The 1153433-nt window shown below is 38.2% G+C and overlaps 2 protein-coding genes and 1 pseudogene across 2 annotated transcripts; all 3 read right to left on the minus strand.

The window, feature by feature from the left end:
- Window positions 1-253538: 253538 nt before the first annotated feature.
- On the minus strand, window positions 253539-253623 carry LOC122901393 (annotated as a pseudogene).
- Window positions 253624-300539: 46916 nt separating this feature from the next.
- On the minus strand, window positions 300540-302494 carry LOC122898894 (neurofilament light polypeptide-like). The gene is given in 2 exon segments (XM_044236559.1): window positions 300540-302256; window positions 302259-302494. Coding segments are annotated over 2 exon segments (1632 nt in total). The 5' UTR covers window positions 302280-302494; the 3' UTR covers window positions 300540-300645.
- A 98930-nt stretch (window positions 302495-401424) lies between these two features.
- On the minus strand, window positions 401425-947732 carry PCDH15 (protocadherin related 15). The gene is made up of 32 exons (XM_044236821.1): window positions 947690-947732; window positions 947099-947259; window positions 933421-933576; window positions 910352-910471; window positions 898868-898978; window positions 887909-888079; window positions 816272-816380; window positions 789301-789413; window positions 774343-774549; window positions 765219-765353; window positions 763575-763724; window positions 739871-740064; window positions 726761-726893; window positions 695554-695633; window positions 686157-686250; window positions 676099-676227; window positions 635254-635559; window positions 632412-632636; window positions 621514-621630; window positions 592463-592603; window positions 590612-590724; window positions 557906-558015; window positions 556267-556407; window positions 518771-518898; window positions 476227-476442; window positions 468912-469000; window positions 434762-434938; window positions 422703-422921; window positions 420843-420851; window positions 419894-420046; window positions 403452-403560; window positions 401425-402606 (listed from the first exon to the last, which is right to left on the minus strand). Exons 1-32 carry the CDS (start codon window positions 947730-947732, stop codon window positions 401755-401757), a joined length of 5211 nt encoding a protein of 1736 aa, XP_044092756.1. The 3' UTR covers window positions 401425-401754.
- Window positions 947733-1153433: the final 205701 nt, after the last annotated feature.

A 1153433-nucleotide genomic window follows, 5' to 3' on the forward strand; every position in this document is an offset into this window, starting at 1 on the left:
TTGGGAACAAAGAAATGGCCTCTGATTGACAGCTGTGATATTTATGAGTTTTCATCCTGTCCCAGTTTCATTTTTGAAATATAGGGGAAAGTAAGAGAAAAGGCAATTTGATGGTTACTCCAATTAGCTTTGAAAGATAAGTTCTTAAGGTTCCTGGGTGGCTCGGTGGATTAAGCCTCTGACTTTGGCTCAGGTCATGATCTCAGGGTCCTGGGATCAAACCCCACATCAGGCTCTCTGCTCAGTGGGGAACCTGCTTCCCCCTCTATCTCTGCCTGCTGTTCTGCCTACTTGTGATCTCTCTCTCTCTCTCTGTGTCAAATAAACAAATAAATAATAAATAAAATCTTTGTTTTTTGTTTTTTGTTTTTAAAGATAAGCTACTCATCAGAGGTATTGGAATGTAGAATACAACTCAGTTACACGAAGGGTACTCAACAGGCCTCACTTAGGGCACAGATCCATCCTCAGCCACTGGCCTTCCTGGTCTCTGTATTTAGAACACAACAAGTACTAGTATCTTCACACTAAAAAAAAAAAAAAAAAAAAAAAAAAAATCAGTAAATGTTCATTGGATGTCGTATTGTCCAAATGGTTTCCATTTTAGATTGGAGTCAGATGGGCAGAAACGTTTATTTACTTATCGAATTCTAGGATAGGGTGACAGTGGGTTAAGCAGCATCACGTCTCTAGTCTCAATGTAAGCCAATGAGCTGCGGAAACCTAAGTGCTAAAACACATGTGAACAGGAAGAAAAGGCAAGTGGTAGATCTGCTCACCATGCGTGTACTTAAGTCAGTTCCCTAGGTTCTGGACACACTGATTCTTCTTGTGGTTTACACATGCACTGTCCACTGTGGTAGACACTTGCCCCCTGGAGCTATGAGCACTGGAAATGTTCTCAGTGCAACTGAGAAGCAATATTTAACTTTATTTAATTTTAATTAATTTCAAATAAAATATGGATACACATTGAGTCACTGGAAAACTTCTGAGTATATTTAGCATGAGTTGGGTATAAGCATCTACTCTTGGAATGTAAATTTTATGAAATCAAAACAGATCAAATATTTACAAGAAAATTTAGTTTTTTAATTGAGATGTGCTGATTAGTATAAAATACACACCAGATTTTTAAAAATAATATGGAAAAAGAAAAACATATCTCATCATTAATGTTTTATGTTGTATATGTATTAAAGTGATATTTTGGTAATGGGTTATATAAAAGATATTTTTAAACTAAACTTTCTTATCCTCACTTTTTAAATATGTGGTACTAACTATTTACAGTACCTATGGGGCTCACGCTGTGATTCTATCAGCAGCTGTGGTTTACAGCTTGTATACCTCTTCCCTGAGCTGTCCACCAGGACTCCTGAAACTTCAATCTGTTCTTGATGGCCCTCCTCCAAATTCAGGACCTTTATCCAGTCCCGCTGAACTGTCCATAGCAAGTCAAACAGCACTGCTGTCAAACCATACACTCACCAAAGTGAAATCCATGGTCCCGTATCAAGGGAACTGTAGAGAGTTCCTTTACATCATACATTTATTCTTTTGTAGTGCTAAAGCCATGGGTTAAAGATAATTTACTGCTTGTATGAAGTTTATTAAGCTGTCCCAAGTTAAAGTTTGTTCTATGTTAGTTGATGGGGAGAGATGGAAAGTGAAATCTTCCAATAACTGTAATAATGGTTATATTTTTTTCCAAAATAATATCCCAGTTAACATTCAGCAAATATGCCAGTGTCTGCTGTTTCACCAGGCAGAGTGTGAAGTATTGGGGTACATGTACAGACCAAGTCCCAGGGGTCAAAGTGGGACATGGGTGGGTGGTCCTGATCGGGCGTGAGTACTGTCATAGGAAGAAGCGTGAGTGCTAGCAGGTGCCCATGGGGATTTGAGTGTCAGGGAAGACTTCCCAGAGCAAATGTCACTAGGGTTAGTCATGAACAACTGGATTTGTCATATGGAGTTTCAGCAAACATCTATTGAATGCCTGTTATGAACCGAGACACAATAACATATCCCGAGGATGAAAAATGAAACATGAATAAGACAGTATCCCTGCCTTCACTGAGTTTATCTTCAGAGCTAGGGAAGGCAAATATGAATAAATAAATGACTTTAACATTAGATTATAAATATTACAACTATAAATACAAATTGCCATTATTTTTAAGGGCTAAGGAACAGAAAGCTTTGAAGGCACCAAGGACACTTTCTTCTTGGGCAGAAGGAGCATGGTTAGTGGAGTTTGCAAAGTGAGAAATCCTTCTGATTTCGGGTCTACAGGAAGCCCAGGAGAGCTGCAGACAGAGAGGCTGAGGGAGGATTGGAGAACAGAGCTTTTGTAGGAAATTGTGTTTTTTTTTTTCCCTGATGGTTATGAGGAGCCAGACTTATTCTAGAAGCCATAAAAGCGACTGAAATGTAGTAATAGAAATGAGAGAATCTCAGGATTCCTTCTTACTCTGTCAATAGACCGCCTCAGGTACATTTATCTACTGAAACCATCAGAAAAGTCAGATCATTGGTGAGTGTGTTTATGACTTCTTGGCAGAACTCCTTTAGAAATTAGAGCAAAATGCTTTTATTCTCCCGAGGTAAACACATCTCCCTAACTAATCATTGCTTATTATTGGAATTTACAATAATGACAGCAACTAAAATGCTGAACTCCATTTAGTCAATTAGATATTATATTAAGGCAACATTCTGAAATAGAGTTTCCATTTTGATGCCACTCCAGATCCTCTTAAAAATGAGATTACACTGATAGTAACTATAAAAGGCTTCAAGTTAGACCCTCCTAAATGATCTAGAAAGAGTTCAGTGTCCTTATCATTCCTGCATGGTGACAGTTGCCAATCAGACAATCTGCAACCCCCTGGAAACCATGACTACCATCATCTGTGCTCACAACTCTACCTTCTTCATAATATTTTAGCCACCAGAGGCTCATGAATTGACTTTTTGAAGACAGAAGTTGGGAAGCATTTTTAGCAGTGCAGAATCACCAACTGTGTCCATGGAACATTCTACTTCTTAGGGCTTAGGAGACTAAAAAAAAAAAAAAAAGAAAAGAAGATATTAAAAACTTTATCTCTAACAATATTTGCATTAATAATTAATGGCATTCTTGTGCATATCAGTCAGTAGGGGTGTGGGCTATGGTTTTTAAACAATACCTTACAACTTGATATTTGTTTTTAATCAAGTATAACAATATTTGGAGAGTAGAGGAACTTAACATGGAGAGAATCTCTATTTGTAGGTACTTATATCACCTGTGGCAAAAACAACAGATTTCCTTAATTCTTGGAGTCAGACAGCCAAAACAATCTTTAATTTCGTCAAAAACTGGTCATTCATAATGTAGGAAGACATCTGTTCTCCTGCCACTCCCTACTTCATCTCCAACTTGGGAATTTTAGGTACAAATTCACTAAGAAAATTCCATTCTTGTGGTTGAGGTGGTAGAGGCTCTGGTCTAAGAAGGAATGGTTAGGGAAGGGGAGACATCAAGATGACAATAGTAAAAATACACTGATCTTTATGTTTGATTAGATCATTATATTTAATCTGACTAAAAGGAGTCTCGGATAAATTTGCATATGTTGACAAAGGTAAACATTGCAGAAAGTGCCAGAATCAAAATACATTTTTGGCTCTTATTTTATGCTTTTATAGATCCGTGTAGAACTAGTTCCAAATTAACAAAGGATCCCTCTTTTTTTTAAAAAGAGGGATTTATGAATACTCATATGTTCTGGAAGACATATTATGATGATAAATTAGGGGCACCTGGGTGGCTCAGTGGGTTAAGCCGCTGCCTTCCGCTCGGGTCATGATCTCAAGGTCCTGGGATCGAGTCCCGCATCGGGCTCTCTGCTCAGCAGGGAGCCTGCTTCCTCCTCTCTCTCTGCCTGCCTCTCTTCCTACTTGTGATCTCTCTCTGTCAAATAAATAAATAAAATCTTTAAAAAAAATGATGATAAATTAGTCATCACATCTATAAAGTTAGATAAAACTATTTAATGCTGACTTGTAAACTTCAAAACTACTTCCTCCGAGTATCCAAAATGGGTAATACTCACATATATTGTAAATTGAGTGCCCATTGCTCTCTTCACAATTTAATTTCCTTTCTTTTATGTCCTATTTATTTTTTTAGGAAGAAACATCCATTTCAGTCATGAAAAGACCTGCGAGCATTTTAACTCTGTCACAGTGCTGATCACTGGCTTTTACTTTGTCTTGCTATTCACTTCTGATGAAATGATTTGAAATCCTGGGTCATTTTGAAGCTCGGTTTCAGGAGCAGCTCTCCCATTTAGGCTTCTTGGAATTCAAAGCCATTTTCCATATGAGTTCTTGTCTTAGTGAGACAATGTCAGGGATTTGTGAGGAAGATGATGAATCTGTTGTTTGTTCTTAAACTGAAGTCTGCTGAAGCCTGCCCAGTTTTATCTTCATTTTAAGTGGCTGGCCATCAGGGTGAAGTGAAGAAAAGACAATCATAAAGAAAACCTAAAAACAAAATTATCACTAACTGCCATGCTATACCTTGTTCTCCCAAGAAGCATGTACCTGTGGCAGGAAGACCACAGAAGAATTTCCCAGTCTTCCAGTGAACCCTCCAGTGCTTTTTATCTCTGGTTCTCCTTGTGTGCTCTCTACTCCCAGTGTTACACTTTTCTAGCTACGCATATACCACGCCGATCAGTCACCATGTCTGTCCATCTCACTACAGTATTGGACCGTTTTTTTTTTTTCCAATTTATTTATTTTCAGAAAAACAGTATTCATTATTTTTTCACCACACCCAGTGCTCCATGCAAGCCGTGCCCTCTATAATACCCACCAACTGGTACCCCGACCTCCCACCTCCCCACCACTTCAAACCCCTCAGATTGTTTTTCAGAGTCCATAGTCTCTCATGGTTCACCTCCCCTTCCAATTTACCTAAAAGCACATACCCTCCCCAATGTCCATAACCCTACCCCCCTTCTCCCAACCCCCCTCCCCCCAGCAACCCACAGTATTGGACCTTTTTAAGGAAAGAAAACACGGGGACAACTTTTCTCATACTGTGTTGGAGCACTGGTAAATTCCTTCATGATGATTGGTCTGACTAGTACATAGATCTAGTGACTCCGAGTGAAAACATGCTCATTTTCCTCTGCCTTTTGCAAGCATTGGAATGTTTTTATTTGGTTACTTCCCCTTTTTGGTTATGATGTGTTGTTGTAGGTTCTGCCTTAGTACTAACTGCCCCATCTGGTGAGTGATGTTGATGTTGGAGGAGGCAGTGGGTGTGTGCGTCTGTCGAGATATGCAGAAAAGCTTTGTATTGCCCTCTAGATTTTGTTACAAAACTAAAACTATTAAAAAAAAAAGTCTAAAAAAAGAAAAAGAAAGGCTGTCAAGTTTTGTTTTTTTTTTAAATTCCAGTGTGGTTCTCATAGTGTTGTGTTAGTTTCAAGTACACAATATAGTGATTCACAATTCTCTACCTTACTCAGTGCTCATCATGATAAATGTACACTTACTCCCCATCACCTGTTTCACCCATCCCCCCCCCTCCATTCTGGTGACCATCAGATTTGTTTTCTATAGTTAAGAGTCTGTTTCTTGGTTTGTATCCTTTTTTCTGGGTTCATTTGTTTTGTTTTGTAAATTCCACATATGAGTGAAATCATATGGTACTTGTCATCCATAGGCTGATATTTTACATGGCATTGTACTCTCTAGCTCCATCTGTGTTGTTGCAAAGGGCAAGATTTCATTCTTTTTTATGGCTGAGTAATATTCCATTATATGTATACCATATCTTCTTTATCCGTTCATTTGTGGATGGATACTTGGGCTGCTTCCATAATTTGGCTATTATACGTAATGATGCAATAAACATAGGGACTCATATATCTTTTTTAATTAGTATTTTCATATTCTTGGGGTAAAAACCCAGTAGTGGAATAACTGGATCATAGGGTAGTTCTATTTTTAATTTTTGAGGAAACTCCACACTGTCTTCCAGAGTGACTGTCCCAGTTTGCAGTCACACCAGCAGTGCAATAGGGTTCTTTTTTGTGTACATCCTCACCAAAACTTGTTTCTTGTGTTTTTATTTTAGCTATTCTGACAGGTATAAAGTGATAACTTACTGTAGTTTTGATTTGTCTTTCCTTATTTTGGCCATCCAAATATCGTCTTTGGAAAAATGTCTACCCATGTCTTCACCCCATTTTGTAATTGGATCATTTGGGGATTTTCTGGTATTGAGTTGTATCAGTGCTTTATGTATTTTGGACACTAACCCTTTATTAGATGTGTCATCTGCAAATATCTTCTCCCATTTGGTAGGTTGTCTTTTAGTTTTGTTGGTGGTTTCTCTTGCTGTGTAGAAGCTTTTTATGTTGATGTAGTCTCCATAGTTTATTTTTGCTGTTGTTTTCTTTGCCTCAAGGACATTTCTAGAAAAATGTTGATACAGCCAATATCAGAGAATATTGTTTGTGCTGTTTTCTAAGATTTTTATGGTATCAGGTCTCATATTCAGGTCCTTAAACCATTTTGAGCTTATTTTTGTGTATGGTATAAGAAAGTGGTCCAGGGGGTGCCTGGGTTGCTCAGTGGGTTAAAGCATCTGCCTTCAGCTCAGGTCATGATCTCCGGGTCCTGGGATCGAGCCCCATGTCAGGCTCTCTGCTCAGCGGGGAGCCTGCTTCCCACCTCTCCATCTCTGCCCGCTGCTCTGCCTACTTTGCGATCTCTCCCTCTGTCAAATAAATAAAAAAATCTTAAAAAAAAAAAAAAGAAAAAGAAAAAAGAAAGTTGTCCAGTTTCATTCTTTTGCTTATAGCTGTCCAGTTTTCCCAACACTATTTGTTGGAGACAACCATCTTTTTTCAATTGCATATTCTTGCCTTTTTTGTCAAAGATAAACCATATAATTGTGAGTTTGGTTTGGGACTTTCTCTCCTGTCCCATTGATTTGTGTGTCTGTCTTATGCCTGTACCATACTGTTTTGATCACTACAGCTTTGTGGTATAACTTGAAATCTGGAATTGTGATACCTCCCACTTTTTGTTTTTCAAGATTGTTCTAAGGGTCTTACGTGGCTCCACACAAATTTTAGGATTGTTTGCTCTAGTTCTGTGAAAGATAATGTTGGTATTTTTATATGGATAGTATTAAATCTGTAGATAGCTTTTGTATGGGCATTTTAATAATACATATTCTTCCAACCCATGAATTATTATTATTTGTATATTATTTTGGGTACAACTGTAAATGGGTTTGTTTTCTTAATTTCTTTTTCTGTTTCTTCATTATTAGTGTATAGGAATGCAGTGGATTTCTGTACATTGATTTTGTATCCTACAACATTACTGAATTCATTTATCAGTTCTTATATTTTCTTGGTGGAGTTTTTAGGGTTTTCTGTATAGAGTATCATGCCATCTGCAAATAATGAAAGGTTTTTACTTCTTCCATACCAATTTGTATGCCATTTTTTCCTTTTTCATGTCTGGTTCCTGTAGCTAGGATTTCCAGTACTATGTTGATCAACAGTGGTGAGAGTAAGCATCCCTGTCTTGTTCTTTTACTTTGTTGATGATCTTTATTATGAATGGATGTTATACTTTGTCAAATGCTTTTTCTAAATCTATTGAAATGATCATATGGTCCTTCCCCTTTTTCTTCTTGATATGATGTATCACAATTATTGTTTTGCAAATATTGAATCATCCTTACAACCCAGGAATAACTCCCACTAGATTGTGGTGAATGATTTTTTAATATATTGTTGGATTCAGTTTCCTGATATTTTGTTGAAGATCTTTACATCTATGTTCATCAGGGATATTGGCCTGTGGTTCCCTTTTTTATAATGTCTCTATCAGGTTTTGGTATCAGGGTAATGCTCTCTTCACAGAATGAATCTGAAAGTTTTCTTTCCTCTTCTGTAGTTTTGAATAATTTGAGAGGATAGGTATTAACTTTTCTTTAAATATTTGGTAAAATTCACCTGTGAAGCTGTCTGTCCTGGAGTTTTGTTTGTTGAGAGTTTTTTTGGTAACTGAGTCAATTCCTTTTATGGTATTTAGTCTGTTCAAGTTTTCTATTTCTTCTTGCTTAAGTTTTGTGTGGTTATGTTTATAGGAATTTATCCATTTCTTCTATATTGTTCAATTTGTTAGCATATAATTTTTCATAATATTCTCTTAGGTTCCTTTATATTTCTGTGGTATTGATTGTTACTCTCATCTTTCATTTCTGATTTTGTTTATTGAGTTCTCTATTTCCCTCCCTCTCCTTCATTTTTGAAGAACCTGGCTGAAAGTGTTATCAATTTGTTGATCTTTTCAGAGAACCAACTCTTGGTTCCATTCATCTGTTCCCTTCATATATTTTTTTAAGGTTTTATTTATTTATTTGACAGAGAAATCACAAGTTGGCAGAGAGCCGGGGGTGGGAGGTGGGGAAGCAGGCTTCTTGCTGAGCAGAGAGCCTGAAGCAGGGCTCGATCCTGGGACCATGGGATCATGACCTGAAGGCAGAGGCTTAGCCCACTGTGCCACCCAGGCACCCCTCCCTTGACTTTTTAGTTTCCATTTTGTTTATTTCTGCTCTAATCTTTATTTTCTGCTAATTTTTGGCTTTTGTCCTTTTTCTAGCTTCTTTAAGTGTAAGGTTAGATTGTTTAAGATTTTTTCTTACATCTTGAGGCCTGTGTTGCTATAAACCTCTCTCTTAGAAGCACATTTGCTGTATCTGAAAGATTTGTGACCATTGTGATTTTATTTTCATTTATCTCCATATATTTTTTTTATTTGCTCTGTGATTTCTTGGTTGACCCATTCATTGTTTAGTAACATGTTATTTAACCACCATGTATTTGTGCTCTGTCGAGATTTTTTTGTTGTAGTAGTTGATTTCTAGTTTCATAGCATTTTGGTCAGAAATGATGCATGGTGTGATTTCAATCTATTTGAATTTACTGAGGCTCATTTTGTGACCTAATATGTGATCTCTTCTGGAGAACATTCCATGGGCACTTGGAAAGAATGTGTATTCTGTTCTTTTAGGATGGAATGTTCTGAACATATCTGTTAAATTCATATGGTCCAATGTGTTGTTGAAAGCCACTGTTTCCTTGTTGATTTTTTGATTGGATGATCTGTTTATTGATATAAGTGGGTTTAAAGTCACCTACTGTTTTTAAATTATGATCAGTTACTTCTTTTATGTTTGTTATTAATTACTTTAAATATGTGTGTGTTCCCATATTGGATACATAAATATTTACAATTACTACATCTTGTTTTTAATTTTTCCCTTTACAATTTTATAATGGTATTTTTTTGTCTCTTTTTTTTGTTTTTGTTTGTCTCTTGTTACCTTCTTTGTTTTAAAGTCTTTTTCTAATATTAAGTATTATTATCCAGGCTTTCTTTTGACATCCATTTGCATGATAAGTATTTTCCCATTCCTTCACTTTCAATGTGTAGTATCTTTAGGTCTGAAGTGAGTCTCATTTAGGTAGCATATAGGTGGTTCTCATTTTTTTTTTTAATGCATTCCATCACTCTTTGTCTTTGGATTGGAGCATTTATTCCATTTATATTCAAAGTAATTGTTGATAGGTATGCATTGATTGCCATTTTCTTGTTTTGTAGTTGTTTTGCAGTTTTTCTGTGATCCTTTCTTCTCTTGATCTTTCTCTCATGATTAGTTGGCTTTCTCTAGTGATGTACATGTATTTCTTCTCTTTATTTTTTGCATATCTATTACTGGTTTTGATTTGTGGTTACCATTAGGTTCATATGTAACATCCTTTGCATATAGCCATGTATATTAAGTTGATGGTCGTTTAAGTTTGAACCCATTCTTCACTCCTTTTACCCCACAGTTTAGAACCATGGTGTTATATTTTACATCCATTTATTTTATGAGTTCCACCACTGATTTTTGCAGATATACTTATTTTTACTGCTTTTATGCTTCCTACTTTCCTTACTCTTGCTTATAATCTTCCTTTTCACATACAGAGTCCCCATTATTATTTCTTTTTTTTTTTTTAGATTTTATTTATTTATTTGACAGAGAGAAATCACAAGTAGATGGAGAGGCAGGCAGAGAGAGGGAGGGAAGCAGGCTCCCCGCTGAGCAGAGAGCTTGACGCGGGACTCGATCCCAGGACCCTGAGATCATGACCCAAGCGGAAGGCAGCGGCTTAACCCACTGAGCCACCCAGGCGCCCCCCCATTATTATTTCTTATAGGGCTGATTTTAGTGGTCTTGAATTCCTTTCACTTTTGTTTGTTGGAAACCATCTCTCTCTTTATTGTGAATGGTAGCCTTGCTGGATAGAGTATTCTTTGCTACAGATTTTCTTTTTCAGCAATGTAAATATATCATGCCACCCTTTCTGGCCTGCAAAGGTTCTATTGAAAAATTAGCTGATAGCTTCATGGGGTTTCCCTTGTATGTTAACTATTTTATACTCTTGCTGCTTTTAAATTCTCTTTATTTCTACTTTTAGGCATCTTAATTACTATCCGTTTTGGTGTGTAACTCCTTGAGTTGATTTTGCTGGCAATCTCTGTGCTTCCTGCATCTAAATTTCTGTTTCTTTACCTAGATTTGGGAAGTTTTCAGCAATTATTTCTTCAAATATATTTTCTGCCCCCCTTTTTCTTTTCTCCTTCTGTGATTCCTAGAATGTGAATGTTTATTATGTTTGATGGTGTTGCTGAGTTCCAGGTGTATTCTTGTCTTGCATATTTTTTTTTCTCATCTGTTCAGTTCAATTGCTTTCCGTTAGTCTGTCCTCCACAAGAGTCATTTGTTCTTCTGGTTCTTTTAGTCTACTATTTATTCCATCTAGTGTATTTTTAGTTTCTCTTGTGTTCTTCATCTCTGATTGATTCTTTTTGTTTGTTTGTTTGTTTGTTTGTGTTCTATCTGTTTAAGTGTCTCAATGAGCTCCCCCATTCTTTTTTCAAGTCCAGTTAGGATCTTTATGGCCATTTACTTTAAATTTTCTATCAGGCATATTCCTTATCTCCATTTGATGGCAAGTTCTCTTGCTCTGGTTTTTGTCCTGTTCTTTCATTTAGGACATATTTCTCTGTCTTCTCATTTTATCTAACTCTCTGTGTCTGTTTCTGCATGTTAGGAAAGTCAGCTATGCCTTCTGCTCTTGCAGATAGTGGCTTTATGAGGAAGATGTAGAGTAGTACCCTGCAGTGGGGAGTCCCCTGTTCCCTGGAACTTGACACATCAGGGGTATATCCTGTGTGTATTGTGGTGTGCCCTTCTGTTGTGGCTCAGTCACTTTTGACTTCAGTCCAATCATCTGTGCTCTCTTTGTCTGTTGTGCATAGTGTTTGTTTGTTCCCTATGTTATTAGTGGACCAGTCTGGGGCTGCCTTGGGCTGGAATTGAGTCAAACTAGTTGTTTGTCAGAGCTGCAGTAGCACCTAACTACAGGGCCCTCTCCCTGTGTTGTCCCCTGAGAAGCTTTAGTTGGTGGGCGGGGCCTGCATCCAGACCAGATATCTGTTCACAGCCCACTGCTGGGGTCATAGTTGGTCTGGTATGTGTAGTGCTCTTTTCCTCTCCCTGGTGAGACTCTGTAATCTAACAAAATGGTTAGGGTTTAGAGGTCTACATTTAGAGGCATCAGAATATAGACTGAAGGACACAGGACTGTCTTTATATTGTCATTGTAGTAAAAACAGGGAAGACCAGAAGGCCCCATACCCACCTAGAATATTGCCACATTTCCAAGTTAAGTGGAGAAAAAGAAGAAACAAAAGGAGAAGAGAGGAGATATCAAGAAGCAACAACAGAGAGTACTGAGAAAGAGGGAATGATTACATGGGAGCAAAGTATGTTTTGGCCAGCTGGCAGGTATGTAAGGCCACCTTAGACCAGTCTGTTCCAGCTAACCATCAGCTTACCCCAGATGTGTGAGCTCAGGCAGACTCAATGCAGACCAGCAGAGACATCAAGCTGACTGTAGAGCAATGGCATACGCTTTGTTTCCAGCCACTAAATTTTGGAATAGCTTGATGTGCAGTAAAGCCTTACTAATCTAAATGCGGATCTGAATCCTTATGATCATATACATTCTACCTACCATGCTGTGTCACTTCTCATTCACTGGGATGTGAGGCAATGTTAGGATGCCCATTTTGTTTGCCTTCCACCACCCCTCTTTCTCCACATGTTATAAAACCATTATTAGCGGTCTGCAGCTGCTAAGTGTATCCATCCAAATTATGCCCTTGCCAGGCCAGGGAAATGACCATAAGGCAGGGCTGCAGACCTCTTGTTTTCAACATGAGTTGAAATAGGACCAGAACTCCATTAATCATCTGGTCTCCATATGCCACTGGTTGAGGGCTGCTCCCAGAGCCATGAATTTCCCACAAACTCCACAGAGAGCATATTCCCTTAGCCAGAGAATATAGCCATGCAGAGAATATTCATAAAAGGCTATAGTAAGAAATTGTTTGACATACATGGGAAGAGTAAATTCTGAAAGCTTAATGGTAGGCTACTGACATTGTCTTGTATAATGGCATTTCACAAATTCTTCAGAATTTGTGAAAATTGACATGGAAAAAATTTTATTTAAGATATAACTGAAAAGGGGCACCTGGGTAGCTCAGTGGGTTAAAGCCTCTGCCTTTGGCTCAGGTCATGATCCTAGGGTCCTGGGATCCAGCCAGGATCCAGCTCAGCAGGGAGCCTGCTTTCCCCTCTCTCTGTCTCTGCCTGCCTCTCTGCCTGCTTGTGATCTCTGTCTGTCAAATAAATAAATAAATAATCAATAAAATAAAATAAAATATAACTGAAAAGAAAAAAATATAACTGAAAAGAAAAAAAATCATTATTGTATACTGATTATCTAGGAAAATACCTAAATAACATTAAATCTACTGATGATAGGCTGAATTATCTACTATCAGACAGTTTCTCTGCCTAGGCTCATAGAGGAAGTAACCAACCAACCAGAGATTTTAGCCCAGGTTTGTGTGACTGTACATGCCAGAGTGTCTCTGGTGAAAAGCATGCCTAACCATTTCCATTATGTTAAGTATCGTATGTGTCATATAGTAACTAGGAAATAAATAGTTTTTGCCTTGGTTTCCAATGATAAATTAATTTCCAACAATTTGCTTAAGCTGGTGGCTGACAATTCAAGAAAAATTGGATATCAAGGTAAAAGATATAGAAATTGCAACTCAGATTCCTATCCGTTTATCACTTAAACCACATTATTTTGCCAAAGACATTTCCCTTAGGAAATGTCTGATATAAACAGAGATTAGTGGGTGCGTTTGAAATATTTTGTTGAGAGAGAATGAAAGTAAACAAAATTCTCTTATTCGGACAACATTGCTTTAAATTATGGACAATGAATCTCCAGAATATAGAAAGATACATGATGATAGACACTTAGATAGTGAGATAGATGGATGGTTGAGAGACAGGGAGAGAGTTGGAAAGAGAGGGAAGGGAGGGAAAGAGAGGAAGAGATAGAAGGACAGAGGGAAAGAGAGAGAAAGAGAGAGACAGGGTGACAGAGGGAGGACTGAGGGAAAGAGAGAGAGGGAGGTGGAAAGGCACATACATTTCCATGCACAGAGGCCAGACATGGCTATCAGAAGAACACTTAATCAAGTGATAAGAAAGAGAGAAGTCAGCAAAATTAATGAATTCTGCAGTTGGACAGTGTCTGTGCTCTTCCAAACTCAGTTCCTTAAATATTCAGTTTGCTTCTTCAAAGTTAGTGAAAATTTCTATGAGTCTACTTGGCTAAGAAAGGATAAGAAATACAGAAAGGCAATTATTCTAAAGAAAAAAACATTTAGGGGCACTGGGTGGCTCGTTCAGTTGAGGATCTGACTTCAGCTCAGGTCATGATCTCAGGTCCTAGGATTGAGCCCCATATCAGGCTTCCTGCTCAGTGAGGAGTCTGCTACTCCCTCTGCCCTCCACCTCTGCTTGTATGCTCAACCTCTCTCTCTCAAATAAGTAAATACAATCTTTTTTTTTTTAATTTAATAATCAAAGACCAGTATTTATGATTTGGGCCAATGAACCATATCCTTAAGTTTCTACTTGTGATTTCCTTAAATTTATGAAAGATGCAAATAATAGATTAATTCTTTTAGTGTCTAAATCACGACAGACACTTCCAGCTGTTGAGAGTCCAGACACAATAAATAAATAAATAAATAAAATAACTAAGTTCTTGCTTTTAGGAGACTTACATTCTAATGGGAGGAACATAACAGTGAAGAAAAATACCTAGAATATATTTTCAGGAGGCTATATAAGGGAGAAAAGCAAGTTAGGATTGAAATCATATGACGCTGGTGATCAGAGAACACAACGAAGACAGTGCGACAGTGTGACAGTTGAACAAAAACTTGAATACAGGAAAGCAGAAAACCAAGAGAATGTGTGGGAGGGTCATGAGCTGGTAAGGACAAAGACCTGAGAAATGGAGTAATTCTTAGGATTTTTGTGAAATGACTAATTTTGCTGACAGCAGAAAGAGTAAGGGGAGAAAAGTATGGAATATATCCCAAAGGAAGTCAGGACCAAGTCATGCAGGGCTCCATGCTGAAAGGAGGATTCCATGGTGAGAAGTGGGGGTTCTATTCAGAGTGTGACAGGAGCCATGCTAGTATTTTTAGCAAAAGAGTGAAATGACCTAACTCATATTTTATAAAGATCACTCTGGTCTCTATGCAGGGACTAGATGGATGAGAGCAAGAGTGGAAACATGAAGAGTAGTTAGGAGCCTGTTGCAGTATCAAGGTAGAAGATGATGGAGCCTTAGGGTAGGGTGGAACAGTTATGGGCTATGAAATGGTCTGATGGTGGATGCATTTTTTAAAATAGGGCAGATGATATACATATATATTTTCAGATTCCTATCGCATGCACAGCCATATTGCCATTTTCTGGGAAAGTGATAGCCCCCCGTGGCCCTGGATGATCTGCCAAATTTACGATTATTATCTTCATACACTTTGAATATATATTTTTTTATGGTACCAGGTGGTATAGCCTAAATAATAAACAGAATGTATAAAAGAGCTGTCAGGAAGAACGGGAAACAAAACATTCCCTGACTTGAACATTTTGACAAAGCAGAGATGGGTGAGCTGACAGCCCCGTGGAGAATGCTGGGCAGAGGTGGTCTGTTTCCCTCTCTCATCCTGGGTGGTCATTCCCTTGTCTCTCCAGGCAGGTAGATCAGTTCCTGGCAGTAGGACCTGCTGGGTCTGTGATCTGGAGCACACTTCCCTGAACTTGATAGTCAGTGCTTGCTGAGGGGATTGGGAGAAATGCGAATTGACAGCCATTTAGAGGTGCCTCCACTGTGGACAGAAAACACTCCCTCCTGCAGCTACACAGAGCAGTCTGGTGACAACTGCTCTCCCATGCATCCAGGGTCATGCGGATCTGATGAAAGGCATTTCCAATTTGCATTAGCCCAGAATCCCAGAAGCTGTGTGATAGATGTTGCCTTGAGGATCATTGTATCCATGAAAAGGAAAAAAGAAAAAAAAAAAAGATAGTGAAAGAAGATGGACTTGCTCATTTCAGAGTTGATTGGAGGCAGAGCCATAGCATTAGTGAAAAGTGAATTTTAATGCATGAAAATTTAACAGGGCAGCAGTTGGGAATGGTGGGTCATTGGGAATGATTTCTCTCTGTAAGTGAAAAAGTTTTTCTAGAAAGTTAATAGTTAAAACATTAATTATAACAAGTATCTATTTTTGAGGAAAATGGGAAGAGGATGTGGGTCATTGGGTAGCACATTGTAGCTAGCTAAATTTCTTGCAAGTCAAAATCATGATAAATAAAAGAAATAATTACATTCCTGTAATGTGAATGGTTGTTTTCATGTGGTTGCCGGGATGCTCCTGACTGTTGGAAACTGCACAGAAGATAGTTTTTCACTTATTTTTTTGTATAATTCCCTGTATCAATTCAAGTTCAGTCAGGTTTGTCAGAGCCCCTATGTACCTTCAAGATTCTTGAAGGAATCTTGTCACAGGAATATCAAGATGGGCCTATAAGGTATACTAATTTTTCCCTACCTCACATTGATATAAATGATTTGCTTTGTTTTATAAGCTTATAAATGTTTTAATATTATGATTTTTCCTCTGAATAAGGTTGCTAGATTCAGCAGAAAAAAATCCAGGGTGATATATAAATTCTGAACTTCAGATAAAAAAATGAGTAACTTTTTACTAGGAGTATATCTCAGATACCGCATGGGGCATACTTATACTAAAATAATTGTTGTTTATATCAAATTCAAATGTAACCAGACATATTCATTTTAGATATGGCAGTTGTAGTTCTGAGGCAAAATAATTGTGAAGAAATCATTCTTGCAAATCAGATAAATATTTGTTACTGTAAGGTGGTGGCTGTCGGTTATCTCGGTCATGAGGAAGAATAAGGACTAAGTAAGTTCATTTCTATTGATATTATTTTTAATTATTGTATACATCTTCTTCACCTTCTCTGCCAAAGCCTCAACATTGAACTATTTCACTCTCCATGATTCAAAATATAAGAAGTCTGCATGTAATTTTATAGCATCCCTGTGTAAATGAAGTTATCTAATATTTTTGCCAATGCTTATAATATTGAAAACTACAATGTGACAACATACTGATATTAATTCATTATAATAGCTAACTACTGCTTTTCTACTTGCAGATGTCACGAACTACATTAAGTACATAATATATCACTTAACATGCACTCTGACATTTTAATGTGTTTCAGTCATATTAAGATAATGAGTGCAACAAGGATTCAACACCCTGTCAAGGATCTCGGTGACCAGGAGTGTGGAATTACACTGAACATTCTTTGATACTCATACCCAAGTTGATCTCCTATACTGTGGTTCCACTGGCATCTAATATTGAAGGGAAAATGCAAATGCATAGAAGCCTCTTTTGGAATATGCATTTTGGAAGGCCAAATGTTCGGTACTTGTTCGAAAACTTCAATTGGGTTGCTAACAGAAAAAAAAAATTACTACTTTCCTAACACCTTCCATGAAACCTGTTTTTGTGAAGGAGAGTGCATTTTTGGATTGCATTAAAACTGAATTCACTTATCTCCTTCATTGCTGGGAGAACTAAAGGGTTTGCACTCAGATTTTCCTTCTGGAATTTTCCCCCTGGGCAAGGGAATCATTTGGATTTTCTTGAAACCATTGAAAATAAGTAAGTTGGCTAAATGAGGGTTTATTCTTTTGTATACTATCCTGAGATGGATTACAGAATTTAAGGCCTATCATATTTGTTTTCTGAAGCTGCATAACACATGACCAAACGTAATGGCTTGAAACAGCACCTACTTTGTATAGGTCAGAAGTCGGGGTACAACCATGCTGGGTTCTGCGGCCAGGGTCTCACATTCAGGTTTCCTTACACCAGAGTTTCCAAGGTCATTCAGGTAATTGGCACACTGTGTAGGACTGAAAGCCCCATGCTGTTGCTGACAACCAGCTGGGGACTGCCCTCTGCAATTACGTGATCTGTAACAGTTCAGGAGAGATGGAACTGAAACCAGTCAGAAAGACAAATGGGAAGCTTGCCAAGGGCATGTAGGTTTGTGCACTCCTGAACCCATTAATTTGAACTTCCCATGTTTCCTCTGTCCCATTTGGAAGATGGGCATAATAATATTGTCTGCTTGCAAGGGTGTTTGTGAGGATTCATATGGATAAAGCAGTTAGAAAAGCACCTGGTGCGTAAGTAGTGTTAATCTCCATGCTTGCTATTAGAAGGCCCAGGTGTATCATTAATTCTAGTTATGTAAGCGCAGTAAATGACAGAGTAGCAGAGTACACTAGAATAAATGATACGAGGTTAAGAGAGGAACCATCCTGCATGTGCTAAATATACATATGCTTTCACTGAGTGTAGGTAAATGAGACAAAATACAGGTAAAGGTACACTAATTACTGTTCCTGTAGCAACTGCATCGTGGGACACTTCCCATTATTTAAAAGTATAATAATTTAGCACTGATCCCAACCAGGAGCAGAGAGTAGTTTTGTTCCCTAGCTACATGGTGGTATCAATGTAAATGCAGCTTACAGTGTACTCATCCAGGCTGCTTTGTAATTAATTGTAAGGTACGTGATCATTGTATTTTGGGATGTGGTATTGGTGGAAATTTTAATTTAATTTAATTTTAATTAAATTTAATTTTTAATTTTAATTAATTTAAATTTAATTTAAATTACTTTAAATTTAAACTTACTTTAAATTTAATTTAATTTTAAGTTGTATCAAAATTGGTACATAAAGTAAAACTGTATCAATATATTCCATCAGGCCATTTCAAAATAATGGGTTGCTTAGGCATGAAAGCCAGCCATTCTGATGAACTGGTTCAATCCAAATGGTTTTTATTCTAGGCCAACCTCATTATAGGTGGTATTTACTAAGTACAGATATTATGTATAGCGTAATTAGAAGCCTTGGTAAGTTAAGCAATGGCACATAATTCTTAATACAATCCTAGTTATTTGGTAGTAACTATGAATTATTGCTTAATTCTGGAACTTACATAAACTTGCTAAAGACCCAATTCATCCAGCTATGAAAAGATCTGACAATGGTAGCATTAGGCATTTGGCTTGATTATTTTTAAAAAAACATATACATTTAAATGTAATTACTCTTTCATTTCCCACTTGCAACCACTATCTGACAAATAGCTTAGACCTTCAAGGAAGAGTGGGAGAGCTGTGCCCAGGCATTTACTCCCCAAATCTCTGCGGTCACTAACTTAGGGGGAAATGATCTGGCTCTCGATAACAATGCTCTCTGACAGTCATCCTTGGAAAGAACGGGGAAAAGACTCAAGGGTACCTTCCTTTACCTCAGGTGCAGACCTTTCTGGGACTGACTCTAAAAGAAGGCTGATGTTTACCACAAGCCCAATCATAGACCAACCCAGCAGGTTGGCTATTCTTTCTTTCCTGAACTTTATTGAGATGAGCTTTTCTCAGGATTCAGTTTCAAACACCTGTAGAAGACTGACAAATTGGCGTATACCGAACAGTGAAACTGTTAGTACAGGACGAAATATTCTAGGTTCTTTATGGAACTGAAACTTAAAGGATGTTGATTAGCAGTGGAGAATTTAAGGCAAAGCATGCAGGGGAAAGACTTAAGAGGATACTCAGGCTGGCTTAGGCTAGGATAAAATTTCCATGTAGACAGCATTAGGCTCTCAGGTACGATCACTGTGTCAACGCCAAGGGAAGCCACACTGTTAAAATCTGGGTTTACCAGAATATATATACTGAGTTGATCAAATATGTCAGGAGTATGAGGGGAAACCAAGTGAAATCAGAGCTGAAGAGAGTACTGTCACGTGGGGTTAGATTATTTGTGGAAGCAATCTCAGTTAGGGCCAAAGTCCAGGTGGCTCTGTAAAGCTGAGATTGCGGAGATTAGTCTAGAAAAAGGACAGTATCCATCCACAGTCAGTGGGGATGATGATATTAATGTTAATAGCAGCTATCTTTAAATAAATGCTTACTATATGTGAGGCATTTTGTCAATGTCTTTAGCTCAGATCAGGAGCTCTGTGATAAGTGCTTACCTTTAGTTCAGACCTGTTACTGTTTCCAGTAAGGGAAAGGTAGAAGAATTATGGGACCAACTTGCCTATATGCACTGAGCCAGTAAATGTGATCCTCGTAGATAGAACATGCTAGAAGCCAGTCAGGAACTATGAAAGAAATCTCAGTTAGTTTTGGTTTGTGATGAAAATAGTTAAGTCTTATCTTCCGTCTTTATTTCCATCATGTACACACTAAAGAGTTTCCACTGTGATTTTTACTGAAGAAATGTAAGGAATGAGAAAGAACAATGGATATTTCATGAGTTTAAGAGTCATGAATTTATTTTTATGTTCTGTCACTACTGATACAATATTGGGCAAGAAACAAATTCTGAGCCCCAGTTTGTTTGTTTTTTTAATTAACATATAATGTATTATTTGTCCCAGAGGTACAGGTCTGTGAATCGTCAGGCTTACACATTTCACAGCACTCACCATAGCACATGGCCTCCCCAATGTCCATAACCCAGCCACCCCATCCCTCCCCCACCCCCATAACCCCCAGCAACCCTCAGTTTGTTTCCTGAGATTAAGAGTCTCTGATGGTTTGTCTCCCTCCTGATCCCATCTTGTTTCATTTTTTCCTTCCCTACTCCCCACAACCTCCACCCTGCTCTCAAATTCCTCATATCAGAGAGATCATATGATAATTGTCTTTATCTGATTAGCTTATTTCGTTCAGCATCTAGTTCCATCCACCTTGTTGCAAATGGGAAGATTTCATTTTTCAATGACTGCATAGTATTCGATTATATATATATGTATATATATATATATATATATATATATATATATATATATAGATACACCCCATCTTCTTTATCCATTCATCTGTTGATGGACATCTAGGTTCTTTCCATAGTTTGGCTATTGTGGACATTGCTGCTATAAACATTTGGGTGCACATGCCCCTTTGGATCACTACATTTGTATCTTTATGGTAAATACCCAGTAGTGCAATTGCTGGGTCATAGGGCAGTTCTATTTTCAACTTTTTGAGGAAATTCCATGCTGTTTTCCGGAGTGGCTGCACCAGATTGTGCTCCCACCAACTGAGCCCCAGTTTTATCATGTCTCAAAGGATGTAACACATTTGCATTATTCATGTAAATATCTAATTTGGCCACCACCACCATCATCGTCATTATCATCATCATCATCATCATCATTTCTTTCTGACTTTATCGCCTTTCCTCTTCCTTTCATTATATCATATTGTCTTTCAAATTAGGTTAAATCCTATGGTCTCTCTTAACCTCTTCTGAGTATTTAGGTCCTCATTGATCATGGACAAAAAAAAGGCCTCAGTTTTTCACATTAGCACTTACTGAGCATGTGACTTGATTTATCCATAATAAGAGTTTCCTGAGGGGCACCTGAAGCCTCTGCCTTCAGCTCAGGTCATGATCCCAGGGTCCTGGACTGGAGCCCCACATCGGGCTCTCTGCTTGGCGGGGAGCCTACCCCCCACCCCCCACCTCTCTGCCTACTTGTGATCCCTGTCAAATAAATAAATTTGTTAAAAATTAAAAAAAAAAAGTTTCCTGAGAACAAAAATACTAACATCCTGACACCCAAATTAAATACTGATTACTTTTAAATTGTTACAGTGGGATCAACATATTATTAAATATAACAACTGAGAGGCTGTAAAGATCTTGTAGTCGTCATCTTTTCTGTTCTCTGCAACCACTGATGGTCTGCCTTCCAGCATCCAGGGCAGAGTAAAGAAAGAGCATTACTGCTCTGATGACCAGGTGAGGGGTTATATGAGCTCATGATTTATAGAGTTTTTTTGGTTGGGGAAATTTTTGTGGTTTTGGCAGAGCAGGAAGGCATCTACTCAAATTGCCAGCTGGCTACTTGTCTATCAGTCATTCTATAACTCTGACACAATGGTGAGTAAGTGAGAAAGAAGATACCATCAATCACTTGGCTGGACTTCATGGAACAGGGGATGTTCTAGAATAATGGGCCATGACAGCTTTGATTCACACAACTAGCAGCATGATGAGAAATTGGGAGATGGCATTAAAGTTTTGTCCGTGAGACAGAAAAGGTCTAGAGCAACCCATGGACTCCTGTGTTTTTTATCTTTGTGGAGGCTTCTCCTATATTTCTCTATTTTCTGTGTGAGAACATATTTTAAAAGCCTAATTTTTAGGCTATCATAGAGAAACTGTGCCTTCTCTTAAATTCAGAATCCAGCATATAATCTTCACTACAAATTTTTATCTTCTATTATGCATCACTGTTGCAGTAGAAAGAATCGTGGTAACCCCAAAATGCCCACATCTTAGCCCCGCCAGAACCTGTGAATGTTACTTTATATAGGAAAAGGGATTGTGCCAGTAGGATTAAATTAAGGATCTTAGGGTGGGGACATAATCCAGATCTCCCCAACAAAATCTCAGAGTCCTTGTAAGGGAAAGAAAGGGAGACAAGGAAGTCAGCCTGAGAAGACAGAATGATGGAACTAAAGTCAGAGTGATGAAGGGCTTTGAGTCCAGGAATGAAGGCAGTGTCTGGGAGCCAGAGACAACAAGGAAAATAATTTTCCTCTAGAGTCTCCAGAAGGAAAAGCAACCGATTTTAGATTTCTGATTCCTGGAACTGATTGATGGTAGATTTTTCTTTTTAAAATCTTCTTTATTTACTGATTGATGGTAGGTTTATGTTGTATTGAAACACTAAGGGGTGAGACACCTGGGTGACTCTGTAGCTTAAGCGTCTGCTTTGGTTCAGGTCATGATCTCAGGGTCCTAGGGTTCAATACCCATGGGGCTCCCTGCTCAGAGGGGAGCCTGCTTCCTCCTCTCCCTCTGCATCTCCCCTTAACTCCACTTAAGCATCCCGTTAACTACTTTTCTCACACACAAACATTATGAGTTTTAAAAATTCTGGAAAATAGATAGTTGAAGTAGCAACACCTTTGATGTTGTCTTGTGGCAATGTCAGTCCTCTAGACCATGACTCTGGACCCTGGAAAGTGGTTGTGAGCACAAACTGCTCTCCACAGTTTTAACTTTTCCACCATTGATAAGTGTGAGCCCAGGAACCACTGTTATATAATTATTTGCTTTACTTGAATTATATTATATACAGAAATAATGCTATGTTAATTGCTTATTCTATTGAAGATGGTAATTATTTATCAGAGAGAAAGCACATAATATTAGTAGCAATTCTAATATATAGTTCCTGAGAACCTCAAGGCTCTCCTATAATACATTTTCAGTAAGAATAGTTTAATAAAATAGTTAATATTTTTAACACTTAATATCCTATCAGAGGAATAAATTCTTATCTAGAGAACAATAAGAGTCAATGATGTATATGTTTTGATAGTCATTTGACAAATGGGGTGTATCTTTGGATAGTCATTTATATAAGTATAATTATAAGTGTATTACCAATAACTGACCTAAAAACTTATGGATTACAAAATTCAAATTTCAGGGGCACCTATGTGGCTCCATCAGTTAAATGTATGCCTTCAGCTCAGGTCATAATCTCAGGGTGCTGGGATTGAGCCTGGTGTGGGCTCCCTGATAGTGGTGAGTCTCCTTCTTCCTCTTCCTCTCTTTCTGCCCCTCCACCCATACTTGTGTGCTCTCTCTCTTTCTCTCTCAAATAAATAAATAAAATATCTAAAAAAAAAAAAGAAAATTTCATATTTTATGAAACCAAAATTTGGAGGCATAAGAAAACCTGACAAGCTTGAAATAAACATATATACAGTTGAAGTCATTTTACAGTGAAATTATACTTTTTTTTTTCTAGAGGGGTTGCAGGATGTCTGTGAGTGCCACAAGAAATCTGGGGTTCAGGGCCATGGTTCTTACTGTTAATTGAGAAACTCCCCTTGGCGGCAGCTGACAGCAAACCATCCAAGAGAGCTGATAATGGTGATGAGGTAACTTAGTATGGAAATCTCTTGACAGCTGCCACTTTCCATGCTCCTAGCATCGTCTCTTACCCCCTGGGTTCTAACCAGAACAGAAAAAATTACTTCAGGGAGAGTCTTTTTTCCTGAATTCAAACTAAATATCATATAAACAGTCAGAATTTCCCTCCAGGACATCAGTCTCTCAGCCAGGTGATGTGTTGAAATTTACCTCTGAGAGGAAACCAGCTCATTACTCTGAGCACCTGAGCCCTTTCTGATCTCTGCTTTTCACGAGCAGTAGCATTCCTGATGTCTTTCAGTGTAGACTCTCATTGTGCTGCTTCTTGAGCAAGTTCAAGTCTCAATGCTATCCTGTTTAATGACCCAAGAAATGCGTCTTTGTGTTTGAGTTATGTGTGTGCCAGATGGGTTTGTGAGGCTTCCAGACCCTCTCTGAAAATGTCTTTTTATCACCTCAAGCCTGAGAGGCATGTGATAAAGGAAGAATGCAACAAGAGAGTGAGAAGACCTCCACTCTAGGCGAGGCTCAGCGTACAGCACCTCCATCCTTCCCCTCCATGCACTCCCTATCAGCCAGAGGCTTTGTCTTAATCTGTAAAGATTCCTAACCAGATGCAATGGAGGTCCATTCTAGGTCAAGCAACATGTGCGTTACATCAGCAAAGGCACCTGGAGGACAAGGATGTCGTATGTTCTCTTACGTGTCCTCCAGCACATGAGTTCCTGCCATGCACATCCTCTGCGGGTGTGATACATGCTGGGATCTGTAGTGTTGGGGACCCTGTGGATAAACAGACACTATTTAAATTAGTCTGTGTCTTTTATCATGTTGCATCTCCTACAAAAGAGGCTGAACTCTGTCACTGCTCCTCCATACTGTGACTCAAGGCAAATCCTTAAAAAAGAAAATTACTCATAGATGTAAATACTTCTTCCTGAGTTTAAGATGATCCTTGATTTTAGCTGCTGATTATAAGAATGACAAGTTACTACAAAGCTGTGTCTCTCTTTTTTCTACTTCTTCAAAAGCTTATCTTGCCGCATTGCCAGGGAGAGTACTTTGCATGTAATTGTTACTCAATAAGTCTTTGCTGACTTGGTTTTTTTGCATTGATTGGTTGATAATGTTGGAGAAACATTATGATAATGATTGGAGAAAAATGATAAAGTAAGGCTTATTAGTGGGGGCGTTCTAAATCTTTCAGTAGAGAACTATTTGATAGATAGAGGGTTAATCTACAAGTATAACACGAGCAGAATGGATCTTGTCATTTGTTGGCTCTGCCAGTTTCTTTACTCTGCTAGCACGCTGGGTACAGCACAGTTAAGAGAGCAAAAGGTTGGAAATCCCAGCAAAACGTACATTTACTATAAAACACAACAGCCAACTTCCCTGCACACTCTTGAAGTACCAACTTTCCATCATTCAAGCCTCGTAACCGACAAAACAATTTCACACAAGTGAAGCAAGTACAGTTGCTTATAAGGATGGCAGAACGTAGAACAGAAAAATACATAAACTATGAACTGAGTATAAATAAACTCTTGCATTTAACAAAATTGTGGTATAACCTAGTCTAGAATGCTTATAGACATATAAAATATCTTAAATACATGGAATACTGATTATCAAAAATCTAAAAAAATACCAAATCTTATATAAACTGATTTTTTTTCTTTCATGAACTAGGCAGCTAAGAATTCTATCTCTGTAGTGATTTTCTAGAAGTCTGCAAGATCTTTAAGTGCACTGGGAGATAATAAATGTGAAATATACTTGTTTTCTTTTTTTCCTCAAATGAAGTTTCATTGAATGCTAAAGTTTTTGTGACTATCAAATCATAAATTATGTTTAATCAGATACTATCTTCCATGAAAAAATAAAAAAATAAAAAGTAAAAAAAATAATAAAAAATAAAAAAATAAATAATAAAAAAGTAAAAAAAAAAATAAAAAATGAAAAAATAAAAAGTAAAGTGCAAGTTTTCCTGGGAATACAAAAATAAAGATAATTTCCCTTTTCAAATTACTTTTAGTAAAACAATGAAGTGAATGCACAAATATTTCATAATATTATTCTCAAATAAAATTAACATGTCAAATCATAATAAATCTCACTATGTGATGTGAAAGGGACCTGCAAATACTCTTCCTAAAGGAGAACTTATAAAATGTCTTCAGTAGATTAAAAAAAATCTTTAAAATATTAAGTATTTCTAGTGGTACTTATTGTTTTCTGAATTAAGGCCATCTGTATTTGCTGTGAATGGCCCTTCATACCAGAATCCCAACCTACTCACATTTCTTCCATTATGTCCCAAGATATAATGCCATGGTAAATGTAATTTTTAAAAAAATTTTCTAAGCACATTCTTTGGGTTCCAAACTCAGTGCCTTCGTTTCTGCTGTTTACTCCACCTAGGACATCACGACTTACCAATCAGTCAAAATCTCAAAATCCTATTGATCTTGAAATGTTCATATCCATGTTCACCACCTTCATATACATTTCTTAATCTCTTTGCTGTTCCTTTTCCAGAATTATTATGGGGCTTTGTTTGAATCTCTCTCTCAAGATGTCTTCTTCAGAGTGAAAACACTTTGTATATACAGCACTATGTAAATACTAATTTATGGCTTATTAGCGAAATTACCTTGAAATGCATTGGGAAAGAAATTAATTTTATATATATATATATATTTATAGATATAAATGTGTATGTGTGTGTATACACATTATATGTACTCGAGTTTTACAGAGAGAATTACACATATAAAGACTTGAGTATAGGGGGCACCTACATGGCTCAGTCGGTTGAGCATCCAACTCTTGGTTTCGGCTCATAACGTGATCTCAGGGTTGTGAGATGTAGCCCCAAGTCAGGCTCTGTGCGGGGGGTCTACTTGAGATTATCTCTCCTTTCCCTCTGCCCCTACCCTTTCTCTAATAAATAACTGAATCTTAAGAAAGAAAGAAAGAAAGAGAGGAAAAGTGTATAAGACTCAAGGGTTCTTTTCTACTTAAGATCCCATAGTGTTTCTCCATAACTTCTCATCAGTCTGTGTTTGTCTTCTTTAAGCAGAGAGGAGATATCTTTCAGTATTTGATGACACCCATAAGCATGCAAACATACTACTCAGTTTTCTCTTCAAATTTCCGAGTTGAATCTTTGCAATTTCTTCAACATCCTAGCCATTTCATGGCTGTCCGGATCATAGACCATCCTGAATTCATTTCCTCATATGATTTATTAACTTCAAAGTTAGGAGCCAGACAAGAAGGTCCCCTTCAGCAATGATCTGACCAGTGAAGGGTTGAGAAAGACTCTGACCCTCCCTTGTTTAGCAGAATGCACCTCTGTTAGTGCTGTCTTTGATGCAATTATTGGCTGGGCCAGGGAGTGGGGTGGATTCAGTCATGGTGTTCATGTTCAAGTCAGGGAGCTTTGCCCTGAGAGGGATCCCAGAGCATCTGGAGGCCCGGACCATTTGCAGTTATTTTGACTCCAGAACAATGGAGGTTCACTTTGGTGCCAGAAGACAAAGCACATCATTAATAAGTAAAGCATGTATATATGAGGCAGACAAGTTCCTGTCTACCAGCTACTCCCTCAGAGACCTACCTTGCTGTCTGTCATCACCATTCTAAGAGATCATGAATCTATGTATCTGCTATTTGTATGACACTTCATTGTTTATAGACATATCCAGTATACCATTTTCTTTGATCATTATGATAAATAAGCCTATGAATTTGACAATGAAAGAATTATCCCATTTTGTAGAAAAGAAAATTGAGGTTCAGAAAGTTTCATTAAATTACCCAAGAATGGACAGTGAATAGCTGTCAGAACCACATGCTGACTTCTTCCTAAATCATTTCTCAAATTAACAGAGTAATGTACATATTTACTTATCATGAAGTGTTAAGTAACTTCAATTAATACATTAGATGTCACTGGTGGGCAGGACATGGAGAATATTGAGTCTCGACTAGGGGAATGTTAAAATATTGATTGGATCAGAGAATGAGAAGAATAGAAATTCTGTGTACTAATCCTATGATCATGACTTCAAATCATCATTGTCTAACTCAACAGGGGTAACCTAATGTTAGCAACTTTAATATAAGCAAATGTTGTTCAGCAAATTCAATATATATTGACTTCCCTACTAGCTTTTCCAAAACACAAGGTGGCTTTGAGAAACCACATCTGGAACTGCTTTAAATGCTAAGCTGATTGACCTTGTGGGGTTTGGGCAGTACATAATTGACTTCATAATTGTGTTAAATGTATTGTCAAAATTTTAGGGAAGGTTTTTTATACTTGTTTTATGGAACTAGAGTTTGATTTAATTTTTCTCAATTACTTTGAATCCACAACAGCATTGATTCATTTTGGAACCACAAGACAGCATATGTCATTAATAAGAAAAGTATACACATACAAGGCAGACAAATTTGTATCTACCTACTTTTACATCCCTAAGGGGACCCTTTGTATTATTATTATTATTTTTTTTTACTTAAAGATTTTATTTATTTCTTTGATAGAGATCACAAGTAGGCAGAGAGAGAGAGAGGGAAGCAGACTCCCTGCTGAGCAGAAAGCCAGACCCAGGATCCCAGGACCTTAGGATCATGACCTGAGCCTAAGGCAGAGGCTTAACCCAATAAGCTACCCAGGTGCCCCCCGCTTTGTTTAATTATTGAAAGGACAAAGGAACTTGAGAATTTCTTCTCAAAAGAAATACTAAAGCCAAACAGTCCTGAGAAGGCAAAATAGAACCAGCAGTTAGACCAACTAAGAAAAATGGCCTAGTTCGCATATTTTTGTGAGGCCTGGGGATGTGTGTGTGTGTGTTTTAACTTATTTTGAATTTAGGCTTTGGTTTTGTTTCTTTATGGTTTTTTTGCTCTTACACTGAGTCAACAAAACATAAGGGATGCTCCCTTTTTATCTAGAGGAAATATGCTTGCTCTTTCCACTAGAGTTAAAAGAAGGGAAAAGGAAAAAAAAATGCATACCCTTGTACTGATAGACAGCTGGGATTTATCCTAGTGGTCCATCTTGAGGCTATAGCTGGCGTTTTAATTGGATGGTTCTGCTCTGAGCAATAAAAGGCAATTCTGCTGTATTACTCAGAGACTCTCTCACTTATTACATTTTAATTAACCCAGAGATGCTGGAGAAAAGGTAGGACTTGATAATCAACTGATTTACTTTCCAAATAAAATTTATTTTGGAGAAATTATATTTTCAGTCTTTAGTTTTTCCCTGCTGGACAGGGAATTTTAGATATTCATATTGAAAATGAAGGGAATTTCTTTGGCTTAAGTAACCTTTCAAAGTCTTTTTAAACTTAAATTTAATTTAAAATTTGCATTATTGATGATCACAGTCTTTAATATACTTTAATATTTTAGCAGTTGTTTAGCAGTTGTTGGCAGAAGTGAGAGAATGCTGTTTTGTTTTGTTCTTTGTTTTTGTGATTTTGATGGGAATTGGCAACAATCACACTGATGTAGTGGAGGAAAAATAATTTTTCCTCCATCCTTCTAGGTTATCTGAGTCTACTTTGTAATAAAAATAAAGATTCACAAGAGAAAAACAAACAGAAGTTTATTAAACAGGAATTTAATGACAAGTATACATGAGACATACTCAGGGAAGCTTGAATGACTCCCAGAAATGGCTCAAGCCACCACCTTAAATATCATCTCCAGCTGAAGACCAAAGGTGTGTGTTGGGGTGGGGTGGGGGAGTTATGGGAGGTGACTAGGAGAAGCACAATGAGCAGGATATGGCAGATTTGTCAGCTGATTTCACCATTGATAAGAGTTTCCAGAGATAGAGCCATTTTCCTGTTCCTTACAAATGGCGATTTCTGGGGCTCCTGGGTGGCTCAGTTATTAGTTATCTGCCTTTGGCTCAGGCTCCTTGCTCAGTGGGAAGCCTGCTTTTCCCTCTCACACTCCCCTGCTTATGTTCTCTCTTGCTGTTGGTCTTTCTGTCAAACAAACAAATAAAAATCTAAACAAAAACAAAACACACAACATACCAAAAAAAAAAAGCAAACGGTTTCTTTTATAAGCATAAATGTCCCTTAAAAAAGGATACCTTCTTCTCGGGTTTCAGAGCCTCTCCTACCTCTGATGTTTCTTAAAGATAACCACCTCAAGATAATCTTTATGCTAAAGAGACATATTTTGGGATGGCAAATTCTTCTCCCATTTAATAATGACAACAGACCCTAAGGTAAAATTTTATATTCAGGTAAATCTAAATTTAATGTAAATGGGGGATGAACTTGACGGAGGGGTGGTGGTGGAGGGGTGAGTTGGTATTTTAAGAACTTTAAGTTACTGCCTGCATCGTATCTCTCTGATGGTGCATAGCAGGGAAGTGGGAATTTTGTTGGAAGGCAGGGAAGTGGGAATCTTGTATTAGCATTTTTTTTTTAAATTTTGACCAAGGACTTACTTCCTGTTTTAGGAAAATCTATTTTCATGGAACACAGTTATGAAATCTTTTCCATGAGGAGGTGATGTGCTGTAGTAAAGGGGACACGGACATTAGCGTCAGAATAAGGCAGTTCCCAACATACATCCCTTCCTAGTCATGAATCAGATCTTCCTCCAGTGATCAGCTAACATTCCTGTAAACACATTGCAAGTTGAAAATATCATGAATACATTTAATACCTTATTAACACCAAGAACATCTTATCTTAGCTGAGCTGAACTTAAACATATTCAGAACACATACATGAGTCAAAGTTGGGCAAAATCACCTAACACAAAGCCTATTTGATTTAAAAAAAAAAAAAAAGTGTTGACTATCTCCTGTTGGTTATTGTATACTGCATTGACGTATAAAACAGGATAGTTGTTATCGGTACAGGATGGTGGGAAGTATGCTGGTAACTTATGGTCCTGATTGTGTGACTGTCTCAGAGTTGTGGCTCCAGCATCACAAGAGACATAGGGGGTTGTCCTATATGGCAGATCTCTAGCTCAGTGGGAAGGGATGAGGGGGATCCAAACTCAAAATTCCAAGAACGGTTTCTACTGAATGAGTATTGCTTTTACACCATCATGAGGATAAAGAATCATAAGTGAAACCGTGGTTAAGTTGGAGACTGTAGATGGAAGTTAGGAATGTGAGGCTCTTATGTCATATCTATGGACCGTGTGCTTATGAAGGCATTTGAGCCAAAAGCTTCTGGCACTTAGTATAGGGGTACAAATGTTTACAGGGGATTTATGAGATAACTTTTAAGTAAAAACTTTTAAAGTAATAAGTATTATCTCTGTTGATAATATTATTTGTAAATATAATTTCTGACTTAAAAAGAAACAACGTGCCCCAAATGGAGTCACTTATGTTGAGCCCCAGGGAGACTTAATGCCCAACCTCATGATTAGAGGCAGTCAGTCAGGTTCTAACCGGAGGCCTGTGTCCACCCATGAGGAAGTCCCAGCCAGCTATCAGGAAAGTCCCTGGCCTTTCCTGGGAGCACTCCAAAACAAGGCCACAAGAAGCGGGATCAAACCAGACAGACCCTAGGTGGCAGGTGCCATGACAGGAACCACTCCCACCCCCAGCAAAGAAGGAGGGAAAAAACCTTGCTTCCAAGGATTAATGAATATTCCACCCCCTAGTTAACAACTGTCCATAGAAGAAACCCAACCCCCGGCTGTACAGCTGCAGAACTCCTGCCATCTCTCTCTCTCTCTCTCTGTCCTTCTTGCCTCCTCTCTTCCTCTCTGTCTTCCTCCTTCCTTTCTCCCTCTCTCCCTCTCCCTCTCTTTCTCTCTCCTTCTCAGTTCCCTCCATCCCTCTACTTCCCCCTCCCTCTCACTCTCTTCTTCTCCCTTTCCTCTATCCCTTTCCCTCTATCCCTCCATCCCTCTCCCTCCCTTGCCTCCATCCCTCTCCCTCTTTCTCTCCCCACCTCTCCTTCTGTCCCTCTCTTCCCTTCCATCCTGCTCCCTCTGTCTTCCGCCCTCCCCGCCCACTCTATCTCAAGAGTATACTTCCACTTTCGTGAACTTGCCTGCTTGTGTTGCCTATCCGTTTTGCTGCGCATCTATACTTGAATTCTCTTCTCATGGCATGGCCAAGAGCCTTGGGTGCCATCTTCAAGACTTGCTGTGTGGAGGCCCCAGGGTGCAGTCTCCCCAGTCCTCCTACAACACTAATAACAGTTTGAAACTCTCCCGGGAGTGGAATTTTAAACCAGTAATTGTGGAAATGCCTGATCAGCTGCAGGGAGGTAATCTGGCTGACAGACCCTTTTGTCCCTTTTTTCCTTGGTGTCTTCCAAGTCCTATCCTTGTCTCTGCCCTTGAAAGCCTTCCATTTTGTGCAGTTCCTTGGAGCTTTCTTCTTTTTGCTTGACGGGATTTTGCCTGATTCATGAACAGGTGAATAAAGCCAATTAGATCTTTAAATTTACTCAGGTGGATTTTGTTTTTTATAACATGTAAAATTAGATAACGTTAATTATTCATAAACTTGAACAAATAATACCAAAATATTGTATAAAACTTATTTTCCTTTTAAGGAAAGTCTTATAGAAAAGTCTTCGTAGTTTTGGTGTCATCATAGCATAGATATATCATGATCTTGGTCATGAGTAAGAAAGCAACGACTATCATTAATTATAGTAATGCCAATTTAATTTAATGTAATTCTAATATTCATAGTACATTTATGAAGTGTGTGTTTTGTTTCTGATTAATCTTTAATTCTTAGAGTTATTTTTTCTCAGAAAGAGACACAGTTTTAAGTTCATAATTAGGAAGAAAGTTTTCAGAACTAAAGAGTTTGGATTTCTGGTGTGCTACACAGACAGAAGCAGATTCTTCCCCAGGTTACCCATTCTAATCATTGCTGTGAAATTTGCTTAGCCTCGGGTCTAGAAGGTGAAATGGAAAATCAAGCTTTTAGTCCTCTTATCATATCCCTACTCTCAGACAGAATAGTTTTCCTCATAGGTATTTTCTTCCATCATTAAACATTTCTAAACATCTTTGACTCAAGACATGTCTTACTGCTCTTGCCTATAAAGGGAAAGTGGCAGGCTCTAATTCCAGTGAAAGTTGACATTTTCCTAAAGCCCAGTGTACATTTTGCCCTTTGTTTTTGTTGAATCTGTGATTTAGCCTAATCTTCTAGCAGATGATATAGATGAGAGAAACAGGGTTGTTTCCTTTTTGGAATGGAAAAATAATTTTGCCGTAATCATTTGGTGTGTTGTTTCAGATGATAAAATATTGTAATGTCTTTCTGAGATCATGAATATATAGTCCCAGTCAGATGCAGTAGTGAAACTACTCAGTCAGTACACCCTGAAAAAAGATACCCCTTCACCTGTTTAAATCTAAATGTAGAAGCAAAGTCTCAGGAAATAATCAGTTTTGGTAAAACTTTAGGATCTATAACCCTAATAGACATTTTAAAATATAGATGTACACATTATTTTCCTGATTCTTGTTCTTCCAATATTATAATTTATAAGAAAAATGTATATTTGGTTGTTCAGATGACCAGACTGTATTTCTCATGTGTATTTGGTCTTCTGGCTCACAACTCCAAAATCCTCTGAAATTACTAAGTGTGAAGAGTGATTAAGGTGTCTTATGTTAATGAGATGACTTTTGGAAAGCTTCTGGAGATGGGAGTGGTTGCCAGTAGAGCCAGCCCTGTGATTAGAGGAAATTTCAGCCACACCCCCTGACCTTCAAGGAGGGGAGAGGGGCTAGAGATGAAGTTCATTAGCCAATGACTAATGATTTCATTAATCATGCCATGTAATGAAGCTTCCATAAAATCCCAAAAGAGCAAGTTCAAAGAGCCTCTGGGTTGGTGAACTCATGGAGGTGCTAGGATAGGGGTGAGCCTTCAGAGGTCTTGGAAGTACCCCCAGGACCTTCCCCTATATTTTGCCACATGCATCTCTTCCATCTGGCTGTTCCTGAGTTATATCCTTTTATAACAAACTGGTGATCTAGTAAGTAAAATGTTCTTAGAGTCCTATGAGCCACTCTGGCAATTCACTGAACCCATAGACAGGGCTGTGGGAACCTCTGCTTTCTAGCCAGTTGGTCAGGAGTACAGGTAACAACTCGAGCATGCAACTAGCATCTTAAGGTAGGGGGCAGTCTTGTAGGACTGAACGCATAACCTGAGGAATGTGATGCTGGTTCGGGGTAGACACCATCAGAGCTGACCTGCATTGTAGGCTACCCAGCTAGAGTGTAGAGAATTTCTTGTTGGTGGTGTGGGAAACCCACCCCCATACATACCACCACCACCACATTGGACCTGGGTGCAGAACCAAAAGAGTTCTAGAAATAAGATGTCTTAAAAATGAGGGTATGATGGTATGATGGGTATGCAATTAAAATATTTTATTCAGGTTATAACTCCAATTGAACTAGGACAGTAATGATTTTTTAGTATAATCATACATTATTATTTCCTTTATACAGTTTTATAGACTTTTATCAGAGCCGTGGTGATGTGTGCAGATAGAAATGGAAACAGAGAATGTGTACCTTTCTGGACTGTTTTCGACCCAATACATACGTATTTTTATGGCATGATAGCAAGATAGTACTTGGGAACATTTTGTTAATTAAATAAAGCAGCTGAATAATTTATGACATCCTAAATGCTCGTTACAAGGTTGATTTTATGAAAGTACTCTGGGGCTTTGCATCCAGACTGCCACACTGACCTTGCAGGGAACTTAAGGTCTCAAATCCTACCCCCTGTACCTCCCTCCACCAGCACTGTCATTCCTCTGGGCTGAAGACCTCAAGAGAGAAAGAACTATAAATTCTGGTTGCTCGTGAGTGGTTCCCCCCCGGAGATGACAGCGACAGTGATAATGTTGCCCATCATGTCTCACGCACCGAGCTCTATGCCAGGCTGTCCGTGTTCTAAAGCAGCCGTTCTCAGGGCTCGCGTGTGTCAGAACCACCTTGAGAGTTTCAGCTTCAGGGCTGAAACTCCATTCCAGAGAGGTTCGGGCTCACTTCCAACAGGTTTCTGGGTGATGCTTAGGGCCACATCAGGGATTTTTAGGCTTTGAAGACTGCTAACCCCCAGGCACATGCAACGTTATGAGGCCCATTAACATTACTCTTACTTTCCAGATGAAGAATCTGTGCCCCAGAGTCATCTGTGAACAGGCCCCCATGGCTCTGTGATTCGTTTGGGGACCCCTGTTACTGTCATCTCTGAAACTACACCCTTGATTTCAAACAGACCAATGATGTCAAAGTAGTTTAAAGTCAGTAGAAATCTTGGCCTGGAGAGAAACAGGGTCATTTGATATATCTTGTTCCTCCGTCCTGTAATGAAATCTCATTATCTATTTAATTTGGCCAGTGTGGATAATTCCTTGGCCCTTTAAGTGGAAAATGACCTCATTCTTAATACCTTGTGGATGTGAATTAGCCAAGTGATTTCATTTTGTAGTTTCACTGTGAGCACTACTTTGCAGAAAGGTTGGGAGTAAGCATTGGTTCTAAAAGGAAGGTACTTCTGGCAGGACTTTGAATAGCTGGACTGCTGCGATTCACTTCCAGGTTGGAGAACAGTGACCATTTCAGTTGGGGTCACGATGGTTCAGCACACCTTCGGCAAGCTAATCACCTGGAGATATGAAAGATGTTGAGACACATTTATTTCTGAGTTAAGAGAAAGATATACTTTGGTTACATTTAAATATCGTGCATTTTAACTCCCACATGGAAAATGAATTCCAATCAATCATATGGATTCTGATTGAAAAAAAAACATCTCAGTGTAATTACATTTAGGTTTGTGCAGTTACAGTCTTCTATGTGATGATGGTTGAGTTGAATTGAGTAATTCAATTACTTGATAAAGAACTTCTTTTTTTCCCTACATAACCTGGCATATGAAAAATCACAGTTTAGCTCTTAACAAAAGCCTTTATAACATAAATTAAGTAGAAACAAATTAATTAAAATTACAACATTCCACTTGTTCTAAGAATTGTTCAGGCACAAAACTTTTTACCAAATTAATGATGGCCTTTAATAAATTAAAAAAAAACTATTATTCTTGACATCATACACAAAAATATGTATATAAAGAATATACCTGTACAGTTAAACATTCAGTGCAAGGTGGAGACAGGTGTGACATGTCCATGAAACCTTCATTTTGTAGACACATGATAATGTGAAAATCTGTCAGGTTTTAAGGTTAAAAATTTTAACTGTTATATACCTAGTGAGTCTGTTTTTAAAAATTTTATTTATTTATTTGACACATTGAGAGAAAGCATGCACAAGCAGGGGGAGTGGCAGAGGGAGAGAGGGAAGCAGACTCCCCACTGAGCAAGGAACCCAATTCAGGACTCAATTCCAGGACCCCGACATCATGACCTGAGCCAAAGGCAGACACTTAACCCACTGAACCACCCAGGTGCCCCTAACTAGTGAGTCTTAATCACATAATTGCACAAAGTTCAACTCTGGGTTCCTCAGCTATAAATTTACGATTTGTCAGTGAATCACAAAGTCTTAGCTATTTTGTAACCCAGCTGGTTATTTTTACCTTGTAGTCATCCCTGAAATCTGTAAATTCCCATATAAATAGATTTGGACCTGAGCTCCATGCTACCCAGACCTCTTGTTAGAGGTGCACAGTCTTTGCTCTTTTCAAACAGATTTCCCAACGTACTGGCATTAGTAAGGTTGAAATTTTTGCTGGAAGGTGAATAAATGCCCTTCAGAAAAGCATGCTCAAGTGTGTTCTCAGTCCCACATTGCATATAATGCTTCAGTGAAGTCTGAGAAAATTTTCTTCACAAAACACCTCAGGAGAAAAATGGTGGTATGGGCAGCTTCGAACTCCCATCCCTCCACAGAAGCATCACAAAGCAAGCAGAAGCTGTCAAAACCAATTTGTCAGAACTGGAAATAAGCAGAGGTTTACAGCAACCAAGTGAACAATAAATTAAGAAAGAGGCACTAACAATTTGTGGGAAAGCTTTGTGGCATTTTTACTTACCCCATCTCACCCCTCCTGGCACAGTGGTGGTGCTGAACACAGCAGCCCCCGTTCCCCGGTTCTGGAGGGAGCAGAACAGACTTGATTTATAATTATTTGTGTTTGTCCGTTCTGTTCAAACCTGTCTGGAGGACAGCCTGAGGACTGACACAAGCTGATTGTCTCTGTCTTACCTATCTTGGAACTTGCACAAATAGGGAAGGCTGTGGGCATTGCCAGAAAACATCATTAAGGCAAATGAAAACTGTGCAGCTGCCTGGGTGAACGACTATAGTTGAGACCTACAAGAGGCAGCCTAGGGCTTGGGAGGAAAAGGTAAGGACAGAGTTTCTTTGGGAAATTGGGTCACTCAAAATCACCTGTATCCTGAGGCATTTATAACACAGGTCCAAGGCATAGTAGATGGCTAGAAAAGAAGGAAGAAGCCCCTAAGCTTTCACAAAAATAAAGTTAAAATAAATATTTACTCCTGTATTTTCTCTAAAGTTTTATGTTTTAAAATCCTGTAGCTAAGTCTGTGGTTAATTTTTTTTAAGTAGGCACCATACCCAGCATGGAGCCTACCACCAGGCTTGAACTCACAGTCCTGAGATCAACATCTGCCCTGAGATCAAGAGTCGGAGGCTTCACCGACTAGAGCCAGCCAGGTTCCCCAAGTCTGTGATTAATTTAAACTTTATTTCTGTGTATGCTCTGAGGTAGGGATCCAGTATTGGATTTAGAATTTTCTCAAACTTTCTAACCTTGAGGTATGTGCATCATATCTTCAGGTCAGTATCTGTACCATCAAAATAATCATATCTGTATCACCCTGCAATTATATTTTTCTCCAATGCACATTTTCTTTATTAAATATATCAACTTTCCTCATCCTGAGGATGATTATGTGGTGGAGTGGCAATGGTCTCCTTTCTCATTCTAATCCAGTTTGTTGCCAAATTATAAGGACTCTATAGTATCATGGGGGCTCTTCTTTCCTCTGAATTCAGACCATTCAACTCAGAACTCCAAAAGTGCTTCCATGAATCACTGCTGTAGTTCTGTTCCTGCCAGATTCACTGCAACCGCTCAAATTCCTATCTTTAAACTTTTCACTGTCTGTAGGATAAAAGCATGTTTCCCTGGTATTCCATGTTCTCATTTTCTGATTTCAGCTCACTTCTCCGTCTTTCTCTCCTGTACGCTAAGCTAAATACTCCCCAGTTTTCAGATGTTTTAACTGACCTACCACTAGAATTTAGGTTTTTTCATTTACATGAATTACTTCCTGTTTTGGTTAACTACTTTTTATTATCCTACTCTTTCCCCTAATTTCCAACACAGATGACACCTCATCTTTGAAAATTTTCCAGATCAGTTTGGCTGAAATGTCTCAATATTGTTGTTGTTTTTAATTTTTATCTGCTTATTATTCATTTAGTCCATTCCTCTGACCTTTATTATCTGGATATTCTGTGGCATTACCTGTGGACCTTGGGTTGTGCTTGGCCATATAAAGTAACTGTTTGTATGTGTGTTGTGCTACTGACTACACCACGAAGTCCTTCAGAGGTGAATCTATATACAAGTTACCATTTCCACCCCCATTTCCAAAGATAATATTTTAAAATGATATGCCAATCGCACATGATGCATTAAGCAAAGAATAATTCTGTGCTCAGCAAATGTATCTCCTAAGGCCGTCAAAGGACCAGAGACATACCTTCATCATTTCAATGACATCAGAGAAACAGCCCAGCTGAAAGGGTTGTCCTGCGATCATTATGATCATTATTGCTGCTCAGACAGTAAAAGTCCTCTTCAGTCATTTGTCCACTCTGGTCACATTTGTCAGATGTAACATCTGCATGTGGGGGGTGGGCGCAGAAAGCTGTCTTTAAGCTCGTGTGGATTTTCAAACATGGAAAATGGCAGAATGTGAGCTGGATATCCAAGAGGAGACAAGTGCATATTCTTGGCTATAAGCCAGTCACAAGAATGCCTTTCTTGCTCTAACTATGAAGTCAGCTTCCTTCAGATCCAAAATCTGCATCTCTGATTTAGTCCTACAAGACTGCACAGGGTCTATCTCGCCCCCCCCCACCCCCACCTGGGTCCTGTCAGTCTCATCCAGCACCAGTCACACTGGCCTCCACGCAATTTCTTCAGGATGCCTAGAAAGCTCCTGCCTCAGGGGCTTTGCCTGTCATGGTTCTTCTATGCATGCCCAGGTTCTTCCTCCAAATAGTCTGTGGCTTACTTCCTCAGTCCTTCTGTGCATTTACATCGACAGGACTCCTTCATCCTCTTCTCTCTTCTGTTTTCTTCAGAGTTCTTATATTTAACTGGCATTCCATTGCTTATTTGTTTATCTTAAAACTTGTAGTGTTTTAATTGAGTTATAATTGACATCTGACGTTAGAGCAGTTGGGAATGTACATGATTCCATATTTGTATCTATTGTGTAATGGTGACCACAGTAAATCTAATTAGTACCCATCACACAGTTAAAATAGTTTTTCTTTTTCTCTCCTCGAGGATCCTCAAGATCTACCCTCTCAGCAACTTTCAAATATGCAGTAGAATACCCTTAACTGTAGTCCCCATGTTGTATGTTATAGCCCAGTGACCAGTGTGTTATGACTGGAGGTCTGCATCCTGGACCCCCTTCACCTGTTTCACTCACCCCAAGCCCGCCTCTGTCAACCACCAACCTGATCTCTGTATCTGTGAGCATGGGGTTTTGTTTCATTTGTTTTGTTTTTTGTCCTTTATCCTCTTCTCTGTTATATTTTCTTCATAGTTCTTATACTTAACTGGCATCATATTGCACTTTACTTTTAAGTTGTTAGCCTCTCTCTCTACAACAGAAGCTCCACGAAGGAAAGGACGCTTCCCATGCCCGGTTCCTGGGAGTGGCCCTGGCAGTGTGTGCTAGAGTAACTTTAGCTCGTTCCAATCCAGCAGAGCATCCATTGAGGAAACGAGTGATTACTGAGGAGCAGAAAAGGATCCCTTACAATATTTTGCAGATAACGCGATACTAATATGGGAAATAGTCTTCAAGGCACAAGCCCTCTGGAAGGAAATAACCATAAAACTTTGTCAAAGATAATGAAGTATCCAAAAACCTAGTACTGGGGCTCTTGTTAAGAGAAGTTAAACAAAAAATTTAGGTAAAAGAACTCCTCTCACCGTAGTCTCCACAAGACAAAATAAGAGAAGCAACGTAAATCAGAACACTGTGCTGTCCCTCCTCAGAGGCCCTTCACGTTGGAAGGGACAATGCAGAGAAGGATGGGGTGGGCCTTGCCCACGTATCGCTCACAGCTATCAGATCCTTCCCATATCCTGAGGTAACTTACCTTCTTTTCTTGAAATCTGAGTCTCTCTTCTCTAAAAGACCTCAAGACCAAATTTTATATTTTTATTTTCTATTTTAGCCAGGTCAGTAGTGTTCAAAGGAAGAGGCAGATTTGGGGCCTCGCAGAGTCATGCAACCCCTGCCTCCCTTCAGGTCACCCTAGGCCCCTTGGGCGACACCCTCCCTCTTTGGAGTCCAGGGATTAAGTCTGGCAAGGAGGATGGGGTCCAGCCCAGTCTCTGAATGGGCAGTTGGGGCTGGATCACCAGGAGTGAGCTGGCAATTGCAGCCAGGGAGTTGGGCAGGCCATCAAGCAGCAGCCTGGGGAACAAAGCCAATGAACAAAATGAGCGCTGGGGGGCGTGAGCAAGGAATAATTAGGGTGGAACTGGCAATGAAGGACACCTTATCCATCAGCCAGTACTCGGATGCGCCCCAGTGCAGATCGCATGGCTAGGAGCCCAGGTATAATGGCTATTTCAGACCACCGATAATAAGCTCTAATCAACCACTTGGGATGGAGCATAAACACTAAACTGCCTGTTAGCGTGGGAATGCAAGCACGCAAGGTGCTATAAAATGGAGTTGGTGAAAATCTACTGTGATACAGGAGATGCAATGGCTTGGCTGGCGGTTATTGGTGCCACATTTCTCTTATGTGCAAACCCATTTCCAAATACTCTGCTGATTGCATGTGCCAGATTTCTGCTTGTGTTATATGTGAAAATGTGTACTAGGGGAAGATTATAAATTAATAGGACGTGTTTTCTGCATAGTCTCAAGGACTTCATTATCATTTAAAATGAATATTTGGATAATATTTGGGAGGAGTTACTTAGAAAGGGTTGGAAACTTTCAGAGCAAGAAATAACCATACATCTCTTTACTTCAGTATAAAAAGCAAATATCTAAATAATGACAAACTGTTTAGCCAATCCCAAGGCTCCAAAAAATGTGCAATAATGAGTTAAGTTGGATGTTTTTTCTCTCTTTGGCTTTCGAGTTCATCCTTCTTTTTCATTATGTGATATTGACAACATTTTTGAAATTATTGGAAGTATAAGTAGTAATCAAATTATTGAAACCGAAAGTATAAGTAGTAATCAAATTTTAAAAAAGAAAACTAAAAATATCTGATGAGCCTGGGCCATAACTTAACAATATAAGATCTAAACTATAATAACTAGGACAAGGGATGTCAGCTGGAAACAACTTTGCCATCTCAACATATCAGGTTTATGTGACTTACTTTTTTTAAAGTAGGTCTTGGAAAAGAACACAAGATATGCTAAAATGACATATAACATGAAAATCTGATTTATTTTAAAAATGTAGAATGTCATGGGAATAAAAGAAAAGAGGCACATCTCTACAGTAGCACCCCACCTACCCATCAGAGCTGAACTCTTAATTTAAGGAACATAGAAGCAGCTGAGCGAGTTTATTTCTACATATCACAATTGCATGGAGATAAATCAAATGTGATCAAATGACACTTAACCAAATATAGCAAATTAGTGTTTTGTCTGGGACATTTCTGCAAGAGAAGAAACAGGGGATGGCATCATTTAAAAAGATACAAAAGTCAATCCCAAAAGTCAGGCTAAAATAATACTATTTCAATAAATGGGCTTTCTGTTTTTGTGATGACTACATGAGGCTCTAAGAACCGATGGATGGGGTGCCTGGGTGACTCGGTGGGTTAAGCCTCTGCCTTCGGATCAAGTCATGATCTCAGGGTCCTGGGATCAAGCCCCTGCATCAGGTTCTGTGCTCAGCAGGGAGCCTGCTTCCCCCTCTCTCTCTTTCTGCTGCTCTGCCTACTTGTAATCTCTCTGTCAAATAAATAAATAAAATCTTAAAAAAAAAAAAAAAGAAGAAGAAGAAGAACCAATGGATGATATGGTACAGGGAATATACATGTAAGCAGAGTTCATTTCAGCGTAAATATACACATTGGATTCAGAAAAAAGAACCGTTAGCTTCCTGGCTCAGCTCATGTAGTATGGCTTCTAATGGTGCTAATTTAGCTAAAACTAGAGAAGACAAAACAGTTTTGAAACTTCATTGTGCACAGGGATGTCCAAGGATGGATCATTTTCAGAATCTGGTCCAGGAAGAGCCTGGATTAGCAACACCACGTTTTCCAGGTGATGAAGAATGATGGGCAACATCCATGGCCCACACTCCCAAGAAGGTGGGGCTGAGGGACACTGGTTTTTCAGGCAGAACCAAGAGCAGAGCATGTTTATTGGGCAGCTGTGGAATATACTTGATAATTTTAGCCATTAAAATCCAGGTGGTAGCCCAGAGAGGGGTGCGGAAAAGAACCAATGAAAGTAAGTGGAGGAAGATTCATAATTTTAAAGAGGAGGCAAAGGAAGGAAAATCTGTACAAAGTATCCAGAAACTAGATCGTTAAGAGGAGGGCACCTGGTGACTCAGTTGGTTAAGTGACTGCCTTCGGCTTCGGTCATGATCCTGGAGTCCTGGGATCGAGTCCCGCATCAGGCTCCCTGCTCGGCAGGAAGTCTGCTTCTTCCTCTGACTCTCCCCCTTCTCATGCTCTTTCTGTCTCTCATTCTCTCTCTGCTCTCTCTGAAATAAATATTTAAAATCTTTTAAAAAATAATTTAGAAAAAGATAGTTAAGAGGAGAAGCAATAATAGCACTTTTATGGAAGTAAAGAGAGGATTTACAGAGTACCAGGAATGTCCACATATGTACAGTTGATAGCAATACTTCAAGTAAGATAAAGGCTATACAGATTACTGGACAAAAATTACTGTACTGTGTTCAGATGGTAATTAATATGCATGGATTCCTAAAACTTCTAATGTGTGTTGCTCTTACCTTTCCTCATTCTTCTCTGGGATAACAATTACACGAAACACAGGTAGACATACATATATATCAAGGAAATTTGAGAAATACTGAATAGCCTATCCTACATTGCACAGCATGGCAGCCAATAACATCTGTGACTATTTAAATTTATACTAATGTTAATTAAAGACTCTTAAAATTCAGTCCCTCAGTTGCATTAACCATTCAAGTATTAGCCACTAGTGGCTACTGGTAATCCTTTTATTTAAAAAAATTTTGTATTTATATATTTGAGAGAAAGAGACAGATATTGAGAGAGAGCACAAGCAGGGAGGAGAGGGAGAAGCAGGTCCCCCTGAGCAGGGATGTGGGACTCAATCCCAGGACCCTGGGACAACCTGAGCTGAAGGCAGACATTTAACCAGCTGAGCCACCCTGGAGCCCCTCTCCTAATAATCATCCTACTGAAGAGGGCAGATAGAGACTGTGTCCAGCCTTGCAGGAAGTATCCTTGAACAATGCTGAGGAGTTGGCAATGTCTTTTATCATGTTAACCATTCTGTGCATCTAAGAAGTCCAAGCCAAACAACCAAATGATGAAATGTTATTCAGCCAAAAAAACAAAGGAGCTGTCAATACAACCACATGCATAAGTCCTCTCCAGATAATGACTCTGTGAAAGGAGTCACACTAAAGAGTAAATTCTGAATGATTCTGTTCCTATAAAACTCTAGAGAATATAGATCAATCAACTGATCGATAGTGACCACAGATGGGGTAGCGGCCCCCTCTGGAGAGAGGACATGGAGAGACAGCAGGGGTCTTGGATGGGCTGGGGATGTTCCCTTTCTTGATTCAAGTGATGATTTTATGGGGCACATGGATGTTACCGTTCGTAAAATGACACATTTTAAATCCCCTGTTTCTTGTCTGGCTGTCATAACTAAATAAGGTGATTTTTAAGATATGCATGGAAATTTGGGAGATCAGTCTTGCAAATTGTGTGAAGAAAGCCAGGAAGAGAGGCGTTCCTCCAGGGCAGGGCTCAGAGGTGTTTACTTGGAGGTGGGATGGGGATGAGAATATAGAGTAGGGTACTACTTTGCATAAGGGGTCCCAAGGAATGTTTGATGAAAATGTTCTGGTCTTGATCTGGGTCTTGGCTGGGCTGCTAGAGATGGGTAAAAAGGCATTGAACTGTACATTCAAGATTTTCTTCTTTTATTTTTTTTTATTTTTTTTTTAAGATTTTATTTATTTATTTGACAGAGATCACAAGTAGGCAGAGAGGCAGGCAGAGAGAGGAGGAAGCAGGCTCCCTGCCGAGCAGAGAGCCCGATGCGGGACTCGATCCCAGGACCCTGAGATCATGACCTGAGCCGAAGGCAGAGGCTTTAACCCACTGAGCCACCCAGGCGCCCCCAAGATTTGCTTCTTTTAATATTGATAAGATGCATCACCATGAACATCCATACTGGCGAATAAAAGACCATCCCATGTGTTGCAGAGAATGTGTGGTAGCCAGAATTTTTAGAAAATAATGGTGAGGCTATAAATTGATATCGTTGAAAGTGAGTGTTAGCATCTACCAGCCATATGACCAGACTATTCCATTTGCAAGTGTATTCCCAAGAGAAGTGTTTTCACGAGTGCCCCAGGACACATGGGGGAGAAGATTCAAAACAGTCTGCTCTCTAATGGCCAAACAAGGAAACAACCCAAACGTTCATTAACTGCAGATTAGAGAATATCAATTGTGATATATTCCTATCATTGAATCCCACCCAGCAATAAAAGTGGGTGAATGAGAGCTGAGTGCTTACTGGGAGGAAATTCATAAATGTAAGAGTGCCTGAAAGAATTCAGATAGAGTAGAGTATCATGTGATTAAATGTACATAATGCTCAAACATTATCACACCTTACATAAGGTAACAGAATTTAGAAAATTAAGTTGGGCATGCGTCGGGTAATGAGTGGATATGAAGGGCAGCCTCTAGAATCTTAGTCATGTCCTGTTTCTTAATCTGAGTGAGAATGGTACAGATATGTGTGTGCATTTTTTGAGAAACTATATTGCACTGCACATTGATAGATCATGCACCATTTTAAAGCATATGTTTTAAGTTGTTGCGTTTTAAACTATTTTGAATTAGTTATACAATTCAGTATTTTTCCCACACAATACAGTTTGGTCAGACTCATAATGCGTATAAGAAATTGAATTAAATGCTTATTATATTGCAAGACACTACAATGAAATTGATCAACAGCTCTGTTAAGGACTGGAAGTTCGTGTCCCTATAAAACTTACACCTAATACCCAGTGACAGTTTTGGGAAGTAGGGCCTTCAGGAGGTGATTAGGTCAAAAAGGGAGAGCCCTGGTGAATGGGATAGGTCCTTCAAAAAGAAAATAAAAAACCCCAGGAAGCCATCTAGTCCTTTCTTGGCCATGAGGCGAGAGTTGAACAGATGACGGTGACCTCCTGTAAGCCAGGAAGGGAGCCCTCACCAGACAGCAAATTGAGCAGCAGTTGCCTTAATCTTGGGCTTAACCTCAGGAGCTGAGAGGAACAAATGTCTGCTTCTTAAGCCCCCCGTTGCTTTTTATATTTTCTTGGTTATAGCAGCCTGAGAAGGCTAAAGCCTGGTCTGATCTCAGAGACGTTTGGAGATGGAAGAGGCTTTTAATACAACTTACGGGAACTAATCCCCTTACTTTTTAAAAATATGATTTGTTGCTGCCCAGGCAGGCCAAGTCGCAGGTGATTAGCTGCAAACTGGGGCTAGACGCAACTCCTGACCTGTATTCCAGTGCCCTGTGTACATCACTGAGCATCGCCTAGAGCTCTCTGGAGGCTGGTGTCAACTTACAGGACTAATGGGAAGCAGTCTTGACCTCCTGTGTTTTTTAAACGGATTTTTAAAAGCTTAACCAGTAATGAATTGATTTCAGGATTTAACTCAGGACTTATACAGTATAGGCTTAAGAATATTCAGAAAGAGGGGTGCCTGGGTGGCTCAGTGGTTAAGCCTCTGCCTTAGCTCAGATCATGATCTCAGGGTCCTGGGATCCAGCTCCGCATTGGGCTCTCTGCTCAGTGGGGAGCCTGCTTCCCACCCCGCCCCCTGCGCCTCTTTCTCTGCCTGCCTTTCTGCCTACTTGTGATCTCTATCAAATAAGTAAGTAAAATTAAAAGAAAAAAAGAATATTCAGAAAGAACTATAGCAAATATATCTGCATCCATTAGTCATCAAAATGTATTCTAGTTTTATACAAATACCATCTTCAAATACTAAAAAAAAAAAAAAAAAAAAAAAGTACACATTTGTATAGTTTTCCATGGCTGGAAACCATATAGTAAATAAATTTGTATTTCAAAAAAACTGTGAGTACTCATTATATAACAAAGCACCATACCCTGTGTCTGTGGGTTGCATGATGAGTGAATCAGACACGGCACTGCCACCCCCCACCCCTTTGAGCTGGCAGAGTAGCCGTCAATTCATGGATTCAACACAATCTTTCACACACAACAACACAGACAAGAAAGTACTAGAAAGGGGTACCTGGGTGGCTCAGTCGGTGAAGAGACTGTCTTCAGCTCAGGTCAAGATCCCGGGGTACTGGGATGGAGAACCCCCTCAGGCTCTCTTCTCAGCATGGACTTAGCTTCTCTTTCTCCCTCTGCTGTTCCCATTGCTTATGCTCTTTCTCTCTCAAATAAATAAATAAGTCTTAAAAGGGGGAAGAAAGAAAATGCTATAAATGACAATTGGAGGATTATGATAGGAGCAACAAGAAACAGGAATTTAAAAATTTTATGAAGGTAACAATTTGTTTCCCGAAAGAACTTACGCCATCTAGAATTAAAATATATACAAATATTCACTTCATTTTTGTCACGTGATCACATAGAGACCATAGTGACAAAGACCATTGCTTCTTTGAACCAGCTCTTCAAAAATCAGTGAGGACCTTATTAACACTGTCAACATGAGAACATGACTAGTTTTCAGACTATTACATCTGATGCTTACAAAATTCTCTTCAAAATCAGCACCGTTTACAAGCATGGTTTCAGTTACTATCCTTAACATTTCCTCTTTTCTGCCAGGACTGAACTGCTTCATAGTGGGTCTGATTTAATTTCCCTGGTGCAAAAATTGTGCCTTATCTTTTAATTAATGCACAAAATGTTTACTGTCTCATTAATCAAAACATGGAGAACCACATGTTATTAACTAATGAAAGAAAATTGCAATTGCCCTCAAATAGGTGTCCTAGACATTTAGAGTTTCCTTTAAATCAAGGTTTTGGGAGTATAAATGGAATGTCTCTCATCACAGCTTCATGTTTCTTTTCAGATGCCAGAATGAGACTCTCATTTAGTTTTTAATACTTCCAAGGACAAATATGATTCCAAATACCTATTCAAATTGAATGCTTAGGGAATTCGTGTAAAACATGTCTCCTTCATTGAATGCGTGTGTGTGTGTGTGTGTATGTACAGAGAGAGACAGAGACATGAGGTGGGGAGGGAGGCAGAGAAGGTGGTCCATTGCAAAAGAAAAGAAATAAAAACCTGTTTCCCATGATGTTTATATCCTAGAGCCTCAGAGATTAAAAATGAAATATACAATAGAATTCAAAATTTCTCAGTTACTTTGAAAATAGCTCAATAGGATAAGGACTTCAGACGTTACTGGATGGAAAGCAGACAGATAAGACAAAGGACAGAAAATCAAGAGGGGGAGCATTATGTGAAAATGTGGAGGAAGAAGTGCTCTAGGCAGAGGGTATAGTAAATTCAGCAACTCTGAAGCGAGCAAAGCTGCCCTATTTATGATAGGAAAATCAAGGTTTCCTACAGGGAAGTATCTGGGTAGAATGGTAGAAGCTAAGTTTGAAATAATGAAGACATACATAGGTTCTCATTAGGGTGGTAAGAACTTTGGGTTTTATAGTAAGTGGAGAGAATACCAGGGAAAGAGTTTGAGGAAAGGAGAGTGATAGGATCTTATTTATATTTACAAAAAATGGAGGCGGCTGTGTGGGGAAGAGGCCGAGGAAGAAGAATCACATTGACCAAAGCCAGTCAGAAAATCATGCATTTTCCCAAGGTGTAGTGTGACTTGGACCACGTCAGTGAGAATGTTGACAAGTGGTCAGACATGGGTGCATTTGGAAGTTAACCTCAACAGGACTTGCTGATGGATTACCTGTGGGATGTGGAAAAACAGAAACCCAGAAAGGGTCTTCTGGATGTGAGGCAGGAGGAGCTAAGGGAAAGGCAGTTTTGGTTCCTGAAATGGGGACATCCATGAACATTGATGCAGTGGTTACACATCTGAATAAAGTGCCGTGCTCACAGCTGGTATTTAAGTCAGACATCCAGGGGTGGTATTATCGCACAGCTGAACCATGGTCTCCATTTTCACCGGTGGTTTTTAGTTTGTTTGCATTACTTTTTCTTTTTCTTTCTTTTTTTTTTTTTTGTGGTGCTTTGCTGGACAGAAGAAACGAGAATATATATATTTCCTCTCTGGTGACTTCTGTGCTATCTAACTTCTTCCCAAGGAGAGGAAAACAAAAAAAATTTTTTAAAAATTTCACAGAAGACCTTTTTATTTGATTTGAAGAAAGGGAAAAATCAAGAGTCATGTATGTGAATTTAGGAGAGACCCATAAAGTGCTATATTTTATCTTTGAAGAGCAATCCTTATGGTTAGCACTGATGGATGGGTAATAACAGCTCTTGAAACATATACACAGCAAATGATCTAATCTGTCATGCTTCCTGTTTTAAAGCTGTTGAAATACACTGAATCTACGTACTCTTGAATCATTACCCTTTCTTGAAAAAAAAAAAAAAGTATAGTGATACCAAAACAACCCATCAACTTAGTTATATCAAAATGATCTTTTGGTTCCAGGACTGTTAGTTAGGCATTTTTCTTTTTAAGGGGACAGACCATGCCTTTTCCTCTGTGTTTCCAGTGCCCAGCACGAAGTAAACAGTTATTGACCACTTCCTGTGTTCTAGGTGCTTTATACGCAATATGATCTTTAAAATCCTCACAAGTTTTAGGTGGGGGTACTTCTTTTCTCTTTTCATCCTTAGTGTGTAACACACAGAGAGACCTGACACTTGTCCACAATCAGTTTGTGACTAGCTGTTGAATGACAGACTGTTTTGACAAGACATATCTACCATCAGGCTAGACACAATTTAAGTAATTAAGAATGACTGACAAGAGGCATGATTTTTCTAGCATCAGCCAGATGAAGCTGGAAATAGTGATTCCCAGAAACCCTTTCCCATTGCAGTTCTGGGTTCAAGCCGACCCAACAGCAACTTTTCCAAAAGATTTGGAAGGTAGAATTCAAACAAATCATTGTCCTCTGAAAGTTGTCATGCTTGGATTTCATGACCGAGAGAAGAAGCACTGTCTTTGGGTTCCATATTGTTCTCATTCTTTCAGGCTCCCTCTGTGCCCAGTTCTTTCACCCCATAGGAGCCTAGGAACCCCCACTTGGCTGCAGCCCCAAAGGCTTCCCTGCCCAGGTCCCTGAACTGGCCAGGAATGCTGGCCTTGTCAGCTGATTGGCTGGGATGCCTCTTTATTCAGCTTCTTTCACGTGCTCACTTCTCCAGCTCTTCCTGTAACTGAATAGGACTTAATTCCTATAATAAATCTCTTATCCTTTTATTCATAGTGGTTATCCTCCTCTGATTTAACTCTGAGTAATATACCTGTCAACATATATTTATCTAAGAAAAAGTGAAGGTCTTAGTCTTGTCCTCAAAGAAAATACTTTTCATTTTGAAAACCTATTTATTAAGTGAAGCAATCATTTTGGGAAAAAATCAAAATGCAGAAAAATACATTTCTATATTTATGTCATGGCTGCCGCTCGGAAAGTTTGTCAGACATTTTTCACATTCTGTGAATATTTCTGCATAAGTGCTTTTAAGTACTCCTGTTACTCAGTGGTAAAGGCAAAGGTCACAGTGAATAAGAGAAATGACTCTTACTGAAAAGCCCCCAGATTGTCCTCTCCTGGAAGCTCGAAATACAAGACTGTTGTAAGAGTCAGTAATCATGCCACCTGGTGACCATAGCTGCACCTGCTGGGAGCATAACGTGATGTACAGATTCGCAAAAACCACCATGTCCTCCTCCTGGAACTAACATAACACTGGGTGCCAGCCACACTCAGACTGAAAAAAAAAAAGAAAGAAAGAAAGAAGGAAATAACACTCAGCTTGTCTAAGAAAGAGTCAAGTTAGAAAACACATGTCTGCATCTTCATTTAGGTTTATATGTATTTACTTACTAGGAGGACTTGGTCAAATGCTCTTATACAATACTATGTATAGCAATATAACACCGTGTTTGAAATGATATATGTTAAAAATAATAAAACCAAATAATCATTAATGATACTTTAAAATCCTTTCTTACAGGGACAAAATAATACAAATTGGAATCACAATAGTAACTAATTAATAATAATAAATAATTATGGTAAGTATAAACAGATATATGCCAGTGCTACGTACATATATATATGTGTGTTTATATATATGTTAAATATTTGTAAACTTCTACATACATGCTTACACTATTTTAAATATTTATGGTGAAAATTATTTTGTATTTGTGTTAATTTTCATATTTTTGGCTAAGAGGCAAGAAGAGGACACACACCCAAACTGATGAACAAAAATATGTCAGTTACATGGTTGCTTTGATATGTGTGAGCAGAGTTCTCAAGTGTGTTTTGTGAACATGGGGAATGTCAACAGACTGTGCTTATAGTTGAATACACTTGGAAAAGCCAGGGGAGGAAAGCTACCTCAACACGTGTCGTTACCAACACAGGGCTACCCTGCATTTGGGTTTCCAAGGTAAAGAAGGAGGAACACAGCGCTTCCCAAGTTCTTAGAAGACAGCTTTCCTTTCATACACATGTTCCATGCAATGTGGGTTGGTTCTTCTTGGAATAAGAAGTGAATGATTTGTCCTCTGCTATAGTACTCTCCATTGCCAACCCAAGGAGGATGTTTTCATCTTCAGCCGATAAGAATAACTAAACCGAAATTATATATTCTTATTTTTTACAACTCTAAAAATAGCCTCCATTCTGCAGTTCACTTTCTGGTTTCGATCTAAAAGCAGTGGTTTGGCACAGTGAGAGAAAGCTCCAAAGGTGTTTTTAAGTGTTCGAGTAATTAACATGAAGCCCTGGACTGAAGTGGAGGAGCTTGCTCAGGTCAGTAAAGCCTCTATAAAATAGGACAGCTTAGCCATTACCTGGCCCCATCCTCCTGCGCATTTACAGAACATTTCACCTCGGTGCCCTGTCCCCCAGGGCCCTTTTCTCCTCTAGGGCATGACAGATGAGAAACTTAGCGGCAGACTGAGATGCGGACTCTGCTCCTAAGGTACCATTCTCCTTTCTAGAACTGAATCTTGTCTTCTTTTTAAAGATTTATTTATTTAAAAGTTTAGATGGGGGAGGCGAAGAGCTGAGGAAGAAGGGGAGAGAGACTCCCCACTGAGTGCAGGTTCCCCAGGCAGGGCTCAATTCCTGAGCTGAAATCCAGAGCCTGCCTCTTGACTCACTGAGCCCCCTGGGTACCCCCAGGACTGAATTTTACAATTGCTGACCAGGAGGCTTTCTCCTTGTGCGTATGCAGTTCAGTTACACTGAAGTACAGGGAAGTATTCTAGCAGCCTAGTACCACCATTTCCAAATAGAGTCCTTGCTTAGTAGAAACGGGAATCAGCCATCCCTAAGCCACTGTGGATGTGTCCTTTCTAAACCAGACTGGCCGTGCTTGCATCTAGCACAGAAAGCCTCAGCACCACACTGTTTCGTTTTCAGTGGGGAAAAAAGATTGCAGGTAGAGCCCGTTTTGCAGCATTAACTCTTTCCCATTTTCTCTGAGCCTCGATATACTTGTGTTTACTTTTTTAAAATATAAATGACTCTTTGTACAACATGGCCTCTGGACATGTCTGTGTCATGTAAAATAAATAAATCTGTTTTTCCTACCTCTCATTTTCCTTATAAAAAAGATACACATACTCCTTTGATAAAATAATTCTGTACGGCATTGTCGTGTGAAGTGTCTGACCATGTTTGCAAGTTGACAAGTGGGTTTGGGGTTTGTAACAGAGAAAAAAGTCTCTGCCTTGCTTGCCCATTAGTTCTTCTCTTCTCTCTGATTTTATATTTAGTTGAAACCCTATGGAGCCTTTCAATTGCTTTGAGAAGTGATGAAGTTGATTCCATAAATCTTACTGAACTTAAAATTGCCCAAAAATGTAATTAAAGCAGTCTGAAAATGGCTGTCTCCAAAAGGCGCCTTTGTATAATGAGAACAGTAGTAAGTGGTCTATTCTCTGGTCTTGAACGCTCCCCAAAAGATAAATTACAGTATTTTGTGGAAGCCATCTTTTAATTACAGGGTCTTCATTAATCACCCAGCAAACAATAGCTACTGACAACTTAATAAAAATGCCTAATAGGAATTATTAAATCACTCTTATGATCCTTTGTTATGTGAACTGTTGTGGTTTCCTGACACAGCTGAATGTCCATGAAAAAAAAGAAAAAAAAATTACTATTTGAAATTCTTATAACTTTATTAATTATGACCCACTTATCAGTGACCCATATATGCACATTACCAGGACCAGTGGTTTTCCAGAATCTGAGACTGCTGAGTGTTGCATAGCGTCTACCACGAGAAAGTGTATCTTTACTTGCTGCCTGCACTTCTCTGTTTACTCTGGAAACCTTGCCAACCCACTCAGTGTGCCCAGAAAGTAGGATAAAAGATCTCCTGTAGGATCTTTGTGCACTTGATCCTTTTCTCTGAAAATCGCTTGCATTTCTGTCTCCTTAAGTCAAATTTGAGTTGCCTGATAGCACTTACATTACTCTGTCTTGGTATCTGTGCAGTGTGATTTGAGGCTTCTATGAGCTTCCAACTGTGTAGGGACAGGACCGCTGAACTGCACTGTGCTCTGGGAGGTTCCTCAAGGGTTTTACTCTGTCCTGAAAACCTGAAATTGCAAGGGGAAAGCTTTCAGTGAGTTTTTTGAGTCCTTCCGGTGCATTGAACCTGAGCGCGGGTTTGTGAACCTGCCAAACATAGAATTGGGGTCGTAAGCAAAGGTGGTCTGGTGGGGTTGCTCCTTTCAACTCCAGCTGACTAACTCCTCTAATAGTGAATTTCATGTTTTACTTTGTTGTTGCACTCCTTTGCACCTTAACAGAGTATCTGGCAATAATTCTGCACTCACTATTTAGCTTTTGTTTTCCTGACCTTGAATGCTTCCTGATGAAGGGATGGACGTATGTAGACAGCACATTAGGGAGCCGTGTGGCAACCGTGTTGCCTGCTGAGGACTAAGGACAGGGCAGAGAAACAAAAGAGGCTAATAAGTCATTTTTCACAAACTAGATGATGGGGGAAAAAAAAACAGGGAATATGTAATGCAGAAACTGAAACTGCACAAGAATGAATATTTTCTTTGATTCCTGAGAAAAGAAATGATTTGAATTCAAAACACTACCATTCTGTTTGGTAAGCATGAAATTAGAGACCTGTTGGGATGTGCTTCCAGGAAGAGCTGGTCCACAGGGATTTAGACAAAGCACACAACCAATCCCATGGTCCAGCTTCCGAAATAATAAGATCATAGATCATCAGTGAATAAAGAGTTTATAAAAGGGCAGAAAATGTCCAATAAGGAGGATGCAAGAATTCCTAAAGAAGGGGATAGCAAAGATAAAATTAGTATTAGAAAGTGGAGGAAAACATCTCTGGGGAAAAAAGAAATCTTTAAGTCTAGAACATAGGAACCCTCAACCACTCTTCCTTATTCCACTTATTTTATGGGATTCCTTTGCCAAGGACTGACTAGTATTTCCTGCATCCCTTAGAAGTCTTGTCCTTACGTGGCTATGGCGTCAGGGTGTGTCGAGAAGCCTGGATGCTTTTGGACATTATAAGGACATAATCTGTTCCCAGTCAGACATAATCTCTCACCAACTCTAATTGTTGACAAGCCATCATTTCAGGGGCATATCTTGTTGTCCCACAAGGAAAATGGAGGGTCCCATGTTTCTTGGACATGGTAGTTCCATTCCGTCCTGCAGGCTTGTTCTCTCATAGTAAATGGATTTTACTGTAAGCTCCTATCATTTTCATTCCTCCTAGCAAACATAGAACAAACCTGAGAAGAACTGGACTCATTATGCTGGTGTGTCTGAGGTGAAAAGAACAGCAGGACCACTTGGGCAGAAGCTGATTCTGTACCTCAAAACGCTTCTTTTCCTATTTCTCTCTATTTCCCCTGGAATCCTAGTATATGAATTTGCCCCAATTGTCCCAGTCTAAACCAGCTCCCTGTTAAACTTGCAAGAAGCTCTGATCATACCTGTGAAAATTCTCCCAGAAACGAGGATTATATGCTTGGCATTGACATTCTGACTACTTTCTGTTGTGAGGTGTACCTTAAATGTTGCTCCTCACCAGCTTCGCTACTGAGGGCTTCTACAGAGGCTGTTCTCATTGCAAAACCAACTATAATTGCCTCCTTGAAAAATGACTCTTTCCTGATTTGTTTGTGTGTAGGAAAGGAAATAGGTAGTTCACACTTAGATTACGTTCATCTAAAATCTAATTGAACCAGTTCTCGTTGTGTCTAAGCAATTCCCTCAGGTGAAAGCAGGAACTTTTGATAGAGTACATTGTTTATTTTCCCAGCTTTATTGAGGTGTAAGTGACAAATGCAATTGGAAGATTTTTCAAGTGTACAACATGGTGATTTGATGTACATGCACGTCATGAAAGGGCTTCTTACGATCAAATGAGTTCATTCTTTCTTGAAAATTGCATTATGAGGTGCTTGGGACCAAAGTTTGAGGATCAGTATAAGATGACAAGGTTTGGACTAACTTTAGGGCATTTGATGCTAAGACTCAAGAAATAGTAATCATTTTAAAACACAAAGGTTTATAGAGGTATGGAATTATTAGATAAAACCCTATGTACTCATTTTATTGTCATGAAGTAAAATCAATACTCCTAGAGCTGATCTAGCATCAGGAAAGTAATATTACTTGATAAATACTTAGTAAGTATCTCCTGGAAGGAGTGATGAAAAATTTATAAATTATGTGAGATACTGTCTCTGCTCCCAAGGAAAATAAAACATGATTGAGATTAGATCTAAAAACAATACCTAAAACCAAGTGGTAAGTAAGTAATGGTGATCATGTTCCCACAGCACTAGTGTGCACCAGGAACTAGTCCTGGGGCTTCATTTACATTGATCGGTTGATTAACTGATGATCACAACCAGTTTAAGGACTGGTGTTATCCATAGTTAAAGATGAGCACAGGGGCGCCTGGGTGGCTCAGTGGGTTGAGCCGCTGCCTTCGGCTCAGGTCATGATCTCGGGGTCCTGGGATCGAGTCCCGCATCAGGCTCTCTGCTCAGCAGGGAGCCTGCTTCCCTCTCTCTCTCTGCCTGCCTCTCCATCTACTTGTGATTTCTCTCTGTCAAATAAATACATAAAATCTTTAAAAAAAAAAAAAAAAAAAGATGAGCACAGAAGGTAGAAAGAGGTTAACTTTCTTAAAGTTGCACAGCTGGTAGATAGCAGACTGAGATTTAAGCCAGCAGGCTGGCTCATGACTCTAGTCATTGTCTGAAAATTACAAGACAGTAAAATCATTGGCAGTGGCGAGCTAAAACAAAATAGAAGAAAGAGCATGATTTTAGTGCCAAGAAATCCTCATTCTGAGCCATGGTTTCACTATTTTTAACTGTGTGCCTTAAACTCACTGCACCTTTGTTCCATCACTCATAAAATTTTAACAGCTAACATTTCCTAAACACTCACTGGCACTGTTTGAAGCAATTTATATGTATTATCACATCTCATACTTTTAATGAGACCATGAGATAAAAGCTATTATTTCTTTTCCATTTTATAGCCGGTAAGGAAACTGAGGTCTTTAAAGATTAAATAATTTGCCTGACATAATAGACATGGTTGCCCCTCCACCCCAGGAAACTGTGTCTCCATATTATATTCTTTTCACTAATATAGTATTAAGCCCCTTCGCAATGTAGATGCTCAAAACAGTAGTGGTTATTATCTTTATTGTTATATTATACATGATTATATATTTATATACAAAAATGTGGCATATCAATGTTGGCAGGCAAACTGCACGAGAGAAATGAGACATGAGTTGGCCCTACATCAACCCATAATCCTTGTAATGTTGTGATGCAGTCTTTGATTAACTTCAAAACACTTAGGAGTTCCACATTCACCCCAGCTGCATACGGTGACCACTGTAGCCACCACTGATCAGGGATCTTACATTCAGAGATGAAAGGGTTGTGCCCGAGTAGCAAGAATAGCTATAGTCGATAGTCAAGCCATGCCAGAGAAGATGACAAAACGTTAATAACAAACTTGGTGAGTTCCACATATATGTAATCCTGAAAATCTCAAAGACACAGGTTGCTTGCTGGTTGTAAAATGTAGTGTTTTGCAGAACTCAACCCGTGTTAATTAAACAACAGGAAAAGAACATTCTTTATCAATTTATAGGCCTTCTTAAGCCTTTTCCAATTATAGACTATTCAAATTACAGACAGATACTCTTTGGGGAGATAAAGCCATTGAAACATTCTTTCAGTTAAAATGAAAGTAAGACATGCATCTTTCCATATTCATGGCATTAGAGTTGTTAGGTATAAAGTATTGAATTCAGTGCCTTCTGTACATAGAACTCAGCTTCTGCTTAGAAAATTAAATTAAACTCTTGAACTAAGATGTTTGTACTTTCTTTTTTTTTAAAGATTTTATTTATTTATTTGAGAGAGAGAGTGTGTGAGAGAGAGCATGAGCGAGGAGAAGGTCAGAGAGCGAAGCAGACTCCCCATGGAGCTGGGAGCCTGATGTGGGACTCGATCCCGGGACTCCAGGATCACGCCCTGAGCCGAAGGCAGTCGTCCAACCAACTGCGCCACCCAGGCGTCCCAAGATGTTTGTACTTTCAATCACAACTTAGCTATTGTAACAGTATCCTAAGATTTGATCAAGCATTTATCTGATTCTTACTTATCTGACCACAATGTTAATAAAATGATGGGTTTCTACTATTACCTTTAAAGAGGTAACACTTTTCTAATTGAAATTTTAAGCTGATTTCTATTATTTCCTGAATTCAGAGTTCAAGATTACATGGTTTACCTCTGGAGAACTAACTATTGAACCTTTGCAAAGTCAAAACAAGTTGACACATTTCTCCCTAAATCAATACAGGAAAATCCAGGTGCTGTGTAAATAGACCAATTTAAGAACCGCCTTCCATCTATGAAATGAGTAGTAGTAACAGAAGATAAAGGTTTACTGATCCTTCTCTGTTAAAATAAATCATAATTAGTGTCCATTTAAGTTTGTTCCTAAACAAAAAGAACAGTTGCACTAAGGAGCTACGTTCAGTTGTGAAAGACAGCAGATTATTTTATTTTCCATTTTGCCTCTTTCGGGTGGTTGAAGTTTCATATGGAGACCCGAGAACTTGAAGTTGGTAGGCCTCTGTAGGCCCCCACACTGCTGAAAACCTCACAAAATATAGGAGATATGAGAACTCTGAGCTTCTGTGGTCTCATCTGTATATGAGGATAAACAAAACTGTCTTCCGTTCTCATGTAGGTTAAATAAGAATGTTTGACATTACATCATGTCTGGCCATTGGGAAGAACTAAAAACAAAAGACTGCAATTAATTTCTTACCATGAAATGTAAATCTGACTGCAGACAGAAACTTTGGGAGAGCATCCTCTGGACTATTGGATTCTAGTGAGTTCACTGTGCTGTGGATGCCAGCTGGGAAAGGATGTGGGGTTTGAAATCCAACTCACACACCCCTCACTGGCCTTGTCCTTTGACTGGAGCCACTTCTGCTGAAGGAGTTCACACTTTCTACTAGTTTCTTGAAAAGCAACACAAAGACCAGCAGTGACAGGAGTCCTGTGTTTCACAAGCTAATATCCCAATGACAGATTCAGAGTGTTTCTCCATGAAAAATTTCTTCAGCTTAAAATAATTTCATGTACAAAATAATTTGTTTTGTTTTTGTTAGTTTTTTTTCCAAAATAATTTATTTTAAAACAATTGAGCATATGCTCCCCAAGAGTAAAGTCAGAATCTCCTTCTCTACCATTGCCTTAAAAGAACTAATTTTAAAAAATGCTATCCCACTTGATACATGCAGTAATTTTAAAATATAAGGTAAACTTAGAAATCATTTTTAGAACAGAAATAGTACTTTAAGAACTCCCACTCTAAATGTTATGAAATTAATGATTTCATCTTTGCTATTCTGTGATTGATACTAACTCAGATATTTATAAACTATCCTTTTTTTCCCTTGCCTGAACCTATTCTGATTCCCCACATGTGGCCTCTTTAGCAATCAAGTATTATCTATGTTTGACGGTGCACTTTGATATTAATAATAGTTTTTTCCTACTTTTGAACCTTTGAATCATGTTCCAACTCCATGTGTTGCTTACCTCTTCATACTTCTTGATCCTTTTTTTTTTTTTCTTTTGTTCTGAGCGTCTCTGAAATGATTATACTTTTTATCCACCCCTGGAACTGTTACATGCTGAGCAATGACTTTCATTCCTTCATAAATGAAGCAATAAATATGATTTTACAGGATCCTTATCCTTAGAAACAAAGGATTTATATTTTAAAACATAGATAAAAATAGAATTAAATGAAATTATTGTACAGAATTGTGAGTTGGCTCATGGAAACTTGACACCACTTGAAATATTACTAAAAACTTTATTTAGTGGCAATATTTGTCTATCCACTTTGCTTTCTTAGTTTTAATCTTATCTGGGGGATATCACAGCTTCCTTCATGCCTCTGTTGGCATGACAGAATTAATACATATGCAATCCAAATTTGGGCTCCAGTTCCTTTATAAATCATGAGAGATTCATGAAAGCTCACTGAGACCGTGAAGCCAGACTTACATGGTAATGATAACAGTAATTTCTATTTATGTAGTAGCACTTCATGGAAAAAAACTCTGAAATGTTATCAAATATGTTTATAATAATGAATTCACCTGCTTGTAAAAGAAGTTTCCCTTTTGGTCAAGTAATATATCATTTCAGATGTTGCTTTCTCTAATCCTATGATTTATCTTTTAGTATATGTGTGTGTTTAGACAACTTTTAGGTGGGGTTTACATCTATTCACACAATCTTTGCCTTTTTTTGTGGAATATTAGGGTCATTTACATTTAATGTAGGTCTGTTTTTTCCCCATCATCTATTCCTCCTTTATAACTGCTACCTTTTCCCCTGCTTCCTATCTTGTTAGAATCAATTGAATATTTTAATATTCTGTTTCAGTTCCTCTTTTAGTTTGTTGTGTGTGTTTTTATGGTTTCCTTATGATTTAAAATACACATCTTTATCCTATGGTAATCTTCATTAAAAAATTATAACACCTCATATAGTCCACAAAGAAGGAAATGAAAATTGTGCCTTCTGTTTTCCTCCTGTCATACACTATGGTATTTTGTCATAACTTGGACTTCAACAAGTTACCAACTCCAAAATTATAATGTGTGCTTATAAGAAATTAAAAGCAAGAAATCCTTTCTAGTATATTACACTTATATGTACTACATCTATCTGTTCTTCTTTATAGATCAGACTTTATTTTGTATCATTTTCTATAGCCTATAAAACTTCAGTTCATTATAGTGAAATACCTTATAGTGAATATATATTCCTTATACATTCCTTATAGTGAAAACTGCTGGTGATAAATTCTCTCAGCTTTGGGTTGAAATTTGTGTTTGTTTTGCTTTCATTGTTAAATATTTTTAAAATAGATACAACCTTCTAGTTTTCTGTTTTTCCCTAGCTCCTTAAAGACATTGTTCTATTGCTTTCTGATTCCCACATTTTTTATGAGACTTGGGTAATTCTCATCTATGTTCCTTTCTATATAAGATGTGTTACTTCTTTTCCTTAGTCTGCTTTTGCATTTTTCTTCATTTTTAAAAAGATTTAATTTATTTATTTGAGAGAGATGCAGCAAGAGAGGGAACACAGTAGGGGTAATTGGGGGAAGGAGAAGCAGGCTTCTCGCTGAACAGGGCGCCCTATGGGGATGTGGGGCTTGATCCCAGGACCCTGGGAATCATAACCTGAACTGAATGGAGACACTGAACAACTGAGCTACCCAGACACCCCTAAAGATTTTATTCTTAAGTAATATCTATGCCCAGAGTGGGGCTCAGACTCACAACCCCAAGACAAGAGTTGCACTCCTTACCACCTGAGCCAGCCAGGTGCCACATTCATCATTGGTTTTTAACAATTTAATAATGAAGTACTTTTGTGTGGTTTTCTTTTTGTTTACCGTGCTTTAATTTTTTTGACTTCCTTACAAACTGGGACTTTAGAGTTTTCCTCAGATTTTTATAATTTCAGTCATTTTTTTCCTTCTGGTGTTATTTCTGCCCTTAATTTCTACCCTGTTCTTTTTCTGTCACTGCATTTATATGTATGTTAAACCACTTGATGTCCCACAGGTAACTTCTGATATTTGATCCTACGTAAATTGATCTGTCATTCTCTGTTCATGCTTCCCCGAATCTTTTCATTGTCCCATTGTCTACAGTAGAAAAATTTGAACCAAGTATAAGCTGATACTGTAGGTTGAAGAGGTCAAATAAAACATTTATTAAATAGTGAACGTACTAGAAATGTAATGTACAAGGAATACATGAATCAAGAGTCAGGTATAGGAATACCAATCCTTAGAAGGTAGAAAGCAGGAAAAAGAAATGGAACAAGTCTGAGTCTCGAAAGAAATGGAACAAGTCTGAGTCTCGGGAAAATAGAAACAAAAGCAATTTTTTTTTTAAAGATTTTATTTATTTATTTGACAGAGATCGCAAGTAGGCAGAGAGGCAGGCAGAGAGAGAGAGAGAGAGGGGAAAGCAGGCTCCCCACTGAGCAGAAAGCCCAATGCAGGGCTACATCCCAGGACCCTGGGATCATGACCTGAGCTGAAGGCAGAGGCTTTAACCCAATGAGCCACCCAGGCGCCCCTGAAAGCAATTTTTTAAGACTGGATGAAATTCGGGCACCTCTGTAGTTCAGTGGGTTGGGCCTCTGCCTTTGGCTCAGGTCATGATCTCAGGGTCCTGGGATGGAGCCCCACATCAGGCTCTCTGCTTAGTGGGGAGCCTGCTTCCCCCCTCCTCTTTCTCTGCCTGCCTCTCTGCCTACTTGTGATCTCTCTCTGTCAAATAAATAAGTAAAATCTTAAAAGAAAAAAAAAGAATATTCAGAAAGAACTATGGCAAATATATCTGTATCCATTAGTCCCTCAAATGTATTCTAGTTTTATTCAAATACCATCTTCAAATATTACAATAAATTGTGTACACATTTGTGCAGTTTTCCATGGCTGGAAACCATATAGTAAATAAATTTGTGTTTCAGCAAAACTATGAGTACTTGTTATATAGCAAAGCACCACACCCTGTCTCTGTGGGTTGCATGATGAGTGAATCAGACACAGCACCTGCCCCCCTGCCACCCTGTCAAGCTGGCAGAGCAGCCGTCAATTCATAGATTCAACACAATCTTTCACAATAGCAACAGAGACAAGAAAGTGCTATAAAGGGGTACCTGGGTGGCTCAGTCAGTGAAGAGACTGCCTTTAGCTCAGGTCATAATCCCGGGGTACTGGGATTGAGTCCCCCCTCAGGCTTCCTTCTCAGCATGGACTTTGCTTCTCTCTCTCCTTCTGCCTGCCTCTCTGTCTGCTTGTGATCTCTCTGTCTCTGTGTCAAAAAAATAAATGAATAAATCTTTAAAAAAAAAAAACTAAACTAAAAAAAGACTGGATGAAAGAAATGTAGTTATTCCTCTGTAACTGTTCTTTCATACAAAACATACCCCTCATCCTTTATGCTATCTTATGCACAAGTTGCAAGCCTCCAAGTTATGTGATTATTTTTTTAATTGTCATTTTATAAAGTCCTTTATTTTGTAAAATAAGCTGATGTTTCTTCAGTCTTCCTGTCATATGTCACACATTCTTACTTTTACCATTTCCAAAACTTATCCTTGAAGCACTGGTGAGACTTCCTTAAAGAATCCAACAAATACTTAACAGACCCTTCAGCTCTCTCTTCCCTTGAAAATTCTCTGTAGAGGTTTCTGTAGTAATTATTTGGAAACCAATCATCTACCTTGCTCCATTGCCATTACCTGTTAGTATCAGCACTTAATAACCCCCTTCTTTCTCGACTCATATTTGTAAGCACTTTGACACCACCTGCATTCCTTTCCCTCTCTCAAATTCTGAGAATTCTTAAGCTTCTGTCTTCACTGTCAACTTTCTTTGTTTTCTAGGAATTTTCAGTTTATTTCTAATTTTCTAATATTTAAAATTAAATATTCCTAATATTTAAATTTTAAATAAAAACTTTATACTTAAGGTATATAGCATGATGATTTGACATACATATACGTAGTGGAAAGTATTACTACAGCCAAGTTCATTAGCACATCTATCTCCTCGAATAGGTACCATTTGTATGCCTGTGTGTGTGTGTTTGTGTGTGTGTGTTGAGAGCACCTGTAATCTACTCTCTTAGCAAATTTCCAGTATTCAGTGCAACACTATTAAGTATAGTCATCAGACTGTACACTAGAGCCTTGCACTTATTCATCTTACCTAATTGCAACTTTGTGCCTTGGACCACATCTCCCCATTTTCCCCACTCCCAGCCCCTGGCAACCACCCCTCTACTCTGTGTTACAACAAGTTTGACTTCTTTAGATTCTGCACATAAATGAGATCCTGTAGTATTTCTCTTTTTCTTTCTGACTTATTTCACTTAGTATAATGTTCCCCAAGTTCATACATGTTGTTACATATGACAAGTTTTCCCTTTTGAATAATATTCCATTGTCTTTATTTACCACATTTCTTTATCCATTCCTGCATCAGCAGGCATATAAGTTGTTTCCATATTTGGCTTGTGAATAATGCTACAATGAACATGGGAGCACATGTATCACCAAGGTATGTATGTATGTATGTGTGTGTGTGTATGTATGTATGATACATGTATCACCATGAATCAAGGTACTAATTTCATTTACCAATTTCATTTCCTCTGGGTATATACCCAGAATTGGGATTGCTGGATCATATAGCAGTTCTGGTTTTAGTTTTTTGTGGAAACTTTATACTGTTTTTCATAGTGGCTATACCAATTTATGTTCCCACCAAAAATAGGCAAAAATTCCCGTTTCTCCACATCCTTGTCAACATTCATCGTGTCTTAACATCTGATAATAGCCATCTTAACAATTGTGAGATGATCTTTCATTGTGGTTTTGATTTGCATTTCCCTGATGATGAGTGATACTGAGCAGCTTTTTATATACCTGTTGGCCATTCATTCATACATTGTCTTTAGAAAAATGCTTATTCAGGTGCTTTCCTCACTTTGTAATCAGGTCACTTATTATTTGTTATTGAATTATATGCACTCCTTATATGTTTTGGATATTAACTCATCCAATATATGGTTTGTAACTATTTTTTTCCCAGTCTGTAGGTTGCCTTTTAATTTTTTTGATTATTTCCATTACTGTCCAGAAGGTTTTCAGTTTGATGTCATCCCACTTTTTTTTGTTTGTTTGCCACAGCTTTTGGTGTCACAAACTCCCACCAAGAAAAAAAAAATTGCCAAGGCCAACATCCAGGAGTTTTTTCCACATGTTTCCCTCTAAGACTTACATGGCTTTGAAAGACCCTTCCCCCAGTTGTTAACTAATTAACTGCTCTTTTGCCTTTCTGTAACCGCTTGGCTTTTAGGGTGTGACACTGGTCTCCTGTTTGAACAAGATACCTTCTGCTAATAGCCGAGGCATAGGCAGGAGGCAGGGGCCACATAGTCACGTAGGCAGGATGCATCTCTGCTGAGTAATAAGGTCCAACTCCCCCTCCTCACTCCCCCTTCCCGCCTTTTTCTTCACGCGCGCAGGTCCTCCAAAGCCAATCCGCAAACACCAAGTTTGCCTTTTTCAAATGTTCAAATTGTCAGCCAATCAGCTCCGCCCCATCCAAAACTTGTTTGTATCTGTCTATAAAAATCCTGCAGCACCCCAGCCTGGTGTGCTCAGCTAGCAGGAGCTGCTGACCACCCGCAGGCGCCTGCGCTACAATAAAGAACCTCTTGCTGCTTGCATCCTGTGGCAGTGTTGAATTCTTGGGTAAGGGGATCCGCGGGTCTTACAGCTTCAGGTCTTAAATTGAAGTCTTTAATTCATTTTGAGTTCATTTTTCTGCATGTTGTTAGGTAAGGGTCCAGTTTCATTCTTGTGCTGGGTAGACTGGGAAACCCCAGGCCCTGGGACCTCGACCCTGCTTGTCCCACAGATGTTGCCAAAGGCTCTTGGTGTCATCAGGAGCAAGAATTCAAGGACAAACAACACAGCAGGCAAATGACAAGTAAGAAAATTTGTTAAAGCAAAAGTACACTCTCAAGATTTGAGAGCAGGCGAGAGAGATGCACACCCTGGGGTTTGGGTTTCTATCTTTTATAGACAGTTGTTAACCAGGGGGTAGAATATTCATTACTTGAGGCAGGATTCCTGGGAAGCAGGTTTCCCTCTTCTTCCTTCTTTGCTCGGGGGTTTCCTATCCTGGCACCTGCCATTTTGGGTCTGTCTGGCTTGATCGGCTTCTTGTGGCTTTGTTTAGGAGTGCTCCTAGCTCAGGCCTCTGACTTCATTGCTGGCCTCCAGGTATCCTGTTACAGCCTAACTCACTGCCTCTAACAGACACCCAGCTTTGAATATAATTTGAAATCAGGAAATAGGATGCCTTCAACTCTGTTCTTTTTTCTCAGTATTACTTTGGCCATTGAGGTCTTTTGTGGTTCTGATTAAGTTCTAGAATATAGGTGAGGTTCGGTGGGGTGAGGTCCAGAGCCAATGACCAAGAAGGAATTCTTGAGACATCTTTGGTTCAGAATGGTGGTTTATTAAAGCATGGGGACAGGACCCATGGGCAGGAAGAGCTGCTGCCCCTGGGATGTGAAGTGTGGTCTATTATATACTTATAAATTGGAGAGGAGATTAGGGATGATGTAAGTCTCTAAGGAATTTTGGAAGCAAGGTTTCTAGGACCTTGAGTGGCTAGCTATTGTCTGGAGAAAAGGTTATTCATTAACAGTAATAAAACCTTCTCCTGAGACCCTTTAGATGTATATCAGTGGGCCATATGCTTGGGAATGATTGTCGACACTGTCTTGGAGGTTTAGAGATAAAGTTTTTTTAAAGGAATTGTTAAAGTAGACTTACAGAATCCTGGTTGGGGGTAGGGGTCAGTCAGGCTAGGATTGCCCTTCGCCCTTAGCAAAGCCTTAAGGTGGGGGTAATTGAGTCCCTAGAGGAGAGTCACTCTGCCTATTTTAAGGGCTTGTCAGTAGGTAAGGAAATTTAATAATTTTTCTTCTGCCTTTGTTTCCCACATCAGTTCCATGCAAATTTTAGTATTAATTTTTCTATTTCTGTGTAAAGTACCATTGGAATTTTGATAGGGATTGCATTGAATTGATCTGTTTATTGCTTTAGGTAGTATGAATATTTTAATAATATTAATTCTTCCAGTTCATGAACATGGGATAATTTTATGTTCATTTGTATCTTCTTTAATTTTATCATCAACTTTCAGCCCTCTCCTTTTCATTTTGTAGCCAGTGTGCTTACTCAGTTCTGTTTCATAAAAGGAAGTTCCTCCAAAAATCATACTTAACTTTGATAGGGAAAAACTGCACTCTAAGGTGGCTGACCAAACCAACAAGGGAATTCCAGTCCCTGTCTCAAAGTCCTTCTGGGTTCTTCTTTCCTACCCTGTTTCCTGCACGCTCCAAAAGTACCAAGTATGTGGAAGTAGAAGGGTATAAATTCCCCTCCCTGCTTGTGCTCAGGGCTCAGATCTTTGGTGAATAACCTCGTCTGAGCCCACTGGTGTTAAAAATAAACCTCTGATCCTCTAAAGTCTTTGAGTGCCTCTTGGTCCTTCTGCCAGGATTCAGTCCAGGTTTTGCAACAACTTTATTGTATAAATGCAAACTAAATACCCTCCACCAAAAAGAGGGAAGAAAAGGGAGGGGGAAGAAAAGGAAAATCAGAGAAATACAATAGTGTGTCAGTTACATGCATCATGGTGACCAGCGGGTATTTTCATAGGGTGTGTGGCATCTATTCGCATTTCCCTCTCATTCTATGTATTTCACTAATGAGGGAGCAGAAGGTAAGCTGAGGACAGGCAAAAGCTGACAACTCACACCCCAACCCCCCAGATGGGATATATGTGACATTCCCCAGACGCTCCTGGCTGCCCTAAAGGAAAAGCAAGTGGTTAATTTATAGAGATCACAATCCTGCAAGACAGGGATCTCCCTCAGTTTACAAATGTCTTAGCAATTTACAGGAACAAAGCATTTCTATCAATAACCTAGCTTCCAGAAGGGAATGTAAAGACATTTAAATGTTCTTATAATCTGCAGCCCATTGACAAATACTTGAAGTGGGTAGAGTGTAAAGTTCCTCCAGGAAGCTCCCAACAATCTTAATGTTAATGCCTTACTAGAGGGGTAAACAACGTTAACTTGACAATGGCAAGGCCTCCAGTATTCTATCAGTCTTCTTTAACATACAAAAATCTCTTTGAAACCTCACTTTTCCTTACCTCCCCCAATTCCCAAGTATATAATCAGCCACACCTCACAAACCCAGGGCAGCTTTTTCTGCCCATGGGTCCTGTCCCCATGCTTTTATAAAACCACCTTTTTGCACCAGAGGCATCTCAAGAATCTTTCATGGCCATTGCCTCACCCCATCAAACTTCACCTATATTCCAAAACCCCGTCATTACCATACTGAGTTATAATCTATTTCTAGCTCTAGCACAGCAAATAAGCATCACCGAACAACTTTACTTGCTGCTCAATTGAAGAAAGTTCCATTGGACCAATGCTGGAAGAAGGGGGAAAGCAAACAAACAAGCCTGGCCCTGAATTATTGAGTGTATTGCCTTACAAGTTGGTAATTCTAAGGGATTTAAAAATAAATTTGGAATACACAATTCTGTCTGTTATTGTCTTTACAAAATGAATTCAGAACTATAAAAAATAGTCTCTTACTAACATACCTGGGTTTACCAGCTTAATCACTAAGTCTCAGACCCTCTGTGGAAACTGCATTTATTCTACCCCCATCTGTTACTTTTAATGAAAATAAGTGACCCCTGCAGGTGTCCACATGATTCACAGGGATGTAGTTCTCCCTCCCCGTCTAGGCTTATTGTCAAGGATTTAGAGCATACCCTTACAAAAGAAGCTCTTATTTGTGTAGGTAAAATGTAAGCTTTGGGCAATTTATGCCGGTATTTTGCATTTCTTTTGGCACTAAGTGAATCAATAGGTATTTAATCTGGAGCTGTTACCTGTTGGCCCTTTCTTTTGTGCTTAGGACATTATACAGTCCAATAGATGAAATAAGTCATTGAATGAATCATATATTCATTACTCCAGTGCTACAGGGAAAACCAATTATGGTATGCAGTAGTCAATGGATAGTTTATTTGAAAGAGAAAGAACATGTTAATGAAAACTTTCTTTGAGGGTCAGAGAGGGAAAGAGTGTTTGTAGTTAACATACTGGGCCCTGTTCTGAGTTAGTAACTATTTTCTGGGATCATCCACAGTTCTCTAACTCCAACACATGTCTACAAACTTTCTGAATGAATGAAGCTCACAGTCATAAGGTAGAAAATAAACATTAAATTGTGATAAAATATTTTTATCACAGTGACATAGAGTGACCAAAATTTAATTTAATATTTTTATTACAGTGACATAGAGTGACCAAAATTTAATTCTTCTTGATATATCACCTATTTAAAACTTTTGAACATTGGGTAGTTCTGGCATAGTATTTAAAATAAGTTTTAAAGACCAAAACAGAGTGAATATCTGTGACCAAGAATACATTTTATGTACATTAGTATAATACAATTCCTGTACCTTGGCTGTTTTTTTTTTTTTTTTTGTAAAAAAATTAACATGATTTCCAAGAGAATATTTATTTAGAATAGGACTATATTTAAAAACTCAGGACTTATTTGAATGAGTTTTGGAGCCCTCATGATGAAGTTTTAGAATATAGGTGAGGTTCAATGGGGTGGAGTCTGGAGCCGATGACCAAGAAGGAATTCTTGAGACATCTTTGGTGCAAAATGGTGGTTTTATTAAAGCACGGGGACAGGACCCATGGGCAGAAAGAGCTGCTGGCTTGGGGTTGTGAGGGGTTACGGAGGTTGGTTGGAAAAAGGGAGGTTTCAAAGAATTTTCTTATGCTAAAGATGCACAGGATACGGGGTACCAGAGGCCTTGCCATTGTCAAGGTCATTTTTCTTCTTAGCAAGGTATCAACATTAAGATAGTTGAGAGATTCCTAAAGAATGTCACATATGTCCTACCCAGGAGTGGGGGTGGGGGAAGGTTTCAGGATGTCTGCTTCTGCTTTGTCCTCAGACAGCCTTCTGTACCCTCATCACTCAAGACAGTTACTAACAAATAGGAAAAGAGTGGAGAAACCGTTTTTCCAGGAAGCCCTGTTTGGATTGAACTCTAGTGAAGAAGTCACTCTCTCTCACAGGTATCTATGTCTACGGTATGCTCAGAGCAGCCAGTCATCTCTTGGGAAGGAAGTTTAAACTAAAAGTCTGCCGTGAGGCTTATAACCTTCCTAATCTCACGGAGTGAAACATTTGTTGAGACTGCATGAATGCTGAAGTCTGTAATGTCAGATCCAGTGGCTGGTATCCAGGTGCAACATTATTATTGCAACAGCAAGAAAAACCTTACCTCCTGAATGGTTTTCAGTCTGAAATATGCAAATGACCTTTTTTTCTATAAGGAAACTGAAGGGTTGGTAAGAATTTTACCTGTGCGGAGCTATTTGTCCATAATTCCAGGCGGAATGTGATTTTCTGATACTCGATAAAGACTTCAGTTAAAGGTGAAACACCCGTTAGCTAGAATTGGTTGAGGTCACCTTGGATTTTGATTCTCTATCACAAGAATATGGTTCTATTTCACATGTTTTGAAAGGCACAAGCTGAAGTAAGTCAAAACAAAAACTCCTCTCTGACCTCCAGTCTCACGAAGATGACAGGCTGTTCCTGTTCCTGTAGTCTGAGGGTATACTGAACCTGAGTTCACTTTCCAGGGCACAGACTGAGCCATTGTCCTGATCACAAATACCGGGGCAATGCTGTGCTGAGCTACCAGATCCCATCAATTTTAATACATCCAGCATCCCAGAGTAGATGAAAACAGACTCCATTTTTTTAATGCTTTTGAAATTCAAGTTACCACTGTGGGTGGCAGACAAGGCTATTATCCCCTTAGTTCCTCCAGAATTGGAACTGGCTCAGGATGAATTCCTGGTCTCTTGCACTCCAGTTTTAACTCGTTCTCTAGATCTATTGCAGTCAAATCCTACAACTTGCGTGAATATATCTTCTAGTTATCAAATTATTCCTCATTTCTCTATAAACATATATGGGAAAGTGAATAAACGGAAATTATTTTTGAAGGCCAATATCATGATAGAGGGGACATTAGACAGGATACTAGTAGTTGTTTTTTTTTTTTTTTAATTTTCCAATTTGGTTTAGATTCCTAATTCTGGAAATACTGTTCAGCAGTTTAACTTAAAAGTTAAAAAAAAAAAAAAAAAAAAAGAAGATGAAAGATGTTTTTTGAATTTGATATCAGCAAATAATTTAAATCCCTCCTCCTGCTAAGAGTCAATTTCAAAACATGTTAATCTCATTTGTGGTTCTTCTAACATGTTCTACCCAGTGGATGGTGCCAGTCACAGTGTTAGTTCTCCCAACCAGCTCCTGGGATGAGCCCAGTCAAATCTGTCACTTAAGATTATTTAGAAGCAGACAAATCTAGACCCACCTGTAATGTAGTTAAAGCTTTCCTTCCAGCACCATCCTAAGTCCCTTTCAGCTCTCTTCTCCCTGCTTCTGGTGCATTACTCTCTCCTGCTAGGCACATGGTGGTGCCACATGCCAGCTTGGCCCCTGCCCATGGAAGACATGTAGCCATTGCCTGGGAAACATACCTTCCTGCACTCTTTTCCAATGGGTAAATCACTGTCTTAAGACAAATTTTCAGGGGCACCTGGGTGGTTCAGTTGATTAAGCTTCTCCCTTTATCTCAGGTCATGATCCTGGGGTCCTGGGATTAAGTCCCATGTCAGGCTCCCAGTTTAGTGGAGAGTCTGCTTCTCCCGCTGCCTCTCCTTCTGCCCCTCCATCTGGCTTGTGTGTTTGCTCTCTCTCTCAAATAAATAATTTTTTTAAGACATGTTTTCAGGAACATATTTTCTAAGAGGTCAACTTATAGGATAATTTTTTTTTTAATCTTTGTTCTAACAAGTGATTCATCCAATAGCTGTGCCTTCAATGAAAGGAATGATCATCAACACTAGGCTTTCAGCAGAACAACCTATGGGTGATTGCCACAAATCGTATAACTTTGGCAGTAACCAACTCTGTCTATACTTTTGAGTGATTCTCTTAAAGTTGTTCAAGACCAAATCAAGCCCTATGATTCTGCTAATTACCGTCCTATTTCCTAGGAAATCAAATTCATGGCATACTAGTTTGTCTAATAAATGATTGATTTGTTTCTGCTGGATAGTGTGCTTTTCTGTGATGAAATTTTGCAGAGAAAACTGAGCAGGTATCATGCAACTTCCTATATTACCAGGCTAAATTTATTTTACTTCCAGTGAAAGGGGCTTTTTTAGTCCATGGGACTATAGTGGAAAATAAATGGAGTGATAAGGCCAAGAATAGAGGTCACGCTCAGAAATTTTAAAAACTAAAAGAAGACAGTTGGGACCAGACCACTAGGACTTCCCAGACCACTAGGACTGGTTCTGCACAGATAGCACAGAGGTGCATGTGCGATTGCTGAGGGTGTGATGTGTAAATCTAACAATATTTAAGGACCTGGTTCTGAGAAAATACACAATACATTGAGCCCATCAACATTTCCACCAGAAAAATGTGAGACTCATGATCTGAGAACATGATCAGACACTCAGCATGGGAATGGTGGCTTGTCCTGGACCTGGGGCTGGACAGGAGTCACCAGTGGACACTCTGCAGCCACTCTCACAGCTCTCCCTGTCATTTGTAATAGAGGACTTGTATGGACAGCATTACCATGTTAGAGTTCCAACTCCATTTCACTTATATATCATAACATTAATGTATACAGTCTTGGTATGTGACAGCCATTGTGCTAAATAATTTGCATTTATCAAGGATTCTCAAAATGCCTTCTGGTTACTTATATTAATGTCACTATGGCTCTTGCTAAAAATTCATTTTCCCATAGGCGTCCCAGATACCTTGCATGAGAACATATGGGCTAAATATCAATTCTGCATTTTTTAAAAGATTTTATTTATTTATTTGACAGAGAGAAAGATCTTAAGTAGGCAGAGAGACAGGCAGAGAGAGGGCTGGGGAAGCAGGCTCCCTGCTGAGCAGAGAGCCTGTAGGGCTCCATTCCAGGACCCTGAGATCACGACCTGAGCCGAAAGCCGAGGCTTAACCCACTGAGCCACCCAGGTGCCCCTCAGTTCTGCATTTTAACGCGTGCACCAGGTGATTCTCATGCAGACTAACCTTTGAGAACCTTGGGAACATAATTCATTAAATTAGTACAACAACAAAATGACAGAGGTAACCTATGAAGAGATAATATAACTACATTCAAATGATAAACACAAATATATTTGGTTATTTGTATATAAAAATTAGAACCATAAACTAAAAAGGCTAATATTTAAAATTTCTTAAATTTGTTTGTTTTGGTTTCTTTGACTTTCCTTGTGTGTTTTGCCCTATACTGTGACTTAAATCCTCGTACTTTTATTGAACTGATAGTATGTATTAGGCTATTATAAAAGGGATGTTGAATTAAAGATATACAAGATACACTGCATTTTCCACTGATAGGTCACACATTTCTTCTTACCTTACTGAGGGAGATCTAGAGTTGGTCCTCACATGTGGGTAATCCACCTATTTTTACCAGTCTAGAAACTAACCAAGTTAGGAAGGAAGACCTGTCATGGGAATGGAAAGGCTTGGACTAGGTCATAGAGCCAGCGCTCAAACAAAGGAGATAAAGCAGTGTTGGAAGCAACAGATAGCTCTTGCACTTGGTGTGGTAGGATTCCCAGCAAGATGGCAGCTAGAGTGGTAATTGCATTTGTTGGGCTAGGAAGCAAAAAGATCTTGCCATTACTGATCTGTATCAATCAACGCTGGGCAAGAGGCCGTACTGGAGATGCGTCTGTCCAGGCAATTGAAATGATGAAAGAGCAAGTGAGCCACCAGCTCTAAACACAGGTGGATTTACTCAAGTCTGCACAAATGCAGGCTTCATGGGCACTTCTGAGACAGTCAGCTGGGAGGTCTGAACAAAGAGAATTCATCAACAGTAGCCCTTCCCTGGCAGAGGCTTCAGACCAGGGACTGAATTCTTTCAGGCATGGCATTGTGACCAGTTCATAGATACAGAGTAATTACTGAAGACTCCAGTTATCAGAGTCTGGTGGCTGCTGAAACTGACCGAGCTTGAATGGAATAGTAAATCAAGTCATATTTGATAATGTCTGTTTGATGGCTTACACCTCTTTTACCTGCTTTGTTCCCAGTTGTAGGATGTTGCCAACCCCTTCGTATCTGGAAGCAGAACAGCTTCTGCTGACATGCAGTGGCATCTCTTTGCTGACAAGAGACAAGGAATTAAATAGAGAGAAAAGAATACCTTTGTCAAACCTTTGACTGTAGTGTAAATGTAAATTAGACCTGGCAGAAAGTCCAAGCTCTTTCACTGTTGGGGCACCTCTGATATGAAGGGTTTGCTCATCTGCATGTAGGTGAGAGTAGAGCGATTCTCTTCAGCATGAAACATGTCTGACTGAGTCACCTTAAGGCAGTTCAAGCTTTGGAAACATGACAATTTCCCCATTTATAATAACTGCATATTTTAGAATGGAAATGTGAAATACAGATGATGCTTAATCTGTGTTTCATTAAATGAATTTCTCAAAAACCATGCATCGCAGTTTGGTAAATTAGTGTTAATGTTTAAAGAATTACCCCCTGCATTTGCCCAAATGCATAGCAGTGATAGAAAATACAGTAGCAGAGAAAATTAAAAATACAGACATGAACACAAATAAGAATACCTTCACCAAGGATAAGAATCGAAAACAGCCTTTTTGTACTTTCAGCCCAAAGTGCCAGATATTCAAGCTTATTATAAACCTGTAATATCAAAATGTAGTATAAATAAGCCAATGTGCTATTGGAATGATATAGGTGCATAAAATAAAAAATTCAGTTTCAGACTCAAACATATGGGAGGCTTTGCATATTGTACAAGAGACATGTTGCTGTCAGTAATCTTCACCAATATCTGCTTGTCTTTCTGTTGAAGTCACAGCAAAGTCTATTATTTCTCTGCACTTCTGATGTTGGGATTGGTTATGACCAAGGACATATCAAGTGAGAAGTCCACGGAAAATTCTCCATTTCCTATCTTCCATGGCCGCTGCAATCATGGGTGGGCCTGTCCATCAATTTCTGGGGAACCTCCACCATGGAAAGCTACATGAAATCACAGAAATATTTATGTGGGTGGGGAATACAATTTTCATTGTGTGAAAGCACAGAGATTGAGGAATTCTTTGCTGCCACAACATAATAGAGCCCATCCTGCTAATATGAAAATGCATGTTATTCCAATAATCAGTTTTATTCATGGTTAAAATTGAGTGAGATTGATTAATAAATCACCTACAGATACATACATTCATAAACGTATAGAGTTTAAGGAGGGGGCAGGTCTGATACAGGAAGCACCAGGGCTCAACAGAACGCTGTGATGATTGTCCAGCTGAAGGTTTTAGGAAAGGTGATGCCTACTGTCCTGAGAGGCTTGCTTTAGGAAACATCTCCTGTTGTTCCTCCAGAACATCAGTAAAGTCTCCCAAGTTTATGAGTGATTTGGCCTGAAATCATAGGAAGGGCTTCCTATTATGGGTTCCAAAATAATAAATATAAAAAGTATATTTTGAAGCAGGAGTCTATCATTTGAAGCAGTTTAAGAGGATTGAAATCCTCTGGGAATTCGCAAAACACAGTGGTCATTGGATTTCTTCAGGCCGCATGTGGTAATGAGAGTTAAGGGAGAACTTTCGAACCATTTTTTCAGACCTTGAGGGATGGTCAGATTGTACTGGCTATTAAGTTATTGAACTAAAACTTCAGAGAAGGAAGAGATCAGTTGTGCTCTTAAATGATTGATTCTGTAGCAACATAGAGACTTGTTGTTGGTTGCATCACCTGGCCAGGGAGAGCAGAAAGGCAAGAATAAGCCGAGCCAAAGCAGAATTGGTTTTCTTTTGCTAAGTGAACAGTCATCCTAAACTCACCATCTGTTCAACTCAAAGATTGCGGTGGGGGAGTCAAGAGATCGTGGTAGAAAATGGCTCTGCCAGTTCCTTTCATGCATAATGATATCTTTTTACAAACAATCCGCCTGTCTCTGCTGACTATCCTTCTTTAGATATGTCTCTGAGTTATTCATGTTTATATTGGTATTTCCCAGTCTGACTCTTTAATACCTACATTTCTATTGGACATAAATTATCAGACTGATTTTTCAGGGAATAAGTAAAATAACATGTCATTTCCAGTAACTTTTTGACAGTCTCAGATGAAAATGATCCTGAATCCAAGGGACTGTCTAAAAAAAAAAAAAAAATCAAGAGCAAAATGGTCTGGTGATGTTGCTTTGAATTGAGCTCTCTAGAAAAACACATTTATCAGTCTTTGAAGTATAATTAATCATGGTTAGGAAAAACCATTTAGGTTACCTGGTTCTTGTCTTAGTTTCAATTTGTTAAAAAAAAAAAGCACACATATTTAATGATTTCTATTCATTTTTCACCTCAGTCATGTGATTTTCAAAGGAGGCTCCCATAGCCATAAAAAGCTTTAGTCCTCACACACTGAATCATCAGTGTGCAATAAAAACTTCCTCTTTAACTGCTTTTGCTAGAGGAAAACTTATATTGATCAGTGCCTATCGGTTTTCTTTGACGTGGAGGAGGCTCTGTGCATGGATAAATAAAACATTGATGTCTCTCACCTGTGCGTGTATAGGATTGTTTTTCCCTTTGTGTTCTGTCATGACCTGGTTTTGAAATGTGATTTGTCTCATTGAGGTGTGCCATGAATTTTCCAGCATCATTCAGAAGTTCCTGATTTCAGAGAAACCCTGTCTGGACACACTGGAAATCTTTAAATAATTGCTTAACTCTAGTGTTTGCCTGTGACAGATAAGAAGTTACTTGTCAAATTGACCTATCTCTCTGCTTTCTTATTTTAATACCATGGAAGGCAGAGAGTTATGTACTGTTAAAATGTTTTTTGTAAGAGATAAATTAGCAAGTATTTTTGTAATCTCAGTAATATATGTAGAAATCTTTTTCCACCCCAAATTTTTTTAAATACTTGTTTTTAAAAATTTTTTTAAAATTAACTTATTTATTTGATAGAGAGAGACACAGCGAGAGAGGGAACACAAGCAGGGTGTGTGGGAAAGGGAGAAGCAGGCTTCCCACTGAGCAGGGTGCCTGATGCTGGCCCGATCCCAGGACCCTGGGATCATGAGCTGAGCTGAAGGCAGACACTTAATGTCTGAGCCACCCAGGCGCCCCTCGTTCTCCAATTTTTTTTTAAGACCCAGTAACATCCTGTCACCAACTGAAAAAAAAAATTCATTTACTTTCATTTAAGAATCAAGCTTGTGAGGGGCACCTCAATGGCTCAGTAGGTTAAAGCTTCTGCTTTCAGCTCAGGTCATGATTCCAGGACCAAGGGATTTAGACCCTGGTCACCTATGGCTCTCTGCTCAGCAGGGAGTCTGCTTCCCCCTCCTCTCTCTGTCTCTGCCTGCCTCTCTGCCTACTTGTGATCTCTGTCTGTCAAATAAATAAGTAAAATCTTTGGAAAAAAAAATCAAGCTCGAGGATCACTCCATTTGGGGACACAAGTAATGCCCAGCCTTATCATCACTCACCCTCTCCTCCAGATGGTATAGGACTAAAAGCTTTGAACTAACTTTACATTGGTTTGTATCTACCAGTAACTGTGGCCTATGCTTTTCATTTATGATGTTTCCCTGTTTGCAAAATTCCAAATTTGTGTCCTTTTTTTTCTTATATCCTCCCAATATTCACTCCACTAATAATTACAAGATTACTAATCATCTGTTGCTCTATGAATTAATCACTCATTTTTTATTTATCTCTTTATTTAGAAACATCATTAAAGTTAATTTAATATAAATGTAGTTGAAAAGCAAACTTTTCTGGGACATATGCATTTACCTGATTATTCCACAACCCCCTTTTTCTTGTTTAGAAGAACAACATATCATAGGTTAATATTCTAATAAATCACTTTATAGTCATTCAGATCATGAACATAAAGTTTCTACAAGGCCAAATGTCTGTGTCCCTTTAGCTGTGACACTTGTCAAGTGAGTTAACTCTAGTGTGGTGGTAGGGAGTGTGGGCTCAGGAGTCAGATTGCTGACATTTGAAGACTGGATCTACCACCTGTTGTGTCCCTGTCCCACACTGAGGCAGTTGATTGGCACTCTGGTTTCTTCCTTTGTGATTATTATAATACAGACTATTTGTTCTCTTTACTGAATTAAGAAAGAAGAATCCCCCCCCAAAGATTTTAATAGTATAAATGTAGTGACAATAAAATTTAGCAGTGAGGCCCTTCAAAGTGACCATCCAGATGCAAAAATTTAAATCATTTTGGGGCACCTGGGTAGCTCAGTGGGTTGAGCATCTATTGGTTTTTGCTCAGGTCACGATCTCAGGGTCATGAGATGGAGCCCTGATCGGGCTCTCTGCTCGGCAGAAAGTCTCTTTCTCCCTCTTCCTCTCCCTGTGCCCTTCCTCCCCACTCTTGCTTTCTCTTTCTCTTTCAAATAAATAAATAAGTCTTTAAAAAAATAGATAATATTTTTCTACTTGGTTCAGCTGTTTACAAGTATTGTACCAATGTGCAAAAAAAAAAAAAAAAGTTGTGAGGTTTCAAATTTGTAGATTAAATGCATGGACGGTGAATCCCCAAATGTTCAGGTCTTCAACAAAATTATTTTATATGGATCCATAACTTAATGTTTAAAACTAAATATTCATAAGGCTATCTCAGTGTTAAAACTCTACTAAGTTGAGCTGAATACAAATTAGCCAACAAATAAAGTTTGAGGACTAGGAGGTAGAGGCTCTTTTTAGAAACTAAGATGGCTAGAAGAGTCACATGACAAGATAGATCTGTAAATAGCATTCAAACTAAATGGGGAGATAAGCCATATTAAAACAAGTAGTTAATGAAAGCAGCAAATACTTACCAAACTAATGGTTAAAGAAAAAAAAAGAAATCTAGCCACAATGTCCATGTATTTTAAACATGAGTTTTTATTTTATCTATATATTACCTTATATTACTTTCTGTATTTATATATTGCTTTATAGTATTTTACTTTATATTCTTTATAGTATATTACTTTCTGTATTTATATATTCTTTATAGTATTTTACTTTATATTTACTTTATATTCTATCATAGGTTTATATTATTAGTATATATTATAGATAATGTTTACATAATTACGTATTATGTATATCATGTAATTATAGTAATTATAGTAATACAGAATATGTGCAAGTATATCATATAATATACTTTTATTATAATGTAAGTAGATTATAAGTATGTATTTATATAACTTTATATTATACTTCTATATTTATAAATATATATTTATATATTACTTTATATGGTATATGTGCATATATTTTTGTGTGTGTGCATATTTTTTTAACTCACTCAAAATTCTATTTTTGAAACTCAGAAGATTCATTGTGTTGTCTTCAAAAAAACCATAAAGTTAGACAGACCTGGATTCAAATTCCTGTTCTGCAGCTTGGTAACTGTCTTATAGGGAAAGGCCTGCATGTCACTTGAGCTCAGTTTCCTTATCTGGAAGGAGCCAATAATAATAAAAGCCCAGAACTGATTAGACACCTGAAATAGGACACTGGTTAGCCCATCAGTGGCTAACTTAACTTAACTCTACAACGTGGCTGGTTCTGTGCTAGACCATGACTGTCTCAGCATGAATGGCCCATTGTGGAACAGTTTACTTATGTTAGAAATACTGAAGCATTAGTAAAAACGGGCCAGCTTTCCCTGTGTTGCTCAGTAGAATGATGAACGTTTGTGGGATGTGGAAATCTTGCTGCGGTTTCCTTGGAGCCGCATCACATTGTCCACGAGTGGAGCCCCTGCTCTGTACACGTGCACCTTCTGCGGAACTGATCACCTCTTGAAGTCCCTTGTGTGGGTCTCAAAGTGGATGCACGAATGTGCTCATGCTTTAAGCGGTCTCTCCCAGATGCGAAGGAAATGTCACCAGTAGCTTTTGAAGGATACTGCAGTAGACAGACTAAATACATCTGTCTTAGTAGTAATGAACGTAACTTAGGATCTATCCTGGGAAATGTGGCATTCTTGGTTTCTGTTTTCAACTGTCTTAGAGGAGATCCTTGAACTGGGGCTGGAGTGAAGAAGTATGAATTTAGGCTTGCCAGTAAGGAGGAGTGGAAATAATGGAGTTGGTAGAAATCTTTCTTTTACTTCAGATTAAAAGTACAATGTTGAATGATCAATGAATGTCACATATAGCAGTTAAAAAAAAAAAACACACAAAACAAACAAACAAAAATCATGTACCTTAAGCTAATTTACTTGAGTGAAAATGAGAGCTAAATCAGTAATCACAATACCAAGTACACAGTGCTTTTAGAGATTGACAACAGAGAACGGTGTATTTGGTGTATTGTTATGTGATTAGGCAAGAGTGCCTCGAACTGGGGCGCAGGGAGATTTCCAAGAGACGCAGGTGTGAGGACACGCGTGTATGCTTAGTGATGAGACAACTGGCGAGTGAACCACAGGTTTAGCAGGGCCAGGCTTCTCTCTGTACATGGGAATGAGTAATGGGCCACCTACAATTGTCATTTTTCTAACATATTGACTCTTTAAGAGAGCAGAGCCCCCCCCTTTTTTAACTTGCATTAGTCTTCTTTAATGATTTTCTCAATTATGAAATTACCTCCATAATTACCACCTCCCCCTTATAAAATAATAGGAAATACTGATATAGATAAAAATGCCTTCAGTTCCTGGCACAGAGCTCATAAGAAGTTTGTAATTTCGTAAATAATTGGGGCATCTGATATAGAGCTTCTAAACTCTTTGGGATTTTCTGAGGGGTAGGAACATCTTTTGTTCTAATGCGGAAACTCTTGGCAGGCTACCGGGGGAGTAGGGACTGGTCCCGAAGCTTGGAGGCTTCAGCCCACTGCCCATCTTCCAGAGAGGGGAGAGGGCTGGACTTTGAGTAAACGATCAATCATGCATACATGATAAGCCCTCCATGAAAGTCCCAGAAATGCAGGGTTCAGAGAACTTCTGGGATGGTGAACACACAGGCATACCAGGAGGGTGGGGCTTTCCAGCTCCGTGGGAACAGGAGCTCCTGAGATTGGGATACTGCCGTATCTCACCCAACATGTCTTCTCATCTGGCTATTCATCTGTATACTTTACTATATTGTTTATAATATAAGTGAGTGCTTCCCTGAGCTTTGTGAGTCATTCTAACAAATTGTTGAACCCAGAGAGGGAGTCATGATTTATAGCTGGTTGGTCAGAAGTCCAGGTAGCAACTTGGATTTGGAGTCTGAAATGGGGGAGGCTTGCGGGTCTGAGCCTTTAGTATGTGGGACCTGGTGCACATTCCAGGTAGATAGTGTCAGAACTGAACTGAATTGTGGGACACTCAGCTGGTGTCACAGAACCACTAGGTAGGTGGGAATCAACACATCTGGTATCAGAAGGGAAGTGCAGTCACAGTGGGAACACAGAGGAGAAACAGGGAGTTTTTGCATACAGCCCCCAACTTCACCCCCAGGGTCCAGTCTTCTGCTCCCTCTGTAACACCAAGTTTTTCAACTAGCTGGACTGACTGAGTGTATGAAGCCACTGTGTAATTATCATCTTGATTTCTTCTGGGCCTCCTATTAGCGTTCTATTTTTAAGCATCATTTCATTCTCTTTTATAGCTTCCCTTAATGCATCCAACAAGGAACCTTTGATTTACCATGGCACTGTGCATATGTGAATGTTCTGAAACACAGGTCAGATGCGGAGCATTATTTAAAAGGGTTCTCTTGTGCACTAATGTACAGGCGTTAAGCAAGAGGTAGCAGCAGAGATGCTACTCAGTGAAGAGAAATTGCTCTTACATGAATCAGAGCAGTAAATTCTTAAAATCCTCTACTCCTAAAATAATTAAATAAATGAGTTTTTCAAATGTAGTATAAAACATCTTAACGCAGACCATTGCAACAAACTCTAACAAAATAAATTATTGTAAAAATCCAAAAAGTTAGTGAAGGAAATGGAAATGTTCGACCAAATGGCCTAAAGCCTAACTATTATTTTTGTTTTACTTAAATGTTCCTCATATTTGAAAAAGCTATTATATTACTAATACACATGTTCTAGTAATATCAGAGGTGTTTTATGGAGCATGGGGTATTCCGTACCGCTACTTAAATTTCCACTCAGTTTAACATAGTCTTTAACTCACACACAGGCTGGCCTCCTGCCGGGTGTAAAGGACTTGTTTCTGGCACTCTAGCAACCCAGAGACCACTGAGTCCTGCCAGTTCTACCTCCTAAACCATTCCTGTCATCCACCTCCTTTTCCTCTCCCAGGCCCTGGTCCGTGCTGTACTTGTTTGTCACTTGGATCATGGGAATAATTTCCAGACTGATGGCTACCAGAGCACAGGGCAGAGCTGTGACTCAGTTTGCCAAAGTTTTCTTTGTTTTGGCAATGCTTACCTTCCAGGTGAGGAATATATGTGAAATATTTCACTGGAAACTGTGTTTTCCCCCACCATTTATGTGGTTTCAGTGAGGCTGATTGCACTATAGAGTTCAAAAGTTTGAAAATGAAGTGATAAAAGTATATTTAAAATTTGAATACCTACAATTTTCCAAGCCTGGGCGCTTTACATATATCCTTTGTTCCTGGGGGGTTTACATATATCATCTTATTTAATCTATCCTACAGCTGTCTCATATGAGCACCTATTACTAACCTTGGTTCACATATGAGAAAGTAAAGTTCTAAGTCATACCATCAAGTAGTGGAACTCTTCTCCACTTTGTTTTCCAGAGAGACGCTCTACCATGAGCATGGGATTTAAAGTCTTGCAGACCTGTGTTAAATCCTGCTCCAGCATTTAGCACAGAGACTGCTGCTGATTCACATACTCGGTAAATGTCCAAAAGACAAACAAGCAAACACACAGAACAAAACAGAGTGTATCATTACTGCTTTTGGAAGAAAAAGCAGGCCTTAATCAACTCGGGCAGTCATTTCAGGATAAGGGTAGTTGACTAGTAGAAAGGTGTAGGATGGACACAGGGATGCATGGCAAATGCATGAATAAATGACTTTCTTAATAAACATTGACCTTGACATGTTTCTCTTTAATGTAACACATGTAAACCACATAAGTACTTCTTAGAAGTGATTCCAGGGAGGCACAAAGTCATTGCAAGTAATATATAACCATGAGCATTTAATCCCTATTATCAGAAATCAGTCAGTGATTTTACCTGTTGAATAAGAAGTTGAGTCCAAACTGGTATTTCTTCCCCTTAATTGCCCAACCTCTCCCCTCCCTGGCTGCTTTTGTAGAGAACTCACTTTCCTTTCACTTACGTACATTTCCATCAAATACTATTTTAACTTGCTCATTATATTTTACTTTTAAAAAGTTCCTCAAAATTTCTTTCTTACTCCTTCAAAGCATGGGTTAAATTGGTTTTATATGCCTAACTCAGATAAATATAAATGCTTAGAAGTACAATGTTGCTTACAACTCTAGGGATTGAAAGCAAGTGAAAGCCTGAGATGCATATAGTGTTTGTATTTGTGTCTCTGTGCCCACAGGGACCTGGCCATAGAGATGTTATCAATTTTCATTTGCTTGGTGTAGAATACATGTGAACCATTGACTAGAGAATGCAAGATAATCTATTTGCAAGTCTGGAAAAATACAAAACAGGATACAGATGTTTCTTATGATTATTTTTTCAGGTTAAAATATTCAATTTCCCCAAAAAAGATTTATTTTAGAGAGAGAGAGAGATATGGGGGAGGGACAAAGAAAGAGGGAGAGAGAGACTCTCAAACAGACTTCCCACTGAGCGTGGAGCCTAACACAGGGCTTGATTTCACAACCATGAGATCATGACTTCTGCCAAATTCAAGAGTCAGCTGCCCTATCAACTAAGCCACTCAGGGGCCCCAAAAACATTTTTTTTTTTTTTAAACAAAATCAAGTCTAGAGGTGGAAATTGTGCTTAACCCTTTGGAAAAGATTGTATTTTCTCCAAAAGCACAGATTCCATTTTTCTATATGTATCACAACAATTTTTAAGAAACTTGAGGGTAGATTTTTGTATATATTATTCATGTATTTTTTAATGTTCAGATAGATATTATTCTGTATGCAGTAAATCAGCTAATTTTGAATTTCTAAACTGATTTTGCAGTACTTCTAAGGATTCCTGTGTATTTTCTTCAAAAATGAATTTTACATGTAAGTAGAAAATGCTTTATAGTAACAACTTATTCCTAAGGAATAGTATGGAGGACAATAGGAAAGGAGGTAGGATATGCCAACTGGAATTCAGTTTTTCTTCCTGAAACAGTAAGAGTTTATGGAATTTTTAAGTATGAGATGGTAACCTCAAACTGCATATTCACGTGTAGGAGTTATTTCCCTTGTCTTTTCTTCAATTTCTTTACTGAAAATTATTCCTAAACTTAAAATGTTATTTTTCAAAACTTAGGAAAGTTTCCTTGGTGCCTGATATTTAAATACTAGAATTATTGAAACAGAAATTTCAAAAATATCACAGAAAATTTGAATACCTAAGACAAAAAAATTATAGGGTCATAAAATATAACTATCTCTCACTGGTGAGGATTTTTTTAAAAAAAAAACAACTTTACTCCAAAGTAGCAAATTAACATTCACAGTTATAGTCTCAAAATATTGTACAGAAAATGCTATTGACAATAATAAGACAAAAGAAGTTTGGGGAAGCACCATTAATTTTAACTATACAGACAGGTGATTAGGCAGCCTGTAATTGGTGAGTACCCAAGGGAACTTCTCCAAGAGTGTATAATATGAAATTTATCTGATTTATAACATGCCCACTTTCAAAGGAATTCTTTTAAATTAATGATTTTTCTAGGGAAGGACCCTTCCTTGGGAGGCAATTTATTCATATTCCTTGGGAGATTTAATATAAATTATATTCCATTAATTTAATAAACTTCTCAGTTTTTACAAAAGTACCTTTTGGGAATAGAACATGGATCTTGGTATAGAGAGGAAGAGTACAAATAGAAAATACTATCTGAATTATCATCAGGAAGGCATAAGTACGGTGAGGCAAGCCCTGAATGTCAGAGATAGTGCAATGATGTCTAATAATGTGACAAAGTTGGGAAATGGGGGAAGACATAAAGTAAGAAACATTAACTACATTTTTCATTTGGGAGTAGCAGAAGGCAGTTTTTCACTGTTATGGAAATAGCTGTGTGTGTGTGCGCACAAGTGTGTGTTTGTGTTTTGTGCACATGTGTGTGCACACACATGCATGCCCATGTATGTGCACGTGTTTGATAAACAGGCCATATGGTATTTTTCATGTTCTACTATTTGAGTCATGCTTGCCTTTGGGCTATACGACACATGGAGAGGCTGTCATAAGGTGAAGTTTAAGAAGGAGTCTGTAGCTTTTATACTTGCTGCGATCTCTACCCTAAGTCTCCTTGGCTCTGCTTCTTTAAGAGTTGAACCCAGGACCAAAGGAATATGCTGTGTTATACATAAACACATAAAAAGCACGCTCAGATAGACACTTATGTAAAATAACCATGGAAGGAAACAACAAAATGCTGCATGTTACCTGTTTGAATCTTGTTGCATCTCTTGACTTTTTTGTTTGCCCAATTCCACTGGCTGTTCTTGCTGTCAATTGACTCATTGTAATCCTATTTGTATTATTCTTAAGGCTGATAAAGTACCACTGACGAGGTGGCTTAAACAATAAAAATTTATTTTTTCCACAGTTGTGAGGGTAGAAGTTGAAGCTCAGGATGTTGGCACGGCTGCTTTCATTCTGTAGTTTCCCTCCTGGCTTGTAGGTGGCTGTCTTCTCATCGTGCCCTCGTGGGATCTTTCCTGTGTGCATGCGCACTGTCTGTCCTAATCTCATATTGATTTCTATGAATGTGGTATGGATTCAAGATATTTGCTTCTGTCGGGGGGACAGTGATCTACAAGATGTAGACCCCATTGTAAAATATGTCCTCACACCCTGGCCTCCTTTTCCATTGTATTCCCACTGTCTCCTCGTGGAACTGAGGCAGAAACTATTTGTTCAGTAAGATTTTAGGCAATGTGATCAGCTTCTTAGTGTCATTCGTGCTGTAGATATCAAGCAGGATCTGAAGCACATCTTTTGGATTCCTCATGTGCAAAGTCAGCCACCACGTGATGAAAAGACTCCAGTACCTGCAGCGGGGTTTATGTGCAGGGGAGCTAAGGACTCCTGATGTCCTCCAGTCTCAGCTTCCCAGCTTTGGAGTAAACCAGCTTGGTCATGGATACTGCCTCCCCCGTCAAACCTTCCAATGATCGTAGCCCCCTCTGACAGCTTCACTGTAGGCACATAAGAGACCTCCTCTTAGAAAGATCCAGCTAAGACATTTCTGATTTCTGGACCCAGGAAACTGTGACAGAATTGTTTCATTCATGTATTTTTATGTGTATTTTTATGCTTTGTGTGCATGCTTTTCCCTAATTGACATCTGAACCAGTTTGAAATAACAAAATTTGATAGATTTTCTCTTATCTTACCATTTTTAAATGATAGAAAATTCCCCAAGTATGTACTTCAAGTCATTACTAGTCATTCTTGTTTTCCATTTCCACTGATATTGTGATTTTTACAAATTTCTTAAGTTTTGTTATTGGCATATTTATCCATGAGAAAATTCTGAGCAAATCAGAGAGAAGGAGGAAGATGGGGGTGGTAGAATGAAATATGGCACAGAGAACAAGAGATGGGGTGGCAGGGAGAAGAGAGGCAGGTCAGAAGAAAAGCAAGGGATGGGGACAGAGATCCTTGAAAAATGGAGAAGATGAAGCAGAGAGACAAACAAGCAAACATTCTCAATCGGGAAAACTGGATCAACACATCCTGTCTTGATCTGTGTTTGAATTACCTAAAATGAGCCATTATAAAAATTTACATGGAGTTTAAAAAATTATTACTTCCCAAAGGGACTGTTTACAATTTGGATCTCATCTATAATTTTACAAAGGATGCAACAAAACAATTATTAATTTTAATTTTTTATTTTTTTTTCTATTTTTAAGAAAGAGATTGAGAGATGAAGAAAGGAAATCTGATAAACTATTGATTTGTTCCGTGCATGAGTTTGGTAGAGTATTATAAGTAGCAACTCCCTCAAGACTCATTGGATGAAAATCTTCACCTCAGTGTTATCATTATCCTCTCGTGTTAGAAGGAAGGACTGACTACACCATTAAACACCCCGTTTGCTGACTGAATCAATACATGTGCACCGAACTTGTACATAGTAAACGTGAAATAAATGCTGATTTCTATTCTTACTAACAGTTACATTTTTCTATTGAAGATACCAGTAACTAAATTCACAGGCAGAATATATTATAGAATGTGTGGTTTAGAGGCTCCTTAGTGGCTCAGTCTGTTGATTCTTGGTTTGCCTCAAGTGCCCACATTGGGCTCCATGCTCAGCAGGGAGTCTGTCTGAGATTCTCTCTGCCTCTGCATGCTCCCCTAAAATAAATAAGTAAATCTCTTAAAAAAGAAAAAAGAATGTATGGTTTAAATGAGGTTGGAAGGTATTACATAAATTAAGTCTGTAGAGGGAAAATGTACCGTAAAATATATGTCTGGGATGGGTGAATGCTGATTGTTTTAGTTAATTAACCATGGAATAAAGTAGTAGGTAATATGACTGTGACATTCAAAAAACAATTACCTTTCTTTACTCATTTATTTCCCAGCAAAAGAACCTGGGAATGTGCCTGCTGTATGTAAGGTATTCACCAAATGGTCGCTGAATGAGGAATATGTGTTATGTGTGTATGTGTGTGCTTGTGTTTGTGTGTGTGTGTGTGTGTGTGTGTGTATGCACATGTGTGTCTAACTACCACGGAGGACAAAGTGCCTCAGCTGGAGTAAAGGTGTTAAAAATTTTCTAAGTGCCTCTGGTTGCAACCATTTCACTAAAGGAAGTAAGCTCTCTTCATGGCAGGTGTCTTTCATGGCCGCCTCCCAGCCCTCCCCTTTTCTGTCCCTAAGGACACTCCATTGGTGTCCTTAATCATAATACATGGGCCCATGGGAATTTGAGGAGGTTAATTTCTGTAATTGTCTCATAATTTGAATGATCTACAACAAATAACAGCAGTGGTACTAAGGTGCTCACATCAGCCAACCAGGTGCCTCCTGGTTGAGTCTCCTAGTTTTGGGATCTCCTGCTGCTTGATACCTGGCGTTGATGAGGCAGTGCTGTTATTAATTTCCTGCTGGGGTTCATGACATGATCATCACTAGTGCTGGACCTACACAGCTGAGCTCTGTGCCCACTGGTGGGCTCAGAGGGACTCCATTCAGAGCCCTATGTCTCCTGTTGAGTGTTTGGGCTGAATTGGAGGCAGGAGAGGAGAGAAGACCCTGAGAATGAGTCCATATGATCATATGGTGGAGAGAGCTATTTTCATATAATTACTTATTTATTTTTCAATCATTCAAATTTGCCCAATCTGAACTAGATCGGGATAGATACAGCGAGTACAATGCTAACAGTAATAAAGATAACACAAATATTGTATTTACACTAGTTTCTGCTTGGATTGTGTCAGAAGAGCCATGTTGAAAGGGACGTGGTGACGGCCTCCCTTCCTGTTTCCGTGGGAAGATTGCAGAAATGTTTTTGCAGAAATGGAAGAATTACATTGGGTTAACTCTTGCATTCTCAAGCACAGAGACTTCTAGCTGCATTATTTATAACTAGGAACAATTGCTGTTTTGGGAGACTCTGCCCACTCATAAAAAGGTCTTCTTCAGCTGGTAGCTGTGAGGTACCTTAGAAAAAGTAATTTGGTTTTGATATAAAATATTAATTCTGATAAAATTGTCTTTCAGCTTCTCAATCTTCCAGCTATTAGCACCAAAATTTGAAAAATCTCAGCCCCTTTGCTCCATATTCATTTGATTTGCATGATGTTGTGCAAATTAAGAAATCTCCTTCCAGCACAGAGCAATTTTGTGTAGAAGTCGCAGGCTGGTGTGCTTTTTTCTCCTTTGAGAACAATTTCTTGTACCTCATTTTTGTTATTTTTTTTTTCTATAGAATGGAAGTGCTTTTACATATAGCCTGTCACTTCATGCTGATATTGAATGAATAACTAAGACACATCTGAATGTTTTTTCTTCTTCTTAAGGAAAAGACATTGAAAAGGTTGGAATGTGTTGTTGCTGACATTATTACAGTGATAGTGCAATCTTTAAGGTTGTTGTTATTTAAATCTCTGATTGGATTTTTTTCTACATTTGACTCATTATTCTAATCCAAGTTCTCCTATTTGAATAATAAAAATCCTAATTGGCTCTTCTTTTTCTGCCTTTATGAGATCCTTCTAGGTACAAATCACACATCTTTTAAAAAGAGGAAAGCCTGTCATTCATACAGTTAGGATGGGAGGGAAATTTTTATATGACTGGCCAGACTATTTCACTGAGTCCAATTTCACAAGCCATTAACACTTTGAAAAGGAAAATTAATTTGAATGTCTATCATACTCTAGAAATGGGGTCAAAATTATTGGGAAACATTATCCAGTTGACCTCTTAGAAAGGACAGACAGATGGAAGATGAACTCATATTTTTAATAAATAAGGTAGGGGGATTTTATCACTTAATTATTCATTCAGAATTTTAACAATTTCCTCATTGTCCCTGGAGCAGCTCTAGAACAGATCCTGGGAACTAGTAAGCCCACTCAGACAGCTCTGTCATGACCCAGAGATAAATAAGAATATGCAGGGAACATGGAATGGGATGCAAGTGCCTAGAAAGAAACTCAGAGAGCTGTGGTGTTGTGAACTCAGTGTCCAGAGTGCCAACAGACAGATGTGACTGCTCGTGTGCACATTGTAGATGGCCCCAAATTCAGTGTATTAGGCAAATAAGAATAGCACCAGGTCAGGAGGGGAGGTTCTGCTCCTGCTGGAGGCTGTGACTCCATAGATATTAAAACCACATGTGGAGCACGTGCGTGGCTCAGGTCCTGATCCCAGGTTCCTGGGATCGAGCACCACATTGGGCTCCCTGCTCTGCGGGGAGTCTGCCTTGCTCTCTCCCTCTGCCCTTTCTTTTGCTCGTGCGCTCTCTCTCTCTCTCTCATTCTCGTTAAAATAAATAAATAAATCTTAAAAAAAAAAAACTAAACTAAATTTTGAGACTCTATGGAGGACCCTGAAAAAAGAGATATTTCAGGGGATTTATGGTTCAATACTTGAAATTTCTTGCCTAAATATAACTAAGACCATTTCTTGCCCTTAAGGGTGAAAGAAAAGTGCGGCTTGAAGAAGGCTCCGTGGTGTGCGTGAGCGCTGTATTCTCCTCTGCATTTTTCACTTTTATTTGCCTCCTGTTCCTTCAGGAGAGAGTGTTTATGCAACACTTATCACCAGTCACTGGGCCTGAATGGACAGGAGAGCTCTACCCAGTGCCCATGGTGTGATCCACACCTGGGATAAAGTTCTGTCCTCGTATTAATGATTTACGTGAACAACACCAATGGCACAGAATTTCAGGGAATGTGAAGCCAGCAGGAATAGATAGTAGTTAATAAATCAGATCATCAAATATCTAAACAGAGCTGCTTTATGGACAGTGTATACCAAGATTGAAAATAGAATAATATAGCTGAAGTAAATGTTAAGTTCTTCATTTGTGTCTAAGCAGATAGCCATAAAAACACAAAATAATGTGGCAAGGCTTAGCAGGTGCTTGCATGAAAATTTAGAGGTTTTATAGGATATAACTAGAGAAATTTTACCAGAAGAGACCATTTATTATAGATGTATACATTTCCTGGGATAGAGCCATCATTTAAAAAAAAAAAACCTCTGACTTATGTGACTCTTTATTAGACTGATGACACTTAGGCAAAGTGGGCCTGCATTAGAAGTCAAATGCTAAGTACAGGGCAGTCACAATCCTTCTTCTTCTTCTTCTTTTTTTTTTTTGATTATTTATTTATTTATTTGACAGAGATCACAAGTAGGCAGAGAGACAGGCAGAGAGAGAGAAAGGGAAGCAGGCCCCCCACCGGGCAGAGAGCCCAATGTGGGACTCTGATCCCAGCACCCTGGGATCATGACCCGAGCTGAAGGCAGAGGCTTTAACCCAGTGAGCCACCCAGGCACCCCATACAATCCTTCTTTCTTCAGAGGCTGAAGCAAGCAAGAATGACTTCTGAAGGGGCTAATCTAGTTGATAAGACTCTCAGAATCATGCCACACAGCAAGCAGGGGGAGGACGAGTATGTTAAGAAGATGGAAATTGTGTACATCGAGTGAAATTCAACCCAAACTTTGTGTTGTACAGAATACACGATTGAAACCTGGTCTTTTCTTCATAAGGAAAAAAAATTTTCTCTTGACCATACTCATCGGTGAACTGGGAACTCATTTTGAAGGTTTAGGTTGGTGTTTCAGAAATATGGGTCCAACAGCAGTTGGTGGTAGATTGGATGAACCCAGTAAGATACTATGATTGATCCTTGGAATGGATGGCACTGGGAGGGTCAGAATCCGGCACATGTGAGAGGACCAACTATTGGCCCTTGTCTTGTTGAACACTCGGTGCAAGTGTTCACCCTTCCACCCTCTCTGTGTCTCTCTACCTGGTGGACTACAAATTCTTCTCTTTGAACTCTTTCAAAGTAAACAATCTGGAGCAGCAGAAGTGCTGAAAGCTTGGCATGAAACCTACACTGACCACGGAAGGGATTCCATGGATTTGCGTCTTGCTGGGGGAGACACTCATATGTTTCCCCTGATCCATCTTGGTTGGGCCTGTAGATGAGGACCAGTGTGGTGTATCCTCCATCTGCTCTCAGGCAGGGCAGAGGGGTGTGATAGAAGGGAGTCTGTAGCGTGCAAATGGAAGCACCACTACTATGTGTGAAAAGCCTGCACTTCTGTGCTGAAAATTCCTCTATCAAAAATGTTCATGTTTACACACTTGCAAGTTATTGCTAACCTTCAATATATGAGATAATTGGAAGCAGAGTTTTCATGATAAGAACAAAAACACAAAAATGAATGAAGTATTTTGGTGTGTTATTAGCAAACGTGTTTTTTGTTAAAAAAATAAAAAAAGAAACTAGCAAACTTTCAAAGAACAGAAGCATCTTAATATGAGTAGTTGACCCATCTGACAGGCAGTTGGGTTCATTTCAGTTAGGAGAGAAGTCCTCATCTGAACAGCACTTAGAGCATGGACTGAATGAACACAGAGGCTGTGTTCATTGGAAGCAGCAAGTGCTCTTAAACACAACAGATGATCTAATAGGCCAGCTCTGTGTGTGTGATACAGAAAAGAGACCATCTGTCTACTTCAGTTTCGACACGCAATTCAATTTACATAAAATACTTTCATAGACATACAGGTATGGCACTTCCTGAGAAAAAAAGGAAGGATTTACTTTAATATAGAGGCTCTTATTTCTTTTAGCCTGTTGAACAGATTATTATAGTTCAGTGTATGGCTGGGCTTTCTTTCCAATGCTTCCTTCCCACGGGTTGTAACCCACAGCAAACAGAGTCTTCCTTAATTACAAAGCATAATTCACAACAGGTCATTACAAGGATAATATGGAAGGTCATAATTCGTTTGCTTTTTTTATTTTTTGGTATGGCCACTATCTCCAGGGTGATATAAACTACAGGATTTTGATTGGATTCTTGTCCTAAAATATTGTAATCAGTGAAATATTGTTCATACTTTCTGGGAAATTGTCTATTTGCCATTATATGCAAATGAAATCTATTTAAATTCTTCAGTTTCCTTTTTGTGGAATTTTATTGCCCTATTACTAACAGTCAAAATGAAAAGTTTACATTAACATTAATAGCTTGGATGATAGTTAGTACAACATACAATAACTTCTCTAGGTAAATTGTATTTTTTTTCCTATTACATTAAAAAAAAAAATCTGTGCCTGGGAGGGAAGTGTGTTCTGCCAAATAAGTTTTGGAATCAGAAAATGTTTTCTTGCTAGTTTGTTTTCAAAGTCAGCAGTGTTTTGTTAACCTTTTAAAAATGAGTTATTTTTATAATTTTTTTCATGTCAAGAAAACTGTCAGAAGAATTTCTGATTAAGTATTTGCTTATACAAGAGAAATGGGCACAGGCACAGAGACACACAGAGGGACAGACAGACAGTGGTAACATAGCTATTTGCCTCTCTGAAAGGTCTGGGCAAGTCTGAGATGTGTTTGGGTTGCCTGTAGATTTCCGTTAACTGAAGTGACTTTCTTGGACAGATGGTGCCTGTGCACCGAGCATAGCTGGTGGGACATGTAGTCCCTGTGGGCTGATCAGAGCAGCAGCATCTCTGTGGCCTCAGGAATTCATGTCTGAACCTTAGGAAGGATGCAGTTCTGTGTGCAGCCGGAAGGACTGCTTTCTAGGGTGCTTCTTCAGGGAGATACTGCATGCCTTTCTATAGCTCTGCTGCATGGTCGGATAACTGGAACACAGGAAGTGTTCAGTAAGCATGTGTTAAAGGAGTACATTATTGAACGGGAGTTAATTAAATTAACGGGGTGCATCCATAGTGACTGCCTTCATACTTATTAATGTTTCAAATGCTAGCTCAGTGACATTGGAATATTATCCGGCCACTAGCATTGGCTGGATGCAGCAGCAAGTAATTTGCAGTCTTATGTGCTGCCCCGGGAAGGAGTTATAAACCACTGCAGAGTAGTAACACTGACGTATGACCTCATGGTCTAGGTCTCATGAGCTCGTCTGGTGTCAACAAGGTGGGACTCTGGGGTTCCCTACACCACTCTCTCAGGGGGGACCCATGAGCATGAGCACCTGTGGATATGGTGAGACACTAGGTCTGCCATCCTTGCCGAAGCTAAAAAGCAGCGAAAGTGGAACCACCATAAGGGGCAACACTGAGACTTGCAGTGTGGTCTAGAAGGTGCAGAGCTGTACCCTGAGGGCGACCCAGACAGCCTGATGTGCAAGGCCCAGGACACAGGCAAACAGTCTGTGGAGTGGTCAGGCTTCACAATAAATAGATAGGGATCTAGGGGCCAAGAAAGTCTACTCCCATTTTTCTCAAAGAATGTAGAAGAAATGGTAATTTACTTCATCTGCAGGTAAACCAAGCTGTGGGCTAGGAATCAGGGTCATCTGCCCAATTAGTTCTGCTTCCCTCTCTTGGAGAGACAAGTCTGTGCTATTTGCTAACTGATTAAGGCATGCCTACTGTTCAGTCCCGAGAAGTCTTGCTCTGGAGTGTTCTCCTGTTGTGCCCTGTGCAGAATGTGGTCAAGTAATTGACCCAGCAGCTTCTTCCAACACCTGCCTCTTCCCACCTTCAAAGACTATCCCTCTGCAGAAAAGCTGGTGTAAATGAGCAGAACTGACTTCATTATTATAGCCCATTGATCATTGGACTATAATTCAAGCCCTATTTAGGTCTCAGGAATAAGAACAATAGAAGCAGCAGATCTTTAACAAGTTCCTGGGTGTGGTTTGTGGCAACAGTTTTTTCTTCCAATCCAGGCAAAAATGCTGAGAATTACCTTCCTTCTACGTGTTGCTCCTAGAATCAATTTTAATGTTTACTGGCAGAGTAGAAATATCTTAGATCAGAAATAAAATAAATTATGAGATTTAAAGTATAGCAAATATGAACATTAGGTGTCAATTACCGTCCAGTGTTCCATAAAACTAGAAAAGATGACTCTATTAACAGTAAGAAATCACCGTGATTGCAGAGGATTAAGTGTAACTAACCGTATTGTGGTATATCCAGTGCCCCGAGAAAGGCAGGTTTAAAAGAAACTGTTAACTGTGGGGTTTGGGGATTGAAGAGAAGGTTTAGGGGATGAGACACAAAGTACGTGCTATTTGAAAGATTCAGAAGGAGTTCTTCATTTGACAGAAATGATAGGCAAGACTTTCTTTGCTGGATATTTATTTGACAGATTCAAAACAAAAAATGAGAGGATCAGGTATTACCCTGTATTGGCTAGCTTTGAAAGGCTTATTACCAAGCCCAATTCCCTTCAAAACACCAGTGCCATGACACACGCTGACATTTCCTCCCAGTGCTTGTTTGGAGGGCTACACCAGCACAGTGGAAACGTTTTGATACAATAGAAACACATCTGCCTGGAGGTGTTTACTAAGCCATTTCGAGGCTATGGAATGCTTTCCGAGGTAGTCTTTAAATGCTGCCAGGAAAACGAGTTTCAGGATGCCGTCCAGAATTTTCTATAAATCCTGTTTTCTCACACCTGTTTCTGTTTGTTTGTTTCGGTAAACCTGAACACAAGAGCTGATAGTCCATTATTTGGACATGTGATCCTAAGTAAATATGTCTTCCAGAGGATGTGGAAGGTTAATAGAGGAAAGTTGGGTTTTTTTGGGTTTTTTTTTTGTTTGTTTGTTGTTTTTGGTTTTTCCCTAGAGTTTCAAGCTGTTACTCATTCAGGGTTCTCCAATTGTGGGAACGATGTGACCTTAGCTCTCCCAGGCTTTTGCAACTTGTGAGCTTAGGAAAGAAGTCACACTCACAGGAGTAATCTATTGGTCTTCTTCCCCCATGTCTTGGCGATGGACTCCACTGGGCTCTCTTGCTGGTGAGGATGCAGCCATAGATCACTGTGAGGTCCCCAATACATCCGGGTCTCCCATGCTGCAGCAGATACACGTGTATGTATCTGTTGGCAGGCACTTAATGCTCTGGCCTCTGGGAAATATATGGCTTACATACCTCACAGCCATTCCTCCCGGAATTTGAGGTATCGTTTACATCTGATGAAAATCACCCTTTCTAGGCATATAGTTCTATAAGTGTTAACAAACATTTACAGCTGTAAATACCACCCCAATCAAGATAGTATTTCCAATACACCAGAATTGTCTAATGCCCCCTTTTAGAACAACTGTTGTTCTATCCCTTGACTATTGCCTCTTTCCTCAGAACGTCACATAAATTGGAGAGCACCTGGGTGGCTCAGTGGGTTAAAGCCTCTGCCTTCGGCTCAGGTCATGATCCCAGTCTCCTGGGATCAAGCCCCACTTCGGGCTCTCTGCTCAGCGGGGAGCCTGCTTCCCTCTCTCTCCACCTGCCTCTCTGCCGATTTGTGATCTCTGTCTGTCAAATAAATAAATAAAGTCTTTAAAAAAAAAAAAGTCACATAAATTGAACCACACAGTACAAATCCTCCTGTTTTTGGCTTCTTGAACCTAGAGTAAGGCTTTTGAGATATACTCATTTTGTTGATTATATCAGTTTTATTTGTTCATTTATTCATTTGCTTATTTATTTATTTATTTATTTACCGAATGGTATTCCGTTTAAGAATATTCTACATTTGGTTATCCATCCAGAAGTTGATGAACTTTTTTTTCTTTTTCCAACACAAGTCTTTCTATAGACATATATTGTCACTTTTCTTAAATAATAGCCAGCAGTGGAGTTGTTGGGTTGTATTGTAAGTATTTTTTTTAAGATTTTATTTATTCATTACAGGGAAGGAGAGAGAGAGAGAACAAATGGGGGTGGGGATAGGGGCAAAGGAAGAGGGAGAAACAAACATCCCGCTGAGCAGGGAGCCCAATGAATGACTAAATCCCACAGATCCAAAGATCATAACTGATCCAAAGGCAGATGCTTATCTGACTGAGCCACCCAGCTGCCCCTGTATCTTCATCTAAAAAGCTGTCCAATTATTTTCCAAAATGGCTTTAGCATTTTGCCTGAAATGAGAATGTTAGGTGCTCTATAGCCTCTCCAGTACTTGCTCTTGTTAGCTAGACTTTAGTTGTTTGTTGTTTGGTTTTGGTGTGGTTTGGTTTGATTAGTTTATTTGGCCATTCTGATAGGTATGAATGGTATCTAATAGTGACTTCAATTTCCTTTACCTTAATCATTAATTATTTTCAATATATTTTCACCTCATTATCTGTTACTTGTTTCTTTTTGGTTAAAGTGTCATCACATTTTATTTTAAAGATTTTATTTATTTATTTGACAGAGAGAGATCACAAGTAGGCAGAGAGGCATGCAGAGAGAGAGAGGAGGAAGCAGGCTCCCTGCTGAGCAGAGAGCCCGATGCGGGACTCGATCCCAGGATGCTGAGATCATGACCTGAGCCGAAGGCAGCGGCTTACCCCACTGAGCCACCCAGGCGCCCTTAAAATATATAATTTTTAATGGTTTATGCTTTCTGTTTGACCCAAAGTTAAAACATTTTTTTCTCAATTTCCCTATAGACATAATAGGTTTTACACTCAGACTTTGATCTCATTTTTACATGTCATAGTGTATATATATATATTTCATATATATGTATATATTTATACATAGTGTATATATATACTTTTTTAGTGAATGTGTTATCTTTTGATTTGGAACAATTACAAATTGATGAGGAGCAACTGTTTTGTACAGAGATGCTCCTTGTCCCTCCAGTTTATCCACCATTAACATCTCCGATAACTATTGTATAATATTAAAAACCGGAAACTGACATCGAGGTTATTCATATTTCACTGACTTTACATATATTCTTATTTGCATGGTGTGTGAACACACATGAAATGTAGTTATGTGTGTACATTCAGGATGCAGAATAGATCCCCTCACAGCTCCCTATACTTTGCCTTCATTTCCCCACACACTGCCCCGCTCCTTCCCTAAGCCCTGGCAATTGCTATTCTGTTCTCCATTTCTGTGATTTTGTTATTTCAAGAATTTTGCAGAAGGACAGTCCTACAGTATGTAAACTTGTAGGATTTCTTGTTTCTTTTTTGTTGTTTTTTTTTTTAAGATTTTTACTTTACTTTTAATTTTTAGAGAGAGGGCATATGTGAATGGAAGGAGGGGCAAAGGGAAAGGAGACAGAGAATCTCAAGCAGGTTCTGCGCTGAGTGTGGACCCTAATGCAGGGTGCCATATCATGACCCTGAGATCGTATCTGAGCCAAAATCAAGAGTTGGTCACCTAACCAAGTCAGCCACCCAGGTGCCCCAATTTTTGCTTTTTTAAAAAGTTAAGTGTTAAATAGATTTGCAATCTGTCCAGGTCATTTCACTTATCTATGTTCTGTTCCATGGTTTGGATGTATCACAGTTTAACTGCTCACTCATTAAAGGATGCCTGAGTTGTTTCTAGGTTGGGACTATCACAAAGGAAACTATTAACATTCATGTAGAGACTTATGTCAGATCAGTTTTCATTTCTCTGGAATAAACATTTCAGTAGAGCAATTGCTGAGTCGTATGGGTGGTTGCATGTTCAGATTTGCTAGGAAAGTGCTAAGCTGTAGCCAAGAGTTCCATTTTACCTTCTCACTAGGAATGAATGGTGATCACATTTCCCCACATCCTCACCAGCATATGGTGTTCTCATTACCTTTAATTTAGCCTTTCTGATAGGAGTGTAGTTATTTCTAATTGCACTCTGAATTTCCATTTGCATAGTGATATTGGACATTTTTTATATGTTTGTCTGCCATTTGATAAAATATTGTTCATATCTGTTATACATTTTCTAATTAGATCTTCCTTCTGTTACATTGTGGGAGATCTGTATAGATTCTGGACACAAGTCCTATGTTAAATAAGTGGCACGATAATATTATCCCCCAGTCTGTACCTTGTCATTTCTCCCTCTTAACAGAGTTTTTCACAGACCAAATAATAGTAACAACAACAATAATAATGTCTACAACCAATTCACTTGCCCTAGATTTGAGGAATTTCTCCTGTTTTTTTTACTTAAGTGTTCTTTTTTTAGTTTTACATCTTTGGAAAAAAATTATTTATTTTAGAGAGAGAGAGCGTGCATACAGAAGGAAGGGGCAGAGGCAGAGGTAGAGAGAATCTCAAGCAGACTCCCACTGAATGTGGAGCCTGATGGGCTCAGTCTCACAACCCTGAGATCATGACCTGAACTGAAACCCACAGTCAAATGCTTAACTGACTGCAAAACCCAGCACCCCTAGTTTTGCATCTTAAATATAAATATAAATCTGAGACCAACTGTGAGTTAATTTTTCTATAAGATGTGAGGATTAGGTAAGGTTATTTACTTTCTCTTTAACCTGCAGATGTTAAATTTTTTTGTTGAAAGCTCTGTCTTTCCTCTTCTGGATGCCTGTTTCACCTTAATGAAAAATCAGTTGGGTGTATTTGAGTGGCTCTCCTTCTAGGTTCTCTGATCGATGCCAATGATCTGTGTGTCTTGTTGCCACCATACCACACTGTATTGATTATGGTAGATGGTAGTTAAAGAAGTAGTAAGCTTAACATGGGGAATATTTTTAATTTTCAAATTTATGAGTATAAACATATTCATATTATTTTATATTTATTCTTTTGATATCTGTAGGCCCTATGGTAATATCTTTTATTTCTGTCCTTATATTGGTGAGTAACATCTTTTTTTTCCTATTTGTCAGTTTTGCTAGAGTTTTATCAAGTAATAACTTTATTGAAGAACCAACTTCTTATTGATTTTCTCTATTTTTATCAATGTTCTACATTTCTGCTTTGCTTGTTGTATGTTTATTTTGCTCTTTGTTTCCTTTGAGTAGGAACTTAAATTATTGACTTGAGACTGTTCCTCTTTTCTTTCTTTTTTTTTTTTTTTTTAAGATTTTAGTTATTTATTTGACAGAGAGAGATTACAAGTAAGCAGAGAGGAATGCAGAGAGAGAGAGGGAGAAGCAGGCTCCCTGCTGAGCAGAGAGCCCGATGTGGGGCTTGATCCCAGAACCCTGGGATCATGACCTGAGCCAAAGACAGAGGCTTAACCCACTGAGCCACCCAGGTGCCCCACCTTTCCTCTTTTCTAAAGTGAATGGTTAATGCTATAAAACTTTTGCTTAGTATTACCTTAACTATAACCCATAAATTTTGTTATATTGTAGTTCTGTTTTCATCAGTGTATTTTTTAATGTCCTGTAAGGCTTTATATTTGACCCATGCATTATTTAGAAATGTGTTGTTTATTTTCAGTGTGTTTCCACATTTTCCTGTTCTCTTTCTGGTTTTGGTTTCTAGTTATATTTTATTATGGCTAGAGGATATGCTCTGTATAATTTGAAATGTGTAAAGTTTGTTGAAGTGTGTCTTATGACTGAGGATAATGTCTATTTTGGTGAATTTTCCATGGATGCTTGAGGAAATGTGTTTTCTGCTTTTGTTGGGGGGAGAGTTCTCTATGTCACATTTTGTTGTTGCCAGTGTTGGCACTTCTTCTATAAATTTACTGACATTCTGTCTGCTGGTCCTAGTCTTCCCTGAAAGTGAAGTCTCCAATTATAATTATAGATTTGTCTGTTCCTCCTTTCAAATGTACCTGGTTTTGTTCCAAATATTTTGTAGTTCTGGGTTTAAATTGCTATGCCACTATTTCTTCTTGCTGGATTGATCCTTTTGTTATTATATTATATCACCCTTTGTCCCTTGTAATTTTACTTTGAAGTCTACTAGATCGATATTCAAATACCCACTCTTGGTTTTTTTTCCCCATTACTTTTCCCATGGTATATCTTTTTCCATTCTTATACTTCCAGCCTTACCTGTATCATCATGTTGAACTAAGTGTATTGTGTGTATTTTTACACATCCCACTGTTTCCTATCCTATCAGAAATTCCAAGCTGTCTCGTGTTAACATTTCCTTCCCATTTTGAGTATTTCCTTTAACTTTTCTTTAGTGCTATGTTTGCTAGTGGAAAATTCTCTTAGCTTTCTGTTACCCAAGAATGTCTGTATCTCTGTATTCATTCCTGAATAGTATTTCCTCTAGATAAAAATCTGCAGGAATCATTTCATTTTTTTTTTCCAGCACAACAAAATGTTGTTTTCAGCACAACAAAAATGTTTCAGACAACAAAAACATTGTCTCTTTTGGATCTAAGATTTTAGATTAGAAATCTATTGACATTAGTATGGGTATTTCCCTGTAAGTAATGTGTTGCTTTTCTTTGGCTGCTTTCATGATTTTAATTTTGCTATCAGTTTTCAGAAGTTTTAACTGTTGTATCTCTTATTGCAGATTTCTTTAGGTTTGTGTTCTGTTGGGGATTCTGTCAATTAATATATATGTGTGTGTGTGTCTTCTGTCAAGTTTTGGAAAAACTCAACCCATATTTCCTGAAACTTTCTCAACCCCTTCCCTCTGGGATGTCGACAATACAATATCAGTTGTCTTGTCATTATCCCACAGGCCACCACCCCTCTGTTCCTTTCTGCTCTCATGGTTGGCTCCTGTTTTCAGACTGAATGATTGGTCTTGTTCCATGTCCAGCTCACCAGTTCGTTCCTGTCATATTTATTCTGTCATCAGCCTCATCTGGTGAGATTTTTATTTCTGTAATTTTATTTCCAGTTATCTAATTTCTATTCAGTTCTTTTTCATGTCTTCTGTTTCTTTTAAATGGTTGTCAGTTGTGTATTTCTTTTGAGACCAGTTATTGATCAGCAAAGCCCTTTTTTTATGACCATGTTTTAAAATCCTTCAAGATAAGTCACACATGTGATTCATCTCAGTGTTGTCTTCTGTTGGCTGGTTTTTCTAATTTGTGTTATTGTTTTCCTCATCTTTGGTGTGACAGATGATTTTTTTACTATATCCTGGGTATTTTTGATATTAGGTTAGGAGACTCTAGATCCTACCAAATCCCCATTTCAGGAGGTAGTCACTCTGATTAGATTGGCCTGTAGGTCTTGGGCTCATTTTATGGGCTACTTCCAGTGAAAATTTCATTTTCAAAACCCTTCAGGTGCTCCTCTTATCTCTTTCATCTTTAGGCTGCTGCTAGGGTTCCCACAGGGTCCCTACTGGCTCTGCCCACAGGAGCAAAGTAACCTTTCCTGCACCTGGTGCTATCAGAAGGGGTTGAGGGGCAAGAAACTAGGCCTGTGGACACCTAAATTTCATCAACTGGCCCCCTGGGGCCAGAGGAGCTCTTGCTGTCTGTACTGGAGCTACCTGCAGGGGTAGGAAGTCACTTCTGGGCAGTCCAATGCTGCTAGCTGGATTGGAAGATGCCACATCCATAGTATAGAGAGTTTTCCTCCTGATCCCCTGTCCACTGTGTCCCGTGTCAGCATGATTGTTGTTTAATCCACAGTGGTGCTGTTCACAGGGGCAGAATATTTAGTGGGATGATCAAAATAAGACTAGCATCATCATGAAAACCAATAACACTCTATAGTCAAAATGTTAATCAAGGAAAAATCCTAAGTCTCTTTAACTTCAGTAATATGCCTTCTTATTGAAGCACATGGTCTTCCAGGTATGGACAGTACAGTCCTAACATATGTCAACTCTTAGCAGTAAGTTTCAGATGTTTGAGGTATAGTTATATAGAATTTCATCTCCTAAGTAAAAATAAAGATAACTATGGGTGAACTGAAAGAGCATCTAAAGAAATACCTATAAGTTCAATGACTTTTAAAACATCTTAAGATTTTAGTTCCTTGATATCTGCAGTGAATTCAGAAAGGAATCAGAGGCTTACCAGGAGCTTACAAATAGAATGTGAAAAATGTTCCTTTAAATTTATTTTTTATTTTATTTTTATTAATTTTACATTATTTTTATTTTGTTATTTTTATTTTTTTATTTGTAAACATACTTTAAAAAATATTTTATTTATTTATTATTTGAGAGAGAGAGAAAGAGTGGGGTGAAGGTGGGGCAAAGGGAGAGGGGCAAGTAGACTCTCAGCTCAATAGGGAACCCAATGTGGGGTCTGATCCCAGTACCCCAAAACCATGATCTGAGCCAAAGTCAGACACTTAACTGACTGAGCCACCTAGGTGTCCCTGTAAATGTACATTTTTATTTTATTTTCAAAGAGAAGGTAGTCGTGTACCTGAACCTACAATAGTTCCTTTTCTAAAACCTACTTTTAAATTTTTCACACTTAAAAATCAAGCAAATAACTCATAGTAGTATACGGAAAATCATGACATAACATAAAGCACATGGATCAATAAATGACTAGAAACAAAAATAATGGTAACATATTAAAAAAGGGACTTTTTTTTTCCTACATCCTGGGCTCTGATGCTGGAATCGACATAATAACCCTTCCATTGCCTTAAATTTAGTTCATTTGTCCTTAGTTGCAGATAGCTCATAACCTGGGAGCTAAGTATTTGACAGTGATGTTTGTCCTCCTAAATTTTTCATGTTTTATGGAAACTGCCTTGACTTTCACCTTTAGTGAAATGCATGATTATAACAAGTCTCTGTTATTTCCTTTCCTCGGAAAAGGAAAGTGTCTTCCTGAAATAATTTATGGATAGGTACTAAACAGTAAAATAAACGAACAAATACAACCTCAAGAGTTTGCCTCAGGAAAGACCCAGGCTCAGTTGAGTGTTTGGTGGTAAGGGTCATAAAATAAAAACACCAAGAAAGATACGCATGTATATAATTACAAATTGTGGTAAATTTTATGAATTACATTGGAACATTCTGCCTCTATGATTGACCAAGGGGACCTGGTCAGAAAAACTTCTTGAAAAAAGGTGGTACCTAATCTGTGAGCTAAAGAATAAGGTTGCCTCAGCGTGGAGAGTCCAGAAACAATATTCCTGGTAGGGAATGTGAGTGTTGGAAGGTCTTTGCACTGGGCTCAACTTGACATTTGACATTCTAAACTCAGAAAAGAACTGGCACTGGGGTGCCTGGGTGGCTCAGTGGGTTAAAGCCTCTGCCTTCGGCTCAGGTCATTGTCCTGGGGTCCTGGGATCGAGCCCCACATCAGGCTTTCTGCTCTGCAGGGAGCCTGCTTCCTCCTCTCTCTCTCTGCCTGCCTTTCTGCCTACTTGTGATCTCTGTCTGTCAAATAAATAAATAAAATCTTAAAAAAAAAAAAAAAGAACTGGCACAAACAGGTGAACCAGGGAGGTTACCCAAGATTAGGATGGAGATAAAACCAGAATGAGATCACATGGTACTCTGACCTGAATAATATGCAGTGTGTGCATATTGTTACTACTAATACAGCTGTGAGCCTCTCAAATTACGTGTGCTTATGCATGATGTGACCAAAATTATATTTTTAAAGATAATCCTACTGGTTGTGGGAGAATGGATTTGTACCTGAAAGTCTGAAAAGTTTTACTTATGTATATGTATAAACTACATATTAATATATGTTATATAAAACATCATTAACAATGTATGTTCTGTATTAATACCTAATTTGTGCACTCAGGTACCATAATTCTCCATTGGAGAAGCAATGATTCTTTGGGTGGTAACAGTTGAGATGAAGAGAAGAGAGTGAATTCATGGTATGCTTTGAAGGTAGATCTCAGGTACGCAGATCAAAGAGATTATAATAACAAGTGAAATAATTTTTCCCTCTGTATTCCCAGTAAATTTGAAATTCATTAAATGCCTATTTGTGCAAGACTACAAAATCAAATAAAATATGTGAAACTGTATAAAGTGGTAGCAGTGACTTCATGTATAAGAGGTCAGGGGTGGATCTGCACATACCGGAAAGCTCAGATGAAAGATGATAATGTAGGACTTTCCTTTATGTTGTTGGGAGACACATTGACTTCTAATGCTCTGAAGGTCAACTGGTTTCAGGTTTATTCATTTTACATACAACTATTTTTAAAATAAATTCAAACTTCATCCTTGAACCTCTTTTGTTGTCTCTCATTTCCTTTCAGTCCACTACTTCTTTGTATTTTTAATAACTAACTGAAGAACGTTTCCTATTTTAGGTTGTCTAATAGACACTGTACAGTATAATATTATTCGAAGAGAGCAATGCTTCATGTGCCCTGGTGAATCTAATATTCCATAAAAGGCACAGAGGACAGTAGGAGAGGGATGGTGCCTTCACCTAAAACACTGAGTTGGCTTCCCTGCAAGCTTAGCTTGTGTTCCTTCTATGCTCTTCCTCTAGTTATGTCTTCATCTAAGTAAGACGCACCAGGAAGAAAGATGATTGCAGAGTCAAAATGTATTTTGGGTGTTACCCAGCCCTGCATTGGGTTAATGATAGTTTTTGTTCCCTCGAAAGTAGATACCAAAAAAAAGAAAGTTGGCTACTTTTTATTACCTCACTCTATGGATGATGAAGTATCTTCTCAGGGTTTTATTTGGAATCCAAGCTAACCCGTTTGTGGATACACTAAGAAATGACAATGTTGTGAGAAAATTGATGTTGTTCTTACATCAGTCCCTGGGCTGAAAGGAATTATCTTATGTTCTCTTATTATTATAATCGACATGAATGGTCTGGACAATTAAGACTCTGTCCTTGGAAAGCAGGACTGCTTTGAAATAAATACTATATTAAGCTTACAAAGAAGTGTGGGAAAGCATGCATTATCATAATTAGCCACTTGGCCATCTATATCTAGCAGTGGTGTTTCATATAATTGTTGAATTATATCCATTGACATTGTCTGAAAACCTTCTTTTCTTAAAAACCTTGACAAAAATCAAGTAAAAAGACAAAAAAGAAAAGGAAGAAAAAATAATGCCCAGCCAACAGAAAATTGTTTTAAATGATTCTCTTTCATAGAGGAAACAAAATGTTCTGGCAGTGCAATGTCAACATAAATTTTGTTCCCGCGACATCAGCATCTAGACCGAATACTTTCTGACCTTGACATTGTCAGAGATATGAAAGAAGGGAAGTCATTTGTCACTCAGGAACCTCTGTTCATTAAATCTGAATGAAAATAAAATTTAAAAAAAGCCAACACTTATTAAAATGGACATACAGAGTATGGATAACTTTAAGTCTGAAAACATTTAGTATAGCATTAAAGGGACAATTTCAACTGTGGAATATTCTGTTAATGTAAAAATAAATTAAAGCATAAAATATACATTGAATGTGTTATTCGGCCTATCCTAGAGGTTTATAAGAAAAATAATCTGCATATAACTATATACAACTATATACATATAGTTCCTTTCTACTCTACATAACACCATAAAAAAGTCCCTATGTGTTTTGTGGCATATTTAGTTCATTTTATAAAACTCAGCTGTGTCCTATTCCTAAATTGTTTTTAAAGATTCTAGTCAGATTTTTGTTATAATTTAAACTCTCTAAATGCATTTTTTTCTCACAAGAGACTTGATTTGTTGCAACTTAAAACAAATTTTAATTTCAAAAAGTTAGAACGGTATTGTTAATGATTTATGAAGGAAAAAAGTAATGTATTCTACAGTACAGTTTTGAATTATATTGCTTTCCAGTACTATCCAGAAATACAAAGAAAAATGAAAGAGAAAAGATTAAGTTTCATGCCTGTTTGAAATTCAGGAAGTTTTATTCAACTTGGAGATGTATTAATGTTCTTAGAACTTACATACTTGAAAGAAAGAGCCCTTTGCCTGCCTTTGTCCCCAAGTAAGAAGTTAGTTGATCCTGGGACACTAGACCTTCTGGGACACTCACTTGTGAAAGGATGTGGATCACCTCTTGAGGGCTTCTTCAGGCCAAGTGAGCAGTGGAATAGACAATGAATGGAAGAGTTTGCCTTCTGAAAGCAATTCTTTCTGCAGACCAGAGTCTTGCATGCTGTGGACATAAACAGAAGAGTTCAACGTGTTTATGCAGGCAAAGAGTGTAAAACCTTCAGAGCGGAAAATGTATCTTTACCATTCGCCATGGGAGAAGATTCTATGATCCATGCTTGTAAATTATATATCTGAACAATGCATTCTGTGCAACAGATGGCCAGATTTTGCTGAGATGATTCGTTAAAACCATTTAGTCAAACCTCCTCATTCTGTACTCATATTTACCAACCAGACTTCCAATTTCAACTTGAAATTAGACTTTGACCTTGAAATTTGACTCCAAATATTTAAGTGTTTTCATAATTATATTAAACATATATAATTTATATTGTAATATAATTATATCATGTATAATACAATTATATATTATAATTATTAATTATTATGATATGTATTAATATAATCATATTAAATGAGTTCATATTTACCAACCAAACTTCTAATTTAACCTTGAAATTAGATTGTGACCTTGGAATTTGACTCCAAATATTTAAATGTATATTAATATTTATCAACTTGGAATTAGTCGAAATACTAAGTTTTTAATAAGGATGATTAATATATCAGCATTTGGAGTGGCTGCGTTCCAATGTCTGTGTGTCTGTGGGTGTTGCGTACGTGTGTCTTTGCAGTATGTGTGTAACTCACAGCAGTGTGGGTATTGGTGAAAACAAAAATAAATTGACAAACATGGTGGCTGTTCCTTTCCTCTCCTTGGTAGAGAATGAAGATGCAACTTCTATTCTCTCTCAAGTTTTGTGGCTGATTTGGAACCTCCTGCCATGAGCAAAACAGTGAATGTTGTGTGGGTTCTAGGTGTCTTATGCCACCTGAATGCTCCACAGATTGTAGGAGAGCTTTTGTCTTCCACACTCTCACTGGCATGTGGTATTGTCATTGTTTTAAATATTGCTTTTACTAATTGGTATTTAGCGGCATCTCCTTGTTTACATTTATATTACCTAATGCCTTGTAACTTGGAGCATCTTTTCATATGCTTCCTTGCCACCTGGTGAGGTCAACATTTAGATCTTTTTTATTTGTTTTTCAATTATTTACTTCTTGTTGTTTTTAAAGAGTTCTTTGTATATTTGGGGTATCTTCCTTTATGATAGATGCATTGCAAGCATTTTCTCCTACACTGTAGTTTGCCTTCTCATCCTCTTACCTGTCTTCCATAGAGTTTTTCACTTTAATGCAATCCAACTTACTGACTTGTTTCCTGTAGATGTTGCCTTGGTGTTATATCTAGAAAGTCATCCCCAAACCCAAGGCCACCTAGATTTTTCTCTTGTGTTATCTTTTAGGAGTTTTATAGTTTTGTATTTTACTTTTGGATCTATAATCCCGTTTGTATTAATTTTTGTTAAATGTGTAAGATCTGGTTTAGATTCTTCTTTTTTTTGAAAGTAGGTATCAATATTTCCAGGACCATCTAGTTGAAAAGACAAGGCTTTAGTGTAATGACTTTGCTTGTTTGTTCTAGATCAGTTGTCTATAATTGTTTGAGTCTCTTTCTGGCTTTTTATTCTTTTCTTTTGATCTGTTTGTCTGTTTGTTCATCAGTGCCATGCTATTTGGATTACTGTACTTTTGCAGTAAACCTTGAAGTTGAATAGTGTCATTTTGCTAACTTTGTTCTTCTCCTTCAATATCCTGCTGGTCACTTTGGGTCCTTCCTCTATATAAAACTTTTGAATCAGTTTATTAATATTGATGATAAAATTTACTGGGATTTTTGATTCTCATTGCATTGGGTATAGATCAAATTGGAAAGAATTGACAATATCAAGTCTTTTTACCCATAAATGTGGCATATTTCTCCAGTTATTTATATATTCTTTGATTTCATTCATCATAGTTTTATAATTTTCCTCACCTTGCATGTTTACACTTCTGTATTTCTTTTTTACTGCTGTTGGTGCTCATGTACTGAATTTTAATATAAAATTTTAATCATTCATTATTCTATAAGATAACAGCTAACATTTGTATATTAATTTCTGTTAACTACTCCAGCATCCCTCTATAATCAACATTCTAAGAGTATCTTTTTTTTTTTTTTTTAATAAATCACTTTTTTGGTGTGGTCAATGAATCTTGCCCAATCCACAGTCACAAAAAATTTTTTTTTCCTGTGTGCACTTGCCTGTTCATTTTTGTGTTCTAGGTGAATGGATACTCTTATCATGGTATAGTGTTTCTATATCCTCTGTTAAAATATTTCTTATCCAGAACTAAACTAAACTGATAATAACATAGCTATCCCATTCTCCTTTTGATTAGAATTTATATTGTGTATCTTTTTTCTTTTAGTCTATAGATTCCCATATATTAAATGAGAGTTTTTCAGACTACTCAGTGGTAACAAAATAAGTGCTCCAAAAACATATCCAAAATACTGTAATATACTTCACAAATGAAGACATCTAAATGGTTAAGAAACACACAAAGCAGTGCCTCAGCTTTTCTAGTCATAAGAGAAATGTGATTAAAAACACCAAGAGGTGGGGCGCCTGGGTGGCTCAGTGGGTTAAGCCGCTGCCTTCGGCTCAGGTCATGATCTCAGGGTCCTGGGATCGAGTCCCGCATCGGGCTCTCTGCTCAGCAGGGAGCCTGCTTCCCTCTCTCTCTCTCTCTCTGCCTGCCTCTCCATCTACTTGTGATTTCTCTCTGTCAAATAAATAAATAAAGTCTTTAAAAAAAAAACCACCAAGAGGTAAAGATACACAACCACTAAAAGAGTTAACATTTAAATGACTGGTAGTAATAACAAATGTTGCCAGATGTTGAAAAGGATGAGGAATGTCTCTGTGGAATGGGTTGTTAGAAGGGTTAAAACCTTTTAGGGAAAAAAAGTCAGTAATTTCTCTTAAAACTAACCGTAAACCTCTTCTTATATCCACTTACTCCTTTTAAAAACATTCAAATAAAATTTACCAGAATGTTTGTAACAGACTTACTCATAAAAGTCAAAAATTAGACAGTCTAGATATCCATCAATAAATAGAATGGTTACATGAACCTCGGTATATTTATTTAATGGATTACTAGTCAATAAAAATGAACCAACTCTTCATATGCACAATGTGAAGTAGTCTCAAAGATATTATGCTAGATGAGTAAGCTGTGTTAATGACATATGATTTACATAAAGTTCTGTAATAGGCAAAGCTAATTTAAGTTGAAAAATCATCAGAGCTGTGCTTGTTCTTGTGACAGTGAGAACAATTGCCTGAGAAAAAGCATCTGTTGAATTTCTTATGTCCTCGTACACACTGCTTACTTGTGAAACTGATGATAGAAATGGTGACAGTGGCTTGAGTCCACTTTAGGATCATGTTTCAAGTTCTTGGAAATCCCAGTGGAACAAGGACAGTGTATAAAAGGAGCTAAAAGACTGTTAAGATAATTAACTCCTGAAGAGAGTTTTACAGCTTTGAACACTGTAAGGACCAGAACACTGTTTTAGTCCCACATGTGATGGGCTGAGTAATGGCTCCCCAGTCTAGTCCATGACCCAATCTCTGCAATCTGTGAATATGACACATTGCGTAGGAAAAGAAAAACTTCACAAATATGCTGAAGTTAAGGATTTGGAAGTGAGAATAGGACATATGTTCACCGGGATTACCCAGGTGTGAGGAGTGTCATGACAAGGATCCTATATCATCAGGAGATAGGAAAAAGCTTTCACAGTAGGAGAAAGGGCAATGCCAGCCAGAGGGTGGAGTGATAGAGGAAGTTTCCATAAACCCAGCAAGGCAGGTGGCCCCCAACAGCTGAATAAAACAGTGAAATGGACTCAACCCCTCCATCTCCAAAAGGAACCAGCCCAACAGACACCCTGACTTTAGCTTAGGATGACTAACTTTGAATTTCAGATGTCCTGAACTACAAGGTAATAAATTTGTCTTGAGGTAAGCCACCTAAATTTGTCTTAATTAGTTATAAAAACAATAGAAAGTGAATCCATTTACCATATTTGTGATTTATGCTGATTAAACTCTAGCTATAATGATGATGTGGGTATGCAGGCTAGGAGGAAAAACAATGCCATATTGAACATCCGGGTTCTTTTAGTTTTTGTGATTCAAATAGATTCCTCCAAGCCAGTCAGCTAGCTACCTTAGAATAATTAAAGCATAGAATTTTAGAATGGAAGAAACAGTCAGGCTACTTAATTCAAATTTTCATTTTGACATTGAGGACGTTGAAATCCAGAGAGGTAAATTCACTTTTCAAAAACCGCATAGGATCACCATAATTCAACAATCAGTGTTCTGAATATTACAAATGCCCGGTTGTTGGGATCCCCCAAGGAAAAAACAAAGACTGATAGGCAACTTATTTGTGTTCTGCTTGAAAATCTCACATTGTTTTCCTAGTTTAGCCTAATAAATACATCCAAAAATTGAGAAGATTGAATCAAATGGGGATTTTATTTTATTTTATTTTATTTTTTTTAAAGATTTTATTTATTTATTTGACAGAGAGAGATCACAAGTAGGCAGAGAGGCAGGCAGAGAGAGAGAGAGGAGGAAGCAGGCTCCCTGCTGAGCAGAGAGCCTGATGCGGGACTCGATCCCAGGACCCTGAGATCATGACCTGAGCCGAAGGCAGCGGCTTAACCCACTGAGCCACCCAGGCGCCCTCAAATGGGGATTTTAAATGAAAGTATTAGATAGATTGTAAAACAGATGGCAGATCCGGTGTTTTGATTTGTAAATGAAAAGAATTTTCCTTTGGAAACAAACTGCCAGATTAAATTAGATCAGTTTTGCTTGGGATTAGCTGGATCTTTATTGATCTAATCATTACATCCCAACTAGTAGAGCGGATACCTTTTGGACTCTGAGCCCCCTTCTCATTCCACTATGAAATAAATGACAGCTGTTTCTTCACATTATGATACTAATTTTCAGTATTAAAGTTGCGGGAAGGGGTATTTGTCACAAATAGGCCTCTTTTGTTGGTACCTTTCTGTTAATAAAGATGGTTATCATTTTCTGCCATGCATTTTAATTTACATACAACTGTGAAAGGCCATCACTTGGTTGACATTCTGGGGTTTAATCCTTTGCATTTTGAATGACGGTTTCTTTAATTTGCTAAAAATACTATGAAAAGCCCCTACATTTGTTCTTGGGCTGGCACGTTTGGAGAAATTGAAATGAGTGAGCCTAAAGGAACGTCAACTTCAGATCAAACCAAAAAAGATATTCCAATTTACTTTTGACAAACTGTATCTAAAACCCTTTGAGAAACTCTGTCAGCTCTCTTCAAATGCCAAACTTATTATTGGTATTTCCTCACAAATGAAGAGTAGGTCTCATAAAATTGTAAACAAGCACACAAAATTCTATTTTTCCCAGAGTCCTTATCCTTCTTCTTCAGAGACTTTATTTTTATTTGCATCTCTATAAACCATCAGAAATACATATACATATACGTAAGTGTGTGATAATGACACTTAGTTTGTGATTCCAGCAATTACAGGGTGTGTGTGTGTGTGTGTGTGTGTGTGTGTATCTATTTCTAGCCGTATTACAGGAGTCACAAGCTAAATGTCTACAAAGTCCAAGCACAACATAATGAGGGAAATAGCTACAACATATACATGTTTGTGTGCTTTATGAGTAACAAATTATGGGAAAATATTTTTTAAAATATCAATGCCTGTGCCATCTGAAACAGGAAAATGTTCCCCAGTTACTTCCGTATTTGTGGGTAATGAGTTACCGTATATTATACACGGTCAAGAGATGCTACAATTAGTATTTTGGGGTAAAATCTGGTTTTTAAATGCTGACCTAATTTTTTACGAGATACTATTGTGGATGCATAAAATGTTTCTGACTATGAAACTATGCCAGAAGCAGCCACCTTGACACCTGTAAAAATAAAATCATATTCTTACCAAATTAGTTTTATAAACTGGGTGTTATACGACTAAGGCATAAAGTACTCTCTTATTATCCTTTAATAGAGCTAGCTAAATTATCTAATTTCTCCAGACCTGAAGGAATTAGTAATGTTGAAATTAAATGGCTGTTTGTACAAAAAAATGTTCTACACCCTTCCAAATCATTCAACAAGAATAACTAATTGTTACACTATTTTTAAGGCTGGTGCACAGTCTCTAACATAGCAATCTACTGTAGACTAATCTAATACAAGGAAATAGGATTCTTGCCCTGGGCTAATATGTTTAATGGTATGCCATAATGACTTACGAAGATAGAGAACTTTAAACCACTTTATTCCCTAAACATAATAAACTCATAAGAACTAGACTGTAGATAGATTCGTGGCTTACTGATATAAGGAAATAATTGCTTAGTTAAATCTTGATAAGATTATCTCAAGCTCATTGCTTCTTGTTGTATGTCCATAATTTGTAGCAGTGAAATAATACTCTTAATGAAACTTGGCAAGATTGTAAACTTTAGCAGTTCAGTCAATATGACATAGCTATTGCCATTCTAATTACTCCTAATTAGCAAAATAGAGTTTTTGAAAGTGGTAGTTAACAGTTTTCAAAATTCTTACATAAATCATGAGGCTTTCATAAATGTTATAATTAACACATATTAAATCCCTTTATTAGTAGGACAAGTCACTATAATACACTATTATTTAAATATTTTTGTTTAAATGAGTCATTTTCCAGCAAAGATTTTCCTAAATGCTAACATACTAAAATGATTTTCTCTCTGAGTTTTTTTGTTCTCTGTGACAAACAGCTTTGTAAAACCGTCATTCTAATAGATATATTTCATAGATTTTGAAAGAGTAATACTTCCCAAAGTTTCAAATTAAATCCTTCATTTTAACTGTGATTATTTAATTTTTATTTTTCTTGGTCATAATTTCTTTTAGAAAACTGCACTTGTCCTAGAGAAGTACTTATTTTTGTTTTTATTAATCAGTAGCAAAATTCAGTGTTATTTAGTTATTGGGAGAGTAAGGATAGACATATGATGCAAAGTAAAATAATCGTCATGGACATGCATTCAAATATAGGACAAAAACCTGTATATCATTACTGAGAATGTAGGTTAAAAAAAAGGAAGTTAATTTTTTCTAATTATCACCAAAATCTGCTTTTTCCTGTTTGTAATTTATGTATTTATTTACTATTTCACAAGTCTCATCCCAAAAATGCATGCTTCAAGTAGTTAGAGGTTTTTCCTACATACTTACTATACCTAATAGTACAAAGGATCAAAATAGTTTAGCTGAAATGCCCAATTTGAGCTCCAAGAATTCAAACTTTTTTTTTCCCCAACTATTTATTTATTTGTAAAAGAGTGTGTGTGAGCCTGAGTGGGAGGGGAGAAGCAGACTCCCGCTGAGCTGGGAGCTTGACTTGGGACTTGGTCCCAGGATCCCGGGATCATCACCTGAGCTGAAAGCAAACACTTAAACACTGAGCCACGCAGGTGCCCCAGAATCCAAACTTTGTATAAGTGAGTATTTCCATGAATTTGTCAAGATCATAGGCACAAAAGAAGCGGTGCACCTTTTCTCCCCCTTTAATTGACAAGTGTAGTTTTAGAACTTTGAGACAATATAACTGGGCTTTGAATCGGACTGAACTTTTTTCATTAGTTACTTTAAAATGGCAAGAATGCTATACTTTCAGAATGGACAGATATTGTTAAAGCAGACATTCTTCTGTGAGCTTGGTACCAATGAAGAACACATTTCAGCCGCAAACAAAATTACTAGGTGAATGCCAGGAGAGATCAATGCCACTGCCTAGAGTGTTCTTGCCAGGAACTGAGTTCACATGATCTTCCACCTGTTCCTCCTAGTTCCTTCCCATTCTGTATTAAAACTTTGCCAGCATCTACCTTTTACTTTGGAACTGCACCTTTGGACATTGACAACAAAGTCTTCAGCAGTCCTCAGACTTTCTGTCTCTAGTGGGCACCTGCTCCATCGACAGCTAGGTTCATTGCATTCTAGGCCATGACAGATATTGCAAGGACCCTATCGATTTTAATCACATCACTCGGCTGGGATACCCAATAGAGATTCCTTAACCAGCTGCCTGTCACAAAAGGTAGCCAGTTAGGACTGGATCTGAGGCTGCCTCAGGGACTGGAAGAGATTAGTATCCTAAGATGAAATTGAAATCCTCTTGCTGGACATCTGATCTAGATGCAGTCTGAATTTAAACATATGGGTTGTTTCCTCTGAGCCGTCTTAATCTGTGTGGGCTGCCGTAATAAAGTAACATAAACTGGGTGGCTTGAACAAGATAAATTATTTCCCATAGCTCTGAAGTCTGGGACATCTGAGGTCAAGGTACCAGCTGATTGGATTACTGGCAAAGACTTCCTTTCCATCTTGCAGATGGCTCTTTTTTCACTGGGTCTTCACATGACAGAGTGAGAGAACCATAGACTCTCCACTTCAAAGGTACCAGTCCCATCATGAGGCTCAGTTTCCTGACCAATCACATCCCAAAGGCTCTCCTTCCAAATATTGTGACTTTTGGGGTTAAGGCTTCAAGATAAACAATTTGGACAAATACACTCTATCCATAGCACCATCTTTAACCATTCAAAAAATTCCAAGAAAAAAGTTACAATTCTATAAAAATATAGGTTCCTTCGAGTTTGTATTTTTTCTTTGCTATTTAAATTTGTTTTCTTTCTCTGTTTTTTTTTTTTTTTTTTTTGTCTTCTGAGTTGGTAGTTAAGAACATGAAGCTTAAATGTGAAAGATTAATTATTTTCTCTTGTTAGTTTCCTAGAAATGCATTCGCTTCAGCTTATATGCAATATTTTGGCTATCTTCTCTGTTTCGAAGCATTGAATTTTATGTTTGTGTGTATGTATTTATGTGTTTGTGTGCTCGTGTTTGTGGGGAGGAGGAGGACCTTTCTAACAGGAATAACTGAAGCTAAGTTTGTAAAACTCGGATGAGTCCATTTTTATCTATTCATTTCCATGAGATCAGCTTAAAAATGCCTACTTTTACTACATATAAGAGATTAATTCAGTAATCTACTAACCCATTTATGTGCAGAGCATAACTCTTTTCTTTCAGCAGGAAACATAGAAAATTGGTTCCTCTGTCTGAAAATGTTCTGTGCTTATTTTTAAATTAACATTTCAAAAAGGTAATACATTATTAACCTTCTGTTTGGATGTAATATTTCCAAGTATTGCTATCTGGAGTGCTGAATTCTTCTTTTAAATTGAGTGACGAATTTCCCAACATTGAGACATTTTAATAAATAGTGCGGAATTTCAAGTCAGGAAATAGGCATTTGTTTCCCTAATACTTAATTATGAAAATGACTATGTAAAACAGTTATAGAGTCTTAAATTGAGAGAATTACATCTCTGTAATAAAGCTTTAATAACATTAGTTACCTACCTTCTTTTTGATACTATTTTATCCATACAAGTAATTTTTTAGAGTATTTCTTTGAAAAGGATTAAACTTTTAGATCTCAGTTTTACAATGTTATTTTTAACCTGATTAACTAAAACTGTTCTCAATAATATAGTCATAATTACTATAATTAGGGTAATGTCCCTGATGCATTAGTATAAAGGATTTTCTGAATCCAAGAGAATAGTATAATACCCAACAAGTGTTTTGTTTTGTTTTTGCATATTCTTTAACCATGGCCTATCATTAAGATTTTAGTGACTTCAAACACTTCAACTCTCAAATTAAGCAGTCAACTAGGATGATATCCAGTTCTTAAGTTTAGCCATTGTGCTACATTGTCTTATTATCAAATAGGTTAAACTGGGAATTGTTTTCTAGAACCTTCTTATACATTTCTGGCTGACTGGGAAAGGGATTTGTGCAAGATTTGAGATTTGGAAAGAAAGCAGAGGTCTTTATGCACAAGAGGTCTTTATGATCAGGTGCAGTGATAGACAAATGCAGAAGTGACTGTCCTCGTCCTGACCTCTGGCTTTGCTGACCAACACAACCCCAGAAACCAAGGCACAAACCACCTGGTCTAGTAAAGCAAGTTGAACAAAAAGGAAAGCACTTGCCAAATCTTTGCAAAACCAACTTTCACTTTGACAATTCAACAGTTTCTCTGTGATTATCAGTTTCTTTAGCTATAAAATAAGGATAGTACTACTACCTTATAATTACTTGGGGATTCATTTGAGAAAGCAGTTTATAGAGTACATCACAATAAAAATGCATGTAATTTAAATCCTCCAGTATAATATATGCTCCTAGCTCTAATAAAATCTTGCCTAAGCTGGGACTGTTTTTATGCAAGTTTTCTGACTTGTATTATTTGTGTTAAGTTCTCCTCATTATTGAAGCTTATTCTTGGCTGGAGACATTTCGTTTGACTGACAACGTAAGGTTGTGTGCTGACATGATTCCTACTATGCCAGTTTCCAAAAGATAAAAGTAGAAAGCAGAATTATTAACTAAAGGCAAGGAATTGTTGGAGGAGATGTTGACAAAGAAAGTAATACTGATTTTTAAACATGGCGATGGGACATGATAAGTTTAGGCCACCGAGGTGTCCCTGCTAAGCCGTGTGGAAGCCCTCACCCCCACCAGCTGTGTATGTGACTGTAGCTGGAGTTGGGTCATTGTAGATGTCATTTGGAATGAAGTCATACTGCACGAGGGGGAGGCCCTCATCCAGTGACCCAAGTCTTCGTGGGAGAAGGACGAGGGATATTGACACACAGAGACACAGATGGACGTGGGAATGGGAACTGAGATTGTAATTATGTTACCACAAGCCGGGGAGCTTGCTGCCAGGAGTTACTGGCAGCCACCAGAAACTGGGAAGAAGCCAGGAAGGGCTCCTCCACGGAGCTTCCAGAGGAAGCATCACCCACTGACACTTGATTTCAAACTTCCAGCTTCCGGAACTACTTGAGAATTAGTTTTTGTTGTTTTAAGACACCAGCTTTCAGGTAATTTTTTTACCGCAGCCTTAGGAAACCAATTTTTGGAAAAGAGTGCTCATTAAAGCACCTGATCAGCAGTGTTTTCATAAATTATTTCAGAGGGAAAAAAGACCTTGTAGTCAAACAAGTTTCCCATAAGCTGAGTTTTATTTATAAAACTGAATGGATTTAATTTTGTAATGCAATACATGTATACATCAATAATTACATAGTATTTCTTATAATTAGATATCTTTTAAATGGTAAACTTTGGAATACACTGCTATAAACCAATCTGAATTCTGAAAATAGAAGTTTCATCAAAAAATAGTCAAGGAGGGGGCGCCTGGGTGGCTCAGTGGGTTGGGGCCTCTGCCTTCGGCTAGGGTCATGATCTCAGAGTCCTGGGATCGAGCCCTGCGTCGGGCTCTCTGCTCAGCGGGGAGCCTGCTTCCTCCTCTCTCTCTCTCTGCCTGCCTCTCTGCCTACTTGTGATCTCTCTCTGTCAAATAAATAAATAAAATATTTTAAAAAATAGTCAAGTAGGACTTATTAATTGCAATTATTAATTGCAAAAATCTGCCAAAAAATTAGGCAATATATTCCTGATATAAATCAAATACTTTAATAAAATAAGTATCACCATCTTAATCATAAATACAGTAAAGAAATTTTGCAAAATGCAATGCAAATTCATGCCATAAATTCAGGAGTAAGAGAATACTAATGGTAAAACTCAAGAACCATTACAGTAATATCAGGAATATAGCAAGCTTCCTATCAATAATTATATATGTTGCTAAATGTTGATTTGAAAATCCTAGGGGCACCTGGGTGGCTCAGCGGGTTAGGCCGCTGCCTTCGGTTTGGGTCATGATCTCAGGGTCCTGGGATTGAGTCCCGCATCGGGTTCTCTGCTCAGCGGGGAGCCTGCTTCCTCCTCTCTCTCTCTCTGCGTGCCTCTCTGCCTACTTGTGATCTCTCTCTGTCAAATAAATAAATAAAATATTTAAAAAAAAAAAGAAAGAAAGAAAATCCTAGTCAATACAATCACCAAAAACATACTAAAGAGCTGTAATTACTCAAAATGAGGAGGTGAAGCCACATTGTGTACAGAAAGTACTGTCTCATATACCTTAGAGAACCAGCTGAAAAATAATGCAGTGGAATGTAGTCATTAAAATATTTGATAAATTTTAGTGATACATTAAATTTCTCTTTATATAATAAATGAAAAATCATTTTAAGTTCTTGTGGTATGTAAGCAAATATGTAACATAGTGTATGTAATGCCAGTTTTATATTAATGATCTCTTTGACGGAAAAGTAGGGAAAAAAAACAAATATTTACTATTGATCTTTTTTGTTGTTGAGTACTGGTAATTTTAATTTTCTTCATTATACAAAGTAAAGAATTTTTCAAATTCTTTATTTGGAATATTCACTATTCTATGTATAGGAGTTATAAGAAATGAAAAAAAAAAATTGGGGCACCTAGGTGGCTCAGTGGGTTAAGCCTCTGCCTTCAGCTCAGGTCATGATTCCAGGGTCCTAGGATCGAGCCCCACATCAGGCTCCCTGGGAGCCTGCCTCCCCGTACCTCTCTCTCTGCCTGCCTCTCTGTGTACTTGTGATCTCTGTCAAATAAATAAATAAAATGTTAAAAAAAAAAAAAACCCAATTGTAGAAGTTACGTTAGTTTTCCATCTAAATGACACATATAAATGGAATTTCTTTTCATTTTGTCAAAATGAAGGGTAACAGTTTTGTCTCATTGGAGCCCTAGGACTCTTCTTTTGTCCTTCCTCTTACCCCTCCTGCTCCTGTCCCTCTTCCTCTTCCTCCTGCTTTGTCTTCTTCCCTGAGAAATATTAATGTGGAAAAAAGTTGTCATTTGACTATTCTTTGAGTAATGTCAGTTATTCACAGTATCATTCAAATGTAGATTTTCAGATTTTATTAAATTTATCCTCCAGTGCATTCTGCTGATTAGTGGTACCTGTGCTATTCAAAGGCAAGATAAAATTCTGCAGAAGCCTTATGGGAGCTCTCTTTCCACTTTTCATTCAACTTTCCCCTCTCTTTTGAGCTGTTTTCAGAGTTAGGAAGGAATATTCACTTACAAGCAAATCTGGGCTCAGTCTCACTCCATAAGGACTGAGCGGGGGCTCTCCTGATTGGCAGTGGTGGTGGCTGAGGGGAGACATCCTTAGGACTCAGGAAAGCACAGACTGGGGGGACAGGGATTCCCTGGAACCAGAATGACCACTCAGGAAGACAGAAGTTTCAAAAACACTGTAGAATGCAGTCCACGCACTGGTTCAAGGAACTAACACACAGTGTTTCAATTCATGCAGAGAACTGCTTTAGGGTTTCTCCAGCTACCAACCGCTTCTCCCCTGGGCTGGTCACCTGAATGGGGTAAGGCAGTTTTTATGGCTACAGAGACCTTACAGTGTTGTACTCAAGGCCTGTGATCAAGTAGACGGGTACATGTGTGGCTGACCAAGACCCGAGCGGGTTCTGCTTTTTAAGCTTGGAGTAGGGAAATGCTTATGCCTCATCAGGTAGACCTCTCTGACATTCTAGATCCAAAACAATCACACATACTTGTAGTCATGATACAATTAAGTTTCATTTATTAAGTTGTTAAGATTTAGACAGCTTTAAAAAAAGAAGTCGTTACTGAAAAGCAGAATAAACCTAAAGAAAGCAGAGGTCAGCCCTTAATAAAGATAAAAACTGACAGTAATAAGAGGGAAAAACAGTGGACATGTTCTACAAATCCAAAAGTTCTTAGAAAAAAACAGCAGAATAGTTCAACTAGTAATTAACCTCATCAGATACTTAAATTAGACATGAAAAGGGGTGAAAAAATTAGAGAACAAATTTTAATTGTACCCCATTTGTACAACTTTATGCAAATTTGAAAATCTAGATCAAAGGAATTTTTTTCTAAGGAAAGTGAAGCTTCCCCAAATGGAATTTTTTTTTTAAGGTTTTATTTATTTATTTGACAGAGAAGGGGAGAGAGCACAAGAAGGGGGACCAGCATAGGGAGAGGCAGAACAGGCTCCCCTCTGAGCAGGGAGCCGGACCTGGGGCTGGATCCCAGGACCCTAGGATATGACCTGAGTTGAAGGTAGATGCTTAATGGACCTAGCCACCCAGATGCCCCTTGTGGAATCTTGTAGAGAAAATAAGTAAACAAATTAATTATGGTAAAATAAATAGACAAAATTGTCAAATGTCATGTAAGTCTTCACCAAGAAAGGACTAGGCTCAATTTGTTTCTTTCGTTCTTTTTTTTTTAAAGATTAGATAATGCCAGTGCTACTTAACTATTCCAAACATAAATGACAGTTTCCATTTTAAAAGACTGGTATTTTTCTTCAACACTGATAAAGATTACACAAAAAATACAAAACTACTGCCAAGTTTTACTCATGAATATTGATATAAATTAACAAATGTGATATTACCAATGAAAAATCAAACCAACAGAACATTAAAAAATAATGAACCATGAAAAAATTGCATTTATTTCATGAATGCCAAGGTGGCTCAGTAGTAAAAAATACATTCACATAATCCACTTATTAGGAGAGCTAAGCAGAAAAATCTTGTAATTATCTCCTTTGATGACAAAAGGTATTTGACAGAATTTAACATCCACTCATGTTAAATGTACTCAGTGGAATGGAAATTGTAGATTGCATTTGCAACATAGTTTATTTTCCTCCAACAAAAAAAATCAAAGTTTTGAGGAACAAGACACAAAGTGCCACTCTTTTTACTGTTGTGTAACTTTGTGTTGGATATATGAACGAATTCAATTAGACAAGTGAAAGCAGTTAGTTGTAAGACACAGAAAGAAAAAAGTACAACCATATATTTTTTGCAGATCATATAATATTTTATATTTAGAAAGCTGAAAATAATCTATGGAAATACTTCTGCACACAAAGTAACTTCACAGTGTTATTTAATTTATAAAAACAAAAACTATTCAGCAGTAGGAGGAATAGTGTCAAAGAAGATACCTCCCCCACCACCATGTAAACAAATACAAATAACAGCACACATTTAAAAAAAAAAATTAAAAAGACAAGAAAAAGACAACTGTTCTGCAGCACATCAAAGTGGATGCAAGCCCATATTATGGTCTTGCCTAGGAAGATTCATATCATAAAGATGTCATTGTTTTCCTAAAATAGTTTAATTGAATTCAATCCCCACACAATAGAACCATCTTTTCCCGCCTAGAATTAGATAAGAGAATTGACATGTTGATTTGGAAGAAAAATAGAAACAAGCCTGAGAAAACCCTAACCCTATCAGTAATAGAGTTAGACATCAGTATTTCATAATTAAAACCAATTTTTGTTGCTTGAAATAGGTAAGCCAGTTAGAATAAAATGTTTTTAAAAAATGGGGAAAAACACATTGGAAATTTAGTTCCTGATAACAACATATTTCAAACCAGTGAGAAAAGATGAGTCTTTGAATAAATGGTATAGAAATAATTGAATAGCTATACACAAAAAGACAAGATCTTTTCTGCTTTAATTGGTGCTCCTCCTCAGCCTGGGACTGTTTCATTCTCCAGCCTTTTATTTGATCTCCCTTTTTTTTAATGTCAACTCAGTACCCAGCTCTGCTACAAAAATCCCGGTTTTATTAAATCACTTGTCTAAGTGCATCCCTGCTCTCAGCTGGGGCTGTTACTATGTGAGAGAGTACACCGGAGTACACCTCGTCTTTCTCAGACATTTTTTGTTTGCAAACCAAGATAACGTGGTTTATTAACAAGGAACTTTGGGCTTGGATGAAGCGTCTGCGTTTCTGGATACTGTCTTCATGTGCTATGCTCTTTAATTTTACATGATGTTTTATTAAAATAGGCCTGGTTGTCTTTGGTTGAAGAACCAAGAATATTGGGACTTGTAAAATTTGAATATAATTACATAATTTTTAATGTTTTAGATTTTCTCCTACTGTTTAGGGCTCCAGGAAGCACAGGAAGCACATCTATTCGCTAACAGATCTTTACCCATCTTTTGGTTGATTTCAGTTGAAAAGAAGCCTCCTCTCTCAAGACTAGCATTTACCAATGTTCACTTCCCTCTGTTCTTCATCCGAAATTCAATTTACTCGGCAGGCAGTTTTCTGTATGGTTCTCAGACCCGCAGGAGGCATCATTATGTTGCATTGAGTGAGACCTTAGCTCTGTGCGAGAAAGTCATCGAACCCCAGTGTTACTAAAATAAAGTACAAAAGGGACTTTAAAATTCCTCTCCTGAACTCAATATAACGAGCTTAATAGGTGATACCAAAAGTACTTGTGATGGCAGAGGCCCAGAGGGTCTTGTTCAGTGTAGTTAAATTTCATGAATAGACGATTACTTCATAAATTATAATGCTACACCGACATTGAGTATTTGGCTTTATTCTAACTTTGTCTGTGTCTTCTTGTTTAAAATATTTACAAAAACATAAATACTTTCAGCAGTTTTATAAAGACATAGTAATGCTGCCAAAACCAAAATATACCGACCCTTGAATATGGTGCATTTTCTTAAATAACAGTAGCACACAGCTCTAACACATACTCACACGGAACCTTGTTTCACCTTGTATCACTGAAACTAGAAAGAATGTAAAGTAGTAAAATAAATGATCAATTGTAGAGAGAAAATGAATTTTAAGGAGTAATGTGTGACTCTGATAGGTTTATCTTTAAAAAACAGAATGTTACTGGGACCCCCTGGGTGGCTCAGTGGGTTAAACATCAGCCTGTGGCTCAGGTCATGATCTCAGGGTCCTGGGATGAAACCCTGTGTTGGGCTCCCTGCCCAGTAGAGAGTCTCTTTCTTCCTCTCCCTCTTCTCCAGCCCCTGGTCCTGGTCTTTCTCTCTCGCAGGCAAATAAATAAAATCTTAAAAAAAAAAAAAATAGAATGTTATATTAAATAACTTTGTAGAAATCAACAAATAGATGACTCAAAACCAACGCTGCTGAATAGCAAAAATCCAACTGAGTAAATTTGAAGATCGAATTAGCTTCATTCAAGAATTCATATATTGAACATCATCCCCTCTAGCAAATAGGAGTTCTGAATAGTAGTACAAAATGGAAGGTTTTTAGAGGGAGAGAAGCGGCAAGGGCAAGGAAGTCATAAATGAAAGAAAAAAAAAAGGATTATTTCAGGCAAGGTCACCTTCCTTTGGGGGACAAAATGATCTAGCAGGCAGATTCCTTCAGTGGGGCTGACCAGGAATTCCAGACTGACCACTTAAGATTATATCCCTGGGGAAGTTGGCTCAGTTAAGCCTTTGCCCTCAGCTCAGGTATGATCTCGGGCTCCTGGGATCTAGGCCCGAAGGTATCATGCTCCCTGCTGAGCAGAAAGTCTGCTTCTCCCTCTGCCTGCTGCTTCCCCTGCTTGTTCTCTCTCTCTCTCTTTGTTAAATAAATAAAATCTTAAATAAATAAATAAGCAATTAAGTAAATAAAATGTTTAAAAAAAATAAAAGATCAGGTCTGGTGACATGGGCTTAGCACTAGTAACTCTTTTTCATACATGTTATTTCTTTTCAATAACATTCATGTGCTAATTTGGACATATGTATAAACTTCATGTCATTTTAACAAACTTTAAGCCCCAATCCAGAATATCTGTACTATTTCTCTTGTTTCATTGGATCACATGTAGAATTTTAACAGCTTCAATGTAGAAATCTTTTTTTTTTAAATTAGCATTGTGCATCAGTTCTGAACTTTGTCCAAGACTAAATATACCTCTCATCAAAAACCTGTTTTCACTACACCACCGCCAGCACCCCTGGAGTCTCACTGATGGGTGTTGTCTTTTGTAATCCCAAATGAAAACTTGTGGTGTTTTTTTTTCTTTCTTTTTTTTTTAATGTATGTTTTTGTCATCCTGATTTCAGGCTCTGTTTCAATACTTCTCTTTCAATTTTTGATATGACAATTAGATATTAGGGAATGCAGGAGACTGGGACAGTCCTGTCAAATAACTTCACCTATTTGACCTAACCACAAAATAAAAAATAAATATAAAAATATAAAATAACTAACCAAAAAAGAAAAAAAAAATCATTCTTCTTCAGTGCACATGAACTATGTACCCAAATACTTCTAAATTATATCCTAAATTTAAAAGTATCAGACAAGAGAAGTTAGGGATATCACATCTCATAACAAAATGAGAGAGCACATGGTCTATAAGCACAAGGACTTGCCGCAATTAGTCAAGGAGAGAGAGGTGCAAATCAAAGATACAGGGAAATACTACTTCACACCTGTTAGAATCATTATCATTAAAAAGCCTGAAAACTCAAAATTGGGATTGGAATAGGAATTAATTAGCACTCTCCTTGCTTCCTGGTGAGAGCATAAAGTGGTAATAGCACTTTGGAGAATGGTTGGGCATTTATTATAAACATGCGTCTCCCTTGTGACTTAGCAATGCTGCTTCTACTTATTTACCTCCCAGGAATGATTACATGGGTCCATTAAAGAGCTAGTAAAAGAATATTTACAGGAGCTTTATTCATGATAGTAAAAACCTTGAAGTAAAACATCAATAGAATTAATGAACATTTTAGCACAGTCCTACATTGAACACCACTCGACTATAGTATGGCAAAATTGATACATACAACCAGAATTAATGTCAAAAACATTACACTGAACAGTTGAAGACAGACATAAAGGAATACACAAGTCATAATTCCATGTATGTGGAATCTATGTTTGTTTATATATTTGTGTATTTATTTAGTGGAATCTATGTTTAAAGAAATAGGATTTTTTTTTCTACTTCATGGAAGATACAGATTGACTGGAAAGGTACAAGAAAGAATTTGCTGAGTTGATAAAAAATATTTTATCTTGGGGCGCCTGGGTGGCACAGGGAGTTAAAGCCTCTGCCTCCCGCTCAGGTCATGGTCCCAGAGTCCTGGGATCAAGCCCCTTATTGGGCTTCCTACCCAGCAGGGAGCCTGCTTCCCCCTCTGTCACTCTACCTGCCTCTCTGCCTACTTGTGATCTCTGTGTCTGTCAAATAAATAAATAAAAATCTTAAAAAAAAATTTATCTTGAAAAGGGTACAGGGTATGCAGAAATGTACATTTGTCCATAACTTATAAAATTGTGCATTGAAGATGTATTTTTTTCTTCATGTAAAATTTTCCTCAATTTAAATGATTAAAAATGATTTTTAAAAAAGATACCACTGATGTTACATTATCCACCCAATGTGATGGGGTTTGAGGGAGAAGAGAGCCAGTCCTGCAGAAAATTATAAACTCAATAATACATGAAAAATGCCATATTGTTTTACCTCCTCTTTTCATTTAATTTTTATGAAAATCAGCCCCATATATTAAAATTATACAATGTAAGGATTGCTTTCCTTTTTCTCAACTTTCAATATAAATATGTTTGCATTCTGAAATTGTCAAAGACTAAGAAACAGGTTAAGTGTTAAGAAGATGAGAAAAATGAGTCTTAATAATCAATATAACTAATATCTGGCTGCCATTGCTGGTAATGAAGCCAGTATTTTTCATGTTAAAGATTCATATCTTCCCATATTCATGAAGCATCTATCTGGTCTAAAAGTTTTATGACCTGTGTTGCTTAGAATTAAATTTTCTTTAGGAAGTTTTTCATAATAAAATTAATTTAAAAATATTAATTCATCCCCAATCAATAACTTTATAACTATTACCCATGTGTTTCCAACCTGTAAAATGGACTGAATCCCTATATGACAAGTGAAAGTGCATTCTTTCTCTCTTTTTTTTTCTCTCTCACTTAGATAAATATGTGATGAAAACAGGTGGCATAATCTACTTATCAGCATTTGGCACACTAGGTAAGAAATGAGAACTTTTGAGGGCTTTTGAACAGTATGGGGCAATTTCCATTCTGGCACTTAGGGAATTAGCCATGTGACTCCCATTAATTTTAATAGGAGGAGTGTGGGTAAACCATAAACCATTAATGGATCCTGGGAAGTTTCACCATGGATCAGCACAAAGTTGCACAGCACAGGTGTTTAATTGGTGATGGATATAATATCAGAGCTAAATGTGTTAAGACCGAAGAATAAAAAATCAATTACTTGCAAAGGTAGTAAGGTCTGAAAAATAAAATGGTCGGGTTAAATGTGGCACAGATTTGAAATCTGTTACTAACTGAACTAGAGATGACTATCAAGTGAAACTAATCTGCATATCATTTGGTGGGTTTGGGTCTCGGTATGTCTCCTTTTTGCTTAGCAGTGACTCTAGGAAACACTTTTTAAGTATCTATTGTCAGTGTTTTGCCATATGTGTAGTTCAATTTAATATGTGTAGTTCAATTTACATAATAATTAATTTTCACTTCAATAAATCTTATAGAGAAAAAAAAAACAACCCTCCCAAATCTCAGCTTCAGATATTTGGCTTCAAAACTTCCGTCATTATTATGTCAACAATAAAATATTCCCAATACACAAAGGAACATTCTTCAGGCTTAAAGTTACTTTTTTGGTGTTCGGCGAGGTAGCAGGGCCATTATCTTGATACGCTGGGCCCAGAAGCCAGAGCTGCCAGACATCTTCAGGTTACCTTTCCCTAGTCACATTTGTCCAGTGATCTTTCTCCTGTATAGTCAAATTAATTATTCAGAAATCAGCAAGACATGTGAAAATACATTGTAACTATGCCAGATAGAAACTTTGACTCAGTTGTGATTTTATGGCAGTGATAAGGTATATTATAGTGAATTTACTAATTCTGAATTTATTGCCTGTATTGGCATATGATGAACAGAGCAGAAACTTTTCTTTTCAATTGAAGTATATTTGGCACACAGTGTTGTAGTAGTTTTCAGTATACAACGCAGTGATTCAACAAGACTGCATGCTATTCTATGCTCGGCTCAAATGTGGCTCTAGTATGTCATCATACAACAGGATTACAATAACATTGACTGTCTTCCCTTTGCTGCATCTTTTTACCCCTGTGACTTTCTCATTCCATAAATGGAAGCCTGTTCACACTGCCCTTTGCCCATTTTGCACACTCCACCACATCCTCCCCATTGACAACCATCAGTTTGATCTCTGTATTTATAGATCTGGTTTTACTGTTTGTTTGCTTTGTTCTTTAGATTCCACATATAAGTGAAATCATGGTATTTGTCTTTCTCCATCTGACTCATTTCAGTTAGCACAGTACCCTCTAAGTCCATTCATTTTGTCAAAACGGCAAGATCTCATTCTTTTTTATGGACATCATTATATTTTCATTGTGTATACACACACACACACACACACACACACACACACACACATATATATATATGTATATATCCATCAATCTATTGATGAACACTTAGGTTGCCTCCATATCTTGGCTCTTGTAAATAACACTGCAGTGAACATAGGGGTATATCTTTTTGGATTAGTGTTTTCATTTTCTTTGGGTAAATACATCACACATCCTTGCCAATACTTATTATTTATTATCTTTGATTCTAGCCATTCTAACAAGTGTATCTCATTATGGTTTTATTTGCACTTTTCTGATGATTACTGATGTTGGACATCTTTTCATGTGTCTGTTGGTCATCTATATGTCTTCTTTGGAAAAATGTCTACTTAGGTCCTCAGCCAATTTTTAAACAAATTATTTGGGGTTTTTGATGTTGAGTTGTATAAGTTCTATATACATTTTGGATATTAAATTTTTATTTGACATACCATTTACAAATATCTTCTCCCATTTAATAGGTTGCCTTTTTGTTTCATTGATGAACAAAGTGGGTTTAGAGGAAATATACTAAAGGCGAAATATGAAAAGCCCACAACTAACATCATACTCAGTGGTGAAAAACAGAACTTTTCCCTTAAGATCAGGAAGAAGACAAGGATGTGCTCTTGACTCTTTTATTCAACTTAGTACTAGAAGTCCTAGCCACGACAATAAGACAAGAAAAGGAAATAAAATGCATCTAAGTTGGTAAGGGAAGAAGTGAAACTCTCACTGTTTGCAGATGACATGATACTATACATAAAGGAACCTAAAGACTTCACTAAAGAAACCCAATATTAAAATCAATGAATTCAGGAAAGTTGCAGACTACAAAATTAATATACAAAAATTGGCAGAATTTCTGTACAATAATAATGAAATAGCAGAGTGGAAAATTAATGAAATAGTTCCATTTACAGTTATAGCAAAAGTAATAAAATATCTAGAAATAAACTTAACCAAGGAAGTGAAAAAGACCCATACTATGAAAACCACAAAACATTGATGAATGCTATTGAAGATGATGCAAATATATGAAAAGATATTCTCTACTCATGGATTAACAGAATTAATATTGTTAAAATTTCCACACTACCCAAAACATTCTACAGATTAATTGCAATTCCTAACAAAATACCAATAGCATTTTTCACAGAATTAGAACAAATAATGTTAAAATTTATATGGAACCACAAGAGACCCTGAAGAGCCAAAACAATCTTGAGAAAGAAGAAAAAGATGGAGGTATTACAATTCCAGATTTCAAGAATTACTACAAACCTGGAGTAATCAAAATAGTATGTTACTGGCATGGAAATGGACACGTAGATCAATAAAACAGAATAGGAGCTCAGAATAAACCCACAATTATACAGCAATTAATCTGTAACAAAGCAGGCAACAATATACAGTGGGGGAAATATATGCAATCTCTTCAACAAATGATTTTGGGAAAACTGGACAGCTGCACACAATAAAATGAAACAGAACCATTTTCAAACACCATAAAAATAAACTCAAAATGGAGGAAGGACCTGAATGTGAGACCTAATGCCATAAAAATCCTAGAGGAGAGCACAAGCAGTAATTTCTCTAACATCAGCTGAGGAAATATTTTTCTAGATAGATCACCTAAGGCAGGGAAACAAAAGCAAAAAAAACCCTATTGGGACTACATCAAAATAAAAAACATTTGCTCAACACAGAAACATTATTTTCAGAATTCAAACGTTATATGCATTGTTTATTTTCCTCATTTGTCTAGGTAGTCATATTCATATATGATTTAATAATAATCATGAACATAAGCATTTAAAAAATTTTTGGATATGCACCATATGCTTTGGAAACTTGGGATTTTAATTTCTGGAACAAAGCTAACCTGATTATTCATTCAAATACTTGTTTTTCCACTTGGAAACTTTTTTATGGTTATGCTTTGTGTGGTTAAATAATATCTGTAGTCCTGCAAACATGATTTTAACATGTATATTAAAGATTATGCAGTATAAGAAAATATATGTTATATATGAGCATTTATTTTATGACCAAAGATGGTGATAATGTATGTTATTTTAAACATTGTGAGAGATAGAAGATACACAGTCAGTGGCATGTCGGTACTCAGTCCTTACTGGGCCCTCTTCTCTTTGTCACACATTCTCGAGCATGCCAGTCACCTGGGAGGGACTATGTCATAGAAATGGTAGTGTCCCAACCCCAAACATTCTGATTCAGTAGGTCTGAAGTGGGAGCTGGGAAACTACAAGTTTAATATGTAGCTCCCAATGTTATCTTGATGAGGTGGTCTCTGGATCAGAGTTTGAAAAATGTTATTCTGGGATAGGGATGGTGCATTTATTTGGAGGCAAAATAAAAATCTATTTTACTATAGACTCGAAGAAAGTTGAGAAAAGTCCAATAGTTTGGAATGCAGAAGGAAAAATAGGCCTTTTAAAAGGTCCATTTAAAACCCATTTTTATAGCTAAAGCTGTGCTCACTTTTTTTTAATAATTTTTTAATTTATTTTTTATTTTCAGCATAACAGTATTCATTATTTTTGCACCACACCCAGTGCTCCATGCAATCTGTGCCCTCTATAATACCCACCACCTGTACCCCAACCTCCCACCCCCTGCCCCTTCAAAACCCTCAGACCGTTTTTCAGAGTCCATAGTCTCTCATGGTTCACCTCCCCTTCCAATTTCGCCCAACTCCCTTCTCCTCTCCAACTCCCCATGTCCTCCATGTTATTTGTTATGCTCCACAAATAAGTGAAGCCATATGATAATTGACTCTCTCTGCTTGACTTATTTCACTCAGCATAATCTCTTCCAGTCCCATCCATGTTGCTACAAAAGCTGGGTATTCGTTCATTCTGATGGAGGCATAATACTCCATAGTGTATATGGACCACATCTTCCTTATCCATTCGTCCGTTGAAGGGCATCTTGGTTTTTCCACAGTTTGGCAACCGTGCCCATTGCTGCTATAAACATTGGGGTGCAGATGACCCTTCTTTTCACGACATCTGTATCTTTGGGGTAAATACCCAGGAGTGCAATGGCAGGGTCATAGGGAAGTTCTATTTTTAATTTCTTGAGGAATCTCCACACTGTTCTCCAAAGAGGCTGCAACAACTTGCATTCCCACCAACAGTGTAAGAGGGTTCCCCTTTCTCCACATCCTCTCCAACACATGTTGTTTCCTGTCTTGCTAATTTTGGCCATTCTAACTGGGGTAAGGTGATATCTCAATGTAGTTTTAATTTGAATCTCCCTGATGGCTAGTGATGATGAACATTTTTTCATGTGTCTGATAGCCATTTGTATGTCTTGATTGGAGAAGTGTCTGTCCATATCTTCTGCCCATTTTTTGATATGATTGTCTGTTTTGTGTGTGTTGAGTTTGAGGAGTTCATAATAGATCCTGGATATCAACCTTTTGTCTGTACTGCCATTTGCAAATATCTTCTCTTTGTTTTCTTGACTGTTTCCTTGGCTGTGCAGAAGCTTTTGCGATGAGGTCCCAAAAGTTCATCTTTGCTTTTGTTTCCTTTGCCTTTGGAGACATATCTTGAAAGAAGTTGCTGTGGCTGATATCGAAGAGATTACTGCCTATGTTCTCCTCTAGGATTCTGATGGATTCCTGTCTCACATTGAGGTCTTTAATTCATTTTGAGTTTATCTTTGTGTATGGTGTAAGAGAATGGTCGAGTTTCATTCTTCTACATATAGCTGCCCAGTTTTCCCAGCACCATTTATTGAAGAGACTGTCTTTTTTCCACTGTGTATTCTTTCCTGTTTTGTCGAAGATAATTTGACCATAGAGTTGAGGATCCATATCTGGGCTCTCTACTCTGTTCCACTGGTCTATGTGTCTGTTTTTATGCCAGTACCATGCTGTCTTGGTGATCACAACTTTGTAGTAAAGCTTGAAATCAGGTAACGTGATGCTCCCCATTTTATTTTTGTTTTTCAACATTTCCTTAGCGATTCAGGGTCTCTTCTGATTCCACACAAATTTTAGGATTATTTGCTCCAGCTCTTTGAAGAATACTGGTGGAATTTTGATAGGAATGGCATTAAAAGTATAGATTGCTCTAGGCAGTATAGACATTTTAACAATGTTTATTCTTCCGATCCAAGAGCATGGAATGGTCTTCCATCTTTTTGTGTCTTCTTCAATTTCTTTCATGAGTGTTCTGTAGTTCCTCGATTACAGATCCTTTACCTCTTTGGTTAGGTTTATTCCCAAGTACCTTATGGTTCTTGGTGCTATAGTAAGTGGAATTGATTCTCTAATTTCCCTTTCTGTATTTTCATTATTAGTGTATAAGAAAGCCACTGATTTCTGTACATTGACTTTGTATCCTGCCACATTGCTGAATTGTTGTATGAGTTCTAGTAGTTTGGGGGTGGAGTCTTTTGGGTTTTCCATATAAAGAATCATGTCATCTGCAAAGAGAGAGAGTTTGACTTCTTCATTACCAACTTGGATACATTTTATTTCCCTTTGTTGTCTGATTGCTGTTGCTAGGACTTCTAATACTATGTTGAACAAGAGTGGTGAGAGTGGGCATCCTTGTCGTGTTCCTGATCTCAACGGGAAGGACGCAAGCTTTTTCCCATTGAGGATGATATTTTCTGTGGGTCTTTCATAGATAGATTTGATGACGTTCAGGAATGTTCCCTCTATCCCTATACTTTGAAGCATTTTAATCAGGAACAGATGCTTGATTTTGTCAAATGTTTTTTCTGCATCAATTGAGAGGACCATATGGTTCTTCTCTCTTCTCTTATTAATTTGTTCTATCACATTGATTGATTTGCGAATGTTGAACCATCCTTGTAGCCCAGGGATGAATCCCACCTGGTCATGGTGGATAATCTTTTTAATGTGCTGTTGGATCCTGTTTGCTAGGATCTTGTTGAAAATCTTAGCATCCATATTCATCAGTGATATTGGTCTGAAATTCTCCATTTTAGTAGGGTCTTTGCCTGGTTTGGGGATCAGGGTAATGCTGGCTTCATAGAAAGAGTCGGAAAGTTTTCCTTCTGCTTCAATTTTTTGAAACTGCTTCAGGAGAATAGGTGTTATTTCTTCTTTGAAAGTTTGGTAGAATTCCCCAGGGAAACCATCAGGTCCTGGGCTCTTGTTTTTTGGGAGGTTTTTGATCACTGCTTCAATCTCGTTACTAGATATTGGTCTATTCAGGTTGTCAATTTCTTCCTGATTCAATTTTGGGGGTTTATAGTTTTCCAGGAATGCATCCATTTCATCTAGGTTGCTTAACTTATTGGCATATAACTGTTGATAATAACTTCTGATTATTGTTTCTACTTCCTTGGTGTTCATTGTGATCTCTCCCTTTTCATTCATAATTTTATGTATTTGAGCTTTCTCTCTTTTCTTTTGGATTAGTTTCACCAATGGTTTATCGATCTTATTGATTCTTTCAAAAACCCAGCTTCTAGGTTCATTGATACATTCTACTGTATCTCTGGTTTCTACCTCATCAATCTCAGCTCTAATCTTGATGATTTCCCTTCTTATGTGTTGAGTTGGTTTGATTTGTTGTTGATTCTCCAGTTCTTTAAGGTGTAGAGACAGCTTCTGTGTTCTGGATTTTCCAATTTTTTTGAGGGAGGCTTGGATGGCTATGTATTTCCCCCTTAGGACCGCCTTTGCTGTATCCCATATGTTTTGGATCGAAGTATCTTCATTGTCATTAGTTTCCATGAATTGTTTCAGTTCTTCCTTGATCTCCTGGTTGATCCAAGCATTCTTAAGCAAGGTGGTCTTTAGCTTCCAGGTGTTTGAGTTCTTTTGGAACTTTTCCTTGTGATTGAGCTCCAGTTTCAAAGCATTGTGATCTGAGAATGTGCAGGGAATAATCTCAGTCTTTTGGTATCGGTTGAGTCCTGATTTGTGACCCAGTATGTGGTCTGTTCTTGAGAAGGTTCCATATGCACTTGAGAAGAATAAGTATTCTGTTGTTTTAGGGTGGAATGTTCTGTATATATCTATGAGGTCCATCTAGTCCAATGTGTCATTCAATGCTCTTGTTTCTTTATTGATTTTCTGCTTCAATGATCTATTTCTGAGAGAGGCGTGTTAAGATCTCCAACGAATAGTGTATTCATATCAATATGACTCTTTATCTTGATTAACAGTTTTCTTATGTAATTGGCTGCTCCCATATTGGGGGCATAGATATTTAAAATTTTAGATCATCTTGGTGGATAGCCCCTTTTAAGAATGATGTAGTGTCCTTCTGTATCTCTGAGTACAGTCTTTAGCTTTAAAATCTAATTTGTCTGATATGAGAATCGCTACCCCAGCCTTTTTTTTGAGGCTCATTGGCATGAAAGATGCTTCTCCATCCCTTCACTTTCAGTCTGGGTGTATCTTTAGGTTCAAAATGGGTCTCTTATAGACAACATATGGATAGGTCCTATCGTTTTATCCAGTCTGCAACCCTGTGCCATTTTATGGGCACACTTAGGCCATTCACATTGAGGGTGATTATTGATAGATACGTTTTTATTGATATCGTGGTACCTTTGAAGTCTTTCTTTCTGTAGATTGTCTCTATATTTCTGTTCAATGCTATTCTTGGGCTTTTTCCTCCTTTAAAGAAGCCCCCTTAATATTTCCTGCAGTATCGGCTTGGTGGTTGCATAGTCTTTTAAGCCTTGCCGGTCCTGGAAACTCTTTATCTCTCCATCCATTTTGAATGTCAGTCTTGCTGGATAAAGTATTCTTGGCTGCATGTTCTTCTCATTCAGTGCCCTGAATATATCTTGCCAGCCCTTTCTGGCTTGCCAGGTCTCTGTGGACAGGTCTGACGTTATTCTGATGGGCTTTCCTCTGTACGTAAGGATCTTCTTTGTCCTAGCTGCTTTCAAGAGGTTCTGCCTACAATTATAATTCTTCATTCTTACTATTAGGTGTCTCGAGCACTTTCGAGAATCTGTAATCTTGTGGGGAAACCTTTCGGCCTCTAGTACATGAACGCTGGTTTCATTCATGAGATTTGGAAAATTTTCATGAAGATCTTGTTCCACTATATCTTCTAGACTTCTTTCTTTCTCCTCCCCTTCAGGGATTCCAATAATTCTGACGTTGGAACGTTTCATGGCATCATTTATTTCCCTGATTCTGTTTTCGTGGCTTCTAAGCTGTTTGTTCCAGGCTTCCTCCTGATCCTTTCTCTCTATCTGTTTGTCCTCCAGATCACTAATTCTATCTTCTATCTCAGTTACTCTAGCGTTGAGAGAATTTAGATTAGATTGGAACTCATTGAGAGCATTGTAAAGCTCATCCCTGGTAGCTTTCAGCTCTTCCCTAATATTGAAAACATGATCTCTGGTCATTTTCAGTTCAGCCCTAATCAATTCCATTTGGTCACCCATGGCTTTCTCCAACCTAGCTATTGCTTGGATAATTGTGCCTGAATTCTCTTTCTAAAATATTGTCTATGTTGATAGCCATTAGCTCTGTTGCAGAAGGTCCATCCTCTGTATTTTTCTTCTGTTGGGCATTCCTCCTCCTAGTCATTTTGGTGAGAGATAGCTGAACGGGTGTAGCTGGGTGTATCGTCTGTGGTACAGTCAAGGTGCACCCTGGAATGCTTCTGAGCAGTCAGGTTTCCCCACCCAAATGAGAGGAAAAAGAAAAGGAAAAGAAAAAAAGAGAGAGGGAGAGAGACAGGAAAGAAAGGTGAGATAAAAGAGAAGGTTTAGCCCAAATGGGCCCCAAGGTAAGATTTATGAAGTATACAAACAGACACAGACAAACAAAAAGACTGACAAAAGTATATGACAAGAGAAAAAAAATAATATATATATATATTTGCGTATATATATATGCAAATAAAGGAAGAACCTCGTCAAAAAGATCCCTGAGTGTAAGACTTATATACTATCAGGACAAACACAAAAACACAGAAATACTGGTGGAAGAAAAAGATGGGAGAGTGGATGTAAATTCTCAGTGTGGGTGAGGAAGGTTGTTTTGATTCTTCCTGGATGTATCTTGATATCTTTGTTAAAGGACTCAACTTTCCTAAGATGGGGGGGATTAGGAATGTTTTACCTATAGGGGTGGCATTTATTGGGGAAAGGGGATTACCTTGAAGTTTAACTCTATATGAATATTAGAAAACAAAAATTAAAAAAAGGAATAAACTAGACTAAACTAAACTAAAATTAAAAAAAAGAAATTTAAAAAATAGAAATGCAAAAGGAAAACAGAGGTGTATGTATCAAAAAGTTCAGGTTAGAAGATTATTATGGAATTTGATGTACGGGACATTTCACTGTGACGGTAAATAGGTTAAAAAATTATCTATACAATAATAAAAAATTAACTATATAAAAAAAATGAGCCAGAATAGTGGGATCGAATTAATAATAAAAATTGTCCTATGAAGTAGTGGTGGTTGTTCTCTTGTTGTCTTTTTTTTTTTTTTTCCTTTCCTGGTTGGTTTTCTGGGGGAGGGGCCTGTCATGTGGGTTTTCAGTCAATGATGTTCTCTCAGTTAAGTCCTCCTGCCCCCCTCAGGGGGATGGGCTCTGAGGAAACTATTTTTTTCAGGCTTTTGTTCTCTGGAAGTTTTTATATTCACTTTTTTTTCTCTCTCTCTCCTTGACCGCTTTTGATGGTTTTTATAGGTTTAGAGGAAAGCAAACTGCACCCTGACCTCCCTCTCAGAGAGAAGCCTCAGTCTGGCTGCAGAGCCCAAATAAATCCCCCCTTGGCCGCTGGCAGAGCAGGTTCCCAGTCGCCATCCCTGGGGACTCAGGATTTTTTGCTTGTACCCAAAACCACGGCAGCGGCGGCTGTCTGGGCAGCTCCAGACTGCCAGAGAAGTTCCAAGCAGCGATCGCACACTGAGATTTTCCTGCTGGCCCTGGCTGGGGAGTGCCTGGTCTTTCTGGTCCAAGAGCACCCTGCTGGCATTTTTGTGCACCTCTCTCAAGGGAGGGCGCGGGCACGACTCGGACTCTGATGGTACGGCAGGGCACTTGTGTGGGGACTGCAAAAAGGCTGTGCTTCTTTTGGCTGGCGAGGCTCCCAGCTCCTCAAGGGAGCCGGGCGCCACGTGCTCTCAGGGGTGCTGGTGGTTCAGGGACCAAGACCTGGTTTCTCCGCCGCACTCTCTCTGGTTCTGCGCCAGGGATGGCTCTCCTGGGTCTGGGGACTTAAGTCCCGACCCTAACACCCTGATTCCTGCAATTTCCCCCCGGTGATCCTTTGCTCTTTTGAGTGCTTTCTACCAGACTCCTGAGTTAATGCTGGTCCCCAGATGCAGGGCACTCTCGTATTGGGATATTACTTTCCAACGGGTCGCCTCTGGTGGCTCCCTCCCCCTTTTGTTTATCTTCCAATATCAGTCCGACTTTCCCATTCCGCTTTACCTGCCCACTGGCGTCTATTGCTCCAGTAGAGATCCAGACGTGTATAATTCTGATCTCAGGCTGATTTCGTGGGTGATTGGAGTTCTTTGGAAGGTAATCAGCTCACTTTAGGGTATAGGTTGAAAGGGCACCTCCTCCTTCTTCCCTGCCATCTTGTCTCTCCTTTTTATAATTCTTGAGCACTGAGTAATGTATACAATTGTTGAATAATTATAGTCCAAACCTAAAACTGCCGGTCTCCTCAGCCGTCCGCTGCGCCAGCATGTTCCTCTCCTGACCTGCAGAAGTAACCTTGGTTTTCAGCGCTCCTTTCGCTCTCTGGCCTCACCTTAGTCGCATTTCTCCCCTTGACTATTACTTTCGCTCTCCTTCTTTCTTGCGGGAGGTGCTCTTTCAGAGCAGTGACTGCGGGCCTTCACAACTCCCAGCTAGTCGAAGGCTCCGCCTCCTCTCTCCAGCCTCAGGGAGAAAGAGCAGGAAAGCCAGGAACACATGCTCTCACTGGCTGACGTTTGCTCTCCTCTGGCGCGGGGCCTCCTGGGAGGAGAGTTTGAGGGGTGTTTGTTCTGTTTTCTGTTTTTCTTTTTGCAGCAAAGGACCGCCCTAATTACTGCGCCTTGCTTGTGCTCACTTTTCATTAATACAAGCAGTATTTTGCATCCTTCTTGTAGTCACCAATTCTGCAATTAATTAATGAAACAATTACTTTATATCAGTATGAGAACCTTTTGTCTTTTATTTTTTAGTATTATATCATACTATAGTACACTGTGATAGTATATTATATTATAAGGACATAATTATTTTCTAATTAAATGAAAACCAATTTATGTTTTGTGATTTTTGTGACATATAGTGAGAACTGATAATTTTGTTTTTAAATACCTACTTAAATGAAACTTCAATACCCTTGGTCCTAATGATGCCTTTTCAAGTAAAAATTTTATATCACAGCAGTGTTCTTTGTTAAAGATTACTAATTTTGTACAAACCAAAAACAAATCAAATACAAATAAATCACATACAAATAAATTGTGTGCAACTAAGTTTATTCACATACACACACACTTATACAAACACATACTACAAAAGCATACCATGTAATGATGGAGAATTTTTAAATTATCCAAAACATATTTCATAAAAGTATTTCCCTAGATTATTAGTGTTTATAAAAGTATAAAATTCGAATCTTTCCCCTTTTTTCACTCTTATATACCTCTTTGTGAGTGAACATATTTATTAGGAAAATAAAAGTCATAAAACCTTTGTGATGTCTTTAGTTTCCTTACAATTAGCTTATCCAAGATAAGAATTTCACTATGCAGTATATGGTCTCTTGATAGAAAGGCAAACAAACATACTAATGTTTGTATTAAATGTTCTGATTTTTTTTCTAATAAACTGAACAATCTGATTATAGAAACTTTAAGTTATCTTCACTTTTTAGAATATTTTAACACTGTCAGTAATTCAAATCTCTTGGCTCTTACCACTCAAGTTCTGCTTCATCTTCAGGAGGAATTTTGTAGACAACTAACATGTACCCAGGTTGGAAAAGTATTCGTAGTAGTTATACTAAATGAAAATGAGGAGGTTTAAATTATCTTGCTACTTTGACATGAGGAATTGGGAAGTTTTACATTTATCAAGAAAAAGAAAACTCCCATTCTTTTTAAAAAAAAAAAAACCACTTCTGTCTATATTTAAGAAAATGTAGCACCTTTTTTTACTACCATTTATGTTATCATTCTATATCTAAATTGTAATGTCTTGATGCAGTACTGATTAATCTATATCTCTGTAGGGCACAGGGACTTATTCTCTGCCCATTCCCACTTTGTGTAAAATCCCCTGTATGACTTGACTTAGGATAGAACTTCTAAAGTGGCTATTCAAGGATCTTGGCAAGTCTTTTCACTGAAGCTTCAATAAAAATGTAAGGAAATTTGATCAAAACAACCATTTAAAGTTTCTGAAAATTTACCAGAGGTCATATATTAAATAAAGAAGAATTTATCCCCCCAATATCTATTCAATACTGATAAGGACAGTGGGGTCTGTGATTTGAGAACCAGATGCTCCCCTCCCCCATGCTGTGGGAGCTCTGTATTCGTGCTCTCCTGACTGCTCCCAGGCTCCCCATCGCTCCAGTCCCATGTGGTCGCATTCTGGCCAGGGCCGATGGACGGCCTTGGCTGACCACAAAGACTTGGTATTTGTCACCTTGCCAGAGGGAGCCACCTTTATCGAGGACAGTGAGAAAAACTGCAAGTACGGGAGTGTAGTTGGAAACAATAGAGATCACAGTGGTGAGAAGCCCGGGAAGGCCACCTTCTCTTTGATATTAGCAGAGGCACACAAGATGGCAGTTCAATGAGAAATTTAACACAGAGATCTGAAGAGCGAGATAGCTAAAGAAGAAACCTTTACGATCTCACTCAGGTCTGGCATGTGCAAGATTCCTCCTGTTCAGGAACAAAGAGGGGCTGCAAGCTGCTGGATGTGCAGCCAATTTAAAAACTCCCTGAACTGAACCAACATAAAATTCACTGCTTATTAAGACAGCTTTGAATTTTTAAGGAAGAGTGGGTTACATTTTTGATAGAAGAGTTAAGGTGAAAGAATATATTACGTTTGGTGTTCTCATTGTGTATTGCTGACGATTTATCTGAATCAGGAGACCAGTGTGTTTTGTTAGCAAAGAGTCTTGGAAACCATCATAGTCTGAGATGAGACCCACACTTCTTGAGGCAATGAGATCACGTTACTCAAAGAGCTTTCAGTTTCTAACAAGACATGAAAATAAAGTTCGGCTCTTGGATTTCACAAAAATAATATAATAATATTTTTTTCACAAATAAAAATTATTTTTTCACACAAAAATATAATAATAATAATAGTTCTTCCAGTCCATGGGCAGAACAGCTTTCCATTTATCTGTATCATTTTCAACTTCTTTCATCAGTGTTTTATAATTTTTAGAGTACGGGTCTTTCACCAACTTTGTTAACTTTATTCCTAGGTATTTTTTATTTTTTATTTTTGGGGCAATGGTAAGTGGGACTGTTTTCTTAGTTTTTCTTTCTGCTACTTAATTATCTAGAGATGCAATGACCTCATGTGCATTGATCTTTGTATCCTATAGCCTTACAGAATTCATGTATCAGTTCAAGTAGGGTTTTTTGTTTTGGTTTTGTTTTGTTTTGTTTTTGGTGCAGTCTTTAGGGTTTTCTATAGTACTGTGTCATTTGCAAATATGGAAAGTTTTACTTCTTCCCTACCAATGTGGTTGACTTTTTTTTCTTGTCTGAATTTCTTATCTTTCTTTCTTGTCTATTTCTGTTTATTTCTTTCTGCTGCAGCTAGGACTTCTAGTACTGTGCTGCATAAAAGTGGTGAGAGTGGACATTCTTGCCTTGTTCCCAATCTTAAGGGGAAAGCTCTTAGTTTTTCCCTATTGAGTATGATGTTGGGTGTGGGCTTTTACATAAGGCCTTTATTCTGTTGTGATATGTTCCCTCTAAACCTACTTTTCTGAGGGTTTTTGTCATGAATGGATGTTGTAATTGGTTACATGCTTTTTCTGTGTCTATTGAAATGATCATATGGTTTTATCCTTTCTCTTATTGATGTGATGTATCACATTGATTGGTTTTTGCATATTGAGCTAGTTACATCCCAGGAATAAATAGCACTGGATTGTGGTAAATGATTTTTTAATGTATTAAATTTAATGTATTTTTGGATTCAGTTTGCCAATGTTGAGGATTTTTGCATCTCTGTTTATCAGAAATATTGGCCTGCGTAGTTCTCTTTTTTTTGTAGCATTTTGTTTTGTGATTCAGTTGAATGATTTTTATAAATACACTTAAATTTACTGCTTTTGTGCTCTTTTCTTTTTCATAAGGTTTTATCTCCTTTGGTATCAAGATAATGCTGGTCTCATAGAATGAAGCTTTCCTTCCTCTTCTATTCTTTTTGGAATTGTTTGAGAAGAATAGGCATTAACTCTTCTTTAAATGTTTGGTTGAATTCGTCTGTAAAACCTTCTCTCCTGGACTTATGTTTGTTAGGAGTTAGGATTACTGATTGAATTTCCTTGCTGGAAATCAGTCTGTTCAAATTTTGTATTTCTTCCTAATTCAGTTTTGTTAGGTTATATATTTCTAGGAATTTATCCATTTCTTCTGATCTGTCCAGTTTGTTGGCATATAACTTTTTATAGTATTTTCTCATAATCCTTTGTATTTCTTGATGTTGATTGTTTTTTTCTTCTCTTTCATTTCTGATTTTGTTTATTTAAGACCTCTCCCCCGCCCTCCCCCTTTTTTTGGATAATACTGAGTAAAAAGTTTCATCAATTTTATTGATATTTCCAAGGAACTAGCTCCTGGTTTCATTGATCTGTTATGTTGTGTTTTTTTTGTTTTGTTTTGTTTTGGAGTGTTTTGTTTTGTTTTGTTTTGAGTTTCCATTTCCATTATTTCTACTCTAATCTTCATTATCTCTTTCCTTTGTTTTTCTAGCTCCTGTATGTGTAAATGTGGGTTGTTTATTCGAGATTTTGCTTGCTTCTTGAGATAAGCTTATATTGCTATAAACTTCTTGCAACAGCTTTACTGCATTTGAAAGATTTTAGACTATTGTGCTTTCATTTTCATTTCTCTCCACATAATTTTTTATTTCTTTTTTCTTTTTTTAAGATTTTATTTATTTATTTGACAGAGAGAGACAGTGAGAGAGGGAAAACAAGTAGGGGGAGTGGAAGAGGGAGAAGCAGGCTTTCTGCTGAGCAGGGAGCCCAATGCAGGGCTTGATCCCAGGACCTGGGATGGAGCCCAATGCAGGGCTTGATCCCAGGACCTGGGATGGAGCCCAGTGCAGGGCTCGATCCCAGGACCTGGGATCATGACCTGAGCTGAAAGCAGACCCTCAACAACTGAGCCACTCAGGCGCCCCTAATTTTTTATTTCTTCTTTGGTTTCTTGGTGACTCATTCATTGTTTTGTAGCTCGTTATTTAATCTTCATGTATTTGTGCTCTGTCCTCATTTTTTCTTATGATTCATTTCTAGTTTCAATAGTGTTTTGCTCAGAAAATATTCATGGTATGTCTTCAATCCTTTTGATTTTTGTTGAGACTTGTTTTTAAGCCTAATATGTGATCTGTTCTGGAGAATGTTCCATATCACTTGAAAAGAATGCATATTCTGATGTTTTGGATGAAATGTTTTGAATATATCTGTTATATCTGTCTGGTCCAGTGTGTCATTCAAAGCCATTTCCTTATTGATTTTTTGTTTGAATGATCTGTCCATGGATGTAAGTGATGTGTTAAAGTCTCCTACTATTATTGTATTATTATTGATTACTTCTTTTTTGTTTGTTTTTAGCTGCTTTATGTATTTGGGTGAGTCAGTGGTGGATGCATAAATATTTAAAATTGCTGTATCTTCTGGTTGTATTGTTCCTTTTATGATTATGTAGTGTCCTTTTTTGTCTCTTCTTATAGCCTTTTTGGTAGTCTATTTTTCCAATATTGCTACCCAGGCTTTCTTTTCACTTTCACTTGCTTGATAAATGCTTTTCAATCCCTTCATTTTCAATCTGCAGTTGTCTTTAGATCTCAGATGAGTTTCTTATGGGCAACATATAGATGGGTCTTGCTATTTCTCTCCATTCTCTCATCCTGTTTCTTTTGATTGGAGCATTTAGTCCATTTACATTCAAAGTAATTATTGTTAGGTATGTACTTACTGCTGTTTTGTTACTTGTTTTATGGTTGTTTTTGTAATTTTTCAATATCTCTTTCTTCTCTTGCTCTCTTTTCTCACAATTACTTGGCTTTCCTTAGTGATTTTTTTTATTCCTTTTCTGTTTATTCTTTGCATATCTATTTCTGGTTTTTGATTTGTGGTTACCATTAGATTTATATATAACATGTTCTGCATATAGAAGACTATATTGAGTTGATGGTCACTTAACTTTAAACCTCTTCTTTACTCCTCTCCCCATCCCCCCCATATTTTAATGTATGGTTTTGTACTTAGAGCATTTTGTTTTGTGATTCAGTTGAATGATTTTTATAAATACACTTAAATTTACTGCTTTTGTGCTCTTTTCTTACTCCTACTTATTGTCTTTCCTTTTCATTCTTGCTTTTCTTAATCCTACTTATTGTTTTTTCCTTTCCACTCAAAGAATCCTCTTTAACATTTTTCTAGGTCTGGTTTAGTGATGATGAATTCCTTTAACTTGACTATCTGAGAAACTCTTAACCTTTCCTTCTATTCTCAATGATATGATAGCCTTGCTGGTTAGATTATTCTTGGCTCAGGGTTTTTTGTTTTTTGTTTTTGTTTTTTTCTTTTATGCCATTCTTTTCTGACCTGCAGAGTTTCTGCTAAAAAAATCAGTTGATAGCCTTATGAGATTATCCTTGTGTGCAACTGTTTTCTTGCTGCTTTTAAACTTCTCTCTTTATCACTACTTCTTCCCACTCTGGTTCCTATGGTTCTGTGAAATTGGCATCGTGGGTTGATTTTGCTAGGGTTTCTCTGTGCATCCTGGATCTGGATTTCTGTTCTCTTCTTCAGATTCTGGAAGTTTCCAGCTATTAGTTCTTAGCTAAATCTTCTACCCCCTTTCCTCTCTCTTCTCCTTCTGGGATTCCTGTAATGCAGATGTTATTATGCTCGATGCTGTAGCTGAGTTCTCAAACTATTTTCATTTTTTATTATGTTTTTGTCTCTATTCTTTTTAACTTGATTGCTTTCCAATACTCTGTCCCCTGGGTCACTGATCTGTCCTTCTGCTTCCTTTAGTCTACTACTTATTCCCTATAGTGTATTTTTAATATCAGTTATTGAGTTTGTCACCACTAATTGTTTCTTTTTTAAGTGTTCTGTCTCTTCGTTAAAGGTCCCACTGAGGTCCTCCACTGTTTTTTCAAGCCCAGTAACTATCTTTATCACCATTACTTTAAATTTTCTATCAGGTATGTTATGTATTTCTATCCCAGTTAGGTCTCCTACTGTTGTTTTGTCCTGTTTTTTTTTGTTTGTTTGTTTTTGGTTTTGGTTTTTTTTTTCCATCTGGGCATATTCTTTTGGCTCTTCATTTTGTCTAACTCTCCATGTCTGTTTCTATGATAGGAGAGTTAGCTATGTCTCCTACTCTTGAAAATAGTGGCATTATGAAGAAGAGGTCCTGTAGTGCCCTGCAGTACACTGTCCCTTGTTCAGCAGAACCTGGCAGTTTAGGAGTTTCTCCTCTATGTGTTGTCTGTGCCCTGCTTTTGTGACTGAGCTGCTTTTGCCTTCAGGCCAGTCATCTTCAGTGGCTCCCTTTGCCTGTTGTGGGGAGGTTTGGTGTTGGTGGACTGGTCTGGGTCACCTGGTCTTGAATTAAGTCAGACCATGTTTTCCAGAGATGGAGTAGCTTCAAGCTATAGGGTGCTTTACTTGGGTAGTCCCCAGAGAATGGGGACTTGTGTGGGTGGGCAAGACCTATAGTCTGCAGCCCGTTGCTGGAACCCCGGTCAGAATGGTGTGTGGTTATCTGCCCCTGTCCCCAGGGCAGGAGTCACTTGGAGTGCTGCTGGCCCCTGTGATGGCTGCTTGCACACTGCCAGGCTTGGGCCACAATTTTGGGTTGGCTCCTGCCAAGGGCATATTAAAGGGAACAGGTCAACAGGGGAACCATGTAGGTGGTAGAGTCATGGTTTTAGTATGTGAGGTAGCAACTGTTAGCACTGTGCTCGTTCCTACAGGTGTGTACCTGTCTAGTCTAGGTGGAGGGAGGAAGGAAAATGGTGTCCTCCAACTCCTCTGTTCCTGGAGGAGTCTTCCAGAGATTCCTGGCCCTCCAATACATGCTCTGCGATTAGTAAACACATCTCTCTCCTGTACAACCCAGGCATTTCTCAAACTGCTTCTTCTATGCTCTATCTCTGTGGGCTATTTGTTGTGTTGTCTCTTTAAAGGTAAGTACTCAGTTTCTTCTGCCCTCCTGGCTCTCTCAGAGCCAAGCCTGCTGAGTATTAAAATTCAAAGTGTTAAGCCTTATGGATTGTAAGAACTCTTGAAATTCAGCTCTTCTGGTTTTCAAAGCACATTTTATGGGGATTTGTCTTCCCTGTGGTGGTCCCCATGCTTGGGGTGCTTTGTGTGAGTGTCTGCTCCTTCCCCCTCTTCATGCCAAATGTGTCCCTCCCTCTTGCAGACAGTCCCATTGACAGTTTAATGCTGACCTCGTCTCTGCCCTTCCTATCTCTTCATTGTGGCCTCCTCTCTACATTTAGCTGTAGAGAGTCTGTTCTGCCAGTCTTCAGGTCATTTTCTGGGTTATATGCTGATGTACATGTTATCTAGTTGTATCCATGGGAAAACATGAGTTTTGGGTCTTCCTACTCCACCATCCTCCCTGAAGTCTTCTCATTACAATCTTTTTTTTTTTTTTTCTTCTCATTACAATCTTAATACTGTAATTCAATCTGTGGTGATACTCAGTTGCTTAAAACTAAAGAACATCACAGGACCACATCCTTTAATGGTTTTGTAGAATTTCTGCTTTTCTTTTTGGCTCTGGACTTGAAAAAAGCAATGACCAACCTACAACATCAAATATAGGTTCTAAAATTTAGATATATATCATATCCTCTTTCTGACAATTTATGAAAGTAGTGGAGGATGAGAAGAATATCAGGCTAATCACTTGGCTTTAAACAAAGATTTGTATTTTGATTACAATGTATTGGCCAAGAATTCACATAATTAAATAGACATGATGCTAGAACAAAGTTGGAAGATGTTGGAAAGTGATAAGTTGTAAATTAAGAATTCTCTAAAGAAAGGTACATTTTCTTCTCTGTCTGCTTTGCTTTTAATAAAGATAGGTTATATGGGATGCCTAATTGGGTGGCTTAATGTTTAAGCATCGGCCTTTGGCTCAGGTCATGACCCTAAGGTCCTTGGATCAAGTCCTGCATCAGGCTCCTTGATCAGTGGGGAGCCTGCTTCTTCCTCTGCCTGCTGCTACCCTTGCTTGTGCTCTAGCTCTCTCTGACAAATAAATTTTAAAACAATCTTTAAAACAAATAAAAAAAATTCAGACTAGTGATTTACTAATGACTGACACATTTTTGACTGATGAAAACATATCTGTAATTTACTTTAACTTCTGAAAATCAGAAGTTTTAACTTTGCAAAGACCTGTCCTCTTGGTATCACACAAAATTCTTTCAGTTATTATGCATATATTTTTTACTTTTCTGGCTCTGCTATTAGCTCTATGCTAACATAGAAAATGTGACTTTACTTTTACTTTTGTGATTTTTGTGATGACATTTTACTTGTGATCCATGGCAAGTGTAATTTCTGGCAGATAGTAGATACCTAATGATTTAATACGTATTTACTAACATTACTTAATATTGTGTGTTGGTTGTCAATGTTTCTGAATATCATATGTGCTTTGCTTTTGCTGCATCAAAGTGATTCCATCAGATACATGAATTCTATGAAAATGTTTGAAGTTTTAGAAGGAATAACCCAAGTCAAAGTCTTTTTCCTTTAGTAGAGTTTTTTTTTTTTCCTACTATTTTTCAAATAACAAAGCATTAAAATATTTGCTGGTAAGTGAAGATATTTTCAACAAAATAATTTTTGTGTTATTAGGTTTTTTAAAATGTTTTATTTCTTTATTTGAGAGAGAGATAGTGAGAGAGCACAAGCAGGGGCAGAGGGGGAGAGAGAGATATGGAACAGCAGACTGAAGGCAGAGGATTTAACTGACTGAGCCACCCAGGTGCCCCTAATTATTGTATTATGATCCCTGTTTTTGTTTTTTGTTTTGTTAGAAGTCATAGATATTTTGGAATAACCTTTATGATTTTAATTCCAAATACATTTGAGAGAGTCTTGTTTTGTCAGATGATCTGTATAAGAACAATTTTTTCATATACAGATATTTAAAATTAACACCATCTTTATGTAATCTGCATGAAATCTTGGATGTCAAATCTACAACTCCTTTTAAACATTGGCAAGTCACTTATTGTAGAAATTTTGGTTGTTGTTATAATAATACACCTTCACTTTGAACAACAGATTTATTCACGGAATGCTATGAACTTTGAAATGAAAATGTGATTTTGGAACATGGATTTATAAGTTATTAAGCGAACAATTCATGGAAATATGATCTATTCTTAATGTACTTTATCCTGCCACAATAGGCAGTCGTGTAAGAATGTGCATCTGTTATGACATATGAATGTATTATGTATGGATGTGCATCTATTAAGCAATGACAGAGGTCTCATTGGCTCACATCTGTTTATCTTGTAATCATATCCTCCACTCTATTTACCTTCACTCTTGTGCGGCCAAATTTCTGATGATGAATTTAAATGCCATGTTTATCTGACACGTGTAAAAATTATTCTTTAGCTTGTATCCTAGAAATATGTTTAGGGGTAGGAATAGAAATTGGATAGAAACGTACAAAATTACTCTTTCTTCAAAATAACTCATAAACATTTGAGGAGAGAACATTATTTATCTAGAGTTAGTAATAAACAATAATATAAAACATTATTTCATATTTCATGAAGTGTTAATTTAACAATTATAACTTGGATTGGCGGAGGCAAATGATAACCTACACAGGGAGAATTTGGATATTTTCAACGCATGTTTTTCTACTGATAACACATTGTTTACTATTGACTTACATTCTTGTTTCTGTCCAGTTATAAGAGTCCTCACAAGTAGTGTGGTAGACAGCATATAATGATCTGGGAGGAAACTAGGGTCTTTGGCATGAAATCTTCCTCTCAGTAATGTGGACACATAAATCTCTAAGAAAATTTTAATGACAATTGCTGTTGAGCTGAAATGACTCTCTAGTAAATGTTTATTCCCTTCTGCCTTATGTGTTTATTATTAATAGTCATCTTAAGATTTGTGATGTTTAATATGCTAATAGATTTGGCCCAAGTCAATAAATGCAGATGTTTTAACTCGTATTGAACATAAATCTCTTTGGGGCAATCTAGGGTAAAAAGAAATCATGTAGCAGAGAAACAGAATTTGAATACTCAAGTGAAAACACAATATATGGAAAACTACATTTATTTTCTTATCTTTGATAATGACTTTCTTTAAAAATTTATTTTACTTACATCATTGTCAAATTTTGTTATGATTTAGGATTTTTCCACTTTGTCAAATTTAAAAGCAATTGACATTTATTAAAAAGATTTATTTATTTCAGAGAGAGAGGGAGAATGTGGAGGGGAGGGGGCAGAAGGAGAGGAATAGGAAGTCTCAAACAGACTCCACTAAAGAACATCACAGGACCACATCCTTTAATCTGTGTGTATAACCAATGCGGGGCTCAATCTCACAACCCTGGAGTTAGGACCAGAGCCAAAACCAAAAGTCAGTTGCTCAGCCAACTAGCCATCTGCTAGTGGAGTTAGTGACCCAGCAACTGGCATTATTCATTGTAATAATTGTTCTTTTATTCAATATGAAAGGAAAATTGCTAATAGAACCAGAAGAAAAATAAATGCTTTTGTTAATTAAGTAAAAACAAAAACAAAAACAAACACCAGTAGAACCAGAAGGAAAGTAAATACTAAAATATCTGTGTTTCTCTTTTTTCTAATTTTTGTCCATTAATTCAACATAGGCAAGCATTCCAAATAACATTTTAACAAATATCCCATTTTGGTTGTAGAAAGATAAATTAACAATCTGAATTGGATAAACAATGGTCATTTTATCCACAAATATATCTTAGAGTATAATTAGTATGCAATAAATTATTATCATCTTAATATATGAGATAGAAAATTTAGGCCATCCCCAAATTTTTTAACAGCTCTGATTTGGTAATACCCCTTCAAAATATGTCTCATACATTTCATTATAAGGTACTCTAATTTTGGCTTTTCAAAATTCAAAAAAAAAAAAAAAAAACAAAAATATATACAATCATGTTCTAATGCTGTCATATTATTTAACAGGAACACATGTTATAAATGCTTTAAGTGGTATGGGTATCACTTTAGAAACTATAATTTCATCCTAGATAATTTGCTTCCATATGGATAATTTATCACCAAATAAAACCTACCTGTGTCTTCATGTCACTAATGCTTAGACTTCCCAAGGGTGTATTTAATTGTAAACTTAAACAATCATCAGTTTCACTTAATAATGCTCTTTACTTAATATTCTTTTGAAACCAAGAGTGAAAAAATAGCCAGTTATTGGATTACATGTTGTCTTAGTCTCTTGAGGTTGCTCTAACAAAGTAACCTAGACTGATAGCTTCAACAACAGGCAGTTATTCTGTCCTACTTATGAAGGCTGGGAAGTCCAAGATCAGGGCTCCAGAGTGGTTGGGTTCTGGTGAAGGTCCTTTTCCTGAATGGCTGATGACGACTTTTCATTCACATAGTGAAAGAGAGAGAGAGAGAGATCTTTATTTCTTCTTTTTAAAAGATCATTGATCTTATCATGAGGATAACCATCTTCATGACCTTATCTAAATCTAATTACCACCCAAAAGTTTTATCCCCAAATACCATCACATTGGGTGTTGAGTCTTCATCATCCTCATTTTGGAGATATGTAAGTGTTCCCTCCATAATGCATATTTTAAAGAGATGACATGTTTCTGAACAATATTAAATATACATTCAATTTATGTTTATTTAAAGTATCACCTATTAGAGTCAGATGGGTGTGTCTGTTAAATGGAGTTCCTTTAATCTCAGGCCTCACAGTATAGTAAGGGCAGAAGATGACTAAAAAATAATAATATGAGATATATAATAATTAGCAAGCACTAATCCATTTTCTGTCTCTCTATATAAAATAAGCAGTTTGATATCAAAGTTCATACCTCATAGTGGAGTGCATGACTGGTTATGCAAGACTGGTAGATACAGACAGTGTTGAAAGTGATAGAGAGTTTAGACCAGGGGTTGGCAAACTTCCTATAAAAGGGCCAGGTAGTAAATCTTCTAGATTTGAAAACCATATGGTCTCTATCACAAGTACTCAAGTTGGTCCTTGCAGCATAATAACAGTGAAATATGACATAAATTAGTAGGTATGGCTGTGTTCCAACAGAATTACATTTATAAAAACAGAGGGCCAAATTTGGCCCATGGGACATAGTTTGCTGATACATGCTTTAGACCAAAACTATCTCCGTAAATGCAATGACTGGCTCTTACTACTCATCACATGAACAATTACCTAATTTAACTGTGACTCATCTGTCTGCCTTCAATTACTTGTCTTTAAAATAACCCTTGTGTCCATCAAACTGTGGTTCATGCTCCAAATGTGCTCAACACCTCTCTGTATCTTGGCTGGGGTAAAAGAGAATTTTAGGATAGGGTAAAGTTGATTTTGTTTTTAGACAGAAGAGAAAAATAAATGTAGAGGGGGAAAAAACAGAAATGTAAAATAAAAATTATATGATTGCTAGATTAAACCAGTAAGTATATTAGTCAGGAAATTGTATCTTATAAGAAGGTATCCAAATTAAATTAATGAAAGCCAAATCTAAAAAAAAAAAAAAAAAAAAAAGTTAAGAAACATTTTGACTCACAATTTATAGCCATGAAAGGAATTGAGATTTTGCCAATTAAGAAAATGAAAGAACAGTGCTAATAAAGAATCAGGAATGTCAGCCAGGAAATGGGACTGCACTAGAATGAGAATAAGGATCGAGTAAAGAAGAACCAACACACACCCATATTTGGCTGATATACTGCCCATATGTGCTGTGGTAGTTGCCAACATATTTAAATGCTTTTATACTCTTGGCAAAAGAAAAAAAAGTAGTGCTTTTTCTCAGTGCATCAAGGTCCCTTTGTTGCTAAAACCTCCCTTCGTTCTCTGTGAGAAGCCCCTGACTCTCCATGACTGTCCGTTCAGGCTCACTAGGAAACGGGGCTTAGGGCCACCAGCTCCAGCTCCACATCCTATGCCATCAGCACAAACCTGTGTGGTGTACTGAAGAATGCCAGCCCTGAGTCCCCCGAGGCAAGAAGCTCTGTGTAGAGTTTAAGTGTGGCTATAGCCTTAGGAACATTCACTCACTCACCTGGCTAGTGCTAGGGGAGGGGGGCCATGGCTTGTCAAGCAAAGGCCAGGTATTAAGTAGAAAGCTGAATTTAGGAAAACAAGCTGTGTAGACAGTTCCCAGAAATGGAATCATGGGGAATGGGGATTAGGGTAAAGCTAGATGAGAACTAGTAATGTGTGTGTGTGTGTGTGTGTGTGTATGTTTTTGGGGGGGTGGATAGAGACAACTTTTATGGCTATAGCCTGGGATCACCGATTCCTTCCTGGCTCCTGTGAGGTTGCTGATCAGTTGGACCCTGTTTAAAGGGGTGTGAAACTATGTCTATCAAACCCACTGAGGGATGCCTGGGTGGTTCAGTGGGTCAAGCCTCTGCCCTCGGCTCAGGTCATGATCTCAGGATCCTGGGATGGAGCCCCTAGTTGGGCTCTCTGCTCAGCAGGGAGCCTGCTTCCCCCCCACCCTCCTCTGCCTGCTTCTCTGCCTACTTGTGATCTCTATCAAATAAGTAAATAAAATCTTAAAAAAAAAACCAAAAACCCACTGAGATACGTTGGATATTTCCTAGGGAATATTAAAGGACCAGTATGTTTTTCCCTTATCCATGAACTTCTCTCCCCCAGGGAGATCCAACTTCTCCCCAGGGAGTTAGAGCAGTTTTGTTAAAATTATAAAAAGGCGCTGCTTCTCAGGGAACCAAAGACCAAAGTTCATCCTTGTCCGGAAAGCCTACAAAGTAGACCCGTGCTGTCAGCTGGACCCAGAAGCCAAGGATTTGTAAACTGCAGTACTGTTCAAATTGAAGGGCTCGCCCGCCATCACTGTCTGCCCCATTCCAAGACCTTGTGCAGGCATTTCTGTGCAGGACACAACCTGCACCTTTATCCACAGTGACTCTGATGAGCCACATTTTATTCATAGCCTTCAGCGTTGGCTGTGTTGATTACAGTAATTGGTTATCTTGGTGTAGAATAATCCAGTGCCCGCAGTAGTTTATATCTGAGTGACAGGGGAGCAGCCAGGGCAGAATTCACAATCTTTGCTTAGTTCAAAAGCAAAAAATTAGAGCGCACAAAATTACTCATCTTGTCCTCATTTGTTTTGTGGTGTTCTTAGTTTCACCCTCAAAATAAGCTTTGGGCAGAGAGGTTTCACACGTTAAAGCTGAAAACTTCTCACTCTGTCATCTGTTCCTTGTGGTCGTTTGCTGTCTTCTGGAGCCCAGCTTCCTGTGCTCATAGGTGCTGCTTTCATAAATCTCCTGGACCATCATCACACTTCATCTTGTTCCCTTGTGTCTGCCCTTCACTGTAAGCTTCTTTCCTCCAGAAGTTAACTCAATTTTCATACATATACACAATACAAGCAAAATGAATTATTTATGAGTTTAGATTGCCCAAGATTATAGCTATCATAGGCAGTCATTGCAATCTTAAAATTATTAGGGAAAAAAATTGATTTTATTCTTTAAATAGGCCCAGGGCCTGACTTTGGAAATGCATTCTCAGATCTCCAAGACCCGGCAAAGGTTCAGTACATCACCAAGGAAATGACTCTCTGGTGTCTTATTTCAATACATCACTGGTACCATGATTCTTTAATAATATATTGCCAGGTGTCACATATCAGAAGAACACTGCAGAGCAGAGAAGTTACTTTATTTATTAGTGCTGTGTTTTGCCGGAGAGTCACCAACTGATGCTCAAGGTCATGAACCCAGATAGGGTATTGTGCATCATTGTCATGATGATAAGTAATATCCTTTATGCCAGGTTCAATATAACGAAATGTGCCTAGAGTATTCTTAAAGAGTAATTGTGAGAGTTTTGAATGTGAGGTAATGTTGTTTATGTTGTCAAGTGCCAAGTAGAAATTTTAACATAAATTTCATTTTAGCTATTTGTTCCTCTTATTTAAAACCCTATTCGTAATGTTGTAATTTATTATATTTTTTATGGTATATTTGATTATGAATTATGAGTTGCTTATTTCTTCATATCAGTTGCTATGTTTATTTTTTTGACTAAGGAAATTTTAGGTGCTGTGTAAATGACACGTTTTTGTTCAGTTGCTACTCTTCTCTTTTCTACGGGAAAATATCACATATCTTTTATCCTTAGTTTCAAAATGCAATCCTACATTGTGAGATTTTCCTTGGGGAAAATACTCATTTAATTGATTTATACTATTCACACAATACCTTTTCTCTATTTAGTTATTTATTTACATTATTTCTATATCACTTTTTCCAAAATACCAGTTTTCATCTTATGTAGTCCTGTAAAAACCTTCGTTAAGAGGGTAAAGATGAAGGTATCATATTTCAATCTTCCACTGAGAAGCTATTTTATGATATTTTTGTGACCTCCTCCTGAGACCAATATAATTATTCCTATTTTATCAAAAGAATGCTTAGAGAAGATACATACTTTCAAAAAATGATTGAAAGAAAAAAAATCCTTCAAGTAAGGAATATTGATTTTTTTTTTTTTTGAAAAGCAGGAGACATTCATTATTCCAAGAATAGAAGTCTCCTTGGTACTATTCCCACCCTGACATTAAATGAGTACATATTAAAATGATGAAGACAGTAATAATCTATATTAGAAACCATCTTCTAATTGCTTCATATTAATATCAATGAAACAATAGCTTTTTCCATCGAGATTCAGTATGGCTCTGAACAGTACTTTGCACACTGAGGTCCGTCTGTTTGCTGTGGTGAGGTATCCTGTGGAAAGGGCCTTCTTTTCCTTTTTCCCTGACCCAGTAGGTATGTGCTTGGGCTGGGGGCTCCATGAAGTTTCTCTTTTTAAAAGATTGTATGTATAAATGATAAATACCCTTTTTAATTTTTAATATGACATTACAGAACCATATTATATATCGCATTGCCCAAATTTGTGTGCTTATGATCAAGCCTCTGTCCAGTAAGAGCCAGAAAACATCACCCACTGTGCAAATAAAGCCTTTAAGTAGCTCACATAGCAAACACAGATGTGCAAGCAGACAATTTAAGACAACAGAATGAGATCATGTCACAGGGCTTGTACTTATTCCCCTACCTCAAAAAGCTAGGCAAACACTCACAAAATGGGACACTGGTTTTCAGACAGGGTGGTGGCAGGTGGCCAAGCAATGTGATTCCTGAGACCAGGGGAACAGGTAAGCCTACAGAAAGCACCTGCTTTGGGGGTGGTTTCTGGCATAAGCACCCCCCGGAAACTAATACCCAGAGAACCCGATGTTCATGATGAATTGAGGAGACTGATTTCCAACATCCCAAAGAGCACAGCAGCTGGAATGTATGAAGAATCCTAGAGGTCAGTGGGCAACATAGAAAGAGAGTTCCAGAGATCTGCATGACGTTATCAGGAATATTTGGCTAAACACTGAAGTATGTACTGGTCAGAGGTACCTGACCACTCCAGGCAGGAAAATCCACAGAAGGGGATAGGTAGATCCTTTTCTGGATTGCAGAGGACTGGCAATGTTTTCTTTCCAAAAGCCTGTGGGGGGAAAGAGCTTATAACATGAGAAGGCATCAAATAAAGTCCTCAGAAGCATGTTGCCTAAATAGGTTACAAGGTGGGCACCCTCACAGAGCTTAATAAAAGAAGCCTCACAGACATCCAACTAATTCCAAGTTGCTTAGCTCTGTGCCAGAATAAATGTAACACTCTGCAAAGGAACACAACAAAATTAAGTAAACAATAACATATAATTCACAATGTTGGCATCTAAACACATATAATCATTCATGCAAAAAAAAACCACAGAAAAATAAGACCAATAATTGGGAGACCATTGATAGAAAGAGATACAAAACATCATAAAAAAGATGGCACCAGGAAACAAAGGTATTCAAAGAGCTAGTCATTATAAATGACTTTGTATGTTCAAGAATATAGAGAGAAACATGAACACTATATGGATAATTCTTTCCAAAAAAATGATAATGCTAGAAATGAAAAATACAACACCTGAAAAAAATTCACTGGATAGAGATGAGAAGAATACTCCAAAAGTAACTGTTTCTGAACTTGAAACAGAGCAAATGTCTTATCCAGAATAAAGAACAGAGAAATAAGTCTCTAAACAATCAAAAGAGTATCAGTACCCTGTATCTAACACAGAAGAAGGAGGGCATTACAAATATATTTGAAGAAATAATAGATGGTTTTTTCCCAATTTGATGAAAATGAGAAACTCACAAGTAAAAGATGCTCAATGAATCAGTAGCAACATAAAACTCCAGTAAGGAATATCAAAATCAAATGGCTGAAAAGAAGTGATAAGTACAAAACAGTAGGAAGAAAAGACATCCATATACAAGGAGGAACAATAAGAATGATAATAAAAATTTTCTTGTAGATATCCTGTGAATCAGGAGACAGTGGAGTGATGTCTTTAAAGTTCTGGAGAAAAAGTTGACTTACAATTTTTTTACCCAGCAAAATTATCTTGAAAAGTTAAGATTGGAAGTAAAGACTTTGTCAGACAACAAAAGCAATACAAAACTTAGATAATATAGCAGACTCATGTTGTAAGCAGATGCAGTGTTACTAAGATGTCATTTGTTTCCAAATAAATCCAGGGCAAACCTAACCAAAATCCCAGAAGTCTGCTATAGTTAGAATTTTGCAGGTTGAATCTAAAGTCTCTATAGATCCCAAGGAACTCCAGCAGCTAAAACAATATTGAAAAGGTGAAGCCAAATGTAGTCTGAATTAAAAAAAGCTACAGAAGTCCAGATGGTTTGGTTTGGGCAGATGTTTAAATATGTAGAGCAGCAGAACAGAAAAGAGAGTCCATAAATAGTCCCCAATATATATTGCCATGTGAATGGCACATTGCCACGTGAATGTCTAAGATATTGTTTGGAATTTGGAAAACAACACACCTCATTTTACTCCATGTAAAACCTAACTAGAAATGGATCACAAATCTAAATGTAAGGAGCTGAAAATATAATACTTAAAAAAAGAAAAAGGATTTTTTTTTTCCTCATTGGGATAGGAATAGTTTTCTTAGGTAAGACACAGAATGAAGAAGTACCCATACAATGTATTTCATTAAAATTTTAAAATTTATGGGTTGCCTGGGTGGCTCAGTCGGTTAAGCATCTGCCTTCAGCTCAGGTCATGATCGCAGGGTCCTGGGTTCAAGCCCCACATCAGGCTCCCAGCTCAGCAGAGAGTCTGCTTCTCCCTCTCCCTCTGCTTGTGCTCTCTTTCTCTCTTGCTCTCTCTCAAATTAATAAATAAAAACTTTAAAAAAATAAATTATAAAATTTAAAAATTTATTCTTAAAATGATATACACTTGTAAAGTACAAGTCACAATGTAGATTATATTTGCCAAATATATATCCAGTAAAGAATTGCTTCTAGAATATATAAAAAAACCCACATCCCAATATTAAGAAGGCACAAACCCAATAATATTAAAAAAATGAGTAAATATTTGTTTTCATTTTACCAAAGGCTATTTTTAAATGACCAGGAGAACACAGGAAAATTTGCACAACGCAATTAGTCACTAAAGAAACAAACTGAAAGGGGCACCTGGGTGGCTCAGTGGGTTAAAGCCTCTGCCTTTGGCTCAGGTCATGATCCCAGGGTCCTGGGATCAAGCCCCACATCAGGCTCTCTCCTTGGCAGGGAGCCTGCTTCCCGCCACCCCACCGCCCTGCCTCTGCCTACTTGTGATCTCTGTCTGTCAAATAAATAAATAAAATCTTTAAAAAAAAAAAAAAGGAACCAAATGAAAATCACAGTGTACTTTTCTATGCTTCTGCCAGAACGTCTAAAATAAAAAAAAATTGCCCTGAGAGTTGTGACCATGGGACAAGAAGAAGGCTCAGATGCTGTTGTTGGGAATACAAACCACTCTAACCACTTTGACAATAGTGTGTAGTTTCTCCTAAGTTAGGATATTGTATGATATGGAGAAATAAAAAGAAATAAGTCCACAGAGAGACATTTACTCATAGGTGCATAAAAGGTTTCTTCCTTGGGACCTAGAGAAGAAGAAACTGGGAAAAAAAGCAACAGACCAGTGATACATGCAATAAAATGGAAGAATCTCAAAAACAGCTAGATGAACAAAGACGCATACAAACCAGGACACCTGCTCTGATTCCATTTGTATTAACTCTAGCAAAGTCACACTATAATAACAGAGAGCTAGGAGTGGGAGCAAGGTGTGGACTTGACTGTAGAAGGGCACAGAGAACTTGCTTTGTGCATGACAACTGAAATATTACAGGGTTGTTTGGTGGTAAAAACAAATAACAAATAACTAGAGACATTATGCAAATTATACTCTTCAAGTTGGTGAATTGTACTCTATGCATATTATACCTCCATAAATCTTAAATAAATCTTACTTTTCAAATAGCAGCATTGACTTACATTCTGAATTGTTATAGGTCTTGAATCCATCACCTACTGAGATGTATCTATTTGCCATATTTTCTTACAAAGTGGTATTATATATGTATTAGGTCTTTCACTCCCAAAACAAAGTTTGGATTAGGTACTCATTTAATATACTTTACACTGACACTAAAGTTTAACGGTCTATTGATGGAAAATACAGTTTAATGTTAATAAAAGGCAGGTCCCCAAAGTGGCAATTTTTTCTTAATGTGGCTTTGATAAGTTCAAACCCTAAATTTTATTTTTCCCTAGCAAAGACTTAACATTAATTTTACGTGGTATGGTAGAGAAATGTAAAAAAAAAAAAAAAAAAAGATAAAGTATAATATTACTGAAGTTAGAGAAAAGAAAAAAGGTCAAACATAACAAAACATGCTACAAGATTTTTCTAATTTATGTCTTAAATTGGTGATTTATTTCCAATTAAAATAGTCATCCATCATGCTAAAATATTGTTCTTAATTATTTTACATGCTTTGGTAGCTTTGTGTATGATTAATTTGTGAAATTTATTTTGTCTTGTAGCTGAATAAGCACTATCTATGAACTGTTGAAACTTAACTTATACATTTGACATTAACACTAAAATAACTATAATTTCAGGCACTATTTAGGGAACAATATAATTACACATTGTTGAAATCACCATGCACTATTCAAGTTTGAGGACACTGATTAAAAGAAGGATTAAAAATGTATTATACAGGGGTGTCTGGGTGGCTCAGTGGGTTGGGCCACTGCCTTCAGCTCAGGTCATGATCTCAGGGTCCTGGGATCGAGTCCCGCATCGGGCTCTGTGCTCAGCAGGGAGCCTGCTTCTTCCTCTCTCTCTCTCTGCCTGCCTCTCTGCCTACTTGTGATCTCTCTCTGTCAAATAAATAAATAAAATCTTTAAAAAAATGTATTATACATATACATGTAGAATTGATACACAAAATATATATAAATAAATAATGGATTTCAATTGAAAAAAATAGTACCTTACATTATTTTGTTCTCAAAATTCACTTTGTAAGGGGCCCTTTTCTGGGCACTGTCCTGAAATAGATGCTGTGACCTTGAGCAAAAACAATGTGCCGAACTTTATTCATTGGTAAAATAGAAATTGTTATACTTTTCCCTTATGCACACTGGTTTGTTATAGCAACACACAGCTCAAAGTGGTCCATTCCTGCATAATATCTGTAGAAAATGTGTTCATTTCATGGATTAGATAGGTTATTCAGTTAGAAATATGTAATCAGTCAATCCAGGGACAAAGAATTCCTGCTACCTGATGCTTTTTAAAATTTCTGTTTTATTTTTTCATTATTGCATTTTTGGCTATCTGACACGGTGAAGATTACCATCAGCTTGCTAATAGGCATGCTTTGAAAAGAAGGAACTAATCTGTTTGTTTTTATATATTATTTTTATTAACATATAATGTATTATTATTATACATGTAATGTATACATTATATAACATATAATGTATTTACCCCAGGGGTACAAGTCTGTGAATCATCAGGCTTACATATTTCACAGCACTCCCATATCACATACTCTCCCCAGTGTCCATAACCCAACCATCCTCTCCACACACCCTCTTCCCCACAGCAACCCTCAGTTTGTTTTGTGAGATTAAGGGTCTCTTATGGTTTGTCTCCCTCCTGATCCCATCTTGTTTCTTTTTTCCCTTCCCTATCCCCAAATCCCCATTCTGCCTTTCAAATTCCTCATATCAGGGTGATCATATGATAATTATCTTCCTCTGATTGACTTATTTCACTCAGTATGATACCCTCTAGTTCTATCCACATTGTTGCAAATGGCAAGATTCCATTTCTCTTGATGGCTGCACAGTGTTCCATTGTATATATACATCACATCTTCTTTATCCATTCATCTGTTGATGGACATCTAGGTTCTTTCCATAGTTTGGCTATTGTGGACATTGCTGTTATAAATATTTGGATGCATGTGCCCCTTCAGAACACTACATTTGTATCTTTATAGTAAATACCCAGTAGTCCTATTGCTGGGTTGTAGGGTAGCTCTATTTACAGTTTTTTGAGGAAACTCCATGCTGTTTTCCAGAGTGGCTGCTTGCATTCCCACCAACAGTGTAGGAGGGTTCCCCTTTCTCTGAATCCTCTCTAACATCTGTCATTTCCTAACTGGTTAATATTACCCATTCTGACAGGTGTGAGGTTGTATCTCACTGTGGTTTTGATTTGTATTTCCCTGATGCCAGGTGATGTTGAGCACTGTTTCATGTGTCTTTTGGCCATCTGGATGTCTTCTTTGAAGAAATGCCTGTTCATGTCCTCTGCCCATTTCTTGATTGGATTATTTGCTCCTTGGGTGTTGAGTTTGATAAGCTACTTGTAGATTTTGGATACTAACCCTTTATCTGATATGTCATTTGCAAGTATCTTCTCCCATTCTGTCAGTTGTCTTTTGGTTTTGTTGACTATTTCCTTTGCTGTGCAAAAGCTTTTGATCTTGATGAAATCCCAATAGTTGATTTTTGCCTTTGCTTCCCTTGCCTTTTGCAATGTTTCTAGGAAGAAGTTGCCGTGGCTGAGGTCGAAGAGGTTGCTCCCTGTGTTCTCCTCAAGGATCTGGATGGATTCCTATCTCACATTGAGGTCTTTCATCCACTTTGAGTCTATTTTTGTGTGTGGTGTAAGGAAATGGTCCAGTTTTGTTTTTCTGCATGTGGCTGTCCAATTTTACCAACACCAGTTGTTGAAGAGGATAACTTTTTTCCATTGGACTTTCTTTCCTGCTTTGTCAAAGATAAGTTGACCATAGAGTTGAGGGTCCATTTCTGGGCTCTCTATTCTGTTCCATTGTTCTGTGTGTCTGTTTTTGTGCCAGTACCATGATGTATTGATGATTACAGCTTTGTAATAGAGCTTGAAGTCTGGAATTGTGATGACATGAACTTTGGTTTTCTTTTTCAGTATTACTCTGGCTATTCGGGGTCTTTTCTGGTTCCATATAAATTTTAGGATTATTTGTTCCATTTCTTTGAAAAAAAATGCATGGTGTATTGATAGGGATTGCATTAAATGTGTAGATTGCTTTAGGTAGCATAGAAATATTCACAATATTTGTTCTTCCAATCCATGAACATGGAACATTTTTCCATTTCTTTGTGTCTTGGGAGGAAGGAATCTTACACAGATATGCAGCATTTACAAATTATTTAAGTGGTCACTTCTCTGAAAAAAAAACAAGTCAGTTAGCTGTTGGACAGGACTGGTTCTCCTTATCTTTGACATTAGTTATTTTTCCCTCTTTGAGAGGATCTCCTATGCATCAAAATTTCATAATATTAAACGACTACATGGGGCACCTGGGTGGCTCTTTGGCTAAGCCTCCAACTCTTGGTTTCAGCTCAGGTCATGATCTTGCAGTCCTGGGATCAAACCCATATCAGGCTCTGCGCTCAGTGTGGAGTCTGCTTTGGACTTTCTCTCCCTCTCCCTTCTGCTCACTCTTTCTCTCTCTCTCAAATAAATAAGTAAAATCTTTAAAAGTAATAAAGTAAATGGCTATGTCAATGTAAAAGCTCACATACAATGAACACACATGCACATGCATGCACTGCTTTATTTCAAAGTGTTCTTCAAAGAAAAAATACATTTTTTAAAAAAGATTGTATTTATTTATTTGACAGAGATCACAAGTAGGCAGAGAGAGGTGGGGGGTGGAGAAGCAGGCTCCCTGCCGAGCAGAGAGCCCGATGTGGGGCTCGATCCCAGGACCATGAGATTATGACCTGAGCTGAAGGCAGAGGCTTTAACCCACTGAGCTACCCAGGTGCCCCGAAAAAATACATTTTTTAAATGATTTTAGTTTCCACATGCTCCTGACAACCTATCATTGAGTGCAATTCATTTTCATAGTTTGTTTTCTGGATAAATGTTGCCTTTCTATATAACTGTAGTTAGCAAACAGAATTTCTTCTTCATATTTATCAGTTGTTAATGGAACTAACAGTTGTGTGTCAGCCATTGCTTGACTGAAAGATGCAATATTTTCAGCTCTTCATGGCCCTTACTTATGAAATACCAAACAACATGGCATATAACCAAATAATCATAGACCATGATGACTTAGCTTTTCTGAGCTGTAACAAAAGTAACAACAAAATTTACTTTTATAGCTCTTGCTCGAATGATAGGGTTACCTTACGTATTTCTGGATTGATGGTAATGACAAATGGATGCCTTCCCTTAAAATATATTTTTCCAAAGACTTCCCTCACATTTCATCTTTAACTGATAAGTAGGAAATTGTACTATTTTCAAATAATTTTGAGGAGAGGTTATAGATACTCTTGTATGAATAAATCACTTGCCTTTAGCATGATAGATGGTGGTCAAATAATATTGACGACGCATCCGCGGGTGGAAGTGTTGAAAAGTCGGTGTACAATTTAGATTTGTGTGAACAAAAGAAAGGGAGGAGTTGCTGTTTCCTTGAGGTCAGGATAGCAACACCATAAGGGTTGGGGCAGAAAAACACCTCTAAGACTCGAGCAGGTTTGTTCTGGGTTTTTAAAGGCAAAAATAAAAACTAATCATATAGAATGATCAATTGTGTGCTGGGGATTATGGAAACTAATATGCACACGTTTATCCACTATTCTTTAACCTTTGTAAGGTCTGTTGTTAATGCCTGTATTTTAACCCTTTTATAATGACATATACAAACAAAATCCCAAAGCTATGATGAGTAAAAAGAGAATAATGAACATAAAATCTTTCTAAAGATAATGGAGGCACACAAAACTCACCCACAAAATTTATCTTAATTTTAGGCAAATACTATATTTTAAACAAGCTAAAACAGCTTACAAAAGGATAGATGCTATGAGAACAATATAAATCAAAACTAAAAACTCATAAATCAGATGGAGAAGTGTGATTGGAAAAGAGAACTGTCAGAATTCAGACAAAAGTGAGAAAAAGAAATAATATATTTTAAATTTGAAAATGAAATCATAAAAGTGCATGCACACAAACATCAAATAAACACCACATATAATTCCTTATAAAAAATGCAAGTTGAAAGAAGGAAAATAAAAGTAAATTCAAAAGATATAAAGAAAGAGATAAGAAGTGCTTGAGAAAAATCCATATGTTTTAGTGTCTTGTCTTGGAGAGAGCTGTTATGCAGGCTATAAATGAGAAAGGCGGGAACAGCATTCCTGTTCTGAAAACTTCCAGGGGCTGGCACACTTGGGTTTGAGAAAATGCCAGCCTAATTTTTCCCAGCCACCTGGGACTGAAGAAAGTAGAGATGAATAAAGGGAATTTAGAATTTACTTTTCCCAAGTGGGGAAAATAATGTATTCAAAATGTTGTGAACAGTAAATGCTAATTCTGCAGTCATTCTTTTTTTTTTTTTTTTAAGATTTTATTTATTTATTTGACAGACAGAGATCACGAATAGGCAGAGAGGCAAGCAGAGAGAGAGGAGGGGAATAGGCTCCCCACTGAGCAGAGAGCCCAACATGGGGCTCCATCCCAGGACCCCGGGATCATGACCTGAGCCAAAGGCAGAGGCTTTAACCCACTGAGCCACCCAGGTACCCCTGAAATCATTCTTAGTGAGTGAACAGTGTTTGGGATTTCCTCTGGGCTTTCGTCGGCATTAATGTCATTACACTGAGTCTGAGCTTTACGTACCCAAAAGCGAACTTTGGATTCATAATGGGTCTGGTTATTCAGCATACTATCTCTTACTTCTTCCCACCAGGTTGTTCGTTTCTGTCCTGCTTTATCATTGCTGTTCATGGTCATTTAAGCTTATGTCCTAGCTTCCCTTCTTTCCCCTCTTTGTGGTTCCTCTCTCACCCTGTCTCCTTGTTTTTTTCATCCAATTCCAGCTCCAGTTCGGTCTCTTTCCTTGCTTCCACTGGTTTCTCTCTGAACTTTTGTGCTTGTTCCCTCCCCCCACCAAAAAAAAAAAAAAAAAAAAAATCTTTTTTTTTTTTTTTTTTACATTTAAATAGGCTCCAGAGACATCCTAGACATTTATTTATTTTATTTCTTACCTCTTCCTATGTCTAAATTTGAAGGCTGTCTCTATCCCAAGCTAGCAATGAGACCTTGGTCAGGTTTTATAAAAATTATTTAGTAAATTGACAAATGCTTACCTTAAAGGTGTGTTCTCGGGATGTCTTGAAATGCTGTAAGGAACAGTATCTAACCCGTTTTTCTCACATGATAGGGATTCAGTACATCTAACTTCTAATGTTGGGGTTAAGTTTTGCACCCAGTTCTGGCTGCAGGGGGATCTCTTTTGTCCACGCAGCTCTACTAGCTAAGCAGTAACACTGAAGAATGTTCTCCAACATCAAGCCATTGAAGGTACCCTTGAACCACCTAGTAGAGCTTTCCATAAAATGGGGCAGTGACAAGTGAGAGTGAATACATCTGCAAGAGCATGAGCCACTTCAGTAGTGAGAAGAATTTTGAGTACCGGGGGAACAGCAGCCATATAAATGTGTCTGGGGTACCTGGAGAAGAAGACTGATAATTCTGGGTAAACATGCCAGAATTAGTGTGTCCTACACTAGTAAGCCCCCCATAGACACCTTCATCTTTGCTGATGCCCCCCTTCACCTACCATCTTCTGCCCTCTAACTCATGGATTGGTTTCCCAGTCTTCCTTCCTTTGGCCAATTTCTAGTGCTCCTTAATAGATTTCTCTTTCCACTGGTTCATTTCAGAAAATCACGTTATCTTTTCTCTAACTTCCCAGTGGAAGCATGAGTTCCCTTTGGACCTTTCTCAGGTTATATTTAGCCATAGTGAATGATCACAATTATACTTGTACCGTGCACCTAGGATATATAATTTTTTTTTAGATGACTCAGAAGTCAAAGACTACCCAACTATGCTAATGAATAAGAGGCCTATCTAAATAATAATAATAATAGATGTCTCATTTGAGATTCAGTTGCAGTGGATCCTCCTTTTGCATACTCTATGTCAGGTTCCAGAGGGAGAGTTGTGTAGTCAGAAGAACTGGCCCTAGGCTGTGCGAGGGAGCTTTGTGTGAGGATGTAGACAGGACCATGTGTTGGAAAAGTGGTTCTGTCTCTGCCACAACAATGTCACATCCTGGCAGGGTAGCTGTCATGGGACCATCCAGTCTCAAGTGAAGTGGAATGCAGGTTCAGGTCCCAAGAGCAATGAGAAAAAAGTTTTGGAAGGTACAGCTTAATTTAGTCTAGATAAAAATGGCTTTTATATTTCCCTGAATATTTAGTTTCATGACTCTCTTAAGCAGAGCCTGAGTCAAGGATTTGGGTTAAGTAGTTTATTTGAGACTTTATCCAAAAGAACAGTAAAGAGGGAGTGGAAAGGATGTACATTATTGAGGACATCATGGTAGGCAACCCATAAAAATTATACCAGGACCTCTTAAGAAAATTCCAGAATATCTCCTTGAATGATTCATGCAGTTGATGGGAAGTTGAGAATTATGCCTAATTAGCTTCTCCCCAATTCAACCTTGCTTTTTCACATGCTGAGCATCTCCATGGCTTCAGAAGAAGATACAAGATGGAAAAACGGGCCCCCAGATTCAGAACCATGGAGAAGCAGGCCCCTGTCTGTAGGACCCTTATCCTTCCAGACCATAGCTTAGAAAAGACAGCATCCAAGGGGATACGTCATCTCCTCTGGGCTGCCCTAAATTAGAAATTGTTTGTAATCTGAATGCCCAAGAATAAAGAGATAGTAGAAATGTGGCCCAACTTGTTGATGTATTTAACCTTCATTACCTATTCTCCATTATTGTTTGGAAATAGTACAAGCCCTTGCTTTCTTGGTGCTCTCCTTGGACACAAAGGAGAAGGTTGAGTCATTTAAACCACAAATGTAGGCCAAATAGGGTGTAAATGTAGCAAAGGTGGAATTGATGGGCACTTCAATGATTGACATGATGGTTGCTTGGAGGAGTGATTTCTAAGCTAAGCATGAAGATTCAGAAGGAATTACATAGACAATGAAAGGAGAGAATACTTCCCAGTTAAGGAAAAAAAAAACCTTTTTAATTCCACATGACCATTGGTAAGACTGCTTTCATATTTTGTAGGTGACTCTGAAAGGGATCAGAACCTATTTACAACATGTGTTAAGTCTTCAATAAATATCCCATCATTATCATCATCATTGATATATTACGTACCCTAACTCGACCTAGGTAACACCAGCATTTCAGAGTCCCTTTGCTAGTGTGATGTCCCAAGAATGCAGAGCTGAAAACTGACAGTCATAAAGAGTGGCAGGGCCTGGGACCTGTAGGAAATTAATGCAGTGGGAAGCATCTGGTGGCTTGTAAGAAGTTCTTGGAATAACTTGAATACCGAGAAATATACTGTAAAAGAATGGTTAAGAATCCAGGGTTCATTATCAGAGAGATTTTGTTTTGGCTGAGTCTCCATTGATCAGCTTTGTGATTCTGACAATAATAAATTCTCTGCATGATTTGATTTTTGGAACTGTGAAATGGGTGTACAAATTACATCTAGCTCATGAAGTCATTATGAAGGTTTAAAGTATCTTTCATGCCCTGCATTTAACATAGTGTCTGAACCATCTTCACTTGTAAAGAAATATTCATTATTACTGTTTCCTCCTTGTTTTTAAATACTCAAGTGAAGTGACCATTTAGTCAAACTACCAACAATATTTTCTATAATGGCATCCAATAGGACCACCTGCTATACTAGTCGTTATGGGATCACATTGCCTTCTCAAGAATTCATATTCTCTCCATGTTGTTTCAAGTTACAAGCATTTTAGGTATCAGTAAAATTGGTTTAGAAATGAGCTTCTCACACTGAAACAATACACAAAGTGACAGAAACGGGTACCTGTGGTTAGATCTGACCAAGTTAAGAAGCCAGGGCTAAGACGAGTCCCCCACTCCCAGCACAGTGAGAACAACCTTCCCCAGGTCAAAGATGGTGCACCATGTGTCCCTCAGTGCTGAGTGAATGGATAGAAACCAGGCAGCAGTGCCCCAAAACAATGCTGCTTAGCTCTCTGCTACCATTTAGGAGGAGCTGATTTTGTTGTTAGGGTTCACATGCTAGTGAATGAAGGGCACAAAGTGTGCTTCTCAGGCAGCATCGGTTCTGTGTGGCCCCAAGGTCATGTCCCTCCAATGCTGCTCTGATTGAAGAGGAAACACTTCTATCTCTTCAGTTGATTATATGCCAACATCACCCTGAGTATTCATCTTCTAGTAAAATTCCCCCTTGTATCAGATGTCTTAGCTTTTTCTTCTGCTGCTCTCTCCTCAATAGTCTCACCGCAGTGTTTAGATGAGTTTATACAGTTCTCTCTTGTTCAAACTGCTTGTAGACTTCCGGAAGGGAAATGCAGGTGTTTTGGGCTGGTATCCACAGTCCTACGCAATCTGCCCAAACCCAACCTCCCACTCTTCTTTCGTTTCTTTTAGAGATTTTATTTATTTATTTGACAGAGAAAGAAAGAGAAAGTACGAAAGGAGGAAGCAGACTCCCCACTGAATAGGGAGGCCAACATGGGACTCAATCCCAAGACCCTGGAATCAGACCTGAGCTGAAGGCAGACACTTAACTGACTGAGCCACCGAGGTGTCCCAGCCTGCCATACTTCTGTCCTTGTCTGGAAGTGACAAGGATTGCACACTCGTGATTATTCTCAAATACACCACTTAAGTGCATACCTTTACAGCTTTCCACATGCAATTTTTGGCTTCCCAGAACTCTGCACCTTGATTTCCTCTACCAGCGAAGCCACCTGAAGGGTCACTTTCTTCATCAAGGCAAAAGCGTCTCTGACCCCTCAGTACTGTGCTGCATCGTATAATACAGCACCAGACAGCTATCCCATGTCAGCAAAACTGGTCTGTTTCAGCCTCAATAACCCATTTGCTTAGAAGTCATTAATGTCAGAAACCACATGTGATTCTTGTTCTTACTCAGTTCTGCAGCCCAGCATGCTCCTTTGCATGTAGTAGGCATTCTGAGAGCAAAATGCTACAAAGCACAGATCAGCTTGCGGTATAATTGTACTGTGGTGAATTCTGTGCTCAAAGAGATGAGTAGCTCCTCCCTGTTCACGCAGAGCACATCTCAGGCCCAAGGACTCTGCCCAGGGATTTTAACCAACAGAGGATTCCTGGTTATATTATCCTGAAATATCTTTAAAAAAGATATTTATGCTTCTATGGAAAAGAAAAGTGTTCTTAAAAAAAAATGTTTATTGGCACTGTGTCTAATTGACCTCTTGCTAATTACATGAATTGTGAAAAATGCATTTTATTCCCTGAGTTTGATTTCCTATCTCTCACATTTACCTTAGTCAAAAGAAGTTTCTCTCACAGAGGGGCACCTGGGTGGCTCAGTGGGTCAAACCTCTGCCTTCAGCTCAGATCATGGTCTCAGGGTCCTGGGATCAAGCCCCACATCAGGATCTCTGCTTAGCAGGGAGCCTGCTTCCCCCTCTCTCTCTGCCTGCTGCTCTGCCTACTTGTGATCTCTCTCTCTCTCTCTCTGTGTCAAACAAATAAATAAAATCTTTTTTTTTTTTAAATTTCTCTCACACAAAAAAATGTCTTGTTAATGAGATTTCAGTAAGATCAACACTGTGGCACTCAGAATAACAAGAGAATATTCTTAAGGCACCTGGATGGCTCAGTTGGTTGAACATCGGACTCCTGATTTCAGCTCAGGTCATGATCTCAAGGTCATGGGATCCAGCCCTGCACCAGGCTCCCCCCTCCTTAGTACGGAGTCTGCTTGGGATTCTCTCTTCCTCTTTTAACAACCCCCCTCCCCCGCCAGTCATGTACTCTCACACTCTCCTTCCTTCTCTAAAATAAATAAAAATAAAATATTTTTTAAAAAGAGAGAGAGAATATTCTTTAATTTCCTAGGGAAAGATCTTAGGAAATTTAGGCATGTGAATTTTACTAAAATGTAGGAAGGAAGAAAATGCTTCCTGCTTAGATTATAAGGTCCTGTGATGCCTTCTATCATTTGTTTAATGTGTCATGTATTTGGTAGTAATGTGTTTATATATATATATATATATATATATATATATAATTTTATAATTTGTGAACTTCAATATATGTGCATATACACATATATATGTGTGTGTACACATATGGTATATATATGATATATATGTATGTGGTATATATTATATGTGTGTGTGTGTGTCCTTAAACAAGAATCAACATCATCACTAAAATCATCTGTTTTGAATTTCAAGAGGAAAAATGGTGGTTGTGTATATACACAAAGAATTACAAAAATTCTTCACTTCTGCATAAAAGCTATGGAGAAATACAGCTCTTTTAAAATTGTTTACCTCCTTCCAGGAGACTACTAATTTATGCACAGTCAAATTACTAGAAAATTGCTGAGGATATGCTTTGTAGAGAGAATTATTTATTTCATGGAGAATTGAGAGAATTGAAAATATCTTCCCCTTCTTACATGGTTTATATAGATTTGGAAAAATAGAAAATCTTACAAAATAATATAATATAAATAAGTTGAAAGTATTATATACATCATATGTAACTATAAAATTATATTTATGTATATGCATGTGTAAAGTAAATGTCATACCCAAGTAATCTGAGCTGCCCTAGCCAGTGCCTACCCATGGTCAGCAGTGAACAAACAACAACAAATCAAAAGAAAAACAAGCAGGGAAAAGAAATGCACAGTGTTTAAAACCCAATATATTTTTTCTAAAGAAATCATGGCTGCTTTTGGAACATTTTTAAAATGCCTTCTTCTAAAATGAGAGCTTTTTTATGATTAGGATGAAAACTTAACTTCCTTTATGTGGCTAAGACCAGACATAACAGTAGATCATCAAGAAATCAGGGCTGAATGAGTAATTTAATTAATAAAGAATTCCATTTATTGGCCTTTCCTATGCATTTAGGGTTAACCATTCCTCTTGCATTGATTGTGCTATACCTGGCCTGGTCAGCACATAAATGTTGAGTTGGGATTCTGTTCTACCCAATTCTTTTTTTCTTTACAGTTATGTAATAGATGAGATCCAGTATGCATGTGGCAGGTTTGCACTGAGACTGGAGAGCAGACAGATCTTTCTATTCCTTTCCTGTAACTGGCCCATTCACCAGCAAATATGGTGGGCGATTGCCTCAGCAATACTATTTGGCTTCCCTCTAGTACTTAGATTCTAGTCTAAACTGAAAATCTATATTTAATCATCAATTTGTTGCTAATCCTGGGACATAATTTCACTAGTGGTTTATATTTTCCATCACTATAGCTGTTCTTGTGTGATCGAATTAAGTGATAATTTATCAAAGCTTTCATGTAGGAGAAATCCAAGAGACATGCTGTGACAGGTAGAAATATACAAATACTTGCCATAGTGCATTCTCTGTATTTATATTGTGTGTTAATATAGTTTTTCTTATTATTCTAAGCATTTCAAAGCTATGACTCCAACTCATTATCTTCTAAAATGATGCTTTAAATAAAATACTGATTTTTCATACAGACCAATCACTCTGCTCTAAGCAAGATAGAAGTTGCTATAGAAAAACCAAGGAAATATTTTAAAAAAGCTTTACTTTCAAGTGTCTTAGAGTAAATTGGATACATAGACTAATTTAGGTGGCACAATAAACAAACAACACAAAACAACACATTGTATAATGATAAAAATTGTGAAAATTTTCATATTTTTTAAAAGATTTTATTTATTTGAGATAGAGAGTGAAAGAGAGAGAGCATGAGTAGAAGGCAGAGAGAGGAAGAAGCAGGATCTCCACGGAGCAGGGAGCCCAACATGGGGCCTGATCCCACCTAAATCAAAGGCAAATGTTTAACCAACTGAACCACGCAGGTGCCCAATTTTCATTATTTTTTAAAATTCTTACTTAAATTCTGATTAACATATAGTGTACAATATAGTGCTTCAACACTTCTATACATCGCCCTGTTTTTATTAGGACAAGTGCCCTCATTAATCCCCATCACCTATTACTCCCCCATCCCCCCACCCTTTCCCCTCTGGTAGCCATCAGTATGTTCTCTATCATTAAGAGTCTGTTTCTTGGTTTGCCTCTCTACTCTCTCTTTTTCCCCCACTGCTCATTGTTCTGTTCTGAATTTCCACATATGAGTGAAATCATATAGATTTGTCTTTCTCTGACTGACTTATTTCATTTAGCATTATACTGACTAGTTCTATCCATGTCATTGCAAATGGCAAGATTTCATTGTTTTTTATTGTTGATTAATATTCCATTTTTTTGTGTGTGGAGATATATATATATATATTCACATGGATACCACCACTTCTTTATTCATTCAACATCTGGTCTCTTTCCATATTTTGGCTATTGTAAATAATGGTGCTTTAAACTTCGGGTGCATATGTCCTTATGACTTAATATTTCTGTATTCTTCGAGTAAATACCTTCTAGTATAATTGTTGGTTATAGGGTAGTTTTATTTTTAACTTTTTGAGGAAACTCCATATTGTTTTCCAAAGTGGCTGCACCAGTTTGCATTCCCACCAATAGTGGAAGAGGGTTCGCCTTTCTCCATATCCTCACCAACACCTGTTGTTTCTTGGGTTGTTGCTCTTAGCCATTCCGACAGGTATGAGGCAGTATTTCATTGTGGTTTTGATGTGCATTTCTCTGATGATGAGTAATGTTGAACATCTTTTCATGTGTCTGTTAGCCATCTGGATGTCTTCTTTAGAAAAATGTCTACTCACGTCTTCTGCCCATTTTTAAATTAGATTATTAATTTTGGGGGTGTTGAGTTTTATAAGTTTTTTAATATGTTTTGGATACTAACATTTTATCAGGTATATCACTTGCAATATCTTTTCCCATTAATAGGAGACAGATTTTAAGAAAACAGCATATAAATAAAGCTAATTTATAATGGTATCATATGCCAACAAGGACAGTGACCTTTGCTTTTCCAGCATATCATGGGAGTCTGACATGGTAAATGTCAAGTAAGTCTCCATAAAAAGTAATTGTGTCAGATGCTGTTAGCTGATGCGCATTGTTTTCTAACTCACCTTCCTTGTCTTTACCTCTACTATGAAACTTTCTTTTGAAGTTATTCCCTTGAAACTATACTGTCCAACTGATAGTTCTAGTTAGTGAACTGAGAAGTGGCATAATTATAGAATTAAGCAGAAATCAGACTGACATAACCCATTCTTTGCTTCTGTCATCTGGGACACAAGTGTGATTCTGGGGGCTGCAACACGTGTTTTGTCTCTCTGAGTTAAACAAACACACACACACACACACACACACGCACACACACACGCACACATGCATCCATGCCAGTGATGACAGGATGGGAAGACCTTGGATTTGATTACATTGGTTATCTCCTGCATCAGTCCTAGATTGCCTACTTCCATATTTCTTCTTTGTGAGTTTTTTTTGATATTTTATTGCAAAAAGCACTACAGTTTAAAACCTCAATTCACTGATACGGTATGGATGAGCTGTGGTCAAAGGGTGAGTGGGAAGTCATCGGAACTAATAGGAAAGTATTCCCAGGATAGAATATTTCTACTTAAGAGAGGTTTTTTTCTGATATTTTTCTGGCCTTCCTAAAGCTTTTCCTGTCTTGCTTATAGAACCATAATCAATATATGTGAAAAATAAACATCTTATTATTAAGTGTATCATTTGGGGAATAAAACAAAGTGGAAAGACGTCTCTGTCAGGCTTCTATTTTAGTAAGCCAACTAAAATAAAACAAAACAAGTACACAGTAAAAGTTTACATGGAATTTTTCTTCCATATTGCAGGGAAAGTGAAATCATTTTGAAAAAAATCCAAGTTAATTGCCTGCTAGTTTTTGTCTTATATTTTATAAAATTACAACATACTTTCCTAGGAAACAGCCTAGATAATTTCATAGTGAGATTTATAAGTGAGAATAGACGACATGGAGAATGTTTATTGATTACGGTTTCTGGTTAACACTCACTGTTGGGGACCTCCTGCTGTGTTGCAAGTAATAGAAGAAACTTTCAACTATTCAAGCTGTTCATGTTATAGAAGCTGTCTAAGCTCACTCATACCCATGAACAGAGTCCTTAAATGCTGCTTTTAAACATTTTGCCTGACTGAATGTTTTTATTATTTTGTTTATTTTTGCTAGCACACATAGTAGGAAAAAGAGATCTATGATTATATAAAAGAGAAAATTAAAAATACAAGTAAGGAATACAATAAACCTCATCATCTTCCAGTTCTAGACCATTAAAAAGGAGGCTTGAAAATAATAAAGAACCCAAATGTGGTATAATGTACAGGACATCTTTGACTTCAGATAGAATTTGAGGAAAATTCCTTCTCTTCCGCTTTTATTTCTATGCTTCCTTGGAACCTGCAAAGAAAGGGAAAATCAAAATCAGTATCCTAGGGGTGCCTGAGTGGCTCAGTGGGTTAAGCCACTGCCTTCGGCTCAGGTCATGATCTCAGGGTCCTGGGATCGAGTCCCGCATTGGGCTCTCTGCTCAGTGGGGAGCCTGCTTCCTCCTCTCTCTCTGCCTGCCTCTCTGTCTACTTGTGATCTCTCTCTGTCAAATAAATAAATAAAATATTTTTAAAAATCAGTATCTTATAAATACATATACCTTAGCTAGTGTCCATAATGATTCTACAGAGTGGATATTTTGAAAATTATCTTCATATAAGTTAAGTCTTTATTATAGTGACCTGTACGTAGTGGGCTTAACAAAAGTTCCTTTACTAAGCCCCTACCAAGACATTCTTACCTTTTCTTTAGACCCAAGACTAAAGCATACAGCAATAGGGTTAAGCTGAAGATGAAGAGATAAAGTAGATGCACAATATGGGAATGTAAATACTAATTACTCCAGTCAACTAAAACTACTATTGATACAGCTATTATCAAAAAGGCAAAGCATAAATGCTTACAAGATTGTGGCGAGAGAGGAGACTGTGTGCATTGTTGGTACATCTGTCAAGTGGTACAGCCACTATGGAAAACATTAGAGATTCCTCAGTAAATTAAAAATAGAACTAATATGTGATCCAGCAATTCTACTTCTGGGTATACATCCAAGGATAATGAAACTAGTGTCTTGAAGAGATATCTGTACTCTTGTGATCATTGCAGCATTATTTATAATAGTCAAGCTATGTTTCCATCAATAGATGAATGGATCAAGAAAGTATGCTGTATATTTGCAACAATATGCATGGATTTTGAAAGCATTATGCTAAGTGAAATAATCCATATGGGGGAAGACCAGTACCTATGAGTTTGTTGACAGCAGACGGGTTTAAGATGTTAACAAGTAAGACGTGAGTAATTTTAAAGAAGACAAAAAGATACTATTTCAGAACATGTTAAAGAGTAAGACATAAGAGATAAAGAAGAGATACCATATAGATGTTAAAGAAAGTTTCCAGGCAGAGGGAATATAGTACTATATGGAAATTTGAATGTACACAAAGGAATGAAGGGAACTTAAAAGATAAAAAATGAAAATGAATGCAAAAAGCCTTTTTCATTATTTTTAATTATTTAAAATAAATAATTGACTGTCTAAAGCAGTGTTTACCAGTCAGCCCATTCCCAAAATCAGACTTATGGCCCTAGAAGCTAAGATTGTTTCCTTGTTTTGTTATGTTTTGTTTTTTTTATATTTTAAATGATTGTAGAGATGAATATAAAAAGCAGCAGCAGCAGCAACAAACATCATATGTGACCCACAAAGTCTTAAATATTTACTGTCTAGCCATTTGAGAAAAAAAATTTCATACCTTTGATCTAAATCTAAAGTAAAAATTGTGGCAATATACTGTAAGGGTTATAACAAGTAAAGCATGCAAGAGATGCATGTGGCAGTTATAATACAATGAATAGGAGAGAGGAAATGGACATATAATGTTGTGATGTTCCCACACTGTACAGAAAATTGTATATTATTTCAACATAGATTGAGATGAGTTACAGATGTATATTTTTAAAATGGGAATAAGCCAATAAATTAATTAATTAACTAATGAGCCAATAGTGGAATTGAATTGGAATCATAAATACCCAGTCATAAAAAAGATAGGAAAGAATGATGAGAACAAAGTATAGACGGGAAAGATAAAAGATAGCTATCAAATGATAGATTTAAATCCAACCGTATCAGTAATTTCATTACTACAGATGGTCTGAACACTGTGGTTATAAGTCAGAAATTTTCAAATAAGATAAAATATATACTATGTACAAGATACCTACTTTAACTATAAAGACATAGATAATTTAAAATTAAAAGGTTAGGGGCACCTGGGTGGTTTAGTGGGTTAAGCCTCTGCCTTAGGCTTAGGTCACGGTCTCAGGTCCTGGGAGGGAGTCCCACATCAGGCTCTTGGCTCAGTGGGGAACCTGCTTCTCCCCTCTCTCTGCATGCCTCTCTACCTACTTGTGATCTCTCTCTGTCAAATAAATAAATAAAATCTTTAAAAATTTAAATTAAATTAAAAGGTTAGAAAAAGATATCTCATGCTAACACTGTATTGGTATATTTGGATTTCCTGTATTAATATAGCACAAATTCGACTTCAGAATTAGGAGTATCATCAGGAATAAATACAAGCTACACATTGGTAAAGAAGTCAGTTCACCAAGAAACTATACCAGTTTTAAATGCTTATGTACTTTATAAATAATGTATCTTAAAAATAAAACTGATAAAACTTAAAAGAAAAATAGAAATAGAGGAAGAATATAAACTCCCTCATTATTTCGTACTTTAACTGAATTTGAAAGATAATATATTGGATATATGGTATTAAATAACAGTATTATTAAAATAATTTTATCTGCTTCTATTCATTTGTCTTAATGCAGCTATAGAAAACTTGAAGTTGTGTCTATGGCTAATAATATATTTCTGTTTGACAATGCTGCATTATAATAACTAGATAGTAGTACATTAGAACACATTTGGATTATTATAAACAATAATCTGGTTCTGGGGTAGTCCCTTCACTGGGTACTCATTGCCGTATATTGTACTCTATTTATTTACTATCAAAGAGATTATAGTTCCAAAGTACAGAAAACTGCTTTTCCTGAGTTACCACAGTGCTCTCTTAAGTCATTTCTGTGACTGTCATAGTTTTACATGTTTCTGTATAAACAAGTTCAAATGAGAGTAAGAGAATGATATGAAACTCTTCCAGATGTGATATGAAATTACTGGAATCAGGTGTTTTTATTGATTGGTTTATTTTTAAAAAGCTAAACGAGTGCAATAAATGTTTGCTTATCTTTTAACTTCTTCCTTATTTAAAAAACAAAACAAAACAAAACAAAAACTTCCATGAGTTTTAAAGAAGAAAAAACAAGAGACAAAAAAATGTATTTGTAGCTGAGATATAAGAGAAACAAAGAAAACATAGGTGGGAAAATCAGATGAAGATAGTTATAGAATTTAGCCCTTAGGGCACATGTCAGGAGATCCTGTAACTTTCACCATCTCTAGGTCAGAATTGGGCTTTGTGTTTCCTAGCTGCCCTAGAAAAAAGAAAAACATATTGATTTATAAGATCTACCGTGTAAAAACAAAACCCAAAATAAATAAGTGAAAATAAAACCTGCTCAGCAGAAGCAAAACTTACTTTTACTAGAAACTAAAGTATGTTTCTTTATTTCTTACAGGATGCAGTGTAATTAGGAAACCTAAGAAAGGCATTGTAATCTAGTTAGGAAACCCAAGAAAGGCATTCTAGTCATAAATACATAAAACCAAAATCAAAAGGGTGTTTGCCATTACATTCTTCAACGCATATCTTTAATATAGCAACAAAGCACAATTTCATAAATCCCATGAACGGGAATGCTAAATAATTTTTTTTTTCTGAACATGAACATCATGATCTAGTATAACGCAAGGATATAAGGCAAACTACGAGAACGATGGATTTTGTGTCATATGGATAATCCTTACCTTTATCTAAGACCAAAGATTTTGATTAGTATTATCCACTACAGAATTTGTAGTGAAGAGTTGCTAACAGATCACAGGGAGCAACACTATTTCAGTTTGCCAGTTCTTTAAAATGAACGTGGCATTAACATTTCCTAACGGAAATTGGAGATATCTTCCAGAAAAAAGAGTTTATCCCACCTCCACTAAAGAGAGAAAGGAGAATGAATTGGGAATAAAATGCTTATTTTCCTTTGCAAAAGCATATTTATTCTCAGCTAAATATTTTCACCTTTATATAGGAATTATCTTTAAAAAAAAATACTGTTGTTCTGAATTAAAGGAAAGAGAATGCACACCGGCAACTTGGTTTTTAATTTCTATTGACAAACACAATTAAAAATTGCCATACATTTGAAACACATGGTTTTCCTGTCCAGAACGAGTATTGGCTCATAATTGCAATGTGGGAAGATGAAAGAGGTAAACAAAAAACTCGAGAAGGAAAGAACCCTTCTGGAGGCATTCTGTCTAATAGCTAGTTATAGTACTTGAAACGTACATAGGTTTAATGTGCCAATACAAATTATAGTGGAAGGCGACACTATTGGAAAGGTTATACATGTGTGAGTCAAGGAGTACATGGGAAATCTCTGTACTTTCCTTCCAGTATTGCTGAGAACGTCAACTTCTCTTAAAAAATAAAGTCTTCATAAAAAATTAATAAAATAAACCATCAAAGAACAAACAATAGAGCATTGCTCCTAGACAAGATATGATTGCTAATCCTACACAAGTGTGATTTTTACTAACTGAATCTGTGTTAGAATGAATATGATTCCATTTTTAAAAAATTCTTTGTGTTGCTCCTCTTTTTCTCCTTTCGATACAGGTCTCAAAGTAGCTAGTTGCTATGGTAAGGCTAATTACTTTTAATGACTCAGAAAACCTGTGACCAACCTTGATCTTAAGTGTGACAAAGAGAAGAGCAGCTTCGCTTCACTCCTTGCTCATTATGTATACTCTGAATACATTGTCTTTTCTCATCTACAGCTTGAGCGCTGAGCTAGAGACAGGTAGAAAGACATCCAGTAATCAGTGCAGAACTCTGAAGCAATGGAAACGTAACCAGTTCAAGCAAAAGTACAGGGAGGGAGGCCTTCTTCTCTGAACAGAACATAATTCATCATCACAAACCATCACGAGCAATTTGTTCATGGGAAATCAATGCGGTCCTTAACCTTTCCTCTACGCTGTCTCTCCCAGAAAACAAATTACTTGGGACCATCTGAAACTCAAGTGATGAAAATAAAGGAAATTTCACACTAGAGAAGACTTTAGTTCATTTAATTCAGGATCCCATTCTTCTAATACTGTTCATGGTGAGTTTTGAGAAGTGTGTGATGATTTTTTTTTAATGTCTACATAAAAATAGCAATTCTTATAGTAATTGAATTGGATTACGTGTTCTTTTGTGGCATGGACAAGAATTTGAGGACTCCCATGTCCCTGGTCCCTAGAAAAATGCCTTATAAACTGTCACTCAAATATTTTCTATGACTGGAAGTTGAAACTCTAGATATATTTTTATTCCTTTTTTTAAAAAGACTTTATTTATTTATTTGACAGACAGAGATCACAAGTAGGCAGAGAGGCAGGTAGAGAGAGAGGAAGGAGTCTCCCTGCTGAGCAGAGAGACCGATGTGGTCTGGCTCCCAGGATGCTGGGTTCATTACCTGAGCCGAAGGCAGAGGCTTTAACCCACTGAGCCAGCCAGGCGCCCCACATTTTTACTCTTATTTTGGTTTTCTCTTTTTGATAATTTTGCCTCTAGAAAGCCCAACTGTGGATTGATGCATTCTGAGAATTGTAATTTTTACTTTATTTATTTTTTTGAAGATTTTATATGTTTATTTGAGGAAGAGAGTGGAGTGGAGGGCCAGAAGGAGAGGGAAAAGCAGACTTCCTGCTGAACAAGGAGCCTGATGCGGGGCTCAATCCCAGGACCCTGGCATCATGACGTGAGCCAGGTGATGAAGTTCTAGAACATAGGTGAGGTTTGGTGGGGTGAAGTCTGGAGCGGATGACCAACAAAGAATTCTTGAGACATCTTTGGTGCAAAATGGTGGTTTATTAAAGGAAGAGCTACTGCCCCAGGGATGTGAAGAGTGGTCTATTAAATACTTTTAAGTGGGGGAGGTGATTAGGGATGATGTAAGTCTCTAAGGAATTTTGGAAGCAAGGTTTCTAGGACCTTGAGGGGCTAGCTATTGTCTGGGGAAAAGGTTATTCATTACCAGTAATAAAACCTTCTCCTGAGACCCTTCAGATGTATATCAGCAGGCCATATGCTTGGGAATGATTGTTGACACTATCTTGGAGGTTTAGAGATAAAGTTTTTTTAAAGGAATTGTTAAAGTAGACTTACAGGATCCTGGTTGGGGGTAGGGGTCGGTCAGGCTAGGATTGCCCTTCGCCCTTAGCAAAGCCTTAAGGTGGGGGTAATTGAGTCCCTAGAGGAGAGTCACTCTGTCCGTTTCAGGGTGGTCAGTAGGTAAGGAAATGTAATAATTTTTCTTCTGCCTCTGTGTCCCACAGCACTGGTGCCCTGAGAATTGTAATTTAAAAAGGTAAACAGCAAGTAGATAAACACTTCCCTGTTTACACAATGGAATCCTATGCAGCCATAAGAATGAACAAATGATGGCTACAATTGAAGATATGGATGAAACACATAGGCCTAATTTGAATAAATGTACCCATAAACAAATAAGAAATGATTCCATTTACATCATTCGTACAATTGGTGTCATTCAAAATGGTGTAAAATGATTACATTCTGATTCCATTCATACAGCACTCAGAAGCAGCACAGATAATGTGCAAGTCAAGGTAGCAGTTAATCTGGGTGGAGGGAGAGGAGGGAAGGGTTCTATGCAGCCAGTAATCTGGAGGTGGGGGCATAGGAGTGCAGCCAAGATACACAATTACAATTGTTCCCTTTTGGATGTATACATCAATAAATTATTTTAAGTACATAAGCAATTAAAATATGTTTAAAATGGGCCATTTACTTTTGCTTGGAAACAACTGTTTTCCTAATACAATTTTTTTTTTTTTTGCACAAAAAACCCTAGGAGAAACAATACAGTCATGTCATCTGATTAAATTTACTATGTTCATATTAGAGTTTAACTCTATGTGAATTTGGAAATGCTCTGGTTTTGCCCATTATCTTCTGTGTTTATGCCAGCTAAACACCCTATAAATGTCAGATTAACAAGCGGCAGCGCCCAGGTTGCAGAGAACTCACTGTTTTCCCCGACAACTTGACTGTGAATGTCATTCTCTGGAGTAGCCATGTCCCATTATCTCATCCCATTTAGGGAGCTGAGTACTGGAGTTGTGGGTGATGAATTGTGTAACATCGGTGCATCACAGCCTCAACAGTTGTGCTCACAATATCACACACTTGTTTGTTGAGCACACTGGAATGGCCTTTGTTAAGAGGTAGTGTGACTTATTTCCTGTCATTTGTTTTCCACACCAAAGACTGAAAATTGTTGCCCCAGGGGCTCTCTGTGATGCAAATATGTATTTTGCTTGATCTTCAAAGTGTCTTACAGTAAGTGGAGAGAGTATTTTTAACATCTAGATAATTCACACTTTAAAAAAATTCGTATTTTTTAATCTTTCTTGAAATAGCAGACCTTTTGGGCTCACTAGGCTTACATTCCCAGGAAGCCAAAAGATGCTTAATGAATAAACACTGCCCCCTTGAGAGAGGGCATTCATTGTGCAGGTCAGTTCAGAACATTCCTCAGCTTTCCTTTAACTTCCCAGCAGGGGTGCCCAAATCTGCTGTCATTTGAAATTTTTCTTGAATGGTGTTTTTTGTAGAAGAAAAAGATGGCTTATGACAAACTCCCTCTCACAAGCAGGAAAATAATACTTAGACTTAGAGGCTGTGTACTTCAGGGAGGTTTGGTGAGCACACTCTGTTTTGTTTCAAGTGAAGGCGATTTTTAGAATGTAATATGCAGAAAAAGATGTCATTTATCTTATATTCAGACTTTTTCACTCATTTGCAACATGCACGGCCCCTAGAGAGATCCAAATTTTAGAATTTTATTTCTTAAAAAAAAAAACAAAAACAAAAAAACCTCATCTACCTTGCAAGCAGGGCCCAAGTGAGTTACAGAAAAGATACATGCAGGGGAGAAAGAACAATCACAAAAAATGTGAATGGGGGCGCCTGGGTGGCTCAGTGGATTAAAGCCTCTGCTTTGGGCTCAGGTCATGATCCCAGGGTCCTGGGATCAAGCCGAGCACCAGGGTCTCTGCACAGCAGGGAGCCTGTTCCCCACCCCCTCGGCCCGCCTGCCAAATTAATAAATAAAATCTTAAAAAAAAAAAAGTGAATGGTGCCCTGGTTAAAAAAAAAAGAAAGAAAGAAAGAAAAAGAAACATAAAGAAGGATCCAGAACAGCCCAGAGAGACACTGAAAAGAAATAGAAGCATATCCACAAGTAACTAGAAAGAAGAGTTTCTCCCTACATTTCTCTTTAATTTAAAAAAACAAAAAATCAAATGAAAAGATTGGTATGCGTCGGTAGGATAAAGTCACAAAACCCCCTGTAGGTGGATCATGAAGAGAAAAGGTATGTCTTGGAAATAGCAGTGCAGTCTACGGCCATACCACCCTGAACGCGCCCGATCTCGTCTGATCTCGGAAGCTAAGCAGGGTCGGGCCTGGTTAGTACTTGGATGGGAAATAGCAGTGCGGTTTTTGTGTGCATGTAGGTGTGTGGAAAGTATATCTCCTCAAACATTTACTTTGACCTTGAATTCCCACCTAGATCAGCTGACTATGAAAATGGGCTCTGATCACCAGACACCCGTCAGAGCCCCACACTCCCAGGCTCCATGTTGATTTTAATTAAAGCAGTCTCAGACCTGCCCTAAATAGATTCTTGGACCCTGGGGACAAACTTAGTATATATCAGGACCCATTGTTTAGGAACATGCCAGAAGAAAAAAATACATGTTTTCGGTACAGCGGCACCCCAAAGCCAGGCTGCAAACTGCATTTCCACTTACGTTTAAATAGAAGTATGAGTCGAAAAGGAAAAAAAAAAAAAATCTTCTCTTGTTTCTGATGAATAATTTAAGTTAAAGTAATGCAAATGTGTATATCATAGTTTTCTGACAGTTGATTATTTTGCATGCTTTATAAGCTGGTACAAAACTAAACCTTGCCCAGAATTACAAAGCAAACACCCAGTAAAAACTTTTCTTCTCTCGTGTAGGACTTCAAATCTTCACTAATACCATTTTCAGCTCTTTTGCTTGATCAAGAATGGGGGTTCCCAGAGGCAGTGAAATGCAGAGGAATTTTGTCTTCTGGGCACTTCTTCATCTCAATTCCAATGAAGGTGGAAACAGTGACTTACCAAGGGCAAAGCTCAACTGCTTGATTAAAGCTTTCCATGCCCCTCACAAAAGAGAGGTAGTAGAGCCTAGGAAATAGTAACTTGCTTGTTTTGATGGAAAGTGTAAGGAAAATTACTTCTTAGACCAGTGGGAGAAGTGAATTTAGATTTAAATTGGATCAAAACAGAGCAAAGCCAGCATTCAGAAGTGATTCTATGCTCATGAACATTGACAGAATCCTTTTGAATGAGCAGAAATCCCATTTGATTCCAAGAACCTTATTTGCACTTACCTCCGAAAGCATATCTGAATGTAGAGTTAGGAATTGAGACTTGACTTGTCAAAGCAAAGGTGGCACTGGACAAATTTAAACAGACAAGGAAGACTTTATTCAAGACTATTGCAACAGGGAGAGAGGCCAGAACTGAGTCTAAATTCAACTCCACTGGAGCAAAAGACAGTGGAGTTTTTTTTCTAAATTAAATTTATTATTATTATTATTTTTTAATAGACATATACTGTATTTTTATCCCCAGGGGTACAGGTCTGTGAATCACCAGGTTTACACATTTCACAGCACTCATCATACCACATACCCTCCCCAATGTCCATATCCCCACCACCCTCTCCCATTCCCCCTTCCCCCAGCAACCCTCAGTCTGTTTTTTGAAATTGAGTCTTTTATGGTTTGTCTCCCTCCCAATCCCACCTTCTTTCATTTTTTCTTTTCCTACCGCCCAACCCCTCCACATTGCATCTCCACTCTTCATATCAGGGAGATCATATGATAGTTGTCTTTCTCCGATTGACTTATTTCGCTAAGCATGATACCCTCTAGTTCCATCCACGTCGTTGCAAATGGCAAGATTTCATTTCTTTTGATGGCTGCATAGTATTCCATTGTGTATATATACCACCTCTTCTTTATCCATTCATCTGTTGAAGAACATCTAGGTTCTTTCCATAGTTTAGCTATTGTGGACATTGCTGCTATAAACATTCAGGTACATGTGCCCCTTCGGAGCACCACGTTTGTATCTTTAGTATATATATCCAGTAGTGCAATCACTGGGTCATAGGGTAGCTCTATCGGAGCACCACGTTTGTATCTTTAGTATATATATCCAGTAGTGCAATCACTGGGTCATAGGGTAGCTCTATTTTCATAGGGTAGCTCTATTTTTTGAGGAACCTCTACACAGTTTTCCAGAGTGGTTGCACCAGCTTGCATTTCCACCAACAGTGTAGGAGGGTTCCCCTCTCTCTCTGCATCCTCACCAGCATCTGTCATTTCTTGACTTGTTAATTTTAGCCAATCTGACTGATTTGAGGTAGTATCTCATTGTGGTTTTGATCTGTATTTCCCTGATGCTGAGTGATATGGAGCACTTTTTCATGTGTCTGTTGGCCATCTGGATGTCTTCTTTGCAGAAATGTCTGCTCATGTCCTCTGCCCATTTCTTGATTGGATTATTTTTTCTTTGTGTGTTGAGTTTGCTAAGTTCTTTATAGATTTTGGACACTAGTTCTTTATCTGATATGTCATTTGCAAATATTTTCTCCCATTCTGTCAGTTGTCTTTTGGTTTTGTTAACTGTTTCCTTTGCTGTGCAAAAGCTTTTGATCTTGATGAAATCCCAATAGTTCATTTTTGCCCTTGCTTCTGTTGTCTTTGGCAATGTTCCTAGGAAGAAGTTGCTGCAGTTGAGGTGAAGAGGTTGCTGCCTGTGTTCTCCTCAAGGATTTTGATGGATTCCTTTCTCACATTGAGGTCCTTCATCCATTTTGATTCTATTTTCGTGTATAGTGTAAGGAAATACTCCAATTTCATTTTTCTGCAAGTTGCTGTCCAATTTTCCCAGCACCGTTTGTTGAAGACGCTGTCTTTTTTTCCACTGGACATTCCTTCCTGCTTTGTCAAAAATTAGTTGACCATAGAGCTGAGGGCCTATTTCTGGGCTCTCTATTCTGTTCCATGGATCTATGTGTCTGTTTTTGTGCCAGTACCATGCTGTCTTGATGATGACAGCTTTGTAATAGAGCTTGAAGTCCGGAATTGTGATGCTACCAACTTTGGCTTTCTTTTTCAATATTCCTTTGGCTATTTGAGGTCTTTTCTGGTTCCATATAAATTTTAGGATTGTTTTTTCTATTTCTTTGAAAAAGAATGGATGGGATTTTGATAGAGATTGCATTAAATGTGTAGATTGCTTTAGGTAGAATAAACATTTTCACAATATTTGTTCTTCCAATCCATGAGCATGGAACATTTTTCCATTTCTTTGTGTCTTCCTCAATTTCTTTCATGAGTACTTTATAGTTTTCTGAGTATAGATTCTTTGCCTCTTTGGTTAGGTTTATTCCTAGGTACCTTATGATTTTGGGTGCAATTGTAAATGGGACTGACTCCTTAATTTCTCTTTCTTCTGTCTTGTTGTTAGTGTAAAGAAATGCAACTGATTTCTGTGCATTGACTTTATATCCTGACACTTTACTGAATTCCTATACAAGTTCTAGCCGTTATGGAGTGGAGCCTTTTGGGTTTTCCACAGATAGTATCATATCATCTGCGAAGAGTGATAGTTTGACTTCATTTTGCCAATTTGGATGCCTTTAATTTCTTTTTGTTGTCTGATTGCTGAGGCTGGGACTTCTAGTACTAGGTTGAACAGCAGTGGTGATAATGGAATCCTTGCCATGTTCCTGACCTTAGCAGAAAAGCTTTCAGTTTTTCTCTATTGAGAATGATATTTGCAGTGGGTTTTCCATAGATGGCTTTGATAATATTGAGGTATGTGCCCTCTATCCCTACACTTTGAAGAGTTTTGATCAGGAAGGGATGCTGTACTTTGTCAAATGCTTTTTCAGCATCTATTGAGAGTATCATATGGTTCTTTTTCTTTCTTTTATTAATGTGTTGTTTCACATTGATTGATTTGCAGATGTTGAACCAACCTTGCAGCCCTGGAATAAATCCCACTTGGTTGTGGTGAATAATCCTTTTAGTGTACTGTTGGATCCTATTGGCCAGTATTTTGGTGAGAATTTTCGCATCTGTGTTCATCAAGGATATTGGTCTGTAATTCTCTTTTTTGATGGGACCCTTGTCTGGTTTTGGGATCAAGATAATGCTGGCCTCATAAAATGAGTTTGGAAGTTTTCCTTCCATTTCTATTTTTTGGAATAGTTTCAGGAGAATAGGAATTAATCTTCTTTAAATGTTTGGTAGAATTCCCCTGGGAAGCTGTCTGGCCCTGTACTTTTGTTTGTTTGGAGATTTTTGATGACTGCTTCAATCTCCTTATTGGTTATGGGTCTGTTCAGGTTTTCTATTTCTTCCTCGTTCAGTTGTGGTAGTTTATATGTCTCTAGAAATGTATCCATTTCTTCCAGATTGTCGAATTTGTTGGCGTAGAGTTGCTTATAGTATGTTCTTATAATTGTTTGTATTTCTTTGGTGTTGGTTGTGACCTCTCCTCTTTCATTCATGATTTTACTTATTTGGGTCCTTTCTCTTTTCTTTTTCATAAGTCTGGCCAGGGGTTTGTCAATCTTATTAATTCTTTCAAAGAACCAGCTCCTAGTTTCATTGATTTGTTCTATTGTTTTTTTGGTTTCTATTTCATTGATTTCTGCTCTGATATTTATGATTTCTCTTCTCCTGCTGGGTATAGGCTTCCTTTGTTGTTCTTTCTCCTTTACATGTAGGGTTAGGTTGTGTATTTGAGACCTTTCTTGTTTCTTGAGGAAGGCTTGTACCACTATATATTTTCCTCTCAGGACTGCCTTTGTTGTGTCCCACAGATTTTGAAACATTTTCATTATCATTTGTTTCCATGAATTTTTTCAATTCTTCTTTAATTTCCTGGTTGACCCATTCATTCTTTAGAAGGATGCTGTTTAGTCTCCATGTATTTGGGTTCTTTCCAAATTTCCTCTTGTGATTGAGTTCTAGCTTCAGAGCATTGTGGTCTGAAAATATGCAGGGAATGATCCCAATCTTTTGATACCAGGTGAGAACTGATTTATATTCCAGGATGTGATCTATTCTGGAGAATGTTCCATGTGCACTATAGAAGAATGTATATTCTGTTGCTTTGGAATGAAATGGTCTGAATATATCTGTGATGTCCACAGACTCCAGTGTGTCATTTAAGGCCTTTATTTCCTTGTTGATCTTTTGCTTAGATGATCTGTCCGTTTCAGTGAGTGGAGTATTAAAGTCCCCTACTATTATTGTATTATTGTCGATGTATTTCTTTGATTTTGTTATTAATTGGTTTATATATTTGGCTGTTCCCATGTTAGGGGCATAGATATTTAAAATTGTTAGGTCTTCTTGTTGGACAGATCCTTTGAGTATGATATAGTGTCCTTTGTCATCTCTTAGTATAGTCTTTGGCTTAAAATCTAATTGATCTGATATAAGGTTGCCACCCCAGCTTTCTTCTGATGTCCATTAGCATGGTACATTGTTTTCCACCCCCTCACTTTAAATCTGGAGGTGTCTTTGGGTCTAAAATGAGTTTCTTGGAGGCAACATATAGATGGGTTTTGTTTTTTTATCCATTCTGATATCCTGTCTTTTGATTGGGGCATTTAGCCCATTAACATTCAGGGTAACTATTGAGAGATATGAATTTAGTGCCATTGTATTGCCTGTAAGGTGACTGTTACTGTATATTGTCTCTGTTTCTTTCTGATCTACTACTTTTAGGGTTTCTCTTTGCTTAGAGGACCTCTTTCAATATTTCCTATAGAGCTGGTTTGGTGTTTGCAAATTCAGTTTTTGTTTGTCCTATAAGCTTTTTATCTTTCCTTCTATTTTCAATGATAACCTAGCTGGATATAGTATCCTTGGCTGCATGTTTTTCTCGTTTAGTGCTCTGAATATATCATGCCAGTTCTTTCTGGCCTGCCAGGTCCCTGTAGATAGGTCCACTGCCAATCTAATGTTTTTACCCTTGTATGTTACAGACTTCTTTTCCCAGGCTGCTTTCAGGATTTTCTCTTTGTCGCTAAGACTTGTAAATTTTACTATCAGGTGAGGTATGGACCTATTTTTATTGATTTTGAGGGACGTTCTTAGCATCTCCTGGATTTTGATGTTTGTTCCCTTTGCCATATTAAGGAAATTCTCTACAATAATTCTCTCCAGTATACCTTCTGCTCCCCTCTCTCTTTCTTCTTCTTCTGGAATCCCAATTTTTCTAATGTTGTGTCATCTTATGGTGTTACTTATCTCTTGAATTCTCTCCTCATGGTCCAGTATTTGTTTGTCTCTCTTTTGCTCAGCCTCTTTATTCTCTGTCATTTGGCCTTTTATATCACTAATTCTTTCTTCTGCCTCATTTATCCTAGCAGTAAGAGCCTCCATTTTTTATTGCACCTAATTAATAGCCTTTTTGATTTCAACTTGGTTAAATTTTAGTTCTTTTATCTCTACAGAAAGGGCTTTTATGTCTCTGGAGAGGGTTTCTCTAGTATCTTCTATTCCTTTTTCAAGCCCGGCTAGAACCTTGAGAATCGTCATTTTGAACTCTAGATCTGTCATATTAGCAATGTCTGTATTGATTAGGTCCCCAGCCTTTGGTACTGCCTCTTGTTTTTTTTTTCTGAGGTGAGTTTTTCCACCTTGTCATTTTGTCCAGATAAGATTTGCTTTCTCCTCCTCTGGAATTCTGCTGTTCTCCTTAGTGAGTGAAGTTGGTCTTGGCTGGATTTCTTGTTGATCTTCTGGGGGAGGGGCCTGTTATAGTGATTCTCAAGTGTCTTTGCCCCAGGCGGAATTGCACTGCACTTACCAGGGGCCGGGGGTCATATGTAGTAGTAGCTGATGCATGTGTGCTGGGAGCAATGGCTGTAAGGGGACCTCTGTTGTTCCTTCTCAATTTTGCTGTGCATCTAAAACTGTTATAAAAAGTAAAATCTATTTTACTTTATTTTAAAAGATTTATTTATCTATTTGAGAGACAGAGAGAGAGAGAGAGAGAAAGTGGAGGAGGGGCAGAGGGATAGAATCTTCAAACAGATTCCCTGCTTAGCTCAGGACTCCATGTGGGCACAGGGCTCGATCTCATGACCCTGAGATCAAGATGCTTAACTGACTGAGCCACCCAGGTGCCCCAATAAGATATACTTGAAAAATTAATAGGACCCTACCCTCCTGGAAGCAGCTTAAAAGCTATTTAGAATACATTACCCAGAGGGAAAACATTTACTTGGAGCTCTTTGCTACGTTTTTGGTTTCTTTTTGTTCTTTTTATTCTTTGCTAGGAGTTGGTTAAATAAGGACTATCTTGTCTCTGAGGAAAGACAAAAATCAGACAAGAAGCTTTGACATTATGATGCAGATAGAATGGAAAAGAAGGGGTTTGAGACATGGGAAGTATGGACAGGGGATCGGTAATGCTGGTCCACAGGATTAAGCACATTTTCTTAAAATGTAATCCTGTCTTCTCATTTTCTGAAGTAATCACAAAGCCTTAGAACTGTGAATCCAACCTCTCAATGTACTCTTGTAGTCATTGTTTTAACTACCATTCAAACTTAACTCGGTGCCTTTTTTTTTTTTTAAGATTTATTTATTTGAGAGAAAAACAGAGCTTGCACGCACACTCACAGAGCCGGAGGGGCAGAGGGGAGATAGGATCTCGAGCAGACTCTATAATGAGTGTGGAGTCCAGTGCTGGGCTTGATTTCACAGCCCTGAGATCCTGATTGGAGTCAATACCAAGAGTCTGATGCTTAACCAGCTGAGCCATCCAGGTGCCCCTTAATTGATACTTATTAAAAGCCTATGAATTGCCAAGTTCTGCACTGGTAGATGGAGATAAGAGGATGAGAAAGAGACTATTGCAATCTTCGGAAAGCTCACAAGTGTTTGTTTTTTCTCCGCCTGCACGCCGTAGGGGAAAATCCATACAAAGACCTCATGCCTCGTCTTTTTTCATTTGTTGGGACACTCTGGATGGGAATGCAGTCAGTTCCACGTCGATCACCACCCCACTTAACATTCATGCAGTTGGTCCCAGCCACACACACCCTCGTTCAGGCCGGGACATCAGGAGACGGTGTCTTTATGGAGTTGTCTTTTTCCTTGAAACCACTGTACTGGAGATCTGATGGACACCAAAACCTACACATGAGTACTGCATACAACTCCGTGAGTTTGCCCGTGGGGACACACCCATGAAACCATCACCCTATCAAGGCCATAGACTTACTATCATCTCCCAAAGGTTTCCTCCTGTCTCTTTCAATGTTTTTAATTTATTCTTCAAAATACTGTGTGTGTGCGTGGTAATGGTTCTGTACCGTATCATTAATTTGCTAGGATGGCAGATCATATGCTAACTGCTCTTACCACAAAAGAAAATAAACAAACGGTGTGGGACTCTCTTAGAAGGCTCCTCCAGGAAGCTGTCAGCACCCCTGCCCGTTGGCCTGGTTTGGATCCCAGATCTGTAACGTGTCTGTTTACTTGCAAAGTAATACCTAGTATCCATTGCTTTATCACAGCAATCCTGCCACCTGAGTGATACAGTAGTCACCCTTCCTGCTTTACCCAAGAAGACTCTGAGGCAGAGGAATTAGAGGGATGGTCTGAGATCTCTGATGTTGGGCTATGTAGGCATCTAAGTGGAGACCTATGGATTTTCACTTTGGTATTTACCGCATTCACCCTGCCATTTCTGAGGGGTTGTAATGATTTTTCACCTTTGTTCTTGTCCGAGAACATCTGCTGTGCGGTCATCTTTGACGTTAAATCCAGGATCCAACAATGGTTGAGAACTCTAACTTTCAAGGAGTTAGTTTTTAATCAGCCTGCTCCAAATGGTGGGATGGGGTCTGAGACTTTTACTTACAGCCTTCTAGTTTATGCCTTCCAGTAGCTTCTTATTTTTAATTTCTTCTTTGCAATATAAAATTATATATATTTCCACATATATTGATGTCTCTTATGTTCATAATACCCTCACATAGCATTTAGTTTTGAAATTCCCGTCTGTCTTAATGTTTCTACAGCTTTTGTCTTTATAATCCATTGTAAATCAGTTTTTGGTTTTCATAAAAAAAACTCCTTTCATGCATCTAAAATGTCATCTTTCTTCTTAGTCCACCTATTCTTTCTGAATTCTGTTTTCCACCTAAAATGATTTGTATTTACTTATCATGTAAAAGAGGGAATGAATGGTGTGTGTGAATGGCAGGAAGTGGAAGGTGCAGGTGTATAGACATTTGAAATTTGATCCAAGTCTCAATACTACATAGACTTGTGGTGTAGGGTAACTGTAATTTTAAAGGTTAAGTTTAGGGAAAAGGGACCTGCTTGTAATTTTTCACAGAAATTCATTCAGATTACTTTGCAGATCACTGCCTTGAACTCTCTGGTTCACACCCCAGCCTTATTGTCCCAGGCCTGCGTGTGCACTTTGCAGTAGAAAGTCTCCATCAGCAAACATTACGAGGATGAAATTTATAACAACCAGTATGCTGTTAAAATCACACTAAGCTGGATCATCCAGCATATTTATTTAATAATAAAGAGCCCATGCATATCCTTTCCTGTGGAATTGGAAATTAAGCTCGTGTGATGATTTTTTGATACTCATAAAATAGTTTTACGCTGGGATTTAAAAAATGTTTTACAAATACTAATCCTTGTAACACTTCAACAGATAAGGATTATAAATTGTACTTTCTGAGAGGAGCTAAAAGATCATCCATCGGTGCCCCAAATTGCCAAATGTGAAGCCAGCATAAGAAATAGATTTTCTCTGCTCGCTACTCTCTGGTACTCCTTCTAATCAATGGATGCTCTGCTCCCAGTAAAAGCCAGCCACCAGCCTGATTCTAATTACAAAACGATCCTTAAGAAATTCAACATTTCCTAGAAGAAAGGAAGATAATATATGAGAGATAAGCAAGGAACTATCTTCCCAAAGACACCGGAGTCCACGCTTATAGATTATTATTATTATTATTTGAAGATTTTATTTATTTATTTATTTGACCAAGAGAAAGAGGGAGAGAGCACAAGCAAGGGAAGCAGCAGACAGAGGGAAAGGCAGAAGCAGGCTCCCTGCTGAGCAAGGAGCCTAATGTAGGACTTGATCCCAGCATCCTGATATCATGACCTGATATCAGAGCAGAAGGCAGATGCTTAACCAGCTGAGCCACCCAGGAGCCCCTGTTGTAGATTATTTTGAGAAATGTTTATTCTGTGGAATTTTAACAAATCACTTAACAAAACAGTGTCTTCAAATTCATGGTTGTTAGTAACATGGATTATCTTAGTTTGTCTTGTAATTATCATAACAGGGCAGTGAGCTCTATCCTTTGCTCTTCCACAGGAAGGAGGTCAAGACTCAAAGACATAAAATATGTCTCAGTTAATGTCTCAGTAGTTGTGACCCCAAGGTTTGGGCTCTTCACTTGATCATTTTGCCTTTTTAGGGGAATATCTGTCATTTATTAATTTTGTAAAAATCCCCGAGCACTCAGTATTTGTATGTTCTTTACACTCTCAAACTTGATACCTTACCGGTGGATGGGCAAAAGGAATCACAAACTCACACACCATTCTCAGAAGCATTCCAGAATTCAAAATGGAAAGCATGGAATCGAATAGCAGCACACCGCGCTTCTGGGAACTCATCTCCAGTGTCTCGTCACAGAGCAGAGTGAGTGAGTGTTGGCAGCTGAAGCACCTCTGTGTAAAAAAGCTCATGTCATCAGACACGGGAACTAATAATCCATTAATTGTGCATACTCATGGGGTCTCTATTATACCAAAGGCATATTTGGATTTTAAGGCAGATCAGAAATAAAATTTGGGGAAAAGGCAAGAAAACTACTGGAGGTAGTGAAAGTGGTGAAAATGAGAGTTCATTGCAAAACAGGAAGAGTTTATTGGAAAAGTGAAATGAATGAGTTACATTTAGGAACAGTATTCCATATTTGGAAGCATTCTGACAAAAAGACAAACATATTCATCTGAATAGGATTTGTGGGCATCACTGTGCTGTAACATAAGTTCACTGTGAATGTTCCTGGGGCATGCCGAATCCTAAGGCCTGTGATGTTCTCCTCCATCCTGCTGTAGGTGCCCGGCATAATCACAGGGTCTGTAGAGATGATGGTTCTATCCCCACAGTTAGGTTACGTTGTACGGTCCAGTTGACTTAGAGTAGGGAGATTATCCAGGCACAGTGTAATCACATAAAATAGAAAGTTGTTCACTGCTGGTGGAAAAATAGAAAGTCACTGTGGCCTGGAAGAAAGCAAACATCCATGCCTACTGGGTCAAAAGAAAAAAGCCCTGAACATGGCCCTGGCGCAGAAAGCAGCTGCTGGCAGACAGGCCATAGGGGAGCCTCAATCCTACAACGCAACCTAGGGAATTATTTCCACCACAACAAGAACCTTGGAGGTGGATTTCTTCCCGAGGAGAGCCCAGACCAGTTGAGATGGGAGTGTCAACCCAGGAGGAATACCCAAGCAGACAATGCAACCATGCCTTTCCAACCTCTGACCTCTGACCTGAAAGCCCTGAGCTCAGAACCCCTGAAGTTTGAAGCTCTGATGCTTGTGCGGATTTGTTATACAGCAACAGAAAAGTAAGATAATTCCTACAAATAAAACACTAAATTGCTTATAAAAAGTAGGTGTTTTAGGGGTGCCTGGGTGGCTCAGTCAGTTGAACATCTGATTGCTTTTGGCTCAGGTCCTGATCTCGGGTCTTGGGGCTCTGCACTCAGTGGAGATTCTGGTCAAGATTCTCTCTTTCTCTCCCTCTGCCACTCCCCCTCCCCCCTTTAAAAGATGTGTTTTAAATTTTTGTACCTAAACCCCCTTTTGGCATCTAGAATGATTCATACCCTGGAAGATGTGGATCCCTAAGGAGGTGACATCTGAAGTTTCTCAGGGACAGAAGCATATGATACACGTGTTCAAATCTGATCACCTCTTCATTGCTAAAGATCTAGCCGAGTAGTCCAATTAGAGTCAATGTATAGTTTCCTGTTTAACTGATTACATAAATATTTATATTGGATTTGATGAACAAATACAAAAGTGTAATTTATGTACATGAAACTTCAGTGATTACCACAATGAATAATATTTATAATGCACAATTCATTCTTAAAAAAAAAAAAAAGAGTGTGATTTACTCTCATTTAGACTGCAACAAATGCATTAGTTGAAATTTCTGAGTAACTTTCAGCAATTTTTTTCATTGTTATAAATCGATTTCAAAGACGTTTGTCAACTGCAGTGAAGATAACTTAGCATTTTTTAATTACTAAAGACTTTGCACTTACTACCAGAGGCAGAAAAGAACTAAGAGTTTGCAACTTAATGTTTACTCTTCCAAATGGTCCAGGGATTGGGAAGACTTCCAAAAATAAATACCAATGGAGAGGTAGACCAGGAGTCAATATTTCTCAATGGGGATGATGCAGGACCTCAGTGTGGGAACAGTAAACACAGAGGTAGCCTGGAAAACATGTGACCCATCTGAGTGGGGGCAGCTCTGCTCACACTGACTATTGACATCCAGGAATTCTCATCTTAAGATTTTTCCAGGTGAGACCAGAAACCTGGATCTTTAGGTAAAACTTGATAAGCCAAAATTATATGAAAGGAAAAAAAAAGGCAAACTTGTCTTCAGTTACACAGAGTATAGTTTATAAGTTGTAAATATACCCTCTAATTTTCTATTATTTATTTTAAGAATGTATTGCAAAGAAATCCAGGTAATTGAGAACAATGAATAACTGACTTCGGCTAAAAAATAATTATCCCATATAAAGGTGACTTTTTGTCACTCTGCATTTATGTGGAAAACTGCCTGAATTATTCTTTTGGAAGCAGCTATTTTGAGTTAAATTTGTGTGATTTTTACATGTTAACTGTAACACTGAGCTGTCTTATACTGCAATTTATCATATTTCTAAAATATCTCAATTTCCCCCAAGTGCATTATTATGTTCCCATTTTTCAGAATTAAAGCGTTTGCTGTTTTTTGGGATATGGTGCAGATACTTTTGGAATATAAAGTCCTTTTCTTTTCTGTGAAGGTCTTAGACATTTAGAGGGAAAAACAAATATTGATGTGATCAGCCAACCCATAGATTATTTATGGATAATAAAATTATTATTAGCAAATATTTATGAATTGGGGGAAATAAGCATTCATAGGGCAAAGAAGTTTGTTTAGGTTATCAAGGATGAGATATGATAAAAACGGAATTGTATCATATTGTGTTATATGCATTATGTTACAGTGGAAATAATAGGAGCATGTGGATATACTCACATAGCAATGTACTTTAAAATTTGGCAACTTTATTTGCTAAAAAGTTAAAGACAAGAGGGAAATCTAGGGCACAAAGGATATGTGACAATTTTAAGGGCTAGGCTGAGTTGCTCTGCTGAATAAGATAAAGAGAAAGATAAAAGGAAGAATCTTGGGGCGCCTGGGTGGCTCAGTGGGTTAAGCCGCTGCCTTCGGCTCAGGTCATGATCCCAGGGTCCTGGGATCAAGTCCCGCATCGGGCTCTCTGCTGAGCGGAGAGCCTGCTTTCCTCTCTCTCTCTGCCTGCCTCTCTGCCTACTTGTGATCTCTGTCTGTCAAATAAATAAAAATAAAACCTTTAAAAAAAAAAAAAAAGGAAGAATCTTCAGAATTTGAAGGAAATAAGAAGTGGAAAAAGGAAGACCATGAATGTTGATGTGGTTGTACCACAGAAGTGAAAGAAGCCAGGAAGAGCATGGTAGAACCTCTCCAATCATGGAAACAATTTTGGCCATCAGGAGCCCATAAGACATCTTGACCAATACTGGGTTTTATAAGAGTCATGATAATACATTCTCTTCCAAACTGACTAATGCAGTTTTAGCTTGGAAGAAAGGCCAAGAAGTTGTTTGGGAAAGGTTTGGCAGTAGACAAACAAAGAATGAGCTCAGAGTCAAGAGCTTGTGTTGTCAGTGTAAGAGGTAGTCCTGGACTCACATGATGAAACCCTTTTTGAGAATTATAAATGTTGTTACTCCTCCATGTGATCTTGTGTCATTTAGTGTAAGTAAAATAAATGCTTTCATGGACCCAATTAATCACACTGAGTACAGGGAAGGGATTCTGCAGGAGTTAATCTGGTAGGGGGCACTGGGGATAGGGTGTGGAGAGAGGGTTGGAGATAGACTTCTCACTAATTGATTTTAAGTCTTACAAAAAGTAAAAGGTCACTTTACAATGGTAAGTCTCAGTTTTTACATAATAGATAGGCATTATGTTAAATGGGACAAGAGCATCATGGATTGTGGTTTTAGCAATCAATAGGCAAATCAATGGAAATAAAATAGCTCTCTTGACATTTACCTCAGCATCATTAAAATTTACCAATGAAATGGTTATTTCAATAGGTATTGGTTGCAAATTAAATTTTAATCTAATTTAAGAGACACTAGATTTATATTGATAGTAGGCTAAATAGGTTTAGAAAATCAATAAAATAACTACAAAACCTTCACTATGGGACAGAGTGGCAAACAGAGATAAAGTGTTGGGGGGATTTGGAGACAGGAATTAAAACTCAGATCTCAGTGAGTTTATTTAGCTCATTAGCACGTCTTTGAAACTGAAATTGAGGTCTTTATTTTCCTCATCCACAGACTCCAGGGGTTTTGTTTGCTGGCATGTTTCCTTGTTTCCTTTTGCTTTGTTTCACTGAATGTGTTTACTTGGAATGCAGGGGGATGAAGAAAGAGCCCAGTGGAAGATTCTGTGACAGCCTGTGTAGGCTCTTAGTCCTAATTGCAGTCAGAGTGGTCTCAGAGGAGGCTCATGCATCTCCTACACAATTCCATTAAAAATTGATAAGATATTCTGCCCAAACACAAGGCTTTAGTTCTGTCAGAAAACACACAGCTGCCAGTTGTTGCTCGGAACCCACCTACCATCTCATGTAGAATGATGGCTATACTTTTTTTTTTTTTTTTAACTTTATTTATTTGGGGCGCCAGGGTGGCTCAGGTCATGATCCCAGGGTCCTGGGATGGAGTCCCACATTGGGCTCCCTGTTTGGCAGGGAGGCTTGCTTCTCCCTCTGCTCCCCTGCTGATGCTCTCTCTTGCTATCTCTGTCTCTCTCTCTCTCAAAGAAAAAAATACATATATTTATTTATTTCAGAGCGAGAGCATGAGCATGGGCAGGGACAGAAGGAGAGTGAGAAGCAGACTCTTGGCTGAGTGTGGAGCCCAATACAGGGCTCGATCCTACGACTTTTCCAAAGACTTATAATCAATTAGCTATTCTAAGTGTTCATTCATTTACATAATTACAACAGATATCACTAGTGCAGAATTTATCCAAAATCCAAATGACTGAATGGCTGAAATACAATTGTTGAGTGCATAATCTATCTCCAACTTCCCCCTCCCCACACACCCACCACCTGAGCCGAAACCAAGAGTTGGATGCTCAGAGGACCGCAGCACCCAGGTGCCCATCCCAGTGACGGCTGTTCTTTAAAAAAAAATGTCAAAATTAAGTGGCCTGAGCAGAAATTTCTGATTTGAGGAAAAGAAGGCACTGCTTTATTTTTGTTTTTCAATATTTCCTTAGCGATTCGGGGTCTCTTCTGATTCCATACAAATTTTAGGATTATTTGCTCCAGCTCTTTGAAGAATGCCGGTGGAATTTTGATCGGAATGGCATTAAAAGTATAGATTGCTCTAGGCAGTATAGACATTTTAACAATGTTTATTCTTCCGATCCAAGAGCATGGAGTGGTCTTCCATCTATTTGTGTCTTCTTCAATTTCTTTCATGAGTGTTCTGTAGTTCCTCAAGTACAGATCCTTTACATCTTTAGTTAGGTTTATTCCCAGGTATCTTATGGTTCTTGGTGCTATAGTAAATGGAATCGATTCTCTAATTTCCCTTTCTGTATTTTCATTGTTAGTGTATAAGAAAGCCACTGATTTCTGCACATTGACTTTGGTGCAGCCTCTCTGGAGAACAGTGTGGAGATTCCTCAAGAAATTAAAAATAGAGCTTCCCTATGACCCTGCAATTGCACTCCTGGGTATTTACCCCAAAGACACAGATGTCGTGAAAAGAAGGGCCATCTGTACCCCAATGTTTATAGCAGCAATGGCCACAGTCGCCAAACTGTGGAAAGAACCAAGATGCCCTTCAACGGACGAATGGATAAGGAAGATGTGGTCCATATACACTATGGAGTATTATGCCTCCATCAGAAAGGATGAATACCCAACTTTTGTAGCAACATGGACGGGACTGGAAGAGATTATGCTGAGGGAAATAAGTTAAGCAGAGAGAGTCAATTATCATATGGTTTCACTTATTTGTGGAGCATAACAAATAGCATGGAGGACAAGGGGCGTTAGAGAGGAGTAGGGAATTTGGGTAAATTGGAAGGGGAGGTGAACCATGAGAGACTATGGACTCTGAAAAACAGTCTGAGGGGTTTGAAGTGGCGGGGGGGTGGGAGGTTGGGGTACCAGGTGGTGGGTATTATAGAGGGCACGGCTTGCATGGAGCACTGGGTGTGGTGAAAAAATAATGAATAATGTTTTTCTGAAAATAAATAAATTGGAAAAAAAAAAGAAGGCACTGCTATATACTCAATTGTTGAAGCACTTAGTAAAGTTAAACAAATATGTTGAAACTGCAAATAGAAATCCATTAATTGCTGGCAGGCTCTAACAAGATACTTGGTGTAGCTTCTGAATGCCATTTGTCTTTTCTTAAATATTAAATATTTAAATTTGAGACAGGAGAACAGGAAGACTTCTACTAATTTTCCTCTAAATGTTATTCTTTCAAAATGGTTTTCAGTTCCCACAAGATAAAACTGTAATTACCTAAATACATTGCTTTAATATGAATTATAAGCCTGTGAATGTATGTGAACATTTGACCATAATTAACATGTAGCTATAGCTTTCTCATGTTTTTCACAGAAGCAGCAAAATGTGTGTCAGTTTTTAATATCCTCTTATGTGAACCAAAAAAAAAGCTGAGTCTTTATTGATATGCTCTGTTTTCTCAGGGATAAAATAATATTCCACAGTATGGGAATTCATGTGTTCCTTCACACACATATGGCATCCATGTAAATTTCCGAGAAAAAAGAAAAACCGTAGTGTATGGATATAATCTCGAAAGTTAATAGCATACAAAAGTTTTTATGTCAGTAAAATTTAAAATTTCAGTAACTCCATTATGTTTATGTTTTAAGAATATTACAGTATTTAGGGTGCCTGGGTGACCTAGTCGGTTAAGTTTTTGACTCTTGGTTTCAGCTTAGGTCAGGATCTCAGGGCACTGGGATTGAGCCCTGTGTCAGGCTCTGCACTCAGTGTGGAATCTGCTTGAGTTTCTCTCTCTCCTCCTTCTGCCCTCTCCCCACTCACATGTGCTCTCTCTCTTTCTCTCTGTCAGATAAATAAATAAATCTTTTTTTAAAAAGAATACTACAGAATTTGTTTATCTAAAATCATTATCATTGGGTATTAAGATTTCCCTCCCCATTTATATTTAATTAATTGAAATAAGCATATTTTATTTAAATAACTATGCCCACTCATAATTGTCCTTAGAACACTCAAGGGTAGAGTTAGATAAAATTTCCTGAGATCTTGAAAGCCTCTCATTAAAACTTTTCTTTTTTTTTTTTCTCTTATAAATTCCCTTCTGGCTTTCTGTAAAGTCTTACTACCTTGCATCCGGCTGTGTGTATAATAACATTCTTCCCCACTCTTTCTTCCATTGAAGGAAAAAAAAAAGTAATTTCAGTTGTAAGTAGAGATTAGAAATCTATGGTCTCTGCTAATTTGATAGGTGAAAATGTTACATTACAGCATTTTGCTATCCACCTTTCTGACTATATTTTGTGTTTGGATTAGAATATATGTGTTTGAAGCCAGGATTTTTGTCATGTTGTGCTGAAGGCTATATTCCAGATCCTCGAGTGAGGCCTGGCATGGAATGTAGATATCACCCTTGTAATGATGCTTGAGAAGCAGGTGTGGGAAGCCCACAGATGCCTTATCCTCTTGGAGGGGTCAGAATGCAGGTGTGAGAAGAAGGGGCATCTGGTTGTTGGGGCACGGGACAGGTATATGGGACAGCTGACTGGGCAAAGTCCCGTGATTGAACAGACTCTGCTGAGCAGGGAACAAAGCAGACTGGGGGAGCCAGGGATGCTCCAGGGGCCTGTCACGCGTCAGTGGGTCTTAGTCATGGTGACTGGTCCTCTGTAATGAAGAGGTCCTCTGCAGGTGCTCTGCAACATGCCACAGTCATGGAAGGATCTAGAAACGAGGCACTACACAAGGTACATGGCTCGACGGGAACAGGAGGGACACCTAAGATCAACATAAGATCAGTTAGGAGATAGGTTACAAAATATGGCGGTATTCCCTACAAAGACCTTGAGCTGACTAGGATTTTGAGAAAGGCAGCTTTCGGGATAGGCTTTGCTAATACTGGTTTCAACAACAACAATCTTAAAAAAAAAAATTAATGTGATCTTTCTTTGAAGTAACATTATGAGCGCAGCACTGTCTTTAGATCAAGACTAGTGGTAACACCGTTGGCCACACTATTTCTGGTCAGGGAGAAGAGCAGTACAAGACGGCGCACAAAGTTCTGGGACCAACAGAAACAGGATTCCTCCCCGTTTTTATTTTTTGATTCCATGCCATGCCTATACTTAGAGTTAGTAGGATTCTCTTCGTCTACCTGTATCTGCTTTAACATGCTGAGTACTTGCTTTCCTAAAGTCATTTGAGCTAATTTCTGTCGTGTTCATACATTGGTGCATATCAAATACGTCAAAACTTAGAGGCATACAGCAGCCATGTCCCTTCTATTGCTTGCACATCTGTGGGTCAGCTGGCGTGGCTCTCCTCACTGCATTTCTCATTCTTCTGGAAGGAGCAGCCACACTGGGTCATTCTCCCTGAGATGACAGAAAGGCAAGAGAGCAGGTGTATTTCAAGCCCATGCTGAATTCACATCCAATAACGGCCACTGACCAAATCAAGTCACCCAGCCAAGGCCAACATCAGTGAGACATGGGATCATTCTCTGCCCACAGGAGGAAGGAGAGGTAAGCAAATATTCAGTGATTAATGTTCAGACGATCCTAGTCACGCAGCCAGTTGTACAAGCTATTTGGAATTACACAATTTAATTAAGATTGTGCAAACCAAGCACATAGAACACCAGAAAGAGAGTTGTTTTAAAAAACCCATTGCTTTGGGTTAACACAATAAAAAAAGATGCCAAAAAAACAAATTTTGTTGAATCAGATATAGATGAGTTTATTGTAAAAATATATTGGGGAAATGGGGACAAGGGGAAATGAAAGTCTAGATGATTCTGCCCTCAGAGGATTTTGGAATGATCTTTAACTTCTCACTGCACTTCAAAAAAACTAATTCCTAATTGGTGAATGACTCTAGTTGATATGAAATCATGTAGCCCTCCAGCTGGGAATTTACAGCACTAGAATGGTCTCTACTGGACATCAGATGGGGTATGGGTGGGTGGATGTGTTTAATTTAAAATAAAATATTTAAAATATTTATGCATAGAGAGTTGTGATTTTCTAGAAAACGTGCTTTTTAATTAACTAAAAAAATACTGGCCTTGATCATATCAGAAATAAGGGCCTCCTGGTACCAAAAATGTAGATTTAATCATTTAAAGGGGAAAAAAAAAGATTTTTAGTGTGTTTACACCTTTAGCTAAGTACCAAATCTTCAGAAACTCACTTGACCCTTCTCTTCTTGAGGGCAAGATGATTAAATTAGAAAAGCAGTTTCAAGTGAATAGAATTCCCAGTGAGATTTGTAGCACCTTGATCTCTTTATTACTCTGAGAACATTAGCAAAACGGCCTTTTATAAATGTCTCCTTCCACCAGATCACCTTCTGATCAGTATGTTCAAACAAAGGTGCTATTCAGAGAAATTAACCAAATCATATCCTGGCTCAGGAGACCCTCATTTCCACCTGAAACTTAGGAGGATGTGCTCGCTGCTGGAGAGGCTCTTTCTTACCTGTTCATGGACAGGCTAGGGCTTTCACCCTGGGAAAATCACCCAAGAGAAGTGCATGTGGCTTATGTTTCAAATTGAATTTAAGCTTTAAAAATCAGTCTACATATATTTTCTTGGGTTTATTTTTATTATTTTTCCCCCATAAAGCATAATGCAATTCCTTCATTTTTTGTTTTCTCTGTACTAATTAATACCTGACAGGTTTGGTTAAGATCACCTTCTATAGGTTTTCAGCAGCTTCCTGGGTTTTTTTCTTTCTTTCTTTCTTCTTCTTTTTCTTTTTTAAGAGGTGGCCTCTTTAATTCTTGTATCAAACTGCTTTAGTAGAACTCATTCTTTACAACAAAAAAGCTACTACTCTTTTTTTTTTACAAGTTTCCATTCCATTATTTAATATTTAAATAAAGATATGATTGCTGTATTTTTCTAGTGGTTTCCAAGCTAGTCTCTTTCAAGCAAATCAAGTATTGTGGATCCATTCAGGGTCTTCAGTTTCTTTTCTTTGCTGATAGACGATATAAGATAATTCCAGAATCCCCAAATCACTCCTTTCCTATATACTGTGGCTTCATCTCCTTAAATACAGTCACATTCTTTAAAGATTTTATTTATTTGACACAGAGAGATCACAAGTAGACAGAGAGGCAGGCAAGAGGGGGGGGGGAAGCAGGCCCCGTGCTGAGCAGAGAGCCCGATGCGGGGCTCGATCCCAGGACTGAGCCGAAGGCAGAGGCTTAACCCACTGAGCCACCCAGGTGCCCCCAGTCACACTCTTTAAAGTGCAGGTTTCATCTAGAAATCTTTTATTGCATTTCCTTGACACTTCTGTTTAAATGCTCTGTAAACATACATACATACAGTACCACAAGCTGGCTAAAAATAGATCAGCCATAATAAAGGAAGCCTTTCACAGACTTGATATCATGGTGAACTTAAACACATCCATGTGCAGTTTACCCTCTTCTGTTGCCATAGAGTCCGAGGTAAGGAAAAGATATTTACAATGAAACATTTGTTGACTGTTCACATACACACATATATTCTTTGTCCTAAAAGGAGTCTTCCTTAATGATCTTAAAATAGTTACCACAATACAAAAGAAAAAACAAAAGATTTTTAAAAGTCTTTGAGGTGTTTTTATTATCTTCCTGTAGTGAGTTGTACCAGCTTCTTACTGCCTAGAATTGGTGAGGCATTCAAAATATGTCAGGAAAGAATTGTGCTGCTGCTTCTGCCCTGTAGCAAGCCACTTCTGTTTATTTTTCTGTAAGATGTTTTTCAGAAATCAGCATGTACAACTAACATTATTGTAGAAATTCGTGGCAATTCCCTTTTGAAATTGAATTCCTTAGAAGATTGTCAGGGAAGTAGAAAAATGAAGTAGAATGGTTCTTATGGTTGGGATGTTCTAAATTTAGTTGATTATTGCTTCTTGCATGTGGCCTCCAGACGGGGTGACTGCTTACCCAGAAATACCCAGGCAGGGAAAAAGAACATTCAGCCTGACCCAAGTCAAAGCAGTGGATTTTATTTTGTAAACTAATGATTATGGCCATTATATTAAAAATTAGAATGAATATATTCTTTTTTAAATAAGAAGACCCACAATATTTGAACTTAATAAATGAGGTTTGTTTGTCACATGAATTGTAAGATAAACTTTATAAGAAATTTGTTTTGTAATTTTTTTTTTGAATTGTAAGAAAAACTCTGATATTTGACTCTCTTTAACTGTTGGAGAATGAACAGTCTTTTGTTCAACATACTCAACTAATTTATTCTAATGAGTAGTGAACAGCAGAACAACCAGTGGGCCAGGCATCCACGCCGTCCTAACTGAACCCCGTACAGTCTGGCTGCATGAACGCTAGCAAATGTCTTCTCTGATTTTTCATTGGGGGATAAACTTTTGAAACAGTTGAAATCCCAGATCTCTTCCAGAGCAGTTTCAGGATTCTACTTTATGGTAAACAATCTCAAGCATTCTTCTCAGAAAAAAAGGAAGAAGGTCATCTTAAAAAAATTCAAATGCTACAGCAAAATAGCTGCCTTTTTTTTTTTTTTTTTGTAAACAGTGTCAAGAAAAAGGCCTCCTATTTAGTGTTTTACAGAATTAACCAATTACCTATGATCGGCTGAAAAAGAAGCATTTATAAAAACTAAAATATAGAACTGTTGTAATAACTCAAGGCATGAATCTCAAGGTTCAAGAACCACTTGGCCACGTAAAATGGTGGTTGCACCTGTTAGCTGCGGCGGCCGTGTGTCAGCAGGGGGCGCTCTAATTCTGGTTTGTGTTAGGTATGCTTGCCACGGATTTAGGGGAAAGCAGTTTCATTTTGGTTGTGAATAATATTTAAACCTGGTAAACCTCCAAATACGCAGTACCACCAGGGTGAGCCTGCTTGTTCAAATGTCACTACAACATTAAAATCTATAGTGAAACTTGTCAACTATCTTCACCAAGTTCATCTTTGGGAAAGTATGTTTCCATTGATTATTCAGAACCTCCATGAATTACAGGAATATGAGGTGTGTGTGTGTGTGTGTGTGTGTGTGTGTGTGTGTGTGTGTGTTTCCAATCTAAACATAAAGAAATTGAATTGCCAACATGTTCATATTCTTTCAGAGTGGTCACAAAAGCAAATTTACTTGCTCCAGTTGGAATAATTTTTCACCATTTTTGACAGAATAATTTTCATAATTCTGTGTACAACTTGTCCAATATAATTAAGAATATTGTTTTTCCAGAATAGTATTATCTAAATGTGAGCACAGAGAGATTAAATGAGGTTATCTCCACGAGCTAAATTCTTATATATCCAGCTATACTCCAGATTAATCCATCATCAGGGATCCAGATGAACACTAAGATGGCAAACCAGTAATTCCTGGTGCTTTTAAAACAAAACTTGTGTGTGAAAAATATGACATGTCCATTGAATCAGAAATATTGGAAATAATTTGAGCTCTTCATATCCTCTCCCTACCCTAATCCCTAAAGGTAATAAGTAATTTTTGGAGTGTAACAGCCCTGTTTGGCTGACAGTATTGCCTCTCCCTTGTCTAAAGCATTGCTTCTCACATGTTAATATGAGTATCATTCACCTGGGGATCATATTAAAATAAAGTTTCTGGGGGGCGCCTGGGTGGCTCAGTAGGTTAAGCCTTCAGCTCAAGTCATGATCCCAGGGTCGTGGCATTGAGCCCCACATCCTCTCTGCTCTGCAGGGATCCTGCTTCCTCCTCTCTGCCTAGTGCTCTGCCTACTTGTGATCTCTGTCTGTCAAATAAATAAATAAATAAAAATCTTTTAAAAAGTTAAAAAAAAAATACAGATTCTGACTCATTGGTCTGAAAGGAGACCTGCACAGTTGGACCCATAGCTCTCTCGGAGGGCTGCTGCTGCTCCTGTCCCTGGGCCATTCTTGGGTGCAGCAAGGAAGTACTTTAGGAATCTCCCACGCTCCAGATCCTCACTGTCCTTTCTTTGTCTTTCTTTTTCTTTCAGCTGAAAATGACCATGGCAGGCATGGGCTGAAGGGGGTGAAGTCTTTCTTCCTCAGTCTAAGTTTCTGACTCCAAGGGCACCTTCCTTTCTTTCTGTCTTTTTCTGTCTTTCTTTCCCTTTGAGTATAGTTGACCCACAGTATTATATTAGTTTCAGGCATACGACACAGTGATTCACATATCTACATATTATCCTGTGCTCACCACACGTGTAGCTATTGTACAACACTATTTTAATAAAGTTCACTATATTCCCTATGCTGTACCTCTAATTCCCGTGACTTATTTATGGAACACATTATTTTGAATAATTCAACATTGAATGTTGGGTTTACTGAGTGCTTCAATATTGACTTAAATCGTTATTATGAATGATTTATTCCTTCCATAACTGGAAGCCTATGGGCTTTAATGCTAATTGGGAATAACTAGTTGGATTTACGTTTGAGAAGTAAACTTTTATTGTATTAAGCACTGAGGTTAGTGATTTATCTGATACATCAGCGAACCTTATTTTTTTTTAAGATTTTATTTATTTATTTGACACTCAGATCACAAGTAGGCAGAGAGGCAGGCAGAGAGAGAGGAGGAAGCAGGCTCCCCGCTGAGCGGAGAGCGCAATGCAGGGCTCGATCCCAGGACCCTGGGATCATGACCCGAGCTGAAGGCAGAGGCTTTAACCTACTGAGCCACTCAGGCGCCCCCAGCGAACCTTATTTTGTTGATAAACGTATATCGACAGTATCTTATTAAAACTCCTTTCTACAAATGATGGTTTATGCTTGTTTGCTCTTGTAAGAAAGGACACATGATAAATTCTAAAAGAATCTTTACTCAAAATGAAATACAAATTTTAAATGATAAATATTAACAAATTGACATTTTAAAATATTATATCAAGTAATACCCCTAAAAAACTACTTTCTAAAAATCACCTCCATTAGATAATTTTAATAATTTGTGTGTGTGATTTTTAAAAGCCTTTTAATTATGATAAAAACACATGAAATATATCTTCTTAACCATTTTTAAGCATATAGTTCACTAAAGTTATGTATGTTCATTGTTGAACAATGTATCTCCCTATTTTCTTGTGAAACTCTGTGCCCATTAAATAACACCACATTTCCTCTCTTCCCAGCCCTTAGCAACCACCACTCTACTTTATCTATCAATATGACAATTTTAGATACCTTGAATAAGTAAAATCATACAGTATTCGTCTTCTTTGTTACTGGCTTACTTTACGAGTAGTAGAAGGTCTTCAAAGTTCATGCAGGTTGTAGAATGTGACAGGATTTCTTTCCTTTGAAAGGCTAAACAATATTCTATTCCATATCATATCTGGTAAATATATACATGTGTATATATTTATCTTTTTAAGAGAGAAAGAAAGCAACTGGGGAAGGAGCAGAGGGAGAGGGACTCCCAGGCAGGCTCCACACCCGGTGCAGGAGCTGGACACAGGGTTCAGTCTCAGAACTCTGAGATCAGGACCTGAGCTGAGATCAAGAGTCAGACACTCAACTGACTGAGCCGCCCAGGTGCCCCTAGGGTATATTTTTCAAATCGTCTAGGAATTTACCCATTTTTCTGGTAATTTACGAATTTCTGGTTTTGTTCTCATTTTTACCAGTTTTTCTATTGGACATTTTGTGTTGATTTGCATAAGCTCATTACACACCATTGATCCTTGCTCTTTAGATGTCACATATTTATGTTCTTTGACAGTTTAAAATATGGGGCACCTGGGTGGCTCAGTCATTAAGCATCTGCCTTCTGCTCAGGTCATGGTCCCAGGGTCCCAGGATCAAGGCCCGCATGAGGCTCCCCACTCAGCGGGAGGCCTGCTTCTCCCTCTCCCACTCCCCCTGCTTGTGTTCCCTCTCTCACTGTGTCTCTGTCAAATAAATAAATAAAATCTTAAAAAAAAACAAACAAATGAAATAAATATTCAGTCAGATCTGGTGTAATTTTCCCACCTGACTTCTGGACAACAGTTATTTTGGTTTCATATGTAGAAGAGAATTGGGCTCCATGATTTGATTTTTAAATGGACCCTGAAATTAAACATTACATTGCAGAAGAAATCCTAAGAGGTTATATTGTCCCTCTTCATTCCCCTAGCATAAATTTCAGTATACAGGAACTCAGTAAATACCTGATGCATTAATGTATCATGAATTATATTTAGAAATTTCCAGTAACCATTTTTTTGAACAACCCACACATGTTTTCCTAAACACTAACTCTTTTTTACTTTGTCTCATGTTGATTGTAGAATCTCCTTTAAATGAGGATTAAACAAAGGGTTGGTCACTCTCTTAGTGAATTGTAAATGCAGTCATCTTCGAGAATAGCCTTTCTGCTTGGAGACTTTCTGGTGTGATTTCTGAATCTCCTGTGTTAAACTTAAGCCTACTTATCCTTGTTCTGTGCCGAAGGGAAAGAAAAGACATCTGGCCATCAGCCTCCATGTAATTAGCCCTCATATTAGAAGATTAGAAGACTGGGCCTTCTGCTTACGTCAAACTATTAAAATCCATTCTATAACTTCTTATCACAAAATTTTAAAAATGGTTAAGAAAGATTTTTCTTCCTATAGTGATTTGATATATGCAATAGTGGGAATAAGTGGTTAAGAATCAGGGAAGATCAGACCACAGGGAATTTTTTTTTAAGTAGCTGAACATAAATTCGGAAGCAAGAAATAAATTTCAGCGTCTGCCAAACGGCTCAAATTTCCATCTGATAGAAATTCCAGATAAAAAGAAATGTAAACTAAATTGGATTTGCAATGTCTGAATATTGTTATGGGGATAGGAGATGTGAATATCGTCATTTCCAAATCTCTCTACTACACAACCTCAAGAAAGATTTATTTCAAAACTCTGTTTTAAGGATGACTGAGATCCAGAATTAGAAATTATTAAAAAAAAAATACGGAGAATCAGATTGTCTGCCATTTGCAAAAATTAGAAGCAGAAGCAGACTTCAGGGTACCAAAAAGTTTAATGTTGCATTAGGCAACCAATTAAGGCAGTTTGACATGTTAAAACAGACACACACACACACATACACACACAACTGAAAATCAAAATGGAATGAAAAATGTATTTCAGTAAAATGCTGAGTTTTTAAGGAAGTAACACACAGAACAGGCAGTCAAATGTCTAGTAGCAGTGTAAATAATCGTTGGCTATTCCCATAGGTGAGCAGAGTGGACACCATAGAGCAACAGGTGATAATAGTGGCACTTTTTAAGACCAAATAACAGATATGGTGTACATCTTTCAGAGTGTATGTTGACGTTTTCTGTCTAGAAAGGCTTAACATTTTCTTGGAGGGGAACCAATCCTATGACATATTTTTAAAGTCAAAGATAATGCCCCACAACTTTCTTAAAAAAATGCATAACATATTTAAGTCTCATGATAGCTCTGTGAGACAGTTATTCTTACCCCTGTTGTATATATCAGAAAATGAGAGACATAAAGTTTACACAATTCTTCAACATTCACATTGTTTGTTAGCAGTGGGGAGGGAATCCAGCCCAAGAAGTTGGTGCCAGGTGCATGTCTTCAACCACGATACCATTTCATCTCTCCCATAATAAATTCCCCCCATCACTCAGGAGTTGTGATTGATGACAGTCACTTACTTTGCATAAAATCTTATAATTAGGCTAAAAAATAAGTGTGCATGTATACAAAAAGGGTAACATCGACTTGATCATTCTTAATATGAAAAAAGTATGATTACAAGTATTGCTTTGCCATAATACTAAACAGCAGCATAACCCACTTTATTATTTTTATTCTTTTTTAAAAGTTCTTCACCACTTTATAACAAGAATAATCTTTCCTCTGGTTTTCAATAATATGTTTCTCATTTTTATTGGGGACTTCATCAGAAGCATTAAATATCCATGTTTCTATCAACTGTCTCTCCAAGGTATGGGGGCAGACCCAGTTTCTTCATGATCAGTGGCTCCTGTAGGCTTTCTGGAATCCAGCCCTCAAACTCCCCCAAATCACAGAGTAGAATTGAGGGGCAGAAAGATCATGGTGTGGCATGGGTCTCAGGGCATAGCGGAGGATACAGCCATGGAGGTAGAAAGATGATCCTGAGCTCTGAACAGGATGCCAAGATATTATCTGCTTGGGTGTGATGGTGAAATAGTAGAGCCTGATGGCTTGGAACATAACCCACTTTGTAACAAGGAAAGAATTGCCTCAGAAGGTATTAATATGGTTGAGATCCATATCAAAATTATAGTCATATCATGCTTTGTGCCAATCTTGTTATGTAAGATAATTGTGTTTCGTATAATGTTAAAAAAAAATCAATAGCAACAAACGTATGTCCAAAATATAAGGACCAAGAAAAGGAGGATTCCTGAAGCCAGGTCCTTTAAGGACGTCTAAAAGAAAGCAGGGGAGTAATCCCATTTGTGAATAACCGAAATATAGAAGAATGAAGAGATCTCCAAGATGATTTCAGTCTATTATAAGACATTTTTGAACTAATGAAATTTGGCATGGTTTCCTGAAAGTCAGACCCCCGTGTTTATGGCTTGTTCAAGTTGAGGGAAGATCATCTTTATTCAGAAATAGTATATGAGGGGTGCCTGGGTGGCTCAGTGGGTTAAAGCCTCTGCCTTCGGCTCAGGTCATAATCCCAGTGTCCTGGGACCAAGCCCCGCATCGGGCTCTCTGCTCAGCAGGGAGCCTGCTTCCTCCTCTCTCTCTGCCTGCCTCTCTGCCTACTTGTGATCTCTGTCTGTCAAGTAAATAAATAAAATCTTTAAAAAAAAAAAAAAAGAAATAGTATATGAAGGAGAAAAGTTAAAATTTCATAAAGGCTCCCAACTGACGCTTAAATCATTGTCACCTGATCTGTTAACTAGACAGCTGAAGTCTAATTTCCTCTTGACTGTATGATTAAATAATACTGAGATTCTAAGATAATTATAAGACTAAAGAAGTCCCTCTCTGGGGAGCCTGGATGGCACAGTCAGTTGGGTATCTGACTCTTGTTTCGCCTCAGGTTGTGATCTTGGGGTCATGGGATGGAGCCCCACATAGGGCTCTATGCTCAGCGCAGAGTTGGCTTGGGACCCTGTCTTCCTCTCCCTCACGTCCGTCCCCACCCTGTGCTCTCACTCTCTTTCTCTCTCAAATAAATAAATAAATAAATCTTCAAAAAGAAAAGAAAGAAAAAGAAAGGTCTCAGTCATTGTCTTCCAGGCACTGTGCTAATGAATAGGTATCTGCTTGGGCAGTTATTAGCTGTAATCATGAACTAATAACTGCTCTCAACCATTAGTTCTTTATTTGTTTTGCTGTTGTTGTTGTTTTCCTTTTTGATTTTATTTATTTATCTGACAGACAGAGATCACAAGTAGGCAGAGTACCTGGGAGAGAGAGGGGGAAGCAGGCTCCCTGCTGAGCAGAGAGCCCGATGTGGGGCTCGATCCCAAGACCCCGGGATCATGACCTGAGCTGAAGGCAGAGGCTTTAACCCACTGAGCCAGCCAGGTGCCCCTAGTTCTTTATCTGTAAAATGGGAACAATCATAACGCCCGCAACCTCACACACAATTTATATTCCTGCCAAAGTTCATTCACCCTGTCTACCTGAAGGGCCCTCAGGTAAATGCAAATACCTCATCCCTCAACACCATCAGTTTATTCTGCTTCTCGGATGAGCAGAAGCAGAGAGCAGAATGCAGCCATTCCTTCTAAAGATATCCTTTTCTCTCAGGTCTCCTTAAATATTTACTAGGGACCGCCCAGCCAGCATCAACCAGGAAAGCATGGTGCAGGGGTTAAGTGATTTTTCCCAAACTAGCATGCAGTTTGGCTCTGGTGACTAGTTATGTCCTTTATTCAGTCTCCAGTGATATAATGAGATACTGCCAATGTCACATGCTGGACTATAGTTTGTGGTATTGAGCCCTAGATGCTTGAAGCATGTTTCTACTTCTAAAAGATGTCATGAAATACATGAATTAAGATGGAAGCATTCTCCATTTCATAGGGAGGAAAGGTTTTCCTCTTTTAGTTTCAGACTTCATTGGGAATTTAATGTGATGTCACAATTTTATAAACAAATGATACAAGTAGCAAGCAGGGAATATCCAGAATTTCTCTATGGAAATATCTCAGGAGCACCAAATGGTTTGGAACAAGACTTGAAGCTGAACTCACCTGATTCTCCTTGGGAAACAGTAATAGTGATGCTGATTAACCCTGGGAATCCTTTGGAATAATGCATTTTTAGGAGTCATAAGCAGAATAATTTCAATAAAAGAGAATAAGATTGAGGAATAAATACATCACACATTTTAAGGGCAAGTACTTGTTCTTTGGAAACATTTATTTTTGTTTACATTTTAACATACATATATTGTGTGCAAATGGTTATCTATTTTTTCATAATAAATTGTACTCCAAAAAAGTAACTTATAATAATAAAAATGTATTAACTCACAGTGGATCATTCAGTCAGGAATTCAGGAATACCTCAGAGGCTCTCATGAGGTTGCCATCAAGATGCTAGCCAGGATTAGAGTCATCCTGTGGCTTGATTGGGGTTGAATGGTCTACTTCTAAGATGGCACACTCAAGTGACTTTCCACAGGAGGCCTCAGTTCTGTATGACATGGCAGCTGGCTTGGCCCAGAGCGAGTGTTCAAAATAAAGAGCAAGACAGAAGCTGTGATGCCTTTTATGGGTCAGCTTTGGATGGTGCATTCCATCAACTGTACCATTTTCTTTTGGTAACAAGAGTCATTTTTATGTAATGTGGGAAGAGACCATGGGATGGTGAAAATACCAGGATGCAGTGGTCAGCACAAGCCTTGCTGCAGGCTGGCTGCCACGGATGATTACAAGGTAAGTATTTCCCTTACTAATAAGTCACAATCAGTTGGTTTGAAAAACAAAATATGAGGCTTATATAATCAGAAGACTTCACTTTGAAAACTAATTCTTTAATCATGAGTAAATTATTTCATCTTTGAGCCTAATTTTCTTATCTGAAAAGTGAGATAAAAATATTTCCCTTTCTTTTTCTACATTGATAATGGTACTGTTATTAATCAAGACTATGAATAAATGTTTTGTCATAGATTAAAATTAGTTTGTTCCCTTATACTCTTTAGAATATTATTAATACTATTAATCCTTAAGTGGAACCTTAAGTAAAGCTATCACAAAAGACAAATGTTGGTTTCATTATTGCAAAGAGATTTCAATTAAAAAACAGAAAATTTCTAATTTTAAGGATTGACAACATGTGAAAACTAATGCTGTTCTTTCAATATGCATATCTCATCATCCTTCTTCTTTATACTACTGGATTTCTCAAATTTTTACTCTATTTGATTTTAGGGGCACCTGGTGGCACAGTCAATTAGGCACCCTTGGCTTTGGCTCAGGTTGTGATCTCAGGGTCATGCGATCGAGCTCCACATCGGGCTCCACACTCAGTGCAGAGTCTGCTTGAGATTCTCTCCTTCTGCCCCTCCCCACTGCACTCTTTCTTTCTCTAGATTAATAAAATATAAATCCTTGAAGTATGTATATATATATGATTTTTTGTTCCAGATAAAAAAAATCTGTTACTGAATTTGAAAATATAGTTTATGTGGACTGTGATTAACACAATAGCATCTGTAGGGACAATAACTATTTCCTTTTGCCCAGGTCATAGGTAAAATGGTATATCATCATATAGACATTTATTTAACTAACTAAAATTTATCTATACTTTGTGGCAAGAAGAGGTATATAAGTATAAAAAGAGAAAGACACAATCATAAAGAATTTATTTGCGTGGATAATCACACCTGCCTTTCCCATCATCAGATCTCTAACATGGCATCTATTATATTTTGTACAATTTACCTTATAATTTACTAGAGCCAGAGTATGTCAGTTAACCTTAATTAATCCCTAGGGAAAGATATTTAACAGTATCTGAAATTCTCTAGGAAGAAATCCACAGTAAAGAGATGACTGACTACAGCAAGCATCATAGGGGTCTTTGATCCATAGAAGGAATATCAGAAATTACTTTTCTTCTGTGAAACGGGTAATATTAAAGAAAATGTGATTGTCTGCAAAGAATGCATAACCCGTTTGCATGGATTATTTCCTCTACTTAGACTGTTCCCATTACTAATTTCCTCACTTCCTTCAAATCTTTGTTCCAAAGGCTATTTGTCAATATGGTTGACTTTGACCACCCTGTTTTAAATTCGACCACCACTCCTCCCTGGCAATCTTGGTCCCTTCTACCCAGTTGTTTTTTCCTCTTTTCCATTCTAATTGTCTTTTAACTTACTTTCTGGTTCACTGTGTTTTAGTGTCTGACTTTTTCCTGTAAGCTTCATAAGGGCCTACATTCTTGTGTGTTTCTTTTTTTTCTTTTTTCTTTTTTTTTTCAATGGGCACCAGGGGCATCTGGGTGGCTCAGTCGGTTAAGCATCTGACTCTAGCCTCAGGTCATGATCTTAGGGTTGTGAGATTGAGCCCCTTGTGGGTCTTTATGCTGGATGTGGAGCCTGCTTGGGATTCTCTCTCTCCCTCTCCCTCTGCCCTCCTCCCCCCCCCCCACCTCCTGCCTCCTGTTCACATGTGCATAGGCATGCACACTCTCAAAAAAATTAAAAATAAATAAGTTAAATTAAATTAAATTAAAAAAATAAAATGCTAGGCATCCACCAGTTTCTAGACCATTGCCACTCAATGGCTGGTTTTGTATCTAAAGATACAGACATAGGGTATCTCTAATTTATAGAGGTTTTTTTCCTTCTACTTTAAAACTGTCTTCCTTCTACTTTAAAACTACTTTAAAACTTTATTATCACTTCTGTGATGACTCTTCCTGGTTTCAAATATGCTTGAAGGTGGTAGACATTTTCTATCCTATAAAACAGTAATGCTCAAACCTTCATGTGATATGAAAAAGAGAAGTTTACTAAAATTGCAAAATTTCAGTTGCAGTCCCCCAAATTCCAATTCAATAAGTCTGGGAAGGGACCCAGACATCAACACCATAAACAACTAGTCCAGGTGGTTTGGACACAGGTGGTCATCTGATAACACTTGAGAGATACTTTGGACTGTTCCCATATTGAACATGGAAAGCACCGTCTCTGAGTGATAAACATTCCTATAGATTTTTAACTAGTAAAACTGCAATGCATTTTCAGTTTGTTTTACATGGGTTGGATTAAAATAGTAAAAGACAAATAACTTCTTTGTTTTCTGGCGCATTTATTGACCTCTTATATTGATTTATGTTAAATAGCTATGTGATAATTAACAAAATAATTTCCACTTCAGCGAGAAGTTTCTCTCTGCCTTGGCTGATTTTCATGTATAAGTAAAATTTAAGTTCTTTTTCTAAGAGCAAAACTTGTAATTACCCCCAAATCTTGTTGTTTTAGAATTGGTAATTAAAATGCAGTCATTTATTTTCCAGAGAATTCCAATGATTGGTATAACTTAAACATACTCCTGTCAAGGATGCTGTAGCTATATTACCATACAGACTCTCATCTCAATTTATGGAACTCTTTGTAAAGTTATTATGTTCTGTTTTTTAGGCTAAATTTCATTGTATTTGCCACAGTAATTATTGTAACTGATCTTGACGGGAAGATGTAGATGAATCTCTCTGTTGCAAAAGACAATTTGTCACTCTTGACATACACAGAATCTGCCTACCTGCCCCAAATCTATTCATCTGTACAAAAAAATTTGAACTGCCATAGAAAGATAAAATAAATAACAGTGTGACATAACATAAAAGCAAGTTAGAGTAGAAGTGAGGTAGTGTTCTGGCCACTTTCCATTTTTATGTCAAACTCCCTATTACTAATTTTTGACTACTTCTTCAATAGAGCTTCTTTAAAAAAACATGAGCACTACTGAGTTCACTGTGGCACTACTGAAGTTTAAGTAAGGAGCAAAGAATTTATGTCTAAAAATTGCATTAAAAATGTGAATTTTTTCCTTCTGGCTATAGACGTGAAGATATGTTCTGCGAAGAGAAATGAAGAGCTGAAGTGCTTCCCTCTTTAAACACAGAAAAATGTCACTTTTAACTGAGATACCATTGCAAGTATATTTGAATTACTCAGATTTTCTCAGAAATATCTCACTTAGCTCTGGTTTAGACCCACCTACTTGAGCTCATCCAGGGATTACAGTCATTTTAGGTTTGGTTCCTCTATCCCTCGGATGAGGGGCCACCGCACTGGTTTGGAAATCAATTTTATTAGCATCTGTTAAACACGTATCATACAGAAAGTGGTGCTTAATGCTCGTGGGGAAGAGGAAAGTGCAGATAAATGAACAGTAAACTGTGTCAAACTATGTAATACAACCAGAATCAACAGTGAGTTCGTAGACTGCTGACTCCACATAGATGATTATCATTATAAACAGTTTCAGCAGACTGTACCTCCTACCGTTGTAATGAGAATCAGCTGAGTAGGCAAAAAAACAAAACAAAACTGACTCATCAGAGATCTGAGGACATGAAGACATAAAGTCTCCATTATTCTGCTACTGTCATCTCTTGCTATTTGTCAGATTTCACGTACAGAACTTGATAGATAATTACCCAGGTTGTTTCTAATTGTTTCATTCCCCAGTGACTTTTAAAATTTCACCTGTATAGAAGGGGAGGAATCTGGGAACCAGAGTGCTCCAATGGAAAAGAAAGATGTGAAAGGTGAAAGAGCAGCAGAAACTATTAGTCTCCTCCCACTACCCAGGGAATATATGACAGGGTTTGGCAAATCCGTTGCTTCTTTGTTTGTTCTATTTATCCAGATTCAAAGTTAGTTAACATACACTGTATTATTAGTTTCAGAGGTAAATTTAGGAATTCACCTTCCCTCCAGCAGATCTCAGTTTGCTTCCTAGACTTCAAAGTCTCTTATCGTTTGTCTCCCTCTATGATTTCATCTTATTTTTCCTCCCTTTCCCTGTGTTCATCTGTTTTGTTTCTTAAATTCCACATATGAATGAAATCATATGGTGTTTATCTTTCTCTGACATATTTCTCTTTGCATAACACCCTCTAGTTGCAAATGGCAGGATATAATTCCTTTTGATGTCTGAGTAATATTCCATTGTGTATATAGATATATACCACATCTTTATTATCCATTCATCCATCAGTGGACATCTGGGCTCTTTCCATAATTTGGCTATTATGGACATTGCTGCTAAAAACATTGGGGTATGTGTGCCCCTTTGAATATCTATATTTGTATCCCTTAGATACATTCCTAGAGGTGCAATTGCTGGGTCATAAGGTAGTTCTATTTTCAACTTTTTGAGGAACCTCCATACTGTTTTCCAGAGTGACTGCACCAGCTTGCGTTCCCACCTATAGTATAGGAGGGTTCCCCTTTCTCCACATCCTCGCCAATACCTGTCATTTCCTGACTGGTTAATTTTAGCCGTTCTGGCAGGTGTGAGGTGGTATCCCATTGTGGTTTTGACTTGTATTTCCCTGATGATGAGTGATGTTCAGGATTTTTTCGTGTGTCTCTTACCCATCTGGATGTCTTCTTTGAAGAACTGTCTGTTCATGTCTTCTGCCCATTTCTTGACTGGATTTTTTTTTTTTTTTAGGTGCTGAGTTTCACAGGTTCTTTATAGATTCTGGATACTAGCTATTTATCCAGTATGTCATTTGCAAATATCTTCTCCCATTCCATAGGTTGTCTTTTAGTTTTGTCTATTGTTTCCTTCCCTGTGCAGAAACTTTTGATCTTGATGAAGCCCCAGTTGTTCAGTTTTGATTTTGTTCCCCTTACCTCAGGGGACATGTCCAGCAAGAAGTTGCTGCAGCCAAGGTCAAAGTGGTTGTTGCCTGTGTTCTTTTCTAGGATTTTGATGGATTCTTACCTCATATTTGGGTCTTTCATCCAGCAGGTGTTGTTTTGTGATGGCCAGTGGTTTGGGTGGTAACAACCCTCTCAGGGAAGGACGTATATATAGTTTTCCTTTTTTTCTAGACAGTTCAGAGTTATCTCAGACCCAAAAGGAACATGGTAAATATTCATAGTAAATGTTTAAGTGACCCTTTATATAGATAAAATATGCTGAAAATGTCACTGAGTCAAAATAGAGAACAGTATTCAAATCAATACCTTTATATTGAGGAAACAGTATAAACAGACTTGCTTTATTTGCAAAGTTTATAGAAAGCTTGAAAGAAAAAATATCTAAAATAATAAGTAAATAGGTTTATGTTTAGGTAAATTAAAACAATTCTTTTCAGTAGTAGGTGTGCTGAATTTTACTGGCCTTTAGCTGTTATAACCATAGGTCCTTTTGATCTCTTCTGCCAACAAAATGCTGTGATGATACTGTGTAAATTGTATTTGAGTAGAGATGACAGAGAAGAATCACAAAGGGTAGCATATGCATGTGTCCTCAAGGAGAATCTGGAATTACATTTGATAGAGATGTACGTTAAACTTTAACACTGATCATGTATTTTAGATGGTCTTGCTTTTATTTATTCTAACATGAATGTGTACAACAGACAGTATTGTCTAAACCCTTGAGGAACTCAGAGATTATTTTCAAATTGCCCTTTTCTTATTCTGTGGCCTAACTCAGAAAAGCTCCAACAAGCACATTTGCTCAAATGTTGTAATGGTTAGGATACAAATTACTTGACAACTTGGTCATATAGCCATAGTAACACGGGTAGGCTCTGTGTGAGCTCATATCCTGGGATGTATAGCTCCATCAAACTAAGAAATGGCAGTAATATAAGAACATGTGTTGTCAATGGGGCAGTTTAGCAAAGCATTTAATGAGAATTTTGCTGGAGATTGCAGTAAAGGGAACAAGAAGTTCACATTTCAGCACTGCAATGCTCTTTCTTGTAAACATTTACAATGAGGTGATTAAAGGACCATTTTCTCTTTATGTCTATCATTTCAGTATGTGAGGCTTTGTACACCAACTTTTAGCAGCAAATGATTATGGTTCAGAAGACAGCTACCTTTTATTTCTCCTGATGTATTTTTAAGGGAAGTGCAGAAGGTAATTTATCTAGAGTGAATGCAATAGTTGAGATTATTTGTTGGCTGGAAAATCAGATTATAGCAGCTAATCTAATATGTGCATAACAAATCAAAATGCAGAAGATCTTAATGCAAAAGAGCTTTCACCAAGTACACTAGAAACTGTGTGTTGCTTTCTTTAATGTTCAGAGAAACAACTTCGTTTTCTGAGTTAAAGGTATAGTTTGCGATTATAATATAAGGCAAGAGAAAATTTAAGTATAAAACACAAAAAGCACATATATAATGGTGTATTCATCATAATTTTAAAATCATTCTCTCTGTAGATGAGGTGCACAATATAAATTGTAATAGGTAGCTAAGTCTATAGGATTCCAAAACTTTAAGTGGTCTCTGCGGATGATGAACACTTCCTTTCTTTTAGCAAAACACTGACATTCACAGTTGAACTCTAAGGTGTGTGTCTGTGGCTAACCACTCGAGATTAGAAGGCAAGCCCTTTACTCAGGGTGAGGGCCTCAATGAGGCCTCTTGAAAAAAGTTCTGCACTGGAATCAGAAGAGGAGGAAGGGGAGAGGGTGGCGCAAAATCCTGTAGTTGAGAGTGTAGTCCAGATTAATCACATGGGGAGTGCCAGTGTTCTGGGGGAAAGTAATAACAGGCATGTGTGCAAGGTCTGAGGTTTGGGGTGTCGGTGTAATGCACACCATGTTTCAGAGTGAAGGAGACGCTGGAGCTGCTCCAGGTCCCAAATTCAAGGTGGGTCTGCTGCTGCATCAGATGGTGGCCAGTGGTTTTAAATACAGAACCATGTTTGTCATTTAAGAAGAAACTAAAAAAAAAAAAAAAAAAAAAAAATTCAGGGTGGTCTGTCAGTGATGGATGGCAGAAAAAAACATGAAGCTCTCTTGTCTTAGAGTTCCTTTCTCTGAAAATATTTGATAAATATATCTTTTAGGAGCTCACCTTTGAAGCAGAACCATATTTTCACTTACTTGTCTTCTGATGTATCTCCAGGTTGACAGCTGGTTGTCTCTCTTCAGAAAGAGTTCTTTCTGAACCACAAGAAGTCATTATGTAGCCATGGGCTCTTCTTAAAATATGAGAATTTTATGAAGTATTAACTGGTTGGTTGGCTTGTTTTTAGTTAATTTTTTTTGAGTTCTTGGATTCTATATTATTGTATTTCAACTTCTAAGATTTTCTGCTCTTTCTCTCCAAATTCTCTTCAAGAATCTGTTTCTACAGAACAGCTCTGCCAATCTCCTTCTTGGGTTTCAGGGTTAAACAGATCACATACTTGTGCTTTTCTGCCCTTGGGTTATTTAGCATATGACTCTTTCCCCTTGAGAGTTCAATAATCCTCCATAGAACTTACCATAGTTCCATCAAAATGCACCTTTCAATTATTTTCAGACTCTTTTCTTTATTCCCAAAATGACTTGGAGATTTTTCACTCAAATGTTTTCAAGCCCCCTTAGTGTTTGCTTAAGGAGAGACACTTACTTAGAGCGGATATTTTATCTGGTTTCTCTAGAAACCATCCTTACTCTCTAAACTCACGCCATGAAGGTGTGAATAGTGTGATTTTTTAAAAAAGATTTTATTTATTTATTTGACAGAGAAAGATCACAAGTACGCAGAGAGGCAGGCAGAGAGAGAGAAGCAGGCTCCTTGCTGAGCAAAGAGCCCGATGTGGGGCTAGATCCCAAGACGCTGAGATCATGACCAGAGCTGAAGGCAGCAGCTTAACCCACTGAGCCACCCAGGCTCCCCAGTGTGATTTTTTTTTTTTTTTACATGATTTCAAGCATTTCCCAATTTATTGTTCATGAAATGATAAATTTTCTTTATCATCAGGAGAAATTCAGAAAACAATAACAAAATACTAATAATTATAGGCTCTCAGAAAATTCTGGAACCCCAGGCCCAGCCTTTGGTGCTTTGGATTATATTTAAACCCATCACATATTTCATTATACATCTTTTAATTAGAAAGAACGACATTTAAATGTGTTATGAGGCTTTGATCTCTCTTGGCCAACATTATCTCAAATGGTCACCTTCCTCCAATATATATAAACCCTTTCTAGATATTTCCACCCAAGATTATTATTCAGCTCTCCTGTAGCCTTGTTTTCTGCCAAGTGGTGTGCCCTCATTCATTAACACTGGATTTCAGTAGTGCCTTTTGGGTTATTTTTCTTGTTGGCTACAGCTGGCCAGTGGGTAGCTTTCTTCCTGTGAAATCTGCTTCTAACTGAACTGTGGCTCTTTACCTGGGACACAAAAGTTTTGTGCTTCTCATTTCTATGGTGGATTTCAACTCTGGCCCCATGGCTGATGCAGGTGTCCTTCTAGCCCTCATATAAAATCAAATCAGGCTGTGAACAGCTAAAAACTAGGCTAGAAAGATGGCTGAGACACATTAACAATTCCGGGGAAGCACCACAGTAGCCTGTGTGACAAAGGCTGGCCTGAAGACTGAGACCATGACTTTCTTAAACTCACTATAAGCACCCTAAGAGATACAACCAAAACACAGAAGACACATCAATGCTTCAAGAACTCAAAAGAAGGCTGGAAGGGAAAATAAACTAATTTTTAAAATAATGGAATAAACAGAAAACAAGGACCTAAATCCAAATATATAAATAATCACTTTGAATGCAAATTATCTGAAGATGCTGGTTAAAAAACAGGTATAAAGTTATACCTGACTATAGGTAGTCTACAAGAAACTTAATGTGTAATGAAGAATGGGGTAAAATAGGCCATCCAAACTCAAAGAGCTGGAAGGGCTCTATTATCTGACAAATTAGATTTCAGAACAAAGAGAATTTTCACTTATAACAAGTCATATTGCATTGTCATAAAAGGATCAGTTTTCCAGAGAGACATAATAATCCTAAAAAATCATGCATATATAAACAGAGCTTTAAAATGCATTTTAAAAATGGACAGAAATGAAAACAGCAATAGGATAATTTTTGTTGGAGACTTTAACAGTCCTTTGTCAATAACAGACCTAATAGACATAAAACCAGCAAGGATATACAAGAACTAAAACCACTATCAACCAACTGGATCTATTAGACATTTATAGAACCCTACACACACCAACAGAAATATATTTTCTTGGAGTGTTTCTGGAACATTTACCAAGTTGGATCATATCCTAGGCTATAAAACAAACCTTGAAAAATTTAGAAGAATTGAAGTCATACAAAGTATGCTCTCTGACTACAATGGAAATAAACTAGAAGTAAATAACAGAAAATCTCCAAACAGTTTAATATTAGACTGCACACTCATATACAATACATTGGTCAAAGACAAGGTCTCAGAGGAAGTTAAAAAATACTTTTAACTGCACAAAAATGAAAATATGCCATATCAGACTTTGTGGGATATAGCTAAAGCAGTAATTAGCAAGAAATTCATTGCATTAAAATGCTTTTATTAGAAAAAAATCAAGAGCAAATATCTGAGCTTAAGAAACTAGTTTAAAAAAGAGCAAAATAAAGCCAAAAAAAGCTGATGAAAGGAAATAAAAATAGGAGCAAAATGAATAACCCTGAAAACAGGAAAGCAATCAGGAAAATCGATGAAATGAAAAAGATGATTCTTTAAAAGATCAATAAAATTGATAAACCTCTAGCAAGACTGACAAAGATAAAAGGAGAGAAGACACACATTTCAGGAATTAAACCAATATACCAAAGATAAAAAGTTATACTGTAAAAAAACTGTGCACATGAATATAATTTACATGAAATAGACTTAGTGTTTGATAACCACAAACTAACAAAATTCAATTATGTGAAATAGATATTCTGAATAGCCTTATAATTACTGAAGAAATTAAATCTGTAATTAAAGAGAGGGTGGGAAACAGATCATCAGTACTGAAAGGAGATAGGAGAGAAAAATCAAACATGACTGTTCAGGACTTCATAGCCAATCCTTTTATTGCTATATAAAATTAGTACAAAAGTAAAGTCTAAATATGTTTTTATTATGTGTATGATAGTTTTTACTTTACATTGAAAAAATGTTCGTGAAGATGAATACATTTAGAATAAAAATGAATACATTTAGAGCCAAAGCAAGTTAGTGTAAGATTGTTAACATAGGCTGAAATACAGGATGGCCAGTTAAATGTGAATTTCTAATAACAAATACTTTTTTTTGAGGTTAAATATGTCTTGTGAGACATTTGGGACATATTCCAAATAAAACCAGACACGCAACACAAAGTACCCTGGAAATCACAAAGCATCTGATGAAGAACAAAGCACTTCATATAGTATTTCTCTTAGGAAGTCCACAACTTATTAAACCATCTATTTAGAAAATTTTTTAATAGATGAAATATAGGAGAGAAGAAAAAAAAGTACCTCCCAAACAGTTATTAGCTAATCTTCTTAACATTGACATACTGCCACCAAGCATAAATCAGATAATGAAGAATAAACTATCTTTAAGAAGCTGAAGAAAGCATTACTAAGTAATAAAAATCACAAAGCAGCCAAGAAACAGCTATAAATCATTCTGTAGTATCTGAAAACACATGACAATATCTGAAATCTTTGGGTAATGTACAGATATGGCAGAAGATACAGCCAAGACAAGGTTTCCTCCTGTGGTGCTGTCCCCTTCTCCACGGTTCCCTTTCTGTGGTTTAAGTTACCTGATATCACTTGGTCAACGGAGGCCCAAAGCAGATGTCCACTAGTGGTCTAATGCTATGTCACACTGTCTAGTCATTCACCTCTTTGCACCTCATTTCGTAGGCATTTTTTATCATCTCATATTATCACAAGAAGGGCGAAGACAGCACAATATTTAGAGAGACCACACTTCTGTACCTTTATTAAGTACATTATTATAATTGTTCTAGTTTATTATGCATTATTGTCAACTTATTACCATGCCTAATTTATGAATTAAATTTTATCATAATAAACTTTATCATAAACTTTTATCATACGTGTGTGTGTGTATACTATATAATCCTATATACATATATAGTACAAAGTCATATATATATGGTATCTGTGATTTTGGGCATCTGCTAGGGGTCTTGGAATGTAGACCTCCTAGATAATGGAGGCTACTGTTCTTTTTCACTTTTAACTGAATAATAAATCAGCTCTTGCAGTTTCTAGTACTTTGTGGTCACTGTATTTCCTACCATCCATACTACAGAATAAACGATTCTACAGCATTGCTAGATAGCATGAAAATCAAAGACTCTAAAGCTCTTTACTTGTTCCTGATTTGCTACCTGATTGAAAACAATCAATAGCTGATGAACTCTGTTTCTTTTACATGGTGGCGTCATTGAATAGGTGAGTTGTCGTGTCATTGGCTCACTCTGTTTCTCTGTAAAATAACTGGGATCTGGTTTATTCCATACTTCTTAAATTGAAACATAAATGTTGATGGGGGTAAGATACCACTTTCAGAGTATCCAAAAAGTCATAGTAGCAAATAGGAGCACCCTGTTAAAACACAGAATGAATGAAGAATGATCGCTGGCCAAGTTCCTGCCATGCTCTTTATAGGGTGGTTGAAGTATTACCAGAAGTATGATGGAATTGGGTAATGTTATTCAGAAAAAGCATTATTCAGGTGTTAAAATAATGCCAAAGGACATGCTTGTATAAGAGGTAAGTTTGTGTTCTAATATGGCGAGTCTCCATTTGTTGATAATGTAATTTTCATTTTGCCTAATGGGGAGGTTAAAAGTTTGGATCTAGAGCCTAACACTCTGGACACAGGAAAGTAACTGTCACTCTGAGCACTATAGCCAGATTCCCTCTTTCTCAACTTTTGCCCGAAGCAGAACTCAGTGTCTCCTCCAAATATGTGCTGAATGGGATTATTGCCTGTCAATTTTAAGGAATGCAGATTTATCCACGTGTTCAGTGTAACTTATGTTTAGCCTACTTGATCTTTCATCTATGTTGATCATTCCAGAGGTCTCGATAGATTTATGTGATAAAGTACAAACTAGGGATACTGTTCTTAGTTTTAGAAAAAGTATGTGTAGCAAAAGAGAGCTCTCCTGCAGCTGTTTTAAGCTCAGAGACTCAGGCATGGGTTCATTTTCTTTGGTGCTTAGAGGCACGCAGTGTAGGAGTCGGCAATACTGAGTTCCCCTTCAGCTGGATGGCTTTACATACACTTACTGGGTTTTCTCTTATCCTGGCATGCTACCTTTGGGGGACAGAACTCAAAATTAGAAGCTATAAGTGTAAGGAGAGGAAGAGGAAGTTTAAGGAGTTTAGTGCCACTATATAATAGCAGTGAACCTTAGAGTTCATTGTCCTGTAGCTCCAGATTCATCATACCCATGTGTCTTGTTGTGTTTTTTTTTTGTTGTTGTTGTTATTTTTTAAGATTTTATTTATTTATTTGAAAGAGAAATCACAAGTAGGCAGAGAGGCATGCAGAGGGAGAGAAGGAAGCATGCTCCCTGCTGAGCAGGGAGCCTGATGCGGGGCTCGATCCCAGGACCCTGAGATCATGACCTGAGCTGAAGGCAGAAGCTTAACCCACTGAGCCACCAGGCCCCCATACCCATGTGTCTTAACAGGTTTACCTCCCAACCATACATGTAGAGGAGGACCACTAAGGATCTGTTAGTAATTCCCAAGTTTTAAGTGTTCGCTGTCATAGAAACATTCTCTCTTAAATGTGTATTTCTCTCAGTCAGAGGATGGAACCTGGGAAATACAAAAATGAAGTCCCATTTGAGGATTTAGAAAAGTATTTTATTAATTTTTTAATTTTTTTATAAACATATATTTTTATCCCCAAGGGTATAGGTCTGTGAATCGCCAGGTTTATACACTTCACAGCACTCACCCTCCCAAATGTCCATAACCAAACCACCCTCTCCCCATCCCCCTCCCCCCAGCAACCCTCAGTTTGTTTTGTGAGATTAAGAGTCACTTATGGTTTGTCTCCCTCCCAATCCCATCTTGTTTCATTTATTCTTCTCCTACCCCCTTAACCCCCCATGTTGCATCTCCACTTCCTCATATCAGGGAGATCATATGACAGTTGTCTTTCTTCGATTGACTTATTTCGCTAAGCATAATACCCTCTAGTTCCATCCACGTCTTTGCAAATGGCAAGATTTCATTTCTTTTGATGGCTGCATAGTATTCCATTGTGTATATATACCACCTCTTCTTTATCCATTCATCTGTTGATGGACATCTAGGTTCTTTCCATAGTTTGGCTATTGTAGACATTGCTGCTATAAACATTTGGATGCACATGCCCCTTCGGATCACTACGTTTGTATCTTTAGGGTAAATACCCAGTAGTGCAATCGCTGGGTCATAGGGTAGTTCTATTTTCAGCATTTTGAGGAACCTCTGTGCTGTTTTCCAGAGTGGTTGCACCACTCTGGTGGTTGCATTCCCACCAACAGTGTAGGAGGGTTCCCCTTTCTCTGCATCCTCGCCAGCATCTGTCATTTCCCGACTTGTTAATTTTAGCCATTCTGATTGGTGTGAGGCGATATCTCATTGTGGTTTTGATTTGTATTTCCCTGATGCCTAGTGATGTGGAGCACTTTTTCATGTGTCTGTTGGCCATCTGGATGTCTTCTTTGCAAAAATGTCTATTTAGGTCTTCTGCCCATTTCTTGATTGGATTATTTGTTCTTTGGGTGTTGAGTTTGCTAAGTTCTTTATAGATTATTGGACACTAGCCCTTTATCTGATATGTCATTTGCAAATATCTTCTCCCATTCTGTCAGTTGTCTTTTGGTTTTGTTGACTGTTTCCTTTGCTGTGCAAAAGCTTTTGATCTTGATAAAATCCCAATAGTTCATTTTTGCCCTTGCTTCCCTTGCCTTTGGCGATGTTCCTAGGAAGATGTTGCTGCGGCTGAGGTCGAAGAGGTTGCTGCCTGTGTTCTCTTCAAGGATTTTGATGGATTCCTTTCTCACATTGAGGTCCTTCATCCATTTTGAGTCTATTTTCGTGTGTGGTGCAAGGAAATGGTCTAATTTCATTTCTCTGCATGTGGATGTCCAATTTTCCCAACACCATTTATTGAAGAGGCTGTCTTTTTTCCATTGGAAATTCTTTCCTGCTTTGTCGAAGATTAGTTGACCATAGAGTTGAGAGTCTATTTCTGGGCTCTCTATTCTGTTCCATGGATCTATGTGTCTGTTTTTGTGCCAGTACCATGCTGTCTTGATGATGACAGCTTTGTAATAGAGCTTGAAGTCCGGAATTGTGATGCCACCAACTTTGGCTTTCTTTTTCAATATCCCTTTGGCTATTTGAGGTCTTTTCTGGTTCCATATAAATTTTAGGATTATTTGTTCCACTTCTTTGAAAAAAATGGATGGTATTTTGATAGGAATTGCATTAAATGTGTAGATTGCTTTAGGTAGCGTAGACATTTTCACAGTATTTATTCTTCTAATCCAGGAGCATGGAACATTTTTCCATTTCTTTGTGTCTTCCTCAATTTCTTTCATGAGAACTTTATAGTTTTCTGAGTATAGATTCTTTGTCTTTTTGGTTAGGTTTATTCCTAGGTATCTTATAGTTTTGGGTGCAATTGTAAATGGAATTGACTCCTTAATTTCTCTTTCTTCTGTCTTGTTGGTGTAGAGAAATGTAACTGGTTTCTGTGCTTTGATTTTATATCCTCACACTTTACTGAATTCCTGTACAAGTTCTAGCAGTTTTGGAGTGGAGTCTTTTGTGTTTTCCACATAGAGTATCATATCTGTGAAGAGTGATAGTTTGACTTCTTCTTTGCCAATTTGGATGCCTTTAATTTCCTTTTGTTGTCTGATTGCTGAGGCTAGGACTTCTAGTACTATATTGAATAGCAGTGGTGATAATGGACATCCCTGCCGTGTTCTTGACCTTAGTGGAAAAGCTTTCAGTTTTTCTCCATTGAGAATGATATTTGCGGTGGGTTTTTCATAGATGGCTTTGATAATATTGAGGTATGTGCCCTCTATCCCTACACTTTGAAGAGTTTTGATCAGAAAGGGATGCTGTACTTTGTCAAATGCTTTTTCAGCATCTATTGAGAGTATCATATGGTTCTTTTTCTTTCTTTTATTAATGTGTTGTATCACATTGATTGATTTGCGGATGTTGAACCAAGCTTGCAGCCCTGGAATAAATCCCACTTGGTCGTGGTGAATAATCCTTTTAATGTATTGTTGAATCCTATTGGCTAGTATTTTGGTGAGAATTTTTGCATCTGTGTTCATCAAGGATATTGGTCTGTAGTTCTCTTTTATGATAGGATCCTTGTCTGGCTTTGGGATCAAGGTGATGTTGGCCTCATAAAATGAGTTTGGAAGTTTTCCTTCCATTTCTATGTTTTGGAACAGTTTCAGGAGAATAGGAATTAGTTCTTCTTTAAATGTTTGGTAGAGTTCCCCTGAGAAGCCGTCTGGCCCTGGGCTTTTGTTTGTTTGGAGATTTTTGATGACTGTTTCAATCTCCTTACTGCTTATGGGTCTGTTCAGGTTTTCTATTTCTTCCTGGTTCAGTTGTGTCTCTAGGAATGCATCTATTTCTTCCAGATTTTCAAATTTGTTGGTGTAGAGTTGCTTATAGTATCTTATAATTGTCTGTATTTCTTTGGTGTCAGTTGTGATCTCTCCTCTTTCATTCATAATTTTATTGATTTGGGTCCTTTCTCTTTTATTTTTGATAAATCTGGCCAGGGGTTTATCAATCTTATTAATTCTTTCAAAGAACCAGCTCCTAGTTTCATTGATTTGTTCTATTCTTTCTTTGGTTTCTATTTCATTGATTTCTGCTCTGATCTTTATGATTTCTCTTCTCCTTCTGGATTTAGGGTTTCTTTCTTGTTCTTTCTCTAGCTCCCTTAGGTGTAGGGTTAGGTTGTGTACCTGAGACCTTTCTTGTTTCTTGAGAAAGGCTTGTACTGCTATATATTTTCCTCTCAGGACTGCCTTTGTTGTGTCCCACAGATCTGGAACCGTTGTATTTTCATTATCATTTGTTTCCATGAATTTGTTCATTTAATTTTTATTTCCTGGTTATTGCATTCATTCTTTAGAAGGATGCTGTTTAGTCTCCATGTGTTTGGGTTCTTTCTAAATTTGCTCTTGTGATTGAGTTCTAGCTTTAGAGCATTGTGGTCTGAAAATATGCAGGGAATGATCCCAATCTTTCGATACTGGTTGAGACCTGATTTAGGACCAAGGATGTGATTTATTCTGGAGAATGTTTCATGTGCACTAGAGAAGAATTTGTATTCTGTTGCTTTGGGATGAAATGTTCTGAATATATCTGTGACGTCCATCTGGTCCAGTGTGTCATTTAAGGCCTTTATTTCCTTTCAATCTTTTGCTTGGATGATCTGTCCATTTCAGTGAGGGGACTGTTAAAGTCTTCTACTATTATTGTATTATTGTTGATGTGTTTCTTTGATTTTGTTATTAATTGGTTTATATAGTTGGCTGCTCCCACGTTAGGGGCATAGATATTTAAAATTGTTAGATCTTCTTGTTGGACAGATCCTTTGAATGTGATATAGTATCCTTCCTCATCTCTTAGTATAGTCTTTGGCTTAAAATCTAATTGATCTGATATAAGGATTGCCACTCCTGCTTTCTTCTGATGTCCATTAGCATGGTAAATTGTTTTCTACCCCCTCACGTTAAATCTGGAAGTGTCTTCGGGTTTAAAATAAGTTTCTTGTAGGCAATATAGAGATGGGTTTTGTTTTTTATCCATTCTGATACCCTGTGTCTTTTGATTGGGGCATTTAGCCCATTAACATTCAGGGTAACTACTGAGAGATAGGAATTTAGTGCCATTGTATTGCCTGTAAGGTGACTGTTACTGTATATTGTTTCTGTTCCTTTCTGATCTACTACTTTTAGGCTCTCTCTTTGCTTAGAGGACCTCTTTCAGTATTTCCTGAAGTGCTGGTTTGGTGTTTGCAAATTCCTTCAGTTTTTGTTTGTCCTGGAAGCTTTTAATCTCTCCTTCTATTTTCAATGATAGCCTAGCTGGATATAGTATTCTTGGCTGCATGTTTTTCTCGTTTAGTGCTCTGAATATATCATGCCACCTCTTTCTGGCCTGCCAGGTCTCTGTGGATAAGTCTGCTGCCAATCTAATATTTTTACCATTGTATGTTACAGACTTCTTTTCACGGGCTGCTTTCAGGATTTTTCTCTTTGTCCCTAAGTCTTGTAAATTTTACTATTAGGTGACGGGGTGTGGACCTCTTCTTGTTGATTTTGAGGGGGGTTCTCTGCACCTCCCAGATTTTGATGCTTGTTCCCTTTGCCATATTGGGGAAACTCTCCAATAATTCTCTCCAGTATACCTTCTGCTCCCCTCTCTCTTTCTTCTTTTTCTGGAATCCCTATTATTCTAATGTTGTTTTATCTCTTGGTGTCACTTATCTCTTGAATTCTGCCCTCGTGGTCCAGTAACTGTTTGTCCCTCTTTCGCTCAGCTTCTTTATTCTCTGTCATTTGGTCTTCTATATCGCTAATTCCTTCTTCTGCCTCATTTATCCTAGCAGTGAGAGCCTCCATTTTTGATTGCACCTCATTAATAGCTTTTTTGATTTCAACTTGGTTAGATTTTAGTTCTTTTATTTCTCCAGAAAGGGCTTTTATATCTCCCAAGAGGGTTTCACTAATATCTTCCATGCCTTTTTCGAGCCCAGCTAGAACCTTGAGAATCGTCATTCTGAACTCTAGATCTGACATATTACCAATGTCTCTATTGATTTGGTCCCTAGCCTTTGGTACTGCCTCTTGTTTTTGTTTTTTTTTTTTTTTTTTGTGGTGAATTTTCCGCCTTGTCATTTTGTCCAGATAAGAGTATATGAAGGAGCAAGTAAAATACTAAAAGGGTGGCAAAGACCCCAGGAAAATATCCTTTAACAAAATCAGAAGAGATCACAAATCGTGATGGGGGAGAAAGGGGATAATAAGAGGTTCAGAAAGAAAAAAAAAAGAAACTATTAAATAATGAAAATGAATAAAGAAAAAATATAAAAAGAAAATATATATATTAAAGAAACTAGTTAAAAAACGTTAAAAAAAGAAAAGGGTAAATGTTAAAAAAATTTAGCAGCAGAAGAGAGGGAAAAAAATTGAAAAATAAAAAAATAAAATAATAAAATTGAAAAAGAGAAAAAAATTAATTAACTGCAAGACTAAAGAATCATGGGGAGAAAGCCATGAATTCTGTGCTTTGCTTTCTTCTCCTCTGGAATTCCGTTGCTCTCCTTGGTATTGAAACTGCACTCCTTGGTAGGTGAACTTGGTTCTGACTGGATTTCTTGTTGATCTTCTGGGGGAGGGGCCTGTTGTAGTGATTCTCAAGTGTCTTTGCCCCAGGCAGAATTGCACTGCCCTTACCAGGGGCCAGGCTGTGTAATCCGCTCAGGTTTGCTTTCGGGAGCTTTTGTTCCCCGAGCGCTTTCCGTAGAGTTCCGTAGGACGGGAATGAAAATGGCGGCCTCCCGGTTTCCGGCCTGAAGGAGCCAAGACTCGGGGCCCCACTCCTCAGTGCGCCCTCAGAGAACAGTGCCCATTTACTCCCGGCTCCCTGGCCTCCAGCCACGCTCTGAGCTCACCAAGCCTGCAACCGGTTCAAGGTAACCCCGAGCTGTGAGCTCACTCCTCCACTCTGTCTCTGTAGTCAGCTTCCCCACTCTAATACCTGCAAGCTCTGTGACACTCAGACATCCCCGATCCTTCTGTGACCCAGCGGGACCTGAGGCCATGCTGACCCCACATGGGCTTCACCCCGGTGTAGCCTCTGGAGCAATGTCCCTCAGCAGAACAGACTTTTAAAAGTCCTGATTTTGTGCTCCGTTGCTCTGCCGCTTGCTGGGAGCTGGCCCCTCCCCCCGCAGTCTATGTTCCCATTGCTTTGGATTCACTTCTCCGCCAGTCCTACCTTTCAAAAAGTGGTTGATTTTCTGTTTCTTGAATTGCTGTTCTTCTTCTCTTCAATCTCCTGTTGGATTTGTAGGTGTTTGCAATCTTTAGGTAACCTATCTAGCTGATCTCCTGCTAGCTGGAGTAGTCTCAGCCTGCTACTTCTCCACCATCTTGACTCCTCTGAGGATTTAGAAAAGTTTTCCCTGAATGTAGATATACTTCCCTTGCCAAGGGGTTATAATCTGAGTTTTGGTGTAAACCAGCTGTCAAATATAGGGGTTGGGGTGATGCCAGCTAATTGGGTTTTGCTGGTAAACCATAATTACCATTAGCACCTTTCTCTGAGCTTGTAGACACATTTTACAATTTGCATTATTGACACAGTATTATTGACACGGTTCTTATTGACACAGTACAGACATGCTTTCTGTTAGAACTTTGATGGTCCATTAAGCAGGGAAATGTTTTACCTTAGAGTCCTCACCAGGGATTGTTCTAATAGGGTCAAGGTATGGATCTAAGGTATTTGGTCTATGACAGAAGCTTAAAATGTCCTCGGCTGAAGGTTGTCCTCACCTTTCTGAATGGACAGACTCAGCTCATTACATGACACAGACTAAGGAGGTCTGTCAATGCTCCGAAATTGTAAGCAGAGTGCCATGTGAATGCCCATTTTTATGGAATTCACGAATTAATTCTCAAAGGAGTTTGTAAAATTATTTAAAGTGTTAGAGTTCTCAAGAATCCTTTTAAAAAAGCAATTACTTCAAGATTCAGCTCTTGTAATTCTAGGAAGCCCTGAGTGACAAAAACTTAGAAATATAAATGAAACTACTTAAAATCTTTCTGTACTAGCAATGTCTTGTTACTGTGTTTCAACATTTCAGTGACAGCCCATCCTGTTAATGTCATAGACCCAGAATGCAAAAAACCCAGTGGTTTCAAGTTTGTGTCTTTTAAATGTTTTTGAATATGTCAGTTGTTAAATAACCAGGTATTTTTTTCATTAGTGTAACAGAGATTCTGATTGTTTTACCAGACTGACAGCAGTCTTCGTATTTATTCATTTGCTCATTTTTTTAAAAAGAAAATATCAACAAAACATGATGCAAGGCCCAGAGTGTCTGTTGATCAAGATAAACAGACTCTCTTCCCTTGCTCGGGCTATTGCTAAAGAAATGATGATTATACAAGCAATGACCATTGGCTGGAATAAATGCTACAATGGAAACATTACATTGTGTTATAGGAGTATTTTGCTGCATCAGATAACTGCATCCAGGAGTGAATCAAGACTATTTGAGGAGGACGGTACTTCAGTTGATACCTGAGGGATGTTGGACCACGGGGCAGGGTTAAGAAGAGGAAAAGAATATTCCAAGTGGAGGAAACAGAAATGTGTTCATAGCATCTATGATTTGACAAATCTATATTTAGTCCTTTTTTATTTTGTACTCCATAAGATGGAAGAAATTTAATTTTCTAATAATAATTTTTTTTAAAGATTTTATGTACGTATGTATGTATGTATGTATGTATTTGACTGGTGTGGTAGGGGCAGAGGGAGAGGGCGAATCTCAAGGAGACTGACTCCATGCCCAGCACAAAGCCGGATGTGAGGCTCGATCTCAGGACCCTGAGAACATGACCTGAACTGAAACCAAGAGTCGGTTGTTTAGGCAACTGAGCCAGCCCCCCCAGTGCCCCTATTTTTCTAATAATATTTAGAAGAAAATGTCATGCTTGTATTGTCTTAAAGCAATTCCCAGATAAGATCAAATAGTATGGGATTAGAGCAGAGGCACTTAATAACTGGTAGAAAACGGTATGTTAATCCCTGTATCTATCCTCTATCTATGTGCCTGTTATCTGTTTATCTTTGTCTGTCCGTCTACTCTACCATCGGTCTACAATACCATCCATCTATATGTATCTTCGATCTGTCATCTATTAAGACATAGAAGACCAGAGAAAAACAGAGTGGAGACTTAAAGAGATTACTGAAACCAATGAACTTGATTCTAAACCAAGGGAAAAAGTTGTGAGGCTGGTAAACTTCACCTACACAAGATAGGAGAGAAAACAAGCATGTGAAAGAACTGGATCCCACAGGCTTAAGTTTGCATTGGGGCAAATATCTCCTATGTAATTCTGAGTTGTGAACTTTGAAAAGTGACAGATCTAGAGGAAAAGAATAGGCCTGTTGCACAAAGTACCATTCAAATGAATTTAGATAATTGGTTCTTTTTTGTTTTTCAAGTAAAGTTTTCATATTTTTCTTTGTTAATTTAATTTAATTAATTTTTTAAAAAATTTATTTGACAGACAGAGATCTCAAGTAGGCAGAGAAGCAGACAGAGAGAGAGGAGGAAGCAGGCTCCCTGCTGAGCAGAGAGCCGATGCGGGGCTTGATCCCAGGACCCTGAGATCATGACCTGAGCCAAAGGCAGAGGCTTTAACCTACTGAGCCACCCAGGTGCCCCTTCTTTGTTAATTTTAAACCAAGATATAATCAAAACCTATTAAGAGACATACCAGAATGACAACTGAAAAGGGAAGATTGTATGCATTTAGTCTATAAGATAAAGCAACAAATTTATAAGATAAAGCAACTTATAAAATTAGATATATTTTATATTTTGGTATGAGGGGAATAGAGGGATGTTAAATTTCATTTAAAGTCTTCACACATTTTATTCATATGGTTTCTCTGATTCTTCTCCTTCTTTATGATAAGGGAATAACAAAGACTAGATATGAATTCTTTATTTTTGATCTTCTAAACTGAATGTGTTGTTCTGATTCATTCCATGTGTGCAGTTTTGGCTCAAAAAGAAAAAAAAAAGCTACTTTGCAACTTACCAGATTCACTGAAGAAATCATTGAGGTCAAAATGGCCTGGATGAATGCTTTTTTTATGGAGAGCCAAACTACTCAGAACTTCCCGAGATTTTTACTGCCATTTTCAACTCCTGGAGCCATTGTTCAAAGCAAAGGAATCTCAATGTTACTCACTTTCAAATGCTTTTTCCTCTCAACCTCAATCTTGTAATGATGTGTGTTATTCTCGGTGTCAAAATGGCTGGCTGCCAATGCTTTCTTTAATTTAGGTATTTCTTTAATTTAGGGTACAATTTTGTACATTTTGGCCTTTGCCTTTATAGCTATCTGGAATGCGAATGTATATTCTCAGTAATTTCATTCTAGAATGATAAAACCTTGATAAACACGAGTAGCTACAGGGCAAGGGGGCAAGCTGACAGCAATGAATCAGAGACTCTCAGGATGGAAGGGCCCTTTGGCTCTCAGCTGGGCCAGCTTCTATACACTAAGCCATTGAAAGCCCCAAACAGTGGAATCAGGTAGCTGTCTATTGCAAGTATCATACGGAGCCATCGTACAAAAGGCATGTTTCTGTGACTCTTTGGAATCCAGAATTTCACCTCTTCGTCAGGAAGCCTGTCACTGAAAAGAGCAATTTTGTCTGTACTCCTATCTTTGTTTGAAGATGATACATCTCTGCATAATATGGAAGGCATTGGGCCAGCAGAACTGTGTCTGCTAATTCATTATACCATTAAGTGGCTGACATGCTAATGGTGACAGGACCTACCTGTTTATTTAAGTAATAACTGATGGTGCCGCAAAGGTATGGGAACTGTAAGGGAATTACTCCTGCTTCTTTATGGGACGCCATAGGTTAAATTCATTATCTAGCTGACAAATTCTGTCAGTCAAGAGAAATTATCCTTCCTCCTCATGGCAGTAGTTATTTTCACACATTACTTTAGGATTTTGTTTTATGTTAATGACTGCTTCAAGGAGGAGAATCCAACCCAAGAAAGCCAAGAGGCTTATGGGAAATATGGGACTGGACTGCTGATCTTTGGCCACTTACAATGACATATGGCAATCTTTGTGACTCCTCTCTTGTCGTGGGCTGCAGAGCTAACTGGTAAAGGGAAGAAGCAGAATGATGATGCAGTAAAATTATAGAACAGGGAAAAGGTCAGAGTTAGACAGTTAAGTGTTATCTTTCAGGGGGCAGGTGAGGCCATAAAATTCTAACATTTAATTCCTGTAACAAAGCTTGTAAAAAGAAGAAAAAAAGTGCATCATAAATCCAACTCTCTGCTACTGACCAGAGCAGAAGAGAACTTGGTACAATTTTATCTGTTTGGGTTACAGGGTTAATAATGTAATCTTGTAAAAAACAAACAAACAAACAAACAGTTCTATAATCATGACTAAGCTTCAGGGTCCTCCAGATAAAGGGCTTTGGGATAGAAAATTATAGAGCAGTTACAGAGCAGTGTTCTTACACAGTCTTTATTTCCACTGTATTTCTTTTAAGGATTGGGTTACGGTTTTGAAAGAAGCTCTGGATATAAACCATATCAATTTGCATAATTTAAAATTTCTAATTATATCAAAAGATGTCACAGATATAACTAGCAATATAGGGGCACCTGGATGGCTCAGTTGGTTAAGTGGCCAACTCTTGATTTTGGCTCAGGTCATGATCTCAGGGGTGTGGGATCAAGCCCTACTTTGGCCCCATGCTGAGCATGGAACCCGCTCAGTATTATCTCTCCTCTCTCTGTCCGCCCCTCCACCTCTGCTCACAGGTGCTCTTTTTCTCTCTCTTAAAAAAAAAAAAAAAAAAAAAAAAAAACTAATATAAAAATTTTAAAAAAATGTATATATAACTACCAATTTGAAAAAAGTAATTTTTGCCTAATCTAGGTCACTGTTTAGGTCTTTGTAATTGCAAATATTTTGAGAGAAAACATATCAACTTATGTAGACATAAATTTGAATTATCTTTATGATTAAATCAGGATTGCCTGAAGCATTTTGATCGTGTAGATTTGTTTGTTTTTATATTTTTGCTTCCAGCCTGAAAACATTGCCAGTCAAAGTTCTGGAAAAGTTATTCCTATTTCAAAATGTTAAAATCTCTTAATGTTCTTTAAATTCTTAGACTGCTTACTCGATCTCTAAAGGAAATCTCCTACTAATTTCATCCATTTCCATGACTTTCCTTGCCATTTAAAAACTCCCAAGTATATACCTTCAACTCATACATTAATTTACTCCTAGGCTTGCATTAAAAAGATAAGAAACTCCTGAAACACTGACCTTACTGCATTCTCCCTATGTAATTTAATGTTCACGAACTTCATATGAGTGAAGGACACTGCCACCCACCCAGATGTACCAGAAGGGAAACCTGGAGCCATGTTTCATCCACTCCTCTAACTAACTTCCCCTGTTGCATAGATTGCTAAATTCTCTATACATAACTTCCAAATTTTGTGAATCGGTATATTGCTTTCCATCACTATCACTCTGCCATACTTCAGACTGCCATTTTGTCCTGCAGAAAATACCACAAAAGCTTCTTCACTGGTCTTCCCTTCATATAGTCCAGTTTCTATGCTGAAACAATTATTTGTTCATATCTGAACCTGATAAACTGGTCAACATGTTCCATCTCTCTCTCTCTCTCACTCCCAAATCTACATTTCAAACACACTATTTTTTTTTTTAATTTCCTGAAATAAGCTTCTCTCTTGGCTCTAGGAACAGCCTGACACAAAGCTGTACCTTATGCTTAGAATCTTCTCTTCTCTCCCTGTTTACTAATTTACCTACCAGTTTGACATGTCTTTTCCCCCACCCCAATTCTGGACTAGTACCCTTCCATTATTCATTTTCTGGCACCTTCTTAGCAACTTGTCATTTCTCTTCCATAATATTTAGCGGTCTCTTGTAATTGTGTGATTACTTGCCTGTGTTCTGCAGTAGGATCCTTTCAAGGGAACATGTCTACCTAACTGTAGCATACTCAGTCACTAACACACAGTATCTAAAACATTTAGCACTCAGTAGGTGTTCAGTAAATATCAGTAGAATGAATACATGGGTGAATAAATGAAAAATAGTCAAACCAAAATGACATTTGATTTTACTACAGAATAACATGGTTGTGTTCTGAGTTTTAAGGCATAGAATTTCTTTTCATTAAATCTCTAGGGGTATGAGCCATCCAATTCTTCAGTCCTTTGTTTGTCTCTTTCTTTTTGTCTATTTTTGCTTTCAAGAAGACGTAGGAAATTGGTTCATCACTTCTCATGTATAGTTGCTGCCAAGTATTTCTCCACTAAAAATCAAAGCCAGTTCTAAATCAGGTAACATCCAATCTTCTTCCTTGCCTGCTGTCTCTGCACAAACCTATATACCTTTTTGAAATTGGTGGACTTTATCTTTAAAGTAGTTTTAGGTTTACAGAAAAATTTAATAGGAAGTATACAGAGTTCACATTACTTCTGCCTCCTCATAGAGTTTTCCCTATTATGAACATATTGCATGAGTGTGATATATTGGTTTTATAATTGATGAACCAATATTGATACATTATTATTAATTAAAGTCAATAGTTTACATTAGGGCTTACTCTCTGGGCTGTGCATTTCTTGGGGTTTTGACAAGTGTATAAGCACATGTATCCACCATAAGTTATTATACAGAGTAGTTTCATTATCCTGAAAGTCCCCTGGGCTTCATTCTTCTCTCCTTCCCTCTGAGCCCTGGCAACCACTGATCTTTTTCACAGTTTTCAGTCTTGCCTTTTATGTGATTTCATATAATGGGACTAATACAGTACATAGCTTTTTCAGGTTGGCTTTTTTCCTCTTAGCAGTATGCAATTTTATTTCCTCCATGTCTTTTCAAGACCTTATGGCCTTTAATGGCTGAATAACATTGCATTGTATGGATGTAGGTTAATTTTTTTATTCATGTGTATATTGAAGGACATCTTGGTTGCTTCCAGATTTTGGCCATTATGAATAATGTTGTTATAAACTGTGCTCATGTTTTTGTGCAGACATAAATTTTCAGCCTACCTGAATAAATACCACGGACTGTGACTGCTGGATCTTATGACAAGCGTGTATTTAGCTTTGTAAGGAACTGTCTTTAAAAATAGCTACACTGGGATGCGTGGTGGCTCAGTCAGTTGGGCATCTGGCTTCAGCTCAGGTCATGATCTTGGGGTCCTGGGATTGAGTTCTGCTTCTGGTTCCTTGCTCAGTGGGGAGCCTGCTTCTCCCTCTGCCTGCCATTCCCTCTGCTTGTGCATGCTCTCTCTCTCTCACAAATGAATAAATAAAATCTTAAAAAAAGAAATGTGGCTGTACCATTTTGCTTTTCTACCATGAATGAATGAGAGATCCTGTTGCTTCATAGCTTCCTCAGCATTTGGTGCCAGCAGTGTTTTCAGTATTGGCCATTCTGAAAGGTGTGTGGTAATATCTTGTGGTTTTTTTTTTTTTTAGTTTAATTCATATGTTAAACATCTTTTCATATGCTTACTTGCTATCTTTATATCTTCTTTGGTTAAGTGATTGTCATATATTTTGTCCATTTTTAAATGAAATTTCTTTCTTATTGTTGAGTTTTAAGACTTCTTTGTGTATTTTGGACACAAGTGTTTAATTAGATATATGCTTTGCAAATATTTTCTCCCAGTCTTTGGCTTATTCTGTCATCCTCTTATCAGTGTCTTTCACAGAGCAGAAGTTGTTGGTCATAATGAAGTCTAATATTCATTTTTGTTTCATGGATTATACCTTTGGTGTCATATCTAAAAGGGCATTGCAGGGGCACCTGGGTGGCTCAGTGGGTTAAGCCTCTGCCTTCAGCTCAGGTCAGGATCTCAGGGTCCTGGGATCAAACCCTGCATCCGGCTCACTGCTCAGCAGGGAGCCTGCTTCCCCCTCTCTCTCTGCCTACATGTGATCTCTCTCTCTCTCTCTCTGTCAAATAAATAAATAAAATATTTAAAATAAATAAATAAAAGGGCATTGCCAAACCCAGAGTCACCTAAATTTTCTCGCATGTTAATCTTCTAGGAGTTTTACAGTTTTGGATTCTACATTGAGGCTTATGACCCGTTTTGTTTTATTTTTTGTGGCAGGTGTAAGATCTCTATCTAGGTTCACTTGTTTACATGTGGATGTGTAGTTGTTTTAACACCGTCCGTTGAAAAGACTGACTCTTTTCCATCCAATTGTGTTCATTCCTTTGATAAAGATCAATTGACTATATTTGTGTGAGTCTATCTCTGGCTCTCTACTCTGTGCATTTATCTGTTTTTCTACTCTTTCACCAATACCACAGTGTTTTGATTTCTGTAGCTTTATAGTAAGTCTTGAAGTTAGGTAGTGTCAGCCCTTTGACTTTGTTCTTCTTTAATGGTATGTTGGCTATTCTAGGTCTTTTCACCTTTTCATATCAACTTTATTTTTTTTAAGATTTTATTTATTTTAGGAGAGAAAGAGAGAGAGCACGAGTTGGGGCAGGGGCAGAGGGAGAGGAAAAAGCAGGGACACCGACCCGTCCATTTCCCCCCCAACATAGAGGTCAATCCCAGGACCCTGAGATCATGACCTGAGTCAAAGACAGAAGCTTAATGGATTGAGCAACCAGATGCCCCTCATAACAACTTTAGAATCAGTTTGTTGATATCCACAAATCCATGACATGGATTTTGATTGGAATTGTAGTCTATAGATCAAGTTGAAAAGAACTGACATCTTTACATGGAGTTGGTCTTATATATCTTGAATTCAATCTTTTATTATATACCCTTTCAGGAATGGAGTCATGTATGAAGGAACTGTAGTATCTAGTAGGAAGGACCTTTTAATGGTTTAGTAGACTTAAATGTTTAGCATAATTTTATTTGTAGAAAACTTTGAATATAGCACAGGAAGGTTTTCATAGTGAAATGTGGATTTTAATATAATGATAAAAGGAACATGCTATATGCTAAATACATGTAATTATATGAGATCAATTTCTCTCTACTTGATTCAGCAGTTTTAAAGTACTTGTTGACCTTTTAAATTATATTTGTGATAGTATTAATTATTCTAAGAGGAAACTTCATATTTTTCCCCATATTTATTTCTTTGATTAGCTCCTTTAATGATAGGAAATATTTTTTATAAAATTAAAGACAGAAATCTAACTAGATTATATACAAAAGACTTCTAATACTTCTATGTTGTGAAGCACAAACTGAGAATAAAAGATCAAATGGGAACATTCTCTTCTAATGAGAAATCCTTATAGTCAAATGTTCTTTAAAAAGAAGTCTATAAAGTTTCAGCTTCCTAGATATAAAAGAAAATTCCCCTTTCAACAAATCTATACCTAGCTTTCTTCTCAAAATTTTGCTGCCACTGGAGGTGAACCAAATTAAAATTATCTTTGGAAAGATTTCTTTCAAACTAATGCAATATATTACACTGAAATGAGTGGCAAATAAGGAAAAAAAGATTTATTTTCTTATAGCTTGAAATAAATAAAATTTTAATTTTCAATTCCAATTTTGTAAAATTTAGTAATTATCTTCGGTGATTTTCTATCCTGAGGCTTTGATGCATTTCAGTATTTTCCCTTCTTTGTAATTAAACTTCCTGTGCATAAAAAAAATTACTTCTATTTTATGGATGAAGTTTGCCATGCATTTAAATGACATAGTACTTTAATTCTCTGCAAATGTGGCTTGATTTTATGGCAGATAATTTCCATGTTGTGTCCTTATCTAGGATTTCATCTTGCCATATTATAGATTGTTGTAACAAGCAAATATTTTTTTGATAAGTAATTTTTTTTTCTCACACCATATGTGGCTTTTGGATCCTGGGTCTTTTATTGCATACCTCTTCGTCAACACCAAACAGGTGTCAGCCCAGTACACCAACTTGAGTTCAGTACTTCAAGAGAGGGTCATGTAAAGAAGCCCTTTGCAACTTGATGTCCAATTGACTTCCTTATACTGCAGATAAATCATAGGCTCCTGAGCTGAATGGGGGAGCAGGAGGACAGCAGTGGTTGTAAAAGGGGTTGTAGATGGGACCCAGTCTAGACAATGTACATGACCATGAGAGTGTGGACAGATGTCTCTGAAGACCCTTCACTTCCCCTTATTCTTTAATGACATGGTATACTCCAAGCCCCCTTTGGATCTTACTTAGAAACATAGGGAATGGGTGAGAATGCAAAATGGACTGAATTCATTTATTTATTCTACTCGTGAACTAAGAGTTACAAAAATTGTAAAATAGTTATTATAGAAATAAATTGAGTAAAATGATCATGTATAAATACAGCTCCCTTCTAAACACACCCAATCACAAGACTGAATATCATCTATTTAATGTGATGTTTGACATTTCCTCCTTTCTCTGATACACCTGCATCTTCATCACCTTATTCCATATATGAGGTTCCTGCCTTTATAGTCATGTCCCTCGACTACTGTGTGTGGAACAACTCAGTTAGGTGTGCTCTTGACGTTTCATGTGGCACACTGATCCAAAGAAGTTAACCAACCCTATGAAAAACTCAGGGAAACCAAGTGCCGAAGTGAACTTGGTACCCACTCTTTCACTTATATTATTAGTGGGTATTTCAGAAACACACACAAACTTACAGATGCAAATGATTAAACTCAGAAATATGGAATGCATTCAACAGATAAGGATTTCAGAGATGAATATGCTATATGATTCTAAATATAATTCTGACCATACCCTTTATACATACCTCTCTCATCCTCGTTGGCATAACCTTGCATGATCTGGCCTGTGCCTCCCCGTACACCTGCACACCTGTAACTCACTGGCCTGAAAACATCCGTATCTGCCTTCTCGTCTCCTACCTCAGACATACAAGTAGTTTCTGCCTTACAGTCTTTGTACAAATATTCTTCTTGTGGTGTTGCTCCCCATGATCTTTAAGGAGATGTCTCCCTCCTGTCATTCAAATTGAGCTGCTGTGACACTTTCTTACATGTACTTCCTATTTATGATACACCATGTAGCAATTCTCTGCATGGCCCTAGGAATCCTACCCCAATCTGACACATAATTCCTTTACTCTGATCAATTGATTTCCATAGGACTTATACGCTTTTTTTTCTCTTTTATATTTTTTTTAAGATTTTATTAGTTATTTGAAAGAGGGTGAGGGAGAAGCAGACTCCCCACTGAGAAGGGAGCCCGACATGGGACTTATTCTTGGACTTTGGGATCATGACCGGAGTGGAAGGCAGATGCTTAACCTACTGAGCCACCCAGGTGCCCCTACTTATATGCTTTTAAAGTTTACTTACATTTTTGTAACTATTACTAGAGTGCAAGATCCATAGGGTAGAGATTTTTGTCTGCTTTGTTCAGGGTTTTATCTCTAAGAAGGACTCAATACATATTTCTAGAGCTGTAATAAATGACCTATTATTTTTGTTATTATTAATCTGTGTATTAGCTTATATACATCCCACTATTAGAATTTAAGATCTACAAGGAGAGCTATACCTCCCATCATAAATTTTGGGCCTCTGGGACTTTGGCTGCCTTTTCTACTATATAGGCCCAGTGTTTATTTCACACTTAACAAAGTAAGGACCCCATGGGTATTTGTAAAATGAAGTATTTTATTTTGATTGTAGTGAGCAATTTTTTTTTCAGTTCAATTTCAGAATTTATATTTTTTGTCCCTTCCTCCCAAGAGGGACAAGACATAGGGGCGCCTGGGTGGCTCAGTGGGTTGAGGGATAACCCATAAATACTGACAATTTATCTGAAAAATTGAAGTTCATTTTGTTGGCTTCTTCTGAAATGCATCAATAAACTATAGTCAGAGATTTAAACCATGATAGCACTTAGGGCTGGCGAGGATGTGAGGAGGTGGTTCCTATCATGCATCAGAAAGAGAATGTAGTTGGCACAGTTTTTAAGGAGGGTATTTAAAGTTATGCACCTGAACTTACAGTGTTAATACCCACAGTGTATGGTGGGTTTTTCAATATCAAAATAATTCTGTGTCTTTTAGTAACAGAGACCGTTTAAACCAGTGCCCAAAGATTGTCTCAAAAGGAGCATACCTGGCTTCCACCTTAGGAAATTTCCTTATTGAAAACCCCAACTGAGAGCAAAGAACAAAGAAAACAGAGAAAAAACAATGTACAATTTGTGGGGTTAAGTAGTCATAAACACTTCAGTGTTACTAATGAATCATAGCCCTAAATAGTAGCCTGATAATATAATTGTACTGATTTATCAAAACAAATAGCTAAAATAAGATCTATAGATTTTTTTTTAAATGTGTTAAAACAACTCTGACATTAGTGCCTAGAGAGAAAATTGGCATTTAAATTGTGAATTTCAGTTATCTGCATAATTCAGTTATGTGGAAAAATAAACTTACTAATGATCCTACTTAATTATTATATGACTATAAATAATCATGCCAGACTTCCATGCCCTTTCTCAAAGCAAGATATAGAAATAATAAACTTTTTATTGAAATTCCTCTGGCATTTTAACACTGGGCTTAAATCATCTATCACATTTTTTTATTGAAATAATAATGCTAAAAAAAATAAACATACCTCATACTGACTCATTCCACTGTCTTTTGTACTCGTTCAAGAAGTACATCCTTATAAGGTACCATTAAAAATAGTTCCTGCTGCTTTCAGCAACAGCCAGCCAGAAAAGAGACAGTGAAGCCAACTTCCCATTGAGAGGAGAAGCTATCTTCCCTGGGAGGAGCAGGGTAGCCCTGTCTTGAAGGTGACAGCTGCTAGAACTGAACTGTACAGAATTAACGACGATGCTCTCTCCCCCCTCAAGGCAACTCTTCATTTATTCCTTTACATCATAATTCTCACTGCTCTCTACTACTGAGAAAAATGTCCAGTTGAAATAATTGACTCTCATTTATCCCACCATGTGCCTGCCATCCTAGTAATGATAACAACACTTACCATTAGGCCTTTGAGGGGAAGGTTGTGTCATGAAGGCAAACTTCTCTGTACTTCACCTTCTGGAAAAAACGTGAACGCTCCAGTACATTTTTTTCTAAATCTACATGCCATAAGTTTTATCAGTAGAGCAGTTAGCATCCAAGCTATCTCTCTGTCTGTAAGCATGACATATGTCTGTGTATATGCATATGCATCCATACAGACTTTGATAGATGTGTTAAGCTCTCAGTATGTTAATCTAGATAAAGTTATTTAATGCATGGTCTCTAAACTCCATTGGTAAAATAGCCCTGCCCATCACACATCCTTCTGGGGCTTTCTAAAGACTGTGTTTTGGGGGTGCCTGGGTGGTTCAGTCAGTTAAGCATCAGCTCAGTCAGGATCTCAGGGTCCTGAGATCAAGCCCCGCATTGGCCTCCCTGCTCAGCTGGGATCCTTCTTCTCTCTCTGCCTGTCACTTTCCCTGCTTGTGCTCGCTCTTTCCCTCTCTTTGTCTGAAATAAGTTTGTGAAATCTTTAAAAAAAAAAAAAAGTGTATTTTGTGGGTAAGAGTAAGCTTGGGAGTGGAGGCGGGGCCATGCATCTCACATAAAACCAAGGTCATTGCTCCACCTTGCCCTCCCATGCCCTGCTTAGCTGTTGATATAGTGTATCACTTTCCTTTCCCCTCATCAGAGTTCAGCCCTTCATTAGAGGCTCCCTGCAAGAAGGAGAGTGTGAATTCTACCTCCCTGCTCTCTCATGCCCTGAACAGATGTGCAAACCAGGATCCAAACACACGGAGTTCATAAAGCAATGTCCCACCAACTCAGGACCACTAAGTCCTTTGGATATCTAGGCTTTTGGGCTGACTTTATTTTGCACCAGGTTTCTGTTTTTCCATGGGAATTTTTTCCCCTCCCGAACCTTGCTTTTTCTTCCTCTGGTCAGGCTTTTTCCAGGGCCCCACTAAAATCCTGGAGCCCAGATACTTGCACCTTAGCTCTGACTTGTCTCCTCTTACCCATGCTCCAAAGTAAAGCACTCTGTAAACAGCAGAGTTTAACCAGCTTTTCAGAGTACATTTCATTATATTATTTATAATGTAAGGTGATTTGGCTGCAAGGAAACTCTCCATTGATTAAATCTCCTGCAGTCAAATGCTCTTGTGGTGTGAATTTCTGAGGGATCATTTTCTTTTAAATTATGTATGATTATCTGTAAGATTATATGTCATTCTGAAAAGCTATAATCTAGTACTGATATTAATACTAGGAACTCTTCATTTTTACTGTGTTTTTTTTTTTCTTTAAGTTTTCAGTTTCTCAAGGGTTTTCAGTTTCAGTTGACTTTTCCGAGTGGGATTATGTCACGATGACATCGCCTCGTAAGCAGTGGAAATGATCTTCCAACCTAGTCTCTGTGAAGTCACAAGGAGCTGTTCCCAGCACAGCACCCCTCTCTGTGACAGTGAGGGGCTTCCAGAACATTCCTTGCGCCCACACAGCACACAAGGTGCACCAGCCATGGGGACTCAGAGCTGTCCCTTTGCTCGATGCTTGACACCTAGTGGGAGCTGAATGTGGGCCAGACAGCGTGGAGTGGACACACGTTAACTATCTCCCCCTTTTGGAGTGCACATGAGCCATCAAGCTGATGTAACTGGGTGATGGGGCACAGATCAGCATCAAGGGGTCTGATGGCAAAAGCTCAACCCCCACTCCCCCACCCTGCTCTGCCCCTCCCCAGTGAGGGAAACCAAACACATATGTGGATGTACAAATTGACTGGGTTTTACTTTTTTAATCTGCTTTCCTGCAGGTTAAAACCAGAAAATACAGTGGGTTTTAAAGTTGAACCATTGTTTTTAGCGAATATTAAGGATTAGAATTTGAGAATATGTTCATATTTGCATCAGTTTGCACCAGTTAGGAATTTTATCAAAAAAACTTTCTTTAGCTTTAACTCAGAGAACTTTTTTGCTCAAACTTGTCAGAGGACCTTAACATCATTATCTGCGTGGCCCCATTTGGGGTCCGTGAAGACTTCTTTAGGACGCTGGACTGAGGAAGGGGTTGTTTGGAGTAAGGGCTTGATTCCAGCAGCCCGAAGCTACTTAAATTCACCTATCTTCGTATTCTTTCTAGACATTCATAATATGAAAATGTTTTCCATGTAGGCAAAGACAGCCACATGGGTTAGAGATTATTTTCCTTAGAAAAACACAGACCAAATTATTTGTGCATTTTAATTACTTCTTAATATTTCACTGAAACAATTGTGCAGGACTCGAAGGGTTTTGGAGGCCAAAGGGGAAGCCAAAGGATTCCGTCATGGTTTCTCAGTTCTGGCATGATGGACGTCTGGGGCTGAAAAGCACTGTGTTACCGAGACCCTCCTATGCGTTAGAGGGTGTGTAAAGAACTCTTGGCTTACCCACACTGGATACCAGTAGCATTTCTCTCTGTGTTGTGCAACAGCAACATCTCTAGACATTACTGAAAGTCTCCTAGGGAAAAAAAAATCACTCCTTGTCAAGAACCATTGATTTAAATGTTCACATTTCTGCAGTCATTCAACAAACTATAAGTAAAATTAATTATCCCATTAAAAAAAAAGTAACAGGTTTGTGTGAGAAATTCTCTCTGAAACTATTTAGTGCTCAAAAAAACCAGTTACTTAAAGTAATTTTATATGCAATATGCTGTTATTAAAAATATAAAAAATTAAAATATATAAAATACACAATGTTAATAATGAAATTAATACAAATGTAATTTTTCTTTGCATCAATTAGAACTTTTCTATCAAACACATCATTTGTTTATTTTATACTTATATATATATTATAATTCTAATAATTCAGATTTCAATTTTGCTTCAATTTGCAAATGAGTGTATATCGCACTTAGGTCATATACTTCTTAGTGAAGACATATCTATTTTAAGGAAGGTATACGTCAAAGGACTCATTAGTTTATTTAACTATAAGAGAGATAAATTGTCTGCAGGAAGTCTTTAAAGCTAGCTGAATGGATTTAAATGCAAACTATTTAATGTCCCATAGGTAAGATGAACTCTCATCCCAAATGAGAGACTTGATAAAGATTTGCTGGAAATTTAGCTATGAATATTTCAATATCCTTTTTCTCTACTGATTTTCTCCCCCTTGTGATTGACATAAATGATACATTAACAATCCCAGGACTCTGGTCGACTTGATTCTCTGGTAAAAGACACTTTATTTGCCTTTATTATCATGCTTGCTTTTATAATCCAGTAGCCCTGAATCAGATCTTGTCCTGACCCTCACCTCAAAGGACAAACTCGTTTTCCTAATGTCCCTTCACGTCTTGCCGGCACAATTTATGACCCTCGCTGGGTACTCTCTATCTTTAAATGTGAGATATTTCAAGTAATGGATGTATTGAAAGCTCAGTATTGTAAGCAGGTAGAACAGAATGTTTGTGGGGTTTGCAGAGTCATGTCAGAAATGAAGGTGGGATGCCTGGGTTGAGGAAGCGTCTGCCTTCAACTCAGGTCATGATCTCAGGGTACTGGGATGGAGCCCTGCGTCCGGCTCACTGCTCAGCGGGAGTCTGCTTCTCTCTCTCCTTCTGCTGCTCCCCCTGCTTGTACTCTCTTTCTTTCTAATAAATAAATAAAATCTTAAAAAAAAAAAAAGAAAGTAAGTAAGTAAAGAAATGAAGATTCCTCTGTTTCCACTGCAGATCCAGCGTTAACCCTTAAGCCACTGATACTACCATCTACAGGAGGTTACATCAGAGGTCCTTAAGAAGTGCTGCCTTGGTAGAAAATTTACTCTTGTTGTTTACTCCTGTGTTTGTTTCCTTAAATCAATGGATAATGGTAAGTTTCTCAGAGGTAGAAGAACCATATATTTACAAACAGAAATGGTCAGTACATTTTTGTCATTTATCCACCACTGAAAGGTATTTTTTTCACCTTCCTCCTTCTCTTCTACTTTATGGTATTAAAAGTCATTACTTTCTTAATCAATCCAGTGATCACTAGCTTTCCCAGAATACACCATGGGGCATGCCCTACCATGTCTTATCATAGTACCGTGAAAATATTGGTAATGAGCATATTTTATAGAAATGAATGGAGCAGATGGAAGCTCACAAGAAGTCATACACTTACACAGACATGGGTTTTAAAAACTGTGCTGGTTTACCAACCACAGGACATAGCTTAGAAATAGGAGGAAGAGGCCAGCTTTTCAGATCTTACTGTTTTCCAGCAAATTAATGTTTAGCCTGTAAAGGATTGCTGCCCACATTGCTAAGTTTCTTGAAATCCCTAAGATTCCTTTCTATTGTTGAAAGTCAGTTCATAATATTCTGTTATAATGGTTGTTTCCATAATTGATGAACTATGAGTAAAACAGTATAGTATGTTATTTTATCTTTGATGGAATGCTTTCTCCATTATAGTGGCCAAATTTATACATGACTTTTTGAAACCTCAGCACTGATTTAAGTGAGTACTTTGCTAGTCTTATAATTTTTTTTTTTTTTACTGGAAACAAATTAGTGTGATACTAGGCTTCACGACTCATATAGGAAATTATATTAAAACTTTTAATTATTTAAAAACTCTATTACATAATAAGCTGACCCTTGACAGAAGCAAAAATATAAAGGGCCATCAGTACTCATGGGGAAGGCATCTCTCAGGCTAAACATGGGAAGGACCTCCACATGCATATTGTTACAGTCAATAAGGAAATGAAGATAATCGAAGAGGGAAATTATGCACATGCAGTATAGCTTCTATTTAATGCAAGAAACAGCAAAAACTAAATTCCTTGCAAATCTGCTGCATTAAATGATAATTTAGTAAAAGCAGTGAAGTAGGGCCTGACAATACATTCCATCAGACTTTGGCAACCAGGAGCACAGAACTGAGTCAAATGGCCTCATCATGGAGAAGTAAGAGAAAAGAGCAATGCTGTCCTTTGGTAGGTTGAGGGGGATGAGGCCTGGAGTGTGGTGTGGACACGTAGAATACCACATGGCTTGCGGCTGACCCGGAAGTAGATCCTGACTCTTACAACTCTTGGTCCATGGACGTCTGCACGTGCCCGTATGGGAATGGTGGCTGGTGATGCTGACCTTCTTGCACCAGCTTCAGGATGTAGGACAATTAAAGAGCTCAGACTAAGTTGTATACATTTTCACTGCTTCCTTATAAAAGGCTCTGTTTCAAGATACTTTATTTTTTCCAATGATAAAAAAGAATAAGACCCCAATTTAACCTGGAATCACACTTGGCCCTGTAACTTATTTGCCATAATGTAAGGGGGGAGGGTGTTTAAGAAAAATAGTTTTCTGATCTGAAACTATCTCCCCATTCGCTGATAAATTCAATTAGAAATGTTTTTCCTTAGCATAAAGTATATGTATGTGCTATACCTGCTCTTATTCCCTGCCCACTCAGCTTTGCAAGTCATTTTGTCTGTGGTATCAATGTGGTATAGTATGTTGTTGTTGTTCTTGTTTTTAAGATTTATTATTTATTTTAGAAAAGTGGGCGAGGGGCGAGAATCTCAAGCAGCCCTTATGCTAAGCTCAGAGCCTGACGTGTGGAGCTTGATCTCATGACCCTGAGATCATGACCTGAGCTGACCCCAAGAGTCGAGCACTCAACTGACTGAGCCACTCAGGTGCCCCATGTGGTGTAGTGTGTTAGGTATATGGGCAGTGGAGTCCATCAGACCTGTGTATAATCAGCATCTCCCCTATTTCATGTGATACTTTAAGAAGGTTCCTTCACTTTCCTTAGCTTAGATTCTTCCACATTAAATTGGAGACCCTTAATCCTACTTCTGGCATTCTTGTAAGAATCAAATGAGTCTTTATGTAAAGCACTCAGCACCCTACCTCAGTGAGTGGCTGTGATTATATTTTATTGCCACTATCATTATTACTCATTACTACATGTTTAGTAGGACAATATTTTTAAAATGAAGGGCAAGGAAACAGGATATCCTTTTAAAGTTGGATGAAACATTTTGACTCTACCCCTAGTTCCCCGAATTAACATAGACATATGCAAAATTTTAGGAAGTATTTAATTATACCAAATTCCACTAGGTATTTGCAGTTAGGTCCATGGTGCTAAGAAGCACCATCCAAGAGCAGATTTCACCTAGAAAATAAGTAGAAGAGACATGGAAAACTGTCTTTGACATGAGGATGGAAACTAGGCCACTATGTAGATGCATTATGGATTCCAAATCAAATTTACGTGGGCTCTGACCAAAGGAAGGCAATATGAACATATATTAGATGAAATTTCATAAGAACATTCTGGCCAGTGAACCACAGAAAACCAAATTCTGGTCGTGATCCTTCGTTGCTTCCCCCACAGATCCAGAGGAGAGTATGTGCATAGAACCACAACGGGGAAAGCAAGTCACCCATCTGTTGTTACCCAAGATGCTGTCCTCAAGAACCTGTAGTTCTATTTAGTGGGTGAAACTGGATTAGATTCCTTTATCCATCCTTAGTTAGGCCTGTGCTGCCTGGTACTACTGTATCTCCAAACATACAGGAAGGAACTAAGAGGGAGGGAGAGATGGAGGGCAGAAGATGGGAGAGAAGGAGAGAGAATATTGGCCAACATATCTTTTTTTTTTTTTTTTTTAAAGATTTTATTTATTTATTTGAGAGAGAGACAGTGAGAGAGAGCATGAGTGAGGAGAAGGTCAGAGAGAGAAGCAGACTCCCCATGGAGCTGGGAGCCAGATGTGGGACTCGATCCCAGGACTCCAGGATCATGACCTGAGCTGAAGGCAGTCGTCCAACCAACTGAGCCACCCAGGCATCCCTGGCCAACATATCTTGATGCTAGCTGTTTTAGGATGGAGATTGAAGGTTTTCTCAAATCAGGGAAAAAACCCGGGCACCACTATTTCTGCTTGTAGAATAGCTCTAATTTTAAAATTTTTGTTGAGGTCATTAAATTTGTATTTTTATTTAAGGGGGAGTATTAAGGTGGGTTTACATATACGTGTGTGAATGTGGAAAGAAGGGAGAGAGGCAGAACTAAGTGTGGAATCTTCTCTTACCTGTAGAATGGGCTCCACTTGGTAGATAAAGGTGCAAGAATGGGGCAATGTGGGAGATAGAGAAACACATGCAATACATGCCAGTTTTTGAAATCATATAAAATTTCCACTGTCAGATACTTAGACCCATCAGAGTCTTCAAATCTTACAATATCTCCTCCTTTGAGCTTCAGCATTTTGCTCTGGATGACTCATTCATTTGAAGCAGTGGTGGGGGAGGGGTAGAATTTGAGCAAGAGAAGAAAGGTGGCATGGATCCCCCCAAAGGGAAGTTTATGTCATCTAATTATTAGCTAGTAGAGATTGTGGAGGATCTTAGCTTCGTGCATCAAAGACTAGATATACGACCACGTACACTATGAAAATATAGCACGACATAAATTCATTATAACTTTAGTAATAAATTCCAGAACATCTATTACAAGACTTACACATGGCAGGTACTCGGCAACTCTATCTTTTTGTAGTTTACATTTTGCCATTACATTGGCTTTTTCTGCATGTTTTCAGTATGAGAACCAAATGAAGATTGGTGGTCTGTATACACCATTGCGCACACTTCCAAAAAAAAGACAAAAATCACTGTAAAAGTTCATATTAAATAGACCATGTTGGGCACCTGGGAGACTCAGTCATTAAGCATCTACCTTCGGCTAGGTCTTGATTTCCAGAGTCCTGGAAAGACTTTTATTTTGGACTCTGTGTGCTGCCTTAGGGTTAGGAATGTGGTGCTCTTGTTGGGGGGGAAGTGAGCTCCAAGAGTAGCTTTTTTTCATCTCTTAGTGATTTTTCTGTTTATCAGTTGATAAACAGCCCCACAATGGGCTCCCTGCTCAGTGGGGAGCCTGCTTCTCCCTCTGCGCCTCCCCCCACTTGTGCTCCCTCTTGCTAGCAAAAATAAATAAATAACCTCTTTAAAAATTTTTTTAAATAAAAAGAGCTTTTTGGCTGTTGTCTAAAATCCCTATTCATTGCATTTCCTTTGACATCATTTGTGTGTTTTTATGAGACACATGGACTGACTATGGGGAGTTCACCAGAGTAGATTATTCTGAGAACAGTAACTATAACATGTAGCAGCATCCTTCATGCCTCTGATGGAAGATAATGTGGTAACCTCAGCTCTTTCGGAAAACCATTTGCTCCACTAATTGATGTTAATATATGACACAATTTCATTTCCAGGAATCTATTATAAAAATTAGTTCATGAAATTCTTATACAAATGCATCACTATATGTCACATGAAAATTCTCAAAGGTCAGAGGATGTTAATCATACCTGAATTCCCATCATTGGTCTTGATTACAATGTCATCACTTGGGGTGCTTATCTCAGAGGTCAGAAAACAACAGACTATTTTTCAAGGACTTCTTACGCCTCCAGTGTTCCTTAAACTCTCCATAGTAAAAAGAATTTCTTTCAGGTCATCTAACAGAAAACCCAAATAATAGTGGCTTATGTATAAGATATTGTTCTTAACATAAGTTCACAAGCCAACAGTAAAAGGAATATTGGCTCCATGATGTCACAAAGGGCACTGTTCCTGTCTTGCCATTTTTCTTTAAAAATTATTTATTTATTTGATAGAGAAAGAGACAGCAAGAGAGGGAACACAAGCAGTGGGAGTGGGAGTGGGAGAGGGAGAAGCAGGCTTCCCACCAAGCAGGAAGCCTGATGTGGGGCTCGATCCCAGGACTTGGAATCGTGACCTGAGCCGAAGGCAGATGCTTAATGACTGAGCCACCCAGTTGCCCTCCCCCTTTTTTTTCAGGATAGGTTCTAGATTTCTACCTATCATATTCATAATGTACAATTTGTTTTACTGTTATAAGAGAATGCTTACAACAAAGAGTCTGATAAAGTCCTTTTGACATTCTCCATTATTCAGGATAAAATCTCAGAAGTGTAATTATTAGCTCAAAGAATTGGGTCCCCTAGTAAATAAAACTATCCACCTTTCATTAACTTTTAACATATTTGAGAGTTAGCAATCTATTTAATTGATGACATTCAGACAGGGAGATAAAAAATGACATTTAATTATTGCTGTACTCTGAATTAATTTATTACTGAGTTTTGCAGGAGAAACTATTTTAATTCTAGCAGATCGTGTATAAGGATCCTGAATAATATAAAACTTGTCACCCCACTGCATTGTTTTTTTGTTTTGTTTTGTTTTGTTTTTAAAGATTTTTTTTATTTATTTGAGAGAGAGAATGAGAGAGAGAAAGTAAGCGAGGAGAGAGGTCAGTGGGAGAAGCAGACTCCCTGCTGAGCAGGGAGCCTGATGTGGAACTTGATCCCGGGACTCCAAGATGGTGACCTGAGCCAAAGGCAGTCGCACAACAAACTGAACCACCCAGATGCCGGCCCCACTGCATTGTTAATATGAGGGTAGTTCATACTTATTATGAACTGCTGCATTAAAAATTATAATATCTTATTTTTTTTTAAGATTTTTATTTATTTGACAGAGAGAGAGAGAGAGAGATCACAAGTAGGCAGAGAGACAGGCAGAGAGAGAGGGGAAGCAGGCTCCCCGCCAAGCAGACAGCCCAATGTGGGACTCGATCCCAGGACCCTGAGATCATGACCTGAGCTGAAGGCAGAGGCTTAACCCAGTGAGCCACTCAGGTGCCCCTATAATATCTTATTTTTCAACACAAATGAAGGCAAAACAGTTTTGAATTCCCCAATTACATAAAATATTTGAGAGGTTAGTGAACTTATGAGACTATATTAAAGAAATATAAAAAATAACAAATATTTATGGAGCATCTCTGTCAAAATCATTATAAGGCTACTGCAACAATGTGAAATCTAAATAAAAATGTTACATCTTCCTTAAAAAAGCAAAAAATACATTTCAGTGCATTGAGAATGAATACAATCAACATGAAACAGTATAGGTCTGATAAAAACAAACAAACAAACAAACAAACAACAACAAAAAACCAGAGCACTCCCAGGGTAATCAAAAACAACTTGATTAGTATATGAAGAACGAACTTCAAAAATTTCTCAGGTACTGGGGCACCTGGGTGGCTCAGTGGGTTAAAGCCTCTCCCTTCAGCTCAGGTCATGATCCCAGGGTCCTGGGATCAAGCCCCGCATCGGGCTCTCTGCTCAGCAGGGAGCCTGCTTCCTCCTCTCTCTCTCCCAGCCTCTCTGCCTGCTTGTGATCTCTGTCTGTCAAATAAATAAATAAAATCTTTAAAAAAAAAAATTTCTCAGGTACTGACTAAAAATTCTCCCCTCTTCTGTTCCCTGCACTCTTTTGCAACATGGGAATTATGAGAGGAAGTATGAGAAAATCACTCACTCATCCGCCCCCCCCATTTTTTACCTTAAATTATGAATGAGAAGTTCTTCCTTTGCTCTTTTATGAGATTTTACGTTATCAATTCAAAGGTCTTCATAGTACTATTTAAATTTAAAATGCAATTTAAATTCTAAGAGCTATGGTTGTCTAAACAATAGAATTTTATTGGGTAACTCTGTATCAGCCACAGTGGTTTCATTAAAATGCTGCTATCTCCTATTATTTTTTTATCCGATCTGCTTTTCTCTCTAGTAACCCAAACTGAAATTCTGTGAAAATTAATCTGATTTAAAAGAAATAGTAAATACCCAACTTTTGTAGCAACATGGATGGGACTGGAAGAGATTATGCCGAGTGAAATAAGTCAAGCAGAGAGAGTCAATTATCATATGGTTTCACTTATTTGTGGAGCATAACAAATAGCGTGGAGGACAAGGGGCGTTAGAGAGGAGAAGGGAATTTGGGTAAATTGGAAGGGGAGGTGAACCATGAGAGACTATGGACTCTGAAAAACAATCTGAGGGTTTTGAAGGGGCGGGGGGGGGTGGGAGGTCGGGGTACCAGGTGGTGGGTATTATAGAGGGCACGAGTTGCATGGAGCACTGGGTGTGGTGCAAAAATAATGAATACTGTTATGCTGAAAATAAAAAAATTAAAAAAAAAAAGAAATAGTAAATACATAGTGACAAGACATTAAAAAAAAAAAAAAGAAAAGAAAGACTTCCAGATAAGTCTTTCTACACTTGATCTTAGCCAAAAGGCCGAGAAGCGATAAGTCTTTCTATCTTAACAGAAACTTTTAATTTTTTTTTAGCAGGGAGGGGACAGAAGGAGAAGGAGATAGAATCTTAAGCAGGCTCCACGGCCAGCGCATAGCCCCATACAGGGCTCCATCTCATGACCCAGAAATCATGACCTGAGCCAAAATCATGAATCAGAAGCTTAACTGACTGAGCCACCCAGGTATCCTATTTGTTAACAAAAATCTTAAAAGTATGCTGGGGCTGACATGGAATTTTAGTAGTACAATTAAAATTTCAAGCAATAATGTACAAATCATTTCCTGCCTTTTAGATTTATTATGACTATTTTTTTTTAAGATTCTGTTTATTTATTTGACAGACAGAGATCATAAGTAGGCAGAGAGGCAGGCAGAGAGAGAGAGGAAGAAGCAGGTTCCCTGCTGAGCAGAGAGCCCCATGCGGGACTCAATCCCAGGACCCTGAGATCATGACCTGAGTCAAAGGCAGAGGTTTAACCCACTGAGCCACCCAGGCGCCCTATTATGACTATTTTTAACAAACCCTAGAACTAATGAGATTTTTTCCATAATTTACCATGATAACTATTGTAACTATTAAAGCATTAACCTAAAAATATTTTTCAAATTTACTTAAGAAAACTCATTTGATTCTGAAGACCATGAGCATTTCTATGGTTTTTTTTCTTGTTTTTATTTTTTTGTTTGTTTTTGCTTTGGTATTAGCGAAAGCTTATCAGAGCCCATCATGCTTTTGTAGAAAGTTTTGGTTAGTAATTTTAAAGCCTACATGTGTGACAAACACGTTAAATGCATGGTAGTTTCCCCAGAAAGAACATTGACAAAGGCAACAGTGAAGTTGATAAAAATATTTCAATACATCCAGCAGTGAGTGGTGACGTAATTATAAAGTACAAACTGTTTAAAAATGGTTCTTAGGAATAAATACAGAAAAAATAAATCAGATCCCCTCAGGCCGACTCCATGTACCAATAGCATCGATTTCCATCCAAAAGCACAAGGGCCGAGAGCCTGGGCATCAGGCCAAGTGAGTTGTATGAAGTAAGGGATATTACTCTGGGAAGCGAGGGCCCCCCTCCAGCAGCAAAGCTGAGGATGACATCCCTCCAGGCTCTATCAGAGGAGATTGGGACGAGTCAGCCTCCCTGACTGCAGTTTAAGTAAAATGATTTCAGATTACCTCCCAAAGTTAAAATTGGAAGGTGGCAAGGGTTTATTTTAGAAACAGAGAAATTGGACTATGTTACAATTAAAAAAAATTATGTTGCGGTAAAGCTAAGTCTTACGGGGTAAGGGTATCACATTTGTGGTTTATGCACTCTTAGATATTATTCTAAATGTCTTCACTGCATTTTGCCCATATGAACGGATCTACCTTGCTTTGTGGAATATTTTTTGTTTTAAAGTGTGTGTGTGTGTGTGTGTGTGTGTGTGTGTGTATGTGTTTTGCAGGGTGTTATCTTGCAGGACTTGCCATTTACTAGATGCTGACTTTATGTGAGGCTTTCACACCCACAAGCAGATGGGAACTACTGAAAGGTAAACTGAACATATGAAAATGTTTAAGAGTATATTCGAGCAAAGATGGATTTGAATCAGTCCACACCAGAAGTGCTCAGGAGCTAGGGGGAGACTTTTATAGAGAGAGGGCAGAAAAGCAAGGATATTACCACTTGGATGTTCCTTAAAGCCAAGTTGGCTGTTTGTGATTGGTTGTCACCAAGTTTCAATTGTGTGACCTTGAAGCATTTATAGGATTAGATTGGGATTTGCCTATGTAGATCACTGGAGCAGGAGAGCCACCTCAGTCTGACCGCCTCCTTATGTAATTGTTAACAGTATCTTTATCTCCATTTAACAGGATTAAGAAGACATAGAGGCTTAGAAACACTAGTACACGGCAGAGTCATTACCTGTCAAACTGGAAATTCACGTTTTTCCAAACAATACAAAGACAGTTAATGCCTTGCCCAAGTCACCTCAAAAGTGATTGACAGGCCGGATTAGAATTCTGGGCTTTGGCTGTAGGTTTAACATGCAGAACCAAGACTCAGTGATCTGAAAGGTTTGTGTAGCAATAAGCCATTTTCTGCAGTGGGACAGGAAGAGGCCTATCTGTTCAACTAGTATCCCCACATTGAACTATCAGTATCAAAATATCAGTATTTAAAAATTTGTGTTTCAATATGTGTACATGTGTGTGCATGCATATGTTTGCAGAGTTTGAATGGGATCACATTTTTACAACCCAGTTTATCTATCTGTAGGGCAATCTCTCTACAGAAGAAAATAAATCTGGGCTCTGTGCATGGGAAAGTTCACCAGGTTGGAAAGCAAACAAACAAAAATCAATGCTTTCCACTGCTAAGGCCTGTCACTCTTTCATTTGCCACTTACTGGGGGAGTAAAGGGTGCCATTAAACATCCATCCATCACTAGCCTTGGAATGGATTGATTAATGCTGGGGCAGTGTGAAATTGCCACACATCCATATGACTGTGGATTTATGTTGGAAGTATTGAAAAAGTAAGAAAGTTATTATAGAATATGACCTGGTTGATATGATTTCTGGGCATGGAGATTACTTTAGGCATAGAGATCATCATAAAAACTCATGCCTTTGATGTGGTCTTGGAAGTATCAGAAAAATTCTCTTAAGGTTCATCAAAGATGTGGACAGACATGCAAAAATAACTTATACAAAATAAGGTGGGGGAAATATGATGTAAAAACAAGAGAGAGGTTTATTTGGCAAGAGAAAAAAGTTGAAGAAAACAGAAACAAAGCCTCTAATCATGTATAAGATAGTTCATAAAGTCAGTTAGAAAGTGAAATTTTGATAACATTAAATCTTCAAAGAGCTATTGCACCCGTGGAATGATAGTTCAGTGACATTGAGTGCTCCCTGCCCCCCCCCCCGGGGTAGAAAGTTGTCCCAAGGCACCAGAAAATATGTATGAAGTTGCTCATGTCAGAACTGATGTGCTCTTAATATGGAATAGATAAAGACGGTGTTAAAAACAAGCAAACAAAACAGTCTTCAAACACACAAATAACAGCTTGTGAGTCTGAACCCAGTCTCAAGAGAAAGTACCTTGGGAATTCCTTCCTGAGAGAGGGGAAGACTTCATTCCCACCTCCGATGTGCTGAAGGGAAAACACGGTGATGGCCAGAACCCCCATCCATCTAGACAAACCTATCACTCTGGAAAAACACCATGAGAATAACTCTAGTCCTGCTTTAGAAATCTATTCTCAGTTTTCTATTTCACCCCTTAAGGACCTATACTTCCCCCTCCTCCTCCCTGTTTTTTTATCCATAGTGATTTTTTTAAAAGATTATTTATTTATTCATTTATTCATGACAGAGAGAGAGAAGCAGAGGCAGAGGGAGAAGCAGGCTCTCTGCTGCTGGGATCTCAATGTGGGGCTTGATCCTAGGATCCTGGGATCGTGACCTGAGGCACCCTGGTGCCCCCCATAGTGATTTCTCCATTTTCGTTCTCCTCCTATGGGTAAATAAGCCACTCAGTGGAACTGAGAAAAGACCCCGCTGTTACTGTGTGTGTGGCTTTTGCAGAAACATGAAGGGGACATCAAGATACCACAGGGTCCTAATGCTTCCACAGTGTTCCAATGGAATCACACCTGAATTTAATTATACCGAGAACTAGAGCCAGCCTTTCTTTAGGATAAGGTAGATATGCCTGTCTTTCTAATATTTTATACAGTTTTACATACTTGAAATAAAAAATTTAGTCAAGGGAAAGGAAAATAGATACATCTATAAGCAAATAAGATATTATTTTAATGTGAATGACATGCCTAATGTGATATAAAGAAGACTATGTTGTTTTTTTTCTTTCTTTTTTTTTTAAATTAACATATAATGTATTATTAGCCCCAGGGGTACAGGTCTGTGAATCGCCAGGTTTACACACTTCACAGCACTCACCATAGCACATACCCTCCCCAATGTCCATAACCCAACCACCCTCTCCCTACCCCCCTATGCCCCTACCCCTGGCAAACCTCAGTTTCTTTTGTGAGATTAAGAGTCTCTTATGGTTTGTCTCCCTCCTGATCCCATCTTGTTTCATTTATTCTTTTCCTACCCCTTAACCCTCCATGTTGCTTCTCAACTTCCTCATATCAGGGAGGTCATATGACAGTTGTCTTTCTCCGATTGACTTATTTTGCTAAGCATAATACCCTCTAGTTCCATCCATGTCATTGCAAATGGCAAGATTTCATTTCTTTTGATGGCTGCATAGTATTCCATTGTATATATATACCACCTCTTCTTTATCCATTCATCTGTTGATGGACATCTAGGTTCTTTCCATAGTTTGGCTGTTGTGGACATTGCTGCTATAAACATTCGGGTGCACATGCCCCTTTGGTTCACTACATTTATATCTTTAGGGTAAATACCCTGTAGTCCTATTGCTGGGTCATAGGGTAGCTCTATTTTCAACTTTTTGAGGAACCTCCATGCTGTTTTCCAGAGTGGTTGCACCAGCTTGCATTCCCAAGAAGAGTGTAGGAGGGTTCCCCTTTAAAGAAGACTATGTTAAGGGAAAATCTTTGTAGGAATTACAAGAGAGAAATATTTATTACCTTCTATTTTTATTTCAAACTAAGTGATTAAAATATAAATAAATTAGACACTTGACTTTATTTTTCTTAATTTTTAAATTAAAAAAAAATTTGGCATATGATTTTAAATGACTATTTCCACAAAGGAGATACAAGTACTATCAAACACAGCAAAGTGTATTTAACAAGGAGAGTTTAAATTAAGAAGATATGAGAGAAAAGAAAAACAAAACACCCATTAAACAAAGAAAAACGTGAAATAATTAATAATACTATTTGCCTACCTGTATTAACAATATTTACCTGCTTTTCTAGAATTTACTGAAATTCTTGTATTCAGATATCACGTGGGTAGTATAAATAATACTTCTTTCTGGGAGTTGTTAATGCAACAAAGTATAAATTGCTTAGACCAGTAACTGGGAACATGTTATAAGAATATGAGGGGAGCCTGATGGCTCAGTCAGTTAAATCTCTGACTCCTGGTTTTGGCTCAGGTCAGGATCTCAGGGTCATGATATAGAGCCCTGTGCTGGGCTCTGGGCTCACTGCGGAGTCTGCTTCAGGATTCTCTCTCTCCTTCTGCCCCTCTCCAGCTCACTCACACTCTCTCTCTCTTTTTCTCTCTCTAAAATAAGTAAGTAAATAAATAAAGTAAAATAAATAAATCTTTTTTAAAAAGAATGGGAAAAATATTAATCGTTTTGATTATTATAGATATGAACATTTATAGTAAGGGGAAATCCTAAAACAATTGAAAAAACTTTATTTATAAATATGTTTATTGCACTATTATTTACGAGATAAAAATCTGAATGTCTAATAATAACAAGAAGAGCTTGTGAACACCATGCAATTCTCTGCAGCCTCCCCGGTACTGAATTTGTTGGTGGTATAACAGGTGGCCTCCTCAGTTCCCGCCTCAGTGGGAACTGGGCCAGCTACTTCCTCCGCTGACTATGCAAATCCTTGAAAAGGCTGCAGGGCATGAATTGTAACAAATAACAGGGCAGAAAATTTGCCAAATATTTTGTCACCTCATTCACACTTCCGTTCCCTAAATGATCTCTTCCTTGCCTGTCTCTGATCTTCCTCCCCCACCCAACTATTCAACTCTACTATTATTCTTTTCCTCTACTTCTTCCTGGCACATCTCCAAATACAGTCTGTGTAAATGATGACAGTGAGAAGCATGGAGGACATTCATGTGGGCACAGAAAGGAGTAGGAATTGTCGGTATTTACCTTTTAATATTTTTATTTCCATCACGTAGTCATGAATAATCTTGATCTAAAGCTGAAAACCAGGTTAACCACCTAAAGGTGCACTATGGTCCTGTCTCTCTACAAAGGAATAAATTAAAAGCATTGTTTCACCTCTAGCATTAGAACAAAAAGAATGATATGGAGAGGAAAGTGCAGATTACATGTAAACTTTCACAGAATGCCAGGATGTTTGGTTTTCAAAACAAAAAAATAATTTAAAAAATATATAATATATATAAATATATAAAAAAATAATAAATGGAACAAATGATTTTTTTCCCTTTTGAACTATATATGAAATCTAGGGGTGCCTGGGTGTTGCAGTCAGTTGACTGTCTGACTTTTGGTCTCAGCCTAGGTCTTGATCTTGGGCTCCTGAGTTCAAGCCCTGCAATGAGCTACACACTGGGCCTGGTGCCTACTTTAAGTAAGTAAGTAAGCAAATAAATAAATAAACTATAAATAAATAAATAAATGCCTAAAAATCTAAGGTTATGGAGTCAATTTTTCTACACATGACCTTGGAAAAAAGTAGCAGTTTATAAATAATATAAATCAACTTTGTTCTTAATAGCATATACACAAGCATTTAAAATATATAAAAACAAAGAAGATATTTTAAAAAGTGGAACAAAAAAAGGGAGAACAGCACTGATATACAAAGGAGAAAACTTCTTAAACATGAAAAGGACTATTACCAGTGATGGGTATTTAGAGTAATAAGATAATAAATATTGGCATAATTACTAAAGCAAGTATCAGTCCGAAAACATTCTTTGGGCTATTATCACAGATAAAGGCTACACATGTGAAAATTCTTACAGATTAATAAGAAACATCCTACCACTCCATGCATAACAGACAATTCTTAAGAAAAAGTGAAAATTACAATATAGGTATAAATTGTTCATTCTCATGGATTTTTTTTAAAGATTTATTTATTTATTTATTTATTTGGCAGCGTGAGACACAGTAAGAGAGGGAACACAAGCAAGGAAGAGTGGGAGAGGGAAAAGCAGACTTCCCTTTGAGCAGGGAACCCAATGCAGGGCTCTATTCCAGGACCCTGAGACCATGACCTCAGCCGAAGTCAGTCAATCAACTGACTAAGCTACCCAGGTGCTTCTGTTCATTCTCATGAATTAAAATAATGTTTACAACATGCTGCCAATTGCCTAGAATAGTTGGTGAACATAATAAATAAATGAATATAATTCAATAATGAATAAGGAATGAGTAATGGATATTCTATATGTTCTTGAGATATTAAAAATAGAGATGCCGCCTGCTTTAATGACTGCAGTTTAAATGTTTCTCATAGATAGAAACATTTACATGAAGGCAGTATTTGGACCTATAGTGTTAACATTTAATAAACATATGGGTCAAGAACCAGGATATCCTCAAATTCCTCTAGAGATTTTTCCTGTAACAAATTTCTCAGAACCTTACTTCTAGCTTAAATTTTAAGGTTCAGCTATTTCCCTCTCATATAAACACAATGAATAATATTTTGATTCAGCTGTATCCATAGGAAACCCACCAACTACATGATATATGAAATCTTTGGCCATCTTTATAAATCTCCTCAACCTGCTGCGTGTGTAATTTTAGATTTATCAGGTTATTAAAATGATCCATTAGCTAATTTCACTGTCTGCACCCCATACTACTAGAATTAAACACATGACTTGCTCCTGTGCATACCTAGCCCTAAGCCCATCTGCCTGCACCTGACACAGGCACAGAGTGTCCATGGGCACATACCCACGTAGCAAACTGTGTTCTTCTTGTCAAAGAAACAAACTAACAGAAATTTATAGAGCACACCATAACCCAGGAAAGAGCCAAGCACCAAGCTGCTAGCACAGGATCTCTAATTCCTCTCTGCTTTGATCTGGGCACCGGGCTCTGTCGACACAGAGAGAATTTTCCATCATGGAAGGTTTTCCTGAATGCCCTAACAATTTCCGGTTTCAAGTGAGCTGCTGAGTCACGAGAGTCTAAGTTGGGAGGAGACAGTAGTGGGGAACAGGGTCCACACTCAAATGATTTAGATGTAGTTCAGGAAAGAAATGAGAATGGCATTAAGCTTAATAATGGCTGATACATAAAACTGTACGATAGAAAAATGTGAGTATTGTGTTCTTCCCACACAGAAGATAAGTAAGATCCATTCTGAAAGTGAAGAATCCAGATGTTCCTATATAAATACTAGGAAGGGAGTCAGGGAAGAAGCTGCAAGAGCAATACCAAAAAAATCAAGTAAAACCATTTATATTAAAACATGAGACTAACCAGTGCCTGTACCTTTAAGAGGACTTGAGACTAAGTCATCATTTGCTCTTGCTATTAACTGGTTTGTTGTTAACTGGTTTGTTGTTTTATCATTACTAGTGACAAGTAAACTTTGGGAAAAGATGTGTAGTTTGAAGAACACCTGTTGAAATAATTTGAATTGGGAAACTGCAAAACAAATGTGTGGATACAAAGAAAATCATATTAAAAATTATATTAGCAGCAGAACACAGTGCACTAAATTTGATAACTGAGTTCGGTAGGATGAGATAAAGAACTTAATTAAAACCAGATCTGGGAGGGAAGAGCAAAGAGCCCCATGTGTTGTGCATATCAGGACGTCCCTGTGGAGCCACACTATCCTTCTCTCTTTTCTTTCTGTAAAATAGGGATTTTCCTCTCTGTAGAAATAGAGATATATTTGTTTGTTATATAACTGCCATAGCCTTACAGAACCATGGTATATAGTTGGGATTTTGTGAAGGTTAATTTATACTTCTTTCTATTTCCACTTTTTATAGCCAAAAAAAAATAAATAAATAAACATGTCTCACCATGTTTTCTGCAGGAAAAATTTTGTATTCTTAATTATTTCCCCTTGACTTCGACTTTGAGTTTGGGGATACATATTTTGAAACGCTTGCTCTTTGAGAGAGAGAGAGAGTGTGTGTGTGTGTGTGTGTTTTCTAATCACAAACTAATTTCTTTCCTCCTTGGTCCTCCCTAAATGAAATTCTCCAAACTCAGTTTGATTGAACACAAACAACACCTCTTTAAATTCAATATAGTCTCTATCACTGTTAAAGCCCTACTTGCCCCACAATTTGATTTTAAGTTTATTACAATATTGATCCTACATTCACCAGAATTCTCTTTTCCCTTCTGTTTTTGTGAGATTTTTGTTAACTTTTTAATGCTTCCTTTGAACTCATTTTCCAATGGCTTCTGTTTGCTTCTTCAAAGATGAACTGCTGCTGTATTGCATTTATATGATGACTTCTTGGCTATTTTAGGGGATGTAAATCCTGTTCATCTCAGTTTAGTTTCTAAAGTTTGTCTCTTTTCACTCTTGCCCTATTTATGACAGTTTTTGAACCCATGTGATTTGAGGCAAGAGTTGTCTGTGATTGTCGGTTTTTATCCCAACATCGTGACCACTTCCTTCTAAGCACCCCTTCAACAAGAGGAAAAGCCATAGTTGTAGTTTCCAAGACCGTTTGATTGTACGGTTGTGGTCTTGAGTTTGTCAATGACACGTCTTTGTAGAGTTTGGAGGGCACAGGAGAGGGTGAAGCTCTTAGTCTGTAGAGGTCCTGCGGCCATACATAAGGCTCAAGTCATCTCTTCCCTAGAGATCTAGAATCCTCCAGATTCTAGTTCTGTAGGATATGATTTCAATCACCTTTCCCCCATGCCTTGAAGTATATTTGACATATCCCTTTCCCCAATATATTTGTCCTCATATAATGTTTCTTCTTATTTGATAAAGGGAATGCTTTCCTTTATTGCTTTTGTAGGAATTCACCTCCCCCATGTCTCATTTTATTCTGGTCTGTCTGTGCTGATTGTACTTGTAGTTTGATATGGTTAACCCACACTTTTTAAAATACTCTTTATGTTACTGGGTGTAATATTTAAAGAAGGAAGAAAGAAGTTTCTAACTTGATATATGTGTTAGTGAAGATAGAGTGCACACAAAATTTTAATTATGATATTATACACTAACAATTAAAATAGAGCAGAGAGGTGAGGCACAGATCATTCTGTTAGGAACAGGGAGACTCCAGAGAGAAAGAAAGATCTGAAGGTTTGCATGTGATGAGTAGAGGATCTCGAACTATTCAGGCCATCTTACCCTTGAGCATGACATGAAATGTCTCTTTAGAAAACTCAGAAAATCCATACATTCCATACAGGGCTCTGTGGTTGGTGCACTGAGCTGAGATGTCAGGCATTGGTGAAAACTTGTTTCCCCATTATGTGTGGTTACAACTGTGCAGCTGGAAAGAAAATTTGAATGAAAAATGATACTGTTATCCAGAGAAATTATGTCCGCTTGACTATTTCTGATTATTCGAAAAGGGAAAAGTTTCTATCTTTATGGATGTGATACATTAGAAGGTAAGTAAGGGGTTGGTTTACGCAAGTTAGACTTCGTCTTTGTATTTCTCAGATTACTTGCCATAACTATCCCATGTAATTCAGATCTTTTATATTTCTGTCTGGGGTTCTAATGGCATTTGTGTATAACTAAAAATACATGGAATGCTTTCTCTGTAAAGAACAACTTGTTCTTTGGTTCTTTTGCCTAAATTGTATAACTATCATCAAGGTAATCCACAATAATTGTCCATTTAACTTGGCATTTTCTGGAACATTGGTTTCTAAAACAAAGCCTCTTCCAATTAAGTTCGGTTGGCATTTTTGTGCAACACATTTTCCTAGGGGATTGGTTTTCTGCCATGGGTCCGGGTCTTGGAATACATCCATTAGAGATGCAGGCCACCCACGGCAGACCTCCCAGTCACTCTCCATACTCAGCACCACTCCCTTCGGCGGTACTGTTGTTCCCTACCACACCTTTTCACACAGAAAACAGTAGCTAGAAAAGAATCTTAGATTATCAATAGAGTAGAATTAAAGTCCATGTACACACATACACACAATTTTATATGTGTATAAATAAGCCAAAGGAAATAGTGAATGTCTTAAAGAAATGGTCTTCTTTTGAACACATTAAGGAAAATACCTGTACATCATTTTTTAAATAAATTTGAGTGACATAACTTATTTGATGAATGAGTTAAAAGCCTGATTTCTGTTTGGGTAGGTTTAATTCATTTCTAGCTTATTTTTTAATCATATAATAATGAAAGCCCAATTTACCCCTGGCATCATTATGGGTTATACAAAATAATCATAGTTACTTTTTTAATTGGGGAAATCAATGTAACAAACAGAGGGAGACTTATTAAAAACGAAATCAGTAACTAAGACTCTGCCAGCCCCATCCCAGCCTAGCACCAAGGCCTCTGCTTGGTCTGACCAAAACAGTAGTGTTATAAAAACACTAATTCATAGGGATCCGTGCACCCCTGTGTTTATAGCAGCATTATTTACAATAGTCAAATTATAGAAATTGGCCAAGTCTCCACTGACTAATGAATGAATAAAGATGATATGGTGTATATATACAATAGAATATTACTCAACTGTAAAAAGGAATGAAATCTTCCCATTCACAATGACATGCCTGAATCTGGAGGGTATTTTGCTAATTGTAATAAGCCAGTCAGAGAAAGATAAATACCATATGATTTCACTTTTATGTAGGATTTAAAAACAAAGCAAATAAGCAAAGAAAAGAGAGAGAAATGAAGAAATAGACTCTTAACTCTTATTATAAATAGTCACATTATTGGATCTGGTGACTCTACTCTCAGGAAATAATCTTAAGAAATTAACTGGAGGGACACTTGGATTGATTCTACCAGCTAGAGTACTGCAATATTATTTGTAACGGACAAACTTTAAAACAAAGTTTGCATGGCATCTGGGTTGCTTAGTCAGTTAAGCATCTGGTTTGGCTCAGGTCGTGATCCCAAGGTTCTTGGATGGAGACCTGCATGGGGCTCCCTGCTCTTCAGGGAGCCTGCTTCTCCCACTCCCTCTCCCTCTATCCCTCCATAGTGTTCATGCTGTCTCTGTCAAATAAATAAATAAACCCTTTAAAACAAAGTTTATAGGGACTCCTGGGTGGCTCAGTCGGTTAAGCGTCTGCCTTCAGCCCAGGTCATGATTCCAGACTACAAGTCCGGAATCTGGCTCCCTGCTCAGTGGGAAGCCTGCTTCTCCATCTGCCTGCTGTTCCCTGTGCTTATGCTCTCTCTCTCTATCTCTGATAAATAAATAAAACCTTAAAAAATGTTTAAAAAAATAAAGCAAAGTTTATATATTTACAAGATGATCATGTACTTATTGGGAGGCTAATACACAAAAGAAGAATAACACTTAAAATTATATCTATCTCTCTATCTGTAATGATGTAGAATGTTATGATATTACACAAAAAGAAAGTTACATAATTGTACATGGAGTAGGAACACATTCTATAATTATGGAAAAAGGTAAAATTGGTTTTATTGGCTGGACAATCTCCACTTTGAAAGTAAATACTAGAGAAGGGTCGTAAATTTCATGTCTTTTTGGTTACCATTCTATACTAATTAAGACTAGTTTAAAAATAACAAATGAAGTTTCAGTTACTGACCTTGCCCACATTTTCCCCTAGATAGCTGTTGTTAGTTTGTTGCATGCGGAAATAAATGACAAAAAATGAGAAACATTAGGAGATCTGCCCCCCACACTGTTCAGCATCATCTTTTGGCAGCTTAAGTCCTCTGATCTCCTCTGTTAGCAGCAGGGAATCCGTGCGACCTGACCCTGTCCCAGCCAGTTCTCAGGACACTGTGGATTGCATGGAGTCGTGGAGATGAGAATCTGCTAGGCAGTCCTCAATTTACTAGTCCTGTTCTCTCTCTTTCTTTTCTCTGTACATCTTCATTATTCTCTTCATTCCCTTTCCTTCATGATGCCAAACAGATTAAATAAAATACCTCTGTCCTTCCTCCTCTGGAAAACCGAGACAAAACCAGATTTTCAATTCCCTGCTAGGAAAAGAAAAAAAAAAATCCCTCCACTTCTACTCTAACTCCTTATCTAAACTTCAATATAAAGGAGTAAACTAGGAGATTATTAATTTAAAGTACGATACCCATCAGTACCCAGGTGCAAGGGAGGTTATGTAAACATCTGCATATCGGTGTGCATTTCCAACCTAACTTTGAAGAAAAAGAAGCCCATCGCATGTGTCAAAATTTGCCCAGTCAAATAACAGTTTTGTGTCATCTACATAGTTATGTAGTCAGCACATTATGATTATTGGCAGAGTTGGACTTTGAAGTGCTCCTTTCCAAATACATTTTTTATTTAGGGAAGAAACCTGCAGTTTCCTAAAACTGAATTGTTTGTACTTCTGCTGACATGTTTCAGGAGCCCAGACTTTTGCTAACCATTCAGATTGAGTTTGCTCTTTTGTTTGTATGACTCTAAAAATTGGAAGAGTGTTTGATGTTACTCCAGAAGCATAGAATGACAAAACCTGTAGAGATAAAACACTTTATTTATTTAAAACAAAAGAATTTGTCTTTTTTAAAAGAATTTCTAGAAATCTCTATAAATCCCATTATAAGAAAACTATATCTCAACAAAAGCCAGAGCAATTATATTTGGTTGTGAAATTATATTGATATTTCCCTTACTTTTCTTGCCTGATTTTCTATTTTACTTATAACTTCTCTTGAGTCAGATTTTTCTTTTTCCTTTTTTTCTTCTTAAGAAAAAAATGTTTGCAGCTAAAATAAATATACTGACCAGGGAGTCTCAAACCAATTAACTGCCCTACTTAAGAAAAATCCAGCTTAGTTCTTGCAGCTGATACAACAATGGAAATGATCTTATGATAAAACAAAATACGAATGGATAGAGTGTATGACCACACGTAACTATATTAATTTTTCGTGATTTCTTGTGAGAATAGAGCACAGCAAGATTATAGTTAATTAGACTAAAAGGTAGCACAACCCAGTGGGTTATATATGCATTAACCAAATCAGATATTACTCTAAGTGTTCTCTAGACTGGTTTTAAAGCTAGGATTTTGGTTATGCATCCGTGTATATTCAATATCCACTATACGCCAGCAAACTGCGGTCTTCACACTTCATTACTGACAAGATAAAGTACCGTGTCCAGATATGTTGTAGCAGGTCTAAAGAAAAGGCACATATTAAGCCTAAACCTCAGCTTTGATTATCAAGTAAATGCAGCCAACAGCCCTCATTTACTAGGTAATTGTGACATTCTCAACTTAGTCCTCTTAGGAAGGCCCAATTCAGTTTTATTTCTTCTTTCTAGAATTCTAAAGCCACAGACTTACAATTCTACATATATCTATCTGTGATTTTAACTATAAAAGACAATTTCTCTTTATATTTAGGTATGTTTTACAGATTCAGGTGAGGTTTTCATAAATCACATGAAACTTTTCTGACTCTCCACTGTGTCAGGTACAAAGGAGGCAAAGGGTTGAATTCACGGTTCCCATTCTTCATCTAGCAAATTTTCGGGAGACACAGGACAGCTGGGTCCTCTAGCTAAACAGTGGCCTGATTCCGCCCTCACTTCCTGGGTAATGGCTGGCTACCAAAAGATATAGGAAAATCTTGGATGATCCAGGATCTTTGCACATGGTTCAGAAATCTCAAAGACCATTGTTACGAGCACATGTTCTTTTTCCTGTTCTTACTGTTTTAAACCATTGATCTGAAACCCACATCCTTTACCAAGATCACACTAAAACTGGAGACCTGGTCTCCTGAACCTTTTTGAGAGCTGTGAGCATAAAAGGACAGAGTCTCTTTATCAAATGCGTTAATTAAATTTTAAATTGCTTACATTTCCAATCAGTTTAATCCAGGATATCTTCCTTTGGTGTGCAAACCATTCATTATCTTCATTTATGAAACTGTGTCACTTAAAGAACGATTGGAAACATGAGAGTTTATCCCAGGTAATTTCTTTCATGAAAGACCCATTTTCATGGATTTTAAAATCTGGCCTTGATTTTGCACCTTTCCAGGGTTTTGCACATTAAACGTGTTAGATAACATTTAATCCACAACATTGTATCACTGGCAGAGTGAAAGACCCCTTCACTCTCTGAAGAGTAGGAGATCTATGGAACGGCAGACGTTGTGTTTCAGTCTAGTATAGAGCTAATATGTATAGTTGAAGTGGGAGCCATTTTTAGATCTAATGGATTTGTCACCTGTTTCATGCTTTCAGTGAAGTAACAGCTGCCCACGACCCTTCCAGAAATTTGTTTTATGCTTTTGCTTCAATTACAGTTAATTCTGAACTGTAAAGAATAACTTGATGTTGATCACAAAGAAAACATGTGACCATGTGACCGTGCAACATAGGAATGCCCCCTGAGGAGAACAATCACAGCTACGGTAGAATCTACCCTTGCGGCGTGTCAACCTCCTGAGAAAGTAGGAGTAGCTTCTTCCCTAGAATGTGGTCAATGAAAGTGTACATACTGCTTATTGCTAGGTTGGCAAACATGTTGAAACTACGTTTGGACTCAGTATCAGTTTGATGACTCTGAGGCCGTGGCTTTTGAATATCTGACTTGGACAGATCAAGGGCCACGTTTCTGAGAGAAGGACACGGTAATCTAGCCAACTATGACAGCTCCTCTCAGTGGCCAGTTACCCTCTATGTCTTTCCCCTACAGTCTGGCAGAGTTGTCCCAGTACCATTCTTCTCAAAAATAAGTCAATGGCTTGTAGTTATCAAAAGTTTTCCTCCAGTTTTGAACTGCCTTGTTTATCTAATATGGTGTCATACAGTTAGTAGATGGAAGCATATAATCTGGATGATCTCTCTGTTCAGTCTCCTAATTAAATGTTTTCCTTCTTTTCGTAATGACTGCTATCTTGCCACATGAGCATATTAAGACTGCTTCTGTGATTTCACTATTCTACCATAGAAGATAAAAATCAGAAACCCTTGAGACACGGGATCCTCAGATGTCAAGCTCTGCATGTGAAAATAAGATATTAGAGGCTGGTATCCATATCCACAGACCCTCTTAAGATTATGTCTTTAGAAGAATTCAGGGAGTTGATTTTCTGACATGCATCCTCTCTGAGAAACACAACCTTCTTTTACACACCTCCAAGAGCTGCCCACGGATAGCTCAGTCTTCAAACAAGAAAGTCAGGTTGATTCTGCCCTGGAGCAAAAGTCTCTATGAACTTGACAAGCACATAGTAGATCTTGAGTTCAAAGGATGACCCTAAAGCAAATTCTCAGGAACCTATTCAAGAGGTATTTTCATTCTATGTGTTACCATATGAGAAGCCTGGATTCAATCAGCTACTACTTGGTTCAGAAGGCAACACGGCCCAGCCTCCGGCTTGTGCATGTGGAAGCGTGCATTGCCCCTCACTTTTCCACTGCAGTGTACCCGAGACCTCATGGCCGCCATGGAAGATTCTTTTGGGAATGCCCATTTGCGGTTCTCTCCAAACAGTTTTTTCTGCTGCAGATTTTATGTCTCCATTTTTGCCATAAAAAGCCCCAGTAAGGTTTGTAAATTCAAAGCGAATGCTGCGTGTAAGGCTGTGAGCATGTTTGTTTGAATCTCTGCATGAAATATCTTGTAGGAAATAAAAATTTGCCATCAGCGTAGTTCCTATTCTGTCTTCCCTTCATAATGAAAACTAAAGTGTTTAAAGCCTTTTAAAGTAGTCTGGGAAGAAAGGACATTACAGACACTTTAATGGCTCTTTAAAAAAAAGTAGAGTAAACAACATATGTAATTATTTTGCAGGGAAGTGCTGCTAATTAAAACCAAAATCATTCTATTAGTATACACACCTGCTACTGCATAAACAGTCCATTTCTTACGAAAGAATTTAATTCCCACAGCTGAATTCCCAGTTAGTCACCTTAAGGAATGTCCGCTTTATTGTTACTATTGTTATTATTATTATTATTATTTTATTACTATTATTATTTTAGAGAGAAAAAGAAAGCATGAGTGGTGGAGAAGGGCAGAGGAGAGGGAAAGAGAGAATCCCAAGCACACTCTACACACAATGCAGAGCCCAACGTAGGACTCAATGCAGGACTCAGTCTCAGAACCCCAAGGTCTTGACCCTGAGATCATGACCTGAGCCAAACTCAGATGCTCAATTGAATGAGCCATGAGGCACCCCAAGACATGTCCATTTGAAAATCCTGCTGTAGATGTACTTTGCCTATGTTGATTACTGATCTCTCTCAGAATCATCAGTACAGGGCACCAAAGGAAAATCATGCTTTTATCATGATAGTTGTCTCTGCAGTGTTACAGTCCTGGATGGGAGAAAAGAAAGAATCAGTCTCTCCTTAACATACCCAGAACTCAGTTATCTCTGCTCTCAGGTCACAGATTTTTCTTAAAAGCCTCAAAGCACAGACTTAGTATTTTACGTCAACATAGGAGGAGAAGAAATCACTTAGTATTTACATCAACATAGGAGGAGAAGAAATCACAAGTGCCTTTCCTTTCCCGAAGCAATAGTCTCCTGGCATTGCATTTAGAAATATTTTAAAGATCACCGGTGTTCTTGAAATCATTACCTTGTTAAATGAGTTTAATTTCTCACCCTTGTCCAGTGCTGTATTTAAAACACTGAAGTAGGCTGTGGCTTAATGTTCATAGCAGCAATAAGAGAACAAAGTAACAAGAGTAAAGACTTATAAAACATGTATTCTACACTGGTCACGATGCCAAGTAATTTAATTGCATGCATATGCACTTTCTTATTTTTTGTTTGTTTTTTGGCAATACCATCACTTTCATTTTCAGTCATTCCTATAAATGTCAAAAACTCACAAGAACAGTTTTCAATTTATAGCCAATCCTTGGCATCGGTACTATTAATAATTTATTCTCCTTCATAATATATAACTAGAACATATATTGGATTTTTTATTATGTAGTAAACCACAAATAAAATAAAAATTACCCATAATTTCACTGCCCATATATCCCTTGGTCACTTAAACAATAATGCCATATTATGTGGTTGGAAAACCTGAACAGTATGAAAAGGTACAAAATAAAAATGAAAACTTGTACCCAGTTCCTTAATGTTAAGTAATCAAATTTCTAGTGGTTCTTCCCGGATTTAAATATATATATATATATATATATATATATATATATATATATATTTAATATATATTTAAAATATTTTATACATAATCAATGTATATTCATACATAGTTTATATTAAATACTAAGTATATGGAGAAGGTTCTTTTCCTTAATCATATCTTTGCTACAATCAGCAAACAAAAATATGTGTCATTCATGCCATGACTGCAGAGTATTATATAATTTTCATGGAGTTATTTAGTTAAAGATTTGCTTACTGATGGCCACCTTGTTTGTCTCCGGGTTCCTTACCATAAATGTGCTGTGATGGCCTGTGTGAATGACCACGAATTAGGTACCATCGTAATTGTCATTAAACGCTGGAAGAAAAGAAGGCACAGGACATTCAGGTAGCTTGAAAGAATAGAGGAATATAGACAGTTACAGGAAGGTTTAGTGTTGAAATAGGATTTCTTCCCACAGGGGAAGTCGGTGTTTTCAGAAGGGATAATGAGATACCTCCCCCACCACGAGAACTTGAAGACATCTTATGGGCAGTATTAGATTTCCTGTAGAACCTGAGAAAGGTGAACTCTTGACTTTTCTTTAATTACCTTAAGGCAAATTGGCCTCTTCTAATGTTGGAATTATAAAATGACTTAAGGGGCAGTCTAAGGAAAAGAGAGCCATAAAAGAGACAGAAATACAGCCAAGTAGGAGGAGCATTTGGAAGGAACAGGACAGAGCAAAGAGGGCAGCTAAGCACTTCCTCCTTCATTTTCTTTCCTTTGTCAATATTTTTGATACAGTTTCAGAACTATACAAATTTTCAAAAACAGTACAAAAAAATTACTAGATACTTTAGAACCAGATTCACCAAATGCTAGCATTTAATTACAGTTTTTCACTACAAAAGCTTAATCATCCCACTTTCTCTGTCAGTCATGATACCTATCATTTATGTATTGATACATATATCATTTATATATAGTAATACATGTTTTTCCTGAACTATTGAGGAACGATCTGCAGATAGGATACTCCCTTGTCCCCCAAAACTTCCATGTGTATTTCCAAAAAAATGAGAAATGATTTTTCATAATCACAGTTCAATACAGTTATCAAACCAGAAACTTAACATTGATGCAATACCATTATCTAATCCTGGGGATGGCAGACACACTTGGTTAAGGGTCAGACAGTAATTATTTTAGGCTCTGATCTTTTTTGCAACTACTCATCTAAGCTGTTGTATTTCAGAAACAGCCAGAGAAAATATGTAAATAAAAGCACGTGGCTATGTTCAATATAAATTCATTTTTAAAAACAGGTGATAGGATGGCTTGGGTCATGGGTCATAATCTTCTGATCTCTGATCTAACACACAGATCTTACTCATAGCTTCCTTATTGTCCACAGAATGTCACTTATAGGAAAAGAAAGTGATTTTACTCTTGTGAGTCCCAGACCTGGAGCCAGTCATTTCTTTAAAGGAGACTTTGTTCCTTTAGGAAAGAATGGCCTTTAGAAGCCAAAATATGTGAGCAGGTATGACCATTGCTGCTTAGTTTTTAATGCTCCTAGTTCCTTTGAATGGGCAGAGTAGGAAATAGAGCACATGTATAACACGCACCCACATATTTAGATACATATCCCACACATCTGTCTATGTATATGTCTGTCTTCTGTCTATCATCTATCTTCCTGTGCGTTCACACTGACATCTTTAATTCCAATCCAACATGGCAAGATGTATCTGTAACACTCTGATAGGAGAAACGGGGCTCTCATTATCCATTACTATTTACTTATTTGCTTGATCCTGAGACATAAAAAACTAATTTCAGCTTCACTATACACATTTGAGAAAAAAAAAAAAAGAACTAAACCTTAAAGCCTAATACTTGATTAAAGTTAATTTTGTCTTTAGCCTGAGGAGATTAGTCCAAACACCGCCTTAAAGTTACCTGGGTTAGATCTTGCCTCACACTCCCTCTTTGGTATGTTTATATTCGTTTGTTTCCATTAATACAGTTTTGAATTTCCTCCTATATTTGTTGACTTGATTTATTTAATTTTAGAGTACCAGAAACATTGTCATGATTTCAAAAGTTAGTGTGGTACCAGAAAGAATCGAGAAGGCATCCAACTCCTTTCCATTCTTTCCACCATTTTTTTTACTCCTGCCTGGGAACAGAGCGTTGTGTTATTCTTTCTCCATTTCTTGTGCTCAAATAAGCAGGCATTTGCATATTTATTTGTTTTTTATTTTCACAATAAAGGTGGAACAATATGGTGATTCATCATATTTTGCTTCCTGCATTTAGCAATATCACATGGAACTCATTCTGCATAAGTTCACAGAGGTCCACATCTTTCTTCTTTACAGCAACCTAATCCTCTAATTCTGGATGTGTCCATTTACTTTTTAGGTGTGAGCCACTGAGATTGTTTCTGATGTTTTGCAGTTACAACAAAGGCTCAAATGAAAAGCTTTCTGCACATGCATTTCTGTAGGGTCAGAGGTGTGACTTTACATCCCTACAAGTCAGATTACAGGGTCAAAAGAGAAACATACTGCATTTTCTCTTCTTTTATCTTTCTAGACAGAGATTTTGCTTTTCGCGTTCAGCGGATGTGGTGGCAAATCCTCTTCTACTTAATCTGCAGTGTTGGGCGTATAATAAGACCATAGTACATACTTGCTAAATGAATAAAATTCTTCCAGGTATGAAATGTATTGAGGGGTGAATCTAACCTGCCTTAAAATCCTGGCAAGGAGAAGTAGATTATAGGGGAAGCTCTGAAGGAAAAGTAAGATGTGGGCCTCACAGAAACATGCCAAAGGAGACAAAGCTCAGAGCGTGGCTGGACTCGGCTACCCATCGCAATTAAACCAGCTCCGGGCGGGAATGGGAAACACGGGATGGACATCATCATTTTCAGTCCTGTCAGTAGTGCCCACGTGAGCAACACTGGCAGCAGCATTTTTCAGATACAAGATGCCCAACACAAAATCAGCTACTGAATTTAAATCCTTTGCAGAAATTGAACCTGGGCTTCAGAGAACACAACAGCGGCTTATGTAAATTTCTGCCAATTAAATTGGCAAAAAATATATGAAAGTTGTAGAGTCCCAGTGGATGGATTTTGTGCCTTTTTTTTTCCTAAAGAAAATAATTAAAGTGGTAGGAAAATCAGTCTCCAAAGTATGAGAGTCTGTTACCTTTTCACCCAAAGAAATGGACAGAATCGTAATGCTCACGCGGGCTCTCATGGAACAGAGGTGCATCAATTTAACACAAGCCTGTACCAGCTTTAAAAAAAATCTATTACATGTCTCTCCCTTTCATTATTTTTCACTGCTTAGTTCAGATTCAGAAAAATGTGAATAATGCATGAGCTCAAATTCTCTCCCCATTATGGTGAGTAACTCCACAGTGAAGCTGCTGATTTCCGCAACCACAGATTGCTAAGGAACCTCTTCCAGACCTTGCAGCGCATCTCTGTAATAAGATGTCTGTTCCTTTTCAAGGCCGAGGTCTGTGTTGTGAAATCCTGTTTTATTTTCTAACACTTAAATTTATTAAAATGCTCTTCTGTTAATTCTATGATTTCCCTTGACAATCTTTTTCATGATAACACATCGTGAGTGCTATTGGTTGCCCTACATTTTACGCTTAGGAGAATTTATTAGGTACTTGCGTGCAATCTGATTTAATTGCCCAGTTTTATGAATCCCCTTAAAGCCCCTGACATACTATTAACACCTGCATTTTGCAGATAGAGAAGTCGAGGCTCAAAGATGTTCAGGAGCTGCCTTGTCATGACAAATCCAAGTAGGTCACGGAAACTGGAGTTTCAATGTGACAACAGTGGCCATGTTCAACACGTACGTGAACTTGTCTCTCGCTGTCTTTGCCGCGTGATGACGCTGTTGGACTCACAGAGATCATCTGACAAGCCAGACCGTGAGGAGGACGTGTGGGCATCACTCTTCCTATCATCCTTGCAGAAATTAACTAACAGTCGCCCGCAGGAGTAGAAGAGGCATCCTCTGCTTTGTTCATCATTAGAAGTCCAGATTTAGAACATTCTCCAATACACATTTTCCTGTAGAGCCCACTTTCAAAGTAGTCCCCGTTTCGTAGAAGTGTGCCTTTCCTAAGTTCCTAGTACACACCAGGCCCTGAGCTGTGCATTCGATGTGATTCCTGCCATTTCTCTCGGATTGATCTCCAGCTCTGGTAGGTCTGGAAGCCTGCAACACTGGATAGCAACACTCGGATGCCCAGCTGTCCCTTTTTAACTGTGTGCGTCCCTCCTTCCTGACCGCCTGCTTCCCTCCACTTGCCTGCGTCTCGGACACAAGCACCAGTAATGGCCTTACTGCTCGGCCAGGACCCTGGGGGTCAGACTGGGTGGAATATGTATGTTCCCTGGTCTCCTACATTCGATTTATCGTTAAGTCCTGTGGATCCAAACCTCCCAAGTAGATCTTCAATCCAACGGCTTCTTTCCATCTTTGTTACCGTCATCCCAATTCAGATCTGGGTAGTCCTCACCTCACCTCCTGCTTCCACGTGTCCAGGCTGGACTCCTTCCCCTCAGGGCGGCAGTTGTCGTCTTCTGAAAACACGCATCAGATCATTCCCTCTCTTGCTTGATCATCTTCCTACTTTTCCTAAGTGGAATCCCACGGTCTTTATCAGAACCCTGCCAGATTCTTCCTTCCTGTCTCCCTTGCTTGTTTCCCTTTACTTGTAACATCCGTCTTTTAGTTCCTTGAATATTAATAAGGTTTTCCTTGGCACGGGGACTTTTTATTTGCTGTTCTTTCAACTTGGAGCACTCTTCCTCCAAGCTTTTCACCCAGAACATTCTCTTAGTCATTTGAATGGGCGTTCCATGATGCCTCCCTCTTACACTCTATCATATCACAGTGCATTTGATATACGTACAGTAGACGCCACCTTCTATAGATTTCTTATTAATTTGTTTATTGGCTATCGCCGTAAACCAGGATGCAAGCTGAAGAGAAACGGGTCTGCCTACCACATCTAGCTAGTAATAAATAGCCCTTCAAAGAAGGAGAGAATGGAAGCTCACAACACCTCTATGAGACACAAATTATTGTAACCTCACTTGGGAGGCCAAGGAAATCAAAGTGCAGAACATTACAGGAAATTTCTGAGGGTCATAATTCTAATAAATGACACTGCCGTGATTTAGACACAAGTCCGCTGACTCTGGAGTCCAATCACTAATCATTTTAATCAGATGTTCTGCTTAAAATTATTCTGCTTCTAAAGTAAAGGACACTGAGCTGGTATTTTTCAGCCACCGTTACCCTAGGCTTGCACTTGACCTTTAAATCAGTTCGGGAGGTAAGGACATTATATCATCGTAGCTCTGGAAGCCCTTGGGATTCAAGTCTGTTACTTGGAGCATCAGCTAGAGTCTAGGGTGAGCCTGTGGTGTCACCACCTCTCCTCCAGTTCTGTAGAAAGTTCTGGAATGGCCAATTTATTTCCCAGGTCATTACTAATCCAGGCAGCCTGGGCCTGCAGGTACCTCTGATAGATCTACTTGTCACGATAATGAGTCACTTTCTTACAGTAGCACAGATTAGGGGGAAAGTGTTTTTCCACTAAATCATCAGGGAAACGATTTTCTGAAGATATACAATATATCATTTCAGGTTATAATAAATCTTATAACACCATGAAATACCATAGAATTTGCCTAGCCATAGAGCTGCATTTCTCCCTACACCTACCAAAGTTAGAATAATTGGTCAACAGGAGCTCCACATAGAGTTTCGGCTAAAATGGCTGCAACTTCCAGGATCATCAAGGAATTTTTATAACAACTCAAGGCAAATAATTTTTCTTCTGCAAGACATCTATTTGATTAATTTTCCCATATATATCTTTAGGTATTTGTTGGGTAGTTTTCATAGAAATTTTGATATGTTAATAAAAGAAAATGAATAAAAAGTGTTACTGAAAGTTTCCATTTCTGGGACGCCTGGATGGCTCAGTCAGTTGAGCATCTGCCTTCGGCTCAGGTCATGATCCCAGGGTCCTGCAATTAAGTCCCATGTCAGGCTTTTTGCTAGGTAGGGAGCCTGCTTCTCCTTTTGCCCACTGCTCCTTTTGCCTGCTGCTCCCCATACTTGTCCTGTGTCTCTTCTCTCTGACAAGTAAATAAATAAAATAAAGTAATTTTTTTAAAGTTTCCATTTCTACTAATTTCCACTGTTTCCCAAAAGAAGCATTCATGGCAGCTCAGGAGTGTTGGATTTCTTTTCTTTTAAGATTTTATTTATTTATTTATTTATTTGACAGACATAGATCATAAGTAGGCAGGGAAAGGGGAGCAGTCTCCCCGCTGAGCAGAGAGCCCGACGTGGGGCTTAATCCCTGGACCCTGGGATCCTGACCTGAGCTGAAGGCAGAGGCTTTAATCCACTGAACCACCCAGGTGCCCCAGGAGTCTTGGATTTATTCTCTATTTAGCTGGTACATAGTTTCCTAATCTTAGAAATGTAATGACTACAATATAAGTCAGACCCCTATGTTATAAAGTGGTGGATAAGAACATGACTCCCTCTTAATGCAGTAGGCATTCTGTGTTCTTTTACCGGTTGTGGTAGTGACTCTCCTGAATGGCAAATTTTTCTCACTGCTGGGGCCCCTTTCATGAACGTACCTTCCTGAAATTTATGTACAACATCCTGTAGTGGATTACCATGGCCTACTTACCTCTCTCAGTCTCCCACGAGTTGGTTGGTGTCCACAGCAGAGATGCATCTTGGCATCATTTAAGTCACTTGGCTTCCCTTTGACTATCTGGCCCCACCTCAGTAATCATCAGCCAGTGAAAGAGTGAACAGTTTCTCACCTCTTCCAATTCTGACAAATACACATTTGGCAAACAACAACCGTTAATGGATTCAAGTCTTAAGTAACCAAGTGGAAAGGCTTGTTGTTTAAAATGAACAGGGCAGACACGAGCTCGCAGATAGAGTCTTACATTACGGGGTCCTTTTGTTGCCCCTATGCTAGCTGGTGGTTCATGATTGTCTCCTACTGCCTGTCTTCAGACCGCCAAGAACAAATTTATCTCCATATGTTAAAGACCGAGTTTAAGACCCAAGGGAACCAGTGAGGCAGTGGGATTCTGGTTCTAACTCTAGTCCTATTCCTGTCTTACCCAATAAAAAAGAGTCTCAGGTCAGATATTTGTAGACCAAGGTATTTTCTCACCATTAAACGTAGTGCTCCCTGGAATATAATTTTTGAAATGAGCAAACTTGCATGATTATTTCATTAAATCAGACAGAACTAGAAAAGTGTGATATCAAAATAATTATAGCATTTGGCTTTTTAAAGTCTTCCTTCAAAAATCAAATCCAGAAGATCTGGCTATGCTGAATGAAAGTGAGCAGGAAACACAATGATGTCCCTCCATTTCACAAGGGAGCTAATTTATAGAAAACTGAAGGTGAAATGTTATGACTCTGAGCTGTTTCATGATCACATCTGTAGCAGAAAGAACTGCTTACCTCTGTAGCTAAAAAAAAGTTACAGCAGTGAAACGACTAAGTTACAAGAGGACTCCTGACAATTTCTCTTTTCCTTTTGCACACCTAAGAAAGCAAATAGCAATTTATGCATTGAAATGGGTTTAAGATATTACTTTGCTTTAAGAAAAGACACATTTTTAAGATGTGTGTGTAGGAGGGTGATGTTGAAAACGGACGTGTTTTATGCCTGGGGGATGGGCATCTGTCTCTGGCTGGTAAGTCTAAGAAGCACCTAAAGGGAGTGGCTAGAGCTCATTCCCAAGCTCAGATCCTGGTGAGGTTCATTGCTCCTTTGCAGGTGTCCTGTTCCTGGGGCAGGTGAACAATATACATGTAAAATGCTTCCCTCCCTCATTGGCATCCCGTTGTTGACGGTGCCACAGATAATTAATGGAGATATTAAGCAACTGGCATTCTGCCTGCTGCTGACCTGGCAGGAAGTTTCTGGGAGGGAGTCATCACCTTCCTACTAGCCTCCTTCTCCAACAGTCACGCCGACAGGGCTGAGCTTAATTTAATACAGCCCAATTCTCTTTTCAATATCCTTGGTTAAGATTTTGTGCATATGAACCCATAACAAAGGGAGGTCTCTCATTTTGCCCCATATTTAGATGAAGACACCACAGTACTGAAAGGTCAAGTACTGGCAGAACCGTAATTCAAGCTCTAGCCCCAGAGTCTGTATTTAAAACCCTGCCCTATGCCACACGGACTTGTAGATGGTCATAAATTTCAGGAGAGAAAGTTCATGCTGAGTTAGTCATTGGCTTCAGGAGGTCTGATGCTAACAAAACTCTGTAAGGATATGTAGGAAAATCCAGAGTTCTTCCCTCTTACCCTGCATTTATTCAAGTCAAATGAAGGAGCCAAATAAATAAACTGCAAGCCATCAGGTGAATAAAACTATAGCAGAATGAACTCTCCATGCTTTTTGTTAAACTGGATTCCTCTATGTACATAACATCATCTGCAGTCCATACAGACTTAATCTACCTTCTGAGTGTAGGTTTCTGCTTTGGGCAGAGCAGAGCTGTGAATTGAATCAATACCTAGAAGAATTGGGAAGTGATGTTAGTGGAGAAAATGTCTCTGTCGAGCAGTGTCCAAAATAGAGGCGGTGTTTGAGGGCTGCGACATCCAACGCAGCCCCAAGAGTGACATGGTAAAGCCTCTCCAGCTCTGAGAATAATTTCCCTTTGTTTACTTTTTTAGTACTACAAGGCACAAAGGTATTGTCACTTTAAATACAGTTACATGAATTTACTTTAAGCGTTTCTCTCGAGACTTATTTAAATGCCTTTTCTTTTTTCTTTATTCGATGCCTTTGCCTACTGGTAGCAGTATCATTGTGTTGTATATTTGAATAAGTTTTGTTTGAGCTGATTAACACCCCCCCCATATACCATACCCCCACTCACGTGCACACACACACACACACAGAGGCTTTCCTTGTTTAAGCCTCTAATTTTTCACATAAGCATATTCACAGCTTTTATATGTGTTAAAATTAATAACTTTTGAAAACCCTCATCTTGGGCAGTATCTTTTTCTGTAATTAGTTTTCTTTTTTACTGCTTTAGTTTATCCATCCATAACTCTTCTATTTTAGGTCAAATAAAACTAGCAATTAGGTCCAGAACTAGGCGGTTTATGTTACTATAAATATTTTTCTTGTTCCGAATCTGCACTATTTCATTTCTTAGCTTTATCGCTGTAGGGTGGATTGGTGGGTTGCTCTCATTAACCTGTGAACCTCTAGGGCAAGGAAGGTGCTATGTCAATCTCATAACAGTGGCAATGGAAAGATGCTTCTGAAAGATTTCATGTGAGTTTCAAAGGACCACAATAGGCAAGTTCTAACATCAGAATATCACATGATCATCTAATAAAGAATTCTGAAATGCACCGCAGGATGGGATCAGTATGTAACCAGGTCCTAACTTAGTTTGAAGATGTGGAAATCAACACTTGGTGTTCTCACTCTCTAGGCTCAACATATACCAGCCTGCAGCCCCCTCTGTCCCTCCATGCCTACCCATACCACACACAAAGGTGTCCCTTCTCACGGCCCCACTCGCCTACCACCACCTCCACTTGGTAGATGGTATTAAAAGACAAGTGAGTGAGAAAGAGCGTTGTCTAGTTTTGAACACTACATCAAAAACTAATGGTGTACTACTGTATGTTGGCTTCTTGAATGTAATAAATCAATAAATTAAATAAATAAATAAATAAGGCAAACACAAACTGTACCCAGTTGTACTCCATAGGTTTTGGAATTAGACTACTTGGCTCTGATTAACTTGTGACCAGAATATTCCTCGATCTCTGTCTTCTATTTTTCAAGATGGGGATAATGAAGTTATCTAATTAATAGTAGGTCTGTGATGATTCAGATACTGAATCTGAGAAGCCTTGTTGCACCATCAGGTAGGAAGTATGAACTCAGTAGACTTTGTGCAGGGCTTTCTATTTTCCCCTTCCAAATAATGTAATTATATGTGTTCAAGTATGGTTTTGGTTTCTTGTACTTTGTCACACACTTGTAGTCATAACTCATTACTGGAAAAAAATAACTCATTACTGGAATGACACAGTCACAGATGGCATCAGAGAATTTCTGGTTTAGACAGCATTATGCCTTGCAAAAGTCGTATGCACATGATAACAGGACATTTTATTTAAAACAATATATCCTTAATTAAAAAAATATATCACTTCTTGGCCTTTTGGCTAAGATCAAGTGTGGAAAAAAAAAAAAAGTAGCGAGGCTATTTGGAACTGAACTTGAAGAAAAATGCAATTTACCAAAAGAGTCAAGGGCCCCGTTTTAGGGTCTGTCACTAACTAGCTGTGTGCTTGTGGGTTCTTCATTAGTAATATGAAATTGTTTTGCTAGATGTACACCAGCTTAAATGAACTGGTGGGGACCTGGCAGTTTCTATTATGAAGTCAGAATAAAGAATTAAAAAAAAAAAGTTCAGGTCAGAAGGAATCTTACCTTATCTAGTCCAAAGATAGAAAACCAGAATGCTTATAGAGCATATAGGTAATTAAAATGAAGAAACGGTAACAACAGCCCAAGTAAGATGAAAAATGGCAATTAGTACTAATGTTGGGAATGTAGGAGAAAGCACGTTTATCTGTGGTTACATGGAGACAGGAAAATCTGTCTAAAGGAGCCAGTAACTTCCTGCCTCTTATTTATTATTGCCACAAATAATACAGTCCAATTTTGACAGATTTTCTCATATTCAGGGACCAAGAGATATACTAAGAGATGCAGGAAATTAAGCTTTTCATGCAAAATATTCTAAATTTCATATGGAGACAAATGTGTTTCCTTCTTTTTTTTTTTTTTTTTTAAAGATTTTTTATTTGTTGATTTGAGAGAGAGAGAGACAGAGAGAGAAAGAGCTCACCAGCAGCGGAAGGGACAGAGGGAGAAGCCGACTCCACTGAGCAGAGAGCCTGAAGTGGGACTCAATTGTAGGACCTGAGGTCATGACCTGAGCTGAAGGCAGTTGCTTAACTGGCTAAGCCACCCAGGTGTCACCTGTTCAAATACAGTTTTTCATTCGATGCTTGGATTTGGCCACAGCACCCCAAGGAGTGATGGGTAAGTTTATGCCTGAACAACCATACAGATGACATGCTCCTTACTATCTTGGTCATCTGTTCCTACGTCTGGGCAGTTTGGATAGGAAGTTATTTTATTGTATGTTTTTTGTTAAATACAGTCTCAATAACACATATGTTTTTATTTTCTTGTTCTTAAACCCTAGTCTGCTTATATTTTCTTCTATTACAGAAAACTATCCCATTTCTGCCCCCCACAATAATGCCAGAATTTTTTCTTAATGATTTCACATAAATTTAAGGTTTCTTTGCCTTTCTGGTTGAAACTGCTGACTTGACAGACTCTATTTTATGAGTGTGCTAGCAGCTAAATACTAAGGTCTAGGTGAGACCCATGAGCACAGAGCTGGAGGGCTAGCTCATTACCCCAGCATGGTACCACATAAAATCCTCTTTGTTTCTGGAAGGACTCTCTGAGTCAAATTAATTATTGCAACTATATATGCACACTATTGTCCTTTTCATTTCCTGGGTTTTCTTTATGGCTTTTGCCACACTCGATCCAGCAATGAGATATCTTCAGGTTCCTACGCTCAGTAGAATTTGCCAGTGCTTAGCTTCAAACAATACAATATTTCCCAAAAGTTCAAAAGTTGTTTTGCCATTGTTTATTTTTTTTATAATGATTTATGCACTTCATGAGTGGTTTTGGTCATAGTTTTGGATGACAGCCTATAATATTATTTTTAAAATTAGAGACATTTTGGGGCACCTGGGTGGCTCAGTTAAGCAGCTAACTCTTGATTTTAACCCAGGTCATGATCTCGGGGTCATGAGATCCAGCCCCCTCTTCGGCTCCACGCTCAACAGGAAGTCTACTTGAGACTCTCTCTCTCTCTTTCTCCCTCTCCCTTTGCCCCTCCCCCCCACTCTCTCTCTCAAGTAAATGAATCTTTAAAAAAAAATTGAAGACATTTTTACAAAATCATTTGTAATTTCCCTTTAAAAATCAAAATGATTTCAACTAGAAGGACTACAGTGACCAAGTTTTGTTCCTTTGCTAATTTAGCTCATTAGGAGTTTGGTGAAACTCCCCTTATCTTAACAAGGAGCATAGAGCTTGTGAGATCTCAACTACAGTACCACGGGTGATACTGAATAGTGTGTCAAAGTTCTGTTCTCTTCCTGCTCTAAATCAAGGCCAGTCTATGTTTGAGAAAAGGGTTTGCTGACCAGCTTGAAAACAGGCGATTATATCATTGTCTAGACTCCATACTAGTCCCTTCCCAATGGCTTTTAGTTGATTCTAATTATGTTATTTTTCTTCCTCATGCTCTCTAATTCTTCCACTGCAGAGAACAATCTATGAGTCTGCGAGAACAGTTCTAGGCTCCATTTTTGGATTTACTAATAAGTCGTCGTGTAAGAGGCTGTCACCCTGCCACGGACACAGCGATTCGTGTTAATGGTAAGGTGGTGAGGTAATGGTACCCTGAGTGAGTCATGTAATGGGGCACGTTGAGTCCACGGCCATGCATCATCTCCGTCTTCCTGCATCTCTGTACTTGGGGGCCTCCTGAGTCATTCATGGCCGCAGTTTTAGCCTCAACTTCGAGAGCTGTTTATTACTAACTTCACATAGGAAAGTTTTCCTCTTGTGTCTCTATGGTAAATATGTGCTATGCTGACTGTTCGTGTGAGTAAATTTTCATAGTTTTACAGAAATCCTATTATGGTCCTATTATGGGGGGGGGACAGTGAGAGACAGACCCAGATTCGAAGCCCCCTTCCCAGTAGCTTAGCTGCCCGAGTTTGTAAAGGAACAAGAAGGAGTGATAAACATTCCCATACAGTCCCCAAAAGGAAAAATTCCTGCTGGCAGTGCTCTTTTTTGGTGGAAAACACCAAAGGTCAGTGGATCGGTACCTGAATGCCCTGTCTACTCCTTCTTTGACTTGCATTTGAACTGGTCCTGAAACCAGCTCCTTGGGACTGCCATATCTCTGAATCACTTAGGGTCCAACCGTCTCCACCTGCTTGTCTTCCCACACCTGTCCTGTTTCTTTTCCCAACAAACCTTTCAGGAGGAAGTTGCATACTTTCGCTAACGGGCTTTATTCAGATATTGGGGCGCACCTGGGAGATGCCGGTCCAGGGGCAGACACTTCCGTTTAGAGGAATGACTTCTGGGGATGTGAGGGACAGCGTGGTGACCATGGGTAGGAATACTGCATTGTGTACTTGAAAGCTGCTGACAGAGATCTGCGGCACTCTCATAAAAAAAGTGATTCTTCAATCTTCTGTACTAAGATATTTTTGTTTATTTATATCTGAAGGTTTCAAATTCGCCAGAACTATCATTTCTGGTATTTACCATTGTTCTCAAATTCCCAAACCACTGGCTCTTTTTCTAAAGCTCACCTCCGTTCTCTTATTCTTGTTTTGATTTATCCTGAGCCGAAGTTCTTCTCTATTCTCTTGAATAGAATAAAACATGCTTTAAACTCTGTGGGATTCTTTCTATCCTCTACAACCCTAGATATTACAATGGAGACTGATTTGTTTAGCCATAGGCAGAATGTCCCAGCACGCCTCCACAAGGGAGGCCACAGGCACAGCTCCCCTCAGGCCACACGTGCACCCCCCTCCCCACCCGCAGTTGGAAATCTGCAGGTGTCCTCCCCCAACAGGCTGCAGGTGCACCCCCAGCTCTGTCAAGCCTTCACACTTGACAGAGGACCAGGTTCTGGCTCCTCTGTCCTGTTCTGTTGCTGCTCGTGGGTGTCTGTCCCTGCTCCTGGCCCAACGGATGTGTGCTTCCTGTGGACTGGTGCCCCTGCCCTGTGGCCCACAAGGGTTCTATGGAAGCAGAGTCCCTCTTGTGAGCCTGTGCGGACTAGGCTTTTTTTTTTTTTTTAAAGATTTTATTTATTTATTTGAGATTACTTTTAAATGCCTCTAACTGGGAGCATTCAGGCTTGAAAAACTGAAGGAAATTTAATGTACCAAGGCTTTGTGTTAGTTTCCTGTTGCAACATTTGTAGCAACATTTCTCAACAAAAGCCCTAGAAAACTGCACAGGCTGAGCATATCACAGACTGTCTTCCCCAGGAGGGATGGTAAGGGTTACCTGGGCAGGTATTCAGGGGCCCACTGAGAAATCAAGGACTCAGCCAGGTTTTCCATTTCACCTGAGGTTTGCAGTTTATCCCAGGATCACTGTTGTTATCCAGAATTTAGTTCTGTGGTGTTTATCCCAGAGATTGCTGCTCTCCGGCTCCCTTGCTGACCACAGGCCCCTGCCTTAGTGCTGAGGTGCTTCCACCCCTCCCCCACAACAGCGTACTTTGCTCCTTCCTTCACAGAAGAATCTCCCATGCTTTGAGTTTCTTTCTTTTTTTCATGACTCATCTACCTGGGCTGGGCCAGGCCTACTGCAAATCTCCCTTCTGGTTAACTCTGACCCCGCAGATTGGGAATATTATGTATGCCTCGCAGAATCGCATCTGCTATATAGAGTCCTGGGAGAAATGTTACCTCATATTCCCAAGTCCTGCTCATGCTCAGGGAGGCGGTTATTCCTAGCATGGACACCTGGGGATGGAAATCTCGGGGACATCTTAAAGTTGTGCTTACCACAGACATCTGACCCACAAGATCACTGTGAGGGTTAAACTATAAAGCATAGAAAGTACTTGATATCATGTCTGACTCATAGCAGATGTTTAAATAGATTTTAATTCATGGCTTGATCATCAGCTGGTCGTTATCATCCCTGATGGATTCCTCTGTACACTGTGGGAAAATAGAACCCAGTCCATTTTTCCAAATTCTGATCCCTCCTTCTAGCTTGTCGCTACATCCTGGGTCCTAGCCATCAAAAGACTGGTCAGCAGATTACTGATTTATGGATTCTGTCGTTTAGGTCTTGGTGGCATCTGACCTGCTATCTTAAAAACAATAAGACTATCGATGCCTTCCAGATTTGGGCCAGGCCACGTGTCTATTACAGCTTCTCACAGAACAATGGCCGGCCAGCCAAACACACCTTGTGGCATGAATTACCACCCAGACAACTGAAGCGGAAATCTGGAGAAGAGATGAAACACGGCCCTGAATGGAGGAATTTGAGGAGAGGAGAAGTCAGATGAGCTGGAATATGGAAGAAGCAGGCAGGCAAGAGGGGAGAAGCTGGGGATCTGCCGCCGATCGCTCTGAGAGCCTCCTCTGTTCGTTGGCAGCTTGATGGCTCCCTTGAATCGATTTTGCTCAAAACTTCAGGCAAATTGAGATGATTTGTGTTCCTCCCTTCTCCTCGTAGTAATAAATGAAAAGTTTCTGGGTTTTGAGCAGGAAAAAAAAAAGTCGTTTCTCTCACTGTTGACACTAGGGCTGCGGTAGGTCTGGGCTGACCCCTTTAGGGGTCCTCTGCGGTGTTTTATTGATAAATTGTTACTTGCAAAACAACCGCCATGATTTCCATGCTCCTCCAGTGACTGAAGTGATCTGGAGAGAGGCTTCCAGCGGCCACATCAGTCCCACCTGTTACAGGATATTTCCCTGCATGCTCCCAGGAACTTAGACTTTTCAGGGCTGGCAACATGAGGGTCGTGCTGAGCTGAAGCTCCCGAGTCTCCATTCCAAACAGCACAGCTACATTGTTTCCTTTGTGTTAAACTCCGAACAGGTGGTGTTTTCTGATCACTTACGTTCAGCTCATCTGCTGGGAGCAAGAGGGATCTGAGACAGGCCCTCTAGCTGGTGTGGCGAAATGATGATGAATAGAACAGGGTGGCAGTGCTCTGATCAGGGGAACATTGAATCTGGAATCCATGGCAACACAAGTGCATGAGGTGGGGCTGAGACCTGTCCTCCAGTATGAAGAACTAATTCAGTGCAGTCCTAGCGATCCTTCGGCTTGGTCCTTGTTGCCATTGGGACACGATGAATGAGAGCAGAGGATCAGTAGGAGAAGTGGTGAGATGTTGCCTCTGGTGAACAAAACAAAGTCATTCCACAGCTATTGGAATTTGGGCTGAAACTGGGCTGAGTGCTTGTCCTCCAGGCTTTCAAAGCATCTCATTGTAACCACTAGCATGACCCTTAGTTCCTCGATGCTACTGTGTGTTAACTGCTTATCTCTATCATTGACATATTTGAAGCCCCTCTGACTCCCACTTTGTTTCTCAATTACCCTGTCCCATGCTTGAGGGCTGTAGGTAGAAACAGAATATGGCCAACACAAATACTCTTCCCTTTCATATTGGACTCTCATGCTCAGTTATATCAGTGATTTTTAATGTCTGGCTTTATGATGAGCGGGTCAATAAATTGTAGGATGCTCTATTGCAGCTCTAATTGTATGGACATGAAATTAATAAGGTAGAGCTGACCACCTGTCGTTGGAACAGCTTGCACAAATAACACTTCCCCTATTGTCTGGGGCTGGACTGACAAATACAAATAATTTCCTCTTTGAAAGTATAGCCTTTGTCCCCTCCAGAGCACTTATAAATACTTTAGGGACAAGCTTCCCCATTTTAGGGCTAGATTTGAAACTAGGTGCACAACTGTTTACAACTGGAATGGGACATTAGAGGAATTAGGTTTCAACTGGAAAGCCATTCAGGATGCACCAAGAGGGCAATTTTCAACACGGCAGTTTTCTGCAATAAAATTAATATTTACCAGCAACCTGTGGAGTGATGTCAGTCACAATAAAAACAGTTAACTGCGACCATGTTTTATTCATGGTGATTTCTGACTTGGCATCCACTTATCCGCTGAGTGCAAATTAACAGATGAGAGAGACTAGTAGATTCGGTGGGGAGGAAAACAAAGTCTTTCTCATAGCTGTGTGATCAGACTGAAGCACAAAGCACCCTATGGTTAGGACACATGTATTCTCTGGGCTTCTTAGCTGCCCTGCAAAACCAGAGTCTAATAATCTTGTGAACTTCATGCTCGATGATTTACTTGTGAGGTTCGTAGGAGAAGACATCGAGGAATGCCGGTGGAAAACACTTCAAGTTCTAACATCAATCGTAATATCTAAAAAGAAGACCAAGGCAATGGCTATAATTCTCTACATGCAATGCTAAGTTATTTTAGAGGAGAAATCTTTTGGTCAGCCATTCTCTGTGTTTTTAACATTGGGAAAAGGCTCTTGGGTGAACAGGAGGATATGAAAGAAAGCATTTCTATCAGTAACATGGAAGCTTATTTTGAGACTATAAATAGAAGAAAAGAGAATGAATACATGTGTACCATTCTGCGTTGACAGATATAGCTTAGAGGCGGGGGGCCAGGTGGGGGACCCGAAGTTAGAGAGCCTCTAAGGTGAAATGAGGAAACTTTCTTAAAAACCAGATTATTTTTAAGGTTGTCCCAGGGCAGAAGCACATGTTGGAGGAAGAAGAAGAGAATCAAGAATAAAGAAATTCTGAAAAGCAGAGATACTTGATGAGTGGAGATCAGTGAGACTCGGGCAGGAGCCCACGGGCCACTCGAGAGAAAAGGCAAATGGGGATTAATGTAGTGTGCCGGCTGACGAGGTCCTCACAGAGCTGGGTACCACCCTGGGAAATGGATGTATGCTGTCACGCAGGTGACCTTCTTCAAGATGGTAATGACTGATAACATGTATGAAGTGTTTACCCACCAAGAAATATGTCCTAACTTCGCTCATGGCAAACCTCTGAGGCCAGTGAGGCATTCATCTATTAATTCCATTTTATGGAAGAAAAAAAATGTATCCTCACAGAGCAATTTCAGAACTTCCCCAGAGACAGAGATACATAATAGTCAGGATTTTAATCCAAAAATCCTACACTGACACCTTGTACCATTCTTCATGGCCCTGGTGTTGCTGGAGATCATGCTTCCAGGGGTCCACAGCATATGGAAAGGAAGGGGTCAGATCTCGTTACAGTGAAATCATCTTCTTCTTTACCCTGAATGTGCTACCATCTCGTCCACTAAGTTGCTGCTGTTCTTTGTCATGGTGGAGAAATTCTCATACTCAAGAGCTGCTAGATTGAAAATAAAATGTGGTTCAACTCAATGCAAAAAAAAAAAAAAAAAAAAGCAGGGTGCAAGTCCAGCTAGAAATTCTCCTCAATACAGTAGCATTGATTTCCTCTCCAGACATAGGTATATGGAACCAGAAACCAGCAGTGGCAAAGAAATATATATGACAAAGGAATCTCTAGGGAAAACATAGACGCGGCCATAAAGGAGAACGGGATGTCCAGTGGGAAAAGTTCTGAAAGGAGAGCCTTTAGTTCTTTGCGCCCTAAAGTGTGAACTACAAAATAACTGGCTGTCTTCTAGTCATTTCTCATTTGAAGGCAAATATGAGATAATTTAGTCCCTTCTCTGCCACACAAAACATTGTCTTTCAAAGGGATAAGCACATCGTTTGCTAGGTACATTCGGTCACAAATTTCTGTCTTTGAATACCAACATCAATGAAGCTTTCAAGTGCTTCATTTTTTTTCATAAACATTTTTATGTTTAAAGTTCTGCTTTCCACTTTGATTTTCATGACTTCCAAAATAATCCATGCCACTTGCTCTGGCCCCTCTTTATGACCTAGTAGATCCTTGATATGGGTTCTTCCTCCGCTTGCCAGAACTTGGAACTTGGAGGCAATCGAGACATCCTTCCGTGGTTGAACAGGTGAAGACATGGGTGCATCCAGACACTGGGATTCTAGCCTGAACAGGAAATGAGCTATAAACTGAGGAAAAGATATGGAGGAAGCAAATTCACATTGCTGAGGGAAGAAGCCGGTTTGAAAGACTATGCACTGTGTGATTACAACTCTGTGGCATTCTGGAAAAGGCAGAACTGTGGACACAGGAAAAAGATTGGGAGTTGCCAGGGGTTATGGGAGGGAGGTGGGGATGAACAGGCAGAGTATAGAAGGTTTCTAGACGGCAAGTCACTTCAAGAGGAGTACACATTAGTATACGTGATCAAGTGTGATAAATAATGTCTACTGTTCTGTATGCCCCGACCCATAGATGTGTGACATCAGAAGGAACTGGGATGGCCACTATAGGTTCTGGCTGATTATGAAATGTCAGTGGAGGTCCGTCAGTGTGTCACTGGGGGAGCAGGGGGCCTCCAGGAGATCTCTGTACCCTGTCTTAAAAAAAAAAATACATACACACACACACACACACACACACACACACACACATATATGGATATTCTAAAAGTTTTGGTCTTTGTTAAGAGTAGAAAACAAAAGAGGATGATTGATAATGTGTGAATTGTTCCTATGGAGATAAACTGTAAACTTTTAAAATGCTACTTTTGAAACTATTAAATAATAAAGTTCCAGAAGTATACTAGCCTCAGAAATAGCAGACTCAAAATTTAAAATGAATCTACTAATACAATCAAGGGGTCATATATGTAGAAAGCTTGACATTAAGCAAATGTTAAAGTGCTAAAAATTATGTGGTAAATTTGACATTTGTTTAAGAGGTAAGCTAATTTTAGATTCATAGACTTTCCTGACAGGAAGTAAATTTAAAAGTCATCCTAGTCAAGCCCTCATCCTGCACTTTTATTCCTGCCATTACATCTGTAACACAGAGCTGTCTGATTTGGTTTGAATGCCTCAGAAACTTAGAGATTCATTCCTCCCAAGGCAAATCTGTCTTTGGACGTCTCTAGTTTATGGCAAAGTTTTACTATTATTGAGAGGGAAATGTGTCTTGGTCCCCTTCTGTAGTGAAGACAAATCCCTCCAAATTTTTCATTTCTATCATACCTTGCATATGGTACTTCATGAGTATCATAACAAGGAAATCCAAGAGGACTATTTGGTTGTGAGCTCACTTTAGCACTAATCTTAAATGTAAACTTTGAATTTATTTCCAAGTGATGGTACTATAAATTTTTTGTGTGTAATATGTTAATTCCTTCCTATAACACACATAACATAAATCTTATTGCCAACATTCTCCACTGCTAAATTTTTAAACATACTGGGACTCTTAAAAGTGGTTCTTGCCTTTCTAGCCTTTGGAGACCACTGCTTAGATAAACTTATGAGTGACCACTCCCCAGCATGCTCTCAAGAATGTGATAAATCTGCACTTTACATAGCTATGATTTAAATACATGAAAAACTACACTTTTGGTATTTCATGCCTAAAAATAATGTCCATTTAATCATTTGACACATTTTAATTGATTTCCTGTTGTGATCCCAGAAGATGAAGACATAGTTATGAACAGGGCAGGCAAATTGCTGCTCTTTCAGAATTTTCATTCTATCACTCAACATCACGATATAAGCACATAAGATAAGTAAAATAACTAAGTAACATAATTTCAAATGTTGATAAGATACATAAAGAAAATAAAATTTCACTGTGGAAAGATTTTTCTGAATTGGGGACTTCTAAATGATTTGGAAAAGAGAGGGTGTCAGCCCTGCAGTTCCTCAAGTTAGAGACCCCCACAAAGCATGTCAGTAAGGGCAAAGACCTTACTGAGGCAGGATTCAGTTTGGTCCATTCAGGAAATGAGTATGTCTGTCAAATGTTAATCAAGGAAGAAAGTATTGGGACATTAGGGAGGAGAGGGGAGTAGATGGCCATTCTAAGGACAATAGGAAAACACTGGGAAGGGTAGGGAAGTGGGATTGTACTGAGTTCTCTAGATACCTTCTCAAATCTCTGATTTATTTGAGTTGTTAGTGTATTTCATGTGCTCTAGGGATAAAATAGACCTCATGTCTGCTTGACATGAATCTTTTTATATAAAAGAACAAGGAGGGGTACTTGGGTGGCTCAGTGGGTGCCTCTGGTGCCTCTGCCTTTGGCTTGGGTCATGATCTCAGGGTCATGGGATCAAGCCCCGCATCCGGCTCTCTGCTCAGCAGGAAGCCTGCTTCTTCCCCTCTCTCTGCCTGCCTCTCTTCTTACTTGTGTTCTCGCTCTGTCAAATAAATAAATAAAATCTTTTAAAAAATTTTTTTTAAAATAAAAGAGAATAAGGAGATTATACTGAGCCTGTGAATTAGAGCAGGTTTCTGGTGTGACTTGGATTAGGGTAGAGGTAACAGAGATTGAGAAGTGGGCCAATTGGTATAATTTAAGGACAAGAAGATTAATGTAGGGACAGAGGCTGAAGAATCAAGGATACACCTGCTTTGGGGAATGGAAATTTCTGGGAGAAGGATGTTATCATTCACTGGGGTGAGAAAGCCTGGGAAGGAACAGAAAAAGCATGGTGGGGGAAGTGTGGGGTAGGGTGGTGGGCAGACATTGTAATTCTACATTTCAGACAAATAGAATACCAATAATAGTACAAATATACCTCCGTTTACCTGGAGGTATTCTCAGTAGTTCAGATCGTGAAGATCTGTAGTTCAGATCATGTATCGTGAAGTCAGCTTAGGGGGATATGACCAGGACCTTTTAAATAAGTAAGATAGAATAGGTAATACAAGATTTTATCATATGTAATAAAGAGTAATTTTGTTTTGTGAACTTTTTGTTCCATATACCTTTTTGTCTTATATGTATTTTGTATTTCCTATGAATTCAAATGTGAATTCACGTTTACGTGTGTGATATATCACAATGTAAAGTACATTTCTTACTGTGGGTCACAGTCAAAAAGTCTAGAGAGTGCTGACCTAGGAAGGGTTTAAAAAATAGTGATGAGGGACACCTGGGTGGCTTAGTTGGTTAAGCAGCTGCCTTCGGCTCAGGTCATGATCTCAGCGTCCTGGGATCAAGTCCCACATCGGGCTCCTTGCTCAGCAGGGAGCCTGCTTCTCCCTCTGCCTCTGCCTGCCATTCTGTCTGCCTGTGCTCACTCTCTCCCCCTCTCTCTCTGATAAATAAATAAAAAATCTTAAAAAAAATAAAATAAAATAGTGATGAAAGAGTGAAGCACGATATCCCAGGGCCCCTCGTCCCTGAGAGGTAAGCCAGAAGAGTCAGTGGCAAGTCAAGCAGGATGGAAACCGTGAGTCTGGAGTTGGGCTTGTGGCATGTGGCACATGGCTTGTATGTGGGCTGAAGTTGAACCAGACCATCAGATGTGAGCAAAACCACCAGATGCCACTCAGCTGTCTTCCCAAATCAGAGTGTCCTTCAGAAAAGAAAGTGGGAAGAATGGATTGTCCTATTAAAATGTTGACTTATGCTTCATGTGGGTCTATACTGTGGTGTCAGCCTGCTTAAGATACTGTAATGGGACTTCTAATTTAAGCTTAGGAGGGAATCCCAAAGATGAGTTTTATGGGAAATTTTGTGGAAGACCTATGCACTTACTGAGTGTGAAACGCCAAGTATAGGTTCCATAGTAAACACGCTGTTATTCCTTAAGCAAATGCAATGTTCTGACAGGATAGGAACACAATGGATGGTTTAGAGGATACTGAGATGGTGTCAAAAGCCAGAGACACGGTGTTAGTTAGTCCCCCCATGGGATTCAGGGCATAGTGAGATCCGTAACTACTGGGACATTATCTAAAGCATCCTCTGATTTTGATACTGTGTTGATGAAGGAGTCTCTTCCATGATGACATCCTACCTATTACAGGTGACAGAGCCGGGAGCACTCAGTGTTCACACATGCTTTGCAAACCAGAGATGACCACTTGCAAATTTTCCGGTGATGGGGCTTTCGACGTCTGTGGATATGCTTCTCTGAATTTATCCAAAGTTGTGGAGGTCCTCACCTTTCTGATATTTAAAAGGTAAAGAAATGGAGTCAATTTTGAGCTTGGATCTATACTAGAATCTAGCGAATGAGTAATCAATCTAGCTAGAAGATTATCTCCAAATTTCCATGGCCTTTCTTAACACGCTAGTAGTTAATTTCATGAGAACTTTCTCTACTGTTCATTTGATGAGTCGGTGCTAACTAGATAAGTCAGATTCTAAATCAGATCTTTGGAATGAGAAGGTATTCTGGCTAGTTTGCAATCCATCTGAATCATTCATCCAGTTAATGCTCAAATTATCAATTAACCACTATTGTCAGAACAGGTTAATTTTGAGGTAACTTCTGCTTTGACTCTTAAAAACAGGGACGTCTATCAGAGGCCTTTAATTCAGATGCTTTTTTCTTCCCCCCTAAGGATTCAACTTTCCAGCTATAGTCCAAACAAAAAAAGACAATATCCAGGAAATCATGAAAAAAGTCTCAGGTGCCATATTGTTCCCAGCCCAGCCTTCTAGCACACTGAAAGGTGAAATAATTTCTCAGTTTAAATCAGTAAGTGTTACATGTTGTTTGTATGTGTCCACTAGACCAGTGCTGAGCACAGAAGCTAAAGTAAACTTTCAATAAAACATTGCTGAGGGCCACCTGGGTGGCTCAGTTGGTTAAGCAACTTCCTTCAGCTCAGGTCATGATCCTAGAGTCTCCGGATCGAGTCCCACATCGGGATCCCTGCTCAGCAGGGAGTCTGCTTCTCCCTCTGACCCTTCACCCCGTCATACTCTCTCTCTCTCAAATAAATAAAAATCTTAACAACAACAACAACAACAAAAAGAAACATTGCTGAGGGCTGCCTGGGTAGCTCAGTCAGTTAAGTGGCTGCCTTCGGCTCAGGTCATGATCCCAGAGCCCTGGGATTGAGTCCCGAGTTGGGGCCCCCTTCTCAGCGGGGAGTCTGCTTCTCCCTCTGCCTCTGCCACTGTTCCCCCTGCTTGTGCGCTTTTTCTCTCTTTGCCAAATACATAAATAAAAATCTTTAAAAAAATTAAAACACTGCTGAATGAGTAAGCAAATAAAAGAATAATAAAAAAAATAAGTTGTACGGTATCCACATAAAACTACCTACAGTATAGGAATGCAAATTTAAATGAAAATGTTTAATGATATCTTTGGTGAGTGAACTTCTGTAAATCCTGATTTCCTCCTCCCAGTGAAGATGAAATGATACGCGCTCCACCTGCCTCTTGCAATAAGCACTCAGAACGGTTTTTATCTTTTCTATCGTACATATTCATTTCCCGTGATTAACCTTCTAAGCACACTACGCTGCAGGATAGTTGTTTTTAAGCACTTTTTCCCACTTAACCATCAAAACATTGCAGGCTTTACAATCTGAGGAAGCTTCACAAACTGGAAAACTGAGGCTTGTCCACAGTCTTACAGCCGTAAGAGTGGTAGCTGTAATTTGACACTCAGGGCTCGTAGCTCCAGGCCTAGGACTGTCTCCATTATACCGCATCACATTCCCATGCTGTTGAGTGAATCCTGTTGACTTCCCTACAGCTATGAAATGAATACCAAAGAGCAGAGTGGAAGGAAAGTAAGACAGATTTGGAATGCATTCATTCGTTCAACAAAAACTGAATCTGCTGTGTGATATGCACTGTTCTAGATGCTGAGGAAAAAGCAGCAGACAGACAATATCCCTAATCTTCTGTATATTTCATTAAAGTAAGAGAGTCCAGCCGCGCACATATCCAGGCAGAGAGAATGACCAGGGCCAAGGAGCTGGGAGGGCAGCAGGCGTGAGGAGCGGCAGACACAGCACAGATCATGTGGCTAGAGCTCTGAGCAAGAAGCAGAACCAGGGGACCAAAGCCAGGGCCAAACTAGGTGGGGTCTTGGAACCTATCAAATGTGAAGAATGTCCTTGGAGAGTTAAAGGAGGCACGCCAGGCATGATTGGATGTTACCTTTTGATAATGCTTTGCTCTGACTGAAATAAACCCTTCTGATTCCAAGTACCAAAAATCAAAGTGCAAAGCAATATTTCCACTGTGAGCATTGTTTACTGAGCACTTACATGCGTTTGGTTCCAGCCTAAGCATTCTACACTGATTATCTAATTTGGTCCTTGCAGGAACACTGTGACCTACGGAGTATGTGTATCCTCCAGACGTGGCTGGGGGCTTAGTGGCGAAGGTGGGATTTGATACTTGGACTCCTGGATGCCAAGGTGACACTGACAACTGCTTAGAATCCTTTATAGCTGATGAATAGCAGCTGTGATCTCACCCACATCAATCAACAAAAGTAAATAGCACAGTATGGATAACCATATTTATGATCAGGAAATACCTTTGGTATTCAACAAGTGAAATATGTAACTTTTCATTGTTGAACCTCTGTGAACCTCTGTGAAATCTTTAACAACGGACAAGACACTGCGGCTCTAAAGTTAAAGACCCGGCCTTTCTAAGTGCAGTCATCCCCACGATTTGTCCCTGCCTCCAGTGTATCCTGGTCGGTAACATCTTCCTTCTGAGCATCAGGTCACACCGATCAACGGAAATTATGTGCTACGCGGTTGTTCACAGGTAGAGTGGTCACTGAGTGTCTCCTGCAGGGCGGACTGAGGGGGGCAGCATGGGAACAAGTGACCCAATCCTACCGTCACCCTTAGAGTGTCTCCAATGGAGCATGTAACAGGTGGGCTCCGCCGGTGGCCTCCGCCGGTGGCCTTCACTAGGAAACCAAATCACAGCACCCTGTCTCTCAGGGTAGAGATGAAAAAAGGACAGTATAAGCAAAAATGCCAAGAACAGTCAGTTCCGTCCCAACCTCTTAGGAAATATGAAAGATTCTCGCTGATAATGATCAGAGAATATGGAAATAATGTTGAGCTCTTCGATATGAGCGTTGACTATATGAAGCTGATGTATGTGGTAAGGTTTAAAGGAAACGCGGGCTCTCTTTTTCAATGCTAGCACCAAAAAAGAGTTGACCTGTAGTAGGACCGTTTTAAGTACATGAACCTTGGTAACTTCTCTGTGTGAATGTTCAACCTCACGAATTAAATATATTCTAGAATAAGACATTTGTACAACTCTTCAGTGCTTTTAATGAGCACACGAGCCCTGGGGACCTGAGATTAGCAACTACAAATGTAGAAATGTTAATTGAAACTTAAATGAACCGTCTTTTGCCAAGGGCAGAGCGTTTCTTAATGCCCGCGTTTGGCTGACTGCCCTTGCCGCACTAACACCCACCTCCTGCCATCGTTAGACCCTTGATGCAAATGAGTCCGTGTTCCTGCTTCCTTCTGCAGAAGACGGGAAGGATCAGTGAGGATGGTGAGTAAATATTAATGCTGGTATCTTGAAAATCAATATTGCAAGTAAGAAGACACTTTGTTTTCCAAATCTTGGCACAAAGGCAATAGGGAAGTTCTGCAAGGAAGGTCTGACGTCCACGGTCATGGGACCCACACAACCCCACTGGCATGTGGGTGTCAGCTCCCCTGAGGGCAGCCAAGTCCCGTATTTGTAGAGTGATAGTCATTGTTTTGGGCAATCAAATTATTTCATCCCAAATGAGTATCTTCCTTACTGTCTCAGGCATCGATGTTGCCATTCATCAAATTGTACTAAAAAATCCAGGTAAGTTCCTGCACTAGCCCCTTCAAATTTATTTCAAGGTACATCTACTTCAGGGCCTATTGAAGGGAAATTTGTTAATGCATTTGATAGCAGACTGGAATTACTTTTGGAACACTTAGGCCCATCTTCTCTTCATTAATCCATTGGGTTCCTGGGATTGCTGTGACAAATTACACAAATGATGGCTTAAGACAACAGGAATTTATTATTTCACAGTTTTTGAGAGCAGCAGCCCGAGATCAGTGTGTCACAGGCCAGTTCCTCTGGAGCTCTAAGAAGCATCTGCTTCATGCTGCCTTCCTAGCTGCTGGTGCTGCTTTCAACCTCGTGCCCAAGCTCCTAGCCCCACGACACCTGTCTCTGCCCAGCACCTCAGGGCCTCCCTGTTTCCTCTCTTCTGTCCCTGTCTCTCCTTTTCCCTTAAGGACGCTTGTCATTGGATTCAGGACCCAACCAGTTAATCCGGGATGATCTCATCCTGAGGTCCTTAATTACACCTGCAAAGACTCTTTTCCCAAACAAGAACACTGTCACAGTACTGGAGGTTAGGACTTGGATGTGTCTTTTTTTTTTTTTTTTTAGCATTTTATTATGGCACATAGGATAGAATATGGTACAGTGTTGTTAGTTCAAGTAATTCTGAAACCAACCATTTCCATTTGGCTAAAGTTACTTTTTCTTTTTTTACGTGTAATTCGTATCTATCTGAGACTTCTCAGGTGTAGCATCCCATATTTAATGAACATAAACGTGAAAAGCTTGGTTTCTGAGGAGACTCATCTTTACAGAAGCCAATATACTAAGAACCTTCATAGTTCAAACTCACAGCATCATGATAAATAAATGACTTTACCTATTTGTGTGGTGACATATATTTAACTAGAAATAGGTAGTACGAAGAATCAGATAAATTTAAATGGAGACCACTTTGCTTTCAGGTTAAATTCGCAGACTTTTTTGAAAGTTGTCTAAAGAACAAAGGTTGAACGAAATTAGATGACAAAGCAATTATGTAAGGACAAAGGCAGAACAGCAGATAATCAGTAATTTCATCTACATTCCACATCAAGTGCAAGTGCAAGAGCTTTCATGACTTTACAGTGAACAGAGAGGATGAAGGGGGTGTGTATCTGATGCAATGTCCAACCAATTAGAGCTATCACTGAAATCCAAATATTTCCCAATAAAGACATGCAGAACAATGCAACATACAGGTATATGATCTCCTCTTTTTACTGAATGGTAACAATTTCATTATCTGTTATCTGTAGTTTTTAAAAAAGTTTAAAGTGGGTAGCATTAAATGTCATTTACTTGAGGCAACAGAATCAATCTACTAACACACCGACATGAGCTCAGGATTGTAGGCAACATGTTTGCAACGGCAAATCATCTTTGATATTCTTACTCCCTCCATCCGAAATTACACATGGAAGAAAGATATTCCTTCTAATTATATCAATTGCTTGGATATCCATTTCTGCCCATGGTATTTGGACTATATTAAAATAATGTGGTTATAGTAACAGACGGGTGGGATTCATATTCTGGCCACATTGCATTATTAGGTCACCTATTTACCACAAAAGGTGTATTTTTCATATTACACCACTGCCTCCAAGAAAGCCATTTCCAACATTACATAGTACCTTGTATGGGACAGAATATATTGCTAATAAAAGAAGAATCCCAGAGTCTCCCATTTACTCAAGTTTATTATCAGCGAAATTTTGGAGGGGAGTGATTTCATGAATGGTCATGACCTAAAGGTATCCCTCAGAATTACCAATTAGGGGGGAAAAATCCATTGTAATTGTTAAAACTGGGGACTTAAAATTTGGAGGTCGATAGTCCAGTTGGCTTCTATTGGTACTTTAAGATATTTTAATTAAGTCAACAACCACAGCAAGAAATGTCATTCAGTGTAACTTTATTTACCATTTATTGCACATGATTCAAGGTCTTTAATTTTTAACCACCAGAGGTTCAAAGGACTATTTGTACCATGAAGTTTAACATTAACATTAGTGAATTCGTTTATTCATTTTTTTTATTGTAAACATCTGAATTATTCACATTGCCATAGATCCTAAACTCATAAGCATGGACCATGCACAGGCTGGCAGCAAGCCAGGAAGCCACTCTGCAAGCAGACAGATGCTCTGCATAAGGAGGAAAGTCATAGCACAACACTGAATGTCCAGCCTAAGTCATCTCTGAATTATACATATGTTGACTTCTTTTTTTTTTTAAAGATTTTATTCATTTATTTGACAGACAGAAATCACAAGTAGGCAGAGAAGCAGGCAGACAGAGAGGAAGGGAAGCAGGCCCCCTGCTGAGCAGAGAGCCCGATGTGAGACTCGATCCCACGACCCTGAGATCATGACCTGAGCCAAAGGCAGTGGCTTAACCCACTGAGCCACCCAGGCGCCCCATATGTTGACTTCTTAATTCATATAGTATCTGCAACTCATCTGGTTGGTTGGTGATGGGGTTGACCTGATTTCGGGAGAATTCTTCCTGGAAGGCTTAAGGACAGAGGGGCTCAATCTTTCTTTTTAGTCGCTTGCTCCTCCCCAGCACCTTCGTCTTTTTTCTCCTCCTCCTCGGCTTCTTTGGTTTCTTCTCCTTCTTCTCCTTCACCTCCTTCCTCTTCCTCCTTTGCCTCTTCGGATTCTTCCTTGGCAGCTTCTTCCTCTTCAGCTCCTTCCTCTTCAGCAGCCTTCTCCTTCTCCTCCTCCTCGGCTTCTCCTTCAGAGGGGGGTTCGTCCTTGGCTTCCTCGGCCTTCGCAGCCTCGATGGTCTCCTCCACCTCGATCTGCTCCTCCTGGACATGACTGGTGTAGTAAGAGGGGAAGGAGCGGGTAGACATCAAGTAGGAGCTGGTCTGTAACCCACCATAGGCAGATCGGCCAAAGACCTGAGAGCTCTGGGAGTAGCCTCTGGTTATGCTTCCAACGCTGGTGAAACTGAGTCGGGTCTCCTCACCTTCCATGAGTTTCCTATAAGCTGCAATCTCAATGTCCAAAGCCATCTTCACGTTGAGGAGGTCTTGGTATTCTTTAAGGTATCTTGCCATTTCACTCTTTGTGGTTCTCAATTCATTTTCTAATTTGTTGATTGTGTCCTGTATAGCACTGATATCGGTGTTCTGCTTGTCCTCCAGCTCCTGCAACTGCTTCTCCAGCGCTTCGTACATGCTCCAGCATGCTTCGATCTCCAGGGTCTTGGCCTTGAGCAGGTGGCGGCTCTGGGACACCTCGTCCTTGGCGGCGCGCACCGCGTCGGTGTTCTTGGCGGCGCTCTCGGTCAGCACGGTGAAGCGGCTCTTCAACCACTCTTCAGCGTTCTGCATGTTCTTGGCAGCCAGCTTCTCGTACTGAGCACGGATGTCCTTGAGCGCGGCGGAGAGGTCGGGCTTGGAGGACACGTCCATCTCCACGGCGATCTGAGCGTACTGGATCTGAGCCTGCAGCTCGGCGATCTCCTCTTCGTGCACTTTCTTCAGAAAGGCGATTTCGTCCATCAGGCTGTCGATGCGTTTTTCGAGCTTGGCGCGGGCAAGACCGGCCTCGTCCGCTCCTTTGCGCGCCTCCATCAGGCGGACCTCGGCGTCCTCGCGGCTCAGCACCTCCTCTTCATAGCGCGCCTGCAGGTTGCGCAAAGTCTCCTCCAGCCCTTCGCGCTTGCCCTGGAGCCCCTGCTTCTCGTCGGTGGCGTCTTCCGCCGCCAGGCGCAGGTCGCGGATCTCCTGCTCGTACAGCGCCCGGAAACGCGAGGGCTCGGAGTGCTTCTGGCGCAGCATCAGCAGCTCGGCTTCCAGCACCTTGTTCTGCTGCTGCAGCTCGTGCACGCGCTCAATGAAGCTGGCGAAGCGGTCGTTGAGGTCCTGCAGCTGCGCCTTCTCCTGGGTGCGGATGGACTTAAGGTCGTTGCTGATGGCTGCTACCTGGCTCAGGTCGAGGTTCTCGAGACTGGGCATCAAGGAGCTGGAGCTGGAGGAGTAGCTTCGGCGCACAGACAGGGAGGAGGAGACCGGCGCGGAGTAGCTGGAGTAAGCAGAGCGCGCGGTGCTGTAGCCGCTGCGCACGCTGGAGATGTGCATCTGGGGCGTCTCCACTTAGCGCCGCTTGTAGGAGGTCGAGTAGTACGGATCGGATCGTAGCTGAACGAACTCATGGTGGCGGTCCGAGCCCCTCTGGCTCGCGGCAGAGATGGGGGCCTACAGAGAGAGAAGAACGAGGGAGAGAAGGAGAGGGGAAGGTGGATGGCTGTGTCGGATGTGTCTTTTTATGAGGGACAGCATTAAATGTACTACAATTTGCAGGTAATACCAGTGCAACCAAGTCATGGGCTTTAGGAGATTACCTTTCGACATCCTTTTCAAAAAGTTTCAGGGAGAAAAAAAAAACTTGTATTGAAGTTGAGGGGATAAACCATAATTTTCTTTTTTTTTTTTTTAAGATTTTATTTTATTTATTTGGTAGAGAGAGACACACACAGTGAGAGAAGGAGCACAAGCAAAAGCAGTGGGAGAGGAAGAAGCATGCTGTCCACTGAGCAGGGAGCGAGATCAGGACCTGAGCCAAAGACAGACGCTTAATGAATGAGCCACCCAGGTACCCGTAAACCATCATTTTCATCAGTGCTCTAGAACTTCTTATGACTTTTACATTAGGATAAAAGCAATTCCAAGTCTCATCAGATTTGTTTAGACATTGTCTTCAAGAAAAGTATATTATGTTTCCTTTTGCTTTCTTGCTTTGCACATGTGTATCTTTAAATTTGCTAGTATATGGGGTGCCCGATTGACTCAATCGGTTAAGCATCTACCTTCGGCTCAGGTCATGATTCCAGGGTCCTGGAATGGACTCCCGCATTGGGCTCCCCACTTGGCAGGGAGTTTGCTTGTCCCTCTGCCCCTCCCTGCGTTCATGCTCTCTCACACACTCTCTCTCTTTCTCTTTCATAAATAAATAAATAAATCTTTAAAAAATTAAAATGATCGTTTCTAAAGTGTAATTTTAAAAAAAATAGTGTGTTCAGAAATTCATGGAGATATAAATGATGAAGTTTTCTCATAGTTTAATTTTGGTTCTGAGTATAATAATAGTAATGATAATAACAAGATAGTGAAGAGGCTATCATATCTTGTATTCTTCAGATGGAAGGTTTTCTAGAAAACTCAAGTTAATGAAAGTAATAGACCTTTAATTGAATGTTTACTCTCTTCTTTATCCAGTTTTATATTGTTTGGTTGTTTACATTTGTCTTTAAGTGTTATTTATTTGCTCCTAATGACAGGAAGAAGTAGTTCAGTATTTAGCCCGGACAACAGCTGTCCTACTTGAAATCATGAGACAGTCTATTTATATCACAGTGATTCAGAAGTATTTTCTACCAAGTATTGTTCTTGAGATTGAGAATTCAGTGGTGAATCTGGCACGAGAAAGTTTCCTCAAGAAACTGTACTGCAGGGGACGCCTGGGTGGCTCAGTTGGTTAGGCAGCTGCCTTCGGCTCAGGTCATGATCACAGCGTCCTGGGATCAAGTCCCACATCGGGCTCCTTGCTCGGCAGGGAGACTGCTTCTCCCTCTGCCTCTGCCTGCCTCTCTGTCTGCCTGTGCTCACTCTCTCTCCCTCTCTCTCTGACAAATAAATAAATAAAATCTTTAAAAAAAAAAAGAAAAGAAACTGTACTGCGGTATCATAATCAGGCAAGTAAATAAGACTCCAGGAGGAAGGGAAGAGAAGCCGAATAGGACGGGGTGCTCCAAGGATTATTTCAGGGGAACCTTAATCTCTAGACTGAGAGGTAAAGGTTCTGATGGGATTAATATTTTAAAAAAAAATCCCTGACATGAAAACCTAAGTAAACGTCTTATTAACCTTTAATATACTCACAGATGAGGCAGTTAGCTTGGGCACTTAATTGTATAAAATTCTCAGGGGTTCTAAGAACAGTCAGGTCAGATTTCACATGTAAATCAGAGCCCAGTAGGAAAGATAAGATTTGGTATATTGAATTCTTGGTGAGTTGACATTTCTCTAATCCTTGATTTCTTTTTCCTGGTTTAATTACTTTCTTGGTAATGTCTAACATTTTATTTTAAGAAGGATTATGCTTAAAAAAGACTGTCAGCCCAGAACACGATCTGAAGTTTTAAGAAATCACATTACTTCCCATACATTAGATTGCTTATAAACAGTCTCTTCTCCCTGTTTCTGTTTCTTTATTTATAATAACCTTATTACTTCTACAGTGTAGTCATTTTACCATGGAAAATTTAATCCACATCATATTTGATTGTAATCTGTCCTTCATGAGCTTGATAATAGGTACTTGTTGTTTGTATTTAAAATAATTGCTTCATACAGTCTCTTTCCTAAGAAATTTGAAAGTTAGTCCTTTGAGGACATCCATAAATACTTCTCTTGTAATTCCATAATTCTAAAGGGACTAATGTATTTTATATAATGGCCCTGGGCATGTCCACTGGAATAGGGCAGATGATTGAACACCTGGTCTTCCTTTAATCTATAAGGCAGAGCCAGTGTGATTGGTGGCATCCTACCACCATTAAGACTTGCCCTATTGGTGCTCACGGATGGTGGGCCTCGGTGCAGAGAACCCTGCTTTCTCTCATACCTGTCAAAGCTCAGAGTGTCCTCGGTTCCTGTCAGCCACAAAACATCCCGCACGGCTCCTCTCTCCTTATCTCCATCCCTCCCTCTGCTCCATACTTGGTCCTTCCAACCCCAGCTTCTTTGGTTAAAAGCAAGAAATCAAGGCAGTCTTTGCTGCAAGCTGTTCTCCTGTTAAGGTCAGAAGAAGTAAAAATTCCAAGTTTGGTTTCAGGCCTAAACAGTGTTCCACCCGTAAGGTTTTTCCCCAGTCAGAATCCGCACTGAGATGTAGTGAGCGGCTTTATTCTTACACAGTTTCAGGAGTCTGAATATATAGTTTTTTTGTGAGGAAGGAAGGACAGGGAAGGCTTAGGCCCTTGATGTCTAATGCAATATGATAAAAGAAGTATATTCATTAATTTGGGAGAGAAGAACTACACAATCAATCAAAGAGAGAGAGAGAGAAAGAGAGAGAGAATGTTTATTCTGTGCCGACCCCCTACTGTGCACAGTGGAATTAATGAGATTATCAAAGCATAATCTGGAAGCTGTGGTTTTTAATCCCAGGCATTCAGGTGCAGAACAACAGAAGCTCATGCTGGGGAATGCTGAGCTGGGGTTAAGGGAGCTTCTCACCAAAGTGGGATTTCTGCTGAGCCTTGGAAAAGATAGTCTCAAGTAAGAGGACAGTTTAGTTGGGGAAACTAACTTGACTTTCATTTAAAATGCAAATCTAGCCTCCTTCAAAAGAAAGTTTGGCTGGTCTCAAAATATTAAGGATGTAAGACAGCCCAAGAAGATATACATGAAATATTATTAACATTTTTTAATTGGCTGATATTTAATTGACTCCTTGGGGAAAATGCCTTAAGTTAATGTTAAGAAATCTACTCCTCTACACTTGCATGCATCCAAAGTCTTCAATTAAACACCACTGATTAATCATGCACTAGTTAAAACTTAGTTTATTCTAGAAATATAATATACAGAGTGGTCTTTGAAAATGTTCATTCTGCTGTGATATTTCTAAGAAATTTAATGATGGGGAAATCTTTTTTCTTTTTTCTTTCTTTCTTTTTTTTTTTTTTTTAAGAGAAAGAGAATTCAAGAGTGGGGAGAGGCAGACGGGCAGAGAGAATCTTAAGTAGACTCCACATTTAGTGCAGAGCCCAATGCAGGGCTCGATCTCACAACCCTGAGATCATGACCTGAGCCAGAATCAAGAGTTGGCTGCTTAACTGACTGAGCCACCCCGGCGCCCCTGGATGGAGAAATCGTACCATCTCACGTTTTGTCTAGTGAACAGCAGGTATAAAATTGACATCTCAGTTTCTGAATGGTTGCATGATACAGCAGTTATTAAAACTGGGAGAAGACATATTTTCATTCTTTCAGAAAAAGTAATCATTATGGATCAAGTGGTACCGGAAAAGGGCTACTCCTTGTGAACCATAAGAAATTGTGTGATAACTAAAAGTAGGTTGTAAGAGCCCCACTGGAACTGATATAAGGTTGGGTCAGACCCTTTGCTCGCCTGCTGGTCAGGCTGCCGCTTTTAAAGAGTGTTGGGAGGGGAATTGAGCAAGCTTGCAAGTTGCTATACTTTTCAGAGACAAATTGACTGCCAAATGTTTTCTGCAATAGCAACTCAACTGTTCCTCATTCTTTCTCTTACTAAGTAAACTTCTTCTAGGATTCTGGAGGATATCTCCTTCCAACAAAGCTTGTGGTTGCCCGCTTCGACTTGGCCTTAGAATCCCATGGACAGGCTTTAGCTGGAATGCTCAGGCCACACCCTGCTCCAGATCAGGCAGAGTCTCTGCTGATGGGACCAAAGGCTCAGTCCTTTTTAGAGCACCCTAATGGATCCCCTGGGCATCCCAATCTGAAAAACCACTCTTTTGAGAGTACGAGGAGTCCCTCAAGGAATAGCTGTTTAGAAGGGGAGTTCTCAGCCCTGTATCCCAGGGTTTTTTAAAAGATAACTTTGCATCTTTTTTATTTTTATTTTTTTTAGAATTTATTTATTTGACAGACAGTGAGAGAGAGAGCAAGCAGAGGGAGCGACAGAGGGAGGGGGAGAAGCAGGGTTCCCGCTAAGCAGGGAGCCTGATATGGGGCTCAATCCCAGGATCATGACCTGAGCCAAAGGCAGATGCTTAACCGACTGAGCCACCTAGGCGCCTGATAGTTTTGCATCTTATTCTTAAAATAGCATACATATGTGGGATAACTCTTAAAAATAAATGTTTTTTATTTAGTTTAAAAGAGGTCACCTCCCCTGGATCTGAGACAAAGGTTTTCTGTATCTTTGAGAAGCAGAGCTAGCTGCTCACCTCCCACATGTCCTGAGAACACTGCTTCTTCTAAAACACTTTCCATGCATAGTGGAGTTTGGTTTTACCACAAGGAGGACTCCTGAAAGCGGAAATACAGTCCCTGGGTAACAATACTGGCTTCAGTGTGTGGTGGACCCCGAAGAGTCTCCACGTTCCCCTCAGAATCCCAAAATTTTAGACACTTTTGTTTTTGATCTCTTTCCCCCCTTTTAAAGAACATTTACTAAGAAAACTTGCAGTTGTCCTCTTGGGAGACTGTCAGTCTCCCTGGCTCTGGCCAGTTTTACAATCCTAGAAATGTCTTTGTCCAACACCTGGAGAATGTGGCTTTGAAATGCAAGCACTGTGAAGGAGGGAACAGCCAGATCTTCCAGGCTCCACGGGAGCTAAGGAGTCCAACTTCAGTAAATAACAATTAACAGGAACCGATTGCCCAATCACAGAGAAAAACATTTGCAAACTCAAGAATAGCTCAGTGTGCTCCATAGATCCCAGTGATCAACTCTCACCCCCTATCCCCACAATATCTTTAGTCCCTTTCCAGGGGCTCACTCAGGGCTGAACACCCTCCTCCTTTTTTCTTTCACTGGAGCTGAGTTCAGTCTCTGTCCTACCACAGTCATCTTGAACACAATCTTCCTTGCCTGTTCAACTTATCTGGGGCAATTCTTACCTTAACCACCTGTCTTTCATACCTTTTCTGTCACTCACTAGCAGCGAGATACCAGGGCATAGTGTTTCAAATCTCTAGCCCTCCTTTAGCAAAATGGGGGAAAAAAGAAGAAGAAAATGACAGTAGTAATTGTCTGGAAGGGTTGTTCCAAGGACACATGGTTTCAGTTAATGGCCGAGTGATTTGGTTGCACTCACACACTGCTAACAAGCCTGCCTAAGCACCTAGGGGAGAAAAGATGGGCTCTTGAAGCCAAATCTGGGTGGTGTTGCTGGAAGAAGAAGAAAGTGTGATCAGACACGAAGACCATATAACACTCGGTATTGTTTCCTACATTTTGCTCCCGGTAGGGAACAGCCATACCTTCCCCTCTCTGGCCCAAGCATCCCTCACTTGAACTCCATCCTTGCTCATGTGTACAAAATGCTTCATCACGTCAACTATAAATGATTTTCTGGCTATTTATGGCTCTGCTACATCAAAGTACATGGTGCCTGGGTAGCACCAGTTAGGCATCTGCCTTCAGCTCAGGTCATGACCCCAGGGTCCTGGGATCGAGTCCTACATTGGGCTCTCTGCTCAGTGGGGAGTCTGATTATCCTTCTGCCTCGACCACTCCCCCTGCTCATGTGTGGCTCTCTCTCACACTCTCCGTCTCCCTCTCAAATAAATAAATAATAAAACCTGAAGCCCACGGTTCCAGAAACTGAAAGTGACTGAAAACCCAGTTGTATTTTGGTTTTAATGACACTTAGAGATGTCCATGTGGCAGCCTTGGTGCAGAGATCATGAGAGCTTTATGCAAACTTGACCTCTGTCATTCACCCTCCGAGTGTGTATGGACGAGTCACTGAAATGCTCTCCAGCTCACATCTGGGGGGGGCTCAGTTGGTTAAGCATCCAACTCTTTACTGAGGCTCAGGTGATGATTGCAGGGTCATGGGATCGAGCCCCACCTGGGGCTCTTTGTACAGCATGAAGTCTGCTTGAGATTCTCCCTCTGCCCCTCACCCCTCCCACACTTTCTAAAAATACAAAACCAAACAAAAAATGTTCTTGGTTTCAGTCCTCCTTTGGAAAGTAATTGGATCGCAATAAATGGTATGTGATTTTTTTTTTTTTTATCATGAAAAAACTATTTAGATTTAGCCAGCTGGACTCAGTTTAGATGATCCCAATTTTGTTGGCAACATCCAAAGCATCATAGTCAGGGGCCAGCCGAATGTATGCCGCCTTCTCTCCATCAGGCCTGATTAAGGTGTTGACCTTGGCTACATCAATGTCATAGAGCTTCTTCACAGCCTGTTTGATCTGGTGCTTATTGGCCTTGACATCCACAATGAACACAAGCGTTTTGTTGTCTTCTATTTTCTTCCTGGCTGACTCAGTAGTTGGGGGAACTTGATGATGGCATAGTGGTCAAGCTTGTTTCTCCTGGGGGCACTCTTTCGAGGGAATTTGGGCTGCCTTCGGAGACGCAGAGTCTTGGGTCGTCAGAACGTAGGTGATGTGCGTATCTTTTTTTTGTGACTGTGGACGCCTTTCAGCACCGCTTTCTAGGCTTTCAAAACCTTTGCTTTGGCTTCGGCTTTGGGAGGGGCAGGGGCTTCCTTCTTAGCTTTCCACGCCATCTTCATAAAAGGGATTTCCAACGCTCGTTTCCAGGGGCTTATAGAACAGAGTCTCACCGAAGACTCTTGGTATGTGATTCTTACCGTACAGCTTTAATTCTGTCTCCTTAGGGGATGCTCACATCTTCTCAAAGGCTAGGTGCAGGTTAGATGCATGTTCAAAAGCAAATCTTTCTAATATTTTTAGTTTAAATAATTCATAAAATTCAGGCACACAGAATGTCCTTGATTCTCCACCCTTTTTAATTTTTTTTATCATTGCCTATCTTATTTTATAAAAATCACATTGTCTATTGCCATAAGTTTGGGATGTGTTGGTTTCTATACTTCAGAAAACTTGGCTGGCTATCTGTCTCTTATTACCCTTCTGCTATGCTTCGCCTACTTGATCAGCATTTCCTACTGCTCTCATCAAAATCATTGGAGTATTTCATGGTGGTTCCTTTCAATTGTGACAGTTTGTGCATCTAAACAAATGATGAAATAAGATACTCTTCAAACTGACAATAAACAAAAAATGAAATACTGTGTATTCAAAGTGAACATATACAGCACACATATTAAAAGTTTACAGCATAGATTTGGATCAATCTAGGATAGCACCATCAAATTCTCAATCTTCCACTTATATTTTTAATTCATTAATTTATTTGTTTAGTGCATATCATGAACCTGGAACTAAAACAGTATAGTTCTTAACATTTCAGAGTGTGGTAATTACTCTTAAACACACACACACACACACACACACACACTAATGTGTTCCATTGTTTCTTTTTTTTTTAATTTTTAATTCAGTTAGCCAACATATATACATCTTTAGTCTCAGATGTAGAGTTCAATCACTTACCAGTGCATCTAACACCCAGTGCTCAACACAGTGACATGGCCCATTAATGACCATCACCCAATTTGTTTCATTGTTTCTAAATTCAACTGTATCTTGAGCTTCTACCATGTTCTTTCAAGTGTGAGAGACTCTGTGAGGAATGTAAAAAAAATCCTGTTTGTAAGGAAATTAATCAAAAAAGAAAGAAAGTCTCCTTGAGACATGTATCATTTCAAGAGAGCCTATTACTAAGTGTCAGATAGTACAGACAAGAAGTGCAGTACTTTCCAGAGGAAGATGGCCTAATGTATGTGCTACTGGTGGGTACCCTGATGCAGTAAAAGGAAGAGGAAGTAAGCGCGCAGAATCAGCTGGGTTTTAATTTCTGGTCAGAATGGAGAAAAGATTACAAATAGTAGTAAAGGCTGGAATAAAACTTTGTATGGGAATCAGCTACAGAAAGGAAATAATTCACAGAGGTTACTAATTAAAACAGTTCCATTGTGAAGTTTTATAGGCCTGATAATAAGTATCAATTTCTGACTGTCTATTGCTGAGAAAAACTAACACATCTTAATGAGTTCTAAAATCATCATTGTGCGGGTTGTTTGATGCTACAGTAAAAACATCAATGGGGAGGGAGCTTATGTGGCAAATAGATGGGATGTAGCTTTTCTAAGCAACCTATTTGTCAGCCTTGTTCTGGAGAACACATTAATAAATAGATGTGTAAAAGGTGAAAATATACACCCCAAATAGCAAATGTTTGTTGAAATAGCACAATGAATACTTGTTGAAATGCCAGGTTTGCCCTTGACCCAAAGTAGCATTTTGAAATACAAAGCTTTGAATAAATCTTGCATGCCTTGGTTTTCATAAAATAGTTCCAAGCCTCAAGTGAGGGTGCGGATGTGTATGGGAAGGGGCAGAAGTGAGAAGAGGCTATTGAAAGAAGCCATATGTAACTTCAATCATCAGAGATGCAGGAGCCTTTCAGTGTGAACCCGCCGTTTACTGTTCTATTCAGCAGATGCAATTATCTTTACTTAGGGAAATAGGCAATGTTATATCTTCTAGTTAAGTCCAAGAGGAATTAAATTATCCTTATGATAATAAACATATTTACTCTTTTTACTCCAGCATAATAAATCCAGTAGAGCAAGTAGAGGTACACTTTGCACAAGGACATCCATTGTTGTCTGTGGTATAAGCATATGACCTTGCTTCAGTTACACTGATACATGAGAAGAAAATCATCAGAGTCTTACAGGCTCCTGTCTTCACACTTAAACTTGCTTTCTGTATCTGAGTCCGTAAATGTTACCTCCTTCCTATTGTGATCACGAACTGTCCATACTTGGATTATCAATCCTGTGTGTAAGAAGCCATCCATTCTCACTAATTCAGAATGCTCTTTTTCTAAAATTATGCCCTCATCTCCTAAATCATGATAATCCCACTTTAATTTATCCTTTCCATCATCAGAGAAATATGTAGTAATATCCCATATTTAATTTTTCTTTAATTCTCCATTGACCCCCACAGCACACTTCCAGCAAATGCCCTATTTTTCTGTGATGTTTCAGAGCTAAACTCTCCAAAGAAATTCTCTGCATTCACTGTCTCCACGTTCTTTCCTTGCATTTTTTTGAGTTCACTCTACTCAGGCTTCTGTCTCTACTATTCAACTGAAATGGTTCTTGTCAAGGTTTTTAGTGAGTTCTTGTTTCTCCAAACCCATGATCAGCATCCACGCTTTATCCTACTCATCCGGCAGCAACATTTGACACAACTGGTTTGTGAGATCACAGTCCCATGGCTCAGCCCCACTAAGAGAGAATTAACCATAAGATTATGAAGTGCAACCCCTGCCCCACAATTTACTTTTAATTCTTGGTCAGGCAATTTGTACATCTCCATTTCTTTGGGGTAGGTTACTGGAATATTACTGTGTTCTCTTGGTGGTGTCATTTTCCTTGATTTTTCATGTTTCTTGAAGTCTCCTGTTGCTTCATGTTTGAAGAATCAGTCACTTCCTCTAGTTCTTACTGACTGGTTTTGGGTGAACAAGACTTCTTTTTTTTTTTTTTTTTAAGATTTTATTTATTTATTTGACAGAATCACAAGTAGGCAGAGAAAAAAAAGGGGGGTGGAGCAGGCTCCACACTGAGCAGAGAGCTCGATGCGGAACTCGATCCCAGGACCCTGGGATCATGACCTGAGCTAAAGGCAGAGGCTCCAACCCACTGAGCCACCCAGGTGCCCCAGTGAGCCTCGTTTGGGATTCTGAGGCTCTCCCAGACTTCTCCCATGGATTTGTCCACTCCACACTTCTTGTGTTTATGTTTTGGGGGGGTGGGAGGGGTTTAGAGTGGAGTGAGGAGGAATCTTTAAGAATCTCTTCCAGTCCCTACAAAGCCAAACCAGGGGCTAAGAGCCTCCATTTTTTTTTTTCCCTAGAGAGGTGCCTTGAAATGCTCAAGTTCGTGTGCTCACCCCACCCAGTCCTGTAGATTCAAGCCAGCTTTCTGTGTGTGTCTGTGAGCTGTCAGTAAATGCTCACACTGGCCACCTGCAGAGGCATGGGCAGGGAACCGGCCACCAAAGCCAAGGGAGTGAGGTGTCTGGAACATCAGGGGCCCCTGAAGGACATTTGTGGGGGTGTGCGTTGAGGCATCACCGTGGCTCTGGGGAAGGCACCCAGATAGCATTCACAAAACCATTAGAAGGATCTGTGACCCCTTCTTGATTTCTGAGCCCTGGCTCCCATCTGTTGTCCCTGTTCCCAGCTCTTGTCTCCCTCCTTACCCCTCAGCTGCACCTGGCACCTCAGTATTCTGTTGAGGCAAGAAAAAAATTCCCTCTGTGGGCAGCCTCTTGCACAGCTGGGGAAGTTGACTAGTATGTATTACAGTCCCATTTTTCCCTGTGGGAGAAATCATGGCCTGATGGGTCCTCTCATGGAACTGAACTGAGCTGCATAGGGAAGAGGTTGTCTTGGATAAGATGATATTTCTTACCTTCTTCAATATGTATATTTTTAGAATGTTTTCTCCAGTAGTGTGCTGGAACTTCTCTGCTATACTCCCAGACCCCCACAAAAGTTCTCTTCTCTGTAGGTGGCTGTCAAAGTTGATGTTACTCTAGGGAGACGATGATAGAAAACTTCTATTCTACCATCTTGCTCATAACTCCAACTTTTTTTTTTTTTTAAGATTTTTATTATTTGTTTGTCAGAGAGAGAGGGAGAGCGCACACAAGCAGGGGGAGCAGCAGGGAGAGGGAGAAGCAGACGCCCCGCTGAGCAGGAAGCCCTATGCGGGGCTTGATCCCAGGACCCTGGGATCATGACCTGAGCTGAAGAGGCTTAACTGACTGAGCCCCTCAGGTGCCCACTTAAAGTGCAAGCTGTGCCAGTGACTTCTCAATGAGCACAGAGTGCAAACAGGGGTAGAAAGATCATTTTGCTATGGAGAAACCTAAGGGATGCTCCTTCTGGTGGGTTAGGAAGGACAGCACCAGCGGTAATAAATCATGCTCCTAGTATGTACCCTTGATATGGTATGATGATAATGGCCCTTCATCTCTGTGGTCTCCCTCTAATAACCCTTAAGTTCAGTGTAATTATGTAGAAGCACTGGATAAACTCCTATAGAGGAATATCCTACAATATCCCTGAGGGGTACTCCTTAGACTGTGGAGGTCATCATGAGCAAGGAAACGCTGAGAAACTACCAGAGCCAACTAGGGAGAAATGACAGCTAAGTACAGAGTAATATCCTGGATGGGATTCTGGAAGAGGTAACGTACACTAGGTAAGAACTAAGGAAATCTGAGTAAACTATGGAGTTGACAATATATCAATATTAGTTCATTAATTTTAGCAAATATACCATATATATTTGTTATTAATAAGGGGAACTAAATGCAGGGATAGAGGGAGCTCTCTGCACTAACTTCTCTATTTCACTGTACTTGTAAAATTGTTCTAAAACATAGTCTGTTACCAAAAAATCATTACACACAATGAACATTAAGCAATAGGGAAAAATTATATGATTATCTCTTTAGACAAAATGAATTAAACATGCATTTTTTAAAAGATTTTATTTATTTGAGAGAGAGAGAGAGCAAGCATGAAAGGGGCGAGGGGCAGAGAGAGAAGCCGGCCCCCTGCTGAGCAGAGGGCCGGATGTGGGACTTGATCCTGGGACTCCAGGATCATGACCTGAGCCGAAGGCAGTTGCTTAACCAACTGAGCCATCCAGGTGCCCAAACATGCATTTTTGATAAAAAACTGTCATTAAATTAAGAACACAAGAACTTCTGCAACCTATAAACCTCTAATGAGCACAGTATGGCAAGAAACAGAAAATCGGGCGCGCTTCCATCTCAGAAACAAAAAAGTCACATAGTTTTTATTTTTATAAAAAGTCTTATGGAATCTATAAAAAAATCTAACAAAAAAGCTACTTGAACTAATATAGAAGTTTAGTAAGGTTGTAGGATACCAAATCAATGTGCAAAATTAATTTATAGACTAGGAACAATCAGAAATTGAAATTTTAACATACTAGTCACAGAAGCACCACACTTAGCAGTGAAGACATAAAGGTGGAAAAAAAGCATATAAAGAGATGCTTCATGTCACGAGTCATAAGGGACAGGCAAATTAAGAGCACAGTGAGGGCGCCTGGGTGGCTCAGTGGGTTAAGCCGCTGCCTTCGGCTCAGGTCATGATCTCAGGGTCCTGGGATCCAGGCCCGCATCGGGCTCTCTGCTCAGCAGGGAGCCTGCTTCCTCCTCCCTCTCTCTGCCTGCCTCTCTGCCAGCTTGTGACCTCTCTCTGTCAAATAAATAAATAAAATCTTAAAAAAAAAAAAAGAGCACAGTGAGATGTGTGTACTTCTGCACAAAAGTCAGAGAGGCTGAGATTGACTACACCCAGTATTGGTGAAGATGTGGAGCCACTGGAACAACCATCAACTTCTGATGGGAATATGGAAAATTTAACCCTACTGTATGCTCCAGCCATTCCACTCTTAAGTGTCTATCCAGATGTCAGAAAGTGTGTGTCCATAAAAAGACTTTACACCAAAGCTCACAGCAGGTGCATCTGTAACAGCGTCGAACAGGAAGTGACCCGGATGTACATGATCAGAAGAGTAGGAAGTGACCAGGATTTCATGATCAGGTGAATAGGAAGTGACCCAGGTGTTCATAATCAGTCAAACAGGAAGTGACCTGCATGTTCATTATCAGGTGGACGGGAAGTGACCTGGATGTTCATGATAAGGCAAACAGAGAAACAAACTGTGCTACATCCAGGTCATGAAAACCTTGGCAATGCGAAAAGAATGAAATATTGATACACAGTACAATTTGTGTGATTCTCAAATAATGTTGAGTAAAAGAAGCTGGATCAAAGAGTACATAAGTTCTATAAAATACAAACCAGTCTCTGGTTACTTGGGGGTGAGTCATGGAGGTGTAGAAAGCAGGAGTTACAATGGGGCACAATTTGGGTGTAATAGAGATATTCATTACTGTGAAAGCTTCACATATGTGCCCAAATATATCAGAGTATAAAATTTAAATTCTAAAAATTGTTTAAAACCTAATAATAGTACTTATGGAAAAGAGAGTGAGTAAATAAAACCAGTCTTTTTTATTTTTTTAATTTTTTTTTTTTTGATTTATTTATTTGACAGACAGAGATCGCAAGTAGGCAGAGAGGCAGGCCGAGACAGAGGGGAAAGCAGGCTGCCTGCCAAGCAGAGAGCCCAACGTGGGACTCGATCCCAGGACCCTGGAAATCACGACCTGAGCTAAAGGCAGAGGCTTTAACCCACTGAGCCACCCAGGCACCCGAAAACCAGTCTTTTTTAAGGACAAGATAAAGTGAGCAGGTTAAAAGTAAATCTTGTGCAACTGATTTCCATGAGTAAGTGTCAGATTCCATCCTCAGGATTGACTCCCAGCCTTAGAAAGGCTATATCCTTAAGATTCTTGTGGTTATCTCTTTGTTCCATATGCGACTCTTCGAATAAGAAAATATTCATCACCTCTAAACCTTTCCTGCAATATAGTTCTCAATGGAAATTAACCTGGCAAATATAATTTACATTTATGGGTTATTAATTAGCTCTGTAGAGAGAGCGTGCTTGTTTTAAAAGGCTTGCTTAAAACATATAGTTACTTTAAATACGAAAATTAAAGATGCTAGCAGCATATTCATTTGCTTAACAGGGTTTTCTGGAACTGGATATCATCCCTTTGTTTGCAGTGATTCCCCATCTGTGTTCAAGCGACTTAGAATTCAGAAAGTCCTTTGGGGCTAATAGCACAGCAGTGGGTGGGAAATGGAGTCAACAGAAGCAACACCCAAACCAGACCTGGATGAGGTCAATGATGACAGAAGAATCATAATACAAAGAATCTTTAAACTTGAACATATTGGATATGTTCATTATATGCTCATTATAATGAGTACTGCTGTATAACTTTTTATAAATGGGAAAACTAATTTTTTTTTTTTTTTTGGTTAAACCAAATATTGGAACCACAATATAATTACCTCAGTGAATTGGCTTTTCAGAGCTCAGAATATTTGGGGACACTTTCTTTTTTTTCCTGTAAAAGAAGTTACCACCAACTCACCTTATTAAGACATTTCTGTGGCAGGAAGATTCAGAGGGTCGAGGTGTGAGCTTCCTCTCATAATGTACGTGTACGGTAACATGATTCTGAGATAAAACTGATTAAAACCGAGACTGTAGGTACCAAGTAGATTATGAACATTACAATATCATCATTTATGCTTGGATTTTTTTTCCGCCATTGAGTAATAAAAAATAAAATCTGGCATAGAAAAAATTAAGCAGAACAAGAAATTACTCTTGAAAATGAGAGTTTTATTAGTACATTTGTCATGAGTTTTTCTCTTGTACTAGTGCTTGGCATTAAACTATTAGTAAAGAGTTAATGAGAATTTAGTTACACTGAATTAAATCTGCTGTTGAATGTGTTATGCAGTCTACAAAATATTACAAGGACCTCTCTGAATACTGTGCTACAACCAGTTTTCCAGTGGTTAACCCATACCATAAATATTTACTTCAGTAGTTATGAAAGAACTAACAGATATTTTTAAAGCACTAAAAATGACTAAATGCTTCAATTAGCAAAAAGTGCTATATCTTTAAAAAAATTAACTTATTTGACTCACAAACAGTAATAATTAAAAATAGATGTATTCTCCATAATAAAAATTGTAATTTTTTGAGAAAAATGAATTCAATTACCTGCTTCAGAACCTTAATTTTTGTTTGCTTTTTTAGAAATTCAGGCTCTACATATATGCAAAATGTCTGTCTTACCGTCTCATATTTTGTACTTTGTCGATGAAGAGAATATATTTATAAAAAACGTTCTATGTTTGGTCCATTTATTCTGTGTCAAGTAACATCTTAAAGTCAATGCCAAAAAGGAGAAAAGTAATATTTCCCCCTTAAAAGACAAGTCTGCTTAACTTATAAGCAAGGGCTCACCGTGATGAGGTATACAGTAGGCCACACAGCTGAATACAGGAGGCTGCTAAAGCTGAAGAGTTTGGGGACAAAGCTGTGAAATGTGTGAAAAACAGCTTAAAATCGATGATAAAAGGGGTTTTATGCCCAATGCTAGACTCAAAATTGGTACCTTTATGACTTTTCTACTAGTGTTGAGATTCAAATTCTAACCAGGACATAATTTACCTTGAGTCAAATGCACCCTTAAAGCAGTGACATTTTCAGCAAATAGTTAATTCTGAGGGAAAAGAAGGAATTTCTTTATCTCATGCAAAAGATAATTACAGATGATTTTTAGAGTTTTGCAAAGAAGAGTTTTGCTCTGTAAAGAGGTTGCTGTGACTTGATAATCTTAGTCACACTTTGTGCTTAGCTATCAATACATGACATGCTATTCATGTATATATTTTTTAAGCATGTTGAAAATCCTGTGGTTTTACTCTGTATCTACAGCAAGAATCCCAGTAAAATCCTTTACTTCTCAGAAAAGTTGAAGTCCCTGACCTTGACCAGCTTTCAGAAATGCCATGTGACCCCAGGGCATCCAGTGCTCAGTGTTAAGTGTATCCCCTGCAGAAACAATGAAGCAAAGTATACTTACAGTTAACACTTCTTGGTTAAGATCTTGGGTCCAGAGTCAGAAGGATTCCTACTCAAATTCCTATCTAGTGACAGTTGACATAAAGGCATTTTCACATTTATTTAGGTATTTAGAAATTACCAGAGAATTTAAATATTTTTTAACAATTTAAATATCATCTAACTTTTGTAAGAGGCACATAATTAAGAGCAATTTTCCGAGAAAAATATTTTTTCTACATTTTTGAAGAAAAAGGATGGAAGAAACCATTTGCACATTGTTAAAAAAAATAGTATAACTAACACTGTTTCTGTGAAAACCCTTCTGATGACTGCTATGGATGTTTGTGTGCCCCCCGCCTCAACATCCATCCAGTAAAACCCAAATCTGATGGTATTTGGAGGCAGGAACTTTGGAGCCCTCATAAATGGGAGTGGTGTGCCCTTACAAGAAACAAGAGATGAGACAAGAGAAAGATGATTTTACATCATTTTATGAGGATGCATGAAGGAGTCATCCATCAGTAAACCAGGAAAGAGGGTTTCGCCAGAAATTAGATCGGTCTGCACCCGATCGTGAACTTCTCAGGCTCCAGAACTGTTCTTTCTGTTCTTCAGCTGTCCAGTCTATGGGATTTTTGTTAGAGGGACTCAAGCAAACACAGTAACAAATTATTGTATTCATTTTAAATATCAATGATTATATTGAAGCAACAGCCCTCTGTGTAAAATATTGATAAGAAATATGTAATATGTGTTAACTCAGTGGTTTAAAAAAATGCCATCAAGGAAATTTACCATACACGAGCACAAAGAAACACAGTTTAGTGGTATTTTCTTGTCTTTCCTGATTAGCTACTGGGTGAATTCATTGTTAAGCAACCTGAATCTTGAGCATTTTATATCCTTGGCTCCTCTTATCAGAAGTGTTTTATAATCTAGAGTCTGAAAAACAAGGCTCTTAGAGGCCCACCTGATTTGTTTTATAGTTTCTTCTTAATTAAAGTTGATTGCATGCTCAAAGGGATATTTCCATTTCTTGTTTTTCAAACAGATCTGTTGAGGAATAATTGATATAGAAAAAAATGCATACATTTTCTGTATACAATTTTAAGAGTTTGGAGATAGGCACATGTCTGTGATGATGCATGAGGAACATAATCAGTGTAATACACAAAGCCATCGTCTCCAGAATGCCCTCAGCCCCTCCCGTGCAAGTGTGTGTGTCTGTATGTGTGTAGGAAGAACACTGAATGTGAGATGCACTTCACATTTCTGTTTTGTGATTTCCTTGATCAAAGGGGAAGTAATCTCATTTTGTTTACATCTCTCTTAAGAGAAGGAAGATAGAAGGTGTATTTCCACAACAGCTCACCAGCTGCCTGGCCTTGGGCAAAATCCTTAATCTCTCTGTTTTAGTTCCCCTATTGCTAAAGTGTGGACAATAATGGTATACTCCAATGAAATTTTGGGAGGATTAAGTAAAATAATCCTATAAATAAGGGGCTTAACTGTTGGCGCATGCTTTGCAATGTTTAGTTTCATGAGGCCCGCTGGAAAGGCAATAGGAACCAATAGATCTGCTATCACACCCTCAAGGAAGGGTGAGAACAGGCGCTATCAAATGATCTCTTAATCTGGTGCTATTATTAAGCCACAAATTAAGCCCAAAGCAGAAGTAAAGGCTTCATAAAACAGCATTGCCTTGTTTCCAGGTAAATGACAGTAGTCTGTGTACATTTTTCAACTTGAAAGAAAGGCCCCTCCTTAGCGCTAATGTCAAGAAAAAAGATGAAAGTGTTTCCATTTCAATGATAACAACGTAAAAAAGAATATAAACACCTTCTACTTTGAAATGGATAGTTTAACTGTAAAAATTATGCCTATTCATGTCTGTGGCTCTTGAACTTGAAGGGTGATCAATGTGGGTTGAAGGACCACTAAACACTAAGCTCTAAGCACTTAGGAAAATAGAACTACTTTTTAAAAATTGTTATAAAGCATGTCAATAGCACAGAAGGAATAAATTTTAAAATTATCTTGCAAAAAATCATTGTCCTTGCTGGGGAAAATGTGGGTAGGTATTCTCATTTGCTGCTGTAATAATGATTCAAATGTGTAATACTCTATTTAATTTGGCTGACTTTGGAAATGGCTGCCTGCAGAAAAACAGATGTCGCTTCAGGGAATGCATGAAACCACCTATTAAAATTCTCTATGTCTGTGGGATGTACCCACTGATCACTAAAAACTGAATTAAAATTTTTGAGTTTATATACTACACTAAAATAATGTCTTTCGGTATTATGGTATAAAACACTGAATTCACTGATTTTCCACCTTCCTTCCAACCACACCAGTGATGTTGTATGGCATTTATTTAAATGAAATTGATAATTTTTTTTCCTTCTATTTTTTATTATGGTCTCATGTAAAGACACTAAAATTCATCTTTTTAATGTTATGGGTCAGTTTTTCTTTTTTTTTGAAGATTTTATTTATTTATTTATTTGAGAGAGAGAAAGTGAGTGAGACAGAGAGAAAAAAAGAGCATGAATGGGGGGAGGGGCAGAGGAGAAGCACACTTCCACTGAGCTGGGAGTCAGACTAGGTTCTTGATACCAGAACCCTGTGATCATGACCTGAGCTAAAGGCAGATGCTTAACCCACTGAGCCATCCAGGCATCCCACTTTTTTTTTTTTTTAATCTTTTTTTCTTTTTTTAGTTTTTTAAAAAGACTATTTATTTGAGAGAGAGCACAAAGGGAGAGTGATGGGGAGAAGCAGACACCCCCTTCAACAGAGACCAATGTGGGACTTGATCCCAGGACCCTGAGAGCATGACCTGAGCAGAAGGCAGCCACTTAACTATCTGAGCCACCCAGGTGCCCTGGGTGAGTTTTGATAAATGTGTATCAAGAAGCGGAATGGTTACATGATCCTTTTTTAGTGGACCTCCCTCCATCCTGGGCAGGTGACAACTACTTACCTGTTTTCTGTTGCTATAGTTTTGCCTTTGCAAGAATGTTCTATAAATGGAACTCTACAGTCTATTAACGTTGACAGTCTTCATCACCGCACAACACATTTGAGATTTACTCATGTTGCTGCATGTGACAGTAATAGTTCATTCCTTGTGTTGCTCAGAGGAATGCCCCTAGGTGGGTGGACCACACTTTAGTGATTCCTCAGTTCCTTACTTGACTCCATATGTCTTCTTTGGTGAAGTGTTCAAAAGTGGACAAAAATTGGATTTTGTTGGATGTTATTGGATGGTTTGTTTTCTTATTGAGTTTTCAATGTTTTCTTACATATTCTAGGTACAAATTCTCTATCGTGTATGTGATTTGCAAATAGTTTCTGTCAGTCTATAGCTTAAGAGTCTCTGAGGAGCTGAAATTTTAATTATGGTGTAGTTCAGTTCATCATGTTTTCCTTTAAATGCCTCAAACTAGTAAGTTTCCCATTATTTATTTGTGGAACCATGTGTGTGTTTACATTCAAGTGGATACTTTACAGTTCTGCTTCAGTCTTCTCTTCCTGCTTACATCGGGCCTCGGGGTCAACCAGAAGTGATAGTTTTGGGTATTCTCACTCCTTCCTTGGGAATATAAACAGCCTTGGGCATGTGCATAGTCCTCTACGTGTGTGGCCTTCTAGACTCCCCAGAATATGTTAGAGCTTTTCAAAGCCCTTAAAGGACATCCCAATCCCAAAGTCTTCCTTTTACGTTTTTTTTTTTTTTTTTTTTTTGGCAGCTTTCTGTTTGTACCAAGTGTGATCATTGCCACAGGCAGCTGCAATATTAAGCAGTTGCTGCCGACTGTTTTTGACAAATGCCCTCTGAAAAAATGCGGTTTGCACAGACTGATCTCTCAATTAGGTCAAATAAAGTATAAGCCATATGAGGAGGATTTCCAGGGACCTGCCAGACAGGCTAACCTATGTCAGCTCTCTGAAAATAATGCTTTTAAGGAGCTCCAAACCTAGTCTGCTAGCTCCAGCAGCTGCCTGGCTGCTGTTTTTCACCAGGCACCAGTTTTTAAGGTTAATACAGAACTTGGACAAGGAGATGGAAATAGGGTCAGTTGTAATGTTCTCAAGAAGATTCAACTATTTTGTTGAATAAATATCTTGCTGATCATTATAAGCCATCAGTTATTTTCTGAGTTTTGTAAAAGTTTATTTTGACCACTTTTGTTCCAGTTTTCTCCATGTTCTTGTGGAGAAGCAATGAGTTAGAAGTTCTTTATCCACCATTACTACTGATGTTCACATATGAATTCTTATTTCTGGTCTCTGGAAAATGCCTTTGTATTTTAACTTTTTCTAGCTTTATGGACATGAAACCAGTCTGGGTCCAGTATCCAGGACCACATCTCTCGGGCTTAATAGCAAGTTATATAATGCTTATCACATCAGGGTTTTTACACTAAAAAACCCTCTGTGTTTCACATGAAGCCTTTTGGGGAGCCTCAGATTCAAGCCACACAGTGTCTTGTCATCTGTAAGTTTGACTTTTGGGATCTCTCTAGACAGGTGGCCATGGCTCAAAAAACTTGTTTTGGGAGCAAGGCTGGATAGTGCAAAACAAGGATATGTCTGCACATTAGCACACTGTACTTTTTTTTTTTTTTTTTTTAGTGTGACTAAAGGAGATACAGAAGTTTGCATATAAGAAATAATATATAATTATACTATGAAAATATGTAAATAAATATAAGGAAAAATTCTGTGTGATCTGAATCTTAGGTGAAGGGTATTTTTCTCCATCACTACACAACAAAACATTTGACAACATATTGGCCTGAAAGAAAATTGTATTATTATCTCTCTTCCTTCTGTGGGTTAACTGAGTATGACTTGATGGATACTGCTGTGGTCTCAAGTGTAATTGTCATGTTCCACAGGAACTGAAGTTGTCAGAAGGACTGAGTGGGCTGCACATCTGTGATGGCTCAATCCCATGGCAGCCAGCTGATGCCAGCCATGAGCTCTGCCTGCCTGTAACCTGCATGTATGGCCTGGTTTCTCACGGTATGGAAGCTTGGTTCCAACAGGAAGCATCAGGAGAGACCCAGGCAGAAGTGGTAAGGCTTTATATGACCCAGTCTCGTGAATCTCAGAACATTACCCTCACCATATCTGTCATTCAGAAGAGTAGCCAAGTGCGGAGATGTGGAAGGCACAGGAGGAAATGTGCCATACTTTCTGTTTGAAATGCAGGCCATCAGTTTTGAGAAAGGGGGTGATACTATCACACTCCTGTTTCAAACAAAATCTCTAAAAGGTAGCCTTTTAAAGAATGCCGTATTTGTGGAGTGAGCAATAGGAAGAATGATAGTCTTGTTTACTAAAATATCAAATCCTAAATGAGCCTCAGAGTTGGAGAGGATGGGATTAGAGTTCAAAGCTTGGTTCTGTTTAACTCTCCAGGTGGTCTAAGAGAATAACATGAAGATAGATAATGGGTTGGTATCATGTAATCCTATCTATTGACCTACTCTGGTTTGAGCAATACATATACTGTGAAGATATTTAAGTAGAAAAGTTTTGCAGTTATTCAAAGATAACATTTGTAAGCAGTGCATTTTGGGAAATCTAATAGAATCTTTACACAAGGGGAAGGTGTTGAAAGCCAGTAAATGTGGAACCTCTGTGGCCTTTAACTTGTTAAATCGGGACAACAGATGATTCTAGAAATGTCTCTGGAAAAGTGCAGAGAATGATTGGTCTGGCTAATGACTACTTCCATGCCTGTTTAAGTCTGACTCCCAATGGTGTGCTTTACCGCTCATTTTCAGTTTCTCTCCCACACACTGTTCATCAGCTACAGCCTACAGGCAAGTTTCATGAACTCTTAAGAGTTTTATTTCCACATCTAGGAAAAGGAAAAAAGTAAGTAACTCACTCAGTATTTTTTTTGAGATTTAATGATAATTATAATACTAATGAAATGATATAAGACCTAAATTCCTTAATTCAACTTGAAAAATATAGAAAATTTTGAGAAGTACACATTTTAGAAAGACATATTAGACATCAAAATCAGATATGAAATGATAGGACACTCATAGATAAATGTCAGATAAGGCATCTCTAAGAAGGACATGTATACATTTATTACATAAATATCCTTATACATTCTATAGAAATATAGCATATTTATTTATAGTGTTCTGTCCTAGACTTAGCATTAAACTCACTACAGGCTGTGTTAAATGAACTATGTTATAGCTGAGTATTAATATGCAATAGTTTCCTTTAAAAAAATATGCAATAGTTTCCTAAAGCTCAAGACTACTAAATCCCCAATCACATCTGGTCCAAGATTTTTAGGTACGAGACTGGGACCTGTAATAACAAGGTACCTTTTATTATTTTGGTTGTTTTTACTCTTCTTTAAATGGAAACAAACAGGAGGAGCAGCTGGCCAATCTTGGTGGATGTGAATTTGGGCCAACCGCCATAAGGAATTAGGAGACAGACCTTTCCAGGCTGTAGTGCTCCTCAGACAACAATGCCCCAAAGCAGAACAGGCAAGACAATGTGGCTATACAACATTGCGATTGATTACCTACATAGATCTGACATGAAATAATGGAGGGAACAGGAGTCAGCGGATTTCAGATGGTCTTTTTGCACTCTGGCTCACTTGACCCTCTTTTCTATAACCTGTTTTCTTCCTTGTACTTGTTTGGATTTTGCTCTGGCACAGATTTCTTCCTAACTTTTCCCTACCTGCTTGTAGGCTGCATCCAGTCAGACCATATGTGGCCTCCAGGTTAATTACTATTTTGCAGATTTGGGGTCCCCCCCATTAAAATGTCATAACAAAAATGGGGGTCTCATTGTCAAAATATCATGGGGATTATACCCTCAGAGCACATTGGTCTCAGTTGTGTGATACGCTCCTTTTGTTCAACCTCAACTACAGTCTTGATGTCCTGTTGTTTTTGTGCTTATAAAAGTAGAAGCATTCTTTAGTTTCTTCCTGATGTTGCTTTCTTTTTATTTATTTGACAGATCACAAGTGGGCATAGAAGCATGCAGAGAGAGAGGGGGAAGCAGGCTCCCTGCTGAGCAGAGATCCCGACATGGGGCTGGATCCCAGGACCCTGGGATCCTGACCTGAGCTAAAGGCAGAGGCTTTAACCCACTGAGCCACCCAGGCACCCCTGATTTCTTGATATAAATTCTTGATGCACATTCTGGATTTCTAGCTTTACTTGTGATGTTTTCCTTCTTAGTACTGGTGCTAGTACTTTCTAGACATTCAAAACCAATACTATTGTTATCACAATATATTTTTAATCAGATGGCAAAATCTGTGGAAGTCAAGACTTCAGTTTTACTTTTCACGAACATTGCCAAGTCTCTATAGAATACACCAAAAATAAGTTTTAAAATGGGATCTTAGTTAGAACCTGCTTATAATAGTTTCTAATCAGTCCTTAAAACAAGGACTTTTTTAAAGTATAGGAGAAAAACTAGCAATAGATAAACTAATGTTTATGTACTTAATTGTTAGAATTGGGCAAATCATGATTTAGTGTTTGTAGGAAAACAAAACTGTTTCACTCAGTTGACAGTCTGTACCTGGAACAGAGCCAAGTATACCACAGATAGAACCATTATACAGTATTTTACAAGGAGATCTACCATAAAAACACTAACAATTACTGTTCCATGAACTAAATATATCTTGTTAATGAAAATTTTAGTGCAATATGAGTTAAGTATTTAAAGACAGGCATGCGTTGGTGGCTCAGTCATTAAGTGTCTGCCTTCAGCTCAGGTCATGATACCAGCATCCTGGGATCAAGTCCCACATCAAGCTCCTTGCTCAGTGAAGAGCCTGCTTCTCCCTCTTCTTGTGTGCTCTCTGTCATTCTCTCTGACAAATACATAAGTCTAAAAAATTATGTTTAAGGACAGATCTATTTATTACAAACCCACCAAGGAATTGAAAACTAAAGACAACATCCCAAAGTGGTGTACCCCATGGAGTAATGCAGATATCAATGCAATGAGCTCAGTGTCCTCATAGGCATTCTGAAAGTCTGAGAGTTCTTGGGACTCAGTCTGTGCATATGTAAAATCAGAAAATAAAATTTCTGGTTCTCTGCTGTCAAGTTAATAAATCTTTATCAAGGGAGATTTAAAAAAAAAACTCAAAAATGCTAATACAACTTGAAGCATTAACTCTGAACATATGTGTTATTATAGTTAATACAGAGCACTAACATAGAAGGCAAAAAAAAAACAAAAAACCCTAATACAGTATCCTAATTAACTTTGTCTTAAATGTATGAGTTTTAAAACTTAGTTTGCAAAGTAGTTTTCTTTCTTTCTTTTCACTCATTCATTCTTTCCCCATATTTTTATTACCGTATACCTTTCTCTTTTCTATTTACACTTTCTTTCTCATAAATGATTACTTACTGAGGCGCCAGTTGGGAAGCCGTGGGCTCCAAAATGGCGGCTCTTCCCGCCGACCCTCTCCAAGATGGCGGACTTCCCCGCCACCCTCACTGCAGCCTCCACGTCACCGCCAGGAAATGAAACTCTCCACTCAGGATTTTCCCAGCCGGGAGCTGTCCATCACGGATTTCCCCCGCCCCATAACCTCCAATCACCACATGCCTTGCCTTATATGGACGCAAGGCTATGCCCTACTTCAACCCAATAAAAGGACCCCACCAACTCCCTCCCACTGCAACTTCCTCGACTGACACACTCTCTCTCTCTCTCTCTCTCTCTCTGAGTCGCGGAACCTCGTCTGATTGTGCTTGTAATAAACTTCATCTCTTGGGGTACCTTGGTGGCTCAGTGGGTTAAGCCTCTGACTTTAGCTCAGGTCGTGATCTCAGGGTCTTGGGATCAAGCCCAGCGTTGGCTCTCTGCGCAGCAGGGAGCCTGATTCCCCCTCTTTCTCTGTCTGCCTCTCTGCCTGCTTGTGGTCTCTCTCTCTCTGTCAAATACATAAATAAAAATCTTAAAAAAAAAAAAAAAGTTCATCTCTTGTATCTGTTTGCCTCATAGCCTTTTTCTTCCTATCACCAGCTAGAGCAACCTAACACTTACTACTAGGGGACAATGACTTCTAAACACTACTTTCAGTATATTTTCTTTTGAAAACCAAAATTATGTTTTTTTTGTCCATTGGCAAATATTGAAAACCTCCATGAAGATTTTTATATTTATCAAATGAGGGCTTTTTGTGACATCTGTTATTTAATTAGGTGACCTATTTTTTTTTTGCATTTATAATTAACTTCTAGGTGTGGTTACACAATCACTAAGAAATTTAATACAACTTCTACATGCAAAGTAGTACAATAAATCTCAACTGCAACTATCTGAGTAACTTTTTACAGTGGAGTAATCTTATGGGATTTCAAAAAGTTAAGAGCTTGAGGCAAATATGTAGATTGCTAGGACGGAAGCCAGAAGTTCTTTAATCATGGGTTGCAAGACATCAAGATTGAGGACAGAAAGAAGAGAGAGGGAGAAAGGAAGAGAGAGGGAGACAGAGGGAGAGAGAGAGACAGAGAGATAAGGAGAGAGGAAGGGAGAGAAGGAACAGGAGAAGAGCTCAGCTATCTTTTGCATTAAAAAAATCAGCAAATTTTTCATCCCAAGAGGATAACTTAAAACAATCTTTTAAATTCTTTTAAATCTAATATTGATCAAACAGAAGATATTTAGTTTTAGAGCAGAAAACTTTTTTTTTTTTTAACGAATTCTATCCAGGATAGAATGATACAAGCACACTAGCTTCTGATTGCTTAGTTTACAATCTTTCAGAGATATCAGTGAAATTACCTAAATCTTGTGGTTACATCTCTAAGAAGATATATTAACCAAGTCTCATTAGTTATCAGTTTATCTGTCCTCAAATATTTTTTCCTAGATAATCAATTTCTAGAATGCCTCTCTTTACCAAAAAATAATAAAGGGCATTATTTCTACATGGCTTTGTTCACAATTTAAATCTTGGAGGAGTTTGTTAAAACCTTAGAAAGTTTTAAAGCACATGCCTAAGTAGGATTAGGGATTTCAAGGACCTGATAAAGGCAAACCATAGAAACTGGTTTTCCTGGGAAGCCAAAGAGAAAATAGCTGTTTACATTCTGTCAAGAAGAGCACCAACAACTCAAGAAAACTTTTGTGTTTTTAACAGAGAGAGCAGACTTTCGATCTTACACTGATGTACGTAGAAAATCCCTCTATTCTAATCTTAGTCTGTCCTGACCACACCAAAATTCCTTTCCAAAGATTTCCCTTCACAAATCTTCTACAACTTTCTTTTGCTTTCCAAGTTTGTCCCAAGCCATTTCTCCACAAACAACCAGTCAGTCTCATTTAGGACAAAATTGCTTTCTTTTATCTTCAACACAAATGCATTCCCATGCCTTATATCTTTCTTACACATCTCCTAGTTTTCTACACACAGAGTTGCCAAATTTTGCACTCTTATTAGAAATCTTAGTCTCCAGTAAAAGACTAAGTGTAATCAATGGTGAACCATTACACCAGAATTCTTCAGATGACAAATTTATGAACCAGTTGAGCACAAAGCATGTTTACCAGCAGACTTAAATATCCTTAGTTTCTTCCCAGAAAGTAGTCAAAAGCACAAACTTACATCCAGTCATTAGTGACTGAGCCTTATCCTATTTGGAAAAGACCTAGAGATCCAATGAATTCAATCTCAAAGGCCTTGAAAGATATTTTCACAATTTCCTATGAAAACTTTGATGAGACATACAATTAACCATCATTTTAGCCATCTTTTTGCTAACAAATTGCAACGGAGATAACACGAGCTTATTTGACCTTCAGCAAACCTTGGCAGAATATGAGCTTCACATTTAATGATGTTAACTTTAAAGACATGTAGTTGAAATTTAGTTTAAATCCCAAGTTTTGTTCCAGTTGGGTCCACTTTTCATTGTGTTTGTTCCCCATTGTCAAGCTTCACCTGAGACACAGGAGGGGAGACCTGAAGTGAGCCCGTATGCAGGCTGCACCCAAGGTACAGAAACAGGAGGGGGTGGGACAGACAGACGGGGCAAGTGCTGCTGGGAGACAAGAGCAAAGGGTTCCCAGTTCTAAAGCTCATCCACTTGGAAAGATGCATAATTGCCTTGTTTTCCCACCAACAAGTGGAGTTAGGCAGTCCCTTTCCGGCTGGAGAAGACAGGGAACAAAACAAAGGGAATTTCAGCAGCTGCTTGGAAATATTCCTCAAAGTCCAGGACCTGAGGCCAACTAACCACAGTTGGCTCCAATTATCGCCATTAACCTGAGAAAGGAAAGAGAGGGAAGACTTCACATCTAGTAGTAGGAACAGTGAGGGGTAGGGGAAAGTCAGCATCCCCTTGGTGGGGAGGCCTGTGTTTCCTCCAGCAACTTAGGTTTATTGGGAGGAGGATTATTTAGACACTGATTCAGTAGGTCAGGAGGGAGTTTACTAGCCAACATGTTTGGGTAAACACCTTCTGCAAGTGGCCTTTATGTCAGGGCCCTGATTTGGAGCCCTGAAAGCCTGGATAGATCCAGGATTCCTTAGTCTATCTGCCCAGTTTCCCACTGTGGCCATACAGTGAGTTTTACAGGAACTCAAACCTTTCCTAAACTTGCAATGCCAATTGTCTCCAGTGGGTTAAAAGGCACCCCAGAGGAGAATTCTTGGGGACTGAAGAGACCATGCCTTGCCACAAAGGTCACGCCTGATTTTACCTTGCCTTGAAGAACCTGCCCTGTTTAACCCCTGGAAAACACTGGAAAGTTTTTTCTTTGTTTGTTTGTTTTAACACTAGAAAGTTTTACAAGGGGAATTACCCAGTTTTGCAGCACCTGATTCAGGAGTCCCCACGGAGAATGGTGTCCCATCTTGTGATCCTAGTAGGTGTTACCTGGTGCATGTTGGGAAGGTGACTGTGAAGACGTCCCTACATCCAGCTCTCCCCTGTGAACCAAGGCATCCCCTGGTTTCCTACCCAGTGTGAAACAGTGGCTTAACACTTTGGGGTGAGAGGGGATCAGGCCAGCAGGAGTAGCCACTCTGACCTGTTGTGTCACCTGATCTTCCTTTTCTCTTTTGGATGTACCCCTAAAAAATCTGGCCTAATCATAAAGGCTTAGCGAGGTTAACAGTTTAAACTTGGATTCAGTTATGTTCCCTCACTTCTCCCCTGGGCGCTTTTTCTGTCCCTATACCTGAGGTCCCATTTGTAAGCATGGCCCTAGTGAGGGGTGCAGACCCCGAGATGTAGCATCATCATCATTTCGTATTTCTCTTGTTGAAACAAGAAAGTCCAACTACATGACCCACTAAAGTCCCAGCCGTAAGGCAACCAGTGGAGGAATTGGCTGGGGTCTGCAGCTCCCTCCTTCATGCCCCGTGTTGTCCAGTAAACGCCCAGGAAACATTGGGATCCCTCTGACTTATCATGTAAGGGGGATAGCTCTAATCTCGCTTGCCAATAACCTGGGTTTTGATCCCTGGTCATGATTAAACCTAAACTGTACCTAACAGAGAAACCTATCTTACTAAGCAACAAAAAGTGAGGAAAAGATTTTCCTCCTAAGTCCTCATAAAAAGACATTTTTAAATGAAAAAACAAAACAAAACAAACAAAAACCCTTCCATCTACATAGGCAACATTTTCCTCCCTCTGACAAAGTCAGCAGGACCAGGGAACCCATAACATTCCCAGGTGCTTAGAGAAGGGATGGCGGAGGATAAAGGGACCCTGAACGGAGTCCCTGGCTGGAGGGGCCTGCTGATCCCGGGAGACTGGAAGGACCTGACACAACGTCCCTGAGGCAGGAGAAGCTCCTTTAAGAAAAGGCAATGAGCAGAAAGCAGGTGCGTCAGGTGAGGCCAGCATTCCCTCCGTTGGAGGAAGGGGGACCGACCACACCTTTCTCCAGAAGCCTATCACCGAGCCTTAAGACCCGCGCCTGCGCGGTTCGCCTCCAGCCCGCCACAGGTTCGGGTTTTGCTGTTTATGGGAAGAGGTCGGCTGAGGGACAGCCCTCTCTCAGGAAAGAGTTCGCTTTCTGCTCCTCCTCCGGTGGACATGGTCCTGGGTTTTGGCACCGAAACGATGTGGGAGAGAGAGGTTTTTGTCTCGGGAGCCAAAGAATGAATCTCGAGGACGACAGAGTGAGTAAAGCGGTAGAAGTTTATTAAGTGAAGATGTAGAAAAAGCTCTCAAGAGCGAGAGGGGTCCCCACAGGGTTGCTGACAAAGGCCTTTAGGGTTGGTCTTTTTAGAAAGCTAATGAGGGACCTGAAATCTCTGTAACATTTCTACCGATATCACCATTGAGCGGGGACTCCTGATAACCCCTTCAGTGGCTTCCTTCCTTCCCAGGGTCTGGGTGTTCTTTGTTGGTCCCAGGTGATAATCCTGAAAGATCACCCCCTCCCCCATGCCTGGGGCAGGGTGGTCCGGGTCATGCCCTCATCTCTGGTTTTCCCATACCTTCACACGTTTGGGATTTCTGTGAGCCTGATCCCAGGGCCCCCCATTTGTCTCTCCCTTCTGTAGCCCCACCTGTCCCTTCCTCACTATGAAAGTCTTTCATTTTGTGCAGCAACTTGGAGCTCCTTTTTATGTGCGGGATGGAATGCTGCCCGACTCATGAATTGTTGAATAAAGCCAGTAAGATCTTTAACACTCGGTTGAATTTTGTTTTTCAACAGCACTCGCTGAGAAATGCAGTAACGATATGAATGGCAGCTGCCTTTCATCAGAAGCAGTGGAGGCGTATAACTGAGAAACCTTTTCAGTTTCTGTCACCTCCCTTTCTTGGGAAAAATGACTCGTGCGATTCTTTTTTTTTTTTTAATTTTTTAATGTATTCTAATATTTTTGGAGGGGAAAGTCTAGATATCCTTTAATGTTAAAGTTTCTGAAACAGTGGTAATCCAGGAGCTCATGGAGGAGTTACCTAAGTAGAATTCTATCTGTTCTCAGCGTCATTTTCTCTTTCTTGTATCCTGCATAGTTCATAATAACAATCCTAAATCGATTGATCCTAAACCCTGGGAGCATTACCTAAAATTGCAAATTGGAAAATACACATGTTCCCTAGGAGGATACACAAGACTCTAATGGTAGTTCGGCAGTGTTTTCAGGTATGTATAATGATTAATTGGTTTATAAAGATCAGCTGATTGTTGACAGAAAGTCACAGAGCACCAGGCTCTATTGGGGTGGCATTCACAAAATTCAAAATTATACAGATAAGGTATGTGCTGTTCTCGAAAGTTCTGGAGATGGAGCATGGCATGCTGACAGAGATGTGCGGGGCTGCAGGGTGGGTGCTGCCCAGGACCCCGAAGGAGTGTAGGATTGGTGGTGGACACACACAGCACTGGGGTCCTGACCTGCTTGACGGTGGCTGGAACTGAGCACCAGAAATCACCATTCAGCCTGTGAACCTCTAACCTCAAAACAGAGCAAGCACAACATGCATTCCCTTAGAGACTTAGCCATGTTTCTAGGCATGGAAGGTGGAAAATAAATGAGACATTTCAAGACCACCACGAAAGGCACACAAGTAACAACTATGTCCTTTATTGAAGCATTTTTCTTGTGTTGCTTGCCCTTTCCTCCCCTCCTGCCGGAATAACACTGGTGCAGGAAATAAAAGGCTGGCACAGGTGAGCACAGGGGAAGAAGAGGACAGGCCACGTAGGCTGTCTGAGGAGACAGAGGGCTTTTCAGTAATGCGTCCTGAAGCCCTCCTCTCACTGCAGCAACAAACTGTGAATTCGTAATCAGTTTCTGGCCACACGCAAACATTCTATGGAGCTGTCTGTGTGCTACTTAATTAGTCAAAAATGCAAACTATGTCCAGAAAAGACATGTCTGCAGAAGGCAGACACAGGCACTTTTATCGCAGTGCGTCTGTCCTGGACAACCAGGGACCGTGAAGGGGGTCACAGCTCTACTGCTGTCACCAGAGCAGAGGAGCCGTGGAAAGAGCTCATCTTCTTTGCTGCTTTTCTTACGCAAGCCTGCCTTATCATTCGGGAAGGTCTTTCACGAACCATAGTGCTCCTCCATTTAATGGGAAGGTTTACATACCTCCTGATTTTCTCATGTCATGCTCTGTGTCAGCAAGGGCCAGAGTCTTATCTAAAGGAAAGCAAAGGAGGGGCACCTGGGTGGCTCAGTGGATTAAAGGAAAGCAAAGGATCTTGGCTCCAGTGGGCTTGAACCATATTTCCGAGTGCACTTTTACAGTAAACAATTCCGTAGCCAACCCCTCAAATCTGACTTTCTTCTCCTTTTTCCTGGGTGGGAATTTCTGGCATGGATTTGGTTTCCAAAGCTCCCCTTCCCAGAGCCTTTTGCACAGGTTAAAATCATTCAGAGTCAATAATCAAAATTTTCATCTGTGCAATCTTTGCCTCTCTCCTGGGCAACACATATTATATGACCTTCTCAAAAGCACATTTTTATTCTTCTTACTCTGGGAAAGCCTTTGGTTGCAGTGAAAGATTGCTGTTGAATTAATGTCTATTCAAATTATGTAAAGGGTGAATTTGTTATTTGGAAACAAAGACAAGCAATGAAAGTGGCCGCGCTAACAGGGACGCTCCTGGCATCCAAGGCAGCATCTCATGCTTACACAGGTTTAGATCACTAGAAACACAGACTGCACAGAGCACTTTCTTGGGAGGCTTTAATAAAGGGAAAGGATATGGTAGAGCAGGGTAAAGGAAGGGTAGGCACACATCTGGGCCAAGGGCCTTCTAGGAGAGACTTACAGGCTTTTAGTCACACGAGACACACTTTGTGAATTACGAAAGAGCAACTATGTGCAAGTAATGTTGGTGTCAGGAGATACCACGCAGAAGATTCCAGCAGGACCTTTTAAGCCCCCATTGGTCACATACCCAGGTTAGGTTTGTAACCAGCTCAGTGATCTGCAAGCCATCCATTTACACATTGGAAATAATGTAAAAACTGGTTCTGAGTATCTATAGGAAATTTTTGAACTTTAAATGGTACGAGGGAAGATCACTGCCTGACCATTTGTGCTCTTGTTTTGGTCAAGAGTGAACACCAATCCTTCAGGAGCTATTATGGTCCAGCAGTGAAATAACTATATTTTATACGCAATTGCTTTCTCCCTTTCTGTCATTCTCCCACAACATTGTTTTTCTCATGTCTTCTTTAACTCTTGTGTTTTCGCAGCCTCTGCTCGGACATGAACCACCCTTGTCACCAGCACTGACCGTACTGGTCCAGAGCCCATTATCAGCGTGGGCTTCATCTCAGAGTTCCCATCAGAGTGGCAGTTGCTGGTTCCTGATCAACAAAGGCATTGCTTCCCCTGGAGGTGGGTGTCTGCAGACAGTCCTTTTAGCTTTGGTGAGTGGGTCTGGTACACCAACACAAACATTTTCCCAAGAAAGTTCTGGAAATGTGCAGCCTCCTTTCCCAGTTGCAAAAACAATCCAGAAGAGTTGTTTAGGAACTGCTTTGTGGGGGTCACAGATGGGATTCAGTACCTAGAATGAAATGACAAGTGATGGGAAGCAGGTGAGCTCTGGGAGACTCAAGCCTCAACTTCAGTCAGAGAACTCCACTGGTATCTACTTGAATTAAAAAAAAAAAATGGGTGGAGCATGGTGGCTTAGTCGTTAGGCATCTTCCTTCCACTCAGATCTTGATCTCAGGGTCCTAGAATCGAGCCCCACACTGGGCTCCATACTAATCAGGAGGCCTGCTTCTTCTTCCACTCCCCCTGCTTGTGTTCCTGCTCTCACTGATTGTCTGTGTCAAAGAATTAAATAAAAAATTTTTTAAATAAATAAAATTTTAAAAAGTTTAAATTTTACCACTTACCATTGAAATAGAACTTTAATCCTTCTTAGACATTATATAAATCCTTTTGATAGATTAAAGCAAATTAAAAAAATTATATATTCCATTAATTAGAGATCTCTGAGTACAAGGTTATAAATCAAGTCCTTAACTATTTGAGGAAATTGAAGTCAGTACCCCTGCCTCTGCAGTTTGTGCAGATAAGTATATTACTCCTTACAGATTGCCAATAAAACATATCTGCATTTGTGATTAAAACGCACATCCTTAGGTTTATCTAAATGAAATTAACATGAGAAAAGTAAGAGAAATGGTTACTTATTGAGACTAACTCTGTTCCACAAAAAAGAAAGAAAGAAAGAAACAGAATGGACAAATGTTATTCTTAAACTCCTCCTAAGCCCATCTCTTTAGAAGAGGGGAAGAATGTTACTGGAGGACCCCAAAGCTTTATTGCTCTTTTGATAACAAAGTATTGTGTAGGAGAGGTCAAACCAAATGAAAAGAATGAAATCCCGTATGGAATTCCAATAAAAGATACTTTGATTATCCAAAAGCCAACTCATAATGGAGGGGTTAAGGCAAGAGGATTTAAAAATTTAGATGAAAATATCATGTCAGGTAAACTGAGAAATTTATACTACACTTCTCTCCTCTTAGCCTGGAGTTACAAAAGATGAAACATTCCGTAGCCCTATTGATATAAACTTAAAAACAGGCCAGTTAACCCAGAGTGTTACAAATCATGCTAATGGTTACCTTTGGGTAGAAGAGTGGCAATAGGAGGCTGAACAAGGTGAATTCTGAGATAACCCCCACACCCTGCATTGTGGCTACCTTAGTGTGTTCTGTTTGGAACTTCATCTAGCTCTATGTTAATGATCTTTCCACATCTCTGCATCTACGTTATATTTCAAAACCAAAAGTTAGTTAAAAAAAAATACATATCCCAGGAGCGCCTGGGTGGCTCAGTCGGTTAAACATCTGCCTTTGGCTCAGGTCATGATCCCAGGGTCCTGGGATACAGCCCTATATCGGGATTCCTGCTCTGTAGACAGTCTGTTTCTCCCCCTGCCCCTCTGCCTGCTTGTACTTGCGTGCTCTCTCTCTCTCTCTCTCTCTGTCTTTCAAATAAATAATTCTTAGATGCCTAAAGTGGAAGTTGAATCAAGATGGAGTAGAAGTTTTCATCAGGTTCAGTAGCTCCACACTCTGAAGTCCATGAGTGTCAGTCTAGCATCCAAAGCACACACTGTCATGTTCCCAGGATGTGGCTTCAGAGTTGCCAGCAAGCGTGCACTGAATATCTGCTCCAGGACCCAGTGAATGGATGTACATTAGATGCTGTAGAAAGCATTTAGGACAGGAAGCAACATGTAGATTTTATACAAAGGGCATTGTAACAAAAGAGAACAGTTTTAGTGAAGTGATGTATGGTTTTTACTGAATTTTACGGTTTAAGAAGTGAATAGCTAGGGCGCCCGGGCAGCTCAGTTTGTTGGGCATCTGCTTTCAGCTCAGGTCCTGATGCTGGGGTTCTGGGATTGAGTCCCGGCTTGAGCGCCCTACTCAGCAGGAAGCCTGTTTCTCTCTCTGCCTGCTTCTTCCTGTTTGTCCTCTCTCACTCATTCTCTTGCTCTGACAAATAAGTAAAATCTTAAAAAAAAAAAAAAAACAAAAACAGCGCAGCAAGTATAGAAATCATCCATGGGAGTCAAGGTTAGTCTCAAAAAGAGCCCCCTGGTCCTTTCCTCCTGTGAGAGCACGGGGTCAAGAACCAGGAAGCTGGAACCTCATCTGGTACCTTGGCCTTGGACTTCCAGCTTCTGGAACTCTGAGAGATGAAGTGCCATCGCCCGTCAGCCATCTCGCCTGTGGGATTGGCGATGGCAGCCTGAGTAGACTACGACATGATCCCACTTAAAAACAAGGGGAGAGACTGTGACTCAGTAGTTGTAGAACTGTTCATGGAGCCTCGGCCACACTTTCTAACAAACCTGGCACTCAGAGCAGGCTCCACAAACACTTGTTAAAATCCAGATAAAAACACCGAATATGTAAGAGAATTGAAAGAAGGAAACGAGGACTCTGCCTATAAAGTCTGTACTCTCTCCCATGTCCTGATTACAGAACGTTTAGATTTTCCATGTAAGAGAAGGACAATGTTTGAATCTTCCATCACATATGTCAAAATAATAAGAAATTCTAAAATATCATTGCCTCCAAAATCCTGTTAGCATCTCAAATGTGCTAACGTTTGCTCCAGAAGTGAAAAGTCTCTTGTTCTTATAGTTTCTTTGTTTAATCTACAGGCTCGATCTCAACCATAAGCTTCAGTTAATACACGCAAGACTGATGCTCTCGCCGTGAGTCCCAGAGTAGAACACTGGGGTTTAGATTTCTAATGAGATAAACAGCTTTGTGAAAAGATAGAAGTTGGGATGGTGACAGCTCAGCATTACTCATTAAATATTATAACGAGCATATGCTGCCTGTGTCTAACAAAGAGGGTAAGATAAGAAGTAATCAGTTTCAGTTCCTATGTAGTATTTTATCCTCTTTCATCTTCTATAATTCATAAAGCTACTTGATAGCATTTCAGAGCTTATAGTCTTAAAATTATAACTATTGTATAATTTAATTGCAAATAACTGGGCCATCTCATTTAAATTCTCATTACTTTGACATTTTCTAAACCCATGGAGTCCTTTGAGATGATCTTAGTTTGCCAGAAAATTATCAGACATAGTTGGGATCCATTATAAAAGTTTGAGAATCATTACCTTTGAGATTCTCTTTTTTTGTTCAATAAAATCACTGATGCTGAAAACCTTCAGCTGTCCATTTTTTATCTGTTTCTTTAACATTTTCTAACATTGATCTTAGCACTGTAACTTGGATCCAAAGAACTGTCTGAACACTAAATTAAATATTTCTCAGAGAGGGGGGACAGAGACAGAGAGACAGAGGGAGAGGGGGAGAGAGACATTGTATTCACATAGCACATAAATGGTAAATTAACTTCAATTTAAATTGGATTTTGTTGTCTGATAACTTTTCCTTCCTCAGGCCAAAGAAGTATGGATTATCCTAACCTTCCTTGTTTACTAGTAGACGAAAGATTTAGAACAAAGTGTTTCCAAGATGTTGACACAGGGAATAGGAGACTTCCTTACAATCAGGAGCAAGCGCACTTTTTAGCTACATTTCTTTCTTTTTTTTTTCAAAGATTTTATTTATTTATTTGACAGAGAGAGATCACAAGTAGGCAGAGAGGCAGGCAGAGAGAGAGGAGGATGCAGGCTCCCTGCCAGGCAGAGAGCCCGATGTGGGGCTCGATCCCAGGACCCTGGGATCATGACCTGAGCTGAAGGCAGAGGCTTTAACCCACTGAGCCACCTAGGTGTCCCTAAGGTGTGTCTTTTAAATACATATATTTAATGTAAACATTTATTTACATATATTTAACATAAAACATGCATATTACATTATGGATTATGCATACATTACATTATAAAAAATTATATACATTGCATTATATAATTATATAAATTACATTAAAAATTACATAAAATAATGTAATGTATTTGGAATGCATGTATTGACCAGGACTTGCTTATCCCCAAAATGTGAGAATATTTTAACATCAGAAAATTTATTATTATAATTCACTAAATTATTTAACTTGAGAAATAAAACTGTATAAGAGAAATTCATTAAGAAAAACATTACCAGGGGCGCCTGGGTGGCTCAGTGGGTTAAAGCCTCTGCCTTTGGCTCAGGTCATGATCCCAGAGTCCTAGGATCGAGCCCCGCTTCGGGCTCTCTGCTCAGCGGGGAGCCTGCTTCCTCCTCTCTCTCTGCCTGCCTCTCTGCCTACTTGTGATCTCTGTCTGTCAAATAAATAAATAAAAATCTTAAAAAAAAGAAAAAGAAAAACACTATCAAAAGTTTCATATTTATTTTGGAGTTAGTGTAATAAATCAAAAAAGATGCTGCTTATAGTTTCATATTTGCCTTTCATAAAACTTATAGAAAATAAGCATTTAAGCGAATTTCCATAATATGTACAGACAAGCTAACACAAAACTAGACTAAACATTTTCGGTGGGGAGAATCCTTAGAAACAGTTATTTTAAGAGAAAGAATAAGATAAGGATGCCTGTTATCTATGCTTTTGTTCACTATATTACATAAGAGATGGTCAAAACATTGAGGAAATGAAGAGAACAGGGTCACCATTTGGAAAAGGAGATATAATGATATAGTTATACCATCATCGGTAATACTATTATTTCCATGTCATTAACATTGGAAAATGCAAAATCTGTTAGTCTGGGAAATTCCTCTACACTGTGGAAGATCTTTCATAAAATTAAATGGAGACATAATACAATTCACCTCAGCAACCCAAACTTTAAAATGCCCAGGAGTTAACTGAACCAAATATATAAGTGTAATTATGGAGAGAAAGGTTTTGAAATACCATGGGACTGTGACAGTCATCTCAGTAAACAGATAAAGCCAAATTTAAAAAGTGGAACATTTAAAAAGATGAAGATATTAATTCTCAGTGGAATTTCAATTGAGCTTTAGCAGGTTTGGGTTGGGGGAGGGGGAGAAGGAATTCAAAAATTTATGGAAAGAATACCTTCTTGCGGAGAACATAGGCATTGTGAGGAAAAAGAGCAAAATTGATCCACCCTAAAAAGCAGGACCTATTAGAAGCCTCAGTAAATAAAATTTGTGATGAGACACTTGGAAATTAGCCCAAACAGGAGTTCCTGGCGTCTAGAGCTATAGTTCCTTTACGGATTACGATTCTACTACACCGTGGTGTGGAAAAATATATTTTTTTCAAGAGTGGATCTTCAGCCCTTTCGATAATGCCCTGAACACCCTATTATTTCCTTTCCTGCCTAACCCAGCCCAAACCACCCTGCATTGCTTAAAATTAAGAATCTTGATTGACAAAATACCTGTAACCAACAGTGAGTCCTACAAATTAATAAGAAAGAGACAAACCTGTTCATTAAGAAAAGAAAACTTTGGAAATAACTATGAGGTTTTAAATTCGTTGCAGCAGATCCCTTTCTGCCTGTCAACCAATGCTAGCCTGGACCATCTGTTTCACGGTTTCCCCAAGCTCAAAAAATATACATAGAAAACAAACGGCTTTTCTTTCCTTTTCTTCAAAAAATGCTGTCATACAGCAAATATGCCTCTCTGATTTTCTCTTTTACTTTGAAATCAAATTACAGATTCTCAACCACTTCTTTCCCAACTTGTGGAAATTAAAGCTGTATTTTTCCCCTTTTATTCTTTTCCTATTTTCTTTGTTTCTTTGATAGGAAAGAGGCAGTAAAATTAGCACAATAATAAATAACTGACACAGATGCGAGAGGCTTTTTAGAGCATCTGTCTTCAGAAATGGACCTGCTGTGTTATATCAGTGACACAAAGCAGAATATATATATATATACATATATATATACTATTGTAGTTTCCTACTCTTTGACTAATTGATATGACTCCATGTGCATATTTTCCTTAAGAGAAATAGAAGATACATTTTCAGTTATACTTTTAAAAAAACTGGTTGTATTTCTGATTTCTTGACATGCAGGAAAGATGTACATCAGTAAGGATAACAGGGGGCAGTGTTGGGTCCCCCAGCAGGATTTGTGGGTTCCCAGTGGTGGCCAGCGTGCCCGGAAACCTCCCCAGTCCTCCAAGAGCACTGGCTAGCTCAAGCATCTGCAACGTAATTTGCACTCCATCTTTGCTAAATGTTGCACTGGCTCCCATGCTTACATTTTGAACAGCCTTTGTGCCATAAATAATAGTTGCAGTCAAAGATTTGCCCAGAATAGATTCAGCCTCATGGGCCCATCCATTCAAATGAGAGACTCCAGCCCTTCGGAGTGATGCTGTCCCTCCAGAGGTCCAGTTATTCCCCAGGTTCACTCATACATGCTCAAGTCTTCATTGTCATAGTGTCATCCTTGTTTGGGGTTTTGTTTGAATCTTCCGCCTTCATTTCATTCTTGTAAAACCCATAGAGGCACTGCCACACAAGACAGGCATGCTGAACCCCATGTTGCTGGTGGCATTTCTGATGGTTTGACCAGCGTGTCCGGACCTCCTGGGACTCCCCGTGCCCTCGGGGCCCCAAGAGGAGGAGGCCAGTGCTGTCCCTAAGTTGGTGTCCTGCTTTATTATCTTGTCCTCACATCTGTGCTGCTTCTACTCTGATTCTATGAAATCTTCCAAGAAATGGGCTCATCACTCTCTGTCCTGACCTCTCTTTGGGATCAACACCAATTCAAGAGGCCTAGTGAAGGGAAGTATGTAACCCCATAGCAACTGGTTTCATAGGTGTACAGGGAAACATTAAAAAAAAAATCTTGTTTTCTCTTCTAACCCCAGTTACCGTGCTGGTCTCTACTTACCACAGAAACGTCTAGGTGTGTTTGTTTGGGCTTCCCCAGAACACCCAAATATATTCCATAAAGATTTTATTGGAAGAATCATTTTCTTTTCTGGTTGTTTGATTGGGTGATTGGTTACTTTACTCATGATGTTCCTAAAAGACCTCTTGACTGTTTGATGTTGATGGTGGGGTCTAATGGCTGCACATATGACCTACATGACAATAATTGTACCACTAAATCTGGTGGGCACAAGGATTTATCAGTGATAAGCTTTAGGAAGGACTCTCAGGCTTATTTTTACATGAGTTTATCTGTGAGAGTGAGAGTTTCCAACTGAAATTTATCAGAGGTACAGGGTTTAGTTATAAGCCAGCATTTAATTTCATAAACAGCTTCATTCTGAGAACACAAATTCAGTAGGTGAAAAATGGTACATATAAAGAAAGGCAAAGCAGAAGCGTGTCACTTGACAAATTGGATGTGAATAATTGATCTGCGCATCTGACTCACTAACTCCAGGCTTGAATCATTTGGAGAAATTGTTGAGACGGTACCCAGAATTCTCACCAAGTCTCATGAAATTGTCATGGGCAAAGACAAAGGAAGGAAAGGAGGGGGGAAGAAGAGGGGAAGGAGAGAGTGCCAAGAAAAAGAAGAGATAAAACATCATCAGTAACATCAACGGAGCCTGCTCTCTTTTCTTTGCATGTTAATGTTCAGCTACGTCCTTGCTGTTTTAACTTTGGTTTTGTTTATCATTTCAGTTTTAATGTGGTTTCTAATTTTCTCTATGACTCAACTAAAGAATCTGTCCTCCTGTCTAGATAAGCAAAATACACAAAAAGTGTAATTCAGGTAGTTTGTTGCGCATGACTGATGACTTCTAGTAGACAAAACCCCTTTGGTGCTATATATTCTTGCTTTAATACTTTGAATAATTACTGCCAATATTCATTTCACATTTTCTACTTAGTCATTGCCTTCATTATTTCTGTGTGGAATACAGAAAAAATAAATACCAGTTGCACAATATTTCCTATCATTTGTTCATTTTAACCTATTTGGAATAGTGCTAACAAGCTAAATTCTAAATTCCTTGGTATGTAACTGCTTGTTACATACCAGAAATGGAGATTTCTGTCCATTTTTTTGGTGAGATTATGACACTATGTATATAATGTATGTGATATAATATGAAATAGATAACATATAATATATATAGAAACCATATAATATATAATGGCATAATATATAAAATATAAATATATATTCCATGGTATCTATTTCATATTTTATGTATATAAATTGCCATATATGAATATTTTAAAATGCAGAAGATATATCTGTTTTGTTTATTTTAAAATTTTATTTATTTTTGCTCTATGCTTTCACATTAATAGATTACATCACTAGGGAATACCTGCTTCACGTCCTAACCCTAGGATAGTCTTCCCACACACTCCCATTTCCTACCTTATTCATTTTTTTAGACCCAGATGAAAATACCCCACTTCCATAAGACTTCCTGAAATGCCTTCCCCTGTGACTTGCCCCCTCTGTTTTGTTCCACAGCATTGCACACTCACCTTTATACACTTGTATGTAGCTATATCTACTTCCCCATTCCAAGATACTGTCTTTTGGGTGACATCCTGTTTTAATCCAAATCAACACCATGAATTCCCCAGTCCCTGTTATGTGGCTGGCTCTAAGTTGCGTGAATATGAGGAGTCAAAATCCTTCACCAGGAGGATATCACAGTCTGCAAGTGAACATGGTGACTGCATGATCAACGTCTTAAGTGCCGTTAGATGACATTTCAGAGTAGCATTTAAAAAATTCCCCTGTATTCACATGTTTCCACACTCTTGTCTGCTTCTCTCAGATTTCTCTAATTGACTATATATACTTCCTTGTCACTACATGTTGGAGAACACTTGGTTTTCCAGACACATCACCTTCAGCTGGGGGTCAGAAAGTATAGGTCTTAGAAGCTCTTAGTAAATTTATAGGTAAATCATTCTTTAGAAAAGCAAATCTATCTTCATACTCTTCAGTACTTCCCTCTATGACTAGCTTATTATAATACCCTGCATTCAATCTTTCCTCCTCTGATACATTTTACACTCTACTTGTCAGCATTAAATTCCACTATTGTCATTTTTTTCCTGACACTTGACTTTGGTTTTGACAATTGACTTTGGTTTTCCCTCCTTTCTGGGATGTTGTTCTCTTTCTCACACCCTTAAGTCTAGTGATTTCCCTTCCTTCACAGAATCCACCAGGGGGTTTGCCCTTTCTGTGAGCTTCAGTGGCATAAACAAACTCTTTTTTTTTTTAATGGGTATTTTTTTTTTTCAGCATAACAGTATTCATTATTTTTTCACCACACCCAGTGCTCCATGCAATCCATGCCCTCTATAAAACCCACCACCTGGTACCCAGACCTCCCATACCCCCCGCCACTTCAACCCCCTCAGATTGTTTTTCAGAGTTCATAGTCTCTCATGGTTCACCTCCCCTTCCAGTTTCCCCCAACTCCCTTCTCCTCTCTAACTCCCCATGTCCTCCATGCTATTTGTTATGCTCCACAAATAAGTGAAACCATATGATAATTGACTCTCTCTGCTTGACTTATTTCACTCAGCATAATCTCTTTCAGTCCCGTTCATGTTGCTACAAAAGTTGGGTATTCATCCTTTCTGATGGAGGCATAATACTCCATAGTGTATATGGACCACATTTTCCTTATCCATTCGTCCGTTGAAGGGCATCTTGGTTCTTTCCACAGTTTGGCGACCATGGCCATTGCTGCTATAAACATTGGGGGTACAGATGGCCCTTCTTTTCATAAACTCTTTAACACTTGATGGCACATGACATATTTTCATGTTCCCACACAGATCAAATAGCCTTAGCTGGATTAACCATAGGTTAAAAATTAAAACTGTGATCCTGTAGTTATGATTTTTTTCTCTGTAAGTTCCAAAGTTGTCAGCACTGGACCTTCACCAAATAACAATCATAATGTATTCAGGAAAAATTTGATGAGATCTTTAAAAATGGTATGAACAGCCTGGAAAGTGTTTAGGCATCTTTAAGACATTGGAAAACTCAGTTCTTCACTAGATTTTATTGAATTCTGTACATTTTTAGACTTTCATTATAACATGATAGGGCTTAAATCATATCTGGATATTTTTCTTTGCACACGAAGATACCACATGAACTTAATCACTGGAACAGAAATACCTTAAATTGTGTAACTATTTCAACTGAAACTAAAAAAGCATTAAGTGGAAGCAAATCTTTATCATTGGCATTTCAGATTGAATATAGATATATCTTATAAGGTGATTTAAGGAGATATTTGACATCAAGAAAAAGTGAAAGTGTAAAAATGATGGCCATATTTCCTTTAGTATTATGGACACTTAGGAGAAATGATTTCATAAGAGAGGGAAATTACAAACATTTAATGAATCTAATTATTTGTATTCACTTAACTCAAACCCAGAGTGAAGTAAATGGCTCCTCTGTGTAATTGGCCATGTCAGTGAAATGAAAGGAAGCCACCAGGTTGCACGTGGTCTCACAGGGAGGCAGTGGGTCCCCTGTTGAAGAAGGTTGGCTCTGACGGATTCTCATTAGAGTGGTTCTCCCACCCTCGGGATCCTGGGTAAGTCATATATCCCATTTCTTTATTCTGTTACACAAAATAATGGTGTGATGATTTATCTTCTAAGTTGTAACAAGAATCAGTGAAATAGTATATGTAAAGTGTTTATCATAGTGCCTGAGTTATTAAACTTGCAGAAAATGAGAGTCATTATTTTCAAGCAACATAAAATTCCATATATTCTCTCAGAATGGTTGGTTCTAATAAGGAGGTTCTACTCTACTGTTTGTTTTATCTAAATAATTCCTTTACTAGGAAAATATTCTTTGTTAAGATTCAAAGGAAACTGAAAGCTGAAGGACTTTCTGTGGAACTGCTAATTGAAAGAGATATTGTTCATTGCGGGGGGAATCTGAAAGGTTCATTTTCAGTAATTTATTTAGTTGATGTTCTATTCATTCATTCCACAAATGTCTCCTTCCAAAATATGCTATTTCTCCATATCTTAATATGTCTTTGAAAGATGTATTTCTGATAGCATTTTTATCAAAATTAGCAATATGTTTTTGTGTTTTGATCAGTTGTACATTAATTACAGTTGGAATGATTACCCAAATGCAATGGTGACAGAGGTTTTTTTAACAGCAGAACTTTAGGGTCACTGGACAAATTTCTATTTAAAAGAAATAATTTGGTAACAGCAAATTATGATGAGGTGAGTAATAAAATATTTTCAAGCATTTTTCCAAATAGTTTAAAAAATTTCAGTATTTTCAAAATAATTGAAAGTATTTACAAAAAATATTATGATAAAATTTTGTGGGGCAAAAATTATGTATATATTGTGTATATATGTGAGTTTGGAAAAAAACAAGTTACTACATATGAAAATAAAACTTGCTCAGGTATTATTTGAGTGTATGATTTAAGTTCCATCAGAGAGTAAATATATACATAAAGGGTGTAATAGGTATTGGTATAAATTATATCCTTTGCAGTATTTCAAATCTAAGTTGAAAGTTTTTTTTTTTAAAACATTTTATTTATTTGACAGGCAGAGAGCACAAGTAGGTAGAGAGGCAGGCAGAGAGAGAGGGCGAAGCAGGCTCCCCCCTGAGCAGAGAGCCCGATGCAGGGCTCGATCCCAGGACCCTGGGACCATGACCTGAGCCGAAAGCAGAGGCCTAACCCACTGAGCCACCCAGGTGCCCCTAAGTTGAAAATTTTATACATCTTAAAAAAGATATGACATCTCTAAGAGGAAGGACATCACTTTACAAAAATAGTTTAGGATTAGAGGAATGCAATTTTGTTTTCTTATTCTTGCTTTATATTGCTAATCTTTAACCAAGCAGAGATGTTAAGTATAAAAAATACCATAAGTGAAAAAAAATTTAAAACATAGGATAGTTGAGAAAAATAGAAGAATGGATACAGCTAATTAAAAAGCTGTTTTATAAATAGAAGTCCAGATTAAAGACATTTCCCAGATGGAAGGAGAGACAACTACATAGGAAGTAGAAAAGCTGAGAAATAGAGAAGTTAAAAGTGAAAGTACTAAAACTTAGATTAATACGATTTCAGAAAGAGAAGTAAATGTAAATAGCAGGAAACAGTTACTGAGACAATAAAGAGAAATGTCCCTAAATTAAAAAGGTGAAAATTTCAGATTAAAAAAAAGAGCATAGTCTAATTATTTGTAGAGGGGAAAAAGCAGATCACACACAAAGAAATAAGAGTACTATTTTTTATTAATAAGACTGGATACAAATGAAAATAGAGTAAAATTGTATCTGAGACCCGATTTTTGTTTCTCTGACCCTGGAACAGTTACCTCTTCTCTTGGGGTGTCTCCCTAATGATGCCAAGTGGTTATTGAAGTTCAGAGTAACACATGCAGTTGAAAAGTGCAGAGGATAGAATTTGCAAAATTTTGAAGAAAAGGAGCTTAGGACCTAGAATTTTATATTTGGGGAAATTGTTATTCAGATATTAACTATACATATTAATTAGTGATACAAAGTAATGATATACTCTGGCATACAAGGCCTCAGAAGGTTTGTGGTACAAACTTCCATTAAAAACAGTTTTGGGGCACCTGGATGGCTTGGTGGGTTAAGCCTCTGCCTTCGGCTCAGGTCGTGGTCTCAGGGTCCTGGGATCGAGTCCCATGTCGGGCTCTCTGCTCAACAGGGAGCCTGCTTCCCTCTCTCTCTGCCTGCCTCTCTGCGTACTTGTGATCTTTAAAAAACAAAACAAAACAAAACAAAACAAAAACCAGTTTTGGAGGGGCACCTGGGTGGCTCTGTGGGTTAGGGTCCTGGGATCAAACCCCGCATTGGGCTCTCTGCTCAGCAGGGAGCCTACATCTTTCTTTCTCTCTGCCTGTCTCTCTGCCTATTTGTGATCTCTGCCTGTCAAATAAATAAATAAAATCTTAAAAAAAAAAAAAAAGTTTTAGAGGGAGCACCTGGTTGGCTCAGTTGGTTAAGCAACAGACTCTTGGTTTCAGTTCAGGTTGTGATCTCCGGGTTGTAGGATTGAGCCCCGGCGTTGAGCTCCATGCTCAGCACGGACTCTGCTTGAGATTCTCTCGCCCTCTGCTCCTCCATCCCCTCAGGCATGCACTCTCTCTCTCCTTCTCTCTCTAAAATAAAATCTTTAAAAGAACAGTTTTGGGGGTGCCTAGGTGCCTCAGTTGGTTAAGCGTCCACCTTCAGCTCAGGTCATGATCTCAGGGTGCTAGGATCGAGCTCCACACTGAGGGCTCCCTGCTCAGCATGGCACCTGCTTCTCCCTCTTCCCCCTCCCCCTCCTCTATTCGTGTTCTTGCTCGAGCTTGCTCTCTCAAATAAATTAATAAGTATCTTTAAAAAAACTATAAAAATAGTTTTGTAGATGAGGCAAATACAGGAGATGTTACAAGAGATACATTAAGTAAAATTGATCACATATATTGGTAGAATATGTCTTAAAAAATAGCTAAAACCAAGAAGGAGTTGTGAGGTAGATAGTTAGCCTTGAAGAGCCCATTTCATGTGCCCCCTAGGTCCTGCTTACTATCTCCCTTGCCAATGGTGTAACTCTGTGGTTACATCATTGTAGATCTCTGGGTACTTAACCTCGTGCAGACCCACACACTGCAGTAAAAATACAGGAATTCAAAGCTATTGTCCTGGTACTATCCCTATACTTACTGAAATTATTGTTACATAGTATTTAATGTTTGTTTAATTGAAATGAAAGACTGACTCCCAGGAAGTGAAGTCATTTGTTTGCTTGTTTGATCTTGTTCTTCAATCTTCTCTCTACTAAATGGCACTCAAGTGAAGATCTGGCTAAGGTTAATACATCTCTTTACAAACAAACTCTTTACAGTTTGTATTTTTCATACTTTTTAAGAAAGTATTTAATCTTGTTTGTGAACTAATTCCAACTATCATAGCGTCAGTCAGTAGGTTCCAGATGAATGAGGGACCTTCCAAGGCTCAGCGTCATGGCAGTACGTAGTCAGTTACCCAACTATAAGTAATGGCCGTCATACTTATGTGGAAATGTATTCTTAATAACTGGCATCTATAGGGGCACCTGGGTAGCTTAGTCATCAAGTGTCTGCCTTCAGCTCAGGTCATGATTCTGAGATAATTGCAATACTCTCCTCCCTCTACCCCGGCTTGTGGCTGCATTAGTGTGTTCAGTTTCAAACTTCATCTATCTCTAAGCTAATCATCTTCCCACTTCTCTGTATATACATTATTTTTTAAAAAACAGAAGTTTGTTTAAAATATCTATCTATCTATCCCTCCCTCCCTCCCAGGGGCACGTGGGTGGCTCAGTTGATTAAGCATCTGCCTTCGGCCCAGGTCATGATCTCAGGTCCCTGGGATCGAGCCCCGCATTGGGCTCCCTGCTCAACGGGGAGTCTGCTTCTCCCTCTAGCTCCACCTGCTTGTGCTCTCCTGCTGGCTCTCTCTCACAAATAAATAAAATCTTAAAAAAACAAAACAAAACTGGCATCTATAATTTTTTATATAAACACATTAAAATCTATAAACATACAGGCTGCTTTGGTCGATAAAATTCAGCAAATGTATAGTGAGCAATAACTCGATGCCCCTGCTGGATGCTAATAGGAAGAAAATAATATAACTGTTGACAAAACATGGAAACTCCTTTGAAAAAGCTTATGATCTAGGTAAAATAGATGAAGGGACACATGTGGTATTGTAACTTTGTCTATACTACTTCCCATTGCAATATTCTCAGTAGGATGTAAGTTTCACTAGGCAAGTCCTATCCACGCTGGATCCTCCCTGCCCCAACCCCAGCACACAGTAGATGCACAGGAATACATTTGATGATGAATGAGTGCGTGAGCATAATGAGTGCTATGAATGTCGAGAGGTAGAGACCTTTCTGACAGAGTTAGTGGCAAAACTTATGAGGGAGGAAATGAGGATTGTGCTAGAACTTGGAGCATGCTCAAGCCCCTGCTCATACTGATACAGAGAAACGGCAAGACTGTTCAAAGACTGCAAAGCTGAGGAGCAGGAAAAGATGAAGAGTAAGGCATGTTACTTGCTTAGATGCGTGTGTGTGTGTTTAATTATCTATATTACTTGGTGTTCATTAATTTGTGCCAAATAAAACTATGTTTTGGAAAACATAATTTTAATTTAATTTGGAATGGCTCACTATGGTTCTATTTCCCTTCAGCTTTCCTGTGACAATAGGTTCATGATTTCCTCAAAGGATAGATACGTATCTCCAAATGATGACCTGCCAGTTTGTTTCATCAACAAAAATCTGCTGTCATTGTATTTCCTGACTACAATGGATGGTGCATTTTGGCAATAACCGTGATGCTTTTCCTGATACACTTTCAGTATGAACTATAATCTCATCATTTTTTAAATTTAATAGTGAGGTATCATAACAAATTAAAGAGAATCATTCACCAGCAGGAGGCCTGCTATTTATACTTCTTGTGAAAGGGCTTTGTCTCATGAATGTAGACTTATTCTTTCTGGGATGCAAACATAAAAGTGTTTCTTCTACAGAGTGGAATCTCACCTAAGTAGTTGGTAATGGGAATCACAACTACGAACTATTTACGTATTTTGTAAAAATTTGAATTACATGAGGCTAGTGGATGCTGATGTGATTTTATAAACTTATTTATTCTCAACATGATCTTAAATCTATGCATGATTAGCCAATTTAATCAACAGAATCTGTAGTTTCATTAGAATGTGTTTAGGTGGGTTTTTTTTCTGTGTGATTATTATAACTTGGCACAAATGTATTGAAAGAAAGGAAAACAGGCATATTTCAAAAATCAGACAGCGTTAGTATATCTTTTCAGCTCTTGTAGACCCCTCCCCCTATTTCCACAAAATGACAATAGATTATTGTAAATGTTGGTTGGCTCTTCCCTTCAAAGCCCAATTCTGAATTTTATTTGCTTGGAATCAAGAAGATCTCATAGATTCTGTAGCTAAGTAGGGAGAATGAATGAAGATTTTTGCGTGAAACATCGTCACAGAATGACTTCTGTTGATCTGCAATATAATTTCATTCATAAGACTCCTTGGAGGAAAAACAAAAACAAAAAGCTATGTAAGAACCAGAGCTTCACGGCCTAGATAATTTGTAAAAGGATTCAATGGGCTTCCCCAGTATGTTATTTTGATATTGATAGATCATAGACATTGATAGAGAAGAATAAGAAATTATTGGATAAATTAAAAAGCAATTAAGTTATTTAAAAATTTAAAATCTTTTTTAAAACTACTGCTGGCTATTTATTTGACAAGGGGTTATAAGAACTCATTGATTAAATAGAATTTGCTTTGTGATCATAAATATGTCTTATTAACTAATAATGACATAGGGTTTTTTTAAAGATTTTTTTCATTTATTTGAGATAGAGCATGAACAGGGAGAAGTGCAGTGAAAGAGGAAGAAGCAGGCTCCCCACTGAGAACCAAGCCCAATGCAGGGTTCAATCCCAAGATCCTGAGATCTTGACTTGAGCCCAAGGCAGACACTTAATTGAGCCACCCACGTGCTCCATGACATAGTTATTTCAATAATAAAAAGTTTTCTTTATCAAGTGTTTACTATGGTATAGGCATCATTTTAATCATATGATAGATATCAGTTTAAATATAGAGAATGAGTAGTGCTCAGAAATATTTCATTCCTCTGATAGAAATTAATGATTTTTTTCAGAGGGATAAAACAATTCACTTGTAAAATTTGAATATTATATTTTGGCAAATGAACAAGAACAAAAATGAATATTCACACTATTCATATATCTACAATGAAAAATCTAAGACCATGATTGAGGAATTGGGAGTCTTTTTTTCCTAAGGATTTTATTTTTTTCTTTATTTGACAGAGAGAGATCACACGTAGGCAGAGAGGCAGGCAGAGAGAGAGGAGGAAGCAGGCTCCCTGCTGAGCAGAGAGCCCAATGTGGGGCTCGATCCCAGATCAGGACCTGAGCTGAAGGCAGATGCTTTAACCCACTAAGCCACCCAGGTGCCCCAGAATTGGGAGTCTTTTAGTAAGCTTGGGAGACATGGCTGCAGCATATGGGAACTGAGTCCACACTCAGAATGGAAACAGAAGCTGGATTATTGAGGCAGAATAGACAGAGTTTTGGATTAAAAGGATAAGAAATTTGAACTTAAGCCCCAAGACCAGTGAGGAGCCATCAAAAGATTTTTAGCAGAATCTACTGTGCCTGGGTATCAAGTTCCAAGTAGTTCATGCCACAGCCTAAGTTAAATAGTTAAGCACAATTTCTGATAAATGCTATCTGTTTTATTTATCTCGCAGGTATGGACTGCATCCCAAAAGGGGGTGAGCATAGAGGTAAATGGGCAGGATATTGGAAGAAAAACTGAGCCTCTGTTTCCCCATCTAAAAACTGATGAAATCAGTGTTATTTTTACTGTTATTATTACTGTTTTGACACACTGATTTAAACTGAAGGGGGGTGCGTCTGGGTGGCTCAGTGGGTTAAGCCTCTGCCTTTGGCTCAGGTCATGGTCTCAGGGTCCTAGGATTGAGCCCTGCATCAGGCTGTCTGCTCAGCAGGGATCCTGGCCCCCTCCCCCCTGCCTGCCTCTCTGCCTACTTGTGATCTCTGTCAAATAAATAAAATCTTTAAAAAAAAATGAAGGAAGTTAATGTGGTTGTTAATACAATTTGAGTGCTTTAAACAGATAATGAAGAACAAACTGTTCAACTAAACCAATGTAAAGATCAGGATAGTGATTATCCTTGAGAAAGGAGTAGTGATGAGGGGGTTTTCCAAGGGTTTCTAAATTGTTGACAACTCAGTGTGTCTTCATTTGGGGCTTACTACCATATATGCAATATGGCATAAATGTCCAGCATATAAATAACTGGAACCTTAGGGGAAGAAAAGAAATAAAAAGGGGCAAATATGCCTGAAAATTTTGTAAAAATTATAGAAGATATCTAGCAACATATTTAAAGCACTGCATTTTAAAAGCACCTAATTGGGGAGGGGGGCACCTGGTTGGCTCATTGGTTGGCCCTTGATTCTTGATTGTGGGGTGGGTCGTGATCTCAGGGTTGTGAGATTGAGCCCTGTCTTGTTCTCCAAGCTCAGTGAAAAGTCTGCTTGATTCTCTCTCTCTTCCTCTCCTACTCCACAACCCCACACACTACCCTCACTCTCTCTTAAAAAAATAAAAGGAAAGAATTAAAAAAGCACCAAAGCAAGATAAATGTAGAAGAAACCAAATCTCAGCATATTGTGATCAATCTTGGAGACAAATCTTAAATGGAAAATTTATTATTTTTTTATTCTTAAGAACATATATTATTTGTTTTAGGGGTACAGGTCTGTGATTCACCAGTCTTAAATAATTAACAGCACTCACCATAGCATATACCCTCCCTAGTGTCCATCACCCAGCCACCCATCCCTCCCACCTGCGCTCATTCCAGCAACCCTCAGTTTGTTTCCTGAGAGCAAGAGTCTCTTGTGGTTTGCCTCCCTCTCTGGTTTTGTCCTGTTTCATTTTTTCCTCTCTTCCCCTATGATCCTCTGTCTTGTCTGATAATTGTCTTTCTCTGATTGACTTATTTCACTTAGCATAATACTCTCTAGTTCCATCTATGTCATTGCAAATGGCAAGATTTCATTTTTTTGATGGTTGCATAATATTCCATTATATATATGTAAATAAAATATAATTTCATTCATATATATATAAACTAATCAATAGTTAAAAATTATATTATTATATATATAATATTATTTCATTCATATATCTGCATCTATATATATATCTATATATATCTCACATCTTCTTTATCCATTCATCTGTCGAAGAACATCTAGGTTCTTTCCATAGTTGGGCTATTGTGGACATTGCTGCTATAAACATTCAGGAGTACTTGCCCCTTCAGATCACTACATTTGTATTTTTGGGGTAAATACCCAGTAGTGCAGTTGCTGGGTCCTAGGGTAGCTCTATTTTCAAATTTTTGAGGAACCTCCATACTGCTTTCCAGAGTGGCTGCACAGCCTTGCATTCCCACAAACAGTGTAGGAGGGTTCCCCTTTCTTTACATCCTCGATAACATCTATTGTTTCCTGATTGTTAATTTCAGCCATTCTGACCGGTGTGAGGAGATATGTCATTGTGGTTTTGATTTGTATTTCCCTGATGCCAAGTGATGTGGAGCACTTTTTCATGTGTGTGTTGGCCATTGGATGTCATATTTATAGAAATGTCTGTTCATGTCTTCTGCCCATTTCTTGATTGGGTTATTTCTTCTTTAGGTGTTGAATTTGATAAGTTCTACATGGATTTTAGATACTAGTCTGTTGTCTGATATGTCATTTGCAAATATCTTCTCCCATTCTGTTGATTGTCTTTTGGTTTTGTTGACTGTTTCCTTTGCTGTGCAAAGACTTTTTATCTTGATGAAGTCCCAGTAGTTCATTTTTGCCTTTGCTTCCCTTGCCTTTGGCGATGTATCCAGGAAAAAACTGGTGCAGCAGAGGTCAAAGAGGTTGGTGCCTTTGTTCTCCTTGAGGATTTGATGGATTCAGGTCTTTCATCCTTTTGGGGGTCTATTTTTGTGTATGGTGTAAGGAAATGATCCAGTCTTATTCTTCTGCATGTAGCTGTAAAATTTTCCCAACACCATTTGTTAAGAGACTGTCTTTTTAACATTTAATGTTCTTTTCTCCTTTGTTGAATATAAGTTGACCATAGAGTTTAGGGTCCATTTCTGGGCTCTCTATCCTTTCCATTGATCTATTTGTTTTTCTGCCCATGTCATACTGTCTGTATGATTACAGCTTTGTAATAGAACTTGAAGTCCGAATTGTAATGCCACCAGCTTTGGTTTTCTTTTTCAACATTCCTTTGGCTATTTGGAGTCTTTTCTGCTTCCATACAAATTTTAGGATTATTTGTTCTATTTCTTTGAAAAAAGTTGATGGCATTTTGATAGGGATTGCATTGAATGGGTAGATTTCTCTAGGTAGCATAGACATTTTCACAACATGTGTTCTTCCAACCCATAAACATGGAACATTTTTCCTTTTCTTTGTGTCTTCCTCCATTTCTTTCATGAGTGTTTTATAGTTTTCTGAGTACAGATCCTTTGCCTTTTTGGGTAGATTTATTCCAAGGTATCTTATAGTTTTGAGTGTGGTTGTAAATGGGATCGACTCCTTAATTTCTCTTTCTTCTGTCTTATTGTTGGTGTATAGAAATGCAACTGATTTTTGTGCATTGATTTTATATCCTGACACTTTACTGAATTCCTGTATGAGTTCTAGCATTTTTGGGGTGGAGCCTTCTGAGTTCCACATAAAATATCCTATCATCTGCAAAGAGAGAGTTTGACTGACGCTTTGCTGGTGTGGATGTGTTTTATTGCTTTTTGTGGTCTGATTGCCAAGGCTAGGATTTCTAGTACTATGTTGAACAGCAGTAGTAATAGTGGACATCCCTGCCATGTTCCTAACCTTAAGGGACAAGCTCTCAGTTTTGCCCCATTGAGAATGATGTTCGCTGTGGGCTTTTCATGGATGGCTTTTATGATACTGAGGGATGTACCTTCTATCCTTACCCTGTGAAGAGTTTTAATCAAGAAAGAATGCTGTACTTTGTGAAATGATTTTTCAGCATCTTTTGCGAGTATCATATGGTTCTTGTCCTTCTTTTATTAATGTAGTGTAACAAATTGATTGATTGTGGATTGATTGATTTGTGGATATCAAACAACCATTGTAGCCCAGGAATTATTCCATGTGGTTGTGGTGAATAATCTTTTCAATTTCCTTTTTCATTCTTTAGTAAGATGCTGTGTAGCCTCCATGTATTTGAGTTCTTTCCGAATTTCCTCTTGTGATTGAGTTTTAGCATCAGAGCATTGTGGTCTGAAAACATGCAGGGAATGAATCCAATCTTTCAATACCAGTTGAGACCTTATTTATGACCCAGCATGTGATCTATTCTGGAGAACGTTCCATGTACATTAGAGAAGAATGTGTACACATTGCTGCTTTGGGATGGAATGCTCTGAATATATCTGTGATGTCCATCTGGTCCAGTGTGTCATTTAAAGCCTTTATTTCCTTGTTGATCTTTTGCTTAGATGATCTGTCCATGTCAGTGAAGGGGGTATTAAAAGTCCCTTAGTATTATTGTATTATCGTCTATGTGTTTCTGTGATTTTGTTATTAATTGGTTTATATCATTGGCTGCTCCCATGTTAGGGGCATCGATATTTAAAATTGTTAGCTCTTCTTGTTGGATAGGCCCTTTAAGTATGATATAGTGTCCTTCCTCATGTATTATTACAGTGTTTGGCTTAAAGTTTGATTTGTCTGATAAAAGGATTGCCACTCCAGGTTTCTATGATGTCCATTACCATGATACATGGTTTTCTACCCCCTCACTTTCAATCTGGAGGTGTCTTTGAGTCTAAAATGAGTCTCTTGCAGACATCATATTGATGGGTCTTGTTTTTTTATCCATTCTGATACCCTGTGTCTTTTGATTGGGACATTTAGCCCATTTATATTCAGAGTAACTATGGAAAGACAAGCATTTAGTACCACTGTATTGTCTGTATGGAGACTGTTACCGTATATTGTCTCTGTTCCTTTCTGGTCTATTACTTTTAGGCTCTCTCTTTGCTTAGAGGACCCCTTTCAATATTCCCTGTAGGGCAGGTTTTGTGTTTGCAAATTCTTTTAATTTTTGCTTGTCCTGGGAGCTTTTTATCTCTCCTATGTTCAATGACAGCCTAGCTAGATATAGTATTCTTGGCTGCATATTTTTCTCCTGAATACATCATCCCTGTCCTTTCTGTCCTGCCCGGTCTCTGTGGATAAGTCTGCTGCCAATCTAATATTTCTCCATTGTATGTTAAAGACATACAATTTGTATGTAGCAGGATTTTCTCTTTGTCACTAAGACTTGTAAGTTTTACTCTTAGATGATGGGTTGTGGACCTATTTTTATTGATTTTGAGGGAGTTTCTCTGTGCCTGCTGGATTTTGATGTTTTTTCCCTTTGCTATATTAGGAAAATTCTCTACTATAATTTGCTCCAGTGTACCTTCTGCCCCCCTCTCTTTCTTCTTCTTCTGGGATTCCAATTATTCTAATATTGTTTTATCTTAGGATATTACTTTTCCCTCTAATTCTCCCCTCGAATTCCAGTAGTTGTTATTTTCTCTTTTGCTCAGCTTCTTTATTCTCTGTCATTTGGTCTTCTATATTACTAATTCCCTCTCCTGCCTCAGTTATCCTAGCAGTAAGAGACTCCATTTTTTATTGGACCTCATTAATAGCCTTTCTGATTTCAACTTGGTTAGATTTTATTTTCTTTAATTCTCCGGAAGGGATTTTTTTTTCCCTCCAGAAAGGGATTCTCTAATATCTTACATGCTTTTTTCAAGCCCAGGTAGCACCTTGATAATCGTCATACTGAACTCTAGTTCTGACATATTACTAGTGTCCATATCGATTAGGTCCCTAGCCATTGGTACTGCCTCTTGTTCTTTTTTTGGTTCTGCTTTGTCTTATTATTCAGATAAGATATGAATGAGAGAATAAAATACTGAAAGGGTGGCAAAGACCCTAGAAAAATATATGTTAACCAAATCAGAAGAGACCTGAAACCAGGAGGAGAAGAAAGGGGAAAAATAATTTAAAAAAATTAAAAAATAAAAAAAATATATATATTAGACTGGTGAATAGAACAGTGCCACCCACTGGATTTTGGGTGTATTATGGTGTCTTAGATGAAATTACCTCCCAAAATTTTAAAGAAAGAAAAACTTATATATACATAAAAGTAAGGGTAAACATGATGAAGGGATAGACTATGACTATAAAGTTGAAAATTAAAGAAAGATTCTAAAAAAGGATTGATAAAGTAAGTTGGTTGGAAAAAGAAAAATAAAAGGAGAGAATGTGATCAGGCTGGAGACTAGAACAAAGCCATGTGCTAGATTTAGGGTATATTTTGATCTATTAGAAGAAAGTGTATCCCAAAATTTTCAAGATAAAAAAACCCTATATGTATACAAAAAATAAGGTTAAATACAATGAAGGGATAAAATATGACTATAACAATGAAAATTTAAAAAGATTTTTTTAGAAAGGTATTGATAGGATAGAATACTTAAAAGATGTTAAAAGAGGAAAAAGGAAAAGTTAAAAAAATAGAAAAAGAAAAAAATATAATTAAAAAAATTTTACTTTTCAAGATTAACAGACCATGGGGAAAAAAAAGCAATGAATTCTGTGTGTTGCTTTCCCCTGGCTTTGAAGTTCTGGCAGTTCTCATTGATCTGTGAACTTGGTCTTGGCTAGATGTTCTTGCTGATTTTCTGGGGGAGGGGCCTGTTAGGTGATTCTCAAATGTCTTTGCCCAAGGTAGAATTGCACCGCCCTTGCCAGGGGCCAGGCCAAGTAATCTGCTTGGGTTCGCTGAGGTAGCTTTTGTTCCTGAATGCTTCTGTAGTGCTTTGGAGGACAGGAATGAAAATGACAGCCTGCCAATCTCTGGACATAGGAGCTGAGAGCTCAGGGCCCCACTCCTCAATGCACCCTCAGAGAAAAGCAATCAATCCCTTCTGTGTTCCTGGTCTCCAGCTTCAATCTGTGCTCACCCGGACTGTGACCGAGCATTTCTATCTCTGATGCACAGCTCCCTTTGGAGTCTACAAACCCAGTAGATTCCGGCCATGCACTCCCGTGCCACTCCTCCTGGAGAAGGAAGGAGGTGGTCTCTCCAGATCTGCCACTTGTGGGGTCCCTGCTTGAAGAACAGTGGCCCTACTGTGCACTGGATCACAGTTTAAGGTAACCAGAGCTGAGAGCTCACTCTTCAGCTCCGTGTCTGTAGCCGGCTTCCCTGTTCTGATACCTGGGAGCTCTGCCACACTCACTCACCCCTGGTCTTTCTGCGACCTGACAGGTCCTGAGACCTCACTGTCCCCACGAGGGCCCCACACCCAGCTTAGCCTCTGGATGACATCTCTAAGTGGAGCAGACTTCTGAAAGTTCTTTTTGTTTGTTTGTTTTTGTTTTTTTAATTTTTTATTTTTTTTAAACATATAAATATTTTTATCCCCAGGGGTACAGGTCAGTGAATCGCCAGGTTTACACACTTCACAGCAGTCACCATAGCACATACCTTCCCCAATGTCTATAACCCAACCACCCTCTCCCCACGCCCCTCCCCCCAGCATCCCTCAGTTTGTTTTGTGAGATTAAGATTCACTTATGGTTTGTCTCCCTCCCAATCCCATCTTGTTTCATTTATTCTTCTACCCCCTTAACCCCCCATGTTGCATCTCCACTTCCTCATATCAGGGAGATATATGATAGTTGTCTTTCTCCAATTGACTTATTTCGCTAAGTGTGATACCCTCTAGTTCCATCCACATTGTCGCAAATGGCAAGATTTCATTTCTTTTGATGGCTGCATAGTATTCCATTTTGTATATATACCACCTCTTCTTTATCCATTCATCTGTTGATGGACATCTAGGTTCTTTCCCATAGTTTGGCTATTGTGGACATCGCTGTTATAAACATTCGGGTGCATGTGCCCCTTCAGATCACTACGTTTGTATCTTTAGGGTAAATACCCAGTAGTGCAATGGCTGGGTCATAGGGTAGTTCTATTTTCAACATTTTGAGGAACCTCCATGCTGTTTTCCAGAGTGGTTGCACCAGCTTGCATTCCCACCAACAGTGTAGGAGGGTTCCCCTTTCTCTGCATCCTCGCCAGCATCTGTCATTTCCCGACTTGTTAATTTTAGCCATTCTGATTGGTGTGAGGCGATATCTCATTGTGGTTTTGATTTGTATTTCCCTGTATTGCCTAGTGATGTGGAGCACTTTTTCATGTGTCTGTTGGCCATCTGGATGTCTTCTTTGCAAAAATGTCTATTTAGGTCTTCTGCCCATTTCTTGATTGGATTATTTGTTCTTTGGGTGTTGAGTTTGCTAAGTTCTTTATAGATTATTGGACACTAGCCCTTTATCTGATATGTCATTTGCAAATATCTTCTCCCATTCTGTCAGTTGTCTTTTGGTTTTGTTGACTGTTTCCTTTGCTGTGCAAAAGCTCTTGATCTTGACGAAATCCCCATAGTTCATTTTTTCCCTTGTTTCCCTTGCCTTTGGCGATGTTCCTAGGAGGATGTTGCTGCGGCTAAGGTTGAAGAGGTTGCTTCCTGTGTTCTCTTCAAGGATTTTGATGGATTCCTTTCTCACATTGAGGTCCTTCAACCATTTTGAGTCTATTTTTGTGTGTGGTGTAAGGAAATGGCCCAATTTCATTTTTCTGCATGTGGCTGTCTAATATTCCCAACACCACTTACTGAAGAGGCTGTCTTTTTTCCATTGGAAATTCTTTCCTGCTTTGTCCAAGATTAGTTGACCATAGAGTTGAGGGTCTATTTCTGGGTTCTCTATTCTGTTCCATTGATCTATGTGTCTGTTTTTGTCCCAGTACCATGCTTTCTTGATGATGATAGCTTTGTAATAGAGCTTGAAGTCCGGAATTTTGATGCCACCAACTTTGGCTTTCTTTTTCAATATTCCTTTGGCTATTTGAGGTCTTTTCTGGTTCCATATAAATTTTAGGATTATTTGTTCTATTTCTTTGAAAAACATGGATGGTATTTTGATAGGAATTGCATTAAATGTGTAGATTGCTTTAGGTAGCATAGATACTTTAACAATATTTGTTCTTCCAATCCAGGAGCATGGAACATTTTTTCATTTCTTTGTGTCTTCCTCAATTTCTTTCATGAGTACTTTATAGTTTTCTGAGTATAGATTCTTAGCCTCTTTGGTTAGGTTTATTCCTAGGTATCTTATAGTTTTGGGTGCAGTTGTAAATGGGACTGACTCCTTAATTTCTCTTTCTTCTGTCTTGTTGTTGGTGTAGAGAAATGCAACTGATTTCTGTGCATTGATTTTATATCCTCACACTTTACTGAATTCCTGTACAAGTTCTAGCAGTTTTGGAGTGGAGTCTTTTGGGTTTTCCACATAGAGTATCATATCATCTGCGAAGAGTGATAGTTTGACTTCTTCTTTGCCAATTTGGATGCCTTTAATTTCCTTTTGTTGTCTGATTGCTGAGGCTAGGACTTCTAGTACTATGTTGAATAGCAGTGGTGATAATGGACATCCCTGCTGTCTTCTTGACCTTAGTGGAAAAGCTTTCAGTTTTTCTCCATTGAGAATGATACTTGTGGTGGGTTTTTCATAGATGGCTTTGATAATATTGAGTTATGTGCCCTCTATCCCCACACTTTGAAGAGTTTTGATCAGGAAGGGACGCTGTACTTTGTCAAATGCTTTTTCAGCATCTATTGATAATATCATATGGTTCTTGTTCTTTCTTTTATTGATGTGTTGTATCACATTGATTAATTTGCGGATGTTGAACCAACCTTGCAACCCTGGAATAAATCCCACTTGGTCGTGGTGAATGATCCTTTTAATGTACTGTTGAATCCTCTTGGCCAGCATTTTGGTGAGAATTTTCACATTTGTTTTCATCAAGGATATTGGTCTGTAGTTCTCTTTTTTGATGGGATCCTTGTCTGGTTTTGGGATCAAGGTGATGCTGGCCTCATAAAATGAGTTTGGAAGTTTTCCTTCCATTTCTATTTTTTGGAACCGTTTCAGGGGAATAGGAATTAGTTCTTCTTTAAATGTTTGGTAGAATTCCCCTGGGAAGCCATCTGGCCCTGGGCTTTTGTTTATTTGGAGATTTTTGATGACTGTTTCAACCTCCTTACTGCTTATGGGTCTGTTCAGGTTTTCTGTTTCTTCCTGGTTCAGTTGCAGTAGTTTATATGTCTCTAGGAATGCATCCATTTCTTCCAGATTGTCAAATTTGTTTGCGTAGAATTCCTCATAGTATGTTGTTATAATTGTTTGTATTACTTTGGTGTCAGTTGTGATCTCTCCTCCTTCATTCATGATTTTATTTATTTGGGTCCTTTCTCTTTTCTTTTTGATAAATCTTGCCCGGGGTTAATCAATCTTATTAATTTTTTCAAAGAACCAGCTCCTAGTTTCATTGATTTGTTCTATTCTTTCTTTGGTTTCTATTTCATTGATTTCTGCTCTGATCTTTATGATTTCTCTTCTCCTGCTGGGTTTAGGGTTTTTTTCTTGTTCTTTTTCCAGCTCCTTTAGTTGTAGGGTTAGGCTGTGTATTTGAGAACTTTCTTGTTTCTTGAGGAAGGCTTGTACCGTTATATATTTTCCTCTCAGGACTGCCATTGCTGTGTTGCACAGATTTTGAACCGTTGTGTTTTCATTATCATTTGTTTCCATGAATTTGTTCAATTCATCTTTAATTTCCTGGTTATCGCATTCATTCTTTAGAAGGATGCTGTTTAGTCTCCATGTGTTTGGGTTCTTTCCAAACTTCCTCTTGTGATTGAGTTCTAGATTTAGAGCATTGTGGTCTGAAAATATGCCGGGAATGGTCCCAATCTTTTGATACTGGTTGAGACCTGATTTAGGACCAAGGATGTGATCTATTCTGGAGAATGTTTCATGTGCACTAGAGAAGAATGTGTATTCTGTTGCTTTGGGATGAAATGTTCTGAATATATCTGTGATGTCCATTTGGTCCAGTTTGTCATTTAAGGCCTTTATTTCCCTGTTGATCTTTTGCTTGAATTATCTGTCCATTTCAGTGAGGGGAGTGTTAATGTCTTCTACTATTATTGTATTATTGTTGATGTGTTTCTTTTTTTGTTTGTTTTTGTTATTAATTGGTTTATATAGTTGGCTGCTCCCATGTTAGGGGCATAGATATTTAAAATTATTAGATCTTCTTGTTGGACAGATCATTTGAGTATGATATAGTGTCCTTCCTCATCTTTTATTATAGTCTTTGGCTTAAAATCTAATTGATCTGATATAAGGATTGCCACTCCTGCTTTCTTCTCATTTCCATTAGCATGGTAAATTGTTTTCCACCCCCTCACTTTAAATCTGTAGATGTCTTCGGGTCTAAAATGTGTTTCTCGTAGGCAACATATAGATGGGTTTTGTTTTTTTTTATCTATTCTGATACACTGTGTCTTTTGATTGAGGCATTTAGCCCATTAACATTCAGGGTAACTATTGAGAGATATGAATTTAGTGCCATTGTATTGCCTGTAAGGTGACTGTTACTGTATATTATCTCTATTCCTTTCTGACCTACTATTTTTAGGCTCTCTTTTTGCTTAGAGGACCTCTTTAAATATTTTCTGAAGTGCTGGTTTGGTGTTTGCAAATTCTTTCAATTTTTTTTGTCCTGGAAGCTTTTTATCTTTCCTTCTCTTTTCAGTGATGGCATAGCTGGATATAGTATTCTTGGCTGCATGTTTTTCTTGTTTAGTGCTCTGATTATATCATGCCAGCTCTTTCTGGCCTGCCAGATCTCTGTGGATAAGCCTGCTGCCAATCTAATATTTTTACCATTGTATGTTACATACTTCTTTTCCCGGGCTGCTTTCAGGATTTTCTCTTTGTCACTAAGACTTGTAAATTTTACTATTAGGTGATGGGGTGTGGACCTCTTCTTGTTGATTTTGAGGGGGATTCTTTTCACCTCCTGGATTTTTATGCTTGTTCCCTTTGCCATATTAGGGAAATTCTCTCAATAATTCAATATACCTTCTTCTCCCCTCTTTCTTTCTTCTTCTTCTGGAATCCCAATTATTCTAATGTTGTTTCGTCTTATGGTGTCACTTATCTCTCGAATTCTGCCCTCATGGTCCAGTAGCTGTTCGTCCCTCTTTTACTCAGCTTCTTTATTCTCTGTCATTTGGTCTTCTATATCACTAATTCTTTCTTCTGCCTCATTTATCCTAGCAGTGAGAGCCTCCATTTTTATTGCACCTCATTAATAGCTTTTTTTATTTCAAGTTGGTTAGGTTTTAGTTCTTTTGTTTCTCCAGAAAGGGCTTTTATATCTCCCAAGAGGATTTCTCTAATATCTTCCATGCCTTTTTCAAGTCCGGCTAGAACCTTGAGAATCGTCATTCTGAACTCTAGATCTGACATATTACCAATGTCTGTATTGATTAGGTCCCTAGTCTTTGGTACTGCCTCTTGTTCTTTTTTTTGTGGTGAATTTTCCACCTTGTCATTTTGTCCAGATAAGTGTATATGAAGGAGCAAGTAAAATACTTAAAGGGTGGCAAAGACCCCAAGAAAATACGCTTTAACCAAATCAGAACAAATCCCAAATCATGGGGGCAAGAAAGGGGATAAAAAGAAGTTCAGACCAAAAAAAAAAAAAAAAAAAACAATTAAAAAAGAAAATGAATAAAGAAAAAAATATAAAAAAGAAAAAAATATATATATTAGATAAACTAGTTAAAAATGTTAAAAAATAAAAGGGTAAAAGTTAAAAAAAAATCAGCAGAAGAAAAGGAATTGAAAGAAAAATTAAATTAACTGCAAGACTAAAGAATCATGGGGAGAAAGCCATGAGTTCCGTGCTTTGCTTTCTCCTCCTCTGGAATTCCGCTGCTCTCCTTGGTATTGTACCTGCACTCCTTGGTAGGTGAAGTTGGTCCTGGCTGAATTTCTTGTTGATCTTCTGGGGGAGGAACCTGTTGTAGTGATTCTCAAGTGTCTTTGTCCCAGGCAGAATTACACCACCCTTACCAGGGGCCAGGCTGAGTAATAAGCTTGGGTTTGTTTTCACGAGCCTTTGTTCCCTGAACGCTTTCCGTAGAGTTCTGGAGAACGGGAATGAAAATGGCGGCCTCCCAATTTCCGGCCTAGAGGAACTGAGAGTGGGGGCCCCACTCCTCAGTGTGCCCTCAGAGAATAGCGCCCAATTATTCCCGTCTCCCTGGCCTCTGGCCGCGCTCTGATCTCACGGAGCCTGCGACCGGTTCAAGGTAACCCCAAGCTGAGAGCTCACTCCTCGGCTCTGTCTCTGTAGCCAGCTTCACTTTTCTAATACTTGCAAGCTCTGCGACACTCAGACACCCCTGATCCTTCTGTGACCTTGCGGGACCTGAGGCCATGTTGACCCCGCATGGCCTTCACCCGGTTTAGCCTCTGGAGAGCTGTCTCTCAGCGGAACAGACTTTTAAAAGTCCTGATTTTGTGTGCTCTGTTGCTCTGCCGCTTGCAGGGAGCCAGCCCCTTCCCCTGCAGTCTGTCTTCCCATGTCTTTGGATTCATTTCTCTGCCAGTCCTACCTTTCAGAAAGTGGTTGATTTTCTCTTTCTAGAATTGCTGATCTTCTCTTCGATCTCCCGTTGGATTTGTAGGTGTTTGCAATCTTTAGATAAGCTATCTAGCTGATCTCCTGAAGCCTGATGTAGTCTCAGCCTGCTACTTCTCCGCCATCTTCCACTGGATGAATCTGAAAGTTCTGATTTTGTCCTCTTCTACTCCACCGCTTGCCAGGAGCCGGCCTTTCCCTCCACGGTCCATCTTCCTGTCATTTGGGATTCACTTCACTGCACATTCTACCTTCCAGAAATTGGTCGATTTTCTGTTCCTAGAAATGCTGCTCTTCTGTCTCCTGTTGAGTTTGTAGGTGTTTGGAATGGTTCAGCAACTATCTAGCTGTACTCTTGGGACCTAGTGATGTTTCAGTCTGCTACTCCTGGGCCTCTTGGTCAAGAATCTGGGCCTTGGTTTTTTATCCAGTCTGATACTCTGTGTCTTTTGATCGGGGCATTCATCTCATTTACATTCAGAGTAACTATTGAAAAATATAAACTTACTGCCATTGTCTTGCCTGTAAGTTGACTCTTGCTGTATATTGTCTCTTTTGTCTCTTTTCCTTTATGGTCTTTGCTGCTTTGGGGCTCTTGTTGCTTAGAGGACTCCTTTTAGTATTTCCTATGGGCTGGTTTAGTAACTATAAATTCTTATCATTTCTGTTTGTCCTGGAAGCTTTTTTTTTTTTTTTTTAAAGATTTTTTAAAATTTCATTTAACACACAATGAGAGAGAGAGATCACAAGCAGGCAGAGTGGCTGGCAGGGGAGAAAGATAAACAGGCTCCCTGATGAGCAAGGAGCCCAATGCAAGACTTGATCCCAGGACCCTGGGGTCCTGACCTGAGCCAAAGGCAGCCGCTTAACTGACTGAGCCACCCAGGCATCCATGTCCTGGAAGATTTTTATCTCTCCTATTTTCAATGACAGCCTAGCTGGTTAAAGTATTTTTGGCTGCGTATTTTTCTCATTTAGTACACTGAATATATCTTCCCAGTCCTTTCTGGCCTGCCAGGTCTCTGTGGATAGGTATTTTGCCAATTTAATGTTTCTACCATTGTAGGTTATAGACCTCTTGTCCCAAGTTGCTCTCAGGATCTTCTCTTTGTCTCTGAGATTTGTAAGTTTTACTATTAGATGTTGGGGTGTTGACCTATTTTAATTGATTTTGAGGGGGTTCTCTGAGCCTCCTGGATTTTGATGCCTGTTTTCTTCCCCAAATAGGCAAGTTCTCCACTGTAATTTGCTCCAATGTACCTTCTGCACCTCTCTTTCTCTTTCTTTGGGATTCCAATTATTCTAATATTGTTTTATCTTATGGTTTCACTTATCTCTCAAATTCTCTCCTTGTGGTCCAGTAGTTATTTGTCTCTCTTTTGCTCAGCTTCTTTATTCTCCATCATTTGGTCTTCTATGTCACTAATTCTCTCTTGTGCTTCATTTATCCTAACAACAAGAGCCTCCATTTTGACTGCACCTCATTAAGAGCCTTTTTTGATTTCAATTTGGTTAGATTTTATTTTTCCATAAAAGGATTCTCTAGTGTCTTCTATGCCTTTTTCAAGCCCAGCTAGTATCTTTTTAATCATTATTCTGAACTCTAGTTCTGACGTCTTACTAATGTCTATATTGATTATGTCCCTGGAAGTGGGTACTACATGTTGTTCTTTTTTCTGAGGTGTAGTTTCTGCATTTTGTCATTTTTTCCAGAGAAGAATAGGTGAATGAGAGAACAAAATGCTAAAAGGGTACCAATAACTCCAGAGAAATACCCGCTAAACAAATCAAAAGTGACCAAAAACTGGGAGGGATAGAAAAAAGAAAAAAAAATTATCAGGCTGGTGAATAGTATTAAGCCATATACTAGATTTTGGCTGTATTTTGGTCTGTTAGAAGACACCGCATCTCAAAAATTTAAAGGAAGAAAAACATTATGTATAGACACAGACACACACAAAATAAGGTTAAATACAATGAAGGGATAGAATATGATTGTAAAGATGAGAATTTAAAAAGGCATTAAAGAAGGAATTGATAAAATGGAGCTTGAAAGAGGAAACAAGAAGACTTTAAAAAAAGAAAAAAGAATAAAAAAAATTTAAAGATTAACATTGAATGATTAAAGAATCATGAGGTAAAAAAGACTTGAATTCTATGTATTGTATTTCCTTGGTGTTGGAGTTTTGCAGTTTTCACTGATCAGTAAACTTGGTCTTGGCTGGATGTTCTTGGGGATCTTCTAGGAGAGGGACCTTTTGCAGTGTTTCTCAAATTCTTTGTCCGAAGCAGAAATGCATGGCCCTTGCCTGGGGCCAGGCTATGTAATCTGCTTAGTTTTACTCTTGGTCGCTTTTGTTCCCTGAAAGATTTCTGTACAGCTTTGGAGGACAGGAATGAAATTGGTGGTCTCCCAGTCTCTGGACCCAGAGGAGCTGGGAGCTTGGGGTCTCTCTCCTCAGTGTGCTCTCAGAGAAAAGCAGTCAATCACTCTTATATCCCTGGTCTCTGGCCACACTCCAAGCTCACTCAGCCTATAACTGAGCATTTCTGTCTCTGGCACTGATCTCCGTTTGGAGTCTCCAAACCCAGTAGATTCCTGCGGCATGGTCCCATGCCACCTTTTCTTTGGGAGGAAGGGGGGTCTCCCTGGTTCTGCCACTTGTTGAGTCCCTTCTCGAAAAGTTGTGGCCTAAAAGTGCAGATCACGGTTTATGGCTACCCCATGCTGAGAGCCCACTCCTTAGCTTGGTCTTTACAGCCAGCTTCCCCACTCTGATACCTGGGAGCTCTGCCACCCAGGCACCTGCAGTGTTTCTGTGACCCGTGGGTCCTGAGACCACACTGTCACAGTAAGGGCTCCATCCACTGCTTAGCCACTGGAGAGACATCCCTCACTGAAGCAGACTTTTGAAAGTTCTGATTTTGTGCTCCAATGCTCTGTCATTTCCTGGTAGCTGGCAGATGGAGGCTGCCTCCCCCCACAGTCTATCTTCCCATATATTGCCTTGGATTCACTTCTCTGCATGTCCTAACTTGTAAAAAGTGATCACTTTTCTGTTCATAGAGTTGCTGCTTTTCTTTTTTTCATTTTCCAGTTGAATTCACAGGTGTTCTGAATGCTTTGATAGCTATTTAGCTGAATTCCTGGACCAGACGGAATTTAGGTCTTCTACTCCTCTGACATCTAGGACTCCTCCTCTAGGAAAATTTATTATTTTTTAAAATGCATAAAAATGCTACCTGCTAACTTATAAAAAGTCACAGTACTAAGCAGATGACATAGGAGTTGGATTTGCCGATTATTTAAAAAATGATTACCAATGTAATTCTAATGCTCTTCTAATGTTGCCCTTGGGTGGCATCTTGGAATGTGGTTTCTAGTGTGTCCAAGTAATCAGTTAACTGAAAATGGTGTTCATCATGCCTAGACTTTTTCTGAAAACATTTTGGCTTATGTGGAATACCTGCTTTCCTGGGAATCTAGAACTTTGGTATGGGCTAGGTAGCAGGTACCCATGGATCCAGCCCTAATCAAATCATTGAGTGTTGAGTCTTTTACAGGCTCCTCTGCACACAAAATCACACACATGTTGCTGAATTTTTTGTTGCTAAGGGAAAAGGGTACTCTGTGTGAACCCTCAGAAGGGAAAGAGCAGAAGAAAACCTGCAGGTGATTCTTCTACACTTTGTTCTTGTCTTTTGCCCTTCTGATGGAGGTGCATAGCCTTGCTGGGACACCACAGTAAATCTCAGTTATGAGTATACCATGTGCTGAGACCCTGACTCCTTGTAGATCATCTTCAAGTGACAAGGTGGTCTTGGGGAATGCAACAATCAAGAATCATATACTTACTGACATTATCTGTCAAAAGCTAAAATTAAAGTTTGAAGACAAAAAACAATACATAATCACCAGCAGAACAACATTAAAAATACACTAACATAGTGTATTCTTCTGACAGAAATAAAAATATTTCAGATAAGTGTTGGTGCACAAAATAATAAAAAGCTGAAATGGTAAATGTGTCAATGGCTTTAAATGAATAAATGGTCTCTATAGAATAGTAATATTGGATATATTCATGTTATATAGGATAATAAACAATATGTATATAAGCACATAAACATAAGTAACAAGGATATACATAAACATATGTGTATTATCTCTAATATGTAATTTGGGAGTCTGAAAAAGCAGTTAACATATTCTACAATCATTGACTTTCCTGGGAAATGAGAAAGGTATAAAGGGAATACACTGAAGTCTTTGTTATAACCAGGAAATATGAGCATTATAATGCATTAGTCAGCAGAGAGGGAAAATAGAATAATAAAAACAATAATTAATCTTAATGAAAGAAGGGGAAAAATGGGAACAGAAGAAAACAAATAAAAAATAGTAAAAAATATTATGTAAGCATAAATTCATCAGTCATTTTATTAAATCTAAATAGACTAAGTTCTCCTCATAAAAGATTTATCAAACTTGGGTTTTATTTTTATTATTTTTTTAAGTTTTACTTATTTATTTTACAGAGCACATGCAGGCAGAATAGCAGGCAGAGGGAGAGGGGAAAGCAAGCTCCCTGCTGAGCAAGGAGACCAACACGGGGCTTGATTCCAGGACCCTGGATCATGACCTGAGCTGAAGGCAGTTGCTTCACCAACTGAGCCACCCAGGTGCTCCCAAACTTGGGTTTTAAAAAGTCATCTATATCTCAATTCTAAGAGAAAGACCCAAGATATGATGATACACTGTCATTGACAGCATAAATTGTTCATATATAATACTATGAAAACACTAATAATAACGAAAAACATACGGGGGTACCTGGGTGGTTCAGTAGATTGTCTGCCTTTGGCTCAGGTTATGATCCCAGGGTCCTGGAATTGAGTCCCACATTGGGCTCTCTGCTCAGGGGGGAGTCTGCTTCTCTCTCTGCCCCTCACCCTCCTCACTTGAGCTCTCTCTCTCATGCTCTATCTCAAATAAATGAAATCCAAAAAAAAAAAAAAAAAAAACTGATATGGCTACATTAACATCAAAACAGAATTTAAGGCTGAAACATTGCTTGACACAGAGACACTTAATATTGATAAAAATATTAATCTAACTATAAAATGTAACTTTTTAATGTGAGTGCATGCCTAATGGTGTCTTGATACATAAAGCAAGAAATTGGCAGGGTTGAAAGTAATAAAATTATGATGGAAAATAATATATTTCTCTTAGTAACTGATAGACTAAGCAGGCAAATAATCTATAGTGTTGTAAAGTTTTGAATTGGAAAGGAACACACATTCTCTGACTTGACATCTCACCTAGCAACTTCAGAGGATATAATTTTCGGGGGCACATGGTACATTTTAAAAACTGTGTGTTCTGGGACATAAAGAATGTCTCAATACATTTTAAGTCATGGAAATAAACTGAGTATGTTCTCTAACCAAAATAAAATTAAGGGAAAAATCAACATCAATTCTTTTTTTTTTTTTTTTAATCCCCTATGTTTCTAGAAAAGCAGTTCACGTCTAGATAATCTGGAGATTAAAGAAAAAATCTGTATAACAATTAGATTTTAAACTGAGTGATGATGAAAATAATGACAAAATTACGAATTGTATTTTGAAGGAAATTTATTGCTTAAATGTGTTTATTGAAAAATGGTTAAAAATTTATGCCTTCAGCATCCATCTAAAAATTTATAAACAACAGCCCATTAAAGTAAAATATTTGGAATGAAGAAGCCAGAGAAGTTAGATAAATTAATATAATTGTAATAAGTGTAAAAATTGATGTCATGAATTGATTCTTTGGAAAGACTAGTAATATTGACAAGCCTCTAATAAGACTGGTTTAAAAAAAATTACAAAAATAACCAGTTTCAGGAATAGTAAAGGATGTTACAGATTTTGCAAACATCAAAAAGATAATGAAAGAAGGTGATTAAAAGTATGTTTGCAGATTGGATGGAATGCACTTGTTGTTTGCATAGCATTGGGTTCCACGGATGCCTTATAGTGTGTGTCATCATCTGTGGGACCCAATGGTGACAGAGGCAGAATGGCCTTAAGGAAACTGTCAGAAGAACAGCTATAAGAACCCCTCCTTGAGGAAATGTTACTGGAGGGTGATAAAAGGAACTTTTCAGTTTCAGTGTTTGTGCGCTCTGCCCCCAGGTGCCACTGTAACAGTAACCAAGGTCAAAATGACGCCGTCAAACCTCAAAGCATGCACTGCATTTCTGTCCCAAGCACACATTGCATGTCTGCTTCATTAAAGAAAATAACCAGAAAGGTGCCTTCTGAGCAGAAAAAAACAGGAAAATGAAGAAACCTCCCAGGTACCCATTGTTACAAGACTTTTTTCTCCATCTTCTTCTCAGGCCACTTTGAAGAATGGAGAGTGGTGGTCAACAAAGTGATAGCAAAGTGACAGTACTGAGCTCCAAAGAGGGAAAGGACCCCAGAGGGTTGCCACCAGAGTTTCTAAGTCCAGGGAGTTTTATGGGCTTGTTGGCGGGCGGCTTTAATCTGAATAACTCTCATGCATCTTCCACCCAGTCAGGTTTCTGCCACCTGGGAGAGGGTGGAGGGCTCCTTCCAGGATGGTGTAAAATCCTTTTAAGGGTGGTTTGCCTTAGTGGGGCCTCTTGTCCTTGCCTGCCTGCCTTCCATCTGTCTGTCATCACCATAAAATTAAAGCCATCTAGTCCCATATCTACTAGAAACTTAAGGTCTGCATCTTTCTGAAATGTTCTTTGCCTAATTATTTGTAATTCTTTATGGCAACAATGTGTATAATGGAGCTCGCTCTTTGTGAAGACTGTGTATCCTGGGGCAATAGTCCTAACTTGGGCTCAAAGAAAACTCCCATTTGTGTGTGTGTGTGTGTGTGTGTGTGTGTGTGTGTGTATGTGTGTGTGTGCAATTTCTAAAAAGTTTGCTCATTTTGCCTGGATCATGGTCAAAGAAAGGATTTCCTTGTGCTGTAATCATGGACAGCCTATCCCAGCTGCTGCATGAAGTATCGTGGAAAATAGAAAAGGTACCTAAAGACCAGATGGATCTGGCAGAAGAGATTTCCAGGGAGGGTCTGAGAACTAATCTTCATTAGGGATGCCCTGAAGATATGAATAGAAATAAGCCAGACAAATAATTTTTAACCAGAATGTAGAGGAAATACAAAGAGGTCAGAACTTCTGTTTTTAACAACAAAACTATTTCCCATTCCTTGTTCCTCCAGACATCAAATATCTTCGATAAGCAGAAAACTGAGGTCTCAGGACAAGTTGAGACCTTTGCTAAGACCTGAAAGAGGTCTAAAGTGGCATCTACCAGGCCCCGAAGGCAAAGGAAAAGCCTTACAGAGATTTTAAGGCTGTGGCTCTAGGGTTGTAAGGTTGTCAAAGACTCCTAATGTTGTACTCCTTAGGAGCATCAATAGCACACCAAGATAAAGCACCATCTCAAGGGAACTCATCCAGTAGAACGATTCTCTAGTAAAATCCATGATAAACCTATAAAAGTTTAGAATAATTTTATTGGTGGAAATGCCTCTGTATCCAAGTGTCAGAGAGCAAAATATGAAGAGAAGGCTTTGGATCTCAAACCTTACCTGAACAAGAAGTTAGCTGAGAAGCTACTTTGTCAATTACTTATGATAAAGTGACTGTTATGCTAATGGAGAAGGTGGAATTAAAGGACAGAGTCAAGAGCAGCGGAGAACAAAATCTCATAGACTAAGACTTCTCTTCAATCAAGGAGCTGTCCAGGTTTCCCAAAATATCAATGAACCAGGGAAGTCTATGAACCTCGGGCCCTACAGCTGGAGACTTTCGTTGCAGGCCTTGCATTCCAGCTTCCCTCTTCTGGGCTGGGTATGGTAGACATATAATTTATTCCTTATCTGACAGATCTTCTGACAAAAAGGTATATGAAGAACCACACCTGAGGAATCCCAACAAAACCCGGCCAGATGTTAATGAAGGGATCTTGGCCCTCAGGCTTGAACTTAGAGTCTTAATGGGATGAGATTTTTTAAGAGAGTCTCTGGATGGGTGAACGGAGTTTGCCTTGTGAAAGGAGTAGAGATAATTTGTGATCAGATGGGGAACTATAGCTGGTTAAGGAAAAAAAGCTGCAAAATTTGACTCTCCTCCCATTGAAAAGAGGGCTCAAGTTCCTGAATCTAAGTGAATTTATATTTATACAGGATTGTAGAAATGTCATGTAACTTCTGAGGTCAAGCATATATAGAAACAATGCAGCTTCCATCTTGTTTCCTTAGGACACCACCACGGTGGGAACAAGCCCAAGGCCATGGGAGAGGCACTGTGTTGATCTTGCCATCAGTAGTGTCAGCAGACCCCAGTGTTTGGATCACCCCAGACAAGATGCCAGATGTCGGTGAAGGGCCTCCAGATGATGCCAGCAACCATCTGTCAAAGTTCACAAAACATCTATTCTCAGATGCAACAGTTGATAGCTTAGGCAACTATTTCCCTTAAAAAAAAAAATTCTAGGGGTGCCTGGGTGTCTCAATTGGTTAAGTATCTGCCTTCAGCTCAGGTCATAGTACCGGGGTCCTGGGATCGAGCCCCATATCAGGCTCCTGGCTTATTGGGAAGCCTGCTTCCCCCTCTCCCCCTCCTCCTGTTCATGCTCTCTCTCTTGCTCTGTCTCAAATAAATAAATAAAATCTTAAAAAAAAATTCTAGTTAAATTTTGTTTTCACATGAAAACAAATGGTTTGTTACTTCTAGAAATTGACAGGTGCATCTATTTAGTTGTGGGGTTTTTTTTGTTGTTGTTAAAACTACTTAATTTAACAAATTTGAATGGACAGCTTTTTCCCAATAGTGTATTAGACATCAAACTTTCTTAGTGCTTTTTATGAAATCTTCTTCCATTTGAGATTTTCTTCCCCCTTGACAGTGTGGCTCCGATAAAACCTGTCCCTGGCATACATTTTTAACCCACTTCATTGAAAGAAGGGACAATTCCAAGAGAAAGCAGACTTGCACCCCTGAGACTCGGCCACTGAACAGCCTTAAACATAACCAGCCTCATCTTCAAATTCACCATTATGGGTTTGGAATAAGATGAAGCAAGGGGTAGCTGATAGGGTCAATACATACCAAATCTCTTGTGCCATTTTCCTTGTTAGTTAGTTGTGCTTGAATCCATCTCTCTGTTAGTGATAAACACTGACTGTAGCCCCACCAGGAGAGGCACTTTCTTGCAGTGGTGCTGTCTTCCCGAACCTCGAACAGTGCCTGGCACATGGTTTACTGAGTACTACTGAAGAGTATATGAATGAATGAATGAGTGAGTGAATGAATGAATGAAGTGACTTTGGGTCAGAAGCATCTCTCTGTATTTTTGCATAGACTGCAAATCTAAAACAATGTGTTTTCAAAGAGTTTTACATGAAGGATACTCGATGAGTTTGTTTAATGCTCCTGTTTCCTTATTTGGGAACTAAAAAGGTGATTTTAGTTGGCATTTCCTTGTAGTTCCTGTTTGATGATTCCTTCCTTCTTTGATTAGACCCTGAGATAAGTCAATTTGGTGAGTAATCTGCAAGATAAGGGTGTAGTATTCATATTTATGTGACATTTTACTTTGAGAAACTTAAGAGAGGCACTTAGAGAGGCACCTTAGAGATGATGCATTTTGTGCCAGTATCCATTTTTAACATAAATTCAGTCTTCTGACTATCAATGGAGAAGCCCTGGGGGTTGTGTTCCGTGTTCAGTTCGTTCGCCATCCTTTGTAAGGCTCCGTCGCCAGATTAATTAGAATTGATTTTGCCACATTCCACCTTGCTTGGTCTGCTCTTCCAATTCCTGGTCCATTTTCTCTCTCTTTAACCCAAGTAAGCCCCCTACATGCTCTGTACATCACGAGTCACTACCTTTATCCAAATTCCTACCATACTGTTGGGCAACCAAAGGAAATAAATTTGGTCACGAAAGGAGAACCAGGTACTAGAAACTGGACTTGAATCTCTCCGTGTGATATCGCAGCATGAATAACAGACAACTCAGATGGGACTCAGATTATATGGACATAGATGTGAAGATCTTCAGGGAGAGAAAACCTTTGAAACCTATAAAGACATTTCTTTCTTCAGATTCTTTAAACTGGTTTAAACTAAAGACTAACTATAAAGCTTCCTGCCGATCCCAGTTTCACCTCCTGCTATTTTCCCTAAGGGAAAATTAAAAGCCTCCAGCTCTTCCCATGCTGAACCCTCTCCAGCCCTTTTAAATGGATTGCGAGAGGATACATGCATTACCACAGATGTGGGCCACAAGCAAGGTGTACCAAAAAGATGGGGTTTCATCTCAACTTCACATCATTTGCTGAGAGTTCAGTACTTTATCTTGTGATATTTGACTGACATTCGACAGCCTTCCCCTTCCATTCTACATTTAATAACTCTGCTTACAGAGTTTTCATTAAAAAATGTATAATGTGTATTAATATGGTCTTATCCAGGGGTTTTACAAAAATGCTCTCTTCTGAGTGAAAAATATTTTAGAAGAAGTAGATGGGATAGGAATTAACCACTTAATCATATCCTGAAATAAAGTAACTTATATCATTTTATTCACATAATTATATAGATGATATGTAAATACTGGTCTAAGGTGACCAGAAATATTATATGAAGAATACAAAAGTCTCTATCAAAATACTTTCCTAAATTTCATAATGAATTTCTCATTAGCTCAGTTACTCATTCAATAAAATATTGTGAGATCCCACCATATGTGCACGGTGGTAATGACGTGATTTATAATTCATCCCTGGAAAGAACTCTCAGTCTGGGGGTAGAAAATAATATATGAATGAGTAATTATAAAATCAGATGATAGTCTGATAGAATTTTAAGGGAATATGGTTCTGTTTCTCTGAGTCAAAGAATGCTTCCAAGTAGAGATCACACTTACAAGAACAGAGGCAAGGAAAAGGGATATTTTGTTATAAGGCAGAAACATATGCAAACACACTCTTCAACCCCCGCCCCATACATTTTTAGGTTTTTTTGAGATGAACAGCCTGTTATAAATACAAGGTAAAGGCAGAAGGGTAGGAATGAGACTGTGTCACCATTGAAAACTAGGGAAAAAAGCAATCTCCCAGAAATTCTGCCCAGCTTCTCCATGATAAAGAGAAAATGTTTCAGCCTGGCCTCCAGGGAAGTGAGAGGCATGTATACAGAGACACCTGTATACTGGGGTGATATGGTTGCACTTCCTACCTTCTTTCTGTGCCACTGGATAGCCGAAGACATTCCTGAAGGAGAGGAAAAGGAGGGACCTATAATGATTGTATTTTTTTAAAAATTCTTATTGCATAACAGAAAGTCTTGTGTCTAATAGACCAATATATATGGTGAGCCTTCTAATTTGCTGATGATTTCAGCCTCACTGTCCAGGTTGAAACGCAAAAGTCCCAAGTTGGCTTGCGGTTCGGTCCACAGGAGGCATACAAGCTCTAAGATTGTCAGCAGGTCTCATAGTTACTGCTTTCCCTTCCCTGGGTTTATTCCTGCCAGTTTCTGTGTGAATGCAAAATCTAACACTGTGAATCCCAGTTGTCACAGAACAATTTGCAAAACTGCTTCATCGAAGATGTGTCTGCCAATTGCCATAATCCTGCCCGACAGTGTGTGAAAAGATATACATAACTAACAAGTCTCCTGATGGTGTGTAAGCGTCCAAACGCAAAGGGATAGAGGACAAAAGCAGGCAATTACTTATTTACATTTCATGGGGTCAGCATGGGCATAACTTTAAAGAGGGCTGTCCTTTTCCCAGCCAGCTGAAGTGAATTAGCTGGGGAAATCCCTGGAGCTGGAGGTACTCCGTGCTAACATGCATATTAGCTACAAAGCTGGATATGACCACAGTATTATCTGGAAGAGTAGGGCTTTCCATGAGATTTTAATTCCAGTAATACTCAGGAGAAAAACATGAGCATGAAAAGATGTTAAAGAGGGAAGCCTGGGGAGCTCATTCAGTTGGGGGTTTGACTCGTGGTTTTGGCTCCAGCCATGATCTCGGGGGTCCTAGGATGGAGCCCATTGTCAGGCTCCCTGCTCAGTGGTGTGTCGTCTTCTCTCCCTCCCTCTTCCCCTCCCCCCACAAGTGCCCGCACTCTCTCTCAAATAAATAAATCTTTTTCTTTTTCTTTAAGAAAAAATGGTAAGGGTAATATGAGAAAACAAATTGGTCCAAACCATCACTTGTCTAAAATTTAATATATTGATTAATATTCTTATTTTTAAAATGGTAATGGCAGTATTAAATACATTAGTCTTAACTGGCAGAAGGATCAATGAATAGACTTGTCAACTGGTGTCATTTAACAAGCTCAGGTTTTAGGAAGTGGGCACCATAAAACTTTTATATAAACTATATTTGTGTATATTCCTAATAAGTCTAAGATTGACTTGCCATGTACTATATCTACTGAGCACCAGGAGCCTTACAGTAACCCACGGTGTGCGGGCCAGGTCTGTGTGAGTCGGATCCCTAGCTGAAGCCCCTCTCAGAGCTGGGATTGTGCCTGCTCATGTAGAGGGCCCGAGCTTCTCCTATGCACTAAGAGTCCTTACTCAAAGACCTCCCTTCTCCATATGGGCCCAGGACCATTTTCTCAGTCAACCAAGTGGTTAAAATCAGATTCTGGAGTCTGACCACCTGCTCCCAAATCCTTGCTCCACCACTTAGAAGATATATAATGTTGAATAAAAGACGTAACCTCCGTGTGCCTCCTTTAACTCGCTCTTTTGACTCATTGGTCAAGTAGAAATACTCAAGGTAGCCTTTTCCTAGGGCCACTGTACTGACCATGTAACTGCACGCAGAGTAGCTGGTAGTTCACGCTGTGTCACAAAGGGGTAGCTGCTGGGGTTAGTGGTGACTTAGGTTACAGAACCACCACCACAATTAACCTTGAGATTATAGAACCTGGGGGTCAGAGAGGAAGAAAAAGGAAGGGTCCAGAAGTCTCACTGAAGGGCAACAAGCAGGACCAATGGAGGAAGGAGCAAATAGCTGTAACCTGCCCCTGGAGCAGGGGTAATCTTGCAATGCGCTTGGGATTATGGGAGGCACCATCAGAAGAGGGGCATCAGGGGATAAGGCACTGTAACATTGCATGGCAGATAGACAATTTGAGAAAGAAATGAGATAAGGCATTTGCATGTAAGCTACGGTGTATACTGCAGACATTTCCTGGAATCTTGGCCGCTGTATTCTGTTCCAAGGTGTTGTATCCAAGAGAACTTGAGTAGACATCTTGGCACTGTAAGGGAGGCAGTTTCAGGGGCCAGGCAGAGGCCCACCTTCTCTCTGCCTAGTACTTTAGGAAATATTTTTAAGGAAATCTGAAGCCTTTAAAGCTACAGCATTTCCTATGACGAGTGAGTTCCTCACGAGCCCTGGATTTATTCTTGCTGTGACAATAAACTGTATGGCTCAGAGGTTAGCATGATTCTCTGTGAGATGCAGATCATTCAAAACTTGGTTGCTTATTTTCAGTAAAATATGTGTTCGCTTGAGTTACTCTCAGCCAAGAAAGTCCAGCACTTTATCAAGCAGCCGGCATATTTTTGACATTTTCCCTATAAATCTATCCATCAGTACCACCGATGTGATGGATCCCAGTTGATAAATAAGCACATTATGTGAATGTATTTTGCAGTGTGATTGGTGAAGGTGAAAGTACTCTGATCTGTGTGTGTGTGTGTGTGTATGTATGAAAGAGGACATAAAGAGAATTTCTGCTCCTGAAAGTGAAATAACCAGTGGGTAGAAAACAAAACAGGGAAGCTGTGTTTCTGAGTTTCTTAAAGGAAGGGTTCTTAGTCACACCAAACTGATACTAAAATTTTTGTATTTTTGGAAGTACAAATCATTTTTAAAATAAGGAGTCAGTTACTGTGGTTTTTAGGAACTCACTCACGCAGGAGAATTGTGACTAGAGGGAGGGAGTCCTAGGGGATGATTCTGTGAGATCAAATAACTTGTCTGGAAACCGAATAAGAATGCAGAAACCAGCACAGCGAACCACAGACAGATAAGCATATCATGAGACCCCTCCAAATTAATCAGAAGCCCGTGTTTGACTATCAAAGTCGAGTTTAAAAAAGCCTATTAACGGAATTTTTTCTCTTCACTGCACTTGAGCCATTAGTTTTCAGGAACCGTCCACGGTGTCAAAAGTAAATGTATTTCGTGAAATCATAAGCGTCACTCGTATTTTCTATGCAGCTTTCGCTCTTTGGCCCTTTGTGATCCTGCTCCGTGTCCCCGTCACACTCGCCTGCGTCCGACGGCTGTGGCTCCAGCTGTCCAGCAGCACCCAGGTGCTGCCACCCCAGAGCTTGCAGTCACACCTCCGCGTGGACCGTGAGGTCCTGGCGTGACTCCGCAGCCGCTGAGGGCCTGTCTCTACAATCTCCCTCTGGAAGCCGCCCTCCATTGTTTTGGGTGTGATGTGCTTCATGCTGCCTACCACAGGTCCCCCCACTTAATACCGACAGCCTTTAAAATAAATTATCTCCATTTCACAATGCTTGGTCATTGGACCCAATTTTCCTGGCTAATAATGACAGACCTTTGAATCAGACCCATGACAAAAAGCCAAGTTTTTCCTGCTAATTTATGAGGATAATTGTGTGAAGGGAACTGAGGCGGGACCTGGAACATATTAACTAATTAATGGTGAACTCTGGTAATGTTTTAAAAATATCCAAGTACAACTCCCTCTGTGAGATCTATATATGACACTGATAAAATGATAAAGTATCATCATGTTAAATATTAAATATGTGTGATACAATTATTTCAGCTTTGCAGTTGCAATGCATTTTGAATATCTTCTTCCTCACTGATAACAACTTACCTTGAGTCACTAACTAGAGCATATTTAAAGCAAAGATCCATTCCCTTTCCATCGGTAACCCACTAGCCTCACTCAGAGAGATTTGAAATTGTTTTACAAATTTGTCATTAGTGTCAATAAATATTTAATGAGATCAGGCTCTGCTTTAAAGGGATAACTAGTGTTTTGTTTTATTTTGTTTTTGTTAATTGTAAGTCAGGCATTGACTTTCCAGCAGGAAACCTTGAGCTTGAATCAGAACCCAGATGGGTAGAGACTCTGTGATTTTCAGGGAACACTCTGATCTTTTCTCCTCCCCATCAGTGTGAATGACCAGCTGTCCCAGAGAGCTCTGGGATTTACAAGCATGGCAGTCTCTTCCCAGCATCTCATTCCTTTTGAAGGATCTCATGAGACCAGGTACAGAGAGTAGAACAGGCTCATGAGAATGATTCAACTTGTTTAATAGATGAAAAACCCGTAATAAACGCATTCCAGGAGCACCTTGTATGTATCCTCGGGATAAGCTCTGTTTGGCAATATATAGGACTAATCCCTTTTAAAAAAATCTAGAAACTAAGACTCCAGGAAATCAAGAATGTCACCTGAGCTCATAGTGAAGGCAGAGCCTACGACTAGACCCTGGTCTTTCGACCACAGTTGATATCCTTCCCTTCAGGCCACAGTGAATGACTTTTGTGTCTCCCTTGCTTATAAATAGCTACAGACACATACAGAAAAATAAATAAATTTCAGGTGTTGTATTACTAATACCTTTTTAAGACTAGAATAAAATATTATTTGATTTAAGCATGGAGGAACCTTCTTAAAGACAAAAAGCATTCTAAGGGGAAGTAAATATATTTAACAATTACATTTTTTAAGTTGTCTGATAAGACTCTAAGCAAAATCAAAATGTACACTGTACATCAGAATAGGTATTTACAACACATGACAAAATTTCACATTCTTAACATGTAGAATTTCTTTTTGGAAATAAAAGGGGAAACCTAACATAAAGACGAGCAAAGTACACAAGCAGGGAAGCCATAAATGGAGTTATGTAAATGCCCAGTGAGAACATGAAAAAATGTTCATTCTCATTAATAAAGAGGGAAATGTAATTTAAAGCCATGAGATATTTTCATTTCCTATGAGCCTGACAAAACTTTAGAAGTTTGAATAAAATCAAATTTTGGAGGATGTAGAGAATCAGAATTCTCAGATGCTGCTGTTGGGGAGAAGGGTGATAGGCTCACCCTATAAACCAGTGAACCCAGTAAAAGAATAAAGATAAAGTCATTCTTATTTTGTATTAGGAAAGAGGCTGTCAAGCCTTCAACCAAAAAATGTCATTTTCTGTTGCAAGCATATAAATCTACAAACTCCAAAAAATGAAAATATTAGCATCAAATCGTAGCACTTCCCGTTAAGTGTGGCAGTTTCTCTCCCAATCTGATTGTCCCTTTTGCTAGGAGGGAACATTATTTTCATTTGGTTTAGACTGCCTTGAGGTATTTCTTTTTGTGCAAAATATGAACTTGTTTCAATTGTCCATGTTTTTATAAGTTACTTTTTTGAATGATTTTACTTATTCGTTTTAGAGAGAGCATGTGCCTGTGCAAGTGGGGGAGAGGGGCTGTGAGAGAGACTCTCAAACAGACTCCCCACTGAGAGCAGAGTCCATCACAGGGGTCAGTCTCAGGACCCTGAGATCATGACTTGAGCTGAAATCAAGAGTCAGTCGTTTAATCGACTGATCTACCCAGGTGCCCCTAGTTTATCTGCTTCTTTTGGTGTGTTTAGCACCTTTCAAAAATAGTCTTGCTAGATATTTCATTAAAGGCCATATTCTTTTATCTTCCAGATCACTTATTAGAATATTAAACAGATCCATTTCCAAAACAGTGTTCCCTAGGGCACCCATTAGCACCTTTTGTCTAAAGATAACTATGATGAATAAAATTACACACATCTGCCTTCTGTGGGGAGTTTGCTTCTCCCTCTCCCTCTGCCCTCCACCTCTGCTCATCTCTCTCTCTCTCTCAAATAAATAGATAAAATCTTAAAAAAAAAATGAACAAATAGTCCTCTTTTGTTTGTTATTCAGATAATTGGCCACAATAAAAAACCTCAAGAATTCTGATTACCACACATAACATAAAAGAAATGTAAATATAAATGTAAATGTAAATATTAAAGTAGAAATATATCATCAGACTTTTTCTCTGCAGAATATATATACATATTTCCCTTCAGAATATATTTATATATGTATAATATATATTTATATTATATATAATTATAGAATTATAATTATATATTTATATTATATATATAATTATAGAACATAAAATATTTTATACATTTTTTATATATAATGGGAGACCCCCTCCTCCAGACCTGATGATCCAGATCATGTTGGAGAAGGCATGATCTGGGCTCCCTAATGGCGCAGAAGATACTGTGAGGGCACAGTGGCAAAAGGGACTAGAAATCTACCATTTGAAACTTGTTATCAGCTGCCCTCTTGGGTTCTGGGGGAAGCCATTTACACAGGGAGGTGTCTCAATGAAACAGAGGTGTTCACTGGAACAAAAACACCCTGAGAGTGAAACTGGAGGGCTTCAAGGTCTCATGGCTCTTTCCTCATTTCCATTTCTCAGTCTTGTGTTTGCAGTGAGCAACTTTAAGGGATGCTTCTGAATCTTGTGGCTTTCCTTTATCAGCCATCCCCACCTTGTGCCTGATGTGGTTTTTTGATTTTTGTTTTTTTTAGATTTTTATTTATTTATTTGACAGAGAGATCACAAGTAGGCAGAGAGGCAGGTGGGGGAAAGCAGGCTCCCCGCTGAACAGAGAGCCTGATGCAGGGCTTGAGCCCAGGTCCCAGGTCCCAAAGGCAGAGGCTTTAACCCACTGAGCCACCCAGGTACCCCGCCTGATGTGTTCTTCACTGAATTTGAAAATTCTAGAAGTGTGCCACTCTGCTGGCCATTTAATTAATCTGACTGACAGAAGCCAGAAATAAATGTCATAAACACTTAATTAAGGCAATTATCAACAAGATTCCAGGAATTATAAAGCCAATCTTTGCCCCAAATTATGGCCCCAAGGTACCAGTCACAGCTGACTATGGTAAGTCCTAGAGGGGATCAGTAATTCCCATGCTAGATAGCCAAGAGGCAGTCCAAGGTGAGGCCATTACTTACCGTGACCTGGCAAAATTTTGTATCGACCTGCTAAACTTTGGGGCAATAAATGGGCCAAAATGAACCTCAGTCCTAACGGAGGTAATTTTTGTCCCATAGAAAAACACATAACCGAAAAGGACACAGAGAACTCCGAGATTTGTTGTACAACCTTATTTGGACCATGATCACAGTGGTTTAGTGAAGAAATGTATATATTCTCACCACAAAGTTAAGGTGTAGTTCTCATGGTGGCTTTCTGGAAGAGCAGAATGACTTAGGGCCAGTTATGTCCATGTGCACTATCCTGTTTTATGGCATGTGGGGAGGGTTGACAGCCAGAATCCCAGATGTAGCTGCAGCTTGTTTTAGGCTGCATGTCCCTCCCAGGGCCCTCGTTCCCATCTCAGGTCCCAGGAACTCGGGGTGATGCCTCTCGTCCACTGCTGTGCTGTTGGCGTGGCTCATTCTGCTGCCTATAATTTTACCTCTTCTGTGCTCACTTTTTGCACCCAAGCCTTTCAACTGTGAGTGTCAAGTGCTAGAGGCATCATGTGTTTTTAATCCAGATGTCTGGATCATTATTATATTTGAATCTGTCTGGCTTCTTTGGTCGTCTTGCTGCTCAGAGGGCGTACAACAGGCCTTGGCTGTGGTTACTTTTACAAGTAAGAAAAAAATAGGGCTGAGTTGTCAAGGCAAAAACCTCAAAATTTAAAGTAGGTTTATGTAGCCCTCCCCCTACCTCTTGTTCTGTTCATTATTCAGAAGGCAGCCAAGAAGAGATGACCCTTTTGGAAAGATAGCCACATGGAGATGAGGGAGCTCGTCAGGAACAACTCCAGATGTGTGTGGGTGGGAGGGGACATGGAAGGCCCATTGAATTCCTTGAGTGTGGGACAGGCTTTGTGAGGACTAGTGCTTCATTCTCAGACTAAATGGTCCGGAAGCAGGAATATGAGAGATGAGTTCCAGCCTGCAGTGTTGTAATAGACTGAATGGACTAGAGAAGTAGCATGGTAACCTGAAACATGTTAGTAGTGGAGCCATTCCATTCAGAGCCCCCAGAAGGGGTTCAAAATCTGATAAAACTGTTCATCAGGAATGAGCCACAGCAAGGCTCCTTGGCAAAACAGAGCCACTTGGGGCAAGAATCAAGCTTTACGTTAAATGGTGGCCTCTCCACTAGAGAGAAGAATGAATGAGAGGATCTGGGATGAAATCCACATTATAAGAGCAGGTGATGCTAACCTAAACAGACACGTGGGAAGTGGGAGAGTGATAACGTGTCCCCGGTTCTTGGGCCCATTAGAGTACATTCATCAGCAGCCTGAGGTTTGAATCCAGGCCTTCTGGCTGAGGTGTTTTCTCTTTTTCTCACTCAATCTTTTCCTTAGGAATCCTCCCCTTCATCTTATATGCAAAGCTTCTAGAGTGATCTTCTGTCCTGTGAGGTTGTTTTAAGTGGTTGGCCATTTGTCTGTGATAGAAGATGGAAATAGGTTCTTTGATTGTCTAGCTCCTGCCTGAGACACAGGCTTAGTTTACCTTTTCTGACCCTACCGCACTCCCTTGCATTTCATTAACATGTGAAATGGAATTATGGGTCGTTTTCTGAATATATAATTTAAATTTCTTACATTTCTGGCTTTGGCACAAAATGCTCCTTCTGCTTCTCCAGTCCTCTCGTGGTCTCTCCTCCCCTACAGATGGCAGAGACTTGTCTAATTGTTCCTTTGTTGTTCTCCTTCTGGCATGTCCTTCTGTAAAGCCTTTCTTGGCTTCCAGAAACAGTGTCTGCTACTTTTTTGGAGAGTGCAGGTAGGTACTGTTATTAATTGCTCTAGCACAAACCATGCAAAGTGGTCCCTCCAGGCCAGTGAGGCCAAGGTTGAGGCAGGATTTGGCAAGCTGGTTATGAAGCCATCAGTATGTGATTGTGACAGGAATCTGAAAACACAATGAACCATTTTGATTTTTTTTTTTAGAGAACTAATTTATAAGATTATATAAATAATGCTACTTGCATCCGTTCTTGTTGAAATATATGAATATGAAACACTTAATTAATATACTGGACATAATTAAGCTAAATTAGTACAGCAATTAAGGGGATGGCATATTCCTCATATTTCTACCTATATATAAGAGCTCATTTCATTTGTCTAAAAAAAAGTTTTCTTAAACTCTTGAAATTCAAGAGGAGAAAAAGTCTATGTTCTGAAGAAATGAAGAAATAGGTCTGCATTTACATAGGCCATTGTCAGCGGAGAGCACAGCCGCAGAGTCATGGAAATTGCAGACCTTTACAATCCAGCTTTGATTAATGACTTAATTAAAGTGGGATTAATATATATCTGTGGGCAAGACAGAATGCTAGTGGAAGGAAGTTGGAAATATTCTAGCAATCTACGCTTTCAGTAATCACTGTAGGAAACGCTGATAACAGGGGGAATAATCAGTGACCTAAACACTTGAAGACTTCCTGAAAGGAAGGCTGATGTTTGTGAGCTGGGCAAGAGAAAGTCAAGACCTACAGAAATGAGATGTGAATGCCGACAACTAAGCCAGTATATCATACAGCAGAGTTTTTCTAAAGACCCTTAGGACAAATTTCTCTCAGGTCTTGGCAACAAACAAAGCTGACTTATCTCTAATAATTGTTTTTTAACTTTATGCTCATTGTAAATTGTGTAACGAATTCTACTTCCCTTTTTGGTCTGACAGCTGGGGAAGATTAAGGCTAAATTAGTGGCCAGAATAACTAATGTGTAGGACCACGGGGCACATAAGTCTGGGTGCTGATCAAACCACTGGATTCACTCTTGTCTCATCTTTATTCCCGTTTGTCTCATTCTTTCAACCTTATTCCACTTCTTGTAGTCTCTTCATTTTTGTAAATCACCATGACAACTTTCTGTTGTGAAATGGGCTGTAAAGACATAACATGGGGGGTCTGGGCACAGTCAGACTTCCTCCGTTCTAGGTAATGCCATTCCATGAGTTCAACCTCAACTCAGAGTGGTCCCAAGATTCTTCTGTCCAAACTCATTTCATAGTTATGGAAGCCAAACCAGAGATTCTGTGATGTGACCAATAGAAAATAGTAACTGGGGAATGACTAGAGCCAAAATGTATTTTTTTAAATTAATATATATGTATAATTTGTTTCAGGGGTACAAGTCTATGATTCACCAGTCTTATACAATTCACAGCACTCACCATAGCACATGCCCTCCCCAGTGTCCATCACCCAGCCACCCCATCCCTCCCACCTTCCTCTCCTCCAGCAACCCTCAGTTTGTTTCCTGAGATTAAGAGTCTCTTATGGTTTGTTTCCCTCTCTGGTTTCATCTTGTTTATTTTCCCCTAACTTCCCTTATTATCCTCAGTCTTGTTTCTCTCATATAAGTGAGATGATAATTGTCTTTCTCTGATTGACTTATTTCACTCAGCATAATACCCTCTTGTTCCATCCATATCATTGCAGATGGCAAGATTTCATTTTTGATGGATGCATAATACTATTGCTATAAACATTCAGGTGCATGTGCCCTTCAGATCACTACATTTGTATCTTTACCAGGGTAAACACCCAGTAGTGTGATTGCCTGGTCTTAGGGTAGTTCTGTTTCAACTTTTTTTTTTTTAAAGATTTTATTTATTTATTTATTTGACAGAGAGAGATCACAAGTAGGCAGAGAGGCAGGCAGAGGGAGAAGGAAGCAGGCTCCCTGCTGAGCAGAGAGCCCGATGCGGGACTCGATCCCAGGGCTTGATCACGACCTGAGCCGAAGGCAGCGGCTTAACCCACTGAGCCACCCAGGCACCCCTGTTTTCAACTTTTTGAGGAACCTCCATACTGTTTTCCAGAGTGGCTGCCCCAGCTTGCATTCCTACCAACAGTGTAGAAGGGTTCCCCTTTCTGCACATCCTTGCCAACTGTCATTTACTGACTGGTTAATTTTAGCCATTCTGAGTGGTGTGAGGTGGTATCTCATTGGGATTTTGATTTGTATTTCTCTGATGCTGAGTGATGTGGAGTACTTTTTCATGTGTCTGTTGGCCATGTGGATGTCTTGTTTGCAGAAATGTCTGTACATGTCTTCTCCCCACTTCTTGATTGGATTATTTGTTCCTTGGGTGTTGAGTTTGATAAGTTCTTTATAGATTTTGGATACTAGCCCTTTATCTGGTATGTCATTTGCAAATATCTTCCTCATTCTATCAGTTGTATTTTGGTTTTGTTTATTGTTTCCTTTGCTCTGCAGAAGGTTTTTATCTTGTTGAAGTCCCAGTATTTCATATTTCATATTTTCCCTTGCTTCCCTTGCCTTCAGTGATGTGTCCAGAAAGAAGGTGCTGTGGTTGAGGTCAAAGATATTGCTGCCTGTGTTCTTCTTGAGGATTTTGTTGGATTCCTATCTCACATTGAAGTCTTTCATCCATTTTGAGACTTTTTTTGTGTATGGTGTAAGGAAGTGGTCCAGTTTCATTCTTCTGCATGAGGCTGTCCAATTTTCCCAACACCATTTGTTGAAAAGACTGCCCCCCACACACACTGGCCATTCTTTCCTGCATTATTGAAAATTTGTTGACCATAGAGTTGAGGGTCCATTTTGGGGTTCTCTATTCTATTCCATTGATGTACGTGTCTGTTTCTGTCCCAGTACCATGCTGTCTTGAGAATTACAGCTTTGTAATAGAGCTGGAGGTCCAGAATTGTGATGCCACAAGCTTTGTTTTTCCTTTTCAACATTCCTCTAGTTACTCAGGGTCTTTTTATTTTTTTATTTTTTTTCTGGTTCCATTACAAATTTTACAATTTTTTGTTCCATTTCTTTGAAAAAAGTTGATGGCATTTTGATAAGGATTGCATTAAATGTGTATATTGCTCTAAGTAGCATAGACATTTTCACAATATTTGTTCTTCCCATCCATGAGCATGGAATGTTTTTCCATTTATTTGTGTCTTTCTCCATTTCTTTCACGAGTGTTTTATAGTTTTCTGAGTACAGATCCTTAACCTCTTTGGTATAAGGTATCTTATGGTTTTGGGTGTAGTTGTACATGGGATTAACTCCTTAATTTCTCTTTCTTCTGTCTTATTGTTGGTGTATAGAAATGCAACTGATTTTTGTGCATTGATTTTATATCCTGACACTTTAATGAATTCTTGTATGAGTTCTAGCATTTTTGGGGTGGAGCCTTCTGAGTTTTCCACATAAAGTATCCTATCATCTGCAAAGCGTGAGAGTTTGACTGCTTCTTTGCTGATGTGGATGCGTTTTATTGCTTTTTGTTGTCTGATTGCCAAGGTAAGGACTTCTAGTACTATGCTGAATAGCAGTCATGAAATGGACACCCCTGCCATGTTCCTAACCTTAGGCAAAAAGCTCTCAGTTTTGCCCCATTGAGAATTATATTTGCTGTGGGCTTTTCTTTTTTTTTTTTTTTCCAATTTATTTATTTTCAGAAAAACAGTATTCATTATTTTTTCACCACACCCAGTGCTCCATGCAAGCTGTGCCCTCTATAATACCCACCACCTGGTACCCCAACCTCCCACCCCCCCACCACTTCAAACCCCTCAGATTGTTTTTCAGAGTCCATAGTCTCTCATGGTTCATCTCCCCTTCCAATTTACCCCAAAGCACATACCCTCCCCAATGTCCATAACCCTACCCCCCTTCTCCCAACCCCCCTCCCCCCAGCAACCCACAGTTTGTTTCGTGAGATTAAGAGTCACTTATGGTTTGTCTCCCTCCCTATCCCATCTTGTTTCATGGATTCTTCTCCTACCCACTTAAGCCCCCATGTTGCATCACCACTCCCTCATATTAGGGAGATCATATGATAGTGGTCTTTCTCCGCTTGACTTATTTCGCTAAGCATGATACGCTCTAGTTCCATCCATGTTGTCGCAAATGGCAAGATTTCGTTTCTTTTGATGGCTGCATAGTATTCCATTGTGTATATATACCACATCTTCTTGATCCATTCATCTGTTGATGGACATCTAGGTTCTTTCCATAGTTTGGCTATTGTGGACATTGCTGCTATAAACATTCGGGTGCACGTGCCCCTTTGGATCACTACGTTTGTATCTTTAGGGTAAATTCCCAGTAGTGCAATTGCTGGGTCATAGGGCAGTTCTATTTTCAACATTTTGAGGCTTTTCATAGGATGGCTTTTATGCTATCGAAGTATGTTCCCTCTATGCCTACACTGTGAAGAGTTTTAATCAGATGTTTGAACCAACCTCGCAGCCCAGGATCAGTCCCTCCTGGGTGTGGAGAACAATCCTTTTAATGTACTGTTGGATCCTGTTGCCTAGTATTTGGGTGAGAATTTTTGCATCCGTGTTCATCAAGGATATTGGTCTGTATTTCTCCTTTTTGATGGGGTCTTTGTCTGGTTTTGGGATCAAGGTGATGCTGGCCTCATAAAATGAGTTTGGAAGTTTTCCTTCCATTTCTATTTTATGGAACAGTTTCAGGAGAATAGGTATTAATTCTTCTTTACATGTTTGGTAGAATTCCCCTGGGAAGCCATCTGGCCCTGGGCTCTTGTTTGTTGGGAGATTTTTTTATTACTTCCTCAATATCCTTACTGGTTATGGGTCTGTTTGGGCTTTCTATTTCATCCTGGTTCAGTTTTGGTAGTTTATACATCTCTAGAAATGCATTCATGTCTTCCAGATTATCTAATTTGTTGGCATATAGTTGCTCATAATATGTTCTTATAATTGTTTGTGTTTCTTTGGTGTTGGTTGTGATCTCTCCTGTTTCATTCATGATTTTATTAATTTGGGTCCTTTCTCTTTTCTTTCTGAGAAGTCTGGTCATGGGCTTATCAATCTTTTAATTCTTTCAAAAAACTAGCTCCGAGATTTGTTGATCTTTTCTACTGTTCTTTTGGTTTCTATTTAATTGATTTCTGCTCTGATCTTTATGATTTCTCTTCTCCTCCTGGGTTTAGGCTTTTTGTTGTTCTTTCTCCAGCTCTGTGTGTAGAGTTAGGTTGAATATTTGAGATCTTTCTTGTTTTTTGAGAAAAGCCTCTATTGCAATATACTTTCCTTTCAGGACTTCCTTTCCTGTGTCCAAAGATTTTGAACATTTTGAACATTTGTTTTGAAAACAAATGTTTTCATTTTCATTTGTTTCCATGGATTTTTTCAGTTCTTCTTTAATTTCCTGGTTGACCCATTCATTCTTTACTAGGATGCTCTGTAGCCTCCATATATTTGAGTTCTTTCCAAATTTCCTCCTGTGATTGAGTTTTAGCATCAGAGCATTGTGGTGTGAAAACTTGCAGGGAATGATCCCAATCTTTTGGTACTGGTTGATACCTGATTTGTGTCCCAGGATGTGATCTATTCTGGAGAATGTTCCATGTGCATTAGAGAAGAATGTGTACACATTGTTGCTTTGGGATGGAATGTTATGAGTATATCTGTGATGTCCGTCTGGTCCAGTGTGTCATTTAAAGCCTTTATTTCCTTGTTGATCTTTTGCTTAGATGATCTGTCCACATCCATGAAGGGAGTGTTAGAGTCACCTAGTATTATTGTATTATTGTCTATGTGTTTCTTTGATTTTGTTATTTGTTATTAATTGGTTTGTATCATTGGCTGAACAGTGGCTCAGCAATGGCTGAACAATTGGCTGAGCAATATTTAAAATTGTTAGATCACCTTGTTGTATAGACCCTTTAAGTATGATATGGTGTCCTTTCTCGTGTCTTATTACAGTGTTTGGCTTATAATCTGATTTGTCTGATAAATGGATTGCCACCCCAGGTTTCTTTTGATGTCTATTACCACGATATATGGTTTTCTACCCCCTCACTTTCAAACTGGAGGTGTCTTTGGGTCTAAAATTAGACTCCTCCTGTAGACATCATATTTATGGGTCTTGTTTTTTTTATTCATTCTGATACCCTGTGTCTTTTGATTGGGACATTTAGCCCATTTACATTCAGGGTAACTATTAAAAGATAGAAATTTAGTACCACTGTATTGCCGGTAAGGTGACTGTGACTGTATATTATCTTTCCTTTCTGGTCTATGTTACTTTAAGACTCTTCCTTTGCTTAGAAGACCCCATTCAATACTTCCTGTAGACCTGGTGTGGCGTTTGCAAATTCTTTTAGTTTCTGTTTGTCCTGGAAGCTTTTGATCCCTCCTTCTATTTTCAATGACAGCCTAGCTGGATATAGTATTCTTGGCTGCATATTTTTTCATGAATATATCATGCCAGTCTTTTCTGGCCTGCTAGGTCTCTGTGGATAAATCTTCTTCCAACCTAATGTTTCTACTGTTGTAGGTTACAGACATCTTGTCCCAAGTTGCTATCAGGATTTTCTCTTTGTCCCTGAGATTTGTAAGTTTCACCATTAGATGACAAGGTGTTGGCCTATTTTAATTGATTTTGAGGGGGTTCTCTGAGCCTCCTGGATTTTGATGCCTGTTTCCCTCCCCATATTAGGGGAGTTCTCTGCTACAATTTTGCTCCAATGTACTTTCTGCCCCCCCCCTTTCCTTCTGGGATCCAATTATTCTAATATTGTTTTACTTTATGGTATCACTTATATCTTGAATTCTTCCCTTGTGACTCAGCAGTTGTTTATTTCTCTCTTTGTCAGTTTCATTATTCTCCATCATTTGGTCTTCTTTGTCACTACTTCTCTCTTCTGCCTCATTTATCCTAGCTGTTGGATCCTCCATTTTTTATTGCACCTCATTAAGGGTCTTTTCAAAATTTCAATTTGGTTAGATTTTAGTTCTCCGGAAAGGGAGTCTCTAGAGTCTTCTGTGCTTTTTTTCAAGCCCAGCTAGTATCTTTTTAATCATTATTCTGAGCTCTAGCTCTGACATCTTACTAATGTCCATATTGATTAGGTCCCTGGCAGTCAGTACTTCCTCCTGTTCTTTTTTTTTTTTTTCTTGAGGTGAGTTTTTCTATTTTGTCATTTTTTCCAGAGAGGAATAGATAAATGAGAGAACAAAATTCTAAAAGGGTAACAATGACCCAGAGAAATATACACTAAATGAATCAGAAGAGACCTGAAACCTGCTGGAGGACTGGGAGGAAGGAAAAAAATATATATTAGGCTGATGAATAGAACAGAACCACACACTTGATTTTGGGTGTATCTGGTCTGTTAGAAAAAACTGTCTCCCAAAATTTTAAAGAAAGAAATACTTAAATATATATACAAAAATAAGGGTAAATATGATGAAGGGATAAAGCATGACTGTAAAGATGAAAATTAAAGAAAGATTGTAAAAATGAAATTGATGTGTGTTCAAAAAGGAAAAAAATAAAACACACACACACAAAATACACACACACACGCACACACACATACACAGACCCCAAACAGAGAATGTGATCAAGTGGGATACTAGAACAAAGCCATACATTACATTTCTGGTATATTTTGACCTGTTAAAAGAAACTGTAACCAAAATTTTAAAGAGTAATATATATATAGTTAAATATAGTGGATAGGATATGACTGTAAAAATGAAAATTAAAAAATAATTTTAATAAAGGAATTAATAAGATGTTGCTTGAGCAAGGATAGAAGAAAAATCCTCCCAAAAAATAGAAAAAGAGAAAAAGAAAGTTGAAAAAAATTAACTTTGAAAGACTAAAGAATCAGGAGAGAAAAGCCATAAATTCTATGCTCCATTCATCAGCTCTGGAGTTCCGCTGTTCTTGTTGTTCAGTGAACTTGGTCTTGGATGGATGTTCTTGGTGATCTTCTGGGGGGATGGGGCCTGTTGCAGTGATTCTCAAATGTCTTTGCCCAAGGTGGAATTTCACCACTTTTGCCAGGGGCCAGGCTAAGTAATCTGCTTGGGTTCACTCTCAATAGTTTTTGTTTCCTGAATGCTTTCCATTTAGCTTTGGAGGAGGAGAATGAAAAGGGCAGCCTCCCAATCTCTGGCCTGTAGCAGCCGAGAGCTTGAGGCCCCACTCCTCAGTGCACCCTCAGAGAAAAACTGTCAGTCACTCCTGTCTCCTTGGTCTTTGGCCACACTCTGAGCTCACCAGGCCTGTGACCGAGCATTTCTTTCTCTGGTGCATGGCTCTGTTTCGAGTCTCCAGACCCAGCAGATTCCTGCCACATGCTGCTGTGTTGCTCCTCCTGGGGGAGGAAGGGGGCTATCCCTGGTTCTGCCACTTGTTGGGTCCCTGGAATAGCCCACCTGGGCTGTGGGCCATGGTTATAGCAACCCTGAGCTGAGAGCCCCTTCCTTGCCTCCGTTTCTGCAGCCGGCTTCCCTGCTCTGATATCTAGGATCTCTGCCACACTCAGACACCCCCAGGGCCTGAGACCACACTGTCCCCACAAAGGCTACCCTCCCCACCCCCAGTTAGCCTCTAGACCATTGTCCCTCAGTGGAGCAGACTTCTAAAAGTTCTGATTTTGTGCTCCACTGCTCTATCCCTTGTCTGGAGCTGGCTGATGGAGGCTCCCTCCCCCCACAGTGTATCTTTCCATATATTGCTTCAGATTTACTTCTCCACATGTCCTACCCTCCAGAAGGTGGTCACTTTTCTATTCATAGAATTGCTGCTATTCTTTTCTTTGATCTTCTGTTCAGTTTGTAGGTGTTCAAAATTGTTTGATAATTATCTAGCTGAGTTCCTGGGATCCAACAAAATTTAGGTCTCCTACTTGTCCACCATTTTGCTTCTTGCTCCCCAAAATGTATTCTTTAAGCAACATTGGGAAACTGACTGATATGCACGTTGGAATATTGACTAGATAGTAATGTGTTGGTAGGTTAGGACCCAAATTATTTCAGCACTAAAATAAAGAGTGATGGTTCTTCAGATAAATCTGTGTCTGGGTGGTAGCCAGGACCTGATAGAAATCTAATAATGCTTTTTAGATACTGTTTGTAGCCTATGCTTATTGCTCACCAAGCAGGTTATAGCAGCTGTGATATCTCAGTTATACATGCTGGCATGAATAAGCCTTTAAGGGTTAGTTTGAAAAGGCATACAGTGTATACGAGCCACTTTTAAAAGGCAAATATTTGTTGTATCAGGAGTATATATTTCTAGTTGCCCCTTCGCACACCATCCAAAAAATAACTGTCTTAATATTATAGTCACAAGTACCTGTCCCTATGGAGAAAACCCACACTGATGGATATTGATGGTGAGTTTAATACTATAAATAAAATTAGGTGACATGTGAGAATCAGTAAAAGTAGTACTTGGGTGAATGTGTTGTTTTATTTATATGAATTTAAATATGTCTGTGTAACTAAAGTCGATTTAAATATGTGAACATGGGCTCATACCATTTTTATGTTTATCCAACATTTACATAGGTATCATTTACATTCCCTATCCCATCTGTAGCTACATATATTTGTCTATCTTTTTATTTAAAAGCTAGCTAAAATTTCTTTTCTCCTCCTTGTCCTATGAATGATATTTTTATAGGGTTTGAGAGATAAGAATTCTTTATAGGAGATGGCAGAGGTGAAGAAATCTCCTGGAAAGTAGGTAGCAAAGGGACCCAGAATCACACTTACTGGTATTTCCAGACCATTTTTTTGTCAGTATGCTCTTTTATGTAAATTGTGATGTTGAGATTAGGGTTAGAGGGCCAGATTTTTATAAAAACCTTCTGTTTCACATCGAATTCAAAAGAACCAGTGTTAATTCAGTGATTTCATGAAAGAGCATTTAAGGTTAAAGTGTTTAGATAAAAATGAAGCAGGTTTTGGTTGAGACTTCTCAGTGGCCCCACGCGTGCATTTACTCTCTTGACAGGTGCTTCTTTTTTAAAATTATATAGAACATTATATAGAAGCCCAAGCCCAGGGGAAAAGTTCTATAAATTTCTTTTCTCTTTGAAGACCTATACCTGTAACTTAGAATAGCTACTCTGTGGACTAGATCAATAAAATGTATACCTGCATTTAGCCAGTAAAACATTAGAAGGCTTTTGTGGAGAAAAATGCAAAGGAGGTTGTCTAATCTTCTGCTCTCTACATATAGCCACATTATAGAAATGGCCATTATAGAAATGGCCAAGTAGGTACAGATTAAATATTCAATTTTATCTCTCAGTTGAAGTGAATGTTATTAGTGCCATATTCCAATGAAGGGGGGAAATTATAAAATGACATGCACGAAGTTACACATTGATGGCAAGAATGAACTCGTGCAATATTTTCCTTAATGGCTATTGTTTATGTAGTGTGTGTGGGCCCTGGAAATATAGGGATACATATAGGGATACATAGAATTCTACCTGTGATATGACACCAGAATGACAAAGGACTGGGAATTCTGTTTTCATGATGGTTGTCTTAGAAAATTTATTCTTCCCAATCCTGATTGTTTGAGATAAAAGGAGATTAAAATTACTGTATCATCAGCTGCATTACAAAGTTCTAATAGGGAAATATGGCATATTTCCTGTAGGCAGAGAGGTGGATGATGGATAATTAGATTAGATACAAGTGTACAAACTGTAAGTCTCTGAAACATCATCCTTCTCTCCTGTTTAAGACCTAATGTAACTTTATGTCAGCTATGTTCTTTGATATATTTATTCTAATATTTTATTTATTTATTTGAAAGAGAGAGAGAGAAAGGGAACACAGATTGGGGGGAAGGCAGGGCGAGTGGAAAGCAGACTCCCTCCTGGCCAAGGACCCTGACGTGGGGATTCAATCATAATACTCAGGGATCATGACCTGAGCCAAAGGCAGAGGCTGAATGGACTAAGTCCCCCAGGTGCCTCCTATTTAGCATTTCTATGAATGTAACTGTATGTATTGTATATGAACACCTTCATGTTTAAGTAATTATATTGTTTTTTAAACAAATAGATGGCTGGTATTTTAGGAGACACAGTGTCCATCCTTCTTAGACTTGTGTACATGACTGAAATGTCTAAAAAAAGGATGAGAGTTTTAAAGGATGCTTCCTTTCTCTACATCATTCAAAGAGTCTGCAGAGCAGGTTTTTCTTGTGCTATCAAACCGAAAAGACTAAACATGTAAATGGGAGAATAGTTACTGAATTTTATCCCCACCTGACAGAATAATGAGAAACAATTTTTTCCAAATGGAAATTTATTTTTGAAACATTGTGTAGTGAGTAACAATGCATTTTAACCGAAAATTTCTAATTCATATTCGTCATACACTAAAGTAATATTTGTTAAGGAAAAATAGGTGTTTGGAAAGCAGTGAATGTGTTGATAATTTCCCAAACCATAGACAAAGTTCAAATCTTCCATACATGTGCTTAACTTACCATAAATTTAAAGTAAATTGCAGTTAGAAGAAAACATACCAGTCTAAAAAGTAAAGATTGTTATAAAGATCGAGGTCCACAAATGCAAAAACAAGAGAGAGAAAAGTAAAACAAAGGAATTGATGGTATCATTTGCGAAGAGGGAGAAACTATCCATAAAAATAGAGGTCCTCAATATTATTTGGAACCTATCCCTCAGGCTATTACTATTTGCAGGCACCAGTGGGCATCTGCCCTGAGAATCGATTAGCACTTTCTGCCTATTTTACGAATTAGCTGATGTGGTCTACAGAAGCCCCACTTAGCGGACAGATTGCAGAAAGTGGAGCAGAACAAGAAAAAAGCAAAGTTCACGAAAGAAAAGAAAGAACATGTCTTCCCTCAAGCATCAGTATTTTTTTTTTTTCTGGCTAGATACTCAAATGTGATTAATGGTCATTTAATAGTGGTCACTATCCTTTTTGGAAGAACCACTTAGGATAAATAACGTGTTTCAACCTCCCTGTTCACAGTGTGGTCTAAAACAAATCAAAACACAACAATGTGGTCTGATAACACAAGTGACATATCACATATAAAATTCAAGGCAAATGTCTTTTTTTTCTGGATTTAAAAAGATCCTTTTGGCTAACCTACAGTTAGGATTCTATGACAACTCTCAGAGTCTATAATTAATGAAAACGAGAAGGCTGGGCCAAGAAGGTAGCATCTGTGAGCTGATGGCCAGAGTCACAAATGTTCTGTCACCTAAACTTTATGGTCTCATTCTTCCCCCACTGGCCCTCCCTACCCACATGATCTTCTGAAGTCTGCAGGTTTAGCAGTAATAGTCTTAGCAGTTTGTTCTCATCTTGAGCAGCTGGTATCTCATGTTCCTTCTTCCTGATTGAAAGCCAGTATGGACTAAGAACAACAATCACTATGCCTATCTAGGAAAAATAACCACCTATTTCTTTACAGGCATTTACATAGAAACATCATTTATGTCAAGTATTAAGTTTAAACTACTTGGACATCTCCCCTGGGTTCCACAATTTCAATCCTGAGTCAGACTATTTTAGAACAATGTAAGTCCTATCAAAGTAACTGATTCAGTTCAGACTTAATGTATTTAGTTGGTACTGTTCTTGCTGCTGCGTATACTTTACCTCAAAATATACCGACCAAATGTTTGGTTTGGTTGCTCTTTGCAAATACTGCTTACCTTGATACTATCTCCATTCACTTAGGGAGAGGTTAACTTCATGATTGTTTTTACTGAAGCGGTCAACTAGAAATTGCAGAAATATGTCTGCTAAGTAGGTTGTGGTATTTTGATTTTTCCTTATAAAAAGTGAGCCTTGAAATACAGTGACATCTCTTATTATCAAGACATTAGTCTTCTGCCAACTTAAGCTCTCTTGAACAGTGCTCAGATCCCAATAGCAGTTCCAAAAAGCTTCTGTGAATCACCAGATTTTGTTTGAATCCACATGCCTGATCTCTGTCTCAGGTCTAATAATTTTGCAATAAGAAGCAAAACAAACAAAAACACAGACTTTTGCACCAGGAATTAGAAATAAACTGGAAGATAAATTTTGGAGAGTGGCAAAGTGACAAAATTAGTTAAATACCACATCCTGAAATGGGAGAAAGAGAGAGAAAACTCTTGCAAAGTGACATCATGGGATGCCAGGTGAGACAACCCTCAGACACGAAGGAAATAATGTAGTTAGTGATCTCTGATTGAACAAGTAGGAAAATATGTGCAATCTAACTTCTAACCAAAATATGGTATCCTAAAAACAATTGGTTTGGTACTTAAAGGAGTAAGCTTTGGAGTTGAGTGGTACAGGTCATTCTTTGTCAAAATTTAATATGAGTACAAAGCACCTTGAGATCTTGTGAGACCCCCAAGTAGATTGGGGGTATGAGCAAGACTCTGTATTTCTAACACGCTAATGTTAGAATGCCACATTTCTTTCCAGTTAATGCTGGTAGTTTTTCCAGCTAGGGTAATAGAAGACATTGATTTCCAATTATGTCAGATAAATGAGATGTTCCTGCATTTGATCTCAAGCACTTTTTGAAACCTGAAATTAAAAAATGTAAGTTGGCAAGTTCATGTTACGTATAATTCATTCCCTTTGGAAAGAAAGAAACAGCATTATAATCAACAATTTTTAAACTATGAAACATGAGAGAGAAATTAGTAGTGCATTATTCAGTCTCTCTCAATCATATAATAAGCATGCATGAGAGAATTTTATTGAAATCTTAACTTTGTCAATAGTGTGCAAAATTTAAGGGGAACTCTATATCATATGAACTCATATTCACTACAATTCTGAATTTTCTCTTAAATTATATTGTGTCATCCTTTTCACATCTGGAGAGTATGCAACCACAAGGCAAGTATCTTGGGCTTGGTTTTTTGTTATTTTTTTTGGAAAAGATACTTGGTTTTCTTTTATGTTAATGATAAACACTGTGCTTTGTTTAGTGGTGAAAAACCAAAATTCTGTTCTTTGATAAAAACAAACAAACAAAAGGCCTGGGCAATCATTTTCTGGTTCTGCACTTTATGCACATAAATATTATGGGTATTAAAATATTCCATAAATAAGCTGGACTGAGGAGAAGGGATAATACTATAATACACTTGAAGCTATGGATTTATACCCTTTGTAGGTGTTTCACCTATTATATGAATTCTTGACCCTGCCAAATTCCTTTACACCGACCTTATAAAATATTCATGACCGATGACATTAATGTGAGACTTCTCTGCTCTTACTTCATCTTTCATACTGAAGTTGTGGTTCTAGATGCATTACTGACAATTTGGTCCTTTCCCACCTCAGTAAGCTTTAGCTGAGGGGGAGATTTCTGTGATGCTCCAGATAATTATTTCACTTCAGGTGGCAAAACTAAATCACCTGTGTTTTGTGTGGATGGAGTGTTCATGAAGAGTGTGTGTGTGGGGGGGGGGCGGCAGGAAAAGTTGTGAGTGATCATTATAAAAGAGATATGATTTCAAGTGTTCTTTAGAAGGTCAACAGATGCATATGTAAAATCTGAGTGACTATATCAGACAATAAGGAAAATAAGCTCATGATTCTAAGTAATTTACAGATTTTCACATTTGCTATCTTTAAAAAAAATCAGGATGGTGTAGACAGCAACTGTATAAACCCATTTCCTGTAAAATCCTCTAATTTTCCCCCTTTTTTTCAAAAAGTAAATCCACAACATGTACCAAAAAACACTGCATGAAGCTAGAGATGAAGAGTAATCTAGGTTAATCAATCAAATATAAATGATTACTTAGTAAATTATTTCTCATTTATTAAAATGGGAAAAAAAAAAAAAAAGGCAAGACCCAACCAAACAGCTAAATGGTAAGTTTAAATGATAGATCATTCAGGGAATCGAGAGTCTGTCCAAAAAGATTATCTGGGAAGAACAATTAATTGATACAAAGGCAAGTGCAAATTTGTGTCTTTTTAAACTTTAAAGCATGTCGTTCAAAGTTTCAGCTTGTGTGCATGATATAAATCCCATACATCATTTTCTCAGTGACGATAAAAAGCGCAGTTTATTAAAAACTGAAGTAAAAATCAAAATAACTTTTTTTTAAAAAAACCGGTCACAGTTTCGTCATTGGTATATGGAGGTTGTTCCAGGGGCCCATCCAAAGCTCCTCGTCATCTGAGTGCGTGTGGTCACTCTGGAATTCCAAAGTCTCCTTGATGTTCTTCCTGTCAACCACGGACTCCTGTTCAACTGTGCTTTTCAGCCTGGACCCCAGTGGCTTCCCTGAGGTACCGTTGGTCCCCACAGGGCAAGGGGCAAATGTAACCAGAGTTGGTCTCGTGTGCATCTTCTCAGTAGGGAATGGCCCCTTTGACAACGTGTTCAGGGGAACACTCTCCTCGTGTGTCACTGCCAGCTTGTCAAGTTTCTTAAAGTGCCTCCCCAGGCGCCCAGGAGAAGTCGCTTTTAAGGTATCAGTGAGGCAGGCACGGCGGGTTCTCACCACGGACCCGTTCTGGGCAATGTAGATGTTGCCGTTGATATTACTGTGTGTGCTGGGATGGTGAAGACGGTCCCTCTGACATTCCGGAGCACTGTCTTCGCCCGTGGAGCTCGTTTCGTACTCGCGATCCACAACTAACTTGATCATTCCTTTTCTCGCCCACTGCCAAAATAAAACACAGGGAGTCAAAGGAATGAAAGGAGCAAAGGGGACAAGGTCTGCGAAATTCAAAACTGTTGACAGAAAGCCATTAAAGGTTAAAGAACTCAGAAGAGGTAAGGAGACATTGTATTCTTTCCCGCCAACTGTCCACTGGCTTTAGAGCTTAACTTCTGAAGAAGGGGTTGCCCAGTTAAGAAGCAGACGTTTTAGGAAGCACTTGTATTCTAGATCAGATTACTGCTCTACATGAAAGGGAAACGTGTATTACTTAAATTTAGATAAGGATCTGATCCATTGTTTAACAGTTGCTCTATTCTTCTACGAAGTCAAATTGAAGGAAACACACAGTATTAGTATTGTCTGTTTATACTAATACTTCCTTTTTCCAAATTTTAAGGACTTTTTAAAGCTGCATCATTCTAATTTCTAATTAACATTTCATTATTAGCCAAACTTTTTGTATCCTTTTTGTATTCACTTGGAATATCCTGGTTTTCTGGATCATTTTATTTCAATAGATGTGACCTGGAAAGAAAGAATCTTCCCATCCTGAATCATTCAGTAATACACAAAAATGAAAATGAATGATTATAAACTTCCTCTAGTAAGCAACTGGAACACAATGGACATTTCTACAAATTTATTTTTCTTTTACCAATCCTTCTGCCAGGTGAAATGTACATACATGCAAAAGTAGACTTTTATAGAGGCCTCAGTTGTTGCCAGTGTTGTCCTAATGATTTATTGTCTATAGATGAAATAAAAACGTGCCCATGTACTCCCGAAATCCATCCCAGCAGGCAGGGCGTCCCTGGTACTGCCCAGTGCACTCACAGAAATCCCACTGGCAGATACCAGCTACGGACTCAGGGCTCGTCTTTGGGATGGCTAACACAGGAAGATGAGGCAGTCTGACCCTAACGTGCTCTGACATACAAGTCTACTCGGTGCGCACATATGCTCCCCTTCCTGGCATGCTTCCAGTCCCAGGTCAGCGAGAGGTCACAGTCACGTTCCTCCCTTGGAGCGTCACTGCAGAGAGCACACAGAAAGCACGGCACGCAAGAGCACTCGCCACGGCAAACTCCCACCTCCTGGGCCCCGTCTCAGAGTGCTGTGTTGTCGTCCTCAGAGCCGGCTCCCGGGGGCTGCTCCCGGGGTGCTTTCTTGTGGGTGGCCCGCTCAGGCACCTGGTAGCCCCAGGGCCCTCCGGACTGGCTCTCACTGCTGCTGCTGCTGCTGACGCTGCTGCCCGGCTCGGACTCCTCCTCGCTGCCCCCACCTGCCTCCACCGAAACAGACTCTGCACTGCCCTCCTCCTCGGGGACCTCGAGGCCTGCGGGCTCCTCTTCAGGGCCCAGCTCAGTCTCCTCTCCTGCTTCCTCCTCTACTGCTGGCTCTTCCTCCAGCTCTTCCGGGGACTCTTCTCTTCTCCTTTTGACTGGCTTGACTTCCTCAACCACAGGCCGCCTTCTGGCCAGAAAGATGTTTTTCCGGGCCTTCTCCCCTTCTGACTCTGTGGACTCTGACTCTTCTGAAGATGGAGTCGAGCTCTCTTCCTCCTCTGAGGGGGTCTCTGACTCGGACTCCTCTTCAGTGGTCTCTGACTCACTGAATTCGGACTCTTCCTCACTGTACTCAGTGTAGTCACTGGAGGACTCCTCCTCCGACTCCACCGTGCTTTCCGTGGCTTCTTCTTGGTCCAGAGTGAGCTTCAGGTAATCTTTATCCACTTCCTCAAGGCGTCTCTGCCACTCTTCCCCCTCCAGTTCAGAGAGGCCCCTTCTGTCCGCCAGCCCTCGAACTTTCTTGAAAATCATTGGGAAGATCCTGGCTCTCTTCCACGTTGTGTACGTGGGCTCGGCTGGCGGTGGCTTCTCAATGGTGACCACTACTTCCTCCTCCTCACTAGGCTCTCTAACTTCAACTTTGGGTTTTCTAATTCTCTTTGCCTCTTCCTGAAAATCACGAAAAGGCAATTGAACCGTCAGCTGGAGGATGGTTAGGCTAGGACCTTGTCACACACAAGTCAAGCAGGGATGACTCTGCAGACTTATGACTGGTTTTGGAGAAGCAGACCCAGTTCTCCACCATTCATCCCCACTGCGTATGGATGCAAAGTGATCATGAAGAAGTATTTTATTTTGGCTTGTACTATACAGTAGTAAAATCTAAGGCCTTCTAATTTTTTTTTCTCATTCAGAGTTTATTTTAGATTTTAGATCAAAGGAGAAAGAAGTAATCATCACCTCTCCTCTCTCCCTATGGTTTCTTTAATGAAATTATGTGACAGTTGACTATTTTCTCAATTTTAAACAGGGTAAAGCTACAGTGACATTGATTTGTTTTTGTTTTACATGAACGTTCCAAGTAAATATTAAAGGCAAAGTGACTCATGTTAATTAAGACATATATGACAGAATTCTGTTAAACATATTGGCGGTAATATTTTGTTTCTGTCTGGCAACTGTACTTTTCCATGATTTTTAGGTATGCCAGACAATGTGGTTACCAAAGTAACCACTGTTTTGCAAAATAGTGTTTATGTATTTGAGTATAATGTTAACTTTTAGAATTTTAGAAAATATAAACTTTATTGTGGCTTTATTTCAGGCATTTAACATTTTATAGAAGGAAATAAATTAAACTTTCACAACAATTAATTTCCTTCTATAAACAGGGCAATGAAATGGTCCACATTATTAAATTTCTACAGAAAATGACTAGTAAGTGAATAGGATGAACAATTTTTGGAATTTTTTACAGCCTGCTATTCAACTAGGGTTAAACATTATGGCATTACCTCTTCCTCCTCATACTCCTCCTCAGCTTCACCAACTACCTCCCCATACTCCTCTGGTCCAGCCGGAGGTAACAGACGGCGACGACTTCCATACTGAGGCATTTCATACCTGAAACAGAAACTTACAGCCTTTAGCATGTTTCCATGAGGTCCTGGAAACCATGATTGATCTTTTTTCTTCTTTATTCTCATCCTTCAATCAGCAGATATTTATACAGTGCCTATCATGCTCCTTGTCAACTAGTTACAAAACCATAGCTAAGAACTACAACTGTTGGCCAGTGGTTTTTGCCATGATGGTATCCTAGAGCAACTGTAAAAAGAGGTTATTTCAGATTTAAGTTTTGGGAGAGACTGTTGCTTAGAGAAGGGGATATAGTTCCTTAATTAGTTGAAGAATTTAGAGCAGGAAATAGATTCTCTGTAAAACAAATAGCTTATTCAGGACATAACGTTTCTATCTTTATAGTGAAGATCTGCTTCAAACACGGTCTGGAATGGTGTATGCAATCCTCTTCTGTATCTTTAGAAAGCAGTTAACATGTGTGTATAGTGACTTAAAATGCTTATTACTGGATTCTAAAATATGTTTTCTTCTTAATCCCTTGGGAAAATCTTGAGCCTGACTAGTTAGATAAACATCTCATATGCACGAAATGGTGAATTCAGGAATTGAGCAAATATGTTTGACTTCTATTTCTCATTTAAGTAATTTTGAATCATTTTACTGCATCGTTAAAGTTGTAGTCAGTATCAACATGGAACATCAAACCAGATCTGAATGTGGAAAAATGGATAAAACTTGACTGAAACTAAAAGTAGATAGGTAATTCCTTTTCAAAGATGAAACTGATGAAGTGACATTTATAACACAAGTGCTAGTAATAAGATTCAGTAGCTCCTTATTATTCATAAAAAAACATTGATACTGGATAAAAAAATCTGAAGATGTACCCATGCTCATAACTGTAATAATCTTGTCCGTATTCCTGGCCAGGATCAATTCCAGACTCCATGGATAACTCCTATTGTTCAGAGAAAGAAATCACATTTGAAAATAGATTCTTACCACATTTTAGATCAAATGAATTCAGATTTATTTCCAGACCTAGAATCCCATGGCTCTTAGAACACTCCTGCCAAAAAACTTTAATTACACATGTTAGTCAAACATAATCAAAACTTCTTTCTCTAGCTATAACTATCTGATGTGAAATAAGGTTATGTTATTAGACCTGAGGGAGTAAAAAAGCTACATTTTTTCTAGATGAGCATATCACTTGTTCTTGGTTAACTTTTAAAACTATCAGTAGACATTTCATACTTCACTCTGTTTTAACTTGTATTATTAAATAGACTTTAGCCTTGAGGGAATGAGAAAGTTACCTTCCTGATAACAGCTTCACAGCACCCCGAGTACTTCTGTTCATTACATTTATTTTTATGAAAGAATTTCCTGGTAATCATTTATACATTAATTATGATATTTATGTGTGATACCTCTCAAGAATGTTTACATTTAAAAACATACTGCTAATTCTGGACTTAATTACTTAAAAAAAATTGTCAGGACAGCAGCCCTTTCAAGGTTTCAGTTCTAAATTCTAAACTACTGATTTTGTCACTCTGCTCTTAACAGAAAGATGTTTTTCCTGAGGGGGAAAAATACATATTTTTTATACACATGTAACTAGTTTTAAATAACTATTAAATTCAATTTCATTATATTTTAACATTTCAAGTAGGCTGAACTGTAAAACTTAACCAAATGAATTGTGCAATGAAATAAGCAAAGGGAGGGAGGAAAAAGTATCAGCGCCCACAGTAAAATGGGTAGGCATTTATCCCTGAGGTCATCTGTTATTTAAATAGCAATTCTGTCGGCCCAGATCTAGTAATAAGTCAGGAAAAAAATAGTTACTAAAAAGTGGGGAATTCATAGGCTTCATGGTGGATATGGACAATGACCCTCATTTGTGCTTTATCACTTGAATGTAGTTGCCCAAAATCTAATCAGAAAATGTGATTAAAAAAATCAGGATTTGTGTTTCTCTTGAAAAATAACAAGATGGCAGCGCAGCACTGGGCTCCATTTCTAGGTCATGAATTTAGTTGCTGGCACTACTGGCAGCAGTTCGTGTTCTAGTGACTGCTTGTCCTCTGCCATACTGTTTACGCCCTACCCATAACCACAGTCAGGTCTCCCATGTGCTCCTCACTCGCATCTAATAACTTCCATTCACTGCCACTATTTCCTTTGATGCTTCTTCATGTTACTACTCTCTGGTGACTTTGCAGCTTACAAATGCTTTGGCAAAGGTGTCCAATTTCAATGGTAAAACTGTTTCAGTTTACCCACCAGAACGGTTCCAACAAACAAACAGAAGAATCAGCAGTGCCATGTTTTAGCAGGGACTTGGAATAACTAGATCTCTCAGACACTTTATAAATCTACCAAATCCTTTGGAAAATGTTTGGCAATAATACAAAAGTCAAATATATGCATATCCTTTCACAAAAATTCAATATAGATCCATTTATATGCTAAACATAAGTGTGTACAATTGTGCACCAAAAGACATCATTTGTAACAGCCAAAAACTGGAACTGAGGCACAAGTCCATGAGATACACACTACTGCATTACCCAGTAACAGAAATGACTCTCCCAAACAGAACAATGAGCAACAGAAGTCAGGTGTCAATGGGACACAGGATTCTATTGAATCCTGTTTGCATAAACTTTGAAAAGAGACACACTAATCTGTGTCTTGGAAGCCAGGGGAAACTTTTTAAGCTGTGATAATTGTACATTGGATAAACCTCACTGACTCCGGACAAACAGAAACTAAAAGAATCTGCAATCATCAGACCTGCCCTACAAAAAATATTGCAAGGGGTCCTCTAATCAAGAAAGAGAACCCAATAGTAACATAGACCGGAAAGGAACAGAGACAATAAACAGTAACAGTCACCTTCCAGGCTAGACAATGGCACTAAATTTATCTTTCAATAGTTACCCTGAAAGTAAACGGGCTGAATGACCCAATCAAAAGACATGATATGAAGTCAATAGGAAGTCTGCAAGAAACTCTTTTTAGACCCAAAGACACCTCCAGATTAAAAGTGAGGAGGTGAAAAACCATTTACCATGCTAATGGACATCAAAGAAAGCTGATGTAGCAATCCTTTTATCAGACAAATTAGATTTTAAAAGATTGTAGTAAGAAATAAGGTAGGACATAAAAGGTCTATCCAACAAGAAGTTGTAACAGTTGTAAATATTTATGCCCCTAACATGGGAACATCTGATTATATAAGCCAATTAATAACAAAATCAAAGAAACACATCAGCAATAATAGTAGGGGACTTTAATACCCCCTCACTGAAATGAACAGATCATCCAAGCATAATATCAACAAGGATCCAAGGGCTTTTAAATGACACACTGGACCAGATGCATTTCACAGATAAATTCAGAATATTCCATCCCAAAGTGACAGAATTTACATTCTTCTCTAGTGCACACAGAACATTCTCCAGAATAGATGACATCCTGGGTCACAAATCCAGTCTCAGCAGGTACTGAAAGATTGGGATCATTCCCTGCATGTTTTTAGACCACGATGCTTTGAATCTTGAACTCAATCACAAGAGGAAAGTTGGAAAGAACTCAAATACATGGAGGCTAAAGCACATCCTACTTAAGAATGAATGGGTCTAACCAAAGAATTAAAAAATTTCATGGAAACAAATGAAAATGAAGCACCTATATGCCAACAAATCAGACAATCTGGAAGACATAGATGCAGTACTAGAGATGTATAAACTACCAAAACCGAACCAGAAAGAAATAGAAAACCTAAACAAACATGTAAAGAAGAATTAATACCTCTTCTCCTGAAACTGTTCCAAAAAATAGAAATGACAAGAAAACATACAAACTCAATTTACAAGGCCAGCATCACTTTGATCCCAAAACCAGATAAAGACCCCATCAAAAAGGAGAAATACAGAACAATTCCTTGATGAACACAGATGCAAACATTCTCACCCAAATACTAGGCAACAGGATCCAACAGTACATTAAAAGGATTGTTCACCACGCCCAAGAGGGACTGATCCTGGGCTGTGAGGTTGGTTCAACATCTGCGAATCAATCAGTGTGATACAATACATTCATAAAAGAAAGGACAAGAAGCATATGATCCTCTCAATTGATGCAGAAAAAAAGCATTTGACAAAGCACAGCATCCTTTCTTGATTAAAACTCTTCACAGTGTAGGCAAAGAGGAAACACACCTCAATAGCATAAAAGCCATCCTATGAAAAGCCCACAGTGAATATCATTCTCAGTGGGGCAAAACTGAGAGCTTTTTGCCTAAGGTCAGGAACACGGCAGGGATGTCCACTATCACCACTGCTGTTCAACATAGTACTAGAAGTCCTAGCCTCAGCAGTCAGACAACAAAAAGCAATAAAAGGCATCCGAATCAGCAAAGAGGCAGTCAAACAAACTCTCACTCTTTGCAGATGATAGGATAATTTATGTGGAAAACTCAGAAGGTTCCACCCCAAAAATGCTAGAGCTCATACAGGAATTCAGTAAAGTGTCAGGATATAAAATCAACACAAAGAAATCAGCTCCATTTCTATATGCCAACAGCAAGACAGAAGAAAGAGAAGGAGTCAATCCCATTTATAATTGCACCCACAACCATAAGATACTTTGGAATAAATCTAAGTGAAGAGGCAAAGGATCTGTACTCAGAAAACTGTAGAACACTCACGAAAGAAATTGAAGAAGACACAAAGAAATGGAAAGCTGTTCCATGCTCTTGAATTGGAAGAACAAATACTGTGAAAATACCTGTGTTACCTAAAGCTATCTACCCATTCAATGCAATCCCTATCAAAATACCATCAACTTTTTTCAAAGAACTGGAAGAAATAAACAGTTCATGATTTGTCTTATTCAATGATAGCTTGCTTTCAATAGGAGCAATAGGAGTTATCTGTCTAACTCCTAGAGAATGAAGATAAAAATTTGGAATTTCAGCCCCCCACAAGCAAGAGAGAAGTGATTAGCTCGCTTATTTATTTATATATTTGTTTCTACTTTAAACCACCCCTTCTCCATCTTATAAAATCATGCCACTTGATTACATTCTGCTGCGTGTTGGACAGGCCTTAACGTGACATAAAATATAGTGGAGATTCAGTGAGGTTGAAAAGAAAAAGAAAATTGATACCTCTGGTTTAAGAAGAGAAGGCCTCAGCAGTTGCTGTTGCTGCCAAAGGAAATTAAAATAGAAAAAGGTTTAGAAGATAATTCAGGTGGAAAAGGGAGATCATGATTGAAAAGAGAAAAAAAGGCCACAGCTTAAAACTGGTTACCTTAGGATTATGAATTATTATTCATGTGATAGCTACCAATATTTTGACTATTGATGTTGGAATGTGAAATAAAAAAGAATTATTTTCTGTTTCATCATTGTTTTAGGTAACATCAAAGTGAATAACCTTTAATCGATGAAAACCTATAAGTAACTTTTCAGTTCAAACTTCTTCTTTGTATAAAAAGTTATTTACAATTTTAAAAGCACTTCAAGTGCCACAGAATTATTTTGAACAAGTTTAACCTTTTGAACAAGTTAACCCCTCTTTTTTTTCCCCACATTAAATGTAATCAGGTTCATTAGTGAGAAGGGTAGAGCACATAACATAATCACATAGTCATAACGCGTCGTCGTAGTTAAGAAATGCTCCCTGTTTTTCTTTTTACCAAAACGTGGGTTACTTACAGCCGAACACTGAGCATGCTTTCAGAAATTCTTTTGTGATCCGGGAAATTGTCCTCCCTTGGATTTTGCAGGGATCACTCCTTACTTACTCTCAGCCTCACCCCTACTCATTTAAAGGAAACACGGTCTCTATGGTGTGTTTCCTGATAATTTATACTATAATATGTGCGAACAAGAGACATACTTCAAATTTTGGTTTATCCACTCTGAGGAATACACAACACAAATCTTAAAGGGAATGACATTGGGAATGTGGGCAGAGAAATCCTGGGAGACAATTCCAGTGGTGAATCAGCCTTCAGAAATGACCCAGAGAACAGCCAGGTGACTGAAGGCAGGACTGACTTTTCATGAGGCTGTGAGTGAGTTTGTCTACTGAAGGCATTCATTTAAAGGAGGAGGAAGTTGGCGGTAGAGACAGTCTGATCCAATCTGTTACCTATCTCTGAAAACCAGTTATTCTGAAATGCATTCAGCCTGATTTCCAAATACATTAGGACTCACGCTTTCTCAGCTGGTGGCCAGTTAGGTCGTGAGCTCATTGCACTCTCTTGACTGGGAAGCTGTCTGCTAAATTCGGCTAGGTTCTCGGTGACCTCATTGGCAGTACCACTTTGAGAGCAGCTAGCCAGATCCCACTGGCCTGAATCGCCACTATCTTCTCCAAATGAACACTATGGAAAGCCTGAGCATTCTCATAGTCTGACTTTCTAAAACTCTTTACGATCTTAAGTTCTAATGTGTTAGGAAGGAGACTTGGACTCTGGTAAAAGAAACAAAGGTCGCAGGTTTCTAAAGTACATTTCTAGCCTTAGAAAAATAAATTTGGGTAAATGTCACAATATTGAGTAACAGCAATTCAGGAAACAATAAATCTATCCTTGGAAAGGTGAGCATTTGATATTTGTTCACTCACTTAAAACCTCAGAACAAAATAGCAACAGGTATAAAAGAAAATAAATAGCCCAGCGTACTTCTAAGTTTTATTGAAGTAAAGGAAAATATCCTAGCTATGCAAGAAAAGTCAGTCCTGCCTAGAACGTAAATATTTTCCTAGTAAGCTTTATATAACACTGTAAAGCCCTTACCTCTGATGCATAAACTCTCCTGCAAGGCAGAAACAGAGAGATCAGTATTAAACAACTTAGAGTTTCAGATTCAAGAAAAGTATAGATAAGATTATTTTTTTTTAATCTGAGAAAAATGAGAAGGTAATTTTTACTAAAAATTGTCTCAGTGAGAAACACATTTTGTGGCAGTTTATCAGGACAGGAAGGTTGTAGTTTCATGCCTCTATGACTACAAAGTTAGCAGGCCAGACCCTAGCACCAGCATACCTGAAATAATCTATTTTATCTCAGTGGTGTATAGTAACACACTTTGACTCTGTTATTATCAACTGGATTAAAAATATTCTATATCATCTCTAACCTTGCCAAGTCTTGATACATGTAAGATACTCATTTGGGGAAAAGATGTGTTTTATACATGAAGAGTATATATTGGTACAGAATGAGAAATGACCTCAATGACTAGAATATATTCTTCCAAACGTTTGTAAGATGTTTTTTGTCTGGTTGCATCAACTGATTCTAAAAATAATGAATGCAGAATACTGACTAGCTTTTAAGTGTCAGTGACATTATTAGACATAAATATAAGAGCTAAATATTTTCACTTCCATTTCATATTCAATATTAAATAAAGATTTATAAAGTTCATTGGCCACAAGTTGGGGAAATGTTCAGCTGTACTTGGGGTGGAGGGGAGTATACAATGCTTTCAGTGTTGAATGCCATTAGTTATAAAGATTTTTGTCTATTACTTACAGTTGATCTAAAGTACTATATGTATCATATGCTGTTATGAACCACATATATAAAGCTAGGGACTGCTATGAAGAGGCACATACATATCTCTCTAGAAAATTTCTTTAAACTATTACAAGGCCTTTACAAAATAAGTCTACTTATCTGAACAAATCTTAAGTGGTTAAGGCATTGCTGATTGAAATGGTTGGTAATAATGATAGTATAATGCTTACTTAATCCTGTTGGCAATTCATTATTTGAAATGGTTTTTTAGTGAATTTTGCTTCTATGGTTCTGCCAATAGTTATGAGAATGATAATCCTTCTAAAGCATTTAGAAGTGTCCTCAATTTGTATCTTTCAGACATAAATAGAGACACTCATACTCTGGTTTTAGTAATGAGAATTGAGTCACATATATGAAATAAAGTGTCCAGCCAAAGCTGAACTTTATTCTCCAGGATATTTAAGCTAACTTTTTTCATTAGCAGTATTTTTCATACATGTAGAGAATGAAATATCAAGAGATGAGCTACATGTTTCCATTAACCTTTCTGTTACCTTTCATGTGGTTATTTGTATTGTCTGTCTCAGCTCAAAAGCAGAAAGTCACTTGGAAAAAGCACACAACAGAATCAGTAGATATCACCGTCTGTGGGCTTACAACTAACATGACTTCCTTTTGGTCCTTCTAAGACCAGTCATATAATATTAATGCATTTTTATGTAGATTATATTCAACGTGTATTAATTATTTACTTCACACTACTTCTTTACATTAAGTTTACTTTTAACAATAAGGAAAATGTATGGTAACCTACTTTCATCTTTTAAAAAGGTATCTAATAATTTCCTATGCACTAATTAGAGCATAATTATGCAGAATAAAAAAATGATATTCTTTCTGTGGAAGTTGGTTGTCAGGTTGTGGGGGTTCAAGGATTGAGAAGAGGAATAGTATTTTGGCCTGTGTACTCATAATAGGTCTTACGCAGATGTTGTAACTGACTTCTTTGACGAAGTTGGAGATCTCCAAATAGAATATATATGTAAAAAACTGAAGTAAATATAAAACATGGGAATGGAGGGGTGCCTGATGGCTCAGTGGGTTGAGCCTCTGCCTTCAGCTCAGGTCATGATCTCAGGGTCCTGGGATCAAGCCCTGCATTGGGCTCTCTGCTTGGCGGGGAGCCTGCTTCCTCCTCTCTCTCTGCCTGCCTCTCTGCCTACTTGTGATACCTCTCTCTCTGTCAAATAAATAAATTATATCTTTAAAAAAAAGAGATAAAATTTAAAAAGAAAACCAAACAAACATGGGAATGGATGTTTCATTTAAAAAGCACAAGATACTAGTAAGATATTTAGACAAATATTATAAAAATGACATAGAAAACATTACAGATTCAGTAAGGCTATAGATACCTACATGAGATTGTTATTTGGAGTTTTTATATTTCTTTGTAATTATTTAGAGAATACATTCTCAAGGAATTTCTTTCATATATTCAAGAAGTTGATACGAAATATTTTTTAAAAACACACAGTCATATCAAAGGCTTACACAATCATGAATAATACCTTGTCAGAGTCCGCCAAATAGCACAAGTTCTCATGCATATGACCAGCTGCCAACAAAAACTCCAACTGAAGTGTTTCAGTGAAAGAGAGAAAAAAATCATGTTCAAGAACCCCAAGAAGTAAGTTACTCTGGATTTGGATGAAAAGAATCTGAATCAGAGGAGCTAATGAAAATAATTAGATCTATAGATTTTTTTTTTTTAAAACTCTGATACCATTAAACAGGGATAACAGACCACGTTCTTGAAGAAATGTCACATAATGCAAGAGCTGAACAAAACCTTTGAAATGATGCATTATAAGGCCCTCTCTGAGGCTATATTAATATACTTAAAATGGAAATTATCAGCAAGACCTTTGCCTATATTTTGAAACTTTGCTTTGTTTTTCTGTGCAGATTTTTATCTTCTATAATAGAATTGCAGAATAATCAAATATAATTACACCTGTATTCACAGTGGGGAATTACAAATACAATTTATTCCATGTGTTATATGGGAAAACAGTGTAATTACTTGCTGGTCAAGTGTAACTTTCATTAAAAAGATAGGAAGGGGGGCGCCTGGGTGGCTCAGTGGGTTAAGCCGCTGCCTTCGGCTCAGGTCATGATCCCAGGGTCCTGGGATCAAGTCTCATGTCGGGCTCTCCGCTGGGCAGAGAGCCTGCTTTCCTCTCTCTCTCTCTCTACCTACTTCTCTGCATACTTGTGATCTCTCTCTGTCAAATAAATAAATAAAATTTAAAAAAAAATAGGAAGGTAACACTTAGCTGAGCTGATGCCATTAAGAATTCACCAAGTTGAGTTCTGAGAACAACTACAACATAAAATTCCTTTCTCAAGTATACATTTTTATGCTCTTTGCCTAATATAAAGAGTAAAGGCCTATATAAAACTGAGGACAGTTTGCTAGATATATTCCTTCTTGATTTCTATTTAAAGTGTTAATATTTTCCTCATGCAACTAAATTTGGATGATTTAGCTAGAGTAAAGAAAGGTAAATAGAAATGAAGCCAATATGCTATTCTATAATTTTGATGAACATTTTATATTATTGATAAACTTAAAAATATTTATAATTTTCATCAAGTATTAACTAAAATCATAGTAGGTAAACCTTCATAGACATTTATTGAATCTTATTTTGATGGAACTTATTAGGATTTTATTAAACTGGAGAAAAATATTTTCCTTGAAGGGGAATCTTCTGATAAAATTATGAGATGATATCAACATGTGGACAAGCAAGACTGAAGACCACTTTAAACATCTGTGGGTACAGTGAAATGTCTTACAAAAGCCACAATTCAAGATTTATTTTCATTGTAAAGAAGGGAAGAGAAAGCATAATGAGAAATAAACAGAATAAGACCATCATTTAAAAAGTAAAAGATTTTTCAAATGTATAAGCATACTAGTAAGATAAAAGCAAGCCATAGTAAATAATGTCATTGTAAGAAAACAGATGATTACATCTTACAGCACCTGGTGTTTATTTCCAAATACCGTATCTGTCAAATCCTGCATTTCTGGATACATGACATTTTTACTTTGGTAGTGTTTAAGCTTACCAAATACATAGACTTCAAGGAAAGAACAGAACCTATGATATAATTTGGGGGGGATTATTTTAACAGTTTGCTTTTTTTTTTTTTTTTTCCAGGAGCATTCAGTAAAACTATGATCAGAAAGTAAACGTAGGCATTACTGCATTAACATGTTAACAGGCCATTGGTTTAAGCTGGAGATGTAACTTTCTTGCCCATATATTCCCATTGAAAAATAGATTGAAATTACTTACTTTTTAAATAAATGCAGACAAATAATGCTACTTCGTAGTTAAGAAAATTAAGGTAAATCTATGAGTTAGAAATGATGAGGTTAATAATCTTTGAAAGTAAAAAAAAAATGAGGAAAAACAGCATTGCACTGAGTTTAGGGTAAAAGAATGGAATCTTCTTTAATGTTCAAATTTGCCTCCACTTAAAGATTTCCGTCAACAAAAGAGTTGTCCAGTTAAAACAGGAAAATCAACATTACAGTGAAGTAGATTGACTGTCAGGCAGGTTCTCAGTGCCCTCGACAATACTGTGCAAATTCCCCTGGTCGCATTCAGTCACTTCCACATTTTCTGTTTCTGGAGGGCAACGAGTTTCCAGTCTTGAGTTGTGTGTTGGTGGGAAGTTTTTTTCAATTTGACTGTACATATTAGCTACCGACTTTTCAAGGTCGGCTAAGTTTTTAATATGCTTGAGGATGCCCTTTGGTTCTCTCTGGGAATTTGCACGACATGCTGTTGCAAATGCTGGCAGCTGTCTGACAGAGGACTCCAATTCCTTGGGGGGCGTCACACTGACAGTCTGCTGAACAATGGGGACACTGACACGCTTAGTGGACGGAACCCAAGTTGGAAAAGACAGAGAAGAAGGAAGAGGGGGGGATGGGGGAGGGAGGGAGGGGAGTGAAGGTAGACGAGGTGAAGAAGAAGAGGAAGGAGAAGGAGGGGCAGAAAGTGAAAGAATTGGAGGAGGAGGGGGAAGACAGGAAAGAGCAAATGGACTAAGGACAAGAGGTGGAGGAGGAGGGGGAGGAGGGGAGATATTTGGTGGTTTGGGAATGATTTCAAAAATGTTTCTTCTGGTTTCAACTGTCAACGTACATGTGGGTGTCTCTCTCCTAAAGCCTGGGGAATTTAAAACGCAGGGCACTGAAGGAGAAAGTTCCAAGCAACAGTCAGCAGGAGAAAGGATGACATCAGGTTCTGACAGGAGTTCCACGGTTCTTGAAACAGTTGGCAAAGTGGAGTAAGAAGAATGAGATGAAGGAGAGAAACAGGAGGAGTCTGAAGGCAGAGATTCCAAGGGCTCTGCTCCATGTGTGAGCAGTGATTCACCTTGCCTTCTTTCTCCTCTCTCGGGTACATTCAAATCTCCAACAGTAGGCCGGGGACTGCTGCTACCTTTTCTCTTTGGAAAGGTTCTAGTGGTTTCCTTTCCACCTTCCTGCCTGTTGCTCTGCCACTGCTCCAGCTCTATGGCTTCTGGTCTTTTGGGAAGTTCCCACACTGGTCTCTGAGGGAAGTAGACTGGCTGATTCCACATCCTCTGAAACATTTCTCTTGGGCCCCTCAGGGACTTACTCCTGGCTTGTGTTTTGGGTAAAAATGAGTCTATAAAATCTGTTCTTAGTAAAAAGTCTGAATTTGCTGGTCCTGGATCTAGAGTTTCCTTATAAAGAGTACCGTGGATACTTGAGGCATCCTCGTCAGACATCAGTGTGAATTTTCTTACCGACTTGGGCTGGTTGTTCTTAAGAGATCCATCTACATGAGCCTGCTTGTGAGCCTCAGTAGTGCTGGAAGAAAAGGGCATCACAGTTTGGGGACTTTTCCTGTCTTCCGAGACTGACTTATTTCCCCTGCTTTGTTGGAAATGGTAGAGAAGGAAAAGACTTGAAAGAAAAGAAGATAATGAAATGTAAGGAAACAGGTCGTGACACAGCTTTCATGAGAAAGATGTCTTTATGGTTCTCATTACGACTTCAAAATATAGAAGGCCAAATAACACTAATCTACCAAAGCCAGACATTACTTTCATGTCCCTGTACTCAAAAAGGCAGGGCAAGAAAAGCTTGAGAGCTGTGAGTAGCATGAGAAATTTTCTTTTCTTTTCTTTTTTTTTTTTTTAAGAAAATGCATCAATCTCCATAGACTTTTTTTTTGGGGGGGGGGGAAGGCGGCTAATGAGTTTGATACAGCAAAGTATCCATGACCACACATAACAGTTCTCTTATGAAGAAATCATGATTCCAAATTGCAAACCAGCATTTTGGCTAATGGTTTCATATCCTTTGCTTTGGTGGACAACGCTCAGAGCTGTCTGTCTGGGGAGAAGGATCCTTAGCTGTGTCTGAATCGGTACCATTATCTCTCCTCTCAGTCATTCTGTCCTGGAGCTAAAAGTACTCTCCAGTTTGAGACAAAGCTTACAAGAGAATACAGAAAGGAAATCTCTATTCCCTAGATTAGAGAATTAAAAGTCTTCAAGGACAGGTGGGAGAATTTCTCTCATCGAGGTCAAAATCACAGTTGAGAAACTGAAGTTACGCTAGAACCTGAACAGAGATTATTTCCTTCTATTTCAATTTTAAGCTGAATCCATTATAAAATGCTATGAACAGTACAAATAACAAGAGGGGCTATTGGTATTTATTTTAAATATGATCAATGTCAAATTTTGGTCAAGACTGACTTTAATGAAAAGACTTATGTTCCAGTCACATAGTTTCAATATCCCTGGAAGATCTGCTCATACACTGACACTGAGTCACAGTGGCTGAGAGTGATCAAGTCAACCAAGGGAAAGGACACAAGCACATGTCACTATTGAAAGCATTGGGACCTTTCGCCCAGGAAGGCTGGCGGGTTTTGAATGCCCTCCCCTTAGACTTTGCTCTCAAGCTCAATGTTTAATATTTACCCACACAGCAGGAATTAAATAAAAGGAAATACTGTGAATAAAAATTAAGTGGCCACGCTGAAAAGCAAAACAGGCGAGACAATACAATCCTATATATAAAGCTGAGGCTGTTACTGTGCCTTCTCACAAAGAAACAAACTACTAAGGAAGAACCCTTACAGCTGGGCTTGGGGTATCAGGCCCACCCAGATAACTCGGGAAGAACAGACAATCTGCATTCAGTAGACATCAAATCCTTCTCCTGATCTTGCAAAGTCATTTTTTTTTTTTAAAATGGACTTGACACATTATTTGGTACTTTTTTAAAAAAATAGGTTTGTTCTCGCTAAGAGCTACCTATATAATGGAACTGTACCACTTTGGATTAAGAGACATCTTGAAATACTTTTAACAAATTAAAAGCAAGAATTTTGATATACTTCTTGGGAGGTACAGGTTTTCAAGGTACCAAAAGTGAATGAGAGATGAAAGATAGAAATTTCTTTTTAAAAGCAAATGACTCCATGGTAAAATGACTACATGGCAAATGACTACATTTAGAGTAAAACTTAATCTATTCTCTTGTATCTTTTTTCCCTAACACCTCATATTAGAATGATATTATTTACTTACTTATGCCTATGTATCCACAGGTGGGAAAGAGAAAACATGAGACAGAAAAAAAAAAAAAAACAGTTTGAACTATAGTTACTTTGAGGTGGTTATGAAATACTAACAGGAACATTTGATATGTATATCCAGAAAAGAAAATGCATGTTTTTATATTTTGTTTTTACTCTGATATGTAATAATATTTTAGATAAAACCATATGGCATTTCTTTGGTTGTCTCATCCCATAAAATAGCTAGCTATCTGTTTCCTATACATAGGTAAAATTTACCTTCATTACATATGGTTGATTTCAATCCCAAAACAGTTATTTTAAATGAGAATCTAAGAATTGTTTCTATGTCCTAACTGAAAAATTAGTCCACATTGATTTTTAAAGAAGATAAACATACTGTTTGGAAGAAAGTAAATATATTACAGACCAACTGTTGAATCTGTATGACATTATTAGATCATTAAGATTCTTTTCAAAATGACCTTTGATTTTTTTATTTGTTTGTTTAAATTTGGTAATAATTCCTTTGAAGCTAATCTATTTTCTAATAACATATGGTTAGAATCCCTATATAAAGTTTTTAAATAGATAGGTTAAACATTTGTTAAAGATTTTAAATGTGAAGAACACAAAATACTTCATTAAATGCATATTATAATTGAAAAATTCTCTAAGTCTACCACAATTTTTCAAATGAAAGTAGTCCTTAAGTGTTGCTATTTGAAAATGGTCACCATCAAACTATATTTATTCCAGATGATGTTACAGTGTATCTACTTTTGTTAAGTAAAAATGAATATATGCCACTAACTTCAGATAACAGAAAACTTTATACATAAGTCTTTTTAGTTTCTGAATTTCTTTTTTCTGGAGAGAGGTGGTTAATATAAAGAGAATCAAATCATATTGGCTCAATTCCTACATTCACCAGTAATGCAAAAAGAGACCATAATTTTCAACTCAATTTAAAAATTTTAAAAACTATATTTAAAGCATGAATCCTTTACCATATTATTTTAGAAATGGAATGCCAAGCACTCAACTGTCAAACATTAAATTCAATTTTAGCATTAAGATACACAACATTAAAATCTGTTTTAACATTTTTAAAACTTAACATCACCTTGTGTAATAATATTGATACATGTGTTTAAAACCAGTTGTCTCATTAAAAGGTACATTTCATAATTTTTGAGGCTTGCTTTATTCCTACTAGTAAATGCTACAAATGTAACACAGTTGAATGTGTTTTAGTCCCTCAACTCCACCAAATTCCAGTTGATAAAAGCTGTCTTGGATTTAATTCAGCCATATTCAGAATTTTATCATCTCCTTGGTTGTTCTGCATCTCATGTCCCAAAATAGTTACTCTTGAATTTTTAAAACATAGGCAAGTTAAGTAAGTCCAAAAGGAATCAGGTTATAAGGGTAGCATCATTATGGAAAACATCTGTGAAGTCTTTTCGCAGTAATCTAAGAGTTTTCAAATGTGGATGATTTAATATTGCTTAGAGGTTCCAAATATTGTGGGAGTAATATGAAGCATTACAGCAGTCTCTTTTGAGAAGAATATAATGAAAAGTATATTCTTTAAGTGGTTGGATATTTAATTCTTTATTTGGGTTTCAGATTTTCATTACTCTATGTTATGACATCCTAAGATTGCATCTTTAAAAAGTCTGTGACTTAAACCATCACATCAGTTTTAAACTTCCAAACAGGAGTTGGCTTTTGATACCAAATCAGGATTATGATTTGTTTTTTAATTTTTTTTGTTTTTGATTTTTATTTTTGATTTGTTTATGATTGTTTTATTTTTCCTTATTTTCTATGAGAAAATTTCAGAATGTATTTTTAATTCTGGAGAAAAAAATATATGCATACTTGTGAAGGTTTACAAACAGACTATTTAAGCTAGACATCTACAAATTTTCTCTTACTAAGTTTTTTATGTTCTTTTTTGGTTTGCTTGTGTTTTGGTTATTATTTTTCAGCTCAACCTTTCTTAGGTTCTCATCCTAACAATTTAGTTTTTTTGTTTTGTTTTGTTAAGAAAAATGTCATAATTCAAGGAACCTGCATTTCTGCATCAGGTTGACATGATATACTTCCCCCCCAGCATCCATCACACCCACCTGTCTGTAAGAGCGGCTGCAAAGCCTACTTACATGGTGCTGTCCCCCAGCTCTTCATACAGGTGTGCCCCAGGGGGAGGCGGGGGCGGCGGGGGTGCGGCCACGGGTGCGGGGGTGGGTGCAGCAGGCTTGGCCGCGGGTAATGCCGACTGGATTCGTGCAGTCTTGGTGCACTCAGCTTGGCGGCTTGGGTAAGGCAAGGAAAACTCATTTTAGAAATCGTATACTTATCAGTTGGCATACAAACATACTAAAATTATCAGGACACAAATACTCCAACTTATAAACAGGTAGAATTACAGAAACATCCTCACTGAGTAGCATTCTCTGGTACCCTCTCCCCCTTCAGTTCTTTAAAATATTGACCCTTGAATAACAGAATTCAGTAGAAATATTGGCAAGATAAGTGAAGAGTAATATTAAAGATGGGGGCAAACTGTCTTTAAAACTGTGATTAATAATTGGTGGTTATTGAGTAATCTCTCATCATGTGAGGCAAGGCTGAAGATGCATAATGTCGGAGATACATAATTTTTCCTTATCTTTCATCATCTATCTATTTTTTTAAAAAGTTATTTTATTTAAAATGATCTGAAACATTTTTGACATTCATTGACAGAAACAACGTAGTTTACAGAGGGTCCCCCTCCTAAAGGATGGGGAGGGCTAGCTTTGGTTTCCTTTGGGTACCTGGGACACCTGGCATTCTGGCCCTTTCTGAATGTTCTGAACACCAACTATGAGCTCCTTCCTCAAAACCAAGACCTCAGAGTGTGGAAGCTATCACAGCAAATGACCTTTTTTCACTTCTCCTCCCTTGGATCCCAAAGTTAAAGAGCAGCTCAATTCTGTACATACAAAAGCACAAGGGAAGTTGAAGTCACATACATGGTCCCGGCAGATTGATTACTTTATCAGGGGTATGCGGGGGTTTTCTTTTCATAGTATATAAAATCATACATAAGATGTTAATTATACTTACACTTTAAACCTGTTTCGAAAGGCAGTGAGTAAGAGAAGAGAGAGAGAAAGCTACATTAGAAGGGCTGCATTCATAATATTTTAACATCTAATTTATTCTACACAATGAATAATTTACTGGTTAAATGCATAATGACACAGACTTAATGACACTGCAGGGAAGCTAAGTATTTCAATTCAGAAAGTCAGAATGGGGGAGCACTTCATCATTACCGACAACATCACAGATGCTGTGAAAACATTCATTACAGGGAAACAAAGAAATGAACTAAATGTAGCAAGCAGCACTGGATGAATACGTGGAGACAGGAGTTCAAATTCTGAGGGAGAAATGAAAGAGTAAAGGTGATCTGATTCTCATAATGGGCTTCTTGGCACCCCGGGTGTGTTACAGGAATGGACCCAGGCACCGGGCTGTGATTCCCCCCGGGGTCTCCCTTTGAGGCAGGGACTGGGATTCGAAGGTGCCCCTCCTGGGTCACGAATCCATGGCACTTTTCCCCATATTTGCCCCTTAACTTTGCCACGTACAGATGACTTTCAGAAACAAATGTTAATACAAAAGACTAGCCATCCATCCGGTCTTACTTAGAAGTAGAACATAAAAGTACGAAAGTTAGCTTTGTAAATATTAGAATGCTACTTTGAAACATGAGCAGCACAAAACATCGTTTTGTTTAATTCTGTCCATCTACAAAAAGCAGTAACTAAAATGAATTCACGGGGTGTTGACCTGATTACTGAACTACAAAAAGAATAGTAATTAAATCCATCTACATAATGTTGAAACGCTAAGCATCTTAGTATAACGTCTCTGAGTATAACGTCTGAAATGCTTCAGTTTGGGTCCCTGCCATCATGTGCCCAAAAGAAGAGGTCTCCTCCCTGGTTTATTGTTGCGGCATTCCTTTGGAAAGCAGCGCAGTAAGTAAGAATAACTGTAAGACAGATTAACATGAAAATGAATTCTGGCTTGATGGTTTAAAAAATTAAAACCATTTGTTCACTATTAAGTTGGTTCATGAAGGCTTTAGAGCCAGTGCATCAGTTGATTTGTTAAGGGTATTTCAGACTCCAGCGTATCAACCTAAATGCTGTGTTTGCAACTTCACATTACTTTTGTGATGAAAGATACTCTTACAGCACCTTCTTAACCTGTCCCACAACCATTTTCACTAGTCATTATCCATATGGATATATTTGAAGTGCTTAGACCTCTATCATGAAGGTTCCCCACAACCAGTGTCAAATAACGAAGAGCTTCCTAGACAACCTCGAGTACAGACGCTTACATTAGCTATTATTACTTCACTACTTCGAAGGGCCTAAGTAAGATTTTAAATGGAAGTATTTGCCCATAAGACCTGCACCACCACAATATCCTGTCATATGTCACAACACAGATTCTCGCAGGGCTCCCCAGGGAGGAAGAGCCCCCATGGAAAATGACATGTGGCATACTACGATTTTTTAAATGATTTTGCCAACACTGCGGGCATTTACACAGATGCAAATTTAACGACATGGATACAGTGCTGTCATTACAGTGTGGTCAGATCTCAGACCTTCCTCAGGACCAGGGACATCTGTACATGACACTTCCTAGGATCCCGGCTACCTTCGCTCCCGGAGGTCGATTCCCCAAAGAGCACAAACACAGTCCTACTGGAGGAGAGCATCTTAGGAGCATGGGCACATTGAGTTCGCTGTGGGCAATGCTGGAAGTTTGTTTTGTTTTCCCTTCAAGGAAGGCCATACAGCAGTCCCCGAGAGGTCTGCGCTATTCCTGTTTTGGGACTCCAAAGCTATGCTCACAAGGCTGGCTTTGGGACAATACAGGTTTCAATCAAGGGATACTCACTGTCTGTAGCTGACGAGAACGACCAGAATGGCAGGGATACAGCAGAGAATGATGATGAAGGCGAGTGCCAGCAAGGCCCCTTCTGTGTAGCCCAGACTTTCTCCTCGCTTTTTAATGCTGGTCACTGCCTCCGGGGTCCGGATCTCCAAAATGCGTCCTCCTTCCCCATAATGCGGTTGGAAGTCTTTGTTGATATCAAGAAGTTTGCCATCCAGAAACCTGCATTGTTAGATAAATCATAAAATCAATGATGTTAACAGAAAGTTCTCTTTTATTTATTTATTTATTTATCTATTTTTTAAAGATTTTATTTATTTATTTGACAGAGAGAGAGATCACAAGTAGGCAGAGAGGCAGGCAGAGAGGGGGGTGGGAAGCAGGCTCCCTACTGAGCAGAGAGCCCAATGCTGGGCTGGATCCCAGGACCCTGGGATCATGACCTGAGCTGAAGGTAGAGGCTTTAACCCACTGAGCCACCTAGGTGCCCCAGAAAGTTCTCTTTTAAATGGAATTTTCCAATATCTTTTAGTATTTCCTTTGAAAGTATTTTTGTAAAATATTTTTAAATAATACAGAAAATAATTGTGTAATATCTCATTACTATTTTTACTAAGTATTAAGTATTTAATATTTAAATAAATTTGTGATAGCTTTTATTATTTTCTTTAATTGAATCACAAGCTGAGTCAGTCTTATAAATAAAAAAATATAAAAAGAGCAATGAAGAAGAGCAACTACCACCTGTATACACGTATCACAGATATAATAACAATGACCCTTACTTAATATGCTCACAGACTTGAGAAAAATAATTATCAACATCCTTGAACTTAATATCACTCTGTTGAAATAATTTACATGATTACATTATTCGTGTGAATGAATATTCTAAATTACATAGGATATATTTTAAAACTATATCCTGCATTTTGTCTGCTTTGGTCTTCAGAATCACCCTGTAGAACAGAACAGTTACAATGCTAATTTATTGCTGGAAAGCTACACAGTTAGGGCCGTGAATCTGAGACACCAACCCAAGCCGTCAGGGTCCAAAATCTCCATTTGCCTTATATGCTGACACTCTCAAATCCCAAACCAAAATGACATTTTATGGGCAAGAGGTGAACAAATTAAAAAGTGTTTCCTGCCTAGAAAGAGAAGACTCTCTATAAATGATGCAGATAGCAAATCAGTCAGGATGACAGGAATTAGCAAAAATAAGCCAACAATTCTCGCAAAGTCTTCTTCTGAATAATACAGTTCTTATTATGGGCATCCACTGGGGTGGGGGGGGAGCGGATAATCAAGGAAAATTATTACTTAATTTATTAAGATTTTGTTACATATTTTGTTTTAATTAGCAGGTAATATTTTTCAAAATTCCTTGGGAATATTTGCACAATCCCTGTATAAATCCTACAGTATTGATGTAACACTTCTGTTCTTAATACCACAAAGCCACACCATGTCTTAGGTATTTTTGGTTTTGTATTTTTAGATGTTCATCTATAAAAATCAAAGGTCTGACTACAGAAAATTGGAAAGCACAAAACTTTCCAAAAAGCAAAATTACTCACAGGCCCCAATGCAGAGGCTGCTCACATTTGAATATACCCACATCACATCTTTTTTAACAAATATTTTTTATTCTTGTACTTAAACAGCATATATAAAGTGAAAACTATTATTTTAGAAATATACTGCATAATATAAACTACCATACTTATGTTGAAAATGGAGAAAGCACAAAGAGATGGGGGAAAATTTTTCAAATGGCCTCAAATTACACTATCCCAATGATAACAAAGAGCATCTGACAGTCTATTTTATCCGTTTTGACATTTTTTAAATTTTCTGACTGATCATGCTGACTTTACTGCACAGTGTACATAGCTTCCTTATGGAAAAAGTAAAGAGATGACTGATACCAGATACAAATTCCACTGGGTAGTTTATTAGACTTCCTATTTAAAAAACCCAATGTCTAGGATAACTCAATTTTAGTTTTAAAGGTGTATGTTTTTACTCAAGTTTTCATGTGATAATGTAAGACAGTTAGATTTTTTGTTACTTTTTTTTCTTACAAGTATGTTTTTGTAGATATAAAAATCCTTTCACAGCATTTTTCCTAGGTCATTTTTAGGTATGTTAGAGAATGTAATAAAGATTTAACCATGGTTCCAAGTGCTAGAATAGAATGGTACCACAATTTGTTTTAATTATTTGTCGGATAAGGTAAGAAGTTCCAAATAAAGTATTTGGAAGATTAGAAGACCAAATATTGTAAAAATGTCTATGCTACCTAAAGCAATCTACACATTTAATGAAATCCCTATCAAAATACCATCAATTTTTTTCAAAGAAATGGAACAAATAATCCTGAAATTTATATGAAACCAAAAAAGACCCTGCATAGCCGGAGGAATGTTGAAACAGAAAGCCCAAGTTGCTGGCATCACAATTCCAGACTTCAAGGTCTATTACAAAGCTGTAATCATCAAGACAGTATGGTACTGGCACAAAAACAGACATAAGATCTGTTTTAGATCAATGGAACAGAATAGAGAGCCCAGAAATAGACCCTCAACTCTGTGGTCAACTAATCTTCAACAAAGCTGGAAAGAATGTCCAATGGAGAAAAGTCTTTTCAACAAAGACTTGGGAAAATTGGACAGCCACATGCAGAAGAATGAAATTGGACCATTTTCTTATACCACACACAAAAATAGACTCAAAATGGATGAAAGACCTCAATATGAGGCAGGAATCCATCAAAATCTTTGAGGAGAACATAGGCAGCAACCTCTTCAACCTCAGCCGCAGCAACTTCTTCCTGGAAACATCACCAAAGGCAAGTGAAGCAAGGGAAAAAATGAAATATTGGGACTTCATCAAGGTCAAAAGCTTTTTCACAGCAAAGGAAACAGTCAACAAAACCAAAAGACAACTGACAGAATGGGAGAAGATATTTGCAAATGACATATCAGATAAAGGGCTAATATCCAAAATCTATAAAGAACTTCTCAAACTCAACACCCAAAGAACAAATAATCTAATAAAGAAATGGGCATTTGGGAGGGAGACAAACCATAAGTGACTCTTAATCTCACAAAACAAACTGAGGGTTGCTGGGGGGAGGGGGGTTGGGAGAAGGAGGGGGGTTATGGACATTGGGGAGGGTATGTGCTTTGGTGAGTGCTGTGAAGTATGTAAACCTGGCGATTCACAGACCTGTACCCCTGGGGATAAAAATATATGTTTATAAAAAATAAAAAAAATAAAAAAAAAAAGAAATGGGCAGAAGACATGAACAGACATTTCTGTGAAGAAGATATCCAGATGGCCAACAGACACATAAAAAAATGCTCATCACTTGGCATTGGGAAATACAAATCCCCAACCACAATGAGATACCACCTTACACCAGTCAGAATGGCTAAAACTAACAATTCAGGAAACGACAGAGGTTGGCGGGGATTCAGAGAAAGGGGAACCCTCCTACACTGTTGGTAGGAATGCAACCACTCTGGAAAACAGCATGGAGGTTCCTTAAAAAGTTGAAAATAGAGCCACCCTACGATCCAGCAATCACACTACTGGGTATTTACCCTAACGATACAAATGTAGTGATCCAAAGGGGCATATGCACCCAAATGTTTATAACATCAATGTCCACAATAGCCAAACTACGGGAAGAACCTAGATGTCCATCAACAGATGAATGGATAAAGAAGTGGTATATATATACAATGGAATACTATCAAAAGAAATGAAATCTTGCCATTTGCAATGACGTGGATGGAACTAGAGGGTATTATGCTGAGCAAAGTAAGTCAATTAGAGAAAGACAATTATCATATGATTTCTTGATATGAGGAATTTGAGAGGCAGGGCGGGGGCTTTGGGAGGTAGGGAAGGAAAAAATGAAACAAGATGAGATCAGGATGGAGACAAACCATAAGAGACTCTTAATCTCACAAAACAAACCGAGGGTTGCTGGGGGCTGGGGAGTTAGGGTGGTTGGGTTATGGACATTGGGGAGTGTATGTGCTATGGTGAGTGCTGTGAATTATGTAAGACTGATGAGTCACAGACTTGTACCCCTAGGGTAAATAATACATTAGATGTTAATAAAAATAATTAAAGTACAGATTAAGAGTTCTTTTTGCAAAATAAGTATTAGGAACTGGGAAGAATCAGCATTAGTTTGGGGGAAGAATTCACTCCTATCATTTGGAATCCACACGATGGACCCCCTTCTACAGGATTTTTGAATTTGCCATCCCATCACCTGAAGATGGGAAGATTCATTAGTCTTTTTACAGTACAAGAGCTCCATTATTTTGATTATTTACTTTGGTTTGTTTTATTTACTTTGGTTTGGTTTGGTTTGTTTCTCAATTTAGGTAAATGTCCTCATTGTTTCCTGGAATTGTTGATTGCTTTTGAACCCATACCTAGTCTAGAATTAAATATCCTTTTTGCTTTCTACATGCAAAACAGTTTGCCCAGGTACAAATTCCTGAGTCCTAACATTTTTCCTTCAAAAAAATTGTGGATCCAATTCCTATTGCCTTTTGGCATTTTATTGTGCTTATGTGATGTTTAAGGCTTATCTAATATTTTGTTTCTTTATAATCGAGTCACTTTTATTTGTGTCTCAGTGGTATGAAAACATATTCAGATACTTTTCAATGACACATGGTGACATTTTCATTGATTTTGTCTGGGAAAGTAATGGGGTCTCTTCATTATACTTTTGGTTTATGTTTCTGTGATTGTGACTGCAGTGTTTTACCTCAGAGATTCCCTACAGTTGTCAGGTTGTATCTTCACTGTCCTCTAAATATCTTTTGATCTCCTTTATAATTCGTACTTTTTTTTTTTTTAAGCTTCTTATGTATGTACTTTATGCTGCTAATTTCTTTTTCAGATGTTTTCTCATTTGGGGAAAAGTTTGGAGATTTTCCATATTGAGGTGGAAAAAGTGAGCCAAACCTTCAGGCTTTTGTTTTATACTTTTCCTGGTGTGGGGGCAAAGCTAGCTTCCATGTTGGTCCTTGAAGAGGGATTCTGAGCCCTTTTGTGTGTCTAACTGACCCACACCCAGGCAGTGAGCAGGGGCTCGAGTCTTGAGGGGGAGGCAGTGTAGACGCCCACCACCAGCACCATGGTAGAGAGCACTGATGGGGTTCTTTCACAAGAAATAGGGAAGGAAGGATTCAGGGCTCCTCAAACACACATACCATTTCATTTTCCCATACAGTTTTGTTTTTTGTTAAAAACCTTAAGCTGTTTTCCAGTGGTTTCTGGAGAATATTTCCAGAGATAAATTCCGCCTCTGAGTCACTGCAATGTTACTTCTTTCACTTTGTTTTCCAGTATTTATTACTGCTTGCATTTTGTCCCATGCTTACTTATCTTAGGAAGGAGATCTGTCAGATCTGCTGTTTTCCTGATAAGAAGGGACAGGTCAGACTAGGTAAGGAGAGAAGGGATGGGGCCATAGGATCAGGCTCACATAATTCAAAAATGCAGGAGATGAAAGGAAACCAGATAAGGGAACAAAGCAGACCATCCTGTCCTAGGTGTCAGAGGTGGTCTTGGTGTAACAGCTACTTGTGACCAAGAAAATTACGGACCCTAAAAAGGAAGTAAGCCATTGAAGGTGTTACCACTAGTCCCTGCTGTATGGTGATATCAATAGAGGTGTTAAAAGGATTTAAATTCCCTGGTTAACTTTCTATAAATGACCATCCCTAGAACCCTTTTACACTGTTGGTGGGAATGCAAGTTGATGCAGTCACTTTGGAAAACAGTGTGGAGATTCCTAAGAAATTAAAAATACAATCTGAGGGGTTTGAAGTGGCGGGGGGGGGGGGAGGTGGGAGATTGGGGTACCAGGTGGTGGGTATTATAGAGGGCACGGCTTGCATGGAGCACTGGGTGTGGTGAAAAAATAATGAATACTGTTTTTCTGAAAATAAATAAATTGGAAAAAAAAATAGAGCTACCCTATGACCCTGCAATTGCACTACTGGGTATTTACCCCAAAGATACAGATGTAGTGAAAAGAAGGGGCATGTACCCCATTGTTCATAGCAGCAATGGCCACAGTCACTAAAGTGTGGAAAGAGCCAAGATACCCTTCAATGGACGAATGGATAAAGAAGATGTGGTCCATAGATACAATGTAGTTTTATGCCTCCATCAGAAAGGATGAATATCCAACTTTTGTATCAGCATGGACAGGACTGGAGGAAATTATGCTGAGTGAAATAAGTCAAGCAGAGAGTCAATTATCATGTGGTTTCACTTGTGAAACATAAAGAATAGCATGGAATAAAGAATAGCATGGAAAAGGAAGGCAAAAATGAAGGGGGCGGGATTCATGAGAGACTGTGGACTCTGAAAAACAAACTCAGGGTTTTGGAGGGGAGGGGTGAGCCTGATGGTGGGTATTAAGGAGGGCATGTATTGCATGGAGCACTGGGTGTTAAACATAGAAAATGACTCTTGGAACACTGCATCAAAAACTAATGATGTACTGTATGGTGACTAACATAATAAAAAATAATGAAAAAAGAACTAAAAAAAAAAAAAAAGACAATCCCTATTGGGATCCCTCTCATTCCTGAGAGCCTTTTCTGTATCTTCACTCAATAAACTTGTATTGCTTTACTCGCTCTCTGTGAGAGTCTGTGAGATTTGACTCTGTAAGGCAAGAACCTCGCTCTCCAGCACCACGGAGATGAAATAACATTCCTCAGACAGCTCCCTGTTTTCCCATTCACTCTGCTGATGGAGCATAGGCAAATGTGCATCCCTGCCTGTTTACTTGTGTGGGATACAACTGTCAAAGTGTGGTAGGGAAGCGTCTGTCCACGCTGCATTCTGCCTTGATGGTTTTCATACTGCAGTGTACCTATGCATGCAGAGATAAAGGGGATGGTGAGCAGGAGTGAGCACTCTACTCCACAGGGACCCCCATCTATATGGTAGAGGCGCAACTGCCTCTTTGCCAGGTAGATACCCTGCTTCTGGGTCTCTGAAACAGGCATACAGAGGGAGCGAGGGTTAACACATCTGCCAATATCCATGCCACTTCAATAACATTGTTTTGCTTAATAAAGCAAGTCATGGGTAGACCAGTATTTCCTTTATACAGTTCCAAATTAAGGACTAATTTATATTCCTTAATATATTGCATACTCTATGTATAGTAAACTAGATTCTAATAATGACTTTTCCATAATTTAAATTTCATCTTGGGGTGCCTGAGCGGCTCAGGGGGGTAAAGCCTTTGCTTTCAGCTTGGGTCATGATCCCAGGGTCCTGGGATCGAGCCCCACATTGGGTTCTCTGCTCAGTGGGGAGCCTGCTTCCCCCTCTCTCTCTGCCTCTCTGCCTACTTATGATCTCTGTCAAATAAATAAATAAAATCTTAAAAATAAATAAATAAATAAATAAATTTCACTCTTTATTTTTAGAGTTTTTTTTTTTCCCCCTGGTCTTACGAATGGGAAATAAGCTTTATGAGAGCTTGGAAGTCAGATTATGATTTAAAGTATAAACATGTTATTTTCCACTATATTATAAATGCAGTCTGTACAGTATACAGGCTTCTCCTGTATTTCCTGTTTACCATCCAGACAGACAACGTTAAACTGGCTGGATGTATAAAAAGGCACATAAGCTATAACTGTATTTGCTTTTTTAAACAAATACTTAGTTAAGTTCTATTTTAAAGTACTATGATGTGTTTCTGCTCAGGATGCTCAGGGTACAGGAAGCCTAAGAGCCTATGGCTCCCACCCTAATGACAAAAAGGTCAAATAATACAAAAATCCTAACTTTTTTGCAAGCAAAGTGCCAAATTCTGAAGATTGAGAGTTTCCTCTACTGGGAGATGAGACCAAGCATTGTTTCACCTTTCAGAGAACAGGGAAAAGTGGCTGCCAAAAAAGCAAATAAAAGAAATGAGCTAAAATGTTTTAAAGAATGTATGTATTCATTTCGAGAGAGAGAGAGAGAGCACAAGCAGAGGGAGGAGCAAACTCCCTGCTCAGCAGGGACCCCAATGTGGGGCTCGATCCCAGGACCCCAAGATCATGACCTGAGCCAAAGGGAGATGCTCAACCGACTGAGCCACCCAGGTGCCTGCAAAAGAGCTAAAATTTTAATTAATTTAATTGTAATTAATTTTTAGAAGCTAAGTATGTACCAACATGTACCAACCAAAGTTGGCATAAGATACCCGTGAACATAAAGTGGCGGGGGGGGGGTTGGCGTTGTACTCACTTGCAAACTGTTTTCCAAGGACCCTCATAAGATGACCTAGGGACAGGGCTGGAGACAGGAGAGAAATCCCCTTTTAGCGCAGGGTTATAGGGAAAAAGCAGCTGAGGCTGGGGCACCTGGCAATTCCACAGACCCATCTCTCATATAAAGCAAGAACCTTAAGCCACAGAAAGAGGGGAAGGAAGTATCCCAGTCCCTATGGGTCAGGATAAGCCCACTGCTTCTGGGGAACAAGTATAAGCAAAACCCCACTCCGTGTGGAGGAGGAACAGGAGTTCTCTTGGACTGGACACCCTGCACGGAGCAGAGGTCTATTACTGGTTGGGAGGGGCAGGGAACTCTGACACCAAGACATGCCACAAGTATGGTTGTAGTGAACAAGTGCCATGGGAAGGAGGGGGAGCAAAGTGAGAGAGCCTCAGCCCATGTCCCAGGCATGCAGGCTAGACAAGAACAGAGAGCCACCCACCCACGTTGCTGCATCTCAGCTGCAGGAGGAGAGCCAAGTAGTGAGCGAGCGAGTGCATTCGGCCCTGATGGGGGCAGGCTAAGAGAATGAAGAGCTCCCAGGGCCTGCAGAGAGACCCAGCAGGGAAGCCAGACCAGACACTGCCCAGATGCTGGGACATCAGAAGGACTTTGATACAGCTCCGCTTGGTACTTTACAGAATCTAGCAGAAAGTGAAAAACACGCTTGAAGTGATGGCAAGTTCAATAAAGTGGTGGAAACTGTAAGAATGAACCAAATGGAAATGGAAGGCTTGTTTTGTTTTTCGTGTTTTTTATTTTAAGATGTAAAGATGAAGAATTCCTTTAATGAGCACATCGACAGGCTAACAGATGTATCTGTGAACTTGAAAACAAGGCAACAGCAATTATCTAAAGGAAAGCACCAAGAGAAGAGAGGGCAAGGAGAAGAGGAGGAAGACGAGAACAGAGAGCATCCAAAAGTGTGGAGAAAAATGAATTTTAATTGGAGTCCCAGAATGAGAAGAAAGAGAATCTAGGTTATAAGAAACACTTGAAAAGATAATGTCTAAGGATATCCTAGAGATTGAGACAATCTAAAAAACCAAAAACAAACAAAAAACACAGATTCAAGAAGGTCAAAAAAAAAAAACAGCAAGAACAGAAGCAGGATAAAAGGAATGTGTATTTGCTGCGAAAAAAATCTAAGAAATTCAGATGACCCAAAATAAGAAAAATCAAAATACTCACAGCCTTGTAAGACAAAGTAGTTAACATACAATTATACTGATTCCAATCTTCTCTATCCTTTTATAAGCTTTAAAGAAAAGTTTTGATAGGAAATCAATTTTAAAAATCAAAGTAAACTCCTCTGAGGAAATAACTTTTGTTTGTTTCTAATTCTTTGGCCTAAGAATTCCAACATCCTCAAAAGCTTAGATTTTAGGATCAGGGGAAATTGAAAGAATAATCCTATTTCCACTGGTCTGGGTGTTAGGTGATAGTCTTAATATTCTAGTATATTAATTCAGTGTCAAAAACTAAATTTTCAACAGCTCTTCTAACTACAACAATATCAATGCATTCTGAGCATTGGATTATGAAATATATCTATATAATTCATTATAAAATGTTTTGAGGAAAAATTCCAGGATTTAGGTTATATTAATTAATAATTAACTAATAATATATTAGACTTAGTTCAAGCTTCTAAGGGAAAACTTGAATACTTAATGGCCATTCTATCCTCTCTTCAGTATAAAAAAATCTTGATTTATAGTTATTCTCAATTTCTACCTTCTTTCCTGGCCCTTAGTTATTCAATTGAATTTCTATGTTTACTCTTTAGAATACAACCTAGCTTTGGGAAAACTTGTTTAGAACGAAGGATGTTTATCTTATACTTTCTAGTGTCCGCTGAAACCCAACTGGCCTGTTTGCAAACTGTTGGCCTCTAAATGTTTATATGAGCAATTCAGATGATGCTCATCATTACTTTACTATTGATTTTTTTAAAGTTTTTTTTTTATTTTTTTCAAGGGATTTTATTTATTTATTTGCTAGAGAGAAAGATAGAACTAGCAGGGGGAGGATAAGGTGAGGGAGAAGCAAACTTCCTGCTGAGCAGAGAACCGTTTCGGCGCTCGATCCGATCCCCAGACCCTGAGGCCATGACCTGAGCCGAAGGCAGAGGCTTAACCCACTGAGACACCCAGGTGCCTCACCTATCATATTTAAAAATAAAACCAATGTATGTAAAAACAAAGGATGCAGATGGGTTTAAATAAATGTTAATAAGAACAACTCATGGACTACATGTAATTTTAAGGTCTATTTATAAATGAATTTTAACATGAATACAATATGCAGAATTGGCTTGGTAGATCTAAAATGCTACTGCAGCTGGATATTGGTTCTAGAACTTGAGAGGAACCCACTGCTCAGTCTCTCTACTTCCCTGTGATTAACATACGATCTTGCCTGTGGCCCAAATAGCTATTAAATTTAAGTTGGTGAATGACGTGCTTAATAACTATGGCTCTTTTATAATTAAGTTGCTATTAAATCACAGTTCCATTGTTGCTAAAATAGCAGCAGTGAAATTTTGTTCAAGAACAGATTTAAATTCAGAACAGATTCCATTAAGAATACATGGGTTTTAATAAATAAATGGGTAGGGGGGCCCCTGGGTGGCTCAGTGGGTTAAAGCCTCTGCCTTCAGCTCAGGTCACAGTCTCAGAGTCCTGGGATCAAGCCCCGCAACCGGGCTCTCTGCTCAGCAGGGAGCCTGCTTCCCCCTTTCTCTCTGCCTGCCTCTCTGCCTACTTGTGATCTCTGTCTGTCAAATAAATAAAATTAAAAATAAATAAATAAATAAGTAGGTAGGTAGATATTTGCTAAATACATAAATGCAGCCACATATGGATATATATGTAAATTAGTATGTGCATCTATTTATTTGGTGCTCTTCAGTATATATAGAGAAAGAAAAACTAAAATCTGAAATTATGGATTTGGGTACATACAGATACACAAATACCAATAAATATTTAGAAGACATACGTGAGACTATGTATCACCAATATTGTTGAAGAAAGAATGCATTTCAATTTAAATGAGAACCGCATTCCTAGAGGTTAGTGGACACTAGGTGTCACTGGAGCGAAGCTGAAAGTTAGAATGACAGAGCTGTAAGCTGTTCTAACATGATTTCCAGGGGAGAACTGTATAGCCGTGCTTGGCTGAGAATTCTGCACTTTCTTTATTTTTAGGATTCATAACTCAAACATTCAAGTTTACCAGGATGGAATAAATAGGTAGAAAGTATGGACTGAAGTGGAAGGGGTTATCGCCTTTTGCCCCACACTCCCAAGTCAAGGGAGAAAAAGATAGTAATTTTTGTTGATTCAACCTTCAGGAAACCTAGATGTAGTCTTAAAATTCATGCCTGCTGACATCATCCCGGGCAAACTGATAGCTGAAGAAGGAATCTGTGCTCTCTGCCTTCCAAAAGCATGGTATGGGAGCAGGCATGGAGGTCATCTCTGTGCACTGCGCCTTGCTCCTAAAGGACCTACTGACCTCCAAAGTCCCTCCCTCCCACCTGGGCCTGGAGACATCTAGGCATGAGTACCCTAGGTATGGTCTCTGATTTTTTTTTTGCTTACACTACACTTTCAACAACAATTTGGTGGGTTTTAACCTTTCAGTACTTACAGCCTTAAACCAGGATCCTCTGTAGGGCAATACTGTCACCAGGGAGCTGTTACAGACAATCAGAAAGGACTTACTTAAAAAGTTCATTTCTGTCGATGGCTCGGTTGGTCTGGGGGTCGATGGCGTAGACAGTCAGGTCACATTTGGTGTAATCTTCCAGAGAAAAGGCGTCCCCATGCCTTCGAGCACCAATGGACTCCACCACCACCTTGGCACCGGGAATTTGATCCTGAACATAGCGATCCAAAATCCTAGAAATTAAAGTACAAACATGACATTCTGACAAGCTTTCTGGGAGAAAAAAAATCATTCTCAACTTGAAATGACATTTAGTAAATGAAAAATGATGACAGCCTGGGTTTTGCTAATGTTTACTGAATAAGAACGCTTGAAAAAAAAATTCTCCGTATTTTTTCAGCATTTAACTCCCAATGATGCTAGAAACTGAATAAGGTAGAACAAGATCATCAACCATGTCCTGTTTAAGCCTAGACTTTTGGAATTTATGATACCCTTTGAGCTCTACGAGTCTCATTGGAATTGCCAACTATGTTGTACACATAAACCTGTGCATGGTTTACAGGAGTCAAGGGTCTTAGAACCCTTGTGTTCACATGGTTGCTGTTATAAACTATGTGTGCCACCAGATTCTGTGATACATGGTACATAGCTGTGTACCAAAGTCCAGGACTAGGCTACCTGTTTCCCTCAGGGCATAAAGACTCAGAGCATTGAAAAGTAGGTAGAGATGTTTTGGAATAGCAGGTTTACCAACTTAAGAAAAATACCGCATGCAAATCTCAGAAGATATTTAGGTGAATACAAACAACAAAAAGATCTATCATTTGGTCTAGAATCAACAATCATCAATAGAAAAGACAAATAATGTTAACCTACAGGTAACATTTTTTTTCTAATTGCATAATTTGATTTTAATCAAAAGCACACATTATTGCCATATGTCTGTGGTCTCTATCACCACAAACGACAATTTCCTTAATATCTTTTCCTTATTAAAAACTTGACATTATTAATCCCCTGGGTTAATATCAGAATGCATATTATTAAATATTTATAGACAGTCGAATGTAAATGAATTGATTTTAATAACTAGACATAGCAAATATTTTTAAATTTATCTATAGATTCAACCACCATTTGGAGTCCATGTGGTAGCAAAGTCCGCTTTGTCTGTTGGCTTTCATTTTTCTAACTGTGTTTGTCTGTTTGCTTTTTTTTTTTTTTTAAGATTTTATTTATTTATTTTACAGAGAGGGGTCACAAGTAGGCAGAGAGGCAGGCAGAGAGAGAGAGAGAGAGGAGGAAGCAGGCTCCCCACTGAGCAGAAAGCCCGATGCGGGGCTCGATCCCAGGACCCCAGGATCATTACCTGAGCCGAAGACAGAGGCTTTAACCCACTGAGCCACGTGTCTGGCGCAGCGCAGTCAATGTCCCTCTTATTAAAGTACTATTCATTCTCGTCTTTTTCTTATCAGCTCACACCCACTGGTCTGTTTGCCCAAGAGTATCTTTTCTGATGAGATCCTTGCTGAGGAATAAGGATGAGAAGAATATATTCTTCCCAGAACCTGAAGAGAATGGCTGCTCAAGGAGACACACACTGTGGAACAGTGTTCAGCCTGTGGATTCCTTTCCTGAGACAATTATGCTCCCTAACCAAAAAAAAAAAAAAAAAAAAAAGAGAGAGAGAGAGAGTGAGAGAAAGAAAGGGAAAGGGAAAGAAAAGGAAGGAAGGGAGGAGAAAAGAGAAAAAAAAGGAAGGAAAGAAGGAAGGAAGGAAGGCTGGCCTTGGAGTCAAACTACATTGTACTCTGGACAGTTGGTACAGGTATAAATGGGAAGAACATCGTGGTGAAGACCTCAGATATCTGGCTTTCGTTTTCAGCTCCTTTACTTACAAAGTGCAAAATCTTAGATCAGTAAGAAGCCATCAAAGGCTCAGACTCCTCAACCACAAAATGAGGCAATCATTAGCCACACGGGACGACTGTGTACATTACAGGCACGGACGCTCATAGCCAAATCTCTGCACAGTTTTGAGCACATAGTTGCTGTTCCATAAAATGTGATTATGCTTATTATTAATTTGGCTAGAAAATCTGCATTAATAAACTTCTCCCCTGCCTCCAATTCATTCAAGACATTTAATGAATTTGTGGTATTATTAAGAAAGCCTATTTCTCACTAGTAATATTAGTTCACATATCAAAAATCGAATGAGTACGTTTTTAAATATATTGCAGAAGGTGGCTATCTGTCCCAATACTGCACTTGAATAATTTATAACTGCTGCATTTCCATTTACACATTGATTAAGTATGTCCCAAGGAAATCACTTATATATGCATAAACTATGTTTTTCTACAATGAGGAAACTTGTCTACTGAGATTGTGTCTTTTCCTGTATTTGGGGGCAATATTGCAGAATCATGGGTGACTAAAATTTTAAATGTGGAATGAAATACAACTGTACTAACTCCTTGATCACATCAGGGAATCACACACCAATGAAGTCCAAAAATAAATAATGTCATTTAAGGCCTGTAACAATGTCTTCTCCCTGAATTCTTTTCTCTTAAAACTTTGCAGATCTTCTGGAATTAAATATCTCTTCTGATACAGAAAGAGGTGTCCAAACTTGAACTCTTTCCCCACCTTTTCTGATAAATAAATGTTAAACTAAATTTAAACCTTTTAAAATGAGAGCACATTTTGTAAAAATCTGTCTTTCCACTTGTGATCTATATCCGTATACCTAAGCACGTCTACCTTATTACCTATATACATGAATATATTACATACATGTACATATATGTGCTATTCAAGAATGGCTCTTCAGCCCTTGATCTTCAAATGTACATGGGTACATTGTTACTTAACAGAGGTTTTCCGAGTTCCTAACTTTTTAGTCACTTACTTTGAACTGACTCCTATAAATTTGTACCAGTGTTTAAACTGCTTCTGTCTTTACCTTTTGCTTTAAATTATTAATATGCCAAGCCAATTCATACATACAGTTTGGAATCAAATGTCATGAGAATTTACATGTAAATTAAGAACAGCATGTCTTTCCAGCCTGTCAGCCTAAATTACTTGTACACTACTAGTATACCGACACACATGTATACAGAGACAGAGAGACCCTCAACATTGCTTATCTGTAATATCTGTATCATGTATTTCTCCCTGTATCAAGGGAGAGCTCTGCAATGACATTGATATAGTTTGCCATAAGAAGTTCATGGAAGGAGGGAGGAGGGGCAAGATGGTGGAGAAGTCGGAGACCCTGTTTCAACCAGTCCCCTAAAATGAGCTAAATATCTACCAGAAAACTCTGAACACCCATGAAATCAGCCTGAGTTGTAGGATTATACACTTCTACAGGGGCAGAAGACTCCAGTAGAGAGGTAAAGCAGAGTGGGAACAATAGGACTGATATCAAAGGATAAACAGAAGGGGGAGGGAGCCACTAGAAGCAACCCACTGGGAAGTAATAGCCCAATACAAAAGTGCCCTGTAATTGGAGACCAGCATTAGCTTGGAGTCAAAAAAAGCAAACAATCTTAAGGGGCAACTGGTGGAATTGGGGGGCACGGGGACGGGCCTAAGCCCAGGGACCCAGAAAGGCCACCGCCCAGTGGCTCCCCATGCCAGTGTATGGTGGAGCCTCTGTGGTTCCTGAGCTCCCGGCTTTGCACTGCTTGCACCAGTGCTGGGCTAGGCACACTCCCACCATCGCACAAGGGAGTCTTGTATGGATGCCAGCCAATGCTCTTTAAGACCATAGCCATCTGCCACCTGCAGAGGGTCTCAACACTCCCAGCCCGACTCTGGGAGAACCCAGCGATCTCCATTCAGGTTCCCTTGGTAGCAGCCTTCTGCGACCTGCGCAACTGTGGGGTCTGAGTGCACCCTGCCTGGACCCCAGATCGCAGTCCCGGCAAAGGCAGCCACAGGAAGTGGGCTCCCTGAACCAATATTATATGCAGTTTTATTGGCACAGGGGTGCAGAGACAAGCAGGTGCTTCAGGTGACCCCTGAGACAGTGGCTGGGGACGTGCTCTGCCTGTGGGAGGTTGCACAGCTCAGCAGAGTTTGCCGAGGTAGAGTTTGTGTGTTTTGGACCACCCAGAGGGGAGCAGACTGAGGCTTCTCTCTGAGACAGAGGTCTGGGTGCAGTTTGCTTTCCACTAAACCTCAGAAAAGTCACAAAAAGCCGTGGAAGAATGAAAACCTCAGGAGAACAAAAGAGAGAACAAAAAACCTGTTTCCATAGAACCCAGCCCCTTGATGGGGGGCAGGACAATTCAACCCAAGCAAGACTGACTGAAAAACAATATGGCAGGCCCCTCCCACAGAAAGGCAGCCAAAAGAAAGTCAGGACAACCACCACAGGGTCCCCATAAAACTGTAAAACCCCAACATCAGGGGAAAACAATATATTGAGCTCCTGGTATTGCTCTAAAACCTGTATATTTCATAGATACAACTTTTTTTTTAAAAAAATGTATTGTCACGATTCTTGTTCTTTTAATTTCTTCAAACTTCTTACTATTATAGCTAGAGATTTAATACAACATATTCCATAATAACCTTTTAACTTGAACTTTTTTCATACATATACCTGTGTTCTTTTTGTTTTCTTTTTCTTTTTTTTTAAATATACATATAGATATAAGCTTCAAGGTAATCCTCGTTCTCTAATAAATACTACCCCTATATATATCTATGTATCTATGTATCTCTATGTATCTCTAGAAAGTTGAGTCCTTTAACAAAGATATAAAGATACACCAGGAAGAACCAAAATAACCTTCCTCACCCAAAAGGATGATTTATAACCACCCTCCCATCTTATTCTTCTGTCAGTGTTTCTGTGTATTTGTATTTATTCTGGTATTATATAAATCTTATACTTGGGGCTCATTTTGGCTTTTTTTTTTGGCATTTACTTTTGTAGGTCTTTTTGTCCATTTTTGTTTATATACGTTATAAATCTTACTTTTGGTGCTCATGCTGGGTGGGTTTTCTTTTTCTCTCTCTCATTCTTTTTTTACTTTTTCTTTCTTTTTGGTGACTTCCAATTGCTCCAAAGCCTTCCAGGGTACATCTTGCCTGGACTGTGGTTGGTATATTCACCTATACATCCCCTCAACCACCTCTCACCAAGGAGTAGGTGGAGGAACACCAACAGAGGGAAAATTCAGAGACTGTGCCCTCTCCATCAGAGCTATTGGATATGGACATAAGTACGTAGGAAAGGGAATTCAGGATAACAATTATCCAGGCCGTGGCTAGGTTGCAGAAAACCATTAGTGGCAACATAGAATCTCTAAGGGCAGAAGTGAGAGGCAACTTGGAAGAAGTTAAAAATGCTATCAATGAGATCCACTCTAATCTAAGTACTCTTAACAGCCCGGGTAACTGAGGCAGAAGATAGAATTAGTGATCTAGAGGACAACCTGATAGAGAAAAAGGATCAGGAGGAGGCCTGGAACAAACAGCTTAGAAACCATGAAAACAGAATTAGGGAAATAAATGATGTTATGAAATGGCCCAGTGTCAGAATTACTGGGATCCCTGAGGGGGTAGAGAAAGAGCGAAGACTAGAAGATACAGTTGAACACATTCTGGATGAAAATTTTCCCAATCTGGGGAATAGAACAAGGGTTCCTGTCCTAGAGGCAGAAATATCACCCACTAAGATCAATGGATCTAGAACGACCTCAAGGTACTTGATTGTGAAACTCACGAATCATAATTTTAGACAAGAGCTTCTGAGGGCAATTAGGGGGAAGAGATTCCTTATGTACAGAGGAAGGTCCATCAGAATAACATCAGACCTGTCCACAGAAACCTGGCAAGCCAGAAAGGACTAGCAAGACATATTCAGGGCACTAAATGAGAAGAACATGCAGCCAAGAATACTTCATCCAGCAAGGTTGACATTCAGAATGGATGGAGATATAAGAGCTTCCAAGACCAGCAAGGTTTTAAAGAGTATGTGACCACCAAGCTGGCACTACAAGAAATACTAAGGGGAGTTCTATAAAAAAAGAAAGAACGCCAAAGTGACACAGAACAGAAATTTACAGAGACAATCTATAGAAACAAAGAATTCACAGGCAACATGTTGTCAATAAAAATGGATATGCAATAACTACTTTCAACTTGAATGGCCTAAATGTTCCCATAAAATGGTTCAGGGTTGCAGACTGCATAAAATGAGAGGATCTGTCTGTATGCTGTATACAAGAGACCCATTTGGAACCTAAAGATACATCCAGACTGAAATGAAAGGTTGGAAAAGCATCTTTCATGCCAATGGGCCTCAAAATAAGCTGAGGTATCGATTCTCATATCAGATAAATTAGATTTTAAACAAAAGACTGTAGTCAGAGATAAAGAAGGACACTACATCATTCTTAAAGGGTCTATCCACCAAGAAGATCTAACAATGGTAATTATTTACATCCCCAATATGGGAGCAGCCAACTACATTAGCCAACTGTTAATCAAAATAAAGAATCATATTCATATGAATACATTAATTGTAGTGGATCTTAACATACCACTCTCAGTAACAGATCGTCCAAGCAGAGAATCAATAAAGAAACAAGAGCTCTGATGACACATTGGACCAGATGGACCTCATAGATATATACAGAACATTCCACCGAATACTTCTGGAGCACACATGGAACTTTCTCCAGAATAGACCACATACTTGGTCACAAATCAGGACTCAACCGATACCAAAAGATTAAGATTATTCCTTGCATGTTCTCAGACCACAATGTTTTGGAACTGGAACTTGACAAGAAAAAGTTTGGAAGGAATTCAGACACTTGGAAGCTAAAGACCACCCTGCTTAAGAATGTTTGGATCAACCAGAAAATCAAATAAGAACTTAAACAATTCATGGAAACTAATGAGAATGAAGACACATTGGTTAAAACCCATGGGATACAGCAAGGGCATTCCTAAGGGGGAAATACATAGCCATCCAAGCCTCCCTCAAAAAACTGAAAAATCCAGAATACACCAGCTCTCTTTACACCTTAAAGAACTAGAAAATCAACAACAAATTAATCCAATTCCCCACACAAGAAGGGAAATAATATTAGAGCAGAGATCAATGAGAAAGAACCTAGAGATACAGCAGAACACATCAATGAAACTGGAAGCTGGTTCTTTGAAAGAATATGTTAAGATCAATAAACCACTGGCTAACCTAATCCAAAAGAAAAAAGAGAGGACCCAAATTAATAAAATTATGAATGAAAGGGAAGACATCATGACTAACACCAAGGAAATAAAAACCATCATCAGAAATTATTATCAACAGTTATATGTCAATAAGTTAAGCAACCTAGAAGAAATGGATGCATTCCTGGAAACCCATAAAGTTCTAAACAAAATCAGAGGGAAACTGACAACCGGAATAGACTAGTATCTAGTAATGAGATTGAAGCAGTGATCCTAAACCTCCCCCCAAACAAGAGCCCAAGACCTGACAGATTCCCTGGAGAATTCTACCAAACATTCAAAGAAGACATAATACCTATTCTCCAAAGCCATTCAAAAAAAAAAAAACAAAAAACAGAAACAGAAACAGAAGGAAAACTCCCAGACTCTTTCTATGAAGCCAGCATTACCCTGCTCCCCAAACCAGGCAAAGACCACATCAAGGAGAATTTCAGACCAATGTCATTGATAAATATAGATGTCAGGATTCTCAACAAGATCCTGGCTTATAGGATCCAACTGTATATTTCAAAAGATTAGCCACTATGACCAGGTGGGATTTATCCCTGGGATGCAAGCATGGTTCAACATTTGCAAATCAATAAATGTGATAGAACAAATCAGTAAGAGAGAAGAACCACGTGATCCTCTCAACTGATGCACAAAAAGCATTTGACAAGATACAGTACCTGTTCCTGATTAAAACACTTCAAAGTACAGGAATAGAGGGAACATTCCTCAAATTAATAAAATCTATCTATGAAAAACCCACAGTGAATATCATTCTCAACAAGGCAAAGTTGATAGCCTTTCTTCTGATGCCCGACAAGGATGCCCACTCTTGCCACTGTTGTTCAACATAGTACTAGAATTCCAGCAACAACAATCAGACAACAAAAAGAAATAAAAGGTATTCAAATTGGCAAAGAAGAAGTCAAACTCTCTCTTTGCAGATGACATGATACTTTATATGGAAAACCCAAAAGACTTGACCCCCAAACTACTAGAACTCATACAGCAAAATTCAGTAATGTGGCAGGATACAAAATCAATGGACAGAAATCAGTTGCTTTCATATACACTAACAATGAAAATATAGAAAAGGGAAATTAGAGAATTGATTCCATTTCCTATAGCACCAAGAACCATAAGATAACCTGGGAATTAACCTAACCAAAGAGGTAAAGAATCTGTACTCGAACTACAGAACACTAATGAAAGAAATTGAAGAAGACACAAAAAGATAGAAGACCATTCCATGCTCATGGATCAGAAGAATAAACATTGTTAAAATGTCTATACTGCCTAGAGCAATCTATACTTTCAATGCTATCCCAATCAAAATTCCACCAGTATTTTTCAAAGAGCTGGAACAAACAATCCTAAAATTTGTATGGGACCAGAAGAGACCCCAAATTGCTAAGGGAATGTTGAAAAAGAAAAATGAAACTGGCAGCATCAATTGCCTGATTTCAAGCTTTACTACAAAGCTGTGATCACTAAGCGTGGTACTGGGACAAAAACAGACACATAGACCAATGGAACAGAGTAGAAAGCCCAGATATGGACCCACAACTCTAGGTCAAATAATCTTTGACAAAGCAGTAAAAAATAACCAGTGGAAAAAAGATAAGTCTCTTCAATAAATGGTGCTGGGGAAATTGGACAGCTATGTATACAAGAATGAAATTTGACCATTTTCTTACACCATATATAAAGATAAACTTGAAATGGATAAACTCAACATGAGGCAGAAAACTATTAAAATCCTAGAGGAGAACATAGGCAGTAACCTCTTTGACATTGGCCACAGCAACTTCTTTCAAGACATGCCCCCAAAGGCGAAGGAAACAAAAGCAAAAATGATCTTTTGGGACTTCATCAAGATCAAAAGATTCTGCACAGCAAATGAAACAGTTAACAAAGCAAAGAGACAACCCACAGAATGGGAGAAGACATTCAAAAATGACACTACAGACAAAGGGCTGATATCCAAGATCTATAAAGAACTCCTCAAACTTAACACACACAAAACAGATAATCACATCAATAAATGGGCAGAAGAAGTTGGTGCAGCCACTTTGGAAAACAGTGTGGAGATTCCTTAAGAAATTAAAAATAGAGCTACCCTATGACCCTGCAATGGCACTACTGGGTAGTTACTCCAAAGATACAGATGTAGTGAAAAGAAGGGTCATCTGTACCCCAATGTTCATAGCAGCAATGGCCACAGTCGCCAAACTGTGGCAAGAACCAAGATGCCTTTCAACGGACAAATGGATAAAGAAGGTGTGGTCCATATATACAATGGAGCATTATGCCTCCATCAGAAAGGATGAAAACCCAACTTTTGTATTAACATGAATAGGACTGGAAGAGATTATGCTGAGTGAAATACGTCAAGCAGAGAAAGTCAATTATCATATGGTTTTACTTATTCGTGGAGCATAAGGAATAACACAGAGGACACTGGGAGAAGGAGAAGAAAAGTGAGTTGGGGGAAATCAGTTGTGGGGGACAAACAATGATAGACTGTGGACTCTGAGAAACAAGCTGAGGGTTTTGGGATGGGTGAGATGGGTGACCCTGGTGGCAGATACTAAGGAGGGCACATATTGCATGGGAACACTGGGTGTGACACATAAACAATGAATCTTGGATCACTGAAAAATAAAATAAAATTACAAAAAAGAAAAAAGAAATATATAGAAAAAATAGTTCATGCAAACTTTCCTCTTTATATTATGTTGCTTGAATTTCTTGTAATGGGCATAAGAAAACAATATGATCATACTTACAAAACACTATTTAGCTCCCTACTTCCTCTTCCTCAACTTCTTAAAGAAAAAAAAAATTAAACATTTATCTGTTTGAGATGGGGGAGGGGCAGAGGGAGACAAGAGCATCTCAAGCAGACTTTCCACTGAGTGCAGAGCTTGATCTCACAACTCTGAGAACAGGACCTGAGCTGAAACCAAGAGACGGATGCTTAACCAACTGAGCCACCCATGCAACCTAAGAAAAAAAAAATCTTTATATAAATATAGTTTAAAAATATAGAAGATAAATTCATAGCAAAACTCAGGTAAGTGGTTAGTGGGAAATTTTCTTTCACTCGTTCATTTATTTTCATTCATTCCATAGATTTTTTTTTTAAGTACCAAGGATCTTTATTCTCAGACCTAATGTTCAACCTGTGACTGCAGATAACATGTCACTATTTTGACAACACCTTCATTCTTTCCAAGTCTTCAGCCATAAGGTTATACCTTATTCTCATCATAACAAGATAAATAAATCAGATTGAAAGAGGATTAAGGAGATACACTGAAGATAAAAGCAAAGGGGAACAAACATTTTACAAGTTTATCATCCCAGGTACCCTAAAAGTTAAGTTTCAGATTTACAAGAGTAATGGCAGAACCACATGATTTCAGTGAAAACCAACACAAGTTAGATCTTTAATAAAAGGGGTGGAGGTGGTATTGAATGCATCCCATAGACCAGACACTGTTCTAGACACTTAGAATGTATCAGTGAACAAAACCAAGATCTTTGACATCACAGAACTTGCATTCTAACTGAGCAAACTGGACAAGATAATAAAATAATAAGATGTGGGGCACCTGGGTGGCTCAGTTGGTTAGGCATCTGCCTTCAGCTCAGGTCATGGTCCCAGGGTCCTGGAATTGAGCCCCACATTGGGCTCCCTGCCCAGCAGGAAGCCTGCTTCTCCCTCTCCTTCTGCCTGCTGCTCCCCCTGCCTGTGCTCTCTCTCTGTCAAATAAATAATTAATATATTTAAAAAATAAAATAATAAAATGGCAGTAATGTTTAGGAAACATGTTGCTGAGATGTCGCCGTGTGAGCAGATTGAAGGAGACAGTGAGTAATGTAGACACGCAGGCAGGAGCCTTCAAGAGGAGGAAACTGATAACCCCCCCACCCCCCACATGAAGAACCTGGTGTACAAGTGTGGGTGGAGTAGAGAAGGTGGGGGCGGATCATGCAGGGGCTTGTAAATATGGAAGTAATGCGAGTGACCTCGCATTTAAAAGAAGAAAGCCTGGCCTCTATGTTGTGAACAGACTGCAGCAGGGGCCAAGAGGAGAATGGGGGAAACAAGTTAATAATGACTTTAAGGAGATGCTTAAGGAGAATTTATTAAATGCCCAGTCTACTCAGTAATTTGGAGGAAGAGAAGACACAGCATAATTCCCCATTATGATCCATCTATGAACCACATAATCAGATATTAATATCTATGTATTATTAATATGCCTAGTTAAATGCAAGAGGCATACATCTTTTAAAATAGATCAATAAGGGCAATGCTTAACTGGACAAATACTGCCGGTAATTATCTAGTTGACCTGGATAAGCTCTGGCCTTTCGTGTTTGCTCATCTGGAAATAGGTCAATTTTTATAGATTATTCTTTGTTTAAAGAAAAGCACAGAGGAGAGACTAGAGCTCAGAGATCAATTCCTGATGCTTCATTATTTCCCTTGAAGTGTCTACCTAGGCACAGATGGCTCTCAAAAGTGGGTCCCATTTTTTCAGAGTTCTGCTTCTTTCCATTGCCTTTGTATTGAACTCAGAGCTCAGATCCCTTCTCGGCATCTTCTCGTGCCATCTGAGTTGCTTCCTTGTGAAGTCCAGTGTTTTGTGTATGGGGAAATGTTGGTGTGGCAGTGGTATTACCACACTATTATACAGCATGTATTAAAGCCAGCTGGCATCTCAAGGAAAGTGGGATTTATGCAAAACCACCAGGCACTATTTGATGATACCGTCTGAAGATACTTTAGGTCTATAGTGCAGAGAATGGACTCAACTGGAAAAAATAAAAACAGTAATAGAGAAGTATTGATTGACTAAAATATTCTGTGAAAGATGCAGGTGGGCAGAGGATTTTCGCCTGTAGTCCAAGTGGCTGCCCCACCACAACGCGCACAGCCGCCCCATGACAGCCCATACAGGTGTGCCCCCTGCAGAGGAGCGGGGCCATTAGCTGCTCCCCGTGCCCCTCCTGATTACCCAGCCCACTCACACAGTGGCTGATTGCCCGAAAGACAATCCTGCCAATAAAGCCTTATAGAACGTTCTATCCTCCCTCCCCAAGCTCCCTGGGAGACTTCCATGCCTGGCATTTTTTCAAATAAAGGCTTATGCTAATCGTGCTCTGATTTTCTCCCACAGTTTTCAGTCACCTGCCCTCCCCCTCCCGCTGGCTTGATAGAATAAATGTTTGAAAGATGTACTAACATTAAATTTTAGAGTAAGAAATCTCAGACTCTGTTTTAGATTAGGATGGGGATGGACCTATAGTTTATAATGTCATAATTGCTGAGTGGTTTATTACGTCATAAAGTGCATACTATTTGGCATACAATACCCCCTTTTACATGTGACAGTGTTGAATTTTACCTAAGCTTGTTGCTCCTGGACTACAACAAGGAGCCCCCAGCCAACTGTGTTACCAGGAAACTGCATAGTGCAAAGAGCCATTCTTTGCTAAGCTTTGGGAGATGCCAGGCACAGATCCTCCAAACTCCCATTTTTTGCCACATCCAAGATCAGCTGAACTGTTATGTCTCAACTGAGAAATCAAATCCACACACAAATATGCTTGTTAACCAAACACTGGTTAAGTGATTCTGCTTCCTTCAAGTTTCTGGATTTTGAGCCACTCTTGGCCTATGACAGCATACATGCCCACAGGCCCCTCCCAGAATGGTGGATGCTGGGGCAAAACACTCTCTGGTCTAGATCCACTGTCGCATCACTTCGCTTGCCCACAACTGGTCCTTTCTACCCTTGCTCACTGCTCCTTATGAAAGAATGGCTTCTGACTAAACTTTGAGTGCTGTCAACCTCTGGGTCAGACAGTGTTCCCTATGACAATGACCTTCTCCCTAATACCTTAGTTCTTCTCTACGGCCTTAGAATAATCCTTAGAAATAAAGTTTCTCTTCTAAATCCAGATTTGTCTTTGACACACGGAATGGGTAGACAGCTAAAGGAGACTCTTTCTCACACTCCTATGCAGTCTTATTAAATAAGTGTGTATTACCAGCCAAAGGAGGTGATAAGCAAAGAATTTTCAGCAAACTACATGAAACAAATTATTCATTAGCATCCCCTTTCCTCAATCCTCTATGTCTGCTGTGAAACAGCCACAAGACCCCACATTTCCAATTGCATTAGCTGCTTTTCTCTCACTTGCGATGTGTGAATTCTCATCAGCACTGCTTAATTATAATTTAAAACTGTTCAAACAAACTATAAAACTGCAAGCTCTAAAGTTTGTTTCAGCCACTAAAAATGGCAAACAAAAACATGAGCAAGGCCTACTCAAGCCCCCCACTGCCGACTGTGGTAATGAACGGTCACCCAGGACACCATCTACTCATGGCAAATGGAAGCCACCACGAGCCAAGGGTCAGTCATTGCCATCATGGACAAAACTATGTGCCTGGGACTGTGCTGTCCACACCATGAGCCAACCTTAGTCCTTATTAGATAAGCAAAAAGAAGACATCGATAAAAAAGGCACTAACACTCCTGTGACCCACGCTGACTCTGTGGGTTTTATTTATTTGTTATTTATTTATTTCTCTCCCTAAAAACGCCCTGATTTCAATGGAGGAATTAGCCTGGTACCCAACACGCATGACTGACTTAGATCCTTGGTCCCGTCCTGCCTCATCCCATGCCAAACACGACTGCAGGTGACACAGACCAGGCCCTCTTCTCTCCGGAGTTTGGTTCTTGAGTCAAAGACACAAAAGCATAGAAAGGTTGGAACCACCTCACTGAGGTGCCATGGGCTCATCATACTGAAATCACGCATCACACTGAAATCATGCATGCACCTGTTCACCCCTGCGGTTTTTGCTTCCCTGGCCTCTGCACCTGTCCCTGTTCAAGGCTGCTCCCCAGCCAGCGTTCCTTCCTCCTATTGTCACTCTTGGCTCCCGATAGCTTCCAGCAAAGCTCCCTCCACTAAAATTAGCCTCAGCCCATTTCCAGCATATTAGATCTCATAAGACGCATATTTCCTTTTAAGGTCCCGCTGTACCAACACACAAGTCCTTTTTCTAATTATCTCATGGAAGCAACATCTGTCTGATTTTCCTAGTCCCAGTCTAATCGGCCCTGCTAGACTCTTTGTAATTCCACTGGCCATGTATTCTTTCTGCTTAAAGTTGTGAGGTTGCTCATTATAAAGTTTGAGAAGAATCTGTATTCTGGAAAAATCTAGTCATTTACATTTGCCCTGCATCTAAATTCTTGGAAGCAATGTATCAATTTCAAATACATATAGTGTAAACAAACGCATAGCAGAATACTATTTGATTATAACAAACTTTCTCAAAACAAAGAATGGTCTTTGATCTTCTAAGAAGCAAATATAGTGCAAATCAATTAGAATAGTAGTTATTAACCAAAACTTAAATTTTTAAGGGCTTATTTTTCTACTCTAGTTTAAAATATCTGCAACTTACTCATAAAACTTAGTAATAGTTACTATGCCATCTCTAGACAAAGTTTCAAACACTCTAAAGTTCTAAATATAATTAACACAACATTTTAGAAGCATATACACACAAGTGTTCATATATGTATGTACTTATATAAAAATACATGTTTGTGTTACAGATGCGTATTTATATGTATATGTTTTATACACATATAAGTTTACATGAAAATACATCAGTATAAAACATTTTTTGTGTTATCACTTTAAACTAGTTTATAATTTAATTGTTTAATAGATTTTTATAATAAATCCTGGATACATTAATAAATTTTGCAGTAAATATTGGAAGGTATATTTAATTGAATTTAAAAACTATGAAAATAGTTTTTTTCTTTAAATCATAAACTGAAGTCAGCAATGTAGAAGTGAGTCACTTAACTAATCTACCCTTAAGCCAAGTATTTTTGGTAGATGCCCCTAAATTTTAATTTACAGCATCACTTTATCTAGTTAGCTATATGTACCTCTTCAATGAGTTTCAACCAGACATTTCATTATAAAAAATTAAGTGTGGAGCCTCAGAGAAACAGTTTTATAGCTAAAGTAGGTTATTTATTTATGGTTGATTTACCATTTAGATTTTCATACTAAAATTATTACAGTGGCTATCTTTTTTTTAAAGATTTTATTTATTTGGCAGAGAGACATCACAAGTAGGCAGAGAGGCAAGCAGAGAGAGAAGGGGGGAAGCAGGCTCCCTGCTGAGCAGAGAGCCCGATGTGGACTTGATCCCAGGACCCTGAGATCATGACCTGAGCCAAAGGCAGCGGTTTAACCCAGTGAGCCACCCAGGCACCCTAAAGTGGCCATCTTCTTAATTACCCATTTGGATGAACGGGCCAAACTAAAAATTTCTGTGGGGGGGAGAAGCCCACTCCCTAGAAAAGGATGGGTTGGATTTTGGTGGGGGGGGTCGGGGGTCGGATTTTTAATTGAGTTTCCCTCCCTGCCAAGAGTGACTGGCTAGGGACCCAGCCTGCTGCTGGCCCTTGGACGGAGACTCAAATTAAACCTCTACCACTTGCTATCTGCGTGTCTGGTGGAAATTACGACTTCTAAAAGCTTTGGGGAACTCCTCTGTACAATGGGAAAAGTAATCAGACCTACCTCAAAGGGCTCTGTGAGAAGTTAATTAAACAGCATCCATTAAGTGCACAAAACCCAACAAATAAAAAGAGCACCACAAAGCTGTGTTATTTTGTTGTGGTTACAGAAATTCCTTGCATTTCCTGAGGGTAACCCCCACTTGGCCTCTGGTAGTTAATATAGACTGGATTACATTTAACCAGCAACAGAGGGACTCCACCCTAGGAACCAGTTACATTGTTTCAGAACCCTGGCTAAAGAACCCAGTGCAGATAGCCACAGGGACCCAAGGCAAGCTTTCCTGATATCCTGCAGGGACTTCCTCTGTTGATATAGAACCTTAGAGACTCCACCATGGGAAACTGGACATCACACTTTGCATCTTCTATGATGTCTTGCAGGATATAGACGTTCCCTCCCAAACTGGTATTTCACTCAGAAATGGTTCTGTCTTTTCACCAGAAGTGGGGTTTTTTTTTTTCATTTTTATAACTGATTCTTTTTTATTATTATTGTTATTTTTTTTTTTTTTTATTGGTCTGCTTCTTTTACTTTGGCCCTAACTGATGAAAACCAAGTTCAGAAAACCCTTCGCAGGGCTTGGTCTCATCGTCTCTGTAACCGTCTCACTCTTAACTCATTTAATTTCTTTCTGTTCTGTTTGCTTTATTTTTATGACTCATGTTAAATGTGTATTACCTCGTTTTATAGCATGAATCATTGTAAAATGCCTGAAATTCTCTTTGAATAGGTGGAACATTAAAAATAATTACATTTAGCATCTAATACAATTTAGATAGAAATGAAAATAACTAAAATATCATTTCTGTTGCTGCTGACACAAATAGAATTTTCTTATATAAACTTGTGGTTGAATTTATTTCTCATGTTTACAAAAGCCACAGCATGGACAGAAGTAAATTGTGCATAAATTGGAGAAAGTTAAGAAAAGAACCATATGTGCAATTAAGAGAGAGGAGAACTGGTCTTGCTGATCAGGTGTCTGAATGTCTGAACTGAGTGGATGCACAAGGGAATGGTCTATTACCTCAGACCACAGGTTGGAACTGACTATTAAAAATATATAATAATAAGCTGTTTGGGGTGCCTGGGTAGCTCAGTCGCTAAGTATCCGATTCTTGATCTCAGCTCAGGTCTTGATCTCAGGGTCGTGGTTTCAAGCCCCATGTTGGGCTCCACACAGGGTGCGGAGCCAACTTAAAGAAAAAAAAAAAAAAAGGTAAGCTGTTCTACTTGACAAAATTTCTGCACTATAAAACTTAAAAGAATATGATAGAAGAATTATGAAAGGAACAAATGCCCAGTATATATTTTGAAAATCTTTATACAGCAACAATGACTCACACCCTACATCTGCCTTCTAGTTCTCTCCTCTTTGGTGTGAGAAAAAGCTCTGAAAAATACACTGAATGGAACAGTTGGATATTTGGGAAAAGTAAACAGAGATTATGACACTCTACTTTTTTCTGCTTTTTCTCTCCAATTTTTCTGCAATTGTGTTTCCAAAGACTTTTGATAAAAAGGTAAGTACAACAGGAAACTGGAAAATGGCTTTCTTCACTGTTTTTGTGAGTGGATTTTACCTTTGGATTATGAGTAACCACTTAACCCAAATCACAGGATAAAATATACCTGTACAAATTAAGTTCTTTTACTAACTTTAACTTTATTCTATTAACTTTTGTATGTTAATAAGTGTTATCAATTATGTAAGTGATGTTAATAAATAGTTAATAAGTGATATATACATATATCATAAGCCATAAGTTAAAATAAGAGTATTAGAGCCAATATAGTGGTACCCTCATTATAATTGTCACTTATGAATTAAACTGATATTCCCCCTCAATCAAAATCTACTCTTCGAACTTGCTATGTTCTTAAACAGAATACCCTCTCCAATATGACTTTACTTTTTTTTTTTTTTTGAAGATTTTATTTATTTATTTGTCAGACAGAGATCACAAGTAAGCAGAGAAGCAGGCAGAGAGAGAGGAAGGGAAGCAGGCTCCTGGCTAAGCAGAGCCTGATGCAGGGCTCGATCCCAGGATCCTGGGATCTTGACCTGAGCTGAAGGCAGAGGCTTTAACCTACTGAGCCACCCAGGTGCCCCAAGCCCAATGTGTTTTGTAAATGCATATTGCTGAGAAAAATGGGAGAGTGTGGCACAATTATATATTTAAATTTTCCTCTATTACATGTACCAGATGGCAAATATTAACTGAGAAAGTCTATCATTCTTCAGTACTTATTTCTCCCAAAGAAACTAGTATTGTTTTGACTATAATGATTCTGAAATTTGTTAATTAACAAATGACGCATATTCTGACCACTAAAATACAAAACAAACCTATTGAAAGCAGAACATCAGCACTTATAATTCTTTACTGAATTACTATACAATGGAATCTTTAGAAAGGCAAACTCTAGTTGTAAATCCCTTGTTTTTGGTTAATTCCACATGTAGGGAATTATATACTTGACCCTCAAACACCACGAGTTTGAACTGCCTGGATCGGCAGATATATGGGTTTTTATAGGACAACACCTTCAATGTATTGTTTCTCCTCTATGATTTTCTTTTTTTTTTTTTTTAGTAGTTGAATATTTATTTATTTTTTTCCAATTTATTTATTTTCAGAAAAACAGTATTCATTATTTTTTCACCACACCCAGTGCTCCATGCAAGCCGTGCCCTCTATAATACCCACCACCTGGTATCCCAACCTCCCACCCCTCCGCCACTTCAAACCCCTCAGATTGTTTTTCAGAGTCCATAGTCTCTCATGGTTCACCACCCCTTCCAATTTACCCAAAAGCACATACCCTCCCCAATGTCCATAACCCTACCCCCCTTCTCCCAACCCCCCTCTCCCCAGCAACCCACAGTTTGTTTCGTGAGATTAAGAGTCACTTATGGTTTGTCTCCCTCCCTATCCCATCTTGTTTCATGGATTCTTCTCCTACCCACTTAAGCCCCCATGTTGCATCACTACTTCCTCATATCAGGGAGATCATATGGTAGTTCTCTTTCTCCGCTTGACTTATTTCGCTAAGCATGATACGCTCTAGTTCCATCCATGTTGTCGCAAATGGCAAGATTTCGTTTCTTTTGATGGCTGCATAGTATTCCATTGTGTATATATGCCACATCTTCTTGATCCATTCATCTGTTGATGGACATCTAGGTTCTTTCCATAGTTTGGCTATGGTGGACATTGCTGCTATAAACATTCGGGTGCACGTGCCCCTTTGGATCACTACGTCTGTATCTTTAGGGTAAATTCCCAGTAGTGCAATTGCTGGGTCATAGGGCAGTTCTATTTTCAACATTTTGAGGAACCTCCATGCTGTTTTCCAGAGGGGTTGCACCAGCTTGCATTCCCACCAACAGTGTAGGAGGGTTCCCCTTTCTCTGCATCCTCGCCAGCATCTGTCATTTCCTGACTTGTTGATTTTAGCCATTCTGACTGGTGTGAGGTGATATCTCATTGTGGTTTTGATTTGTATTTCCCTGATGCCGAGTGATATGGAGCACTTTTTCATGTGTCTGTTGGCCATCTGGATGTCTTCTTTGCAGAAACGTCAGTTCATGTCCTCTGCCCATTTCTTGATTGGATTATTTGTTCTTTGGGTGTTGAGTTTGTTAAGTTCTTTATAGATTTTGGACACTAGTCCTTTATCTGATAAGTCATTTGCAAATATCTTCTCCCATTCTGTCAGTTGTCTTTTGATTTTGTTAACTGTTTCCTTTGCTGTGCAAAAGCTTTTGATCTTGATGAAATCCCAACAGTTCATTTTTTCCTTTGCTTCCCTTGCTTTTGGCAATGTTCCTAGGAAGATGTTGCTGTGGCTGAGGTCGAAGAGGTTGCTGCCTGAGTTCTCCTCAAGGATTTTGATGGATTCCTTACTCACATTGAGGTCCTTAATCCATTTTGAGTTTATTTTTGTGTGTGGTGTAAGGAAATGGTCCAATTTCATTTTTCTGCATGTGGCTGTCCAATTTTCCCAACACCATTTGAAAGAGGCTGTCTTTTTTCCATTGGACATTCTTTCCTGCTTGGTCAAAGATTAGTTGACCATAGAGTTGAGGGTCTATTTCTGGGCTCTCTATTCTGTTCCATTGATCTATGTGTCTGTTTTTGTGCCAGTACCATGCTGTCTTGATGATGACAGCTTTGTAATAGAGCTTGAAGTCCGGAATTGTGATGCCACCAACTTTGGCTTTGTTTTTCAATATCCCTTTGGCTATTCGAGGTCTTTTCTGGTTCCATATAAATTTTAAAATTATTTGTTCCATTTCTTTGAAAAAGATGGATGGTACTTTGATAGGAATTGCATTAAATGTGTAGATTGCTTTAGGTAGCATAGACATTTTCACAATATTTATTCTTCCAATCCAGGAGCATGGAACATTTTTCCATTTCTTTGTGTCTTCCTCAATTTCTTTCATGAGTACTTTATAGTTTTCTGAGTATAGATTCTGTGCCTCTTTGGTTAGGTTTATTCCTAGGTATCTTATGGTTTGGGGTGCAATTGTAAATGGGACTGACTCCTTAATTTCTCTTTCTTCTGTCTTGTTGTTGGTGTAGAGAAATGCAACTGATTTCTGTGCATTGATCTTATATCCTCACACTTTATTAAATTCCTGTACAAGTTCTAGCAGTTTTGGAGTGGAGTCTTTTGGGTTTTCCACATAGAGTATCATATCATCTGCGAAGAGTGATAATTTGACTTCTTCTTTGCCGATTTGGATGCCTTTAATTTCCTTTTGTTGTCTGATTGCTGAGGCTAGGACTTCTAGTACTATGTTGAATAGCAGTGGTGATAATGGACATCCCTGCCGTGTTCCTGACCTTAGTGGAAAAGCTTTCAGTTTTTCTCCATTGAGAATGATATTTGCGGTGGGGTTTTCATAGATGGCTTTGATGATATTGAGGTATGTGCCCTCTATTCCTACACTTTGAAGAGTTTTGATCAGGAAGGGATGCTGTACTTTGTCAAATGCTTTTTCAGCATCTATTGAGAGTATCATATGGTTCTTGTTCTTTATTTTATTGATGTGTTGTATCACATTGATTGATTTGCGGATGTTGAACCAACCTTGCAGCCCTGGGATAAATCCCACTTGGTCATGGTGAATAATCCTTTTAATGTACTGTTGAATCCTATTGGCTAGTATTTTGGTGAGAATTTTCGCATCTGTGTTCATCAAGGATATTGGTCTATAGCTCTCTTTTTTGATGGGATCCTTGTCTGGTTTTGGGATCAAGGTGATGCTGGCCTCATAAAATGAGTTTGGAAGTTTTCCTTCCATTTCTATTTTTTGGACAGTTTCAGGAGAATAGGAATTAGTTCTTCTTTAAATGTTTGGTAGAATTCCCCGGGGAAGCCGTCTGGCCCTGGGCTTTTGTTTGTTTGGAGATTTTTAATGACTGTTTCAATCTCCTTACTGGTTATGGGTCTGTTCAGGCTTTCTATTTCTTCCTGGTTCAATTTTGGTAGTTTATATGTTTCTAGGAATGCATCCATTTCTTCCAGATTGTCAAATTTGTTGGCGTAGAGTTGCTCATAGTATGTTCTTATAATAGTTTGTATTTCTTTGGTGTTAGTTGTGATCTCTCCTCTTTCATTCATGATTTTATTTATTTGGGTCCTTTCTCTTTTCTTTTTGATAAGTCTGGCCAAGGGTTTATCAATTTTATTAATTCTTTCAAAGAACCAGCTCCTAGTTTCGTTGATTTGTTCTATTGTTTTTTTGGTTTCTATTTCATTGATTTCTGCTCTGATCTTTATGATTTCTCTTCTCCTGCTGGGTTTAGGGTTTCTTTCTTGTTCTTTCTCCAGCTCCTTTAGGTGTAGGGTTAGGTTGTGTACCTGAGACCTTTCTTGTTTCTTGAGAAAAGCTTGTACTGCTATATATTTTACTCTCAGGACTGCCTTTGTTGTGTCCCACAGATTTTGAGCCGTTGTATTTTCATTATCATTTGTTTCCATGATTTTTTTCAATTCTTCTTTAATTTCCCGGTTGACCCAATCATTCTTTAGAAGGATGCTGTTTAGTCTCCATGTATTTGGTTTCTTTCCAAACTTCCTCTTGTGGTTGAGTTCAAGCTTCAGAGCATTGTGGTCTGAAAATATGCAGGGAATGATCCCAATCTTTTGATACCGGTTGAGTCCTGATTTAGGACCGAGGATGTGATCTATTCTGGAGAATGTTCCATGTGCACTAGAGAAGAATGTGTATTCTGTTGCTTTGGGATGAAATGTTCTGAATATATCTGTGATGTCCATCTCATCCAGTGTATCATTTAAGGCCTTTATTTCCCTGTTGATCTTTTGCTTGGATGATCTGTCCATTTCAGTGAGGGGAGTGTTAAAGTCCCCTACTACTATTGTATTATTGTTGATGCGTTTCTTTGATTTTGTTATTAATTGGTTTATATAGTTGGCTGCTCCCACGTTGGGGGCATAGATATTTAAAATTGTTAGATCTTCTTGTTGGACAGACCCTTTGAGTATGATATAGTGTCCTTCCTCATCTATTATAGTCTTTGGCTTAAAATCTAATTGATCTAAGAATTGCCACTCCTGCTTTTTTCTTATGTCCGTTAGCATGGTAAATTGTTTTCCACCCCCTCACTTTAAATCTGGAGGTGTCTTCGGGCTTAAAATGAGTTTCTTGGAGGCAACATATAGATGGGTTTTGTTTTTTTATCCATTCTGATACCCTGTGTCTTTTGATTGGGGCATTTAGCCCATTAACATTCAGGGTAACTATTGAGAGATATGATTTTAGTGCCATTTTATTGCCTACAAGGTGACTGTTACTGTATATTGTCTCTGTTCCTTTCTGATCTACCATTTGTAGGCTCTCTCTTTGCTTAGAGGACCCCTTTCAGTATTTCCTGTAGAGCTGGTTTGGTGTTTGCAAATTCTTTCAGTTTTTGTTTGTCCTGGAAGCTTTTAATCTCTCCTTCTATTTTCAATGATAGCCTAGCTGGATATAGTATTCTTGGCTGCATGTTTTTCTCGTTTAGTGCTCTGAAAATATCATGCCAGCTCTTTCTGGCCTGCCAGGTCTCTGTGGATAAGTCAGCTGCCAATCTAATACTTTTACCATTGTATGTTACAGACTTCTTTTCCCGGGCTGCTTTCAGGATTTGCTCTTTGTCACTAAGGCTTGTAAATTTTACTATTAGGTGACGGGGTGTGGGCCTATTCTTATTGATTTTGAGGGGCGTTCTCTGAACCTCCTGAATTTTGATGCTCGTTCCCTTTGCCATATTGGGGAAATTCTCCCCAATAATTCTCTCCAGTATACCTTCTGCTCCCCTCTCTCTTTCTTCTTCTTCTGGAATCCCAATTATTCTAATGTTGTTTCATCTTATGGTGTCACTTATCTCTCGAATTCTCCCCTCATGGTCCAGTAGCTGTTTGTCCCTCTTTTGCTCAGCTTCTTTATTCTCTGTCATTTGGTCTTCTATATCGCTAATTCTTTCTTCTGCCTCATTTATCCTAGCAGTGAGAGCCTCCATTTTTGATTGAACCTCATTAATAGCTTTTTTGATTTCAACTTGGTTAGATTTTAGTTCTTTTATTTCTCCAGAAAGGGCTTTTATATCTCCCAAGAGGGTTTCTCTAATATCTTCCATGCTTTTTTCAAGCCCGGCTAGAACCTTGAGAATTGTCATTTTGAACTCTAGATCTGACATATTACCAATGTCTGCATTGATTAGGTCCCTAGCCTTCGGTACTGCCTGTTGTTCTTTTTTTTGTTGTGAATTTTTCAGCCTTGTCATTTTGTCCAGCTAAGAGTATATGAAGGAGCAAGTAAAATACTAAAAGGGTGGCAACAATCCCAGGAAAATATGCTTTAACCTAATCAGAAGAGATCCCAAATCGTGAGGGGGGATTTCTCCCCCCTCACGATTGGGTGAGGGATCTCCTCTGATTGGGATCTCTTCTGATTGGGATCTCCCAATCTCTTCTGATTGGGGTCTCTTCTGATTTGGGGATAAAAAGAGGTTCAAAAAGAAAGAAAGAAAAAAAAGAAAAAAAAAGAATTAAAAAAACAGATTGAATTAAAAATTCAATCAAGAATTAAAAAAAGAGATTGAAGAGATTGGGATCTCTTCTGATTTGGGGATAAAAAGGGATTCAAAAATAAAGAAAGAAGAAAAAGAATTAAAAAAATGAATAAAAAAGTTAAAAAAGAAAAAAATATATGTATATATATTATATAAACTAGTTAAAAAACGTTAAAAAAGAAAAGGGTAAAAGTTTAAAAAAAATTTTAGCAGAAGAAGAGAAAAAAAATGAAAAAGAAAAATAATTAAATTAACTGCAAGACTAAAAAATCACAGGGAGAAAGCCATGAGTTCCGTGTTTTGTTTTCTCCTCCTCTGGAGTTCTGCTGTTCTCCTTGGTATTGAAACTGCACTCCTTGGTAGGTGAACTTGGTCTTGCCTGGATTTCTTGTTGATCTTCTGGGGGAGGGGCCTGTTGTAGTGATTCTCAAGTGTCTTTGCCCCAGGTGGAATTGCACTGCCCTTAGCAGGGGCTGGGCTGAGTGATCTGCTCGGCTTTGCTTTCAGGAGCTTTGGTTCCCTGAGCGCTTTCTGTAGCGTTCCGGAGGACGGGAACACAAATGGCGGCCTCCTGGTCTCCGGCCTGGAGGAGCCGAAAGCCCGGGGCCCCGCTCCCCAGTGCGCCCTCAGCGAACAGCTCCTAGTAACTCCCGTCTGCCCAACCTCCGGCCGCGCTCCGAGCTCACCGAGCCCGCGACTGGCTCAAGGCAACACCGAGCTGCGAGTTTACTGTCGGCTCTGTCTCTGTAGCCGGCTTTCCCGTTCCAATATCCGCAAGCTCTGCAACACTCAGACACTCCCGATCTTTCTGTGACCCTGCGAGACCCGAGGCCACGCTGACCCCGCGTGGGCTTCGCCCCAGTTTAGCCTCCGGAGCGATGTCCCTCAGCGGAACAGACTTTTAAAAGTCCCGATTTTGTGCTCTGTTGCTCCGCCGCTTGCTGGGAGCCGGCCCCTCCCCCCGGGGTCTATCTTCCCGTCGCTTTGGATTCACTTCTCCGCCAGTCCTACCTTTCAGAAAGTGGTTGATTTTCTGTTTCTAGAATTGCTGTTCTTCTTCTCTTCGATCTGCCGATGGATTTGCAGGTGTTTACAATCTTTAGATAAGCTCTCTAGCTGATCTCCTGCTAGCTGAAGTAGTCTCAGCCTGCTACTTCTCCGCCATCTTGACTCCTCCTCTATGATTTTCTTACTATCACTGTTTTTTCTCTAACTTATGTCATCATAAGGATATAGCATATAGTCCACAGAACATACAAAATATTTGTTAATCAACAGTGTTATTGGTCCATAGCAGGATTTGTAGTTGAGTTTTTGGTGAGTTAAAGGTTATATGCGGACTTCCAACTGCAGGGCACCCCTGAGCCCTAAGTGATTTAAGGGTTAACTGTGTATGAGTTTGGAAAATCCATGGGACAGAAAATAAAAAATAAGAATTTACCCTAATAGCAAAAATGAACTATTGGGACTTCATCAAGGTAAAAAGCTTTTACACAACAAAGGAAACAATCAACAAAACCGAAAGACAACCAACAGAGTGGGAGTAGATGACATATCAGGTATGATATGACATATCTGATAAAGGGCTAGTATCCAAAATCTATAAAGAACTTATCAAACTCAACACCCATGGAACAAATAATCCAATCAAGAAATGGGCAGAAGAAGCAAACATGCATTTCTGCAAAGAAGGCATCCAGATGGCCAACAGACACATGAAAAACTGCTCAACATCACTGGGCATCAGGGAAATACAAATCAAATCCACAATGAGATACCACCTCATACCAGTCAGAATGGTTAAAACTAACCAGTAAGGAAACAACAGATGTTGGTGAGGATGCGGAGAAAGAGGAACCCTCCTACACTGTTGGTGGGAATGCAAACTGGTGCAGCCACTCTGGAAAACAGTATGAAGGTTCCTCAAAAAGTTGAAAATAGAGTTGTCCTAGGACCCAGCAATGGCACTACTGGGTATTTACCCCAAAGAAACAAATGTAGTGATTTGAAGGGGCACCTATACCCCATTTTTTATTGTAGCAATAACCACAATAGCCAAACTATGGAAAGAGCCTAGATGTCCATCAACAGTTGAATGGATAACAGAAGATGTGGTACATATATACAATTGAATACTATGCAGCCATCAAAAGAAATGAAATCTTGCCATTTGCAGCAATGTGGATGGAGCTAGAGGGTATTATGCTGTGCAAAATAAGTAAATCAGGTAAAGACAATTATCATATGATCTCATTAATATGAGGACTTTGAGAAGACAGAGGATCAAAGGGAAGGGAGGGGAAAAATGAAACAACAAGGGACTGGAGAGGGAGACAAACCATAAAAGACTTAGTCTCAGGAAATAAACTGAGGGTTGCTGGAGAGGAGCGGGGTCAGAGGGATGGAGTGGATGGGGGTTGGACATTGGGGAGGGTATGTGCAGTGATGAGTGCTGTAAATTGTGTAAGACTGATGAATCACAGACCTGTACCCATGGGTACAGGTCTGTGATTCATTACATGTTAATTTAAAATTTTTTTTAAATAAAAAAAATAAGAATTTACCCTAATATATCTGAAAGCTATTATTAGAAACAAAACACAAAGTACTGGGACTTTGAAACATTCTAACATAAGCTTAATCCTTAGTGTAAATAATTCATATATTGAATATTCATCAAATAAATATTCGTGTTATGCTCTGATGGCATACCTTCAAATAATAACTAAGAATTCGTACAAAATGGGACATTGTAACCCTCCCAGATAGGACACGTGAAGGGAGACCTCCCCTCTTTGTAACTATGGTTCCATGTTTTTAGCTCAATACTAACACATTGGGATAATTAAAAATTTTGCTATATGACATGAAATATGAATTGGACTTCAAATTCCTATACTTTTCCACATTTCAAGGAATTAAGCATTAAAGATACTATGACAGTATGAATAACAACACTGAGACACTACATTGTAAAAGTCTGGTTGCATTCTAGGCTAGCTTCCATTCTGTGAAGAGCTATGACTTCTTACCACATGGTACATTCAAACTAAGTATTTGTGCTTGCAAAAAGAGAGGGCTTCTCTTTCTCTGCCAAAATAAAGCCCTAAAATGAATATTTAAGGAAAAAAAAAAGAAAGAAAATGAATTCGCTTTGTGTTGAAACAAAGAATCACCAAGGCTTTGAATGAAACCAAATCCTATTTATGTTTTTTTTCCAAAGAATAAGGAATTATACCTCAAATATTAAAAAGTAGGATTTCATTTTATGTTGTTTGTGTTTTATTTTTATGACTGGCTTCAATTTATTTTATAGTTATTACATGCCAATTACAGAAAATGTTGTTTTCAAGAGTTGTCTATTGAAATGTCTGTATTTCATTCTGTTAAGAATTAGATCATTGACAGTCAGCTTCTGTTGATAACCTCCCCAACTTCAATCACATCTTGTGCTAAGTATACTTAAAATCAGCATATGATTGCCAATGCTTACAACAGTTTAATTTAAAATGCAGCAGAGAAGAAAGACTACACGACTGAAGAAACTCTCAGGTACATACTAACAGTCCATATGTTCCAGCTGGGTTTATGTGTTTTCACAGATTACCACTGGTTTCATGGGATCGTACCATGCCTGCTCACCATACTCACTCAGTTCATGAGGAATAAGTATGAGAGGAAAAAAACCTTACTGCCGGGCTAAGGAAGTGACCGTGTACAGCAAATAACGGTATTTCAATTCATCACCGAGTTGGGAAATCAGCTGAATGATGATGAGAAAGAATTGGTGCCAGGACATTTACGGATGGGAACCAAATCCTGTTAAAATCGGCACTTCCCAAGAACAAAACACTATTACTTTCCCACATATCATGTTATCAAATTCTTCAGTGGCTAAGTGAAAAAAAAAAATACTTGTTATTTTTCCCACCTGCTCAGACCCCAAACCCAGGAGCCATTATTGTGACTTTGCGTGTGCATCTAATCCATGACAAATTTTAGAGGCTGCGCCTTGAAAATGTACCCTTGATCTAATCACTTCTTGTGTTCATCTCTACCTCCAGTCCAAGTCACCAACGACCTCTCCCTGGACTCCTTCCTGTTACAGACGTGCAGCGGGTTGCCTCATCTCCCACCTCATCTCCCACTCAACAACCTTGGAAAACATGAGCCACAACACGATTTCTCTGTGCAGAACTTCACGGGCAACACTGGCCAAAAGAAATATAATGCAAATTACATGCAAATTTAAAAATTTGAGTACCCACATTAAAGGACTAAAAAAAAAAATGGAGAGATTAATTTAAATATATTTATTTCACTCAGTATACCCAAAGATTATCATTTCAGCATTTAATCCACCTAAAAATATTAATGATATTGTCCCTTTTGGGGGGGAGTAGCAATTTTTTTAAAACTTGATATGTATATTATACTTAGATCACCTTCCATTTGGACCTGCCACACATTCCAAGCACCCAGCTGCCTAGTGGCTAGCTACTGGACAATCAGTACTAACGACTCTGTATCTTACACAGAGTAAGATAATAAATCCTCCAAGTGGCCTGTGAGATGCTATATACTAATTTCCTATCTTGATAGGACAAGCATGCTCCAACAGCTGGGTTTTCACACCAGCAGTGTCCTCTCTGGGAAAACACCCTCCACACGCCAACCCCCATCAAAGCAGCCACACAGCTCTCTTCCTTAATTCCTTTCTGCTCGGATTTCAGCTTAGCAGAAGGATTTCCTCGGTCATCCTATACAAATAGTACCTTTCTTCCATCATTTCATATTGGCATTTTTATTTGTTTTTATTGCCCTATTATTATATATTCTATATATAAATGTTATATACATATATATATATAATAAAAATAAATAATATACTTTTGTTTCCCTTTTTCCCCAATAGAATATAAGCTCTATGGGAACAGGGACTTTGCTTTGTTCATTGCTAAGCCTCTAGTACTTACAACCAGTAACTACTTTATATTCTTTAATACATTTCCAGCTTCACATATGGATATTAAGACTTAAAGAGTTTAACTGAATAGTCGGAGACCTCTCAGCTGGTCACTGATGGTCCAGGGACTTGAGAGCCAAGGGTCCTCTGAACTCAAAAGGAACTGGCTTTCTGAGTAGGGGTCCAATTAAAAATCACTTGGGAATTTTACATTAGATTTTCCCTGAAAGAAAATTCTTATAGGAATTCTATTCCTATTCTTAAAGGAATCTGAATAGATTAAATAAGCATTTTTTTTTTCCTGTTTCGAGAATGCAACACTCCAAGTTAGGATTTGACAAGTTAAAACACACAGGCTAAATTCAGGCTATTTTCTGTTTTTGGAAATAAAGTTTTATATACACAAGTACTGTCATTAAAATCATTAAAAGAATGGTTTTTAAATTTTAAATTCCCATTAACATTTAAAAATTATAATGGAAAGAAATGATGTAGTAAAATAATTTAAGTAACATTATAAACATGGTTTTGAAATGTACTATTAGTCTATTAACATTCATATTTACAAGATTCTTATCTGTCCCTATAGAGATGGTGCCCTGAGTCCCCACTGACAGCTCTAAGTAAGGACAGGTTAAGAGTGATCAAAGCTAGGTGTTCATGGATTTACCTTTCCATTTGATCTTTCCCCTCAAGACCAGTTTTTATTACACTGATTTAAAAAAATATATATAAGTGCTAGTATTTATTGTTTACTTTTCATAGGTTTTCTTTCCAAGATACTTCATAGTTTTCCTCCTAGAAATATGTATCCTGGCCTGATTTCTGAAATATGTTTTGTGACCTTAACCTAAGGAGCCATGGGTAAGTTAGGCAGGCACATTTCAGATGCTGCAGCAATATTTTGTGGAGATGGGCCCTCCTCCACCAAGTCAATACATACTTCTGTAAAGTTCTACTATCACTGAATTTCCATATTGTACTTAAAGTAAGAGAAGTATTTGAGCAACTCCATGACCTCAATGATCAATTCCAATTCAGCATTCCAGTAATTCCAATTCCATTACAGCAGGACTTCTAAAAACACCTTTATTTATATTTTTCAAAAATGCCATTTCTGCAGATTCTTAAAGATTTAAATCTTAGAATCCTAAGCTTCCTGTACTCCTTTGGGCTCCATGGTAAAGTGGAAAGAGAACAGAGACACGGATCCAAAGGTTTCCTACCTTCCTCTTGAGACATCCTTGCTAGCAGTTTGCTGGTAAATCGAGTTTCTGTATTCTTATTCTCCCATTCTTATTTATCCCACTCCTTACCTGCAAGAATTTGTAAGAGAAACACAAGACCCACGAGGAGATAAATCCTAAATTCCACCTAAAATACCTCAGAACATAAACATGAAAGGCCACCTCTGGGCCCAGATTCTCCCTTGAATTTGCTGAATACATTAATAAAAATTAAAAGAAATATGTTTCCCTAGAAAGGAGCACTGGTTAATTCTATAAGCCCCAAATAGCAAAAGTCATAAAACAATTTTCAGTACAGCATTTATGTCCATTCAGGGGAATGGGGAGTGATCATTACCATTACTACAGCAACACCCCTTTGAAGGAGCTCTCTATTTTGCCATCAAAGGATACTAACCCCATCTGCAAAACCTTCCTCATCATGAAATGAATGTATTAGGTCATTACGTTTTTCTTTTATCAACCCTCCCAGTCTGCACTGATTTCATGCTTCCTGAGAAAACTATGGATTATGATCTGGCCTCATTTATGGGTCTGCTTAAAGGAGGAAGTGAAAGTGATGATCATAAGAATTCAAGTTTCCCACTTTGTAGGGTGAGGCTGTCTCATGGGAGATACAGAAAATGGCTTTGGTGACGGTGTGACTTGCCATCAAAGAATGTCTATAGGAAATGAGTGTGCTGGTGAGCGTTTCCACCAGAGCAAAGAACTCCTATGTTTATTTAACATCCTTACATGATCTGATCATTCTTACTCTCTTCTTACTTAGAGCTGGAGGTGGGGGAGGGGGCCAGGACACCATCTCTACAGGGACAATTATGAATCTTATAAATATTAATGTTAATAGACTAATAATACATTCTAAAACATTTTTATAATGTTCATAATGTTATTTAAATGAGGGTTTGGGAGGGGAGGAGGTGGGGAATGGCCTAGCCTGGTGGTGGGTATTAAGGAGGGCAGGTATTGCATGGAGCACTGGGTGTGGTACATAAGAAATGAACCTTGGAACACTGAAAAATAAAAATAAAAATAAATAGTTATACTACAAAAAAAATCTTTTTACTACATTATTTCTTTCTATGATAATTTTTAAATGTTAATAGTAATTTTTAATCTAAAAACAATACTTGTAATTTACTGGTTTTAATGATAATACTTGTGTAAGTAAAACTTCATTTCCAAGAACAAACAGCAGCCAGAAGTTAGCCTGTATCCTTTAACTAGCCAAGTCCTAATTTAGTGTGTTATCCACTCCAGATTACAAAACAAACAAAAAAGCAAAAAGAGAAAACAAACTTATTTATTCTCTTCAGATTCCTAGAACTGTCATCCCATTGTTTACATGGTTACACGTGTATTTCTCTTCTTCCCCTGGATGCTCAGGGAGTGTTTGGTGCAGACTCAAGCTGAATCAGATCTAACAGTCCTTATCAGAACCACTAGCCCCATTCGGAAAGGAATCGGAGAAGCGACACACCATATGATCCCAGCCGCATGACATTCTGGAACAGGCAGAATGACGGAGACAGTAAGGATGAGAGGGTGTGGGGGGAAGAGAGGAGAGGGGTGGAGAGAGAGGACTTTCAGAGGAGTGGATCCATTCTGTATCACTATTACAGTGAAAGACGGATGTCATTACCCTTTAGCACAAGTCCACAGAATGTATGCTACTGACAGTAAACCTTACATTAACGATGAATTAGGCGTGATTCTGATGTGTCGGTGTAGGTTCACTGGTTGTAACAAATGTTACATATGGGAATTCTCTCTGTATCTTCGGCTTCAATTTGCTGGAATAAAAAATTACTCTAAAAAATAAAGCTTATTTTTTGAAGGGATCAGAAATTTTTGTTCTTAAGAATCTCTAAATTAACACAGATTTTTAAAAACCTACAATAAGGAATTAGGCATTTGCCCTCCATGTTTACTGCATGAGCAAATTTATACTTAATTCTTTAAAAAAGCAACAACACAGGATTGGCACTCTTGTTCCAATTTTCACGAGGAGGAGGTGTGGCCCTAGGGTGAAATCGCTTGCCTGGAGGCCACACATGGCTACAATAAGATTCAAACTTGTCTGTTTGAATTCATCACCTGAGCTCCAAACTCAACTACCCTCTTTGGAAAGAATGGAAAAACTGGGGTCTCTGTCTTTACTCTCCAGACTGGGTCACTAACCTCATTTCTTAGAATCTCTGTTACTCCTTGAAGAGTCACAATTCCCATTGTCCTGGCTGATATTTTTTAGTCTTTGACAGCAACCCCATGATATTGGCTTTATTAGTTTCTGTGAACAGATGACTAGAAATGGGGAGGCAGTCTAGGGAGGTTGACGTGATTTGCTCCCGCTCTGGTTTCTAAGCTAATGTCACAGAACTCAAAGGTCCTTCCACAGGAATACATTTCTCTCAAGACTTGAAAGATGCCTGGTTTTTCTCATTGAGAGCTTCATTTCCACTTAAGAAGAAAAAAATATATAAACTTCTATGAAATTATACTTCTTTCTGGTCATTTTTTTTCTGGTTTCCCTCAATTTTGTCTCCATATGAGAAAGGGGAATCATGATTTTGCTTGTGTAAAATTTTCATTCAGTAAAATGCATTGGGTGCCCACAATATGTCTGGAATTATAGCAATGGAAGACAGGTCTCCTAGCCTCAAGAAGCTTATACTTCAGTGGGGAACTGACATGCAATGAAAATATTAGATAACGCTGTGAAGAAAAAACAGAGCAGGATGAAGAGCTACCGGCTAAAGATGGTTCTACCATCTTCTGGGTGGTATAATCAGAGAAGGTTTGCTTCCATAGATAACATTATGCAGCTAAGAGACAGGGATGATTCTATATTTTTGCAGGTACAATCAGCTATTTTTCTGACAAAGACTAAATATGTGTAAACATCCCTTAAAGAAGTAAACCAGATACTGCCTGATTGATATTCCAAGCATACACATTGAGAATCACTTTCTCCATAGGACATTGCACATGACACACAAAGGTTAAGTTTGTGAGAGGTCAAGGAATAATTGTTATAGAGCACATATGTTTTCATTAGGAGAAGCACTCATGATTTCATCAATGCTTTTCCTATTGTATTTGACACATAATTACAGAAAGTTTAGCTGTTGATAGCTGATGCTTCTTCAGGCAGCATGGAAGTGAAAGATACTTTGTTAGAAAGCAGCAGTGATAGCTGACATCTGTCTGCCTGAACTCAAGTGAAGACTCAGAATAACAAGAATGTGCCCCCGTGAAAATTAGGAAATGACGTCAGGCTAGGTTCAGGTTGTGCAGAGTGAACTAGAAAGGCATCTTAATAATTCTCGATAGCATTCAGAATATTAGAGAATGAGAGCTTCATAAATAGGCAGAACTTTGAGTCAGCAGTGGCGTGCCACAATGTGACATACATTCTAGAATACTTCAAAATATGTATTGGTGAAAGTTAGTCTTCATGATTTTTTTTTTCTCCCAATTTATTTATTTTCAGAAAAACAGTATTCATTATTTTTTCACCACACCCAGTGCTCCATGCAAGCTGTGCCCTCTATAATACCCACCACCTGGTACCCCAACCTCCCACCCCCCCGCCTTGAGCCATCTAGATACATCACTATGAGAAATAGCATTCCCTGGACCAGCTGGATTGCTGAGATAATGAGCTTTCTGAATAATTTGGGGCCATAAAATCAAGATATATATACTCTAATAATGAATATTAGGATTTACTTGTATGCAGCATTCTGAGGTTATGTTGATGCATCAGTCAAAGCATCCTGAGTAAGATCTCACATCTCATTTCCATATCTACTCGAAGGCATGCTCACCAGCTTCCCTTGTGTTAGATGAAGCTGTTTCAGGAAAAGGGTAACCTGAATTATTAAAATGACATATTGTAATATATGTTTCATCAGAACGCTCTAAAAATTTGAAGGACCTAATCCAATCAAATTATAGCCAAATGCAAATCAATATATAAGTAAGCAAAATCCATTACTCTGTAAGATCTTCTATCTTCTTTTCTACCAGAGTCGGGGGCACATTGGAAACGATGACCTGCATGTCCAGCTGATTGACCACGGAAACCTGCAGGAAGTAAAGCCAGAGCCTGTTCAGAACTCAGCAGCATTTCTTTTTCTTTTTTTTTTTTTTAATTATGTTCCGTTAGCTACAGTATAGTACATTATTAGTTTTTGATGTAGTGGTCAATGATTCATCAGTTGCATATAACACCCAGTGTTCATCACATCGCAGGCCCTCCTTAATACCTATCACCGGGTTACCCCATCCCTCCACCCATCTCCCTTCTGTAACCCTAAGTTTATTTCCTGGGGTCCAGAATCTCTCATGGTTTGTCTCTCTGATTCCTCCCCAGCATTTTATAAAACCAAAACACAATGCTTCCATCTCTTCTCTACTGGGCATGGACCCCATGGTTTCCCATTTGTAATGTAGGAACGAATGGTATCTTTAGGTACACAAGCTCTGCTAGATGCTGGGGCAGGAGGAGACTGATGCACTATCACTATTAACTTAGAATAAGTCTAACTTGGGTGCCTGGGTGGTTCAGTTGGTTAAGCAAATGGTTTCAGCTCAGGTCGTGATCCTGGAGTCCTGGGATTGGATCTGCATCAGGCTCCCTGCTCAGCAGGGAGTCTCCTTCTCCCTCTCATTCTCTCTCTCTCTCTCAAATAAATAAATAAAATCTTTTAAAAAATTAAAAAAAGAAGTAATTCTAACTTACTTAGACTTCTAGTGTGGTTGATTTGTGTGTTTGTTTTGTTGGTTATTTTCTAAGGCATGAAAGAAGATGCATTTATTTTTCTAATTGGGTTACTGAAGGGCGCTCAGGATAATGGAAAACCCAAGTTTTACAAACCTCAAGAGATCACCTATCCAGTGTGACTAGGAAGCTGAGATATGACTAGTTTGAATAATTCCCTCTATGGGATCATCACACATAGTCTTTGTGTTAGCTTCAGCCAATTCTACGTTTGTGTGAATAAAGAGATAGATACACATTTACATGTGGGACTAAAATAAGCTAGTTTAGCAGCTGTTTACAAATCAATTCTATTCACTAACATTTATGGAATTCCTTTTATGATCTTACTTAAAAAATGAAAAACATAGTATTTATTCAGCATGTGTAAACTATCATTTACTTTTTTCCCCTCAATACTCCATAGGTTTTCACTCATTTAATTATAAATATGACCATATCAGGTAGTTATTACTATCATTCCACTTTTTATTTACTTATTTAAAGATTTATTTATTATTTTTTTTAGAATGAGAGAGAGCAGATGAGCAGGGGGAGGGGCAGAGGAGGAGGGAAGAATCTCAAGTAGCCTCCACACTGAGCCTGGAGTCAGACGCAGGCTCCATCCCATGATCCTGAGATCATGACCTGAGTGGAAATCAACAGTTGGATGCTTGACTGAGTCACCCAGGGATCCCCATTTCACTTTAAAAAAAAAAAAAAATAACAAAGAGCCTTTTCATCCCTAATGAATACTGCCATGTGGGAGAAAAGGTCCAGATTTGCTGGACCTTGCTATTTTTCAAGAGAAGAAATCCAAAATATTATACAAAATATTTCAAATAAATAGAAATCTTTCAAACCACGTGCGAGTCCCATAATTTATGTGTACAGACTAAATTAAGCCAGGGATCTGTCTGAAAACCACCTTGGAGCAAACACCAGCAGTTCCAATCCTGTACCTCTAACTCATTATTGGCATCTGGGACCCTACGTCCAAATTTCCCACAAACGTGTACATGGATCCTGCTTGTGACTTTACCGAAAAAACAAAACAAAACAAAAGAAACAAACAAATAAAAATGGACTTCATTAGAAAAAGGGATTAACAGACTTCTTTTTTTAACGATTTTATTTATTTATTTGACAGAGATCACAAGTAGGCAGACAGGCAGGCAGAGAGAAAGAAGGAAGCAGGCTCCCTGTTGAGCAGGGAGCCCAATGTGGGGCTCGATCCCAGGACCCTGGGATCATGACCTGAGCTGAAGGCAGAGGCTTAACCCACTGAGCCACCCAGGTGCCCGGATTAACACACTTTTTGTGTAACTTTTTTTATGGGTTCTCTTTCTTTCCTGGTCTCAGTCTGAATAAAGAAACCCTAATGAGTCAAAGACACAAGGTGGAAAGAGTTCCAGTCCCTAAATCTCCATTTTCTGGAATGCCATCAGGAATACCACCCAGCCATGTACACTCTTGTTGTGTCCTGTGAGAGAAACATACAATGTGTTAGGTTAAGCCCCTGAAATGTTTTAGAGTTTAGGGTTAAAAAATCAGCCTACCATGACAAACACCCAGGGCTCCATTATGTAGGAGTGCTAGATTCTTAGTAATTGGAGGGCAACAAAAAACTAGAATGTTAGTTTTATGTGGGTGCAGGGAAGTGGTAGGATTTCCTTTTGTATAATTACGTTTTAAAGTTTCAGAAGCTCATTTATAAGTAATCTTTTGGAAAGAAATCAATTCATGTGCTGGGGACTCAATCTGGGAGCAAAATTTGGCCTTGACGATAGTAATAACTCTACCATTTGTCTTTTAAGGACAGCTGGTACTTTCTCTTTATTCAGAAGGATAAAGTACTTACTCAAGGGAATTTTGAATTTGCTAATGACTTTTGGGGCTAAATTCTGACTGAACTAAGAAAATGAATTAAGATTTAAGATCCTTCAGAGGCGCATGAATGGTTCAATCAGTTAAACATCTACCTTTGGCTCAGGTCATTACCCCAGGGTCCTGGTACTGAGCCCATTGTTAGGGAGTCTGCCTCTCTCCTGCTTATGCTCTCTTTGTCCAGTAAATAAATAAAATCTTAAAAAAAGGTTTAACTTGCCTCAAAATATATACATATTAAGCTTACAATTTATCAAAAAGATTTTTTGATCTTAACTTTTGAAGACATACTTTTGTATTAAGATAAAAAACAATGTAGTTGCAATTCTGATAAAGAAACAAAATTCAGATTGCATGTAACTCAGAAGTATTTGTCTCAGACTGACCTATAAGTAGTTACTTTAGAAGTTTTAAATCTCCTTGAAGTATAATCATGATTTATGGAGAACACATACATCTTTCACTATGCTGGCCAAGAAAATAAGCTAATATAGTTTAAATTTTGATCTTTCAAAGGAATGCTAATTCCCTGAATCTTGACTTCATCTATTATCTATAATAAAGGTATTTAAATGCTTAAGATTCCTAGATTTTATTTGTTACTTTTCTGGTACAGTCTTTATGCAAATAATTCTGGAAATACACATGTCAGTTTATTATACCAACTATAAGAAGTCTGCTTATAAAGACTTTTTAAAAACGTAGTTCTATCACTGTGGGATCAATCTCTGTAATGGATTAAAATTATGAGTGGCAGTCTAAAGAAGGAAAAGTAATATTTGTGAAGCACAATATTCTAAAACCAGAGCTTCCTTGTTGATATATCCCTATTATTTCTAAGTCCTTTTAATCCTTCTTCATAAATTGCTCAGCTTTCCTTTTTTCTGCCCTTCCATTCATTCCCAAACAGTGTAGACAGTGCTGCCCAGTAAAAAATAAAAATAAAAAAAAATAATAATAACATAAGCCACACATACATGCCAGATATGTAATTTCAAGTGCTTTGGTATCCACAATAGGGTACCAGAGGATAAAAAATAATGAAAGTCATCTAATAATACACTTAACCTAATATATTAATAGAGCATCATTCTCACACATACTGAATACCAAACAACTTATTAAGGAGACATTTTTCACTTTTTTGTGCTTTGGTATCCACAATAGGGTACCAGAGGATAAAAAATAATGAAAGTCATCTAATAATACACTTAACCTAATATATTAATAGAGCATCATTCTCACACATACTGAATACCAAACAACTTATTAAGGAGACATTTTTCACTTTTTTATACCAAGTCATTGAAACTCAGGGTCCATTTTATGCTTATAATACATCTCAGTGTGACAGCGTCACAAAGGCAAGTGCCCGGTGACCACATGGGACAAATAACTCACACTCTGGGCAGCAAAGCTCTAAAGAGCTTCACCGTGTCTTGTGTTGACTAGCCACTAGCCACTGTCTGTCCTGACCGGCCTCTGGTGCAATCTCACTTCTCTTAAAAAGGAAGAAGCAGTTTAATTATCTTTTTCAGATAGCTTTGTATAGTCTTTGATACCACTCCCAAACTCAAGTGGTAGTCGGAGATTAGTTTTGAGGTGAAATTGAATATTGGGTTTAGTTATGTTAAAACCCATTTCTCTGTCTTGCACTCAGAATGGCTCTTGACCCACAGAGATGTTTTAACATCATGCATTGGTCATTTGGAAAATACTGGTTCACTGAATAATGCAGATTTTTCAAATACTGACACATTATATAGCACAATATCGAGGAAAAAAATCACATTCTTTAATATGACCACTGATCTCATGGTCTTTATGTTAATAGGAAGCTGTCAAGATCACAGTGGTGAGTGAATACAAGTTTCCAATAATCTAATTTGTGCTGTTAGTTGTTATCATTAGCAGCAAATACTGTCAGTTGTTTTCCTTAAATTGGCTGTCTCACTTTGTTCATTTATGTTTAAATGTCTAGCAAATATTCAAGTTTGAGACACCACATTTTATCTCATTATTTTTTCCAAATAAAAGTATTCCTTAAAAAAACCCACACACACAGTAAATTCAGCTTGCATAGAGCTTTTCCTTGAGAGTACCATTATACTTCTTTTATAGAAAAAATGCTTTCCACATACTTCCCATTTCATTACAGAAAATATTGAAAAGGTGTTTAGTCAAGAGTAGAGATTTGTTAAAACTAGTAAGTTTTACTACTTATGAGTAAGGACACTCTTCAGGCTTCTCTCTCTCTCTCTCTCTCTGTGTATAACTCTGAAGGATACACTCAAAGCTGGTGCAAATATAATATCCTAAAACATCAAACAATGTCCTAACATTCTCACCAAAAGAAATTCTGAACTTACTGAACCCTGAATTAGTGTTCCATGGACCGCACTTTGAGAGCTGCTAACATATACTGTAATAGAGAAGCCATTCATCCATTGAATAGCCACTAAGTGCCCATGACACATCAGGAACTATTCTGGGCATTTGAGATACATCATGGAATAAAATAATAAAAAACAAACAAAAGAACTCTCCTCATGGAGTTTTTGTGGGGAAATATGAACATAAGTATGGTAAGTCCATTGTAAAGAGCAAACAGTAAAGAGGTGTAAACTGACACAGTAGGGCTGCATTGCTAAATGAGGCTGTCCGGGTAGGCTTCACCGTGAAATACATCCTTGCAAATATTTGGAAGAGATGAGGGAGCTCGTCAGGAACACATTTGGGGAAGAACATTTTAGACAGCGGCGTTGCCAAGATCTCTAAAGCGAGGACGGGTCTGGCTGTTTGGAAAACCGCAAATTGGCCAATGTTACCAGGTCTGAATGAGTTGGATGAAGAATAGCAGAATTGAGGTCATTGGAGGCCTTCTGAGTACAGAAGGTCATCTTCTGTAATGACTTAACTTCTCTGAAAGAATCTCTACATCAAAGTCTTATTTCTCGGGTTTGAAGTGGCGGGGGGGTGGGAGGTTGGGGTACCAGGTGGTGGGTATTATAGAGGGCAGGGCTTGCATGGAGCATGGGTGTGGTGAAAAAATAATGAATAATGTTTTTCTGAAAATAAATAAATTGGAAAAAAAAAGTCTTATTTCTCCCCACATCTCCCTTCTCTTTACTGAAAGGATTTCCGATCTCACCATAAAAAAATTGTTTTGCTGGTAAGTTTTCCACATATATATGGTTCATAAATATATCACATTATGATTACTTTGAAACAACTCTTCCTAAATGTATTTTGGGTAATTTTAAAGGTATACTTTCAAATTTCCACACAACAGTTTAAAGAGTCCAAATAAGAAACCCATAAACTTCACATTTCTCATGTACATATTACACAGATAATCTATACAGTTACATCTTACTTACGTTATTGCAGTATTTATTTTATCTTATTTATTTATTTGACAGAGTGAGCAAGCATGAGCAGGGAACCCAACGCGGGACTCGATCCCAGTACCCTGGGATCATGACCTGAGCTGAAGGCGGACGCTTTACCCACTGAACCACCCAAGTGCCCCCATTATTGCAGTATTTTACTTATCCTGTCTATTCTGACAGCACCTCATTGTACAGCCATGAAACAACAGGAAGGGAAATGGCTACACTGTGTACATTAGGTTTACAGATCTTAACTATTAAAAACCTACGTCAATTTTGAAATCTTCCTTGTCAAAGGCTTCTTGGCTCAGAATGGGCTTTGTTTATTCTAGTGCAGCTTTTCTCTGCCCACCACAGTCATGACAGTTGGCCTTCATGATTTAGAAGAAAAATAGGGTATCTGTGATGTCTACATATATGAGAAGGTTAAACTTGTTCAGAGAACTAACGGAGGGGAGCTGTGAAGATGGAGATCTAACAAGATGGAAGCAGCAGAAGAAAAATTATACTGGATTCTGTATTCCTGTGACAAGCATTTCCAGTAATAATTTTAACTTCTGATGTTTACTAGATTAATCAAAGTCCCAACAAGTCATGCTTCCAAGTTGGCAGAAATCCCACAGGACAAAAACTTTGGTGTTGAGTATCTTGAATAAACAGTTAAGATCTAACTGCCCTTGGGAACACTCTACCACGGAGATGTGGTAGAGACAAAGAAAGAGAAGAGAAAAGTGGTATTCAAAGCCAAATATAAGCAAGTCAAGGATCATCGATGCCATCACTGGGGATCTTAGTAAAAGAAGGAAACTACATCTATTGGAACATAAATTTGCACCAAAGCATTTCCTTTTGTTTTCTTAATTACAAAAGGTCTAAAAGGAATTTAAACAGTAATAAAAAATTTCATATATTTTAATTTCTGCAGCACAAAGCAGTGAAGCATTTTAAAATTTTAAGTAGATCCAGCCAATTCTATACTAAAAATGTGATCTACAGACCACATGGAAATCCAGCACTTGTGGAATTGCTGTCACAGTCATACAGGAAAACATATTGGGATGTATTTCCCAATGTCGAAAAAATATACAGCCTTAAAGCTATACCTTTTATATCCTAAGCTGTGGCTACTAGCAACCTGGAGGAAAATTGATCACATTTATATCCTAGAAAACCTATTTCGAATAAATGTAAAAGTTCCATGAGTCAGAGACATCGACTGCAGACTGGCAGGGTGCATGCACTTCCCCTAATCTGGAGGTCTATTGACTTACCAGGACATCTGCTTTGCCGCTCAGTCCCTGCCCATAGTTATCAGTTGCGATGACTTGGAACTTGAAGTAGGACCTTCTCATGTTGTGAAAGAGCATAGCACTTTTGATGAGCCCCGTATAGGTTTCCACCACAAATCCTTCTTTTCCCTCTTTAATGGGTGGAATGATGAGTCGGTATGCCATGGCGCTGTAATTGCCAGTATCTTTGTCCGTAGCCTAGGAGGGAAACAACACAGGGTATAAATAAGCAGTAAAAAACCACCAGTATTCAAGGGCTCATTGCTTTTGTAAGACTGATGATCTTTTGTAAGAACACAATACAGCCCTCCTCAAAGTCTCTTGTTCTGGATACCGTTCTACAGTTTAACAGGCTTTGTGTCCATAGGGATGAGTGGTTGTTATTAGAATAATAACTACCCAACTGTGAATACAAAGGACACAGACTCTGTTATAACAGAGTCCAACCTGGTGAATTAAGTGTTTTGACTGGCATGTCTGATGGGTTCAACTCTGACCTGTGATCCAAATTGGTTTAAGGATGGGACTGATTGTTTACCTAGCCATTGTCTTGTGTAAGAGGCATAGCATGTGATAGTTATTTTTATCTAACCTATTTCTGGAAGGAGAAACATAAAATAATCCACTGAAAGATCTCAAGTGATAGTAAAAGTTCAGAGCTTTTAAGCAATAAATCTATAGCTGTATATCCTAATTAGTTAATGCCATGTCATAATTACAGAAGGTTAGAATACTAATCCAGGCTCCTTTTTGTTCATTCTATATCCTAATTAACCAGATTTTTTCCCAGTTGTAAGTACTTATAATCTACATGTTAAGGTTTCTTAACATTTAGCATTTAAAAAGGGCAATAGTTGTTTAGAATGTTGTTGGTGGTGGGGTTTTTGTTTTTGTTGCTGTTTTTGTTTTTTAAATGAAGCTATGAGTATAATTTATTAGTCTGTCTCCATGGCTTCAACATCAGAGACTTTTCAGAATGCCAGTCTGAGAATTATTTCATAGTGGAATATTTGGAAGAGGAATGATGGATATGAGAGTCTCAGTGAATTTATGCAAGATTACATACACCTTATTCATGATACTAGATAAGAAAGTTTAATATTATTTTCATTGTTTGGTTATTCTTATTTTCACCAAAGATAGTATTAAATATCATGAATTAAGCATTTTTTAAAAGATTTTATTTATTTATTTGAGAGAGAAAGAGAACATGAGTGATGTGAGGGGCAGAGGGAGAGGAAGATTTCCCCCTGAGGAGGGATCCCGACTCCAGACTTGACTCCTGGACTCCAAGATCATGACCTGAGTCTGAGCCATAGGTAGACACTACACTGACTGAGCCCCCTAGGTGTACCATATCAAGCACTTCTGATTTCCCATTATAATGCTAAGGATTCTATAAAACATCATATTCTTTAATAAAAACTCTAAGAAATGTATTATTCCAATCACATAAATTAGTGCCATCCAACTGAACTTTCTGGGATAAAGGAAATGCTCTGTGTTATGTCCAACACAGAAGCTACTAGCCACATACAGCTACTCAGAACTCAAAATGAGGCTAATGGGAGTCAGAAATTAAAATCTGAATTCTAACTAAATTTCAATAGCCAACAGCTACATTTTAAGTGGTAAAGTTGGGATATAAATAATGATAATAGTAAATGACAGCAAATGTATATTAAGCTTTGCCATGAGCTCTACTCTCCAGCTTCAAATTCTATATACGTGCTTAACCATGGAAAACATTTCAGGATAACTCTAACCACCTGGTAAACAAGGTAATTTAAAGTAAAAAACAGATATTTCACTTCGGGATAAAACATTTCTGGAATTTTCTAAGAAGTCACAAATCTCAGCTTTAAACTAGGATGAGCTCTAGCTACTAGCTCATCTCTGTAGATGGTCTGTATGTTTCACAGAATGGCAGAGCTCAGTTTTGGCATTAGAGGGATAATAATTAGATTTTGGCATTAGAGGGACAGTAATTAGATTTCAACATTAGATCACGTTATCACTAAAAGGAGAAGAAGAACAAAGAAAAAATAGTTATCAAAGTGTTTCCTTTTACACTTTGAACTCAGGGTTTTTATTCATTTAATAAAGGACAGCATTAAAAAAAAGCACATTTCCAACTAAAATTAAAATCAGAGTTTGAATCAAGTAATCAAAGACATTTCTTTCACATACTAGGAGGAAATTTGAGACTAATGCCAAATGGGTCAAAGATTTGGTTGAATATCGTCCTTTAACTTACAATTAGCATGGGTGTTTCTACTGAAATAAATTTTTTACTGTTAATGAAATAATAGTGAGGTTTAAGAAATGTGCACAAAAACGGACAAATCTTGAGTATACAGCTCAGTTAAATTTTGCAGACCATACACATCCATGTGGCCAGCCCCTGCATCAAGAAATAAAGCATTACCAACATCCCAGGATGTCCTCTATGTCCTTTCAGCCATACCCTCTCCCCAGGAAACCACTGCATTCATTTCTAAATAAATAAACTGGTTATGCCTACTTTTTCTTTATTTTTTTAAAGATTTTATTTATTTATTTGACAGACAGAAATCACAAGCAGGCAGGGAGACAGGTGGGGTGGGGGGGGAATAGGCTCCCTGCTGAGCAGAGAGCCCGATGCAGGGCTCGATCCCAGGACCCTGGGATCATGACCTGAGCTGAAAGCAGAGGCTTTAACCCACTAAGCCACCCAGGCACTTTTACTTTAAAGACTTTATTTGTCAGAGAGAGAGAGAGAGAGAACACAAGCAAGTGGAGGGCAGAAGGAAAGGGAGAAGCCGGCCTCCTCACCGAGCATGGAGCCCAGTCAATGCAAGACTGGGATCATGACCTGAGCCAAAGGCAGACGCTTAACTGAGTCACCCAGGCATTCCTAGTTATGCCTATTTTTAAACTTTATGTTGATGGGATCAGACCATATCTTCTCTTTTCTGTCTGAATTCTTTTACTCAATTATGTGTTATGGGATTCTAAATCTTTGAATTTTTAAAATTTTATAAGCATTTTAAATCATTTTATTTCATCTATCCTATAATACCATGAGACACTTATTATTATTCTGTATTTTACCTGCAAAGAACCTGAGACTTAGCTATCTCTATGCTTCAGGATTTGAATTCTGGTCATTCCAATTCTAGAATCTAAGTCCAATTGGACACATCATCCCCTCTCCCCACTCCCAAATATTTACAACCAACATTCTGGCCTGTGATTTTCTTCCTTTTTTTTTTTTTTTTTTTTAAGATTTTACCCAATTGTTTGACAGAGAGAAAAAGATCAAAAGCAGGGGGAGGGGCAAAAGGAGAGGGAGAGGAGAAGGAGAGGTAGACTCCCCAGTGAGTAGGGAGCCCATGTTTGACTTGATCCCATGACCCGAGCCAAAGGCAGAGAGATGCTTAACTGACTGAACCACACAGGTACCACCAGGCCTGTCTTTTTCAAAAAGTTTTTAAATTTTTATAATTTGGGTATAGTTTAGTATAGTTGATACACAATGTTACATTAGTTTTAAGCATAAAACATAGTGATTCAGTATCTGTACATCATGATATGCTCTGCACAAGTGTACGGACCATCTTTCACCATATAGTTCCACTGCAGTATCACTGATGATACTCCTTATCCCCATGACTTCTTCATTCCATAACTAGAACCTCTGGCCCCCACCATCCTTCACACATCTGCCCCACCTCCTCACCTGGGGCCCCTCTGGAAATCATCAGTTTGTTTTCTGTATTTATAGGTCTCATTCCGCTTTTTGTGTTTTTTTTTTTTTTTTTTTTTAGGTTCTACATCTGAGTGAAATCATTTGGTATTTGTCTGTCTCAGTCAAACAAACTTTTGTATTTTAAAATAAACCCCTGTACCACAACACAATCACATTTAGAGAAGAATGACAGTTGTAATAAAATCACTGTGACTGCTTAGTATATTTATGTTTCTTTGCACAGTTCTTATTGATGAACTTCAGATTTCAATAAACAAGGAATTTCACTTTCTAACATCCCTAACTTACTAAATTAAGAGAACCACAAGGTAGCCATATTTTATATAATCTTAACAGGTTAAGGTGCATTTTAAAGCACACCTAGGCAGGAGGGAAGGAAGGTTTGAGAAACAGGTTGACTGAACTAAAGCCATTTTGGGTTTAGGCTGACCTAACAGGTCATATGTTTAAAAAAAAAAAAAAAAGGCAGGTGGTAAAAAGAATCAGAAGATCCAACTCATGGAAGATTACCAGATCCCACTCCCTCTGGCAGTAAAAGCCACAAAGGCTGGACATTCTTAAAATTATTCTTTGTGGGTAATTCCACAACCCCAATGATGAGGGAGCAGACTACTGGCTGAGAACAAAGCGCATGGGGACACCTGCAAACTCCCACCACCCCCACCACTCCAGGGTGGGAAATGTGTAATATTCTTCCAGGAAGCTCCCAACTATCTTTATGTTAATGCCTTGCTAGAGGGATTAAACAATCTTAACTTGACAATGGCAAGACCTCCAGTATTTTGTAGCTCCTCTTTAGTATAGGAACGGGCTTTGGAAAACCTCCCTTTTCCTTGCCTCCCCCAACTCCCCAGTATATAAATCAGCCACTCCTCACTCTTACAATGCAGCTCTTTCTGTCAAGAGATCCTGTCCCCATCCTTCAATAAAACCACCATTTTGAACCAAAGACATCTCAAGCATTCTTTCTTAGCCATTGGCTCTAGACCCCACCCCAATGAACCTCATTTGCTTTCCAAAGTCACATCACCAAGACAATGAGAAAATGAACTGTAACATAGTAGTAAAGTCCAAAGGTAAAGAGTAAGACCCTCCCTATAGGATTAGCTAATTAAAATAAACAAACAAACAAAACTTATAAAACCCTTCATTAGAGGCAAACAGGGGTCCTCTTCCCCATCTGGAAGGAGATGATGTGAGAAACAAAGGCAGAAGAAAAATTGTTAAATTTCCTTACTACCTAGAGTCCATTGACAAGTCCTTGAAACAGGCAGAGTGACCTTCCTCTAGGGACTTCTTGTCCTCTAGGGACTCAGCTGCCTTAATGTTAATACTTTGCTAAGGGCAAAAGGCAATCCTAGTGTGACCCTCCCAACCCCACACAACCCCTCCCAAGGATTTTTCATAGTACACTGGGAGTAGATCATCAACAAATGAGATACAGGGTCTTAAAAAAATCATGTTTACTGGATATTTCCCCCCAAATATAAAATTGCTATCATATGTACATTTTCAATAATGATTCCACTCTGAATTTCTATTTCTTTGAATGGCCTTAATCCTCTTTGAATCTCAAAGATCTCATTTCAGAAAACAGGCACTGATGATGGCACCAGGATCACTGACATTCTTTCAAATCTACCCTCCTTCTCCCAAGTGCAGGTAGCTGAATATAGCAAGTCAAACACTGAATGATAAACATGCCAATAGACACTACACTTAGAAGCAACTTAAAAGATTTTCAAGTTCAATTTTGAATCTATTTAATTTTCAGCAAACACATGATTTAAGACAGAAACCTGTATAAAAGATGTGACTGATCAGTGCCTGGTATGAACATTAGAACTGTGCACTATGAACAACCAGATATTCCTTTATGAAATTAATTAAAAAACATGATATATTTAAATATACACCAAAAATACTGATAATAAAATTAAGAACACAATTTTAAATCTGGTTACAGATGTGAAAAGTGAGTGTTTCAGCACAGAGTGTACTATAACTGCTTCCTACTTTTAATAATTTTAAATTCATTTGTTTTTTGTGTTGTGTTTTAGATACATACTCAAAAATTGAGTATGATTCAAAAAGTATTTGTAATCACTCAGAATTTCAGCTTTCCTTATTTGTAAAATGAAAAAAAAATATTGCTCAACAGCATTATTTTCAAGAAAAAAATATATATACATATGTGAAATATAGCCAAGTATACTATAACTATTATAATTTGTAACCATAATATTCCAAAATTTTAATTTTTATATCTAATGATATTTACCAATAATATGCAATTTAAAGCACAAAATTAATTTAAATGTATTACTCCAGGCACATTATCAAAAGATTGTAACTTCCTTTTTCTTTAAGATTTTATTTATTTGACAGAGAGAGAGCACAAGCAGGGGAGCAGCAAAAGGAGAGGGAGAAGCAGGATCCCCGCTGAGCACCGAACCCAATGAGGGGTTTGATCCTGGGATTCCAGGATGACCTGAGCCAAAGGCAGACGCTTAACCCGCTGAGCCATCCAACTGCCCCAAACTGTTAATTTCCTTAAAATAATCCATTAAACAGTTTTTTCAAGATGCATGTACTTTGCTCTCCTCTTTCTGTTTTCTTTTCCACTTCTCTTTATTGCTACCAGACCATCTGAGTCAAGCTTGTAAAACCTCTTCCCCAACTGAAATCCATGCATTTATATGCAGTACATGCTCTACACTCTCTTGTTGCTGAATGTAATGAAGCTTCTCCTATTTTGACATTCTCCTCCTCTATGGATTTCAGTGTTCCTGGAGATGACACAATCAACAACCCACATTCAAATTCTTAGGCCTGAAAACTGCCATTGATCTTTGACCTGCCTCACCACTTCGATTTTATCCCGTAACCACATGTTCATCTTCTGACTTAAGGAGATACTTCCTCTAAGGAAACGCTCCATCTCTGGAAGTGTAAACTTCTAATGTATACATTTCCGACTGCAAGGTCCCATCACTTTCTTATTCAGTGAAAATCTCTTTGGTACCAGGGAATTTTCAGTCCCACAAATGCCCTCTCTGTTCTCATTACTTCGGAGTTATGCCCTTTCTATCCTCATCATGGATGTCACAGTGGTCACACTGCTCTCATTGCTTTGTCCTTCCATAACACCTGGAACTTTCTCCTCTAGAGCCAACGTAACTGTCAACTGGGGACTGGGGAATGATAAAGGAGAGAGTCCTGGTGCCTCACACAGTATATCAGGTCATCTTTCCTGCGGAATACGTTTTATTGTTATTAAATTTTATAAGTCAAGGAATGAAGGCACAGAGAGATTAGTCACTTTCTCATCCTCACAAAGATTGCTGATAGCACAGGTGGGGAGGTCTTTCTCTGAAACCTATACTGAAACTGTTATACTCAATATGTCACACTAAGTACCAGGACTGGGACTCCAGGGAACATAACAGTAAGAGCTGTAAAAAGATCCCAAAAACTCCTCCTAGACAGGTCATGGAATTGGAGAGAAAATAATAAATATGCAAACCAAAAACTAAGTGATGGCAGAAATACAAACCTTCATGCTGATGGTTAGCTCCACTTAGAGGGCATTTTGCTGATCTAGGTGAAACTCAAGAGTCTATCCATGAGGTTGTGAATGGCTTAGAAAATGGGAATCAAGACCCAAGCCCCATTTGTGGAAATGAGTCTAGTAAGATTACCCTTCCCAGAATGCTCACTTCTCATTTTAAGAGCAGTTGGGAAATTCATCTCTCCTTTCCAGCCACCATTGCTACCACCACCCTAGAACTACAAACCAAACCACTGGCTTAACCTTTGATGCTGAGTGCAATGGGGAAAAAATTTCCTTGGGAATTAATCCAACCAACACAAGCCCTCATCATAGTCTGCAGTCTTTATTCACACACTATCAATTGCTCAGTTCTTGGAGAAATCATAATAATTTGAATTTCTGACTTTGTAAATCCAGTGGTCCTAAATTCTACCTGAATGAACAGAAAAACCACAGCTGAGAATTTGAGAAAAGTGATCTTTAACTGCTAATAGCCTACCTTCCTCACAGAAGTAGATGCTTTTTCAAAACAGTCCCCTCTAACCTATACCTCAAATAATTCTAACAATTAAGTTCCAAGAAAACTAAACAGAGTAAAAATAATCCTCAAAATGAACAAGCAACAAAATGTTATAAGAAAGAGCTTGTTGAAAAAAAAGCAAAGTCATACCCACAAATGGAATTAGCAGGTACAGAGAATAAAGCAAAGATGTTCAATGTTTCAGTAAACAGAGTCTTAAAGAAAAAAGAATGAGAATAGTTGAACATAAATAAAAAGAAACTTTTAGAAATGATGAAATAATAATTGAAATGAAAAACCCAGAGATGAAGCAACCTAGGCATCGCTGATGAGAGAATTAGTGAACTGAATGACAGGGATAGAAAAATGTGATGCAGAATGCCCTACAAAGCAACAAAGACCAAAAATCTAAAAGCAAGTTTGAGACAAAGCATTGAGAGCCATCAAATTTAGCAAACATCTAATCAAAGAGTCAAGAAAAGAGAATTTCCCAGGACTGATAAAGACAGCTATCGACAGATTTAAGAAGCCCAATAACCTACCAACAGAATAAATACAAAGTGATCTACCCAGAACATGCAACACCCCACCCCCAACAGAAAGGGGAGTCATAGGAGGTCTTAGCACACTCAGAGAGTGACATGGAAAGGTGCCCATGAAAGGTTCTAAATTGTGTACCTTAAGTGAAGGGCGAGTGATTCCAGTGGAAGACCTAAGATTTAGGAAAATGTGAAAAAGCAAAGAAAGGATCAGGTGGCTGAATAACTCTATAACACAATAATTGTTTTGTTGTGTGTGGCAAAAAAAAAAAAAAAGAAAGAAAGAAAAGTAAAATATCCCAAAGAAATAATATATAATTCAATGGGGGGATTTAATTTAAATGTCCTAAGATTCTAAATAATATTCAGGATGGAAGGTATATTGGTATTTTAAAGTACATGTATTTTAAAGTTTCTAAGGTAACCCTTATTAAATAAAGTAGAGTACATAACTTTACAAATACACAAAGGATACATGCATGGGGCAAGGAAAAATTATCCATCCAAAAGAAAACAAAAAGGAGAGAAAAAATATAGAAAACTGAGAAAAACTAAACAGGATAAGGGAAAGCCAAAACAAAATGATAGAAGGTAAAATCTATTATATCCTCAATTAGAACATACGTAATTCAATCTTCTACTTAAAAGACCAGGTTAATCACACTGGAAAGAATATACTCTACTCCAATGTACAATATATCATCTCTAAAAGAAGAAAGTGATTGGAAACATAAGTCAACATTCATTTATATTTTGATGTAGAACAAATTTAATTTCATATGGAAATTTACCTTTCTGGATTTTGGGGAGAAGTGAAGAAAGAACTGGTATTTTAAAATTAGCTAACTATCTTAGAAGTCAGTCTTGATGCATTCTGTGAAACTAGGAATGTGTTTGAAAGTAAATTATTTGCCAAAGATTTCACTAATGAACTTAGATGTGAATAAAGCAAAACAGCTAAGCGTTTTTTTTTAAATAAATAAACTATTATGAATATTTCCTAAAAATGGGGGAAATTCCTAATGATATTCTAAAAAAGGGAAAAATAAGTAAAATTTACAAATTAATTGCATCATTTTTAGGTAGCAATAAGGTAACATCTAAACAAGCTTGGTTGAACTAACACCTAAAAATGAAAACTGGCTCATCAAGAAAACTGTAACTGAATCAAATTTGCTAAAGAATCAATGTCACTTTACTATTTTCATCAGCTTCTTTAAAATAAAAAATGTACCCTGGGCTCCGGGCGGTCATTATTATCTGGAAGAGGGAACCCTTGAAGATTTGATTTGCAGACTTCAGGGAGTTTCTGTTAGTGAGCAAAATCTGGGAAGTTATGTCTAGAGTTGTTTTAAAAGAATGAAAATCAGAAATGAATATTGTAATTATACCTGCTGTAATTATATTTCTAAATGAAAGCTAAGACACAGGAAACCACTCATGCATTTCTAAGACCTCATCTGGAAATCTTAATGCACACAGGTGCCCAATATTAAGAGAAAATCACCAAATAATTGCCTTTATCATACAGGGGTGTAGGTGAGCCCATTAATTTTGTAGCAGCCTAAGTAACTGCTCCCCTCTGTTGCCTAAATGAATACTATGAATACAGAAATATTAGTGGAATAATTAGCGATGTCCTAAGAACTTCCAAAGCCCATTAAAGTCCAATAATGCTAACTTTTAACTTCAACTTTTCAATTAGATCCCATTTTAACATTTAACAGCGCCAAAGGCTCACTTTTCCTGAAATAGGTGGAGGTATTTTAGAATGTCAAGGTAAAAATACTCAAATCCTACATTTTCATCTACTAAGGTCAATATGTCAAGCTGTATTTGCAGGGGGCAAAAAGAACATCTGCTGTAGATCTCTTCAACTTCTTAAACTTGGCTCTTGTATTTGTAGGAACTACAAAGAAACCTTCATTTTAAAGCACTTAAAAACAATACATTTGTCCAACATATGATAAAATATGAATGAGAAAATGAAAATGTCAGGCAGACTGGTCTATTTAAAAGGCTATTCAAGATCTATGCAAAAGGAAAAAGAAACCCAAGGAAAAAAAGGGGAGAGATATTTTAAATAAATAAGAAAGCTTAGTGTTTCATTTACCAGGATGTCAAAAAAGTGATCACAGTCAACAATTCAGAATTTCAATATGCGCACTGTTTATATAGTTAAGTAAAAGTCTAACTTAATTCAGAGGTATTCTAATGAGTAAAATACAGTTTATTGCAGAAATGATGATTTAATAATGGTATGTTGAAAGTGGGTAGGAGAAGAATCCATGAAACAAGATGGGATATGGAGGGAGACAAACCATAAGTGACTCTTAATCTCACGAAACAAACTGTGGGTTGCTGGGGGGAGGGGGGTTGGGAGAAGGGGGGTAGGGTTATGGACATTGGGGAGGGTATGTGCTTTTGGGTAAATTGGAAGGGGAGATGAACCATGAGAGACTATGGACTCTGAAAAACAATCTGAGGGGTTTGAAGTGGCGGGGGGGTGGGAGGTTGGGGTACCAGGTGGTGGGTATTATAGAGGGCACAGCTTGCATGGAGCACTGGGTGTGGTGAAAAAATAATGAATACTGTTTTTCTGAAAATAAATATATTGGAAAAAAATTCTCTGGAAAATAAATATTACCTCAAAAAATTGCTTTGTTCTTTTCCTCACTATTGCTACTATCATGACTGACCATATATCCTTCAATGATGCTTTGGAATGAACTCTGAAACATCTGCTCTATCTTTTCATACATGTTGAAAAGCAAGAAATTGTACTTCCTTCAACAGAAGCTGTAAGAACCAAAAACACATCTCAAATCTGAGCCTTCTTTTTGAGAGAGGAAAACTGCCTTTAATGTTGATTCTGAATCCCAGAATGTTGAGGATTTTTAGGGAACACTAACTTGTTATTGAAATGTTTAAGAAATCTGTGCCTTTGCAGTAATTCTGTTCTTATGAATCAAATCCTTCAGCATCCAAAGCAAATTAAATGATACACTCATTATTTCTAACCCAGTGTTCTTCAATTACATTAAATCCAGTCAATCCAAACCAAATACTTCTCAGTCTTCCCCCTACCCTGCTCTAGTCCCTCTCCAGGCTACCACGCTTGTCCCTCTGGCTCTAGTCCCTCTGCCCTGCACACTCCATGCCCCCCTACACAGGACCTGAGCCAAGTATCTCAGCATCCCTCATCTCCACCCCAGCCTCCTGAATTCCAGTCTGTCATCAAGCCTTCCTTCCATGTTGGACGTGGGTAATACTCCTCAGCTCAGAGACTATCTTTCTAGCAGATGTTGCCTAACGCAGGCTCTGTGTCTCATTTTTCACTCCAGCAACAGCTAAAAGCGAACAAGAACCCCCAAGTGCCAGAGGAGGGACATTCACACAAGTCCATGAAATATTCATTCTGATTCTAGTTTTCCATTCCAACTTCTTAACCTACATTTAACTCTACTTATATTCCCCCCAAACCACATTACCTAGCATCTTTCCTGAATGATCTATGCTGTTTTAGGATTCCAATCCTTTGCTTACACAGTTTCTTCTAATTTAAAAAGTATCTTGTGTGCTAGGCCAGATGATGTTCCCTCCTGGACTGTATTTGGGGGCACATGCACACACGCACACAGAATATAAATAGTATCGAGCAACACAGTCAACCCTCAGCTTAAATGACTAGTTTCTTTTTTTTTTTTTTCAATTTATTTATTTTCAGAAAAACAGTATTCATTATTTTTTCACCACACCTAGTGCTCCATGCAAGCTGTGCCCTCTATAATACCCACCACCTGGTACCCCAACCTCCCACCCCTCCACCACTTCAAACCCCTCAGATTGTTTTTCAGAGTCTCTCATGGTTCACCACCCCTTCCAATTTACCCAAAAGCACATACCCTCCCCAATGTCCATAACCCTACCCCCCTTCTCCCAACCCCCCTCTCCCCAGCAACCCACAGTTTGTTTCGTGAGATTAAGAGTCACTTATGGTTTGTCTCCCTCCCTATCCCATCTTGTTTCATGGATTCTTCTCCTACCCACTTAAGCCCCCATTAAATGACTAGTTTCTTGAAGGCAGTCCTGACTTCTCTAGGTGCAATGTTATTTCCACCTGTGTGATCCTGGTACTGTATCTTATGTATTTTTTACTATAGCATTTACCTTGGCATATTATTATGTATGTGTCTCCATTACATATAGAATTTGTTTCTTAATTTTCATATTCTTATATATATTTTGTGTCTCTTGGTTTCCAGATTGATTACTCAAATCTACTTAAAAAATGAGAATTAAAATTTAAACTAGGATATATAACATGACTTAAAAAAATGCTCTTGAATACAAACATGTTTTTAAGCTTACTTTTGTTCCCATCACTAGAATAGTTAAGACAGGGTATCCTTCATGTGTTGAATAATTTGGACCACCTTGCTTCATACAAAGATTTATGTATCTTTTCATGTAAACATCCTCATATGTATTTTTATAATTTTAAAACAGAGTTAATGTTAAAAGAAAAAATAATGGCATTTTCATTACTGCAGAAAGGTTTAGAATATGAATAATGTATAAGAAGCCTACTTATTCTTCAATTATTAAGTTTAAGAGAAAATCAGGGGGACTGGATAGCAGGACATTTGCAAATTAAATCCAAATGTTGAATCCTCTTTGCATTCTCTCTGATGATGTTTGATTGCCCATCTAAGAAGAAAACAACAGGCACAAACAAAAACCTTTACTACAAAAAGACAAGCCTTTATCACCACTTTTTTAAAGAGTACGTCAAAGGAAAATAGAATTCAATTTATAAACTTTTTACTTTGGAAAATAAATGGAGAACTTTCAAAAATATATTGAATATGAAGTACTAGGAGGGAACTAATGATTAGTAAAAGAAAAGCCTTAAGGACCATTAAAGTGACACTAATTATAAAGAAGTCTATATTTACAGATTGGAATGGTGCTATTTACACATGGGACAATAAAATCTGTCTCCTTGAATATATATGAATTGCAACATTTTAATATAAACAACACAACACATTCAACAAAAAAAGTTGCTCTCTGCAATGTCTCTCACTTAAATTGGAGGTATTTTAGAAACATTCCTTCTCTCTCTATATATGCATATATATACAATATACATATACGTGTAAATACATATATACACATATACTTATTTTTTCATTTTGTAACAGTATTTTATGTTGTACACCTAATAAGTTAGCTAAGAAGAAACAGCTGTAACAAACTAAAATTCCTGTTACTATTATTTTTTGTTGGATGAAATTCTCAAAAGAATTGTCCCCAAAACAATATGCTATAAAGTAGAGTGGCCAACATTACAATTCTGTCTTAAGATAATATGATAAAATATTAGCATTGCCAATTGCTGATTTTTAGAAATATTTTTATTTTTCTATTTTTATTTTTAATTATTCTTAATTTTATTTATTTATTTGTCAGAGAGAGAGAGTACAAGCAGGGGGAGCAGCAGGCAGAGGGAGAAGCAGACTCCCTGCTAAGCAGGGAGCCCAATGTGGGACTCAATCCCAGGAGCCCAGGATCGTGACCTGATGAAAAGTCAGAGGCTTAACCAACTGAGCCACCCAGGCATCCCCAATATTTTTATATTTTGAGAAGCACAGATGGGGCTGTAATAATTTATGAATCCGTTTTTGCGAAATTGCTTACATACTTTTATCATTATTTTTTTCCCTTTAAAAAAATACCTAAATCATTCTTTTTTAATTCCTAAATCATTTTCATCTAACTATTCTTGCCCTGTGTTATTTATAAAGATGAAAAGTTTTAGCAACCTAAGTGGCCAACCGTTTTTTATAATGTGTCTGATATATAAAATATTTGACTACTTTTTGCTTATTACAGAAACATCAGGAAATAAATATTGGCAGAGAAATAATAAAAAAACAATAATGGTATCAATTTATAGCCATTATTCATGTTTATATAGGACCTTTTATATTTACTATATATACAAATATACATATCTTTTTTGTTCTGTAACCAGGATCATAAAATCTGTATGACTTTATAACCTATTATTTTTAGTCATTAACTAGTCATATAAAATTTTTATTTCAACAAAACGTATATTATAATAGTAAGAGTAGGGTTTAAAAATTGTAACAAGTAATACCAATTTAAAAAACAGACATTTTTAAAGGATAGATAAAATTTATAAATTGTTGTAAAACCAGCCCACAGAACACCAGCATTATCAAGGCTCTAAAGATAGTTACTAGATTCTATACCTTGGCTATTATAAATAATGTTTCAATAAACAAAATGTGCCTGTATTTTTTTGAATTAGTGCTTTTGTTTTCTTTGCGTTAAATATCCAGTCGTTAGGGTAGTTCTATTTTTCATTTTTTTTTTTAAGATTTTATTTATTTATTTGACAGAGAGAAATCACAAGTAGACAGAGAGGCAGGCAGAGAGAGAGGAGGAAGCAGGCTCCCTGCTGAGCAGAGAGCCCGATATGGAACTCGATCCCAGGACTCTGAGATCATGACCTGAGCCGAAGGCAGCGGCTTAACCCACTGAGCCACCCAGGCGCCCCCTATTTTTCATTTTTAATAATTCTTTTTTTTTTTTAGTGTAGTCTATTTTTATTTTTTAAGGGGCCTCCATATGTTTTCCAGAATGGCTGTACCAGTTTGCATTCCCACCAATAGTGCATGAGGGTTGCTTTTTCTCTGCATTGTTGCCAACACTTGTCATTTCTTGTCTTTTTTATTTTAGCCATCCTGGTGTGAGCTGGTTATCTCATTGTGGTTTTGATTTGCATTTCCCTGATGATGAGTGATGTCTAGCATCTTTTCATGAATCTGTTGACCACCCATCTATATGTTGATAGACAAATGGATAAGGAAGATGTGATATCTGAGAGGGTAGGTGTGGGTGTGCTCTGCCTGTGGGAGGTTACGCTGTTCAGAGGAGTTTGCAGAGGGGGAGTCTGTGTGTCCTGGACCACCCAGTGGGGAGCAGACTGAGGCTCCTCTCTGAGGTGGAGGGCTGGGTGCAGTTTGCTTTCCACTAAACCTCAGAAAAGCTGCAAAAAGCTGCCAAAGAACAAAAACCTCCAGAGACCAAAAGCCTGAAAAACCGGTTTCCCAGGTGCCTGGGTGGCTCAGTGGGTTAAGCCTCTGCCTTTGGCTCAGGTCATGATCTCAGGGTCATTGGGCTCTCTGCTCAGTGGGGAGCCTGCTTCCCCCTCTCTCTCTGCCTGACTCCACCTACTTGTGATCTCTGTCTGTTGAATAAATAAAAAAAAAATCTTAAAAAAACAAAACAAAAGGTTGATATCCAGGATCTATAATGAACTCCTCAAACTCAACACACACGAAACAGGCAAACACATCAAAAAATGGGCAGAAGATATGAACAGACACTTCTCCAATCAAGACATACAAATGGCTATCAGACACATGAAAAAATGTTCATCATCATTAGCCCTCAGGGAGATTCAAATTAAAACCACATTGAGATATCACCTTACACCAGTTAGAATTGCCAAAATTAACAGAACAGGAAACAACATGTGTTGGAGAGGATGTGGAGAAAGGGGAACCCTCTTACACTGTTGGTGGGAATGCAAGTTGTTGCAGCCTCTTTGGAGAACAGTGTGGAGATTCCTCAAGAAATTAAAAATAGAGCTTCCCTATGACCCTGCAATTGCACTCCTGGGTATTTACCCCAAAGACACAGATGTTGTGAAAAGAAGGGCCATCTGTACCCCAAAGTTTATAGCAGCAATGGCCACAGTTGCCAAACTATGGAAAGAACCAAGATGCCCTTCAACGGATGAATGGATAAGGAAGATGTGGTCCATATACACTATGGAGTATTATGCCTCCATCAGAAAGGATGAATACCCAACTTTTGTAGCAACATGGACGGGACTGGAAGAGATTATGCTGAGCGAAATAAGTCAAGCAGAGAGAGTCAATTATCATATGGTTTCACTTATTTGTGGAGCATAACAAATAGCATGGAGGACAAGGGGCATTAGAGAGGAGAAGGGAATTTGGGTAAATTGGAAGGGGAGGTGAACCATGAGAGACTATGGACTCTGAAAAACAATCTGAGGGGTTTGAAGTGGTGGGGGGGTGGGAGGTTGGGGTACCAGATGGTGGGTATTATAAGGGCACGGCTTGCATGGAGCACTGGGTGTGGTGAAAAAAATAATGAATAATGTTTTTCTGAAAATAAATAAATTGGAAAAAAAATTTAGCTATCTAAAACAAAACAAAACAAAACAAAACAAAAAAACCCACAATGATTTCCACAGAACCCAGCCCCTTGATAGAGGGCAGGATGACTGAACCCAAGATCGACTGACTGAAAAACAACAGGGCAGACCCCTCCTCTAAAAGACAAGCCAAACAAACAAGAGGCAAGCACCACAGGTTCCCCATAAACCTGTGAAACCCCAACATCAATGAAAACAATATATTAAGCTCCCGGTATTGCCCCAAATTTCATAGATACAACTTTTCTTCTTTTTTTTTAAATTTTTTTTCATGATTCTTGTTCTTTTTTTTTTTTTGACCTAACTACCATTACAAATAGATATATTTTTTAAAGATTTTATTTATCTGACAGAGAGAGTATAACAAGTAGGCAGAGAGGCAGGCAGAGAAAGTGGGGGAAGCAGACTCCTTGCTGAGCAGAGACCTGATGTCGGGCTTGATCCCAGGACCCTGAGATCATGACCTGAGCCAAAGGCAGAGGCTTAACCCACTGAGCCACCCAGGTGCGCCAAACTAGGTATTTAATAAAACATATTCTATAATAACTTTTAAAATTGAACTTTTTTCATACATATACCTTTGTTTCTTTTTTTCTTTTTAAATATATATAGACATAAGCTTCAAAGTAGTCCTTTTCCCTTGTTCAATACTACCCATATATATAAACCAGTTTTAATCTCCCTGTATCTCTGGAAAGTTGAGTCCTTTAACAAAGATATCATGATATACCCAGGAAGAACCAAAATAACCTTCCTCGCCCACATCGAGGATTTATAACCACACACCCATCTTATTCTTCTGTCAGTGTTTCTGTTTATTTCTTTTTGTTCTGATACTATATAAATCTTTTTGGGGTTCATTTTCTTTTTCTTTTTTCTTTTACTTTTGTCAGTATTTTTGTTTGTTCGTTTTTGTTTTTGAACCTTATAAATCTCACTTTGGGGGCTCATTTTAGCTCGGTTTTTTCTTTAATTTATCTCTTTCTTTTTTCTATTTGGTGGTGACTTCTGATTGCTCTGAAACTTTCCAGGGTACACCTTGCTTGAACTGTGGTTGATATATTCAGCTATACATCCCCTCAACCACCTCTCACCAAAATGACCAGGAGGAGGAACACCCAAAAGAGGAAAAATTCAGAGACTGTGACCTCTGTCACAGAACTATTGGATATGGACATAAATAATATGTTGGAGAAGACCATTAGTGACAACACAGAATCTCTAAGGGCAGAAGTGAGAGCTGGCCTGGCAGAAGTCAGGTCAATGCCATCAACGAGATCTAATCTAAATACTCTAACAGCCAGGGTAACTGAGGCAGAAGAGCGAATAAGTGATAAACTGATAGAAAATGAAAAATCAGGAGGAGACCTGGAACAAATAGCTTAGAAGCCACAAAACAGAATTAGGGAAATAAACGACACCATGAAATTTTCCAGTGTCAGAATTATTGCGATCCCTGAGGGGGCAGAGAAAGAGAGAGGTCTAGAAGATATAGGTGAACAAATCCTAGATGAAAATTTCCCTCATCTGGGGAATTAAACAAGTGTTTATGTCCTAGAGGTAGAGAGGATTACCACCCCTCCCCAGGTCAACGAGAGTAAAAAGACCACCAGGCATATGGCTGTGAAATTCATGAGTCATAAATTCAGAAACGATATCTTAAGGGCAGCTGGGGGATGAGATTCCTTACTTACAGAGGGAGGACCATCAGAATAATGTCAGACCTTTCCACAGAAACTTGGCAAGCCAGAAAGGGCTAGCAAGACATATCCAGGGCACTAAATGAGAAGAACATGCAGCCAAGAATACTTTATCCAGCAAGGCTGACATTCAGAATGGAGAGATAAAGAGCTTCCAAGACCGGCAAGGTGTAAAAAATTATGTGGTCACCAAACTGGCACTACAAGAAATATTAAGGGGGGGGGTTCTATAAAAGAAGAAAGAACCCAAGAGTGACATAGAACAGAAAGTTACAGGGGCGCCTGGGTGGCTCAGTGGGTTAAGCCGCTGCCTTCGGCTCAGGTCATGATCTCAGGGTCCTGGGATCGAGTCTCGCATCGGGCTCTCTGCTCAGCAGGGAGCCTGCTTCCTCCTCTCTCTCTGCCTGCCTCTCTGCCTACTTGTGATCTCTCTCTGTCAAATAAATAAATAAAATCTTTAAAAAAAAAAAAAGAACAGAAAGTTACAGAGACAATCTATAGAAACAAGGACGTCACAGGCAACAGGATATCAATAAAAAGTTCTCTCTCAATAATCACTCTCAACATGAATGGCCTAAATGTTCCCATAAAATGGCTCAGGGTTGCAGATTGGATAAAAATGACAGGACCTGTTCATATGCTGTCTACAAGAGACCCATTTGGAACCTAAAGATACATCCAGACTGGGGCGCCTGGGTGCCGCAGTTGTTAAGTGTTTGCCTTCAGCTCAGGTCATGATCTCAGGTTCCTGGGATGGAGCCCTACATCAGCTTGCCTGCTCAGCAGGAAGCCTGCTTCTCCCTCTCCTTTTCCCCTGCTTGTGTTCCCAATCTCTCTGTGTCTCTGTCAAATAGATAAATAAAATCTTTTTATTTATTTATGTATTTATGTATTTATTTAAAATTTTTAAAAGATTTTATTTCTTTATTTGAGAGAGAGAGCATGAGAAGGGGGAGGGTCAGAGGGAGTAGCAGACTCCCTACCGAGCAGGCAGCCTACTTCCAGACTCGATCCTGGGACTCCAGGATCATAACCTGAGCCAAAGACAGTCATTTAACCAACTGAGCCACCCAGGTGCCTCTATAAATAAATAGTATCTTAAAAAAAAATAAAAAGATACATTCAGACTGAAAGTGAAGGGATGGAGAAACATCTTTCATGCTAACAGGCCTCAAAAGAAAGCTAGGGTAGCGAGTCTCATACCAGATAAATTAGATTTTAAACTAAAGACTATAGTCAGAGATAAAGAAGGGCACTACATCATTCTCAAAGGGTCTATCCACCAAGAAGATCTAACAATTGTAAATATTTAAGCCCCCAGTATGGGAGGAGACACCTACAAAAGTCAACTGTTAATCAAAATAAAGAGTCATATTGATAAGAATACATTAATTGTAGGGGTTGTAGGGGATCTTAACACACCACTCTTGGTAATAAACAGATCATCTAAGCAGAAATCAACAAAGAAACAAGAGCTCTGATGACACATTGGACCAGATGGACATCATAGATATATATATAGTACATTCCACCTAAAACAGCAGAATACTCATTCTTCTGGAGCACACATGGAACTTTCTCCAGAAGAGACCATATACTGGGTCACAAATCAGAAATCAACTGATACCAAAAGATTATCCCCTGCATATTCTCAGACCACAATGATTTCAAACTGGAATTCAATCACAAGAAAAAGTTTGGAAGGAATTAAAACACTTGGAAGCTAAAGACTACCCTGTTTAAGAATGTTTGGATCAATCAGAAAATCAAAGAAGAACTTAAACAATTCATAGGAACCAATGAGAATGAAGACACATTGGTCCAAAACCTATGGGATATGGCATATGTGGTCTTAAGGGGGAAGTACATAGCCATCCAAGGCTCCCTCAAAAAACTGAAAAATCCAGAATACACCAGTTCTCCTTCACCTTAAAGAACTGGAAAACCAACAACAAATTAAGCCAACCCCCCACACAAGAAGGGAAATAATCAAGATTAGAGCAGAGGTCAATGAGATAGAAAGTAGAGATACAGTAGAACACATCAATGAAACTGGAAGCTGGTTCTTTGAAAGAATTAAAGAGATCAATAAACCACTGGCCAAACTAATCCAAAAATTATGAATGAAAGGGGAGAGATCACGACTAGCACCAAGGAAAGAGAAACAATCATCAGAATTATATCAATAGTTATATGGTAATAAGATAAGCAACCTAGAAGAAATGGGTGCATTCCTGGAAACCTATAAACCTCCAAACTGAATCAAGAAGAAATTGACATCCAAATAGACCAATATCCAGTAACAAGATTGAAGCTTGAGCAAAAACCTCCCCAAAAACAAGAGCCCAGGACCTGATGGAGTCCCTGGAGAATTCTACCAAACATTCAAAGAAGAAATAATATCTATTCTCCTGAAGCTGTTTCAAAAAATAGAAACAGAAGGAAAACTCCCAGACTTTTTCTATGAAGCCAGCATTACTCTGCTCCCCAAACCAGGCAAAGACCTCATCAAAAAGGAGAATTTCAGACCAATATCCCTGATGAGTATGGATGCCAGGATTCTCAACAAGATCCTAGCTAATAGGATCCAACAGTACATTAAAAAGATTATCCACCATGACCAAGTGGGATTTACCCCTGGGATACAAGTGTGGTTCAACATTTACAAATCAATCAATGTGACAGAACAAATCAATAAGAGAAGACAGAAGAGCCACATGGTCGTCTCAACTGATGCACAAAAAGCATTTGACAAGATACAGTATCCATTCCCGATTAAAACACTTCAAAGTATAGGGACAGAGGTAACATTCCTCAATTTCATAGCATCCATGTATGAAAAACCCACAGCGAATAGCATTCTCAACTGGGAAAAGCTGACAGTCTTTCCTTTGAGATCAGGAACACGACAAGGATGCCCACTCTCACCACTGTTGTTCAACATAGTACTAGAAATCTTGGCAATAGCAATCAGACAACAAAAAGAAATAAAAGGTATTCAAGTTGGCAAAGAAGAAGTTAAACTCTCTCTCTTCACAGATGACATGATACTCTATATGGAAAACCCAAAAGTTCCCACCTCCAAACTACTAGAACTCATACAGCAATTCAGTAATGTGGCAGGATACAAAAATCAATGTGCAGAAATCAGTTCCTTTCTTATAGATGAACAATGAAAACAAAAAGGGAAATTAGAGAATCGATTCCATTTACTATAGCACCAACAACCCAAGATACCTGGGAATAAACCTAACCAAAGAGGTAAAGGACCTATACTCGAGGAATTACAGAACACTCATGAAAGAAACTGAAGACACAAAGAGATGGAAAAACATTCCATGCTCATGGATAAGAAGAATAAGTATTGTTAAAATGTCTATACTGCCTAGAGCAATCTATACTTTCAATGCCACCTGGATCAAAATTCCACTGGCATTTTTCAAAGAGCTGGAACAAACAATCCTGAGGTTTGTATGGAACCAGAAAAGACCCTGAATCGCCAAAGAAATGTTGAGAAAGAAAAAAAAGCTGGGGGCATCACGTTGCCTGATTTCAAGCTTTATCACAATGCTGTGATCACCAAGACAACATAGTATTGGCACAACCAAAAGAGACACATGAGACCAATGGAACAGAGTAGAGAGTCCAGATATGGACCCACAACTCTATGGTCAAATAATCTTTGACAAAGCAGGAAAAAATATATGGTGGAAAAAAGACACTCTCTTCAATAAACGGTGCTGGGAAAATTGGACAGCTATGTTCAGAAGCAAGAAACTCGACCATTCTCTTACACCACACGCAAAGATAAATGGATAAAAGACCTTAATGTGAGACAGGAATCCATCAAAATCCTAGAGGAGAATATAGGCAGTAACCTCTTTGACACTGGCCACAGCAACTTCTCTCAAGCCATGTCTCCAAAGGTGAAGGAAACAAAAGCAAAAATGAACTTTTGGGACTTCATCAAAATCAAAAGTTACTGCACAGCAAAGGAAGCAATCAACAAAACAAAGAGGCAACCTACAGAATGGGAGAAGATATTAACAAATGACACTAAGGACAAAAGGTTGATATCCAAGATCTATAAAGAACCCCTCAAACATAAAAGCCAAGAAACAGATAATCACATCAAAAAAAATGGGCAGAAGACACGAATAGACACTTCTCCAAAGAAGACATACAAATGGCTAGCAGACAAGTAAAAATGTTCATCATCATTAGCCATCACAGACATTCAAATCAAAACCACAATGAGATACTACTTTACACCAATTATAATGGCAAAGATTAACAAAACAGCAAACAACAATTGTTGGAGAGGACGTGGAGAAAGGGGAACCCTCTTACACTGTTGGTGGGATTCCAAGTTGGTGCAGCCACTTTGGAAAACAGTGTGGAGATGCCTCAAAAAATTAAAAACAAAGCTACCCTATCACCCTGCAATTGCACTACCGGGTATTTACCCCAAAGCTACAGATGTAGTGAATAGAAAGGCCATATGTACCCCAATGTTCATAGTAGCAATGATCACAACTGCCAAATTGTGTAAAGAGCTAAGATGCCTTTCAACAGATGAATGAATAAAGAAGATATGGTCCATATATATAATGGAATATTACTCAGCCATCAGAAAAGATGAATACCAAACTTTTGTATCAACATGGACAGGACTGGAGATTATGCTAAGTGAAATAAGTCAAGCAGAGAAAGTAAATTATCATGTGGTTTCACTTAATTGTGGAGGCTAAGGAATAACATGGAGGACCTTATGAGAAGGAAAGGAAAAGTGAGTTGGGGGAAATCAGAGCGGGAGATGAACCATGAGACACTGGGGACTCTGAGAAACAAACTGAGGGTTTTGGAGGGGAGTGGGGTCGGGGGGTCGGGTGAACCTGGTGGTGGGTATTATGGAGGCCACATATTGCATGGAGCACTGGGTGTGCTGCATTAACAATGAATTTTGAACACTTCAAAAAATAAAATAAAAAATTTAAAAAGGAACATATAATATGCACATATATAAAATATATAATTATAATTATATATAATTATAAATTTAAAAAATATATATTTTACACACACATACTCACATGGATTATTACACAGTCTTAAATAGGGGTGAGATTTTGGCATTTGCAATTGCATGGATGGATGGACCTGAGGCTGTTATGCTAAGTGAAGTCAAACTGAAAAAGACAAATACCATGTAATTTCACTTGTATCTGGAATCTAAAAAACAACAGAAATGAGTAATGAACAAATAAAAAATAGAACTGGATCCATAAATACAGAGAACAAATTGATTGTTGCCAGAGGGAAGGGAGGATGAGAAATACTGGTGAAGGGGAGAGGGAGACACAGGCTTCCAGTTATGGAAAGAGTAAGTCATGGGCATACGGTCAATGGCACTGTCAAGACATTGTGTGGTGACAGATGGGAGCTACATGTGTGGTGAGCACGGGGCAGAATACAGAGAAATGGATCACTATGCTGCACACCTGAAACTAATGTAATGCTGTGTTTCAACTCTACACAAAGTTAAGAAAATCAAAGACTGTTACTAGATAACATTTATATTTGATAAGATTGCTAGTTTTTGTTTGTTTTGTCTAAGCCATAGCATTGGCCAATCTGTTTTTAGCCTAAATGCCTTTGGCCAACCTGCTATAATCCAAATAGTTCTTCCCCCAATTAAGAACTATCATTGACAATGATTGGGACTACAGGCTGAGCATCAGCACTGGAAAAGCAAAATGAATAAAAGATTATATTCAAGAAAGATCTAGGAAAACGTAAGAGATAATCAGACTGGGCACCAAGTGCTCTGCATCAGACTAAGTACCCTATAAATCAGGTTTCATTTAGTTTCCTTAGCACTGGTGGGTAGAAAGAAGCAGCAGCATTCTCTAGATGCTGTTCCCGAAGTGTGTTTTTGACAGTAAAACTCTGTCAATGAGCTCAAATCACATGGCTGGTGAGCAGAACCAGGAATCTTTGACTCCAGGACCCATGTAGCATTTGCCAGTAAACTGTGAAGGGAAGGAGGTCTTGGATTGAAGGTTATTCCCAGGCTCCTTGCTTCAGAGAGACATGACACCTGTACCTAACTATGGAGCTTATTAAAAATTCAAGTATGAGATTTTTCATTTTTCTCCTCCTCCTCTCAGAGTCAGTAGGAATTAAATTAAGACAAGTAGCTTTATCTGGACATCTCTCTTGCAGGACAAAGGGGAACACAAACTCTGGGAAAAAGTTGTGTTGTTTACATCCTTATCCTAGTAGTTCTGCTCCATTAAATAACATTTAAGAAATAATTCAATGTTTTAATTGCATTTAGGGCAATTATGCAATAATGAGACCTTTATAAATGTAGGTGAGATTACACATTTTCATTGTGTTCTTTTCCTTTCCTCATTAGTTATCCCTAATTTTCAGGATGACTATTAATACAACATAACATTGATATGCTCAGAAGGTGTTGGAAAAGATTGTGTGTCATGCTGTGATTCATTAAAGCCAGAGAAAGGACTCGGGCATTTTTCAACTTTTTAACAGATAATTCATTTTATAATCTTGAAAGATAAATATTCTGCTGTTCAAAACTTTCTATTAATACTTTTTCTTTGAAAAATGGCATTTTTGACCACAGCTGTCTACAAAGGGAGAATTTAATGGATCTATTTAACATTATTAAATTGCCAGCCTTTTCCAGTTTGTGATTATTTTTTTAATATGGCTTTAGTGCCTTCATTCTGAAAAAGTCTATTTAAGAAATTGTACTGACTGCTTGATTATTTTTATGTTTTATTTAAGAGAATTTAAAGATTTTTTTTCCACTTCTCAGACATTAATTAATTACTAGAAGATAACCTCACCCAATGTTATGGTTTGCTGTTGTAAGATAAGGACCAAAACCCCCCATATGCACTTTTTAAAAATTTTCTTTTTAAAACTGTTCTCTGGATAATTTGGAACGGGTATTACCTGAAGAATGAAATTTCTCCTAGCTGTGATGTTAGGGTTTTCTATTCAGAAACTCACCACTAAATATGGGGAGGTTTTTTTTTTTTCCTTTCCTGAAAGTTGCTATATTTTCCTGAAAGGGAAATACCAAGCCATTGATAATTACAAAGAAAAAATATGTACAAAGATACTTCATGGCACAGTGTTGAGATAATAGTACTCATTTAAAACGTATAAATATGTCTTATAAATACCAATTGCTGATATAAGAAATATCTCATTTAAAACATGCAAGTTGGGGCCACCTGGGTGGCTCAGTGACTTAAGGCTCTGCCTTCGGCTCAGGTCATGATTTTAGGGTGCTGGGATAGAGCCCTGCAGTGGATTCTCTGCTCAGTGGGGGGCCTGCTTCCTCTCCCCCAACCACTCTGCGTGCCTCTCTGCCTACTTGTGATCTTTCTCTCTGTGAAATAAAACAAATAAAATCTTAAACAAACAAACAAAACCATGCAAGCTGATCTTTCTCAAGATAGCTCTGGCTATTTCAGGTCTTCTGGAGCTCCATACAAATTTCAGAATTATCTAACTCTGTGAAAAATGCTGTTGGTAGTGCACTACGGATTGAACTGAGTCTGTTGATTGCTTTGGGTAGTATTGACATTTGAACAATATTTCTTTTTCAACTCCATGAGAATGAAAAATCTTTCCATTGGTTTGTGTCATCTTCAGTTTCTCTCACCAGTGTTTTATATAGTTTTATATAGTTTTTGGAGGACAGTCTTTCATTTCCTGGTTAAGGGTATTCTTAGCTATATTTTATTCTTTTTGGTGCAGTTGTAAATGGGGTTATTTACTTAATTTCTCTGTTTTCATTATTTGTATATAGAAATGCAACAGATTTCTGTAATCATGCATCCCTACCACTTTTTTGGTATGCATTTATCAGTTCCAATAGTTTCTTGGTGATGTACTTAGGTTATTGCAATCCCCCATTTCAAGATACACTACAGATCTGTAGTAATCAAAACTATATGGTACTGGCACAAAAACAGGCACAAAGATCAGTGGACAGAATAGAGAGCCTGGAAATAAACTTGTGATTATATGGACAATCAACCTATGACAAAGGAGGCAAGAATACGCAATGGGAAAGACAGTCTCTTCAGCAAATGATGCTGGGAAAACTGGACAGCTGCATACAAAAGAATGAAACTGGACCACTTTCTTATGTCATAAACAAAAATGAATCAAGAATGCATTAAAGACCCAAATGTGAAACCTGAGACCATAAAGTTCCTAAAAGAAAAGATAGGTAGTAATTTCTTTAACATCAGCCATAAATGCATTTTTCTAGATGTCTCCTGAGGCAAGAGAGTTCAACAAAATTAAATTATTGATACTACACCAAAATAAAAAGCCTTTGCACAACAAGGGAAATAGTCAACAACAACAAAAAAATGCAACTTACTAAATTGGAGGAGATACTGGCAAATAATATTTCCAAAAAGGAGTTAATGTCCAGAATATACAAAGAACTTATACAACACAACACCAAAAAATAAATAATACAATTAAAAATGGGCAGAGGATCTGAAGGGACATTTTCTCAAAGACAACATACAGATGGTCAACAGACACATGAAAAGATGCCAACATCACTCATATCAGTGAAATGCAGATCAAAACCACAATGAAATGTCATCTTACATTCTGTCAGAATGGCTAAAATAAAAAAAAAGACAAGAAATAACAAGAATTGACAAGGATGTGGGAAAAAAGGAACACCTGTCCACTGTTGGTGGGAATGTAAGTTCGTGCAGCTACTGTGGAAAATAGTATGGAGGTTCCTCAAAAAATTAAAATAAAATGACCATGTGATCCATTAATTCCAGTACTGGGTACTTACCCAAAGAAAACAGAACACTAATTCAAAAAGATGTATGCACCCCAATGTTTATTGCAGCATTATTTACAGAAGTCAAGATATGGAAGCAGCATGAGTGTCCCTCACTAGATGAGTGGATAGAGAAGAGGTATATATAAAGAATTTATAAAACTCATGCAAAAACCAAATAATCCAATTAAAGAATGGGCAGAGGACACAAATAAATATTTTTTCCAAAAAAGACATCCAGATGGCCAACAGACAAATGAAATGAGGCTCAACATCACTCATCATCAGGGAAATGCAAATCAAAACAACAATGAAATATCAACTCGTACCCATCAGAATGGCTAAAATCAACAATCCGAGAAACAGCAGGTGTTGGTGAGGATATGGAGAAAGGGGGACCCTTGTGCGCTGTTGGTGGGAAGGCAAACCGGGGCAGCCACTATGGAAAACAGTGTGGAGTTTCCTCAAAAAATTAAAAATAGAACTACCCTATGATCCACTAATTTTACTACTAGGTATTTACCCAAAGGACACAAAAATACTGTTTCAAAAAGATACATGCACCCTGATATTTACAGGACAATAATCAATAATAGCTAAATTATGGAAAGGGGACAAATGTCTGTCGACTGACAAATGGATACACCACACCTGTGTATGTATAGCTATAAAACACAATGGAATATTACTCAGCCATAAAGAAGAATGAAATCTTGCCATGCAGTTATGTGTATGGATAAAACTACCTCTAGTTCTCTTATGCTAAGAGAAATAAATCAGAGAAAGACAAATGCCATATGATTTCACTCATATGTGGAATTTAAGAAAGAAAACAAATGAACAAAGAAAGGAAGGAACAAAAACAACAAAGAAACCCAGACTCTTACATACAGAGAACAAACTGGTGGTTTCCAGAAGAGAGGTGGGTGGAAGATGGGTGAAATAAATAAAGGGTACGTACTTCAATAATGAAACAAAATCCAAGTGGGAAAAAGTTACATGGATTATTTCTCAATGGGATAATTTCTTAGTGTGTTTCCAAGGTTGGGTATACTTAGTCATTACATAATGGAAGAAACTGTTTTTATGTTAATTTTAGCATTTACAACTATTTCTTATTCTGTCATTCACATAAGAAAACCTGGAATTCTATACTGATACTAACTTGAGTTCTAGAAAGATAGGTCCACTATTTAGTTTCAAGGGCAATGATGAAATATAGGAGCATTCCTTTGAATTGTGTTTGGTAACTTACACGCACCAAGCATGATGGACTTGAGAACACCAAGTTGATTATATCTTACAGGAAAAATGAACCTACTCAGATAAAGTAATTCACAGTGACAATGGGCATTTATTGAGAGAACTGTGTGAGCCAGGCACCATACTCACTGCTCTGTATGCATTTTCTTGTTTATATTCATGAGAATTTTGTTATACAGTCTTGTAACTTGCAGATGTGATGCTTACAAAAATTAAGAAATCTGTCCAAGTTTATGAAGCCCAGTAGTGGCTAAAAAATAACACAGCACTGCCTGGATGGCTCAGTTGGTTAAGCATCTGCCTTCGTCTCAGGTCATGATCTCAGGGTTCTGGGATCCAGTCCTGGGATGAGCCTTGTCTGCGGCTCCCTGTTCAATGGGGAGCCTGCTTATCCCTCTGCAAACCACTCCCCAACCTGCTCCTGTCCACACTCTCTCTCAGGTTTGTCTTCATCATGGTGTTTTTAGAAGAGAGATATAGATGTAAATATTAAAACTTAATAAGTATTAAGACTTTACTTTTATGGCCTTTATGTTTCGTATTCATTAACCTTATTTTTCATGCTCTTGGGATTTAGCATATTCATAACATTGGATTAAACTTTAATCCACAGTGACTTAAATGAAGACTCCCCACATTCCCTCAGTAGTTCCTGTCACACAGATGGAACAGGAGCCTGCGTTCATTTCCTGCCCACAGATGGGCCTGGTTTTTGGGTTGTTGGGTTTTTCTTTTTGTTTTGTTTTTTTGTATCTTTGGTCTCAGCTCTACCCCACTCTCTCATTTTAGCCCTAACCCCAAACAGGAAATCCACAAAGAGCCTGCCCCTCAGAAGCGGTCGTCTCTGCATCACCTGGCCTTGCCCTGGTGGGATGTGTGTTCTGCGCTCACTACCCCAGCATTCTAGGTCTCCAGTGCAGACGGGTCTTTTCTTGTGATTGCCTGCTCTTGCTGAGGGCCTAAATCCTTCTTCCACTCAGCTCTTCTGTGACTTCAATCCCTTTCCTGTAGTGTCTCCTTCCCCCCTAGTGCGAATGCTTCATTCGAGCCCTCTGTTGTAAAACAGCAACAAGACCTCTGCCTGTCCCTGTATGTCTTGGGGACACGGGGACTTGTCAATCTATTCCTGGCCTGTTGACATGACTACCCCATTGTCAGGTCCAAATCTCATCTCTCTGGCTTACAAGATTCCAGATTCTGGAACCGAGCACCAGATAAAACCATGTGCTTGTTCGCTTACCAATGTCATCATCCTCATCTAACTCAGTGTACGTGATGGCTGGCACTTCTCAGTCACTTGCACCAATAACACAGTGTTCCAAAACATGTTTTCTTACTAGAAACCATAAGAAAACTATATGATATTGTTTCAACAAACATTAAATTTTTTTTTTTTTAAGACTTTGAGAGAGACAGAGCAAGAGCAGGGGGAGGGGAGAGAAGGAAGCAGACTCCCTGCTGAGCAGGGAGACCCATGCAGGGCTTGATCCCAAGACTCTGGATCATGACCTGAGCTGAAATCAAGTCAGACACTTTAACTGACTGAGCCACCCAGGCTTTCCCAATAAAACAGAAAAATTTTAAGTATTAACTAAACGGAGAACTAACAAGAAAAATGCAACCCTCTTCCCCTTCTGTCACAATTATTTTATCTTCCTAGAGGAATAGCTTAAAATGATCAGAAATTTAAGTAAACATCTTTCCTTTGTTTTTATGCTTTTAAATTTTAATAACATTTCTTTTCTTTTATTTTATTTTAAGATTTTTATTTTTTTACTTGACAGAGATCACAAGTAGGCAGAGAGGTGGGCAGAGACAGAGGCAGGGAAGCAGGCTTCCTGCCAAGCAGAGAGCCCAATGAGGGGCTTGATCCCCGGACCTTGGGACCATGACCTGAGCTGAAGGCAGAGGCTTTAACCCACTAAAGCACCCAGGCACCTCTAAATTTTAATAACATTTCTAAAATTTTTCCAAATTATATCTCTAGGGGTAGCCAGAATCTACATCAAGAAATAGAGCATTATCTGCACTCCCCCCTCAAAAATAACTATTCTGATTTGACTACGTCTTCTTATTTGAACTTTATATAAACAGGCTTAGGTAATTTTTGGTCTGAATTCATCTGCTCACATTGCATTTCTGAGAGCCATCTGTGCTGCTGCATGTAGACATAATTTACCCATTTTCATTGCTCTGCAGAACTCTATTGTACAAATATACTATAGCTGTTGCACATACTAGGGCTGGACAGCGGCATTTTCAACTTTTAGATGTTACAATAAGGAACATAGCTACAAAAAGTAGATTTGTGGTACCTATCTTTTATGAGCATATGTGTGCATTTCTGCTGTACCAATATTTAGGGGCAGAAATTCTGAGTCAGGGTTATGCATATGTTCCTACTTGATAGACAATGCTTTCCATAATGTACTAACTTACATCCCATCAGCAATATCTGCGAACCCTGGCTGTTGCAAAATTTGGTTTCTTTGGTCTCTTAGCCATTCTGATGAACATAGGGCGGTCTCTTGTGGTTTATTTTGTAATTTCCTAGTAGTTAACAAAACTGAATAAAACTGAATGCCTCTTTACGTGTTTTGGTATTTGTTTTACGTTTTTGGTGTTGTTGTTGTTGTTGTTGTTGTTTGCCAATTTTTCTATCTTCATGTAGGGCCTATTCCAGTCTTACTGCTATCTTTTTATCTTGGATGTTTTATTTTGAATCATCATTTTGTAAGAGTTCTGTACACTCTGGATTGGAGATTGTTGATACTAGTTCATAACCTCTCTTGGGGTCTTATGGTTTCAGGTGGCAATAAAGTCTTTCAAATTATTATGAACATTGGGGTGGCTCCGTGGGTTAAGCCTCCATCTTCAGCTCAGGTCATGTCTCAGGGTCCTGGGATGGAGCCCCGCACTGGGCTCTCTGCTCAGCAGGGAGCCTGCTTCCCCCTCTCCCTCTGCCTACTTGTGTTCTCTCTCTCTCTCTTTCTCTCTCTCTCTCTCTCTCAACTAAATAAATAAATAAAATCTTAAAAAAAATAAAATAAAAAAATAACATAAAAAAATACTATGAACCTCATTGACTTTGTCTTTTTATAGATTACTTGGATTATAAGAGGCCATTGACTGCCTAGGTGAAAAAATCCTGGGAACAAATAAAAGGAAGCACTATAAAAAGGAGATATGTTTATAAAAACTAGTGTAGCTACCACATAAAGTTTCAGAATCTACTTGATGGGAAGCTCTAGTTTACAGTTTTGTTATTCTTAGGCTTAAACTATTGTCTTGTGAATTCAGACATTACCATGCCTGTTTTTTGTTTTTGTTTTTTTTAATTTTAAATTCTTTTGGCACTTCTTAGATGTACAATGTTCATGAACTAACCCAAGTAAGTTATGTTCTCTTTATGTTCATAACCTTGCCTTAGGCCACCCAGTTTTCATTAAGGACAATTCATTAAAAGTACTCAGAAAAATCAGCCATTTTTAATGACTCATTTGGATCTAATTTTTTTCATAATACATACTAAAGGAATCTAGTATTTTACTCTTCCTACTGGCAATATTAACAGGTGATTCAAAATTAAAATGTATTTAGAGAGATATGAACAAAACTTTTTAAAAATACGATTTATCACTTTTGCTCAGATTGGTGTTCTCAGCCTTTTGTGTCAGGTCAGGGTGACACCAAGTAGAACAGAGGTTTAAGAAAGTACGGGACATTTTCAGACAGAAGTAATTCTCATTTGCCTGAATCATCTCTGGAATTGTGATCAACAATGCAGCCCTCACTTTCAGTAGGATTCTGGGATTTTTAAGATGAGTGTCAACATTCCTACCAGAGGGAGGAAGACTCGATCCTTGAAACAATATGGGAGCACAAACACAACTATTACTGTCCCACAACGTACAAAATCTCCTACCAGAAAATGTAGAAGATGATATTTCCCCATCCACACCCTGAATTGTTATGCATTTAATCACTTAAAAGACATGCAGGCCTTAAATAAATTTATAAACCCAACAGAGTGTGAACAGACTCAGGAATGCATGAGCCACCAATGAATTCAGGAAAGGCAAAATGATTTGGCCATTCATTGAATAAAGTATTTCCTTTTCATGTATCATGTCCAATGGCTTAAAACCCATAAAAATTCCTCAAGCTCTCTACTTTTAAGGAAATTTCCAGTTATGAGAGTGACTTTTCATCTAGTTGTAAGGACCCAAAAACTTCCTCATTTTTCAGAAACAAACAGCTCGGGAAAAAAAAAAATAGATCCCTTTCTATTTTAAGCAAAAGAAATCAAGGCAGTTCTTAATTAAGTCACATTCAAACCAAGAAGTGTAGATTAAGTTACTACCATGTGAATAGAAGATTTTAGATCTCCCTTCTCTGATAATAGAAAGGCTGATTTGTATAGAGAAGGAAAAGATAAAGAATAAAACTTATATATGCAAAATTATTTTATCTGAAGAGTCCATTTGCAGCAAAGGAAAGCCTTGGTCTCATCCATTTTTACCAATACCAACAAAACTATAATTTTATACTTGTTCATACCAATAAAGACACAAGCTATGTATCAGAAACATTACAGATCTCAACTTGCACAAGGGAAAAATGTATGCCTAGATTCTTGGAAACAGAGTATTTAGTGATCATTTGTTTGCATATTCCCCACAGATTTCAAAAAATAGGTATAAGGCCGTTTCCAAAACTCTGTTAAGGTTTAATAACATAAAAACAGTTAAAGGGGATGATGACAGAGATAAAAAGCAAATCCTTTCAAGGAAACTAGACAGAAAGCTAGCATGCCATGTGTGCCTTGCATTTATCTTCTACAATTGCTAACGATGAATCAAATATTTGACTTAAAGACTCCAGCAGACAAAGCAAAAGGAAAACATCATTCACTACAACATAATCCAAGACCATATAACAAAAGTATACCAGTTGTTAGGAAAAAAACAAACAAACAATTTTCTTGACAAGTGGTGTCTCCATTGGAGGTAAATAAACAGAGAAGTATGACGAATGCCTGAAATTCAAAAAGATACCAACCCTAAGCTCTTAATTTTGGCAAGAAGAGAAACTCCCAGGGAAATAAGAGGTCCTGTAACTCTTTGTTGGAATCAGGCTCAAGAAAGTTTCACTGAGGGGCGCCTGGGTGGCTCAGTGGGTTAAAGCCTCTCCCTTCTGCTCAGGTCATGATCCCAGGGTCCTGGGATCAAGCCCCACATCGGGCTCTCTGCTCGGCGGGGAGCCTGCTTCCCCCTCTCTCTCTGCCTGCCTTTATGCCTACTTGTGATTTCTTTCTCTGCCAAATAAATAAATAAAAGATTAAAAAAAAAGTTTCATTGAAAGAGTATCTGTACTTCTCTGAAAATCAGTAGTCTATTTACATAGTTCATAGAGAAATGTCCTGACTAAAGAGGGTAAAATCCATGGCTATATGTAAAAGAAATAAAAATAAAATTTTAAACAAACACCAATTTGAGGTGGTTAAACACAGTATATCTATAATGCCATTAAATTTGTGGGGAAGCATGACATTTGAATTATAATAGAGAAAACACACAGATACACAATCAAAATATAATGTGTCTAAGTTCTAAATTAGACACCTAGTAATTCAGTCATAGGGTCATAGCCAAGAAGGCCAGCAGGCCCTGAGGCACCTGTGCCTCTTGAAATAATAGGTGTTTGCATAAAACTGTGTTTCCCATAGCTGGCAAAGGGGACTCAAAATCAGTATTTTAGGAGATCTTTGTTCAAACTGCTCCTTGTTAACATGTCTATTGTATGGAGTGCTGAGGAAGAAAATGGTCCTAAAATAAGCCATTGGTTTCCAGTGACAGAGACCACAAAAACTGAGACATGCATGGTGTTTTAGATTTCAGAATTAAGTAATCCACACTCTTGACCTTTAAATGTAGTTCTCAAATACAACAGTTTTCTCAGGGCACTTGGCACCCCCCTCCTCCGGCACACACACCACAGTTTCTCTAAGGTTAAGGAACATGCAAGTATCAGAAATAGTTAAAGGCTTTAAAAGGCACCCAGTCCTAAAGCAGTTATTTGCCTGAGGAAAGATAAGAGTGGCCGGGAGAGTTGAAGTGTAATGCCCCACTTAATTCTGGGACTTATTTCTTAATTTCTGGGACTGCGTCCCAAGTGATCTCAACCAGGCCCCCACTCTGGCACCGGGGAGATGGTCTCCGGGCAGGGATGCTCTCCGACCAGCTGTGGACAGGTGACATATGGCTCCAGTGCCTGTGTGTGCTCATCCGTAAATTGAGAATAATGTAAGAACCCCACAGAGTTTCGGAGGAGTCTGAACGAGTTAATTCCCGAGAAGCACTTAGAGTACCCAGCATCGTGCAAACATAAGGGATGGGGTTGCTCTTAGTATCTTCCTGGACGTGAGCCAGGCATGGGTCTAGTACAAGATGCCGTGCTGGGGAAACACGGTAAACCTCACTAATGGGCTGGAATTGTTTTCCATCAGACGCGAGCGAGCAGGCACAGTGCTGAGCCTCAGGAGCCTTTGGAGGCACCAACCTCCACTGTTCACCTTGTGGATTTCTACATACTTTGCCCCTAAGGACATCTGCATCCTCTTACAGTGCCCCCAGTTTTTTTTTTCTCTCAACAGCATTATTCTGCTAAATCCTGTGTCTCATGCTTATTGAGAAAATGTAATAAAGAATTAAGGATCTGACAGTGAGAACTGTTCCCTTGTTGATGCTTTTTCAGAATCGTATTTTCTTTTAGTCCATAACTTTCTTAAATCTGGGCCCTCTAATAGCTCAGAGATGCAATATTCATCATCTCTTTGACATTCAGTAGACATCGAGTCAACATTTTAATTCAATTTTTCTGACACTGAGTTTTTCTCATCTGCAGTCTGTAGTGAGAGGGACTTACTACATACACTAACTTCTGGAAAATATCTTCATAAATCAGAGATTTCCTGATCATACTTACTTAACCTCTCCCTAGATTTGCATTAAGTCAGGCTCTTTGTTCCAGTTAAAAAGACGTGCAGTAAACTGGAAAAATTAGTTACTAAATTGAGCAGTGCTTCTAAAACCAGATCTGATTTTTATTTTAATAGAGAGAATCATGATTCACTGAGGCCACCTCAATTCAAAAAGCAATTAGTTGCCTTGTTAATTGCCTCTTAATTTTTCACAGAAACTTAATAGGTTCTGTTATTTTTTTTTAAGATTTTATTTATTTATTTATTTGACAGAGAGAGAGAGATCACAAGTAGGCAGAGAGGCAGGTAGAGAGAGAGAGAGAGGAGGAAGCATGCTCTCTGCCAGGCAGAGAGCCCGATGCGGGACTCAATCCCAGGACACTGAGATCGTGACCTGAGCCACCCAGGCACCCCTGTTCTGTTATTTCTGCCAACATTCCATTTCTGCCATGTTTCTACTCCTCACTTCCTATGGGAAGCAGGGGCTATGGAAGTTACCAGCAAAGTCCTTAAAAAAAGTAAACCGGACCGAATTCTCACTTCACTGGTTGTGGGCTGAGTAATATTTGGAAAGTTACTAAACTTTACTAAGGGCCCTTTCCCCCAACAGTGCAATAAAAAATAATGCACACCTACCGTAGAAGTAGGTGTTTTACTTGTTTGCTTGTATTTAAATAAATTCCATATGTTAAAATATGAAGAGTTTTTGACAGTCCTCAGAAAAATAATGACAAACAAATGGCAGCTATTGTTAACAGTAAGGTATATTCAGTGATTAATATTCTCCAAAGAACAAAGAGGACCAAAAAAGTTCATGTTCAAATGTTCAGCTTAATCTTCCTTAGCTCACACAGAAAATTATGAGTAATATTTCAAATTCTTATGAATTTTTCCAACCTTGTTTTCATCAGTTATAGGGTTGCTTTTGAGGAGTTTTTTCCCTGTGTTCTGCATAGTTCTTTGACTTTTAAAGATATATATGTTGCAAAATAATTGCCTTTAGCTTATTGCTTTGCTTTTCATCATTTACAGCATGTCATAGTGTTCTGTTATTCTGATGTAACCACATTTATCAGCCATTTTTAATTAGCAGAGGACATTTCAGTAAGTGATATTCAATTAATGGCCTTGACCCAAAGTTAGGGGCATCTAAATTTCCTGAGGGCTTTTTTTTTTTTTTAAAGATTTTATTTATTTATTTGCCAGAGAGAGAGAGAGAGAACGCGAGCGAGCACAGGCAGGCAGAGTGGCAGCAGAGGCAGAGGGAGAAGCAGGCTCCCCAACGAGCAAGGAGCCCGATGCGGGACTCGATCCCAGGATGCTGGGATCATGACCTGAGCTGAAGGCAGCCGCTTAACCAACTGAGCCACCCAGGCATCCCCCTGAGGGCTTTTAAAAATATATATATATATATTTTATTTATTTGAGAGAGAGGGAGAGAGAGCACAGGCAGGGGGAGTGGCAGAGGGAGAAGCAGATTCCCTGCTGAGCAAGGAGCTCGATGTAGGGTTTGATCCCAGGACCCCGGGATCATGACCTGAGTGGAAGGTAGATGCTTAACCGTCTGAGACCCCCAGGTACCCCCTAGAGCTTTTTCAACATAAAAATTGCTGGAGATCCTGAAACACACTCCCTGCAGGCTGAGAGCATCACGACCAGATATTTGCAGCTAATACTGATAGCCATAATGTTGTGTTGGAGAACAAAAATTTAAAATCCAGTTACATAATCAATGAAAAACAGACTAAAGCAAATCTTCACCTCTGAAGCTGAATGTAAGATTCACATTCACATCAAACTAAGAGGGATGGGTACCAATGAGGAATGACAATTTTGGAAGGAACACTTTTCATATTCTGCCAACACTGGAGATGCCCTTCACCCTTTGGGACTTCTTTTTTTTTTTTTTTTTTAATGGAGCTAAAATAGCCATCCCCTAAAACATACCATTTAAACATTTTTCAGTGTATGCATCAGTTGCCTTCAGTACAATCACATTACTATGTGAGCATCACCACCATTCCTGTCTAGCATGTTTTCATCTTCCCAAATCGAAGCTCTGCTGCCTTAACCATGAACTCCCATCTCCGCTCCCCACTGGTCCTGGCAAACCGCCATTTGCTTTGCTGTCTCAGAACCTCATAAAAGTGGAATTATACATTTGCCTTTTGGGTCTGGCTTATTTCACTTAAGGTCTTTAAGGTTTAGGCGTGATGTAGCGCTGGTCAACACTGCCTTCTTCTGCAGACTGGCTACCAGTCCGCTGCAGGTATGCACCGCAATCGGGTCCATCCAGTCACCTGCTAACGGACGTTGAGGTTGTGGTTGCCTTTCAGCTATTGTGAATGATGCTGCCCAGAACAATCCTGTGCCTGGTTGTGTTCCTGCCTTCAGTTCTTTGGGGTATATACCAGAGGTGATACGTTTAACTGATGTTAATTCTTGTGTCAAAGACTGGAGAGAGAAATTACTATTGATTTTCCCCTCTCTCTCCCTGCAATTAAAACAACTGATGGCTTGTGACCAGTAGAAATCAATTTGGTGGGACTGGTGGTGACAGAGATATCAACATGAAACTGTAGTGAATGCTGATTTTCCCAAATTAATACTTGTGTTGTGTCCTCTTGACACAACCCAAGAAGTACTTTAACATGACATGAGCATTCACATTCTCGAACCAGAAACCAAATCTCTTATGTGTCTATGTAAATAAAAGACTGACTTATTTACTCTTTTGTCTAGTTACTGGAATGTTAACTCCGTAAGCGCTGAGGGGGAGTCTTTTCTGCTCACCTCCTTATTTTCAGCATATGCTAGGAATACAATATGTATTTTCTAAGAAAATGAACTTGGAACCAGTCTCTAAGCATATCAGATATGCTGCTTCAGGGCACATATACACAACTTTCTTTTATGGTCATTTACACGGCAGAATTCATTTGAATCATGCTCTCATTGTGTTGCCTTTACTGTCAAGTATCTTTAGCAATGCCCTTAATCCACTCTCCATATTTTAAGCTAGTGAGTATAGTTTTATTCACCGATATTTTAAAGTTTCACCTTTCTTAGTCAACTCTATATTTCCTCTTCCCTTTCCTGCATGTTACACAATTTTTTTAATTTAAATATAAGATTTATGATTATGCATCCCATGCGTAATTACAAGAAATTAACTTGCATGTATAGTAGATAAAATAGGGAGCACCCCACTACCACACAGTGATCGGTGTGAGAGCTCCCTCCCAGTTTCGTGATGGGTCTTTCCGTCAAGTTCCTGTACTCGGGCTGGTCTGATGCACTGCTGTTTCCAATAAGATTTCTGCAGCTTTAAGCATGAATTGAAAAGGACTGCTTAACTCACTTTCACTCTGATTAAACTTGGAAAGAAGGAGATTCCAGGCATCAAGGCTACAGACAGCTCTTGAAAGCATCCCCCAGTTAAGATTCATGACTCCAATCAGCTCCTGAGCTCCCTGCTTCCAATCACTGCTCCACAAACACACTCCATGCTTCTTCCTTCCAGGTTCTGACTCCCTGTTTCCTCTGCTTAGATGCACAGGCTCTGCCTCATTTAAGCTTCACTGGGAGAAAGTCTAACCACCCTTCAGGGCTGCTCAAATTCTTCACCTTCCTGGCAGCAAGCAGTTCCTGTTCTTTCACCAATGGAAGTGTCTCCTTCCTTTGAATCCACGGGAGAAACCTGTGCTTTCCTAACAGAATTGATCACTACAGCACATATTGCATCAGTGAGTTCCTGTTAAAGTCTTCCCCTCCCACCCTTCCTCTCTCCCTCTCTCTCCATTCCTCTTCTCTAACTCGTGTGGAATATTACACTGCATAAGGCTGGCCACCTGGAAAGAACCCAAGTACCTCCTGGTAAAAGGAAAAGTGGGGTGTCCCTCAGAGTTGTCAGTAGTCCCAGAGAAATTAGCCCCACCTGTCCACCTCCTCATATGACATCCACGTGTTCATTCCAAAGCACCTGTCACCATGCAGACATGTCCGCCCACACAGCCCTTTCCCTTCTAGGGGAACCCAGATTCCCACCTCACCTCTGCCACCAGACTTTCCCAGGGGTTCCCTGCAGCTCACAACCCATCATTACCTATATTCCCTAAATATCCCGGCCTTCTCTCAGACTATTAATTTTCTGATTTCTTGTCCCTAAACTGTCCCCTCCCCTCCAGGAGATATGGCTTTTGGCAGCCGTCTCAGAGAGCTACCCCCATACTTCAGCTGACAGAGAGCCTGGGGCAGACTGGCAGACATCTCTCTATCTGGATGGAGGCTTCTAGAATATCCTTCCACTTCCTTTGCCACCTTCTCCCAATTCCTCTCAAGCACCTGCCATCATCAGATTGTATCACTCATAAGTATCTCACTACAATTGTCTATAGGCCTCTGGAGACATCCCCTTTATTAATGGGCTATTTTCAAGTTTGGCTCATTTTTCTTTTTTCCACTATAAATGCTCTCATGATGAACAGTCATAGAAAAATCCTCAGGCATTCTATTCACAGCAGCATGTGACTTTTGATCACTCCCTCTCTTACTAATCTACTCTTTATGGGGTACACAGACCACGTTCCCCTGGCATTCCTGTCCCCTCATGGCAGCAGCTTCTTGGTATCCTCTGAAGGACTCTCTCCATGAGGTCTAAGAGGTGAGTGCCAGGGCTTAGTCTGTGGACCTTTCCATCTATGCCCATATTCTAGGTCATTTCATCCTGGCCCATGATTTCTTCCCTGAATCTAGATCAGCATCTCTGACTGCCTTGCCTTATTAAAAATCTCCAAAAATGAACTCTTGATGCCTGCTATGACAGTACCTGGGGGAGGGATGGGGACCTGCTTGGAACAAAACCTAAGGGTCATTCTTGATTTTCTCTCATGCCCCACATACGATCCATCAGCATATCCTCTTTGCTATCTTGGACTCCCTCCTGACCATGACCCCAAACCACCACTGTGGTTCAGCCCACTGTCATGTCTCTTCTGGAAAGTAATACATTGGGCTCTGTGGCTCCTCTTGTCCGAAAACGCTGTTCACCACCCCCACACTAACCCTGCACAACATCAGGAATAATCCTCTTACATCGGGTTATGTCACACCTCTGAAAAAAACCATTCAAAGACTTCCTTTCTAACACATCGAGGGTAAACCCCATGTTCTGGTCCTGGGCCACATTTCGAATTTCATCTCCAACCAATCTTCCAGCCATGCTGACCTCCAGGCTCCCACTAGCTTGAGGGACTGGACAGAGGAACGAGCAGAATACTCCTGACCTAGGAATCCACAAGTCTTGCCCTTGACCACATACATGACTTTGTACTAAGTAGTTACTGATTTTATCCATCAGTGACGTGTTTCTTTCACTGGTTTGAAGTACTGGGGTGGTAATGCTGTTTTTGTTTGTTTTTTTTGAACTGCTCTATGTTCAACTTCAAGAACAGTACACACTATGAGTACTCAAAGAAATGTTTGCCAACTAAATGAATGAACTGAACCAATCAACACTTCATGGGACAAAAATGTAAAACTCCTTTGGAGTCTCTTTTTACTTGCAAATCATGCGATTTACATATAATGTGTTGACCATTTGTGGACCACTTTTTGTTCGAAGGGGGATTCTGATCAGGAGTCAGTTTTTGGCACTATGAAGGAGCTACTTGGCAAGCACACTATACATGTTCATTTGCTTGCCTGATTTTCCTCTTTCATACTTCTGTACATAAGACCATAAGGCTATATGTAAGAAGAGTTCTACTCATAGCTCTCCTGTTATCAAGAAAAGAAAGGCAACTCATTGATCATGACTGAAAGTAGATGCAACCACCAGTTGGATTCACCCAGGGAAATTTAGGTTTTATGCGTGTGTATTAATGCTATTTAAAAAATATTCTTAAAATACTTTTAGAAGAACAACTGTAATTAAGAATATGAAATGCTGGGAGGCTTGCATGGCTCAGTTGGTGAAGTGTCATCTGCCTTCAGCTCAGGTCATGATCCTGGGGTCGTGGGACTGAGCCCCCATATTGGGCTCCTTGCTCAGTGGGAAGTCTGCTTCTCCCTCTGCCCCTTACACCACTCTTGTGTTCTAGCTCTCTCTGTGACAAATAAATAAATAAAATCTTAAAATAATCCAAAATGTTCTAGCTTCTAAAATTTCTCCCCAATGTAATACAGTATTTATCAATTTATTTCTCAGTAACAAACCTATTGTAACTTTATATGCTGCTAACCATTTATAAAATCTTTCAACATATTTGATGATGACTTATTGGAGAGAAATGAAGAATTATCAACTTTTGTCTTGGATGTTGGCTTTTAAAAAATTCTAGGTAGGGGTGCCTGGGCAGCTCAGGTCAGGTCATGATCTTTGGTTCAGGTCATGATCTCATAGTCCTGGGATCCAGCCCCATGATGGGCTCCTTGCTCAGTGGGATCCTGCTTCTCGCACTCCCTTTGCCTGTTCCCCTGATTGCTCTCTCTCTCTCTGTCAAATAAATTAATCTTTAAAACAAAAAAGTCTAAGTAGGTTTGTGATTTTTTTCTGACATATCTGAGTTTTTTTAACTTTTAGTAAAGTGCTAAAATTAGTAGTGTTATGTTTTACATTTATCTCAGATTTTTAATTTTAAAAAATGCTGCAGAAAAAAAATAATTTATCACATGATTCCTTCTATTAGAAAAACAGTAATTTTATATTTGCCACTAGAAACTCCACTTTGCAAATCTTTGGAGTTACCCTGAATTAAACCTATGAGAAGCATACAAATCTACTGGGAGCCATACATTTTAATGATTTAATATCTTATTCAGAGTAAATTATCATAAGTAATTTTTCCTATTTTCACAGTAAAAATAGAACATAAAAGTTGCACAGTATTTGCCTCATAACTATTCTGTATTTAGTTTGGCTAATTAAACTCATGTATCTCTGAGTTTCAGACTTTTGTTTAAACAACATGAATAAGTACTCAGTCAATACAAACTACATGGTTACACTTTATCTGCGAAGTCTGAGCTCTTTGTTTTAACGTTAGTTCGGTATCTTAATAAATGTTTTCGTACCTTAACTCTGAGCACAGAAGTAAACATTCTTGCATCTTCAGATACACCTCCAATGTAGAATTTTTTCTGAAACACTGGGGGATGATCATTTTCATCCTGAATCTCAATATACACTTTAGCCGTATTGCCTGGAGGATAAGAAATAATATATTTTTAATTGGTGGCTATTCACTAGAAAAAATGCACTGGAGTAAATACTTATTATACTTGCTTTTTTTCCTCTCTCTCTCTCTGAAACAATGGAAATGGCTTAAATGAGAAAGTCATTCCTGAATGGCAAGTTTAATTCCCCGAGGTCCACAGAGGACACGGATAATGATGCTTCTGGGCCAATAATGTGAAATTGCTGTTATTTCTTTTAATTACAATGTCCTGGTAATTCATTTTACTTGATTTAATAGGCACTAAAGAATTGTGTTCTGCTGATTTTAATGAAACAATTCAACTGTTCATGCTCGCAAACATTTCACACACACTACCAACTACACCAAAGTGACACAAATACATAAACACTTTTATGAAATAAGAGAAACTGACGTCAACTAAAAACAATATTTTTTTCCTTAAGTGTAAAACTAGCATTGATAGTCTCTCAGTTTAAAAATGTACAATATTGGGGCACCTGGGTGGCTCAGTGGGTTAAGCCTCTGCCTTCAGCTCAGGTCATGATCTCTGGGATCGAGCCCCGCATTGGGATCTCTGCTCAACGGGGAGCCTGTCTCCCCCTCTCTCTCTCTGCCTGCTTCTCTGCCTACTTGTGATCTCTGTCAAATAAATAAAACCTTTAAAAAAATAAAAATGTACAATATTTTCTTTTTTTATTTTTAGGATGAAAAGTAAACAGTGGTTGGGTGAGGGGTTTATTTCTACAAAGAGAAACCAAGTTTGGGGCGCCTGGGTGGCTCAGTGGGTTAAGCCGCTGCCTTCGGCTCGGGTCATGATCTCGGGGTCCTGGGATCGAGTCCCGCATCGGGCTCTCTGCTCAGCAGGGAGCCTGCTTCCTCCTCTCTCTCTCTCTGCCTGCCTCTCTGCCTACTTGTGATCTCTCTGTCAAATAAATAAATTAAAAAAAAAATCTTTAGAAACCAAGTTTAATCATAATGTTATAGCTGGTTCTTTAGCCACTGAAAAAAAGTGTAGCTGGAGAGATCAGTGAGGTCGTGTGAGTTATCTACACTGGGGTGTGATGTCTACCATACTAAATATGCCATAAAGAACACATTTCATCATTAAATGTTAGAATCTCACTCCCTCCATCATCATCATCACTCTAAAGAAAAAATGTAGCACCTGTCACTAGTCCAGGAATAACCCTCTACAGGGAACCCAATATACAAAAATAACTCTGGGCACCTGGGTGGCTCACTTGGTTAGACGTCTGCCTTCTGCATGATCTCTGGCTCCTGGGATCGAGCCCTGTGTCAGGGCCCCCTGCTCAGTGTGGAGTCTGTTTCTCCTCTCCTCTTGTGCTTTCTGTGTCTCTCGCAAATAAAGATGTGTGTGTGTGTGTGTTTATCAAAATACTATGCAGCCACCAAAAAAGAAAAAAAAAAAAAGAGAGATCTTGTCATTTGCAATGAAATGGATGAAACTAGAAGGTGTTATGCTAAGTGAAATAAGTCAATCAGAGAAAGACAATTATCATATGATCTCTGATTGAGGAATCTGAGAGGCAGGGGGAGGCTGTGGGGGGAAGGGAGGGAAAAAATGAAACAAGATGAGATCAGGAATGGGACAAACTATAAGAGACTCTTAATCTCACAAAACAAAATGAGGGCTGCTGGGGGGTGGGGGTTAGGGAGAGGGTGGTTGGGTTATGGACATTGAGGAGGGTATGTGCTATGGTGAGTGCTGTGAAATGTGGAATCCTGAGGATTCACAGACCCCTGGGGCAAATAATACATTATATGTCAATAAAAAATTAAAAAAAAAAAAAATCAGTGAAGGAGCCCAGACTTGGGTGTCAATCATATTGGCTGGCCTTCTGATTTCAAATCTCCTGGTCTGTTAAAGTATGGAGAACAATAAAAATAAAACAAAACAAAAACAAAAAAAATAAATAAAATCTTAAAACAATACTTAAAAATAATTCACAAACCAGGAAAAATGAGGAATCGCTTGGTAATCCCTTTGCAACAAGTAGACTGAAATGATAGAAGCATTCTGATGTCTTACCAATGTGAACTTTGCTCATATATTTCAATTAGGATCAAATATAGAGCAATTGAGCTACAAATTATTTATCAGGGAAAACTTAAAGTTGCTGCTTTATCATAGCCCCAACTACAACAATGTAACACCGATCTATAGCTCCATAGGCATATCGTGGGTGTACAGCAGTAGATCTATGTCGATTAAGTACACAAAGGAATAACCTGCATTGTCTTAGAACTGAAAAACAGGCTGCTTTCTGCTTGCCCGGAGAAAAGGTCAGAGAGGTGAAAGAGTTATTTTCCCGGAGGTTTTAACCCTACCCTGCTGCTACCCATTTAGTTCTCTCTTATCTGTCTCTTTCTGGCCATCCCTGACCTGGAGGAGTTGGAATGGGGAGGAGAGTGTGTTAGCTCAACAGAGAAGGTGCCCCGCAGGGAAGCAAGGCTAATGGCAGTTAGCCTGCTGTGTATTGGGGTGGGGAAGTGCTCCGAGCTGCCCCCTGGTGGGCCACCAGCCAAGGTTGGCCAAAATGAACACCACTTTCATCTTACTAACTGACCAGCTTTATCTCTAGAATCAAAGGACCTAACAGCTCTAAATTTAACATGTTTTAACAAAAGGAATTCCAAACTACAATTATCACCTTTAAGCTTTTTTTGAATGTTTTTAATTAATGATCACATTAGTTATGGTCCCTATTGGCAATACTTGAGAAAGTGAAGGCTGATTTTAAACTCACTGTAAAAGAAAAAATTTATGTGCTGAAATTTATCTACTTTTCTCCTGACACTTTATAAGATGATGACAGAAGGTTAAGTCCCAGGCATAACATATTATGCAGTCAGGAACAATTGTGCTTTAGATAATCTTTTAAAAAGCAACTGTTAAGTATTGGGAAAAATAACATGAGAATCAGTGCTGTAATCTGAAGTGACACTTACATGCTCATAAACATATTACATGTATACATTTTATAAATTCCAGAGACTGCAATAAAAATATTTTAAAATATATGTTTAGTAGTTATTAAAAATCTCTAATAAAATTAACATCCGTAGAAACACTGAGATAAATATCTACTTACACTAATGATATTCAATGGGTACAAATAATCTGTAAAATAATTTATCCTGCTTTAACCTTAGACTAAAGTTTTTCAAAGTTTCCTTTGACAAAATACTCATCTCACAAAAATCATCATTACCATGTAAAATAGCATGCTTTCCTATCAGTTGTGCTTAAGTCCATATTTGCTTTGAGACTGATACAGATTAACCATATTTCACTTGGTGCTTTAAATAAACAGTAAAATAAAGTGTGATGGTACTTCCATGCCATAAATTATGTGAGGAGAGCAAGCATGATGATGGAGAGTAATCACAGGACTGGATTATCTGTTTAAGTTTTTCTTGTAATTTTCATTTGCCAGATTTGGGCATTTTTAGATTTATATAATAACAGTAATAGTAATAATAATAATAAGCAGCATGTAACATACCCAATTCTCTCAGTTTTTTATTGGCTGCTCTTCTTCTTGCCTCTAATGTCTTTTCAACACAATATGGGTTAGTTTCTCCTCTTAGTTTTTTAAATATTTGCCTAACAACTCTGCAGTTTGACAAAAATTTAACTAGAAATGGATCATAACTCTGTGTTACTGAGCTGTATAATTTCTGGCTCATCTGCCAGAAAATAAATGGAAAGAAAACATTATAGGTATTTTATATTTACTTAGTATATAATGCTGTTGCGTTCCATGTCAGTTTCATCCTGGGCTATTTTTACACCCAATAACTTTATCATAATCATTACAGTCTTATTGCATTTCACACACTGGAATGTTGTGCAATCACAATTTTATTTTATTTTTTAAGTTATTTTTTACAAGATTTTATTTTATTTCATAAGGTTATACTTATTTATTTAAGACAGAGAGACAGGGTACAAGCAGGGGGAAGGGAACAGGGCTTAGAGAGAGGGAGAAGCAGACTCCCCACTGCGCAAGGAGCCTGATGCAGGACTTGACCCCAGGACCCTGAGATCATGACCTGAGCTGAAGGCAGATGCTTAACCGGCTGAGCCACATCAGTACTCCTTAAGGATTTTATTTTTAAATAATCTCTACACCCAATGTGGGACTTGACCCCCATAACCTCGAGATTTAAAATCACATACTCCATCCAATGAGCCAGCCAGAAGCCCCCACAAATTAGAAAGGAAAAAAACAAAACAAAACAAACAAACAAAACAAAACAAAACAAAACAAAAAAACAAAAAAGGCAGCACCAAAGTGTGATTAACAGTATGAATAATTCTTTTCTTTACATCTACAGGAACCCATTTAAAAATCTAATTTCATCATGACTGTCCAAATACAAACCATAAATATAAATGTTTTCTTATTATGATAGCTCCTTAGTTCTCATTATTTGTTGAGGAATTTAAACCCAGTTTCACATCTTCATATGGTCCTCCCAGGTCTAGCAAAAATTCAATACTGGGAGCTAATGGTTACTGGGCAGTATGTGGCTGCCAATTGCGCCAAGCTTTGCAGGAGAATCTGGTCCTAGGAGATAGATAGAGCTGTTATCACAATTACTGTTATTCTCATTTTCATGCAGAACACTGACAGGAGAACGAGGTGAGAGGCTGGCGCAGGGCTGGCGCGTGTTCTCTTTGGCACATGGTTTGGCTGAGACTGGAACCCATTATGCGACAGTAGGACTCAAACACTGACATCTCTAGATTCTTGGAAAAAGGGCCAGTTTGTGTGCCCTAACATGGGTGAAAAGAAGTTTCAGGTTGATTGCAGCCAACACTTTTGATTGACTGCAAACATCACTTTAAAGATTACAATTGTAGACTCCTTGCCTTTTTGTAATTAGGAGCCTCTGCACCCTGCCTGAGTTCTCACACAGCCATCCACGCTGTCCCAGAGGACTTTAGTGCAGGGTTTATGATCTGACTCCCCAGTTTTCCCAGCAAGTATTTGATGGCCTGTTCTATATCACACTGAGCAAGTAAACACATAAATATATCAACTGATCAATACATTTCAGTGTTTTGCCTTTGCTGGTGATGATTCCAGTCCAGGCATCCTCCTCAGGATAATCAATTTTATGAGTTTACAATGCATTGTGTGAAACACAATGTCCTCTCAGGTGCCTGGAATTTACCTGTACCCATCTTAAGAAACGTCCTCTAATGGTCAAGGGGTCAGATTTGGTCAGAAGATAAAAGAATGTCTTAAGGATACATGTCCTAAGGAAGAAAATGAAGTCAGGGCAAGGTGGGGGGTGGTCTGTGGAAGAAACTGGAGGGCATTTTGCCAAATTAAGTCAGTCAGACAAACAAATACTGTATGACCTCACTTACACGTGGAATGAGGACAAACAGAACTCACAGAAACAGAACAGAGTGATGAGGGACACCAAGGTGGGGCATGGGGTGGGGTAGGTATTGTTGATCAAACAGACAAACATTCAGTGACAAGAGGACTTTGTTCTGAGGCCCTAGTGAACACCATGGAGACTGACAGGAAGTGAGAACTAACTTGATTGTGGTAAATCACTTCACAATATATACATTTATCGAATCACCGAATTAAACACCTTAATAATTTTATTTGCCAAGTATACCCAAATAAAGCTTGAAAAGAATTTTGATAGATCTAAGAAACTACTGTAAAATAAATACCTGGCAGTCACAAAATAAATAAAATACACCCAGGTGGTTTAATCCCTAGAATATCACTCACTCACATGTTCTGACTCATGGACGTACCATGTGAGTGACACCAGTGGCTTCATTGGCTTACACACTTTCACAATGCTTGCATACAGACTTAGGGTGCTATCCTGGTCTTCCACTGAATTTGGGTTTTGAGGATTTCAAAGGCAGAAATTTGGAAGTAACTCTGATTTAAATTCCTTTAAGGAAATACACTTCTAATCTTTTTAAGAGTACTTGTACAATCTTTTTTTTTTTTTTTTTTGGTCAACAGTATATCCTTTAAGGTAGCTGTGAAGCACATAACAGAAACAGAAAAATGCTGAGGGAAAACAGGAAAGTGATACTTTGATAAAATGGACGGGAGAACAGTGTGAGAAGAGCAACACCAGTGCCAGATGTCAGACACCCCCTGCCCTCCCCTTCTGCAAGTACCGGGAGGAGCCCCACAGGGGCCAAAGGACAAGCTGGGGGCAGGGGGGCAGATTTATCTGGCATGTGTTTTGGTTAGAAACATTGTACTCTTCCTTTGTACTTGGGGGCTCATTGCCTCATTTCCCTCCTCAAATGACATTCTTTTTCCTCCAATTTTGTAGGAGAGAACCTCTTCTTTGGGCAGCACCTTTGGCTTCAGTAAGCCAAGATGTTCCAGAAGGGACCACTCCCTTGAGGGAATGTGACATACCTCCTTAGTTTGAAGAAAGAGAAAATGGAACTGCTTAAGAGTAAAGCTCAGGTAAGAAACTAGGAGTCAGAACAGAACCTTTGGGAAGAGCCCTCTGTTCCCTTTGGCAATCTAAACAAAGAAAAAAGTGTTCAAACACTAAGTGATGTTCAAAAATACCACTAATTCAACTTGACTCCATGTTTTTCAAGACCACATTTAGTTTGTGATTATCTTTCCTTCTTTCTTTTCTTTCAGTAATTAACTCTGGGCTGTTAGTTTTCCCAGGAAGCCCCTAGTATTCTCAAGATCAATCTGTTTCTTCTGTCCACACGACAAACCTACTGCCTACATTGCACTGGGTTCTCACGAAAGACTTTCTGAACAGCTGTCTAAGGAGTTAAAGCCGTGGTTCTCGGCCATGGTTGACTTTGCCCATCTGGAGACAATTGTGGTGGCAATAACTGCAAAGGGAAGGTAGGTAGGGGGATTGAGTAAGTAGAGGCCAGGGATGCTGAGGAACATCCTGTGATGAACAGCACAGGCCCCCAGAGCAAAAAAAAAAAAAAAAAAACAAAACAAACAGCCCAAACTGTGGATAGCGATGAAGCTGAAAAACCCCAGTTTAAAATAAAAGAGAGGTTAGAGGAGTAAAGATAAATGGAAAGACTGTGGATACATAAAATAACCGTGTCATGGGTCCACCTGCAGGCACACATCTTTAATGCAGGACTCAATCAAAACAGGCTGAAATTATGCAATCATATGATGGCCCTCCCCCCTGGGGCTGAGTTCTTTCAAGTCAGGGGTTTGATCTTGTTCACCCTCACTCCTGTCACTGCCCCTTGGCCTCTGCTCTTGACATTGCCTCCATCTGAAGGCGCTGAGCTCCAAACACATCTCTAATTATCACTGATAAATACATCAAAGAAATAACTACTGTCATCCTTAGGATTACAGGAGCTTAGTCTGATTAGATAACATACACTAGACTCTAAAACCTTGGAGGCAAGGGCTGTTTTTCTTATTGTTATATATTCTTCATGGTCTGATGCATTAGATAGATTTTTTTTTGAAATGTATCAAAAAGATGGAAAATGACTTATATTCTCTGATGACTCCATTGCAGAGAACTCTCAAAATTCTTGGAATACCAGGCCTACTTGGTTATTCCGCTGGTGCCAAAAAAATGATTAGTTCCTCATGAAATCACATCACACAGACACACAGACACACACACACACACATTTTTACACTGTTTTTCCATTGATACTACTTTTGTATATGTTTGACTGACAAATTAATTCTCTGGAAGCACTGGGACTTCCACATGGTAAGTGTTCAATAAATGTTGATTTAGACTAGAATTGCTATCATCCCCTCCCACCCAGTATCCACTTAAATAAAATGAATCGCTGTATTTTTCCCCATAAATAATAGATTTCAAGCCCTTAAAAAAAAAATCATAGTACTGAACAAACACATGTTGCTATTAAAATTAGGAGTACCTCTCTCAAAGATAACAGATTTTTAAAAAATACAGATATTAGGAGAATACAGACTCTGAAATCATTTCATAAGTCTAAGGACTATTTGGAATGACTCTGAGGATTTATGTTATTTATACTACTGTTAATTTCCTCAGCATTCTTCTGCCCTAGTTTATATGCCAGATAAATGACTGATTCTCTAAATAGTGTTTAAGAACAAAAGGATCATCTGAGATAAGAACTTAATCTGATCTTACTAAGGGGTTTATGGATAGTTATTCAGTTAAAAAAAAATAGGCTGATTTGAGAAAAGCATGGAAGAAATAGGTTTTGTTGTGTTCATTAGATGGAATTTGTAGGAATACAATATATTTACATGCTCTTTTGAAAAATAAATTATTAAGTACATTAGCATGAGAAAAGCCACTGCCTTTTTGGTTTTCAGCTTTCTGCCCTGCAAGAATTGTACTTGGTTATATTTATACACACTATTTTCAGTAGCTAGGCAGGAGAGATTAAATCTTTTGATGTTCATTTTAATACTTTTGTTATTGAGCTCTGACAGTTGATTTAATTAGCCTTTGCATGATTTTAATTGCTTGTATCTAAAACATACATTTTGTGTTTGTGTTTGCTGCAAGGTGAATAACTGAATTAAGGACATAACTGCCTGTAACCATTGGCTTCGGACACTCAGATTACTATAATATATACCAGTTTTGGGGTAAGTCTTTTTGTCAAGAAAATGATGACATTGACAATGTTACCAGAACAGTGATGGGGAGATAATCAGGAACAGTAATATTCTCAATACCAACTGAAGTTTGGCTTTGTATCCTTATAACATATTTTCCCATTAGGAACACTTAATGAACTTAAGTTTCTCTGTAAACATTAACCAGAAAAAACAAAAGCTGAGACTGCAACATTGTTTCTTTTCATTGGTATGGCAAGCTCTCATTAATCCTGTTGAGACAGAACTGATACATTTAGAGGCTTTGGGAGGCAATGGTTATGACTTTCAGCTCACTGTTTCCATCCAGAATAAACAGTAAACACTGTTTTAATTCTTTTGTGTCTATTAAACTCCAGCTCTCTCTACAGCTCAGCTTAACATAGGACCTGGAAGTGGAGATGTTACAAGTGGGGCCAGGTAGGGAGGCCATCATACTCACAGAAATCCCAAACATGTGGAGGTGCGGGAAAACCAGAGATAAAGGAATAACCCAGATACCTTGCCCTAGGAACACCCTGCCCTAAATGGGGGAGAAGGGAATCTTTTATGATAATCACCTGGGACCAACAAAGAACACCCAGACCCTGGGAAGGAAGGAAGCCACTGTAGGAGTTATCACGAGTCCCCGCTCAATGGTGATATCGGTAGAAATGTTACAGAGATTTCAGGTCCCTCGTTAGCTTTCTAAAAAGATCAACCCTAAAGGCCTTTGTCAGCAACCCTGTGGGGACCCCTCTCGCTCTTGAGAGCTTTTTCTACATCTTCACTTAATAAACTTCTACCGCTTTACTCACTCTGTCGTCCCCGAGATTCATTCTTCGGCTCCCAAGACAAAAACCTCGCTCTCCCACATCATTTTGGTGCTAAAACCCAGGACCATGTCCACAGGAAGAGAAGCAGAGAGCGAACTCTTTCCTCTCCTGAGAGAGGGCTGTCCCTCAGCCGACCTCTTCCCATAAACAGCAAAACCTGCACCTGTGGCGGGCTGGAGGCGAACCGCGCAGGCGCGGGTCTTAGGGCTCGGTCTTAGGCTTCTGGAGAAAGGTGTGGTCGGTCCCCCTTCCCCCGACGGAGGGAATGCTGGCCTCACCTGACGCACCTGCTTTCTGCTCATTGCCTTTTCTTTTTCTTTTTTTTTTTTTTTTAAAAGATTTTTGTTTATTTATTTATTTGACAGAGAGAGATCACAAGTAGGCAGAGAGGCAGGCAGAGAGAGAGAGGAGGAAGCAGGCTCCCTGCCGAGCAGAGAGCCCGATGCCGGACTCGATCCCAGGACCCTGAGATCATGACCCGAGCCAAAGGCAGCGGCTTAACCCACTGAGCCACCCAGGCGCCCCTCATTGCCTTTTCTTAAAGGACCTTCTCCTGCCTCAGGGACGTTGTGTCAGGTCCTTCCAGTCTCCGAGGATCAGCAGGCCCCTCCAGCCAGGGACTCCGTTCAGGGTCCCTTTATCCTCCGCCATCCCTTCTCTAAGCACCTGGGAATGTTATGGGTTCCCTGGTCCCGCTGTCTTTGTCAGAGGGAGGAAGAGTGTTGCCTATGTAGATGGAAGGGTTTTTGTTTGTTTTGTTTTTTCATTTAAAAATGTCTTTTTATGAGGACTTAGGAGGAAAATCTTTTCTTCACTTTTTGTTGCTTAGTAAGATAGGTTTCTCTGTTAGGTACAGTTTAGGTTTAATCACGACCAGGGATCAAAACCCAGGTTATTGGCAAGCGAGATTAGAGCTATCCCCCTTACATGATAAGTCAGAGGGAGCCCAATGTTTCCTGGGCGTTTACTGGACAACACGGGTCATGAAGGAGGGAGCTGCAGACCCCAGCCAATTCCTCCACTGGTTGCCTTATGGCTGGGACTTTAGTGGGTCATGTAGTTGGTCTTTCTTGTTTCAACAAGAGAAATATGAAATGATGACGCTAAATCTCGGGGTCTGCACCCCTCAATAGGGCCATGCTTACGGATGGGACCTCAGGTATAGGGACAGAAAAAGTGCCCAGGGGAGAAGCGAGGGAACATAACTGAATCCAAGTTTAAACTGTTAACCTCGCTAAGCCTTTATGATTAGGCCAGAATTTTTAGGGGTACATCCAAAAGAGAAAAGGAAGATCAGGTGACACAACAGGTCAGAGTGGCTACTCCTGCTGGCCTGATCCCCTCTCACCCCAAAGTGTTAAGCCACTGTTTCACACTGGGTAGGAAACCAGGGGATGCCTTGGTTCACAGGGGAGAGCTGGATGTAGGGACGCCTTCACAGTCACCTTCCCAACATGCACCAGGTAACGCCTACTAGGATCACAAGATGGGACACCATTCTCCGTGGGGACTCCTGAATCAGGTGCTGCAAAACTGGGTAATTCTCCTTGTAAAACTTTCTAGTGTTAAAACAAACAAACAAAGAAAAAACTTTCCAGTGTTTTCCAGGGGTTAAACAGGGCAGGTTCTTCAAGGCAAGGTAAAATCAGGCGTGACCTTTGTGGCAAGGCATGGTCTCTTCAGTCCCCAAGAATTCTCCTCTGGGGTGCCTTTTAACCCACTGGAGACAACTGGCATTGCAAGTTTAGGAAAGGGTTGAGTTCCTGTAAAACTCACTGTATGGCCACAGTGGGAAACTGGGCAGATAGACTAAGGAATCCTGGATCTATCCAGGCTTTCAGGGCTCCAAATCAGGGCCCTGACATAAAGGCCACTTGCAGAAGGTGTTTACCCAAACATGTTGGCTAGTAAACTCCCTCCTGACCTACTGAATCAGTGTCTAAATAATCCTCCTCCCAATAAACCTAAGTTGCTGGAGGAAACACAGGCCTCCCCACCAAGGGGATGCTGACTTTCCCCTACCCCTCACTGTTCCTACTACTAGATGTGAAGTCTTCCCTCTCTTTCCTTTCTCAGGTTAATGGCGATAATTGGAGCCAACTGTGGTTAGTTGGCCTCAGGTCCTGGACTTTGAGGAATATTTCCAAGCAGCTGCTGAAATTCCCTTTGTTTTGTTCCCTGTCTTCTCTGGCCAGACAGAGACTGCCTAACCCCACTTGTTGGTGGGATAACAAGGCAATTATGCATCTTTCCAAACGGATGAGCTTTAGACAAGGGAAACCTTTTCTCTGTCTCCCAGCAGCACTTGCCCCATCTGTCTGCCCCCTCCTGTTTCTGTACCTTGGAAGTGGCCTACATTCGGGCTCACTTCAGGTCTCCCCTCCTGTGTCTCAGGTGAAACTTGACAATGGGGAACAAACACACTTTGAAAAGTGGCCCCAGCTGGAACAAAACTTGGGATTTAAACTACATGTCTTGAAAGTTATCATCATTAAATGTGAAGCTCATATTCTGCCAAGGTTTGCTGAAGGTCAAATAAGCTCGTGTTATCTCTGTTCCAATTTGTTAGCAAAAAGATGGCTAAAATGATGGTTAATTGTATGTCTCATCAAAGTTTTCATAGGAAATTGTGAAAATATCTTTCAAGGTCTTTGGGATTAAATTCATTGGATCTCTAGGTCTTTTCCAAATAGAATAAGGTGTTCAGTCACTGATGACTGGATGTAGGTTTGTGCTTCTAACTACTTTGAAGAAACTGAGGATATTTACATCTCTAGTTAACATGTTTTATGCTCAATGGGTTCATAAATTTGCCATCTGAAGAATTCTGGTGTAATGGTTCACCATTGGTTACTACTTAGTCTTTTACTGGAGACTAAGATTTCTAAAAGTGCAAAATTTGGCAACTCTGTGTGTAGAAAAGTAGGAGATGTGTAAGAAAGATATAAGGCACGGGAATGCATTTGTGTTGAAGGTAAAAGAAAGCGATTCTGTCCTAAATGAAACTGGTTGTTTGCAGAGAAATGGCTTGGGACAAACTCAGAATGCAAAACAAAGTTGTAGGTTTGTGAAGGGAAATCTTTGGAAAGGAATTTTCGGTGTGGTCAGGACAGACTAAGATTAGAATAGATGATATAAGTACATCAGTGTAAGACTGAAATTCTGCTATCTCTGTTAAAACACAAAGGTTTTCTTGAGTTGTTGGTGCTCTTTTTGGTAGAATGTAAACAGCTATTTTCTCTTTGGCTGCCGAGAAAAACCAGTTTCCATGTTTTGCCTTTATCAGGTCTTTGAAATCCCTAATCCTATTTATTAGGCAGGTGCCTTAAAACTTTCTAATGTTTTAACAAACTTCTCTAAGATTTAAGTTGTGAACACAGTCTTGTTGACTAATCAGACTTGTTTGGTAGTTACAGTCTGGTATAAGGTCATCACTGGACATTCTGGCTATTGAAGTGTTATGTGACACAGAAATAATGGAGTTCCTTTGTCAATTGCATCCTAATGAATTCTCATTAACAATGTCCATTTCTGAATTTTGTCATTTATAATTGTTCTTATTTGCTTGCAAAATAAGGTTCATCCTCCAGGAGTCTCATAAAAAGGACTTCTAGGACAAATACATGTATTCATTATCTTTAAGATCAAAACTAAAATGGGTAAAAACTTTCTAAACTAGCAGGGCTCCTGGATGGTTCCATCTCTGATAGTCATTTACCCTAGAAGCCACCTCCTACAATTTCAAACAAAGGCTTTAACCATGTAACCAACAGCTCCCCAGGTTAAAGAGAGCCTCAGAGCTCACTATGGGACTCCCAGGACTTACTTAGGACTGAGCATATAATAGGCAAAACCAGATGCTTGCTCAGCAGGACTCAAAATGATACTTCTCAGGCCCTGGATGCACTCAGCCAAGAGTTAAATGAAGTCAGAGAAGGAATTCTGGAGACTACTATTGCTCCACCATTTTGGATGTGAAAAATTTCCTCACATGTGTTTTTTTTTTAATATATTTTATTTATTTATTTGACACACACACACACACACACACACAGAAAGGGAGGAAGCACAGGCAGGGGGAGTGGGAGTGGGAGAGGGAGAAGGAGGCTTCCACTGAGCAGGGAACCTGATGTGGGCCTCAATCCCAGAAACTGGGGATCATGACCTGAGCCAAAGGCAGACACTTAATAACTGAGCCCCCAGGTACTTACACATGTTGTTTTTAACATTACAGTTAACTCCTGGTATGTGTCCCAATTAATAGGGAACATCTGTGATCAATTAAGATCAAGATATCCACAGATCTATTTGACAAAATTGGAAATTAGGGCTCTTATCTCATAGATGTGATCATAATTTAGGGCCTAGCACTTGTTTTATGCTCATCCTTTTGCATGTGCTGATGCACGGACCATTTGCGGGCCCCTGGACCTAGCCCCGGACAGACTCTAACTGTGGCACAGCACACCACCCCATTTCAGCAGGAAGCAACCAGAGCGGTCATCATCCCATTTGCTAAGGGCAGTTAGGGTTACTGTTCCAGGGAGAATGAGGAAATGATAGGTGGGCTAGGTAGGGAGGGATAGATATGGGGCCATGTGAACAGGCTCACAGAAATCCTAAAAGTATGGGCGCCTGGGTGGCTCAGTGGGTTAAGCCGCTGCCTTCGGCTCAGGTCATGATCTCAGGGTCCTGGATCATGGCTCTCTGCTCAGCAGGGAGCCTGCTTCCCTCTCTGCCTTCGGCTCAGGTCATGATCTCAGGGTCCTGGATCATGGCTCTCTGCTCAGCAGGGAGCCTGCTTCCCTCTCTCTCTGCCTGCCTCTCCATCTACTTGTGATTTCTCTCTGTCAAATAAATAAATAAAATCTTAAAAAAAAAATCCTAAAAGTATGGAGGCATGGGAAAGCCAGAGATCAGAGAATAACTGGAACCACCCTGCCCTATGTGTGTGTGTGTGTGTGGGGGGGTGTCTTTTATGATAATCACCTGTGACCTATAAAGAGTAACCAGACCCTGAGAAGGAAGGAAGCCCCTGAAGGTGTTGTCACGAGTCCCTGCTCAATGGTAGTATCAGTAGAAATGTTAAAGAGATTTCAGGTCCCTGGTTAGCTTTCTAAAAAGACCAACCCCAAAGGCCCTCGTTGCCAAAGGTTGCTGATCTTTTCTGAGCTACAGTTTCTCATCAATAACAGGGCAGTAATCATACATAGCCAACAAGATTAAACAAGCAATTATAAGTGGCTTCACCATTTCCCATATGACTCAGCTTACTGACGGTCAGGAGAGGGAAAGTATTAGCAACACTATTACCACCAGAAGGAGGAAGAATACCAAGGCCACAGAATTTAAAAATAAAATTTCCTTAAAAAAATTAAAATAATAAAATTTCTTAGCACTGAATTATAAAAAGAAATTGTTTTTGTATGGGATATTGTAAAGGGACCATCAAATAAGGTATTGGGAAATACACTTTTTTCCTGCATCTAGAAGAATTTAAGTAGTAATGAAATAATAGAAATACAGTAAAAGTGTCTTCAGTACCCATACTTTTGTTTATAGGACAAGACCACAATTTGCCAAACTCATTTTGAAAAGCTTTCTCTTTGAGAAATACAGACACACTATACAATATCTGACATAAAAATATTCTGACATTACAAGCCTGACATGAATCCTTTTTTCCTTAAATGCAGATTCATAGCAGAGAACAAACAGTTATACTTGAGTATACCGTTAAATAACCTTGGTATTTTTTTAAATGTACAGATAAAAAGTATACTTTAAGCCTAAAGCTATTTTTTAATATTTTTTTTGAGATTTATTTATTCTGGGGGGTGGGGTGTTGGGCAGAGGGAGAGAATCTCAAGCAGATTCCCTGATGAGCATGAAGCTCTCTGTGGGGCTGGATCTCACAAGCCTGAGATCATGACCTGAGCTGAAACCAAGAGTCAAATGCTCAACTGACTACCCAGGGACCACTAGCCTAAAGCTGTTTTATTTCAAGAGAAGCAATGGTTGATAACTCTGGTAAAATATGTAATTAAAGAGACCAAAAGAGGCTAACCAACAAAATGATAATGTCTTGGAAAAGCAATCTTCTAAGCACTTGAAAAGATACATCGACTGTAGTGATTCACGTCAGATAGGCAGTCTTGAATTATTGTGCATAACCCCAAACACACAACCAGAAAGAAACATGTTCTTGTTTCTTACATTGAAATAGTTAAAGAAGAATCCGGCAAGAAAAGATTAATAAGCCAACTGTGGTTTACTGTATTTTAATGGAAGAGAAGGAGGCTCATTCCTCTCTATTAGCATAGTTTTTCTGTGTTAGCCCCTGCACTAGCTGCTTTGTTTCCAGTATCTCTTTTAAAATCTTTTAAGTGATCCATGAAGTAGATACTGTCATTTTCAGATAAAGAAAGTAAGACTTAAAGAGTTAAGTCAATGCCTATAAGGGAGAGTCAGACTTTCTATTCAGGCATGGCTGAAATTCGTATCTAGTCTCTCTCCATAAGAACAACAACAAAAAATTTCTAATAAAAAATCAGGTGACTATCTTTAGAGACTAGAATATAGGCTTGCAAATGGTAGAAGTGAAATAAAAGATTTCTGAGTAGGAAGATAACTCTATTTCAGAGGGTGGGCTATTGTAATCACCTCTCCTACAGTTGGTCACAAGTGGAAGAAAAATGACCAATAATTTGAAGGATTTAAAAACACCTGTGACACTTTGCTGAAGGAGGGGGAGAGAGCATTTAAAATAATATGCTGAAGTATTTGAGAGCATGAACATTAGCCTCTGCTGATTAATGCAGAGAAAATACGGGCATCGTTTGAGTTTCCTATTGTTTCTGTAAATTAATGCTCACACAATACAAGTATATTATATTATGGTTCTGTAGGTCCGAGGGGTCCTCCTGGACTAAAAAAAGATGTAGGCAGGCCTGCATTCCTCTCTGTGGGCTTGGGAGATGGAGCTGTTTTCTTGCCCTCCCAGCTTCACCCACTGCCTCCCTCCCCTCCCTGGCTCTCATCTCCTTCCATTTCAAAGGCACCTATGACCCGTGGAGTCTCCCACCAGCATTACCCTCACACTGACTGCCCTGCCTTCTTTTACTTATAGGTACCCTTGTAATTGCATGGAGCCCACTCAGATAAGCCAGGAGAATTGATCCATCTCGTATCCTGAGTTTAGGAAACGTCCGGGAGCACTGTGCCATGTAAGGTGGCATAGCCACACACTCTGGGGCTTAGGACATGGGCATCTCTTGGGGGAGGGAGCATTATTCTGCCTAAAAAAAGGATATTGGTGATTTATTTAAAAATTTAGAATTCAGGGGACGCCTGGGTGGCTCAGTTGGTTGGACGACTGCCTTCGGCTCAGGGCGTGATCCTGGAGTCCTGGGATCGAGTCCCACATCAGGCTCCCAGCTCCATGGGGAGTCTGCTTCGCTCTCTGACCTTCTCCTCGCTCATGCTCTCTCTCACTGTCTCTCTCTCTCAAATAAATAAATAAAATCTAAAAAAAAAATTTAGAATTCAGGGAAGATACTATATTTATGAAACGGGAAAGTTTTAGGGTGCTTGGCAATGACAAATTCAGGAAAAGCCCAATTCTGTGATAATGCGTGCATGGTAATAACCAGAGCTCTTCTTCCTTTACAAACAGCATTACTGATGGCAGTCACTGAACGGCGGTTATGGACTGAGCTGTGTCTCCCCTACCTTCGTATGTTGAGGCCCCAATTCCTGATGTGACTGTAGATAGACATATAGCCATTATGGACATAATTAAGGTTACATGAGGTTACAGGGTGGGACCTTGGCCCAAAAGGACTAGTGTCCTTTTAAGAAGAGAGAAGAGAGCTAGCACACTCTCCTCCCTTCCCCCCACCTCTCTCTCTCTTTCTCTCAGTCTCTCTGTCTCTGCCCCTGACCCTGTCTCCATCCCCTGTGAGGGCACAGCCCAAAGGTGGCCAGGTATGAGCCAGGAAGAGGGGTGTCATCAGAAACCAACCCTGACGTCACCTTGATCTTGGACCTCTAGCCCCCATAACAGCGAGGAAATGCATTTTTGTTCTTTACACCACCTCATCTGTGGTATTTCGCTTTATCAGCCTGAGCACACCAAAGCAACGGTGACACTAACTCCTGAAAAGCTGAGATGTCTCTAAGCTAAATGCTTTTTGGTGCTTTCCTGCAATTTATCCCCATAATAACACTGTAACTGATTACCCCCATCTTATCCACACAGGGAATGGGGCTTGGAGAGATTAAACAAGGTGTCTAAGACTACACGACTAGAAGAGGTGGAAGATTCAGACCCAAACCCCTGCCAACGTGTACTCCTGACCATTTCACTTGATGGCCTCCCTTCAGTCTGGGTAATTTAAAAAACCCAATGTAATCCCTAAACCTCTCTAAAGTTTGTGGTTTATGGGGAGCTAGGACAGTCTGGGTTCACTGGCGTAAATTTTTAATTTATATTAAGGTATATGTACATTTACGCCTAAAACCACAGGAAGAACGAACAATTCACTAGGCAACGTCTAATGTTTCTAAGTCTTTAGAACTGTCCTGAAGGCTGAGAATACAGTGACAGAATGGGTCAGGCGAAATGAGTCTGCTTCTCCAGTGCATCAGGAAGATAGGTGAAAGACGCTGTAGTTAATCTGGCTTAAAATTAAATCTGCTCAGTGGAAGTATTTCTGTATATTCTTTGCTGAAGACATCCTTCATCCCTGCTTTGTGGGAACTTGGGGTAAAGTAGAAACACCATGAATTCAAAATGAGAAATCCTGGGGCATGTGGGTGGCTCAGTCAGTTAAGCACCAGACTCTTGATTTTGGCTCAGGTCATGATCTCAGGGTTGTGAGAAAGAGCCCCAGGTCAGGGTGCTCAAGATTCTCTCTCTCCCTCTCCACCTCCACTCCTGTTCAATCATTCACTCTCTCTCTCTCAAACAAACCAACCTAACAAAATGAAAAACAACAACAACAACAAAAACCCAGAAATCCCTTTTCCACATACTGGGGTTTTGAATGAATCCAGACAAGAAAAAAACCCTGATTTTCTCATCTATAACTTTGTTGAAAAACAATAGGCTTGTTTTGGTTATCAAATGTTACAACAGATGAGCATGTGCTTGCCATCATCAGAAAAATGTAAAGCAATAGAGTTGTTGTCACTAAAAATTGAAAAGAGTTTTGGCATACATGCTATTTTCAAAACATTTGCATAGTGAGTAGATTACATCAAAGTATATGTGAATACTTATCAGTACTACACATGTATATATGGGATAATTATATGTGAAATAATAAGAAATATATATATTGGATTCTGCCCTGACACAGAGCTCCTAAAACTCCTTGTCATTAGGTGTGCTTAGGAGCATGTTTTGTTCTAACACTTAGTCTTTGGCCTGTTTCCTGACACAGAGCTTCTACGGAATACCTAACTTCCTGAGTGACAGGAGCATCTGACATGGAACTTCTAAATCCGCTGGAATTCCTGGGTGAGAGGAATGTCTTTTGTTCTAATGAGGCCACTCTTGGTTGTCTCTGGGATGGCGCTAGTCACCAGAGAGCCCCAGTTGTCATTAGAAGCTCAGAACCATCAGGGCCGCTGCCCATTCTTTGGAGACTGCAAAGGGCCTAGAAATGGAATTAAGAATCTGTCATGCCTTTTATATGATGAAGCCTCCCCAAAATCCCCACCGTATGAGGTGTGGAGAGCTTCCGGATTATGAGCACAGATGTGCTCCCTCCACCAGGGTGGGTGGAGCACCGGAACTCCAGCGGCAGGAAGCTCCTTTCAGACCTCGTCCTCTGTATCTCTTCATCTGGCTGCTCATCTGTGTCCTTCATCATGTCATGAAACAACAACTGAAATTGTATTTTTTGAAGAGTACTTAATGACATAAAAATACTTTTGATGTAACACTAAATGGAAATACAAAGCCCAAGATTCTAAACAGAAAATGCATGACCAAAATGTGTGTGTGTATATATATGTTTGTGTCTGTGTGTGTAGCCCCAGGAAAAAAGACTGACAGAAATAAGTAAATTTTAAAAATATTCAGAAGTGTAGGATTATACATTATTTTCTTTATATATATATATATATATATATACATGCATATATATATATACACACACACACATACATATTACCTCTTATGTAGTAATAATAATTTTATTTATTTATTCTTAAAATATATTATTTATTTATTTATTTATTTGAGAGGGAAGAGAGATAGTCAGAGAGGGAACATAAGCAGGGGGAGCAGGAGAGGGAAAAACAGACTCCCTGCTGAGCAGGGAGCATGATGTGGGGCTGGATTCTATGACCCTGAGATCACAATCTGAGCCAAAGGCAGATGCTTATTGACTGAGCCACCCAGGCATCCCACAATAATACTTTTATAATGAAGAGAAACTTAGTATTAAAAATGTGGAAAGGGGAAATGGGAAACAAATTATGAAAAACACACTATTCACAGAAATAAAAAATCTTGAAAGAAACTTCATTGATTCCTTTGTATGTCTTACCCAAAATATCGTGTCTTCTGTCTAAAGAGCTTGGGGAGACACTGGGTACATCTCTACTTTTTCTGCATCGACAAGCTTGGGCAGATGCTAGTCAAGCATGTATTTTCCCCCAGAAATAAAATAATATTTTTTACTTGTTTTCTTGTTTGTCTTTAAGATAGTATCTCCCCAGGCACTTGTGACTTCCTTGGGAACACTTAACCAGAAGTGATGAATAAAGAGAAAGGTGACCTTGCCAAACATAATCTAATTACTCTTTATCTGCAGATCTTTGCTTCCCTCATTAGTCATCTGGTACACAACATATTTAATAATTAGCTTTTTGCAGATTTTAGAAGCCATTTAACAACAACAATTTAGTGCAACGAACAGGCTAATTTTAGTCCTTAGAAAGTACTTAATGAATACTTGTCAAATAGGGGTGCCGAGTCCCTGCACTATGTCATTACATGCAAGCATTATCTTTAATCTCTTCCAAAACTTCTCAGAGGATAAAATCATTTTTTGAAGCAACAGAAACTTATAAACTTTCAAAGGTTCAAGTAATCAGCTACTTAAACTTTCAAGCATCAGTCACAGTAAAAATGGAAGCTAAGTCTTTGTTATGATAGAACACGCAATCTCGTCCTGTAACTTTCAAGGAGCGAGTCTCTCTTCTAGGACTGTCCCCACACTGCCTCCCTGGGCATCTCAGTCAACCACAGCTAGGTCCTAAATTGATTTTTGAAAAAGTAAAGCAGAATTTTATTTTATTTTATTTTGTCTGTCATCAGCCTAGGTGCATCAGATTCCCCCCTCAGTCTCTTGACCTTAGCTTGAAGGTGTGTGATCCCAGGTGTCTTGATGGCATTGTCCCCAAAAGCAGTGTTTCGAGTTTCTGACCAAGACTGCCAAAGCTTACCTCGTACTGTGTCCTTCTTTAGATCCTCTTCAGCCTCTCCTTAGATTATGTAAGCCAACAAGTACTCTTCTGGTAAGTTCTTTTTAGTACAAGTCAGTCAGAGGAGGTTTGTTGCTTCTAACCAAATGACCATCACAAGCACAGTGGGGAAGAGTCAATTTAGTCCACATCAGAGAATGGGGACCATATCTTCCTACCTATACATAAAGTGTGGATTTTCCCTCTCCAAGTATCAAAAGACAGTGTTAAATGCAAATTTTCCATTTAGTGTTGCAAGACTTAAGTATGAAATTTTAGCATATTTTCTCCTTTGTCATCATGGATGATTATATTATTTTCACCGCTCTTTTTGGAAAAATATCATCTGGTTTTCTGTACATACACTATCCAGAGATCCATCAAGATAAGGGCATTCAAATCTAATGATGCCAAAAGTTGGCCTGACCATCCTTCTAACATGTCACAACCTACAACCACTGGGTTATGTGAAGAGCTTCCTGAGAAACATGAAGTCTCTGTATTATGATACGGGAGCAGATGAAGCACTTTTATATGTGATTTCAGCATGTGATTACAATATGTTGAAGGGTCGCTCAAATATATCACAGTTAGTAACAACAATACAAGCAATAGTGATAATAATTACTGTAACTTTTTAATTGGGTGTTTCCAAAGTTCTAATAAGTAATTTGTGGGCATCACTTTGCTCCAAAACCTTAGGAGGTGTAGGTATATTTATTCTGATAGAGTGTTGAAGATTCTAAAGCTTAAAGATGCTAGTAAAGATCAGCGATGTCTATGGAACCCAGGCTTATCAAAAAGCAGAATCAGGGATCTTAAACAATTCATCATATTAGACTTCCTCTGCTGTTTTGTCAAGTGTAAGGGCCTATTTAGCCAGAGAGATTTTATCTCGGTTGAACAGTGATTTTGTTGTGTATGCAGTAAAACTTAAATTGACCCTTCCCCTGCTCCCCCCGCCCCCTGCCTCCCCTCACCCAGGGGAACTTACTTAAAAGCAAGTCCAGTAAACCAGTAAAATATGGTCGATCAGTCCCTGATACAAGACCCTGATACAAGCCCAAATACAAGGGCGGGTCAGGTCAGGTGGAGATAACAGAGCCTGAATGCAGGGATGAGTCAGGCCAGGTGGAGACATCCAATCAGTGGGGCGGGCATACTGTCTCCCTAGCTACCAAGGAGTGGGGCCCTGCCTTTTGGGCTCCAATTCTGACCAAGGTGATAAGCTAGTTCAAATAGCTACTATGGGGTGAATTATAATTCAATTGGCCACCCGTGTGGGACCTAGCATGACTGTGCAGCTTTCTCTGTGTGTTACAATCTCATTGGCCACCTGTGTGTGGCCAGGCTCAACCACATGGCCTTTGCTCTATAAAAGTTAGTCTGTGAGGCTAGGAGTCATTCGCTCTCTCTGTAAGAGGCAGGCCCGAATAGTTGGTTTGATTCTCGATGCTTGGTGCAAAATAAAGCTTTGCTTGACTTTCATTTTGTATCAATCTCACTCCTTTGATCACAGACCTAACATCAAGGTAATTTTGATTTGGAATGGTTGCACTGGTCAATTTTATGTGTTACAACATTTTCCTTCATAAGTACTTTTTTACAGAAATTCTCTTTACCTCTGTTTCTTTAGTCTCATTTATTTCTCAGCATTTATGGAAAATCATCTAGTAGGAATTCTTCATAAATGAAATTGAGCTGCTGGACTGGTTAGAGTCTTTCCTGTGCATTTTAATAAAACATACATATGGTAATCACCATTAGGGAATTTTGATGCCAGCATATGCTATAAATTAATAACTGGAAACAGACTTCCAAAATTGAAAGTGACAACATTTAAAATAATGATTTCCTTTGAATTGTTTGTCTATAATTATTTTTAAGCTATGATGTAGGGGACTAATTAGGTACAAGATACCAAGACAGAGAAGGGGCAAGACTGATGAATTGAACTTATGAAATTCCTGGGGATAAAGAATGAATTAGCCTTGGAAGAAGAATTATCTACTAGACTTGCATTTTGAGTATGATTAAAAAGAATGACAGGCTAAATTTATGTTTTTTATCTCTGAAACCTAACATTCTCAGCATCAGCTTTTTAAATACGTATAATACATAAATTAAATTGAAAGGCATGCTTCATAAATATATAAAACTAAAAATCAGGGAATTTTAAGAATATACTAGGGGCACCTGGGTGGCTCAATGGGTTAAGTCTCTCCTTCGGCTTGGGTCATGATCTCAGAGTCCTGGGATCGAGCCCTGCATTGGGTTCCCTGCTCAGCAGAGAGCCTGCTTCCCCCTCTCTCCCTCTGCCTGCCTCTCTGCCTACTTGTTTGTGATCTCTGTCTGTCAAATAAATTTTTAAAAAAATCTTAAAAAAAAAGAATATACTAATTATGTCTGTTGTAGAGATAAAATCAGGAAATCCTTTACTTACTAAAATTTCCCTGTTTTCTTCCATATGCAAGTCTTCTCTATTTATTCAACATTAACCTTGTCACTGCATGGCCCAGCTAAGAGCCATCCATAGTAATCTCTCTAGATGCTATTTTCTTGAATATCTGAGTGTGATGTTTGATGTTTCTACCACCTGCTGCCTTTCTTGAAACCCCTCTGGCCTTTGGACAACATGCCATTATTACACAAATATTACTCCTGTTTCTGCAGCCTCTTCAACTGGCTGTTCCTTTCTCTCATTCACTGAATGAAGGGCTTCCCTTAAACTCAGTCTTTGCTGCTCTCCTCCCCTGCCTCTTCTTGGAAGGTACAAAGCCAGAGGGCCCTGGGAGCTCCTTAATTCTCCTCTTTGGGCAGATTAACAAGTAACCAGGTCATTGGATCTGGGTTGGTTCAGTGGATCTCAACTGACTACCCCCAGTCCAGGCTGCTTGGCTCTATCAGCCTCCTGTTTTAGGCCTTATTTCCCTGACCAGGAAGATCCACTGTTATGTGGTCAATGAATTTTTCCTTTTCCTCATTTCCAGATTCTGTTTACATATGTAGAATAGTACTGTTATGACTCCCCTGATTTTAGCACCTTTGATGGGGTGTTCAAGTATGTGCAGATTAAAGTTCTCTCTGTGGGTTACAGAAGCTGGAGAGGTAGTTTTTTTCTTTGATGCCTTTCTGCCTGATCTCCCCAATTAAACCTCATTTGCATTTATACCATGTGATGCTAGTGATCCTTTGCAAAATAATAACCCTTGGATTAAGTGGTCATTCTGTATGACATCTTCCAAAATCTAAAAGCCAAGTCCTGACCATCCTTCAAAAGTTCAGTTCTTTATTTCCAACTACTTTCTAGATTTAATTTATGATACCTGGCATCAAAAATATAAAATTATTCTTGATTTATTTCTTTCTCTTTATGGCAAGTCTTCGAGTCCTATCAAATTCTCTCTTACATATGTTCTACATCTTCCCCATCTAGCTGGCTGGTGATGGTTAATTTCATGTGACAACTTCATTGGACTAAGAGAAGTCCAGATAGCAGGTAAAACATTTTTTACTGCATCTGTGAGGATGTTTTGAGATCTGAATCAGCAGACCGAGCAGAGAAGGACATCATCACCAATGCAGGTGAGTGTCTTCCAATCTCCTTGAGGGCCTGAATAGTGGAAAAAGATGGAGGAAGGTGGAATTTGCTCTGGGGGTGAGCTGGGTCATCCATTTTCTTCTGACATTGGTGGTCCTGGTTCTTGGGCTTCAGACTCAGATGGGAGTTCACACCATCACCATTGAGCTCTGTTGGTTCTCAGGCCTTTGATTTTGGACTGGAACTATACCACCAGCTCTCCTAGGCCTCCTACCCGCAGACAGCTGATTACCGGGCTGCTCACTCTCCATAATCGCGTGAGCCCATCCCTTATAATAAATCTTCTTCGGTATCTTAATCAGTTCAATTTCACTGGAGAAACCTAAGCCCAATACTAATTCATGCCTAGATTATTCTTTTTTCTTTCTTTTTTTTAAGATTTTATTTTGAAAGAGAGAGCAAGTACCCAGAGGGAGAAGGGAGGAGAGGCAGACTCCCTGCTGAGCAGGGAGCCCAATGTGGGACTTGATCCCAGGACCCTGAGATCATGACCTGAGCAGAAGGCAGATGGTTAATGACTGAGACACCCAGGTGCCTTAGACAAATCTTTTAATATTCATTCTCTGTTCTTTCTCTCTCCAAGCTATCCTATGTGCTGATTTTTGTCATGTTATTTCCCTGCCCCCTCCCAAACAGACAAGAGAAGACTACAAACATTTATTCCCTTTATCAGTATTTTAAATAGTTGGGAAGATGTACACATACGGATGTACACACATACATGTGTGTGCACATACACACAGGGAACATCCTGAACATTCAGATTTCTGTTGTTTGCAGATACCTGAATTCATTAGGTTTTTGGGGAAAAATACAAAAAATGTATTTTTAAACAAGCATCTCAAGTGACTGTCAAGTGGCTCAAAGACCATGTTCTGGATGGTACATTTTTTGAACCGCTTTTGAATGTCTTCCTTGTTCTATTACCATTAATTCTCTGTTACCTCATTCTGCTCTGGACTCACTTTGTAAATTCCTTCCCCCAGCATTTCCTTCCAAGTTTAAATGCCCTGCCAACCCCCACATCCTCTGTCCTTCCCTCTTCTACCTGCCTAACAGAAGGGATTAGCAGACAAAATACATTAGCAGACAAAAAAACTGCTTCAACTAAAGTCTTCATTTCCCAGCTCGATCAATAAGTGATTTAATCTGGCACAGTAATATATTCTCTTTAAACTCAAACTATGTATTTTATGCTTAGTTTTAATCAAACTAATGCTTCTATGCTTAGTTTCTCTTTGCTTCTTTTAATCAATTAGCCACATACTTTTTTTGGTGTTACTGCTTATTTTTATATTTAGGAATCAAGTTTTCTTCACTAGAATACAAACTCTTTGAAGACCATGGTATCACCTTCCAGATTCTTCTCCACTTAGCATTTAGAAAAACACTTATGTCTTTCCAGTACTCAACATATGTATTTAATGTACAGTTTTATCATGATCCCTGTAGCAGTAATATAATGTTTCAGAGGCCATGGGCCTGGGTGGCTCAGTGGGTTAAGTCTCTGCCTTTGGCTCAGATCATGATCCCAGGGTCCTGGGATTGAGCCCTGTATCAGGCTCTCTGCTCTTCAGGAGTCTGCTTCCCCCTCTCTCACTGCCTGCCTCTCTGCCTACTTGTGATCTCTCTCTCCCTGTCAAATAAATAAATAAAATGACCATAGCTGTTGCAAGTAAAACAATCACTTAAAAAGTATTAGTCTGTTTGAAAATGTATATATATATGTATATACATATAGACATGAATATATTGCTCTAAAAGTTTATATAATATGTAGTTATATAAATACACCTCCCTCACTCACATATATACACTCACATATATAATTGCTTGACTTCCTTTGTTCTTACAGATCTCTCAACGTGTCTATTAATATAATTTAAGCTATTGTTCTTAAAAACAACATCTTTCTTGCATAAAAGAATTATAGTCTAGGTTTTCATGTCTTTTATATAAATTATCTCGGCTACATGACTTTTTTAACAGATTTTACTTATTTTTTTGACAGAGAGACAGCAAGAGAGGAAATGCAAGCAGGGGGAATGGGAGAGGGAGAAGCAGATTCCCCACTGAGCAGGGAGCCAGATATGGGGCTCCATCCCAGGACCCTGGGACCATGACCTGAGGCAGACACTTGACGACTGAGCCACCCAGGTGCCCCTCAGCTACATGACTGTAATCATGAACACTAGCATTAGTCTAAGAGTAATAATAATTACAAGAGGAACCACAAAGACTTACTCATCTGTGTCATGGAATCAAAAATAAGTGACACCTGATTTTAGGGTCTTAACACGGTATTCTGTATTCCATGCTGTATGTCTGTTTACCACTTTTATTTTGGAATGCCCTAGATTCTTTTATTTGGCCATATATCTAACAATTTATTATCACTTCATATGCTTAACTCATAAAGTGTCTTTGTAAATGTGATACAAGTCACAATCATTGAGAAGAAGAAGACTATTATGGTTCTATTAATTATTCCAGGTTCAGAATTACATCGATGTTGGCCCAAATCAATCATAACAAGATCTAAGAGTTAAGTAGAATAGGATTTTTAGTATAAATAATAGATGTCCAAAAGATAAAGCTGAGTAGATCAACAGAAAATGCAATAGCATTTCTTTGATAGAAAGCATTAGAGCATGGCATCAAACATAGCTAACCAGGCAAATTCTCTATCGCCCTGGCAAAGTAGTATTCCCTATTTCCCCCTGACATAGATGATATCCAGACCATGTTCCATACTACTCTCTCCTTTAGGATCCATCTCAAACTTCATATTCTCTGAGTTTCTGAGAAACTGAGGTACTACGAAATTGGGTATCACATCCTTGCCTTTGAAACTCACAGACTTGACATATTTATTTCCCATGTGACAGGGACAATGAGTGATTAAGGAAAGGTAAAAAACGAGATGAGTTTTTAAATGAGCTTCATAAAAGAATTACTTGGAGAACAAGAAGAGAGGGACCTTTTAAACAAAGGGAACAGTGTAAACAAAAACAGTAAGGTAGAGTCCTTGAGATTAGAGAAAATACCCCCATCAGTATGGAGACTGGGAGATGAAGGGACCTAGGAAATGCTAAGCAGGATGGAGAGCCCCCTCCTGTGGAGAGGATGACAGTTACAGAATGGCCATCCTACACATATTCCTTCCGTGTGGCACTTCTCTCCATATGCTTTTCATTTTTAAAATATAACGCTAAAATGTATTTTTGTGTAGTTAATGGGCAGTTACATCTATTTTTTTTCTTCTAAAAATAATCCATTGGTAAGTCTGTAGGCATGTTAAAGCTGGTCAAAGTAGAAACTGTCACTAAGAGAAGGGAATGTTCCTTTTCCCTTTGTTATAAGATAAAAATAAAAAAATCAATCTGACAGCCATCTAAATCTTTAGCAAAATAGTAGAAGGACTTGTACATCCTTGCTCTATAGAGAAGAGCTGACCCTGATCATGTTATAACAGAGTGTGGAGGGCCAGTGGACACACACACATTAACAGTATAAAGAATCAATGTATTTAGTAGAAAAATTCTGGTAATTTCCTGCCTATTTTTAGCAGCTGAGATAAATGGTACACTTATGTTATCCAGATAATTGCTTCCGTTTTCTATTTCTGGAAATGATAGCTCTATAATGTATATGACTTAACAGATTTCACTTCTGTGCGTAGTTTCATGTGCATTTAACAGAGCTCAGTTGGTCTCTGTTGAAATGGTATTTTTTCTGAAGCAAAGGATATACAGTTTCTACTTCATAGTTTTGGAATTTCATTATTAATCGGATGATTGTTGCTCTCAGAAACAGAATATAAGGTAGCAAAAATATTGTGAATCAGCAAATGAGCTCCATTTGAATCTCAATTTTTCAATTCTGCCTGGAAAGGCAAGGAAAATTAAATTATTAACTGTACTAATTAAACAAAAGTTCCCAAGAATAAAGAAATTATATCCACTGTCTTAGGCCCTAGGGCTTAAACTTAGGTATAAGTTAAGGAGAACAATTTTAAGCATTCCTAGGATTTTAGTTTTAGTTGACCATGGAATTCATATAACATGTTTTCCTCATGGGGGCGCCTGGGGGCTCAGTCAGTTAAGCATCTGACTGGCTCAGGTCATGATCTCAGGGTCCTGGGTCTGAGTCCTGCATTGGGCTCCCAGCTCGTGATCCCCCCCCTCCACTTTCTCTGCCTCTTCCCTTGCTCTCTCTCTCTTTCTCAAATAAATAACATTTTAAAAAATGTTTTCTTCATGGAACATTATTTTTTTCCTAATACATGTGGAAAAATATGTATTATAATCTGTACCCTCATTTAGAGGGGTTGATCACGCATCTTTGTTATTGGTTCAACAAATCACTTTTGGGGTCAAAGGAAGAATACTGCCTCAATGCACTTGGTTTCTGAAATGGATTTCATAAAATTCCATTACCATTTTTAAATCACATTCCCAAGCATAGCTATTTTGCACAATTCAATTGTTTTCTTGCACAGGTAAATATTTATTTCATTAAAAACATAATTGTTTCAACTGTTTATTTATATATACTTATATATACCTAGAATGTCAGAGACAAAAATCCAATAAAGGATATAATGGTATTAGCTTTCACAAAGTAGTCTCCAAGTTTTAAAGTAATAAAGTCTGAATACAGTTTCTAAAATCATGGTTATGTTTTTATAGAACAAATATAAGACCTTGAACATTCGCGGTTTTAGGACTGAGGAAATGAACATGTGAGATGCTGTGATGTTGTCACCCAACTTATATGAGGAACACTTTTTAAGTCAGTCAATCACAGCTAAAGAGTCATTAGCATTACTTGTCACAGACCTTCTGTTTGGAACCAGAAAATCCAAGGAAATGAAATGTATTACAAGCTTATACCCTACAGCAAAACTATAAAATGGAATCAATAGCGTTTGAATTGTTTTATCACCAGTTTAAGGTTTATCTTAATTGTCTTGTCACTTATCCTTGATTGAAAGGCTAGTTATTGAATCAAAACACAATGATCTATTCATAAAAGCTGGGGTTATTTTCTTCCACATTTATTTTTTTTTCTTCCACATTTAAAGATAATTATAATTTTACCATAAAAGAAGCATTGCACTTCAATTGTGGAACTGCATAAACCAAATTATACAGCAATAAGCTAGTTAAAAAGGTGAGTAATACTGCTTTTGCTCTGTGTAAGATGAAAAATATGGTGATGACTTTGTGGCAGAAATACTGACATCTGTTTCTGCAGAGGTTCTTGCACACAGGTCCCTTGGGGTCTCTCCAGGAACAACAATGTTCCACCCTGAAAACCCAGGAAGGACTGAGGCGTTCTGGGGAGATGGAGAATGGAGATGGACACAAAAGAAGACTCATAATGTTGAAATAATACTAAAAACATGAATGCCTTTGCATTTGTCTTTCCCTCATGAAATAAAGGTATTCATTTGGTCATTAATAATGCTCATTGAGAGCCAAGCAGGAAATATACAGATGTCTGACTGTTGGTTTCCTCTTGTCCCCTTAGTCGAAAGACAAGCCCGTCTCCAGCTTTTAATGTTTGCCTTTTACCCTCATCCAGGTGATCCCAGTGCACATCGACAAAAGCTAGCACTCACCCATGTCCCAAATCAGGACCTTGGGTAGCATTCTCCAGGTCTCTGCCTGCATAATTCTGCAGGAGCAATCTCCTTCTGGAGGCTCTGTTCCTGGCCTCTGCTCCAGCCATGGTAACAGCCTGTCTGCACTATTGCCCCCCTCTGGCCGCTCTTGGACACAGATACCCTGTGTCCCTGACCCGCGGCCCCTGTGGTCTCAGACATCAGTAACGGGAAACTTGAGATGAAGAGTTTGTACTCTCAGAGCCTCCTTTTCTGGAGATGGATGTGTCGTGGAGCAGAAGCGCAAACACAAGTTGACGACTTTTTCCTCCCAAAGGAATACTTCAGAGAAAATCACTGCTAAATCTCCCTTCACTTGATCGCTTTTCCTCTCCTTGGCAGTATGGGTTTATAGAGTGGTGATCTGCTGTGCTGTTTGTTTTATTTTAAATCTCTTTGACAACATCTATCTATCTCTTGCACATCTCTGTCATTTTAGGTCTGCTGTATCTAGGTCCTTTTTCTAAATTTCCAATCGAATATGGAGTTTCTCATCATTTCTAATACACAGTCACTAGTGGTGTTTGGAACTGTCCTTTCAAACTTCCTCTGCTCATTCTTCAGGGAGCTGATCACAGGTTGGGCTGTTTGAGAAGACATCTCTGATCATTCATGCGCTAGCTACACACTCTTCTGTGAACGCATCACCAGCAGCCACCATACCCCACGACAACGTGGCATTATGTTGTCACAAGTTGATGTGTCCTTCAGGCATTGAAAACAAGGCCTGAAACTAGCAAGTTCGTTTCATTATCTCTGGTCCTAAAATCCTAGAAAACACCTGGCACATTAAAAATGCTAATGTTCAATGCCAAGACACTGGAATGGTCTCGATGGCAAAGGAAAACAATTCTCTGTAAGGCCTGCACTCGTGACTGATATGCAAAGTCTAGAGCTTGTTGAATAGGAAGGAAGAAAAAAAAAAAAGAGAGAGAGGGATCTATCACATTTGTGGCTTATTGGGATACATTTTAGTTCGACTACTTTTGTTTTAGTACTAAGCTAATGAGCTAGTAGACCCATTCTCTTCATGATTAGCATGATTAGTTTTCCATTCTGGGGAAAGTTTGCTCTTTAAGAATGCTTTCTGGGGCGCCTGGGTGGCTCAGTGGGTTAAAGCCTCTGCCTTCGGCTCAAGGCATGATCCCAAGGTCCTGGGATCGAGCCCTGTATCGGGCTTTCTGTTCCGCAGGGAGCCTGCTTCCTCCTCTCTCTCTGCCTGCCTCTCTCCCTACTTGTGATGTATGTCAAATAAATAAATAAAATCTTAGAAAAAATGCTTTCTGTTAATTTGGGTTATTTTATTCATCATTCGTTCTTTCATTTGGTCATATATTTATTATAACTGCCCAAATGGCTAATGGAGTTTAACTATAAAAGCAGGTAAGGAAAGCAAAATATATCTAGAAACCCTGTATGAAAAATCTAAAGCACACGAGTGAAACCTTCATCCTAAACTTGGTAACAGCTAACACAGTATGAAAGCCTGAGAGGGTTAGAGAGCTCTCATTCTCTAAAATTCATCAACTATGAAACAATTCCACTGATTCAACAATTATTTCGAATATCCTTGGATTAAAATGTGTATTTAGGGAATAGAAGAAGATGATTGAGGCAAAATGTAATATCCGAATCTTCCCGAATCACGCATCATTGCAGACAGTCAGGGGTTTGAATGGCCAAGTGCTGGGGACAGGATACCGCGGGAGTCTTGCTCCCCCACGTGTCCTGCTGAGTGTGCCAAAATTGCATTGCTTGGACCTTTTTTTCCTACCAGGGACACAGAATTATTTACGCAGCTGGTAAATCTGAAAAGTGAGATAATGATACACAGAAATGCATAGCACAGTCCCGCCGTTTCTGGGATGACTGTTACTCTTATTTGCTATAAAAGTGGCAGAGTCTCCAAGCTCCTTGTTCCCTGCCCCCACTGTCGTCTACTCCACTTAAGGCAGGGCTGGCCTCGCCCTACACCCACCACAAGTCTGGAGCTCAGGGACCCATGTCATATGCTGTGTGCTACGCTGATACACCTAATACTTCTTGGTAAGTAATGAGGTCCTTAGTCTCTGACCTGCGAGTCTCTCTTATCAGCAGCCATGGAACTAAATTGTTAAAGTGTATAGTAATTTTTGTGGGAGTCTCTTGCTTCTAGGTCTCCTCAGTATCGCATGTATGTAATTAGGATAATATCCTAGCAACCAGACCAAAAACCCACAGATAATTTCTCCAGCTAAGTACCTGCAACAAGCTAACCTCCAAATCCCAGAACATGAGCAACAGGAGAAAACAACGGACAGAAACAAGATCTCTGTATTGTCAGCAAGTATGGTAACAGCCACTGTTTTTAGGGAAGCTGGGAGATGGCTAAGCATTTCTGTTGCCCTGAGAGCCAGTGAGTCTCAAAGTTGCCATTGTGCATTAAATGGAAATGTGACTAAGGTAATAGGAAAGCAATAAGGCAAAACTTTACACTATGGAGAAAGGGGAAACCCTGAGAACAGAATATAAACTGTGCAGGACAGGGACAGCAGGGCAAAGAGAGAGAGAGAGAGATTGTCCAATGAAAGTGGGAGTGCACAAACAAGAAGATTTCTAAAAGTAAAAGGTTATTATTTCTTCTTATCACTTTGTGAAAATAACTGAAAGAATAGTCTAGAGCTGGAAAAGCTGCCTTATCCTACCTTCCTTTTCTGAGTGTGGAACAAATAAATTCGCTGAAACATGAAAAATAGAAAAGAACCATGGTCAAAGTCCACACGGTTAAAAAAAAAAAAAAAGAACAGTGATCAAAACAATGGCTCTTAAAAAAATAAAGGTATTTGAAAAGAATATGCAAACTGTACCTTAGTATGTTGAAACAAATTAAAATAGTTTATGAAAAAAAGAGAAGTCCTGTAGGAAAAACATGTATCAGAATTTAGAAAAACTCATAAAGTAAAATCTTAAAAAAATCCAAGTCAATGAAGAAAGATACTAATGAGATAGAGAGAAAGATATAAACAATAGGAAATGATTCATTACTTGCATAGTTGAAGTGTCCTATGATGAAAAACAAGTTAATAAAATAGAAAAAAAATTAGAATTCAAGAAAAATTTTCTGAAATAAGGTTAGAATGCCTATACTATCTATATAGGCAGAAAATCACTCAGAATAGCCAAAATGGAGAACATTCCAATAAAACCACTGAACTTTAAAGAAAAAAAGAGAAATTCTTTGGAAACTCAGAAGTAAAACCAACTTGCATTGGAAAAGAAATCCAGTTTGTCATTATATTTTTGGGCAGTAGTATTTCATGGGAGTAAAAAATGGACTGAGATATTTAAGACAAAATCTTGTTTGTTTGTTTGTTTGTTAAAGATTTTATTTATTTATTTGAGAGAGAGAGAGAGACTGAGAACATGAGTTGCAGAGAAGGGACAGAGGGTGAGGGAGAAGCAAACTCCCCATGGAGTGTAGAATCTGACTCTGGGCGTCCTCCCAGGACTGTGAGATCACAACCTGAGCTGAAACCAAGAGTTGGATTCTTAACTGACTGAGCCACCCAGGAGTCCCAAGGCTTTCATATCTAGCCAAATTTACATTCAGTTTTCGGGTCCACAGATAAACTGTCACTAATGCACAAAAATATCGGTAATGCTATTCTTGTAAGCCTAATGTGAGGGGTCTACCTCAGGACAAACTATAGACAATTGTATGACTGATTATCTTGTAGATATTAACAATCCTTCTTCAGATGCAATGTGTGGGAAAAGTAGATGAAGCAGAAACATTGTTCACAGTAGGAGATACACAGTAGGGGAAGGGCCAAGTGGATTATGTAAAGTAAAAGTAAGAGAACAAGATCAAAATCTGGCCCACACATTGTTCTGGCAAATAGAATTTTGTCGGAGGGGAGCCTCACCCATTTGCTTAGTGTTGAAGAACAACTCGCCATTTTGTTTACAGATCATATCTCCTTTCTTTTCAGCTACCACAGGATTGAGTAGTTCAACAGAGACCATATGACCCATAAAACCAAAACTATGATTTCGGTGGCCACATTTGGAGTATGACAGTGAATCAACGTGTTACTTTGAAAACCAGGAAATAGAAGGAAAGAACCAAACATTTTTTCCTCTCTTTACTATAGAAGGAGGACCTCAGGGTAATCAGATATTCGATGCAGAGAAGTTTCTTTTTATGGAAATATTTGGCTACTACAAACAGAGGAGATGGAAGGACAGAATTAGTAGATAGGACTTGACTACTGGTGCCGGTGGCTATCAGGAAAGGAAAGTCATAGGGACTGGCATGTCTCTCTGAGGAAGCAGTGGATATCACCTATAACTTATTTGTTTAAAAAAACAACCTAAATCTAACCAAGCATCTAGCTCTATCATTTTACAGGAAATAAAGGAGATAAAGAAAAATATGAAATGACCCCTTAGAAGTGTGCTCATTGAAACCTGGGCTTTAGAAATCTCATTTCTTGAACAAAGAAACATAAAAGGAAATTAAAAGATGTGGTGGGAGGGAAGCCTGTATTTTAAAAGAGACACTTGAAATACTTTTCAACCAATTGTAATATATAGACCTTATTAGGATTCTGATATGAATATATTTTTAATAAAATATGGACTGGATATTCATTGATATTGAGGAATTTTTATTAATTTGGGAGGAGTAATAATGGTGTTATGAATAAGTTTTGAGTCCTTATCTTTAAGAGATACATATTCAGATATCTGAAGATGAAATATTGTGTCTCTGATGTGCTTCAAAATAATAAGGTAGGGAATGATGGAGAGCACCATTGGTTAAGTTGCGTAGCTGACACTTGAAGGTTCATTATGATATTCTTTGTAATTTTATGTATGTTTGAAATGTCCATACTAAAAGATTAGAATGTTTTAAAGATTTCTAGTGTCAAAGTTTTGAAATGAGTTCTGAAATTACTCTATTTTAATTATTAAATTGCATTTAAATATTAAATCCAGTCACAACATAGTTTTGAAACTTAGTTTGAAAATGAATTTCATTAACAAATTGTTGGCAAAGAAATTACAATAGAACACTTCTTCAATGAATCAAAATTCTTTTGTTTATTGATTTTATTCATGTGACATATGGCAGAGCTGAAGACCATGGGACAGCTAATTCTAAAGGAGAGATAAACCTTTAAACAATTAATTAATTAATTAACCCAATTTACATAATGACTTTATTTTTTGCATAGCTAATGAACTAGGGATTCATTATAGGCCATAACAGTCATTGATAAATGAAACTGTTTTAAATATGTGAGTTTGTAATTCAGACTCTAGAGGCAAAGGTAAGTCATGAAATGTTGATAACAGTATTAAAAGCTTCAGGCATTAAACAAACTAACATTTAGCTTTCAGATCTCATGCTCTTCTGAAAAGCTACTTCACGCATCTGCTAAATGGTCTCACCTCTCCACACACACTTGGACACATGTAAGTATACATAGGTATATTAGCTAAATTTTATTAGCCTAGATTAAAGTAATGAGAACTAGTTATATCATATTCACATATGAGATATCGATATGTCTTTATTCCTAGAAATTGGAGCTATTTCCTGAAAAACGCCAAGTTCGACAACCTCAATATTTAGCAGATTTTTCTTTCTAAATACAACTGTTCATTTTTTTCAAAGAAGGATGCCAAATATAGTTTTCTAATAGTTTCTGTATTTCCCAAGTTGTAGTAAGGTAGTCTGCATTATGTCATTTAGAACTACTCTAACCTCTTGACTCCTGGTTTAGTCAACTCAAATGACAATTTAAAGGTTTCTCTATATTTTGTAAAAATAATTGTCTACAGTTTAAAGATGTTAAGAACTCAGGAAACTGGCCTGATATTTCTTAAATAATTACGCAAGTGATGAATAATCATTGAGGATGACATAATTCCCTTAATTTCAAAGTCATACCATGTATATCTGATTTTTTCCAAATGACTTGGTTGTACCTTTCTGAATAACTGTGTAGCCCTCCACACTATATCAGTGAGTGAGACTTGAAAGAAATAAAAAAGGAGTGATAACTTTTAGGATCATCAATTACTGTGCTGGTAGAGAAAATTCTAGGGCACATCTCTTGCCTTTTCTATCCACCTTTCTCTTCTTTCTTCCACCTCCTGGGTTATGTGGCTCTGGCTTTACGCCTGTACCCATGCTGGGGTTCTCATAGGCTCTTCATTCCCCCCCTCCCCTTCTAAAGATGCTGATTGTTGGAGTGTTGGTGTACAATGTCCAGGAAGGACCCCAGAATGAAAGGAGCCTGTTTCAGAGCCTGTTTCCCACTTCACGCTCTCTCTGAGCCTCCATTCCACTAACAGTTAAGTTCAATTTGGTTTTCTTGGGTCTTCTAAATTCTGAAAGAGCTGGTGTGATTATAAAAAGATGAACTGCCCAAAGTGCAAATAAGTATTACCTCAACAGACAGAAAGGAACAGTATTTATCTTGTTATTAGTAGTATCTCACAGAATCTCTGCTGGTGCCCTTCACAGACTGGCCTTACTTGCTCTCTTGTGTCGGTAAACTATATCACACAGATGTTGGAGAAAGATTCTGGAGTCAAAAGCTGTCTGCTTAAATCTCTGGGTTTTCATTTACCAACAGTGTCATTTTTAAAAAGTCACTTAACCTTTTCTTATCTTGTCTTTGTAAAACGGGAATAATAATTTTCATCTCCTAGAAATGGGTGTGAATTAAATATAATGCTACATATAATTTACAATAAATGTTAGTCACTCTTTTAAGATGCATTTTCCTCTGTGCTAAGAAAATCTGTAAGTACAAGAGAACACAAGATTCAGAGAATGTTGAGCAGTCCTGTACCCATGAACAATATATGTTCCACAATATATGTTCCAATATATGTTCCAGAGCCTTATGGTGGGATTAAGAATAAAGTTGATTCTAGAAATATCGTATATCCAGTTTGAAAATGGTACATTATTACTCTGATATATCAGGAGTATGAAATCACTCCCTGCACTGTCCTCTATCAGCTGTTAAAATGTAAGGGCAGTCAGCTCCAAGTACTACTGATCTCCCTATGTTCTGTATGGATAACTTTTGGACATGTATTTCATCAGCAAATGAGCAGAAGAACCATAAAATCCTTACAGAATTCTTAAGTAACGTAACTTACTTTTTGAAGGGACTCGGAGATTGGCAAGAACCACTTCTAGGGAATCAGCCTGGACTCGAAGTACGTAGCTTGTCCTGGTCTCATAATCCAGGGGGGCATTCACATAGATAACACCTGTGATGTTGTTAATTCCAAACATATCTGCAATTAAAATATAGTTCTTTGGTCATTTCCTTCACACTATAAGAAAAAAAAGAGAATTCTCTTTAAAAGGTACTGTGATTTTAAAAATGTGACTTGTTAACAGGAGTAATGCATAAAAGTTACAGGATGCTAGCTTTTGGAAACTATGTTCCATCTCTTCAAATTATCATCAGTGTATACTTAAGCGAACCTCTTAGTTTTCTCCTTATGTTGAGATTCTCCTGGAACAAGGAAACAATGTTGCATCAGTCAATTAAATTTGGGAAGCACCACATACCATATCCATCATGGTAGATTTGGATGGTCCTTTAAATACTAAAAGGAATTAGAACTTTGTGATATTTAGGGAGGAGGCATAGCAGCACAGTAGTAACAAAGAAGAAAGTAACAAAAGCAGGATGTCCAGCACTTGCTGCAAGGGCAACGATTTCCAGTAATGGTGGTTGAGATACTTAAAAAGAGCCTTTATAATTTCCTTGTGAATTGCTTAATCACATTTATTTTATACTCATTCACTTACTAAATATTAAATATTGAATATTCATGTATTTATTAAATGTATATTGATTATTCCTTTTTTGAAAGGATTTTATTTATTTTTGAGCGGGTGGGGTATGAGAATGGGGGAAGGAGCGACATAGAGGGAGAAGCAAACTCCTGGCTGAGCAAGGAGCCCAATGCAGGACTTGATTCCAGGTCCTTGGGGTCATGACCTGAGCTGAAGGCAGATGCTCAATGGACTGAGCCACCTAGGTGCCCCTAAATGTATACTGACTATATATCTCAACCACTTATGACATGCCAGGCTATCCAGTTTATCAAAAGTGAAAAACAGAGGACCACTAACTATGGATAATGGTTAAGAAGGAGAATGGGTGAGAAATGCAGCTGTGAACTTCTTCCCAGAAGCTGGCAAACCATGCTGTTCTCAGTGAATACTGGCTGGTACACAAAACTGAAATTATTTATTTACTTACAATCGTTAATTTTATATCAAGTTGACCACTTGAGGAATCATATTATACAATGTACCTGGGTTTTATCATGGATGTGGCTCTTTGGGCATTAAAAATTATTTATGATCCTGAAATTTCTTCAGTGTTAGCCTAGCTATGACATGGAGTGAGTCATGGACAGACCAGAATGGTGGGAAGAGAGCCCTGTAGGCAATAATTATAACCAAAAGCTGAAAGTATGATGCATTAATTTTGAAGAAATATTATTAAAATATCCCTAAGTGAGGACAAGAGCAAAGTTTCCAGAATTGGATAGTTAGTATTTCCTGAGCTGGGAGGTGGGTGGGGGGTGGGTGGAAGTGGGAATCATGTTTGTTAGTAATACCAAATTTTTTAATAAGGATGAGCACAAAGGTACCAATTACATTTAAGTTGGGTAAATTTTTATTAGGAAAAATGGAATAAAGAATAATTCAATCTAAACTGAATCCCAGATCCAAGTGTGTTAGTTTATGGTGAAGACACAGACACATACTCACCTTCTTCATTTCCTGAAACTATGGAGTACACAATACTCTGGTTGATGGCCGCTGCAGAAATCACGCCAACAATAGTCCCTCTGGTTGCAAGTTCACTCACTGGAGGGGGTCTGCAGGTTTAGAGAAGAGGATTCATTTTTTGTAGTCTATTTGTCATGACAGAATTCTGAATTTAATAACAGAATATGCTAGTTCATGTATGAGTGCATTTATTTGAATAATACATTTTCTGAAGTTTTCAAAGAAGTACTACATTAATCTCCAGCCCTAAAAACTGTGTTCACAATTATGCAAATTCTCTTTGTTGTGAATGTCTTGTCACCTGCATTATTTTTAATTTGAGATATAATTTAATTTTGGATACTATTTTATTATCTGCCAAACATCATACAAAAATTCTTCCCACTTGTTTCCTGAAATTACCTTCTGAACTGAAAGCAATAGAAGGATACAATTTGTTACCTCAATTTGTAAAGTAAAATGTTGCTCTTTTGCTGCTGCCCTTAGCATATTTAACCAGTAGCTTCCAGATGATTCTTTCTAGTCCTTATTCTTGCTCTACTTTGAGGCTCTAACTGTACTGAAAGTATTTGAACAGATGGCCTCACAACACTCACCTTTCTCTCTCTTTTTTTCCCTACAGATTTTATTTATTTATTTGACAGGCAGAGATCACAAGTAGGCAGAGAGGCAGGCAGAGAGAGAAGGGGAAGCAGGCTCCCCATTGAACAGGGAGCCTGATACTGACCTTTCTCTTGAACTCACTGATTTTGCTCACCTGTAGCCATGTTTTACCTTCAGTACTATGTTATTCACTTAAATTCTAAGCGATATTTTCAACAAAACATCTCATTCTCAAAATCTTCATTTATTTTACAGTATTGGTGACTGTAACTTAGGCTATCATAACTTTAGTTATAACCTAATGGAAATAATCTCACTTTTATCATATACAAGTATTTATGTTACCCAGATCCAACAGATTTTAAAAAATTAGTAAATAGCGCAGTCAGTCTACCTAGTGTGTCCAAGTTCTCTGAACTCACACATCTTGCTTCAAGCTGGTAAGACAAATCCTACTGTCATTTCCTCCATTGGCATTTTCTTTTCATACTTACTCTCCTAATATTGCTCCTCATTTTTATCTCCATCCTCTCAGTTCTTCTAATCTGGATTATACTGTGCAATTGTATTGTGACTTCACCAGACACTTTTATAACAAATCCTGAACTACAAACATATGGTCCAGAAAATTAATTACATACAACTCTTTATAAACACGTCCAAATGGCTGTGTCCTTTGTCACCATAGTCCATATGCTTGGTTAAGTTACCAAAATGTAAAGTGACCTATTTCATAGATACTTTAGTGCCTAATGGGGCTCCATCTATTCATTGCATATTCAATAACTATTTTTCCCCCAAAGAGTAAGAACTAATCCATATAACTTTTAATGAAAATGATCAAGTATGTATATATGTTCACATGTACTTCTGCCTTCTTTTGTTACAGCAGATAACCACAACTCCCCCAACCACATCTAAGAGGTTTGGTGAAGGCTGCCCATGTCCCCATGGTGTGAATAATAGATGGGTAATAGATACATTACCCATCTCCAGTCACTGAGGGTGCTTTATCTTCATTGCTCAGTGTTGATGGCTCACGTAAAAAGAGTCTTGCCCAGAAATTTTATTTTTAGTACTAGAAAACATTTTTGGGAAGAATTTTAATGCTGTTTGATGTTACCCTATGAGAACACTGATCAGGTTCTTGGTGATCATGATACCAACACAAATGAAAGAAGTAAGGTTGAAAATAGGTCCCTTATATTTTGCTAATATTCTAAATGCTGCTGTACTTGGAGTTAGGTAAACTCATCATTTCAGTGACCAAAACAGTCCATAATTTTTCCTTAATCTAGGATTTTTGTGATTTCCAACTAAGAAGGTCCCCACTAATTAACAAGAACATGTTTAGATTAGAAAAGGATACATTTGCCTAGGTCAACACTTCTAAAGTGACGTATCAAAGATAACAATTATATTTTCTGAGCAATTTGTTTACACATTTTCACAGTGTCCATTCAGTGGAATATGGATGCCTTAGGTAACCTTGAGCAAGAGAGATAATAGTCTACCACAAAAAGGGAAACAATCACAAAAGCAACATTAAGGTTGGTTTTGATGGACTGCTTTGATGATAAATAGATACACTTTTGTATGGTATTTGAGATTATAAAGGAGACATCGAGACCATGTGCTGTTTGTTGCATTGCCTATTGATAGACCATGGTGGTGGTGAAGTCAAAAACCTGGAAAGGAAGAAAAATCAGAGAGATGGAAACAGGATAGTCTATGACATGGACCTCAATAACAGCCCCTCCTGACATTGTGATCCTTGCATATCGCCCTCCTCTCACAAGACAGCCAGGCTCCAGCTTGCTTCTAATCAACAGAATACCGTAAAGAAAATGGGATGTCACCCAGTCATTACATTACACAAGACTGTATCCTTCAAGATTCCTCTTGCTAGGGAACCCTAACTCTTTCCCTTGCCGGACTGAATGAAGGGGACATGTGGAATTGTCCGTAAGGCAAGAAATGAAGGTGAGATGTCTGACCACCAGGCAGCAAGGAACTGAGGCTCTCAGCCCAACATCCCACTTATAACTGATTCTACCAACAACCACTCATTTGGAAGGAGGCTCTTCTCTAGTCCAGCCTCAGATGAGACACTGGCCCTAGCTAACACCTTGGTTCAAACCTATGTGAGACAATAAAACACAGAAGGCAAGTAACTGGTTTCTGACCTACAGAACCTTCAAGATGATGTATGTGTAGTTTTAAGTCATTAAGTTCATAAAAATACTGTCTTGTGCAAGAGATAACTGATACATATGGCTTGAATGTTAAGAGCAACAAATTAACTTATGACAGGGCAATATACCATACAAGTTTATTTTGGTATAAGAAAACATATGTTAGCCAGATTCTGGGATGACTAACATAAACTGAATTTCTTCTTGTGAAAGTAAATGTTGCTTAGATTGTTGACTTGTTTATCTTGTTACTACTCATAAGAACTAAATTTTATGCTTTCCACAGTTAGTTTCTTGATCCTTAAAGTACATAAATAGAAAGTTTGCAGTCAATGTACCTTCAGATTTAACACCAGAAAAATGCCACTGTTCATTTCAAACTTTAAAAACAACATTTCATGTATATTTTTGTACAGTTAGGATGGAAATGATCGATACTGGAAAAAGTACCTGGCATCATTCTAAAAGGAATTTAAATCTTATGCACACCACTAAAAGCATTTAAAATACTATTTGTTAGTAAGTGTTTAAAACGGATTTGTTTTCTAGACAAAATATCTCCTCATTAACCTTTGCTTTATTGTTCCAACACACTTCTTTCTACCAGAATCAAAACATACTATAAAAATGCAATTTTCTCCTGGCTAGAATTAAATGAACCTCCATGATAATGAGCAATAGATCACAAAATTTCAATTCTTTTCTATTTATTGCAAGGCAGACCCTGTTTTATTTTTGTTTTACGCCCTGAAAAGTACTGGTTACATGATTGGGGCAAATTATATATTTCCTTAGTAGTCACATGTTACTTGAATACAAAATGAAAGAGTTGGTGTAAATCAGGATCTGTAAAGCTGGCTGACAGAGAGGACAGAGAGGTAAGGGAACGGCATGACATGGACTGGGCATCAATTAAGAGGGAAGCAGGGGGCGGGAGGACTCAGGTGGCACTGATGCTCTATTGAATGAGGGCAACTACTCTGCTATGTTGTTAGTGTGGTAAGGGTTTAAAATGGGATAAAGGGTGTTCAAGGTTTTTTTTTTTTCTTTTTTTAAAGATTTTATTTATTTATTTGACAGAGAAAGATAAAGCTGCAAAGGCAGAGGGAGAAGCAGATGCCCCACTGAGCAGGGAGCCCGATGTGGGGCTCGATTCCAGGACCCTGGTATCATGACCTGAGCCAAAGGCAGACACTTAATGCCTGAGCCACCCGGGTACCCCTCAAGTTTTTTGTGAACTCTATGAACTTTTATATTTTGGGAGCCAGTGGAAGTTTATTTTTTTAAGGCATCATCTGACCTGGTTTGCTCTATAGGCTGACAGTTTATGATTTTTAGAGTTCTGTCTGTAAGGTACTTTCTGGTCCAACCCCATTCTGAGTCTGAGGTCATGTGACTTATCATTATTTTCCTTCTTTCTGTGGAGTACAGTCAAATCTGTTGGTTAATTTCAGAAGCAGAGAATTATGGCCAAATAAAGGATTCTTCAGAAGCTTTTAAAAGAAATGTTGCAATTCATCCACTTTATAATAAACAATACATCGATAACCTTTTCCAATTAAAACTTTTAACACCTCACTCAAAACAAATAGGTGTCGGGTCTCTGAAATTAAGGAATTCTGCTTTTTAAAGCTAGATTTACTGCCAGTATAATTGAGCAAAAGCACTCTCAACAATAGAAGAGGCAGCTGAATCACAAAGGGCCCAGAAGTGTAGCTACACAGCTTTCCCATGAGTCTTTAGAGTCAAGCAATCAGCTGGGTCCCCCTTCTCAGAAGCGGTACTGCTGGGAGCATGCTAAAGACAGTGGCTGTAGCTTTAACCAATATAGACCAATATAGATTCATGGTTTCATACTTATAGCCTGCCTTTAGGGCATCTATCACAAAGCTTGATCCAGGTGGATTTGATGTCTGTGTGTATCCACATACTCGATGTAACCCTGGCTCCCATTTTTCCCTCCTGGGGCAACATTTTGGGCTTTATTGGCCATTTTAAACAAACCCCCCAGATACTGACTAAAATTCCCAAATCACCTAAACTAGGGACACCTGGGTGGCTCAGTCGGTTAAGTGTCTGCCTCCTGCTCAGATCATGATTCCAGGGTCCTGGAATTGAGTCCCGCATTGGGATCCTTGCTCAGCTCCCCTCTCTTGTGCTTTCTTGCTTGCTCTCTCTTTCTCTCTCTCAAATAAATACATAAAATCTTAAAAAAAAAAGAAAAAAGAAAAAAAGACCAAAATAACCTAAGCTAATTCTTAAATGAAGTATAAATAATATTTCAATTGAAAAATTTCAATTATTATAGATGTCAAATGTACATTTTATTAGGTCATTAATTTTGCTATTTGCATTGTCCTTGCCTCCCCTAAATTTTACATGTATAACAGCTGTATGTTTTTTGGATATCACGCTTTGATTTTTAGAGCAGTATGAGGTTTACAGAAAAATTAAACAGAAAGTATAAAGCTCCTATACAAACTCCCACCCCTAGTTTTCTCTATTTTTAACGTTTGGCATTAGTGTGGCACATTTGTTAAAACTGATGAGCCAATATTGATACATAATTATTAACTACAGTCCATTGTTGACATGAGGCCTTGTTGAACTCTTATAGAGTTCTGTGGGTTTAAACTGATTTATAATGTCATACATCTACCATTATAATACCATACAGAATTGTTGGGGTCACCTAAAATTCTCCTTTTCTTCAGGTACCCACTCCTCTTTCCCCCTGAACCTCTGGAAACCACCACTCTTTTTACTGTCTGCATTGTACGCCTTTTCAAGACTGTTGTGTGGTTGGAATCCTACAGTATCTCATCCTTTCGGACTGGCTTCTTAGCAGTATGTACTTAAGCTTCCCCTATGTCTTTGGTGGCTTTATACTTTTTATTGCTCAATCACATTACACTGTATGAATGTATGATGAACAGCTGCATTTTAGTAAGAAGAAAATTGATCAAAATAACTCCAAGACTGTTGTTTAAGAGAAATAAATCTTTGCAGATAAAGTGTGACCCAGAAAAGTTAACTGCTATAGGATTTATATGCAAAATGCTTACAGTGTAATTTTCTTAAGGATGTGGAAATTAATTCATAGATATCTGTTTAACATTTCAATTTTTTTCCTGAAAATATAAATTACAATAAATCTGTCTCAATTAAATACATTTTAACATATCTGAATCATCTGAATAATGACTATGCTAAAATAACAGACTTCGCAGTTTTCAAATGGTAGACCCCATTTTATAGTATAAATATAGATGAAACAATTATTCTACAATTTAAAATCTACTTTTATTGTTGGGTTCAAGAAGTAACAATAAAAGTAAATGTTGTATGTGTCGCATAAAGCTCCTAATTATTTTAAATGCCGTGCAGTTTAGGATATAAAAGTGTTTGTGAATAGATGCTATAAAATTTCACTGGGATTCAATCTGGCTCTATTGCTTTCTTTCTACTGAGAGACAAATCTAATTTATTTTGACATGTTTGAATTCAATATATTTGCAAATCAGTGTCAATTAAGGAACTGTTTTTATATCTACTATGAGGGAATTTAATGAAAATGGGAAGAAAAAAAAAAAGCATCCACCAGAACTCCTATTATTTGTAACCTTGGAGCAATTGCATCAGGGTGATCTGATTTTACTTATTTAACCAAGAAAAGCAGTTTTAAAAAGACATGAATCGGGAGAGAAATGTCAGCTTTCCCATAATTTTTAGGATGGATTGTAGATTGGAAAAAAAAAAAAAGAAGAAGAAGAAGAAGAAGAAGAACCAAATAGTTAGACGCTGTATTTTTTTGCATATTTTCCAACAATGCTTGTTATTTTGAGTTTTGCTTCTTTTCCGATACATAAAGCATCCTCATCTTTGAGAGAAGAAAACTACCTGAGTAGTAAGCCATTTCTCAAGTCCAGAAAACTACCTGAAGCTACATTTGCAATCTAGGGTGTATATGTTCATTGGTTTCATTTATTATTCACACTAATAGAGTTTATCTAATTTTGCTTAGTCATTGGCTCTCAAACTTGATAAGAATTATCTGAAGAATTTATTAAAATTTTCATATTTTTTTCTCTGTCATGATTCAAGATTCTGATTTAGTAGGTCCATAGGAAAATCATTTATAAAATTCTGGTTTAAGAATTTACTTACTACCGGGACGCCTGGGTGGCTCAGTTGGTTAAGCAGCTGCCTTCGGCTGGGGTCATGATCCCGGGGTCCTGGGATCAAGTCCCACATCGGGCTCCTTGCTCGGCGGGGAGCCTGCTTCTCCCTCTGCCTCTGCCTGCCTCTTTGTCTGCCTGTGCTCGCTTGCTCTCTCTCCCTCTCTCTCTGGCAAATAAATAAATAAAATCTTAAAAAAAAAAAAAGAATTTACTTACTACCTATATGACCTTGCAAAAATTCATTAGCTTAAAATAGAAATAAAATTAAAATAAAACTTGAACACTTTTTTTTTTTTTTTAAGATTTTATTTATTTATCAGAGGGCGGGGGAGAGAGCGAGCACAGGCAGACAGAGAGGCTGGCAGAGGCAGAGGGAGAAGCAGGCTCCCCGCCGAGCAAGGAGCCCGATGTGGGACTCGATCCGAGGACGCCGGGACCATGACCCGAGCTGAAGGCAGCCGCCCAACCAACTGAGCCACCCAGGCGTCCCTTGAACACTTTTAATCAAAGAAAACAATAAAATGAAAAGGCAACCTACTGAATGGGTAGAAATACTTGCAAATTATATATCCATAAGAGGTTAAAATCCATAATACATAAAGAACTTCTATAAGTTCTTCTTGTTTTTTTTTTTTTTTCCTGGGAAATGGGGACATTACCTACTTCAGAAGATGGTGGAGTGTACTAAGGGACAAAATGTGGACAAAAAGATTTCCTTAAACCTAGTATAGAGTAGGTACTCCAGAAATTACGGCTTTATTAATACACTATTCTATCAGCTATACTTCTAGAAGTTTAGTATAAATATTATACTGATATGCAAGTTTGTCTCATAGGTAGGGGAACAAAAAAAAAACTTGAACACACTAAACAAAACAATAAAATGAAAAGGCAACCTCTTGAATGGCTAGAAATACTAGCAAATTATATATCCATAAGGGGTTAATATTCATAGTACAAAAAGAACTTCTATAAGTCAACATCAAAAAAACAAATAATCCAATTTAAAAATGGGCAAATGAATAGTTATTTTTCCAAAGAAGACATCCAAATGGCCAACAGGTACATGGAAAGATGCTCAACGTCACTCATCATCAGGGAGATGCAAATCAGAACAACAATGGGATGTCACTTCGTGCCAGATGGATTGGCTGGTGTCAAAAAGACAAGAAATAACAAGTGTTGGTGAGGATGGGGAGTAAAGGGAACCCTCACCCACTGTTGGTAGGAATGCAAACTGGTGCAGACCCTGTGGAAAACAGCATGGTGGTTTCTCAAAAAGTCAAAAGCAGAAATACCATATGATCTAGTAATCCTACTACTAGATATCTACCCCAAAGCAAATAAAAACATAAATTAAAAAAGGTATGTTCACCACTATATTTACTGCAACATTATTTGCAACAGCCAAGGTATGGAAGCAATGTTAAGTATCCATCTATAGATGAATGAATAAAGAAGATGTGATGTATGTATGCAATGGAATATTACTCAGCCATAAGAAAGACTGAAATCTTGCCATGTGCAACAATGTGGATCCACCAAGAGGGTATTGCACTAAATGAAGTAAGTCAGACAAAGAAAGACAAATACTGTATGATTCTACTATGTGGAATGAAAACATAACAAACAAAAAACCCTGGTAATTCAGACTCATAAACACAGAGAATAAACTGGTCATTCTCAGATAGGGAAGGAGGTGGAAGGGGGTAAAATAGCTGAAGGGGGTTAAGGTACAAACCTCCAGTTATAAAACAAATAAATTACAGAGAGGAAAGTATAGCACAAGGAATCCAAGCAACAATATTGTAATAATGTTGCATGCTAACAGGTGTTGACACTTATTCTGGAGCCCATATAGTGATGCCCACAACTGTCAGATTACTCTTGTACACCTGAAACTAACACACCATTATGTGTCAACTAACCTTCCATAATAAAAATGAAAAGAAGCAACTTTATTAAAATGCTAACAAATAAGTACCAATGAAATATCTGTAATTATACATATCCTTGTTCTGGTGCACTTCTGTGAGGACATAGGGCTTTAGAATTTTATGTATATACTTGTTTAATATGATAAAAATAATATGATAAGAGCAAACATAATAAGACTGTTACTTAAAAGGTAGGAGGTAAGATGATCAAATACTTATTAGTCTAGGGGTCAAAAAAAACTTGGTAACTTTATTGTTTGTTCCTTTATGTATCCATGTATGTATCTATGTATTTTTAGAGAGGTGAAAGGAGGGAGGATTGGAGGAAAGGAGAGAATCTCACACAGGCTCCACACTGAGTGTGGAGCCCAATGCAGGCCTCAGTCTCGCAACCCCGAGATCATGAGCTGAGTCTAAATCAAGATTTGGACACTTAACTGACTAAGCCACCCAGGCACTCCCAAACGTGGTGACTTTAAAAATTGTCCTCAGAATTCAGAATCTAAAGTTACATTACTCTCTTTTTCAGAGCTTATACTGGGAAAGGAGCAAAAAAATAAGTTTATCTCTTTAAATAGTGAAATTGGTGTGCAAACATCTAGCCATTCTTTTTTTTTCTTTTTTAAATTTATTTTTTATTTTCAGCATAACAGTATTCATTATTTTTGTACCACACCCAGTGCTCCATGCAATCCGTGCCCTCTATAACACCCACGACCTGGTACCCCGACCTCCCACCCCCCGCCCCTTCAAAACCCTCAGATTGTTTTTGAAGTCTTCTCATAATCTCAACAGTTTAAAGTTATAAAATTATAGGCATAAATATTCCCTTTTCAGCAAGATAAATGATCTCACTGATTTATATTAATATTTATATAATATCTCAATAAAATGAACTGCTAATGAATATATGAGAAAAAATTTGAATGCTTTTAATAAGTAATATTGCTCTTGGCTAATTGTGTAGATTGTCTTAAGCACTCAGATTTTCCTGTCCTAGTTCTCAATCACAGAATAATTTTACATCTGAAATGAGGATAATATTTTTCTTTTTACTATTTCTTATACCTTGAAATCCATAGACTTGTTCTGTCTTCACTCAAAAATAACAACTGGGGGTGGGATCACTGTAAGTAGATATGGGCTCTGAATCTTAAAAGAATACAATCACAAAATCATTTAAAGTTCGGTGAGTTTATTTATAGAGGTTCACTCCCTCATTCAATAAATATCTATTGAATTCATACCATATGCCTGGCCCTCACTAGGCAGTAAAAACACAAAGACAGGAGAGAAGAAATGGATTGTGCCTTCATGAAACCTATCAACTTTCAGGCAAACCCGACAGTTATATGAAAAATTACAGTAAAATGGGGTAAGTATATTAGTATTAGATCCATGATTCAGTAATAAACATGGTGCTCACCATTTATATTTTATATTTTTCAAATACCTATAAAGTACCTGAGTAGAATCAGGGGCTGCAAGGTTTGGCAGAAAATTTAATTTATATGTACACATAGTAATGATCTCTGAGAAAATGGTTTCATGTTTTGGCTCATTTACCTACACAGGGTGTCTCTTTTACCTTTATAGATGAATTTGTGCATTTTAAATTTTGAAAGATATAACAGTAAATTTCAAAAAGGACATTTAATGCTTTTATTTGTTATTTTCTATTGATTAGATTCAATGTCTTTAGTATGAAACAGTCATATAAAGGTGAGAAGTCACCATAGAATCTTGAAATCTATTAGAAGACCATACAAATAGTATCAAAAAAAGAGAAAGGAATACATGTATAGAGCATTTGATATTTCAATTTAATTCTCTTTTAACAGGTGAATAAATGCACTACCTCAAATACATGACTAAGTAATAAAATACAGGCATAAAATAATAAAAATACACATTCAAGATCTGACAGAATTTTTAGGAAAGAAAGAAGTCATTTTTTTCATTAAATGTTATTCTTACCTTAGAAAAAGAGTACACTAATGCCATTTATGAAGGACAGTATATTGTCAGTATTCGATACTGTATTAGATAAATTGGTCACTATTTAGAAAGTGGGGAACTTTATTTTCATTTAAAATTTTGCTAAAATGTTGTAATATATACATTATTTCTAGACTTACTTTTTATTATGATCAGGATAACTATAAGCAAAATCCTTTATCCAGCACAATCACCACTATTAAGCCAAAGACAATGGAGAAATAAAAAGGTAAAAAAAAATTTTCTGATTTTCTTTAAATATTTTAAAAGTCAAAAACTTTATTTTTTATATTTTTAAGGATTTTATTTATTTCAGAGAGAGAGAGAGAGTAAGCAAGAGAGAGAGTATGAGCATGAGCAGGGGCAAAGGGAGAGGGAGAAGCAGGCTCCCTGCTGAGCAAGGACCCCCCCCCCCCATGTGGGGCTCAATACTGGGACCCTGGGATCATGACCTGAGCTGAAGGCAGATGCTTCACTGACTGAGCCTCCCAGGCACCCCAATGATGAAATATTTTAAACAAACTTAAAATAAGGAACTTACTCTAAGATATATATCTGATCTCAGATTTAACTAATTTTTTAAATATTTTTGTATTTGCTTTTTAAAAAAATTACAGATACCATCAACAAAATGAAAAAGCAACCTATGGAATGGGAGAAAATATTTGCCAATCATATATCTAATAAGGAGTTGATATCTAAAATATCTAAAAAACAAAACAAAACAAAAACTTATCTGATGAAAAAATGGGCAGAGGGACTATTGGGGCAGAGTAGATATTTTTTCCAAAGAAGATGTCCAGATGTTCAACAGCCTCAGGAAAGGATGCTCAACATCACTCATCATCAAGAAAATGCAAATCAAAACCACACTAAGATATCACTTGACACCTGTCAGAACAGCAAGAATCAAAAAGATGATAAATAACAAGGGTTGGCAAGGATGCAGAGAAAGGGGAGCCCTCATGCACTGTTGGTGGGAATGCGAACTGGTGGAGCTTCTGTGGAAAACAGGATGGAGGTTCCTCAAAAAACGAAAAGTAGAATTACCGTATGACCCAGTAAAAAGTAGAATTACCATATGACAAAAGGAAAGAAATCACTGTCTTGAAGAGTTCTCTGTATGCTCATATTCACTGCAGCACTGTCTGTCATAGCCAAGACATGGAAATAACCTAACTGCCCACTGATGGATGAATGGATAAAGAAAAAATTATATATATTATATTATAAAATATATATCATACATACATAATTCAGTCACAAAAATGAAGGAAATCCTGCCATTTGCGATAACATGAATAGACCTAGAGGGTATTATGCTAAGTGAAATAAGTTATATAGGGAGGCACAAATTCTGTATGATCTCATTATATGTGGAATCTTAAAAAATCGTAACTCAGAACAGATTGGTGTTTGCCAGAGTCAAGGGGGCAGGGCAGGAGTGGCTAAAAGGGAAGAAGGTGGTCAAGGGGTAGAAATTTCCAATCTTATTTGAAAGTTCTCATCTCAAGAAAAAAAATTATAACCACATGAGGTGGTGGATGTTAACTAAATGTAATCATTTCATAATATAGACATATATCAAACCATCACATTGTACACTTTAAAACATTATATATCAGTCATATCTCAATAAGCACGGGAAGAGTTATACCTAGGTCTCCCCTACCCAGATCCTTTATCCATCCCCAGTTATTTTTTTTTTAAGATTTTTATTTATCCACTTGATAGAGATCACAAGTAGGCAGAGAGGCAGGCAGAGAGAGGGGAAAAACAGGCTCCCCGCTGACATCCCCAGTTATTAAACTTGGAACAAAGTTTAAAAAACCTAAGAGGTTGTTCTGACAAACAAGACTTTGTGTCAAAATTTCTCCATAAATATGGTAACATATTATTTAGAATCCATTAACAAAGGGTTATAAATATCCATGTACCAAAGACAGATTCACTATACTTAGTATACCTGCCCAGCAACTTGATTTCTGCTCTTCTTGAGTAATACCTACTTGACCCATTGAGAAATAAACACACATACACGTGTGTGTGTGTGTGTGTGTGTGTGTGTGTGTGTGTATAATGATAATCATGTTATCCTGGGAGTCATTTGTAAAACTGAGATGTAAATGTTATCATTTGTAATGGGACATGTCCTTCCATGAAATATTTTCATAAGATATTTTATTTTTCTAATCTATCTGTTCTTCCACTTTTTTTGCTGACGAAGTTAAGAGACTATTGGGCATGGTCAATAGATTAAAAACAGATCACGTTTCTCTACTTTTCCTCTCATCCAGAGTTTATGTTCCCTTTCCAATGTTTCTAGGCTATTCCCACCATTGCTCTGACCAACAGAAATGAAAGAGAAAGTCATGTGATGTAGTTTTATTGAAGGCAGAGCCTCTGGCTTCAGCCTTCACATAGATGGAAGGAGCTGCTCTGATGTGCCACGTGGGAAGTCCCAGTGTCACTGATTTAAGTACAAAAAGGACAGAGAAAACCACATGGTGAGAAAGGCCAGGCCATCCCAGCCACTCCTGCTGCAGGACAATGTCCACGGGACCCTGATGCAGGCAACTCACAGGATCTTCAGAAAATACAAATTATTTTTGTCTTTAGTCATGAACCTTGGAGACAGAGAATACATAGAAACACACTCTTAGAAGTGGGGCGCCATCGTAAAAACCTAACCACGTGTCAGTGCTTGGAATCTGGCATTCAGGCATTGGCTGGAAAATGAGGTGGGGCTGTGGATGGACGCTGGAGGAGGGGTGAGCTCACCATCTGCTCGGGCTGCAGAAGCAATGATGGAATAGTTGTTCAAGTTTGGACAGAGGTCAGCCTTCGTTGTGGCATTTCAAAACCCTCAGCACACTTGCCACCTGTAGTCACGTGAAAGAGAAGAACCTGGGAACTAATGAGGTGGCAGGTCCAGCTCAGGAGATTTCCTGAACGAGTTCACCGCTGCACGGAGCCGCTGGGGATGAGAGTGCTTCTCCTGTCCCCATCCCATCATGGCGCCGAAGGCAAATGTTTTCAGTTCCCAGGTCCTTGAATCAAGAAGAGCTACCCCTGGGGGAGGGTGTCCACATTTGGATTTAGTTTAAATGATGTGACCCAGAGCTTCAACCATGATGACATCATGGGATGAGACTTCTGCAGATCATTACAGTGTGTTTGCTTGTTTCTTTGCTCTTGCATGTGGGAGGAACGGGAATAATGGTGGATGAAAGATAGATTATGGTGAATTAAAAAGACAGAAGCAAGTGTTTTTCTGTTAGTTCCATCAAGAAGTGGAGTCTATTTTCCCCCTCCTTTGAATTTCATTCATATTCTCATGAATAGGCTTGATCAGTAAAAGGTGTATATGAGTGTATGTTTGTGTCTATGTGAATGTGAGTATGTTTGTGTGTGTGTGTGTTTGTGCCTATTTGTGCATGACTGTGCATGTGTATATGTTTGTGTCTATGTGTCTGTGTGTGAGAGTATGTTTGTGCTTATGTGTGTGTGTATATGAGTGTGTACATGTTAGGGATGGACAAGAGTGACTTTCTGGGACTTGAAGCCTCAAACTCAAAATACCCTGAGGCTTCTACTATGTCCTAAGACTGCATGTGGAGTGTGGAAGGCTCCATGAGGAGACAGGCCAGACCATCTCCATGAGAATCTCAACCACCCCACCCACCAGCCAGATGTCTATTGGCCAAGGCAGCCCCGAAATCCCCCTCAGCTTGACTACACTTCAGACAGGCTTCTTCCTGACTTGAGGTCCCTGATCTCTCTTTTCTTACTTTACTTTGGAGAACCTGCACTAGGAAAGGATTTCTTTGCCTCCCTGAGACATAAATCTTTTTAAGAGCCTTTTCCTATTTCACAACCCAGGACCCGGGAGCCCTGACTCTGAAATGCAATCAGCAGGGACAATAGAGTCCTATGTCCCTGAGGTTAGTAGGATCCAGACTTTGGTGGCAATTGCTGCAAATTCTGAAACCATCCTATCATGAAAATAGGAGAGAGTTTGCTTTTGTGTTGGGTGTAGGCCATCTACAAACCCAGGTGGCCGGTTCCTGGGCACGCCAGCTCTTGACAACTTCCCAGCTCTTGCTTTAGCAGAGGTGAGCTCAGGCTGAGTTCTGGCCTCACTCCCTGATTGCAGTAGCTTTGCATGGATTCCTCCTTGCCTGTTTAAATTTGTCCCGTGCATGTTGAGCATGTTGAGCTTTGACAGTAGCATAACTGAGCCTACACAAGATCAGCTAACCCACAGAACCATGAAAATAGTAAATTGTTGTTTTAAGCTATTAAGTTTGGAAAGGGAGTTCTGTAGCAATTGATGATTGAAGCACATAGGAAAAATATCACTTTGAATACAATTCTGGCCATAAATATCCATCCAGGAGTCACCAAGCACTTATAGGATGCTCGTCTTGGGCAAAGTACTGCACTTACACGTACCAAGGATCATATCATTGCTTTACTTGTGGCAGTCCCTATTCACACCCATTGTCCTAGCTTAAGTATTATAAGGTGTCCCCTTTACTCTCAACAGTGCCCTGCTTTGGGCAATAAATCACATGACCGTCACTAACATTAGGCACTACATGCATGGATAGAGTCAAGGGGAAAATGCCACTCTCCCACTTAAAAAACCTACATTCTGAGATGAATATGTACATACTCAGTTGGGAGTATGAACTGCATACATACTCAGGTTTCGTTCTTTCTGCTTTGAATTACACATTTTTGGCATTAATATAGTAATTCCTGCTTTCCCTTGTTTGCAATCTCCACATGTATCTTTCCCTGCCCCTCTCCTAGTGTGTGCATATCTGTGTGATTTTGCCTTGAATACATTGTTTAATGGCATTGAACCACATGTGGAAAGCTTACCAGAAATAACACAGTATGAGACAAGGATGAAGCGAACAGCACAGCTATTACACTCAAAGCAGTCTGGAGATGAATGACTCCACCATTATAATTGGTGATAAAAATGCTGTGATTGCAAATCAACATTTAAATATTTATATTTGAAAATCTATTTTCCCCGTAGAATGTGGAAGCAGAGCGATCTTCCATAAAATGCCTCTACTTATGTCTCTTGTTTAACACCATCTTCAGATTCCTCCGTGATAATGAACCAAGTTGGTAATGGGGCTCATAAGAGCCTTCACCCTCTGACTCACCACCTATGCGTCTCTCCCAGAGATCCCTACGCTCTATGCTAAGACTTTGACTTCAAGACTTTCTAGAAGCCCACGATAAGCAATTTGACTCTGTAAAGCTCTTGCATGTTTTGTTTTCTTGCTCAATAACAATGATCATTTGATTAAGTTCTCCCTACTATATAGATGATAAGATCTCTGAGGACAGAGACCATGTATATTTTGTCCACCATTATTATTCCTAGCACCCTGTATCTTCTCAATACATATTCATTGGCAGGATGAAGAGAAGAACAAATGTCATTTGAACATGGCAGTCATTTTATCTTGTCTGTACATATTTTCAATGTTTGTTTTCTCCAACAGAGAGATCATGAATTTTAGAGACCATATTTGCGCTTAAATGAAAAAAAAAAAGGGTTTGTTGAATACATTAATGGACAAAAATGCCAGGTGGATTAGTTAAATTAAAGGAGAAATAATTTTAATTTTTCAGCTTTATCTATCTCATCCTGCCCTCAACTGAAACTACAGCTCACAGAATATTCTGGAAACTTCTGCAAAGAAACAAGTTGACTACAGGATCACTGAGATAGAAACAGGCTTCACCAACAACTCTGTTGTTGATTCATAGTAAAGATTAGGAATGTCAGCGTGTAGGATTGTATCTCTACATGACGGATGCAGAGAGAGTTATTTTTTTACAAAAATGGGTCAGCGATAAAATTAAGGATAACCAGCCATATCCGGTCATGAGAACCATGTGTCTTTAACCATCACATACATATTTGAGACATTATTGTTTAAACTAACATTCAAACTGAGAATTCCATTCTACATGCTGCAACTAGAGTGGTATTTTATCAGGATTTCTTCTTTTTTTAATCAAGAAACTGGTGATGGTTTATTAATCAATAATGGTAAAGAAATAGGCTTGTGAACATTTTGGTTTGCTTATTGTCTTCTTTACCTTCCACACACCAAAATTTGCCTTTTGGCAATTTCTCCTCTCTACCTCTCTTATTTTGATAATATACTAACTGTGTATTAAAAGTATATAAAATAATAGTCTATAAGAAGTATAGTCACCTCCACTTCTTCCAATCAGAAGAGAAAGCTTTGTACATTATCACCTGGCAGCAAGCCACAGGACAGGCAATTAGTATGGCCTCTTCTCTGTGTATAAACTCTTTTAGAACAAGGCCTACATCTTAAAAAATCTTTTGCATGGCCAACACCTGGAATAAACCTATTAAGTAATAATATCACAATTATTTATTAAGCACTGTTCCACACTGGGCTCTTTGCTAATCTTTTTCCTTCACATATAAAGTAAGTATTGTATCTCTAGGAAAGCTAGTCTCAAGGAGCTTCCATAACTTGTCCAGGTTCAACCAATGTCTGATATCCAACAGCCAGGCTTAAACCTTGGTATCTGTTGTGTTGTTTTGCCCCAGAAATATTTGCATTAACAATCAATAAAATAAAAATAACATGATCTATTATATGTTGGACTTGAATGAAACACTTTCCATAAATATAAAGCAATAGAAGAAGAAAAGCATCAGTAATAACATTGTTTGTGAAAACTTGCTTCAAATTCTAAACTGCTCAAACTTGAATCCTTTGTTGCTGGTGCACTGGCTTCACTCTGCTCTGTGAACAAATGTCAGACTCTACCACAACCTTGAGGATGTGGAGGAGAGTTATACTCCATGTGGATACAGAGGGAGCCTGCAAAGGCTGAAATGAAGGATTGCCAGAGTCATTCTTTCAATAGCTGAAGACGCAAAATCTATTATCTTTGAGGCAAGATTTTAGTAGCACCATAAAAAGACAGGAAATGTTATGTTCAGGTAAAGTCAACTCTCATATTGGACAATAAATCTAAATTAAAATAGTAAATAACATAAACAAACAAGTAAGGCTCTCTGCATGTGGATTTATTTTATATTAATAGCTTTTCTCTTTTTCATTTTTTGAAACTAAGATGAATAGTTCTCCCTAAACTATTGTACTTATTGATTAAAAAAAAAATCTTTTCTCAAAATCCCAAGTGCAAACTTGTGTGGTTTATGTAAGAATAATGCAATGTTCCTCAATATAAGGTAAATTTAATTCTCTTGAATAATGCAATGCTAAGTAGAACTGCTCACTCACCATTTCCTTGGCCATTCTGATAACACTGTTTTCATTTTTCATAGTATATAAAAATTGATTTCTGGATTTTTAAATTACACTTTTTCTCTGTTTTTGCATATCAAGAGGTGAACTGTTAATCCTTTTTAGTTTTATAAAATCTACTCTTTTTATTCCTCAATATAAAGCCTCCTGAGAAACTTATTTTAAAGGAAGTTGCAATCAGACAACAGAGAGAAATAAAAGGTATCCAAATTGGTAATGAAGAAGTCAAACTCTCTCTCTTCGCAGATGACATGATTCTTTATATGGAAAACCCAAAAGACTCCACCCCCAAACTACTAGAACTCATACAGCAATTCAGCAACGTGGCAGGATACAAAGTCAATGTGCAGAAATCAGTGGCTTTCTTATACACTAACAATGAAAATATAGAAAGGGAAATTAGAGAATCGATTCCATTTACTATAGCACCAAGAACCATAAGATACCTGGGAATAAACCTAACTAAAGAGGTAAAGGATCTATACTTGAGGAACTATAGAACACTCATGAAAGAAATTGAAGAAGACACAAAAAGATGGAAGACCATTCCATGCTCTTGGATCGGAAGAATAAACATTGTTAAAATGTCTATACTGCCTAGAGCAATCTATACTTTTAATGCCATTCCGATCAAAATTCCACCGGCATTCTTCAAAGAGCTGGAGCAAATAATCCTAAAATTTGTATGGAATCAGAAGAGACCCCGAATCACTAAGGAAATGTTGAAAAACAAAAATAAAGCTGGCGGCATCACCTTACCTGATTTCAAGCTTTATTACAAAGCTGTGATCACCAAGACAGCATGGTACTGGCATAAAAACAGACACATAGACCAGTGGAACAGAGTAGAGAGCCCTGATATGGACCCTCAACTCTATGGTCAATTAATCTTCGACAAAACAGGAAAAAATATACAGTGGAAAAAAGACAGTCTCTTCAATAAATGGTGCTGGGAAAACTGGACAGCTATATGTAGAAGAATGAAACTCGACCATTCTCTTACACCGTACACAAAGATAAACTCAAAATGGATAAAAGACCTCAACGTGAGACAGGAATCTATCAGAATCTTAGAGGAGAACATAGGCAGTAATCTCTTCGATATCAGCCACAGCAACTTCTTTCAAGATACGTCTCCAAAGGCAAAGGAAACAAAAGCGAAAATAAACTTCTGGGACTTCATCAAAATCAAAAGCTTCTGCACAGCAAAGGAAACAGTCAAAAAAAACAAAGAGGCAACCCACGGAATGGGAGAAGATATTTGCAAATGACAGTACAGACAAAAGGTTGATATCCAAGATCTATAATGAACTCCTCAAACTCAACCCACACGAAACAGACAAACACATCAAAAAATGGGCAGAAGATATGAACAGACACTTCTCCAATCAAGAAATACAAATGGCTATCAGACACATGAAAAAATGCTCATCATCATTAGCCCTCAGGGAGATTCAAATTAAAACCACATTGAGATATCACCTTACACCAGTTAGAATGGCCAAAATTAACAAAACAGGAAACAACATGTGTTGGAGAGGATGTGGAGAAAGGGGAACCCTCTTACACTGTTGGTGGGAATGCAAGTTGTTGCAGCCTCTTTGGAGAACAGTGTGGAGTTTCCTCAAGAAATTAAAAATAGAGCTTCCCTACGACCCTGCAATTGCACTCCTGGGTATTTACCCCAAAGATACAGATGTCGTGAAAAGAAGGGCCATCTGTAGCCCAATGTTTATAGCAGCAATGGCCACAGTCGCCAAACTATGGAAAGAACCAAGATGCCCTTCAACGGATGAATGGATAAGGAAGATGTGGTCCATATACACTATGGAGTATTATGCCTCCATCAGAAAGGACGAATATCCAACTTTTGTAGCAACATGGACGGGACTGGAAGAGATTATGCTGAGTGAAATCAGTCAAGCAGAGAGAGTCAATTATCATATGGTTTCACTCATTTGTGGAGCATAACCAATAGCATGGAGGACAAGGGGCTTTAGAGAGTAGTAGGGAATTTGGGTAAATTGGAAGGGGAGGTGAACCATGAGAGACTATGGACTCTGAAAGACAGTCTGAGGGGTTTGAAGTGGCGGGGGGGGTGGGAGGTTGGGGTACCAGGTGGTGGGTATTATAGAGGGCACAGCTTGCATGGAGCACTGGGTGTGGTGAAAAAATAATGAATACTGTTTTTCTGAAAATAAATAAATTGGGAAAAAAAATAAAAAAAAAAAAATAAAGGTAAGTTGTATTTAAATTTTTGCACTGTTGTTTGTTACCAGATTAATTCAAATTTAACAACAAAGTATCAATTTTTAAATTTTTTAATACAGAAACTGAAAAGATTATTTTCTTTATTCAAGGTATTTGAATTCTTAAAAGATGTCAAGATATTTATATGTGTAATATTCTTATTTTGGATTTAATATATTAAATTTGAATAATACTGGAAATTAAATGACTCAATATTTTTCTAAGAGTTAGCAAATATCAACTTGTTCAAGAGGTTCATAAAAATACCCCAGCAACATCTGTTCCTTCTATTTGATATACATACAAATATCAATTTTAAATTTGTTTTTTATGGAAAGTACATTTTAAAATACATGAATCCTTAAAAAAGAAATATAAATGTGGCATTAAATCATTCAAAGTTTAATAATAATGTTGATACACTTCTATTTTAATAAATACCAAAGGTATGTCTATATTGGTAGCATATTTGTTTGGAAAATTTGTAAATAATTGTCTTTGGTAAAATTTTTGATAAATTGTGTGAGGTATTGCATTTCCCACTCAAAATCAATATTCACATTTAGACTCCATGATCTATTCCAGACACACTGACCTTTCCATGATATTTACCTCTAGAACTGAGGACAAGTGAGTCCCTGTGTGTTCAGTCCATCATCCTGGGATGAAGGTCAAATATTCTTCAAATGCTAACTCACTTGACCTACAGGAGTCTATCTATTCTTAAGTTATATGCATTTGAACTACTACTACTACTGTTAGGATTTTGCTATTTCTGTCTGGATTAAATGAAAGATACATAAAATATATTTTCTGATTATGACACTATGGTTATTTTCCAGAAGATTCAAATAGATAACTGACTGAAAACTTCTTATCAGATCTGGCTCTGTGGCAGCAATGAAAGTGTGTCCCCCAAATCTCCAAGTATAGGAAGCATGTTGACCAAAGTTCTCTTGTGCTCTGAAGTTTACTGCTCTTTATATGCAGGCCATGCTTCTTTGGGGCTACCTTCAGAACATCACCGAGAAAAGTAGAGATGTTATGGTGGGTCCCTTCCTGGGAGACACTGAATTTCTCCAATGTCAGGCTATGGTTTGAGGGCTCCCTGATCATTATGTGGAACTTACTTAAATGACACAGAAGTTACTTCTATGGCACACTAAACTCAGATGTTCTACACAAACCTCTCTCCCTCTTCCTTCCTTGGAGTCATTCCTTGGGGTCAGAATGAATGAGGGTTGAAGCTTCCCTAGTCATACCCTGCTTTCTCTTCATTTCTTCCATGCAAGTATTTTCCCTAAAGAACTTGTTACGTTTCATCTTGATGACTGATTGCTAGAGAAAGGACCAAAATGAACACAGAACAAGGGGACTAAATTAAAAAAAAAAAAAAGGAGTATTAGTATTTCAAAAGGAATGAATTAAATTTAAAATATCTATGAACATTTAGGAAAAAAGCAGTTCTGGGAAAAATAAAGGCATTTAAAAGATGTTAATATAGAATTTCAATACATAATAAAATAGGTACCAACATATAGACTTAATAAAATAAAGAAAAATGAATTGAATAGATTTAATATACATTAATTAATGTAGAGACAAAAAAGATAATCTTGAGGCTATAATTAGCCATTATTTAACATTTTAACAAGGCCGAAGACTTTGTCGTATGTTGTAAGATATACTAAACTAGTATGAGAAACTGGAATTAACATATCTTTCAGGTCAACAACTACATGGTGAATATCACTCTTTTTTGCCACATTAATATCAGACACAGTCACGTTCACAGAACTCTTTTTCCCAGTAAGAAAAATCCTTGTCAAGATACCTGCTAATAATTGATAGAAGAGCATTATTTGTCATCTGTCTTAAGTAATGAGTTTAGCTCAGTTTCAGTCAAAGAGCAGCAGAATATGCTACCCCAAAATGGATTCTAAGAGTTGAGGGCATGCCACTCTAAAATATTCCAATTTGTTCACAGACCTGTACCCCTGGGGTTAATAATACACTATATGTTAATACAAAATAAAAAATTTAAAAAATATGCCAATTTGACATATTGATTATTTTGAGCCATAGGCACTCAAAAAATGGGAAATGCAGGGAGATGCTTTCTGTGAGCTCCCCTTACCCGTTTAAAGCCAGTCTCTCCAAAAGAGACTCAGTTGTCAGAGATTCCCACACACCCCCCCCCAGGAGTTTCATTGTCCAGGAAAACTGAATGACCACAGAAGAGGACAGCTAAAGAAGATACCACACCCACACAAACCTTACCACAATTATACCTGCCCTCTATTCTTCTAAGAATCCACTCATGTTCCCTAAAAATCAGTTACTCTTCTCTGAGAGGCCTATATCTCCTGTCCCCTTCCTCTGTTAAGATGATATTTAATCCTGAATCCAAAAGATGGATATTAAATATCAGGGTACTTAATCCTGAATTCAAAAGATGATATTTAATCCTGAATTCAAAAGCCACCACTTTGAGTTACTCATTTTTCCTGGGTATCTCCCATGAAGTATATATGTTAAAAAACTCCTTGTATTTCATTTGTTACTATATCCTTTATTACAGGGGTCTCAGCCAAGAACTCAGAAGAGTAGAGGGAAAATTAATTTTCTTCCCCGACACAGACATACTACTTGAAAGAGGAAGCAAATGCAAAAATTTATGAAGGTGTAGAGAGAAATGTATAGACTATAACTTAAAAGAGTTAAAACTAATTAAAATAATAATCTCAGCATAGGGCATGACTTCCCAACGTCCATAACTATCTAAAGATTGAAGGGATGACTTCCTCCCAATGGAAAAAGAGACTAGTCAACTTTGTGGCAAGGATATTAGAAAAAGCAAGTATTACACTATTAGGCTGACTAAGTGATTCCTATGGTCTATTTTGTCCATTACATGATAGGCCTTTGAAAACAGAATTTTTATTAAGATTAAGCTATTTCTGGGACACCTGGGTGGCTCAGTTGGTTAAGCATCTGCCTTCGGCTCAGGTCATGATCCCAAGGTCCTAGGATCAAGTCCCATATTAGGCTCCCTGCTCAGCAGGGTTCCTGCTTCTGCCTCTGCCAGCTGTTCTCCCTGCTTGTGCTCGCTCTCTTGATCTCTCTCTCTCTGACAAATAAATAAAATCTTAAAAAAAAAAAAAGAAAAAAAAAAGATTAAGCTATTTTTTTTTTTCTGCTTCCAATGAGAATCAGGTTTGGGAAATGGTTTGAATTAAAATACGAGTTTGCATATGGGCATAGAGATACTTAATCATCTGAAGAGTAATGACTGAAATCTAATTATTATTTATGTGAGGTAGGCGCTAATAGTTGGACTTAAAGAAGTCCAGCTGAAGAAACTTTTGAGAAGTGAGAGGTATTTAAACAATCAAGGGTTAAGAGATGCCATTGACTCTTTAAGACATTTATTTCAAGGAAAGGGAGAAAAAAGAATGAAGAATGATGATCTGAGGTAAGCAAACTCTAAGTGACCAAAACTTCTGACATTTCCTTGTCTGTCAAAAAGATAACCTGGAAGACTCACATAAAACAGGAATGATGCATGAAAATGGAAATTTGTTGCAATTGTGAAATGTTGGGTTGTGTGTCTGCACCTAAATAATATGCATGCTTATTTATAATTGTAGAAATTAATATTACAAAGTCTGAAGAGTTATATACTTCTATAAATTTTGAGAAGAACTCAGTGTTTTCTGGAAAATTAAGTGTTCATCCAATGACAAACAGATGAAGCAAACTGATGTCTTAATTTTCCATTTAACCTAATTAAATGAATCAAGGAGAGACTGAAGAGGTCATGAAATGAACAAAATAAGTGTTTCAAGTACTACAATCACCAAAGGGACCAAAGAGAAATAGGCACACACTTATCTTAAGAATTACTGTAAGTCTGGCCATTATAAAAGTACACATATATCTGCATGGGGTAAATAGCTTTCTCATTATGAGATTCCTCCCTCACTTAACAATTACTTGAAGTTGGCCCATCAGGGAACTATTTCAGTTCATAAGATTTGAGGAAAAACAAAATCAAATCTTATTTCAACACACAGAAAGTATTCTAATGTTGAAAATTAAAAACAAGAAAATAATGTGAGAAATTTCTCCTCTAGTCTTGACAGGCTAAATTACTTCCCTTAATACAGGGTGGTCTTTTATAAAATCCTTGAATAATTTTACAAACTGGCTTATTTCTTTTTCAAAGAACCATTAGCAGAGAGTGAGGAAGTTTTTAGATAAGAATAGGAAAGAGAGACTTAACAATATGTGAAAGGAGGGTTTGGCTTTTGGTTAAATGGCTGCTTTCACATTGGTTAGCTAATCTGCTAATTATCTGTCATCACAAATGTAGCTGGCAGTCAAGGAGACTTTCCCTTTAGTAAATATTAAAGGATTTACTCTGATGTTTATTATTTGCTTGTTCCTACTTATACTTTTATAATTTTAGAAAAGGTAATGATAGTCTATTTCTGTACTCCAGCAACAAGGCAATTACCAGGAGCTCGATATTGAAATGTTTTTAATTCTGGAGAGAGAGAAATGGATTTTTTTCTCTCTATGTAGAACCTGTACATTGGAAATGTTTCACCAAATAGTAAATGTTTCCTCTCAGATCTCTTGGATGGTCTCCACAAAGTGAGTTTACACCTCATAAATTTCACTTATAACCCCCTTTTCCTTTTCTTCCCCCCTTTCTTTCTCCTTGTGATCAAGACAATTATACTTCTCCGGAACATGGAGAGAGTAATGATTTATAATTAGATAACCAAACATTATCTTGAAGTCTAGAAAGGTTTGGCTGGGAATATGTAATACTAACATTTGATATGCTGAAATCACTAAAAATAACTTAAAACATTCAAAAACGTCCATCTGTGATTTTCTTTGAATTTAAAAAAAAATATGCATTCTCTTGCTACTTTAAGAGGAAGGCAATCTGTTTCACCAATACATATTTAAGAATAAAATATTTCTGTACTATTCCATGGGTTCATGGAACCAATTTTGTATATTCTTTTTTTTATATTTATTATTTTTTTTTCAATTTATTTTCAGAAAAACAGTATTCATTATTTTTTCACCACACCCAGTGCTCCATGCAAGCTGTGCCCTCTATAATACCCACCACCTGGTACCCCAACCTCCCACCCCCCCGCCACTTCAAACCCCTCAGATTGTTTTTCGGAGTCCATAGTCTCTCATGGTTCACCTCCCCTTCCAATTTACCCAAATTCCCTTCTCCTCTCTAACGCCCCTTGTCCTCCATGCTATTTGTTATGCTCCACAAATAAGTGAAACCATATGATAATTGACTCTCTCTGCTTGACTGATTTCACTCAGCATAATCTCTTCCAGTCCCGTCCATGTCGCTACAAAAGTTGGGTATTCATCCTTTCTGATGGAGGCATAATACTCCATAGTGTATATGGACCACATCTTCCTTATCCATTCATCCACTGAAGGGCATCTTGGTTCTTTCCATAGTTTGGCGACCGTGGCCATTGCTGCTATAAACATTGGGGTACAGATGGCCCTTCTTTTCACGACATCTGTATCTTTGGGGTAAATACCCAGGAGTGCAATTGGAGGGTCATAGGGAAGCTCTATTTTTAATTTCTTGAGGAATCTCCACACTGTTCTCCAAAGAGGCTGCAACAACTTGCATTCCCACCAACAGTGTAAGAGGGTTCCCCTTTCTCCACATCCTCTCCAACACATGTTGTTTCCTGTTCTGTTAATTTTGGCCATTCTAACTGGTGTAAGGTGATATCTCAATGTGGTTTTAATTTGAATCTCCCTGAGGGCTAATGATGATGAACATTTTTCATGTGTCTGATAGCCATTTGTATGTCTTGATTGGAGAAGTGTCTGTTCATATCTTCTGCCTATTTTTTGATGTGTTTGCCTGTTTTGTGTGTGTTGAGTTTGAGGAGTTCGTTATAGATCCTGGATATCAACCTTTTGTCTGTACTGTCATTTGCAAATATCTTCTCCCATTCCGTGGGTTGCCTCTTTGTTTTTTTGACTGTTTCCTTTGCTGTGCAGAAGCTTTTGATTTTGATGAAGTCCCAAAAGTTTATTTTCGCTTTTGTTTCCTTTGCCTTTGGAGACGTATCTTGAAAGAAGTTGCTGTGGCTGATATCGAAGAGATTACTGCCTATGTTCTCCTCTAGGATTCTGATGGATTCCTGTCTCACGTTGAGGTCTTTTATCCATTTTGAGTTTATCTTTGTGTACGGTGTAAGAGAATGGTCGAGTTTCATTCTTCTACATATAGCTGTCCAGTTTTCCAAGCATTTGTATATTCTTAAAATAACCCAAGTCATCTTAAGATGACCGCAGTGATGAAAACCTATAACTTGTCTGAAACTACACGTTTAATGTGCTAATTATCCACCCACACTATTTTCCCTTTTTCCCCAGTAGGAGAGGTGGAAATGAGATACAGCTGCCTAGCAAGGGAAGAATTCATCCACCCATTCAGTGTTGGCTGTGGCCATTTGCCTTGAGTTTCAGGAAAGAACTTGAACTTAGGTGAAATTTGCAAACCCTAATTCACTTGCTTCAGGAAATCTCTGCTTGTGGATTTTTTGCCCTTGGCCCCATTCCAGGGACTAAAATGGCAATCACTGGGATAATTCTGAAACAGGATGTATAGGACAGAAGATGCTAAGTTGGCTTGGGTTGCTGATGACAGCATGGAAGAATTACATGAAGAGTTACCAACAGCTGAAACAATCAGTTTAGACTCTCATGTGAGTCAAAACACATGAGTTTTTGTTCTCAAAACTATTATAATACAAGTGTTTCTTTACCCCAGCCTAACCTACCCTATTTAATCCTTTTAACCAAGATTTAAAGATTTAATGATATACCATTCCAAACACAAGAAAATTGGACTGGGGAGATGGTCAGTTTAAGAATCCAGTTCAATATTCTGCAATGAACTAATATTTTATCTTTAGAGGCTTTCTTCACACCTTGTCATTTGCTGAAAACCAGTTTTTCCTAAGGAATTCAAGAGTCGTTATTGGAATGAAGGTATTTCCAAGATATGAACATATGTATCTCAGCTTATCATAGATCCCTTACCATGGATCTCTGCTTTCCATTTGCAACCCATGAGCATTTTCCAACCACAACAAGGACAGAAATCTTGCTTATCGCTTGGTGTTCCCTCCGCCCCCAGACTGATCCCATGAGAAAGTTTTTCTACCAGGAGCAATTTTGTAATGGAAGTAAAACTTCACCTCTACCCTTTCGGGGTTTTTAGGCTGGGTCTAAGTATTAAACTGACATAGGTCAGATGAGTAGGAGAAAACATTCCCATTTATATAAGTTATATGTGACAGGAGAGCCCTTGTGAGAAAATGAAGAGCCAGAGAAATGGCAACCTTCATACTTTTGTATTAGGATGAACAGAGACAGGCCATTGTGGAAAAGTAAACTATAGAAGGAGGCTGGAGTGAGCTGTGAATTGTTTTAACAAGGCCTGTCGGTATCGCTTCTCTTGGCTTTGACTCCTCATTAAAGAATGTGGTTTTCCTCCTGGTACAGAGAAAGCATTTTTCACATGAGTTTATAGGTCCTGCTTTTGGGAGGAAAAGGGGAGAGCAGAATGTCCTTCTTACAGCTGCTGTGTTTTTAAGCACTTTCAGCTCAAAATACTCCTTATGCCCAAGTGGCATATTCTGCCACCCTTGGACTCCAGCGCAAGGAGACTGAGGTCCCATAGTATATACAGCATCTCTGGTATTTATGTGTATTTAGCTGAAGCAGTAAATGATTTTGAAAAAAAATTATGTATATTTAGGACATTCCTAGTTAGGTAGCACTCTCCTAATCTATGATTCAGCAGCCTGGGCTCCTCTCACGTTCCTACAGTTGTCAACATATGGCTCCCAAGGGTCTCTTGATGTGTTTTCCATTTCACCTGTCCATACAGGGAAAGGTTAAATCAGGCCAGGGAACAGTGCAGACCGTCGTGTTCCCCATTTTATTGTTCAGAACTCAGTCCCATGACTCTATCGAGCAAGCAGGGCTGGGGAATGGAATCTAGCTACGGGTCCAGGAGGACGAAGAAAGGAGCGGGAGGCATCCAGACTCTGGTATATATGTCAAAAATCTCAAAGAGCATGGAGAGGTAATGAAGATCAGCCTTAGGTCTCTTACTTTTTTTTTTAATAATTCATTCCATACTTCAGGTCAAATGTATACTTCCTTGAACATTTAAATTGAATCATTGGGCCTTATTCAAAATACAGTGTGTTCTGCCAGTGTTTGATATGACTTTTTTATTATTCAAGTTTTCTAAGAATCTTACAAAAAGGAAAACAATCCTGTTCAATGCCCAAGTCCTACTGAATCCATTATGCCAGTTAAGTCAATTCTGAGGACTTTCTTCATAGACTGTAAGATGCAACAAGGATACCAAATTGCCTTTATGTATCAGAGTAACAAATGGACCAGAACAGTCAAGGGCACTATTTGCAAATGTTAGAAATGTTTTTCTGGAAGGTCAGAAAATTCTTTCCCATGTGCTCCTGTGACTCCTCTTAATTTTATCCCCAAGTAATTGGCAGTTTTCTTTTCTTTTCTAAGTTAACAACTTTATTAATAGAATCTATTTGCAGTTTGTAGTTCTTCGCAGAGAAGGTAAGAAATGGTAAATTATTCATTGAACAAAACATTTTTATTTTTAAAAGTGGCATAAATAAAGGCAATTTTAAAAAGAAAGTGAAATGAGCAATGCCCTGATGAGATCTATGACCTTGGCCTGAATGTCACAGTATTTTAGCTAAAAGAGTTAATAAGCAACGTGCTACAGAAGTCTGGAGGCTTACAGCTAATAATAGGAAATGAGCTGCGCATGAAAGCCAGGAGAAAGGGGACAGCATTTACTGTGTTTATTCTCTCTTTGGGGCTTCCGACGAAGGACTGTATGGAATGAACAGATTCTGTTCAGCTTAAGATATGAGGGATTCCTGGACCCACCCCAAATAGTAAGTACATTTTTTGTGAGCATTAAATCCAGGTAAGACGGTGAGAAACATGGGGAGTTTATATCCATTCTGGTTCTTGAGAAGCCATGAACACATCCAGGGACCATGAACACATCCAGGAAAGGTCTCTAGAAGCAGAAAACTGCATGTCCCATAGCAAAGAACTGGGGTTCACAGGCTGCCATGCCAGCCAAAGAGGAAGGTATTGGTAACAATGGACAGAAGGAAGAAAGGGGCCTTTCAAACAGACTGACCAGGAATTCTTACTGTTTTAAATAGAGTTTACATCTCAGTGGTTTACATAAGTGTTATGTAGAATTTTCTGGTAAAATTACATTCATTTATTGCTTGAATCTTGCAAAGGAAGCTTTTCTTTAAAGGTTTTATTTATTTTAGAGAGACAGAGAGAGTGCATGAGCAGGGGAAGGGGCAGAGGGAGAGAATCTGAAGCAGATTCCCCACAGAGCATGGAGCCCAATGCAGGGATCACCACCTGAGATCACCACCCTTAGATCAAGAACTAACCTGAAACCAAGAGTGGGATGCTTAACCAACTGAGCTACCCAAGTGCCCAAGGCAGCATTTTATGAAAGGAAAACACTGCTTGGTTCAGTGTAGTAAATGTTCCTAGACATATCACCTGCCTCCTCTCTCAGTAGCTTTGTCCTTGCTTTGAAACTTACAAATCTTAGTAAGTCCTTAGAAATTATCAAAGCAAAAACAAAAACAAAAACACCACAGTTGGTGCGCCTGGGTGGCTCAGTGGGTTAAAGCCTCTGCCTTTGGTTCAGGTCATGATCTCAGGGTCCTGGGATCAAGCCCCGTATTGGGCTCTCTGCTCAGTGGGCAGCCTGCTTCCTCTACCCTCTCTGCCTGCCTCTCTGCCTACCTGTGATCTCTGTCAAATAAATAAATAAAGTCTTAAAAAAAAAAACCACCACAGTTATCAAAACAATAAAAATCCACATTTTAGAATATGATCAAGTATTATGTGAAATCTTCATTTTTCTTGAGCCTCAAGTAACATGACATAATGTCTACTTTGTCTCTACATAGACTAAACTACCAAAATATCTTGGAAATCAATACATCCTCCCATATTGTTTATTCGTATGTGTATGTATGCTAATTCTTCAGCATGGAACATCCTTTCATATTTTTGCGGAATGGTTAAGCTGTATTTTTTTCTTAAGATACAACTTAAAACTATGTGTGTTTAAATCTAGTAAGGTATTTCCCCAACACACTTGTTCAGCACTGATCTCCTATCATTGTGTCTTCACACTATATTGTGTTGTTCATACAATGTTTAGTTTGCATGTGTGGCTGTGAACCCCTGGAGCTCCAGGACAGGATGCCGTTTAATGCTATGTCCAGAATAAAGAAATGGTAAATATGTAGTATGTGGTGAGTCTCCTTCAAATATGTGTGGAAAACTATCTCTTATGGGTTTTAACATTCAAATATATGTACATTCGTGTTTTCACTTAAAACAGTATCATGAAAGAAAGTTCTATTATATTTTCAGGAAAGCATTATAAAATTTTCACTCATATGCAATCATGAAGCAATCATAAAATACAGTACATTTAATTTTATTATTTTTTAAATAAATTCTACACTTCCTAAGAATATCTGTCTTCCTGTCTATCTGTCTATCTATGTATCTATAAACGTGCTTGGACTGAACTGTGTCCCCCTAAAATCAATTATGTTGAAAACTTTAACCCTCAATGGCATAGTATTTGAATATGAGGCCTTTGAGAGGTAATTAGGTTTGGATGAGGTCATGGTGGGGGCTAATCTTCGGATGGGCACCCCTATAAGAAGAGACACCAGGGAGCGTGCTTTGTTTCATGAGGACTCAACAGGGACACAGCTGTCCACAAGCCAGGAAGAAGGCTCTCACCACAACCCAACCATGCTGATGCCCTGACCTCAGGCTTTCAGCCTCTGGAACTGTCAGAAAACAAATTTCCATAGGAGTCACCCGGTCTGTGGGATTTTGTTATGGCAGCCTGATTTAAGACAGTATATACACTAGCTCTATAGCTATAATACATAATATATATCATACCCATAAACACATATACACATACATTCTTTCTTTCTCTTTCGCTGATTATATGAGAAAAATCATTGTAGATTTGTGTCAAATTATGTATCTATCCGGTAATAACAAGAAATGAAATGCTTACTACTTCTCGCTATTGAGATTAATAATTAGTTGCAGTTTTAACCCCAAAATATAATGTTGTATTTTTCAAAGACTGCATTTTTTTCAAAATTTTATTCTTTTTTATTTATCTGAGAGAGAGAGAGGAAGCCAGAAGGGAGATGGAAAGGGGACAAGCAGACTCCATGCTGAGCACAGAGCCTGACGAGGGGTTCGATCTCACCATGCTGAGATCATGACCTGAGCCTAGATCAAGAGTTGGATCCTTCTACTGGGTATTTACCCCAAAGATACAGATGTAGTGAAAAGAAGGGCCAATGTTTATAGCAGCAATGGCCACGGTCGCCAAACTGTGGAAAGAACCAAGATGCCCTTCAACGGACAAATGGATAAGGAAGATGAGGTCCATATATACTATGGAGTATTATACCTCCATCAGAAAGGATGAATACCCAACTTTTGTAGCAACATGGACGGGACTGGAAGAGATTATGCTGAGTGAAATAAGTCAAGCAGAGAGAGTCAATTATCATATGGTTTCACTTATTTGTGGAGCATAACAAACAGCACAGAGGAAATGGGGAGTTAGAGAGGAGAAGGGAGTTGGGGAAAATTGGAAGTGGAGGTGAACCATGAGAGACTATGGACTCTGAAAAACAATCTGAGGAGTTTGAAGCGGCGAGGGGTGGGAGTTTGGGGTACCAGGTGGTGGGTATTATAGAGGGCACGGATTGCATAGAGCACTAGATGTGGTGCAAAAAACAATGAATACTGTTATGCTGAAAACAGATAAATAAATAAATAAATAAATAAATAACCAAATGTAATATTAAGCTAATTTAGAAAAACTTAAATGAAAACGAGAAGGCCATGTCATTGATCAATTCAAATCACCTCAGTTTTGAAAGGCCCAAACAGAGTAACACAAAAAACCTTTACACATTTTACAAAAACAGATAGAAATCAGTACCTATACTCTTCTTGTGTGAACCGTGGAATTTCTCCAGGATGTAAGACGAGAATTTTCACTGTGGCGCTGCTGGACATCACAGGTTCGCCCTCATCAAAAGCAACAACCACCAACTTAAAAAGTAATAAAGATTCATGTTAAAGAGGATTAGCAAGAAGCAAGTAAAGCATTATTTTTAATCACTGGACTGCCTGGTTCCAGGAGGGGGAGCAATGATCACTTTCTCACTGTCTTCCATGGAGCAGGTACTGGACTGCTGGGATATGTTACCTATCTTCTCATTTGCTCTTCACAACAATCCCACCAGTTGGGTGTTTTTTTCTTTTTTCTTTCTTTCTTTTATTTTTTTTTAATTTCCTAGACAAGAAAACTTGAAGTGGAGTTACTAACACTATGATAAAACACTCCAGTAAAACAGGTATGTGATACTACAGCTCTCCAATGATTAAACTGATTTCTCTCCCACAGTCCCACTGGTGCCCATAGCAAAAACACAGGCCATTATGAGCACTGACACTTATTTAAAAAGTGTTAAATCCAGTCACATTGATAGCAAAAAGCTAATTAGTTTCCTTACAAAAAAGAAATTAATTTTTCCCGTGAATTAATTGTCTGCAAGATTATAGGGCAGAAATACTTCACTCTGGAGGATAAAACTGGAAATCTTTACAGTTTAACAGAGTTGGAGATACACTCTCTTAAAAACATAAAATACCAAGTTCATACCATGTAGTAGAAACTGTTCAAATGATGCAAACTGCAGAAAAGCTTTCATCTCAAGATGTCTCAAGTAATAATATTTATTACTACAGCATTGTTTATAATTGCTCCTTTTTGGGTAATGTATATTATATCAAGAAGAATGCTTCTATTTAGGAAATGCTAAATATTTTCAATATTATGTGTTTCTCTGGAATATCTGTCATTTTGGAACCCGCAGGCTACTAATTTAAACCAGTTCAACCTAGACGAAACCATAACTAAGGATCATCCTTGGGCCCATGTTTTACCCTTGGGTTAACACTGAACCAAGAGAACAATTGCTCCCAACAGTGCTAGGATTATGTGAGGTGTAGTACTCACTGACACACGTGAGGTTAACCAATGAGGGCATTTCCGCAATGGAGGGTCAAAGGTTTTATTCACAATGAAAAAATTATTCTAAGGAATTACAAAAATGGGAACACAAATTATTTATGACAATAATGAAGGGTAATAATATTTCAAATTTTCCTGAAGTAGAACTTATCATGAGTACATAAACTTGATCCAATAATCTTGCCTCTCAGTACTTATCTTAAGGAAAAAGAAAATCAAAAAGGTGGCAAATAATATTTGTACAAGGAGTTTCACAAGAGCAAATATTATTTCAACAAAAAACTAGAAACATCAAATCCAACAACAAAGTGTAAGACAAAAAAAATAATAGCGCATTCATACAATAGAACATCATTCAACCATTAAAATAATACTATTAACAATATTTACTGTCATAGGCAATATATTACTCACTTATAAAAAGCAGTATGAATAATAGGATCATATTAGTGTCAAACACACACGTGTATACTTGCATTTGTATGGAATGTTATCATAAGGATAGATATTAAACTGCTCAATTCTAGTTATCCACAAAATGTGAAATATCAATTCTGTGTGTGGTGGTTGGTTTTTTTTTTTTCTTTCTGCTTAACTATATTTTCTAAGTATATTCCTGGTAAAATATATATTATTTGTAATTTTTAAAAAAATTGAAAGGAGAAAAATGGAAACATGTATGGTCATCTATTAAACTATACTCTCAGAAGTTAAATATCAAACAGATAATGGTAAGGAAAACACTGCACTGACCTTAAAAATTGTTGTAGGCTCTTCATTAAGATTGACTCGAGTTATTACTCTTCCAGAATCTTCTTCCACGTCAAAGATACTGGCAGGATAAGGAAACTGGGCATCATCTACTCTGTACCTCACACGACTTGCGGGCAATCCCTAAAATGAGATCATATATTATTAATTCACTGTTGCAAAATGAAAACAAAGGGTATTGATGGCGGCAAACCGATGTATAAAATGCATGGCTTTCTAGAAGTGAAAAACTGTATTTAGCACTCACACTTCGAGGTCTGAAATACAGCAGAATCTCAGTTTCTTTTGGATGACTGCCCCTGAACCAATGAAGTATCTTCACTACCTGTTATTGAAAATTATTTCTGTGACAGAATAAATTAATGTTGCTTTGGGTGTCTTCTCTTCCACTGTCCTTTAATTATAGGAATCTCACCTGACCTAAACCGCATGTCTGCTTATTCTTTTACCTTCTGAGACAATTATAAATGGTGTTCTTTTATCGTGCTTATTTGAACTCTGACACAGAGAATGATGGAGCATGGAGGTCTGTTGTAAAGTGGGGGGATGGGTATGGAAGTGGAGGAGACAAAACTATTTACCAGCTGCTCTGTGCTGTTAAACATGCTAGTTTTGTGGGGTTTTTTTTCATAAATAAATTAGTCCTCACAACAATCCTTTAGGAAAACATTACTAATGATGATGATAGTAATAATAGTAAAATAATGATAGCTAACATTTGTTGAATGCTTAATATGTCCAAGAACTATACTAAAGATGATACATGTAGATTCAACTGTCCATTTTTTATTTTTAGTTAATGAACTTGAGGCTTATAGGGAGTTAAAGGATGTGGAATTGTCCCAGATATAGAACAAGATAAATTGGGATATTAAATCTCTTGGAACACTGAGAAAATAAAGTTAAATTTAAAAAAATCATTTAAAAAAAGAAATTAATATTTGATACATTGTTAAAGACTACAAAAAATAGTTAAAGCTGACTTACTTACATTAGGGTTTACTTTGGTCTTATTTTGAATTACATAAAGTGACACTGGAATTACATAATCTTCTCTGTGCCTAAGTCACCCCTCAAGTCAAGTAAAGAGTTTGGGCACAGAGCTGGTATGTGGTAGATTTGATCACAAACCTGAACCGACACCATGGAGGAAAGTATTCCCAAGACTCAGTCACAGGAATATCTACCTTCTCTACCTCTATTTTCAGCTTCTGCAATTTCTTCCAGTCTTGTGCTTTTAAACAACTTCTATGTGTTTATAATTCCCATTTACATTCCAGCTACACTCCCCCTTTAAACTCCAAGGTTATATATATATATATATATATATATAACTCCAAGGTTATATATATATATATATATATATATATATATATATATCAACTTAGATGTTCTGTTTTTAATCTCAGCATATCCCAAACCAGCATCCTGATTTCCTCTCCCAAAATTGCACCTTCTCCACACTAGATCAATGGCCCTACCTTTGACCAAGTTGGTCCATCTAAAAGCCTAGAGATGACCATTGACACTTCTCTTTCTCTTGGACTCCACCAAACCATCCTGAAGTCCTGCTAATAGCTCAACGAATGCATGCCTGATGTAGATTATTCTCATTTCTATGCACTTGTTTCCTGCAGTGGACTCTTAATTGACTTTCTGCTTCTATTCTATTGAAGTTATCTTTAAAAATATAAACCTTCCCTGAGATATAAAAATATAAACCACAAACTGAGAGCTTTCCCCCTAAAATCAGGAATCAGAACAAGAATGTCCACTCTCACCACTTCTATTCAACATGGAACTAGAAGTCCCAACCACAGCAAGTAGACAAGAGAAAATAAATAAAAGTAACCAAATTGGTAAGGAACAAGTAAAACTTCCACTATTTGCAAATGACTTGATATTATATATAGAACCCTAAAAACTGCAGCAAAATACTACTAGAACTGATAAATGAATTCAATAAGGTCTCAGAATACAAAATCAATATACAGAAATCCTTTGTGTTTCTATATATTAATAATGAAATAGCAGAAAGAGAAACAAAGAGAACAGTCCCATTCTCAACTGCACCAAAACCAATAAAATACTTAGGAATACGCTAGAAATGATAACACTGATGAAAGCAACTGAAGGTGACACAAACAAATGGAAAGGTATTCTATGTTCATGGATTGGGAGAATAAATATTATTAAAATGTCCATAATACCAACAAACTACAAATTTCATACACTCTCTCTTAAAACACCAAAAATATTTTTCACCAAACAAGAACAAACAATCACAAAATGAGTAAGGAAGCAGAAAAGATCTCAAATAGCTAAAGCACTCTTAAAAAAGAAGAACAAAACTGGAGGCATCCCAATCCCAGATTTCAAAATATACCGTACAAAGCTATCAAAACAAAACAATATGGTACTGTCACAAAAACAGACACATAGATTAATGGAACAGAATAAAGAGCCCAGAAATAAACCTACTGTTATATGGTCAATTAATTTTTGACCAAGGAGGCAAGAATATGCAATGGGTGGGGAACATGGCTGGCTCAGTCAGTTAAGCAGCTGACTCTTGGTTTTGGCTCAGATCATGATCTCAGGGTCCTGGGACTGAGCCCCGAGTTGGGCTCTGTGCTCAGAGAGGAATCAGCTTGAGGATTTCTGTCCCTCCCTCTGCTTTCTCTAAAGTAAATAAATCTTTAAAAAAAAGAATATTCAATGGAAAAAAGTCTATTCAACAAATGGTACTGGGGCACCTGGGTGGCTCAGTGGGTTAAGCCTCTGCCTTCGGCTCAGGTCATGATCTCAGGGTCCTGGGATCGAGCCCCACATCTGGCTCCCTGCTCAGCAGGGAGCCTGCTTTCCCCCTCTCTCTGCCTGCCTCTCTGCTTACTTGTGATCCCTCTCTCTGTCAAATAAATAAATTAATTAAAAAAAATAATGATATTGGCAGGAGTTGTTTGTGCTCCATTTGTGTGCTTTACTACATTATCCAATAATGTGCATTTCATGTGTTCTCACTTGTATGCTTACAAGAAACCCAGGAGTTTGGTATGAGTAGTAACTATACCTTATGCAAAGACAATGAAGGCTCTTAAAGGTAGCACATTTCTTAATTTCCTCAGCTAGTACATGTCAGCATTATTACTCAAATGAAACACACTCATACTACAACACAGGTCCTTACACTTGAACCCAACGTGACATTTATCTATGATATCCTACAGGCAACAGTCCTTCAACATGAGAATGAACAAAGTTACTTGGGAAAAATGCTCTCGTAAATCCTGCTTAGTTTGTGTACTGCCCAGAAAGTTCTGTAGCACATGTCCCATGGAGAGGAGTGAAGGAAGAAAGAGCAACATCACAAACAAACAGTTTCAAGACGAAATTTCAGAGTTTCTCTTCAATTCAGCACTCACTCCATCTGTAGTACAACTAAAACCCTTGCTCCAGTCACAAAGTAGTTATCCAGAAACTTAAAGTGTCTTCATTAGACTTGGCATGCCCTCTTCACAAAGCCAACGTGTTCATAGTAGGTTTTGAATTATGCCTTTAACTGATAAAAAGAGGACAAATTTCAGTATTTTGAAGTGTTACCTCCCACATGCCTAACATATTTTGCTTTCCAGAACATCCAGGCCCTTCCTAGAGGGTCACGACAAATAAGACTTCAGGTGTATGTCATGAATTATTTTATTCTATGATTTGTTATTCCACAGATCTCTACCACATAAAGAAGATGCGGCCTCCTGTGGCATGGTTAGCACACCTGAGCCATTGTCATTGGCCCCCATCACCCTTACCATGAAGGCACTGCTTTTTATTTGACATCACATGCAGCAATAACTAAATACCTAAAATTATTTGGATTTTCCTTTGCCTGTTTTCAAAAGTGTTTTCTCTTTCTTTCCCTCTCTCCCTCTATTCCCTCTATTTTTATCTTCCTTTTTCATCTTTCCTCCCTACTTCTCTTCCTCCTTTTTTCTTCCTTTCCAAAACCTTTTTACTTGAGCCTTGCTTTATACTTAAATAATTAAGCCATATGGTAGGCAAAGTTAACTGGCTTTGGGGATGGCGTCAACTAACATGCCTAACATTGTCTGTAGGTCATTTATGGCATGAGTCAGGCAAGATAAAATTACTATGATTAATCTGGAAAACAATGTAATTATAAAATTCGGAAATTCAACCATACTAAAAAAAAAAAAGGATCCATTATAAACTTTATCACTTAATATTACTTAATATTATTTATTAAATAAAAATTTAATAGGTATGATCAAAGTATTTTAATGTACAAAATTTACTCAATTACATTTTAAAAAATAAAATGAAATAGTTCACTGAGTTGATGAATTATGTATTCTATTAACTATAATACAACATGGCATGTAAATATTCGTTACCATTTAGTAAATATCAATTTAAATATTTATATTAATTTTTCCTGGGTGGCTCAGTGGGTTAAGCCTCTGCCTTTGGCTCAGGTCATGATCTCGGGGTCCTGGGATCGAGTCCCGCATCGGGCTCTCTGCTCAGCGGGAAGCCTGCTTCCTCCTCTCTCTCTCTGTCTGCCTCTCTGCCTGCTTGTGATCTCTCTCTGTCATATAAATAAATAAAATCTTAAAAAAAAAACCAAATAATTCGTAATTTTGACAAATATTAACTTACCAAATATTTTGGTTTTTCTTTACTTTAAATTGTGCTAGAAATATAAGGATCTCTGTTTACTCTTTCATATTCCCAGTAAGTTGATATTTTTCCCAGTTGAATACATTGATCATATTTATTTTTTAAAGTAAACCAAGCTACAAAAACATACTTAAAATTGAGATGAAAATATTTATTACTTCATACTCTAATTTGGGATAAGATAGTATATATATTGTACTGTGTATGTCTGTATATGCATTTATATGTTTATTAAGAGAGCTTTTTTGGACCATCAGTTATGAATGAAGAGCTGTCTTTTCAAAAAAGCCAGTCTTTAGGGGCACCTGGGTGGCTCTGTGGGTTAAGCCTCTGCCTTTGGCTCAGGTCATGGTCTCAGAGTCCCAGGATGGAGCCATGCATCAGACTCTCTGCTCAGCAGGGAGCCTGCTTCCCCCCTCTCCCTCTCTTTCTCTCTGTCAAATAAATATATTAAAAAATCTTTTTAAAAAAGCCAATCTTTAAAATTTTATTACTATGGCAATAGATGCCTTATCTATAGCATTTCCAAAGTATAATGAAGTCACTAACACTGCAAGCAGTTTACAAAAATTATTTTCTTCAAGTTTATACTAAATTAAAAATAGGCTATAGTTTAATTTATAAATGATAAGCAAATGGCTTCTTGCTCTTGCAACGCTGATCAAAAAATTCGTCTTTATTTATGACAGAAGAAACCTCGTGAGGTTATCAGTTAGCTCTCTGTTCTTAGACAACAGCACCACTAAACCATTTCATTCACATAAAATTTTGGCAAAAGGAAGTTCATCAGTGTAGTTCAGACCCACAGTGGCATTTCAGGACTTAGACTATCAGAAAGGCTCTTTCCTCAGGGAAACACTCCCTGAAAGCCAAGCTCTTTGTCCCCCACAGTGAGGGGGCATAGTCCTCTTTCTCCTCAAGGGAACAGAAGCCTTCCTAACTGTGAAGACCAAGGTTTTACCCTGAGCCTCGTTTTTGTCAGCACAGACAGTTCTAATTCTTTTCATAGCAACTGAGGGATTCTCTTCTTGCTTTTCTGTCTGTCTCCATGTCCATACTTCCCATAGTTGTCTAGAAATGTTTCCAACTGTGGGCTCAAAAGAATAAAACAAATTGTCTATGGTTTTAGGGCACCATCAAGGAAGACAAATTAGACAGCTGCATAGTGGAATCCACTAACTAAACTACCATGTCTCTTCCTTAGTACAGGTGTCTTAATATGATGAGTTAAAATGTATTTTGACTTTGCAGTCAAGGTAAAATTTCAAAAAAGGGACTATGAGATAGATTGTGGTCCAACATCGTTTTTGAAAGTTAGTGGGTGATCTCATAATAGGTATGTAATCTCACATTAAAAAAAAAAAAAAAGACTAAACAATTTTGGAATTTTGCTCTATTTACCTGGCCATCATGAAGAGATATTATCAAAAGAAAAAAAATTGCAAGAAAACAAAACAAGACATAAACATGAATTCAAGAAGATAGTGGTAAAATTCTCTGCAAAGATTCTCTTCTCAGCAGGGGTGGCAAAAATAGAGATTCCTATCATTATGCCTCTTGGAGTCTTTTGAAGGCTAAAAAAAGTGGGTTCCTTCTTAAAATTTTATGGAAAGTGAGGACATGTGAGAAGCAGAGCAGGACAGTTTTCTGACGTCTCCTCACTTACTGTGACAGTGCTTTCTTTAAACCCCGCTGACCTTATCTATCCACTGGAGCAAGCATGACTTCATATAACCTTGATTTGGAAAGAATAATTAGGAGCCAGTAGAGCAATCTTTCTTTATGTCACTTCCATTCACAACAAGAGTTTGAGATATTTTTTTCTTAAATTTTCAAATATGTGACACATTCTCCTTTAGAAGGATATATTTCCCTAAACAAATTTTGAGGAAAGAACCATGGTATTAATGGAAGCTTAACCACTCGAGGGGTGCAGGAAACGTTGACCTTGCCTCACGGAGACTATGGAAATTAAAAATTATATAAATCTAAATGTAAAAATTATATGCAATATCAGCAGTTGAAAATGTTATAAGTTATCTATTCCCTAATATTTATCATCTTGCTTGTATGTTTTATGATGCAGGGATTAAGTCATTAGATGAGGGATTCCTTCATTCATTTGACACATCTACTGACTACATGCATCTGAGTCCTGAGGGTACCAGAATGAAAACTGAATTGGGAAGATGGAGTTCATCTCATATCCCTACCTTCCTGATGATCATTTGAAGTAATTCAGCAAGAATAGCCCTCCTAGAACACCAACCTCACATCTACCCCAACACTCATTTGTCCGTTGTTCATGCTTGGTCTCACTCCTGTGTGGCTAGTTCCTTCCAACACCTAGTTCTCAGATAACCCCTCCTCTGCCTCTATCCATTCAGAAACCACTTGAGTTAATCCTATTGTATTTTCTTTAGACTATGTATCCCTATCTGAATTTATATTTCATATTTACTTGTTCATGGGTTTGCAGCATATCTCTGTCCCTTGACTGTGAGCTCCGTGAGAGCAGATGACTCTAGGGATGTCACTTCCATGGGGGTGTGGCTGTATATGGAATCTCTACTGTGGTTGAAAATATGCATCACCCGAGTCCCTGCTTCCAGTGGTCATGAGCACATTTTTTGAGAGCAGAAAGGAAGTGGAGATTATAACAGTGATTTTTGTTTGGGGAAAATGCATCAGAAAAGAGATGATAATGGAACCTGTGGAAAGAAAGTTCCCCAAAAGTAGAAGATAGAAGGAGAATAAACATTCATTCCAGAAAGATCCCTCAGTCTAGTACTTCAGAAATGAAACTATCATCATGAAAATTCTTTTTTTTTTTTCTGGACTGGCTAAATATAAAACATTATCTCTTCCCTACTTCTCAGCTTTCTTTAATTATATTTAATACCTTCTGTTGTTAAGCCCATCCTTTAATAGAATGACATAATCCTCTGGATTTTTCCTACAAAGGAATCCTCATATGACTTCCATTATTAAGATATGGATGATGTTTTCTTACACTCACTGCATCACACAATGTGACTAATCCAAATTACACTGTGGGTTAATCTATTGTTGAACAGGATTGAGATTCCTGAGTAATTTGTTGGTAACTGTGAGAATCATCAATACACAGGTAATTTTGTATATGGTTTGGAGGATCACTAAGAATTTTTACTAATCTTAGAAAGTGGCTAAATTGTTGGCACATTTTCTATTTAAAGCCCGCTAATATCTGTTCATAGATTCTCATCTATGGCTACTATTTATCTCTCAGAATGATAGACAATGAGGAGAAAGAGAGATGTGCTTCTGTACTTATGGGCCTCATAACGGTGTGGGGTGGGGAGAAAGAAGGGGCACAGATAAACACTAACACTTCTGATAAAAGCTGTAAAGGAGAAGTATGGGTGCCACTAACTGAAGGTGCTAGAACTAGATCACAGGTCTTAATGTTATAATGCAGGCACATCCCTATGAACATGAGATGAGCCTTCTACATGCAGTCTTTTTTATAGGGATCATTGTGGCTCTGTCACATGTGGAGTCCAATCTGGTATATTGTTTGAGCTTTAGAGCGACAAGCTAAAATTTATGTGTCAAGATTTTGAATATTTTATCTTCCACTCAAGGGAAGAAAAGTAGAGATACATCATTATGAAGTGACACAAATTGAAGATGTCTATTTAAATGAAATACCTTGCTAATCATTGGTTTTAAAAAAAACTTTATTAAAATAAGTGCATATTTGGGGCACCTGGGCGGCTCAGTCATTAAGCATCTGCCTTTGGCTCAGGTCATGATCTCAGGGTCCTGGGACTGAGCCCCACATCGGGTTCCCTGTTCAGCAGGGGGTCTGCTTCTCTCTTGTTCATCACCCCCCACCTTGACTCACGCTTATGTTCACTCTTGCTCTCTCTCTCTGAAATAAATAAATAAAATCTAAAAAATACATACGTATATATTTTGGGGGGCACTGTAGAGACCCAATTAGCATGGTGTTTTCATGAAAACTTTATTCCCAAATTATGCACTGCCACAGATGACACTAGAAGTACTTAATGAATCCAGGCATTGATACCCTAAAGTTAATAAATGCTGAGTAGATAAGGACTGTACCAAACCAGAGGCAAAGTTTGGGAAGTTTGCCATCTCCCTGAAAGCAAAGATGATCATGAGGAAATACCAACTACCATCTATGTGCCTGATATTGACTAAGTGCTTTCATTCTTCATCAAACCCAAGTACTAATCCAGTGCAATGTTCTTATTATTCTTACATGGAGATGAGGTTTCAAGAAGTGAAGTAACTGCAGTACAATATCATTTTTCCTGGTTAAACACACCTGCCAACCCTGGTGACATTAGTCAATGGCTTTGAAAGACTCGGATGTTTGCCAACCCTAATTGCCTACAGGAAGGACATGATTTAATATCACCTATTAATAAATGAATTAATTGATTTGTTTGTTCATGTATTAGGCTTCTTTTCAAATATGATTTGAGGTCGTATGTGACTTATTTAAATAGAGTGTGGTTTCCAAAATGTGAAAGGTATTTCAACTTTGTGATGTCCTTTTCCCTACTAAATTTGACTGTGTAAGACTCAATAAATATTAGTATGAGATAATACTACTGGAATGGTCATTTATTCAGCATATAGACAGGAAGGTGGTGATACAGTGATGTTCTGAACCAGACATTTTTTTCTAGATGAGGGGAACATGACAGACAAAAAAAAAAATCCTGTCATCATAGTGCTGACATTCGATTTTTTATATCAAACAGTAACACATTTATATACAATGATGGGGTGGGTATAATCAATGTGACAGAATAAATGTAAATTTATATCAAGAAAACAGAACCTTAAGATTACAATATTTTCTTTTTACTAAGTTCATTTTTACTTTGGGCTTCCATTTCTATAGTGAGCATTAAACACAATATAGTTTGACTTAATGATGGTGAGAATGTAATTAATTACTACAGAAGGTCTGTATGAAAGATCTTCCAAACTTACAAACAGAGGGAATTTCAATGAGCCTATAATGGACCAAAATAATTAAGTTCTTAATATCAGGGGATATTTTGATTTAGTAATTTTTCTTATATACATAATTATCAAGAAATTACTTATTCAGACCCACATAATTTTCTTTGTGATAATGGCAATCACATTATATCAGGGAATACTAAACCTATTATTACCATTACACACAAACATTAAGTAATCTGTTTTCAAGTATACAAAGATTGTTCTCCCTGATGTGGTTTCCAAAATTCTTTTTCCCAATGTCCTTGAAAGCAACTAATCTGATTTACTTTGTAACAGTGTAATTCACCGAACCTCCCAAGTATGATTTAGCATTAGGGATTACTGCAAAGTGGTTTATATTGCTTTTTGTAATCATAATAGCTTTTCTAGTGGATCTGACCAAATGCTAAGGAAAGTCAAACTCTCCATGTGACCACTAAGAAGAAATGTGCTTTTCTTTCTTCCTCTCTCCTCCCCACTGTCTGACATCCACAGTAACTGCCAGGTGTGGACAACACAGTGAGTCAAAATCTCAGAGACAAGTGCCTTGTGCTGATGTCACTAACCTAATATAACATAGACTGTGCATACAGTTGAGTTTCTACCAATGTGGTATCACCATAACTATCCCAAATCCCAAGAAGTATTTATGTCAGGGTAATTTAACTCTAAATCTTTGGGCAAATACGTTTTTCAAAGGTAAACATAACTCAATCCCCTCAAGACATCAAATAACAAATAATGCATTCCTTGTAAAATTTCTTCATTGAGATACATTGTAGAAATTTCTAAAAATAACAGTGGGCACACATTCAACTTGCCTCACATAAACGAACTCATAAACCCAAAGGAACTTAAAAATAGGAATGAAACCACAGAAGAGCTAGTGATTAGTGATCCTGTCCCTTCTGCCTTAAAACCCTCCCATTTTTCTTAGGAAAGGAAATTTTGTCACTTTCTTCAAGCCTATCAGACTCCATAGATTCTGACTCAGGTTTTCCTTTCCAGACTCCTGGCAAAGTTACCTCCTTTTGGTTTTTGAAAATTATTTTTCTTTCTCTGACTTTAGGGTCCAATTCTGCCATGTCTCCTTTTGGAAATACCTCTTTTTATTTCAGACCTTAGCTTTCTGTCACTTTTTCCAGACCCTTCCTTGACTTCTCAGACAAATCAGTCTCTCTTTTGTCTAAGTTCAGAGCACCGTAAAGATTCACTTCTTAGAGCTTTTTACGGTCTGTCATTTCTACTTGATTTCCAACTCTACAAGTTTGAAATTCTCAGTCAAGGAAACATGACAATGTTAGTTCTTAATATTCCATGCAGTTCCCTTAATTAATACTGGATGCACAAACATTCAATAAATATTGGGAGATTTTTATTTTGTTTCAAACACAAAGATAGAGATTTAAGTTAATATAACCCACAGTTTATGAAACATTGCCATAGGTGGATCAAGACATACTTGTTTCTCTTTTACATCCTTTTATCCTCATACCTCACTCTTACCTCTTTTTCTAAGGCAACTATTTTAATGAATTTAAGAAATATCTTTTAACTACATTGTTGTGGTACCTTGCACAATTGTTCAGTAAATGATTACTCCTTCTTCCTCCACTTCTGGCCTCACCAATTCTGAGCTTGGCTGTGGGACTTGTTTTGGTCAGTGGATGATGAAACCTGGGACACACGGCTGGACATGAGACCATGTGTTTAGGCAAGTTCTCTCACGGTCCTGTCTTTCCCTGTGCACAGAGCAGGCTAGTTTAAGCATGGATCCCTGAAGGAAGAGGTGTGTAAACCAGACTTGAGGACAACCTTCAGCCTGAAAACAAGGTCAGCCAACCCCTAGCTGCCTCAAATATCTAAAAGTGGGAATATCTGTCTTTGTTATCATGAACTAGTGGTATTCTGGTATTGTTCAGTGTGCAGAATTTTGGGAGGAAAACCTAACTTGCATATTACACGCCTTTTGCTTTTTAAAATAATTTTATATAATAGTGCTATTTTCTCTTTCTTACTGTGTTCACTGAGTATTAGGTCATTGAATTTTATTCTTGTTGCTCTATGCTCATAAAATCCTGCTGTGCTAGAATTTCTCAAGATATTTCAGTCTTAATAATAATCATGGTTGTGTGGGAATTTTTCTGATGTGTTAGTCTCCACTATGGCTGATAATATTCCTGGCACAGAGATTTCCCTGAACGCTTTGGGATTCTTTGACTCTGCAGTAAGGACAGCGTGGGGCTGGGGAGAGAAGGGGTGGAGGGCCCTACATTATCATGCTGGGTAGAAGGGCCAAGGTGAAGCCACATGAGCTATCGCATGCAGCTGTAGTGTTGGTCTGGTCAACCAGAAACCCAAGTACAGAACACTCAGCTCTGGTTCTTCCATTGCAAACACACTGTGAGAAGACATCAAGCTGGGAAAACGGGGTCACAGTGACAGGCCAGAGGCTCAGCTCCTCCACTGCCCCACATCTCACTCATCCCCCAACTCATGCTCAATAGACTGGACCTTCACAGGCTCTCACAGCATGCAGATGAAAAGAAAAGCAAAAAGGTGACAGAGTACAAACAATAAGTATAGAAGACAAATATCAAAGATTCAAAGCCTGAAAAAGACCAGCATAAATATAAAAACAATGACAGAGAATGCTTACTGAATATTTACTATATCACAGACACTACTCGCTCTGCACAAATGCTATCATATAATCTTCATGTTGGTCTGAAAAAGTAAGTACAGTTTTTCTTTTTTATTGCAATAAGAACATTTAACATGAGATCTACTTTTAAAACATATTTTTAAGTGTACAATGCAGTGTTGTTAACTATAGGTTCAATGTTGTATGGCAGATCTCTAGGATAACAACAACAAAAACAAAGCAGATAATCCGGTTAAAAAATGGGCAAAGAACTTGAATAGAGATTTCTCCAAAGAAGACATCCAGTCAGCTAACAGACACTTAAAAAGATGCTCAACATCACCGATCACCAGGGAGATGCAAATAAAAACCATAATGAGATATCACCTCATACCAGTCAGGATGGCTATTATCAAGAAAATCCAGAACGTAACAAATGTTAGTCTTACACTAGTTAGAATGGCAAAAAGGGACAAGGAAAGAAACAATGAATGTTGGAGAGGTTGTGGAGAAAGGGGAACCCTCTTACACTTCTGCTGGGAATGCAGGCTGGTATAGCCACTTTGGAAAACAGTGTGGAATTCCTCAAAAAATTAAAAATAGAACTACCCTATGACTCAGCAATTGCACTATTGGGTATTTACCCCACAGATATAGAAAGGATATAGTGAAAAAAAAGGGGCACATGCACCCCAATGTTCATAGCAGCAATGTCCACAATAGCTAACTTGTGGAAGGAGCTGAGATGCCCTTCAACAGACAAATGGATAAAGAAGATGTGGTCCATATATACAATGCAATATTACTCATCCATCAGAAAGGATGAATACTCAACTTTTACATCAACATGGATGGGACTGGAGGAGATCATGCTGAGTGAAATGACTCATGCAGAGGACGTCAATTATCATATGGTTTCACTTACTTGTGGAATATAAGGAATAGCATGGAGGACATTAGGAGAAGGAATGGAAAAATGAGGAGGGGGAATCAGAGGGGTAGATGAGCCATGAAAGACTCCAGACTCCAGGAAACAAACTGAGGGTTTTAGAAGGGAGGTGGGTGGGGGGATGGGTTAGCCTGGTGGTGGATATTAAGGAGGGCATGGATTACATGGAGCACTGGGTGTTCTACACAAGCAGTGAATCATGGACCACAACATCAGAAACTAATGATGTACCATATATAGTGACCAACATAACATAATTAAAATGGTAGCAGGGATGTGGAAAAATTGAAATGGTAGGAATTCCTATTGGTAGGAATGCAAATTGGTGTGACCAGTCTAGAAAACAGTATGGAGGTCTGTCCATCAAAAAATTAAAAATAGAGCTAACCTATAGCCCAGCAATCCTACTTCTAGGTATACAGCCAGGATTATTTTTTTAATGGAAATCAGGATCTGATTTGTATTGTGTACTCCCATCATTCACAATGACTAAGATGAGGAAAGACCCTAAAGATTCATCAGTGAATTAAAAAAAAAAATGTGCTATCTCTATACAATGGGATATTATCCAGTCTTAAACAATCATAAAATCCTGCCATTTGTGACAACATGGATGAACCTTGAGGATATTATGCTATGTGACCTAAACTAATCACAGAAGCACAGATACTGCATGACTATACTTGTATGAGGTATCTAAAGTAGTCAACCTCATAGAAGATAGTGATAATGTTGCGGTTGCTCAGGGACGATGGACAGCTGCTGTTCATGGCATATAATGTTCAATTATGTTGGGGGAGGAGTCAAGATGGCAGAGTAGCAGCAAGCTGAGATGACATCAGGTAGCAGGAGTCCATCTAGATAGTTAACAAACCATTTCAAACACCTACAAATCCAATAGGAGATTGAAGAGAAGAAGAGAAGCAATTCTAGAAACAGAAAATCAACCACTTTCTGAAAGGTAGGATGTGTGAAGAAGTGAATACAAAGCCAAGGGAAGATAGACCATGGGAGGAGGGGCCAGCTCCCGGCAAGCAGTGGAGTAACAGAGCACAAAATCAGAACCTTCAGAACCTGCTCCACTGATGGACATCACCCCAGAGCCTAAGTGGGGGTGGAGCCCTCACAGGGACAGCGTGGTTTCAGGTCCCCCAGGGTCACAGAAGAACTGGGGTGTCTGAGTGTAGTAGAGCTTGCAGGTATTAGAGCAGGGAAGCTGGCTACAGAGACAGAGCAAAGGAGTGAACTCTCAACTTGGGGTTACCTTATACTGTGATCCGTGGCACAGTCACACCACTGCTCTTTGAGCAGGGACCCCACAGGTGGCAAATCCAGGAAGAACCCCCCTGGAAGAGCAGCAGGGATCTGCTGGGTTTGGAGACTCTAAATGGGCCTGTGTGCCAGAGAGAGAGATGCTTGGTCACAGGCTGGGTGAGCTCAGAGTGCGGTCAGAGACCAGGAAAACGAGAGTGGTTGAGTGCTTGTCTCCAAGGGCTCACTGAGCAATAGGACTCCACGCTCTCGGCTCCTTGGGGTCAGAGACTGGGAGGCTGCCATTTTCATTCTGGTCCTCCAGAGCTCTATGGAAAGCATTCAGGGAGCAAAAACTCTAGAGAGCAAACCTGAGCAGATTACCTGGCCTGGCCCTTGGCAAGGGCAGTGCAACTCCGCCTCAGGCAAAGACACTTAAGAATCTCTACAACAGGCCCCTCCCCCAGAAGATCAGCTAGAAATCCAGTGAAGACCAAGCTCATTGATCAAGAAGAAGAGTGGAATTCCAGAGGAGGGGAAAGCAAAGCACAGAATTCATGGATTTCTCCCCATGATTCTTTAGTCTTGCAAAGTTAAATTTTTTTTTATTTTATTTTTTTTCTTGTTCTAATTTTTTTAACTTTTACTCTTTCCTCTTCTAATGTTTCTTTTAACTAGTTTATCTTAATATCTTTCTTTTAAAAATCTTTTTGAACATTTATTATTAGAGTCATATTTCATCTTTCATTGTATCTAACTTTATCTTTTGTATAAAAGATACTTGATTTCCAACTCTACAAGTTTGAAATTCTCAGTCAAGGAAACATGACAATGTTAGTTCTTAATATTCCATGCAGTTCTAAAAAAATACGGGAGACAACTTCTTCTAATAAATCAAAATATACCCTAAATCTAGCACAGGGTTTGTTCTAGTCTCCAGCCTGAGCAAATTCTCTCCATTTTCTTTTTCTTTCTTTTCCCAACCAACTTATCTCATCAACTCCTTTTTTAGAAATTTTTCTAAGTTTTCATCTTTACAGTCATATTCTATCCCTTCATCATGTTTATCCTTATTTGTGTGTGTGTGTATGTGTGTTTGTGTGTGTGTGTATATATATATATATATGTGTCTGTGTGTGTGTGTGTTTCTTTCTTTCTTTGAGTGTCTGTGTATGTGTGTGTGTGTGTGTGTTTCTTTCTTTCTGTGTGTATGTGCGTGTGTGTGTGTATTTTTTTTTCTTTCTTTAAAATTTTGGAAGGTAGCTTCTTCTAAGAGACCAAAATATTCCCAAAATCAAGTGGGTAACTCTGCATATTCACCAGGAAATTAAAGAAGAATTGAAAAAATTCATGGAAACAAATGATAAAGAAAACACAATAGTTCAAAATCTGTGGGACACAGCAAAGGCAGTCCTGAGAGGAAAATATATAGGGACACAAGTCTTTCTCAAGGAACAAGAAAGATCTCAAATAGATAACCTAACCCTACACCTAAAAGAGCTGGAGAAAGAACAATAAAATAAGTCTAAACCCAGGAGAAGAAGAGAAATAATAAAGATCAGAGCAGAAATCAATGAAATAGAAACTAAAAAAATAATAGAACAATGAAACTAGGAGCTGGTTCTTTGAAAGAATTCGTAAGATTGATAAACCCCTGGCCAGACTTATCAAAAAGAAAAGAGAAAGGACCCAAAAAAATAAAATCATGAATGAAAGAAGAGAGATCACAACCAATACCAAAGAAATACAAACAATTATAAAAATATATTATGAGCAATTATATGCCAGCAAATTTGACAATCTGGAAGAAATGGATAAACTATCACAAGTCAACCAGGATGAAATAGAAAACCTGAACAGAACCATAAGCAGTAAGGAGATTCAAGCAGTCATCAAAAATATCCCAACAAACAAGATCACAGGGCCAGACAGCTTCCCAGGGGAATTCTTCCAAGCATTTAAAGAATTAATTCCTATTCTCCTGAAACTGGTCCAAAAAATAGAAATGAAAAGAAAACTTCCAAACTCATTTTTTGAGGCCAGCATTACCTTGATCCCAAAACCAGACAAAGAGCCCATCAAAAAAGAGAATTACAGACCAATATCTTTGATGAACACAGATGTGAAAATACTAGTCAATAGGATCCAACAGTAAATTAAAAGGATTATTCACCACAACCAAGTGGGATTTATTCCAAGGCTGTAAGTTTTGCTCAACATCTGCAAATCAATCAATGTGATACAATACATTAATAAAAGAAAGAACAAGAACCATATGATACTATCAATAGATGCTGAAAAAGCATTTGACAAAGCATAGCATCCTTTCTCGATCAAAAATCTTCAAAGTTTAGGGATAGAGGGTACATCCTCAATATCACCGAAGGCTTCTATGAAGAACCCACCACAAATAACATTCTCAATGGAGAAAAACTGAGAGCTTTTCTACTAAGATCAGGAACCTGGCAGGGATGTCCACTATCACCACTGCTGTTCAACATAGTACTAGAAGTTCTAGCCTCAGCAATCAGACAACAAAAAGAAATTAAAGGCATCCAAATAAGCAACGAAGAAGCCAAACTCTCACTCTTTGCAGATGATATGATACTTTATGTGGAAAACCCAAAAGACTCCACTCCAAAACTGCTAGAACTTGTTCAGGACTTCAATAAAATGTCAGGATATAAAATCAATGCACAGAAATCAGTTGCATTTCTATACACCAACAACAAGACCGAAGAAGGGGAAATTAAGGAGTTGATCTCATTTACAATTGCACCTAAAACCATAAAATACCTGGGAATAAACCTAACCAACAAGGCAAAGAATCTGTACTCAGAAAACTATAAATTACTCATGACAGAAATTGAAGAAGACACAAATAAATGGAAAAGTGTTCCATGCTCATGGATTGGAATAACAAATATTGTGAAAATGTCTATGCTACCTAAAGCAATCTACATGTTTAATGCAATCCCTATCAAAATGCCACCATAGGGGCGCCTGGGTGGCTCAGTGGGTTGGGCCGCTGCCTTCGGCTCGGGTCGTGATTGCAGGGTCCTGGGATCGAGCCCCGCATCGGGCTCTCTGCTCAGCTGGGAGCCTGCTTCCTTCTCTCTCTCTCTGCCTGCCTCTCTGCCTGCTTGTGATCTCTCTCTGTCAAATAAATAAATAAAATCTTTTAAAAAAATGTCACCATATTTTTTTTCAAAGAATTGGAGCAAATAATCCTAAAATTTATATGGAACCAGAAAAGACCCAGAATATCCAGAGGAATGTTGAAAAAGAAAGCCAAAGTTGGTGGCATCACAATTCCAGACTTCAAGCTCTATTACAAAGCTGTCATCATGAAGACAGTATGGTACTGACACAAAAAAAAAGACACATAGATCAATGGAACAGAGTAGAAAGCCCAGAAGTAAACATATAATTATACAATCAATTAATCTTCAACAAAGCAGAAAAGAATGTCCAGTGGAAAAAAGAAAGTCTCTTCAACAAATGGTGTTGGGAAAATTGGACAGCCACATGCAGAAAAATTAAACTAGACCATTTTCTTACACCACTCACAAAAAAAACCTCAAAATGGATGAAAGACCTCAATGTGAGAAAGGAATCCATCAAAATCCTTGAGGAGAACACAGGCAGAAATCTCTTAGACCTTAGTTGCAGGAACTTCTTCCCAGAAACATCACCAAAGGCAAGAGAAACAAGGACAAAAATGAACTATTGGGACTTCATCAAGATCAAAAGCTTTTGCACAGCAAAGGAAACAGTCAACAAACCAAAAGATAACTGACAGAATGGGAGAAGATATTTGCAAATGGCATATCAGATAAAGATCTACTATCTAAAATCTATAAAGAACTTATCAAACTCAATACCCAAAGAACAAAGTATCAAAAAAAAAAAAAGAACAAAGAATTCATTCAAGAAATGGGCAGAGAACATGAACAGACATTTCTGCAAAGAAGACATCCAGATGGCCAACAGACACATGAAAAAGTGCTCCACATCACTCGGCATCAGGGAAATACAAATCCAAAACACAATGAGATACCACCTTACCCAGCTGGAATAGCTAAAATTAACAAGTCAGAAAATGACAGATGTTGGAGAGGATGCAGAGAAAGGGAAACCCTCCTACACTGTTGGTGGAAATTCAAGCTGGTACAGCCACTCTGAAAAATAGCATGAAGCTTCCTCAAAAAGTTGCAAATAGAGCTAACCTATGACCTAGCAATAGAACTACTGGGTATTTACCCTAAAGAAACAAATGTAGTGATCCAAAGGGGCACGTGCACCCAAAGGTTTATAGCAGCAATGTCCACAATAGCCAAACTATGGAAAGAACCTAGATGCCCATCAACAGGTGGATGGATAAAGAAGATGTGATATATATGTGTGTGTGTATATATACTTATAGATGTATACACACACACACAAACGCACACAATGGAATATTATGCAGCCATCAAAAGAAATAAAATCTTTAAAAAAAGAAATAAAATTTTGGCATTTGCAACGATGTGGATGGATCTAGAGGGTATTATGCTTTGTGAAATAAGTCATTCAGAAAAAGAGAATTATCATATGATCTCCCTGATATGAGGAAGTTGAGAGGCAAAGTGACGGTTTGTGGGGTAGGGAAGGAAAAAATGAAACAAGAAGATGGGATCAGGAAGGAGACATAACATAAGAGACTCTTAATCTCACAAAACAAACTGAGGGTTGCTGGGGGTAGAGGAGTAAGGAGAGGGTGGTTGGGCAAAGTATGTGCTATGAAGTGTGTTGTGAAGTATGTAAACCTGGCGATTCACAGACCTGTACCCCTGGGCTTAATAATACATTACATGTTAATAAAAAATAAAAAAAGAAAATATTTCAATTATGTTGTTTTGTCTTCATTTTACAAATGGGAGAACTCAGGGACAGAGTGACGGTGAATTACCCATGCATGGCTGGCCAGTAGGGGCTTGAGGAGGTGAGACCAGCCAAACTCTCTGTAGCCCTGACATTACTTAAAACTATCCTGGGGTGATGAACTCTGTAAGTTTGCAGGTGGAAAGGGACCATCATATACCAGAAACAATTAATATAGACAAAATAATTTCTCAATATATACCGGTGAAAGGGGACTTGGTAGTTTTAGCGACTGACTCTTGGTTTGGTTTCAGGTCATGATCTCAGAGTCCTGAGATGGAGCCCCCTGTCAGGCTCTGTATTCAGCAGGGAGTCTGCTTGAGATATTCTCTCTCCCTCTGCCCATCCCTCCTCTCTCTTTCTCCCTAAATAAGTTAATAAATAAGTAAAAATACAGAAAATAGTGGGAAAACATATATACAGTTTTAAAAAGTAAAAGTTTGAACTCAAGACAGTAATAGCCTGTCAACTCATATGTTACATGTATAAGCAAAAGAAAATTTCATACTTGGAACCCACAACATATGTATCCTTCCTACAAAGTTTAAGACATAGAGGAGTAATCCATGAGAGGCAACAAAGTATAGATCTTAAAAAGGGATGCATCAGAATATGGAAAGATGGGCATAAATCATGCATATGCTTAAATACAAAAATAAGTATAAATAGTTATTATAAATGCATCTGGGAAATGGAATTAAAATGCCAGATATTTTCATGTAGAATTCAATTCTTCAAAACAGATGTGATAAAAATAAACAAGGTCAAAAACAAAAAAAAGTGACTTATAGATAAAAGTCATGCCCAAAATAACTCAGACACATGACAAATAAAAGGGAAAGCCAGCTGCAGGAGAGCAGCAGAGGATGGCTTACCACTGAGCTTCCCCACAAGTCTAATCAACAGAACTAAGGTCATCCACTCAGCTTGATGTCATTCATCTTGCCCGGTCTGTAAAAAAAAATCCTTTACCTTTTAATTTCCTTCTCTGCACTGAACACTTCCTTTGCTCTGAACTACATGCCTAGCAGACTCCTATCCTGCCCCTCAGTCTTTCTGTTTCCCTCTTCAATCCCTGGCCCATCTTCAAGAGGGCATAACCTGAGGATTTATTTCCAAGGTTTTCGCTTATCTGGTTACATATTCTTTCTTGGAGGATGTATTCATTACTCTCATAGCATCAACTTCAATCCGGGTGGCTCCTATTCTGCAATTTTCTTGTGTTCTCACTCCCATATTTTCTACTGGATCCCTCCCTGGCCCTCTCAATGTAGCCAGGTCCCTCTGGCATCAGATGGAAACAGCTGTGGCCACGGAGCATGTGCTCCATCCTCCCTGTGGTGTTGCTGACCTATGAGAAGAACTCATGGCCCTTCCTGCCATCTGCCTCCAGCCTCCTCTCAGCACTAGGTGTTAGGCATTCCCTTGTTGGGTGAGCCTATATCCTGGGAAAGAGAGAAGTTTCCACCAGACCCAGCACTAGAATCCTGCCCAGATCTGGGAGGACCACATAGCCTTCTGTAGCTGGTGGCACACATGTGTTCTGAAATCATTTAAAATGGACTATGTCCTTCTTTGATCTCAATATTTTCCTCTTAGAAGAGCTTTGTTCTTCATCTACCTTATTTCCACCAACTAATATCACCAGTGTCTTCATCAGTCGAGACAGAAGGCTGTGATTCACTTTTGATTTTGCTTTTATTTCATCTTTATCTTCAACTTCCTGCCCAATCACTATTAATTCTTCCATTTCAATGACTTTATTATTTCTGCTTTCTCTGTTTCCTTTGTCCACCCCGGTATTTTTTTTTTTTAATGATTAAATGAAGCAAATCTGTTAAGTAATCTCTTGGCTTTCATTTATTATTTCATCCAATAAATACTGCATCTCAGAGAGAAATCACTGTTCCATTGTGTAGCTCTGATTATTTTTTAAGATTTTATTTATTTGAGAGAGATAGAAGGAGACAGAGAGAGAGAGAGAGTGCAAGCAGGTAGAGGGGCAGACTCCCACTGAGCAGGGAGCCTGATGTGGGGCTGGATCCCAGGACCCTGGGATCATAACCTGAGCTGAAGGCAGAAAACTAATGACTGAGCCACCAAGGCACCCATAGGTCCGACTTTTGTCACTGCTTTTTGTTAAGTCTTGAGTAAGCTTCCATTTTTCTATATGATAAAATGGGTTTCACAAAACCATATTTGCCATAGTTCCAGTCTACAAATGGGTATCTAAGGCAGTTCTGATGTTTTGGGGCTACTTTTAAAAAAAGATTTTATTGGGGTGCCTGGGTGGCTCAGTGGGTTAAGCCGCTGCCTTCGGCTCAGGTCATGATCTCAGGGTCCTGGGATCAAGTCCCGCATCGGGCTCTCTGCTCAGCGGGGAGCCTGCTTCCTCCTCTCTCTCTGCCTGCCTCTCTGCCTATTTGTGATCTCTCTCTGTCAAATAAATAAATAAAATCTTTAAAAAAAAAGATTTTATTTATTTATTTGACAGAGAGAGAGAGAGAGAGAAAGAACACAAACACAAGCAGGGGGAGCAGCAAGCAGAGGGAGAGCGATAAGCAGGCTCCCCACTGAGCAGGGAGCCTGATGGGGAACTGGATCCCAAGATCCTGAGATCATGACTCGAGCTGAAGGCGAACGCTTAACAACTGAGCAACCCAGGTGCCCTGTGGGCTATTCTTTTAAGTAGCTAACATTTATTTAATCAGACATATTTCAATCACGTCACACATATTCATGGTCATAAGACAGATATTTTTGACTCTGCAATTTTTGAATACATTTCCTTTGGCCATTTCTTCTACTCTCACTTAAATGAATCCCCTATATGATTTTCAGAGTTGAATTCCTGTCTGGAGTAGATTCAGACATCACTGGGACACACATGTTCCCCCATTCTCTACAGACTGGTGCATTTCTTGGCATTTTTAATATGCACTCCCATGGCTTGATCTCTTTGTCTGTCTTGCCATATTCTTAATTGTTAGGTCCACAATAAATGTTTTCTGAGTGGTTTATTCATTCAGTAAGTTTTATGAGGTATCTGTGTTGTGCCAGGCACATATTAGATTGTAGGTCTACTGTCTTCATATGGTCAGTGTTTAAGGATAGGGAAGTGTGGAGTGGAGATTCTAAGACCAAGAGTTACCAGTGGCTTGGCTTTGAGGGTTGTTGAGGCCAAGTCCAGATCATGAGAAGCTAAGAAACTCTTTCAGAGCGTCTCTTTCCATTTTCCCTGGAAGAACTTCACAATAAAGCACATAATTTAAGCCTAAGGGAGGTTGCTAGGTGAGCTCCAGAAAAGGTCTGCTATATTTCACTCAGTTACTTTGGAAAACTTGTATTAATGTGTATAGGAATCCTAACCCCATGCGGCATATTCTCTTAAAAAAAAAATGGTGTAAGTCACTGATGTATCACTGGGTGACACTTTTGTAAAGGCTAAAAACAAAACAAAACAAAACAAAACAAATAACCCTAAACTTCACAGATGTTACTTACCATTCATAACACAAGAAAAACGTCCTTTAAGTCCAAGTAAGATGGCAGGTTTTTAATTAGAAGAGCAATATTTACTTCTGAAACACTTAAATCTAATATTGATCTCAAGTAATGCTAACAATGTAATTGTTCTTGAAAGGAATCAATAAGCCACAAAAGGAAAATGACACAGATTCCTAAAATATTAGATAAGCCTTTTCTAGACATTAATCATGTGTAAACTTTCTCATAAAACCTTCCCTTTTCTACTCATTTATACTCTCAAATCTAATTATAGCTCATTGTCATTTTAAAGATCAAGTCCCAACTGTCTCACTGTGTGCTTTCTTTCTAATTGAGTATTCGAGACCAGAGGGATGCAGGTTGGGGCTACATCAACTCAATTTTCACAAGATGACATGCATCGCAAAAACAGTTTTTGGTAACTATTCCCTGACAGCTTTGATGTGAAGGAAAAAAACAAAACACTGAGCTGTGTGCACATCCCCCCATATACTCCAGGGTCAGTGAACGTTGTTAGTAGCCTCTGAGCTCTGACAGCAGAATTTTTGCTACCTTGCTAGCAATAATCTAAATCAGTACAGAATAACTCCACAAGCCAGTATGTGGTAGGTGATGAAAGTCAAATCTGTAAAGACATCAATGGAAAAGAATGCAGAACACCCATGTTATCTGGGGACAAAAATATAATCTCAAACTCGTGGCCCTAACTACTTTGAACTCTTGCCCACAAAGCAAGCAGGTGGCAAATCATGGATACAGACAATGATTGCTTTTCCTTTTCGGCCCTACCTCTGCTCTTAGACTGCAACAGAGTCACTAACTGGAGGGTTAATGATTTTGACAAGATCGCTGTATTGACTTGGCATTATTTGGTGACGTCATATCAATTTCATAAAATATCGGGTATGCGTCATAGGAAAGAAAACCTGACCACCTTTCTTTTGCTCTTAGAGACCAATGAAACTTGAATGATTGAGAAGGATGTTAAAGCCACTTGTGAAAACACTTTAGAAATAATTCTTCAGGCAGCTTGTCTAAACTGAGTGGCTAGTATAGCTCTCAAAATCTCAGCAGAGGCAAAAGTAACCCACACTTGTAATTATTGGCCTTTTATAAAAATTATTTCTGAAAAAATATATAATGAGAATACTTAACTGATATTTAAAGCCAATTACTATTGAGAACTTGCAAGATCTCTTTTAGGGAGCATATATAATTCATAATTGAATATCAAAACCCAAAAAAAAAGAAGTCTTCCATGTCAATAATACACGAATATATGCAAACAGGAGTGTGACAATCGCGAATATTGAACATGTTCCAACTACTACTTGACTTTATTTGGGAATCCTATAACTTCCTAAAATGCATTAAGTGGAAAGAATTATATAACCATGAGGAAAGGGATCCCCCATGGATTCCTCATACTTTCTTGGAAATGAGCAAAATGTAAACTTCATTTATTTATGCCAACTTTTCTGCATCTACATTCTCACAAGGGGTCCCGTTCTGTCAGGCGCTTGCCCTGCCCACAAACAGAACTCTTGTATCTCGGGGTTTGGCCTACAGCTTCTGGAAGAATAAAATATGCAAATGGAAATTACACTTGCAGTTTTGTTTTGTGAAAGTTGGATTGAGAGGTCTCTGGTGAGCAGAAAGAAAAGGTTAGCGATTTTTAATATCCAAAATGATCAGTCATTACCTATTCACATCTCTGTGAACTCCTTAATGCCAACGCTGTCACAAAAGCAAGGCAGAAAATAAAGTCCTAACAGCTTTAATTCAGTGGGAAAAAAAAAAGTCCCTGGGAGGTTGTCCCCCCCACCCCCTGTCTAGAGCACTTCAGTTTTGTACAACATGCATTTTATAATTCTTCATTTATATTCAGTAATGGTGTTCTCTTTGGCTTTAAGACTTTATCCAGGAGGCACCTGGGGGGCTCAGTGGGTTAAGTCTCTGCCTTCGGCTCAGGTCATGGTCTCAGGGTCCTGGGATCCAGCCCCATGTTGGGCTCTCTGCTCAGCGGGGAGCCTGTTTCCCCCTCTCTGCCTGCCTCTCTGCCTACTTGTGATCTCTCTCTCTCTGTCAAATAAATAAATAAAATCTTAAAAAAAACAAAAAGACTTTATCCAGGTTATCCATCTGATACTTCAAAGGATTTTGTTTTGCTAATTTCTGGGTTAAAAGTAGGTGGCTCTCCCTTCATTTAGAGGAAACACGATGTCTTGAAAAGGAGGTGGCCAGTCTCTTGAGGCGAACGCTGTTACAGCTGAGTTGTGGCCATGCCCAGGCTAGGAGGGTGAAGAAGACTTGCTCCACCTTGCGCACATGTCGGTCTGCTGTCTTGCACACGCACCACCCGCTCTCTCTGCACAGCTCTCGATGGCCAAACTAGAGACACCCAAGTGTTCCCATTGTCACAAATCACTCATTTTCTGAATATCTGGCGTACTTTGTCAGTTCTGGAGGGTATAGAAATCCCTGTTAATTTATTCATTTATTCAATTATCTAATGAATGTTTCCTAAGAGACTGCTAAGTCTCAAGCATAGCGTTGGATGTGGACATGCAAACTGGAGTTAAGCTTTGATTCTTGTCCTTGAGGACCTTCCTTTCTAGTTTGGAAAAGAGACCATTAAATACACAAAGTGTTTCCAAAGATACTTACACATGGGAGCCCTGAACGGTATCCTCTAATTACGGAATGTTTATAATAGCAGCAAAGTAGAAAATACTCAGTAAACTCATTCAAAAAAATACATATTCTGGATTTATGGCACTGAAAGAAAATTATACAAGTAAAAATGAATCATAATACTTTTGAAAGTTGTATAATGTGAAATTTATGTTCTGAATATTTTCACAGAATCGAGCTTTTATTTCTGATTGGTGTAGGTGTAGCCCAGTTGCAACTAGGTTAATTTAAGGGATCCAGCTAGCCAGCAATCACTAGAAAACTCAGTGCTGAACAGTGGTTATGCAGAAGATTGCTGGTGTGTCAAGTATCAGCACTGAGCCTGAGAACATGTCAGAAAGAATAAAATCATTAACACAAGAAACACCAGGTGTTGGCAGGGATGAGGAGAAAGGGGAACCCTCGTGCACTGTTGGTGGGAATGCAAGCTGGTGCAGCCACTATGGGAAACAGTATGGAGGTTCCTCAAAAAGTTGAAAATAAAACTACCCTATGATCCAGGATTTACACTACTGGGTATTTACTCAAAAAATACAAAAACATTAATCCAGAAGGATACATGCACTCCTATGTTTATAACCACATTTTTACAATACCCAAATTATAGAAGTGTTCCAAAATCCATCAACAGATGAGTGGATAAAGAACATGTGGTATATGTACACAATGGAATATTACTGAGCCATAAAAAAGAATGAGATCTCACCATCTGCATCAACATGGATGGAGCTAGAGAGTATAATGCTAAGCAAAATAAGTCAGTCAGAGAAATGCCATATGGTTTCACTCATACGTGGGATTTAAGAAACAAAAGAAACAAACAAAGGAAAGAGAGAAAGAGAGAGAGAGAGACCAAGAAACAGACTCTTAGCTACAAAGAACACTGATGGTTACCAGAAGGGAGATGGAGGGGGAATAGGTGAGGGGGATTCAGGGACTCACTTGTCACGATGAGCAAGGAGTAATGTACAGAAGTGTTGAATCACTATATTATACACCTGAAACTATTCTTACACTGTATGTTAACCACACTGAAATTAGAATAAAAAACTTAAAAAACTGAGTCTGAAATACACACTCCCTAACTGAAATAAATATGCTCGGTATTTCCACTGAATGACTATCATCTGTCTTTCACCTATTGAAAAGCCAGCATTAGATGTTAAATGTAAGAAACTACTACTGGGGATACAAACCTAAGAACTTCTTAACAGAAATATGGAATTTGAAACTGGTAAATTTCCATACACGTCAGGCTGTAAAAAAGGAAAGATCCAAAGATAATAAATGAGACTCAAAGCCTGGACTACCCAAAAATGTGCTATCTACCCGTGAAGGGAGTAAGATCTTGATCTTCAAACCCATTTAAGGTAATAAAAAAATTAGTAACAAAATCTAATTTCCCTATTAAACTATTCTAATCATTTATCCCACCAAAAGTTGAGGGCCTCTTTCTAGATATTTTACATAAATAACAGCATTTCTTTATGGAACAGACAACAGACACATTGGTGGGGTGATCTGAAGGTCCAGCCAGGTACCAAGGTGGCAGGTGCCAAAAGGAAAGTGAGGATTTTGGCATCTGTACCCACACCTGGGGTATGTGGCCCATAGGGGATCAGCATACCTACATTTAGTCTCTTATCATTAATGCCATTAATCTTAACACTACCTTCCACTCTGTGCTAATATAAATGTCTTAGAAATACGAGTTTTGGGGGGGTGCCTATGTGGATCAGTTTGTTACACATCTGACTCCTGATTAAGGCCCATGTCATGATCTCAGGGTCCGAGTCCTGGGATTGGAAGGAGCCTTGTGTTGGGATCCCCAAGTCAGCAGGGAAGTCGGCTTTTCTCTCTCTGTCCCTGACCCCACTCACACTCTCTCTTAAATAAATAAATCTTTAAAAAAGAGAAAGATATATGAGTATTTTAAGATGCTGGGCTTGTTTATACTCATTTAGTAGAGTGTGTTTTAATTCCTATGAGCAGTTCTGTTTTTCCTAGAAGATTCTCCAGTCTGGAGAGCAAAAACTGGTTAGCACAATAATCAGTATAGACTTGATGTTCAAAACACATGCCTTGGAGAGAACTGAAAGTGTACTCTTCATTTCAAAGTAGTTTCTACCTCTGGCAGTTTATATATATATTTTTTTTTCTGAAAGTTTATATTAAAAGCAGATATAGCACCAATTTCATATTCACCATATTGACTAGTGTGTCCAAATCTGCAAAATTTTGCCTATCATATTTCCCAGAATGCAATAAAACAGTTTCAAAGACATTTTAACACACTCGAGAAAAGGAGCTTCTGACAGAAAGGTTACTACTTTCATGTTAACATTATGATTTTTCAAGACCTTATCATCACAAAAGACTGCATATGACCTGTCACAGTTGAAGGTAAAAAATGTTCTGACAGTCATTCACCTTTTATTAAATAAACGGCATTACACAAATACTATTTATATTAGCAATATGAAACAGAACTCCTAGATCACTTATAAAATTCGGGTCTTTCTCTATTTTCTTGTTTTTTTTAAAATGTCTTGTTTAATATTTCTTTTATTTTTGTACAGTATATCAGCCCCTGACTAATGGTGGAAGCTCACTCAAAAGTAAAACGTCTAGATCTTCATTATTTGGCTATTAAGAGATTAATTAATATTTATAAAGTGCTCACATTATTTACACAAAGCATTTTATATAGGTACTATTTTTTCTGCATGCTACTTTTCACTCATCAACATAATAACACTAAGGAAAATATACCTCACTTCTGCTGTAATGAAAACCCTCTATTTTGGAAGGCAATCTGGAATATCTCAAAAGAGGTAAAATTCTGGATAATAAAGACTGCATTAAATATGTTCTAAACAACATATTAATTTTTACCAAAATTACCAAAATTAACACATTCAATGTAACTATTATGTCATCCATTGATAGTAATATGTGACTAAAATGGAAAACTCTTAAAGATAAAACCTAAACCAATTAAACTAATCTTACACTGTCCTAAATAAAGAGCCCAAATGATACTGACTCTGAACACAGAGAACTTTTCTAACTCTATTTATTATTCATGTGGGATACATTGGCGAATAGCAAATTCTGAATTCCAGCAACATAGAAGGCATCTGCTTAACTGTGTTCAATAATAATTGTGTGAAGTGCGTGTGTCCCCATGGGTGCTACAGGCGAGCACACATGAAATGACTGGGGAGGACAGAGTGGACTCAGATCATCCGAATGTGCTGCCCAGAAAGTGTATCCTGTATGAGCATGCAAGGTCCTCTCTGCTAAGCTCCCAAATACCCATCCCTGTCCCTTACTTACAGGAGGGTCTGCGTCTTCGGCATAAACGGTCGTGATGGGTGTGCCCTTGACAGCGTCCGGAGCCACCATCCCCTTGTAGATCCGTTTACTAAATACAGGCGGGTAATCATTCATATCCTGGAAAACACAATGGAGAGTTTACAGCTGCTGGTAACAGTGGGTTGGGGGCACAGTTATGAGTCTGGCTCCCTCTTTCCCTATCATACAACCTATTTGCCACCATCAACCTTCTACCCTCTCAATTCCGTGGTTCTCACTGCAGAGCCGTGGCCTGAAGGAAGCTGGCAGAACTATCCAATATTCACGCGTGAAATAGCGTGCCACTCCATCAAACGGTCTGAAATTATGCCTTCTGGACAAGGGAAAGACGCTCACAATCTTCCCAGATGGTAGTTCCAGTGGTATGAGGTGGTTCTGAACTCTGGAAACAGGGATGGGGAACTTCTCTAAAAAGGGCCATTCTATGACTCAGGTGTCAAGGATGGTGCCTTCTTTGTTGTGTTGCTGTTCCTTTTCAAAAAAAAAAAAAAAAAAAAAAAAAGCCCACTAATGTTTCTGTTGCCACTGAAAATTCTGGATGTACTTAGCATAATGGGATGATTAGCGCATTTCAAATGCAAACTATGAAACAGCCTTTGATGCCATCTTACATTTTTACAAACATAAAATGGTTCAAGCATGTTTTCTCTATAGCACACTACAAGAATGACACATAGAATTAGATGTTCCGATAGACAGAAAACAATGGTGATTTATTGCAGGAGGTTTTCAAGTTAATTTACAGGCATCTATTTTATTTTTACCACTCAGTGATATAAGTGCATTGTCATTTATGTAGTATCACTCTTTTTTTTTAAGATTTTATTTATTTTTTTTGACAGAGAGAGACCACAAGTAGGCAGAGAGGCAGGTAGAGAGAGAGGGGGAAGCAGACTCCCTGCCGAGCAGAGAGCCTGATGTGGGGCTCGATCCCAGGACCCTGGAATCATGACCTGAGCTGAAAGCAGAGGATTAACCCACAGAGCCACCCAGGCGCCCCAGTATCACTCTTTAAACAAATAATTATCAAGTTCTTCCCATTTCTATGACTCAGTGCGAGGCACTGGGTCTACTGAGGTTACTCAAGAAAAAGACGGTCTTCCCTTCATGTCACTTACTTGTCATTTAACAGGCAAAGACACTGATTCGGCAGATAGTCGTGACTCTGCCCAAATTAATCTAGTTATTTGACAGAGCCAAATTAATAAATCTGGTCTTTTGAGAGCAAGACCATTTTTTCCCCAGCCATTTTATGTTTTATAGAGAACTGCATTTTAGTTTTTCCTCAAAATAATGCTTCTTACCATGAGGATCTATATTTCTTAAATTCACTTGTTTTTAAAATAATCACTACACCCTGCATTGTTTTGGGTACTTTGGGTCAGACACATTTGAGCTTAAAGCTGAATGTGTTAATTATCTTACTCCCCAGGTCATCTTTTTCCTCACTTGTTATTAAAAACAAAAGAAGAAAATTATTCTACACAGTTTTTAATATCTGCTCTGATACAACAATTTCCCTGTACAATGTAAATTGGGAACCCACTAATTAACTGAATATAAACACCTCTTTTTGCAAAGAGGTCAGGATAATTATCTGTTACAATCAAACAGCATTTGCTTTTATATTCACAATAGAGTTGACTTCTGAGTTGTAAATATGAGAAAATCTGCAAACTTTAATGAAAAATAAGAGATTTTTAAGTGTAAGCAAAACTAAAAAGTAAAAAATAACATTTCCTGAGTTTTGACATACAGTCTCTTTTTTTTTGAGAGAGAGAGACAGTGAGAGAGAGCATGAGCGAGGAGAAGGTCAGAGAGCGAAGCAGACTCCCCATGGAGCCGGGAGCCTGATGTGGGACTCGATCCCAGGACTCCAGGATCACGCCCTGAGCCGAAGGCAGTCGTCCAACCAACTGAGCCACCCAGGCGTCCCTTGACATACAGTCTTCATAACCTTCCATGAACAAAAAATGAAAAAGCTTCTTTTATAAATTACGACCTTTAGAATCTGAACAAGTACAAGACATTGAAAGCACCATTCTCGATAATGAGGGTGGTGGATGGTATTGATCTTGAGGTTTCAGGCAGGGGGTACATATATAAAACATTTGCATGCACACTTTTCTCCTGCTCTTTTCAAGAGTGCCAATTAATTTAATGAGTGAATCTTGTAACTAAAGGGGTGGAAATCCTTTTGCACCCAAAGTTGTAACTTCTGAAGGTCAGAAAAGAAGGGACCCAACACTGGAATTTTTCTGTACACAAGTTCCCAAGGTCACACAAACTCAATATGTCCTGATAAATTTTCTCCTCCTCCTCCTCTTTCTTCTGCTTTTTCTTTCTCATCTCAAAAGATACTTACAACCTGATTGGTATAAGATACTTTTGGTACTTTGATTCTTCAGAGAAAAAAAAAAAAGGCATGTGATCTTCTAGTTGTCATATAGTTGCTAACAGTACTCAGTACAGTCCCCCCCCCTTTACCCCTACCAAAGTATTCACTAGAGCCACATTCTAACTGCATGCGTAGTGGTTGTTTTCTATAATCAGGCCTCACAGATGATTAGACACAAACCCAAGTAGTAACAGAGGGCTCCAGGACTGTTTCTTCTCCCCCTTTCCTTTGCTTGCCACTGGCAGGACCAAGAATAAACCAATGCTGCTATGTGGGAGCCTTCTCTCTATAGTACATTGTACATATTTTGGAGTTGCAATCTTTCTTTTGTCCCAGCTCAGACGTTCTTGCACAATACATGATTTCAGATGAGAAAATTTATTGAAATGCGATGCCAACAGCCATAATCAATAGCTCGTTATATTTATGCTCTAGGGATGGCTGAAGAAAAGTAGTAATCTGCTGTGCAAATTCTCTGTTATGCAGCAAAGGAAGGAGCAGTTGCACTCTCCGTACAGGATCTTTTCTGTTGCCCATTTTCCACTAGAGGGTAGTATTGGCAAAAAGAAACATAGCCTCCTCTGTCTACTTGCTAACAGTTTTATCACGAAGACCCTTAATAGTTTCCTTTCCGGGGTTATAATCTTTGCTGGTCTGAACAAAAATTTGGTTCATGTTTCTAAAGAGTATTCTGGAAGTTGGCATGGTTCTCATCTAGAACAACACTATGCTCTTCTCAGGAAAAAAAAAAAAAAAAAGTTCCCATCAGTTTATCATTTGCTTCCATATCTCAAGCAAGTAAAACAGTACCTGAAGGAACAGTGAGCTAAAAAGAAGAAAGTATGAGTTCCACTTATTTATTTTCTAAATTAAAGTCTAAATTAGTTACAGAAACCATGGCAACTTCTGCAGACCGAGGAATGCATTTAAGGAAACTTTGTGAACAAGCATCCCAGGGAACCAGGAACTCGCTGGGACCTTGCAAATTAACGGCAAGTTTCCACAAAAAGTAGAGAAAGAGATGGTAAGAATTTTGAGTTTCTGGAATCTGGGTAAGAGCTGTTCTTGATAAGAGATTTCTTTCCAGACCAAAGTGTACTAGATGTTTATGCTCCAATCATCTTTTTTAGAAGGATGAAGATACAGCAAACACCAGTGCTCATCCTCAGCTCTCAGGCACACTTGGCTGGGGACATGGGGATGGGGTGCTGGTGGCTGGGGGGATTCCCACAGCTTGGCACGGTCCACCTACAACTGTTTGGTGCCTTTCCTCTGAAATGCCTTGAGGCTTGAGAAGCAGATGACTGTCTTTCCTAGAGCACAGTGCCATTGACTTCTCTGCCTGTTCCCAGGTCCCCTCCCCACTGCCAGACCTCTTCTGGGTCTGACCTGCTGCGCTGACCCAGCGGCTGCCTTCTGTGGTTTGCTCCCTCCTGCGACTTCTATTTCTCATCTTGTCTTGTCCAACTTTGCTCCCTTCTCTCTTCTCTCCCTCTGCGCAGAGGATCAAAATAGGCCCCACCTCCAGTCAGACAAATCTTTTTTTTCTGTTTTGCATGGGGCAATCCTAAACATAAATCATAAACATACTCAACTTTCTTTTTCTTTTTCCTTTCTTTCTTTCTTTTTTTTTTGGCCTCAAAACCTTCCCTGGAAGCTTCTTTCTTAGAAGTTGTGAGTTTGTTTTGGTTTGATTTCTGAGTGTGTAGTTATTCTGGGCTCTTGAGGGGCTGCAAACCCCTGATTCAGAAGGGATCAAAGCCCTGCTTTGCCACACCAGCAAAATGTACCCAGTGGCATTCAGTAGCACAAATACTGACGGAGCTCCCTCTGGGTGTCGGTAACCACATTAGATGGTGGGGATCTCATTACCCCCAAGAGAGGCAGAGTGCCCGCTGGTACTGAGCTGATGGGTCAGAGTGGAAAGCAGAAATTAAATACATAATGCTGGCCATGATGAATTTTATGAAAAAAGTACAAGGATGTAATGAGAGAGTGTAGTAAGGAGTTTAACTAAATTTCACACAGGGCGCATCTCTGTTACCAAAGCAACTGCTCCATCACTCACACCCTCTGGCAGGTGGCACCGTCCTTCAGTGCAGTCAGTTGCATGAGGAGCACAAGGCTGGGCAAGGCTGACCAAGCCACAGCTCTAATACATAATTCCATCCCCATCTAGTTTCTCTGTTTGGGAATGATAATGTGGGGAGAAGGGAGCTGATGAGCTTTAGGGATGTTTTCCAAGCCAGGAAGCTATGGGCAACTGGAAGAAAATGGGCATGATCTGAGCTAGAATCTTCGAGCAGATTCTGTCTTACTTTCTCCAACGTGCTGCAGAATTGCATGTGCATACTTTATGGTTACTGTGCATCAGGCTTCATGCTAGGTCTGTTCAATTTATCATCACATTGAAATATATAAGCTATTTTATTTCTGTTTTAGTTATAAAGAAACCAAAGCTTAGAGAGGTCAAGTTGCTTGTGGTGATCCCACTATAAATGGCAGACCCACGACCTCATGCTGGCATGGGAGACCCCACAGGAGGCATACTGATATTCAGACAGGAGAAAAAGAACTGGCCAAGCTATCAAAAGATTATGTATCAGATGTTAACTAAGATGATGTGAGTAGGATGTTTAATAAAAGTCCACAATAACTTTTTAAAGATCTGTGGTCAAAAATACTTTACAATTTAAAAATTCTTTCAAGTAGCTATTACACTTTTATCTTGGCAATCTGGTATGCTACTAAACATTGCATAACGCTAATCTATTTCCCTGAAGATAATTTTCATTATTATTTACATAGCTTATTTTTTATTTTTTATTTTTATTTTTGCTTAAAAAAAGAAAGACTTGCATCAGTTGAATTTGTACATTTAGCACACAAATTGTACACAATTGAGTACAATTAACTCAATATTTAACCCTACAGTTATTTTCACTAAAAGCTAAGAAAATTTTCCCCAGATTTCATTCTTTGGAAAACTACTCCACCAGAAGCTTTAGAAACAAAAAGAACCCACAATTCCACTATGGGAAAATGTGGGAAATCGTTTCTTATTTTCTTGAGAGTCACAATGTACACCAGCTTATTAAGGACTTTTAGATGAAGGCATGCAGTGGAGACATCAGTTTACTTCTGTGTGCCTCAGCAGTCCCCAAATCCATTTGTCTATGAAATTCTTTGTCTATGAGACACTGCTTACCATATCTCAAGGAGCTCATGCTCTGTGGAATCTTCTCTGAGGGACCTCGAAGGTAATGCAATATTGAGGGCACACACTATGACTATGTGGAATATTGACTTTGGTGAATTAAAGGTTTCAGAGAACATGTTGAGAATTCTGCTGCATGGAGAGTGCCCCCAGTTTGTGGCAACCACGGGAGGCAGGGGGACAGATGCCAGGGATGGTGATATCCACCACTGGCAGGGCTTATCAGCATCTCCTGCCCCCACCAGGAGGCAGCTGGGTTTTGGAGACTTCTGGCAAATGGGAGAATGTGAGAGTCACGGAGGAGTAAAAGAATGTAACTGTGTGTATGAAGTAAGGCACTTTCCTGGGACTCCCGGAAGCCAGTGGGTGATATTTGAGGAACCAGGATGGAGACCCACAGAAATGTGAATTATTATTGCTAACTCTGGGCAAGTACCTTTTCATTTGTTTCCTCTAGTTTGATTGTTTAGGGGAAATATGTCACAGCTCAGTTGTAAAACTCTGGAATAGTAGAGTGTGCAGATGCTGTAAGAATTGCTGTAAGAACACCACCCCTTGGCGTGCTCTTCCTGATACATTCACATTCTTCAAACTTGCCAGTGAATACATCAGAAAGACAACACCAATAATGATATGATAACTGAGAGTAGACTAAAAAGGAATATTTGAATGTCACAGTCCAAAACAAGTATTTTCTCCAGTTTAGCCAGTACTCAGGCAAAAGTGAGCAAGTGGTAAAAAATAATGATCAACCCAATCAACCCAATTAGATCCCCCTACTTGGCTCATTGAGATCCTCTTTTTATTCCATTTTCTCCCTCCTGAGAAAGGGAAGGAGGATGCTATAAATCTTAAACTCTCCAGAGCTTCCTCTGACTGAATGAAATCCAGGGCTCTGCCCATAGGGTCACCAAGGAACATCAATGGCACATCACCACCTGTCAGTTGTCCATGGTATGACAATGCTGCCTTGGTACCCGGCGTTGAGATTCTCTCCAGAAAAGTTATCCTCATTCCTATATTCTATGGGGATAAGGACATTTGTCTTCCTGCTGGGGAGGAAACACCTCTGAAAAATGAGAACTAGCTCCATCTTCTAAGACTCCCTGAATTTCTCAACAGTTGGTCCTCGTGGATATTATTTCACTTCTGGTCCTTCCAGTTCTCCCTGGAACCAAGCCTCCTTCCTGCACGGAAGGGTCTCCCTCATCCACTTGTGCCACTGCCATTCCCCCACCAGGGTGACAATAAACAGAAGGACTTAGGTCATCTGCTCATCTTAGACAATCCTTCATGAGGCTATCCAGTATTGCAGAGCCATTTACACATTTCGACTTTTCTGACTGGTCTTCCACTTTTGGTTTATCACAGAAGATAGACCTTTTCTTTCTGCATATTTCTATATTATATCATACTCCATTTGTAAGGACAGATTTTTCTCTGGATTATATGCCTGAAACTGTATAGAATTTGATTTTTTTCAGAGATTTACTCACATCATCTAATTTACCATTATATATTCAATTATTCAGTATATGCAATAAAATGTACAGTGAAGAAGGCCTTTCCATGTTCTGCAGAAACATTGCAACAAAAACACATATTATGCTTCTGGTCATCATTGGTTTTGTTCTGGATCACTAAGAAAGCACTCTGCGGGTTGATATAGCTTTCTTTCCAAATATCACTTCAGTTTTCCCACTCTCACTCCAATTAGAAATATTTGATAGACTAGATACTAAGCATTTGATCTTTTTTCTTCTTCTTCTTTACAAAAGAAAATTATGTGTCTTCTCTTTTTCAAAGAGAGATCTTCAAGATGCTTTCCCTGTGGTGACTGTTTTGGGTAGAAATCTCTCTTAGCAAGTACTATGCAATTATGTTATCAGCAAAATAGCTTGTCATACTGCAAGTAAACAGAACAATGACAGAAAATCTGCATGCTTGGGAAAGACCTACATTTGTGGAGAAATGGGAATTGTATTCCATTCTTCCCTTCAAAACAAACAAGCACGATGTTTTTATGGGCTCCAATATAAGGTAACAGTTTTAAAGTTCTTCTCTGGGATAATGTCACCCTGAGCGACCAGAAGAGAGAAAAGCAAGTGTCAGCCTGCATTTGGGGAAATGTTCTGCAAATTTTATTACGCTTTCATCACCTTGATAAAAGGATGTGGCACTGGAAATGTCTAGAATTGGGGCACCTGGGTGGCTGGTTTAAGGGGACAATTCCCGGTTTCAGCTCAGGTAATGAGTTTCAAGGTTGTGAGATCTAGGCCTGTGGCGGGCTCCATACTCAGCATAGAGTCCACCTCAGATTCCTTATCCCGCTCTCTCCCTTACCCTGTGCTCCTCCCAGCCTGTGCACGCTTGTGTGTCTTCTTTCTCTCTCTCAAATAAATAAAGAAATAAGATCTTTAAAAGAAAAAAAAATCTAGAATTGAATGCTGGTTGATTAAGTTTTGTCATAAATGTATAATAAATCAGGAATAATTTACTACAGGTCAGGAAGACCTGACCAATGAAACTGCTTGATTTCTCTAAATAAGGTAAAGCAACAGAGACAACAAAAATTAGATCAACACCCTTCCGCTTCTGAAGAAAGAATGGGTCTACTGATGAGCAAACCCTTTCCACATGCCAACATGATAGCCTTAGGGGACACCCATATTATTAAAATAAAGGGGTGATCAGGGAACATGAAATCCAGTTTAAGAAGCTTCAGTGCCAGGTAGAGACCAAGACTTATTTAGAGCACTTTCTGCTTGATTAGATGATATTTTTGGATCTAATCCAACTCCAAAGACTTCTATCAAAAAAAAAAAAAAATCCAAACAAATCAATCCACACTGAATCCAGAGCAGCCAAGTCAGAGTCTTTGATGGTTTAGATGATGAATCATCTCCTTGATGAACCACACCCATCCTGAGACACAAGGCCATCCCACTGAGTATCCATCTGTGTATCTGGGAAGAATGTGCAGAGTCATTAGTGGCAAGTCTTCCCTTATTGTTCAAAACAGCCAAATAAATGGCCATTTTTCTATCTTTTATTTTGTGTGTGGTCATTTCCACCAAACCACAGGGTTAGGCAAGTGTATACAGGGTATGATGGCCTCAGTTTTCACTTGGTCCTGAGCCATTCCACCATATTGTTAATTCACTCAGGTCAGGCTTATCTTAGCCTTCTTCATTTCTTTACTTGTTGAGATATCTTCAAAAGTAAAACATTATCATGTCCCTAAAGTATTTTTGTAAACATATTTCTAAATTTCTAAATGTCATACCACAATAGTGTGGCAAAATTATATTTTAAAATATGAACTAAAACCTCTTGGGCCATCAGTGATCGATCCTTCTCCAATCCACTGGAACGTCAGTCTTTGGAAAGAGACACACAAACTGAATTTAGACCCAAGGAAAGAGGCTAATAACTCAAATATCTATTCCCAAAGAGGACTTAATGCTGCATAAAATTTTAACTCTCCGAATATATATATAATATAAAATTTCTTAGGCTAGAGAGACACACAATGGAAGAAGTGGTTAAAAAGCCATTGTGGATGCCTGAGAAAGAAGGAAGTCAGACCCTGATAAGACTCTCCAGACAGCTTTCAGGCATCTGAGAATAGAAGGGATGCATGTGTCCCAATAATTTAGGGGAGACAGCAAGTCTCCAGGCAAGAAATATCAGGAGTGCACTGGCAGGCCAGCTAGGTCAAGTGTAAAGAGGAGACAATGGAATAATTTCTGTGTCCCTGTTTGACTGCAGGAGTATCTATAAAACAATAAAACAAAACAAAAAACTAAAACCCAGGCCTAAAGATCTTATAGTCACTAACATTAGAGTAGTTACTATATGATAAACAATGTCATGCTAATTCTATATTGGCACAGTCTCTAACAATCTTCTGTGTATTCATACCAGTATTTTATTGTCTAAGAAAATCAGTAGTATGTATGAGTTATCAGTTAAACAGTCAAACAAAAACCCCAAAAAAGTGATTATTTTCTTATTCCACCATTTCCATATTGCAGTAACCTACAAAAATAAACATAGTAAAAAACAAAACAAAAAATGCAAAAAAAAAGAGCATAGTAAAAACATTGTCTATGACCTTATATACCTTATGACTTTGTGTACCATTATGAACTTGCATTCATCTCCTCTCTCTTGAGAGAACCTTTCAAGAATTGGAGTCATCCCTAGTACCTAACTTCCTTGCATTCTAAGCAAAAATCCATGTGCAGAAATGCACTGGTGATGACTTCCCCATGGGAAGAGGGCTCCTTTGGGAAGGAGCAGAGCAATCTGACAATTTAGGACACAGCTCAGGTGACCTTTACCTACACTAATGTTTGAGAACTGATAAATCTCTCCTCATGTCTTCTTTTAAAGGCACACCTTAAAATCACTTAAATCCCAAAAGGTCGAAGATACCATGCTATCTGAAGCAATCACTTGGCACATGTTATCACAATGAATGAGAAAGGAAATCTGGCACGGCCAATGAAGGCCTCATGGTCACAAACCTTGAACCTGGCTGAGCTGAGCTCGACTCTGATTCCAATCAGTCCCAAAGCTTATTTCATTCCAGAATCTCAGCTTACAGACTAATTAGCTCTGGGGCCTTAGAACTCTTGCTTTTCCATAATCTTTTCTTTTTAAAGTTTTTAAATTGAAGGGCTTGGATGAAATTATTATCCCTGGTGCTGTGAAATTTGGAATAAACTAGTCTGGAGAAATTGGGACTAGATTAAAATTGTAGAACTGGGGAGCCTGGGTAGCTCATTGGGTTGGGCCTCTGCCTTTGGCTTGGGTCATGGTCTCGGGGTCCTGGGATCGAGCCCCGCACTGGGCTCTCTTCTCGGTGGGGGACCTGCTTCCCTCTCTGTCTCTGCCTGCCTCTCTTCTTGCTTGTGATCTCTCTCTCTCTCTGTCAAATAAATTAAAAAAAAAATCTTTTAAAAAATTCAAATAAATAAATAAATAAATAAATAAAATTGCAGAGCTTTGGGAACATTTGGGCAGCCACAGTGGTTAAATTCTTATTTAGTATTTTGTTCAAATGTATCTATCCTACTTCAACAATTTGGCTACTTCTCAAGTCTAACACATTCCAGACTGTATGTTCTGGGTCCGGTACTACTGTGTTTTTAAGAATAGCAGCCCTGGATATTTAATATAGTTCAAACTCAGAAGAGAGTATGGAGTTAGCCACCAGGAGTCATCCGTGCTCCTTACCTTTACTATCACAGTGACCGTAGCAATGCCAGGTGGCATCGTTCCATAAATATCAAAGGCCTCCACAAGAAATGTGATGCTTGCTTCCTGCTCTGGAAACGACTCATAGTCCAAACTCCTTAAAAGGGAGAGTTCTCCTGTAAATGGATGTAGTGCAAAAAAGTGCTTTACTTCCGGGCTTCGGATACGATACGACACATTTGCTCCAAGGTCAACATCCTTGGCCTGTAAGAAGTAAAGCAGAAGGACGATGGTATCAGTGGTGTTACCAAACCAGAGGAATGCAAGGCTGATGGAGGTCATGGGTCAGCACCCAGGACAGCATGAACTTCACATTGATCACAAGGCATGTTTCAGAGACAAGCATGTTTGTTAAGTAATTTACCAAAGAGAGAAAGAGGGAGAAACAGAGGTAGAGAGACAGACATTCATGACATTTTGTCTTCTTAAAAAAAAATTTATTACTATATTTATTTTCCCTGAGAAATCACTAACTAAAAGAATCATATCACTGTTAAAAAATGATTACTGTCATAAATTATTGTATTATTTCTTGCTAATTGAATAACCTTGAGAAATAATCTTTTAAATATAAATAAAGTTTTATTGGGTGTTTTTTTTCACAAACATGACAGATTATTAATGGAGTATAAGGAAATGAAGGAAATTTAAGTAATAATTTCTCCTTACAAGGATTCTATAATATTTCTAAGGCTCAGTTTACTATACTTCCTTCACTTGATTAACCTTTATGGAGTAGTTATTATGCAGGAGAAGCACAAGATGAACCAAGACACAAATACTGCCCTCCAGGTTAATGTCTCAAAAAAAAAAAAAAAAAAAAAAAGAACACAAATACCACCATAGAAAGAAAACAGGGACATGGCAATTGAGAGGTGTTCAGAATTGGGAGTGACGTGTTCTAGCAGCAGGTCTCCCAGGATGACAAGGACAGACTGGCCAAGGCAGCTCTGGTGGAGGAACTGGAACAGGATCAGGGGGATGGGGGGACATGAGCTGTGTTAGGATGCACACACAGGAACCCATGCATCTGCTATGTGAACTTCTGCCTTTGCTCCCTGCAGTCAGTTACCATCATCACAAGAAGACATTGGGAAAACACAGATTTGATTATGTCATTTTCCTATCTAAAATCCTTCTTGTTTTCCATTCCATTTTGGGTTAACTTCACTCTCCTGAACACAGAGAGAAGGATCCATATAATTTCCAGCCTGTAGCTCTTCTCTGTCTCCTCTCTAAGATCTCAAGCAGGTTCGTTCCAATGCCTTGAATAATATTTCTTCTTCTTTGCTAGAATAACTCTTACTCAATCCTCAGTTCACACTGTAGAATGCAACTGTCTAAATCTCAATACCAGATTTCTAAACTCTCAAGATTAGGTTGAGAGTTTCACCTGTCATTCTGAGGCCCTTGCTCTAAGAACCTCTATCGCAATTAAGGATTTACTTGTCTGTTTGCCACGTCAGACTGAGAACCCAATGAAGGCAGGAAATGTGTCTTTCCATGTTAGAATCCCCAAAGTCTAGCAGAGGAGCTGGCATACAATAAACACTGGAAATACCTGTGTTGGATAAATGGATGAATAAATAGATGAAAAGAAGAATAAATGGAGAAATATGGACCTTTCCCTGGCTGGCACCTGCCGTTTTTAGATTAATGTTTTTGCCTAAATATTTATTGAGTTAAATTATGAAAAAAATGCAAGTTCATAAAACCCATGCTAACAGAGTTCAAGTTGTGGATACCAAGTCAAGGAAGGACTAGAATCCTTTTTTTTTCTTTTTTATAATTCTTTTGTTAGAATCCTTTTTTCCCCAAAAAATTATACTTTATGGACCATCTATGTCAAAATTAAAAGAGGTGGTTACTTAAAATGCAGATTTCTAAGCCAGCCTAAGCTACCTAACCTACTAAATCAGAATGTCCAGAGTTTCTGGTGATACTGTAGCCAAGGACTGAAAAAATGCTTGGATATGGGGGTACTATTCAAAAGGAGAGTCATACCTCTGGAAGGATGCCAGTTTTTTACCAAAAGTGAAAAAAAGAATGGGTTCAGCAATATCCTCTTTCTGTAAAATATAGGGGAAATCTCTACCTGTGTGTGTGTGTGTGTGTGTGTGTGTAAGTATAGATATGTGTCCATATGTATCCATACAGATACATACAAACATAGGAATATGCACATACCTGGATAATGTGCATTTACATATATGTAAATATAGAACTATTTATTTGAATATGTACATATGTAGTTAGGCATGCATATACTGCATAATGCATATTTACATATACTATCAATATGGAAATATTTATTTGAAAACATGCATTCATAGGTATATATATGCACACCTGCCTACATGCATATTTACCTGTATGTAAATATGAAAATACTTTATTTCATATTGTGTGAGCACAAAGATAAGTGTCACAAATACACTTAAAAATTTAACACCAAGTACTCTGGAGGTACAAAATGGGAGATTATTAAATTTTTCTTTATAGAGTATTATATTGTCAGTTTTTACAGTAAATAAATAGCACTGATTTTATAAATTAAAAAATTTATTAAGACATCTTATTTGATTTCTTAGAAGTGCACCTTTTCTCTTCTTACTTGTTGGTATATCCCTGAAGTAAGGTTGTTACATAAAACCAATATGCAACACGGGGAAGATACTTCTATTAAAACTTTACTTATTGTTTATCTGAAATTAGAATTTAACTGGGTGTGTTGTCTTTTTATTTGCTAAGTCTGCGACCTTCTGCAGACAGCAGATCTTCTAATGTGGGATCCAGGACTTGTCTGGATACCCCCACATACCTCTATCTGGAGGAAGGTGGTCCCAGCTGGCAGATTCTCCTCCACAACGACAGTGTATGTTGAATTGGTGAACACGGGGCTGTTATCATCAATATCCAAAACTTTGATGGCCAGTGTGAGTGTTGAGTGGCGGGGATGCACAGCTCCGTCTGTGGCCACAACAAGCAGCTCGTAGTAGTCTCTGACCTCTCTGTTAAGCTTCACTGCTGTGTAAATGCTCCCATTGGATGTGATGCGAAAGAGGTTATTGAAGTTGCCCAAACTGTAGTGCACTTGGCCATTTATCCCAGCATCAGGGTCTGTTGCCTGAATAGAGATGAAAAACAGAGGCATTCAGCTACTTTGTTTTGTCATGCTTTTTGCACATTACATTTTGCTATGGTGCCCTGCTAGAAGGGGACAGTTGAAAAATCATGGCATATTTTTAACTGAAAATTCTCTTTTCTCTGGGGGAAAAGTAAAAAAGATAATGGCAATGTAATGAAAATTCTAGAACTTGAGAAGAAATACACTATAGTTGAATTATTCTTCATTCAGAATGACCATGACATACATTGATAATATCATTAACAATATAATATTGCAAAAGAAAACTCACATTATAAAAATACTGGGTTTTTCCTGTACTATCATTTCTTTAATGATTTTGAATTCTAAATCAGAAAAACACAGGTAGTTTTTAATTAATGTAACATAATGTGCTAGATGACAACTTAAGATGCTTTTTGTTCAAACACTTTGTTTATTCATTTCCTATATATTTTGCCAAGTACTATATATCTCATTTAATCCTTACCATGTTATTTTTAAAAAGATTTTATTTTTATTTATTTGAGAGAAAGCAAAAGAGAGAGCGTATACAAGCAAGGGAGGGGCAGAAAGAGAGGGAGACACAGGCCCCCACAAAGCAGGGAGCTCCATGTGGGACTCGATCCCAGGACCCCGGGATCATGACCTGAACTGAAAGCAGACACTTAACTGACTGAGCCACCCAGGTGCCCAATCCTCACCATGGTCTTATGAATAAATACAGTTGTTCCCATTTTGTAAATGAGAGAATGGTGTCTTATGGAATTTAAAGCTCTTGCTTAGAGTTACAAAAGAAATAAATATACTGTGCCCTAGTTCTTGTACATGTAAAACTACTTGATAAATATTTCTGGAATTAATGAATGTTGAAATAAATAAATACAAGAAACTGAGATTTAAAACTAAATCTGCTCCCAAACCCAAAAGAGAGTCAAGGTACCAAAACCGGGAAGCACTTGAAGAGGGCTCTTCTTTAATATTGGAACACAATCTTCAAATGATAATTGAGAATTATTGCTATTATAATAACATATTAAATAAAATTTTAAGTTGCATCACAATCACTTTGCATCAAATAAAATGTGTAAATTTCAAGTGAATATTCTTCCAATGGGGTGTTAAGAGAATTAATCTTATCCAAACTCAAGTGTGATATAAATGATGACTGTTACTATTAACTATTTTGCATTTTGTGTTTAATAATGCTACTGGTTTTCAAAGAAACTGGAGTAAGTATTAGAAGCCACGAACTGTTGTATAATCCTGCCCTAAAACTGTTATTAAGGAAAGGAAGGAAGACACTTGACTGCATTATGAGCTACAGATAAAATAAAATCACTTAACATCCACAAAGCCTGGAATGCAAAAGGTTGGATTTTAATAGCATAAATGCAGATGTATATCCAAGTTTACAAACTCTGATGAAATGTGTTGGGGGCATAGCTGAATGCTTATGCCTTGTTTGAGGTAAAGTGGTAAAGTCCAAGATGTGAGTCATGTTTGCAACCCTGCTCCTTCTCTATGTCTTAACGTCAGACATGCCAGTGGGATTTGCCCCTTCAACTCATCTAAACACAAATGCTTGAGGTTTAAAGCCTGAGAACAGGCGGAGAAGGCACTGCAGGAACACCCAAAGAGGAAGAAGCACAGCGAACAAGTTGAAGAGTTTCCATTCTTTACATTGCGCCTAAAACATTCTTTACATTGCGCCTAAAATTTGCCATACAAATTAATGACAAATCCGTCAATCTTGTCACTCAGAGGAAAAACCGAACAACAACAATAGCCCCCTCAGGGGAAAAAAAAAGAACCCCCCCTCTTTTTTTGGTCTGAAATCATTGCATAAGTAAATAGAAAAATGTACTCCAGTAATATAATATAAATAGCTCTTATTTCTTAATGGCGACATTCGTGGAAATTTCAGTGACTTTTTCTGTCTGTGGGAATTCTTACAATCACAAAATCAACCATTTATATAACCGGTAATTTAAATGATTCTTGTTCAAATTATGTTTTCATTCATCCATATAATGGAAGGTGTATTATATAATGATTCTGTTTGACTAATGTGTGTGTGTGCATACACGTGTGGGGGAGGGGTGTTGTGTAGTATTGTTTTATACACCTCTAGCTGCTTAGCCATCTCCACAAGAATGCCTCGTACATATCTCTGTTAGTTTTCTATACCTGCCATAATGAATGACCACAAATTTAACAGTTTACAAAAGACAAATTTATTATTCTATGGCTCCATAGGTCAGAAGTTCAACAGGCGTCTTACCAGGTTAAAATTAAAGTACAGGCAGGGCTGTGTTTCTTTCCAGAGGCTGTAGGGGAAGTTCACTTACTGAGTTCCTTCCTTATTGAAGTTGTTGACAGAATTCAGTTGCTTTGAGTTGTAGGATTGAGATCTCCACCTCCTTTTTGGTTGTCATATGAGGACCATTCTCAGCTTCTAGAGGCCACCCATAGTCCATGGCCATCTCCTCCATTTTTAAAGTCAGCAATAATGGGTCAAGGTACTCTCACACTTTTGACCCTCTCCTCTTTCTTCTTCCATATCATCCCTCTGATCTATTCTGTTCCCAACCTTTTCCAGTTCCAAGGGCTTGCATGATTGCATTGTGTCCCACTTGGACAATCCAGAACAATTTCCCCTATTGTGAGCTCCTTAACCTTAATCACATCTATAGAGCTCCTTTTGCCATGTGAGGTAACATATTTGTAGGTAGGGCATATCTGGGGGCCAATATTCTGTCTCATAGAATCAGAAGCTTAATATGTCTGTGATTGAACTCTTCATTACTCCTGCGTCCAAATCTTATTTACTTCCACACTTCCCCTTTCAGTAAATGGTCTTCTACTACCATATGAGGTTATGTAAGATGAAAAGTAGATATTTCTGAGCTCTCCATCTTTTATCTGCTCAATTACTCATTCATCCAATAATTTGAGAAAAGCTTATATAATACCATGCATGAGACTCAGCTCCAGGCTGTGAGATACACAGTATATTAAGTACCAAGGTCCAAGACCTAAAGTCATTTACAAAATAATCCCTATCTATCCATCATATGTTCCTTCCCCACAACCCTGGGGAAATAATATCTCACTCCTAACCATCTTGGTCTGAGCCACCACCAACTACAGCTTAGATCACTAAATTACTTGCTAATTCTTTTCTTTCAGTTATATCCCTTCAGATATTTTGCTTTATAAAAGTGAAAAGAATGATATCAGTCCTCTGTGTAAACCCCTTGAATTATTTCCATTGCTTTGGGCAGTAGTCAAACCTTTAATACAATCAAGAGGTTCCACAGAAGATGCGGCCCTCACTCTGTTTTCTCTAACCTCCAAACTTCTCCCAGGCCCTCTGCCCATAGGGCTCCTGCTATCACTCACCAGCCCCTTACTCATCCATCTTCCAAGCATCAAGTTAAACATTACTTCCTCAAAGCAGCCTCCTCTGATTCCTGAAATGGAGATTAGATTTTCCTGTTGTACGTAGGCCGAAAGTGCCATATACCTGCCACTTATGCCACTTTTGATAATTTCTAATTATATATTTACCAATGAGCTTCTTTAAGAGATGGTCTCCTTTTGTACAACAAGGTATGCCATCAGAATATGTTCTGGGCTTTTCTGTTTTCACTGAAAGCCTCACATAATGCCTGGCACATAGTAGGCATGCAATAAATACTTAAATTCATAAATAAATTATATATATATTAAGATATATAAATGAATGTATTAGTACTGCTATGTAGTAGCTGTTTTAATTCTTAATTTATTATTTTATTTCATTTTATTTATTTTTGTCATTGTGCATCTATTGTTTGGCTTTACTTTGGCTCTTGTTTTATTATCCTCTGTGAATCTGGTTAGGAATCTGAAAATTAAAACTGGGATTATTGGAATTGAACCTAGTACTTTGATCACCTTGGTGAAACTATTGATTCTATGCTGAAAAAATACCATTTTTTAGAAGAACAGAGTGATATTTTATCACAGCCCAAACAAACATATGAAAAGTAAATATCTTTGTACTTTTAGCATTTTGTAGAATGACAAGGAGAGATTATGTACGTTAAGGTGGCAAATGACTGTTCTCTAAGAAGAGATTGCTATATTGTACAAGTGCTGATTGGTCTCAGTGTTTCCAGCATACTATTTTTTGATGTCATTAACTTTTATATGTCACTTTTTCTCTCTAGGTCTGAGATATCTCAACTATAAAATAAAATATGTGGAGTAAAGAGCAGTTTTCAATCTCTTTTCTTACTGTCACGCATGCCAGAGATGAAGTTCACAAACATGGCCCAGATCATCAACTGTAACATGAATAAGACAGACTATAGCTACAGAAGGATTTCCCATCATTGCAATGACATTTTTTTGTTCCACTGAATAAAATATATGCAAACTTTTTTTTTTAAAGATTTTATTTATTTATTTGACAGAGAGAGAGATCACAAGTAGGCAGAGAGACAGGCAGAGAGAGAGGAGGAAGCAGGCTCCCTGCTGAGCAGAGAGCCCGAAGCGGGACTTGATCCCAGGACCCTGAGATCATGACCTGAGCCGAAGGCAGCGGCTTAACCCACTGAGCCACGCAGGTGCCCAATATATGCAAACTTAATTAAATAGACGCTACTATAGATTTAACCTAATAATTAATATCAGAACAATGCAAATGTAGTAACTACATTGGTAACCAGTGACTTGCACGAGACTTTTCACATTTGATTGTAACAACCCATGCCTGCCAAGAGCTTCTCTAGAGGACTGTGAGGACACTTGCTCTGACAAGAGACTGAGAGATAAGAACAGACCTCCATTTCAGAATGAACCACCTGCATTCCCCAAACTGTGAGCTCCTTAACCTTAATCACATCAACCACATTTTCCCTTGGGAACTTCCCAATGTATATTAGCTCAGAGAAGTGCTTTATTAAGGTCTTCTTTATTTAGGATTGTTGAATAGGAACTTTTTCCCCCATGTTTCATCTTGCTAAGAGGAAGGGCATTTTAGCAAGACAACTGCCCTCTGCTGTTCCCTCTCCCACTTGGGAGTGATGAATTTGGTAGGGAGAATTGGGTTAATGCCTCTCTAAGATCTGCTTGTAAAGACAGCCTGTGGTTTGCTTGTTAAGTTGTATAAACTCTTCCCTTATGGACACCTACAATTCCAGCCTTGCCCGTGGAAGAAGAGCTGTGTGAGTGAGCTTAGCAGTAGGCTGCGGTATTATCCAATACCCCCTGGCCCTCCCACTAAACTTCTTTCCCTCCAAAATCAGTGTCATCCATCTACCCGAGGACAGGAACCTGAGCAACCTAGAGGATGTTCGTTATTATCTTCAATGGCCCCTGCCAGGGGTTTATAGCACCGTTTCCGAAGGGATTTCATCATAGTTTCCACTACTGTTTGTTTAGCAGAATAGTTCCTAGTATCTTGAGGGACATACAGTTGTTAAATACTGCTACAGTTCACTGAGCAATGCCAAGAATAAGGCCTTCTTTTAATGATCAGTCTGTGATACTTTTCACACAATATTTCCACTTCGTAATCTTTGTTCTCCAGGACATGTTGAAAATGACTATTGTAATGGTGTACACTCTCAGCCATGTTTGGATTCATAGAGTGATCTAAAGAGAAATAATAAACGGAAGAGAAAACATAATCAAAAAAATATGCTTTCAGCAGGACAGTGAGCGGATTTTTTCAAATGGCTGAAATTGATAGAAAAGGCCATGGGAAAGAGGAAGAGATATTGGGTTTTAGCCATGGCCTTGACAAAGCAACTCTGGGTGTGAGTTTTTCTTGTGTTACATTTTATGGAATGTTAGTTAATGTCCCTCAGGATGCCAGTACATTCTTTCAGGGACAAGAGTGAGAGGAGGTAAAGAGAGAAGGGAAAGTCTGGGTTCAAATAAACAAATTTGGGAAACTGAGATTAAATAAAATTTAAAATGTTTTATTACTTCATAATTCCCGAGGTAACATTACTATTTTAGTGAATGAGGTGAAGTTCTCAAGGGGGATACGTTATGCACCAGATTTAGAAATCCCCAGCAAAGGCCAACCTCCTTTCAACATGTTGCACAAACTATAAAAAGAAGCCAAGACCCCTATGCCTGATCTCTTCCCACCCACATTTTCGGCACTCCCACCTATCTGCTCTCTTCTACAAGCTGTCCACCAAAATCAAATCAATTCTCGACATTTCCCTAGGACTCAGCATATACTTCATGACATTATCTTCAAGGCTTGCCTCAAAGATTCCTTTTTCACCTCTGACATTCCAATCACCCATCCATTCCTCCAATCATGGCCCCCGTTCTACCCCTTGTAGGGAAAGTTCCAGCATTTGGAGATCATGTCACAAATCAGAATTCTCTACTTGACAATACCTCTTTGCATCACAGTTAGTTTAAACCCTTTTCCCACAACCGTGAATCCTTTTGGAAAAAACTTGTCTCATTAATTTCTGTGTATTGTATTTTTCAAAAACACACCACTCTCTATATTATAGTGGGATGATTTGTGGAAAGAGAATATCCAAATACATATTCCACAGATAGACTGTAGAAAATAAATGTTAGAGGGTTCATCTGTATAATGGGGCCACATGATTCAATGTCAGCTAAAGCACAGAATGTATACAATATATTTAATAATAATATTAAGTGTGCCCCTCAGCTCTCCCTCACCACATGTTTTTACCCAATTCACTACAACTTAATTCACTGAATGCCTAGCTTCCATGAAAGGCTGTGCATCTGATACACATGAAACAAAAGACTGTAATATTCTGTAACAAAGTACTCTAAAAATTTTAAGGTAACTGAGACTACCATCTAATAGAGACAGAGGAACTAGAATATTTGCAAAATGCTATTTCCTTCCTTTCCCATCTCTTAATTAATGGAGGAGCATGAATAAGGTCACGTACATTAAGTGACATGGGTTGGCTAAGCAAGGTAGTTCTATTTCTTGACTATTACAGATGACTATGTAGATGTTGGACAAGATAACCAAACACAAAACCCCTTATTATCAGCAATACTGTCAGGAAGTTCGCACTGATGTTTACTATCTAGCCAAGGAGCTCTGTGTGTGATGCTATAATGAAACCATTTATCTTCCCAGAAATCAATTAAAAGTTAATTAAAATTGTTAATAAGAAAAGTCACACATCTCTTCTTCTCTTGTACTACATCAAAGCAATAAACAGTAATAGCTGCAACTTTATGATCATCTGTCTTTATCATCATCTGGTTAACACGTTTTGTAATATACACCTTACCATGAGGCCTGATTTGCGGTTACTTTGTGAATGCCTCTTGTTTGGGAAACTGGCTGATAGTCTGAGGTCAAATAAAGACCTCACTGGACAAAACTTCAAATATCTGCTAGAAAAAGTTGTGGAAAATCTTTAATCATTAAAGTCAAAGTTAGGGTTTAGTAACCAAAAACTTCCTGAAGAAAGAAATCAGATGATATATAAGGGCATTTATTGAAATAAAATTTATTGAATATTTGTTAAGCACCATTTTATAGAAAGAAATCAGATGATATATATGGACAGTTACTAAAATAAAATTTATTGAATATTTGTTAAGCACCAATTTATAGAAAGAAATCAGATGATATATAAGGATGTTTATTGAAATAAATTTACTGAATATTTGTTAAGCACCATTTTATTGAATACCACTTGAAATGGGGGCCAAGAAATATGTATTTCTTAGGCATTACAGTCATCTTTTATTTTCCTCATGATCCCTTTAGAGTGACCTACTACCGATTCTGTCACATCAACAGAAGTAGAAGCCCACCGCTGGGGTACTCACCCAGGGGGTTACTGACTCTATGGAGACCTAAAAGCGTGCCTCTTAGCACGGTCAGGAAACACTGGGACAAAACCTCAAAGGACAGTCTGGGATCTATAACCTCTTCTATCAAGAAGTCTCTGGGGAGACTACTTGTTCATATCTTCAGTAATGAATTTTGATTTGAAGTATGTCTCAGAATCATGCTCATTTGGGTGAATGTTTATATATGAAATTATTTCTGTTTATTCTCACAAAAAATCAAGTGCCTAAGAAGAACTTTAAGGCAGAAAGAAAACACCGCTACTAGAAAGGTGTGAACTCCCAGGTAACACCTAATTAGCCGAGTGTGAAGTCAGGAGGAGATCAGTTCTCCTTTCTGCTTGTCCTTTCCAGCAGTGTTAGAGGCTGTGTGCTCTTCTGACCTACAGGTGGGAAACACAGAAGCTGCTGAGCAGGAGGGTCAGAAGGAATAGTGGGCCAAGTCACAATGAATGACATTCCTAAGGGAAATACATTTTTAAAAACTGTCTAACAACGTCTGAAATATATAAAATAGTTATCTTTGTTTCTTTCAAGCTGAGTCATATCAAGGGCTGTGATTTTCAGTATAAGAAGAGAGAAAAGGGAATGAGTCAGATGCTGGCATATTTTTCTTCTCTCTACACAGATGCCTTTTATTCGTTACTGAGCCATGGAAAAGAGACCAACTGCCTAGCACTTAGCAAGTGTACATGAGCTCAAATGACCAAAAACATAACCAGAGTGAATTTTTTTTTAAATCAAATAATGGAACTCTCAAATACTTAATCCCTAAGAATCTAGAAAACCCATGTGTAAACTTGCAATTTCCTACAGGCTTCAGCTCTAGGGTAGAAGCCAAACCTTTCCCAACCCCACTCTGTGGCCTTAGGTGAGTCAGTTACTCTCAGCTTCCATCCTTCATCTGTGAAATGATGTTGATGACAATGACTATTTATCTCACTGCCTCTCATGAGAATGGAACATACTTACAGCATGCTTGGGACATGCTAAATAATCAAAAAATAATATGTTCATTGTTTCATGTTTTTCAATGTCTACTTAGAAAACCATATATTTTTTAAAAAGCTCCATTCTGTCCTAAACTTTTTTTTTTCAAGACTTGTTTATTTGAGAGAGAGAGAGCATGAGTGGGAGGAGCAGAGGGAGAGGGAGAGAATCTCAAGCAGACTCCGCACAGTGTGGAACCACGTGGGGCGGGAGGCTCTATTTCATGACCCTGAAAACATACCTGAGCTGAAATCGAGCGGGATGCTAAACTCACTGCACCACCTTGGTACGCCTGTCCTAAGGTTCTTAAAGAATATTTTTGGGGAAGACAAATCAGCCTATTTTTATTTGGCTTCTTTATACATTTCATTTTCCTTGGGATCACATTCAATTTGGTATAGTGAATCTATTAGGTTCTATTAACATTGCTGTTCTCAACATTTTTTCTGAGAATGTGCTTATAGTAATTAATCCATATGTGACATATCAAGCCTGTCTGCACAGTATTTTTTAGAGCAATAAATACAAATATAGGAAAAAATTACATGACCAGATAATAAATCTTGTTATGACAAATAGCAACGGTGAACATATAGGGGCTTTCATGCATTAATTACGGTAGTATTGTCACATGATAGAGACATTTCTATGAAAAAGTATATGTGATGATTTTATGGACACGGCCACACTGAGAAATGTTGGCTAGGTTTGGCCTGAGAAAGATCAGTTGAATTTCTGAAAAATCAAAAACACATTCCATGGGAAAATAGAAGAGAAAAGATGACAACTTTCAGTTGCATTTTAAAGTAATTTCACCGTGGACTGGGAAACAAATGCATATGTCAATGGGTGAGTGATCATAGCCTGATTGTAAGTTGTGAGGCTTTAAAATCGTTATAGTGAGAGTTGAAAGAGGTAGGAGAGTTATTTCACACTAAACATTTTCTTACTTGTCATTACTGCAGGCCATCCTTCCAAATCTGAAAAGATAAATTCTACCCGGAGAAATCAGTAAATACTATTTCCCCCACATAAAAGATTTGACAGCTGCCCATATTTTCTTCCAAACCCATGTCTTTTTTAGTTTTTTTTAATTCCTCCCACTCTACCACGTTGGAAACCTCAATTAAACTGTCTTGAAGAGCTCTGGGATGCCTTCCCTGCCCCCCATGTCAGGACAGATGCCCTTTCACTGAGACTCCCAGCCCTTCTGTTCTTACTTAGCTCTAACGACGTGACATAGGTACCCGTTTCTCTCCTACACTACACTTGACCTAGGTCACAAGAGATGATTGCTCGTAGCTGACTTTCGAATGCTTATTCTTCCTAAGTGGTCAGTGAATATTTGCTGAACAAATGTTGAATGGAGGACTTTCTTTTCTAAGGCAATATGTGCCTTCCTTAAAGTTTTGTTGAATCTACCAAGAGCCAAAGCAATTTCTACCAGTTACAGGATAAGTCATATTTCCTGGGAACACTCAAGAGCCTTGTTCTAACCTTTCTGGACTTACCTCTGGCAACTCATCCTTTGATACCGACTCTATGTTTTAGTCAAGATAGTTTATTTATTGTATTAGTCAGCTCTCACGCAATTCTGACACTCAGTGGCCTGCCACCCTTGATGCTGATTTCTCAAGCCATCATCTCTCCTCTGATTGTCTCCACTCTGGGAATGGGGTGGAAGGAGCAGCCTTTATAGGAACATGCCACTCCCGTGACCAAGGGAAAAAAAAATTAAAAAGAGAGATGAGATATACCAGCTACACCCACTCTTCATTGGTCAAGACAAGCCTTGTATGACCAAGGCTGATGCCATGCTGGGGACACACATGCTCTCACCGTGTGGGACAGCACAAATTGGGAAACAACAAAATGCTTGTTCTACCACCCTCATTGTTCTTGAAACACACCAGGATTCCCCACCTTCCCTGAGAGTTTGCTATTTCTAAATCCTATCTAACTCTTCTAAACCTGCTTCTAGATCCAGCCTTCTGACTCTTTTTGCACTAAGCTCAAACCAACCAACTTTCTTTCTTTCTTTCCTCCTTCCTTCCTTCCTCCCTCCCTCCTTCTCTCCCTCTTTTCTTTCTTTCTTTCTTTCTTTCTTTCTTTCTTTCTTTCTTTCTTTCTTTCTCTCTCTCTCTCTCCTTCCTTCCTTCTCTTTCTTTCCTCCCTCCCTTCCTGCCTTTCTTCCTTTCTTAAAGGTTTATTCATCTGAGAGAGAGAGAGAGCATGTGCACATGGTGTATGAAAGGGCAGTGCAGAGGGAAAGGGAGAGAGGGACTCTTAAACAGACTCTGTGCTAATTGTGGAGCCAGACTGGGGACCCACCCATGATGCCACAAAGACCATGACCTGAGCCAAAACCAAGAGTTGGCTGCTTAACCAACTGGGCCACCCAGGTGGCCCTAAAACAAAACACTTTCTGTTGTTATTGATGTCTGTTGTGAGGTCGAATACCAAGCATCCCAAGTCATTGCTCACCCACACATTCCATAATGGGAGGAACCATTAGGGAAAAATTCTGGGAAGGGAAGGTGTGACCAGTGGGAAGCTGGGACATGGACGGAAATGAGGGAGAGAAGCAAAAAACAAAAGATAGACATGAAGTAAATGGAAATAAATGATTTTTCTAGAGTTGGGTGAGATTTAATGCAAATGAACTGAGTGTCAAATTAAGCCAGCCAGTTTAAGTAGTTACAACCTAGCCTACAGCTCTCTTAATAACAGAATGTAAATTAACTCCAGATGATTAAAAAGTATGCATTAGGGAAAAGGATGTAACCGTGTACTAAAAATATTAAATATTCATCCTTCACAAAATGGTAAACACTCAGAGATTAGGACTTGAACGCTTCAGGAAAAGAGTTTTCATCAGGTTCATTTTCATACAACAAATACACTACAATAATGTTTCATGTTCATTAATGTCTTTATATAGTTCCACAGCAAGGTGCAGGGGCCAAGGGAAGGTCTCCCCAAGATGGGCCACTTGGTATATTGATTATTTTAAAGAGCAGCTACTTAAAAAACAGTTGGCCAGGACACTCAGACCCTCCCCTGTCCCGATGAAAGCAGGGAACAAACCTCCCATATGAAAAATACTCATTGTGCTAAGAAAAAGAGACATCCTTATCACCAGCAAGAGGGACTTTAGAACCAAAAAGCTATAAAATCAAACCTTGCTACAGTTTTCATAACTCTACCCTTTCAGCCTACATTCTGCTTGGGATTCCCTACTAATTAAAGCTCCCAAACCCCCATTTTCTTTATCCTACCCGCTCTTCATCAATGTAGTCCCTTTGTCTGAAAAGCATAAAAACTACCCCCTTTGCTCATTTCTTTAGGTCTCAGTTTCATTATTGGGTCTCACATGTAATAAAACTTTGCTTTTGTTCTCCTGTTAATATGTCTCCTAGAAATTTAATTCTTGGTCCACCTGGGAGAGCTTGAAGGAGAGACAAGAATTTTTCCTTCCCTACAGGTTGTCTTTCACCTTTCTCAAACATTCCCTATACGGCTGAAAGGGGTCAGGAAAACCTGGGGGTTTTCATATTTTCCCCTCCCTCTGCATTGGGTCATTTTTCACCTGGGGTTTGCTGTGTATTACACCATGCTGTGTGATAGTGGAATGGTACATATGGGAATTGGATTTTGTTTTCTCACTCTCTCCCTTTTATTCATCCAACAACTCAGTCTCATCTTTTCTCTGTGGACAAACATATTCCACACCCTACATCTCACTTTACACCGAGGCTCACTTTGTCAAACTAACTATGTTGTCTCACACCTGATTTATTCCGACACCAAATCCTCCCTGTACTTCTCCACCTGGCTGCCCTCAGTCCTCATTCCACCTCCCTCACAAGCACCTGCACACGGACAGCGTCATCCCACGCCCCTGAAGCTCCCTGTGCACCCCTTCACCATGGGTCTAAATGCTCCTCCTCCAAACTTTATTACCAGAGACACATTGTATATCTCTTTATGTAGATAGGTTTATGATACATAAGAGAATATTTGGGGTTGTTTTGTTTTGTTTTTGTTTTTACTATTATTTTTTGCCTTGCAAGAACTGATTTTTTTTCCATTTTGGGGGTGACATTGAGAATGCATGTGCCAGTCAACACAAAATCCTCTGTAAATTCCTAAAGTAGCATAAACACACATTTTAATATAAGTATTGTTTCTTGAGCGCTCATTACAATGGCATCCCTTTCTAAAACATTTTCCTAAACTGTTAGAGTAAATCTTTTAGGTCACCTCTGGTCAACAGATACTACTTCTGAAAATAAGGAAGAAAGACAAAAATACCACCAAGGTGGCTTACATTTTATGTGATAATCTGCTTGGCTTGGGTATTTCTGTTTTTGTTTGTGTTTGCCTTGTTGGTCAAATTCTGACCCAAAGTGCTATTTTCCTTTCTTTTTGGAAAAGTATTTTAAATTGTTTCCTCTATGCTTATTGAGGATAGAATACTTCCTTCTCAGATGTCTTTATGATCCTCTCCATGAATCCTAAGTTTTAATTTAGTTTTGATCCAGCATTCTTGTGTATTAAATGTAAAGGTGCCCTAAGATTTCCCCCAAGAACCAGGAATAATCCATTCCCTAAATACTGCCCTTCAGTCTGTCACAGAAGTGTTTGTTGTTACAGTATGTTCTCTCACAAATGATTTGCTTCTCTCAGTGCTGGAAGGAAATCGTAACTGGAACCCGGAAAAAAAAAAAAAAGGGACAGTGTGTTTGGATTCCCTGTGTAATCCTCCATAATTACATTTTCTGGAGAACATTCAAGTATTAGATGATCAGATGTAGATCTAAGACAAAAGAAATAAAAATGTCTTTGGCCAATATAATATCAAGCTAATGAGAGAAAAATATCTCCTAATTCCCAAGCCCTCTGAATAATGCCTTTTACTAGATAAAAGCACATATTATTTCCCAAATAGCAACTGTAAAATGAAAAGGCCTTTTTCCATTTTATACACAGTGTCACAATCTTATCCTATTCACCTAGCCTGAGAACATCACTGGGGGATAGCCCAATTTAGATTCTGATCCCATGTTTTATGTTATCGTTCATCATTCTTTGGGCTAGGCCCCAAATTTAGCAATTTTAGTTATGCTCCATTCCCCAAATCTGGGATGTCACCAAATTGGTGGGTTTAGAAATACACATTTTCTATTCATTCCTCTGACAACATTCCTCTGCTCATGCTTTCTTTCTCTCTCTCTCAAATAAATAAATAAAATCTTAAAAAAAAAAATGAGGGGCGCATGGGTGGCTCAGTGGGTTGGGCCTCTGCCTTCGGCTCGGGTCATGATCCCAGGGTACTGGGATCGAGTTCCGCATCGGGCTCTCTGCTCAGCGGGGAGCCTGCTTCCTCCTCTCTCTCTGCCTGCCTCTCTGCCTACTTGTGATCTCTCTGTCCAATAAATAAATAAAAATCTTAAAAAAAAAATGAGGGCACCTGGGTGGCTCAGTTGGTTAAGCAACTGCCTTTGGCTCGGGTCATGATCCTAGAGTCCCAAGATCAAGTCCCACATTGGGCTCCTGGCTCCACAGGGCGTCTGCTTCTCGCTCTGACCTTCTCCTCTCTCATACTCTCTCTCACTGTCTCTCTCTCTCAAATAAATAAAATCTTTTTAAAAAAAAAAACTTTTAAAAAAGAACAGTTTAATAGCAATTGGTCCAGCAGAAGGTTTTCCTGAGAATAATGGGACTTACTCTATGAAATTATGGTGATGGCTAACAATGGTCTAGTCACTATCATTAAGTGATATAAAGGAATTGGAGTCTGGCATAAAAAAATAGATAAAAATTGGAAGTTAAAGTATATTACTCTGAGAAGCTGAAACTCTATAATCTGTCTGCCAAGAATCTTTGTGGATAATAAAGAAGAAAGTTATTGACTCATCTCAAACTTAAAGTCTGAAGAATCTAAATGGAGACGGAAGGCACCGTCCAACATGACAAGTTTGAACCACTTTGATTTGGAATGCCCAGAGGAAGCATTACTCTTACTACTTTCATGAAGACTGATCGCTTTTGACAGGAATCTGTCTGTGTGGACTCGGATGAGTATGATACTGAGGAGTCATAAAAACATTAGAGAAGATTGTGGGCTCAAAGGAGCTCCTCATAAAAATGTTCAGATAGACGGGAAAAGACAGTGAAAAAGAGACTGTATTTACTCTATATCCACACGGTGAGTTATGATACCCACAGGGAATATTTCCAGTCCGGGTTTCAGAATCCCAATGAACTAATCCTTCAGAGATATCATAAAGTAAATAGTGAGAAAACAAGCCAGAGAAATATTGCCTGCTTTCATTTATTTATTTATTTATTTTGTAGTCTGAATCTAGATTTAAGGAAAAAAAAAAAAGGGCCTCCAATCTGATTCCTGATTCTTATATGACTTGAGGAAATACACTTACATATGGGGTCTTTGTTGACAAATTGTGTTCCCTTTGAAGTAATGAGAGGTAATTTAGTTGCAATGGTTTACTGGGGTTAGTTTTAGGATCAAGGCACATGAAAAGGAGAATCATGACAGTATCACTCATTCATTGTTTTCAAATTAAATAATCATCTACAGACCTAAAGGATAGCCTCACAGTTACAGAAGTCTGTCAGGTGATTGCTCTGACCTAAGCTAATAACGGTCTACTTCTACCCCCATCCTCAGCGATGTGACTCGTATTTTCTTTTCGAATCTAATTTTCATGTAACAGTGCAAGGCCTAGGTAGGGTGAACTTTACATATTTTCTATATTTTAGTTCTTAAAGCACCAAGTAAAACAGTTATTATTGACCACACTTTATAGATAAGAATATTACAGAAAAATCTAAGGAACGGTGTTCAGATTCCTAGAGGTATCAGATTCCTAGAGGTAGCAAATAAGATAACTTGGATTTTAATTTGGGACATTAATATGCCATCTGTTTGTGATATTTCTTAAAGGGAGGGGGTTGTTCTATTTGGTGTAGAAATATAAATTACCCTAGCTGAATGATAGATTGGAACTAAGAGATAAACATTAAGATGACCTGGAAAAAATTTAGTATTCACTCTGAAATACTTATTTTAATTTTGGAAATCCAGAGCCACATCACAGAAATCCTCCCCTTGGAAACTATTTTTCATCAACATCCAGCACTTACATGTATTCAGTTAGAAAAACAGAAACCTCGGGTGCAGAAAGCTCACGTTTCTCCTTACCCTGTGGCCTGCGCATATGAAGTAATATCAGAATGAAAAAATACTTTAGCAAAGTCAATGGAAGTCGTACCCTGAAGTCCTGAGACACACAGAACTCAGTGTACCCAGAACTATAAAATCTCATTGATTCTTTTGAGACATGGGGGTAATCATTTCAACATAAATCTACAAATCTTCCAGCCTCTGTCCCTGTCTTCTCCATTCTCCTGCTACAGAAACATCAGGGCAGACACTCCTCTCCAACATTCTCGTGGCCATGCTCTTGGGGCTATGCTGTGCCTCCTTCCAGAATCTTCCACATCGCTCTTTCCTGCATCTATCTGCATCAGCCTTCAAACATGATGAAGTGTTTGGCTTCATGTGTTATTTACTGACTTATTTATTGTCATGCCAAACTTTCTTCCTCTTCCTCCTCCTCCTCCTCCTCCTCTTCTTCTTCTTCTTCTTGTTCCTCTTCATCTTTTTTCTTTTCTTCTGTTTTAGTGTTTGCATCTTCTTCTATTAGGCATGGCTATCCCAGGAATCCCCTGATCCTTCAGTTCAGGGCATACCCAACCCCCTCTCACAGGGGCCCTCACTATGCAGGCTTCTCCCTCTAGAGGAGGGTCCCAATTTTACACATTCAGAGTCCTCTCTATCCTTTTTACTTTTTTACTATTTTTACTTTTGTATCTAATGGTGTGTTTATTAGGTAATGTCTGACATTCCATGGTCTGTGAGGTCCATGGGGACAGACACCCTTCTGTTGGTACCAGCACTGTGCTCCACACATACGAGACACTTCATAAATCTCCATTCAAGGAATAGATAAGTGAAAGATAAAAAGGATCACAGCTGTACAACTAAAGAGGAATATATGTTGGTGTAATCTATATTAAGCTAATAAACATATTGATAAAATGCTGCCATTTCCTCCTTTATAATACGAGTCTCTCTTCAGTAGGGGGCAGAGCAAAATACTATTTAGCCTGCAATCAGAAACACGTGTTCAAACACTTGTAAATGTTGTCTTTGGGTTGGGTGAGGAACGGTATCCTGGTCATGATGTTCTTGAACTCCCTGGATTTTATCTTAGCATAGTATAATTAAAAAGAATACCAAACTTTTGGTATATTACCCTTTGTTCTTAATATCAGAGCTATAACTTTAATTGTTAATTTAATTTTTTTAAAGATTTTATTTAGTTATTTGACAGAGAGAGACACATTGAGAGAGAGGGAACACAAGCAGAGGGAGTGGGAGAAGGAAAAGCAGGCTTCCTGCTGAGCAGGGAGCCTGATGCGAAATTTGATCCCAGGACCCTGGGATCATGACCTGAGCCAAAGGCAGACACTTAATGACTGAGGCACCCAGGTGCCCTTTAATCGCTCATTTTAATAATGTGTATTAAATATATGGTGTTTGCCAGGTACTGTACTTGGGGCTAAATATCCAGAAACATAAGATATGTTCGGTAAGTAATTGCTCTTAAAGATGTCACAATTACTTATTTAAAAATAAAATTTAAATAAAAAGCATTATGCCCAGTCTTTGCTATATTGTTACTAAATGTGTTCTGTGAATAAAGGTGGATGTTGAACGCAGATATTAATGAGGTGCTGCATGCCAGTTAGACATAATTATGTAAATGTGTATATGTACATAGTAATTTAGATACTTGTTTAGTGCCTTCTAATTTAAAAGCTGCTTTTATGTTCATTATCTCTCTTAATCATCGCATCAAAACTGCAAGAAAGTTATTATGATCAACTTCATTTTACAAAACCTGATGTTATTTGAACTTAAATAAATTGACAAATTTGTAGAACTAGTAAGTGGCAGAACTAAAACTCCAATCTAAAGTTTTCTACTACAAAACTTGTCCCTTTCCTACTCTATGCCTGTTTTACTCCCCATTACTTTCTCTCTCGCTTTCTCTGTTCACACTAGGTGTCTGCTAGTCTCCGTGACAATATACGAGGGAACGTATGATACCTTAGTACACGTGCCATACATCCCACTCTTCATGCCCATGTGCTCAGATTGCCTAAAAGTAATTTCCTCAAGAATGACAGAAGCATGAGAAAATCAATTATAAACTTGGCTTAACTATTAAGATAATAAACACTAGTCTCAGATATAAAGTGAAAGGAATATTCATCTGCATCCAAAAGAAAACAACTGCATCTAAAAGAACCCAAGATACTCTTATTCCTTGTCTGAGTTGATTTTAGGTGAGTAGGGACTTTATAAAAGCAGGGCCCGTCAGGATCTGCTATGAGGTTCAGAGAGATAATGGAAAAACATGACCCTCAGATGAACAATCCCATTTCAAACCTGGATTTTGAATTCTACGTGAAATTGTCAGTGATGCGCATAGGGCGTGCCCGTCTATCCAGCTACAATGATGGGTTTTATGAGAGCTCAGTGTGTCAACATATTTAGAGATGGATGCAATTATTTGCTCCAAAACTTCAGCAATATTCTGTTGTTGCAGATCACTTTTAACCAGACCTTTTGGGATTTCACACAAATCAGAACAGGCAAGAAATCTATGGAAAGTAGCCTTGAGTTAAAGGTATGTACTTTATACTAAGAATTTTTTGGAAATAGAAAGACTGTGCTGAACTAGATGGAAAGGAGGAGTAAACACTGAAGAGATGGAGGAACGGGTAACCCTTTTTACTTTGAAGGAAAGCATATTAGACACAACGGACATTTCTCAGTGGAGCGTTTTCTAAACTACGTTTTTGTATAGATGCAGGATGAATGTTATTTTTATCAAATAAAACCAAATGAACAAAAATAAAATTAAACCTCTATTTCTATAATGATTTAAATGCTCACAGTTGAATTAAATTAGTTTCTACTTCCTGTGATCCCACAGCACTCTATATTCTCTGGTCTCTGCACTTTTCACTCCACGTCGTATATAATTTGCATTCGATCCTCTGCTATCTGATATAAATTCTGAACGAGCAGAGAATGTACTTTGCTTACATTTATGCTGTAACCTACAAGTTCATTTTCACCCCAGGAAATATTAATTTAATAGTTTGGAGAAGTATTACGTTTTCCCATTCTTATACCAAAGAATATATCCATGCATAAAAATACGAAAGAACTATGTGTAGATTTGATTTGAGTCCATCAGACAAGCCTTCATTCATTGATTTATCCCACATATTTATGGCCAGATTTGTGCATTTTAGTGGTTAAGACAGAAAACAATAGGTTTCTAGATGATATCATGGTGATTTAGCTTCGGAGCTGACTGACAGTTCATTCCCAAGTTGAACCCCATACAAGACGGTGAGCAGCAAGCTTCTTTGCTTGCTTTGCTTTGGTGCAGCACTGCCAGTCACTTTTACAAAAGCATAAAGGACATGCTTTTGAAATTCAGGGGTGTTGTGAAGCCTAGCAAGATAGTTCATGCCACAGATGGGTGCATCAAGATGGAAAGAATTCTCAGTTTAGGTCTCAAAGTCAAAGGTACGGAATGTATGGCTGCCATTGCTACTACTAGGATCCCATGAGCTAGCAGGGTTCTTATGGTTAGGGATGGTGCATTTCTCCTGTGAGCGTTAGAGGACTCTATAACTTATACCAACTCTCCCCATTTTGTTGATGAGGAAACTTGAGTTTCAGGTAGAAACTCCTAGAGTTGCTAAGTGATATAGTTAGAATTAGAAACTCAGATTGTCTAATGCCAAGGTCAGGACTCTTCTCCAGTATTTTAGGTTCCTCCAGTTAAGTACAAGCTCTTCAGATAGCTCAGCTTCACACAACAGGTTGAATGATTCGCCTCTTGGAGTCTACAGGTACAGTAGTAGCTTCAGTGATCATGGCAGTGCAGATATCCCATCAAGATGCTGGTTTCACTTCCTTTCTATGTTTTTAAGATTTATTTATGCCAGAGAGAAAGAGGGATAGAGAAAGGAGGGTGGGGAAGAAGCAGAGGCAGATGGAGAGAAAATCTCCAGCAGACTCTCAGCAGAGTGGGGAGCCTGACCAGAGGCTCAATCTCATGACCCTGAGATCATGACCTGAGCCAAAGTCAAGACTTGAAGACTTAACTGACTATGCCACAGGAGACCCTCCTTTCTATTTTCTCTCTACCACTATGCTGCCAAGTCTTCACCCTTGTGCCTCCTCCATTCCTCTTACCAGCAATAAGCCCTAGTCAAGAGAAAAGTCCTGTGAAGCAGAAATTGTTTAGAAACACACCATTTGATGAAGAACTCAATTAAATGAAAAGTGGTGAAGCAAATCATAAATAACCAATTTGGGGTAATTTTGTTTCACTATTCTATGGCTAATTTTTATCTACAATGAAATAGTAAGAAGTATCTGGTGTTGATAAATTTCTCCAAATGTGTTTGGTGATCCCATGATTCTGCTGGTATCCTGTAACTATACTATTTTTCCCTATTTGTTATGTTGCTTTTATTTCCCATGGACTCTTGACTGTATAACTAAATGATAAAGGAAGTCAAAGAAAGAGAAATGGATGATCCCCTAATGCATAGTTTTAGCTAAAAAATAATGGCCAGGTGGTAAACATCACAGCCAATTCCTGGCTTTCACAGAAAGTGAGTAAGTTCTGCTCTGGAGGGACATGCCTTTGAAGCATATTGAGCTAAATGGTATGACATCTTGTCTTTAATGTGTTGGAGCTGATGACTGGCTAGTTTGAATTTCCTATGAAATTTAAATTATTGTGGAATGAAACTAATAGCTCAATAACACTGACATTGCAAGCCATTTTCAACTATCTATTATATCAGCAATAATCAAAAATTGTCCCCCTTCATGTATCTTTACTAAATATTAAAAATGATTACACAGCATTTGGGGGAAGACTTTCAAAATATATACATATATTAAGTGATCATGGTGTATACTTTAAATATCTTACAATTTTGTTATACCTCAATAAAGCAAAAAAAAAAAAAAGTTAAACACAGAACTGTCCAGGTACTTGATAGTACAAACAAATAAACTATTATCTTTTCAATGATTCGGTCAATTTGTTTATTGTTCATAAATTCTGTGTTTTAGAAACTTTCTTAGATATTTTCTGGTAACTTGTATTTTGAAAAATTTTTTGGTAAAAATTTCTTTGTATTACCCATGATGTCAATATCAGATTAGAAAGTTCCTAAAAATAAAGAGATGTGTGTGTGTGTGTGTGTGTGTGTATTCTCTTTGAAAAATTAAATTAGTGAATATTGGTAGAAATAAAACATATAAGCAAAATCACACTTTCCTTTTTATATGAATCACTTAGGAACATGTTATGACTGAAGCATAAAAAATGGCTAATACCATTGCAATGTAATGTCATATAACTGGGTTAAAAGGTCAGGCATAATTCAGAGTATACTGGGAAGATGTATGAGAGGATACTACTGGAAAGTGGGTAGGATCCTCTGTGTGATGGTAGTCGAAAGGATATTGAACTTGGAAATGAAAGATCTTGGTTTGTGGCCTTTGGTTTTCCCACTAATTGTTAAAATTAAAAGTTTGTTCTATAAAAGTTATTTCAATGGTTCTTTCCACCTTTAAAATTTTATGCTTTCATAATTTATTTTAGTTGCTATATTTATTTTATGCCAAGCTCATGATGAGATAGCTCTGACAGAAGATTTAAGGAACAACAGCAACTTTAGATAGATAAAAGTGAGACATTGTAGTTTCTACTGCATGAACAGTCATTTATAAAAAATATGACAGGTAAATATAAATGTATATATTTATTTAGGTGAAATATGCTATTAATAAGGGACTTTTAAAAAATATTTATTAATTTGAGAGACAGAGCATGAGCAGGAGGTGCAGAGGGAGAAAAGGTCTTAAGCAGACCCTATGCTAAGCAGTGAGCCCAACACAGGGCTTGATCTCATGACCTGAGCTGAAAATAAGAGCAAGCTACTTAACTGACTGAGCCACCCAGTGCCCTCGTGAATAGGCTTATTAAAGGCTGCTTTGATTTTGCCTTTAGCTACTAGGACACATCACAAAAGTATGTGGGACTTTTTTCTCTGAAAGGATCAGATTGAACCATGATCAATACATATATACAATTGAAAATAAGTACAAAATTACCTTTAATGCAACATTACACATATTTATTTGGCTAAAAATATTTAAAAAAAATTTTAAGACTTTTCTTTTCATATTCTTGACCCTAATTTTTTTTTTTTCTTTGCAAGTGGATAGGATAATATGTGAAGGTTTTCAATAAAGGCAATGCAGTGTGGTAAAAAAGTAAAAATTTGCGGGGCGCCTGGGTGGTTCAGTGGGTTAAAGCCTCTGCCTTCGGCTCAGGTCATGATCCCAGCATCCTGGGATCGAGCCCCGCATCGGGCTCTCTGCTCTGCGGGGAGCCTGCTTCCTCCTCTCTCTCTGCCTGCCTCTCTGCCTACTTGTGATCTCTGTCTGTCAAATAAATAAAATCTTTAGAAAAAAAAAAAGTAGAAATTTGCTTTGGTTGTAGGAACAACCATGTTCAAATGGTAGTTGAATCAATAAATAAATGTGTGAAAATTGCAACTTTTTCAACCCATGTTACCTTATCTATAAAATTGGCTAATATTTCTGGTGTGATTTCCCCTGCTGTACTGTAAGAATAAAAGTACTAACAAATATTCGTTTACTCATTCACATTCATATTTTAATTTTTTTGGTCACTTGTGTTTCACAATGCAAATAGATACTGAGGGTAGTAAAAATAACAAACAAGACAATTTAAAGCAACAACAATCTTGTGAATATTTTGCAGCAATATACTTTAAAATATGTAGATTTTTCTTCTCTTGCATAATTAAAGAAGGGGTTTCAAACTACATCTAACAATTCAAAAACAGTATGTGGACAATTTTATAAAATCATCTCTAGCACTTTCTACAAAAATGACTCTCAAGAAGGAAATACACTTTTCCCCCAGAGGAAAATATATTGATTTGCTATTCTTTGGTTTAAAAATGATGGTTGCAAAAGTCTAGTCAAAAGATATTCGCTAAACAGTTGTATAGCTAAAAGAAAAGATACTTCTTTTTTTCCTTGAGGGAAGAAGAAGAGAAGAAGTGGAGAAAAGCCAGAAAGATGGGTTTTGGGAGGGCTCCATGTTATGCAGGCAGAGAGAGAGCAGAAGACTACCTGTGCTCAAACACGCAACAGATTTTGAAGAACGCTGTTGAGCAATAAAAAGCTATTTGTATTTTCTGAATGCTCCCACCTCTGCTAAGATGCCTAGTAAAATAGAATCTCTGATGAAAATCACTGTAAATAGATTTTAGTGTAAATCATAAAGGATTATGGTACATTGAATTATTGTTCTGAATTTCTACTTTCTCCTTTACTGGATGTTTTGCTCCATTCCCTTTGACAACTGACACTGAAATAGCTCCCATCTGAGAAGACACATGTTACATATACTCATGTGGTTATGTGTACATGTGTGATTAGGTATAGCCTCTTGCATTTTTGCTCTTTATAAGGAGACATATTTGAAGTAAATGTTGGTGCAGAGTAAGATATTTATGAAACAGGCTTAAACATGAGCTATAGCCTGGAACCACACAGGTTGGGGGTCCACTGAGATTAGTCAACCCAAGCTGACCTTCCCCTACCAACACTTACCAACCCCTATCAACTCCTACCAATCTGTACCAGCCTGAAGCCCAAGAGTGCGAACGGTGAATCTTCACTTTGTGAGTCATGAAGATTTGAAGCTGCTTGTTACACAGCATTACTACAGCAACACTGACTGCTGCAGGAGTTACATTTTATATATACAGATGCAAGGTATGAAACAGAGAGTAGTCACTGAAGCAGGAACTCAGAGACAGAACTGGCTTGTAAGGATATAACTTCCTCCAATAGGCCAGTCCCAACCAGAAATCTTAGGTTCCACTCAATCTGATGTATAGATCAAGAGGCCTACTGACTCCAAGTGACAAATGAAAAAAAAAATATATATATATATATGTTATCTGTAGAAATCAATCACTTAGGTTCAGAAATTCCTATTTACTAGTGTACCTTTGAAGTCTATCTGAAATCTATGTGTTATGAAACAGAGTCCCCAACTGAAAATGCTTTTTTGTGGTAAGTGTGAAGCCAGTGAAAGAAGGAAACAAGATCTTGCATTATCTTTTCTCAGAGCAAGCCAACATTTGCTTAAAGCAGTGGAGTTTTTTCAAAAAGACAGACTGACATAGAGTGAACCAGAAATTCACTTAGCAAGAAGTCAATGAACGGTGTGTCTTTTTAACGCAGAGAATAAATGTTTACTGAAAGAAAAAGAAGGAAAAAAGGAAAGAAAAAAACTATTACAATTCTCTTCCTTCAGACACAATGTAAGTAGTCCAATAAGTAATATAGTAACTCAAAAAGCTAATAAATTCTCCAGTGAGGATCTCTGATATACCTTCTACACCAACTCAAAGTACTGGCAGGGAAGGAAAGCAGGGCTCTTCAAAACCCTGAACATCTTCATTTTCTGGGACTTCATAATGAGAAATTCACCATCTCTTTGTTGCTACAGGGTAGCAGTCTACCCTTGCCTGGAGATTATAAAATGACCCTATGTAAAGTAGGCATCTCACAAGACAGCGTGCACCCTCCTCCAGATGTTTAACTGTCTATTTTCATTGCTTTGGTAGCAATAACAGGTGAGTTGCCGCACAGCTAGTTGTCCTTGCTCTGGGAAGAAAAAGACCATCCAGCACAAAGAACAGCAGGCTACAGTTAACAACTACTGGTAGCATTGAGGGGAATATACCTGGGGATGAACCTTCCTTGCACTGGTTGAGGTGAAGGGAGTAAATTACAGCTCTGAATAACAAGAGAGTTTCTGGTTATTCAAGGAACTTGGGACAGTGGCAAGGACATCTGGAGCTGACCCTAACTCTTCATTGGATTATTCCCTGAAGCACCAGGAAAATAATGGTTTCTGTTTTACAGAAAACAAGATATACATTCTAGAACTGTCTTAGGGACTTGAGGAAGGGGCCAGAGACTCAAAGCTATGGGCATTTCAGTATGGATTTATTATGTGAGACCAGAGAATACAGCAGTTAACTCTGCTGCCCAGGATTGGCCTCAGCTATTTCCTTTCTTTGGAAAAATGTGGGACGGTGCCACTTGAGATGCATTGGCACTATCAGGACATTCAGGGGTGGCTCTCCTCTCTAGGCCAAGGACAGGCTACTCAGTGTCAGCTTGAATGGCAGAACTCTAGATTCTGGTTCTGAATCCTTCTGACTATACTCAAACATCAAAGGCACATGGATGAAATGTTTCCTAACAATTTGCAAGGATGGGATGGCAAATGAACTGTTATGATGTATAGGGATCATGGTCCTCCTAAAGGCAAGATAGTGGGGCAGCCAACAAGGGTAATGCTTGATTAAATAACCAAACACTGCCCACAGAAGGTGAACTAAAGACTCTAATTTACTATGATCTTTCCTGTGAATAATACACATTCTAAGTGTGGCATTCAATACCTGATTAAATCAAAGGGTATTAAATACCTGATTTATTGTCCATGAAATTCCACATAACACCACTTCAGGCCAAGGGACTTTCTTTAGGGCAAAGGAGGTACAATTACGTGCACATATCTACAGGATCATCATCCAACAATGCCAGCCTGGTACAATATTGGAAAGACTTCTTAAGAAAGCAGCTAAGGGCAACTTTGGGGATGGCTTTCTATAGGGTTAAGGAAGTGCTGCCCATTATATGGTACTTTTCTGGATCAGAAGAATAGGCGAGATTAAGAATTAGGGTCTGAGGTATCAGTGGCCTCTAGCACCATCATCCTGACTGACCTAGTTGGGGAATATAGGATTCCTGTCCTTGTAAATTGTGGCTCTGCTGCACTAGAGGTCCTAGTTTTCTGGGAACAAGAGTCATGCTTCCACTAACGAGACAAATAAGGTTCCCATTAAAACTATATTCCCAGTTGGCCAGTGTTTATTTTTTGGCCCTGTATGCCAGTAGACCAAAAGGTATAGAAAGGAGCTGCTAGAGTTACAGAGAAAGTTAGAAATCTCTTGGGGGGGAAAAAAAAAGGTAAGAGAGCCTGCTCTACTAATACTGGGAACAATGGCTCTTTAACAATATTAATTCTTCCAATCTATAACCATGGGGTGTCTTTCCATTTATTTGGGTCTTCTTTAATTACTTGCATCAGTATTTTATAGTTTTCAGGACACAAATATTTTACCTCCTTGGTTAATCTTATTGCTAAGGATTTTATCCTTGTGGATGCTATTATATATGGGATTATCTCCTTATTTTGCCTTTTTAGATAGTTTGTTGTTAACATACAGAAGTATAACTGATTTTTCTACCTTGCAACTTTGATCAATTTGTTAGTCCTAACTTTTCTTTTCTATGTAGTCTTTAAGATTTTCTACATGTAGATTATGTCATCTGAAAACAGATAACTTTACTTCTTCTTATCCTATTCAGAAGCCTTTATTTCCTTTTCACGCCTAATTGCTCTGGTTAGAAGTTCTAGTACTATGGGGGAACAGAATTTGTGAGAGTGGGTATCCTTGCCTTATTCCTGATCTCAGAGCAGAGATTTCTGCTTTTTATTACTGAGTATGATGTTAGCTATGAGCTTTTTATTTATAGCCTTAATTAAATGGAGGTCCATTCCTTCTGTACCAGTTTGTTGAGAGTTTTTATCATAAAAAATGTGTCAAATTTTATCAAATGCTTTTTCTGCAGGTATTGAGAGGATTATATAACTTGTATCCTTCATCTGTATATGTGGTAGATCACATTAGCTGACTGTATATGTTGAACCACCCCTTGTCTCCCATGGACTTGATCATGGTATCATGGTTTATGATCCTTTTAATGTGGTGATGAATTCAATATGCTGATATGTTGTTGAGGATTTTTGCATCTATGTTCGTTAGAGATATGGCCTATAGCTTTCTTTCTTGTAGTGCTTTTTTTTTAAGATTTTATTTATTTATTTGTCAGAGAGACAGAGAGAGTACAGGCAGGCAGAGTGGCAGGCAGAGGAGGCAGGAGAAGCAGGATCCCTGCAGAGAAAGGAGCCCGATGTAGGACTCGATCTCAGGATGCCAGGATCATGACCTGAGCCAAAGGCAGCCACTAAGCCAACTGAACCACCCCGTCATCCCTCTGGTAGTGTTTTTGACTGGCTTTAGTATAAAGACAATGTTGGCCTCATAAAATGAGTTTTATCATGTTCCCTCTTCTCCAGCATTTTGGGAAGAGTTTAAGACTGACTGATATTATTACTTCTTTAAGTGTTTAGTAGAATTTGCCAGTGAAGCCACCTGATCTTGGGTTTATATTTGACAGTGATTTTTGATTGTTGATCACTCTTTAGTAATTATTAGACCATTCAGGTTTTCTTTTTCTTCATGATTCAGAATGGGTAGGTTGTATATTTCTAGTAATTTATCCATTTCTAGATTATCCAATTCGTTGGCTTCTAATTTTTCATGGTAGTCTCATGACTTTTTGTATTTTTGTGGCATTAGTTGTAATGTTTCCTCTTAGTTGTGATTTTATTTGAGCTTTTTTCTTAGAGATTTGTCAATATTTATCTTTTCAGTAAAACAACTCCTAGTTTTATTGATTTTTTTCTACAGATAGTCTATTCTCTGCTTGATTTATTTCTACTCCAATCTTTATTATTTCTTTCCTTCTGCTTAAGCTTGGGGCCTAGTTGTTTTTGTTTTTTTCCTTTTCCTAGTTCTTGGAGGTATAATTATATTGTATTTTTAAGGTTTCTTATTTTTTAAAGATTTTTATTTATTCATTTGAGAGAGAGAGAGTGAGAGAGAGAGACAGAGAAAGCACAAGCAAGGGGAGGAGAGAGGGAGAAGCAGTTTCCCCGATAATCAGGGAATACATGTAGAACTTGACCCCAGACACTGGGATCATAACCTATATGGAAGGCAGACACTTAACTGACTGAGTTATCCAGGCAACCTCTTTCTTCTTATTTATTTATTTATTGAATCTATCTTCTGAAGATTTTTTATTTTTTTATTTGACAGAGAAAGATCACAAGTAAGCAGAGAAGCAGACAGAGAGAGGGGGGGGAAGCAGGTTCCTTACTGAGCAGAGAGCCAGATGTGGGGCTCAATCTCAGGATCCTGGGATCATGACCTGAGCTGAAGGCAGAAGCTTAACCCACTGAGCCACCCAGGTGCCCCTCTTTCTTCTTTTTTAAAGGACACATTTATTGCTATAAACTTCCTTCTTAGTATTGCTTTTGCTCCATCCCTTAAGTTTGGATATACTGTGTTTTTGTTTTCATTTGTCTCGAGCTATTTTCTACTTTACTATTTGCTTTTTTCTTTGACCCATTGGTTCATCAGAGGTATACTGTGTAATTTCCAGATATGTGTGTATATTCCAGTTTTTTCCTATTATCAATTTCTAGTTTTATACGACTGTTGTTAAAAAAGTACTTGGTATAATTTCAATCTTTAAATTTGTTAAGACTTGTTTTGTGTCCTAATATGTGATCTATTCTGGAGGATGTACCATGTCTTATTCAAGAAGTAGATGTATTCTTTTCCTTTTGGGTGGAATATTATGTCTGTTGGGTCAGTTGTTCTGAAGTGTTGCTCAAGCCTGCTGTTTCCTTACTGACTTTCTGTAGATGTTCTATCTATAATTGATAGTGGTCTTTGAAGTCTCCTATTATTACACTGATAATTTTCACTTCAGATCTGTCAGTGTTTGCTTATATATTTAGATGATCTTATTTGCATGTGTCCATATTCATAATTATAATGTCTTCTTAATAAATTGATATATAATGACTATTTTAACTCTTATGGTAGATGAGACACTGATGAAAAAGCCAAACATTGATGAAATAGATGAGCATTAATGAAAAAGAATATAAAGGATATAAATAAATGGAAAGACATCTCATCTTCATGAATTGGAATCTTTAATATTGTTAAAATGCCTATCCTGACCAAACCAATTAGAAATTGTATGAAATCTCTACCAAAATCTCATTGGTTTTTTTTACAGATGTTGAAAGAAAGTCCTAAAATTTATATGAAACTGCAAAGACACTGAATAGCCAAAGCAATCTTGGGGAAAAAGGAAAAAAAGGACAAAAGTGGAGGTATCGCAATTCGGATTCCAAAGTATATCACACAGCTACTATAATTAAAGTGGAGTTGCTCTGACAAAACAACTACAACAAACAAAAACCACAACAGGCAAGTAGAACAATGTTACAGAATAGAAAGCCCATTAAAAAATTCCATGCCTATACAGTTACCTGATCTTCAACAAGAAGAACCAAGAAGGCACAATGGAGAAAGCTAGTATCCTCAACAAACGATATTGGGAAAATTGGATACCCATATGCAAAAGAAAGAAATTGAACCCAATATTACACCATATACAAAGATCAACTCAAAATGAATTAAAGACTTAAAAGACCTAAAACTGTTAATACTTCTAGAAGAAAATATAGGGAAAAGACTTGCCTACTAAATACATGGGTATTTATGTAAAAGAAAATGAAAGTGAATTTGTATGTCACATCCTATGCAAAGATCAATTTCAGATGATAGACCTACTACAAATAACAAAACAAAGGTTATCATAATATAGAAGAATATCTTAATGACCAAAGGGTAGCAAGTAACAATTAAAAATGATATCTAGGAACACCTAGGTGGCTCAGTCGGTTAAATGTCTGACTCTTGATTTCAGTTCAGGTCATGATCTCAGGGTTGTGAGATCGAGTCCCAAATTAGGTGGACAGTGAGCATAGAGCTGCTTGAGATTCTCTCTCTCCTTCTCCCCTTGCCTCTCCCCACCCTGCTTGTGCACTTTCTCTCTCTCTCTCTGTCCTAAATAAATACATAAACGAGTACTTTATGTATCAAAAGACACCTTTAAAAAACTGAAATCCAAGCTCCAGAGTTTGAAAAGATGTTTGAAATACATGTAACAAGGAGTTAGTCATAGCTTGAGTATATAAAGAAGTACCACAGATGAAAATGAACAGTCAAGAAGAAAATCAACAGCAACCCAGCAGATCAATGGATAGGAGATTTTAAAAGGTACTTTGGAAAAAAAATGAAAATAACAAGGGAACATATGAAAAGATAGTCACTCATTAGGAAAATGCTTATTGAGACTATAAAGTGGGACCACTAAAACCATCCCAGATTGGCTCAAATTAGAAAGCCTGACACACCAAAAATGCACATGGGGACAATCATTAACTCAGGGAATCATCACAGTCACTATGGGAAACAATTTGGGATGTTCAGTCTAGTTAAATGTGCTCATATTCTCAACAGAGAAATTGCAGCACATGTGCATCAGGAAACATAAAATATTCACAACATCATTGACTATAACAGTCTCAAACTGGAAGCCTCTCCAGTCTTCATCAATAGAAAGAATATAGCGGCAATTGCACTGCAATTGCAATTTACCTTAAAGATAGAGATGTAGTGAAAAGAAGGGTGATATGTGCCCCAATGTTCATAGCAGCAATGTCCACAATAGCCTAGCTGTGGAAGGAGCTGAGATGACCTTCAACAGATAAATGGATAAAGAAGATGTGGTCCATATATACAATGCAATATTACTCAGCCATCAGAAATGATGAATACCCAACTTTTGCATCAACATGAATGGGGCTGGAGGAAATCATGCTGAGTAAAATGACTCAAGCTGAGAAAGTCAATTATCATATGGTTTCACTTACTTGTGGAACATAGGGAATAGCAAGGAGGACATTAGGAGAAAGGAGGGAAAAATGAAGAGGGGGGAGCAGAAGGGGAGAGGAACCATGAGAGACTTACAGACTCCAGGAAACAAACTGAGGGTTTTAGAAGGGAGGGGGGTGGGGGATAGGTTAGCCTGGTGACGGGTATTAAGGAGGGTATGTATTGCATGGAGCACCGGGTGTTATATGTAAACAATGAATCATGGAATGCTGTATCAAAAACTAATGATGTACTGTATGGTGACTAACATAGCACAATAAAAAAAAAAGGATGTGAAAATGAATTATAGGGCAACCACATACCATAAATAAAATACACCAACAAACAGGCAGAAAGTTGACTCTAAAAAGATAAAGGTGAGTAAAAGAAGGTGGGTAGTAGAGCATACATAGTCTATAACTCTGTTTATAGACAATTTTAAAAAGACATAACTAAACTGTGCTGTTTATGGATGCTTACAGAGTAGGCTGATCTACAGTACAAAGCAAGAAACTAACCATGTGGTTACCTGACAGTGGAGGAGAGTCTCACCGGGCAGGAGCATACATGCACGGGCTCTCCTGGATGGCTATATATCCAGTATGTGTACCATATGTACCTGCACATGTGTTTACTTGAATTATTATTTATTTATTTATTTGTCAGAGAGACACAGAGAGAGAGAGAGCACACGCACAAGCAGGGGGAGTGGCAGGCAGAGGGAGAAGCTGGCTCCCTGCTGAGCAAGGATCCTGATGCAGGACTCTGTCCCAGGACCCCAGGATCATGACCCGAGCTGAAGGCAGACAACCGAGTGAGCCACCTAGATGCCCCCATAGGTTTACTTTATAGTAATTTGTGCATACATGTTTAGATCACTCTCTACCTATTCCCCATTTTTCTTAAAGTTTAAAGAACAGATTTGGTCTTAATAAAAAGCTTCAGAAACAGTTGGAATCCTTCTTGTAAAACCAAAAGCTGATTTTCCAAGCTTCCTCCTGAGTTAGGCAGTAAAGTCGGTGTAAGTAATTGTAGGGAGCTATAACATTTGTAGAGAAGGATAACTGAATCCAACTAGAGTGAATAGGCCATGAATTTTCATCAGTCTATAAAACAGAAGTGCAATTTGTATAAAGCTGGATCTCATAAATAAGTAATGGAGCATTAGAAGGCAAAGCTGGATGAATGGAGCACGGGTTTGTGAGGCAAAAATAGTCCGTATTTCTTCTTAGACAAGTATTAAATAATTAGAATGGAGTATCTATTGTAAAGGGGTGGGTAGAAAATACAGCTCCAAGAGTGTGACCCAACAGGTTGGTAGCGAATCTGTCAGAGGATTCCTGCAGGCAAATCATCTTAGACCGAGATGTTTCCCTGTCTCCAGGTGGTAAAGATTTTTCCCTGTCCTGATTAGAAATTTCACTTGTTCTTTGCATTAATGCTGCGGATTTTTTTTCCCTTTAAAGATTTTATGTATTTTTTTGACAGAGAGAGTCAGCGAGAGAGGGAACACAAGCAGGGGAAGTGGGAGAGGAAGAAGTAGTCTTCCCGCTCAGCAGGGAGGCCAATGTGGGACTCTATCCCAGAACCTTGGAATCATGACCTGAGCCGAAGGTAGACACTTAAGTGACTGAGCCACCCAGGTGCCCCAACACTGCTTTTTAAATGACCATGTTAAATGAATCTTCTATCCTACATGCTGAAATTCCAAAACTAGACTGATAGCCAATAACAAAACTTTGTGAAGACGATTTATTTGTGGGTATGTTAACATCTATTACAGCTCTTCTCTTTGTACAATGTATCTGAATCTTCACTGAAAAAATGCACTTTTAGATAATTTTAATCCATTAGGTCTAGTTTAATTCAGCATCGTCTAAAAGTCAAATATTTTGGCTGAATAGTAGGTTTATCAGATTAATATGACACAGTCTCTGCTTCTAAGAAATTGGGGTAAATAGATAACTTTGGTATGTTTTTTAAGTACTACCAAAAACTTATACTAACATAATACAATAATAAATAAATATTATTATTAATTAAAAAAAAGTGCACAGTATAAATGGAACCATGAGTATGGGTCACTTAGGAAACAGAAAAGTTCAGGTAGGGTTTTCTGGAAGAGATTATGTTTGGCCAGAATTTCAAAGATCAGCTCTCTAGATAAAGGATGGAAAAAGAAGAAATCAAGGCTGGAATACAAGCAAAGGCACAGGGACTCCGGAGTAGTACTGAGAACGTGTCTTGGTAGCTACAAGCAGGTTAGCACAGACTCAGGGAAAGCTAGGGAAGCCTTTTTTGCTGCATGGAGGGATATTTCCTGCAGCTGAACACTTGATTAGAGAAGAGCATTCCAGCAAGTATGCTGAGGATAATTAGGAGGTGTGCAGACTAGTGTTGGGATAATCAATTAAGTGAAAAAAAAATAGCAGTCAAGCAAACTATAAAGATACACTTTAATGTAGTGTGTCCTTGATGAATAGCAGAAAAATAAACCTGTGATTAAAAGAAAAAAAAAAAGACATTGTGACATCAGCTCAGGTGAGAAACAGAGCTGGACTGTGCTTGTCTGGAGGAAGAAGGAGGGAATCTGAGATCAGGGAGAGCCGTGAAAGGTATCAGATGGACCAGATGTGGACAGTGAGGTAGAAAGAAGAGATGCAAGGCTTCCCAGCATCTGGCTTGTAACAGAGTGACCGAGAAGCAGAATTCAGGGCAGGGAGCCCCATCCAAAGAAGCTGAAGATAAGGGTTGAGTGTAATGCATGTTGAATATGTTAGCTGGGGAGGTGGCGGAAACATCTGTCACCTTGATCGTGGTGACAGTAACAAGAGTATCCATATGTCCTAAATCAAACTCAACTGAATTGCATACATGAGTCATGTGTAGTTTTCTGAATGCCAATGATACCTCAATGAAACTAGAAAAAAGAGTATTACTATACAGTATTAAAAGAGAAGGTTTAAGAAGGAAACAGATCTAGGGAAAGGTAGAAAGAATCAGATGTGCTTAAACATACAGAGACCAGAACCAAACAGGTTGTAGGGTCTCAAGAAGGGGAAAAAGACCCACTTCAATGGCAACGGTGAAGTTATTCAGATAAAGATGACATTCAGTGGTAAGGAGGGGAACGTGATCATTCATCCCACATCTGGGATTATGCAACTGTGAATATTTACACAAGCACACAAACACAGGCACACACACGTGTATTTATCATGATGATTCACAGTAAGACTATAAACTGCTCTAAGGGTAGGCCTTAAGTAAACACCTCAAAAATATAGGCACAACCTGTTCTAACTCCTTTACCAACTTCTCATTGAGTATCTCAAGGATCACCAAGCTTCAAACATATTCACAAGCCGCAAATAAACCTCCATTATAAATATTGTTAGGTAGCAGCCTTAAAATCCATGTCACTGACTTTTCAAATTGTGTGGGATTCCTTCTTGAGTTGACTGAGTACAGGGTTTGCATTGCATAGCATGACTTGACGAGAGAACCCATAAAATTCCCCACTTGTGGCCCACTTAAAAAAGAAGTATGACAGTTTTAGGCACTGCTGAATGCCATACTGAGCTACAAAAAGTAAATAAAACACCATAAAGCTCCCACCTTCATTTTTAGAGCCCCACACAGGGAGATGACAAGGACATTCATCAGAGACACGCCACTGAGGTTCAGATTTATTTTCCCTAATATTCAATTGTATATTTGGAGGAAATACCAATTTCTTATTTAAATGAAAAGCATCCCTACCCTTCTCAATGTTGAAGTTCACTGATAATTTTAAAACCACTCTAAGGGTTTAGACTGAATCACAACCCCTTTACAGTGGCTGGCATTTACCACACAGACCTCACATTAGGAATACATTTCTGTTTCAGGTTAAATAAATTCAGCCTCTTTTGTTTTAGAACCGGAAGAACATTTTGTTGACTCAGGGCTCTATTTCTGTTACTTAGAGCTAAAAGAAGTCAGGTCCGCGTAAGATTTTCTACAAGGCATTGACGAGAAGTTGGTCGGGAAGTGGGTCACTCTATATCATATACACTGCTAAGAACCTGGTTTAAACAGAAGAGACAGTGTTATTTCCAAGCATGCCTTCTGTGCATTTGTGTGCACAGTCCCAGGGCTACTCTGAAAAACAGAAAGAATGAATTTAAGGAGAATTGTGGGTCCTAAGGAACCCTCCCTGAGATGCTGCTAGGAGGCCAGAGAGCTGGAGGAAGCTCCAAGTTTCCCCCTCCCCTCAACATCCACTGACCCAGAATATTTACTGAAGAACTCCTGGGCCACCCAGGGCCAAAGTGAAAACAGCTTCTCATCCTCCTCATGCTAAATTCTGTTGGACAACTACAAAGAAGTTCTTCTTGGGACGCCTTGATGAAGACAGGGCTTATAGAACAGACTTCTCCCCGGCCTGCCGCCCCTTTTGTCTCCTCCTCACTCCCCATCCAGACTCAGGGTAGAATCCATCAGACATTAGTCGAGAAAATGAATGAAAGTGGCATGCACCATCCTGAGTGGGGTTCACGATTCTCCACTTCTGCTGACCCAGTGTTGATGGTGGGACCAAAGTGGTCCGCCTGACTCACACATTAGAATGACCCACTGTTAGCCTGTCCTTCTGATTTAGGAAGAAAGAGGTCTGGGAGACACATCTAAGCAGTTTAGCAAACTTTAAGAAAAAAAAAATGAGAGCACAAACACAGAGGAAAGGCAGAGGCAGAGGGAGAAGAAGGCTTCCCACTGAGCAGGGAGCCCAACACAGGGCTCGATCCCAAGACCCTGAGACCGTGACCTGAGTCAGAGGCAGATGCTTAATCAACTGAGCCACCCAGGTGCCCAACCAGCTTCTTTACCCTCAGCTGTTTACCTTAACAATAACACATGCATACATAAATTGTTTATATATGTAGGCATGTGGATAAATATTCTGTATTCCGTAATATCTCTCTTACTTTCTCTTTCTCTTCCTCTCCTACCAGGTCTTCCGCTGCTTATCTGCACACTCCAGGATCTGGGAGGAGTGGAGATTTTCTGTAGCAGGTGTCAGGCCTCTTATATCTGAGACCCACCTGGGGATGAACTGTTGGCCTGATTGTGGTCCAGAGTCAGGATATATTTACTGATCCTCTAGACACTGCCTCCTGCGATGACATGCTGGAAAGGGCATTGGATAAGACTTTACTCGGACATGCCATGTCACCCAGTTACCAAGTCTTTCTACAAGCAACTGTGTCATTAGGCCTCCCTGGGCTTCCTCATCAGAACTCAACATGATTCTCATCAATTTTCCAGAACGCCTCTGAACCAATCCTCCATGACTGTCAAACTGTTCTCAAATTGCCTCTTATTTATTTATTATTTTTAGGTAACCCCATTTTCTTTATTAATTTTTTTTTCTTTTTTATGTTATGTTAGTCACCATACAGTACATCATTACTTTTTGTTGTTTAAGTTCAACTCTGTCCTCTATCCTATCTGCCTGGTATCTTTCTTCTCTTTCTTTCTTTTTTTTCCCCCCCAACCTAGAATCTCACTAATTTGTCAAGAGACTGCAGATGAATACATTTTCCCATGAACCTTGACACAGCTGCCTTAGTCCTCTGTGGCATTCCTCATCCTTTAGGAAATCATCAGGATGACACATTGGACACTTGATGTAGAGAGGGAGTCTGTTCTATGTGTGCTAGGTTTCAATCTGCATACTTTCTTCTCTCCCCAACAATACTGCTGCTGCATATGCTCTGAGAATTATGCAAATGATTTCCAAAGCTAAGTGTGGTATATCATACTTGTGTGTTGTGAGTTCTACGTTCAGAAATTACTGGCTGGTAAGTTTTTTTTTTTTTTAATATGCTGATAAAATTCTTTGCTCTGCATAATCCATAAATACTGCTTTGGAAGTATTCCCTATTTAATAAAGTTTGATACCACAACACTACCTTAACACATAAAAAGTCAATAAATTTTCCTTCAGCTTTTGCATGCAAATATTGGATTATGCATGCTAAAACATCATTAGAACAAAACCCCCTTCAGTTGGTAGCTCAAATTCAGTGCAATAACTAACCATATGTATCTTGGTTTTAAATGTGTCTTAATAGTTTTTTGGTGACAATTAAAAATAAATTTTATAAGCAGAGCATGAGTCATTTAGTGAAATTAATGTATTATATAATTATCATTAGGTAGCAACAGGAGACCATTATGATGCATCAAAATTCCATTCTCAGAACATTAGAACTTCCCTGGAACTGAGCAGAATCAGTAGGCTGCACCTGCTTGGCACGTTTCTGTGTTCCTTTGTACTTTCAAACTCATTTTAGTTTTTTGTGAAAGCATGTTATTGCCTAAAGACCAGGACAATTACTGCTTTGTCAAATTATGAATGCTAAAGTTTATATCTCAATTTTTAATGCTGAAATAAACTACAGAGGCCATTTCTCATCTAATTTAAGAATTAGGAGATGAGAAACCAACTTAACGCTGTAAATCCTTCAAAGACAAAAAACCACTAGGAAAAGTAACCATAATGAGAAAGGAAAAATAAAAATTACCAATAATTATCATTATGTTACTATCTCCTTACATATTCTTAATTATAGATTCCATATGGGTTTTATCTCTCTGCTAAGTAAATAAAGAGAAATGGAAAAGATAATTTTCCTAAATGATTTCAATACCTGTTTATTTTATCTGAGTAGTTGGTAGTTCTGACTAAATATATTTTTCAGTTTTCTAGTGGCAACTAGAATGGCAATTGTAATGGTATTTTTTTAAGGTTTTTTATTTATTTGAGAGAGAGCACAAATGTGGGGAAGGGCAGAGGCAGAGGGAGAAGCAGGCTTCCCATTGAGCAGGGAATCCAACACAGGGCTCAACCCCAAGACCCTGAGACCATGACCTGAGCCAAAGGCAGATGCTTAATACACTAAGGCACCCAGGCAACACAATATTTAACATCACTATGATTAAACAATTGTAATAGCTCATGTCTCTATGACCCAGTGTTGATGGTGGGACCAACTGGGCTCTTATAATTACCTTCTGATCCAGCTTTCTGGATGTAGAATCTCCTATTATAGTCTATTCAAGACTAATCTTTATAACAAAAATCTAGTGATACTATACCTCAAACCCTCCAGGAGCCCCCCTGCCAACATTTTTGCCAATATGCACAGAGAAATGTTCACAACTTGGCACATGTAATATGGCATGTCCTATGCTCTGTGTCTGTGTTTTTATTCATGCAATCACATTAGACTGCTTCCAACTCCTCCTAATTTTCTTCTCATCAATGTTCATCCTTCATGAGCCAAATTCATCACCATCCCCTTTTCTGTGTTTTCTGCACATACCAATCATTTTACCACCTTGTTTGCCTGGTGTAATAGACTGTCAGTGCCCTATGTGTGGCCCTTGGAGCATGTATACTTTCTGGCCGACTTCTGTCTGCTGGTGTCTACAGTCTGACCCAATGCCTTTGTATCCAAACAGCAGAGGGCTAGCTGCTTGCTTGCCCTGGAGGCAGGAAGTACCAACAATGCCCTCTTCCACAGCATCGGTGACCAAGAACTCTCAGGATTTCATGCATGAATTTGCCAGTCCCATCACATCTCAGGATCAATAATTCTGGGACATATGTTTGGAGAATTTCCTAGATTTGCCCTTGGAATTGAGCTCCAGTCTTCCTAATGACTGGTTTAGTAGTTGCCCCTTTATTAGCAGCTGTCTTTTCCCTGCATTGCTTCCTACTTGCCTGTGAGTATCACTTAAACTTCTCAAAAATGATTTCTACCTCAATCTTTTGTCTACAGGTCTTTTCTTATAGAGTCCACAGTAAAAGCTATGATACTGGAAGTACTAATACACAGGCTTCTAGAGCTGGATAGCTTGCTGGCTACATGGTATCAAGACCCCGTGGTTTGTTACAGTAGCACAAGGACTAGTCCTCTCCCCTGTGGTGAGCTGGGGCTGCATCAAGGCATGAAGGAATGTATGCCTTATGCAATCTCTCCAGGATATGAGAGGCAGAGTGACAGTGATGATGAGTATGGCTATGGAGTTGTTGTCGAGTATAGTCAGAGCGAAGGGAAATAACTGATGAGCTCATGCTGCCCAGTCAAAATCTCAGGGATTGGTATGAAAGGCAGAAGGTCTCTGCCTTTAACAACATTTAGAGAAGCTCTTTTCTTCTGCAGCCACAGAGGAAACTGGACTGAACACCAGATCTTTGTCTGACTGGAAGAGCAGTTGGCTTGTAGAGAAGGCTTGCTTCAAGGCACCAGCAAAATTCCTATTCAAGACTCAAAGCTTTAGGGGCACCTGGGTGCTCAGTGGGTTAAAGCCTCTTCCTTCGGCTCAGGTCATGATCCCAGGGTCCTGGGATCAAGCCCCGCATCGGGCTCTCTGCTCAGCAGGAAGCTTGCTTCCTCCTCTCTCTGCCTGCTTCTCTTCCTACTTGTGATCTGTCTGTCAAATAAATAAATGAAAAAATCTTAAAAAAAAAAAAAAAGACTCAAGGCTTTAACAGGGAAAAGGTGGGATCCTGAAGTCTGGACTCACACCTGGGTGACCCACTCCTTGTGAGACAATGGTTCTTTCTTTGCCTGTGGCTCACACAGATGCCTCCTCTCAGGTAGATACTGTGAAATATGTGTGACTTCCTCAAAATTTGCTCTCAGCTTATGGCTTCTAAACCATCAACCATGTTCAAGACCAAGTATGGCCCAACTGAGGATATACTGCTTCTAGAAGAAAAATGGGATTATTCTTCAAAGAAGTACAGAAACCAGCTGATAGATCCAGTGTTAGAATCAGGTTAGACAAGAGGTGTTAGAGCAAGAGGTGCACAAGCGCAAGAGGTGCTGATAGATCCAGTGTTAGAATCAGTGCTAGACAAGAGGTGTGTGTGTGTGAAATGTGGGTGCAAAGCAATGTTAAATGGATGTTTATCCAACCAGATGAATTTGCCTCTAAACATCCATATTCCGAGGTAAGCACTTACGAATTCTCACTAAATAGTATAGCTAATTACATATTTCTCTATAGATACCTTATTATAACTCCAGAAAATAAAAAAAAAAATATCCTAAATAAGAGAAGAGTACTCTCCAATGAATCAATGTTTAAATCACCCAAGGGTCACAAAATGTAAATCGACAAGCTTAATAAGTGAAGTCAAATGGACATGAGGAGATTTATGAAAAACAAGAACACAACCTTGAAGAGCATCCAGCAATGTGACTGAGAATGAATACACTTTACTGCTGTTTTGCCTTATACCCAAGTGATCTCACTCACCAATTCCCTTCAACAATTCTTTTTTTTTTTTTTTAAAGATTTTATTTATTTATTTGAGAGACTGACAGTGAGAGAGAGCATGAATGAGGAGAAGGTCAGAGAGAGAAGCAGGCTTCCCGTGGAGCTGGGAGCCCGATGCGACTCGATCCCGGGACTCCAGGATCATGACCTGAGCCGAAGGCAGTCGTCCAACCAACTGAGCCATCCAGGCGTCCCTCCCTTCAACAATTCTGATGACCCACTGCACATTGCATCTGCTGAATCTCCTTTCAAAACTAAAATGTGAGGAATGTACTCAACTAAAAAACACATTATATATAATGTGTTTTTTAGTATATATATATATATATATATATATATATATATACACACGTATATTCCACTTACCCGTACTTGACCCACAAAGGCATTGGCTTCTTCCTCCACCACAGACAGATTTCTAGGCAGATAGGGATCGAACACCGGTGCATTGTCATTGACATCTGTCACCACCACATTCACAGTAGCCGTCGAGGTCTTAAAGGAAAAAAATAGGACTAAATGTGAGAGGAGTTATTTTGATGTTGATGTCAGCTCATCCATTATGTTGGTGTTTGTCTATCTGAAACAGAGTGAGACCTTGCCTCACTCCAACTAAAACCCAAAGCATTTCATTGGTATCTTTATTCCTTAGCTTTCCAAAAAAAAAAAAGTTTGCACTACTCAGCTCAAACACACACACACACACACACACACACACACAAAACAGATGGAGAAAGCAAATGATGATATTACAGGGCAAAAATCTTCTTGAAAATGACAAGTACTTCCTGGAGGCTTATTTCAGGAAAGTGATTTTTACCTTTATCTTGTTCACATTTTATGGGTGGCAAGCTTTTGTTTATATACACATGTACCTCTTTTTCTCTGAAATGTAACATTTTTGTAGTTTATAGCACTTACATTTCACACTGTTAAAAAATAAAAATGGAAGCTTATCAAAGAGCACAGTGCATCAAATGGGTATTCTCAGGTGAGTCAAAGCTGTCAGAAAATACTACATTCATCATTTTCTGGGCTCACCTCTACCACCAAGAGTGTGAGCCCTATATATCACTAGTTAAGTTATTATCTTGTGATCACAGAGCCTGAGGAAGTGGTAAGCAGGTTCACCTATGTGCTTCCAGGTTCAAAGGTCAACCATTGGCCTGCTGCAACAAGAGTCTATTATGTAGTTCTACTAAGCTCCTGCACAATCAAGGAACATCTTCAGATGTGAATCAAGCTGGAAACTGCTCTTTCTAATCAAAGCCTTAGAAGCTGCACCTGTTGCACACCCAGCTCTATGCTAGTGCAGGGCATATTTTATAAAAATATAATATATATTTTATATATTTTATATAAAATATATTTTATATGTTTTACATATTTTCCACATTTTTCCAACAAGGCTACATTGCTTTTATAACAACAAAAACACAGTTGAACAAATGCTATTTCTCTAAAAGCTATATGAGTTAAAACCAGGAAAATGAGATTTTTACAGGATCAGTAGTTCTCAATTTGTCTGAGGGTGAACAAGACATTAAAATTGATAGCCAGGGTGAAAATCTAAGAGTAGACACACTAGAGTGTGTTGACTTCCTTCAGATTGTCTCACCCTCTTTATGCCCACCCACCTGTTCTTATTTCCCTGTCAATCAATAGGATGGGTTTTCATCCTATTCTTTACAAATCCCATTCTTGACCCTATAGTGTGTGATGTTTTCAGACTGTATTGATCTTTAGTCAAAGACTATGGACTGTCGCTGAGTAAGGTAGAAGAGAGCTGGATCACCAAGAAATCGGAAAAGCTCAACAAGTCCACCATTTTTGTGCTAATGGAGGCTAAAATTCATGTATAGATGTATTTCTCTACATCTTAGTAGTTGTATATGCATGAGGAATATCCATGTCTCTTTTGACCCAAGTATTAAGAACTAAGAACACACGGAATAATTTCCAGCCTACGTATTTCTTGAAAAGTAATCTAAAGACCATTTGCATCGGAATCACTCAGCTAATCATTACAAATGCCCAGGCTAGACATTAGACCTATTGACTCTATTCATTTCAATCTATTGAAATAGTGGCAGATTAGTTAGTTGTAAAGCACAATCATGTAACTTTTTTTGATAGGTTCGCAAAGATGGTGACAACACTCCAATATGGATCTGGGCCCTATAGGATGTTTATGTACCAAGGACAGGTTTTCAGCTGGTTAATGCTGAATACTTAAGATATCAGATCAGGTCATTTTAAGGGAATTAGATAAAAAGAACAGTATGTCAGCCAACAAATGTTCACAATTAATTTTACAAATCAATTTACATGACACCAATTAAATAAAAAAGATAAGTTATCAAACTAATAAACCCGATTAGTGCAAAGCTACCTTTTTCCCATTAAGGGAATTTGTCTTACTGCCTATTTTCTCAAATGCTGTATCAAATTACAATTCTAGGAGCTGGAAGTACTTGCAGTACTATATTCCATAAATTATCATTTTTGGGGTTATTACTTATTTTAATTATAACATGCCATAGATTTTATTTTGTTTTAAGTCATGGATAAATCCTCACAAAATGTATTAAATACTCAACAATGCAAGCAGATATTTCTGTTGTAGCAGACCATTTGAATACACATTTATTTTCATAAACTACTTTAGCCTTGAAATAAAGACATTAATATGATACCATTGGTTTGATATAGTATAAAAAATGAGAGATATAAAGTCAAAGTAAAAAAAAAAACACAGGCATATGTACATTAATCTACACAAACCATTTTTTTAATACATAAGAACTTTTAAAAAAATATTTTATGATCTTCCTTAATTTTATATTCTGGACTTTATTGAATCTATCAAGTTAATTTCTTAAATTATAAAAACATGGTTTAAAGGGCACCTGGGTGGCTCAGTGAGTTAAGCTTCTGCCTTCAGCTCAGTTCATGATCTCAGGGTCCTGGGATTGAGCCCCTCAGTTGGCTCTCTGCTCAGCAGGGAACCTGCATTCCCCTCTCTCTGCCTGCCTCTCTGTCTACTTGTGATCTCTCTCTCTGTCAAATAAACAAGTAAAATCTTTAAAAAAAAATACCCTAGTTTAATAGAAGATATTTAGGGTGTTCAAAATGTATTCATTATCTAGTTACTGAAGACAGAATTATGATGACTTTCCATTGATATAGATCTAAATGAAACTGTCTCCTCATAAGCAAATAGAAAAAAAGTGTATTATATGCTATATAATTGGGAAACAAAGGATGGAATGATGTACTCTCTTTTATTTGGTCATTGTGGAAATGTATCAATAGACATATATATACTCAAAGACCTTTAAAAATTTTCTATAAACATGTATGAAACTAATGTTTATTAGCATGTTTAATTCCTTTCAATAAAAATGGAGAGTTTGGAGTCTGAAACAATGAAGTTGTGTTGTTTAGGATCTGACCATTTTTGTTTCCATCCAATAGGATAAGGAAAATACATATACTCTGTAATCTGTTTTCTTTTTGGTCAACATTAATCCAAGACATTTTTATCCATAGCTAAAAATCATCCTGTGGCTACAACATCAAGAGCCAAGCCAGCCTGACCCAGATCATAGAGTTTCTTTGATGACATGGACAGGCTGCCCCTCCTACTACCAGGAAGGCTGGCATGGGAGGCTTCTTCCCCTTCTGAGAATGAAAGAATATAAAATGTCTTCCAGAAAAGCAGAAAGGGGGGGATGCCTTCCTACTCTGGATTATGGGGAGGAGAAGGGGAGGCAGAGAGAAGACAAGGAGATGGGATGCAAAGGTCTTCCTCTTCATCCCCTCTCCCCTGCTACTCTGGGTCACATCTACAGACAGGAAGCATTGGGGAAGCACTTTGGGGAAAGTGGTGATAGGTCTTGAGAAAGTAAGAGAACTTTTGGTGAAACAGTGGCTGACCCTTGTGAAGTATGGAAGCCTCCAGAGAACTTCCACAGCAGTCACATCTTATAGGACATGGCAGGGAATGCGCAGCAGTGGCAGAGACAAGGGGCCAAAGAGAGAAGCTGTTTCTTTGTGTGTGGCTCAGGAATTCTAGGGGCTGAGAGATTACTCTGTGAGTAAAGGACCCTGATGGCCACAGTCAAGTGGACATCCGCAAAGGCAGCAACATATGCACCAGATACTCAAAGGAGTCACTAGGGGACTGGAGAGAATCAAAAAGCCAGCACTGAGGGGCCAAACCAGACACACTATGCAAACAGAGACTGACAGAGGAAGAGCATTGGAGCTGCATGCCCTCCTTAAGCATCAAGAAATAGTAAGCACACCAGGAACCTGTATGATTTTAGGATAAGGGCAGGCAAGAGAGGAAGAGCAGCTTCACTGGTGAGTGCATGTCTACCTTGAAAAGAGTGGTTAAAAGAGAAGAGGCTAGGATGTTGTTTCAAGCAAGTTAAGTGTGACCTGACCCAGCCCAGGGACACGTTACTATCTAGGCAGCAGAGTAAACTCATGAAGATCAGATTAGGTATTATATTGTAATATAAATATAATTTATTATATTGCATATAATATGAACATAATGGAAACTCGTAGAACAGCATAGATTATCTCAAAACTAAAAAAAAAAAAAAAAACTTCTGGAAGATTTACTTCAGGAAACACTAAAGTATCAGTATTTTATTCCCAACAAATGAGAAATATGAGATCTATGTTTTTCAAAGAGAATGAACAAGTAGCTCATTCTCTTTTAAAATTTTAAAATTACATGGTCAATTTTTTGATATAAGAGTATATACCAAATAAAACCACTGCAGTTTTGTTTTTGTTTTTTCAAAAACTACCAGGATAGATAGATAGATAGATAGATAGATGCATCATTACTCTATTCTAAAATTTTATTAAACAAGCTATCTTGAAATTCAATTATTTGGATTTCACACACAATTCTTCTCATATATATATTTTTTCCTTTTGCTAATGTTTCCTATAGTTTGAAAAATAGTTACTAATGTTCAACTTCTAGATTCTAAATTTTTTTTTAAGATTTTATTTATTTATATGACAGGTTATAAGTAGGCAGAGAGGCAGACAGAGAGAGAGGGGGAAGCCGTCTTCTCACCGAGTAGAGAGCCCGATGTGGGGCTCGATCCCAGGACCCTGAGATCATGACCCAAGCCAAAGGCAAAGGCTTAACCCTCGGAGCCACCCAGGTGCCCCTAAATGTTTTTTCATATTGTCACTTTTAAAAGACATTCATGTGGGTGCCTGGGTGGCTCAATCGTTAAGCATCTGCCTTTGGCTCAGATCATGTGACTAGGGGTCTTGGGATCAAGCCCAGGGCAGGGGTGGTGTCCCTGCTCAGTGGGGCGTCTGCTTCTTCCTCTCCCTCTGTCGGCCTCTCTGCCTGTTTGTGTTTTCTCTTTCTCTCTCCATTAACTAACTAAGTAAATAAAAATCTTTAAAAATGAAATAAAAGACATTCAGGGAATAACTTGGTTCAAGACCCAAGCATAGATGCTAAGCCTCCTGCTGATCTGAAATTGTAAGACAACACCAGTATTCATGGTGAACGCCATAATCAAGGAACTCAAGCTAGGAATTCTGGAAAATTTTACGGAGAGCAGAAATCATGATATAATCAAATTATATCAAGAACAAATTATATCAAGAACAAAAACAATATTGCAAAACTCATGAAAATCTGGTCAGAAATATCCACACTATAGAACAACTTGGTATTTTGAATAGGAATTGTTCCCCATTGGGAAATAACAAGTGATAAACTTGTTAAAAAAAAAAAAAGAGAGAAAAATCCTGACTTCTACTTGCATATTTAGATTTTTCACTGTGATTTGAGTATGTGTATATTTTTTTTTCTGTGCTACTGTTTCATTGACAACTGCAACCCACAAAGCCCTACTTACTAGTCATCTTCCAGCCCGTGTGGATAAATGCCAGGTGTGGTCTCTGGTAGAGCTCTAGTTCAGGTAGTAAAAGGGGCCCATGTGTCTGGCATTTATCCTTACCCTCCACTCTTTGCAAAGCGGAGCAGATGCCTAGAATTGCATTAGTCATCATAAACCCGTTAGATAAGGAGAATGGAGATGAAAGCAAACACACGATAAATGGCAGAGCAGGTAGGAGACAGCAGGAGCCCTGCAGGAGCACTTTTCCGTCCACCACTACGTTTCTTTATATGAGACAGACAAACCCTGCTTTGGTTAAGCCCCTGCTGTTTCGCTTCCTCTTACAGCCAACTTCCTAAAGGCTGTTGCTACCACTGCGTGTTGAAGGAGTTAAGAGAACATCATCCCAAAATATGCCACTTTGCTATACTGACTCTTTTGAGTGAAAGGCACTGGAAAACAGCAAATACAGGAAAACATTCAGTTATATTAAATGTTCTCATATTAATTATTAATGTATCAATACATTATATTAATTTTATATTTTAATATTAATTATTAGAATATTAAATTCCCATGTGGAAGATGACTCCCTGTATCAGAAGGAAGGTATCATTTTTATTATCAACAAGCACAAGAGGTTGAGATGGAGAGAATTCTATATAAGCAGACCTTATTATTTCACACCTCCTTTTAGCCTCCTAATACCTGCCTATCTCCCTATCACCTACTTTGAAAGCAAGTGGGTTTTGCCAATTCTTTGGGTCTTCATTTCCTTATGGGGGCTAAAACATCATGTAGAACTTATATAAATTTGTATGCTTTCTCCTGTTAATCTGTCTTTGACACTTTAATTTTCAGACTTAACCAGGAACCTTAAGAGGGTCGAGGAAAACTTCTTCTTCCCTGTTGATCAAATTATTCCGATGAATATAATAAGGTTTGCCCAGATTTTCCAATAAAAATTTCCAATAAAACGCATTTTTAGCTCAGATTGGTTGCACTTAGTTTAGAAGTAAATAATGTTACAAAGAAGCTTCTGAAAAGAAGTTGCATGTATATTCCTCCAAAAAATGCATTTGGGAGTCATCCTAGATGCTATTATTATAAATAAGGTAAAATGTAGTTGTTTAAAAAGCATATGATATATAAAAATTCTGAAGTCTATTTCAGCTAAAATGTGAAAATACTGGAATAAAACATGGCAGAAGCTTTCTCAAGGGATTTTCAACTCAGATTTGCAAGGAATTCCAAGTAAGTGCAAATAACTACTAAAATCTAGAAAGTATGAGTTTACCTATATTCATGATAGCTGAAGAAATCTAAATATTCATAATAATGAGATATTTACCTACAATTGTATAGGTTTTCTCTGCTACTACTGATAAAGTTGATTCAGAGAAGGGAAAAAAAGGTACAAGAATACCAATAACATTCTTTGAACTTTGTCTACAAACATATTGGCAATGCACAGTAGAACATTATCTCTCTTCTCCCCTAACCACATTTTGGTGGTGGGGGGGGAGGTGGTTTTCCATGATGAAACTATCAAATTATATCTTTGCCGTCTGTTTTACACAAATTGCTGGTAATGATTTCAATTTACTATATCAACCTGGGGTCTGTGTTCATTAAATACCTTTCTTTCAAACCATAATCATTAAGGTTAAAAGGTTAATTTCACCATAACTCTAGAAAGGATATAAGTTTAAATGTGTAGATAAGAAAAGCGCATTACAATGTAGCACTGTAGCGATTGTGTTATCACTTTCTCCTGCAGGAACTCATGATATGTGCCCACAGAGAAGTCCATCCCTAAAATTATGTAAATAAAGGGATTAGCTAGAGAAGCTTTTATTTAAAATCGAAGTGTTCCTTTCTCTACTGATATCCTCAAAACAAATTTTGAAAATAAAACACATTTACTTAAGAGGGTCAGAATTTTAAAGCTGAACAATACCTTACTGAGCCTAAGAATGAAAACACAGGGGCTGTGGGGGGTGGGGGAGATGGGTGCAAGGGCCAGAAATGTTAAGTGATCCCTGCCCAAGGGGACTGAGATACCCAAGTAAGTAACTGGAAAAAAAAAATGCTCTAGAAGAAATTAACCCGGGTTTTCTTCTGTTTTTGATGTGGGTGAACCCATAATTCATACACTGAGATTATGTCAAATATCTCAATATACTACTTTCCCCCATCTGTTCTTTTGTCTAAGAAAATACCGTTAAGGCCAGATTTAAAGGGTCCTACCGAAACCACTGCCATTAATATCTTATTCGTAATGTGACATCTTCCAAGGCTGTGTATTATGGTTTTTTTTTTAATCCTAGTAATTTTTTTTCTATGCTAATGGCTGACCTGAATGCCACTCATTTATTTTAATTCACACTAATGACACTCCTTCCTCCATACTGAATAATGCCTCCTCCTCCTCAGGTCCTCCCTCATTATCGCCTAGATAAGTTGCCAGTTAATCTTCAACATGTCAAAGTCTTTCATTTTCTTCTTGAGAGTCACATTGTCTTCCTTACATAGATCTGAAACAGGCACACTCTTCATCAAGGATGCTGCATATATAAAATCAATCTTGGTTTTATTTTTCTTCACACATCTAACTACCTTCCACTGGCCCCACTATTTACCAAGATAGTTCTGTATATTTAATGTTTTACATGTAACTGTTTTACCTAATGTTTGAACAATGGTAAATGGATTATAATGGGAAGATTTATCAATAATTAATTATCTTTATTTTTCTAACTTTTAATTAAAGTAATAAAAATGTCTGGGTAGCAAGGCTATATGTTTTGTTTTATTTTTTAAGATTTTATTTATTTATTTGGGAGAGAAAGAGCATGAGTATGGTCAGAGTGAGAAACAGATTCTCAACTGAGCAAGGAGCCCAACACGGGGCTTGATCTCAGAACCCTGGGATCATGACCTGAGCCAAAGGCAGATATTTAACCAACTGAGCCACCCCAGTGCCTCAGTTTATATGTTTTTATGATGGTAAGATTTTCTGAGCAATTCTCCTCAAATATATGCCCTCAATCATTTCTTCTTTTTTTTCTTCTTTTTTTTTTTTTAAAGATTTTTAAAATTTATTTGACAGAGATCACAAGTAGACAGAGAGGCAGGCAGAGAGAAAGGAAGGGAAGCAGGCTCCTGCTGAGCAGAGAGCCCGATGTGGAGCTTGATCCCAGGACCCTGTGACCATGACCTGAGCTGTAGGCAGAAGCTTTAACCCACTGAGCCACCCAGGCGCCCCTAATCATTTCTATCATAGAAATCAAACAAGTCATTGCAAGTCATTGGGAGCCATGTTGCTATTTTAATTGGGTGAGCCTTGCCTAGATGCTTAAATGAATTTGAAATTATTTCCAGAGAAAAGTGAGTTGGTCCATAGCCATTTGACTAAAGAAAAAACTACTTTGTGTCATAGAAATGGTAAAACAAAACAACAACAACACCAAAACATTCTAAGGATCTATTACCAATAATTGAAATGTTATAATGTTAAAAAATTAGAACAGTAGTGGTTGTAAGCAGATTAGTTTGAAGAATACAGTCAAATGATTTTAAAACACTCCAGAATTACTAAACAACTTTGTTATTCTTAAAACTTTTTAAGAGAAAATTACATTTATCCTCTCTGGAATTATGGGCCCATTTAAGTTTTTTTTTTTTTTTTTAAAGATTTTATTTATTTATTTGAGAGAGAGAGACAGTGAGAGAGAGCATGAGCGAGGAGAAGGTCAGAGAGCGAAGCAGACTCCCCATGGAGCTGGGAGCTTATGGGCCCATTTAAACCACTTATTATTATAAGAGCTATTTAAACCACTTATCATTAATACCACCTATTATATATATGTATATATAGTATATAATAATATAATATATAATAATATAATATATTGTATGTATATATAATATATATATTATATGTATATATAATATATAATACCACATATATATGTATATAATATACATATATTATACCACTTATATATAAACCACTTATTATTATAAGAGATAAATTACCTTTATCCTCTCTAGAATTATGGGCCCATTTAAACAACTTCCATCACCAAGGATTAGTCGGGATCCTGAGTGCTCCTTACAACTTGTGGAATCAATCAACTTGGTTTCATAAGTGCTTCACAATATCTATCTACACTCTGCCACCCCCGCCCCCCCCACCAATAAAGTGACATTAAAGGGACTAGGTTCCAAAAGAGTCAGACTGCCAGGAGACATTTCAGAGTGTTGTGCCGATAATCACCACGGAATGTGTTTTAGACTGTTAGATTTCATTTTCCCCATCAGTTGGGTAAGAATGCCAATTTCAAGTATGTATTCTATCAGGTCAAAAATTCCCACCACCCCAACCGATTCGGAGTACAGGTTCAACTACTAAAAGTGCACTCTCCCAGTGTTAAGGAGCTGCTCCGGGTGAAAAGAAATTAATTTCCGGAGCATCAGACTACAGGGCTCTGTTCTTACCACCCGTTGTCCCCCAGGCTGAGTACTCACCCCATCGGGCCTGCCGTCCGAAGCAGTGACGATCAGAATGTAGCGATCAGTGCTCTCCCTGTCCAGGGCTTTCCCTAAGGTTAGAATCCCAGTACTAGTGACAGAGAAAACAAACAGACAGATAAGACACACAAAGATCTTATGTCACAGGGAGGCTTCCTTCCCATCTGGAACTACTTTCCACTGGTTTTTCCCTTTCAGCAAATATAGCCTGAATATTTAAGATGCATAATTCTAAGATTCATGTTGAAAATTGAAAAAAGCTTTTAAGGCTGTTGGACTTCTTAGCAACAGTGAACAACTGCCAAACTGAAGGAGATAATCGAGCTGATTCTCCAGCCCCCAGGAGAAAAATAAAACTGTGCTTAATTCATTCTTGGAAGAAAGATATCAATCTTGTTTGTGATTATTTCAAAGGTGGAAGACTCCAATAATCTTTAGTAGTTTCATAATCCTTTGAATCAAGGAATGGCTTCTTAGAATTAATATATATTGTCATTCCCATTCATTGTCACATATTCTGCCATGCTGGAAATGCAAACATCTGAATCCCATCTTTTATAAACACTAACAATTAACATCTATTTTTTCTTCTTTCCTAGTTTCCAAACAATTGAGGCTCATTGGAAAAAATTAGAAAATATGCAGTGGAATATTAAAACTCTCACAGATATTGGGATTATTTTTGTGACATTTCTTTTATTCTCTATAATAACCATATCTGAACATATTATATTGTTTCCCAAAGAAGAATTAGATTGTGTGTTTTATATTCTATTTAAGAAAAGAGAATTTTATGAGCATTCACTAATTTTATAGTTTATGAAAACAAACTTTTGTCAGATATACTAACAATTTCATCATTTTGTTATTCTTTTGAACTTTAGATGTTTCTTAATTTTATTTATTATGTATAATGGGAGATGAACAGCCTTTGGACAAATTCTCATAATTTGAATATTCTAATTCTACTTCTTTCCCTTTCACTGTTTAAAATAAATGCTGCCAAGTATTTAAGATTGTCTTCTGCAATGTAAATTTTTTGTGACAGTTTGGTCACTCTCTAAAACAAGTTCCACATTTATGTCTTAGATATTACCACCTGATATCCTACCTGACATTTTAATAAAGTCCTAACAAACATCTATTGTGGTGGACAGGTTATATTAATATAATAAAACATTAAAACATTTATTCAAGGATGAAAATAATCTTTTTTGATTGATACAACACTTTCACATTTTAATACAAGTGCTTTTATTGTTACAGTGGAATTTAAGCCATTCACATCACACATGGTAGTTGGGTAAAGAGACTCAACATCAATGAATCAAAGTTGGAGTCACAACTACTCTGTTTTATTGTGTTGCTGTTGATCAATAGACTTTGAAGTTCTGAACATATGGTAGAACTATGGAAACTTGGAAAACTAACTCTACAACTTGTACATTTTTAAATTTTTTTCAAAATAACTGAAAACCAGTTCCCAGAGTAGTTCATAACAATTGCTTTGGAATAATTTCCCACACTGCAGATGGTTCAGATAATCTCATTCTAAAATGACTTCAAGAGAAAAGTAGGACATGTGTTACTTCTGAGACTTATTCACAAGCTACTTAAGAAATAGGAGACCTTGAAAACCCATCCAATGAAAGAAAAAAGGAAAACTGAGTTATTGCTCTCCATTTTTTCCCATCAGTTTATGATTCAAATCTTTATATTCTTCTTTATACATTAAACTAGAAAATCTCTAAAAAGACATATAGTATTCCCATTTAGAGCCATATTATATACAAACAGCTAGTTTTTATTGGTCTGGTTATTATCATGGAGAGAGTTCTTTGCTTGAGAGGATGTGTGCCTCATGCCCCAGAGCAGCAGGCAGTTAGACAGGATATTTGGGAGATTAAGAAGGAGAAAATGATAAGGTAGAATTTTTTGGTACTTATAATAGACTAGTTGATGGGTACACACAAGCATGTCTTCCTGAAATTCTGGAACTAACTACCAAAGGTAGGTCTTCCTATCAGCTGGCTGGAAGATAGAACAGGATACACTGAGCTACATTTAGGAATGCAGGTAATCTCATGAGTCCACATAATAAAAATACAAAAGGGTCATTTCTGGTAAAACATCAACAATGGTACTACTTAAATTTTGCATGACTGAAAATCTATTTCACAGGAGCAACATCAGTGGTCTTGAAGATGGCCGCCAACATTCCCTGTGTGACACTCTGGTCCCTGTTTCTGGAGGGAGCAGAACTATCCTGATTCACAAAGAGTTGTGTTTCCGGTTTACAGTTTGCCTGAAGGAATAATGCATGCTGCTTGTCTTTATTTTGCCTAACTCAGAACTCACTGGAGGCAGAAAAGTAAGGAGTTTTTCTGGAAGACATTGAAAGGCAAGAAAGAGCCTGCAGTCACCTTGGGCAAAAAAAAAAAAAAAAAAATACACACACACACACACACATACACACACACACACATATGGCTGGGGTTGCTGGAAACTGGGAGGAAAAGATGGGTAGAGAGCTTCTTGGGAAACTGAGATATTTAAGAGCACCCATGTAATATAAGCTTGGGAATGGAACAGAATTGAGAGTCCAGAGATAAACCTATACATCTGTGGCCAACTGATTTTTCAACAAGGATGCCAAGATCACTCAACAGGGAAAGAATTGTCTCAAAAAATGGTGCTGGGGCAATTGGAGATCTCCACATGAAAGAATGAAGTTGGGCCATTTTATTATCCCATATATAGAAATTAGGTCAAAATGGGTCAACAATAATAAATACTGAAACCATGAAACCCTTAGACAAAAACTTGAGAATAAATCTTTATTATCTTAGATTCAAAAATGGATTCTTAGATGTGACCGTGAGAGCATGAGAAGCAAAAGAAAAAATAGGTATATTGGACTTCACCAAAATTAAAAATTTTTGCTATCATAAAGTGGGAGAAAATCCCTAGAAAATGAGAGAAAACTCTTGCAAATCATATATGTGATAAGAATCTGGCTTCCCAAATGTATAAAGGATACTTACAACTCTACAACAGAAGTACAAATGACCCAATTAAAACTAGTCAAAGGAATTGAACAGCTATTTCTCCAAAGAAGATGCAAACATGACAAACAAGTAAATGAAAATATTCTCTTCAGGGAAATAAAAATCAAAATGACAGTGAAATACCACTTCACACCCACTATGATGGATATAATTAACAAAAACGAAACAAATGGGAAAATAACATGTTGACAAAGATATAAAGGAACTGGAACACTTGTGCTGGTGGGAATAGAAAATGGTCTAGCCACTGTGGGAAACAGTTTGGCAGTTCCTCAGAAACTAAACATAAAATTACAGTATGACCCAGCAACTCCAATTCTGAGAATATACTCAAAAGAACTGAAAACAGATTCTTTTTTTATAATTTTTTTAAGATTTTATTTATTTGACAGAGAGAGATCACGAGTAGGCAGAGAGGCAGGCAGAGAGAGAGAGAGGGAAGCAGGCTCCCTGCTGAGCAGAGAGCCCAATGCGGGGCTCAATCTCAGGACCCTGAGATCATGACCTGAGCTGAAGGCAGTGGCTTAACCCACTGAGCCACCCAGGCGCACCTGAAAACAGATTCTTAAATACACATACATATTTGTCCATAGTAGCAATACTGGCAATAGTCAAGGCATAGAAAACCAGTCCAAATGTCCATCCATGTATGAAATGGATAAAATATATATATATATATATATATATATATATATATACACACACACTGAGATATTACACATGTATGAAAAGGAACAGAGTACTGCTATATGCTTCAACACGGTTGAACTTTAAAACATTAGGCTAAGTGAAAGAAGCCAGACACAACAGGTCACATATTATATTCTTCCGTTTATACGAAATATCCAGAATAGATCAATCCACAGAGACAGGACATAAATTGGTGGTTGCTGGTATGAGGGGAGGGGGCCAGTCAGGAGGAGCTGCTTGTTGGGTCCAGTTTCCTTCTGACTGATAAAGATATTCTGGAACTAGATACAAGGGGTCATTGCACAACACTGAGTCTGCCAAATGCCACTGAGTTGTGAACTGAGTTGTTCACTTTGAAGTGGTTAATTGGATGCTATGTGAATTTCACTTCAATTACATTAATTAGATTATACAGAATTCCCTCACTGATCTCAAAGGCTGTATTTCTGAAATGTATGGTGCTGGACAAAAATCAAGCTTTTTGGGACAATGAGTTGCTCTGACTAACCATGAAAGTGGTGTTCAAAGAGTTGTTCAAGCCATGTACATAAAACATAGAGGAGAGTATCTACTTGCACACAAGACAATCTCCTGGCATGTAAAACCTGCTCTTCCCAGGAGCCGTCTTCCCAAATTGTACAGTGGATTAGGAAATACTGCAGCAGCCACGTCGCGGGCTGATGGAAATTCTCTCCCTGGTTTCATGCTTTGTATTCTAGGCTTCCTTAAAACGTTGTCAATATATTCCACTGGCTGTGATTTAATATCATTTGCACTTACAAGTGTCTGAGTCTTTGAGAGATTTATCGTGCTGCCCATGGACTCCATGTTTCAAGCCTCATGATATTGAGGGAAGCTAGAATGTACTTGAAAATGTGTGATTGCTTCAAGTTAGATGCAATGTTTCGTGTTAAAGACTGATTCGCAGTTAGCAAACGCAGACCAACAGAGGGAGGTGGGTATTGGCAGAGGTTCAGAAAAGCTGGTCTGTGGCAGGAGCTGAGGAGGGTCAAGGGCAAGAAAAAGTAGATCCATTTGAATACAGATTTGGAAAGTAGGGGTGACACACAGAAAATGCAAATCACTGCCTTCTATGTTATGTAATCTTCAGTGACATCCTAAAGGGCACACTGATGTGAAAAATATAATCAGCTTTAAAGTTAGTGTCAAAATGAATTTAGTCATGTAGAAAAAAAAATGCCAGGGAAGATAAAAAGAAAAATTTTCAAATAAAATGCTAACAAGGGGCAGATCTAACTCTTTGAGATTCTTCTGTTCAGCATCTGAGGCTTTCACTGTTCTATCTCATCCCCTATATACAATCCCATTCAGAGGAATTCCTCATTCTCCTTCAAGAAATAATGTCAATATTTGGCCATCACTCTAGAAAGGAAGTGTTGCTTTCATCTTGTTTAAATGTTTACTGATCTGTGAGTATTTGATGAATAAATATTTGCTGTATCATATGCAATAATCAACAACGACATTATGAAAAGTTGTTAAAATAATGTAGAGTGTTACAGAATCACACAGATGTGTCATTTAACCAGTGCCATGGAATGATTTTCATGGTAAACGCTTGTGATTTTTAGGAACACTGACCTTTTTTTAAAGAGTGGGTTTCTTTCGTGGCCACAGAACTAATCCAATATATTAATATGAGATAACAAGCCAACATTTTCTAAATCCATAGCAGCATTTGAAACCATTCTTTATTACTACTGATTTTTTTTTAGGATTTATGAAAAGTTTTGGCCTCGTTTCATTTCACCAGAACAAGGTAAACTAATGTTTTTGTAATGATGATTATTGTTACAATTTGTATCATACTGTAAAACAATATAATATTTAAAGTAAGCAATGAATGTGTACTTTTTTTGTTGTTCTAAGAAAGAAAATGTAACCAGAAACATTATTTGTATGCACTATAGTGTCTGATAAGGTCGACCATTCTTTCTTATCTGTTATTCTCTAAGAGTACCTGAAGTATTGAAACCCTTAAGATTCAAATAGAAGTGGTGGTGCAAATCTGCACAGGCAGCCCAGAAGTTTCAGTGAAGGAAGGGATTAAAATTGCAATTTTCCCCCATTTCAAATGTGTGGAAATATATTGGTAGCAGTCTAGGATAGCCTGCAAGTCTAATGACAGCAACGGCAATGAGGTAGCTAGAAAGCAATGGCTCAAGAATGGTCATTGAAAGAGATCATGCAAGCCTCACAAGGACGTCCCCTCGTCTAGCTGTTCTAGAAGCATTTTGCACTTAAAGAGTTGATGCACGAGTTGTGGTGTTAGGAACAGTGTAGATAAGGAGGATGCTGTCTTGACATCTTTCACACCTGCAAGAACCTCTGTGACCCAGGTAGGTGTCTCACTGGTTTCAAACACAGAGATGAGAGAAACAGTAGAGACACTAGGGCAGACAGCACGAAGGGAGAATTTCTTCAGTCAACCTGGCAGCTCATCAACTTTCCCCACCTGTGGTGGAAAACCTTTCAGCCTGAGGGGAAAAATAGATACACACAGGAGTGGAAATTCCTCAGAGAGTAAGGGCTGGGCTTCCTGCTGGCTTGGTCAGGAGAAAGGCTCACTACTGTCCTTTTCAAAAACAGCTTTATTAATTAATGTATAACTCACATGTGATCAAATTCACCCAGTTAGACGGTACGGTTCAGTGAATGTTGGTACATAGTTGTCCAACCATCACCACAATCAAATCTGGAACATGTTCTTCATACTACATCACACACTGGACGTCTCTCCCTGTTCTCTCCCAACCCTACCTCCCAGCCCTGGCAACCACTAATCTACTTTTTTTTTTTTTTTAATCTGTATGGATTTACCTATTCTGGACATTTTATACAAATGGGATCATACCCTGTACAGCCCTTTGCGAATGACTTTCTGCTCAGAATGTTTCTAAGGTTCATCCATGTTTTAGCAGGTGTCAACATTAAGTTCTCCTTTATTGACAAAATCATTGTATGGATACACAATGATTCTGTTTGCCCGTTCACCTGTAGATGGATATTCGAGTAGTTTCCACATTTTGTTATTGTAAATGATTTCACTGCATGCATTCTTATACAACTTTTTATGTTGATGTATGTTTTCATTTCTTGAGTACGTACAGGTAGAATTACAGGTTTGGTTGTTTGTTTTAAGATTTTATTTATTTGACAGTGATTACAAGTGGGTAGAGAGGCAGACAGAGAGAGAGAGAGAGGAGGAAGCACACTCCTTGCTGAGCAGAGAGCCCAATGCGGGGCTCGATCCCAGGACCCTGGGATCATGACCTGAGCTGAAGACAGAGGCTTTAACCTACTGAGCCACCCACGTACTACAAATTACAGGGTTAAATGATAACTCTGTGTTTCTTATTTTTTTAAAAGATTTTTATTTATTTATTGACAGACAGAGATCACAAGCTGGCAGAGAGGCAGGCAGAGAGAGAGAGGAAGGGAAGCAGGCTTCCCGCTGAGCAGAGAGCCCGATGCAGGGCTCAATCCCAGGATGCTGGAATCATGACCTGAGCTGAAGGCAGAGGCTTTAACCCACTGAGCCACCCAGGTGCCCCTTTGTTTCTTATTTAGAAGAAATGATAAATGGTTCTCCAAAGTACACAGTGACTTTACTTCCCCCCCAGAAATATACGAGGACTCTGAAATCTCACCCATACTTCTTGCTTCCATCCTTTTTCATTATGGACATTCTACATGGGTGAGAAGCAGTATCTTGTCCTTTTCATTGGCATTTCTCTAATGACTAGTTATCATGAGTGAATCTCCACATGCTATTGGCCATTCATACAGCTTCTTTGGAAAAATGTCTATTTAAATTCCTGTCCCCTTTTATTTGGGTTATTTCTACGCTTATTTTTGGTTATAATAGTTCTTTGTGTTTTCTAGATATACTTATGTCCTTTCTCATCTACATTATTTAAAAATATTTTCTCTTAGGCTGGGGGTGGTCTTCATTTTCTTAATACTGTCCTTTGAAGCACAGATTTTCCAAATTTTGATGAAGTCCAACTTATCTGTCTTACTATTAATCACTTGTGTTTTTTATGTCATATCTAGGAGAGCATTGCCTAATTCCGATCATGAATATTTACATCTGTATTTTCTTTAAAGAGTTATATACTTTTATCTATAGTATTTAGGTCTTGATCCATCTGGAGTTCATTTTGCTAATGGTGTGAGGTAAAGATCCAACTTCATTCTTCTGCATGCAACCCCAAATTTCATTTATTTGTTTATTTAAAGATTTTATTTATTTATTTGACAGAGAAAAAGATTATGAGTAGGCAGAGGCAGGCAGAGAGAGAGGGGGAAGCAGGCTCCCTACTGAGCAGAGAGCCCAATGCAAGGCTCAATTCCAGGACCCTGAGATCATGACCTGAGCTGAAGGCAGAGGCTTAACCCACTCAGCCACTCTGCAAATTTCATTTATTGTAAAGGTTCTTCTTTCCTGTTTGGATTGTCTTTGCCTTTTTTTTTTGGGGGGGGGAGTCAGTTGACCATAAATGTTACGATCTGGTTATTTCTGGACTCTTAACTCTTTATTCTTGTGATCTATACATGTACTTTTATACCTGTACCACACAGTCAGGATTCCTGTTCAAGTGTCCCTTTAAAAAGTTTTATTTATTTCAAGATGATTGTAAATTATAGCTAATTGAGATCTGGGTGTATCTCCAGATACACACAAATGAGAAAATTCCAAATAGTTAAGTCTTTCCATTTTTTCAAGTGGACGTTTATTCATCTGTGAAATCCAAGAGTCTGAGAAATACTGTTCCCAGGCAAACTAACTCATGGTTGGAACATCCTAGCCAGAGTGAAATTACAGGTGTTCCTCCCAAGACCAGAGACCACACATGGTTCCCTGATTTGGCGTGATGTACCCATGTTCCTGAGATGAAAGTAGTGTCTGGCTCATTTGTGAAAATTCTCACTTTATAATCATGGGCCCCACTCAGGTTTCTAGCCCCATGAGACAACAACAGGGTGACTTGCTCTTAGAAAAGGAAAGCCAGTGATCTCTCTGCAAACCTTGGTGCCTCCTTCCCGGCCTCCTGGCTTTCTCCTGGCGGTGACTAATATGATCTCTGCTGCTCTCCAAGGGAAGGAAAATGACACTGATAAAGACCTCAGAAGGCTTAGCAGGGACATGGTGATGCTTTTGGGCTAGATTTTCCAGAATATACCTACATTCCTCAAAAACTGAAGGGTAGACTTTGGTGGTCCTTTAAATGTGTCTGAATTATGCTTTGTCTTACAAAATTCTCTTTGAATGAACAATTTAGCGCCACATTACTCTTAGTAGAAATGCCCTTGTTATTATGAGTAACTGACAACTTTAAAGGGATCTAATTAATCCCAGCCTACAAATAAAATGTTTCCACCTCAGTGGATTTTTACCTAGTAAAAATGTTTAAAATAAATAGTCTCCTGAGTAAGATTTCTGAATTCAGAATTATCCCCTGCCCCCAGATCTCATTAGCATTCATAGGGAAAAAAAATTAAAATAAAGCTACAAACAGCTGAAAACCTCTGATTAGAAGTCTGTTCCCCTGCCACCAGTATACTGTTTAATGTCTTCTAAAAAATAAATTTTGAAATAATTTTTAACTTACGTTTCTGAAAGATTAAAAACTCGTTGAGGATCTCCATTCTCAATGGCGTATGTTATTGGGTCTCCCTCTCGATCAGTTGCCTTCAGAGAGAAAACATGATTGAATTATCGAGTAATCAATACAGCACCTGGTCCGTATGGCAGAATATGGGAGCTGAAAAGTAACAGCACAAAATATTCACGAGATGCTTAAGGGATAAAAAGTGAGCTAATGGCAAGAGGTAAAATTCAGAATTCCACATCTGTCTCCAGCATTTCTGTCATTTCCTCTCATCTGAAAGTAGCAAAAATGAGTAAGAATAGCATCTTCCTAATTTAAACAGAATCTTACCTGGTGCAGAAATAGATTAACACTCTCTTATGGTTTACGTATTTAATTTTAAATGAGTATATCTCTCGAGTTTAAACAAATGTGTTACACTTTGTGTAAATGTTGCAGTACAGAGAAACTCTGTAGCCCACTGGTTTCTTTTTATGCTGAGTATATATCAAGTCAGGAATATTTATGGTTAAGAATCCTGAATCTGGGGGCACCTGCGTGGCCCTGTCGGTTAAGCAGCTGCCTTCAGCTCTGGTCATGATCCCAGGATCCTGGGATTGAGTCTTATATTGGGCTCCCTGCTCAGTGGGGAGCTCTGCTGCTTCCTCTCCCTCTGCCTGTTGCTCTGCCTACTTGTGCTCTCTCTCTGTCAAGTAAATAAATAAAATCTTAAAAAATAAAAAAAATCCTGAATCTGAAGCCAGAAACCAGAATTCAAAACTGGCTCCACTTATGAAATGTGTGATTTTTTTCAACTTCTTCATTTGTAAATGAGAACTATAGGAGTACAAAAGTCCATCAGTATCAGGGGTTGGACGGACATGATTTCTGTCCAGGCACATAGAGTGACATCAGGTGCACTGAAAATCTCCAATAAATATTACTCTTTTACTTCTTTTCCCTCCTTCACCAAAGTCAGAGAAGACAAAAGCTAGAGCTTCTGACTTTGAGTATATATCCCTCAACCTGCCCTTTCCTCTGAATTTCAGCCATATCCTGTGTCCTCCCTGACCACCCACTTGGATGAGGGATAAGCATCACCAATTTAAAATATCTAACCCCCTAAATCCTGTTGATGTGATGACCTCAGTCAAGAGAGAAAGCAGCAGGCTGTGGTGTTCTTGAGGGTGGGGGAGGGACGGAGAGTAGGAGTCAGATTTAATTAAGCAAGTGACCACCTTTTCAGGCCTGCATTGTATTTCCTTGGAGAAATGCTTTTGTATTATGATCGATATACACTCCCTAAAATATGATGGAATAAAATAAAGCAGTAAAATACAATGAAATAATCAACTACCTAGGGTAATACCTTGAAACATTCCATTTATAGCTGGAATTGCCTGGAATTAATTAATTAATTGCCTATTAATTAATTAATAGAGACCTAAGATTAGAGAATAAGAAACAAAATATTTTTTTAAACAGACTCAATGGAATTGATAATAGATGCTTAATATTTTCCTCTCATTTTTTGTTCTTTGCCAGGCAAGCATTAGCCAGAAAGATAAAACAGAACTACAAATCATGAGAGTTAATTTTTTCAAGAAACACAGAATTGGGCTGTATTTAGTGAGACAGGGAGACTGAAGAACTCTATAAAAACTTGCTTTTTGCTCCTTTCCCTTCTTCTGTTCTTTCTGGACCTGGGACCTGCAGCCCCACCTTATACAGGCCTGCTAGTGTGTCCTCCTTGTAAGGGAGAGGGAGTTCATGATTTCTTTGGACTCCACTAGCACAATATGTAACATCTAAGGAGTGGCCAGGCAAGAATGCCCCAATGTGGTCAGCCCATGTGTATTCCAGACTGATGAGGGAGCAGAAGGCTAGCTGAGGATAAAACACACACAGACACCCTGCAAACCTTCCTACCCACCCCACCCCCCACTCCTGGGAGGGACATGTGTGACATTCTTCCAGGAAGCTTTAAACTATCTTTATGTTACTGCCTTGCTAGATGGAAAAACCTTAACTTGAACAGTGGCAAAGCCTCTGGTATCTTGTAGGTCCTCTTTAGCATATGAAAGTTCTTTGGAAAACTTCCTTTTTTCTTAACTCCCCAGGATCCCAAGTCTATAACTAGCCACCCCTCACAATCCTGGAGCTGCCCACTGGTCCCATTCCTGGGCCTTAATAAAACCACCATTTTGGGGGCGCCTGGATGGCTCAGTGGGTTAAGCCGCTGCCTTCGGCTCAGGTCATGATCTCAGGGTCCTAGGATCGAGTCCCATATCAGGCTCTCTGCTCAGCAGGGAGCCTGCTTCCATCTCTCTCTCTCTCTCTCTCTCTCTGCCTGCCTCTCCATCTACTTGTGATCTCTCTCTATCAAATAAATAAATAAAATCTTTTAAAAAAAAAAAAACACCATTTTGCACCAAAGACGTCTCAAGAAATCTTTCCTGGTCATGGGCTCTGGACCCTCACTTATATTCCAAAACCATATCAAAACCACCCATGCTGGACATCTCAACCCCAAGACCCCTGGCTCTAGGGAACGTGACTTACAGAGGACACTTGGACACCTGTCCTTGTTCTGACCTATTCCTGAATACCTGAAGGACATGCACACTATACAACAATCTTTAATAAAAACCCCAAACTCTGAATAAAGATGAGACTCCCTCTCCTTTCTTTTCTGTATCTCCCAGACAGTATCTGTACCTGTACTCTCTTTTTATCTTCAGTAAACTCTGTTCTCACCTGCTACTGGCTCACATTTGATTTCCATCCTATGTGTAGCCAGGGACCCTCTTGGCCGGTCCCTGGGACCCTCTCTGGGTCCTTAGACCCAGCCTGCTTATGTCATTAAGAAACTGCTTTTTATCACTGAAAAGCTCCCACTAAACTTTTTCCGTTGTTTTTCTCTTTCAACCAGTCATTTTTACCTATTGTATTATTATAGATATTATCAATTTTGTTTGTTTGTTCATTGATACACAGTTCCTGTTACTTTCTGAAAGACAATTTATTGTCTTGCATTTTCATAAAAGCCAAAAGAAACGGAGTCTGAAGCAAGATGGCTGTGTGTAGATAATGTTAAGCCCAGATTAATGCTCACCTTTCTTCTAACGGATCGAGTCTACTCTAACACTTAATATCGTTGCTGAGGGATGAGAGTGCTGTGAAGGCTGTATCATTTTATTTATTTAAGTCATTACGTTGTTATGCTACTAAGATAATAAGGGGGAAAATTCCTAGAGTATTTTCTATTTTTTTTCTTCCCCATTAATTACTTTCAGTCCCCGAGGTACCGTGAAATACTTCTTCCAGGTTTGTCTTTTTTTGGTTTTTGTTTTTTTAACCATTTAAATGTGAGAGCGAGTTATTTGCCCACTTTATTCTTATGTGAGGTTGTATCCATATTGGAAAGCCTGAAAACCCAGGATTTGGATGGAAATCCTTATTTGATTGTTTTGTTTCTTTCATTCTTTTAGCCTGGTTGTGCCAGGATCTGTGGCCAACGGGGTAGGAACTAAAGTGGATTCATCATTTCTTGGTCAACAAAGCAAGGGGGTGATGGTGCTATCTGGAGCTCTGAAATCCATCCATTACGTGTGTTAGCTCTTGTGTAAGTACTGTACATCTCTACTTGTCAACACTCATGGAGATAAATTATTTCAGATTTGCTTATTTATTTTAGAGAGAGAGAGTGCTAGTGGGATAAGTGTGGGGGGAGATAGAGAGACTCAAGCCGACTTCCCACTGAGCACAGAGCCTGAACTGGGGCTCGATCCCACAATCCCAAGATCGTGACCTGAGCTGAAATCAAGAGTTGGATGCTCAACCGACGGAACCACCCAGGCCACCCAAGGAGAGAAATTATTCAAAGGAAGATATAACACATAAAAGGAATAACTGGAAAAATCAGAAAAGCAATGATTCTTGGAGTATTAAGATTTGATCATGTGCATTTTTCTGACCTAAAATACACTTCTAAAAACATTTTTAAGTAGGTTCCCTCCGCCCCCATGGGCACCTATATGGGTCAGTCGGTTAAGGCTCTGCCTTTGGCACAAGTCTCGATCTCAAGATCCTGGGATTCAGCCCCATGTTGAGAAATCCCTGCTCAGCAGGGAGTAGTCTTTTCCTGCTCACTCTGCCCTTCCCCCCTGCCTGTGCTCTCTCTCTCTCAAATAAATAAAATATTATAAAAAATTAAACAAATTGTTTTTCTAAGATGAGTTTAGCCAGCCACCTCTAATTGATGGGTAGAAATTCAAGTATGATATTGAACAGTGAATCCTCAAGTCAGAATTTATTGACTACTTACTATGTGTCAGGAACTATACTTGCATGCCTTGTGTCATTTAAACCTTACAGACCATATAGTAAATAGGAAATGCAAAGGACTTCAATTTCTGGAGCTTTTTTTCCTTCCTTCCTTCCTTCTTTTCTTTTTTTAAAAAGTTTATTTATTCATCAGAGAGAGAGGGAGAGAGAGTGAGCGAGCACAGGCAGGGGGAGCAGCAAGAGAGGGAGAAACAGACTAACCACTGAGCAGGTAGCCCAATGTGGGACTTGATCCCAGGACTCTGGGATCATGACCTGAGCTGAAGGTAGCCGCTTAACTGACTGAGCCACCAAAGCATCCCTAATTCTAGGAGTCTTTCTGTCACCCCTCCAATTAAAGTCCCCTATAACTTACTTAATTGGAAGATACATTTTTCTTTTTTCTAATGTGGAGATAATAGTAATGTCCATCTTAAAAAGGGAGGGGTATCGTCAATGTTTTCCATAACAGAACAGAAAGGAATCTGTCATCTTTTGTACAAATATATTTTCTTTTTTTAATATATTTATTATTTTATTTTATTTTTTCAGTGTTCCAAGATTCATTTTTTAGGCATCACACCCAGTGCTCCATGTAATACGTGCCCTCCATAATACCCACCACCAGGTTCACCCAACCCCCTACGCCCCCTCCCCTCCAAAACCCTCAGTTTGCTTCTCAGAGTCCATAGTCTCTCATGGTTTGTCTCCCCCTCCAATTTCTGATCAGTCGAGTCCCATCCAAGCCCTCTGTGCAAGGTGTGAGAAAGTGTGGGAGCCGTGGTCTTCGGGGTGGGCTGGGGGGGGATGGCAGGGCTTACTGGGTGTGAACTCCAGAGTGACCCCTCACCTCTCAGGCCAAGACGCCTAACTACAAAAGGAAACTGACAACAATAACACCTACAGTGTTCACTCATGAACTCAACAAATAGTCATGAATCACCTGCAGTGTGTTAATGAGCCCTGGGGCTTCCACACAGATAAAACTCTGTGAGCAGTACAGACAAGAATTCTGCCTTTGTGCAACTTACTCTGTGGTAGGGGGAGTCAGAGACAAAACAAAATAAGCCATGAAAATATACAGCTTTCTGATATCTCTAAGTGCTGCTAAAATATAAGGCACTTTAGGAAGGACAGGCAGGGAAGGGAGCGAGAGGGCTTGCAGTCATCAGGAAAGCTATCAGGAAAATGTGAGGGTCCAGAGAGCAAGTCCTTTGGGGAAGGGCATTACACAAAGGGTACAGGGAAGGAAAAGGCCATGAGATGAAAACAAACCTCATGAATTTGAGGAATAGTGAGCAAATGGAAACCAGCTATTTTGTTTGGCCTCAGGGACACAACCTGAGGTTAAATACCCCGGGGTCAAATGATTGAGTGATGCTCACTTTGGACAACTAGTAAGACATGGAATTACTCAGTTGCTGGTCTGCTGATAGATGTTTTAACAACACCATGAGCTACAATCAAGCCAACTGTCCTGTGACGTTTGCTTTAAAGATCAAGGCCACTTCTGTTTCCAGTCTGCTCAACCAGGTAACTCACCGCATATTATAATTCAGGTCTCCCATTTGTCAGAAGCACCAAGAGGGACACGAAATTATTTATCTCAATAAGCACGGTGCTTAGACACTGGAAAAAAGGAATTTTGAGAAAGAAAACAAATCTTCTCTAAACTAATAATCCGTTCATGTTAAAGACGAATACAGCCATCAAATACCATCTGGTAGACTGCACTATAGACACATGGAATGATTCTGCGCATTTCACAGGACATTAAGACAAAGCACCTGCCCTGAGGGATTCTAAAATAGATAAAAATCAACCGACTTAGATGATCTTTTCTTTTCTCACTTAGGCAAACGAGTTCTGATTTATGTTATTAAACTGCTCGAGAGCAAAAATGGAGGTTTTCAATTCAGGACAGAAGCATTTCCAAAAATGTGTACGTGTGTGCTCCTGATGTCTAACTACTGGTCCATTAACAAAATGTTAATGTTTGTGAATCTATTTCGATGAATTATGCAGACTCTTTTAGGTCAAGAAGTGCTGTTTTGCCATGTATGATCTTGATATAAAATTTCCTTCTGGAAATAAGTTCTTTAATGTAAAAGGAAATAAATTTATTCAATTTTCTAAAAATAAAAACAATTTAAGTAGTTTGAGAAGACACAGCATAACATATCTGAAACTGAGAAAGACAGCTCACATAGAATGCCCCTGTGATACATGAGCGTACCTGAAGACCTTCAATCTTGTCCAGCTATTAATGATATTTCTCATTGTTCTCATTATCTCTTAGAACCATTTTGATAACATTTCCTACCCTCCCAAGACTTCTCTGCTGCAACTGATCTTTTCAATGTCCCCAGGAAATTCCCGCATTAGTAAAATCACTGATCTGTCCACAGTATTTGCTTCTGTGTGTTTCTTCATTTCTGTCTGTCTGTCTGTTTTTAACATGGCCTCTCAGTAGCATTAGGCATAACCAACCTCTCCCTTCTCCTTGACACACTTATTTTCCCTCAGTTGACTTCAGGACATTTCTTCTTCTGGGTCCCCATTCCTGGTCCTCCTCCTCTCCTTGGCACCTTAAAATCAGCCTTTGGACATCTTCTACTTTTACTCCCTTAAGAACCTCATCCAACCTCAAAGTTCTAAGTAGTGTTTAAATGCTCAAGATCCCAAATGTATATTTCTAGTCCAAACTTCTTCCCCAAACACATACCAAACTGGCTACTGACTAGCTTTAATTAGATGTCAAAAGACGTTTCAAATTTAACATGTCCAAAATTGAATTATTCCTCCTCTGACATTATTTTCATTCTGGCTTTTAGAAATTCAACCCTGCCAGTTGCTTGGGCTGTAACTTAGTAGCCATTCTTCGCTTGTCTTCTCTCCCAAATCCAATCACCAACAAATCCTTTAGTGTCTACCCACCAAACAGAGCAAGGTGGAAACTACCTCTTGTCATTTCCAGAAATATCACTCCAGGCTAGTCTGGACTACTGAAATAACACCTGAACTAATTTGCACAGTTTCTCACATTGCCACCAAAGACCATTCTCAGTAGAGAATCCATATGATCCTTTAAAATTTTAAGTTTATTCGTGTCACTGCTCTATTCAAATTCTTCCATTAGTACCTGTTTCCACTGAGAGTAGTTATCTCCACACATCACCAGTTCCTGGGTGAATTCATTTCTATATGCTTCCTCCTCTCTTACTCTACTCCTGTAGCACTAGTAGCTTTACTGTTCCTTAAACACACCAGGCAGGCCTGAACTTTAGGGCCTTTCCATGGGCACCTGAAGCACTCCGCCCCAGATGACCACATGGCTCATCTTCTCACCTTCTTCAATTCTTTGCTAATGTCTTCTTAGTAAAATCATCACTGATCAAATTGGTATCCCCCATATACTCCTCTCCCCTCTCCCTCATGCACATTTTCTTTTTTTTTAAATAATTTAAAAAAATTATAAACATATAATGTATTATTAGCCCCAGGGGTAAAGGTCTGTGAATCGCCAAGTTTACACACTTCACATCTCTCACCATAGCACATAACCTTCCCAATATCCATAACCCAACCACACTCTCCCCCACCCCCAGCAACCCTGTTTGCTTTGTGATCCTTAATCTTAAGGATCACTAATGGTTTGTCTCCCTCCTGAGCCCATCTTGTTTCATTTATTCTTTTCCTACACCCCAAACCCCCCACATTGCATCTCCACTTCTTCATATCAGGGAGATCATAGATAGCTGTCTTTCTCTGATTGACTTACTTCACTAAGCATAATAAACTCTAGTTCCATCCACGTTGTCGTAAATGGCAAGATTCCATTTCTTTTGATGACTGCATAGTATTCCATTGTGTATATATACCACATCTTCTTTATCCATTCATCTCTTGATGGACATCTAGGTTGTTTCCATAGTTTGGCTATTGTGGTCATTTGGGTGCACATGCCCCTTCTGATCACTATGTTTGTATCTTTAGGGTAAATACCTAGTAGTGCAATTGCTGGGTCATAGGTTAGCTCTATTTTCAACTTTTTGAGGAACCTCCATACAGTTTTCCAGAGTGGCTGCACCAGCTTGCATCCCTACCAACAGTGTAGGAGGGTTCACCTTTTTCCACATCCTCACCAGCATCTGTCATTGCCTGACTTGTTAACTTCAGCCATTCTGACTGGTGTGAGGTGATATATCATTGTGGTTTTGATTTGTATTTCCCTGATGCCGAGTGATGTGGAGCACTTTTTCATGTGTCTGTTGGCCATATGGATGTCTTCTTTGAAGAAATGTCTGTTCATGTCCTCTGCCCATTTCTTGATTGGATTATTTGTTCTTTGGGTGTTGAGTTTGCTAAGATCTTTACAGATTTTGGATACTAGCCATTTATCTGATATTTCCTTTGCAAATATCTTCTCCCATTCTGTCAGTTGTCTTTTGGTTTTGTTAACTGTTTCCTCTGCTGTGCAAAAACTTTTGATCTTGATGAAATCCCATTAGTTCATTGTTGCCCTTGCTTCCCTTGCCTTTGGCGATGTTCCTAGGAAGATGTTGCTGCGGCTGAGGTCGAAGAGGTTGCTGCCTGTGTTTTCCTCAAGGATTTTGATGGATTCCTTTCTCACATTGAGGTCCTTTATCCATTTCCTCATGTACATTTTCACATAGCATTTATTACCTCCAAAATTCTATAACACTCATATGTATTTTATTAATTTTCCCTTTTTTTACTAGAATGTAAGTTCCATGAAGGCAGATCACTTGTCTGCTTTGTTACTACTGTGTTTTAGTATTTAAAGTTTGGGCTTGCCTTTGCATTTCCTATGTCCAAGAGGTTAAGTTTAGTGTCATGAAGAAAGAACAGTGATCCAGTTGTTTTTGTACTTCAATCAACTATATTTACAGTAAAAAAAAAAAAATGTACTTTGATCTTCATCTTCCATACTTCAATTTTGTCTGTCTCGGTTTCTTCCAGACTTGAGTCAGAAAAAGAGATTGTGACAGAGAATACTAGCCCTTCTTACTACTGCTTATTGGTGGCTGCTAATAATTTCCAAAGGTAGTCTAATTATTGTGGAGAGGTATTTGGCTCTGGTCAGTTCTCAGCACTCAACATTTGGTAATAAACCAAATAGATACAATTCAGAAACAACATTTTAATGCTAAAATATCTAAACAAGATGACTCATTCAGTTTTAAATAAACTGAAGTGTGTGTGTGTGTGTGTGTGTGTGTGTGTGTAGTGGGGGAAGTTGTTTCCAGTCCTATGGAGAATGAAGGCCTACAAAGCCCCTACTGAAACTCTTGCACATTAGTACAGGGGTTTCTCAAGCTGTCCCTCACAGTCTACATACTAGTTCTCAGACTTCAACACATTAAAACCAGATTTTCAAAAAGTGGAGTTAATAGAGCCAGGCCAAATGAATGGAGTTAAGCATACAGCTAGCTAGTACTAGTACAGCTAGTACTGAGGGAAAAAGAAAAATCTACTGTAAATAAGAGCATGGGGATCAAGAAGCATAGAGCTCTATTAAGCCTCACATACCATAATACCATTTTTTAAAATGATTTTATTTATTTATTTGACAGAGAGAGATCACAAGCAGGCAGAGAGACAGACAGAGAGAGAGCAGGAAGCAGGCTCCCTGCTGAGCAGAGAGCCCGATGCGGGGCTTGATCCCAGGACCCTGAGATCATGACCTGAGCCGAAGGTAGTGGCTTAACCCACTGAGCCACCCAGGCGCGCCACCACGATACCATTTGTTGATATAAATGTAGAATCTAATTTAGAAACTAAGAGTCACATTATCCTGTGTTCAATAAGTCAAAAAAATGTACTGGGCAACAATTAAAAAAACATATATTTAATGTTAGGAATCAGAAATGATTTAAATTATGTATAATGGTCCCTACCTTTGAGAAAATTCCAATCATTTGTGATATTAATACCAGGAAAGAGTTAAATAATGTTCAGTATACTTTGGTTAAGCCTATGCTTATAAAAAATAGCCCAAAGCTTATAACCATAAGGTTGAGGACTTAGTCCCAAATATCTCATTTTTAACTACCTGAAATGGGGTCTATCTCTGAACCTACATTCTCAATCATTAAATGGGTAAATAACACTTGAAATGTGTAGTATATATAGTTGATGTAGAATCAGATGAGGCAACAGATGTTTAGAAAACTCTAGAATTCTATTCAAATTAAAAGTATCATTTAAGGAACTAATTTCTTTTGGTATCTAAAAATCTTGAGCTTTAAAGCAAAAGGAAAAGGGAGGGGATGAAAGCTGTCACTTATTAGCTATGCAAATCACTAAACCTATTTATGTCTCAGTGACTCCATGTATGATACTGAAATAGAATGGCATCTAATTCAGGGTTGTCATGATGCTTAAGCAGTGGCAAAATAGTTCATATATCAGATGCAGCTTAGTGCATCTCATACACTTAACAAATACTGTTGATGTTAATATCAAGAAATAAATTGCATCCAACAATTTTTTAAAAAATCTGTAAAGTGGGGGCACCAGCGTGGCTCAGTGGGCTAAAGCCTCTGCCTTCGGGTCAGGTCATGGTCCCAGAGTCCTGGGATAGAGCCCCACATTGGGCTCTCTGCTCAGTGGGGAGCCTGCTTCCTCCTCTCTCTGTCTCTGCCTGCCTCTCTGCCTACTTGTCTGTCAAATAAGTAAATAAAATCTTAAAAAAAATCTGTAAAGTGTTTTTTTAAAATTTTAATTCTAATTTTTTTATTTAAAGCTCTCTCTCTCTTTTTAGAGAGGGAAGTGAGTGCAGAGAGAGAGAATCTCAAGCAGACTGAGCACAGAGCCCAATGTGGGGCTCAATCTCACGACCCTAGATCATGACGTGAGCTGATACCAAGAGTCAGTCACTCAACAGACTGAGCCACCCAGTTGCTCCTGTACAGTATTTTTAAAGTCAGTCATCAATGTCAGTAATAGAACTCACTGGATGGAGTTGACCTGACCTGACCAAGTAGCATACATGATAGGTTACCAATATCAGAAAGACATAAAATTTAAAATTTAAACATAAAACATAACATTTCCCTCTAGTCACCTATGTATCAGAATGTTTAATCAGAATGCATCAGAAGCATGATCTTGATTAGTTAATGAATTAATCCTGGAAGGGGAGGGATGGGCTGGTGAAGGTAGGATGGGCTGGTGGGGGTGGGGCATAAAGAAATGATGGGGAGAAAAAAAGTCTATCAACACCTGGAGCTAAAGAGCATAAATTCAGTGAGATCCATAATTCATAGCAAATAATACCCAATATAAATTATTCTATGTCAATAAACACACCCAACATATCAAGAGTACTCTCTTGATACATTTTTTGCAGTACTTTTTGCATTTGAAAATGAGCAACAATACAGTACATAAGGAAAATACTTCAGGAATGGCTGAGTGAAGAGCCCTGTGGACCCTCTCCCATGAAAATAACCATGACTACTAAAAAATAGTTTAAAAAAAAAGTCTCTGGAAGTTGTTCAAAGAAGGTACAGTAATGAGAGAAACATTTATTTTAAAAAATATACAAAATCTTAGTAAGAAGAGCAGGACTGAGGCAATGGAACAATACAGTGTTTCCCCTCTACCTCTCAACCAGCACAGAGTGGGAGAAAGGTCTACTTGTAGCAGGTGTAAGCAGAATCCCTGGACTCCTCCCCAACAGAGCCAGTGTTGACTATGGCATCTGCCCTGCAATGATAGGCCAACAACATTCCTTATCCTCTGCCTGTCAGTCCATGTTGCAAAAATGCACAATCTGCCATCTGCTAATCCTTCTCCTATCCATAATGGAACAAAATCAGAAACTAACAACATCAAGTCTCAAAATTCACATCTATATAGAATTGAAACATGGTATTTAGAGGCAAAGGAGACAACACAAAGGATATCAGAAAAAACTGCCAAATGACAAAATTATTTTAAAAATATGCACTAAAACTTAAGCAATAGTACAAGGCAGCTCTTGGAGAGAAATGGATAGGTGTAACCATCTGTATCTACAAAGGGTAAGTTCTCAAGTCAATGATTTTTCATCTAAGACAATGGAAAAGATGAGTACAATAAAGATGAGTACTCCTAAAGCAAGGAGAAGGAAAAAAAAAGTGAGAATTAATGAAATAAAAATAGAAAAACAGTAAAGAAAAATCAATGAAACCAAAAGTTGATGTTTTGAAAAGATCAACAAGATTGACAAACTTCTAGTCGGATTGTTAAAGAAAAAAAAGAGAGAGAGAGAGAGGAGGTTCAAATTACTAAAATCAAGAACAAAAGTGGAGTTATCACTACTGGCCTTACAGCAATAAAGCAGATTTTAGGGAAATATGAGAAAAACTGTATCCCACCATATTAAATAACCCAGATGAAATGAACAGTTCCCTAGCAGTACACAAATTACCAAAACTGATTCAAGATGATAAATACAATATGGATAGATGTATAATGAATAAAAAAGATTAAATTAGTAATCTCAAAAACAAAACTATAAAAAAACTGCATTAAAGAAACAAACAAACAAGAACAGGCCCAAATGGCTTTACTAGTGAATTCTGCCAAACACTGAAGAATTGACAGCATTTTCACAATCTCTTCCAAAATAGTAAAGAAGAGGAAATACTTCCTTATTATAGGAGGATTGTATTACCCTCATACCAAAACCAGATGAGGTACCCCAAGAAAAGAATGCTACAGGTCAATTTATCTTATGAATATAGAGGTACAAATCCTTAACAAAATACCAGCAATTCAAATTCAGCAATATATAGGAATGATCATACATAATGATCTAATGTGATTTGTCACAGCTATGCAAAGTTGTTTCAACATAAGAAAATCAATTAATGTAATAAACAGATTTTTTAAAAAAGGATCATCTAGAAAAATCAAGAAAAGCATTTGACAAAATCCAATACCTTTTGTGATAAAAATGCTTAATGAACAAGGAACTTAAGGGAACTTCCTCAACCTGACAAAGGACAGCTACACAAAACTCCCAGCTAGCATCAGAGTGATGCTTTTACCCTTGGGTCAGGAGAAAGACAAGGATTATGCTAAAAACTATTACAACATTCTACTGAAAGGTCTAGTTGGAGTAATTAGGCAAGAAAAACGATGTAAAAGTCATCTTAGAAAGGAAGAAGTAAAATTAACTCCATTTACAGATGGCATTATCTTTTAAATAGGAAGTCCTAAAGAACCCACCCAAAAATGATTAAACTGATAAGTTAGTTCAGAAAGGATATAAGATACAAGACCAATATGAAACTATCCATAGTAGTTCTATATCCTTGTGAGGAATGATGAAAAATGAAATTAAGGAAAAGATTTCAGTCTGTAAACTGAAAAAAGAACAAAATACTCAGGAATAAATTTAACAAGAGAAGTAGAAACATTGCAATTTGAAAATTGTAAAATGTTGTTAGAACTTTCTGACATGGGGAGTCAGAGCCTGGGTGGGGTGTTGGCAGCCTGTCAGGGGGTATCATATCCATGTAGGACCAAGGGCACTCACGATGCCTGGAATGTGATGATAACCTAGGAGAATAAATCAAGCTTCCATGAGAGAGAGAGTAGTGGCTTGGTCTGGTTGCAAAGCCCAAAGAGGCTTTGCATGGCGTACTGTCCACTGTTGAGCTACGAGGCGTACTGTTCACTGTTGAGCTATGAGCTGTCTGCATACCTTATGAATATATAAATATATATATAGCTAATAACTGTCACAATGAGAGAACTGACCCTTTTATCCTTAGTATATTTACTTACTGAATATAACCGGTCTCCTGTTGACCCCCATGCTGATGTCCTCCTCAGCCCGCTCACATTCTGATCCCACAAACCTGACTGTCCTTCCTTTTCTCCCAATACCGATGAGCTCCCCACCCTACTTGGACTCTGGCGTGCTGCCAATACCTTCCCTACCGAGTCCAGGCGCATCTGACTACCAGCTGCTACCATCATATGCTAAACAGTTCCCTTCCTCATTCCACTTGTGCTGTGATAGTCCACGGGAGACTGATGTCCTACCAGCCCCATATATTTATATATTCATAAGGTATAAAATGTATACATACAAAATTACTTATAATGTGTATATTTATGTTACACAGACATATATGTAGGCATAAATACAGATGCAAATGAATGTGTGTGTCTATACCATACATTTATGTATGTGGTGTGTGTAGAGACATGTGTACGTGTGTTTGAGCACACTCATGTGTGCACACAGAGATGGGTACATATATTACCAGTTTTGGCCACTGAGAAGGCCTGGAAACAGAGCTAGCCAAGAGCCACAAACATTCTGTCCTCATATCTGAGTTTCTAAATGCCACCCCCACTTAAAGACACTGGAACTTTTTAGAGAAATGATTAGACCCAGGATTGGGGTAAGAGAAGTCTAAAATGGGTACTCCAAACATGACAGGGCCATGCACAAAGGACAAAAGAGCTTGCTCACATGGGCTCGTCAAGGCTAATTCTGGGACAATTTGTGCATTGGAATAAATAATGGTTGTCATGGTGTATAACAGACCAAAACAGATAAATTTTTGATTTCATATTAGTATCAATAAATACATGAATAAATACACAGGAGAGAAAAGACAGCTTTCCTTTCAGTAGAATGCCAACCCATCACTGTCGAAGAGATGATGCAATTGGAAGATCATCATTTGGCAACAGTTGTAATAATACTTCAGCCGAAGGACATCAATTGATGTTAAAAAAATGAGGAAAGATAAATAAGGGAAGAACATTTGCATAATCTCAAGGTGAGTCATTCACACACCTTGAAGGCTGGTATAACTCCGATCAGGTTATCCAGAGCAGCATTCCCTGGAAGGGTCCCCTGTAAGCCATCTGTCATCCGACAGGAGTCAATGAGATGCACACAGCATCACTTCACCTTTGCGGAAATACCCATGGCTAAACCAGTCACCAAGAGACATCCACCACCAGACTGAAGGAACATGTAGAAAATAAGCTACGGGGGCACCTGGGTGGCTCAGTGTGTTGGGCCGCTGCCTTCGGCTCAGGTCATGATCTTGGGGTCTTGGGATCGAGTCCCGCGTCGGGCTCTCTGCTCAGCGGGGAGCCTGCTTCCCTTCCTCTCTCTCTGCCAGCCTCTCTGCCTACTTGTGATCTCTCTCTGTCAAATAAATAAATAAAATCTTAAAAAAAAAAAAAAAGAAAAAGAAAAGAAGCTACCTGCGATCTTCCAAAGCTTGAAGCCGATGGAGGAGACCAACAAGGCATGACGCACCAAAGTCACACATGATCCTGACTGGGGTCATTTTGCTGTAAAGGATGTTAGAGCGTAACCGCACAAGTTGACTGGCATCATAGGGCTACACTGTAGGACTGCATCAAAGTCACCCCCCGATTTCCGCAGCAGTGTGGTGGTTATACAGCAGACCATACTCTTCATGGGAACTGGAAATCATACTTGGGGAATGGATAGCCTGCTAGGCAGTTATTCTTAAACATCCTTGTAGGATTCTCACATTTTTTTCTGCCAAGTCTTATATCATGCCAAAAGAAAAATTAACATAAAATAAACGTATGCATATGATGACAATGGCAAAGTCACCTCTACACACACACTTAGGTGCCTTACATAATCATATGTGACCGGGATGGGAAAATATGGTTAGACACACATCAGCGGGTTCACTTGAGCTCTCTCATGAAGGAGGGCTGGGGAGTTATTCCAGGGGAAAGGAGGTAGGGAATCAGAGGTGAAGCGGAAATAGGAAATAAAAAAGAAAGCTGCATGGAAAAGAAAAAGAGTATGCGATATGATTGCACTTATGAATATACACATACTAATTGTAAAAATAAAATTAAACAAGGAAAGAGGAAATGTAAACAGCTGGGTCTTCTCAGCTTGCTATTGTTGGCATTAATCTTTGAACTTTTCTTCTTCATGAGGAAAAATTCTTCTTGACTCACGAAGGCAACTTCTGATTCAAATCACCCCGCTCAAGCTGGTTAAATCAGGAAAAGTGTGTTGCAATCAAGCCTTGCTGCTCCTTGTAAACATTTGTTTATCAAAATCAAAAAAATCTGCTTTTGTTTGGGGGTAGGGAGTAGGGAACAGCTCTGTTGCCAAGCCGAGTTAATTTTTATTGATAGATGATTCTGTTTTTGCCTATGAAATGTATGTTTTCTTAAACTGGAGCTTCTTAAAAAAAAAAAAAAATCTGTGTGTGTGTGTCTGTGTGTGTGTGTGTGTAGGTGTTTGTGTGTAGTGAGGCAAGTATGTGAATGAGGATCAGAGAAACAAAGACTTTTTCCCTTCATTTTATTTTTCAAACTGCTACAGGATTTTGTGAATCCATGTTAATAAAAAGTATTCAATACCAGAAGAAGAGACATGCAAATAAATTCTTCAGTTTCCCTAAGTAACTATTCCAAGGCCAATATTGTTTAGCTCTTTACCTAAAAAAAAAAAAAAAGTTTTCTTAGCTCCAAATCAGCTAATTCCAGGCAGTTAAGTGGAGAATCACCATGGGCTCTTCTCAGCATCAATTTAGTTCCTGTTGTTTTTCTCTAGACAACTGACACCGATTAGCTGTTTATCGAGTATACCTCAGAAACAGTGTCTCTGTTCTTCTCTAATTTATCAAAATCTCAGGGAAATAACTGCATTTGCATACTGAAGCTTTAATCAACAGTAACTGGCAGTGTGTGAAGCAATAAACAGCTTCAAGGCATGCAATAAACTGAGGTTTATTTACAAAACTGTGCAGGGAATCTTTAGTGCCAAGTTACTAAAGGTAATACTGATTACTGCTTTTATAAGAACAGTCCTGTCAAAGAGTTGCTCAGCCAAATGTTATTCCACATTCAAACTCACATTTCAAATTAATCTTTTTTTTTTTTTTAATCTAACTTTTACGAAGAGCAGAATGGTTTAATTCTGGTCAACTTAAAAAAAAAAATGAAACCCCAAAACTCTTTTTATCAAGCAGTTTGAAATTATTAACTTTTCTTTGAATCATACACTAGTCCTCTAGTGTGTAGTGAATGGAACTCATTACTTTCATACTCTAGTTATAAACCCTGGTTGAAAGATCTTTTATAAGAAAGGGTTGATGAAAGCAGGTCTCCAACATTTCCACAAAGTCCCGTGGACAAAGACTAAGGGGTGGCTTTTGGCTGCCATCTTGCAAGCTAGAGAGAGTCCTCCATGGCTTTAGGAGACATGATACGAATAAGAAGATTAAAGATTAGAAACATAGCAGTAGAGAGGAAATAAAGGTCAGTGTGAAAGGTCTCTTGCTTAGATCTCCAAAGTAGGGTTGCATTCCTGCATACACTCCCCCAGCAGTTGTCCATAAAACTCCCTTCAAGTTAGAGATCTCGCAGTTCACCCTTCTGTTCTGGTGACCACCACCTTCTGAGACCCCAATTCTCTGTTTTAGGATGACTATCACCTTGGGCTGAAATTCCACATTATACTACCCCTCCCACATGCACGCATTACCATGGTTAGAAAAACATGGCAACAATTCATTGGTAAAGGCATGCAAGTATTGGAGCAAGGGGAACAAAATCTCTGGAAAAATGCTAAGATGAATCTTCTTAAAATGTGTCCTTCTGGGGTGCCTGGGTGGCTCAGTGGGTTAAACCTCTGCCTTAGGCTCAGGTCATGATCTCAGGGTCCTGGGATCGAGCCCCACATCGGGCTTTCTGATAGCAGGGAGCCTGCTTCTCCTCTCTCTCTCTCTCTGCCTACTTGTGATCTCTCTCTCTCGCTCTCTCTCTGTCAAATAAATAAATAAAATCTTTTTTTAAAAAAGTGTCCTTCCCCTTCTAAATATATTCAAGTAGTTATAAAAATCATTTTTTTGGCATTTCTAGAGGGCATTGTGTTACAGTTCATTGCTTTACTACACTTAGCATATTTTCTTTAAGAAAATGCTCAACTTGCTCATTCCCCTTTATCTAGTCTTGAGGCTGCATGCCCCCAGAGCCTCATTTCAGATTTTATCAGGAATACGATAGTTTTTATCATCTCTGTGTGAGAACACTATGCTATGCCTCCCACACCCTCTTTAAGGAAGTAATTATTCCCTATGTGTTGGAATGTCGCCAATGGAGAACCTTCAGCTGCTGGTCCTATTTGAGACTTAAGGGGTTGGTCCATCTGAAGAGAGTCACCATGTCAAGGCCAAACTGGTTTCTAAAGCAACCTGCATCCAACATTTGCATGCAGGTGTGTGAAGGGCATACCTCATTGTGCAGACTTTCCAACTCTAAAGGGCTCTCTCAGCTCCAGAGCTTTCCATGGGGTCTGGGGAAGCTCATCTTCTCTCTAAATTTAATTCAGCTTGCTTCTCTCTTCTTTCCACAGGAGTTGATTCCAAAAACACTTTTTTTTTTTTAAGATTTTATTTATTTATTTGACACAGAGAGAGATCCCAAGTAGGCAGAGAGAGAGGGGGGAAGCAGGCTCCTTGCTCAGCAGAGAGCCCGATGTGGGGCTCGATCCCAGGACCCTGAGATCATGACCTGAGCTGAAGGCAGAGGCTTAACCCACTGAGCCACCCAGGGGCCCCCCAAAAATACTCTCTAACAAACATCTGCAACTGAATCTTCTCTGGAAATTTGACCTAAGACAGACACCTATTTAACATCCAAAAATACTATTGACTGCATAGTTGGGCATGGGTATAGAGTTTTAGGGCAGAGAGCTAAGGTGGAGATATGAATAGAGGTATGAGCAAATAACAACTTAGATCCATGAGACCAGATTAAGTAATTCCAGGAGTGAATTAAGAAGAGGTTAGTGGCTTGAGATTCAGGGCATTCCAACTTTTAAGAGTAAGGGCAATGTGGAGGAACCATCAAAGCAGACAGATGGGATCAGCCAGGGAGCATGGGGAAAAGTCCAGGACACTGTGGTGTTCTGGAAATCAAACACATAAGTTTCTAAGTAAGGAAGGGATTATCCACTCCATCACAGCTTACCCATCGATGGGCAGGAAGATGGGGAATTCACCTGGCCATGGAGTAAGCCCTGGACCAAAAGAGTCACATCAAAGGTTGGGTGTGATTGAAATCCTGACTTTGCTGTCAGGGAATCTGACCAAGATATTCTTCAAGCCAGTCTGGGTACCAATGTTGAGTAGCTTCCATAATGAAGGGAGACACAGAAATGAGTAAGCAGCTCAAGTAGGTTATGGGACCAAGGGCATTTTGTGTTGTTTGCTTGTCTTTAACTGGGAGATGACACTGCAGATTTTGATGGTGATGGAAAGGATAAGACAGAGCCAAAGCTGTTCATGCTGCAGGAAGGTAAAAGGGTGACTGTAAAGCAATGTCCTTGAGCAGCCCAGAGTGGGCGGAATCCAGGAGAATGGTTCCGGGTCAGCGCAAAGCACCCACGCTTAGAAGTGCTGTGGTTTCATTTTGCACTGGGTCTTGCAAACCACACAGCCAGTCCTGAGTGCTGTTCCAAGTGGGGTCCAAGGTCATGGTGTCATTCTGCAAAGTGATTATTACGGATCATGATGATATAAGGAATTTAGAATAAATTCCTCTAGAGTTGGATTTATAGTTGTTTTTAGAAAAAAAAATAAGTGATTTGACAGGTGATTTATATCTGTCAAATCTAATACTAAAAAATGGATTTGTATTTTTTTGTTTCCTGTTTCCTTTTTCTCGTAATTCACTTAGATGCAGCCTTCATTTCCAAGGCTCTGAGAAGCCAGTGACCCTTTCAACAGACACAAGGAGGGCTCATTTTTAATCACAGAAGTAAAGCAAAATATACAAATGCCGGTGTAGAGAGAGCGGTAGGTGTGGTGACAAGATGCTGTAAACGTCTTCATCTGAGGGTTTGATGAAGGTACGGGGCGGGCGAGGTGCCACAGTAGAGCCTGTCTTCGTGCCAATGACTCTCTGCCCCGGGCACCACACAAACCACAGATTTTCCCGGGCAGCCATCTGCGCAATCAGCCATGGCAGTTCTGCTTTTCACTCCCTGGTGTCAGGAAAGACCATTTTTTTCTTGTTCACTTGCTTTTAGGTCCTTCGTATTTTTAACAGAATTGGAGAATGTGGCTTTATTTCTTTTTGTTTGTTTGTTTAAAGATTTTATTTCTTCACTTGACAGAGAGAGAGAGAGAGAACAGAAGTAGAGGGAGAGGGAGAAGCAGATTCCCGCTGAGCAGGAAGCCCTGTGGGGGACTTGATCCCAGGACACTGGGATCATGACCTGAGCAGAAGGCAGATGCTCAACCGATTGAGCCACCCAGGTGCCCCTGTGGCTTTATTTCTTGCAAAATATCAAGATTATTTTCACCCATTTTTTTATATGTTCTACTTCCTATTGAGGCAGAAGTCAAGTCTAACTCCACTCACATATGTACTTAAGGCACACATCTCATACATATGTCTATTAGAGTTAAGATATGAGGGATGCCTGGGTGGCTCAGTTGGTTAAGCAGCTGCCTTCGGCTCAGGTCATGATCCCAGCGTCCTGGGATCGAGTCCCACATCGGGCTCCTTGCTTGGCAGGGAGCCTGCTTCTCCCTCTGCCTCTGCCTGCCACTCTGTCTGCCTGTGCTTGCTCTCGCTTCTCTCTCTATGACAAATAAATAAAAAATTAAAAAAAAATTAAAAAAAAGAAAGAGTTAAGATATGAGATAAAACGTATAGCCCACAACACTTCTGGGACATGAGCTCATATTTTTTTTTTAATCATTTTTATTTCCTTCTTGAGGACAGAAAGCTCAAGAAAAACAAAACAAAACAAACAAATAAACAAAAAACCCTAGAAGCCAGCTCTTTTAATTGAAAGTATCAGAGTTAGATTTCTCCTCTCCCTATACCCTGCCTCTCTGGCTTTCTGCCAATGAGCATATTGTGGACTATGGAGGAATTACAGGGGCCAAATTAGTGTTTGGGAAAAGGAAGACATGGCTATGAATAGAGAATACATTTAAAAGTATGTTTTTTCACTTTCAACAGCTTTATATGCTAGTAGATGAAAATCATTTCAGATAATATGTATCCCATTGTGCCAAGGGGATCAAACTTTTTTGGAAGAACTGAGACCTATCAGAACATCTGCTTGAAAGGAAAAAAAAAATTAGCACAACAAACCAGATTTAATGTTTGTAAGAAGGAATTGCTTAGCATTGGAAGATATCTCTCTTTCAAATTTATCTGTCTATACATCCATCTATTTATTCTTCATTCAAAATATATATTTTACCTTGGGGCCAGTGACCAGCATCTGTGGCATGTTTCCACCTCCCTATGTGTGCCCACATGGATATTATACATTTGAGATAATGTTAATGAGGACAGACCCATCTGAAGTCCAGCGTAAGGAAAGAAGAAAAAACGTATTCTCCCCACTTGAAACGAAAATAAATAGGAAAATAAATGAGACTTTCATTTCTCACACCTAGTAAACAGAACAGGTTATATATTACTAAACTGAAGGGAAAATAGGCATCTTTTCAGTGTGCTCCACGACGTTAATCTATGCAGTAACATATTAAAGCGTCAGAATGCATCAAGATCTCCTTGGAGGACAGCGAAGCAAATCTGCAAGTGACGGTTCTGAAGGGATCCCCCTAACAGAAACGACACTGCAGATCCTACGCTCGGGGTTTACAATTCACGCACACTGTGCCTGCACCAGCCGCACAACATCCGTGAATCATAAACCCTATCATCTTTGGCAGGGGAGGGCATCCTATTTTACAAGAAATATTCATCAAAAAAGAAAGAGAAGAAAGAACCCCCAAACCTTCTAGAACATTTGATAGATGTCAGAAAAACGAATTAGCGCCTGCGAGGAGACCTGCAAACGCAGAAGGACAGGCTCTATGATGGCCCGCATTTCTCTCAAACTGTCTTGGAAACGGATCAATTCCACATCAAATCAGGGCAGCAGGCATTTTTCTTCAGGACTAAAATTAATAATTTCTTGAGGCGTATAGGTTAAATGCTGACACTTTTTGAAACAATTAAAAAGGAGAAGAATGGATAAAGATGAAAGGGAGCAGCAGGTGGCAAGTTGACCCAGTACAGCCTTACACGCATCCCCTGGGAATTTCACCAGAAAAATGCACGCCTTTTCCCTCAGGGAACCAGATGTGCAACATCCAACTTCCTGCACTACTACTCAGGGCTTTCTGGTTTTGTTTGTTTGTTTTTAAGATTTTTGTTTATCTGGGGGTGGGGCACAAGCAGGGGGAGCAGCAGCCAGAGGGAAAAGGAGAAGCAGGCTCCCCACTGAGCAGGGAGCACCACAAGGGACTTGATCTCAGGAGCCTGGGATCATGACCTGAGCAAAAGGCAGATGCTTCACCTTTGGAGCGCCCAGGGCGCCCAGGCCTTGCTGTTCTCTCCCACTGCCCGTGTCCCAGCTGTTTCATGTGCCACTGCAGCTTTGACCAGGAGAAGTCAGGAAAAGCAAAGTCACTCAGACCACAGGAGGCAGCTCAGGAAGCCAGTTTAAAGCAGGGGCTGAATTAAGTTTTCCCAGCATCCGTGGTCATTATCTGTATAATATTAGCCTTCACTTTTGTAAAGAAGCAAGAAGCAACCACAAGAAAATAAAATCAATGCTGATCAAGGAGGTCCTAAAAAGAAAAGCAGCATCAGCTTCGTGGGTGGGTTTCCACTGCTGTAGAAGTGGTTACAAGCTGGCGCACAGCTGGGGGCACTGAGCGGACCTCACTCTCTGGGAAAGGTGACTCTCCCATCCTGCAGCTTGATTTGGGATCTCCACTCTACAGCAGTGTTCTCTTGGACTTTGCAAAAGCTATTGCTCTGCTCTGTTAAATGTATAAAAGATAAGGAAGCTTTCAAATGCTTAAAGTCCCTGGCTAACAACAGCAATTAAAATTAGAAGTTGGTATTATTATTAATATTGATCTCTTGACCACCTACCTCTTGTTTTGCCAAAGTGTCACTCTGTATTTTAAATTGCAAGTGATCATTTCTTCTCAATGGAAGAACTAGTAAAAGCATAACGCAGATGAATACATTCTTTGCAATGCTTCCATTCACCCGTATTCTTCAACAGTCCATTCATTCTTCCAAATGCCTGGTAACTTGTTGCTCATATTTTTTTTTTTTCTTTTAAGATTTTATTTATTTATTTGACAAAGAGAGAGATCACAAGTTGGCAGTGAGGCAGGCGGGGAAGGGAGGGCAAGCAGGCTCCCTGCTGAGCAGAGAGCTCAGATGCAGGGCTCCATCCTAGGACCCTGAGATCATGACCTGAGCTACACAGGTGCCCTTCTTGCTCACTTTTAAAATCCCAACTTAGTATGAGTTAGCAGAAAAACAAAAATGGCAATGAACTAAAATAAAAATAATTACCATTAGTTAAGTACTTTCTTTTCTCTATTGTTGGCTCTGAGCCATGCAATTTACATGCTATTCATTTCATCTGGGCTTGCCTAACCCAAAGCCAATAATCTCAAGCTCTTCAAACTCTGCTTTCTGTCCTTCACCAAAGGGTGCATTAATCTCTAGTATTCAACTAGTATTTACTGATACACAAATACTGACCTGAACGTTTATATACACACAGGATACTTGGGTAACTGATGTTGCCTCTGTTTTATCTGACCCAGCTCAAATAACAGACTATTCTGACACAGTTTAAATAATTAAATTTAATATACTCAATTTAATTTACCATACAAATCTAATGCTAAGTCTTTGGACTACAAAGATATTTAACATATTTCTTTCAGTGGCGTCTTTAAACTTCATTTCAATATAATGGATGGGCACTATTATGTGTGTGAGGGTTGTTTTTGTTTTTTTTTGGTTTGTTGGTCTGTTTTTTGTTGTTTTGTTTTGTTTTTTGGTTTGTATTTCTTTATTTTATTTTTCAGTCTTCCAATGACTACTTACAGTATATGCAGAGGCTAGAAATTTATTTCTTCTGTAAAAAGTCAGTAAAAATTTTAGGCTTTCTGGGCTGTATCTGATGCCTGCATATTATTCTTTGTTTATTTTTTGTTGTCATTTCATTTTATTGGTTTACATTGTATCAACTAACCTTTCAAAATGGAAAAACCACTTTCAGGTTACCAGCCAGCCGAATAGGTCACCTGGCTCACAGGCTAGAGTTTGCCAAGCTGTGCCATTATTCATTAAAAACAACAACAACAACAACAACAACACTGGCATTACTTCAAGTACATTGTTTCCACTACCATTCATTTTCAGAAATCGAGGTGTGATAGCAAAAATTGACAGCAAGGCAAAAGACATTTTAAATCAAGGAACAACTGTCAGCACTTACTTCTCCCCAGTTCCAACTCTTCACCGCAAGGAACACGGTGTGTGCAAGCACTGGCATGCTGTTACTCTATCCCCCACATGAGTATTTGTTAACCATTTTATAAAATGTACTTGAACTTTCCTTTGGGAAGACCTTGCAGCCACAGGTGGGTGGACCATTTGATTCACAGCTTGTTATAATTAAGATTTGTTCTTTACGGTCAGGCAGAAATGTACAGCCGATGACTAGATATTCTGTAGAAGTGTGCAAGAATGAGCCCAGTCACACAGAAAGTCAAAGCCTTGGGAACCAGGCCCTTTTCCACTTTGCTCAAGGCATCAAGCCAAGAAGTGTAGGAATGAAAGAAGGAAAGGCAGGGTGAGAGACGCTTGATTTAAATGTCAAATGATACAGAAATGCACCTTCCCACAATCTATTTTTCCTTCCTATGCGCTTTCATTATAAGCAGAAAAGTTCAGCTCTGCATTATCCTGTGCCCAGTATGGATAAGAACTCCCTTGGAGAAGAAATGAAGTGGCTACATTTCTTCCAGGCAGCTTTCAAGCATCTGTCACTCACCTCCCCTTCTGCCATAAAGCTGACTCCTTTACCCTTATCTATGTCTAAAGGTCTACCATTGTCGTTTAGTAAAACTCTTTAACCCTTCCTAATAGGACACCTTCCTTTTTACTTTAAAACCAATTTCGTTTCTAGGGACTTCAGGTGTGTGTGATTTTCTCACTTGTATTCATCTTTCTTCCTCTCATCTCCCCTCTGACACTGGGATAAAGAGGCTACAGAGGGGAAAACCCACTTCTTAAAGGGACTGACTGTGTTGAGATTGTGTGGGGATCAGTGTGGGAGGAATTGGCACCAGCAGACTCCACTGTTACGGGGCTGGATCCCAAGCCATCCTAGGGACTGGTGGTGACTGGGGGACATTTGTGCATAATGCTCGGCTGGGGCCCTTTGGTGTACATCTCAGTGGGTGATCATGTCTCTCTTTTCCACATGCTGCAGTTAGTTCCCCTCACTTTTATCTGCACTTAGGGAACACAACTCTGAGACCTACAGCCCCAGGCAGGATCATCTTACCTACAATGTGGGCAGCTGTCCATGCCCTCTTGCCAACTGCCCATTCCACCATGACACACCCCAGGGCATCTGAGCAGACTCAAACCACAGCAACCATTCAGTTAAAGAACTGGCTACCAATCTACCCTTTCTCCTCTTGGATTTTCTTCTCTCAGTCTTGGACTAAGGGAAACACTGGACCAGCAACCATTAGAGGACCAAAAATTTCACCCTTACTACTTGTATGGTAAAGGTCTCCAAAACAATATGCAGTTTTTTCTACCTAGATTCATGGAGAGTATTCCACTAAGGGCCAGGAATTTTTGAGGTAGGATGTAAGAATTTATTATTATTATTATTATTATTTTTCTTAATGCACTTTATCTAGGTTATAATCCACATTCTATCTATAACCTCCAAGTGAGAGAAGAAAATATCCAACATTTCCTTTAATTGCTTCTTCCTGAGACTATTAAAATAAATCAGATCTTTCCTTCAACCTGTCATATATTTTATCATCATAAATATCATAAAATTAACCTTTGGAAAACACAAAACTAATGTAATAAAAAAAAAAAAACACCTACCACCCATAGGGAAAAAAGAAAAAAATAATAATAGTTTTACTATAGCCTAAAACTAACATAATACAATAGAGTCCTGATTTAGGAGTCAAAGGGAAGAAAATAAAAACAAAAACAGGGGTGCCTAGGTGGCTCAGTTGTTAAGCATCTGCCTTCAGCTCAGGTCATGATCCCAGGGTTCTGGGATTGAGCCCCATATCGAGCCCCACATTGGGCACCCTGCTCAGCGGGAAGCCTGCATCTGCCTCTCCCAATCCCCTTGCTTGTGTTCCTTCTCTCTATCAAATAAATAAAATATTTTGAAGAAACAAACAAACAAACAAACAACAACTACAAAACAAAACAGACCCAAAACTACTCTGGCTCCCAAACCTTACTGTTTCTGAGTTTCTGTTTTCTCATTTGCCAGAGAATAAATATAATACCTACCTACATAGTAGGTCAGTGTGGTGACCCAAAGCAATGGGGCATCACAGAGAAATAGAGGACACAGAACTGTATTTTAGCAGGTGAGGGTAACTAACCTCCAACAATGCATCACAACTTGTAAGTGAAAAAATTAAAAATAAAAGCTAATAAGTAAGGGAGAAGTCCCTTTCCAGGGAAAGTAAGACACTCCTGTTGCACTGACATCAGCTTTGGTCATGTAGCCTGTGGAGCCATTTGCCCAGCTGAAGATAATACATTCTTGACCTATTAATTCAGGAGCAACCCTGTGAGTTGCTTTGGCCAATGGAAAATGCTGTGGTTAGTAATTCCATGCCTCACTTGTAGGTAACGATGAAGAACTGGGTTTTGTTTTGTTCTGCTGTGTTTCCCACAGCAAACGCTGCCCTCAGGAGATGACTTGTTCCAGACAGAGGCCACTTGGTCAGCTGGGCTGTGGAGTGAAGGCTGAATACAGCACCGTCTCTGCTGGCTTTTGATGGCACTGGCTGGGGAGTTTGGCAACATAAACCTAGCTACCTTAACTGATCCCAATTTGACAGTTAGAGGCAGAGTGTGCCTGATAAACACCCAGAAAATAATAGCATGGTTTCCAGAGACTGGAAGCTGGTGAGGAAACTGTTACTGGAAGCTATCAGGATGGGAACCATGGCTGGCAGTGAAAACTCATTTAGCAAAATGGTTGCCTGCAGTGACCCGCAAGGCAAGTGATGAAACAAAGAACCCACAGTTCTGGACATCGGAGCAGCCAGGCAGCTGGTGGGCGTCTCCCCCTTGAGGATTGTGCACCCCTGAGGTGAGGAGCTCAGGAGCAGCCTGTCCCTGGGTTTGGTGAAGGAACCACGGGCAGCAGGGTCAGGCCTCACTTCCCGGAGAAGCATTAAAATCCATATAGTGGTTTATTGCGCCTGTCTTTTCACTCTGTCAGAAGAACAGCAGTGCTCTGCATGGACGCTGTCCCTTCATCCTGATGTGGGTGAAACGGTGAAGGATGGAGTGGGAACTGATCCATGGTGAATATGCAGTGGGAGTGAGAAATAACCCTTCTCAGTCACAAGTTGTTGAGATTTTGAGTCTGAGTGTGTGCAGAATATATCCCAGCTACCTGTACAGGCAGGTGCCTCATTAAGTGCCACATACGTGTCACCAATTATTATTTTTATCTGAGCACCAGGGTAATGGTGATGGTACAAGGGGATTTCAAAATCTCAGAGAGTCAAAGATGGAAGAGGCTGATGAAGTTAACACATTCTAGTCACTTCAGTCCTTGAAGAAATTGGCTCCACATGCAGCAGTGTGCTGGTAAGGATAAGCAACTGGCTGTGGATGGAGTCAAAGGTGCTGATTTGTCGCATCTGTTAATTTCTGTAGCATAAATGTGCCCACCATGGCTGATTTCAGACTAAAGATGGACACAATGGGACAGTGGGGACAGCTGTGCACAGGGGCTCCCATGATCCCATGATCCCAGTCCACAGCTGGGGCACACACCTCTCATAGGTTTCACTGGCAAGTGAGGGTGATATACAGTCATGCTCTGGAGAAAGATCTGACCAACTCTGGAAAACAAAAACGCCACCTAAAGCCACCCCGGCTCAGCATAGGAAGTTTGGAAAAGCAGGGCTCTGGCTCACAGTCTCCTCCACTGAATGCCATGGATGCAGGAGCCAGTCAAGACGGCCTTAATAAGCTGAGGAAAATCAGAGTCTCCCCAGCAGTTTTGAGATAGAATGAAAGGGAAATACTTAGAAGCGGAAGAGGAGAAATAAGGATTGTTTTCCGAGACAAAACCACTTTGATCTCAGTCAAAACAGATCATGCTGAAACCAGGCTGCTGTTACCTTTGAAAATATATTTCTCCACAAATCCTGTCTTTCTAAATTGAGCAGTGAGTCAGCAGTGGGCAGTGTGGCATGTGAAAGAGATGAGGACAGAGCCAGAGGTACCACTGATGCGTTCTGTTATTAGAAGTGTCTGGGAGAGTAATTTGGTGGAAGCTTTTCAGCTTTTAGGTCACTAGTTTAAATTCCATCTCAGTTGATCAGGAGCAAAAGGGAATGGTTGGCAGCTGATGAAAAAAAGCCTTGATGATGACACCCTCATTCTTTCCCATGGAGACTGCCACTAAAAGTGGCACCCTTTCTTTTGCTCCTACCAGAAGCAGAAAGGGTGAACAGAAATGTCATTCTCATATTTGCTCAGCTTTTGCAGTAGAGAAATTTGAGATATGAAAAAGATCAACTCCTTTTCATCTTTAACTCACAAGTAGAGTCATTCTCCTGTAATATGGTTCCTGGACATTTTTGGGATTTACTGAATTGAGACCTAGGACCATCTTATAAGTAAGTTTATGCTACTTCATAGAAAGTTAAATTGTACAAAGTCACATTCCAAAGGAATATTTAAATGCAAAACATGTACAATGTCTTAGCTTGAATATCACAAATCTAGGATTTATTTAGGTTTTCTTCTTGTTTACACAAATAAATCCATATATGGGCATATATGGATTTATATGTGTATATATACACATATATACATATATATATATATATATATATATGTATATAAGACTTTTGTTACTGCATTAAATGGACTTGTCTTCATATTCATTTTCAGAGACTATGGGGTTCTTTTATTTTGTCCATTAAAATACTCCAAATTTCCTTGTTGCTAATATGACTACCTTCACATAATTTTGTTTCCCACTTCAACAGTAAATGAACCACAAAAGCAAAGTCTCTGTAGTTACCTGGGGAAAAGTGTCGGGGACCGCCTCCGGCCGGGAAAGTCCCCACCATTACAAGATGGCACTTGGCTCACTGCCAGCAAAATACGCTGCAAGTGAACATCGAACTTTCTGGTGAAGCCCACCTAAAGGAGGACATAGTCATTGGCTGTTTCAAATTTAATCAGCATAGTAACAGGACTCTCATTGGCTCTCCCCATTGTTTGGCCCCTTATTGGTCACCCTGACACATATAAGCTAAGAAAGTTGTCGAAATAAAGAGACGAAGCATTAACACCATGCCAGGCTGGTTGTCGTTCTTGCGGGCCGAGGGCGACAGAAAAGCAACCAAATGGATACTACAGCAGAGGAACAGAGAAGTATCTGGTAATGCCAGACACAGTTCCAGCAGCTTCAGGTATGAAGAGGGATCCAAGGGAATGAGCCTTGTTTTAGAAATTATGAAAATGCAATCAAATGATCTAGGCCCCAGTGACTTTCCACAGGGTTCACTTTACACATCTGGATCATGAGGCTGATGTGGCTTATTACTTTCACATCCTCTCCAATTCAAACATTTGCTGAAATCCCCACTTTTACCCCCTCAGGCTTTGGGTGAGAGGGTGTCCGCATTCAAATGGGAGGTGGGCAAGATGTAACTATGTCTTAGGTCATCTCCTGTGGTGGTAAAGATCAGTGCTGGGATTTTCCTGAAGTATCACATGCACATCTTATTTATTTATTTATTTATTTATTTATTTATTTATTTGACAGAGATCACAAGTAGGCAGAGAGGCAGGCAGAGAGAGAGGAGGAAGCAGGCTCCCTACTGAGCAGAGAGCCTGATGCAGGGCTTGATCCCAGGACCCTGAGCCAAAGGCAGAGGCCCTACCCCACTGAGCCTTCCAGGCACCCCTCACCACATCTATCTGTCCTACCCTTCAAGGCCAGCTTTCCAAACTCTCGTCAGCAAGCTGACCCGTTCCCGTGTAACAATACCAGAAGGTCATTTCCCTGTCCTCTCGACATCCACAGGTAGAGTGATGGGTTATCTACCTATGGATTCTTACATTGAAGGGCAGTTATCAACACCATATAAAGCCCGACTTGTAGACTGAGTGAAAGATACAAGCATTTCTGGCCAAACGTGCTTTGGTCAGGAATATATATAAACAGTGAAAACAGAGCACTCATCCTACTAGTTATAAAATATGCCCATGAATCTGGACCTGCAAATGCAAATATTAGCTCAACCTCCTCCCTTCACCTAAATGGATAAACGAGGCCCGGCAATTATGAGATCTGCCCATGGCCACAGAATGAAGATGACTGCCTCAGTATCAGAATGCCTACAATTCGTCCCTGAACCCAAAGCTATTTTCTCTATACCACACTGCAGCAAAACTAAATCCTGTTGGGCAAAGGAATTCAAGTCAGAAAATAATAGTCAGCTGCAGACTCTTTGGGTGCAAAGTACAAAATATTCAAGTGCATGTTTCCAATCCTTTCATTCTCTCTTGTAATGATTGCAGCTAATCCCTGCCAGCTAACGTTAGTCCTTCGGTTGTGGCAATCAATCGAATGGATTAGCTGAGGAAACCCTCCATCCATATTACCCCCGTTTTCCTTTCCAGATGGACCTTTCCTATACTAGAGTGCAAGCAGACATGTGAATCCCCCCTCCCCATGCACGGATACAGACCCATCAGCCTTCAAGGTTGTCTCCATAGAGCTCTACGTATATACCGAGAAGCATACCTGTAGATTTAATAAAACAGCTCCGATCCTCATGGCTTCACTGATTTCAAGGCTGTACATCAGCTGTGGGAAGCGGGGAGGGCTTTGATTATTTGGAGGAAGCACTTCAATGTACACTGTGCAGATGGAGTGTCTGCAGAGAAAGAGAACAGAATAGGATGGGTAAAAATCTACATCACCTATCATGACGGAGTGCAGTCCGCGTTCTGCTGTGGGGCTGATGGGAGAGGACATTTTGAGTTTTTACAGAAGACAATAAAATCATTCAGAATGAAAGTATGGTAAAATAAAAGTTACCACCAGAATATCATGTTTCTATGAAATTATCTCAGTAAAAAGTAAAGAATGCCTCAGGGTACCGATTTTTCCTGCTTAGATTAATAGTGCGAATTAAAACAGAATAGCAGTACAAATAAAGCTAATAAATTAACAGGAGCCTTGACTGCTGACTTTACCTTTTAATGTCTTTCTAATAGCAAAAAGCATTCTATAAATATCTGGTAATATGAGCTGTCCTTGGGGCTCTCTTCCTATTAAACCAGCAGAGGGAGTATTGATTAAAATAACACACAAACCGTAATACGGGCTGTGTTTTATTAGTTTTCTTGCTGACATCAATGGCTTCATGTAAATGCATGTCAAGAGTCAGGCTCATAAAGTAATCATTGTGTAAATTAGTTGCAAACAAAACTAAAGGTGTTTTTAAGTCTTCTTTGAAGAATATACTATGAAAGGCTAGAATTAGATTTAATTAAAGCCTTACATTGATAGGCAATTTTTCTGAAGGTCAGGAGGACATTCTGTTACTAGAAAGACAAAAATATTAATGCGTACATATTCAACTTTTTGGATATCTCTGACCACTGAAAGTTCTTTGCTCAACAAAAGCTATAAAAGCAAGACATTCAAGATTTATACTGAAGTAGCACTGGCTAAAATTATAGTAATGAGAAAGTCATCTTCCATCTGGAAGAAGATGCCACCACTAATGTCTGACTACAGTTAGTCTGCTGTCTTGAAGAACACACAACCCCTGCTTGAGCTGTATGCTTTAAATTTATTTTAACAAAATCACCACTTTTCACTAAAAACACATTTGTTATCATTTCTATTTGAGGGCTAGAATTTCCTTAAGGTAGCCCAAAGTTCTTTTGGGACCCCTGGGGGGCTCAATTAAGCATCCAACTCTTGATTTTGTCTCAGGTTACAATCTCAGGGTCATGAGATTGAGCCCCATGTTGGGCTCCACACTGATCTTGGCCCCAGCTTAAGACTCTCTCTCTTCTTCTGCCCATCAGCTTGCCAGCTCACTGTTGTTCTCTTAAAAAAAAAAAAATATTTCTGGACATACTCTCAATAGATGAGTACCTATAGCATACAAGCACCTCTAAAAAATTGCGCACTGACATAAAAAATTTCATACTTAACATCTATCACAATACTGTTCCAAAATAACCTCATTTTAAATTAAAATCTCTTATAATCAGTTTTTGTAGTTTATAATCAAAGTATCTGTATTTCTTCTAGCCTCTGAATTTATCACTTTATTGTTAAAATTTGTCAATAAAATGAATTAAATTCTAATGTTTTCTTTACAAAAAATACATGCATGCGTGCGTGTGTGTGTGTGTGTATTTACAACTGAGAATTTAAGAGTAAGATGTTTACAGTAGGTTAAAATCATTGATGAAATGTTACCTATAACCTTATAGGTATTAATCTTAGGGCTAGATGCAGAAGACAATATGGTGGGAAGAAAAATATCCACAAGTTACCGAATGTAATGTGCATTACAGAGCCCCACTTCTCATTTTGAAGTAGACCTATTATCTTCCCAGGTGGTGATCTGGCTCCAACCACACCCCAGGATACCTACTGTCCCTGAAACTACTCTCATGACCCTGGCTTCTTTGAACATCTGGTACCCATCAAGTCATTTAAACATTTTGTAAGTCTGTTCCTTTTTCCAGCCAGCACACTGTCTGTGCCTAAGAAGTCCTCTAACATCTGCCCTCCGCCATATTGGTAATAACCTTGGCTGAGGGATGTTATTGCGCACAGATCTGTAACCACACATCCTTGAGTTAGAATATGGATGGGTACCACATCCTGGGCAAACTATTTCAGTTTTACCACTGGCACCCAAAATATGAGAGTAATCCTGACATCACACTTTAGCATAAGCGTTAAATAAGATCACATATGTGTGTGTGTATGTATGTTGTGTGTGTACGTGTATTTTTGTTGTATGCATGCACATATAAAACATTTCTCTATTATTACTGATAACTGTTCAAAATAAGGACTCCTGTTCTATGGAATGGAGTAAATAAGCTTGATATATTATTAACATCCCTTATAATTTTTTAAGCATTTTAATTGCATCCTTTCCCTTTTCTAGGCTAAATAACTAAGGGCATGATACCCTAGTCATCGCCCCAAAGTGGGGTGCTTTGGGGCATATTAGATCAGAATCTTCTGGTGTGGGACTGAAGGCTCTCCATTTTCAATGGATATACAATATCCTTACACACACTTGGTTTAGAAAACCACTGGCCCAGGAACTCTTGGCAAAAATGTGTGTAGGCTCACTTACTTTTTAAGTTAGCCTGGGGCTTCCTCTATAAACTGACCAAACGCTCACCTTGGTAACCCTGGAGGTAAGAGATTCTTTCACTGACTCACAATTTTTTTCTTTTTTTTAAACCTAGAACACATCTGTACTCCAGATTCAAAGTTTTCTTTCAAAAACTTAGGCCTTTCCTGCTTTTGGCATTTTTTACAGCTTCAGTTTACTGGCCTGGAATACTTGCTAAAGTCTTTACCAAAATATGAGGCTCTTCTCCCTCATGAAAGTACGGTTTACACTGAACTAGTTATACTCTGTGTGTTTCTTTACTCCTCCCCTTTTGACTATTTTCCTCCCTAGAGGACTAAATTGTTACATCCACAAAACTACAGGAAGGACCTCTACACCCAAAGAGGCTGGGTTTATCAGCTACAGAGATGACAGCTTTAAAGTGTAAAAAACAGAGAACCCTATGCCCCAGGCAAAGGATGGACAGAACAGCTGTTGCCCAACACCTGCTTCTCCTTCATCCAAACTCATTCCTCCCCTTCCTCTGCTCCTTTCCACAATTCAAATGCTAAAATTGCTAATTACATTTGTTTCTGCTCCTCCCACCCCACCCCCACAACTTGGATCTGGGAATTTTTTGAGAAAGATCAAGTTTCAAGGTCTAGCATTTTTCATCTTCAACTTCCTAGCCCTTCCTACAAGGCACTGAAATAAGCACCAGCCTTCCTGCTTTTTATCCCTGATGTCAGCATTGTGGCAGAGTTAGCTTTCCTGAAACTACACACCAATAGTATTCATAATAAAGTGATACCCTAAATGTTGTGATAAATACTAGTAATTCAACAGCATCAGTTAAGCACATAATAAAACAGGACAGTCACTAGATAAATAACATTTTATGTGAACATTCTGTATTAACATTTTATAGCTAGTCTTAAATGCATAAAATCAAGCAGTTATATAATACAGATTTTATTTTTGTAATGTAGCCAGTATGATGTAGGTAGACCTCTATTTCTAAAAAAAAAAAAAAAAAAAAAAAAATGAAAATCATAGCAGTTTCTCTTTATCGTTTGGTAATGAAGGTCAAAGTAGAACCCAAGGGCTGATGTATTTTCTCAGGTAATCTTACAATTTTAAAAGACCCTAGAAACGATCTAATTTAACTCTCTCATTTTACAAAAGAGGATTAGAAAATCAGAAAGATTAAGTGACTGAATCAAGGTTAAAAAGTTAATTAGGAACTGCAGATAAACTAAAAGGTAAGGCTTCTAAATTCAAAATCTGTCCGCCTCTTCTCTGCAACCCCCCCCTTCTACAAGAACAAATTTGGGAAATAAATTGGAGATTTTTGACTTATCTGCTGTCTGTGTGTTTCTGTGGGTGAGTAGAAACATCCCTAGTATAAAACATCTGTAACAAAAGATGCTATCTTACAAGAAATCATGAATTGGTTCAAATCTTGAGCTTAAGGTATGATATCACAATTCATTTTCATTATATCATGCATGAGACCTCCTATATACATATATACATATATATGTATGTGTGTGTGTGTGTGTATATATATATATATATATATATATATATTTATTTATTTATTTATTTGGGGGTAAGACCAAAATAGAATTTGAATAAAGAAGAGGTTGGGAAGATAGACTTTAAGAGGTTTTCACCTTGCAGAAATATTTCAAAAGATAAAAAGTCCTTTTGTTTCAATATGAGAGAAGTACTCAGTAGCAACGAGATAATGTTGCTGAATTGTGGACTGTACAATGTATATCATAATATACTATGGACGGGTCAACCTATGCTATGGGTATTTATTTGTAACCTACTTCTTTCTTTACCTTGCTTCTGAGGTGGAAGTATGTATATTGTTTTCCCTAGTAGACTTAAAACAGAAATTGCCTTTCTTTTCCTTTGTCTCCCACCAACACTGTGCTAGAAAAGCTCTATTTACAGGACAGCCTTCCTGAGTTCTATTTTACTATTTTGGAAGTACATATAGGAAATCTATAGGAGCAAAGGTTTCAGATTTAAGACCAACGTAGGATATCAGAGAAACTTCTCAGGGGACATTGCAGGGACAGAGTTTTAAGACATAAGATGGATTTAGATTTAATGACAGGACATTCCACACGGGCAAAAACACATGTACAAATTCACAGGGCAATAAATTAAAAAAGTGTAAGTTTTGTAGCACTACAGAGAAGGCTATAAATAGGAAAATGGTAAAAGTAGGAAAATGGTAAAAGTAGGATCTGAGAGATCATGCAGGGACTCATGCGTTATATAGTTATTGATTTAAGTTTCATCTTGACCATTGGGGACTGGCTGATAGACTTCAAACAGGTTAGTGATATGCTCAAATGTGCCAAGTAACGCATGTTCTCACAACACACCATTCTTCATCAAGTCTCTGGGTCTTTGTTTCTATTGGTCCTCTACTTGGATATCCCATTATCATTCCTGTCAAAGTTAACCTGTACTTGTAGTTACCTACGATTGTGTGTCTAGTCTTACCGGTGCTTCTCCTCCATACGAATACTCTGAGGCCGGAGATTTCATCCTACTTGTCTTACATATCCAGGGCTTCCCCAAGAGGGTAAAAATAGCGAGAACTCAGTAAATTTTTGTGAAAATGCGAGTACTCCCGTTTTCTATTATTAATGTTAAATATATAATGTTGCCATTTAAAATAATAAAATTAGAGATAACAATGATTTGAGAATGGACTGTTTAAACTTGTTTTAATTAGACAGAACATTGGAGTCCGTGAAAAAAAAAATTGGGAATCAAAATATATGCTGTGCCATGCACCATTTTATTGTAATTATATTATATTTGGGGACAGGACTGTCCATCATTCTCTGTCTTTACAAATACCTAGTTGCAATACATTATTCATATTAAAATTCAATAAATATTAATTTAATTTAATTCAATTCAATAAGTATAAGAAGACCTACATACACCAGTAGACTAAATACTATGTCTGAGTGCAATTATTTTTTAAATCTTTTGGTTTTTATCCATCCTCTTATACTTATGAGAAATTCAACAAACAGAAAAAAGATTATAGACTATTGCTTCTCTTACTCTCTGAATCTTTACCAAGTTCACTTAATTAGGATAACAAATACATTAATAGTTAATTCACATATGCCTTATTTTGTTATTTAAATTTATGAATTAAGATTTCTAATCTGAAAAAAGAATAAAATGGAAAATTGCCTTTTTCTTTTTTTTTTTTTTAACGTTACAATATAAGTAGGTTTACATATCACTATTGATGGCCCGGTCATTTTGTAAAATATATCAAGGTCTGTATTTCCATGCTGATAATTTTCTAATAGCCTCTTCCTTTCCAAAGAAATACTGAAAGCAAAACAACACTTTAGTTCATTCATCAAGTCAATGTGAAGGCTTAATTTTCTTCCAGAAAACAGCAAATGTCATTATCCTATAGGGAACATGACATTATCCCTGCAGGGAGAAAGTGTGTATCCAGATTTTATTCTCTGTAGGTCCCACTTGATATCTGACTGAACACTATAAGGTGACCTTTTAGTGTCCAAACCACTGTCTATAAGGAACACAATGAGGCCAGGTCAATTACATGCTTAGTGTCACTAAAAAGATCTGTGTTCATAATCTGAAGATAGTGTATTCTGAATCTGAAGATAGCATTTTGTTTCCTGGAGTTGAATACGATTTTACTCCAGTGAAATCCTCTTATTACACTGATTATTGTAGGCAACATCTTTTTTTTTTTTTTTTTTTTAAGATTTTATTTATTTATTTGACATAGAGAAAAATCACAAGTAGGCAGAGCAGTAGGCAGGGAGAGAGGGGGAATCAGGCTTCCTGCTGAGTAGAGAGCTCGATGCAGGGCTTGATCCCAGGACCCTGAGATCATAACTTGAGCTGAAGGCAGAGGCTTTACCCACTGAGCCACCCAGGCGCCCCTGTAGGCAACATGTTATTGAGAAAATCAGTGATACGACTTGCAAATAGGAACTGAATGAGAAGTGGATTATAAAATATCACTCGTTAAATTATAAAATAGTTAAGTCATCAGTCATAATATGCAAGTATATATATATTTTATTGGATCTATGGGCTATCCTCAAGGAAAATAAAAAGTCATGAAATAAACTGATGACTATTAAGGGACCTTAATATAAGTTTAAATAGTAAAAACAAAAGATGCCTTAATTTTTAAAATTAACATTATTAGTACTGATATTACGCAATTGCATTATTTTTTTTTTTTCTTCTGAATAATCATGACAAAAGATCATGGCTATGGCACAGAGTGGAAGATAAAGTCTAGAATCCCATAGTCCTAGTTCAGGTGAAGGTTCTGAAACTTGTTTATGAGGTGGGTGGGAGTGTTGGCAAGGGGGCATTTAGCCAAGTCAATTATCATCTTTCAGCCTCAGATTTCTGGTCTGCAAAAATAGAGTAATGCAAAAGCCACAGTGTTGTTCAGATTAGAAATTATGGATAGAGAGTAGCTTGCATGATGTCTACTGCATGCTAATTAAAGAGCATCAATTGTCTTTAATTCCTCTTCAGAAAAACCCAGTATGAATAAGGTATTCTTTTATTTTTATTTTTAAAGATTTTATTTTACTTATTTGACAGACAGAGATCACAAATAGACAGAGAGGCAGGCAGAGAGAGAGGAGGAAGCAGGCTCCCTGCTGAGCAGAGAGTCCCATGCGGGGCTCAATCCCAAAACCCTGGGATCATGACCTGAGCTGAGGGCAGAGGCTTTAACCCACTAAGCCACCCAGGCGCCCCTGAATAAGGTATTCTTTAAATTCATTCAAACTTTGGCTCTTACTTTAGGTCAGATATGTAAAAATATAAAATATAAGAATATATATATATTATATAAGATATATATATATATAATTAAAATATAAAAATATAAAAGTATTCCACATTTCTTCTCAAGGAACAGCCCTTAACTATTTTCTCACATTCAGACATACACATCTATTTGCCTTTTGGGTATATGAACAGTGGCCAAATCCAACTGACTGTGTCCAAAATTCAGCTCATTTCCTTCATCTAAACCATGCACACCAAGTTGACATCACCATCTTGTCACCTTAGACAAAAAAGTGTCTGACCATTCCATCTATCCACTTTGCCAGCATGCCTAGTTCAAGCCCTGGATTTTTCCGGTGGTGGAGTCCTATGTGATCTCCTTGCCTCCAGAGGCATCGCCCTCAAATTCATCTCCCACAAGGGCGCCAGAAGGATTTTCCAGAAACTAAACTTAGAAACTCTCATTCAACTTCTAATTTAATGTCCTTCATGAATACCCTCTACACACTGGATAATAAGTCCAAACTTCTTAAAAAAAAATTAAATTGTCCATGAAATAACCTTTAACTCTCCTGCCCCTTCTCAAATCGGTTTATGCACTGGTAACACTGACTAGACTGGTAATTACCCATAATGACCAAGCTCTTTCAGAGCTCTCAGGCTGTGTAAATAAAGTGACTTACTTTTCTCACCTGGTCAAACTTGACCCATTCTCCAAAACTCATCTGCTTGGGAAGCCTTCTCACTACTCCCTCATTATAACAAGTGTCCTCTTTGATGCCCCACAGAGCAGAGAAATTAGCTCAATCACACACTTACCAAGCTGAACTGAATTTAATTATTTATAAAGTCCTACTTTCCACTCTTTACTATAATTTTTTTGGCCTGCACATGACAGGACTCTGTATATCTTTGTATTTCCATGACACAATAAGTGGTGGTTGTATAACAGATGGTTGGTTGGGCGGAATAGAAAATCTTACTATCACAGACACCTTTTTTTTTTTTCCCCTGATTTATTAGTGACAACATTAGAATTGGTGTATACTTATGAAAGAAGATAGAACAATTTCCAATGTGCCTTTTCATTTCGGGGGCTCTTTAAAGTTATTTGAGTTTTGTATTATACCATCTTGTTTTCTAATTTATCTGTTTAAGAAACAGAAAAAAAAAGATGTTTGTTAAGAACTTAGGAAAACAATAAAAATAGATGACTTTTTAAGCATCTAGAGCATTCCAGGAATTGTTTGGGATTCTAGACACAAGAGACAAGGAAAGCACAGTAATTCTTGCCCTTGTGAACTCAAATTCCAGTGGAGAGGAGGCGAGGCTGACCATCAACTTCATACCCTAACTGAAGGTACATAATAACCTGTCCCAGGACGGTAAGTGCAGGGGATTAAAAAGGCTGTTAAGTATGGAAAGGTTGTTGCAGCTGTAAATACTTTGTCTGAAAAGACCTGGCAAAGAAAGTGATGGTTGGGTAGGGGACAGAAGGACTGGACTCCACAGACAAATGGAAAGAAAAGCCATCCAGGCTAAGGGGGGGAAGGTCACGTTCGAAGGTCAGAAGGCAGCTGCCAGCCTCAGGGATGAGTAGGTAGGGGTGATGTAAGGGCTGGAGTGGAGAAGCAAGGTGGAGCAGGAGGTGACACTAGGGAGTGTCCTCTGGCTGGTGGCCATTGGCAATGTGTGCTGGGGTCCCTGGCCTTTTTAATGATTTTGTCTTTTACTTTGGGTCAGATCTGAGATCCCAAGAAGAGCTTGAGTAAAAAGAAAGTGCTTCCTGTGTTACTAGAATCTCTCAGGCCCTGAACAGAGAACGGATGGAAGGGGCAATGGCAGAAGTTTCAGAAGGCGTTTCAACAGACGGGACCAGAGAGAAGCTTGATGCAGACTGGGATGTTAGTAACAAGAACAGGGGATTGTCCATTTCTGTGTGTTCTTAGGGTCGAGCTTAGAGGTGCTGCTAAAGGTTGCATTTGAGTTTGAGAGAAAGGAACACACTAAGGATGGATCCAGGGATGTTTAGCCAAAGCAGCTACAAGACCAGCCAGAAGACACCAAGTGACAGGAGCTGCTGAAGGAATGCTGGACTGTTGGGAACTAGCTCCCCTGGGAGGGACCTGCGGAAGTGGGCAGTGATAGTGGGAGATGAAGTTAGAGGTTAGGCTAGAAGACAAAATGATGGGGAAGGGACCACCATCTGTAGATGGAGGGACAGACAGGATGAGATGCAACAGGAGAACAGGAAGGAAAAGGAGAGACAGTCCACCAATATCCATGAGGAGCAAGAAGTCACCATATGACTGGTCCATGATGGAAGATAAGAGAGATGGCACCTGTGGCTTGGGGGTGTGGAGTGTGCTCTGGAGGGTGGCTCGACCAGAAGTGACCCCTCTCACTGACTGTGTTCCAGTCCTCCTGATCAGTTGCTTGGCCCTCATATAGCTTTGGGTAGTGGCTCTCTGAAACTTTCTCTATAACCTCCATAAGGTCCATCTATTTAAAATTTCTTACTTTTTGGAATCAGTTTTGATAAACTATATCTTCTGGAAAAATTATCCATTTCACTCATGTTTTCAAATTTTACGTATATTAAAAGCAAAGGTATCTCTTAGGATTCTTTCCATTTCCTTTGTTTCTGTAGCATTTCCTTCTTAGAATTTATTATTTTGCTTTCTCCCTTTTTAAAAACAGATTTATTTATTTATCTGAGAGAGAGAGTGAGTCTGGGTGGAGAGGAGCAAAGGGAGAGGGGGAGAGAGAGTCTCAAGCAGATACCCTGCTGAGCACAGAGCCCACCATGGGACTTGATCTCAGGACCTTGAGATCATGACCTGAATTGAAACCAAGAGTCAGAGACTTAATTGACTATACCACCCAGATGCCCTCCCTTTTTTAATTAAATGTAGTAGTTTATCCATTTGATTATATTTTTATTTTTTTAATCTCCTTTTTCAGAGAACAAAATTTTGATTTATTCACTGGTTTTAGAGATATTTACCCCATATTCACAACTGCTATTAAAATGGTTAATTCTTTCTTGCCTATTTTGTGGTTTTTCTTTCTTTTATGAGGTATCAGAACAGCTGCATGGCATCTTCCTAAGAATTTCTCAAAAAGAGAAGAATAGACTAATTTCACTAAATAGGAACAAACATAATCTAGCATTTTAATTCAAGAATAAAACATCACAGCCTAGTGGGATTCATAGTAAGAATGCAAAACAGATTAATTTAGGAATTGTATCAAGATCAATCATTATATGATTAGTTAAAGAACGAAAGTCATTACTGTCTTCATAGATGATGGGTCTATATTTTCTTATTTTAGAAAGCCAATACAATGGGAATAAACACTTTCTCAACAGAATTTAAAAAAATTAAAACCATAAACCAGTATAATGGGAAAATCTGGGAGATGTTCTTACTTGAGTTAAAAACAAGTCAAGCAGGCATACTTGGGTGATTCAGGAAGATAAGAGGTCAGCTCTTGGTTTTGACTTAGGTTGTGATCTCAGGGTTATGAGTTCTTGCGCCATAGCAGGCTCCATGCTCAGCAGGGAATCTGCTTGACATTCTCCTTCTCCCTCCATCTCTACCCTACCCTACTGCTCTTTCTCATTCAAATAAATAAATAAAATCTTAAAAGAAAGAAAAGACAGGTACTTTTATTGAAACAATTAGCCAATGAACTTAAAGGAAAGAAAATGGAGAAAAGGATATAAAATTTTCACTATTTATAAAATGCATTCCTGGATGACACTGAAGAACTGATAGGAAAACTTTTACAAAAATATAAAAGAATTAAATAAGAAAGAGGATTAAAATTAATAAAAAGAGATTAATAGCTTTCATACGTATAAATATTACCCAGAGAGATGAATAAAGAGAAAAGAGTCTATGTACAACAATAGCAAATGATACAGAAACAGACCAACAAAGAAATGCACAAGACTCTTACAAAGAAAATATTAAAAAAAATTCCTATAGGACACAGAAGAAAGTATGGACAAAATTAATATAAAGAGCAACCAAGACACTTTTAGAGAAAAGCATCATTGACGTAAGTTAGCACCACCATATTATAAAGCACCGTTTAAAACATTAAAAATTAAAATTGTGACAATAGTTCATGAAAAGTGGGGTAAACTAATGGAATAGAAGAGAAAGTTTCTAATCAAACTCAAATAAATGAGAAAATATATGATTATAATCAATGTAAGGTCTCAAATCAGTGAGATAAAGATGGACTATCAAGCATATTATGTGGGAAAAATTAGAGTAGCATAAAAAAAATTATTGCTGACTGATACCTCCTCCTGCATCCTACGATAAATCCCAAATTCAACAAAGATTTAAACACACAACATGAACCTATAAAATCATTAAGACTAAATATAATATAATTATAGCCTGGGCTTGACATATCAGACTACGAACACAGACTTTACAGGAAAAGTAACAGAATTGGCTCAAGAGCATAGGAAACAAACTTACTCATAAGCAAATGAATAAATAATAGAGGTTTTTTGTTTTTTTTTTACCTATCATATTGACAAAAATCCACATGTTTGATATGACACACATCTGGGGAGACTAGAATTACCCACTCTCAGACTTGACAGTTGGAACTGTAAATTTTTATGAGCCCTGCGGAATACAATTAGGCAGTTATTGCTGAAACTTACAATTGCATATGCCCTTTGGTAAATGAGAATTTACTGTATTGACATATTTGCACATATCCAAAAGGATGCTTGTTCAGTGTTATTTATTCCTTCATTGTCAGTAAAAGAGCGACAGGAATGTGAAAGTACATCGACGGTGGGTTTCTTACACAGTATAACACATGTATGAAAGAATATTATGTAGCTGGGAAAAGAGTTTTGAAGAAATAATTCAGTATTCATGTTTGAAGACCCCCAGGGTGTGTTGTAAGGGGACAAACCCAACTGGTGCAGGAATTCATTCGTATTTTCTTTAAACACATACTGAAAATTGGGAAACAAGCAGGAAATTAATAAAAAATGTAGCTCAGGTGGGACACTAAATAAACACAGTTGTAATAGCTAGAAGTCTTTTGTTCTCTACTCTCCCACATCCTCCATGTAGCTATATATTTGAACGTGTATAAATGAGATACCTACAGATATATTTTATAGGTAAATTATCAATTCTATAATAAATCTTATGGATAGAATAGATAATGTATATATTTGTATATATGTCTGTATGCATATATACTTTGTATATATAAAGAGAGGATATATATGTGTACTTATGTATACATTTGAATTACCTGGATGTTGGGAGGTGGCTTCAAACACAAGACATTTCCGGTCACTGCTATGTCTGTGACCGCTCACTGTCAACAACCTTGTTTTTCACCAATCAGTTGGCTACCTGCTTCCACTATCTCCCAGTTCCCCCCTAAATACAGAGATGTGTATCCCTCACATCTGTGAAATAAGAGTTGCTTATTTTGTGTTTTAATCTTTATTGTCCTTTCCCTATAACTTAAGCCAAGAAAGAATGTACAGCTCCTTAGAATCTGGCCCCTAGAATTTTCTGGTCTAATTTAGACGTGTACAGAATAAAAGAACATTTGCTGCACTTCCTCAGTGTACAGGGCATGGTTAACTGGGAGCTCGGAGAAGCCGCAGTGACTGCATGCTGCCTTACCTTCTTTCCGCAGGAGGCGCATTATCTGCGGCCTGGACCGTGAGGGCATAGGTGCGCCCCACGGTCAGCGCCACCCCTGGGGCAATGGTAATGAGTCCTGTGGTGTGGTTGATGACAAAGTCTCCCTGAGCGCCCATCAGGATTTCGTACGTGATCTCCCCGTTGGACCCTTCATCTGCATCCACGGCTGTGAGCTGGAACAGAAAACCACATCATCGGTTCTCCTGGGGCTCAGCTTTCTACCCCAGTGTCCCTGCTTCCAAAGACAAAATAGAGGTGAAGAAAGATCTCTGTACATTCGCTCTTCCCTTGAAGCATGGTTACAGGTGCTCTGACTCAGTAGAAATCCCAGGGGGAAGGATTTTTTTTTTCCTTTTCTTATGAAAGTGATAAAATTTTATATCTTGAAGACTGTCTTTATTTTAATTTACTAAAGGAAAGAAGAGGAAAGCTCTAACAGCAAATTGAATATCACTATAGGAAAGTTAATTTTTTCCCCTCTACCTTACCCTTCTGTTCTGGACACATAAACACTTATTATTGCCTACCAAGACTAGAGAAAATTTAGTGGGTGAAGTCTGTCTTTATTACTGTCATCCTTCCTTCTGCTCTTCTCTTTTACATCCATAATGTTTTCCTTTGGTCTCTCAGAGAGTCTCTTATCCTTGTATCCTTTTAATTTCTGCTTAGCTTTAGGAAAAAAGATCTTTATGATCTTGTTCACACTGACTTGTAAAAGACGGAAAGGGCCTAGGGTTTTGCCTTTCCAAAATCAAACAAATGCATCTCCAGTTGTAGGATACCTTACTAAAAAATCAGACTGTGAAGCATAAGAAATACATATACATGCATACATATACACACACACATATATATATATATATATATTTTTTTTTTTTTTTTTTGAGAAAAGGGAATGAATTCAGAGGCCCTTGATAATACCACATGAACATTCTTGAGGCTAATTTGCAGGTCTTTATAGTCCTTTTGAAGCAACTTGTATCCAATAGCTAAAACTATATTTGGGTCATTATATGTGACAACAGAATGACCATTATTAAGTCAATGAAGCAAAATTAAGGTAAGAATGATTTAATGGGTTAAATAAAGTTCTTTAACTGGCTGATAAATATAAATTTATCCCTGGGGAAAGTAGATACTAGTGGGAAATCTTATAATATGCATTTTGCAGACATTCACAGAATTTTCTTTCTTTTTTTTAAGGATTTTATTTATTTATTTGATAGATATTGACAGAGAGAGAGAGGGAAAGTGGGAACACATAAGCGGGGGCGGGGAAGAGGGAGGGGACAAGCAGACTCCCTGCTGAGCAGGGAACCTGATGCGGGACTCAAACCCAGGACCCTGGGATCATGACCTGAGCCAAAGGCAGACACAACCTATTGAGTCACCCACGTGCCCCCATACAGTCACAGAACTTTCTATTTCCCTCATTCCAAAAATGATAGATGCAGATAAGAAAGGTGGCCTCATGTAAGTTTACACATAAGGTTAAAAGCTTCCTGTTGAATAACTAAAATACGTAAATTTAATACGTAAACCTACAGAAAAAAAGTTTACTTATTTACTAACATTTTCATATGTATTTCTAACCCCTAAATTTCACTTCTATAAGGTATCCATTCTTTATCATTCACAGGGGCCTTTGGGTGGCCCCTGGATACTCTTGACACACCTTCTTAGATCAAATGCAAGTATGCCCATTTACCTTGAAACTTGAATTCAATTTCAAGAGCGCCATGTTAATTAATGACCCATTCAGATGCTCATGCTCACCATCCTGAGAAAATGTAAACAAAGTGCCTTACACACACCATCACCCTTAAGGGGATATACTGTGCACACTGTTTCTATGTTTAGCATCCATTGCATTCAGAATAATAATGTGCAGAGAAATAGTAGCTACAAAAATAATTGAGAGGGAAGAAAGAAATTTGAGAGATTGGCATTCAGTTAGCTGAGATTAGGTATTCACAGGTCGACAGATGTGGTTGCCAGAAGGAAATGCATTTCATAAGATGATTCTGGGACTTATAGGAGGATGACAGAATGGTCCTAAAGGCAAAGGAGAAGGAAACTATTTGCAGAAACAGAACCAATGAATGATGTTTATTTATGGAGAACGAGTCAAGACAGAGCAACCCGATTCTCTTTTGCATGTGGGTAAAATTAGAAAATTGGGAGCGGGGGTAGCAGAGGAGATATCAATTTTGATTATAGAAATCACTTAACATAATGTCTCAGGAAATCTTAATTAAAATTTAGCTCAAATTGGATTCAATATTAACATTCTTCCTGGGACTTAAATTGGCTAAAGGAATTTAATGATAAATGGCAATGCATCAAGTTGAGAACTGTTGAGGAACATGCTTTGGGGATGTAGGTATTATGGCTGGCCTTATTTAACATTTTCATGAATGATATTGGAAGGGAGGATAAGCCGGATAATAATTAAATTGAGGAAGGCACCCATCTGAGATGTGCTATAAATACCAGAGAGGACTGCAAAGCACAGGTGAGAAAAACAGTCCCCAGTCTGCACAGGCAGCCAACTTCAGATGAGCTAATATACTCAGGAATACCACTAGCTCCACAGAAACCAACAGCAGGTAGAGAGTTTAACAAATAAGCCAAAAATCAGTTCCTTGCTTATGTGATTTTAAATAGCTTTGCATTATTTTGTAGTCTTAGTACTAAATCGGGACATGGCGGGCAGAAAATCAACATAACTGAGTCCCTACATGTACAAACAAAACTATGGTGAAGAAATTACTGGTGGTCCAAGATTTGAAAAGGGAACAGAGACATCGGCTGGATATCCAGAAAAAATGGTAATGTCCCTTGTGAGAGACTTGGAAACTAAACTCTGGTGGGGATTTCATTCAGTTAGGACCAATGACTGTGACCAATGGTGTCTGAGATGAAGGCATGTGAAATTGTTCCCAAAGCACAGGGAAAGTCCGCCTCCTGAATCAAGGAGGACAGAGGAGCACTTGGTGTTCATGGAAAGGCCAGTGTGTTGCCTATAATTTACTAGACAGTAGAATAAAACCTATAGTTTTTAATCATTTTCTTGAAGTGTTATGATACATAAATGGTAAGACACTCTAAGCCATGCATCTGTATATATTTTCTGCTGCATACTACAGCCCTCTTCACGGAATTTAATCTCACCCTCCCACAATTCCTTCCTCTCGCCATTCCCATATGCACATGTTCCAGACATCTCAGCAACCCCTTGCTCCCACAATAAATAAAAATAAAAATGAATAAATAAATATGACACGTCTAGATCTGGCTATGGCTTATTTCTCTCCTCTATCTCTTTCCTGTGTCTGAGAAATTGAAAAACAATGGCTTTCCTTAAAGGACAAATGTAAAGAAGGTTCAATCATAAATGGAAAAATAAATAAACAAACAAAACAAAACACCTAGATTGGAGTCTCACAAATGAAGCAAGGATTCAATAAAAGGCATAGTTCATACAGAAAGACTCATCATACTCAAACTATAATCAACTGTTCATGTGGTATTTTTATATGAATGACCGCTAAGTTGACCTTGACTAAGCACGTCAAGCCACAGGTATCCTGGGTTTGGCTTCTAGTAAGAGCCTCTCGTGTTCCTCAGAGAGATGCTTATCCCCTTCACAGCTGGTCTTAGCTCCAGCAATGGGAGTGAGATTCAGGTCTGGATTCTTTGGTTTAAAAACTGACAAGTTATCCAAGTTTATAGGTATAGTCAGGGTGACTCCTATGAGCATGGGAAAGAGTGGCTCTTAATTACCTGAGGGCTAGACAAGTCAATTTCTATCTGACATTTGCTCTTCTTATGCCTGCATTGGGTCTTTCCAGGACTGAGGACCATGAGAAGAAGACAGTGCCAGGAATGGGGAGAATATCATTGATGATACTGTTTCCATGTATGCTGGAGACAAATTCATCATCAACCTTTTCTGATATATGAACCAAAAATAAGCTAGTTTTTTTTAAAGCTAGTTTAATTTGAAATTATGTCTCTTTAATATTAGAATCCCAAATATTATAGGGAAAGAGTTATGATTAATGAATCCCCTTGTCGTGCTTTATGACTATTTATTTTTCTAGGGGTCCTATACTTTGAGGCTTTGGTATATGGTACCACGTGGTCATTAATACATGAAATCATCCTTGATTCAGTGTATGGTTTTTCATTACAATGGCCAAAGATCATGCTATGGAAGTGGTAAAGATACCCTTGTTTATAAATCATGATTAGTTGCTTAACAAGTAATAAAAATATATATACAGATAAATAGCAAGTATATATATTTCCCTATAATAAAGTAGTTCTTGTTTAAACAAAGCAATTTTCTAAATTAATAAAGTTTAAAATATATATATATTTCTTAGACTATCTTTCTCAATCTCTTTATTATTCATGTTAACTATTCAAACCAGGCAGACAAAAAAATAGAGCCACATGTATAAGTTTGGTGATATTTAATACAAAGTAATATCATGAATACTCACGTTTAGGTCTTTTTAAAATGAAGTTCAATTTGCAAACTGAGCTCTGGATTGATGACATGTGAATATATGTAAATCTGAGTTTAGAAAAATCTGGAAAATTCAGCATCCTTTCCACAAGAGTTACACAAGTGAGCCAACTAAGATCACTTGCTGATAATCATAATAACAGAATTAATTTCTAAACTTGGTTAGGGAAAATAATAATCTGGAGAAAAACATTTATTTCTAAATAATTAGTGAAAGCCTACCGTGGTCCCTGGGATGGTCCTAGGACCTGGGGGATAAGTTCAAGTTGGTAAATAAAAAGTGGGCTCCCTTTGTTCTCCTCTCTTCTTCTTCTTCCTTGTCCATGTTCTTCTTCCTCTTCTTCTTTTTCTTTTTCTTTTTTTTTTTGAATGTGCCATTGGAGGATGAATATTATTAATAACAAGGAAATCTATACTGACATGATGTGGCAGGCACTACTGAAAATGAACATAAGCAACAATGAGAGACCTCTGGTCAGGGCGTCTGGGTGGTTCATTTAAGGTTAAGAATCTGCCTTCAGTTCTGATCATGATCCCAGGGTCCTGGAATCGAATCTTACATCAGGCTCCTTGCTCAGAGGAAGCCTGCTTCTCCCTCTCCCTCTGATGCTCCCCTGCTTGTGCTTTCTATTTCTCTGTCAAATAAAATCTTTAAAAAAAGTCCACTGGTCTAGGTCACCCTCAAGCTGGGAGTGAAAGATAGGTGGCAGATCGAAGACAATGGATTACATACAGCTAATGGAGAAGGGAAGGGCATGTGTGAGGACCCTGAGGACAGGGGAATGGAAAAGGCTCTTGGGGATGCAGAATGTGACAGTCTGGAGAGAGTAGCACAGGAAGTTGAGCAACAAGCAGAGACATCATGAAGGGCTTCCAGGGCTATGACAACGCCTTTGAGGCTCAGCATGCAACAACTGAATGCTGAATTTATTGGTATTCGGTATTTTTATGGTTAGTAGTCTCTGCACTCTTTTTTTCTCCCTTTGTTTTTGAGCAGGAAATGCTAGAGAGAGTGCCATAATTTTAGCTAAAAAGGTTTCAAAAAATAGCGGTGAATCCATTTAATGGTTCTTATTTATAATAAAATTACAATAGAACTGTGCTTGTCTCCAAAAAATGGATTGAAACATTTCACACCTGACTTAGATAGCAAAATACATTTGAAGAAAGGGAAGTTTTGGTCTACAGCGTAAACCTCAATCAAGTAATGGAGAATGAGCCTCACGGCATCCCATGCCACACACAGGTGACCAGCTAGACCACAGCCTTTCACTACATCCTGCATAATACAAAGTGTTTTGTTCTAGAAACCTCAGCATCTGAATATTTGTTTCAATCTGTTTTCTATTACGAAGGAGATCATCTATTAACAGGCATTTCTTTGTATTCTTAAGTTCACCTAGAGGGTAGAAAGGGTGAACAACGTGCTGTGTTTATGATTCCTCAGGAAGGATCACTGAGAAGACACTCTGCACTTTCCAGAACTTTTCAAGAATAGTGTCTGAGGCTTGCTTATTTTGATTTTTAGTTAAGGCAGGAAAGCCTGCATTGTGCTTTCAGACATTCACTTCTATTTCCTAGTACATCATGCCAATTCCTTTCATTTGGTATTTTGCATTTCATGTAGGTTTTTTTTTTTTTTTCTGTTTCTTTCTCAGTCTATTTGTGAAAATATCAGAAGCACAGTTATTGAAGCTTTGTGCAGTAACTTACAGGACTACTTTTTTGCTGAATGATTTTGCAATTCTCTTAAGACAGTACTTCCTTTGATATTTTAATTCAACAGAACAAAGATTCAGTCCTAACATACCTGTTGTCCTATAATTTTTATTAGACACAGAAGGGATGCTTAATATGAAATTTAGGGTCTTATAAAATGAACACATTCACATAATAGTGATATAAAGACATGGAAATCTCCTTTGATAAAAATAAACTATAATCCATGACTTATAATTGATTCATGAAAATATTCACTTAAATTATTTCAGTAAAAAGAAAAAAATTATTCCTGTTAATACAGTGCCTTTATTTTATTTCATTCATTGGTTACCCTTCAACTTGTCATAGGAATCCCTATTTTCAAAATTCTTTCCCTTCCTTCCTTCCTTTATATTATACATGTGGCCTCATCTCTACTCCTGACTGAAACCACGCTTTGAAGGTGGCAAAGAGGGGCACCAAGGAGGTAAGACTTTTGGTTCTGGTGATGTGAGGAGGCTGGATAATTCTTTTCCCAAAAAGTAAAAATCTAAGCAAAATGTGGGGCACCTGGATGGCTCCGTCAGTTGAGAACCGGACTTTTGATTACAGGTCAGGGTAAGATTATTGAGGTCCTGAGATCCAGCCCCCTGTCAACTCTGCACTCAGCATGGGGTCTGCTTGAGATTTTCTCTCTCCCTCTCTCTCTGCCCCTCCCCTGGTGCATGCTCTCTCTCTCTCTCAAATAAATAAATTAATTTTAAAAAATCTAAGCAAAATGTTGAAAAGCACCATTTAGGGCTCTAAGAATCCGCTGAAGTGGACAAGCTGAGAGAAATCATTCATTAAAAACTGTTGTTGCAGGAGGATAAGAAAAGCAGGAGTCAGTGGCCTTCTAATGTGGATGTTACTTAGCCCCCAGAGTACACTGGACACATGTTAGAACAGTAAGGCCAGCCACGACAAGCAGGAGGCTTGCTTTAAGAGAGGACAGTGAGTTTGGTGTGGTGTTAATAAAAGAATCAAGCACAGTGAGAACTAAATGAGAACCATCTTGGCTCAGCCAATATGAGTTACAAAGTTGTGGGCTCAGTTGCTGTAAGCCAACAAGCCAGAAATTCACCAGAAAAAGAAACAGAGGGCCTGAAGGAAGGGCTGGGTGGGCTCTCTGCACATCTCTGAAACCACTCGCATGCACAGAGGAGACCTGGAGAATGTCCATGCTGAGAGGCAATCCTGGGCCCTGGCTGAACTTCTGGGGCTCACCCAACCTGTGTTCAGGTCAATGGGCAAAGGCAGCAAGAAGCCTTATGGGCTTAGGTATTTGTGCAAATCACTGGGCGACATGAAGCCACACAGAAATAAAGAATCACAGCAAAAATCATGCAGAGACATTAGGAACCACACACTTAAGAGAAATAGGTTCAGTGAATAAATTCTAGATATATTATTTTAAAAAAAGTCCTCAGAGTCAATATCAAAATCCAGAGGTACTACAGTATAGCATTGAAACAAATAGATAATTTAAAAATATAATTTTATAATTTTTAATATAATTAAAAAATAAATATAGAGGCTGTCAAAGAAAAAAATGTCCTGAAATTTGCTAAACTGGAAAGGAAAGTATTGTTTAGGGGCCTTTGTGATAGGAGTCAGGACTAACATAATAGGAAGGAGAGGGGGGCTCAATTCAGCTCCAAGTGCAGTAAAGACAGCTGAGGATTTATAGCCAATGAGGAGAATGGATGGAAAATTATTAGGAGAAAACATCAAGGGTGGGTGGGGGGGCTTGTTAAACCAACTTAACAGGATTTTCACAGAAGGCAGGCCAGGGTGATCAGCTATCAGGGTAGGGGATGAACAATTTTCAGCCAAATTGCTGAAAGACAAATATGTTGAGAGCAGCAAAAATGCTCATTTCATAAAAGGAAATGATGTATCATTCACAGCCGACTTCTTATTACAAGCAACAGAGGCCAGTAGAAATAGGAATGACATATTCTGAAGTACTGGGATATAAATGACCACCTATTGACCAGGGATAATATATCTGGTGAAACCGTCCTTCAAATTGAATGTAAAGACAGCCAATCGCTTTTTTTTTTTTTTAAAGATTTTATTTATTTATTTGACAGAGAGAGATCACAGTAGACAAGAGGCAGGCAGAGAGAGAGGAAGGGAAGCAGGCCCCCTGCTGAACAGAGAGCCCGATGCGGGACTCGATCCCAGGACCCTGAGATCATGACCTGAGCCGAAGGCAGCGGCTTAACCCACTGAGCCACCCAGGCGCCCAAGACAGCCAATCACTTTACGTAATACATCATATTATGTAAAGGATAGAGCCACATGATAATCTCATTGAACACAGAAAAAGCAGTTGATAAAACTGAATGTCTATTTATGGGGGAAAAAAGAGAGAGATTCAACAAACTAGAAATAGAGGAAAACTTCTTTAACCTGAAAAACCATCTACAGAGCCACCAACAGCTAGCATTATACTTAACAGTGAGGACTGAGTGCCTTTCCATCCGATCAAGAACAGGAAAAGGATTCTCTCAGCACTTCTAGTTTACAGTGTACTGGATTTTCAATACAGCACAACAAAGTACATAAAAGAACAACAACAATAAAAGGCATCGGGTTGGTAAGATGAAGTAAAAGTGTACTTATCTGAAGAAGATACATTTTTCTATGTAGAAAATCCTAAGAAGTCTTTGAGAAACTATAAAAACTAGCTAGTGATTGCCAAGGTGAAACAAAATTTGCTGTATATTCCTGTATTAGTGGTGAAGAATCCAAAAATAAAAATATTTCCATCCACAGCTTAAAAAATGACAAAATAACTAGGAATAAATTTAGCAAAATTGGGGCAAAATATACAAACCAAAATGTACAGCATTGTTGGGATAAATCTAAAAGCATGTTAGAAAGACAGTCCATGTTCATAGATTGAACAATGCAATACTGTTAAGATGGAAATTCTCCACAAATTATATGATTTGTAAATTCAATATATCTTCTACCAAGATCCTTATTAAACTTTTTTAGTAGAATTTGTAAGGTTAATCCCAAAATTTATATGGAAATATAAGGGACCTAGAATAGCCACAGCAATTTTAGAAGAGAAAAATAATTTTACAAGACTTACACTATCTGATTTCAAAATATACAATCGATCTACAGTAATCAACACAATGTAGTTTTGGCATAAAGTAAACTATACATGAAAGGAACAGAAGTCTAAAACTAACCCTTTTCCATTTATGGCTAACTGACTTTCAGCAAAGATACCAAGGAAATTCAATGGGGAAAATAGAATTTCTACAATAAAAGCTGCTGGGACAATTACATATTTCTGTGCAAAAGGTAAAAAAATGAAAATAGAAATTAGTTGAGACATTTATCTTATAACATTTAAAGTGGATCACCCGTACAATGTAAAACCTAAGAGAACATCTTCATGAACTTAGGTTGGTAAGAGTTTCTTAAATATGACATCAAAAGCATTATACACAGAAAGAAAAAAAAAGATAAATTGAACTTTATCAAGATTCAAAGGTTTTGTTCTCCCAAAACCACTATTAAAGAATATGATAAACAAAACAGATTATGAGAAAATAACTACTAATCATATGACTGATAACAGATTTGCATTTACAATTTACAAAGAGGAATTACAAGTCAATACTAAGAAGACACACTACAAATATAAAAAATGAGCAGAAGATTTAAATAGACCTTTTATCAAAGATGGAAAGATTGCTAACAAGCACATGAAAAGATCTCAAAATCACTAGTCTTTGGGGAAATGCCTGTTAAAATCACAATGAAATATGGAAATATACTTGCTATAATGGGCTTGATAAAGAAACTGACAATAGTACTCATCAGGGATGGTGTGGACAAGTAGAGTGTACAAACGTGTTAGAAAGGAGTTTGGCAGTTTCTTGAAAAGGTTAAGGACACACGTCTCATATGACTCATCAATTCTACTCCTGGGTGTCTACAGATACACCCAATAGAAATACACAGTATCTGTCCATCGAAAGGCATACAGAGAATCCCTAGCTACATTATTAATGTTCTCCAGAACTGGAAATAGTTCAAATGTCTATCAGTGAACAGATAAACAAAACATGCTGTTTTTATAAAATGAATACTTTTGAGTAAGTCAAAGAAACATATAGGACTGAGTCATGCTACTGCTTAGATGGCTAAACACAGTCGTGCTACTTCTGCTGCTAAATACAGTAGTCCTGAGTCATGCTGAGTGAAAGGAGCCAGGACAAAAGAAAAGGCAATATGTTGCACATTTCAAATTTTCAAAAATTTTTACAAAAGGCCCATTTTAGGGACAAAAAGCAGAACTGGTTTCCTAGAGGAAAGGTTCCTAGTTCCCTAAGGAACCGTCCTGGGTGAGAATAATGTTTGGACCTAGATTGTGGTAATTGTTACACAACTGTTACTAAAATAATCACAGGTATGTGCACGACGATGAATGTGTATTAGGACATGTAAATTTCACTCAATAATGCTCTCAGGAATGACACAGAAAATTTCAGCTACATATAGGATCTTTATCCATTTTGCTTTTCTACTGCATTGACGGGATACTATTCAGGTTGACTAGAACCCCTGTCATTGTTCACTCCTTGTTTTGTGATTTGATCCATTTTTCTCCTTCCTTTCTCCCTTCCAATACACATTCTGAACTTTAGGTCTTCGCTGTATCTTATAAACAAGTTTTCTATCTCACTCTTTTAAATCTTTATGTCCTGCTCTCTTCTCAGATAATTCACTATCAGCTCCGTGCTACTCCATGACATCTTTTTATTTTTTTTTTCAAGAAAGAGTGATAGCACATTTTATTTTATTTTATTTTTTAGTGTGTAAATGAGTTATTTTTAATTATTTTTATTTATTTATTTATTTATTTATTTATTTTAATTTTTTATAAATATATATTTTTATCCCCAGGGATACAGGTCTGTGAATCACCTGGTTTACACACTTCACAGCACTCACCAAAGCACATACCCTCCCCAATGTCCATAACCCCACCCCCTTCTCCCACCCCTCCTCCCCCCAGCAACCCTCAGTTTGTTTTGTGAGATTAAGAGTCATTTATGGTTTGTCTCCCTCCCAATCCCATCTTGTCTCATTTATTCTTCTCCTACCCACTTAAGCCCCCATGTCGCATCACCACTTCCTCATATCAGGGAGATCATATGATAGTTTCTTTCTCCGCTTGACTTATTTCGCTGAGCATAATACGCTCTAGTTCCATCCATGTTGTTGCAAATGGCAAGATTTCATTTCTTTTGATGGCTGCATAGTATTCCATTGTGTATATATACCACATCTTCTTGATCCATTCATCTCTTGATGGACATCTAGGTTCTTTCCATAGTTTGGCTATCGTGGACATTGCTGCTATAAACATTCGGGTGCACGTGCCCCTTTGGATCACTACGTTTGTATCTTTAGGGTAAATACCCAGTAGTGCTATTGCCGGGTCATAGGGCAGTTCTATTTTCAACATTTTGAGGAACCTCCATGTTGTTTTCCAGAGTGGTTGCACCAGCTTGCATTCCCACCAAGAGTGTAGGAGGGTTCCCCTTTCTCCGCATCCTCGCCAGCATCTGTCATATCCTGACCTGTTGATTTTAGCCATTCTGACTGGTGTGAGGTGATATCTCATTGTGGTTTTGATTTGTATTTCCCTGATGCCAAGTGATATGGAGCACTTTTTCATCTTTTTAAACCTACTCCTTCAGGGATGTCGGGTGGCTCCGTCAGTTCAGTGCCTGCTTTTGGCTTGTGTCATGATCCCAGGGTCCTGGGATCAAGGCCAACATTGGGGTCCCTGCTCTATGGGGAGTCTGCTTCTCCCTCTTCTTCTGTCCCTTCACTTCTGTATGCTCTCTCTCTCAATAAAAATCTCAAAAAAAAAAAAAAAGATAAAACAAAACAAAACCATTAAACCTACCCCTTTTCCCGAGGAATGGACAGAAGGGAAAGTTCTGGAAACCAAGGAAGCATACCAGCCTTATGGAAGAAAAGTAGAGTATAATCAGTAAATCCCACTTTTTTTTTTTTTAAGATTTTATTTATTTGTCAGAAAGAGAGAGCACAAGTAGGCAGAGTGGCAGGCAGAAGAAGAGGGAGAAGCAGGCTACCCACTGAGCAAGGACTCCCCCTCTCCCACCACAGGGTGGGGCTCAATCCCAGGACCCTGGGATCATGACCTGAGCTGAAGGCAGATGGTTAACCAACTGAGTCACTCAGGTGCCCCAGAAAAATCCCACTTTGGAAGCATGAGTCTTTGTTAAGAAAAGTCATAAAAGGGAAATAAGGTGAAAATGTGTAGTACAGAATGTGAGTAAGATTTCAAGGAAGGATATCTTCTGTGAAGACACCTTCTGAGGGAGAATTTCAGAACAAGAGTATAACCCTGTCAATTGCGCCTCTCACATGTGATATTGAGTCACGGCTAAAGCTAGAGGAGGCCACTATCTTTGGCTTTTGCAAGAAGCCAAGGTATACAGCCAACCTGGGATTGCTTGGAAATGTAGTTCTCCCTGGTAACTTTGGGTAGGTTTGGACATATTAGGGGTCAATACTATGTTGCCTCCTGAGATACAAATGCCCATTGCATTAAAATTATGCCCAGAAGCTTGTGTCACTAACAATTTATACATAGGGGATGGCATATGGTTTTGATGTTAAAGCAGATGAAACCCAGAGTAGCCTGAAAGATAAGTCTCTGATACCTACTCGGGTAATGGAAAATGTATGATATATGAGAATAACCTGGTTTTGTTGGGAAAGCTGACATAATAACATGGCATTATTAATTGAACAGTGTTGTGCTAAACATTTAATCTCTTGGCCTCAGCTGTGTGATATAATAAAGGATTTTTGGATCACTTATATAGTTGATAAAAATGAAGCTTGAGTGGATATTGATCTCTTGGATAGAAAGATTATTTGGGAAGGCAACCTAAAACTCACCAGCCAGGTAACAACCATGGGGACAGATTTGTTGGAGGAAGAGTTTAATTTATGTTTGAAAAACTTACATACACCACTGAATGTCTCTATCAGCACTTATAAAAAGGTGTAAGTAGTAGAAGATGAAGGAAAGAAATAATCTTTAAAATATTAAAGAAGCATCAGATAACTTAATTAGGAAAAGGTATGGCTGGGAATGTATTTTGCAGAGGAAATGCCAATTCCTTACCAGGTAAAAGATATTCTGGTGTTTACCAGTGTTTTGGTAAGTCTCCTTTTATGCACTAGGTACTACAGAAGTTGCTATACCAAAAATTTCAGAAAAATGCCTCCGACGTATGTATTAAGGGGATTATATATCCCAAGTGCAGATGATTTAGGAGGCATTAGAAGTTGTATTTAGAGGTCATAAGACTTCCACTGTGTTATCGCCTTAAAAGTTATATTGTTGTCTGTCCTGTATCCTCACTTGAAGCTAAATAAACTTGGTCTTACAAGAGGCCTATTGGTTCTCAGGGTTGACAGTCAGTCTAAACCTAAGACCACTTCTGCTGATCAAGCAAACTGGGCAATGCGTAAATTAGTCATGTCCACATTATGCTCTCTAAAGCCTTAATGGGAGCTGGTTATGCTTTGAAGTTAAAAAAGCTTCCAGGACTAATGGTCACCCCTCTTCTGTTCAGCATGTCTTAGACTAATCCAAGATGGCAGCGACCTCAGTAGAGTAGGTGTTTAGCAAAGGGATCTTTCAGGTGTATAATTCACTAACAATACATTAATAATTAGTTTTTATGGACCAAAGTATTGTTACTGGAGATGGAGTTCTCATTTAGGCATTCCTCTGCCTGATGAAAAGCTCAAGAACAAAACAGCAACAATATTGCTCGAGAATTTGGAGAGCTAGTTCCTTTTCTGTGATAACTTCATAATCCTCTAGAGGGTTTGAGTCTCATTACTCGGACTCTGAGATTGTAACCTGGAACCTTGAATGCTTTCAAGCTGCTGTGCTCTCTCATACTCAGCTTCTACCCTCGCTGACTCCAAGGAAGAGTTCCTCCAAGTCGGCATCCAGCAAATGCCACAGCCCAGACCTTAACTCATCCTCTGAAAGACCTAGTCTTAAATACTTCTTCAAGAAATCTTATATTATCTACAATTCCCAATCTGAATTACTCTGGTATGTGGGATTTGCCTTTAACTGATAGGTAAACTGATCTATTTATTCAGAACTTAATCTGTGCCAGACGCCACGTTCTAAAGTGCAGAAGATATGGACAGCATATTTTCTGTTTGTCAGCTTGTGTTCTAGAAGAGCAGACAGGAAAGAAAAGTATCTTTAATAAATGCACTAGTAGAGAAGGATAAGAAGACATGACAAGGTCCAGAAATTCCTGTAATGACAGGGGCTTGGAAGAAGAAACCAAGGCATACTTGACTTAGTAAAAGAAAGGCAAATCTCTTACCATTTGGTTCTTCCCATCTCCAACTGCATTCAGAGTGGTATCCTTAATGCCTCATGATATCCCATGCCTTTGGCTGTTACACATCCACCTCCAGTAACCTTGCCTGTATGAGCACTAATCATCCTGCTAGGTTCATGGAGTTCTCACCAGCAATGACACCTTCCCGGCTATTCAAGCCCTACCAGACCATCTTCCCCTCCCCACTCATGTTTAATGAACTCTCATTGTATTCTTAGTCTGTTCCATGTAATTTTAAAAAATCAAGAATGATTTGTGATATTTTCTGATTACTTCACTGTGAATAAAGGGTCATCTCTTACTATACACACACACACACACACACACACACACGTGTATATATATACTTTTCAAGGGTTAGCACTGGGTTTTCTTCATTGTGTTTTTCAGGCCTCTAGTTTAGCATTGTGTACATTAAAATCTATACACATTAAATTATAATTTGTCTAAGAATATACTTCTACAACATATGCTTGTAATATGCATGCATATTAGGGCTTTCTAGTTGGTGTTTTCACTTGTTTTATTTGCCAAACTGAATGATCAAGTTTACTAGGCTTCCAAGAAATCCCTACTGCTCTATTTGGAATAGTGGCTTTTTTCTAAGATTCCCTGTCTGTGAAACATTCTCAATATGCAAGCATTCTTCTTTTACTCAAACGACTACGCTTTGACATTTTAACATAATTTACTACAAAAGGGAGTTGAAAGGGAAACAGGTTTTCTTGTTTTGTTTTGTTTTGTTTTTTTCCTGAAATAGTAGCTGAAAAAGGCAAACAACTTTGGTGATACAAAGAAAAGAAAAAATAAATAAAATACATTATACATTTTTGTTTCTTCTAGTTTCCAAATTTCAAGCCAATTATCTAGTAAACTGGCAATATCTAGAACTGTAATGATGAGAAAGAATATTGTCAAAATTAAAAACCTACCACATAAATGATATTAGAAGCAATCATACACAATTAAAAGCTTTACAAAAATGCAAGCATTTAAGCATCCATTATTAAAACTGACCATCAACAGCTTTCACTGTGGCCACCCAAAACATGCTATATAAACATGAAAGCAAACAAACTTAACATCTTTTACAAATACATTTTCTTTGAAAAACTGGGTTTCTAAGTGTATCAGAAAGGGGGATGGCGATCGAAAAATAATACAAAAGCCAAATTCGAGAACTATTTTTTAGCTATGCAAGTTCAAAATGCAGATGTCTGTGATCACGTGTTGATATCATTAATATTTTCCCCAAGTTTATCAAATGGGAAAACTTATTCTACCCAACATAACTCTTAAGGTATTAAGAGCAATTGAGATGTTAAAAAATTTTGTAGTATTTAACCAGATGATACGAGCCATATTTATCATCATGAAAAAAAAACAAAAAACTGTGTGCCTCTCTCTTCCCCACAATACTAGTGATTACTGAAGGTCAGAAATTAAATGTTAGTAGTTTCTTTATTCCTTATGATTAGCACAATCCTAGGCACTTCTTCCAACACAGTGAATGACTTTCAAATACATGTGTTAATTATTCACTTTTGCTTCTCCAAAAAATGCAAGTGCTTTCTCAAGACATGTTTTCAGTCAGACTGTTTAGTGTCTCAAGAGCATTTGCTGGAGAGAGTCTTCTGGATAATCAAGCTAGGAAGTATGATGTCCTAGGGACACTAATCCTCCTGCAGTTTAGCGGATTAATACTTTAATCACTTTAATCTGAAATATAGGTAATTTCCCAACACTCATACCTAAATTAAAGAACACTTCTTTCACATGCACCCATTAGTTCCTTTATCCACTTGTTCATTAAACGAAAAATTATAGAAGGTTTACTATGGACCAGGTGCCCTGCCTGATGTTGTATACAAACAGCAGTGAAACAAGAGACATCAAGGAGACACTGACAAAGTCTACACATCATGGGAGCTTGCTTGAGCTTATTACCTAATAGGAGAAATGGATCATAAAATTGTAATAAATTTGGAAATACGCTATGAAGGAAGAATCAGGCTGCTCTGGGATAACAGAGGGAGTATAATGCAGGAAAGGAGTCCAGGAAGGCTTTTTTGAGGAGGTGACATGTAAATTGAGATCTTAATGATGAAAAGCATGTGAATAGAAGTGGACGCATTAAAGAGCCAGAGAAAGATGGCTGGCAAGACGGAAACTGGAGAGTCATCAGGAGAGTGGTCATGCGGGATAGTGACTGGGCTTTATTCTGACAATTGCGGAAAATCCCTGAAGGTGTCAGCACCACAGTTACTGCTTTGCTCTCCTATTCACAGGAGTCCTGTGGGGGCTACGTGGAGATGCCAGGGAGAGGAGATACACCCGGAGCCCAGAGGAGGGTGCTGGAAAGTCCCGGCAAGAACTGATGGCAGCTTGTGGAGGAGGATAGCAGAGGGAAGAGGCTGAAGTAGATACATTTGGTTGGTGGCTAAGGGGAAATCAGTAGGACTTGGTAACTGATGGAGAGGAGGGAGGACGTGAGACCGTGCCAGGACTACCTCTGGTTTCCAACCTGCAAGTATGGGGAAGGTGGTGCTTTCTCACATATGAGGAGAGCCCTCCACGTATACAGAATTCAGATGGTATAACAGAGTCTCAGCTTCAACATGAGGAACCCATGCAATTTTAGGTATTTGTTTTCATTCTCATGCAAGTAGGTTTGGGTAAGAAATCATATGGTCTTCGGTAAAATTAAACTATTTCAAACATCAAAAATAAATGAAAATTGTATATGAATGTGAAAATATGCTTACAATTCTGCATGGCTTGCCCATCAAATTTACCTGAGATTTGCTGAAATACTGAACTCCACCAAGACTTTAACATAAACAGAACCCTCCCTCAAACTTGAGTCATAATATCACAAGCCCAAACACACTCATGCACACATATACCGCAGAGAATACTCTCATTATTTTACATAAAATAAATTGTCAGAAGGCATTAAAACACCACATGGGTTTATCCTGATTTTGTTTATAATGCTGGAAATCATAAAAAAAAGAATTTCAGTATATACTTTTATATATTGTGTTTATGTGTCCTCCTCAGAGTATAATACACATGACACATAAGGATATACACAAATGAGGTGGTAAAGGCTATTAATAATCGTAAGTGTTTTATATAATCCATGAGAATAGTTCAATAATACTAATAACTAGGTAACATTTATATACAGTGGATTTGCAAAGTGCATATGTTGGTAGCTTATAGAACTCAGAACACCTTTGTGAAGCTGGTACTGTATTTATCACCTTTCTAAAGAGTAAAAAACCTGAGTATAGAGGACTGAGCTATTTGTCCAGAGTCATGTCAGGGCACAAAGGGGCAGAAGGAGACATAGCTCATCCAGGTCCAGAGTCTATCACTTATAACTTAGATTCAGTATCACCTCTGTCACTTACAAACTTTGTGATTTGGGACTGATCATTTTATCAGCGTGTTCACTCAAATTCTTTATCAAATGAGCCTGGGAACAAGAAACATTTTCAAAGTCATTTCCAGCTGTTCTGTTCAGGGACCTCTGACTCAGCCTGACTAAGAGAAATTTGCCAGTGTTGAGTGTCTTCTGTCTGAAGAGCAGGAAAGGCATGGCCTCACTGAGCCTGTGGAGTTAGGAGAGGGCTGGGGGGTGGTGGTGGGCAACACTTTATCTATGGGAATTCCAAACAGAATTCATTTCTAGAATGAGAGATTTTGTATACTGACTGAGAGACCATGGTGGGAGTCAATTCCATGGCTATTTGGTGAAGCCCTACCACAAGGAAGGGATTGTGCCGAGCACTGGTAGTTAGGTATCATTAAGAGTCCCTGTCCTGGAGGAATTTTCAGGTCAGCAGGGTAGACAGACACATGTGAGCTAAACGCCATGCAGGACACGGTAAATTGTGTGCCAGGTAGAAGCTGCTAGCTGGATGTGTAGAGGATGGTGCAAGGAACCATTAATTCAGACTTGCTAGGAAAATTAACGGCTTTACTTAAAAGTCACATTTGAGCTGTGTGTTAACAAATGAAAGAAAAAAGGCATCATTTGGATCAAATCTTGAAACTTGAGAAAGATGTCGACAGATTCAGAATGGGAAGGGATAGTCCATGCTGGAGTCAACAGAAGGAACAGAAGGAACAAAATAGAACTATCTCTAGGATCTCAAAGTCAATTACTTGGGGGATGTAGCAGGAGCTGAGACAGAAGAACGTGAGGCACTACAGGGATGTTCTTAAAGGCACATGTGGAGATTGGGCTCTTCCTCAGATAGGGAAGACCTGTCCTGATTTGTGCTGCAGAATAAGAACATGGGGGACATCTATAGAAACAGAGTTACCACTCAGAGTCCACCCTCATAGCCTAATTTCTGGCAGGCCATAAAAACAGGTAAATAATGACAGATCCATTTTGGAACAGCGATTTCAGCACCTGGACCGTCACCTGTGTGTGAGCAGGGTAAGGAGAGGGATGAGAAATGACTCGGAAGTGGCTGCTAAAGCCTGTGTAATCTTAGATGTGTTTCTGTATTAGATGAAAGACCATGGATTAGTTAATTTATCTTGGAGTATGTCCAGTCTGAAGTTCCTAACCAAAACCTGTATTCCCCCCTACAACAGATCCTTGGAATGCCAGCTGGATGTTGAGGTAGTCACAGGGCATTGAATCTTGGTAGACATGACCATATGCTGTGGTAATGTCTAAAAACGTGGGGATACTAAAGCAGCAAGGAGGAGTAAGAAGTGGGACAGAAGATAGGAACTGGAGAACGAGAAAAATGGAAAGAGGTGGAGATAAGAATCAAAGGACTCAGCTCCATATGAGACTCCATCTTCATGAATCAGCGATTTCAATTTTCCAAAGTATGAAATCTTATTAAGGGTAAAGATGAGTTTTCCCCAAACTGGCCATATATCAGAGCTGCTTTGTTTTGTTAGGTGACTCTCCCAATGGGGCTCAATGGTGAGTGGTCAGATGGCTGAAATAAAACCATGGCAGGATGGAGATGAGGCATCCTCATTTTCAAAGACTGCTCAGGGCAATCTCTCTATTCAGTTAGGATCAAGAACACTGATTGATGAAAGTTGTGATAGTTTAGGAAGAGCATCTATGGAGTGTGGACTGGGGAGGTAGCTACTGATAGGAAACCTACATCTTCAAAATATTAAAATTATATATCAAAATCTCTATCTTCAATATTGAGCAATTGGTTTTTTGAGAAAACCAGTAATGTGTGGAATGAGACCTAGGACAACAGAGTGTGATATCCTTGAGTGTCACCCTGTGGAAGTTCTTTGATGGCCTAGAAGACGTTCTTTCTTTCTTTAAGAATTTATTTATTTATTTGACACAGAGAGAGAGAGACATCACAAGTAGGCAGAGAGGCAGGCAGAGCGAGAGGGGGAAGCAGGCTTCCTGTTGAGCAGAGACCCCCCCCCCCAATGCAGGGCTTGATCCCAGGACCCTGAGATCATGACCTGAGCCGAAGGCAGAGGCTTAACCCACTGAGCCGCCCAGGTGCCCTAGGACATTCTTTCATGCAAAAAAATCATTCTCACTCATGCCAGTTATCTCCCCCTAAACACAGGATATGCTAGTAATCTGAAGGACGCAGATGCTGGTTTGGGGCAGTGCTCTACCAGATGTAGCTCATGAGCCATTCTGTTCTATTTACATCACTCAGGCCTAGGAGATACAAAGTTAGAGGACCAATTTATAACAGAATTTGTAATAAGGACCTGGTTCCTCTTATCCTTCTGACCAACCCATCCACTTCTTACACACCCCTCCTAACAAGAAGAGGGTGGACTCAAATAGTTGAGTAGGTACCGACATTGTGCCAAGAAAGTCTTACAGTTGCATTGAAAATGATAGATTTAAAATTATCCAATTAAAATATACTTAAAATCTGGAGACCCCTGGGTGGTTCACGTCATGATCTCAGGGTCCTGGGATCAACTTCCACATTGGGCTCCCTACTCAGTGGGGAGTCTGCTTCTCCCTCTGCCTGCCTCTCCCCTTGCTTGTGCTCTCTCTCTCTCTCTGACAAATAAAATAAAATATACTTAAAAGCTGTTATCCAAGGTACTCTCTGATTAGTACTCACTGTCCCCTTTGCTTCTAATATTCTCACTTTTCTTTTCTTCTTCTTTTTTTTTTAAGATTTCACTTATTTATTTGACAGAGAGAGACATAGCAAGAGAAAGAACACAAACAGGGGGGCAGGGAGGTGAGAAGCAGGCTTCCCGCAGAGGAGGGAGCCCAATGCAGGACTCGATGCCAGGACCCTGGGATCATGACCTGAGCTAAGGCAGAGGCTTCACTGACTGAGCCACTCAGGCACCCCCTCACTGTTTTTGACATAAGAATACTAACCAAACATAAACAAGTTGATCTTGGGGGGCAACACGGCAAGGCAGGCTGGTGAGGGGCTGGGGTGGAAGCAGTCAGAATCTCTTGAGAGGCTGTTATGAGGCAGGGGCAGGCCACAGTTCTTAGTCATTTTGTTTTATTTACAAATCTTTTCTCTTCATAGGAAATGTATTTCCTTTCATTTCTAGGCCCCTGGAGGATGTTTTAGAGACATACCATCCTATTACCACATAGTGGGAATAACATTTAAAATACTAATTATAATGTTTCATTTCTTGGTGCTTAAATAATTTTTAAAAAAACAAAGCCATAGAGATGCAAACAATACTCTATCTTCATAATCTGCATGGTTCAGGGAGATATACAAAATATGAATCTTTAAAGGCAAGAAAGGATCTATTTTATAAAGAGGTACATAGGGAAATTAACTTCTGTAGCCTGTAAATGCCAGAAATAAGCTTTTGATCCCCCAAGGCAAACATTTTTTGAGCTGTTTCCACCACATAATTGCTATGATTTTCTTAGTTACACTTTCCAGTTCCCTGCTGGTTGGTTGTTTTATATATATGTATATACATACACACACACAGACACACACACATACTTACTTTTACTTTCAATTATGTTATTATAGAGATGAGAATCAGGTCTAATTAAATAAGAACATGACGACGATAGTCATTCCTTTATCTGTATAAACTGTAATTTTGCTGCTTTTGTACTAAGTGCCAAGGTAAAGATAAATGTAGCTCACTAGGTCCACAAGTTGACTAGAAATAAAAGCCAGAGCATTTTTACACCTTCTCGTTCATTCACACCACTTGCCTGCAAGTCTCCCTCTGTCACCCTTGGATAAACATTTATTGAGCATCTACTACACTGAGTATGTACTAGGTGCTAGGCATTGTGGGTACAGAGGTTATGGATGCAGAAATAATAACCTAAACAGAGTTCTACCCTTAAGGCAAATGGCTGAAAGGGTGGATTTCGTCAAAACGAGACAAGATAGGAATGGAATGTGCCATTGCTTTTCCCCCAATACCAGATGCAGTTGAAGGTATTCATACACACAAGCAGGTACAGGCCTTCCAGCCTTTCCCTAACCCTTTATACGACCCTAATAATATAATGTAATTGTTATGTAATATGTAATTTGTGTAATATATGTAATTGTTATGTAATATGTAATTTACTACCAATTTGGAGCTATGCAAATACTCTGAAAGTATATAGAATCATGGCCCTCCTGGCCTGAAAGTTACTTAGAATTATTGAGTCTGACTCTCAAATTTAGAGGATAATCCACATAAGTGATCTTTACATGGTTGAGCAACTGAAGCTCTCAGGGTTCGCTTTCTAATTATCAGTAATGTATGTATTGTTAGTAAAGCTTCAGATCCAGGAAAGTGGACGTGAAATCTTGGTTATCTGTGTTTCTAAACAGCTCCCTCATTAACTCGCAGCACAGTCAGTTTGGAAAGTGCTAGACTCCACTTTTTCTAAAAATCCTCAAGGAAGAATATTATGACTTCTAACTTATACTCAAAATACAAAAAAAAAAAAAAAAGGAAAAAAATCCACATATTTTAAGATAACTTGTAATTAATTTAAATGCAGTAAGTACACAGTTAATAATAGAAATAAGACAAATCAAGGAGAAAGATTTTGCCCAATTTCTGTGTTTTCAAAGATACCACTTACTACACAATTATAATTTTTCTCTGTTGCAATGATTCCATTTTATGTCTGGGTAACCCCTGTCCAACAGTATTATCCATTAATTTATTAAGGCAGTCTTCTGTCTTTATCACCAAGGGAAATTCAACCCATATTTGCAGAAGTTCAAAATAATTGGAAGTTTTCAACTGTATGTCTAATACTTGAAACTTCAGGGTGTTAAATACATTATTATATTAAGTAAATATATTTGGTACATTAAAATTTAAAAAATCAAGTATAAACTAGTCAAATAGCTATGTTTGCCTTTAGTAACTAATTAATTCCACTTTAAGTGGAAATGGAGTGCCTCACTGCCTCAGTCAGTTAAGCGTCTGCCTTCAACTCAGGTCATAATCTCAGGGTCCTGGGACTGAGTCCCACATTGGGCTCCCTGCTATGCGGAGACTGTGCTTTTCTCCCTCTCTGTGCTCTCCTCCCACCTCAATAAATAAAAGCTTAAAAAAATAAAGTGCATATAGTTGTACTTTTATTTGAAAAATAAACATAAATCTAAAGTTCTTTTTTTTTTAAAGATTTTATTTATTTATTTGACACAGAGAGAGAGAGATCACAAGTAGGCAGAGAGGCAGGCAGAAAGAAAGTGGGAAGCAGGCTCCCTGCTGAGCAGAAAGCCCGATATGGGGCTCGATCTCAGGACCCTGAGATCATGACCCGAGCCGAAGGCAGAGGCTTAACCCACTGAGCCACCCAGGTGCCCCAAATCTAAAGTTCTTAAACTCAATTATGCCATACCATGAGTCTGAGCTCACTTAAACTTCTTCAACAGTTTAACGTACACATTGCATAATGCCCATGGAATTAACGACTTCCTGTGAATCCGCACACCACACAGGCAGTTACCTGAATGACGCTGTCGCCGGGGCTCATGTCTGTATACACATAGACATCGTACGATATTTCAGGAAAGGTCGGAGTGTTATCGTTTGCATCCATCACCCAAATATTGACAGTAACTGGCTCGCTTTCTTGTACACCATCGAATGCCGTTATCTTCGGGGAGAGAAAAATACATGTAACAGAGAAGTCATGCGAACAGAAGCAGCACAGAATTCACTCTTACAATTTAAGACATTTCTTATATATAATTTCAGTTTTAAATGGGTGCCAAAATGTTCTGTGGATAAAAGGAAAAAGACCTACGACAGTACTTATAAGCAGAGGTGATTATAGAGGATTCTGTTTTATTTTTCATGTATCCAATTCCAAGCACATTTTAAAGAAGCAGATGTGCAGAATGTGTTAGAGCCCTGGGTGAGCCAGTAACATTGCTGATGTTAACTACTACTTAATTTTTTAAAATTAAAAAAAAAATAGGAAGTTATTCTTCACATTTCCATATTCTGCACACAATGCCATAGAAGTGTTTATAGTCAACATACTTATATCACACAAGAAAGTAGGTGCCCTAGAGATGTGATGTCTTTTTCTGGTAATTCACCAAGTGGCAATTTTTATAGGACTTAGTGCCATTAGTTAATAGTGATAATGTAATTACATCATTAACATTTTAGGAAAATCTGACAAACAAAATCAGCATTATAACACCACCATCTTTGTTCTGAATAACTCTTGAAATCCACTCTGTATCTAAGTTTTACCTGTCAGGTTTCTGGAAGCTCTGGCTCTCAGAAGGAAATCCTATGTAAGTCCCACAATCTCTACTTTTCTATCATCTCATTTTTCTCTTATATCTGAATAAAATTCATCTCAGAAAGTCAGATAATACAACTTTCCTTTCATCTGTATTCACTTCTCAACTGCGCTTTTCACAGAAACACAAAAATATTTCTATTTTTTGGTAACTATTTACAATTACAGCTTGATTAATCTCCCCTAACTTTTCTTTTCTCTTTTTTCTTGATTAACCTAAACTAGGATCTCTCCATCAGATACTTATTTGTTTTGGTGGAGGTGGCCCTGTCCTGTGTGTTATAAGGTGCTTACCAGAATCCTTAGTGTCTCCTTCCCTGATACGAAATGCACCTCTCACAGTAGTTGATGGCCAATGTGTCTGCAGACATTGCCAAATGTTTCCAGAGGAGGGGTAGGATGGGCTTGGGGGGCGCAGGGATCATTCTAGTGGCTTAACCCCATGACAAAATTTAAAATGTAATAACAACAAAAAAAGTTAAAATAAAACAAGTGTTAGGAAATAATTATTTGTGGATTCTAGATGATCCTATCTCAAATTTAAGTCAATTATGAGTGTATGGTGAAAAACGAGACTCCTATTTTCCGGTTTCCATCTTGAAAATTATTTTTCCTCTGTTGAAAAGAATGTTAACACTGTTGCACAAACTTATAAAACAAACAAAAAAAAATACATGTGAAGAATTTTATTATTGAGAATCTAAATTCTCAATTCCTTGAAAATACTGCATTTTCCTCCTAAATTATTGACTTCTTAAGTTTTAAACAAATATCTTTGTTTACACACACACACACACACACACACACCCACCCACCCATATGAAAGCCTTTTACCGAAAAAGTGTAAGTCTGCTGTTCTTCCCTGTCCACTGGCTGAAGTAAGGTGAGGTAGCGAGTGATGCCAGTTTGTGTAACGGTGAAGACTGAGGTGTAATCATTCAGGAAAAGGTGAAGCTCTGGGTCTTTCGTCTTTGAAAAAAAGAATGCCATTATTTAAAATGTTGAATACACAATGTAGCTATTAGCTCATTAATTGGAGATTAATTTTGCAAATCTATTACAAAACTATGCATGACTATAATAGTCCAAAGACAAGATAGGTTTCACTAGACATTCACTCATCACTGAGCTGAATTATGCAAAGACAATGACCACTTTTGTGGAAAACACCATAGCAAAGTGAGTACAAGTACACTTAATGTAAATAAAAGGAAAAGAATAGGTTAGGTAACAATCCAATTGAATATATTCTTTTTGGTTATTTAATATCAATATTCTCCAGAACTTCATCGGACTTGAGGAATAAGAAATAAATGCAAGAAAAGAAAACTGCAGCCCCAAATTTTAGCTGTAGGATTGTACAACTACTTCATTTGTAGTAATAAACTGCACATATGCCTATTACTCTTCTGTTTTCACATTTAATGTAAAATAAATAAAATTGGTTATGTATAATTCATTACCTATAAATATCATGCTTGCTTTTTCTTATTTTAATGCTGCAAAGACTCTCCAAAGGGAAACATAATGTTTATTTTAATTTAAAAATTTCAGATGATTAGATTGAAGATATATGAATTGGCTGCATTGTGTCCGATAAGAGTTCAGAAAAATGACATATACATAAAGAAGAAGGGGTTACAAGAGCTCAAAACAGAGATAATTAACTATGCACTGGAAACCCTTCACAGTCTTACAGCCGTCCTGAAAGATAAGGTATTAATCTCTGCCTATGAGAGAAAGAACACGGATGTAAGTGGGGAGACATGAACTGGTGTCTGGTGGTAGAGTAAGAAGGCAGGTGGGGAAGAGAAATGAACAGTGGGAAGCAGGACTATGGACAAAGCTTTATGAAAACAACATCAACACACTTGACACAGGGAGGTGAGGTGTTTCTATAGGTTTTGGCAACTATAAAAATATTGTGCATTAAGGGGAGCCTGTAATATATAACAGGCTTCCAGTTATGGGATGAGTAAGTCCTGGGATGAAAGGCACAGGACAGGGGATAGTCACTGGTCCTGTAAGACCACTGTGCAGTGACAGATGGGACCTACTCATGTGCTGAGCTCAGCATAACATACAGAGAAGTTTACCTGAAACTCATGTCATAGCACGTGTCAACTAGACTCAAATGTAAAAATACATATGATGCATAGCACAGTGTTAAATATAATCTAATATCATAGAGTACTTTTCCAAATCTGAAATCTGGGGCTGAGGGCAGACTGTAGACTTTGGAATTGTTAAAGGCATGTTCATTTGATTAAAAAATTAGAACTGACCTTTTAAAAATTTCTATGTGTAAGTGAGAAAGTTGAAATGTGTCCTACTATATTAAACGGTAGGCATGGCTTGCTCCACAGATACTGTAACCTACATACCTTTTTAAAAATGCAATAGGTATGTTTCAAACAACTTTGAAATGAATGGTTTCATTTAAACTAAACACAAGTTCTATATTTGTAATATCTCATTAGGAGATAGCATTTAAATGGTATACTATTGTAGCTTCTATGTCTGTGATTGCGATGTCAGTTTAGTATGTTACATTTATTGATCCTGGAAAAAGAAAAAATAATGCTATATATAATAATTTCCACTGGTTTCTTGACTATAAAATAATCAAGGTTGTTAAGAGTTGTGAAAAGTCAGAGGCTTTTCTTGGATACTTTCAAGCAGGCTCCATGTCAGGGTCATTACCCCCATTGGTCAGCACGGCTAGCAGGTGGGGTGTTTGGATAATCAAGCATGTTAGTTAATAAGTTAAAATATTTGTTTTAAAAATAGATTATACAATGCATATAAACTCAATGTATCTTGAACCACATTTTGAGGTTGCTTCTTACTGTGTACTTTAAAGTCAATTGTGATAAAATCCGATGATTATTTTTAAATGAGCAGAAAAGTTAGAATGCAGTTTCAATGAACAACAACCACAAAAAAACCTAAATAAGTAAGAGTGTCTGTCATTTTTTTAATGTTTGTCCTTGATTTTACCAATCAAGGTAAAATCACTAGCCTGTTAAATTCATGTATTTTTTTGTGTTCTCTGACTTTACTCATAATGGTGCTGAAGAATAGCTTCCTTTGCCCAGACTTGAAACACCCAGTAATTCAAAGTGAGTAAGCTCTGCTATGGGACCTGATAAAGCAAATATTTACGTCTTTCCCTTTATTCAAGTACTTCGGTCATTCTTTACTTGCATAGAATGAACATTTTCCCAATTTCTTTTCTTCCGTTCAACTGGAGCCTCTGTTATCAGAATTGTTAGATATATTCATGCATATCCTCAACACATATTGTAGGCACTTTTTTTTTAATGCTAGGTATTGTGAGGGTGCAAAACTGCAGTGAATGTTGGCTTGTGAACCAGCATGTGCATATGTAAAACTGCATAATATGCTTGTGTCCCAAACAATATAGACCCTTTCCCAGTTGACGGAAGAAGCAAGTTTTTCACTGTCAAAGGCTTTGCATTTGAAGACAATATACACACCAGGACCTCATAAACAGACACTTGTATTTGATAACTAGAAACATTAAAGACCTTTGGATAATTTTTCTTCACTTCAAGTCCTGTTGTAATTACTGGGGAGTAAAGTAACACTTCCCAGACATGCAGATTTTTTTTTTTAAGAGATAACACGGAAAGCTACAATTGTCCACGACATCTCTTAGCTCATTTTAATCTGTCCTGCTCAGTTAACCTTTGATTAAATTTTAACTTGCAAATTTTATAAACAGGTCATGTACCAACTTTGTAAAATCTATATATTGGATCTGTAGATCCCATTGGTGAATATCTGGATGTTTCTTGAGGACAAGAATTTAAGAATACATATTTGGAAATATCTAGCTGGTTGTTACTCAAAGCTTAACACTTGGATTTATTTCTAACACTAGTTTCAGGTATGGTATATTATGAGTGTAAATCGATAAAGTTCTGGCTTACTATTCTGATAGGGACAATGGATTTTATGTAGTCCTTGTGTCTATAAATTTGTTTAAAATACATATTAGTTTTTTAACTAATTAATATGTACAAAGAAGGCTGATTAATAAATGTTCTTTTTTCCTTCAGACAAATGGTAGATTATTTTGTCTAAAGTATATATTCGGTATATATCATAAGTATATCATGTCACTGATTTGTGTATTATTTTCTGGGAGGGTAAAATAAACTCTGTTGTTCACTTACAGCACAAAATTAAAAAAAGGAAGGTGAAGGTAAGCACATATGCAAATGTAAACAAACAGGTGAATGTAGAATTAGAAATCCCATCATATAGAAGAAAGACATTCAAAATAATAAGTAATTGGATTTAAAGCCAACTTTGGGTTTCCAACAAGAATTAAAATATCATATCACACACACACACACAAGTTTATATGCATTCTCATATATATATACACATATATAACACAGAAATGTGAGTATATGTGCATATACATACATATGCATACTTATGGGCATACATAAATTATAAAGTATAATAAGAAATGACAAAAAAATTAATCTCATCTATCAATTTGAATTGGTCAGCAGTGGTTGTCTTCAGAGAAACTTGTTCAAAAAGGTTCAGCTCCACACTTAGAATCTTTTAGAAAGAATACTGTGGTGAATTATGCATGGTTGTCATGGACTGCAAAAACATTTAACAACTGAATAATCTTTGCTAAAGTTCAGCTGCACTTTGGGTTCCACACAATTCATTCTACTCTAACCAATAACATGAGGAACATACATTTCAATTACATCTACAAGCATATACATATTTATGGTACTTGTAGGTTTCTGTATAAGTGATCATGAATTAACAGTCTACTTTTTATAGTAGAAAATCAAAAAAGAGCTAAGAAATAACCACAGCAATTCACAACAAACTCAAAATAAACACCCAGTACCTACAGGAACTCCACCAGGTGGGACCTATTTGCAAATTTAACATCAAGAAAAAACAATGTAAGCATATATGACCACAAACACACATATGGCATCCAAGTATACACTAGTGAGAAACAGACAACAATGACATTTTCTAGTACATTTAAACTAATAGCTTTTTTCAACTTTTGTCTTCATACTCTGACATAACTTACATACAATGGCATATCAATATGTATAAAGCATATAAACACATATCAGCACCTTGAAGTGTTTTGTATTAGAGTCAAGGATGTCTTTATCTCGAAACAGTAACACTCGATGCAGGAACATGAACCCAGCTGGAATTGTTAAGTGACTCACTGCCTTTCTAAAAGCCGAGGGAGTAACCTCTCTTGATTCCTGTTCCTTGTTACTTACTTATTTTTTGTAACCAGAATTCAAAAACCAACTTCTGGTAGTTCTGCTTTTGAAAACCCAGTGGTTTCTGACATCCTCCTGAAAACCTTGGCCATGTCTTGTTTACCTATCTTCTGAGCTATTTTGAAAGTATAAGCTAAGAGTACTTGAAAAAAACCACATAAAGGTGATTCATATCTCTCTCTGTATATAATATATGTATCTAGATGTCGCTATTTATAAAACTATAGAAAAGAAACACTAACACAATTTTTGTACTCTTTTTTTCAGGTTCATTGTGACTCAAGATTCTCTCTGACTCAGAACGTACACCATTAATAACACCACAACTCACCAATCCTTGCTACTGTGTTTTAAAACTTTGTCTTATTTTCCCCTGAGTTGAAGGAAAGAAACAGAGCTTCATTTTTAGACAAATAATCCAAGTCCGTTCTCCTCTTGGCATATGCCCTGTGGCACAGCTATTCTTGAAACAACTCAGGAAACTGACTACTACCGTGAGGACTTCTTTTCATGACTGATACAGAACCTCCATTTCTGTTAATAACGTCTGCATGTGGTGACATGTCTCTGTCTTTATTCTTAAATCCTATTATCCCTGTGCTGATTGATTTCACTAATTCTGACATTCAGAAACAGCAAGAATTTACCATGTAGTAAAATTCTTGCCTGTGAACTACCCGGGCCTTAAAGTTTCTTTTGTTAACACAGACCTTAAAGTAACCTAGCAATGAACATATTTTACTTTTTAAAAACAAAAAGTTGTTGGCCTGAAAAAGAGATGATTCAGAAGGACATCAATGTATCTTGAAACATATTAGTGACTATTCTACAAATATATTCTGTGTGCTGCAAAGGAAAGCTATAAGGAATACTGGATGAATTGCAAGAAGGTTAGTTCCAATTCAATATGACAAAGAGCTTTCTAGGAATTAGTCATCCAACCATGGAATGGGGCCATGTTATAACACAGTTAAATCAATATCACTAGACTTTTTGAAACATATATTAGATGTCCTCATCCCTTTACTCATGCTCGAATGCATGAGCTCATTAAACAATCACTAGAACCTATTAAGTTCTGGGAACTGCATTAGATCTTCAAGATACAGAAGTGACTGAGATGTAGGCTCTATCCTCCATTTACATTCAGAGGGAGCAAGGCATCTACAATGATGTGAGTAGAGCACTAGAGAAATGCACAGAGGTGAGAAAGGCAGCTTATCTGGGAGGAAGCAGAGTCTGGGCAAGATGCTTGGATGAGGGAAAGTCTGAGTGAAATTCTAAACACTGAACATAAGTTGTCCAAGTCAGCTTGGGAAATGAAGGATTAAACATTTCAAACACATGAAAATGTCATAAACAATGGAAATGAGATGAGAAGCAGGTTGGCATGTGGAGGAGACTACAAGTAATTGTTAAAGGTAACAGGTGAGCCAGGGAGTTTGAGCATATGATGGGGTAGGAATGCTCAGGCATTGAGCAACACTGTCCATTCTCTTGTATGGGGTACGCGATGTCCCACCAGCATGCGAGGCAGACAGATGGCACAGTCCCACGTGAGCTCTCGAAGAGATCACCATTAGTGGCCAGGTGAGAGAGAGGCCTGAGTCAGAAAAAGATACAATGCCAAGCACATCAGGAGGCAATTCTAATGAGAGGCGAGTAGGGTGATGGTTGTAAAGATGGGAAAAGAAAAGAGAGTCGTGAAACATTCAGAGGACAAAATAGGAAGGATGTTCTGGAAACATTTATGACTAGATTAGAGATACTGGTTCCCTTTCAAGGCACCTCATGGCACTCATTGTTGTTAATTTCAGAAAGAGGATGGGCCTAAATAAGAAATGAGTGGCCAGATACACAGTGTTCAAGTATGTGATATTTTAATGAGATGTGGTAATGGCGCCACTCTCCATCTGTATGGCCTCATCTATGGGAATGGTGCTCTCCCCACCCATCCACGCCAGCCCCGAGTAAAGGAGCAGGCCAAGGCAGCGATCATTGACCTTTTGGATCACAGGTGATTAAGCAAATGGAGCAACTGGTGAAGCAACTGGTGAATGAGAGCCCCTCCATATGCTACAACCATTACACAGTAGGACCAAGAGTCAAACAGGGCTGTTTAACACCAAAGCACAAACTCCCCAGAACCACAGCCCGCTGCCCCACCCCTGGAAACACTCAGAGCATTTAATAGGCTCACTGGATTTGTCGGTGCTCAGAGCACAATGCTATTCATGTTTCCCAGGTGTTCTAGACCCAGGAGCTCTTCCACATGCCTCAGTGACACCCTGTAAGTCCCACCATTCTTGATAGGTTCTTAGAAGCAATCTGAAAATCTTTAAAGGGAATGACAATCCGGAAAAGTCGGCATGTACACAAGCTAGTGTAGGGCTTAGTGTGCAACCATTCAGAAAGATAAATACATCAAGCAAAATAATAATAAATAATAATAATAGTAAATACATCAATGAGTACAGACATGTACATTCTGCAATTATGGAGAAACTAAAACTTCTTCAGGATTTAGCCTTTTTTGTTTCTTTTTCTTCAGGATTTAGTTGCTTTTTATTTTTCTTCTTCAGGATTTAGCTTTTGCTTACCACTGTGTTCATGAAGGTGTGACATAAACCATGATAATCTCACAAATTAGCTAGTCACTGCTCAAAGTATGATTCCAATTTAAAAATGAAATAGGGGGCGCCTGGGTGGCTCAGAGGGTTAAATCCTCTGCCTTCGGCTCGGGTCATGATCCCAGGGTCCTGGGATCGAGTCCCGCATCGGGCTCTCTGCTTGGCAGGGAGCCTGCTTCCTCCTCTCTCTCTGCCTGCCTCTCTGCCTACTTGTGATCTCTGTCTGTCAAATAAATAAATAAATAATCCTTTAAAAAAATAAAAAAAAATAAAAATGAAATAGGAGCCATACCAAAATTTATGGGACAGCACTCGTTCTACCAGTAATTTAGCCTATATAAAACGTATTAGGGTGACTCTGAGTTTTCTAGCAAGCATTCACTAAATGAAGACATTCAGGCGATCCCTAACCCCTTAAAGCTAGGATGGGAAGTTGTGCATGGATATGCACTTTTCTGGAAGAAAGTCTGTAGCTTTCATCAGCCATTATCATAGTCAGATTAGAGCCAGACCATAGCAAAGAGATAGGGGCTTTAGTTTGGTGCTTAAAATCAAGGACTTCACTTCCCATAGACCTTGGCTCAAGGACCAGCTCCACCATTTATGAACCCTGTGATCACTGTTAGGCATTTAAAATAGCTTCCAGCTCCCCTTTTGCTATATGGGAAATTGCATCTATTATGTTTGCCATGAGATTTAAGAGAATTAATACAAGATAAAGCAATTACTATACTATCTGGCAGGTACTTAGAACTCAGTGACAGCTACTGCTGTGATATTTGTGACATGTGATAACATGATGAGATGGAAGAGGAGAAATAAGAAAGACAAGAACGGTGGATGAGAGAAGAGAAAGGACTGGGAGGCAGAAAGGGACCTGGGAAGAGGAGTGTGCACATGGAGTTGTCAAAGCCTTGGTGAAGTGTTACACACTTTTTCCAGAAAGAGGAAAAAAAAAAAGTCTGGAAGTTCATTTACCAGACAGATGACAAAACCCATGGAATGAGATCTGGGGGACACTCCACAGCTGCGCTGTCCAATTAGTGACAGGGGATGATTTACACTTAAGTCAATTAAAAAACAACAACAACAACATTAAATGGGGTTCCTAGTCCAGTTCACGCTGAGTACTGCACAACCACACGGGGCTTGCGGCTCCTGGGGTGAACAGCACGGCTGCAGAACACCTCCATCCTCAGGGAAAGTCTTACCCGACAGCCCCAACAGGACTCTTTTCTGCCCCTTCTCCCCTGCTGGTGACAAACTGCTGCCATGAGGCCAGCACATTTGGCTCCAGTGGCTCAAGAGTCCTTTCCACTTCTTTAATACATCATGCCAAAACCTTCCAGCTCCAGTCCCTTGTTTTTCCTTTCCTGGAAGTGCTCTGACTGGCCTGGTATAGATTTTCTGTCTGTTCTTTACAACCAGAGAGGGACTGAAGGGGAAAACTAGGTGATCCACCCAGCCTGGAACATTTCCCAATGTGTAAACTAGTGTCACCACCACGGACTACTATGTGTAGAGCAGACCATCTAAGCTTCAGCACAGCCACCAGCAGAAGCAGGAGCAAATCAGCTGCCCCCAAATAACATAGTGTCAGCAAAGTCCCCCAAATCACACTCCAGCACTGCCTTTGTGTTTTTGTAGACTCATTGTCTAATGCCATGACTGTTCCCTATCAGCAACTGTATACACAGTTTTTAACCCATATTAATTAAAAAGATTCCTGGGGGTTTAGCAAATATAAATGAAACATTTGTTTTCTTCCCTATATGCAGTATCTATAAAACTGAAAAAAAAAAAAGGTCGCTAAATTCAAATATGCTCTTTTCTTATAGTATTCTTGACATGAAATGAAATTATAACACTAAGATTGTCATTTATGAGACTCTTATTCACAAGGACTCTGTTCTCTATTCCATAGCTCCCATCGCGACGTCTTTGTCAAAGTTCCTGTTGACATAAATATAATAAGTTGCGTCAAGGAAACAAGAGCAACATTTATACTGAGCTTACATCTTCTATATCTTTGTCCAGAACCACGATTCTCAGAGGGGAGGTCAAGTTTAGACTGTCAGAGATGGTTGCTCCCACAGGGGCGGATTCCAGGATATAGCCTTGGTAACTGGGCATTGTGAAATACGGACTCTGATTATTTTCATCCAGGATTTCAATATGGAGACTGGCGAAGGCAGGCAGAGGATGGCCATTGTCCTGTTCAGCCTAGAAAATAATTTTTAAAAAGGTTAAAATGTTGTATGTTCTTGGATCATCTTAGAGGGTCACTTTTCATGCTAATTTTGAGGATTCTTTTTCAAATGGGTGTCAGTACAGAAAGAAGAAATGCTTTAGAGTTGAGGGGCCCTTAGAAAGCATAAATAAGGAAGAGAAAGTCCACAGAGGCTTCATCAATTTTTGGTCTCCTGTCCTAAAATTCAGCATATATTTAAAAAATATATATTAATAATCATTGCTGTGAGTTATTGTATCTGCTGCTGAATGTTGTTAGAAGAGATAACTGTGGGCTCCTGGGTGGATCAGTGGGTTAAAGCCTCTGCCTTCAGCTCAGGTCTTGACCCCAGGGTCCTGGGATCGAGCCCCGCATTGGGCTCCCTGCTCAGTGGGGAGCCTGCTTCTCCCTCTACTTGTGCTCTCTGTCTGTCAAATAAATAAATAAAAATCTTTAAAAGAAAAAAAAAAGAGAAGAGATAGCTATGCTTTCACATAAGTAGACAGAAAACCAAGAAATAAGACACGTGGTAAATTGCTGATAAAATGTGTAAGTCTGGGCGCCTGGGTGGCTCAGTGGGTTAAAGCCTCTGCCTTCGGCTCAGGTCATGATCCCAGGGTCCTGGGATCAAGGCCTGCATTGGGCTCTTTGCTCAGCTGGGAGCCTGCTTCCTCCTCTCTCTCTGCCTGCTTCTCTGCCTACTTGTGATCTCCATCTATCAAATAAATAAATAAAATCTTTAAAAAAATATGCAAGTCCAAGGAAAAAAGATTCATACTTTATTCTCCTCTGTGTCTTCTAACTCCACATGAATGATCTGATCCCCAAATAATTCATATTTCCATATAAAATTAATAGATTAAGACTACATTTCTGCCCATGGAAAGTCCTCAAAAGCTTCATATATGGGACAGAGATGACTTCAATGAAATACTTTTAGTAGTTGTAGAATTTCAAATATTATTTAATTGCATACATTATTCAAGTAAAATTGATATTCATGTCCTAGAAATATATTTGTTTTCCTGTTTTTTCTCCTCTTTAGTATAAAAAATTGATGACAATTGATATTTCTAATATATTTTCTTTCCATGGCCATGTAGTCATGTTGGGAATTGGGGAAACACCAACCCCTGACTTTTTGTTTTATTAAGAAAATTTGTCTTATTCTATACGAATCCAAAAGTTTTATTTGAGAGAAGATTTCATCACATCTGAGTTCTGGAAACCTTCCTCCACCTGTTAGGGGAAACCTTGATACAACCCAATATAATGTAAATTTATTAAAATAAATTCAAAGTCCCCACTGTCAATTTTTATTAATGTTTTCCCTATAACCACAATAGTTGTATTTTGAAATCAATTCCAGGTGAAAGTTAAATACTTTACATTAAATAGTGGAGTGCTTTCCTGGAAGAAATAATAACATTTTGGTCATGAAAATTTATAAATAGCTCAGATAGATATCTCTGATTTTTCAACCCAGAGGCAAGAACCTAGGCCTTCTAGAAGACAGTTGTGCACTTTCCTCCAATTGTAATTTAGCATTTTTGTCAACTAATAGGATAAGTAACAAATCACAGTGATGTTTAGCAAGGCTGGTAATTCTGAACCAAGAAAAATCACAATACTTTCTTTCCTTCACATTAGTATTAATATTGAAGATATTCAGAAATATCATTTATGCTAATTACTAATTTGAATTTATGGTAATGAATAAAGTCACTGTAGCATTATGTTATTTAAAGCATGGATAAAAACTTTTTAAAAAATATTTTGGTAACTCCATCTCAATGAATTAGATTCCCTCTATAACATTATGCCATTCATTTTGTGCATTTGAATTTTCTTTGGGAACAGACTGCCAAGAGGGGTCCACAGTGTAAAATGTTCATGAGCTCTGCTCTGCACTGAGGACAATAATCCTGAAATAATGTGTAGCTTTTTCTAGAATTATATATTCCTCTCACACATAGCCCATATGTGCTGTTGACACCATGGGCAGCTCCTTCTGCATCCAGAGGTTATGATTAATTTGTGCTGAGCCATGGACACTCTTCTAGGCTTCCCCTCTGCGACACACAGCAGGCTCCTTGAGCACAGCTGATCGGGGTGAGAGGTACAGTCAAAGACCAGAAAACATCGCTTTTATACTGGATGAAACTAATTGGTCCGTATGGGGTTCCGACCCAGCAACTGTGATCTGATTAAAGCAGGAGCAATTCGTACATGCAAGTCATTCTGAACAGGACCTTTTCTCTCTCGCCTTTATTTTGTAGCTAATTATTCCAAAAGCCATTATGTCCTATCCATATGGACATACTAGTGATGTCATGAAAAAGTCACAAAATCTATCATTTTCCCCACCCCCCCTCGCCCAGTAAACACACAGGAAAACAATTTATGGACGGTGACAAGAAAACAAAAATCCCAATTTTATTCCGGTGAAAGAAGTTTATGTTTTACATTCAGCTTGTAGGTTGTTAATTTTTACTGCCTGTTGTGAAGCCAGGAAAACATGTTATTATCTGCACGATGAAAACAAAGTAATCCAATGAAAAGGAAATAAATCTCAAATCAGATCTATGAGAAGAATCTAATTCTGCACATCTTTAAACATAACATGTGAAACTCTTTTAACTCTCACATTAGTTTGTCATTAGTATGGTCGGTATGTTTGGATTGCTATCACATACTTTGTCTGATTTCAATGTTTCAGGGGAGCTAACCAGGTATCTGTCTCCAAGGTCCACATTCTTAACCCCTACTCTCTTTTGTATACCCCTCTCTAAACACAAAAACATATTCCTTTGTGTTCATGGAGAAGGAGAAGGATGAGTTTTAAGTTCAAGGCCACATCACATGTAAGAAACAGACAGGAAAGCACCCAAATTCAGGTGTCTTGATTTACGAGAGGCTACGGAGGGAAATTCACAACATGTTTGTCTAATTCAGAGAATGCAAATGAATATACAAATGTAAGACGGATGGAAGAGATTAGTGGCAGGAAAGAATATTAATAACGTGGATACTCCAGATTAATTAGAGGTAAAATATGGCACTTAACACAAATTAATACTATTACACTTTGCTCTGCTGCAAGACCATGCATCAGACCTGTCATCCTACCCTCTCTGCTTCTAAACAACATAAGTAGAAATTCTCAAAAATCTGACTTATTTGGTTCCCCTGTAATCACTGGTGAATGAGATGAGAAGCACAAAAAGCAGGTCAAGTGAAATGAGCCGGCGTTTTTAAGAAATCACTTCATCCCATAAAGGTAACTTTATTTATATCTACCGCATCTGTAGTTACAAGTTAAGCATTATATTTAAAAGCCAGATTTTGTTTGGACTATTTCTGGGCTTGAGTCCCATTTTCAGTAATGAAACTAAAAGCCAAGAAAGCAAAAGTAGAAGAAAAATACACTATTTACTTACTTTGGAGAGCAAAACACTGAAAGAGACAAACTACTCCTTTTTCAATATTAAAACGAGCAAGTGTGGATAATCCCTTCCCTCCCTGCACCTGAGGACTGGTGGCAAGCAGTCCCAACATCTCTAACATGAACCCTTTCAAGTAGAGAGTAGGATTTAGGGGAAAAAGGGAAAATGGGGGCAATGATCAAGACATGGAAATAAATTCTAAGAAAGTAAGAGGAGATCATTTTCTCCTCGGCAGTCAGGAGATCTTTGTGGTGAACCTGTAAGACGCACTCGTCACACCCATGTGTTCACCACTGGTGGGGGGTCCCTCCTCACAGGTGTTCCCGAGGCCCCCACTCCACCCCACCCCCTCGCCTAGTCAGGATCGGCCCTGGCCTCACACACCTGTTCTTGGAAAACCATCAGGACGCTGACCTGGATGCAAGCAGGCGTTGTTCTCAGGCCTTATCCCTGAGACCTATCTTCAGCATTTCAAGCACTGTTCAGCAGCCTTTCCAGACAGCCCTTTCTCCTGGTATCCTCCTGGCTTTGCTCCCCGAGTCTCCTCATTCTCCTTGCTGATCTGTCCCTTTCTCCACCGCTCCTGACAGCTAGAGAGGCCCAGGAGGGAGGGCTGGACTGTGTCCTCCTCCTCCCACTCACGTCCTGGTGGACCCTGGCCACATGTCATTGTCTGAGAAGTGTCCGTAACCTCATGACTCCCAGCTGACCTCTCCTGTCTATCTCAGCATGTTAGTCCACCTCGCACCTCTGTGTGGGGATCGGCAAACATTTCTAAAGGGAGTTCTCACCTCATAAACCCGCTCCATGGCTGTTTACGAGTCACGGCGGCCAAGTCTTCAGGCTCCTGCTCCTGCCTCCACTCCTGCTTCTGTGCACATGTCACGGGTAATCCGAGAGAATACTTTATTGACTATAAACTAAAATACGGGGCACCTGGGTGGCTCAGTCAGTGAAGCATCTGGCTTTGGCTCAGATCATGATCCCAGAGTCCTACATTGGGTGGGGTGGGGTGGTCCATGCTCAGCAGGGAGTCGGCATCTCCTTCACCTCTGCTTGCTGCTCCCCCTGCTTGTGCTCTCTCACTCTCTCTCAGTGTGTCAAATAGGGGCGCCTGGGTGGCTCAGTGGGTTAAGCCTCTGCCTTTGGCTGAGGTCATTATCTCAGGGTCCTGGAATCGAACCCCGCATTGGGCTCTCCACTCAGCGGGGAGCCTGCTTTCTCCTCTCTTTCTGCCTGCCTCTCTGCCTACTTATGATCTCTGTCAAATAAATAAATAAAATCTTTTAAAAAACAGTGTCAAATAAATCAATAAAGGCTTTAAAAAATCATTTGTGGAAAAAGAATAGGAGCAATACCACACTTTAAAATAAAATATAAAATACAAGCTGGTCTGCCCCTGATCACATTAACTTCTCTGTCTGCGTCCACCCTGGTCAACGCCCTAGGCCCATAAGGGGAGCCTGTGCTTTTGTGAAAGACCAGCCAGACTGGGTCACTTCTCTCACCAAAGCTTTCAGGGCCTCCATCATGCTCCTGTCCTTCTCACTCCATGAACTCCGTCTCTCTCCTAGACCCCAGGAGAAGACTGTCCTCTTCAATCAAGCCTCCAGGAGACAAAGGATTCCATTCATCAAGCCTGCCTCTTCTGCATGAGCACAGGCTGCTTATTTGGCTCAGTCGGAGGCTGACTCTGAAAACCAGACACGCCCATGCCACCCAGGCTTCACACCCCCCTCGTTGCCACTCCTCAATGCAACTTGCAAGTAAACCCGAGGAAGAGGGTTGGTTTTGGAGAATCTTGCTGGAAGGCTCAATTTATACTCCCATTTTCTCTCTTTGATCAGAAATTACCCTCACTTTTTCCTAACCGATTTAGATTGTTAAAATCTATTTACTCATGTTTTCAACCAATTTATTTATTAGCATCAACAACCTTACTCATTTACACCTTTCCAAGAGCCAGGCATTGAGACACGCCTGCCTTGGGATTCAAACAAGAATGACTTGGACTTCTGTTTGGAAGCAAATGCTTATGAAAGTTGGAACATTACCTTTACGACACATTGTTACTGATTCTTTCATAAGTGGCCTGTATATGGTTGTGAAAGGTATACCTCAGAGGTTAGCCACGGTTAAAACAACAACAACAACAACAACAAAAAACTATCGAACAAAAGGAAAGGTGCAAAATGCTATTACGATTCTGGTACAAGATATGATAACTTCACCGTGATTATGAAAACAATTTTAGCACCCCCTGGGTGGCTTAGTCCATTGAGTGCCTGACTCTTGATTTCAGCTCAGGTCATGATCTCAGGGTTGTGAGATCGAGCCCTGTATGGGGCTCTGTGCTCAGTGGGAAATCTGCTTGTCCTTCTCCCTCTGCTCTTTCCCCCAGCTTGAGCTCTCTCTCTCTCAAATAAATTAATACATTAAATTAATAAACTGATAAATACAATCTTAAAACAAATTTGAAACAGACAAAAGTAATTTACATTGTTATAATCATGCAGTTGGGGGTTTTTGGGTGTGTGGGAGTAGTGGCCAGGAGAGGGTGGAGAGACAACTGGCCTTTTTTTTTTTTTTTTTTTTGGTATATCTGGGTGTCTTGGTTTGTAAAAACCCAGCAAGAGGGACAGTTTCCAATAAAAAGTTTACTAAAACCTGCTATACACTTGCTCTCCCCAAATGTGCACATGCTTCCACCACAGTGAACTAGTAAACTAGTTTGTGGCCACTAGTTTATAGTAAGGTAGTAAATTAATTTATGGCCACTCAAGGGCAAACAGTGCATTTAATAAAGTCTGATCTAGGACGTGAACGGAACAGCCAACATTACAAGGATATTTAAACATTCCAGATGCTTGTCTCTTCCCATCCATCATTTCATTAAAGGCAGGCTCCCAAAGAAGACCCCGCCTACTGTACTCTCCATCAGTGTTTCTCCAACACTGTGGTTTCTGAAGCCCTTCTCGTCTGATGACTCCCTGTCTCATGTGAGGTCCCTGTTAAAGCACATTCCTGCAGGCTCAGTCAGGCTTTCGGATAGGTATTTATTTGTCTGTTTCCTTAATTATTATTTTAATGTTACCCTGCCTTACAGGGTTCTGAATGATGTTAATACATGGTGGGCTCTCACACTCAAATGTCGTGAGAGACACGTGGGTGTCTTGATTCAGTGGGGGGAGCCCTGAAACCTGCCTTCCAGAAATAAGCACTTTTGGTGACCATGAGATGTGGAGCCAGGAGACCTCTGGGGACCAGTTAGGTCTGCTACTTCTTCTCTGCCTCAGGTTCCTAGGAAGCTGTTACAGCGGAGGCCAGCACTGCTCTAGGCTCATCTACAAGGAATTACTAGGTCTTCAGTTTTAAGCAGTTTTAAATTTCAGTTGGACAGAACAGTTGGAAATGAAAGTGCAGGAACCTCACTTGTGTAAGGGAGCTCTCTGTGGGATCCTGCTCAGCTCACTGAAGCCCTAGAAGGGATTTGGGGCCAGAGCCTTAGTGACAATAGGTTACATTTCATTTCTACATGAGTACATTTTTCTTTTGAGATGTCTTAGGGAGAGATGGCTGTGGCAAGCCACTGTTCCTAGGTCAAAGATTATATTAATATAACCAACTAATTAATAATTAAAAAGAAGTATATTTCATTGCTTCTTGGCCCTTCTTAGAAAATTACAGTGCCTTAACCCTAGAGAAATGTCCTTTATTTAAACTTCCATACTCTAACAAATTAAAGAATGCCTAAAGATTTTGACAGCAAGGGCACTTAGAACAGTGACTAAAAATATTTTAGAACTTACAGACCCATACCATAATTTATCAGATAAATTACAAAAAAATCAGTGGTTTTTTTTTCACACAAGTGGTTTGTTTGTGATGTCACAAATAGAGCAAAGAAGTACAGTCTTGGTTGGAAATTTAAAAAAGGAAAAAAATGTCTTCCCTAGAGAGAATATAGAAAAACCACACCCAACAAGGGTTCATAAAATGACAAGAAAATCATACTGACATGATTCTCAGCAAAAGAATATTTTTAATAAACTGAAGTATATTTTATCCTCACTGGAAGAATATGACCATTCTGTTCATAATTTATTGCATTGAATCTTCAAAGTTCCTATATATCTTTCAATAATAAAAATCTTCCTCTTTGCTTAGTGTTTGAGATATGAACTGACACCAGAATGACTAAAGTAATTTTGAATGATTTAAAAAAGAAAAGCCCAGTCATTCTGGGGAAGACCGAGGTCCAGAAAACCCCTGCTAATCACTGGTACGTCAGGCTCTTCAGCTGGTACTTGGAACATGGGAATCATCTTGGCTGTAAATAGCGAGGCTAACCAGAAACAGAATTATGAAGGTGATGAAGTAGTCACTTTACTCTGGAATACTGTTAACTCTTTTATCTCCCTTATAGTGCCCTGCCATCTGCCTCCCCAACCAGCAAAGGCCCACACAGATTTCTAAACTCATTCCCACTGAATTTTCTCTTTTCTCTCAACCAGAAGAAAACCCCATTGAAGTGTCTTATTTGAACCAGTGGACTGGAAAATTCCATCTTGGAATATTTGAATTTCAAAAATCATCAGTATATAAAAAAAAACCCACAAAAAACACCAAAAAACAAAAGCAAAACCCCCCAAAACCAAAACAAAACAAATCAAACCCAGAAAAACCCTTATCTCCAAGTGGGTTACTTTTCAGAGCCTGGAAGCTAGGGAGAGTGAGAGTTTAGTGTTTCTCCTAGGTACCAGCTTATTCTTGAGAAAAAATGGTAAGCAGACCTATCTAGCTCGTGAGTTGTTACTGTATCTCTAAATTTTCCATGCAACAACCAAGAGGTTTATGAGGACCTGTTGGGAATGGTTGTGCAAGAGGCTGGTGGGAGTCGTTGCCTATGAAGGGGCGTAGTGGGGAGGGACTGCCAGCCAGGGCCGTTCAGAAAGTGGCTTCAACTGGACATTTTACAATATTTGGACTTGCTGTTGTACTCCTACCATGACCTTTGCAGACAAGACGGCCTTGCCAAAATCAAGACAGTGTGAGCAGAATGGATAAATGGCTTTTCTTCTTCCAAGCAGCAGCAGCAGGTCACCTTGTAAGAAAGGAAGGTGGCCAACTAAAATATCACCTCTGTGCGTCTTTTGTCAGCCTGCACATTTGGAGACCCACAATATTCGACTGCTGCATCCCATTTCTCTTCTAATTCAGCTGGATGAATAAAAATGTGAGACAAGAAGACACGATGCATTCTTCCCTTTTATTCATTTTCACAAATGACGTATTCGTCCGTTCATTCAGCCTCATCATGAGAGTATTTAGAAATGTGGCCTGTCAGGAGGATATACAAGTATGCACTGTTGTTTTGAGGAAACAAAAATAATGGTTTATGTGTTAATCTGCTAAATTGAGGGGGGAAAAGGAACATAAAATTAAAATAATAGATGAGTGTGTATCAGATGTGTTGACGGATTTCTGAAAGTGCATTATTCATTAAGAAATCCATGGAGAGACTGCTATTCCATTACTAATCAGGACTAATGTCTGAAATTCTTGTGGGATAATTTCTCTAAAATTTGGCTCTTGATGGACTCAGACTTCCTCACCTTAGAGATTCTGCTAGCGGGGGGGGTGGGGGATTGAGTTTATTTTCTACTGAGTTGCTGAACGGAAATGGGGGTGTGTCTGTGCCTCATTCTTGAAGCAGGAATCCATGAGGACAGGAAGCTAGAACATTCCCAACTAGAGCATTTGTCTTGCCTGCTGTGGAAACATCTACTCAGAGGGTTTCTGTCCTAACCCTGGCTTGTTGGAGGTACCTATTCAATCTTTCCAGAGGGAGTATGCACACCTTTCTTCCCTCCTCTTTATTTCTCTCCTTTTGGATAGACTAACAGCAGAAAGAATGGCCCCTTGCACTTCACAATCTCCTTAGTAGACCTGATGGACTTGTTTCATTTTCATGGGAGATGCCGCTATCTATATTTTGAGATGTGATGCCCGATGGTCTGTGACTTGTAGCTCCGTCTGATGGCTCCTGGCGCCTGAGATCATTCAACTCAACAGTGCTTCCATTAGAAATCCATGTGGTGCATAAATGGTCCAGTGTCTTGAAGGCAACATGGAGGGGCATGGCCTAGTTTTGTTTTAGGAACATTCTGTTGGGAACGAGATAGGGAGGATGTGAGGAGAAGAAGCTAAGTTTTGAGGGACCACCTGAGTGAGATGGTGGCCCTTGACGGGGGGACTAGAGAACTGCCATGGGGAGAAACTCTAGAGCTACATGGAGAGGACCTGACAAGGACTGAACAAGCACATGTGGGAGCACATGCCTGGGTGACTGGCTGGTTGCATGGTGTTGATGCAAAGAGAAAAGCAAAAGTAGAAGATTTCAGGTTTTAAAAGGTATAGATTTTGCTACATTCTATATATATATATTTTTTAGATTTTATTTATTTGATAGAGATTGAGAGTGAGCACAAGCACGGGGAGTGGCAGTCAAAAGGAAAGAGAGAAGCAGAGTCCCCGCTGCGCAGGGAGCCTAATGGGGGGCTCAATTCCAAAACCCTGGGGTCATGACCTGAGCCAAAGGCAGGTGGGAAATATCTAAAAGCACCCTTTCCATACTGGCGATTTCCTCAATGCAGAACTTCAATGCCTTTCTTTCTCTCCCACAGCAAGCAAGTGTTACACACTCCAAAGACTTAGCAAACTGAAAACTACAAACGTCGTAAGCCTCAAAAACAGTGTCTCTGAGAGTTCTACTGAGTTCCTGTGAAGTATCACTGATGTTATCGTTCACACAAAGGCCAAGCACTTTCTAGGCTGTGGCATCACAAATCTGTGAGTATGCTAGCTGTCCTCTCAGGCCTCGAGACTTTCTTGTCTTTGCCAAATGTCTAGAGAAAAGTACCTTGCCAGGATCACTGTCCCATCAGCACTGATATTCAAGTTCTCCAGTTTCAATTTTGTGGCTCTTGTCTGTGTCAAAATATATATATGTGTGTATATACACACATATATATACATATGTATATATTTAAATATGTGTGTGTGTGTGTGTGTGTGTGTGTGTGTGTATTACCTCCCCCCCCAGAAGGAGTGTTTTTTGTTCGGTTTTCATAAACAGCTTTAAACTCTGCTTTCACATAGATCTGACCTTTTTATTCCAGGAGCTGAATTTATTTGAGAACTTTATTGCATCTTTATTCTAGAAAGCCAGACAAGATGAAGTCATATCAAATGCTCACACTTTCAAAAGTAGGTATTTAAATACAGTAAAGATGTAGGTACGCAAAATCAGTTGCTCTAGAAGTTTGCGCCAGGGAGAATACCTTACAACAAATATTTCTTGAGCATTTCTATGCACTTGACATACACTTGGGCCACAGCGTATAGAAATATATGACCACCTGCCCTACTGTAAAGGCCAAGAGAAAATACACAGGAAAATTCAATGGATGATGGTTAGAGCCATCATGGGGACAAGTGGGATGTGGGGAGAAGCTTCTAGGCTGTGGTAAGGCCTTTCCTGACCGAGTGTCGTAGCCTCTGATGCATCAGTGAGACATTGATGCAATCGCTGATGTGACAGTGCGACCCACACTGCCCCGGAGGAAAAGAAGGGACATTCACGAGGTGGGGCAGCATCCACAGATGCATGGGGGCCAGAGAGAAGATGGCAGACTGAGAGGATGGTGACTGTGTCAGGCTGGCTGGACAGAGAGTGTTCAGGGTGGCTGATGAAGGCTCAGGTTAACATGCCCTTGGTGTGGAAAGACAAAAGATTGTAGCTCAGCCTGCCAAACAGCTACTGTAGGCTGGCAATAACAACCTAAAAATCAGAGAGACCAGGTGCCTGGGTGGCTCAGTCAGTTAAGCATCTGCCTTCGGCTCAGGTCATGAGGATGGAGTCCCACATCAGGTTCCCAGCTCAGCAGGGAGCCTGCTTCTCCCTCTCCTTCTGCCTGCCGCTCCCTCTGCCTATGCTCTCTCTGTGTGTCAAATAAGTATATAAAATGTTAAAAACAGAAAATCAGAGAGACCGTGGTGTGATCATGTCCGTGAACCTCACTTTAGCTGTGAATCCACGAGATTTCCATAAAAAAACACAATTATGTCTGAGCAACTGTGAGACAGTGAATTATTAATAATTTATCCACTTGATTTTTGTATTAGGTGTCAAGAGTATAAATATATCAATTAATAATTTTTTTAAAAAATAACTGCACTTAAAATCATAAAAGTGAATTTTCTGGGCTTTGTAATAGATAATTTATGCATGAACTGATTCATTATTACCCAGATAATAAAATATGCTTTCATATATCTCCTAGTTGCTTTTGCTTTGTAACTATGGTGATCACATAACTTTTCATCCAAACTGGGCCAGTTTTCGGAGTGAAAGAGATATTATGAATAATTATACAAAGACAACAGGCATGAATGTGAACCTTCCTGGGCAAACCAAACGTATGATTCTTATTCAATATGTGTATTTCAGTTAAAAATGTTTAAGAGATTACAATCTTTTAACATTTGGGATAGTGTTTGAAATGGAACATCCTTTCCTGTTTTCATTGGACTCCTTTCAATCCTTTAATATTCGAAAGTTGGTGGGCTACTCCCTTTTGTTTCCCTAATTTCACCTTTACATTTTTGTCAGTATCCTGAATAAATCCCTGGCTGATACGGATGGAAAAGATGAAAAATTTCTTAACCATGATGCTTCCCAGCTGTTAAATGTGCATATAGCTTTCTAAAGCAGAATTTTCAAAGTCTAGGAGGAAATACTTCATTTTGTTTTTTCTTAGCTCCCGAAACAGAAATGGGGATCAAATTCATTAAAAACATCTATGTCCGGGTGCCTGGGTGGCTCAGTGGGTTAAGCCGCTGCCTTCAGCTCAGGTCATGATCTCAGAGTCCTGGGATCGAGTTCTGCCTTGGGCTCTCTGCTCAGCAGGGAGCCTGCTTCCCTCTCTCTCTCTCTGCCTGCTTCTCAGTCTACTTGTGATCTCTCTCTGTCAAATAAATAAATAAAATCTTAAAAAAAAAACAAACTTCTATGTCCAATGAAAAATGAAACTTGTTGAAATAAGAAAAGGGAAAGAAGTTGAAAGGCTCACTCCAGAGACCGGCCAGACTGTTACACTTCAGCAGATCCCTGTACAAAGCCACAATATTCAGCTCTTCTTCAAGCAGGTGGCACGTTATTATTCATATAGATTGATACCTTTGCTTATTATTTGCTTGACTGCACACAAAACACAGTAATTTGAATCTAATAATGTCTGTAAAAACTTCCATTAATAATATAAAGTGTTATTAAAACACAAACAAATTATCTATGGCCTGTTCTAACTGATTTTTGTTTCTATAATTGATGGGCTGCTTTTCATTGTACCCGGGTACACCAGGACAACTAAGTTTGATAGTAAAGGAAAATAATTGATTTCAGGACTGAAATGAGGCAGTTTGGTAACAGTGCCTTGTCAGCTTTCTTAGCTCCTACAGAGAGCAGCACCACAGGCCTACATGGAGACGGAAGGTAGACAATGGATACATATTTTCTAGTTTTATATAGTTCCCTGATAATTGAAATAGTCAGTGCAAGAAGATAAATCTCATGCATGGCCATTTTATACAAATGGTAAAAGGAGTCTGTCTTTGTTGAATGACTCCCAAACCCCTACTGAATAAAATCGAAGGAAAAAGCAATTTCACAGGAGGCTCTCCTGGTCTGCTCCTATCCCTCGGTTCCCTGTTAACTCTTTGTAGCCTGCTAAAACACGTCTCTAGTTTTTACTTTGGCTTTTCCTGATGTTCAAACACACTTCCCACTTCTATTCATTGGCCAAACACCTTCTGATGCAGCAACAGGTAGCTCAGGGTAATCTGCGGAACATCTTCCTGGAATCCCCACATTAATTTATATGCCCCAATTCTGTACTTTTCCAGCACTTTTTAGATGCCTTCCTGTTACATGTTGATGGGACCTATTTGATTTACCAGCATGTACAACTCTTTACCCTTAGAGATCACAGGTTCTTCAAGAACGAGGGACAACCCATAACCTTTGATCTGGTAACGTATAACATGATCAGTGCCCACAAAATATGCCCTAATTTGAGCTAAAATCAAATGTGTGTCTGTGTGTTTCTGTTTGCAGTTATACCAACAGAGAATTAAACCCACCACTTTGAAGCAACTGCGTCTTGGTGAAGGAATAAGAGTATGGCCCTCGCTTAGATCAACCTAAGTGTGAATCTCAGAGCTGCTGCTTCTCAGGGAGGCAATTTGGAGCCAGCTCCTTATGTGGGCTGAGATTTTTGTTCCACATTTGCATCAATGAGTTTACCACCAAGATTATGGCTCTAATCCAATGAAAAATGTGCTTAAGTAACTTTGGATACGCTCCCTAAGCTTCCTTATCTTATTTTCTCTACCTTTAACAGTTTAAAATTATAAAAGAATACCCTCAATGTGCATTTCTATAGCTACTGTTCTGTGTGTTTATGAGAAGGACTTATATTACACACCAGACTTACTCCAAGTCCTTGCTTGGTCAGTTCTATTAAAGTACTTCTCCCACCCTCATTGCTACTCCATAAATTGCCATTATTCCTTCACTGTCCAGCTCCAATCTTACCTGCCAGCAAAGTCTATCAGAATTACTTGACAGATCGTCCTGGTTTTCACAGTGCCTCTTAAACAATTTTATTACAATACAGTAGATATTATTTAACTGTAAGTGTAATGCTAGATGGATTCCCCTAGCTTTGATAATTTTTCTAGCCTAGGATCATTTTTCAAAATAAAGAAATTAATGAGACATCTATTGAAAGAATTTCTGGACAGGGAAGATCTTTTCTTTTTATGTTAGAAAGAAAAACAATTATTTTAAAACATAATATGATATTAAAATAAAAATATACAAATTCATGCCCATTTAAAATATATTTATGAGCAGTTTTTGTGGTCAAGAATTGATTCCTTTTAGCAAGAAAAAAATGTTAGAAAATGTAACAGTTATATTATGTAGTGTTATATATATAGTTGGACAAGGCATTTCCTTTAAAAATACTCAGTATTTGAATTGCATCATAATATAAACAGTTATCTTAAAGAAAGGTAGCGCAATGTATTAAAATAGCTGAACTTCACTTTTTTAAATATTGCAGTCAGATTAATTTTAATTTCTGTAACATAAAAGTGCCTACAATAGCCACTACAGGTTTCTTTGATTAGAAGTTTATAAATACAAAGAGAGAAGAAATTAGTTTAATTTACCTTAATAACCAAATCAAATTTCTGGTGGAAGTCTCTGTTTACTGGTTCCAAGAGGCTAAGTTCTGCAGTCCTAGGATGCATATGGAAAAATCGTGGGTAATCCTCAGGAGTCCCTGAAAGACATTGAGATTTTGGCACATAATTGAAAACAATACATAGTATATGTGTGTGCTATATCTAATTCCCTTCATTCACTGAGGAACAGAATCACAATTTCATTAGTAAATTAACTTTCAAAATCATGTGGTCTAGGGAAAGGAGACACAAATGTGGTATATAATTAATTAGCTTATGAGTCAGAAGATGGAAAGTATTTATTATTGGGGTGATTTTCCAAATATCTTTTATTAGCAGAGCTCTTTAATTAATTTGAAACTTCATCACATGAAAAGAGATATTAAGTGTAGGGAGAGCAAATTTTGAAGTATAAAATTGTGTTTTAATGGTGCATAAATCTTAATTATAGCCTGCCTGGTCTTTCACTGCATCTTGTAGTAAACAAAGACTAGTAATTTGTACCAAACATCAAGCTGCTTGAAAATTAAAATGAGCATATTCTTTTCCAGCTGCGAAAATACTTTTCTTAAGGCAAGAATCTAGCTAATTACATTAATCATATTAAATAAAAATGTACTGATGATATTCTTAATGCCTAGAGAGGGTATTTCTTAAGTACAGGCATTTTAGTGAGTTGAAATACATTTCTTCCTGCAGAAGTTTCTTTCAACTGCATTATTTTCCTTTGTATGATGTGACATCCTTTTTCTCAATGTGAAGAATAAGTAGAAGTCAAATTGTGTAACTATAGATTATATGTATTCATTTGGCACAACAACAGCCATAAGAATGAAATAACTATGGTTTCCAATTATTAAAGGCTACTGTGTACTAAATGCTTTATGCAAATAATCATCAATAAGTCTGTAAATCATTCCCATTTTACATAGAAGGACTTGGCAACTTTGAGATATTAAATAATTTGTCCAAGACCAAAGAGACAATATAAGACAGAGCTTGCATTCAAATCCAGGTTGCCAGAGCCAGACATATTAAAAAAGGGATTAATTTCTATTCTTTCTTTGCTTCAACACTGAGACAAGAAGAGAAACTCTCCTGGGGCATTTTGTGAGGGAAAATAAAAAAAGTTTACCAGTAAAATAAAATTGAAAATACAGAAATAGTCAAAATTGCACATGACAGTTTAGCATATGATAAAGTAATCATCTCAAAACAGTAGGGGAAATGGATTTTTGAATACTAGCATTTATCAAATAGAACAGCCATACAGAAAATGATAGAATTGCATCCAATTTTTATACTAGAGTAAACCCCAAATGGAGAGTATATTCATATATAATAAACAATGAAACAATACAAATTCTAGTAATAGATGAAAACACGAATGAATTCTAATATAATGTGAGAGTGGGCATATCTCTCCTAACTATGGCTCAAAATCAAGAAGCAATAAGGGAATAGAGAGATAAATTTGATGACATTACAAAATAGCTTGGCAAGACACAATAAACTAAGTAAAACCACAAATGACAAACTAGGGATAATATCTGCAATTAACAACAGACACAAAATGTTCATATCCCTAACATATGCAGATTTACAAATTAGGAAAGAAAAAGATCAGCAATACATTAAAAAGATTGGGCTAGAGAATGAAAAGAGTTCATAGAAAGAGAAAGAAACAAATCTTGACCAAGTACAAAGATGCTCACCTTTATACACAAGAAAACTAATGCAAATTAAATTTGAGATTAAACTTAGATTCCATTTCCTGTTTGTTAGATTAGCAATGGTCCAAAGTGGACACCATACTCTATTGGTGAGCCTGTGAAAAAACATGCACCTCCAGACATTTCTGGTATTATTGAAAGAATGTTATAAAACCTATGATGGAAAACTTGGCATATCCATGAAAATCATGCATTGGGGAATTCTGGGAAGATGGCAAAGTAGGAAGCATTAGGAATCTATCTCTTCATGTAGACAACAACTGGCAAAATCTGTCTGATGAAAATGTTTTAGAACTCTGGTGTCTATTAAAGTCTTCCAAATTCCAGAGTAAGGTCTGGACAGTAAAATATGATTAATTTCTAACAATTACAGCTCTTAGCACAGTAGCTACTACCCACTTGGCAGGGAGCTGGACCCATGCTCCTGGAGAAGCTTATATACTACCTCTGGGAGCAAAGTTAGACAAAAAGGACCATGTTCTTCAAATCGTGGAGATCTGTGATCTCCCTGGCAAATCCTATTTCTGATCACAGAGGTGTAGGTGACTATTGTGTCTCTCACACACGCACACACATACACACACACACACAAACGCTCACACCCATTGTTCCCATTATTATAAGCCCCTCCACTAGGCTGAATTAACTTCCAGGAGATTTGAGAGCCAGCATCCTCTTTACCCTCTTCATTTTTTTTCACTCTCTCTCTTTTTCCCTCCTCAGAAGATAGGCATTAAAGAGAAGGACATCCAAATGTGACTATACATGAGGGGAAATTAGAAAGTCACCATGCATACCCAGGGGAAGGCATAGGCTCAGAAATTACTTGAGAAAATCTTAAGTATTTTCACTTTAGACTAGTTCTCAGCACAGAGACAGATTACAACTATAAAAAAATAAATTAATCAACAAAAGTAGAAACAAAACCCAGCAAATCCTGGGAAAGTGAAAAATTCTGATTTCCAGAGTTACCACATTATTAGATTCAAATGTACAATTTTCAATGAGAACACCAAGCGTACATAAAAACAGGAAGGTATGGCCCATTCAAAGGAAAAAAAAAAAAAAAAAAGAAAGACTGAATCAACAGAAATAGCTCCTGAAAAACACCTGATTAATGAATGTCCTACTAAACAAAGATGTTAAAAAACTGTATTAAAGATCCTCAGGAACTAAAAATAGCTATAGAGGAAGTCAAAAAACTGATGCATGATCAAAATGAAAATATCAATAAAGAGAAAGAAAACCTAAAAAGAAACTATAAGAAATTTTGGAGCTTTAAAAGACAATACTGGGGGCGCCTGGGTGGCTCAGTGGGTTAAGCCACTGCCTTCAGCTCAGGTCATGATCTCAGGGGCCTGGGATCGAGTCCCACGTTGGGCTCTCTGCTCCACAGGGAGCCTGCTTCCTCCTCTCTCTCTCTCTGCCTGCCTCTCTGCCTACTTGTAATCTCTCTCTGTCAAATAAATAAATAAAATATTTAAAAAAAAAAGACAATACTGGAATGAAAAGTTTACTAGAAAGGTTCAAAGACAGATTGAGAAGGCAGAAGAAGGAATCAATGAACTAAAGATAGGGCCATGGAAATTACTGAGTCAGAGTAACAACAACAAGAAAAGATTAAACAAAAGAGAACAGTACCTAATTGACCTGTAGGGTACTATTAAGACCAACATAAACACTGTGGGAGTCTTCAAAGGAGAAAAGAAAGAGAAAGGTGCAGAAAGAATGTTTGGGGGAAAAAAAAATAAAGTCTGAAAATTGCCCAAGTTTGATAAGAGATACAGATATAGATCCAAAATGTTCAACAAAATTCATGTAACATGAATTTAAAGACACACCAAGAAACTTCATAATCTAACCCAAAAGACAAAGACAAGGAGAGAATCTGGAAAGTAGCTAGAGAGAAGGAACTTATCATTGCATACAAATGGTGCTCAATGAGCTTATCAGCCTATTTCCTATCAGAAACCTTGGAGGCCAGAAGAGAGTGGCCCTATATAATAAAATTGCTAATGGAAAGCAAAATGTTAAAAAAAAAAATCCCGTATTTGGCAAAATTGTCATGTTGAAGAGGCAGAGAAATGAAGATATTCCAGGAATGATGAGGGAGTTCATTACCACTAGACCAGTCCTGCAAGAAATGTTAAGGGAGCCTGTGGGTTACAAGGTGAGGACAGTAAATGATAATCTGAAGCAGAGGGGGAGTAAAAGATCTCACAAAAGGTAAATATATGGGCAATTATAAAAGCTAGTATTACAGTAACAACCATCTGTAATTTCACTCTGTGGTTTCTATATAGCATAAGAGACTAATAAATTTAAAAGAATTATTAGTTTATGTTTTCAGGCACATGATGGAGAAACATGTGGATATGCTACATAAACAACCTAAAAGGGTGAGGACTGAGCTAGAAAGGAGCAGAGATTTTTACGCTATTAAATTAATGTAAATTCAAGTTAGAGTGCTATGACTTCAGGATTCAAATATAATTCCCATGACGTAAACAGGTAGAACAGTTATAGCATATACACAAAAGGAAATAAGAAAGGAATTTAAACTCTCAAAAAAAAAATCAATGAAACACAAAAGAAGATAGTACTGAAGGAAATGAGGGTGAGAAAGCTGTAAGCTATGTGGAAAACAAACAGATAGATGAAAGAAGTCCCTCCTTATCAGTAATGACTTTAAATGTAAATTAATTAAATTCTTCACTCAAAGACAAACAAATGGATTAAAAAAATAATCCAACTATATGCTGTCTACAAGACACTCACCTTAGATTCCAAGACACAAATAAGTTGGTAGTGAAAGGCTGACATGTTATACCATGAGGACAAAATGAAATAAACTAGTCATAAAAAAGACAAATACTGCATGATTTTACTTACATAAAGTACTTAGTCATAATTACAGAGATAGTAGGTAGAAGCGAGTATTCTAGGCATTGCAGGGAAGAGAAGAATAGGGAATTATTTCTTGATGGGTATAGAACTGCAGTTTTATAAAATGGAAAGGGTTCTAGGCACAACCTTATGAATGAATTTAGTATCACTAAACTGTATACTTAGAAAAGGTTAAGATGGTAAATTGTATGTTATGTGTATTTTATTATAATAAAAAATCATATTAGCATTTAGTTTTGACACAGAAACACACTTCAAGGAATTTTTTGCATTTTAATAATAAAATATAAGTAATTACCTAAATATACTTTACTAGTGGTCTGGCTAAATAAATGTTGATACATCCTCAAGTGGATAATAACTGAAATGAAAAAATGAATGATGGGTATTTTTATCCATTACTACATTACTGTAGAGTTCTCTTTAGTTATACTAAGTGAAAAAACAACTTGGAGAAAAGTGCATATTGTATTACTAACTCTTAAGAAAGAGAAGTAAATACATATATAAATAAAAGGAAGTATATATACAAATGTGTCTATATTAATAATAATAAGATGATAAATTATAACATCAAAAAAGTACTTACATATGAGAGATAGAATGTCTTGAGGAAATGGGCAATGAAGCTTAAATTTTTTAAAAAAATTAAGTCACATAAATATATATCATTATAAGACAATGAACATAAGGGCAACACAAAAAGTAAAAATAAAATAAAATTTAAAGATCTAAATGTTTATTTAGTTGGTGACATAAACACAAACAGAAAAGGACCATCTCAGATAACTTTAAAAGACAGTAACTTGATTTCACATTCATGATATAATGTAGCTCTAGAATAACAGAAATTACCAAAAACAAAAACAAAACAAAACAAAACAAAATAATGAAAAAAAAAAACCTGTCTATGATAATAATAGTGTTCACATTAGTGCTGTTAATCTAAGATGGTTATGGAAGTATTTTGCAAGAAATGAAATGAATAAGAATGTGGTGTCTTAATTCTATCATTCTCAGTGTTAGAAACAATTCTTATCATAGTAAACTGTATTGCCATAGAAACATAAGGAAATTTATGGCTATTCTCCAAGTTTTTATATTGTGGATATGTAGGAATTTATGATCAGTCTCAGTCAAATGTTACTGATGAATAGAGCTATAACTTCCTTTGGTAGAGCAAAAGCAATTATGATATACAACTTCTCTCCAGAATGATTTTCAAGGAAAACCTTCATGTGACCCCTGAATGTTAAGTACTTTGCAAAAGCCAGGCTATTACTGAAGTATAAAAATGTTTTCCAAGAACAGAAGTGCATGTCTAAGTTCAAGGACCCTACAGATTCACTTAATTTTCTCATTTAGAAAATGTGGTATTCATTCCATTTAGCAAAGGTATACTTAATTCATCTGAAAACAATTTTTTCTTGGTTTCAGTTCAAGATAGTGACATAAAAAGACCCTGAACTCACCTCCTCCTTGGTACACACTAAATTACACCTATTAATAGAACAGTTGCTCCTGAAGAAGAACTGAGGGCCACCGAACAGCCAAAGAGAGTGGACAGCAAGAGAATAGGAAAAGAGATGGATACATGGTAAGGAAGAGAATCTTCATCCCCCCACACTGTGAACCACAATGAAGTGGGACAGTACTGAGGAACTGGGAAGAGAACCCTCTGTCCTTGGATACAGAAACAAAGTGGTGGATTCAAAGAGAAACTAGGATACAGAAGTGATAACACTAGAACACCTCCAAGTACTAGGGGAGCCACTGAATGCTTTCTAGGTCAGAGGGACTGGAGAATGACATGATTCATATTCCCACCCCACCTTAAAAGCCCAGATCAGAGCAGGGTCCAGATGCCAATGCAGGTGGGTCCAGTCATCTCAGTGAGCTTGTGACTTTAGTAAGTCCAGTTTCCACAGGCCCACAGCAATCCTGGTCACACTGGGGCCCAGAAACAAAAGCTTCATTAAGAGTGCCAGGGAACTGAGAGAACAGTCCCTCCCCCACCAACCATGAAGTCCAGACTGGAGCAAGGTCCACCTCAACGACCAGCTGGCAATCTCAAGGAACCCAGGGTCCACAAACCCACACCAGTTACCTTGTAGTGCTGACCACAGAATACAAGGTGTGGCTTTGTGTGTGCTCTTTTAAAAAAATTTTATTATTATTATTATTATTTTACTTTTAAAAAATTTATCTTGTCTTGTTTTGATTTAATTTTTTCTCTTCTGTTTGTTTTTTTTCTTTTCTTTTCTTTTTCTAATTTTTTCTTTTCTTCATTTATCATTTTCCTTTTTCTTTAATTATTGTATTTTCCCTTTTTTCATTGTATAAAAAGCCATGATTTAAAAGAACAACTATCATTTACAGCTACAGCTCCAACTAACCAGCAGAACTCACCAAGCATTCACAGACTACAAAGAGAACATGGACACAGGACCATTTGTTCAATTTTAGGACAAGTAGTCATTTTGCCTAATCCATAGAAACACAGAAAGAAACACAAAGTGTTTCATAGAAACACAGAAAGAAAAACAAAGTGGGGAGACAGAATAATATGCTTCAAAAGAAAGAACAAGAAAAAAAGTAAAACAACCTAAATGAAACAGAGATAAACAATATGCCTTATAAGGAATTTAAATTAAATATCATAAAGGTATTCACTGGGCTGCAGAAAAGAATGGGAGAACTCAGTAAGAACGTCAACAAAGACATAGGTAATATTAAAAAGAACCAATCAGAGTTGAATAATACAGCATGTAAAATAAACACACACACATACAGAGTAGGGAATCAAAGTAGATGAGATACAGAAGAAAGTATCAGCCATCTGGAAGATAGGGTAATGGAAAGCACATAAGCAATACAACAAAAAGAGGAAATAATTTTCAAAAAATGAGGATAGAAAGGTGTAAAAAGTTTATTTGAATAATAATTGAAATTTTTCCTAACCTAGGGAAGGGAAATAGACATTCAAGTCCAAGAAACATGGAGAGTTCCAAACAAGATAAACCCAAGGAGGTCCACGCCATAGCACATAATAACTAAAATGTCAAAGGTAGAAGATAGAGGAGAGGAGAAGGAAGTTGAGGGAAATTGGAAGGGGAGGTGAACCATGAGAGACTATGGACTCTGAAAAACAGCCTGAGGGTTTTGAAGGGGTGGGGGGATGGGAGGTTGGGGGACCCAGGTGGTGGGTATTAGGGAGGGCACGTATTGCATGGAGCACTGGGTGTGGTGCAAAAACAATGAATACTGTTAAGCTGAAAAGAAATTAAAAAAAAAAAAGTGTGAGAGAGAAACATAAGCCTTAACTGTAAGATTATCAACTGATTTTTCAACAGAAAATCTGCATTCCAGAAAGGAGTGGCATGACATATTCAAAATGCTGTAAGAAAAAGACCCTACAACCAAGAATTTCTTGCCCAGCAAGGTTATCATTCAGATTTGAAAGTGAGATAAAGAGCTTCCCAGACAAATAAAATACAAAAGAGCTTATCACCACTAAAACAGCCTAACAGAAAATGTTAAGGCCATTTCTTTAAGGGGAAAAGACACAAGAAAAATATGAATAAAAAGATGTAAAATATGACAACATAAACTATGGAGAAGGGTGTAAAAAAAAGAAAGGGAAAAAGAAAGATTTCTTCCTTTTCTGTTTTTTTTCTTTTATTTTCAGAATGTGTTTGAGCTTAAGTGACAACTAAATTAATACGGACTGTTATTTACTTAGGATGTTATATATGAACCTTATGAAAATGACAAACTTATAAAAAAAAAATAATGAGAAAAAAGGCCAAAGAAACACTACAGATACTCATTGATCATGAAAAAAGAGCAAGAAAAGAAGAAAGGAACAAAGAACAACAACAACAACAACAACAAAAACAGAAAACAAATGTCAATAAGCACATACCTAACAATAAGTACTCTAAATATAAATGGCCTAAGTGTGCCAATCGAAAAGCATAAGTGATAGGATGTATAAGACAAAACAAAACAAAGCAAGACCCATCTATATGCTGCCTACAAGAGACTCACCTCAGACACAGACACGTAAGTGATAGGATGTATAAGACAAAACAAAATAAAGCAAGACCCATCTATATGCTGCCTACAAGAGATTCACCTCAGACACAGACACATACAGATTGGAAGAGAAGAGATGGAAAAACACTCACCATGCAAATTGAAGTGGAAAAAAAAAATAAAGGCAGGGTAGCAACACTCATATGAGACAAAATAGACTTTAAAACAAAAACTGTAATGAAAGACAAGGAAGGATACTACTTAATTATAATGGGATCAATCCAACAAGAAGATACAACTGTAAATATCTACACTCAACACTGCATCACCTAAATACATAAAGCAGATATTAACAGACATTAAGAGAGAAAATTATGGTAATATAATTATAGTAGGGAACCCTAATACCCCACTTACATTAATGGATAGATCATCTAGATGGAAAATCAACAAAGAAACAATGTCTGAATAACACATTAGATCAGACTGACGTAACAGATATAAATAGAATATTCCCTCCACAATCAAGAGAATATACTTTCTCTTTTGGGTAAATTGGAAGGGGAGATGAACCATGAGAGACTATGGACTCTGAAAAACAATCTGAGGGGTTTGAAGTGGCGGGGGGGTGGGAGGTTGGGGTACCAGGTGGTGGGTATTATAGAGGGCACAGCTTGCATGGAGCACTGGGTGTGGTGAAAAAATAATGAATACTGTTTTTCTGAAAATAAATAAATTGGGAAAAAAAATACAAAAAAAAAAAAAAAAGAGAATATACTTTCTTTTCAAGTGCACATGGGACACTACCCAGAACAGAGGATTTAAGCCATAAAAACAAGACTCAACAAATTTAAAAAGCTTGAAATCATACCATGCACCTTTCCTGACCACAATGTTATGAAACTAGAAATAAATCATAAGAAAATAATTGGAAAAGTCATGAGCATGTGGAGACTAAACAACATGATACTAAAATACTAATGGACCAATGGAACAGAAGAAATCAAAAAACACATGGAGGCAAAAGAAAACAAGGACACAATGGTCCCAAATCTCTGGAACACAATGAACACAGCTTTATGAGGGAAGTATTTGGCAATACAGGCCTACCTCAGGAAACAATAAAAAAAAAACTGAAATAAACAATCTAACCTTATGCTTAAAGGAACTAGGAAAAGAACAAACAAAGCCCAAGGTGAGTAGAGGACAGTAAATAGTAAAGATCACAACAGCAATAAATGAGTAGGAGCTAAAAAAAGGTAGAAAAAAAATCAATGAAAGTAGATTCTTTGAAACAAATAACAAAATTGACAAACCTTCAGGCAGACTCCTCAAGAAATAGAGAGAAAGGACCCAAAGAAATACAATCAAATGAGAGAGTAGAAGTAATAGCTGGTACAACAGGAGCGCAAAGGATTGGGGCACCTGGGTGGTACTGTTGGTTAAGTGTCTGACTCTTGGTTTTGGCTCAGGTCATGGTCTCAGGATAGTGAGACTGAATCCCATGTTGAGCTCCATGCTCAGCACAGAGTCTGCTTAAGACTTTCTCTGTCCCTCTGCTCCTCCCCGCCTAAAATAAATAAACAAAAAAATCTTTAAAAAAATCCCAAAATCAGAAATACAAAGGATTATGAGAGAATGCTATGGAAGATTACATGCCAACAAACTGGAATGCCTAGAAAAATGGACAAATGCTCAGAACTATACAATCTTCCCAAACTGAAACAGGAAGAAATAGAAAAGCTGACAGACAGATTACAAGTAATGAAGTAGAATTAGTATCAAAAAATGACCCAAAAATAAAAATTCAGGACCAGATAGATTCAGAAATTAATTCTATCATTTTTAAAAAGATTTTATTTATTTATTTGGCAGACAGAGATCACAAGTAGGCAGAGAGGCAGGCAGAGAGAGAGAGAGGAGGAAGCAGGCTCCCCACTGAGCAAAGAGCCCAATGTGGGACTCGATCCCGGGACCCCGAGATCATGACCTGAGCCGAAGGCAGGGGCTTAACCCACTGAGCCACCCAGGCACCCAATTCTATCAGACATTTAAACAAGAGTTAATACCTATTCTTCTCAAAGTATTCCAAGAACAGTGGAAGAAGGAAAGCTTCCAAATATATTCCATGAGGCCAGCATTATTCTAAAACCAAAAGATACCATACACACACAAAAGAAAACTGCAGGCCAATATCTCTGATGAACATAGATATAAAATTCCTCAAGAAAATACTACCGAATTTCATACAAGAATGAACTGGAATGCTCAATCACCACAACCTGTTGGGATTTATGCCTGGATTGCAAGGATGGTTAAATATTCCCAAATCAATCAACATCACACAGCACATTAACAAAATGAAGGATAAAAATCATATCATCTTGATAGATGCAGAAAAAAAATATTTGACAATATTTAATATCCATTCATGATAAATATTATCAAGAAAATGGGGTGAAAGGGAACATACCTCAACCTAATAAAGGCCATATAAGAAAAAAATCACAGCTAACATTGTACTCAGTGGTCAAAACTGAGACCATTCCCTCTAATGTCAAGAGCAAGACAAGGATGTTCACTTCACCACTTTTATTCCATACAGTCCTAGAAGTCTTAGTCACAGCAATCAGACAAGAAAAAGAGGTAAGAGGCATCCACATTGATAAAAAAGTTAAACTGTCACTATTTGCAGATGGTAAGATACTGTACATAAGGGACCTTAAAAACTCCACCAAAAATCTACTAGAAGTAATAAGTGAATTCAGTGAAGTGGCAAGAAACAACAATAATAATAATAATAAATCAGTAGTGTTTCTATATACGAACAACAAAGTTGCAGAATGAGAGTTTTGAAGAAAAAAAACAACACAGTTTGGCTATTGTGGACATTGCTGCTATGAACATCAGGGTACATATGGCCCTGCTTTTCACTACTTCTGTATCTTTGGTGTAAATACCCATTAGGGAAATTGCAGGGTAATAGGTTAGCTCTATTTTTAATTTTTTGAGGAATCTCCACACTGTTTTCCAAAGTAGTTGCACCAACTTCCATTCTTACCAACAGTGTAAACAGCAATGTCCATGTTCTCCAAACTGTGGAAAGAGCCAAGATGCCCTTCAACAGAAGAATGGATAAAGAAGATGTGGCCCATATATACAATGGAATATTACACAACCATCAGAAAGGATGAATACCCAACTTTTGTATCAACATAGATGGGACTGGAGGAGATTATGCTGAGTGAAATAAATCAAGCAGAGAAAGTCAATTATCATATGGTTTCACTTACTTGTGGAGCATAAGGAATAACATGGAGGGCATTAGGAGAAGGAAAGGAAAAGTAAATTGGGGGAAACTGGAGGGAAAGATGAATCATTAGAAACTGTGGATTCTGAGAAAGAAATTGAGGGTTATGAAGAGGAGGAAGGTGGGAGGATGGGAGAGCCTGATGGTGGGTATTAAGGAGGGCATGTATTGCTGGAGCCCTGGGTGTGATGCATAAACAATGAATCTTGAAACATGGAAATAATAAAATTAAGATGTTAAAAAAATTATAATCACATCAAACACAATAAAATACCTAGGAACACCCTTAACCAAAGAGGTATAAGATCTGTACTCTGAAAACTAAAATACTGATGAAAAGATATGAAAAGGACACACAAAAATGGAAAGATATTCCATGCTTATGGACTAGAAGAATTAATATTGTCAAAATGTCCCTATCACCCAAAGCAATTTACAGATTCAATACAATCCACATCAAAATATCAACAACATTTTTCACAGAACTAGAACAAATAATACTAAAATTTGTATGGGATCACAGAAGACCTTGAATTGCCAAACCAATCCTAAGAAAGCACAAAGCTGGAGGTATCACAATTACAGATTTCAAGATATACCACAAAGCTATAGTAATCAAAACAGATGCTATTAGGACAAAAATAGATACATAGATTAACAGAACAGAACAGAGAGCCCAGATATAAACCCATAATTTATATGGTTACTTAATTTCCAACAAAGGAGCCAACAATAAGCAATGGGGAAGAAATAATATCTTCAATAAACGGTGCTGGGAAAACTGGACAGCTACATGTAAAAAATAAAACTAGACTAGTTTCTAGCACATTAAACAAAAATAAATTCCAAATGGATTAGAAACATACACATGAGACTTAAAATCATAAAAATCCTGAAGAGAACACAAACAGTAATCCCTCTGGCATTAGCCACTGCAACATTTTTCTAGATATGTTGCCTAAGGTTAGGAAAACAAAAGTAAAAATAAACTGTTGGGGCTTCATCGAAATAAAACTTCACTACACAGCAAAGGAAACAATCAACCAAACCAAACTAATGGCATTCTACTGAATAGAAGGTATTTGCAAATGACATATCTGATAAAGGGTCAGTATCCAAGTATGTTAAAGCTAACACTAATGGTGCATGCAAAAGTCCAGGAAAGGGACAGGATGCTCACTCCCATGCGCCTAGTACAAGGTTTTAATCAGTCATGTCATTATATCACATCATGAATATCCAAGCACATCAAGTCAGCCTGACAATTTTTAAACAATTAGAATTACTTGAAATGTAGGCTTACATCAAATGTAATTAATAGTAATCAGTGCTTTATGTAATTGTTAAGCATTGCAGTTTTAACTAATGATTATGCAAGTATCATTATGAAATATTAGAGGGCTAACTCAACTTATTTTTAATTCATGGGACAAGGAATGAAAGAGTTGTCTTCAATCCAACATGTAACTATCTTAAGCTAACATGTACACAAATTACCTGAAGTAGATCAGAGATAGCTACAGATTTTGCACTTCCCACCATGAAGCTGAGTCTATTTTCCCTCTTCTTGAATAAGGGCTAGACTCCTGCTTGATTTGACCAATGTTTGGTAGTGGAAATGATATCATTCCAGTTCTGAGACTAAGCTTTGAGAAGACTGGTAGCCTTCACTTTTAGAAAAGTTCTTAGAGGTCAGTGACCAATACTGTGAAGAAGGCTATAGAATAAGGTGAGGAGGAGGGAAGAGGAAGAGTGAGTAACCTCCCTGGATGTCTGTATCTCTGGCAAGCTCCCAGCTGAAGCTACACATTTGAGTAGCGTCAACTGCACTGTGTGAGAAGCAAAAGATCTGACCTGTCAATCCCAATCAACCCACAGAAATAGGAGAAATACCAAGTCGCTGCCATTTTAGGTCACTAATCTCTTGAGTAGTTTATTGTACAAGAACAGACAACTAAAGCACTACCCACTGTCTCTACAGCTTCCCTTATGCTTCCGCAGCTTGTACTATTTTCATGAATTTTGGTTCATTTCCACAAAGTTACTTGCCCTGAACTTTACTGTTTTTCCCACTGGCTGTAATGGGTTAATGAGTAGAGCGACATAGCAAACAAAGAATTGAGAATGGTAAAGCCTTCCCACAAACCCAGGGTCATAATCCTTTGGGCTATTACTTGAGAAAGAAATAGACTTCTGTTTGATTTAAGCCACTGTGTTTTGGAGGTTCTTTATAGAAGTATTCAAGCTGGTACATTTACTAATACAAACATCCCCTAGCCCACTACTATAGGTAACATAACTTCGCTTTGGATTCAATCAATGCTCTCATTTTTAGCAGATCTATTTTAATTAGTTCCAGTATTTGTAGCTTATTATTCTACCCTATGTGATCTTTATGGGGGATGGGACAAGAGTTTCAATGTGTTTGAAATGAATAATTTTCTAGAACAATTTCCAGGGAAAGCCATAAAAATATGAATGATACTGATACTCAGTACTATGACCTGTAGGTAAGAGAAACATCTTCCAATAATGTGTGCCATAAAATCAAACTTCTCACAAGCCTACATAATAATAATAATACTTCACAATACTCCAGTTTATTAGCCAACAATAAGTTTCTGATTATGGAGAAGAATAACCCAAAGAATCCAAAAAGGAAGAGTAGAAAATTTCTGAATTAGTGGAGGTAATTTAAAATTAGAATCAACATCCTGGAAAATAAAAAGGCTTGAGGGAAGATGACTCACAGATTATGTGTGAGGTTACTTAATGTTTGAAAGGCCAGCATGTAAACAAGGATGCAGTTATAAGGTGTATTGCACTGGGAAAAAAAACTAAATAAGAAAAGTAAAGGCAAATAAATAGAAATTCTGGACTCTCCCTCCAGTATTTGTGAAATTTGAAAATTTTCAAATTTTCAAGAGGGTATTCCTTTTTCAGTTTAAAATATAATTCAAATTTGAATTTTCATGGCTTTTCCAACATGACTATCCTGTACACTTGAGCACAAGAATACTAATATTTCATAATGCCCATCTGAGTTAAAATGTGCTTGTATAAAATGTATGAACCCAAGTTTTCTGGATTGGTGTCTCTATTCTTAACTAGTGTGTGACACCAATCCTTTAGCTGCTAGAATATTCACAATATCATCACAATTATTATACTTACTTTAAATAAGGAAAACTATTAATTATATTTTAATATTTATGTTAGTATGTAACACCTATCTTAACTATATATTTATTATATTTTAAAAGATTCATTTATTTATTTTAGAGAGGGAGTGTGTGCGAGAGCGGGGAGCAGGAGAGAGAGGTAAAGAAGACTTTCCCCCAAGTGCTGAGCCTGACCTGGGGCTCCATTTCAGGACCCTGAGATCATGACCTGAGCAGAAACCAAGAGTCAGATGCTTAAACAACTGAGCCACCCAGACCCCACGCCTACATATTAGAGTACCCAGCATTACAAAATACTAACATTTTAAGCTACTGTTATCAATAAAGTGTCAGTAGACCTTCTTATATTATTGGAAGTAAATACATAACTCTATTATATTGTTAGTGTCGGTGTGGGAACTCTCACGGAAATGCCCTTTTTTGTCTCTGATGAGAACTTTTGACTTAAAGTTGATTTTGTCCTATATAAGTATTGCTACCCTTGACCTCTATGTGTTTATGTATGCCAGAAATACATTTCCATCCTTTCACTTTCAGCCCACTAGTGTCCTCAGGCCTAAGTGAGTCTCTCATTGGTAGCTTATCGTTAGATCTTTAATAAAAAATCCATTTAGGGGAGGAGTCAAGATGGCAGAGAAGTAGCAGGCTGAGACTACTTCAGATAGCTTCAGGAGATCAGCTAGATAGCTTATCTAAAGATTGCAAACACCTACAAATCCAATGGTAGATTGAAGAGAAGAAGAACAGAAATTCTAGAAACAGAAAATCAACCACTTTCTGAAAGGTAGGACTGGTGGAGAAGTGAATCCAAGGCAATGGGAAGATAGACCTGGGTGGGGGGGGGGGAGGGGCGGCTCCTGGCAAGTGTCGGAGCAACGGAGCACAAAATCAGGACTTATAAAAGTCTGTTCCGCTGAGGGACATCGCTCCAGGGGCTAAATCGGGGTGAAGCCCACGCAGGGTCATCGTGGCCTCAGGTCCCACAGGGTCACAGAAGGATCAGGGGTGTCTGGGTGTCATAGGGCTTACAAGTATTAGAATGGGGAAGCTGGCTACATAGACAGAGCCGAGCAGTGAGCTCCCAGCTCGGGGTTACCTTGAACCGGTCGCAGTCTTGGTGAGCTTGGAGCGCGGAGGCCAGGGAGACAGGAGTAATTGGACGCTGTTCTCTGAGGGCACACTGAGGAGTGGGGCCCGGGCTCTCAGCTCCTCGGGCCAGAGACTGGGAGGCCGCCATTTTCATTCCCGTCCTCTGGAACTCTAAGGAAAGCGCTCAGGGAACAAAAGTTCCCGAAGGCAAACCCAAGCGGATTACTCAGCCTGGCCCCTGATAAGGGCGGTGGAATTCCGCCTGGGGCAAAGACTCTGGAGAATCACTACAACAGGCCCCTCCCCCAGAAGTTCAACAGGAAATCCAGCCAGGATAAAGTTCACCTACCAAGGAGTGCTGTTTCAATACCAAGGAGAGCAGCGGAATTCTAGAGGAGAAGAAAGCAAAGCACGGAACTCATGGCTTTCTCCCCATGATTCTGTAGTCTTGTAGTTATTTTTTTCTTTTTCAATTTTTTTCTCTTCTTCTGCTAAATTTTTTTTAACTTTTACCCTTTTCTTTTTTAACGTTTTTTAACTAGTTTAACTAATATATATATATATATATATATGTATATATATATTTCTTTTTTATACTTTTTATTTGTTTTCTTTTTTAATTGCTTCTTTTCTTTCTTTCTTTCTTTTTTCCTTTCTGAACCTCTTTTTATCCCCTTTCTCCCCCCTCATGATTTGGGATCTCTTCTGATTTGATTAAAGCATATTTTCCTTGGGTTGTTGCCACCCTTTTAGTATTTTACTTGCTCCTTCATATACTCTTATCTAGACAAAATGACAAGGCAGAAAAATTCACCACAAAAAAAAGAACAAAAGGCAGTACCAAAGGCTAGGGACCTAATCAATATAGACATTGGTAATATGTCAAATCTAGAGTTCAGAATGAAGATTCTCAAGGTTCTAGCCGGGCTCGAAAAAGGCATGGAAGATATTAGAGAAACACTCTTGGGAGATATAAAAAGCCCTTTCTGGAGAAATAAAAGAACTAAAATCTAACCAAGTTGAAATCAAAAAAAGCTATTAATGAGGTGCAATAAAAAATGGAGGCTCTCACTGCTAGGATAAATGAGGCAGAATAAAGAATTAGCGATACAGAAGACCAAATGACAGAGAATAAAGAAACTGAGCAAAAGAGGGACAAACAGCTACTGTACCACAAGGGGAGAATTCGAGAGATAAGTGACACCATAAGATGAAACAACATTAGAATTATTGGGATTCCAGAAGAAGAAAAAAGAGAGAGGGGAGCAGAAGGTATACTGGAGAGAATTATTGGAGGGAATTTCCCTAATATGGCAAAGGGAACAAGCATCAAAATCCAGGAGGTACAGAGAACACCCCTCAAAATCAGTAAGAATAGGTCCACACCCTGTCATCTAATAGTAAAATTTACAAGTCTTAGTGACAAAGAGAAAATCCTGAAAGCAGCCTGGGAAAAGAAGTCTGTAACATACAATGGTAAAAATATTAGATTGGCAGCAGACTTATCCACAGAGACCTGGCAGGTCAGAAAGAGCTGGCATGATATATTCAGAGTACTAAACGAGAAAAACATGCAGCCAAGAATACTATATACAGCTAGGCTATCATTGAAAATAGGAGGAGGGATAAAAAGCTTCCAGGACAAACAAAAACTGAAAGAATTTGCAAATACCAAACCAGCTCTACAGGAAATATTGAAAGGGGTCCTCTAAGCAAAGAGAGAGCCTAAAAGTAGTTGATCAGAAAGGAGCAGAGACAACATACAGTTAACAGTCACCTTACAGGCAATACAACGGCACTAAATTCATATCTCTCAATAGTTACCCTCTATGTTAATGGGCTAAATGCCCCAATCAAAAGACATAGGGTATCAGAATGAATAAAAAAAAAAAAGTCCATCTATATGTTGCCTACAAGAAACTCATTTTAAACCTGAAGACACCTCCAGATTTAAAGTGAGGGGGTGAATTATCATTAATCCATAATGAGATATCACCTCACACCAGTCAGAATGGCTAAAATTAACAAGTCAGGAAATGACAGATGCTGGCAAGGATGTGGAGAAAGGGGAACCCTCCTACACTGTTGGTGGGAATGCAAGCTGGTGCAACCACTCTGGAAAACAACATAGAGGTTCCTCAAAATGTTGAAAATAGAACTATCCTACGACCCAGCAATAGCACTACTGGGTATTTACCCTAAAGATAGAAACGTAGTGATCTGAAGGGGCAGGTGCACCCAAATGTTTATAGCAGCAATGTCTACAATAGCCAAACTATGGAAAGAACCTAGATGTCCATCAACAGATGAATGGATAAAGAAGAAGTGGTATATATACATAATGGAATACTATGCAGCCATCAAAAGAAATGAAATCTTGCTATTTGCAATGATGTGGATAGAACTAGAGGGTATCATGCTTAGCAAAGTAAGTCAAGCAAAGAAAGACAACTATCATATGTTCTCCCTGATATGAGGAAGTGGAGATGCAACATGGGGGTTAAGGGGGTAGGAGAAGAATAAATGAAACAAGATGGGATTGGGAGGGAGACAAACCATAAGTGACTCTTAATCTCACAAAACAAACTGGGGGTTGCGGAGGGGGAGGGGGTTGGGAGAAGGGGGGTGGGGTTATGGACATTGGAGAGGGTATGTGCTATGGTGAGTGCTGTGAAGTGTATAAACCTGGTGATTCACAGACCTGTACCCCTGGGGATGAAAATATATTATATGTTTATAAAAAAAAATAAGAAATTTAAAAAAATCCATTTAGTTGGTCTCTGTCTTTTAATTGGAGATTTTAAACCACTTATATCTGGAGTAGTTATTTATGGGTAAGGACTTACTATTGCCACTTTATTAGTTTGTTTGCAGTGCAGCCCAGTGAGGGTAATCAAAGTTTCAACTCAGGGCTGACAGTGGGGTCCCAGTGAGGGAAGACACACCATGACTTAGGATCCCCAAGAACAGGGCACAACAGTGACTATGCCCTGGGGGCAGTCTCACTGCAGTGCCAGCTCCAGCTCCAGGGAGGAGACAGAGTAGAGAGCTCTGGGCAGCTCTGTCATCTAGGTTCAGCCCTGGTGAAGACTGTAGGTCCTCCTTAGCAAAGTCTACAGATGCCCATCGTGGTGAGGTTTGCTAGGATTTCTCTGTTCTCCTGGTCCTGCGAGATGGAGTCCCTCCAAGGGGACCCCTCCTGGCACCGAACTGCTCAGATTTGGGGAAGGCATAATGCAGGTAAAATGCTCCCTATGCTTTCCATGTGGGAATCATCAGTCTGTTAGCTCTGTAGAATTTCTGCTGTTTCACTTTTGTAGTCCAGAACTTTTGCAGAGCTATTCCCATCAGTCTGTAGTTATTTATTGTTTTGTTATTTTTGTGGGCAAGACAAGAGTTGGGGCCTCCTAGCCCACCATCTTATTGACATCACCTCCTTCATATCTTTATGTAGAAAAAAATATTATTCCTTTCACTTGGTTAGAATTTTTACCGTTCCCCTTTAGTTTTGATTCTGTGGTTCTATGGTTTTCCAGTTTAACAGAATGTGTTCTAGTTCTTGAAACTTATCAAGATTTTTTTTTTTTTTTTTTTAGCCTAACACACGATTTTTAAATAAAGGTACTTTGGGTTTTTTTTTTTTTTTAAACAATTTGAAAAGACTGTGGTATTTTTCTTTTTTTTTTCTATTTTAATCCCTGAGTCACTTAATCACTATATGCTTACTGAATTTTTATCAACTTGATCTAAGTTCTAAGAAGGTAGCTTTAAAATCTTTTACTATGATAACTGTTAAATCAAAATCTCCCTGTATTTCTTTCTTTCTTTTTTTTTTTAAGATTTTGTTTATTCATTTGACAGTGAGAGAGATCACAAGTAGGCAGAGAGGCAGGAAGGGTGGGGGGAAGCAGGCTCCCTGCTGAGCAGAGAGCCCAATGTGGGGCTTGATCCCAGGACCCTGAGATCATGACTTGAGCTGAAGGGGCTTAACCGACTGAGCCACCCAGACACCCCCTCCCTGTATTTCTAATAGTTTTTGCTTTATATGAGTTTCAATGATTTGTCATTAAGTAAACTTACATTTAATCAAGGGTTTGATTTTGTCTGATTTTGCTTCTGCATCTTTTGAAGTAATCATGGGTTTTGTCGATTACTAAGGTGTATTACACTGCCTTATTTGTACATAAAACCAACCTTGCATTCATGGGATAAATTCCATTTGGGCACAATGCATAATCCTATTTATAAGCTGCTGGATTTGATTTGTTAAGTATTCAAATGAAAAATTCTGCACCTATATTCATAGGTGGGATATTCATAAGGGATATTGTTGCATAACTTTCTATTCTTGTGCTATCTTTGGCTAGTTTTGTTATCAGGGTGATTCTAGCCTCACAGAATGAGTTAGGTAGTATTCCTTGCTCTTTTATTTTTTGGAAGGATAGCTGTTAAATCTTTTTTTTTTTTTTTTTAACTTTGGTAAAATTCCCTGGTCAAGACTTCTGGTCTTGGGTTTTTCTTTGAGAAGTTTTTTGATATATTATTATTCTTACAGGTCATAGGATAGCTCGGAATTTTCTGTCTTCTTGAGTCTGTTTCGATAGCTTGTGTTTTTCTAATAATTTGACCACAGCAGTTTTCTAATTTGTGCATGATTGTAGGTAACATACCCTTATAATATTCTCATGTCTAAAAGGTCAGCAATAAGGTCCCTTCTTTCATCCTAGAGTGAGTAAATTGCTTCTTCTCTTTTATATTCTTGATCAACATGGCTCAAGGTTTGTCAGTTTTGTTGTTCCTTTCAAAGAATTTAAATTTGAGTTTCACTGATATTCTTCACTGTGCTTTTTATTTTATGTTTCATTAATTTCCACTCTAGACTTCATTATTTCTATCCTTATGAGTTCTCTGTTTTAGTTAGCACATCCTTTTCCACAGTCTTGAGGAAGTACATTGTTGATAAGATTTTTCTTCTTTATTAATGTTGGCATGCTCAACTATAAATCTTGCTCTGAGTATTTCTTCATCTTCATTCCATGAATTCTGGTGTGACATGTTTTCATTCTTACTTATCTCAAAGTAGTTTTCTTACTCTCTTTGTGGTTCTTCCTTTGAACCACTGACTATTCAGGAGTATCTGTCTAATTCCACATATATGTGTGTTTCCAAATTTCTGTTGTTAGTGATTTCTGATTTCTTTCCATTGTGGTCAATAGCTTGTATAATTTCAATCATTTTCAATTTAATAACACCTGTTTTGTGGCCTAACTTGTGGTCTATATTGAAGAATATTTCATGTGCCTTTAAGAAAAATGTATATTCCATTGTTTTGGGTTTCAGTATTATATGAATATCTGTAGGGTATGGTTGGCTTGCAATGCTGTTCAATTCTGTCCTTGCTCCCCTCCGTCTAGCTGTTGAATCCATTACTTATGGTAGGGTTGCAGAGTCTCCAACTATCGTGCTTGAATGATCTATTTTCCCTGTTCAGGTTTATCAGTTTTTGCTTCATGTACTTTTGGACTCTATTGTTAGATGCATATATGTTTTTAACTATTATACCTTCTTAATGGATTGACTCTGTTGTTGCTATAAGATGTCCATCATTGTGTCTCATATAAAAAATATTACTGTATAATCTATTTTTGTCTAACATTAGTAGTATTACTTCAGTTCACTTTTAGTTATCATTTGTGTGGACTGTGTTTTCACAACCTTTTACACCCCAAAGGTTTATGTCTCCCTAACTGAAGTGGGTCTCTTGTAGACAATGTATGGTTAGATCATGTTTTCCTTTCTTTTTTATCCATTCTGCTAATCTCTGCCTTTTAATTGGAACATTTCATTAACTTACATTGGTTGTGATTACTAAAAATGTAGGATTACATTTGCCATTTTGCTTTCTGTCTTCTATATTTCCTGACTTTTCTGTTCCTCTATTATTCTATTACGGACTTATTTTGTGTTAAATAATATTTTTCTTATGTACTGTTTAAATTCCCTTGTTGTGTCTTTTCATATAAATCTTTAAATTGCTTAAGTAATTTAAATCTTTAAATTTGCTTTCCTCTTTCTAGTTATTATTGCAAATGGATATTTATACATTTCATATCCATCAATGCTGATATCTAATTATTGCTTATAACACTTTCTTTATATTAGATAGAAAAGAAAGAGTTACTAGAAAAAACTATACCTATGCTATGCTTTATCCTTATCTATGTAGTTGTTTTTTCCACTATTCTGTATTTCTTCATGTAGATTTGAGTTACTGTCTATTGTGATTTAATTTTAGCCTTAGGTTTCTCTTTGATATTTCTTATAGAGAAGGTCTGCTACTGACAAACTCTCTCATTTTCTTTTTCTGGAAATGTCTTAATTTCTCATTCTTTTTTTGAAGGAAATATTTGTCATATTTAGAATTATTGATGAGCAATTTTTTCTTTTAGTACTTTGAACATGTCATCCTACTGTTTCCTGGCATCCATGGTTCCAGATGATAAATCATAACTTTATGGAGAACTAATATCCATGAGAAGTCACCTGTACTTCCAAATTCTTTATTTGTCTGTGTAATTTGGTAATTTGATTGAGATGTGTCTGAATTTCTTTAAGTCTATACTTTTTGAAAATTCACTGAGTATCTTGGATGTGCAGATTGTTTTCCTGAAATTTAAGATGTTTTTAACCATTATTTATTCATATATTCTTTCAGCCCCTTTCTCTTCTCTCCTGGGACTCCTGTTATGCATATCTTGGTATACAAAATGGTATCCCACAAGTGTCTGAGGCTCTCTTCTTCACTTTCTTCATTCTTATTTTCTTTCTGTTCTCAGATTTGATAATCTCAATTGATCTCTCTTCAAACTTGCTGTTTCTTCTCCATACTTGAATCTTCTATTAAGCCCTGCTAGTAAATTTTTAATTTACAGTTGTTGTATTTTTCAATTCAAAAATTTCTATTAGGTTCTTTTTTATAATTTATGTCTCTTTGTTAATATCTATTTGATGAGATAGCATTCCCATATTTTTTTTTAACGATTTTATTTATTTGACAGACAGAGATCACAAGTAGGCAGAGAGGCAGGCAGAGAGAGAGGGGAAAGCAGGCTCCCTGCTGAGCAGAGAGCCCGATGCGGGGCTCGATCCCAGGACCCTGAGATCATGAACTGAGCGGAAGGCAGAGGCTTAACCCACTGAGCCACCCAGGTGCCCCAGCATTCCCATATTTTAATGTAATTCTTTGCATATGATTTTCTTTAGTTCTTTGGACATATTTTAAATACCCGATCAAAGGTCCTTGTTGTGTCTCCCCCCCACCTCCACCCAGTTGAAAATCTTTGTAAGCCCAATGTCTGGGCTTCCTCAGAAACACTTTTTTTTTTTTTTTTTTTGCCTTGTGTATCAACCATTCTTCCCTGTTTTTTTCGAGTCTCATAATTTTTGTTAAAAAACTGGTCACTGCAAACAGTATTATGTGATAACACTGAAAATCAGATTCCTTCCTTCCCCAGGAGCTATGGAGAAATATTGCTTGTTTCAGTTGTGCTCATTTGTTTTCTCAACTAATTATTTCTGAACTAATACTCCAAAATCTGCATTCTTTTTTTTTTTTTAAAGATTTTATTTATTTGTCAGAGACAGAGGGAGAGAGAGTGAGCGAGCACAGGCAGACAGAGTGGCAGGCAGAAGCAGTGGGAGAAGCAGGCTCCCTGCCGAGCAAGGAGCCCGATGTGGGACTCGATCCCAGGACCCTGGGATCATGACCTGAGCCGAAGGCAGCTGCTTAACCTGAGCCACCCAGGCGTCCCCAAAATCTGCATTCTTTGTCATGTGATTCCACTGAAATCTGTACTAGTTCAGTGGTTAGTTAATAATTGGAAGATATCTTTGAACATATTTAGAAGCAGTAATTCTCCTAGTCTTTTTTGAGGAGGACTTTGTGTATTTTGGGTCACATCTTTAGTCTTCAGTCTTGCTGTTTAGAATTCAACCTTAACTTTTGCTTTCTGCTTTTCCAGAAACTCAAGGTAACCCAGAGCTGAAAACCCAAGGTATTCTCAGATGTTTTCAAGAATTCGCACTACACTGTTCTTATTTTTGCCCTAAGATTCCTAGAAATACGTCAAAACTTTTTACAGACCCTATGTATATCATTTCTGCCTTCTTTTTAAAATTTACTCTTTATTTAGCTTATTCGTTGTTCCAATTGTTATCTATCACTTCAGGCAGCAATAAAGTAAAAACACTTGCCTGTAACTGTTTTTGACAAACTCCTCTCCCATCTTCCCCTCCAGCTCCCTAAAAAGGCTTTTTGTGCTGGGTGAAATCTGAGTCAGGTTTTCATGTGGGTTCTTCCAGACAACCACCAAGTTTTGTTCTGCTTCTTCCAATGACTGCCAAGATACTTTTGGGGGGGTGGGCAGGTTGTTATTTTTTAGTGTTACTGCTAAACTAAAGAGCAGGCAATGGGAATCAGGCAAGTGAAAAATTCCACTGAGTTAAAAAAAAAAAGTTATTACAAAGAGTCATCTGTTTTTCTTGAATAAATGTTCCCCGGGTTGTTTTTAAGTCTTGGTTAATTTAGGAATTAATGACCCAAAATTATGATGTTCCCTTTTTTTAAAACCAATTTTTCATGGCTTTTATGGAAGAGCAAATTTTCAGGAGTCTTTACTTGTCTATTTTCAATAACTTTACCTCGGATGGGTCCTTAAATTATTAAAACTTTAATCTAATCTTATATGTGCTATGATTTTATTATATTGACTATAACAAACTTAAAGGGCTTCATTAAATATCCAACTCAGTGTTTGTAAAATCATAAGTGCCCAAACAAAAATAATTCAGTTCATCTAAATTTATGTCAGTTTCATTGAAAATTTTAATTTACCAGAAGATTCTATTTTGCACTTATTAGTTGAGATTTTACTGTCACTTTTTTGCCCTTTAGTACATGTTCCAATTTAAACCTAAATTTCATCTTCCTAATAGTAAAACATGAAAGAAGCATTGGTTGGACTGACTATCAGAGTTTTACTAATTCCCACCAACTGCCCTTCCCCATTTTGGGATGAAACAATTTCCATTTTAAGGCAGTAGTCAATTTTGAGGCTTTTTTTTTTCAATTATGAATTTTTGACTTTGCTTATTATTTGAATATCTTTCACTCATTTATCCCTGCTAATCCCACACCACTCACCCACCCCAGATACAATGGTATCATTTTTCTTGAGGAAAGCAACTGGACACATCATAGGAAACAATGGATTGAGGTGACATAGGGTCAGGTTGCTGGGGGAATCAATAGGAGAAGAAATAATTCCAGAACTGATGATAGTTACAGTAGGACTTTAAAGAGTGTCCTTAAATTTCATCCTTTGGACTTAATACACGCTGTATCAGCCTTCTAGGTAATTTCTTCCTGGAAACCCTAATCTTTCTGCTGAAATAACGCTAAGCAATTTTCTCAGAAATACTTTGCACTTTCTTTCCATGATCCCATGTAATATGTGGTTCATAGGTTATTTCTAGTGCTTAGAACTAGGTGTTTGAATTTATCTTTGGACATATTTCTAGCCATAGACTTCACCCCTCCCTAACCTAAAACATTTATCTCTCATCTTTGCATCTATAGCACCTAGCACAGTGACCGACACGGTGTCAACCCTTCTGTTAATGAGAGGAACAATGGCTATTTCTTTTTATCTATGCTAAGGCCCTTACAGACTTAAAAGATGGATGCTTATATTCATAAGGTCTTTTTAAAAATGTAATAGTCTAATATCTGTAACTGGCTTATGACAAGTGTGTAGTTTCAGAGACAATTTTCTTACAGACAACATTTCTAAGTGGGATATAACATCATATTTGGAAATCTATCTAATGTTTGTAGACTGTTGTATTACTATGCATGTGTGCACACACACAGGCTGAAGGCTCAGGATTAGAAAGGGGTTGAGGGCAATGAATGACTAGTCATTCTGAAGCATACTTCAAAAGCAACCTCTTCTTCATGAAGAGATTTATGATCTGTCTCACACGCATCTCTCTCTCTAGAGACTATAAACCATGCAAAGCAGCAACATCCGTATTTTAGCAAAAGTAATTTGAGAAGAGTATCATAATAAAACTCTCATCATTTTTGCTTTGGTACAATTACCAGTATATGCACAACGATGAACTAGAATAGCTCCTGTGAAATTTTTCAAGGAAAAATTAGCCAAGGGTATAATATATTGTGTACCCTTGGGTAATCATGGCCCTTCTCCCATATGGTTCCAAAAACCCTTATTTAATTCAGTCATATATTTTCAGAATTACATAATTACATTTAACCAATGGTAAAATACTAGTAGAGCAAACAGTGTATATTTTCAATTAATTTTTTTCAAATTTTTCTTAGAGAATTCTTTATGAGGTAACACAGAGACAACTACCAATATGTAGATTATTATTCATTTTTTAAAGTGGCCTCACTTCTTCAATTAAAAAAAATTCCATGTTTTCTTCTACACATTTCACTAAAACTAATTCTAAGAGAAAAGCCATTATTTTTAAATTCATTTTTATATAAAAATAGTAATTTCCAAGGAGGTCAACTTTGTTATTAAAGATGTTTCCTTTGATTTGAGACCGCTTTTTCTACATGGTTCAAGAGTGATGACTGAGAGTGTAAAATGTGAGTAAATACAAACCAACAAGGATGGAGTAGAGGATGCCTGGCCTATCTGATGGTGGCTGGATATTCCGGTCCTGGTCAACAGCTTGGATGGGCGGGGTAACAATGATGGGGTTCAGTTCTTCCTGAAAAATAATTCAGACAGTTTAGTTCAGCTTTATTATTAATGCCTCATGAAAAACTGACACTCAGGGATTGGGTATTATAGTTTGGACAGCTAGGTAATATCTGAGCTAGTATTAAACTCAGGTTTCAGGTATTAAATATTATAATCTGGACAGCTAGGTAATATCTAAGCTAGTACTCAAACTCAGGTTTCAAGATCTGTAACTTAACATATTAGACAATTTTTAATCTGAAGAAGGAGCAATGTGGCCTCAAGGTCAAAATGAAAAGACAGAGTAATTATGCACTTAGAATGTTCTATCAGGAATTTCTCCTAAAAAGAAAACAAGGGAGAAAGATATCAATAAAGTTTGACTCTTCCCTAGATAAAATTAAATCAGAAAAAATGTGAGGCTATCAAGTATAATTTTTATCTGATTCGTAAGAATATTTACATTGTTTTTCTTCCAAGATCGTGTTTCAAAATTTCACATAACTTAATTATATTAAGATAAAATCTTTAAAAAGTGATGCTTTAGTTGAATAACAATCAAAGCCCCATCATTGCAAATTTTATATAGTTAAAATTAATTCTATATCATGCATGTATATACATTTAACTTGTAGTTATCCATAAGAAGATGTTATTTAAAATAGCAATACATTTCTCTACGTCCTTGTTTCCCAATATGATGTTCAGAAGTGGACTGTTCTCATATTATGATAGGCAAACATTTTTCTGTTAAGAACCAGATAATAAATATGTTTAGGTTTCGCAGGACATAAAGTATCTGAGTCAGCTTTTCAACTCTGCCACTGTTAACACAAAAACAAGAAATGGGCATGACTATATTGCAATAACACTTTATTTACAAAAACAAATGGTGAATAGGATGTGATTTGTTAACCCCTGTACTAAATTATAAGTTATAATTTATAACAGGTATGCTGAAAAAACAAATATGCACTCCACACAGATAAGTTTGTGATGCGCGGTATTAAATAACTTTTCAAAAAGCTAATCTACTCTACTGCAGGTCTTTTCAGAGACTTAGGTGCTAATTTGCATAATGACTGTCCAAGAAAGGGGTTTATTTGCACATTTTCTAGAATCACCCATTTACATCTTAAACTCTTACACTCCCTTAGAACACAGCTTGAGAAATACTGCTTTAAGTCTCTACAATGCTCAGGCCAAATATAATAATAATTCTATTTTTTAAAAGATGTTATTTATTTGAGAGAGAGAGACACAGTGAGAGAGGGAACACAAACTACGGGAGTGGGAAAGGAAGAAGCAGGCCTACCCATAAGCAGGGAACCTGATGTGGGGCTCGATCCCCAGGATCCTGGGATCATGACCTGATCTGAAGGCAGATGTTTAACAACTGAGCCACCCAGGTGCCCCTATAATAGTAATTCTAAAGGGAAATAATGTCTATTTAAATATATAACTTCACATTCTAGGGGATCACTGCAATGTTACTTTAATTCTTCTCAAATGATAGAACCTTGACACATATCATGTACTTTCAAAGAAAATCAGTAATTTCTAATCTCAGCAGAAATGCACAGTGGTGCCATGCTAAAAAGGCAATGATATTAAACTGTACTGTCTGATACTTAATTTTGATTAAGTTATTATGTTAAGTGATGTTAAGCATAGCTATAGTACTAAAATATATTAAATTATTGAAGTTGCAATAATTAAAGATAATCACTGACCAATAATATGGAGTTCACATACATCTGAGGGACTCTGCCCAGTTCATAATCTCTCATGGGCACTCAGTAGTCTAAACATTATTACTATTTTCCTAAAACAGAGAGCTCCTGGTAGGGATAACTTTCTAATACTCTATTCACTTGCTGAAACGTGGATTCAGCACCATGAAAATATCAAGTCAGTATCAAAATTATGCCATTAAGTCCAGATGACTACTATTTTGTTGTTGTTGCTGCTGTTTTCACAGAATACAGCACATTACAACAGAATACTTTCTTAGACTCTTCCCCTTGCTCCCTGTTTCTGTCCCTCTTTTTCTGTTTTATGCTTTCTCTCCTCCCCCCTACCCCCTTCTCTCTCTCTCTCACTCACACAGACACACACACACACCCCTTCCCAATTTCCATTTTACTTCCTCTGTAATCCTGGATTTCTCTTGGAACTGATAAAAATCCAAAGCTCTTCAAAGTATGTATGTTTGAATGCAGGAGTTAAGGGCTGATAGCTCACCCCAGACATTTTTTCAAAGGAATCTGAGCACTAAAGTCTCCGTAGAGCTAAGCTACTTCAGTCTGGTTCAACTAGCAAATCTGTGGTAGCTTTTCCCAAAGTACAGGTCGATTCAGACCTTGCGAAGCCATTTCCAACCTCAGAATTTTTTTTGCAATCCCTTCCTCCTTCCCATGCTCAGGGAAATAAACGAAGGGACCCTCGGTTCCTGTTGTTGGAAATAACTTACCCAGAATTAACAAAAATTGAGTCTGAGCTCTTCTGGGAGAGGGTCCCAGCTGATCACCTTTACTCCACTGTTTCTGTGGAGCTGCTAAATGCCCACACCTACGTGGTTTTAGTTTTGGTGATGAGTTATATAGTTTAAAATCCTCTCCTGTACAATCTAAGGTTGTTAGGATGAGCAACGGGGTTTTAGTCATATAATTTAAAATTATGTGAACAATAGATAAAACTAAACATAACGTGGTAAACAAAACCCAGAGGGAGGGAGAGGTGCTAATAGCATTGCTCATCTTTCATAGTCAGTTATTAATAAATACATGGTGAGAACTGAAGAAATAAAAGGAATCAAGTGTGCTATTTAGAATCAGAAGATTTAAAAATGCAAATGCCAAAGTGTCCACGACTCAGGAGACTGGATCTAGAAGTGAAGGTAGGAGCTTCTAATTTTACTGTTGGATTCAGAATAATTATGCTCAAGAAATTAGAAATTCACCCATGGCTTGAATATGCTTGGGTGTCCTTAAGGAGAGGATTAAGAGGATCTTCTATGCTGGCATAATTATTGGAATCACTCTTCACTGGAAACTCTGTTGGCCAATCTGCGCAAACACAACCCACACCCTACTGCGAACAGTATGCAACATATTTGATTCATTCCAGGAGTCACATTTAAAAGACACCTAAACACCTTGCCCCTGAAGCAGGTCTTCCTTCTCTCAGTGTTATTTGCCTTTGAGAAGTCCTGTCTCCAGAATTCTGTTCCTGCTAATGGGTGCATTTTACAAGTGAACAGAAGAGCAGGCTTGCATTCCCGTGCTCCTTGAATTAGCCCTTAAATTTCCTGACATATTTAGTAATGGTGATTCACCCCTAAAACGATTTAAGTCTACATAACTAGATTCATGCCATGAGGATAATCATAGAATCTATCAAACAGTAACAAAAAGATTGTGTACAGTAGAAATGTTCTCTGATTCTATGATTATAAGACCCAAGATTATTCTGCCAGAGACACATGCTTCATGATCATTTTCTGGAGAGGCGCCTTGTCTTTTCAATAGAACTAAGACCATGTTTTCATGTTCAACTCTTGAATTCTTTTGAGAAAGAATTAGAGGTAATTAGAGGGTTGGGGTCTGTGAGGACTACTTATTCCTTCTATGTGTTTCAGTCCCGATTCTGCTGTATGTCTATGTGTAGATATATCTGTATCTATTTACATAGATAATAAGTGAAAATGTATTTACAAGCAATCACAAAAGAAGATTAAGGAAACTGATCTGTAGATTTAAGGAAGCCCCAACTCTTTCTTTTAGGTGTTCAAACTATAACCTTGCATAAAAAGTACATTCAAGGGAAGAGATTTTGGTGGTAGAATGCTTTCACCATTTTAACCAGCGTCAAACAAAGAAAAGTCATGGTCTACAGGACTGTGAGATCCATTCTATCTCATCCCAAAAGTTCAAAGCACACATAATTCTCTTGGTTCCTAAATCTGTTTCCTGGGCAGGTAGACTGCCTTTGAATAATTTTAGCCAATTCTTATATCTTTAACAGTTTTCATTTCACCAATGGAAACTAATCAGTATCATTTATCATACAAGCCAATGGGGTAGTGAATTTTGAAAATAAAAGCTTACATTTGACATTTAGTAACTTGATTAGTAAGGCTTTTAGCCTCAGTGAAGATAAAGCATTCTTTAAATTCTAAATTTTCTTTAAAAAGTTTTAAATATTCTTCAACTCAGCATTGGAGTGATAGCTTCATATGAGTAACAGACACATAATATTACACTGAACCCATGATAGTATTTTAAATTAAATGAGAACATCATAACAGTCTCCAAGAGTGGTCAATAGAAAGGCTTGCCCTGTTACAGTGGAAAACCCTGGAGAGGGCACAGTAAGAAACAATCTTCCAAAGGTAAACTGAGCTCAAAATACCACATGTGTCTCTAACATAAGAGTCAAGCTTGTATATTTTCTTTAATTATTATAATTCTTAATTTGGACTTTCAAAAGGTCACCCTTCTATTTATAGAATACTAGAATCATCATTATTTAGCTATGTGGTCTATATATATTTCTTTAAGATATTTATTTATTTGACAGAGAGAGATACAGTGAGAGAGGGAACAGAAGCAGGGAGAGTGGGAGAGGGAGAAGCAGGCTTCCTGCAGAGCAGGGAGACCACTGCGGGGCTTGATTCCAGGACCCTGAAATCATGACTTGAGCCAAAGGCAGATGCTTAACGACTGAGCCACCCAGGCGGCCCTATGTGGTCTATATTTTAATCAAATAATAATCTTACAGTATTAAGAAAGCAGATAATTATGTTAGAATAATAAAAACCTCACCATCACCTATAAATATATGCAAGCAGTGATGATTAAGTGATTTAAAATGTTAGCAAGCTATATAATATCTAATTATTGAATGCTATTCTTAAATTCCTTTCATTAATTTTATGTGTTCTTTACACTTAAATACTTCCTTTTTTTATATCCTTAAGAAATTTTTAACACCAAATTTGTATTTCAAATCTATTACACACCTCCTTTAATGAAAGAATAGGGTTTAGAGTTGATGAAAGAAAATGTAGTAGACATTGTTATCTCATATACTATAAATGTGTTATTTTCCTACAAGCTTTTGAAAATATTTAGCCAAATTGTTGTTTGTTTCTATACATTAACTGACACAGAAAGGAAGAATGGCTATGTTCACGCATACTCTCATATAAACACATACACACTTAACACACTCCCTTAAGATGCCGAACCACCATTTCTGCTTTTTCTTTGATTAGTTTTGCTTTCTGCAAGTGGCAGAAATACTGGATTGCTTGAAAAAAAAGTGTAAGATTTACATATAAGTATAGAAAAAATATTTTAAAATGTTCTATTCTCGGGGCACCTGGGTGGCTCAGTGGATTGGGCCACTGCCTTTGGCTCAGGTCATGATCTCAGTGTCCTGGGATCGAGCCCCGCATTGGGCCCTCTGCTCGGCGGGGAGCCTGCTTCGCCCTCTGTCTCTGCCTGCCTCTCTGCCTACTTGTGATCTCTCTCTCTGTCAAATAAAATAAATAAAATCTTTAAAAAAAATGTTCTATTCTCTGTGAACACTAAACAAAACAAAGCAGTATTAAGGTGGATGATGTGGGCCAAACCAAGTAAGTTGAACTTCCTTCCTATGGGATCACAGAAGAAACACAGTAGAACATTCACATACGCCTTTGAACCTTATATAATAAAACATCTATGATGTCTGATTCTTTTCAGTCTTCCAGTTTTGATAATAATCATCTCTAGAATAGAAGAGCCGAGAGCCCACATGAAATACTCTGACTGCCATGATCCACGAAGAGCATCAGCTTCTCCTGATCACTGAAACTTTACATCACACATTAAAGGAAACAAGCAAAACTACCCTGCAAAACAGATACTTTGTTGTATCATTTTCATGAGCACACCAGGCCTGCTTCAATATCAGGCTCTTTCTTATTCTGATGTGTCTCTGAAAAATTGTTTGAGATATATTTTTATATTTTACATATTACAAAACATTTTACATATTTTTACGTAATATACCCTGATGGCATGCTGTGTTGAACATGTGCATTTGAACATAATTGCAATTGCATATTTTACTAATATTTGATTTTTTTACTAATACTGCCCTTCTTTTCAAAACATTTCTTCGAATCTTTGCCTTTTAAAATCATTTCTTTGCTTAGACTTAAGAAATGTAGTTTGAGCTATTTATTTTACAAAAATCATGAAATACATGCTCAGACGTGTTTATAAGGATTATTTGTTACAACCTACAACTTGCCTTTTAAGAATACACTTTATATGGAAGTACTATATATAACAGACTTTTATAAATCATAAATTCATAGCATGATGAATTATCACAGTTACATTTAATTCTAAATGCTACTGACATGAAGAAATAGAATACTGCCCATGTATCAGAAGCCCTATATTATCTATTTTCTATGAATTGTTACTGTCCCTTCCATCCTAAAGATAACCTGCCTTCTAATATCATAAATAGTATTTTTTAATTTTAAAAACAATTTATTTGTCTTAAGGTGTTATAAATAGAATTATATCATGTGGTGTGACTACTAACTTTCTTCATTTATTATTAGGTCTTACATGATATGCATGCATACAAGAGTTAGGACCATGCAGTGTCGTCTCCACATACTCATTTCAGTGGAAGTACTGTGTTCCATGAGAGAGACATAGCCAACTTTCTTTCCTCTTCACACTGGTGATGGCGTTTGGTTTGTTTCTAGCACATGCTTGACAAAGAGCACCGTGCCCTTCTGCATGTCTTCTTACACACGAATATATTTGGGTTAAATATGAGAATCCAATTGCTGGACGTGCATGTGTTCTGATGAGCTAGGTCCCTGCCACACAGTTTTCTAAGCTAATCCTACTGGCTTACAGTCTTTACTGAGTGCTCCCTAGCTTTGCAGACAGTTGATAATTCCAGTTGTCTTAAGACTTAACCGTTCTGGTAAGTCTGTACTGTTATCTCAGAGTGATTTGAACTCTTTTACAATGTGTGACCTTTATGAGGTGTTGGTTCATGTCTTTTGTGCATTTTTCTATCTTTTTCTCACCGGCGCATTAGAGCTCTTTATATATTACAGTGTTAAGTCTTTTGTCAGCTTACTGTTTGGTAGACATTATATCCCAACTCTGTTGCTTACACTTAGACCCTATTAAGGTTGTTATGTTGAAGGAAAGTTCCTAATTTTAATATAGTCCCATTTATCCCTTTCTCTTTTCATTTATACTTGGCTCTTTCCTCTACCTGTACACTACTTTGACCCGAGGTATAGTTGATAATTTTCTTTATGTATTTCTATACAGAGAACACTGTACTCTTCCTTATTAAGATTTATCAAACACTCATGTTAGCTGTATATCTGAGTCTGCTTGCCTATAGCTTTCCTGAATACAGGGAAAGGCTATATGGAAAGTACCAGAAATATTTAGGGCACATCGGCACTTAAGAAATGTTGACTAGGGACACCTGGGTGGCTCAGTCATCTAAGTGTCTGCCTTTGGCTCAGATCATGATCACAGGGCCACAATCCTAGGGATCAAGTCCCACACTGGGCTCTTGCTCTGGGGGAAGTCTGCTTCTTTCCTGCCTGCCGCTCTCTCTCTCTCTCTCTCTCTGTCCAATAAATAAATAAAATCTTAGGGAAAAAAAAAAAGAAGTTGAATAAAGGACTTCTCCATTCTATAGTATTCCAAGGATTCTTGAGCCTCACAGACCTAGCCTTGCTTTCTGCATTCCTGTAAGACCTCCAAATACACATACTGATGTTTTATAAGCATTTCCTTACTATACTAAGATCTATCTCGAGCTCACAAAATTATTGCACCCAACTAAACTGAAAAATGGGTTTAGTTCACGAGAGTATCTCAAAATACACAGATGTGGGTTCAAAGTGCTTCATGGAGATGGCCTTTCAGTGACACCAACAGTTTCACAAACATTGCAATAGACTGAGTGGTGAGCTCCAGCATCCTGCAGGAAAGCATTTCAAACTCGCTAAATAAGTAGCTGTAGCACTTTTCAGTAAGTTATTTAATCCCTCAGATCTTGAATCATAATTTTCACAGTGAGGTTAACAATATCTACATTCTATTAATTGGTATAAGGATTCATGAAAGACAGTATATTAAAAAAAATAAGTGCCATGCTTAGTAATGGATATTATTATAGTATTATTAAAATTACCTCATTAATTTAGTTGGCATTAAAATTGACTCCATGTAATAAGCAGAGAGAGATGAAAAATTTTTCATGTCAATTTGGAAGCTAATTTGAGCATATCTTGCTCAGTTTCCTGAAAACATGACACCGACATGAATTTTGAAGGTTTTACTTAAAATTGCATAACTGATCAAATGTTTGAGGGAATGAAGGGGGACTCTCATTACTATTTGATCTTAAACCAAGATTTAGATGCAAAACCTGCAAAGCAAATTTTCTAATGATTATACTTAACCATAATTTTAAGATAGTGTATCAGAGAGTTTGAATATTCACTTAAAATGAACATTTCACTTTATTAAATTGAATTTAAATTGAAGCTTCAGTGAAATTCTTTCCTATACACTCAGATACATTAGTCTTACATCCAATTTATAAACACATTCCCTATGCTTTGATTACAGAAATGTTGTGATAACTCCCTAATTTATTAATAAGTTCCTATGGAGAGGCTCATAGTCACAGCAACTCAAAGCATATGTACACAGTTTCCTCTAGAATTTCTTTTATAAAGATGTATATTGATGAATATTAAGAGTAACCTCTGACAGAAAACTCACATGTTCAAGTGTTATGAGTCAAATATTCAAAATAACAAGAATCAGAGAAATTCAAGTATGTGTAGCTTGAATAAAGCACACTTCGATCCATGTATTGGGGTGAGGCTGGTAGAGATACAGGTTACATGTGCATCTGATGGAGTGTGGACAAGGGAGCTAAAACAAACAAAACAACCCACAACCCACAATCAATAGGTAGATAGATGGATGAGAAACTGATAATCAATAATTTGGGGAGAGTCATTCATTTAACTTAAAAACAATGTAGTTTAATTTTCATATTGTTGGTGATGGAAAACATCTACAGGTAAATAGCAAAAAAAAAGTTTTTGTCTTTCTGATGAAGAAAAAATTATCACAGAGTGTCCTCTAAGTATAGATACAAAGAGAAAATATTTTAAACCCTGCAAACCAGTGCTAACATGTTCAGGTATCTTCTATCAGCATTTGTCACCTATGTATTCTACCTTGTCATCTATGTACCTACTTAGGTGATCTTTCAGGACTTTATGTGTATAAATTTTGTTGAGTCTTTTACCTCTCATTACTTCATAATCCTGTTCTGAGCCAATACATATGTTTTGAAAACACAATTTGCAATAATATGCAGCCTGCACTAATGTTATAAATTAGGCTCTCTAGCTATACACTTGAGTTGTTTGGACTGTGTTCATTATTGTTCTGTGTCTTTAGTTATTTCCTTGGGTTAAATTCCTAGACATGGAATTTCTGGATCAAGGAATGAGAGCATGTTGAAATCCTTTGTACAAATTGCCAGATGGTGTTCCAGAAAGACTGTGATCATTTATTTCCTCCTCAGTAGTGTGTGAGTGTTTATAACAGCACATGTTTGTCAATATGTATATGGTATATGCCTAGGGAATTGCTAAATAAATATGAGGTTTAATTCTGCATTTATTTGGTTGCTAGCATAATTTATGTGATATATTTATCTCTGATTCTTCTGTTCATTTATTTTGTCTATTTTTTTTTAATTTTGGTATTTTAAAATTTTATTTTCATGGCATATGTGCCTAGGACAGAAATTAACACTTTGTTAGTAATCTTACAATTTTTTTTTTTTTTTAGTGTGTTGTTTGCCTTTTAATGTTCTTTGTTTTTGACATCTAGAAGGTTGGCATTTTTATGTATTCAAATATATCCCTCCTCCTTTTTTGACTTCTGCTTAGATAGTCTTTCACCATCTGAAAGTTATATAAAGGCTGCATTCTATTTACTTTTAAGTATTATGGTTGCAACATTTTAAGTTTAATGTTTCAATCTATCAAGAAAGTTGAATAGTAAGAATTTAATGTTCATCAAACTATGGTTGGAATTTTACCCTCTCCTTTTGTTTAACTAGTTCTAAACACTCTCTTTGTTTTCACCCTTCCTCTCTGCCTTAAACAGACGTCATAGAAAATTTAATCTCTTTCAAAAACCTAACAATCCTAGGTTTTTATCATATTCTATCATACACTGCTTTACAAATCTTAATTTGACCATGACTATGATGATTTAAAATAGCAATTCAGACTTGCTTTATCGTATAAGACCTGTGAAGGTCAGGAACATGTGTGTGTGGAAAGTAGACATTGGAAGAACATATGATGATTTAAAATAAGGAATTAGATCCAGATAATCTAGGTTTATAGAAAACTAGCAACAAGATTCATAGAAATAAATAAGATGGAATTCCAAACAAAAAAATACCATCTAACTGCATTTGTTGTCTCTAATTTGTGACATTTCTACCTTCTAGTCCCAAACACACACACACACATACACACACACACACACATTGCTGCCCTTGATAAATAAAATTTGAGAATTGAAAACTACTATTAAAATTATTAGTTATAGCTTACTATTATTCCTATTATTTATATTTTCCTTTAAGAATTATTTTATACTCCTGCTCTCATACATATGTAGTATACATGTATACATTTATAAATTTATAATAAAATTTTACTGGATTACATTTATACTACATTTTGTTTTATTGTTTTTTTTTTAAAGACTTGATTTATTTATTTGACAGACAGAGATCACAGGTAGGAAGAGAGACAAGCAGAGAGAGAGGAGGAAGCAGGCTCCCTGCTAAGCAGAGAGCCCAATGTGGGGCTCAATCCCAGGACCCTGGGATCATGACCTGAGCTGAAGGCAGAGGTTTTAATCCACTGAGCCACCCAGGCACCCCTGTTTTATTGGTTTTAATGCTCACATCTAAACATTTGTATCATGATTTACTTATTTTTAAATTCTTTATTTTTGTTTAACAATTGGCCAACTGACCCATCCTTGACTATTTTTTCCAGTAAGATGTGAGTCCATGTAGATGTTAGAATGTCAGGTGCTACACACCTGAATGAAAATTTGACTGAATTTGAGGTTCTCTCTTCACAAAATTTCCTCTATTTTCTCCTATGGAGCATATTTCTGAATTGTAACTAATATTTGCTTTCTTCTTCTGTTCGTTTGCTTTAACTGGTAGAAATTCTCTTTTATCTTGGAATGAACATAGTATACCAGGAGCTTTCCAAGGATTAGTTCCCTTGCCTTCACTGTGTTTCATCATTTGAACACCTCGGATCTGTAAACATAGGGTCTTTACAAAATTCTAAAGTTCTTTTCTTATTCTGATTCTTTCTACAGTGTTTTTGTTATTGTACATGCTCATTTTATCCAATGTCTATGTCAACACTGAGTAGCTATTTGGCCATCTGATATCACTGCCTGACCCCTCCAGGACCCACCTGCACTCTGGATATTGTTACACACATGTGACAGTGCTCCACAGGGCAGTGAGTGGAGTCCTGGATTGACCAGGACTGGACAGACTGAATCCGCCTCTCTGGTTAGCTCTCTTCCTGGGGCTGCACACTTTACTAGCCCATAAAGAAAAGGAATATCAGTGTCTTGGTTAGGAGGTTTGATAATTAAATGCAGAAGTGTTTGTAGAATACCCATTTCAATGCTCCCAGCAAGTTCTAAGTAAGTATTAATGGTTGTTTGTGATTAATAAAGCATTCTTCCTTTTCTGCATCTTTAATCCTACATTTTCCGTCTTCAGTCTCTTTAGCTTTACTTTATTCTCAGTCCCTATCTTTATTTCACTGTCAGTCATGTTTTATAAATTTCATTTTTTCTTGAGTTGCATTTAAAACTCATATTTTTTTAATAAATATCTTGTGTGTGTGTTTTTTTATAAATGTTCTTAAAGACCTTTCCCCCTTTTATCTTGAAAATAAAATATTCTTCCTCTTGAATGCTGTGGAATCTTTTGTGGAGCCCATGTGTGTTTGCACCAGTGCACAGGGTGGATGACCGACCCCTCTGAGACAGGGAGATCCTCTGTTTCTGTAGCAGAGACCCCGAAATCCATCCTTGTCCCTGTCTGGACTGTTTCATTCTCTCTCTTTCAGGACTGTGGCCATCCTGGCAAAAACCCTGCCTTCCCCTTGTCTCCAGAGTTGATGCCACATTTCCTCTGTTCTTGGTCATCAATGCAGGTAAAGCAGGCTCCCAGGGTCACCCGCAATGGCAACCCAGACCTTCCTGCTCCGGCGGAACAAGCAGACAAAAGACAGGACAAAGGAGGTGTCAGAGAAAACCATGTTTTCATCTGTGGATGAGATCCCATATTGTGGGAAAGCCTTCTCCTCTGGCCTTTCTGGACAGAGGAGCAGGGTCTCCAGGCTGTGCTCACTAACCAGCAAGGGGCCGCACCCAGCGCTCGCTCATCACAGCTAGAACAGAAGTCCAGGGAAGGGATGAAGTCTCACACTGCACTCCACAACTTCTCAACTGTAGAATACCCATCCTCTCTGAGATCAACCTTTTAAGTGTGCAACAGTAACATTATATGATATCCAATTACACCCATTAATATCTCCACTTAATCATAGAGGCTTCTCAGCTTAAAAAAAAAAAAAGTAGCCTTTGCCAGTCCCTTGAAGTAACTATTGCATTTTAATATCCAATAAACACTAGTTTTTAAAATCTCATTTTTCTATTTACATATAAATTTCTTTCTGATCTAGAATATAAATACACTGAAGGGGACCATAGTGTTTTTCTTTTAATTCAATGTTTTATTCTAATTCTAGTTAGTTAACATCTATGGTAAAATTGGTTTCAGCTGTAGAATTCAGGGATTCAGCACTTAGATATAACATCCAGTTCTCATCACAAGGGCCTGCTTTAATGTCCATCGCCCACTCACATCCCTCCATCAACCCCCAGTTTTTTCTCTACAGTTAAGAGCCTCTTATGGTTTATTCCCCTCTTCCCCCCGCCACTGACCCTTTCCCTGTGTTTGTCTGTTTTGTTCCTTAAATTCCACACATGAGTGAACTTATATGGTGTTTGTCTTTCTGTGACTGACTTGTTTCACTTAACATTATGCCCTCTTTTTCTATCTACATTGTTGCAAATGGCAGGATTTCATTCTTTCTGGTGGTTGAGTCATATTCCATGTATATATGTATATACAGATATATATGTATATACAGATATAGATATAGACATACATACATACATACCACATCTTCCTTATCCATTTCTCAGTCCATAAGCATTTGGGCTCTTTCCACAGTTTGTCTGTTGTAGATATTGTTGCTGTAAATATCGAGGTGCATGTGCCCCTTCAACAGTATTTCTGTATCCCTTTGTAAATACCTACCTACTAGGGCAATTACTGGGTCGTACATTTCTTTCATTGTTTATATCTCACTTGGTGTCTTAACATAGTACAGATACTCAAATACCATTCACTTGATAAGAAAACCAGGCTTTTGGCTATTAGGTGAATTCTGGAAGGAGACTAATCACAGCCTGATGGAGCTGTGGTACTGGAGAATCCAAAGGACAAGATAAACTTAGCAAACAGGATCAACTGGTGGTAAATTTTACTGGCGGTTGGGTTTACTGGAAAAAAAGTGAACTTTAAATTCATAATTCACAGCTGGAACAACTGAAGAGAAAGAGCAATGGACCTATTTCATCATTCTAATATTAATTTTCCGATACTGATTAGTACACTGATCGAGGTTCTAGTGCTTTATAGAGCTCATGCTGTGTGCTTTTCCTGAAAATAGGAGGTGAGAAAGATGACAGATGGAAGCATCTTGTTATCTCTTGGCGGGATTGAGTCTGCTTCAGTGAACAGAATGAACACTTAACAGAGCACAGACAACACCACCCTACAGCCCGGATCTCACACACTCTCATCCATGGCTGCTGTTAGCGTCTGAAATGCAGAGTATGACCTCCTCCAAACAAAACCATCAGCAACATTTAAATCCCCACCACACTGGGGTCTCCGGAAGATGTGGCTCTTTGTGGAAGTGCAAACGAAAACACTCGGTTTGAGTGTGTGAAAGAAGTATAACCCAGGCTTGTTTCCGGACTTCCATTCTGTCCAGCAGTAGAGGCTACTTTAAACCACAGTGGAGGAGCCGTTGGTAACTGGATGCTAATGTGCAGGGTACCAATAGAGATGCTTCTTATGTCTCCTTCAGATGGTCTTTGTGGTATTTGTTACAGGGTCTCTGGAACCATCTGCTAAACTTTTCAATTTTCCTGCAGAAGTTCAAGATAATAGTATTTTTTTTTCTTTCCTGGTCCTGCTTTGATGTCTTCCATATAGAATGTGCTTATTTCCCACTCTGCTGAAATTTTTCAAAGTGCACGTACTATCACACTGGCATGAAGGTCATTTTACAAAAACCACAACTGGCGTTCCTGGGTGGCTCAATCAGTTAAACGTATGCCTTCAGCTCAGGTCATGATCCCAGGGTCCTGGGATTGAGTCCTACGTTGGGCTCCTTGCTCATCAGGGAGTCAGCTTCTCCCTCTGCCTCTGCCCCTTGCCCCCAGCTCGTGAGCATATTCTCTCTCTCTCTCTCTTAAATTAAATAAATAAATAAATAAATAAATAAAAATAAATTGATCAATCACAACTGCTGAGCCTGACACCAGAAAGCAAATACAGTCCTCATATGTGAGGATGCTGTTAATACTTCAGGTTATCTGCATTTGGAAACACAATTCAGAAAATTTTTGAGTGCAATAAAGATTTTTGCAGATAACTTATTCCTTTCTAGCCCTTTCTGACAATCTTTCCTAAATCTCAACCTTGGGCAATGTCTCATGGGTGTGGCACACCCATGGTCCGTCCTTCATAGCCATACTGAACATTTCACACTGCATTTTAATTTACATTATGCTACGGCTCTTCTCACCTAGGACTCCGTACGTATTCTACTTATTCTCATTGTTGAAAACCAGGATTTTACTCTTGTGATAAAACATTTCCAGATATCAAAATTTAATAACCCCAAGCCTACTTTCAGAATCCTATTGCTATGTTTATATCCCCAAATACCAACTGGAAGTATTCAAACTAGGAAAAAGGGATGAGAAGGAATCCACAGACCCAGAACTCAACTGAATTGTACACAATACTCTTCAACTGAGTTCAGTAAGCTGGTCAACAAGCAAGCATAGTGACAAGAAGTTTGGTAATTCAAAATGGGCAAAAAGTGGAGTTTTAAATGGAAAAAGAATTTGAACTACTCCACAGGGATCATGAAAAAAAAAAAACAAGGAAACTAATAAGTAATTTTTTTAAATGAAGGGAATCAGATGGTTAGCTTTACTTATTTAGAAAATATTTGAGATTGGTTGTTCTAATCAATTGACCCACAACTACTTATTGAAAGAAAGTGGAAAAAAAAATAGAATCCCATTTATTGATATTCTACCTGTGCCTGGTTCTGTTTAATTCTCACAACATCATAGTTGGAAACGCCACCCGAAGCCTCGGGAGTGGTGTGCCATGAGGAGGAGCGTGGAGCCCTTTGATGTCCCAGGCCTTCCCCTGCCTGCCCTACTGTGTCACCCACCATGTTTCCCATGTCTCCACTCAAGTATCTCTGGCTTTCTCTTCCTTTTTCCCCCCCAAAATTATTACTGACAAAAAATTCAACATGTAATAATAAGAGTACTTTTTTTTGGTGATACAGATCTATTAAAGAGGAGAATGAATTATTTTCGCAGGGAAGAGATTTCAGTTAATTGGGGATAATGTTCTCTATCACCAGATTGCAAATGCTCATCTATAGAATACACACCTTCCACATATACGGAATCCACCTGTCTAACACAAACAGGGTCAGTCCAGACTTGCCCCGTGGGCCATAGTCTGCCAACCCAAGGCTCAGTGCTTCGAGTTTCTATCCTGAAGCTCGGTATGCAAAGGGTCTCCAAAATTTGGCTGCACCTTACTACCTCTCCATATCTATTTGTCACTGTACCTATTCACATACTGCTCTCGTCCAACAAAACATGTTAATCATTCATGGGAAACCACTTCACTCCCTGAGTCCACGTCTTTGTCCCTGCTGTAGCTCCCAAGACTTCTTAATATCAAGAAAAGTTCAAGGATCTTCTTAAAACACCACACCTTCTTGAGGCTCTTTGTGAGCCTCTGGGTGGAGTTGATCTTTTCTCCCTCTGAATACTCATAGAGACAGGTACTACCTGTTTCTGATCACTAGCTCGCATATTATTCCCAGACTAGATGCTGAGATCCTTGAACACAAGTCCTAGGTCTTGCTCGTTTGTGTGGCTCCCTCGGCATGGACCTAGAGAGACATCCAGCAGATGGCTGGGGAGTTCATGAGTGAGCACAGAGGGAGAAGAAGTCAGAGCGGAAGCTTCATACTTGCTTCCCCATCTCCTGGTGCACTGCCAGGCCCCTTCTAATGAGCTCCCTGCCTCAAATCCCTTCTGTTTAACTAAATGCCACGGGCTCTGTTTCTCTCCGTGGACCCTGACAGATGTAATTAACCTAAGTAGTGCACACAAACCATGAGAATTATGCACTCAGTCATCCATCAAAGGAAGGGCAACACAGGGACCAAGAAGCCCCCAAAGCCATGAGTTAAACAGGAGCTTTCCACAAGTTTTTATTTTTCTCATTAAAATATGTCAAACATTTTCATTCCCAGGTTTTTTGATTTTGCTATCTCTTTAGCCTTCTACCTGATAAATCAGGTCTCAAAGCCCCTTGCTCGGAGAAGCCTTCCCCAACCGTTCTACCTGTGAAAACTCCTTCATTCATTGGCATTCCTCTTACTATTTATCATGTTCTCCATAGTATGCATCAGTGTCTGCACTTATCATATTCATTTAAATTTCAATTTTCTGTCTCTTGTACTAAAATGTAAGTTCTCTGAAAGCCATGATCACAGTCTCTATCTCCCTAGCACCCAAAATACTGTTTTGTAATAAAAGTCTCTCTTATTCTCTTATTCCCTTTTATTCTCTTTCTCTCTTATTCTGATAGACAGACAGAGATATACTGTATGTATCTACAATAGATGGGATGATTCATTTTTGTGATTAAAAAAAGAATTTCCTTTGTCAAGAAATTAAGATATAATTGAAAGACAAATCAACTGATATTAATATATAGCTAATAATGAAAAGCACATCCTGAGGCACTTATTTTCTACTGAATTATTCAGAAGGCTGAGGGCTAGGTGGTAACTAAACCCTAGTAATGTGAATATTACCTCACATTTCTGAAGAGTTTTACACCCTATCATATATTTTATTTAATTTATGTGTCATAGGAGCAGTGTGATAAAAAGAGAATTATCTTTTTTTTTTTAAAGAAAGGTTAAATGACATCAAAAGCACAAATCCAGTTTGTAATAAAAGGCTCCTTAATGAAGACAGAACTTGTGGAAATGCTACCCTCCTTTGTTTATTTTTCAGAAATATAGAGCTACTCTTAATTGGGCAAAGTAGGCCAAATGAGGAGCTAAAATAGGATATCTGCTACTGTTAAAATATGCATGGTACTTGTTGGTATTTAGCTTGGGGAAAGCATCACAGAAAGACCTGTTTGCCAACGTGTGGGTTTATATGTGCATGTACCGGTAGAGGGCGGACGCACATGCTTTCCGCGTATTCTAGTAAATCAACGGCACCAAAATAAGATGTCCCGCCAATACAGTTAGCTACCGGTTTAAAATAAATCATATAATGGAAGCGTTTGTTTTCAAACAACGTACTTGCCCAAGGGGCATAACGTGGAAGAAACCCCAATTTTCCCATTTTATACAGACAGATAAACAGTTCAAAGGTAGCTAAGAACAGCCTCACAAGCATTGTGCCGCTCACCCGGCCAGCCCAGGACCGACCTATCAGACGTCTGCTCAGTAGTACAAGAGCCTGGAGAGGGAAAGAATCTCAGGTGCTGTGCATGGAGAAGATAATTGGTAAATTGGCACATTCACAGTCTGTCAGTGATTCTTTTCCTTTCTGGGGACATTTCTCTGTGCTCTGATTTTTACCCAATATTCCAGAGCCATTGTGCCAGTGATGAGAAAGTCGAGACGAGGTTGCTTAGAAACCGCAAATCCTGTAGAGCCAAGGGGACCTTGAAGGTCAAAGAGTGAATTAGATTGATCTTGTTCTTGCTTGAAAACAGAATTTATCTGTTTTGCTGACGGAGGTGGAGACTATGGATCGTCAAGGAAGGGAAGATATATTATTTTTGGTGTAAGGTGGAATTCACTAAGAAGTAATAGATATAAGGAAAAGTACAGTGAATACCATTATAGTAATAATCCATTTAGAATAGAGAGTCTGTGAACCTAAACATTTACTATTTCTTCTGCCAAATGAATTGCCAAATTCATCTGAGACAAATTCCCAGACTAACCTTCAGTACAAATGGATGCAAGAGGGTTAGCAAAATCACATCATCACACTGGATTAAAGGCAGTGGGAAGTACAATGGGGCTAAATCCTGAGTTCTCTCCATATGAACTTGAACAACATAGGTATCTCCTTTTTCTTTTTTTTTTAAACACTTGTCTCATCACTTGGTTTTTCTTCTGATAAAAATAATTTGAAAAAAAAATAAACACACTAAAATAATAAGAACCAATATGACTAACATCCCCAAATTTAAAAAGAACACATTTTGCAATAAATGTACAGCCATATTTCTCAAAAAAAAACCTCATTGAGCAAAATCTTAAAACACTAATTATAATGTTTAGCTCACAACACAAAATCCTGACATAAAACATTAAAAAAGCCTACTTAATTTCCATTTAGCATTTGTGTTTCTTATTTCTACTTAAAATAAGAAATGTATGCTAATATAAGCAAGTTAAAATGATACTTCTTCTTTTGCTGTGTATCCTTTCAAAGTTTCTTGTTCACTTTCAATCTTATAAAATGTATGCATTAAGAAAAGCTTCTTGGGGCACCTGGGTGGCTCAGTGGGTTGAAGCCTCTGTCTTCTGCTCAGGCCATGATCCCAGAATCCTGGGATGGAGCCCCACATCGGGCTCTCTGCTCAGCATGGAGCCTGCTTCCTCCTCTCTCTGCCTGCCTCTCTGCCTACTTGTGATCTCTGTCTGTCAAATAGATAAATAAAATCTTAAAAAAAAAAAAAGAAAAGAAAAGCTTCTTGAGAAATTATAGAATTTCTTGAAGACACAGTGACCTAGAATTACTTTAAAAGTAATCTTCACCATAATGGAATGCCACAGAAGGGCTAAAAGTTTCACTTTTAGAGAATAATAAATTGCAGGCATTTAATAGCCCTTGACTAAACAGGCCACAGCCTTGGAAAGAAAATTACTCTCAACACCCAAGCCCGTGCCAGGGCACTGAATTCTCCCACTTGCCTCCGGTAGGTTCTCTGGCATTGTGTCCTGAGGGCCCTGACAGGTTCATATTCAGGATGCACCTTGCCTGTGGTGGCAGCAGGGAGAGGTAAGGAGGCATCATGAATAGCACAGGATGTCATCTGAGTGAGAATGAAAGTAACCAATTCCAACTTTGCCAGATCAGGACAGTGGTTATCCAGCAAAGCCAAGTGAGATGCAAACAGACAGTTGAGGGGGAGAGATGGGGCAGGAAGCAAGGAGAGATGCATGGCAGGGAGGGAGCAGAGTTCAGCAAGCTTTACCATCAGGACTGCCACTCTCTCCCGTGAAGGGATGCATCATCCTGATAAACCAAAGTGGAAAAGCCATGGGCATGGCTATCAATGGATTCTGCTCTGGGTGCTTCCTGGAACCTAGAGGAATCTGTGGGATATGGACTCAAGTTTGTTCTAGAAACTCATTTTCCATATTCCATTCTTTACTCTTCATCACTTTCAGAAATCCCTAGGTCAACTGGTAATAAGTTTAACCTAAGACAGGCTTCAGAGCATTCCAGAGAAGATCAAGGAAAAGGAAATGATGATTGCTTGTGTAAGAAATGTAAATATGGCATCAATTTAGTTTAAAGTTAAAAAAAAAAACTTAGAATTGTAAGGATTCTGTGATAGTATCAGGAGCATAGCTGTTAATTTCATGCCATTAGGAGCAAGGAAGAGCAAAAATGATTGACTCTGAAAAGTCATTTACTTACATAATGACAGTAATAATATTTATTAGTAGTATAAAATCACAGTAAGATTTAAATTAATACTGGAGAATAAAATACTATTTTAAAACAAAATGAATAACAGATTACCATATATTGCATTAACTTTATGTTAAAACTTACTATGGTTTTCTCACTATTTTTTTAAAAGATTTTATTTATTTATCTGACAGAGATCACAAGTAGGCAGAGAGGCAGGCAGAGAGAGAGGAGGAAGCAGGCTCCCTGAGGAGCAGAGAGCCCGATGCAGGGCTCGATCCCAGGACCCCGGGATCATGACCTGAGCCGAAAGCAGAGCCGAAAACTGAGCCACCCAGGCACCCCTGATTTTCTCACTATTATGATATATGTCATGTCCATTCTTGGAAAATACTATAGGAAGCCTATTAACTTATTTTTAAAGGTTTAATCTATATGCACTCAAGGGTCACCAAATTAAGTTCACTGCATTGCTATTAATTTTAGTAGTTTTTTTTCTCATTTAAGAGAATCTTATGGATATTCAGATTTGCCACCACTCATTGCCAAATTTGCCTTTTTTCAGTTTAAAAAAATATATTCATTTTTTTATCTTACAAATTTCATATGACCTTCCAAACCATTCTTAATAATAGATTTAGTTGACATCTCTGTGTGTATTATGTTCTTAGTTTTTTGTTTTGTTTTGTTTTTTAAAGATTTATTTATTTATTTATTTGACAGAGAGAGAAATATCACAAGTAGGCAGCGGGGGGGTGGGGGGGAAGCAGGCTTCCCGCTGAGCAGAGAGCCCCATTAAGGCGCTGAGCAGAGAGCCTGATTCAGGGTTTGATCCCAGGACCTGGAAATCATGACCTGAGCCAAAGACAAAGGCTTAACCCCCTGAGCCACCCAGACACCCTGTTCTTACATTTTTAAACAGTTTAACGTTTCCTTGTCTGTAATGATGTATACTATTTATTTGACAGTTAACCTTCTAACACTATATTTATGAACATTCTTTTTATCTAAATATTGACTATTTTTGTGGTTTTAGCCTTTTAGAGACAAAAATCAACAAAATTAGGAAATGATTTAGAAAAAAATATATAAAGAAATAAGATTCTAGAAGAAAATATAGATCGCTACATACAAAATATAAAATTTGGGAGAGCTTATCCATAGCCCATGGATAAAATAGATAACTATTAGCTATTTAAAAAGATTAAAATTTTTAATTATAAAAAGTTTGAAGCATTTGTTTCAAAGATATTAATAGAATCAACAAATAAATTATAGATTCAAAAATAAATTATATATTATGGAAACATTATTGTCTATCAGAATAAGGCCTAATACTTATAATAATACCAATATAAATTAATCATAATACTGTTTTATATAGCTAAAAAGCAAATGACCAGTTTAAAAAAAGGGAAAAAAATAAACTGATAAATCATAGATGAAGAAATCATGCAGTCTATAAATATTACTTAAATGCTCAGATTGGGGAGAGTCAAGATGGTGGAGAAGTAGCAGGCTGAGACGACATCAGGTAGCAGGAGATCAGCTAGATATCTTATCAAACCATTCCCAACACTACAAATCCAATAGGAGATCAAAGAGAAGAAGAGCAGCAATTCTAGAAATAGAAAATCGACCACTTCCTTAAAGGTAGGACCTCCTGCGGGACATCGCTCCAGAGGCTAAGCCAGGGTGGAGCCCACACTGGGGCAGTGTGGTCTCAGGTCCTGGAGGGTCACACAAGGATGGGGGGTGTCTGAGTGCCACAAAACTCGCAGGTATCAGAGCGGGGAAGCCGCTACAGAGATGGAGCTGAGGGGTGAGCTCTCCACTCGGGGTTACCTTATCCTGTTCCGTGGCACAGGTCACTTCTCTATGAGCGGGAACCCCACAAGACCTGGAAAGACTCCCCTGGAAGAGCTCAGGAATCTGTGGGATTGGGAGATTCCAGGCAGGACTGTGCGCCAGAGACAGAGATGCTTGGTCACAGGCTGGGTGAACTCGGAGCACATCCAGAGGCCAGGGAGATGGGAGTGATAAAGCGCTTTTCTCTGAGGGCGCACTGAGGAGTGGAGCCCCTAGCTCTCAGCTCCTCTGGGCAGAAGATTGGGAGGCCACCATTTTCATTCCCATATTCTGGAACTCTACGAAAAGCATTCAGGGAACAAAAGCTCCGGAAAGCAAACCCAAGCAGATTACTTAGCCTGAACCCTTGTAAGAGCAGTGCAATTACGCTTCAGGCAAGACACTTGAGAATCATTACAACAAGCCCCTCCCCAAGAAGATCAGCAAGAAATCCAGCCACGACCAAGTTCACTTCAAAGGAGAACAGCAGAATTCCAGAGGAGGAGAAAGCAAAGTATGGAATTCATGGCTTTCTCCCCATGATTCTTTAGTCTTGCAAATTTAATTTTTTTTAATTTTATTTTTTCTTCTGCTACTTTTTTTTTTAACTTTCACCCTTTCCTCTTTTAAGGATTTTTAACTAGTTTATCTTATGAATACCTTTCCCCAAAAATCTTTTTTGAACCTTCATTTTTATAGTCATATTTTATCCTTCATTGTATTTAACTTTATTTTTTGTATACAGATAGGGTTTTTTTTCTTCTAAAAAAATTTGGGATACAAATTCTTCTAATAGATCAAAATATACCCTACATCTAGCTCAGGGCTTTGTTCTAGCCTGCAGCCTGAGCAAACCCTCTCCTTTCTTTTTCTTTATTCTCCCAACCAACTTATCTTATCAACTCCTTTCTTAGAAATTCAAAAAAAAATTCATCTTTATAGTCATATTACATCCCTTCATCATGTTTACCCTTACATATGTTTTTCATTCTTTAAAATTTTGGGAGGTAATTTCCTCTAAGAGACTGAAATACTCCAAAAATTAAGTGGGTGAACCTGTTCTATTCACCAGTCTAATATATATATATATAGATAGATAGATATAGATATAGATATATAGATATAGATATATCTATATATATTTTTTTTTCTTTTTTATATTTTTTCTTTGTTTTTTTTCTTTTTTTAATTTTATTTTTCTGAATGTCTTTTTACCCTCTTTCTTCCCCCCATGATTTGGGGGTCTCTTCTGATTTGGTTAAAGCACATTTTACTGGGGTCTTTGCCACACTTTTAGTATTTTATTCACTCCTTCATATATTCTTATCTGGATAAAATGACAAGGCAGAAAAACTCACCATACAAAAAAGAACAAGAGGCAGTACCAAAGGCCAGGGATCTAATCAATGTGGACATTGGTAATATGTCAGATCTAGAGTTCAGAATGATGATTCTCAAGATACTAGCTGGGCTCGAAAAAGGCATGGAAGATATTAGAGAAACACTGTCTGGAGAAATAAAAGCCCTTTCTGGAGAAATAAAAACTAAAATCTAAACAAGTTGAAATTTAAAAAGTTATTAATGAGGTGCAATAAAAAATGGAGGCTCTTACTGCTAGGATAAATGAGGCAGAAGAGAGAATTAGTAATATACAAGACCAAATGACAGAGAATAAAGAAGCTGAGCAAAAGAGAGACAAATAACTACTGGACCACAAGGAGAGAATTTGAGATAAGTGATAATATAAGATGAAACAACATTAGAATAACTGGGATTCCAGAAGAAGAAGAGAGAAAGAAGGGAGCGGAAGGTATACTGGAGAGAATTATTGTAGAGAATTTCCCTAATATGGCAAAGGGAACAAACATCAAAATCCAGGAGGCACAGAGAACCCCCCTCAAAATCAGTAAGAATAGGTCCACAGCCCGTCAGCTAATAGTAAAACTTACAAGTCTTAGTGACAAAGAGAAAATCCTGAAAGCAGTCCAGGAAAAGAAGTCTATAGCATACAATGGTAAAGACATTAGACTGGCAACAGAGACCTCGCAGGTCAGAAAGAACTGGCATGATATATTCAGAGCGCTAAATGAGAAAAACATGCAGCCAAGAATACTATATCCAGCTAGGCTATCATTGAAAATAGAAGGAGAGATAAAGAGCTTCCAGGACAAACAAAAACCAAAACAATTTGTAAACAACAAACAAGTTCTACAGGAAATATTGAAAGGGGTCCTCTAAGCAAAGAAAGAGCGTAAAAGTAGTAGACCAGAAAGGAACAGAGACAATATACATTAACAGTCACCTTATAGGCAATACAACAGCACTGAATTCATATCTCTCAATAGTTACCCTGAATGTAAATGGACTAAATGCCCCAATCAAAAAACACAGGGTATCAGAATGGATAAAAAAACAAAACCCATCAATATGCTATCTACAAAAAACTCATTTTAGACCCAAAGACACCCCCAGATTTAAAGTGAGGGGGTGGAAAACAATTTACCATGCTAATGGACACCAAAATAAAGCTGGGGTGGCAATCCTTATATCAGATCAATTAGATTTTAAGCTAAAGACTATAATAAGAGATGAGGAAGGATACTATATCATACTCAAAGGGTCTGTGCAACAAGAAGATCTAACAATTTTAAATATCTATGTACCTAACATGGGAGCAGCCAACTACATAAACCAATTAATAACAAAATAAAAGAAACACATCGACAATAATACAATATTAGTAGGGGACTTAAACACTCCCCTCACTGAAATGGGCAGATCATCCAAGCAAAAGATCAACAAGGAAATAAAGGCTTTAAATGACACACTGGACCTGAAGGACATCACAGATATATACAAAACATTCCATCCCAAAGCAACAGAATACACATTCTTCTCTAGTGCACATGGAACACTCTCCAGAATAGATGACATCCTGGGTCCTAAATCAGGTCTCAACTGGTATCAGAATATTGGGATCATTCACTGCATATTTTCAGACCACAATGCTCTGAAGCTAAAACTCTATCACAAGAGAAAATCTGGAAAGAATCCAAATACATGGAAACTAAAGAGCATCCTTCTAAAGAATGAATGGGTCAACCAGGAAATCAAAGAAGAATTGAAAACATTCATGGAAACAAATGATAATGAAAACACAATGGCTCAATATCTGTGGGACACAGCAAAGGCAGTCCTGAGAGGAAAATATGTAGCAGTAAAAGCCTTTTTTCAAGAAACAAGAAATGTATCAAATACACAACCTAACACTACACTTAAAGGAGCTGGAGAGAGAACAAAGAAATCCTAAATCCAGCAGAAGAAAAATAATAAATATCAGAGCAAAAATCAATGAAATAGAAACAAGCAACAAAAAAAAAATAGAACAAATCAACAGAACTAGGAGCTGGTTCTTTGAAAGAATTAATAACATTGATAAACCCCTGGCCAGACTTATCAAAAAGAAAAGAAAAAGGACCCAAATTAATAAAATCATGAATGAAAGAGGATAGATCACAACCAACGCCAAAGAAATACAAACATTTATAAGAACATATTATGAGCAACTATATACCAGCAAATTTGACAATCTGAAAGAAGTGGATGCATTCCTAGAGACATATAAACTACCAAAACTGAACCAGGAAGAAATAGAAAACTGGAATAGATCCATAAGCAGTAAGGAGATTGAAGCAGTCATCAAAAATCTCCCAACAAATAAGAGCCCAGGGCCAGACGGCTTCCCAGGGGAATTCTACCAAGCATTTAAACAAGAATTAATTCCTATTCTCCTGAAACTGTTCCAAAAAATAGAAATGAAAAGAAAGCTTCCAAACTCATTTTCTGAAGCCAGCATTACCTTGATCCCCAAACCAGACAAGGATCCCATCAAAAAAGAAAATTACAGAACAATATCCTTGATGAACACAGATGCGAAAATTCTCACTACAATACTAACTAATAGAATCCAACAGTACATTAAAAGGATTATTCACCACGACCAAGTTGGATTTATTCCAGGGCTGCAAGGTTGGTTCAACATCTGCAAATCAATCAATGTGATACAACACATTAATAAAAGAAAAACAAGAACCATATGATCCTCTCAATCGATGCTGAAAAAGCATTTGACAAAGTACAGCATCCGTTCCTGATCAAAACTCTTCAAAGTGTAGGGATAGAGGGTACATACCTCAATATCATCAAATCCATCTATGAAAATCCCACTGCAAATATCATTCTCAATGGAGAAAAACTGAGAGTTTTTCCGCTAGGTCAGGAACACAGCAGGGATATCCATTATCACCACTGCTCTTCAACATAGTACTAGAAGTTCTAGCCTCATCAATCACACAACAAAAAGAAATTAAAGGCATCCAAATCAGCAAAGAAGAAGTCAAACTATCACTCTTTGCAGATATGATACTATATATGGAAAACACAAAAGACTCCACTCCAAATCTGCTAGAACTTGTACAGGAATTCAGTAAAGTGTTGAGATATAAAATCAATGCACAGAAATCAGTTGCATTTCCATACACCAACAGCAAGACAGAAGAAAGAGAAATTAAGGAGTCAATCCCATTTACAATTGCACCCAAAACCATAAGATACCTAGGAATAAACCTAACCAAAGAAGCAAAGAATCTGTACTCAGAAAACTATAAAGTACTCATGAAAGAAACTGAGGAAGACATTAAGAAATGGAAAAAGGTTCCATGCTCATGGATTGGAAAATAAGTATTGTGAAAATGTCTATGCCACCTAAAACAATCTACAAGTTTAATGCAATCCCTATCAAAATCCCATCAATTTTATTTCAAAGAAATAAAACAAATAATCCTAAATTTTATATGGAACCAGAAAAGACCTTGATTAGCCAGAGGAATATTGAAAAAGAAAGCCAAAGTTGGTGGCATCACAATTCCAGACTTTAAGCTCTATTTTAAAGCTGTCATCATCAAGAGAGTATGGTACTGGCACAAAAACAGACACATAGATCCATGGAACAGAATAGAGATCCCAGAAATAGACCCTCAACTCTATGGTCAACAAATCTTTGACAAAGCAGGAAAGAATGTCCAATGGAATAAAGACAGTGTCTTCAACAAATGGTGTTGGGAAAATTGGAAAGCCACATGCAGAAAAATGAAACTGGACAATTTCCTTATACCACATATGAAAATAAACTCAAAATGGATGAAGGACCTCAATTTAAGAAAGGAATCCATCAAAATCCTTGAGGAGAACACAACCTCTTCGACCTCAGCTACAGCAACTTCTTCCTAGGAACATCGTCAAAGGTAAGGGACGCAAGGGCAAAAATGAAGTATTGGGACTTCATCAAGATCAAAACTTTTGCACAGCAAAGGAAATAGTCAACAAAACTAAGACAACTGACAGAATGGAAGAAGATATTTGCAAACGACATATCAGATAAAGGGCTAGTATCCAAAATCTACAAATAGCTTAGCAAATTCAACACCCAAAGAACAAATAATCCAATCAAGAAATGGGCAGAGTACATGAACAGACATTTCTGCAAAGAAGACATCCAGATGGCCAACAGACACATGAAAAAGTGCTCCACATCACTCGGCATCAGGGAAATACAAATCAAAACCACAATGAGATAGCACCTCACACCAGTCAGAATGGCTAAAATTAACAAGTCAGGAAATGACAGAGGCTGGCGAGGATGCAGAGAAAGGGGAACCCTCCTACACTGTTGATGGGAATGCAAGCTGGTGCAACCACTCTGGAAAACAGCATGGAGGCTCCTCAAAATTTGAAAATAGAGCTACCCTATGACCCAGCAATTGCACTACTGGGTATTTACCCTAAAGATACAAATGTAGTGATCTGAAGGGTCATGTGCCTGTGAATGTTTATAGCAGCAATATCCACAATAGCCAAACTATGGAAAGAATGTAGATGTCCATCAAGAGATGAGTGGATAAAGAAGATGTGGTATATATATACAATGGAATATTATGCAGCCATCAAAAGAAATGAAATCTTGCCATTTGAGATGACGTAGATGGAACTAGAGGGTATTATGCTTAGCAAAATAAGTCAATCAGAAAGAGGCAAACTATCATTTGATCTCCCTGATATGAGGAAGTCGAGAAGCAACATGGGGTGTTTGGGGGGTAGGAATAGAATAAATGAAACAAGATGGGATCAGGAGGGAGACAAACCATAAGAGACCCTTAATCTCACAAAACAAACTGAGGGTTGCGGGGGGGTGGTCAGGAGAGGGTGGTTGGGTTATGGACATTGAAGACGGTATGTGCTATGGTGAGTGCTCTGAAGTGTGTAAACCTGGCAATTCACAGACCTGTACCCCTAGGACTAATAGTACATTATATGTTAATAAAAATAAATAAATGAATGAATGAATGAATAAATAAATAAATAAATAGATATTCAGATTCACTAGATTTTTGGATATAATGGATGCAAGGATTAAAATGATATATTAGATCTATACCTGAGTACGTATGAGGATTTCCTACAGGTATTCCTTAAAAACAAAAGCAAGATACTGAATCATGTATATATACATATTGAATCTATTCATTTTTCAAAAGATTTTATTTATGTATTTGACAGAAAAATTACAAATAGGCAGAGAGGCAGACAGAGAGAGAAAGGGGGAAGTAGGCTCCCTGCTGAGCAGAGAGCCCAATGTGGGGCTCAATCCCAGAATGCTGAGATCATGACCTGAGAGGAAGGGAGAGGGTTAACCCACTGAGCCACCCAGGCACCCCTAATGAATCTATTCTTAACATGTACAGACATGTTACACACTTTAGTATACATGTGTTTAGAATCAAATTTTGGAATGCAAATCAGCCGGTGTTGGGAGAAGAGAAGAAAAAAGATAGCAAAAAGACAACACGCACAAGAACAGTTTGTATAAACAAAACAGCAAGTATGAATCTGTGCAAAATTATCTGATTTTACATATATAAATGCACAAATGGAAAAAAAAGCAACTATTGCTGGGTGTAGGATGTCAAAAATGTTTGTTTCCTTCCCCACAGGTCTTATTTCCTTTCTTATCAGATGTAAAATGAATCACAACAAACAACAACATGGCGTGGAATTAGTTTCCACCCAGAAGAAGGATCCAACTGTTTAAAATTTCCTGCCTAGTTAACTTAAAGTCATTTATCACTCAAATGCATCATTTACTCACTCCACTGTTCATGGGTCTTAAGAACCAACATGGCAGTGGCAGTAAAGCACCCCTTCCCTTTCTCATGACTGTGGTCTTTTTTTAGGATCTTTGGGTAGAAAAAAAATTGGTCCCAAGATGGTTCTTCTTGCATAGACAAGAGAGGAAGATGGAAACTTTGCATGGTCCAGGCCTCAGAAAAGACTGAAACCTTTTTATATTGTGTAATGTGTTAAGCATGGTGCTTGGCCCATGAGAACAGCTGCACATTCATCCTTGCAGGATGCTGGAGGTGAGAACAAGCTCTATCCCAGAGGCATGAGCCAGGAAGACCACTGACTCATGTCTTTCCGTGCTACCAATCTGGTCAAAATGCAAGGAGATGACTATGGAATGGGAAGTTAGCCCTATTCCTCCTTCTGTCTTACCTAGAAATCGAATAAATACCCCACATTTACAAGTTATTGTTCACTGCTAGAAAAGATGAATATTCAAATTTCTGTGGCCCAGTGTAAGACATGCTTATTTCTCACTCAGAGAAAGTTTAAGTTCTGGCTGAGTGGCTCAGGCTGATAGAGGTGCAAAGCTCTTCTGTGTTCTATGCATGGTTTTCCACACTGCCCATGGGGGAGAGTGGAAGATAGTGTACGAGATTGCACAGAAGAGAAGGCATTCAGACCCCAGAATCTCAGCTCCTGATTTATTCACTGGATACTCATTTGTTAGAGTCTGGTCTCTTCATCACTGGGCTGGATGCCAGGAGAGCACACACCCCAGATTCTTTCTTATCACATGTTTTATTGAGTGCAAGAGTCAAGAACATCACTAATTGCATCTTGTAGTCAAGGAAATATTCATTGATTTAAGCTGTTCCTTGATTAATAGATTTTCCAAAAATCATCAGAGGAAGAATATGTAAGACTTTATTTTTTTTTCTTTTTAAGAGGATGCCCTTACCTGTCTCAGATAACAGACACTTTGATCCCCTATCTGCCTCAGGTACAATCTAGTAGCTGATACTTTCTCTATTTCCAAAAACCCTCAAAACATAGCCTACACTAAAACCCAAGTGTGTCTCGGTCATTTTTCTAATCCTACCAAGTAAAGCCATCTCTTTCAATGTCATAATCATGGCAAAATGAGCCACTGGAAATGCAATTTGGAATTCAGGTAAGAAACATAATTAGTTCAAGTTGTTTTCTGACTTAGCCTTCAGCAAAGGGGAACAAATGCAGATAAATGTGAGACTGAAAGAAAACAAGCCAATATGTATTTTTAAGAAATAATATTATTAAAGAGCATGCATTTTTGTTGAACAAAAGCAAATGACCTTTTCCTCAACTTGGCAGTGAGTGAGGTGTACCAGAACAACTTTGTAAAGAACAATGAACACAGATTAATGAATCAGAGTGAAGAGGAAATAATGCACTTTACTCTAGCAATGAGATTCTGGGCATTCGAATTAAAAAAAAAAAAGATGAGATGAATTGCATAGGTATCTGATCATAGTGTTTATTAAATTGCTTGTTTTTATATCTGACAAGCTGTACAGAAAAGTCTCTACCAGAATCACTGTTTTGGAAGCCCAATGAAATGCATTATGAAATACGATTCTTCACTTGGTATGCAGGCATAATCCCATGTGCAATTCAGGCAAAGTGAGGAATTCAATTGAAAGTTCCATTTGTTACAATTTGATGCCTGTGATTAAAGAACCATAAAATTTTTCTCTTTGACATTTCATTTTTTCTTCACAAAAGCAGTCTATTACAATTCCTTTAGTTTTCTTTCCTCTTAACTATGATGTTACCTATAAATGTTGGATTTCCCTTTTTCAAGAATAAGGAAACCAACTATTTCTGGAGAGTTGCTTGATTTTATGAAAAAAGGCCCCTAAATACATTAAAAATTCAAATTGTTCTGTAAAGATTTTTAAATGATAAGTTTAATAAATTTGTAGGTAATCATTATTATTATGTCCATAATTGTGCCTATAATTTTGAAATATGTTACTTGAAGTGAATTATTGTGCATTTTGTCTCAGAAATGTTTGTTTTAACTATCTTTGAATTCTTTTAATACCTTGTACTGTGTGATAAATAAACTGGCTTACTGGATAGTCATTTACATTTGGTCTTGTATTGCTTACTAGATGGTGGTTCCATTGAGAGGGAGGCTTTCTCTCCATCATCGTATCCAACACAGCAATCAACCCATTGCTCAGAATATAGCAGATATTTGGTTATTGTCTCTTGAATAAATGAACACATTCAGAACACATTCAGATCATTTCTTGATGTTTCAAAATGAACACTTCCCAAATTGTCCAAACTATTTTCTTTCTTTCTTTTTTTAAAGGTTTATTTATTTTAGAGATAGAGTGCATGGAATGGGGAGGGGCACAGAGAGAGAGAGAATTTTAAGCAGACTCGCAGCTGAATGCAGAGCCCCACAGAGGGCTCGATCCCAGGACACTGAGATCATGACCTGATCTGAATTCAAGAGCCAGAAACTCAACTAACTGAGCCACCTAGGCACCCCTTCCCAAATATTTTCTGAGTAGCCCTAGGAATTCTCTGGAAGAAGTAGGGATCTGAGGGGAATAAAGGGGGAAGGCACTGTTTCTCCTCCCCAAACTTCCATTGGAGTTTCATCATGGTGGCTCCTTTTTAAAAGAGTTCTAGCTACAGCATAATACTAATCGTATCAATTTGATGCTCTACAATGCTTTTAATTGATGTGGTATACATAGTAAAATGTTACAGTCTATCACTTTGTAAGAAAAAAAAAAACATGGAAAGCAATCAACTTTATTCTCTTCTTTCCCCTTAATAATCATTAACTCTATAACAAATCTCTTGGTGGCCACTTACTGCCAGGACTGTGTCAGTGACTTGGGAGAGAAAAATAAACAACATAGGTCTTGCACTCATGAAAATTCCATTGTAATGAATTTTATGGGTGGAGTCAGAAAATAACAACCAAAAGATAGACATATAATACATCAGATATTTGTGGTGAAGGTCATTTTCCTGGCTGGTAGATGGCTGCCCTCTCACTTTGGCCTCCCAGGGAGCAATTAGCATAAGGGGGTCTCACTGTCTAAACCTAGTCACCTACCAGGGAACAATTAGCATAAGGGGGTCTCACTGTCTAAACCTAGTCACCTACCAGGGAACCCTAACTCCAATCACCATCCCATTGAGGCTAGGGCTTCAGTTTGTTAATGTGGGGGGACACAGTTTAGTTCAAAGCACATTTACTTTCAATTCACACTGAAGGTAAGTGTTTGCCCCTTATCGTGATTCTTTACAACTTCTGTCTACACTTCTTTTTTCTAGTGTTTCCTTTGGATAAGTAAATTTCCTTTCATAAGATTTTATTTCATTGTCTACAGTCTTTTCTATGAAACTCAACAGTCAAGTTGAATATAAATTATTTTCCAGTTATCCCTAAATTTTAAGAGAGGCTCTTAAAAGAAACATCCTTCAAGTATTAGTTATTAAAGAAAGAACAGATCTACAATTTGATATAATTTCCTTTCCTTTACATTGATATCTCCTTGATAGTGCTATCATATATCACATTTTTTGGGGTTTAAATTATACTGTCAATAAGTATATGAATTGGCTGTTTTTTTATTTGCTCATAAAGTATTCAGCATGATCAAAATGTCCATCATATACAGAGAAAAAAGAATTGAAGATGTTTACCAGGAATCCCATGCAAACAGCTAAATTTCTTCTAAAAAGTGAGCCACTGAAAATAGTCAGGCAGCCAATATTAATTTGACCTTCTCTTATAACTGCAGCTATGGTTTGCCTCTTTATTTAATAAAAAAGTATCATTGTTTATATTTCACTCACATTAACACATGGTTTACTTACATACAAATATCAGAAATTAATCAGATTCCCTTCTCTCTCTCTACAAACATTGCATGTTTTTCAAAAAACATGAGATTTTATTTTACTACTGTTATTGCTGTTTTTAATTTCCCTTTTAAGATTTATTTATTTATTTGAGAGGAGAGAGAGAGCGAGAATGAGCAGGAGAGGGTAAGAGGGACAGAGAGTCTAATCCAGACTAAATATTGAGTGCAGATCCCATCCAGGTGTTTGATGTCATGACCCATGAGGTCACGACCTGAGTTAAAACCAAGAGTCAGACACTTAACTTACTGAGCCAACCAGGCACTCCACGGTTTTGCTTTTAGTCAGGTACTGGACTTAACAAATATTTTCTAATGGTTCCTTGTCTTGACCTACTTAAGTAACAGAGGAAGTATATAAGATACAAATGAATAAAATGTAATAATTCTCATAGTCACAGTTTGCTCCTGCATCATATAACAGTTCAAACCATACATAATTTTTATATTTCTAGAACTTAACTAAAAAGGGAAACTGGGGAAAATTTTAAATTTTGCACACACATACACACAGAGAAATGTGTGATACATCATCCATCTTTTTCATAGACTATTCTGGGTACATTGGCCAGTAGAAATACAGTCTTTCATTCTGGTTCTAGCAGGCATCCACCACATAATCTGATTATCATCCTTACAGCTGGACTGTACTATTCTTATTCCCAAGTAAGAAAGAAAACCTGCTACCAGACCTCCTACACAGTAGCAAAGAAAGGTGAATCATCATTTAAATTCATGCCTGCTGGTTTTCATAGCATTTAAGGCTCTGGGGACACTGAAGATAAAATTTGAATATTGTTTACAGCTATCCACAGATATATTTTCTATTTATAGCTAACTCAGATTCAATTAGGTAGCCTATTATTTGATTAATGATATAGCTATCAAATCATTCAGGGCTCTCACTGTTTCAACAACAGTGGGATAGTATTCTTTCACCACTGTATATATGCAGCTATTTATGGTCTAAATTAATATTCTGACAGCTGATACCAAAATTAAAATGATTTCTAGGAGATATGGTGATTGGATGAAAATGATACATTCATAAAGTCAAGTAAATGGGTAAGTTGTTATTTCTTACTATTTCTTAACTATTTCTTAAATGGAATTTCTTTAATTCTTAAAATATAATTTATGGATGAAAGTAGAGAGTAGCATTTTGTTGAAAATTTTAAGATAAACCCTCATTTTGGGGCACCTGGGTGGCTCAGCTGGTTAAGTGTCTGCCTTTGGCTCAGGTCATGATCTCAGGGTCTTTGGATGAAGCCCAGGATTGGGCTCCCTGCTCAGGAAAGAGTCTGCTTCTCCCACTCCCTCTACCCATCCCCCCACTCAAGTTTTCTCCCTCTCTCTAACAAATAAATGAAATCTTTAAAAAAAAACATAAAAATCCCCATTTCTATGCAATTGGACTGCTGACTCCTCTTAAAAGAAAAAAACTGCAAAAAGCAACTAAAGAAACACAATTTCTTCTTTGGAAACTATCCTGAAAATATATTTGAGTACTCACTATGCATGTACTTACTTTTGAGTATACATTGGTATGAGTCCAACTTACTTTTACTGCCAATGGATGAACATGTGAGACAGAAAATTTTGAGGAAGAGGGAACAGTGTTTCATTATCTTAGTCATCCAAAAGGTATTATCAAGTAAACACAATATAGATCTCTACAGGGTATAGAATCTAAAATTATAATAATTTGATAATGCAGCAAATGAATTCAGTTTTAAAAAATAAGAGATTTTCTAAAGTGAGACTTATAGACAATCATGATTTTTCTTACTATTATACCTCCTAAAGCACACCAAACTATTTCCTTGGCTGTCTTATAGCAAATAGGGAAGCTCCACATTCAAGGGAAGTAACTTGGTTTATATGCCATTCATAAAGTCATACTTAATAAAGTAATACAATTAGATATACATTTATTTAATGTTTTTAAATTTTCATAAAGTGATAACAAAGAGTGTTCTTGAAAGTTATTTTTGAGAATACTGATGAGAAAGGGAACCAACTGTAATACCTAAGACAAAATATCTTGGCTATCAAGTTGCTAATCAGTCTGTGTTGTTAGTGAATTTAACAAGAGATTTATAGGTTAATCAAACTGTTTTACACTGACCAGATTCCCTGATCCAATGTAAAATAGTTAAAAACTCAGAAGAGAGAGCCAGATAATGTCATATTTTTAACTTAAATAGACACTTGTATAAAATTGTGGTTCAATGAAAAATTCCAGTGGAAATCATGCAATAGTTAGAACTGAACAACAGTGAAAATGCCACAAAGAAAGAAGGAAGAACATAGTGAATATAGCAAGAAGATATTTTATATTTTATATATCTGGCTAAAAAATAGCAACTTTTAAAAAACTGTATAGGAAATACAAATGCACAAAATAAGGAGAAATAATGTTGAAGTAGAAATAAATGAAAGAGAAAAATGAAACAGTAAAATAAATTTTTAAAAAGTGACTCTCTAAAAACACAGATTAAATGGATATGAATCTAGCCATACTGATTATTAGGAAAAAAGAAAAGGGATAGAAAGACAGGAGGATATAAAACAGTGAATAAAAAGAGGGTCATAACTATAGGTCCAGCAGAGATTTTTTAAAAAGACATGAGAATACTTTATTATCAAAGGCTATTGAATATACAGAAAAAGGACACTATTTTTTTTCAGAAACATAACAGTCATGACAGTTGAACAGTCATGACTCAAGAAGATTTTAAAAGGAAAAAAATTAACATATCCATATCATCAACCCAATGGATGAATGAATAGTTAGGTAGAGAGGTAGGAAGATAGATAGATAGAGAGGATAGATAGGGAGGCAATCCAATATAGAGTCTTCCAAAAAGTATAGGCATGAATAGTTCCACAGGTGAACATAAACCACACTTTAAGCAAGAACTCTCAATGTTAACCACTTGTAATTTTAGAATATACCATATATACTCCTGATTCAGAGCTTCATGCTGGCTATTTATTCTGAAATACCCCTTTTCTTCCTTCTCTACTACCGGTTTGAATGTCTCATTGTCAATGAAGCCTGCCAGGACGAGGTAATGCTTCCATCATTTCCCCAATTATTCCCAGTCCCCCTTAGACTATCAGAAGCTGTAACAGGATTGGGGACATAATAAGAAGACAACACTATTTTCTGAGTATTTTTAGGTGAGCATACATACCCTTGATTCTAAACCTAAAGTAGGGGCTCCTGGGTGGCTGAGTCAGTTAAGCATCTGCTTTCAGCTCAGGTTATGATCTCAGGGTCCTGGGATGGAGCCACCTGTTGAGCTCCCTGCTCAGTGGGGAGTCTACTTCTACCTCTCTCTCTGCCCCTCCCCCTGCTCGTGATCTCTATCTCTCAAATAAATAAATAAATAAATGATTATTTAAAAAAAATAAACCTAAATTTGGCAGTAAAATGAATTATAAGCCAATTTTGATTCAGCTCTTAAGTATGAAATTTCAAATAAAGCATTAGGAAACTCAATTAAGCACCAAGTGCTTAATGTGAATGTATGTGTATGTGCAGAAAATTACCACAAACACACACTTTTTTTATTTTTTGAAAGATTTTATTTATTTATTTGACAGAGAGATCACAAGTAGGCAGAGAGGCAGGCAGAGAGAGAGAGAGAGAGAGGGAGAAGCTGGCTCCCCACTAAGCAGAGAGCCTGATGAGGGACTTGATCCCAGGACCCTGAGATCATGACCTGAGCTGAAGGCAGAGGCTTTAACTAATTGAGCCACCCAGGCACCCAAACACACACTTTTTATCCCCAGAGTGAGTATTGTGTTAATATGACCCAGTGTATTAATACATTTCATCATATGGGAAAAGATTTAACCTTTAATCCTTCTCAATAAATACAGGAAAATCTTTCAAACATCTTTTGTTCATTCATGATAAATATTATTAACAAAGTAAAAATAATTAGGGCTTTAATAATTGACTTTAAAAATTTTCTAAAATCTGTAGTATATATCATTTTAATTAATTATTAGAAACACTCCCTTTAAGATGAAGAACTAGAAGGCAAAGATGAGTACAGTTTGGGGCGCCTGGATGGCTCAGTCAGTTAAGTGACTGCCTTTCCAGTCATGGTCCTGGGATGGAGCCCCACATCACCTCAGGCACCCTGCTCAGTAGAATGCCTGCTTCTCCCTCTTCCACTGCCCCTATCCCTGCTTGTGCTCCCTCTTTATCTCAAATAAATATAAAAAATCTTTAAAAAAATAGTGTAGTTTTAAGGATCCAAGTCATGTTAAGAAATAAAAGACACATGGGTCAGAAAGAAAATATAAAATGTTATTATTCATAGGCAATAAAGTTGTCTACATAGAGATTACAAGAGAAACTACAAGTTATTACAGTCAAAAAAACATCAGCAGATTTGATAAAAACTTCCTTTGAAATGTGCAAGGTGACCCTAGCAGGATGGCCGAGTAGGACATACTGGCCTTCATTTCCCACAGAAAAAACAACAGGGACACAGGTATCCATGAGCAAAACCAGCTTGGGGAAGAAGGCTCAGGAGTCCTGTTAAGAGCCTCCAACAACACAGTGTTGGGAAATTTCAGGGTAGAAACCCACGGGAAGTGTGGGTGCAGGAACTGGCATAGCTGAGATGTCAGTGGCCACAAGGAACCAAGACGGAGGGTAGGGCTGTCAGAATCAGCTGTGTGGTGGGTACCATCGTGGTACTTGTGGTATATACTGTGGAGGATCCTGGAAGCTCCCACAACAGCCACAAACTCCCCACAGTGTGTAGGGCATGAACCTCAGTGGCCTGCTCTGCAGAGGCCCTGACAGCTTTTGCCACTGAGGCAGTCAGTAGGTGTCGCTATGAAGACCCCCAGAGAAGGAGTCGCTGCTGCCCCTCCCTCGGAAGGAGCAGGTGCTGCACTGCTTGGGGATCAGGGCAGCCCACCTCCACTGTCCTGTATGTGCCCCAGACTACAGGGGTATGGTTATTTCACACATACCTACACTTCAGATCCTGACCCTGTGGTCCCACTGTGCACATCCATGCTCTAGACCCCCACTTTGCAGCCACTCCATGCACACTTGGGCTCCAGACTCCAGACCTATGGTTGTTTCACATGCACCTGCATTTCAGGCACCAGAGCCAAATCTGCTATGGGCCAACTACAGCTCCCAGCCCCAGAGCTGCTGTCATGTCACACATGTCCATGCTCTAGGTCTTGGCTTTGTGACCATTCGGTATGAACCCAGGTCTCACGGATCATTGCTGCTGTGGGCTTGTCAGAACTCTGGACCCTGAAGCCCCTGTCAGTCTGTGAGTACCCATGTACCAGTCCTCAGTTCCATAGCAGCTGTGCACACACACAAATGCCTCAAGCACTAGACCAATCACTGCTACAGGATAGCTGCTATAACCCCAGGGACAATGTAAATGCTCATGCTCTAGTCCCTCATTCTAGGGCTATTCCACAGGAACCGCTCATTAGAAGCAGTGCCACCACCACTGGAAGGATGCCTGTAAGCTGGATTCCAAGCTTCAGAGCCAAGAAGGATCTCTTGGCCATGACATACTTCCTGGGAGAGAAAGAGATGGTCATTAGCAGCCTTTGTCACCAAAGACCCCCAACATCCCTCACTGCTGCTGAAAGCACCTACAGCCTTGGTCACTGAAGACCACTGTAATCTTCACTAATGCAGACCTCAGCAGATGGGGATGCATTTACACTATGCTGCTGGGTCTTTGCTGGAGTTGGAGCTGGAACTGGTACCACCTACCTACCATGCTCTCACAACCATCTACAGATGAAGGTCCTTCCCCACCAAAACTGGTCCATAAAGTCTGAAAAATGATACTATTCCATCAAAGATACAGATATCAATGCAAGAATATGAGAGACACAAACATTCAAGAAAACATAACACCACCACAGACCACTGGAATAATTTTCCAGGAACTGATCTCAAAGAAATGGAGATATGTAAGTTGACAAAGAATTCAAAATAAGTACTATAAGGAAGTTGTGTGAGCTGAAAGAAAATATAGGTAACAACAAAATCAGGAAAACTATACACCATTAAAAGAAGTTCAACAGAGAGATAGAAGTTATAAATGGAGGGGCGCCTGGGTGGCTCAGTGGGTTAAAGTCTCTGCCTTCGGCTCAGGTCATGATCCCAGGGTCCTGGGATTGAGCCCCACATTGGGCTCTCTGCTCGGCAGGGAGTCTGCTTCCCCCCCCCCGCCCCCCTCTGCCTGCCTCTCTGCCTACTTGTGATCTCTGTCAAATAAATAAATAAAATCTAAAAAAAAAAAAAAAGAAAAGAAAGAAAAAGAAATTATAAATGGAACCAAATAGAAATTCTGGAACTGAAGAATACAATGAATGGAAGAAAAACACAATAGAGAACATCACAACGGACTTGACCAATTGGAAGAAAAGCTGTGAATTCAAAGACAAATCTCCACTTATCCAGTCTGAGGAGAATATGAAAAAGAGTGAAGGAACCTATGTGAATTATGAGATATCATCAATCAAAAAAAAAAAAAATTTCTTCATGGAAGTCCCAAATGGAAAAGAAGATGAGAGAGGAGCAAAAAGCTTATTTAAAAAAAAAAAAAAAAAAAAAAAAGGTTACCTGGGGCACCTGGGTGACTCAGTTAGCTAAGTGTCTGACTCTTGGTTTTAGCTCAGATCATGATCTCAGGGTCTTGAGATAGAGCCCCCTGATGCACTCAGTGGGGAGTCTGCTTGAAAGTCTCTCTCCCTCTTCCTCTGCCCTTCCTGCTCTCATTTCCTCTCTAAAATGAATAAATAAATCTTAAAAAAAAAAAAAAGAATGAATTCCCCCAAACCTCCCAAATTTGGGGATAAATATGAATATACAGGTACACACAGCTCATACAGATTCAAAGATTTCACTGAGATACATTATAATAACATTATAATACATTATAATACATTATTATAATAATAATGTCACAAATAAAAGACAAAGAGAATTTTGAAACCAGCTAGAGAATCTTATCCCATAAAAGGCAACTCTCCTAAAGAGATCAGTGGATGTCTCAGCAGAAATCTTGCACATGAGGAGAGATGAGATGATATATTCAAGGGGACAAAAGGAAAACAACAGCAACAATAATAAAGACTTTCCAACCAAGAATGCTTTACCCAACAAAGTTGTCCTTCTTTGCCTCTTCTTATGAAGGGGACATAAAGATTTTCTCAAACAACAGCGATAGGAGTTCATCAGGATTAGACTAGTCTTAAAAGAAATGTTAATGGGAGTTATTCAGGCTGAAATGAAAAGATGCTAATGAATAATATGAAAACTCCCGAAAATATAAATCTCACTGGTAATGGTAAGTATATAGTTAAAATAACAATATTTTCATAATGGTAGTCTATAAATCACTTAACTCTAGCATAAAGATTAAAAGATAAAAGCACTGGAAATAATTATAGCTATAATAATCTGATATACAATATAAAAATGTAAATTTTGACATCAAAAATATAAAATGTGATGGGAGGAGTAAAAAGGTAGAGTTTTTGTATGTGATTGAAATTAAATTGTTACCAGTCTAAACACACTTACAAGATGTTTTATGTAAGTCTCACGGTAATCATAATATAAAAACTTTAAAAAAGGTAAATACACAAAAGATAAAAAAGAATCAAAACATATCATTATGGAAAATCATCAAATCACAAACACACACACAAAATAGCTATAGAGAAAAAAACAAAAGAAATGCAAAATAGCTAAAAACAATGAACAAAATGGCCGTAATAAACTCCTTACCTATCAATAATTATTTTAAAGGTACATGTAAATTTACATGTAAAATGTAAATTTTCCATTTGAAAGACAGAGAGTGGCTGAATGGATGTATAGAAAACAAGACCCACCTATATATGTCTACAGGAGACTTGTGTCTGCTTTAAGGATGTACATAGGCTAACAGTGAAGAGACAGAAAAGATGTACCATGCAAATGGAAACTAAAGAAAGTAAGGGTAGCTATACCTATATCAGACTAAGTAGCCATTAAGTCAAAAAAGGTAAGACCGGACAAAGAAGGTCATTATATAATGATCTTATCAATATAAATGCACTCAGTTTAGGAATGCCTAAATATATTAAACAAATACTAACAGATCTGAAGGTAGAGACAGAAAGCAATATACTAACAGTAGAAGATTTCAGTATTCTATTTTCAACAATGGATTGATCATCCAGAGAGAAAATAAGTAAGAATTATTGGATTTGAATGACACTTTGGACCAACTGAACTTCATACATACACCAACCATTCCATCCAACAGCAGCGGAAAACACATTCCTCTCAACTTCACATTCATGGAATACTCGTTTTTTTTTTTTTTTTCTTTAAGACTTTATTTATTTGAGAAAGAGAGAGAGAGAGAGAGAGAGAGAGCATGTTCAGGGGGAGAAGCAAAGGGAAAGGGAGAAGCAGGCTTCCCACTCAGTGGGGAGCCCAATGCAGGACTCCATCCCAGGACCCTGGGATCATGACCTGAGCTGAAGGCAAACACTTAATCCACTGAACCACCCAGGTGCCTCATGGAATATGCTTTAGGATAAATTATAAGTTAAGTCACAAAAGAAGTGTCAACAAATTTAAGAAGACTGAGCCCATATCAATATCCTTTCTGATCATTTGATGAAACTCAACATATTTTCATGATTAAAAACTCAAAAGAAATTTGGTATAGAATAAATGAACCTCAACATAATAAAAGCCATAACTGAGAAGACCACAGCTAACATCATCATTGACAATAAATAAATCATAAAACTTTTCCTCCCAAATCAGAACAACTCAAGGGCACTCACTCTTCAACACAATAGAGACTGTGGACTCTGAGAAACAAACTGAGGGTTTTGGAGGGGAGGTGGATGTGGGGATAGGTGAGCCTGGTGATGGGTATTAAGGAGGGCATGTATTGCATGGAGCACTGGGTATGATGCATAAACAACAAATCTTGGAACACTGAAAAAAATAAAATAATATTTTTTTAAATCAAAAATAAAAAAAGTAAAAATCCTAAACAGAGCAATTAGGTTAGAAAAAGAAATAAAAATTATTAAAATCATGAAGAAGTGCAAATTGTCTCTATTTACAGATGACATGATCTTACACATAGAAAACCCAAGACTCTACCAAAAAGCAGCATTAATAAATGGATTCAGTAAAATTGCAGAATACAAAATCAACAAACAAAAGTCAATTGCATCCTTATACTTTAACAACCAAGTCTGTGAAAGAGAGATTAAGAAAACAATCTCATTTATAATTACATCCAAAAGAATAAAATATTTAGGTTAGGTTTAACCAAGGAGTTGACAGACTTACACACTAAAAGTATAAAACAACAATGAAAGAAGCTGAAGAAGACCCAAACAAATGGAAAGATATCCTGTGTTCTTAGACTGGAAGAAATAACACTATAAATGTTCATACTATCCATAGCCATCTATATTCATCACAATACCTATCCAAATCCCTATACTACTTTTCACAGAAATAGAAAAAAAATTCTAACATTCTTAAGAAATTACAAAAGACACCAAAAAGCCAAAGCAATCTTGTGAACAAAGAAGAAAGTTGGAGGTATTCCACCTACTGATTCTAAACTATGCTACAAAGCTACAGTAATGAAAACAGAATGGAGTTGGTATAAAACAGAAAAATAGACTGAAAGAACAGAATAGAGAGCCCCCAAATAAGCCCACGTGCATATACCATCAACTAATCTTCAACAAATGAGCCAGGAACACACAATGGGGAGAGGACAGTCTACAATAAGTGGTGTTGGGAAAAGTGGACAGCCACATACAAAATGAAATTGGATGCCTTTATTATACCACTCACAAAAATGGACTCAAGTTCATTAAATACTTAAATGTCAGACCTGACACTATAAAACTCTTAGAGGAAAATGTAGGAGGTAGGTTTCTTCACATGGGTCTTCTCAGTGATTTTTGGATATGATAACAAAAGCACAAGCAACAAAAGCAAAAATAGATTAGTGGGACTACACCAAACTAAAAGTCTTCTGTACAGCAAAAGAAACAATCAACGAAATGAAAAGATAATCTATTGAATGGGACAAAATATTCACACACCATATTATCTGATAATAAATGTAAAATATATAATGAACTGATGTAACTCAATAGCAATAACAACAACAACAACAAAAAGCCTGATTAAAAATGAGAAAAAGGACATATAAATGGTCATCTGGTACATCAAAGGTTGCTCAGTTCACTAATCATCAGGGATATGCAAATCAAAGCCACCTTGAGATATCTCCTCACCCCTGTGAGGATGTCTATTACCTAAAAGGAGATAACAAATGTTGGTGAAGCTATGGAGAAAAGGGCACACTGCACACCCCTGAGGGGAACACAAACTGGTACAGGTATTATGGAGAATAGTATGGAGTTTCCTTAAATAATTAAAAAATAGAATTACTTTAAAAACATTAAAAAAATAGAATTACTTTAGGATCTGATTATCTGATAATCCCACTTCTGGGAATATATCCAAAGGAAGTAAAACCAGTATTTCAAAGAGATATCTGTATTCCCATATTCTCGGCTACAGTATTCACAATACCCAAGATATGGAAACAATTTAAATGTCAGTCATGTGTGAGGACAGAGGAATAAAGGTAATGTAAGATCCTGTTATATATATGAATACTTTTCAGCTTTAAAAAAGAGGGAAATGCTGTCATTTGTGACAACATGGCAGAAACTTGAGGGCATTATGCTAAGTGAGATAAGCCAGACAGAGAAAGACACAAACTGCATGGTATCCCTTACACGTGGGCTCTAAAAACAAAACAAAACAAAACAAAACAAAAGGAACCATGCTAGAGGCAAAGAAGAGCATGGCTGCTGCCAAGGCCTGGGGGATGGGGAACATGGGAAATGCCTATCCTAGAAAACAAGCTTTCGGTTAGAAGATAAACAAGTTCTGGGGATCTCAGGCACAGCATGGTGGTTTTAGTTAAGGGAAAAAAAAAAAAAAAAAAAAAGAATAGTGTATTGTATCTTTGAAATTTGCCAAGAATGTAGGTCATAAGTGTTTTTCCCACCCCTGGAAGGTAACTACATGAGGCAACAGATGTGTTAATTAACTTGAATGTGGTGATCATTTCACTATGTGTATGTTTATATAAAATTACCATGTTGTACACTTACAACATATATATGCATATATACAACTTCATTGGTCAAGTGTATCTCAATAGGACAAGTTTTTTAAAGATTAAAAAATAAAGTGCATCATTGTGCTTGTTGTGTGAAGTATTTGAGAAATGTTAACACATGGAGTGTTCCCTAAGACCCCATGAGGTAAAGGGCACATTATTTCCTTCAGGAAACAAACCCAGAGAGATCTGGACTTGTGTAAGGTTAAAGTCAGCCAGTGGCTCTGGTGGGATTCAAATGAAAAGTCTCTCTCTAGAGCATATACTCATATACCTGATGTGCTATGTCACTAGATACCTTGCATAAATTTTGTGCAACAAACTTAAGAGAAAAAAAATCATTTATATTATTACATGAATGGGTAACTTTCCCTCAAAATCATGTTAAAATGTGGTCATTACAATAAAAGAAATCTTAAGAATTTCTCAAGCTTATCCTAAAATTAATGAGGAAGTAAATCCAATCGTGTTTTAAGAAGAATAAAGACCAGGGTATCTCCCTTCTTAACACCGACACTTATTGTAACTCAAGTACTCTTGCTGAAATGCTGGATTTGACACAACACTGAGAAAAAGGCCAGTGAACATTTTCAAGTGCTCAGAAACAAACAGAGCCACATATGACCTAGCATATGAGATCAGAACGCAAATGAGAAAATATAAAGAGTTGGGACAACTGATTGTGGAAAAAAATAAAGGTGGACCATTACCTTGCATAGTACACGAAGATCTTTTCCAGATAGACTTAAAACTATAATACAAAAAGTAAAACTTTAAAATGTATATAGAAATATAGGGACCTATCGTTATGGTCTAGGAATCAAGGAGACCTTTTAAGACAGAAAAAAAGTAAAAGCCATGGAAACAAAACAAAACAGATACTTTTGATGTCACATTAAAAACATCTTTACATGAAATAATGTTAAAGCAAAGTGAAAAGGAAGCAGATAGAGGTGATGGAAAATGCTATCATATTTAACCAGCAAAGATTTTGTGTTCAGAATACCAAAGGGAGCTTGTGAAAGGGTTCCACTATGAGAAGAACTGTATTGTATGTTATAAGAGCAATACAAATGAAGATGCTGATAGAAAACATTTTATTCCCATCATATCAGCAACAGTTAGCAATCCTGAATACCAGATGGCAGAGAGATCAATAGGGGTATACAGCACTCAGGACCCAGGCTGACAGCATCTAACACATTTGAAGATGTACACACTCTGTGACCAAGAAATTCCACAACAAAGGATTTCCCTTAGAAAAACTCAGCAGAACCGCTCTACAAATGCATACTGCAACATTTCTCAATGCAGTGAAAGATCAGAAAAACTTTAAGTGATCTAAAATAAATGGACAGATTGTAACATATCCATACAATGGAAATCAAAAGTTGATATGCTAGTTGAGTAAAGAAAGAAAGTTGCAGTACACATGTTAAGTACCTCATCTGTCCAAAGTAACAAAACAAATATTGCTATATTTTTGTAGTTATGTGGAGGGATGGTGGATGTATAAACATGCAAAGGAGAAATATACACCAATTTCAAGATACTTCTTACCTCTCAAAACTGAAAGTAGAAAACAGGATTGAGCAGAAAGGGTGGTAGCTACATGTATTTCTATGATTATTCTCTTAAAATTAGAATCTGATTTTTTTTTCTTTTCCTGCTTCAGGAAGCATGGAAGCACAGAGGTGCTGTCCCTCTTCTTCTGGGCCTTGGGTGAGTACAACACAAAGAAATGTTCCCTCTCTGACCTTGCGGTGGGATGCAGTCTGAGTAAAAATAACCTCTGAGATTTAGAAGGTTTATTTGCAATAGTGTGACCTAGCATATCCTGACTGATACTAAACTCTTACCACAAATCCTAAAATATGTGTCATTGCCTTACTGGTCATTTGGTCAGTGGAAAAGCAGCTATCATGGAAGTTGGAAGCATTGGGGTCCATGCCCTGTGGGGGCCAAACATCTGATAAGATTTTCACCAGCAGGAATATTGAAAGCAGCTAACATTTCTAATAAACTTGAAGTTCTAGGGGGGTAGAATTGCCAAATTTAGCAAATAAAATGTAGCGCACTTAGTTAAATTTGAATTTCAGATAAACAACAAATAATTTTGTTTAGTGTATGCCCCATGTAATCAATATTATACTAAATAGTTATGCATACTTATACTACAGAAAAAAAATGTTTATCTGAAATTCAAATTTAACTGGGAGTCCCATATTTTAGCTGACAACATAATCAAGGAAAAGATTCATAAACTAGAAACATAAGGGTATCTCTTTGGTACTGTTAAATTTATTCAACAAGATTCTATGAGGGACTGTAAGTCAGAGAGGGAGCAGGAAAAACACTAGTTGTTTGAAAAACATGGGGTTTTCTCTAATGAGATGGTAGACCACTGAACGTTTTTGAACTGAGGTGTGACCCAGTTGAGTTCAGTTTCCCAGGATCATGTCAATGGCTGTTTGAAAACAAAATAGGGAGGGCACGGAAGACAGAGAGCAGAGACCAGCTACTGAAATTTTACAGGTGAGAATTGTGGTTTGGATGTAGGGACAGTGGCTTGGGTGGGGTTGTTCCAGAGATGGAGTTGACCAGATTTCACAAAGTTATTTTGGAGTGAGAGGAATATACAAGAACCCAAGATAACACCAAAATTGGCCTTGAAGAATTGGAAATATGAACTCTCTATTATCTGTGATTGCTAGTTCTATAGACACAATGTATTTGAGATTCACAAGACATCTATCTGGAAATACCAAATAAGAGAGTTGGGTATATAGGTTTAGGTGCAGGGGTGTTCAAACTGAAGATATAAGTGTCAGTATTTTTGGCATACACATGATAAAGTACTCAGGTGGTAATCAAGAAAAAATAATTTAAAATAATGAAATCTATGCTAATACTTATAAAGAACTACTTACACTCATGTGTTTGATTTAGATGTTTTATACAGCAAATCATTTAATCCCTACAACAACCCCATAATGTTGGTTCTACTATTATTACATTTTTTAGAATATCATATTAGAAAGTGGGACTCTCCCTATCTCTTCCTGAATCTGTAGTAATTGCAATCAGTCTGATCTCTGAGATAATTCTTAGGAACTGCTTTATCAGTGAGTCCTGCAGTAGTCCCTCGTTTGTAGATTTCTGTCACATGTTGTAATCCTCTTATTATCCATGAACCTTTAATATCATCCTGTAAAAAATTCAGTCTTGATTAACTTTATTGTGAATATTTAAAGAGTCTTCTTAGGGTACAGAAAGGGATAAATTATTCTTCTCCCCTCATACTTTATGGCCAATGTGATGGTAAATTAGCAGCACAAGATAACATGGTCCTTAACATGCAAAGATTAAAAAAAAAAAAAAGAAGGATGGAGTAATTTGACTTAAGTATGAGGCATAATTGAGACATCATTATTCTGGGGACCTCTGAAGGGATTCTGGGAGGAAAGGGAGCTGAGATCACTTTGTGACCTACAGCACTCTATTTTGGACGTAATTCCATCTGTATGTATGGCTGAGGAAGCTGGAGACATACAGACTGCATACATTCTAAAGTGAATTAATTTCCATCTACGTACAATTTCTCATGTCATTCTATGTGCTCTGAATGTTCCAAGATCTCTGTCCTACTTTATTTATTGACTGATTTTTACAGATATATTTATTTTTTAATTTCAGAGAGAGAGAGAGAGAGCATGAGCAGGAGGGGCAGAAGAAGAGGGAGAGGGTCTCAAGCTGAATCCAAGCGCAGTAATGAGCCCAGTCTAGGCTCGATCTCAAGACCCTGGCATCTCCATCTGAGTGGAAACCAAGAGTTGCATGCTTAACCAACTGCCCCACCCAGGTGCCCCTCTTTCCTGTTTTAAAAAATTCACACTCATTTCTTAGCATGAGACCCATTTCAACCTACTTCATCCATAGTTTTCTGCATTCACTTGCTGTATCTCTAGAATGACACCTTTCTGTATTATATACAGCATAGGACACAATTTAGACATGGTTTCTAAGCCCTCCTATTTAAATATATTCCTGTTTTTTTTTTCTATTCTGCTGAGTCTTAGTGGTTGGCAAATTTAAAAATATTAACAAATTAATATTATTTAAATATTAAATGATAAATGTAAGTATAAATAATAAGTAAACAGAGGTTAATAATAGCTCAATGTGCTGAGTTGGGAAGCTTTTTGGGGGGCAAAATCTTATGATTTCAGCTTTAAATTCCATGACATAGAGGCGTGTTCTGTGGGTAATGTCATTCCTTGTTTACATGATGAAATTAAGAACTGTATATTGATACTACGATGACTACCACTTCTAAATGTGTTTTAAAAGATATTTATTTAAATTATCTCTCATCTCTCCCAATTAAGCAAAATATAGCTTTGTGCTATGTTAATAATTAAGTGACTCTGGAAAGTCACAACTCAGAAAAAAAAAAAATCCATGTGTGGGAGGACTCTAGGGTGGAGAAGGGTATTGATTGGTATCTGCTTTAGACAGCAAGAAAACTATTCCACTTATTTAAGTTGTCATTCCTGTAATTTGCTGTCCTCAAATGGTATAAGATACTTCCCATTGCTCTTAAGAATTTCCAAATATACTGTACTTCTAAAAGAAGGTGTGATTCCTGACTGCCTTCTCAAATCACACTCATTTTTCCCATTAGCAGTTGTTTCTTTTAATTATCCCTCCCCTTCTTAGAACAGTATCAAATATATAAAAATTAATTACCTGGAACTCACAACTTTATAATTTTAACCTTTTTATGCTTCACTTGTTTACAGTGACATTTATTTAAAACAATTATCAGGTGACTGCATATGGTAGACATCTGATTTATCAAAGACGGTGGGTGGGGGAGGAATGTAGAACATTAAGCTTTCTATGGTGCTTTGAGTCTTTCCTAGAAATTATTAGCTCATCAAACCTGTTTTGACATAGCTGGAAGACATATCCCATTAAAATGGTATTAATGCAAGATCACTGTTGCCATTAAGCCATCACCTCACCTATTATACATTTATGGTAAAAATGTGTTCAAAGTTCCCATTCCTTATCTTTTAATTATGATAAGGAACTTTGCAGATTAGAGACAGCTAATTTGAAATAATAAAATCAAGGTCATCTAGAAGGTCACAGGACTTAGTATAGCTCTCTATTTGATTTCCTTCTAAACACCTTTGCATTTCAGGGATGAATTAAGATCGCTCACTCATACAGTTACTGTATTTTTGTTAGAAATCGATTATCCACATTTCTAGCTTTTCTTTACTACTACAGTGGACTAAAAGACCTTTTCTAAACTGTGCCTTTAACCACAACCGGGTACCTCTGCCTTAAGGGAGAGTTCACACATCTCTCCTCCACATTACCTCCTCTCGGCCATCCCTACTGCCTTCACAGAGCCCTGATTTCTGACCCATAGATGATCTCGACTCTTGACATCCTATTTTCAATCTTCTTTCTTTTACTACTAAGTGTTGGAATGAGTGATCTATGACAATGGCTTTATCCACTCTACTTCTTGTTCTTTACCTCCAAGCCTGCTATCTTGACTTCACAATTTTACTCTCAGTGGGTATATACTATCTTCATATAGATGGGCTCTTCTTTCCTGCATTCCTTTTCAACTTCTTATGTATGATTCCTTTATAAAGTACTCAGAGCTATTGATCATTCCCTATCCCCCTTAGGGGATTGTCGTAGTCTGTTTTTGTAGATGCTCCTGCTGGAAGGGGATCTTTCATGTTGAAGTCTTAAATCAAGTCATTTTCCTGTTTCTCAATTTCTGCTGGCTTACAGATATACAATGAATATAAAAGTAATCATGGCAGGTATCACAAACACTGTATTTATAAAAATGCAATGCTTGTCTATCTAAATCTTAGCACAACACCTAAAGTTAAGTAAAATATATTTTTAAAAAATTAAATGCCTTTGCTTAAAACAAGGGCAGTTGCTTTCTAACTTTAAGAAACAAACTGAGGCTTTGGAGAGGAGGGGAGTGAGGGTTTGGGTGAGCCTGGTGGTGGGTATTAGGAAGGGCACATATTGCATGGAGGACTGGGTATGGTGCATAAACAGTGAATTTTGGAACACTGAAAACAAATAAAATTAAATTTTAAAAAAGGAAATATACATTTATAAATTATGGGCTGCTTCATGCAAATTTCTACCTTGCCAATATGGCAACTTCCCAAAAGTTAATTTTATGAAGGAACACAGGCTTGTTTTCAACAAGATAAAGAAGTTCTCAACCTACCTAAGTGGATCGCTCCCAGTTTGGAGAGGGGCAGCTATGTTTCTCATATTAGCAACAACTTGGTAACCTTTTTAAATAAATTAGCTATAATATCTACTTTCTCATTTTCCACAGTGTAAAAAAATATATATACAAAAATAAAAATCCCAGCAAAACTCACAACAAAAGAACACCATCTGGAATCGTGACTAAAGATGTACGAAAGTATAATATAAAAGGTTTATGAATAAGGCAACCTTTCTACTTGCTTCCAAAACTTAATTTATGCTCTTCATTTTGGGAAAAAGTTAATTAAATAAAAATGTAACTATTGATTCTATTAATAGTCTCCACTGAACATCTGAAGTTCTATTTTAAAGTAAAATGATCATAGGATTATTGTCTGAGAATGAACTTCTTGTGGTCAGTAAAAACATAAGTCATAATTGAATTTATTGAATTTATTGAGGTTGTACAGTGGGGCAGAATCTGGCTCTAGGAGAAGTTGACCTTTTGTTTTATAGCTTACTTTATAATATTCCACAGTGTAGTACTTTTTTTAAGATTTTATTTTTTTTATTTGACAGACAGAGATCACAAGTAGACAGAGAGGCAGGCAGAGAGAGAGAGAGAGAGGAGAAAGCAGGTTCCCCAAAGAGCAGAGAGCCCAATGTGGGGCTTGATCCCAGGACCCTGGGATCATGACCTGAGCCGAAGGCAGAGGCTTTAACCCACTGAGCCACACAGCTGCCCCCACAGTGAAGTATTTTTAAATCATATTTAGCTATAACAGGTGCCAAGATAACTGCACACCAGGAAGGATAATTTTAGCCCGACCATCTATAAAAAAGATTAATAAATCTAGAAGGACGGCTCTCTATAATTAAACTGTAACTCTTACCCATGCCAACACAGTGTAACTATTATGTAATTGCAGATAACTATCTGGCCCTTAATTTAAAGTAACATTGCAGGCATTAAATAAAATATCTAGTAACTCATCAAAAATATTCTCTTTTCAAGGTAATAAAGGCAATAACATCTGCCTGTGTCAGTCAAAGTAGAGTATAATTCAGTTATTCAAAGGTGTTAAAACCAAACAGTCTTAAATAATAGCTTAATTTCTGGAGTCAGCTATAGCATTTGAGTTTCTGGGCCAGCTCAGGCCTCTTTGATATGCACTGTTGACAACCTTTGTTAAATTCAAATTGACTTCTTTATAACTCTTGTATCTGCTTCTTTTATCGGTGGTATAAATTATCTAACTAGTCATTGATTACTAGACCGGTTCTCCACATCACCTAGGAACCTGCAAATTCTCAGGCCTTACCTCAGTCGTACTCAACCAAAAACTCTAAGGGTGAGGCCAACAATCACTACACAATCACTATTTTATTTAGTTCTCCAAGTGATTCCAATGCATGTTCAAGTTGGAGAATCACTGGGAAAATTAAGGTGTTGAGTCTTCTGGTGAATGGACTTTATTGGACTCTATAAAAAATGAGGGTGGAAGTACAAACAACTCTTTACCCAAGACAGAATCAAATGATTATAGTGTGAATGAAAGTATTGAAAGAATTTAGGTATTTTATCAAGTTGTATCATGGTTAAACTTATGATTTTTGTGGGTAACCAAGGGTCAGTGCCTTTTTGAGGGAGAAGACTGTGAAAAGATTTCTGTGTGAGATTGTGAAGAAAAGATGATGTGCAATAAATTGGAAACAGACAAAAGGACAGTTCTGTTGGATAAAGTCAGAAGAGGCAGAATTCCCACTACGAGAAACATGGTGCAAAAGGAAGTTCAGTGTTTACCATTAGAACCCGTGTGAAGGACTCTGGAAATACTTGAATGCAATGCATGACCAGCAGCGGCTGAGGGGGTAGACAAGCCAGGGCACTGGTTCTGCAGTATTTTGGAAGCCTGCACTTTCATTCTGTCACAGTCTGATGATACTTCAAGAAAGCTGGACTATTTGCGGTCTCCTCGGTTTGTCTGAGGAGACTGGGGGGAGTAATTCTTATTCCTCTTTCACCTTTATCTTCTCACTTTTTACTCAACCTGTCCTTTTTCGAATTCTTGGGAAATACAACTAACTTAAGCTTCCAGCCGTGCTTGTTTAAGTTAACTATACTTACTATTCAGTTCAGATGGTCACCTGTTAGGCTATGTGGAAACCACGGGTACAGGTGGTCATACGAAAAGGGCCTAGTGTTGGTCAGAGGAGGCTCTGAGGTAAGAGGAGGTAATAATAATTATTCACAGAAATGGTTATACACATTGGTACAATAACAACAGCAAAGAGAAATAATCTTCTCTTTGTAGGTCCATTATGAGAATCAAGAATATTGAACCAAAATGCAAGAAATGAAAAATACTGACAAAAACTCCTACATACTACAATATTATATCAAAACCAAAACTAAGAATGTGGTATTTTCAGTGAAACGACATAGATTAAGTGAAGCACCTCATTGGATATCCCCAGGGGAATCAGGAGAGTGCATGGATTAAGTAAGGAAACGTCAAAATTAAAACCAAAATGAAGGGTTTTAAATGACCTTTGATAAAATGGATTCAAATGAACCTGAGAATAAAGCCAGCAAATCAAAGCTTTGTGGAGTACATGTGTGTAGGTATGTGTGTCTGTTGGGGGTGCCTGTTAATTTTTTTTTTTAAACAGAAATGGGAAAAAAAAAAGAAAATATTCTCTGAAGGATGCCACTCCCTTATTTTAATTATATTTTAAACAGCAGAGGCTAGGGCCTCAAGTTTTTCAGAAGCGAATCTACACTCAAGTCCTTATTCTTACAATTCGGTATTTCATTGCATGTTTTTGGATTCTTCTCCAATGTGCCATGAACATACTAACAAGGTGATATTCTAAGGCTAGAAGCAGGACTGAAAAAAATTACCTGAGGAACCCATTACCCTGACCCACAGACCACTCTTTGATACCCAACTTAACTTAAATCTCAGAAAAACCTAAAGTAAACTGAAGGCTGAACTCTTCACAGGAAAAGCAAGACTGAGCTTTTGGACATGGTTCCCTCCACGGCATTGGCTGGCTGTATCATTGTCACAGAGCTGATGCTGTGGTTGGGCTGCACACCATTAAAACTTGATGCCAGTTACACAATGCAAGAAGCCTCATCCCACCTGGACATTCAAGATACCAAACATCCCTAAATCCCATTTTGCCTTGAAAGGGAAAGCAGACAATCAGGTACAGAGTCTCCAAGAGATCCATTTCCTGGTACATGGGGTAGCCTATGTTTCTCTACCACCTTGACATTTTAGTATAACCAAAAGGCTCAAGGCAAACGATAAGTAAACCAAATGATATATAGTATTCACCAAAATCATCTGAATAAAATAGTCTCATGTTGCTTACAAAGTCTGTGTATGAAACAAAAGGCTCTCAACAAATGTTACTCAAAATTTAAACAAACGATATTTTCCAATACATTTTATTCAACAAATATTTATTGGGAAAATACCATTTGCTTGGCTCTGTTCTACTTGTTTCGAATTCAACTCAGAAGTCAGCCATTTATAAAGAATTTATCTCTTCGCTCCTAGACCCCATTTTTAAAAAAAATTCCTCCTTTTTCCAAAAGTCAGGTTTTACATACTAACAAAGATAATTTATTGTAACCTTTCAACATACTGCATTTCAATGGCATTTGTGGCTTCATCAAACAGTGATGGGGAAAACACAATAAAAACTCGAATTGTTCTCCATGGGGAGTCGGCTTCGCTCTCTGACCTTCTCCTCGCTCGTGCTCTCTCTCACTGTCTCTCTCTCTCAAATAAATAAATAAATAAATAAATAAATAAATAAATAAATAAAAAGGGACGCCTGGGTGGCTCAGTTGGTTGGACGACTGCCTTCGGCTCAGGGCGTGATCCTGGAGTCCTGGGATCGAGTCCCGCATCAGGCTCCCAGCTCCATGGGGAGTCTGCTTCGCTCTCTGACCTTCTCCTCGCTCGTGCTCTCTCTCACTGTCTCTCTCTCTCAAATAAATAAATAAATAAATAAATAAACTCGAATTGTTTAAGTATTTTACAATAGAAATTTGTGCTGTCAGTCCTTTAAAAAATATGACTATTCTTGGTATGTGAAGGGAAAAAAACAATTTTAGATGTGAACCTCTACCATTATATTTTCTCATTCTTTTTCTGTATGCTTCACAAACTGTCAGTTTTCCTTATATCTTCTATTAGAATATAGCAAGGATGAAAAACAAACCAATAGTATAAGCCTAATACAGATCAACATGTTACAGATTAAATATTTCGTTTGGGCCCAAATCTCCAACACTTCTAAACCTTTGGTTGTTGATAAAAATAGCCCATTTTCAAAGTTTGACTTCACTTCTGGTAAAATTTACTGAATCTCAAAACTTCTCTTCAAGTTTTAATGAGCTATAGAACCAACTATGCATTAATTAGAATTGTCACCAAAACATGTTCTTGGTATCTGAAAACAATTAGACTTCCCTGTGGTTATTTATCAAGATTTTTTATGACATAACAATTCTACCATTTTGTTTATTTGCTTGCTTTGTAGTACATGAGGATATACTAGAAGTATTAAAGTTCCACACAGCATTGCCCATTTCTTTTCTTCTTCTTCTTTTTTTTTTTTTTCTCCTGCAAAACTGAATTCTCATATTTAACTCTTCTATTTGTTAATTGGGCAAGCCTGGAATCCTTTCTAGGTGAATACTGATGTTCATCAGAGGGTTTTTAATACTTTAAGGAGCACAATTTAACCTATGTGCATCTGTTTAACGTTTTTAAAAAGATTTTATTTATTTATTTGACAGAGAAAGAAAGAGAGAGAGAGAGTGACAGAGAGAAAGCGCACAAGCAGGGAGAATGGCAGGCAGCGGGGGAGGGAGAAGCCCCATATGGGACTCAATCCCAAGATTCTGGGATCATGACCTGAGCTGAAGGCAGTGGCTTAACCAAGTAAGCCACCCAGGCACCCTGTTTAACTCTTTTTTTTTTTTTTTAAAGATTTTATTTATTTATTTGACAGAGATCACAAGTAGGCAGAGGTAGGTGGGGGGTGGAAGCAGGTGGGAGGAAGCAGGCTCCCCACCGAGCAGGGGATCAATCCCAGGATCCTAAGATCATGACCTGAGCCCAAGTTAGAGGCTTAACCCACTGAGCCACTCAGGTGCCCCCGGTTTAACTCTTTTTTTTTTTTTTTTCATTTATGGTTTAACTCTTTTTAATCAAAATTCACTTGTCCTCTTTCTCTTGTTTTGAGACTAGTCATGACATGATGTTTTAAGGACTGAGGATGAAAGATGATGCTTACAGGTCCTTCTGTTGTTTTTATCTTCATGCAATTCTGACAAGATTAACACCACTAATTTCCATGCCATTAGCTTCAATAACAGATATTAGTTCTGTCTGATTCTAAACAACACATGGATAGAAACTCATGATTCAATTCTATTTAAGGTAATTGAAGTTCTCTCCGCATTCATAGTTGGAGTAGACATACATACCATCTGTTCTGGCTAAAGATGGACTCCAGACCCTGGTTAAAATGCCTAAGATTAAAAATTGTCCTTAGCATTCATCCCCCTGGATGCTTCTTCACTAAATGTCAAGTATTGTTTATGGTTTAATTTCTGAATAGTTCACGATCATGGTGAAGGTGATGGTGATGATGATGATGGGGCATATGTGTGTTTTGGGAGGATCCTTTTCTCAAGCTTACAGAAGTTGAAGAGTACTCCATTACCCTAGAATGCAACAGTTACAAACAGAGGCTCTAATAACAAGTAACAGGGTTGGAACTGACCAACTGCCTAAACTTCTCTGATAAATTGTGAACATTGTTACTATGCATATTCAACTTATTATTACTTTTTAAACATTTTATTTATTTATTTGACACAGAGAGAAAGAGAGCGAGTACTAGCAAGGGAGCCTGATATGGGGCTCCATCCCAGGACCCCAGGATCATGACCTGAGCTGAAGGCAGATGCTTAATGACTGAGCCACCCAGGCACCCCAATATATTCAAATTATTAAAGCAGAACTCATTAAGATGGTGAAAGATACAACTCTACTAACTCAGAGGTATAATTACCGAAAGTCACCCTGTATAACTGATGGTTTTAGCACATGACTGAACACAGCCTTGGCATAATTCAAGGATGCTCACATGAAAACATGAATAGTAACAAGCATACATACTCTCACACTAGTCATCCAAGAATTACATGACAAATTTTTAATGACTCCATTGAATCTCAGGATTTCTGGGTCACATTTTGACACATTAAAGTATAAATTCCTAATTTTAACTTTTTTTTATTAGTGATGATGTCACTGTGGTATGACTTATCACTTCAAGATCCATATTGCAACATATTCAGATAAAATGATGTGATGTCAGAGACGTGCTTCAAATCATGGGTGAGAGAAGGATGAGTTGAACCAAGAGTGCCCATGGATTGATAACTGAGTAATGACTTCATGGGGATTCATGTTACTCTTTCCTGTTCTTGTATACATTTGAAAATTTCTGTATTAAAAAATACAAATTTGTAGGCCCCATCCTGGATATATTCATCCAAATTCCCTGGGGTGGAAGCCTTAAATTCTCAGGTCTCATCCAAAACACATGTCATCAGATTCTGGGGGTTAAGGGATGCATACTAATAAACTCATTACATGAGTCTTATGATCCAGTTAAAATGCCAGTTGGTTGTGGTCAGAATATGAGTCTTCTATCATTCTTTTGTAAAATAAACTAATGCAAAAATCTCTTTCAGGACCAACAGGAATACAGTCCACTCTTGCAGAATGATTTCCTTGGAAACAGACTCAGATGGATTTGTACATAGAGAATTTATAGGGGAATAAAATCTGTGAAGGAATACAGGAAGCAGAACTGGGCAGAGGTAGGAGGTGAAGAGCATTACCATCCAGGTAGAAACAACAGAACGAGAGATCTCAAGGGGCACTTTCTAAAGTGTTTGTGCATTCAGGTTGGATGACTGGGTATCTGCACATTGTCCAGTCCCATTGACAAGCCATTGGCCATGATGTTCCCAGAAATGGGGGCAGGAGATTGGGTGAAGTGGCTCTCTTTGAACAAAGGGCAATTATTCTAGAGAAACTCAGCATTTCCTAAGAACCACCAACCTCATAGGACCTGGGGAAGGGGTAGCTGGGAAGGGAAAGTTCAGTATCTCAGTCCTGAAGGGGATGCATCATGGCATCCAATGTATCTAAGAGCTGAAATATTTTTACTGGAATTTATTTTCCTGATCTTTCATTTTTTCCCCTTACATTCCCTTTTATTTTTTATTTTTTATTTTTTTTTACATTCCCTTTTAAAAAGACACTGAAATGCTGCAATGACCATTACAACAACCACATTGTGATTTGCAGTTGTTTTGTAGTACCCAAGTAAACTATTACTCTTCAGCTAAAGTATAAAACCCATGTCTTTAAATTTCCTTCAAAATCAATGCAACACACTGCTTGTCTTGGCCACAGACTACCTTTCACTGCTCAGATGGTGACAATTAGTCTGGATTTAGAAGTCATAATTTCTGTGGTTTATTTCAAGATGATATTTACTCATTCAGATCCGTGAACATTGTTTCCTACTCATCACTTCCATGAGTGTGGAATTGGTTATTACTTCAAGAGTCACTGCCAAATCTGTAATTTTTGTGGGAACCTTCGCTTTTAAGCATTGTTACACCCAGTTATAATGTAGCATATAGGAAGCACGCATGATGTGTATTTCAGTTGTGCTCTAGATTCTGAGTTTTAAGGAGTCCTCTGTTATATATAACTCTGTGTGTGTATGTGTAAATAACACATATTATAGATATATAACTATATATAACATAAATATAACTATATATAACATATATCGTACACACACACACAATGTTTAACATATACTATATATATATAATATCTCACACAAAGTAGACATTCTAACATTCTACTTGTTGGCTCTTCCTGTGCCCTTAGGCTACTTTTTGGGAAAATATACAACTTTATTTAACTTAAAAAAAAGTAAACTTATTTCCCCCTGCTTAAATGTAATTTAAAATTTAAAAAAATAAGAACTCCCAATTTAGACTAACACAACCTAGAGTTGCATCACACATGTTCTATGCAGCTAAACATAATTTATAAGGACTCAGTGTCAGTTATCAGTCTGGTATATATTCTCTTTAAACAATATGTGGTATAAAATTGCTTCTGAACATGGAGAACATTTACAACATAAGTGTATAATCCAGGAAGTTCCTTATTTACGACACTTCATATCAGAGCAACCAGACTGAGAAATAAGCATTCTGAGGAGGGAGTAATGTTTAAAATAACTCTTGAACACAATGCATGCATGTCGCGGTGATGAATGCAAACCCGTTTCTATGACCCTCAAATCAAATTAAAGAGACACTTCTTGGCAGAGACATACTTAAATCATTCTACATTTCCTCTTTTTTCTCTCATGTGAAAATGTCACCTTAAGAATAATTTTTTAGGAATGAGTGTTGGGTGGATTTTTTTATTATTATTATTATTCTGAGTATCTTCAGATAAACTGTCTGCCAAGATTTTACGGATAGGGGATTTAGAGTTCTTTGGGCACTTATTACAATTCTTTGACATTATCAGTGAAAATGTCCACAGTACCTACAATAATCATTCTTTGATTATCTTGACACAGAGGGTTTATTTTCAATTTCATTAAGGTGAAAACAGCTATCTTGTGTGGTCGTTACTGATCTGTACCTGCACCATTGTCTCACCTTAAATCATCATTGCCACAAAACAGCAGCAGGCTTCAACACACTCTCACAGAAAATACAGAAACATAAATTTTGTTCACCCTTCCCTAGCAACTGAAAACACACAAAAACCTTCCATTAATCCACATGAATGTGCTGTTGCTGTTTAAAGAAAATCTACCGTGGGGAGGGTTGTCAGGAAAGGTCTCTCGGAGGACGTGATGCTTTCACAAAAAACTTGGTTTGATTGATGAGATGGGCCAGCCACTGGAAGGTGTGAAAGAAGCGTTTTGTAATGGAGTAAACAGCAAGGGCTGGGCATAAGAAGAAACTCAGAAGTTCCAAAGAACAGGATAAAAATCCTCACAGCAAATATGTGGGAGTTAAATTCTGTGTGGCCTTGTAAGCCATATTCAGCCCCTGGGATTTTATTCCCACCATAATCAGAAATCACTGGAGTATTTTAAGCACAAAGGTGACTTGAGCTGATTGATGCTTTGAAAAGATCACCCTGACTGCTGGGTGAAGGACGAGCTGCAAGAAGCGAAAGCAGGGATGGTAGGTGACAGTGGCTTATATGAAATTTCCTCTGAAGGTCTTGAAGGCACCATGACCTACTGTCACTCGGGGAGTAAATAAATCAGGTGTTTTTTCCTGTGGTCTATTTACTTCCCTCCTTTGAGTATGTTTGCAGATGATGTTAGTAAATAAATTGCAAATCAGAGGGATTACTATTAGGCTGCAGATCAAGCTGGTTTAGAGCTGTGGTGGCAGAGAAGTAGTATGTTTTCAGAAGAAGTTTTACCCAAGTGCCAACTTCACATATTGAGGTTTCTAAAAAACAAAGCTGCATGTGAAAATCTTACCAGCTGCATTTATCACATTTCCTAGAATTGCTTAAATAATTATTTTTGTGGTGACCTTACTGAGTGGAACTCCCCATGTTATTATATCTTGTGGCCATACACACACCTCAAGACAGTTTAGACCATGAAACACATTATCATATCCTCATTATTAATTATTGTCAAGTGGAACTAAGCAAAGGGGTATGTGAAGGTTGATTTTGCTCATAAGAAAACATACCAGGTGAAAATAAACTTCTTTTAAGAGAATAACTCTTGCATATGTATTTTTTAAACCTTTTTTCAAGTAATGCTATACATAAAATTCCGAAACATAAAAGATATAAATAGGGGCGCCTGCATAGCTCAGTTGGTTAGGTGTCCGACTCCTGATTTCAGCTCATATCATGATCTCAGGTTCCTGAGATGGAGCCCCACACTCAGAGAAGAGAAAGTCTGCTTCTCTCCCTTTCCTGCTACCCCTCCCCCTACTTGCATGTGTGCACATGCACTGTCTCTCAAATAAATAAAAATTTTAAAAAGAGGGAGGGTATGTGCTTTTGGGTAAATTGGAAGGGGAGATGAACCATGAGAGACTATGGACTCTGAAAAACAATCTGAGGGGTTTGAAGTGGCGGGGGGGTGGGAGGTTGGGGTACCAGGTGGTGGGTATTATAGAGGGCACAGCTTGCATGGAACACTGGGTGTGGTGAAAAAATAATGAATACTGTTTTTCTGAAAATAAATAAATTGGAAAAAAAAATAAAACTAGATGTAAAAAAAAATTTAAAAAGAGAGATAAATAAATTGTGTGCATTCATACAAAGACATACAAGGCAGCTATTATTTTTTAAGATTTTATTCCTTAAAGAGAGAGAGAGAGTGCATACAAACAGGGGAGAGGAGGCAGAAAGAGAGGGAGAAGCAGACTCCCCACTGAGCAGGGACACCAGCACAGGGCTCAATCCCAGGACCCGGAGATCATGACCTGAGTCGAAGGCAGATGCTTAACCACCTGAGCCACCCAGATACCCCACAGCTATTATTTGTATACAGTTATTTATAGAGACATATATTCATGAAAATGGAAATTTCTAATTTATTCCAAGTAAGTAAATATTTTACTTACTTATTTATAGCCACTGTTCTAGGAGTTTTAAGATAGCAAAGAAGATAGGCAAGGTCCTATTCATAGCGTACGTAGGTTTCCAAGGAATCAGACAGACATTAATCAATCAAACAAATAAATGTACAAAACATTTTCCCCTACGATCTGCACAAAATAAAAGAAGGTCATGCGTTACCAAATCCATGGGGGAGGTGAGATACTGTGACCTTTGACCACACCAAGTGGTCAGGGAAGGCTTCTCTGAGGAGGTGACTTCTGAGCTGAAACCAAGTAACTAAAAGAGCTAGACACAAGCCAGTATCACAAGAGAACATTCCAGAAAGAGGCAGAAACATCTTCAGCTGAAAGAACGTGACATGATAGAGGACAGAAGGAAGGTCTGGACTGGTGGAGGATGAGGTCAGTGTCTGTCCGTTTGGGCTGCCATAAGAGACTAGGTACCATAGACTGGGGGACCTACAAACAATAGACATTTATTGCTCTCAGTTCTGGAGGCTGGGAGCCCAAGAAAAGGGCATGCCAGTGTCTGCTGAGGGCCCACGTCCTGGTTCACAGATGTCCATCTTCTCACTGTGTTCTCACTTGTGGGAGGGAGAAGGACTTTCTTTTATAAGGGTCCTAACTGCATTCATGTTGGCTGTGCCCTGGACCCAATCACCTCCCAAAGGTCCTGTCTCCAAATAGCATCACACTGGTTATCAGGTTTGTTCATATGAATTTGGGGGTTCACAAGGATTTAGTCCAAACAGTCAGTGACAAATGACTGGCAGGACCATAATAAGCATTATAGGAAGACACTCAGATACAATCATTTAGTGAAAATATATCATGGCATCAGAGCAGGGAAGTGACATCATCTGATGTCTTTTTAAAAATATCATTCCGGACCCTAGGTAAGAATTTGTGATGGCTTGATTGTATATTTGCCTTACATCTGTGGGTTTTCAGCTATCCAGGATCCATTTCCCCTTCTCAATAGTATCTCTGTCTTCTTGGAGAAAGTTTCTTTGCCTATCGGACAGTTTCATCAGGGGCTCTGTATTAGGGATGTTCAGGGAAACAGAACAGACAGAATAGGATAATTGTGTTTACTACTCTCCAGAAAGACAGTGTGAGAGAGAGATAGAGATTATACAACATCTGTGTCAATCTATTTTATCTATATATCTACTTATAGAGACAGAGATTGAGATTCATTTTAAGGAATGGGCTCATGCCACAACTATGGAAGCTGCCAAGACCAAAATCTGCTGGAAGTCAGCCGGCTAGAGAGCCAGGGAACAGATATCAGTTTGAGACCAAAGACAATCTGCTGGCAAAATTCCCTCCTCTTTGGGGAAAGGTAGTCTTTAATCTTAAGGCCTTCATATGATTAGATGAGACCCACCCATATTATAGAGGATAATCTGTTTTACTCAAAGTCTACTAATTTAAATGTGTTCATCCCATGTGGAAAATTCCTTGGAAGCAACATCCAGACATATTTCACCAAACATCTGGGTTGCATAGCTGAGCCAAGTTAGCACATAAAAGTAACCATCACAGGCTCTATCCCCTCAAAAGAGTGAACATGAGTTCAAGCTAGATCAAGCAGATGCTGTCTTTCCTACTCAGATGACTATGCATCTGAGTAAAGGATCACAGTAGTACATCCTGTCCCCTAGTCACACCAAGACCATATGATCCTGCCCCTCTACACACAGCACACAGTTGTGTCTTGTGCTTTCCAATATCAATTAAGAACCATTTAGGGGTGCCTGGGTGGCTTAGTGGGTAGGGGCCTCTGCCTTCGGCTCAGGTCATGGTCTCAGGGTCCTGGGATCAAACCCCACATCAGGCTTTCTGTTCAGTGGGGAGCCTGCTTCCTCCTCTCTCTCTCTCTGCCTGCATCTCTGCCTACTTGTGATCTCTGTCTATCAAATAAATAAATAAAATCTAAAAAAAAAAAAAGAACCATTTAAACAACCCATCAGGTAATTTGGGGGGCCCCAGTGAAACCCACTAACTTCACTTTTTTATAGGTCAGAGTCATTTGGTTTGTCTGAAAAACAAAACAAAACAAAAACCAAACAACAACAACAACCCACAAACTCAAACTGCCTCCAACAGGCTCCAGATATTTGCAAAGGCATGCATCAAATTACTAATGGAGATTCTGGAAATCAGTCTTTGAGGATTGATGGGTTCCAATGTTTAATTTGTAGAATTAAAAAAAAATTTTTTCCTCATAACTTATAATTAGCAACCAATCCTTTTTGAATTGAAATAAAAAATGAAAAAATGTCCAAATTACCAAGTGGAACTATAGCAGAATTTTAAATATTATACAGAGTGGAAGTTCCAGGTTTACTGGCAATATAAGTTCCAGGGGCATCTCTGCTGAACAGAAGGTTTTCATGGGACAATGTGAGAAACTTTACTGAAATCCATTGCTTTTGTGTTCATAGAAAAGGAAAGAGCAGGATACTTGCTTTCCTGGCACACATTTACAATTTGATCCATTGATATATTTTTGGCTCGCAGAATTACCTTGTGCCATTTTGCATCAGCTGTTGCCTCTTCCCAAAGCAATAATATATAGCATAATTAATTCAGCACAAGCAGTGACTGTGCCAAATCCATTTATTTAAAAAATGGATCTACTGTTCTTTTCAATAAAAGTACTGCATTTTTTTTAAAGGACCATACTGAATTAATTACAAATACCACAGTCAGAACATACACAACTCAGTTTCTAAAACTGGAATTTCACTTAAAAACACCTAGGCATTTAACAACTAGTGTGAATTAGCTACTTCTTCCCACAAGCCTCTGAGTGAAGACCCAGCCAGGTGAAGGAACTCCAGGGCAATGATAATAATATCAACAGCTCTGGTGCCTGGGTAGCTCAGTTGTTAAGCATCTGCCTTCAATTCAGGTCATGATCCAGAGTCCTGGATCGAGCCCTTCATCGGGCTCCCTGCTCAGTGAAGAGTCTTCTTTTCCTTCTATTCTTTCCCCACAATTTGTGATCTCTCTCAAATAAATAAATAAATAAATATCTTTTAAAAATTATCAATAGCTACTAAGTCCCCACAGTTGGCTAGAACAACTTAAGGGTGATGCATGAATCTTCTTTCCTAGAACTCAAAAAATCCCATAATTTAGATTTTCTTAACTCCGTTTTAGAGAGGACAAATTCAAGCTACAGTTGAGTGATATTAAGGAAAGTCTGCAAGATCACACAGGGTTCAGGTTGCATTCCAAGTTCTCACAAACCTGTCTTACATTGTGATAGCGAGCACCTCTGTCAACTGCCCATCAGAGTTCCAGACATGCTCATAAAGTTATAGACATCATGTCCAAGTTGCATGATGCTCTCTTTTCTTTATATCTTTTCATAAGAAAACACATCTTCCATGTTAATTTAAAATAATATTGGAACCGACCCTTGAACAAGAAAAAATTTTTTTAAATTCTATTTTACTGAGGACAGTGACTTTTTTCCCTTTAACTAATAGTAATAAACTCAGTCCCTCTTGTTCTTCATTCTTTAATTGTTCCAAATACTGGAAAATATCTTCACCCTGTTTTATAAATGGAAATAACACTCAAACTTATTCAATGTAAATTTTGACCAATGAGGAAAAGAACAAATGATTCTTCACCTCACTTATTATTTCACATCCCACCTTCAGAATTATCACAATATGACATCTTCATCTACACAACCCTTGCTAAATTCTAGCATTTGTTTGTGTGTTTGGCTTTTAGCTTGTGCTTCTCCATGTGAACCTGAAGCTCGTTGGATCATTTGCAGCTGGTAGCATATGTGTGAGTCTGCTGGCAAGGGTATGGTAGACAGTGCAGACGTTCACTCTGCATGTATTATTTCTCACTGTCCCCTCAACCAAAGAGCTCCAGAGAACACATTTTGAAGTAACTGGCCTAAAGACAAGAGAAGATATCACTTAATATTTGGGATATTGCTGCAAAGAGACGGAGTGTTACAAACAATGTGCTGGGACAATTACAAGCCAAACTCTCTCTGGCAACAGGGAAATATGCTTACTTTACTTACAGTACCTATTAGACTCTGCCTGGACAGATAATGACCAAATATGGCAGTCCTTGCCTCTCTATTCACATTTGAAAACAACATAAGTATAAGAAAAACTTATATGTGCCATGGCTAATATTTGGATAATATTTCCTAAGATAATGAAACACACACAAGTTATATATCATCTACATATATAAAACACACATGCATATTTGTGATAAAAACACTGCTATTGCAAATAAGAAGAAAGAAGCCATTATTCGTATTTAAATTTGGTATCTCAGTGACAGTATGTATTTCTCAAAGTTTTCATTGATGGATTAGTCCAATCGAACATTTACTGAACACTCACTATGAGAAGCAGTTGCTTGGCGCATTGAGGTGTAACGACAAATAAAAAATTACAGAACACACAGTCATGTAGGAGGGAAACACAAACAACTCGAGGACACGAGGAGTTTCAGCACTTCAACAGGTGTACACGGGACCTGGAGAAGCTTAACCTGGAAGCCCATCACATTGGATTTACTGAGATGAACCTTGAGTAACAAATTTAGTGTATGGAACAAAGTGGAGAGGGGAGTTCTCAGAGAAGCTCAGGTGCAGACTCAAAGCTCTGCATTATTAGGTAGGTTGCACTAGGCAAGTTACAAGAGATGAGACTGGAACATGGTCTGATATAAAATGACTGTGAGTAACATGCTAAATGCTTTGGGAGCTCATTTGGTATATGATGGGATGTGAACGATCAGATCAGAATTATATTTCAAAAACAAAGATGATTTCCTGGGGTCTAGAGCTGAGAGTATGTCTTTTTTTTAAGATTTTATTTATTCATTTAGAGAGAGAATGAGCATGTGAGTCAGGGGAGAAGCAGAAGGAGAGAGAAGGAGAGAGAGGGAGAGAGAGGGAGAGAGAGAGAGAATCTCAAGCAGACTCCATATTGAGCACAAAGCCCCATTCGGGGCTTGATCCCAGGACCCAGAGATCATGACTTAAGTCAAAACCAAGAATCAGTTGCTTAACTGACTGAGCCACCCAGGTGCCTGGGGACTGTGTCTTTAAATGCATATTTTGGCAGTTGAACTGGGTATCACACATATGTGAGTAACATCTCACAGACAGTGCAGAAGGGATCTGTGGAAACTGACCGAGTTTGGGGTAGGGGTCAGTGAAGTCAAGGTCCGAATCCACATTGACCTCTAGGGTAACAGGAGGTGGAAAAGAGACGAATGAACACATTAGAAAGAATAATGAGGCATCTGTAGAAAACACATGCAAAAACATCTAAAAAAGTGAGAAATGCAAGGTTGGAGGTCAGGAAAGATTCCAAGTGAGAAAATACTTCCACAACACACAGATCATTCCTATCTGAAGAAAACTAGAACCTCTTGGTATTGATGGTTTGATGAATCTTAGTGAAAATTATAGTGTAAAGAAATTTTAAAAGAACAGAAGTCTGGAAAATCATCAAAATTTAAGAATAAGCAAAAAATTGATTAGACAAATATGTAAGTAAAAATTCAAGCAGAGATATTTAACTATGGGAAAAACAAAAACAAAAAACAAGCCATGAAAGATGTAGAAGGAGAAACCCAGGGCCATGGAGGGAAGGAGAAGAACCAGTAGTTTCATAAAAGAGGACAGGAAGACGTACCTGGATTGCTCAATGAGCATGAGTTAAGAGGAAATGATCAAAGTTGTACAACACTGCAGATCAGTGCCACTTCCATAATAACTGGGAAAGCTTCCCTGGAAGGGGAGAGAACCATACCTACAACAGGGGATCTGTCTTTGACAGTTATATGAAAACCACAGCTCTTTGAGACAATTATATACAGGTTTATATAATGTGGGGAGACAGTCCTGGGATCCAACTCAACAGGGGTGGGAAGAGCTCATTGGAGCGTGGATCCCAGCACCTAGATGACCTTTCTGGCAAGCACTATGTAAAGGGAGGTATAGCTAGGTAACAGATATTGACAGATAATATGTCAATATTATCATATTAATACTACAGAGTTTCTCTCCAGAGACAAATCACTCAGCAAAATACCAACCAACCAAATAAACAAGATTGACTGTTCAATCATGAAAGAAAAAAAAAATGTGAGCATTTTTTGGGGGTCTTTGAGCTTCAAGAGAAAATGGAGAAAATAGAACTATGGGTTCTGAACTCTCCAGAATCTATCAGCATTTTCCATAACATCAGGAAACTTCAACCAGAGAGGCATAATAATAAGTTCACAGTCAGAAAGTGAGAATAAATTTATGCAATATTGGAAAAGAATCTCATCCTACTTACGTCCTCAATTAGCACAGAGTTAAACACATATCAGGGGCCAGGACATACTTATCAAATTAATAAATGAATAATAATTAGCACAGAACTACAAATTGCTTTAGTTCCCCAGAGATATCAGATCTATGTATTTACATATTCAATATAATATTAATCTTAATGCTTGTGAAGACATGAATTTTTGCTGAAGACCATTTTCTGTTGTAGAAAAACATACAAAACATTTACTAAGTAAGTTTCTCTATAAACACACAATTATTTGTATTTCAATAAATAGCCAATTTTTATTTTTATTATATTCTGGTTCATGAGTTAAACAATGTACCAGATTTCCTTTTAAAGTTTTTCTGAGCTGATAAATTTTGCATGCATTGTGGTGGAACTAAGAATGGTTTTTCAAGTCAAGAATACCACTGAGGTAATTGGTGGAAAATTTCACATCAACACAGAAGGTGAGCAGGTGTCAAAGCTTTCAAAATTTGAAGAATTAGTTCAGAAAAGGATCAGCAAGTATGTAATTATAGTCATCATGTCTTGTTTAGCTGACAGAAATGGTTAGTTCTTTCGCTCTGAATAGCAAGATTTTATTTATTGAAATTTCTAGAAATTTTAGCAAAAATATGTAAAGGAATCTTTTAAGAAAGGATTTTTTTTAAATGTAAAGGACAGACCTAAACACAGCAATTTGAATGTGAAACTCAAAAACTGGTTGTAGTTCTGAACCCTCGTGAATCAAGGGGCTCCAAAGCAGCATATGCAGAAAAGAGCCAGGAAACTTGATGCCCACACCATGGGAGATTTCATTTTCCAACAATTGCCACAGTAAGAGTTCCATCCCCAGATGTTCTTACAATGTGACTTCTACATTCCTCCCATCAGGAGATGGTACCTGCTGTTAGTCTTTGAATCTGGCTGAGGTTTAACTACAACAGAAGGGACACTGTAGACTGCAAGGCTAATTCCTGCAAATTCTGCCTCATTCCCTTGGGAAGCTCATTCTTGAACTCAGTGCCTCGGTGTAAGAAGCCCCAACAGCCCAAGGGAGACCTGTGGGGAGGGAGAATGAAGTTCCAGCTCATAGTCCTGGATGGGCTCCCGCCAACAGTCAGAATGCTAAGTGAACGATTCTAATACTGGTACCCAGGCCATAGGTAATGATCCTCAGCTGATGCTATGTAGGGCTGAGATGAGACGGTCCCTCAAGCCTGCCCAAACTGCAAATTTCATGAGCAAATTTTAAAAACTATCATTGCGGGGTGCCTGGGTGGTTCAGTCAGTTAAGTGGCTGCCTTTGGCTCAGGTCACGATCCCAGGGTCCTAGAATCAAGTCCCGCATCGGGTTCCCTGCTCAGCAGAGAGCCTACTTCTCCCTCTCCCTCTGCCTGCTTCTCTGCCTACTTGTGATCTCTCTATATATAACTCTCTGTCAAGTAAATAAATAAAAATCTTAAAAAAAACTGTCATTGGAAGCCACTGAGTTTTGGTGATTGTTTTATGCAGTGGTTAATAATAAGAACAGGTGCTGAGTTTTTCAAGTAAATATATTTAGCTTTTTCTATGTGACAATAAAAATACACCCCCATCAAATAAATATTGGCCATCATTATTTAAATACATAAAATTAAAATTCTCCACTTCACAGAATGTTAAAGAAAGGTAAACCTTTCTTTCATCAACCTGGTAAAAGGGATGATGGAGCAAACAGTCTGTTCATTCTGGATTTTATAGCATAGCATTTAATTCAAGAGACATGATATTAAAAGAGAAGAGTTTTTTAATTTTTAGTTGGAGCACTGGAAGTGGTGCATAAACAATGAATTTTGGAACACTGAAAAAAAGTAAAGTTAAATAAATTTTTTAAAAAGTCTGCAAAACAAAAAAAGTTACATAAACTCTATATCTCAGAGATGTCGTACCACAAGTGACCTTAAGAGCGACCCACCAGAATTGCATTTAATATCCCAGTAGAGTTTAGGCCAGTTCATGACACACGACACCAAAGATAAACCATTAGTCACTAGTATCATTTATTTTTATTCCCCTAAATATGGACCATGGACTCATCTCTATGGTGCACTGTATGGGAATGAGAGAGATGCTCAGTTGGCCATCTGGAAGAGAAGAACGGATGCTCAGGGTATTTTATAAAGTTAATACCCTCTGCTTGTCAGGCAGTGACCCGTGCCTCTTCCCTCAGTACTGTTTGAGTTATCACACTGAACCACCGACTCCAGTCACTGTGTCATCATGTCCCTCTTCTTGGGGACCTCACGGGGATGACAGCTACATAAATTAACTCAAAATGAAAACTCAAAATAAGTTTTCCTCATAATTTCAATTAGGCCTTTCAAAGAAAAAAATTAATGTTCACTATCATTAATAGTCTTCTTACGGGTATATTCCACAAAATCCTATGCTGACATATAACTTTAGGTAATCCACAATTATTTGTCTACACCCATTAGCGTTTTTTGTCTTCAAAATCACTCCATGGAGCTGAAAATTTGATTATATTTTTCTTCATTAAATGTACATCATAACATTTATTCTTTTTTTTTTCCCTCCAGCTTTTTTTCTTCACATAAGCCAACTAGAGCAGTTGTTATTTATGCTGGAAGACAGACCAGTGAATCTTGGCCATTTAAGATTTATGAAATCTCAAAAGTAAGGCTCAAGCATGCAACACTGGATAAGAAGAACCCTTAGCAGTACATATGATGCTATGCCAGTTACAATTAGGAGAAGGATTTTTTTTTATACTTGAAACTTCTCATATATAGAGAAGATACCCCAAACCACAGTTCTTACATGTTTGAGGGGAAAAAAAATCAAAAACCTTCCAACAAATTCTGATACCATAAGCCACATTAATAATCTAGAAAACTGAAGGCTTTCTAGGGGCACCACAAATACATTCACCTCCTATGAATTCGGCTTCTCTAAAAGAGAATAATAATAATAATTATTATTATTATTATTATTACTTTGCTTTTAAGGGAGAAATTGATATTTTAGTATATTTGCCTCATAATTTTTATTCTTAGGTATAAATATTTATTACGCAGCCAGGTCTGAGGTGTGAATTCCAGGCTGACAGCAACTTAGAGCTCTATTAGAATTTTTAAAAAGAGGCCAAAACAAAAACAAGACAGAGGCAAAATCAAGTGTACAAGATACATATTCATGCCTTACTTTTCTGCTTCTTTAAAGTACATCTTTAAGGGATAGATATCTGCATTCGGGATCCATTAGCTTCTACCTCCGAACAGCCAAATGCAACCTCCACTAAAATCATAGGATACTAAGAGGTTGACCAAGTACCCTGTTGGCCCATATGTCTTCTGACTTAGGACTGTGTGTTTATTTGGTGAATTTAAGGGAATGTTGAAGTTTCCTACAACACACTGGCAACTGAACTCATTTATGATTTATAGGTGGAGAAACAAAATCATCAGTGTCCAATGAATGGTTGCTTCACGACACACTTTGGACTTTGTAAAGAATGCAGTAATGCATGGTGACCAAACTTTGCCTTCTTTGAAAATGGTTAATACCATAAATACATAAATGCCTTTCAATACTAATATAGCAAAGTTCACCCTTCTCATCTAATATGCCTTCGAGCTCCTAGAACAGAATGTCACTGAGGTTAAAGAGGCATAAGTGAAGGGAAAAGAATGTGAGCACATTTACCGGAGTTCTCAATTCAGGGATCACGGCTTGGTAGGTGAGCGGGCGGCAATCACGTGTGTTTGGCACCAGAACACAAGGAAGAAACATGGGACCCAAGTCATCTCCATCCAGAATGTCCACTGTGAGGGTGGTGGTGGTGGTTCGCCGCTCATTCAGATTTTGTGCACGGTCCTGCGAGGGGAAAAAAAGAAAGGCAACACAAAACACAATGAGATGGACCCAACATTCCCTTCAGTTTGAGTAGACTGTAGACAGGTTTCTTTCCGATTATAGGCCTTGACCTCTCTTAGGGGATTTACTTTAGAATACTTGTAACTGTCCATACTTTCTCTGCCTTTTCCAATGGCAATATATCTGCAGCTCAAACTTCTGCCAGTTTTATAGTCCAGCACTCCTTCACAAGGACCTGGGAGCTGTCTTTTTGAAACAAAATCACAAAAGAAGATAGAGCCCACCTCCCATCTCTGTGGGAGGACAGGAGCCTAAGGTCCATAGGAGGCTCGCTCCAAGTTGTGGACAATCTCTCCCCGCATCGGGCTCTCTGCTCAGCAGGGAGCCTGCTTCCACCCCTCTCTCTCTGCCTGCCTCTCTGCCTACTTGTGATGTGTCTGTGAAATAAATAAATAAAATCTTTAAAAAAAAAACAACACAATTCCACATTTCCTTTGAGAAGGCCAATTAGCAAATACAGTTGGCTTTTGATTCATCTACCCGCCCCCATCTCTGTCTTTGATCTTTTATGATGTTTCAAGCAAGGCAAACAGATTTTAGGGACATCTGGGTGGCTCAGTTGGTTAGGCGTCTGTCTTTGGCTCAGGTCATGATCCCAGGGTCCTGGGATGGAGTCCCATCAGACTTCCTGCTCAGTGGGGAGCCTGCTTCTCCCTCTGCCTCTGCAGCTCCCCAGCTCATGCTTTCTCTTTCTCCCTCTCTCTCGCTCACTCTCTCTCAAATACATACATAAATATATGTTTTTTTTCTTTTTAAAGAGAGAAACTTTAGATAAATTTGGGTTATATCCAAAAATAAACAAATAACAACAAACAAACAAAAAAGCCCAAATCCTCAGAAAAGTAAAATGAAGGGAGAAAAAAGGGAAGAGAAGAAAACCTGCCAGGTCTGCTGAAGTTTTGACAGAGAAATGTTTAATGGCTCACACAAGCCTTTCTGTTACCAAGTATTCTGAGACCAGCACTGCCGGTCTTCAGAGAGTGCACTGTTGTCACCAAAATAACCTAGTTTTCTGAGCTTCTGGATGATAATTGTTTTATTTTGCTTCTTCATTCTTTGGGACTATAAAGCTATAGTTTCTAGGAAGAGTGTCCTTGTAGAATTATGGCAATTACCTGTTCGACTTCCTCTCTTTTCCATGAGACATTGTATTGCCAAGACAATAGGGATTTGGGTTTTTTTTCCCCCTTGTTTGGTTTTCTCCAGTTTTACTGAGATATAATTGGCATAGAGCATGGCATGAGTTTACGGTGTACAATGTAATGATAATGACATTCATCTAGGTGAAAGGATTTTACAATAAGTTTAGATAACATTCATCATCTCTTACAGACACAGGGGAAAAAAAAGGAAAAAAAATATTGTGATGAGAACTCCCAACTGGGGTCTTAACAATGCTCTTTTCATTCTTTCAGACTTGAGTTCAGACTGCATTCTGTGTCCCTCTTATAGAAACTGTAAGGTATTCCTTACTTTGCTTGGCCAGGTGTACTTTTTGCTTTGAGGATATATTGTTACTAACTATGATCCCCACCTCTGAGACGTCCTTAGTTTCTGAGGTCCATTCTCCATGTCAGGATCCCATCCAGGACTCCACCTGTATGTAGCCATCACATCTTCTCAGGTTCTGAAATTTCTCCAACTTCCCTTGGTTTCGATTATCTTGACAATGTGGGGTACTAGTCAGGTGTGTTTTTAGAGTGTTCTTCAGTGAGGAATTTGATGTTTTTCTCAAGATCAGATGGGGGTGATGCATTTTGGGGACGAAGACTGTAGAAGTCCAGAGTCATGTCATCACATTATAGCAAGAGTATATATTATTAACATGACTCAACCTTGATCACCTGGTTGAGGTTGTGTTCATCAGATTTTCCCACTGCCAATTTATTCTCTCTTTTTTTACCTTTTCATTTCTCTGGGGAAGAAACCACTATGTGCAGCCCATGTTTGAGAGTGGAACTGATTTCATTATATTACATTTCATTTATACTGATTATATTTATCTAAGAGAGTTCGCCAGAAGGACACATGGAAGAAACACAAGACCTTAGTTATCTCTGTCCAGAACATCTACTGTGATAATGGTGGTGGTGGTTTGTCATTCATTATGATGTAATTTAGCATTTAGCTAGATTACTTTCTTAGCATTTAGTTATTTTGAAAACTTGTTCTACTTTTTCTGTCTCCTTAAAATTATATGCTGTACAACTCTAAAAAGTAGTTATATTTATATACATGCTCATAGCAGCACTATTCACCATGGTCAAAAGCTGGCAGCAGTCAAAATATCCATCAATGAATGAATGGGTAGACTTTTATCTCATATTATCATCAGCCAGACTCCAAGACCTGACCTTGAGTGCCCACCTGCTTGTACTTGCCAACCTTTGTGCCACATTTTCCCTTGAGCTCTTCTTTCCAGCTTATCTCCTAACTTGGACAAATGGAAACCAGAAACCACCCTTCCCTCAAGCACCTGCCCTGACAAGACCTCCAGCTGGCCCAGACCACCCTGACCAGTTTGAGCTTAATCCCTGATTCATGTCTGTACAGATGGACCACAGCATGACTTTCAGAATAACTGATGACCACATTTGCCTCATTATAATATTAAAATCTCCATCCAAGGAGGAACAAGAGCATCATTTCCACAATATACAATGTGTCTATAGGCTGGTTTCCTTTCAGAGGCATGTGTGACCTCATGCTTACCTCTACATATGATGACAAGTCTCCCCTATCATCCCCTATTCACCAAACCCTAAATGAAAGGAATGTATCCACCTTTGCTTGGGGAGTCATTGTTTTGGAAGTCATTTGCCTGTGATCTCCTTATTTGCTGCAAATAAAGTTTTCTTTGTGTGAACACTCAGGTGGTACAGTTTCTGACTCACCAAGGAGCCAAATCACAAGGCTTCAGTTACAATTTTGAGAAAAGATACTGCTTACAAAGTGTTGATCTATAAAATATGAATTTTTACTTGGAAACAAAATAGTAGAGAAACTACTGTCAGGGAAGAAAAACAATTTTCTTTCCACCCTTCTAGCCACTAACTTCTTGGCTGAGACCTCATATAATAGAAAACAGATTAGCAGGAAGAAAACCAAAGCAGTTTAATGATATGTGCTCCTACTGTATATACACAGACACCAGGAAAACTGAGTAACTCCCCCAAATGGCCAAAGCTATCACCTTAAATACCAACTCCTGCTAAAGACTAAAGAAGATGTCAGGGGTGCTAGAGAGTCAGTCTTCCAGGCAAAGTTCAGTAAATGCAGGAGTCACTGTCTTGCAGATGCACGTCCAGACCTTCCCCACTCATGGGATCTCGTCCAGATTCAGTCATTCTCATCTACCTGGTGGGAGGGGCATGTGGAAACATCCTGTGTAAGCGCAAAGTGCTCTTCTAACAGGGAACTGTTTCTACATGGCTTGCAGAGCTCCTCTATTGTCTGCCATTTTGAAAACATAACCAGCCTGAAACAATCCTTCTGCCAGGGAGGCATATTTTGGGGTGACCCATCCTGTTTCCTCTTCACTTCTCTAAACAGTCAGGTAGCACTGAAAAATGCCAGCAGTCTCACTACATGTGTGGAGCTTCCCCACGATTTTTTGTTAACATGTGTTATAAAACATGAGGAGAAATATGGAAGTAGGTTTCCTGCCCATTGAGCATGCGTAAGCCCATGGAAGTCTTTAGTACTTCTCCCAGTTTAGAACCAAATTTGATCTAAAAAACTCATCTAAAACATAGCCCCTGGCAATTCAGATAAAAACCAAAATGAAAAGAACCTTTTGCTCTTTCTAGTAAAATGTTACTGCTCAAGACTGTTCTAGATAAAAGAAATAACATTCTAAATTGGGAGTAGTATAAATAAAACAAAATTATTTGCATGAATGTTTTATGTGATCTCCTGATGTCTCTATTTCCACTCACTGCTACATGAGAACCCAAAACATTTTAAAGACTATCCCTCCAAGAAAAAAAAATATTCCTTCCTCCATTTCTCCATTTTCACATCTCATTTCTCTTATTTCCTTTATGAAATGAAGATTTTTTCATTTTTAAATATTTAAAAATAAAATAATATTTCATTGATTTAGAAGCTATGGCTATAATTGGCAAGCAAGAATATATCTCTTTTAAAAGTTACTCAAGTTTTTTTAACTTGTATTTTCTCAATGTGCATTATTCTTTCACATGCCATTTACACATTTTCTAATATTAAACATTAATTTACGTGGAACTTTTAATCAGATGCCTTAAAAACAAGTCACTATTTAATGTCTGTGAGTTCAGCTCTGCAAGAAATTGCAGATGATACAAAGAAAAATCCAGCGTCAAAATAGGAATGCAGGAATTTAAAAGCATACATATATCTTGAACATAGAATCAAGAAAGCCATAAGAAATAGTCAGGAAAGTATGAGATGTGAACTAGCTGGAACATTCTGTCAACATTTCACAGGAAAGCCACACTGCCTTGGTCCTAGAATCTTCAGCATCTTTATTCAAAGCCTTCAATCCTCTGGCCTCAGATGATGGCAACACAACGTAAAGCTCTTCGGAGTCATACTGTAAAGTATCCCGGGATAGCAGAGACACCTGCTGTCTTTGAATGAATTATTTACTAAATAAGTAAAAAGTTTCACTCATACATTGCAAGGAAGAACTAATTTCTTTTTAAGCATAGAGAACCTCAAAGATATTTACTTTTAGAAATAGCTCAGAGATAACTAATTCATTGTCACAATCCGTACTTTTTACCAAGCAATTTTTTCTATAAAATTGCAAATATTTAAACTATAACAATGTTAATACAATAAAACACCTCTGTCAGATGATAAGTGAGGCTTCAATCCCTTTATCCCAATCAGAAGGCTTTCTTGCTGTAAGGTAGTTTAATTGCCCACTACTTTTTGATCAAACGGGTTGAATGCTAATTTCTTTATTCAGTCAGTACCTGGTTTCTATTTGAGAAGCGTATTAAGTTAAATATTGGTTTTTTGGAGCGGGGCCAGCAATGATGTGAACTCTACCAAATGCTATGAAATTACATGAATTTTGGTTTTAAAGTGAGTAGGGAACAGGCATGCTGATCTACAGATTTCTTGTTGAGCCACAGGAACCTCAGAATAGAGACTTCCAACATTTATGTACTCTGTACTCAAGTGGTTTGTAGCTTTAAAAAAAAATGCCTAGAAGCACCTACTAGACTGACTCAGATACATATATTAAAGGCTCTCTCATTACCTTATCAGGTATTTGTAGTAGAGAAAGGAAAAAAATAAGTTGTAGCATAATTAGAGTTGCCCTGAGTTTTCTGACCCTGACTCAGTTACTGAAGACCAGGGAGGTGTTTGCCTTATTTCTGTCCACAAATGGTAGATGGAGTATCACTAACTGAAAATTTAAAACTTATCCTAGAGTAACTTGATTTTGTGTTAGATTCCTTTATGAAAATGAGAAAAAAAAAAGCAGCAACAAGATTGTGTAGGTCTAAACCATTTTAGAAGCGAGTTGCTTTTTTTTTTTTTTTTTTTGGAAGTGCTTTTTGTTTGCTTGAGATGTTTATCTAATTTTTTTAAATTTTCATGCATACTAGTAGATAGAACAGCATGCTGTTTTCATGTCCATATGCTTACATGTGTTTAGGACTGGAACGTCCTAGCATCATTTTCCTATTTCATTCCTCTTTCCCAGAATACACCGAAGAAATTGACAGAGCTAAAAACAATGGGTGTACAGTTCAGCACTTACTCTACAACAAGTAGGAATTGGAGGTGAGGGAAGGTCAAAGTGAGGGCTAGTTTTGAAAAGTTGTTTACACAAGGTGATATCAAACGTTGTTTACAGGGGCGCCTGGGTGACTCAGTGGGTTAAAGTCTCTGCCTTTGGCTCAGGTCATGATCCTGGATCCTGGGATCCAGCCCTGCTTTAGGCTCTCTCCTCAGCAGGGAGCCTGCTTCCTCCTCTCTCCCTGTCTGCTTCTCTGCCTACTTGTGATCTCTGTCTGTCAAATAAATAAATAAAATCTTTTTTTAAAAAAAAGTTGTTTACACAAGTTGATATCAAAAGTGTACAAAGTGATTATTTTTTACATCAAAACCCTTATAATTATGTTTATATACTGTTCTGGATATTCATAGTGTTAAGAGAAAAGACAGAGATAAGAAAAAATAATATTTTTAAGAATTACAATATCTTATTATGAAAGACAGTGTTCCTCTTCTAGATATTTGATATTTGAGGAAATATTAACTTTCCCCTGTTATTGATAAAGTTAACTTAGAACTTACTCTGGCCATGATTCTAAAATAAATGTAACCTTTTTCTTTCTGACAATGAATCAAAAGTTCTTGAGTACAGAAGAATCTTTGGTATTTCCCTCAGGATAATGTTAATACAAAAGAGACCTAGTTTTGAATAATATCTGTGTATAAAGAGATGAGTTTGATTCCTTCATGATTTGGGAGTCTGTGGTATAGGCTATATTGGAAATTTCAACAGAAAGAAAACCCACTGATCTTGGTACATCTCTGAACTTTCTTTTTTAGATTTCTTTTCCTTCCATTTTCTAGAATTAATCATTCCTTATTGCACATTCATATTTAAAATGAACTGTGGGTAATAACACTGCAAATATTCTCAATAAAAGAAGTGACAAGTTTTCTTATTTATGCTAGCCAAAACTCCCCCAGCTTATTTAAGAGAAACAACATGTCCACGTGGATAAGAAGAAACTTCCTAATTACATGAAATTTGAATAGTTTCCTTTGCACATCAATCAAATCTTTGTACCATAAGCAAAACCAGATCCAAATTGAGTAATTTCAGTAATTTATCATCAAACCTCTACCCTCTTAGATACCATCTACTTTAAAATCAAAATTGATTGCTCATAATTCAACTTTCTTTATGACTCCAAGAGAATAATGTAGGTTTTAAATGTACATGATCTACACTGCACATCGATTTACACACCACTGACAAAATAACAACAAAAAACCCCCAAAGAACATAAAAATGTAATTAAAAACATGTAATGATCTATGGATTTTATGATTCTATGTAAATACAGAAGTATAAATTATACAGATATAGGGGTTCAGGACAACCTCCCCACCAAATGTACAACTTTGGCATATTTTGTGCTGAACGCACCTGAGACTACAGGCTCAAGATAAATTTTGTCCTTCTCAACCACACAGAAGAATTTAAATTGGGGTCTTTCCCAGAATAAAGGTTATTAATGGAGATCAATTTTATCCGAGTGACCCATCTGTATGGTAGGGCAAACATCTCATTATCAGATATATGCTTTACTTATGACCATGTGAAGTACACCCCTTTCCTCTGAAGTCCCTTCTCTCTAGTTCAGGATGACACAGAGTCCTCATCCAGCCTGTCTTTGGAATCCCCATGTCTACGTGGATTCCCCATAGGGTACACCTATTACATTTTATTTTCTCCTGTGAATCTGTCTCGTGTCAATTTGGTCCTTTGTCCAGCTCGAAGGACCTCTGAGAGGACAGGGATTCTTGCTCCCTGACATAGATGTTGGCGTATATGAAGCAGTCCAAGATTAGCAACCATCTCTCTAAGAGAAGAAGCTCTGATGTGTAGCACTTGTCACTTTCCATCCTCTAGGCTCTAATACCAAGGACACAAAGGCAAGGTCCCTGAACTCAGAGCTGGGAGGAAGATCCACAACCGGTTCTCAAGCAAGGATGATTCAGCTTTTCAGTTCCAACAATCCCAGTTTTAAGTAAATTATGTGTCTAAGATGTAGAGACAATGAGGAATTCTTTCCCATTTGTGAGGGAGTGATGTGTTGTAATACTTTGGAAAATAATATGGCATTATTTAGTAAGATTAAAAGCCCTACCTATACATGTATACATATGCATATTTTCTCATAAAAATTCCATTATTAAATTATCAATTTTTAAATACTTATTTATTTATTTATTTGAGAGAGAGAGAGAGAGAGTGTGTGTGTTTGTGTGTGTGTGTGTGTGCAGGGCGAGGGGCAGAAGGGGAGAGAGAGAACCTCAAGCAGACTCCCTGCTAAGCACAGCCTCTGACACGGGGCTCATTCTCATAACCCTGAGATCATGACCTGAGCTAAAATCAAGAGTTAGATGCTTAACACACTGAGCCACCCAGGTGCCCCTCATTTATCCATTTTCAAACACTAAAGTGCCGTACATAAGTAGCACATGCCCGAAGTCACAAAGCTAGTCAATGGCAGCACTGGAGTTTAAATCCAGGCAACGTGGTTCTAGAATTCATGCTTTTGCCACAATATTGTACTCACTGCCTCTCACAAGAGTCATGAGAGTGGGTATCTTCCCAAGCCAAAATGCAAAACAAACAAACAAACAACAGGTAGTATATTTGGATAAATTACAATGCATCCTAATTTTGGTATATCCTAAAACCATTAAAAGGATATAGCTTTGAAAGTTTTTAAAAACACCAAAAAGCTTCTAATCTCTTATACTTAACATTCATATTCTATACTCTATGATTTATGTTTGTGGTAAAAATTGTTACAGATAAATTAACCTTTTCTTTAATTTCTTGCCAATTCCATTCTTTCCCTTTGATGAGTCACGCATAACCTTCTATCTCATAATTTTATCCCTGAAATGCTAAAAAATTAACACTCCCTCTTGCACTTACAGGCCGTCTAGCAAATTTCATGCAAATTGTTCCAGATGTCTTTATAAATATTTTAAATTAAATAGCAACTCAGATGTTTAGCTTGTGTTTCTTAAAAAAAAATACCTCATTTTAAATAGCACAATAAAAACAAATTTTCAAATACATTCTAGAGCAATCTTACTCTTTCTTACATTTTATTAGAGATTCTGAATCAGACAAGGGAAACTATATTTTTTCTTCTCATTTTCACCCACATGGAAATAATATTTAAAAATAAATATTTCAGGGTTTTGAGGAACTCATACCTACTGATTCTACTGAGAGGCCAGTTGATTTTACTTTTTCTTATATCTGCCGTTTCTGCTTTAGTCTCTACCCCTGGACTCCAAGACAATGAATCAAAATACAACCAACTGGATAATTTTGAATGTAAATCCAGAAATTTGGCTTCAAAAATTCTATCTATGTATCTATATCTACTACCTACCTACTATATATAACAGATGAATTATATATATGTTATATAAAATAAATATATTTTATATGTGTAAATGTATTTGTTTTATGAATATATAAAACAATATTAATATAAATATATAGATATAAATCATGTATTTAAATATGAATATACACATACAAAATCCACCCCGCCCTTACTGGCAAAATATCTTTAGGGCAAAAATGGCCATCCACTGAGTGATGCCTTGTTGCATATAAACTTGTTCAGAAGAGCTGATGGGGGATGCTTTCCTTTTGCCACTCTCTGCTGTCTTTCTGTTCTGCTCTATGAGTAGGATGACAATGACTAGGCATCCTTAAAGGCACAGGCTGGCTTCAGAGTCTAATAACCTTTTCAGAACGTGATCCTGTCACTTACTATGGACTTTTGTCACTATCAGAAGCCATTTGTAGCCAGCCAGTATCAGTTGTTTGCTGAAAAACTAGCCTCATTCTGTTCTTCTTGTTAACAAACTCTTATTCCCCTTCTCCTGCTCCTTCCCTCCCTCCACTTCTTTCTCCTTCACCTCCTCCTCCTTTTTCTCCCAGCCCAGTCTCCCTGGGTTATCAGCCCTGTCCAGCTCCAGGAGATGCCCAGGACTTGGTATAATCCAGAAGTGATTACCTCACTCCCCTTTGCTACATACAGTCTCCTTCAATCTCTCTATTCTGCCTCCTGGGATCCCAGGCTAGAAGGGAAGAGGACTTGGGACAAGTTTCCTCATGGACAAGGAAGAAGAAGAGTCCTAGTTTTGCCCCTTTTCCCCCTGCTTACCCTCAGACTTGAAATGCAGTTATGATGTTTATGGATGTGGTATTCACTAGTACCTGACAAATATTGCATTGGAAAAATAACCAGACTTCAGAAAGGGTACAACCTAAGGGGAGAAGTAACCGGAGTCCTTTGTGATATACGTCAGCTGTCAAACCAGCACTTGATCTACATGAATCTAGGGATTTTGTTAAAACCATAATAAAAGTCCATGTTATGTAAGCAACTATTTTTCTGATGTTTCATTCCTGCGGTGCATACATTCTTGGTTATGGTCCTAGAAGCTGACACCAATAGTGAAATAAAATGGAAGCCATGGGGGAAATGATTGCTGATCAGTTTTTCTCTTCCTTTGGTGCGCTCTGGAACCCCCTGGGGAGCTAATAAACATGCAGGCATTCCATTTCTACCCTTTAAAAATTTTCCTCAGAGGGTCTGAGGTTGGGTCCAGGAATCTGCCTGTTTAATATCCTCCCAAGGTGATTCTGCTGCTGATGCTCCATGCATCACACTTTGAGAAAATACTTCACTGTGAGCTGAAGGCAAAGTATTGAAGAGTGGGTGTGAGTGATTCAGAGGGAAGGAAACAGTGAGTAGAAACCATCCTCCTGCCCCCTTCCATCCCATTCCCTATCTCGAAGAATATAACATACACATTATGCTGTGGGCAGCCTACCCTGTGAGGCCATAATTTACACCAAGCACTCTGAGAGCACTTATACATTCTGGGGTTAGTTCTTTGCTTCATAAGTTCCCCAGAGGGAAGCTAGGGAGACTGAGTACTCACATTAGCTTGGATGATGACAAAATACCGGGTCTTATCTTCATAGTTGAGTCTCTTCCTTAACACCACGTTTCCAGACAACATGAGGGGAATTTCGAAGGTGTCATTGGATGTCTGCAAATTGGGAAAGATAAAGAATCAACTCCTTTGAATATAAGATGAATTAGAGAATGCAACGTTGTAACTTAGTCTGTTGAAATTTACAGAGAGCGTGTTTATCATCTGAAAATATTGCCTATAAGATTCATATTTACTACTCTCACCATTTTTAAAAGGTGAATTTATTTTTCTGAGTGAGAGAGAAACAATGGTGGAGGGGCAGAGACAGAGACTCTCCAGCTAACTCCCCTGGAGCACAGAATCAACTACAGCTTTATCCTAGGACACAGAGGTCATAACCTGAACTGAAACCAAGAGTCAGCTGCTTAACTGACTGATTCATCCAGGTGCCCTAATACTCTCGTCATTTTTAAAAACTCTGCATGTTGATCAATGGGTTTTTCACCAGTCATCTTGAAAATAACCACAAAACTTGTTTCTCATGATATTTTTTCATATATTTTTTGGGTTACCCTTGAGTAGCCCTGGGGTACTTCTAAATCAAAGTTCAGGTATCTGGAAAATTTCCCTGTTACCACCATGTATTTTATCATCAAAGGTTCAAACATCACAATTTGTGATTTCTATGTAATACCCTTTTTTCAACATTGGTGTCAGGGGAGGGGGAGAGGAGGGCAAGGGGAGGAGGAGGACGATGGTGATTTGTACTTGGTTCTGTGAGCTCACAGGTCATTATCCAGAGCAGGTCATTCTTCCACCACCAGCCTCCCCCCAAAAAAGTGCACTTCTGGCATAACTCCAAAGAGAGAAAGATCCAGAATGTTTTAGAAACCAGCATAAATGATTTTGTTTTAAATGTAGTCAATCAGCTCAGCTGCTATTCATCCCTAAACTTGTTCCTTATTTTAGAAAAAATTCAATGAAAATGATGGCAAAAGTAAAGAGAAGGAAAAAAAACAAGAAAAAAGAATAAGAAAAAGAAAAGAAAGCTCAATTTTAACTATTCTGATTTTGCTCATGGGTTAAATAAAAGTGTGCTTTGTTTTAGTGATGAGTCTGCAACATTGGTAATTAAAATTTTATGATTTTGGTTAGTACAAATGCCTGATTTTTCTCTATTCCACATGTAATATAAATGTTCTTCCACATCATAAAGGTAATACAAGTAGGGCAACAAAGATGCTAATAAATAGTTCAAGTGATCATGTTCAATTTACCCTGTATTAAGACTAGAATAGAAACTTCATCCCCTTTCTTTAGTGTAAGTTTGTTAAAAAACACTATTCAAAGTATCTGTTTATATGACATTCAAAAATGATGACAATAATGTTGAAGGTAAGAGTGGGTGTAACAGATTTCTGAGGGAGCCCCTGTCCATCCCCACATCATCTCCCCCACAGGCATCTCATGGCTTCATGTAAAACCTCCCCTTGAGTGTGGCAGGGGCTGTGACTTGCTTCTAACCAACAAGATACAGCATAGGTGATGAACTGTCTTGTGGCTGCACTGTGTCATGGACAACTCCATCTTGCAAACAGACTGGATCTGGGCACCCTCCTTGCAGAACTCAGGGGATATACAGCCAAGGAACTCAGTGCGGCCTGTCAGAGCTGGGAGCAACTTCTGGCCAAGAGTCAGAGAGAAGCCAACACCTTCTGTCTTAAAATCATAAAGAAATGAATGCTGACAGCAGTCTGAGTTTAACTGGAAGGAAATTCTTCCTTAGTTGAGTTCTCTGTAGGAGAACTAATCTGCTCAATACCCAGATTGCCACCTTGTGAGAGCCAAGCTGAGTCTAGGCTCTGAAGTCACCGAAACTGTGAAAATCAGTGTGTTTTGTTTTAAGACGCTAAATTTGTGATGGATTGTTATGTGGTAATAATGGGTAACTAACAGGGCTACTGGGTGGCTCAGTGGGTAAAGTCTCTGCCTTCGGCTCAGGTCATGATCTCAGGGTCCTGAGATTGAGCCCCGCATTGGGCTCCCTGCTCAGTGGGGAGCCTGCTTCCCCCTCCTTTCTCTCTGCCTGCCTCCCTGCCTGCTTGTGATCTCTTTTTCTCTGTCAAATAAATAAATAAAACTTAAAAAAAATTTAAAAATAGGTAACTAACACATCATGTTAACCCCAAAACTTGTCTTGAGGATCAGTGATGGCATATAGTAAAGGCAATGACATCTGCTACATTTGCCAAGTCTTCAACATAATAATTTCAAGTGATACTATATTTTTAGTTCTCTGATATTTTGGAACACATAGACATGAGGAAATACTCATATATGCTCTTATTAGAAAGTTATCCTCTTTTTTTAAAATACAGAGACGAATAGACAACATTTCAACAGTTTCTCCAATTCTCCTTTCCTTAAGGAGCAAACAGCCTGATACAGATTTGAAATGTCAGTGTTTCTGGTTTTAGAGTAGTGCCAGAGGCTAATGAGCTGATAGCTCATCACTGAAGATCCCCAGCCGTCAATGAAATGAATGCTGTACTTCTGTTGTTGTTAAAACTTTGAAATGGTTATATCATTGTTTCTGCTGCCTAATACTCAAGAGAGCCAGAATGGCTCAGAAGGAAAAAGAACTATGCATATTAGTCTTCTAAAGATATCCTGAAGAAAGGAACTGATTGGGAATTAATTGTTCTGCTTCTATATGGTTGATGATCTCCTACTTGACTTGGTGTTTCCATGAATAACCTATAAACTCTGGGAAAAAAGCAAAACCAACAAACAAACAAACAAAAACAACAAAAAAAACTACCAGGCACCCTGAGAGAGATAACCCAAGCAGATATCACACACTTGAAAAAAGAGATGACCTGGCTAAGTTGGCTGTTTGGCATTAGTTAGCTCCTCGAGGGGCTGTCAAAATTCTGAAAGAAAACAGATCTGGTTTGAAGAGGATAGACTATGGGACAACCCATGCTGATGGAGGCTGACAGGGGGCTGGAGAAAGGACAAAGCCAGGAAGGGAGAGAATGAATGTGATGTGTAAGCTGTGTCCAAGTCTGTAAATAACCTCACGAGCACACTTATATGAAGAGGTTCACTAAGAAAGTATACGGAACTGAGATTCAAGCTGCACCCAAGGGTTTTTAATGTAAGCTCAACGATGTTGTCTGGTACATTAAAAACAAACACATGGACAAATCTTCTCTGAGGAATATAACAGAAGTAAGAGTGTCTCCACAACATAACCTTCACAAGGTCCAGGAGGGAGTTTAAAACAACCGGACCCAGGATGAACCAGGAAATGGGATTCCATTTTAGGAGCGAAAATCAGGGAAGACCAAAGTTAGGACAAGCAAAGAGGGATTTTTAAAGCAGCTGTTTGAACACTGTGCTCAGAGATGTAAATAATATGCTCACTGCAGGTGAGACCACAGGAAAACTCAGCAAAGACAGGCAAAGTCTAAAAATGTGGGGCATTTAGATGTGAGGATTATACCAGCTGAAAAAACAAAAACAAAAAAATTAACAACAGCAACAAAAACACTAGATACGCTAGACAGGTTTATTTGGAAATCAGGACCCAAGTCACTATATTTCCATTTCTTAAGATAGAGGGGAAATCTAGATGTGAGTGTGAAATTTCATGATTTTTTGAGATATCATCTCAAAGTGATTTAAATTAATTTGTGGCCAAAGGCACCTTGGTGGCTCAGTTGGTTAAACGCCGGACTTTTGATTTTGGCACAGGTCATAATCTTTTGGATCAGGTCAGGAGACTGAACCCAACGTTGGGTTCTGTGCTCAGCATGGGGTCTACTTGAGATTCCCTCCCTCCTTCTCTCTCTGCCCCTCTTGCTTAGGCTTTGTTTCTCTCTCAAGTAAGTAAATAGAAATAAAGTATTTAAATTAATTTGTGGCCAAACAAAATGTCTTTAATGGAATGGAAATCAAGGTCATTAATCTGTGATTCCTGCTAATGAATAATGCAGCATCAGTTGGAAAACAAACAAGCAAAAAGAAACAAACATCCTGAGATTTTTAAGTAGAACAGATCAATCTGCAATTTCCTCCATCCATACACTGTGGGACTCATTTGAAAGAAATCCTAATTGTGGTGATAGATGCCAGAGGTGGCCCCATTTTCAGGTTAAATATGTTTGCCCCCCACACAATTTCGTTTTGAAATTAAGAAGTTAGTAGGTGAATATTATGGTGTTATTAATAGAAGCGGAGTTACTAGCAACTGAATAGTGGCAGGAACAAACATCAGTAGGTAACTGAGGTTTACAGGAAATTTCCACAATGGCTAAAGATGGGTTCTCTCTGCAAGGATGTGGCTGAGTTCAGGCTCCCCTCTCCCTGCAATAAACCCCAAGTTAGGTGCTCTCGTGGTGCCTTATTCTTTTGCCTCATTGAATTAGGCACATGCCCAGAGGATGTCATTACTTATTCCACAGAACTGCTAGCTTGCTAGAGCACATTTTTCTTTTTCTGTAATTTGGAAACTACATGTAGCCAATCAGCTTCTCTAGTCTCTAGGCAGTAAAGGCACATATTATGTTTCATGCCCAGTCCAAAAATCCCTGAAAGGAGGAAGCCTTCAGAAGGAATTCCTGCACAGGTGACAAAGATTTCCAGCCTCATAAAACTTCTAAAAGATCGTTCCTAAGTAATGCATGTTTATCTCACACTACATCTATAGCTTGGATAGGTTGGTTTTTAGGGAAAGGCAATAAATGTTTCCCTAAAATACATGGCCAGGCTGTTCTATAGTTGCTGGGAGTTTCATTTTTATAGATTGAAGAGTAAAAATTAGGAAACAACCTTCATAAAATGTAAGCTAGAAACATGGGATGCATAGACAACGAATTCTTTTAAAAACATAAGTATTAAGGAAGAAAGTCCAGAAATCAAATGTGCAGTCAGTGGTCTGTTTCTGCTTTTAAGGAAAAGTATTTCTCTTGTCCTTTTGTCTTCTGCTTCTTCTTTGATCTTTTTCACTCAATTTCTTGAGCAACCCTTTCTATTTATGGTCCTTTTCTGTCACATCCTCTTAATTCCCTGTCTTTTCTTTTTCTTTCTTTCTTTTTTTTTTTTTTTTTTCCTTTTCTCCACTGTCTCTACCTACAAGCACGTGGGAACACACTTAGGGGAAAAGACACATAGAACCAACAAAAACATCTTCAAATCTTTCATAGGTTCTGCTATGTCCAGGGGCTTTTCTTTTCCCTTTTCATTTTTGTTCCCTATTTCGAAAATTTTACCATAAAAACTGAACTGTTTTATTAGAACACAGCAGAGAAGAAGAGGAGCCCGTGTGCTCTAGAAAGACTCCTGAGTCTACAGCTCAGAGGCCCTGCTCACACCAGCCAGCCACTCTCCTGAGACAAATTCTCTCCCTCTCATGAATTGATCTGCCAGAAGAAGATGAGAACATTCACGATTCACTTAGTTCTCACACTATGTATGTGAGGTGGTTCCTATAGACCCTTCTCAGTTTCTGCAAGCTAAATGTTTATGTTTCTTTGTTTAAAGCTTATATAACAAACACATAGATTTAAAAAAAAATACAGACTATTAGCTTTCTATTTTCCTTGTATGAAACATATAGGAGGAGTATTCACTTAGAAAATTCACTTAAAAAAAAAAAAGAAAATTCACTTAAGAGGGAGAATCAAAATGGCGGAGGAGTAGCAGACTAAGGTGACATCAGGTCACAGGAGTTCAGTTAGATAAATATCAAATCATTCTGAACACCTACAAAACCAACAGGAGATCAAAAAGAAGAAGAGCAGCAATTCTAGAAACAGAAAATTGACCACTTTCTGAAAGGTAGGACATGTGGAGAAGTGAATCCAAGCAGATATACGGGAAGACAGACCGTGGGGGCAAGGGCCAGCTCTTGGCAAGTAGTGGAGCAGCGGAGCACAAAAACCGAAGTTTTTGAAGTCTGTTCCACTGAGGGACATTGCTCCAGAGATGAAGCAGGGGTGGAGCCCTTGCAGGCTCAGGACGACAGTGTGGTCTCAGGACCTGTGGATTCACAGAAAACCAGGGGTGTCTGAGTGTAGCAAAGCTTGCAGATATAGGAGTGGGGAAGCTGGCTGCAGAGACAGAGCTGAGCAGGGGGCTATTAGCTCAGGGTTACCTTAAACCATCATCCATGGCACAGTCAAGACACTGCTCTTTGAGCAGGGACCCACAAGTGGCAGATCCGTGGAGACTCACCTTCCTCCTCTGGGAGTGTGCAGCAGGAATCTGCTGGGTTTCAGACTCCAAACAGGGTTGTGCACCAGAGATAGAAATGCTGGGTCACAGGCAGGGTTAGCTCAGAGTGTGGCCAGAGACCAGGGAATTGGGAGGGACTGACTGTTTTTCTCCAAGGGCACACTGAGGAACGGGGTCCTGAGCTCTTGGCTCCTCCAGGCTGGAAACTGGGAGACCGCCATTTTCATTCCCGTCCTCTATGAAAAGCATTCAGGAAACAAAAGCTCCTGAGAGTGAGCCTGAGCAGATTACTTGGCCTGGCCCCTGGCAAGGGTGGTGCAATTCCACCTCAGGCAAACACATTTAAGAATCCTAGGAACAGACCTCATCCCAGAAGATCAGCAAGAATATCCAGTAAAGACCAAGCTCACTGATCATGGAGAATAGCGGAATTCCAGAGGAGGGGAAAGCAAGGTATGGAATTCATGGCTTTCTCCCCAAGGTTCTTTAGTCTCGTGAAGTAATTAAATTTTTTAAATTTTATATTTTTCTTATTCTAATTTTTTTAAACTTTTCCTTTTTCCCCTTTTAATGTTTTTTAACTAGCTTATCTTAAAAATACCTTTCTAAAAAAATCTTTTTAAACCTTCATTATTATAGTCATATTTTACCCTTCATTGTATCTAACTTTAATTTTAGTATACTAATTTGTATGTCTAACTGAATTTTTTGTATATAGGGTTATTTCTTCTAAAAAATCTTAGGATACAATTTCTTCTTATAGATCAAAATATACCCTAAATCTAGCAGAGGGCTTTGTTCTACTCTCCAACCTGAGCACATTCTCTCCACTTTCTTTCTTTTTCCAACCAACTTATCTTATCAATTCTCGTCTTAGAATTTTAGTTTTTTAATTTTCAGCTTTACAGTCATATCCCATCCCTGCATCATGTTTACCCTTATATTTGTATATATATAAAATTTTCTTTCTTTAAACTTTTGGGGGGTAGTTTCTTCTAAAAGACCAAAATACTCCCCGAATCAAGTTGGTGCTCTGTTCTATTCACCAGTCTAATATATATATATATATATATATATATATATATATATATATAATATATATTATATATATTATATATATATAAATATATATATATATATATATATATATTTAAAAACATACATTTTCAATATATATATTTTAATTATATATATATATATATTATTTTTAAATTAAAAAAAAATTTTTAAATTACTTTTTACCCCCTACCTTCTCCTTCCAATTTGGGGTCTCTTCTGATTTGGTTAGCATTTACTTTCTGGGGCCTTTGCCACCCTTTTAGTATTTTATTCTCTTATTCATATATTCTTATCTGGATAAAATGATAAGGCAGAAAAACTTACCACAAAAAAAAAGAATAAGAGGCAGTACTGAAAGCTAGGGACCTAATCAATACAGACATTGGTAATATGTCAGATCTAGAGTTCAGAATGATGATTCCTAACATGCTAACCAGGCTTGAAAAAGGCAGGGAAGATATTAAATAAAACCTGTCTGGAGAAATAAAAGCCCATTCTGGAGAAATAAAAGAACTAAAATCCACCAAGATGAAATAAAAAAAGCCATTAATGACGTGCAATAAAAAATGGAGGCCCTTTTCCACACCAGCATCTGTCATTTCCTGACTTGTTAATTTTAGTCATTCTGACTGGCGTGAAGTGGTATCTCATTGAGGTTTTGATTTGTATTTCCCTAATGCGGAGTGATGTGGAGCACTTTTTCATGTGTCTATTGGCCATCTGGATGTCTTCTTTACAGAAATGACTGTTCATGTCCTCTAACCATTTCTTGATTGGATTATTCGTTCTTTGGGTGTTGAGTTCGATAAGCTATTTGTAGATTTTAGATACTAGCCCTTTATCTGATATGTCATTTGTCAATATCTTCTCCCATTCTGCCAGTTGTCTTTTGGTTTTGTTAACTGTTTCCTTTGCTCTGCAAAAGTTTTTGAGCTTGATGAAGTCCCAATAGTTCATTTTTGCCCTTGTGTCCCTTGCCTTGGGCACTATTTCTGGGAAGTAGTTGCTGTGGCTGAGGTCGAAGAGGTTACTGCCTGTGTTCTCCTCAAGGATTTTGACGGATTTCTTTCTCACAATGAAGTCCTTCATCCATTTTGAGTCTATTTTCATGTAAGGAAATGGTCCAGTTTGATTTTTCTGCATGTGGCTGTCCAGTTTTCCCAACACCATTTGTTAAAGAGACTATGTTTTTTCCATTGAACATTCTTTCCTGCTTTGTCAAAGATTAGTTGACCATAGAGTTGAGGGTCTATTTCTGGGCTCTCTATTCTGTTCCATTGACCTATGCGTCTGTTTTTGTGCCAGTAGCATACTGTCTTGATGATGACAACTTTGTAATAGAGCTTGAAGTCTGGAATTGTGATGCCACCAACTTTGGCTTTCTTTTTCAATATTCCTCTGGCTATTCAAGGTCTTTTCTGGTTCTATATAAATTTTAGGATTATTTATTTCATTTTTTTGAAAAAAAATTGATGGGATTTTGATAGGGATTGCATTAAATGTGTAGATTGCTTTAGGTGGTATAGACATTTTCATAATACTTATTTTCCAGTCCATGAGCATGGAACATTTTTCCATTTCTTTGTGTCTTACTCAATTTCTTTCATAAGTACTTTATAGTTTTCTGAGTACAGATTTTTTGCCTCTTTGTTTAGGTTTATTCTAGGTATCTTATGGTTTTGGGTGCAATTGTAAATGGGATGGACCCCTTAATTTCTCTTTCTTCTGTCTTGCTGTTGGTGTATAGAAATGCAACTGATTTCTATGCATTGATTTTATATCCTGACACTTTACTGAGTTCCTGTACAAGTTCTACAGATTTGGAGTGAGTCTTTTGGTTTTCCACATAATGTATCATATCATCTGCAAAGAGTGAGAGTTTGACTTCTTTTTTGCTGATTTGGATGCCTTTAATTTCTTTTTGTTGTCTGATTGCTGAGGTTAGGACTTCTAGTAGTATGTTGAATAGCAGTGGTGATAATGGACATTCCTGCTGTGTTCCTGAACCTAGCGGAAAAGCTCTCAGTTTTTCTCCATTGAGAATGATACTTGCTGTGTGCTTTTCATAGATGGCTTTGATGATATTGGGGTATGTACCCTCTCTCCCTACACTTTGAAGAGTTTTGATCAGGAAAGGATGCTGTACTTTGTCAAATGCTTTTTCAGCATCTATTGAGAGTATCATATGGTTCTTGCTCTTTCTTTTATTAATGTGTTGTATCACATTGATTGATTTGCAGAGGTTGAACCAACCTTGCAGTCCTGGGATAAATCCCACTTGGTCATGTTGAGTAATCCTTTTAATGTACTTTGGATCCTATTGGCTAGTATTTTGGTGAGAATTTTCGCATCTGTGTTCATTAAGGATATTGGTCTGTAATTCTCTTTTTTGATGGGATCTTTGGTTTTGGGATCAAGGTAATGCTGGTCTCAGAAAATGGGTTTGGAAGTTTTCCTTCCATTTCTATGTTTTGGAACAGTTTCAAGAGAATAGGTGTTAATTCTTTTTTAATGTTTGGTAGAATTCCCCTGGGAAGCCATCTGACCCTGGTTTCTTGTTTGTTGGGAGATCTTTGATGACTACTTCAATATCCTTAGTGGTTATGGGTCTGTTCAGGCTTTCCATTTCTTCCTGGTTCCATTTTGATAGTTAATACATCTCTAGGAATGCACCCTTTTCTGTCAGATCATCAAATTTGCTGGTGTATAGTTGTTCATAATATGTTCTTATAAGATATTTGTAAATGACATAACAGATAAAGTACTAGTATCCAAAATCTATAAAGAACTTATCAAACTCAACACCCAAAGAACAAATAATCCATTACAAATGTAGTGATCCGAAGGGGCACGTGCACCCAAATGTTTATAGCAGCAATGTCCGCAATAGCCAAGCTATGGAAAGAACCTAGATGTCCATCAGCAGATGAATGGCTAAAGAAGATATGGTATACACACACACACACACACACACACACACACACATATACAATGGGCTTGGGAGGTTGGGAAGGAAAAAATGAAACAAGATGGGATTGGGAGGGAGAGAAAAAATAAGAGACTCTTAATCTCGCAAAACAAACTGAGGGGAGGGGAGGAGCGGGAGGAGGGTACGGAGCAGGTGGTTCGGTTATAGACATTGGGGAGGGTATGTGTTATGGTGAGTGCTATGAAGTGTGTAAGCCTGAGGATTCACAGACCTGTACCCCTGCGGCAAATAATACATTATATGTTAAAAAAAAAAAAAAATGAAAATCAAATGAACTTATGGTTAATGTTTTCTCAATAAAGTGTTGCCCGAGGGGGAAAAAAAAAGAAAAAGAAAAAAGAAAATTCACTAAAGAAGTGATTTCAAAAGAATGCTTTGGGGCACCAATGGCATCCTGAGAAGCTTTCTGGGGGAAGGAGGAAGGGAGGGCTTCTTGCTCAGGCTGCAACAAAACCATTTTGATCTTAGCAGTGTGATAGGTAATGTAATATACTGAAAGAAATAATTTCACAGCCTTTAAAAAAATAGAAATCCTATGTTCTAATCAAAAATAAATCTAAAAAAAAAAAAAAAAGGTGGGGCTCAGTTAGTGAGTGTCTGCCTTCATCTCAGGTCATGATCCCAGGGTCCAGGCATCGAGTCCCACATTGGCCTCCCTGCTCCACAGGGAGTCTATATCTCCCTCTGCCTCTGCCTGCTCTTTCCCCTGCTTATGCTTTCTCTCTCTCTCAAATAAATAAATAAATAAATAAAATCTTAAAGGAAAAAAAGAAGGGCACAGCTAAAGGCTTTGTTCTCTTCTCTACCTAAGGTTTCCCTGGTGGATAGTGGTGGTGTGGTATTACCTGGCATGCACCATAAAACATATACATCACACTAGTTACACCACCTCTGATGATTTATTTGGAATGCTTAAGAGTCCACAAGCACAATGGAAATGTCGTGAAAATGGCATATTGTACCTATAAATCATTTTAAGTGTTTGCCTACAAAACTCACCCAGAAGTTTTCAAAGTGCTTTTTAAAAGTATAACACAATTAGTTAAAAGATGATGATTTTGAGATAATTTTTAACAGCTGAATGACTACTAATGTAGTTCAAGGAGTCAAGTAACAGAAAAACATAGTAAGGATCTGCTGGGGTAAGCACTTTTTTACTCCTCATGGAGATGCCACATAACAAGTAGATACTAACATACCGGATCATCAGGGTTATACTGGATAACGTATTCTATCTGTCCATTTGGTCCATCATCTATGTCTGTAGCTCCATTGTCTCCTGAAAATCCTGTAAATATCGTGGTGCCAACGGGAGTGAGCTGAAAATAAAATAAAATAAAATAAAAGCCGTCAATCCTCGTTCCATCAACAGCACACCAGAAGTGTTCTAGCACAAGCTCAGCCTTCTGTTACACAAAGGAGAGCAGGCAGCTGCCCACGGCCACAGACCTGACGCATTTCTAAAGAACACTTCTAAACCTTCCATAGGAGTTCTTGTGAAAGCTGAAATTTCCAACATCACGGTCCTTGCTTTGGGTGAAAAACAGAAGGTCCTAACTCAGTGTGAAGCACATTTGAACCAATTTATGATCATTAGCATCTCAGCCCCTGTGGAGAGAATGCATCTATTGTTCCTCCCTTAAAAACAAACAAACAAACAAACAAACAAAACAAAACCTTGATGCATTAAGTTATGGACAAGCTAGAATTTAAATTGTATGTGGAAGTTAGCATCTTTATTTTAAAGTCAAAAACCACTTAGGAGAGATGAATGACACAATGGAAGTTTGAGGATGGGACATCAGGGACAGTGGTGCTCTATGCATCGGAGGAGGGAGAGAGCTCGTGTTGCCTCCGTTTCTGAAGGCCACTGAGTGGTGGGTGTTGGCAAGACAACCAGATCTTTTCCTTTGGGATTCAAACAACGGCAAAACTTATTACGGCACACAAGACCATGATTTGGCATTTGGCCTGTGTATCTAGCTTCATTCAGTGTTGCTCTCCACTGAGAGTCATTGTTATTTTCTTTGACAGTAGGTCATTCCCTGCACAGTGTCTTCCTACATCCAGAGCCTCTAGAAGTCAAGCTTTAGCTGGAGCCCTCCTCATGAGTTACATTTCCACTTACTCAGCATCCCTTCTCCTAAACTATCCCCAGCAAAGCATGCTCCATCCCACATCAGAATAAGGTACCCTTCTTGTTGTGTTTGCGTCTTACACTTTTCTTCCTTAATCCCTGCATTGAAATCATGAATAAATAAATTTTATCTATAAACATAACCTCTCTGCGTCTATGCATCAGAGGCTTTTCTTTTTTTTTTTTTTTTATTTTAGAGATATGTTTTGTTAGTTTTTAAATGGCATTCTTTCATGGAGAAATAATTTCAGGATGGATAAAGAAAAGGAGTTGTCTCAGGTATTCCTGTTTCCAGTGGGTACAAATCCAGACCTCTACAGGGATCGACCACATAATGAGCAAATGAGTGAGGCGATCCTGATGTGCTTGGGGGCAAACTGAGAATCAAATACATTCTATGAAGCAAATTCTTGCCATTATGGAACATAGTCTTCTTATATCCTAATTTTATGAGAAATGTCTTGGTTCTAGATTGGCCTAGATTTTAGAGAATTAAACTATGAACTGAATGGGCCAAACAAAATATATGCATGAGGCCCTGTAACTACAGTACTTTGCAACTTCTGATCTAAGAAAAAAAAAAATTACAAGTGTGATGAAAGAAACAAGCCATAGATACAAAGTAGTGAGCATTTAAAAAGTCAGCCTTCCTGGCAGGCAGGTCTATGGGGCAAATTTTGACTTCCACAGGTCAAAGAGAACACAAAGAAGAGAGGAGATGGTCTGAATAGCACATTTGAGAACACCAGGACACCATGGATGGAGACCCTGGGTGAAAACGTGAGGTCATTGAAAGACTGCTAAGACTTCTAAACTGACAATTTTCACTTTTAAAACTGTAATCCTAGTCCCCAAAGATATTGTGCTTTCTTGAAAAAAAAAATCATCTAAATCATTCTAATGCAGCTTGCTTTGATTTTTAAATTATCAAATTTTAAAATTGAATGATGGTTTATTTCTAGATAACTATTAAAACCAAGTATTTTCTGTGGTAAGAATACCTCTATATTCCTCTTTCCCTTCATCAAGGCTCTTGGAAACATGGGCCATTGTAGTGAAGTCAAAATCAAACACTAAGCTTATTTAAAAATTAGGAAATACTGTTTAAAAAGGAAGTAGCAATGGAAACAAAGGATCTGCTTCAAAATATATATATTGGATTTGACTATCACCTATACATCACCTAACATATGATTTCAAAGTATCTTCTGTCTCCTGTGTGAAAATAAAATTATTGGTAACCTTATAATAAAACAAAACCACAGCACCCCACAGGTGTTTTTTTGTTTGTTTTGTTTTGTTTTTTTTAAGTAGGCTCCACACCTGACATAGAGCCCAACACAGGGGTTGAGCTCAGAAACCTGAGACCAAGACCTGAGTTGAGACCAAGAGTTGGGTGCTTAACTGACTGAGCCACCCAGGTGCCCCCCCACCACCAACGAGGTATTTTTTAAAGATCTTTGTTATCAAAACAAAACAAACAAACAAACTGTGCTGTGGGATTGATTTTAAAAAATCAAAGGAATCAAAACAAAGACAAAATGAAACAGAAAAATGTGAATAGTAGGTGTGGGCAGATTTTGAAAACGATGTGTTGGTGTCTCTCTATCTACTCATTGAGGCAGCATATCCTACAGTACTAGACTCATTGTGGGGAGGGATTCTGAAGTCCTGAAGCCAAGGGCACAACAGAGGTACTAAGGGGAAGGAAGAGGAGGTTGGAAGAGCTGGGAGCACATGCCAGTGTCTAGAGGTGCTCAGATAGTGAGTGGGCTGGACCCCAGGGAAGAAAGTGACAAGCACAAAGTGTGCTGAAAACAATCACAAGCCCTCTCTTTAATTAATTCTGCCAGCCCCTATAATACACACCTAAAAGAACAAGATGTTAGAACAAAAAAAATTTTTTTAATCAACTCACTATTACTAAAACCATTTTTTTTTTCTTAACAAGTTTTTTGTTTTCTTTAGTTTTGCTTTGCTTTTTTAATTGTAGGAAAACAAAATTTCAACACAATCAGTAGTGCCTCACCTGTACATTATGAAACATTGGGGCTTGAATCATGATGACATATCATCATATTCAGAAGTAAAACAAGCAAACAAGAGAAAACCTTATGATTCTCTCACTTGATCATGTAACCATTTGTGTAACATTCAACAGCTATATTATTACCCAGTGACATTATTTTCTGTTGGAAATTTTAAATTATGTAGACAGGCTGACATTTTTCTACATGCTGCTTTAATAATATAAATTCAATCTGACTAGATGTAAAGTTTGAAGTATTATTTATATATGTAGAGGAAAAAACCCAACTAATCTCGCCTTTGAGTCTCAAAATCCAAAATGCAAATGAAATGTCCCTGCTGATTTGAGTAAGTAATAAAACGGCAGTTGTTAGAAGATAAGAACTGTTGTTAGTCAAGGAGAAAATAAAGCATAATATTCTCTAAATCTCACAACTTTCTATGCTTCCCAGTCTTATCTGAGATTAAGTTTCTAAAAACAAATATTGCATAACAGTATTTGGTTGGAATAAATGATTTGAAAGATTTTACTTCCCCCTGTGTGATATTTGCAAATCCAAAGACATAGTTGCGAATTCAAAGACCCAAACCATGAAAAATTCTGTTTTTCTCCAGTTGTCCAAACATTTTTGAAATTCACAAAAGGCAACCTAAGAGTGTTAAGGTGCCTTAATATATTATCATTAATTAATATTTTTCCTCTCCATCAGACATATTTCTTTTACATTTAAAAATCACATTTATAAAGAAGTATAATTTTAATACCTCATCTTTTAAAACAAACCCTATATTATATTTTTAGTTGTCTTTAGAAAAAGTGCACTTAGTGATGAGTCCAACAAAGACTGTTGTTGGATTACACATGAAAGGACTTATTGTGCATTTGTTCATGGATGCAATTTGAACCTTATCCAAAAAATATTTCAATTTTAATCACTCTCATTTTAGGATTTAACCTTATTTTGGGGGTGCCACACATAATTGCCCCCAATAGAATTCATGTGACCATATATATGTTTTTATTATTTGCTGAAATTACAAGTAGAAATATGATTCCATAGTCAATTGTCTTAGTATCTTTGAAAGGAAAATAAAGGAGAAATAATTTCCTCATGTCGACAAAGAGAATCAATTTTCTCATTTCTGTAATGATATCATAATAAAGGTCATGCATGATCTCTAAATAGGATTTTAAGCCCTTTTTTAAAAAGGAGAATTTAGGTCCTTGAAAATTAAGTGGAAAGGGTTATTATAACAGCAGATATCAGCATTGTATTTAGTCTGGGTGCTATCTCTATTCACTATAATTTCACTAACAATCACTACAGTTTCACTAAAAACTGGATTAAAGACTTTCCCTCCAACTTTTAAAATGTGGTATTAATTTGTTGACAGCAAAGGACTCAGGAAATATGCCTCATTATGAGTTCAGCATTTGCATAGACAAGTGAGTGCTGCTGTCTTCCACAGCTGAATGTTCACAGCAAACATCTTAGCACACATTGTTCCTACTTGTGTCCACTAACAGAATGGGAAACATCCCATGCAGACGTGCACAGGTAAAGGCAGCACTAACCTGGGTCAGTGACTGGCTGCACACATTTCTCTGTGATCTACCACTTACCTGGTTGACCCATCAGAAAAGGGCTAGGGTCAGAGATGTTTAAAACTAATATAAGAGCCTCAATGTTCACAGCAGCTATGTCCACAATAGCCAAACTGTGGAAAGAGCTGAGATGCCCCTCGGCAGACAAATGGATAAAGAAGATGTGGTCTATATATACACTGGAGTATTATGCCTCCATCAGAAAGGATGAATACTCAAATTTTGCATCAACATGGAGAGGACTGGAGGAGATTATGCTGAGCGAAATAAGTCAATCAGAGAGAGTCAATTATCATATGGTTTTGTTTATTTGTGGAACATAAGAAGTAACATGGAGGACATTAGGAGAAGGAAGGGAAAAATGAAGCAGGGGGAATCAGAGGGAGAGGCGAACCATGAGAGACTGTGGACTTGGAGAAACAACCTGAGGGTTCTCAAGGCAAAAGGTGTGGGGGGAACCTGGTGATGGGTATTAAGGAGGGCATGGATTGCATGGAGCACTGGGTGTTATACACAAACAATGTATCATGGAACACTACATCAAAAACTAATGACGTATTGTTTGAAGACTAACATAACATGATAAAAAATAATATAAGAGAAATAGCTAAAAAAAAAAGGATAATGCATTTTATCTTTATATGGAAGGTCTGGAGAAACCAAAAAGTCCCAAAGAAATGGCCTATTCTAGATGCAAACAAGCAAAGGGAGATGAAACATGAGAAATGGTGTTAAAAAGCAGATTTCATTCATTTTCACTACAGGTATACTGAACAGAGGCACACACCTATGTATGCAACTACACACATGCACACACGCACACATATGCACACATATACACACACTCTGAATAAATATAAATACACACATATCCCCATGACTTACTCTCTGTAGAGGAGGCGCTTCATGAATTTCTCAATATGATATTATAAAGCCATGCTGCCCTATACATTATTATTCACAGTTTTCAGGGCACATCTGCCATGCACATGACCATGTTCTGTGTTCTTAACATTTCATCAAGTCTCAGAAATATAATTTTGGCTTTCTGAAGGGCATTCTAATGCATGAGACGATTATCAGTGTGGGCAGCTGCCTGAGGGGGTCACTTACTTATTTAGTTCATGTCTGCTTTCACAAATGATTTTATACAGCTATTGGGAAATACAGAAAATGTAGATACATGCAAATGGTAAAATTAAAGAAAATCAAAGCAAGAAATTTCAGTTATTTCAAGAAGATGCAGAAGATAAATTATAATGTGAATGCAAAAAATGAACAGTTCTCAGTTAACTGAGATCCATGGTGAGTGAAGCTGACCGAAAAATTATGAACAGCACCCCTAAAAGAGAAGATTTGTCCTCACTTGCAAGTTTACTTGTAGTATTTTCCCACAGAAGCATTTTATTTATGGTTTCATATAAATACAATTCCTTCTCATTATCCATGGCGATTATGTTCTATAAAGTCACCATGGGCACAGACTTAAATACTGAACCACAACTTCCACAGAGAATATGGAGTTATCCCACTGCTAGGGGTGACACAAGCTTAGGTTCCCCCCCAGCCTCGTCACAACATTTTCATCAACCAGTCAATATATAACCTTGTTTTATATGTGCTTCTGTTTAAAGACACCTTATTTGATATGTGTTTTGGATTCACTACCATTTAGCTCACAGCCAACAGCACTACAACTTACGCCTGAATACATTTACCTAATACATATAGTCTCTCTGTAAGGTACATATTGCCTTCTTGTGTTGGGAAGCTAGATGGCCCTGCAGCACTACCCCTGGGGCCATTTTAAGCAGCAAAATCACCAGCAAAAAGTACAAAGATGTAAACAATGTTGCACTAACTAGATACCAGAAAAAGTACACTTGTTTACAGTAAGAGTCATGAAACAAGATGGTAGAGCATCATCTTGTTTGGCCTGAGGTAGATAAGTGTACAGGGGATGACTCAAATTTTTCATTCCTCTGCACATGTCTGTGAATGAGCATGGAAGTTTGGCAAGTATTGAATTTGTGCTTATAAATAAAATTGAGCAAGGAGGCAAACTTGCAATTATAGAATCAGTGAATCATGAAGATGGACTGTACGTGACAAACAATACTAGTAATTCATTATGAGTGTGGCTCAAAAACTCAACCGACCAGAAACTGAGACAGGATCGAGTCTCATCTCTAGCTCCCCTGAGCTCGATGATCCCTGCTCCTCTGGAATTGTTTCCTGCTTATGAATGTTAAATTTGGATTAAAGCACTCATGAGAAATATTTTAGATCTGTATTTTGATTATTAAACAACTAAATAAAAGGAAAGATACACTTTATCAATAAAAGGGCATTATCAATAATGCAAAGATCTTGATTCTGTTTAAATTTATCAATAGATGTGGAAATTTATAAGCTGATTCTAAAATTTACATGAAACTTCATGGAGTCAAGAATAGAAAGAGAGTCTCTTCTAAAGAAGAACTAAGTGGAAAGACTTATACTACCCAGTTCCCTGACTTCAGTATAAATCTACAAAAAATTGAAACACTGCAGTACAGGCATGAGAATAAACAAAGATACCAGTGGGACAGTATATTGTGTCCAAAAATAATCCCCACAAATAGGCACCTCATTCATAGAGAAAGACAATACAGCAGTGGTTGTGAATTCAATGATCTTTACAAGAAATGGTGCAATGTCTTTTTTTTCAATGTTATATTTTTCTTTTTTTTTCCATTTTATTTTATATTTCTTTCCAGTGTTCCAGCATTCATTGTTTATGCACCACACCCAGTGCTCCATGCAATATGTGCCCACCATAATACTCACCACCAGGCTCACTCCACCCCCGAGCTCCTCCCCTCCAAAACCCTCAGTTAGTTCCTCAGAGTCCACAGTCTCTCACGGTTTATCTCCCCCTCCAATTTCCCCCAACTCACTTCTCTCCATCTCCCAGTGTCCTCCATGTTACTCCTTATGCTCCATGAGTAAGTGAAACCATATGATATTTGTGCAGTGTTAATTAGAAATCCACATGGGAAAAAAAATGATACCATTTCCTACTTCACAACCTACATAAAACTAAATTCCAGGTGGCTTTGTGCACTGTTGGTGCTCGATTGGTACAGCCATTGTGCAGACCAGTACAGAGGTTCCCCAAAATATTAGAAATAGAATTACCATATGATCTAGTAATGCCACTTTGGGGTATTTATGCAAAGGAAATGAAAGCACTAACTCAAAAAGATAAATGCACCTCCATGTTCACTGCAGCCTTATTTACAATAGCCACGATTTGGAAAAACCTAAGTGTTCATTGGTGGATAAATAGATAAAGAAAATATTGTCTGCATTGTCACAGTCTTCTCAATTACCCTTCATGGTCTGAGGATTCTCTTCCATCATAGTTATCTTTCTAAATTAGAAGCCATTCATTCTTTGTCCACTATACAGCTGTTAACTTCCTCCTCAGATAAAATAATTGTATGATATTTCTTGGAAATCATCCCTGCCTTGGAAATATGCTTTAGATATAGTGATATACTCAAAAACCAAGAGAGTCTTCACAAATGAAATAGAGTGATGAATTTGTACACAGGTTCACATTGGTGAAGACTTCAGCTTTTTCTCACAATGATTAAATTACATTATCTCCGAGTCTATGGTCACTTATTGAGAGCTTAATATAATCATTGTCTCTGTGACCATTATGATGGTTTTATATAAATTAATTAACAGAATATTTGTTTTATCCAAAAATTCATCCAAATCAAATGTCTTTGTGAAGTTTATCTTAAAACCTTCTAGAAGGGCAAATAGCACACATTCCTGAATTCAAATTTAGTGGATGCTATTTTGCGGGGATTTATTAAAATCAAAGAAAAATTTTTAAAATTACATATGTTCTTCATCTTCCCTTTAACATGACACAGTTTTTGCACCTGTGTGTAAAATCTGGATTCCCTATTTTACTTATGAAAGCTAGAAAGTCACTTCTTCTGAAGAAATTATTAAAGGCAAATTCATGTAAATAAGCATCTTCAAAATAAGAAGATTATTATTGCTTGAGTGATAAGAACCTACACTCATCTTTACTAAAAACTAAAGAGCAACTGAGCTTAAATCAAATATATATGTGTGCATCTATATATACAGATACACAGAGAGAATGTGTGTATGTGTATATTATATATATATAGCATATATATAAGTTATGAGTTTACTAAACTTGAAATTTGTCAAATACTTGTATTTTTTAAAACAGCTAAAAAATTGATTCCCATTTACATATCTAATGTAGAATATATATTTTTATGTATCTCTTTCTAGTCCATTAATCTCCATCTCCTTTTTCCTATCTTAATGGTCTCCCATTTCCCAGAGAGGATGTTTCTAGTTCCCTTGAGGTGGAAAACAGGGATAAGTAAAAGGAACTGGAGCTTCTTTCTTCGGAAGCTTTTGTGTGCTATAGGTCACATGCTCACTATTTCTCTTAAAGAAATTCCGTGAAAGTCTATGGCTCTGGAGATTCAGTTATTTTTATTCCTTGAAGATATTTATCAAGTGTCCAATACCATGGACATTTCATATTCATATATATATATTTATATTTTAAAATATATAAATATATTTAACTTAAAAATTACCTTATTGTGTCTAACAATCATAAAGAAAACACTTATAAAATGTGTTAAAATTTCTTAACTATAGATGAAACCTCACTGTTACACTTCATCATGGATGTCATCTGTGTTCTTAGATCAACCCCAATGACTGACAAGAACAGATGTTCAAAAATGCAAGTATTCATGCAAGGAGGCATGATGAAATGTGGAAGACCATCATCACAAAGCCAGGAATTAGATCGGGAAAGTGAATGTTCAAACTGAACAGATTCCTAGATCATGTCATTTCTTATGTGAGGAAAAGCTCATGTTGTCAGTGTTGTTCAGCAAATTACCACCAGTCCATGAACTTAAATTTTGCATTTACTTTGTGAAGACACTTCTATGTAACTATGTCTGCAGCATAGTTTCCAAGGTAAAGTAGACTCACAAGATGGCCCAACTTTTACTTCTATTAAGTACTTCAAGTGTATTATCTTTTAATCTTTTAATGCAACTTTGTAACATTATTTTCATTGTTAAACTTAGTTTATAGTTGAGGAATCATAAGCAAAGAGCTTCTGCCTGATGTCATAATTCTACTTCATGGTTGATCAGGACTGTACCCCAGATCGTCTGACTTCGAGATGTAAAAATTCCCAGGCACTGTGAAATATATTATTTGAGAAATTTCATAATCTGCTATTAATAAGCTTATGAGAAAAGGGGAAATTAAAGGAAGAATAAATATAATGTGGCACATACCCAAACTCAAGATACACAGATAATGTGGAATGCAATTTAGATGATGTATTCCATCAAACCTTAATTATGTTTCACCCTAAGGAAAAATAGTTTTGAGATACTTACAGAAGACAAAGAAGTTAAACTAAGCTAGTGTCTGAATTTTATAAAACTCATATTAAATTATTATTGCCATTGAAAAAAGGTAGATTCTCAGCAAGCAAATTATTTCATAAATCCCCAATTTTGCCTTTTTAGTATGCCAACCTCCTCATTCGTGATCAAAACTTCATTGCTAGTTTATTGCTTCATGCCTGAAAAAACACTCAATAAATGTTCAAGGGGTAAAGAGAAGAAAAAGAAAATATATTCAAGCACAGTGATTTGCATTTTCACCTAAGGTTTCTCAACAAATCAATGCTTCACAAATCACTAATAAAAAGTTTGGGTAAAGGTTTGAAGAGGCTACCATTACCAGTAATGGGACACATTGATATGGTGTGTCTTTCTTATTATGTGCTATGAAAGACACATATTATCTTTGTGATATTCTTGAACAAAATTTATAACATGCAGAAATATCAGGTGAATGCAAATTGAGAAATATCTATAAACTGTCCACTCCTGAAAGTTATTAAAGTTGTTAAAGTCAAGGGGATACTAAGGACCTAAGACTGAGATTATAAAGACGTGCCATCTAAAATCAATGTTTGATCCTAGCTAAAGTCTTTGACCTATAAAGGACTTTTTTTTGGGGAAATCAGCAAAAATTAAATGAGGTCTATAGATCTATATATGATATGTAATATATATTATGCATATGATTATGTGGCATGTATACACATAAGCAATATGTATACACATCTATCTATCTATCTATCTACTAGAGAGAAAGGTTATCTGATCAGTACTCTTCACAACTGTCAAGGTGATCAAAAACAATAAAAGTAAAAAATTGCCACAATCTAGAGAAGATGAAAGAGATACAATACCTAAAAGTAATCTGGTATGCTAGACTGGGTCCCAGAACAAGAATAAGGACATTAGGTAAAAACTAAGGAAATCCAAATAAAATATGGATTTAAGTTAATAATAATATCACTGTTGGTTCGGGAGTTTTTTAAAAATGTACCATACTAGAACTAGAGGGTATTATGCGGAGTGAAATAAGTCAATCAGAGAAGGACACTTATCATATGATCTCTCTGATATGAGGAAGTTGAGAGGCAGGGTGGGGGGGTTGTAGAGGGTAGGGAAGAAAAAAATGAAACAAGAGGTGATGAGGAGGCAGTCAAACCATAAGAGACTCTTACTCTCACAAAACAAACTGAGAATTGCTGGGGGGAGGGGTTAGGGGGAGGGTGGCTAGGTGATGGACCTTGGGGAGGGTATGTGCTATGGTGAGTGCTGTGAAACATGTAAGCCTAAGGGTTCACAGACCTGTACCCCTGGGGCAAATAATACACTATATGTCAATTAAAAAAATGTACCATACTAATAAAATCTGTCAACAATAGGGGAAATTGGATGTGAGTTGTATGGCGTTTCATTTCTTCTCCTAAAATGTTATTTAGGTCTAAAGAGTTAAAACAGGTCATTTCCATAATCACATTCATTATTACAAAATCCAAGACCTGAGCATGTCATTTATTAAAAGAAAATATTTTTAAAATAATAAAGCTTGGCTCATTTGTATTACATTTTGTTTTTTAAATGTTTATTTGTTTATTTAAGAGACAGAAAGAGAGAGAGGAGGGGAGGGGCAGAAGAAGAGAGAGAATCCTAAGCAGGCTCCACACCCAATTTGAGCTAGATTTGAGATGCTTCAAGGAAGATATTTAGCATTAATAAATGTACTTAATAAATGACAACTGTCATGAATTATCAGGTAGAATGGTAGAATGAATCTACTGTTATCATTATCATCGGCACTTATTCCATTCAGTGTTAGGAAAAATGATGCCACTCAAATGGCAAGGAGATCTGCATAGATACCTTACTGGGAACAAAATTTGGATAAGAATAAATTTAAATTCAATCTGGTGTGAAATTGCTTCTTAATGAGTATGCTTAATAATACAAAAGTAAAAAGAAATACTAGAATTATTATAAATCTCAACTTTATAGACATTTAAGCTGTTAACCAGGACATGATTTATGATGTATGAGTAATATCAATAATTATCAAAAAATTTGATTGTTTCTTAAACCAAAGGAAATTTCAACTGCAAACCTTCACCTTCCTAAATTGTAAATGCCATTTTAAATTTAGATTTATGAAACATCCTTTTAAGTTTCCTATTATTAGTAACTTAAAGAACTCAATCAAACACAGATTTATTAAATTGGCGGGATGCTCTTGGGGACCCTTGGCATTGAGCCTCACAAAACTGTGCATGCAGGAAAATCTTGTAGAGGAAAAAAAGGACGCTTGGTCAAAAGGGAATCATTAATTTCACTTAATCAATAGGACTTTAGTTTTTCTGGGACATGAGAAGTAAGGTAAATATTCTCAAGTGGTATAATAGTCATAGCTGAATAAATATGTAATTTCCCCCTATAGTTATGTAAAAAGAGAAATAATTAACATAAATATGTGTTTTCCCCCAAGGGCCATGTAAAAAGAACTATAATTCTCATAGCTCATATTTACCAAGTCAAAAAAAAAAAAAAGTGGATTTTTTTCTTCTCATCGCTGTTGGGTAATTTAAGTAATTCATCACAATAATCCAGAAAGCTCTTTTTTGTTTCTTTAAAAATGTCACCATGAATGAGCTTCTTTTCAAATTTAACTCAAAGCAAGTTCTTACTCTCTAGGTCATCCTTATCTCAGGGACAAAGTGAACATATATGTTAAATAATACTTTCCTATTTCATGGTTGTACCATTCATGGCTTACTGATAAGTCCAAGCACAGAACTCCTACAATGTTCCAGGCATTGTTCAATTAAAACAACAGAAAAAAACACTGGCTGTAATAAGGATTGCATTCTAATTTAGCAGATACAAATGAAACAAATAAACAAATAAATACATACACAATATCAGGTTTAAATAAGTCCTATAAAGGTAGTCCATTTCAGACTGTCTCTTGAAATAGTTACAAAAGGGAAGCCTGGATGGCTCAGTTGGTTAAGCCTCTGCCTTTGGCTCAGGTTGAGCTCCTGTTGAGCAAGGAGCCCCCTTCTCCCTCTGCAGGCTCTGCTTGCCCTTCCCCTGCCCCTGTACATTGTACTCACACACTCTCTCTGTGACAAATAAATAAATAAAAATCTTGGGAAAAAAAAAGAAAGTTACAAAATATACAGTTACATGGTATATGCTAAAATCCATGGATCTCCATTTCTGATTTAAAATTTATTACAGGTACCCATCAAATTCTATGAAGTAGGTATTCTAATATTTTTTTTCATTCCCATTTTTAAGGAGAGGCAACTGGAGCACAGATAAAATATATTTATTTTTTAAAATAAATGATAGGGGCACATGGGTGGCTCAGTGGGTTGGGGTGCCCAGATCTTGGTTTTGGCTCAGGTCATGATCTCAGGGTCATGGGATTGAGCCCCATTTGGAGCTCTACACTTGGAGGGGAGTCTGCTTGAAGAATCTCTCTGCTCTATACTCCTGTGTGTGCACTCCCTCTTTCTCTCTCTCTCTCAAATAAATAAATAAACCTTAAAAAGGAAAATAAATGATAAACCAACTCTAGCATGGTTGGACATACGGGTTGTCTCCAGTTTTTAAATATGATGAAAAAGTCTTCAATAAATTTTCATGTATATATGTTTTGGTGGACATATTCAATAATTTATCTGGGTTATATACATCAAGGCAGAATTGCTGAGTCATAGCATATTTACCTTTTTCTAGGCACTGTAAACAGATCTCCAATTACTTAGGCCAACTCACTCATCCACCAACAATGGATGAAATCTGTGGTCACTCTATAACTTTACAAATACATGGGGCTGTACTTCCTTTATATTAAAAGCTGAATTTTGTTTAAAATAAATAGATATAATTGAAACTCCATTTCGGTAGAGCCTACGAAAAAGGTATTCTTGTTAAAATTCTTTTTTTTGTTGCTTGTTTAAAAAAAAAACTTTAAAAATATTGACTTTGTCCCCAGAAAACTCATTAAGCTCATTTTAATTGTAATAATTTATATGTATATGTTGGCTTCTACATATACAGTAGTACCATTCACAAATAATGAAAGCTTTATATGTCATTTTCTAAATAAGATGAGAAATTTCTAATTTGTTTCTGTTGTTTTTGTTAATTTTAAGCTAAGCTGCACAGAGACTAGAGAACATGCTCTGTGTAATTTCCATCATTTGGAAGATTGCTACACTTCCTCTATAGCCTCCCATTTGGTAAAATCTTGTAAATGTGACATGTGCTTGAAAAGAAGAAGCTCCATGGCTGTTGTGTGCTTCCCTGAGAGTCTACCAGGTCAAGTGTGCTAATTTCACTATTCAAATCTTCTATTTCCTTACTGTTATTTCCCCATGGACGTACATTGTCAGTCAATGAGAGGTTTCACATTGTGAACTGCTGTTCCCTGTTAGGAATGTCATGTCTTGAATTATTTTTGTTTAACTTATCGTGTATACTTTAATTATCTCACAGATCAGTCAGAAGTCAGAGTCTCACCAGACTTTAAAAAAAAAAAAAAAATGTCCTCAGGGCTGGATCCCTTTCTGGAGATTCTGGGAATGGATTTACTTCCCAACTCATTCTGGTAATTGGCTGGTCTTCATTATCATTGCCACTGTAGAGCATTACTTTTGCCCTCCTGGTGCCTAGCATGGCTTCCTTCTCTGCTCATAGAACGTGTTCACTGGCTCATGGTTCCATCCAACCTCAAAGCCAACACAGGGGGTCAAGTCTTTTTCACACGTACTCCTCTTGGATCCCTTCTTCGTCTGCTTCCTATTTCTTGCTTTCTTTTCTCTTGACTCTCGGACTCCAGCCAGAGAAAGTTCCATTCTTTTAAGTGCTCAGGTGATTAGGCTGGATCCACCAGGATAATCCAGGATAACCTCTCAATTAACTTCCAGAACTTTAATCATATCTGCAAAGTTCTTTTGCCAGGGATTAGCATGCCCATCGTGGGAAGCTATTATTCTACCCACCTCAGGTTTTCAAATCTCCCTCGATGAGAATGGATTTTTCTATTTCTCCTTTAATTCTTTCAATAATTTATTATTTCTGAGGCCATGTTATTAAGTGTAGTTTAATTCATAATTGCTCTAACCTTCTGGCAAATTGAATCTTTATCATCAGTAAAATTTCCTTTTATTCTCTACCAGTGTCATTTGCCATAATGAGCCGTTTTGTCTGATAATAGTATAGCTACAACAACTTTTACATAATAACTGACGATGTGGTATATCTACTTCCATCTTTTTATATTTTAGGTATCTGCGTCCTTATATTTAACTGGGTTTCATGCATGTTGCCTCCATGTGGCTTTATTTTTTAATTTAGTTTGAAAATTCACATCTTTCAACATTTTCTCCTTTACTTTTGATGTCATTTTTTAACAAGATGGTTTAAATCTACTCTTATTAAGTGTTTATATTTTACTCTGCCTATTCTGTTTCTCTTTGTCACTTTGCCTTACTTTGACAGGTTAATATGTATATTATTCATTATTTTATTCATGTTCTAGTGAATTTCAAGTGAATTTATCTCACAGATACTGGAATTCATCAAATCCTCCCTAGACTGAAATCTGCTTCCCCAAAGTGCTCATGTCTAAGATATTATTTTCTTGAGTAGCACCCACTGCCCTACTACAAGCCAAATTTTCAGAATCAACCTAAACAAAGTAGGGAGTGTCTACATCTTTTTTCCTCTACCCTCTACACTCAACCAGCTCTCCTTCCTGTGAAGCTTTCCACCTGGATATCCTTCCTGGGTACTCTTATTGTCCATTTTAACTGAAGGCTTTTTCCCTTACATTTCTCTGGCTCACCTCTTCACCGTGTTCTCCATCTGGCTGTGCTCCAGGAATCAGCACAGCTGATGTGCTTCCATTGGTTAAGGCATCCGTGGCTCCTTAGTACCTAGAGCTCCTTCTTAACTGGTGGTGCCTTCAGGATGCAGCCCCTACTTCTTCTTCACATTTCACCTCTTCCCATTCTGTCCCTCCTCATTTGAAGCTTTTATCCAGAACTCCTTACAACTAAGTCAATGGCAGTGCAGGAAAATAAAATCTACTGAATTAAACAAAATGTAAGTAATAATAGGAACTATTTACCAAATAAATTCAAAATGCCATCAGGAGACAACAGTGTTGATAAAAGACACGAAGTATGTATTTCTCAGGTCACAATAGAAATATTGTGACAATACAGTGGCATCAAATTTTATTTAACATAATTTTTATTTACAGAATGTTGTTCAGTTGCCATTCTGTAGATCAAAAATAAATGAACATTGGCAATTGCCTTGAATTCAACCTTTTAATTATGTTATAATATATGATGTACATAATATGTGATTATGTATCATATACATATATAACTTCTGAATAGTATTTTTCCAAGTTTTCAAGTTAATCAAAAGCTTAGAAAAATATATGTATGTATATATATATATATATATATATATATACTCACTAAGTAAATACTAAGTCTGATATATATTCTCTATCACTGTATAATATCCTTTTTTAAAAAGAATTATATTCGGTACCTGGGTGGTTCAGTGGGTTAAAGCCTCTGCTTTCGGCTCAGGTCATGATCCCAGGGTCCTGGGATCAAGCCCCACATTGGGCTCTCTGCTCAGTGAGGAGCCTGCTTCCTCCCTCTCTCTGCCTGCCTCTCTGCCTACTTGTCATCTCTGTCTGTCAAATAAATAAATAAAATCTTTAAAAAAGAAAGATTTATTTATTTTAGAGAGAAAGAACATGACTGGGGGAAGGGGCAGAGAGAGTCTTATGTAGACTCCATGCTAAACGCAGAGACCAAGGTAGGACTTGATCTCATGACCCTGATCCTACCTGAGGCAAAACCAAGGGTCAGACACTTTAATCGACTGGGCCACCCAGGCGCCTGTATATGATTTCTTCTTAACATCTCAAGGGGAGTGATAACAAGGGTAAGGGAACTTTTTCAGTTAAAGCCATGTTGTAAATATTTCCAGCTTTGTGGGCCATACTGGCTCAGTTGAAGCTGACACCAGCTAGACCTCAGGACCTGACCTTGACCTCCCACTTGCTTGTACTCACCAACCTTTGTCCCACATTTTCCCTTTCTTCCCCCAGCTTATCTCTTAACTCAGACAAATGGAAACCAAGAAACCAACCCTCCCTGAAGCAACTGCCCTGACAAGACCTGGAGCTGGCCCAGACCATCCAGCCACTTTGAGTTTAACACTTGACTCACGCCTGTGCAAAGGGACGATGGAGAGACCGCTAGAATGACTGGCAACTACATTTACCTCTTTAAAACACTAAAAAATCTCTGCCTGCAGAGGAACTCAAGCCTCATTACACAAGAGACCATGTACATACAGGGCAGGCTTTCTTAAGATGTGAGCATAATCTCAAAACCACAAAAGACTAAGTAATAAAACTGTTTTAAGGAATGAATATAGGATAAAATTACAATGGGTACAGTAAGAAAATAACAAAGTAAGAGAATACATTTTGTTTATTATTATTACTTTTAGAAACTGCCTATATTTCTGTCATTGATATTTGAACCTAAGTAAATAATCTAACCAAATCAATGAAATAAAACTACAAAATAGCAAAGCATAAATAACCTATACAACACAGAAACTAGTGAAATCTGAAGAAGGGCACATTTTGCAGAAAGCTACATTTTTGAACTAAGTCCTTCCCCATCTGAAGCTGTAAGATTACAATTAGTCTCAATTTGAGTAAAAGGATAGAAAATGTCACTGCAGTAAAGCACCCTACCTAATACAAAGCAATCATGTACACCCTTTGTCTATTACGAATTACAAAACATTTTGCCCTCAGCACATTTCCAAAGCAAAGTAAAAGAAAATCTAAGCTATCTAACTGAGAAGCTGAAAAGCCATCTCAACTGAAAATCACAGGCTTAAAATAACTCAAAATTTAAATTCGTTCTTTCTCTCCTTCCTCCCTCCTTCCTTTCCTCCCTCCCTCCCTCCCTCCTTCCTTCTCTCTCTCCTTCCTTCCTTCTCTCCCTCCCTCCCCTCCCTCCCCCTTCCTTCCCTCCTTCCTTCCTTCCTTTCAAAAGATCAAGAGAGATGGCAAGGGAACATTCTTCCAGAAACGGCCAACAAATTATCTCTAATAAAACACATCATGTCACAGCAGCTAAGTACATTTAAGATGATATTTAAGGTGATAAAAAGAACAAATTAGTATTGACTAAAAAAAGTACACCAACTGTGAAGAGATCATTAAAGACCAGGACAAATATAACCTCTATATAATTTTGAGATTATTTCTTTGCAGGCTTAACTGTCTGTTTTGACTTGCCCTTGTTTGCTTTCTATGTCAAAAGTAATTTTGGGGGATGAGATGCATGTGTTATTAGAGACATCACAGCCTGAAAATATTTATCCTTAAAAATTAAGAATGATCATCTACAATTAGACTGTGCAATCTGTTCTTCAAACCAACTAGACTAATTACTTAATGATACAACTGTCCAAAATTAATTGAGAGTCTTCAATTACCCAGAGAGAAAAAAATACTTGCAATGCCTGATGTCCTGCTCACAAGCAAGGAATTATAAACTTGTTGTAATTCCTGCTTGGTGTCCAGACACAGGCATTGATATTTTGGCAAATTCTTGAAACACAAATAGAAGAACATGTTTACAAAGAGTAAAAAAGAGTGGCCTTTTATGCACCGTTGAATGACTTAAAATAGGCTCATACAATGTAACATTTCATTTAACAGTCCTCATTTTGATAGTAATGCAAAATATTTGAACATTTCCTGCTCTTACTAATTTTTCCATTTGCAGATATTTTGCTCACTCTGTTTTTCTTAAATTCATTATAGAATATTTTAAAGGCATTTGACTATAACAAATAAGATAACTCAATTAAAACTAAAGCAACAACAATGCTCTAACATGGGAACTAAGCCAAAAAGAAGTGGAGATGGAAGGACAGACCTGTTACTCTGGACTTATGGGATTTTCCTTCCATTAATGGTGTCCATCCAGTGCAGGGACCTGGTTCGTAAGCATGAAAACTGAGGCATAAAAGGATCTAGTTCAAAATACTAACTTAACCTTACACAAAGCTAAGATGTGGGACTTTTCTTAACCTCAGGCTTCTTAACCTAGGACTTTGGTAGCCTTCTACACTTTAATGGCAGAGATGAGTGGTTGGAATAAGAATAGGACAGCTCACAGGGCTAAAATCCACTAATTTTTTTTCTAGAACACAGTACATAATTTCAGTGACATGTTTGCTCCTAATGCGAAAGTGTGATGGTCAGGCTATTCTTCCATTTCACAGGTTAACTATGTCCTAAAATTTCAAGTTGTGTATATGTGTGTGTGAATACACATATGCACACATATATGTATATATATATATACACACATACATATATATGTGTATATATATACATATATATATATCTCAACCATGGGGTACACAACGTATGAAATGTATCTAATTTAAAACTTAACATGATGCTCAGAATAAATAATTGTATGTAGAAAATTTAAAAAATGAAAGTAATGATTGTGATTATAGTATTATGATATAATACCATAAGTATAATCCCTGACACGTATTATTAAAATCAGTTACTTGAAAGTGGTGACAATGTAGCATACACATGTCTATTAATAAGTAATGAAGAAATGATTGAACCACAGACTTGGGTTTTATTCCCAACTCCGTGACCACTTCAGAGCATAATGTAACCAATTCTTACTCTTCCTCTTGGTGGCTGGTTTCTCAGATTGAATAAGGACAGTGAGTCATCAGGACTTTAATTGTGGAAACTTCTTTCATAAATCTGTAATAATGACATGATACCTGTCTTTTGGATTTTAATGACATGTATAATATTTTGACTTCAACACTCTATTAAACTGAGCAATTTTTAAAAATTTTTGAGAAAGTTGTAGAACCTTTTTGTCTTAACTGCATTAACTGTATGTCTTGTAATGAAAGGAGAAATCTCATGGAAAATAGCTTGTAATCTTGCATGTGGTAAAATCCATTTAATGTAATTTAATTTAAATTTATAGGCAGCCAGGCAGTAATGTAGTTGCAGGACACAGGGATACACACACACATATGTGTTTATATTTATATACAAGCAGGATTTGTATGATATATATGAGTGGTGAGCATATATGCACACACAAAAATACATAGATACACATATGTACATATATGTGCGCATAATTGCAGCCTATGTACAAACATATACACACAAGCCAATTGCACTAAGAGCTATGGAAGATCTACTCAAATATGTGAAGGATTAGAAAAAGAGCTAAATTTCATTTTTTCTTGTGATTATGTTTTGTGGTTTAAAGAAGCTTTTGGTTCTTTCCAAGCAAATAAATATAAAAGACTTTAAGCAAAATCAAATGAGGAGGATATGACCATCAATTACACATGTTCTCAGGATCAAATCACGGAAGGTACAGCCATCAAATCCGTGGGGTAGGAATGCCTCAGTGGACTTTACAGAAATGTGTGAGAGAGAATCCTATATGGGCAGGTTTACAAAGAAACCCAGGCTTCTCCAAATAATGTTTAAGATAAAAGGTTTAACTTTTCTGTAAATTTGTATCACTCTAACTGATGTTTATCCAAAGGTTGTAGAACTTTAGAGTCTGGATGGACTGAACATCAGTGACCGTGAGCAGTCAGGGATGACTAAGCAAATAGGACATGGGCATAGTGGTGGAGTTAAACTTGAAAAGATGAATAAAAATGGGAGACTTGCAAGATGGGGAAGATTTGGTTGTAAGTACAGTGCATGGTGTGAACTTAGCCCTAGGAATGGAAATGTTTGTGAGACGTGCAGAAATTAACCTGAACAGTGATGCATTAACAGAGAGAACCTTACCCTAAGAATGCACTGAGGAAAGGTCAGATTATAGAAGGCCTTGAAAGTCAGCCAGTGGAGACAGATGACCTTTTTCCAGAAAATAATGAGAAATTTTACACAACTTCTGAATAGGGGAGTGATAAGTTTAAAATAGTACTTGAAAAGGTTATTTTTCAGCAAGGGGCTGAGAAGGTGGGAGGGAGGAGTGGAAGTAGTCAGATCATACAGGGCACTCTGATATTCAAACTGAACAATGTAAATTTCTTCAAAAAAAAAAAAAACAAAACCTAAAGATGGAACTCTAGGAACTGTTAAATGAGGTGCAAGAGTGGGTTTTACTATGAGATCTGATGTCTGACGTTAATTCATCTGATACCAGTTTATCCACAGATGAAGTCAGCACTCAAACAAAGCCAAATCACATTCAAAGAGTGTATTTCAGATGCTAACATAATTAACCATGTGATATGGTCAATTATATTAATTAGCATCTGTCTGTTTTAGCAGGAAACTGTGAAATAAAATCACCTCAAAAGAGTTAACTTTGACCAGGAAACTTGACCTGTTAGCCTTAAAAGATGAGTTCATGATTTTATTGGTTTTGTTGTTGTTGTTGTTGTTGCTGTTTTTCTGTTGTTGTTTTTTTTTAAGTAACTCAATCTACAAAGGCTTATGTTATAAAAAACAGAATTTCTTCCTTTTTTTTTCTTGATTAGAAGAACACTGAGATAAATAAGATATATTTTTTAAAAATTTTACTCATTTATTTGACAGACAGAGATCACAAGTAGGCAGAGAGGCAGGCAGAGAAAGAGAGGAGGAAGCAGGCTCCCCACGGAGCAGAAAGCCCAATGTGGGGCTCGATCCCAGGACCCTGGGATCACGATCTGAGCCGAAAGCAGAGGCTTTAACCCACTGAGCCACCTAGGTACCCCAATAAGATACATTTTAAATAATTTGAAAAAGCAAGTGTGTACAGGTTAAAGGCCCAAATGCTGTGTATAATGTCCCAAGTACTCGTTCCTCCTATAAAGCAATTATGGAGTTTTTAATGTTCAAATAACATCTGGGAGGTTAAAAAAAAAATCTACTGAAATATGCAGATAAAAATGTGGTTCATTAAAATTAAAAATGTGATTCATTTTTATAAGTCTAAAATATGCATAATAGCTGATACCAGAGATACATTAGAGAGATTTTCTTAGTGGAATCACAAAAAAATTAGCAGAGTAACCACTGTTGTGTTTTTTTGTTTGGTTGGTTTTGGTTTTTGTTTGTTTTTTTAATAACGTGAAAGGGCTTCTTGACCCATGGATTTTGGCTCAAAGGGAAAAAGAAAAGAAAACAACAAAAAAGCACTAGTTCTAATGAAAGCAGTAGTACTTGCAATTTTTAAGAATTAATCAGCATAAGAACTAAGTTGCAATTTATTTTTAAATATTTTCATATGCTAGAATTTGATTTTAAAATAAAGGAAATAACTTCAGATGCCTGGGAGGCTCAGTTGGTGAAGCTTTTGCCTTCAGCTCAGGTCATGATCTCAGGGTCCTGGGATTGAGTCCTGCATTGGTGTCCCTGCTCTGTGCAGAGTCTGCCTCTGCTTCTATAGCCCCCTGCTCCTGCCCTCTCAAGTAAATAAAATATTTTTAAAAAATAAATAAAAATAAAATTAAGGAAGTAACTTTACATTAAAAGAATGTCAAATAGATAGTCTCTTCCAAGTATTTAATTCCTATCACCACCTCAGAGATATGGAAAACAATCAGTTCAAGAAGTTATGATGAGAATAAATAACTACTGTTGAGCCTCAGTAAACGCATATGTGGATTTGGGCATGAAATTGTCTGAGATGATCAAAAATACCGATATTTTGGTCATTATTATAAGCAAATCAGATTTTGCCTATAGCAAAATGAATTCCTGAGAGTTTACCAGACATCACCCAGTCTTATATCTTCTGAAGCATTATTCCTTAATTTTTTTTAATATATCTGAACAGTTAAACCTATTATAGTGGGTAGCATCATTTCCAGGCACGCATAGTGTCTAGTGAGCTGCACAGATCCATTAAAAAGGGCACAAAGGAAGAGGAACTGGAGACTGACCTCATTCACGGTGGCGTAGTAGCTCTCGTGTTTGAACGTGGGTGAGTTGTCATTCCTGTCCCTCACCACGATTCGAACTTCATGGTAGATCACAGTGCCCACCTTCTTGTTGATGCACTGCACTTGCACCACGATGGAGTGTATGTTCATCGGGGGCTGCAATACAGAAATTGGGCCTTTTTGTGAAGAAAAGCATTGGGACAGAAGTGTCTCACTTATGGTCCAAGCACATTTGTTTCATAAAATGTTCTATGCATGTTCATTTTAAATAAGAATAATCAATAAAAATGGATCCATTTGCTCTCCTTTAAGGATGAGAGAAGCAACTGTGATTATTTCACTGTTGAATTTTGCATCTCAGAATAACAGGCTCTCGGCAAGTGTGTGGACCCTCTGAGGATGGTGGTGAGCACAATCACAGAACCAGTGCAGAGACAGAGAGACAAAATGGAGTCTGTCCCTCCAGGAGTTAAGAAAGCAATGATATGAACTTGCCATCTGTAAAAACGATGTGTTCATGGTAAAATCTCTGGGGAATAGGTGTTGCATAACATGCATGCTCATTTACACTTTTGCTAAAATATGTTTATATCCGATAAAAATTAAATATAATCAAAAGAGAATCTGTTCACAATCCACCAAACTTACTCGTTCTATACATTTAAATGCTTCTTTGCTGATCTTTCTTTCTCCAAATATACACCTATTACACATGCACACACATATACACAGTAAATCATCCCATGTTTGTAAATATAAATTTATTAAGGCATTTTGGTGTATAATATGATGCTGTATCATGTGATTTAACCATACTGCATTATAAGTCCATAGCATAATTTCTCTTGGTAAAGACTAATAATAAGATATTTTATGATGTCCATTTTTATCATTATAAACCATATTTCAATAATAATCTGTATATAAATATATGCCCACTTGTCCCCCTTTTAATGATAAATTCCTGAAGGGGAAAAGTGTCATCCAAAGGGCACTTAATAACTCAGGTCACATGGCCAAGAGGTTCCAGAATTGGGATGCAAACCTACATTTCTTTGACCCTTGAGTCAATGTGTTTAATGTTACAAAATATTCCTTTGTGGTTTTAAATTCTTCTTCTAGCTTATAAAATTTTCCCTCTAAATACATCACTCTATCAGAATGACATATTCTGGCTACCTGTTGGAAAGATGAGATCTCCAGTCTGCTCTCTCCTTCCAACTTCTCCCCTCACTGTTTATCTTTCTTTATTGTTTTTCTCACCTGCTTCTTGGCATATTACACATTTTACATATTGATTTCAGTCTGCCTCCCTTCACTGGGCTGGAAGGTCCATGAACCTAGCGTTGGATGTTATCATGACTAAGGCTCTGTGCCCAGTAACCACACTGTGCCTACAGGAGGTAACCTGCTTATGTCAGACTGCGTGGCTTCCAGCCACTTATGGAGACCTACTAACCATACATTCGGAGTGAAATCGGGATAAAAATACCAATATGATGGGATCACCCTAAGGATCACCTGAGATTACCCTGAGCCAGGTACACCTATAAACACCTGTATTTTTATTTATAACCCAAATGCATGGAATTTATGAAATACAAACTGATAATCTTGGATTATGAAATAACTTATTAAATATTTGGATTGAAACTGATTTAAAGACACAGCAAGGGTCACTGGAGGCTAGGATACGTTCATTAAAAATGTCACAGGCCACATTTCTAAGTGAGAAGAACCCTGTAGGGACCATATCTAAACTAAAGCTAACTTTGTTGAATCTCAAGGTATTTTTTTACAGCCAGTAAAGAAAAAAGGCATTTTAATTTATTTGTACCTGACTGAATAAACATACCTAGAGAGAATAAATTTAAGAATTATTAACATATGCAGGAAGGTACCTGGTAAAGGGCTGTATAGCTCTGTGTTTCCCTTTTAATTACTGACATAATGATGGCATTAAAGTCCTGTGTATAAAATCAGTAAATGTCACAAAGCTCAGAGGGATACATAATACATTTAATGATGAAAGGCAGCATTCCAAATCATTTTAATAAGTCAGAATACCAGGTTATATAATGATGTATTTTTACAATAATAACTTTAATTCACCTTGTTGGTATCAGGACTAACAACAAAAACCACCTTAATTACCCATGTACACTAAATGGCTATGAACATTCATGTGAAAATATAACAATGACATTTTGATGAGTAAAGGATGGGTTTACACACCGACACTGTAAATGGATTGCAGGGGCAGTAAAGTCATACAAACTTCATATTCATTAATAATATCAATGCAGAGATTGGTGGACTAGAGTGAGCACCATTTTATAGACAGCTGTGAAGTCTGAACACCTTGAGAAAGTGTGATAAAAATAGAGGATATTTAAGCTAAAAAATGAAAGATGCATCAGACAGCTGAATGGTTATTTTGAGAAGCTTTACTAGTTTATTCATTGTAGTCTCAGAGAGCAGAAAGAACCACAATGAATAAAAATTTCGCAAAGCGTGTTTTTTTTTCTTCAATATAAGTAGTGGTTTTGTATTAATCCAAAGCAGCACAGATGAATGGACCATTCCATTGCTTGCTTATATAGCAAGCCCATCCCTGAAAATCTGCAGCCTTGAGGCAAAAAGATCATTTCAAAAGATTAGGTCTCTCTATTTTTACTATCAGTTTGAAAGTGTTTTCTTTAATAGATTTTTAAGGCAAGTCCTGCGTATTTCAATTGTAAAGTAAAAAACAAAAAACAAAAACCAAGCAACAACAGATAATATACCCCCCCAAAATCACAAAGACAAAATGAAACAAAACAAAAATATGTATTTGTACTGTTACCGTGGATTTTAAAGGAAAGTCATGCATATTTCAATTGGAAAGTAAAAAAACAAACAAAACAAACCAAAAAAACATCACAAAGACAAAAACAAAAAAATAAAAAACAAATACTTGTACTGTTAGCCCTTGGCACCCATTTAGAAGACAGGTGAATTAAATTCTTCTAAAGTTACTTATCTTCTAAATATTACAAGAGACCTATAAAACTGTTTCCTCTCAACTTGTAGCGCTATATTGAGTGGGAGCATGGGAACGCTGGGACAGAGAGGTCACAATCTTTGCAAGAAGGGAAGCAAATGCACATTGCACTGAGCCCCTACTTAGTCCTGTGACGTGCCCATAAATTAGACATAACTAGGTCACTTGGAGCTCTGGCCTTAACTTCAGCTCCCTATGCAACTGTGAGTAACATGGATAGGCCTTAGCTTGCAATAAATCCTAAACATAATGGATCACATTGAAGGCCAGAATTCCCGGCGGCTCATATAACACACGTTGTAATCTCGCCTTGGAATGGATTCTATTCTGCTGTATAAGAAGGTCATAAATATATCAAGTACGGTTCTACAGTCAGTGAGAGTTGAGGGACTACAAAATGCTTAGGAATCTGTTAGGGAAGTTTTAGGTTATCTTTCCTACCTGCTGGCAAAAATAAGTCCTGCCAATTTTTTCTTCCCTAATTCTCTTAAATTGCTTCATACATAAAGAAGAAGAAGAAGAAAAAAAAAACACTGTGTATAAATTTTTGGGCTAATTAGTTAAAACAACTACCATTCATATATACCTAGACATGCCAAGTACTCTCTCAATTTAAAAACGAATGTTTAACAGAATATATGAATGCATATTTATGTTAACCTCCCTGTGGGTATGGGTCTTGATATGCATAACTTAAGTTTTGGAAGGACACATACCAATGGTGGATGGAGGTTCTCTCATGAGTGGGTCTGAGAGTAGAGAGTAAGGAAAGAAACATTTCCAACAAATATGTTGAATTTTGTAATGTGAAGGAAGACAAAAATGGAAAATTTTATTATGAGTTTTTCAGACAATCACTTATGATTTAACATGCAGAGTAAGGTTTCTGTAAGAAATTTACTAATGTGAACAGTGTTGATTATAACATTCATCTTCAACCCCAGGGGAACTGAGTTTTCTCTAGAAACCATGTTATTTAGAGGCCTTATGGTTTAAAAGAGAAAACAAATTTTTAGCCGACCTGTATAAGACTTGATTTTATTTTTCCTAAAACGAAGGCCAATTTTATTCAGTCCTCACCAGAATGAAAGGATTTTGTCATGATTTGTCTTCCTATGTATTTACTACCTTTACAAAATGAAAAACCTTCATTATTTCACAAATCAACTGGAAGACAGGGAAAGGAAGTAAGATACAGTATGTTGCAGAAATTTGTTTTGTTTTTGTTTTTAACATTTTTTAATTTATTCATTTAAAAGAGATACAGAGACAGAATGAGCACAAGCAGTGGGAGAGACAGAGGGAGAGGAAGAAGCAGGCTTCCTGCTGAGCTGGAAGCCCAACCTGGAATTCAACCTCAGGACCTGGAGATCATGACCTGAGCCGAAGGCAGATGCTTAACCATCTGAGCCACCCAGGTGACCCTAGAAATTAGTTTTAAACAATGAAACGAACTTAAAGGAAATGGCTGGCCAGAGTTATGAGTGTCCCTCACAAATGGAAGTTTCAAAGTACATGATATATTGACATAAGTTGTCTAAAGAAGAAAGTGCCAACTTGATAATATAATTAGGATAATGTAATATCTAGAGAAATCTTTCATAATCAACTCGTTTTTTTTTAAAGATTTTATTTATTTGTCAGAGAGAGAGAGAGCGAGCACAGGCAGACAGAATGGCAGGCAGAGACAAGGGAGAAGCAGGCTCCCTGCCGAGCAAGGAGCCCGATGTGGGACTCGATCCCAGGACGCTGGGATCATGACCTGAGCTGAAGGCAGCTGCTTAACCAACTGAGCCACCCAGGCATCCCTCATAATCAACTCTTAAGGACTTTCAGTTTAGTTAACTATATTTATTAAATTCATAATTCAGTATGGTTTGGGATTAATATGAAGCAGTCCTTGTGCAGTAAGCAAATCCCATAAAATTGATACGACATGAACATAAAAATAAAGCAAGTCAAGACATTTTGAAGGCTTTAGAGTTTAGAGCAAGAAACTACATACCAGTGTAACATGCAGAAATCTTTTATGTAAAGAGTGGCATTTAAGTCATGTCTTCGTAGTAGATGACATTCAACTGATGGCAGATGGTAAAGGTAATTTTTAGGCATAGATTAAAAAGAGTATGAGGGAGGGGCCCCTGATTGGTGTAGACAGTGAAGACTCCACTCTTGGTTTCAGCTCAGGTCTGATGTTAGGGTCATGGGATCAAGCCCCACGCCAGCTCTGCACTCTGCATGGAGTCTCTTTGAGTTTCTCTCCCTCTGCCCCTCTACCCACTCTCGCTCTCTCTCACACAAATCAATAGATAAATCTTCAAAAAAAAAAAAAATCAGAGAGTACCAGAGAAGGCCTGACTACAATGAGAAGGCATCTACCAAGAAGGTTGGGACTGTGTTTGGGGCACTGAAGGTACATCAGCTTGGATCATGATATATGGTGAGAGGACTGTAAGGCGATTGTTCCACAGTCCAAGCAAGGACTGAGAGGCTCCTTGTGCAACTGTGCTGTTGGCAACTGAGGCCTGCAGGCCATGGAGGAGAACACGGGCAGCCCCATGATGACATGGTCGCTGGCCGGGGGCCAGAAGTCAAAGCTCAGCTAAGTGCAGCTGCCAACTTAGAGTCTGGAAGATGAGAAGGTGAGATGTTTGGGACTTCCATGAACATGATTTCCCTCTGTTCAAAGTTTTTAAAAGTTTGCCCAGAGTTTTGTGATAAGTGTAACAGGACTGTGCCAGAATCATATTTTTGTTTCTACTATTGTTTTAATTTATCCATGTCATTATGACCATGACTATCCCATGCCCAAAAGTGATGAGGGGAGATTGGTCAGGTGAAACACTCCTCTGGATTTCAAACATCTCATGTGATGCTTCTTCATTACTGAGATCTACTTTTCATGCCAGACAACATATTTTGGTTGTTTCTTCATTTTACACCTTTGTATTCTCTCTCTCTCTCTCTTTTTACTGCAGGAAATGTAAGGAACTTCAGTAAACAGAAATAAAAACAGGGAATAAAAAAATAATGACCATCAGAGCAAGACTTATGAACCAAGCTTGAAAGCTGTCCAAGGCTCCTATGTATACCATATCATAGAGAAGTTCTCTAGTTAAATGCAAATATGGGAGGCTTGAAAAGCTTTACATTTTATTTTAATGCTCAGAAATTTCCATAAAGATCATTTGTTATTTTACTTATTTTTACCATTGAATCTTAAAATATTTACTTATATATATTAGATTTTCTTTTAGTTCTATGCAGCCATACTGTTCAAATACTCCCATTAAGAGATAATTTATGGCCTCAATGAACAAAGTGCAGAAAACATGATTCATAATTCCTTCTTGGGGAAACAAAGTTTCCCCAACCACTGCAGAAAGAACAGGTGGAAATGAACATGAATCTAACAGGTGGGGGGACAAAATTAAAAATACACAGAGGGTTCTGATCTGCAGGAAGAAGAAAATGCAACATATAAACAGAGAAATGTGGTGATTAGAGATCATGTGGTCCAAGAACACGTAGATTCCTCTGTCCCTGACATACTGGCAATATTTCTACTACTACTACTACTACTACTACTACTACTTCTTCTTCTTCTTCTTTTACAATTTTATTTATTTATTTGAGAGAGAATGAGAGAGAGAGAGATAGCATGAGAAGGGGGAGGGTCAGAGGGAGAAGCAAACTCTCTGCCGAGCAGGGAGCCTGAGGTGGGACTCGATTTCGGGACTTCAGAATCATGACCTGAGCCGAAGGCAGTTGCTTTAACAACTGAATCACCCAGGTGCCCCACATTGGCAATATTTCTAAAATCAAATTATTTTTCATGTCTATGATGTTAATATTCTTAATATTCTTCACCCACTGACTTGAGCTCATTTGGAAGCATTTTTGTGCCATCCTTATAAGCCAAAGAACTTTGTGTAAAATCAGAATATCCCTATGCAATGATCTGAATATTCTGTCCCTCTAAAATTCATATGGGGAACTCCTAATGCCCAATAAGATGGTATTAGTAGGGAGGGCTTTGGGCTGACTGACAAATATGTTTCAATGCAGAAAATATTCAATGTTAGGTGTGATTTTAAAATGTATTACTTCAAAAAGGAAAACATACCTTTATTATGCTACCTATAAAAAATATTTTGGGGAGATGAAGGTAAGAGGCAGAAGTTCTAACATCCAGTGAGTTTCATCATCTACTTCTTACTTCCCTTTAACAACATGAATCAGGTGATCAGGTGATGAGATTAATACCTTTACAAAAGAGGCCTTAGAGAGCACTCTGGTTCTTTTCCAGCATGTGAGAGTACAAGAAGTCTGTAACCTGGAAAAAATCCTCCCCTGATCTTGATGGCACTCTGGTTCCATACACTTAGCCTCTGGAACTATGAGAAATAAATTTCTGTCATTTCTAAGCCATCCAGTCTGTGGTATTTTGTTATGGCAGTCCAAATGGGCTAAGACACCTAGAAGAGCTTCATTGTATTTGAAAAGCTCAGTGGAAAAAAATTCCACTAACATAATATTTCTAGAGCAATTTTCTCATAAGAAGTGCTAAAATAAATTTTAACCTAGTGATGTAACACAGAGTTTTGGCAGTTGTTATTAGGGTCAAACCCTGATTGTTGGCTCTGTTTTGCTACTCAGAACATTCACATTTTTTGTTATGATTCATTATATTCACAAAATGAACAACGCTCAGAATGTTGGCAACCACCTAAAGAACTTGCATATCAGGAATCTCAGAGAATGCAGAGGTAGGTATGCTTATATCAGAAAATAGAAAGATTCCAAAACACAGGCTGTAATAAGAGACAGAGGACATTACATAATGAAAAAGAGGTGATCCAATGAGAGAATATAACATTTGTAAACATTTACGCAGACAATATAGGAGCACCTAAATATATAAAGTAAATATTAACAGACCTAAGGGGAGAGATAGACAGCAATACAATAATAGCGGGGGACTTTAATGCCCCACTTACATCAATGCATGGATCATTCAGACAGAAAATCAATAAGGAAATATTGGCCTTGAACAACACAGTAGACCAGATGGTCTTAGACACATACAGCCTATTCTATCCAAAAGCAGCAGAATGTATTTCTTCTCAAGTGCACATGGAGCATTACCCATGATCAATCACATGGTAGGCCACAAAGGAAGCCTCAATAAATTAAAGAATGTTGAAATTATAGCAAGTGTGCTTTCCAACCACACTAGTGTGAAACTAGAAATCAATGATAAGAAGAAGCCTGGAAAATTCACAAACACATGGAGATTAAACTACATGTTACTGAACAAAATAAAAAGAAATTTAAAAAAATAATACTGTGAGACAACTGAAAATTGAAATACAACATACTCAATTCACAAGATGAAGGAAATGGAATTCCAAAAGGAAGTTTATAGGGATAAATGTGTACAACAAGAGACTAGAAAAATCTCAAATAGGGACGCCTGGGTGGCTCAGTTGGTTAAGCAGCTGCCTTCGGCTCAGGTCATGATCCCAGCATCCTGGGATCAAGTCCCACATCGGGCTCCTTGCTCTGCAGGGAGTCTGCTTCTCCCTCTGACTCTGCCTTCCACTCTGTCTGCCTGTGCTCGCTCTCGCTCTCTCTCTGACAAATAAATAAATAAAATCTTTAAAAAAAAAATCTCAAATAAATGATCTAAGCTTATATCTCAAGAAGCTAGAAGAACAAATGAAACCCAAAGTTAGTACCAGAGAGAAAATAACAAAGATCAGATAAGAAATAAATGAAATAGAGAATAAAAGAGACAACAGAAAAGGTCAACAAAAACTAAAACTAGACAAAGACACCACAAGAAAAGAAAGCAATCAAGGACTGCAAACTGACTTGATGTCCAAAATAGATTTGTTTTAAAAAATAATCTCCATTTATTCATCCAGTAAAACCCTATGCAGCCATTAAAAATGATTACATATATACATTCATCCACAAGGATGGAGGTATATTATAAGTCACATTTAAAAAGCAGGCAGAAGGTTGCCTGGGTGGCTCAGTGAGTTATGCCTCTGCCTTCGGCTCAGGTCATGATCTCAGGGTCCTGGGATCGAGCCACGCATTGGGAATCTCTGCTCAGCAGGGATCCTGCTTCCCTCTCTCTCTCTGCCTACTTGTGATCTCTCTCTCTGTCAAATAAATAAATAAAATATTAAAGAAAATAATAAAAAATGAAAAAAAATAAAAAGCAGGCAAAAAAGGGCACCTGGGTGGCTCAGCCAGTTGAGGCTCTAACTCTTGGTTTCAGCTAAGGTCCTGGGGTCCTAAGTCTGAGCCATGCATTGAGCTCCATGCTCAGTGGGGAGTCTGCTTGAGATTCTCTCTCTCCCTCTTCCTCTGCCCCTCCCCTCCATGCTCTCTCCCTTTAAAATAAATAAATAATTCTTTTTTAAAAAACAGGCTGAATGTATTATATACAGTGTGATATAAAGACATATGCTAACATATGTGTATATATATGTATATATATATATATATATATGCTTGAAATAATATACAGTAGGATGCATATTAAATACTTTCCTTAAATGAAAGAGCAATGTTTGTACCTATACTTTTTATTTTCTGTTTTTTCTACCATAAGCATATATTATTTTATAATTAAGTAAAATTAAAATTTCCTGTTGTGATTAGATTTGGACAAAATGTGCTGATGAACCACACTCTTTTCCTAGAAGCAATAATCTATTCTTCACATAAAACAGATGGGCACTGGGTTAAGAATTTTCAGAAAAAAAGCCTCTAGACTTGGATGAATAAAGCCCTAAAAAGCACTGTGGCATCAGGGAAAGCAATTCACAAGAATTTTAAAAATTCAAAGGTTAATGTAGGACATGGTAAACTGCACTGATGTAAGAGATTGTATTGAGATTTATTTTTTCTGAGGTACGTGGAGATCACTTTCTATTAAGGGATTTGTGGCAGACATCTAATAGCTAGGGAATGCATTAAGACCACACAAGTTAGAAAAAGGAAAAAATAAAAGACTACTGCAAGTTACTCCAGTGGGTTGGGATAGATATGAGTACAAATGCAGTAAGGCATAAGGGTGCCTGGGTGGCTCAGTGGTGCCTTGGTTCTATCTACAATTCCTGATTTTGAGATGGAAGATCCTCTAACAATTTGAGAGTAAGGGAAGTAGGAAGATGCATTAGTCAAGGCAAGATCTCTATCCCTGGGTCTATGTAACCTTTGTGGTGAGTGAAACTCTTGAATTTGATGGCATATCATTTATTCATATGCAAGTAAATTTTTTCTTGAGGAATGAGTCCACAGATTTTATCAGAATCCTGGCCAAGTGCTCCCCCTCCCCAAAATGAAGACTGGCCAACAAATCCCAGGAATCAGAGTGGATTTCAGCCTAGTCCATTACTACCTGGACTTGTGGAAATTTAGTACTGGTAAACAGCATAGGGTGAGTTTCCAAGAATGTATTTCTTAATGATCAGTTAATCCCTGATATGTTATAAAGATATGTCAGTTTCTTGACATCAAACTGTTCCCCCCCTTTTTTGTCACTCTTTAACTCAGTGGTGCCCTTACTGGTTAGCAGGTCCACACCTCACACTGTTACGCTTATTCTTCCTGTGCTTCTGGCTTCTTCTATGCTACTCCTTTTACTATGTTTATGCTTAGACTTCTAACTCTTGGCTTAAATCCAGCTCCCACATTTATCCAAGAATTCCCTGGCACCAAAACCCAACTATTTCGCAGCATGGCTTCCTAGTTAATTAGCTGAGTGGACTTAGACTTTCTTCACCTAAGCAGAGTACATGAGAGCAGTAGGCTAGCAAAACTGACAACAATAACAATAAGAAACAACAACAATGATACAGAACAAAACAACAAGCAAACAAAAATCATGGAAGGCTAATCTAAGATAGATAACCTTTTATGTCTTTAAGAAAGATTTTTTTTTAAGAACTCTTACAAAGCAAAAGCCATCTATCTTCTACAGGACTGCATAAAATAAAAAATGCAGAAAGGGTGCGATATCACAATAGCATGAGTACACTTCTCTATGGAGACAAATAAAAAAATCACCCTCGTTGCTATACTGTTCTCATTTCCCCATCAACAAGTGCTGAATGTTAGACCGGCTGTATCTAAATGTATCGCACAGTAGACCATGAAAGAAATAATCAATTACCAAAACTTTAAGATTCCTTCCACCTCTAAAGTCCAATGATTCCGCGAAACATTTGTATGCAGAAAACTCTGAAAACTGCTATATTTGAAGCATGTGCTGTGTCTAGGGAGCCTTGCCTTGAGCTCATATGAACTCTCAGCCTGTCTTTATTTTTTTTTTAAGATTTTATTTATGTATTTGGCAGAAAGAAAGCGAGAGCAGGAACACAGAGGGAATGGGAGAGGGAGAGAAGCAGGCTTCCGGCTGAGCAGGGAACCTGATGTGGGACTTGATCCCAGGACCCTGGGATCATGACCTGAGCTGAAGTTAGATGCTTAATGACTGAGCCACCCAGGCACCCCTCGTCCTCTCTTTAGCTACTGTCTTCCTGTGATCTCAATGGCTGTGTTTGCAAAATCAACATACTGCACATATATGAACCTGTGATTTGATTTTTATTTATAGATTCTTCTGTACAATATTCATTTTATAATTAATATCCTTTAGGTGTCCTTGACTCCAGCATCTTTAGCTAATTCAGGTAGGTGTCTGCCGACAACGCTTTAATTTACAAAATATCTTGGCAAGTGTAACTTGACCATAGCATTCCTAACTGAAAGGGGCATTTTAAGTAGAAGGAAATTAGTTTTGGTTACTGTGTTAAAAACGAACCCACAAAACAAAACAAGACAGCCGAGATGATTCTTTAAGTGATACTTGTTTTTGCAATTATTACCTGCAAGTCAGTCCTTGTTCAAGCGTATTCCCACAGTACTGTTTTTCAGTTTCACTAATATCCAATAAAAGCTGCCCTTACCAGAAATAGAAAAATAATACTAGGGAAGTGGATACTTATCTTTCCAAGTAAAGATAATTTTTGGTGCATAATATAAATAATGTTTTAGGTTGGAGATACAGATTCCAGTTTATTTATACTGAAGGATATCCTTTCTCTCTACTCACAATTCAGACCCAGAACTAGTGCTCTTAATCTCAAATGAAACAAAAAATGTTTTTAAAAAAGAAAATGATTTGCCAGCAAAACAGTAAGTTATTATAATTAGCTATTAGGTTAAGAAAAGGAAACAACATAAAATAATAGTGGCCTAAAAGAGATACATATTCTATAATTCTGCTAATAGGTTACAATATAAAATGCATGGGACTTAGAGATGAATGGCCCTGATTAAGGCCAGTACGGGATGCCTGTAGGTAGCACAGTGGGGACACTCTCCCAGCTTGCCAGTCTGGCCCATTATCCAGACTGCTCTCCCAAAACTTAAGACTTCAAAGATAAATTAAGCCAAGACAAGATAACAACTGTCCTTATTCCATTTTACACCTTCCAGGTGCCCATCCTGAATTGTGAAGTGTGGGGTAGAAATGATGGGTTGTGATAGAAGTACACAGTGAGTGTGTGTGGGGTTGGGGAGAGGGCCTCGAGGCAGACTTCTTCTCCTACATGGACCCTGACAGTCCCACTTTCCCTCTCTACTGTGCCTGCCTTCCATGACTGCGACCATGGCTCTGTCAGTGCCCCTGCAGCCCCCAAGAGGAAAAAGAGAGCCTATCCTAGTGGGAGAGTCCTGTGCACGGCCCACCTCACAGCCAAGCTCTGAGAGACTCTGAACTTTTGATGTAAAATAAATGAGGGGCCCTCCACCCTACACTGTATTGTAAAGTGAATCATAAATTCGAGAGAATCAGGTTCACCAAGTGCTGAATGCATAACATTTGGATTTTATAGCCTGGAAATTCGGGAGTAGGCATGTTGAGATGTGCTCCTAAGGTCCCCTATAATGGCTAGTACTGCCACCACAGGGTGCGCCACACACACACACACACACACACACACACACACACGCTTCTCTGGACCCAAGACTGGAATGCAAAGTCTACTTCCTCAGAAGAGAAATAGCCAAAGATTTTGGCAACTTAGCTGTTCTTCATAACAGAATACCTGAGTCATGCTGCCTTAATACCTAGGTCCCCTGCCACCGATGGACTGGCAAGGTGCCAGGAAGCTCGCGTTCTCCTTCTTTGAATGTCTTTATAGTTCAGGAAGCACAGGGCCACACACTCACCCCTCAACCCATGACTGCCCTTTGTGAGGCCACCTCCTGTGCTCAGCCCATCTCACCGCATCCTCAAGCAAACCTGAGCTGCATTCCCAGACTCTGTGTGGGTCCTCGCCCCACTTCTCCTACTCTTCCAACTCTACCCCCAACTTGTTCCTGGATTTCAGGGGGAAATACAATGGATCTCTTAGACACAGACAATCCCTTCCCTCCTTATTTTTCCTTCCAGGAGTTAAAAAAAAAAGGGGGGGGGTTTGTTGATAAACATAGAAAATCATGTCCAATTCTATAGAGAAAGTTTGATGGGCTATCAACAAACACATGCAGTTACTTATACCACGATAGGTTGTGACATGGGAACAAAGGAAAAAAAGAGTCACTAACGTCTCTATCCAGAACTCGGCCCGTGCTGTTCAGAAAGAGCATTTGCCTCACAGGGTCCAGCAACACCCAGTAATCCACATTGTCCTTTAAGGAAAGTTCGATGGTGGGGTCTGGTCCTCCAGCAGTCCCTTTGATCAGCATGTTATCCACCACAATTGTACCTGCAGGCCAAAGACAGTTATTTGAAAACATATGCTACTCATACAGATTCTTGAGCAAGATCATATTCTTAAACCCCAGATGACTGGCAAATCCATTTTCAAGCAGAAGACATTCAGCGTAATATTTGGCATGATATAGAAAGTGTCCTGTCTCCAAAAGGCGAGATAACCTTTACTCCACTATTTATAAATGATATTTTTGGGAGATGAGGGTGGCAGGCAGAGATTGAACCACTTGGTGAGTTTCATCATCTATTTCTGGTTTCTCTTTTGACAACTTCAATCTGTTCCCCTCCCTGTCCATCACTCTGCACAGGAGTGATCACTGGATTTCACCCCAAACAAAAAGGAAATGCCTGAGATACAGAGACTGATCCTTCAGTTCACTCAGTAAGACTTCTGATATGAAAAGAGACAGCCTGAAACTTACAGAAAGGATGAAAAGGAAGAGATAAAGTAGCAAGATCTCCCATGATGAGAACTGCTTCTTTCTTTTTTTATCTTAGTGCAAATCCATAAAACATAAATCTTAATGTGAAAGACAAAACTAGTGGGCAGACATAAGACAGACTTCATTCTTCTTGCAGACACATCTTGGGTGCTTGATCAAAACAGCACAATGTTCCAATGGAACTTTTGGGTCCTTGCTTTCTTACTATATTTTGAACAGGCTAAATTGTAGACATGTGTTGAATGAGTTGAAACGACAGCACATCTCTAACCTTGCCTATTTTGTTAAAAATTCCATGCATTCTGCAAGTTGGATGCAAACAGCAGTGATGTGATTCAAATCCCATTTTCCCCCCATATAGCAACAATCCCTCTGCCAAACAATAATGCACTATAGCCTAGGGCAATCATTTTCAGCCAATCCATTTTATTAAAATTATGGCATCCAGAAGAGATGGGGCTATACAAATAAAAATGTACCCTCCTATAAACATTAAAATAAATGGCATATATCTACAGAACTCATTGCCTTAGGAGAGCATACAAGAATATATAGATAATCCATAAATATAAATCTAGCTTGAATAACAATGCCAAATGTATCTAATGCACTTTCTTAAGGCATGGAATTGGCCTACATGTTACATCGTTGCAGAGACACAAATAAAAGGGGCGGGGTCTCTTTGGAAGATTTTCTTAGCAAATTAATAGTAATTAATACTAATTAAAGCTATACTATTTTTCTTTGTAACAGTATTATCAATGAGCTTCATCTGTCTGGGGAATGTTGAAGGAAACCATCCTTTTGTAGCAATAAATCTGAATTATGTTTAAACACATATTCACACACCTGCGTTTCTGAGTGGCAGATTATCTCCTACTTTATTCACATACTAGTACATACACCTGTAAATAGGAAGTGAAACTGATCCTTCTATTTTTTATTGAAATGGAAACTAGATTCCCTACAGAAAATATGTCCCAAAGTACAACCCGACATCAATGGCATTTTCTGACCTGGGAATGTGTTTGAGGCCTGCGTACTCACTCGTTTCAAAGCACATCACACCACTAAGCTTTGAAAAATGATTTCATAAGTAAGTCAGTCTGTAATTAAGAAATTAAATTAGATTCTATTTCCCGATGAAGAAAAAAGACACAGAAAGGTACAGCAGGAGATAGGCTAACAGCATTCAGGCCTGGACTCTGCCGTGCATTGTAGCAGAAGCAGCAGGCTTCCTGGGACATGCAGAGGGAGGGGCAGGGAGTCCCCCTCTGTGGTCCAAATGGATCATAACCAGAGAAACTTGGGATCGTTATGTTAATGACAATTAACACAGTGAAACTGAATCTGTGTACCTGGACTTCTACTTTAATGATGTTTAATTTTCAAGGAGAAGATCCAGCTATGTTTTCTGGCTCCCTCCTCAGCCCTGTGCTCTTCCATGACCAGAACTCAGCAAGAACTGTTTCAAGGGCTAATGTGCCAAAAAAAAGCAAGAGTTTCACTTTTCTTTCACCAGAACACAGCTTCATGTCACTAAAAATCTCTCCATACTTTCATAAGCCATGTCACCTTGACCAAAAGTTTGGAGAAGAGAGAGAATAGAGCACAGTTGAGGGAGGCATGAGGTAAAGAGCACCATTTATTGATTTTTAAAGAAAAAGGAGGAAGAGGAGAAGGAGATGTTCACTCTGGGTTCCCTGGAGAGCACCATCTTCCACCTTCTTCCCAGCAGGACAGGTGATACCTAACTGAGGCCAACTGAGGGTCCATGTGCAAGCCAGCCTTGGGGATGGCCCTTCTCATGGAATGGCCTGAGAATTCCAGCCTGGGAAGCCTATGTCCTGAGCCAGTGATGGACATTTGGAGAGAGCACAGTGCTTTGGTTCCTCTGTTGATTTGCAAGCTTCCTCCTTTTCCAGTAAAACCTTCTGTTTAACATCTTCCATGTGATATTGAAAATCCTGTCTCCATTTTAATTATAAAGACACAGCTACATGAAAAATGAAAGGATAGGATACACAAAGCAACAGTAATAAGAAAGCTGGATGGCTCAGTTATTATCAGAGAATAAACCAGAACAGAAGATATTCTTAGAGGTGAAGAGACATATTTCATGAAAATAAAGGGATCAATTAATCAACAGGTGTTAACCAAAAAGAGACCTATCTTGCAGAACACAGTGCCCAAGACGGGATCCCTCTTATTTGAAAGTTTTCTTTTGTCATAATAAAAAAATGACTGCAGTCAGGAGTAAGGAATTAAATGTAGTTCGATACTCATGTCATAGAAGTTAAGAGAGGGCTGGCCCTGGAACTGGCAGACTCCAATCCTGGATCCACCCCTTACCAACCATGTGAATGTGGGTAGACTACTCAACCCCACTCACCTGTAATTTCTCTTTGCTAAAAAATCTGTAACACCATATGTAGGTACCTGAAAAAAAAATGTGTTCTGTGTGTTCTACTGTCAGAGCACTATCCATAACTACAATAAAAAAAAGCAAACAAACAAAACCCCAAGTATAAAGCAAAGCAAAACAAAACAAAACAAAAAACACAATAAAAAAGTAGAACAGTTAAATATTTAGTGATTTTTCACCAAACATCATAGTCATTGTTTTCTGGCCTCAAACATTGGGGTTTGTGCTTCTTCCTTCAGAGAGTAGGTATTTAGGGGTGCCTGGTTGGCTCAGTACGTTAAGTATCTGACTCTTGATTTCAGCTCAGGTCAGGATTTCAGGTTTACAGGATTGAGCCCCACATGGCACTCCATGCTCAGCTCAGTGAAGAATCTGTTTGAGGATTCTTTCTTTCCATCTCCCTCTGCCCCTCCTGCCTACATGCTTGGGCTCCCTCTCCCTCTCTCTCTCCAAAATAAATAACTTAATCCTAAAGAACAAAAAGTAGGGATTGAAGGTGATTTGGTTCCAAATAGAGACATTTTTTCATCAAAATTAAAAACTTGATCCAGTTTTTAGCTATCTTCATTTATCTATTAATTTAAGTCAGAGGAATAAGTCTTCAATTGCTTCCACTATACCCACAGCTTCTCTAGATGGACAGATTATCCATCAGTTGTAGACACCAGTGGGGACTCTACATGCACTAGATCTTCAGCTTTTTTCTGAAGATCTTCTTACACAGCTAAGTCTTTCCTTTTGATTATGAAAAAAGATTTTCCAGAATATTTCACAACATGAGTATACTGTGAAATAACTTATGAAGCAATACCATTTCCTCATTATAGCAAGGCCATTCCCTACCTACCAGCATGCATGAGGTAAGTGGCACCAAAGAAGAGCCTGGTAGGTTGTAGCAATGACTGAACTCGACAATGTGTATGCAGTCCTTGGAACAGAATGAAGACTTGAAAAGTTTAAATTTACTGATGTTGATGTTGCCAACACCATTTTGAAAGAGAAACTATCTGAAGCTAAAGCAAAGTGACTGATTTTATGTCCCAGACTTCTTTACAAATAATATCTACTGTTCATTTCCATAGCTAGGTTATTATGTTTGGTCAATGCATGGGCAAGGCAGCAGTCTGGAAGAATTTATAGGGACTCAAAGATTTGAGTCCCAAATAATCATCCTAGGAAGTCAGAAGGTAGAGAGAATGCTTTCTGTAGACGAAAGCATAGAGAGAACCTCTTACATCCAACTGAGGGCAATCTGTCCAGGCCCACCATTACTAGGGGGTTGTACCCACTCTTTCTGTTTCCTCACCACAGACAATTCTGATTTTTCTCATAGAAACTCAGATTAGATTTGATGCCAAGAAGGGCTTACTAGTGGCAATCTTTAGATTGAACACTTTCTACTCAATTTTATCACATGTTTGCTTCTATAGGAACTCAAAGCAAACATACACACACACACACACATTAAATTAGATATAAATAGATATTATGTTATTATTATTTATATTTATAATATTGTTATATTGTATTATATATTATATTTATATTTTATATAAACTGTATGTATTTATCTATACTATATATAGTATAAGTAAACATTGGATACTTAATATTTTTTCTGTGAAAGTTATTTGCTTCTTTCGATAGGCATTATAACACAAATGAATTGTTCTCTAAAAATTCTGTGGAGGTGGGAGTGGGAGGGGGTACATTGCTTTCCTAATTAACCTGATTGAATGAAGCCAAAAAAGTAAGTTCTACAGGGAAAGAGAGTAATTGACTGTTTGGGTTCCTTCCAAACATTAAAATAAAGAAAATCACTCTGTACAGAACCCACTAGTTGTTGCTATAAAACAATTAATTATTCAATGGTATATAACCAGTATGGATTGCATAAAATCTCTTGCAACAACCTCTCCCCAGTTTAAGCCAATTGGCAGAATGATCAGCTACTGCATCATCTAGCCAGAAGGATACACTGCATGTTACTGGCTACAAATGGAAACATAAACAAAGCTATCAAATGCACATTATGTGACTGAAACAAATTTGAAATTAAAAAAGTGAAAAAGTAGCAATCTGTAGTTTTTCAGTGAGGTTAACCAATAAACACTGCCATGATATACATCTGGATTCCAAGATTAACAGGCTAAGCAAAACTCTCATCAAGCTCAAATCTTTGTCAAGACTTTCCAGCAGTTTCCTGGGAGTAGTCCCTCCACTTCATTTTTTCACACTTCTGGGACTACAGTTATATAAATTACTCATTCCAGCTCATCTTACATTCTTCTGTAGCTAGATTATTACTTGGTAAACTCCTAAAGGGAAGAAATACATGCGTGTTTGGTAACTTCATAAAAACCTAAATTTTGAAGATGGCAAAGGAGTAGCAGGCTGAGATGACATCAGGTAGCAGGAGATCAACTAGATAGTTTATCAAACCATTCCCAACACCTACAAATCCAACAGGAGATCAAAGAGAAGAAGAGCAGCCATTCTAGAAAAAGAAAGTTGACCACTTTCTGAAAGGTAGGAGCTATGAAGAAGTGAATCCAAAGCAATAGGAAGATATACCACAGGGGGGAGGGACTGACTCCCGGCAAGCAGCAGAGCAAGGGAGCACAAAATCAGAACTTTTAAAAGTTTGCTCCACTGAGGGACATGGCTCCAGAGGTTAAGCCGGGGTGGAGCCCACGTGGAGACAGCATGGTCTCAGGTCCCGCAGGGTCACAGAAGGATCAGGGGTGTCTGAGTGTAGCAGAGCACGCAGGTATTAGAGCAGGGACACTGGCTATAGAGATGGAGCCAAGAAGAGAGCTCTCAACTCAGGGGTTACCTTAAACTGTGATCCATGGCACAGTCAGGCCACTGCTCTTTGAGCAGGGACCCCATAAGGGGCAGATCCAGGGACACCCCCCAGGAAGAGTGGCAGGGATCTGTTGGGTTTGGAGACTCCAGGCTGGCTGTGTGTCAGAGACAGAGATGCTTGGTCACAGGCTGGGTGAGCTCAGAGTATGGCTGGAGACCAGGGAGGCGGGAGTGACTGAGTGCTTTCCTCTGAGGGCGCACTGAGGAGTGGGGCCCCGAGCTCTCGGCTCCTCTGGGCGGGAGACTGGGAGGCTGCCATTTTCATTCCTGTCCTATAGAGCTTTATGGAAAGTGTTCAGGGAACAAAAGCCCCCGAAAGCAAACCTGAGCAGATTACTTTGTCCTGCCCCTGGCAAGGGCAGTGCAATTCAGCCTCAGGCAAAAACACTTGAGAATCACTACAGTAGGTCCCTCCCCCAGAAGATCAGCAAGAAATCCAGCCAAGACTAAGTTCACTTATCAAGAAGAACAGCAGAATTGCAGAGGAGAAAGCAAACCATGGAATTTATGGTTTCTTCCCATGATTCTTTAGTCTTGCAAAGTTAATTATTTTTTTTAATTTTATTTTTTTCTATTCTAATTTTTTTAATGTTTACTCTTACCTCTTTTAACGTTTTTTAACTAGTTTATCTTAAAAATACCTTTCAAAAAAAACCTTTTTAAACCTTCGTTTTTATAGTCATATTTTATCATTCATTGTATCTAACTTTATTTTTGGTATACACATAGGGTTTTTTCTTCTAAAAAAAATGGGATACAACTTCTTCTAACAGATCGAAATATACCCTAAATCTAGCACAGGGCCTTGTTCTAGTATCCAGCCTGAGCAAATTCTCTCCACTTTCTTTTTCTTTCTTTTCTGAACCAACTTATCAACTGCTTTTTTAGAATTTTTTTCAAAATTTTCATCTTTATAATCATATTCCATCACTTCATTGTGTTTACCTTTATTTTGTGTGTGTGTTCACACACGTATGTATACATACATACATGTATGCATGTATGTAAAATACACATATACATATATGTATTTATACATATATGTATATGTATATATACATACATATTATGTATTTTATATATATATGGGTTTTTTTCATTGTTTAAGATTTTGGGACATAGTTTCTTCTAAGAGACCAAAATACTCCCAAAATTAAGAGGCTTACTCTGGTCTATTCACTAGTCTAATATATATATATTTTCTTTTCTTTTTTTTTTCTTTTTAATTTTTTTTTTCCTGAACTTCTTTTAACCCCTTTCTTCCCCCCATGATTTGGGGTATCTTCTGATTTGGTTAACACACATTTTCCTGGGGTCTTTGCCACCTTTTAGTATTTTATTCTCTCCTTCATATATTCTTATCTGGATAAATGCAGAAAAACTCTGGACAATGCAGAAAAACTCACCACAAAAAACAAAAACAAAAACAAAAACCAAACTAAATAAAACAAAACAAACAAACAAACAAACAAAACACAAGAGGCAATACCAAAGGCTAGGGAACTAATCAATATGGACATTGGTAATATGTCAGATCTAGAGTTCAGAATGACAATTCTCAAGGTCTTAGCTGGGCTTGAAAAAGACATGGAAGATATTAGAGAAACTCTGTCTGGAGAAATAAAAGCCCTTTCTGGAGAAATAAAAGAACTAAAATCTAAGTAAGCTGAAATAAAAAAAGCTATTAATGAAGTGCAATAAAATATGGAGGCTCTTATTGCTAAGATAAATGAGACAGACAAGAGAATTAATGATATAGAAGACCAAATGACAGAGAATAAAGAAGCTGAGCAAAAGAGGGACAAACAGCTACTAGACCACGAGGGGAGAATTCAAGAGATAAGTGATACCATAAGACAAAAATTAGAATAATTGGAATTCCAGAAGAAGAAGAAAGAGAGAAGGGAGCAGAAGGTATATTGGAGCAAATTATTGTGGAGAATTTCCTTAGTATGGCAAAGGGAACAAGCATCAAAATCCAGGAGGTACAGAGAATCTCCATCAAAATCAATAAGAATAGGTCCACACCCTGTCATCTAATAGCAAAATTTACAAGTCTTAGTGACAAAGAGAAAATCCTGAAAGTAGCCTGGGACAAGAAGTCTGTAACATACAATGGTAAAAATACTAGATTGACAGCGGACTTAACCATAGAGACCAGGCAGGCTAGAAAAAACTACCATGATATATTCAGAACACTAAATGAAAAAAACATGCAGCCAAGAATACTATATCCAGCTAGGCTATCATTGAAAATAGAAGGAGAGATAAAAAGCTTCCAGGACAAAGAAAAACTAAAAGAATTTGTAAACTCCAAACCAGCTCTACAGGAAATATTGAAAGGGGTCCTCTAAGCAAAGAAAGAGCCTAAAATAGTAGACTAGAAAGGAACAGAGATAACATACAGTAATAGTCACCTTGCAGGCAATACAACAGCACTAAATTCATATCTTTCAATAGTTACCCTGAATGTAAATGGGTTAAAGGCCCTAATCAAAAGACACAGGGTATCAGAGTGGATAAAAAAACAAAACCTATCAATATTCTGTCTACAAGAAACTCATTTTAGACCCAAAGATACTTCCAGATTTAAAGTGAGGGGGTGGAAAAGAATTTACCATGTTAATGCACATTAAAAGAAAGCTGGGGTGGCAATCCTTATATCAGATCAATTTGATTTTAAGCCAAAGACTATAATAAGAGATGAGCAAGGACACTATATCATACTCAAAGGGTCTGTCCAACAAGAAGATCTAACAATTTTAAATATCTATGTCCCTAACAGGAGAGCAGCCAACTATATGAACCAATTAATAACAAAATCAAAGAAACACATCAACAATAATACAATAATAGTAGGGGACTTTAACACCCCCTCACTGAAATGGACAGATAATCCAAGCAAAAGACCAACAAGGAAATAAAGGCCTTAAATGACACACTGGACCAGATGGACATCACAGATATATTCAGAATATTCCATCCCAAAGTAACAGAATACACATTCTTCTCTAGTGCACATGAAACATTCTCTAGAACAGATCACATCCTGGTCCCATATCAGGTCTCAACTGGTACAAAAAGATTGGGATCATACCCAGCATATCTTCAGACCATAATGCTCTGAAGCTAGAACTCAATAACAAGAGGAAATTGGGAAAGCACCTGAATACATGGAGACTAAAGAGCATCCTTCTAAAGAATGTATAGGTCAACCAGGAAATTAAAGAAGAATTGAAAAAAAAATAATGGAAACAAATGATAATGAAAACACAATGGTTCAAAATCTGTGGGACACAGCAAAGACAGTCCTGAGAGGAAAATATACAGCAATACAAGCCTTTGTCAACAAAGAAGAAAGGTCTCAAATACACAACCTAACCCTACACCTAAAAGATCTGGAGAAAGAACAACAAAGAAAGCCTAAACCCAGCAACAGAAGAGAAATAATAAAGATCAGGGCAGAAAACAATGAAATAGAAACCAAACCAAAGAAAACAAAAACAAAACAAAAAACAATAGAACAAATCAATGAAACTAGGAGCTGTTCTTTGATAGAATTTATAAGATTGATAAACCCCTGGCTAGGCTTATCAAAAAGAAAAGAGAAATGACACAAATAAATAAATTCATGAATGAAAGAGGAGAGATCACAACCAATACCAAAGAAATAAAAACAATTATAAGAACATATTATGAGCAACTATAGCCAGCAAATTTGACAATCTGGAAGAAAAGCAAGCATTCCAAGAGACATAAAAACTACCACAACTGAACCCGAAGAAAGAGAAAACCTGAACAGACCCTTAACCAGTAAGGAGACTGAAGCAGTCATCAAAGATCTCCCAACAAACAAGAGCCCAGGGTCAGATGGCTTCCCATGGAATTCTACCAAACATTAAAAGAAGAATTAATACCCTTCTCCTGAAACTGTTCCAAAACATAGAAATGGAAGGAAAACTTCCAACCTCATTTTCTGAGACCAGTATTACCTTGATCCCAAAACCAGACAAAGAAACCATCAAAAAAAGAGAATTACAGACCAATATCCTTGATGAACACAGATGCGAAAATTCTCACTACAATACTAGTCAATAGGATCCAACAGCACGTTAAAAGGATTATTCACCACGACCAAGTGGGATTTATCCCAGGACTGCAAGGTTGGTTCAACATCTGCAAATCAATCAATGTGATACAACACATTAATGAAAGAACAGGAAGCTTATGATACTCTCAATAGATGCTGAAAAAGCATTTGACAAAGTACAGCATCCTTTCCTGATCAAAACTCTGCAAAGTGTAGGGATAGAGGGTACGTACCACAATATCATCAAAGCCATCTACAAAAAACCCAGTAAATATCATTCTCAATGGAGAAAAACTGAGAGCTTTTCTGCTAAGCTCAGGAACACGGCAGAGATGTCCATTATCACCACTGCTATTAAACATACTACTAGAAGTCCTAGCCTCAGCAATCAGACAATAAAAAGAAATTAAAGGCATCCAAATCAGCAAAGAAGAAGTCAAGCTCTCACTCTTTGCAGATGATAGGATACTTTACGTGGAAAACCCAAAAGACTCCATTCCAAATCTGCTAGAACTTGTACAGGAAATTTAGTAAAGTGTCATGATATAAAATCAATGCACAGAAATCAGTTGCATTTCTCTACACCAACCACAAGACAGAAGAAAGAGAAATTAAGGAGTCAATCCCATTTACAATTGCACCCAAAACCATAAGATACCTAGGAATAAACCTAACCAAAGAGGCAAAGAGTCTGTACTCAGAAAACTACAAAGTACTCATGAAAGAAATTGAGGAAGACACAAAGAAATGGAAAAATGATCCATGTTCATAGATTGTAAGAACAAATATTGTGAAAATATCTATGCTACCTAAAGCAATCTACACATTTAATGTAACCCCTATCAAAATACCATCGATTTTTTTTTCAAAGAAATGGAACAAATAATCCTAAAATTTATATGGAACCAGAAAAGACCTTGAATAGCCAGAGGAATATTGAAAAAGAAAGCCAAAGTTGGTGGGATCACAATTCTAGACTTCAAGCTCTCTTACAAAGCTGTCATAATCAAGACAGTATGGTACTGGCAGAAAAACAGAAACATAGATCCATGGAACAGAATAGAGAGCCCAGAAATAGATGCTCATCCCTATGGTCAACTAATCTTTGACAAAGCAGGAAAGAATGTCCAATGGAAAAAAGTCTTTTCAACAAATGGTGTTGGGAAAATTGGACAGCCACATGCAGAAAAATGAAACTGGAGCATTTCCTTACACCACACAGAAAAATAGACTCAAAATAAATGAAGGACTTCATTGTGAGAAAGGAATCCATTGAAATCCTTGAGGAGAACACAGGCAGCAAGCTTTGACCTTAGCCACAGCAGCATTTTCTTCCTAGAAACATCACCAAAGGCAAGGGAAGCAAAGGCAAAAGGTGAACTATTGGAACTTCATTAAGATAAAAAGCTTCTGCACAGCAAAGGAAACAGTCAACAAAACCAAAAGACAACTGACAGAATGGGAGAAGAAATTTGCAAAAGATGTAGCAGATACAGGGCTAGTATCCAAAAATCTATAAAGAACTTATCAAACTCAACATGCAAAAAACAAATAATCCAATCAAGAAATGGGAAGAGGACATGAACCGACACTTCTACAATGAGGACATTCAGGTGGCCAACAGACACATGAAAAAGTGCTCAACATCACTTGGCATCAGGGAAATACAAATCAAAACCACAGTAAGATACCACCTCACCCAGTCAAAATGGCTAAAATTAACAAGTCAAGAAATGAGAGACATTGGCAGGGATGCAGAGAAAGGGGAACCCTCCTACACTGTTGGTGGGAATGAAGGCTGGTGCAGTGCAACAACTCTGGAAAACAGCATGGAGGTTCATCAGAAAGTTGAAAATAGAGCTACCCTATGACCCAGCAATCAGACTACTGGGTATTTACCCTAAAGACACAAATGTAGTGATCCGAAGGGGCATGTGCACTCAAATATTTATAGCAGCAATGTCCACAGTAGCCAAACTATGGAATGAATCTAGATGTCCATCAACAGATGAATGAATAAAGAAGAAGTGGTATATATGTATATATATATGAATACTATTCAGCCATCAAAAGAAATGAAATCTTGCCATTGGCAATGATGCGGATGGAACTAGAGGGTATTATGCTTAGCGAAATAAGTCAATCGTAGAAAGACAACTATCATATGATCTCCCTGATATGAGGAAGTTGAGAGGCAACAAGGGGGTTCTGGGGGCTAGGAAAAGAAATGAAACAAGATGGGATCAGGAGGGAGATAAACTGTAGGTGACTCTCAATGTCACAAAAAAAACTGAGGGTTGCCGCGTCGGGGGGCATAGGGAGAGGGTGGTTGGGTTATGGACATAGTGGAAGGTATGTGCTATGGTGAGTGCTGTGAAGTGTGTAAATCTGGTGACTCACAGACTTGTAGCCCTGGGCATAATAATACATTATAAGTTAATAAAAATTTTTAAAAAATGATGGATATTAAAGTTAACATTGAGGAGGGAAAAAACACAGTGCCCTCCTCAGAAGCTTGAAATACTGGAGGGCTGGCATAAATATTCATGAGAGAACTGTAAAATAATAGAATTCTATGTAATTGAGTGCTAAATTGTGTAATATAATATGAGAGGGTTTTTCGGCTTTGGGTGAAGAGAGATCACTGAGGGCTTATAGTGTGAAAAAGATGATTTGAAATAGGAGATACTTGGAAAGTTTGGGGATAACGGCTGAAGGGTTTCTACTGCAGAGTAGAGAATCATCAAGAAAAAAATGACAGAGATGACAGAAATCCCAACTGGTCTCTATTGGAACTGATATGTAATCCTTAGCTTCAAGAAAGTCCTTGTGTATTGGTACATAGAGCCCAGACTCTAACTAACACTGAGAACATGTAGCTCTGTTGAATATAAAAAATGTGAAATTGTAATAAAGTACATCAAATGATATAATTTCAAGAATATGGATGGCTACTCTGAATTCCTGAATTGTGTTCAGTATATAATTTTTTTCGTAAATGACTTCACCCCATAAGAGGTATTCTTAGTGGATTACAGTGTAATAATATAAAAATATGGAGCATGTATTTCGAGTATATTTTTGTGTGCAATAAAATGTGAAACCATTCCAAGATGGGGGAAAAAAAAAACCCCAATCACCTAAATTTTGATTGGGCTGTGTTGGCATATTAAGAGCATATGAACCACATGGAACGCCTGCTAAAGTTGGAAAATGACCCTAATCATGTCAACACTGTTGAGACAAAAATGTGCAGAAACTACAAGCATTCTGCTTTGCAAAGTGACACAGGTCTTCACAATTATACTTTATTTACCTCAAAGAACAAAGCATTGCAAAACAAGCAGCTTTGTTAGGGTGCACCTTACTTACATTATCTGAGTAATGATACTTTCTACTTACTTGTGATGTTTTACTTCACGGTGTTCGAGAGGTGATCTATCAAGCCTGGCACAGACATAGAAAAACTTAAATAAGAGGGTTTATCTTTTCTTTTTTATTCCTTCTATCTTAATTTCTTCCTTAGAAATTGATATAAGTGTCTTGTCATTTAGACCACCGCTAATGTGTATATTCTGTTGCAAGTAAAGTAGAAAAGAAATGCATGTGCATTATTCAGTTTTGTGTAGAAGTCATATTTATTTTGTTTGTATATCACTTATCCAACTCAAAATAGAAGCACAGAATTTTGTTATTTGTATTATTTTTATTATGTTATATTATTCCCCATATAGTACAGCATTAGTTTTTTATGTAGTGTTCCATGATTCCTGAATCAAGTAAGCAAGATCAAGTATCAAGTAAGATACAGGGAGAAACTGTGGTGCCTGGGTGGCTCAGTCAGTTGAGAATCTGACTCTTGGTTTCAGCTCAGGCCATGATCTCATGGGTTCTGTGATGGAGCCCCATGTTGGGCTCCATGTTCAGCTGAGTGAGGAGTCGGCTTGAGATTTTCTCCCTCTGCCCCTCCCCACCTCTCTCTCTCTCTCTCAAATAAATAAATGAATTTTTTTTTTTAAGAATACAGAGGGAGAATAGTAAAATATAATTTTCAGTGACCTGAACCTAGAACTAATTTCCCATATTATAGATAGATTATAGATACAGATTACACACACACACACACACACACACACACTCACAGTCTTTGACCTTATAGCATACCACTCATAAAAGAAGAAAGATAGCTGGCATTAAGGTTCGGCTAATTAATCTTCAGCTCAGACTGGGAGTACTAGTTTAAGAAGTGAACACACTAACCCAGAGACCTTTGGTACAACCATAATACCTCCATTCCAGTGTGACACAAGGAAGAATCCTGAACATGGAGGGTGGACCCTGAGCTCTCAAGAATCTGGAAAGGCTCCATGGTGGACAGATCCTGTGATGGCTAGCTGTTGGTGTGCCATCAGGGCCTTCCCCTGAGTGCAGGTGGAACCTGTGACTTTCTTCTAACCAAGGAATATGGCACCATGGTTAGCAAGATGGTGAAGTAGGAGACCTAATATTGGATTGTAGGAGTTCAGCTCGATAGTTATCAAACCATTCTGAACACCTACAAACTCAACAGGAGATCAAAGAGAAAAGAGCAGCAATTCTAAGAACATTCTGGAAGATAGTATGCGTGGAGAAGTGAATCTGAGGTGACGTACGTGAAGATAGACTGCAGGGGGAGGGAATGGCTCCCGGCAAGTGACAGAGCAGTAGAGCACAAAATCAAAATTTTGAGAAGTCAGCTCCACTGAGGGACATTGCTCCAGAGGCTAAGTTGGGGGTGGAGCTCTTGCAGGGACAGTGTGGTCTTAGAATCCTCAGGGTCATAGAAAGGCCAGAGGTGGCAGAGCTCCCAGATATAGGAGTGGGGAATCTGGCTATGGAGATAGAGCCGAGCAGTGAGCTCTTAACTCGGCATTATTTGAGGCTGTGATCTGAGGGATAGTAGGGATACTGCTCTTGGAGTGGAGACCCCTCAGGGGGCAGATCCAGGGAGGTCTTCCTTCCCTGGGAGAAGCAACATGGCAGGAATCTGCTGGGTTTGGAGACTCCAAACGAGGCTGTGCACCAGAGACAGAAACGCTTGGTAAAAGGCCAGGTGAGCATGGAGCACAGCCAGAAACCAGGGAGATGGGAGAGATTGACTGCTTTTCTCTGGGGTGCACAGAGGAGGGCAGCCCCAAGCTCTCAGTTCCTAAGGCAGATATTGGGAGGCTGCCATCTTCATTCCTGTATTCCAGAGCTCTACGGAAAGCATTCAGGGAACAAAAGCTCCTGAGACCAAAACCATGCAGATTACTAGCCTGGCCCTTGGCAAGAGTGGTGCCATTCTGTACCAGGCAAAGACATTTGAGAATCATGGCAACAGACTCTTCCCTCAGTAAGAGCAGTAAGAACATCCAGCAAAGACCAAGTTTGCCAATCAATGAGATCTGCGGAACTCCGGGATGAGGGGGGAAGCAACACATAGAATGCATGGCTTTTTTCCCATGATTCTATAGTCTTTCAAAGATAAATTTTTAATTTTTTTCTCATTCTTTTAAAAAAATTTTTCCTCTTTCCTATTTTAAACTTTTTAAACTATCTTATCCTATCAATACCTTTAAAATATCTTTCCAAATTTTCATTGTTATAGTCATAATTTTCATATATTTTCATTGTTATAACCTTACTTTTTGTATACATATATGTTTCTCTTTCTTTAAAATTTTGGGATACACTTTCTTCTAACACAACAAAATATAGTGGTGCCTTGGTGGCTCAGTGGGTTAAAGCCTCTGTCTTCGGCTCAGGTCATGATCCCAGGGTCCTGGGATTGAGCCCCACATTGGGCACTCTGCTCAGCGGGGAGCCTGCTTCCCCTTCTCTTTCTGCCTGCCTCTCTGCCTACTTGTGATCTCTGTCTGTCAAATAAATAAATAAAATCTTAAAAAACAAAAACAAAAACAAAATATACCCTAAATCTAGTGCATGTCTTTGTTCTAGTCTCCAGCCTGATGATATTCTTTCCTCTTTTTTTTCCTTTTTAAACCAACTTCTTATCAATTCCCTTTTTAGAATTTTTTAAAAATTTTCATCTTTATATTCATATTCCACTCCTTCATGTGTTTACCCTTCATTTTATATATATAAAAGTTTTTCTTTCTTTAAAATCATGAAAGGCAGTTTCTTCTCACAGACCAAAATACACCCCAAATGAAGCACATGGCTCTGTTCTATTCACCAGTCTAAATATATATATATATATATATATATATATATATATATATATATATATGTAATTCCTCCCCCTTCTGCTCCCCACAGTTTCAGGTCTCTTCTGATTTAGTTAGTATATATTTTTCTGGGGTTGTTTTCACCCTTATAGTATTTTATTCTCTCATTCATCTATTCCTATTTGGATAAAATGACAAGGCAGAAAAACTCCTCAAAAAAAAAAAAAAAAAAAGAACAAGATGCACTATTGACAGCTAGGGACCTAATCAATACAGACATTAGTAATATGTCAGAACTAGAGTTCAGAATGACAATTATCAAGTTGCTAGCTGGGCTCGAGAAAAGCATGAAATATACTAGAGAATCCCTTTCTGGAGAAATAAAAGAACTAAAATCTAACCAAATTGAAATAAAAAACACTATTAATAATGTGCAATCAAAAATGGAAGCTCTTACTGCTAGGATAAATGAGGCAGAAGAGAGAATTAGTGATATAGAAGACCAAATGATGGATAATAAAGAAGCTGAGAGAAAAGAGAGACAACTACTGGACCATGAAGGGAGAATTTGAGAGATAAGTGGTATCATAAGATGAAACATTATTAGAATAATTGGGATCCCAGAAGAAGAGGAAAGAAAGGGAAGAAGGTATATTGAAGCAAATTATAGCAAAGAATTTCCTTAATTTGGCAAAGGGAACAATTATCAAAATCCAGGAGGTATGGAGAACCCACATCAAAATCAATAAAAATAGGTCCATACCCCATCATCTAATAGTAAAACGTATAAGTCTCAGTGACAAAGAGAAAAATCCTGAAAGCATCTTGGGACAAGAAGTCTGTAATACACAATGTTAGAAACATTAGATTGGCAGTAGACTTAGCCACAGAGACCTGGCAGGCCAGAAAGGACCGGCATGATATATTCAGAGCATTAACAAGAAACATATGCAGCCAAGAATACTGAATCCAGCTAGGCTGTCACTGAAAATAGAAGGAGAGATAAAAATCTTCCAGGACAAAACAAAAACAAAAACAAAAACAAACAAACAAAAAAAACTAAAAGAATTTGCAAACACCACACTAGCCCTACAGGAAATATTGAAAGCAGTCCTCTAAGCAAAGAGAGAGCCTAAAGGTAACAGACCAGAAAGGAACAGAGACAACATACAGTGACAGTCACCTTACAGGCAATATAATGGCACTAAATGCATATCTTTCAATAGTTACCCTGAATCTAAATGGTTTAAGTGCCCTAATCAAAAGATACAGGATTTCAGAATGGAATAAAAAACAAAAACAAGACCAATCAATATGCTGTCTACCAGGAACCATTTTAGACTCCAAAACACCTCCAGACTTAAAGTGAGAGGGTGGAAAACAATTTACAATGCTAGTGGACATCAAAGTAAAGCTGGGGTGGCAATCCTTATATCAGATCAATTAGACTTTAAGCCAAAGACCATAATAAGAGATGAGGAAGGACACTATATTATAATTACAGGGTCTATATAGCAAGAAGACCTAACAATTTTAAATATCTATGCCTCTAACATAGGAGCAGCCAATTATATAAACCAGTTAAGAACAATATAAAAGAAACACATCAACAGTAATACAATAATAGTAGGGGACTTTAACACTCCCCTCACTGAAATAGACAGTTCATCTAAGCAAAAAATCAACAAGGAAATAGAGGCCTTAAATGACACACTGGACCAGAAGGACATCACAGATACATTCAGAACATTCCATCAGCAACAGAATACACATTCTTCTCTAGTGAACATGGAACATTCTCCAGAATATATCACATCACAAATCAGGTGTCAACTGGTATCAAAAGATTGGGATCATTCCCTACATATTTGCAGACCAGAATGCTTTTGAAACTAGAATTCAAACCCAAGAGGAAAGTTGGAAAGAATGCAAATACATGGTGGCTAAAGAGCATCCTTCTAAAGAATGAGTGGGTTAACCAGGAAATTAAAGAAGAATTGAAAAAATTCATGGAAACAAATGGCAATCCTTATATCAGATAAATTTAATTTTAAGCCAAAACATAATAAGAGATGAGGAAGGACACTAAATTATAATTAAAGGGTCTGTACAGCAAGAAGACCTAAGAATTTTAAATATATATGTCCCTAACATGGGGCATATGAAATGAAATGAAAACACAACAGTTCAAAATCTTTGGGACACAGCAAAGGGGGTCCTGAGAGGAAAGCATATAGCAAAACAAGCTTTCTCAAGAAACAAGAAAGGTGTCAAGTGCACAATTTTTAACCCTGTAAATAAAGGAAGAACAACAAAGAAAGCTTAAACCCAGAAGGAGAAGAGAAATCATAAAAATCAGAGCAGAAATCAATGAAATAGAAAACCAAAAAAACAGTAGAACAAATCAACGAGGAGCACCTGGGTGGCTCAGTCAGTTAAGCAGCTGCCTTTGGCTCAGGTCATGATCCTCGGGTCCTGGAATTGAGCGCTACATCAGGCTCTCTGCTGTAGCAGAAAGCCTGCTTCTCCCTTTCCCTCTGCCTGCTGCTCTACCTACTTGGGCTCGCTCTCTAACTCTCTGTCAAATAAATGAATAAAATCTTAAAAAAAAATCAATAAAAGTAAGCCGTGGTTGTTTGAAAGAATTAATAAGATTGATATACACCAGGCCAGACTTATAAAAAAGAAAAGAGAAAGGACACAAATTAATAAAATCCTGAATTAAAGAGGAGAGATCACAACCAACACCAAAGAAATAAAAACAGTTATAAGAACATATTATGAGCAACTACAGCAGCAAATTTGATGATCTGGCAGAAATGGGCGCATTCCTAGAGACATATAAACTACCAAAATGGAACCAGGAAGAAATAGAAAACCTGAACAGACCCATAATCAGCAAGGAAATTGAAGCAGTCATCAAAAATCCCCCAACATTTGGGAGAGCCATATGGCTTCCTAGGGAAATTCTACTAAACATGTAAAGAAGAACATTTCCATTCTTCTGGAAATGTTTCAAAAAATAGAAACAGAAGGAAAACTTCTAAACTCATCTTTTGAGGCCAGCATTACTTAATCCCTAAACCAAACAAAGACCCCATCGTAAAGGAGAATTATAGACCAATATCCTTGATGAACATGGATGCAAAAATTCTCACCCAAATACTAGCCAATAAGATCCAACAGTATATTAAAAGGATTATTCACCACAGCCAAGTGGGATTTTTCCTGGGCTTCAAGGTTGGTTCAACATCCTCAAATTAATCAATATGTTACAATACATTAATAAAAGAAAGAACAAGAACCATATGATACTCTCAATAGATGCTGGAAATGTGTTTGACAAGGTACAGCATTCCTTTGTTATTCAAAACTCTTCACAGTGTAGGGACAGAGGATACATACCTCAATATCATAAATGCCATCTATAAAAATCCCACAGTGAATATCATTCTCAATGGGGAAAAACTGAGAGCTTTTTCTCTAAGGTCAGGAACATGGCAGGGCTGTCCACTCTCCCCACTGCTATTCAACATAGTTCTAGAAGTCTAGCCTCAGCAATTTGACAAAAATATTTAAAAAAGATTTTAAAAGGCATCAGAATCAGCAAAGAAGAAGTCAAACTCTCACTCTTTGCAGATGATATGATACTTTATGTGGAAAACCCAAAGGACTCCACTCAAAATCTGCTAGAACTCATACAGGAATTCAGTAAAGTGTCAGGATATAAAATCAATGCATAGAAATCAGTTGCATTTCTATACACCAACAACAGGAAAGAAAAAATAGAAATTAAGGAATCAATCCCATTTACAATTGTACTCCAAACCATAAGATACCAAGGAAGAAACCTAACCAAAGAGGCATAGACTCTGTACTCAGAAAATATAAAGTGCTCATGAAAGAAACTGAGGAAGAAATGGAAAAACATTCCATGCTGATAGATTGGAAGAACAAATATTGTGAAAATGTCTGTTACCTAAAGCATTCTACACATTTAACACAATCCCTATCAAAATACCATCAATTATTTTCAAAGAAATGGAACAAATAATCCTAAATTTTATACGGAACCCGAAAAGACCCCGAATAGCCAGAGGAATGTTGAAAAAAAAAAAAAAGGCAAAGTTGGCAGCATCACAATTCCAAACTTCAAGCTCTATTACAAAGCTGTCATCATCAAGACAGTATGGTACTGGCATAAAAACAGATACATAGATCAATGGAACAGAAAAAAAGAGCCCAGAAATAGACCACAACTCTCTGGTCAACTAATCTTCAACAAAGTAGGAAACAGGTCCAATGGAAAAAAAGACAGTCTCTTCAACAAATGGTGTTGGGAAAATTGTACAGCCACATGCAAAAGAATGAAACTGGACCATTTCCTTACACCAAAAATAAACTCAAAATGGATGAAAGACCTCAATGTGAGAAAGGAATCCATCAAAATCCTTGAGGAGAACATAGGCAGCAACCTCTTTCACCTCAGCCACAGAAACTTCTTCCTAGAAGCAGGTTGGGACAAGAAGTCTGTAACATACAATGGTAGAAATATTAGATTGGCTGTAGACTTACCCACAGAGACCTGGCAGGCCAGAAAGGACTGGCATGATATATTCCCTAAAGGCAAAGGGAAGCAAGGGCAAAAATGAACTATTGGGACTTTATCACGATAAAAAAACTTTTGCACAGCAAAAGAAACAGTCAACAAAACCAAAAGACAATGAATAGAATGAGAGAAGATATTTGCAAATGACATAACAGATAAAGGACGAGTATCCAAAATCTATAAAGAAGTTATCAAACTCAACACCCAAAGAACAAATAATCCAATAACGAAATGGGCAGAAGACATGAACAGATATTTCTGCAAAGAAGACATCCAAATGGCCAACAGACAGATGAGAAAATGTTCCACCCCACTTGGCATCAGGGAAATACAAATCAAAAACCACAGTGAGATACCACCTCACGCCAGTCAGAATGGCTAAAATTAACAAGTCGGGAAATAACAGATGTTGGTAAGGATATGGACAAAGGGGAACCCTCCTATATGGTTGGTGGGAATGCAGGCTGGTGCAGCTTCTCTGGAAAACAGTATGGAGTTCCTCAAAAAGTTGAAAATAGAGCTACCCTATGACCTAGCAGTTGCACTACTGGGTATTTACCCTAAAGATACAAATGTAGTGATCCAAAGGGGCAAGCACACCCCAATGTTTATAGCAGCAATGTCCACAATAGCCAAACTATTATCCATCAACAGATGAATGGATAAAGAAGATCTGGTAAATATACACAATGGAATACTACACAGCCATAAAAATAAAGGAAGTCTTGCCATTTGCAACAATGTGCTAAGTGAAATAAGTCCATCAGAGAAAGACAATTATCATACACTCTCTGTGATATGAGGAATTTGAGAGATAGGGTTGGGGGTTGTGGTGGTAGGAAGGGAAAAAAATTAAACAAGATGGGACCAGGGAGTGAGACAAAGCAAAAGAGACTTTTAATCTCAGGAAACAAACTGAGGGTTGCTGGAAGCTGCAGGGAAAGGGAGGGATGAGGTGGCTGGGTGATGGACACTGGGGAGGGTCTGTGCTATGGTGAGTGCTGTGAATTGACTGATGATTCACAGACCTGTACTGCTAAAGCAAATAATATATTATATGTTTAAAGAAAAAAGAATATGGCAAAGGTGATGGGAAGCTTTATTTCCATGTACATTATGTGGTTACACTACATTACATGAAATTCCAAGGATTATCTTGTTGAGACTCTCTTTCCCTTGCTAATTTTGAAAAAGTAATGAGCCATTTTGTGAGGGCCCCTTGACAAGGAAATATAGTGGCCTTCAGAGGTGGAAGGTGGTCTCAGCTGACAACCCAACAGGCACAGAAGACTTTAATCCTACAGCCACAAGGATGTGGATTCTGCCAGGAGCCTAAGTAAACCTCAAAGCAGATGCTCTCTGAGTCACTTCTCAGTGAGACCATACCCCTAATGACACTGGGCCTCAGTGCTGTGTGGCTGGAAGCAAAGGTCCAGGGTATGCTGTGCCTGGACCACTGGCCCAGGAAAACTGTGAAATAATAATAAATGTGTATTGTTGTAAAACACTCTTGATTTTACTCTTGTTATGTAGCAACAGAGAAGTAATACAGCTGAAAAGCCAAAAAAATCTATGTTCAAAATCTTGGCCTCACTAATGCTGTAATCTTAGGCTAGTTCCCTCAATTATTGGAATCAACAATATGTATTATTAATATATATTAATTAATATACATCTTATCATGAGGAATAAATAATGTATGCACAGAGAGGCACACTATTAATCAATGAATAATACTTTTCATCCCATTTCCACTGGGAGTTTACATAGTTTGAAGCATACAGAGGGCTCATTCATTCTGTTTCACTTAATTTAAAACATTAGCCATGAAGTTTTAAAATAAAATGTAACTTTTTTTTCACAACTGAGATAAAAGCAGCAGAGAATATACATAAAAGCCCACAGGAAAAAAAGAGAAGGCCATGCAGATGTAAAACACAACATAAGAGGGAGGAGGGGCCATAGTTATCACTGAGAATGTGTCAGGGGGGAAAGCCATTTCTTCCTAGTAAAAATAAAAAGGAACAGGATGACAAGCAAGGGAGGTCCTGTTGGTCAGGTCAAAATGCTCACCATCGCTTATCATATCAGCTGGGCTAAATGCTAAAACATAGACTAAGTGAATTACAATGTATTCAATCCACAGGCATTTTAAAATGATAAAGATTTGTACTCTTAGAATTATGCAAGAGTTTATTATTTTCAGACCATCCAACTGATGCAGTTGAAGTCACAAAAGAGACCATATGATTTTTCAATATAATGATTATGGAAAGGTAGTTTAGGGTGCCGGGGTGGCTCAGTGGGTTAATCCACTGCCTCCGGCTCAGGTTATGATCTCAGAGTCCTGGGATCGAGTCCCTCATCGGGCTCTCTGCTCGGCAGGGAGCCTGCTTCCTCCTCTCTTTCTGCCTGCCTCTCTGCCTACTTGTGATCTCTGTCTGTCAAATAAATAAATAAAATTTAAAAAAAAAAGAAAGAAAGAAAAGGTAGTTTACACGTGAGCCAGATCTCCAGTTTTGCCCACTGTGAGAAACTCTGTGGGCTCTAGTCAAGCAGCTGCTGCTCACCAAAAACAAAAATAAACAAACAAACAAACAAAAAAAACCCACAAATCTATCTGGTTGAAATTAGAGAAACAAAAATCATTGAAGATGCTGTTTTAAATGTGTATGAGAGACTGATTTAAAAAGATAAAAGCTAAGAAGTTCTTGAAGAGGCTTGACCTTTCAACCTGGGCTCCATTAGAATCACTTAGAACCACTGAATCCTGGATTGTTCTCTGCCTCCAATAATAAATCAAATCTCTAGCAAGATAAGGATTTTTTTTTTAACCAAAACTTCACTTGATGATGAGAATTGCTTTCTTTAGTGAAATCACAGCTGTCGGAAATTTTGACTATTGTTAGATATGTGATCTAAAACAAAGAGGACTTCCAAGCTTTAAACCATTCCATTCAGTATATTCATCAGTGTGAGGGATACGATGGAAGAATGACAGCCATCTAGCAAAAACTCTGTTGGGGATGTTTGTCTATCCCCTTTAGATGTTTAAAGAGTTTATCCAAATATGTAAATATAATTCAAAATGTTTATAGGAGTTCAATTATTAAAGATGACACAGAAAAGGGGGTCTTGGTGGCTCAGTCGGTCAAGCATCTGTGTTCAGCCCAAGTCATGATTCCAGGGTCCTGGGATCAAGTCCTACATCAGGCCAACTCCTCAGCGGAGAATCTGCTTCTCCCTCTCTTTCTGCCCCTCCCCCTGCCTATGTGCTCACTTGTGCACTCTCTCTGTCAAATAAATAAATAAAATCTTTAAAAATGACATAGAAAATTAATGGTGTAAAGGAATTAACTTCGTTAAACCTACAAATTAAAAGAACATTAATCAAAAAAAAATTAAGGGGTTTTCCCTTTTTTTTAACTACTTTCCTAAATTTATTATAGGAGTGATATAATTTATGACTTGAATTTAAGGTCAAATATGATCTTGATTTTATTTTATTTTTTGTTTTTTTTAAAGATTTTTTAAAATTTATTTGACAGATCACAAGTAGGCAGAGAGGCAGGCAGAGAGAGAGAGGAGGAGGAGGCAGGCTCCCTGCTGAGCAGAGAGCCCGATGCGGGACTCGATCCCAGGACCCTGATATCATGACCTGAGCCGAAGGTAGAGGCTTTAACCACTGAGCCACCCAGGCGCCCTGATCTTGATTATAAATTTTAGTTAAGACCCAAGCAGTTTCCATGTAGACATGCCCCATTTCAAAAAATGAGTAAGAAAAGCTCCTTATTTAATAAGGATTGCAGGAAGAATTATATAAGAGAAAGGAGATGATAAAATAAAATGGGATAGAATTAATGGTCCTAATGAAATAAATCCATCTTCTTAAACTTCTTTTTCTGTATTTTCTAAGTTTCTGGTTCTTTTAACATGGATTTGTATTCTGGATAGCAAGATAGATCCTATCAGAGTGTTCCTCCATTTCTAACTTCAGATTTAACTCAAAATAACTATTTAAAATATCTTATCACATAGCCTAGTTTGTACAAGAGCAACATGGCTTTCCAGTACCTCTTGGGGGATCCTGAGGGTCATAACTCTAAAGTTACATCTGTTTTCTTAGCTCCAAAATCATTCAAAGAAATATGCCATAAATAGGAAGGTGAGCTTCCTTAATGAGGAATTAGAGTAAAGAATAAAACATGAGGATCTTACAACTGTACTAAATGTCAATTAGAAAGACATCACAGAAAAATATCTTACTTCAATTGGTAATTTGCCCCTGGAAGCAATTAATCAATTGGAGAACATATTTAGTACATTATGTGATAAAGAATAATTTGCTTTTTTATATAAAAGCAGACACATACTATGACAGTAAATTCTTTAATTTTTTTGTCATAATGTCTCTGCAATAAAATGTAAATAAGTTTCAGCTTTATTATTCAAGAGTCACAAGTGCACTGAAATTTCAAAAGTTTTCTAGAAAAGACTATTTCTTAAAGCACTTTCCTCAACAGTGTATTAAATAACAGATTTTTAAAAATCTATAACAGGTATAGGAAAAAAGGCTCATCATATGAGCGGCTGATCAAGCTAAGCAAATTTAATTTAATAGGCTTTATAACTGCTAATGGAAATAAACTTTCTAAGTCTTATCCCTTTTCCGTAATACAACTTCCATTTTTAAAAAATGAAATAAACAAGTTAAATAAGCTTCTTTCAGATATTTTTTTAAAGGTTACTTTAATTGCTTGATTTTGTGGATGAAATTGAGAGAAAAGTATTTTATGCATCGAAGAAGCTATTCTAAAGCCCCAAAAAGGGCATTTCCAGAATCTGTGTTATCTTGGCACTCTTTTATTCAAGGGAGCGGATGTTTGTTGAACTTGATCTGTTATTACAAGAGCAGAGATCCATTTGAAAGTGACTGTCTACTTTCTGCATTTAGTTTGCTAACACTTAAATAAAATTAAAAGTTGTATAAGCTTAATTAAGACTATAAGAAAACTATTACTTTACATTTGAATCTCTTAACAACCTAATAGTAATTAATACCAAAGAAACTACTAGTAGTCTTCCCTGCAGAGAAAAGCGACCCTTCTATAAAAACAATATGAGGGGCGCCTGGGTGGCTCAGTGGGTTAAAGCCTCTGCCTTCAGCTCAGGTCATGATCCCAGGGTCCTGGAATAGAGCCCTGCATCAGGCTCTCTGCTCAGCAGGGAGCCTGCTTCCTCCTCACTCTCTGCCTGCTTCTCTGTGATCTCTGTCTGTCAAATAAATAAATAAAATCTTTAAAAAAAATACAAAATGAAACAACTCTCAGATTGTTAAATATGAAAGGGTAAAAGAATTTATTCATAACTTAAAATTGTTTTGCTGCACAAATTAGTAAGCTTACCAGATTTATCAGGATCCTTGCACTGTACCACGATAAGGATTGTAGACACCTTAGATTTGGAAGAAGCTTCTCGGGTGGCTCAGGTTAGCAAGGTGTTTTGGAAGAAAGCTGGCCAGAGCCAGTCTCTGGTAATGCATGCAAGCTTTTGTGCATGCAAGTGTGCCCTTGCACACTGCGTATGCAAAGGCAAGGGTGAGACTCCTCTCACTGTTACACCTATTCATAAACCCTGTGGCTTGGGTGATGTGATGAGAGAGGGCTCCCAGGGATCTGACAGTAGGTGTTTCCTTCCTGAGTACTGGGAGGCTTGGGGGGATTGAAGCTAGCTTCCAGAGTGGCCTCTTAGCTGTTAGTTTGCTGAAATGCAGCCATTACTTACATCTGAAAGTGAGTGCAACGCCAGCCTACTGGGGCCAAGGTGCTCCTTCCATGCTCCCGTCTCCCCCTCCTTCTCACCCTGACCTGCACTTCTCTAGGAAAGAAACCTCCCCTCTGCAAAGCTGCCCTTCTCTGCCCTCCATGGAACTCCCTGCAGAGATGACTTGATCTCTGGGCAGTGGTATAACCTGTGAACAGCCTCCGTTAAACAGCCTAGTCTGTGGTTCTCTAAAAAGCCTCCAAATTCAGGAGCCAGACTTGTAGTACAGATAAAAATGCTAATGAAGTCGGGGTCTAAGCCAGTCTAAAGCACCACTGTGAAAATGTGTAATTTAAATGACAGGTTCCTTTCTTGTAGTATCCCTGTTTATAAAGTGTTAGAGAAAACATTTTCTTTTCTTTTTTTTTTTTTTATGTCTGAAGTTTCCACTGTGTAAATAGTGTCTGTTGGGTGACAAATCAACAGTTTCTGTCTCTGTGGCTCTATTATGATGCTATCAGATGCTTGCCAGCAGGTGGGACTAAAAAGCCTGGCAAACTCAGGAACTCCTTGCCAAGTAATATTTGGGGCTTGGTGAGTGAATTTATCACACATAAGTCCTCCAGCAGTCAAAGAAAATGGTGCCTCTTACCAAGCAGAAGACTATATACTTCATTTTCTTTTCTTTTTTTAAGATTTTATTTATTTATTTGACAGATTGAGAGCGAGAGAGAGAAATCATGAGCAGGGGGAGTGGCAGAGGGAGAAGGAAATGCAGACTCACCACTGAGTAGGGAGTCCCATGGGGGACTTGATCCCAGGACCCCAGGATCATGACTCAAGCCAAAGGCAGACATTTAACCCACTGAGCCACCCAGGTGCTCCAAAGAGGACTATGTTTCTTATGAAGCCAGTGTGCCTGGCCAGACTTGTAACTCCTGCCAAGAGTCGACCTTCTTTCCTGTGTCAAGGAGACCAGACCACTGTGGTCCCCAAAACTTATCTTATGTTTTCCTTGGTGAGCAGTTCACACAGCCAGGTGGTTGTAACTGTTAGCTCTGAATATACTATGGGACCTGCTGTTTTTAGAATAAACTAAGCTTCTTCACCAAAAACAAGAGATTTTGAAAACTGGTTAAGTAAGCACTTAAGAAGAAAGTGAAATAATGCTAGATTCAGAAAGTCTAAACCGAAGACGTGGTTGGAAGGATAGAAAGCCTGAGAAGAGACCATCGGCGCCTCTGACGAGGGGCAGAGGGAAATAGTGCGGGCAGAAATCTGAATCCCTGTAGGGCGGGCTTTGCCGACAGGACACTTGAGAGGAGCACTTGATCAACCTGAATGTCCCCTGGGGACACAGGCTGATACACGGGTGAAGCTGAGCTGGTTAGACTGGGACCTGGATTTCTTTGCCTGCATCTCATGCAGCACCCAGGATTTGGGAAGCCTGCACAAACTAGGATCAAAAGCTTTGAAACCTTTCCTTGGTATCTCTGTCAGTTTCCCAGGAAGTAATGCCTCCAAGGAAACAGTAAAAGTAAACACAAACAAAGCTGATAATGGGCGGGTTATTCTATCAAAGCTAATCAACCAAACTTTTTGAGAGTAAAGTACTTTTTATAGTGCTATGTTTACCCAAATTATATTATTTAGTTATCAGAGAATTATGATATATTCCTGAAATACTTCTTTCTGTCACAATTCAGCTCGATAGACTATAAGGGTTTCCTAACCCCTCCACTGTTGTTTGTAAATCTCATAGATGGGATATTAGAGTGATCATCCTTCTTCATAAAACGAAAAAAACTATTTTGGTCTTCATTTCTTTAGGATCATTTTTACCACCATCCTTTGCTTAACTATCACAGTCTTATTCAGAAAAGTGTCTTTTTGTGACAAAGAAGTCCAGTAAATCATACTCATTATTAATTTATTGTGGCTAGAACAAATACATTTCATTTCCTAAATTTAGCTGATAATATATTGGTTAAGAAAGGCTTTACTTAATCATTTAAATGATTACAAATGTAGTTATACAAAACAGATTTTCTCTGAATTTTGGATTCTTATGGCTCACAGTCTGTGAATTAACTTCTCATTACTGCAAATGGTAACATGGTCGCGGTGCATGAGTCTAGCGCAGGAACAACGCACTGGTGTGTCCTCTGGTCGCTAACTTGAGTCCACTGGCACACACCTCATGCTCATGGAAAATTGCTACCAAAGTTTCAAACAAATGATTCACCAGTTCTGCATCATCATGCTGCAGAGCCCTGAACAGCAGTGGGCAGCCCAGCATCTGCACACTGAGTAGACCTACCTCTGCTGCCTCAGAGCACACAACAGGGTGGAGACAAAGGGGGAACCAATTGGGGAAGAGCCATGTGCCTTCCCCTTAAGAGGAGATAGGAAATCCCATCAGCTACTCTGTCATTACCTTCACTCCCTCTAGGTTGGTCACTACTTAGTGGTTGCCATAGAAGATGGCACCACCACCAAGAGGTGAGGAGAAGTTAAAACACAGCTGCCAGAATCCTCCATGAGGAATTGGCCATGAGAATCAAGTTGTTGGCCATAGCCTCCATGTTTCACCACTCACTCCATCTTCCCCTTACTCTCTGCAAACACCTCTGCTGAATGGGGTTTACCTGGTAGGATGACACAAAGCTCCGTTTGTGCAGGACCTATGTCCTTGATGGTCCTGTTTTCGTGGCCTGCCACAATTTTCCATGGCCTGGGCTTTGGGGCAAGGTAGTACTATGGGACGTTTTGGCAAATCTCTTGTGTGTACACCTGGTCCATTTGCCTCATTTGTCCTTACTGTATCTACCCGAGGGCATCAAGACTAATTATCCCCAACTGATACAGGAGACACTTGTTCAGACAAGAGGTTCACTAGCCTGAGTTTACAAATAGCCAGGGGACAACCTGAACTTCCAATTCAGCTGAACCGTGGCTGAGTTTCTAGATAGACACATCTGTCCTCTGGTCATAGAAACGCAAATTCCACCCAGCCCAAGGTCTCAGGGAGGAAAGCAAAAATGTGCTGACCTCTACTTTAACGCATAACCGCATACCACAGGAGAACAACGAAGCCCACAGAGTATCATCTCCCAACTAGCCCGAATCTAAGAATTCAGCAGTGCCTCCCCCATCCTGTCTAGCCAGCTGCTCCTGGGTAAGGGAACATGGTGGCAACACCCCTGAATTATCTGCAGAAATAAGTTTCTTGCTATGCTTCTTTGCTTTAAAATAAATGCCTGGCTGGGACTAAGGCTGTGTTGCCACCACAAAATAGTGAAGACATATGGATGGTGATTCAGGCAGAAGCGCTATAAACAGGTAACACAAAATCCAACTGAGCAATATGTTGACTCCTCCATCATGTCCCTGGACATCCAGCTAGCTCCCCCGAGGAATGACACCATATTAGTGCCTCAGATGGGGTTTCTGTTGCTGGCACATTGAACGTTTAGTAATAAAGGGAACCAGGTCAGCCTTTTTGAGACCACTGGTTGAGTCAATCCAATTTGTGTCACTGTGGTCACTTTACACAGAGTCATGTCCTTGTTCCTAGCGATATCAGAGAACCACACCCCATGACAGAACCTCTACTGCCATCCCTAATTTACAGCTCTACACAGAGCTCTCCAAGGAAGCTGGGGGTTCCCCTTGCTAATGTGTTTGGCAAGCCTTGTTGCAGTGTATGTCCTCTGGGGACCCTTGAAGGGTATGAATAATGGGTATCTCATCATCATACATAAAAATAAATCCATTTCACTTTCTACCACCCTGAGCATTTACTCCTTCTCAAAAAGAAGTGGCTCTCAACTTTAATAGGAATCTTCTAGAGCTCTTGTTAGAATTTTCAATTCTGATTTGGCAGATACATTTAGTATTTACAATAGGAATTTTCTTGTTGATGCTGATGTTGCTTGCTTAAATACCCACTTTGAATAATGAAGGTTTATCACAATGGCTCTCCAAGGGTGGTCCACAGACAATAGGCTTCACGTGACAACTTTTTAGAAACATATGTTTGTGCCTTCACCCCAGACTAGAATATTGTAAATCTGAAGCGCAAGACTCAGGAATCTGTTTTAAGTCACCCATGTTATTCTGAGCCCTGTAATGATTGAGAGCCTCAGTTTTATAAGCTGCTGGGGAAGGTTCGACATTTTGAACTCAATGAGTGTAAGCTATCCTTGAGACCAGGCTTCTATTATCCAATCTAGCCGACTCTTAACACCACTTGTCAGCATGCTAGACAACCACGACGCCCTGAGTCCGGGGTGAGTGCACTCCTAAAAAGGAATCTTCCCCAGGAAGTTTTAGATCTCCTTTTCCATTGTCTAACACCTTTAGAGTTCACTCCCATCTATGTTGGCTGGCTCCCAGCGAACAGGCTTGGCAATGTCCTGCACCTGCTCTGGTGTGCAGGCCACCTCATGTTGGAGCCTGTCTTATTTCTGTTTCAGATGTCTGGAACTAAAATTTCCTATGAGCCTAGAGGCAACAAGGGATGGGTAGATGTGTGTCCTAAGAAGAATCATCACCAGCTTGTGAAGAAACTAGGAGCTGCCAGCGTAAGCCTGTTGAAAAGGGGAAGGCTGGTTCCCTAGGGAGGTGGTGAGGGTTTAAGTTCATTGACAAAAGGGACCCAAGAAATTCAGAGGTACAGTGTTCTCAGCCTTACCATTTTCCCATCTCATTAACTCCACATCTCTTATTCCCATTCAGTGCCATTTTGTTAGCTTAAGAGACCTGAATGTGTTGAAAATTTAAGTGAATTAAGAACTTAATCTCTCTGAAACATATACAATTAAAAAAAGATGTAAGCTTCCTTCAAAGCTGCTGTGAAGACCTTCTTGTTCTCCACATGTATTCTTATGATATTTCATGGCTGTTAATTCCACATTCTTCCCTATGTATATATTCTCAAGTTGTCCAGAAAAACCAAATGTAATTATAATTACTACTGTTGCCATAGTAATTAAATGCTTCAGCCACTTGATTGCCCAAAACTCCACACCTGCTTGTCATCTCAGGCTACTACAGGTGCTAATTTGAATAATTGCCATGCCATCCTTGGCGTGAATGAGCCATATGCTGTTTGGAGCTCCCAACACCAGGAATGGAGATTAGTCCTGACTTCTCAAATATATGCACAGTGCAATCCAAGACTCTCATTTCAAGTTTCTTTTCTCTTGGGGATAATTCAAGCACCAATTACTGTATTAGTTGGCATACTGGCAGGAAGAAGATATCACCCTCAAATTAAGCTAATCTAATGTGGATTTAGCAAAGGACTGCTTGACAGAGGTGTGGGCAGATACAAGGAAACTGTAAGGGGTGATGTCATGCACTGATAAAAAACAAGAGATATGCAAAGAAAAAGTCACCAGAGAACAAAACAAAACAAAACAGATGTCAAAAGGAGAATGTGAGGACCACACTTAGAGAAGATGACACGCAGGCTGGGGAGGGAGCAAGGGACCATACCTGGCACTTACTCTTCCCTCTTGCTCCATTTCTTGCCTATTGGTGTCAACCACCAGCAATCCAGAGGGCTCAAGAGCCTTCGGATATAACTCACATCACACCATGCAGGTGGAGACTGGGTGTGAAGGGCGAACATCTATGTCTACACACTTGTCTACCACAGAGCAAGGCCATCTCTCCTGAATACATCTTGTTTAAAGAATAGAAGAGCAGTTAATTGTGGAACACGGATTCAAGTAGAAATAAGAAAGAATTTGTGAAAAAAAAATCTGAGTGCTAGGCTTAGTATAGTAAGGACCATCTAGTATGGGGTATGGCAAGGCTGGGGTGACTGACATTAGTGGAAGTTTGATCTATGTGTCCATGTAAAATCATCTCTGATTCGTCTACTTTTCATTATAAGTGCTTTGCATTCACCTCTTTCTTTCCACTGTCAGAACTGCAAATATCTTTCTAAGCCCAGCTTAAAAAAAACAAATTTATTAGATTCTATAAAGAACAAGAGTCTATTGTGGACAATAAAAGTTACACTCACAAGTTTAGATCCTTCTGACAGTACTTGTAAGATTCTATAATCCTACAATATTTTGCTAGAACATGCCATAAATATTAAAAAATAAACTCATTAGTTTCTTCTATAAGAATGTACAATATTCCATTTAGCAGTCCGCTTATCCACTTCTTCTCCTCCTCCCCCTCCCCTTCCTCCTCTTTCTTCTTCTTTTTAATTAGGAGAGAACTCTTAGCCTACCCTGAAAACTGTCTCAATGTTCTCCAGGGAATGACACTGAGGACTCCCATTTGGCTGAGTTCAGGACCTGCTCCTGAGTAGGGCAATGGGCTCATCTTTCTAGAGAATAAGTTAGATGGACCCCCTTTTGGATGAAAACTCCTTGCTGACCACATGGGGGATCCTCTTCACCTTAGGAACTCCTTCCTTTCAGACCTTGGCAAATCCCTCTACAACATGACCATAAAAGTTACTTACTCTCATCGCTGATGGAAATGGTGTTGGTCTAATGAAAGCACACTCAAAATGGAATGCTCATTATATGACATGGCTGTTAGTAACTGGAGAATTCTCACTTCACAGAGTAACTCCTCAAAAGAAGGGCTCACACTGCTCTTCCACAATCTGTCCTTATGTGCTTTTGAATATATTTCAGTTGGGCTTTATCTCAATGTCCCCTTAAAATAGCTTTTGTCTAGGATGGCCTCCCTGTTGTTAAATTCTGTAATCATCCTCAACCTTCAAATTCATTTACCAGCAATATTTTTCACAATCACATTCCCCTCTGGATCACCCCATCCCCTACCTTTTAGGACACCATACTCTTCAGACTCACTTCTACATCATTGTTTGTCCTCTCTCAGTCTACCCTATTTCTTCATCCTTACTTCTTTATGTATCTTCATTCTTTCTGATGGTCTCATTCCATGCCATCTCCACCCTTGATTCATGACTCTCTAATTAAATCTCCAGTCTAAGGTCACTCCAGGACCAAGCATACACACATTAACTGCCTCCTCCACATCTCCACTCAGATGGCTACTAAGCAAGTCCAACAGAATATGATCAAAATGAGCTCTGGATCCTTCCAAACACTTCTATGCCTACTCCTCTTATTGTCTTTCTCATGTCAGTCACAGGAGACTCCTTCTTTCCAATGTTTCCAGCTAGAATCATTATTAGTCATTGTTGACTCAATGTCCCTCATGCCTCATATCCAGTTTGTGAGAAAATATTATTATACATAGACTATATCCAGGTTTGATTTTTTATTCCCTTTATTGTTACCAATTTGGTCTATGCCAATATTATCTCTTGCCCAGAGTACTACAATAAATTTCTACATAATCTTTCTGTTTTAGACCTTATTCTGTTTCAGTCCATTCTCAACACAACACAGAACATAAGTCAGCTTAAAACTCCCTCGTGGCTCCCAGTGTCCCTGAAAAATAAAAGCCAAAGCCTTATATTGCTCTAAAATGCCCAGTTTAATTTTGTCCTTTCAGCCACTGGCCTGCAAGTTATTTCTTCAATCTCTGAAGCACTCCCAACTTAACAGGTTGGTCCTCATCCCTCCACCTAGACCTTCTTCTCCAGGAACACATAGCCACATACAGACCATATAACATACCACGGAGAGCATACTCTTATGTTTTTGTTCCCTCCAGCAGGTTTGGTGTTTCCTTCTGGGCTAATTCCTCTGTAGTCTATAAGGAATTAGTTTTCTTAAGTACTAGATTTATTTTAAACACATAGACATTTTGAAATCTGGTGGGAAATACTTATTTTTTTTAAAGATTTTATTTATTTATTTGACAGGGATCACAAGTAGGCAGAGAGGCAGGCAGAGAGAGAGGAGGAAGCAGGCTCCCCACTGAGCAGAGACCCTGACAAGAGGCTCGAAGGCAGAGGCTTTAACCCACTGAGCCACCCAGGCGCCCCTGGAAATACTTATTTTTAATTTTAAAAATTTTTCTTATTTATTTGATAGAGAGAGAGAGCACAAGCAGAGGGAGCAGCAGGTAGAGGGACAGAGAGAAGCAGACTCCCCACTGAGCAGGGAGCCCAATGAGGGACTTATCCCAGGACCCTGAGTCATGACCTGAGCTGAAGGCAGATGCTTAACCCACTGAGCCTTCCAGGTGTCCCTGGAAATATTTATTATTATTTTTTTTACTGGTTATCAGAAAGCTCAGAATTAGAAGGATGTCTTATCACTAATGGGTGAAACTATTATCATAATATGCGTTTTCAGAGCCTCAAGTTTTACTCCATCTTATCGCCATCTTTTTTTCTTTCTACATCAATTCTCATTTATGCTATTATGTGCTGTTTTGTACATTTAAAAATCTACCAGAAGAACAAATGTGAAACATGAATACAGGGGTGCCTGGGTGGCTCAGTGGGTTAAGCCTCTGCCTTCGGCTCAGGTCTTGATCTCAGGATCCTGGGATCAAGCCCCGCCATCAGGATCTCTGCTCAGCAGGGAGTCTGCTTCCACCTCTCTCTCTGCCCGCCTCTCTGCCAGCTTGTGATCTCTTTCTCTCCGTCAAATAAATAAATAAAATCTTAAAACAAACAAAAAAAAGAAACAGGAATACAGTTAAGCACACACATCGTTTTTTCCTGTTTTGTTGTTGTCGCTGTTGTGGCTGTGGTGCCAGGTATGTAACCAGACTTTTTGAAAAGCAAAATTATGCTAAGCACCAAACAATTCAAAGAGCTTCTCAAATCCTGATACATACCAAAGCCATCCTGTATTTTTACCTTCTCTAAGAATTCTTCCTTTTTTTAATTTAAGATTTTATTTATTTATTTAATTGACAGAGGAGAGGTGGGGGCAAAAGCAGGGGGAGGGAAAAAGGGAGAGGTAGAAGCAGACTCCATACTGAGGAAAAAGCCCTATGCAGGACTTGATCTCAGGACTCTGGGATCATGACCTGAGCCGAAGGCAGACACGTAAGGACTGAGCCACCCGAGTGTTCCTGCTCTAAAAATTCTTACGTGGTGTGTGGCAAGGTGTATCCTGGATCTGCCCAGGTTTCTGTCAGAAATGGCCCTCAGCAGAAGCTCTATAGCTATCAGGACACAGTGCATCTCATCCTCTCTATGAGATAATGATTTTATTCCAGGTTCAGACTGCAAATAAATTCCTGCTCCTGTGCATTAGAGGGCACGTGTGTGTGCACGTGTGCATGCACGTGCGTGTGTATAATGGAGAGCCAGTATGGGGGAAACTGTATTTGCTTTTTTAAGAAAAATGAACATGTGTATACACCCACTCCCATGTATTATTAGAAACAAATTTCTCTGTGCAAACAGCCCTTTCTGTTTGAAATGTAGAGTTTAACAACAGGATGGATTTAACAGTGAGGTATGCTTTTCTCCCATGTCTTTACATGGTCCAATATTCATGGAATCATCTGGGTGTCTGGCACAGGGTGACCAATCAGAGGGTGCCATCCTAGAATTATGAACCTGAGTCCCCCCAAAAAAAGCCAGCTCCATTGCAGGAAGCTGTGGTTTAAATACAAGGCTGAAGAGTCCTGCTTTTGAAGATGCTTTCTCTAGAGGACAGGAAACAGAAGCTTGTATGCCCAGAGATGTGGGTCAGCACCAGTACAATCGTATTCGGTAGCAAATGATGGGGTGGGAGGGTCTGACGGCGTTTGAGCCCACAGCTCATGCCATTCACCCTTGGGACATTGTTAGGCTGAGTGATAACTTCCGTATCCTCTCACCAGACTCACGGCAACTCAAGCATATCCATGTTTAGGTATCTCCAAGGTACTATTTTAATTTTTACAAAATTACAACAATGCCGCTTTTTGTAATGTATGTGACACTAAACATCATTCAGTTGTAAACATATTCAGCTAACTTTGGAAGTTATTTGTATAACGCTCTACAGCTAGTAGTAATTATATGAGGAGAAAATCCATGAAATGAATGACAGAGGTATATACTAAGCCACATTTTCATTTCTTTATTAGCTTTATTTATAGGAGGACCACACAGGGCTCAGGAACTCATAAGTCAAAGATGCTACTCAAGATGACTCACGTTATACAAAAATTTATGCTCCTTACCCTCAGGCTAAGCATGTTCTGCTTGAACAATGACCCCAACATCGCAGAAGCCTAGAAGACCATGGAACAGATGTTCAGAATGAATTGTACATAACTAAGTGATTCTGTCTCATTTTCTGTATGATTATAAAAATGAATGCACCCATCCTATCTATTCAAGTTGTTTCTTGAATCTTCTTAAATCCTACATAGGTGTCTCATGTCATGTCTCCTCTTCACATCTGAGACATGGATAAATGTCATTGCTACCACTGCTGTCTCTGGACCCCAAGGGGTCCCATTCCATTTTGAAGCATCTTCTTTACCTTCAAGCTAAGGAACACATTCAATACTGGAAAATCCTACTCTTAGCAGGAGTAATTTCCTTCTCTCTAAGCCTTAAACCTATACCTGAACATGCCATGTTTTAAGTAGAACAGATTATGAGAATTCAGGAGTCACAGCTGACATATATACAAACACACATACAGGTGATGGGGTTGGGGGAGGTGGGAGGGAAGGAAGGTGGGTGGGAGGAAGACTGGGAACAGTCACAGTGAGAGATGACGAGGGTAGAAATCTAAACAAAAATTTTCCTTTCATAACTCAAAGGACTATGCGACGTGTTGTCAGCATGATGGTATTATGGCTGAGAAGGGCATGAAGAGGCATGAATGGAGTTCTCACTTCCTTAATATAATAGTGATTATTCACAGATCTGTTACGAATTTCACTCTTTCCTTAAAAGTTTTGACGAGGCAGAAATGTTATCTTACTGTGTGGAGGAGAAAACAGCAGTAGGCTAAAAATGAGGGAAGTTTTTTCTCTATGAACTTAGCCATTCTATAAATATGTTACTGTTCTCTCCCTCTGTAATCTCTTATGTTCCCCAAATTGACTTAATACAAAAAATAATGACACAGCATACAAAGTCATTTCTCTTACTCTTGTTTCCTTACAAAACATAATGAGATGCCTGTCAAAAAACTTGCATTGTTGCAAAATGAGAAAGCTTTCTCATCCAGCCAGGGTACAGCTAAGCAAAGTGCATCCCAAAGTTTTATCATCAGTATGTGATTGAGATGCTTAATATAGTTTTTAAGTTCTGAGAGCACTTTAATTAATTTAAGATGTTTGGCTCATTTCCACTTGGATTTATATTCAGACACTCTGCAAATCTCTATATTTAAAATCTATATAAAATCAGCCTCACTACCTGCAAACTGTGAGCAAACTCTTTGTTCTAATCAAACTAGAACTACGAGGTCTGGCCAACTTGCAAGTACAGGCAGACAACGTATATGCTTATTGAATGGGGTAAGTTAACAGTCTCCCTGGTTGTTACACTATAGACATTGAAACACATGTCATTTGGACTACTGCGTTGGGTGGTGACAGTTTCTTTCTCAGGAATATCTTTGGTAAAATAGATATAACAGCATGAGGCACTATCAAGTTCTTAGCACGTAACACATTATTTGCTGGGGGAGACACTCAGGAACTTAATGGTCACCATGAAAACAAGGGAAACAGTAGGGACTACCTGAAATCAAATACACAACAAGAATATCAGATTTGTTGGAGAACTGGGACAAAGAGATATAGGAAAATATATCACTCAGATCACCCGCCATCAACTTATTTTTTAAGCTTTATGTCTTTCTCATGTATTCCCATTCACAAACTTTTTAAATGAAACTGGACGACCTTCATGTGATCTTTAAAATAAAATCTGCATTTCCTTTTTTTTTAAGATTTTATTTATTTATTTGACAGAGAGAGATCACAAGTAGGCAGAGAGGCAGACAGAGAGAGAAAGGGAAGCAGGCTCCCTGCTGAGCAGAGAGCCCGATGTGGGACTCTATCCCAGGACCCTGAGATCATGACCTGAGCCAAAGGCAGTGGCTTAACCCACTGAGCCACCCAGGCACCCTAAAATCTGCATTTTCTTATCACAAGACCTTGAAACAATACTCTATCTACCACTTTCATCCATGCGAAACATCCCTTTCTTCATCAAGCTTTACCTTATATTTTTAGTATAAAAGTCTCCCTCACTTCCTTGGAGAGAGATCATAAATAGACACTTTAACACAACTGTCAATGCTCTTATTATATACAAACCTGGAGCTATTACTGCACAGGTCATTGCAGCTTTTAGGTTGCCCAATTTTGATGCACAAAACTGCTCTAAAGTATGTTTTATATTCATCATGAAACCTAGTATTACACTAGTACAGTTGGCTTAATGCATGTTTTAGGATGGAATAAAGGAAAGAAGGGAGGAAGAGGGAGGGAAAGAGGGAGAAAGGAATGGGAGAGGGGAGGGAGGGAGGCATGTAAGTAGAAGAAAAAAGAGATAAAAAAGGAAAGGAAATGAAAATATGGATAAGTCTGGAATCTATACACTGTAACACTGTAATAAGAACAAAGCTGCCACACACAACAATATATGAACAGATATTAAAGAAAATTAAGGGGCACCTGGGTGGCACAGTTGGTTGAGTGACTGACTGTCGATTTAGGCTCAGGTCGTGATCTCAGGGTCCTGGGATCCAGTCCCTTGCTAGGCTCCCTGCTCAGCAGGGAGTCTGCTTCTCCCTCTGCCTCTGCCCTCCTGCTTCTGCTCTCTCTCTCTCTCAAATAAACAAATAAAATCTTAAAAAAAAGACAGAGAATTACTGCCATAAATTATGGCATTCATCTTCATATTCTTGTTACAATATCTGATATTGTATCTGATATACATATCACAATGGTATGTAAATTTCTTAGAAGATTCACTTAAGTAAAAGGGAAAAACTGCTTTTAGCTTTGTTCTGAATACCACACACATGTAGATACCTATAAAGATATGATTTTTACAAAACATGCTATCTTATAATATGTTTTTCTATCTTGGAATAATAGATGAATACCCCATTTTCAATATATTTTTTCATGCTTATGATGTGATTCATTAAGTCCCATAAGGTTACTTAATTCCTTTTGTCATGTAAATGCTCAACATATCATTGTAGATGGGTTATACGAAAGTGTGCGTGTGGATGTGGATGGGTATGCATGTCTGTGCATGTGTGTTGAGAGAAGACATTTATGAAAAAGGTTTTTATTGAACCAATATGTGTATTTAGTATTTTCCTGCTGAGAGAATAGTGATATTAACACAGAGTTCACTACACTTCATTTTCCTTCAATTCATTCTCTTTTGAACACCGTTATTTCTTTTTTCTTTTTTGATGCATTTTCATTATAATTAGTCTTTACAATTTTATTTATTTATTTAGAGACTGTGCAAAGGGGGGGAGAGTCAGAGAGAGAGAGAGAGAGAGAATGTCAAGTGACACCACGTTGAGCATTGAACCTGACGTGGGGTTTGATCCCAGGACCATGACATCATGACCTGAAATGAAAACAAAGAGTCAGATGCTTAACCAACTGAGCTACCCAGGTGCCCCCCTTTTAATTCTAAAAACCAGTTTCCTATTAGAAGTTCACATGAGGGGTGCCTCGGTGGCTCAGTCAGTAAGTATCTGCGTTCGGCTCAGGTCATGACCCCAGAGTCCTGAGATTGAGCCCTGCATTGGGCTCCCTGCTCAGTGGGCAGCCTGCTTCTCCCTCTCTCACTCCTTCTGCTTGTGTTCCCTCTCTTGCTGTGTCTTTCTCTGTTAAATAAACAAATACAATCTTTAAAAAAATGTTCACATGAAATATGGGGGGAGGGGAATGCGACTTTTTAAATTCTGGAAATTAGTGTGCAAATGCAAAGTAAGAAAGGGCAGAGACACATGTTAAAATATTTTTTTTTAAAGATTTTATTTATTTATCAGAGAGAGAGGTGAGAGAGCGAGCACAGGCAGACAGAATGGCAGGCAGAGGCAGAGGGAGAAGCAGGCTCCCCACCGAGCAAGGAGCCCAATGTGGGACTCGATCCCAGGACGCTGGGATCATGACCTGAGCGGAAGGCAGCTGCTTAACCAACTGAGCCACCCAGATAGATCCTATTAAAACCTAAGCATTAGGGAACACTCAGACTGATAGAAAGATGATGCTCCTAGCTCAGAATATGATTTTAAGTAATGGAGAATTTGAACCCAAGTACGGATATGAGAAGCCTCTTTTCCAGTATGTTCTTTCCAAATATCCCTATAGTGAAAAACAGTCCTACAAAGGAAGTTGAAGGAGAAGGATCTATGCACTACTCTTCCTTGTCTCATGATTTGTAAGTGTATTTTTAGGTCATTTTCTTCTGCAGTATTGGGTGCATCTCTGCATTCCTCCATAATTGCTTCTGAGTCACAATAAAAAGCTGCACTGACCAAGATGGCCTTAATATTTCCCTTCCCCTCAAGGAGACCACACTTAGGCAGGTTTCTTCCTGCCTCAAGGCCCTGACTTCTCTTCTAGAGCATTTAACTTTAGAAACCTTCCAACTTTAAAGTCCTCCTCTGCCAATTTGAGATGTAAATTTTTTCCAGCCTTTTGTTGGGTTTACAACCCCAAAATGCCTACCTCAGCAGCCATCACCTTGAAACATAACCACCAAGAAAGTAGTGCCCCTGTCTCCCAGTCTCTGTGGGAAAATAGGACCTAATTCCCCAGAGCAACGCTTAGCAAACACAGAGGCCCTAACCACACAGGCCGTATCTGCTTCCTTCAGTACTTCCCCACTAGTGTTTACCCCAGTGTAAAAACTCTCTTGTCCTTTGTTTCAAAAGAGTTGGGTTCAATCTCTCTCCCCTATTGCAACAGTCTTGAATAAAGTCCTCCTTGACTGTTTAACTCTGCACAGCACGATGTTTCTTTGATAGAACCTTAGTGAGTCAAGACTTGTTTTGGAATAAGGTTCCATTTTGGATACTGTTTTCATATTATGGGGAAAAAAAAGCAAAGTGATCACAAAAGTAAACTAAAATTCAAATATAGATTTCTATAAACAGTATATACATCAAACCTGACCTTTAGTATCAAGGTATGAAAAACAACAGTTTTTGTATTTATAGAGTTTTTCTAAATGTACTGGGTATGATGATATTCCTTTGGTATAAATGTATTGTGGATACTTGTGCAAAACAGACATTTTAGTTATTATTAATAAGATTTTAGACCTTTGAAAATTAAGATAATCTGAAAGTCATTGTACAAAATTCCCTAGGTTCTTGAAAGTTAAGGGCAGACTTCATGATGACCTGTCCAAGATTCATTGCCCCTTCTATTTCAAATATTCAGCTGAGTCAGGTTTTACAATATCAATCTGAATATCTAAGTCAGTTATAAGTATGAATTTTTGTTATTCCTGAAAATGTCTTATTCATTGCTTACTAGAAATAGTTTTAAGTCTTAGCTCAGGCAGAAATCAGATGGTGAGATTTTTAAAGTAACTATTTCAATGTCAGATTTAGTCCCACATCACTTGCTTTATTTTTGACTCCAATAACCAGATTGTACACATAGAAAGTAATCAAAATTAATTTTCAAATTTATTCCTAAAAAGAGAAAGAATGCTTATCATTTTTAAACTTGTTTTATTTCAATTTTTGTTATACCTTTCAACACAGAAATAGTATTAAAATTTGTAAATGATTTACACTGTCCTCCTGCGATGTGTTATGTCATAGAAGCTGGAATTGTGAAAGCCTCTGCATCTCAAGACAAACCTCATCACTTGTGAAGTATCCCCAAGGATGCTCTGGAACAATGACTACAATTCCCATATCTATCAGTTTTATGTACAGTATAATTTTGCCAGTGATAGCCAATATATTATGGTCTAGGTATAAAATGGACAGTGATAAAATCCATTCACATGGGGTATTTTTTGAAAAGGTCAAGAGCACTTGGGTGCCAGGAAGTTCTGAGAGCTGGAAATGAAGATCTGAAAGGCAGAGGATATTAATATGTGGTGGGTCCAACCTCTCAAGAGTAAGGAATCAGACTGATGGTGTTCCCCACAAGCTAGATGACAAGTGCTCAAGGAGATGTCTGAGAGATGAATTAGTGTGGTTCAGAGAAACCATCTGACTGGTGTCTGACTAGTGGTTGGCCATATTTAAGGTTAGGGGGAAGGTTTAGATAAAGGGCTTTTGGAAGACAGCAAAGGCGGCAGTTGGGAGGTACTTGGACATTCCAACTACAGATGGATCAAAGTGTGTGTTTCCTGATGCCAGATGTTGGCCACCCACAGAGAAAGAATGAGAAGATCATAGGTCCAGCCCAGAAAGCCAACAATGGAATGAGATGCTGGGCTTGTGCAACCTTATCCACAGCAATGGAACAGTGAGCAGCCATACTCAGAGCCCACTGGTTTGATGAAGGAACTATCCAAGTTGGGAGCCTCCAAAGAATCTACCAAAATGGTCCCAGAGTGGTTCTCAGATGTAGCCCAAACTAGGTAGGACACTTCCTTCCTCGTTATCTCTTCTGCCTCTCAGAGAGTCAAATCTGGAGAGGTGGAAAACAGTACTCAGCAAGTTGGAGAAACAGGCAGAGAAGAATAAAGTCATCCAAAAAAAAAAAGTCATCAAACCCCACAATCCAGGAAGAACCAGGCCCCCAAAGTGATATTCATGGCAGAACAAATAAAGTTGATTTCCATTAAAACTTACAAGTCTTATATGTTTAATGCATTTCAGAGGGGAGTATTCATTTGGTTAAAGAACAGTACTAACAAAATGATCTAAAGAAAGGAATATGAAGGTAATGACCAGTAAAAGCCAGTGATTCTCCAATCCAGTAGGTAACATGAACCCTAATTTGACAATATTTTTTTTCTACCAGATAGCTTTATGATGAAAATTATGAAAATGGATGATACTTTCCTGTTGCATTAACAAATATGGATATAGCCCCTTCTATCTTTTCTATTTAATTTTCATGATGTTAGCCCTAATTATTTCACTATGAATTTCACCATCAGTTGATAGAAAATGTTTATATTTCCATCACATCATATGTAACATGTAAGTCATCTTCAGTTAAATCAAATGTTTGGTCCATATATGATTAGGCTATGAATATGCATCATAAATTAATATTCTGAATACTATGTACTCTTCTAGTTTCCTCACTAAGGCGGCAGTATGAGTCTAATATGATTTGTTATTCTTGCACAGTGAAAATTAATTAAAAATTAATTTTTCATCAACAAAGTGCCATTCCCATGACAAAGACTAGATGACAAACAAATAAAATTAACTCTGAGTCCATATTTCTTCCAATATTCTGCCAGAAAAATATCACTGAAGAGGAAGAGAGAGGGAGAGAGAGAGAACATTTCATATAAATAAAAGTGAGTTGAATTCTTTCACTGATATTTAAAGAAATCATGTATTTTTCATATAGTTTATAGTGAATGTAATGGCTATTCACAATTAGTGAGAATCTGGTGCGTAGAAGCAGTTGGTGATTTTCAGTGCAGGACAAGTGTACCTGAAACACTGGATAATTAAGAAGTTACATATATTTAGTCACATTTGTGAAAAATAGAAGGGAAACAATAAAGTTCTTTTTGTTCTTGGAGATGTATCCTGCCTTTCACATATTCCTTTCTCCTCCATTCTATGCTAAAGCCTTGCTTTGTATGAAAATAAATTAAACTCTGATGGCCACTCCCCTTGAATGTTTTTCTGTGTCTATGTTAAAGAATTATAGAATAATGATGACTTGAACATCACTTTACAAAGAAACCCTGCATGTGAATTTTGGAGGGAAAATGAATGATTTGTGGCAAGAAAAATAGGGAATACATTGTATATTTAGTAAGAAAGACATTTTAAGTTAATTATATTTTCACTGTTTCAACAACAGTTATAAAACCAAAAATACAGGTAGAAGCAGCTTCACAGAAAATAACTCCCTATTCTAACATCTGAGAGACAAACAAAATACATAGCTGATACTGTCTTTAATAGCATCAAAAACACCAAATACCTAGCAATCAATGCAAAGAATACATTTAATACCTATAAATAAATAAATAAATAAAAACATGAATGAGAGAAATTACAGAAATCTAAAAAATGGAAGGGTATGTCATATGAATGGATTGAAAAACTCAAAGATGTTACCATTTTCTCATAGTATTCAATACATTGAATCCCATTTCCCATAAATATCTCAGAAATTGTGAATAAACTGAAGTGAGCTGAAATTTGAGTGAAATTTCAAGGTGCCAAGTACACCTAAGATCAGCTTGAAGAAACCAGTGACATTGGCAGAGTGCAATGCTAGGCATCAGTGTGCATTCAAAAGCCATGGTCATGAAGACAACATGACAGCAGGGCAATGGATGACAGACAGTCAACTAGAACAGAACAGAGTCAAGGGGTGCCTGCTTCTGCCTTTGGTTCAGGTCATAATCCTAGAGTCCTGGGATGAGCCCCACATAAGGCTTCCTGCTCAGTGGGGAGCCTGCTTCTTCCTCTGCCCCTCCCCTGCTTGTGCTTTCTCACGCAATCTCTCTGTTAAATCAATCAACCAACCAATCAATCAAATCTTCAAAAAAAGAAAACAGAGTCTAGAAAGAGACTCAGTTATAAAGGATTCACAATGCTGAATAGTTGAAACTGGGTATTTAAAAGAAACAAAACTGGACTACTACCTCACAAAAGCACAAAACATGGTAAGATTATAGACATAAATGTGAAAGACAAAAGAGAAAACTTCTAGACGACGACATAGAGTATTTTCAAGATCTTGGGAGAGGTAAAAACTTCCTGAGCAGAAAACAAAATGCACTAAATCAAAGAAAAGATAGAGAAATTGCACTGCATTAATATTAAGGATTGATCCAAAAGAATTTATCTTTTGATAATATTATGGAAAAAACAAACAAACAAACAAACAAACACTGTTTGGAATGCTACTGACAAACTCTTATGTCCAGAGCAGGTAAGAATTAAAATTCAATAAGAAAAATGAAAGAAACAAAACATGTAGTTAACAAAATGGAAAAAAGACCTTAACAGACATGTCACAAAGGAGGATATTTACATCATCAATAAATATATGGACAGATATTCTGCCAATTTTTTAAATCATAGAAATGCAAATTAATTCTATAGTAATATAATACAAGCGCCTACCAAAATGCCCAATATTAAAAAGATTGACTCTAGCAAGTACTGACAAGAATGGTCTGTTTCTATAATACTAATGGGAGCATAAATTTGTAAAATGATTCTGAGAAACAGTTTGACATCAAGTACTAGACATGAACACAGGCAAATCTGATGACATATATATATTATTGGCAAGTGTATACACAACAGAAATAAGTGGCATGCAGACCAAGTCACGAATGAGAGTGTTTATAGTGGCATTATTTACCCCAGACTGGAAACAACTTGAATAAGATAGATAACATTCATTTTTATAATAATACAGGGTAATATATACAACAAAGACACGAATGCAGAGTTATGCAGAGTTACATTAATACATATAAATTGCACAAACATAATTTTGAGCAAAAGAAGCCTGACACAGAGAACATGCAAAGCATTATGGCATCGATGGAATGCAGCTGTGACTAGAGATCAGGTCAATGGTTACAAGTGGAGGCAAGAGTGAACATCACGAAGGGATGTGATTTTAGTCACTTTCTGACATGGGTGTTGGTTACAACGTTATGTACATTTCATAAAAACTTGCCAAGTTTTATGCAATGTTTTCATATGCAGGATAAAATTCAGCAAAATGTTTTAAAGTTAAGACAAGTTTTAAGAAAGGAAAAATAAATGTCTTGTATCTGCTGTTGCCAAGTTACCACAAATTATGTGTGATTTAGTTCAATAAATGGTGATTTGATCATATTTGAACATTGTCATGAATGATAACTCATATTTTATATCACAATTATAAGGTGAATAAAAGTTATCTGGTTAAAGTGGTCACAAAAGTAAGAATGGATTTGGATATAGGCTGATAATAAAAGAAGGGGAGAAGAGGCAAGATGCACTGGATACAACAAATTCATTTCGGAATACATCACTGAATTTTTAAGTAGTGATCATGTAGCTAGCCATTAATTTATTTCCTAATTACACTATTGCACAAAATGTTGCACAGAATAGGTGTTCAAAACGTACTTGCTGACTGCATTTCCCAAGTAACATATTCAGCCTGAGTCCCTGGTTAGCAACAACGCTGGGGGTCCAGAGTACTTGATGCTTCTATGTCCACCTCCATCCCTGCCTGTCGGGGGTAGAGGTATGACATGGGCAGTCCTGATGGTGGCCTTTTCAGTTCAGCTGGACACTTATGATTCTGTCTGGAGCATGCAGCCTTAGTGAAATACGAGCTTCCTATAGTAGCAGAGCTGGACTCTTCCACCAAACTAAGTAACTCTGAGCCCAGGCTGATCACTTCCTAGTATTTTATCTAATGAAAGACTCTCATGTCAAATTCATCAAATCCACTTGGGGATCAGCTCATTCAATTCCTGTTATCCAATCTTAGATGGCTTCCGTGCTTCAAGATACCACCCACAAGGCAAAAAGTGATTTAGGAAAACCACAGTTGGGGGCAGAAGGCAGCTTCTCAAAGACAAAGGTGAACTTAAAATCTCAGATGGAACATGCCCATCACTGGGAAATGAAGAGCTGATAAGGTCTGCAAAGCAGTCCCTTCTTCCAGTCTTGAGGGCTGTGGTTGAGGCAAAGCCTCAGATCAAATTTACTCCAAGAATTGCCTTATTTCTAGAGAAAGATGAATACCCAAGATCAACCTTAAACACAGGGCTCTAGTGTCCTAATTGGTTGCAGCTCAAATTCTTAGCAACCAGTTCCTTCAATCCACCTACAGAGTCACTAATTAGTACACAAGTTTGCCTTCTACATACTGAGCTAGAAAGTTCTAGATGCTGCCATCAGGGGTGCTCAGATATACCTCTACCTGAGAACAGGACTCAGTGTGATAAAAGCAAACAAGAGTGACCAAAAAACAAAACAGACAAAATCAAGATCCAAATAGTTATAAAATAATATTGATAAATCACTAATAAGGCAGGTTAAAAAATAAAGAAACATAAACTACTAATATCAGGAATGAAGGAGAGGATATTACTAGAACCTCTAGAAACATTAAAAGAATAATAAGAGATAGTCATGACAACTTCCTGCCAATATATGATTCAAACAATGAAATTTACAAAAAAAAAGAAAAAAGACAAGGTAAAACAGAAAATCTGAATAACTCTATGTTTATCAAAGAAATTGAATTATTTTTCATTTTGATTTAAATTGAATTAACATATAGTATACTATGAATTTTAGCAGTAGAATTTAGTGTTTCATTAGTTGCATATAACACCAACTACTCATTTCATCAGGTGAGAAATTGAATTTTTAAACTAAAGCTACTCCATAAAACAAAACAAACAAACAAACAACAACAACAGCAACCTCCCAGTCTGGAGGACTTTCCTGGCTAATTCTGTCAAAAAATGAGATAGAATTCTTCATGAGTTAAGAAGAAATAATCCTAAACAAACTCCTACAAAAAATGGAGGGGAAGGACACCTACCCCATCTTGTGTTAGGATACCAAACCTTACTTACAAAGATACAGCAAAGAAAGATACATAAGCTAACACCTTCATTACTTTAAATGCAAAAATATTTAATAATAAAATCATTAGAAAAATACTAGCAGATCACATTCAGCAATATACAAAACAGATAGTACACCATGACCAACATGTTTTAACACCAGTGATGGAAGGTTAGTTTAACAACTGAAATAAACCAAAATGTACTAAAAGAATGAAGGAGAAAAAAAACCAACATAGAAAATTCATTTAATCAAAATTAGATACACATCAGTATTAAAAAATTCAGCAAACTATTAAGAAGGTAATTTCCTTAATCTGAGAAGCAGAATTTTTAAGATTTACACACACACACACACACACACACACACACACACGGCACCCCAATAACATTTTAAAAACAAAACAATAGGGACGCCTGGGTGGCTCAGTTGGTTAAGCAGCTGCCTTCGGCTCAGGTCATGATCCCAGCGTCCTGGAATCGAGTCCCACATCGGGCTCCTTGCTTGGCAGGGAGCCTGCTTCTCCCTCTGCCTCTGCCTGCCTCTCTGTCTGCCTGTGCTCACTCTCGCTCCTCTCTCTCTTACAAATAAATAAATAAATACAATCTTAAAAAAACCAAAACAAAACAAAAAAACAATAACACCTGCAAGGTGGTAAGAGCCTCTAATCAGTGAATCCTCCCCACCACAAGAAAGGCAAAGAAGGAAGGACATTAGATTCAAGAAGGAAGAAGTAAACTGTTGTTGATTGATTATTTATATGTAAAATCTTAAAGACTCATCAAAATAACTAGTAGAACTTATAAGGAAGTTAAATATGGTCTCAGGACACAAGGTAAATTTTCAAAAGTATAAGATGAGGAAAACTCAAAAATCAGGGTCTGGGTGGCTCAGTCGTTGAAGTGTCTAACTTTGGCTCAGGACATGGTCCTGTCCCAGGGTCCTGGGATCAAGCCCCACACTGGGGCCCCTGCTCAATCGGAAACCTGTTTCTCCCTCTCCCACACCCCCTGCTTGTGTTCCTCTCTCGCTGTCTCTCTCTGTGTCAAATAAATAAATAAAATCTTTAGAAGAATAAGATATGGAAAATCTTATAAATAGAAGAAATTGGAAAACTAACGTATAGAAAATGTCACTGACAATATCACCAAAAAGTACATAGTACTTAGGAACACACTTAACCAAAGACTGATAGAACCTCAACACTGAAAACTACCCAAGGCGGCTGAAATCAAGTAATGAAAATCTACACAAATAGGGAGCCAGGCCATGTTTATAGTTTGAAAATTCAATATTCTTCAGATGTCAATGTAACCCATGTATTTATAGAGTCAATGAAATCTCAATTATAATCTCAGCAAGATTTTTATAGAAATTAATAAACTGATTTAAAAATTTTATGGGAACACAAATGACTTAGAATAGACAAAACAGTCTTGGCAAGGAAGATTAAGGCTGGAGGCCCTGTAGTGTCTAATTCAGTTTGTCCATAAAGCTTCAGAAATAGGAGAGACTGGCAAAGGAGAAGACAAATGAATCACTGGAACGGAGCAGACCAAGGATTGCCCAGCTTCGTAAATGGCCAGATATTAAATATTTTAGGTTTTGTAGGCCTAAAGTATGAGATATCTGTTACCACTACTTCTTTTTTTTTTTCTAATTGAAATTGTATCACCTGAATTAGTTTGAGGCCATGAATCATAGTTTGGCAATGTGTGGAAGAAAGTTAAGAAGGAGACCAACAGTGGTCTTGCCACAAACACTTCAGAGGAATTTATTGAGTGAGGCAAGGTCAATCTTTTCAGTGAATGAGTGGAACAACCAGGTATTTATGAGAAAAAAATTGAACCTCAATCCCTATGTCCTACAAAACACAAAAATGAATGTCAGACGGATCAAAAACTAGTGTAAAACCCAAAACTACAAAGCAGTTAGAGGAAAATAGAGGAAAGTATCTTTATAGCCTGGCTTGAGAGAACAATTTTTAGTCAAGACGCAGTTGTAACAATCATGCAAGAAAAGAAATTAGACTTGCATCAAAAGTTAAAATTTCATTCTTTAAAAGACATCTCTACATAAACCATATACTGGAAGGACGTATTTGCAAAATATATCTAATAAACATTGCATCTGGAATAGATTAAGAAGAAAACTAAACAATATGAAGACAACTTTTTATTTATTTTTTTATGATTTTCTATATTTATTTGAGAGAGAAAGGGGGAGGGGCAGAGGGAGTAAATCTCAGACTGACTCTCCACTGAATGTGGAGCTAGACGTAGGGTTGGATCTCAAGGCCCTGAGATCATCACCTGAGCCGAAACCAAGAGTTGGACACTTAATCAACCCGATGCCCCCAAAACAAATTTTTATATGGGTGACATATTTGAAAGATATTTCATGAAGGAAGATATATAGTGGCTAATAACCAAATGAAGTGATTAATATCCATTAATATGAAATTCTTAAACAGGAAAAATTAATCTATAGCAATAGAATGTGAATCTGTGGTTACTTGGTGGAGAGTGGAGGAATGACAAAGGGTACATGGGAACTCTTGAGAGTCACACAAATATTCTGTATCTTGCTCATGCTGGTAGTTCCATGGGTGTAAATAATGCACAAAATGTATAGTTAATGTTTGCACATTTCAGTGTAGTAAATCTAACTTCAAATAGCCATAAACCTAATAGTCACATGGAGGTAGGGAAAAGGTGAAGGCCTAGTTGAGAAGGACAGCAGAATATTGGTCATTGTTGAAGAGAGGGATTGAGCAGAAAGGGTTCACTGTGGCATTTGTCTTACAGTGTATATATGGTATTCACAATTTTAAGACACCCCATGTGAAAAGTATTTGTTACATTATTTTCCTAGAATTTTGGGTCTTTGAGCAGGGAGCCTGACATGGGATTTGATCCGAGGACCCCAGGGCTGAGCAGGGAGCCTGACATGGGATTTGATCCGAGGACCCCAGGATCAGGAGCTGAGCTGAAGGCAGATGTTTAACTGACTGAGCCACCCAGGCGCCCCGTGATTTATTTTTCTTACAGAAAAAATAAGACTATAGTTATCCACTGTGTCACTAAGGATAATAAGGGATCTGGGTTATATTTTTCTTTCCTGAACTTTAAATTAGCTTCCAACATTTTAAAACATCTTATGTTATCTTATCTTAGCATCTTATCTATCTTATCATTTCTGATTGCTACAGAAGAAAGAGAGCTAAGGAGCAAAGAAAACAGAAAATTCACTTTCTGGAGGATAATGCTGAGTATTTCCTTCACTATATTGAGGAACATAACTAGCTGTGCTTAAAAATAAGCCATGCATGCCTGTTTCCTCTATGTATGGAGGTATACGTCATAGAGGTTTTAATGATGTTCACATGATGATGATATTTTTCCATAGCAACAGAACCTCTTCTCTTAAAAGTGCTATCATAGAGATGAGCATCACTAAAAGCCTACATATGGAGTGACAAATCTATAATCACTCATTTCAAATCATAAGAACGATTGTACCATTTCTGTAATATGTTGATAGCATTTGATGTCAAAACAATGGTTAAACATTCAACATTAATTATCTGCCTAGTGAGTATCATTGTCCAAAGTAGTTTTGAAACAGAAGCCCAGTTATTTCCATGAATGTTGACACACTGTTGCATACGACCTGAGCTCTGCTTAGCTCACTGTGGAAGACACAGACCTCTGCATACCAGCTGTGACAGATACAACTGATGCTGTGGGTAAGCTCACTCAGTGTTTATTCTAACCACCTTCTTGGCACATGTCCTGAAATGACTCAGCTGAGAAGCTAAAAACTATACTTAAGAGATTCCATTGTAGGTGTGCCTGGGTGGTTCAGTGGGTTAAGCCTCTGCCTTCAGCTCCAGTCATGATCTCAGGGTCCTGGGATTGAGCCCCGCATTAGGCTTTATCCTCAGTGGGGAGCCTGCTTCTCCTTCTCTCTGTGCCTACTTCCTGCCTACTTGTGATCTCTCTCTCTCTCTCTGTCAAATAAATAAATAAATAAAATATGTTTTTAAAAAAAGAGATTCAGTTGTAGCTCAGATCCTATGATTAGGTTACTCTGACAAGACGTTTTTACATGAGACATTGCTCAGAATGGATTATTTGAGGAGAAGCAGGTGCCGGGTCTGGATCATGGCAGAAATTGATGGTTCTTGAGTCTGCAACCAGGCAGCTCTCCAACGTCATGATTCTGAATCATTAAGGCACAAGTTCCTAGGACAGTCTGGTGATGCTGTGATTTTTAACTTGTTCCTGAAAGGTCAAAACAGCGTCTACCTCTTCTGCCCTTCCAATTATAATATGTGAGCTACTTACACCACTTAATAAATCCCTTCTGTCTAGGGTAGCCTCTATTTTCCCTAACCATATTCCTGACCAATATTATAGACTTCAAATAAAATCATTCTGTGGAGGATGAGCACCTAAAGATAGAAGGTTCTGATATGTCGTTTGCAAATATCTTCTCCCTTTCTGTCAGTTGTCTTTTGGTTTTGTTAACTGTTTCCTTAGCGAAATAAGTCAAGCAGAGGAAGACAACTATCATATGATCTCCCTGATATGAGGAAGTGGTGATGCAACATGGGGGCTTAAGGGGGTAGGAGAAGAATAAATGAAACAAGATGGGATTGGGAGGGAGACAAACCATAAGTGACTCTTAATCTCACAAAACAAACTGAGGTTTGCTGGGGGGAGGAGGGTTGGGAGAAGGGGGGTGGGGTTATGGACATTGGGGAGGGTATGTGCTTTGGTGAGTGCTGTGAAGTGTGTAAACCTGGTGATTCACAGACCTGTACCCCTGGGGATAAAAATATATGTTTATAAAAACAAAAAATTTAAAATTAAAAAAAAAAAAGAAGTTTCTTCCCCCAGGAACACGTGATATGAAACAGAGTCGACAATCATGGCCAAGTACTGTACCTGATTCCTAGGAGAAGTTGGCCCCTGCCATATGCCTTACCAACCTCACACTCAAAATAATACAATTGTATTTGCTGCTACAACCGCTCGTAACATGGTCAACTACTTTCTTAGTCTTACTGAAATCACTGCCAATCTCATGCCCAGTTCTGTTCACAACTTTGTGGGAATCCCATAACTTTAATCCTCTTGCATAAAGGAATCTATTAAAATAGAATTTAGGAGGCACCTGGGTGGCTCAGTGGGTTAAGCCGCTGCCTTCGGCTCAGGTCATGATCTCAGGGTCCTGGGATCAAGCCTCGCATGGGGCTCTCTGCTCAGCAGGGAGCCTGCTCCCCCCTCTTTCTCTGCCTGCCTCTCTGCCTACTTGTGATCTTTCTCTTTATCAAATAAATAAATAAAATATTTTAAAAAATAAAATAAAATAGAATTTAGACAAAAACCTCATTTCTTTAAGCAGTAAGAAGAGGGATGGGTTAATGATAAGGCCAAAAACTTTGCTGCCTCTGAAAGCCTGAGAAGGAATTGATCTGAAGAAGAGTTTTCTACCTGTGTATCGAGTTCTTGCCTATATGCACACAATCCTGAGGGGAAAATTGGGCTCGCCTTTCCTTTTTGATTGCTTGAAGCACATCACAGCTCTCTGGCTCACCTTTCTTAACAAAACAAGTCAGGATGCAGAATGATCATGGCTTTGAATTTGGCCATGACTTTCCATTTATTTCTTTTACCCTTTGCTTGACTGTGAGGCTCTGGAAAGTATAGTTCAAAGGCAATCATGTGTTCAAAGAAAATACTTAGCTGGGAATATTCTAACAGAAACCGACGAATTTAATAATTCTTGTAGGTATTATAAAAGCTTTTGAAATGCTAGCATTTATGTAAATAATTGCACAGAAACACCTTTCTTCTGGAATAAATTACCCAGAGTCCTGTTTTATCTATTTCCAAATAGTCTGTTCCCTTTTTGATGAAACTCACCATATACAAAATTTCTGAGGAAAATGGAAACAGGAAGCCTCCTGAAGATACAATAATATGATTACCTTTACTTTCAAACCCTGAAGGTAGGCTCCTGCAAGTGAGGCTAAAATGTAAATTTTAGTGAGGTTTCTATTAGAAATGCAAAGGCAACAGTCACTTTCAAAAGTGACAGTCCCACTGTGAGCAAAAGAGAGAAGATAATGAGTCTGGCTGAGCCGGCATTGTCGAAACAGGCTTTGATTTGCTACTCGACAGCTGACTCTGCAGGCTTCAATTATAGGAGTCGCTGGAGTAGTTCTGCTCCATGGTACAACTGGTCGACTTGCAGGCAATGATATATAGAGTCTAAGTGTGTGCGTGCATGTGTTCACAGGTATGTGTGTTCGTGTGTGTGTGTGTGTGTGTGTGTGTGTGTATGAGCATGTACTATGGAAAACTTTGAAAGTTATTCAAAGGAAATCTCCTGGTCTTATCGTGAACTGCATGATCTAGATTGATCCATGCTATCTACATGGGTAGTGGAGCGTTATCAATAGAATATTGAACCATAGATGAGCCCAAGTTCCAGTTATATATGGGGCCCATTACACTTATAAACTGATGTACTAGACTTGTTCCTTTTGGCAGGTTTTAAGCACCGGTTTCCAATATACATGCAGAATCATTTTTTTTAAAAGATTTTATTTATTTATTTGACAGACAGGGATCACAAGTAGGTAAAGAGGCAGGCAGAGACAGGAGGAAGCAGGCTCCCCACTGAGCAGAGATCCCGATGTAGGGCTCAATCCCAGGACCCTGAGATCATGACCTGAGCTGAAGGCAGAGGCTTAACCCACTGAGGCACCCAGGCGCCCTACATGCAGAATCATTTTAGTCACAAGATCAAAACTAAAAGAGATATAAGAAACAACTATGGTATTGTTCATCTTTCCAAATACAATAAAAAGACCGTGATTTAGAAAATATTGTTCAAGTCTGATCTAAAATCAGACTGCTGTCTTTGACTCACAACCCTGTTATCCACTAGTAATACGTGCTTCTGTGTGGATATATGTATGCACATATGTATTTACAACTCAAGTCCAACTCCAATCCTCTCATAAGGCAGACTTTGTTCACCACACAGATTTCCCCCAAATTCTTCTTGACTTTTCTCCAATATAGTCCCAGCAACTGTACACGTTGCTCCACTTCTAATTCCTCCATTTGTTTTTGTTTTGGGGTCCTTATAGGGGGAAAACAGGATTGATGCCTGAACTCTTCACTAAACTCATTGTCTCATTTGGTCAAACTCTGTTTATTTTGCTCAACTCAACCCTGTGAGTTCCAGAATTGAACTGCAAACTCCCATTTTATATTATGAAAGTGTTTCTCCAAAATACCTTGCCAGATTCCTGACTCAAGATATTCTGTTCAGTAGTGTGTTTCTCTTCTAATTCAAAAGATTTGCCTTCTGATAAATAGTACCCAACACTGTACAGTTATTTCCCCCCAGCCATCAATTCCCTTTAAATAGAATTTGACTAAAATGCTTTATCCTGCTGGGGATAATCAGCAGAAGTGGCAATTGGGCGATGAATAAAGAAAAAAAATAGTAAAAGCAGATGGCAAAGCAGAAGTGCAAATTTTTACCCTAAAGTTATGGAAGAGGAGAAGGAATTTGAGGAAGAGTAAACACAGAAAAGCCCTCCTGCATCTGTTAGAAGGGAAAGAGCAAAGGTGTGTTCAGCAGGTGCAAAAACTCTGACTCTTTGAAGTTATTACTCTAGGACCCTAAGGGAATAAGAGGTTCAAGTAAACCACCCTGAGTTATAAAATAAAAGGCACTGAATAAGATATGCCCAGAAGGTATAAACTCGATATGCATGTTGTTCATATGGAAATCCTGAGAGTTATCTAGCAAACAACAGGTGATAGATATACAGAAAAGGTGTGGAATTAAGACAGGTATAGCATTTCTTTCAAATTTTATTTACTTAATATATTAACCATAACATTATATTTCAGAAAAACACCAAGCAAACAAACAAACAAAAATGTTCTTAGAAATTCCTGCAACCTACTCTTAATGAAACTTCTAGTCCATGAGAGATGCCAAGGAGGCCTCTCTCACTTGAGCTAAGACTTCCAGGGGAGTCAGCCAGAAGATTTGGAGGAAGGATGCTTCTGGCAAGAGGAAACAGCTGGTATAAAAGTCTTAAGGCAATAATGAGACCAAGATGTTTAAGGGACATCAGAAAAAGCCCATTCTGCTAGAAAAAAGTGAGCCAGGAGTAAAGTTTAAGGGATGGGATTGGAGTGGGGGGGTGTCTGAAGTGAGGGAGCAGCATAAGCCGGTGTAAGGGAGGGGTATTGGGATTTGAGCCCCGTTCTGCAGAGATCGCTCTGACTGCCCTATGGAAAATGCAGAGGAGCAGGAGTGCAAGCTCAGAGAGGCAGGAAGACACCCCTGCACGTCCATTAGTAAGGCACAATCCGGTTCCACATCCCAGCCATGGCAGCAGGTAAGGAATGGAGTTGACTGGTTTTGCTAAGATTCTCAGCACAGTTGGGAAACCAGTGCTTGTTTTCCTAACAGATACTACATACACAATTATTTTCAAATGAGCACAGCTCATATATTGCTGATGGGACCCAAGTATGCTTCAGAAGTCTCCAATATAGGACTGCATAAATATGATCATAGGTAGGCTTGGGATTTCACAGGCAACTGAAGGCTTCTCCTCTTGATGTGGGACACCAACTGCACAGAAGGTAAAGCACCTTGCTTCTCAGGCTGCATTATTACTGTATCCTCTAGTTCTCTGCCATTTCAGTCAGTTATTTTGTGTTTTGCCTCACTGAATAATTGTGGCACCAATGGTTAAACATTCTCTCTGTAGCAATGATTATTGAAGCTTGGAACACCAACATGACATGTGAATGAAAACAAAGTTCTTGTTTTTTACTTAAAAAAACCCCAGATCACTATTTCAAAAAAATAAGCTGAAATATGGTGAGAAGATTCAAATTGGATGAAACATCGGTGGAAAATTTCAAAATGGTCTCTGAATGTAGCTTTTTAATACTATCACATGAAATTAACATTTCAATTCTGACCAGAGTTTGCCTTTGAAAACTATAATACAAAAAATAGCTTAATATTATCATTTAGGCATTAATGTATGCTAAAATAATTTCAACTATACTTACTATTTAACTTCTATATGGACATTATAAAATGAATATAGTAAGAAAATATTGCAATAAAATACAAAGAACTGCAATGTTAGGTAATTAGAGTAAAATGTCCACAAACATACCTGTCTAAATTTTTGACCTATGAAACTGAAGTTTTAGTGACTTGAGCTAAAGCTATATTTTCCTTTTTAATATAATTATTCATAAATCTGAACCAACACAGACTTGGGAATGAGAAATGAATCAAATATATTTTAATTTAAAACAGACAAAATTTCACTTTGCAGATGATGTTCAGCTTATCACTGGAGGGACACTGTATACAGCATAAAGCTGTAATTTTCTGAGGAGCTCTCAGAGAATTCATAATTTTCTATAGCTTGAAACCTGCTGAGGTGCTTTTCTCACAGTTGCAAGAGCATGGAGAGAAGTGAAGGGAAACCATACACAGAATTTGACTCCCATTACCATATTGGCTAAGAGTAGGGTTCTGGAGCCAACCTGTCTAGTGATAACCCTAGGTCTGTCCCTTGCTAGCTATGTCCTCCTCAGCAACTTATCTCTTCTGTGCCTCAATTTCCCCATCTGTAAAATGGGCATCATGGTGTGACCTAATTTATAATGTAGTGAGCATAAATTGAGTTAATGCATGTGGGGTTCTTAGAGGGACACATGATAAATGTCCAGTAAAATATTGTTCACTGTCTGCTATGTGCCAGTTACTTCACACACATTATTGGTTAAGGAAGTAAAAACAACTTAGGGCATGGTTTGTTAATAGTGGCATTACTGGCATTTGGGGCTGGGTGATTTCTTTACTTCAAAGGGTTTGTTTGCATCGTAGGACACCAATATGACCCCCTTCCTGATGTCCAACCATCACAAATGCCTCTAGACTTTGCCAAACATCCCCTAGCAATTCAAATCGGCCCTGGTTGGGAGCTACGGATTTATAGTAACACTCAAAGATCATGTCAAACATCCTGACTGAACTTGATGTGCATATGAATGAGGACAAACTTAACCTTCCGGACTAGGCTTTCCATAGCCAGTTAGAACAGCAGAGTCTCCACATTCTGTGAATCCTGCACCCACACTAGTAGCCTTCAGGATCCAAATGTTTATGATATGCATCCTGTTTCTACAAACAGTGGGGATTTTCATTAAACTGTAGTATGGAGTCATTCACAACCATAAGAAACATATGAACACAGACTCCAGTCGCCTAATTTCCTGTTCCTCAAACCTGTTTTACTCCTAAGAGTTCTCTGAATGGTCTCAAATCCCCTTACAGCCATCTTTCCTCCAAACCTGACATTTCTTCCATGTATATTTGCTAGAGTGATGGCTTATGACTCTTTCTAGTTTCTGTAAGGCAACTAGCAGCAGGTCAAACATTTTTTATAGTGCCTTATTTAAGGGATGGTATTTGCAAATTCAGGATTTGTGTTACCCAGGCTGGATGCTATCTTGTCACTAGATCACTGGGAGACATGACACATTTCCCTTGGTTATTAAGTTAGCTGAGGATTCTCAGCTAAGGAAAGGCAAAAGGTAGTTCATACTTACCTGATATTATTCCCTTATTCCTGTCACCATTCCCTTGGAATGAATTAGCGAGCTGACATTAGTATCACCTGCTGACATCAGCGGGTAAGAGGAGAGAGAAGACAGAGTGGGAAGAAGGAAAGACATGTTTGGGGATTGCTAGAAAGATGGAGGATCCTTCTGGATGGAGAGAGGTGGATGGAATGGACCGTCCATAGTGACTTTGGCCCTAGTGGGGTGGTCACACTGCTTGAACTTGTTGGAACCCCAGTTTGAAGCAACAGACTAGAGTAAGTGCTCTACTTACACTTTGATTTCTGCTCAAGGAAGGTATTCCACCTTCCCATTAGGGAAGGACATGTCTAAGATCTGTTTTCTTTGTCAGCAGAGGGATGGACATCCTTCTGTGTCAACTGTCTGGTCGTCCCAGAGGATATTGACTTTGAATTCATTTTTCCTGTTTTAGGGTGATTCTTTTTTTTTTTTTTAAGATTTTATTTATTTAGTTGACAGAGAGAGATAGATCACAAGTAGGCAGAGAGGCAGACAGAGAGAAAGGAGGAAGCAGGCTCCCCACCAAACTGAGAGCCCGATGTGGGGCTTGATCCCAGGACCCTGGGATCATGACCTGAGCCGAAGGCAGAGGCTTTAACTCACTGAGCCACCCAGGTCCCATAGGGCAATTCTTTTATGTTTAGTATGCAAACATAGTTGCTTTTAGATACTTGATAAAACAAAGGAAGCAATTACAGAGTATTCACGGTGGTAGTTTTTCCACAGGAACCCAATAACCATACAAGGAACATCAAAAGTAACCCTTGCTGAGCATTTAAATGTGCAGCCCTGAGCCACGTGCTTTGCTTCACCCAATATTTTACTAAATAGAAGGTTTTAGAAAGTTCCATCTTTTATTTTTTTTTTTAATTATTTATTTATTTGACAGGCAGAGATCACAAGTAGGCAGAGAGGCAGACAGAGAAAGAGGAGGAAGTAGGCTCCCTGCTGAGCAGAGAGCCCGATGCGGGGCTCGATCCCAGGACCCTGAGACCATGACCTGAGCCGAAGGCAGAGGCTTAACCCACTGAACCACCCAGGCGCCCAAAAGTTCCATCTTTTAAATTTAATAGCCATGTAAGTATAAAGTTGGATTTTATTTTTTTTTTCCCAATTTATTTATTTTCAGAAAAACAGTATTCATTATTTTTTCACCACACCCAGTGCTCCATGCAAGCTGTGCCCTCTATAATACCCACCACCTGGTACCCCAACCTCCCACCCCCCCGCCACTTCAAACCCCTCAGACTGTTTTTCAGAGTACATAGTCTCTCATGGTTCACCTCCCCTTCCAATTTACCCAAATTCCCTACTACTCTCTAACGCCCCTTGTCCTCCATGCTATTGGTTATGCTCCACAAATGAGTGAAACCATATGATAATTGACTCTCTCTGCTTGACTGATTTCACTCAGCATAATCTCTTCCAGTCCCGTCCATGTTGCTACAAAAGTTGGATATTCGTCCTTTCTGATGGAGGCATAATACTCCATAGTGTATATGGACCACATCTTCCTTATCCATTCATCCGTTGAAGGGCATCTTGGTTCTTTCCATAGTTTGGCGACTGTGGCCATTGCTGCTATAAACATTGGGGTACAGATGGCCCTTCTTTTCACGACATCTGTATCTTTGGGGTAAATACCCAGGAGTGCAATTGCAGGGTCGTAGGGAAGCTCTATTTTTAATTTCTTGAGGAATCTCCACACTGTTCTCCAAAGAGGCTGCACCAACTTGCATTCCCACCAACAGTGTAAGAGGGTTCCCCTTTCTCCACATCCTCTCCAACACATGTTGTTTCCTGTTTTGTTAATTTTGGCCATTCTAACTGGTGTAAGGTGATATCTCAATGTGGTTTTAATTTGAATCTCCCTGAGGGCTAATGATGATGAGCATTTTTTCATGTGTCTGATAGCCATTTGTATTTCTTGATTGGAGAAGTGTCTGTTCATATCTTCTGCCCATTTTTTGATGTGTTTGTCTGTTTCGTGTGGGTTGAGTTTGAGGAGTTCATTATAGATCCTGGATATCAACCTTTTGTCTGTACTGTCATTTGCAAATATCTTCTCCCATTCCGTGGGTTGCCTCTTTGTTTTTTTGACTGTTTCCTTTGCTGTGCAGAAGCTTTTGATTTTGATGAAGTCCCAGAAGTCTATTTTCGCTTTTGTTTCCTTTGCCTTTGGAGACGTATCTTGAAAGAAGTTGCTGTGGCTGATATCGAAGAGATTACTGCCTATGTTCTCCTCTAAGATTCTGATAGATTCCTGTCTCACGTTGAGGTCTTTTATCCATTTTGAGTTGATCTTTGTGTACGGTGTAAGAGAATGGTCGAGTTTCATTCTTCTACATATAGCTGTCCAGTTTTCCCAGCACCATTTATTGAAGAGACTGTCTTTTTTCCACTGTATATTTTTTCCTGTTTTGTCGAAGATTAATTGACCATAGAGTTGAGGGTCCATATCAGGGCTCTCTACTCTGTTCCACTGGTCTATGTGTCTGTTTTTATGCCAGTACCATGCTGTCTTGGTGATCACAGCTTTGTAATAAAGCTTGAAATCAGGTAAGGTGATGCCGCCAGCTTTATTTTTGTTTTTCAACGTTTCCTTAGAGATTCGGGGTCTCTTCTGATTCCATACAAATTTTTGGATTATTTGCTCCAGCTCTTTGAAGAATGCCGGTGGAATTTTGATCGGAATGGCATTAAAAGTATAGATTGCTCTAGGCAGTATAGACATTTTAACGATGTTTATTCTTCCGATCCAAGAGCGTGGAATGGTCTTCCATCTTTTTGTGTCTTCTTCAATTTCTTTCATGAGTGTTCTATAGTTCCTCAAGTATAGATCCTTTACCTCTTTAGTTAGGTTTATTCCCAGGTATCTTATGGTTCTTGGTGCTATAGTAAATGGAATCGATTCTCTAATTTCCCTTTCTGTATTTTCCTTGTTAGTGTATAAGAAAGCCACTGATTTCTGCACATTGACTTTGTATCCTGCCACGCTGCTGAATTGCTGTATGAGTTCTAGTAGTTTGGGGGTGGAGTCTTTTGGGTTTTCCATATAAAGAATCATGTCATCTGCGAAGAGAGAGAGTTTGACTTCTTCATTACCAATTTGGATACCTTTTATTTCTCTCTGTTGTCTGATTGCTGTTGCTAGGACTTCTAATACTATGTTGAACAAGAGTGGTGAAAGTGGGCATCCTTGTCTTGTTCCTGATCTCAACGGGAAGGCTGCAAGCTTTTTCCCATTGAGGATGATATTTGCTGTGGGTCTTTCATAGATAGATTTGATGAGGTTCAGGAATGTTCCCTCTATCCCTATACTTTGAAGCGTTTTAATCAGGAACGGATGTTGGATTTTGTCAAATGCTTTTTCTGCATCAATTGAGAGGACCATGTGGTTCTTCTCTCTTCTCCTATTAATTTGTTGTATCACATTGATTGATTTACGAATGTTGAACCATCCTTGTAGCCCAGGGATGAATCCCACCTGATCATGGTGGATAATCTTTTTAATGTGTTGTTGGATCCTGTTGGCTAGGATCTTGTTGAGAATCTTAGCATCCATATTCATCAGTGATATTGGTCTGAAATTCTCCTTTTTGGTATGGTCCTTGCCTGGTTTGGGGATCAGGGTAATGCTGGCTTCATAGAAAGAGTCTGGAAGTTTTCCTTCTGCTTCAATTTTTTGAAACAGCTTCAGGAGAATAGGTGTTATTTCTTCTTGGAAGGTTTGGTAGAATTCCCCAGGGAATCCATCAGGTCCTGGGCTCTTGTTTTTTGGGAGATTTTTGATCACTGCTTCAATCTCGTTATTAGATATCGGTCTATTCAGGTTGTCGATTTCTTCCTGGTTCAATTTTGGTAGTTTATATTTTTCCAGGAATGCATCCATTTCATCAAGGTTGCTAAGCTTATTGGCATATAACTGTTCGTAGTAACTTCTGATGATTGTTTCTACTTCCTTGGTGTTAGTTGTGATCTCTCCCCTTTCATTCATAATTTTATGAATTTGGGATTTCTCTCTTTTCTTTTGGATTAGTGTAGCCAGTGGCTTATCGATCTTATTGATTCTTTCAAAAAACCAGCTTCTAGTTTCATTGATACGTTCTACTGTATCTCTGGTTTCTCCCTCATTGATCTCAGCTCTAATCTTGATGATTTCCCTTCTTATGTGTGGAGTTGGTTTGATTTGTTGTTGATCCTCCAGTTCTTTAAGGTGTAGAGACAGCTGGTGTGTTCTGGATTTTTCAATTTTTTTGAGCAAGGCTTGGATGGCTATATATTTTCCCCTTAGGACCGCCTTTGCTGTATCCCATAGGTTTTGGACCGAAGTGTCTTCATTCTCATTGGTTTCCATGAATTGTTTCAGTTCTTCTTTGATCTCCTGGTTGATCCAAGCATTCTTAAGCAAGGTGGTCTTTAGCTTCCAGGTGTTTGAGTTCCTTCGGAACTTTTCCTTGTGATTGAGCTCCAGTTTCAAAGCATTGTGATCTGAGAATATGCAGGGAATAATCTCAGTCTTTTGGTATCGGCTGAGTCCTGATTTGTGACCCAGTATGTGGTCTATTCTGGAGAAGGTTCCATGTGCACTTGAGAAGAATGAGTATTCTGCTGTTTTAGGGTGGAATGTTCTGTATATATCTATGAGGTCCATCTGGTCCAATGTGTCGTTCAATGCTCTTGTTTCTTTATTGATTTTCTGCTTCGATGATCTGTCTAATTCTGAAAGAGGCGTGTTAAGATCACCTACGATTAGTGTATTCATATCAATATGACTCTTTATCTTGATTAACAGTTTTCTTAAGTAATTGGCTGCTCCCATATTGGGAGCATAGATATTTACAATTGTTAGATCATCTTGGTGGATAGTCCCTTTAAGGATTATGTAGTGTCCTTCTGTATCTCTGACTACAGTATAAAGTTGGATTTTATATCAGACTAGTATTTTAGTAAAATTAGACCTCTGTTGCTCGAATATCTCACCAAACCTTGGTGTTCTATTTATGGATTTTCCATTACATTCTATGGTTGTCAAGGGTTCTATTCATTTCATTTTTTCTTTCTCCAGTAAGCCAATCTCCTTCCTCTTTTTTTTTTTTTTTTCAGACTTGTTCTCTCTTATTTCTAGGGGGATGCCAAATTAAGTCACTTACATAAAAACAGACTAGGGTCATTTAAGAATTATTTTTATAAGATAGATATTGAATTTTATTTTTCTCTTTTCTCTTTCACAATAGAAATAGGCAATAACTATAATGCCTTTGACTTTCCCCAAGAAATTCAATAGATTAAAATTACATAAAAGTATACATTCTTATGATTTTTTTATCCTGCCTTGGTAAAAGCTAGAGGGGAAATCCTCCAAGGACCCTGGGATTATGACCTGAGCCGAAGGCAGATGTTCAACAACTAAGCCACCTAGGTACTCCGAAGATATTTTCATACATTTATTTATGAATGAAATCTGAACCAACACAGACTTGGGAATGAGAAATGAATCAAATATATTTTAATTTAAATATATTTTATATATTTAATAAATAAATTTAATAAATATATTTAATATATATATTAAATATAGTTTCTTTTCTTAGGCTTGCGTTTTAATACAGCAACTCATGTTTATAACACAGATAGTGATGCTACAAGCTTTACTCATCAAACATAATTTCTCCTTTCTTAAAAATGGAGTAAGAATTAGACTAATCAAAACAGTGTCATGTTGGGTTGTACACATACATACATCTACCCCTAACACATGTGTACCAGACTATCTTGGTTATCTATGATCAGCCTCTGACAACATCACTCTCTGGAACAAGTTCTTGGATTACCAATAAGTGAAAAGGATCTCTTTTCTCCTCTCTCTCTCTCTCTCTCTCTCTCCCCTACACACACACACACCAAGTCACAATTTTCTTGCATGTTTTACCTTTTCAGGTCTAAGATAGAACACATATTTCTTCTTGTTAACCACTGAAATCAAGGTATTGCTTGGGGTGCTAGGGCTTGGAGCCTTGGGAACCTACCTGATTTTTTATTAGGACAAAATTGATGTGAACAATTAAAATGATCCTCAACTGGGACGCCTGGGTGGCTCAGTTGGTTGGACGACTGCCTTCGGCTCAGGGCGTGATCCTGGAGTCCCGGGATCGAGTCCCACATCAGGCTCCCAGCTCCATGGGGAGTCTGCTTTGCTCTCTGACCTTCTCCTCGCTCATACTCTCTCTCACTGTCTCTCTCTCTCAAATAAATAAATAAAATCTTAAAAATAAAATAAAATAAAATAAAATAAAATGATCCTCAACAGAAGCACAGGATCTAGGAGAGGGACCAAGGAGAAACAATGTATTCATTTATTTGCTGTCCCTTTGCTTTTTAAAATGTATATGGCTTTACTTATTTTTTTGAAACTCTTTAAGGTTTCTCAATGATTTTAGGATTAAGTATAAAATCTTTATCACAGGATAGAAATTCTGGCATAACTCATGTCACTTCTTTCCTATTGCCCCAGCTCCGTCTCACACTTTAACGTTTCTTGGTTGTCCATGTCCCAGCCACACCAGCCTTTATAATGGATTTTTACACATCACAAAACCTTTAACCATGATGCCATCTGCATGGGATCTGCTTTCCCTGCTGTTTTTCAACTAGCTTTTTTTTTTTTTTTCATTTTTTATCTCAACCAAAATGCCCCTTCTGTAAGGAAGCTTCACCATAAGACCTAGATCAAGTTCAGTCTCCTAGCACCTCCAGGGCTTCTCAGCATTTTGATTAGCCATCATGTTGCCCAAATCAGACATAAGCTACTAAGGACAGGTACCAAAGTAGGCACTCAAGAAATATCTACTGAAATCTTATCATTTTCAATGACATGGATGAGCTGAAGGGTAGGATGCTAAAAGAAGTAGACAAATATGATTTGTCTTGATTTCACGCCCATGTAGAATTAAGAAACAAAACAAATGAGCAAAGAGAAAAAGAGAGGCAAACCAAGAAACAGACTCTTAACTCTAGAGATCACACTGATGGTCACCAGAGGTGGGGGGTTGGGGGAACAGGTGATGGGGATAAAGGAGGGCACTTGTCATGATGAGCTCGGGGTGATGTATAGAAGTGTTGAATCACTATATGGGACACCTGACACTGATATGACACTGCATGTAAATGAACTAGAATTTAAATTAAAAAGTAAAAAAAAAATAAGTTCATTAAAAAAATTAAAGAAATGTCTATTGAAAGCCTACAACGGTCTTTATTTGAGACCTCTACTCTGGCTCTCATTAACCCTGAGAACATGTACCTCTCCCCAGTTCATTTTTCTGCTTTTTCTAACCTGAGGCAAACAGAAACTGCAAATAGACACAAAGCAGAAGGAGGATATTAGAATTAGGTACGGCAGGTGCAGTGATGGAAATGAAAGCGGGTCATAAAAATGAACGAGAACACAAACTCAAAAAGAACGCACCCTGATTTAATGAGGATTGTTGTCCACTGCAGGGTTTGCCTTTGGTTTTGTCTTATTTTGTTTGCAAATTTAACTGCAGAAAGTAAAGTCTGCCGGGCTTATAATGAAGTTAGATATTGTAAGGAAAGCCAGAGTCGTGACCTTTATGAACAATATGTGATGGTTTACTACTTAGTGTATTTTATTAATGAAGAGAATTTAAAAATCTAAAAAAGAAAAGAGAACATACAGAAAAAACATAGAGCTTAACAGCATGGTTCTCTGAAACGTAAGGTATATACACCAATAAGAAATGACTTGAGAAGTTTTATTCCATGGGCTATTACAGCTCTGGAAATTCTTAAAGGACTCATTAAAATTTCAAACACATAAAGAAGATCATTAATTGATTTTTATGTATGTTTTTCACCTTTATGCTAGTTCTGAGTTTCTTTAACCTACACACCAAATAGGCCTTAATGAAAAAGAGGAAAGGTCATATACATTTTGCTTCCCAAACATAAAAAGAACTGAATTTATTTTAGTTCCATCCATGGTACTCACCACATATGTCTTTATGACTGAACAGATAACCCATTACAAACTCAAGATTCAAAATTTATTCTCATTTGTGGAGGATAAAAAAAGGCATGGTAGTCTAATAATTTAAGATAATAAACAAAGTGCACATTTCTGTCTCTGTTGTGACCCCCCCAACCCTGGTTTGAAATGGAAGAAATGGGTTATTGCTCGTCCACAGAAAATGGTTATTAAAAGTGGACCAGAGAACAATAATGTCAAAACCCATGAAGTCCTCATTTAAGACACGAAAATTTTTAACAAAGCTTCTCTTCTCCCTCCTGGCTAGAAAACATAGGTCCTAAATTAAGAAGGGAAGCCCTAAAAAATAACTTTGTTGTTACTGGAAAAACACATACATTTCACTAGCAATCACAAAAAGGTATACTCTTCCTTTGGAGCAAGATCTCTTCTTTTTCACTAGGACCAAAAAGGTACACTGCTAGGCATACCCTGCAGAGCTGAGAGCCACCCAAAGCAAAGGACACAGGAATCACTAAATAAGAACACCACAAATTGTCACACATCAAAAAAAAAAAATTGTCACACATCAACCCAAGAGCATCCAACCCAGATAATGAACAGAATCAGCTGTGGGTTGTACTGTGGACACACACATTATCCTCCGATTGGATGGGGAGGGGTTTAAAACATGAACCGCTGCCTCAATGGACTTAGACATTTGCTTTCAGCAAAGCCCTCACTGGCCCAGAAAATAACCTTTTTGTGTTTTGCCTTGACCTAAAAACAATAGTTTATTAGAAATCTGGTAAATGACACTTTTTATTACAATATACTCCTTAATAATCATTGCAATATTATGTAATCTCAGAGAGTAAATATACCACTCCATTATAAAAGTAGCTCACGCATTAATTAATTAATCAATCATTGCAATATTATGTAATCTCAGAGAGTAAATATACCACTCCTTTATAAAAGTAGCTCATGCATTAACACATTGACTAGTGAATGAAAAATGGTCCCCTGCTCTAACAGGTTTAAAATAAGGTATATGCCCTTATTTATTACCTGGAAATAAGCTTTGATTCCAGATCTGACTCCATCTTTCTTAGAGAGGTGATGGGTCACAGTGGACTTGGCGGGCCAGTTGCATGGAAATAACTAGTAGACCTCTAGACAATTAAGATTGGCCGCTTGTTTTATAAAACAGCCTCTGTGGAAAAATGAAGAACATTTGCCTCGGTCTAGAACTGGACAATAGGCCATAAATTCCAAAATCTAAAGCAAATAAGACTTTGCGGGTTGTTTGTTTGTTTTTGGTTATGGTCGGTATTGCTGAGGAAATTCACAGGTAAAGGCATTTCTCTCTTTTTCTATTTTTTCCTTCTAAGTTTGGTTTCTGAGATGTTCTGCCCCATCATGCTGCATAAATTCAAGTTAGCATTTGCATGTCGGCTGCTTGGCCGTGGCCTCAGCAGACACACTATGATGGGTCTGAAATAAAGATCACGGAGCAGGGAGCTGGCGGGGTGAGCATGTGGGACGGGTAAGAGCTGAAGGGAGAAGGCTTTCCAAGTGCATAACGATTCTAACTGGCGAAATCCTACGTTATGTCAATTACATGGTTCTGAGACCTTTGGTGATCTGTTCAGGAGTATCTGTCTTCCCATTTAATAGATGTAGAGACACACAGAAGAGGAAAAGCTCAATACCTACGAGGGCCCCTGGGTGGAAAGAGATGGAGTAAGAATGAGGTTTTGTGGTTTCGTCTTTTTTTTTTTTTCTTTTTTATCTTTTCTTCTGCAAAGTCAGGCAGCAGAGAGTGGACACTGGAAAAAGTACAGCTTTATTACCTTTCTTTTGGAGAGAGCACCGCTCTCATGTTATCTTCCTGAATGACAATCACAACAGACATCCGGCTCTGACTTGTCTTCTCCCTTGCACCTAAAAATAACCCACCTCCTGTTCCCCAGGCCAGTTTCCACTTGCAGCCAAGGTGTGTCTGCTCCAGGGACCCAAAGTTTCCCTGCAAGTCTGCTTACTCGTTTCATGACCCTTTCAGGGCAATACCTGGGTGATGTAGGGGACAAAGAGCAACAGAGGGAAGAAAAATGAATAAAGCTACAGAGAATTAGGGCCTCTCCTTCATCAGCATAAATGGGACCTCCTTGTGAACCATGTGTGTTCATCTTTAGAGAAGAAGCACATTTCAATTTATTTTAGTTTAAAAAATTATTGTGTTCTCTCTATAATTAATTTGGAAATAATAGTCAGCAAGTTCTATATCTCTTCCCTCAATTCAGTTGAAGAAACAGATTTTGCAGTTTTGGAGGGGCACTTATCTCTCAATGCACAGTTCAATTCTATAAACTATAATAAGTTTCACAGCAACAAAACACACACACACACACACACACACAGGCGCACACATGTCAGACAAATAATAACATCCTGATTTTGAAAATAGTGTGTTTGAGAAAAATGGAGATTTGTTTTAGCCTGGATAGATGACTGAAATGAAAGTCATATTCAAATCCACGGTTAAGGGTATTGTATTCTGTACATTTTCTCATTAGCCTTTAACTACCTTAGAAGTTCCCTCAAAAAAGTAGGTATCTTATGGATTTAGATCCTAATTGTTTGCCATATATTAGGAGGGAACTCAGAATGTACTTTTACCATACGTATTGGACAAAATGTTAAATAAATAAATATTCATGTATCCATATATATGGAAAGAGAGAGGGAAACAGAGAGGGAGATTATCTGTAGTATATGAAAAAAGAGATAGAACGACTTTCAGAAAATATCAGCAGATATTTGAGAAAGAAACACGACTATAAAAGCAAATGCATTCTGGTCAAGATCTTCATAATTCCTTCATAGCAAAGCTGTGGGTCAATCAGAACCTCCCGGTGTAAAAGAAGACACGCCATTTTCCTCCTCCTATCTCTGCCTGCAAATACACTCACAGGAAGCTCTCTGTCCACTCCTTGACAACCCCAGCCAATTCCCAGCTATCCAGTCACTTGCAAGAGACTTTTCAACAGAATTTTCAGTTCTACAAACACACTTAACTGGGGTAAATTTGACTTCTCTTCAAGGTTTAACAGGGTTCGTGAGGTAAGTCAACACATTCTCCATCCCCACCCCTCACCCCAGCTCAGAACTGACCCCCAGCAGGAGGCACAGTGGTCAACTCTGCCATTTTCCCTTGCATACCTCATTCTCCTCCTGTTGTTCGTGGTCCTTTCAGGGTGTAGCAGGAAGGTGACAGCAAGAGGAATTAAAAGAAAAGAGCAGCAGGCTCTGTGAATAATGTGAGCTTTGTTCTTCTGAGGGGCAGACACTAATACTGCTTCTGTTACTGAGGGAACCTGTGAGTTTTGTGGACCTCCGCCCCCCACCTGGATGCCCTCAACCAAGACAATTCATTCTTCTGATGACCTCTCAGAAGTGCCCACCAGTAGATACAGGCTGAGGGCACAAACATCTTAAATTGTCTGTAAGCATCTGCTTGGCATCCCCTTGGTCTATGGATTCACTCACCCAAAATGGGCAAGTGTAATCTGGGAGCTTGTCCCTTTCCCCTGCCTGCCATCACACACTGCTTCCATGGGCATTTAGTCTTCAGGATTTTGGAAGCCAGAAGCAGATATTGGGACTGACCTGGCCATCGTCAGCTTTATCCTCAAACCCTTGAGTATGCATATCAGATTTCCTAAAACTCTCTCATCATGTACATTTCCATTGTATCAGAGGAAATCCTTAAGTGTCTGCAGTATAATGGGAGAGAGCTCTCTACTTCTGTCCTTGAAACTGTCTCCAATTTCCTTGAACTCTGAACCTGGCCACAGGGTGGAAAAGCAAGCTTACTCAGTCGGAAAGCGCTCTCACTCAGGCAGAGGTCTCACTTTCCCTATGGTTCCTCTCTGAATGTCTGGTCCTCTCTTTACATAACAGCATTGCTCATTGAGGTCAGTGAAAGTTGAGGAGTCAGAATTTACCTGGCTGCTTTCTACTAAATCCTGCAAGCAAAGACTTGTTTGTTCTTTAGAACCTACAAGTAACCATCACTTACTGGGATCCAACACGATTCTGAGATGTAAGAAAACATTTTTTACATTCCTATGAAAATTCTGACCCATCGTGGACAGAAAAAAAAAAAAACAATTATAAAAGGAGTTAATATCAACTTTTAGATCACAATAAGCTGAGCGTGACAGACAATGACATGAGTACGTGCAAAAATTCAACATAACTCACCTTGAAACAGGGACTTGAACAAAATTGAAGAAGTTGAGGAATGAAATGGGAAGAACTCAAAGAAGCAGAAAAGAAATATAAGGAAAGATATATGTTTTATTGAGATGCAAATGCCATGGGCTTCAACAGTTCTAGTGGCTCTTAAGAAGAAGGCTATTGTCTTAGTGAAGGATTTTGATAAAGCACTGCTATTTCCCCATTACAGAAGGAGTTAGCTTATCCTGCCCTGGTAGATATTCATGATGCCATGTGGAAATACATCTCCCTGCCTTTGTGACCAATGACTGTTACAGACAACTGTTGTGAAGGTTTTAGGGAAGGAGGATGAGGCTCACTAGGAAAACAGTGGGGGGAAAAGGCTAATGCTGGACATTAGATTTCAGGGATGCTGCCCTCAGTCTTTATATCCCAATTAAATAGACTTTTATAATGCTCTTATCTGCTGTGTTTCAAATGCTCTCTTTCTCTCTGCCCAGCAGAAAGCCATTAAGATTTCACTCAGGCTGATTCTAAATTCTTCATAAAATTAATAACTTTGCTGTAAGTCCCTCAAAAGGGAGTAGAAATTATTATTATTATTATTTTTTTACTGTGAAAATATTCTGCCTGTAATAATCATTTTAACCTCTATCGGTAATTGGACATTGGGAAAATTTTAGTATATGAACTACAAATTGATTTGTCCTTAAATTATCAAATAAATGTTTTCCACCGTGCACCATCAAACCTTATATCTTTGTAAACACTTTCTTGTTCTCAAAGGTGAAAGTAAAGGGCAATTTGGGTGGGAGGGAAACTCTTTTTTTTTAAAGAATGGATTCTGGATGCTGGCAGTTGAATGCCTACTGTTCATTCAAAGCATATAGATCAGCAGACAGATGTAGCTGCAAGCTGGCTGATCTTTCATTTACAACAAAAACGATGCTGTACTCTATGAACGGAGGTTTGTTACGCCGGTAATAAGCAAAAGGAAGATGGAGGCCCCGGTGTTTTATCCCAATGCAAATAAGCTATTTGCAGGTGGCTTTCAGAGAGGAGGTAAAACATCATTAAAAAACTGGGTCAAGTTTTTCTATGCATAAAATTAAGAGCTTCAGGAAAAGCTTCTTCAACTTTATTATGCTATTTCGAGGTAAACTGAATGCTAAGTCACCTCTCTTTTAATACTTCAGATACTATAAAATTTCTTCCCCTTTTACTTGACCAATTATTTAGGAAATTCTAGGTGATTCTAGATGTAGTCCCTAAGCATCTATTTCTCTGACGTGTTCTCCAATTTTATATGCCTTCTTTAATTTAGAGAATCAAATTCCTAAAATCGCATTGAACATTTAACTGAAAATGCCTTTCTTGGGGCACCTGGGTGGCTCAGTGGGTTAAAGCCTCTGCCTTCAGCTCAGGTCATGATCTCAGGGTCCTGGGATCGAGTCCCGCATCAGGCCCTCTGCTCAGCAGGGAGCCTGCTCCCTCCCCCCCCCCACTGCCTGCCTCTCTGCCTACTTGTGATCTCTCTCTCTCTGTCAAATAAATAAAATCTTTTTTAAAAAAATGCCTTTCTTATATCAGGCTTTCCACCAGCCCCACCAAGTTCTCTTGATATAGGTCATCCACTAAAAAATCTCCCACTTTTATAAATATTTGCTATCACTACTTATCATTTTCCCTACTTTTTATTTATCAGTCTTATCAGTAAACAATAAAAAAAAAATCACACTTTGAGAAAATAACAGCATTCTATAGAAGAAAAAAAAGAAGAAAAGGAAATTTATATTGAAAAAAACATATAGGGATCAGAATAGCAAGACCATTGCCAAATTTCCCCCTGTGACATCAATTCTCCAAGTGGACTTAGGTTCCCACTCCTTCTCCCTTTCTTTTAAGCTCTCTTTCCTTACTTATTGGAGGAACTTGTTCTTAGGAAGCAATCAAGCTCTCACAGCTGTGACCACAGAATTAAGTAGGCATTTCATGAAATGTGTTTGAATTCTACTGGAAACATTTTGAGATCTCAATTAACCATTTACATTTTGAGATCTCAATTAACCATTTAACAATACATGATCATTGGATCATACTGGAAGGCGGTGCTAAACTCTCCATCTCCTTTCACTCCATGTCTTCCCCAAGACTCACTCAGGTGTGAGGGCTGGCAAAGGAAATTAATGTGCCATCATTCAGGTTTTCTCATTAATGAATCACTTGAGCAGAAGAAAGCACACAGAAGGTATTTTTATCGCAACACTCCTTCTGTTATACCCCAGCTCACCATAAATTCAACTAAATCATGCGAGTAGCAGCACTGCTGTTTTTAAGAAATTCAAGATATAAGAACTATTATTAAACCAAGTGTTCTTTACCTACTGTGAGAATAACCACGAGTCAGATCTTCTGGCGTCTGGACAGCCTTCTAGAGTCAGTGATTCCCAACCTTCTGGTGGATTCTGGCTTTTTCTGTGAGAAACAGCTGTGGTGAGCCCTTGGGGGCATTGTTTAAGTATTCCCACTGTGATTCGCAATTTACTGGCTGGAACACCTCCAACAAGGTGTTAACAGACAGTATTCAGGGAGATAAACTAAGTAGCAAAGACCTGGCATCAAGAAATGGTTGTTGATTCAGAACTGATACCTGTAGAGCTCTGTATTTTTACAAATTTGAAAACACTTGTCTAGTCCATCTGTGTTTATTGAGTTTCTAGCATATATTTTAGTGAAGATACTATTATGCAGACACTACTATGGTGAAAAGAGATAATGAGCAATAGTGATTGAGAGACAGGGAACCATGAGACACAGTAGCAGAGCAAATTTGTTGAATAAAGACATAAGCTTCGGGTAGAAGGTGACTAAAGCTTAAAAGAACACAGCATGGGTTTGGAGAGAAACATGACTTCCCCTCCACCTGCCTTCACTAGGAAGGGAATTAATAACATATGCTATGATGAATACCTAAGAGATACCAATCTATCACTGAAAATGTATTAAAATAATGATTTCTCAGGACACAATCAAAACATCTATACTAAGAATAAGTAGAGAAGGGTTGCCCTGGATGAGGTATATTTTCCTGCATATCTATCTCAAGGCTATCTCCCACTTTGTGGCCATGTACTTAAGCAAATTATTCTAGAAGACTCTCCTGGGATGTGGTATTTGGTGGAGTATAGAAGTCAAGGGGTAGGGAAGAGAGAATTTCAGTTCTCTGATCTTGAGCTTTGACTATAGTGGACTTGAGATCTTGGATATCTTGGAGAGAAAGAATGCATTCAACAGTTCAGAAAGTCTTGGTTATTGTGTAACAAGTAGAAGCTATAAGTCACTTTTGGGTGGATACTGTTCATTTAATTTTTATTAAAAATACTTTAAAAATAATTTGCTTTTGTTAAAGAATAGCAAGCTCTCCAGTTCTGGAAGAGGGAATTGCTGCATAATCTGCTTCCTTCAGAATGGAGTTGTATCTATGTAGACCATTCCATTTTAGACAAATAAGATCTCTGGGGGCATCTGGGTAGTTCAGTTGGTTGAGCATCTGACTCTGCATTTTTTTTTTAAAGATTTTAATTATTTATTTGACAGAGAGAGATTACAAGTAGGCAGAGAGGCTGGCAGAGAGAGAGAGAGGAGGAAGCAGGCTCCTTGCAGAGCAGAAAGCCCGATGCGGGACTCGATCCCATGACCCTGAGATCATGACCTGAGCCGAAGGCAGCGGCTTAACCCACTGAGCCACCCAGGCGCCCTGACTCTGCATTTTGGCTCAGGTCATGATCTCAAGGTGGTAAGATGGAGCCCCACCTCTGACTCGGGTTTCAGCATGGAGTCTGCTTCTCCTCACCCCTGCCCTCTGCCTCCACCTCCACTCCGTTCCTTGTGTACCTGTGTATGCACGCTCTCTCTCTGAAATAGATAAAGCTTTCAGAAAAAAAAACAAAGATAATATCTTGTTTTGTTTTTTGATTAAAATGTAGGAGGCCTAAACAATAGTGAGAAACACAAACCTAGTGTCTGTCCTGAAATTTAAATGTCTGGTAAGAGACTGGACATTAAGCAAAGAGTCACATAATTAATTGTTTAGTTTATCTCTCAAGTACTAGGAAGAGAAAGACATCTCAGTTTGCTGGCTTTTTCTCTATCACCAAATTTGTGGTGAGGAACTACTGTCCAGACAGGTTCTAACCTGCACAGGGCTGCCTGTTACCAGCTTATCTCTTCTAACTTCTACAGCACCCTTTGAAATGCCAGGGAGAATCCTGCAAAGACATTTTCTGGGATTTCTTGGCCAAAGATTGCCGATGAGATCAGGCTAGTGAGAGGCTCTACTATGAGATGTGCATAGAGAAGTAGTTTATAGGATTTTCTAGTGATTTCCTGTTCATGTTTGACAGGCACCTAAGATCCTCTTGGTAGCTACTTCCCTACAATTCTTCCACTTCCAGTTTTCATTAAAATACTAGCATCCCCCACCCCTTTTGCACCCATATAGACCTTCCAGTCATTAGTGAAATCTCCAAGTCCCTACACTCAATACCTACGCTGGGATGTTTTTCTGACATAATCTTGCCTACCATCCCAGCTCTAAGGTGACTAAGATTTATCTTCCAAATTCTCTTGAAAAATGGGATTTCTTCAGATTTAATGGTGGAGCAATATAAAGAACCAACATTTTTTTAAAAAAGATTTCTTTATTTGATATATATAGAGAGAGCATGCACATGAGCAGGGGCAAAGGGGTGGACAAGAGGGGCAGAGGGAGAAGCAGCCCCCACACAGACTAGGGAACTAGACAAGGGACTCGATCGCCGGCCCAAGATCATGACCTGTGCTGAAGGCGAACACTTAACTGACTGTGTCACCCAGGTGCCCCAAGAGACCTAACATTTAATGACATGTATGTGTCAGGAAATACAGGATACAGTGATATATGCTATTGATGTAATTCACACAGGTGCATTAAAACCCTTTATGAAATAATTATTATTGGACCCCCTTTTATGGAAGAGGAAGCTGAGATTCAAAGAGGGAGATGAAACAACTCCTGTAAATAGAGAACTCATTTGACCACAAAGTTGCTTCTCTTTCCATAAGATACTCCCTTCTCTCTTGCTTCTAATTTTATCAAATCTGTTGGTTTTGTCATGGGCCTATGACTCTCTAGTGACTCCTTGACTTTTACTTTAATAATCCACTGGATTACCTTCTTGTCTATTTCCATTCACATGTTTTTTTTGAACATCCTAATTATCCTGACTGCTCTGATCCATTAGCTCACCTTTGTCTCTGACCCCTAGCTCAGGATTTTTTTCTATAAACTCTAGTTGTGTTAAAACGTTGCTGTGTCCTCATCACCTCTCCAGGCAGATGTGGCTTGTGTCTGCCAAGTACACAGGCACATCTTAAAAACCTTGTCTTCACATATATGCACAAAGTCCTCCTGTGAGTCCACCTTGAAAAAATAGCCTTCTGAGAAGAACATCACAACTCACAGTGAATTTAACTTGCCCACACAACTCACTAACCCTCTGCCATAAACAAGGGATCAGGGAAATATTTACCTGATAGTTCTCTCTCTATATGTCATTTTCACTCATAAAATATATACTTGGGGGCACCTGGGTGGCTCAGTTGGTTAAGCATCTGCCTTTGGCTCAGATCATGATCCCAGAGTCCTGGGATCAAGCCCCACATCAGGCTCCTGCTCAGTAGCGAACCTGCTTCTCCCTCTCCCACTCCACCTGCTTGTGCACCCTCTTACTCTTTGTCAAAAAAATCTTAAAAAAAAATGTACCTGGATGAATTCCAGCAGTAGAAGTTAAACATAAAATTCAAGAACAGAAGATACAATGAAAAAGGCTGACTTCTCAGCTTCAGCCTGGCCCCTCCCACCATGGCAATGGAGGCTGGGTCCTGAATCCTTCCAGGGGCCACCATCTATACACACAGGGAAAGGAGTGGCACCAGGAAGACTCATGCTTCCTGGAATGCCATCTGCCATCAAGTGTTTCCAGAGGCACACACAGATGATCTAGGCTCCCTCACCAGTAACCAAAGAAAAAGTAGTACTAACTTAATACCTTTCCTTAAAGACCATTTTCTGGGCATTTTCATTTTATCTTCCTTCAGAGAGAGGCTAACTGTATCACACAAACTCTACACATTGTTCTGGATTTTGGTCTATATTTATTTATTTATTTGTTTGTTTGTTTATTCTTAAAGATTTATTTTAGGGGGCAGGGGAGATGGAGAGGGACTCCCTCCCATGGAGGCCCGCTCAGGACTCCATCTCACGACCCTGAAGTCACGATCTGAGCCCAAGTCAAGAGCTTGATGCTTAATTGAACCACCAAAATGCCCCTGAAATCTGATTGTTTTATTTTTATACAATATCTCCTCAGCAAGCACATGATCAACTAAACTCCCTCTCAAAACTAATAAGGACTAGAACACCAGGCACAGAAGCTTGTCATATTGTTAAACTTTTAGCCACTTATCTAAGTCATGTATCCACTCTTCCCTCATTCATGTGATATGACGGTGAGCTCACTATGTGCCAATGACAGCATGGGGATGTTGGTTTAAGCATAGTGGCTGACATTCAACAGGACTATTCTATTTTCTTTCTTAAACTCAGGTGTTGAGTTTAGCTCCTGGGTATTTTCCATGAGCAAAGTCTTCCATGTTTAGCCACATGCAAGTAGTAGGTTCAGTCATACTGTCTTCAATGGTGCAGAAGCCTGTATTTACTCTGGCAAAAGGTATGTAGCTTTCTTTCTCCTGAAGTCAAGGAAAGAATCCTTCCCTACTCTTTCCATGACTATGTTTCTCTTTTCCTCGACTGTCAGTTGTCTACTCTGTGCCATGGGTTCCATCTTTGCACATCTCATGAGGATTCTTACTCTGGTATTTCTCTTTTCTGAGTCAGTCTTAGTCAAGGACTTTGGCCTTTCACTTGTCAATTATCAATGGTTTAATTTATGGAATTTTTCTCCCTTTATTTTCTCCTTCCCACCCTCCCTTCCTTCCATTATCTTTCTTTTTCTTGCTTCATTCATAATGTGACAGTTCACATTGAAACTTACCCACTTTTCATATTTTCTCTCATCCTTTATTCATCTAACAGGATCTTAAAGGGAGTGTAAGGAGAAGAGGTGGACAACATACTCTCAGATAGATCACACTCAGGAAAATATCATCATGAATCCTGCCAACAAAACACGTCTCATTCCCAATCCATTGTACCATGATTACTGAAGTTGAGTATAGATAACCCTTCTCTCCCTCTTCAGCTTTCCTTATAAACACATTCTCTAACAAATCCCTCCTATTTTTCTGTGACATTAAACCAAAATATTGCTGAATGTCTGTATGATCTCACTTTTCTATAGTCTTGTTCTAGGAACTTCTTTGTCTTCTTCCTTCACCCAAGTCTTAAACCCCATGCAGCTGGTGTCCACTATTTAAGTTCTAGGATGACTTTATTTAACCTTATTTTCTTTTGCAGTCTTCTCTCCAAAATCCTTTTATGTGTTGGGGTGCCTGGCTGGCTGACTTGGTTAGGTGACTGCCTTCATCTTGGGTTATTATCCCAGAGTCCTGAGATAAAGTCCCACATTGGGCTCCTTACTCAGCAGGGAACCTGTTTCTCCTTCTCCCTCTGCCTGCTATTCCATCTGCTTCTGTTCAATCTCTCTGTGCCAAAAAATGAATAAAATATTTTAAGAAATAAAATCCTTTATGTGTTTCTTGCCTCCATCCAACTTATGCTGCATCTCTTCTCTGTGTCTATCTTTATGGACAAGAAGTTGAATTCTGGTTTCAGTGGGTTTTGTTGTTGTTGTTGTTTTGAAACTATATTGGCCTTCCTAACTGCATATAATACAATGATATCTCCTTTTTTTTTTTTTTTAATTCTTCCTTTCCTTAGGACCCAGGGCAAAAAAAAAGTGTCTTCTCACCTGCATTAAATGAAAACCCTTCCTTTGTCTTTCCCTCCTAGGTCCAGTATTTCCATAAACGGAGTGATGCATGAAGCATTAGGTATAGTGATTCTGTATCAGGTACAAATATCCATTTTTGACTACCTTCTACTTATATTTTTCTTCCACAGGAATTATCTCTTATTAAGGGCTTAACTAGGAACTACATGTCAATATCCTCCAAATCTACTTTTCAAACTACATTCTTTTACATTCCAGTATATCCTAAGCTTCTTCTTATTGATATAATGATCATTATTTATAAAACCAGACTATTATTCTTCCTCTAATTTGTCCTTTTGCTATTTTTGAGATCCTTCAAAAGATATCACTGTTTTAATTACTTGAAACTCATTTAACTTTTATCTCTTCTTTGTTCACTTCTTTGTTTCCCCAGGTTTGTAATCCTTCCCCTTATCTTTTTGTAGAGTTGAGATGGTCCAAACTCATGGGGTAATGCTTTGCCATTTGAATAAATTAAAAATATGACAGCTTATAAAGGGCTAGGGGGTTGGGGGGTTGGGTGAGCCTGGAGGTGGGTATTATGGAGGGCATTTATTGTATGGAACACTGGGTGTGGTACATAAACAATGAATTTTGGAACACTGAAAAAAAATTAAATTAAATTTTTTAAAAAAAGGGCCAGATGGGAGTAACTATCTAGGAAACAGATTTGGAATATAAATATTAATTATTTTTAACATTAAAAATACAGATAATATTAGCCAAAATCTTTTAGGCTTGAACTCTTGGTCATTCAGATATCATCAGATAAATTATAGAGAGATTGTAAATAAATATTTCAAATGAATTTTTGAATGAATTTTGATTCGACAAGAAACATCATAAAAACAAAACCACTATTTTGTGCTCATCACCTGATGTTGAAATATAGATCCTTAAATTAAAACACTGAGAAAGTACATTACTCAGCTATTTTTTCCCCCTATGGATACTCCATATATTGTAGCTAATTAGAACACTGACTTAGGTACAAAATCTTTTTTTCTTGAGAAAATTGAATTGTATTCAGTTTTGTAATGTTAAAGTATATCCTCTTTAATATATAGAGAATTTATCTAACCTTCAAAGAATCTTGTCTTCTCCATTACTTGTGATGATTGGGTCACATGGAAAGTATGCATAATTAAAATATGAAGTTTGCTATGCCTCCTTATAAAACTGGCATTGGTTTCCTCAACTTAACATTGACTCTGGGTTGAAACAGGTAATAAAAGTGTTTGGAAACATCCTTCTGGGTTAATTGTCTCCTCTTTGGTCTAAGTTGGGACATGTCCAGAGGAGGGCGGTCAGAGGAGGGAAGAGAAGAAGCGGGGATCTGCAGAGCCCATCCATTACGACCAGTGATGACTTCAATGGCTGACCAGTGTTATTGTCTCAAGCAAGCTCAAGGATTGTCAATAGCACAGAATCATTCGCATGCCACTAATCAAACATTCAATTTCTAAATTTGTGTGCTGGGGGAACACAAGTCTTAGAGCCGATGAATGGAGTCACCTCCTGTCTCTCCTACAGTCTGAAATTAAGAACAATCTAACAGGAAACATCAAATTTTGAGGTTCTTATGGTAAACAATAATCTGAATCTCAGACTCCTAAATAAAACTAACTGAAAAAAATTAACAACAGAATTTATTGTTAAAACTGTAAATTATAACTATATTACATCTGCACACTGACTGTAATCATCTGTGATCTTCAAAAACAAACAGGTAGTAGCAATCTTTTTTTTTTTTTTAAGATTTTATTTATTTATTTGACAGAAAGAGATTACAAGTAGGCAGAGCGGTAGGCAGAGAGAGAGAGAGGAGGAAGCAGGATCCCTGCTGAGCAGAGAGCCCGATGCGGGACTCGATCCCAGGACCCTGAGATCATGACCTGAGCCGAAGGCAGCGGCTTAACCCACTGAGCTACCCAGGCGCCCAGCAGCAATCTTTTTATGTCCCCCAAACTTTCTCCTCAGAAACACTGGAAGATGTCTTACATGTAACACTTACCCTGTCAGTGACCCAAACCAAGGTCTCCCTGTCTTGACCTGCTCACTGCACAGTGTAGTCTCTGGCACAGTGTGGAGTGATTAAGCATCTAGAGACGATGCTGGCTTTCTCCTTTCTCACACTGACTTTTCTTCCTCTGCTTAAACACCAACTGCCAAGAACCCTCAGGCCATCCTGCCCCCTCTTCCCTTTGCCTCATGTGTAGGCAAGAAATGAGAAAACCCAGGATCACCCTCCTCGAGCCATGATGGGGAAGCCTACATCTTACCTCCTTCAACACCAAAACCACATACCCTTTGATGTGCTACTTTTCATTGAACCTGAACCTTTTTCATTAAGGAATCCTTTTGATGTTCACTATGTAACACCATTCGAATACTAAGTTCATTTCACAGCTATCGTTTCCTGTGAGTCATCAACCTTGACATCCATAAATGCCTAGGCATAGCAGGGTGGGTGGGATGCCCAGCATCTGACAAGTAAAATAGATGAAACACTTGGACACACACACACACACACACACACTCACACACACAGAAACCTAGCATAATGTTTCCTCTCTGTCACACAAAGATTTCTTGCTTTTTCTTGGTAAATATCTAGAATCTACAAAAGTGATCACCTTTTTGACATATGGTTGCTTATAAGGAAGGAGGCATGATGTGTCTGTGCTGCTGAGCATCTTGAAAAGCCTAGATCCTTCCAAGATTTGAATAGGAACTGAAGATAACAAGATGCATAAAAGCTCACATGGAGAAAAGAGAAGGAAACCTCCAGGGGCAAATGTTGCATTTTTAGAAGCCAGTGTGAAGCAGTAGATGACTGTCCCTTTCTCTGTTGAAAAACTTTCTTGGCTTCCAGCCAGTAATGTGCCACTACAGGGAGATGCTGAATGCTGGATCAGCTAGTTAAAAGGTACTATGACATAAGAGTGTTATTTTAATACTCATTTCCAGTTTCTTATTTTTTTGTTCTCTTTCTGTTTAGTTTTTTTTGTTGTTGTTGTTGTTGTTGGTTTTTTTTTTTTTTAAGCCATAGAAGTTATCTTCTAAACAAAGTCATTTAGACAACTAGCTACTAATGACACTTACAGGTAATCATAACCAACTTACAAGGTCATGGGTAAAGCTAACAATAACTTTGCTCAGATCTATGGAGATATCCATCAAAGGGACCTTAATAGTTTCAATAAAAAATAAACCCTAGAGGGTCTATGATATTTATTTATCTGCCATTTCCACATTCAAAAGAAAAAAAAAACCTCAAATCATGCATATATTTAATCACAGTTTGTTTTATAACTCTCTGTGAACAAAATTCCTCTTGGACCTATTTGAAGTGATACAATTCGACAGTAGCAACACAAGTCTGCTAAAGACGCCACAGTCACCTGGCTTCACTGACTAATGAAGAAGGATGAGCGATCCAATGTGAAGCTTTCCTTGAGTGAAAATACAAAATCTTGTCGATAAACTTAAATTATTCAAAGGATAACTAAATCCACCTAATACCTCAAAAACCTAGAATTCTTATACTCTTCATCTGCACAATGTTCACATACACAAATATAATTTAAATATTATTTCTAACACTGTAAAATTGGTTCCTATTTATTTTTCCATTGCCAAGATCCCACTGGCTTTGTAGAAATATACAAGAAAAACAGCATTAAATCAGCTGTGATAAAATCACCTTTTTCTATTTATTGCCACCATTGGCATTTATTGGCACTTGGGAACTATTTATAACCTCATACTCTTACTGCTAACATCAATTATTATGTAAATAGTTGAAATTTTTACTCACTTTATAAATAATGCATGAAAGTCTATAGACTTCAACAACTCTTGTGCATTATCTTTTTTTGTGGCTTAGAAATACAGAATACAGAATAAGGTATAGCTTGGATGAATCTGAACAACAGATGTTTCAGTTTTATGGATTCTGGTCAAATGATTTGGAAAGAGTTTTATTTATACGATTAACATCTGGGTTTTGGAACGTTAAACCAGAAATTATTTTGTCACTTTCCCAAATAGGTTGGGAACTAGGTAACTCCATTGGATTAACTTTAAATAGAACTGATGAGGTTACTAGAAATGCTCATTGTAAGTATGAATAGCTCTTCCACAGGTAGATTTTTAACCCATGCTTACCTCTGTTTAGCAGTTAAGTCCTTAGTCCTACTCTGAAGTATTGTGATCCAAACACAAATATATCACTTAGAAGTTATCTTTTGACTGGTTTAGTTTAAATATCTCTAGGAGACTCTGTAAAGGATTTCAACAGAAATGTTCCCCTTCATGTGATACCCAGTTGAAGACCAGTTCTGCAACTGACTCAGGCTTCTAGCAAGTCTACCCCATGTAACTCGTGGCAGACATGCTGGTATTTAAGAATAACCATCACATACAACTTTAAGAATTCTTCTGTCCAGGCCAAATGCCCTCACTTCCTTCACGTGATCATTAGATTGCTTAATTTCAAAAGCTCCAAATTATGCCAAACTCATCTTACTAATTTCCACCATAACATAGAATGTGTGTATATAATTTTGTTTTTCTTCAAAACCTCACAGTTTAATTTTGACATCCAGTTTTGAGGCATATTCATCCTTGACAGAAAGCCAAAGTCAGGCTTAACATTCTTTTTTCATTAAAATAAGCAACACATAGGCACGTTTTATACATGTTCTGGTGGGGGAAGACATCTGCACTTATGTGGTTTACTTTTGTTATCTTTCAGCCAAAGAGAACATGCAGGTAATTTTAGCATGTGCCCCTAGAAAACACTTCTCCTCCCTCCTATACTTGAATCATCAAAATGTTGAGTTTATATACAGAATTTCATATTTACCTTTGTCTTCCTAGATCTAGTAAATTCTGCCACCTAGACATTGGCTTGTTCTGTTTCTTTCGTGATGATTGATAGAATTAGATTCACATTTTGTCATAATAAATGAATCAACCAGCTATATTTTAAAGAACTAATTATATACTCCTAAGACTGCATGAATAAGAAATTTCTAGAAATTAAGTGAGTTGCCCCAAATTCCTTCACTTCCTACCATTTCCTTCACTTTTTAATCTTCTACTCTAGGGTTCATTCACAGAAATCCTTCAGATAGTTGAATGGATATTCTTGGAGTCCCTCCAAAAGCTCTTGCTTATAGAAGCAATGAAAATATGAAAGGTTCAGAAATTTTCAGGCGTTCCATTCTTTTCTTGAAACTCAACACAGAAACAAGGAAAGAGACAAGATTGGAGAGTGGGCCTGGTGTATTTTAGTCATAACTCAAAAGTGGCATATACCCCCCCACACACACACATTTCAGTGATGTACCAGTTTGAATACTATTCCCCAAAGTTCATATCCATATAGAAACTCAGAATGTGACCCTACTTGAAAGTTGGTTTTTGCAGATGTACTTAGCTAAGAAGGAGTTTACTGGAGCAGGGTAGGACCTAAGTCTCATGGCTAGTGTTTTTATAAGAGAAAGGAGAGGGCAATCCAAGCACAGAGACATGGAAACACACAGGGAAGTAGGCCAAAGTAAGGTGGGGCAGAGACTGGAGGGAGGTGGTGGCAAGCCAGGCAGTGGAAGCCATGAGAGGCTCAGAGCAGGTGAAAAGATCCCTCCCCCAGAGTCTTTCCAGGCAGCTTGGACTTGCTGATAGTGGAATGGCAGACTCCATCCTCGAGAACTATAAGGGAAAGAAGTGTCTCTTGTTTTGCTACCAGTTTTATGGTAACTTGTTATGCCAACCCTAGAAAGTTTATATAGATGGTGTTATTCTTTCCTAACCATTGGTCTTAAGGAGTTCTTATGTAAGTATGTGTGTATATGTATGTATGTATGTATGCATGCATCTATTTATAAAAATGATGGGACACCTGGGTTTCTCAGTCAGTTAAGCATCTGCCTTTGGCTCAGGTCATGATTCTGGGATCTTGAGATTAAGTCCCCCATCGGACTCCTTACTCAGTGGGGAGACTGTTCCTCTCTTTCCCTCTGCTGTTCCCTCTACTTGTGCTCTCTCTTTCAAATAAATGAATAAAATCTTTTAAGAAATGTTAACATATATAAATATAAACATATTCAACATTTTTATAAATACAAATATATACATATAGTTTTTGAATTACTAAAATTTCTCAAAAGGAATCCCAATTATTAAGGTCAAATTCAATGACCACACAGAATGATCTTTGTTCTTTATTATGTAAATAAATGACACTGCTTTATATATATATAGGTTACAGAAAGTCTCTGTAGACAATTAAAAACTTTTTCAAAAACAGTGTACTACTGGAGCGCCTGGGTGGCTCAGTGGGTTAAGCCTCTGCCTTCAGCTCAGGTCATGATCTCAGGGTCCTGGGATCGAGTCCCACATCGGGCTCTCTGCTCAGCGGAGAGCCTGCTTCCTCCTCTCTCTCTCTCTCTGCCTGCCTCTCTGCCTACTTGTGATCTCTCTCTGTCAAATGGATAAATAAAAATTTTTTAAAAAAAACAGTGTACTACTAAATGTACAGCTTTCAAACATTTTTTTATAATTTTTTTTATTTTTTATAAACATATATTTTTATCCCCAGGGTTACAGGTCTGTGAATCGCCAGGTTTACACACTTCACAGCACTCACCAAAGCACATACCCTTTTTTATGGGACATTTATTGTTTGAACATTCATCCTATTATAATTTATATAAAATGTGGGGTTTTATTGTAATACATTAATGTACATACTGTCCACTCTGTATTCAACATTACTAAGATCTAGGTTTTTATTTTTTTAAGATTTGATTTATCTTTTTAAGAGACAGAGACAGGGAGCATGAACATGAGTGGCTGGTGAGGCAGAGGAAAGAGAGAAGCTCAGTAGTGAGTCTGACGTGGGCCTCCATCCCAGGACCCCAGGATCATGACCTGAGCTGAAGGCAGATGCTTAACTGACTGAGCCACTCAAGCACCCTAGGTTTTAATTTTTAGTTGGTATTTTTGTCTGTACATGAAAAATATAAATTTGTATTTAGGACTTGGAATTTTCAAATTCTAAAGGCTGAGTTGCAGAAGGGAAGCCAGCACATGATAACATCTTAATATATTTAATAAAGGTAATGTATCACATTTAATATAATATATTCAGAATTTAATTAAACCAAGACTTAAGGGATATTGATATATGTTATCCTTTTGAATTATGTTTAAAGGCATGTACCTGCCTAGACATACATGGACATAAGTGGTTCAATACGGTGATTTATTCTTAGCCTGTCATTTCCAGGTAAAAAGTATACATATTTATACTGAAATGAAGCCCTCTTGTTTTATCAAAAGAAACCAAACAAACACAATTCTAAGTGGAAGGAGAGCTATTACAATGCATTTACCTACTTTTGTTTTCTCATTCTTTCAAGCAACACTTTGCAAGGGCATCTTGGCTACATTTTGTTTGTATTAAAATATCTGAGTGTATTTTGACAATTTTTGTTCCTATCTTTTCAACGTTTACTTCTTAAGGATGCAATTCAGGTCAAGGTAAGAATAATGAAGTATGAATCAGCCTTGCAAACAGGTATATAAATCATGAATCCAGCAGGTTTCAGACACCAATATTGTGTGCAGTACCACACAATCTACTCTCGATGACTGATATCCACACCAGCCGTCAAAGTGACAGGAAAATGAGCCATCAAAGTCAGTCTCCCTCACAGATGTATATGCTATTTTCCTGACAAACAGCAACAACCAAACAATGAGTAATATTAGGAAGACTGATACCCATAATGTAATGTAATGAGTGACAGCTAAGGACTTTTGACATTGTTCCCTTTCTGTTACCTCTGGATACTCTGTTCTGTGCCTAACCTTTGTGTTCTCTTTTCTTTTCAAAAGGAGATGAACTCATGTTGAACCACGGAGTTCTCCTTATCCTTCACACCCCATTCCTCTATCGTACCATTTCAAAATTTCCTGTCTTACAGTCGCAATGTTACCAGATTATTCCCCAGTGTGTGGACCACCTGCGGGTGCCTTCAGAGAAAACAGGTTTATTGAAAACTTTATTTTTTTCTTCCGGTAAATAAAAGCTAATTTGCAATGTGTTTCTATGGGAAAATTCTAGGCATAGAAGTTATACACCTAAAACTGCTATATGGCATTTTAAAAATATACTTAAAATTTAATGATAAATCACAGTGGTAAGCACATAAAATGAAATAGTTTCAAAATGGTCATTATGGACACCAAAGTGTGTGCTATGGGGAATACAAACATTCTCACTTGGAGTTTCTTCTGTGCATTCAGCATTGTTGCATGTGAGCATAACGGATATTCTCATCTCAAAGCGAGCAGCTGGGGCTTCACGCAGGATGTTACCCCATATCAACAGGCACTGAGTGGGACTGAAGTTCACACAGGGTTTTCATGAAGGCCTGCTTGTAATAGCTGCTGCCAAATAAGACCTTAGTCTGACAACAGCAAGTGTGCTTCTTAAGCAGGTTTTATGTATTTCTACTATTTAAAGGATATGTCTTCCCATATGTTCATCTCCTATTAGAGTGGTAACTTCTTGTCTTTACTTTTCACACTTCAATTTTATTGCTTACTCTATAGACTCTATTTCTTCCCAATCAGCATTGGGCACAGAGGTGGGTCCAAAGGCAGCCCTTACTCCGAGATAATTACTTTCTTGTGTATTACCATAAAAGTGACCATCTTAAAAATTCCAAATATGTGAAAACTGAATAATTCCATGTTGCTGTTGGCATTAAGATTAAATACCTATACTGATATTTACAGCCTTTCAGACTTGGATGCAACACACACCTTCTTCTTATACCATTCACTCCACCTCAAAAACCTAGCCATTTCCTTGGATATTCTCAGCTCCTTGCCTTCTTGTGGCTTTTCCTTCACCTGTCAGGCTGCCTCTAACTTGGACTCAGCAGGAGATAGGTGGTTCAAGTTCATCTCTGCATGAAGATTGAATCCTCTCTCTCTCTTACACAGCAGTTTATATAAACATCTATTATCACATGGTTTAAACTATTTATTCACAGGTAGCACATACTCTGATGACAGGCCTACCTTTGACTCCCTTCAAGATGTATCTTAGCTCCTGAATTCAACAGGGAGTGTTACCTCGTGGTTGAGACAACGCATTCTAGTGCCACAATCCCTGCCTTTGAATCTCCTGGCCAGGTGCTAGGAGCTGATCCTCGACAACTAAGTTGGATTTTCAGTGTCTTAGTTTACTCAATGACACGCTCACATTACTGTGAGGAATGCAGACGTTGGCATGTGCAAAGATCTTAGATCCGAGACCGAGCTGCAGTCAGTGTCTCATGAGGATTATCACAAGCTACAAAGAGCAAGGGATATATAAATATAATGGCAAGAAATATAACTGACATTAGTCCTGTGCAAGAATAATGCTATCATAAGTAATCATAGGATTCTAGGATTGGAGGGATTTCACACAAAACCTTCTCTAATCCCAGATGAAGCTCTCCATTGTGCACTGTTGCTGGAAATGTAAATTGGTGCAGTCACTATGGAAACCAGAATGGGGGTTCTCCCCCAAATTAAAAAGAGCTACCATGCAATCTAGAATTGCCACTACTGGGTAGTGTGTATACATGTGTACACACACACACACACACACCATGGAATATTATGCAGGAATGAAAAAGAAAAGAGAAGAATGAGATGATGTCATTTATTACAATATAGATAAACCTAGAGGGTATAATTCTAAGTGAAATAAGTCAGACAGAGAAAAATAAATACCATATGATTTCATGTACATGTAGAATCTAAAAAAAGAAAGAAACTATACCAAAAAACCAAACATACAAAGAAATAAAAAAGCAGAACTAGATCCTTAAATAGAAGGAACTGAGGTCACCAGAGGAGGGAGGGAGGAGAGGGGCAAAATGGATGAAGGGGAGTGGGAGGCACAGACTTCTGCTTATGGAAGGAGTAAGTCAGGCAGATGACAGGCTCAGCCCAGGGAACACAGTCAGTGATATTGTTCACAGCATTACATGGTGACATGATGGCAGCTACAGGTGTGGTGAGCACAGCATAATATAGAGAGATGTTGAATCACTGTGTTGTGCACCTGAAGTTAACATAGCATTGTGTCAATGATACTACAAAAGAAAAAGAAAAAAATAAAACAAGAAACTGGAGCTCTCTGATATCCCATGGGATGTTCCGAACAGATTTAGGATGTAGTTCTTATTTCATTTGTCTCTTCACCCAGACTTTTGTGTTGTCCTAAGATACTGCAGTATCTTATTTGTGGCAAATCTTGGTGTTACTATTTTTGGATATTTTTAAAAACATTTTATTTATATATTTGACAGGGAGAGAGAGAGAGAGAGAGAGAGAGGCAGCAAGAGAGGAAACACAAGCTGAGGAAGTGGGGAAGGGAGAAGCAGCCTCCCCACTGGGAGCCTGATGCGGTGCTCGATCCCATGACCCTGGGATCATGACCTGACCCGAAAGCAGCTGCTTTACGACTGAGCCACCCAGGCGCCCCTATTTTTGGGTATTTTATGACCCTTCATTGGCCACTGGACTCAGCCACCTCCATTTACCTTTATTTTCATGCATATTGTAAGCCTGCATTGAAGTCTTTCAAAAGAAAACAAAAACAATAACATACAAGTGCCCTTCCTTTGCCACTAATGGCTTGAGGATAGCAAATGGAGTAATACAGCTTAATCTCAGTCTTGAGGGCAACATAAACGGAACTAAAACAGAAATAAAATAGGGTAGGAGAAAGGCTAATAAGACATCCACAATTCTATACTGAACTATTTGGAAATTGTGGTTTCCTAAGTTTATCCATTCATTTATTTAATAACATTCTGCTAAGCAGCAGCTACATGCCCAGCTCAGCTGTGAACTGAAACTTGTTGTTTGAACCCTGATTGTATCAGAAGAGAAAGAAGAAAGCTTGGAGAAACAGGAAGTAGGCATAATGGATGAGATGTCCTGAAGCATTTAATGTGGGAGATGAGGGCAGGGATGGTGGCATAAATGACTTTCATCCATCTGGCTTGAGGAAGGAGGCGACAAGCAGTGACATTATCATTAATGGTCAGGACACTGGAAGAAAGTCTCTTTCAGTGGGTGGGTGGGGATGTTGGAGAATGATGTGAATTTTGAACAAAGGAGTTTGAAGTACACTTCAAACAGAATTCAAGGGAGGGGAGTCTTAACTTGGAGAATGCAGACTTCTAATCAAAGGAAATTAGCCACATTCACTAAAAACATATTAAAGTGAATTCATAGTAAAAACATATTTTGAATCAATATCAGTTATAACGTGCTTGATAAACAGACATGAGGTGCCTAAATGATTCCTTTTTATGGTTATTAGCTTATTAGTTAAATAATTGGGATTGCTACTTCATGGCACTTATTGTAAATAAGTTAATAAATTATAAATATTATTATTTTCAGATAAAATAATGGCCCTGGCATTCATGTTCAGTTAAGAATTTCCACAGCAAACTCAATGTTTTTTTTTTCATTGTTTTTAAATTGTCTGAATGAATGAGTGAATACATACATATATACGTGTAACGTCTGCAGTATCATCTAGCAATCATTCTTCTGCAAAGAGGGGGTACACACTGGGGTTATTTTAGCACTGGATGCAACATAATTAAGCTCAGAAACACATCTACTTGTAATAGTTTATGCTTCATCGAAAGGCAATCACATGAATTTTCCCATCGCAGGTTTTTTAAATAGGTGAGCAAGAAAGATTTTTTCTCTGCTGTGAATCTCATTCATGCAGGTTCCTCATGTGGGGCATAACCACCAAGTCCTAACACCTCAAGACTGGAGCCTCTCTTGGGTTTATGACTCTATGCCCACAATACTGAGCTGTGTGAGGTTTCTACAAGCACGCATGGGAGCGTAGGTCAACAACAATGACCCTTATGTGTGTCGCAGAAGTAGAGAGCTCTGGAATTAGATTAAGTGCATGTGGATCTTAAATATTGATTGAGAAAAGTTTTCACCTATCTGCACAACCATTAGCTCATCTGTAAAATGAAGCCAGTGATGACACATAATCTTTCTCATGGGGCTGCTGCAAGAATTACATTCATCACATGCAAAGCTCTAAGAATGCTGGCTGGCCTGTGATTAAAAAAAAGTTAGTCAAGTTCAGCTATTTCTGCCGCATTTATTAGCATGTTACCTGAGTTGAGATATCTGTTAACACAGACACAAAATAATCCTAACTGGGTATCCTTCATGGGATTAGGCTCTCTGTCCATTTCTCCAAATATCCCAAAGCAAAGAAATGCAGCTAGTAGTTAACTTTCAGTATCTGAGAGATCCCGAAGTACATTATAATCTGTGGCAATGTTGGCAAGCTTTAGGATGTTCTGTGAAAATGGTTTTCAGTGAGTGAAACTACTGTCTTTGACATGTATATGCCCATTTCTGGAAGACCATATACATATCTTGTGAGGTCCTAATTTTCCAAACCACAACTGAACACTGGAGGCCTATTTGGAGTGTGCCTATTCTTCATAATGATGCTAGTTCTCTTCCAGAGGCAGAGGGAGAAGCAGACTCCCTGCTGAGCAGGGAGCCAGACGTGGGACTTGATCCCAGGACCCTGGGATCATGACCTGAGCTGAAGGCAGACGCTTAACCAACGGAGTCACCAGGTCTCCCTAATTTTCACATTCCTATCCTTCAGCTTATAATGTGTTGACTTTTAAATAAAGAACCCAAACTTTTCAGAGCATTTTAATACTTGTCGTAAAGATAAAACAATATTCTAAATAGTTGAAGAGTAGTTTCCAAACACATTGGACATTAAAGGAAAAAGAATTCTTGACAAGATCAGTCTGGCCACTTAAGTACTCTTAAGTTCTCCTTAAGAAAGGAGTAGAGGTTTATGCTCAACTCTGTTCACCCATTTAAGAAACTTCTATATAAAATATGTTCCAAGTAAACAAAGTTTACTATAGATAAAAAGTTCTAAGTTGAATAAAAATAAATCAGTAAATATTAAGGTAGAAATGTCTTAAAATGCTGTTTTGATCTTACTATTATTCATTTTGTATTTTGTAGTGAATTCAACTTATTTGTATGGTAAATGTTAAATAGACATGTGACATTAAATGTCATTTCCTATCTAAACCCGACAATTAACATAATTATTTTGCACCAGCTAGGCTAATACTGGTAAAAAGATCACCAAGAGCTATTGTTAATCAACAAGAAAACTAAGACCCCATGAGAATAAGTATTTGAAGAAGGACAAACAGTCAGCTGGACAGATTCTGGGATCTTGCTTTAAGTTTCTACAGACTGGGGCGCCTGGGTGGCTCAGTGGGTTAAGCCGCTGCCTTCGGCTCAGGTCATGATCTCAGGGTCCTGGGATCGAGTCCCGCATCGGGCTCTCTGCTCAGCAGGGAGCCTGCTTCCCTCTCTCTCTCTGCCTGCCTCTCCATCTACTTGTGATTTCTCTCTGTCAAATAAATAAATAAAATCTTTAAAAAAAAAGTTTCTACAGACTATTTTATAACATTCCAAATACTTGCAAGGAAGAACTTACTATCTTCTAGAGGCAAGCCAGGTAAAAATATGCTTTTAATAAAACTATGTGTTATAAATGAAGAATATGCTCCTGGCAGGGTGTAAGTTTTCCACCATACTCTAACTAAGATCCACAAGGCTAGGGATGATGTTTTATTTGACTTCCTATTCTGAAAGATTTCTGCAATGTCCACCACACAGAGTACCTCATTAAATGCTTGTTGTGGCTTTATGGCAAAGTGCTGACAAAGCACAAAGAGAGAGAGAGGAGAGAAACAAGGCTTTCTATATAAAGTGATACTTGAACTCTGCCTTGAAAAATAAACACAGGTACTCAGGGGGCAAAGGAGCAAAGGACACTTCAGACAGAAAAATATGTGTGAACACAGGCCTGAAAATGGGAAAATACTGGCTCTATCAAGGTGATGGGTACTTGGATGTAAGAGGAAGCTGGAAACAGTGTGGAAGAAGAGTCTAGATAGGCAGCCATCGTGGTTCGGGAAGGACAGGCTTTTTGTTAGGGGTGGTCTCCACCCGCTCAGCCACGTATGACCCGCCATGTACTAGGACCAGTCCAGATGGTGGACACAGTTTGAAGACGCACTGAAAATCTGGGCACAAGCCCAAATCTATCTTCCTCATGTCTCATTGTGGTTGAAACTGAGTCTCTCCACACATGAACACTAGAATTCTGAATAAAATGCATGGGTGCCATTGAGAGAAGGCTGGGAATAACTATCATGAAAGGGAGGACTGTTAACACTGAAGACTATTCAATTAAGATTCCCACGAGTTCCAAACAAGGTGTTTCTATAAATATAAAATAAATGTGCTAACAGTGTACTAATTTATTAACAATGGAATTTATAAGGTGATAAGGGTATCTAATTTCAAAAGCATTTAGAGGAACTGGGTATTTACATGCACTCTGAGGAAGATGTGCTTGAATAAGATTTCCATGTTACGTGCAATGGGAGAACTCCTTATAGGCAGTACAACATTAAACTGTGGGGTTATTATCTCTACTGGACAGAAATATTCAAATAAACCTATACCTTAACTGTTTCTGGGCTCTTATCAAACAGTAAATGGTAAAATTGTGGAGGCCGAGAAAAATTAAAGCCATCCCACCTCAGGTTTAGCCTTAGCATAAGTACAGCCATCTTAGCTCTGGCAGCTGTCTCAGACCTCTGTGCCCAAGGGCTGAATTTTCCCCCACCCTGCTTTAGTAAGCCCCACCCTGCTTTAGTTCCAGAGACCCCCACCCTGCTTTGGTTCCAGGAATCCCCACCCTGCATTAGTAACAGGAGCCCATAAATACCCCTGCCTTAACTAAGTTTGGGGTCCAAGTCCCTACTCCACTGTGTCGGGTATACTTGGGCCCAAGCTTAAGCTTGTCAAATAAACCCTTGTGTGATTACATCGGTGTTGGCTCCTTGGTGTCTCTCAGACATGAAAATTCGGGTACAACAAAATCAAACTCAGGTACATCTATGGTTCAGTAGTCCCTACACAGGTCTCTTGAACAGTGTGCCAGGACAGTGCTCAGAGACCATGTTGTCCCTCTCTACTTGACCTTATTCCCACTGTTTAGTATCTCTTTGTCTCTGCAACATCTATCTATCTATATATCTCTCTACTATCTATCTATCATCTATCGATTAATCTAAACACAACTGACCCAATCACATTAAAAACAACAACAACAACAACAAGCCAACACTTGCCAGGACGAGAGCCAGAACAGTTAAGAAAGATGCTTCACTAAAATCAGTGAAGGCGAAACGTCTAAGTTCAGGTTTTAGGGACTGAGGTTATCAGACAAGGTACAGAGATGAGTATGTCCAGACTTGCAGCATGGACTCCACTTCTTCACCTTGTTTTGCCCCTCTACTCCTGGATAGCAATCATACTGTTACTTTTCTCTGCAATATTCCTCCCTTCCCTTTCTGCTCAACCATATAATCCCCTTCTCCCAACAACACTTCCAAGGCTCTCCAAATTTGAATTAATATTTCTTTCTTTTAATTGTGGTAGCAATTATCGCCTATACTGCTACTTAGCAATTACTCACATGATATCTTGTAACATTTTCTTTTATGTCAACAGCTATTCAAATCTAATTTTAAATTTCCTGAAATTATTTGAAAAATATTTTATACTCTTGGCACATACCAGGCATTTAACAAATGTGTGACTTATTGAAGTGGGCATAAGCTAGCATTTTAAAATTTATCTTTTTAGAAATACTTTTGTTTGCTATAGAATATGGTTTCCAAAATATTAATGATAAAAAATTGAGGCATGATTAAAAAAAGCTGTATCTACAATTAATCTTTGAGGCAATGAGTCAAGTGTAACCCATTATTTCTGTAAATCTTAAATTCAAAGACTTAATTTCATAAATTAAAAAGATGCATTTTGAGAAGTATTTTAAGCATAATTTTCCCTCAAAGAGTGATTATGCTGCTGCTTGTTGAATAATACTCAGCCATGGCTTAGAAAACAAAAGAGGACTTTTACAGGACCATCTGATTTATGAGAGCATAACTAATTTTTCAGCATTGTCAGTAAAGTTGTGCTCATTACTTTCCAAAACACAGAGGGGAGAAGGTGGGGCAACCTCGTAAGGTATGGATAAGTTCTAATATAAGTGTGGCCTTATTTTTGTCTTATAAAAATGTTATTTAAGATGATTAAAATATCAACTTTTTTTAAAAATCTGAAATAAATTTTAAGACAGTCTATGCATTTACCTGTTGCAAAAATATTTTACTGATTTTCTAATATACTAAATGCTGGGATGTATAGCTAAACTGCATAACCAAACAGTAACAACAAAAGGTATTTGGTTGCTGATGCACAGATATCATGAAAAAAATCATTTTGATTTGTACTCAAATCAGTCACTTTGTATCAAGTTTATTAAAAGTTTTCCCTAATTCTTGTCACTTTCAATAGCTGCCAATTTCAGTGAGGGTAAAAAAAGTTGTGAGGATGTTACAAGCCACATGTTTTCTCTGTTCATGAGCACTAATGAGAAAGCCTCTGTGGTAGAAATAAGTAAAAACTCCATGCATGAGATATAAGAAATTCCTTTAATAAATAATTATTGTTACTTATCATGTTCATCAGGACCCAGAAGAACGTTGCAGTCTAGAGAGAGGGTACAGTAGGATACAGAACTAGAAATTTAAAAGTTAAAAAAAAAATAGTGCAGGTCAAGGACAACAGAAGGTACTGGGTCTTGCAGTCAGGGAAGACATGGGTTCTGAGAAGCTTCCAGAAGGTGGTAATGGCTGACCACAGTATTGGGAGATGAGGAAGAGCGTGAAAAGGAACAGACAGGCCTTTGCAGGGTGTCACACAGATAGAGGCATGGAAAAAGAATGACCAGATGTTGAAATATGTCATATAAAGGGAAGGGCATATAAGTTATCTGCACAGATTAAAATAATAATTTTGTTACCACCTGCCTCTACTTTCAGAGAGAAAGAAATTGCCACTTGAGAAATATGGGGAATACAGACAATGGGGTCACTGAGTGAGGGGTTTTACTGGAACTCACGGGACGGGTGCTTTCTGGGTGAGAGGCTGCTCCTTTCCTCACGCAGGATTTTCTAGGTCAGTGAAAGTAATGGCCATGAGAATGATGGAGGACTAAAAAATGTTAGGAAGCACTAATTTCAACAGAATAAGAGGAAAATGTATGCAAATACTGTTCAAAATTTGTCCAGATACATGTCAAAGATAATCTTTGGAGAGGGTGAGGTTCTAAGACAGTAACATCGTAGTGAGCAAAATCTTCTTAAGGAGCCATTTGGAACCATCTCAAGTAAAAACACTGCCAGCTGAAGCATACACTCGTCCTTGAGAAGAAAGATGTTTCAGAAACTTGCAGGCCTTGGAAATGTTAAATGATAGAAAAAGACTTAAATGGTCATTCTGTCTGAGAAGACAGTGGACTCTCTTTTTTTCCCTCCTGAGAATAATGTTACTTAGATGCAAATTTTACTTCTATTTTATCATTAACCTTCAGTTCTCACTCATGCGCCTGGCAAAATAAAGGCTTTAATTATTTGCCTGCACATTCAATATTGAAATAGTGCATTCTTCCTAAATATACTGGAAGACTTTAGGTTCTAAGCTACTACTGAAAACAGTGTAACAATCCATATGAAGGACATCTTTAAATATTTTTTTTCATTAGGGCACTGATTTATCACCTCCAAATAAACATGGAATGCATATCTAAACCTTGGATAAAAATATAAAAATTGGTCCCTAAATTTACAGGAAATTTATAAACACAGAATTCTAACTAATCATTTTTCTGTACCTATGGGTATAATTATCTCAAAATTGATTATATTTTCCAAGGTATTAGATATCTGGTTATGCAAAAAGTATTTATCATTTGAATCATGAAGTTGATCACATAATTAAGTAGTCACAATGATCTGCAGTTAGCAAGGGAATATATTAAATACATAAGGCTTTCAAATGATTAAAACCTAAAGGAAAATCCTTGCCAAAACAAATTTACCATAAACACAAATACAAAGAAATGAAACTTTCATTTCTATGTTCTAATTGCGAGAAATTTGGCAACAGTGAATATGCTACTTGTATTGCTTATGAAAAATGTACAAGAGACATCTGCTGAACATAATCATTTAGATGGTGTCCAGATTTTTCAAATACAAGAGAACTTACATATCGAAAGTTGGATTCTAAGAAGCGGGGGAAAAAATTCTCCAATCTACCTGTTTCACAGATAGGGGAAAATTGGATCCAAAATGGTGAAGTGACTTGCCCCAAGTCTCCTTGGAGATTTCAGGGTCAGAACAAGAAGCTGAGTTGAATGTTCCCTGAAAGCTCTTGGCTCAAGCTTCTCCCAGATCACTGAGTCAACCCTCTGGAAGTAAGTTAGCTCAGTAGTTCCTGTGATCACTAAGCTCTCAAAAACAACCAAACTAACACACCATTTCCCAGGGGCAGGCAGGGCTGAGCACTTAACAGGTTCTCAGGACAGGCCACTGCTGAATTGACAAAGGTCTAAAGGCAGGCAAGAAGGAAGAGCCTTCCAAGGTGGAGTTATGGCTAGAAAGACAAATACTATCTACATATATTTCTTCCACAGTCTGGAAATATGGCACTTATTAATAAAATAAGACAAAACATAAACACTTCTCAAGCTACAAATAACCATAGATAACCAAAACTCTGGCATTCTTCTTCTTCTTCTTCTTCTTCTCCTTCTCCTTCTTCTTTTTTTAATTCAATTTAATTAACATATAGTATATTATTACTTTCAGAGGTAGAGGGCAGGGATTCATCACACCTAGAGCTTATTACATCACATACTCTCCTGAATGCCCATCCCCCAGTTACCACATCCCTTTACCCACCTCTACTCCAGCAGCCCTCAGTTTCCTAAAGTTGAGTCTTTCATGGTTTGTGTCTCTCTCTGATTTCATCTCATTTAATTTTTCCTTCCCTTCCCCTATGTACACTTGTTTTGTTTCTTAAATTCTACATGAGTTAAATCATACGGTATTTGTCTTTCTCTGATTGACTTATTCCACTTAGCATAATACCCTCTAGCTCCATGGATGTCATTGCCAATGGCAAAATTTCAGCCTTTTCAACGTCTACATAATATTCCACTGAACATACCCCATCTTCTTTATCATTCCTCTGTCGGTGGACATCTGGGCTCCTTCCATAGTTTGGCTATTGTGGACATTGCTGCCATAAACATTGGGGTGCATGTGCCCCTTTGAATCATTATGTTTGTATTCTCTGGGTAAATGCTTAGTAGTACACTTGCTGGGTCATAGGGAAGCTCTCTTTTTAACTTTTTGAGGAACCTCCATACTGTCTTCCACAGTGGCCGCAACAGTTTGCATTCCCATCCATAGTGTAAGAGGGTTCCCCTTTCTCCACATCCTCTTTGGCATTCTTTATTATGAAATACATTGCAGAAGAGTTCATGCTGATTTCAATAGAGCCCTTAGATTCTTTACCAGTGAAATAAATTCTATAGAAGTCTAAAAATAAAGTTTAATTTCTCTTTCCAGATACTAAATTACCTCTTTTAAGTGGAAGGCAGTATAAAATTAAGCTTATGGTGGTTTATTTTCACAACTTAAAAATAGCCTAAAAATTATTCTTCTCTAATTTTTTTAAAAATATGCTAGTTACACTTGGAGTATTTATGAAAGGAACACAGTGTTTTACCATACTTTATTTTTTCAAACATTTTATATAATTGCTATTAAGCTTTAGCATGCAGATTTCAGATTGCAGCAATTTAGCTCTGATTTAGCTCTGAATCGTTTAATATCTCAATAAAATACTCATTTAATATCTCAATAAAAATTAATGTCTATGAGTTTTGCACAACATGGAAATTCCAAAAATTATTACATTGCCCACCATTTTTTTTTTAAATTGGAATCTAAACTTCATGTTTAAAGCAGGACCAGCCATGGAAACTTACCTCCTTATTCTGTCATTAACTGTATATGTCTGGACAACTTATTTAATGCCCTTAAATCATATTTTTATCTTGAAAATTCTAATAACAATCCTACCTAAAAGGTCCTTACATACATACATATATATATATATATATATGTGTGTGTGTGTGTGTGTGTGTGTGTGTGTATACGTGATATACGTATACATATATATCCTTACATATATATATGTATACATATCTTTAAATATATATATATAAAGATTTTATTCATTCACCTGACAGAGATCACAAGTAGAAGGCAGACAGGCAGGCAGAGAGAGAGGAGGAAGCAAGCTTCCTATGGAGCAGAGAGCCCGACGCAGGGCTCGGTCCCAGGACCCTGGGACCACAACCTGAGCGGAAGGCAAAGGCCTCAACCCACAGAGCCAGCCAGGCACCCCAGGTCCTTACATATATTAACAGATAATGCATGTAAAACTACCAGCAAGGTGTTTGGCACATAGCAGATACTCAGTAAAATCTCCATTCATTTGCATTTCACTTTGCTGGCTCTATAGAGACATTTAAATATCATGACAATTATACAATATTTTTTTCTGAAATATATCTTATTTATCTATCCTTACTCAGATAATCTAAATGTAATCCAATTAGCAAAAACGGAAACCGGTTTCATTTATTATCATTTGTATTGCTTCAGAGGAGAAACGTCTTGTGAACAATTGGTGTCTCTGAAATTTGTGTGTATAGCTGCAAGTAGAGACGGCCGTTACTGTCAGGGAATGTCATGGGAATCATTTCAGACTGGTCCTATGCTTGCACTGATCTGTCTGCATGGCAGCTGTCATACAGTATCCTCAAGGCCAGGCCTGCACACAGCGTATACAGAACATATATGAATGAGGATATCATTGGTAGGGTGCTTCCAGGGTCTGTGCTAAATGCTTGAACATTCTCATTCACCATGTGTTCTATGTTCTTTTCGTAACACCACGAGGAGGTCATTATTCTGCTTAGTCAAGGACATACCCCAAGGACCTGGTCTGAGATAATGCGGAGCAGAACTGGATTTCCAAATGAGGCAAGCTGAATCCTCTCCATATATACCCAAAGACCCTCATGCCACATCGTGTGGCTGCCGTAGTAAGAACACAGTCCAACAGAAACCACTGCATGTGGCCTCTGGTTCTCTTATATTTGTGTTTGGAAACTGGTAGGTAGTTGGTATAAGAGATCAAAAGGGTCTTCTTTTTGGAGAAGGCCCAAAGCTCGGCCCCAATCCAGGTGCTCTCTGAGCTGGTCTGTGCTTGTCTGCTGGGCTGTGACCTCCAAGAATGTGCTGCTGGACCTGTGACCTTGGCTCTGTCCTGTTCTTCTCCCCTATCTCCCATTTTTCATCACTTCCTAAATGTATATTAAATTCATGTGGTCTACTATTATGCAGTTAAATCTTTCTGAAAATCTAAGATGAATTTTGGATACCCAAGTACAGTTTCATAGATATCTGTACTTTTTTTTTTTTTAAGATTTTACTTATTTATTTGACAGAGAGGCAGATCACATGTAGGCAGAGAGGCAGGTAGAGAGAGAGGGGGAAACAGACTCCCTGAGATCATGACCTGAGCCAAAGGCAGAGGCCTAACCCACTGAGCCACCAGGCATCCTGATTTCTGTACTTTTGTTGCTGTAAGATTTGACATGGATCAAGTTCAAAGGACCAAAACAACCTGTTACCATAATGTTTCCAGCATTTTGCGAAAGCCTAAAAATATTGACCTTCTATTTACCAACCATTGCCCACCCTCTCACCTAAAGCTACACAGACTACCAAAAGCATCCAACTTCCTGATTTATAGGGAGAAGTCTACTCGTCTCATTTTGATGAGACATTCTGTTTGGCAGGCATATGTAGATTTGCAAATAAAATTTAAAGTATAGGGTCTACAGAGAGGAAATAATTAAAACATGTCCTAAGGGAAAAAAAAGCTTGGAAACCAAAAAGCTAGTAAATCCAAAATTTACATGCCCAAAACTTGTCAGGAAGGCCCAGAGCCCCAAAATCCAATTGTTCTTTACATTGTATTTTTTGAAGAAAAGAAAGATGTTAAAAGTGTATATTGCCAAGTTTAAGATGTACATATCTATCTCATTCCTTAAAGCCAAATCTTGATATGAAAAAGAATTTCAGCTTCTAAAGGAAGAGTATTTAAGAATATCTAAAGAGGGGGCCTGGGTGGCTCAGTGGGTTAAAGCCTCTGCCTTGGGCTCACGCAGGTAATGATCCCAGGGTCCTGGGATCGAGCCCCACATCGGGTTCCCTGCTCAGCGGGGAGCCTGCTTCTCTCTCTCTCTCTCTCTCTGCCTGCCTCTCTGCCTACTTGTGATCTCTGTCAAACAAATAAATAAAATCTTAAAAAAAAAAGAATATCTAAAGGAAGGAATATTTAACATAAGAATAAGCATCTGCCTGATTTTTGGAGCACACAGTCATTGGGATCAGTGCCCTTTGCCCCATGCCTGCGTTCCACCATGCCATTCGGTTCTTTCCAAGAGTAAAGCTAGCAAGTAATTTAAAAATAATGGAAGAATTAGATCCTCTTTGGTGGTGTCATTTTCCTTTTTGCCCATGCCTTCAATAGACTTATTCCAGGAGCTCCATTAATATAGCTATTGCAAAAAAAAAAAAAAAAAAAAAAAAAGAAAGAAAGAAAGGGAAAAAAAGCTATGCAAATGGCCTTTAAAATTAAATGGTAACATATTGTGTTGCTTGGGATAGCAGTCAAGTCTGGAGGCAAAATAGAAATAACAGATGCAATATAAATTCAGAGTTCTGTGTGTCACACTGGAACCCAGCCTCCCCAAATCAGTGCAGAATGCTTGACTGGAGGAAAGACTATAAGAGATGAACGGAAATTGCACCAGCAACATAAATGGCAAGATGGAAACATTGTAATCCTGATTCAGTAATAAATTTTGAAAAGAAATAGCACACTAATTGGATTTCTTATTAATACTTCAATCAAAGAGAAATTTCTTCCAAGTCAATATAGGAGTCTAAAATGTTTTTTGGACTGTGAGGTTTTAAGATCCATTGTAATTGAGTGAATTTACTTGTTTGGACCTAATTAAATTCTATCTGAAAGCTATTCACAGAGATGCGTCCTTCTTTTCTCAGTGCCTTAGTGGTGTGACCGGGCTGGTATTGGGAGTAGCCTATGTAAAACACAATACAATTCTGATGGAAAATTAAAGAGGGGGGTGCATAATTTATTGAATGAGTAACTCAATGTAATGTTTCTAATGGCATTAAAACAGGCAGCTAGGCTCTAGCAGCATACCTAAAGGCCAGCCAGGAGGAGGCTGCAGCTGGCTCCCCCAGGAAGCCAGATCACACCAGACAGGAGAAGATCATGACAACAACCCTTGACCAAATTAGGAAGAAAAAGCGGGAACCCCTGCTTCAGGGCCCAATTAATGAATATTCCACCCCCTCATTAACAATGACAGAGGCAGAGACCCACCCTAGGGCATGCCAAGGGCATGCTCTCCTCCAGAGGGCACCTGTTCTCATGCCTGCTCCAATCATCATTCCCGCTCCTGTGGCTTGTCCACTGTGGGGCGTGTCTGCCCTTGAATTCAGTCATCTTTAGGGTGCCTGGAGACCCCAGAGCCTGGGTCTCCCCACTGTAGCAGGCAACAATGATACACACTTCATTAATCACTTAATTTATGTGTGGCACATTATATAATCCACCAAAAGCCTACATTTATTTTGGATTGTTCCATAAGGAATTCTTTCTACAGTAATAAGTCTCATTTGTTACATGAAAAAGTGAAGGAAAGCCCTCTCTCCATAGAACAAGACATAAAGAAAGTAAAAATGAAAAGACATCTACACTATGCATTTTTGGGTAAAACTACCGGTTCTGTCTACTATCTTTCCCACTGCTTACGCCCTTTGACATGTAACTGTGTAATTCCTTCACTAACATTTTCCTGACTCCTCCTCTTGAACAGAAAAAAATAACCTCACCCCAAAAAAGAAAAGGATCTGAGGGAAGAGAAAAGAAAAAAGAAAACCCTTTCAATCATTCAAACACATAGTTAGGATTTTCTTACCACTGTGGGGATAAATGAGGTCATATGGCACCTTCTATCCACAAGGATAGATCCTCAGTGGTCCCAAATTGGAGAATCAGTGCCAGTTTCCAAAACAACTTCCTTGAGTTTCTGTTTTCAGTGGTCAGTCTTGGTTATGTTGAGGTCCTGACTCTGAATGGTTTGTTATCTGTCTTTGGCTGGTAATTAAGTCATGAGAGTAGAGCCCCCATTATCTGCCTCACATGAGGGCATGGGATCCAAGTCCTTCTAAGAAGAGACAGTGAGAGATGGTATCTCCCTTGGCCATATGAACGAGCATACTGTGAGAAGGTGGCTGTCCATGACCCAGGAGGCAGAGTGTCACAAGACATCAGATTTGCTGACGCCTTGATCTTGGATTTCCCAGCCTCCAGAACCATGAGAAATAAATATTTGTGGCTTAAGCCCCACTGTCTGTGGTCTTTACATTATGGCAGCTCAAACTAAGACAGTGATATTTTTTAGGATGCCTGGATACAAACGGTGAATCACTTGTCATCAGAATAAAAGTCACAATTAAAATAAACTCTAAGAGCAAAATTACTAAGTCCACATTCTGTTATAAAACACAGTCCTTTTGCTAGCTCATTGATAGAATAGTGATTGAGCAACATGATGCTGTCTTTCTTTATTATTACTTTTGGCTTAAAACATGATTTATTTTTTTCTCAGGATTATGTGCTTCCTGGGCTCTGCTGGGTGGTTCTTCTTGGTGTTGACTATGTCACTCATTTAATGACATTCTGTTGGGAGCGCAGCTGGGCTGACACACAAGCTCCCATCCTGACCGGCCATGTGTGCACTGTAATAGCAGATGCTGATAATTATGAATAACAGCAAATTTTAAATTAACTGCATAACTGAATCCTCCCTCACAGCATTGAGATGTCTATGTGAGTGGATCAAGTGGGGAGCAAAGACTGGGCCACTAGGAGATACTAAATACTCAAGAAGCTTGTGCACACCTAAAAATTCAGTGGACAGAGAGTGCCAGAGAGGTTCCATGACAATGCCTGACTTGAAAAAAAAAAAAAATGAACTTGGGAGACTGTGACACATTAGTCCAATAGAGGATTCATCATCTGAATGATGACCTAAGTAAAAGATTCTAAACCTAAATTGAAGTGTTTTTTTTTTTTTTTACCACTTAAAATCCAAATAGATTCTCTTCAAAATATACAAAGAGGAGAAAGAAGTTGTATTGCAAGATAAAACATGTGACACTTGCCAAATATCAACCTTATCAGAGAAAAAGACTTCCATGAATGCACACACTGATGGTGAATATTTTTGGTTGTATTCCAAAACAATTATCAAACCTAAGCAGAAGACCTATGAATGTCCCATTATGATTAGGTACAGAAGTCTTTCATAAAATTTTCTGGGCCTCCCAAAATTGTTCAGCAACTGAATAGAGTAAAAAATAAAATTAAAACCTAATAACTATAATTATTCTGAAGATAGTCATTTTTCCCCCACAAAAATATAAAGCAAATAATGGCTGCCTATGAGGAAATGTGCATTTTTTGTAATCATTAGCAAATACTATACTGTGATTTTCAACTTTTTTCTACTGAGAGCACAGAAATTGGATAGAGGTATGAGAACTCTCTGTTGTCTACATTTGGAGATCAATATTCTTTGCAAAGAAATGTTTATGTTCTTTTCTAATCTAATAATCTGTGATTCTATAAATTGATATTAAACTGAGATCTTAGGATCACAGAATTCATGATTTTAAAAGAACTTCAAGAATTTTTGCGCATTCATTCAATACTTGATTTCCTTCTGTACAAATAGAAGAGTCATGAGTTCATACTTGAGCTAAGTTAACAGTGGTCTAAATATTTTTTTGAAGAAAACTTTTATTGGACAAAATTCTTCTATCACATATTTTTCTCTAACATATATTCACTAAATTTGTTTGGCTTTGTAATTTCAAATTACATAAAAATTTACCATCAATATTAGCAATTTGCCTCAGCTAACCATATTTTTTTATATAAAGAAATGTTGGTCACTTTTACATCTACCATAAAATTGTAATAGACAAAATTATAAAAATACATTTAAAATGAAAATAATAAAACTAATTTTAAACATTTACAATATTATTATGATTTTGTACATTTTTATACCAAAAATGGCAGCTTGCAGTAATAGCTACTTTTTATTAGATGCTCACTGATCTAGAGCCTATTCTAAGAGCCATATTTTGAATGATTGTTTCATCTAGAAAGATAAACATTCTTATGTTAACACTGGTAATTTCTGGATGATGAGGCTGTATGCAGTTTTATTATGTTTCCTATCTTTTCTACAATGAACAAATATAAATGTGATTTTAAGACGTAAAAAGTAAATTGTGCTATTTTTCTTTTGCTTTGATTGTTCAATTGTTGTTTTTTTTTTTCATTTCAACTGTTGTTAATTTCTATACAAGAATTCTTAGATTTTAATGTCCAAAGCAAATGAGTCTATACTACATGTGTTAAAATTTCCATCAGTTGGAATTTGATATTAAAGCAGAGGTACATGTACATTCAGAGGAAAGCAGAACCATCCTATCTGGGAACAGGTTCCAAATCTCAGGCAGTATCCGAAGATCATCAGCATGCTGCAGTAACTAAGCCTTTCTAAGCAAAACAGCCCTTTTCCAGAGTATGTTTCACTTGGAATAAACTGATGTTTAGAAATACAGCCATGCCCCTTTGAATTTATAATATAAGATAAAAATGTGGCAGTCACTGGAACTTCTAATACTTACTAAAGAGAAACATTACCTAAAAATTATTGGCATTTTTGGTTGGAAATCTACTTTTTTTTAAGTTAAAAAGAAATGTTTCTCAGAAGAGTCTCATTCTAAGTGGGAACACTGTCCTCAGGAACAAAATAATGTTGAAAAAGTGGGGTGCAATATCACAAATACATCCTATGATGAGATGTTACATTATAGTGATATGAATGTAGGAAGGGGTAGAAATTGATACCCCAGTTATGAGAGTACCCTGAAAATTAGCAAAATTTCCTATAAAAACAGATATTTCTCCAAGCTTATTATGAGTAGATAACCAGAGAGTTTATTTATCCCGATGCACCCACTGGCATCCCTGGAGTAATGCCTGCCATTTAATATCCAGTATGACTCCAAAGTTATAATAAGAATACAAACCACCCACTAGGAAAAAAAATCAACATTACACAATTCCAATAACCTGTGTTGAGACTCAACATATATTCTGGAACACAAAGTGAATTTCAGTTTAGTAGAAATGTACACAGTGTACTCGAATTTTCTTTTCATCTCCAGTATTTCTATGCTTATATATAAAAAATTAAAACAAATTTATAGCATAATTATTTTCTGAAATTAAGTACAAATGCATACTTAAAGCAATTTTAATAAATAAACAGAAGCACAACTTTCTTCTTTTGAATTCCCAAAGCAATGGCACATTTTCAGTGGCCCTTTGCAATGTTATGTAATTAATGTCTAATAGTAATTAACATTTAATAAATAAGTTAAATGGGAATAAATATTATAAAAATACAGGCATCAAAGAATACCTAAATTAAAATCACAGAGTGCAATTCATAATAGTTTTAAATGCAGAATCCTTACTGGACTAACTCCTTAGAGTTCCAGCTAACGCAAGGTATAGATGTGAACTTACCAGGACTCCTTTCAGAAGCCTTATCTAAAGGAATAAAAAGATCTAATCTATAAGAACAAAGGGATTTAGAAAGAGATAGTCAAGATTGAGAGACTGCAACAAAATTAATGAAGACTGGCAGGTACTAATAAGTGTTTAGATGAATTAGGAGAGCTAAAGGGATTGAAGCCAGACAGCTACTGGCACAGAGTCAAGAAGAACCAACAGTATTTGCACCCGAATTTTTCAGAAAGTTCTCAGGAACAGAAAGCATTAGGTGCTTCAGTAGCCAATGTGGGTGAGGTTGGGATTAAAAATAAAAGGATTAAGTGAAACACCTGTAAGGAGAGTTAGACAACAAACTGTCTTCCCTAACCCATAGAAAACTGATTATCGATGCCCCCACATCACACGGACATTAGAAATAAGTACATATGGTAGAGGAAAGAGGAATAAAGCAGTGGGTAGGGAGGTAAAGGTAGTGAAGGGTAGTGACATATGGAACTTAGCATATTATAGTGGAAGCTCAGGCATGGCACCCCCAATATGCCACTTGGGTACAGTGATTATCTTGAGCTGTAGGTACTTGAAAAACTGAAAATGCAGGCAGAGGTCTTCTCAGAGCTCCCTTTATCTGCCTGAAAACAGTCCTCAAAAAGGAACTTGATTCAATTTTTATGGATTCCCTCCCTGAAAGTTTTATCAACGAGGACTGACTCTTACTATAGGTGAGGACATCTGAAGAAGATACATCCACACAAACTTTGTCCCATCTGCTCTTCTGAGCACCTGTTCATCTTTCCAAAAGCACATTTGTGGAGTGGCAGAGGCCACTCTCTGCTAAGAGGCCTCCATCCTCTCTCCCCTTCCTATGAAACTATTTAAGCTTGAATTCTAAGCCACTTTGGAGAGTTACTCATTTTTCTCTGAGTAACTCCCATATGCACATGAGGTATACATGCTAATAAACCTGTTTTCCTTTTATTAATCTGCATCTTATTATAGGGATTGCAACTCAATCCCTCAAAAAGAACTCAAAAAGGTAAAGTTAGAATTATTTTTCCTCCCCTACCATGGACCCCGGGGGACATAAATTTGTTAAATATCCATGGTGTGTTCTGAGGTTATGTAACAAGAAAGCTGTATTATTACTCATGATTCACAAAAGCTCAGGAAAGTTCCATCACTTGCCTGAGATTACACAGCTGCTGTGCAAAAACCCTAAACTGTGCTTCTGCAGAATTATATTATTTATAATATATATAAATATATAATATATAATGCTTTATGGCCATGCCCCAAACTTCTCAATGAAGCAGAAACAAAATGGTGAGTCTCTCGGGGCATTTAAAGAAATGAATACTATGGTTATGTATAAGCAGAAAGTCTGAGTTTATGTGAGACAGCGTGAGCTTGCAGTAGAACCTCACATGCTCACAAGGTTCTCCAAACATTCATAGGCCAGAACCAGAAATGTAGCATATGGACCAGAGAATACAACTTGGATCCTGACTGGGAAGGTGATGGCACAAAAATGTACAACTGTGAACTGCTAGGCAGGTGCCGGTATCAGAATAATGATAAGCAGCTACCTACTCACCAGCTCTTAGAAACATGCATCACAGAGGTTTGAGGTGGAAAGGTGGGCATATTAATAAAAGACATCAGTACTCCAAAACCATAAAAAGAATCTGATAATGGAAAAATGATCCTGTTTCCTCCAGCAGCAGCACCTAAATTCTTACATGTGAGAGGAAGTCTTAGTGGAAGGAAAATAATATGAGGGTCTTAATACATGATTCTCAAGTCTGAAAAATGGTCAATGGGAACATGGGGGTGTGGAGAAATCAGCTTGGAGGGCAATATCCCAGGATCCATCTGGAGCCAAGAGAATTTGGAAGGAGAATGTGGGAAGAGTCACATCCCAGAGGTCATGCATGGACAGTGAACAAGTTTCACTCATAGAAATCTGAGCAAGTTTTCTTTCTAAAGGGAGAGGACCAGATATGAAATTTTAGTTGTCTTCCCATTTGCAGGGATTTATGAATTTTCTTTTTCAGAAGTTTCCATCAGATTGTGTCAGCAACTAATACCTTTCATCATTTTGTGACTCTGTCTCTTAATTAAATTCCCAGAGGGCACAGAAATGAAGAGTCCCAGTAGGATTGCATTATAGCAGAAGAGGAACAGCTCTGCAAGCAAAATATAATGTGTATCAGAAGAAGAAGAAGGTAGGGCTATAGAGCTACAGAGAAGCTGATGTCAGCAAAGAGAGCAAATAGAAAACAAAAAGAAATGAATCCCACACCTTGGTTGTCTTGAGTTTTCCATTATTTTTGAGCAGTACCCTTCCAATTCCAAAACTGTAGGGAAGGGAATGAGCCACTGATTGTTTGAGGTTTGGCTTTATGCTAGGTGCTCTAAAAATATTTCCAGTTTACCCCACCAAGTAAATAAATACTATAAATGTGTTGACAGTTAAGAAGATTGGCACTTGATTATTCAATGATGTAGTTGGTGAGTGGCAGACTGGTAATCAAACTCTAGTCTGACTCATGTGCAAACCCTATGCTCTTGGTGACAAACACTCCTTAAGTCTCAGATGTTCACTTCTTCTGTCCAAAACCTAGTTGTAGGTGTTTTCTGCTGTTGTTGTTGTTTAAGGTTTTCCATAATCTTCAGAAATGTATCCCTGCTCCTTTAAGGAGGAAAAATAACTTGTACAACCCAAAATTGCAATTTTGCTGTTGCAATGGAACCCAACAAGTGATTCTAGCCCCTAGAATTGAACAGAAAGGCAGTAATGATTTCTCATTTTTTTAGAGAGAGAGAGTGAGAAAGTCTCTATCATGTGAACAGAGCATTATAAGTGCCATTTTTGCAAATTGTCTGTTTGACAGTACCTATGTAGAGAGGCACTGAAGTATCCTTTTTTGAGCATGAAGCAAGGAGATTGTTTTTCCTTCTCATAACTCTTGAGGGACCCACTCAAACACCTAATAGTGCTTTTCAACGTTGAATGCATTCATAATGGAATTCTCCAGTTAGAGAGCTGCCTCTGGTATGGGTAGAGGCTCCAGCAGCAGCCTCTACAAATACTCCTCTTTTTTTTTCTTTCTTTCTTTCTTCTTCTTTTTTTTTTTTTTTTTTAATACTGCTCTCATGAATTGGAAGAATCTTTAAAAGAAAGCTGGGGTCTCAAATGGGAAACCCAAAAGTAGTAGCAGGTCAGGAAGGCACAGAGAAGATGGGGGAACAGTAGCCATGAGTGAGATTCAAGTCACATTAATGAAATGAGGTAAGAAGCATGAAGTAAAATCAATTCCTGATCCTCAGACAAGGAACAGAGGGCTTCTTTTCATCTTGGGATACATTTAAAATCAATAGAAGTATAACAGACCCATAACCAGAAGTTACATGAAAAGGTAGGGATTTAGAAAATAGAATTGAAAACAAAGAGAAAACATGTAAACCCCTCTGATTCAACCAACTCTAAGTTCCAAGAAGTCTGGATAGAGTTAACTTCGTCACAATGAATGCCTATACAGCTCTTTTGAACATCCCGTGAAGCCTTGCGCCATTGTATGAGGCCACTCAAAGAGCATTTGTTGAGAGTAATAATAACAATTACAAATAGAGATATTAATTCTCAGGCCAAACACCTGAGGAAAACCAAAACCAAATAAGCCAAAACCATGGGGAAAGCAAGACTCCTCCTGTGAAGTGTTATGCCCAAGTGTTCGTGTCCAAGAGACCACCAAGGAGCCAACACCGATGCAATCATACGAGGGTTTATTTGACAAGCTTAACCTTGGGCCCAAGTATACCAGACACAGCGGAGTAGGGACTTGGACCCCAAGGTGACATGCTTAAGCTTGGGCCCACGTATACCCAATGCAGGGACCCGGAGTAGGGTCTTGGACCCTGAGGCTAGTTAAGGCAGGGGTTTTTATGGGTTATCACAAGAGGCCTGGGGCTGGGGGAGGAGGAGAAGTTTCAGACTTTTCTGCAGTGAGCTGATTAGCTGTTGCCAGGCTGTTTACAGGGTTAGGTATAGTAGTTTTTCCTGAAAGTGTTTACAGGGTTAGGTATTCCTAAATTCCTAAAGCAGGATGGGGGGCCCTGGAACTAAAGTAAAGTAGGGGAAAGTTCAGCCCTTGGTCACAGGGGCCTGAGACAGCTGCCGAAGCTAAGATGTCTGTACTTGTGCTAATGCTAAACTCGAGGTGGGATGGCCTTAATTTTTCTCAGCCTCCATAAGAGACCCCTGAAGGTCATGGTTATCAGATGAGGCTGAAATTGGGATGGGATGGTAAGATTTCACAAGAGAAGACAACTTCTTCTTTTTCTTTTTTTCCTTTCCTAAATTTTGTGCAGAACATCCATTTTTGGAATAAAGCTGAAGTAATTCCTGCCAATAATGCTAGTCAGAACTTTCTGAACAATAGCCAATTTTTTTTTTTTTTGTATTCAAGGTCTTTTATTCTTTTTTTTTCCCAATTTATTTATTTTCAGAAAAATAGTATTCATTATTTTTTCACCACACCCAGTGCTCCATGCAAGCTGTGCCCTCTATAATACCCACCACCTGGTACCCCAACCTCCCACCCCCCCGGGCTGAAAAATAGCCAAAATTTTTTAAAGTAATAAACTACTTCTACATTTCCATATACCAGAATCTTTTATTTTCTTTGTCACCCTCAGAAATCAAAGACGTCATTAACTGAAAACAAGTTCAGAGTTTGCAAAAGAGTTCATATGGGAGTCTAGTTCCTCAGTGAAGCAATTGAGCCTCTTTTTATAAGCAGTTTACTGAAATAGGGCCAAAGTTGAATACTGAGAAAGAAGCAGCAAGGGAAATCAATTATATTGAATATTTGGGGGGGTGAGATTGCATACTGCTTGCTACATTTCATATTTGTCTCTTTCTAAAGGAAGAGCTTTGTCTTTGTCCTGTGAAAAAGGAAACTTATAAGCCAGTTCTATTCAATTCTGTTTTTTTCTATTTTTCATGAAGCTAGTTGCTAGCTAGTTGCTGGACTTCACCTGTGATATATTCACGGCAAGAAATAAGTTGGAGAACTTCAGCCTGAAGTAAACAGAACAGATGGAATTGCTGTTTTGCCTTTCTATGAACCATGAATTTTTTAGCCATTTATTTTTCAAAAGTCCAGTCCTCAGCAGGACCATCCATATGAGTATGTACAATTCACATTCTGTTCTGAGACAAGACTGTCCATAAATTTGGGAAAAACATATTCTTGGGGTATGTCCTGGCAACCAGAAACTTGAAATGATTTTTAAAACTCTAAAAGAAGAATGACATTTTAAAACTTTAAAGTGCAATGGCAAAAAGGTTGGGACAAAGACAAAGCCGTGAGAAGAAGAGATCTTTAATGATTATAAAGGAAGACATTTAAATACAATCAATTCTCTCAGTCATACCAACTCTAAAGTCTATTCAGTGCCTAGCTTGCTGGGTCGAGTTGTTGACCTTTATCCACCTTGAGTGGTCATCAAGCAGGTATTTAGTGATTTGAATCTATAATACAGATGAAAAGCCATATTGACATTGGGACAATAAATGGGGCTCAAGAACTCCCATCAGTGTCACAGAGAAGAATCCAGTCAACAGCCAGGTCACATCCTTCCTGGACATGAAGAACTTAAGCTGATAGGGGCACAGCAAACATAGCCCAGGGAGATCAACAAAACACTCGGTAGGGTACAGAAAGTTTCCCTTCATGAGTATGCACGTTCTATCCTGGAAAGGTTTAGAACCATGTATGTAAATATTGAAGAGAACCACCGAGTACTTAATATTTGACATGCATAAATATTTGCTATTTTATGTTCTTGAAATACTTAAGAGAATTTGACCTTTTGAAGTAACATTTCTAGTTTGTAATTCAAATTTAAAACGTATAATTAAGTAATTGATTTACATTCATGGTGTTAGATAATTACATGTGATAGAGGCTACAATGTCCATTTTTCCCTTTTTCTTTAGCAATAAAAGCTGTAATTTTTTTAGTTTTAAGTAAAAAAGATGATTAAACCCTCCACTCCCTGCTCCAGTTTTTTGTGATCTTGAGATTGACTTTTATTTTTTAAAGATTTTTTTATTTATTTGAGAGAGAGATAGAGCGAGAGAGCGAGAGAGCAAGTGGGAGAGGGATGAGGCCAAAAGGAGAAGGAGAGAATCTCAAGCAGGCTCCACACTCAACAATTAGCCCAACACAGGCTCCATCTCCCAATCCTGAGATCATGACCTGAGCTGAAATCAAGAGCCCAATTCTTAACTGACTGAGCCATACCCAGACTTCCTTTCTAGAAAACAACTACCATTCTTACTTAAGTTGTTAGCATTTGGGGATTTTCTGCTCTAAGCTAAGACATATCTTAAAGTAGTTCATATAACAAGATGCAGCACTTTAAAGGTCTTCAGAGTCACTGACATAAGAGCTTTTGCTTTATTCTCTTTATAAGGGTTTTATGTTCACATGAAGTGGTGTCTTTAGTCAAAATGACTACAATGAAAATATTATCTGACAGGAATTTTCTCAAATAAACCAAGGTTCCCATAACCAAAGAATCTTCAGACAAGTTAGACTCTTTTGATAATTCGGATTTTAAAGCACCCATTTTCCCTGATTTTAAAAGAATTCACTGTAACAGAACTGTACATTTTATTTTGTTTTAAAATAAAATTTATATTTTTCTCCTTAAAATATTAGTTAATATGAAACCCCACACTTTTTAATATACTGTTTTACTAATAAATCAACCTACCATACTCCCACATAGATTTATTAAAAAAAAAGTAAAATTATGGGTTCAATTAAATGGATTAGATTTCCAACAAACATTTTTATATTAATAGAATGTAATTTTGAACTAATATTAAATCAAGTTAATTATCTTTGGGTACTTGGGTTGATTCTAAGTAAGGCAGAATGCTAAAATATGGTTTTAATATATATCTCTTTGATTCTTATTTTTATACATTATAGACTAGCTATATCTTTAGGCCATATTTGCAAGTGTGGCCATGTTTGTCTTATTAAAAAGTTGTAAAAAAGAATGTGCATGGCTGTGGGGCATGATATTATTAGTACTTGTTAGACCTAATCCCATTTAACTCTGCAAAGGAGAAGACAGTTACCTAATATCACATTAAAATGGGTGGTTGAAAATATATTGGGTTTAGTAGTGGCAGATGAGAAGGACTATAGATGCAAAGAAAATGTGTTTTTGTTTGTTAAGATTAAAAGAGAGTAGCTTTATCCTAAAGTGTCTGATATTTTCAGAATGTGAAATAAAACCATGAATTATAAAACTTGAATTAAAAATAGGAAGTTGTAGTTTTGTGGAAAGAGAACTTATTGTGTTATAATCTCTGCAAACAATAAATCTCGTGGGGAAAAAAAGCAAAGGAATTTGTCAAAATTTTGCCAGGAATGGGTCAGTTTTGGTTGTTCTGTTAAGATGGAAACTATTAAGAACTATTATCAATTTTTTTCCTGGCAAATATTAACAAGGCAAACCTAGATGTTCTTTCTTTCTATTGAAATCACTTGATCTTGGACTATTCAGTCTGATCATAACAAGAGAGAAGAAGAGCTATATTTTTCATTTCCATGTAATCTACTCAGAAGAGATTCTGTAGATTACTAGAAAAACTTCCAATGTATTATGTTGACTTTGTCATCCCCTGAATTATTCCTTCACTTCTGAAAAAGCTAAGATACCTTAAATAGCATTCCTACTTTATGTGTATTTAACCTACTCCATTGTTGCTTGATCAACAGATAGTCAAGCTATGACTTTCCATTTTTCTCAGATACTGATGCTCCTATCTTCATCAAGTCAATCAATCTTCTCCAATAGCTCTTTTGATGTTGTCTTTCCAAGATTAGGTCCTAAATTTAGAAAATACAATGTTCAGGGTATTTTCTATACCTGATACTATTTTTTGTGGTATCTCAGATATCCACAGGACAATCACAAAATTTCTTTCACTCTATAAAGGAATGGTGAAAATAATGATACTTATTTGACATGTTCCTCATTTCTTGTCAAATTAAAGCCTTTCTTAAGTTAATTTTGCTCAGGTAAAATGTACATTTAAATGTTTCTAGGACATAAAATCTCTGAAATGTATACATAACACATATGCACACACATACACACTTGATACATACATATAGTTACAGAATATATGTATTCTAGATACTGTATACACTGGAGATTTTTAAAAAAATTTTTTTAAAGATTGTATTTATTTGACAGAGAGAGAGTCAATACAGCAGGGAGAGCAGCGGGCAGAGGAAGAGGGAGACACAGACTCCCCACTCAGCAGGGAGTCTGATGAAGGGCTTGATTCCAGGACCCCTGGATCATGACCTGAGCTGAAGCCAGACATTTAACTGATTCAGCCACCCAGGTGCCCGACACATTGACAATTTATAAATATGCTTACCGTGTGCATTTTTTTTAAAGATTTCATTTATTCATTTGAAAGGGAGAGAGAAAAAATGATTTGGTGGCAGTGGTAGGGGGGCAAAGGAAGAAGCAGACTCTGTGCTGAGTGGGGACCCCGAAATGGGACTCTATCCCAGGACCCAGGGATCATGACTGGAGCTGAAGGCAGATGCATAACAGACTGAGCCATCCAGGTAGCCCCTTATTATATACTCTTAAAGTGAGGGAAATGTTATTACAAATTCTTATGAATAGTTACATATTATACTCCATTCTGATACATATTGTCCTCTAACAAATGTACCACAGCTAATTCATTCTGTCCCTGAGAAGTAAGATTTGCTTTCTTTTCATGCTTACCTAAATCCTCCGTTATAAGAAACGGGCTAGAAATGAGACCCTCAACAAAGGGCCATTTCAGGACCTCACTGGAAGGAACAGGAAAGAAGAATGCTATAAACCAGATAGAAAGGAGGCAGAGCTACGTGCCGGAATTTTTCATTTGACTCCTGAAGAGGATGGGGATTTTAGAGGAGGGATATGAAGGTTTAGAATGGCCTGAAACTTTGTTGATAGCCTTCTTCTGCCAATTGTTAATAAATGTGAACTTGGGCATTCTCTTAGCAATCCTTAACTTTCTTGACTTCTTTCTCTTTAGGTATCAGATGAGGGGAATAATATCCCACATGATCTATGCAATATCTTTAGTTCACTACCTGGCATGTGATAAAAATTAAATAAATGACCTTATCCTAAAAAGGAAATTCAAAATAGGGGGGGCATTAAGATTACCTCTCTATGACTGGTTTGTTAATACTACCTATACTTAATTATGGAGAAACCTTGAGTGGTCAGGAACCACTATGAGGGCATCTTTATATTTGTTTGTCTACGTTCTACATATGAGAACTTTAAAAGCCAGCATATATGTCTTTACCTTTACACTGAAGAAGAAAAACGATGGGTGTTTGAATTTTGCTGCCCAGCAGAGTCAGCCATGGAGTTGGAAAAGCAGACATGGACCCCATGTGCTGCTTTAGTCATTGCATGACTCTCCACCAGAGAATTCAAAGACTGGTATACGTTGAAAGATTTCTGAAGATTTCTTACAAAGAACTCTTTGCCAACTTACTCTTTTTCTGGCTTTGCCAAACAAATTTAGTTTGTAATGGCATAAGATTAGGAGAGAATAGTTTACCCACAAGCTCCAAAGATGGCATTTTCCCTGAAGATATCTAGGGAAGCAGGGCCTCAACCCTCAAGAACTGTGTGGGATTCTGGATGGTGTGCCTTCAGCAGCTCAGGATGGGACTTTTAGTTTTAGCCCATGCTGGCCGGATATATTTCCTTAGTGAGAAGAGTGCATTCTCCATCAATGTGTGAGGGAGTGTTATATACATGCATAGAGAGAAGAAGGCAGCTCTCAGCACATGGTCTCTTTTCTGGAGGTAAGTTTAGTGATATCAGCTAGTCACAATCAAATCCCCAAATGGTAGCAGTGAAGAGATCACTTTGAACTGATCAGGAAAAAAAACAAAACAAAACAAGGTACGTTTTTGGACATCTTCAAAGCTGATGATGGAATTTTAATAGTTACTGTGTTACTATTAAACTACCATGCCAAGCTCTTTATATATTTGAAAATTCTTAAAATCTATTGGACAAGTATTATCTCTACATGGTGGCTCAAAAAAAAAAAAAAGAGCCTAAGAAATTAAGAAGTATGTGCTAGTTCACATGCTTAGATTAAAAAGGATTTAAACTTTTATTTTCAAGTTCTTAGTTCTATAACGACTACTATCTACTAATCCTCCCGTGTATTATGCTTACAGAGTACATGCTTTTAAAGTTCTAAATTCTTAAGAGGTTAATAAAAGAAAGCTATCACATCCCTTTAATACAGCTAGGGAAAAATATGAAAAGCAGCAGTGATATTTTCTTGTAGTTGAAACAAGGTGTAACAGTTTTATTTTTATTTTTCAGTTGTGAGAGTAATGAGATTTCAACAGCAATGTTCTTTTAGTGATTGGTTTTTACTAGTTTAGAACCAACTTTGCTTTTAAAAAATTCTCTTTCTTGAAGTCTCCACATCTCCAAACACTCCTTTGAAAATTATTAAACTTCAAAATCCAGTTCAGTTAATGTGATTAAGTTCACCTAAAAAATACAAGGTGACCCTGGAATAATTTTTTAAATATTCTCTGAGAAGCCAGAATTCTGGTTTTTGCTCTTACTTTTAGGGATATGTTTTTAAAGTATCTGCATTTGCTCATTACTAATTTCTCTACAGAATGAACACTGGACAGATCTCATGGAGAAATCACTTGTAACCAGTTGAGAATCTAATTATACATGTTTGCAAAGGGTTAGTTATAAGAGGACACCAGGTAATCCAAGCTTACGTTATACATGCCCCGCTTCTCAGATTTAGTAGTATCTGTCTTACTCCATAACATCTAGTGTTCCAGTTCTTTGGTGACAACCATTTCTATTTCCCATCAGGAGTAGTGTAGTTACAGTAACAGCCAAGATGTATATCTCAAATACAATATAAGACCTCAAGTTGAACCCTATTTCACAGAGTATCTTAAAATGTCAGTATCACAGAGAATGCCTTGAATAATGGAAGAGGCCATTATTGTCAACAGGAACAGACATTCATCTGAATGTACGCTGAGGCAAGAGATAACAAAGTCCTCGACTAATCCCCATGGAGCGAGGTGATGAGCGTTCTACTATCACAGACACTTTGCTCTTGTTGAGGAAGATCCAAGGAGTTTTCAGGCCTCAGTAAATCATTTCCCAACTGTACTTGTGTCAAGTAAAATTTACAAAATGATCATGCAGATACAAGGCGTGGTGAAACTACAGTTGCTATTGTCTTTGGTTGTCCTGCATAATTTATCATCTGACCAGCTCGATTAAGTGTCTTGTCTTGGACTCCCATCCAACTGTGTGGAATCAGCCTTGTACCTATTGGCACCTGATGGTCACTGACACAGATATGACATTTGTCCCCTGGAAGCCCTGCCCAGAATTTTCTAAATTAGAAGAGAATGGATAGATCTCTTTTTCTCTTTGAGGCTGACTTTGAAAGTGCGTCTGAGGAGAAAAACTGCAAAGAAAAACCTTGTCTGGAATAGATGGTAATGATGAACTTCAGCTGATCCTTGATCCTGGAAAACAGGGAATGTTAAGAAACTCAATTATCCTTGTGTTGCAGGTGATAGTTTACTGCAAGGACCCCAATTCTACCGTTCCCCATGCCTTAGCTAAGAATCATCCCTTGCTTATCCATGCCGACTCCAGACACAGACCCTCCACAGTCCTATTCACCACTTATCCATGATGAACTGTTGTATCTCATTGATCTATTGGAACAAAATTCTTGTTAGCCAAACTTGATTTTTTTTCCTTCCTCCAGATCTCTGAACTTTGACCCATCTTCAGGCTATTTCAGCACAAAACCCCTCCTGAGAATAAGGAGGCATGAGGTAAAACTTTCTCTGATCTACCAGCCTACCAGCCATCCTATCATCCCACCATCCCACTTCCAACACTGTTCAGATAAAAAAATAAAAAAAATTATTATTATTTTTTTAAACCTAACCCTTGTGAGGCTTGCAGATCCTACCACTTGGGCATTTCCCTGTTCCAATAGTTGCTTCTTCTCCTTGCAAAAATGTTTTTGAATAACATCTCTCCTTACTAAATCCAGATTTCATTTCTGTTTGACAGAGTGAAAGCTGCAACCAAGGAAAAGCAGAGGTAAAGTAATGATGAGATGTCAAAGGGGAGGTCTTGGTGGTGCTGAATCTATAGTTTAGTTCCTGAAGCCCTTGTTCCTGATACCTGTTAACTACATAATCCATGACTTTTGATGTTCTCAGAGTCTATGGTCCAGTGGATTTTATTCCCACCAGCCGCTTGCACCTCTTTCCAGTGGTTGGCTTTTTTTGGCAATCCTGGCAATATTTTGTATCTGAATCTTAAACTTCCCAGAGTTTTTTTTATTATTATTATTTAAGATTTTATTTATTTATTCAACAGAGAGAGATCACAAGCAGGCAGAGAGGTAGGCAGAGAGAGAGAGGAGGAAGCAGGCTCCCTGCTGCGCAGAGAGCCTGATGTGGGGCTCAATCCCAGAACCCCGAGATCATGACCTCAGCCGAAGGCAGAGACTTTAACCCACTGAGCCACCCAGGTGCCCCAACTTCCCAGAGATTTAATGCCATGGACAGAAATTCCTTTTGTGCCAACAGAGAGAGTATGAGAGTCAGGGGAAATGTGTTAATAGTAGTGAAAGATCTCCAGAAAGGGATTTTGCTTGCAAAATACACTCTCTATGTCCATATTAAAATGTAGAGATGTATCTATGTTTAAAAGCTCATCTACAAAATGCAAATATGTGTGGATATAAATGATAATGCATGAGAGGCAGCATAATAGAGAAAGAAGGACATGTCCTTTGTAGCAATGCAAATGTGAGTTTAAATCCCAGCTGTGTGATCTTTTCTAAGATAGCTTCTGCATCTGGAAGAAGAGGATATATTTTCCTTGTTAGATTCTTGGGACAATTAAATAAAATAATGTTGAAATGGTTTGCATGGAACTTGGCCCATAATAGGCACTGAATAAATAATATTTGTTATTATCATTAACATTCCTTTGTAAATTGAAAAGTAGTATTCAGAAATAAGAGAGTATAGTGTTTTTCTGGAGAAAAAAAAATTGCATACTATAATCTCTGCTCCCCCCAGAGAGATAATAAAAATTAAAGAGAAGACAAATGGAGAGCTTTCCTTTTTCCTATTCATCACTCACTCAAACCTTAGCATCACTGAAACCTTGATATCTCTCCCATTAAACAACTCCACCAGATCCGCCATCCATTCAGTATTTACTGTATTGAGGGAGGTCTGTGTCCCAAATTTTCATTTGGCATGCTCTTCTTTTCGATCATCTCACATTACCTTTCTCCTTCCACACACTCCCTTGAATGGGCTCTTCTCCTAATAAGTAATCTGTGACTCTTCACCTGTTATCTTAACCAAGTTATTGCAGAAATCTTAACAATGGGATTCTGTTTCAGATAAGGTTAAAATTCTGGGCTTTGAGTGAGCTATAAATACTAGATTAGATTATAGGTCATTATCTCTGACAAAGGAGGTGAGGAGGAAGGACTGTGGGCTACATTTGGAAAGCAGTTTACATAAAGATGTATAAAGAGCTGAACGGGAGGACTGGGGCCAGTTGTGTCACCTGCCTACCCAATGTACATCCTCCTTTTCCTCTTCACTAGTATTTCTTTGATTTGGCTGGTGAGTGACAATACTCCCAGCTTAAAATTAAATTTCCTAGATTGCCGTGCACCTGAGTTCCCAGCTTACACACTTCCGGATGATAAAGCTGGAGAGGAAGTAGGCTAGAGAGCGTGGTGGTTTTATTACATGGGTAATACCTTCCCCATTTTGTTACTTCCTTCCTCCTCACAATGCCCAGATGTCATTGTGCTCTTTCAGAAAGAGCAACTATATTCTGAACATGCAGACAAAGATCACACCTTAAGGACAATACAGTAAAACAAAGCAAGGGTCCAAGACATTTGTGATGTCCTGGGGCCACTGGAGCAGCCCTGAGTTACCCGCCTCCAAAATTCTTACACCTGTTAAAAAGATGATCCTTCATTTGATGGAGTCACTGTTTCTGGAGGTTCTGTTCATGTGTTAGGAAGGGACACTCTAATAATTCTCTACAGCTTTTTAGAAACAGATCCATAAATAGAGAGTGAACTGATGGTTGCCAGAGAGAGGGCAGGGAGGGGCAAAATGGGTGAAGGGGAGTGGGAGACACAGACTCCCAGTTATGGAAGGAATAAGTCATTGGGATGAAAGACACAGTGTAGGGAACAGAGTCAGTGGTATTGTGCCAGCGTTACATGGTGACTGATGGGAGCTACGCTTGTGGGGAGCACCAAAGAGATGAGGTTCACAGAGAAGCTGAATCACTATGCTGTACACCTGAAACTAATGTACTCAAATAAAAAAAATAATAAAAAGTATACACAAATAAAAATAATAATTCTTTTCACCTTTTCTCCAACATTTCTTTTTTTTTTTAAAAGATTTTATTTATTTATTTGACAGAGATCACAAGTAGGAAGAGAGGCAGGCAGAGAGAGAGGGGAAGGGAAGCAGGCTCTCCGCTGAGCAGAGAGCCCCATGCGGGGCTTGGTCCCAGGACCCTGGGATCATGACCTGAGCTGAAGGCAGAGGCTTTAACCCACTGAGCCACCCAGGCGTCCCTTCTCCAACATTTCTATTTGGCTTGGCCCTGAGTACCATGATGATGGAATTTTAAAATTTATTAAGTGTTCACTTTAGGCTCTCAATACTTCTGTCTCTTTCTTTTTCTAAATGTCAATTACAGAAAATTTCAAATATGTACAAAAATATACAAGAGCAGCAACTATTATAATATGCAATTATTTAACTTCAGAATGCTCAATGCACAGCGACCCTCATTTGATCCATAACTTCTCCTCTTCTGCTCCATTCCCACCACAGAATTTATTTTCTATGCAAATCAGAAATGGTTTGTCTTGAAAGTGCAAGTTGGAATAGAGTATTATTTCATTTGGAGTAATGCGTATGTTGACAATAAACATATTAGCAAAGAACGCTTAAAGCCATTAATGCAAAAGTCATTCACTGTCACTTAGGAGAGGGAGGGAATCTGGGGTAAGATGACACCCCTTCCCCAAAGAAGACTGCATTCGATGCAGTGACACACCAGGCAACCATGGTTTCCGTGGAAGAACTGTATATTGGCTATCTGATGGTTTAGGGATGAAAAATACTTGAGAATACAGAGAGGCTGCAAAGGAAGGATGTTCGGGACAAATGAAAACATCTGTGCAATCCAAGAGTGTTTTGCTCACAATTCACAACTAACGAAGGCCACGTCATTCTTTCACGAGTGATCAATGCTTCGCAGTGTTTGACCAACAACCTGGAGAAAAGTCTCATAGCCCAGCCTGATGCCAAAATCCTTATGCTCTTTCTGTTTCTTCTCTTTCCATTTTTTGATCTACTGTCTGCTTTATAAACATAGCCAATGCCAGAGGAGAACAAAGGCCACTTGTGTTTCACATTTTGCCTTCCACTTCTCTACTTTTCTGTTTCCAATTTCTTTTTAACTGGGTGGTTTTCTACTCCCTCTTTAGAAATATCCAAGGTTATTCAATGGGATGTGTACATTTCTCCATGATTATACACTGCACATTCAAAAACGTAAGTGCAACCTGATAATAAAAAATGAACAAACAAAAGACTGAAATACTGAGGGCAAGCAGGTGCTTGCCAGAGAGGAGTTGGGGGGGGGGTCGTGTAGGTGAAGCAGGTGAAGGGGATGAAGAGGGACAAACTCCCAACTATAAAAAGAATGAGTCATGGAGATGAAGAGTACAGCAGAAGGAATACAGTCGCTAGTATCATAACAGTGCTGTGTGCTGACAGATTCTGGCAACTCTGATGGCAATGAGCACTGAGAAATGCATAAAATTGTTGATTCCATTTGCTTTGCCCCTAAAACTAATACAACACTGTATGGTGATTATATTTCAAAAATAAAATTTTTAAGAAGATTTTATTCATTTATTTGAGAGAGTGATGGAGAGATGGCACAGAGGTAGATGGAGAACGAGACCCCCCACTGAGAAAGGAGCCTGATGGGGAGCTTGATCCCAGGACCCTGGGGTCATGACCTGAGCCGAAGGCAGAGGCTTAGCCAGCTGAGCCACTCACATGCCCCAATAATATATTTTTAAAATATGATCTGTTTTGTGTGATTTTTTAAAAGATTTTATTTATTTATTTGATGGACAGAAATCACAAGTAGGCAGAGAGAGAGAGAGAGAGAGAAGGAAGCAGGCTCCCCCCTGAGCAGAGAGCCCGATGCAGGGCTCGATCCCAGAACCCTGGGATTATGACCTGAGCCGAAGGCAGAGGCTTTAACCCACTGAGCCACCCAGGCCCCCCATGTTTTGTGTGATTTTTAACTGAACAAAATCATTCTATTAGTCTATGACTTGCTTTCCTAAAATATGGGCATCCTAAGGTAAGCAAATGTTTATATTTTCCAATTTCTGCATGCATGCATGCCCATATAATTTTGCACCAACTGGAATATGTAATGCAATGTTAGATTGCTTTCTTTTTTTTAAGATTTTATTTATTTATTTGCCAGAGAGAGAGATAGAGAGAGCATAAGCAGGGGGAGAGGCAGAGGGAGAAGCAGCTCTCCACTGAGCAGGGATCCCAATGCAGGACTCGATCCCAGGACCCTGGGATCATGAGTTGAGCCGAAGGCAGACATTTAACTGACTGAGCCACCCAGGCATTCCTAGACTGGTTTTCTTACTGTAATATTTTAGCTGTCTTCTTTCCCTCTCCCTCCTCCTCTTTCTACTCTCCTTCCTTTTATCTTGTTTAATGCAACTACTGTTTCCTTTAGTCAACAATATCAGGTTTGGAATCAGGATGCTTAATGTCAAATCTTGGGTCCCTGGGGTATGTAGTCCAGAGCAAGATAACCATTCCCCTGTTTGTAAATTGAGGATGATAGTCATCCTGTGTCATAAGGCTATTGGATTAAGATTATTCCTATACCTGGGGCCGTCACTACACTGTCTGACAGACAATTTAGCCATGACGGCTGATATTAGCTGTCCCTTGCTCACCTTTCCCGCTTGTCTTGTAGCATTTTTTACCTGGATCACAATACTCCACCAAACTGGCCTTCAGTCTATTCCTTAAACAGTCCAAGCAGTTTCTTAGGCCCTTACCACAGGTATTTACCATTTACATATCTACTCATTTATTCCCTCATCTTGCCCACTAAAATATAAGCTCTAAGCAGGGGGAATCTGGGTTCTCTTGTGCCACACTGTATCTCTATTCCCGAACATCGAGTCAGAGACGGTGTTTCTCATCTTACATCTACTTGTTGAATGAATGATTTCATTTTGCTTTTAGCCCCCACGTAACCCATAGAGATAGTTATGATTTCCCCATTTTTGTAAATAATGAAAGTGAAGCTAAATACTTTCTTTAAAGTTATAGTAAGCTGTTGAATTGGGCTTGAATCCAATTTTTCTTTCTGTATATCAAGTGTTCTTTCCACTGTTTCTTAAACATTATTTATCTTTTTAATATTCACATGTTCAGCCTCTTCAATGAGATTGTAAATCTCTTCAAATCATGCATTTTACTGTCTCTAGTTTATATAACAATGCTTAGCTCATGATAAGTATGCAGTAAGCATTTGTTGTGAGCAATGATTCTCTGTTTCATGGGTTTGTGCCTTTGCCTCCTGTATGATACATATAAAATGACTTTTCCTGAGCTTACTATCAAACATTGTTTGCTTAGATGCTTGTGGTTAAAATTAATTTGGCAAAAGGTATGCAAGGAATGTTGATGGCACTCTTAGGAGACACTGATGATTTGAACCTTAATCTGCAAGAGCAAAGCAAAAGTGAATCCCAGGCAAGGAAATGAGTCTGGAGACGTTGGAAAGAGAACAGAGCTCATGTTACAGCCATCTGGGAGCAGGAGACAGCCATGGTTTGCACAGTAAGAGAGACGAGGGCAGGTGTTGAGCGGGGCCCAAGATGATCCAAGGAAATTAGGTGGAATATTTCAGCCAGAAAGAGACAAGGATAGAAAGAGCATGGAGAGGATTTTTAAAAATCTAGAAAGCTAGTGCTTGGAATATGCGTAGTTCAGATCAGTGCACTGAGTGAGACCGCACTTCAAGATCTCGGAGACTCTTCTTGCAAGACTCCGCAGAGTGCCACTCACTGAACAGAGCACATGCTCTTAAACCACCACGCCAGTAAACCATGGTCTGTATCACACGCAGCACTGACAGTTGACCCCATTTTCCATTTAAGGTTAGAGAGAAATGAAGGAGAACTGTGCAGAATGAGGGGTGATGAGGGGAGGACTTCCTTGGATCCTGTATCTCAACACTGCAAGATCTGGCAGATCTGTTCCCTTCTTCCACTCCTGCAACTGAGGATGCAGTCCGGGTCCTCATCATTTACCCCTGTCAACACTGCATGTCACTCACCAGTCCCCCTGCTTCCAGAGGCCAATCGATAGTCTAGAATTATCTTCCTATATGCAAAGTAGCCATTGCACTCTGTTGCTACTGCCCTCTTCTAGGCTCCTGGTGAAGAGCAGTCTGTTCCTGGTCTCATCCCATTTGTCTGGGACCACTCACGTATCTGTAACTGTCCACTAACTTTAAAATGCACACAATCATTCAGAAAGCTTGTACAAATGCCCATCTTCCCATCTTCAGGTCTCACATTCAAAGATTCAAATCCTGTAGTTTGGGGATGGGACCTAGCCATTTAATTTTTAGCACCAGGAAGTGAAATAAAATCACATAGAACATGAAAAACTAGAAGGTTGTCTAGAGCCATGCTATTACATGATGATCTGTCTGCAACACTCCCTCTTCCCTCTCAATATTTCTGTCTCAGAAAAAGGTACTATAAATTCCCCCCAATCCTGCTCATGTATTCTACTACTGTCTTTACCCAGCATACCTGCAGTCCTTCTGTCGAACAGATGGCTCGTCAGTTTCTCCTCGGTATTGATTCTGTGCCTTGTAGATTATTTATCCTAAATATGGTCTCTTTACTGTTACTTTCACAACTAGAATCTAGGCTCTTGAAGGGGTGATATGATGCCATAACTACCTTTTCTTGTCCCAGCTGATAGCACAGAACTTCATACATGTTAAATGAGTCATACATGCTTACTGAACCTCAGCCTTTCTCATGCTGACCTAAAAAGAGTCATGGGCAAGTTTGGTTCTACTTGTATATCCTCGTCATATATATCAATCTCTACATAGGGTTCTCTGAATCCAAGCTTTCGTTTTCAAGGAGCAGGTAAGGCTTGATATTTAGAACAACAGAGTTACCATTATTTCTCTGTAATTCATGATTTTTTTTTTAAATTTAGAAAGACATTAAGTCAGGAACCTCACCATCAATAAGTATATTGGGCTGGAGAAGATAACTTACAACAAACTGATTTATAATGTGAACAGATTGCTACTTACACTGCAGACAAATAGGGGAACCAAGCTGGTAATTAAGATGAAAGAGACAGAGATGGCTGCTTGGTGAGTTGTGGGATCATGGGAATGAAGATGCCTTTAGGGTAAAAAGATGTGTTTCTATCTGTCTGTTTTCCTAAATCACTACTATTCCTTTGACACATTGTCTTAAACCCATGGAGATATAAGTGATAACCCAGAACCTTTAGATAGAGATCGAGCCACATTTTGAAATAGGTTGTTCTAGAAAAAGTCCTTCTTATTTCTTTCAATTATCCAAGCTTATATCAAGAAAACTATACATATAAGCTTGGGTAATAGAAAGAAATAAGAAGGACTTTTTCTAGAACAACCTATTTATATCTATATATATATAATCTCCATCGCTCTCTTCCTTCTATATTTTTAAGGTCAGTTAATAAAAAAAACATATTTTGGACTTTAAAAATCTGTCTACTGAAATTATATCTACATATGTATTTGTTTCCAAATGTTGTGGTACCTTGGCATCCATACACAATCACTAGAAAAAAAAATCAGGAAGCTCTATGTACATGTTTATTTCATTTTATACATAAATATCCTATCCCTGAAATGCATTGTTGCAGAATACCGATGAGTAAATATCTGTGCAAAAAGTGAAAGGAAAAGAAGGAGTATTTCCTCTGATCCTAAGTATAAAACCCATCTCCTGTATATAACAGGTAAATCTTTACCTACTACCCAGATTTTCATCACATGCCTACATATCCCCCCTTTCAACTCCTATCTAGTTTGACCATACAGATAGACTTCAAATCATATTAAACAGCTTTTACATGTACCGAGAGCAGAACACCAATTTGTGGGATGAAATTATTTTTAAGGAGGCACATAATTAAATTGTGAAAGTTGACCTAACTGAACTGCAACTCAAATAGGATTCTCAGCAATATGAGAGTTCTTCCTTCTCCTGCAGTAGTATTGTGACTGAACATGATCATTGCTTCGTGATAATAGCAATTAGTTAGAAAGCATTCTTGGACTACTGTTTGGAAGAATTTTGCTGACACTAAGTACCAACATACAGCTCATATCATTAGATGTTTTTCATCTTGCACTGTCCATCGTATTATTTGCTATGTCAAATGCACAGCTCATGTGTCAAGTCAGCTCTTTTGAGTAGTCAAGAAATCCACAGTTACTAAACCTAAGATGTTTGCAGGAAAGAATCACATCTGAGCCACTTGGAGATTTTGAGAGAAGGGTGTCATATAACATACTGATTTTTCTTTCTTCAATCCAAATAAAATACATTGGAATATGCAAAATGGCTTAAAACAATTTCTATAAAGTAGTATTTTGGTGGGTAATTCAAAGGGACTGATTACATTGGGTATTCCAAGTTTGAAATTTTGACATGAGCTGTTTTTTGAGACATTAAATGGAAATTGAATTACTTCTATGTTATACAAAATTTATGTGAGGAAATACTAATGTTTGGGTTTTCAAAAAATTGTAATAATGTATCCCAAAATATATGGAGTCTTTGATCTTATACTTGGTAAGTAATTGTTAACATATAGATGAAACCCTGAATAAATGGTGGTTTATCTACCTTAAAGTTTACAGGCTGAAGATTAATACTTTTGAGTCTAGCAGAATAATAAAGTAGAGACACTTGAGATATTTTTCAGTTGACTGAACCATGAGTTGATATTGAATTGCTTGCAAAAACTGGACTAAAAACAATTTGGATGTGAGTTAAGTGAATTTAAAATATACAGTCAATTATTAACTCATCAGTATTCTGGAGCAATACTTTTCAAGGGTAGGAGGATTTTTTTTTCTAATGAATAAACAAACACATACAAGTTCCTGTTTTTATTCTAATGATGGTGCAGAGGGGCCAGGTTATCACATTTGGAAACAAGCAAATATGTAGACATAGATTCAGTGGATATATTTTAAAGTCCAAACATGTTTTTTTATTAACCAATCTTTAAAAAAAAAAAACAAAAAATAGAACAAAGCAATGGTTATTTCCAAACACCCATAGGCATTTTGTTAACAAGGCCATAATTCTAGTGCATGCCTGTAGGGTCCCTTTAATAATTACATGGTTAATAAACTATTGCTTTTCCTTATGCATATATAGAGAAAAATACCAGTTATTCCTTATGAGAGCATTTCACAGTATTATTGGAAGCATTTGTTTTGCATTTTACGCTTGCAAAGGACTTTAATAATCTCACATTGTTTGGGTATCCCAGTGTGTTCTTGAGGTAAGTCTCTTTTATTTATTTTTTTTCATTTTGTAGACTTCCATTTAAGTAAGAACAGTAAAATGCCATTATTTCTGCACAGAGTATCATATATCTATCTATATCATATCTATATATAATATAGAATATAATTCTGCATAGAGTATATGTATCATTTATATCTATAATCTACACATACAAAGAAAATACAGATATGTAGACATAGCTATAGCTAAAGATAATATATTATACATATGTATATACATATACATATATAATAGATACATGTGTATCTTGTATGCATTTAATACTTCTGTATTTTTGTTTTTGTTTTTGAGAAAGAAAGAGCATGTATAAACTGGGGGGAGGGGTGAAGGGAGAGGGAGACAGAGAATCTTAAGCAGAGGAGCCCAACATGGGGCTCAATCTTACAACCCTGAGATCATGACCTAAGCCAAAACCAAGTTTCGGATGCTTAACTGACTAACCCACCCAAATGCTCCACTTCTTTATTTTCTCTTAATGATTTTTTTTATGATGACTGCTTTTTTAAAAATTATTTTTAACATATAGTGTATTATAGTGTATTTAACATATAGTGTATTTTAACATATAGTGTATTATTTGTCCCAGGGTTACAGGTTTGTGAATCATCAGGCTTACACATTTCATAGCACTCACCATATCACATGAGCGTTGCTTTAACAAAGATGCATGGAATGGAAAAATGAGAGGCTGACAATACTGATGACTGTATTTATTAAGTGTTCTTTATGTTTACAAAGGTTCTCTATATTAACAAATTATATAAGAAATTTGCATGCATTTTGCTCCTATGATTCCTCACATCGGCTCCTTAAGGTAGGTATGAGATTGTTCCCATTTTATAGATCAGAATGTTGAGGCACAACATCAGAAACCCCCCTGGATTGTCAGGTCAAGATGGCGGAGAAGTAGCAGGCTGAGACTACATCAGGTAGCAGGAGATCCGCTAGATAGCTTATCTAAAGATTGCAAACACCTAAAAATCCAACAGCAGATCAAAGAGAAGAAGAACAGCAATTCTAGAAACAGAAAATCAACCACTTTCTGAAAGGTAGGACTGGTGGAGAAGTGAATCCAAAGTGACGGGAAGATAGACCATGGGGGGAGGGGCCGGCTCCTGGCAAGTGGCCGAGCAACAGAGCACAAAATCAGAACTTTTAAAAGTCTGTTCCACTGAGGGACATCACTCCAGAGGCTAAACTGGGGTGAAGCCCACGTGGGGTCAGTGTGGCCTCTGGTCCCGCAGGGTCACAGAAGGATCGGGGGTGTCTGAGTGTTGCAGAGCTTACAGGTATTAGAACACGGAAACCGGCTACAGAGACAGAGCCGAGCAGTGAGCTCTCAGCTTGGGGTTACCTTGAACCAGTTGCAGGCTGGGTGAGCTTGGAGCATGGCTGGAGGCCAAGGACACAGGAGTGATTGGGCACTATTCTCAGAGAGCGCTCTGAGGAGTGGGGCCCCAAGCCCTCAGCTCCTTCGGGCCAGAGACTGGGAGGCCGCCATTTTCATTCCCGTCCTCCAGAACTCTACAGATGTAGTTCAGTGAACAAAAGCTCCTGAAAACAAACTTAAGCAGATTACTCAGCCCAGCCCGTGGTAAGGGCGGTGCAATTCCACCTCAGGCAAAAACACTTGAGAATCATTACAACAGGCCCCTCCCCGAGAATATCAACAAGAAATAAGCCAGGACCAAGTTCATCTACCACAGAGTGCAGGTTCAATACCAAGGAGAGCAGCAGAATTCCAGAGGAGGAGAAAGCAAAGCACGGAACTCATGGATTTCTCCCCATGATTCTTTAGACTTGCAGTAAACTTAATTTTTTTTTCTTCTTCTGCTAAACTTTTTTTAACTTTTACCCTTTTTTAAATGTTTTTAACTAGTTTATCTTATATATTTTCTTTTTTATATTGTTTCTTTATTCATTTTCTTTTTTTAATTGCTTCTTTTTTTTTTCTGAACCCCACCCCACGATTTGGAGTTCCCTCTGATTTGATTAAAGCATATTTTCCTGGGGTCTTTGCCACCCTTTTAGTATTTTACTAGCTCCTTCATATACTCTTATCTGGACAAAATGACAAGGCAGAAAAATTCACCACAAAAAAAAGAACATGAGGCAGTACCAAAGGCTAGGGACCTAATCAATACAGACATTGGTAATATGTCAGATCTGGAGTTCAGAATGACGATTCTCAAGGTTCTAGCCGGGCTCAAAAAAGGCATGGAAGATAGTAGAGAAACTCTCTCGGGAGATATAAAAGCCCTCTCTGGATAAATAAAAGAACTAAAATCTAACCAAGTTGAAATAAAAAAAGCTATTAATGAGGTGCAATAAAAAAATGGAGGCTCTCACTGCTAGGATAAATGAGGCAGAAGAAAGAATTAGTGATATAGAAGACCAAGTGACAGAGAATAAAGAAGCTGAGCAAAAGAGGGGCAAACAGCTACTGGATCACAAGGGGAGAATTTGAGAGATAAGTGACACCATAAGACAAAAAAAACATTAGAATAATTGGGATTCCAGAAGAAGAAGAAAGAGAGAGGGGAACAAAAGGTATATTGGAGAGAATTATTGGAGAGAATTTCCCTAATATGGCAAAGGGAACAAGCATCTAAATCCCGCCTCAAAATCAACAAGAACAGGTCCACACCCCATCACCTAATAGTAAAATTTATAAGTCTTAGTGACAAAGAGAAAATCCTGAAAGCAGCCCAGGAAAAGAAGTCCGTAACATGCAATGGTAAAAATATTAGATTGGCAGCAGACTTATCCACAGAGATCTGGCAGGCCAGAAAAAGCTGGCATGATATATTCAGAGTACTAAATGAGAAAAACATGCAGCCAAGAATACTATATCCAGCTAGGCTCTCATTGAAAATAGAAGGAGAGATTAAAAGCTTCCAGGACAAACAAAAACTGAAAGAATTTGCAAACACCAAACAGCACTTAAGGAAATATTGAAAGGGGTCCTCTAAGCAAAGAGAGAGCCTAAAAGTAGTAGGTCAGAAAGGAACAGAGACAATATATAGGAACAGTCACCTTACAGGCAATACAATGGCACTAAATTCATATCTCTCAATAGTTACCCTGAATATTAATGGGCTAAATGCCCCAATCAAAAGACACAGGTTATCAGAATGGATAAAAAAAAACAAAACCCATCTATATGTTGCCTACAAGAAACTCATTTTAGACCCAAAGATACCTCCAGATTTAAAGTGAGGGGGTGGAAAACAATTTACCATGCCAATGGACATCAGAAGAAAGCAGGGGTGGCAATCCTTATATCAGAACAATTAGATTTTAAGCCAAAGACTATAATAAGAGATGAGGACGGACACTATATCATACTCAAAGGGTCTGCCCAACAATAAGATCTAACAATTTTAAATATCTATGCACCTAACGTGGGAGCAGCCAACTATATAAACCAATTAATAACAAAATCAAAGAAACACATCAACAATAATACAATAATAGTAGGGGACTTTAACACTCCCCTCACTGAAAAGGACAGATCATCCAAGCAAAAGATCAACAAGGAAATAAAAGCCTTAAATGACACACTGGACCAGATGGACATCACAGATATATTCAGATCATTTCATCCTAAAGCAACAGAATACACATTATTCTCTAGTGCACATGGAACATTCTCCAGAAGAGATAACATCCTGGGTCATAAATCAGGTCTCAACTGGTATCAAAAGTTTGGGATCATTCCCGGCATATTTTCAGACCACAATACTCTGAAGTTAGAACTCAATCACAAGAGGAAGTTTGGAAAGAACCCAAATACATGGAGACTAAACAGCATCCTTCTAAATAATGAATGGGTCAACCAGGAAATTAAAGAAGAATTGAAAACATTCATGGAAACAAATAATAATTAAAACACAACAGTTCGGGGGGGGGGACAAGATGGCGGGGTACTAGGAAGAGGCGTCTTTTCAGCTGGTACCCCAAAGTGAGCTGATTACCTACCAAAGAACTCTGATCACCCATGAAATCAGCCTGAGATCAGAATTATACACGTCTGGATCTCTACAGGGGCAGAAGACGCCAGTGAGCAGGTAAAGCGGAATGGGAACAGCGGACTGATATCGGAAGATAAACAAAAGGGGGAGGGAGCCACCAGAGGCGACCGGTGCAAAAGTAATACCCCAATACGAGCGAGAGTGCCCTGCGTCTGGGGACCAGCATTAACTTGGAGACTGGTTGAAAGCACTCCAAAAGAGCAAAGGATCTCGGGGGGAAATTGTGGGAATCGGGGCGGCTAGGGACAGGGGCTTAAGTCCCCGGTCCCAGACGGCGTCCCTGGCGCGGAGGCAGAGAGAGTGCGGCGGAGAAACCGGCTCCTGGTCCCTAAGCCTCCAGCGCGCCCCAGAGCGCATGGGTTCCGGCTCCCGTGAGGGGATGGGAGCCGCATCGGTCTGCAGAACGCGCGCTAGCCCTACCACAAAGCTTGAGATGCGCGCGCACGTCGCTCCAGCTCTCCTGGGTTTCTAAGGCCCGGGGGCGCTTCTTGACCCGGGCCATTGTTTCAAAGTCTAAGCCTCGCGCCCGCGAAACTCTTCCCCGGACAGAGGCGCGCAAAAGCCCAGCCTGCGGCTTACGGACCAGCGCCCCGTTCTCAGTGCCCCAGACGCGCGCCCGACCCACAGCTGCCTCTGAAAAGAGGTGCGCGCAAGCCGGGCACTCCCAGCCCCGGCCGGCGGCAAAATCTCAGTGTGCGATCACTGCTTGGAACCTCTCTGGCGGTCAGGAGATCCCAGACAGCCGCCACTGCCTTGGCTTTGGGGAGGAGCAAAAGATCCTGCACCCCCAGGGTCTTTAACTTGGAACCTGCACTGCCAGCGTCCAAGGGGGAATTTATTCAGCTTCTGCACCCAGACTGAGGCTTCTCTCTGAGACGGAGATCAGGAAGTGTTCCAGGGTGCACCTTGACTGCACCAGAGTTGATACCTCCAGCTACATCTGTTCAGTCTTCTCCCACCAAAATGACTAGGAGGAGGAATGCCCAACAGAAGAAAAATAGAGAGGATGGACCTTCTGCAATAGAGCTAATGGCTATCAACATAGACAATATGTCGGAAAGAGAATTCAGGCTAACAATTATCAAGGCAATAGCTAGGTTGGAGAAAGCCATGGATGACCAAACAGAATTGATTAGGGCCGAACTGAAAGCGACCAGACAGGATGTTCACAATGTTAGGGCGGAGCTTAAAGCTACCAGGGAGGAGGTCCACAATGCTCTCAATGAGTTCCAATCCAATCTAAACTCTCTCAAAGCTAGGGTAACTGAGACAGAAGATAGAATTAGTGATCTGGAAGACAAACAGATAGAGAGAAAGGATCAGGAGGAAGCCTGGAACAAACAGCTTAGATCCCACGAAAGCAGAATTAGGGAAATAAGTGATGCCATGAAGCGTTCCAATGTCAGAATTATTGGAATTCCTGAAGGGGAGGAGAAAGAAAGAAGTCTAGAAGATGTCGTGGAACAAGTCCTTCATGAAAACTTTCCGAATCTCGCGAATGAAACCAGCGTTCATGTACTAGAGGCTGAACGGTCTCCACCCAAGATTATACACTCCAAAAAAACATCACGACACCTGATAGTCAAATTGAGAAATTATAATTGTAGGTATAATCTCTTGAAAGCTGCCAGGGCAAAGAGGCTCCTTACTTACAGAGGGAAGCCCATCAGAATAACGTCAGACCTGTCCACAGAGACCTGGCAAGCCAGAAGAGGCTGGCAAGATGTATTCAGGGCACTAAATGAGAAGAACATGCAGCCAAGAATACTTTATCCAGCAAGACTGACATTCAAAATGGATGGAGAGATAAAGAGTTTCCAAGACCGGCAAGGCTTAAAAGACTATGCAACCACCAAGCCGATACTGCAGGAAATATTAAGGGGGGTGCTATAAAAGAGGAAAAATCCAAAGAATAGCATTGAACAGAAATATAGAGACAGTCTACAGAAAGAAAGACTTCAAAGGTAACTCGATGTCAATAAAAACGTATCTATCAATAATCACTCTCAATGTGAATGGCCTAAATGCACCCATAAAACGGCACAGGGTTGCAGATTGGATAAAACGACAGGACCCATCCATATGCTGTCTACAAGAGACCCATTTTGAACCTAAAGATACACGCAGACTGAAAGTGAAGGGGTGGAGAAGCATCTTTCATGCCAATGGGACTCAAAAGAAGGCTGGGGTAGCGATTCTCATATCAGATAAATTAGACTTCAAACTAAAGACTGTAGTCAGAGATACAGAAGGACACTACATAATCCTTAAAGGGACTATCCACCAAGATGATCTAACAATTGTAAATATCTATGCTCCCAATATGGGAGCAGCCAATTACTTAAGAAAACTGTTTATCAAGATAAAGAGTCATATTGATATGAATACACTAATCGTAGGTGATCTTAACACGCCTCTTTCAGAATTAGACAGATCATCGAAGCAGAAAATCAATAAAGAAACAAGAGCATTGAATGACACATTGGACCAGATGGACCTCATAGATATATACAGAACATTCCACCCTAAAACAGCAGAATACTCATTCTTCTCAAGTGCACACGGAACCTTCTCCAGAATAGACCACATACTGGGTCACAAATCAGGACTCAGCCGATACCAAAAGACTGAGATTATTCCCTGCATATTATCAGATCACAATGCTTTGAAACTGGAGCTCAATCACAAGGAAAAGTTCCGAAGGAACTCAAACACCTGGAAGCTAAAGACCACCTTGCTTAAGAATGCTTGTATCAACCAGGAGATCAAAGAAGAACTGAAACAATTCATGGAAACCAATGAGAATGAAGACACTTCGGTCCAAAACCTATGGGATACAGCAAAGGCGGTCCTAAGGGGAAAATATATAGCCATCCAAGCCTTGCTCAAAAAAATTGAAAAATCCAGAACACACCAGCTGTCTCTACACCTTAAAAAACTGGAGGATCAACAACAAATCAAACCAACTCCACACATAAGAAGGGAAATCATCAAGATTAGAGCTGAGATCAATGAGGGAGAAACCAGAGATACAGTAGAACGTATCAATGAAACTAGAAGCTGGTTTTTTGAAAGAATCAATAAGATCGATAAGCCACTGGCTACACTAATCCAAAAGAAAAGAGAGAAATCCCAAATTCATAAAATTATGAATGAAAAGGGAGAGATCACAACTAACACCAAGGAAGTAGAAACAATCATCAGAAGTTATTACGAACAGTTATATGCCAATAAGCTTAGCAACCTAGATGAAATGGATGCATTCCTGGAAAAATATAAACTACCAAAATTGAACCAGGAAGAAATCGACAACCTGAATAGACCGATACCTAATAACGAGATTGAAGCAGTGATCAAAAATCTCCCAAAAAACAAGAGCCCAGGACCTGACGGATTCCCTGGGGAATTCTACCAAACCTTCCAAGAAGAAATAACACCTATTCTCCTGAAGCTGTTTCAAAAAATTGAAGCAGAAGGAAAACTTGCAGACTCTTTCTATGAAGCCAGCATTACCCTGATCCCCAAACCAGGCAAGGACCATACCAAAAAGGAGAATTTCAGACCAATATCACTGATGAATATGGATGCTAAGATTCTCAACAAGATCCTAGCCAACAGGATCCAACAACACATTAAAAAGATTATCCACCATGATCAGGTGGGATTCATCCCTGGGCTACAAGGATGGTTCAACTTTCGTAAATCAATCAATGTGATACAACAAATTAATATGAGAAGAGAGAAGAACCACATGGTCCTCTCAATTGATGCAGAAAAAGCATTTGACAAAATCCAACATCCGTTCCTGATTAAAACGCTTCAAAGTATAGGGATAGAGGGAACATTCCTGAACCTCATCAAATCTATCTATGAAAGACCCACAGCAAATATCATCCTCAATGGGAAAAAGCTTGCAGCCTTCCCGTTGAGATCAGGAACAAGACAAGGATGCCCACTTTCACCACTCTTATTCAACATAGTATTAGAAGTCCTAGCAACAGCAATCAGACAACAGAGAGAAATAAAAGGTATCCAAATTGGTAATGAAGAAGTCAAACTCTCTCTCTTCGCAGATGACATGATTCTTTATATGGAAAACCCAAAAGACTCCACCCCCAAACTACTAGAACTCATACAGCAATTCAGCAACGTGGCAGGATACAAAGTCAATGTGCAGAAATCAGTGGCTTTCTTATACACTAACAATGAAAATACAGAAAGGGAAATTAGAGAATCGATTCCATTTACTATAGCACCAAGAACCATAAGATACCTGGGAATAAACCTAACTAAAGATGTAAAGGATCTGTACTTGAGGAACTATAGAACACTCATGAAAGAAATTGAAGAAGACACAAAAAGATGGAAGACCATTCCATGCTCTTGGATCAGAAGAATAAACATTGTTAAAATGTCTATACTGCCTAGAGCAATCTATACTTTTAATGCCATTCCGATCAAAATTCCACCGGCATTCTTCAAAGAGCTGGAGCAAATAATCCTAAAATTTGTATGGAATCAGAATAGACCCTGAATCGCTAAGGAAACGTTGAAAAACAAAAATAAAGCTGGCGGCATCACCTTACCTGATTTCAAGCTTTATTACAAAGCTGTGATCACCAAGACAGCATGGTACTGGCATAAAAACAGACACATAGACCAGTGGAACAGAGTAGGGAGCCCTGATATGGACCCTCAACTCTATGGTCAATTAATCTTCGACAAAACAGGAAAAAATATACAGTGGAAAAAAGACAGTCTCTTCAATAAATGGTGCTGGGAAAACTGGACAGCTATATGTAGAAGAATGAAACTCGACCATTCTCTTACACCGTACACAAAGATCAACTCAAAATGGATAAAAGACCTCAACGTGAGACAGGAATCTATCAGAATCTTAGAGGAGAACATAGGCAGTAATCTCTTCGATATCAGCCACAGCAACTTCTTTCAAGATACGTCTCCAAAGGCAAAGGAAACAAAAGCGAAAATAAACTTCTGGGACTTCATCAAAATCAAAAGCTTCTGCACAGCAAAGGAAACAGTCAAAAAAACAAAGAGGCAACCCACGGAATGGGAGAAGATATTTGCAAATGACAGTACAGACAAAAGGTTGATATCCAGGATCTATAATGAACTCCTCAAACTCAACCCACACGATCAGACAAACACATCAAAAAATGGGCAGAAGATATGAACAGACACTTCTCCAATCAAGAAATACAAATGGCTATCAGACACATGAAAAAATGCTCATCATCATTAGCCCTCAGGGAGATTCAAATTAAAACCACATTGAGATATCACCTTACACCAGTTAGAATGGCCAAAATTAACAAAACAGGAAACAACATGTGTTGGAGAGGATGTGGAGAAAGGGGAACCCTCCTTACACTGTTGGTGGGAATGCAAGTTGGTGCAGCCTCTTTGGAGAACAGTGTGGAGATTCCTCAAGAAATTAAAAATAGAGCTTCCCTACGACCCTGCAATTACACTCCTGGGTATTTACCCCAAAGATACAGATGTCGTGAAAAGAAGGGCCATCTGTACCCCAATGTTTATAGCAGCAATGGCCACAGTCGCCAAACTATGGAAAGAACCAAGATGCCCTTCAACGGATGAATGGATAAGGAAGATGTGGTCCATATACACTATGGAGTATTATGCCTCCATCAGAAAGGACGAATATCCAACTTTTGTAGCAACATGGACTGGACTGGAAGAGATTATGCTGAGTGAAATCAGTCAAGCAGAGAGAGTCAATTGTCATATGGTTTCACTCATTTGTGGAGCATAACCAATAGCATGGAGGACAAGGGACGTTAGAGAGTAGTAGGGAATTTGGGTAAATTGGAAGGGGTGGTGAACCATGAGAGACTATGGACTCTGAAAAAACAGTCTGAGGGGTTTGAAGTGGCGGGGGGGTGGGAGGTTGGGGGTACCAGGTGGTGGGTATTATAGAGGGCACAGCTTGCATGGAGCACTGGGTGTGGTGAAAAAATAATGAATACTGTTTTTCTGAAAATAAATAAATTGGGAGAAAAAAAAAACAACAAACAAACAACAGTTCAAAATCTGTGGGACACAGCAAAGGCAGTCCTGAGAGGAGAATATATAGTGGTGCAAGCCTTTCTCAAGAAACAAGAAAGGTCTCAAATACACAACCTAACCCTACACCTAGAGGAGCTGGAGAAAGAATAAGAAAAAAACCCTAAACCCAGCAGGAGAAGAGAAATCATCAATATCAGAGCAGGAATCAATGAAATAGAAACCAGAAAAACAATAGAACAAATCAATGAAACTAAGAGCTGGTTCTTTGATAGAATTAGTAAGATTGATAAACCCCTGGCCAGACTTATCAAAAAGAAAAGAGAAAGGACCCAAATAAATAAAATCATGAATGAAAGAGGAGAGATCACAACTAACACCAAAGAAATACACAATTATAAGAAAATACTATGAGCAATTCTATGCCAACAAATTTGACAATTTGGAAGAAATGGATGGATTCCTAGAGACATATAAATGACCACAACTGAACCAGGAAGAAATAGAAAACCTGAACAGAACCATAAGCAGTAAGGAGATTCAAGCAGCCATCAAAAATCTCCAAACAAACAAAAGCCCAGGGCCAGATGGTTTCCCAGGGGAATTCTACCAAACATTTAAAGAAGAACTAATTCCTATTCTCCTAAAACGGTTCCAAAAATAGAAATGGAAGAAAAACTTCCAAACTCATTTTATAAGCCAGCATCACCTTGACCCCAAAACCAGACAAGGATCCCATCAAAAAGAGAACTACAGACCAATATCCTTGATGAACACCGATGTGAAAATTCTCACCAAAATACTAGCCAATAGGATTCAACAGTACATTAAAAGGATTATTCACTACGACCAAGTGGGATTTATTCCAGGGCTGCAAGGTTGGTTCAAAATCTGCAAATCAATCAATGTGATACAATACATTAATAAAAGAAAGAACAAGAACCGTATGATATTCTTAATAGATGCTGAAAAAGCATTTGACAAAGTACAGCATCCCTTCCTGATCAAAACTCTTCAAAGTGTAGGGATAGAGGGCACATACCTCAATATTATCAAAGCCATCTATGAAAAACCCACCACAAATATCATTCTCAATGGAGAAAAACTGAAAGCTTTTCTACTAAGGTCAGTAACACAGCAGGGATGTCCATTATCATCACTGCTATTCAACATAGTACTAGAAGTCCTAGCCTCAGCAATCAGACAACAAAAGGAAATTAAAGGCATCCAAATTGGCAAAGAATAAGTCAAACTATCACTCTCTTCACAGATGATATGTGTTGTATCACATGTCCCATGCTCCTGGATTGGAAGAACAAAGATTGTGAAAATGTCTATGCTACCTAAAGCAATCTACACGTTTAAGGCAATCCCTATCAAAATACCATCGATTTTTTCAAAGAAATGGAACAAATAATCCTAAAATTTATATGGATCCAGAAAAGACCTCAAATAGCCAACGGAATATTGAAAAAGAAAGCCAAAGTTTGTGGCATCACATTTCCGGACTTCAAGCTCTATTACAAAGCCGTCATCATCAAGACAGCATGGTACTGGCACAAAAACAGACACACAGATCAATGGAACAGAATAGAGAGCCCAGAAATAGACCCTCAACTCTATGGTCAACTAATCTTCGACAAAGCAGGAAAGAATGTCCAATGGAATAAAGACAGTGTCTTCAACAAATGGTGTTAGGAAAACTGGACAGCCACATGCAGAAAAATGAAACTGGACCATTTCCTTACACCACACACAAAAATAGACTCAAAATGGATGAAGGACCTCAATGTGAGAAAGGAATCCATCAAAATCCTTGAGGAGAACACAGGCAGCAGCCTCTTCGACCTCAGCCACAGCAGCGTCTTTATAGGAATATCACCAAAGGCAAGGGAAGCAAGGGGAAAAATGAACTTTTGGGATTTCATCAAGACCAAAAGCTTTTGCACAGCAAAGGAAACAGTTAACAAAACCAAAGACAACTGAGAGAATGGGAGAAGATATTTGCAAACAACATATCAGATAAAGGGCTAGTGTCCAAAATCTATAAAGAATTTATCAAACTCAACACCCAAAGAACAAATAATCCAATCAAGAAGGGGGCAGAAGACATGAACAGATATTTCTGCAGAGAAGACATCCAGATGGCCAACAGACACATGAAAAAGTGCTCCACATCACTCGACATCAGGGAAATACAAATCAAAACCACAATGAGATAGCACCTCATACCAGTCAGAATGGCTAAAATTAACAAATCAGGAAATGACAGATGCTGGTGAGGATGCAGAGAAAGGGGAACTCTCCTACAGTGTTGGTGGGAATGCAAGCTGGTGCAACCACTCTGGAAAACAGCATGGAGGTTTCTCAAAATGTTGAAAATAGAACTACCCTATGACCCAGCAATTGCACTACTGGTATTTAGCCTAAAGATACAAACATAGTGATCTGAAGGGGCATGTGCACCCAAATGTTTATAGCAGCAATGTCTACAATAGCCAAACAATGGAAAGAACCTAGATGTCCATCAACAGATGAGTGGATCAAGAAGAAGTGGTACATATACACAATGGAATACTATGCAGCCATCAAAAGAAATGAAATCTTGCCATTTGCGACGACGTGGATGGAACTAGAGTGTATCATGCTTAGCGAGATAAGTCAATCAGAGAAAGACAACTATCATATGATCTCCCTGATATGAGGAAGTAGAGATGCAACATGGGGGGGTTAAAGGGGTAGGAGAAGAATAAATGAAACAAGATGGGATCAGGAGGGAGACAAACCATAAGTGACTCTTAATCTTACAAAACAAACTGAGGGTTGCTGGAGGGAGGGGATTTGGAGGGGGGGGTTATGGACATTGGGGAGGGTATGTGCTATGGTGAGTGCTGTGAAGTGTGTAAACCTGTCGATTCACAGATCTGTACCCCTGGGGATAAAAATACATTATATGTTTATTTAAAAATAATAATAATAATAATACAACTAATTATCATTCTGACCTGTGAAAGTCCCTTCCTCTCTGTGGGCCTCTGGTTCCTCATAGGAACACTGAGGTGGTCATGCTACAGATTTTAGGATACTTACAACACAAACACTGGGTCTAGATGATACTGGTGGTCTTAGTACTGGAGATAGTGAAGCTGATCACAGTGGTTTCCATTCATGGAGCCTCTACCATCTCCCGGGAGCACTATGGGCATTAGTTCATCCAATGCTCATTAAAATTCTCCACAATAAATATTATATCTCTAATTAGATAATTTGGAAAATTAACTACCAGAAAATACCAGAAAGATTAAGGAACTATCCCCAAACCATGCAACTAGGAAATAGGACACCTGGAATTAAACCCTACTGTATCTGAGTTAAAGAATTTTTTTTCTTCCAGTGGTGGGTACAGTGAATTGCTAGTCTCCACAAGTACAATGTTCCTAATATAGTTATGCTGTGTATTAGATCCTCAAGATCAATTTATCTATAAGCTACAAGTTTATACCCTTAACATCTCTCCCATGACCACACCCTCAGCCCCTAGGTAACTGCTTAGTAACAAAGTGTCTAAGTTCTTTTTTTTTTTTTTTTTAAGATTCCCCGTATAAGTGAAGCCATATAGTGTTTGTCTTTCTCTGACTGACTTATCTCACATAGCATAACGTCCTCAAGTTCCAGCCATGTTATTGCAGATGGCAGGATTTCTTTTCTTTTCTTTTTTTTTCCTCAAGACTCAATAGTCTTTGTAGTATTTAATACATAGTGAATTCAATTCAATTCAATATACCACATCTTTATCCACTCATCTCGTCACAGACACTTAGATTATTTCCATATCTTGGCTATCATGAATAGCACGGCAATATCATGAATAACATGAAACTGCATATATGTTCAATAATCTCTTCTCGTTTCCTTTGGTTATATACACAGAAGATAGACTGATGGGTAATATATATGATAATTGTTTTCAATTTTTTGAAGAAATTCCATACTATTCTCCACAGTAACTGAATCGCCATATAATTCCACCAACAGTGCACAAAGTTTCCTTTTTTCCACATCCTCACCAATGCTCTTCTCTCCTTGATACTAGCCATTCTGTCAGGTGTGACATGGTAGCTCATTGTGGTTTTGATTTGTTACTTTCTTCATGATGAATAATCTTAATCACCTTTTCATGTACATTTTCCTGTACAAATTGGCCATGTGCATGTCTTCTTTGGAAAAATGTCTGTTTAGGTCTACCACCCATTTTTCATTCAGGTTCTTTATTTTTTGGTTAAAGAGTTGTATGAGTTCTTTAAAAATAATTTTAGATATTAATCCCTTATCTAAGAAATGGTTTGCAAATACATTCTCCCATTCAGCTGGTTGCTTATTCATTTTATTGACTATTTGTTTTGTGCAGAAGCTTTTTTTTTTAAGATTTTATTTATTTATTTATTTATTTATTTGACTGACAGAGATTACAAGTAGGCAGAGAGGCAGATCGAGAGAGAGGAGGAAGCAGGCTCCCTGCTGAGCAGAGAGCCTGACGCGGGGCTAGATCCCAAGACCCTGAGATCATGACCTGAGCCGAAGGCAGAGGCTTAACCCACTGAGCCATCCAGGTGCCCCTCCTTACTTCTTCTAACTTTGGGTTTAATCTGTTTTTTTTTCCCCCACCCCCTAGTTTCTAAAGGTACAGATTTAGGGTTTTTTGGTGATCTTTCTGATTTCTATGTGTATTTTTCAGTAGAAAGTTTCCTCTCAGAACTGCAGCATCCCATAGGGTTAGAGACATTGTATTTCCTTCTTCTTCTTTTTTTTTTTTTTTTGAGGTGTTCTTTGATTTCCTTTTTTAATTCTTCTTTGACCTCTTGGTTGTCTTGGAGTATGTTGTTTAGTCTTCATATGTTTGTACATATTTTCCAGCTTTTCTTATGTGGCGTATTTTTATTTTCATATCGCTGTGGTAGGGTTGGTAGATAGGTTGGCATGATTTCAGTCCTTTTAAATTTGCAGAGACATATTTTGTATCCTATCATCTGATCTTTCCCTGAGAATGTTGTATATGCAATTGACAAGAATGTGTATTCTGCTACTGTTGGAAGAAATGTTCTAAAGATCTCTGTTTGGTCCATTCAAATCTATGGTTCAAGTCCATTGTTTCCTTCTTGATTTTCTGTCTGGTCTATGCACTGTTGAAAGTGGAATACTGAAATCCTCTAATGTTGTATTGTGGTCTATTTCTCTCTTCATATTTGTTAGTATTTGCTTAATATATTTCGGTGCTCCAATGGTGGGTGCATATATATTTATGACTGTTATATCTTCATAATGAATTGATCTGTTTATCATTATATAATGGCCTTCCTTGATTCTTGGTTTCATCTTTGGCTTAAAGTCTAAATTTTGTCCAATATAATTATTAGATACCTTGCTTTTCTTTTGGCTTCTACTTCTGAGAATATCTTTTTCTATTCCTTCACTTTGAGTCACCGTGTGATCTTAAATCTGAAATAGGTCTGTTGTAGCTTACAACATCCAGCATACAGTTGGATCTTATATTTTATCCATTCAGCCACTCTGTGCCTTTGATTGGTGAATTCAAATTCATTTAGTAATTATTGATATGTAAGGGCTAACTAATGACATCTTATTTGTTTATGGATGTTTTGTATTTTCAATATTTCTTTTTGCCTCTGTTTCTGCCTGTTTTTTATAAGTTGGTTATTTTCTGTTGTAGTGTGCTGTCTCCCCCTTCTTCATCTCTGTGGCTCTACTCTAAGTTTTTGCTTTGTAGTTACAATGGGATTTATGTAAAACCTCTTACAGATAATACAGTCCATTTCATGCTGACAGCAACTTATCTTTGATCTCCTACAAAGGGTCCAGCCTTTTACTCCTCCCTGTTGCATTACTGACTCACAATGTACCTCTTTTTATGCTGATTTTTTTTTCAAAATTTATACTATCTGTAATTATTTTTACTACTTTTCCTTTAACCTTTATATTATAGTCAAGTGGTTAATAGCCCATCCTAATATAGAGTTCATCTGGATCTCACTATATATTTTTCATCTTTATCTCTGTGTTTGTACTTTCAAATGTTTTCATGTTGGGGCACCTGGGTGGTTCAATGGGTTAAAGCCTCCGCCTTTGGGTCAGGTCATGATCCCAGGGTCCTAGGATTGAGTCCCACATCGGGCTCCCTGCTCAGCAGGGACCCTGCTTCCCCCGCTCTCTCTGCCTACTTGTGATCTCTGTCAAATGGATAAATAAAATCTTTTTAAAAATGTTTTTATGTCACTAGTTAGCATCTTTTCATTTCAGCTTAAAGAATGCTTTCAGCATTTCTTGCAGCCTTGCAAGTCTAGTGGTGGTGAACTCGCTCGGCTTTGGTTTGTTTGGGGAAGTCTTTATTTCTCCTTCATATCTGAAGGACAACTTTGCTACATAAAATACCTTGATTAGTTTTTTTCCCCAACACTTTGAATGTGCCATTCCACTCTCTTCTGGCATGTAGTTCTGCAGGGAATCTGCTGATAGGCTAAAAGGGCTCCTCTGTAGGTCCTACTCCTCTTTTCCCTAGCTACCTTTAAGATTCTTCTTCATTGAGTTTTGACAATTTCATTATAATGTGTTTTGGAGAATGTCTTTTTTTATTGAGATAATAGGTGTTCTAGCAGCTTTGTGGACTTGTATGTCTAAACTGTTCCCCAGGATTGGGAAATTCTCAGCTATAATTTCTTTACGTTTTATTTCTTTATTATTATTATTATTATTATTATTATTATTTAATAGACTGTACCCTCCTCTCCTTCTAGAGTCCTGATTATTCTATTATTTGTCATTCTTTGGAATTTGGTGATTCTTATCGGCTTTCTTTGCTTTTTTAAAAATCTTATTTCCCTTTTCTCTTACCTGTTATTTCAAACTTCCTATCCTCTAAGTCAGTTTTTCTTCCTTCTGTCTGGTCCACCCTGTTACTGATGCTCTCTGTTTCATTCTTTATCTCATTCACCAAATTCTTTGGTTCAGGATATCTGTTTGGTTCTTTCTCTTTTATATAATCTCTCTCTCTCTCTCTCTCTCTCCCTCTCTCTCCCTCCCTCCCTCCCTCTCTCCCTCTTTTTTTTGGGGGGGGTTAAGAACTCATTTTATTCACATGTTTTATTCCTGATTTCAGTGTTTTGTCTTTCTGATTTTTCCTGTAACTCACAGAGATTCTTCAAAATTGCTACTTTCTGATTTTTCTTGTAACTCACTGAGTTTCTTCAAAATTGCTACTTAAAATTCTTTATCAGTTAGATTGCAATATTCTGTGCCTTTGGCTTGGTTGTTGGAGAATTATTATTTTCTTTCCCTGACGCCGTATTATCTTGATTTTTCATGTTGCTTGTAGTGATGCATATCAGCTTTCATATTTGAAGTAGCTGATACCTCTTAAACTCTTTGCCCATTGCTTTCAGCAGATACAGCATTACATACTATGGTGGTGTCATTATGTGAGGTTTGCTTTGTTTTGTTTTCCGTCCTTGTGGAAGTATATCTGCTCTATTCTTCTTCCCTCTTGTGGGCAGATTTTTAAGGTTTCCTCTTTGGTTCTTCCAATTCACCGGACTATTAGAAACCTCTCTTTGGAATCCAGAAGGTGGAGCTATAGCTCAGGTTTGTAGCTTACCCTTGCCCTCCAACCATGGCTTGTGGCCTGTTTTCTTTGTCTGCTCCCTATTTACTGGGAGTCTTTTTTTTTTTAAACTGGGAGTCATTTTTGTGGTGCACCTGAGAGCACATACAAGGAGCCACCTGCAGAGTGGGTGCAGTGTGGGTTTAGCACAGGTGTTTTGGATTCCTGCAGACCAAGTAGAAAGAAATCTGGGGGTGGAACCCCCAGAGGCTTGTGGGAGGACTTTCTGCAGAGCACAACCCCTTTGCCACCATCTCAAAGTCTTCTCTCTCTTTCTCAGTATCCTCCTGCGCCGGGGGGCAGAGTTTCCATCCAAGTCCTCCAGGAGCTAGAAGGGAGAAGTGAGCTTCTCCAGCTCACCACCCCCTCAACTGGAGTATTCCCTTTCTCTCTGGGAGAGATCACCTCCACTGACAAATCAGCCTCTTTCAGTGTCTCATTGGAGGAAGAGGGGATCTGGGAATGTTCTCTTGCTGCCTCTGCTGTTATGATCAATTTTTCTCTTCCTTCCTTTCCTTCTTTTTTTTTTTTTTTTTTTTTTTTCCTTTCTCTCCAAAGGTAGGCTGGAGTCTCCCTCTGGAAGGCTATGCTTCTGTAGCTTCTCTCTTGCATGTGACTGCCAGCCCATCACTGAACTCATCCAGTTTGTTTGTTGTTGTTTTTTCCTGACAACAGGGAGAGGGCTTGGAGGCAGTGTCTGACTCCCTTGGTTCCACAGCCCGTTGTCTGTACCTCCCTGCCTGCACTGAGGGGTGATGTTCCTCATTTAATACATATTAAATCCTCTTATTTGTAAATAGTATCACAACTATTTCCTAAATACAAAAGAAATGTGTCTCATCATTGTGGACATGGTCATGCAGGCAAAAAAGAATATTTTTTTCCGTGTAAATAAGGATTTAATGATTAAAAACAAAAACATCCTTTGTATATAAACTATGGTAGTGTTCACATGACATTTTAAGCTTAAATATAAGCATTTATAACTTCTCTCCCCCTTATTTATCATACCAGCAACTCCAGTTACTTAAACAATATAAATATCTCATGTAGTTTCAATATTAAAATCCAATTGGAAATAAAGGGAAAACAAAAATTTGTGCTAGAACTTTATAACGTCCTAAATAAGCTAACTTTCACATAATAGCTAGCCTTTTTTTTTTTTCTCATATAATTGAAAAACTATGGGCTATAATTAGGGGTAGGCCCCAGGAAACATGGTAGCAGATCTAAAGAATTTATATTAAGAATTTTTATTGAGACCTATGTTTCTATTGAGTCTAGTGATGTCAAATTTGGAGTACTAAACTTTTCAGAACAGGCTGTTCTAGTCTGTTCTATTAAGCTTCTTTCTTTTCTCTTATACTACAGACACAGTATCTATTCTTCTATGTGCACAGTAAATTGTGATTAGTGACAGATTATTTTGAAAAATCTTCATGATAATAATGCTCTCAACTCTCCTACATAGACAGGTAAGTGCCATTTAACCCTGAAGGCAGCTGGTGTTTGTGGGATTCCTGTTAATGATTCACTCAGTCAAAAAATAGATTTTTTTTCAATGCCTAAAGGCATTTCACTACATTCTGGCATCATAACAAAGAATCAAAGCAAATACACTCTTTGTTCTTATGAAACTTGCAATCTACTATAAATGATCCTAATATTCCCCCTTTGGAGATAAAAGGTACCATCAATCGTTGGCAGAAAAACATTAGCCACAGGCTTATATGTTTGTCTTCCATCCCATAGTTCCTCCAGCACATGAATTTATATTTATAGTCCAACTGAGTTCTGTATATTTACAGGGGATTCTCCTTGTTTCTCAACCACTGGGTTAATATAAATACAATTATATGCCTTATGCATGTATTAAAACTCACAGAAGTTTCTCTTAATGTACCAGGAGTATTTGTGCCATTCCTGAATCACTGGGTCACAGAATTCAGAAAGTACATCTTCCTCAAGGCTTAATTTTAACTAATAATCAATAATTTAAAAATTTAAATTTAAATTAAAGACAGACATCCTATGGGAAAGAATGCTAAATTCATATTAGTCCTTAAAATAAAACACAATATCTTAAAAATGTTAATTTAAGCTGCACGTTTTTATAAAACTAAAGCCCAAAATATGTTATCTGAAGACTTCTAATAAACAAACAAAAACAGAAAAATAATTATAAGAATGTTTACAGTTTCCTATCAATGTTTCACATTGTGAAACACATTTCACAATGTTCACAATGATAAAGATATTTCTATATACAGAACAGGGATTTCTAATCTAGAAATACTTCATGTGGGTACATAAACTGGGATTATGTGAGGAAATAAAAATGATGTCCTTATTCAATTCCAAATTGCTGATACTTTGTTTCCTCAAAGTCAGATATCGTTTTAATTGTTTTGCTCCGGTAAAGAATGAAAAGGGTAGAAAAACATAGTATTTTGCAGGGCTTAGCTGGCATTTTGAAACAGACTGAAATTGAGCTGAAATAATTACTTCTGGGACTCATAACAGATTTCAAAAACAAATGGTATTAAGTGACAAGAGCCTGCTCATCGTGGGGCATCATTTATAGATAGCAAGACTAAAGGTGTCAAAAGAATGTTCAAATAATAGAAGTAAAACATTCATTTTCATAATTGCTACTTGTCACAGCATGGGAACCGAGTAGAGGTAGTAATTGGTCATTAGAAACAGGAAAAATAAAAGGACAAGTTTGCTTATAACAATGTTGCATAAAGCTTATTCGCTACAAAGAAATCTTAAATTGATTATTTCTAAGATTTCAGACAAAGTCTCAAGGGTAGCCACTGAATTATTCATTTTGTTTTTAATTTGTTTTGAATTCATTTGTAACCTTTAGTCTGTTGCCAATAAGAGTTCTCACATCACTAAATAAACACTTGGAAGGATAGTAAATGAACCCTGTAGAGAAACTGAGGAGGGTAATCTCCCTTGCACACCTCGACTGGAAGCTATTCCTTTTCTCCTCAAAACCATCTTAAGAAGCAACCCCCTTAAGCACACACACACACACACACACACACACATACATGCAAAAACTCAAATAACCATTTTGTAGATTTGTAAATTTTCAAAAGCCAAACCAACCAGAAGAAAAACACTGGCCAAAGCAAGAGCAGGGAAAAGAAGATGGATGCACTTGTCATGGAAGCTTTGTTTCCAGGTTGTCCTGAGTTAAGAGGAATGTTCAGTGCTAAGTCACTAGCACTCAAGACTTAAAAATGACGAACTGCTGTCTAGCAAAATGTGGAACCTAGAAAACAAAAAATAAGAACTGATACAAAAAACATGGAGGACATTAGGAGAAGGAAAGGAAAAGTGAATTGCGGGAAATCATAAAGGAAGATGAACCATGAGAGACTGTGGATTCTGAGAAGCAAACTGAAGGTTTTAGAGGGGAAGGGGGGAGGTTAGGTGAGCCTGGTGGTGGGTATTATGGAGGGCACGTATTGCATGGAGCACTGGGTGTGGTGCATAAACAATGAATTCTGGAACACTGAAAAAAAATAAAATTGAAAAAAAAAGATAAAAAAAGAATAGTGTAGCTTTATAAACTCCTTTACATATAATCTTTGTACCCTGTACAATATTTCATCTTCTATATAGTACATAATAAAAATTACTGCTTAATGGGAAAGAAAAATAATGATGTACTACATGGTGACTAACATAACATAATAAAAACAAAACAAAAAAAACCAGCAAAAAAAAAAAAAAAAAAAACACTTTCTTCTTGTCACCAGTGGCGCATATTTTGAGTAGATTAAAAAGAAAGCCCACATACTTATTAGCATATCTACACAGTCTATTTGATAAGCTCATTTGTATTTTAACCAAGCTGAATCTATTTTAATGATGCCTAGCTGTGAGGATTCCCCAAATCTTTCATGATTGAGTACAATTAAGACATTCCTTTTTTATTTATTCTAAGGAATAAGTATGTACTATTTGCTTTAACTGGATCCTCTGATACCGATATAAAATAAGTGCTAAGCTTTAGCACATCCTTCAGGGTCCTGTGAAGTAGCTGTAGATAAAGGGATACCTGGTACTTTCATATGCATTAATCCTCATAGCACACTTGCAAGCATATTTAATTAAATTACATTAACAATTCCAGTTAGAAATACACGGCATTTGAACATTTGTTTTGGAAAACTGCTAGAGGAGTTATGCTAAGTCTAAGAAATGTTTCATACCATCCTGGTTACTGTTTTATAACCTTGTACAATGTTTATTACTCCTCTCTTCAGAAGTGAGACTACTGACCTACATCACATTTTCATGTCTCAATAACAACATTATAATCTTGTGGCCAATATTTGATCACAAGGAACAGACGAAATCAAAAAACCATTCATGACTCAGGGAAATTTGGAAAGAAAAGTCTTTGGTGGTGGGTGGGGGGCAGCACAAAGTCCAGAAAATGGTGGAATCAAGCCCAAGGAGAGCATACATGTGGAAGAACTGATGAGGACATTTCTTAGAAGGTTCTGGGCAGAGAATATCCCCTGGAATAAACTTTGGTGCTTCTTCTATCCAAAAGTTTCTAAGTAATTTCCATCAGAGATTCACTCCCCAACTAAACTAAAAAATTACAAAACCTACATGTCAAGAGAGTCTGGGATATGCAGAGAAAACTCAAAGCCAACTCACTCTCGGGAGGCTGTTTCTCCCATGTAGAAGAACCTCTATCTTTTACACCATCCTAACTCAATTCTCTCGTCTTTGCTGCCTAAATTAGAAGTCAAAATATCAGTGCCTACAGGCCACATGAGACACACAGATGTGGTTTTGGGGGCTCATTAAAGGAATCAAAATTTAAATTACAATGACATCTTAAATACACAGAATTTCCTATTGTTCTGATAAGACAAATGATCAAAAAACCCGAGGGCCTTCTTTTCTGCATGGTTATAAGTGGACAGAACCTAACAGACTTTTCTGCCTAATATAAAGGCTCACTCTTACTGCCCACCATTGCCCATGGCCTGAGTTCCAACAATCTACACAAATAAATCAATAATGATTTATGACATAGATACTCTCTATAGACAAAGGCTCATGAGAACAGCATCATCTGGGATCGTGTATGTATGTGAGTGTGTGTAATACACTTTAATTCTCTATGATTCAGGCTTATTATAATTAGACATGTGATTAAAAGAAAGGGTTTAAACAACAAGGAAAAATAGAATTAGAATAGAATTTCTTTAAATGTACTTTTCACTTCCTTAGAGACCAGGGGTTATTTTCCACTACTAAATCTTTTCACCATTGTTAATAACATTAACATTTTGAAATTTAAACAGTAAAGGAGGGGCTGCTAACTTTCACAGATATGTCTTCCTTATATCAAGTGCCCTGGCTTGCTGTCCTTTCTGACTTCTCTCTGCCCTTTGCATTTCTCCTGCCCCATGTTTTATGATCCTTTCATTACTCCAGCAATCTCACTGCATATTGGGTGCTAAAGTCAACAAAAAAGCAAAGAAAGATCATCAATGAACTATAATGTATGATTTAATGTCAATAAAATTCTATATAACTTGAGGAGATAAATAACAACCTATTTCCTTAATGCTTGGAAACTTTTCTGTTTACTTATCATTTCAGTTATATATTCAGGAGGTTTGAAGCTGCTGACCTTTTAGAAAATGACTCTTTGGGAAGAAGCAGGATGCACCATTGCATATGTAGTTTAAACCGTAATGAGAAGAGCCAAATTGTTTCCTCTTATAAGAGTTGTCTTACAGGCATAATAGTAAGAGGATTAAAATACATGAAGAATTGGGCATGATTTTTTTTTTTTAACATCAATTTAGGCCGGCAACTGTATTTTGGATAGCTTCATTTAACTCCTTCATACTTTATGGCAAAAATCTCTTTCCTCATTTCTGAGTACATCTTCAACTGGAAAGAACTCAGAATGACTTGGTAAAAACTGGGGAAATTCAACAATAAAATGACAATAAGGAAATCCGTAATCATGAGTTTGGTCCTATGCAACATCCACCAGCAATCTAGCCAGAAGACCAGTAACGTCTTATAAAAACATGTAATTTCTTTGGCAGTTAAGAATCAAGTTAGAATGTTACACATTATAGAACAAAAAGAAAATATTTTCCCTACTTATGCAGAAAAAACGAAAGTGCCATTTTAGGCTAAAAATTGATTGCTTGATGTCATCACTGATGATCCTTCATAACTCCATAAAAAATTCTAGTCTTACATCAGTATTTCATAGGCTTATGCAGTCATCCACTAATTCACCGTAATCTTTGCAGTTTCTATCATTGCCATGGTTGCTGTGTTTCCTAATGTATAGTATACAATATATAGTCATCTGCATAAAACCATATTTTGTTTTGTTTGTTTTAAATTTGTCTTTTAATTTTTTCATAGTTCAGATATAGAATTATTCTGGGATTAAATAATGAAGACATCAAAGAAAGAAACAAACATTGTACAATAGCAATGAGATGACAATGCACGAAAGAGATGGAATTAAAGTGGCTAAAGAAAGTAGTGGTTTACAACAAACATTCCAAACCTCTCATAAGACACAGTCACCTGATTCTTCCTCCCTTTTTTTCATGACTAAACCTCTATACAACTTTTCAAAAGCTTCATATCTGAGAAGGTATATTGTAATTCAAATTTTATTTAATATATAAGTCATGTGGGCAACACTCGGTTATTATATTCCTTATTTGAAATAACCTAAATAGTTATTGATTATGAGAAAAAGAGACAGCAACAGTGAGACAAGAGAATTAAATCTAGGGACACCTTAAACCAGAGTCCCAGTTTTGACACACTGAAGGAAGCATGGCTCAATGACAGGCCCACATAAGAATTTCAATCTTCAACAACATTTCTACCAATATTTACAAGAGCCAAGGAATCTGTCTATGACAATGGTTATTGAAACATTTTGGATCTACTACGCATTCCCAGCAGGCACAACTTCTTGGGAGACCTTCACTTCACCTGAAAAGAACACAGCTATCCCAGCTGCCTGACACCTGCCATCTTGGTTCCTCAGTTCCGCCTCTTCCTGGATAGCCCATGCAGTCTCACAGCTGTGGTTTGCATCATCTTTTACCGTGTACCATTCCATAAAGAGCCTACGCTTCTTCCACTCTGATGGTACAAAACTGCAGCCAGTTTAGACTTTTTTCTCTTTGGAGAATGAAGAAGAATGAGTAAAAATAGGCAAAACTGATGAGTTCTGAACACTTGGATGACAAAGATTTTTATGACATCACACTTTGTGTAAACTTAGGGAATTTTCATTAAAACATGTTGGTTACATGAAGATTTTTTTCTGTCCATGAACACAAGTCCTCTTTTACTAAGTCTGTGTATAATTTCATGTGGGACCCTTTGGGGGTGTGGGGGTCGGAGTCTGATGAACTCCTTCTTAGAAACTCAAGTGTATGTAACTGACAATTATAAGGAAAGAAAAACATCAACATAAAAATGGAATCTCCTCCTTTTATAAGTCTAGTGGTTTGGGCAATGGAAGGAAAAGAAGGCTGAGGAACTTAAATATCCCTTGTATCATAACTGTTTCAAGGAAGGGACCAACCTCCACATCCCTTCCTTCCCTCCCCTAACTGTGCACTTGGACTAGAGCAATTGTGGGGAAAGAGTGACAAAATGAAATCATCACCCCTGTCTGTGACCTCCCCTATCTTCCAGGAAGCATGTAGGAATCTATAATCCTCAGCCTCATTCATACCTTGGCTTTGAAATGCTCCCTGAGAACAAAGAGCAAACTTCCCCATTGAGTCAGCTGCGGCCTCATTTATTGGATGCTACATTCAAACGCTAGAGACACTCAGCCTCATCGTTCATTTCTTAAATTTGCTGCCAGCCCACAATATCTTTCCAACTATAAATCTATAAAGGACCTTTAAGATGGGTCTTGAATCCATCATTTAGATAGTGATATCCTCTGCCTCTAAATCTTTCTATTTTGTACAACTACAGTGTAATTTTCTTGTCCTCTTGCTTTAGCACTGCCTATGCACTTATCCAGTTTCTGAGGATTAGCCTGAAACTGGATGTCCTCAAACCTGTTTGGAAGCCATGCCCCCATTGCCATATAGTAGCTGGCACTTGAGGGCAGACTATCCATGGCCCCCATGTAACTCCTCCTCCCTCCTTCCAGTAAGGACTCAATGCCATAAACAACTTGGAGTCCAATGAACCTAGAATATGTACTTCCAGAAAGATTTTTAAAGACTTTTATTTTTAAAGATTTTATTTATTTATTTGACAGACAGAAATCCTAAGTAGGCAGAGAGGCAGCCAGAGAGAGAGGGAGACGCCGACTCCCCACTGAGCAGGGAGCCTGATGCGGGACTTGATCCCAGAACCCGGAGATCATGACCTGTGCCAAAGGCAGAGGCTTAACCCACTGAGCAACCCAGGTGCCCAAAGACTATTTTTTTAGAGAAGTTCTGGGTTTACAACAAAAAATGAAAGGGACAGAAAGAGATTCTCCTGTGCCCACATACAAATAGCATCTTCTATTATCAACACCACTATGAGTATGGTATTTTTTTTTTTAAGGATAAGCCTATACTGACACATCATAATCACCCAAAATTCACAATTTACCTTAAGGTTCCCTCTCAGTATTGTGCACTCTATGGGTTTAGACAAATGTATGATGACATAAATCCATCATTAAAATATCATACAGAGGGTGCCTGGGTGGCTCAGTGGATTAAAGCCTCTGCCTTCGGCTCAGGTCATGATTCCAGGGTTCTGGGATCGAGCCCCGCATGGGGCTCCCTGCTCAGCAGGAAGCCTCCTTCCTCCTCTCTCTCTCTGCCTGCCTCTCTGCCTACTTGTGATCTCTGCCTATCAAATAAATAAATAAAATCTTTTAAAAAATATATCATACAGAGTATTTTCATGCTCTAAAAATCCTCTGTGTTCTCCTTATCTATCTCTGTCCCACTCACCCCCAGACTACAGAATTTTTTATTTTCTCCATAACTTTGCCTTTTCCAGAATGTCTCCATAGTTTACCTTTCCAGTTAGAATCATACATATGTAGATTTTCCAGATCGGCTTCTTTCACTTATTTGTGTGCATTTAAGATTCCTATCCATCTACAAAATAGATTTTAAAACAAAGACTCTAACAAGAGACAAAGAAGGACTCTATATAACCATAAAGGGAACAATCCAACAAGAAGAGATATAACAATTATAAACATTTATGCACCCAATAAGAGAGCACCCACATACATGAAGCTGCTAATAACAAGCACGAAACAAGTGACCAATAGTTGTACAATAACAGTAGGGAGCTTTAACACCTCACTTGAATCATTGGAAAGATCATCCAAATAGAAAATAAGGAAACAGTATCCTTGAATGATACTTTGGATCAGATAGATCTAACAAATATATTCGGAACACTCCATCCTAAAAGAGCAGCATACACATTCTTTTCAAGGGCACATGGAACATTCTCTGCTATGGCAACGCATTTCTAGGTATGTCTCCTAAGGCAAGGGAACTAAAAGCAAAAATAAAATATTAGGAATACATCAAAATGAAAAGCTTCTGCATAGTAAAGGAAACAATCAACAAAACAAAAAGACTGACTACTGAATGGGAGAAGATATTTGAAAATGATTTATCCAATAAATGGTTAGTATCCAAAATATTTAAAAATCCAATTGAAAAATGGACAGAATCCATGAACAGACATGTACCCAAAGAAGACATAAAGGTGGTCCACAGACACGTGAAAAGATGTTCAACATCACTCATCATCAGGAAAATGCAAATCAAACCCACAATGAGATATCATCTTATACCCATCAGAATGGCTAAAATTAAAAAAAAAAAAAAAAACAAAGAAACAACAGGTGTTAGTGAGGATGTGGAGAAAAAGGAACCCTCATGCACTGTTGATGGGAATGCAAACTGTGCAGCCACTAGAGAAAACAGTATGGAGATCCCTCAAAAAATTAAAAATAGAATTACTATATGATCCAGTAATTTCACTACTGATTATCTACCCAAAAAGTCCAAAAAAGTAATTCAAAAAGATTAATGCACTCGTATGTTTATTGCAGCATTATTTACCATAGCCAAAATATGGAAGTAACTCATAGATGAATACAAAAAGAAGATATGTATGTGTGTCCATATATATATATGTATATATATGATGAAATCTTGCCATTTGCAATAACATGGGAGGATCTAGAGGATCGTACTAAGTGAAATAAATCAGTCAGAGGAAGACAAATACCATACGACTTCACTCATGTGGAATTGAGGAAACAAACAAAAAAAAGACACAAAGAAACCACACTGTCCCTCTCTCTATTTTTTTTTTTAAAGAAACCACTCTTAATTATAAAGAACACACTGGTGGTTAGCAGAGGCAGGAGGGAGGATGGATTAGATAGGTAACAGGGATTAAGACTATACTTCTTTTGATGAGCCCTGAGTAATGTTTAGAATAGCTAACTCAGTATATTATCCACCTGCAACTAATGTAACACTGTGTGTTAATGATAACACTGTGTGTTAAATAATTAAAACATAAATTATTATTATTTTTTAAAGGATTCTTTCTTGTCTTTCATGGTTTGACAGCTCTTTCTTTTTCACATGGAATTTGTGTGGATACACCACAGTTTATCCATTCATTGACTGAAGGACATCTAGGTTGCTTCCAAGTTTTAGAAATTAGATATAAAGTTGCTATAAACATCCATGTGTGGGCTTTTGTGTGGACATAAGTTCTCCAGAAGGAATTTTTATATATTTCTCACTTTCCTGAGCAAGAAAATACATCCAAGTCCATTTCTCGGTACACATTCTCCTCTCTAAATGGGATTGCACACTGAGCCCACTTTAGCTTGACAGATTTCTGATGGTTGTCAGGAGCCAGCGTTTGCCTATTTTTGTGTTGACTTTGTGTCCTTAAAACTGAAGCTTGATTTTCTTATAGTTTTGATGAAAATAAACTCCTGGTTCAGATTCTGGGCAAGACAAAGAATCTCTTCTTATGTTGTTGAGAATAATGTTACTAAGAAGTTTATGGCTCTCCACGCATTATTTCTTTCAAACATACATATTTGTGCAAATGCATTTAGCATACATATTCACAAAGAGGAAATATTCCCATCCCCCAGAGTCTAAAAATTATGAATGATGCAGAAGCCTGTGACAAATAATGGACATTCTATAAATGTATGTCAATGACTTACATGAGAAAATTAACTATATATATATTTTTAAAGCTGAGCTATTAAAAGCTCTACTTTAGTGGAGGACAGATTTAGCAATACATGTCTACAATACCTGTAGACATCAATAAAGCAAACCAAAGGTATGTTGACACACAATAAACTTACTATTTTGGCTTGATAAGGGATTTGCTCTGCCTTATTTTTTTAAAGATTTTACTTATTCATTTTATTTGACAGAGAGAGAGAGACAGCACTAGCGGTGGGGAAGGACAGAAGGAGAGGGAGATGGAGACAATCTCAAGGAGGCTCCCGGCTGAGTGCAGAGCCCAGTGTGGGGCTCGATCTCATGATCCTGAGATCATGACCTGAGCTGAAACCAAAAGTCAAACACTTAACTGACTGAGCCATCCAGGTGCCCCTCTGCCTTTCTTTTAAGAAGTCCCCAAAATTAGGGACACCTGAGTGGCTCAGTTGGTTAAGCGACTGCCTTCGGCTCAGGTCATGATCCCAGCGTCCTGGGATCAAGTCCCACATGAGGCTCCTTGCTCGCAGGGAGCCTGCTTCTCCCTCTGCCTCTGCCTGCCACTCTGTCTGCCTGTGCTCGCTCTCATTCCTCTCTCTCTCTCTCTCTGACAAATAAATAAAATTTAAAAAAAAAGAAGTCCCAAAACTTAAAAATGATGTGTATTATATTGATAAAATCAAATACCCACATGTTTTATTGCTACTAATTAAAAGATTCAGAAAAAGAGAAATTAAGGTAGTTTAAGAGGAGGCTCAGAATGAACTGTCTGACTGGAAGTTTCTTAGACGGCCTGAAGAAAAATACGAAACACATTTTCATGCATTGCTTCCTGCAGACTTTTGAGACAAGGATGACTGCGCACTGTATTATAATCTTTGGCAGAGGTTCACTTGATCATATTTTTAGAAATTTAATGTAAAATAAAAGTGCAAACATTTAGTCTCTAGACAAGTATTTATATTCCTTGTGATGACACTCAAATGACTTTGGCAGGATTCTGAGGAGTTGGCAGTTTCTACAAAATATGCCAATTAAAGAACACAATGTTCCTACGCTGTATCATGCCACTTGCTTCTACAACACAAATATTGAACGCTTATCACATGCACTACCGGATACTCTATGGTAACATGTCCGCTGAGCTCCTGGTCCTTTGAAAAATGAGACTGAGTCATAAAAAAGGAGGCAAAATATCATCATTACTGAGGACATTTGGCAAAATAAGCTCTGTATGTTAAAACAAAATTATTTAATAAAACTGTTTCAGTTCAACTCAGCATATGTGTTCAAGTTAATCAGTGAACATTAAAGACACTAAAATAGAGAATGGCATTCTATCACTTTTTTTTCCCTTTTTGGTTTCTGGGTAAAAAGACAAACTGTTTTCCTTGTAGATTTGTTTTTGAAATATTATAGATTTGTATTTCAAAAATAGTTAATGATAAATAAACCACGATTTTCTACATGTATAAAAAAATTTTCGGTATTCTATTTTTTTTTTCATTTTCTGTAGACACACATAAGATTTACTTTGAACTTATTCAAAAACATCATAATAATGCATCGACTTTATCTGCTTTCAGGCTCAATACAGACTGGCTTTTCTTTTTTTTAAGATATTATTTATTTATTTGACAGAGAAAGTCACAGTGAGAGAGGGAACACAAGTTGGAGGAGCATGAGAGGGAGAAGCAGGCTTCCCACTAAGCAGAGAGCCCAATGTGGGGCCCGATCCCAGGACCCTAGAATCATGACCTGAGCCAAAGGCGGGAGCTTAACGACTGAGCCACCCCAGCACCCCCAGACTGGCTTTTTTGAAAATAATGAGAAAACTCAAGGTTTTGTGATTTTTTTAAATGTTGCTAAAATTTAGTAGAGATCATTTATTTTGTTTAAACAGAGGCCAGCAAAGCTATGGACATTTTTTTTTAAAGATTTTATTTATTTATTTATCAGAGAGAGAGGGGGAGAGAGCGAGCACAGGCAGACAGAGAGGCAGGCAGAGGCAGAGGGAGAAGCAGGCTCCCTGCCGAGCAAGGAGCCCGATGTGGGACTCAATCCCAGGACGCTGGGATCATGACCTGAGCTGAAGGCAGCTGCTTAACCAACTGAGCCACCCAGGTGTCCCAAAGCTATGGGCATTTTTGGCTAATTCCAAAGGATATGCAAGAATAAAAAGAATTAGGCCAACTCTTCAAAGGAATAAAGGAACGTTTCTAACGTGGAACAATGAAGGTATCACTTATGTCATAGAAGTTTTCAAGATATATGTGGGTTAAATTCCAGGAAAAAAGATCATTCTCTAATAAGCCCCATATGTATATGTATATATAAGTCTGGAAGACAGACTTTTTTCAAGCAGACAGAAAACATGGACCAAACAAACCCAATGGAAGCCCAGTGGAAAGTCCACTGTGGAATTAGTACACAAACTGTGCCTCAGAGCACACTCTCACACTTAGAGTAGTTTGAAACAGAAACCAAGCCTCAAGAGATACTGTTTTACTGCAGTCCTAACAGAGAAGAATAATCTGTAAACACTCACACACTGAAGATGAAAGAGGCTCAGAGAGAATTGTAGAACAAAGCACCAAATGTATTTATTTTGGGTTTTGATAAGGAAAAGTACTTCTTGAAGAATGTAATATGGATTTGATATTAGTTGTTCTTTATGGCAGACAACCTGAACCAACATGCAAGCTTCTTCCTCTGCTCTCAGAACCTTTGGTCAGGTTCTCTGTTCCTAAGAATTTTCAGTTTTACCATTAACCATTCATAAATGCCCATGTTTGGTGGACTATGGAGCTTAAACCTTACCAGATTCCAGCCAGCGTAAATGGGCTGTGGAAGGCTTACCTTGTGGTCCACTTCTTTTGGAAGAATGCAGTGTATCTTACTTAGGTGACCAGGTGTTTATATGCACGATAGTCAACTCTACCCACTGACAAAGAAAAACCCCAACCCAATCTGGAAGCACTCATTTGGACTGATCCTGAGTAAAATGCACCTTTATGATCAAGAATGAACAACCTTTCTAGTCATGGAGAAGTTTCTCCTATATTAAACAAGTAAAGCATTTCCAGCATAGGTCCTAATTCAAGCCCGTACAGGGAAGAAATTAAGGGAGTGCTGTTTGTGGATTTGGGCTGCAGCTTTCCTTTAGTACTTCCACACGTAACAAGTCTGGGGTTGAAAGGAGAAGAGAAGATATTTGTAAAACGCAAAGTTCACTCACCATTCCGACTCTCTTCATCGATAGCAACTATGGTGGCTGGTGGTCCTCCCCTAGCTAGTTTGCAATCTAAAGAGAGAAAACAACCAAAGGTAAGAAGAAGCAATTGCAGGACACTCACCCTGAGATGAAATTCATTGAGATGAAATTCATTGATATTTAAAAAAGAAAAATCCCACAATCAAATCAATAGGCATCATTCCTTTACTTTTAATAATTTTTTAGCTTAAAAAAATTTCATGAGAACCACATAGATTCCTTGCAACATCATAACACAATCACTTTGTACACCACAAAACTACTCAAATCTTACTGAGAAAACACCAGCAGAGACCACGGGAGAGCAGAAGTCCTTCAGGACAGAGATAATGGGATGGTAATTTAACCCAAAGAAATAACATAAAGGAATGATTAACAAGGATAAATTGTAATTAAAGCTTCACAACAGAAACAAACATAATTGGACTTTAATTGTGATAAAGGGTCTAATTAAAGGGAGTGAATAGAATTTTAATAATGTTCTAAAGAGAATGAAACAAAGACAGACAAGCAGTGTTCATGAGGTTGTTTGGCATTTTTATTTTTGTCATCTTACCCTCATATTGCCAGTCTGGAGTCAAAAGTATAGAGTCATCAATGGAAGCAGATCAGAAAAATGGAAGAAAGAAAGGAAGAAAGAATATATGTATATATTTAGTGTGGATTGAAAGATATAAATAGCACTATATAACAACAGATACATCACATACTGACTTGAGGAAAAGAAATACATAAAATCCTTCTCTCAGATTTTCCAGTTTTAATGTAATATTAACACAGTAACTTGATAATATATGTCATTAGCACCTCCAAACTTTAATAATAAAGTTATTATTATATTATTAATATTATATTATACGGATACGCTTGCAAATACTACAAAGTACATTTATATGTTTTCTGTGAAAAGGGAAATACAAGTTACTTCTGAACAGTTTATTATCCCTATGTTGAACAAACCTTAAGGATAGTGCCTGTACATCAAGAGACATGACTAATTTGTTGTCTAATACCCTGCTAATCCCTGGCCAAGAGTCTCATGATAATAAACATGTAAAAAGTACCATGAGCTATACTATCCATAATAATTAACATGTGAAGCCTTTGCCCACAAGATGTCACAGCTATGCTTGTGAGATGTAAAGCACTCTGGGAGGTATTCCGTGAGCCTGATGGGGCTGTGTTGGCAGTTATAGCTCCAAAGCACAGTCCTTTGACTACAGCGTAAGACAGATTTGCTTAAAGCCGTCCAAGTATGTCTGTTATTTGGAAGATTCTGAGGTTATTTATTCATGCATTCATTTGTCCATTCATTCATTTGAACTCTATTATGCACATGGGCATGAATAATAAAGCCTTCAGTATGCTCCATTCTATACTGAAAGGTACATGCTGTCTCATGTGGAGCTGAAAATCTCAGAGGTCTCTGGTGTTTTTCTTTGCTTCCTCATTAATATTCTAGGAATTCCAAGTCACAACATTTTAGATTTAAAATATCTCATACTCATTACACTCCTCCTCCTTCCTCTACCCCCGACATACACGGTCACTCCTGCTCTTGCAATGATTTCCTCACTACCTCCCAGAAGCTTTGTTATCACCATGTGTTCATTGATTCATCCCATGAGAATTACATTCATGCACCCAAATCAAAGGTAAAATAATGGCACCTCTCTGCACAAAACCGTGTATGTTTCCTCTGGAGTACAGAAAACTTTCTTATGATACCATTTAAAGCTTTTCAAATCTAAGTGGTTTAGGACAACATTTCAAAAGATGTCAGGTCTCAACATGGTTTATTTACAATTAAGCTTTGTGCCTTTCAGCTATATCAGACCCCTGACTCTTGCAGGAACATACTTTGTATGTTTAGGGAAGTTCTGTTAACTGAATTCATTCTTGCCTCTTTCTGCCCAGCAAAGCTCTGCTCCTTTTGGTAGAACATGATTTCTCCTATTTCATGAAAACTTGCCCACATCCCCACTTGGAATTTGTCTTTTACTTCTTGTTCTCATATATTTTCATCTAGTTTTGTATTCCTCTACGCATTCAAACATTATTCATTCACTCAGGAAAATTTGTAGATGAATTACACTGTGCTGAACATGGGAATACAAAATTAACAGCTCTGTTCTTCAAAGGTCTCAGGTGAAACAGGTTGGAGACTAACGAGAACAAAGATGCATAAACAATCACACAAGTGTAGGGCAACGTGGTCCATGTGGAGGCAATTCCCTAATCAGTTCACTGACAACATAAATGATTAAAAGGAAAAAGAGACAATGCATGTGGGGAGTGGAAATGGGATACACAAGAAGGCAGAAGCCATTTGTGCAGAAGAGGATAAACGAAACCTGACCAGTTCTTTCCAGAAGCGGTTCTCATATTACCAAACATCTCTTCCCTTTGTCCTTGAAAGAGTAGTTACTTTTCCAAAGTATTCCTTCACCAGCTGGGTATCATTAAATGTATGGATGTGCTTTCTCTACTCAGCTAAGCCAAGTGCGACTCCCCATCCCCAAGCTCTAACTAACCCCCTGACCCCTCCACTCAATCCATTCCCTAGTCACAACCAACCCAATTCTTGTTGGCTGTGCCATCTGCTCAAATGTCCTTCCTCCTTCTCTTCTTCCCTGGCTTGACTTCTATTTATTTAAAAAAAAAAAAAAAAAAAAAAACCTGGCAAGGCATCCCCTCTTCAGAAAATCTTCCTTGTTGTTAGCCCAGATTCAGTGACTCTTCTCTGCAATTCTTCAGTGCCCACAATATTCCATGCTACACATTACACCACAGCAAAGACAAGTATGTCTTTCTCACAAGAGCTCATCAGACCAAATCTCCATCATAAACATCTTAACAACATTAGTAACCATCATATTCGTTACATTCCACCTTAGTAAACCAGTTCTTAAGAGATAGTCCTAAAAGAATGTGTGTTGATTTTTCCTGAACTACAGTCTGCCCAGCTACAACCTCCCATTCAAACCTCCTCCATCCTCCCTGAGAGCTGCCTGAAGTCTCTGTTTTCATGACATCTTCAACATAGAGGTTCAGCTGTGGTTCCTCCTGCTCAGTCTGCTTTAGGAGACTTTCCCTAAGCTTTCCTCTTCCAGCAGACTCCACCTTCCCCTCACCCCAGTAAGAGAGTCTTTTTTTTTTTTTTTTTTTTTTTAAGATTCTTATTTATTTGACAGAGAGAGAGACAGCAAGAGAGGGAACACAAGCAGAGGGAGTGGGAAAGGGAGAAGCAGACTTCCAGATGAGAAGAGAGCCTGATGAGGGGCTCGATCCCACTGGGATCATGACCTGAGCCAAAGGCAGACACTTAAGGACTGAGTCACCCAGGCGCACCCCCCCAGTAAGATAGTCTTATATCTAACAAATACTTCAGTTATTTGTGATCAAACCAAAAGTGATGTGTTGTTTTTAAAGACTAACAATGCTAGTTAAGAGAGATTAGTCAGATATCTAAAAATAACCTGTTAATAGCATTGTTCACAACAGCTAAAATGTTTGTTTTGGAATGATGCATTCATGAAAGCATGATTAATTAGTTTTGAAAGGCCCCAAAATATTTTCAACAACGAAGTATAGTCAGAATGTCTTGAAAAGAAAGTAATTTTGGATGGAATAGCCAGGGATGTATTGTGTATGCAAAATATCAAAATGGACATCAAAATAAAGATTAGAAAGCAATTTGGGGGCTGGGTGATGCTGTTCTCTATGGCCTATGGATAATTTGTCAAGCACATGAAAGGCAGGTTAGCTGATGATGCTTGTACCTTGGAAATGGAGTTCCCTAATCTATTTAATTTCATCCTTGACTGTCCTGGTTAAATCACAAATTCATTGTTTTTCATGCCTCAAATTTCTAACCTCTTAGGCCACTACCTGCTTCCCATAACCAATTTATTGTAAAGTGCAGGCTATGAATACAAATATCTGAATGCTCAGTGTGATATATTTTTGCAAATTTGTCATCAAGCTAAGAATAAGCCATGTATTTTGGAAATAATCTCATGCAACAAGTTGGATTTAACACCCCAAAAGAAGTATTAGAAAAAGACATAATATCCTGGTTTTAAAGGCATTAAATCTGTGATATGCTATTCTCACTGAAGCCTAAAGCTTAGAGCATGGCACAAATGGGTTACAGAAAGGCAACCATCCAAAACTGTCAAAATATGCTCATTCCTTACCAGGAAGTCACTATAGGCAGGAAAACCACATTTCAAACTTAGCTTATTTTCAAAATATCCTTTTATGGCCAAACAATGTGTTTTTTTGTTTTTTTTGTTTTTTTTAGATTTTATTTAGTTATTTGACAGACAGAGATTACAAGTAGTAAGAGAGGCAGGCAGAGAGAGAGAGAGGAGGAAGCAGGCTCCCTGCTGAGCAGAGAGCCCGATGCGGGACTCGATCCCAGGACCCTGAGATCATGACCTGAGCCAAAGGCAACGGCTTAACCCACTGAGCCACCCAGGTGCCCAAACAATGTGTTTTCAATAAAATTTCAATAAAACCTACTTACTTGTTTGGTGTTTTTTGGGGGAGGGGAATATTGATATTGTAGGTGCCATGGCTGTATTAATCACTTGCATATTTTACTTGCCATAGATCTCTGTTCTGAGTCTGGGTCCTATTGTCCAGGTGATACCTACACTTGGAATACCAAAGTTTCCTTAAACATATTGTTATCCTGAGCCCAAACCTGGCCTCTTTCAGTATGTGTTATATCAGTGAATAAGCACACTTCCGCATAAACCAGAAACCAGGTGATCACCTTGGAGTTTAACCATTTCCCTCATGTGCCTGGACTGAATCCACCAACAAGTCTTGAATTCCTACAGAAAAAAAGCTTCTCATATCTACCTACTGCGTTCAGTCTCCAGTGTCAGCACACTGATCCAATCTCTTCTCAAACAGGTTTGGTAACTATTTTCTCTATTGGCAATCTTGCCCCATTCTTTAATATCTTAATCTACATGATCTTTTATAAGGAACAACTGGCTTACCATTTCATGATCTGCCATTGCTTTTAGGTTAAAATATTTTTTTAATGACCTACAATCCTCTGCACAGTCTGATTTTAGAATGAAAACCAAACTGCAAGGCCTACCGGGACCTGTATGATATGGACTCCTCTTCTCTCCTCTCCCATCTGTTCCTGTACGTTCACTTGTTGTCAACATTCCAAATGGACTTGTTTCTTTTCCTCAGGTATTCTATTCTCCATCCTGAGCTACCTCAAGACCTTTCCATATTGCAGTATTTCTTGTTTCTAATCTTTACTCTCAGCCCATCATTCACTTGCATATCCTTTAGATTTTGGTATATGCCTTACTTTCTCAAAGAAACCATTTCCAACTCTCAGGTTCCCTGATATATACTCTCATAACTCTGCCTTCTAGTGCCAGTTTATGAATATCTGATTCCTCACTGACAGATCTTCTATTCCTCAGGGTTGCGTCCCGGGGCAGATTTTCTAGAACATAATTGATTCTCAGCAATTATTTATTGAACAAAAGAATTTATGGCTTCAACCAAATTTACACAACTTTTCAAAGCCCACTGTAACTTAATCTTTTTTTTTCCTTTTTAATATTAGAAATATCATTCTCATTACTCTACAAGTAATCAAGAAGGAATGAACAACAAATTGTCTTAAGATAGAATCATTAATGCTACCTCAGGAGAAGTGTGGGGGGGAACAGGATGGGTGAGGTCAAAATATGTCACTTGGGTACACAGAGCTGAAGGCAATCAAGACCCAACAGAGTCAGGAAAAGCATTTTACTTTTTTTTTTTTTTTTTTTTTTAGCAGTGTAAAAGAATCTAGAAAGGAGGCCTATACCAACAAGACAGTTATCACCAGAGATAACTATTTCATCTTAGAGACTTGTCTGCATGTCAATGCAAACATCTATTTACCAAACACTTCTTCTTCACATTATCCTGTGAATTGTCTTCTCTTTGAAGCCCCAGATCCCGTCCCTTTCCTTAGTCCAAGATGGTATGTATATAAACCTCAACTGCCTGGCTGCCTGTGAGTCTCATAGCTTTGTGAGTAATTAATTTTGGTTTCCTCTTGTTAATTTGTCATTATGGGGGTGGGGTGGTTTCAGCCAAGAACCTAGAGAGATAGAGGGAAAATGGCTTTCCCCTTACATGTGAAAATCTACTACTGAGGTAAAAGAAGGGATAGGCCAGTTTTGAAGGACTTTGAGATTCTGTGGGATGAGTAATGGAAGACTGTGGAGAGGTCAGAATGATAGAGAAAGAGGAGAAATTGAAAAACAAGGGAGGAAAAGACGTTCGCTTGTCTCCAGCTGACTAAAATTTCTGTTAAGATTTTATATGCCAACAATCCAGTTGTCTGCACTGAAGAGCAATCAGGGAGCAAGACTACACCAATATCCTAATGATAACAAGATGTATCCCAAGGTCTTTTGTAACTTGGTCAAATTGTACTTGAAGAAATAAAACTCGAAGACCTCAAATACCAAATATTTTATGACAGCAAAAATCACCAATACTTTTGTGTCACCTTAGAATTTTCACACACCTATTTCCTTACCAGCTGCCTATGATTATCAATAAATTATTCTATCACCCATCAGGGTATTTGATATTATGGAATCATTCAATGTATTTGTGATACTATGGAATATCCTCCTTCATGGAAAATGGATAAAAGAAATAACTCATTAAATTCTTAGTCATTTCAAATCTTTTGGGACAGTGTTTTCAGATGTTAAAGCAATTGATTCCTAATATAGTACAGAAGTGAGAACATGTGCTTTAGAGTCAGAAAACCTAATTTCAAATCCTAACCATGGCCTTTAATAGTAACATAATATTGAACACATTATTAACTTCTCATACCTCAGTTAACATAAATAGGAATAATAGCAAGTGTAAGTACCTCATAGATTTATTTCAATAAGGATAAATGAGATAATCTATGGTAATTTCTTAGAATAGTGGCTAGCAAATTGTACAGGCAGAATAGATACACTTCTAATTTTTACAGTATCATTATTTTAGAAACAATATATTTGGAAAGTCATTCCTATTTTTTCCTCTTGATCAAAAGACAGTAGAGAATCTCTTGGCTTCTCCTAAATATTCAGTTGGGGGGTGATCTTATTGATGTATGTGATCAAGAGGTACATTCCCATTAAGGATAAAAGTAGTCATATGAGATAGCACTGATGACTGAATAGACATAAATATGCTAGAATTCTTATTGCAATATCAATGTTAGATACACTATCTTAGATTAAATTTAATAGAGGCATAGATGATGCTTGAAGTCCAGGTTTAGAAGGTAGAGGGGTGCTCACAGTCATTCACTGGTTCCTCTGTAGTTCTGAAATGTACTGGTGTCCAAGTGATCAAGCAAAAAGGTCAAGAAAGACTTACAGATCTCCTGAAACATCTACTCTTCTCAGCATTCCTCTGGTATCAGTTTGGATATCCAAAGTCATCTGAACTCTCTTGTTTAGAAGCCTGCATTTACACACACACACACACACACACACACACTGAATTAGTTGCTTAGTTCCAAGCAATCTGGCCTCTCATTCAAAGTGGTTCTTGTCTCTCTTTAAATTTCATGTTGCACGGGAGGAGTCAAGATGGCGGAGAAGTAGCAGGCTGAGACTACCTCAGCTAGCAGGAGATCAGCTAGAGAGCTTATCTAAAGATTGCAAACACCTGCAAATCCATCGGCAGATCGAAGAGAAGAAGAACAGCAATTCTAGAAACAGAAAAACAACCACTTTCTGAAAGGTAGGACTGGCGGAGAAGTGAATCCAAAGCGACGGGAAGATAGACCCCGGGGGGAGGGGCCGGCTCCCGGCAAGCGGCGGAGCAACGGAGCACAAAATCAGGACTTTTAAAAGTCTGTTCCGCTGAGGGACATCGCTCCGGAGGCTAAACCGGGGCGAAGCCCATGCGGGGTCGGCGTGACCTCGGGTCCCGCGGGGGTGTCTGAGTGTCGCAGAGCTTACGGATATTGGAGCAGGAAAGCCGGCTGCAGAGACAGAGCCGACAGTAAGCTCGCAGCTCGGAGTTGCCTTGAACCGGTCGCAAGCTCGGTGAGCTTGGAGCGCAGCCGGAGGTTAGGCAGACGCGAGTTACTAGGAGCTGTTCGCTGAGGGCGCACTGGGGAGCGGGGCCCCGGGCTCTCGGCTCCTCCGGGCCGGAGAACAGGAGGCCGCCATTTGTATTCCCGTCCTCCGGAACTCTACGGAAAGCGCTCAGGGAACAAAAGCTCCTGAAAGCAAAGCCGAGCAGATCACTCAGCCCAGCCCCTGGTAATGGCGGTGTAATTCCGCCTGGGGCAAAGACACTTGAGAATCACTACAACAGGCCCCTCCCCCAGAAGATCAACAAGAAATCCAGGCAAGACCAAGTTCACCTACCAAGGAGTGCAGTTTCAATACCAAGGAGAGAGCAGAATTCCAGAGGAGGAGAAAACAAACCACGGAACTCATGGCTTTCTGCCTGTGATTTTTTAGTCTTGCAGTTAATTTAATTTTTTTCTTTTTCATTTTTTTTTCTCTTCTTCTCTAAAATTTTTTATAACTTTTACCCTTTTCTTTTTTAACGTTTTTTAACTAGATTATCTAATATATATATTTTTTTCTTTTTTATACTTTTCTTTATTCATTTTCTTTTTCTTAATTCTTTTTTTTTCTTTCTTTATTTTTGAACCTCTTTTTATCCCCAAATCAGAAGATCCTAATCTCTTCAATCTTTTTTTTTCTTAATTCTTTTTTAAATTCTTGATTGAATTTTTAATTCAATCTCTTTTTTTTAATTCTTTTTTTCTTTTTTTTCTTTCTTTCTTTTTGAACCTCTTTTTATCCCCAAATCAGAAGAGATCCCAATCATAAGAGATTGGGAGATCCCAATCATAAGAGATTGGGAGATCCCAATCAAAGGAGATCCCAATCAGAGGAGATCCCTCACCCAATCGTGAGGGGGGAGAAATCCCCCTTCACGATTTGGGATCTCATCTGATTTGGTTAAAGCATATTTTCCTGGGATTGTTGCCACTCTTTTAGTATTTTACTTGCTCCTTCATATACTCTTAGCTGGACAAAATGACAAGGCGGAAAAATTCACAACAAAAAAAAGAACAAGAGGCAGTACCGAAGGCTAGGGACCTAATCAATACAGACATTGGTAATATGTCAGATCTAGAGTTCAAAATGACAATTCTCAAGGTTATAGCCGGGCTTGAAAAAGGCATGGAAGATATTAGAGAAACCCTCTCCAGAGATATAAAAGCCCTTTTTGGAGAAATAAAAGAACTAAAATCTAACCAAGTTGAAATCAAAAAAGCTATTAATGACGTTCAATCAAAAATGGAGGCTCTCACTGCTAGGATAAATGAGGCAGAAGAAAGAATTAGCGATATAGAAGACCAAATGACAGAGAATAAAGAAGCTGAGCAAAAGAGGGACAAACAGCTACTGGACCATGAGGGGAGAATTTGAGAGATAAGTGACACCATAAGACGAAACAACATTAGAATAATTGGGATTCCAGAAGAAGAAGAAAGAGAGAGGGGAGCAGAAGGTATACTGGAGAGAATTATTGGGGAGAATTTCCCCAATATGGCAAAGGGAACGAGCATCAAAATTCAGGAGGTTCAGAGAACGCCCCTCAAAATCAATAAGAATAGGCCCACACCCCGTCACCTAATAGTAAAATTTACAAGCCTTAGTGACAAAGAGAAAATCCTGAAAGCAGCCCGGGAAAAGAAGTCTGTAACATACAATGGTAAAAGTATTAGATTGGCAGCTGACTTATCCACAGAGACCTGGCAGGCCAGAAAGAGCTGGCATGATATTTTCAGAGCACTAAACGAGAAAAACATGCAGCCAAGAATACTATATCCAGCTAGGCTATCATTGAAAATAGAACGAGAGATTAAAAGCTTCCAGGACAAACAAAAACTGAAAGAATTTGCAAACACCAAACCAGCTCTACAGGAAATACTGAAAGGGGTCCTCTAAGCAAAGAGAGAGCCTACAAGTGGTAGATCAGAAAGGAACAGAGACAATATACAGTAACAGTCACCTTACAGGCAATACAATGGCACTAAAATCATACCTCTCAATAGTTACCCTGAATGTTAATGGGCTAAATGCCCCAATCAAAAGACACAGGGTATCAGAATGGATAAAAAACAAAACCCATCTATATGTTGCCTCCAAGAAACTCATTTTAAACCCGAAGACACCTCCAGACTTAAAGTGAGGGGGTGGAAAAGAATTTACCGTGCTAATGGACATCAGAAAAAAGCAGGAGTGGCAATCCTTATATCAGATCAATTAGATTTTAAGCCAAAGACTATAATAAGAGATGAGGAAGGAACTATATCATACTCAAAGCGTCTGTCCAACAAGAAGAACTAACAATTTTAAATATCTATGCCCCCAACGTGGGCGCAGCAAACTATATAAACCAATTAATAACAAAATCAAAGAAACACATCAACAATAATACAATAATAGTAGGGGACTTTAACACTCCCCTCACTGAAATGGACAGATCATCCAAGCAAAAGATCAACAGGGAAATAAAGGCCTTAAATGATACACTGGATGAGATGGACATCACAGATATATTTAGAACATTTCATCCCAAAGCAACAGAATACACATTCTTCTCTAGTGCACATGGAACATTCTCCAGAATAGATCACATCCTCGGTCCTAAATCAGGACTCTACCGGTATCAAAAGATTGGGATCATTCCCTGCATATTTTCAGACCACAATGCTCTGAAGCTAGAACTCAACCACAAGAGGAAGTTTGGAAGGAACACAAATACATGGAGACTAAACAGCATCCTTCTAAAGAATGAATGGGTCAACCGGGAAATTAAAGAAGAATTGAAAAAAATCATGGAAACAAATGATAATGAAAATACAACGGTTCAAAATCTGTGGGACACAACAAAGGCAGTCCTGAGAGGAAAATATATAGCGGTACAAGCTTTTCTCAAGAAACAAGAAAGGTCTCAGGTACACAACCTAACCCTACACCTAAAGGAGCTGGAGAAAGAACAAGAAAGAAACCCTAAGCCCAGCAGGAGAAGAGAAATCATAAAGATCAGAGCAGAAATCAATGAAATAGAAACCAAAAAAACAATAGAACAAATCAACCAAACTAGGAGCTGGTTCTTTGAAAGAATTAATAAAATTGATAAACCCTTGGCCAGACGTATCAAAAAGAAAAGAGAAAGGACCCAAATAAATAAAATCATGAATGAAAGAGGAGAGATCACAACTAACACCAAAGAAATACAAACTATTATAAGAACATACTATGAGCAACTCTACGCCAACAAATTTGACAATCTGGAAGAAATGGATGCATTCCTAGAAACATATAAACTACCAAAATTGAACCAGGAAGAAATAGAAAGCCTGAACAGACCCATAACCAGTAAGGAGATTGAAACAGTCATTAAAAATCTCCAAACAAACAAAAGCCCAGGGCCAGATGGCTTCCCGGGGGAATTCTACCAAACATTTAAAGAAGAACTAATTCCTATTCTTCTGAAACTGTTCCAAAAAATAGAAATGGAAGGAAAACTCCCAAACTCATTTTATGAGGCCAACATCACCTTGATCCCAAAACCAGACAAGGATCCCATCAAAAAAGAGAGCTATAGACCAATATCCTTGATGAACACAGATGCAAAAATTCTCACCAAAATACTAGCCAATAGGATTCAACAGTACATTAAAAGGATTATTCACCACGACCAAGTGGGATTTATCCCAGGGCTGCAAGTTTGGTTCAACATCCGCAAATCAGTCAATGTGATACAACACATCAATAAAAGAAAGAACAAGAACCATATGATACTCTCAATAGATGCTGAAAAAGCATTTGACAAAGTACAGCATCCCTTCCTGATCAAAACCCTTCAAAGTGTAGGGATAGAGGGCACATACCTCAATATCATCAAAGCCATCTATGAAAAACCCACTGCAAATATCATTCTCAATGGAGAAAAACTGAAAGCTTTTCCACTAAGGTCAGGAACACGGCAGGGATGTCCATTATCATCACTGCTATTCAACATAGTACTAGAAGTCCTAGCCTCAGCAATCAGAAAACAAAAGGAAATTAAAGGCATCCAAATTGGCAAAGAAGAAGTCAAATTATCACTCTTCGCAGATGATATGATACTCTATGTGGAAAACCCAAAAGACTCCACTCCAAAACTGCTAGAACTTATACAGGAATTCAGTAAAGTGTCAGGATATAAGATCAATGCACAGAAATCAGTTGCATTTCTCTACACCAACAACAAGACAGAAGAAAGAGAAATTAAGGAGTCAATCCCATTTACAATTGCACCCCAAACCATAAGATACCTAGCAATAAACCTAACCAAAGAGGCACAGAATCTATACTCAGAAAACTATAAAGTACTCATGAAAGAAATTGAGGAAGACACAAAGAAATGGAAAAATGTTCCATGCTCCTGGATTGGAAGAATAAATATTGTGAAAATGTCTATGCTACCTAAAGCAATCTACACATTTAATGCAATTCCTATCAAAGTACCATCCATCTTTTTCAAAGAAATGGAACAAATAATTTAAAAATTATATGGAACCAGAAAAGACCTCGAATAGCCAAAGGGATATTGAAAAACAAAGCCAAAGTTGTTGGCATCACAATTCCGGACTTTAAGCTTTATTACAAAGCTGTCATCATCAAGACAGCATGGTACTGGCACAAAAACAGACACATAGACCAATGGAACAGAATAGAGAGCCCAGAAATAGACCCTCAACTCTATGGTCAACTCATCTTCGACAAAGCAGGAAAGAATGTCCAATGGAAAAAAGACAGCCTCTTCAATAAATGGTGTTGGGAAAATTGGACAGCCATGTGCAGAAAAATGAAATTGGACCATTTCCTTACACCACATACAAAAATAGATTCAAAATGGATTAAGAACCTCAATGTGAGAAAGGAATCCATCAAAATCCTTGAGGAGAACACAGGCAGCAACCTCTTCGACCTCAGCCGCAGCAACATCTTCCTAGGAACATCGCCAAAGGCAAGGGAAGCAAAGGCAAAAATGAACTTTTGGGATTTCATCAAAATCAAAAGCTTTTGCAAAGCAAAGGAAACAGTTAACAAAACCAAAAGACAACTGACAGAATGGGAGAAGATATTTGCAAACGACATATCAGATAAAGGACTAGAGACCAAAATCTATAAAGAACTTAACAAACTCAACACCCAAAGAACAAATAATCCAATCAAGAAATGGGCAGAGGACATGAACAGACGTTTCTGCAAAGAAGACATCCAGATGGCCAACAGACACATGAAAAAGTGCTCCATATCACTCGGCATCAGGGAAATACAAATCAAAACCACAATGAGATATCACCTCACACCAGTCAGAATGGCTAAAATCAACAAGTCAGGAAATGACAGATGCTGGCGAGGATGCGGAGAAAGGGGAACCCTCCTACACTGTTGGTGGGAATGCAAGCTGGTGCAACCACTCTGGAAAACAGCATGGAGGTTCCTCAAAATGTTGAAAATAGAACTGCCCTATGACCCAGCAATTGCACTACTGGGAATTTACTCTAAAGATACAAACGTAGTGATCCAACGGGGCACGTGCACCCGAATGTTTATAGCAGCAATGTCCACAATAGCCAAACTATGGAAAGAACCTAGATGTCCATCAACAGATGAATGGATCAAGAAGATGTGGTATATATACACAATGGAATACTATGCAGCCATCAAAAGAAACGAAATCTTGCCATTTGCGACAACATGGATGGAACTAGAGCGTATCATGCTTAGCGAAATAAGTCAAGCGGAGAAAGACAACTATCATATGATCTCCCTGATATGAGGAAGTGGTGATGCAACATGGGGGCTTAAGTGGGTAGGAGAAGAATCCATGAAACAAGATGGGATAGGGAGGAAGACAAACCATAAGTGACTCTTAATCTCACGAAACAAACTGTGTGTTGCTGGGGGGAGGGGGGTTGGGAGAAGGGGGGTAGGGTTATGGACATTGGGGAGGGTATGTGCTTTTGGGTAAATTGGAAGGGGAGATGAACCATGAGAGACTATGGACTCTGAAAAACAATCTGAGGGGTTTGAAGTGGTGGGGGGGTGGGAGGTTGGGGTACCAGGTGGTGGGTATTATAGAGGGCACAGCTTGCATGGAGCACTGGGTGTGGTGAAAAAATAATGAATACTGTTTTTCTGAAAATAAATAAATTGGGAAAAAAAATTTCATGTTGCACAAATATTTTACTTTCAGTTTGCTTGTCACAAGCAGCAGTATGAGTCTATTCTCACGTTGATTTTCAGAATATTCATTTCCAGATAAGTACACATAGGAGTGAAATCTGAAGACAGTAAGATTCCCTCATCCAGTGTTATTATTAACTGGATTATATGATTTGGTTAAGATGTTCCAACAGCATGGTCTGGTAATGCCCCCTGAAGTCATTATCGAGTAACATTCTCCATCAAGGCTTTCGTTAGGACACTTTTATGGTAGAGACCGTGGCCCCTCAGCTACTGTTTTCTTCTGAAGTTACTTCACTTCACTCTAATCAGTCTATCAACACCAGTAGTCTTGTGCATGGCTGGCATTTGGTGAGAGAGAGAAACGCATTCTTAAGAAGTTAATGGATGAAAGTAATCGAAATTAAGACAAGTCAGGGGCTTGTACAAAAAAGGCAGGGTAGAAATTTTCAGTAGAAGTCTGATGAGAAGATCAAGCAAACATTTTAAGGTTATTTTTGCTCACAGGGAATATTACTATACTTGATTATCTTTTAATTTTATGTAAATGTATTGTCAAATATGTTAGTCTTTGTACCCAAATGTGAATTTCTTTTTTTAAGAGTTTATGTATTTATTTTTGTGTGTATGCATGAGAGAGAGAGAGACAGAGAAAGTGTACACAGGAGCCTGAGAGAGGGGTGGGGGATGGTGATGGGGGAGAAGCAGACTTTAAATGATTTAAATGTTCCTGCCAGGTAAATTCTACAAAATTTGCTTATCTCTTCATTTTTAAAATTACTTTCACATAATTTTAAATTCACATATTTTAAGTTTATGTAAAATTTAAATTTCACATAATTATATAAGTAGCAGTTTCTTACCCTTTTCAACTTTCATAAGAAAGCCATATTTTATTAGCAGATCAAAATGGGCCCAGGATGTGTTAGCATTTGTGATGTGCATTTAACATACCGGAACAGTGACAGCACATTTAATTACATGTCTATACATTGTAAAGGATATAGAGTGATTGGAAGTCATGCAAAGGATTTTCTTTTAAAAATTATCTGAGGAATGCTTACAACTAAAATAAAAAATTTCTTTTAATATAGTAACATAAAGTAAATTGTGTATCTCTTCTATAAGTTCTTTGCAAGATTTTGCTCTTATCCTAAAGTCATCTCAAAAGGCATTTTCTGTCTGGTAGCTCATCTTACCACATTATCCAATTTGTCTTTAGGTTTTATCATTGAAATATAAAGGAGAAAGGAAGGCATAAGGGTTTGTGCCAATGAGGAAAAGAAAATTATTCAAGAAACACTTTATGAAAAACAGTTAAAGAGTTTATGTTGTTTCCAAAAGCTAATTTATTTTATTTTCTAATTATTCTTAATGAGGTAGCTCAGAAGAAGTTCTCAGTCATGATTCTTACTCAGATCCTCAACAAAGTCAAAGGATAAAAGGGCACATCAACATTGTTGATTGAAACGGCATTCTCCAACAGAGAGATCCTGAAGAAGCCTTCTTTGCAGCCTGCTTGCCTATTTAAGTCAACTTCCTTGCCACAAGTCAGTTATGAGTACCCATGCTGCCAGTGAAAAGGCAAACTATGGGGTAAGTCATAGAGACAAAAGTTTAAAAACACCAAACCCCAAATACTGTATCCACATAAGCATCACATCTGTTTTCTTCATTTTTCCCCCCAGCTTTGAGATATTATTGACATAGAACATGCATAACTTTAAGGTGGATGATGTAATGATCTGATCCACATCTAGGCTGTGAAGTGACTGCCAGAGTAAGGTTAGTTAGCACTTTCATACCCTCACATCATTTGCCCTTGCGTGTGTGTAAAGCATTTAAGCTGTACTCCCCGCTAAACTTTCAGCATAGAATACAGAATTGTTAATTATAGTTACCGTGTTGGACATTAGAGCTTCAGAAATTTCCCATCTTAAGGCTGGAAGATTGCATTTTCATTTATTTTTAGATTAAAAAATTATCTCTTGATTTCTTTTTTGACTCATTGGTGTTCAGGTGTATGCTTAATATTCACACATTTGTGAATTTTCCAGTTTTCTTTCTATTACTGATTTCTAGTTTTATACCGCTGTGTCAGAAAACAAATACTCAGTACGATTTAAATCTTCTTACATTTGCTTTGTGACCTAACAAATGACCGATCTTGGAGAATGTTCCATGTGAGAAGAATGTGTGTTCTGCTGCTGATGGATGGGATGTTCTGTATTTGTCTGTTAGCTCCATTGGGTGTAAAGTGTGGTTCTAGTTCAATGTTTCCTTCTTGATACTCTATCTGGACCATCCTTCCATTGTTGAAAGTGGAATATTAAAGTCCTGTTATTGTTCTGTTGTCTGTCATTTCCTTAAGAACTTTTTATATTTGCTTAATATATTCAGGTGCTCCAATATTGGGTGCATATATAATTGTTATAATTTCTCATTTAATTTATCCCTTTCTTCAATAAGTAATGATTTCTTTGCATCTTATTACAGTTTTTTTTTACTTAAAATCTATTTTGTTTGATGTCAGTATAGCTACTCATGTTCTCTTTTGGTCTCCATTTTCATGGAATATCCTTTTCCACCCCTTTATTTGAGTCTATATATGTGTTTGACACTAAAGTGATCTCTCACAGGCAGCACTGATGGGCCTTGTTTTTTAAAACACTTGATCAATATGCCTTTTGATTGGAGAATTCACTCCACTTTCCTTATAGCAATTATTGATAGGTGTGGAATTACTATTCCCATTTCATTGTTTTCTGGCTATTTTGCAGAACCCTTGTTCCTTTCTTCCTCTTTTGCTTTCATTTCTGTGAACTGGTAATTTTCATTTGATATCTTTGATTCTCTTCTCCCTCTCTCTCTTTGCAGACCCTAGTGAGAGTTTTTATTTTTTAGTTACCATGGGGCTTACATAAAACATCTCATAGATATAGAAGTGCATTTTAAGGTGATAACTTGTCTTTAATTGCATGCAGTAACACTACACTCTTACTGTCACCCCTCATAATTTTCACTTTTGGTGTCACAACTTACCTCTCTTTATACTGTGTATCCACAACTCATTATTGTAGCTACAGTTATTTTTAATGCTTTTGTCCTTTAACTTCCACCCTAGAGTTAGGTGATTAAAACACACCACATCATAGAATTAGAATATCCTGAATATTCATGATTCTTACATGATTCTTACATTCTTGCCTTGGTGTCTGTGCATTTGAGGAGGTAGGTACAGCTTCTAGTCTTTACAGATTGGCTTTGGCAGGCAAAGCCCTTCACCAGTCAGCTCATCCAGAGACTCTGGTGGTGTCTGTGGGCAGGCTTACTATTGGATTCCTTGGATGGACAGATATGGTGCCTGGGTCAGCAGGGGGTCAGGCCTGGTGCTTTGGCACAGGGAGACCAGCCTGGTGCCTGGGTCCATGATGATGAGCTCAAGCCTGGGTTTACAGGGGTCAACCAGGTGCAAGTTACTACTGGTGAGGATATAGAATCCGAGTGCCCAGGGTCTAGCCCAGTATTGGGATGGGCCAGGAATCTGGGTTTCATGGAAGCTAGCTTGAGGGCAATGGGGACCAGCGTGGTGCCTGGGTGAGCCTAGAGCCTGGTTTGGAGTCAGCCTGGTGGTTAATTCAGTGAGGACCTGTGTGGTCTTAAGGTACATGGGCAGTCTGGTCCCTACAAGCTGGTCTGGATTCTAGGTCCATGGAGGTTGGCCCGGCACTGGGATGGGTGGAAAGTCTGGGTCTATAGAAGTCATCCTGATGCTTGTGGGTGCCAACCTTGTACCTGGATTTGCAGGGGCTTATGGAGAGCCTAGTGGCACAGAAGGTGGAAAACACCAGGGTAATCTAAGAATCCGTTTGTTGAGGCTGTTGGAAGCCTGCCAGTATCCTTGGGAACCAGTAGGCACCAGTGAGGTCTGGGAGCCTCATGCATATGTTCCAGGTGTAGCAATACTTCAACATAAAGCTGATCCACTAGATCTACAAGATCCATTGTGCTGGAGTACATTTCCTACCTAAGTGAAAGAATATGAACTTATATTTCTGGACCCCCAGAAGAGTGTGACAATATTGAACTGTTTTTAAAGATTTATTTATGTATGAGAGAGAAAGAAAGAGAGGGAGTGAGCACACAAGCAGGGGAAGAGGCAGAGGAAGAGACAGAATCTCAAGGAGACTCCCTGCTGAGTGCAGAGCCTAAGGGGATGCAGAGCCTGAGGGGATGCAGGGCTCAATCCTATGGCCCTGAGATCATGGGCCTGAGCCAAAAACAGGAGTCTATTGTTTAACTGACTGAGCCACCCAGGCTCCCAATTATGGAACTTTCTGTTTCATTGTCTATGACATAACTATTCTATGTATGAAGTGTGGGGGCTGTTACAGGAAGCAGGGAAACATATTTGGTTGCACTGTCTGGCTGGAAAATTCACATATTTAAATACACATGGATAAGAGGAAATTTGGAAATGTTTTCCTTTTGCTTTATTTTCCCATTTCTAAATGCTAGGGACATTTCTCTTCTCTCAAGAAGAGAAAGAAGAAGGCTGAAGAGTGGCATGGTGAGAGGCTAGAGCTGAGAGTTATGGGAGAAGTGCCTAAAAAATAACAAAACCCACAAAATGTCGGTGTCCTACATCTCCATGTGCTTCTGTAGCTTGCTTTCACTGTCTTCCTCAGGCACAATTCCTAGTGACACGATGTGCTGAGGGCCAAACAGCTAGAAGTCATTTCAGGGGACAGCTGAATATAGAACCACAAGCTCCCAATGAATCTCTGGTCTCTTCATTGTGTCACAATGAATACCAAGTGTCAGAGGGGTAAAGTCGCCATGTGTCAACTATTCTTAAAATGATAGTCTTTCATTTCACAAATAAGCCCTTTCTGCATCGTCAGCCTTGCAGATTGATATAAAAAACAAGTCAGGGTCATAATATGATCCTACATTTCTTGGACAGAGAGAAAACTTTGGTTGACAAGTTTGGCAAAAGGCAGTGTGGCCATTGGTTCAAACATGCCTGTGCTTATTCCAATTAATCCCTTCAAGAAAAGGAAGGGAGGACTATAATTTCAGACGGAGCCATAAGAATAAAAATCATGTTATCGAGAAACTATTTTGTGGGGGAGCTTGGAAGTTTTCCTTAGAGTCCTCAAAGACTGAAAATAACCAAGTATTGAAGATGATGATACCACCCTTGGCATTTAGAGATGATATTTTTGACAGCTTGGTATCCACATGTACAACACACGATGCATGGAGCTTTACGTCCTGCAGAGCCTACCATTCCCAGGTTCATTTTTTGACAATCATCTGTACAGACACTTGTGGTTTTGAAGGGCTGCTGCTATTTAAGAGACCTTCTGAAGGGCAGGACTCCATATTTTATTTCTCTGTGTTTGCTCATATCACATATTTTGCCAACAGTGAGTCTGAAGGACACTTTCTGGTTATAACTGCCCCCCTTCTTGCTTTCTCAGCAACAGTTTCTTATTTCACATTTGGCCCCCTACTCCTAGCTTTGCATGTCTGATGGTACACACTTGGCAATTTTCTCTGAGAGGGCAATACTACAAATAGCAGAAATTAATCTTTCCAGAACTTCTGTTACATCAAAATAATATTGTTTTATCTCTCCGCAAATTAGTTTACTTGAATATTGGCAATGGACTTGTTGGACTGTTGTTAGATTTATTTTTTTCCGCATTAACTTTGTTAATATCCCTAACATCAAGAGGTTTTTTTTAATTTTATTTATTTATTTTTTTAATTTCAGTGATCACAGGCACAATCAAAAACCAGAGAATGAGATGAACATAGCTCCCAAGATCCCAAATGTCTATACACTAATGGTCAAGAACTTGATACATAGAGAAAGATCTGGTCCTTCACTCAGAATCAAAGCTACTTTTCCATACTCCTATAATAAAATTTATTGTCTTCTTTCTTAATGCATAATGCATTATAAAAACTAATACAGGTAGAGAACGTGTAAGAAAAAAGAGACATGCCTAAAGGAAGGCACAATTTCAATGTGAGAGCAAGGGCAGAGAGAGTAAAAATCATTAAAAGTATGTACAAGAATTCTCAAAGCATAATTGTCTGGAGCAAATACCGTCCTTCTGTTTGTTCTGCACTGGTTCCTGGCACATTGTACTAATTAAAACTTATGCTAATAACATTAACTCATCCTCCTAAGTTCTAATTTATTCAAACTCTTTAAAGAATGGAAAAGCATACTATCTATTACAGAGAGATTTACATCTATGGGGTTTATAATAAAAACAAATCCTAATTAAAATGAAGTGGTATTTTTGTTCTGTCCAATTATTTAAAAAAATATTGAAAGAATCTTAGAGTTGGTTAAAAAGTTAGGAAATGCAAAGTACTAGGTGATTAGGTGGAGAGATATAAACTGTTTTTTAAGAAGGCAAAAAAAAAATGGCAAGGTTTTTAAGAAAACTGCACTTTCATGGGGAAATTTTACTCTGGGGCCATACTTATATAGAAATAATCAGACAAGTATACACTGCTGCTACAAGTGCAAACAACAGTAATTGTGTTCACTCGTTGTGATTCAGGTATACTCTACGGTATAGAGGCAGGTCCTGCAGATGGTCCTGCCGATCAGCCCACCCACTCCCACTGTTTATCTAGCATGGGATTTTGTTCTCCAGAGACTATGGCCCTTGAACAGGCATGTCCTAGACTTATTCACAGTAGGATTCACCTGGTAACCTGCCAAAGAGAGCAAAATGTCATGACACACGGAAGAAAGAGGGTCCTGAGACCGCGAACTCAGATACACAGAAGGTGAGAAGCGTGTGTTTCTTCCAGAGCAGGTGTGCAAGATAAAGCAGTGGGAAGTGCAGGTGCTGAGATGTTGCATGTGCTACACCCGAGGACACAGGTGCTGTAGGTGTGGGTACAGCTGCTGCAGGTGTGGGCACAGATGGTGCAGGTGGTGCAGGTGTGAGTGCAGGTGGTGCAGGTGTGAGTGCAGGTGGTGCAGGCGTGAGTGCAGGTGGTGCAGGCGTGAGTGCAGGTGCAGAAGGTGTGGGCGCAGGTGCTGCAGGTTCACGTGCAGGTGCTACACCATTGGGGATTGTACTACTGATGTTCCGGATCCTCACAGATGAGTGTTTCTCTGTCTTTCTTGATCCTGCCTCTAATCCAAGCTTAGTTTTCTGACCCTTCCAAGTCACCCAATCCACTCCAGACTCAACAGGTTCCTTGCATTCTATTTTTTGTGCCATAAAATCTGATGATTTGAAATCAGCCACAAGGAAGTATGTTTGTGCCGTTGAAGAAATTCTGATCTTATTCTAGGTGGATTTAAAACTTTTTTTCTAATTAAAGATTTTATTTATTTATTTATTTACTTACTTATTTATTTATTGAGAGAAAGAGAGCACAAGGGAGAGGGAGAATGAGAAGCAGATTCCTGCAGGAGATTTGCCATTGTTCTCCAATGCAGGACTCAATTCCAGGACCCCGAGATCATGACCTGAGCTGAGAGCAGATGCTTACCTGACTGAGCTACCCAGGTGCCACTATGTAAAAGCTTTCAATAAAAATCTAGTAAATGATCATTATTATCATTATTGTTTTTAGTTACTTAAAACTTCCTAAATTGCTCATGTATCACACTTAAAAGAAAACCCACAATAAAGACTACTTGGAATATAAAATAAAGAACTGCACTTCCATAGAAAAATATATAGAGAGATAATATCACAAAGATTATAAATAGAATAAAAAACCTTATAAACAATATAGAATATAGATTGTTGTAATGGAGTGAAATCAGTTTTATTAGAACAGGTGTAGATTTAAAGTCTGTTAAGTCCATGAAAATTGCTTTCTTGTCATCCTGCCACATTGAAGACCTCCAGAAGCTGTCATTTCACCTGCTACATGTGGAGTGACAGCTATTCCTTAACACCTCCTTCAACTCAGCATGATCCCCATCAATTCTGATGGAAATCTGGCACAGGGTTCCGAGAGCAGCACAACAGATCCAAATCTCAAAGGATCAGTGACTTCTAGTTTACTTGGGGGACTGAGCTAGAGGTCCTATGATGCTGTTGTCATGATGTCTCCGGAAAGCTCACTGCAGGGGGCTCACATTCAGATCAAAGGCCAGGAAAGAGCCATCAGCCAGGGAATATTTTGTCAGCACTCACTGTGTTCAAAACATTTCAACCTCTATTCTATTTTTCTTCCATTTATTGTATACAGTGAGCTATGTCCCACTATGAATAAAGCAAGGCAATCATATATTTGGAAAACAAAATAGTCGAGCGTGTAGTTTAACATGACATTTAGCACTACTTTAGGTTTCTCAAGAAAATGTTTTACTTACGTAGCCAGCCATCCTGCCATCCATCTCCTGTCACTATTCTTTGTTTACTGATACTTGGTTTTTCCTTTTAAAAAATGTCAAGTATATCAGATAACACACACAAAAAGGGCACGTAATATATTTGTAGAGTTTAAAAATCAATAATATTACAATAAAATGAATATTTATGTCCAGACCCCCCACAATAAGACATAAAAGATTACTAGCACATCATAAATCTTCTGTGTGCCCTGTGGTAGAGTTTTACAAGATTTGTGCGATTTGTATAATAGAATTACCTTGTGTGTGTTCTGCAACTTGCCTCTTTCTCTGCAATATTATCTTCTGAGATTAATCCATACTGAAGCAAGTACCTTCAAGGACTTAATGCTATAGAGTACCCATTGTATAATTAGACTACACTCCATAGACCCTTTCTCCTACTGGGAATATTACTATTATTATGAGGTTGTGTGTGTGTGTGTGTGTCTATAAACAAAATGTTAGGAACATTGCACATTGTGGCATATTTCTCTTAGTGAGTAATTAGAACGATATTTTAGGGGCATATTCTTGGGAACAGAAGGGCTGGGTCATAATTATGGTATGTACTTAAATTTACAAAATAATTTCAAATTGTTTTCCTAAATTGCTGTATCATTTTCATGGTTAGCAGCAATTTCAGAGTTCCTCTGTCTCCTCAGCTTCCATAACAACTGATATACGATATTTGTCATTTTGACTGTTGCGACATAATATTTTATGTTCTTACATTCACATTTTTTTCTGACTACTTGGCAACTTCTAATGTTGAATGAACACAAGTGTCTCTTCTATGGATTGCTTATTCAATTTTCTATTGTATTGCTTATCTTTTTTAATTAATATATTCTGGTAACAAATCAATTATTGTTTACATGTGTTGAAAATATATTTCATGGAATATACTACCATCATGTTTGGGTCTTTCAACAAAGAAGCTTCTTATTTTTAATGTATCGTCCTCATACATTTTTTTCTTTATGTGGCTGACTTAAGAAAACCTTGGTCCTAAGGACATGAGCTTATTTTTCTTAAATTTCTTTAGTTTTATATTTGTGTCTTTCACATATAAGTCATTAATATTTTTGGAACTGATTGTTGTAATTATTTAATAAATGCTTATTAATAAAAGAACAATTTTCAATTTCTTTGTGAAAAATCAACTATTTTAGAACAATTTGTGAAAGGTTTAATCACATCCTAATTAATCTGCAAATGCTGTGTTGTTTATACTATTTATTATGGTACATGTGTAGATTAGTTTTTACACCTCTCATTTGGTTTCTTTGATCTCTTTGGTCTCTCCCTGCACTTATACCCCATTGCTTTGTTTATTACACCTTTAAAAATGAGCATCCATGACTGGTAGGGAAAAAAAACACACCCATTTTATTCTTAGTCCTTAGAATTTCTTAGTGAATCTCAATACCCCCACCCATGTAATCCATTTAAAAGTCAGATTATGAAGTTCTAGAGAAAACAATTTAGGAATTTGGATTGCATTGGCAATTTATTTGTAGATCACCTTCTACACTGATGCTAATTTTTCCAGACATTGTTATCTCAATGGCAAAGTACAGAGTGAGAAGTCAAGCCTCTGTGCGAGGTCTGTGCCTAATGCTGTCTCTTACATGAAACCTCTGAATGGCATTGTCAGCTCTCTTTTGTTCCTAAAATTTAAGTGTCATGGTTAATACAGCAGAGACATTAAAATACAGTAATGAAGAACACGACTTTTACTGCCTGGGTTTGAATCCTACCTGATGGTCCAGTCTTACTACGTTTTGGAAAACTTAACTTACACTTTCTGAGTTTCAGCTCACCTGTTGTTAAAAGGGGATAACAACACTATTTACCTCATAGAGTTGCTGCAAGGAGTAAATGACATCATCATAAAGCAGATGGATAATATCTGACACACAGTAAGAGTCATGTAAGCATTAACCTATCCATAGTTATTAAATAGGATACCAGCTAATCAGGAATGTCCACATTACTCAGGCAAGAGTGGATGACAAGGACTTACCTGTTATCAGGAAACCTTCATCGAACTCTTTACTATAAATCAGTAACTAACTTCACTGTTTATCTTTCCATGGAATTTGTACAGATCAATTTATTGGAGATAATAGTCTGTTGCTCTGATCAAACAATTCACTTATCAAACAATAGCTGATTGGTTCAAAATACTGACCTCACAATGCCCACTAATCCTAAAATATCGTATTAAGTTTTCCCAATCTTAATTAGTTCCTTGCCTTGAAAGATCTGTATAGCATCATTTCAGCCCAGACACAAGACTTTATAAACACCCCACTCTGACTTAACCTTCTAAGACACTGGTAAAATTCTTTCAAGGTATGTCCTCTCTGATCACTCTACATTCTAGTAAATTTAGGTATGCATTACTAACAGATTATCTGGTGATATAATGAGATCAGTACCCTGAAATCACGACTGTGGTCCACTTGACACAGCCTCCCTCCTATGGCCCAAGACTCTTGATTTGGAAATGCTCTACTGGAGAATTCTTGAGGAAATCTCTTCTACTCAGATTATACAGTGTAAATATTGATATGGAATTTGATCTTTGTTTTATCAAGTTCTCAAATGCTAATATTATTTTGTCTGCTGGGAAATAGGATCTCCTGTAGGGTATCTTATGTAATCTGATCAGGTTTGAAATTTTTAATGCTTGATGGAAATCTGCCTTATTACTGACATCACTCATTGTCTCCTTCTGTCCTCATCAGTTATTATGAATCTATTAAGAGGAAGTTTCAGGGCATCTGGGTGGCTCAGTGGGTTGAGCCTCTGCCTTCTGCTCAGGTCGTGATCTCAGGGTCCTGGGATCGAGTTCTGCATCAGGCAACTGCTCAGCGGGGAGCCTGTTTCCCCCCACACCCCGTCTCTGCCTGCCTCTCTGCCTACTTGTGATCTCTCTTTGTCAAATAAATAAATAAATTTTTTTTTAAAAAAGAGGACATTTCTAGGAAGAAGGTCAAACATTTACACTGATCAACTGACTCCTAGAGACAGCCCCATAACAGACAAGTTCAAAATATTCTTTCTCAGACTGGTATCCTTTGGACAAACTTTGCCTGTGATCACTTTTCAAAGGCTTATGTGAATGTTCCTAATTCTTGTTTAGTCCGTAAGAATCTGGATCTGTATGAAATCTACTATGAAAAAATTCTGTTCACCAAGAATCTCAGGCTATTGGATTGGGGATTTAAAAAAAGAGCCACCAATGAACTTAGGGGCCCAAGAGACAGCATGCAAAATCAAGACTTTGAATGAACTGTTGCCAGATTCTCCTGGTTTTGTATCATTCTAAGTCTAAAGTTTTGCCTTTGGCCATTGGATTCTTGCTTCTTACAGATATTTGCATCATGACTCTAATTCATGTGATTACATTTCAAAAGGCATAATTTTATCAAGGACAGTTTAAAAGCAGGGGGCCACTCTGCAAAAATTGATACGAACAAAAATTTGAACTTAAGAGGTGTCGTAGGATGGATAGGAGCTGAAGTTCCATCACAACTTGAACTCAGTGTCTTTTCCTTGCCTTTCATCTGCTCTTGTTGTTTCCTATCATCTTCTTCCTTTACCCCCTCTCCTGACTTGCTCCTCTCACCTTCTGGCCAGTCTGGGATTCATAAATATCAACTGCCTCTTCACATCAAATTCCCTTCTGAGGCACGTGTAACCAAATGTTTATAGCAGCAATGTCCACAACAGCCAAAATATGGAAAGAACCTAGATGTCCATCAACAGATGAATGGATAAAGCTGATGTGGTGTATATATATACAATGGGATACTAGGCAGCCATCAAAAGAAAAATCTTGTCATTTGCAACAACATGGATATAACTAGAGGGTATTATGCTGAGCAAAATAAGTCAATCAGAGAAAAGACAATTATCATATGATCTCTTTGATATGAGGAATTTGAGAGGCAGGGCGGGGGTTGTGTGGGGTAGGGAAAGAAAAAATGAAACAAGATGGGATCAGGAGGGAGATAAACCATAATGGACTCTGAAAAACAATCTGAGGGGTTTGAAGTGGCGGGGGGGGGGTTGGAGGTTGGGGTACCAGGTGGTGGGTATTGTGGAGGGCACGGCTTGCATGGAGCACTGGGTGTGGTGAAAAAATATTGAATAATGTTTTTCTGAAAATAAATAAATTGGAAAAAAAAAAGACTCAATCTCACAAAACAAACTAAGGGTTGCTGGGGGGTGGGTGGAGGGGTTAGGGAGAAGGTGGTTGAGTTATGGACATTGGGGAGGGTATATGATATGGTGAGTGCTATGAAATATGTAAGCCTGACAATTCACAGACATATACCCCGGGGCAAATGACACATTATATGTTAATAAAAATAATTAATAAAGTAAAAAAACAAAACCAAAAACCAAAAACCAAATACCCTTTGGAAATGGCCAAGCCTTGACAGGTTATTTTTAGACTTCATCTAAGTCTGAACTAAGAATCATGGTGTGAGACTTTGCAAAGTCTAAACAAAATACAGAGAAATTATGGAGGAATTTAAAACCATTCCAACAACATGGACTCTTAAGGCCCCCAGATTTATAAAAGTGTTTCATAAGGTAGGAAAAAAAAAAGTAGATGTTAAAAAATATCAGATGAAAAATTATAGTCAGGAGAATCCCAGGGTGACTGAGAGACCCTAAATTTGACAGAAAACCAGAAGTATGTAGGAGTTCTGTTTGTAATAAAGAAAATATTTTAAAGTCTACTCCAAAGAGTTTCCTGTGAAAATAAATTGGACTTTAATCTAGTCCTAAAACAGAAAAGGTAACTCCACTGTAAATTTGAAGAAAAGACTCTAAAAATCTTTAGAAACAGATCTTGAAAGAGGTGGAACCTGGGCTCCTTACCCCCTTTCTGTGAGGAGTCGGAACTCATGGTGGGGGTGTGGAAAACACAAAAGGACCTGGGATGGGAACAGCTCCACTGTAGGGAGAACACCAACCCCTCACTGAACACTTGGAAGTGGCTTTGAAACAAAAGCAGAATTTGACTCAGAATAAATAGTCTTAGAGATAAAACAACTAGATATTTTCACCTAATTCATCAAGCACCAGGGGAAGAAGTCCCCTTAATAAAAACATTGTAGGTAGTGTAAGCAGCAAGAATATGGAAAAAAAGACAATTATCCTATAGTAGCTGTGAAAATAACGAGGGGAGGATGTAATCAGGGAAGCTGGTGCTGACATGAGGGGTAATCATGTACCCGATTCCCCCATGTTATCCTTAAAGTCAAAATGAAAAAATTCTCCAAATATTAAAAACCAGTTTTGAAGTTTTTGATTGACTCAGACGCAGAGATTTAACCCACAAACCCTGTTGTACATGTACACCATCTCCCTGAGAGTCAATGAGGGGCTTCAGGATGGACAAGTACAAAAACCCACAGACACTTGCCCTTTTACTCTCAGACTTTTAAAATTATTTCCTCCCTTGTGACCAACACCTATTCATTCAGTGGGCACAGATGCACTATAAAAATGGAATTACCCATTTTAATGCTTTCGGAGGACTTTCTCTTTAGTTCTCTTGAGATCATCTGTTCACAATCAGATCAGACCTAATTTGGACAATGGCTTACTAGTAGCCTTCTGTCTAAATTGAGACCAAATTGAGTTTCTCTAGAAGGTTTCTAGTATTTGTGGGGAAAAAAATATCCTAGTGATATTGGCAGAATAATTGGAGAAGGACCCATTACATTCTGAATGACCCATCAAAATCTCTATCTACACTGACTCCTATTACCAAAAGCAAAAGGAGGACAAAAGCCAGCAGTTATGGATGCATCCAGAAGATATTATGACCAGTGAAATAAGTCAGAGAATGAAAGACAAATAGCATATGATGTCACTTATATGTAGAATATAAAACACAAAATAAAGGACCAAACAAACAACAACAGAAAAACAAAACAGACTCTTAAATAAAGAGAACAAACACGTGATTGCCAGATGGGACGTCGATAGAGGAACAGGTGAAATGAGTGACAGAGATTAAGAGGTACAAAATTCTAGTTCTAAAACTCGTAAGTCATGTGGACGGAAAGTACAGCATAGGGAATATAGTCAGTAATATCATACTAACTTGGTGACAGTAACAAGACTTATCATGGTGATCGTTTTGTAATGTATGTAAGTGTCAAATCACTATGTTGTATACCTAAGATTAATATGCTATTTATGTCAAGTATTTGTCAAAAAAAACCTAATCAGAAAAACCTAATCCAGAAAGAATTCAATATACCTCACACCAGTTCTTGCAACAGTCTTCCCCGATTCCATAGATCTAATGGACTGGGGTACCCATTCATTTAGGACTTCGGACCATGAACAAAACATTCATTCTTATTTCCGCACGATCAAAAGACCCTATATCATTTTGATTGCCATGCCACCAATTGAGCTTATGCGGTTTTTCTTTTTTTTTTTTTTTCATTCTAAATCCACATTCTGTTTTCCTACTGTCCCTTTTGGATCAAGAAAGTAAACACTTGTTAGTCTTTTCCCTGGAAAATCAATAATATACCTACACAATTTTAGCCCAGAGCATCACCCTACTCTTGACAAGTCCTCAACCAAAATCTAAAGAAACGTGAATTTCTCTGTGGTTCTACCCTTATCCAATATGCAGGCAAACTTGGGCCGTGTTTTAAATGATAGCATGAGATTTGAGACTGACTCTACTACTCACAGCTCAAAAGCATATAAAGTTTCCAAAGACATATAATTTTGTTAGAAAAAACTGTACTGTCTAGGAAATAGCTGGTCCAGGGGAATACGCATACCACACTTGAGAGACTACAAACCAGGTGAAACTTTTCTAGGACTATTGATGGACTCTTAAGTTATTACTGTCTCTTGTGCACAATGCAACAATAAACAAAGAAGTACAGATTTAATAAAAAACTTTTTTAAAAAGAAGTTTTTTGGATCTCATAAGTTACTCCATGTGGTAGGTTCCCAACATTTTTGAAATTACCACACCTCTAAGATGTAACTTAGTTGTGATAACTGAATCCTGTCCTTGGATTTCTAACATAATCAGTATGAGTAAGTGTGTGTTTGTGTGTTTGTGTGTGTGTGTGTGTGTGTGTGTATGCATTCATACATGTGATTTAAAGTTAAATGGATGGCCTTCCTAATAATCTTGACTTTTTTTTAACCAATTTTTTATTTTATCTATTTATTTTAACAATCTATTGAGGTTCAGACTTAATCAGAATCTTTGAAAACCAATTATTTACTACAACCTTTGCCTAGACTTGGTGGCAAAAGCCTATTGCTGTATGATGCTTGATTTGTTTGTTTGTTTGTTTCCTTTTTCTGACAGTGTACATTTCTCAGCAAGCAGACTTCCTTTCTGTGAACTTCCATGAATTCTACCCTTTCTAGTCATCACTGTGACATTGAAAATCCTGCTACTCTATTCCCCTTTAAGACAAGATTTCTGTGACTGTCTCTGTCTGTCCACACCCGACTATACCTTGAATAATCAGGGATGAAATCATCCAGGTGGCAGGATGAATCCCACTAACCTGAACTAGTAAGAACTGAGAGAAGATACAGTATCTCTACTCTCTTTGGACTAGCTCATGATTCTGGAATGATATGGGAACAACACGTCTTTCGACCTTAGCAGAAATTAAAAGAAATCAATAGCTTAATGAATTTCTTAAGAAGGTGGGTGTCAAAACGTAGGAGCTCATTAAAAAGTTCATGAATAATTCTGGATAGTTTTCTTCTCTCTATAAACTATGCTATGGCTCAGAGTTTGTCTGGAGCATTGGACAATAACAGAACTCGTCATTTAAGAATTTTGTAATCTTAGGCAGGTAATGCTTCCAAACAGAGCAGTCCAAGAAATAATATCAGCCACTCAGGATGGAACATGAAGCATTTTCAAAAAATGTTCTGCTCATATTTTTATAGGTATTTCTAGTGTCTTCTCGTTACTAGGATAGAAAGAACTCAAAAAGCAAAATAAATAAAATTAAATTAGATTATTTGGCTAATAGCTCCATATTTCTCATTTTAAGGCAGACATTTTTGGCTCCTAGGTTAGAAGTATACAATCACCTGATCCTAATTTTTATTTGGCATCTATCAGTAATTCAGCACTCACTTGCGTATCCCCATGGTCTTAAATTCTCCTACATAGCCCCAGTGTCATAAGTGACCCAACAAACGAACAGAAAAATGTCAAAAGGACAGAAAAATGTGATCTACATCATGGAGTTAGTTTTAGAAAATATTATTTGAACCTCTGGGCATAAGTTTAAGGCATTTGCTGAAACATCAGCATTGACTTTGCCTGAACCTCTCATTCTCGAAGGTAGTTGAGACAAAGCTTTTACGACCCTTAGGAGGCTCTAGGGGGCAGTGGTGATTATAGCCCATCTTTTCTCTATCTGTACTTTCTGAGTAACTGCACCTATCCTATGAATGAGTTAGTAGTTCATGTTTAAAAGTAACAGCTCTCCTTTGTTCTACTCCTTCCTTGCTTTGGGTTAGTTGATGACACCTCCAGATAATTTTCTCAATAAAAACCAAGTCTAAGCCTGGGCAGGCACTGTTCTCTGGAGGCAGTCTAGCCCATCCGCTCAGTACCGAGGCTGAGTGTTTTATCCTCCAAGCGCAGCAACAACACAAGGCACAGAAATGTCCCCTGCCCCAAACCTGGTTTGCAGTCACGATCCTTCAAACAGCAGTGTGGATCTTGGCTGATCATTTGTCTGGAATGATAGCTGTTTATCCTCCAGCTTCAGCTGGACCACAAGAGAAGTGGGAGAAATTAGAGGACATTGATGCTACCTAACTATTCTGCTGGTGGTTTGTTTTGATTCAAAACAAAATAAGAACAAAAAACAAACAAACAAACAAACTTCCTCATGGAAAGAAAAGATGATAATTCAATAAAGTACTGTTTGCCTCAGGAAGTTTTTTGGAGACAGCACTAAATAGCTTATTCATCAAAACAACACTTTACTTATCAGGCCCCCTGACCATGTCCAGGACTTAAATATTGTATCATGGAATTAGCCTTGCCCCAGCTCATTCCTGCCTTGAATGCCTGCAGCCTCATCCTCAAAGTTCCTTGTGTCTCACTTCTGACTTCCTGTTTCTGAGAGAGTGGTCAGTATTTTTTTTTCTTTTTTAATCTATTAATTTATTTTAGAGAAAGAGAATTTACGCAAGGGGTGGAGCAGGGGAAGAGAATCTCAAGCTGGTTCCCCACTGAGCATGGAGCCTCATGCAGGATTTGACCTCAAGACCCTGACATCATGACCTGAGCTGAAAGCAACAGTCAGACGCTCAACTAAGGGTTCCACCCAGGCACTTGAGATACCGGTACATTTTTGTCAGAGGAGTGTTTACTCCTGTTGCAATAACTTCCAATACACGTAGATTATCTTAGCACAGTATTTTCCTTGGAGTAAACGCAAACAACTAGTATTTTATTTCCATTATTTTCATGGCTAGCATCATGGTATTTCTCTATCATTTACTGTTGTGAGAAGGCGTGAGAAAAAAACCATCTGTATTTTTTTTCCCTAAAACTACCGTGTTTGTCTCTTTGAGATAGCTTTTTCCAAAGACATCGCACACCTTACTTCCTTTTTGATTATTTTTTCATATGCTTTTTACATAAACTTAACTGTTTTCATCGGCTTATTCAGTCCATTTCTTTTTTTGTTTTAATTTGTACTATGTAAGACGCACATTGCATGGGAGATTTAAATTCTGTAACAAGGACAGAGCTGAGCACAGAACCTGACAGATCCTAAGTGCTCAGTAATGGTCCTCATTACTTTGCTGCTGCTCCTGGGAGGCCAAAGGATAATGTATTTAAAGCTCCCAGTAGGTACTCCCTTAAAAATAGCTATTAATCTTGTTATTGAGCCCTGGTGGACCAACGACCTCTGTGTAAATGAAACCACTTGCAGAGGTCAGGTTTTCAAAATATTTCACAAACATTCAATGATGTATCTTTAGTAGGAACAAGTCATAGCTCTTAAAATGCCAAGTGCAAGGCACTGAGTACGTGTTGGCATATGTGGTCTACTTATTACTCTGAAGATAAATTACAGGGACCATATTTTCTGAATCTCCTTCAGAGAATAAAGTATAAATCTTTCTCTCCCCCACCAAAAACCCTCAGTGACCAAGCAAACATCAGTTTGGTCCAATAGTAAATGTCCTCTAAGACCACCAATGAGAAATAACTACTTTATATGTATATATTTTAATAATGACTGTTTCTTGAAAACAAAACAAGCATGCTTTAGACAGAACTAGTTTCTGACTTTGGAGATGATTGGCTTAAATGAGAATTATGTCCCTGTTACAGTAAGTTTACTCAACAATTTAATTTGTCTTAAAGGAAAAAAAAGTTGCTTACTCTTTCATGCTAGTAAAACAAATTAAATTAATTTCATAAGTAAAATTTTATCACTGTATACAATGCTGCATACATGATATTTTGCATGAAGTCATAATGTCCATTAAAAAAAGAAATCTATTTCTGTGACCTGCTATGTTGTTTCCCTTAAATAAGTGCATTACTGCATTCTAGCTAGAAAATGGTCGCCTGGAGCTTTTAGAATTTGGGCTGAGTCATCCTGTACCCCTGTTGTGGAAGTGACCTCTGGTCTTCTGCTCTGGTTCCTTTCCAAACAGTCCTAATGCCTGTTCATAAAGCATTTTTCTTTTTTTCTGGCACATGATGGACTAAGGATTAATCTACATCAGAAAACAATTTAATTAGCATAATAATTTCCCCTCAAAATTCCTAAGTATGATTAATTTTTTTTCCCTATTCCTTGGCTTAGATGGGGATTTCTAAAAGTGAGTGCTCTTGAGTGTTTTGGATGATACTTGCAAACTATACAGATATGTAAATCATTGCATAATTTTGAACTATTTCCCTATTGGTAGACATGTAAGTTGCTTCTATTTTTTCACTAAGACAACGCTGCAAGAAATACTTTTTATATATTATAGTCTGTGGTCATACGCAAGATTCCTAGAATTGGGTTCTTAACATCAAACAATATATAGGTAGAAGCGTTAAAATCTTCCAAATTGCCCTCCCAAAAGGATGTATTTATTTTTCACCTATCATATGTGAAGTGATCAACTATATTCTCATAAGAGTTTAAATAAAACATCTAATTGCTTTATAATTTTCACTTTTTTCTGATATAAAGAAAACTTGCACTAACTTATTGCTAGAAAAGAAAATGCAATACATATTTAAAGATTTAAATGTTATGATACTAATGAAAATAACACTCTCTTTTTTATCCCCCAAATAATCAAGGGATGTTGTATTTTTTAAAATTAACTTACACAAGCCTGCATTAAAGACACAGGCTGGCTCACCTATGTTCCTGCCAACCAGTAACTATAACGAACAAGACCATTGCCCTCTTCACAGTGATTTCAAACAAGCTACTGCTGAAAAGGCTTTTTCCCTCCCTCACTGACAATGTGAGCACTGTTAATGAACTTACATAAATAGTTTAAAGTGAGAAGATTGAAGTAAATAATGTCTGATGAGCCCAAATTTATGAAAGAGGAAATTAAAGCGCTTAAACATCTTACCTAAAACTACAACATGCCTGTTTGTTAGGAGCTGCCGGCGGGCAGGTGTCATTCCAGAAACAATCTCCAGCAATAACTAGGGAGGACACTCACGACATCAAATCATCAGTGAGTTCATTTCACTATTTCTAATGCGATTTTATTTTATTTATTTTTAAGATTTTACTTATTTATTTGAGTGGGGGGGTAGGATCAAAGGGAGAGGGAATTTCAAGCTGACTCCATGCTGAGCCTGGAGCCTGATGTGCGGCTGGATCTCATGACCCTGAGATCATGACCTGAGCCGAAGCCAAGAGCTGGATGCTTAACCCACTGAGCCAACCAGGTGCCCCTCTAATATGATTTTAATTTGTATTTGGGGAAAAAGGAAGGCAATGATTTCTAAGGGGAGGTTTGCAACTTGAAAACAAGTATTATAAAATGTTGATCATAGAAAGGCAATCTAATAATGAGAAAAGAATAAAAGCAAGTCAGGCCTGCAATAAGCAGGATATCCAATCTTCAACAAGAAAACTAAAACATCTCATGGGAAAGTCTACTTTGGTTAAGTTGCCAATGACACCCTCCCCCTCAAGAAGCAACTGCAACATAGACTCAAGGATCTAAAACAAACAAACAAACAAAAAAAATCTAATGGTAATTTTTTTTTTTTTTTTTTTTTAAGAGAGAGAGAGTGCCCAGGAGTTGTGGGAGGGGGGAAAGAGAGAAAACCCCATGCAGACTATCCTGGCATGGAGCCTGACATAGGGCTCCATGTCACAACCTTGAAATCAGGGCCTGAGCAGAAACCAAGAGTCGAGAACTTAACCAACTGAACCAGCCAGGTGCACTGTCTGATGGAAATTTCTAATTGCATTGTGTAAGGATTCTATCGTCTTATCGAATCTTATACAAATCATAAGGATTCAATGAAATGCCTTAGAATGAAATGCAGGAATTCAAAGTTGTGTCTCAAGAAATGACAAAGAAAAATGCAACACTGCATAATAAAGACAATAATAATTTTTACAAACCATCTCTCAGGGCCTGCAACATCACGTCCTATAGACCAGTCTCTTACTCATCAAATATCCAGGAAAGCTTATTTAAAAACAAGTATGAGGATATACACACATATGCAGACACACACATGCATACATGTAACATATTCTTTTACATGTAAATCTGAATCTCTACATATAACTCTCAAAATATGCCTGGGTGGCTCAGTGGATTAAGCCGCTGCCTTCGGCTCAGGTCATGATCTCAGCGTCCTGGGATCGAGCCCCGCATCGGGCTCTTTGCTTGGCGGGAGACTGCTTCTCTCTCTCTCTGCCTGACTCTCCGCCTGCTTGTCATCTCTCTCTCTGTCAAATAAATAAATTAAAAAAAAATCTTTAAAACATATAATTCAGCTACTATATGTAATATATGCATAAGTCTATATGTTATATATATATATACACACATATGCATGCATGTATATATGTGTACATATACATACACATACAGATGCAGAAAAAGTAATTAAATGATTTCAGGGTAAAATAATACAAGAGCCTTTTTCAGTTCTGGTAGGTCAGTATTCTACTTACCAGTCTGAATGAAGTTTACTCTACAAATGCAGAAAAGTGATAACTAGAATGCTAAAGACTGTCGGATCTTGGCTTTTAAGAAACAATATAAACAATTATTATTTATTTTATTTATTCCTATATCAGAGAGAAAAGACTTGTGAATTAGGTCTCCACGGACTTAGAAACTCATTTTCAAACTTGAAGGTGCTCACCAAAATTGAAAAATGTTATGGGAAAGAAAAAAAAAACAGATGTGCCACCAAGATGGATTTAAATAAAGCAATATACATTTTGGTCACCTGTCCGAGATGTCTTTTATCAATGGCACATGTCTTGGAATAAAAAAAAAAAAAACACCAACACTCCTAAAACCCACATGATCATCCCGGTTTTAAAGTAATTCCAGGGACTGGTGATGCCCCTGTTTCGGGAGGATCTCCTGGGAGCACAGAGCTCAGGGTCCGCAGTGCTCTGGCTGAGGGGACTTCCGCCTTCCCAGAACTTTGATCCTGGTGTGATGGGAGAGAATGGCAGCAGGTGCCATGGCAGCAGCATCTGCCTCTGCCAGGTATGATGGCCACAGACCCAAATGCAAATCCACTCAGGGGACGGTGTTACTTCTCCAGCCAAAGAAAATATTCAGTCCAAGGAGACAGGAGGCTGCCTGCTGGAGCCCAAGTTGTCTTCTAAGTTGGCAGAAGAGTAATAGATTCATGAAACAGTGTAGACAGAGTCTCAGACAAAATTTTCTAGAAATAACTGTAGGCAGGTGTCCCTGCCTCAGTGGAATGTAGCCCAGTGAGTGATACCTTTGGAAACATGGAGGGTCAGCTCTCTCCAGCAAGGTGGGAGCCCTAGTTTGGGATTTGATAATGGTGTAGCCAGCAGCCACCTCCTGTTCTTGTTGTGAGGATAGCAGCAACCAAATTAGCTCAGCTCAGCTCGAACAAAACAAAATACTTGAAAAATGTGACCACCATCCTGACACATTGAAGGTGTAACAATTCTTGTTTCTCTGGCCAATGATGAGGGAAAATGCATCTTTGGCTAGGTACTTTACAGGAAGGTAAAACAAAGCCAATAAAATCAAAGCAAAACAAATGAAAAACCCCAAGAGAGGCTTCACTGGCTTGTTCTCAAGAACACAGAAAATAAATGGTAGAGACCTGTTGCCTAAACTCTTCATTAATTAATAAATGCTGACTCATTTATCATAAAACACTCAGTGATTTTTATAGATTTATTACTTTTCCACATGCTATTGAAGCCAACAACATTATCACCAAAATATTAAAGGCTGTTAAGTTTTTATCTATTCATTCCAAATGGTTTTATTTTAATTTTTATTTTTTAAGATTTACTTCTTTATTTGAAAGAGAACGGGCATGAGTGAGGGGAAGGGTAGAGGGAGAGAGAGACTCTCAGGCCGACTCCACAATGAGCGCAGTGCCTGACTCAGGGCTCGATCTCACGACTGTGAGATCATGACCTGAACTGACAAGAACCAGCCAATTGCTTAACTGATGGAGCCACCCACCCCCAAAATGGTTTCATAACAGAAGAGATCCCTAACAGAGAGTAAACTGAGTTAGCATTTTTACCTGAAAGAACTAGAATACCCAAGTTAAGCACGAGAGAAAGATTCAGAAATATGGCTAAGTAATAATTGGGGTAAAATTGGCACAATCTTTACATTAACAGACCTGGGTTACAATTGTGCCATGTAAAAAATAGCAGAAGACAATCTTTTTTTTTTTTTTAAAGATTTTATTTATTTATTTGACAGAGAGAGATTACAAGTAGGCAGAGAGGCAGGCAGAGAGAGAGAGGAGGAAGCAGGCTCCCTGCTGAGCAGAGAGCCCGATGCGGGACTCAATCCCGGGACCCCGAGATCATGACCTGAGCCGAAGGCAGCAGCTTAACCCACTGAGCCACCCAGGCGCCCAGAAGACAATCTTTTGAGAACTATTTCTACCTTTACCTTTAGAGTAAGGATAGAGCCTATTTTAAATAAAATATTCTGACCAAAATGATAACAAACTTCAGCTTATGATAATTATTTTTCAAAAACCACAACTATAGGGACACCTGGGTGGCTCAGTGGGTTAAAGCCTCTGCCTTCGGCTCGGGTCATGGTCCCAGGGTCCTGGGATTGAGCCCTACATCGGGATCTCTGCTCAGCGGGGAGCCTGCTTCTTCTTCACTCTCTGCCCGCTTCTCTGCCTGCTTGTGATCTCTGTCTGTTAAATAAATAAAATCTTAAAAAAATCAAAATCAAAATAAAATAAAAACCACAACTATAATCCTATTTACCGCCTGCCTTTACCAGTTTCATTTGCATACTGAAGTTGTGATACCCAGTGTGAAATTATGTGGCCAATTTTTTTATTTGCTTCTTTATTTATTGAACAAGAAATTCAGAGTTTACTATAACCTAAAAAAGGAATAATCAGTACATCTTAGAACAAGATTGGCAAATATTGCCAATAAAATGGGGATATACTTCCATCTTTTTGTGTTGTTATGAAGAATAAGTTTAAACAACATATGGAAAGTCCTTGGCATAGAAACAAGTAGAAAAGCAATACTGGACACTCATTGTTTACTTCCATATTACTACTAGCACCACACATTAATATATATTTTCAAAAATGTGGATGTTGCACATTAACAGAACTGCCACATACTTGGAAAAAAAAAAAAAAACCTACAGAACTATCAGAGAAAGAATATGTTACAACCTCTGCAGCCCTGTCAAGAGAAAGGATAATCTAAACATGGGACACCTGGGTGTCTCTGTTGGTTAAGCATCTGCTTTCAGCTCGGGCTATGAACTCAGGGTCCAGGGATCGAGTCCTGCATTGGGCTCCTTGCTCAGCAGGGAGTCTGCTTCTCCCTCTTTCTGGCTCTCCCTCTGTTTATGCTCTCTCTCGTCAAATAAACAAACAGAATCTTTTAAAAAAATACATAAATAAATAAATAAACCTCGAGGTGTCTATTCCTCTAACACAATTGATGCATTCGTCTAGCAAAATTGATGAGCCCAAACCATTGTTAGCATTAAGCTCGGTTCACTTACTATGATTCTAATTGCAGTCTTTGACTTGAAATTTGGCTCCTCCTTTCTACGTTCCTACCTGGAGAAGATGTATCACCTAATACATTCAGACACTCCAGCCCTTTGTCCATTGTATTTCTTATCATAAGCAACAAACTGTCCTGTTGTCCCCAGGGCTGGGTCTGGAATGGGCTTGGCTCCTGTGACCCATTCCATTTCTAGATCTGCGGTGGGTCAGCTCTGGCCCCTCTGTCCCCACCTCCATGTGTCTGCTCATCGAGGCCTGGACTGTACACCATCTCTAGCAGGCAGCTACACCCTCTTTCTCTAACTGCTGCACTGAGTCTGTGGTCGAAAAATTGTTTAACGGGAACGAAGTGTTTCACAGGGACTAAATGTCAGGAATGGATGTACAGGAGATTTCTAGATGATGATGACGATGATGGTAAAATGGAAGAGAACACTGTCTGGGAAGGGGCATGGTGTTACTTTCTGGAATGATGAAAGTGGTTTGATTCCTTGTTTGAAGTACCATTTACACAGGTGTAGGCAATTGCCAAAACTCATGGCATTTTATTTATGTAAAAATAAAACTCTTGCATTTTATTTATGTAAATTATACCTCAATAGGTTTGCACAGCAGAAATCTCTGCAGTATTTTTTATGCATAAATAAAATGATTTGTGAAAATTTGAAAAAAAAAACATGTAATTTGTGGCACAATTGTTTTTATTAAAAATAGTATTTTTGAAAAAAAAAACATTAAATCTTATTGTATAATACTCATCTCACATTTTTTATCAATGCTTTTAATTTTTCCAAACCATTATTAAGTGGTTATATTTTTATTATTATAAAACCAAATGACAAATTATCTTTTCAAAGGGCAAGGCTAAAACATCCTACGGTAGCATAATGTCTTGGATCTATCTACTCTTAAGCATTCTGTGCTCTATAATCAAGCTTATAATGTTCAAAGTGCTATTTCACTGTCTGCAGACTCCCCTAATTATTCCAAAAAAAGATCTTTATACTCGATGTAGACATATATTTCTAGAGGCGATGATAAGGGAGCCAAAGTGGGTTAAGATGTGTAAGTAATTTTATTAAGATGTCAAGAGGCAACCAGCCGAGGGTGAAGAGTTGCAGCCTCACATCAGGAAGGCACTCCTGCAGTGCTCTCTTCTTCCACAGAAAGAGAAGCCCACATCCTGCGTGGTTTCCAGCATCAGCAGAAACTCCTCTGAGTGGCTCTGTTGTTGAAATCATCTCCTTTAGGTGTGTGTATCAGGACACCCAGCGCACTGGTGAGAAAGAGAGCCCTGTGCCCACTTAGAAAGCAAAATTCTATCTCCTAAGGAGAGGACTCATCGGTACGCTTTGGTTCATAAGATACTGTGTTACATTTAAAAACGTTATTTTCAAAACTTCATTCTTCTTTTCTCCTTTCTCTCTCTCTCACTCACTTACTACCATGAAGCTGGTAATTTCAACACAGTTCCACTTTCCATTTTAGTGTGCCCCTTGCCATAGCCTTTGCCTGAACTTTCCTTCCTTATTTTGCCTGGGTGGCTCCAGGCCTCATTTCTGTCCTTTTCCTGCTCAAGTGTCACTTTCTCAAAGAAGTCTGTTCTGCCACCTTGTCGAAAACTGACCTTCCTCTTTTGTTTTGTTTTGTTTTGTTTTGTTTTGGGTTGTTTGTTTGTTTGTTTTGGAGTGTCAAGGTTTTATTTAAATTCCAGTTAGTTAACATGCAGTGTAATACTAGTTTCAGATGTAGTGATTCAACACTTCCCTACATCACCCCACGCTCATCACAAGTGCCCTCCTTCATCCTGTCACCTGTTTCCCCCATCTCCCCTCTGGTGACCAGCAGTGTCTTCTCTAGTGTTAAAGGTTGCCTCTGTGGTTTGCTTCTCTGTTTTTCCCCCTCATGTTCATTTGTTTTGTGTCTTAAATTCCACATATGAGTGAAATCACAAGGTATTTGTCTTTCTCTGGCTTAGTTTGATTAGCATAATACTCTCTAGTTCCATCCACGTCATTGCAAATGGCAAGATTTCATTTCTTTGCTTGCTGAGTAATAGTTCATTGAATATATATACCACATTTTCTTTATCCATTCATTTGTCAATGGACAGCTGAGCTCTTTCCATAGTTTGGCTACTGCTGATAATGCTAGAAAACATTAGGGTGCATGTATCTCTTCAAATCTGTATTTTTGTATCCTTTGGTTAAATACGTAGTATTGCAATTGCTGGATTGAAGGGTAGTTCTATTTTTAACTTTTTGAGGAAACTCCATACTGTTTTCAGTAGTGGCTGCACCAGTTTCCATTCCCACCAACAGTGCAAGAGTGTTCCCCTTTCTCTGAGTCCTTGCCAACATTTGTCATTTCTTGTGTTGTTGATTTTAACCAAACTGACTGGTGTGAGGTGGTATCTCATTGTAGTCTGGATTTGTAATTCCCTGATGATGAGTGATGTTGAGCATCTTTTCAAGAGTCTGTTGTCCATCTGGATGTCTTCTTTGGAAAAATGTCTATTCATGTCTTCTGCCCATTTCTTCACTGGATTATTCATTTTTGGGGTGCTGGGTTTGATAAGTTCTTTATATATTTTGGATATTAACCCTTTATCAGATGTATTATGTTTATGTCACATGCTTCTTCTCTATTAGTACTATTTTCTATTTTAATTTCAATCTCTTTCAATTTCTTTCTTAAGTGTCTTATAGTTTTAAGAGTGCAGACCTTTTACCTCTTTGGTTAGGTTTATTTCAAGACATCTTATGGTTTTTGGTGCAATTGTAAATGGAATCAGTTGCTTGACTTCTCTTTCTGCTGTTTGATTAGTGGTGTTTATAAATGCAACAGATTTCTATACACTGATTTTATATCCTGCAACTTTACTGAATTCTTGTATCACTTCTAGCAGTGTTTTAGTGGAGTCTTGTAGGTTTTCTACATAGAGTACCGTACCTCAGCAGCATAAAGACCATATATAAAAGACCCACAGCTAATAATATCCTCAGTGGGGGAAAAATGAGAGACTTTCTCTAAGGTCAGGAACAAAACAGGGATGTCCACTCTCACCACTGTTATTCAGCATAGTACTGGAAGTCCTAGCCTCAGCAATCAGATAACATATAGAAATAAAAGGCATCCACATTGGCAAGGAAGAAATCAAACTTTCACTCTTTGCAGATGACATATTATCCTCCTCCTTTCAAATTTAACTCTACATATCACAACCTGACATACTATAGTGTATTCAAAAGGTAGACTTTTTAGACCTAAAAAAAAATAGTAAAAACAGTTTTCAACTTGAAGTATGTTTTGTTTACTTGTTTTTATTATGATATTATTAATAAACAGTGAAGGCCATTGATTTTTAGTATTATGGTTTACAGTTTTGACAAATGGCACACCTGCAGAAGACACAGAGCATATCCATCATCCCAGAAGGTTCCCTCGTGTTCCCGGGTCAATTATTCCCCTACCCACAGAGACATGCCACTGGTCTGATTTATTTCTGTATAGATTCTTTTGCCTATTGTATAATTTCATACAAATGGAATTTGCGGTCTGTTCAGTACATTATGTTTATGTCACATGCTTATTCTCTATTAGTACTACTTTCTGTTTTAATTCAAAGGTTCTGTAAAAGCAAATGTGATGTTTTTAAACTTATCATTATGACACTAAACTGTATAACTCAACCATTAGTGCAGAACCAAGGTCTTTGTAAACTTCATGAGTTTAAAATAATTTGCCTATTTAAAATAATTTAAAATAATTTGCCTATTGTAATTCTGTATTTTGTAATAGATAATTTCTTTTTTTCTTCATGTGGAACTCAGATTTGGACTCTGGGTTTCAAAGAATAACTAAAAACAGATTGCTTTAATGTAATTGTAAATTGCTTTTTAAAAATAAATAAATAACTTTTTTATTTTGAAATAGTCATGATGTTTACAGAAAACAATTTTAGCATATTTTATTGTGAAATTATATATGTGTGTGTGTGGGTGTGAGTGTGTGTATACAACCATATACATGCTGAATAAAGTTGAATAATTTGGTATGTCTCAAAATTTTTACATTAAAATATGTATGAAAATATATAATGCAGAATATATATACAAAATAATATGAAAACATATATATTAAAATACCAAAAAATAAAAATTATATTATGAAGAAAACCTGTACAATATTCATGCACAATAGGTCATTCAGTTATCCGTAGTTTTTAATCTGATTTTTATTTGCTCCTGCTTGATGCTCATAGAGATTTTTATTTATCAACATTCATAGGAAAATTTTATGTCCCACAAGTTGCTAAAGTCAACATTTCTTGAATATTTGTGAAAGAACAGAGGTATTTATTTCTCCAAAACATTACAGTCAACAGCACAAAAGGATGATTATTATCGCAGTTAATTTTCTTTAAAGTGTTTCATTCCAGTAAACAGATTTTGGAGAATTTGAAACAAGGGTAGATGATTGTGCCAAAATAAATTCTTAGTGTAGTTTTTAGAAAAGGAAATGCGGAGTTGGGTTTTTGGGAATTTCCAGACTAAGTTAGAAGCTAACACTTGAGACAACAGGTCTCATGGCATTATTTTCTATTCACTGGAAACCACCAAGATGCTGGCAACAAACACTGAAACAAGAAATCTTAAAAATGGTAAGGAGAGAGCTCTGCCATGAAATAATTTACCACACACAAGGTTCTTTTAGAATTTCTGGCCCAAGACATCAAGATACATAAAAACCTTGTACAGAACTTCCTATAGTGGGTGACTTCAATAGAACTAGGTGTCTAACACTCATTTTGTCCCTAAGACATGGAGCTCAGGAGTACTCACTCTTACTACGGGATGGAGGTGAAGGCCCAGGGAGACAACTCTCTCAGGAGCCACAGTATCTCTTTACCAATCCAACAAGGATTTCTTTATGTTTCTGTGTGTACCTTGCTACCCCAGGAGTGGGCAATGAGGAAGAGATGGGAATCCCTAGACACAATGGAGCACTGGTTAGTACCTCAGAGCTGGAGGCCAAAGCAAAACCGTGAGCTGTCATATACAGATTTAATGTGCTATTTAATGGTTATTTTTTGAGGACATTAAAATGGTTGAAAAAATAATGAAAATTGCAAAATAGGGTTTAAAACACAATATTTTTAATTATATAACATATAATATAAAACATATAATGTTTTTAAGTTAAAGTATTATTCTATTTCAAAGTAATAAGAGAAAATAATTTTACTTTCCTGGCTTTCAAGAAAGAAAACTCATCGGTACTATTTTCAGATTCTGCTCCTTCGCTCATCTCATTTTCAACTGAGACAACTGCTCTGTTTGTCAATTTCTCTTGACCAAGATCTTAAATAACCTTAATTTCGATTTGTTGATCTTGACTTTAATATTTTAATGAACTATTTCTTATAGAATCCTTATATCACTTTTTAAATTTTTTAAATACCACGTTAAAATGTAATTTATCTTGATTATTGAGTTTCACTGGCATCCCTTGAGTTTTTTTCCCCCAAAGTGAAAGCCTCACTGGTCTCTCCCTAATCCCAATCATTGTTTGAAGGTTTGACCACGGACTGTGGATGCCTATGGTAGAATGGAGGGTACTAGAATAAAATTAAGGAATCAAGAGTCAAAAGTTCTCATTATCTTTGAAGATGGTAAAGGCTCCAGGAGGATGGGAGAATCTCAGGTAAAGAAAATAACCTCTGATTTAGAACTTTGAAAGAGGTAGCACTAGGGGGAAGTTGGCAGGGACAAGTAATATGAGATGGGGGAAAAGGAGACTGAAAAAAAGCAAGGATTTTAGCAAGTCGGTAGAGAAGGATCCCAGCTCGACCTCCTGGCTCCCAGATGCAGGTGGTGTTAGGAAATAACCATAATTTGAAAAAGCTGTAAAGAAACATTTTCCTGAGGGAAAATAATACGATAGTAAATACAATGGGTTTTCTGTTAAGTATGTCAGTGTCTGATAAATGTCATCATTACAAGCAATGCAGAGGATTAATATACCACCTTCACAATACCCTCATTAAAACCCAATTATAACACCTG

Source organism: Neovison vison, chromosome 2 (genome assembly GCF_020171115.1).
Source record: "Neovison vison isolate M4711 chromosome 2, ASM_NN_V1, whole genome shotgun sequence".
Taxonomy (NCBI): Eukaryota; Metazoa; Chordata; class Mammalia; order Carnivora; family Mustelidae; genus Neogale; species Neogale vison.

Bases quoted from the DNA above. Each gene is read 5' to 3' on its own strand.
- PCDH15 (XM_044236821.1), bottom strand. From the start codon at position 947,732: ATGGGAGATCTTGCTACTTTATCTCTTCCTTTTCATCCTTTCT. The intron at 763,725-765,218 runs GTAAAAGGCTTT...CTCTCCCCGAAG, and splicing joins AGCAGACTTACACTTTTTCG to ATAACGGCATTCGATGGTGT. The intron at 422,922-434,761 runs GTAAGTCCTTTC...CTAACAATGCAG, and splicing joins GACAGAAATGAACTTTTTAA to GTTTCTGGATGGCAAACTTC.